The following is a 1,153,433-nucleotide window of genomic DNA, read 5'->3' as shown; positions in this document are numbered from 1 at the left end:
GTTTTAAGTCCACTTTATACACAGAAAGGCTAACTGGGACTGGAAGTTTCAAGTGGGATCCAAACAACTGTGCCATGTGCCTCCACCGGATGTCGAACCCGAGACCACTTGATTACAATGCAATGACGTTACCACTACGCCATCAGGGAGGCTCGAGAAAACCAACAAGGAGAAATGGTATCGCCAAAAGAACACTACAAATAAGAATTATTTACAAGTAAGGAGCAATTTTCGAAAATTCCTCTTCGTTCGACAAATCGCTATGATATTCCAAATTCTGAAATATTACATCGGTTTAGAATTCCTTCCAGAGAATTGTATCAGTTTCCGGATATCATACGAGAACAGAAAGCGAGAGAAGTTGCCACCTTGTTTATTTGTTTATAACAACATGCATTACATACAACCTTTTTAATTTGTTACGGATCAATAAACTTCATAAATTAATATCAGATACTTATGCTAATGAGCCTGCCTCCATGGCCAGGTGGTTAGCACACTGCGCTACGACGCCAGAGGACCCGGTTTGGAATCCCGGCCTGGGCATGGGTGTTCTTTGTGTGTCCCTTCATAAATTTCATATCATCACTCATCCTCATCTTCGCGATTAGCCAAAAGAGACAGAAATGTGAAGTAAAATAAACCAAATCAATTTAATATGTTCTACATCTTGCCTACCCTACCCAGACATAGTATATTTCGGTGTTTTTATTCAGTTTCGAGAAATGCACGGAGACAGCGTTGCTAATGAAATTTCATAAGAACTGACGTATCACTGAACTGCTCTAGTTTTTCTAAGAAAAAATTAGACAAAATGTATAATCACTTTATGCAGTTCATATTTATTGTGAAAATAGCCAATCTCGCCTTATTTATGGTGCAACCTGAACAGTAAATAGAAACTAGATTACTATTTTTTCCTATTAAATTAGATTACCATTATATTTCACTTCCAAAATTGCTACTGTGGACAATGGGGCAGGAAACCAAACAATGAGGTTCCATCCGGAAAGCGAATCCTGGACTTGTAGATTGACAGTCACCTAACAAAATAGGGAGTTAGATAAGAAGCACATGCCCGCCTGGTACAGAACTCTTTGTTCCGTACTTTCATGTGTTAATCTTGCCACTTTTTAAAGGGCTTTTTAAAAGCTTATGTGTGTTTATTTTTTTCCCATCACTTCTCTTTTTCACAAAAGGGAATGGTAAGAGGTCTTTTGTTCCTGTTCGAGGCTTTAGCTGTCGGATGAAGAAAAGTAACAAGGCTCGCCCAGGGTACGTTAAGGGAATTATGTGACAGTAGGCACTTTCACAGAAAGATGGACCTCGCCGAACAGAATTTTACTGCCTTATGTAACTTGTAATCGAAATAATCCTTCAATGGAGAGAGAGTTGCCAAGTTACAAGTAACATGCGAGTTTTTCAGATTATATTCAATCGGGGAAAAAAACAATTTTACTTTTTAAAACAGAATGTGAAGGGCCTACAAAAATTCTCATTTAATCGCCTTATTTGATTCAACAGGAGAGACTTCTTGCAGTACATTTTACGATTCCAGTTGAGGAATTATTGCATAGTCTTCGGTTATTTAGAGGCAATTTGAACAAGTTGGTTAATTAATACACTTATTGAAAATGTAATAATGTAGAAAGCAACATTGAACTATAATAAATACAGTTGTCATGGAAGTGAATCATTATTTGTGGACTATTTATTTCCATATATTCGTATTTTTGTTATTTTGTGACGCTTTTCTGCCACATATACGATGCATAAGGATGAATGATGATTAGATGAAATTGACGCAGGGACAGTCACAAATAAATCCAGGCACAAACTGGAACACAGATCTAAAGCCTGCACAATGGCGTAGCGGTAAGTACGCAATCAAAGGGTCCAGGGTTCGATCCCCAGTGTAGCCGCATTCCTTAATGGTTGAGATCCCTCTTTAAATTACAGGTCCAGTCCCGATTAGCCTATCTGTGCATAAAGTGGACTTCAAACAAATTTTGACTTCGAGCCCGGACACTCCGATGGTGGGGATACTATGTCACGAGGCGATTTCAATCTTACTGTACTGGTATGTTATTCTACCAACTATTCAAGGATATACATGAATGAAATCTGAACTATCTACTCCAATATTCCCATTAAATAAAATGATACAGTAATGACTAGGTTTAAGCCGATACAGATGAAACTGAATCGGTACCGGATGGGTTTTATTTACCGATAAAGGCCGATACTTTTCCGGGGTTTTGATCATTCGCAAGAAATGCTGAGCGAAACTAAATACTAACTATCCTGGAAATTATGCAAAATTCGAAGTTTCCATTTATATTGGACCAATATTACGTGAAGAAACTATATTTTGTGATTCCATAACGCGTGCCTTTATATCCTGGTGTAATTATTGAATATTTTAAAGCAAGACTCTGGTAAATTGATTCTTCTAATTGGAGTTCAATACACACCCACTATTTTGAAAAGCTGGCCCCCGTGGCGGAGTGGTTAGCACATCGGCCCGGGTTCGAATTCTAGCCTGGGCATGGATGTTTGTGAGTGTCCATTCATCAATTTCATCATATCATCACTCATCCCATCTTCGCACATTAGCCAGTGGCACAAAAAGCGAAGTGAGGTAACTGGGGGGAATAACGCCTATTGAGGTAATAACGCCAGGTGGCTGGCTATATCTCGAAAAGTTGAAAGTGAATTCGATCGATGGCATATGCAGTGTGTGCGTTACTAGCAAGTAAGTCAAGTGATTCCTTTGTTCTGACGTCGCGCCATTCTTCCCAGTGTGAGTTAGCTGTTTGTGGTGAAAGAGGCTATTTAGAGACGCTGATGTAAAATTGAGAAGGTAAGTTCTTAGTGTGCAGAAGTTTTTTGCTCACGTTAGAGGTTCGCGCTCTGTATTTTTTTTGTACGTGGGTTATGTTTTCCAAACATACTACTAACTAATTCTCTTTGTTTTGAGGAAGAAGCAAAATGCATTCCTAAAGAGGAACTTGCGTATTATGGGTAATAGCGCCAACTTCAATTTGGGGTAACAACGCCAACTTTGCTATTGTGTTTATTGTTAATGAGATATCTTCAACACGGGCACTTATTGTTTGCTTTCGGTTTGTGTTTTAGATGCCACGGAAGTACACTTGCAGTTAAAGTTATAGATTTCAAGAGATAAAAAAATGTATCAGTACTGTAGAAAATAAATAAACATGGAAAATAGAATAAGTTTTTGTGTATTATATACATTTCCATTTACTATATGTTTATGTTAATATAATATATTATACGTTGCATGTTATGGCATCTTCTAAATAGTGTAGAATGAATAATGATTCAAGTGTGTATAAAGTGAGTAATTACTATTTATCTATTTTATTAGCACCTTCTTATAGTATGGCGTTATTACCCCTACACATGTGGCGTTATTACCCGGCTATGTGGGAAATAACGCCAAAATGCACCTTCTTAGAAAAAAGCTCTCAGAAAATGTACTATTTGAAATAAAGATACCATAATTTTTTTTGTTGCTAGCGAAAAAAATGCATCTATTGCCTTATCCAGTTTATACATTGCCAGATGTTTTTATAATGCCAGGAAAAATCGAAGAAGCTTAGCATGGCGTTATTCCCCCAGTTACCTTGAAATAAAGCAAATCAACCAATATTTTGAAAAAAATATTAGTGAAAATTTTCAATCATCGGTATCGGTGGGAATCGTTGAGAGTGTCGGTATCGGTATGGGTATCGGTTGAAAGTGGTTTCGGTTCAGTAATGACTATTTAAATCTCACTAGATTCGTTTTCTTATAGTTTTGGAGACGAATCTGATCGACCATTCCTCTCTTGCATAACAACATTTTCTTAACTCCGTCAGCTACTATTGAGAGGAATGGAGAAGAAGAAGAAGGAAACATGAAATAATGGAGGGTTAGAAAGAGATACAACAAGAAGGGCGACCATCACCCATCAAATATACTGAAGACTTTCAGAGAAACCCTCCCTATTAAGATTGTTGGATTACCAGGGGGAAAGCAAAATGTATTGTTTTCACGCAAACCTGAACGAATCAGAACAATATTTCTGAGGGACCAGACGCATCCTCGACGCACGCCCACCTCCACGCACCCAGAGAGAATTAATTTGATGGCCGGAGCCTTCATTCATTGAATCCCCCCTTTGTTACGGCGTCTGCACACAATTTCCTGCCGACAAGGCGAAGAATGGCAATGAGTGTTAAACAGCTCCACATGATTAGGAGCATGTGTTCTGCGCGAGACCCCATGCTCCAGCTGATGCCTTTCCCATGGGGCGTGTAACAGGCACGAATAACCAGTAGGTTCTTTCTACAAAGAGAACGTCTCAATTTTGGCGATGTGTCAGGTGGATGCATGTCTTGGGAACAACCCCATATGTTGATAAGTATTTTACGTTGGAAACCAATTCGTTCCATGGCGGGTAACTTAGGATTGGATCCCTGGATGGAATGTAACCAGAATCTTTTGCAGCGGAGTCAGGCCATTGATAAAACTTGATTAGTAAAATTAATAACAATAGTAAATATTACCACGGGTATAATTGTTAATATACAACAATAACTATTATAAACTAATAACAATAAATCAATTATACTTCAAATTTATTATTATTATTACATAAATGCGCTTTTTTGCTATACGCGATCGATCACATGAGTGAATATCCCCAACTTATTTCCATTTCATACAGTTAGTGTATTGAACTTCGTAGTTATTGTACTTTGTTATTAACTTTTACCCACCTCGTTCAAGAAAAGAATTTTTAAAAATATGGAGAAATTAAACATAAAACTATAATTTTCGGAATTTTGGAAACTATGGAATCATTTATTTTTTTAAAACTAAACGGTAGAATATGAAATATGACGTGGTTTCTGTATTTTACACTATTTTTTTTTCATGTAATGCAGTTTTTACTTTGGTTATTCGGTTGGAATTCTAACGAAATGTTTTGTTATTAAGAATAAAAATTACAAGTTTTCTGCTTTTTTTTGTAATTTGAAATATACTCGTACGATGCCAATTTCCAGGGAGGTAAACTGACCCATTCGAACCCCCTTCCCGACGCCAATGATCGCATCCAGCAATCATAGCGGCTTGGCAACCTTGTTTAATTGGCTGCATCACCCAATTTTCTCAAAAGGCGTGTACAGAGATAAATCGGGAATTATAACTGGTCAATAAGAATTCAAGAGCAAAATTACTAGTACCGTCTTCAGGATTATGTAGCATTCCCCACCAAATTCAAATTTATTGCTTCAATCTTATCACCAAGGACTGGGTTCATACGCAGTAACCAACAGAGGCCCTCAATATCTCGTCAAATTTTGCTCAACATCTTCTAAGAACCAATTTACCAGAAATACGTTCACTCTAAGTATTTCAGAGAGAAAAACTTCTTACAGTAGAAGTTAATGAACTACCGTAGGGACATTAGCAGATAAGAGCATTCACGAATTCATCAGTTAACATTGTTTTCGGCTTGTATCCCCGTCTCACTTCTCCATTTCACAATTTGGTACAATATGTAGCACTTCAGGAAATGCTACTTATTTCTTAATCTTGTTAATTGATTAATAAAGCTTTTAACATTACCACGATGAACAAGTTCAGTTCCAGTAAATTCAGTCAATTCACCCATGAGCGTCATCTACGTCATGATCATGCTCCAGCTCACAATTTGTGTGTGAGATTTCTCAGAACAACCACCATATTCATCAGATTTGGTTCTGTGTGATTTCGTTTCTTGTTCTTCCGTTTTCAGAGACTAAAGTGTGTTGAAGGGAACTAGTATCAATCCGCGATGCTGTTCTGAACAATGGAGCATGCAGCGATCTGTTGATAATGGAGGAAACGGCGTTTACTTAGTGAAAAGTCAAAATTTTATATTTTCATTTTCCGGATACAGGAATTCTTCACATGATGAGACAAATTGGATATGATGATATTTTGTACTTCAGAACAACTGATTTGCCTATGTACCTCACGAATAATTGAAGAATAGAACTATGATAAATATCTGATGATCTTGGTCTACCATAAAAAACATAAGACCACGCAAAACCAAGTTCAAATAACATACAATCAAAATGCAAACATATATTTCCAAGGCCACTTCGAATGCAAACAAATGATTTTGTCCCAATCTTTATGTTAACATGGAAGAGGCTGAGGGCCTCCCCGATGGCGCAGTGGTAGCGTCCTCGCCTTGTAATCAAGGGGTCCCGGGTTCGATACCCGGTGGAGGCACAAGTGGTTCGGATCCCACTTTAAACTGTAGGTCCAGTCCCGATTAGCCTTACTGTGCATAAAGTGGACTTAAAACTACAATTCAATCAATTCAATCAATCATGGAAGAGGCTGAATCGAAAAGTAACAATATGGCAATGGAAGATATTTTTAAACAGAGTTTAACAGAACGAAGAATTTCTTTAAAAAAATGGGTTGGGCATCCAGAGTGGGGGGAGTTCACCCATCCCAAACAAATACCACCTATATGTATTAATAACCCACTTAACATAAATATCAGCGTGGATTGTTTAGGTATAGTGGAAAAAATAAATCAGAAAACCAAACCATACTATTTTGACATACGCATATTAACATAATGCTAGCAGCGTGTGACAACAGTTATTTGTACCCGAAATCTTTTCTTCAACCTTTTTGCTCTTTCCACATAAAATATATGTTCTCGTGGTGGTAATGGTGGAGAAAGAACGAAGAAACCGTTCGTTATTCCACCAAATATTTAACCTCCCACCATGTGGTCGATTGAAATTCGCCTCCTATTCTCATTCTCCACAATTCATTCCCAAGCTCCTATCCAACTTCCATGCATTTAACGGGGAAAATGTATAAGGTTTACCCTGAGCCGTTGACCAAATAAATTGGTTCCCAAGAGTTTTCACTTGCTTTTCTAATGTTGTTTCTTTCCGGAAGTTCTGGAGTTACTGACCTCCATGACAAGTGAAAATGTGATGATAATTGTCGGACATGAATGCTTCGGATCATGCCGAGTCTGAGATCGAGAAAAGTTGAAGGTCTGCAGCAACACACCTGCTATGAGAGTCTTTATGAACTAATATTTCACGTGTCTGTTTTGCAATTTTTTTAAGTAATGGTACCGAGTACAATCATCAGTGATTTGATTTGAGATAATGTGTGCTAACTTATTTTCACATTACACCAGCACGCTTGTTTACATTGAGTGCTTTTTCAAATAACGCATAGAGCAGCAGCGTGCCCCTTACGTACCTGGAAATACAGCAAAGTAAAGCGGGCTGGAGAACGTTCAGAATCTCAAAATAACCCCATCTGAAAGCAACCGCCCTTTGTGTCCAATAAAGTGTCACTATCAGCTCGACAAATACGTCTTCCGTGATATAATGAGATTTGTTTAAAAGTCCACTTTATACGTAGGACTGGACCTACAGTTTGGATTGGTAACCGACCCATTATGTGCTTCCACCGGGTATCGAACATGGGACCCTTTGGTTACAAGGCGACCACTACGCCCTCGGGAGGCACAGATGATATAATGGTGAACTATTAAGCTTCGCAATCAAGAGATCTGAATTTGATTTTTGAGTACAGAAAGGACAGTTATCAATATATTTCTCTCTCATATATTTTGTCGATTCTAACATTAAGTATAGGTAGAGAAAAGTAAAGTGAGGAAGAATATAACAGTAAAAGAATTTATGATTCTAGATCATGGCTTGAGGGAGAGATTACATGATTCCATTGTGTATATATACCTTACATATCTCCAGTGATGTATTACTAAGAATCTCTGAAATGTAAATATGTCTCGGTGTTGTTTTTTTCTTGTTTTTTTTTGTACTGTTACACATCCACTTTGTAAATACTAAAGGTAAGCTTCCACTAAAACGAGAGGTGTCATTTTTATCATTACAAAAATACTGCGTATGGGAATCTTCCCTTCTCTCCAACGCCAAGAGTAAGAGTAAACACCCTTTAGCCATCGGTATATGAGATAACATAGTTTGCTGGCAAGCAGGTCTTGCACCAGTAAGCAAACAGTCTAATCACAGGTGTGGTAAACATGGCGATCCACAATGATAAAATGGAAGTTCTTGTCTACCATATACTGATTCGTACAATAAGTATTCTCGCTAAAACGGAGACATAGTTATCAAGAACGTTGGATAGTCTTCATGCACAGAATACTCTTGCGTAACATGTTAAGTCCAATGCATAATCGCTAATACATAAGTGTCCTTGCTAGATTAGTATGTGTCTTACGAACAGTGGCATGGTTATTGTATCTATACCCTGTATATATCCTGCGCAGCGAAATGGTTAGCAACCGTGAACAGTCCCGGGTTCGATACCCGGTAGGAGCTTCCAAGATTTCAGTGTTGACCCAGCATCGTGAGGACAATTGGGGAGATACATGGAAACAATAGAGGCTGACTCCGGTCTCGAAGGAAAGAAAACAACACCATGCGTTGACCACACGTCACCCAATGATAAAAACGCCAGGGTTTGGCTCTCAAAGGGTTGTTCCGGTACGGAGTTTAGTCTTCCAACCCTTTAATACCTTTTTCAACACTCGCCTTTGTCTACTTTGCTACGGTTATGGTGATAAATGAAGAAACATTTTTTTTTTTTTTCTGAATCGAAAAGCATTATATTCCCTACACACTGATGGGTAAGGATGCTATCGAAAGGAGATGATTTGTGAGTGGGAAGATTTGTCGGACTCGCCTCGATTAATAAACCTCCATCCCGTTCTCGTTTTGAAATATGTACTAACATAATAGTGTTTTTCTGTTTGTCGTTTCGGAGCTACGAACTTTTGAAAACTTAGTTTTATTTTCACCGTATGTACAGGTTTGCAGTTATCACTAATGCATTGACTTTGCCATTAGGATGAACATAATATACGACCTGACACCCACTTGGCATGTCTCAATAGTGATCAATTTAACTCCACTTTGTGCACAGAAAGGCTAATCGGGACTGGACCTACAGTTTAAAGTGGGATCCGAACCGAGACACTATGTGCCTCCACTGAGTATCTAACCAGAGACCTCTTGATTACAAGGCGACGTCGATACCACTACGCCATTGGGGAGGGTGAATGTCGGAATAGGTCTCAAAGTAAATAAATTTGGGTATTCAAATATCATACATTATAGTCTACCGACTTAGGTCGTCTCCATGTGCGTATCCAGAGGCGGCGGCAAAATGGCACTTGCCTATATTTTAGCCTTCTATGATTGTAACATTCAAAGAGTGGCCCCGTGACCAACATAACCAATAGGGGGCGTCTTTTTGACCATATTCAATCAAGGCAAAGCATGTACTTCCGCTGGCTTGGCGTTTCCTTTGAAGACGCTTAAATTTCAACAGAGCACAATGCCTCATAAGCATTCCACTTCCGTAACGTCCTTGAGGATTCTTGTTGCCGCTTGCGATGCACATTGGAAGGGAATTCATAAACAGGAGAGGAAGAAGAAATGAAAACAGGTAGCTGTCGTTTGGGAGTCGAAACGACCTTGCCTAAGATGGAAGTCCATTCCGTAAAATAGTTCCGCTGCCAGTTCACGGCGGAGCAAAAATGATCCGGATTCCCTTGAGAATATCTTGAGGACCTGCGTCATTTGTAGCTTCGTGTATTCTGCTGCAATTGCTGAGTCAAGAGACTATGCGCATCTAGATCAATTTGTTTGGCGCAATAAAAAGTTCACTTTTGATAAAAAAGTCTATAAGGGGGAATATATTGCAACATTAGCTGTCGAAAATAGGAAAATTATTTTTAGTTTCTCTCCTAATTGAATCTATTGATTGCTTGATTTGGTGTTTTAAGTCCACTTTATGCACATTAACGCTATTCGGGACTGGACCTACAGTTTAAAGTGGGATCCGAACCACTATGTGCCTCCACCGGTTATCGAACCCGGGACCCCTTAATTACAAGGCGACGACGTCCATTTACGGCTACTGTTCAATTGTGATTCTTATAAACATAGTGGTCTGATTTGATTTTTGTTATTTAGCGTTGCTTTACTGTCACTTCTGGCTAATTGCGATAAAGAGAATGAATGATGATATCAAATTGATGAACAGTCACTCACAAAGAACACCCATGCATATATAGGTAATATTGCAACCTATATTATTGTAGAGGAATGTTTTGCAATCAGTTTAAATTCACTCATTATGTTTTATGTTTACTGTGGAGCGTCAAGCCCATGACACCAACACTTTGCGCATATGTATGGGGCTTTCAATGTAACCCCAATACAAGTAATAAATTATTAATAATAATAATAATAATAATAATAATAATAATAATAAATGTTCTCGCAATGCAGGACCAACACTGGCATATTGGGGTCTACATCGATTATATCGACAGAAAAGAATATAAAATCTAAAATAAGCATGTCAGACAGGGAATGGGGTAAAGTACGTTTTTGTTATTGAAGAGAATCCCCCCTTTTCTCATTAAATGTATTCTTAACTATAGTTAATGTTACATCAGTTATCAAACAACCATCCCCAAAAAGAACGTCCTTCATAAATCAGTAACGTGCATAAATATTTACATCAAATAACGGGAGTTACAAGAGATGGCAAGAAAGTAATTCTTGAGTAGATGGTTCGCACTTGACTCACCGAAACACCCTCGCTAAAGTGTTTTTGTCTCTTGTGTTCTTTTTCTCTCTGTCTTTTCTGTCAGCCCTTCAACATATAAACAAGCAAAAGGTTAATTGTGTCAGTCAACACCATTTACTTTTACAACAATCAACAAGTGACTTCTTCTCTACTTGAGCCGCCTGAAAGATAAACAAACTGGAATCCAGACAATGACGAGGGGTTCTCATGTCAGACTTTGACGAGAAGTTTTGTCTGTTGGTAGGAGCACATAGTCTGGGGCTGACTTGTTCTAATCAAAATTAAATGAATATTTCCTTCTGAATAATAAAACACTATCAAATGCTCGTAAGACTGAGGAACATGTAGTTGGTTGATTGGTACCGTTATAGAAGTGACCAACCACTACGGGGACGATGAGGGTGATAGAAAGAAAGTTTATTGGAAATAGGTGAAGCACTTGCCATCCATCATTCACCCGGACTGATGGCACACACAGAGCGGGATGGATAATAATAAGGAATTCGGATATTGGATCTAGGATTCAAGATTTGGATATCGGAAGCACAATACGAGATTCGGATATCAGATCAAGGATTCAAATTCGGAACCACGATTTGAGAATCGGATATCGTATCCAGGATTCTGGATTCAGAATTTGGATATGGAACCACGATTCTAGATTGGGATATCGGATCTAGAATTCAAGATTCTGATATCGAAACCATAATACGAGATTCGGATATCTCATCCAAGATTTGGCGTTCGGATACTGGATCCAGAATTCGGATATAGGTTTCAGAATTTGGATATCGGAACCATGATTCAAGATTAAGATATCAGAACCACAATTCAAGATTCAGATATGGGATTCGGGAGTCGGGATTCGGAACTAGGATTCAAAATTTTTATATCGAATCCAGGATTCGGGGTGCGAATATCGGATGCATGAATCAGATATCGATGCACGATTCGAGATTCGAACAAACCTATAAGAAAAACAAAACACATGACCTTGTCTCGCTATCTTCTTATACATAACAAAATGTCAACATATCGAGCATTAGTCGCAAGCTCATTTTTCTCAATTTGCCATATTTTCAAGAGTAGATTGTCAACTTTTAACTTTGCATGCTTTAGCAACAATATAATGACCATATTCATTTATAATTTTCCTTGTTTGCGATAAAAGCTCATGCTGTAACAGGGCACTCGGAACAAATATAAAAGAATAACAGAACTTTACGGAAAGATCACAGAAAACCCAAGAAAATATCACAGTGTAACCCAAGGTACCAGTGCGTCGGATACTGTAAGAGAAAGGGAAGTGGACAAGAGAGTTTTCTAAAAAGAACATAAAAAGTACCCTCAAGGTCAGAATATGGACATCTCAACGGAATGGCTCTATTCCTGGGCTACTTAACTCCTCGTCATGCACGCAAGTTTTACTTTACACATTTTTACAGTAAATTGCATCGATTTGTTTTATTTCCAGGTTTCTTGAGGCTGGCGACAGCTTTGTGGAGGTGAAAGGACTGAAAGTGCCTATACAAAAGAGTCACCACAACAAATCAAAGATCATTTATACGAAAATTCCATCACCTTCCGACCTTTTGAAACCCATGACAGGCACGATCAATTCTCCTTACCTCGACAAAACAGGTTGTCGGGCTAGGACCTCTGCTTGTGGACATCGTTCACCATTTATCTTGTTCCACTTTTCTGGCAGCCGGTCCAGTATTACTCCATTGGAGTGAAGATGGTACACATGTGTATGATGCAACTGTCAAGTTCGTTATCACGCACCCTCCAAGAAACAAGAGATTGTTATGAATGGTGTTCATATTGAAATCAATAATATTGCAGTACCAACTATGGTACGTTGAACCAATGATACTGATTTCAATATCGTCGAAGCAGTGTTTGGAAATTTACTTTTCAAAAATAACTCAGTTATGTTTAGTGTTACTTTGCTCAAAAAGTAGCTCAGCACCGGAATTTATAAAGTAACTAAGTTACTACAGTTATTTTACTATAGATAAGCTACAACTCGTACAACGTGTTGCATGCACTAACTAAAAATATAATGTTCATTAAATTATAATAAACCTCATATATTTAAGTATGACAATATATATAGATCTGATAGAGTTCCCACACACCCAAATGGTTAGTGCTCTCGCCTTTGGTGCGAACGGTCTCGGGTTCGATTTCCGGTGACACACCCCAAAATTTCGGCGCTGACCTAGCGTCGGGAGGACAATTAAGAAGATACTTGAAAAGAAGCAGTGGGCTGACCATGTGTCACCCAATGAAAAAGCAGCTCTTGCAGAACCTGACTCTTAGAGGGTTCTTACGCCATGGTGTTTAGGAATTTCAGCGGTCAGATAATTCAAAGTACACTCTTATATTTCAAAATATATAAAGTAATACATTTATTCGAAACAAATTACTCCAGCGATCTTCTGTACGTTAATACGTGTTATTAACAGGAACAGCGAAACAAATAATGCCTGTGTGCACTACATCAATATGAACGAAGTAAACTATCAAGAAACATATGACACCCGGGATCGAAACTGGTCTTTTTCCCCATGGGGAAGCAGCGTGGTTAAAAACACGTGGGGAAGTTCATCTGAACTTGCTGACAGGAATCCAATACTTTCAATAAGGGAAGCAGTTAGAACCTCCTTGAAGCACTAAGACTATATGTTTCTGAATGATTCGGAGTAAATTTTCCAAAACATTTCCAGGTAGTTGTTCGAAATGACGACTTAAGGTGATCTCTTACCCGGCGAAAATTACAGCATTTTGAGCTTGTGTGTAAGCTTATGGGGCAACTTTGATCACGATTATCTCGAGAACCGGTGGGAAGAAAATTTTCCAATTTTACCTGAGCACTGAGAAAGGATGTATCTAGAGAACCACTTTTAGATATGTTCATTTACTGCCCAAATGTGCTCAAAATTAATTCATAGATTTTACTCTAATAGCTTTTTACATGTAGATGGGAGTTGGTGAATTTTTTTTAATTTGAATCCTAGATAATTTAAAATACATCCACGTTTATGTGCGTATAAACATCTAAGCAAGGATTCCGGTATGAGTAAATTACTGCTCAGTGTTACAGCCTGGTGAAAACATAGTACAGCAGGGAACGAATAAAAAACTCAGATATTGACGTTGGCCCTTCAGCGAAGAAATATACCGCATCCATGTACCGCATTGCCATCTGAGAGTTTGAGTGTTCAGATTGTCAACCAACATATACCGGTAAACTGCATCATGAAGTATTTTCATGTTTAAAACATTCAGGCACTGTTAGTTCACAAATTGCATAGCTTCGATGACTTGAATATGTGAATGACCTGAAGAATATGACCCATTCACCCATATAATCCAAATTTTCCCCAATCCCATCTGGCTATCAAATCATCTAATCCACAAGCTAATTTCCATTATTATCGCCATCAATACAAGACCCATATACAAGAGTTAAACAGACCGAGGCGATAAATAAAACAAAGGAACTGAAAGTAAGATTTGAACAGCAATAAATTTTCTCACTGGAAAACTACAATGAGCACACGTACTTAAACATGATGTTTGTTTCCTTGTTCAAATAACAAATATAAATGGAAATGGAGAACGATAGGCAAGACAGGCGTGAAGAAATGATTTCTGATGTGCAATACATCCTAAAGAGTCACGTCTTCCTTGTTGGTTGACATGAATACATATTTATACTGCATAGAAAATGGCATATTTGTTGCCTTTTCCTTGTTGCTGTGGTAATTTCTTTGGTAATTTGCATACTATATTCTTGTTCGTACAGCACGGGGGGGGGGGGGGGTAGGATTAGAGGGAGGATGGATGCGAAGTAAATTAAATTAAGTTTAACTAGGTTTCAATAAAATAATAATAATATAGCATGCAATAATTTACATTTACAGCAAACTAAGGTGTCTAGGCTTTCTACAGCATATCTGTGAAAGACAACACAATGTGACTTTCGGTGGGATCATCGTTCCCTTTAGTTGACACCTTCACACAAACTTGAATCGTATATCCTGATCCATCATATTTCTTAATTTAGCAGTTATCGAAGAGGACGATAATTTAAATTCGTTCATTATTTTGACTTTTAATTATAAAGAGGACCGAACTGTGTTGTTGATGTCGAGATGGTTGTCGACGCAATCCACAAATCGGCGATTTTAATAATGGTGCCTCAAATAGAGATTGCTTGTGTACTATGTCCACCACTAGGTAAAGGTACAGGGCTAATGGTCCACTTATCGGAACAGATACAACATGTGTCTGACCCACTTTGACAGATTGCGTAGGAGCTGCGATTCCCTTTATCTTTCAAATGGTTTTCTCATGGTCTGTACTCCTACTCGCTGGCGTCGTAAAGTGGAGGGATAGGGGCGCTTTCGTAAAATTATTATATGATAATGGTTTATTACACGGTTTTCCCCAATTAAAAGGTAACGATAGGGATGGCCAGGTCCGGATAACATTTTATCCAAATATGGATAATTTTCCATCCGTATATTCTGATATCTGAATTGTTGGATATCCCACATCCTGACTATCCGAATATCCGAATGCGTGCATTAGCAGCAAGACGTTTTATCGTGTTACAGGCTATCCATATATTCTTTTATTCATGTTCGTATTTTACTGTACGGAATTTCTAAAGACCCTTCACCATATCTGTACGTACTATCCGGATATCCGAATTATTCGTTGCATCCAAAACGGATATCGGATAATTTGAAATCGGGATATCCGTTATCCGGATTTTGTGGCCATCTGTAGTAATGACCCACTGATCGAATTTGAAATTCCTAGCTGCGGAGAAGTTTGGGGATATGAAGGGGAGGAGTGCAAATGGATATTATCATAGCTAGGGGGGATGCTTTATGGAAATTGCCTTGACTGGAGTGATAGCACCTCTCCCCAATTCGACCCGCATGCTACTAAGATCTGGGAAAGAATAAGGCATTGGTCAACATTTTCTGATTCATTCTATCAGGCAAAACTGTTCGGAAATTCGTCTCCCCGATGGCGTAGTGATAATAGCGCCTTGTAATCAATAAGTCCCGGGTTCGATACCCGGTGGATGCATATAGAACAGTGGTTCGGACTGTAGGTCCAGTCCCGATTAGCCTCTTAAAACAGCAAATCAAACAAACAACACATCTGTTCGGAAATTCTCCGATTTTAGAAACCTTAAGGCCTTCCCAATGGCGTTGTGATAACGCTGTCGCTTTGTAATCATGGGGTCCCGGTTCGATCACCAGTGTAAGCACACTGCACAGTGTTTCAAATTCCGCTTTGAAACTGTAGGCTCAGTCCCGAGTACTTTGTTGCGTCCCTCGGAAACGATCAAAAGGTTAGTACATTGTAATAGTGTAATATAAATTATATGATGTGGCACAGATTTAATAATTTATTTGCGACTATATTGATGTGGCTCAACTACCGCAAGCCAGGCATCCATATTCGAGTTCCGCACGGGTCATATTTTTCACACAGTTTCTAGGATTAAACATCTCTTGTGCGAATAGGATCCTAGTACAATATACAGTACTATTCTTAAGTTACGAGGACATGGTTCGAAGATATTTATAAGGCCCTCTGCAAGCTGTTAACCCCGGACAGAAAATCTCGACAATTTGAACAAGACCAGCCTTTATCCTATTTCTAGCGTAAGCCGAAACGTGGAACGCCGGATAAATTCGATACATAGTCGGCTTCCTCCACTGTCGCTGTTTCAAGCGAGGTCAAAAAGGTCAGTTATTCTGAGAAGGAAGGGGTAATCTTGAGACCTACTTCCTCCACGATTTTTCTCCCCCTATCTGCACTGTCTGAGGGGAAGTCCGAGGGGAAGCATTTCCAAGAAATGCGACTCTTTGTCAATTGTCAGAAGAGAGAGAACAAAGCACAATCGCAAAATTTCATGAATGGGCTGTCAGAATCAGTTTGCTAGGGCATTTCTCGGTTGCCAATACTTTACAGGTACAGCCAAAGCAAAAGTTGAATACACATAGCCTATAAAATTAGTTTTTTCCCCGAGCTCATTGACGTTCTCGTCGTACAACTAATTGATTTTGATTGAATGATTGAGATTTATTTTACACTTTGCTTTTCTGCCACGTTTGGCTAATCGCGAAGATGAGGAAGAGTGATGATATGAAATTGATGAAGGGACACTCACACCAAACACGCATGCTCAGGCCGGAATTCCAACACGGGACCCCTGGTGCGAAGTCCGATTCAAGTGTGTCACATGTAATAATAATAGTAAATTTTATAATTAATAGGATAATAAGATGAATCGCTCCTATTACAAATATTAAAATAGGATTATTAATAATAATAATGTCATTATTACAAGAACAGATAAAATATCTAGCTCATGTCCAATTCAAGATCACTAAAATTTGTACAAGAGCAGCTGTCCTACCAAAGAAATTAATGTAAAAAAAAATTAAACGGACTATTTATTAAGAAAAGGTGGTTAGGTCCAGTTCATGAAAAGTAAGGTAATTATTTTTTTTATGCATATTATTATTAGTAATGCTACGCATAAAATTTCGTTGAAACTGTCAACGCACAATCTACTGCTTATTTTTATGTAAATTCTGCGGAAATCAACTTCATGTCATACAACATTAAACTAGTATTTTGCTTACTTAGTTTTGGACTTTGTAAGTCTTTGGGGGGGGGGGGGGGTTAGGTCCGGACCCTCTACAAATTCGTGCTTAAAATGAAGGTAATTAATTCATGGATAACAGAATTAAGATATGACTAAATCAGTCATAGACGCACACAAGGGGGAGGGAAAGTCAGAACCTCCACTTCTAAATGTATTTTGCAGAAAAAAAATAGGGTACTACGACCATTTTGCTGAATAGTCCTATTCATAATTACACAGAAAAATGAGCCGAGCTCCGTGGTGGACTGGTTAGCACAGTGCGATAGACGCCAGAGGTCCCGGATTCGAACTTCGGCCAGAGCACGGGTGTTCTTTGTGAGTGTCGCTTCATCAATTCCATCACTCATCCTCGCCTTGCAATCAAGGGGTCCTGCGTTCGATACCCGGTGGAGGCACATAGTGGTTCGGATCCCACTTTAAACTGTAGGTCCAGTCCCGATTAGCAACTCAATCAAAAATCACTCATCCTCGTCTTTGCGATTAGCCAGAAGTGTCAGAAAGCAAAGTAAAATAAAACAAATCAATCAATCAATTTCCCGCAGTTGAAAACCCCACGCCCAAATTAAAAATTGTTGGATGCGCCTGTGCAATCAGTAACAATAAGAAAGGAAGACGAAAGAATACGCCAAGAGCATCGAAATCATGTTGTCAGACTGAAAAATCACATCTCTTACGCTGTTGTTTAGATATATGTGCTAGAAAATGGGTTTATTGTGCCACGAAACTATCACGAATGTCTAGACAACAGCGAAAGCCACCGCACAAAGACACATTTGAATTATCTACAAGCAATTTTAAGCAGATGTATTTGTTTCATAATGTCGAGTACCATAGGGATTTTTCGAAAGTAGGTGGATTTAGAACAACGTCTTGGCTCGTGCAGGCCAAATGTCCAACGCGGCCTTGAATAAGTCAAAAGCACATTTGTACCTGATTGCTTGGAACGAACAAAAACAAGACTTGCTTCGACCGCGAGTGAAAAGTTACCAGCGGTGCTGAGATCCTTTCACCCAGCGCTGACAACTACAGTGTTTGTATGAGGTTGTTGGGTGCAGGGAGAGAAACCTAGCTATAAATAGACTTACCGAAAAAGTCCTCCCAGCTGAGGGACCCATCGGAATCCCACTCCTCGGTTTCCACGGTAACGCCGGTTGAGATCATTGTTGACACATTTCGAATCCAATTTGGTAAACAAGGCCGAAAACTATAACAGACGAATGTTTATAATGAATGTAGTTTGACAAAACTGTCGCGTAGCACCAGACACAACACTACACAAAACCGCACATCACTATCACAGTACGCAGTCCTGTGTTATCAACATTCATATTTGCATTGTTTTGCTACTTTCTGAATTGCAAACAAATGTTTGTTTTTTTGCAGCGATCTGACAACACCGCGCGCTTCTGGTGTGATGTCAGCCCGGTTCAGACACAAAAACCCCGCACCTGAGGGTCGACGGCATTGGAAAAAGTTTCACGCTTGCCGCTGAAAATTTTGCCGACCGTCAAATTCACTTTCCATCTGCGTCGTGTGATGTCACGAGACGCTACGCGAATCCATTCACTGAAAACTTTCGTGGCGGCACGTGGCGGAGACTCGGCGAACTACAAACTCCTCGCCGTTTTGCTGCACATGTGCACTTCGATAGGTCCAGCCCAAGAGTCAGCGCGCGAGTGACACGCTAGCGCTCTGCCTAATAGCAGCACAATCGGGACCGAAGTGCGGCAAGTTCATTCTCGCCGAGAGGGGAGTCTGCGCGCTTGAGAGTTTTATCTCGCTGCACAGAAGATAAAAAAAACGTGTTCGGGCATCGCTCGTAAAATACCTGCACGCGCATTTTCTGCATCGCCATTCCGCGTACGAAAAACAAGATCTGTTTCTGCTGATGGAAATCGATAAAATTACTTCTTTCTTCTTCTTCTCGTTCCGCGCAATTAACAAGGAAGTCAATCAACAACTTGTTCTGCCGTTTCGTTGCGAAGAAATGAAACGTTCTTTCCCTTCGTACACCTGCTCCGTAGAGCCTGCCTCTGTGATGTCAACATAGAATTTACGAAAACGTGGGTTCGAATCCCGTGAAAGTTCACGAATGTTCATGAAATAGCTTCATTCCCATCGTCGCGGTTAATTTAGAGATGCGAAAATATATCTGACGTGAAAGTTTAAAGAATGTCAGACTGATCAAGTTGAGAGAACGGAAATTCTCGAACAAGAAAAGAAAAAAGATGGGAACGAGAAAATAGAGAAAGAATAGAAATGGAAAAAGATAAATAAAAGAAAGAGAAGCGACAGCAAATAAAAAAAAAAGATATGACGATGTAAAGCAAAGAATAGAAAGAGCTAGAAAAGGAAAAGTGAGAGAAAACATAAAACAGGACGGAAGAGAGAGACAGAGAGAAGTATAGACAGGCAATGAAAAAGAAAAATAAGATAAGAAAAGCAAGAAAAGGTGATGAAATAAAGAGAGGAGAGAGAGAGAGATACGAAACAAAAAGACAGAACAAGAAAAGTAAGAGAACATAAAGAAAGAAAGGAAGAAAGTGAGAGACAAAGAGCGAGAGATTAAAAACAAAAAGAGAAATAGATAAGGTGGATAGAAAAAAGAGGGACGAAAAAGAAAAAGATAAGGTGCAAAAGTGAGAGAAAATAAAAATGAAAGGATCGAAAAAAGAAAGAATATAAGGTTAGAAAAGTCAGACGAACATAAAGAAATAAAGCAAAGGAACGAAAAGAAGGAAGTAAGAGAATAAAGTTTTTAAAGAATGAGAGAAAGAGATAGGGGACGGAGAAGTAGTAGACGAAAATAACCCGTTAACAAAAGATAAAGATACAGAGGGAAGTAGGAAGCGAGAAAATAAAAAGGTAAGCCAAGATAAATAAGATAAAAACAGAGAAAAAAAGATCAAACTATAATATACGTAGTTTAATTTAGCAGATTGTTAAGACTTTTTTTTTTCAAATATTCACTTTCTTTCGGAAAATATGTTTACAACAAAATTTTGTCTGAAAGTTAAAGACTGACTATACAGTGTGTGTGTGTGTGTGTGTGTTCGTGTTTTCAATTTGAGCGACGCGCCACGCGTATCGCTAGTAGATAGGAAATGAACTGATCAACAGCGAAACAAGCTGTACAAGCCTGCTTTCGATTGCTGGAATCCCTAAAAGACGCGCGACAAATGTCGCTTGACGGAGCTTTAGAGCAAAGCGACCTTCAACTAGCAGAAATAACTGCAACCCCTTTCCTACCGGAGTGACACGACCAGTTGCATGTGTCGTTTGGACTGGGCCGTTTCCTCAAACCGTGCATTGTGTCGCCTCCGTCTGTTTGATTTGATTTTTGTTACTTAGCGTCGCTTTTATGCCACTCTTGGCTAATCGCGACGGTGAGGATGAGTGATGGTATGATGAAAATGACGAGGGAACACTCACAAAGAACACACATGCCCAGGCCGGGATTCGAACCCGGGATCCCTGGCGTCGCCTCCGTTTGTTGGTATTGCATATGCAGTGAATGCTTTTCTACACATTGAATGGGGCAGTCTCTCTTGTCGCGTGTCGCTTCAGTCTGAAAGCTGCCTGACAAATCCTCATCCCAAATCCTTTGAGATATACACTGGCTTCTCCGATGACGTATAGTAGGTGCCTTGTAATCAAGCTGTTCCGGGTTCGAATCCCGGTGGGCGTACATAGTAATGCGCATCCCACTTTAAACTGTAGGTCAACTCCCAATTAGCCTTTCTGTGAATATAGTCGACTTAAACTTCCTTATAAAAAGTGGTGAAGCATTAGTGTCGTTAGAATGTGCTAGCGCATACGTGTAACTCGACTTCGAATCTGTTGCATACCATTGAGATGATTTTTTGCATCCCACTTACTCCTGCTCCCGTGTATGTACCGGATACGGATGTTTGTTCTAATGAAACGACTCGATAAAGATTTCGAAATTCTTTCTCCTTTGTTTTCTTATCAACTCGTAGGTATTGCGTTAACTCTGAATATCGTAGTTAACCGTCAGCATGCCATGTGAGATATTCAAGGCCTTGTGAAACCGAAACTAACAAAGGGAACTCAGAATTATAAAAGTTTGAATAATATCTTTGATATTGTTTTTACTTTTGCTCATGACGTCAGAAATTGAAGAGTTCGTACATTTCAAGGTTGTGTTGTTCCGAATCTAGTCAATGACTTATTACAGGCCGCAGTCTTATTTGTTACCTTAGATGATATAAATCTGGTTTCACAGTCTTTGTATGACAAGAATCACACAGAGCCTTAGCAATTTTGGAGGGTAAGGACGATTTGGGGGAGAGGGGTGTAATAGCAAAATGACCATTTGTGAAAAATTTTAGAAGGAATGTCGAAATATTTTTGGGGTTGTTGGGGTGTGTGGATAAATCAATTAAATGACAACCTTGATGTGATTGCACTCTACATGTTTTAAAAATAAAACCTTATAATTACAGACGCCAAGTTTGGAGGTAGCAAGGCACTTTCTGTGAGAACATTTATTTTTATTTCAAGTGAAGAATGAGTTTGTTTGTGTGTCGAAATGTTTGTGACTTTTCTTCCTCTAACGTTTGAGTTCTTGTTTTAAATCCACTTTATGCACTGATAGGTTAATTGGGACTGGGCCTACAGGAAGGTGCGATCCTGGGGGAGTCAGGGGATCCCCCCAACAATCTTCTTGTCCTAAAAAATCCCCCCTCAAACATTTCCCAGGGTGCAGAGTTTTTAGCGTTGACCCAGTGTGTGGAGAACTGGGGGCCCTATAAGACAGCTACGATGGGACTGGATGCGCAGACCGCACGTCAACCAATGAGAAGTTGCTTGGCTACCAATGGTCTTTTGAGCCACGGCGATTAGTCTAGTTCGATTTCATACGTGAGGCCTTGAAATTAGTTTAATGTAATTTATTCCATTAATTTCTATACCAAAGAACCAGCGATGTACAGAAGCTTATATTTCTATATTATTATTAATATTAACTTTTATAAGAATAAACGTCCCGGGTTCGATACCCGGTGGTTGGGATCCCACTTTAAACTGTAGGTCCAGTCCCGATTAGCCTTTCTGGGCATAAAGTGGACTTAAAACAACAAATCAATGAATAAGAATAAACCTAAATTTATTCATCTGTACCATTAGGTTAGCAGGGCAGGGAGAGAGGTGACGAAATGTGGAGGCAAAGATACGTGAAAGTAAGAATAAGGCTTCGTGGCGTTCGATAAAGGTAGCATCCAAACATTGCATGGAGAGACTGAGAAAAATCACAGTAAAAAACAGAACTGTCGTCTGCTCAGTTTGAACCTGTAACCTTCCAAATAAAAGTCTACCATCTTAACTACTAACCTATACGTCAATGCAAGCATTTATTACAGTATCGTTTCATGACAAAACCCTATTTACTATACTACGCAAGTTTTGTCCTTGACATTAAGAAACGGAACAAACGACAGATTATAACTGAAACGTGTTTAAGAAACTGCTGTGAAACCGTTTGCTAATTTTTAATTTCTCGCACTTTGAAAGTGATTACGCTTTCTTCGTTCTAATAAATCCTTGTAAAATTTGAAACGCAAGTGATGTGAACTTCAAAAGCAAGACTAGCAAGGTGTCGCTTTTCCTACAATGCGAAAAGTTTAAGTTTCCTCCACTGGAATGCTGGTAAAAGTTGCATTCTTTGCAACAAGAGTGGAGCTTACACAAAAGACGAACCGCCACCTTGCACAATTATCTGGAAAATTACTGACATAATTAAAACCTCTGTCTCAATGATGATAAACACCTTTCTATGCACGCAATGCAGATAATTGAGCCCAAGAGCTAAACATGTTGCGTGGATGTTGCCAACCCCTTTGGTAATTTACCATGGACGAAAAGTTTTCCTCAAGATAAAACCATACTTATGTGTCCATTTAAACCATCAGGACTGAAGCTCTAAGCCTGGATCACGCCATATGTCAACAAAAGAGAGCTACGTAGAAGCAATTTCAAGAACTGAGACCGTGGATGGATGATATCAAGAGCATTATATGTTTTCTCTGTGTGTTCGCTATAGAAATTAATGTGGAAAGCTTTGGTAAAAATTTCACAGGCAATGCTCGAAGTGAAGGATGTCAGGGGACACCCACGGTACTTCTTAATCCAAGCGCTAGCATCATCAATAATTCTGACAGCAGCACTAATTATAATTAACTCAATAAATTTCAATTTACAAATTCAACTTCTAATCTTAGCATTATTAATAAAAATAGGAGCAGCTCCAATCCTCATCTGAATACCCGTTATGGAAGGAATAACATGAATTAATTGTTTGGTGATAGCAACTTTTCAAAAAATTGCTCCATCAACGCTACCAATAGAAATTTTCACGAAATGGAATGCTATAACATGGTGTTGTCTTCATTTTTATCTGATTTCTATAGCGACGAGATTAACGACCAGCGAAATGACGTGCTGTATTATAATTGATAATAGGAAATGTTAAAATATTTACATAAACTTCAAATTGTGAAAAATACGATGGGAAAATTTCTGAATTAAATGTACATTCCTCATAGTTTGTCTTAGTAGCCTAATACTTATGCAAGTGAAAGTTACGTATTTCCATAGGCCTATTGTTATTTGAAGTGTGATCAAGAGTTGGATTTATTGCTTTACTGACTTGAAATTTTACTCTTGGGTTAATCAGGGCAAAGAAGAAAAGACGATAGAAAAACACTGAAAAAGGGAAATTCAAGAAGTAAGGAAATACTAAGAGAAGTGTACAGACTATACCGCGTTTGGTAGAACCTGTCCCGCTTCCCGCGCTAGGGAGCGCTCGACAGTTTCGGTGCCAATGAGAAACGAGGAAGAAAATCGTCTGCTGGGCAGCGAGGAGCGAATGGAAGCCAGAAGAGAGGCGCTTACGTAGACGCTGTTGCGACGTTGCGTATTTTAATTGGCTGCCTGGCTTTGACTTTCCCCAGCACCGAGAAAAGACAGGGAGCAACTAGCGCGGGAAGAGGGACAGGTTCTACCAAACGCGTACAGACTGCAGCCAGCGCTCCATACTGGTGTTCAACTTTGGCAACAGAGACGCCTTCCTACTCGCCCAAACCACCCTCGGGATCGGGCAACAACACATCTCCATGCATAGGGGTAGTTAATATGAATGCTATGTATGTACTATTGAAGACTATTAAAAATATAATACACGCTGAAAAGGAAAATGTGAAATAACTAAAAATATATAAAGTTAAACGAACCGCAACGCCCCATTGCCATTCTTTTTTCTGACGAGACGGAACGGGAAGGTTCCAGATATTCAGGAACCGGAACACCGTTCCGGTCCATTTCGAGCCCTGTTGTCACAGTGTTAGAACATACAAACATCCACTACCTATCTTCAAAGCTAGAATGAACACCCCCAACCAAAAATGTCAACGTCAAAAATTGCCAGTGGAACAAATCTAGTAACTGGTCAGAATTTGCAAATCAGAAACTCCGAGGATGAACAACTATACTATAGATATACTTTATGTCATGGTAATAAAATTGTTAACCAAAAACGTATAGAGGGTTACGGAGCCTACTGGTAGCAGCACATCATTAGATACCAAAGAAAAGAACAATGTAAATAAGCGAAGAATTCAATTCCCGTGGTTGGTAGACAGCACTGTTACAGGAACTACTTGGTTGTGTAATGCGCAATGTTACCTCGACCTAATCACATATTCCCGGGTTCCATTCTGTGTGAGTAAGCTTTTTAGACGAGGTCGAGGCCACGTTGGGATCTGTTGACTGGTAAGCAAACCTTGTCCAAACCTTTTTATATTTGCAAACTAAAATTAATTAATTATTTTCCTGAAAGTAAATGCAGTCAGTACGTGAACATTTCAAACAACGAATCACAAGTAAAGTCCAACCTTACTGCTTCTGTAAACATTTGAAAAACTTCTCTGTTTCTTGAGATAAATGTGGAAAAGATTATACTTGGTACAATTTACGCGCTGACCTTAAAGATAATTTCGCCAAACTTTTATCATAAGTTTGTAACACTGTTTTGCCATAGCATCCTAAGTGAAGATGAAGGTAGCAACTATTTCTCAGGTCTTTTTTGTGCAATCAACAAACCTTGCCAGCGGATATGCTGGCTTCACACGCAATGGAGACAATGGAACATTGGATTGTAGGTTCAGGCATCCACCTGAATTGAACTGATCATCCAAATATATTTCTCCGCACATTCTTAAAGAAATACCGAAAAATGCTTCGTTCACCTCTAATGACTTGAAATATGTAGGTAATGTTAGTAATATCTGTATATACAAGGGTAGACAAAATAAAACTAATCTTTTGGGCGGGGTGGCAAATTCGGGCTCAGAAAGCCATGTATCTTAAGATAAAGCTACACATTTTGAAATATGATCGTAAAACTTTTAATTTATTAATTAATACAAGACTGAATTCAAAGTAATTCATTCTTGTCCTGGAGTGGCATTCCTAACGAAGGCTCAACTGGTAACAGCATGAATAACTATGCAATACATTCTAATACATAGCCGACTCTACCATATCGCCGCAGATTTTAAAATTCGGCTAGCAACAATGAAAAAAATATAATTGCATGTTATTATTCTGATTTAATGATACACATGATACAGAAAGCACACAAACATTTTGAAAAACATACACTGTACTCGTTATTTAAAAAAAAAAAAAAAAATGAAAATTTCCATAAGCGAACTTGAAATATTAAAATATATATTTTTAAGCACTGAATTTGAAAATTTTCAGGCGCCCTGTATTTTTCTACTCCTGTGTACATATAACTTTGATCGATAAATGTTTTTTCACTATATAGGTGATATTTCCTAATACTGTATCGCAGTATAGAGTAAGTGTCTAGTAAAATGTATGAAATATTCTCGTGGAAAATATACAAATGATTTGTATTTTATTTTTATTTTTGTTATTTGACAACACTTTTCTCTCCATGTAGGTCAAAATGAATGACGATGATGGATCGAGATAAATAAAGTAAAGGAAGAAATACAAGGAGACCTTACCCATGATTCGAACCTAAGGTCCCTGTTACGCAGTGGTAATCCGAAGACTTTCGAGCGAGACAAAAACATTGATTGGATGGTTCTCACAGAAGACAGCACAGAATATTATTTTTTCTTGCAGCGCCTTGAGTGTTCTCGAAGTAACTGAATAACGTGTATGCGTGACCAGGTCTGTGGGTTTCGAACAATTTTTATTACCTCACAAAAAACCAAAGTTCTATAAAAATGGGTAAGGAAGGGAATGCATGTCGGAATGTCCCCCGCAGGTGAACAGGATTATTGGAATGATTCGTTTTGTGGAAACGTTGAAGTCGATTTTAATCCCTACAGCAGGGAACGGCAAATATCATATTACTCGTACAAGGAACTCATGAAGAGATAGTGTCCATGTTTATGTACTATATTGTAATATGTATGTGCGATGTCAATGTCAACATATTTAATCTGTAATGTACTTGTACCAATGTCCCTCAGGTACAGTGGCGGCGATTGGGTTCCAAAACTAGGGGGCAAGGTGCCAAAACTAAGGGGGGGGGGGCGCGAGGAAAGTTTTCTTTCCCTTGGTAGATAAGGTTTAGCATACTCCGGGAGAAAAAGTGGCAAAAAGTATGGGGACAACTGCCCCCCCCCCCACACGCCCACCCTAATCGCCGACACTGCTCAGGGGTATTTTCGGTGTCAAAACATTTCAATAATCCCACTTTAAACTGTAGGTCCAGTCCCGATTAGCCTTACTGCGAATAAAGTGGACTTAAAACACCAACTCAATCTCATCTCTTAAAGCATAATGCTATAGTTTTTTAATATAAATTTTCTGTATTTATCTATAGTAAGTTATAACTCGCTTCGACCTAGCTAGTTGCTTCACGAAATTAGAGTTCGCCTGACAAGCTTTTAGCGCTTGCGACATTTTAACACAGTAATCGATGGAGTGTGTAAAGAAATTGGTTAGCATATGATAAATGACGTTGCAATTTCACTTGCATATGTATTATCAATCCTGAAAGCGGCTAGATCTTCGAACCTAAAAAAGGTTGATAGGAAATGAAGTTGAAATTGGAATCTTAATGTTTTATTAGTCTGTAGAGTGCTTCACTAGATTCTCCAGTCTATACTCTATCCCGGGAATTTGTGGATCAAGGCCGCGCATAAAGGCAGAGTAGGGGAGAAAGCGAGTGGGCGGAGCGAAGCAGAACACGCTGCTAGAAAGGCTGATATAGCCTGACAAGTTAAGTCCCGATATGCGCAGATCGCTGCGGAGCACTTCCTATTACGTCATCCTCCCCAGCACTTTTCTACGTACTAGTCAGGCCTTGAGAGTACGAGTGGTGCCAACTCAGCAAAATAAAGCTAAAACAATTATGACAAACGATTTTTACTGTGTAGATTGACGATCCAGGCTCATCAGTTTATCAGTGGTTCATTTGATTTAATCCGGTCTTTGAAAATGCGTGCGGTGCGCGGATCATAAACTGTAGTATTACACACGCGCGTTAAGGTTTATAACGAAGAGGAACTACTGGGCGAATGACTTCATTTTCTGAATGCGACATCGAGCAGTGGCCTGTTTGTTTTTTTTAAAAGCCGAGTGGGGGTGGCGGTTCTTTTGTCTATCGTACAACAATCGCTACGAGAAGGCAATCTGATAACATGCTTGCCTGTGTTCTTTTTCAAACCATTGAAATGTTCTTGCTCTTTAATCTTGGCTGCATATTTTTGAAATGCAAAAATCAAATCATGCCGGGTCCAACGAAATCCACAATCTGCTCTGGAAAGCCGCTTAAAGGACAGGCCAGATAAATTGTTTACAATGTTGCAACATATTTGCGAAATCACAAGGAGTTACATAAACTTAAGTATAATGTTGTCGAGTCCACAAGCGCCGCCACGGGAGTATCTAAATGGATGGTTTCTCAAGTTTTAAAAGAATTGGATTGGATTGATTTGTTGTTTTAAGTCCACTTTTTGCACAGTAAGGCTAATCCTGACTGGACATACAGTTTAAAGTGGGATCCGAACCACTATGTGCCTTCACCGGGAATCGAACCCGGAACCCCTTGATTACAAGGCGACGACGCTACCACTGCGCCATCGGGGAGGCCAAGTTTTAAACGAAGGAAAAGAGTCGTTGGTGAAAGGTGAGCAGATTTTCTGTACTCCGACAGGTAGAAAACAGCCCAGGAAAAAGCGAATGCAAATTTCGTTCAAAATCCTCAGACCATTCCGCTCCCTCCAGGTTGCAACACTGCGAACCAACGTCCTGCGAAGAATGGAGTGGGGAAATGTGGGGTGAGATACGCAACAGCTATTTGCAGCGTCTTGTTTTTAAACTGTCAAGTTATAACAGCAGTCGCTCTTCCCCCTCCACGCAATCCCGTAGCGAGTCCTCTGGAGTCACTACTTGCGCAGAGACTTGCTTTAGTTCGCTCGCTCCAGACATTCCCTGGACAGAGTATAAGCACAAAAACTGGTGATGTACGATGGGAAGAAGTTAAGCGGAGAATCCGGGTGGTACGCCCATGGGGTGCGGAGATGCAACTAATCAAATGCACCCCAGGTACATCTGCTTCCAGGAAACGTTAAATCGTAGAACCTTTGTGCTCTTGTTCGGGGAAACCGTGGAAGCTGCAGACGAGAGCGGTACCGCACGGCGGAAGTGACGTCACGACGTGCCATGCCTCTCCGCGAGGCGTGTCTGGCACCGCTAGACTTGAGCATAAAACCAATTTCGCCACACAATGACACACGAGAAGGGAGGAGGAGGATGCAGAGATCTCGTAACGGCGAACTGGACCCCTTCCAAAAGAGGCTGCTCGGTAGGTGCGATAAAGAGAGAGAATTCTCTATTCAAGTAACAAAGATGCTCAACAATGGAGGACTCGTTTGTGGATTAGTAGTTGCAGGAAGCATATTTCCTGTTATCAGATGACAGTTATTGAATGGGGGAAGAGTGGACGGTGCTAGGAAATTCATCAGAAGAATACCGGTCACGTATGATCGGGGATTCGATCTCGACTCGTAAGAATACCACGCCCACAAGCTACTTTTCCGCCTTTATGCTGGTCGGGGAACACAAAAGAGATTTTGCAAATGAAGTACATTCCTTTTTTCTTTGTTTTTAAAACAATAATAATAACAATATTAAAAAGCTTAAAAAACAGTGGCAATGTGTGTTGACTGGGCCTTGGGCGTGTCTCTCCAACGACTTTGTGGAAAACATATAAGGGCCCGGAACTTTATGTACTATAAAACTGTAAAATATGTATGTAATTATGCCATAAAAATTGAAAAATATGTCAGAAAAAGGTAAAAATATTCTCATAATACGGATTTAGTATCTTCCAGGGAAGATCAACTAGGGTGGGGGTGGAGTATTAAATGAAGCCAGAATCCTGCACAACAATGAGATAACATTTTCCCTCAATAATGTTTGCATGGCTATTAACTGTCGGCGGGATAAAAAAGGGGGTATTATTGTTCTATTTTTAGTTGGTAACAAAAGACTGCATCTGCTTTTAAATTCTTCGTTCGTAATTTCCTTATCCTAGCATCGATAATATGAACTATCAGTTGCGATAAATATACGAAGAAAAATTATAAAATAACAGAGTATATGCAAGACAATTACGAAATTTTACAGAAATATGTCTTATTACGAGAAAATTGAAGAAATATGTTGTAAAAACGCGAAGTTGGTAAAATATGTCAAAATATGCTTTATCAAGTTGGTCTATTTCGGCTGATTTTCATCAGATATGTAAAGATTTCGCCCCAGTACACGATCCGATGCCAAATAAAAATATGTTATAACATAAAGTCGCGGGCCCTACATAACTACTAACATTCAGTATTCAGAATTATTCCATTAGGTTCTTATTTGTAATAGTTTTTTGAGGCCGAACCCCTGTTTACAAACATAACAAAACAGAAAATCCATACATTCTACTGTTTTCTTAAATCAGATCTAATTTTACAAATTTTACAAAAACCATAGTTTCTTCTAAACGAGAGAAATTTATTAAAAAAATGTTCACATCATCTCCACTAATGCCGAGATCGAGAACGTATGGGGGCTACCCTCGTATGTGGCACGGTGCAACGCACTGGCGATGGCTTTACTTTCATACATTTCTTCCTTAGGAAGCTTTCAGACCGTAGCGACTAGCGACAAGCGACGGGCAATAGGGAGGGATCACTACGAAGTAACAAGCGAAAAGCGACACATTCAGCTTATCGTGTCGCTTCGGTTCGAAAGATTGCGTGGATTTCTGAGGGTTCGCTTCCAAATGACACGTGTCGCTTCAGTCTGAAAGCTCACTTAGTGTTCCACTTCCAAGTATACCTTCAGCTTTTCCTTCTATGTGTTTGAATCTTCCGAAAGAAGAGTCCATAATAAGGTCATTTCAATGATTTTAACAAGATGTAAAATGAGCCGACAGAAACATGGAGTCACAGGCAGGGTTGTTACAGGTCTAGGAATTTTATATAAATTCAATTCCGGTCCACGAGAGAAAATCAGCAAGCGGAAATGGGTTCTGGACCGTAAAGAACCTCTTTATCTGTAAAGTATTTCAATTCGGTTCTGAAACCATTTTTCCATCTGAATTTAAATACGGTCCAGGAACCTTTTTTACGGCTGAATTTAAATACGGTCCACAAACCTTTTTTACGGCTGAATTTAAATACGGTCCAGGAACCTTTTTTACGGCTGAATTTAAATACGGTCCAGGAACCTTTTTTACGGCTGAATTTAAATACGGTCCAGGAACCTTTTTTACGGCTGAATTTAAATACGGTCCAGGAACATTTTTTCCGGCTGAATTTAAATACGGTCCAGGAACCTTTTTTACGGCTGAATTTAAATACGGTCCAGGAACCTTTTTTACGGCTGAATTTAAATACGGTCCAGGAACATTTTTTACGGCTGAATTTAAATACGGTCCAGGAACCTTTTTTACGGCTGAATTTAAATACGGTCCAGGAACCTTTTTTACGGCTGAATTTAAATACGGTCCAGGAACATTTTTTCCGGCTGAATTTAAATACGGTCCAGGAACCTTTCTTACGGCTGAATTTAAATACGGTCCAGGAACCTTTTTTACGGCTGAATTTAAATACGGTCCAGGAACATTTTTTCCGGCTGAATTTAAATACGGTCCAGGAACCTTTTTTACGGCTGAATTTAAATACGGTCCAGGAACCTTTTTTACGGCTGAATTTAAATACGGTCCAGGAACCTTTTTCCCGGATCAATTTAAATACGGTCCACGAACCTTTTTTACGGCTGAATTTAAATACGGTCCACGAACCTTTTTTACGGCTGAATTTAAATACGGTCCAGGAACCTTTTTTACGGCTGAATTTAAATACGGTTCAGGAACCTTTTTTACGGCTGAATTTAAATACGGTCCAGGAACCTTTTTTACGGCTGAATTTAAATACGGTCCAGGAACCTTTTTTCCCGGATCAATTTAAATACGGTCCAGGAACTTTTTTTCCGGCTGAATTTAAATACGGTCCAGGAACCTTTTTTACGGCTGAATTTAAATACGGTCCAGGAACCTTTTTTACGGCTGAATTTAAATACGGTCCAGGAACCTTTTTTTTCGGATCAATTTAAATACGGTTCAGGAATCTTTTTCAATGCAACAATTCGCAACTTGGACTGAATTTAAATTGTGCTAGATAAAAGGTTCCTGTCCTGCAACGGAATCCAATAGAACCCATTAGAATTTATGAGTTTCTGGACCTTTAACAAGCCTGGTCACAGGTCAATCTTTATTAAATAAAAAATATACTTTGACTATTTTTTCGAATACTTGCAAGAGGCACGTCACAGCAAGTAAAATGATGAATTAGACTAAGGTCTAGATGCAAAGTTTAGTAAAAAATAATAATAATAATAATAATAATTTTAGCGTCCTTGGGCTCTCCCTTGACGACATCCCTGGTCTATTTTAAACTTGTAATTCTAATCCTTCGAATAATACGAGCAAATTCTTACCTAATCACTCCTCCGTACTAACTACGTGTTATGTAGCCGTTATTATGATCTGTGTGTAGTGATTATAATGCAATTGCTATCAGACTAAGAGGCAGTGTGACGTATTACATTATCAAAAAATACGTGAGAGAAATGCTGATGTACATTCCTTACATTGTTCAAGAAAACGCTGATGTAACTCGCTGAACGTGTGAGATGTGCAGGAAGTGCATACATTACATTTTATTCCTTGCTATTTATTTCATAGTCAGACCACCTCAATCGCCTTGCGATTAACTCTGACATGCTGAAGTGTGAGTGAAATGATCCATGAAATTGACTGTCATTTATTTTACTTTGCCTAACTGTGATAATAAAATAATATAGCTTGCTTTCATTCAGTGAGATAATTTTGAGGAATGCTGACTCAAAGGGGAGGTTATAATCTCCCATCCCGATCGGCTGCATGCCACTTAAAAAAAAAATACAAACCGACTCGACTAATAAGTTGTAGTACCAAGACAGAAGCCAACTCGCGACAGTGGGCAGTCACCGCAAACGAAATTGTTTCCCTTCGCTTGTGCCCGAGTGCCCCTTTGTTTAAACTTTCCTCTCTAAAGTCCATTTTATCCCACTCCGAAGTGGATGTAAACAAAAGCACGTGTTCTAGAGCAAGCCAGTGCAGCCCCATTGGTCGGTTCTGGCAGTAGTCCCTCCGCAGACCTCTTGCACCCTGATAAATAGTCCATTTAATGCCGTCTCAAAACTAGAGTTATACAGCATTGTATTCTGTTCAAAGCATTTACTAGCCTTAACCTTGCTTATGAATTCATAACCATTCTTTAGTAAAGCACCTACGATGATATTCACTCATTCAAATTAACGAAAAAAACCTACTTGCCTGTCACTCTGTGTTGTGCAGTGTTGCCAATTCTCTAGTCTTTATTCTTGAAACACCGGACTAGACAGAATTAGGAAACATGTCGTTGTCAAAAAGATTAACAACGTTCAATATTACATCTCTGCTCTCGCCTTCATGATCACATAAACCTCTCGGACCGAATAATGGTGACGAGGACCTGTTGAAGAACGATGCATATTTTCGCAATGCATGGGTAGGGTTACGTGGTAAGCACCTGACTGCATCACCCACGCTCCCTTCACGCGTATAGGTTTGAAAATTCAACGACAGTGCCCAAGGGTTTATTTCTTCTTGGTCGAAGGGTGACCTTCTGAGCATGCACCCAATCACCAACCTCACTTCCTCGTAGCACACCCCGATAATTACTTCTTGCAGGCCAACGATGCTATGGCGCCTGGTCCCGTGGCCAGGATAATCCTTTGCGGGGTCAGGTTGTTCTGTGTTTGTCCTTACGTGTGCTGAGTGACCCTTTACATCCTCGTTTCTTAGCTATGGTATGGAGATTTTATCCTCAGAGACACTATAGTTTTACTTGTTGTTAAGTAAAGTTCCCTTCCCCGTGCATATAGCACCGTGCGATGAAAGAACATTTATGGGATGTGGTGGTAGGGTCCCACACATTCTCCACCTCGGCCATTTTGGCGGTGATATGATCAGCACCACGCTCCGGTAGCATTTACCACCCAGGGTTACCCCCAGGTACCCATTGATTTGAGGCTGGGCGAGTCCCAGAGCCGCTTTATGCGGGGACAAGGCCGAAATCGAACCAGGGTCTCCCGCGTGGCAGTCAGACGCCATACCGACTACACCACCTAGTTTCAGCAATCGGTTTGGGAAGTTTTTAACAGACATTCTTTATTTTCTTGTTATGGCCTTGTCATCAGTTATGTTCCAGTTAAGGGCTGATGTCCCCACCATATCAAAACCAATCAATCTTCTTGGTTGAGCCATAAGAATGTATACCAATCCTTATGGTTCATATGAATTTCGAGATGCAACGCACATAAAGTATAGACGCCATTGCATTGTAATCAAGGGGATCATTTCAGTGGTTCTATTCCTACTTGCAACTGCAGGCCCGGTCACGATTAACCTATCTGTGCACAAAATGGTGAGTGTAAAGACCTTTAAACTCTGAGAAGTCCATACATTTCCTTTACTGACACCCTGGTGTGCTGTTCCCGTATTACCAGAAGGATCAGGATATCGTGGGGTGTCCTTGAGATACATAATGGTAAGCACAACGAACATGCAAGCGATAAAGAACACAAAATTTTTGCATTTGGATTTATCGTCATGGCATAGCTTTGGTACGGCAAATTTATTGCGTATAAAGGAACGTGCAAAAATGCCGCGGAACTTGTTGGGCAATGACTACCACAGAGAGTTACGGAAGTACATTTGCGAACCAGTCGAGGCAATGATAAAAGGAGATGTTTAAGACGAAGGTCATACGCTGTTGGGGAAATGTCAGAACACTTTACAGGAGGTTCAGGCAACTCTGTGAATAATTATCAGGATGTAACGTGAAAGTAAGTACGTGGTTTACCGGACAAAGGACAACAACATATACGTTCATATTCAACATAGTTTCGCATTTTCAAGGTATGATAAACTCTCTATACACAGCTATTATATACACAGTTGTTGGAGATTTATCTATAAAAGTAACCATGTTTATTCTTTCTTTATATATTTTATATTGCATATAGCTTCAATTGTTTATTTGTGTATTTTAAATGCCTTAAGTAACCTGCACTCCCATTGGCTAATTCAATCTTAGCGCGGTGTCTAGTTGCCGCCATTTTAGCGCGGTAGTTACTTCCAGCCAGTGTGCGTAGAGAGGCCACTCGGGACACAGCCAGAAACCGTCGCGGACAATTATGGATACCGTAAGCCCAACGTGGCTACGTTTCATTAGTGGCGCGTTGTTGTAACACCAGCTGCAACTTCGTGTAAACAGTTTTCCCTAGAGAGGAGTGCATGGGAAGTGTAATCAAGTGTTATGTGCATATACCTTATAATACATAGTTATAGTTATCAGTGTGTGTGCCTGTGTTTTCTTTACAACTACCAAGAGGATCGCGGTGAACTTTGCCCTGTAGCGACACAATCCATACCAGAGAGATGTAAGTGGTACCTACAATTTCACTTACATTTAGATCCTACCGGTTTGGATCATCATTCATTTCTGGTCCTTCACAGCCGGACAGGTTCTACATTCAGTTTTGGTCCTGTACGGTCCGGAACGCAAACATTTTTGGTCCTCCGCAGGCCGCGATCTCCTTTGTATTGAACATGAGGTACGTTATCATCAGTGATTTTAGTGACATTGTGTTGTGCAAGCTTTATTTTCAAGTACAGTAACTGCAAGTTATTGAAAGCATTACGTCATTCGTTGTAGCGCGCGAGATATTTTCCACGTGGCTGAAGGACACGCCCGGGAATTCCCCGACCGAGAACGCTCTCGCTGTTCGCTTGTCAGTGACGTTTCACACTCCTCTGCTTGTCCCCTCCCACTGTGTGAGGAACAGTCGGCGACCAGTGACATGACGTCATACACCGCTGGTGTGTCGCTGAGTTATTTTTAGACTGCAGTTTTCTGTTCCCCCGCGGGACTGGCTTTTTCGTTCGTTTCGTGCGGGAGCGAGGAGAAACGTATCGCGGAGAGGTGCATAGCAGCCCACGCGTGCAGACGTGACATCGCTATAGCAACCGTGCATCAGCTGTTCGAGTACCCGCAGTGTTGCAGCCTAACCAGGACTTCAGATGCCCAGATGGTCCAGTGAATGCCAGATCGGTGAGTACAACAGTGTTTGGTTCAATATTTCCTCACTTTTTCCTTTCATTTCAATACGCATTGCTTGTCCCTCCCACCTTGAGGCATGGCAGACTTAGCACATCTTCTAAAGCAACGTGCCGCCTACAGGGGGCAAATAACGAGATTGCAGTCGTATATTAGCAGTGTTGATCCAGAGGCGCCGAACGTTCAACAGATCAAGGTTCGGCTGGAGCAACTGAACACATTATGGCCCAAGCTAGAAGAAATTCAGGATTGCATTGAATTTGAAGCCACAGACGATGAACACACGGCAGTTCGAGAGACAATCGAACTTTCATATTTCGATCTCAAGTCGCAGATGCTAACATTAATTGAGGGAAATCATTCAAATACAGACGGCGCGGAAAATGAACACAGGGCTTCGTGCAAGTCTCAAGTCAAGTTGCCATTAATAGAGCTTCCGCATTTCAGTGGAAATTACACCCAATGGGTATCATTCAAAGACACATTTTCTTCGCTCATACATGATAATTCGGATATTTCAGATATTCAGAAATTCCAGTATTTACGTGTCACACTGAAAGGTGAGGCATTGCAAATCATTGAAAGCATACCAATTACAGCATCCAACTACGGTGTAGCGTGGAAACAACTCCAAGAGCGTTTTGACAACAAGCGTCTCATAGCTGCTTCACACGTCAATGATATTTTGCATATAAAACTAGTGTCGAGAGAAAACGCAGAAGAGTTGCGATCGTTCACAAACACAGCTATCAGTTCCATCTCAGCGTTAAAATTATTAGCAGGAGATAGTTCACTATCAGATATAGTGTTAGTTCAACATCTTACTTCTCAGCTTGATGCCACCACACGAAAGGCTTTTGAATTAGAAGTGAATGATTCTGAATTCACCACTCTTGACAGTTTGTTTCAATTTCTAGAGCACAGAACCAAGGCTTTAGAGAAATTCAAACCAATTTCCAATGAAAGATCAACATTCAAACCACAGTTTAGTGGCAACACCAAACAACAAAGTCACAAACCTGCGCATCCTTCTCCTTCAAGATCGTATGTTTCTACTGTATCTCCTTCATGCCTGTATTGCAAGGATACTATGAAGAATAATAAGCATCCGCTGTTTGCGTGCAGTTCTTTCAAAGCAGCTACGATAGCTCAGAAGTACAAATTTCTTCGAGAAAACCAGATCTGTTTCAATTGTCTTGGACAGTCAGATCACCAGGGATTTAGGTCAGGATGCAAGGCAGGATTTTGCAAGTATTGCGGCGAGAAACATAATTCCCTTCTTCATGAAGATAAGAACAACAGAGAACGTCAAACACAGAAGCAGCCCAGTAAATCCAGAAGAAAATCGGCAGTAGGCGATGATACTCGTTTTCAGGATAATGATGCCCAGACTAAAGCAACATATTGTTCTGTCAAGAACAGAGAAACTTCGCAAGTTCTCCTAGCCACAGCAGTCATAAAAATCAAGAACGCATACGGCGAGTGGCTCCCATGTCGTGCACTTTTGGATGGAGCGTCGCAGAGTAATATTATGACAGAGCATCTTGCTCAGCAGCTACGCATCAAGAAACAAAAACGCCGAATTCCAATCCAAGGGATAAATGAAGCTACAGTGCAAGCCTTTTACACCATGGAGACTCAGATTAAATCCAGCATAAGTGGATTCACCATGGATGTATCTTGTTCCATCTTGCCAAACATCACAGGTTCGATGCCAGCGCAGAGGCTCGAAACTTCCACATGGGGAATTCCGAGTGACATACATTTAGCAGACCCTAGCTTCCATACACCTGGCAACATTGACCTACTTCTGTCTGCAGATGTGTTCTACACGATTCTCAAGCCAGAAAAACTTTCAAGAACAGGAAACTATCCAGCGTTGCAAAACACTGAATTTGGATGGATTGTAGCAGGAAGGATTCCCAATGCACCATCTACGAACGGACCTTCGAAGTCATTCTTTGTTCGCACAGAAGAAACAGTCAATTTCCATTTACAGAGATTTTGGGATTTGGAGGAATTCCATGATAAGTTGCCTTCGCCAGAAGAAATCACCTGTGAAAAACATTTCCAGGAAACTACATCTCGTGATCGAGAAGGTCGATACACAGTCAAGCTGCCCTTGAAGAAGGACAGATCTGTTCTTGGTGACTCTCTGCAAACAGCGATTTCACGATTTAACCAATTAGAAAGAAGACTGGATCGGAACATGGAATTGAAAAGAGAGTACACAGAATTCATGGTCGAGTACCAACAACTCAAACACATGCAACCAATTGGGACATTGGAAGATGTATCCAGAGACAAGGAGACAAGGTACTACATTCCACATCACTGTGTGATCAAGGAATCAAGCAAAACTACACGTTTAAGAGTGGTTTTTGATGGAAGCTCGCCCACAACTACGGGGGAATCGTTGAACAGTATACAGATGATTGGTCCCACGATACAAGAAGAATTGTTTTCAATCCTGCTCAGATTTCGTAGTCACAAAATCGCACTGACTGCAGACACGGCTAAAATGTATAGGCAAATTAACATGCATTCAGAAGACAGACCACTTCAATGCATCTTATGGAGAGCATCACGTGACGAACCGATCCACGTTTACAGTTTGAACACAGTCACTTATGGATTAACTTCAAGTTCATTCTTGGCCACAAGATGCCTCAAGCAGTTGGCAGAAGATGAATCATCAAATTTCACAGTAGCCACTCATGTCTTGACACATGACTTCTACGTTGACGATTTTCTGGGAGGAAATAATTGCATTGAAGGTGCAATAAAGCTGCGTGAAAGTCTCACAGAATTACTCCAGAAGGGAGGATTCAATCTACGTAAATGGTGCTCCAATAGCAAGGCAGTGTTGCAATCTATTCCAGAAGAATTGAAGGCAGTACAGGATCTAGTGCAATTCGACACAGAAGGCACAAAAACATTGGGAATTTCATGGCGCCCATCCACGGACGAATTTCTCATGGACAGCAAGGTCGCCACAACAGTGGATGTAGGCTCGTTGAAGATCTTCTCAAAGCGCCAAGTTGCCAGCATAATTGCACAAGTGTTCGATCCAATCGGACTAATATCGCCAGTGGTGATAACATACAAGTCATTCCTGCAGCAGTTATGGCTCCGCAATGTAGGATGGGATGATCCGCTTCCTATAGATTTGCAGAAAACATGGCGTCGTCTTCATTCGCAGCTCACATGTATTAACGAAGTAAAAGTACCACGCTTCGTTTTGGCTCCAGGAGACATCCATAAAGTTCAAATTCACGGTTTCTCTGATGCATCAGAGAGAAACTATGGCAGTGTTCTCTTCGTAAGATCAATTGATTCAGAGGGTCACATAAGTGTGAACTTATTGTGTTCAAAGTCCAAGGTGGCTCCGGTGAAGAGAACCACTCTTCCACGTTTGGAATTATGTGCGGCAGTTATACTAGCCAAACTGGTACACAAAGCATTGTCCATACTGCGTCTATGTATAGACACCATTCACCTATGGACCGACTCAAAAATCGTCCTAGCTTGGCTGGCGTCACCAGCCAGTAAATGGAAACCTTTTGTTGCCAACCGGGTTGCTATGGTACAGGAAATCACACAGGTCAGTGATTGGAAACACGTTCCGTCAAAAGACAATCCTGCAGATCTGATCTCGCGAGGAGTCGATGCAAAAACTATCAGATCACTTCAGCTTTGGTGGCACGGACCCACCTGGCTCCAAGAAGAGGAGACACAGTGGCCATCATCCAGTTTAGCATTCCGTCCAGACGACAACACTATTCCAGAGCAGCGTAAGGTAGCAGCTACCACATTGGTCACTCATGTAACAACTGAAGAAGAAATCATATCTAGATATTCAAGTTTATCCAAGCTACTGAGAGTAGTGTCACTCTGCAAAAGGTTCATCAGCAATTGCAGAAACTCAAGAGAGAAAAGGAGTGAAGACCTTACCACCTTTGAAATTCAAGTCGCCACACTTGCCTGCATCAAGATAACACAACGTGCATTCTTCTCTCAGGAAATCAAAGATTTGTCTGACAAGCAGCAAGTACACAACAAAAGCATTTTGAGGAACCTTCATCCATTTCTCGACAATGAAAAAGTAATTCGTGTCGGAGGAAGATTGGAAAACAGCGAATTGGAGTTTCAAAGCAAACATCAAACTATTCTTCATCCGAAGAGTCATTTCGTGAAAATTCTGATAGCATCAGAACACAAGAGACTTATGCATGCTGGTCCACAGCTTCTCATATCATCACTTCGTGAGAAATACTGGATAACTCGCATACGACAGGTGGTCAAACAGATCATTCATCAGTGCAACATATGCTATCGTTTGAAGGCTTCAGCCGCCCAGCAGCTGATGGGGCAGTTACCCTCCAGTAGAGTGAGACCCAGCAAGGCATTCCATCACGTAGGCGTTGATTACGCAGGGCCATACCACATCAAGACCGGAGCCGCAAGAAGCAGATCCACAAGAAAATGCTACATTGCAGTTTTCACTTGTCTTGCCACGAGGGCAATTCATCTAGAGATTGTCTCAGACTTGACATCGCAAGCCTTCATCGCAGCTCTACTACGCTTCACCGCGAGAAGAGGAAAGTGTGCAAGTATTTTTAGCGACAATGCTACCACGTTCCATGGTGCTAAAAATGAATTGCGGGAATTACGTAAACTCTTTCAAACACAAGAGTTCAATAAGGACATCAACAGATTTGCAGCAGAAGAGAATTTCCAATGGAAGTATTCTCCACCACGCAGTCCATCATTTGGCGGGATTTTTGAAAGTGCAGTGAAGTCTATGAAATACCATCTCCGCAGAGTAGCAGGAAACGCCGTGCTAACATACGAAGAACTAGTAACTCTGCTATGCCAAATAGAGGCCTGCCTCAACTCCCGTCCTCTTTCCACACTCCCTGATTCTCATGATGAATTCAGCTACATTACCCCTGGTCATTTTCTTATTGGAGGTCCTCTAACCTCATTTCCTGAACCAAACATTACAGATCTGGCTGCCAACAGATTATCCAGATGGCAGCGCATACAGCAGCTCCAGCAGCGAGTATGGAGGAAGTGGTCTCAGGACTACCTGCATAGTCTGCAGCAGCGACAGAAATGGACAGCCGTTCAGTCGAATTTGAAACCTGGCACACCAGTGCTATTGAAGGAGGACAATATTCCACCACTCTCGTGGAGAGTCGGCGTCGTCCAAGAAGTGTTTCCGGGAAGGGATAACCTAGTGCGCGTAGTCACCGTTCGTACTAGAGACGGAGTCTACAAGAGAGCATTAGGCAAAATTGTGCCTTTACCACATTGGGAAGAAGACGCTCCATGAGTTAAAACATTGACAATGTATCCCCTAGTGTTAGGTTGGATGTGAACATTCCAACGGGGGGGAGTATGTTGGAGATTTATCTATAAAAGTAACCATGTTTATTCTTTCTTTATATATTTTATATTGCATATAGCTTCAATTGTTTATTTGTGTATTTTAAATGCCTTAAGTAACCTGCACTCCCATTGGCTAATTCAATCTTAGCGCGGTGTCTAGTTGCCGCCATTTTAGCGCGGTAGTTACTTCCAGCCAGTGTGCGTAGAGAGGCCACTCGGGACACAGCCAGAAACCGTCGCGGACAATTATGGATACCGTAAGCCCAACGTGGCTACGTTTCATTAGTGGCGCGTTGTTGTAACACCAGCTGCAACTTCGTGTAAACAGTTTTCCCTAGAGAGGAGTGCATGGGAAGTGTAATCAAGTGTTATGTGCATATACCTTATAATACATAGTTATAGTTATCAGTGTGTGTGCCTGTGTTTTCTTTACAACTACCAAGAGGATCGCGGTGAACTTTGCCCTGTAGCGACACAATCCATACCAGAGAGATGTAAGTGGTACCTACAATTTCACTTACATTTAGATCCTACCGGTTTGGATCATCATTCATTTCTGGTCCTTCACAGCCGGACAGGTTCTACATTCAGTTTTGGTCCTGTACGGTCCGGAACGCAAACAACAGTATATATACATAGTATATATACACAGTATATTGAATTTGTAAAATGAATATAGCACATACAGTATATTCCAATATGTGGTATTAATATTTAGACTAAAATAAATAGTCTCCAAATGGGATCAAAAACACTAATTTGCCCCCTATGGGGGTTGAATCCGCGAAAAATTCAGTTACAATGTTAGAAATCACGATAACGAGAAACCCATAAGCAGTCACTTTTATCCAGGGGGGGGGGGACATCAAACTTGACGGGGGGAATATCATAGACATCAAATTATATTACCAATACAACAATCTAACATTTTAAAATTGTCCCTGATATGTAATTAAATTAAGTATAATTAGGTATAACTAACTATAATTTTAAGAATGAAATTATGAGAATCTATAAAATAATATTATTATTATCAATAATTTACATTTACCGCAAGCTAAGACGTCTAGGCTTTCTACAGCATGTCTGTGGATAACATCATCAATGAAACTTCCTGGAAACCCCCGCCCCCTCAGTTGACACCTTCACACCTTCACACCTTCATATTTCTTAATTTAGCAGTTATCAAAACGGATGAAATTGTTCATGATTTTGACTTTTAATTACAAACAAGACTAAATCAGTGTTTATTACTACGAAAACCCACAAAGAGTACGTTCTACGTTAAATGAAAGTTAATGAAAGGAAGTCAAAGTGAACATGGATGGCAAATTTCTTAGCTATTGTCGAATGCTATTCATTATTTACGTTGGTTGTTTGATTGATATGCTTTATTTTACTTCGATTTTTTGTGTCACTTTTGGCTAATTTGCGAAGATGGGGATGAGTGATGACATGATGAAATTAATGAATGGACACTCCCGGGTTCGAACTCGGGACCCCTGGCGTCGTACTCAATCTACATTCAATTGAATACAAATACAAATTCTACTCATTACTGTATACACAGAAATACACCCTAGAAATTATTGGCAAAAAGTTTGCCAAAGTTTGTTTTAAGCCCAATTTATTATTTGAAACGGTTAATCGGGGCTGGACCTATAGTACAATTAGGTATAACTATGTTTGTATGAAATTGGGTTTGAAAAACTGTACAATGTTAATAACCGGTAATTTTAAGCGGAACTTGGCAGCAACAAGGGGGCGCTTGCTCCAAAATTTTTAGGTTGATTAAAATTTACATGTTAATGGGTATATTTTATAATAATTTTCTGGAACCTGAGTTAACGTTCTCCACAAAGTTAGCCCCCATGCTATGCTGCTTCCGGGAATCGAACGCTGGGCCTTTGTAATACAAAGTGGAAAAAAACTTGAAATTGCTAATAACTGTACCGAAGCATCTCTCAAAATAGAAATTAACACTGTACAATTTGTGGGACTACAGGACCAATCACTGGAAATGTGAACAGATATTCATTTCTCCAGTCAGATAGGGTGTTAGGTTACACTGTTATATTACTCCCCACTTTTAGGATGCACTGTCCTGATTTAAAGAAGATCGACTTTCAAAACCCATCCTCCTTGAAGACTGCTCGAGGGGTAGAAAATTTGTATGTATCTTGTTTGTCTTGCCAAGTTTAATTCGACATCTTTCACTGTAATGGAATCCCCACACAGACTCACTTCCAGACAACAAAAGGAATGGATACCGGAAACGATCCTTCTGACATCTATTAACTGCATACCAGTCACATGAGTACGGTTTTGATGTCGGGCAATTTTTCTTTCCCCTCCATTCTTGCCATCTGTTAGCACTGTCTCCATTATCTGCTTGTCTCTCTGGTCTTTGACGTCTGCCGTGTACCTATTCATGATGTCACTTCAAAAGGAGTAGACCGCAAATCTTGCTATGTACCTCGACTCGTCCAACGGTTCGCTGACAAATGCCGAGGGAATGTTTCCAATGCGTGGTCGTGCAACTGCCTGGAAAGTTTGCTCGTTTTAATTAAGCCTAGACATGTAGAACTGGATTTTGCCACAAGTGCATCTTATTTCCTGTTTCGGCTTCAGCTGTTCTATACAAGATAAATGACTTGTTTTTATTTCAGTAACTGAGCTTATAATTGTGAGGTAATAGCTAGGTTACTTCAACTACCGCTTCACCATTGTCTTCTGAAGTCCCGATTTCCAACAGCTAGAAAGTGCATCATGGATTAACTGGAGCAATTCGCTTTGGTTCAGCAAATAATTTATTTAGTGTGGAGCGAAGGAATGTATCATCCAGTGGCGTGGCGTGACCTTTTCAAATGTTTTACCAGGTATCAGTACGACAATTATGTGTGCTAGACGTTATCACCCCCCCCCCCCCCAGCCCCGGTAAAGAAAACATATCCTCGAGCTAGATATTTGTTCATTTCGTTCTTGTTTTGGAATCAGCACAGTGATTTAGCCACAAACACTCCTACAAAGAAATACCACTCATGAGACAGTTACCACGAAAATCCAATGAATAGTGGTAGACACTTGTCAATTCTTCATCTGTCTCTGTTTCTTTGCAATGAGGTGCGAAGGGAAGAAGAAGAATCACACTTTTCTCGGGTCAGTTTGACGTTTGTGTGGTGAGCACTGAGCAGACGACAGAACTCCTCTCTTTTGTGGAAGGGAAGCCCAGTTGTACGCCAACTTAGTATTTTGGAGCAAGGTTTGTCCAAATCACGAATCAAACCAAGGAACTATATTTTCGTCTATTACCTAACTGGTCTCAGTTGTAGTTCAATCCAGCTTTGGCTCTGCAGTCTACCTCTAGTTGCTTCACAGAAATGGTATTCCTATTTTAGGAGGGATTTAGCTCTTTTCTGCCAACCGATGTGACAACACTGGCTGATCCGGTAGGTCTGAACGGCAACAGGGTCCCTTAACAGGCATATGAATAACCCCACAGCACACTATGCCCCAAAGTCCTTCCCCGTTCTTTCCTTGCATTGGCGCCCTCTTCTCCCTTGTTGCATCTTAAGGATAGCGGTACGACCTCCCTCTGCTTCTGTCGGCTGCAGAAAAAATGTCCTAGGCAATATCTACTCGACGGCAACAGTGTTCATTAACGTATTTAACAATGTTGTCATTTTATTGAAACAACTTTTTAATTCTTTACATTTTGCTATTACCTGCGGTAACACCGGCTACATGCACGCCACGCCTCTGGTATCATCTCTCCTTTTGAACATCCTCAATATTACATTGCATTTTGAACATAAATACGAATATATGTGTAGAACTTGTCTGGACATTCAAGTAAATTGTATTTGCTGTTTTCGAGATATTTGAAAAATTTCCAGTGGAGGAGATTCCAGTAAATTCTAAAGCATCATGACACACACACATGAACGTATGTATGTATTTTGTGTATGAACGTGTCAGAGAGAGTGTGTATGATACATCATTTGCTGTGGCTGTCATCCTAAAGCCCGAGTCACGAGCAAACATCCTAACAAAATTCAATTCAAGCATTGATTTCGAATCAAATAGAACATTCCACAGAAAATGAAGACTTTGGCTGAGATATTGATTGATTAATTTACTTTATTTTACTTCCCTTTTATGCCACGTTTGGCTAATCGCAAAGATGAATTATGATATGGTGAAATTGAGGAAGGTGAAGGAACACTCACAAAGAACACCCATGCCCAGGCAGGGATTCGAACCCGAAATCCCTAGCGTCGTAGCGCGCAGCTGTGCTAACCACGCCACCATGGAGGTCGGATGTAGTATATATGATGAATGTCCTAAGGTTAAATTCTATACAATCGTAGAGTGTGCGAAGAGGGACACAGGAAAAATATATTTAAAAAAAAAAATTAGCCTCCTCCAAAAACGAAATCGTGAAATACGTTTCTGTTATTGCTTCTATTACTACAACTGATACTCTCTAGTGCCACATTACAAGCTTATGTTTCAAAGCCAGATTGAAAAATATAGAATTCTTGCAAGCTCTCCGGCCACAGAACCTTTTTATTGATTTTAATATATTTAAATCATTCTCAGTATATTGCACACATTTTATTTTACATGCACACAAAGCTGCTTCTGATCGTCTATCTGTCTAAAAGTAAAATAATTAGTTCCCATGAATATTGACTGAGAAATTCATTATCAAGAAACTTTATCAAACTCTTTCCGTAGAATCTACGGAATATCTGGCAGTTGCGCTGTGAACAATGGTTATTTTTTTACTGACTCTACGGTGCTCATAATGCCGAAAAGAAAAGTGTTAAGAGTGGACTGGTTAGCACAGGGCGCAACGACGCCAGAGGTCCCGAGTTTGAATCCAGGCTTGGGCAGGGATGTTCTTTGTGAGCGTCCCTTCATGAATTTCATCATTATCACTCACTTTTAAGATTAGCCAAAAGTGGCAGGAAAGTCAAGTGAAATAAATCATTCCTTCAATCAAAAGTGTTAGAGAATTTCTGCTGTAATAATAGTAATATGTGAATTTTCATTTAGTAAACACAATTCAATGAATAGGACCTTATGTAAATCTTGTCGATGTAACGGCGACAATAACAAGGAAAGTCAAGGAATTCGAACCGATGATTCCTGGGTACGATTCTCTTGAAGTACGAGTCAAGAGTATAAAAACCTTACAATCCACAAGGTTCAACGTCCTTTTGATGAATCAAGATACCAGCAACTACTGGAAAACCGGGATAAAATTATGCCATGAACGGAGTTACAAGTTATGACATATTGTTTAGTTCAAATTCTATTAATTTTAATTAACAATCTATGTGTCCTATTAATTTTAATGGGTTCTTCCTCACACTGCATAACAATGTAGACAGTTAGTGATGTAGTAATAATTCATCTCACCATTCTTCTGATGATAGGACATGAATGTTGAGTATTTCTTACAATGTCATTATCTTTACAATACATACATACATATGGTAATATTAACGCACACAAATAATCAGATCTGTTCATTAACAGGCACATGAAGATCATATGAATGTGGTTGCATTCTTGGGAAACAATCTTCAACATATTCCTTGAACTCTAGGGAGTGTTTTCTTGGAAGATCTGCACGCTTTTGGCATTGCAATGGAATCTGGAATGTCGAGAAGGTCGTTTGTTAATCGGTTGATAAATATTTTAAAGTTGTGGAGCAATGCACGATTATTTTAATCTTGACAGATGTAATTAAACCTTACGGTACTTCAGCTAATATATTGACATCGAGTGCAAGCTTCATCCGGGTTTCTTTGTTTCAAGCAGTGGAGATTTTGCCCTGGTTATTCTATCTTTGATCAGTTCACGAAATTAGATTACCGGAAGTGGCGGGCAGCGATATTATCCAGTCATCAACCTCTATTTCACTTGTAGGGAAGGTTGTATAGTAATGACTTTTGTGCTCCTTTGAATGTTACGGCATAGGATGACAATCCAGACGGGAAAAGTATGATGCACTAGGACGCCAGGACGCTAGTGGTCCTGAGTTCGAATCCTGAATAAAACATCGGTATTTGTGTTTGTGAAGAATTTCTAAAAAAATATAATCACAATTGTAATGGTCGGATTGACCATTACTGGTTTTAGTATATTGTATTAATTAATTGCTGGCCAGCTACAAGGTGTAGGGTTAAGTAATATGTTTCAATGAGTGTACTTTTATGTTATTATTGCATGTAAGTGTATGTGCTTATTGGATTGTGCTTTACTGGATATTAGATTCCCCTGTTTTTTATCTCCCCGGTTGGGGGAGCTAGCTGTCTTTCAAAAGACCGTTACAGTGGAATTTTCCAACGCTACGGGGTCCATGTCCACGGACGTTTACCCCGACTATAAAAAAGGCCACTGGGCTTTAGGAAGAAAACAGTAACAGTGTTTCCCCATTGATCGACGGCGAGGAACGTCTCCTCAAGTTTAGTCCACTTTTGGTGGCTAGACTGGATATAATAATGTAACATTTGGTATAAGCCAACCCCTGTTGCTGTCCCAAGTCCCCTTTTAGAAAAAGCTTTGAATATGTGGATATTTCCATATTGAATAATTGATGCCCATAAGAAAGAGTAAAGGCGTAAGGAAACGCATTTGTTATGAACGGAATATCATTTAAGCTGGAGGTAGGCCCGCAGAGATAGTTACGCTAACTCTGCGGTAAAGAAAGTGCCAATGGTGTAAGCCATAGGTGCGCAATTATGTTGATTTAGAGATTTGTTAATTTGGTCTATGCAAGTCACACATGGAAACGCTATGTAAATATGTATGTATATATATATATATATATATATATAACAACATATAATAAACCAATATATCCTACTGGAAATGTTATAATTCCAAGAAATACGGTACTGTCCATTTTAAACCAGTTGTATATTCACTTGCTGTACATGTGTAACGAACCAGGGACTAAAAAATATAAATTGTTATGTGAAACCCCCTTTGTAATTCCGGCGCAAATATAATCTGCTCGCCTGGCACCCAGGGTGAGGTGAAAGGAGAGATTTGAAGGATTAAAGCGGGAAGTAATCCAGAGGGCCGGATTAAAACGAGGGACTGGGGGTCCGAACTCTCAGACAATATACATACATACATATATAAATAAATATATACGTGCATACATACGTATATGTACACGAAAGATCTTTAAATTTGTTTTGAAGCTCAAGTTCTTTAAGTAGGGATGCACTCGCTTATAAATTTAGTATCATAGATACACAAAAATTGGCGACTAATAAGATATAAGAATGTAAGATGATAAATCAAAGCTCAAAGATTTGTCACATTGAAAGTATGTCCGAAGAAAGAATAGTAAAGCAAAGATTCAAAATTGGAGAAAAAGTGTATTCAATAGAGATGTGTGTAAGAATGTAATTGAGCAGGTCAAACATTATATACAGCTGTAGAGCCTTGTAAGAAGAATATACACGAATATTATATGCACCGTTAAAGGATTTTACTTATCTTTAGAAATTTAAAGGAAAATCAGAAATATGTATTAATCAATAAGCTCAGTGAGAGAGAGCAGTGTTCAATCGATAGGCTTGCAATTTTGTGACAGGATAATATAGGGAAAATAAAATATTAAAATGAAATAATGCTGGCAGAAGATAGATGTAAAAAATAAGGTGGTGAATATATTTCATTGAACAATGAATAAACAAACATTTATATTTTATAATTAATATGTATGCCACGTGTATTTTGAAACATACATGTAATGTGTAAAGCTGTAAGTCTAATAAATTATGATGATTTATGACGATTTAAGTCGCAAAAGAGAATTTTTAAGAGGGGGAGAAAAAGTTCATCTCATGAAAAACTTTTTGGATGCTATTACGAATAGGAAAAAGGAAAGGAATAATAATAGTGGTCTATTTTTTTTTTCAAACACATGGGGCTCCCAGATGTCGTAGTGGTAAAGTCGTCGCCTTGTAATCAAGGGAACCCGAGTTCGGATTCCACTTCGAACTGTAGGTCCAGTCCCGATCAACCCTCCTGTGCATAAAGTGGACTTAAAACTTCAATTCAAACTCTTCAAGCACATGAAGTACCCCACCCTGATGCAAACTATTTTATAGAACAAAGGCGAAAAAATTGTATGGTGCTAGTGAAAATAGTTCACAACACTAAAAACCAAACTAAGGGCTATTTAGATAAAGAGGAAGCATGCCTATGCTGGTTAAAAACATTCAGTTGTTCCTCGAGTTCAAACTTGATTGCCCATTTTTCATTCCTGCTTGAAGGAGGCCCATTCCACATTTCAAGGCTTTCCATTTCTATGGAACTTACGGAGCACAAGAAGAGATCCGTCCTTTAACATGGAAGCAGAAAGTGAAACCAGATTTTCTCACGTACACAGAACCTGCAACAAGTTCCTCAAGATCGTTGAGTGTCAACTGTTATTGAGGGCGACAATATTACAAATCATTCTGGGAAGAAGCATGCTGTAGCAGTCCCATAATGTGCTGTAGATGCATTTCTGGTTTCTGGATGCAAAGACATAACGAGACTTCGACGAACGCAAACCTAGCGGTATTTGTTACTAACTGCGATGGGTAAGCTGCCTGTTAATGCTGCGTAATGCGGGGAGAGGGGGGGGGGCAATTTTTTAAAGGGCAATATATATTATACTGTTGGGAACTGGATCTCTTGCATCTTGTAGTGTCTGGATCAAAGCCAACAAAGTAATCTGCAGGTTTTTTGATTTGTTCAAGTTTACTTTATGCACAGAAAGGCTAATCGGGACTGGAGCGGAATCCGAATCACTATGCGCCTCCACCCGGTATGAAACCCGGGATCTCTTGATTACAAGGCAACGACGTTACCACTACACCGTCGGGGAGGCTCACCAAAGATAGGAGTAGGTGGAATGAAAGCATTCAAGGATATATTTTAGTACATTTTTCATTCGAAAAATTGTTTCACCTCTACATAAGCTGTTTGCGTTGCTGTGGAAAGTACCTACGCGTCCAAACTTTCCTTCCTGATTGAGTGACCGAAAAAATAACAACGCTTGGAAAAAAGTAAATTTCATAACCGAAGTACCAAACTATTGGAATATGAATAACTTATTTGTTTACAAAATAAACACATTTGAATTTTAGTGATGTTATGTTTCTGCACCGTAGCCAGATATTTCGGCGCCCTAGGCAGAGTTGTGGTTTGGCGTCCCCACCCCACCTCACCTCGATAAACAAGCACTGGCACCCTTCAAAACTTTCTCCTCATTCACAAATTTTGAAATGAGGAAACAAACTAAAATTTATTTTTTAAAAAAATAATATGTCATAATTGAAGATTTGTATTTCGCATTTCTGATTTTTTTTTAAAATGCATATTTAAGAATATTTAATTCATGCCTTAGTGTCAGCAGCTTTTAAAACGTGCTATTACTACTAATTTGGGAAACAGAAAATTCAAGCCGTGTGTTACCAGAATATACGTCTGCCAAGTGTAAAATTCTCCGTCGCATAGCCTATTCTGTTTTTGTCTGAAAATAAAAAATAAAAAGTTTTGAATAGCGGACTAGGATTAAGTCCACTTGCATTGCCTCGTTTTGTTTTATCCAAACTCTTTTATGTTGGGTATTGTTATCAAGTTAAAATCCAAATGAATTTTTTTATCCCTTCGCCCTTCGAACCGCTTCACAACATAGCACCTTGCGGTACGAAATCTAATTGGGTCCCTGCCATTTCGCGGTAACCCATACCACAGTACGTTTCGCATATGCTGCTACCGCTGCAAACACCATTGTTCTCATTGTGTTGATATGGACAGGCATTGGGTTCTGATATAGGGTGTGTCTGGCAATGAATAACCTTTCACAGTCACGTCCCCGAAACTCAACAACAGAGAATGGCGTACATGAAACACCTGTGTTTATTCCTTCTTGGTTCCCAGGTGTGTATGTGCACGGTAATAAAAATAAAAAAAAGAAAGAATAATGGAAAGAAAATAAAAAAATAAGCGTCTTGAGCAGAAGAAAAGGGAAAGAGAGCGCTCAGTTAATTTCAAACAATAGTAAATTTATAATTAAAAACAATCCAATATTAATTTATAAATGTTATTGCCAATTGATTTAAAGGAATTTGATCTGTAGCACCGCACAATCGTCGCAGATTTTTATTGCTTTTTTATTATTATTATTATTTTTTGTTTTGAAAAAGTTATTTTTATTACCATTAGCCTATATGAAGGTTTGTTTTAAAAAAAATGAATTGTGTCGGTATTACCGGCAATTAAAAATCATAAGCTGTTTTTGGTGCAAGATTAGGTTGCACGGAATACTCATGAATATATCATGTTAAAATTGTGCGGAAACATGAACACTGAGAACAAGTGAGAAAAAGCAATTGGAAGCTCTGGAAATGTGGTTATGGGAACGAATAAAACGGATGAAATGGACAGAAAAAGTGAGAAATGAAACAGTGCTAGAAAGAGTTGGGGAAAAGAGATCAATGCTGGAGATATTCACGAAGAGAGGAAGAAAATATTTGGGTTACTGGATGAGAAGAAACTATATTCTAAGAGATGCTATTGAAGGAATGGTCAAGGGAAAGAAGAAGAGGATACCAAATGCTTGACGGCATCAAAATAAATGGCTCCTATACGCTGCTACAGAGCGAAGGGCTGAAGATCGAACGGCATGGAGGTTGCAGGAAAAAACCTGCCCCTCGGCAGAAAACAATGAATGAATGAATGAAAATTGAATAGAGTCCAAACCGACGGACATAATTTCTTCGTGACAGTTACGTGAAAATTTTTCCGTTAGTTGTTATTGATTTGTTCATTATAGTCGAAATATTACACTTGAGAAAATTTACTGCAGTGTTGCGAAGTACGGACTTAACAAAATTTAACCCTCTGTGAAGATTTTGCGCCGCTATGATTGTTTTTGTATTCTGACGCGCCGATGAAAGGTTATAAAGCAATTTCTGGACTGAAAAACAGGGTGCGATGATATGTGACGATATCAACATGAGTTTCTGAGGACTACAATCTTCATGAGCTGAGCCAAGTGAAGGGGCGCTCAGCATACATGAGGACAAGACACAGTCCCACATGCAAGGTGACCGGACACCCAGTGTTAGTCCCTTTCTTTTAGTCTCTGTCCAGATTCTTTTGGATCCCAAAATGCGTTTTCTTAAAGAATGGGAGTTTCTTCCCTGTTTACCTGGAACTAATGCCCCCACTGAACGAGTGTACGTACATGAATGGTTTGTGGACAAGTGACAGGAACGCTCTTTCAGTACACACTTTGAAAGCTTATGTTGATTGATTGATTGAGATTTATTTGGTGTTTTAAGTCCACTTTATGCACAGTGAGGCTAATCGTGACTGGACCTACAGTTGATAGTGGGATCCGAACCACTATGTGCCTCCACCGGTTATCGAACCCGGGACCCCTTGATTTCAAGGCAACGACGCTACCCCTGCGCCATCGGGGAGACCCTAAAAGCTATGTTGATTACTAAGGTGAACTTTAATCTGTAAACATTTACAAAATGTTATTTGAAAAGAAGGATGTACTGAAGAAGATCCATTTATCGGCAAAATATCAATAAATGACTTTTAATTTTAAATGACTACTTGGTTGCATTGTAGTGCATATGTTCTTTACAGAATATTTATATATTTATTTAATTAATTTGTTTCCAAATGTTTGTTTGTTTGTTTGATATGTTGTTTTAAGTCCACTTTATGCACAGTAAGGCTAATTGGGACTGGACCTACAGTTTAAAGTGGGATCCGAACCACTTGTGCCTCCACCGGGTATCGAACCCGGGACCCCTTGATTACAAGGCGACGACGCTACCACTGCGCCATCGGGGAGGCGTTTCCAAATGTAAGTGTATTTATGACGAAGCAGGGTCATTCCATGTCAAATCATCCAGAATTTTGTGAAAATGTCACCCACCATCCCCGATTTTGATGAAATTCGGTATACTTATAGAACTTTTGATGCCGATTACAAATATGACAACTTTTTTAAAATTGGTCAAGGGGTTCAGAAGTTACGAGCTTTTTAAGAACTCCGTGTACACCACATGCAGCTCCACTTTGAATGACACGCATTAGGTTATAAACGATCGTATCTTCCCTCGGGTTTGCCGTAGAAACTTCAAGTTTGTTTTGTTTTGTTCAGAATAGTATAAGCTTTCATTTAAATAACGTTTCAGATGAATGCATCAATAAACATGTATTTTTATAAATAGTTTTATGTATTTTTTTAGAAAAATAAATGACTAACTTCAAGAGCGAATTTCATGCAATGCCCCCCCCCCTTCAATTTCCCCCCAATTTTATATGTAGGTAGGTCAGAGTGTCTACTAATGCCTGATGGAAAAATTGGGATGGGCGGTTCAGAGACAGGGTGATAAAAAAATCATTTGCATAAAATGACATTAAAAGTAAATCTTATTAAAAATGGTTATGTATTTAGCACAAAGCCTGAAGTATATTATGTTTCAAGCTACAATATTCAAAATTTATGTTCACTATGTGTGAATGTAAGCATAGGCGTAACCTGGCGGGGGCAAAGGGAAGCTCTTGCCCTCTCCAAAGTTTATATATTAATTTAAAATTTACAAGTTAAATATATTTTGTGATCCTCCTGGCACTTGAGGAACAAACGAATAAAGAGTAATAATTGTGATTTTTCAAATGTATTTATCAAATAATCCTGGACACTATTTTTATGCGATGGAAAACTTTGTGATTATCTCAACCCAAATATAGTTTCCAAGTGACACCCATTAAGATAGCACCTAAAAATTGTACTCTATGCATTGCCAAAATTTTATGTACTATAAATTGTGCCGTTCACATTTTAGATGGATATTTTGACCATTTTAAACACACTAAAGTATTTGACCTATCACTAAGTACATATGTCCATCCATTTGTGTTGTTAATGTCCACTGGACACATCATACCTTTTGGCCAGTAGTAGGAAGTTAATGGACCAAGTGGATGCAAGAATATAATAGTTGCATCTTCATATTCACGTGGACTTTTGAAGCAATCCTACAATCAAGTTTGAGTCACGCACACACATGCTACTACATAACTGTTTACAGTTGGAACTCGGAAAGCCACTTCTTCACAAAAGTCAAACCATACAGATATACAAAACATATTACATCAGCACTTACTATTTTTGCTCTGACTGTTAAACAACTAGTGTTTCGAAGTAAATAGTTACAAAGTTACAAGTACAGTTACTTTATATTTAGGAATTCTAACTGTAACTAGCTACTTTTAAAAGTAAGTACCTGTAGCGTTAACAACGGTAACAGTGTTACTTCTTGCAGTAGGGAAATAGCTAAATTGGACAATTCTGTTCCAGACTATAAAAATAAAATATGTACCTTCTCCGGATGCTACGTGAAAGGATTTTCTTGGAATTGCTGGCAAGGAAGCTATGCTTTGTTGCATGCTAGATTTAGAACATCCACGCTTTCCTGTAATTCTTTTCTAATTGTATGTGAAAACTCCATTGTTTTTGGTAGACTGCTGCGTTCGTTTGGAATGTTGTTGTCCAGCTAGGAAAAAGTCATTGTCGAGGGAGTGGATCTTTGGATCTTGTTGAACTTGGAATGGAGGAGAAAGAAATAGGTGCAAGTGGAATCAATGACACCATATTCAAAATACCGTGGTCAGCATACAAATGATGTTTTAATTGTAATCGTTCAAGCAAAGCTGACTGTGTTTTCCATCATTTATTAGCAGTAATAATGTAAATACTATATGAATGCATATTATGTACTAGAAACATAAGTAAAACACGGAAGTTACACAAAATAAATTATCATTACTGTTACTTACTGTACGTTACTGTTACAGTAACTGTAAAAGAAACTCAGTTACTTTCAAAGTACCAGTAACAATAACTGAGTAACTTTTTTAATGATTGACTGTAACTCAGTTACTTGTAAAAAGTAACTTACGGAACCTGTAAATTCAAAATAGTGCATACATCCTGGTACAGTTGTAGTACTTTGCAATCGCTGAAACATTGTACTGTGGGTTGTTGTCATTTCAACCTAGATGATTACTAAGAAATTTATGCCTTTAATACTATTTCTACGGAATTGGTACATAATTGCTGTACTTGTTGCTTTATACCATAGAAGTCTATACAAGTATTTTTACTGTTCTAACCATCCCGTCACAAGTATATTTTCTGTGGTATGTGGCGAAAAAGCTCCATTTGAAAAAAACTTCCATCAGCACAAATGTGTAGTATTAATTCTTACTTCATATTACGTATCCCCATGAAGAGTAGCCAAAAAAGAACTTCCATATTGAGATAAAATACACAAAAAGAATGTTCTCGAAAATAAATTTACTAAACTTGGGAATGTTAATAATGATTATATATATAATTATATAATATATGAATTTTTTTTAAAAAAATGAAGACTGTTGAAACTAACTTAGATACAGTGGAGCCTCGATTTTACGTTATCCAGGAGACCAAGCTGAAAAAACTTAATACGTGGGAAAATGTAAAATCTTGGAAAATTTCTGAACAATTTGCTATGTTGGGACCACCAAGATTGAATGTAAAATGAAGGAAAATGTAAAATCGAGGAACTTAAATCGGGGTTCCACTGTAATTATTACTTGCAAATTTTAAATTAATATATAAACTTTGGAGAGGGCAAGAGCTTTCCTTTGCCCCCGCCAGGTTACGCCTATGCTTACATTCACACATAGTGAACATAAATTTTGAATATTGTAGCTTGAAACATAATATACTTCAGGCTTTGTGCTAAATACATAACCATTTTTAATAAGATTTACTTTTAATGTTATTTTATGCAAATGATTTTTTTATCACCCAGTCTCTGAACCGCCCATCCCAATTATTCCATCAGGCATTAGTACACACTCTGACCTACCTACATATAAAATTGGGGGGAAATTGAAGGGGGGGGGCATTGCATGAAATTCGCTCTTGAAGTTAGTCATTTATTTTTCTAAAAAAATACATAAAACTATTTATAAAAATACATGTTTATTGATGCATTCATCTGAAACGTTATTTAAATGAAAGCTTATACTATTCTGAACAAAACAAAACAAACTTGAAGTTTCTACGGCAAACCCGAGGGAAGATACGATCGTTTATAACCTAATGCGTGTCATTCAAAGTGGAGCTGCATGTGGTGTACACGGAGTTCTTAAAAAGCTCGTAACTTCTGAACCCCTTGACCAATTTTAAAAAAGTTGTCATATTTGTAATCGGCATCAAAAGTTCTATAAGTATACCGAATTTCATCAAAATCGGGGATGGTGGGTGACATGGCCTGGATGAATTGACGTGGAATGACCCAGCAGTTTTTATATTAAAATGTTTTTTCCTTCAGGAAAATATGAAAAAATGTCCCGTTTTGTTGTTTTAAAAATCTGGCCATCTTGCACAGATGATTAGGCTATACTAAATGTAAAGTAGGTCCAGACACCAGAGCTTGGTTGGCCTGCAAAATTCCAGCTACCGGGGCGTACTTCTGTGTGCCTTCTGAGAAGGGCATCCTTACATCCCAGTAGTAGTATGAATAGGTACACTTTTTCAAGATTATTTCAGCATTAGCAACACAGCGTCGAATGTCCTACAACAATATTAGTTCTTGGAAAAATGGAACGCTTCACACAAGCTCACGGTAGGAATCATATCCCTGCACACAAACAAGTCAGGCTTATTAGATTCCAGGGCATGTGCCTGCCCCCAACTTTACTCACATCGTTGCGACATGTTATGCGTCGACACGGGCTGGAAATTCCAAATCTGTTAAGTTCCCTTTTGCGTAAGGGTCGTTGCTTCACGTGTGTCGCACAACACAAATGAGAGAGGAGAAATTCGAGTTGATAGGGGCAGAAAGAGTTTCATAGGTATACACTCGCGAGCAGAAATGAGAACGATAAGGAAAAATTAACCGCGCGCCTTGCAATCAGCAACCTGCAACACACAGCTTGTTGGCACGTTGCATATATCGCAGGGATATCCATTGGGAGGGTTAAAGGGAGTGACAGTTTCGCACCAGGCGTGCCTTTATTCCAATATCGTCGGAATGGGCACGGCTACTAAAAAGAAACCACATTACACAAGAGAGTATGAATTTCTCCCCAATTTGCAAGTGGAAGCGATAACTCAAGTTGATTATTCAAACGAAGTTTGAAAATTATGATAAAGAAGGATTTTCAGATGCCCATGCATTCCTTATACAGAAAAAAACACTTCAAGTTCAAGTTACGGCTAATCAAATGGGAGTTTTTGACTTATTCCTAAGGCAAATCAAATCTTCAACATACCCTCTTTCCGTTCATGTGTTTTCCCAAGCAATCAAAAGTTTGATATTTCCAAGAGAACAAGTAAAATAAGCGTAATGCTGAGTTTTGGTTTTTATTATTTATTGTTAATTTTGTGCCACTTTCGCTTATCGTGATGATATGATGAAGGTACACTCACAAAGAACACTCATGTCCAGGCCGCGATTCTAACCCGGGACCTCTGGCGTCGTAGCGCGCTGTGCTAACCACTGCGCCACGTAGGTCGCCACACCTAAAGAGGGATGTCCAAATCTGGATAAAATTTTATCCGAATATAGGATAGTTTTCTATCTGGATTTCAAATATCCGGATATTGGATATTCTGATATACGTATTATCCTGATATTAGGATTATCCTAATTATCCGGGTATTATGGAATTGAATTATCCGGGTATACGGATATCATGATTATGCGTTGCATCCGAAATGGATATAGGATAATTTGAAATCCGGAATTTGTGGTCATACCTACTCCGAAAGTAGAGACGTTATGACGTTGTTTTTGACGATGAAGAAAGGGAGGGAAGTTATACATAGTGCAGCACGGGATCACTAAGGCTCAATCGAAAGGTAAGGGAGTTTGCAGGGGTTTTCCCATCCTTGTTGACCTGTAGATTGCCTTTCTGACCAGCAGTGCAGTTCACGTGACCCAGCATCTATGGAGTCGTGGAGGCGCCAGACAGTCGCAGCCGCAGCCAAGATCTTTTCAGCCAAGTGAGACTGTCCTTGCATCTCGCTCGTTCCCTGTTCCTCTCACAGTTCATCAGAGGCTATTTTCAGTAAATACTCCCTCTGTTGGATTTCCTGAGAAACGCCACGCCTTTCTTGCCTAAGATTACGTCGGGGTGATAGCGGAACACTTCCACTCAAAGCAATGCTGTGTTCATGAACGGTAATAGATGGGTGGAGAAGGGCGGAGTTCTTCCATCTTGGTAACTAAACACTCTAGATAACAAAGCACAGTTACAAAGCATGGAATTCAATTTTACTTCTCTCACTTGTACACAAAGTGCTATTTAAAACAATCCAAACCTAACAGCCCATTGATAAGTAAGAAACTTAGTATTGAGGATTTCAGCTTAAAAATGAATTAATTACTTGTTTCTTTAAAGTTCTAGATATTTTAGAATGAGTTACACTAATACAAATCACATATTTGAAACTTAAGTTCGAGTTTTTAGGTCAGCTGGATCAAAATTATAATTGAAACATAGAAGTTCTTTGCGTCACTTTACCAATTTCATCATATCATCGTTCATCCTCATGGTCGCGATTAGCCAAAAGTGGCAGAACAGCGACGTAAAATAACATAATTAAATCAAACAATCAATGAATCCGCCAGATACACTACTTCGAATCGAAAACAGGGGACTTTTTCAAATTTTTCGACTCTGAAAACTCAGACTTTGACTCTAAATTGGACTCTTGAGACAGACTGGTTCATACTAATTCATTTGATTTTTGTTTTTCTGCCTCTACTGGCTAATCGCGACGATGAGGATGAGTGACCATTAGATGAAATTGAAAGTATACTTAGGAAGAACACCCATGCCCAAGTCGTGATTTGAACCCGGTACCCCTGGCGTCGTAGCTCACTATGCTAACCACTCCGGCGCAGAAGTCGGAATACCTATTGTGCAAATCCGCCATTTTGAAAAATGTCGCACCAAAGTCAATATGTCTGTAATTCCTGTAGGTCTGGAACAAGTCCGCATAACAACTCTGGATCTCAAAAATTGTGAGGAGATATGTAGTAGTACATCGGAACATGACTAAAAGGGAATACAAGTGATTGGAGTATTAAATTAATTATTTCATTCAAGTGAGAGAGAAACAGAGGCAAAATACATGGAGGCAATGAGGGAGAGAACAGAGAGAAAGAGGGAGGGAGAAAAAGCAGAGCTAAAGAGAACAGTGAAAACATGAATGCAGAGTGTGGAAGACTGTGAAGAGGAAAAGGAAATAGAACGAAAGGTGTGGGGAAAGATTGGAAGAAAGGTTTGATAAATTTTACTTCGTGTTTCTGCCAATTTTGGTTAATTGCGAAGATGAGGATGAATGATGATGAGATGAAATGGATGAAGGGACAATCAGAAATATATATTGGCAATACAACATCAGCCTTTCAGGGCATTATACTGGCTGTGAGTCCAGACGCCAAACCCTCGCTAGTCTGCATAATGCAGTTCAGGGTGTACTACGTGAAAGAGAGGTAGGCATTTGGGTGCCTTCAGAGAAGGTGTGGAAGGGAAGGGGTAGAAGCTGAGATGTGACACCGAAGCGAGAGAGAGAGACAGAGAAGACATTTATTAAAATTTGATGCTGACATTTTATGATATGAGCAAGGGTACATGAAAACACGTGTAACGCTCCAAGGGGTACAAGGAGCCCTGTCTTCCCAAAAGGTTCAGAAACACTGGTCTACGCAGCGGAGTCACTTTAGTGATTTGCCAGCACTCCTAGCTCAACAAGCCAACTGTTGACAAAAAAACAACAGGTTCTGAGGAGCTTAGCTTCTACCTGATATCACCGGTCTCCTAACACTTAGCCCCAACACTTTCTGGATCTTTGTAGTTTTAGTACGGTAAAGTAAACTCTTGGTAGGATTTTATTGAAGAAGAGAAGAAGAAAAAAAGGCAAATGCTTTCGTCTGTGTGCCTGTGGATGAACCATGGGCGTGTTTGTTGAGATGCCACTTCGCTGATGGTGTCTGCCCACAATCCACGGCGCTCCACCCATGCTAAGGACGCTTCAGGGTCGCCATGCAGTGTAGGCGAGTTAAAAATCTCTCTTCGCTCCTCGATTTACAACCGTCATTTGTTATTCAAATCTTTGTCTTGCTGGGGACCATCGTCCGAAAGGTGCCGGCGATATGAAGGAAGTCATTACAAAGTAGATTGAAAAATGTTGGGGCATTAACTGCGACTATAGGTTTCTGTTGATTAAGGTTGGCCATCTGCAGTTTCCCGTTGCATTATTTCTGCTCTGTACAAATGCAACGCGTTGGTAAATAAACAGATGTGTGCTTGTTGGCGGAAATGTTTGACGGAGTGATGCATGCAGCCATGAGGGGTGAGCTGAATGCATGAAAACAAGTCCCCCACCTTCGATATCAGTAAATTGCTTTTGCGCATGTTTTCTTTCCAAACTACCAACGAAGGCATATAAAGCTTTTGTTTGGAAGGTAAGACAAATGAGTCTCGTCAGATCTTTTGGGCTTCTCATGCAATTCAATGGGTCCTCAGGAAGACAAGAATTAAATTGTACTTTAGATGCTCAATCTGTCCCGGTTGGCCATTATACTACCAACGCTATGTGAAAACAAGAATACTTTACATAACACCTACACGTGCTTTAAAACATGTGGAACAACTTTGACGATACCATCTGGACGCTCATGGATAAATATTAACCAATGGGGCATGTAGAATACGCAATAGTAGAAACTCGGCTCAATGGATCACAAATATGGACCTACAAAATATCTTTGTAGTGAGGATCAGTCCGCTCACCTAAAATTGAATAGTAGGAATAATCAAATAACTAATGAGAAGGCTTTTCTAATCCATCCACCAAATGAGTAATTATCCATCAGAAAAGTTTTTCTTTATTTCTTTTACATTTCATACATAAGTAGTTAATACGCATATTTATTCTATTTTCTTATTAACTTTTAGATCCTTCCGTAAGAAAAATCTTTAAAAGTTTGGGGGAAATTTTCAGACATAAAGTATACGTTGCGTTGCGTGCCCTATATATAAAATTCTTGTAGCTTTTAGCTAAGATTTCGCTATAGCTACATTCCTTCTCGGTGTTTTGAAGTAAATTTTGTATGTGTTTCGTGTTTTTCTCATCAGCAAAAAGAGAATAATTGTCGACATGTAACTGTAGCGCGATATGTTAGCTTTGTTCCTTAACAAAAAGTATAAATATCTTCGTCTCTAACTCGTTATCATTGATATTTTTCGTTTAAAATTCTGCCCTAACATTAGTCTATTTAAAAACGAAATAATCAATCCTAATAAAAATGTGTTGATATATACATATAAGTAATCTTACCAAATTATATTTATGTGCAATTGTAAACATTAATTTTGGCAGCATCCTAATTGCAATTGTCAGATATCAAATTTGGGTCGACAGGACACTAAAATATAGACAGACACCCTATCATTCTCAAAACTAGTAAAAACTATTCTCAGATGGTAACACTGCAATCAAAATATATCCAATGATGGTATCGTAATAGTAATTAATAATTGATCCCAACTCTTAAGGGCTTCTTCTGAATATCCATAAAGTTGTTTAATTGTTTAACCAAGAGTAGCGAAGAAGCTACTTTTAAAATAAGTAGCTACACTGTTACAAAGTATATCGATCATGATTGGACTTATTAACAGTTCATACACCAGATCAGAGATAGTCAATTTTTCTATGGCTTGATGAACACACTTTTACCCCTCACTGTACACTGTATAGAATATCCAGCAAGAGTTAAATCCTTGAGATGTTTCTTGTTTCCATCATCGGTTAACTTAATTGTAGAGAATGTGACACAGAGTATTATGGAAAAGACTGGTAAACAAGCATGCATTGGCTCCACACAACTCTGAATCAACACATGTAAAAATCAACCTCTGAATTAAAGCGAAGTAACATAACGACGATTCTTTAATGCATCTTCCACTCCTACACCAGAGATGAAGAAAACCTACTTGCGGCTAAACAAGTACAACAACGCCAATCAGTGATATAGAATTGACAAAAGCAAGCAAATTGACTCCAACGATAGCAATAAATTACCCGCAATCAACTTAACTTGATTATAGCTGCGTGCAATTTTCTTCTTCTTGTTTGTCACATGTTCAGCGAGTGATCACGAAGCGAAAAAAGACGAAGATGAACAGGCGAGGAGAAGAAGCAGTCATGTCCATGCGGAAACTGGATGGAGGCTTGAGAGGCTGGACAACATGGAGCATTGACCCTGGGCAACAGTTCAACAAGCAGCGGCAGAAATTTGTGTTCCAGCACTTAGGGCTGGTCAATAATACAGGGACACTGCAGGCACGTATTTAGAAATTTATTTCGGGGGGGGGGGGGGTCTGAACCAAGAGTCTCAGAAATAATAATAATAATAATAATAATAATAATAATAATAATAATAATAATAGTATTAACGTTTCAATTACAATAATTGTAGTATACTTTCATTATTTAATTTTAGTATTTGGTAAGCCTTTGGGAAGGGGGGGGAGTTCGTACTCTTGGGCCTCGGCCTTAAATATGTTCTTTGTCATTCCGGTAGAAGAGTCTCCCAATAAAATAATTATGCAACAAAGAAGTCATTGTACTACTTTAGATTTTGTTTAGACAGACACACATCAAATTAATGTTAAATCAATTATAAAAACTAAATATTTAATGCCTTCAAATAAGTTCGGTGAGAATAAATATCACTCCACTGTAAATAAATGTTAAACAACGTATATTTTCAATATTTAACTTTTGTACTTGGTAAGTCTTTGGGGGGGGGGGGGTCCGGACCTCCTGGACCTCCCCCCTAAATACGTCCTTGAGGGACAGGTGTTGTTTCATTAACCGATTCCGTGCTTGGAGGTCCAGATACAGGAAATTTCTTTTGGTCCGTCAGAATTTCCAAATGCTTCTTGAGACATATTGTCGTTCGATGACTTACTGTATTTGCCGGCGCATTTGTTTTCCTTTAAAAATTGGTCTGAATAACAGGGTGCCTCTTATACGCCGATACTCAGTTTATACAATTAGGAAGAATGAAGTTTGTGAAAGGGGGAATGCTGTTAAAGCCACGACAGTTAAATCATTTACGAAGTGTGTTATTAGTAACTCACTGGATGGTACAGAGGACAATTTGTTGTATGAGGACTCAGATTCTGATTTAAAAGAGGTTTCAGGAGACTCTTCGATTAGCTCTGAATGTCTGGGTTTTGACGAAGAAGATTAAAATGTATTCTTTCCTAGTTACATTACGTAGTTCTTTGTTGGAAGTAGACCTACATATTACATTATATTTTAAATATTGTAAATTAATTATAATATACTGTGATAAAGCTTTTTTCTAAAAAAAAAATGTAGAAAAAAAGCAATCTTATACGCCGGCAAATACGATACTTCTTTCCTTCAATGATTTAATCTGGGTGTATACATAAACACACATACACACACACACCCACACACACTTACATTTTGTCATTTTGGTGGATAAGGTCGAGTCCGCAGTTACGCTTCAAAATATAAATCCAGCATATCAGCAAATGATGCAATTTATAGAGAATTATTTAGATTCATTCAGTGGTCAATATGCGTATAATACACAGACACACACAACCCCCCCCCACACACACACACAGACACAGAGAGAGATAGTGAGAGAGAGAGAGAGAGAGAGAGAGAGAGAGGAAAGTTTGTAATAAACCTCAAAATAGGTAATAAACCTCAAAATATGTAAAAATATGTAACATGAAAATGGTTCCTAACGTCGTAATTTGTCGACATTTGTAATTCTTGCTTGGCTACATACAAAGGGAAAAAATATGTAATTATATCTACATAACTCTAGTGATAAGTTTTAAAAGAGACAGATATCATAGATAGCTAGGTAGGAGAGATCACTTCACGTACAGTGGTATTTGGAAACGACAACATCCTCTTTCCCTGTCTGTAATGACCGAAGTGACAGCTCCCGCAGGGGATCTGATCAGTCCTGGGTGTCGACAGTTTGTATGAATTTGCTTCCAGCAACAAAATATTTTGCGCTTTCACTCAAGGTTATCGGCTGCTCAACACGAAAGCCTTGGCTTGTAACGCGACACCGCCTGCTGCACGCGCTGTTTATCCGACAGTGACATCTGTGAAGCAAGATGATAACTGATGCTACTGCCCGAATGCCAGTCGTACTGTTATTTGTCACAACAAGGCTACGGCGCTGTAGTACGCATCTCCATTAGCTGAGATTTCCCTAGAGAACAATGCTACAGTATTATACAAGCCCGCTCACCAGCTATAATCTGAGCGCTGAATTTAGAAATGACGAAATTTTTCATCTCTCAGCGTTGGTTACAATACTCTGTTGTTAAACATAGCCATTTTATATTTAATGTTTTGATACAGGGTTTCTGCCAAAATAAGAAATTCAAAATTCTTGACTTTTTCAGAACCTTTCTTTCCTTTTTCTTGACTTTCCCCCCATTTTCTTAACATTTATTTAATCACCCTTACTTAGGTATAGTTGCAAAATTAAGAAAATATATATTTTTATTACATGAAAACCCCCTACCAAAAGGTCGGTTAAGATGAAAACTGAAACTGTACATTAACAAGACTTTTATTTAGATTTAGACTTGCTATTAATGCATGTGAAAATTAATGCTTCAGACTCCATCCTGGATGGAGAATGGCCACATTACTTTATTGAATATTTTTCAAACCTTCACGCATACAAGAATGCAATTTCCAAGAAACAAAGTGAACAAATTTTAACCACAACTCAATAAAATTTTAGATTTCCAAATATGCAATTTTATCAAATCAAAGTACACGTATATAATAATGTAAGTTCACTATACTGTAAGAAAATAGAAAAAAATTCTTGACCAAAAGCATAATTGAATCAGCAGTTTGAAGAAGGGAACAAATCCAAAAAGCTGATTGTTGGGAAATTAAAAAAAACTGCCTATTGTCGTTACTGTTCATTATGGCTGAATCAAAATCGTATAAGAAATCCGTTACATATACCTACTATCCTAGTGCGTAGTATTTTTGGTATTGGACTTTAATAAAAAGGAATACGAGGATTATAAAAGTAAGGATTCGTTCCCTTCTTCAAACTGATGAGATGCACATTACGTATTATGCATATAAATGCTGGATTGAAAAAAATCCAAATATTTATTTGTCACAAAATATCATAGAAATGTTAAGTAGCATACATTATGTTGTGTTTCCACATTGAGGAATCTTGAACTATTGAATACAGTGTCCAAACGTAGACACAGAAAACTATTGCTCCCCTTCACTCAGACCATCATCCTCCATTGTCGCAGTCGTTGGCCTTGTCAACACCTCTTCATAAAATGGTTTGTATTCATCGGGAATGTACGTGACTATCTTGGCTACATCCTGTATCTTCTTGTGATTAATGGGGATGGGTCCATCATACGCTAGATCAGTTGGAATCTGGGGCACTGCTGAGTTTGGCTTTTGCAGCAGGAAAGTGTGTTTCACTAGGCCATCGATATAATCAGATGTGGTCAAATAACCTCTCGGTAAGGAGTATTCCACTTGCCTGTATTTAGATATCATAAATGATGTGGTCTTGTCAAGGGACTTTGCTGTTTTTTTGTAGAACTGCGGCTTCCCTCTATTATCAACGGCCAGTTTACCTGACGTAATCAATGAAGTTAACCTAAACAGTGCTTTATTTGTGATACCGTACGAAATTGAAAATGCCTTTTTACACACAGGTACACGTTCAGTGCCTTTCATTACGTGGTAAACAAAAATGCTATCACGTTTAAGTGGAACTGCACTTTTCGAACGCCTACGTGCTGGTGATTTACGGTCAATGAGTCCCATTAAAAATGTGTCTTGCTCATTTTTCGTTTGAAACCCTCGCAAAGTATTCAAACAGTGTTCCTTGTCATTTACACTGAATTTCTTACTACATTTCTTCTTACAAGAGCAATCCCCATCTCTATTTGACTTTGCAGACACTGTCTTTCCACTTCTAATACTTATATACTCTTCACCTCGAAGTATTTTGTTTTTCTGCACTACATAACTATACGTTTCTGGGTGCCGAACACCTTTCCTCTTCTTTTTAAGCGTAAGAACAACATCGCTGTCCGATAAACTAGCAGACATTCCAATAAGTTGCAAACACTTCACAATCATTTAGATTACTCGTTTAGACCATCGCAGATACTAATTGCAGGTTAACCTTGGTAAACACAACAGAAATGTACAATAATATACACAAGGTTCAACAAGGTCTTGCATACCATTGCAACTTGTAACAGCTGTTAACAAGTGCGATCTTAGCGCCACTAGTGGGAAACGGATGAATCAGTTTGAAGAAGGGAACAAAACCTGGATTCATTCCCTTCTTCAAACGTACGAATATTTTCAAGGGCAATTACACCATCAAGCGTGTGGTTTTCGGTCTCTTTTCCTAACGTCCTAGATGCGGGTATATGTTAAGACACGTTTGGAGCAAAAAAACGAATTTCGATTTTTTGGCGCTTGTTCCCTTCTTCAAACTGCTGATTCAATTACTTGACTTTTTCTTGACTTTCTTGACCTACCTGTTGATTTCATGGCTTTATTGACATTCTTGACTGGTTGACAACCTTTTTTATATCTAATATTCTCAACATCTATAACATATATTTATATTTTGGATATTTTTGTCGACTTTCTACCCTTTGGGTTTATTACGACAATAGGAATGAATGGTGGACTGATAAAATGGATGATGGGACAAATACATTGATACTGACAAGTGTTCGAACCTGGCTGGCACCTCCGGCTTCGTTGCACTTTGAGCTGACCATTCTCCCACGACGATGAAGCATTCTCTTTCATTATGTAACATGTCACTTTAGATAATTGTAGAATATTGTATAATTGTATTTTTTGTATGCCATTAGTCTTAATACAGGAAAGGGTTTGTTACAAAAGTAGCCCTTGCACCGAAACGAGTCCGTGTCGCTTGGGCCGAGTCATTTGCCCCGAGGCTTCTTATCGGTTCATTTCCGCCGCGACATATGTCAAGACCTTCCTTGGTGGGTTTTCCCACAATCCGGAGTGTCATTACCGCCGCGCGCATGTGCGTTTATGACGTTGCCCAGCTCCAGCTGTGTTTATCTTCGATTGAAAAGGAAGGTGATTGGTAAATGAATGTAAGATGAAAGTATATATGAGGGATATACATTGAGAAATTAGTATTTATGTAAAACTGAGACTTGAGAGAGACGACAAGATGGCTGAGAATATGGAAATGATAAAAACAACGCGTCGAATGCCTTCGAGCATTTGCATACCTACAAGAATTCAAATAACGTTTGTATTGTTGTTGTGCAAGTGTATCGAAATATTGTGTTTATATATACGTAGCTACGTATTACTTATATAATGTTTGCAAAAAATTACACTGTATTTATAATGTTTTTGACGATTTTATGTAGTGTATAATAATTAAGTGTAATAGACTGGCACATTTATGTTGCTTCCAAAGTGTACATTTACGTATTACTTGTAGAATGCTTTCAATATTTTAACAATACTGTATTTACAATGTTTTTTTTACGATTAACGATAAATGATTAATATTTAATAGGCTGATACGATTTATGTATTTTCTGTTATGGAATAAAATTGATACAAGTAATCCTGTGTAACGTATTTTGAAATAAGTAAAGAAAAGTCACATTTGACTCTCTGGATAGGTTTAACATTTCAGTGCAAACACAGCTGTGCATCGTCATAAACACACGTTTGATTTTATGTTTTAAGTCCACTTTATGCACTATGCACCATGTGCCCATAAACACACGTGCGCGGGGCGGTGATGACACTCTGGATTGTGGGAAAACCAGCCGAGGAAGGTCTTGGCATATGTCACGGCGGAAATGAACCGATAAGAAGCCTCCGCGCAAATGACTCGGCGCAAACGACACGACACCCGCCGAAACACCCCTTCCAATAAATATGATTTATTACAATACTCAAGGTAAAGTGACCTTTAACATAAAAATAATAATGAGTACGAGTACTATTAATAAATTTATCAATTAGTAATTTCCATTCTATCAATAGTTAAGTAAATAGCTATATTGAAGAAGTTTTCTCGGGCAATCAGCCAGGTGATTTCCGGATAGGCTACAGAGCTTTCGAGAGATCACGTTACTCTTAACTTCAGGGATTAGGATTGACTTCAAGCCTATCCGGAAATCACCTTACTGATTGCCCGAGAAAACCTCTTCAATATTGGCCGCCAGGAAAGCTTCAAGAATGATTTAAATAGCTATGTTATTTATTGGATAGTTTTTCTATTTACTTGTATTTATTCATCTTTTTATTGTGTTCACATTTTTCATCTCGGTATATTATTTTGTGTTGAAAATAAATTAAACTGCATGATTTTGTAAACATATGTGTTCATCTAGTCAGGTCTGGATTAAGGAAAGGGGATAAGTGCTGAGCCCATGGATGTATCCAGAATTGCACACTTGGGGCGTAAGAGTATATTTAGAGCCAAAATGACCATAAATTGGACCATTGTGAAGAAATTTTTGGGGATGTTGAGGAAATTTGGGAGGTGTTACGAGTGTGTTGGGGGTGAGCAGATAAATCACTGCCTGAGTTGTGGGTAAACTACTTTGAAAAATTCCAGTAGATGAAAAAAATATTTGAATTGCCTGGGCCTAAAAGTTATAATAGAAGTTGTACATATGGGAGCCTTACGATGTTCTTAGTCCCTAAATCTGGCCTCATCTTAGTATATATCAAATGATGTTCACTTTCTTTACTCCTACATGTCATATTTTGTTTTATGCGATGCAGCGTGCACGGGCGTTTTCCTTGCAAACCCACATATTTAGACGCAAGCAAAAACGTTAATAATCCTTGCAATAAGAGTACAACCAGTTTCGTGTCTATAATTTACTAAATGAAAATAATGAGGAACGTCTGAAGATTGCGTGCTGGTATGTTACTTTTAATTTCGTAGCTGGCTCGTTTTAGGGAGTCAGTGGCCTGTATAATAAAATTACTTTTTATTGTTGTGCGCCTTTGTGTTTTTGCTACTTCCAAGATAGAATAGGTTAATCGACGAAGCACATGGGTGTTTCTGATTAAGACATGTTTGTATACGCCAGGAACGTGGTTATTTGCACCCGTCTCTAATACATTGTCACACTTGTCAATCTACACTGTAGAAGCCACCATAACACATGCAATATTCTAGCGTTGAAATTTAGCCTGTGGATTTACAAAAAAACGTAACAGACCGTTTTTTAATAAATTTGAATATTTTATCGTGCATAAAGATAGATAATGATTATAAATTGGAGTTAAGTACAACATAAATATATTTTCAAAAACTGAATCATTAATATTACATGAATTAGGTTAACGATGTAAGGGCGTTCTTTAAAAACGGACATGATCATTTTTTTATGTTACACTGTTAGAAGTTAAATGGATATATTTTTGTCTGGGTTACCATGTAATACACGTGAAATGTGTATAATATATATTTTTTGAATTAACTCTTAACTTTAGGGCGTGAGGTAAAGTTGATTTAAAACGAAGGATTGTGAAAATAAAACTATAGTTCATTTTCTGAACACTATAGAGAAACCAGATCCAAATTTAAAGGATGAGAGTATTACGGTATTGTTTGAATTCGACGAAGTTCACAAAGTTTCCTTGTGACAAGGAAGCCAAAAGACAACTTCACTTCAAGGTTGCAGTCCAACGAGGCTCTGGCGCCTGAACCTACAATCAGTATAATCTTATGCGTTGTATTGTGTTGTGTCGTGCATATGCATCATGTATTTGTGATAGTCCCTTTATCCATTTCATATCATCGCCATTCGTCGCGTAGTCAAAAGCAGCAGAAAAACCATGTAAAGTAAACGAATATCAACAGCAAAGTTAGACGTGTACCAGACTTACTCAAAATAATGAAACATTTTACAGAAAAATTATGCTATTTGCCTCATTTTTATTCGTTCTTGTAGGCGATGAATGGTAGGGCTTCCCGGTGGCGCAGCACAGTGGGATAGAATCGAAAAAAGCTGGCCAATGGGGAAAAATCGAAAGTCCCAGTTTAACGTTGAATTGTGTACCGACCGTTAGTTGGAACCCCAAAACACAAGGAAAACCGGTTTTCAAGTGTTTGATGCCACTCAGCAGTGAGTCAGGTCATTTCAAAGTTCAACGTGCAAGCGGACGCGTCTAACAAAAATACAGTGTGTATATAAAGTGCCGGAGAAATAGTGCGCTATTATCGGCATAATATATGATATTAGTATAAATTGTTTCGGATTCTTTTCTGCAAGGTATGTGTAATACGATAATTAAATCCACGTTTATTCATAATTAACTGTAAATTAGTTATTAATAATTAAAGACACTCGTTTTTTTCATTTTATTGAGAACATTTTTATAAACATTGAGCAAAAAGTTAACCACTCGACTTCACTCGATCGATGATTCTCACTGGAAAATGTTTGTTGAACCCTTAACTTTCGATATTTCAAAGAATTGGCTGCTACAACCTGCTACCCTAGTATTAAGACTAATTGTTTAAACAATGTGCAGTCATAAACAAAATATAAAGAGAACGTACGTGGGTGGAAAATCGGTTAGATATTAATGAATGTTGTTGAAAATGGACACTCGGGGGTTTTTGAGGTCGCTGATTACGAATCTGACAATATTTTTCCCAAAAACAAAATGGCGGATCCAATATGGCGGCCAAAAATTCACAAATGTTGATAAATATTAATGAAAATCGTTACCCGGGGGTTTTCGGGACCGCTGATTACGAATCTGACAATATTTTCCCCAAAAACAAAATGGCGGATCCAATATGGCGGCCAGAAATTCACAAATGTTGATAAATATTAACGAAAATTGTTACCCGGGAGTTTTCGGGACCGCTGATTACGAATCTGACAATATTTTTCCGAAAACAAAATGGCGGATCCAATATGGCGGCCAAAAATTCACAAATATTGATAAATATTAATTTTGATTATAATTATTATAAGATCACTGTCACTAGAAGCACGTCAAATGATAATTAATGATACCGATACCGACACCGAAAGTGAAGTAGAGTCATCAGATGTTGGAGATGGCAGCAATTACGAAATTGAAAGCGATTAAATGTATTAATAATTTCTTTACTTTAAATCATTTAGTAATAAAAATTAAAAAACATTCCTTTGTCATTTTAAAATTATATATACCTATATGTAATAAAACCTTTCGCTTAAATAAATTTTCACGGTAGAAACTGTATACTGCAATAAAAATTGTTTTTAAAACATTATTTTTAAATTTATACACTTTTAAAACCCACGAGTAACGATTTTCGTTAATATTTATCAACATTTATGAATTTTCGACCGCCATATTGGATCCGCCATTTTGTTTTTGGGAAAAATATTGTCAGATTCGTAATCAGCGGTCCCGAAAACCCCCGGGTAACGATTTTCATTAATATTTATCAACATTTGTGAATTTTTGGCCGCCATATTGGATCCGCCATTTTGTTTTTGGGGAAAATATTGTCAGATTCGTAATCAGCGGTCCCGAAAACCCCCGGGTAACGATTTTCATTAATATTTATCAACATTTGTGAATTTTTGGCCGCCATATTGGATCCGCCATTTTGTTTTTGGGAAAAATATTGTCAGATTCGTAATCAGCGACTCCAAAAAGCCCCGAGTAACGATTATTGTCACGATTTTTCAATTCTGTCTCGAGTTATTTGATGATGACCACCTTTTTCGAATTTTATCCCACAGTGCGCAGTGGCCAAATCGTCGCCTTGTCATCAAGGGTTCCCGGGTTCGATTCCCGGTGGAGGTACATAGTGCTTCAGGTCTTAATTTAAACTGTAGATCCATTCCCGATTAGCCTTTCTGTGCATAAAGTGGACTTAAACAGTGACGACTGGAATCATTTTCGGCAGTTAACAGCGATGATTGGAAACGTTTTCGGCAGGTAAATATTTTTCTCAAGAATTAACATTCGGACCCCCCCCCCCCCCACACACACACACACAAATCTCTACTTTCACCCTCCAAAAACAAGTTTCTGAAGTATTTGAGGGCGCGTTCCCCTTACTCCCACGGTCCCGACGCCCTCAATTAAATCAATGCACCTTTAAATCTTGCAAAATGCCCTAGGTCACTTCCTCTTTTCTCTACGCCAATCTGAAGTCTCTAAACGTCCAATTCAACCTCTATTTTTACAACCACCCTTCCCCCCTATATTGTTGCTCCCGTGGCAGGTGGCTGGCCAGGTTCTGTCACGGTGTGGGCGAGAAATTCGACATTGAGATTCAGAACAGGAGCGTGTCAAAACCGGGAGAGGGCGTGTGTGTTGTTGCTGAACAGGTCATGTGACTTGGGTGGAGATTTTTACTCCTTCGAGCCACCTACGTCTCTATCAATCTTGTTACCTTTATGTTTCCATTTCTTCTGTAAGTGGCTACAACTTGCCTTGTGTTATTCAAAAGAAGCCCGAGGTATAATGTTACAAGTAACGGGTGTCGCATGTGATGCTACCGAGTGTTTTGGTCTGCATTCAAGTACCTTCTGGAGAGTAGATTTGAATAACGAAGCCTATACTGTCCATTCACTGGAAGAACGCAGTGGGTGTATTCAACAGAACGTGGTTTTTATCTTCCATACATTTCTTGCTCATTATCTATAGTTAGGGACCTAGATATTTGGCAAACGCGATCACACCAAAAAAAGTAAATTGTTGCAAAAAAATGTTTATGCAGTGAAATGCTCTAAGAACATTTTTCATGCATTTGAAATCGCGAAATAACGCGACTTTGGCATAAAACGCTAATTCCGGATTTTCTCGCGAATTTCAACACTTGTCGTTCTTAAAAAACGAAAACTACCATTCCTTGTGGCTTAGGCTTTTAAAAATAAAATGTACCATATTTACATGTGTACAATGCGCACTTTTTTTAAAAAAAAATATCCCTAAAAAAAAACATGGTGCTTTTTATACATGGAATAATTCCGACATCCGCATCACATCAATCCAGGTGAAAATAGAGGATTCCCAAGAATTTTCACCTTCTATTGGAACGTATTGTATCACCCAGCAAAGGGTGGGGTTCTGGTGGGTGATCGACTGCGCACCTATCTTCACACAGGAGCCATTACATCGGTATTTGTCGCGTGAGAAACTTTAGGGAAAATAACACCGAAAAGTAAGAAAGATAATACCGATTTTCGTATAAAAATAACACCGAAAAATCAATGTCCCGATCTATTATAGTGTATATAACTTAATAACGTTACTAATATAGCATTGTTCTACAGATTCCGTACATGCATTGAATCAGACTCGCTTGTGGATACAAAGTGCTTTGCCGCCACCCTCCCTACGCCCCCATAGTTTGTGCCTGTGCATGGTAACTTCGAAACACCTCCAGCCGACTGCGCGAGACTAAAGCCCGATCGACCAAAGAAGAAACTTCAAGAAACGCAGACTTTTCGCCTCCAGATGTGGCTGTTTCAAGGGGGGAAAGCGGTGTTGCCACATGCCTGATTTTTGTCCAGTCGTACATGACACCTTCTGCTGTCAACATGCACTCCTCGCCTAGCTAGCAGTTCAGGGACAGGCAGAGAATCGAAGACCCATTCGCCGCCCCTTGGCATTGTTGTGGGTGCGTTTGCCATCTGTTTCGAAAACTTTTGCTGCCAGGCATAAGTTTGGCAAAACAGAATACCACAAGCATTTCCCCTCACCACAGCAACTTGATCAAGCCTATTGGTTCAAGGGTTCATGTGACTCTCACGGAAAAGACAAAAACAGAATTTCAAGTTGGTTCTTTGGTCGATCGGGCTTTAGCTGGCGAGCCTATCAACAGTGTAGAGCGAGAACAAGAGCGTTAGTGATAGGTGCTGCGTCGAGATGACGCCATCGTCTCACTCGTTGATTGGTTGCTCAGGCAGTTATGACTTGCTTCCAAGCTATAAGTGAACAGCCAGAGATGTTACGGAAATAATCTGGCTCTACCGCTTAAGAGGATCTTTTTGTGACAATCCTCACTCCAGCCTGAGAATTAATAGAGACTTCTTTCTGCAGCCTAACTGAATCAAAAATAAAGTTAAACCGCCCACGTTGTCTCCGTCCAGACGCCATTGTTTTGAAGAAAGGAGCAGCCATCCCACACGAGCAGAGCTCAAGAGTTGTCAACTGGATTTGAAAGAAGGATTATGTGGAGCAGGTGGAACCATTACTGCGCTTGTATAGATAGAGACCAAGGTCATCAACAGCTTAGAGCCTGCTGACGACAAAAGTCGTTGTGCCCTCTTCGCGTTTAATGAACACGCTTTCAAAGAAAAAGTCGGGATGGGCTGGTCGTTCCAGTAGCTGAACCGGCTGAGTGTCGTGGCATCTGGATTCTTTTCTAGCGTTGTTTTGCGAGAAAAAACAAAAGTACATTACGCTTCTGGTGTATCAACATTTGCATGATTAAATCTACGTTCTACCTCAGCCTCATGCGATTTGATTGGAAGTAACATCAATCATAATTATCCTGGTTTCGTCGCCAGAAGTGAAGGGAAAATTACTTCTACACACAGTGAGGTTTCCCACATTATTCTTCCAAATTGCATTACTAAAAATTTTGCCTCCTTCTATTTTTGAGAATATTTGCTGACAAAATACGAACTACTCCAAGGGCGCCCGCAAGTGGGAGCAGTGGGAGAACTTGCCCCCCCTGAGCCTATATGGAAAAAGTTCATGTAATTCGAATTGTGAAATTGCGGCAAAATTTTATTGCAAATAATATTCGTTTCTGTGATTTACAGGCTGTAAGTTACAGGAATTAACTGCCATGTCCAACAAAATAAATAGAATGTTTTCACCCTAACTTCAAGCTACAAAACATCACCCGAGTGAAACTGGCGTCCTCCGAGATGCTTCTTCAAAGGAGCAAAGAGACGCTAACCACTCTGAGCAAGGTCCGGGTTGTATGGTGCATATTGAAACACATGCCACCCAAACTCCACCACGACGTCATGTGTGTTGTGAGCCGTGTGTGGAGTCGTGTTGTCATGAAGCAGAAAGACTCTTGTGGTGAGAAGTCCGGACATCTTCTTCCGAATCCTGTTCGTAGGCGCTGCAATGACGCGGGTTTCACTCGAATGATGTTGTGCAGCACGAAGTAAGGGCTTGACTCCCACAACAGAACTCCGATTTCTATGAGACATGCATCATGAACCTCATGAAGCGCTAGGATAAAGGCCTGACCCGGGGAGGAGACATTGTTGGGAAGTAGTGTATAAAGCATCCTATCACGTGAGTCTGTTTGTATTCGTCTAATAAATATCTACTGGAATTTACAGGTTTTGTATTCTTTTTTCGATCATCCCTCGTATACACTCTCACCCCCCACCCACACACACACACAAGAAAAAATCGTATAATAATCCTTTATCTTGACAAAAGTTTCCTACGATTACTTCCTCGCATACCATTGATTAGATAAAGCACAAAAAAATATTAGCAGAGTAAAAATCTGAATTTTGAGGGTCCACGGGTCCAGGGTCTGATCTTGAACTAACATCAGAACATTTTTCTAAAATATACATTATTTTATTATTTCATGAAGCTGACGTAAGGTTATACGGTTATACATTCTCTAGCATTTCCGTAACCTGGTCAGTGTTGAGGTATCACTGAAGGTTGGATACGTGCCTTATCGCCAGTGAGCTAGCAGGACATCTGCTGTAATTGGATCCATAGTTATAAAGCGTAATGCAGGCAATGTAAGGCGCCGATCGAATCGCAAGCCATTGTGTGCGTCAAAGAATCGTGCTTCAATAAAAGGCTAAGTGTAAACAAACGAGGCATAATCCCAAGGTATCTCGCGATCAAACACGTTCTACCAGACTTCGGTGACACCTTGACTTTGCAGAACGTGTTTCTCGCAAAAAACAAACTGGAGCGGCTTCTAGGATTGCTCCACCCCTTCAACAAGTGACCACGTTTCTTGAAGGAAGATTGCTGGTCCAGATGCGAAGGTAATCGTCTATTCGCGAAAACATTTTTAATTGGTTTTGTGTCTTAAAAAAACTAATAAAGTAGAATTAAGATGAATCTTGGGATTTTGAAGTTGCCTAAGGAAGAGATAACCAAGTCAAAACTCTCCTTACGCCCTCAAAAAGCACAGTTTACAGACGCGAAGTTTTTTTTGCCCCTAACAAGGTTTATGTACGTACAGTCAGCGACAATAAAAATGGGACACCTAGATCCTGAAATACACGCTTCCCTGCACGACGCCTAACTCTAAGGCGGTGGTAGAAGTCACCATTGAAAATTTGCTATTAAAATCCACTTATCGCCATAGAGTTAGGCAACACACATTACGACTTGCAGGGAAGCGAGTGTTTCAGGATCTAAGCCCCGCGACAGGTTAAGTTTGCAGCAGGTTTTATGTATTAATCCGCGTGAAAACTGCGCTTAGCATCTCTCGTGCCAGTCTTGCCTCAAACGCCGAGCTGTTTATGTCACAGACAGTGAGAAAATCGGCAGTATTGCAGCGGAACTATATTCTGCCCGCACGTTTGGGTCTATATATGCGAAAAGTTGCTGCAAACTTAACCTGTCGCGGGGCAGGTGTCCCATTTCGTTGTCGGTGACTGTACAAGGATTCAATGTTAAAAATAACGGAATGGTGTAGATTTTCCTGTCATGAAAAAAAATATTTCATTAAATGTTTCAAAACAAATTTTTAGCCAACAATAATGAATACTTAGTTGTATTATAATAAGCTGAGTAGACACTGCTATAAGTATATGTATTAAGTTACCTTGGATACTGCCATTTTCGCAACAATCAGATGTGGTTCCAAGATACTTGCTTCATGACGTATTTTGTAACAAATGTGACTTACTTTTGGTAGGATACTGCTAGAGATATTTGGATATATTGGAGGGTAGGGAGGAAACCTTGCCAACCCCCTGAAATTCACACTAACAGAACGAGGATCGTTATGCAAGTCACCAAAATTGATTGCCTTAAGCAATTTATTCGTCTGCAACAAACAAATAGGCCTCATGTGGAGATCATCCATCTATTAGAGGCTTTTGGAATCGTGAAAATATGGTGTGCCTTTGGTGAAATGAAAAGAATTATGTATTTAATTGAAAATGTATTTATATTACCTGCCAGAACTTATTTGTTTCAGTAATTTTGCATCGGTCGTTAAAGTGAGTGGGATGAAGAAAAACTACGGGATTTTAACCCATGACCCGGAGACAATCGTCAGCTAATTTATCGAGACTTACTACAATAGGAAAATAATTGGATAGATTATTTCCTCATTGTCGCTACGTGCATTCCAAGAACGAGACCCTAGAGTTATTCCCAACACACAATGCATTCACGTTTCTTGAGCCACTATCACGTTCTCAGCTTCGGTTGTGAATGAACCACAGCACCAAGCCTTCGCAGACAAAAATTATGACTTTATCGTGGGAAGGAGGTGGCCGAATCGATGACGTAATAATGTTCCTTCCTGATGCTGGAAGATTTTTTTTAAATAAACATTCCTAACGTGATAGGATAAGGGTTCTGTGATGAATGGTGCTTGGGGTACTCCAGCTACCACAGTGGGAGTTGAGTAAGGAAGTCCTTCCCCATACGCTTCCCTTGTATGGGGTGAAAAGCCGCTGTCCTCTGAATGTCCCTGCACTCAAGAAAAGTTAAACAAACACGCATCTGCTGCCACCGCAGAGGCTTCTGGGAACGTGAAAGTCATTGTAACACAAACCAGAGGATCCTCGGCAGAGGATGTGATAAGAGTTATTTTGCCTTTTTTAAAAGAAATGAGATAGCGGTGGAGCTTTATCTATTAAACCTATTAAACCTATTATTCCTTACTAAACGCACGGCTATGAAAATAGGCGACTGGGCAGAATTGCGCTGATGCCACATATGGGAAAAGCAATGCGAGAGCGGGACAAAAGTCTCTGGTTATCGGGAATTGTGAGGCAACGTCAACGGGGTGCGTTGCCTAGTTCGAGCGTCAGACCGGGCCTCTCTCCGGGGCATTTTGTGTCATCCCTGACCTTTAGAAAAAAAAACCTGTTAGTTTGTATCATATAGATTGCAAAGACCTCTGCAACAGGAGGTCATTCTCTTAAAGCTCCGAACACACGCAGTTTTGCTCCGACGTGGCAACAGCGCGAACTGCTGCCACCCGCCTAATTTCATGGTCGTGCGTTTAGAATATATTCTGCTCAACTAGGAACGAAACTTGAAATGCTAAACGTCTTGAGGATACAATGGGTAATGGAGAAATTTTCTCGGGATACTGACAGAGTAAGTTCTCAGAATTTCCTGTGCTTTCCAGAGATAAGGCCAGTCCCATCTCCAGGGAATGAAGTCAGGGTCAGTGATCTATCCACACACACAAAACACTCCTCTTACAACCTCCCTAAAACTGTTCACAGATGTTCAATTAAGCAGAGTTGGTGCTTAATTTACCATCACACTACCTAAATTCGCCTCTACATCTTCCGGATTGAGCAAATTCTGAATAATTTGGTCAGGGTTTAAGTTCTACATGAGCTAACATGTGTTATCATTTCTAAATACGGCCTTGACAAGACTTCACAAGTTCTTAAACTTGTGGCTAGGTCAATTTACTTACATACGTTAAGAACAGTTATGTGGAATTTTTGTCTCTAGATGGTAAGAAATCTGTAACTAAGCAGAATTTATCTTATAAAGATATTTAATTGTTTTACTGACAGGAAAATAGAGTTGATTTAGTTTCCCAGAATAACTCATGAATGCATTTATTTTACAACTACGGATGCTTCTCCAGTGATTTTTTTCAATACTTACATATCGAAAATTTTCACCCTAAAGGGGTGTGCATTATGATTGACCCAAAGCTGTTCACTTGTTTAATTCTTGCTTAACACACAGCATAATATAATTATTGTTAATTTCAATTTTGCTATATTTCTCGTAATGTAAAATTACGATGTATAAATTCTTAATATGACGAAAAAAAACATGACTGTAGATAAATGTGTTAATATATGGAGATTTCTAATAGTGGCGTCAGAGTTTTTACTGAACCTTAGCAAAATCTAAACAGCTATTTGTTACAAGACAACAGGATGGTTCGTTACTTAGATTTCACTTTATGAGCTCCAGTCTAGTAAAGTCCACCTTTACCCTATCTATGTATATATAGTGGTGTGCCCAGGGAGTTCAGAAAAGGCTATCAAATGCTTTGGTAAGATGTTTGAAAAATTTAAACTAAACTAAACTGTCTTTCCTTTGCGACAACTTCAGGCATACTAAGCGGTTATCTAGCTGATTTTTTTGCAGAAAAAGTCCTTTTTTTGCTTTGAAACTGAGATGCATGGTTGCATATACATTCAGGATAAAATCTTGGTTTTCAAGAATCCGTAGCGTCGAAACGAGATGAACAAAAGAAAATTTATCAATAAAAATTGTTTGCCTTAATTACCTCTGATCACAATTTCACAGTGTGTGTGCGGTGGTATTTTATATGTTGTTTGAACTGCAGCTACTGTAGGCTATTTCGACATTCCAGTCTTGCTCTTCGAGACCGAGACAAAACGAGACGAGACCGAGAACTAGTCATTTGGAAGTCAAGACGAGACCGAGGCACTACCAAATATCGTATCTACATATCTCTAGTTATAGACCTCCCACCAGGGGTGCTCATCCCCCCCCCTCCCCCAAGGCCAATGGCGCATACCACCAAAATCATGTCATGCGTTCCCCCCAAATCATATCGTAATCCCCACAAATTATTTAATTACGACAGAGTGTCTACCGCAAGTAACGTTTCTGTTAGCTTTACTGAGCACTATACTTGATCCTACCCTTCTCCATAAACAAGGGCGCCCAGCACTCAAAACCGCCCTTAAAATCGTTCAACATAATCTTCTCAATATAGTTTGGATGAATACGTAATAATTTATGTCTATTTGAATAAAATACCATGTTAAATTGTCCATATTTTTTAATTGTTCGATTTTCGAAAAAAAATAAAGCTAGCACATTAATTGGTTAAATGTAGTAAATTAAATTATGCAAATATAAATAGTATTTATTTTATAGTTTGAGTTTTTAACACAAATGTTTACACACCTTAAGATAAAGATTGAAAATTCAAACCAAATAACGTGCTCCAGATGAATGACCGATTCAATTATTATTTCACGAGATATTACAGAACCAGCTAGAAATTCTTACACTCAGGGCGATATTCAGGGCGATAATATAATACGACGCACCTGCTTTAAATTAAACAGTATACCAACACTAAGCACTATATTTTAAGAAGTGATGTTATTAATAAATATCGAGAACATTGTTTGTCTTGTAATGCAGCTATAGTACAAAATTTTAAATTCACCTCAGTAAAGCACCAAACATGTATTTTCGTAACAAATTATTAATGTTCGAACTCTCTCTCCACTACAGAAACCCCTTGACAACCTAAGATTTAGCACTTTATCAAGTGCTTCCTATCTCCCCCTTTAAATTTAATACTCAATCCTACCACCAAAATTTCCATGCCAATTTTAGACTTACTGTTGAGTTGATATTGAAGAGTGGATATTGCCTCCTCCAAAAAAATTAATTCTCAGTCTCCACACCAGAATCTCCGCAATAGTCTAAGACAATAGTAATACACAAGAATTGGATAGCCCCTCAATTTAATGCTCAATCTCCTTCTAACTTAAATACCTGACATAATCTAAGACCTAGAGTTGGATACTGTCACCCCCAAGTTTAATTCAGAATCCCTCCCAGAATCCACGTGTCAATTAAGGCCTAAAAGTAAGACTTCGATATTTCTCCCTTTCCCCTTCGATAATACCCTTAAACACTTCATTTTCCTCATCTAATGGGTTAAATTTGGTGCATTTAAGGTGTAAAATGTATACATATATTTTGCAAAAATATATAAATGTTGAATTGTCGTATATTATTTGAAGGGAAAAAAACACCCCCGAAAATCTCGATGGCGCAACCTGCGCTATAATCCCCCCTTGTGGGCACCCCTGCCCCCCACTGTTTTGGCCCAACGTTTCTAAAAGGAAGAATCTCAGATACACAAAAAGGTGATAAATTATAGCACTACGGAAACAGAAGCATTTATATTGTCCTTATTTTACATTGCATTTTCCACTTCTTTTGATAATTGCGACGATGTGGATGAGCGGTGAGTTGAAGGAAATTTACGGACGGACACTCGCAAAGAAACACCCACATCCAGACAGGGACACGAACTCTGAACCTTCTGTGATGAGATCACACCCTCCGACAAAATTTCTGACCACGCTACTTGTTGCATATGTCTAATGAACTAGAAATAAAGTAGTTAATGAAAAGAAGCTTTTGAAATTCAGAACTGAGTTACGTAATTGGGGTCGCAACCATGTCACTATACAATTTTTTGTATTGTTAGGGAAATAAATCAATTGTGATCTGTCATGTCGCAGATAGTCCTAGTGCAAGACATGTCCAGTTTCATAATCCTGATCTGTTACGATGACGCCGCCCAACAATGCGAAACGTCAAGATATTACGTGCGCAGAATAACAATGACAGTTGGTTTTGAGAAGTGTTGCCAGGTACTGTAAAATTACTTTGGAAGAAATGTAACAACTGTTTTTCCAAAAGAAGAAAAGTAAATGATTATGACATGTAATGAATGAAAACTAGCACTTGTCTTTTTTATATATAAATATTTACAGTCATATTGTAAGAATTTTCGCTTAATTGTAGCTATAGTTGACGTTTCTGTAATTGAAACTCAATGATGGTGTAGTGGTAGCGCCGACGCCTTGTAATCAAAGACTCCCGAGCTCGATCCTCGATGCCCATGTAAGCATTAAGCAGGCTCAAAACAAACTTTTGTTTATGTAAGCACGGAACTTAAACCATAAATTCAGTAAACTACAATTTATATTTAGCTAAACAATACGCATTCAAGAGGTAGCGGATTCAAACCTTTCTCTCTTAGCCAGCCTGACTAAAAGTTTTCCGTGTTTTGTTTTTTCAATTACTGGGATGATAACTTTAACGAAGGTAATTTCTTTGTCCCCTTCTCTCCATCCTTTGTTTTTGTCATCTTTTCAGCCACGATGGAGGGAAATTTTCGCATTTGTCGCGGAAAAATAAAATAGATGAAGCAGGGATGATGGGTAATAGTGATTATTTGGAATTACTCAAGTAGCGAAGAAATCGTGATATTGTTTCTAATTATAATTTAATTTAATATAACTCATGTAATAATATTCAGAGCATTTAGATTTATTTTGATACATTAACATTGTACTAAATTAATTCAGTTAGTGATGAATGCTGATAATCCTAGATTTTTTTAAAATGTAGCTATGCCATTATCCTCAATTTGATACCATTTTTCAATTATCACAGCTGCTTTATTTAAAGCTGGAAGCGTCAGACATTTGGCAACACTGACGAGGACCACATGCGATGACCTACCAGGTTCTACCGATGGGCAAACACCTCTTATTTCACCGAACGATCATGTCTGGAAATCTTAGAAAGTCTTAGGAACAGAGATACTCTTCCGGGACATTGTCCAAAAACCTGATCGCCTCCGCACGCTAAGGATATTGCATATTACAACGTCGACCTGGCTTGTAGTTGGCGGCAATTGATTACCATGCAGTCTTGGCATGCATTGTGAAACCAAAATAGATTCTAGTACGGAGAAACTTTACATACTGCAAAGTTCATTGCTTCAAAACAAGAATAGTAAACTTGAGATTTTCGGAGAAGCGCCATTACAGAGAAAAAGTACCAAACTTGTTGTGTACGGCCACCGAACTTAATCGTTACAAAGCAACACTACATTCCAGACAAATCTTTGAACGTACAAAACAATATAATCATCACTCAATATCTCGAACTCAAGATTATATTATGCCCACATTTCAGGCTTTCAATATGGTTGACAACGCTGAATATGTAAATAATAATAATAATAAAAAAAGTGCACTGATTTATGAACTTTTTCTTCTCCTGAAGTGATGTTTATCTTAATTCTTCTAGGTGTGTTTAAACTTTCTGAAGAAATCAATAATAAATTTGTTTCAACAAGAAAATATAATGACTTATCAAAAGCTGATATTTATTTTATCACCACTAAAAATGAAAAGTGAATCTTAGTACTACAAGGTCTTTTTACTAACCGATCTGAATCTATTGAGGAAATGTTAAGCAAAGGTAATGATGTAGCAGTCTTTGAAAGTAGTTACTTTCTTGCAGTAATTTTTAACGAAATTGACAGCTACATTTAAAAATTATTGTCTATGTTTCCTCTTCTCTTTGTGTTTCGCGGAATCATGTTAGCATGCTCTTGGAATTCCATTTATATCTAAGCGTATGCTCAGCAAGCAGTTTTCTGTACGTTGTTCGGTTCATTTCTATCACTTGCTTCGTTTTTTGGGGGGGGGATTGTCTAAAATTCTATAGTTTCACAACAATGAATTATTGCTTAAAGTATTTGTCGATGACGACAATATAGAGTAATTGTTTAGAGCAGTGGTTCTCAACCTTGGTGATCCCCTGACCCAGTAAATTCGTTTTTTAAAAGTCGATGACCCGATCTCAACAATAATATTCGTAAACATATATTTAAAAAATATATATTACACGTTAATTAATGTGTACCCTTGAAATTTAATATTAATAAATAAGTTATGGCATAATATACAATTTGGATGAAATTAGTTGACAAATGACTGGATTTAATGGACTCGTTTACTTTTCTCTGGGTAATATCATTAAATTCATTTGTTAAGTGCTGATTTTCATCGGAATGTTCCATTTCGGTGAGTGTCCATCAGTTTCATCATATCGTCAGTCGCACTGGCTGAACCTGACAGAAAAGCGATGCTAAATAACAAAGATACATACGAAAGTAACAGGAACGGATGCGGTACCGACGCCAGAAAACAGCGTCGATGGGACTCGATGCGCTGATCAAGCGTCACCCAGTGAAAAGCCGCTTGGCGAGCATTGGCCCTCAAACAGCTACGAAATTTGAATTTTACGTTATTTTTAGAGCATTACAGTAATCGTTGGAGTAAAATAATTGCTACTTTCATAGGTGTGGGTTGCAAAAGATGTACTTTTATCCGAATTTGCTGCAGCATTTGAATTTCACTTCAGAAACAAATCACTGCCCTTTTAAAAATGAACAGTTAATGTGTGAATATTTCTAACATAATATAACTTATAGCAAACAATTGCGCCTATGTTTACTATCCAAATCCCTTTTGACACCACCCTTCCTACATCATGCAGCGCGCAACATTGCATGCAACCACCAAGCTGACACTTCAATGAAGCTGACATACTATTTTATGGTCCGTTGCCCTCGCTTTCTGAGTGTGATGGAGAAGTTTGTTGCACTTTCACGGTGGATATTCATGCGTGGGTGATCGCCAAGCTTATGTCAGGTCACGATCAGACATCGATCAGGTCACGACCTGAGGGATAAATGTCTGGAAACACAATGGACGAATCAAAGGCATCCGAATGGTGGAACCGAATTGATAGCTTCGGTTCGGAAGAACCATGATGGTAGCTTGAGGACGGTGATTATTATGCACACTTCACTGGAGTTTCCAAGTACTCTTCTTTTTTTCACTATCTTGTTTGCTCAGGCAAAGAAGATGTTGAAGAATACAGCAAAGCTTATGTAGCAGGGGATTATCTAGAGAATTTCAAAGCTGGGAAGGGTTGTATGACCATTTTAGAGGGTTTGAAAATTAATTTAGACGCAAAATGACCAAACGAAACTTTAGGGAAATGTGGAAGAAAATTTGGACCTGATGTTATGGTGAGTGCACCCGGGGCGTGGTTCTTCACACAAGTTGATTCATATTCACAAGCGGTTAAGGTATCTATTCTCCATCCAGTGGAAGAACGAAGTTACGGTAAACAACACAGCGTGACTGGTGAGAAAGATTATTGATTTGATTAATTTTACTTCGAATTTCTGCCACTTTTGGCCAATCGCGAAGATGAGGATGACGGACGATATGATGAAATTGATTGATTGATTGGGTTTATTTTACTTCGCATTTCTGCCACTTTTGGCTAATCACGAAGGTGAGGATGAGTGATGAAACTGATTTATTGATTTGGTTTATTTTACTTCGCATTTCTGTCACATTTGGCTCATCGCGAAGATGAGGATGAGTGATGATATGGTGTAATTGATATGACGAAACTAATCTCTCAAAGACCCAGGCGTTGGTAATTTGTACATAATCGTTACTAATCGGCTTCCGAATGGACCGGGAATGGACTCACAACGAACACCCATGCCCAAGCCAGGATTCGAACTCTGGACCCCTGACGTCGTCGCGAGCTGTGATAAAACCACTCCGCTACGGAGGCTGGCTTCAGAAAAATAATTCCTTTCCTACATGTTAGTTGTGGTGTTAGTTTGTCCACGAATATATCGCTCGTAACTGTACAGCTCAAAATATCAAGTCCTACAACTTCCAATACAGCAACTACGTTGAATGACGTGGCTTTATCACATGCGACATATTCCTACCTGCAAAATTCCTGCAAAGCTGCCGCTTGGATAGTCAATAGGATTTCTTACAAGTCACATGTGTTTGATTACATCGACTTCATTCTTGGAGCGGACAGAGAATACGGTAGCAAATTTGAGGGGATGGAAAATTCTGATCAGTCGGAAAATAACGAGAAACCATCCGGAAAAGTTTCTTAAGACAAATTTCTTGAATTTCAGCCCTAAAATGTGACGTGATCGACTTACATGTAATATCTCATATCTGTAAAATTAAACTACATGTTCTTGAAGAAACACTTAATTTATAAAATCATCATTTCTTTCAACTGTACAACATGTACAATTACTTCACAATCCGTAACCCCAAAGTCACAGAATATAAACTGTTAGGTCAAATCTTGCCTAGACCATTTAGCCAACTTTCCCAAAGTCACAGAATATAATCTGTTATGTCAAATCCGGTCTAGACCATTTATCCATCTTTATACTCTTGACAATATCAAGGGTGTATAGATCTCATTATATATACGTATAAACTCAATCTAACGAGATTTACGACAAACCACCACAAAACCTACAATTTCGGGATAACAAGCTTTGAGACAACACCTACATTTTCAACATGGTAACGTTGGAATTCAAGGAAGAAAGTGCCTCTATAAATTGCCCATGTTGATGAAAAATTGCATTATCCATCCTTTCGAATCCAAATGCTTGGCTTCACGGTTTACGCTAAAAAAAATCATCAGTCGCAATATATATTTAGATTTTTTATACGAGAGTCCGGATGGAAATTTTGCAGTGGTTTGCGACTTTCGTGAATAGTTTCTCAAATAAATCAAGAGGTTTATGGGAGGGAAATATGCGACTAGTGTTGGGCGATATATCGTCAAATTATTTCGATATAAATCGTGTCGGTGATATATCGTCACGATATTTGGCGATATATATCGTGGAGACGATATATCGCTGATATCACGTTATGTAAAAAATACCGTATGGTACCGTCTGTGACGATATTTTCTTGACGATAATTCGCGATATCAAATTTCCGATATCGTTCATCCCTATCCCCGACAGTTTAGCCCGAGTACATTAAAAACGAACATTTGCTGACCACGAAAAAAAAACATTTTTATATTTTTATCGTGCACGAGTAACAAAATTGAATTTTACCATTTCATTGTTGTAATCAAATAATGCCACTCAAAGCAATAGAAATAGTTTAATCTGTTCTATCTTATGATCTTACCTCCATCCTGGATTCGATATGTGTCCCCTGGAAAAGAAGAAAAAATCAATTAGCCGCTTTATGCAATTACTTTCGAGAGAATTTCTACTCAAGAATGATCTAAAGTATATACTGTAAGAAGTAATATTATCTAATATACAAAAATGTAAAAGAATGAGAAAACATTGAAGTACGATTACGAAAAGTGTATTCCCCCAATCTTGAGATGCAGCAAATAGCCAGTAGTGCTAACCAGCGGGATGATATAATTTTTAAGAAACAAAAATCGAAAAATTGAAATTTCTAAAAGTCAGAATGATGGACCCGATTTCAGACATTTATTCTGTGAAATATAATAAACAAATGTTATTGTGAGACATGTGCTAAGAAAGGTAAACTGTCAAAGTTTTTTTTCAAACAAATCACAAACAAGTGTTCAATGTGAGCACTTTGCGTAACATGGCACACATCAAGCCGATAGTCTATCTCCTGCCAAACCTTGTGTAGCATGTTGCGGTCAATATCAGCAATGGCTGCTGTGATGCGGGCACGCAGGTCATCCAATGTTGTTAGAAGTGGTGGTACGTAAACATGATCCTTGACAAAACCCCACATGAAGAAATCATATGGGGTCAAGTCGGGGGAACGAGGTGACCAATGAAGGAGAGGTCGATCCTCCGGAGATGCACGGCCTATCCAACGTTGTTTCAATGCCCCATTCAGATGGTCCCGAACGCTGCCATGGTAATGCGCAGGGGCACCATCCAATTGGAGAATGAAATCTGCGCTATCCTCTGCAAGCTGTGGAAGGAGCCATAGTTGCAGCATATCAAGGAAAACAAGTCCTGTCACAGTACGTTCATGGAAGAAAAAGGGCCCATAAATCTTTCCATGCGAAATGGCACAAAAGGCATTCACTTTGGGAGAATCGCGTTCGTGTTCCACAAATTCATGGGGGGTTAGCAGTTCCCCAAATCCTTACATTGTGTCTATTCACTTTCCCTGAAAGGTGAAAAGTTGCTTCATCACTGTAAATTAACCTCTCAGAAAACCAATCCGTTTCCATTAATGCGAGGAACTAAGCACAGCAGGACGAGCGCAAAATATAATCAGTGTATTTTAAGGCTTGAACTAGTTGCAAGCGGTACGGTTTCATTTGTAAACGTTTCCGCAGAACCCGCCAGGCAGTTTTCTGTGGAAGTTGAAGTTCTCTCGCTGCCCGGTAGGTGGACTTCTGTGGACTCCGCACGAAACATGTGCGCACTCGTTCCACTGTCTCTTCCCCAGTTGACGGACGGCCAGTCGATTTTCGTTTACAGATGCAGCTCGAATCTCTGAAATGTTCATACCACTTACGAATGGCCTTCCCCGTAGGTGGTTCTCTCCGATATTTGGTACGGAAATGCCGCTGCACATTAATCATAGACTTGTTCACATGATAATCAAGCACACAGAAAGATCTCTGTTCTCCAGTCAACGCCATTTTCCTGCTCGCTGCTGATTCCTAACGATAGAAAGTGGAAACACTGCGTGGAAACTAAACTTTGAAAGTTAACCTTTCGAAGAGCATGTGTCACAATAACATATGTTTATTAGATTTCACAGAATAAATTTCTGTAATCGGGTCCATCATTTTCACTTACCCTGTATATCTTCGCACGCTCTGGTGCATTCTGTTTTCTTACAAATTTCAAGACAACAACAAATGTAAACCGCACAGATATTCTGATGAATGATCTGCCGACCTCCGTGACGGAGTGGTTAGCACAGCTCGTTACGGCGCCAGGGGTCACGGGTTCGAATCTCGGGGTGTTCTTTGTGAGCATCTCTTCATCACTCATTCTCATCTTCGTGGTTAACCAAAAGTGGCAGAAAAGCGAAGTAAAACAAACCAAAACAGAGATCGGTAATGAATAATCTACGAGAAAATCTACATAGATATCTAAGTTATTTTTAGAAGACTTTCCCTAGACTCCTTCCCCTGGGGCTTTTTGGAAGGTGGGACCGTCGACGAGGCAGCTGACCTATTTACAGGTGTCATTCAAGCAGCAGTGACGGACCACGTGCCTACAGGGAAAATATCTTCTCGTAAATTTCCGTGTTGGTTCGACTCCGAAGTGCGGGATGTACTGGCCAACAAGACACGAGCATGGCAACTTTGGAAGGGCTTCCCGAGTGAACACACGCACAATACCCTTGCTGCTCTGCGACGACACTCAAAGTATCTCCTTCGAAAAAAATATAAGGAACATATAGACAATATCTCTGCAACAATCCCGGAAAACCCAAAAAACGTTTTTAATCTAATTAACTCAAGAAAAAATAACAGTAGGGTTCCAGCTGACATTACACATGATAGTGAAAGTGCGATAGGCGACCGGACGATATCAACACCATGTTCCTCAGGAAAACTGTGCAATCCTTGTGCTATCCCCTCTCCATTCTCTTGAACAGATGTTTTTTCGGAAGGCATCTTTCCTCACGCTTGGAAACAAGTTAACATCACACCGCTTCACAAAAGTGGTAACAAAAATATTGTTTCACCTTACAGACCAATCTCCTTACTCTCTCCTCTGTCCATAATCTGTGAAAAAGTAATCAAAGACAGACTACACAAATTTGTTTCTCCATACTTAAGCTCTAAGCAACATGGTTTTCTTCCTGGTAGCTCCTGTCTTACAAACCTGTCTGTTTTACTCTCACATGCTATGAAATGCATTTCAAATAATTCACAATTAGATGTAATATACTTTGATCTGGCCAAAGCCTTTGATACTGTTAGTCATCGTCTTCTGATTCACAAATTATGCAATAGATTCAACATTCATGGCAAATTTCTAACCCTTGTCACAGATTACCTTAGCGATCGCCAACAACGTGTCGTTCTTCCAGGAACTGTTTCTAACTTTCTTCCTGTCCTCTCTGGAGTTCCACAGGGTAGTGTTCTAGGACCTCTCTCGTTCATATTATTCGTCGATGACCTTGCCGACCATTTCACAGCTCCCTCTAGTAATTACCTTCTTTTCGCAGATGACTGTAAAATTTTCAGAGAAATCTCCACTTCCAACGATACTCATCTTCTTCAGAATGACATAACAACATTTACTTCCTGGTGCCTGACATGGGACCTTACATTACATCCTGACAAGTGTACTACTCTCACTATCTCTCTCAAGAAGAATCTGTTAAAGTCATCTTACCCCATCTCTGGCTGCTACGCCCCTTGTGGGTACGTACTTACATGTTATTTACCACGGCTACAGATATCTTAATCTCAGGGGATAGGTTCTTTGTTTGAGAATTCCAAATAAGAAAGCGTTTTATAGCCAAGAGGATATAGTTAAATGCGGATCTATATTCTGAGAACTATACAAAATACAGAGAAAAATATATAGCGACATTGAAATATATCCAAAATTTACATCGGTTACATTCTTCTTGAAAGGAAATCTTCTTCTTTCTCTTCGTAATTATGGAAAGGCTTCCTCTTCCTTTCTCTCTTGATTATTATAGAATAGGCTTCTTCTTCTTTGATTATGGAAAAGGCTTCTTCTTCTTTTGATTATGGAAATAAGCTTCTTCTTCTTTAATTATGGAAAAGGTTTCTTCTTCTTTTCTTCTTTGATTATGGAAAAGGCTTCTTCTTCTTTTCTTCTTTGATTATGGAAAAAGCTTCTTCTTCTTTTCCTTTTGATTATCGAATAGGCTTCTTCTTCTTTTGATTATAGAAATAAGCTTCTTCTTCTTTGATTATGGAAAAGGCTTCTTTTATTATTTCTTCTATATATAAGAAATCTAGTTGAGTCGTCTCGCTTCCTTTTCTTTATGCCCTATATATGTTTTCTTTCCCTTTCCCCTGTTTCTTTGGCAAACGATACAAGCTATACTTATGTAAAGGAGTAGGGTCGACTAAACTGACACTAGCGCCACCTCCTATGTAACGACCAAAGGGGAATAACCAGGATCGCTAATAACAAGCGCTGCCAATGGCCCAGTGCGACTAAAAAAGAAGCGCAACCGTAAAGTGCTTCGGGGCGTCTAATTGACCACAGCGCCACCGGGGAACGGACAAATGCAAAAGCTGACGATGTTCTCCTCGTCAGAGAATCAAAAAGAAATTGAGATACATTTCTGAATTCATTTGCTCGCTTAATAAATTTCCTAAGCGTTTCATATGCGGCTATATTCTTAATTCTTTTAACTAACTAACTAACTAACTCTCTAGCCTTCTTAAACCCGAAGGTTCATGGCTGCAGCAACACAGGCCTTCCATCTGTCCCTATCTTGAGCAAGATTTATATACTCTTTTCCATCCCTACCGATTTCCTTTAGGTCCATCTCAACGTTGTCCCTCCATCTTCGTCTTGGCCTTCCTACAGGTCTCTTACCATCTGGTTTCCCAACAAGAATCCTGTAAACTCCTCTTTCCTCTCCCATTCGTGCCACATGGCCTGCCCACCTAAGTCTTCTTGATTTAATTATTCTAATAATATCTGGACATGAATACAAATTATGTAGTTCTAAATTATGTAACCTTCTCCACTCACCTGTCTCCTCATCCCTGTTAGGTCCAAATATTTTCCTAAGAATCTTATTTTCAAATACTCTCAATTTATGTTCCTCTTTTAATGTAAGGGACCAAGTTTCACACCCGTATAATACTACAGGCAAAATTACTGTTTTGTATATTTTAACTTTTAGTTTCTTAGATATTAAACGAGAAGACAAAAGTTTATGAAGAGAGAAGTAACATGCATTTCCTGAATGAAGCCTACTTTTTATTTCCTCTTTAATATAATTTTCATTTGTTAATATTACTCCTAAGTATTTGAATTTGGAAACTGGTTCAAACGAGTTGTTATCAATAATTAGATTTTGATTATTACCTAACACTTGGTTTCGGCCTGTAAGCATATATTTAGTTTTCTCTTTGTTAACTTCCAAACCTATCTCTTTAGCAGTTTTGAAAAATATTTTAGCATTATTCTTAATCGTATTTATATCATCCCCCAGTAAGTCTACATCATCTGCATATGCTAACAACTGAGTCACACCATTTAATTTTAGTCCTTCTTTAGTTTCTTTTACCTTCCGAACAGCATATTCTAAGGCAAAATTAAAGAGCAATGGAGATAATGCATCTCCTTGTTTTAACCCATCATGAATTATAAATTTGTCAGACATATTATTACCCACACGAATTTTACTTTCTGTTTCACTGGTGCATATTTTTATCATACTAACAAGCTTCTTAGGTATTCCAAACTCTACTAATATATTATATAATTTATCTCTTTTGACCGAATCATATGCTTTTTTGAAATCAATGAATAGCTGATGGACATTTTGATTATATTCCCACTTTTTTTCAAGTGTCTGTCTGATGTGAAAAATTTGATCTGTAGTTGATCTGTTACGTTTAAATCCACATTGATAATCACCTATAATTTCATTAGCATATGGGGTTAGTCTTGTTAAAAGAATGTTAGACAATATTTTGTATGTTGTTGAGAGTAGAGAAATTCCACGGTAATTATTGCAGTTCATTTTATCACCTTTTTTAAACACAGGAACAATTATGGATTCTTTCCACTGTTGAGGGATTTCTTCTTTATTCCATATTAAACAAATTAATTTATGAATTTGACATATTAATGAATTTCCACCATATTTAATTAACTCAGCTGGTATTAAATCAATGCCAGGTGCTTTGTTATTCTTAAGCCTTTTAATAGCATCTTTAACTTCAGTCAAGTTAGGTTCTGGAACTAAAGGTTCTGCTGTGTGTACTTCATTTACTTCTGCTTTATCTCCTACATGGACATTTAAAAGGTCATTAAAGTAGTTCTTCCATCTATTTAGAATATCGCTTGGGTCAGCTAGAAAATCACCGTCTTTATCTTTTATCAAGTTTACTTTAGGTTGCCACCCCTTTCTAAATTCATTTACACCTTTATATAAATCTCTGATATTTTTATTTTTGCTGTTTGTTTCAATTTCGTTAATTTTGCTTTTCAAGTAATCTCTTTTTTTACTTCTAAACGTGCGGTTAACTTCTCTCTTTATTGTATTATAATTGCTTAGATTTGTATCATCCGAGTTATTTAACCACCTAAGTCTAGCCTGATTTCTTATTTCTATTAGATTATGACATTCATTATCAAACCATGGCTTACTTTTTCTTGGTTTATGGTATCCTATACTTTCTTTAGCTGCTGATTCTATTGCATTACATATGTGCTCCCAATTCTTATTTACGTCTGTTTCATTTATATTTTCATCATCATTTAAATCCTGCAAAACCTCAAATCTATTTGACAGTTTAATTTGGTAATCTTTCTTAATTCTTTCATCAGCAAACTTTCCTGTATCAAATTTTATAACTTTTAGATTTTGTTGCTTATGATTTATCACTGAGAGTCTTTCTCTTAATTTAGCAATTACTAAATAATGGTCACTGGCACAGTCAGCACCTCTATGTGTACGAACGTCAATTATACTAGTATGCCTTCTCTTATCAATGAGAATATGGTCTATCTGATTATGAGTTTTACCATCTGGAGAAGACCAGGTATATTTATGGATATCTTTATGTTTAAAAGTGGTACTTTTCACAATTAAATTCTTTGAGGTTGCAAAAGTAATCAATCTTATACCATTATCATTACTTAATTCATGAAGACTTTCTTTACCAATCGTGGGTTTAAATGTCTCTTCTTTGCCAATCTGTGCATTACAGTCACCTAACAGAATTTTCATATCATACTGAGAAAATTTATCAAAGACCTGTTCTAACTCTGTATAAAAATCATCTTTAGTATTATCATCTTTATCTTCCGTTGGTGCATATATGTTTATTAAAATAATTTTACACCACCTACCCTGTAAAACTGCATATGATATCCTATCATTAATAAATTCTATTGTTTTAAGAGCCGAGATAATTCTATTATTTATGAAAAAGCCTGTTCCAAAATTATGATTTTCAGTACCACCATAGAAAAAAGTATAATTTTTAGTTTTACAATTCCCTTCTCCTGGCCACCTAACTTCCTGGACAGCTACTACATCTAATTTATACCTAACTATCTCATTAACTGTACACTGAAATGCCCCAGGCCGGTAAAGGCTCAGAACATTCCAGGTGCCTAATTTAATATCCTTATTCCTAACGTAGATCTTATCCTTAGTCCAGGGACCTCCCAAAGTAGTCCCCACCCGGAGATCCGAACGGGGGACTATTTTACCTCCGGAATATTTTACCTTGGGAACATCCATGGCCTTATATTTCTGTTTCTTAACATGTCTTTTTACAGTGCAGAGTTGTCAGCTCTACGCCTAACCCCCGATATGAATTCTTTTAAATTACTATATACATCATTCTATTTACTTCTATTATAGTATTTGAACTCTTCTTTTATATATTTCTCAATTTACTATAATATATATAATCCCTCTTCTCCGCTCCTAGTTTGTACAATGAGCTCTGCTCTTCTTTATATGGCGTGCTGCCATCTATCGTCGATTCCGAGAAACCATTCCTCCTTGCAACCTTCATTGTGTCATCGAAACTGGCACGTGACATGGCAATAACATCAAAGCACTATCCTTTCACAAAGACCTAGGCATTGTTTTCGACCAAAAGCTCACATTTGAGGAACATATTTTATGCACCACAAAAAGGCCATGCGTCTCTTAGGTTTACTCTACCGTTTCACTGAAATTAGTGACATCTCAGCCATCACCTTTCAAATCATTCATTTCCCCAATAATAGAATACTGCTCTCCCGTCTGGTCCATGGCATGTCCCTCTCATCTCTCTAGAATCGATTCAGTCTTTCACTTCTTCCTAGCTATATAGTCCGTCACAGGGTTCCCTCATTACGCAATTTTTCATCTCCGCATCTCTTGTCTTTTCTAAACTTACAAACTGCTTATCAGCGACGTTTGCAGAATGATTTCAGTTACTTATACAAAATTGTGAATGGCAAAATCCGCTGCAACACACTTCTTGAGGAATTCCACTTTCGAGTACCTATGCGCACAACACGCAATACAAGATTATTTTGTACAAAAAAACCTAGACTAGAACTTCAAAAAAGATCTCTCTTTTACAGACTTGCAGCACAATACAATGATCTCCCCTCAAATATTGATATATTTTCCTCCGAGTTTGCCTTTCGGTCTTCCATCAGAAGACTTGTAATTAATATCACATAGTGCCATCTTTTACTTATTTTTTTGTTCATTTGCTATTCACTTTTATGTTGTTTTGTTACTCTTAATTATTTTTTTATTTTTTTGCTTATTATTATTATTGCTTTCTCATTGTTGGCAATTTCAGTGTAAAATGGCCACCTGTGCTGTATCTGGAATTTTCTCAATAAATAAATATTACGCCCAGCTTTTCGAAAGATAGGATAATCTCACACTGAGTCAGTTGACATGTCTCACAAGCATTTAAGTAACAATTACCCTGTGTTCGATACCCGGTGGAGGAACACAGTGGTTCGGATCCCACTTTAAACTGTAGGTGCAGTCCTGATTAGCCTTTCTGTGCATAAAGTGTGCTTAAAACACATCAACTGCACCAAAGCGTATTTTCCATACGGCAAGTTTAATGTCTGCCATCTTGAAACCTGAAGACTAATTCCACTGAAATGCATAACCAATCCGGTCCTCCGAGATATAAGATCTAATTATATAGAAGTTAGTGTGGTTATAAAATTGGGAACTTGCCCCTCTAGAACCTCAACCATGCACTGGATTTCAAATCTTTACTACCCAAAAATATCCTGAATTGCCTGTCATGTTGTGTAAAAATATGGTGTAGACAGGGATTTGAGAATATCAGCAAAATGTAGAGCGTTTGGAACCGTTCGCAATCTTAAAATGGTTAATAAATTTCGTTTAAATATAATGGCAGCTCGGGTCTCAGAGTTGTACATATCTATAGTTATGAAAGTTCCAAGCCAAAAGTTATAAGTTTAAGGCAGTTATCGTGGTCACACAATTGATTGCTTACCCCCTTTTGTTACTCGACATCCAAATTCATGCACTATGTTTAAAATGTTTTATTGCCAAATTGTATTGACGTCTTAAAACACCTATACGTAGGGATAGACAAAACTTAAAATAATTCAGGCGCCAGCTCTTTCCTCAAGAACCAGCAAGTTTTACACACCCACACACACACATATATGTATATATATAAATGATTATAGTGCTTTTTTCTGGGAAGAAATGTTCCGGTACTCTTCAATTTGGTTTGTTACTGCATTCATCATAAGAACTTACGGGTCTCCGCAAGGAGGGTCGAGGGGTGGGGGGAGGAGATGGACCTCCCGCAATAAGGAACAATTGCATACTTCTCCTTCCTGGCCCCTCTTCTGTGTAACTCTTTTATCTCTTTCTTTCATTCATTGTATTTTGTTTGTAGCTTTCGACCTTTTCTCAGTTTTAGTACCCACTCGTTCGTATTTACTTCCGCTCTTCTTAACGATTTCATTTTATTTTTACCTCCCACATTCTGTTTGTTTCTTTTTTACTCTTTCTCTCTCTAACGATCTTCTGCTATTTCTTTTCCTTGTTTCTCTCTCTCTTTCTCCCTGTTTTCTTCTAAATTCTTAATTCCTTTGTCTCTCTCTTTTCCATTTTCTCTCTCTTTTGCCTCTTCTTTCTGTCTTCCTTTCTCTCTCTCTCTCTCTCTCTCTTTCTGTTGCTTGTATATTCCTTCTTTCATTATTCTCTCTCTCTCTCTCTTCTATTTTCTTCTCTCTATCGCTCTCGCTTCTCTATATCTCTCATTATCTCTTTTGCTTTCCTATTTCTCTCTCTCGCTCTGCACGAGCGCGTGTATCTCGCTTCGCTATCTGTCACTTATCTTTCCCTACTTTTTTTATTTTTCTCTCTGTGGTTTCTGTAATTTTCTTCCATTCTCTCATTATCTACTGGTTAATTCATATCTATTTTTTTATTTACCTTAAACACTTTTTTCTTACGATGACGTGTAATAGTCATGCACAACATATCTAACTTAAGTGTACAGTACAGATTTTTTAATGTCGACACTACCTTTTGGTTTATTTTCTGCATGCTCCCATGGAAGACTCACTTAAAATATTGTGGTATATTCATACACACATTTCTTTCCTTAAAATAAAACGTTATTAGTTTTGGTTCCCATCTATAAAAAGATGCCGTTGCGTACCGCCAGAAAAAAAGCACTGTATTGTATATATGTACATACTAATATATTTGAATGTAAATGCAATTTGAACCGTATACCTGCCAAATGTACTTCCATTCACTAAAAGACTCTTGGCATTTGTTTAAAATTGTTCACGACGACCTTGGAAAGTTTCTGTTTCTTTCGATGTGCACGTGTGAAGAGATCACGAACTGCAGAACCAATCACCAAAGAAAGAATAAAAAACGAAGACCGTAATTGTGCGAACTGATACATACCCTCCTTAGCAAAGTACCATGAAATTTCCTGCGTCTCCTGACACGCAAGGCAAATCAAATTCTTAATATGGCTATCATTTTCGACCAATGTGAACTCAACCTTTCTATTCGTCTGTCACTCCCTCTTCTCAATTCTCCTCTTCCATCTGCGGTAGTGGGAATGTTAATCCGAGCTCTGGCAAGCAAAACAACTTGTCTTCTACACAAATTTCTGTCGAAAGGCGTCACGATGGTGCGGTGAATACCAAATACCTTGCAACTAATTTGTACAGTCACGCGCTTCATCTTCAAGTTGCAGGGATGGGTGGATATATACGAGCACCACCAGATCCACCGTTGGAGTTTGTCTGTGTACAAATCGGAGACCTTTGATGTCAATCTTGTGCCAAGACGCAACAGAAGTTGTGAATTCCTCACAGACACCTGAACAAGGATATACTCCAGCGAATCTGCATACAAATGTGCAGACAACCATTGCGATAGGAGTTGAAATCGAAGAGCATGAAATCTTAAACGTCTCTTCGAGATGAAGATGTGCACTTCTTGTGAAGATGGAAAACAAAGAGAACACGGGATCAAGTAAGGAAGGAAATGGAATGCAGAGAAGAAAAAACAATGAAATTCGAACAGTCTGACTTTGACATCGGTAGATAAAGAAGCAACATAAGCTGCTATTTCTATCCTCATCTCATCTGGATTGTCAGCTACTCATATGTATTAGTTACGGCGGAATTATCTGATAAATTAAGTTCTCTAGAAGAATATGCATTTTATTTTATTTTTGTTATTTAGTGTCGCTTCTCTTCCACGTACACTTGTGGTAATCGCAACAATGAGGATGAGTGATGATAAGATGAAATTGGTGAAGGGACAACCCGGAAAAGGGCCTCCCCGATCGCGTAATGGTAACATTGTTGCATTGTAATCAAGGGGTCCCGGGATCGATAACAGGTGGAGGCACTGTGGTTCGGATCACACTTTAAACTGTACGTCCAGTCGCGATTCGCCTTTCTGTGCATAAAGTGGACTTAAAAGAAACAAATTCAGCTCCAACTCAGAAAATATAGGTTAGAACAGACCACGTGAATGTAATTTTTCATCCGCCACTGTGTCCCTTCCATTCTGTAACTCCCAATGAACTCAAATGCTTATTAATATTTACACAGTCTTTACTGAAAATATGTACCTCTCTCCCTAAACAATATGCTCATGAGTGGTTTGTAAGGCATCAACGTAATTGAAAGATTATGTTCGTTTAAGTTGCGGTAGGTAGAGAAAGCCAATAATGGCTTCTATTAACGACATATTAAGCAGCAGTTTAAGGAAGCCTTCAGTTACATGAACCGTTGTAATTACACCCACGGTTTACTTAATCGACTTTCGCTACCGACTCTCTCTACCACTTAGAAATTACGGCCTCTTGTGAAAAGTATTGAAAGTGAGTGTGAGTGTACTACAAGTGCTTTTAATAGTAACGCGCTTTCAATTACCATTAACACCAGTATTTTCTTTTTTTCTTTGTTAATTGCATTCTCTAATTGGCCAAGTGCATATTAATATTTACAAGCTGATGCACGGATCACTACCTAACAATTTATGTGTATAGTGAAGAATGTGAGTTCTGAAAAAATGAACTCGCCAACTGATGACGGTTGTCAAACTAGTGTCACAAACGTTACTACTTAATATTATAATATGTATACTGTTATTAAACTCTTATCCCAATTTAGTTTTTCTAAATGTAGAATATTTCAGGAATTAGCGAAAGTGAAGCCAACGTCTATGGGTTGATAATATTACTACAATTACTTGGATTTTTTGGATTTTTTTAAAAAAGAAAACGCAACAAATCACGTTTTGATAAATCCATTTTTGGTCACTGTTACTTTTTCTTATCATGACAAATTCAATGTTGCCGAATAACGTTACACAACTTATTACAGACAAAAAAGTTATTTAACATTGTAGTACATTAACTAAACATACATATCTAGGGTATTCGGGAAGATACACTTAAGTTACAAACTGCGATTATTTGTTGCTTTCATTTAAGTCCCACTGAAACAATTAAAGAAAATATTATCACTATAATTTTAGATTGGGCACGTGTAATGATTCTAAACAGTGATAATTCAACATGTATATTATGTGTGTAACGTTTGCTACTAAAAGAATAAACATTAAATATAATCCCTGCTGTAAAAATTGCATTTTTAACCAAAGTGCCCTTTCCCGAACAGCCTAGATAATTTGAAGTTTAAAACATGTAAGAATTAGGTATTTAAAATGTGGGTTGTTAGAGGTCCAAGAATTTTAAATAAATTCAATTCCGGTCCAGGAGAGAAAATCAGCAGGCACAAATGGGTTCTGGACCGTAAAGAACCTTTTTATCTGTAACGTATTTCAATTCGGTCCAGGAACCTTCTTCCGGATGAATTTAAATCAGTGACGTGCGGTGATGTCGACAGTTGGGGTAGCAATCAGTGGCGTGCCCAAGGGAGGTTGGTGAGGGCCATAATCTCCCTCCCCTCTTTAGGGCCCAGTATTCCTAAGAATAGAACATCAAAGAAAGGAAAGGATTGCAAAATGAGGAAGGACTACTGAAAAGAAGCATATGTTAATCCCACCCACTTTCGAAAATCCAAAACATGTTGATTTGACTATTAAGCCAGAGATCCCGGGTTCGAACCCCGACCTGGACATGGGTGTTATTTGTGTTTGTCCCTTCATCAATTTTATCGTACCATCTTGACGATTAGCCAAAAGTGTAGGAAAACCGAAGTAAAACAAACCAAATGAAACAATCAATCAATGATTTGATTTATGCTACTTAGTGTCGCTGTCACATTTGGTTAATCGCGAAGATGATACAATACAATTAATGAAGAGACAAACACAATTAATAACCATGCCGAGGTCGGGGTTCGAACCCGGAACTCCTGGTGTCATAGCGTGCAGTGATAACCACTCCTCCACGATTGGTTGATTTGGTGTTTAAGTCCACTTTATGTACATAAAAGCTAATCGGGACTGGGCCCACAGTTTAAAGTGGGATCCAAACCACTATGTGCGTCCACCTGGTACCGATCCGGGGCCACTTGCACTCCCCCATGGAGGTCGGCCGACAACAAAGATGAGTGGAAATCTGTAATTATTCGGATACTTGGGTATCGGTAAAGCAAACTGCGTATTTACTCAGTGGTACGTAAATTTCAATTGGATTTTTGAAACACCATATTTGCATCTGCGTTTTTCTAAAAAAAATTGCATTGCTTGATTTCCCTAATTTCTTCATCTCACGATCTCGTTACTGAAGGATCTGGGTTCGAGCCCTGGCCTGTTCATGAGTGTTCCTTTGTAACCAGTCTTCATCCGTTTAATTTAATCAACGTTCATCGTCATGGCAGAAGTTAGGTAAAGTGATGGAAAAGCAGCGCTATAGAAAGGAAAAAGAAAATACAAATAATTTCCTCCCAGTGCATCTGCAGGGCACTGTGAAATCAGGAGTCCAGATTTCTCTGTTTATGATTGTCCCTCGTGACTTCCATAAGCTCATTAGTTACTTATTGCGATTAAATCTATACAGCTAGAAAAAGTGATGGAAGGTGGCAAAAATTAAATATATTAGAGGGGATGAACAGGTAACAAAACACACTTTTTTGTAGTTTCTTCAAAAATATTCATTTGGCTTTTTTAGTTCTGGGATACATTTTACATTCCAAATTATTTCATTATTCACTGCAGAGTACAACACATAGGAACAAGAATGCGCGCTCGTCACGGGTTCGAATCCCGGCCTGAATTGTTCTTTGTGAGGTCCCTTCATCAATTTCATTATATCATCACTCATCCTCATTTTCGCGATAACCAAATGTGGCAGAAAGGTGAAGTAAAATAAACCAAACCAACAACAACAATTAGTTTTCTTGCCCAAATTAATACATCCGTATTTATGACTGTTTAGCTTACCCATTTTTTATTGGAGGCCAAATTATTAGTATATTTAAATAAAACACTACTAAAACGAGAGCGAGAGAGAGAGAGCGTGAGCAAATATTTGTTATTTAATCATTATATATTCCATATTTGAAAAAGAAAAGAAACCATAACATTTTTGTCTGCACATAATACAAGTACGTTCCCATTCATATACAAATAAAACTACATCCCATATTATACATACATATTGTACAACGTTTAAAAGGTTGTGTAAATACAGAGAACATAAGTACTGCAGAAAATTTCCCCCTGAGTTCTTTAGAGGATTTACAAAGGAATCGAAAGGAAACCTATCCCCTATCTGTCCTATAGGAGATAGACTGGAGGACCTGAAACCACGGGCATTCAACCATGGGAGCGGGGGCGAGGCGGCAAGGGAGGTACAGGCAAAAAAATCTTCCCTTTCGCTTCGGGCATTTGTCTATACCTGGATCTGGTAAGGCAGAAGAAGAGCCAGCTAGGGTATCCAGCCTTGCTAGCTGATCACATCGAGGGACGAGAAGCGCGTGGAAAGAAATGTTGCATATGAACTGAGGCTTCAAGATAATAAATATTGTGATTTGAAAATAATTAGAGACGTGAGATTGATTGATCTATCTCTGCTAGACTAGCTACTTCTCAGTGCACGTCACTGATTTAAATACGGTCCAGGAACTTTTTTCCGAATCAGTTTAAATAGAGTAAAAGTTCCGTATCCAAATGAAACAATAGGCAACTTAGATCGAATTTAAATTGTGCGTGAAAAAAGGATTCCAGTCCTGCAGCGGAACCCAATAGAACCCATTAGAATTTATGCGTTCCTGGACCTTTAAGAACCCTGTTTTAAATATACAATGATTGATTAATTTGGCTTATTTCACTTAGCTTTTCTGCTACTTTTGGTTATATTACGACGATGAGGATGAGTGATAATATGATGAGGCTGACTAGGCCAGGATTCGAACCCTGGACCACTGTCACAGAAGCGCGCTGTTCTAACCACTCCATCACCGAGGGCAGTACACCAGTGGCGCAACCACAGGGGGCAGGGGGGCAATGCCGCCTCCAACCTTGGACGGAAATGAGTTCTAGGGGGGCAAGGGGAGGGGGGGCAAACATTGAAGGCCAAGTGTACCTGCAGGGGGCAATTAACGCCCACAAACTCAAATTTTATGCAAATCAAAATACTTTTCGCAAAAGTTTCTTGCTCGCTCCGCTCGCAATGCCTACTTTCTTAGTCCTATTAAGTACAGAACCGTAGCCAGGGGGCGGCGGGAGTCGGCCCAGGACGCCAAAATGAAAATAAGTTGTAAAATTGATTGATTCCTTTGTGGTTTTAAGTCCACTACGCACAGAAAGGCTAATCGCGACTGGATCTACAGTGGGATCCGAACCACTGTGCCATGTGCCTCCATCGGGTATCGAACTCGGAACCCCTTTATCACAAGTGTTGCCCACGGGACGAGACGGGACAGGCTTTTAAAAATTCGAGACGAGACGAGACAGCATTTCCACGAGACGAGACAGGCCAAAGTCTCGTCTCGTGGGCAACACTATTTATCACAAGGCGACGATGTTACCACTCCACCATCGGGGAAGCACAAAAGTTGTAAACGAGAGAATGCATTGGCGTCCCGTGAAATTATTTGTTCCCTATTAAATCAATATTGATTTCAGCCTGCAAAAACTTTGATCCAAAAATTTTCTTGCTCGCTTCGAGCGCAATATATCATTGTTATCTATAATGCATTGGAAATCACCAGACAGAGGAATAAGACTTGTCTTACTTGATTTTGTTTTAAATGCATAAACAATTGTTTTGAGGTAAGGGAGCGTGCAGGTTGAGAGACAATTTATCTAATTTTTGCTGTTGGTTTATTGTGAGATGGATGAATTGGTTGCGTAATGTATTTAAAAAATATATGTTGTATATAATATGTATTAAATAAACTTTGAATACGTACACAATTTAGTGTCCACGTCGCTCTTTGTTGCATTATATGGAACATATATCGATGAAAGTTAATGTAAAAAAGAATTATATTTGGAATGCATTTATCAAGCATTTTCTGTCTTTCAAAAATAGTTTGCGTGCTTGTTTTCCATTATTAATGTGAAATTGAACATTTTGAAGAAATAATTCAAATCGTTTGTTCGAACACAAATGCATTAGCACCATCTTCTACCCTCTTTCTGCATAATTTACAAGGGTAATAACGTCTTTGATACTACTACTACTAATAATAATAATAATATTGGTCCCGGGTTCGAATTTCGGCTTGGGCATGGATGTTTATGAGTGTCCATTCAGCAATTTCATCATATCATCACTCATCCCCATCTTCGCAAATTAGCGATGGCACAATAAGCGAAGTAAAATAAAGCAAATCAATAATAACAATAACAATAATGTTATAATAACAACATTATTATTATTAACATTATTATTGAAATTATTATTATTATTGGTACGTTTATCCTGGTACTTACCCCCCAAACAAAAATTCGTGGTTGCGCCTCTGCAGTACACACACACATATACACTTAGAGAACTTTATCTGCATCCTTAGTTCCACGAAATATATCCCGATGAAAAAATAAATGAAATCCATTGTTTTATGAGAGGATTGCTAACACAGTGGTGTTTCACTTTACTTTACTTGGCCAATACGACAATACGGAGTAATTATACCAGTCACATATTCTCTGAAATGGAGACTAATGTTCTGTAGGGGATGTGATTACGGTCAATGCGCCAACATTGCCACTGCGCTAACAAGGTAATTTCTTGCGGGTCGCGTACAATAACTTCATTAATCGCAGCAGACAAAAACGTCTGCACGGCGGCGCCAGCCCCATTAAATCGGCAAGCTCTGAATATTGAGTGGGCAGTGGGCGGGCGGTTGCTTCTTGCCTTGACATTGGCTTCAGACCAGTCTCGCACTGTTTCTCACAGATAACATCTCGACAATTGTTGTTCAGTTTTTTACCCTTAAATTTTAAGAGGAGTGCTACTTTATTGTGTGTTAGATGGTCGAAGGAGATACAAACGAGATTTGGAGACGAGACGAGACTGTGAGAAAGGCTTGTCTCGTTCTCGGTCTCATCTCGAAATGTACAGGGTTTTCCTAAAGTCCTTCCCACATTTAAATTCCCTATAATTTTGTAACGAACAGAGATATTTCAATGAAGTAAAGTGTGTACTGCACAGCAGTCTTTAAAATTTTACCTGGCAAAACTACACGTTGAGAGGTCCACGTGACTGCGAGCGATCAGGTGATTCCAAGATAGCGTCGATTCAGGAGAAGTCAGTGCGTTTTGTGGTATGCAGAGCTGAAATCGTGCGTTCTGGTGCGCGAATTCCAAACCTACGAGAGGTATAGCCCAAAAGTGAATGTGTGGTGCGCTGCGTCGACGGATCACCTAATCGGGCATTTCTTCTTAGAGGAAGATATGATGACGGGCGCTACCTACGCCAACGTGCTGCAGACGTTCCTCCTTCCCCAGCTGGTTGCACTTGGTATCAAGGATGACGTCATATCCTGCAAGACAGGACACCTTCCCATTTCGCTCTTGCAGTCAGAAACTTTCTGGATGAGGAATTTGGAAGCAGGTGGATCGGCCGCAGAGTACCCAAATCATGGCCCGCAAGGTCGCCAGATCTGACTCCGTGTGACTTTTGACTGTGGGGATATGTCAAGATGGAAGTGTACATTGAAAACGAAGAGATCTGGAAACAAAAATAGGGGACAGTGCCAGTGGCGCTAACTTAAATGAGCCTGTGGGGCTCGAACTCACACAATGATTTGCTTGTTATATTTTTTTTTCTAGAAATAAAGTCTCTGCGATTAAGAAAAGTTTCCATCATTATAGACTGAATGAATTCTCGCAAGTTTAATTACTAACTGTTTTCACAATGTTACATAATTTTTATGAGACTTTTCAGTGTCCTATATTATTTACACCATCCACGGTCATCACTATTACAAATCTAAGGGAGGTTAAATAAGGGCTTATAAACAGGATGAGGCTTGAGAGGCACTAAAAACTCGCAAACTAAGCATGCAAATAAGAACAAAATACAAAATAGGTACTAATCGTTCTGCACATCGTCCTACGACGCCAGGTATCCCACGTTCGATTCCTGGCCTGGGCATGGATATTTGTGAGTGTTCATTCATCAATTTCATCATATCAGTAATCGTCATCTTCGCAAATTAGGAATACCCTGTATAAGATAAACAGCTTGTCACCTCAGAAACATCTTGTCTTTAAAACTTTTTTCTATATGACACTTCATTTCGACGCTACGAACCCTTGAAAAACAGAATTGTATCCTGAATTTATGCATTCATGTCGCACAGATTCGCAGTTTCCGCCAATAGAATAATTTTGCAATTACGACAAACAAAATATGTCATCTATCTATGTAATAATCAGGCACATATCCGCTTGGTATGCCTGATTAAGTAGCATAACGGATTTGTGTTGAGAAAAAAACGCAAATACAATATTATACGCGTAGTACACCAAACTGTGAGTCTCGAACGCAAAGTTCGTCTTGTCTCAATTTTACAGACATCTGTCTCGACTCCGTACAGCCCCCAACTGACCACATAGGATTTCAGTGGCGACGATTAGGGGGGGGCGAGGGGGGCAGTTGCCCCCAATTTTCGCCACTTTTGCCCTCGCACTATGCTAAATCTTATCTACAAAGGGAAATATACTGTCTTTGCTCCCCGTAGTTTTGACACCTTGCCCCCCCCCCCAGTTTGGGACCCAATCGCCGCCACATACTGGCCGTAAGTCCAGACGCCAGAGCCTCCCTAGTCTGCAAGATGCAATCCAGGGTGTACTACGTGGAAGGGAGGTTTTTGTGTCTTCGCAACGTGCCACCCCTACTCTCCTAATGGCGAGAATATACGTAAATATGAGAATTTAAAAAATAACAATTACAATCATGTATTTGAACGAGCGATGAGGGTGGGGGGGAATGCTTTCCTGTGGTTCCTAATTTCCAGCACCATATGATTGCGATAATATCCTGATGCTTCATGAGGAGGAACTAGAATTCCTCCCCACTTATTATAATTATTTTTATTAATTTTTGTATTTGCGAAAAGGGTATGTTGTAAGAGCGGCGCATGACTGAGTTATTTGAAAGTTTAATTTCGCCGACCTCCGCAGCGCACTACGGCACCAGGGCCCCGGCCGGGTATTATTTGTAACCCTTCATCAATTTCATCATATCATTACTCGTCCTCATCGTCACGATCAACCAAAAGTGGCAGAAAAGCGACGCTGAATAGCAAGACTTTTATTAAAAAATTAAATCAATAACAAAGTTTAGTTTTCATGTCTTTGTAAATGTGTGCGTGTGCGCCTACATGTTATATTTTTGAGCGAGCCTTTTTGCCCAAGTAGAGCGCGCGACTCTTTCCTGCATGAAATGAAGGTTTGATGTTGTACGAAGAGTCTGGGACTCACCTTTCCCCTGGTTGAATCTTGTACCGTGCCTTACGAAGCTGTGAAGCCAGTTCAGTCTAACAAGTAGGAGGTAAAATCCTAGGTGCGATATTCGGAGGAAGCTTCAAATGTTACGCTTCTGCCATCTGTTGATTCTTACACCAACTGTGAATCACACTTTTCGAACGCTAGGTGGCAGCACAGTATAAACAACGCGCTCGTGCTATTCTCATTTCGGATAATTCTCCATACGTCACCATGGGCGTCCGGAAGGGGGTGGGCAAGGGTGGGGCGTGGCCCCTCCCTGGAAACTGAAAGTCAACCAAAAATTACATATTTCACACATATAATTTAATGTCAGCGATAATAATGTGTGCTAATTGCACGAACATGATAAATTCAAATTTAAGCAATGTTTTTTGAGGGATGAACACTATTATTGGGGAAAATATGCCATGTTGCCCCCTTGGAAAAAAATATCTTCCTTGCCCCTCCCTGGAAAAAAAACCTGCGGACGTCCATGTATGTCACAGCTTCATATGAGGTCACGGGAGTGTATATTGTACTATATAATAAATCACAGATGTCCTACATATGTTGAGCAAATCCAGAAATAAAATTAGGAGAGAGGTCCATTAGATGTATTTGATTTGCGCTGTTATCTTTCCAACCATATCACAATACGTTATTAATTACACACACACACACGCACATAGTGTGCAAATTTCACTTTTTACAAGTCAATTGCACATGCAGACTTTTATTTTGTGGAACACTTCCGCACTTTTTCGAAACAAAAAAAAATCAGTCTTTAACGTTGGTTGGCACATCGCTTTGTTACCTTTGTACACTTTTCCAGTATTTCACACACATTATTTCTGAGCAGGTCACAACAGAACCCAGTGGTGTGTCCAAGGGTGAACCTCCCCATTTCTAAAATCCTGGACACGCTACTGCCAGCACCACTTGTTCTATAAAGATTTAAAATAATTTCACAATATCACAGCCATAATTCTTTGCTTTGTGTGTACAAACTAAGTTGATCAACAGCAATATGCTGTGTAAAAATCAAATAATCCACAGGCCTAACATATACATGTATTTTTAATTAATTTGGAAGCCGGAGAACATTGACTTGGTCCCTGATCAGACCCTCGGGAATGGTATATAGGTACTTCTTGATTATTAAGGGAGACGTGTCCAACCTGGCCCCTTCGCATTTGACACCTGAATCAAAATAATCAAACTAGATTATGGTTATGAAGTGTCGTTCAGAGAATTTTGATACAGCTATCAATAGCTTGTACAGTACAGTCACGGACATTTATCTTTAGTAATGAACAAGGGTAGATTTAGGCGGCGAAGATTGACAGTTTCGCACCAGACGTGCATTTATTCCAATATCGTCGAAATGGGAATGCTACTAAAAATAACCCCCACTATACAAGAGAGTATTAATTTCTCCCCATGTCACAAGTGGAGCAGTTTCTCAAGTTGATTATTAAGCTAGACACGATGCTTGAAAAATATAATGAATAAGTATTTTCTGAATCCCATGCGCTTCTTATGGAGAAAAAGAAACAACTTAACGTTACGGTTAATCAAATTGGAGTTTCCGACTTTTTCCTACGAGAAATCAAATCTTCAACGTGTCCTCTTTCCGTTCATGTGTTTTTCTACGCCAACGGAGGTTTGACATTCACAAGAGAACAAGTAAAATAATACTCCCATAATCGTAATACTAAGTTTTCTCCCCCTCCTATAAACATTCAGGGCACGACCTCTGTTTCTCCAGCTCGCCGCGGAGAAAGATCGGTGGGGGAGAGACGGTTTACGGTCTTTCCATTGAAACTGTTCCTCGTGGCCTTAAGAACGCCAAGATTGTTCTATCACATTGAAATCCGGAAGTGGTCAGTCAATAAATAAATAAACAAAAAATAATAAAACCTCCTAAATAAAAACTGTCTTGTCTCGCCATCAACGGCAGAAAACCCATAGAGTAGCGTATATAGCCGTTTTTGGGAGCTATATTTTATATCCCAACTCTCTAGTTTGAGAGCAATCTTATGTTTCTGTCTCCTCCCATTGTATAAGAACTCTCGCGTAGCCGAATCAGGATCTCGTCTTTCTTGCAAACGATTCCGGGTTCGATTCCCCGTGAGTGTTTAAAAATTCGGCATGGATCCAGAGAATTATGGAGCTACTTGAAAAGAAGACGTAGCAGGCTCCGGTCTCGGAAGCCAGGAAACAGCGGCGATGGGACTCGATGCGCTGTTTTTTCACCCAATGAAAAAGCCGCTTTCTAACCCTATCCTTCAGAGAGCTGTTTCGCTATGTACTAATAAAATTCAATGTTTTCAATATTGTGCATATTACTATATTCGGTAACTGCAACGAATCAACAATCATTTATGTTGCAGTTTTAAATTTTCAATGCAACTTTGAATAATATTAACAAAATAAAATCAACTAAAGAATCGGAACATTACATAATTGTTCTTTGAAAACAACTACAGATGACGTTACAGTGGACTATTACAGCTAAATGTAAACTTATTTCAATATTTTATGTAAACTATAATAATCCTACGATTCATGGGTGTGAGAAATACGCGTGAAATATATTATATAGGTTAATATTGATGAGGAAAAGCGGGTACTGTCTCCATACCCCTCCCCAAAAAATATTATTCCCAATTACAATTCCGGGCAATGTTGGGGCACTACAACACCGAGCCTCCACTGGGGAAAATGCTTTGAAAAGTCCCACAAAACGATTGAAATGTGGAAATATTTAAAATTATGACTGACCATGTAAAGTAACTTGAACTAAACGTTACAACTTCAATTGTACGTACAAGGGGAGAGGGGGCTTCACGATGTTGTTACAACATTTGAAATATTTTTTAGGTTATAAATACGATTCAGTATTTACTTATCCGAGACGTTATCCAATATAAAACTGTTTACTATATATAACATGAAGTGAAAAATATTAAAATTAACGAACACATTCGCCTAGCACTGAAAATGTCTCTCAAGATTTGCATAGCCCACGCTTCTCAAGGAAAATTAATTTATTACACAAACTAAGTCATCAGCTTTGCGCAGTAATTTTAGGGAGACGTGTAAAGAAATTTGTTGCTGGGGAAGTAAATATAAATTTAGTGCACAAAATGTTATAGGGCTGTGGGAGATGCTGATGAGGACGTGTGGATAGTTTACTGACTTTTACAAACGCCCTTCTTAATTTACGATGGTTTGCCGTTGTTCTTAATAAAGAATTTCGTTAGTTAATCTGACATAATGGTCATTTTTTTCTTTTCAAATTTTCACTTCAGTGTCCATTTGTTTCTTCTTTTTCCTGCGTGACCTATAGCCTACAGACGATATGAAAAACAATAATACCTTTGTTTAGCGGGTGAGGCTTAGCAATGGGCTGCTCTACCACCTACCTTTGTCATGAGTAGACCTCGGATTTTAGTTTTTTAACCTATTTTTTCCTTTACAGGTATGTAAGAAAGCGTTATGTGAGCGTTTCGTCAAAAAAACATGAAGTTTTATAGTGCCTAAAAACTATTTTTATTGTTAGAACCTATTTAGGTTTATGCACCTAAATCAAGCCTTGTTTTAGGTTTTTATATATTTTGAAAGGTTTTACAGATTTTTTTGTCACACAGAGGCATTTGCTTTGTTTGGTCACGAAAAAATTCAATGTCGAACGTGTCTGAAACGTACTCTCTGTCGATTTCCCTTCCTACAAGTCCATGGTGATTTTTCAAAGCTCTAAACAAAGCAAAATGTCTGGTGTCACTGTTACCTGTACAATCCAAAGTGGTCTGATAAGTGTGGTCTTGCTTACTTTCGCGTCACCTCGGTGCTTTGTGGCATTCACGCCTTGCAAACTAACATTTCAGCATTGAAGTTTGCACCACTGACTATTCGTTTGTTGAAATATTATTTTCAGCATATAAGATGATCTTCACAGACAAAATTGCGGAGTTTGACTGTGTTTAACATGAAAGAAAGATTGTTGCCTAACTATACTGTGAAGAGTGGATTTTAATAGCAAATTTCCAATGGTGAGTTCTGCCATCGCCGTAGGGTTAGGCAACGCACATAACATTATGCAAGATAGTACGTATTTCAGGATATAGGTGTCCCATTTTCATTTCCGGTGACTATACCTAATCAGCATTTTTCAGGAATTTTGAACTATTTTAAGTTTTTTTTAACCTACTTCAAGATTTTTAGGACCTACTTTAGGATTTTTCGAACCTATTTTAGGTTTTTTCGAACCTATTTTAGAATTTTTAGAGCCTATTTTAGGAACCTAAAAGCACACATTTTAGAACCTAAATATCCGAGGTCTAGTCATGAGATACATAAGATAGTACGACATACGTATATGGATATGAATACAAGCAAAAGGGTAACATTGACGAAGAAAGTAAAGAAGAAATATTATTTTCAGATACACCCTTATTTAAGGATATGTTCGTTACAACAATAACAATACTAATCATAATAAATACTAATTATAATTTTAAAAATGAAGTACAGATGGAGTAAAAATACGAGTAGAGAAAAAATTAAAGGTGAAAATAAAACTAACGTTAACATGAGATTACCTTTAAGCCATAAATATCGCGAAAATAGAAGTAAAATAATGATAGTACTAATTTTATAATAGAAGTGTTAAGTCATTTGTTGAGGCGTCAATTTACTTCTAATATGTGACACTGTTCTGCAGCTGTTCTTGCATAAGTAATAATTTCAATTACATTGAAATACTTATTGTAGATTAGACATCTCCATCAATACGTCTTTACATTTCTATAGTTGAGGTAGTGTCCCTGTACGTACAGTCAACGGCAAAGATAATGGTAGGCAAATTGTCCACCGCTATTTTCATACCTTTTTTATTCTACATCCTGTGTTGTTTTAAAGGAATGAAACTATGTTGGTTCGAAGCAGGCATTGTTCTCTGCTTATTCACATCATTATTTGAATTAATTGCCATTACATTGTGTAATTCAGAACGAAGGAAAATGGTGGTGGACAATTCGCCTCCTGTTTCTTTCGCCGTTGAGTGTACAAGAGTTGTAAGGTGCATATCTTCTTTTATTACGATATTAAAGCTGGTTACAAACGTACGGAGCATAAATAAATTTTAAAACTCAAACATGTGACGGGCAGTGCTGGATGTCTCACCACAAAATGAACAAAATCTGACCCGAAGAAACAAAGCTAACGCGTTGATTGTTAAAGTATCTTTGGAAAAAAGAAGGAAGGGTTCGTTTCGGAGGCCGGAAAACCATTTTCAGCAGACAATGCCATACGAGTTGAGTGATTCATGGATCCCCTCCCGTTTGCTGGCAACGAGGGGGACTTCTGAGGGCTGGCGTGCGCAATGCATCCTCCTTCCTGACCTTCCCCTAATCCTGCCACAAGGACCTATTTTGTCGCTTTCAATGGATGTACAGAAACAGAAGATATGAATGAGGCGAATTCGAGCTCATGCAGTGCCGAATAGTATGCGCTCCTACCTTTGGTGCGAGCAGCCCTAGGTTCGATCCTCTGTGTGAGCCCAAAGATTTTGGTGTTGACCCAGTATCGTGAGGGCAACTCGGACGCTACTTAAAAGCAATGGCAGCCGCAATGTAACTCGGCGCGCGTCATCCAATGAAAAGACGCTTGAGAGGCCTAGTCCTCAAAGGAATTCCACCAAGGTGTACATTTCAGTTAGGTATTCAGGCAAAAATACTTCCATAGTGCCATCGCATGTAAGTAGTGGTAGTGGCCGGGTTCTAAGCCCTCATTTGAGGCTCGAATCATCATTTGAGGCTCAGTGTTGCCAACTCACCCCACGAAAATTTCACCAACTGATATTTTGAAGCCTTTCACGGTGTATGTTAACCTCACAAGCAGTGTTGCCCAACTCGGGCGAGGCGTAGCCTTTTATGGTGTATGTTAACCTCACCAGCAGTATTTCCAACTCGGCGTAGCCTTTCACGGTGTATAATTTTTTAGCTTTTTTTTTTGTGTGTGTGAGTGTACATGTGTTCGGGCGAGGCGTAGCCTTTTACGGCGTATGTTAACCCCACTAGCCTCAGCGTACATGAGAGTTCTGAATTTTTTTTTGAGGCTCGAATCATCATTTGAGGCTCGTCGTAGCCTTTTATGATGTATATTTTGAGGGCACAGAGTTGGCAACACTGGGGCCTATTACTGTAGCTTTTTATGAGGGGCCTATGTGCGCCCAGTGTTGCAAACTCTGTGGGCTCTTGTCGTAGTTTTTTATGATGTATATTTTGAGGACAGAGTTGACAACACTGTGGGCTCTTACTGTAGCTTTTTATGAGGGGGGTCTATTGCCCTCTGTTTACATCTGGCAACACTGCCGTAGATTTTCTGACAGTGTTGTTAACCTACTGGGTTTTTCACTGTAAATTTTCATCAAAGGGCCTGAGGGGCCCATGTACCCTTTATGTTTGGCAACACTGTTGGGGGCCTAGTGTTGGCGACCTGTGGGCTCTTACTGTAGCCTTTTATGAGGGGGGTTTATTGTTTTTTTATATTTGGCAACTCTATTGGATGTTTTTTTTTTGAGGCTTGGGTTTTGCCAACCTATTCGAAGAAAATTCCACTATATGATCTTTCACTGGCTAAGCTAACCTACAAATAGGAATTGGCAACACCGACGAGCATCAAATAATAATTTCGAGCCTCAAATGACGATTCGAGCGTCAAATGATGATTCGAGCCTCAAATAATAATTCGAGCCTCGTCAGTGCTGCCAACCTACTCTACAAAAATTCTACTATATGATATTTTGAAGCCTTTCACGGTGTATGTTAACCCTCACAAGCAGTGTTGCCAACTCGGGGGCGAGGCGTAGCCTTTTATGGTGTATGTTAACCCCACCAGCAGTGTTCCCAACTCGTCGTAGCCTTTCACGGTGTATAATTTTTAGCTTTTTATGCTGTACGAATACTGGAAGCTTGACAGTGACAACCAACAGAGTAGGTAAACCTACATCCAGGAACTGGCAACACTAGTTTCTGACAGTGAATTTGAAATAAAATATTAAACAAAATACATGAGTAAGCACTGTGGGTATTTTTTTTTAAAAGAAGAAACGGACAAATAGTACCAGTGTTGTGCCCCCAACTCCAACTGGGCAACTGGGGGAAATAATTGTACAACAATTTGTACCTAATTGTACAATACTTGTACCTAATTGTACAACATACATATACACAGACATAAAAGAGAGAGCCTTCCCGTAACTTACTTCATGTACAATTTATATGATTTTACAATTGTGAAAAGAAAGCATATGTGTTCTGTATGCACACATTTATTCTTATTTTTCGAAGTTGAATGAAAGCACATGTTTTTACGTTCTCGTAATACTAACCTTGCTCCACTGATTTTAAATTGCTTCCATCTGCTTTTTTTTTCTGTGTTATTTCCGTATGCACGCAACATTCGCTTTCAATAGTATAATGAAACACAGAAGGAGTGTTAGTATAGCAGGCTCCGAGTTTACAATTTATTAAATTAAACAATAATTTATGTAAGAATATACTTGTACTTACCGAACACAAAATAATAAAAGCACATGTGAATGTTTGCGTGTGTTCATGTTATATGACGACTGAGTAAAAAAATAATGTTGACTCCCCGAAAGATAAAGTTCCTAGTTCGACATCAGATGCATGCAAATTTTATGTTTTGCTCTCCAAAATCTTGATTTTATGTTTGTGCTATTTGTCATACAGCAGAGGAGGAGGAGAAAGAGGGGGAGAGGAGAAGAGGGGAGAGAGAGGAGGTACTATCAGCGCCATCTATTAGCAAACAATAGAAATAAAAAGTAGGTCAAACTTTTTCAACACCCAAACATTTTAAACGTCCTCGCGTAGTAATACGATCTAGCTGAAGACGTTTAAAAGAGTACTCTTAGTCGACGAAGCTAATTGCTAGGGCCCTTATATTACTAAAATATTCTTTAATTTGCATATTTTTCATACCGCCATATGTTGTTCTAGTTGACTTCTTCCAAAAAAATGCTAATTAGCAAGAGTTAATTAAGCAAGGCAAGTAAAAGAAGCAAAATAGAACAACATATGTGCCGGCGTGAGAATATGTAAAAATTCGATTCAGAGGTGGATCGAATTAAAATTGGGGGATATTTTGCATTTTTTCCCTATAATGTACAAAACATTTACCGTACATAATTTTTTCCATTTACAACAGTATAAAATAAGAGGAATGTGTGACAATATCCATATTAACCTATCCGCTTACCATTTAAATGACAATTTTTTTGCCATGAAATACCATTTAAATTTGGCTATCTCCCGTGAAGGTTGCACAGCAAGACAAGATGTCAAATATTGTGAAAACTATTCAAGCAATTTTATATATTGAAGTGGAAGTACAGTAATAAGTTTGCACATATGCAGTTTACTTGAAAGATAATTAGAAACTCACCTAATAAATTTGATCACACACACACCTTTGCATTCCATTTCCATTCCTCAACCTTTTATATTTTTCCTGCCACAGCCACCTCTTCCTCACTTTCACTACATTCTTCAGTTTCACTAACACAAAATGAACCCCCGTGTTCACCTCCACTTTCAAAATCCACATTTTCCTCTTCATTGCTATCGAAAAGCAACTTTTCAATCGCAGAATCTTCTACAACATTCTTATGCAACATGTTTGCAAGACGTAACAAATGAAGGTTTGTTTACATGAGAAATTACTGAACAAAACACACTTGAAATGGTATGAAAAACTTAGCAGCCCAAACATACACGTCATAGATTTGAAAGCTCATACAACCTCTGCCATCTATTGAATGAAAAAGAAACTACGTGATGAAAATCGGGAACCCGTCAATTCGACGAGTAGGTAAGCGGATGGGTTAATTAGGAAGGTATGTTGTATGCTAGGTTAGCTAATTGTGTCTTCTACAGCTTCACTGTATAGAGGGAAGATGGAAAAAAGAGAGCTCTACGGAAACTGACGCTCTTAACAATATTGTATGCCCGTGAAAATTATATATAAATAAGACTTAAGCGTATTATCTGCTTTCATGTGAAATTTTACCAACCTGTGAGCTGTAGTGTTTAGGTGACAAGCCACCTGCTCAAATATGATACTGTTGACAATATTGTACGCCTGTGAAAATTATATATAAATAAGACTTAAGCGTATTATCTGCTTTCATGTGAAATTTTACCAACCTGTGAGCTGTAGTGTTTAGGTGACAAGCCACCTGCTCAAATATGATACTGTTGACAATATTGTACGCCCGTGAAAATTATATATAAATAAGACTTAAGCGTATTATCTGCTTTCATGTCAGATTTTGCCAACCTGTGAGCTGTAGTGTTTAGGTGACAAGCCACCTGCTCAAATATGATACTGTTGACAATATTGTACGCCTGTGAAAATTATATATAAATAAGACTTAAGCGTATTATCTGCTTTCATGTGAAATTTTACCAACCTGTGAGCTGTAGTGTTTAGGTGACAAGCCACCTGCTCAAATATGATACTGTTGACAATATTGTACGCCTGTAAAAATTATATATAAATAAGACTTAAGCGTATTATCTGCTTTCATGTGAAATTTTACCAACCTGTGAGCTGTAGTGTTTAGGTGACAAGCCACCTGCTCAAATATGATACTGTTGACAATATTGTACGCCCGTGAAAATTATATATAAATAAGACTTAAGCGTATTATCTGCTTTCATGTCAGATTTTGCCAACCTGTGAGCTGTAGTGTTTAGGTGACAAGCCACCTGCTCAAATATGATACTGTTGACAATATTGTATGCCCGTGAAAATTATATATAAATAAGACTTAAGCGTATTATCTGCTTTCATGTGAAATTTTACCAACCTGTGAGCTGTAGTGTTTAGGTGACAAGCCACCTGCTCAAATATGATACTGTTGACAATATTGTATGCCCGTGAAAATTATATATAAATAAGACTTAAGCGTATTATCTGCTTTCATGTGAAATTTTACCAACCTGTGAGCTGTAGTGTTTAGGTGACAAGCCACCTGCTCAAATATGATACTGTTGACAATATTGTACGCCCGTGAAAATTATATATAAATAAAACTTAAGCGTATTATCTACTTTCATGTCAGATTTTGCCAACCTGTGAGCTGTAGTGTTTAGGTGACAAGCGACCTGCTCAAATATGATACTGTTGACAATATTGTACGTATATTGTATTGTATAGGAGACTAGAAGCATATAATTTGGCGAAAAAAAACCCAAATAAGGTCATAGAGAATAGTTAAAAAAAGTAAACAATTATATTTTGCATTGCACAGCATTGGATATTAAATAACATACCCCCAAAAAATCTCTGCATTATGCGTTCTGTAAAAAATTGCCCTACGTGCCAAACTGCTGTGTCAAGTAAAAATTTTCAAAGGCACTGTCGTACTTGTGTGCCGGGAAAACAAATATGTGCGACCAAACTGTGCTCTAAGTGTGGAAAAAATATTTCTATTGCCAACTTCAAGCGACACCAGCTTACTTGCAAGAGCACTGGAACATCTCTACCGCAACCTTCCAAGCGAAAGGTAGAAGTAACCTCCCTCGATGCATCGCCACCTGCCAAACGCGTCAAGCTGGCGAAGAAAGCAGACCGATTTGCGTTTGAGCATTTATTAGAAGACTTTAACATAACATCAGACAGCTTCTGCGATGTGCGTAGTTTTCTGGAGAGCGAGCGAGCTAAGATAATATCCATCCTCAACGATGCATTGGCTACACACTCCACTAAATTCTATGCTGTGCTATGCTGCAAGTATAAGAAACCGTCTGATGAAATATATAAATTCTTCCATGCCACAAAAGCAAAAACACTGCATCAGGTAGATGTCACTGACCTCGACAGCATCTACGACAAGTTTGTCGAGGAGTTTGTGGCAAAGCACGAGGAGCATCAGGCTGAAGGCTCGGGCGGTTCGCTGTGTGGCGACCCCCACGAACTTCGTCTGAAACTTAACAAGTTCCTGCCACTGGCAGGGTCTAGCTATATTGCCCTGCCACGCGAGGTTGAAGCAAGGAAAGCTGTTCTCAATATTCAGAACAAAGACACCAAATGCTTCCTCTGGTCGGTGCTGGCAGCGTTGCACCCCGTGGACTGGAAAAATCATCCGCATCGCGTTGGCCACTACAAGCAGTATGAGTCGGAACTGGAGGATGCAATGGCCGGGATTGCCTACCCTGTAGAAGTCTCGCATATTCGCAAGTTTGAGGTTCGTGCTCGTGACTTGTTGGGCCTGCAATTAGCCATCAATGTTTACGGTCTTACCGAGAACAAACATGAGGTCCACCGCATCCGGGTGAGCAACATGAGCAACAACAACGAGGCACGAGAAATCAACCTCCTGCTCATCAAGGACGAGACACAACACCACTACACCCTTATCCGTTCCCTCTCTCGGCTTGTTTCGAGCCAACGGAGCAAAGGCAAAACCCACATAGAAGTTTGTCGCAGGTGCTTGTCTACATTTCATAATCGAGAACAGCAGGATTACCAGCGCATCAGAGGTCCCAACATCGCTGCCGAAAAGCTCGCTCGCCACATGCTCTACTGTGGTACCAACAAACCTGCACAAACTATTCTGCCCGATCCTGGTGAGACAGAAACATTTAGCATGCACAGTGCCATGGTAGAGCATCCTGCCATCATTGTAGCAGACTTCGAAGCCTTCCTCGAACCCCTCTCCACCTGCTATCCCGATCCCGAAGTTTCTTCCACCACCCCTTACCAACTCCACGAGGTCTCGAGTTACGCCTATGTTGTGGTGTGGCGAGACCAACATATTGCCTCCGAACCCTATGTGTATCGCGGTCCCGACCCGGTCAAACACTTCCTGGAGAGAATGCAACAGGAAGCCATCAAAATAGGGAAGGTGCTGTTGGCCCCCAAGCCGATGCTGCCTCTGTCTCCGGAAGACAAGCATCAGCACGAAATGGCTCTAAATTGTCCTGTTTGCAACTCGGTCTTCACTAACAATAACAAAAAAGTCCACCACCATGACCATTATGGGACCGGAAGCTACATTGGCCCGTGGTGCAACAGGTGTAACTCGAGAGCCTGGGACCCGCGCTTCATACCGGTCTTTTTTCACAATGGTTCGGGATATGATTTCCATCACTTGGTCACACATCTAGGGTACGACAATGCAAGAATCAATGTCCTGGCACAAAACGAGGAGCGTTATATTAGCGTCAGCAAGTGGGTGCCGATCCCCGCCGACTTAAAAAGCAGGAGCATCGAGCTTCGGTTCCTCGACTCTCTGAGGTTCCTCCAGGCAAGCCTGGATGCTCTTGCTGGGAAGCTCAGAGACGACCAACTAGCCATTACCACATCAAGTTTCCCGAACTTAGATGTCGCACTCATCAGACGTAAAGGGGTCTACCCCTACGAATACGTTACCGACCCTTCCAAGTTCGAAGAAGAGTTGCTGCCTCCCCAGGATAAGTTCTACAGCCAGCTGAGAGGTTCAGGTATTACCGACGAGGAGTACAAGCATGCTCAGTCTATGTGGGTCAAGTTGGGTTGCCGAACTTTTGGTGATTACCACAATGCATACCTGAAGCTTGATGTGACGCTTCTTGCCGATGTGTTCCAGGCGTTTCGGGCGACTGCGATAAACATTTACAACCTGGACCCTGTATATTTTTACAGCCTTCCTGGACTGGCATGGTCGGCCATGCTCCTGCTGACTAAAATTAAACTTTCACTTATCTCCGATATTGATATCATGCTTTTCATCGAGAAAGCTATCCGGGGCGGCATGGTCCAAGTGTCGCAACGCTTCGCACACGCCAACAATCACCACATGGCCACTGGTTACGACCCCTCCCAACCATCAAGCTACATCATGTACACTGATGTGAATAATCTTTACGGGCACTCCATGATGCAGCCACTCCCAACAGGACAGTTTGAGTGGGTTGATCCTTTATACCACGACATCGAAAAAGAGTGCGACGAGTTTGGGTTTTTTGCCGAGGTCGACCTTGACTTCCCCGAGAAGCTGCAGGATACATTCTGTGACCTTTCGCCTGCTCCGGAATTCAAGTGTCCACCTGGCTCGGATCAACCGAAGCTCGTCATGGACTTGGAGCCCAAAAAACGTTATGTGCTACACTACCGGAACCTCCAGTGGTTAATGCAGCAAGGGGTCTTGGTCAAAGCAGTTTACAGCGTGCTCTTGTTCAGGCAGTCTCCATGGTTGAAGCCGTACATCGAACTGAACACCAAACATCGCACTGCTGCCACTTCGGAACTTGATCGCGATTTTTTCAAATTAATGAACAATGCGGTATTTGGGAAGACCATGGAGAATGTGCGAAATCATGTTGATGTGAGGTTGGTGACGAAGAAAACACAGTGTCGTCGACTTGTTGCAAGCCCGCTGTTCAGCTCTCGAACAATTTACAACGAACAGATGTCTCTGATTCGCATGAACCGGGGCGAGGTGCTACTCAACAAGCCCATCTATGTGGGAGCTGCAGTTTTGGATCTGAGCAAGTTGTGCATTTTCGAGACATATTACGACATACTATGTGCACACTACAACCACAATATCTCGCTCCTCTACACAGACACAGACAGCTTGGTGTACCATGTTCGCACGGCCGATGCGTATGGTGATATAGCCAAAGTTCCAGCTCTTGTCAAGCTCTTCGACAAAAAAATACCCGGCAAACTCAAGGACGAGAAAGACGGGGATGTGATTGTGGACTTTGCTGGACTTCGTGCCAAAGCCTATGCGATCCAGGCTGAGGGTTCTGTAACAAAAAAGGCAAAGGGTGTAAGCAGGCAAGTGGTTCGGGAGCACCTCAAGTTTGAGGATTACCTCGAGTGCCTCAGAACAAAATCGCCCATTCTACAAAAAGAGCATCGTATCCAAAGCGTCGATCATGTGCTTACAACTAATATTGTCAGGAAAGTTGCTCTGGATGCACACGACGACAAGAGGTGTATTCTTGAATGTGGGGTCCATACACTTCCGTGGGGCCACTATCGCCTGCAAACTAGTAAGGCGTGCCCAGAGTGTAACAAAAAAAGGCAAAGGGTGTAAGCAGGCAAGTGGTTCGGGAGCACCTCAAGTTTGAGGATTACCTCGAGTGCCTCAGAACAAAATCGCTCATTCTACAAAAAGAGCATCGTATCCAAAGCGTCGATCATGTGCTTACAACTAATATTGTCAGGAAAGTTGCTCTGGATGCACACGACGACAAGAGGTGTATTCTTGAATGTGGGGTCCATACACTTCCGTGGGGCCACTATCGCCTCCAAACTAGTAAGGCCTGCCCAGAGTGTAACAAAAAGTAATAGGCAATGCGAAAAGAAAAAAACAATTTTAATTTACTTCCACTTCCTCGATTACATGCATGCATGGCACAGCAAAATTAAACTTCTGGAAACTGCTAATTGCAATTTGTACTTGTGTATATAAAATAATTCCACATTTCTTATTGTGTGCTATTTTTTTAATTTTTTTTTGTATCTAAAACTGTTCAGTCACTCTTTCATTCTTGACGTCATACACAAATGTTTTCTCTGCAATAAGAATGACACTGCACAGAGTATCTGCAGGCAAGGCGTCGTGGAACTCGCATACGATCTTGATGTTGGTACGATCGTTAACAACCACCTGTTTTCTTTTAGATGTGTTGATGACAAACATGGGTCTGCGAGCTATGAACTCGTCGGGGTTGTAGTACACGTCCATATTGCCGGAGGTCACTCTCTTGTAGGCTGTGTACGCCTCGTAAAGTTTCAGGTAAGCGTTGTTCGTAATGTTTAAGTTATAATTCTCGCGTGGAAAAACTTCATTCCTGCCATTTTTGAGGTAAACATTCTTAATTTTGCAATTATCGAACTGGCTAGAATCTTTCTCTTGGTTATTATCTTTCCCCGTCTGGAAGAGCACAACCGCAAACTCAGGCATATCGTACCGGATGCTGTTGAACTGCGTAGTAACATCAAATTCAAAATGGCTGCCGGAAGCAGGTTTCTGCACACACTGGTAACCGTAAAATTGGATGGGTACTTGGGGGTTCTTCAAAATATCGGCTTTGTACTTGAGACCGTAATTAGATTCGTATTCTACCACAGGCATGCGCAGCTCCATGGACTGGATGACGCACTTGGCAGCGTCGGGTAGTGTGTTGGCAAGTGCTGTACCGTCTGCACCCAAGGTGCTGTAACGCATCAGCACATCGTTGTCGTTGGCGCTTCTGCGAAAAGTGACGCGTAAACCACCCTTCCACATAATCTCCGTGTAGTCGGAGAAGAAGCCTGGAAGCAAGCGCATGGGAAACAGTACTGTGTGGCTTTGAGTTTTGATTTTTGTACCTGCTTCGAATCCCCCTGCCTGGTAGTATGCTGCATCGGTCTTGGAGAGCTTCAGTGTTCCCACAGCTGTAGAAGTAATCCCGGGGTAGTCAACCCTATCGATGACGGTGCCATGCTTTCTAACTTCCACTTGCGAGAACAGATGCGGTACAAAATTGTCCACAAGTTTTAAATTTGCATTGGCGTTAAATGCTTCCCCGTTGTCTCTCTTCACCACATCAAACTTGATATACAAATCAGCTCTGTGAGGGTGAATGAACCCATCCCCAACGTCCACATCGTATTCGATCTCCCTGTTCGGCTCGTTCAAATTGGCGAACGTGCGGCGATTGGGTGGGAAAGATTGCAACTCGTAACTTTCGATTTGCTCCATGATTGTTATTTATTATACGTTAATCTCCACGACGGCGGTGGTAGTAGCTCCGGCAAAATTCACCACCTCATTTTTTTCGTTTGTCACTGCCAATTCTATGTTGTCTATGCGATTACGAGATATAGGGAAGTATATCGGTGGTGAGGGTGTGTAGATAATCGGTTCCATGAATTCAGAGTTTGGTTTGAACGTAGCGATGATACCTGTTTGCTTGTGGCTGCCTGGGATACCATCCGAGGATTTGGTGATCATGCCTTCTGCCACATTGCAATGTATGTTCAGAGTCTCGATGGCTAGAAATTTAGGAATGTTGGCACCGATGTGCTTGATGCCAGGTTCGAGCTTTGTGTTGTTCTCGAATCCCAGAAGCTCTCCAACAGTGCCTAGGTCTATTGTTTCCGTAGCAGACACAATTTCAACTCTGTGAGTTACAGAATTTTGAGATAGCAGTACATTTCTTGGCAATTGGGCTTGCAAGGTAGACAGATTGTACTGTCCTGGCATGATAACTATTTTTTCATTTCCAACAGTAATTTTGTTATTGTGCTCCGTGACATTGGGTATCAGGTACATGCTGTAGAATGCACGAAGAGCAATAGATTTAGGATAGATGATGTCGTCATGCAACGCGAGTTTCAAGACCGAAGTCTCGCTGGTGAGATGGAACACTCCCATGGTGTTTTAGGTACCACAATGCTTTCTGAAAATGCTCCACTGAGGGGTTATTTATTTTAGACATGTATGCGAGAACAGAAAGGCATAGGTGGCCGCAGTTAACATCGGTGAAACCCTGGATGCGTTCGTCATTGTAGTAGAGGTTGGCAACACTGAGATACTTCACCAACCTGGCAGGCGGTGTGCCACCGAACGAATCGAAAACAAATGCTTTGTCATCGTCAATTTTGAGGTAGCATATCCAATGTGTACCAGGATTTTTGTAACTGTCCAGGTTGACCACGCCATACTCCTTTTTCTTCACAGCAGAGGGTAGAGAATCGGACATGAAAACACCCCTAAAGTTCCTTATTCCCAACAGTTCGATCAGAGATTCAATATCGAAGTTGGACAGGGCTTCTTCTTTTTTTTATATTTCTTCAAAGCATCGAGGTTGTTTTTTCGCTTTTTGGTCACACCTTTCCCCTTTTTTTCCATAGCCAGGTTGTGACGTTTCTGTTCTTCCAGCTCGGCCTTGTTCTTTTTTGCATCGATGACGGTTTTGGCAATGGCAGCACTGCCTCCTGCCAAGCTGCCCACTGCACCCAAAGCTGCCAAGATGGCCGGAATGCTGAATATGAAACCTCCAATCTTCTGCTGCTTCCGCGAATGCTGCAACTTTTTCAATTGTGGAGTGCTGAGCAGCAATTTCATTCCGTGTCCTTTAGACAAGCATGAACGTTTCTTCTCGCGTTGTTTCTTGGTGAGTAACCCATCGAGGGCACCCAGCGTTTTCAGATTCGAATATGGTATCTGGTACACGACGCCCTTGGCCTTCATGATGTATTTTTTTTTTTACGGTATGTTATTTTATATATGTTCAGAGATTTTTTGTTTTCCCTCCCGTGTAATTTTTTTACGGTATGTTATTTATATATACTTTGCAGCTATTAAACAAATTCGATTATGTGCTTTGTTTTCTTACCAAGAAGTTCTCTTGTCCCCTTGTACACGATTCGAGTTGTGTTCTCGATTAAAATAGATAGCTTCTCGTCGGATAACATGCTAGCGTATCGATCTGGTAAAAATAGACTGTATTGTCCGTTGAGCAACAGACGTACTTTAGGACCAAACTGGGTTGCAACAATTGAACCAGAAGTTATTGCATAAGGTTTGTCCACTTCCAATTCCTGAATTTTTATATATTCGACTGACAAATTTAGCATTTGTTTTAATGCCTGGACGTCACTAATTTTTTCACTCATATCGAAGAAATATTTTTTTTGGTCTCGTAGATTTTTTACAGTGTGTTATTTATAGAAAAAAATTTCGGCATTGCCTAATGCGATCAGGTGATCGATGATCCTACTGGTTTCTGCATTTGAAGCGTACCAGTTGTCTGTATATCGTCTCCTCCCCTGTCTCCACTCGTGAAGTTCGTCCATCTTATCAGCCAATTTTTCATCAGCAGCCCGAAAAAAAAAGCATAGGGAGAAGAAGAAGATTTCACACCGCTTATTTTTCTCAGATGATCCAGAAGTAGCATTTCACAGGGCAAGCGAAATTGTGGTGTTATTTTAACTAAATCAATAAGCTTTTTAACATCCTCGTGACTATCGTCGAAAGTAAATATAAATATTTTGTATAACACTTCTGTTGGTAAGTCTGTTATATGCGTAGACATTTTTTTACTGTATGTTATTTAATTACAGCCCCCACCCCAATTTTCGTTTTGTATTCATGGCAATGGTCGTGCCCAATGCTGCAACCCGTTCACCCAGCGAGGCGTCTCTGCTGACGAGTCTCCCGAACGCGGCATGCTCCAATTTTCTATCAGCATCGTGACGCGCATCTAAATTCGTATATGTGTTGTAAGCAATGTCGTGATCCTTGCATGCAGCATCCAGCAGATTTACCCCCTTGTCTCCTCTCTCCAGTCGCCGTTCCAGTTTAGTACCCGGTCCGCAGTATTGGTAACCTGGTAGGTGCATCTCGAAGGGTAGCTTGTTGATGATGTCGTTCACGAGACCTCGACCCTCGGCCACATTCCAGAATTTGGGAGGCAGGGTGTTGATGATTTTGATAAGGTAACCTATACCTTTGTTGTCGTTGACAATAAAGTTGCTAAGCTTGGTGCTAATCATGTCCATGATGCCCACCTTCTCGTTGTGGAAGTTGCGATTGCCTGCATTTTCTTCGCCTGCGATAACCAGCAATCGATCTACAAGCTTCCTTACGTCGTCTACCCAAACAAACTCTTTAGGTAGGGTATTGTAGAGTTTGACACCGCTGCCAGTCTTGAGCTGGTTCCATATTGGCTTGATGAGGTTCCTGTATTTTTCTCCACTGCTTGATTTTACGCGATTCTGTGTTGCATCGTTGTTTTGGTACAGGGCATCCGTCATGATTAAAATTTCTGTGTAACTTTGGTAATCCTCGTCTGTGTAATCTTTAGGTTGCTTTTTGGTGATAAGTTCCCACAGGCCCACAGTGCCAGGATACCTAGTCCAGCTGTTCTTCTCGCCCAAATTAATTTTCACGTCGTCACCTTCGAACGTAACTTTTGACTTTCCAATTTTCCAAACCACACCCTCGTTAAGTTCCACAGAGGGGTACAATCCAAACACCTCGTCCTTTTCAAATTTCCCAGTGCTCAGGTAATCTCTCGCCAACGGACCTAATTCAACTACCTTGTCCGAAGAGGTACTGCCTAGAACCTGACGTCTCAGAGGTGCAGCTCCAAGTTCGAACGGGGTAGTGTGAATACTGGATATCGGTGTAGGCACAGCATAATTTCGAGCAGCAAGTGGCACGAGCTCGTTGATTAAATCTTTATTTTGCTCGGTAACATCTTTGATGTCTTTACCTAGTCCACTTATAGCATCAATAATAGGTTGGTCCTGTCGCTTTTTCTCTTCGTAAATTCCGCGATTCTCTGATTTCCAACCCCTGAAGCGTTTGGCCAGGTAGTCGCGCAGCTTCAAGTTGTCGTCTGCGAGTTTGCGTTTCATTATTTGTTATTTATAATACGTCAAGACGTTTCTTGTAACGTCGCAACGTTTAGAAAGTTGTTTATTTTGTTTCTGTATTTTCCGTCATTGGGTTTCCTCGTCATGTCTATCGTGGCGAATCCGAAATCATCTTGATTCCAGCATGAAGAGCAAAATTTGGAAAACTGATTGTAGTTCATGTCCCCGCCTACATAATCATCGTAAGCATGTTTTAAATTGGTGTGGTCTTGACGAAACAAGCAAATAAAATTAGCGTTGCCTCGGAGAAGCTGCTTGGGAATTTTAGAAAAAGTCTGAGCAAGGTAGAAGCAGTCCATGCCTCTGTGCCGCCCCTGTGTAAAAAAATTGCGAATTTCGTTATGGTTCTCCAGGATGACATCGTCGAAGACCACCACCGAATTTTCATGGCAGCAGTCTAGTGGCATTACTTCGGAGGCAAAAGTAGCTATGCTCAGCCCTTCGTACAGTTTTGTCAGCTGTTGATATTTTGCTTGCTCCAAACTTTTGGAAAAAACATACAAGTGCCTGTTCTTCCAATCTAACCAGTCGGGAGCAAGAAGAAAATTATCAATAAGTAAAGTTGTTTTCCCACACCCTGAAGGTCCGACAATAAGGCAGCGAATGTTGTCCGGCAACAGTTCGCCGTTTTTCCTAGCCTGACGCTCCGGGGGAAAATCTGGCAGTCGCCTCACCACATCCCAAGCACCTGTTACACAATCACCTCGTTTGCGTCGATCCAACTTTTTTCCTCGAGTCCCAACCATTTCACCAACAGTTTGTCACCTTTTCTACGTAATACTTTTTCGATAAGATACGTATTGGGGTATTTTGTTTTAGAGAGTTCCTCCTCGTAGAATCGCCCTTTCAAAATTTCGTCGCGATTATCTTTTATTATATACGTGTGACGGTTACCGGGTAACAATCGAGCAACAGTGAAAAGTTCCGTACTCCAGTTTTTGGTAAAGCCTTTTTCAAACATGCGCTTAAATTTACTAATTCTTACTTGGTCTCCAATTTTGAATTTCGGTTTTTTGTTAGTGGGCCGGTACTTGGGGCAATAAACAGTAGAGATCAATTGTGCCTCATCAGACTTGCTGACATCGGCAGGCTTCATGCGTATCGTGCTATGCAAACTGTGATTATAGTCGTTTACGAGTTCCGGAAGCACATTGACCCACTTGTGGTTACCTTGAAGCGTGAATCGTTTCCACATGCGTGTTTTGAGAGTACGGTTAAAACGTTCCACTATGCTGGCTTTGATGTGACTGAAAGTCGAGTAATGTTGAATATTTTGCTTCTGAACAAACTGTTGAAATATCGAGTTGTAAAATTCCTTTCCGTTATCCGTTTGAAGAAATCGAGGTCGCCTGCCACTTTCATTGAAAATAGTTTTGAATGCTTCCATTACGCACACACCTGTTTTAGCCTTGAGGGGCAAAGCCCACGCAAATTTTGAAAATGTATCTATAACAGTAAGAAGATACTTGTATCCTTTGTTGATTTTATGTACATTTTTTAGGTTGCCGCTACTCATTTCCACAAGGTCAGCCTGCCAAAGGTCATCCACGCCTTTGGTCACCACCGCCAGTCGTTTGTAGTTTCGTCGTGCAGGTTTATGCAGCTCGTTCACGATACCCTGCCTAGACATGGCGCGAAAATAAGAATATAGCCTGGATGGGATTTCTGGCTGCAGACAATGCTGGGTTTTCTATATACAGCTTGTCACCTATTTCTATGTCGATAATTTGAGTGGCATCTTCGGCATAGGCAGTTTCGCGACTTTCGGGGTGTGTGAAATCGACCAGCTCAACTCCTCTTATTTTAGGCTCGTCGCCAATGTTCGTCACGGTCGTGATTGGGTAGTGGGTTGCGTGAGGCAAAGACCAGTAGGAAACCTTGACGAACTGAAGTGTGCCAGCGAGGAAAAATTGATGATAGGCTTTTGCAGGAGTCAACATGTAGAGTTTGTAACCTGGATTGAAAGGGGAGGAGAACTCTCTGTTTGGTATGCTGTACAGTTCGATGACAATCGTAGACTTGAGATTGTCGATGCTGGCATTTAGAGTGTTTACGTTGGTTCGAACCTCAGTCTCCACATCCTCCAATCTGCCATTCACCGATTCCAGGTGTTCCTCGATAGCATGAACAACAGTGTCGTAGTTTGGTTTGATCTTCACATCGACAATAAGGCTCTTGAATTTTTCATTTAAGTCATGTAGTTGGGTGCTGAAATTAGCTATAGTCGATTCCTGACTTGCCTCGATACTCCCAATTTGCTCTTTCACGCTTGCAATAATCTGCTGCAGGCTTTCTACAAGCGTCAACTTGGAGCTCTGTATTACAAGGTCGTGGACCTGGGTTCTAATTTCCGCAAACAATTCATGCAGCTCGGTGATGTTCTGGTTGGTAGGTAAAGTCGCGACAGACCCCCGTATCGATTCAATTTCGGATTGGATGTTTTTGATGTCGTCGGATTTGAGTATTCGGTTGAGAGTTCTCTTCACGCTTTTCAGTTCCTGAGAGGTAGGCAGGGTGGCCACCGTGTTTTGGAGCGATTCCAAAGCTTTTTTCACCGCGTCCAACTCGGAGGCATCGGCAGCAGCACGTATGCCTTTTTGCAGTTGTGTTATGTCATCCTGGGTGGGGGTAGATTGTTGCAGGGTTTCCAACTTAGTCTGTATGTCGTCGATCAAGTGATGGAAATGAGACAACTCGGATTCTGCATTCAGATTTTCCAGTTTGGCGATTTGCTGTTGAACGTTGGCCAGTGTATCCCTGATGCCCGGCAGTTTGGTTTCCAGCTCATCGTGAACGTTCGCCAGATCATTTCTAATGACAGCAAGAGCATCCTCAATATGGGTTATGGTGCCTTGCAGCTTCCCGAAATCCTCGTAGGTCTCAAGTTGGAGTTTGATGTTGGCCACGCTACGGGCAATGGCGTTCAGTTCGCTAGACGACGGTAAATTGTCGATAAAATCCTCCAGTGTTTGGAGTTTAGTTTTTACTTCGTTGATGGCCGCATGCAAAGCGTCCGTTTGTAGCTCAGCCTTGATGCTTTCCAACGTAGGGATTTCGAAAGATTGAAACTGATCGCGTAATTTAGCAATACTAGCGTTCACGCGATCGTAGTCGTCTTGTGTTTTAATGCTCTGGATGATAGTTTGCAGTTCGGTCTGGATGTTGCTTGTTTGGTCCTGCAACCGTTGTTTCAGCTGTTCAACGTCTGAGGTTTGCGTTTGTTGCAGCTTCAGAAGTTCGTTCTGCAGATTGCCCACACTCAGTGCCAGCTTGTCGAGATTGTCTATCGACGCAAGATCCGTGTATTTTTGCAGCAGCGATTTTAGCTCTGCATCAATCTTGAGTACAGGGTCCAGGCACTGAGACTGCAAGCTGGCTATCTCGGTCTGGAGGCTGGAGTTGAGCGTGGACTGTAGGGCCTGCAGGTCGCTTCGCAGCTTTTTAACCCTGACGTCGAGCATGAGAAGCTCGTCGCCATGGTCGTCGCGTTTCGTGTGGCCAAAAATATCGTTAGGCATTATTGTTATTTATTATAGGATAGCTAATTTTCATTTCTATGAAAAGAGGGATGAGTTTGTCGTAGTCGTCCAAGAGCTCTATATACAGACGATCGCCAGCAGATACATCGTACGTGGTGGCACTGTTCATCCTATCGTGTTTGATGCGATAGATGTTCCTGCCAGAAGAAATTTTGGCCTCTCCTTTATTCTCGGGATTCATGTCAAACTGCAGTTTGCCGGAGATGGGGAACTGGTAATAATTCAAGTTGTTGTTGAATATGTAGAAAGTCTTGCCCACATCCTCGTCGTACTGGGTCAGAATGCTATTCAAGTGTATAATCAACAAACCGTTGAGTTTAGATAATAGGGAGGGCAACAGGTCCAAGCTCGCAGGTGGCGACGGTGCACTTTGGGCGAATGCCTCCATAGCCTGCTTCTTGAAGCCAAACAGGTTCATAGGCATTGTTATTTTATTTTATATTTAGCGATTCGATTTCGAGCCTCAAATGATGATTCGAGCGTCAAATAATGATTCGAGCCTGAAATAATAATTCGAGCCTCGTCAGTGTTGCCAATTCCTATTTGTAGGTTAGCTTAGCCAGTGAAAGATTATATAGTAGAATTTTCTTCGAATGGGTTGGCAAAACCCAAGCCTCAAAAAAAACATCCAATAGAGTTGCCAAATATAAAAGGGGACAACAGGTCCCCCTCATAAAAGGCTACAGTAAGAGCCCACAGGTCGCCAACACTAGGCCCCCAACAGTATTGCCAGACATAAAAAATACATGGGCCCCTCAGGCCCTTTGATGAAAATTTACAGTGAAAAACCCAGTAGGTTAACAACACTGTCAGAAAATCTACGGCAGTGTTGCCAGATGTAAACAGAGGGCAATAGACCCCTCTCATAAAAAGCTACAGTAAGGGCCCACAGAGTTTGCAACACTGGGCGCACATAGGCCCCTCATAAAAAGCTACAGTAATAGGCCCCAGTGTTGCCAACTCTGTGCCCTCAAAATATACATCATAAAAGGCTACGACGAGCCTCAAATGATGATTCGAGCCTCAAAAAAAAATTCAGAACTCTCATGTACGCTGAGGCTAGTGGGGTTAACATACGCCGTAAAAGGCTACGCCTCGCCCGAACACATGTACACTCACACACACAAAAAAAAAGCTAAAAAATTATACACCGTGAAAGGCTACGCCGAGTTGGAAATACTGCTGGTGAGGTTAACATACACCATAAAAGGCTACGCCTCGCCCGAGTTGGGCAACACTGCTTGTGAGGTTAACATACACCGTGAAAGGCTTCAAAATATCAGTTGGTGAAATTTTCGTGGGGTGAGTTGGCAACACTGAGCCTCAAATGATGATTCGAGCCTCAAATGAGGGCTTAGAACCCGGCCACTACCACTACTCATGTATAAAAAACGATCTACCCCAACTTAGAGCAGCAGCAGCAGTGCTCGAAGTTAGAGTTTGTTTTTGGTGTTTTATGTCCACTTTATGCACAGTAAGGCTAATCGGGACTGGACCTATAGTTTAAAGTGGGATTCGAACCACCCTGAGCCTCCACCGGGTATCGAATCCGGGACCCCTTGACTACAAGGCGACGACGCTACCACTGTGCCATCGGGAGGCCTCGAAGTTAGGGAAACGTGGGAGATGCTGCCCCCCTCAGTTAAGAAAATTCTCAAAAAGCATCCCCTATCAGAATAATTTTGATCTGATTTATATTATTTAGCGTTGTTTTTCTTCCACTTTGGCTAATCGCGGCGATGAGATAGATTGATGAAGGGACACTCACAAAGAGTGCCCAGGCCTGATATGAATCTGAAACCCCTGGTGTACAACGTTGTGCTAACCACTCATCCACGGAGGTAGAAATAATTATTTGCATAGACATCTCCCCACCCAGTGCATTTCCTCCACGTTGATCCATACAAGTAACCCCCAAGACTTCACATCTTGCCCTTCAGTTATAAAAACTCACATTTTTACCTTTTATTATTATTATTATTTTACAAATCATAAAATTGAAATTCAATTGAAAATACCTTGGCGTTGTAAAACCCACTATTTAAATAGAAACTGGATTCGACTTGTGTCCTTTCTACAAAAAAAGGGTCTTTCTTTCCTCTTTGTGGGCCACACGGCGGCACGCTTGGCGGCCGCCCGGACGCCAACTCCCGTTAAATCGCGTGCGATATCTCCGCTATGGAGACCGCTAGCTTAGAAATGACTACAAGTTCTCAGAATTATGGTTACAATTACATTCAAAATGAGCACGTGAACTGTCAACGGGGATGTTGGAAATGTTATCCTCGTGCATCCACCTTTTCTGGCATGTTTTTAGGAAATTTCGCGTAGCTTTGGTAACAAGACACGCTAAAAGGGCACTTAAGTTCCCTAAAAGCTCGTGGCGCCAGAGTGCCAACTGAAATACATGGCTTTGAGCTTAACTTGTGGATTTCTTTCTTAACCCCATTCCATTTCAGTAACTTCGCGATCTCAGTTCAGTCGTATTTTTAAAGTGGTTACGTGTTACAAGTGTTCTTGGGATTTACTATTGTTTTGTAAAGTGTTTGTTAAGTGTTATTTCCGTTTTGCTATAGTTTTCATAATGGCACATACGTACACATTACAACAAAAAGGTTGTTATGCACGATTCGTATGTCATTACAAATTCTTGTGGAGACGTTCGTAGACGATTTTCAACAGAATTCCCAGGTGTGCCTGTTCCACACAGAAATACCGTGCGAAACCTTGTGAACAAATTCAGGGAAACAGGATCTATTCTCGATAAGAAGCGAACGGTAAAACGGCGTGTACTTACCGAGGATAAATTGGACGAAGTCGGAGAAAGATTAGAACATAGTCCTCAAAAATCGCTCCGACGACTTGCACAGGAAACAGGAATTTCCGAAACAACAGCATGGCGAGCTACCAAAATTTTAAAACTGAAACCGTACAAGGTCACTGTTGTCCAAGAACTGCTACCACGCGATAACGACAGTCGGGTAAATTTCTGTAACTGGATTTTGGGGAATGTTAATGGTGGGGTAATTGATCCACGTTTTAATATTCTCCTCTGACGAAGCATGGTTCCATTTAAGGGACCATGTTGCGTCACAGAATAGCAGGTATTGGAGCTCAGATAAACCCGATTTTATACACGAAACTCCTTTGCATGACCAGAAAATCGGTGTTTGGTGCGCAGTAAATGCATACGGAGTTATAGGGCCCATATTTTATGAAAATACCATAAATGCACAGAGATACAGGGACGACATACTCACACCATTCTTCAAACAACTAACTGATATTGAATGCCAGTCAGGGTTTTTCCAACAAAAGACTGCCACCTCACACACAGCTCAGGAGTCGTTGGCTTTAATTCAGGAAATATTTGAAGACCGGGTTATTAGCAAAGGATTGTGGCCCTCACGGTTCCCTGATCTCACCGTATGCGATTTTTATCTATGGGGGAAATTTAAAAATAAAGTCTATTCAACAAACCTCCACACATTAAAAGAACTGAAGGAGAATATTAGGAGAGAAACGGAAGCAATTCCAGAAGCTGAACTGTTGCGTGTTAATGGAAATTTCTTGAAAAGATACCAGAAATGTGTGGATGCAGGAGGACACCATTTCCAGTCTCTTGTGACAAGATACGTGCTTATTTTGATTATAATTGTAATTGACACTTTAATGATTGTAACTGTATTTGTTGCAGGAATGAATTTGCAATAATTATCATAACATAGTAGGTCATTACAGTAAAAATTGGCATCTCTGAGAGTTCTATCTGCCACATTCCAAAATATTTTTTCTCAATTATTTAGGGCCGTGCCCTCCCGCCCCTACGCTTTCGACGCCAGTATTGCCATGAAGCCAGAAGTACACACAGCGTAAAGAAATTATTGTAGTTTAGCGAAACAAAAATAGGGGACAGTGCCAGTGGCGCCAACTTAAATGAGCCTGTGGGGCTCGAACCCACACAATAATTTGGTTGTTATATTTTTTTCTAGAAATAAAGTCTCTGCGATTAAGAAAATTTCTCATCATTATAGACTGAATGAATTCTCGCAAGTTTAATTACTAACTGTTTTCAAAATGTTACATAATTTTTATGAGACTTTTCAGTGTCCTATATTATTTACACCATCACTATACAAATCTAAGGGAGGTTAAATAAGGGCTTATAAACAGGATGAGGATTGGTAGGCACTAAAAACTCGCAAAATAAGCAGGCAAATAAGAACAAAATACAAAATAGGTACTAATCGTTCTGCACATCGTCCTACGACGCCAGAGATCCCAGGTTCGATTCCTGGCCGGGGCATGGATGTTTGTGAGTGTTCATTCATCAATTTCATCATATCACTCATCTTCATCTTCGCAAATTAGCCAAAAGTGGCACAAAAAGCGAAGTAAAATAAATGAAATCAAATCAAACTAAACGTGCTGAAGATTTTTCATCATTTTCATGGATTAGACACTGAAAAAGCTGTTATCTTCGAAAGAAGCACTTGTGACTAAAACAGTCACAAAAGAACACTATACCTGTGAAACATTAATACCACTCAATCAGGCACATAGTGGTTCTGGTAATTTACAATGCATTACAGAGAACAAAGAAAATTTTTGGATCCAATTATTTTGCAGGCTGTAATCAATATTTATTGAATAAGGCGCAAATAATTTCACGAGACGCCAATGCATTCTCTCCATTACAACTTTTGTGCTTCCCCGATGGTGTAGTGGTAACATCGTCGCCTTGTGATCAAGGGGTTCCATACCCGGTGGAGGCACAGTGGTTCGCGGATCCCACTTTAAACTGTAGGTCCAGTCCCGATTAGCCTTACTGTGCATAAAGTGGACTTAAAACACCAACTCAATCAATCAATTAATGAATACCACTCAGAAATGTCACGAGACGGTTTTTAAACATAAACGCCTACATTATCTGGCCAAGGAACTAGAAAAGGCATTTTATGGCAACGTTAGCCTATTATTGCATAAAATTTGAAACAAATCTCCGGGATCAGCCCACAAATTTCCTAAAATCGTGCCAAAAACGAGTGGATGCACGAGGACAACATTTCCAACATCCCCTGTGACAATTAACGTGCTTATTTTGAATGTAATTGTAACTATAATTCTGAGAACTTGAAGTCATTTCGAAGCTAGCGGTTTCCATAGCGGAGATATCGCACGCGATTTGACGGGAGTTGGCGCCCGGGCGGCCGCTAAGCGTGACGCCGAGAGGCGCACAGAGGGGAAAGAAAGACCCGTATAAACATCTATCAGTCTTTTTGTACTTTTTCTCGATACACAGAAATCACTTAATCTAATCTGCTGCCTTTCATGACACTTAAAACCGCCTTTTGCGGCTTATCCATGTTTTCACTCTAGAATCTAATTTCGAATTATGTGGGTTTTTTTCTCAGATATCTGTTGGAGGCAGCTCCCCCACCCCCCCTGCGGGCACCCTTGCGGAAAAGTAGTTTATATCCTACCCAGTGGCGTGCCAGGATTTTCGAAAAAAGGGGGGAGTGTTATGTATATTTGTTTTTAGTAGTCAGCCCTTATTTTGCCATGTTTTGCTGCCTTTGAAGTTCTTTTTTTTTTAGGAATACTGGGCCAAAAGGGAGGAGGGTTATGACACGCACCAACCCGCCCTTGGGCACGAACCTAATCCTGCTCTAATATTTATTTATTTATTTATTTAAAGACATGACACTACAGGCAAATATCCATTTAGTGTCTTGTATTATCACATTGTTACACAGAGTATGCAATCAATAGAATCGATAAGGTACAATAATATGATAATATGTGTTAAAGTAATATAAAAATTAATATGAAAAGAAATAGAAAGAAGCAACCTGACAAGTGAGGTTAAATCTTACACATGATATGACATAGAAACAGAGAAAAACAAAACAACCAAAGAAAAACTTATGAGTCACACATTACATATAAATGATGAGGTATAGAAATAATGATAATAAATAGCAAAAAATGGTCCTTAACATCAATTCTTTCACCTGAACAAACCAAGTATGTACAAACTGCTAAATAACGTAAAACCTTGTTTTGAAAGTAAGTTTCAATTTCCCTTTTGAACTTTCGTAAGCTTTGAAAGATGTCCACCTTATCAATTATAAGGTATTAAGAGTAAGACAACCATTTTACTGCAATAAATCAAACACAAAATTCCATCAAAATTCTCCAATCATTAGATTATTAAGTAAACATAATATATTGTCCCGAATGGAATTGATTTGGATTATGCTTTTAATATTAAAAACTATCTGTATAGTTTAAACAACATATTAGATATAATATACAAATAAAACAGATCCAATTCTAGAGTGATATATTTATAGTCTCAAATACAATTTATAGCTTTCTAAGTTTTGTATACATATAAACGAATTCAAATTTGAAATTTTGCTTTGTATTGATTATTCCTGTTTTTTATTTAAATAGTGGTATTCGTATAATTTCTTTATTATTCTCAAGCTTTTATAGTTTGTTACTTGTTTATGTTTTGTTTCTTCTGTCCTTTAGTGTTCTCCTCTGTTCAAAATTTGTAATATGTATGTAACTTTTGTATTTGTGTAACTTTTGTATTTGTATAACTTTTTGTATTCGTATTTATCTAAAGTTTTGTGTAATAATTACTATGTGTTTGTATCATGTATTATATATTTATGTAAATTATATTGTATATAGCAAATTGTAATGCCTATTGTAATTGGAGCATTCGCTCTGTTATAGGCGACTGGTTAATAAATAAATAAATAAATAAATAAATAAATATGATTTAGCAATTTCGTTGTACAACCTACACATTTTGCGAGTGGGTGCCGCATTGGCTGACTTTGTTAGAATTCTCGGTACTCTCCGCGGTCTTACCTTACTATATGGTACATAAAAAGGCATTTCTGAGAGCAGTTGAGAGGAGTCCAATAAGTTGTTTAGAAGTTTATGTAAAAATAGCAACTGATGTATATTTCTTCTATCATACAGGGATTGCACGTGGAAGTGTCTTTTTAGGGTGTCATAAGAAGTATACTTGAGGTAAACGCCATCTTTTTTTGAGTTTTAGGAATCGAAGGAACTTGTTTTGTACATTCTCAATTCTGTTGGTTTCATTTAGGTTTTGTGGGGACCAGACGATAGACGCGTATTCCAATTTAGGCCTTACGTGTGATACGCTTTGTTTATTTTGACCATATGAAATATTTTATTTGTTTTCTGTTAATTTCACATTTGATTTATTTGTTAGTTTCAATACTGTTGCTTGATATTTTGATATTGGCTTAAATTTGTAATTTTTGCTGTACATTTGTTACTCGCAATATCGGAAGCGGAAGTCATTTCCGGTTTGTGAAGATGTGTAGAACTGTCCAATCTTTTATTGATTCGGTTGCGAGGACAACAGTGAAAAAAGAGAAAAGAAATAAGTTGAGTTGCGGAAGATGACGTCTATTTTGTGAAAAACGCTGTTTTAAAGGAAAAGCAGCAACTTAATTCAAAAGTGATTGTGTTGGTGAATATTGTTATTAATTTGCAGTGATTGTTTAAAGGTAAAATGTTTTATTAAATTTGTAAAATAGTAAGAAGCTAATTTTTTGTTCAAATCGCTTCGTCCTGAGAACCAAGTGTAGTATACATTAAGGTGAGTCTCATAACTCCGCCGCACAGGGAGATTGGGTAGCTACCGTGACGTAGTAATCCGTGATCCAGTGGCGAACACCAGAAAGGAACGTCACAGGTAAATTTCGCGCTCAACGTGAAGGCATCGATGATGTAAAAGGATAAATTGTAACTGTAATATCGTGTGAAAGAAACGTGTGTTTTGTGCCGTGTGAAGTCATGAGGAAATTGTCGAGCGTTACAAAGTCTGATAACACATGTAAGTCATGTGATCGATTTTGCAGAGATATCAAGGTATGAGTAGGAGAATTTTGAGAAGCCAGAGCAAGAAAAAAATGGATAAATTGAGTTGTTGTGATGATAAAGATAAGCCCTTGGACGAAATATTTCAGTGCAGGAAATGCGAGGCGTATTTCCATTTAGGGTGTGCAAATTTGCCAATATCCAGAGAATTTCTTCCTGATGGTGACTTAGTTTGTAAAAATTGCAAATCGCATAGTGCTACTTTAAATATGGAGGTACTTTGTGACTGGTTAAGGAGAATTGAAGAAGGAAGGAAAGAAGATCAGAATGAATTGAGGAAGATCATTGAAGAAGGAAGGAAAGAAGATAAGGATGAGTTGAGGAAGATCATTGAAGAAGGAAGGAAAGAAGATCAGAATGAAATGATAAAGAGGTTTGAGAAAATGGAAGAAGGAAGGTTAGAAGATAAGAATGAATTGAGGAAGATGATAGAAGAAGGACGGAAAGAGGATAAAAAGGAACTGATGAAGATTATTGAAGACGGAAGAAACGAAACTAAACTAGCTTTCAGGAACTTAGAGGAGGTATTTAGGAATGATAAGGAGGAAATGATGACGAGAATGAAAGCAGACCGAGAAGAATTGATGAAGAAGATTGAGTATGAGCGAAAAGATGATAAAAATGAAATGATGAAAGTAATAGAAGACAGAAGACAAGAAAACAAAGAAGAATTGGAAGCTGTGCGATATGATTTGTTAAAACAAATTGATGAAGGGAGAGATGCTCTAAATAAGATAGAAGAAGTCTGGGAAGTAGACAGACGAAAAGTAATGAATGAATTGGACTCCGTAAGGGCAAGGATAGAATCCGTCGTGGATCAGCAAAGTTCTTCAAGGAATTTATGTATGCAGGACAGCGAGAAGATGAATAAAGAAATTAACCAGAAGTTCTATTTTATGGAGGAATTCCTTTTAGGGAAGTTGGAGAGATTACATTTAGAATCTGTGCAAGGAAATCCAGGAATGACTGCTGGAAATACTGACAGATCTGTGGAAAATATTCGATGGGTGAGAGATGATAATGACCCTTTGATTTCCGGTATATCTTCAACAGAATCTGTATCTTCTGCTGAATTGTTGACTAAAAGGAACCGTAAGAGGAGAAGACGTATCCAAAGTACAAAAGGGATACCCAGAGAAGATATTGATAAATCTCCTGATGTCTCTCATAGTCCATCTCACACTGGACATTTTTTTAGAATGTCGGATATTAACTCTCTGAGCAAATTTACCGGAGAAATAAATTCCATATCAGCGGAGCGTTATTTGGAAGAACTGAAAACGTCCATGGACATAATGAAAATGCCTATGCACTATAGATTAAAGGTGCTTCCTTCTGTAATGAAAGGGAAAGCTAAAGCCTGGTTTATTGCCAACGAGAGAAGGTGGAAGTCTTTTGAACAGTTTTGTGCCGCGTTTAAAAACAGTATGCCTCTGCAGAAGCGAAGCAGAGAGAGATCAAGATTTTAAGAAACAGAAGATATTCCAATTCCTCAGGTCTTTCTATGGAGGATTATTGTTGGGACGTCTACGGGTCATACTGTAACTTGGTCGAACGTGTGGACCAAACAGAAGTGTTAAGTTTAATTATTCATCAGCTCCCATATAGGATACGGCAGCTAGTATTAACAAGAGATCCTCGAAACATTGACCAGTTGACCAACTTCTTGGGGAAGTACGAAGCCTCAGAACAGATAGATGGGTGGAGAGGCGACGGTAATAAAGCAGAAGAAAGGAGACCTAACCAACCTCGAGTTCGCAGAGTACAGATGACAACTTCTACTAATAATCCTGGAGGATCCCGCAGCGCAGAGAGCGGAAATGGGAAGGAACCAATCACCAGAGAAGGACAGCGATTCCCGGATGGAAGGTGGAAGAATAGAAACTGGACAAGTAACAGACTTTATAGAAGGACTACGCCGTACACAAATAGTTGGAGAAGAGATCAAAGAGCTCCAGAACGAAAAGAGTGTGCAATACAGACGGAAGAGCTACCTTCCAGTAATCTTAGAGTTACAGCGTCGCCATGGGAAATTAACTGCAATGAAGTTCTGGGTTTAGCCCAGCGCCCGTTGTAAGCGGTACTCTTACGCTTGCAATGAAGGACATGCAAGTACAAGAAAGCGACGAAAGTGAAGACCCATTCCTAACAGAATATCCGTTAGAGGTATTGTACTTGAATATCGAAGCCACTCCTCGAAATTATTTAAAAATTAAAAAGACGATAATGGAAGAAGATAGGGATAATGTGAAGAAACCTGAAATTTCAGTCGAGGTATTAGGATTCCAAATAAAATGTACTCTGGACACGGGTAGCGAATGTACCCTTATGAATTATAATATTTGGCTTCAAGTACGAGAGCGATTACCAGGTCTTAAATTGCAGAAGTGTCCAGGCGTAATATTAAAAGATTTTGCTGGAAAAGAAAGATCACGGATAGCTGGTTGTAGGCGAATAAATTTTGAAATTGGCGGGTTTATATTTGAAGATTTGGTATATGTGGTCAAGTGCTTAGAAGCTGACTTATTATTTGGTTATCCTTTCCTTCGAAGATACAAAGCCACTCTGGATGCAGGCGCAGAAAAATTGTATCTGATCAATGGCGGACACACAGTAGAGCAACATTTACTTCCTAACGCTGGAGATTCAGAGAAGGGCGAGTCGCGGGAGAAGACAGCCTTAATACAATGTACGAAAGCGGAGGAAGAAGCTAACGCTGATGAGTGGACTGCAACAGAATCAGACATAAGAGATAAAGCCTTTGCTTCAGATGTTTTGAGAGTTGAGGAAAAGGAGCAGCTATTTAATTTATTGTTGAAATATAGAAGAATATTCGCCGACAAACCAGGATTATCTAGGAATTCTATCTGTGAAATAAATTTGACCAGTGAAGAACCTGTTTTCTCCAATCCTTATCCTGTTCCGTTGTCCAAGAGAAAAAAGCTGGAAGAAGAATTATTGAAGTGGCAAGAGTGGGGAGTAATTATACCCTGCAATTCACCATATTTAAATCCCTTATTAGTAGTGGATAAACCGGACGGGTCGGTTAGACCCTGCATTGATTTTAGAAAACTACTCCCAGGAGTACAGTACCTCAAATTCAGGATGCTCTACAGAAATTTAGAGGGAAGAAGTATTTCTCCTGTTTGAATCTTGCTTCAGGATATTTACAAATTCCAATTAATAAGAAGCATCAAATATACACAGCCTTTACATACAACGGAAGATCTTGGTGTTTTACGAGAATGCCTTTCGGTTTGACCAATGCTGTAGCTGTATTTATGTATTCCATGCACAATTTGTTTAATCCATCTACTGAGAAATTCTTGACAGTTTATATAGATGATCTTTTGATATTTGATGAAACGATTCACAAACATTTTCAACACTTATCATTCGTCTTGGATACTCTTCAGAAGGAAGGTTTTACAGTGAAACTTAAGAAGTGTGAATTCGGAAAGGAAGAAATTAAATATCTAGGCCATATTATATCCGGAACACACATCAGGGTTGATCCTAAGAAGAATGAAGCCATTTTGAAATTTCCACGTCCCAGGAACTAGAAGGATTTGCAACAATTTCTCGGGCTGATTAACTGGAGACGTCGTTTTGTAGAGAATTTGGCACAAAAATCTGCCCCTTTAGAACAATTGTTGTCAAAGAACGTTAAATGGGAATGGACCAACACAAGAGAAAACTGTTTCAGAAGATTGAAACAGGAACTAGTGCAACTACCGGCGTTAGTGCAACCCGATTTTTCTAAGACGTTTTGCATAATGTGTGATGCTTCTTCGTTAGGACTTGGATCGGTTCTATTTCAAGGAAACCACGAAACTCCAATAAATCTGGCTGAGATTCACATTATTCAGTATGCCAGCAGAAAATTAAAGCCCCATGAAAAGCATTATACAGTGCAAGAACTAGAGTGTCTAGCTGTGTTATTTGCGATAGACCATTTTAAAGTTTATCTGTATGGTCAGAAATTTTTCATCTATACTGACCATAAAAATCTAATATGGTTAGAAAATAGTCGTAACTGGAATGGCAGATTAACGCGATGGGCTCTGAAACTTCAACAATATATATATGAGATCATTCATGTGGAAGGAAAGAGTAATAAGATCGCTGACGTACTAAGTCGTTATCCTGTGGCTGAAGGGATTCTGGAGACAGAAGTCAACACTCCTACCATTCTACAGGTGTGGTCAGCTAAGAAAATTCTCATGCCTAACCAGGAGATCCAACTGTGGAAGGAGTCCCAAAGTCAAGATCCAATGTGTAAAGATATATCAGACAAGTTAAATAATGGAGATGAAGGGGCTAAATATTTTTTGAGGGAAGACCTTTTATTTAAGAATTCTAGAGGTAAAAAGAAATTCCATTGTATAGTGGTTCCGCAAAGTTTAAAGGATAAAGTGTTGGAGGCTGAACATGATAACACTGGCCATTTTGGGTTTACAAAAACTTATCAGAGACTAAGAAAAAGGTACTTCTGGAAAAATATGAAGTCTGACATTTCACGATATATTCAAGAGTGCTTGATATGTTCAAAGAACAAGCCCGATAAGCTTGGGATATGTAGAGAGAGATTGACCACGACCCAAAAGAAACCACATGAAGTTCTGTCAATAGACATCATTGGCAAACTACCTAAGTCTTCATCGTTCTACTATATCCTGACCTTGATTGATGTAGGAACCCGATACTTAACAGCCTATCCGTTACGAACAGCCACTACTGGTGAAATTATTAGGAAGTTAGAGCAGGGATACTTCACCCATTATCCGTGGGTGAAGTATGTGCTGTCCGACAGGGGAAGTCAATTTCTGTCCAAGCAATGGCTACAATTTATGGAAAACCACTCTGTTAGACCCATCAGGACCACTCCTTATCAACCAGCAAGCAATCCGATTGAGAGAAGCAATCAGGAAATTGTAAGACTTTTAAGGACGTTTTGCAATCGGAAACACGACTCCTGGTGCAAACAAGTGAGGACTGTCTGTTGGCTCATCAATAATTCTATATCCGAGGCTACCGGTTATGCCCCAGTGGAGTTATTTTATAATCGACCTGTAGCAGCTAACTTACTGCAGGAATTAGACTGGCCTGAAGACAGTGAGTGGAAGACTCTAGCCTGGGAAACCAAATTATTCATCGCAGAAAGTCGAAACAGCCGACAGAAGAACAAAAAGAACATACGGATCAATCCCCATTCGTTCACACTAAAAGAAGGAGATCTGGTTTTAAAAAGGAACCACCGGTTAAGTTCAGCTAAAGATAAAGAAATATCCAAGTTCTTTGAATACTTCGTTGGCCCGTATGTAGTTGAGGATGTTAAGCACAACACAGCTAACTTGCTGGATCCTTGGAAGGACAAATTAATACGAAGGGAAAATTTTTCCAACTTGAAGAAAATTAATTGTTCACCCGAAAGAACACAGGAATTATTGCAAAGATGGCATCACCAGATCAAAAAGGACTAATTTTCGTAGCAAAGAAAATTTCGTACATAAACATTACCTCAATTTTCTTTGTTTGTATGGAAGGAGAACTTGATACGCTTTGTTTATTTTGACCATATGAAATATTTTATTTGTTTTCTGTTAATTTCACATTTGATTTATTTGTTAGTTTCAATACTGTTGTTTGTTATTTTGATATTGGCTTAAATTTGTAATTTTTGCTGTACATTTGTTACTCGCAATATCGGAAGCGGAAGTCATTTCCGGTTTGTGAAGATGTGTAGAACTGTCCAATCTTTTATTGATTCGGTTGCGAGGACAACAGTGAAAAAAGAGAAAAGAAATAAGTTGAGTTGCGGAAGATGACGTCTATTTTGTGAAAAACGCTGTTTTAAAGGAAAAGCAGCAACTTAATTCAAAAGTGATTGTGTTGGTGAATATTGTTATTAATTTGCAGTGATTGTTTAAAGGTAAAATGTTTTATTAAATTTGTAAAATAGTAAGAAGCTAATTTTTTGTTCAAATCGCTTCGTCCTGAGAACCAAGTGTAGTCTACATTAAGGTGAGTCTCATAACTCCGCCGCACAGGGAGATTGGGTAGCTACCGTGACGTAGTAATCCGTGATCCAGTGGCGAACACCAGAAAGGAACGTCACACGTGGGTATTGTACAGCATTTGGAATGTTTCTGTCTTCTTGAAGTAGTTTCCCATTCTCATTACAAACCCAAGCTTTCTGTACCCTTTGCCACAATGCGGGCGAAGTGTCTTCGGAAACTGTTAGGCACTGTTTTTGTAGGCACTAAAAACTCGCAAAATAAGCATGCAAATAAGAACTAAATACAAAACAGATACTAATCGTTCTGCACATCGTCCTTCATCTTCGCAAATTAGCCAAAAGTGGCACAAAAAGCGAAGTAAAATAAATGAAATCAAATCAAACCAAACGTGCTGAAGATTTTTCATCATTTTCATGGATTAGACACTGAAAAAGCTGTTATCTTCGAAAGAAGCACTTGTGACTAAAACAGTCACAAAAGAACACTATACCTGTGAAACATTAATACCACTCAATCAGGCACATAGTGGTTCTGGTAATTTACAATGCATTACAGAGAACAAAGAAAATTTTTGGATCCAATTATTTTGCAGGCTGTAATCAATATTTATTGAATAAGGCGCAAATAATTTCACGAGACGCCAATGCATTCTCTCCATTACAACTTTTGTGCTTCCCCGATGGTGTAGTGGTAACATCGTCGCCTTGTGATCAAGGGGTTCCATACCCGGTGGAGGCATAGTGGTTCGGATCTCACTTTAAACTGTAGGTCCAGTCCCGATTAGCCTTACTGTGCATAAAGTGGACTTAAAACACCAACTCAATCAATCAATTAATGAATACCACTCAGAAATGTCACGAGACGGTTTTTAAACATAAACGCCTACATTATCTGGCCAAGGAACAAGAAAAGGCATTTTATGGCAAATCGTTAGCCTATTATTGCATAAAATTTAAAACAAAACTCCGGGATCAGCCCACAAATTTCCTAAAACCGTGCCAAAAACGAGTGGATGCACGAGGACAACATTTCCAACATCCCCTGTGACAATTAACGTGCTTATTTTGAATGTAATTGTAACTATAATTCTGAGAACTTGAAGTCATTTCGAAGCTAGCGGTTTCCATAGCGGAGATATCGCACGCGTTTTGACGGGAGTTGGCGCACGGGCGGCCGCTAAGCGTGACGCCGTGAGGCGCACAAAGGGGAAAGAAAGACCCGTATAAACATCTATCAGTCTTTTTATACTTTTTCTCGATACACAGAAATCACTTAATCTAATCTGCTGCCTTTTATGCTACTTAAAACCGCCTTTCGGGGCTTATCATGTTTTCACTCTACAATCTAATTTCGAATTATGTGAAGTTTTTTTTCAGATATCTGTTGGAGGCAGCCCCCCTCACCCTGCGGGCATCCTTGCGGAAAAGTAGTGTATATCCTACCCAGTGGCGTGCCAGGATTTTCGAAAAAAGGGGGGAGTGTTACGTATATTTGTTTTTAGTAGTCAGCCCTCATTTTGCCATCTTTTGCTGCCTTTGAAGTTCTTTTTTTTAGGAATACTAGGCCAAAAGGGGGGAGGGTTATGACACGCACCAACCCGCCCTTGGGCACGAACCTAATCCTGCTCTAATATTTATTTATTTATTTATTTAAAGACATGACACTACAGGCAAATGCCCATTTACAGTGCCTTGTATTATCACATTGTTACACAGAGTATGCAATCAATAGAATCGATAAGGTACGATACAATAATATGATAATATGTGTTAAAGTAATATAAAAATTAATATGAAAAGAAATAGAAAGAAGCAACCTGACAAGTGAGGTTAAATCTTACACATGATATGACAATAGAAACAGAGAAAAACAAAACAACCAAAGAAAAAGTTATGAATCACACATTACATATAAATGATGAGGTATAGAAATAATGATAATAAATAGCAAAAAATGGTCCTTAACATCAATTCTTTCACCTGAACAAACCAAATATGTAGAAACTGCTAAATAACGTAAAATCTTGTTTTGAAAGTAAGTTTCAATTTCCCTTTTGAACTTTCGTAAGCTTTGAAAGATGTCCACCTTATCATATGATTTTGCAATTTCGTTGTACAACCTACACATTTTCCGAGTGGGTGCCGCATTGGCTGACTTTGTTAGAACTCTCGGTACTCTCCGCGGTACATAAAAAGGGATTTCTGAGAGCAGTTGAGAGGGGTCGAATAAGTTGTTTAGAAGTTTATGTAAAAATAGCAACTGATGTATATTTCTTCTATCATATAGGGATTGTACGTGGAAGTGTTTTTTTAGGGTGTCATAAGAAGTATACTTGGGGTAAACGCCATCTTTTTTTCAGTTTTAGGAATCGAAGGAACTTGTTTTGTACATTCTCAATTCTGTTGGTTTCATTTAGGTTTTGTGGGGACCAGACGATAGACGCGTATTCCAATTTCGGCCTTACGTGGGTATTGTACAGCATTTGGAATGTTTCTGTCTTCTTGAAGTCGTTTCCCATTCTCATTACAAACCCAAGCTTTCTGTACCCTTTGCCACAATGCGGGCGAAGTGTCTTCGGAAACTGTTATTTTCGTCAAACTGAACACCTAGATCTTTATAGCTTGAGACTCTGTCTAATATGTGGTTACTGGTTGTGTAAGTGTGCATATAGGTTTTTTTTCTTTCTTCGAGCAAAATCATAATTTTACATTTGCTAAAATTGAGTTTCAGTTTGTTTTGAGCGCACCATTGCACGAGCTTTCCAATGTCATTTTGCAGTTCCAAGGCATCGTTATCGTTCGTTATAGACTTAAATATTTTTAGGTCGTCTGCGTACAGGAGTTTTTTGGAATGTAGCAGGCATTCTGAGTAGGTCGTTAACAATCACAAGAAATAGCAGTGGTCCAAGGTTCGATCCTCGCGGGACACCCAAAGAGGTCTGAAATACGGTAGACATGCTGTTATCATATCTAACATACTGTTTCCGGTCTTTAAGGTAGGAGGAGATAAGTTTTAAAACACGGGCCGAGAGGTTAAGATGGTGAAGCTTTTGGAGAAGTGTATCATGATCAACAAGATCGAACGCCTTTGAAAAATCAGTAAAAATTACATCGACTTGCCCTTTCTTGTCTAGCATCAAGGTTATAAAGTCGGAGATTTCTAATAAATTTGTTGCAATGGATCGTTTAGGTATGAATCCATGCTGATGAGAAGACAGTATCGAACGAAGATGCCTGGAAATGTATTTACATAAGATTTGTTCGAAGAGTTTGGCGGGAGTTGCAATGAGAGCGACTGATCTACACTTGTTGATATCAGCTTTGTCGGAAGTCTTAACTGCATTCTCGCTTCTTGCTGTGGTGAATACATTCAGAAATGAATGGAAACGTTATTTACTGACTCCCCCTCGTGCATTGTATAGAATGGTACACACTTCTTAGCAGTGGGCGAGCGTAGGTGGATGTTCCAGAGAATCTTTAAATTAAGATGGGAAGCATTTAAATGGGTCTCTCCCGACTGTCCTTTTACAGTCATCCCAAATCACAGCTTCCTACTTAGAACTTATATACAAGCACGCCCGCTACCCTTGCAACAGGATCTAACCAAGGGCTATATACTGGCTTTCGAACGTGCCCTGCCGGAAGATATAGGGATAAATGTCTCTCACTATCCAAGGCAGATGTGGGATGACATAAATTAATAGAATCTAACCCCCCACCCCGCTCGCTCCTCCAACAACAGGAAAGCACAGCTTGACACGCCTTTGGAGGGAGGCGGGGGCTGATCCTGCTGCTTAGCGTATCCTATGTACGAGATGTTGCGTTTGTTTATGAATTTTCCTTATTTAACGTTGACATTTTTCCTGACACTTTTGGCAAATTGTGACGATGAATGATGATTTGATGTTGGGATGCACACACGCCAGGACTCGAACCTGGGACTGTCAGTGGAGAGTCCACAACTCAACACTCTTGGCTACAGAGAACAATTTTCTTTTAGTTTCAAGTCTACTTTATGTACAGATAGGCTAATCAGGACTCGATCTACAGTTTAAAGTGGGATCCGAACCATTATGTGGTGCCTCCCCGATGGCGCAGTGGTAGTGTCGTCGCCCTGTAAGCACGGGGTCCCGGGTTCGATACCCGGTGGAGGCACATAGTGGTTCGGATCCCACTTTAAACTGTAGGTCCAGTCCCGATTAGCTTTACTGTGCATAAAGTGGGCTTAAAACACCAAACCAATCAACCAGTCAAACCGAACCATTATGTGCCTCCAACTAGTGGTTCTATTTCTTGGGGTATAGTGAAATGAATGATGAACTGATAAGGAAACAAACGCAACGATAGCCTACATCCCTGCCTTACAAAAGTTTCGAACCTGAGACCTCTGGTATCGTAGACGTTCACAATATTTGAAATCAGAAACGTAAAATTTACAAAGAGCTGGTTCTATTTTACAATATATACAGCCACATTATGTTGTGGGATAATACCATGATTTGCTTACACGCTACGAAACTACTGTTCTACTATTTATTTCAGCAGTTTGTCATTCATTCTCATCGTCGCGAATAACCTAGATTCGTAGAAAAGCGACTAAGTCAAGGAAGCATTTCCAACATTTTTAGGGAAAGGCCTGAAGATACAGAACACTATTATGCAAATTTATAAGATTATGAACTCCACAAATGCATCGCCTTTTAAAGGTAAGCTCGTAGAAACTTGAAGAATGTCATGATAAGTATTCACTACAGATTAACTATTGCGTAAAGTTGCTTTCATTTCTCCAATATATTTCCTTTAGCGTCCGTAACTGACGGCATTCAAATCTCTTTCAATGGCGCCGTAGAATCAAGAAGACGATTCAAACCAGAACAGTAAACCTGCGAAGTTGAAGATAAGTATCTTTTAATGGGAAACATGTGAACACGAAAATATCACTGGAAACCAAGTTGTAGCCTCCGTAAACTAAACAAGGTAAAGATGAAACGTACAACGAAGATTGGAAGGAATGAAATGGGAAGGCTGTGCCCGAAAGCAAAACATGAGTATTTTGGCAAGTTAAATGTGTACAGAAGATCGATGTATGTGTGCGAAATAAATTACAAGGACACGGTTTTTAATTTTACAACATTCTTTTGTGAGCCAAGTCCTACTCAGTCAATATGAAGTGGTTTATGAAATATTAGAAATTAACTTTTAATGGTACTAATCAAAATGGACCATGTACTGAAACAATAATATTCCGTATTTCCAAATTTTCACATCTTCGAACATGTAATTCTGAAACTAGTCGATTATTATCACTGAGAAGGGGGCTGAGAAAGGTAAAAGTATTGACGCGTTTTCAGTAACTAACCAGAAAGAACTAACCTAACTAATGTCAGTTGTGGGGCTGACTTGAAACCTAACTAGTTCAGCTCGTCGTCTTGTTCAAACCAGAAACAAGCACAGCAGCAAGTAATGTGCGTGATCAGTTTTTAAAACCTTTGCACAACACCTTACTACATTTTATTAGCTAATATAAATTTCGAAAAATAGTTCATTCAGCTACAGACTAAACGACCGCTATGAAAAGTATAACATAAACAATCTCAGGCTGGTGTGCTTGTCGTCGTCGTTGGTATCATAAGTAAGTACAATGAGCGAGGTGATATTTTACGATAGACATCTTTGTTTATATGTCACACATTACTTCCGTGAGAAACATTAGTTCTATTGCTTTTGCATGCAATTAGGGAAACATAAAAATTGATATTTAAACTAGGTGATTTCACACACACACACACACACACACACAATATATATACAGTAAACCCTCGTTAACACGAATCCCAAGTGACCGAAAAATCAAGAGATCGTGTTAAAAAAATTCGTGCTAACCGGGGACTCAAATTTCATTGTTGCAATACAGTTCTTTCTACAGTACGTATTATGTATGTCATCATAGAAAACGCTACTAGAGTACTACAGTAATTAACTTTTAAAAAAAGTACTCGCGCGTCATTTTCTGGTGAAAAACAGTTCTATATGTGTTGTGATGACACAGATTCCCAGAATGCGGCGATAGCTTTTATTGCATCAAGCACACTCCAACTTAGGGTTTCCGTCTTTTACGTTTTAAAGAATAGAAAAACACATCTGAACACACAACTGAATTTGTTGGTTAAATACGTATAAGCTCATTGTTGACGCGATGAAATTATCGCGATTGTCGAGCAATTGCTCCCATGTTTTAATGTTGATGTTATTCGTTCTGGCTATGTTTTAAAGAATAGAAAAACACATTTGAACACATTGTTGATCTGAATCTGTTGGTCACAATACTGTATAAGTTGACTGTTGACAAGATGATGAGATTGTTGAGCGATTTCTTACATACTTAGCAGAGGAACGACAGAAAAAAACAGTTCGTAATTCGTGGTAACCGAAATTCGCGTTAACCGATAAAACTTTCTATAAGAAAGTATACATCCCTGCCGGGACCAACATTTTGTTCATGTTAACCGAGTGTTCGTCTTAAACGAGTTTGTGTTAAGGAAGGTTTACTGTATAAATACTATATTCACCATGAGTATGAATATTTGAAAGTTAGGATTGCTTTCAGATATTTCATACTAGTTGTTTCGTAGTACAAGTAATTTACTTCACTAAATAACAAACCGGTTTACTGTTAATAGCGTTTGAATACAGAATACGTCTTCAATATCAGGAGCTCATACATATGTTGGCGGGAATACTACTACAGTTAAATTTACCTGCTTACTTACGAGCAAATTCTCCAGTAATATAAAACTGTGTACAACATCAAATGGAATATTGGTTTCTTCGTTTCTTGCACAGTGCTTGTCAGAGCACTTGCGTTTCTTAAATGCAACATTGCGCACAATAGCGTCGTCGCCTTGTAATCAAGGGATCCCGGGTTCGATTCCCGGTGAAGGCATACAGTGGTTCGGATCCCACTTTAAACTGTAGGTCCAGTCCTGATTAGCCTTACTGTGCACAAAGTGGACTTAAAACACCAACTCAATCAATCAATCAACATTACGCACAAAAAAAAAAAACATTCGACACACGCATTAGGATATAGTATAAGTGCAATAAGGATATGTGTACTCACATTCCAAGGAAGGCAGACGATAACTAGATTTTCACACACTAAAAAGAACGAGAGCTCAACGTTCACCCCGCGACACAAGTAATAAACTGTCTGGATCTCTGGAACTGTAAAATACATCTACATCGCAGTCGTTTCTCAACGCAGATTTCAACCATTGCAGTGTTGCCAGTACCTGAAAAATGTGTCGCTTTGCGAGTTACATTGAGCCACTTCGTAAAAAAATATTAACGCTGGACATGTGTATTTGAAAGACCAATGGCATAAAAATTTACACATTGCACTTCTGGAAGGACACTTACATGGAAAGCTTTTGTAACAAATATATTTCAAAGGGTAAAAATTCGTATCACGTTATCCTTTAAAAGGGAACTTAACAAGAAATATTGTGTAACATTTTATTGAAAGTGATAAACGTCTCGAGGTTCTAATCTTTTCAATTTACATAATAGTGTAAAATGAAGGAAGGAGAGCGGAAAAAGAGGCAGATCTGTACTATAAACATGCAGTAAACTGATGAGCAGGGAAAACAGGAATGAAAGAGTGCAGAGAGGATTTATTTTATTTGTTAAAAAACTAACTTTTTGTTCAATCTTAAATCCTAGGGATGGCGTCTTCATGGCACGATACAATGAAAAGGCATGGTGATATTTGATGGAAAGATGAGAAGGGGAGGGACTACAGATATAATTCATATAATATCCAGATATAGTTCAAGAATACTTACTGCAATTACTCCTTCCGATTGGAAATCTTTCAGATTCTGTGGCAAGAATGGTGATTTTTAAAAGCACGTCATTTTCATTATCAATCATGAGATAGGAACAAACATGGTGACTTTATTTCGCTCTTAACGGAAAAAAAATTCTCCGTGTCTTTGTTTTTTACATTTTGGTAACATTTTTCATTCGGACTACAAATAAATTCGGTAAAATCGTTAATTGAGTCAGTGTGACAAATGAAAGCAGCTGAAAATCTCAGTTTGTGATTTATGTGCCTTTGCCGAACACCCTAGAAGTGGGTGTAAGTGGATAAATCACTGACTTATACTCTTGTCTATATTGATAATTCTTGACTGACTGATTGATTTGGATTATTTTACTTCGCATTTCAGCCACTTTTGGCTAATCACGAAGATGAGAATGAGTGATAACTAACTAACTTACTCTCTAGCCATCTTAAACCCGAAGGTTTATGGCTACAGCAATACAAGCCTCCCATCTGCCCCTATCCTGGGCAAGATCAATCCAATCATTTCTTTCCTTACCGATTTCCTTTAGGTCCATCTCAACGTTATCCCTTCATCTTCGTCTTGGCCTTCCTACAGACCTCTTACCATCAGGTTTCCCAACAAGAATCCTGTAAACTCTCCTTTCCTCTCCTATTCGTGCTACATGGCCTGCCCACCTAAGTCTTCTTGATATTATTATTCTAATAATATCTGGACATGAATACGAATTATCAAAAACTCAATAGTTAGTAGTTTATGTTTTAAAATAAAATAAATTCTGCCTTGGTAAGCATATTGAGTTTTTGGTTATCGTGGAAACAAGGCTTGGTGTTATACAAATTATGTAGTTCTAAATTATGTAACCTCCACTCATCTGTCTCTGTCCTCATCCCTTTTAGGTGCAAATATTTTTATGAAGATTTTATTTTCAAATACTCGTGTGATGATATGATGAAATTGATACTACTATGTACTAATAATAATAATAATAAATTTTCTTCATTAAGCGGGCGAGGTTCAGTTTAGGGCTATTCTGCTACCTAAACCTTGTCTATGTAATGTTAACAGGGGTGCCCACAGAGGGGGATTATGGCACAGGCTGCGCCATCGAGATTTTTGGGGGGATTTTCGCCCTTTCAAATAATATAAAATTCAACATTTATATATTTTTCCAAAATATATGTAAAAATTTTACGCCTTAAATGCTCAATATTTAATCCATTAGATGAAGAAAAGGTAGTATTTAAGGGAGTTATCGAAGGGGGAGGAGAGATATATCCAACAGTTCTTTACATATTATACTTTAATTGACACGTGGGTTCGGGGGGGATTCTGAATTAAACGTTGGGGGGGGGGGGGCAGTATCCAACTCTAGGTCTTAGATTATGGCGGGCATTTTAGTTAGAGGGGGATTAGCATTAAATTGAGGGGGTATCTGATTCTTGTGTATTACTATTGTCTTAGACTGGTGTGGAGACAGAGAATTAATTTTTTGGAGGAGGCAATATCCGCTCTTCAATATCAACAGTAAGTCTAAAATTGGCATGGAAATTTTGGTGGTAGGATTGAGTATTAAATTTAAAGGGGGAGATAGGAAGCTCTTGATATAGTGTTAAATCTTACGTTGTCAAGGGATTTCTGTAATGGCGAGAGAGTTCGAACATTAAATTTTGGGGACTGTATTTGGCGATATGATATCCACACGTTTTGATATCCCCGACTGTGCCAAAAGAGAAGCTGGAAAAGACTAAATATTTCGGGATCCTAAGAAAGAATTGACACCCGATTAAATTAATATTCTTGAAAGCCTGCAAAGAAATGGATGTAATCATTTTCTTGCTCGCTTCGTTCACAATGATGTGTTGCGAGGATGCGTGTCTGGCGCTTTACTGAGGTGAATGTGAAATTTTATACTATAGCAGCATAACTAGACATAAGCGATATTCTCGATATTCATTAATAACATCACTTCTTAAAATATAATACTTAGTGTTGGTATATATTGCTTAATTTAAAGCAGGAACAAAAATATATCGAATCCGCATTTCTAACAGGAATAACAAGTTAAATTTGCACTGAAGATAAAATCCAAGTAATTATTGTTATAGGTTTCTAAGATGATTATATTTACCCCAAGAAAACAGGGGTGCGTGAGTTCTTTGAACGCCCTGAGCTTAAAGAATTTCTATAGCCTGACAAGTTAAGTACCGATATGCGCAGATCGCTGCGGAGCACTTTGTATTACGTCATCCTCCCCACCACTCTTCTACTCACTGGTCTGGCGTTGAGAGTACCAGTGGTGTCAACTCAGCAAAATTAAGCTAAAACAAATATGACAAACGATTTTCACTGTTCAGCGTGACGGTGCATGCAGGCTCCTATTATATCAGTGGTTCATTTTATTTAATCCGGCCTTTGAAAATGTGTGCGGTGAGCCGATCGTAAACTGTAGTATTACGCACGTGCGTTAAGGTTTATAACGAAAAGAAACTACAGGGCGAATGACTTCATTTTCTGAATGCGACATCGAGCAGTGTCCATTTTTTTTTTTTTTTTTTTAACCGAGTGGGGTGGTGGTTCGTTTGTTTATCGTACAACAATCACCACGAGAAGGCAATCTGATAACACGCTTGCCTGTGTTCTTTTGTAAAGCATTGAAATGTTCATGCTCTTTACTCTTGGCTGCAAGATTCTTACTTTGAAAGAGATGGACTTATGGACGAGCGTGTAGATGAACTGATAATTAGACTTGGTGAAGCCGATTCAGACACGGACACAGATTCATCGGTAGACACAGACTCGGATGAGTGGGAGAGTGAAACTGATGAAGGAGAACTGGAAAACATTTAGAAGGTGAGCTCAGTTCTATCGTTTATATATTTTTCATTTTTCTATCGTTTTATTTCATACATTTCTTATGCTGGTAAGAAATATCCCTAATATAACTTAATTCATTTAAGGTTTAAAGGGAAAATATCAAAATGTATTTAGAATTTAGCGCAATCAATAGGTAGCGTAGGTGACGGGATACTAATTCATGCCTTTCACATTCAAATTTCGTTGAAAATTCTCAGAGGATTCAGCTCCCTCCAGTTTGCAACACTGCGAATGAACGTCGCCTCAGACAATGGAGTGGGGAAATGTGATGTGAGGTGCGCAAACAATGGATTGCAGCGTCTTGTTTTTAAACTTGTCAAGTTATAGCTAAAGTAAGAATCACGAACCTTCCGACCTTCTGTAAACAACCGTCTCACTTCGAGTACCGTATCACTCCGCGCCAGCTGTTCGTGAATGGTGCGGCCATCATATGCTGCTCACTCGCAATTTTTAGTTTTACGTAACATGGAAAAACATATTCTTATTTTAACTGATAATCTACACATTGAAGTATAGTAAATTTTCTACAAGTGATTAAATACGTGTTCTTGTTCAAGAATGAACATATTTTTCTACGCCAAAAGTTCAATTTATCTGACACTGGGTTAACAGATCCCCCTTCCCCCCTCCTCTCTCAGTATGACAGCGCCAAAATTATACAAGAGAGAGAGAGAGATTCGTTTCAGTAATTCAAGCCTTTTGGTTTTATTTCCACCAAATTATTGCCCAACATTGTTGACATGTGAAGTATTGTTTTCTCCTTTGTGCAACAAATATACCGCCAGTTTTAGCAGAAGCTAAACAAAGATAAGCCGGGGAATAAAAAGAGATTGTTTATCTTTATCTCGGTTTCTCGTGCACTAGAAAACAAGAAGACGATAATAAGCACATTATTTACGCACGTCTCATGCAAGTAATGTATTCTCTTACCTTGATTCAGTACTTCCTTTTTGAACTTGAGGCATTTTCGGCGCTAGACATCATCCTGTCAGAGTACGGTCTGTCAAATTTGCTTGCCAAAAAGGAACTCAACGTGGCACAAAAGGCGATTTAACGTCGACTGCTAAAATTGGGGAGATCATCATCAATAATCACTATCAACATCTGCTCCACAGTGGACAGGACGGCTCTTTAATTGAAAGAATACGAAAGCACCTCGCGTTGTATTGCATCTATCTCAAAATCGGTGTACTTGTTTATACGAGTAACAACGTGTTTTTTTTTCGCGGGACTCACAACTTGACCGGTCGTTTTCCTTTTTTTCATCACAACGAAAACACAAACACGCAGACACAGAATTACACTTGGACACCAACTTCACTGCTTGCTCAGGATATCACCGACACAACGTTACATAAACGTTAAGAATAACCTGCTTCTTGCCACTTTTCAAACGGCTGTATTTCCGAAAGACACTGAAAACCCGGGAGACCTTCCTGCACGCATGGAAGTCGCCATGTTCGAAACTGGCGCTATTTTCTTGCTGTTCACGTGATCGATTGTAATTTATACAATAATCACGTATTATTTTTATAAACAGAAACCTTTAATGAAAATATATTTTAAAATGTATAATCCAATGTAATTTACACGTTTTTCTTCCATTAGCGTACTTTCATAAAACGGACTACATGATGCGGAAGAAATCCGTTATTAGGCTGTTGCCAACCATAATACTTCTCACTAAGTCAAGTACAGAAACGGAAGTGGTATGTCGATTGTCGGCATATGATAGTGTGATTTCACATTGTCAGTCACGATCCTCCGGGGATGGGGAAGGGAGTGGGAGGCAGGAGTCGATCTATAATACAGAGGTGTTCACCATCCGGATGGTGACATCCTCACACTCCGGAATACTCTTGCGGGTGAAGGAGGGCAGGCCGTAGGGTAAGGGAAGTTGATTTAAAATGAACACCTCACAACAAGAGAGAAGAAAAATGTGACAATATTTAAAAATTCACCCCCAAATATGCATTTTATTTTATATGTAGCGTACAATAAAATGTGACTGCCTCGAAATATTTCTGTATTCTACACTCTTCTTTCCCCACTTTTATGCTTCTCTAAGTTGGCGTTTTAGTTTCCCTTCGTGTCTTTGCTGCATAATTATTAATTTAGTCAATCAAATCATATGTATTAGCTTACTTTCATTATCTATAGTGATAAATCATAACACTTTCCAACATCAAATAAATTTTAATGAAGAAACCCCGGTTTCAAAACTTAATTTATCTCATGTGTCACATTCTTCTAGCAAGGTTTTTTTTAGTAAAATATGAGAGAAAATTAATCCTTTTTTTTTAATTTAGCGTTGCTTTTCTTCCACTTTTGGCTAATCCCGACGATGAAAATGAGTGATCGTCAGATGAAATTGATGAAGGGACACTCACAAATAACACCCATGCCGGGATTCGAGCCAGGGAACTTCGGCGATGAGTCTGAAAGTCGACCACCAGGCAAGATGTACATTTTTTAAACTTTTTTTTTTAACATACATTCAATAACTTTCAACAGGTCATCACTCAGTGATACACTGCTTATTCCGCATCTGTGGACAAATAGAATGTTTTTACACCTTGTAGGCTATGTGGATTATTTCTTTTTCATAAGTTTGCAACACTGTTAGGGCACACGTGCTTTTGTTTACAGAAGGTCTTAAGTTCTATGATTCTCACTTTAGGGTTCTGTAATGTCTCGTGAAACAATAATTGAACCGATCATACGGCTGAAGCATGTTATTTGGTTTGCCAAGTTTGAATTTTCTATGTTTATCTTAAATTGTGTAACAATTTGTGTTAAATACTCAAATTGTGAGTTTCATAAACCCACTCACAAACACTATTTATATGCATTTTTACATAATTTCATTTACTACATTTAACCAATCAATGTGCTAGCTTTAAGTTTTTCGAAAATCGAACAATTAAAAAATATGGACAGTTTAACATGGTATTTCATTCAAATAGACATCAATTATTACGCATTCATCCAAACTACTTTGGGGGGATTATGATGAACGATTTTAAGGGCGGTCTTGAGTGATAGGCACTCCTGTTTAGGGAGGAGGGGCAGATCAAGTATAGTCTTAAGTAAAGCTAAGGAAAAAGTAACTTTCGGTAGACACGCTGTCGTAATTAAATACGATATGGTTTGAGGGCGGGAATGATATGATTTGGGCCGGGACGCATGACATGATTTGGGGGGGGGGTGTTACATATATAACTGCATATGGAGCAGTAAGCTACATGTAAAATGATACATATATACCTGGAAGTAATACGCAAAATTAAATGGATACACAAACGTGAAATTGCAATAATGATGAAGGGACAATCAAAGAATACCTAGCATACCTAGGCTGGGATTCGAACCAGGGACCTCTCAGCGTGTGAGGTAACCACTCTGCCACGGAGGCCGGCCATAATGACAATTCTGGATAAATCTAGTCGTCGTGCACATACTACAGGAGAAAGAATGTAGTCGATGAACAAGCAACAGATTTTTGCTGCCTTTGTTTTTTCGTTCCAAGAGTCAAACTTCGCCTGAGGCGTTGGAACTAAGCGCCTAAATGAGAGGAAGAGGGAAGTGTTGAGGCCTTCCTAATAGCGTCTTGACAGGGGACTCGTCAGTGGGTGGACTTGAGGTTTGGTAGGACGACCGTTGTTGGGTCCATTTGCTTTATTGCCGTCTATTCATCTTCACGTAACAAGCAGCTACAATGGGATGAGTGGCGTGTATCAAGGATGCTAGGATTAGGATTCTGCTCTTGGTGACGTCAGATACCCTGCTCCAATGAACGTAGATTCATGTTTGTTAACAGGGTTGCCACGTGATGTTTCAATCTTCCACTTTTTCAGCGTGATGCGTACAACTTTGTAGCATTCAATGTTCATTGGACTTTATCCGTTGTCTAGTGCAGTGTCGCCGTTAGGGGTGTGCGACACGTCCCACCGCTCAGGGCCTCGCGCTTCCGAAATATTTATATATAATAGTAACACCATCACATCAAAACAGGCGAAAGAAAATAAAAGGGGCGTACAGTGGGATCCATGAGTATTACCGTGCAAATTGTCCATCGCCATGTTCGTGCACTTTATTTGACCCAATAAGAGCTTCAAGAATTAAAAGACAACTTCTGCACCAGCATACATAAAAATCCATCGCTTAAAACCACTTAAAATGCAAGTGAAAAATTAATGAAAATACTTGTCATGGACAATTTACACGGTAATACTCATGGATCCCACTGTACGTCAATTATACAACTCTATTTGTAATCAGCTTACGTACTATAGAAAAAGGAAACCGAAATTTCAAATAGGAACCGCATGCCTACGGTTTTGGGAGGCGTACCCCTCCCTTTCGAAAATCCTGGGCATGCCACTGGTTGTTATGGTACATATTTCGTGACTCACACTGTCGCTCTGTAATCACGGGGTCCGAAGTTCTATCCCGGCTTGAAGCACGAGAGAGATTGAGATTTTAAGTACAATTTATGCACAGAAAGGCTAATCGGGACTAGACCTGCAGTTTAAAGTGGGATCCCAACCACTGTGTGTCTCCACTGGGTAGAGAACCCGGAAACCCTTGATTACACGGCGACGACGTTACCACTACGCTATCGGGGAGGCTCTAGAAGCACAATCCGCACTGGTTCCGATTCCACTTTAAACTTTCCCCCTTCAAATCCCACCCTGGTTTAATGATGCCTTTATATATTGTCAAACTTCCTAAAAACTGAGGGCCAGTTGTTTTTCTATGGGGGAGGGTCACCTTGCACCCAATTTAGCATCACTACTGTTTACCAGGTTTCCCCACAATATATTGGAAACTTATTTATATCTACGAACTGTGGTGTTTTAGTCGGTACCTGTCACGTGAAAGACCCGGGTTTGATTCCTAGGGCGGGTGATCAAAAGTCAGAATTTTTGCAGCTTTGCCCCTGCATAAAGCAGCCCTGGATTTCACTCAGCCGCAAAGATATAGGTAATTGGGGTAAAAGTGTAAAGACTTCGATATGAAAGCTTTGATTATATTATGATATTGTAAATGAGGAGCAGAAATGCCAGCAAATTGACAAATGTCAATAATCAACTTCCTTCACACATTACAAAAAAGTTTTTAAAGAGACAGAAACACGTATCTAAGAATAAAGAACAGCTGCACACAAACAAGGACTACAACATTCAGCAAGGAAAGCAAAGTGTTCAGAAAATATCATACCCTACTCCACAATTTGAAACTTTCCTTTGACATCGAAAGTAGCCTATTGTTTATCTAGCCATTTCCATCCAGTTCCATTGTATTTATTTTACGTTCATTTTCTACATCGTGGTCTAATTGCGACGATGACGGTGAACTGGATGAGCTGGACAAACAGAATGATACATCCATGCCTTGACCAGGGTTCGAAGCTTGGAGCTGTGGCATCAAAGCATATGACTGTCCACTCTGCCACGGAGCAGGCTGTCTCTTAGCTCTCTCATGTATAAAACGTTAAATGCAAATGTACTACACAGAAGACAAGAATATGATCCGTTTGACATGTCAATGGAAATTTTTGTAGCCTACATCAAGGCCAGAGTTTTGACAACCTCAAAATGTTCCAAATTATCATGGCAGTGTATTAAGATTCTACCAATTAACTTAATCGGCATACATATTCTCAATTTGGTTTGGTCATGAAAATATTTGATATACATTGTGAGTGGGGAAGGGCAGGTAACATCCGAAATGTGTGTAAAAGGATAGGGAGGCCCCCAATGACCTCTGTATTAAGTAGCAGAAGCTGAGTACACCACCGTGCAAAAACACGGAGATTTCAATCCTGTACATAGCTAAACAACAGAAAATGCTCGGGAAGAAATTTCCCTTATGATTATATTATGTAACTATTATTCTCTACAAAATAAGTATAATAATTATCTATAAATGTAAGTCCAGACATATGTGGTGGTTGTGTAATTTTGTCACCTAAGGAGCAGAAGGCACTGCCACATACTACATATATACATTGTTTGGTAAAAGGATAAAGTAGATTCACAATAGTAGGTTCCAAGTTGAAGATGGTTATTTTATATATTAAAAAAGGGATACATCAATTGAAGGGCTCGGGTGTAAAACATGATAAGTGACATTTTGGTCATTTGTTAGTTCATTAAGAAAAAAAGGTTATTAGAAGCTATACTGTACATAAATTGTTTTCGTCTTGTATTTACCAATTTCAGAAGGCTTCACTGAGTCCAATGCAAATTGTATGAAAATTGAAGGATGAAACATTTTACTTTGTAACTAAAAAATGACCAAAATGTCACTTACCACGTTTTACACCAGAGTCTTTTAATTACTCTACTTCCTCCTTTAACACAACTTTCTTACTTGTTCCCCTAACAAATTTCCAGAACAAACACATGGAGTGCGAATTTCTTTTGCTTTATGCTTCTTTACTGTTTGCAAATCGTAGATCATGATACCATTTCATTGGATATGTTTTTTTTTTTTTTTAATTGAAACCAGGAAAAAAACTATCAGAGGAAGACTGTTATGACAATTTCAGACCTGAACCACTCATGATTGTGATATACACTATTGAGTCATTCCATGTCAAATCAACCAATAAAAAAATAGTTTTGAATCTTTAGCATTCCGATTTTTAAGATTTTTCTTGTTTATTCCATGTACCTATCAAGAAGACAAAATATACAAAATTTCAGTTTTTGGGCCTTGACTTTTTAAAAACTCAAGGATTGTAATATTTTGACAACATTTTGAAATCTTTAAAGAGCTGTAAATCAAAAACTATTTGACCTAGAGAGATGGTGTCATTCTCTTCTGCTTTAAGGAGCTTTAACATGACTGTGGTATTAGAATTTTGTAGTTTTTCAAAAACTAAAAAAGTTTTTTGGGAACATGTGTTGCTTGCCCCTTGCTTATCATTCGGACTGGGCTGTTTCTCAATAAAGTGTATCATGTCATGTCGCCGACGTCTTGGTCTGTTGATCGTTTATACATGACGAAGGTTCGATTATATAGACTAAAAGGGGTCCATTTCGCTTGTAACTTTGGTGTGAACCCCACTGTGACTTGTTTCCTGCCACTCGGTCTAAGATATCAGTTATTTCAAGAAAAATATAAAGTGATTACTTAAATTATGTCTAATAATCAACAGAATGATTAATGAAGGATGGATATGTGAAATATTCCAGTAAGTTATAACAGAAAAAGAACAAGTCAATAGAAACAGCTAGCTCTACTTATTAATTATTTACAGTGACATGCTATGACCTTGGAACTTGGGGCATAGTGTGACCACAAACAAAAGACCTTCGGGCACCTTCCCCTCCATCAGTTCAACTTGAGCCTGCTTCACTCTACCCCTCCCCTCCATGCATGTGTACGATGCACAGGATAGACCCAGTTCTGCGCAGGTAATTTTGACTGTGGTCTCACTATAGCAACTAACTGTGGGTAATCTTTAATGAGTCTTGCATTATCTTCCCTCCCTTTCCTACACAAGCAAATGCATAGATTGTATTGTTGTTTCAATAAAATTCGAGGGGTAAATATTGAAATTTGTTGCAACTTTTCAACATTTGGAGCAGGCTGTGGGTTGAAGCCGAGGGTGTGGGGATGAAGAAATATAAATCTGATTTCCTTTCAGTGGCAGTCTCTATCTGAAACCCGTTAGGCAGTCAAAAAGGCTGCTGAAGTAGCTCCTTCCAGCCTGTTGATCATAATAAGTGTTCAGAACCACGTGAAAAACATTGTTGCCTATGAACTGTGGCTTCAACAAGATAATAATTATTGGGATTTGAAAATAGAGATGTGAGATCAATTGATCTATCACTACTATACTCACTGCTCATCAGTGAAGTTGCTGTGTTTTATACCCTCAAAGTGTTGCTTTTAAAGTGAATTAATTGAAGTTATTTGTTGTAAGACTAAAATGTGGTAGATAAAAATATTGTTTAGTTTATTATTTATACATATTTTTTTGATAGTAACAACTTATATTTGTATACTTACTTTGAAATGTAAACACAAATAAGCAATTATCCATTAGCTTACCTGGTATTAGGTATTTTCATATCAAGGTAGGTAGATTAACATGAAGACTTCAAGATCAAGCACTCAGCTTACAGTTACAGTTGCAACATGGAAGTTAACAAATTTAGCAAATTTCACGCACATTATAATACCAAAAAAAAATTCCATATGAACTCACTCATTGCAGCCCCATGATGAAATTTTGCACACAAATAGTCAATTGATGTCTTTAAAATATATATTTCTTTAAAAATAAATTAAAAGGGGTGTTTTTGAGATTTTCAAAAAACTTTTGAGTTTTTGAAAAATTACAAAATTCGAATACCACATTTATGTCAAGTTTCAAATTAAAGCTTCTTAAAAACAGAAGAGAATGATACCAACTTAAGCTCCATAGCTCAAATAGCTTTTGATTGACCCCCAGTGATTTATTGAGTTGGCGTTTTAAGTCCACTTTATGCACAGTAAGGCTAATCGGGTCTGGACCTTCAATTTAAAGCAGGGTTGGCATTTTGCCTGGGTTTTTTCAGTTTTTTTCAGATAAAACCCAGGCAAAACTCAGTTTTATCAGGTTATGTTTAAAAATATATATTTTAAAAATGAAATACATTTCCCCTGGTAGTAATGTATCATTAACATTCAATTTGTATTGCTTTATACCCTGTCCCAGCAATATCTGGTGCAGGCGAACGAAAACAAGTCTTTGCGCAAGTAGTGATGCAAAACTGCTCCACCAGTAAACACGTGAGAGGAAACTGGATTGCGTGGAAAGGGGTGGGGGGTAAGCTACTACAGTTACCAGCATTTGCAGGAGTGTGTACTGATTCACTCTGCCCACTCGATTTCCTTCCCTTCTCTAATGTTATGCGCAGCCTTGCTCCAGACATAGATGGGACAGGGTATAGTTGACTGAATCAAAAACTATTTAAAATTTCTGTTAACATATTCTGTTGTAAAATATTTGTCCAATAGTTTGATTCTACTCATCTGGGAGGGTGTAATAGATAATGCTGTTGCTTTGTAATCAGTTTTCAGGGTTGCATTCCCTAAGGAGAGACATACTTTTGTGTATCCATCAAGACTACCAGGGGGAAGAGGTACAAAATATTTTATAACCGGTGCTTTTTTTTCTGACAGTCAACAATGCTACTCTATACTGGCACCTTATTATAGGTGAGGACTAATAACATTTTTATTTTAACAAGAGAAATGCCTACGATGCAAGAGGTCCTGGATTCAAATATCGGCCCAGGCATGGGTATTATTTGTATGTCACTTCACCAATTTCATCATATAATCATTCATTCTCATCTTCGTGATTAGCCAAATGTGGCAGAAAAAAGACCAAATCAATCAATCAAACAAGAGAAATGCACATGTGTGTGTGTGTGTGCATATATGCTTGGATACATCATCGTTTGTGAACATAACAAACAGTGGCATAGAAATATATCGCGAGCCTTGGGCGAGATTAGAATGTGAGGCCCGCATTCTTTAAATTCGAAATCTCAATGTGAATCGATACAAAATCTTCAGGCATAGGTGCCAACTTGGGGAGTAGGGGGCAGACACTCTCTATGTCTTAAAATTCCTCAAGTAGTATACACATTATATGTAAGAAAAAATATTGTTGTCAATCTTCCCCAACTAGATTTACATGATATAATAATAAATTACTGACGAAATCGATAACTAACTAACTCTCTAGCCTTCTTGAACCCGAAGGTTCATGGCTGTAGCAACACAGGCCTTCCATCTGTCCCCATCCTGAGCAAGATCTATATACTCTTTTCCATCCCTACCAATTTCCTTTAGGTCCATCTCAACATTATCCCTCCATCTTCTACTTGGTCTTCCTACTGGTCTCTTACCATCAGGTTTCCCAACAAAAATCCTGTAAACTCTTCTTTCCTCTCCCATTCGTGTCACATGGCCTGTCCACCTAAGTCTTCTTGATTTAATCATTCTAATAATATCTGGACATGAATACGAATTATGTAGTTCTAAATTATGTAACCTTCTCCACTCACCAGTCTCCTCATCCCTTTTAGGTCCACATATTTTCCTAAGGATCTTATTTTCAAATACTCTCAATTTTTGTTCCACTTTCAATGTAAGGGACCAAGTTTCGCATCCATATAATATTACAGACAAAATTACTGTTTTGTATATTTTAACTTTTAGTTTTTTAGACATTAAACGAGAAGACAAAAGTAACATGCATTTCCTGAATTAAGCCTGCTATTTATTTCCTCTTTAATATCATTTTCATTTGTTAGTATTACTCCTAAGTACTTACTCACTATATAATATACTCAATACTAAATTAGTATAAAATTGGACTTACTTATGTGAGTGAGTATGAAGTTTTGAAAACAACGTTTCGGGGTACAACTGCCCCCTTCTTCAGGTTCATATTTTCTCTAGACACTAATCATTATGCCTCATCACGAAGTGTTAAAAAGGATTAGGTTAGAGGTCGGGTTAAGGAACACTTAGAATAATCACTGCCAAAATTCCTGTTTAAAAACCACCAGTTTAAAAAAAAGTTCCCCCATTTCTCGTGAGACCTCTTAAAACCGGGGTTCTAAAAATCGGTAAAAAACGTTCTGTTGCTCAGCCAGCACTAAGAAGAACCTGAAGAAGGGGGCAGTTGTACCCCGAAAAGTTGTTTTCAAAAGTTCATACTCACTCACATAAGTAAGTCCAATTTTATACTAATTTAGTATTGATTATCCTAAGTACATGAATTTGGAAACGGGTTCAAACGAGTTGTTATCAATAATCAGATTTTGATTATTACCTAACACTTGGTTTCGGACTGTAAGCATATATTTAGTTTTCTCTTTGCTAACTTTCAAACCTATCTCTTTAGCTGCTTTAAAAAATATTTTAGCATTATTCTTAATTGTATTTACATCATCCCCCAGTAAATCTACATCATATGCATATGCTAACAGCTGAGTCACACCGTTTAATTTTTGTCCTTCGTTAGTTTCTTTTTTACCTAACACATATTCTAAGGCAAAATTAAAGAGCAATGGAGATAATGCATCTCCTTGTTTTAACCCATCATGAATTGTAAATTTGTCAGACATATTAATATCCACACGAATTTTACTTTCTGTTTCACTGGTGCATACTTTTATCATATTAACAAGCTTCTTAGGTATTCCAAACTCGACTAATATATTATGTAATTTCTCTCTCTGGACTGAATCATATGCTTTTTTAAAATCAATGAGGACATTTTGATTATATTCCCACTTCTTTTCAAATGTCTGTCTGATGTGAAAAATTTGATCCATTACATTTAAATCCACATTGATAATCACCTTTCATTAGCCTATGGGGTTAGTCTTGCTAAAAGAATGTTAGATAATATTTTATACGTTGTTGAGAGTAGAGAAATTCCACGATAATTATTGCAGTTCATTTTATCACCTTTTTTAAACACAGGAACAATTATGGATTCTTTCCACTGTTGAGGGATTTCTTCTTTATTCCATATTAAACAAATTAATTTATGAATTTGACATATTAACGAATTCCCACCAAATTTTATTAACTCAGCTATTATTAAATTAAAGCCAGGTGATTTGTTCTTATTTAGCCTCTTAATAGCATCTTTAACTTCAGTCAAGTTATATTCTGGAACTAAAGGTTCTGCTATATGTACTTCATTTACTTCTGATTTATCTCCTACAAGAACATTCCTGACGAAATCGATATTTAATGAAATGCTATGGAGAAATTTACACTTCGCAGACGAATAGTCTTGTAAAGCACTGCTGGAATTTTCTTTAACCAATTAGTACCTTTATGAAGATGTCCTTCAGGCACTAAGACATAACTGAAATATCCTGAAATATCCTAAACTTTTTTGTTTTAATTAATTAAACTACGAGTCTTTAAATGTAACCTACTAGCTGATTACCTGGCGTTGCCCAGGTATTTATTTATCCCAATCTTGTATTAGACAGAAAAATAATGAATTCTAACTATAGTGTAAAATGTAACTAATTTTAAATGTGATCGTGAATGTCACCAATTAGCTTAGCGACTCCAAAAACTATGGATTCGACACTAATCTAAGTCATTTGTGGCATTTTATTTTACACCCCCTCTCGCCCCACATGCCGATAGGTGATGAACTTGGAGTTAAAAGACATTGGGAGCGACTCCGAATACTATGGATTCCACACTAATGTCGGGCGATTTTGCAACACAAAGTCAGTTATGTCAGCCTGAATGTTAGACAATTCGAGAAACACTATTGTTGTGCGGGATTGCATAGAGAGACAGATGTGGTTTGTGCGGAATTTAATATCGGTTGTTTTTTTATTATTTTTACATGTCACCCCTTCCCACCCCACCCCTAGAGGTTCCAGGGGTGTCTTACCCTTAAAGTATTCTTTCCAGATTGCAAGTGATATGTGTACCAAATTTGGTTGAAATTGCTCCAGGCGTTCGAGAGTTACGCCGGAACAAACATACATACATACACCATAGGCGTAGCTACGGGGTGTGCCGGGTGTGCCTAGGCACACCCTAATGGGCTGCTTTATCAAAGAGAATTAAAGACAGATATTTCAATAAGAGACAAAATTATTAAAAGTAGAGATTATTCGAAATATTGAACTCGCTGAGTTTATCCCTGAATCCCATCCCCCTTCCTCAATATTGGTCTAAAACTTACCTATATTTGTGGAAACAGGTTCTTTTCTTTACTGTAAGCTCGAAATTATAAACTGATATAACACAGGGAAACAATATGTATAACAATAACAACAATGTCACAGTAATATATTTGCTGCCAACAATCACCTTCCCCTCCATTCTTACAATCAACTAATTATTGTAGGCTTTCTGTGGGGGAGAAAGCTTATCAGTAAACATTTTGACAATGCAACTATATTGTTGGAAGTTTATTTATCAATGTCAGTGGTGGCTGGTATTTAAATCTCTTTCCTGAACCGACTAGTTTACTTCGTTGTAACTGTACTTGTACGTTCTTGCTAATTTCGGATTCTGTTGCAAATTCGTCTCTCGGAATGATCGAAGGAGCCATTATTTGATGAAAATTGCCACTTGTAGACGTGATATTTCGTTCGTGTAAACTTATCGTACTCTTCTTAAATAGTGAGTTTATGCTCTAAAAGAAGATGGATCGTTTTGTCGTAAAACTGAAAAGAAACGAAGGTGGTCTCGATCAAAAGCAGACAGTTGAAAGTTCAAAAGCCTGTGATAGTGCCAGTTGTAGTGGTATCGGTGAAATTGTAAATAACAAACCATCCGTTTCGATGCTCCTGACGCTGAACAAACACCAGGTAAGCCTATTGACATATCAGTAGATCCTTGTGACCCTGTGAATGCAATACCACATAACAGAACAGAATGTGATGTAAGGGTGAAATTAGGACCGTACCAACCAAACCTGGTGGTTTTCCCTAGAAGTAGAATAGGTGGGAAAGAAAGGGCTTTTCAATCTAGCTGGTTGCACTAAAAACTGGCATAGAGCAAACAAATGTTTTCGAAGTCATGAAAAATCTAAAGGACACCAGTAAGGCTTAAGTTAAATTACAATAAAAAAATAAACCAATTGACGTCCAATTAAATGAGTGTAAGAAGGTTTTTCTTTCAAAGCAAGAACAAACAAGACTGCAACATCGACAAATCATGGAGAGGCTAATAAACATAATTCTTTGTCTTACAAAAGGAAGCCGCCCATTGAGAGGTCATACTGAGAATAAAGAAGCATACGGCAGGGGGTTATTTCTAGATGTAGATGATTTAATTTCCAAATATGGCCCCATTTTGAAAGAACACTTAGTGAACGGGCCAAAAAATTGCACTTACTTAAGTCCAGAAACTCGGAATGATCTAATCTGCAGTTTGAAAAATGTTCTTGTAAGGAAGTTGAAAATGTCATTACTTGATACAAACGTGTGCATTATCGCTGATGAAACAAGTGATTGTGGTCATCATGAACAGATGTGTATAGTTTTTCGATTTTTTGATGTCATTAAACAGTTACCTGTTGAGCATTTAGCGGCTCTTCATAAGTTATCTTCTGTAGATGCACAGACAATTTTTAATACGTTAGCACTAGTAGTGTCAGAGTTGGTGTTGATTGGCAAAATGTTCTTTCAGTTTGCTTCGATGGAGCCTCAACAATGTCTGGGACACTATCTGGGGTGCAAATGAAGTGCAAAGAAAAGAACAGTTCAATAATGTACGTTCACTGCTATGCTCATTGTTTGAATCTTGTACTTGTGGACTCATGCAACTCGCGACCCGAAAATAGACTAGTTTCAGATTTTTTCGGAACAATTCAATTCCTTTACTCTTTCATTGAAGGTAGTTCGTCAAGGCATGCAGTTTTTGAAAGTGTGTGCCAGGAAATTAGTCTAAGTTTAAGAACACTGAAGTCTCTGTCAACAACGACATGGGCGTGCCGTGCTGAAGCTGTTTCTGCAGTGAAAAGAAACTACTCTGCAATTATTTTGGCTTTGGAAGAAATCGCTCAAAACAGTCATCAGGGTGATGTGAGAGCTAAAGGGAATGGACTAAAACAACAAGTCAGATCGTTTGAGTTTGTCTTTTGTCTCACAATGCTGCATCCAGTCATACAAATGATCGTGAAGGTTAGCAAGTTACTCCAAAGTCCAGATGTAAATCTACTTTCGGCTGTATCTAGTGTCAGATCGCTTCGCAATGCTGTGTAATCCATGAGAAATTCATCTCAATTCATGGAACTCTTCAACCAAGCTATTAAGGTCTTTGATAGTCTGGAGATTTCAATCCCTCCAGTGAAGAGGCAAAATTGCAAAGACTCTTGATGAATCAGTCAGCTCGCAGTATTTGTACGAAACACAGGAAGAGGAGAGGAGAATTTCTTGTTATTATCCTCTTTTAAACTCAGTTGTTTGTGGTATTGATGAGAGATTTCGTCAAGAAACTGTTGGGATCATCAGTGCCATGGGAAATCTGATCGACTTGAATGTAAAGGATGAAGGAATAGCCGTCTTAGCTAGAACATTCAAATTGTCAGGCGACGAGTTGGCAGCAGAAGTAAAACTTCTGAAAGGAAAATCCTCTGTACCTAAGGGAAGTTCTTCTGTTACGCTACAGGAGTGGTTTGAGTGGTTGGAGAAAGAAGATAGAAAGAAGATATTTACTGCATTCTACTCTGTGCTACAGTGCTTTTCTTCTATACCTGTCACAAGCTGCACGTGTGAGAGAGCTTTCTCCAAGCTTACCCAAGATCCCAAGATAAAACTAAATTAAGAGCAACTCAGAAGCAGGATAGATTGGAAGCCCTGCTCTTGCTATTTGTGGAACAGGAAAAAGCTTTGTGTATTGATGTAAATGAAGTTATTGATGAGTTTAAGAAAATTGTACCTTTTGACAGATGTCTCTTTGTTATAGACGACATGTATTTTGATATATTTGTTTGTAACATTTATGAACATTTTGTGTGTGTGTAATTTCTATGCAATTTGATTTTTTTTTCTACTACATATACGTATTTAGAAATTTTCAACACTGTAATTTAGTGTATTTATATTCCTTTACAAACATCAGTGCAGTTAAAGAGCCAAGTGATTGTATTGCAAAATAAGTATGCTATTAAAAAGGTACAAGACCTCATTTTTTTTTCTTTGTGCACACCCAAATACAAAGTTCTAGCTATACCTATGACATACACACACACCCACACACATACATCCATTTTTATATATATAGATATTATTTTTAATGAGCTTTTCTTTCATTTCTCATTTCAAAAGTTGAAGGATGTAAATTTTACACCATTGCATAAGAGGAAAATATCGAAGGACACACACAAAATGGTGTTTGGTAGGGTGGCAGAAGGGGGACGCTAAAACACAATCCTGCCTAGAGTACCAACATATCTATAGCTTCAATACAATCAGTTTCATTATCAACAAATGTTTTAAACGTTAGTTATTCGCTCCTTACGTGTGAAATCTTTGGTACAACTATTTTGACTTTTTTTTAACATAACAATAAATTGACTTTGTTCAATTCCTTTTCCTTTGGAAATGTAGGGCATAACATAAAGCAACATGGCGAAAATCAGTTTTTCATACACCATCTTGAAACACATTGTCCTATTTTCCTCATAAGTTTTCTAGCTGCAGAAATAATTTCACCTAAATGATTCTAAATTTTCAAGTTATCATGGCCACTAAATAGATGACTTATCGCTCTCTGCCCATCCACCCTAACACGACTTATCGCTATCTTGCCATCCAGTCTAACTCACGCTCCTCCTAAATCATGCACCATATTTTGATAATTTTATTTTAAAATTATAGTACAAGTACATAATGATCCTGTAAGTTTCATGCACAAAGGTCAAAACTATAGTCTATTCAAAAGTTTGAAAATGTCAAAAATGATCAAAATATGTAAGTATACACATACATTGTAATTACTTGAGTACCCTACACCCTGAAGAAAAGTAAGATAAAACTGAAATTCTGGTAGATCATGAAGGTGCACGATTTACATGGGTATAGAGCTCCTAACCAGGCATAAATAACATTTATCCTGAATAGGTGAGCAACCCATTATGATGAGAAAAATCATTTGAAGTGTCTTCCCATATAATTATGCCACAATTAATGACATTTCAATAAAATGTACTCAATTCTCCTTTTTGTAATGCTTTAAACATGCAATAATGTCTTGTATCAATTGATCATCACTAGAGGCACATATTTTTGGTAAATAAAAAAGCAAAATTTCGGTACAAAAACGGAGTTAATTTCAGGTTCAAAAGCGGTAAATAAAATGAAATATCGGTGTTATAGCGGTGAAAAATTGGATGAAAAGTGGTATATAAAAAGACATTTTGGTTTTAAAATTGTGAATATAATCCTAAATTTGATTTAAAAACTTCACTTATTCCACAGAATTAACATTTCACTTCTAATAGCACATTTATGTAGTTATAAGAGTATTAAGTTTATTTCTGTGTAAAGGAGTCCATTTTTGCTTCTCCAATATTAACAGCAGAATTAATCAATTTTCCGGGAATTGCATAACTCACAGGATACTTCAGACTTCAAAAGTGTCGCGTCGGTATATAAATGGTAAATTTCGTCTTTAAGAGTTAATTTCGCTTTTTGCAGTTCATTTCGCATTATTTCGTGACAAAACATGGTCACAAAATGCATCTCACACCTTTCAAAAACATGAAAAATTAACACTACAATGTGTTTTTTCAAATTTCGTTTTTTCGTCAAAAACGAAATATGCATGCCCCTAATCATCACAAGTGAAACTATGATGTGCCACTATGGTTTTCCCCACATAAGGAAGTGCCTGATAACCAAAGTTCTACACATTTCAAAATTATAAGCTTTGTAGAAGTATGCTGCATCAATCAATGCAAACATTTTATCTAAAAATGTCTGATACTTTTTCTTTTTTGTTTCTTGCATACATATTCTTTTTATTTGTTAAAATTCCATTTCTAACATGATTTGAGGAAAATAGCCTGAAAAAACCCACCATGGCTTGTACCATATCCATTATTTTTAATATTACAAGTTCTGCTAAGTCTTTTCTTTCACGTTTTCCAAAACAAATTGACAATTGTAGAACCTCGCAAGTATTTAAAGCAATAATTTAGAACATCTTCTGAAATAACTCACTTTTTGACTGAGTTTTTTCGAGGTCGGATTTTCTGGAAAAAAAAAAAAAAACACGTGGGGAAAACTGGGCTGGGCCCATCCTGATTTAAAGTGGGATTCGAACCACTATGTGCCTCCAACGGGTATCGAATCTGGGACCCTTTGATTACAAGGCAACGATGCTACAACTATTCCATCGGGAAGGCAGGTATGACCCTATTATCTTCTCTGCTTCTCCTTTTATCCATGAACTAAAGTAGGTGTCTTGGTGCAATTAAACTGAAGATAATGAAAAGGAAGAGCACTTGGTTTTGCAATAAACATGATTAAGATAAATAATTAGTGAACAATTTCTCCCTTACACATTACTCTTCCAAGGAGAAAATTCAATAAATGTAAATTTCAAGTAGCTTTAATTTTCAGATAGTTCCAGTACTGATTATTTAATGTTTATATTTTATACGATCCGAACCATTGAGCAATGTGCCTCCACCAGATATCAAACCCAGTACCTTTTGATTACAACTTTACCACAATACCATCAGGAAGCCAGAGTTGTACTTGTTGACCTCTGAAAGCAGGGAGAGTGAATCTAAATTGGGAAATGCAGGAGTAGGTAATGATGAAAGGGAATTTTGCTACATAAAACTCAAGTTTCCAATAGAGACTTGTTCAGAAAATTCCACACTTAAGGGGTTAAAACACTTCTCTAATTTAATAGTACGAGGGTCATTCGGAAAGTAACTTCCGTTTGGGTATAAAAGCAACACCAGGACATTGTGAGAGTTTTTATTATATACAACTGAAAGAGACAACTCGAAGCTATTTTTCTACATAGGCACCGTTTCGGTTGAGACACTTATCATATCGGCCAACAAGGTTTACAATACCCATGTCAAAGAAATCTGCCGCCTGTACATTCAGCCATGCAATAACAATGCCCGTGAGCTCACAGCAGACGATGTTGTTGTTGGTGACATTGACGAATTTCTTGATCACATCGTCACTGGTGATGAGACATGGGTGTCTTACGTGAATGTGGAAACGAAGAAACAATCAATGGAGTGGGGCCACACATCTTCGAAACCTTTTAGTGTAGACAAACATTTTCCATGAAAAACTCATGGCAATTGTGTTTTTGAGACAGAAAAGGGATACTGTTGGTCGAATTCCTGGAACAAGGCACAACAATCAACGCCCAAGTGTATTGTGAAACTGAAGAAATTGCGAAGAGTAATTCAAAACAGGCAACGTAGCATGTTAAGTTCTGGCATTGTTCTCGTGCATGATAGCGATCGCCGGCATACTGCTGCTCGAACAAAGGACCTTCTCCAATATTTTCAGTGGGAATTGTGACCACCCTCCTTACAGCCCAGATTTGGCCAATAGCGATTATCACCTCTTTCCACAAATGAAGAAGTGGCTAGGGGTACTGCGCTTCAACAATGACCAGGAGCTCAAGGACAGTGTTACTGCATGGCTGAATGCACAGGCATCAGATTTCTTTGACATGGGTATTGTAAACCTTGTTCGCCGATATGAGAAGTGTCAACAGAAATGGTGCTTATATAGAAAAATAGTTTAGAGTTGTCTCTCTCAGTTGTATATAATAAAAACTCGCACAATGTCCTGGTGTTTCTTTTATACGCAAACGGAAGTTACTTTCCAAATGACCCTCGTATTTGGATGACACTATTGTTCCATACTTAATCAGGGTTTACACAGAAATAACAAATCCAAAATTCTTGACTTTCCATGAATGACCTTTCTTTCCTCTTTTAAACATTTAATCATCCCCTACTTGGGTATAGTTGGAAAATATATACTTTTTATTTAATTCAAAACCCCTACAACAAGGCCAGTTAAGTTGAAAACTAAAGCTGTACTTTCATTATTAATGCATGTAAAAAATAATGCTTCGGACTTCATCCTGGATGGGAAATGGCCACATTATTTTATTTAATATTTTTACAAAACTTTACACATACAAGAATGTAATCCTTAAGAAATGAAGTGAACAAATCTTAACCACAACTCAATACAATTTTAGATTTCAAAATATTCAATTTTAGCAGTAGCGGAGCGTGACCTTTCCAACAGTGTAAGCCTATCATGATGAAGGTTATTTCCCGTTGTGCTTATTTTTGGGCTGACATGGTTAGTGATTTATCCACACTCATGGACCCCCTCCCCATTTTTCAGAACACTTCCCTGGAATTTTTCACCAAATTAAAAATTCTGGATAAATCTCTGGGATTGGTGTTTTCTTTGATAGGCTGTGTATCTCCTACATTTCAACTGATAATTAAGTCAGTCTTATTCCTATCACAATGAGTAACGTAACAATAAAAAATATGCAAAGTTAGATAAAATGAATAATAATAATAATAAAGAAACGAAAACAGAAGGAAACAGAAAAGTGCAGAATACTTTTTACAACCGCATAACCAAGTATCAGCTTCGTACCCTGAATCACAAAATTGGCGCACTTTATTTTTCGTTTCTGTTACTATGCCTGCTAGAGAAAGAAGGGGTGGGCCTACCTACATCCACAAGTTTCTTCTTGGCAGCAAAATCCTTGATGGATAACGGCGTCTGCACCAAGTTCTCCACCCCACCGCACAATCACACTCGTTTTATTCCATAATGCACTTCACTATCACACAACAGCACAGGGCCGACAGTCCACTTTGAATAGATGGAATTCGCAAAAGCAATACCTCAATAACAAGAATGGGGAAACAAAAAGAAACCAGATCCAAAATTGGTCACTGTTCAAAACAGTGATCTTTCGGACTGTGAGGGGAATATCCCTTTCGGATATAAAACAATTCCCTCTCTTGCCTTAAAATTCCCTATATTTAGTAAAAAAAAAATAAAAAAAATACAATATTAATTATAAAAGAAATGCTCACTAATTGTAGGGACATATCCAGAAATTTCTATCAAAGGACATGTAAGTGCTTTCTTAGGATACTGTAAAAGCAAATCTAGCACCTAAAAGATCATAAACAAGCTATTCGAACACTGTTTGAATCACGGACTACGTAATTAATAATATTTTGTTCACATTTGACATGAGATTTGTAAAATTGGTTCAATCTTCAGCTTTCATTAACATTTATTTATTTATTTATTTTTGCACTTTTTAGCTCAATTATTACCAGCTGAGTTCATACATAAACGGAAAACAGAGATCTTAATATTTCTGATGTTTATGATCTATAAGCTAAAAACAGAAACAAGAATTTAGCACATCAATGTGTATCTAGTTTTCCCGTATCCCGCTCATTTTTAGGTTTCTCCTTTTTCCCCTTCATTAGATTTTTGCTTCAGAATTCCCTGTTCCTGGAAAAAACCTCCTTCAAACACCACCGGCTCAAATTTCCTTTGCAGTCAACCATTGATACCCGACAATGCTGGAGCTCCTCCTTTTACAGGACCTGTCTCTCGCTGGCGCGTATTCAGTGAAGCCAACCCAAACATAATGGTGCTAAAAAGTACATGTAGTTTGTAAGTTGGGGATATAAATAAAACAAGAGGACCATTTTTCGTTGTGGTTGAATTTTCTCAACCTTTTCACGTATAACGTCGAACCCATGCCATTGGTTGAACCACTCGAATTTATATTTATATATTTGTTATACATTAATATTAATAATATGAAAATCACAGAACAATTTAGTAGTATGTAGCATAATTTCGGAGTTTAAACGACACCATGGATGTCCAGAAGGGGCAAGGCAAGGAGACACTTCCTGAAAAATGAATGTCAACCATTTTCACACATACAATTTCATTTCAGTCAAATCAAATTGTTAATTATTGTAAGGGTGTTGCAGAAAAACGTTAACTTCAAATTGAATTAGTATATTTTGAGAAGGGAAATATGTATACCTAGTTGACCCCAACCCCTGAAAAAAAAAATACTTTGCTTAATCCTCCCTGGTGGAAAGAAATACTGCGGACGTCCACGAACAAAACTTTTTCTAAACATAGGGTTTGCAACGCTGCTGTAAGCCTGTGGCCGTAGGTTTACAAACCTAGTGTTTGGCATTTGGCCCACTCTTCTCCATCCAGATACGGTAGGCACTGCTCCTTCGCGGTCAGAAATTTGTAAGGCAACATTCAGACGGCTTACAACTTTCCGCAAGCAAAAGGCGGGAGTTCGCATGTGTCCCCTGGTGCTGAAGTGTTGCAATCTAACAAACAAAATCTCGAAGACTGGTATCGGGCAGAGTTGAACTTTTTACTAATTTTGTCATATAATTACATACATTTTACTAGAACTAATAAAGTGTAAGCCGGCTTACATGGACGCTCCGCGCCTGAATTTTAGTAAATCCCAGTACAGGTATAGAACAATACTATACTGCAAAAAATAACAAAAATTCTTGACCACAGGCATAATTTCTTGACTTTCTTAACTGGTAGACACCCTGTTAATGTACACTGTTGTTAATGCCAACATATTTTATTACATGTTCAGTAAAAAGTTATATACTCCGGACAACATCATGCATAGTTTGATCCCCAGTGGACACACACAGCACAGTAATATGGATTCCTTTTAAACTGTAGGTTCAGTCCTGATTAGTTTATCTGAGCATAAACTGATCTTAAACTCTGACACACAATGATAAACAACAGACTATGTGTTCTATTAGAACTTTCTCGAATAGCCTACATGCGACATTTATAACATAAAAAGTATTTTAGAAAGTCAGGTCAGTGTTTACAACGTAACTAGAAACACATGTCTTTCCTTTGATTCTTAAAACTTCATTATCAACTTTTATTCTTAGAAAATTAGTTTTCATGACACATGTTTCATTTTTATAAAAACATATTTTCCTTGATCAAATAGTAATATCCTTTTACTGGACTTCCTCCCTCCCTGCCTTACAAACTAATAACAGTGTAATTTAGGTATACTGACACATAATGCTCCCTTCTAGATTTAATCGAACTAAAAAAAAATTCCCCTCTTTCAATAACATTGAGGATATTACAATTATTTTTTCTAGAATACTGAAAGCTCTATGAATTTCCTCCATTAAAGCTACTCTTTTATTAAAACACAAAAGGGTTTGACATCCACACAGAATAAAAATGTAGATAAAATTCAATCATTTTATTAACAAAATCATAATTCCCAAAATAAGACCAATAAAAATGTACAATTGTCTCAAGAAGAGTTTGAAGTCTCTTTACATTTACATGAAAAAGACAAAACAATTATTAACATTTCTAAAATATGTTTTAGAAAAATTATTAACACATTGTGTACACATACACACGGACACACTCGCTCAAAAAAGCAAGTGCAGATTTCAAATGTTTCTTACACATTTTACAAATGGATTTTGACTGAATGGTACTTTTTATAGTTGGCATAAATTGACTTAAATAATGTTCTGGACCCTGGTTGTAAAGATCGCTGCAAAAATGTCAAGCCATGTTGGTCACACATGTCCAGGAATCTGTACAAAGCATTCACGTACTGAGTCTGAAATAGAGAAATGATATCAATGGAATACAACTATACAAACTAGGATGTGAATTGTGTAGCTTATTCTTGTAACATTCAGACTTACAAGTGTCAAAATATGATTTTAAATGGTTGAGTAGAGCAATTTAGAACATGCTTTCATAATTTTTTATTGTAAAGTCAGAAAACATGTACAATGATGGATAATTTAACAAACCGTAAGCAGATTTTGTAATTTTTACTATTTTTGGCCAGTGGTTTCAAGCTTTACAGTAGTATCCTTTGGTTACATGCGTCAGTAGGACTCAGCAGATGCATTGGTATCAGTATTAGACTCATATTGGCCAATACTCTTCTGAAGTCTGGGATCTTATGGGGTTCTCAAAGAATGGCATGTAACACATTAGTCTAAATACAGTATTCTGGAAATTATGCAACCACATTGTGGGGAGAATTGATATTTGTGATAAAATAATTATATCTTGTGAAATTTTGAATATTTTAGTCAAACTCTGCTATAGTTCTAATGAACTTTATAGTAAAAATTATAGACAAGGGTAGAAAAATACAGGGTGTCCGGTTGCCATAGTGCCTGAAAATTTTCACCTGGTGCCTAAATTTTTAATTCCAGTTCTAAAACATACATGTATATATTTTAATGATTCAAGTTCACTCATGGAAATTCCCATTGTCTTGTTTTTTAAATAACGAGGGCAGTGTAAGCTTTTTAATGTTTGGGTGTTTTCTGTATCACGTGTATCATTAAATCAGAATAATAAACATGCCATTCATAAGTTTAAGTTTTTGACCTATCATTTTGAAATCTGCAGCGATATGGTAGTGTGTTCATTATCAAGGCCACGCCTGCGGTAGAATTAGTTACATTTAATCCAATCTCAAAATGTTTAGCTATATCTTAGTCGGATTCATGGTTCTCTTAGCCCATATTTGGGGAAAAATAATGGCTCCTAAGAAAAAGGGCTAGCACCTGATTTTTTTTAAATCATCTACCCCTGCTTATAAATATTCTGAACTACTTTAAATAGTTTCAATTTCAAAGTAGATGGGAAACAGTAAGCGTATAGGGTCAAAGTGGTACCAGCTCAGCCCTAAAAGACAGGGACAAGAATATGGGAGGAAGCATCTGTTATCATTAAAGATAACATCCCAGCATTCACCATGAACAGTTGGGGATTTGCACTTATCAATCTGGTGGCAAGAACTTATTCACCTGTAATGAAATTTCTCTCTGAAATGTATATTGATATTTCATTCTGAATGTTTGTCATACTTGAGTTCCATTGCAATGTGAACAGTGCATGTTTGTCATGAAGCCAGGCCCGCAGCTAGAGGGGGGGGGGCAAGGGGGGCAACTGCCCCCCTGAGACATGTCTTGCCCCCCCCTGTGAAAAATATAGAACACATTCCTATCTGGAATTCTCACTGTTCTTTACAATTATATCCTATATTGCTCTAGGAACTTAACAAAGACACTTATGGATTTGGTGATTTATTAAGGAACGTGTGTTGGATTCCATAATGTCGTACCAGAATTGGAAAAAAAAAATCTTTCCATATTCAGATTTCGGAAAATGATTTCACGATTTTCAGTATCTAGACATTCTGAGTGACCTTATATTACTAAAGATGCGTAATGTGTTTGGATATGTTTTCTTGAATGTATTTTTATGGAGTTTGAACTGCTCAATTTTTTGTTTTTCCACATTTACCTTTTGCTAATACTGATACATGTGGTAGAGATAGGGGGGGAGAGAGAGAGAGAGTGGATATTTTATTTTATTTACTTAACGTCTCTTTTCTGCCACTTCTAGTTAATCGTGACGATGAGAACGAGTGATGATATGAAATTGATTTAGGGGCACTCATAAACAACATCCATGCCCAGGCTGGGGTTTGCAAAGCGACCGACCCCTGACGTCGCAGTGCGTTGTATAACCACCCCACCATGAAAGTCGGCTAGTGAAAGATGTAGGACAGATTACTGGGTCAGTTATCAAACATGACGAAAATGTGATAGTGTTTCACATTTATTATTTCTGTTAGAAAGCAATAAAAATTGTGGTGTGATGTCGGTTACACCAGGTCTCTCTTGGAGTATAAATAGAAAAGGTTCTAGGAAAGTTTTGCAACACACCTCTCATTTACAAAATCTTTGAAAATACTTTCCCCCACTTCTTCAACCTTCAAAACCATTCGTCGAACCAACTCTTCCATATTTCCTGAGGGAAGTGGGTACACTCGTCATCCCACACCCTTAGAAGGTTCTCTTAATTGGAAAACCTATTCCTTTTAGCCTGTTATTGACGTGAGGAAACAGTGCAGAGTCACATGGCGAGGTCTGCACCGTAGGGAGGATGCTCCAGCACTTTCAGTCCCGTAGGTGCAAAATACTCGATGCCAACTAAGCGTCTGCCTTCGAACGTGGACGAGTGTTTTTGAGAGCTTGAACTACTTGGGCAGCCCTCCTCGGTGTACCAATTCACGGTGACGGTCTTCTGTGTTAATAGCACCACGTGCTCCACAACTCCCCTTACAGTATAGGCAATCACCATTCTCTTCTTTACTGATCGAGATTCTTGCACAGACACTGGCATAGGCGTGAGCAGACCTTCTGATTAGGGGAGGGGGATGGGCAAAAGCCTTGATGAAAGTTCAGTCGGGAAAGAAAATCCTCATTTTATTCTCTGTTTAGTTTCATTGCATTGGTGGATATATATAATGCAGTAACATAGAGGCACCATAACGAATAAATAAATTATCTGTGAAATATGCTGCCCTCCTTTTCGTTCAAATAATTGTGTTCATACATTTAAGACAAAATAGTTTAGCAGTAAGAGTGTGAAGTACTTAGTTATAACTTCTTTCTCTGGTAATTTACAATGCATTAGAGAAAATAACAAAATTGCGAGCGAAGCGAGCAAGAAATCTTTTACATCCAAATTTTTGCAAACTGAAAACAATATTGATTTAATATGGCACTAAAAATTCCATGGGGCGCCATGGCATTCTCTTTTACATTTTTTTTCATTTAGATCGTTCGGCACCCAAGGCCAACTCCCGCCGCCCACTAGCTACGGCTCTGAACTTAACAAAACTGTAATAAAAGCAGACATTGTGAGCGAAGCGAGCAAGAAAATTTTACAAATTGTATATTTATCTCTATAAAATTTGATATCGAGGGGGCAATTGCCCCTTTGTGTCCCCCTGCAGGTGGTCTTGGCCGCCTGGAAGAAATAATGCAAGAAAGAGTATCTTGAGTATCATTTTGTCCTGTTACTCTTAGATTCTCCTAGTCTTGCTTTCTTTAACCTCAATGTCTGTCCCCCTAGAATTGATTTCTGTCCAAGGTTGGGGAGGAGCAATGCCCATTGACCCCTGTGGTTGCGCCACTGCACCCTCTTCCCCCGTAGTGCTTTGAACTTTAATCACTTGAAAATACTTGATTTTCTTTAAGAGTCTAATGTCGTCTAATATCGGTGATAAGATTCCTCTACACTAAATTTCTAGGTGAAAGTATAATAATGTAGGAACATGGAAGGGGGGGGGCAAAGCCACCCCTCCCCTTAGAAAAATGAATGTCAACCTAAAATAATATATTTAACACGTGTAATTTGATTTTTCATAGTAATTTACATTAATGCGGGGATGATTTCAAATGCAAATGGTGTTTTTTGGGGTACAAATATGATAAGCAACATGGGTGTGTGATATGATAAATGTATTTTATAAAGGAAAGGGTAAGTGTTGACTTCCTGTTGGCATGCTATGATTTCCATAGTATTCTATTGCTTTTAGATTATTTAGCGGCAGTAAAAATAAATGCCATTTGCAACCGTGAAGCTAATTGGGATTGCATACATTAAGAATGGCAGATGATGCCATTTTTCGATGGCTTGTATTGTAGCATCGAAACAAGAACTGGACGAGCAAATATACGAAAAGTTGTTCACCTTGATGTCCTCTACACACTGTGAAAATTGCCCTGCGTATATAGGTTCAAGAAAATGACGCTGCGTTGCCAGAGGTCCTGGATTCGAATCCCGGTTTGGACATGGATGTTTGTGTTTGTCCAAAAATGTAAAAAATGACAACCTGAGAAAAAGTGAATAACAGGGCATACTACCGCTTAGGGGTATTCCTTTAAAAAATAAAAAAAGTCGGTACGGCGTTTGTATGCCACGTGGGAGACCGGGGATCAATTCCTGGGGTAGGTGATCTAAGATCGGAATTTTTCCTGTCTTATCCCGCATAAAACAGCTCTGGGGCTCATCCAGCCTCAAATCAATGGGTACCTGGGGGTCTCCCTGGGGAGTAAAGGCTGCCAGAGCATGGTGCTGATCACATCACCTTCAATTTGGCCGAGGTCGAGAATGTGTGTGGATCTATCCCCACATCCCCTAAATGTGTCTTCATGGCACGGTGCTATATACAGGAAACTTTGCCTTTTTTATAACCTAATTTTTTGCCAAAACATTCTGTCAACTCTTCAGCTGTGGAGTGGATTTTCCTAATTTTACTCATCTTAAGCCATTCTGTTTTTCACAGAAACCAGTATCAGTATTTTAAAAAAAACCCTGATATTTGGGGTTTGTACGCTTTGGTGGTGACAGGCATCCGTGAGACCTCACGCAGCAAGGGTGGAGTAAGGTGAAGGAGGCCCCTTATACACTGTATAGTTGATTTCATATTATAGTCATTAAGGAACATATTTTTCATAATGTAAAGAGGATACAAAATTCTTTAGTATGAAATGACATTGTAATTCAAGAAGTCATTGATCAATCAAGGGGTTCCCCTTTGTTTGTCGGGTGTCAAAGAAATGTGTTTTCAACAATAAAATAATACAATTCACACAATATTTTGCAAATTGGTTAACGTGACCAGTAAGCCAACATTTTCTGTAGTGATGTAAGAGTCTCCCCTTTGAAGCAAATAGGATCCGTGGTAGTCCTAAGAGACCCTCAGATTCGATTTTCGGTGGCAGCACATATACATTTCAAGAAAATACAGTCCAGATTAGCCTATTTATCTTAAATTTTATTCATATTTGATGTTATACTTTTTTTCTTTTGTTCGTTGGAGTTTCACAATATCATCCCTTTCCGGTTAGTAATTGCTTTGTGTGTGGGGGGGGGGGGGGCAACGAGTCCTCCTATGTACCCCACTATATCTGCCAATGCGAAATAATATATTAAAAATTTGCCCCCTCAAGAATTGACTTTGCCCCCCCTACTAATAATTCCTGGCTACGGGCCTGCATGAAGCTTTCCTGTACAGAATGTATTTATTCGTAATTTTCTTCATTATGTATCGCAAGAATTTGCTACAAGTGTATCATCCAGCCAGAGGCAGGATAATGATGATGATGTATGTTGTGTCTTACAAGTTCTTTCCTGCCAAACTCAATATTTTGAACACACTGTGATATTAGAGGAATCTGAATAATTGAAAAAAATGTTCAACTCAGATTAACTTTTGTGTAGTTTATACTGAAATGCAAGTACCTGGCATGCATAGCTCTGGACATGTTAAGTAAGTACTATATAATTACTATTTGCAAAAGGGTAGACCAGGGCATTACGAATCATAGATCGATCACATATCAATCTAGGGTTATCACGATGCATCTTGAAAGCTAACACAGTTAAGAATGTGCAAAATACATAAACTCACACTGTCATCTGCGAGCTAAATTTGTTACAGAATATTTCTGTTTCTTGGGCATTTCTTACTGGTTTCCACTCATTTTGGTACTGTTACATACAATTTAAAAAAAAAAAACCCTTTCCAGGTCATTGTGTGACACTTTAACATGATGGTAACCAAAATGTCAGTGTTAACTGCAAAAAAAATGAACAAAAAAAGCATAAAAACACTTTTACATAGAATATTTACCATGAAGATGCTGGTTTAAGAAAAAAGTGTAATTTATTTACATTTCCAAACGGCAAGTGAAAAAAAATTCTGAAATTCAAAGATTTCCCCCAGGATTTCCGGCCACTAGTAACTGTTTTAGAGCCTAAAAAATCATGCCCTAATAAAAAAGTACCCAATTTTAACCCAAGTACAAAAGAATATTTAAATCAAATCATTAGGACAAGTAGTCATTAGTGTATCTTACCTTGACAGCAGGATACAAAGGAAACATTTCCAAATGGCTCAAGATATCTGCAATGCAATATGGTGCTGTTCTCTGAAAAGACTTCCTATCCTTGTTCATTAAATCACCTATTCTGTAAATAAAAATGAATACCCAACTGTAAGTAACACATTATACAGAACATTAATCCTGTGTATACAATATGAAATACATAATAAGTTTCTTTTGAGAGACCTAAGAAGGAACACAGCAACAAGAAGCAATAACATATTGCATTACTATTCAAGTAAACATTATAAAAGCATGTTTTTAGATGAATCAACAATATATGGACCTTCTGATTTAATGGCAACTTTTCATTAAATTATTTTGAATGGGTCCTATGCTACTGCAAAGTGAAGAGCTGAAGATTTAACAGGAAAGGAAATACCTGCTCCTGAGCAGAAAACAATGAATAAATGAATTAATTAATTTTGATTTGTCAGATAAATACTTCAGCACTTCTTATTATTTTCCATTTTGTTACTGTGTTGTTTCACTTAGTCTATGTTACGTGCAACACTTATGCTCTTATTTTCTCGATTAAAACATAATTATTCTAACAACATGAAAATGATTGATGAAATTCCCATTCCCCAAGATGAATTCTACTAATTTACAACATTGCATAAGTTTTGGTAAAGGCTGCACTTTTGTGGATGTACAATGAAGCAGATATAATTATTTTACCCCTCTTTTCAAATGGATCAGTTTATTAGAAATGTTTAGTTTATGCGATGCATATTAATCATGATATTTGATTTGAGGTAAGCAAATGGAGCAAGGGCACAGCTGTTATTTTCAATTGCTTATAACAACTGATTAATGCACTTAAATGTTCCAACTAAAACTTGCACAATTTTTTGCGTAAAATTTGACTGCAATAAAATTTGAAAAAATGAAGTTGATATCCGTTTCGCCGACAGTAATGCCATCTTATGGGCTCCCTTCCAGCAGTATATTTTTCATTATGAAAGACCCTTCCCCCCTCTCTCTGGAGTTTCCTTGTAGCCCTTGTGGTCTCTCTTCCTTTCATCCACTATACATACATACAGCTCCTGAAGAACATGAATGCCATCAATGGTAGGAAAATAGAGCAAAACAATTATATTGATTTGTTTTCTTCAGGAAAATAAAGTTCAAAGGATGTTCTGACACCCATAACGGCTTCTCGCCTTTTCAGTACAAGTATGGGTTTATCATTAGGATTACTGGTATACAGTATACAGTCTGTAACAAAATAACTGCACCACTTAACACAATGGAACGCAAACTGTGTTTTAGGTGATATGTAGACAATTATCTCACTCATATTTTGCTTTAGATTAATCCTGGGCCTTGTATTATATGTCTATATATGAAAAACCAGCTGATTTCAGGGCCATAATCTTGCCTTGTTTGCATGGTGAAGTATCACTTAGGATTTTCCCCATGCCTGTACACTGGTCACAGTTACTCCACTTTAATAATATAGCGATAAGAGTGAAATCCATTACCAGTAAACACGGCTGCACATCAGGAACCGGAGGCAGCCATTTGCACACAGACGTCAGAGACACCTGTTGGCAGAGAGTGGAATGAAAGACCAGTGCAAAATTTTTAGCAGCAGTGCAGTTATTTTGTTACACACTGTATAAAGTTTAATGACTCGACTGAACCTGGTCATTGAAATCCTACAACAACTGGGAGTTTGCCATTATGACCTTACGTCACCCTGTAACTGGTTGGACGATCCTTCACCTCTGCTGAGGCACATGGGAGTGAGGCCAGCAGTCAGTAGGTAGGCCCTGGGCATCAAGGTCTGTTGCTCCATGGATTACGTTATGAATAACCCTGAAGGCCACTTAAATGGAAATTGAAAGGAGAAATATAAGAAACAAATAATTGCCACCTATGAAAGGCGAAGCTCTCCAAGTGGAAAGTGTTGTGACAACCAGTTTTCAATCTGGTAACAGAGTACTTGTATCTTACATTGCTTTCCTTCTCCTTCAAGCATCATAATAATTAGGATGAACAGGGCACGAAAAATCCCGGTCGCCAGGTCGCCATGGCGACTAAAAATTTCAGCTTTGCGACTGGCGACTAAAAATTTCAGCTTTGCGACTGTGATCTTTTGATGTAATATTGCAGTTTTTTAAGTTTTAGTGTACGAAACTTTCAAGATTCTAAGTTCAAATTGCAGTACAGCGTAAGTTAGCAAATGTTTTTTTTATCAACGTTGTGAATATTCTATGGAATCAGTAAAAAATTCTTACTCTTTGTCCCCCCAACCCCCCACTTCAAGCTTTCTCACATAATTTAGCGATGTTTTGAATACGGTGATGCTCAGCTTATAGACTGATTGATTTGCTTTATTTTACTTCGATTTTTGTGCCACTTTTGGCTAATATGAAAGATGGTGATGAATGATGAAATTGATGAATGGACACGTACAAACATCCAAACCCAGTCCGGGATTCGAAACCGGGACCCCTGGCGTTGTAGCACAATGTGCTAACCACTCTGCCACAGGGGCTGGCTCAGCTTCTTATAGTATCCACAATTACTAGTAGGTGGTTTACTGGCACCTGATTTTCAGACCTGGCACCTAGCTCTGAAGAAAATTTTTTGAGCACTGAGGATGAATAATGATTGGATGAAACTGATGAACAGACTAGACACTCACAAAGGGATACCTCTGGCTTGGAACTCAAAATGCATTTTTATGCCAAATTTGGTCAGTAACGATGATAAGGATGAGTGATTATTACATGAAGCTGGTGAAGGAACACTCATGCCGAGACAGGGATTCAAATAAACGTGGGAACTTCGGTGGTGAGACTGCACGTCAACCATTAAATTTACTTGGCCACCGAGTTAACTATACACTAACTTATATGGAATCTTACCTTTGTAGGTGATAAGCACAAGAAGCTAACTCTTCTATTTCAGATTTCGGCAACTGCAACATCTGAATACTTCTTGCAGCCAATGTTCTTGACAAGAAATTCAATCTTTGGAGATAGGAATGTGTTCTCTCCACTATCAACAATTTATGGTGTACAAGGAGTTTGCTCAGATTTTTCCACACGGCCATGAAAGCAGCTGTGTAGAGTTCGACATTCTCAATCTCATCCAAAGGAACAGCTGTGCAACTTCCCAAACAGAAATCCAATATTTCAATTGTGAATTTGATCTGGGAAGCAAAAGAGACATTATATTACAAATGCATAATTATTCTTAATCATGTGTATATGTATATATATATATATATATATATACACACACACACACACACACACAGTTCATTCACTTCAGTTCCTTATTCATGTTTGGAGAATAAAGATGAGGTAGTGAAACAAATACACACCAGCAAATTACAAACTTCATCTGCAAGATTTACTTTTAATGGTTCTATTAATTTCAGTGGTTCCGGAAATTTGGTGGCATTAAAAGTAAATCTTGCAGATAAAGTTGGCAATTTACTTACGTGAATTTATTCAGTTCTTTGAATCAACTTATGATATGACAGGCTAATTGGACCTACCTGCTAAAAGTGGGATTTAAGCCAATGTGCAATCTTACCTCCACTGTGTATAGAACACAAAACCCTTTGATTAAAATATGCCACTATGTCTTCTGGGAGGTGTTCATTTACTTTACATTAAGATTTGACACAAACAGGAGATGCACTACAAAGAAATTTAACCCATATAAGCCCACCAGCCCATTTTTGGGGTCCTATGGTTTTAAATTTTTCAAAAGTTACTATGTACGTCTTAACAACGGATTTTGTTTGTGTTTCTTGAACGAGGTTGGCACTCCTGCACATGATCTTTGAAAGTGCGCCGTTTACAGCAGCAGTGTTGAGTGTAGCAGGCATTGTTGTAAGAGAGGTGGGAGTTATCCTGTAAAATGTAGTCTCAAAACAATTAAATATAACAATAATTAATTCATTTATTTGCATGTATTGCTGTTTTTTTTTCTAACTGGAGCACAGTTAGGAAACACCCTATGCAATTTACTTGTTAATTTTTCATTGATTAATTCTGTTGAAAACTTAAATTATGTGCTGCCCCAAATATGGGGCAGTGGGCATTTTAGGGTGCATCATTATTTATAATCATATGCTCCAAAAATGGGGTGCTGGCTACATGTTTTTTTGGGCAACCATAGTTTATACTGTCCTTTTATCATTACATTTTACATCGATTTCTATGCATTTCTTACACTGCTTAATTACAACATTAGAAACTACATTAATGTTTACTAGTGATGTGGCTAAGCTGAAAATTTGCCGATGCCGATGTACTCACCGATTTCGATACATAAGATTATTCAACAGAAATGGAATGTTATTTTCAGCATGACAAAAATAAATTTGCTACGTACATTTATATTGCATATTATACCGTGCGTTCATTTCGATCTGCAGCCGAGAGATCGGGAGAAGCGTGGCGGGCGGGGCTGACGGAGATGCCGACATTTGCGGCCTGTAATGCCCGCTTATTTTTATAGACATATGCAAACATTAATATAAATATTGCAAAACGATCACTAACCTGTGTTATAACACGCAAAAGTTCTTCTGTAATTCATCCAAGTTCTGCTCTTATATACACAAAAAAATACGCTTTAGAAACGATGTCAAGAGCCACAGATAATAAAACATTTTAATCATAGTTTTGACCAGTAACGTCCTGCTTAAGTTTATATCCTTGAAAGAGTTTTGTGCCGATGGGGATCGTTTGGAGGTTTTGAATGTGCAACACTGTATCAAGATTACCCTGTAGAAGAAACCGTTAAAAGTCAATAGTGTTCGTGAGCTTCCTTGCAATCCGAAATCTCCCAGCTCGAGTTTTTTGTTCCTTTGCGACTAGATGAAGACAGAGTTGTAAATATAGTGGCGAGCAATGTAAACCAAGAGCGTGTTAATTTCGTACTGTGCGCAAGAGTGTTATTCTTGGTTACTTGCAGTTACTTGTTTGTGTTATTGTAGTGTGTATGTGTGACGTGTCAGTGAGACGATTGGAATGCCAGCAGCAAGATTCACGTTAGAACAAAGATTTTTTTATGTATGACACGTACCTACGTGAAAACAAACTCGTGTCGAGACGTGTGTAGGTAATTTGTACAGAAATTCCCATGCGTTTCAACTCCACACAGAGATACGGTTAGACATCTTGTCCTTAAATTACGAGAAACTGTATCGTTAAATTTTAAAACACCTAAGCAAAAACGACGGATTCTAACCGAAGCAAAACTCGATGATATTGGTGCAGCGTTAGAACGTTCTCCAAACAAACCTCTACGCCGTGTTTCACAAGAGGTGGGCGTGTCAAAATCATCGGCACATATAGTCACTAAGCTACTAAAATTAAAACCATACTCTTATAACACAGGTTAGTGCTCGTTTTGCAATATTTATATAAATGTCTGCATATTTCCATAAAAATAAGCGGGCATTTCAGGCCGCAAGTGTCGGCATCTCCGTCAGTGCCGGCCGCCACGCTTCTCCCGATCTCTCGGCTGCAGATCGAAATGGACGCACGGTATATACACATATATATCTTCAGAGATTTAACATTAGTACACAAGCAGTTCCTTGAAATGCAAAATGAATTCTTGTTCTTAATATTGTAAATTTAATGCTGGCAGATTCAACTTCAGAAACATGAGCATTTGAAGCACTTCTGGAAGTAACTTACTTCTTCTCTTTATCGCAAATCTGTCCAGCAAGTGAACAATCGTTCACTGAATACTGATGCATCAGGTATGCCCAAGTATTATCTCAACACTTCCTTCAAGTTTGGATACTCATTTTTAAATTTCCAATACAACAGCAGATCCTGGTCGTGTAATACTCGGTTCAGCAATGTACTGTTCTACGAGGGTCACTATTTATATTTTGAGCCTTCGCAACACTGATTGAAGTTAGGCACGATTTGACGTTTGCACGGAATCGTCTGGCATTATTGACCATAACGTACTTCAAATGTTTTGTCAATAGCTTCATTTATGTTGTTTATGTTGCCTTGGAGATTGCGCGACAAGAATAAAATGGAATTAATTCGTGAACATTTTCGTGCGATGATTTTTTATGATTTTCGACGTGGATTATCAAGACAAGAGTGCATCGATCAACTTACTTCCACATTTGGCGATGAAGCCCCATCCTTTGCCACTGTGAAACGCTGGTATAACGAATTTAATCGTGGCTGCCATTCGCTCACCGACGAGATTCGCGAAGGTCGTCCAAAATCAGTTGTTGTTCAAGAAAACACTGATGCTGTGCAAAACCTAATACTGCAAGATCGTCATGTGACATACTGTGAGATTGAGGCAACCATAGGCATTAGTTCCACCAGCATATATAAAATATTACATGATCATTTAGCTGTGAGAAAGGTATGTTCTCATTGGATCCCACACAATTTGACAAAAACTCAAAAAGACGCTCGCGTCAATTGGTGCAAACAAATGCTCAATAAATACAATCGTGGTTCTTCAAAAGACATATATAAGATTGTAACAGGTGACGAATCATGGATATATGCATATGAGCCGGAACGTAAACAGCAGTCGACTACTGTATGGGTGTTTCAAGATGAACCTAATCCAACAAAAGTTGTTCGCGCTCGAAGCACATCGAAACAAATGGTCGCCTGTTTTTTTCGGGAAAACTGGTCATGTGGCAACTGTGCCTTTAGAGGAACGTAGAACGGTCAACTCTGAATGGTACACAACAATTTGTTTGCCAGAGGTCTTCGGTCAAATACGGAAAACAAACAAATGCCGTCGGATCATTCTTCATCAAGACAATGGCAGCTGTCACACATCTCGTCTAACAACAGACTTTATGAACAGTCAAAAAATCGAATTGATGGGTCATCCGCCGTACAGTCCTGATTTGGCACCCAATGACTTCTTCTTGTTCCCGAATGTCAAGAATAAATTGCGTGGACAACGATTTTCGTCGGCAGAAGACGCCGTTGATGCGTTCAAAAACCATATTATGGAGGTGTCTCAAGAAGATTGGAAAAACTGCTTTGACAAATGGTTCGAACGAATGCAAAATGTATTGACCATAAAGGAGAATACTTCAAAAAACAATAAAGCAGTTTTCAATGCCAAATTCCTGTTTTTTCATTGTTAGGCTCAAAATATAAATAGTGACCCTCGTATTTATGATTTTGAGGTAGGCTGATCCTCTTAATGAGAGTTTGCAATAATGTTATCACAAAAAATCCACAGTGATGAAGATCCATAACCTAATTTTCTATAAATCTTACAAAATTAAAATATCAGATTTTTGCCAATACCGATATGTCAATTTCTGATGATATTCGTACATCTGTAATTGGCTTCGGCACATCCCTAATGTTTACTCTCATATGTAATCCATATCACACTATTCTATTTGTTATTTTTCTCACTTTTCGACTTCTACGATTTACAAAAACATATTAATCTGTGTATGTATAATACATACACTGTGTGCGTGTTTTGTTACATTATTTGTACATTTTCTTTTACTTTGCAGATTCTGGAAAGGTGTGAAAAAACAGCTAACAAATACTACTATCTACACCTGCCCTTCAGAAAATCATATGGAATCATTTATCATGGAATCAACTTCGAGTAGAGGGAGAACTTTAGGCTACAAGCAAAACAGAAATGGTGTTGAGGAACGAATTTGAACAAGTGTCCTCGGGTTACCAGCCAGGTTAAATTGGAGTTATTGTCGAGACGCGCTAGCAAGCGGCGTGGAACCACCCACTCTGGTAGCGACACGCTGTTGACCTACTTCAGGAATTTCGCGAGCCCACAGAAACATGAGGAAGGCTGAACTACTGCAGCTCCTTATGTTACACAAACCCCAGTTCCCCATATATCGAATAGACAAGCTTACAGAAGAAGCGGGACATACGGTGGTCCGTCTCCCGCCTTATCATTGTATGTACAATGCAATCGAACTTATTTGGGCACAGGTCAAAGGGCTGGTAGCACAGAGGAACACTTTGCCACCTTTTACACCGTCTAAAATTTTGCAATTGACAGAACAGGCTATCAGGGATGTGACAGCAGATAGGTGGCATTCGGCTATAGAACACGCAAGGAAGATTATTTCCGAAGCATGGGAAAAGGAGGGAGTTGAAGAGCAGCAAATGGAGGATTTTGTAATTTCACTTGGGCGGGAAGACAACAGTGACAGTAGTAGCTCCGATGAAGATGTTCCTTTACCAACCAACAAGATCTTGGGATAGCGCCACTGCAATGGTAGCCGGGAAGCAAAAACAACTGATTCTTTAACTACTACTTCTGTTCTTTCATTCATCTTTCATTCATGTTTTTACATACAGGTAGCTCAAAGCATTAATAACACATGTACCAAATGTATCATTAATGTTAAGGAAATCGAGCAATTGCCAAGCGTTTCGTTGTAATTTATTGAACTCTGTATTGCCAGAGCCAGTATTCTCATATAGCTTCCCAAATTATCTCACTTCACACACCCACATGTGCCTCCCCGATGGCACAGTGGTAGGATAAGTGTTGTTGCCTTGTAATCAAGTAGTCCTGGGTTTGATACCCTGTCGAGGCACATAGTGGTTCGGATCCCACTTCCAACTGTAGGTTCATTCCACATTAGCCGTAGTGTACATAAAGTGAACTTTAAAACACCAACTCAATCAATCTATTCACACACAATGATTTGTTCTTGATAAATTCTTCTCCGTAATACAGTAACTCAGTTCTGTAAAATTCTGTTTTAGAGGTGAATTTTTGTAGGTTCCTCAAAATATAATTTAAAAACGTGTTAACGAAACGAAGTTGTACGTAATTTGCCCTAATTTTCAAGAAATACATTTCATTTGTGCGTTCTGAAGCTTCAACAATCGCGGCATGACAAAGAAGGCAAAGAGAGGCAGCATGAAATCAAAGGAGAACGATTTGCCACAGTGTTGTTCATAACACAAGATGCATTTTCTTTTGTTGGTAATTGTGATACGATACAACATAAGTAAAAAGATGCCGGTAGCTGATGCTTGCAATGTACCATAATAAAAACTCAACAAAGGTTCTTTCAGTGAAGATTTTCGGTTGCTGTGTAGAGCAGGAAGATAAAATGTTTCATGCTTGCCAGAATGTATGATTCGTTAAATTATCACTTTACGACGGAAATAACATATATTAGCATACTGATACATACGTGCTTTATTTCGCGTGACGCTTCTTTCCCGAGCTTGCCAACAGCTGACTAGCCTGTCCGTGTGTTTGTGCGAACGTGGCAACGTAGAAACCCCCCAGCCACATGGCAGCCAACGAGGAGACAGAATTTGGTCACGTTCTTCATTCTGATTGCACGCCGCTTCTTATCGCGTCCGTACTTTAGCTTCCTACATTTCGAGGGCATACATTGCTCTCATCTTTAGGGAATGTAGAAATGGATACCAGTGTAGGTTAATATACATGACTATAATATGGCGGAGTTTGGATTCTGTTTTCCTATTGGCTCGTTCTGGATCCTGGTCCCCTCACATTGGCTGGTGTCTTGTTTTTAAGGAGTGGGTTTTAGGCGTGACTTAGCTGGAGTCCCACGTCCCTGTTGAGATTTGTACTTTCCCGTGAAGCCTATGGGCTCCTTTACCCGTTGGTCCTAGTAACCGGCACATATGGCTATTATTTCGTTGTCGGCAAATAAAATCCTGTGTCCCGCAAATCGTGACTTTTCCGGTTGGAATAATCGGATGTTACGCTGATGTTCATTCCATCGCTGCTCAATGGTGCATCCCGTTTGGCCTATGTATGGTGTCCCACACTCACAGGGTATTCGGTATACTACTGGAATGCGTAGTTCCAGATCATCTTTGACCGAATGGAGTAGGGCCTTGGTTTTCAGTGGCGGCCTGTGAATGGTCTTCACCCCGTGCCTGGCTAGAATTCTGCTTAACTTTCCGGAGGCATGTCCTATGAATGGCAAAACTGTTACAGTTGGGCCTTCCTGTCCTGTGTTGCTACTGGTAGAGGGGCTGTGTGGTGCAGTATCAGTCCTTGTTAGGGTCTCGTCCTCGATGTTCGGCTTCTCTGGGCTGTGAAGAATCGGCCCTTCTAAGGGCAACACTATTGTCCGTGCTTGGTCTCTGCTGAAATGAAACTGCCTTGTTCATATCTCTGATGATGTATCTATTCTGCTGTAGACTGATTCTGAGGCGAGTGAATTCTGATTCTAGATTCTCCTGGTCAGAAACGGTTACTGCCCTGTGGGTTAGTGTGTTCAGAACGGCGAGGCGTTGTGCTTTGTGATGGAAGCTATTGGCATTTAGGTACAGGTCAGTGTGGGTGGTTTTCTGTACACACTATGTCCGAGGCAGCCATCTGGTTTGCGGCGGATTAGGATGTCCAGGAATGGGAGGCAGCCATCTTCTTCTTTCTCCATGGTGATTGTTCAGGAAGTACAAGAAACTATGTAGAGCCAGTCGTCCATGTTGCCAAATGACGAATGTGTCATCCACATAGCTATAGAAACAGGAAGGTTGGTTGGGAGCATCTTTCAATGCTTCGTGTTCAAAATGTTCCATGTAGAAGTAACTATTCGTGTTGCTGATCTCGTGAATGGTCCATGTGTTTCTCTTACAACAGGTGAAGCTGATCATTTTGATGTCCCTTGTACTTCCACCAGTTTCAGAAAGTCCTATTCCAGATGAGCCTGTGCGATCGCCAACATTTCAGTTCATTATAATCAAAAGAAGCAAAGAGAAGAAGTGAATGAAACAAAGCGAGTGAGAAAAACAAATTCTCCTAAGCCAAAAAGTGGAGGTTCACCAGGCCATAGGTGGACAAATTATGATTTACTAATATCTTCAGAACGAGAATGGACAAGAGCAGATTTTACAAACACAGACAGGTATCCTGTTGAAAATTTCTTTTAGGTGTTTGGGGTGTTTGCAAAAGTATGCCATGTTCAAAGGTAAGCATAATTTTGATGTTGATGAAAATACGATTAGGCTCTTGATTGCTGTTCGCATGAAGAAATCGTACTGGCAGTTTCTTGAATTTCTGCTAAGTTGCAGTGTGGACAATGCTCACTAGATATACAGAATGTCTCCAGCAGGAAAAGGGAAGGGAGCTCTCGACTTTTAGGTTTCATAAGGAACAATGTGCAGTGCTCCCTTGGAAGATACAGTACTCATCCTGGTATATGTAGACCTTTGAAAGTGACAAAAAAGAGAATTCCAGATGACGTGCATTTGGATGGGAAAGACCACATAATAATTTCAAATCGAACGTAGATTCGATGTGCAGAGTGCCATAAGAACGCAACATAAAAATTTTAAAAAATGTGATGTTGGTTGCCACTCAAATTACTTTGAAAAGTTCCACACAGCATATGCACATCATCCAAATTCCTTTACTTATTAAAACATAAATAATTAAGGTACTCACGTTTTCCGCGAAGCTGTTTTACATTATTTTCTATTAATTTCGGTAGCCACTGCCATATAAAATAATGTAAAACAGCTTCGCGGAAAACGTGAGTACCTTAATTATCTATTACCGCATCTCTCATTCCCATAGTATGAAAACATAAATATTAACATTATAATGCTTTTTGCTTTGTTTATGAAACATTAATAATTGTTTAACATTACCTGATCATATCTTGTGTACAATTCCTGTTACAGTAGTAAAAAAAATATATAACTAAGAATCTAAAATACAATTGGTTTCAATAACATGTAGCATCCAGTGTCCCAATTTTCGGGCTGTGTGTTTTTCAAAAATGTAATGTCAAAAAAATTAATTCTAGATTTTTGCATCAACTCAAAATAAATAGTGAGTGTTGTCAATATAAACAAATTTTGAACTAAAAAATGAAGTTGGGCATATATGGGTTAAGCGAAAAATGCAGGTTCAACCAGGACTCGAATCTGGGTCTCTGGCATGCTGTACCAACTAGGATATCAGGCGAACCATATCATTGCCTGATTTTTCATGGTTGCTGTTTTAACTGCGTGCAATTGTGCCATTGCTACCATAACGGGATCTGTTGCCTTTGAAACACTGATGACGTCGACGTTGCCTTGTTTTCTCTCCAATGTAAATGTTTCTCCCATCGCATGTAAATTACATTAAAATCGAGATGCACAGGAGATGTATTATGTAGTATAATTCCACACAGGTAACCAGCAACAGTGAAAAATCAGGTGAAGATACGAATGGCTCGGTAGCTCACTTGGTATATGTTAAGAGACCCTGGCTTGAGTATGAATTTTTCGCTGAAATTTCTACATACGTAATTCACTTTAATTTTAAAACTGAAATTAATTACACAAGAAATTATCCAAGAAATGGTCTTATCTTCACATGCAATAGTGTGATTCCCCCCCCCCCCCGGACACACTGTAAAAGTTACTTTGACAATTAGTTTTAACCTTTATAAGACATACACTTACCGCAGATGACTTAATGAGAGAGAGTTGAAATTCGAAAATTGGAAGTATGATATTCCTGACGTACGGCTCAGATGATTTCCACACCACAGTAGACGTAAACAAGAACTTACAGACTTCCCCATTATATTCTTGACGGAGCATGTTGCGGGAGCCTGTCTGCTTACTAGTCACAAAAACATTCCACATCGCAAGTACATGTTTCAATGGAGCACCTGCAGTTGTGATATCCATGTTGATCTGCAACGAAGTTCCTCCAGTTATGGGAAATTTTAAAAAATGCATTTTACATGCAAGTTACAAGGTATCCAGATAGTAGCATCTACTTAGTCAATTGAACTCTGAAATCCCATGTAGCAGTCAGATATTCTACTCACCAGACCACAATGGCTGACAATACTGACAATACTAATTAATAATAATTTACCAATTGTTTATTGGAATAATTTATGTTCATCTTTTAAATGTAAGGGACCAAGTTTCACATCACACTACAGGCAAAATTACTGTTTTAACTTTTAGTCTCTTAGATATTATACAAGAAATTAAAGTTTATGAAGAGAAAAGTACCACACATTTATTGCTTGCACGAAGCTAATAAAATTTGGAGTTTTACTCCAATATTTGTGTGACAGATATTTTTTTTTAGTCAGAATTCTTGTATTTCTTGAATTTGCGCTGAACACACATTGTTGCCATACTCAAAGTTTCTCCACCAGTATCCCATGGAATTGTTACAATCATGATCATTTCCACTGTTTTCCTGTGGTTTTTCATTTCAATTCATTTAAGACTTACATTTCAAATTAGAACTTTGCTATGGCATTTTTGCTTGTCATAAAATAGAACGATGTATATATATATATGTGTTCTTGTTGTTGCAGCCAACTTCGAATGAATGAAACTTAAAAGTAACTCTTCTAAGAATCCAGAACTTCTTTAACTGCTGTCCCACTCACTCCTGTGTAAAATGCCTACAACATACTCCTTGTACTCAATTGGCCAACTTAATTTTTTCAAAATATAAGTGCCAAACTCACCAATTAAAATCTCAAAGTCTAGATCACTTTCATATGCATTCCTTTCCTATTGACAAGAGTAACCAACCCCGAGCAAACCCACAGCAAGAGGGCTAGTAACTCTACCAAACTGACCAATGTGCAGCTTATTTTCCCAACAGAAACTGTCTGTGCTTTATAATAAAGAAACAGCAACAGGTGAAATAGTTGCCAATGCAATTTGAATTTGAGTCTTACTCATTGCGTTCAGCAACGTAGTTTACGTACTAAAATAAGAATGCTTGTAATAAACAGTTCCAAAACTATGGTAAAAATTCGATGTCACATGATGGCCAGCAGGTGCTATATGGACATCAGACTGAAATTTGGGCATATATTACGCACACTAGTGCGAGCCCTGCACATTTAATCAATTAAGTCTGCTTAATTCCTCAATAATATCATTCTTGTTTGTTAGTATTGAATTTGGAAACTGATTGAAATGAGTTGTTCTCAATAATTAAAATTTTGTTTATCTAACACTTGGTTTCAGCCTGTAAGCATATATTTAGTTTTCTGTTTGCTAACTTAAAAACCACTCTCTTTAGCTGCTTTTAAAAATACTTTAGCATTATTCTTAATTGTATTTATATCATCTCCTAGTAAGTCTACATCATCTGCATGTGCTAACAACTGAGTCAGACCATCAATTTTAGGCCTTCATTAGTTTTTTTTACCTTCCTAACAGCATATTGTAAGGCAAAATGAAAGAGCAATGAAGATAATGCATCTCCTTGTTTTAACCCATTACGAATTGTAAATTTGACAGACATATTAATACTAGGGCTGAGCCGATACCGGCGGAAGCGGTAGGGATTTATATACCAATACTTTTTCTGTCTAATTATCCCAGAAATTATGCAAAATTTTAAGTTGCTCGTTATTTTGCACCACTTCTTGTGTGAAAAAAAATTAATTTTGTAATGACATAACATGTAATTTAATATTCTAATGGAATTTTTGTATATCATAAAGCAAAAATCTTGATCAATTGATGCATATAATTAGAGTGAAATACTTACACACTATTGTTAACGAATATTTTGAATAGCTTTTAATTGTTACAATTTTCAAGTATCGATATCGGTATTAGTAGGAATCGGTGAGAGTATCGGTTCAAAATGGTATCGGCTCAGCCCTAATTAATACCCACACGAATTTTATTTTCTGCTTCATTATTGCTTATTTTTATCATACTAAAAAGCTTCTTAGGCAATCCAAACTGGACTGGAAATAACAAAAAAAATATAAATCAGATGGCACGAGGTGTGAAACATGCCAGAAATAAATTGACATTGTTATATTGTACCTTGTTTTCTTTTATCCCTTCCCCCTATTTTTTAGTTCAATCATTCATGATCACATGATAGGTACCATAATCTAACCAACACTTAGAACATAATTCTTATTACGAATATACATATATTTAAACTTACAGTTTTTTTCCTCAAAGTATCGGCAATACTCCTGAATTGCTCTTTTTTGGGCTTCGTAAACAAGTCAGCAAAATGTCTCCTATCAGCATTCAAATGCTCTGAACAAATATTTACAACATCCTCATAAAAATTAACAGGGAGGTAATTCCTAAATCTTGCACTGTGTGCTAGAACTACAGAGATGAGTTCAATGAAAATATGTGAACTGTTCTCTCCTTCCTTAGCAATTTCTTTCAGTGCAAAGTTAACAAAACGTTCAACAGAAGGAACAGTTTTATGTATCAAATGTTTCTGTTTTTTTACGAATTTTGCATCTCCTCTGTCACATGCTCTCCTCAGAAGCACGATGTATGCTTCACAAAATATGGGTGTAATAGTGGTCAATCCCAGTAGATCAACAATATAATTAATGATATCTGCCCGAACAATTTTAATGCTTCTTCGTGCAGGTGGTAAAAAATCTTTCTCTAATGCCTCAAGCTGAAAAGAAATGAAACAAAAAAAAAAAGTAATGTTACTTATAAACATACTTTTTAAAAAATAATGCAGTAAATGTTGCTATTAAACGTTCCCAAGAATATTTTCGAGCTTACACTACCCATACAAACACAACATTACATGACTAGTATCTGCACCAAAAGTATTGAGCACTTAATAAGTGCTCGTAAAATTGTTGGCCCAATCCATATCATTACTGCAGTATAAAATCTGGCTGTTTAAGGGCACGAGGAACAGTTTCCATGTCCAGCAAGATGTGAGGACCCGAAACTACTACTCCCCCACTCACCTTTCACTGGATGTTTGGAGGAGGAGAGAAAACTTAGCATTACGCATATTATTATTTTTTCTCTTGCGAATATAAAGCTTCGGATGGCACAGAAAAACACATGAATGGAAAGAGGACAGGTTAAAGATTTAATTGGCAGGCAGAAAAGTCAAAACTTCCATTTGATTAGCCGTAACTTGAAGTTGTTTGTCAGGAGGAATACATGGGAGTCTAGAAATAATTATTAATAATATTTTTTTACAGATCGTATTTAGCTTAATAATCAACTAGCTATAAAAACAACTTCCACTTGCAACTTGGGGAGAAATTCATACCCTCATATACGGTTTTTATTTTAGTAGCAGTGCCCATTCCGATGATATTGAAATACATACCTAGCGCGAAACTGTCACTATTCACTATAAATGGGATGAAATATCTTACCAAACCCTCAAAATTACAGCTGTGAACATGATTGGTTGATTTGATTTATCTGCTTTTCTGCCATTTTGGACTAACCACGACGATGAGAATGAGGGATGATATGATGACCGGACACTCACGAAGAACACCTATACCCCACGGTTAGCCCGGAAGGGCCCAGAAGTTCTTTTCAGGAAAATTCACCTTGAAAACCCCAGTCAAAAAGTGGTTTTCTTCAGAAAATGTTAAATTATTGCTTTAAATACTTGTGAGGTTCTACGATTGTCAAAATTTCTTGGAAAACTTGTAAAGAAAAGGCTTAGCAGAGCTTATAATGCTAAAAATAATGAATGCAGTACAAGTCAGTGTTTTTTTTTCAGGCTATTTTCCTAAAATCATCCTAATATGGGCTTTTAACGGAAATAAAAAGAATTATATCCAAGATATAAAAGAGATAAAGTATCAATTTTCTTTTAGATAACACATTTGCATTGATTGATGCAACATAGTTGAACAAAGCTTATAATTTTGAAATGTGTAGCACTTTGGTTATCAGCCACTTCCTTATGTGGGGGAAACCATAGTGGCACATCATAGTTTCACTTGTGATGATCAATTGATACAATACATTTTTGCATGTTTAAGCATTACAAGGGAGAATTGAGTACATTTTATTGAAATGTCGTTAATTGTGGCATAATTAAATTGGAATACTCTTTAAATGATTTTTCTCATTTCTCATCATAATGGGTTGCTTGCCCATGCAAGATAAATGTTATTTATGTCTGGTTAGGCACTCTATACCCATGTAAATCGTGTACCTTCATGATCTACCACAATTTCAGTTTTTCCTTTTCTTTTCTTTTTTTAAGGTTGTATGGTTCTCAAGTAAATTCAGTGTATATTTACACTTTCATATTTTGATCATTTTTGACATTATCAAACCTTAAAATAGACTATAATTTTGAGCTTTGTGCATGAAACTTACAGGAGCATTATGTACTTACAGTATAATTTGACAATAAAATTATCAAAATATGGTGCATGTGTTAGGATGGATGGGCCTTGATAACTGCTGTAAATGAAGAATCATTTAGTTAAAATTATTTCTGCAGCTATAAAACTTGAGGAAAATTGGACATAGTGTTTCAAGACTGATTTTCACCATGTTGCAGGCCATGTTTTTTATTCTTTTTTTCTTCCAAAACTGTCTAGAATACATTTTCGGAGTATAAGAAATTCCATTGGTCTGCAATTTTGCAGCAAAACTTTTAAAATAATATTTCATAGCTTAGGAAAGGTGTGGTGGTAAAATTAGTTGCAAGATAACTTGAAGAATTGGTCTCACATTGTATATGACACAAAATGGCCACAATATTTAACCCTTAACCACAGTCGTGAACATTTTGGGCACTAACACAATCCACAGGACCTCTATGAAAAAAATGAATATAAATATATCAAGACATATTTTAAATGATGTGAATTTAATCATGTCTTATGCTTTGTTATTCACTGAACACAATTACGTAGTTTTGAGAGCGAAACACAATTTTTTAACTTCCCTCAAAAAAAATATTTTGTTTATATTGTGAGTTTAAGCAAAGCAAATACACCAATCCAAAATATCTCTTAACTGAGTATTTACTCACAGCTGATCAACGTGAATTTAGTCCTTAGTTATTGTTTAACATTCATTCTTCAAAACCACGGGTCCCTCTATTCAGTATATGCCACACATAAAAAATCTGCAATTCTCTTGTGTATTGATCGTAATAAATCATCGGTGATTTTAACCCTCAAACACAGTATATAAATAGAACACCACAAAAGCAGATAATGCAACCTTTCCCTTCACGCTTTCACAGCACACTGAAGTTGAGGAAGGTACTAAAAGAGAGGTAGCCTCAAGGTCAAAACTACTGGCGGTGTAACAAGCAAAAGGAACACTCCCGTCCGTGGGACGTCACAACTGTAGTTGAAGGTTAAAGATAGTACACGACAGACTGGTTTAACATGTTGTCGGAGAGCTTTAAGTATGCTCATATTTAACTAAGCCCAGCGACGGGCTAAGTTTCAGCAGGTTTTATGTATCAATCCGTGCGAGATCTGAGCACAGAATCTTCCGTGCCAGTTTTGCCTCAACCGCCGAGCTGTTTACATCGCAGGCACTGAGAAAATCTGCAATATTGCCAACCGCACACCACATTAAAACCCCCACATGCATGTAAAGCGGAATGTATTTTTGCCTTTTTTTGTCTCCTGAACCATACAGTTTTTAAAGTAATTTCTGCGCATAGATATGTAATAAATGTGTCATTACTTAAGGGGGTTCTAAAGCCATGTTAAAGAATATGCCCAAATTCCCAGACACAACAGTACCACTAATATACAGGGGTGTTCAAAAAAAAAAAAATGTACACACACTTTAAAAGCATGTCATACATGCAATACACTTCGATTTAAGTTGGCTACGGGTTCAACGTGTAGTACTATCGTTCAGAAACAGCAACAGATAGCGATAGTGTTCAGCGACATGATGCAATAAGTTGAGAGAGTGCAGCGATGGCACAAACACAGCTATCATTCGAGGTGCGAAAAAACATTCTCAAGTGGTATTGGAAATTCGAGAATGTCTCTGAAGTGCAACGACAATGGAGGCAGAAATATGGAACTGAACCACCTACACGGCTAAGAATTGCTCCCTTGCGTGATAAAAGTTTGAAAGGAAAGGAACAGTGATGGATTGCATAAGCAATCCCTGTGACTATTCTGGAACATGTCATCAGGAATGTACAGCATCATGTGCAAAGGTGTTTGTTGGCTGGTGGTTTGCAGTTTGAGCACTTTTTGTAATTGCATGCAGAAACTGTGTCTATCTTGTAATTTTTCCCTTTGTATTGTTGTAATACTCACAATTAGCAGCTATTCCATTTTAAAGTGTATATACATTTTTTTGAACTGCTGCGTACAGATGCTGTTGAAGTGGTAGTTCTTGACAAGACTGGTGCATTTTTGTCTTTTATGACTAATAAGCGATATTTTGTTGTGAAACAACGAATCCAGTGTGTAGCTGCAAGTACCTGAAATACTGTGTGAAAAGGTGGAAACATTTTGTATCTTCAGAAAGTTGTGGTTATGTTTATGGATTTTAGCATACACTGTTGCCAAGATTTCACTCCGTATTTTATAACGATATGATCAATGTGAGTGCTTGATTGCCCGAAACTCAAACCAAGCTACCAGAGACTGCTAATGTAGTTACAAGAAACGCTGTTGTTTGTTCAAAATGGGGAAACTGAAACACAGTCATCGAAGAAGAGCACACCCAATTTATTCTGGAAAATCAAGGGCCCCAAGATTATGTCGTGAACGTGACAAAACAAGAACAGGTTAGAAGGTAAGTATTATTTATATTTAATTGCTTGCTAGTTTCTGTTACAGATATAAAGTAAGGTAGAAATTCAGTGTGCATAATGTATTAAGATGGATGTTTATTGTACAGCATACACATTTCTTTAATTTTTTATACCTCCTTGTTTCAACCAAAATCGTCAATTGTCTGCATGTGAAAGATGTAAAAGATATAATATATCAGAAAAAATGTTTGTCCGTTTTCCCACTCACAATTCACACAGTTTCTGTTCATTATTTCGTACAAATAGAAAGTGATGTCGAAGGACAAGAGATGGGAAGCAGGAAAGACCTGAAACGACATAAGGAAGATGGCTGGAAACAGAGTCCGTTGGCGATACTTCGTTGAGGCCTTATGCTCCGTAGCGGAATAACAGGAAATAAGTCAAGTAAGTCACTGCAACATAAAAAGGAAGTTTCGAGAATGAATTACTTGTACAAAATATAAACAAACGACACTGCCAGCAAACACTTTGCCACTGTGATACCTGGCAAGGGTGTCAGAGTTTCTACTTGAAAATAGAAGGGAGGAGACACCCCCCCCTTACATTGTATCTAAACTTGTTAGCTACAAACAAATTACTTAGAATTACAATTGCTGTTTATGTCATTTACATTGAGGGGGTGTTGAAAAAGAAAAAGAGCGAGACTTACAACTGTATTGGAAGATGAAAAAGATGTGAATAGAATAAGTCATGGCTGCAATGTATCTGAACAAACGTTGTAGACTGACTGATAGTTAGGGACATTGAATTTTCGCGATGCGCGAAATCGCGAAATGTGAAAAAAAGATGCAATTTTGAACATTCTGCTCGTAACTACACCCCCAATGATAAAATATGCACGAGTTTTATTCGCGAAGTAATGCGAAATGTGTGCTTTTCCACGAAATGGATGCTTTTTCGCGAAATAACCGTGAAATATCATCAAATTAAGTAGAAATCACGCAAAAACTGGCAATCGAGGTTTTACGCGCAAACTGTCGATTTGTAACGAAACGTTTGCCTAAAGTTTCCTACCACTTGCAGCTGAAGAATGTTTTATCTTCGATCACATCAGGAAGATGCTGCAAATTGGAAATTCCCATGCACATAATCTCAGTTCGAAAACTTCGCTCCCTGTCAAGCTGCATTCCTTTCTTCCCCTGAATATGCAATTTAGAAATGAAGTGATTTTGTGTTGATGTTTCCTTTTTGGTTGGACAGCTAAGTACTTGTGTATGTGTACAGTATATAAAAATGAAGTAGTTTATCAATTTATAGCTCTTTTGTATGTTGTTTCCTCTCATGATGAAAAAGTGTGTGCCAATTTTTTTTTCCACCGCTGGTATATACCGCTGATCTAACATTTTATTTACTGCTCTCCTCAGTTTTATTTACCATAAATTCGTCTCCCTACTGATAGTGATATCTAGAGGCACGCAAATTTAGTCTTTGACGAAAACACGAAATATGCAATAACGTGCTGTAATGTTCATTTTTAATGTTTCTGAAAGGTGTGAGGTGCATTTTTCTACCCTGTCTTGTCACGAAATAATTTGAAATAAACTGCAAAATGTGAAATATACTCTTAAACACAAAATTGACCGTTTATAAACTGACGCGACACTTTCTGAAGTATCCTGCGAGTTATGCAATTCACGGAAAATTGATTAATTCTGCTGTAAATATTTGAGAAGCAAAAATGGACCCCTTTACACACGAATAAACTTAATACTCTGATAACTACATAAATGTGCTATTAGAAGCATTTACTTTGTGTAATAAGTGCAGTTTGAAATCAAATTTAGGATTATATTCACAATTTTAAAACCAAAATGTTATTTTGTATAGCACTTTTGATGTGATTATTCACTGCTATAACACCAAAATTTTGCTTTTTTTATTTACCAAAAATATGTGCCTCTAGTGATATCCTATGAATTTCCCTTGGAGAAGCAGTTTTTCTTCGTCACTCAGGCAGAATTTGTTGGAACCCTATCTGGGTGGGAAAAGGACAAACAATAAGCATCATGGGAAACTATTGTGATGTTATTAAATCTGAACTTTTTTTTTAAAAAAATATTTAATTTATTTGCAAATACTAGGGATTTTTTTAAATTTTATTTTTATTCATTGTCCTTCCAACAACATGCACTGTCCATTCCCTTCTTGTGAAAGCTTGTGTGGACATGACCAGTTGCATACATTTACAGGATAGATGGTTTTTACATGTTTTGACAGGTTGAGATGGTACCAGAGGGAAGAAAGGGGGACAGATATCTCCCAGGGTCGACCAATCCTCCCCCTTTGGAAAATGAAAATAATAGATACTAGATTCATGGGAACTCAACTCAGATTCTAATCAATGGACAACCTTGTATGTGTGTTTATATAGGAGGGAGGGGGGGGGGGGTGCAACCAAAGAATAACTGGTCACTTTTACACTATTTGTTTTTTCACGATGATCTTGCACTTTTTTTACATCAGTATAGTGTATAACACTAGTGCTTCTAATAAAAATGTGCCATTTTTTAAAAAAGGAAATAATAAAAAATGCGATTTGTAACTTAACGAATCAATAAGTTACAAAAGAAAAAGAGGAAAAAAAATAACTTGTGACAACAGTTAGCTGAAATATCACAATGTAAAAACTGTAAAATATTAACATTTTTTGTAATTGTCCATGTTACCACCATTCTCATTTTATGAATTTTGATTTGTATATAGAAATTCTTCCTTCTGTAGCATACACCATCAAAACATCGATGAGAACATAGAATGAACATACAAGGAACAATTTTTATGTACAAATCAAAGTTCATAAAATACAGTACAATGTTCTCATCCTACGAAATTTTAAAAACTAAGGTCCTTGATTTGAAAGCTACATGAAATAACTTAAAATAATCACTAATTTTGAACACTAACGTAACGGTATTACTAAACAAATGGGAAAATTAATATTACTCACATTGTGTACTCTGTGAAGGAAAGCAATGCAGAAGTCAAATGTTATATCTGTAGGTCCGCATTTTTCAATCACAAAAGTTTTCACCATTTCCATATGCTGTGCAGGAACATCGCTCCTTATTTCTGCATCTATTAGACTCTTGAACAAGAACCGTCTCCTCTGTGGATCGAAAGTCAGCATACATTTCACTGAAAGAAGCCACGTCAAAAAGAAACCACGATGCATGTAGTCCAAAATATCCAGCGGCTTGTGAGAATCTAAAATTTGACTTAATATTTCATAGATATAATATGTCACTTGATATCCTTCTTGGCTGTTTGACATCGGTTCCAATGTTATGGCTACAGAAAACCATCCAAGAAAGAGTAAGGATTTCACACTGTCACTGCAATAGTGAACAGGGAAAACACCCATTAGGGTGATACATCTCAAGATTAAACTGGTATTGTAAGTCACTCCATTGCTTGTTAAACGCGTTGCATTACCAGAGAGAGCATCATTCACAGTATACACTATGTCAAAAATTAATGACGCCACAGAAGCAAGATCACTTTCGGAAGTGCACAATGGGTCTGCCACATTAATAACTGTTGATTCTTTACCCTTCATGAGAGAAAGGACAGTTTTAGCAAGGGATCCTGTAAATTCAGAGTCTAACTTTCTCTTTGCTTTCTTGAAAACTTTTCTCATTTTCTCAAAAATAATGCACATGATAGCTGAGTATAGGCACTGATTTTCATGGCACTTTGGGTCATTCAGTACACCGAACCAACAGCTATCAGAATTTGCAATCAGGTCCTCCACTATATGTTCCGCCAATGAAATGTATTGGGATGAATCCAGATATGGTGTTATGATCTGAAAGTTCTTTGCTAACAATCTGCTAGTTCCTGGCATATTTTGCAGCAAATACTTTGTTGCGGATGCACTAATTTCAGCTTGTAATGGTGTTCTTTCCTTTTCCAATATCAGAGTAGCTTTCAGTTTTTGTATTATCAAATCATCCTGAAAAAGAAAAGATAAATTAATATAAATAAGACAAGACCAGGTATGTTGAGAATCAGTGGCAAAAAAGCTGTTCGTACACAATCCAATTGTCATCGAAACAGACCCAACGAAATTGAAAATTGAAAGTCGTTGAACAGCATTCTTATTGTAAATCTTGAAATGTCTGAGGTTGCACCTGTACATGATCAAAGAAACATTAGAGAATGATTTCACATTTTACCAAAAGGTGGTAGTGTATACGGCAAGAAAAATAAACGAATCAGCTTGTATGATAATCATGTGTTTACTTTAACTTTGAAATGTCACATAAAAAACACAGCACCTTGCGTGTATAGCAACATGCATAATTTGTTTCTTTTTTTATGTACCCACGCCAGCAAGAACGTTGCGCCAGTTAGGCGAGAACTCGCGAAGTGTGTGGCTGCACGGATGTTTTGTGAAAAAGTGGCTCCGGTGTGCATTGCGATATATACCGCAATATTTGTTGTGTGTAGTACTCGTGATAACAATAAATCATCAAAAAACACAAACATATGGTCCTCCGGGCTATTTACAAATGTAAGAACTTCATTAATGCAAATCAAGTGCAGAAATATCAATGTTTGCTAGACAACAATATCTGTACTAACCATCTCAAAAAAGGACATTTTTCAAGCATATGTAGAAAATGCCGAAAGAACCACAACACCTTATTGCACATAAATCACGCAACAGAAGCATCAACAAGGTTGCAATCAGAAACTCGTTCTGATAACTCAGAGCCTTCTAATACAAATCAGTACAATCAGAATGAATTTTCACCGCAAGCTTCGTATTACACAATAAAGGGAAAACCTCAGTCACAAGTTTTGCTAGCAACTGTGTTAGTTAAGCTGGAAGATCGAACAGGAAGATGGATAAAATGCAGAGGGTTATTAGACAGTGTCTCTCAATCGAAATGGTGCCACATCAGAAACCAGATCCAAGCATTGAAGTATGTTTGCAATCCAATACAAACAATTTTTCCACAACCACAGAATGTGTAGTGTTGCCAACCATCAATGGCAATTTATCAACCGGAAATGTTCCATATGAAGAATGCAACATTCCAAAGAATATCGCATTGGCAGATCCAGACAAATACAGTTATTATTCGGTGCTGATGTTTTCTATCAAATATTGAAGCCAGAACGTATGACTCACCCAAAGAACTTCCCAGTACTTCAAGACATTCTATCAGGACACATCCCACAACAATGTAGCTCCAACACATCGATTACTTCATTGTTTCACAATGACAAATGACAATCTAAATAGACAGATAGAACTTTTTGGGAGCCAGGAGAACTAGGAACATTCGTGACAACGAGAAGAAATGGCATGCGAGCAGCACTTTGTAAACCACACCACTCGTGACCTACAGGGTGTTTCACGGTACATTTGCCATTCAAGGAGGTTAAAGAAACATTAGGACAATCATACAATTTAGCTTCAATCATGTTTCATCAACTTGAAACAAAATTGCAACGTGAATCAGAATTACAGTAAAACCTATCAATTCTACTACAAAGGTACGTGTTGTATTCAACACGTCAGCCAAGACAATCAACGGAAAATCATTTAATAATATTCTCATGATTGGACCCACAATTCAACCAGATTTGAAGTCCATAGTTTTAAGATTTAGAACACATCCATTCGCTTTTAAGGCAGACACCGAAAACATGTATCAAATGATACAAGTGCAACAAGATGATACTCCGTCGCAGAGGAACTTGTGGAGACACACGCCGAACGAAGAAATCAAAATATATGAATTACAAACTCTCACGTATGGGACAGCGCCAGCATAATTTTTATCAAGACGCTGTATGTAGCAACTAGCACAAGAAGAAAGTAATTATCCTTAAGCAACAAACATTTTAGCAGAGCTTTTATGTTGACAATTTAGCTAGTAGATTTCAAAATGTACAACAAGCGGCACAATTGCAAGCCAAACTCGTTGAGTTACTAGCTAAAGGAGGCTTTGTATTACGAAAATGGTGTTGTAATAATTCTGAGTTATTGAAATCAATTTCACCAGAATACAGAGAAGATACCTTTCCAGTACAATTACATTCGCAAAAAGGAGTGAACACCCTAGGGATTTCTCGAAATCCTGTAGAAGACAAATTCATTATTAGCAGTAAATTTACTTCTGGTTTTACTGGGTGTTCCATTTACAATGCAACCTGGAGTTGGGGATAGTATAACTTTTGAACTGGAAGTGGTACACACATAATCCTTATACCAAATTGAAGCCTTGTTTATGTATATATTTTTAAACTGGGGGAACAATGATTGGATTTCATTAGTGTCCATGTAGTGTTGCCAGATGTAACAGGAAGTGTAAATGAATTTTTTTACAAAGCATGAAAAATTGCACATAACACACATGTGTGGACATGCCGTCGGTAATTTGCAGTTTGGTTACGTGGATTATCTCGGCATCTATGGCAGTGAAAAAAGAAAATGTTAATTTCTACCGATAGCCAATGAGGCGTCGTGAGACTCGTTTTGTGCCCAAGTGGCAAAGATTTTTTTGAGTGAAGTATGACTCTTCCCAAGACTTTCTTATCATCTTTGCTTCATTCGTGTGATGTGTGATAGTGTCGTCTGTGCCTGCTGTGTCCCCAAAAGGCTTATAGTCGACCATGGCTGCCCCGAGTGATCTCCTTTCTGATGAAATCCGAGATGAGCTGGAGGAGATGGATACAGACTCCGATTGGGATGAAGAAGAGCTTGACATTCCCACTGATACATCATCAGAATGTGATTCTGATGATATGTCACAAACATGTTCCCCTTCCCTTCCTCCTTCTCCATCTGACTGGCAACCCCCTCCCCGAACTAGTAGGACTGCTCCCAACCCCCGACCTTTCCTAGGACAGACTGGACTGAAGGCTCGACACATTGACAATGCATCCTCTCCCTTGGCCTTTTTTGCACTGACTTTCTCCGAAGACATCTTCCAGCATCTGGTGACCGAGACCAACAGGTACTACCACCAACATATCACAAAGCACCCAATGAGAAAGCCCGAACGTGACGTGACCATTGACCAAATGAAGACTTTTGTTGGTTTGACAATACTGATGGGACATGACCGCAGAACACGTTGGCGAGACTACTGGTCCACAAAACCCCACCGTTGCACACAGTTTTACGGACAACAGATGTCACATAACTGCTTCATCCACTTGCTCAGATTCCTACACTTTGAGGACAATACAAAGACCCCTCCCCCCAAGAACCCAATATGATAGGCTGTGGAAGATGAGGTTTGTCTTTGACAAGATCAATGAGCTTAGCTCTAAATGCTACTATCCTACCGAGCATTTAGCAGTTGATGAAGCTATGGTCTTGTACAAAGGATGTCATATTCAAACAGTATATTCCAAAGAAATACAATAAGTTTGGGATCAAGATCTACAAACTCTGTGATTCTTTGAGATATACATATGACATGACCGTATATCTGGGCAAGGACTAAGTCAGAGCGACTGCCGTGACATCTGCAATGAACGGTTTAGTTGTAGCGATGACGGAGAAGGTGAAGGGAGTTGGTCATAAATTATTTATGGACAACTACTTCTCTTCTCCAGACCTATTTGATGATCTTGTAACAAGCAGTATATATTGCTGCGGGACCGTCAAATCCCCAACGAAAAGGCCTCCCACCCAACTTTTCAAAGACTGACTTGAAGCTGAAGAAAGAGGAGACTTACGTGTTCGGGAGAAGAATGACTTGACTGTGATATGTTGGAAAGACAAGAGAGGTGTACGTGTTGACGAACATACATCAGCCACCAGCTGAGGGAAATTTCTGTGATGACCATGGCAACATACTCAAGCCGGCTATTGTATGTGAGTTCAATAGCCACACGGGTTACGTTGACAAGGCTGACCGCATGACTAATTCCTACACTGCCCAAAGAAAGACCATGAAGTGGACTGTCAAGCTGCTCTTCCACCTTCTCGACAAATGTATCCTGAATGCCTTCCTACTCTTCAAGTCATTTCATCAGAACGTGAGGCACTTTGGGTTCCGTGAGAAGTTGGCCCTAACTCTTTTGGGGACCAAGGTCGAGCCAGGCACTCGAACCCAAGCTCCAACACAACCTGATCCGTCAGGTCCCAGTCCATCAGCCAACAGGCGGTACGAAGTTTGTGGCTTTCGTCACTTCCCCACCATGGTACGAGAACAGCGGAGATGCGTACAGTGCGGGCCACGAAACCCACGACGAAGTAGATGCAGCTGTATTACCTGTAAGGTGCCCCTGTGTCTGGAGCCATATTTTATAGAGTACCACCAGTAAGGCATCATGGTTCCAGACCAAGCCTGGGAGCTGGAGCAGCAAAGATAAGTACAAAAAAACTTATTTGTACTCCTCTCCCTATTTTTTCTTACAAACTGACATGCCTACGATAATTTCCATGTGCATGTTGACCTTTTCGGGATGGGAAAATAATGTACAATTTCTTGCTCACCTAGCACCCAAATGGAGCATCCTAGATGAAAAAGGCAAAGAACCTTTTTTGTAGAGAATTATATATAGATTATTTTTCATCATAACCTTCTTTTCCGTAAAATGCTTTCCAAGCGAGATAATTGCAAAAACCTGATTTTGGGTGCCATTTTTCAAAGATGGTACAGAAGTGCAAAATTAATATCTTGTTAAGAACCCTTTTAGGAAGATAATAAAACTTGTTCCAGCTTTCCCAGATTTTTTTCCTTATTGGACCCCCTTATTGACTGGCCTATTGTTACATGTGAGGTTACAAGCATAATACATATAATAAATACATGTAATAATACATATAATGAAAAGAAAATATTCCATGTCGAGATACAGAGGAGTGTGCAATATATACATGAGATGTGAGTGACGGTTTGTCTAATGTTTAATTGTTACAATGACATTAGCGACATATGCAAAAATTACTCCATAATGTACATTATATTTATAATTTTTACATTAGTGACAATGACAGTTTGTGAATGATAACAGTATGCCATTAATTATAATCCAAGACATATATTTCCCACCAACCTCAAAGCGCCACAACGACATTGGTAATATCTAGATAAATTAACACACAATTTCCCATTTTGACTAGTTACCAAATTATTGATGTGTTGTGAATTGATTATTAGATCTTAGCATTTAAGCAATTGTAATATTTATTACTGATTGGTCCATGTTTTTAACTTGGGGCCATCAATTATTTGCATATTGAAGGATAATGAAGCAGGCGTGCAGTGTACCGAGGCGATTTCCAATTTTGACTGTTCTGGTGTTCCAGAGCAGTTTTCTGTATTAACTTTGGAGTTGCCTTGTGCATATTGTGAAATGACAGACACCGCACAGACGTCTCACTCAGGAATTCCATAGCGAGGCATCCTTGGTAGAGGGAGGCCATTGTCTTCGCGTGCGGAGCTGCCTATCTGACATGATACAAGATAAGAATGCTGCATCTGCATTTTGATGTTAGCAGAGATTGCACCCGTCCAAAGTGCAGCGTCCATCAAGGAATGTTGCTTCGTTACGTTTCGCAGCTGTCGAGAATCTGAGAGCCGAGAGGAGTGTTTTCTGTTTCCTTTATGAATGAAAAAAGTATGGAAGTAAAGTAACATTCTATCACCCCTGCTTCACTTCCCTGAGGTCGTGTGAGATAATTACCATTGTTTATTCACATTGTTCAGTGAATATCTTTTCCATCTTAGTTTGGTGGGATTAGCGAGTTATGAAAAGATATAACAAAGATAAGTTAGTAATTATAACAATATTACATAACCATGTTTAACAGTAAAGAGACGAATCCATATGATACAGACACCAATTACGTTTTGTACAGGAGTACATGTAATAGATAAATAGAGAAAAAAATTGAACTTACTTACGTAAGTGAGTGTGAAGATTTGGAAACTGCTGGCTGTGCAACTGAACGTGTTTTAACGATTTTATAAGACCCAGGTTCTAAGAGGTCTCTTGGGAAATTGGAAACTTTTTTAAAACAGGATTTTTAACTGGTCGTTTTTAGACAGGAATGTTTTCAGGAATTGTTTCAAGTGTTTTTTAACCAATACCTCTAACCTAATCCATGTTTAACACTTAGTGATGCGGCATTATGATTAGAGTATATGAACCTGATGAAGGGGGCAGTTGTACCCTGAAATGTTGTTTCATACTCACTGACGTCAGTACGTTCAAATTTTATACTCATTTAGTATTGCTTATATTATATAGTGAATAACACGCACAAAATGCAAATATGTTATAGAGAAAAAGTGTTAATAAATATAATTATTAAAGTTCTTATGTGGACTTAGAATTAGTATGGTTAGTTAAATTAAAGTCAAATGATACTATTTAAAAATTAAGAATTAACTGGATTTGATTAAAAGGTTTAATAAATTTAAAACAAAAGTTAAAATTTAGTTAAATGTTGATACCAAATTGGCATGAGAATTTTAACCTTATTCAAGCTCAACCTGAATGAAGGCCACTGGTACCCAGCGGATGTCAATCTATGTCTTGTTCTATAATTTATTTCCAGTCCTTCTGGAGTGTACTCCGGGATATCAGTTTCAGTTTATTACTTTAGCTGCTTTACGAGTGATCCTCCCTGGAGGTTAAACTCATTTCACTCGCTGTTATTTACCGATTACTTTTTAATATAGTAAATTAATAATTCTTCTGATCTTCGGCCTGTTCTTTGCATAGTCCTTGTGACACTCACCGGGCAGACGGAGTGGATGGATTCTTCTTCTCTCCCCTGCTGCTCTTCTTCCGGTGGAGACGATGTAGTGGCGGTGTGTCGATGGCCCTCCGGTGGCTCCTCTTCAGGCCACCGTTGATCCACAGAGAGCTCCCGGTGGGTGGCTTGTTCTCCTCTTCTGGGATTTCTTCTACGCTCTTGGACGGGAGGTTGGGGGAGTGGGGCTAACGGTCGTTGATAGTTGTCCCGATTGAAGATTTTTAATTCTTCGTTGAACACCATGTCTGCCAAGGTATTTAATTTTTTGAAGTGTGTACTTCGTAGCAGTTCAAATATAATGTCCTCCTCCGACGCCCGGCAGAAAAAGACTTTGTACTCGGGCGAGTTGACCTCCGTTAAACAGGACCTGCACAGATCGCTATTTCCTCTCCCCATTTTCTGTAAGTGGGTGCCGTAGGGTCCGTGGCCCATGAGTAGGTGGATCGTGCCTCTGGAGAATGCCTTCTTTTTGTGCAGCAGTTTCTCTTGTGTGCTGGGCAAGAACTGGTGGAATCTTAGACTCTTTTCGGAAGCATCTCGCACTGCCTGCCAGTCACGACTTATTATTCCTTCTATGTCTTGGAACGTGGGGTAGAAATTCCACAGCATTGCGATTATTTCTCTTTTGTTGCCCTTCCTGAAATGATAGGAAAGGGCCCTTAGCTTTATAATGTAATCCGCTGGCAGAGTTCCTGTTATGACGAGCATGGCCTCCGTGGATGTTGTCTTGAATGCCCTGGTCAGTCTCAACAGGACCTTCCTCTGCGAAGATCTTAGTTTATTAACCCATCCGCATACCTAGTCGTCGAATCGACGGCCTATCTGGACGTTCGCTTCTCATACCTAGCCGTCGAATCGACGAGTTCCCGATTTTCATCACGTAGTTTCTTTTTCTGCCAACAGATGGCAGAGGTTGTATGATCCTTCGAATCTATGACGTGTATGTTTGTGCTGCTAAATTTTTCATACCATTTCAGGCATGTTTTGTTCAGTAATTTCTCATGTAAACAAACCTTCATTTGTTACGTCTTTCCATCATGTCGCATAAGAATGTTGTAGAAGATTCTCCGATTGAAAAGTTGCTTTTCGATAGCGATGAAGAGGAAAATATGGAATTTGGAAGTGGAGATGAACACAGCGATTCATTTTGTGTTAGTGGAAGCGAAAGTGAGGAAGAGGTGGCTGCGGCAGGAAAAAAACGAAAGGTTGAGGAATGGAAATGGACAGATGTGTGTGATCAAAACGAAATTCCTAAGAAAATAGTATTCTCGGGTAAACCTGGTTTCAACAACATTGTTCTACGTTCATTGGGGGATAATCGCAGGGCATGTGACGTACTAAAAAAATTCCTTCGGGACGAGTTTTGGGAATCCATTTGCGATGAAACCAACATGTATGCCAAAAGCCAAATGAACACTTTGGAAGGTGATGGTAATGTAGACTCTAGCAATAATGAATCGAAATGGCTTGAAGCAACACCAGACGAAATAAAAGCCTTTATTTGTTTGTGTTCTTCAATCTCAAGTGAAGAAGGAAAGCCTTCAAAGTTACTGGAGTGTTAGAAAACTCACAGAAACTCCATTCTTTGCCACTGTGATGCCACTCAAAAGATTTGTGAGCATTATGAGGTATTTACATTTTGTAAATAATGACACTGTAAATACACAAGATAAACTAGCAAAGATCAGGCAACCCTTGGAATACATAAACAGTAGGTTTCAGGATATTTACACACCAGAACAGGACATTGCCATTGATGAGAGTCTTGTGAAATGTAGGGGTAGACTTTCATTTATTCAATTTAATCCAAGCAAGAGGGCTAGATTTGGGGTTAAATATTATAAATTATGTGAATCTTCCACTGGCTACTGCCACCAGTTCAGAATATACACAGGTAAGAAAGTTACAAGTGAAAAGGTACCTGAACATGAATCAGTTGTTCTTGAACTAATGGAACCTCTCCTTCATAATGGTTACACATTGTTCATTGACAATTGGTATACATCTCCTGTCTTGTGCACTAAACTATTAGAGGCAAAAACAAATGTTGTGCGCACTGTCCGTCTTAACAGAAAACAAATGCCAAAAGACTTAAAAAATAAGAAACTGAAAAAAGGTGAGGCCGTAGCCATGTTCAGTCATAACATCATAGCCATCAAGTGGATGGATAGGAAGCCAGTTTCAATGTTGTCAACTATACATGATAATATACACATGAGAAACACAGCAAAGAAAGACAGAAAAACAGGGGAACCCATTCAGAAACCTCAAGCAGTGATCCAATACAACAAGGGGATGGGTGGGGTGGATAGAATGGATCAGCAACTGGCATCGTTTCCCATTATGCGTCGCTACCTGAAAGCATACAAGAAACTCTTCTTCTACATGTTGGATTTGGCATTTTTTAATGCCTATATAATGTATAAGAAAATTAGGTCATCTGATAAGGGACTCAAGTTCAATCTAAGAAAATTAGGTCATCTGATAAGGGACTCAAGTTCAATCACTTCAGACTTTTGGTTATTGAGCAAATGCTGGAGGAACTCATATTACCTGCATATGCCCGGAGAGGCTGCCCTTCTAGTGATTCACCGTTACGACTGCAGTGTGGCAATTGGGCACATTTCCCCCAACAAATCCCTCCAAATCCAATCAAGCAGAATCCCTCAAGACAATGTAAGGTATGTGCAACACACAAGAAGAAGTCAAGCAGCCGTTGGGAGTGTGAAAAGTGCAAAGTAGCACTACACATGCCGGAATGCTTTAAGGAGTACCATACGAAACTGAACTATTAGGTGAGTTTCTATTTATTTTTCAAGTAAACTGCATATGTTCATACTTATTACTGTACTTTAACTTCAATATATAAAATTTTCACACAAATTGCTTGGATAGTTTTTATAATATTTGACATCTTGTCTTGCTGTGCAACCATCACGGGAGATTGCCAAATTTAAATGGTATTTCATAGCAAAAAATTTGGAATTTAAATGGTATGCGGATGGGTTAACATATGTTGAGTACACCAAGGATGCTGCCCAAGTTGACGGTAGTATGTTATATTTGTGAGAGGCTATTGTTGCCACCATATTCATTATTAATTCTCCTTTCGAGGTGATATTTTCGATGTGTCTTTTGAATAACAAGCCCTCGTGTAAGGTGACTCATAGGTATTTTGTTTCCCTGTCTCTTCTTATGCTTTTGTTATTTAATTTGATTGTTGGGCTACAGTTGAAACGTAGCCTCACTTTTAATAAAATGTATTTAGTTTTCTTTTCGAACAAATCCAATTTCGCATTTTTGCACCATTTAGTTACGGTGTTGAGGGCACTTGTAGTGCATTTTTCGATGTCCGATCTGGAGTTTCTAACAATCACTAAGACCAGGTCGTTTGCGTAAGCTATGCACCTATGTACTTCTTGCAAGCCCTGCATCAGTTTTAGGCATGGGTCAAAGTTGACGTTCCACAAACGAGGGCCTGTGGGCATCCTTTTGTTGTTATTTTAGAAACTTTACCGTCCGGAAGAGGCAAGAACACTTTTCTATCTGTAAATTAGCTTCGTAAGATGGAGTGCAGTGTCCCAGGACAGTCCATTTGTCAGAGAGTTTGGAACAGGTGGGGCCCCCAATATGTCTGCAAGAATCGCTACTGCGTATTTGCTATTGTTCGATCTAATTGCATGTATTAAGTCGTTTATTGCATCTTCGGTGCATCTTCCCCTTGTGAATCCGTATTGAGCACCAGAGTTGTTTTTTAAGGCTATGAATTCCAGTAGTCTTTTTGTTATTAATTTTTCTAAAAATTTCCGCATGACAATAATAAGGCAAACTGGTTGATATGTTTTAGGCTGCGAATAGTCTCTCTTGTCATCCTTTTTAATGATATTAAGTTCAGACTCTTTCCAAGTGTTTGGGAATTCCTTGACTATTAGGCATGGGTTGAACATGGCCAAAAGTGGCAAGTTTCTGGTTGGCCATTTTGATAGCCATTATTGTTTAATATGCATTTTGCCACTGTGCAAAAAAAAAAGTAGCACAGTGGCAATGTTACTCTATGCATTACGAAATGGAAGGTTCTGTTAGAAAAGTGTACGAAAACTGCAGGTTTGGTCTTATACTAAAATTTTGATGGTCACATCACACTCCAGATTAATCTTACCAAGAGGTTCCTGCAAATTTCCTGACCAAAATTTCCAATCCGTTCCGTTAGGAGATACCACTCGTCCGACAGCAAATAGTTGTGGAGGTATGCTAAATTTGCAGGATTCGTATCAACTGGTAATGTTGGGATGTTTTCAGAGTGTATGTCACTATAAACTAGCAACATGATGCTGGCTTCTCCCCAACAGTGTGCCAACTTCAAAAATGCCACCATAGTTCTTGGATTCTAAAAATGGGAAAAAAGGTAGAAATAGTCAATTTACATATTACCAAATTCCTGTTTCAAAGTTTTCCTGAATAGTACAAATATATTAGGTTTCAGGTGATACCCAGTGTACTGTTATTATTCAATAAAACTATAGGAAAGTTATGTTCTTTTCAAACTTTTAGGCATCAAAACTTAAAATGTGGTTACCAAAATTTCATTTAACAGTAAAAGTGCTGTATATGAAACATATGGTGTGGAAACCATTTTTATTTACTCTGATAAGTTTACTTTTCAAATTTCCGAGCAAATTTTCTTCGCGATCGATTTTGCCACCTGTCAGCCATTTCTATGGTTCCACATTTTACTTTTCCCACACTACACATTCAATATGGTCCTCAGAGTCGACACAGTGCATTTTTCTGGGAAGAAAGGTTTCGGTACTCTTCAAGTTGGTTTGTTTCTATTATTTATTATTGTGTTCATCATAAGAACTACTCGTAAATATTGTGGTATGTTCATAGATCTAAATCATTGTGCATCCATGTAGACACACATTTTTTTCCCCCAAAAAATTAAAACTTTTTAGTTTTCTCATTTATAAAAAAAAATTGCTGGTATGGTGTGCCACCAGAAAAAAAAGTGTTACCTTGTAATTAAGGAGTCCCAGGTTTGATACCTGGTGGAAGCACATAGTATTTTGGATCCCACTTTAAGCTGTAAGTCTAGTCCCAAGACCCCCTTGATTAAAAGGCATAACGTTACCACTGCAACACCGGGGAGGCCCTTAAATTCCAAAAAGGAATGGGGAAGTTACAGGTGACTGTATTCCTCCTTTATAATAAGTGTTATGAAAAATATAGTATCTTTTTTTACATTTCATTAACAAGAAATGCTCCAGAAACAAATTGATAAATGCACTCTAAATCAGGATATGGACAGTATTTTATTTGCATATCTGTTATAGTGGCCATCTTGAATTTCTGGCATCATGTATATTCAGACACATTTTTCAGCAAAAAACCCATGTAATAAATGTGTGACTGTAATGATCACCCATACCCATGACTTTCCTTCATCCAAAAGGCCAACAAAATTACAAAAGCTCCAAACAACTCCCAAAAGATTTATGATCAATTTTCTTTGTTAATGTCTGGAGTGGCAGCCACATTGGATGTATGATTTCATACAGGTCATACACCACAATTACAGGCATTGGAAAAGTATGACAGGTAGTCATTTCTTCTATTCATTTGTGAGAATGTTAAGTAAATCTTAGCAAAAAGGGTATTAAATAGTTTCTCTCTTCATTACAGTGCAACATATAAGGAAAAACCTGAAAGAATATTTTTTTTGTTCCTTTTTGAATTCTGAACAAAAAATGTCTCTATATAATTTATATTGTGGAAATGAGACATGGGGTAGTAAATAATTACAGAGAAGTGCAGTACTCACGGTCTCTGCAACACTGCTTTAGTTTGTTCTACTAATTTGGGTGGCCACTGCCACCATCCTCATTGGAACTTGTTGGAACGTATCACCAGTTGGAACTTGTTTCGTTGTTGCTTGTTATGTTTCTGTTGGACAGAAACAAGATAGCAACAAGTTCCAAAGAGGATGGTGGCAATTTCTACAGAAATTAATAGAAGAAACTAAAAACAGCTTCGCCGAAACAGTGAGTACAAAGTTTCTTGTAATTATTAGTCTCCATACAATATTGTCGAAAAACAATCTTAATGTTTGATTTTTCTTTGTTATGATTGTGTACAACACTAACGAAGTATCACCAGTAGTTGTTTTTCCCTTCACTCAAAAACCCACGGGATCACGAACTAAAAATAAATGTCTGATGAAGGAAGCGTGTTCTCCTGAAACGTCACAACAAAACCCTCCGTCTTCAAGTTTCGGTAGGTACCTCCCCTATTACAGGGTCCGGCAACTAAACCTGACGGTTTTTCATTACAAATAAAAACAAAACCCTTTCATGCAATGAACTTCATTTAATACATACTACATCTCAAAGCATTTTAGGAAAATAGCATGAGTGGCAGTTCCATGCAATCTTGACAAAGACCATTCTTTTTTTGAATAGCACACCTGTAAGGCGTGGCAACTGAATCTAACGGTTCTGAAATCAACACTGAATGCAAGTTGCTCGAGGTAACACAATTCAGCTGTTCGTTATCTCAAATCATGTCCATCAGCATGGAGCAGTGGTTGGCACTGCAAAGTGCTTTAGTGATTGAAGCATTTTTCTTAATGAATGTGTGGTGGCAATGCAGCGTGCCTTCCAATGGCACTTAAACATTGACCGTAATCTGCATGTTGCCAGATTTATTGTGGGTAAGGAACTTCAAGAAGACGGCATCAGCAATGAAAATAACACCTGGTGGACATCATAAGGTTCGTGCTCCCGAGTTTAGGTCTCGGTTTTGATTCAAAATATGAAATGTCCCTGTCAAGAAACTGCATGAAATTGCCACTCATGCTATTTTCCTAAAATGCTTTGAGATGTACTACAACATGTATTAAATTGGCTTCGATGCATGAAAGAGTCTTGCCTTTATTTGTAATTAAAAACCGTCAGATTGAGTTGCTGTACCCTGTATAACCAAAAATAGCACTGTCTAAAATGTAAGTTTGACATTACTGTCTTCAAAAGGGAAATGTAAGTTTTTAAGTTACACGCACAGAAAAAGTTATGGTAATATTTAATCACTTGTAGACATAATAATTGAATTATGAACTTTCAAACCTTAATACTGAATACACCATTGAACTACTCAACTTCAATGGCCACTACAACACATTGCAATGGAGTGATTTTCAACACCAAGAAATACTTACATGCTCCTTCAATAAGAGTGCCCTTCCAAACTGTCCTAACACATTTTTGACTTCATTTATAGCTTTGCTCATTGATTGTATGGTCTGGAGAGGTAGTGTATGATCAGCTATTTTGGTTCCAGACAAAATCTCGCAATATAGATCAACAACTATTTTGAGAAACGCAACTTCTGCATTACCTGTAAGGAAATAGAACAAACAATGCATACAAGTTATCGCTTTTTAGGTGATTCTCCCCTCTAATAAGCATATATAATTATTTTCTTAAGCGTTTGGACAAAAAATGTAAACAACAAAAACACATTTACATGACACATCTTGCTTTATTTTGCACATAAGTGCAATTACTATTATTAATTATAATTTAATTTGCACTTTTAATAACAAACTGATATATCGGTCAATATTGACTTATATGTCCAAATCATACTATTTTATATCACAGTGTAAAATTTTATTCTGACAGATAAAAAAATCGTATTCTTTTAGGTAAAAATTTTGCATTGGTAAGGAAAGTGAAAGGTTTTCCTATAAACAGAAATGCACCAAAACTGCCAATTATGCAGGCATTTGCACAAATAATGCTTTTTGGATACCTAAAGATTTCTAGTACTAGTAATACTTGAATAGCGAAAATATCAATGAACTAACAACATTAAATAAAAGCTGTACTAACTTCTATATTCTCATAATGTTTACACATTCCACATGTATTACTTCAAGGGTTGAACAATGTGAAATACAATAATAGTTCCAAAAGATAAACACCGCCACCTTGTAATCAAGGGTCCCTGTGTCCGATACCCTGTGGAGGCACAAGTGGTTTGAATCCCACTTTAAACTGTAGGTCCAGCCTTGATTAGCCTTCCTGTGCACAAAGTGAACTTAAAAACCAAAACTCAATAATGAAATAAGAAGCCTAGAAGCTGCAGTAGTTTTTTTTTGTTAGTATCATAGTTCATGTATGAACACAGACAATCTGAAAAAGACTTGCACACAAAGAAATCTAAAACATGTACTTACCAACTTCTACCTCTTCATCTGTTAGTGTAGTGATACCTTGAACAAGGTGAGAGTTGAGCATCTTCATCAACTTCATATTATGTGGAATGGGTTGAAGAACTACACTCCAACTTAACCTTTGATAGAATTCCAACGGAAAGATGTCTTCTGGCAAAATCTTGTCACAATGCTCAAGGTCACGTTTAAGACAGGTCAAGAGAGTTGACACAAATTTGTCCACATGGTTGAGTTTTTCATAGAGGGATAATAAGGTACTTAATAATTTATTATAAGCATTTTTTTCACAGGAATCAAGTTTTTCCTGCAGTAAAATAGCACTGCAAATTCCTGGGAGCAATGCTTGTATTATCATCGGATTAAAACTTATAAAATCACACAATAGCTCAACAACAGTCAAAGGAACATGATTCAAAGTTGTGAACAAGAGCCTCATTAATCCTTCTAGCCACTGCACCAACTGAATATTGCAAACTTGGACATCCAAATAAAGCTTCCTTTCACACAACTCTTGAATTAACCTTTTCAAAATGAGCACAGAATTTGCATTCATTTTTGACTCAAGCTTAAATCTGAATGCCTTTTTGAAGCATTTTTTGTGCATAAATTTCTCATTGTTCACCACAGGATTCATACCTAACAGGTAACAAAGAACAACAAAAAAATTGGCTACAAATTCATCATCTCCACCTGAACAATTAATGGCGGCGTTAAGAAGCAATGCATACAATTGTTCAGAAATGTCTAATGGTAAATTATCTTGGCAGGATGCTAGCTTCCGGAATATACTACACACACTAGGGACCTCAACATTATTCATTTCAGTCAAACCCAATGCTCTCTGTAACAGAACTGATAAAGATTCTTTCCTTTCCTTTGTTACTATAATACAGTGCAAGAAATTTGTCACTTCTGCACAAACATCTTTTACATCTGATGATGTATGTTGGTTCAAAATTGTGAGAACTTTGACAACCTCCAACAAAACTTCATTTACAAATTCAACAATAATACCATCTTTTGGTAAGGAAGATTGCTTGAAGTATAACTGCATATTTTTAATAATTTGTGAAAGTAAGTTACAGTTGTGGTCTGTGATATTTGAAGACAACCAAAGATTGAAAAAGAAACCAATACATTTGATGTAGCTTTCTGGTTGAGATTTCAAATGGTTAGAAATGGAGGGTGTTGTGCACATAGACAATAGAATCTGCAAGAGATGTTGCTTGTGATCTTTGGGAACTTCTTCAGCTTTATGGTCAGTGATAACCTGGAACAAACAAACAAAAATAAAACAAATTTATTAATTAAGTATGATTAAGATCAAAAGTTTCCAATAAGTAGCAGGTTCCAGTAAGGCTGCCAGCTAACTGTAGCAATGAGATGACCACCCAATGAAAAGAAGTTGGCACCCTCTCCAATGACCACCCAATGAAAAGAAGTTGGCACCCTCTCCCTAGTTCCCAAGGAACAGTAGTAGTATAACATATGAAACAATATTTAAAAATTGAGAGATCATAGACAGATACATTTTCTCAGGTATACAAAAAATAGAACCCAATTTACTTTAAAAATGTATTCCTCTAATTTTCAAAGACAACATGTTTTGAAAAACTAAGAACTCAAAACTGTTAATCAACAATGGATGAAGATTCTGACTGGGCTATCACTTTCAAAGAGCAATATTATATTCCTGTATTCAGAGTGGTTAATCGAAGACCAAAATAAAAATTAAAGCTTAATTCCAGGCTTTCAAGGTGAACTTTCCAAAGTTAAAAAAATATATATTTCTTTATCGATTAGTAAAGACATATTGTCCACTGAGAAAGGTTTGATGTACAATGAACTGTAAAATGTGAAATAAACATTTTTCTTAAGTCTGAATTAGGCAAAATCACTGAACACTCATTACTTCTGTTGTAAAAATTTGAGAAACAAAAACAGACTCCTTTACACAGGATAAAACTTAACACACTGACAACTAAATAAATATGCTATTAGAAAGAAAATATTTATTTTTGTGTAACAAGTACTTTTTTCAAATCAAATTTGATATTTTATTCACCATTCTAACACTGAAATGCCATCTTATATACTGCTTTTCTACTAGAAATGTGCCAGTTTTGTACCGAATTCTTGATCTTTTACTCACCATAAATATGTGGTTCTATTGGTTAGAATTTTGTGTACCTCTGTACAGCTATAAGAACATGAATATTGCACAATGAATTTCACCAGTTACCGAATATCTCTGAATGAGATGACTCTGAATCCAAGACGACCTCCCATTTTTCAACAAGGTATTACAGAAAAACTATTTTCAAAACTTACAAATGATTACCTTATTACAAGTAACTGAAGGAACCGGTACACAAAAAATAAAATCTGATACAGATCCCACTTCGTCTTCCTCACTGGAATGGTCTACAGAATTTGAAAGTGATAAAAAAAATGTTCGCCACAACACTCAGTATGTGCTATCGCACAACAATGCTCAGAACGCATGCGAACGTTCAAGGCTAAAGCAGTAGGCATGGCAGTGGGTAGAGTCAGAGTTTAATGGAAGTTCGTGGTTCTGTTCAGTAAAGAAAAACTCGACATCATATGCTGCAAAAGCAAGACGACCCCATACTTCTGGGCACGAAATTACGGGAAAAAACCTCATCTTGGATTCAGAAATATACAATATATAAATAGTTATTCATATTGATTTGCTCATAATAACAGAGACTGGGAGATGTCATTTAAAAATAATAAAGCTAATCCTTGAAACGATGCTCAGAAGGCACATGAAGGGATGGTGGTAGCTCCCCCTTACAATTTCATGTGATGTGATCAGCACCAAGCTCCAGCAGTCTTTACCAAGCAGGTACCATTTATTAGAGGCTGGGTGAATCCCAGACTCCTTCCACGCAGGGACATTACTTTAAAAAATTCAACAGAAACCAAAACTTCTTTGAAGCCCACTTTATGCTCATATAGGCTACTTAGGACAGGACCTACAGTTTCAAGTCAGATCCAAACGACTGTGCAATGTGCCATCATTAGGGATTGAACCTGGGACCCGTTGCTTACAAGGTGATGGTGTTATCACTACTAATCTGGATATTGAATCCAGGTCTTTTGAATGGACCGCTGTTGCTCTTGGGGAATTTTATTTACTAATACTGAATTTGCTTGCTTGAATTGTTGTTTTAAGTCCATTTTATGCACAGATAGGCTAATTGGAACTGGACCTACAGTTTAAAGTGGGATCCGAACCACTATGTGGCCCAACCAGGTATTGACCTTGAATACATGGCAATGACAATACCACTATGCCATTGGGGAGACCCTTATTCATTTATACCACCATCCATAACCAATGAATGTTTTTAACAATATTCTTCACTTTCTCTGTAAAAACAATAACAACAACACACATATATATTCAGAAATTTCTATATTTCATGAGATTCGGATTACTAAGTGGTGTAATTTTTTCATGTTCATGAAGAAATTTCTGGTCTACGGACACATTGGTACTAAATTGTTCCATGATCCCAAAAAAAATTTCAAATTGTTTGTAAATATCAACAATGTATAATCAACAAATGTGGTGAGCAAAAGGATTAGCCTAGCAAATCCAATATGACAAGAGAATAAGTTTCCTTAGTACATAAGAAATGCTACAATCTACAAACTTTATTCTTGATATACCTTCACAAGGTGTGCTGCAACTTCAGGGGAAATAACAGTACTCCTCAGCTGTTTCATATGCTCACTTCCGAAACATGAATCCAAAGTCTTCCATACGTCAGTCCATGTTCCTTCTTTTGCACTTGGATTATCTATTAACCTGCAGAACCATGCCAATATAACATTCTCCTTGTTTGCAACCAAAATTTCTGCAGACTGGAACGCATTCTTAGCTAGTGTCAGTCTTCTTTCTATTGGTTCATCACTGTCATCCAGTCCTTGCTGCAATTCTATATAAAAATAATGTACATTTAGAACATGATAATTAAGTATCTTCTCACAGTTTATAAACACAAATAAACTGCATACAGAAAACAGGGTGGCTACAAACAGAAATGAAATTTCCTGACTTTTCCAGGATAAAATTTACATTTTTCCTTCACAATTGTCAACTAAATAAATTAAGTAAAATCTGATATTCTTGTTTTATTTAGTAGGGATCTTGATTTTCGTAATTTTTTTCTAATTTGGTGAAGCCCCCCCCCCCCCCATTCACATTTTCATTTTAGGCATTTTCTGGAGAATATACCTAAAATTATACTTTCATGGTGTTTTTAATCTGCTATATTAAATTGTAGGTCACATGACCTATGCCTCTGTGAGAGTTTGATACCTTGGAAGTTATTTTCGGAACGTTATTTTCCATACCCCATTATAATTTTAAAGTAAGGGTTTTATATAAGGGGATCTCTCCCCATATATACTAAACTGTGCAAAATGGTCATATGTGGCGACACACCCACAAATTCAAAATCAATCGATCAATCTCACGTGACATATACTGATATATTATGGCACCAAAAATTGGCATTATCATTTTTTGACTTTCTAGTGTTATATTTCCAAAAATATGTGTTTTTCTTTTAGAACATTTTCCTACCAAATATACCAAAACGTACACTTCCATTGTGCTTTTAAACTATTATCTTAAATTGTAGATTGATATTACATGGATAACAAAGTTACAACAGGGGGATGTTTGGCAAAAACAGAAAAATTTACGTTATTAGTTACAATTATAATTATTGCACGTATTAACCTTTTGGTGCCCAAGGCCATTTTCACATGTAACCCCCCTCAATGCCCAAGCTGATTTTGAGCAAAATACAGAGTTTCAATTAAATGAGTGTAGATCGGAGGCTAATTGCCCTAGAGAGATGAGTGATATACCGTTGTACGCGGAATGAACCAGAGATTCAGACTATATAAAATTTAAGCAAATTCGGCATATATGTGTCGGGGGAGGGGATAACTCTCAAAATTCCAAATTTCGGAAAAAAAAAATTGGTTCCCCCACCCTCCCCTCAAGATAAAAGTACATGACAGTGTCGACATGCACATGGAAATGATCGCTGACAAGTAAGGAACATAAAAATATTTGCATTATTATCATATGACCAATGTAACTTGAGTTATACCCCCAAAAGTAATGGTCGGCATGCCACTGATTCAAGCTTCAAAATGCAGCGGTACCTTGAAATGATTTTAGCTCAGACTATTTGCCCTGGAGATAAGAACGATATACCGTTGTACGCAGAATGAATCACAGATTCAGACGATATATAATTTATGCACATTCGGCGTATATATGGAGGGGGAAAGGGGGGAAATCCCCTGAAAATACTTTTTTTTTTTAAAAAATGGGGTTTCTCCCCCCACCCCGCTCCCCTGAAAAAAAGGATATGAAAAGTTCAAAATGCACATAGAAATTATCACTGGCATGTAAGAAACAGAAAAATATTTGCATCATTGTCGTATGACCAATGTAACGCGAGTCGTACCCCTGAAACATAAGGCTTGTACGCCACTGTCTCAAGCTTCGGAATTGAGCGAAATGCAGAGTTACATTGAATTGACTACAGCTCAGAAACTAAATGCCCTAGAGATATGAAAGATATACCATTGTACGCAGAATGAATCAGATTCAGACGATATATAATTTATGCACACTCGGTGTACATATGGAGGGGAAAGGGGGGAAATCCCCTCAAAAATACTTTTCTTTAAAAAAATGGTGTTCCCCACCCCCGAAAAAAATGTCAAAATGCAAAATTTATGCAAATTTGGCGTATATATGGAGGGGGAAGGGAGAAAACCCCCAAAAAATATTTTAAAAAATTGTCACTTCACCCAAAAAATGTCCTCGCACTTGGGCACAAAACTACACCTATGCACAACATTCACGGACGAAATGCTAGAACGCAGTGAAAAATGAGCGCCGATTCTTGCAGCTGCTTGAAATTCTATTGTTAGACAATGCAGGGTAACCCCTGTCGCAACTTGTGGACACTTGTGCTAAAAAAACAAAGGTTTCCTTCAGGCGCTTCGAAATTCCATATTCACAACGCAGATTCAACAACCAGTCTTCCCCTTCCCCCTCCCCCACCCCCTGCTTGCGCCCTCACGGAAAACTTTCATTTTGACATGGGATACTGATAAACAAGCAATGCAGTTAACAGGAGGGAGTGAAAAGCATTGCTTTAGAACAACAAAGCCGGTCTTCCTTTGTCGGCAAAAATTTGACCTTGAAAAGAGACGCAAAAGAGAAGTCCCTTTTCCCCTCCATTTTCATGAAGACAAAAAAAATGCAAAAAAACATTTGTTAAATACATGTGTTAGGAACAATATTAAAAAAAAATTATCAAAATTCTAGCCAAAAATAGAAAAGTTATAAAGTAAAAACTACGACCTTGACACAGCGTCTCGATCGAGATGCTTGGTACCAGGAGGGTTACATTTGGGTATCTCCATCGAGATGCTTGGGTCCCAAAACGTTAATTAAGCAACATACGAATGGCATAGTAAGGCCGTTAGTATCAAAGAAAATATGTGTACGGCTGTGTGTAAAATATGTTCTGCTGAAACTTTGGATGTACATGTATCCTCTAAGAAAAATTATAGCTCTGATATTTCATTGCTTACCTACAAAAAAAATATATCCTATACATTTGATTTCCCTTCAAAATTGAATATCAGTCGAATTTGACTCTAAACTTCAGCCATTTTCATTAGATGTGGTGAAAAAAGATACGGAACATAAAATGTAGCCTGAAATGTACTGAAAACAATGTTTTTTTACCCCCGATTTCTATAATTTTTCTTATCTGAGTTATCATAATTATCGCAACTGTCTACATAGGCCAAAAATGTTGCACGTCATGAAAAAAAAATGGCCACCATTTTCAAACGAAGTCTAGTTTTAGATAAATAATACCTGTTTTCAACTACCCTTGTACAGGGGTTACAACGACAAACAAATGAAAAATGGTCGAGCAACCAGTGCTGGACCATTTGGTACGGATTGACCCTGAAATTTTAGGCAATTCCCAAAAAACGTAAAATTTTTGTTAGAAGGAATAAAAAAAAAAAAAAAATTGTAGAGAAAGAGCATGTCTTTGCAATGATTTTCAACATCAAAAGTTTTTGGTTCCATCATAACCACATGATGAAAATTCAGATTTTCGTAACCTAGTTTCCCCACAACAAAAATTAGGATACAAATCCATTATTAGTCTTTTTATAGGCATTTGTAAAATTTTTTGAGTGCTCATGTATTTTTTCTGAAATCCTCATTATTTCATTGAACTTTGTATAAAGTTTCAAAGAGATCTGATGATTGGTTAAGGAGAGAAAAATAAAATATAAGCAAGGGTATCTTGTGTCGAGGGTCTCACGAGTGACAGACAACACTGATTTGATGACATTTCAAAGTGCTGTAAAATGAAAACCGTTTGAGATAGTGAAAAAAATTTAGGTGGTCTCTTTCAACCATAAAGGAAATACCAAATTTCATCGAAATCGGAGCTCGTGGGTGTGATGACCGGGAGAAGAGAGATAGGTCTGTAATTAGTTATATCATTTGTGTCTATATGGTGTGCACGCTTGGTTCATGTTTTGTGCTGCAGTAATTTTTATGCATTGTGCGTCATGGTCTGAAAAGCCAGTACCAATTGTATTGACCCTGTATACAAATAAGTCAGTGTTTAAAGAAAAACTGATTGATTCCTGTTTTTGAAGTTTATGTGATTCGTGTGGGTAATCGCACAACTGTCAGATTGTGAGCTTTCATGAATATTTCTACTTCATTCCCTATTTTTTAACTCAGGAAATCAATGTTAAAAATCTCCTATTAGTATGGATTTGATTTTTTTTTTGGGGGGGGGGAATAAGCATCTAATATTACATCTAGTTTCCTAGTAAAGTTGTTGATATTACTGTCTGGTGTTCTGTATACACAAATTAATACTAGCCTAAGTGGTGGAAATTCAACTATGGAACTTTCAAATTCTTTTTCCTCATTCAGGTAATGGATGATATTAAATGTGACGTCAGCGGCGGAGAGCATGATGGGAAATCTAGCCAAACCACACTTGCACCGGCACTTGGTCCGGCCCGATGTTTAACATTTTTAATTGTATTGCTACAGAGCATTCCCTACAAGACTTGGTAGCAAGCAGCCTGGCATCAGCGATTGTCTTTCCTGGAGAACGCAGTCCGAAACAGTCGCACACTACAGTATGTTTTTTTTTCGCTCTCCCTGCCTTCCCTCTCTTTCCCTTTCTGTTGACGTTGCAGACTGACGCCAGTATAATCCTCCCTCGGAAGTTGTGTTGTGTCGTGTCCATGTGTTGAAGATTGTGGCTTAATATGGCACCACAAAAGTTTACATTACAACAAAGGATTTATCTTGTCCAGTGTTACTTCAGAAAGAGGAATTGTGGAGAAGTGCGACAACGTTTTGCAACAAAATTTCTTGGTGTTCCCGTTCCACATAGGACCACTATATTAAACTCTTGTAAAAAAAGTTTAGAGTAACAGCGTCAGTTCTGAATAAAAGTAGAAAGAAAAACCCACGTGTACTTACTGAGGAAAAACTCTATGAGATAGGACTAAGGTTAGAACAGTCTCCTCGGAAATCTATCCACCGCCTACCACAAGAAACGGGTGTTTCAAAAACCACAGCATTTACAGCCGCAAAAATTCTTAAATCTAAAAAATAAAGTATACAAAAACGCACACCATCCATGAGTTAAAAGAGAGTATTGTACAAGAAAGCAGGAGAATTACAATAGACGAACTTGCATGTGTAAATGCCAATTTCCTTCGGAGATGCCAGGAATGTGTTGCAGCAGATGGACATCATTTTCAACACCTTCTGTAGTCAAGGTTAGTACACAATATGAAAACTGTAATTTTAATAGCCAACTCAAGCGACTGTCGCGGAGTCCGTTCACCGGGAAAGACAAGCGCTGACACAGGGCTGCTTGCCGCCGAGTCTCGTAACGAATGTCAGGGAATGCTCTGTATTATTGTATATTTTTCAAATGAAGTTTCCTTTTGGTGAATTAATGCATTGTGTATGTGTGTGTTCGCCATTGTTTATGTATTAATTGTGAGAGAACATCACACCTTTATACAGTTTCGTCGGTGGTTAAGATGGTGTGATTATTCCAATCCGTGGTGAAATATGAATCGTATTTTAAAGGCAAGTACTGAGTTTATGGCTAGCGTTATATGACTTTTGTGTTACTCTTTACATCCATGTGGTTGTTGTACGATCTCTAATAATGTTCACAGAAAATTTGAAATACTGCTTATTAACCAGCGGGTGCGTTCGAAGTACGCGTATAATGTGAAATTTCTATGCGTATATATTTGTATATACTTTTCAGCATCTCTTCTATGCCTGTTTAAATACTCACACGAAAAGTGAGTCATACGTTACGGCCTTAAAAATATAGTACACAATTTTGTACTTCGGAACATTTCTAGAAATTACCATTTTCACGAGACAAAGTTTGGTTGGTAACAGTTTAGTATATCGGAAAGACATTAAAATCTGATATTTTGTGTTTCGCATGGTTGGTACTTACCAATTGTGTATTGTGGAACATAGTTCAAGGTGCCATTATGCTTTTTACACGAAAACAAACACAATTTTTCTTTGATTCCTTTTCTCGCTTCCGTAACACACAATATGGCGACTACATCTTGACTCATGTTGTGGGTATGCAGTGTTTCCAACCTTCTTCGCCGAAAAATACCTACTATCGTGTTCGTCACCGATGGGAATTGTACATTATGCACGGGTAGCTGATGGATAGCCCCACAAACAAGTCACGGATAGACCCACGAACCAACCATTATGCACGGTAGCCGATGGATAGCCCAACGAACCATTTCCGATAAAATTTAGGTTAGGTAAGCATAGTGGAAATAAATGGGTTCGAAACACTGACAGGGGGGTTATGACATGAAACTTACCCTGCATCCGGTTTAGGTCCGGGAGGCAAATGAAAACAATGGCAATTGTGAGTCGCTGAGATATTTCTCTTGAAAAATACATGATTTCCCGGACAAATACATTCCATGATGAAAGAAAATACCTCGACAAACGTTGTAAACCTTAGACAAACTCATTTCCGTAAATAGTTTCTTCTGTAAAAATGAAGAAATGTGTTTCCGATATACGAAACTGTTACCGTTTGTTTTAATTCACTTTTACAAGAACTAGCCACTACACTATCTCGTAAATAGTTTCTTCTGTAAAAATGATCAAATGTGTTTCCGATATACGAAACTGTTACCGTTTGTTTTAATTCACTTTTACAAGCATTAGCCACTATACTATCAGATAGGTCCAATTGAAACAGGCTCCATAGTCCTGTATTTTTTCCGTATGTTACATAGCTTTATACAAGGTTGTTTTGTGGAAAATAGCAGCTTTTTAGATACTCTGGCCATTGTCGAAGTCTACATTTTGTATATAATCTAATGTGAAAGTCTATATTTGGTTTATAATCGTTATATTTGTACCTTTAATTACTGCCACTAAAGCTGTGAGCGCAATGCTTTTCAAACGTGTTTTCAACATGCTCCGTCTGTGCTGCGGAATGTTTGCCGGAATCATGGCCGCGGGTGTGCTTTCACGCAATGAATTGTGGGGAAGTTGTTCCCTGAATATCATCCATTGAACTGTCTGCTTTCGTTTACCTTCATGTTATTTTTTATGAATATAAGGTGAACGCAAGGTTACATAGTTGTTGTTGGCGGTATTTTACACACAGCAAAATACAGTATGTAACATTGTTATTCGTACACATAGAATTTCTGAGGAAAAAATGTCATATCTACTAGTAAATATAATAATTTTCATATGTACCTGGAAAGTAATGTTAATGAAGGTTTCAGCAACAAATGTCAATAAAAATGTATGTTCAAAGTGTATAAACATGAGTATATAATTTGTGTGAAAAGAGAAAAACATGCTGTTCCATGCAACATTGTTATTCGTACAGGCAAGAGTTTCAATCTTCCTCGCATACAGCGCCACCACCATTCGGATGATTTCGTGCAGTTTGCAACTTCGTAACAAGTTTGAACATGCAGGCGTGCTCCCTGTCAAGCGGAATGCTGGCGTAGGTATTGTTGTAGGCCTATCCTCTATCTACCAGCGTGTTCAAAATGGGCAAGGTGAAGGAACTTAGTTCCGATCTGAAGGATGGTATTATAAATTTGGCCCTTGGAGGTTATTCGTTAAAAAAATTGGACAAATAGTCAATAAATCACACTCCACACTTCAATACATAGTAAACAAATTTAGAGAGGAAGGTTCAACACAGAATGTGCCGAGAAAACCAAAAGAGAGACTGTTGAAGAAACGTGATGAATGCTTTATTTTAAAAAGAGTGCGTGAAAACCCCCCTACTAAGTGTTCCTCAGTTACGACCATTAGTAGAAAATGTTTCTGGCAAAATGATGTCCGATCAGACGTGCCTTCTGGAAGCATGGATATCATGGCAGAATACCAAGAAAGAGGCCGTTTTTAAATAAGGTGAATCGCAGCAATAGACTTTTATTCGCAAAAGAGCACATCCACAAGGACCAGGAATTTTGGGATTGTGTCATATGGTCAGACGAGTCCAAGATTAATATATACGGGTCAGATGGGATAAATAGGGTCTGGAGAAAATCAAATAAAGACAATGATCACATTAACACAGTTCCAACAGTTAAACACGGTGGTGGGTCATTAATGATTTGGGGCTGTATGTCGTCCAAAGGTGTTGGTACCATCCAGTTTATTGATGATACCATGGATGCATGTCTATTTGGACATATTGAAGAACAATGTAAAGCAGAGTGCCCAAAAAATGGACATACCGCCTATCAACAGGTTCCAACAAGACAATTACAGTAAGCATATGGTGAGAGTTAACATGAATTGGCTAATATGGAATGTGCCCAAACTACAGGGTGTCCCAAAAGTCCCTTAACAGCCGTCCTAGAGACGTGTAGTGCAGAGATTGCCATGATTTGAGTATATAGTAATACTGTAGGGGTAGGGGGAACATGATTGCTGTGGGTGACCATGGCGGCGGCCATCTTGGTATCCGCCATATTGGATGAAGGTCATTTTTTTAAATGGGAAGGTATATGTGTGGAACATAATTTTAGGCTAGAATTGCACCAGAAACAAGAATATGAAGTCAGTTTTCAGATATCTTTAATCTGTGAAAAGTTATTGATGCAATGTTGAATAAATGATGACGTTTGATAAAGTATGGAAATTCTGATAACTGATATCATATCTCTTTTGTTGCAAGTGTAAGTGACAAAGAACATGATGTTATCCAATGAGGAACGAATTGAGATCATCCTCATTTCCGCCGAAAGCAGTTCACGGGACATTGCCAATGACTTGAATCAAAAGACATCCGCTTAGGCCGCCAGTGTCGCATGTTAGTGTGGCCAATGTGATGAAGCGGTTTAAAGAAACGGGTGCAGTGCACGATAGACGTCTATCGGGAAGACCAAAAACAGCCACGGATGAAGAAACAACGGCATTTCTGGCATCATTCGTGAAAAAAGTATTCGACGACTATCCGCCTAATGTTGTGTTAGCAAGAGTTCGATTAGCAGGATTATGCCAGAACACAAGTGGCATCCCTACAAGATGCAAACGCAACAACATCTCAGTGAAGATGATCTTCATAGGAGGGTGGAATTTTGTGAGTGGTGTGTCGTGCAACTTGAACGTGACCCTGACTTCTGGCGAAACATTCTGCATAGCGATGAGGCATTTTTTTATACCAATGGTGAGGTCAACCGTCAAAACTTGCGGTATTGGTCCTCTGAGAACCCGCACTGGGTAAACCCGGGGAACGTGGTTGGGCCAGCAAAAGTTATGGTGTGGTGTGGAATTTGGAATACCCAAATCATAGGTCCATTTTTCATTGAGGGGACAATGAATGCACAGACCTACCTGCAGTTGCTACGCGATCTTGTCTTACCTTCAGTGTGTATGCCGGATGGCTCTTTCCTAGAATTTTTTCAACATGATGGTGCACCACCTCATTATGCGAACATTGTTCGGCAGTACCTTGATGTCCAATTTCCTGGTAGGTGGATTGGCAGACAAGGACCAAGAGAGTGGCCAGCTAGGTCCCCAGAACTTACTCCTCTTGATTTTTACTTGTGGGGACATCTTAAGGCCATGGTTTATGCAGTTCCAATACGTGATATGCGTCACCTTCTTCAACGAATCACTGAGGCCTGTGCCGCTGTCACTCCTGAAACTCTTTTGAATGTTCGCGTGCATGGGAGACTTGCTTACGGATGTGTTTACGGGAGCATGGTAAGCACATTGAGCACATTTCGTAGCGCAATAACTTTTCACAGATTAAAGATATCTGAAAACTGACTTCATATTCTTGTTTCTGACGCAATTCTAGCCTAAAATTATGTGCCACACATATACCTTCCCATTTACAAAAATTGAACTCCATCCAATATGGCGGATACCAAGATGGCCGCCGCCATGGTCACCCACAGCAATCATGTTCCCCCTACCCCTAAAGTATTACTATATACTCAAATCATGTCAATCTCTGCACTACACGTCTCTAGGGTGGCTGTTAAGGGACTTTTGGGACACCCTGTACTACAAACACCATATAACCGATGTACCAATTATCAGTTACCATTACCATCGGTTTTTCTACGCCTTTCCCCCAAGATTTCATTTTTTCTGCTCTCTCAGAAAAGGACAGCCGTCTCGAACAAACCAGCATTCTTTCCCACGAAGCCCTGCATACATCACCGCCCCTACTGCGGTACCAATAAACTTTGGTATCCATCCAATCCACATTCGGCTCACGTCACCATCAATTCAAGCTCAGCTTGATGGTTGAAATTTAGAGATGCAGGTAATCACGGAACTTCAGGCATTTTAAAATTTAAAACCCCCAGCGAGACTCTCGCCCTCGGCCTGAACAAGGATCCTCTGTTGTCAAGCTGGTCAGGCCAGAATCAGAACAATCGTCGTACACATAACAGGCCCTGGCAGTCAACATAATTTCTACGAGAGCGCCCGCCAATCTGGCTCAGTGACAGTGAAGTGACAAGGGTAAATAATACGGAATCTTGAACTACAACCCTGCCCAAAAATATCTCTTTGCCTCACTGAAGTTTAGACAGCCACAGAATGCATAACTTTAACAAAGTGTCCAGCTGTGAGCAGTAAAAATTAATTAGAACGAGATAACTTTTCCTTCTCGAAATCAGCTCTCAAACAAGGTGCTATTGTGTTTTTGTGCTATGCGATTCTCACCCCTTCAGCGTAAACATGACCACATGTGGGAGGAATTAAAAGTTTGACGACCAATAGGAAAAGGGACAATTCTTCCCAGAACGAAGGAACTCAAAGGAAAAAGAGGAAGTAGGAACTTAAGAAGGACACTCACATTCAGACTCGGGTTTCAGGACCTTTACGTGTCATACGTGTTGGAGAGGAAATTATTTTTTCCTCTTTTGACAAAGTCTAGACTTTTAGCTTTGAAATTTCAACTTTAACTTTTTAACTTGCTAGGAAATGGTACTCAAGTAAAGACTAGTGCTTGCGTGCAACGCTGACCATCAGCGGTCACCGATGCTAAATTGTTTTTACCCAAAGACTTATGGGTCGGTGATAGTGTCTTGTCCCCATGGTGCGTGTGTATTTGGGTGACGAGGTGTTGTAATTATATCAAGTACAGTCTATTAAATACTATGTCATAATATGTTTCAGTGTTCTGATTTCTTCTTGTAACAATAATTTTGGCACGAACTTGGCTCATGAATGAAGACCAACTTAAAAGGAACCTGTGCATCCTTCTTCGTTGGCCGAGCTTTGGAGCGTCGCCCGATGTACAATCCCGTTATAACAGATTATTTTGAGGACTGATTATTTCTTCCGAGAAGAAAGAGGTTAGAGAGATTAACACCCCTCAGGGAAAATGAACTGTCCTTACTATGCATTGTGTAAAAGGACAAAGGAAAATGCGGTGAAGTTTTTCGAGCAGTGTTTGTAGAGCCTTTGAGTGAAAGGGCACGTTGCTTCGGACGTTGGCTGCAGAAGTCTACATGCAGCAGTTGGCGTCGAGATCTCTTGCTATCGGCAGCAAGTTGCAATTAGATATAAGCGGACTGTTTTTGTAGATGTCGTTTGCCTAGTGAACAGTTAACAGTGACCTGTGTTCCAGACATTTGAACGTTCGCGTGATTGGGAAAAGAGCGTGCGGAATTTTATTCAAATACAAACTGTTTTCTCATGGCAACTTTTATAGCACGAGAAGTGAAAAGAACACTGCAAGTGTGTAGTTGTGAACTGAGAATTGCTAATCGAGGCGACGACATCGAACATCTTCGAGAGAAAGAAGAAGCGGTGGAAAGAAGACATCAAGGAGTTTCTGCCAATAGTGTTTCCCCCCCTAGTGTCGAGAGCTCTCGAGATGATTACTTTTATATCGGAAGTGTTGATTACAGTAAAAGAGAAAGTGCAGCGCTGAGTAAATTTCGTAAGTAGGTCGACCATATTCTTTTAATTGAGGTTAAGTGTTTATTTTCTGTTTATTAATCTGTTACTAACCTAAGATTAATCTAAGGCAACTGGAGGTAATTTTTGTATTAGTTTTAACTATGTAAAACAAAGCCCTCCAGCTTTCCAGGGCAAATTAAAAATTTATTAACCGCTAGTTTATTTTAGAAGTTTGTAATAAAAAAAACAGTAAAGAATCCTTGGGTTTTCTTAAGCAGTTTTAAAGTGTAAATTAGAAATGTAAAACCAAAAATATGTTCTAGCGTAAACAAAAAGTCCAAAAACAACTTTTATTGTTATATGGTGCCCGAAACTCCCGGGAGTTGCCTTAGATTGTCTTGGTGAAAGAAAAAAAAAATGAAAGGGGTAACAGGCATTGTGTTGTCTCTTTGTCGGCGATGTTTATGTAAACAATGAGTGTTGCAGCCTGCAGTTCGTGCAGCATGGCTCGTACAATACGGAAAGCTCCTTGTTGTGGCAGATTGTTGATTTCAGATGCTGCTGTACAATGTTCAGACTGTAAACAATGGGTGCATAAAGACTGCGTTGAGAAAGATTTTTCCTGCAAGCAGTGCAAGACCGGAGCTGGAAATTAAGTTCATGATAATGAAAAAATAGATGAAAAAGAACAGGGTGTTTCGAAAGAAAGCGACAAATTTGGTTGTCAAGTTGACGTTGGTCGGGGAAAGGAAAATGATGTCTTGAATTCAATTTTGTCATTTATGGAACAAGATAGGCTGAAATGGGAAGAAAATAGGGAACAGGATAGATTGAAATGGGAGAGATTATACGAGAAAATGGAACAAGATACGTTAGAACGGAGACAGAAAGAGGAAAAAGATATTCTCGTGCAGGAAGACTTATACAGAAAATTGGAGCAGAAACAGTAACAGAACAAATTGGAACTCAAGGAAATAATAAATGCTTCCATGCAAAAAATAAATGATTAAGCGTTTTGGAGGTGCAAGTCACTAGGATAGAAAAAATGGAGGACGTTATTCAGGATAATAATGCATCATGTCACTCCGTGATAGATGAAGTGAAATATGATTGTAATGAGGTCCGTGAGAAAAGCGAAATGATAGAGGACAATTCTGATCAAGTACAAGTGGATATAGAAGATGAACAAAAAGAGGCAGATTGGAAAGTACAGGCTCTAGAGGAACGAGTGTGCGTCTTGGGAATGAAAAGGCAACAAGTTGAAGATGAGTCACTTGGAATACAGCAATCTCAGGAAGTGATAAGTAAAGATGAAAGTTTTCACGAAAAACCTGAGAAAAATTATGTTTTCTAAACTGCAAGAATGTGTAACTTTAGACGTGATGATACCCAAAATGACTCTGATCAGTAAACGGAAGAAAATTAGAATGAGACCTAGATATAGTTCAGTAAAGAAATTGAAGAGAAATAAATTGAAAGCTGCAAAGAAAGTGAAGAAAATTGAAGAAGCGTCAGGGAAAGGAAAGAAGAAAGTTCATGAAAAATCTAAGAATGTTAGCACAGATAGATCGAAGGCAAGTATGAAAAGGATGAAACAGGAAAATAGAGAAATACGTTTATCTGATGAGGGTGGAGAGCATAAGAGAAAGCCACAAAAGATACGAGACAAGAAGAATCAGAAGAAAGTAAGGGAGAAAGTTGCTAGTGGTATTTCTCATAGTGAGAAAATTGAACCTATTGAAAATCGGAAACAAAATGAAAAGACTTTAAAGATAAGAGAAAGTTCAAATAATGTTGACAGATTGTTAGTTTCCCTACTTGAAGAAAGTTGGAAGAGGAGGAAGAAGAAATTTGAAAAGAGAAGAAAAAAGAAGAGGGAAAAGAAGAGGAATACGAAAAATATACATGATAGTGACGACAAACGGGAATATTCGGAAACTGAAGAAACAACAAGGACTGATAAATCTAAAGATGAGAGACATTCTAATTTGTTGGGTAATATAATATAATGTAATTAATAAGTCAGTAAATTTTAAAGAAAAATCTAATTTTCCATTTCTCTTGATGAACATTTTGAAAATTACTAGTTTATGTAAATCTTGATAAAATGATGGAAATTGTTCAAATGTAAATAAGCTGTTTAAAAAAAATGTGTGTATATTGTTATGAGTCAAGTATATTGAAAATTGAGAAAATGAAAAGAAAATGTTATTTAATGTCAGTTGTTTTGTATAAATTATTTGAAAACTAGTTGTGGTTCGATAAAAAAAGGTATTGATGGTTGGTAGAAGTGCTGGTAAATATTATTATTGTCAATGAGCGGGTAGATATTGTACAATTGAAAAATTGCTTTGTAATAAGAAAAAGAAAAGGAAGATAGAAATATGAAAGTAAACCTCTAAACTGTTTATGATGCTGCAAAATAAAATAAAGAACAAATGAGAAAGAAGATAGAACAGTCATGCTCAGAAGAAAGTTATTTGAAGAAATTCTTCAGAAAGCAAGGTTAAGTAGCATTAATAGAATGATGGAAGTGATGAGAGTTCTTGGACATAGCTATATGAGGTAAAAGTCAGTGTGTATTAAGATATAGTGCGAGAGAGGCATATAAATATAAGGTCGAAGGCAGACCGGAAATGTTGAAAAATATAAGGTCGAAGGTGAACCGAAAATTATTGTAGTTACGTAATAAAGAACATGCTGATAATAATGTTTAAGATTATGTCCAGAATTCTGTTGCAAGTTAAGAAATAGTTTGGTAAAAGAATGAGCGACGTATTGTACGATGTAATTTCCTGAAATCAGTAATTTGAGCATGCTGATACCTTAAAGAAGAAATGAAAGGTAAAGATCATGGCAAGAGGTAGGAGGTTTACTGTTAGATTAATTTCATGAAGTATGATGATATTTTGTGAAGATAGAAATAAAAATACTTTTGTAATATTGTACACTTACCCGCCTGTACCAGCTCTAGTAAATATTTTGAATCACAACATAATTATGGAATTGCAGTAACAGTAAAACATAAATTTATGTGAATCTATTATTTTATTGAAAACCTGCAGAACAGTATGTGAATGATTGAAGTTACTTGTAAAAGAATTGATATATTATGTAGTAATGATTCAAAGTTGATTTTATGTAAGGTAAAGAAATTGAGTAATATGTTTATTATGCTTTAATGTTTATAAATTGTGATTGTGTATACTTTGTTGAGAATATTCTTACCATGTGGTTGCAAGAAACGATTGAACAGAATTATTATGTGAAATTGAAAGGAAATGTATGTGCGTACACTGTGTTAAAAGATATTTTGAAATTGTAACCCGAATTTTGAAAGGAAAATTGTATATACGAGGGCTGTACAAATATTCAAGTAGATGAATAGACTCTAAAAGACATTAGCTCTTCTTGATCAGTCCATCTAATGTCCCTTCAGGGGAGGGGGCATCTATAACAGATTATTTCTTCCGAGAAGAAAGAGGTTAGAGAGATTAACACCCCTCGGGGAAAATGAACTGTACTTACTATGCATTGTGTAAAGGGACAAAGGAAAATGCGGTGAAGTTTTTCTAGCAGTGTTTGTAGAGCCTTTGAGTGAAAGGCCACGTTGCTTCGCGCGTTGGCTGCAGAAGTTTACATGCAGCAGTTGGCGTCGAGATCTCTGGGAATGGAGAATTCGCGAATTTGATAGTGCTATCGGCAGCAAGTTGCAGTTAGATATTCGTGGACTGTTTTTGTAGATGTCGTTTGCCTAGTGAACAGTTACCAGTGACCTGTTTTCCGGACATTTGAACGTCCGCGTGATTGGGAAAAGAGCGCGCGGAATTTTATTCAAATACAAACTGTTTTCTCATGGCAACTTTTATAGCTCGAGCAGTGAAAAGAACACTGCAAGTGTGTAGTTGTGAACTGAGAATTGCTAATCGAGGTGACGACGTTGATACCAAGTTCGACCTTTGAACTATGAATGCGGCAGTGAATTACTTCGAGGAATAGACGTCGAAGATCTTCGAGGGAAAGAAGAAGCGGCGGAAAGAAGACATCAAGAAGTTTCGGCCAATAGTGTTTCCCCCCCTAGTGTAGAGAGCTCTCGAGATGATTACTTTTATATCGGAAGTGTTGATTACAGTAAAAGAGAAAGTGCAGCGCTGAGTAAATTTCGTAAGTAGGTCGACCATATTCTTTTAATTCAGGTTAAAGTGTTTATTTTCTGTTTATTAATCCATATTACTAACCTAAGATTAATCTAAGGCAACTGGAGGTAATTTTTGTATTAGTTTTAACTATGTAAAACAAAGCCCTCCAGCTTTCCAGGGCAAATTAAAAATTTATTAACCGCTAGTTTATTTTAGAAGTTTGTAATAAAAAAACAGTAAAGAATCCCTGGGTTTTCTTAAGCAGTTTTGAAAGTGTAAATTAGAAATGTAAAACCAAAAAATATGTTCTAGCGTAAAGGAAACTGCGACACAAAAAGTCCAAAAACAACTTTTATTGTTATACCGTGTCTTAATTATTTTGGTACATTTATTTCTTTTACATAAGTGAGCATCTACGCCTAATTAACGTAAGACTAGATTCGAACCAGTAAATATAACCAGCTCAAAGTCCAGACTTAAATCCCATGGAGCATTTATGGGCAATTTTGCAGAAGCGAGTCATAAAGCAGGTCTCAAGTCCAAACAAGAGTTGAAAACTGTTGTGCAAGCCGAGTGGAATATAAAATAATCCCCGAAACATGTTGGAAACTGGTTAATTATATGAAGAACAGGTGTCAAGCAATAATTAAAGCCAAAGGATACAGGTATGAACGAAGAATATAGAGAATGTCTCTAACTACGTTAATATTTGGTATACTAACTAAATTTGGCCTTCCAATCACGAATCTGTTGTTAAAATGCCGAGGATGCCTGTAAAAATTCACGGGTAGCCCCACAAACCATTGACGGATAGCCCCACGAACCATCTCCGGCAGTTAGGTTAGGCAAGCATAGTTAAAATTTTGTTCGTAAAACAATGCAAATAAGCTTTTTTTTTTTTAAAAAAAATTCAACTTACATAAACTTTTTTCATGATTTCCCGATGTGTCCGCTGCATTTTAACAACAGATTCGTGATTAGAAGGCCAAATTTAGTTAGTCAGCAAGATTGTTGTGCATAAAGGAAGACCATTAACGAATTACAAAAGAAAGTTGGTTCCGAATTTCTGTGTATTATGGACAATCACCGTGGTAGATCACAGGGTTATTTTACAAGGTACTTGTTTACTATCCGTTGGACCGATTTCTTCATTTCTACAGAAGAAACTACTTAACGTAGTAAGTTCCTGTAGTATTGTCTAACTTCGGGAAGGTGTTTTGTGTGAAATTCAGGTAAGTTATCCATATCCTGGAAACGGATTTCGGTAACATTATGGTATAGGGGTGATGGATTTATTCCAATTTATAGGAGAAAGTACTTACGGAAATCATTTTCTGTAGTGTTGTGGAAGTTCGTCAATGTAGTTTTGATCCATTTTAATGTGAATAACTGTTTTCTGCGAAATTCTCTGTCCGACAAGCTGTTTCTGCTGCCGCCATTTGCTTTCTGCACGAGAGCACAATGTTCCTTGTGTCAGATGACGTAACCCCGTGGTCAGTGTTTCAAACTTGCCGTGTTTTCACTAGAACATGACGTGTCGAGTATTTTTCATTTTTACTTTGCCTAACCTAACCTTACGGGAAAATGGTTTTTGGGGCTAACGTGAATGGTTTTTGGGGCTAATGACAATGGTTTTTGGGGCTAACGTCAATGGTTTGTAGGGCTAACGTCAATGGTTTGTGAGACTAACGTGAATGGTTTGCAAGGTATTAGCATAATTTCAAATCTGGGCACGAAAGTAGGTATTTCCCAGTGAACGAGGTTGCAACACTGCATAAATCGACAAAACACTCGCACAACGCACCCTAAACCAGTACGCTATCGCCCGCCATAATGTGTTACAGAATCGAAATAAGTAACAGTAAGTACTCATAAATGTTTTATTTTATTTTAGTTAGAAATGCATTATTTCACCTTAGGAAATGTTCCGCATTCCAAAATAGGGTAAATATGCGATATCGCCCAGACGGATTTCTTCAAATTTACAGGAGAAAGTACTTACTTTAGCATTCTGGACGTTCTTGGAGGTATTTTCTTTCACGGAAAGTAAAAACTTCGTAGTTTAATGCTGCCGAACAAGAATTAATCACTTTTTACGTAAGAAATTGGCATTGCCTGCCACATTATGCCGTTGTTTCCATTGTGTACCGACTTGTAATCAAGAGGTCCCGGGTTCGATACCCGGTGGAGGCACAAGTGGTTTGGATCCCACTTTAAACTGTAGGTCCAGTCCCGATTAGCCTTACTGTGCATAAAGTGGACTTAAAACATAAACTCAATCAATCCATTGTGTGTGTGCAGATGGCGAGAGCGTTGAAAGCCACGCGATCTCTGCAGTGTTTCCAAATGTGCCTTCTTTTTACGAAAATTTCTATTTTTAACTATGTTCGCTGCGCTTTCTTTTTTCGATGAATTTAGGGGTGAAATGAGTGCTAATGGAACCTAACCTAACCTTGTGTGAATGGTTTGTGGGGCTATCCATGGATGGATTTTGGGGCTAACATCAATGGTTTGTGGCACTACCCATAGATGGATTTTGGGGCTACCCGTGGGTGGTTTTTGGGGCTAACGTGCATGGTTTGTGGAAGTAAACATGAAAAAAAAATCGAAATAGTACGTAATTTTCCGTCATGAGGGTTTGAAACACTGCTTGCGCACTGAAAATCAAAAAAAAAAAAAAGTGGAGCGTCATGACGCGCGATGATCCATTACGAGTGCACGCCATATTGTCTATTACTGAAGCGGAACAAGTAAGACAAATAATCAATCGTAATATGAAAAGTTGACAGTATTTTATGGAAAAAGGCATAACTTCACCTTAAAGAATGTTCCGCAAGGCAAAATAGGTTAAGTACCAGTGGTAAAATTAAAGAAATAAACGAGTGAAAGGAGTCCGGTCGTTATCGCATATTACCCACAATAGTACGTTAGCAATGTAAAAAATATGATTTATAGGCGCTTCCCTTATACTATAATAGTACCCAGATAGGTAAGTACGAATGTCAAAAATTGACGAAAGTTATAGGTGTCCGACGGATAGTAAACCTTTACCGAAGAGTGTGTATTTCCTTTCAGATATTAACGCATTTTCTTTGAAAATCCGTGTGTACGAATAAGAATGTTACATACTGTATATTAATTTATCCATGGATCAAACAGTACATGGTCAGGAACATCAGCCTTGCACTTGACAACAATGTTGGTTCATCATGTATTTTCTATTTTATTTATTACAAAAATATCTGTACAATGTACTTTTCAATATTACTCGCCTACGCAATATTATATAGGAAGGTAACATGTTCATTAACCGGTGTTATTTTTTTTACTTATGCACGTGGTTTACATATTATGCTTGGATTTGATGAATTGTTCATGCCACGTGACTGACATCCTCATATTTCAACACTTGAACTTAATATATGTTCTTTTTTTTACTTACATGTTTCTATTATACCAACTTTCATATATATATATATATATATATTTACAAACATGCACGTTGTAATACTAACCTACTAACAGCGCCATGACTATTTCTCATCGCCTCCAGGATCGCTCAACATAGTAGCAAATGTTGACCTGCTACGTCACACAGTTTTATGGCCTTTCCTGGATGCAAGAGTTGAGAAGTAGCGACGTTCCACCCGATAACAATTGAAAATCGCATTGCGTTGCCTTGTGGCGTCTGCAGCGAAACTGACAGGGCGTGTTGGGCTGTTGAATACGGTGGTACTATTTGTTGAGTTTCGGGTTCTTTCTGTTCTGTAATCCAGGAAATGGAGTTAAGAATAAGACTGAAGTTCCAACACAAACAAAAGTGTATAATTCACCAACACAATAACAGAATAAGTACAACAACTTACTTATCGGTATAAATGGAAGAAGACTCGTCACGAAGGACGGCTATGACTTTGAGGCATACATGACAGGAGCTAAAACACGGACTGTTGAGAAACAACACCTAATAACCAGGTCTGGCATTCACTGCTGATGCATATCAAGTCCGGCGTATATGTTCAATCGGTATACGACACTATTCATGGATTATGAATCGATGTGATGACATAATATATGGATGTTATTTTCAAAAAGAGAGTGTGGTAAATCTCGAAGTAAAACATGAGTAAATCTAGATCTGTGTCTAGACATACAATTGGGGGGAAATGTTATATTCCTAATTTGAGAGCTTTGGTTACAACAATTTCTCTGTGGTTGCAATTTTCTTTCTCCAAAATAATACGTAATAACTATGGAGGAGTGACGTTGAGTGTAGAAAGGTTGTGGCCAGTTTTATTTAAGGATATATATATATATATATGTTTAAATTAAATATTTTCGTATAGGAGCGCACGTTCGACGCAACACTCTGCTTTTTTGTGTGTGTGACCTTAACCAAACAAATTTGGTTCTTCACACTGGGGCATTCTTGCCAATGTCACAGTGAACTATTGTAATAAAAATGGAAAATAAAGGATGAATCAAAGAAAAAAATCGCGGAACTGACGCCCTGGGTTAATTTTCAGGTACCAGGGCATAAGCGCATACCTCCGAAAGTAGTTTGACTACTTTTTTTTTTATCCATCCGTATACATAAAAATAATAATCGTTCTATGTAACCATGTCTTGTATACTGTTTAGGAAAATAAAATTCTTGTTGTGTGTGACCTTATTGTTATTGGTTGTAAATATTTAAAAAAAAAAAAAACATAACATATGCTACACTGTAAGTGAAAGAAAGATTAATTTCTAGAATATGCTTTGGGATGGGATCATTATTCCTCAATAGTTTCATGCCATTGTTAATAGGCTGGGAGCCCCGTGGTGGAGTGGTTAGCACATCGCGCTACGACGCCAGGGGTCCCGGGTTCGAATCCCAGTTTGGGCATGAATGTTTGCGATTGTCCATTCATCGATGTCATCTTATCATCACTCTTTCCCATCTTCGCAAATTAGCCAAAAGTGGCACAAAAGCGAAGTAAAATGAAACAAATCAATCAATCAACCATTGTTAATAGGAAAATAATAAATACGATTGGAGAACAGTAATTTGATATGAATTTTTTATCGTCGCTTTTCTGCCACTTTTGGCTAATGGCGAAGAGTTTGTTTGTTTGAGTTGTTGTTTTAAGTCCACTTTATGCACAGTAAGACTAATCGGGACTGGGCCTACAGCTTAAAGTGGGATCCGAACCACTATGTTTGTTCCTCCACCGGTTATCGAACCCGGGACCACTTGTTTACAAGGCGACGACCCTACAACTACTCCATCGGGAAGGTTAATCGCGAAGATGAGGATGAGTGATGATATGATGAAAGGACACTCACAAAGAACGTCCAGGCTCGGATTCAAACCCGTGACCCTGGCGTCGTAGCCACGGAGGTCGGCTTACGAAGAGAAATGTTAAACAGTGGGTATAAGCTGCAAGATGTGTGCAAAATTGTATAACGGTGTTGTGTCCATAACAAATCGCGTTGTTTTCACGCAATAATGTTTGATATAGTTTAAATTATAAATTACTGATTATGCTTGCGTAGTTGCGAAAAATGTAAATTAAAGCAATATAAATAAACACGTATGAACTGGCGTTTAGACATGAATATGCCACAATATTGTTAGTTGTCTTTATGATTAACTTTGCGTGTTCATCGTTTAAGTTATTGTAATACCACCCTCCTTCCAGTGGATTTTCAAATATCACACGTCGCATATCTTGATATCACGCTCCCTTGAAAAGTATGTATTTCACCCTGGAAATAGCCTCGATACTTGATGCCAATTTTTCTTGCAAAAAGAAGCTGGACACGTACTTGAAGAAGGGAGATTCACAAATAACATTGTGGATGTGGTTAACACATTGCGCTACGACGCCAGAGGTCCCGGGTTCGAATCCCGGCCTGAGCATACTCTTCCTTGTGAGTGTTCCTTCATCATATCATCACTCATCCTCATCTTCTCGCGATTAACCAAAAGTGGCAAAAATGCAAAGTAAAATGTATTAAATCAATCAAATAACATCCATGCCTATACCGGAACTCGAACCATCTCGAACCCGGTAAAAGGGGCTCTCGACCTCAAGCTGGACACGTGTTTGCAAGAGCATGCTCAGCCGTTTTGCCAAAAAACTTAATGTTGTGAACAGTACCTAGGTTCATTACATTTTTTTAACTGCGTTCTTTGGTTGGTATTTTTAAATATACCTCAGTTGAAGCCAGTCATAATTATCCGTTGACAGATGACTCATTCTCCGATAATATAGTGGCGAAAAAGCTATTACTATTTAAGTCTATCGGATGCGCGACCAAATAGTGCGCTTGGCCTACGTAATCAAACTTGAAAGTATATACTTTTTACTCCACGCATCTTAGTTCCGCCGCGCCATGTTGCAACTAGCAGACGACCACAGACTTGCAGACGACAGTTGACCGCAGGCAGCGAGAGAATTTTATGTTGAGTGAAGCCGCGGTCGCTCCTTCTCAACAACCAGGTAGCAAGCGCCTCCAGGGTTCTTGCTACTCAACAATGTTGGGTTGCTGAGTGATCCTGGAGGCGTGCATTGCGCCCTGCATGCACGGCTCAGTTTTTCCTGCTCCTTTGACTTCACACTTGGCAAGACTGCGCGAGCGCGACGCCTCTCTGGCGACGCGGTGCAATCCATTACCTTTGCTCTAGGGATTCTTGCTCAGTAGATAGGTGATATGGATGAATTTGCTCAAATTCGACGGAAATAGTGGTAATCATGTACAATTGGGTTGTATTATTGTACATGATTACCGAAATAGTTTTATTAAGTAATAATAAAGACAATGAAAAGGAGAGTCTAACTTTTTTGGGGAGGAATTTTCTTTTTGGAAGTTTGAAATACTACACCGTCTCATTACAATCGCATCGCGTCTCGTCTGAAAAACTCGAAAGACGTAATGACAACTGATAGGAAAATAAATCAGAAGGAATATTTGAAGAAGTACTTGTCTCTAGGTTCTCAGTCAAAAGAAAAGAAAAAGAAGAAAAAACCAAGGACAGGCGTGACAAGGTTTGTGTAGGATTTTGGTAACATCTCTCGTGGAGACATGCAAGCATGAACATTTGGAAGTGCAAGGCATTGTTATTGTGCGTTTCAGTTTCTGTTTTGAGTCCACTTTATGCACAATTCTTGTCCCGTCTAGTTCGCTGCACTTTTTGACACTCGGTGTAGTACAGGTGTATTCCAGTGTCAGGGTGGTACAAGGAAATTACGTTCAACCAAGTAGACAGAAAGCGATGTTCAAGTTCAGAAGATTCAAGAAATGCTTGTCTCCTGCTTTAAACGTTCATTTGATTAGTTAGCACTCACGAAATGACCATACACCCCCCCCCACACACACACCCCGACCCAGAATGTAGTGCAAACTGTGCAGACACCAAATCAACAAACTAGTGTTGCAACCAGGGTAATTGTCTGTTATATCGGAGACACATTTCTATCGGATATTTTCAGTTTTAAATGGTTCGTGCTTACCAATTGTGTATTGCGGAACATAGTTGAAGGTGCCATTATGCTTTTTACATGAAAATAACTTCGATTACATTACAAGTAATTATTTTGGGTCCTTTCTTCTGTTGCGGAACATACAATATGGCACGCACAGCTGTGGATCATCGCACGTCGTGCTTGTGTTTTGTCGATTTTGAGTGGGTATGCAGTGTTTCAACCTTCTTAACCGAAAAATACCTACTTTCGTGTTCATTATGTCATCACAAAAAAATTGACGGATAGCCCTTTGGGGAATAATCACCAAATTAAAGGGTGTTGGCTTACCTGGTTGTTTATTCTAAATGAACACTACAGCTAGATGAACACTACAAACACTAAGTAATACTGCAAGAGACCGCTCCCGTCGTTGTCCTGGAGATGGGTGAAAATTTCTCTCTCTGGCTCTTTTCTTCCCCAGTCTTTCACCCCTGGTTCCAGGGGTCAAATCCCTTGCGTCTGGTAAGGCGGTTCCTTCTCCCCCCGTTAGGTGGCAGCAAAAGTCAGCGGCTTTAGGTGGCTGTCGCTACACCAGCCCCCCACGGAGAAAAAGGGTTACACCTTGTGTGGGAGGCGAAATGTTACGCGTCGACCAGAACGGGTGACGTAGTCACCTTTTGGTGACGGACTCTCTTGCCGTTGCGCCGATGGTGGTTGGTTGGTGGGGTGCTGTGTTGGTGTCTCTGAGGAACCCTTGGTTGGTGGAACGTCCTCCGTCCAGGTGTAGGCTGGTTTGACCCGGTCAATGCTGACGCGGGTCTCACGACCGTTGAGACGCAGGGTGAAGGTCTTGTCGTTTTTGCTTATAACTTGGTGTGGTCCGGAATACGGTGGTTGGAGGCTGCCTCGTACGGAGTCGTCACGGAGAAAGACGTGGGTGCAGGTTGACAGGTCCTTGAAGACGAAGGTGCTGGGTTGATTGTGACGGGAACCGGATTGTGGTCGCAGGCGAGCCATGTGTTGCCGAAGTCTGGAAACCAGGTCGGAAGGGTCTTCCATCCGGGTGGCTGTTGGTGGCACGATGAGCTCTCCTGGGAGTCGGAGAGGTTCGCCGTACACCAGTTCGGCAGGCGATGCTGCGAGGTCATCTTTGATGGCTGCGCGAATCCCAAGGAGCACGAGGGGCAGGGCTTCTATCCAGGTGGAGCCAGGGTGGCACATGAGTGCTGCCTTGAGGTGGCGGTGAAAGCGCTCGACCATGCCGTTGGCGCATGGGTGGTAGCTGGTGGTGCGATGGCGCTCGGAGCCGATGGTCCGTCCTAGTTCGCGGAAGAGTTCTGATTCAAATTGCCGCCCTTGATCTGTTGTGATGCGGGCGGGGGAACCGAATCGCGAGATCCAACACGATGTGAAGGCCGTCGCGACGTCCGCCGCGGTGATGCGTTCCAAGGGGTAGGCTTCGGGCCAACGGGTGAAACGGTCCACGGCTGTCAGGCAGTACTTATAGGGTCCCGCTGATGGGAGAGGCCCGATCAGATCGATGTGCACGTGCTGAAACCTTGCAGACGGAGGAACGAAATTGCCCAATGGTGCGTGCACGTGTCGGGAAACTTTGGTGCGCTGGCAGTCTTGGCACGATCGGGCCCAAGCGCGACAGTCTTGCTGGACTCTGGGCCAGACGAAACGCGACGCGATTAGGCGCGCGGACGCTCGGGTACCGGGATGACTGAGGCCGTGCAAGGCATCAAAAATGCGGCGGCGGTGCGCGGCGGGTACATACGGCCGGGGTTTCGCGGTGGAGGTGTCGCAGAAGAGCTTGACTTCGGTGCCAGGTATGTCCATGAGCTGGAGGTGGAGATCGCAATCGCCGTTCAGGAGCTCACGGAGCTCATCGTCCTCTTCTTGGGCGGAGGCGAGGGAGCGCAGATCGGGGGAGGGGGTGTTCCCGCGAACTGCGTCCACCCGCGATAGCGCGTCCGCCACCACGTTAGAGGTGCCTTCAATGTAGCGGATGTCCGTGGTGAACTGAGCGATGAAGGAAAGTTGGTTGAGTTGCACTGGAGGTAGTTTGTCACGCCGCTGCTGGAAGGCGTAGGTGATGGGCTTGTGATCCACGTATATGGTGCAGTGTTGCGCTTCCAGGATGTGACGAAAGTGCTGAACGGCTGCGTAGACTGCGAGAAGTTCGCGGTAGTACGGTGGCCACTCGGTCTGCGTGGTGGTGAGTTTCCGGGAGAAAAAGGCGAGGGGTTGCCACAAGCCGTTGGCGAACTGTTGCAGGCATGCACCGACGGAGGTGGCGGAGGCATCGGTGAAAAGTCCCAGCGGGGCTTCGGGATGCGGATGGGCCAGGAGCGTGGCGTTGGCAAGGCTGGTCTTGCAGGCCTCGAAAGCTTGTTCCAGGTCCGGCGTCCATGGGAATGGCTGGGATCCTCGGAGGGGGGTGACGGCAGCATGCAGAGGAGCTTGGTGTTCGGCAGAAGATGGCAGGAAACGACGGTAGAAGTTGATCATGCCGAGGAAGCGACGTACGCCGCGAGCCGTGGCTGGTCGTTTGAAGTCCTGTAGGTCTGCGATGCGGTCGGGAAGCGGTCGTGTACCGGCAGCGGAGACTTCGTACCCAAGGAACGTGACGGAGGGGGTCCCAATCACACACTTCTGGGTGTTAATCAGGATGCCGTGGTCCGAGAGACGTCCGAAGAGGGCGCGTAGGTGTTCGCGGTGTTCCTCGTGGTTGCGTGATGAGACGAGTATATCGTCGATGAATGGAAAGCAGAAATCCAGTCCTGAGAGCACTTCGTCGATGAAACGCTGGAACGTCTGCCCGGCGTTGCGTAGTCCGAAGGTCATGTATGGGAACTCGAACAACCCGAATGGCGTGGTGATCGCTGTCTTCGGGATGTCGTCTGGGTTGACAGGAATTTGTGTGTACGCCTTGACCAAGTCGATGACCGAGAAGACGGTGCATCCGTGGAGGTGGTTGCTGAAATCGTGGATGTGCCTCACTGGATAGCTGTCCGGAATCGTCCGGGCATTGAGGCCACGGTAGTCCCCGCACGGTCTCCAGCCCTCCGTTTTCTTGGGTACCATGTGCAGTGGCGAAGACCAGGGGCTGTCGGAGCGACGTGCGGTGCCTTCGCGCAACATGGAGTCGAATTCGGCCTTGGCTATTTGTAGGCGATCCGGAGCTAGGCGGCGAGGTCGGCTGGACACGGGGGGGCCCGGGGTCGTCCGGATGTAGTGGACCGTGGAGTGACAAACTTCTCGCGGCGTGCCGGCGGGACGCGTGAGCGTCGGGAAATCGGCTAGGACGTCGCTGTATGAAGAATCGTTCGACAAGGCCTTGATGCTGGGTTGCATAGTATTCGTTGGCTGGCAGGGAGCCGAGAGTCCCGTTCGTCCGTCGAGCAGGCGCTTGTTGCGACAATCCGGCAGCAGCTCAAAGTGGTCCAGGAAGTCCGATCCGATGATGGGCACGGAAACGTCCGCGATGACGAAACGCCATGAAAACTCGCGACGCAGGCCGAGTTTGAGGCAGAGGGGCAGAATTCCGTACGTCTTGATCGTCGAGTCGTTTGCGGCACTGAGCACGTAATCGGTCGGATGGCGTCGGTCCGGGAGCAAACGTCTCGGGAAACAACAAATATCCGACCCTGTGTCGACGAGGAAGCGGTGGCGGCTATAGCGGTCGGTCACGTACAGGCGGCTTCCACCAGGACGGCAGCCGTTTGCCGCGACTAGCGGCTGCCGTTGGTGTTTGTTGTCGCGGGCGCGTACGTGCATGGGTCGTTGCACCTCTGAGCCTGTTCGCCGAAGCGGTGGTGATACCAGCATATTCCCTCATCTCTTCCTCTTGACGGCGATCTGCGGCCGTAGCGGCGCGGGCTGGTACGGTCACGCGATTGCGAGCGACCGCGGAAGGCGCGAAAGTCGCTTTGCAGGGACGCGACTTGACGAGTTAGCTCCTCGACGCGTTGGAGAAGCCGAACCGTGTCGGAGGCGGGCGCGAGTGGCGTCGCGGTCGCGCAGATAGCCGGCGGGTTGGGCGAGACGAACTGTGCGGCGATGTTGCTTGTCGCGGGGGTGAGCATGGGGGGGCTCACCTCCACGATGCGGTCCGCGAGCGTGGCAAGTTGGTCCAGCGGAAGTTCCGAAGACTGCACCTGCAGAATCGCTTGAACTTGAGCGGGCAGGCGTTGGAGCCACAACGTGCGCAGCAAGTCGTCACGCATGGGAGTGGTGCCTGCGAGTGACTGGAGGTGACGTAGGAACTGGGACGGTTTGCGACTGCCCATTTCTTCTTCCATCAGGATCTGCCGCAATCGCTGATTTTCAGACAGGGAAAATCTTCGCGTGAGTTCTGTCCGCAGCCGGGTGTAAGGGTCGGTTGCCGGTGGTGTACGTATAATGTCTCTCACTTCGAACGCGTACCGACCTTCTAACTGTCCCACGACGTATGCGAACTTCGTCTCCTCCCGGGTGATGTGGGCGATGGTGAACTGGGCCTCCACTTGGGAGAACCACAATTCCATGTCCTCGGGCCAGAATGGGGGGAGCTTCACACTCACTCGATGTACGGAGTCCTGTTGCGATTGTACTGCGTGCGGTGCTGGAGTCCTCGGTTGAAGTGCTTGCTGTCTGAGTTGCTCGTTTTCCCGCCTGAGTTGGTCCAGCTGCGCTTGAAGTTCCTCTGTCATCGCGGTGTAGTTGGTGCGTCCAGAACAAAGGGGGTTGGGCGCGTCGTCTAGCGTGAACTTGTTCGATCCGGCTGGTATGGTACACAAAGGGGGGTAATCACGATTCACGGCCCCCCAAAAAAACGATCACGTGGGGGTCACCAGTTTGGGGAATAATCACCAAATTAAAGGGTGTTGGCTTACCTGGTTGTTTATTCTAAATGAACACTACAGCTAGATGAACACTACAAACACTAAGTAATACTGCAAGAGACCGCTCCCGTCGTTGTCCTGGAGATGGCTGAAAATTTCTCTCTCTGGCTCTTTTCTTCCCCAGTCTTTCACCCCTGGTTCCAGGGGTCAAATCCCTTGCGTCTGGTAAGGCGGTTCCTTCTCCCCCCGTTAGGTGGCAGCAAAAGTCAGCGGCTTTAGGTGGCTGTCGCTACAGCCCCAAAAACCACTGAAGATGACCGGACCCCTCTCAGATTTTCGTCATATTTGGCATACTCACTAATTGAGGCCTCCTAATCATGAATCTGAAGTTAAAAGTTGTCGGAAACTTCTAGAAGTCGCAAAATAAGCGAAAATAAGGCGTTAGTTTTTGGAATGGAAACCGTCGATTTTCGTGAAATTTTTTTGTTTCACAAGAATATATATATATTCCTGATACTACCACGACACCAAATTTTAACTATGTTTGCCTAACCTAACCAAAATTAACCTAACCACACGTCAATGGTTCGTGGCGCTAGCGTCAATGGTTCGCAATTATTTTGCAATTTCTAGATCCTGATACTACGACGACATGAAATTTTAACTAAGTTTGCCTAACCTAACCTAACCTAACCACATGTCAATGGTTCGTGGGGCTAGCGTCAATGGTCTGCAATTATTTTGCAATTTCTAGATCCTGATACTACCACGACACCAAATTTGAACTATGTTTGCCTAACCTAAACAAAACTAACCTAACCACACGTCAATGGTTCGTGGGGCTAGCGTCAATGGTTGGCAATTATTTTGCAATTTCTAGACGTTTCCGACAAATTTTAACTTCAGATTCGTCATTAGCAGGCCTCAATTAGTAAGTATGCCAAATATGAAGAAAATCAGAGAGGGGTCCGGTCATCTTCAGTTATACCCCATTCACGATAGCCCCACGAAGCATTTCCAGCAAGGTTAGGTTAGGTAAGCATAGTTAAAAACATTTTTAAAAAATTCTGGTAAAAAAAGGCACGTTTGGAATCACTGGTGAGACTGCATGACTTTCGACGCTCGCGCCATCTGCAGGTACATAATGGAAACAATAGCATAATGTTGTCGCTTTGCACAAAATGCAAGTTTATTATATCAAAAGTGCTTATTTCTTGTTGTGCAGCATACTACGGTGAGAAAATACCTCCCAAGAACTTTCAAAATACTACAGAAACTCATTTCTGTAAACACTTTCTTCTGTAAAAATGAAGAAATGTGTCTCCGATATAACAGACATTTACCGCACCCTGTAACGAACTAAACACTTCAGTGTAAAGAGAGTCAAAAAGTGCAGGGAACTAGACTGGGTTTATGTTAATGGGGGACTGAACGTACAGTTTAAAGTGGGATCCGAGCCGCTATGCCCCTCTAACGGGGATAGAACCTGAAACCCTTTGATAACAATGCGGCAACGTTACCACTACACGATCAGGAAGGCTCGTCATTAAAAGTCTTTCGAGATCAGTGTATGGTCCTTGTACCAAGAAGGTGACATTGTGCGTACTATATATACTTGTGCGTGAGTTTTCTGTAGGAATACAAAAAGGGCATTGCACTTTTATTTCCAGCATCCCTGGCAGACAACAATGCCATGGGGTTCTAGGATTCAAATTCTTGGTATTTTTTTTATTCCCGTGGCTGTATTTGTGGGAATTCCCCATCTGTATACTGCTAACTACAAAAGCAAATATTGAACAAAATCTTAAATAATCGCTAAAACTCCGCAGTGTGTGAACAGAAGTAAATAGAAATCAAACTATGTTAAAATTGCATTTGTAGCATAATGAAAATGCAATAAAACAAAAGGAACTTGGGCCTCAAAAGGAGACAATGGATTCCGGTAAAAGTTTACTATCCGTTGGACCCTACTGAGTTTCGTCAATTTTTGACATTTGTACTTACCTATCTGCTTCGCGGAACATTCCGTGAATGGTTTTTGGGGCTATCCATCCCGGAATTGGTGCGAAATTTAAACAAAAAAATTATTTTCGTTTGGTATTTTTGACTCAAATTTCCTACCGATTCCGGTGCTCCGCCCCTGGGGTAATTGACTTACCGCCCCCAACCGATCCACTCCGGCTCCCCGGCTTTTTCTATAGACTCCCTGTTAAAGGCATGTTAGAAATTGGCCGGAGTCACCTGCCCCCAATTGTGCCCCAAACTTTTAAATTTGAAGAAATCCGTTTCCGGGATACGGAAAACTTACCTGAATTTCATACGATGTTAGACAATACTACAGAAACTTATTACGGTAAGCAGTTTCTTCTGTAGAAATGAAGAAATCTGTCCGACGGATAGTAAACAAGTACCTGGATTCCTTACCCCACTGAACAAATGTCACATAGCTCACACAAAAAAAAAAAAAAAAAAAAAAAAATGTGAATGCGAAACAGTACTCAAAAGGAAATAATTTTTGAGATTATCTCAAGCAGGTCAGTAGGGTGGTTCGAAAAAAAACTTTTTTCGAAATTGGCTTATGGTTAGTGCTAATTTTTTGGCCAAATTGGCTCAATAATACGTGTGCAAAATTTCATTCCGATCGGTGCATGTCTTCAGGTGCCGCATCGTACCTAAATTTGAAAAAAAGTAAGTTTTGGTGAAAAATGTAAAAAAAATATTATTTCCCCTAGTGTTGGTATTTTGCATGTAGCTAGATCAACTCTAAATGATGTAAACAACGCTAGAAATGATAATAATAATGGGCATTGCCGGACCTCTTTACGTGTACTATGTCTGGTTGTCGTCGGAAATCATTGTCAGATGAAGGTTTTCCGGGTGGGCAAACCAGGCATTTCACTATAGGAAAGGATCGTTATTTTTTCTTTACTTGACGTCCATGAAGCGGGAAGCGAATAAAAGTCTCCACAGGTGTCGGCCTCCTTCAGTGCACGATGGATTTTTCTTGATGGAAAATCAAATAGGAGCATACATGTTCATAATGTACTGGACAAATGCCTGCAACGTTTCCGATGGATTCTTTGTTGCAATGTAGAGACGTAATATTTTTTTGGCAGCTGTCAGCCACCTGGCATGATGCAACTTCCCAGGATGCCTTTCAACCAATCCAGCGTTGCAATCACCAGTCAAAACCGCTTTACAGATGCACAGGAGATATCTTTGGTCGGAGGTTAGGTTCTCTTCTGTTAAGTCGTCAGTCCAAGACACTGGCACAGGCTGAAGTACCGTCATATTTTCGCAGTCTTGTAGTGCCTTTCCAATTGGTCCTGCGAACATACTGGGTTCAGTACTTTTTCTGTCAATTTCTTCAATGAAGTGCCTCAAGGGAAGTTCATTTGTGTGCAGAAGACAAACAAACCTTTGAAGAGTCTTCTTGAGATAGTATTCCAGTTGGGCCATTGCGCCTTTCTTCCATCATGTATTAATTAATGGCCATTCCATTGCAGCCTATTACGACGAGTTCCGAAGTATCAATGTCCTCTTCTGAAAGAAAAATTCGGATGGCTTCGGCAATGCTGTTTCCTCTTCAGGTTGTTGGTGTTGGATCCTGGCTCCTTTATAAGAACAACGTGCTTCTCCCTCTCTACAGTCCGATAAGCTTTATCGTTTTTTTTCCCGAATCATCATTGTTTCATCCTGTCTTCCGTCAAAATAAAGTCCTTTCACTCAACTTAAGTGATGATGCAGCCTCCTCTGCAATGTTTTTACCTAATTTATTTTTCTCTCTAAGAACCTTATTTGAGTGAATCACTTTCTCCTTATGATCAGCAGTAATAAGGCCTACATCTTCCAAAAGAGATGAAGGTAGAAAAGTGGCTTTCCTTTTAGAAATTTGGATCCTGTAAACTGCACTGGCGAAGTTAGGAAGTTTGTCTCATTTGCTGGAAAGGTTCTGTCTAAGTTTTTTGTCTTTTAGAAGGTTTGAACTCCAGTGGCGTTGCGTGATTGTATGAAAGGTGTAAGACTTCCTTAGATAAACCTGACCTGAATATTGGATAAAGAAAACCCAAAGATATTTTAACTAAATAGAATTTATTTGAATCTAAGTCATGTATGGGCATACTCAATTTCAAACACTATGTTAACAATATTAGCATATGTATTACTTAATGAAAGTTCTCATTTATACTGTAACTCCTCAATCACGTCGTCGTAGAATCGGGAGTTTCTGGTCAATTTCTTTAGCAGCTCCTTTTCAATGGATATCAGTCCCAAGTCAGATTTCCTTGCCTGAGTCTGTGTGCTGCGTTGAAATGTATGAATCCTCTTCAGTGCAGAAAACTACTTTTCCACCGACGAGCTTGAGGCAGGAACAGTGAGGAAGAATTCTGTTAGTTTGTACACTTGTTCAACAGCTTCATTCAAATGGGTAGTACGCAAGTACTCATGAAGTTCAAACACACTCTTTACTCGATATTCGGCTTCAGAATAAATTACCTGTAGCTCAACTTTCAACTGGTAGCAATTGACAAATTTCGCATACAGTTTAGTTAAGGACACAAACTCTTCTTCTGGAAAGGCCATGTCATATTTTTATTCTTATTATTCTTTTTCTTTCACTAAAAAAACATTTGTGAGAAATGCGTATGATACAATTTGCAAATGCAAATCCATTCGAGAATAATACTCATTATCATGGTTACGACATTTGCGCACATTTTGAAAAGCATATGAAGCAACTTCGTGAAAGAAAAATGTAAAAACAATATGTAAATATAACGCTAAGTATTATGTGTATGCTTTTAACATTACGGGCAACTGGGATGCACGTGCCTAACTTTGCGGGCACTGCCGGATCTAGGATTGCCAGACATTCCTCTTCTATCTTTAATTCGCTGCTTCTAATGAAGGTAATATCCAACATTAAACCATCTCTTTGTGAACTTAATAGTTAGTTTACACATTTAAAATTACACCCATTTTGTTAGCTACACCTCCCGTCAAGCATTGTTGAAACAACACGGGAGTCGATTTTCTTGGATCTCTTCCGACCGTGGCGACGCAGCGGGGACAGAAATTCTCGCGAATTAGCACCCACTCGTAATGTGCCTTACAGTGCTTGAGAATCGGGGCGCCCTGTCATTGGTTGATAAGATACTACGTAAGCAAACACACCCACCATGGGCGAGTCCAATTCATTTCTTCCATTCACCTGCACGTAAGTCCTCTCAAGAAGCCTTACAGAGCAACAACTCGAATCAAAACAAGTCCTCAATTGTTTCGTTAAAAGTTCTACTTGCAGTCTGATATTGCTGTGTGTGTTCAAATGATAAATATGGGAATTAAATACGTTTTATTCAATAATTTCAACTTGTAAGGTGGACTTACAAGCCTTACGTGGGCACTACGCCGCTGTTGAACTCCTCGTCTGAATCCAAAGCTCCCTCCGTCTCCGTTTCATTTGTAAGAACTGCAGCGGTAGAACTTGAGATACCTCCATGGTTTTCAAACTTGGGCATGATCAATGTAAACAATTATTGCTTCGCAACCTTCAAACACAAAATATATCTTTGAAAAAATTATTTGACTAATAGAAAATGATAAGAACCTAATATATCCATACAAAAAGCTCTTGTATCCAATTCAAATCTCAGCCTTTCTCTCTCCCTCTCTCTCCTTATCTACCCATAAAATAAAAAGCCCATTAAGCCTATTTTTCGCAAATTTTGGTTTAAGTTTAGCCCTTAAGTATGCCTAAGGAGGTCCGGCAATGCCCATTATTATTATTTCTGGCGTTGTTTACATCATTTAGAGTTGATCTACATGCAAAATACCATCACTAGGGAAAACTAATATTTTTTAAATTATTCACCAAAACTTACTTTTTTTCATACTTTAGGTACGATGCGGCACCTGACGACATACACCAATCGAGCTGAAATTTTGCAAACGTATTATTGAGCCAATTTGGCCAAAAATTAGCACTAGCCATAAGCCAATTTCGAAAAAGTGTTTTTTCGAACCACCCTAATGTACATCTGTATATATTTTTACATATTTATTATTTTTTACTTGGATTATGAGTATTCTTAACAGTGCATGAACAGTTTCATCATCCAGCAGTAGTACTTTACAATGAGACATGTCAATGTTGAGTAATTGTATGGTGTTGCACAGTAATTTAAATGTACCAGCATATACTGAAATATACCTGTAAAACGTAAACTTTGCCTGTCAGCATTTTTATGGGAATTGTAGCTTTCCTAGTGGCGTGATTCGAACAGGTGTTCTCGAGTTACCAACTAGCTTCCAACGTTTCGAGCGCATACATTGCTAACGTTGGAAGCTAACTATAATCTAACCCGAGAACACCTGTTCGAAGCATTTTTATTGTCACTTTCAGACCAGGACACCTGATTTCATAAGAGACACATGTTTTGAACAAGTTGGAACAAGAAAAGAGTTTGAATTCATTCACCGGTGTAATTTATATTTGTATAAATTTGTATATTTATTATTTATATTCAAATAAATTATAGTTTTTAACTTGTTTCACCTCCTATTTAGTAGAACTGAATTGCAAATTGCATTAATTTTTGATTGGTATTATCACCCTTTTTATTTTCAGGTTAACAATTGTGGATGATGACCTAGATCTGAAGGCGTTGGCAGCATTAAAAAAAGAAGATGCTGAACTTTACAACTTGTCGGAAGATGCTCCGCAAATTGTAGCAATCATCGATGAACGTCCAGAAGAAATTATAAGGTTGGAAGAATATCGTGCTTCAGATAAGTGGAAGATACTTGATAGTGATCAAGAGAAAAGTGCTGTTCTACAAAGTGTATCTAATACTAGCCAAAGGGAAAATGGAAAAACAGATATTGAATATACAATACACAGTGATGATGAAAAAGACCCTAAACATTTAAGCAGAACATCTGTAAGGGATGATTTATCACCACTAAGAAGGAAAACAAATTGTGATTATACAAGACATTTAGCAAATAAGAATGATTCTGATCTGTCCCCTCCTAGAAAATCAAGAGTAGAAGACAGTTGCTCAGATTCATCTCCTCCAAGGAGGCAAAGAAAGGCATCTGACTCAGATTTGTCACCTCCAAGGAAAAGCAAAAAAAGTGATCGTGTTGCTGATTCATCTCCTAGAAGGAAGCATAGACGGTCACCCGACTCAGATTTGTCACCTCCAAGGAAAAGCAAAAAAAGCGGTCGTGTTGCTGATTCATCTCCTAGAAGGAAGCATAGGCAGTCACCTGACTCAGATTTGTCACCTCCAAGGAGAAGCAAATTTAGTGGCAGAGCTGCTGATTTATCTTCTCCTAGAAGGAAGCATAGGCGGTCACCTGACTCTGCTTTGTCACCTCCAAGAAGAAAGCATAGACAGTCTCCTGACTCTGATTTGTCACCTCCAAGGAAAGGCAAAAAAAGTGTTGGTGCTTCTGATTTTTCACCTGCAAGAAGAAAAAATAGACCTGACTCTGATTTGTCACCCCAAAGAAGAAAGCACAGGCAGTCACCTGACTCTGATTTGTCACCACCAAGAAGGAAGCACAGGCAGTCACCTGACTCTGATTTGTCACCACCAAGAAGAAAGCACAGGCAGTCACCTGACTCTGATTTGTCACCACCAAGAAGGAAGCACAGGCAGTCACCTGACTCAGATTTGTCACCACCAAGAAGAAATCATAGACAGTCACCCCCAAAGAAAAGCAAGAAAAGTGTCAGTGCTTCTAATTTGTCACCTCCAAGGAAAAGCAAAACTAGTGATAGTGTTTCAGATGCATCTCATCCAAGAAGGAAACAACGATGGGACCTAGACACATCTGAAGCTCCAAGGAGCAAGGAAGAATTGACAAAAGAAGTAAATAAGCAACATACCACTTTTGATTCAAATCTGTCACCGCCAAGGACAAAGCATAAAAATACCCGTGATATCAGTGAAGCAAGTGATATCAATGACTCACACTCACCAACTTCAGGAAGACAGTCGAAATTAGATTCAATAAAATGGACAAAAGTTGAAGTAGATGAAATAGATCCTGATGATCCTGACAGGGTACCTAAGAGAACAATTCATTTGCACGATTTTAGCTTAATTCCGAATTTCTATGGTACATTGGATCCAAGCTTGACACCTCCATTAACTAGAATGATATATAATTATTTGGACGAAGATGTGTCACCATCTACAAAATCAAAGTCTAGGGACAATTCAGACTCATCTAGAAGTCATCAGAAATTAAAAGATTCATACCAGAGGGAGTCGAAGGAAAGAAGCAAATATTCATCTTTGCAGAGAATGGAGGAAGTGCGTAGTTCACATTCTTCTTCAAGGCAAAGTCAACGTTCATCTAAACATGATGATTCAGATGATTCATCTTCCACACACCGTGTGTCATCAGATAAGGAAAAAAGTAAACATCCTCCCTTGCCAGCAACACAGCACAGGGAAAAGGAAAATACTAACACAGCCCAAAAACTTGAGAAAACTCTTGAAGGGAAGAAAGCCGGTCTTCTGGATGCCAAATCACTTCGTGATGAAAATGCAGCTTTCAAGCAAAAAGAAAATGAAATGTTTTCAAAGGTACCACTTCATTATTATTATTATTAGATTAATGGGGAATTCATTATGGGGCCGTTGACCTACTCCTCGAGAATTAAGTTGAATTTTTTTTTAATATAAAAATTTCGATGTTTTACGTAATATGAAATTAGTTCCAATGCACAAAAACCTGAAGTAATGGAAATATTTGATCCCCGCTTAAGGAAAAGCCTGCCATCGCGGAGTACTTTCACCATTTTTTATTAATAAAAACCGATTGCATACACACATACACACTCAAATAGATAAAGAACACATGTAAAAGATTACATCATCAAACTTAGCACTCCTAACTTAACAAAATCATTTGAAATTGTTATCAGCACCAAACCTAACAGTCTTAACGTAACGTAAAATTCCAAACATCAATAAATGTAACACTCCTAACAATAATTTCACTTCTATTTTGGTTTCATAAGTTTCCAGTCCTTCACGTTGGATTTGCTTTATTTAATAATACGTGTATGAAGGGGTAGGCAACGTCCTGTCTGCTGCTGTTGTGGAATGTCATGTTGGGTGCTATATTCACTTGTTCAAAGCCTTCAGGTTGTTCTGCTTCATGCTAAGGTAAAAGGCATACTTTATACATCCAATAACACATCCCTTGGAGCTGAAAACAAGGGGAAAATGTTCATAAGTAACATAATCTTCATAAACCAACCAAAATATTTCACATGTGGCTTTTGAAACTTCATGCTAATCTATTTAAACTTCTCAAGACAGGAGATTTTCTAGCATTTTTTAAAATTTAAAGTGTAGGTAGAAAGTTATTTACCATAGCAGCCAGACAGGTTTTTTTTTCTAATCATGCTCTTGTGCGAAGAGAAATTTTGTTCCCCCTTCTCCCCCCCCCCCCAAATCACAAGTAGAGGAATTTTACACAACTGAATTGTGTAAAAAAAATCTAAACTAGTTTTTCTTGTATGTATGCATTGCTTGCATTGTAGAATTATTTTCTTGTAGTTTACAATTATTACAAGTGTTAGTTCCTATGACTGCAAAGTTGTGTTGGTAATGGTTCATCCCTTTTTTTTAAATAATTGTGTTATTGAATAAGTGTAAAAAAAGGATGATAGATGCAGATCCGTACCCAAATTTAGCAGAAAGTAGGTAAACATTGTTTTATTGTAGTTACTGTGTATCTTACTGTTGCAAACTTTTTTTTTACTCAAGCAGAGGTAGCCAAAAATTAAAGAAAAATCTTCAGGAAGTCTTAGCTTTTTTTGTGGATCTTTTACATTTATTTTACATTTCAAAATATAATATTTTTTCAAAGACTATTGTGGTATATAACTCCAAGTTAATACGTAACATAACCAGGGGCTCCCATGTATCCAAATGGTTAGTGCTGCCTGCCTTTGGTACACATACCTTCAGATATGTGAGCTTGGTGAAGAATACAGAAAACTATTTTAAAATCTCCTTTATCCCATTGTTAAAACATATCGTTATTTCTTATTTTATTTCACAAAAGAAGGCAAGCTAATTACAGTTTTAGTAACAGTACAATCATTAGTTGCAAGTATTTGACAATATAATCATTCAATTTTAAATGTTAGCATTGAAAATACCATAACATTAATTTAGGTTTAGTTGTATGTCAGTCTAAAGTTTGAGAATTCCTGCTCTAAAACATTGTCGTTTTTTTCCCATTGATTATTTTTGAATCAGCTGATTTACTAAAATTTGGCATTGAAAATTTATTTTTATGTATACATTATTCAGATAATTATTTGATAAATTATTTTTCGTTTATTATGAATTTAATCACATTAATTTTTTCTGAATTTTCGCAGATGTCAGATGATATTTCAGGAAGAGGAGCTGCCACTGTTGTGAGAGACCGAAAAACTGGGAGAAGAAAGAACGAAGCAGAAGATGAACGAAAGAAAAAGGAGGAAGAAGAAAAAGCAGCAAAAAATAAAGCCAAATATGACAAATGGGGAAAAGGGTATGTAATTGTTGTTTTGGTGTGCATTATATGTTACTGTTGATTCAGCATATTTTATTAGGATAATTAGGATATCATATCATGCTTTGGCAGTGTAAAATAAACAACCTGTTGGTTGTGTTCAGTCAAGGTCTAATCATTCTGCAACTTAAGGCGAGAAGCGACAATTTCCCCTAGGTCTTTCTCGCTGGGGCAGCTGTCGATCACTGTTGCCAACTTAACTATTTTGGAGCCAGATCTGGCTCTTTCGTGCACTCATTTGACTGAACTGTGGCACCTGCCCTCTGCCCCACCATGATGCCACCACTGGCTCCGGCCATAAAGACCAACCTTTGCCATGAGTGTACATTTTACCGTGACATGATATTCATATAGCTGCATCACCCACCCCCTCTTTCCTCCCCAGGTATTTTTATATATAGCGCTGTGGCTAAGGTGAAGATGACGATATTATTATCCGGGAATCCTTTATATTCATATGAACATTGGATTATTGAGATGGGTGATGCCACCAAATCTAGGCGGTGAAAACTAAGAATAAATTGCAATCACTTTAAAGCTAACGGCAATAGCAGCACCTAAAATTACCCTAGCAGGCACTTTATGCAGCCTTCGTTATTCTAGCTCCTTGAAAGTCATCTTTAGCTGTATAAATGGTGAAATGTAGCTCTTTTATGCACATCAGGTTTGGCAACACTGTCAGGATGGCCATACGAGGCAAGGAGAAATGCATTAGGTTTATGGGACCATTATTTTATTCACTCTCTCGGGAATATCAAACATCCAATGACACAGAAAAGTACATGGACGGAAAAGGGACACATTGAACTATGTCAGAGCAGAAGGAAAAGTCGAAACTCCCATTTGATTAGTCGTAACTTGAAGTTGAAGTTGATTTTCCATAAGGAAAACATGCGATTCTGTAAATACTTATTAATCATATGTTTCAAACATCGTGTCTAGCTTACTAATCAACTTGAAAAACAGTTTCCACTTGGAACATGGAGAGAAATTCATACTCTCTTGCATACTAAACCCTTTTTTAAATAGCAGTGCCCAATCCGACGATATTGAAATAAATGCACAACTAGTGCGTAATTGTCCCTCCTCGCCTTAACCTGAACAAATTCATTGAGAGGTAGGTGGTGAAACTTCTCTGTGTTGCGTTGGGTGAAGAGGTTTCATCTAATCATCATTCATTCTATTCTTTGCGATGAACCTACGGACTATTCAAAAGCCTAGGATGAAATTGCTGTGCTAAGCACGCAAATTTGACACTATCATATTTTGCTTTAATGCAAAAATGGGGATGAAATACATGATCATTATAGGAGAAGTGCATTTTCTTCTCACTTTCCGTGATTGCAGTGAACATTCCAGTTTTGAGTCAAGCCTAAGAATATAATTTCAGAAAGATTCATTTATAAATCCACTTAGCTTCTTATGCTGAGTATTTCTTGCAACAGATAGCGGGACTACAAACAAAAGACTCTTTGACGGAAACTTTTCACGTTTGTGTACTTTCCCCTCCACTACGATGAAATCTGCTCCATCCGTCCCATACCCTTCTGCAGAGCACGATACACATGTACTTTCTGCAGTGCTGCCATTTTGAAACAACACAGTTGAGGAAAAGTAGCAAAGGGAAAATGAGTTGGGAGAGTTGAACCGCAAGTGCATCCACTGTGACAGGATTCCAACAGTTGAGCAACTGTTGTGCTGAGTAAATATGGCTATTCTCTGCCATTTTGTGGAGGTGATGTGATCAGTACCATGATCTGACTACTTTTACCCACCAGAATTGCCCCCAGGTATCCATGTATTTGAGTCTGGGTGAACTCCATAGCTGCCTTGTGCTGGTAAGAAGGCCACAAAAATTACGATCTTAGATCACCCATTCCAGGCATCTTATGTGACAGTCAGAAGCCCTTCCGACTAGACCAATGAGGCTTTCAGATCTTGGTATATTTTTATCTGAGTATCTGACATTTGGATTTCTCCTGTTGGGTCACTATGGATATACATGGTGTGCAAAAATTACTGGTTGATTTTGAGAGGACATATTTTTCACAAGTAGTGAGCATTTGAAAGAGGTATATTTACCATTTCACACAGATGTGAATTCCAGGCAGTACTTCATCTGACGTGCCACGCATGGGACACACATCAAATTCATTTAAGGTATATGTGAAATTAAGAGTAATATTTGTGATTTTGCAACAATAGAGTAACAATTAATCTGTTCCATCCCTAATATTAATTCTAACATACTATTATTTTTGTGGCATCAGATTATGAGTCAACAATAACTGGTCAGACCTGTTTGAACAATTCAAGAATAATGGAAACTGTGATTTTAATTTTCCATTATTTGCCGCCATCAGAGGTATCCTGAAATATCTGAAAAGTGCATAATGCTGTTATTTAAGTGTGGGAATCACACACACACAACTGTGGTCCAGTTTTGTTTTTTTGTGCATATAGGTAATGGTAAATATATTTCTTTTGCTTCATAAATTCAGATACACAACATTGGATGTTTAATTTTTTTTAAATAGGCTGAAGCAGGTTGAAGATCGGACAGCTAAATTACATGAGGACTTGCACGAAATGAATAAACCTCTTGCCAGGTATGCTGATGATCTTGATCTAGAGAAACACTTGAAGGATCAGGACCGAGAAGGGGATCCTATGTTAGAGTACATGAAGAAGAAGAAAACCAAACCTACAAGTGGAGGAAAAAGTAAGTAAAACTATTGCACACATGCAGATATATGTATTACAATATTGTAATATTATTTTAATTAAGTAAAATTGATGTAGCTCGAGTATCTATAATTTTTAATCCGACAGAAGATGTGTTCAGGCTTCAGCCATTGGATGTAGCTTCGCACCAAGATTCGATCGAACCAGCCAATGTTCCTGTTGGAACTAATTACATTTCACTGCACTGGATCACTTAACTAACTTGAAACTGATGAATGGATTCAGACTACTATGAAAAGCAGGTGACAAACAAGACACCTCACCCAAACAAATTGAGCAATAGGAATTAAGGTCTTTGAAAGTATTAGAGATATACATTGAATATACACAAAATAAAAACAATTGAAATTGAACAGAAACAAACAAGAATTGCAATATGGCTCTTGCTATATATGAATTTATAAATCCTATTTAGTTCTTTGGAGATAAATCTCCAACATTTAGCAAAAATAAAAAGATAAGGTTGATGCCTTTCAAGAAGATGGATGCCATGCAGTGGTTCTACTAAAAGTCAGTTTATATAATTTCTGTTGTTCCTTAAAATATTGTCTTTCCTTCATTCTTAAATTTGAACTCTAGCATCTAACTCAACTGTTAACCTTTAGAGGACATAGCCTTGCATACATGTATAGCCACTCTGGCTGGGAGTTTTCAAGTGTTTCAATCTACAAAAATATTAAAAATAAATAAAATAATGAAGCTCGAGAACTAATTGTTGTAGAGATGAAATCGGTTTCGTTATTTTTCAGAATAACAGTCCTTTTTGTGGAAGTTAAATTAGTACATTGTCCTTCCCAATAATGAAAGTTAATGAAAGAAGATGGAAATCAAAATAATAATAAATAAAAATAAAAATGGTGGACCCTGTGCCCACCACAATTGACCAAAATGAATGTGAATGAAAAATTATAGTTTGTAGCACTGGTACATTCCTACAACCATACAAATTTCGTTGAAATAGGCCGATACTTCTTGGGGAAAAAGAATATCAATGTGTAAGAGTGGCAGTGTTGCCAGCTAGCAGAAACAATTTCCAGAATTTCGCTTCTAGCATCGGTCCTATGAATGCTAGATGGACCAAATTTAAAGGGAAGCACGATGAATCCTGCTTAATGAGCATGTTGTGTCGACAACACTGCCTATGACCATTCACCATTCGGCTGGCAAGGAACAATTCAGTAACATGCGTGTGTTTGTGTATTTGCAAAAGACACTTCAGTTTTATATTGTAAAGTTATCATTGTGGAGCTGATTTTTAGGTGAAGACTCCCTATCATGGGCAGTGCGGAAAACAGAAAACAGTGGTTTCTTCAGTACACTGTTTCTAGAAAACCATTTGATTCATTTGATTCAACTTTGTTGTAAATTGATTAGAATGGATTAAACTTAACAGTGAATGTTTAAACTTTTTGATTACTGCTATATTTTAATAGATATTCTATGTCAAATATCTCAATATTTGAAAAGATGCTTGGAGATTTATTCTAAGTTATTGTAAAAATTCAACTTTTCTAGCCTGTCTTACATACGAGGGCTATTTTTTTTTTCAACCTCCAATAGAGCATCAAATCAAAGCCACAGTGAATAGCAAAATTGGTTTATTGACAAAAGTTACATACACATATAATCTACTTTTCAATGTAATCACCAAGAAGATTCAGACATTTATCGTACTAATGCACCAACTTTCCAATACCCTCTGCAAAAAAAGGTGCCGCCTGTCTGTTGAGCCAGGTCTGCACTGTGTCCTCATCGGTGCTTCCGCTTCCTCCCAACCACTTCTTCATGGTTGGGAAAAGCTGGAAGTCACTCGATGTCAGGTCTGGGCTTTAGGGAAAGTTTTTAGACAGTTCTGATATCGTGAACCGACGCCTCGTCCAACCACTTGATCTACACGCTGCAAGAGTTCATCTGAGCTTGCCACAGACTTCCATCCCTGACCACCATCATGAATGTCCATTAGGCCATTTTGAAATTTCCTGCACCATTCGTGAACAATGCTCGCACTCAAAAAGTTTTCACCATACACGCGGCTTATTCGACTGTGAATTTCCCCTGCATTGTGTCTCTCTGCCTGTAGAAATCTTATCACACTACGCACCTCGCACTTGGCGGGAGGTTGATTGTAGCAGACATCTCTACGTGCCCATCGCTCAGCTTCAACTGAAGTGTTGGCCTTGGCAGCAGTGGTGGTAGTGGCAGGGAGGGACCAATCACGCTGCGTGATGCTCCGCTTCCTAGCGCTTCATGGGCCACCTGGCAGTAACATCGTATGTTCAAAGAAAAATATCCCTCGTATTTCTAAATAAATTTACTTTTGTTTTATTCAAATTGAGTGGCTCATTGTTAGAAAATTTCATTCCAAACATTGACGTGCATTTTAAAAAATTGCAATATTTTGATAACATATTATGCTGAAATAGCATTCTGCAAGTGCTACGAGTACAGCCGTCTGCCAACAGATGACTGACCAAATTTTCTTCCAATTAGTGATCCCTTTGGAGGACATGAAAGGAAATTTTCAATGTTTGGGGGTGGGTTCCAACCGTGCTCTTGCACAGACCCTTGGAGACAGGTCAGGCCATAAAAATTTTCAGGATACAATGAACAGATGGTCACACACAGCACAAGGCCTCGTACCCAACCTGAGGCCTGCCAATTCTTTTAGTTGAGCTGCAGTAGTAGCTGTATTACATTATTATTGCAATTTTATTTTAGATAAAATGTTCATCGATATTGGTAGTGAAGGTGACTGGTCATTAGCTTTGAATATTTGTGTAATTTCGTGTACATAAACTTTAAAGAAAAAAATAAAATGTGCAAAAAGAAAGTTTTGGAGCCCCTTTCCTCCTCTGCATTTGCATCAAGATGCCTAAAATTAAAAGTTAATTATCAATTAGCATAAAAGTAAAATGTGATCACCCGACCTGCCCCCTCCCACTGATGCTTAAATATAAGCAGCCTCCTAATTTGAACGTGCTGTTATAATATTAAACCAGCTATTGCATTGTAGAAAGCAAACTTGTTCAGTAAAAATAGTACAGATATATTGCATGCAGAGCAAGTGAATAGAGTAAAAATAGTGGTTGATGTGGTTTATTTTACTTCACTTTTCTGCCACTTTCTGATAATCGCAAATATAAGGACGATTGATGATACAAAATTGATGAAGGGACACTCACAAAGAACATTCATTCTCAGGCCAGGATTCATTGCATAAAATGCCAACTCATCTGAACGAAAGGTAGACTTTTAATTTTAAAAGCACGAAACAAACATTACTTTCAATTATACTGGGCATAATACAAAATGCTATGATATGGCAACATGCTGTAAATTTTCTATTTCTAGATCGGATATTTTGCTTTGATTTTCATCTGACAACGTTAATCGTGATTAAGAGGGCGAATGACAAATTACTGAGAATAAACTCAGTAACATTCATGTTATTTTTAATGATTGAAACCTTGGCTTCATAATCCATTCCGATAACCACTGTCACAAGAGGATGAACTGCTTCTAAGAGTATAATAATTAGTAGGCAAACTTCTTTGCATATACTTTCTCAACCTGACACTTTGTCACTCGATTTTACAATATCTGCCTCATCTCGACATGTCTCGAAAGAATTGGGTCTCATTCTTGTCTCAATTTTTAAACAATGGTTTTATATCATCTCGAAATACGAGATAACACCAAGACTTGTCTGAATACGCATCTAGAATCTGGGCCTCGAAGAAGGGGACATGCATCGTTGTTGAAGTGTAAAACACGAGTGCACGCGTTTATTTACGAGGGTGGATCAAATATGAACGAGCCTTGTGCGGAAAAACAAAATTGATTGAAGGAAACAGAGACATTGCCACATCCTATTTTTCTACATAGTCTCCGCCCTTAGTGATACATTTTTCCCAACGTTGTGGTAGGTTCTTGATGCCGTTTTCATAGAATGAAGCTGGGCGGGTAGACAACCAGTTGCGCACAAAGGTTTCCACCTGATCGTTGGTCGCAAATCGCTCGCCCCCAAGTGCTTCTTTGAGGGGTCCGAACAGGTGAAAATCACATGGTGAAAGGTCTGGGCTGTACGGTGGATGCGGAAGCGGTTCCCAGTGCATTTCCACCAGTTTCTGCCACGTAACACCTGCTGTATGGGGTCTGGCGTTGTCGTGGAGGAACAAGACCTGGTGGATGGGACAGCCTCGTCGTTTGCGTCGATACTGCACCTTAACTTGATCCAGGAGGCCGCAGTAGTAGGGTGCGTTGATGGTCCGACGTTCGTGTAAGAAATCCACCAGTAGGATCCCCCTCCAGTCCCAAAACACCGTGGCCAACACCTTCCCCGCAGACAACCGAACTTAGGCCTTCACGGGGTTTCCTTCGCCTTTCCTCCTCCACTCCATGCTCTCACGCTTGGATTCTGGGGTGTAATGATGTACCCATGTCTCGTCACAGATAATGATGCGATGCAAAAACACTTCCCCTTCCACGTCAAAACGAGTGTGAAGCTGGCGAGCAATGCGAACTCGGTCATCTTTTTGAGCAACATTCAGCAGCTTGGGAACCCACCGAGCTGTGATTTTGCGGAAGCCCAAGTGCTTTGTGATGATTGATTGGACACTTCCATAGCTCACACCAAGTTCTGCCGCAATTTGCTTCACAGTGACTCGGCGATCCTGTTCGACAAGCTCACGAACACGAGCCATGTTGTCATTCGTCACACTGGTGCGAGGACGACGGGGGTGCACTTCATTTGCAACACGTTCACGGCCTTGCTGGAATTCCTTACACCACACCTTCACTCTTGCCCATGAGAGGGTACCATTCCCAAACTGGGCCTGCAGTCTCCGGTAAATTTCGGCCGGTTTGACATTTTCCTGGGCGAGAAACTTGATGATTATGCGTTGTGCAACAGACACTGGCACACTCTGCTCACTCATCGTGAGAGCTACTAAAAGAAGCATGCGACACGCCGGCTGTTCTGGTTCCCGACTCACGACAGCCCCACTTACCGGCCGCACATGCCCAATCACACCCCGCTACCCATTCCGACGCTTAGCCAATCAAGGCTTGTTCATATTTGATTCACCCTCGTATGTGTGTGCTTTTCGAAATTTATTAATACTTTCTTCATATTTCAGTTATTTTACATTGTTTTTATTACAACTGGGTAAACCCTGACAATGGGGATGAACGTTGAATCGATGAAATTAGTACTTAGAGAATGGTATGTAAATGCCAGAGTGTAGCCAGGGCTCGAATCTGGGACCTGTGTCTTTGTATTGTGTTAGTTGGCCTATCGACTACAGAGGTCAGGTCGAAATGATTTAAGTAACTTGAGGCTGGACACTCACTGGGCTATATCAACGGAGAGCGGAGCAGAGTGAAATTATTTGTTTGCAAATGCTGGGCATCCACTGGGAAAGGAGCGGAAGAAAAATACTTGTAACCAAATGCAAGCATGCCCACTGACGAGAGAATCGATTCCAACCTACAGTTGCACTTTTGTACATAAACAATAAATCGTACTGTAAATAGGAACCATAGTGTTTTGCACAAGTAGGGATCCAGGGCTGGAATAGATTGTTATTATTGGATGTCGGATCATAATTCCTCCATTTGATATGGTAAACTGGACAATCAGATGTGAAGAATAAAGTGAATAAACAATGAAAACAAAAACTACTTTTCTGAGGAGGTCTCTGGTTCGAACCCCCTTTTGCCAACCTCTGTGGCCAGCACAGCATGCTAAGATGCCAATAGTCTTGTGTTCGAATACTGCCCTGGACATGGGTGTTCTTTATGTCTTCATCATCAATTTCATCATTCACCCTCATCTTCGGGATTAGCTAAAACTGGCAGAAATCGTAGTAAAAAAAAAAATCAATCAATTTTTGAGGCATATTTCACAATGCATCGAATCCAATTTAAACTGTAGGTCCAGTCTGATTAGCCTATAAAGTGGATATAATGACATTTTAAAAATATTGCCAAACGTGTTAAACTTGGTGGTGAAAGACAGGACATTTGAGTCTGCACAACATTAGGTATAATAATATAGGTGTCCAAAAACATGGCAGTTGTGATCGCTTCTATTGCCTTCACTGTGGATCCACACTGCACATACGCAAATTTTGAAACTAAAGATTTTAAAAACAGAAAAAATGGAGGGAAACAGATCTTGCAAAGGAGGGAGAAAAATAAAGATCAAACACTTGAAAGAGAGAAACAGGGTGAGAGAAACAGTTACAGCTAGAAAGAGGAGGAAGAAAAACATAGGAGAGAAGACAATAAAATAAGGTGAAGAAGAAAGTAAGAAAATTGACTCGAAGCGGGTAAGGGAGAGAAAAGAAGTGTAAGAAGTCACACTAAAAAGAAAAATGAGTAGCCACCAAGAGTGATAGCAAGAGGCACTCCTTTTGGTGTTTATGCTGAATTGGTGTTGTTTAGCATCTTTTTAGGCATTATTACATCCAAACCACACCAAGTGTGCAGGCCTTTATCACTCGATTATGTGTTGTGTTACAGCAATTAGCATTTTTTTTATAGTGTGTGTAAACAAAGAGAATAGATGGGATAGAAATTAAGTAAAGAAAGAAAATAACAGAAGTAAAGTGAGAGCTTGAAATGACGAGAGGGAGAGAAAAATAAATTATACACACAAGAGAAGCAGATCAATGAGAAAGATAGAGAGGAAGGAAGAGACGCAGAGATTGAAATAAAAAACACACACACACACACACACACACACAATGGACAGAGAGAAGGGGGTTCAAGCCATTGTATCGATACTAGATCAGACATATTTCTTCAGGGAGTAGTGGGCCGGAGATTCAACATCACGCACCTCCATGGAGTAGTGGGCCGGAGATTCAACATCACGCACCTCCATTGGTCTTCTAGGGCCAGTGACCACCACAGCTGGGTTACCCCAAATCTGATTTTTCAGTTTGGCTAACAGGTTATCAGATGACCTGGCCCGCATTTTAAGTTTTTGCAGCTTGGTCCCCCTGAAAAAAGTCAAATCGAGGTTCCACTGTGTGTGTATATATATATATATATATTTATATATAGGATAAAAGGAAGGAGGGCCACAAGGGCTAAATAAAAAGTGAAAGAGGAGAGAGGAAACACTCACCGGACAAAGGAAAAATTCAAATTTTCGTGATGGTATGTCACATCTTCAGGAGTAGAGAGACATTGTAGAACTAAGTGACAAGGTGGAAGAGTAAGCATGACTTGCAGTGTTGCCAGGTTCCAAAGAGAAAAAAAAGTGTTGACAGTATCACAAAAAAAAAAAAAAAATTATATACAGGGTGTTTCTAAAGGTCGTTTACAACGCTTGGGAGGTGATTCCTCTCACGAAAACAATCGAAAAGTGTGAGTTCCATTTTTACGACTGAGGCTTCGTTTCCGAGATAGGAACCTCGCAAAAGGTGACAAAGTGAACGTCACACCTAACTGGGACGAATACTATCACAGATAGAGAGGCGGTTCCAAGGGAATCATAAAGGAATCGTATGTGCTCAGTCCGGAAGTCACTATGAAAAGTTCACTGCACGCATGCGCAATGGAGTCCTCAAAGGAATTGGGGATTTCCAGCAAGAACAATGCATGGAAAGGGTATGTAACGCAGCAAGAGGGACCGTGACAATGAGAAATGCGTTAAAGACAACACATCCCGACCTCAAACATCAAGACATGAGCACCAGGAGGAGGGAAAGAAAAAACACATTATCAGATGATTGCGACAACGTGTATTTTTACACGCGACAACTACGTAATATCCCCTCCCCCCCCCACACAACAAACAACAAATGCTACAATCTCTTACGCACAGACAGTGCGTGTCACTGTACACCAACTGAAGATGTCACTTTCACCACACAAAGGGGGTGGGGAGCAATACCAAGAGTGTTCTCACTGGGATTTGCCTAGAGCGATAATCACAGACGGTTTTCAAAATGTCTGCCGTTCACTTCTACGCAGAGATGACAGCGACGAATCAAGGATTGTCAAGTATGAGCAAACAATCCAGGTGTATCTGCTACCGTCGCGGCGGCGACGTTGATGCGAGCAACGAGGTCCTCAGCTGATGTGACAGGTGCGTCGTATACGAGGGTTTTCATTTCTCGCCAGAAGAAAAAATTGAGAGGGTTGAGATCTGGCGACCTCGGTGGCCAAGGCTCATCCCTACCAATGAACCTATTATGATACACGTCATGCAGTAAATGTTGTACATTACGATCGAAATGAGCTGGTGCCCCATCGTGTTGGTACCACGTTTCTTGCCGCAGTGCCAAAGGTACGGTCTCCATCAGTTCAGACAGAACCTCACTAAGAAATGCATGATACGTGCGACCATTCAGGCGAACAGGGAGAATGTATGGTCCAATGAAATGATCATGTACTATCTCGCACCACACATTCACTGAAAACCTGTGCTGGTGATGGGCCACAAAAAGTGCATGTGGGTTGTTAAAGTCCCAGACATGACTGTTTCTACTATTGAAGACATCCATCCTGGTGAAAATGCTTAATCTGTCCACAATACCTTTGCCCAGAAGTGAGGGTTTATGTCCAGCTGATGCAACAAACATTTGCAAAACTCCATACGAGGGCGAAAGTCACGAGGTAACAGTTCTTGTACTTTCTGCAGTTTAAAAGAGCGCATTCCTTCCTCTGACAACACTCGCCAAACATTCACATGAGACGTGTTTCGTGTCCGAGCGAGCACGCGCGTACTGGTGGCAGGATGTTCTGCGACCACTGTTAACACATCTTCTGCAAACTGATGTGTGCGTACACTTCAGGGTCTTCCAACTTCTTGCCGCGGTGGTAACACTGACGCTGTTTCACGCAGTCGACTGTCCACTACCTGAAAGAAGGCGTGAGACGTGGAAAGCGTTCTCCATAAAGACGCCTTGCCTGACGGTTATTACCACGTGCCTCCCCATACATGAGATGTATGTCTGCTAGCTGCTGGGTGGAATACGCAGCCATCTGTGTAATAAGGAGCTGGAACTGCAAAGTATCGTTCGTGTTTAACACTGGCACACTGCACAAATTGGCCGTATCACCGTACGAACACCACAGACCAATTGTTACGATACTTGACTTGCCCACTCCACCTTGTCAACTTCTTTCAATACAACATACTAGTACTCTTCTATGCATACGACAACCTAGAGCGAACTGCTGATCATATCCCAGTACCTGCAACACGACTGGGACGACTGCTGGAGAAAACCAACCCTTCGAGTTCCTCTCGCGGGTACAGCAGTCATGAAGGTCAAACGTAGACTACGAGAGCCAGACTTGCCTGCGCAGCGCTTTCAAAACTGGTCTCCTTTACGTCACACTGATCGCGTGCGAACACTCTTGGTATTGCTCCCCACCCCCTTTGTGTGGTGAAAGTGACATCTTCAGTTGGTGTACAGTGACACGCACTGTCTGTGCGTAAGACATTTTAGCATTTGTTGTTTGTTGTGTGTGTGTGTGTGTGGGGGGGGGGGGTATTACGTAGTTGTCGCGTGTAAAAATACACGTTGTCGCAATCATCTGATATTGTGTTTTTCTTTCCCTCCTCCTGGTGGAGTAATATGTCTCTCGTATGCCACATAACATGATTCGTTCATTACTCGCGTGTAACTGGGATATGCAACCTTGCTCAACTTTTCGGATTTTGGTTTCCGTGCTCATGTTTTGATGTTTGAGGTTGGGATGTGTTGTCTTTAATGCATTTCTCATTGTCACGGTCCTTCTTGCTGCGTTACATACCCTTTCCATGCATTGTTCTTGCTGGATATCCCCAATTCATATGCAATACCTACACTTCTCCAGCTCCCATCCATTCCACACCAATTGATTGATTGATTGATTTAGTTTATTTTACTTCGCATTTTGTGCCTCTTGGCTAATTTGCGAAGATGGGGATGAGTGATGAAATGATGAAATTGATGAATGGACATTCACAAACAACCAAGCCCGACCGGGATTCGAACCCGGGACCCTTGGCGTCGCAGCGCGATGTGCTAACCACTCGGCCACAGGGTCGGGCCCATTCCACACCAAGAAAGCCATCCCATTCTCCCTGGCCCTCAGAGGTCAACGCCTCAACACCTCAGCCACCTCCCGACAGAACTATAACCTCCGCTTACACCAAGCCTTGACCAACCGTGGATATCCTTCCACCGTGGTCACCAAACAAATATCCCGAGCTGCTTCATATACTCCCACCAAGAAACCTGCCACCAATCCCCCTGCACTTGTCACCCAATATCACCCCCACCTCAACAAAATCAGACACACTCTACGTTCCCTCCTTCCCATCCTGCACAGTGATCCTGACACCAGAAATATCTTTCCCGACAAGCCCAGAGTTGTCTTCAAACGCCCTCCCAATCTCCAAAACATCCTGGTCCACCACAATCCACCTACTCACAATCAACTCGCACCTGCCCACAAATGCAACCGCCCAAGGTGCAAAACCTGCCCCATATTTGTCACTTCCCGCACCCTCCAGATCCACACTGCCACCGGCAAATTCACCCTCTACCCCAAAGGAACCTGCAACAGCTCTAACCTAATTTATATCCTCACGTGCAACATCTGTGGGAGCTTCTACCTGGGGGAAACATCCACAGCCCTGAACCTCCGCATCAACAACCACCGCTCCTCTACCCAAAACCTGGACTTTGCTGTTGCCATTCACACCAATCACCACAATATTCCTTTTAATGACTGCTTCCAGGTAGCGATCGTCCACTCCTTGCCCCAATCCACCAACACCTCAATACGTAGAAGATGGGAGAGGGCCTACATATTGACCATGAATGCAACCACACCTCCAGGCCTGAACAAGGCCACCCAGTAACGCCCCTCATCCCCTATCCTCACCCTCACCACCACCTTTTCCCAACCAACCCCTCCACCACTCCCAGTTTTCGACAAGCCAGCGAAAGAACCATCTATATATATAATTATTTTTTTTGTGGTACTGTCAACCCTTTTTTTTTCTCTTTGGGACCTGGCAACACTGCAGGTCATGCTTACTCTTCCACCTTGTCACTTAGTTCTACAATGTCTCTCTACTCCTGAAGATGTGACATACCATCACGAAAATTTGAATTTTTCCTTTGTCGGGTGAGTGTTTCCTCTCTCCTCTTTCACTTTTTATATATATATATATATAATGGATAAAAGCAAGGAGGGCCAAAAGGACTAAGTAAAAATCAAAGAAGGTAAAAGGAAACACTCACCGGACAAAGGAAAAATTCAAATTTTCTCCTCAGACTGATGATGCTATGAAATTAACAAAAATTTTGAATTTTTCTACTGTCCGGTGAGTGTTTCCTTTTACCTTCTTTGATTTATATATATATATATATTTCATGAGACCAGTAACCTTCAAAGACTTCCTGGATGTCTTGTAAGAAGCAGATGAAACAATGCTGGACACTGGTTTTGATGTTGCCTATAAATTCTATGGAGGATTTAAGAGATGATTCTGGTGATGAAAATTCTCCTCCAATTGATGTTCCTGCAAATAAAGAACATTCACCTGCTATTATATGTACAGAACTGTGTAATGTTCGGTCATTATGGGTAGCATCAATATCTGAAACACACACAAGAACTCAGAGACACGGCCTCAGTACCTGGTGGAGGCAAATTGCACAGTGGTTCGGATTCCACTTTAAACTGTAGGTCCAGTCTTGATTAGCCTATCTGTGCATAAAGTGGACTTAAAATAACAATTCAAAATCTGAGACATGGCATTTCCAAGTGAGCAAGGAAGATCAGGAACTGTCCCAATTGTAAAAAGGAAACCCAGTAAGACAGCACCGAAGTATCTTTGGAAGATGGAATCTCTGTCAGAATTTGTTGCAAACTGGCCTCCAATGTACACAGAAAACTACAAGGAGAGAACATCGTTGGAATACTTGGAATTGTTTTTTGACGAAGAAACATGGTCTGATGTTGGCATATAATAATTAGGATAACCAGGAAAATACTAGAAAAGTCAGGAAATTTACTTTTTTCTGGAAAAGTCATGGAAATGTCAGGGAAATTTACTGTGTTTCTGGAAAAATCTACTTTTTGTAGTAGTGCACTAAACAAATAAACAAATAAAGAAGAGAACAAGCAAGAAATTTAAAAATTGTTGTGGACAAACTATATTTCAATTTGATGTACTGAGAATTACATGAAGTTACAGTAAAATTTTATGTTAAATACTGTAGGAAAAGGTCACGTTTTTAACTATTTTTATGTAGGAATGTACTGCAGTAAATGGCTGTTGGAATTTCTCACTTTCTACTTGCAACATTCAACTTCTATTCCATTTCCCTTCTTGTTACTTTTACATGTGAAGAGAATATTTTTGGAACTTGGATAAGTGGGAATCTTAAGTGTGGTATCATCTAAAATATAGTGACCCTCTTACACACATTAAATACATGAATTGTCCTAATGACTTTAGTCTGTAAAATTTTGTTTCTTGGTCTGGAAAACATGGAAAAATCATTTTTACAAAATTGTAGATACCCTGAATAATCAATATTCAGCAAAATCAGGCAGGTTTGGATCTTCTGCTAATGAAACTAAATGTTTTATACCAATATTACTTCTAAGTGGGTATATTGAAGTACCACTCAAAGAATATAAATGGTATATACTCTTTTAAGTGTGTAAGATACCGCTCATTGTATGAAATTTACTGTTTCATTCCATGCAGCTTGTTTTATTGAGTATCACGCAAGATAAATCCCTTTCCTTACATGTAATAGTTAATTTTGTGAACACAAAAGGCATATACTTTATTCACATGTTGTCATTACATTTAATGTATTTTTGGATGATGTCCTTGTGGAATGAAAGGCCATTTCACAAAAAGTAATTAGCGATGACACTGAAATTAGAAAATAAAAGATGTGATAGCATGTAGTACAGGGTGCGGCAAAAAAGATGAACTGATGTGAAAGATGAATATATTTGAAATTAGTGTCCAGACAGACACATTTGGTACACGAATGGAAACTCCAATCCTTGGAGAAAAGAAAAGGAAAATCGCTTTTTGAATACAACATCTGGAAGATGACCACCATCATTTTGAATACACTGATGTAAGCAGCACTGAAAATCACCAATGACCTTGCATAATGTATCCGTTTGGATACTGTTTATTTCCATCCTAATGTGATTTCTGTAGGGATGGGACAGATTAATTGGTACTCTATCGGTATCGACCGATATAGGCATATCGGTGTATCGGTTTATCGGTAAAATTACCGATTATTTTACCGATCCGATATATCGATAAATATCTTATAATTTAGTGCAAAATTCTGCCATTTTGTTGTAATTTTTATGGATAGTCTCGATGCCCTACTTTTTAAAAAAGTATTTGTCTAAATATTCAACTTCTTTTGCACTGCTGTCACCTCGAAACACACATTTATTAAGGAGATCAATGAACATTTCAGGTTCTTCATGGACCATTTCTAATTTTATATCGGATCGGTAGAATATCGGTTATCGGTATCAGTAAATTTTATATCGGTACTTTATCGGTATCGGCCAAAATTTCATATTGACCCATCCCTAGATTTCTGAGTTCCTCTAAGGTTGTTGGTCATCGATGGAAAACCCTCTACTTCAGGTAACCCCAGAGGAAAAAATCGGGGCACTGAGATCTGGAGCCCAATAGCCCATGTTCTGCTTATTAACTGTTCCTGTTAGATGAAAGTGCGCTTCATCACTCATCATCAATGTGTCTAGCAATGTCAGATGTTGCCTTATTAATGCCAACATCCACTGACAGTATCCCATACTGGCCACCTTATGGCGATTGGACAGACATTGCACAACTTCCATCTTGTACGGGTGAAAGTTAAGGTCTACGTGCAACATTCGTCGCATGCTTTGGTCCGATAACTGCAACGCTAAAGCATGTTTACGTGCTGATCTGCATGGATTCCGCACCACAGACACATGGACGCGTGTCATGTTTTGTTCTGTTCGCAGTGACTGTGGTCAACCAGGTGGTGATTTATTTTTCATACTACCATCTCCACACAATTTTCTTACCCAACGATGTGCAATATAGTCTCTAATAATACCCCTGACATTCATCTATTTAGACTTGAAAGGAAACAGAATGTGAACCCTGTATAATAGCATTGTAACTAAATATGTTGTATACTTTATGACATACCACCCTTGTATTATATATTGTTGTTATGTAACGATTATTCTTTTCCTTTTTATAGTGTCTTTTCTCATTGTTTTTGTTTTCTCTTTCCAATTCTTAATTACTTTTGTTTTGTCAACATATATGTGAACGTAACTCAGAACTTAACCTCAAAGCTCTGTAACTGGGCATTTCCTTGTAGTGTTTAATAAAAATAACTAAATAAATATATAGCAACAGGAGACGGTGCGGTGCATCATGTTGATTCAGTTGTCGTCAAAATGCTCTCTTGTGTTTCGGTGATGGAGTCACTCATAATAAAGCACTCTACAGCACAAATACGCTTTGCCACTTTCCAGCGCTCCATAGCTAACTGCGCACGTCACTGATGGAACATACACTTGCCACCTACTTTTCAAGGTACCTGCTACACGCCTGCCACTTCCATGGGCGTGCCGTGACCTTTTGTGATAGGCAAGCGATGGTTTAATTTTTTGTTTCGGTTAATTATAACAATTTCAAATATAATATAGGCCTACACACGTCGCTACTTACAATAATGTGCATAATGGTGAAGTATCGGGCTTGAGTGTGTAAAGTGCATACATACCGTAAAATCAAATCTTCGCTGCACGGTTTATAAAGAAGAAAAACAGCCTCTCGATATAAACTTGTAAATTTCAACCATGAAGAAAATAATGATTTACTTGATATTTGAGGGCAACTGTAAATTGAATTACGTTCTTTTTTAACCCTGAAAATAATAAACATCCTATTAGCATAAAGTTTCGATCTTAATAAACGGACGGGTTTCGGTTTCTTACTTGGCTAGAATTATGAATCATGACTTGTCTTCAGTTGGATGCAAGCGCAGATTTGATTCTGAGAACGTTCATGTATTTGCACTGCATTATAAAAATTGCTCAAGTCACTGTAGCTTGTATAGTTCCATGTTCCTAAATTTGTATTGAACAAAACACCTGGCCAACAAAATAATTTATTAAGATCATTGCTGCCACATAACCACATAATATTGTTGTACTGAGATGTTTTAAACTGCCTAATGAAAACTTTCCCATCTTTCTCAGTTGGTTTGGTTATGCACAGTTCAGGACACGGTCGCTCATGATTCACAATTACAAGCTCCAACTTTACACCATATGTTCTCAAACTGAATGGTTTTGAAAGAAGGTCCCTAATCAAGGCCTTACCTGCAGCACTGCAAATCAATGGCTCTTCTGGTATGTCAACCATGGTGGAAATTTTCAATGTAGAATCATATTTTTACACCAGGTACAAAAACATGACACAAAGAACAGAAAAAAAACAGCACAATATCACAGTAAAAAACATGTTTCTAAATTAACCTTCGTTTTCACCCTACCTGCAATGTTACATACCCTCCATATTTCCGGCCTCCCCGATGGCGCAGTGGTAGCGTCGTCACCTTGTAATCAAGGGGTCCCGGGTTCGATACCCGGTGGAGGCACAAGTGGTTCGGATCCCACTTTAAACTGTAGGTCCAGTCCCAATTAGCCTTACTGTGCATAAAGTGGACTTAAAACAACAAATCAACCAACCTTCCATATTTCCGAGTAACTGACCACATGACGAATATGTTCAAGTACCGACTGTGATTGATTTCATTTCTTATAAATAGCATACGACTGGTGATCACTGGCTAACTTCATAATGTAATTTGTTGATTACTATAGAGTTTCAAACATGAAAATCGTACCGCGTTAGGCGGTGCTACGGATGCACAGAAAATTCTGGAAGTTAGCAACACTTGTGGCCAGTGTGGACGAATTCTTTCCAACACCCTTGCCAAAGACAGATGCGGTCTTGGTGTTGCTTGCCCTCGGCCTTTTTTCTTCGTAAACAGGGATCGACAGTGTCCATGCAAGAACTGCATAAGTCACTCGAAAAGCGGGGAGAAAGGCAAGCAGTCCTCTTCTTGTAACGCGGTCAGTCGTGCCGCATCGCCCAGCATCGTCAAGGGTGTAGGCGGTTTATGTTTCAAGCCAAAGGAACAGAAAATAGAGGAAATGAAAATTCTGCAATGTAAATATCTTATAGTAAATAAATTCCATTCTAATGTGTATAAAGGCATTGAAAAACACAAACTTAAGATATCAAAAGTGTTTTAAAAATCAACGCAAGTGGCGTTTGCCCCCGCCTTTCCATACCGCACGCTTCTGGCCACTTCTCTGCAACAAACGAAACAAAGGATTATTAAAACCAGTTTACTATTTCTGCCGCATCCTGTAGTTAAATATGATAATCGATGACAAATTTAAGAAAAAAATCCAGCCTTATTTTGGTAAAAATATACAACAACAAATCTGTAGCGATATGCTTTTGTTTGCAAAGAAAAACTTACAAATTGTCATTATTCAAGTTAAGGTTCGGCTGGACCTTTATCTGATGCCAGTCCATCTGTTATCCAATTTTTCTCTCCTTTTGAGCAACTGTTATGATATGCCAAAATCTGAAAATTTACATCTGGTTAGAATTTCTTCTAGAGCATTCATGTGTATATTTGTGTGTTTTGCTTTTGCTGTTGTCTAGATATTATCAATAGTTTAATAGACCTATGAAACCACATTAAGATTCACGTGAATGCTCTAGAAGGAATTCTAAGCATATGTAATATTTCAGATTTTGGAATGCCAGCGGTTTTTAAAAGGAGAGAAAAATTCGAAAACAGCTGCTCTGGCAGTTTCCAAAGTTCCAGCCGAGCCTTAACAAGCTTTTATGCACAATTAATTTCACAAGTAGAAACTTAACAATTCTTATTTTTTAAATATTTCAGGGAATCGTGTGTATGAAGGAAGCTATCCTCCCAACAGGTATGGAATTAGGCCAGGCTACAGGTGGGATGGTGTCGACAGATCAAGTGGATATGAAAAGCAGTGGTTTGAATGCAGAAATGCGAAGAAGGCAGTTGAGGAAGAAGCCTATAAATGGAGCGTTTCAGACATGTGAAGTGGTGTTGTGTTGGTCATCAGTTCTGGCACAATATTATTATAAATTCAGGGTGTCTACCAGTCTGGAAAAGTCAGGGAAATGTCAGGGAAATTTTCTATGTTTCTGGTAAAATGAACATTTTTTGTAGTAGTACAGTAACAGGTTTTTGAACAAACAAAAAGAGAACAGGCAAGAAATTTTAAATGTATTGTGGACAAATTATAATTATAAATTGGTATATTGATTATTACCAGTAGTTACAGTAGAATTTTCAATAGTAAATATTGTAGGTAAGGAAAACTAAATATGCTGACCAAGGCAGTAATTTATTTTATTAAAAACATAAACTAAAAACGTAACGTTTCAACCTTCTAGCAAGGTCTTCATCAGACTCTGTATCAAGTGCATACATGTACATGTATAAAAGACTTTTGTACTTGATACAGAGTCTGATGAAGACCTTGCTAGAAGGTTGAAACGTTACGTTTTTAGTTTATGTTTTTAATAAAATAAATTACTGCCTTGGTCAGCATATTTAGTTTTTCATAATCATGGAAACAAGGCTTAATGGTGTTATAATGTAGGTAAGGAGTTTAAAGTTAGAAATCTACTACAGTTAGTGGCTATAGGCATTTACCACTTCATTGTAGTGATTTATGAGTTGTTTTCTTGATATTATGATTAATACATATATTACTAAATTATACTATAATTATGTATTATTTATGCTATACAGGGTGGCGACAGACCTGGAAAACCTGGAAAACCGGGAAAAGTCAGGGAATTTGAGGTGTCAAAAAAAGTCAGGGAAATGTCAGGGAATTTTGTCTTCATTGACTTCGAACACTCTTTTAACGAAAATTGTTATAACTCAGGCACTATGGGAGCAATCTACTTCGGATAAGTTTTGTTTTGCAGCTACGTCAGCGCATGCAACGGTGTACAATTTAGAACATCGGGCCGAGGAAGGGGGGTTTGGGGGGCACATCCCCCGAATTTCAATGGAAAAAAAATCTGGAGTTTGCCCCATCTTCTCCCGCTATTTTGGGGAGAAGGCGCGAACTTTAGTATTCTTTTCAAAGAATGGACATTTCTCAAGAGAATGAAACATGTTTCATGTTCTTGGGTGCCATACAAGTTGAATAATAAGCCAAAATGTGATTTTTTTTTGTACGAAAAATAGGTAATTTGCATTTTTGGAGGAAAATTGTTATAACTTGGGCACTATGCGAGCAATCTACTTCGTATAAGTTTTGTTTTGCAGCTAGAGCATCAGAGCATGCAACCGTGTACAATTCAGAATGCCGAACTGAGGAAAGGCGGTTTGGGGGGAGCGACTACCGAATTTCAATGAAAAGAAACATAAAAATCTGGAGTTTACCCCCTCTTCTCCCGCTATTTGGGAAGAAGAAACCAACTTTAGTATTCTTTTCAAAGAATGGACATTCCTCAAGAGAATGAAACATGTTTCATGTTCTTTTGTGCCATACAAGTTGAATAATATGCCAAAATGTGATTTTTTTTTACGAATAATAGGTAATTTGCATGTTTGGAGGAAAATTGCTATAACTCGGGTACTATGGGAGCAATCTACTTCGGATAAGTCTTGTTTTGCAGCTAAAACATCAGAGCACGCAACCGTGTAAAATACCTCCTCTTCTCCCGCTATTTTGGGGAGAAGGTGCAAACGTTAGTATTCTCTTCAAAGAATGGACGTTTCCAAAGAGATTGAAACATGTTTCATGTTCCTGGGTGCCATACAAGTTGAATAATGAGCCAAAATGTGAAACTCTGTTCGGAAATGTGGCATGGATATGTTGCGGAGAGGGGGGAGGTTGGTCATCAATATGAATTTCACAGGCTTGCTCCAGACCTGTGTCAGAGTTTCCACCCAAACATAAGAGTATGAAGGTCCAAAAAGCACATTCATTTCGTAATCAGCACCATAATACCATTATGGTATCATTGGACCAGTACGACCTTACATTGATGATACCATATGGTTGGTATCATCGGAGGAGTAAAGGTTAAGCCTCTAAATATTACGTGGAAAATGCAATGAATTATCATTTTTTGTTGTCCGTATGGGAGTAGTAAGGGGACTTGTCAACAGATGGAGGGGATAAGAGTTGTCGGACGTCATAGTAAGGCATTTTGTTGGGCAAACTGAAGGAACATGGAAACAAATATGTTCCATTGATACATACGATTTTTGTCGAATATCGCCACCCGACAAAGTATCTCACTACAACATGCGACAGAAATTGCATGGACTGCAACATCGAACAAAAATCGCATGCATAAACAAGAAGAGCTTTAGACTGCAAATATGCTGCTGGAATTTTATTACTCTTCTGGCTCACTTCACCTTATTGAATGTAGCAGTGCTTACGGAGGCTTTCTTTCATCATCCTGACGTATTACTGGTTTCGCACAAGTTAACATACGTTTACAATGACATTGCAATATTCTTAGATATCAAGAAGAATCCAACCAAACGGGATATATATTGAATACTATCACGAAAAAGTGAAACACAAATCTGCATTGGCGAACGTTATAAAAATTGGCAAGTGCTTGCTCCCAACCTCAAATTTACTGCAACACTAATATATTGCAATGAAATTAACGCCACTCTCTGTCCTGTCTGTTTAATCTCGTGAGAGATGGTCTTTAATCTCTCACTGAGTGAAGTTAATGTCCAATAGTATGAAATAAAATACTAATAATAAATACGTAAATATTTTAATATCATATTTACTCGAATCATTCAATCATAACAGCAAATCACTTCCTTCAAGAATTGACTTTTTTCTGCCAGCCCTGCTAAATTTTCACTTTCCATCTACTGATTTATACGAGGGGTGGCCAGAAAGTAATATCCAATTAGTAGGTACATTGATTTTTAGCAAACGCCAAAACCGTGCAAAATAATATGGTAATTGCTGCGAAATTATGTTTAGGAATGTGCAGTGATGTCTGGACACATTTCTCGCCCGTTCGAAATATCGAAATAATGCGAATTTGGCAAAAAATGCGAATTGTTGGCGTTTTTAGTGATTTTTTTTAAAGAAATGTCCTAAAACAACGAAATATTCCATGAAATCCAACATCATTGTCTTTTCTAGGCCATGTTTGTGTACATAGAACATGCAAGTTTTCCAACATTTTACTCAAGAATAAACTATAGTTATACGTACATGGAATAATTCCGACAGCCACATTAAATCATGTATTTCCCACGATTTTTTCAACTTCTATCAAAACCATTTGCATCACAGAGCAAAGTGGCAGGGTTCTAACAGGAGATCGAGTGCGTATCTACCGTCACACGGGAGCCACATCTTCGTATTTGTCGCACGAGATATGTTTTGAAATACCAAGCTAAGTGCTCACCATCGGCGTTTGTCGAGCGAGTAATAATGGAGCTCAGTCGTTATGGCATCTGACTACTATGCAACAGACCCGGGGTCGATCCCCTACGGGGGAGAACCGGGATGTTTTCCACCTATTCAAACTGCTCCGGCACCCGCCCTGCATCATATGAAGCTGGTACCTTGAGGAAACTTTGAGGGATAAAGGTAGTCAGGAGTGTGGTGCTGATCACATCACCCCCACCTTCAGCCGTGATCAAGAAAGTGTGGGGCCCTAACTCCACACCAAAATTCCATTATCTAAAATCCTTACCTTAAAATTCATAAAGGGGTATGGAAAATAACTTTCCCCAAATAACTTTCAAGATATCAAACTCTCGCGAAGAGGCGTAGGCCATGTGACTTACAATTTGAAACAGTAGTTTAAAAACACCATGAAGGTATAATTTCAGATATTTGCCAGAAAATGCGATAAAATGAAAATGTGAATTTTGGGAAAAATAACACCGAATAGTAAAAAATAAAAAATAAGAAAAGACACCAATTTGAAAAAAAAAATATCAAGGTCCCTACCGATTAGGCATAAATAAAACAAGAATATCAGTTGTAATTTATTGCATTAGTAACAGTGAGTCCTAACCTAATTTTCGGCATAATCACCACCGTTGTTCTGGCATGTGTCGTAGCATGGAACTAAATTTTGTATGCCCATGGTATATGTGTCTGACGGCAAAGACTGGAACTTTCTCTACCGCAATATAGCTGTCAAATCCTTGCCCTGCCAGAAACCTCTTCAGTTAAACATAGAGATGAAAGTCGGTACATGGAAGGCCAGGGCTGTACAGGGAGTGGTCTAAGATCTCTCACCTGAAGTGATGCAAAGGGCCCGTGTGTACTCAGCTGTATGGGGTTGTGCACATTCGATTGGCCTTCCGTGAATTGTCTGCACCATCATCTGACCATACTATCACTCACGACGTCCGGTCTGCACAACTCACACGATTGCTGGTGGCTCTGTGCCAAATTCTGAGCGTGCAATGTAGGCTACATCGCAGTTGGTGGAAGACTGTATGAGAGCTGTAATCTTTAACCTAGAACTGTCCTAAACCGGCTGCATTGCAACTGTACCAGATTACAGCTACATGCCACTTCTTCCTGCCTGCATGTGTGTGTGTGTTGCTCACGGACCACTAGTGCTGCGTTGGAGCTTTTTTCAGGATGCCCCTCGTATATGAACTTTCAGAAGCTTTTATTATTAGTGTGTTCCTGTTTTAATGTGTTGGTTAGCTAAATCAGGTACCTATACAATGCAATTCTATAAATTCCTTGCGTTAAATTTCTAATACTTACATATCCTTTTCGTCAGCATTACTGGTATAACTGCATAATGTCAGTTTCACAGCACTTCACTTGGATATACTGTACTGAAGCAGAAATCCATCGATAATGTAAGGAAATATGACACTTTCTTTTGTTCTATTCAGTTGTTTCACTTATATGCAAGAGTTAAGTTGTTTGCTTTACAGAGAAGAGAGAAGTAACTTTATGCATTGAAAAATGAGTCCGCACTCATAGTTTTTGCAAGCAGAGGGTTCCAAACCTCAGTGGAAATACATATAAAACATATAATACCGAGAATGTATAAGGAGACTGATAAATTACAAATTGTATTTCTTAATCATTCACTCTTCACTCTTATCTCATTTAGTCGTAACTTTAAAAATAATCAAGTATTTTATTTTAAACTTACTGCGTATGACAAGATTCCTAAATCCTTCCTTAGCTTGTGAATTGTAATAATTTTCCAAATTCACTATTTTGCAGTTTGAATTCAAATCATAGAGAATAGAGAAATTAAGTCAATTTAATAGAAGATAATATTGGTACTTAGCAAAACCATACGTGGATCTGTATGAGTTTCTTATTTCCATTTGCAAAAACATCGATTTAGTTTAGTTTGTAATTGTCAGGGGAAAATGTAAATTTTGTCCTGGAAAACCTGGAAAAGTCAGGGAATTTTATTTCTGCTTGTTTGTAGCCACCCTGGCTATAATTGTTATGATTTTTATTAGAGAGGCATATTTGTGTATGTGACAAGTATTACTTGAAAACTCACCCCTGATGTCCCCTATCACTGTCTGTTCAGTTTCCCTTCTTATTACTTTTAACATATGAAGTGAATATTGTAAAAGTTTGACAGATTGATTCGATGTTTTAAGTCCACTTTATGCACAGTAAGGCTAATCGGGACTGGACCTACAGTTTAAAGTGGGATCCGAACCACTATGTGCCTCCACCGGGTATCGGACCCAGGACTCCTTGATTACAAGGCAATGACGCTACCACTGCGCCATCGGGGAGACAGTAAAAGTTTGATTAAGTGAGGTTCTAAGTCTGGTGTTTAGCTAAAATGTATTGACCTTCTTACACACGTTTAAATACATGAATTGCCTTAATGGAGTGGTCTGGAAAATTTTTGTTTTTGGTCTGGAAAACCAGGAAATGTCAGGAAAATTTGTTTTTGCAAAATTGTAGACACCCTGTAAATTCAAAGAGAGCACTTGGAAGGTGTGCATGATCTCAGGGATTCTAGAACATTTTGATCCATGTAGCATGCAGATAAAAGTACCTGAAGTGTGTATTTCTCACTGTAATTTCAGGAACTGAAATTTGTATTAATTGCTATTATGTATGTCTCCCCACTTTCTCTGTACATAATTTTAAGCCTCTTTCTGTCAAGTATTTATTTTTTCCATATTTCATGAATAAAGTAATGTACAGTGAAATGTAAAAGAAATTAAATATACCGTATATTTCTGTATACAAGATGAGGTTTTTGGCCACAATTTCGTGCCCAGAAGTATGGGGTCGTCATGCTTTTGCGGCATATGATGTCGAGTTTTTCTTTACTTTACTTAACATAATCATGGCATCACAATGGCAGTGGCAGTGACACTGCAGATTCTGTGGACCATTCCAGCAAGGAGGACTAAGTGAGATCTGTATCTGACTAAGGGATGTCTGTATCTGATTTTATTTCTTGTATACCGGTATTTTTAACGTCACCTTCAGTTACTTGTAATAAGGTAACCATTTGAAAGTTTTGAAAATAGTTTTTCTGTAATACCTTGTTGAAAAATGAGGGGTCGTCTTGGATTCAGATATATACGGTAATTGTAAACTCAGTGAATTTCCAGCCGTTTCCAGGGTTAGATATTACAAATTGTTTTTGTAGAATTATTTTTTTTCAAGATAGGATGAAAGCTGTTATCACGATTATTGGTGTGTGTGTGTTCTAATTACATAGTGCATTTTGTAAATCAAAAGATTAATTGTTTATGTAGAAAATGTAAATTATTTTGTATTTTTAAAATAATGACTTTAAAATTATTGATGCCAAAAATTTTGTGTTATACAATATTCTGCCCGAATGTTTCAGTGAGTTAAGGAAGTGAGTCTTCTTTTTTGGTATATTTATTAGTGAATTTTACTTAATATGATGTCTTACACCTTGATCTGGAAAATACATTTGTTTATTATAAACAACAAATTTTACAAATCTTTTCGGAAAATACATTTGTTTATTATAAACAACAAATTTTACAAATCTTTTCATTTATGTCTGTGACCCAGTAGAGTTACAAAGAGCAACCAGTACGTCCAACTATCTCTTAGAATAGTTACGTGCTGGTTGTAAGTAGTTATAATAATAATAATAATAAACAAAATATATTTAGTGATATTTCATACATTTAAAAATTGAACAATGTTAAAATCTGCAATGGCTCGAGCACTTTTGTTGTGCATTAATTTTTATTTAGGCTGTGATTTTATGAACATAAATATCACATGAATCAAATTATAACTCTGATGTTTCATAAATTTCCCATTTGCGTCATTGCAATGATGACCAATGCATTGGTCCAGACCCATTCTTGCCTTGATTCATATCAAGGAAGGCAGATTGTTTATTTAGCACTCCATTGAATCTAATGATGTAAATGTGAGGTTTGCTTTTTGTGCTTTTTAAATATGTAAATAACTAGGTAATAAATGTTTTCCATACAATGTGTAAGATATTATCTTGTCCCGAGTAATATATACTTATTGAAAACTTTAGAGTTATTACACCCAAATGATTGTGCTCTTGCCTTTGGTATGAGTAGTAGCAGGTTAGATCTGCGATGGAAGCTCCAAAAATTTCCATCTTGATACAGATTCATGATAACAATTGACTTTAAGAAACAACAGGGTGGCGACAGACCTGGAAAACTTGGAAAACCGGATAAAGTCAGGGAATTTGAGGTGTCAAAAAAAGTCAGGGAATTTAGTCTTTTTTTTTTTCTCTCCATGAAAGATATCGTTATGGAACTCAGCACGGGGACAGGAAATCTCGTTCGTAAGTTTCAGCCTCAACTTTTAGGCCCCTTTTATGCGACACACAACCACGGCGCCAGAAACCATTGATGGCAGGAGGGGAGAGAGAGAGAGAGAGAAATTTTTCTCGCCCGGGATTCTTGGCGGGAATTTTGAATTCGAACACTCTTTGGAGGAAAATTGTTATAACTCTGTCACTATGGGAGCAATCTACTTCGTATAAGTTTTGTTTTTCAGCTAAAGCATCAGCGCATGCAACCGTGTACAATTCAGAACACCGGATCGAAGAGGGGCGGCTGGAGGGGGGGGGGCATATCCCCTGAATTTCAATGGAAAAAACATAAAAATTTTAGTTTGCCCCTCTTCTCCTGCTATTTTGGGGAGAAGGCGTGAACTTTAGTATTCTTTTCAAAGAATGGACATTTCTCAAGAGAATGAAACATGTTTCATGTTCTTGGGTGCCATACAATAATAAGCCAAGATGTGATTATTATTTTTTTATGAAAAATATTTAATTTGCATTTTTGGAGGAAATTTGTTATAACTCGCGCACTATGAGAGCAATGTACTTCGGATAAGTTTTGTTTTGCAGCTAAAACATCATAGCATGCAACCGTGTACAATTCAGAACGCCGAACCGAGGAAGGTTTTTTTTGGGGGTGCGACCCCCGAACTTCAATGAAAAAACAATAAAAATCTGGAGTTTGCCACCTCTTCTCCCGCTATTTGTTAAGAAGGCGCGAAATTTAGTATTCCTTTCAAAGAATTGACTTTTTTCAAGAGAATGAAACATGTTTCATGTTCTTGGGTGCCATACAAGTTGAATAATAAGCCAAAATGTGATTATTTTTTTTACGAAAAATAGGTAATTTGCATTTTTGGAGGAAATTTGTTATAACTCGCGCACTATGAGAGCAATGTACTTCGGATAAGTTTTGTTTTGCAGCTAAAACATCATAGCATGCAACCGTGTACAATTCAGAATGCCGAACTGAGGAAGGGGAGCTTGGGGGCGGGACCACCGAATTAAAAAAAAATAAAAAAAATAATCTGGAATTTGCCCCTTCTTCTCCCGCTATTTTGGGAAGAGTGTGCAAACCTTAGTATTCTCTTCAAAGAATGGACGTTTCCAAAGAGATTGAAACATGTTTCATATTCCTGGGTGCCATACAAGTTGAATAATGAGCCAAAATGTGAAACTGTTCGGAAATGTGGCATTGATATGTTGCAGAGAGGGGGGAGGTTGGTCATCAATATGAATTTCCCAGGCTTGCTCCAGGCCTGTGTCAGAGTATCCACCCAAACATAAGAGTATTAAGATCCAAAAAGCACATTCATTTCGTAATGAGCACCATGATACCATATGGTATCATCAGGGGAGTCAAGGTTAGGCCTCTAAATATTACGTGGAAAATGCATTGAGTTATCATTTTTTTCTTGTCCGTATGGGAGTAGTAAGGGGACTTGTCAACAGATGGAGGGGATGCGAGCGGGTGGGGCCGTCCGATAGTTGTTGGACGTCGTAGTAAGGCATTTTGTTGGGCAAACTGAAGGAACATGGAAACATGCGAAACAAATAGGTTCCATTGACACATACAATTTTTGTCAAATTTCGCCACCCGACAGAGTATCTCACTACAACATGCGACAGAAATTGCATGGACTGCAACATCCAACAAAAATCGCATGCATAAACAAGAAGAGCTTTAGACTGCAAATATGCTGCTGGAATTTTATTACTCTTCTGGCTCACTTCGCCTTATTTTATGTAGCAGTGCTTACAAAGGTTTTCTTTCATCATCCTGACGTATTACTGGTTTTGCACAAGTTGACATACGTTTACAATGACATTGCACTATTCTTAGATATCAAGAAGAATCCAACCAAGTGGGATATGCAGGGTGACTGGTAATTAGATGTATTCCCTGAAAGGGGTTAAAGTAGAGACAATTTGCAATAAATTTGACCATACGATACCCCGTCCGAAAATTAGTAGTTTTCGAGATAATCGAATTTCTTTTGTTTCTTTAAAAAATGACAATTTTCCACATAAAAAAGATGAATTGAGAAAAAACTGCTCATTGTATGGAACTTATTTCAGCATTTTCTGATAGCTAACAAATAATAGGTTTGTTGAAAAAAAAAGTTTTTCCCTAATAACAATCACATGTAAGTAACGGGTGGGTCTAAACTTACAAGTGATGATAAAAAATGCACTCTTAGTTTACTTGGCAACGTATTAATAACAAAAATGGTATGACACAAAGCGTACAAATTACTTCCTTGTGACATCTGCTATCCAACAAGGTACAAATGTTGCTAACATTCACATTTGTGTACAAGAAATAATACTTCATTCACCTTTATGTGAATGGAATCAATGAACAATACAATTAAAGAACATTACACGTCTTGCTCAAAGTGTGCACCTCCGATACGAATGCAGGCACGCAGGTTTTTACGGACATTTGTTCACGTAACTCGTGATGTGATGGTGTCCTTGATGTGTTGACCAACTGTTAAGATCCTCTCCCTGAGCTCTTCTTACGAGTTTACTCAGGGTGGCGACAGACCTGGAAAACCTGGAAAACCGGGAAAAGTCAGGGAATTTGAGGTGTCAAAAAAAGTCAGGGAAATGTCAGGGAATTTCGTCTTCATTGACTTTTTTTTTTAAAAAAAATATTTATTTAATGATATCGATATGAAACTCTGCACGGGAACAGGAAATCTTGTTTGTAAGTTTCGGCCTCAACTTTTAGGCCCCTTTTATGCGCAACACAACCACGGCGCCAGAAACCAGGTTGGCAGGAGGAGAGAGAGAGAGAGAGAGAGAGAGAGAGAGAGAGAGAGAGAGAGAGAATTTCTCTCGCCCAGGCTTCTCGGCGGGAATTTTAAATTCGAACACTCTTTGGAGGAAAATTGTTATAACTCGGGTACTATGGGAGCAATCTACTTCGGATAACTTTTGTTTTTCAGCTAAAACATCATCGCATGCATCCGTGTACAATTCAGAACACCAGACCGAGGAAGGGGCCTTGGGGGGGGGGAGGGGGGTGCACGTCCCCCGAATTTCAATGGAAAAAACATATAAATCTGGAGTTTGCACCCTGCTTTGGGAGAAGGCGCGACCTTTACTATATTCTTTTCAAAGAATGGACACTTCTCAAGAGAATGAAACATGTTTCTTGTTCTTGGGTGCCATACAAGTTGAATAATAAGCCAAAATGTGAATATTTTTCTTACGAAAAATAGGTAATTTGCATTTTTGAAGGAAAATTGTTATAACTCGGGCACTATGGGAGCAATCTACTTCGGATAAGTTTTGTTTTGCAGCTAAAACATCATAGCATGCAACCGTGCACAATTCATAACGCTGGACCGAGAAAGGGGGCTTGGGGGCACGACCCCCGAATTTCAATGGAAAAACATAAAAATTTGGAGTTTGCCTCTTCTTCCCCCGCTATTGTGGGGAGAGGGAGCAAACTTTAGTATTCTTTTCAAAGAATGGACATTTCTCAAGAGAATGTAACATGTTTCATGTTCTTGGGTGCCATACAAGTTGAATAATAAGCCAAAATGCGATATTTTTTTTACGAAAAATAGGTAATTTGCATTTTTGGAGGTAAATTGTTATAACTCTGGCACTGTGGGAGCAATCTACTTCGGATAAGTTTTGTTTTTCAGAGAGAACATCAGAGCATGCAACCGTGTACAATTGACAACGCCGGACCGAGGAAGAGGGCTTGGGGGGCGCGACCATCGAATTTTAATGAAAGAAAACCATAAAAATCTGTAGTTTGCCCCCTCTTCTCCCGCTATTTTGGGGAGAAGGCGCAAACCTTAGTATTATCTTCAAAGAATGGACGTTTCCAAAGAGAATGAAACATGTTTCATGTTCCTGGGTGTCATACAGGTTGAATAATGAGCCAAAATGTGAAACTCCGTTCGGAAATGTGGCATGTATATGTTGCGGAGTGGGGGGGGGGGGGGGTGAGAGGCGGAAGGTTGGTCATCAATGTGAATTTCCCAGCCTTGCTCCAGACCTGTGTCAGAGTTTCGACCCAAACATAAGAGTATGATGGTCCAAAGCACATTCATTTCGTAATCAGAACAATGATACCATGGTATCATCGGGGGAGTAAAGGTTAAGCCTCTAAATATTACGTGGAAAATGCATTGAATTATCATTTTTTCTTGTCCGTATGGGAGTAGTAAGGGGACTTGTGAACATATGGAGGGGATAAGAGCGGGTGGCGCCGTCCGATAGTTGTCGGACGTCGTAGTAAGGCATTTTGTTGGGCAAACTGAAGGAACGTGGAAACAAATAGGTTCCATTGATACATACGATTTTTGTCGAATATCGCCACCCGACAAAGTATCTCACTACAACATGCGACAGAAATTGCATGGACTGCAACATCCAACAAAAATCGCATGCGTAAACAAGAAGAACTTTATACTGCAAATATGCTGCTGGAATTTTATTACTCTTCTGGCTCACTTCACCTTATTTAATGTAGCAGTGCTTACGAAGGTCTTTTTTCATCATCCTGACGTATTACTGCTTTCGCACAAGTTAACATACGTTTACAATGACATTGCACTATTCTTAGATATCAAGAAGAATCCAACCAAACGGTATATATATTGAATACTCTCACGAAGAAGTGAAACATAAATCTGCATTGCTGAACGTTATAAAAATTGGCAAGTGCATGCTCGCAACCTCAAATTTACTGCAACACTAGTATTGCAATGAAATTAACGCCACTCTCTGTCCTGTCTGTTTAAACTCGTGAGAGATGGTCATTAATCTCTCACTGAGTAAGGTTAATGTCCAATATTATGAAATAAAATACTAATAATAAATACGTAAATATTTTAATATCATATTTACTGGAATCACTGGATCATAAAAGCAAATCACTTTCACTTTCAAGAATTGACTTTTCTCTGCCAGCCCTGCTAAATTTTCACTTTCCATCTACTGATTTATACGAGGGGTGGCCAGAATGTAATTTCCAATTAGTAGGGACATTGATTTTTCGGAAACATCAAAACCGTGGAAAATGGTAATTGCTGCGAAGTTATGTTTAGGAATGTGCAGTGATATCTGGACACATATTTCACCCGTTCGAAATATCGAAATAATGCGAATTGTGCGAGTTTTTAGCAATTTTTAAAAAAAGAAATGTCCTAAAACAACGAACAATTACATGAAATCCAACATTCTTGTATTTTCTAGGCCATGTTTGTGTACATAGAACATGCAAGTTTTCCAACATTTTACTCAAGAGTAAACTATAAAGTTATACGTACATGGAATAATTCCGACAGCCACATTAAATCATGTATTTCCCACGATTTTTTCAACTTCTATAAAAGCCATTTGCATCACAGAGCAAAGTGGCAGGGTTCTAACAGGAGATCGAGTGCGTATCTACCGTCACACGGGATCCACATCTTCGTATTTGTCGCACGAGATATGTTTTGAATTACCAAGCTAAGTGTGCACCATCGACATTTGTCGAGCGTGTAATAATGGAGCTCAGTTGTTAGGGCGTCCGACTACTATGCGAGAGACCCGGGGCCAATCCCCTGCGGGGTAGAACCGGGATGTTTTCCACCTATTCAAACTGCTCCGGCGCCCACCCAGCATCATATGAAGCTGGCACTTTGAGGAAACGTTGAGGGATAAAGGTAGCCAGGAGCGTGGAGCTGATCACATCACCCCCACCTTCAGCCGTGATCAAGAAAATGTGGGGCCCTAACTCCACACCCCTATGCACCTTCATGGAAAGTGCAGGGGAGCACCTTGCTTTTACTTCCTCAAAAATCTGTTCCAACATATCAAACTGTCACGAAAATACGTAGACCATGTGACCTACAATTTAAAATAATAGTTTAAAAGCACAATGGAATATTAAGTTTCGGTATATTTGGCAGAAAAATGTTCTAAAACAGAAAAGCGAATTTTGGGAAACCTAACACTAACAAGTCAAAAAAGATAATGCCAATTTTTGGTGCCATAATATATCGGTATCTGTCACGTGAGATTGATTGATTTTAATTTTTTGGGTGCGTCACCACTTATGGTCATTATGCACCCTTCAGTATATACGGGGAAAATTTCATTTCCTAAAATCCTAACCTTAAAATTAAAAAAAGGGGTATGGAAAATAACTTTTCCAAAATAACTTTCAATATACCAAACTCTCACAAAGAGGCATAAGCCATGTGACTTACAATTTGAAACAGTAGTTTAAAAACACCATGAAGGTATAATTTCAGATATTTGCCAGAAAATGCGCTAAAATGAAAATGTGAATTTTGGGAAAAATAACACAGTATAGTAAAAAATAAAAATAAGAAAATACACCAATTTGAAAAAAATATCAAGGTCCCTACCGATTAGGCATAAATAAAACAAGAATATCAGTTGTAATTTATTGCATTAGTAACAGTGAGTCCTAACCTAATTTTCGGCATAATCACCACCGTTGTTCTGGCATTTGTCGTAGCATGGCACTAAATTTTGTATGCCCATGGCATATGTGTCTGACAACGAAGACTTGAAATATCTCTACCGCAGTGTAGCTGTCAAATCCTTGTCCTGCCAGAAACCTCTTCAGTTAAACAAATAGATGAAAGTGGGTACATTCAAGGCCAGTGCTGTACGGGGGGTGGTCCAAGATCTCTCACCTGAAGTGGTGCAAAGGGCCCGTGTGTACTCAGCTGTATGGGGTTGTACACATTCGATTGGCCTTCCGTGAATTGTCTGCACCATCGTCTGACCACACTGTCACTCACGAAGTCCGGTCTGCACACCTCACACGATTGCAGGTGGCTCTGTGCCAAATTCTGAGCGTGCAATGTAGGCTACATCGCAGTCGGTGGGAGACTGTATGAGAGCTGCAATCTTTAACCTAGAACTGTCCTAAAACGGCTGCATTGCAACTGTACCAGATTACAGCTACATGCCACTTCTTCCTGCCTGGATGTGTGTGTGTCGCTCTCCGACCACTAGTGCTGCGTATAGGCACCATTGGAGCTTTTTTCAGGATGCCCCTCGTATATGAACTTTCAAAAACTGTTATTATTAGAGTGTTTCTGTTTTAATGTGTGGTTAGCTAAATCAGGTACCTATACAATGTAATTCTAAAAATTCCTTGCGTTAAATTTCTAATACCTACATACCCTTTTCGTCAGCATTATTGGTATAACTGCATGTTGTCAGTTTCACAGTACTTCACTTGGATATACTTTACTGAAGCAGAAATCCCATTGATATTGTAAGGAAATATGACACTTTATTTTGTTCGATTCAATTGTTTCACTTATATGCAAGAGTTAACTTGTTTGCTTTACAGAGAAGAGAGAAGTAGCTTTATGCATCGAAAAATAAAATGAGTCTGCACTCATGGTTCTTGCAAGTAGAGGGTTCCAAACCTCAGTGGAAATATCAACATATAATACCGAGAATGTATAAGTAGACTGATAAATTACAAATTGTATTTCTTAATCAATCACTCTTCACTCTTATATCATTTGGTCGTAACTTTAAAAATAATCAAGTATTTTATTTTAAACTTACTGCGTATGACAAAATTCCGTAATCCTTCCCTAGCTTGTGAATTGTAATAATTTTCCAAATCCACTATTTTGCAGTTTGAATTCAAATCATAGAGAATAGAGAAATTAAGTCCATTTCATAGAAGATAATATTGGTACTTAACAAAACCATACGTAGAGCTGTATGAGTATATTATTTCCATTTGCAAAAACATCGATTTAGTTTAGTTTGTAATTGTCAGGGAAAAATGTAAATTTTGTCCTGGAAAACCTGGAAAAGTCAGGGAATTTAATTTCGGCTTGTTTGTAGCCACCCTGTTACTGGTGTCTTGTCATGTGGCTCCAAATGTAAAAGTCGCAAGGCGTCAAATCGATCGGGGGATCGAGCTGGGCAGTCATCATGCTGATAAATCATGTCTTGTAGCTAGAGGCACATCCTCCAACAACATTGCCATCCCGTTCCTCAAAAAATGTTCATAAGTGATACCATTTAAGATTCGGGGCAGGAAAAATGGCTCAATCAAATTATTTTTGATTACGCCCATCCATACTTCTGCCTGGGCGTGCGGCAGTGACTGGATGAAAATTACCCAAAGAAATGGATTGGCCAAGGCGGCCCGATTCCCTGGCCGGCTCGATCGCCCGATTTGAAGCCTTTCGACTTCTACATTTGGAGCCACATGAAAGACAGTTTACAAGACACCGGTAAACTCGCAAGAAGAGCTCAGGAAGAGGATCTTAACAGCTGGTCAACACATCAAGGACACCATCACATCACGAGTTAAGAGACCAAATGTCCGTAAAAGCCTGCGTGCCTACATTCGTAACGGAGGTGCACACTTTGAGCAAGACGTGTAATGGTCTTTAATATATTGTTCATTGATTCCATTCACATGAAGATGAATGAAGTATTATTTCTTGTACACAAATGTGAATGTTAGGAACATTTGTACCTTGTTGGATAGCAGATGTCACAAGGAAGTAATTTAAGTAATTTGTACACTTCGTGTCATACCATTTTTGTTATTAATACATTGCCAAGTAAACTAAGAGTGCAATTTTTTATCATCACTTGTAAGTTTAGACCCACCCGTTACTTACATGTGATTGTTATTTGGGAAAAACTTTTTTTCAACGAACCACTTATTTGTTAGCTATCAGAAAACGCTGAAATAAGTGCCATGCAATGAGCAGTTTTTTCTCAATTCATGTTTTTATGTGGAAAATTGTCATTTTTTTAAAAAAAACAATTGAAATTCGATTATTTCGAAAACTACTAATTTTCGGATGGGGTATCATATGGTCAAATTTATTGCAAATTGTCTCTACTTTAACACCTTTCAGGGAATACATCTAATTACCACTCACCTGTATATTGAATACTATCACGAAAAAGTGAAACATAAACCTGAATTGATGAACGTTATAAAAATTGGCAAGTGCATGCTCCCAACCTCAAATTTACTGCAACACTAGTATTGCAATGAAATTAACGCCACTCTCTGTCCTGTCTCTTTAAACTCGTGAAAGATGGTCACTAATCTCTCACTGAGTAAGGTTAAAGTCCAATATTTTGAAATAAAATACTAATAATAAATACGTAAATATTTTAATATCATACTCGTATTTACTCGAATCATTCAATCTTAAAAGCAAATCACTTTCTTCAAGATTTGACTTTGATCTGCCAGCCCTGCTAAATTTTCACTTTCCATCTACTGATTTATACGAGGGGTGGCCAGAAAGTAATTTCCAATTAGTAGGGACATTTTTCGCAAACGCCAAAACCGTGAAAAATGGTAATTGCTGGGAAGTTGTGTTTATGAATGTGCAGTGATGTCTGGACACATATTTCACCCGTTCGAAATATCGAAATAATGCGAATTGTTGGTGTTTTTAGCGATTTTTTTTAAAGAAGTGTCCTAAACCAACGAAAAAATTCCATGAAATCCAACATTCTTGTATTTTCTAGGCCATGTTTGTGTACATAGAACATGCAAGTTTTCCAACATTTTACTCAAGAGTAAACTATAGAGTTATACGTACATGGAATAATTCCGACAGCTACATTAAATCATGTATTTCGCAAGATTTTTTCAACTTTTATCAAAACCATTTGAATCACAGAGCAAAGTGGCAGGGTTCTAACCGGAGATCGAGTGCTTATCTACCGTCACACGGGAGCCTCATCTTTGTATTTATCGAGCGAGTAATAATGGAGCTCAGTCGTTAGGGCATCTGACTACTGTGCGAGAGACCCGCGGTTGATCCCCTGCGGGGGAGAACCGGGATGTTTTCCACCTATTCAAAATGCTTAGGCACCCACCCAGCATCATATGAAGCTGGTACCTTGAGGAAACGTGGAGGTATAAAGGTAGCCAGGAGTGTGGTGCTGATCACATCACCCCCCCCCCTTCAGCCTTGATAAAGAAAGTGCGGGGCCCTAACTCCACACCCCTATACACCATCATAGAAAGGTGAAGGGGAGCACTTTACTTTTACTTCCTCAAAAATCTGTTCCAACATATCAAACTGTCACGAAAATACGTAGACCATGTGACCACTCCGCCACGTAGATCGGCCAGTTCCTTTTCGAGTTATACATAGGCGATACAGAAACGCATAGTGAGAATTTTGATTAATAAGTAATATTAACTTTCTTGAAATAACGAAGCGAAAGTTCAACAATGATCTTGCAAGAAAATATCCGTCTTTTAAAAGGATGGAAGAAACAAATATGAGGTAAGTGTAAGCTGGCTGTCACTCTCCTCTGCTGTTGAAAGAGTGCTAGAAATGTTCCTGGCATTAAAATCATATTTCTTGAAACAATCCAAACGACCTAAAATGTTTATTCTGTTTTTGGAAATAAGTTAAAATAAATCTTACTTGTTACATTTGCATTCACTTGTGGGAATATTTCATTCTAATATCCAAGAATTAGAAAAGGAGTAAATAATCTGGGCTTCAAATTGTAGATATTCTTTCTCATTTGTTAAATAACAGATTAGTAGATTCCTTTCTTTGCTTAAAGGTAAGAGGAAGTTATTGAAAGAGATCACCTGAAAAGTATCTGTGAACAAAGTGTTGGTAAGATTTTTTAATATTGCTTAAATTGTGAGTAATGGCAAATGTGGTGCCATTTTTTGCGGTGTCCTCTTTTCTATGACTTTGCCCTCCTTTTTCGCCTGCTTTGTCCTCCTTTTTGAATGTATGTGTCTGGTCACCCTAATCAGGCATCAAAACATCTATGGTGCCTTGAGTGTTTTTACGAAGCTGTTACACATGCACGGGATGGACAATTCACTCGACAACGCGAGATTCAAGCTGTGGGCTGCGAACTGGATGCAGACAGTTCTCGAATATTTCTCTCTGATTCGAACCTGAACACCACTAATATGTCTTGTCCTCCCATGTTTGCAGCTCTTATAAAAGCCGAAACCCACCAAATTGTTCATATTCAGGCCCAACACATCTAATGGTTCGTCTCCCAATATGATCAAATGCTTACTCATTTATTTCTAGTGAAGTGCCCAAGGGAGGATTGGTGGGTCATAACCCCATTTGATCCAGTATTCCTTAAAAATAATAATAATGAAAAAAAAGAACGTCAAAGACAGGAAAAGATGGCAAAATGAGGACTGACTCCCATCCGATAATCCTGGGTATGCCACTCTTTATCTCGGATACATTTTTTAAAATCAACTCACCAGAAGTTTTTATCATTTCGTATTGAAGACATAAGTAAGATGCGTTCTTCCTGCAGGTTTGGATAATATCCTTTAGGGTGCTGTCGCCTGCCTTCGGACATAACCTTAACAAAGCCCTAATTTTCCATCCTTGTGACTTGCATCTTCAAGACTTAGGAAGATTTCAGACCGAAGGGGGACGCGATACATGTCGTATGGAACGAGCCAATCAACAGCAACGTTTCACACCGTAGCTACACAAAAGGCCGCACAAACCAACGTTCGGCTTGTGAAATCCTCAGGCGACACGGTGTGAAATCTCCCTTAGTAGGCTACAGTCATCGTCACCTCGAAGCGGCAACTCGTGTTGACTACAGAAGTAAAATGTCTCCTCAACCGGTGGGAATACCCCTCAGTTTTCTTATATCTCCTATATTTTCTGCGCTTGTTAATTAAACCGGTAACATCTTACGATTTGACATGCACAGAACATGTACTATGTATACATTTTAGCGCAAAATCAGTCCAAGTCAAGGGTGGCTCTGTAGCTCAGTTGGTTGAGCAATAGCATGGTATGCTAGAGCCCTGATTCGGGTCCTGGTAGAACCTGCAATTTCCGCTAAAATAACTACATATGCAACATCTTCTTGCTTTCTCTTCTCGACATTCATACAATTTTCGGATGTTTCTTCATGGTAGTTGTGAGCGCGAACCCAGTAGGCTTAAACAAAAGTATTTTTTTATGCCATGAAGTTCTCGGACTGCATACATGAAATTTTGTTCGGGCAGAACTAAATTATCACTCAAAACTTTGATTTTCAGTTGATCTGTGAAGCTTATTTCTTTTTAATAAACCGCTGAAATATTCACTTTAGAGAGAGAGAGAGAGAGAGACCTTCGATCTCTTCGGCCTTCGACCTGAACTAGCACTACACTGAGGCTCCGGAAGTTCTGTTGTCGTCAATGTCTTCAGCTTTGGACCCGAACTAGTAGACATTGTTACTTTACGGTATTTATCTTTTTCATTTTCGAATCACTAGATCTTATAAAGCAACCAATGGCACTGACTGATCACTAATCGACTGTATGAATTGTCATACTCTGAAGTCTCATTAACCGATTTTGTTGTACAGATCAACCGGTAAATTGAACCTCAGTCCTATGTTAACCTCATTATATTCTAGAACGTTCCTCAGATAAAACGATTCGTTAATATTGCCAGTAGTTCGACTCCTTCTCTTATTCAAGAACGTTCCCTCTCGCGCTTTCCAGAGATGAAAAATTACAACGAATCGTCCTACTTGTGGTGCTACTTTTCTTGTGCAGCTTCCAAAAAAGGTTTGCTGCGACAACACTGAAAGAGCAAGGAAAGTTTCTGTGCAATATTATCAACAAAAGGGTTATAGAACATTCTCCGTCTTGTCTTTATAATTTTGTATCTCCTTAAATTATCGTCACATTATTCAAGAAGACAAAGACATAATTTTATGTAGTGTAAACCAAAAATTTCCTGTTTGTGTGTGTGTGTGTGGGGGGGGGGGGCGCTCAAGTCCCCTGATCCCCACCTTGGATACATGCTATTGACAATAACAGGGTTATAGAACATTCTCCGTCTTGTCTTTATAATTATGTATCTCCTTAAATTATAGTCACATTATTCAAGAAGACAAAAACAATTTTAAGTAGAGTAAACTGAAAAATTTCCTGAAGGGGGCTCGAGCCCCTGATCCCCACCTTGGATACATGTTATTAACAATAACAAGGTTATAGAACATTCTCCGTCTTACCTCTATAATTATTGCTCTCAAATTATCATCATATTATTCAAGTACATTTAACCTAATTTTATCTAACGTAAACGTAAAAAAATCCTGAAGGGGAGGCTCGAGCTCCTTGATCCGCACCTTGGATACGTGCTATTAACAATAACAAAGTTATAGAACATTCTCCGTCTTACCTCGATAATTAGTTATCTCCTTAAATTATCGTCACATTATTCAAGAAGCCAATAGCCTAATTTTATCTAGTGTAAACTGAAACATTTCCTGGGGGGGGGGGCTCGAGCCTCTGATCCCCACCTTGGATACGCACTATTAACAATAAGAGGGTTATAAAACATTCCCCGTCCTGCCTCGATAATTATTTCTCTACTTAAATAATTGTCACATTATTCAAGAAGCCAAAAACTTAATTTTATATAGTGTAAAACAAACAGTAAACTTTTAATAAATCTAAATGGTCAAGAAATAAAGTTCCTCTCTTCCCACGAGAGGAGGTGGTTCATACACTCCAAAGTTTGCAGCGTTAAAGCCCGAAAGGGCAGAGAACTGGTGGTGTATTGGGACGATAGTTCTCTGTCTCGTCTCGTCTTTTCATGTCCTTTCACGCAGAAAATATAAATTAGTAAAGAAAACGTAAGGAGAGAAGTAAAACTTACCAGTGTCTTGATTCTGTAGAATCAAGTATATCAGGCGAGTATTGCAGTGCAGTGACGCGATCTTTCAGTCGGTCTACTTTCTGCAAATGATTGAAATGTACAGATAAACTATGTATGCACAGTTATATCGATCGCTTGGTGCAGAGGGAAATCCAAATTCATCACTACAATTTCCAGAGTAAATGCCGAAACACGCCTTCTGCAGTTATTCTACTCTGAACATTGCCTGTGTCGTCTGACCATGTCTACATTTGGAAAGGGAAGGGGCAATTAACCTAGACTTGAATTTACAAGAACACAAGGTGCACCTTTTCTCATGGCTGATGACCTTTTTGACAGCAAGGGGTCCTTGAAGAAAGCTCGTGTTCGGAAAGTACACCTGAAGATTTAAAGTTAAGCTGTCCTCTGTGCCCCTCCCCGGTGTATTGTTATACGCGAGCGCAAATCTGTGGCACTTGTAGGTACAGAACCTCGCAGGATCCAAAGCAAAACTGGAAACAGAAGCAGGGAATTCCTACGGGGATACTTGATTTGCAGAGACCTGAATGCGATGTCACGTGCTTCTTGCTGTTAACGGAAACTTGAGTGCACTTCACAAATCTAGTGCAAAAATATTCTTCACAACCAAGATAAGGTGAAATAGATATAGTCTCATTTTTTAGGGCGTGACTGGAGAGGGGGAGCAAAAAGACAATCTTGCCCCTCCTCTGTGGCTTCTTCACATCAGGCAATACTGGAACAACCAAGGGAGGAACTTTCATTTCTTGGGCATTTAGAATTATTAAAACTTTACTGTTTATTTTAAACGTCATGTTCAGGGCTGATGGCTTAGTTTTAGACCTCAGAGAGAGGTAACGAACGCCATTCATTCTTATGTTCACGTGTAATTTGGTTTTTAACCCGTGCATATAGCACCGTGCCATGTAGGCACATTTAGGAGATGTGGGGGTAGGAGCCACACATTCTCGATCTCGGACATTTTGGAGGTGATGTGATCAGCACCACGCTCCGACCGCATCCCCCCAGGGTTGCCCCCATGTACCCATTCATTTGAGGCTGGGTAAGCCCGGGAGCCGCTTTTTGCGGGGACAAGGCCAGAAAAGTCCGACTTTTAATAACCCAACTTGGGAATCGAACCCGAGTCTCCGCGTGGCAATCAGACGCCCTGCTGACTAGACCAGACTTCCGTCTCAATTTTTTTTACCACCTTTAACTTTTTACCTAGAAGGCTCAAGCTCCACCTGCCCACTGGTTCAGAGTCCTCGCATCCGTGGAATGTATAGTTGCAGATGGAAAAGAAGAGATTTGAAATTAGGCTGCTCTCTGGCCCCTTCCCATAGGTGGGTTTATTGTTTCACACCGACCGTACGTAAAATCTGTACGTAAAATCGAAGCGGCGAATTTCTAAGGGGATACTTCCACCTTACACGTGAGCCCACGGTCATTTAACTAGTGCAAAAATATTCTTCCAATTTTTTTCAAAAGGAAACACCTGCAACCACCTTTTCGTAATCAAAATTTGACATATTAATAATGATACGACGTGGTGATCGACGGACGCACTGTTTCGATGCACCGGGGCGATTCACAATAGATAACTGACCGTAACTGGCCAACCCAACACCAAACGTCAACTGAAAAGTTCCAGACAAAGCGAGCGAAACGCGCATCTGCTTTTACTTAACCTTCATATTCTCCCGCCAAAGAGGTTGCGGGCACGAGGCATGCAGAGAGAGGGAGACCAGAAATTCGTCAAAGGACATTTGGTTCCTCCACGACACCTGTTTCGCAGAAATGTGTCAGGTAGTATCTATTTAGGAACTGCAGGCAGTTATCTGAGTGCACCGACTTCTGCCCCCCTCCCCGGAGTATTGTTACAAGCGGGCGCACCTGTACAAAAACTGGTGGAACTCGAAACAGAAGTAGCAAATTCCTAGGGGGAAGGGGGGAGGAGACAATTCACGTTCCACTTTATTTGAAGACACCAAACTGCCATTCATAATCTGCTTAGGGATCTGTCCGTCACGTACTTCCTGTTCATGCTGTTAGAAGAAACTTGAGTCCAGGTTCATTTAACGAGTGCAAAAATATTTTCTCAAAATTTCTTCAGAATCAAAAATAATTTAGAAAAATATAGTCTCATTTTTTAGGGCGCGACTGGGAGGCAAAAAGACCATATTGTCCCCCCTCATTGATGAGTGGGGGGACAACTTGCCACCGCCCTGCCTCCCCGGTTCCGACGTCCCTGCATATAATGGTTCGGATTCCACTTTAAACTGTAGGTGCAGTACCGATTAGCCTATCTGTGCACAATGTGAACTTAAGAACAAATTCAAACCAATCCTCAATCTGATAGTTCGTAAGATGAAACGTACTAATTGTAACTACTTCTCAGTATTATTTCATTTTACATATTTCAACAATAATTTAATTTCTCCATAATATTGATCAATGCACATGCTCAAGAATCAACATTATTTCCTCAGATATCGTGTAATTTGTTATTTAGAGATTACGCGAATAGATTAAAATGTAGGGAGAATTCAACCTTAACCATTATTTGTAGTTTATAATATATCGGTTCTTAAAATCTAATTTCTTGAAAAAAAATAATCTTTTCAAGCGGACAGAAATAGGATTTGGTTCCGATCTAATGCGTACAGTTACAGCACCACCGTTGGCAGAATTTAGAACTAAGGAATTTGAGATGAGAATGAACATTCTCGAATATTATATAACTTTGCTGTGTTTCGAAATGACAAATTAAACTATATCTTGTGACAGAGATGGATAGCGAAATGCAAGGCAAAACTGTTGGCGAAAATGGAGAAATGGAGGAAGAGGATGTCCAATCTGAAGCCACTTTACGACATACGGTATACAATTGTAGTCAATTACAAGATTCAGAATTATCTCCGCCAGTTACGATTAGAAACTTGCCATGGAAAATTATGGTTATGCCCCGCTTCGCTCAAATTCCAGATAGGCCACCTCAAAAAAGCCTTGGTTACTTTCTTCAGTGCAACGGGGATTCCGAATCTACAACATGGACTTGCTATGCTTCCGCAGAGCTAAGATTAATTAATCAGCTTGATGAGAGTGACAATTATTCAAGAAAAATCTCACATCTGTTCAACAGCAGAGAAAATGATTGGGGATTCGGCCAATTCATTACGTGGGAAGAATTACTAAATCCAGCAAGAGGTTTCATTAAAGATGATACCATAGTGTTAGAAGTGTATGTTACGGCTGAAGCACCCCATGGAGTATTTTGGGATTCCAAGAAACGCACTGGTTATGTTGGACTTAAAAATCAAGGTGCAACATGCTACATGAATTCACTGTTGCAGACATTATATTTTACGAATCAGTTAAGAAAAGCAGTGTATAAAATGCCAACCGAGAGCGACGATTCAACAAAAAGTGTTGGATTAGCTCTTCAACGAGTATTCCATGAACTTCAATTCAGTGATAAGCCTGTCGGAACGAAGAAGTTAACTAAGTCATTTGGTTGGGGTACTCTGGATTCCTTCATGCAGCATGATGTTCAGGAGTTCTTAAGAGTTCTATTAGATACATTAGAGAATAAAATGAAAGGTACATGTGTGGAGGGAACCGTCCCAAGGTTATTTGAGGGGAAAACTGTTTCTTTTATAAAATGCAAGAATGTAAAATATTCATCCTCTCGTGAGGAAACGTTTTATGACATCCAGCTGAACATTAAAGGAAAGAGAAACATTGACGAATCATTTCGTGATTACATTACTCCTGAACTACTTGAAGGGGAAAATAAGTATGATGCGGGGCAGTACGGGCTTCAGGAAGCTGAAAAAGGGATTATTTTTGTATCTTTTCCACCGGTTCTACATCTTCATCTCATGAGATTTCAATATGATCCAAATACTGATAGCTCAGTGAAATACAATGGAAGATTCGAGTTCTACGAGAATATTACTTTAGATGCGTACTTGCACAAGCCTGAAGCTACTCTAGCCGATTATACCCTTCATGCTGTGTTAGTTCACAGTGGGGACAATCATGGAGGGCATTATGTTGTTTATGTAAACCCAAAAGGTGACGGAAAATGGTGCAAATTTGATGATGATGTCGTTTCAAGATGTACCAAACAGGAAGCTATAGATAATAATTTTGGAGGCAATGACGACGATTCAAACATGCACGTGAAGCACTGTACAAATGCATACATGCTAGTTTATATAAGAGATAGTGAGATAAACAAGGTCCTGCAAGAGGTGGAAGAAGAAGACATACCTCAAGAACTCACAGATAGACTGGAAATGGAGAGGCGTCTGGAAGACCTAAAATGGAAGGAGCGCTGTGAGGCACACTTGTACATGGCTATACACGTGTACTTACAGGATGTATTTGAAGGGTATCAAGGGCCAGATCTTGTGGATTTTGATAAGGCACATTGTCGAATCTTGCATGTGAAGAAACAAACAATGGTGGGGGAGTTCCTGAAATTATTGTCAGACTCTTTTAATTATCCTATGGAACAGATTCGCCCTTGGCCCTTTAGTGTTCGTTCAAATCAGACTTACAGACCTACATTGTTGGACGTAGAATCTGACGAACAGAAAACTATAGTTGATGTTAGTGAGAATGCTAACCCTTGGGTTGTATTTCTGGAAATTCTTCCACCGGATTCTCCAACCGATAGCCTACCATTTTTTGATAAAGATACCGATGTCCTGTTATTTTTCAAGTTTTATGACCCCAAAAATAAATTTATGCATTATTGTGGCCATCATTATGTACCTGTGGCTACTAGAATAAAAGATATAGCTCCTCTCCTCAACGAAACGGTAGGACTTCCACACGGGACAGATCTAATCTTTTTCGAGGAAATCAAGCCAAACATGATAGAAAAAATTGCAGATATTTCGGCTAGTTTTGAAAATGCTGTGGAAGAACTAATGGATGGCGATGTCATTATTTTCCAGAAGGATGAAAGAGAGAATATTTATGAATTACCAACCTGTATAGAATATTTCACTGACCTATACTTTCGCGTAGAAGTGTTATTTTGCGACAAAACAATTGCCAGCGATCCTGGATTCACAATAGAATTATCTCAACGAATGAACTACGATCAGATGACCAAAGCAGTCGCTCAGAGACTAGATGTGGATCCTTATTTGTTGCAGTTTTTCAAAACTCAACCTTACAAAGATTATTCTAGTTATCCCATTCGATGCACCTTCGAAGGTACTTTGAAAGATATACTGGGAAATTGCAAACCAAAGCAAGTCAAGAAAATGTACTATCAAATTCTTAGTGTAAGGATAAATGAACTTGAGAATAGAAAACAAATAAAATGCATCTGGGTAGGACAAAACCTGAAAGAGGAAAGAGAGCTTATGTTATATCCTATAAAAAGCGGTACAGTTTACGACTTATTATCTGAAGCACTGAAACAGATATCGCTTTCACAGCATGGATCTGGAAAACTTAGATTGCTTGAAGTAAATTCTTCTAAAATTTTAACCGAACAAAGAGAAGATGTATCTCTTGACAATATAAGTTCAACCAGTACAAGACTTTATAGAATAGAAGAAATTCCACAAGATGAACTAAATCTTGCTGAAAACGAGATGATGGTGCCAGTAGCTCATTTCAACAAGGATATATTCACGACTTTTGGTGTACCATTTTTGATAAAAATGAAAGACGGCGAACCTTTCGTCTCTGTTAAAAGCAGGATTCAGAAGAAGTTAGGTGTACCAGATAAAGAATACGAAAAGTATAAATTTGCTATTGTCAGGATGGGAAGACCTCAATATGTGAACAGTGATTATGACTATACTATAAACATTCAACATTTCAAACAACCCTTCTCCCAAGGCACTGCACTTGCCCCAAAGCCATGGTTAGGTCTCGATCACACAAATAAGATACCAAGAAGATCCAGGTACAGTTTCTTAGAGAGAGCCATCAAAATATATAACTAGATATTCCACACGCAAAACAAAGACTGATAAAGTTTATACTTAGATTTTTGCATATGTACTTGTCTTAGGTTTTTCTTCAATTGTAGTACAAATGTTTTAAAAGTATATACTTAAACTTAAAAGTTATATAGATCTGTAATGTTCTCAACGCAATTGGCATTCTTGGGCCCTGTAAATTAACTTGTGATATATTCTTATGGTTTGATAATTTATATTTTATAACTGTGAGTTGTAGCATAGTTGACACAAATGTTCAAAGATGTATAAAACTTATCAAAACAGTTCCTATATTAAAAATGCCAAGTGAGAGTCGTACGTTATATTTCGTAAATGCTTTTTAGATAAGAGGAAAAATAATTTGATAACATTTTAGAATTACATAAATATATCATAGCAGAATATGCAGCAGAATCGAATTATGGCACTGTGCATAAGTTTTCGGATGTTCGTTGGATATTATACTTACATTATTTTATGTACTTGTTCTTTTGACAACAATATATATGTCAGGATATTTTATCTTAAGCATTCTAAGTTCAGAGCTTAAGTTCGGTAATGTTTTGTCATGTTTCATTCAAATAAGGGTCATGTATGATTATCCAAAATGCTCTTCAATGAATGGTATTTTAGCTGCGAATTCACATTTTTATCAAATACTCTTTTAAATAAGAATATAAAATAAAAGGCATTAAAAATTGTACAGAATTAAGTTCTACTTGACATTTCTTTTTTTTTGTACAGAGGGTTGTTAACCTCAGGATTTCTAAATGAAAATGTTAATATTAGAGCGATGTGTTTATGGAAAAGTATTCTCTATTGCTTAGGTTGTCATATAAATGATAAAATTATATAAATTTGCATTTTCCATTCGATCCTATTTAGTACTTTCTCTCGGGAAAGGCTATTATTTGCAGTATCGAAATGCTTCCATACATTATCACCGACTTCAAATACGCTGAGGGTGCAACATTTATATGAACGAATGTGAATATACGTATACAGGGTTAGTCAAAATGATGTTAACAATTAAATGGGACAAACCAATCCATTAGTGTTAACATAATTTTGAGTAACCCTGTATATATATACACACTGGGTCAAATACTGGAATGGGCAGGGGTGTTTTTTCATAAACTTCATCTAATTTCCATTCATCCTTATCGTTGCGATAAGCCAAAAGTGGCAGAAAAAGCGACGATAAATAAGAATAATGCAAGACACATCGAGGTAATTTAGGGGGAGGGGTTGGAAGAGGTTTGCCCCCAAAGTTGGGGTCTATGCGTTTAAATCACTATTCTGTTGGTGTTTTTTTAACTAAAATATTGAAATAAGTGTTTAAGAGACGCACTTTCTTCTTTAATGACAAGATTAAGTTTTTTCATGGTGATAATAATGCCACCTTGGATAGCCGACTCACGATCTGGCCATCGAATGTTCTGGGTTCGATTGATTGATTTGGTTTATTTTACCTCGCTTTTCTGCAATTTTTGGCTAATCGCGAAGTTTTTCTCAGTTCGAGTCACGAGTTGGGCATGGGTGTTGTTTTGTGTGTAGTTGCAATCATCAATCAACCTCGTCACCGTGATTAGACTCCAAAAGCAGAAATTGGACATAAAATAAGCACGACATAATGAAAGTGGTGGCAATGAAGATGACAGTCTCATATTTTGGTTACTTTGCGTTGTTTGTCCATTTGGTTGGTTGGTTGATTTGGTGTTTTAAGTTCACTTTATGCACAATAAGGCTAGTCGGGACTGGACCTACAATTTAAAGTGGAATCCTAACCACTATGTGCCTCCACCGGGTATCGATTGATTGATTGATTTAGTTTATTTTACTTCACGTTTTGTGCCTCTTGGCTAATTTGCGAAGATGAGGATGAGTGACGAAATGATGAAATTTATGAATGGACATTCACAAACAACCAAGCCCGAGCGGGATTCGAACCCGGAACCCTTGGCGTCGCTAACCAATCGGCCACAGGGTCCGGCTCCACCGGGTATCAAACCCGGGACCCCTTGATTACAAGGCGGTATGCCCATTTATTTCTAATAATAATTTTAAATATGAGAAAATAGATGATTAAATACTGCAGTTGCTAGTGCATTTACAATGTAAAAGAAATACGAGAAAACCATCCCAGGACCCGTGCTTTCGCAGCACAACAATAGTAACACTAATACTGAAAAAGAAAATCGCAACAACAATTTTATGTGACAATGTAAAAATATCTCCTTAGGATTAAAAAAACTGTATGGGACGTTAAATAACAAAGATTCTCGAATAGCATTTTCTGTATTTGTTTTTCAACTATTTTAACTCTGTTGTATTGCTCTTGGTTAGTTTTGGCAATGAGAATGAATGATGAATTGACGAAGTAGGTTAGGAAAAAATAAGTAGTGCTTCCAATGCACAGTCCAGTTTTCGAATTTGGGGACTCTTGTGGCACTAAGCATTCTGCGGGAAGCAGTGGCGGCGATTGGGTTCCGAAACCGGTGGGGGGGGGGGGCAAAGACAGTATATTTCCCTTTTTAGATAAGGTTTAGCATAGTGCGGGGGCAAAAGCGGAGAAAAGTGGGGGCAACCTGCCCCCCCGTCCCCCTAATCGCTGCCACTGGCGGGATGCGTAATGTTATTATGTTTTTGAAATTGTGTTAATTTCAATGATTCTTCAGTTGCTCTGAAAGATCAGATTCCTCATGAGTGAATATTTATTTTTCTCTGCATTTCTGCCACTTTTGGCTAATCGCGAAGATGAGGATGAGTGATGATATGATGAAATTTATGAAGGAACACACAAGTCATACCCATTCACAGGCCGGGGATTCAAACCCGGGTTGTTTGAACATACCATTGTAATTTTCCTTAGGTACAGAATTAACAGACAAGAGTCATCTCTCTTCGCCAAGTTTCATCTTTCGAGGTACTGGTGTTCTCGCTTCAGAGGAAAATTATTGTGTGTCTGTTTCGTCTCTCTACCCCTTATAGCCGGCCCCGTGGCAGAGTGGTTAGCACATCGCGCTACGACGCTAGGGATCCCGGGTTCGAATCCTGGCATGGATATTTGTGAGTGTCCATTCATTAATTTCATCATATCATCACTCATCCGCGTCTTCGCAAATTAGCTAAAAGTGGCACAAAAAGCGAAGTAGAATAAAGCAAGTCAATCAATCAATCAATATACCCCTTATAGTTTTTGATGTAATTGGTATATTTGATAATTAGTATATTTGTCAAGGGCACAAGAATCGTTCTATATTATCTTTCGACTTTTAGTGATAATTGCATGGAAAATTTCGGTGTTTTATGAGCTTAACACTTAGTTGTACCCTAACACTAAACGATACTGCATTTTCTGGAAGAAAAGGTGGAACTTTCATCACACGAAGAGGGGTACACCTCAAGGAATATTTTTGAAACTGGGCGCAGAAAACTATATCCGACAGAAAAAATAGCGTTCGAATTTTAAGGTAAATTTGAGCCTTTTCGCGAATACATAGAAGATGAGCTTCGAAGTAAATGTTCAAAATTTGCCACCATACCAGAAGGTGTCCTGTAAAACGCGCCCTGCGAAAATAGCGCCCAGTACGGTCCCTACCTGTCAATTAATCATATGTTTCAAATAAAACTGACTCCCATCACACTTTATCCAGGCTTTGGACTGGCTAAATAGCAAAAGTAAATTTTTGTCATTTAGGCGTGTTTAAAATCAGCTTATAAGCATCGTCAATATTAATTTTCTTTTAATTTTAAATTTATAAGTTCATTTAGACGTGTTAAAAATCAGCTTATAAGCATCGTCAATATTGTTTTTTTGTATAAGTTACTATTTGCATTATGTACGTACAATTTTATTTCTATACTTCTAACTTTAGGGTCATGAACTCAAGTTTTACTCCAGTTACTCAAGTTTTTGGATGTGATATTGCTTTCAAACAAGCTCTGATGTCAACGTCCTCTTCGTACTTTTTTACTGTTTTTTTCCAGCCTTTCGTCCAGTTTCATGTAGGTTGTTTTCCTTCGTTTGCCTTCCATACTTAACTCTGTCCTCATTGATACACACGCTGAGTTTTCTGCTTCTGTCTTCATACATTCGATCACGTCTTTAATTTTAGGGTTCGGCTTTCCAAGCATATTATTAATTTTGTTGTGCCAGCCTTCTACAGAGTTGGTGGTTTGATGGCGCCGTCTGTAGCAACTCCAAAGACTGACCGGGACTTCACAATTTTCTAAACACCTCTCCACAAAATAGTCGAAAAACTCAGAAAGCTTGGCGACTATAGGTGCTTGGGAATGTTTCCCGAGCCAGCCATCAAAGATATCTTCAAGCCGAAGGAACGCCAGCGCAGCACATATGCAATCTTACTTCTTCATTTTCCGTGTATTCGCGTGTAAGTCCCAATTCTTTCACTTTTCTCCACAGACATTTTTTCATGTGGAAATGGTGGAACGTGACTCATAGGGAGCAGGTGGTCCGTGACTCATGGTGACCATACGAAGACAATACTCAACCTTACAGAAGTGATGGATGTCCATTGTCTTCATTTTGCAATTGTCAAAAATCAATGGGTATGATTTGCTGCCACATCCGTCTTATTCACCTGATTTGTCTCGGTCATGCCTTGGCTGCAATTTCATCAGATGAAAAGTCGAAGCAACGGTATAGAAGTATATTGCAGGTCTCCAAGAATTTGAATTTCGCGATGTTATAATGCTTTCGGAGCATCGGTGGACAAAGTGTTTCATGTCGAAGTAGATTAGGTTGGCAACATGAACATACACATAAACAATAAAAACATTTCATAAGAGTTAAGTTCTTATTTCTACTTCAGTACGAATACTTTTCAAATGGCCATGGTAGTAGACATTTTCGAGTTCAGGTTCACAAGGAATCTATAACATTATCTTAAAAACGAAACAATTTTTCAAATGTCAGTGGAATTTTCAGTATCTTCCTAACTCTCGCAGTAAAGGAGATTTCTCATATTAAATTTTAAACTTTATTTTGGTTGCGAATTCTTAGTACGATACACGAATGAGCTGCTGAATCGTCAACATGACATTTAGTTTGGACGTTTACTAGCGCCACTGCGGCGAAATGCAAAGTAGAACACCAGTAGAGATTTATTTTGCAAGAAATATTGGATCAACTGTGTATGTCTCGATCGCTGCATGTTCGAATCAAGGTTATTAGAAGTATAGGTTGGGCCAATCCGTTGTTTACTCGTGATGACGAAACGACGGTAAGAGATGAATTAGTCCTTGAAATGAATTCCAAATCTATTCGCTAGTGTTGCACTGTGCAGATAGGAAACCATGCCAGAAACTGAACACACGAAATCGACTACACAAATGAGCATTTCCACCCATTTACATTTTGTGGCTTCAGACAAATTGAAAATAAATATCGATAGGTACTTATTGTTATGCGGGACAGAATATTATTGATCGGAACGGATTTGTTTTAGATCCCGACATTCGGGACGGGAAATATTCGTAATTTCTGGACTAGTCGGGAAATTTTCGGGCCGGGAAATTACCCGACGCTCTGGAAATCTCAAATTCTACACTTCATTTTCACCTTAAGTGATTGTCTTTGCATTTGTGGAATGAAAACTAACAATTTCCGATAAGTTCCAGACTGCTCGGGATCCAGAAAAGTAGGGAAGTCATTTGCTGAAGTCGGGATCGGGACGGAATTTTTCTTTCCGATCCCGGTCCTTACTTTTCGAGATACCGCAAACCACTTGTTATTATTATTTATCTTAGTTCAGCACAAGATACATCTTCCAAGTACGTTGAACATAATATACTATGCATACCAGAAAAGAAAAGTTCAAATGAGCATTTATGTACGCTATTTTTACGCTAGGTTATACACTTATATATTTTTTCTTCAGTGCACAACATGTTTCCGCGAATATATCAAAGTGTGCCTAATATGAAATGTAATACTGTTCAACTTTGCTTTCACGCAAACTTGGCATGAAGTAATTATCATTCTGTCAGGCAGTGGCGTGCCCAAGGGGGAGTTGGTGGGGGTATAACACCCCCCCCCTTTGGCCCAGTATTTCTTAAAAGAAAGAACGTCAAATGTAGGAAAAGATGGCAAAATGAGGGATGACTACCAAAAGTAGTGTACGTAACCCCTCCCTTTCGAAAATCCTGGGCTCGCCACTGCAATCTCAGGTTAACATGCAAGGGCACATTTTTTCCACCATTCAATATGTAGTCTTTAATTTCTGCAGTAGAAACCAAGTGTGTCTTCTTACCGATGTGTAAAATGATTAATACAACAACTTTCGTGTCGATATTTTGTAAGCACAAAATATACGCGAAGTTTTGTTCAAAGCTAAGTTGCGTTACTGCGAAGCCGTAATTAGATTTTGATCAGCTGTAGGAGTTTAACTTAATGGTTTAATTTTTGCTTTGCAACTTGGTCATAAAGTAGAATTCAGTTGCAGAAGTATAGACAATAGATAGCGTGAATAATTTACGATATGAAGCCTCGCAGCAGTGGTCCTTAACAATCATATGAAATATGAATTGGAGAAAGGTGGAGGAATTGTGCGCTCCTAAGGATAATTACTCATGGCCGGGCATGTAATGGAGTTAAGCGAATTGTAAAGACACATAAATTTCGACTGGAATACTTTCAATCCGTCAATACTTTTTCCTTCAGGGCAGAAATATAGTTTTCTTGAAACATTAATTTAAAACAAAATTAAAGGCGTACAGCCAACTACAAAGATTAATTCATTGATTTCCATTCACTTGATCATACAAGTATAAATTTCACTATGATATGGGATATGTCAATACTATTAATGTCTAATTTTGAATACAAGGAAATTAACGTATAGTCTAGTTATATCTATTAAATTAGTAAAAACAATAATACTTTAAGAAAGTTAAGAAGTAATGTAGTGTATTTTGTAATAATAAGAAAAGGTTTTAAAGTTAATGTCCATTAATGGAAACTGTGACCCAAATAATCTTCTATAAAACAAATGTTACATTAGCAAGCTCTTTACTGTGCTTCTAAATTTAGATGTATTTTTATTCTTGAATAGATAGATAATAGTAGGCAAATTGTCCATCCCTATTTTAATTTATTTTGTTCTACATCCTGTGTTGTTTTAAATAATGGAAAGCAGATGTTGTCCTCTGCTTATTTCAATTTGTGATCACCAGATTGGGGAAAACAGACTGGAGGAAAATGGTGATGGACAATTCGCCTACCATTTCATTTGCCATTGTCATCTCTCGCTTTTCCCTACATATTCACATAAAGCAATAAAAATACAAACTGCTTACTTTTCATTCTATTTTGGTTATTTATTAAACGGTACGTGTTTGTATTTATATTTGATAAATTTACTTTGCTCTTTCGGTCATTTAAGTCAATTGAGATGATGAAGAAGTGATAAAATAGATGAATGATCAATCACAGTTCCCCTTACTTATAGGAGCGACCACAAGAAAAATAACCTTCGTCGAAAAAGTCCCCGCGCACCTTTCTCCTCTTCCGTTCAACTCGGGCTATAAGAGAGCATGCTCCACTCTCCCCCCTTCCACACTGGAATACGGTGCACAGGTGTCGCGATTCTACGCAGGTTTCTTTGCTTGTGGTTCCACTATAATAGTAGTATAAAATTGTGCACTCACCTCACTTAGTTCTCCGGCAGTGTGTTTTTTATACATCATATTTGGAGAAGATACAATTCAATCTACCCACTGCGGCATGGAATTTGAAATTGGCGATGACCAATCGTTATCTGGCCAAGGGGGAACCACATTGACGCCACCCACACGGTCGGCGGCCATCTTGATGTCCGCCATCTTGAATTCAACTTCAGAATTTTAAATGGGAAGGGGGTCGTTGCGACATATCAAAATGGGCTAGAATTTCACGAGAAATGCAATGGTGAAGGTTTTTTCGACGTATCTTTAACCAGTAAAAAGTTATGACTGAATTCTTGTACCAATTTGCTCCTTTTCGAGGTGTTAGAAAAATGCCTTAAAATTTGTTTAGCGCTTCGGTAATGCATCGAGATCAAAGTGACGTCTATGGAGAGACGTTCGCATGCCATTGCACATTATTTTAATCGGATACATCCATGAAGAGCTGTGCATTATGAATGGTTGTCGCGAACAATTTACAGTGTGACGCTTCCATTGAATTAAAAGTCCTTCACAGTGACAAGGCTAATGTTTATGTTCATAAGGAAGTTTATAAACAGAATATGTGACCCTTGTCATCTGATAACTAACTTTGGACAAAAACTGGTTCATAACGTTCCCATAAGTGTTCTGGTGTTCTTCCCTATTGAAAAAACTCTGTAAAAAGTACCTTGTTCCATAAGCAAGGATGAAAAAAACTGTTTATTTAACAAATCAAAGTAGCCCTAAGCATTTAAGCTTCCGTTGATGGAAAATTGACTAACCAATCGTGTTCCACACAACACGCCACACCATTAACTTACCAACACTAACCATTCAGCTTTGATCTGTCGAAAATGGGTTATCAGATAAAAATCATCGAATATTCTGTACTTCCTTATGAACATAAACATTAGCCTTGTCACTGTGAAGGACTTTTAATTCAATGGAAGCGTCACACTGTAAATTGTTCGCGACAACCATTCATAATGCGCAACTCTTCGAGGATGTATCCGATTAAAATCGTGTGCAATGGCATGCGAACTTCTCTCCCTAGACATCACTTTGATCTCGATGCATTACCGATGCGCTAAACAAATTTTAAGGCATTTTTCTAACACCTCGAAAAGGAGCAAATTGGTACAAGAATTCAATCATAACTTTTTACTGGTTAAAGATACGTCGAAAAAACCTTCACCATTGCATTTCTCGTGAAATTCTAGCCCATCTTGATAAGTCGCACGACCCCCTTCCCATTTAAAATTCTGAAGTTGAATTCAAGATGGCGAACATCAAGATGGCCGCCGACCACGTGGGTGACGTCAATGTGGTTCCCCTTTGGCATGATAGTGATTGGTCATGACCATTTCCATGTTGCGCGCTGCAGTGGCCTTGTACCGGGGGTGTTAAGTAACTTTTTGAGCCACCCTGTATTCAAGTTTTATACAGTATGTAACATTGTTATTTGTACACATAGAATTTCCGAGAAAAAATGTCATATCTACTAGTAAATATAATCATTTTCATATGTACCTGGAAATTAATGTTAATGAAGGTTTCACCGACAAATGTCAATAAAAATGTATGTTCAAAGAGTATAAACAGAGCATATAATTTGTGTGAAAAGAGAAAAACACGCTGTTTCATGCAACATTGTTATTCGTACAGGTAAGTTTTTCAAACTTCCTCGCATACAGTGCCACCGCTATTCGGGCGATTTTGTGCAGTTTGCGTGGCCGCGGTGGCTCAGTGGGCGGCCCCTGTGGCGGAGTGGTTAGCACATCGCGCTACGACGCCAGGGGTCCCGGGTTCGATTCCCGGCTCGGCCATGGATGTTTGTGATTGTCTGTCCTGAAAAGTCTTGAAATTGAAATATGAATGAAATGATATGAGTGAATGAAGTGTGATGGGGGAAGCTTCCGCATAGGGGCTTTCCTTTTAAAAGAGAAAAAAAAAAAAAAAAAAAAAAAGTCGGTAACGCGTCTGACTACCATGCTAACGGTCCCGGGTTCGATCCCCGGCCGGTTCAAATCCGGGAACTTTTCTAACGGTGGAAGCGGCCCCGACGCACACCCAGCGTCGAATAACATGGGTACCTGGGGGAAACCAAGACTACTAGAAGGAAAGGCTGGGGTCAGACACGCCTCTTTTCGCGACTGCCGCGGGTGTGACGTCATTGGGCGGACAAAACCCAGCTGAGTCTTTACCCCATACGGAAAGAAACGTGGAAAGGCTGATTTGTTTTGTTCTTTTCGCTCCTTTTTTCTTGTATTTCTGGATTGTTGGGTTCAGGGTGCGAAATCCTGGAGGGGACGAGGGGATTTCCCCCCCCATCAACAATCTTGGCCACAAAAAAAAAAACACCAAAAATTTCCCGGGGGAAAGTGTTTTTGTTATAACAATGAAAAGATAAGCAATTACTTTTAATTTCAAATATACTTTACTAAGAATAATATTGAAAACACACAGAAATTAGTGTAGTTGTGAGTGTTGAATGCTTTCTGTCTCAAGAGATCATTAACAAATCTACATCAATACGCACAGTAAAAGTAAAACAAGAATGCAAAACAATAATAACTATGAAATCTAATTGATTTATATTAACATAGTGCACAAACTAAACAAAAACTTACACATAATAAAAAAACTTCAACTGCCATAATTTAATAACATCATCTTTAACCGGTTAGTAAAGGAATTAGTTAGCTGCTTTACACTATCTGATATGTATGAAAGTAACAAATTAATTTCTAATTAATAATGACAATAATTATTTTAATTGAGTAATTTATTTTTACTTTTAATAACATTACAAATATGTACATCGTATAATTCACACATATGTTTGTGGGGAGGGGGTTGTAGGTTACGAACTTTCTCTCCCTCACCAGTTTTCAATGATTTCGCACCCTGGTGGGTTGTGAGGTGTTGCAGTTCACAATGCCTTCAGTGAGGTGTTGCGACGTGTCGTGATCTCCGATGAAAAAATAAAAACAGCGGGCGACAATATATAACTGAACATATCGCATCTAACGAGACTTGTTAGTGGATTGAAATACCAGTAGTCTCATTACACAACATCAGGCTACCATACACTTCAAAATACACAACTTGCTATTTATATACGAGTGATGCTTAAATGACAACTTCCGTCCTCCATTGTTCTATTATTTATTCAGTTAAATTTTCATCACAATCCCCCCCCAAGTTAAGTGGACTCAACCAGCTTTCACATACCCGCCTGTAGGCACCCCTGTTCGACATTCCACTGATTATATATATGTATAAGTATATAAAGTGACCCTCGACTTTCTTCAGTTCTATGTCTCAAGTTTTCGTTCAGTGAAAAGTTTTTTAAAGTGTGTGTTACATAATACACACGGAACTTCCTCACATTCCTCCCTGTGTAGTTCAAAGATTCATAAGACTCAGAATTGTAATCTGAATAACGAAAATTAATTAAGAAATAAATACCAATAGTCGAAGCAAAGTTACCAAATTTGAAGAAGTTAAGTGAAAACAGCTCCTCTCTCACTCCTAAAAGAGAGCAATAGCGAGATTGTTTTCTTTTACATATTCAACTTATCCATAATTTTTGCTTTCTGCCTTTCTTTATTTAACAAAATTATTTTACACATTCAACATATATATATATTTTTCTTTCTGCCCTAACAAAATGCATTACTAGGTGTATTAACCGCAATTTTACATGAAACTAATGTTTCGCAGAGGAATGTGACGACTTATAAACTACCGATAAAATGTGTGCGTAAATGGCTGTGTAATCCAACTGTAAGGACATACGTTATGTCGGATCCTTAGTAAGTCTGTGTAATCACTCCCAATTAGCTTCTGGGCATAATTACGGCTCTTTTTTGTTCATAATTACTGCTTTGATTCGGCTGCGAAACCGGAGCGTAGAGCGATCTGTCCGCGCGTGACGTCACGCCTGACGTCAAGGACCACGTGATCCGGTATGGCCCCAGCCTTCTTCTCTAATAGTCTTGGGGGGAAACCCTGGGGGGTAAAGGCGGTCAGGGGCGTGGTGCTATGCACAGTGGAACACTTTACCTTTTTTACCTCGTGCAGTTTGCAACTTCGTAACAAGTTTGAACATGCAGGTTCTCTCCCCGTCAAGCGAAATGCTGGCGTAGGTATTGTTGTAGGCCTATCGTCTATCTATAGTGGAACCACGAACAAAACAGCCTGCGCAGACCCGCGACTCCTGTGCACCGTACCCCCGCGAGTAGGGGAGGGGGAGAGTGGGCCATGCACCATTATGGCCCGAGGTGGAGGGAAGAAGGGAAAGCTGCGCGGGGACTTTTCGTCCCAAGGTTTTTTTTCCTTGTGGTCGATCTATATCAGCATGTTCGAAATGAGCAAAGTGAAGGAACTTAGTTCCGATCTGAAGGATGTTATTATAAATTTGGCCCTTAGAGGTTATTCGTTAAGAAAAATTGGACAAACAATCAATAAATCACACTCCACAGTTTAATACATAGTAAACAAATTTAGAGAGAAAGGTTCAACACAGAATGTGCCGAGAAAACCAAAAGAGAGACGGTTGAATAAACGTGATGAACGCTTTATTTTAAAAAGAGTGCGAGAAAAGCCCCGTGTTCCTCAGTTACGACCGTTAGTAGAAAATGTTGATGGCAAGATGATGTCCGATCAAACTGTCTGACGTGCCTTGTAGAAGCATGGATATCATGGCAGAATACCACGAAAGAGGCCGTATGTAAATAAGGTGAATCGCAGGAATAGACTTTAATTCGCGAAAGAGCACATCCACAAGGACCAGGAATTTTGGGATAATGTCATATGGTCAGACGAGTCCAAGATTAATACGTACGGGTTAGATGGGATAAATAGGGTCTGGAGAAAATCAAATAAAGACAATGATCACATGAACACAGTTCCAACAGTTAAACACGGTGGTGGGTCATTAATGATTTGGTTCTGTATGTCGTCCAAAGGTGTTGGTACCATCCAGTTTATTGATGGTATCATGGATGCATATGTCTATTTGGATATATTGAAGAACAATGTAAAGCAGTGTCCCCAAAATATGGACATGCCGCCTATCTACAGATTCCAACAAGACAATGACAGTAAGCATAAGGCACGAGTTAACATGAATTGGATAATATGGAATGTGCCCAAACTACTACAAACACCAGCTCAAAGTCCAGACTTAAATCCCATGGAGCATTTATGGGCAATTTTGAATAGGCGAGTCCATAAAGCAGGCGTCAAGTCCAAACAAGAGTTGAAAACTGTTGTGCAAGCCGAGTGGAATAAAATAAGCTCTGAAACATGTCGGAAACTGGTTAATTCTATGAAGAACAGGTGTCAAGCAGTAATTAAAGCCAAAGGATACACATCAAAGTATTAGAACTGTCAGTCAATTTGCATTGAATATACTTTTTTCTTTTATATTATTAAGTGTACGAATAGAAAAGTTGTACAAAAAATGGCATGTTTCTCTCTCAGTTTCATTTAATTTATTATCGTCATTGGTTATACAGAATTTGGGTAAGATTTTATGTTCCTAATGATATTAGTTATTGAATTGTAAAGAAACAATTTAAAAAAAGTGTATTTCCTTTCAGATATTTAAGCATTTTCTTTGAAAATCCGTGTGTACGAATAAGAATGCTACATACTGTAGGAGCCAAGTATTACATTTTATGATATAATTGAAAAAATTTCTCTGATGGTCACAAGAGTAATGGTGGGCAGACTCATAGTGTTGTAATCATTTAAATGAATTATATGAACTACCACTATGGTAATTAACAGAAGTACATATTCAGAAGACATCCATAAAATAGAGAAGCAAAGAAAATACTTTCCCCTCGCACACTTTACGCCCATGCATCATACAAAATGGAACGAAATTCTCTCACCTAATCAGTGTATATCTTGAAGACACTATTATTATTACATACATAAAACTCATTAACAAAATTATACTCAGTTTATAATTATCAATACACTTTTTGTAACTACCTCCCACCATACATTTTAAATACTTGATTGATCGATTGAGTTGGTGCTTTAAGTCCACTTTATGCAAGCTAAGGCTAATCGTCACGGAACCCCTTGATTACCACTGCGGCATGGGGGAGGCCTACATTATAAATACTAATTTTTAGATTGCTTTTAACTTGATTTGGAAAGTAAGATTTGTAAGCTGTTGTTTGAAAATTGATCCAAACACGAATACATTCTTTTGGATCGTTAGCCAAGTACTGAAGTACACCTGTCTGATAACCGGTGAGACCTTTTTAACATTATAAGTTACCAGCTCACTTTAGAAACGTTGTTTAAATTTGTTTGTATACAGACAATTTGCAACAACGTTTCTGATCGATACCCAACCTCCTGCACTTCTAACGAGCCAAAATTTTCTTAAGACGTTTGCGGTAAATGGGATTCAGCTTCTTTGTATGACCCCATTCTGACTCTTAAGATTTCATCAGATCTTCTTTATTCCTCAGTTAAAGTTTTGCCCTCAAACTTCTTGGCTCTTATCTGTTAAGTATGGAAACGGGTGCATGCAGTTCGCGTGACCGTATGGCGTGGTTCATTTGTCACGGCAACTTGTTCACAGGGAGCCCAGAGCAGCTGGGAAAGACTGCCATATTTATTTGAACTAGTAGTGCAAGGGGGTTAGACCTGTTAAGCTTGTTTGCAGAGAAAGCCTTGTGTTCGCGATCATGAACAATTAGTGACGACTCTAACAAGTCTGAATATAAGTGTTCAATAAGTACTTAAGTGCAATGGAGATGTTATCATGTAGCATCATTTTAAAACAATACATTTGATATTTGACCTCTTTCTTTTATTTAAGAAATTAGATTCTAAATTTGCTTGGCTTGATCTGGTTTATTTTACTTGTCTTTTCTGCCACTTTTGGCTAATCGCGAAGGTGAGGAAGAGTGTTGATAATTTATTTATTTATTTCACCTATAACAGAGCTTTTGCTCCAATTACAATAGGCTTACATATATATATTTTAAACAATTAAAGAATTATAATTCCAACAATACAAAACAAAAGAAGAAGATACATATCTATATACAGACTGAGACATTTATAAGTATACACATGTAAATACTCATATATAAACAAATATACACACATACAGGCATAATTGTATTTACAAACATACCCATGTACACAGAAAACATCTATAATTATTTATTATTTATTCATGATATTCTTCGAAGAACGGACAGGAATTGCATGAATGGCATAGCGAAATCCAAGTCTCCACCGTTTCTGACTAGTTCATTGTGTTTAATACATAGTCTTAGAATGGGCGAATTCTGGTGTTCTGTTGAGTTGGATTTACTGTAATAAAAAGGCTGCCTGAACCGTAACATGTCCTTCTTAGCATTAAAGTTTAATGTTTGGAGGAGCCTTGGACTGTCGACAAGCCCGTTGACTAACTTATATAAAAATAATTGATGTGATACTACTCTCCTTTTGTACAGAGGTGTAACATTAAATTCTCTGAGTAGTTATTTATATGACACCTGATCCTGATGATGAAATTCATGAAGGCACGCTCATAAGGAACACCTATGCCCAGGCCGGGATTCGAACACGGCACCACTGGCGTCGTAGCGCGCTGTGCCAATCACTCCGTCCCGAGGTCGGCTTCTGGAAATTGGGAACGGCATGAAAATTTGTTGTATAATATCACGAGCAAGATATCTTATCTGTAAGAGAGCCAAGTCCTTCATTAGTTAATGCTCAAGAAAGCAGCAGTTCTTCGTATGCTGCAACACTATAAAAACGGTCCTCTGAGCTGGTGTAAAGGGAACATCGTCGCCTTGTATCAAGGGGTCCCGGGATCGATACTCGGTAGAGACACATGCTGGTTCGAATTCCACTATAAGCTGTAGATCCAGTTCCGATTAGCATATCTGTGCATAAGGTGGACTTAAAGCAACCCCGCCCCCTCACCAAAACAGGAGAGAACAAAATTGCTTGAAGAGTGCGTGCATACAAAATCTGGAGCCAGTTGAGTGGCTGTCTAAAACATTCCAAGGCCTGATTAATATGAAGGCTGATTCCTTTTTTTCTCACTATACATAGCGTCAAATTTTGTATTAACTGCATATTTCGACCAACACGCTACACATAAATCGGAATTGCACGACAACCCTTCAGTTCCCGTCCTTGTCAGACACTTTTAAAACGAGAAATTTACCTTTGCATTTGTACAGTATAAAGAGTATGATACGTTTTGATTAGATTTTCCTTCATGCAGTGTCAGATTATCTTTCATCGTAACCTGCAGTACAGAAACTAACATTAACCCTTTGTTGACCAAATCTTTTGAACTATGTTTCATGATTTTGCTCCTTTAACAATCCAAGTATACAAGCAAATGAAATACAAGTCAACACGCGATTCTGAACAATATCAAGATGAAGCTACAGAAAAGTCACGTAGGCTGAAAGAGGGTTAATGCCCTGACCTTAACACAGGAAATCTGATTCATTGACCTTGCATATATTTACTATATTTAAATAAGCAATAGTAGCGTTACACTCTTTTCATGTTTATTTATTGGTTCTGATATGCCTACACTCTGTCTCGGGAATCTGTGGAGCAGGGTTGTGCATAACGGTAGAGAATGGGAGATCGCGAGTGGGCGGAGCAAAGCAGTTCGCGCTTCTGAAAACGACTGTTAGCTGCAGCCGTCTTCCCCTCATGCACTCCCTTCTCTTCTCGCGCGTCCATTGGTCGAGCCCTCTCGAGACAATACTTGCGCGGAGACTTGTTTTCGTTCGCTTGCTCCATAGATTCCCGGAACAGAGTATAGTATGTTTCAAACGGCAATGAAGCTACTTCAACTGTAATGTTGATGTTGAGGTGGATGGTAGAACTCACTCTAACATTAGTACCTTATTGGGGATGCAAACCTATAAATCGCTGCAGGTATTTTCAATTTGGGGTGAAGGGTACAAGGTTGTCTTTAGGAAGCTGAAAAGGGATATTTAGCGTCAAAATAACAATACATCTTTCATTTGCAAAAAAACTTCATGGGGTGTTGAGAAAAAAAATGGGGTTTTAGGGAGTATGCGATTAAGGCGTGTCCCTTGGACCTTTGGCTGGCGTGTAAGGGGTAACTCTTTGCGAAGACATAAAATATCAGCCTCCCTTCCACTTAGCACGCCCTGGACTACATTTTGCAAACTAGCAAGTCTCTGGCGTTCGGAATCACGGTCCGTAGGGCTCGTGTTGTGTGCTGTACTTGTGTGTTTGTGATTGTCCTTTCACCCAGTTCGTCTAATCACCATTCTCGCGATTAGGGAAAAGTGGCAGAGAAACGAAGTAAAAGAACACAGATCAATCAATCAATAAATTTGCATTTGGCAGACGACAGCGAAGGCGTTATCGAAAATTTTCCTCCTGTCCAAAAACCACAAAGATATTAAAAAATCTGAAAAATTACATCCGCTTAGAATTCCTTCTACAGCATTCACATGAATCTTGGCGTGGTTTTCAGTCGCTGTTGTCTAGATATTGTTTAATAGGTTTACGTAGCCTCGAAACCAAGCCCATGAAGAGATTTTCTGGGGATATCAAGCAGTCAAATTCTGGAAATAATTTCCAAGATTCAGAGGGTTGTGGTGACGTCCATGGACACAGCCAGAGATGGTCAGGGGGATCACTTTACCCACTGGAATGTTGATAAAATGCTTTTTATTATTAATTGCCACCTTATATTTGTTTGGTTTTGGTTTGAGTTGGTGTTTTAAGTATTCCAATGCCGTCCAGGTATTCACTAGCATTTGAGGGGTCACATTGCTAATCGCCTGACGAATTCTGTTACGCAGATCTTCCAAGTTCTCGACAGGCATACTGTAGACATGATCTTTGATGAACCCCCAAAAGAAAAAGTCTAGGGGGGTGGGGGGGGGGAAGATCCGGCGAGCGCGGAGGCCGAGCAAGTGGTCTAGATCCTCTTCCTATCAATTTTCTAGGAAAATGCACATCGAGAAATTCTCGTACAATGATAGTAAAATGTGTCTGGGGTTCGTCTTGTTGGAAAATGGTTTCTGGAGGCATTTGAGGCACAGCGTAATGCTGAAGCATATTTAAATAATTCGTTCCTCTCACTGTTTCTTCAGCAAAGAAGAACGGACCAATTATCTTCTCTTTCATTAAACCACACCACACATTAACTTTTGGCGAGTCTCTCATAATTTCACGAAACTCATGAAGATTGTCACTTCCCCAAATACGGCAATTATGCTTGTTAACTTTGCAACATTTGTGGAATGCAGCTTCATCAGAAAAGCACACCTTGTCGAGAAAAGCATTGTTGTTGTCAATTTCGGTTAACATTTTGGCCGAAGACGTCTGTCTTTTAGGCTTATAATCAGGATAAATTCCTTGATGTAACTGGATGTCGTACGCCCGTAGACGTAACCTTTTGTGCACAACGTCATGGATAGTAGACCGAGGAATGTTGAGCTCTAAACTTGCACGTCTTATTGATTTTCTTGGACTTCTTGTGAATGCAGTGCAAATCACTTCAATGTTTTCCTCTGATACCTTCCGCTTCGTGTACTTCCCGCGCACCGACACAACACTTCCAGTTTCTCTTAGTTGTTTATCCCACTTAACAATACTCACATAGAAAGGAACATTGTCCTGACGTTGAAGATTGAATTCACGCCGAAAAGCACGTTGAACAAGCTTCACAGATTTGTTTTCTGCCTGTGAAAGAACGCAGAACACTTTCTGCTGAACCGCCCACTCCGCCATCATGGAATTTATGCGTTAAATGCGCATGCGCGTCACGTCAACTCGAAGTACAGGTGATTCTCGCAAATGGCCACAGTTGCCAGTCCCATACAAACAATAAGTTTCATTTGAAATTGAATGTAACTAAAATTATACTGTTTTGTAATGTTAAAGGTCTTAACCGGACACCCCTGTATTTGTGTTATTTTGCCCGTCTTTCTTTTTTTCTCTACATTTTCGGCTTTCTTCTTATGGCAAATCTTGCCTGTTCTTTTGTCGATTATTCCTTTTACTACTTTTCTGTTCATTTTTATATTCATTTACTCTCTTTCCCCACTCTCTTTTCCTTTCTATTCCTCTCTCTCTCTCTCTCTGTTTAAGGGGCTGTTTTTTCTCTCTCTCTCTCTCTCTCTCTCTTTAGCTCTTTTTATTTCTCTTTCTTCCTCTTTCTCTTTATCGGTCTGCTCTCTCTCTCTCCTTCTCTCTGTAGTTCCCTTTTCCCCTCTTTCTCTATATTATTCTCTCCCTCGCTCCATTTACTTCTCTCTCTCTATTTCTCTGCCTTCTTTTGATTCTTTTTCTCTTTCTTTCTCTGATTTATTTTATTTATCTCTCTCTCTCTCTCTCTCTCTCTCTTTTTTCCTTTCTCTGGCTGCTTTCTATCGCTTTCCCTATCTTCTATCATTTATCTCCATTTATTTATAGGGTTGCTTTTTCTCTCTCTCTAGCTCCTTTTATTTCTCTCTCTTTCTCTCTTGTCCGGACTACTTTCTCTATATTTTTTCTTGGGCTTATTTTATTTAGTTCTCTATCTCTCACTCCAGAGCTTCTTTCTCGTCCCTCTCTCTCTATTAGTTGCTTTAATTTGTTTCTATTTCACACTATTTTCCTCAATGTATCTTTATTTAATATACTTTTTTCTCTTTTCTACCTCTCATAAGATACTATTTCTACTTTACGATGACTGAAAATGACATCACACAATTTTTCAATATAATCATAATATTCCACTTCAGAACACAACTTTTAAATTTTGACCCCCGCAAGAAAATATTCTGCGAGACGTTGCTCTGATCTTTAGAGATTTTTCCGATAGCGTAGTGGTAACGTTGTCGCCTTGTAATCTTGGGGACTCGGTCTCGATACCCGCTGGAGGCACATAGTTGTTCGGATACAACTTTAAACTGTAGGTCCAGTCCCGACTTGCATTTCTGTGCATAAATTGGATTTATAATCAAACTCAACATTTAGGGATTGACGATAACTATAGAAATCAATTTCTAGGATCCATCTGATTGATAAACACCAGAAAATTTCATCATTCGTCACCAGGCAAGTTTCCATGAGGTAATATGCTATATCCACACTTTCAGAAAGGATTGGCTTCTAATATTTAACTATATTGAAATTCATTAATTAAGTTAATTAATTTGATATGTCTTCTAGAAATGCGTGTCTGTAATGGAAGTAGAATCAACCTATAAGCTAACCATTATCTTTCGAGATAATTTTTCAAATGAGTTGACTTGCACTGGAATTGCAAAGCGTTAATATTGCTTCTATTGCCTAACTTATTACATCACAACGAAAGAACCACCCTATAGTCAGATCTCATCTTACAATTTACGTCATACTGAAACTAAAAAAGAAAAAAAAGAAATATAGACGCGCGAAAAGGCGTGAGACTTTGGGAATTCCAGTTTGTCATCCCTCTCCGGATCGATTCGAGATGGCGCCACATTCAGGTCACGTGCTCGTAAATTGTTTCTTGAGAGTGATGGCTTTAGTACCTCTGGGTGACTCTAAGTTAACTTCCCGAATGCGAGAAGGTCGCTTCTAAAGCTTTGATTTAAGCTCAATATTTTTGCAGCTTCCTCACACAGGGTTATTTATGATGCTAACGACCTGGAGCCAGCCGGAGCACGCATTGAAACTTCCTTGCAACTAAAATTTCTGAAGATACTTCATAATAGTAAGGATTTACAAGTTACTTCAATTTCCTCTTAACCCTTTACAGTTACTTTAAAGAGAAGTAACGCGTCACTTGAAAGTAACTACTTTGCAGGGGCCGCTCAACAATAAGCATGGCGGAGATGGAGAACCATCAAGTCATTTATGAAAATATTATGTATTGAAATAAGTTACTTTCATTGCACAACAAAGAGATCATGATATATATTATTTAGGGTTGAGCCTACCACCTTGAACCAATAGTGATACTGATGCCGATACTTGAAAATTTAAAAAATTAAAATTTGTTCTAAATGTTGATCAATATTGGTGTGTAAATATTCTTCTGCAATAATATACATCCATTTACCACGAAATTTGCTATAAATTGTTTTAAAAGATCATCAGAATATTAAAATAGATGTTAAGTAATACAAAAATACCGTTTCCCGTGCAAAATTTGTGCAAAATACAGGGTGAGGAAAATTAAAAAATCACAAAAAATAGAGAAAGCAAATATTAGTTAATTTTTGAACATGAATGTACTGTACATGAGTTGAAATTGCTAGAGTACCTGAAAAATGTTCATTTTTTTAAATATGGTCTTAGTAAGATGGCGTCCTTGGTTTTGCACACATTGCCGGAGTCTCAGAGTAAATCCGCCCACCTAAGTCTTCTTGATTTAATTATTCTAATAATATCTGGACATGAATAAAAATTATGTAGTTCTAAATTATGTAACCTTCTCCACTAACCTGTCTCCTCATGCCTTTTAGGTCCAAAGATTTTCCTAAGGATCTTATTTTCAAATACTCGCAATTTATGTTCCTCTTTCAATGTAAGGAACCAAGATTCACACCCATTATAATACTACAGGCAAAATTACTGTTTTTTATATTTTAACTTTTAGTTTCTTAGATATTAAACCAGAAGACATAAGTTTATGAAGAGAGAAGTAACATGCATTTCCTGAATTAAGCCTACTTTTTATTTCCTCTTTAATATAATTTTCATTTGTTAATATTACTCCTAAGTATTTGAATTTGGAAACTGGTTCAAACGAGTTGTTATCAATAATTAGATTTTGATTATTACCTAACACTTGGTTTCGGCCTATAAGCATATATTTAGTTTTCTCTTTGTTAACTTCCAAACCTATCTCTTTAGCAGATTTGAAAAATATTTTAGCATTATTCTTAATTGTATTTATATCATCTCCTAGTAAGTCTACATCATCTGCATGTGCTAACAACTGAGTCAAACCATCAATTTTAGACCTTCATTAGTTTCTTTTACCTTCCTAACAGCATATTCTAAGGCAAAATTAAAGAGCAATGGAGATAATGCATCTCCTTGTTTTAACCCATCATGAATTGTAAATTTGTCAGACACATTAATATCCACACGAATTTTACTTTCTGTTTCACTGGTGCATACTTTTATCATACTAACAAGCTTCTTAGGTATTCCAAACTCAACTAATATATTATATAATTTATCTCTTTTGACCGAATCATATGCTTTTTTGAAATCAATGAATAGCTGATGGACATTTTGATTATATTCCCACTTTTTTTCAAGTGTCTGTCTGATGTGAAAAAAAATGATCTGTAGTTGATCTGTTACGTTTAAATCCACATTGATAATCACTTATAAATTCATTAGCATATGGGGTTAGTCTTGTTAAAATAATGTTAGATAATATTTTATATGTTGTTGAGAGTAGAGAAATTCCACGGTAATTACTGCAGTTCATTTTATCACCTTTTTTAAACACAGGAACAATTATGGATTCTTTCCACTGTTGAGGTATTTCTTCTTTATTCCATATTAAACAAATTAATTTACGAATTTGACATATTAACGAATTTCCACCATATTTAATTAACTCAGCTGGTATTAAATCAATGACAGGTGCTTTGTTATTATTTAGACTTTAATAGCATCTTTAACTTCAGTCAAGTTAGGTTCTGGAACTAAAGGTTCTGCTGTGTGGACTTCATTTACTTCTGATTTATCTCCTACATGGACATTTAAAAGGCCATTAAAGTAGTTCTTCCATCTATTTAGAATATCATTTTGGGTCAGATAGAAAATCACCGTCTTTATCTTTTATCAAGTTTACTTTAGGTTGCCACCCCTTTCTAAATTCATTTACACCTTTATATAAATCTCTGATATATTTGTTTTTGCTGTTTGTTTCAATTTCGTTAATTTTGCTTTTCAAGTAATCTCTTTTTTACTTCTAAACGTTCGGTTAACTTCTCGCTTTATTCTATTATAATTGCTTAGATTTGTATCATCAGAGTTATTTAACCACCTAAGTCTAGCCTGATTCCTTATTTCTATTAGATTATGACATTCATTATCAAGTGACCGCGGTGGCTCAGTCGGTAACGCGTCTCACTACCGTGCTAAAGGTCCCGGGTTCGATCCCCGGCCGGTTCAAATCGGGGTACTTTTCTAACGATGGAAGCGCCCCCGGCGCCCACATGCGTTCAAATCGGGGTACTTTTCTAACGATGGAAGCGCCCCCGGCGCCCACATGCGTACCTGGGGGAAACCCTTGGGGGTGAAGGCGCTCAGGGGCGTGATGCTGATCACATCACCCCCACTCACGACCGGATCAAGAAAGTGTGGGGCGTTACCCCCACACCCCCTATACGCCTTCATGGGGAGCACTTTACCTTTTTTACCATTCATTATCAAACCATGGCTTACTTTTTCTTGGTTTATGGTATCCTATACTTTCTTTAGCTGCTGATTCTATTGCATTACGTACTTGCTCCCAATTCTTATTTACATCTGTTTCATTTATATTTTCATCATCATTTAAATCCTGCAAAACATCAAATCTATTTGACAGTTTAATTTGGTAATCTTTCTTAAGTCTTTCATCAGCAAATTTTCCTGTATTAAATTTTAGAGCTTTTAGATTTTGTTGCTTATGATTTATCACTGCGAGTCTTTCTCTTAATCTAGCAATTACTAAATAATGGTCACTGGCACAGTCAGCACCTCTATGTGTACGAACGTCAATTATACTAGTATGCCTTCTCTTATCAATGAGAATATGATCTATCTGATTATGAGTTTTACCATCTGGAGAAGACCAGGTATATTTCTGGATATCTTTATGTTTAAAAGTGGTACTTTTCACAATTAAATTCTTTGAGGTTGCAAAAGTAATCAATCTTATACCATTATCATTACTTAATTCATGAAGACTTTTCTTACCAATCGTTGGTTTAAATGTATCTTCTTTGCCAATCTGTGCATTACAGTCACCTAACAGAATTTTCATATCATACTGAGAAAATTTATCAAAGACCTGTTCTAACTCTGAATAAAAATCATCTTTAGTATTATCATCTTTATCTTCCGTTGGAGCATGTATGTTTATTAAAATAATTTTACACCACCTACCCTGTAAAACTGCATATGATATCCTATAATTAATAAATTCTACTGTTTTAAGAACCGAGATAATTCTATTATTTATGAAAAAGCCTGTTCCAAAATTATGATTTTTCAGTACCACCATAGAAAAAAGTATAATTTTTAGTTTTACAATTCCCTTCTCCTGGCCACCTAAGTTCCTGGACAGCTACTACATCTAATTTATACTTAACTATCTCATTAACTGTACACTGAAATGCTCCAGGCCGGTAAAGGCTCAGAACATTCCAGGTGCCTAATTTAATATCCTTATTCCTAATGTAGATCTTATCCTTAGTCGAGGGACCTTCCAAAGTAGTCCCCACCCGGAGATCCGAATGGGGGACTATTTTCTAGTAAATCTAGTACTGAATAATGTTTTTGTGCTGAACTTTTATTTTTCTTTCACTATCTGGAAAAGGATTGCTCCAACAATTTTGGCCATTGTAATATGATGCTATCTACTGTATATATTTTATAGTACATAGTCATCCCTTTTGGGAGGGGTAAGTGTCCCCGTGTCCCTCCCACACAATGCGCCAATGCTTCGAGCCTCAGTATAAATGAAAGTCTATGTGGGTCACAGTACTTTGTTATTTTCGTGTCTGTCATGGTCTTCACAAATGTACTCTAATATGGGTTCTGTCGTGTTATTTCTGTATCCTTGGTTATTGTTGAAACAATATTCCATTATTTCTTCTCTCTATCTCGTAGCATAGTAACGATTATCACACTACATTTGAAGTTCTCTCTAAAGTGAAATATTTAGGCCATCCTATATCCAGCAAATATTCCTTTGCTGAATCATAAACTGTGAATCAGCAAAGGAATATTTGTTCTACCGATAAACTACGCGTAAAATTAACAATAACCAAGACATAAGTGGGAGGAGCATTAGTAACACAAGGTAGGACTAAAAGTATTTTTAACAGAACTCTCAAAAGCACATTTTTCATCCGATGATGATAATTTTTGCAAATATTTTCATAAATTAGTAATTTTAGGCTTAAAACTCGCGTATTTTTCATAGCACCGTTATCAATGGAATAAGCTAAGTTCCAGATCACAATTTCTCCACAATAGACACAGTAATACTATTGATATGTTAAGCATGCCATCTAAGGAATGCCCCTTTCTGTTTCTACAGGCCCGTCAGCTTTCACACTTTATTTCTGACCATGTTTTACAAACTGCTCAAAATTCAAGTTCTGGGCATAGTCAGAAACGACTTTAAGGAGAGCAGGAGGACACTGCCCCCTCCAAACTTCTGCGATCCATCCCCAGAATTTGCCATGCCCGAGAGACAATTTTACTTTAATATTTAACAAATATCCTAATTATATATTTAGAAAACTTGACATGTAGTTCCCAGTAAACTAAATATTTTTATTTACCTATCGTACTTCTTGGAATATAGACTGAGTTGATTATAAGCGTATTAAGGATACGTAAAATAAGCCTTAGTAAAAATCTTACATTTTCCTTGAGTACGATTGAGAACAGTATGATAAATTATTGTTGTACTTAGTGTTGGAAAAAATCATCCTGATATATGATATTTTTTTTAAAAAAAAAGTATTCTTAATTAGTCCAGGGGCATTTGAAATCTCGTGGGTTTTTGAATGAAGGGAATATATGACTACCGGTAATATGTTGCTAGTGTGGTACACAATAACGTACTACCAGGTGTTTTGCCAGCAATTGTGGCAGAAGGCCTGTGTAACGTCATCAATCCAAGATGGCTACCGCTTCATGCATCAACTATGAAAATCCATCATAACTCCTTTAATAGAGGGTTTGAAAAAAAAAATACATACATGTTTTGTTGAGAATTGAAAAAGGAACAAAATTTATTCTTACAGTTTTTTTTATACGTATCTTGCACTGTTATTTTCTGCAAGGATTCTATGCATATTTTACACTTTACTTGTCATTCTGACATATAAAGCTGGGATATTTTGTTGGGCGTATTGCCTGTGTGACATCATACATTCAAGATGGCTGCCTCAGCATACATAAACAAACAAAAACGATCCTATCACTTTAACTCCTTTAGGAGTAATTTTGATCATTTGTAAGTTTGTTGGGTTTTTACACGAAGGAAAGACATGTGTGTGGAGGATGCTTTCATTTGGAGGCATGCAATCATGTATTACTACATGTGTTTTCTTGGATAATATGTATGTCAGAAACCATACATGACTTCCCAAATCCAAGATGGCCACCTTGGAGGTTCTGCACATGATATAGATTTAGAGTTCGTTTATCAGATTTTTTGAGATGCATTTTCTGTTAATAAATAACAAGCGAAAAATATTATTTATTATTATTATCATTATCATTAATATTATTATAAATATTACAGTAATAACATCGCCTGTGAATTCCGCATTGTCTTTTCAAATTTAAGCAGCTCACCTGTCATCAAGATTGAGAGTGGTTGTTATTATTTGGGAAATATCATGTCATCAATATGTTCACTTTATTCAAATTCCTCGTCACTCGATCTGAATCTCTGTACTGTAAGACATTGTTTTCACACTTTTCTTCATCTGCCCTAGAAAGACACAGTTCAGTACGTCGCAGTGACTGATCCCGACATATGCACTAACATTTTCTCTTTCCGCAACCACATGTCAACTGTAATCTTCTCTGAAGTTCTAGGTAGTGTGAATATGACAAGAATGATTGCCATCCTCATTTCCTTCTTTCTCCATTCAACAGCACATTGGGCTGGGTAGATTTGAATGTTTCTTTTCTGCTTTTATTTCACTCCAATACTTGGAAGTAACTTTTCCTGGCGAAAGGTGCGAGGGTCACTTTGGCGGTAGCGTTCACACTATCTATTAATGGTATCCCAGTTTGTGTTTGTACTTGCAAAGAAGGCATGGTTGATGAACGCATTTGATGGTGCAGAAGATGATGTGCTTGAATCTCCTGCAAAGCTTGGTTCTCATGGATTCGATGAACAAGTGACAGAATGAATTGAATTATTTTACTTCTCGTTTCTGCTACTTTTGGCTAATTTCAAAGATGAAAATGAATTATAAGATGAAATAGATGAAAGGACAATCACAAACACATATGGGCAGCACACAACGCAAGTCCCATGGGCCCAGACGTCAGAGCATTGATTGATTGATTTAGTTGGTGTTTAGTTTAAATCCATTTAATGCGCACTAAGACTAATTGGGACTGGACCTACTGAACCGCTATATGTGCCTCCATCGGGTAACGAACTCTGACCCCTTGATCACAAGGCGACGACGATACCACTGTGCCACCGGGGAGGCCGTTGACTTCAGAGCAATGTTAGTCTGCAAAATACAGTACAGGGTGTACTTATTGGAAGTGAGGTTGATATTTGGGTTTCTCTTACACCCCGAATTTGATGACTGGATTTTGATGACACCAAAAACAAATATTTCGGCAAATTACGATGGTATCTGTTCGCGAAAAGGGATGTTCAAGGCTTACATCTTTCTCCAACCAAAGTTTCCCTCACACTTTTTATCAGAAGAAGTTATTTCCAAGTATTGGAGTCAAATAAGAGCAGAAAAGGATCATCCAAATCTACCCACCTCAATAGGCTGTTGATGGGAAAAGAGAAAATGAGGATGACAAGAAGATCATTCCTGTCATATTTACACTGCCTAGATCTCCAGAGAATATTGAATGAGGAAGTCACAGGCGACGTCATTACTCATTTACCATAATACGGTAGTGTCCAAAAAGTAGAAAAATGACAGTTCTGCATGATCACCATAAATAATCTTCAAGGAGTATAACTCACCTTACGCGCTTAACCAACAGTACTGATAGTATCAAATAGGCCCATGATTGAAAGATAAACAAAACACAATATATCAGAACAAGAGTGCCTCATTCTGTATCGAACGCTCATTGTGATCGGAGGACAATCTCTTGGTAAAGTGTTCAATGTACAGTAAGAACATGGCACATAGACGTCAGCGAAGAATCATCAGGCGCCTGGAAGCAGGTCAAACACAGACTGAAGTCACGGCAGCGTTGACTGTGCCACAGTCATTTCCAGGCTTTGGCGACAGTTCCAAGACACAGTAGATGTTCATGGTAGAACAGAACAAGGTTGTCAAGGAGTAGCAACGCCAAGACAGGACCGATATCTGGCTTTAACTGCACGACGAAACCGAACGATGCCTGCAAGACAACTGTCCTCAAAGCTTGCAGCCACCTCAGGGGTTAGAGTTTCTCTCGCCAAACTGTGTACTGGAGACTCAGGACAGCTGGTCTGTATGTGTGTCCCGCTTGATCGAGTGTACAGAAGGGCCCACTTGAAGTGTAGTCAGCATCATCGAAATTTAACCCTGAACGAACGGAGGAACGTGCTCTTTCACAGATCAGTTCAGATTCAGTTTGCAAAATGATCCCGTCGCACATTCATCTGGAGAGAACCTCGATCACGATTTAATCAAGGAATATTGTGGAAAGGGATCAGTTTGGTCGAGATGGAATACTGGTATGGGAAGACATCATGCTCAATGGACGTACGGAGCTGCACGTCTCTGCTGGAGGTACTCTTACTGCCCAGAGGCAGAGAAACGAGGTACTCGAACAACATGTGACTTTTCAGAGACTCAGTCGGCTCAGATTTCAACTTCAATTATGAAAATAGCATAATACATGTGCGCATAGAACCAAATTTGTGGATGACTTTCTTCAAGTTGAATAAATCCACCGCATGGACTGGCCACCAAGGTCCCCAGACATAAATCCTGTAGTGTGAGACGAGTTAGCTCGCGATCCTCCACCAAAGACATTTCCAGAGCTCCGCACTCCTATTCATGGAAAATGGAACCAGCTGCCTGTAGAACTCTTGAACCACCTTGTAAAAAGCATGCTACGTCGTTGCAAGGGGTTGTGTAGCTGTTAGGGGTAACTTCACCCCATACAAGCCTCTTTTCTTCGTCAAGAAAGTATCTTCTATTTTCTTATTTTTTGCATGTGTGTCTTTACACTAAAAAACAATTGTTAATTTCATGCCTTCTACTCTATTGTATACCATATAACGTTTTGATTAATTTTCACAATGTTTTATGCAGTTCTGTCACTTTATTAATCAAACATTTTCTAATGTCTTAGTTATGCTTAACTTTTGGACACTACTGTAGTTATAAAAATTATAATAATATTTTTCACTTTCAAATTATTAACAGTAAATGCTTGTGGAAAAATCTATTAATCGAACTCTAAATCAGGATATGGGCAGAAGAATATCATGTGCAGAACCTCCAAGCCGGCCATCTTGGATTTCGGACGTCATGTATGGTTTCTGACACATTGTAATACATGATTGCATGCCTCCAAATGAAAGCATCCTCCATACACATATCTTTCCTTCGTGTAAAAACCCAACAAACTTACAAATGGTCAAAAAAAGAGTGAAGGAGATAGGGTCGTTTTTGTTTGTTTGCAGAGGCAGCCATCTTGGATGTATGATATCCCACAGGCAATATGTCGCAATAGTAGGCATCAACAAAATATCACAGGTAGTAATTTTCCCCCCTTTATATGCCAGAATGTCAAGTAAAGTGTAAAATATGCATAGAATTCTTCCAGAAAAGAGCACGAAATAGTTTCACTAGATATATCTCCATAACAGTGAAAGATATGAAAAAAACTCTAAGAATAAATTTTGTTCCTTTTTCAATTATGAACAAACATGTATCTAGTATTATTTTTCAGAAACCACTATTAAAGGAGTTATGATGGATTTTCATAGTTAATGCATGAAGAGGTAGCCATCTTGGATTTACGACGTCACACAGGCCTTCTGCCACAATTGCTGGCAAAACACATGGTAGTACCTATTGTGTACCACACTAGCAACATATTACCGGTAGTCATATATTCCCTTCATTCAAAAACCCACGGACTATAGAAATATTAACATATGCCCCTGGACTAATAATTATTCCTATTTATTTAATTGCCAAGCTGACATCAGCTTGGACTGCAAGATGGAGCATCTCCTTAATAGAACAAACATTTTACCACTTCTTCAAGTTCGTTAATTTCTGCAACCATTTCTACTTTTTCAGTTACAGTGGTGAAAAAATTACCTATTCACCATTGTTAGGAATGGTGTGATGAGAGACCATTATTCGATAAAGCGTTGAAATAATAAGAAGAGCAAGAGAACCGCGCTGTTTGGGATGACACTGGCGGTAACAGGCACTAAGCATCATCTGCGTGATTGGAAAGGGATAGAAGTTCAAGGCACGGAAGAAGGAAGGAAGGGGATAGGCCAGCTACGGGTCGTATGTAAATGAATCTCGCCTTTTCCATGTCGCGCGTGTTGCATGTGCACACGCGCTCACACTGTTTTCCTATATATAAAAAAATATTGTTCTATTTTGAAAATATAAGGTCGCCATCATGCTCCTTACTTTAACCGCGACGATATGGATGGATCGATGAAATACATGAGATAACACACAGAACGGAACGCACGTGTCCTGAAGGGAATCAAAGACGGTGGGTCGAACCTAAAACGGTCACAGAGGGAGCGACAGGAATTTTGTTACTTTCGGCTGTGTAAAAAATGAGGCTTTAGAAATTTCTGACGAATATGCTTGTCCTAGATTTCTGGGGATAGTGATGACGGATTTTTAAGGGTAATGTTTCCATGTTTCTAATACACGAAAGCACTCTCGCACAATAGCGTACTCACACACGCAGCATCTCGATTGCAGCCGACCTCCGTGCCGGAGTGGTTAGCACAGCGCCCTACGACACCAAGGGTTCCGGGTTCCAATCCCGGCCTGTGCATGGGTGTCCTTATTTGACTGGCTCTTCGTCATCTTCATCTTCGCGATTAGCTAAAAATGGCAGAAAAGCGAAGTAAAATAAACCAAATCAATCCATAAATTGATTTCCAAACATTTCAAAATAGCTACAATAGAAAGCATTACCTACAAAGACCGATCAATAATGAAAGATAAATAGATAGCAAGCGATTGAAGAGCAGACTTAGACTAGAAATATAATCTTAAAATGTTATCATATAAAGGATGAACAGTGCTTCTCAACCGCCCGTCCGCGACCCGGCACCGGGATCCGCCATCAATTATACCTGGCTGGAAGAGGTTCATCTGAAATTTGTCATTTTAGTGTGCGCAGCAATTTTCATTAACAAATAGCTATTTCGTAGTGCAAATATTCTGATTAATTTGGAATTTTTCGGTGTTCAAAATGCAACGTGCCAATAAAAATCAACACTTACCAAATTAATTTAATTATTTTGACCTGAGAAAACTGCAAGACTTCATTATATCCAATGCTGGACAACTAATTTAACTCTAATTATTTATTTGCAACAAGCCTAGTCATCATCGAACTATTATTCTTTATGGTTATGTCATAATTAATTTATTATTATTTAATTTCAAGGATGCATATTAGTTAATGCGTAAAGTTTAAAAAGTTAGGCATTTATATGAAAAAATTGTTGGGATTGGGTCATCGACTTTCAAAAGAAGAATTCACCAGGCTGCGGTATCGTGAAGTTTGAGAACAGAAGACATATATTCTGAGATTTACCACAAATAGTTTTTCGTTTTTTGTTTCTCCCTGTTTCCTTGTGTTTATTTTTTCTCTTACGGTTGGATCGTTGTTATTATATGTTTCAACCATCTGATATAGAACTTATTAGTATTTTTAAAAATCTTGTAAACCGATATCGAACTTCGAGTAGCGAGTACACGTTTAATGGATAACCTTGTCTTACGGCTCCGTGTATTAGCTGATTCCTGCAGAGAGCACATACAGTCTCCAATCCCTCCACAAATTAATTTCGCAACATCTCAGCGAAATGTTTCTGAGCTAGAAAAGCTTAAACCTGGCCAGAAATGACGCTGATCCAAGCGTATTGTACATACGAGATATATTATATACATAAGGATGCAGAAGGAGTGAGTTACACGGGGGGAAATTGTACAAAAAAGGTAGAAAATATATACAGTATATTTTCATTTCATTTTCTACATATTTTACTTGTGTATTACTAAACAAGTAGGCTAATAATGAAAGCAATACTTTTCGAATTTATAATTCATGTATACTTAATGAGTCTGTTCACTAAGTTAATTCATTAAGTCGAATTTAATGCAAATTTTGTAAAGGTTGCATACAAATGAATTATTATCAGTAACTGACAATGACTATTTTTATTTCTTCAACAGATGCCACGTAACGATGCGGCAAGCACATCTTTAAAGGTGAGTACATTTTTTTTTTTAGATAATATTAGTGCAAATGTACAGTCACCGGCAATAAAAGTGGGACACCAAGATCCTGAAATAATCGCTTCGCTGTAAAGCGTTATGTGTGTTGCCTAACTCCACGGCGGTGGCAGAAATTGCCATTGAAAATTTGCTATTGAAATTCACTTATCACCGTAAAGTTAGGCTACACATACAGTGTATATCGGAATGTAAGGAAGCTAGTAATTCAGGATCTAGGTGTCCCATTTTTATTGCTGGTGACTGTACGAACCAGCATGCGTCAGTGTTATTTGAAAGCGCTTCTTGTAACTTTTGCTATTTTCAGTACTTTATTGTTAATTCGAGATTCTATTCTTCGAGTATATTTTTATATTCTTACCATCTCATTTTTAAAATTTTGTGTTCATTTTTAAAGCAATTTTCGCCAGTAGAGGCTCTTTGGAGATGAAGGCCAAGGCTGTAGTCCCCAAGCCGCTCCCTACATCAGGTCTTCCATGTGTGTCTATTAATGAATCAACCTGAATGCGCCAAACTAACAAAATTGTGTGAGAAATTCCGTATAAGAATAAATTATCATTTTAAACTATTGTCTGGCTGCCTTAGCCGAGACCATGGACGGAAGTGCGCATGCGCCAACTGGACGTTTTCAATGGCTAAATAGGGGTGACTGTACTTTGGGCAGGAAGCGGGTTCCTTGAAAATCGTCTGCTATGGAAACAATTAAGTTTCAACGTAGTAACATCGCCGCGAAAATACATAGAGCGATGTTTACGAATTATATAAGGGTTCAGAAAGAAACAGAACATATCAGGAAAGTATTCATCACTTCACATTAGTAGATAAACTTGTTTGTAAACCAGTAACTTTATTTTGATCATTCAATCAAATTGATCTCCTTAGTAAATATTATAATTAGCAGAATGGTAGTGTACACAACATTAATCAGGGTAGTATTCACTAATAATAGTATTATTGTACATAGTATTATAAATATAAATGTAGTAACGGAATGGTTTGCGACATTTTCTAGTACAACGAGGGTGCTTTGTATAATGTGCAACAGGAGTCAAAATGTCCCAGTTTTCTTTATTCCACATCGAAAGGATTTATTGCGAATTGTAAGAGCCATCACAAATCACAAACCTAACACAGCAAGCGGTAATAAACACAAGCGAAATACCACAGGCTGCTTTGACGAGTGCTTCTCCCTGCTTCCCCTCTCGTGTTTGGAATCGCCCTTTGCAGGTAGTATCGTCTTCCTTGGCCGGACTGTATCTTAACATATCAATATGCGATCAGCCATAGACAATCTTCAATGTGCTATGACGTGCAAATTCTGGGACGTGATCTACATTAATAAATTGAAATTCAAGCACTGCAGTCTCTCTTAACCAATGGGAAAAGGTTATCGAAGAGGCTTAATTACTGTAACTATAAAGACATGCATGAGGGAAAAATCCGCCAATCGTTGCTATTTTTTGCTTCCTGTTACTCGACGCACACTCTCGTAATTATGCTAGAGAGCAAAGTAATATCAAGAGCAAAGATCTGCATGTGGGGGCAGCCAATGTAGATATTATCCGTTTGCGTGTGGCAGTCGTTCGAGACGGTGCATGCCATTTTCTGCCCTAAACCTGTAAAGACAGCAGGCTACAAGGATCAACTGTCAGCAAATAAGTGTACCGCAGACAGGTACTGCCACCTGTTGTAGTTTTATCGAAACGATTTGACAGTGAAGTTTTGGATTAATGTTCTCATGTGTGAAGAGTATAGCGTGCATAGGCGTGTGCAGACCTTATGATTAGGGGGGGGGGGGGGCAAAATCCTTGCTGAAAGTTCAGTCGGAAAATGAAAACCTAATTTTATTTCACTGCTTAAGTTTTATTGCATATTGCACACCCCATACATACATATATACTATATAATATAATACATACATAATCAATTCATCGCCCAATAACAAACCAACAGCAAAAATAAAATAAATTGTCTCTCAAATATGCGCGCACTCCTTTTCCTCCAAACAATTGTTCATGCATTTAAGATAAAACCGTTTAGCAGCAGTACTTCTCTCCCTAGTAATTTACAATGCATTACAGACAACAAATTACGAGCGAAGCGAGCAAGAACATTTTCAGATCCAAATTTTTGCAAAATGAAAACAATATTGATTTAATATGGCGCCAAAAGTTTCATGGAGCGCCATGTCATTCTCTCTCACAATTTTTTCTTTCATTTAGATCGTTCGGCGTCCAGGGCCAACTCCCGCCGACCCGCCAGGACTCTGAACTTGACAAGACTGTAAGAAAAGGAGACATTGCGGGCGAAGCGAGTAAGAAAATTTTACAGAATATATTTTTATTTGTATAAAATTTGAAATCGAGGGGCAATTGCAGCTCTGTGCCCCCTTGAAGGTGGTCTTGGCCGTCTGGAAGAAATAATGCAAGAAATACATGAAAACTAATTTCATCTTGAGTATCCTTTGTCCTGTTACTTTTAGATTCTGCTAGTCTTGCTTTCCTTTACTTCCATGTTTGACCCCTGAAATTGATTTCCGTCCAAGGTTTGGGGGGAGAGGGTTATGCTCCCTGATCCTGTAGTTGCGCCACTGCACTCCCTTCCCCCGTAGTTTCTTTGAATTTTCATCGGCTTGAAAATAGTTCACTTTCTTTAAGAGTACAATATCGTTCAATAACGGCGATAAGATTCCTCTATCCTTAATTTCTAGCTAAAAATATAATAATATAGGTTCATGGACGTCTGGAAGGGGGCAAGGATGGCCACATCTCCCTCTTAGAAAACGAATGTCAACCTAAAAGTACATTTTCACACGTGTAATTTGAGTTCAGTCATAATAATTTGCATTAATTATTATAATGGGGATGGAGAATTGCGATAATTTCAAATTCAAGATGTGTTTTTTGAGGGGGCAACCCTATTATCAGGGTAATATGCCCCATGGTAAAATACCTTGATTGTCTCTCCGTGGAAATAAATCCAATCTGCGGACGTCCATGATTAGGGGGTGCATTTGCCCACTCCCTTGCCCCCGTGCGCACGCCTATGATAGCGTGGGGAGAATTTCAAGCAATTTGAAATCTTCGATTCGAAGGATCGGCCGTGCTTAGTATAGTGTAAGGTAGTGACAAGCTACAATTTTATATATTTTGAAAATTGTTGTTTTAAGTCCACTTCAAAGAAGATTAGGCTAATCGGGACTGGACCTACAGTTTAAACTGGGATCCGAACCGCAATGATGCCAGGGGTCTCGGGTTCGAATCCCAGCCTTTGTGAGTATCCATCAATTTCATCATACCATCGCTCATCCTCATCTTCGCGATGAGACAAGAGTGGCAGAAAAATCGAAGTAAAATAAACCAAATCAAATCAAAATCGAACCGAACCACTGTGCAATGTGCCTCCACAAGGTATCGAGCCTAGAATTCCTTGATTACAAGGTCGATAATGGAGTGCAGACTAAATATGTAGAGTGTGACGTCGATGCAGTGTGAAACGTTGCTCTTCTTGTCACTTAGATGTGAAAGCTCCCTTAGCTATTTAACAATCAAATATTCATTCTTTCTTTAATTGAAATTTGTCATATTTTTGTTTTCATTCGCAACACAGATTGGCAAACCCAACAGTTCTTTAAGGGACAGGACCTGCAAGAGCGGCTTTTTCATTGGGTGACGCTTTATCAGCGCATCGAATCCCATCATCTCTCTTTTCTGGCTATCAAAACCGTAGTCTGGTACTTCTTTTCAATTGGTTCCAAAATTGTCCTCACTGTACTGGGCGAACGCCAAAATTTTGGGAGAATCGACGCCGGGACCTCTCGCACCAAAGGTAAGAGCGCTAAGAATTTGGCTACGCAGGAGTTTCGTAAACTACAAATTGGTTTCAAATCCCCTTTATGCACAAAAGTTCTATCGGGACTGTGTCCACAGTTTAAATGGGATTTTAAATGGTTAACTAAGAGTATAGCTGGGAACATTTATTTAGACTTCATTTTGGAATGTTCGAGTAAGCATCCTTATTTTCCTCTTACTTCAATGGTTTTTTATGTAATATACAGGGTGTTTCCGGGCTGATGATACAAACTTTGAGGGATGATGGAGAAGGGCACATGTAACAATTTGAGATAAGGATCCCTGGTCCGGAAACGACTTAGTCGAAAGTTATAAGCGAAAATCGGTGTATGAAGATGTAATACTTTTATTACCTGCACAAGTTTCACAAGCTGTTCCGTGGCCAGCTTGCTCACCTGATCTGACCCCACTTGATTTCTTCTTGTGGGGTCATGTGAAAAGTCTTGTGTACGAGACACCTGTCGAGACTGAAGAGGATCTACTGGCAAGAATTCTCGCTGCCTGTGACATGTTCGAACAACCCCGGGGTTTGAACAACTGTTATGAATGTATCAGCTTATCATCAGCCCTGAAACACCCTGTATAAATCGATGAAAGAGATTAGAAGTTAAACTTTCACATTTTTTTGTTAATGCATTATAAAAATAAAAGGATTGTCAGAAGTGAACCAAAAAAGCGAGGAAACAATATTTAAGAAAAAGTCGTGTTAGAGCCATCATCTTGAAAAATGGCCACCATCGTATCGAGCAGAAGAAAATCATTTTTGCTAAAATATAGAAATGGGTGAGTATGACGTGATATTTGGTTAAGGAAACGAAAAAGAGCAGAAAGTGTACACGTGTGTGTTCAAATAATACCTGCTTTATATACTAAAGGTGGTAACTTAATTGAACACGGGGGCCAGTTACGAGAACGTAAATTGTCCTTGCGCCCCCTCTCCAAATTTAGGCAATCGCCGCTACTGATTGAACAAATTACATAATTTATGCGTGTATGAAAGATAGTCATCCCAGATGAACTAATAGAATATTTAAATCAATAGAATTTTGACGGGAGAAGGGAGCAAAGTTTAAAAATATTTTTACAAGAAGAGCTACTGTGAAAAGGTTTCTAGGAGTGTCTTCAATGCAAAAGTTAAACTGATCGTGTGGCAATTGGGAAGTAATATATCCATTTCTCTTATACAAGGTAGAGATAAAGAGAAATACATGTTGTTTATGTATTTATGTGTATCCTAGAGATGTTGTGTATACATAGCTCTCTGCTTAATGAATATTACAATATATTATTCTGATTGTTCCCGTGCTAAGGCAGCCGTTAGTGTGATGTTTTCGTAGTGTTTCACACATTGTCTTGTAGATAGGTATGTATGAGTTCTCCAGGGATATGGGGAGTCAGGAAACGAGAAGGAAGGAAGGGGGGAGGAAATAATTTAGTCACGTGACTCGAGAGGAGAGTTCGTGTTCAGATCGAGTCGGGATTTGTTGGGTGTGTCTATCGACTAAGCGCATGGCTTGAACAGTTGAACGCCGCTTCCCGCGCCAACAGGAGGTGCATGTCGCGTCCGCTTTGAAGCAAGTTCCCGCGCGCGGAGTGTGCCGAGTGTCTGTGAGAGGGTCAAGTGTGCCAGTGTGGTCGGTTTCCTGAAGAAACTTTTGAAGTTCCTTGTCTGTGATAGTGGGGGAGGGTGGTGTTAATTCAATAAGCGTCCGCGTTGCCCCATGTTGACCGTGGCAAGGACATTTGAGCGTGTTTCGTGCTGACCATGGGGTGTAACACAACCAAAGAGGCGGTTCAACCTGTTGAGAACGCAGTGACTAACCAATCGGATGGCAGGAAGTCGTCGGAACCTCCAATAGGTATTGTTCATGCGTTTCTTTTGTTCTAGCTTTATTTCACTGGAGAAAAATATGGATTGGAGACAAACTTTACTATATATTGTATTGTATATTATTGTATATCGCTTTGGATATGTACAGATTGCTAACAAAATTAATCCAGTAATTTTGATATTTAATACAAATTTGTTATACAATGCATCTTGGTTTGGTTTGAGTTTAAGTCCAATTTATGCACAGTAAGGCTAATGGGGACTGGACCTACGGTTTAAAGTGGGATCCGAACCACTGTGCCATGTGCCTCCACCGGGTATCGAACCCGGGACCCCTTGATTACAAGGCAAAGACGCTACCTACAATGCATCTTGTGCACGTAGTTTAACCAGGACTGGATCTACACCTACATAAGAAATTCAAATGCGTATTTTTAAAATCCAAATTCAATAATTTAATTAATTAATCAATTATTAATTTTGCCCGGTGCTTATTGAAATCAGTAAATAACAGATTTTAAAGAAATAAGTTACGTTGCATTGTTGGTGGGCATTAATACCACAATACATAGAAGGGAGGACTTATAAGATTTTTTGTGAACTTATAATTCACGTGTTTGAGCCCACACCATGGTTTTGAAAAGTTGGCGCCTCTACTAGGTGCATTTAAATCATCCCCTTATGCAGTACCTACGTTACTTGCAGAGTGGTTAGTACAGCGCGCTACGACGCCAGAGATCCCGGGTTCGAATCCCGGCCTGGGCATGGCTGTTCTTCCAAAGTGTCCCTTTATCAACTTCATCATGTCATCATTCATCCTCATCTTCTCGATTAACCAAAAGTGGCAGAAAAAAAGTGTAAATATTTTCATTTCTATTATCCTTGATGAAGAATCCACTCTAGGACATTTTAACTGATCCAGTAGGATAACCACATCTGTAAATGCCTCAGAGTTTACACTACGAAACTGAAACAGAAGATTTGTTCATTTTAACAGCTATTTTCTTGCTGTACTCCCTTTCTTTACTTGATGCAGCTTTCTACTTCTTGATCTTAATCACGACGATACTGAAGGAGCAACATAATAGCCCCGCTTCACTTTTTGACACTCGGTGTAGTGCAGGTGTAGCCCGGTGTCAGGCTGGACCAAGTAGACCAATAGCGGTGTTCAAGTTCAGAAGATTCAACAAATGCCTGTCTGCTGCTTTAAACGTTCATTTGATTAGTTATCACGAACCACGTGACCATAAACCACACGCTCCACCGCTCCAGAACGTAGTGCAAACGGTGCAGACACCAAATACATTACTTGACACCAAATTGACGAAGTAGACGAGTCTGTGTTGCACCGTGTAACCAACTAGACGCTTCGGTGCAAAGAGAGTCAAAAGGTGCAGCGAACTAGAAGGGACTATTGAATCACCCAAGTCATCACCGGGATTCGAACCTTAATCCTTGGGCAGCCTGACCGTAAAGAGTTCACTCAATGCACATTATACTATATCAGCGTGATCTAGATCCAGAGGCGCCCTACTAGTACGCAACTCTATAATCCATCCATCCCCCACCCTTATCAGTGTCAGATATCTTGAGTAATGGTCGCTGGAGAGGGTCAATGATCGCATTAGACTCTGATAGAGAATGTGAGGAACATTACTACGTCTCTCTGTATCTTTGTGGATATCACTTAATCGAACCATTATACATATACGTGCGGTAATGTCAGGGACGTAGCTAGACTGATGTGTTGGGTGGGGGAGGGGAGAGCAAATTTGTGTGTGTGTGTGTGTGTGTGTACAACATATATATATTGATGCGTTCACTGATTCTTCAGCGGTTATGCGGGATCGTGTTGTGAACGCTGTCGAACTCGGATGATAGAGCTAGAGGTTTCGCTTTATTGTCCCCCTACAATCTCCCTCATCAAACCCTCGGCCGTGGCGTGGAAGGAAACAAGGGATGTTATGAGTCGACCAACTCACCTCTCGATCGGGCAGTCCGGCGCAGACGTCAGGCTCGTGTTATTCTCCGTTGCCCGTGAAGCTCACAGTCTTCCGATTCTGTGGCGGCGTAGGCTGCCTGGGCACTGGCGACTTGAATTCTTGTGGTGTCGTAGCCTCTCACTTCGTGCCTAGACAGTGGCGCGTTCGGATCCGCGGGCGACAAGACTCGGCCGTGGTGACGGATGGCTGTGTAGACCCTGGCTGTTCACTGCGTCGGGTTCCCTTCCGGACTCGTGGCGATGGAGATGACAAGCGTCGGTCCCGTAGGGTGGAGCAGGAGACGGCTAATCCCGTCAGCCCAAAGGAGCAATGCTGGCTGGCTGCCGTGTGATGATGGCGGAGTAGCGTTTGCTCTGAGGTCTCCTTCGACGCTCGTCGCAGTGTCCTAAGCTAGCAGACTCTGCTGGCTCTTACTTTCGCGGATAACTCTGGCGATTGACTGGCACCTTTTCCAAATTTACTGGCCTTTTTAACGTCGTTGCTTTATTTGGGTTTTGCTGATATATCGTTCCGGGCTTTGTGTGTTGTGATGAGTCTGTTACACCACAAAACCCGGTAGCCCTTGTAGAAATGTTGCATGCCCTGACGTCATTGCTTTCGCAGCGATGGAATGTACTGTAACTGCTGACTTCCTGACCGAGTATCGGTGAATGGCTTGAGAAAATTGAGATTTTTATGATGGCTCCCTTGTTTCATTCCACATTCCCCTCACCTCGAGTGGTTACCTTGGGTTTGAAGGAAGATTGTGTGAGATTTCTTTATTTACAAACTTTGTGTATTACATATATGAGTGTAGAACTATAACTAACCAATAGATACAAATAATACCAATGAATATGAATAGATGTGTCTTCACCGTTTGAAAACAAGTAAATCACATATAAAACATTCCATTAATATGATCTTCTATTATTTCACTTATTGCACTAGGTGTCTCTTTTCCCCCTTTTAATCAGGCACTAACTGTGTCTTTTCTTTCATTTATCTCTAAGTAGAGTAGTTTTGATTTTTAACAGCGTATTGAGTTGTTAATAATACTCCTGGGTATTAATCTTAGTTTACACTAGGCATAATTGAGTGTTAATGCACTTTCCTTTGTTGATATTATTACACTTTTCTTCTTTCTTTTTTCGTTTACTGTATTTATTCCTTGGTGTGGAATCTCTTTATAATCTATCACTTTAGTACGACACACTATTTTCCTTACACTTCGTGGTAACACGATTTAAGCACTTTATTTATCAGATTTGTGGGGGGGGGGGGGCGGGCACGAACTGGGTGGTGATCTGGCGTCACTTCCGTCTGTTGTTCGTTTCTGGATCATCCGGACTGCTCTGAGAGAGGAAGAGATACTTTTTTTGGTGCCAAGATTGGGGCGGATTAAAGAAGATGATTTTTTTAGATGAATTCCTGGGAGAAGATAGGTATTGGAGAGGTGCTATGATTTGATTTAGGGTTATGGCTTTGAGGGAGTGTTAAGGGGGTTGGCGGGGCTTGCTGCTGGGTGTGTGGGGTGGCTCTAAAGGTCTCGACAGAGATGGATAGGTGCACTTATTGTGGGAATTTGATATTCATTGTTTCTTTGTATGAGTTTCTTACATGTTCTCAATTTATAGTAGATAAAGGCAATGGTTGTATAACAAACATTAAGAAAGTGAATATGTCAATGACTATGTATGATATGGCATGACTAGGAGACCGAAATAGGATATCAGGTGTCAAGGCGTGTGTTTTCTTTGGACAGAGCAGGATTGGAAGTAAATGAAAGACTTTATGTTGATAGAACGTGAAGATGTTAGACAGGCGAGCCAAATAAATAGTATGATAGTGGGGAAATCTTTGTGTTGGAAAAACATGGGGGTGGGGTGAATAGATACGGTGTGGAATTTTGTTATGTTTAGATGGGGAATTTCGAGTGTCCAGTCTTTGTGGTACAGGACTGAGGCATTGAACCCTGGAGATGTTTTATAGGTTAGGTTAAGTTAGAAGTCCAGGTTCTTTGTCCACGCGGCTGGCATGATGTGAATAGTATGGTGTACGTAGGATTGCTTTGTCAAATCCACACGGGGAAATGGGGTGAATTCGTATGTCGTCAGGTATTATAACATCCACGTTGCACTTCACATTTAGCAATATTGACCCTGGGTTTTCGTATGATTGAATTTGTAATATTTTGGCTGTGCCGTTTCTGTGTAAGAACGTTATGTTTTGAGGAGGGTTGATAATTGCATACAAATTGAGGTCTAATTTGATTATTTCTGTTTTTGCAGATTCGTGGTATGTATACGTGCACGCGTCTCTTGTATTTTCTACTGTTTTTGCTTGTATTAATTTGAAAAAAAAAAACAACAGAAGTTCTGCCCGTCTTCTTCTTTGTTTGAGGGAAGAAGGCACAATTCCTGTGTGTAAATTTGGCAGTTTATGATAGCTCCCTTGTTTTATTTCACAATATACGTATCTTGTATATTAACAACATGCATTACATAATACGCATATAATTTATAGTAGTAGCTTAAAGGAGGAAACCGGTTGTGATCTTCACGCAAAGTTTTAGAAATTATCTAAGGCACGGAAAATTTGGCGGGGACGTGGAAGTTTCGGAATGGTCCACAGGCCCCACCTCTCCCCGGCGCCATTTAAGGACATCCCTGGGCAATGTTAGTGAAAATTGATATGTATAGATTTGTTTATCTTTGAGTTTCATATAGATACATACATAGATATTATGTATGGAAACTGATTCATGGTTCAAATTTACATATAAAACAGACGCCTTAGTGGTCCTAAAATTTATATTTTACGTTGATTTTCTTCACTCGAGATAATCGCGACGATGAGGATGAATGGCCATCAGATTGCATTGTCCCAAAGAAAAACCCATGCTTAGGTCAGAATGCGAACCCAGGACCTTTAGTGTCGATGTTGATCACTCAACGCATTCGCCCACAGAGACCATTCGTTTAAGCCCACTTTAAAATCACATGGGCTCCTGACCACCGGGAATCAAACAAGCTGTCTCACCTTGGTTACACTATAACAGCAAAGAAAAACGAAAAAAGATATTCACGTACTACAACATATTAGCTGTTAAATATATCGATCTAGTACTACCTTAGCAGTCTCCAAAAAACTTTATCCTCTAGCAATTACTAGAACACTATCATTAATATTCATCGCATTATAGAGATAGAAAGAAGATTGTGGCAATAAGACCCTTTACTATAGGGAAAACATATGTTAATTCCGACGCCGCTTTGCTATAGCGACGCCACAATTGTAATAACACGTTGCTGTGCAGACATGTTGACGATGCTTATCACCAGAACAACTAATGGACGAGAATGTGACATAGCGTGAAGGTAACTTGTGCATGTTAGAATTGGCAAGGGACATATATTATTGATATTAACATATGTTAGAAAGCTGCATGAATGGTCGTCCTTCGATTCATAGAAAAAAAGATGATCATGTGTGAAAAAAGCATCCAATATGGATTACTGCTGGTTGTTATTTTTTCTAGTACAGTCGGTATACAGACAACCCGAACGCATTACAATTATTGTGGATTGCCTACCATTTAAAGTTATACCATCCTAAACGAACAGGAATTAATTTTTGTTATTACGTCAACAATTGCATAAATATTAATTTTTCCTCCGAGTTGCTTTCACGAGCACTTAGGAATATGTATGTGCGTCTTCCGTGGCGGAGTGGTCAGTGTAACGCGCCACGAATAAGGAGATCCCAGGTTCGAGCCGTGGGTAATGCATGGGTGTATCATCATGCTTGTCACATATCCTATTTCAGGAGTTCATTGTTCATCCTTTTCGTCATGATTAACACGAAAAGATCGGAAACGACGCAAAATAACCTAAATAGAAAGAAGAGTGTTGCTGTGCTCAGAGTGTGAAACTGTTCCTAGCTCTGTGCTGATGATATTCTTTGATTCTCAGAGTGGGAAACCGTTCCTAGCTATATGCTAATGATGCGGACCCTTTGATTCTCAGAATGGGAAACCGTTTCTATCTATATGCTGATGATATTCTTTGATTCTCAGAGTGGTAAACCGTTCCTACCTATATGCTGATGATACGGATGCTTTGATTCTCAGAATTGGAAACCATTCCTAGCTATATGCTGATGATAATGGTGCTTTGATTCTCAGAATGGGAAACAGTTTCTATCTATATGCTAATGATATACTTTGATTATCAGAGTGGGAAACCGTTCCTAGCTATATGCGGATGATATTCTTTGATTCTCAGAGTGGGAAACCGTTCCTAGCTATATGCGGATGATATTCTTTGATTCTCAGAGCGGGAAACCGTTCCTAGCTATATGCTGATGATACGGATGCTTTGATTCTCAGAATGGGAAACCGTTCCTATCTACATATGCTGATGATACACTTTGATTCTCAGAGTGGGAAACCGTTCCTAGCTAGATGCTAATGAATATAATTTGATTCTCAGAGTGGGAAATCGTTTCTAGCTACTATATGCTGATGATATACTTTGATTCTCAGAGTGGAATATAGGTTCTATAGTGAAACCACAAGCAAGAGAACCTGCATAGACTGGCGAGGAAGGGAAGTGGTAGAGTGGAGCAGGCTCCTCCGTGGGCCGAACTGAAAGGATGGAGGGGAAGATGCGCGAAGGTTATTTTGTTAATGGTCGCTGTGTAGCTATATGATGATGATATACTTTAACTTCTCTTGTTTGGAGCAGGTACAATTGTGTGACATTTTAAAACTTTGTGGTACGCCAGTACTTCTAGCCATTTGCACCCATCACTGTATGCAATAAGGGCCTGGAAAAGGTGAAAGTAGAGGATCGCGATCACAATTCATCATGAGGGAATTTGAATGGTTCTATCCAGGAATAAAAGGTATGAAATATCTGAGAACTTCATTAATAAAAGATTAACTCGTGTAGGAGCACTGGGTACACGTTAGAAGAACACACAACCCCACGGAGGATTATCCTGGCTCTCGTTCCAGAACTTCGTTAACCTGTACTAATGAAGTATCTAGGGTGTGCTGCGTGGAAGAGAGATTGGCACTTGAATCCCTTCTAATATATTCACTCCTTACACCCCGAGAAGTGTATAATGAAAGATAAGGCTATCCCCTATGGATTGCACCATCCTATGAAGGAGTGTGGAGGTTGGGCCCTAAGAGGAGGTGATGTAATCAGCACCACGTCCGGGCAGTGGCGGATCCAGAAATTACTGTTGGGAGGGGCGAATTTCAGAGCCGGGTACCGAACCGAACCTACAATTGCACTGTTTTATATTAACAATATATCGATTCTTTAGCAGGAGACAGCTATGCTCTACGGATTAGTTTTTTTAAGGGGTCCAGAGTGAAGTAGATGGTTATTTTTGTATATTTTAGGTAGTGTTCTCAGATTGGTCCGTCGAAAGTAACAATCGCGTTGTAGTATGAATAAGCGACATAGGGAGTTTGAATGTACGAGCGCTACCAATTTATTTATTACAGACTCAGCTTTTGAAGTTACATAATCCATGTCATCGTTGCATTTCTCGTAATTTCACATCTAGATATTAAGCTTCCTTTACTCTTATAAAAAGGGCCTCCCCGATGGCGCAGTGGTAGCGTCGTCGCTTTGTAATCAAGGGGTCCCGGGTTCGATACCCGGTGGAGGCACAAGTGGTTTGGAACCCACCTTAAACTGTAGGTCCAGTCTCGATTAGCCTTACTGTGCATAAAGTGGACTTAAATAACAAATCAAAATCAAAAAATCAAACTCTTATAAAAATGTTCTCTGAGTTTCATCTATGGGCGTTGATTAGCATTCAGCTTACCCTTTAGGATTATAAAGGGGTGTTCTGGGTGGCAATCATCAATTTCGCCGTATCACACAAGTCCTCGAAAGAGTTTATCGCAATGCTAGACTTCCTTTCCAACTCTGTTCTTGAATTGCCTTATATTACAATTGTTACGTCATCTGCATAGTCTATTTGTGCTTTTGATCCCGAAATATTTCCTAATTTTTTTAGAGATGGTTCCAATTTTAGATTCCACAATTCTGGAGCTAGAATTCGTCTCTGTGAACATCCTTGTGTTGTTAATATTGAGGCCGTGAAGTTAGGACATCTGATTTGCTTTCCTGTCGGTGCAATAGCTTCCATAATTATGTCGAGGGTTCCTGGGCAATACCTACATGTCTCTTAAGATCCTGAAAAGATGAGGCTTGGTTGTTACAGGTAGATGTCAGTTCAAAGCCTCACAACGCCGTCAACGTCTCTACCGTCTGTGAGGGCCTCTTTTTTTCAGTTGGAAGAGGGACGCAAGGCCATTTGTACCTTACAGCCTTGCGTCGGAAAACTGCAATCGACTTGATATATCCCATGCAAATACACTCGATGTAAATGTCGATTGCACCTGTGTGTGACAAGATCTCGCTTTTATGTCCATAGCGATCTCTTGTAATACACCATTCTTCCTTTTGAGTCTGCAATATTAACATGGTTAAATCTAAGGTAATAAAAATTGCACAAAGCACTTGATATACCTATCAGTCAACTAATCTACAAACCAAAAAAGAAAAACCGTTAGTGGTCTTACATTACATACGTACTATTTACATACACACACACTGACTGTCAATACTTACTTCATTACATAGCTACGTACATTTTCCTGAAGTGACATGGAATATCTCAGGGATTACTGCTATTACTGTAATTGTACCGTGGTAAGCTGGCCAAGTTCACCCCAGCATAACAACAGTGGATGCTGAGCCACAGTAGGACCTTCCAGACTCAGCAATATTCCAGAACTGACGAACTCGTACAGCTCGGAAAACGTCATGTACTATCACACCATAGTATAGGGCCACCAACGCAGAGGCAGGCCCATTGTCCTAGGTGGAACTTCCACGACGTCTCCTACCGAACGGTATGGAAAAACCTTATCGGGAGAGGTCATACAGTTTCACTTGCCATCCAAACAATAGGAATCCATGAGATATAGGGTGGAAACCTAACGTGTATAGTGCTATTAACAATAAAAAAAAAGAAAACTGTGTTTAATATGGAAACAAGGCATAATCGTGTTACAGCAAGAATCCAAGTTACTTCAGGAAAATCCTCTGTGTTATATTTTGTTAGCACAAAATATAACACACAGGATATAACTAGTAGATAAATAGCAGACAAAGTGAATAACTAGTATTCATTCTGCAATCTAATCTATCAAGCTGCATACAGCAGCGGTGATGGGGCTCTATGAGTTCACTAGGCGCCATCTAACTGAAATCTGGTTGGCAGCCTTTGGCACTCTTAAGACCTGTTGGCCACAGGGTTTATCTATTTTGCAGACAAACAGCTTTGAACATACATAGCATTAATAAGGCTCCTGGGTTCGAATGATGGCCTGGAAATAGGTATTCTTTGTGACTGTCCCATCGTCTTCATCTTCGCTAGTAGCAAAAACTGGCAGAATAGTTAAGAAAAATAAGCCAAATCAATGTAGCATAAATAACATAAACACGAATGTTCGGTAACCGAGTGTGTTAAGTGGCGTACTTTCGATCTTACCAGAGGAGTTCCCGTGTTCTAATCTCGAACTGGGCATGGGTGTCTTTGTAAGTCTTTAATTCAATCAAATCATCACTCATCCGCATCGTCGCTATTACCCAGAAATTACAGAAAAGCGACTGAAAAATAACAAAATTCAAAAACTTACGTACTATCCTGCAGCTGCCAGCATCTCTCCACTTTTGAATGGAAATTCTATATTGAAGATTTAATAATTCTCATGCCTATCTGGTCGTCAGTTTTTGTAGTTTCATAGCTACTCAAACGAACTTCAACAATGAATTATAAGTGTTGCATGTTAAAAACATTGTTGTGTGCTGTTGTGTGTTAGATCACGTTCACTTACAAGATAATGTAGAATGTAAAAGAAGTAGTTTCGAACTTAAAGAAAGTAAATATTGAAACTGAACGTGAAGTTAGTAAATCTCTGGACTTCGCTAATTTTACTTCTTTTTTAATATAGCCATTTTGACATCGTTGCTCTTTACCTGTATCGGTTCATTTTGAATTTCAGATCGTGGATAATTATTGTGAATCTCATTTTATTGTATTCGTTTGAAATGTTCTTGTGGTAACTGGTCATATTTGGAAAGAAATTTCCCCAAATACGTGAAGTTTCCTTAATTATCTGTTGTTCCTGCTGTGTATAATGTTTCTCGATGTTCTCGAACCGCTAAATTATGAGAAGTCAAAATTTATGTTTATGCTTATCAACCTTTGTAAGAGAACGTTTCATTGTTGTTGTTTGGCTTCCTAAATATTCTAAAATCAGACGGCTACCATCCGGTTTATTTAAAATACTGAATAGTTGACTTATTCATTCAAATTGTAATGTTTCACTAGAATTTATAACCGGTTAAAACATAATGTTAGAGTTTTATCGCCCACAAAAGTTAGCCCTTTCCATCAATTTTTCTCTATTTATTACATTTTTTTAAAATAAATGTTGTTATCATAATTCCTCCCAAGGCCACGGTAAACTGAAGGTCAGAATGATATGAGGAGTAAAAAGAATGAACAAAGAAATAAAAACTCATTCTCTGCAGTGGTCTCAGCTCCGATTCCTTTTCAACGCATCTTGTAGACTCGTTCTGATCCAAATTTAAACTGTAGATCCAGTTCCGATTAGCCTATCATGAGTATAAAGTGGACTTCTCGAGCCTGTTAAACGTGGAGATAAAGAAACAGAACGAATGAGTCTTGAATATTTTTAGGGATTAATAATATATCCAAAGCATGGCAGTTGGGAGGGGCTATCGCCCTCACCGTGGATCCGCGCCTGCGTCCGGGCACCTTTAACCTCCCCTGATTGGAGGCTGTTCAAGCCACTTTATGCCCTTTATGACAGTGTCTGAGAAATTTCCCACCTGATATCATCCACCTCAGGCCTATCGACTGAATCACCACGGTTTCTGTTCTTAAATGTGGACTGAATCCTTGTCCGGGAGATTTGGATTATCGAGGTTCGACTCTATACAGTCCTAATTGAATTGTTATGGAGTTTTTCTACACGGCATTCGATTTCCCTTAATTTATGTTCTTTCATTGTAAGTGGCTATGGGTTACGCTCCTAACTGGATTTAATGTAATGTCTATTTTTGAAAAACATTATATGATGACCATTTGTGGTTACTTCGAAAGGATTTCACGCTATTAAAAATCAACATATTCACTTGTTATTTATTATCAGGCTGTGAGATTTACTTTTAACACCATCTTGTCATTCTCACAATTTAATAAATACTTTTCTTCTAATTCCTGGTCAACCAATTTCATCCACGAGTACCCGCACGGCCAACCCGCAACTTAAAACTCTTTCACATTCCCGCTACAAGGCCCTCTCCCCTGCAGCGGTCTCTTTTCTATAGGCTCCCCCACTTATATAATAACCTGCCTGTAAATGTTGATATTTTCTTGTCAGAACACAGTTTCCGACAATCACTAAGAATATACATCTCTTACAATTCAAGCCCCCTTCGAAATAAAATCCTGCGTACACCAGTGTATAGAGGCAAAGAACATAAACTGTTCTAATCTTTCAAGCTACCAGTTGTTTATGCAACCAACGTTGAAATAAATGGGGACATTTTTCTTACGGAGCAATAGTGCGGTAGAAACGATAGCGGAAGGAAAATATTTGTAAAATAACTCGATGACTAAATGCTAGATGTTACTATGACTGTTCGATTTAATGACAAGTGATTGATTTTTATTCAGTTTTGATTAAATCTTTTTCCCATTGCATTTTTATTGTGTGAATATATGAGTGTTTGAACGTATTTCATTTATAGAGATGGAACGAATGTAGCAAACGCGTGCTACTCTTGCCCTAGAGTTCTGTAAAAGGGCTTTCCCGATGGCGTAGTGTAATCAAGGCGTCTCTGGTTCGATACCCGGTGGAGGCACATGGCACAGTGGTTCGGATCCCACTTTAAACTACAGGTCCAGTCCCGATTAGCCTTTCTGTGTATAAAATGGACTTAAAACAATTTAATCAGTTGTGTGAAATGGATAAGGGACAAAGGTAATTTTTTTCTAGCTCGTGAGTGGTTTTTTTTCACTATCCGGGGTTATTTGCACATTTTAAAATTTTGGGAGGCACATGACCCTCTCAACCCCACACGGGGCACGCAAGTAGTTTCGTACACAGGAGTATAAGAGTATAGGACTTCCCATAGGGGGGCGTAAAGAGACCAAAGTCGTTGAAGAAAGTTACAAAGTTGGCCGGGCACCTGCGGTTACTCATGTGCTTTGTCGGTGGAAGCGAGCGATTTCCGACACTCATTCGAGTACACGACCTCCGAAAATGACCTAGCTCCAAGTGATTTAAAACGAGATGTACTCGACGACACCGGCTTACTGGCTGTACACGGAGATCGGTAATAGTGTAGGGAGAGGGTACGGGGGTGGCGAAAACGCGTCTGGTTCACGCAGTTCTCGCATTCGAAATGCGTCGCTACGCACAAGGGATCAATAAAAGGATGTAGGGATGATGACAGAGATGGTTACGAAGGGCGTGGTGCCTAGCGACAACTTCACGAACCATAGTTTTATTTCTATTGTTCTAAAGATGTAGTAATCGAATATATGATTAACATACATATCTAATATTAAGATTTAGATAGGTAGTTTTAAATGTTAGTAATTATAATTAAATTTTTCACAGGAAACATATATGTATCCTCTCATTATTTACCATTCCAATTTGAAGTTTTATTCTTGAATTGGTAACAACCAATTTGTATTTTCGGTGAGGGAAATTGTTGATGTTCCATATTGACAGAGATTTATTTTATTTCTGCCTTGAGTTGAATTTATCTAGTGCTTAAATTGAATTCGGAATAGCCAGATAGTTACCCCCGCTGGTGTGTTTACTCCCAAACAACTTATCTTGTACACGAAAAAGGCATAAATATTTTCATCATAAAGCTCACGTCTATAAGGAGGATTCCAGTACTCACACTAGTGTTAACCCACAAATTACTAGTTTTAAAAAATAACTTAATAGCATGTGGGTATTTAAAATTTTCTCAAATTATTTACTTACTGCAAATACAACCGTTTTGGTAAATTTATGTTCTTCGCCCAAAACTTGAGGCTAGGGATAGTTACCCCCCTTGCGACAATAGACGAAACCTATCTAATTAATCAGAGAACACACTCAATAAAATACAGTGTTAAAAATGTATTCTAGACTGATATTTTTATATTTTATTAACAAGGATTATACAGGGTGTCCACATGAAATCTCCCTGATTTCAAAATACAATTGTGAGTAAACTCTTTGACATAGAGTCTTGCGATTTGCAGCATCATGTAAAGGAACTAATAAAAGTTTTTCTATGAATATTTTTTTGTAAGTGCTGAGCATTTAGCAACGATGATGATAGCACAAGAGAGAGCGCACTGCGTGGTGTGGTATGCGTAAAGCAAATCGTCAATTTCAGTCCAAAGACATCTCAGTCGTGCGTTTGAACGGGATCCACCAGGTGTAAAAACAATTAAGGCTTGGGATGACAAGTTCCTAGCCATTTCATTGCTCCTGACATGCTAGTGCACACAAGGGTCGTGATCGAGAATACGCCAGAAATTTTGAGTGTTACGAGAGGAGCCCACGTAGAAGTGTAATAAATTTAAAGAAAAACTTTTTGAGTTGCTTTACACGAAGTCGCAAACAGCAGAGCTCTAAGTCGAATACTTTCCTTACAATTGTAATTTGAAATGATAAAGGTTTCATGTGGACACCCTGTATATTACTAAATAGCACATTTTATTACCTGTTAAATAAAGGAAATAGGCTTTGAAACATTTGATATAAATATATAAGACATTGTGCAATGCGTTCGTTGTTAAATCATTCCTTATTAACCACCGTAATTAAAAATCGAGTGATGGATATCCAGCGACTGTATTAATTAGAAAAGTAAGTTTTTATTCTGATGGCAACTTTAATTGTGGAAAGTAAGTTGGCAGAATATAATTCAAACAATAATGTATGTTAGTAAGTTCTGGATGAACGCTGGATTTGAAGTAACTATTAATTAACAAACTAGTGAAAAATTAATGATTTATCCCAGGATTCTAACATATCAGAGCTATTGAAAAGTCATATCAGTACATCCAATATTGAAAATTTAAAACATTTCTTACAAATTATTACACACCATTCAAAATGTATGCGTATGAAAAGCAAACTGCTGCAAGCAACCCAGCATATATACAATAATAATGGACAAAACTTTCCCACACAGATGCGATGTTTAAAGGTCAAAGGTGAGAGATGAATGGTATGTGGATTTAATAAAAGTATCTTGTAAACTTACTGAACGCCCACATTTGCCATGTACATTAAAAGTCAAAGCATCACACGGTACATATGATTACATGGACATACCCGAACGAGCAGTGGTGTATTTATAATAAATGGGAATTCCACACTGTGCTGTGTATACGGTCCAAATATTCTGACTGTTATTAATTTCCACTTATGCTCGTGGATGTATGTTGTTGTTATATTTTTTGTTATTTTTCACTACTTCTGTAGCCTAGTCATGACGTAGAGGAGGAAACGTTTCTGCACTATTGATAATAAGTTATTACTGGTGTGATTGAGAGGAAAGCAATATACTTTTCTTATGTTGCATACCTTTAAGACATGCAAATTGCATTTAGATTTGACATTGACTATGCAATACACCCATAATTCCCCAAAGCTTCACATATAATAGTATAACACCATTAAGCCTTGTTTCCATGATATGAAAAACTCAATATGCTGACCAAGGCAGAAAATTTATTTTACTTTAAAACATAAACTAAACGTAACGTTTCAAGCTTCTAGCAAGGTCTTCTTCAGGCTCTGTACCCAGTACAAATGAAACAAGGCACAGAACAGAATGTATATACACACAGAAATTACTCCCCTCCAGACACAAGATTACTACAAAGTTGTTTTCTCTCTAGAACATTCCAGCAGGTGGCCTTCCCTTGTCAACTGTACTTTCACCTGACAGGCGATTTGGATAAACATTTCCTTTCATCTGCAAAGTGGTTTGACTCTTTATCTCACGTTCTTTTCCTTATCCTTTCTTTCTTCATCCCTCTTCCTTCTTCTCTCCTTTCGCTCTTGTTCTTTCCACTCTTTCTAACACATTCTTCTATTCTTTATTTATCTTCAGTCCCCCATTCCAGTTCATTGTGTCTTCTTCACCTTTCTTCTATATTTCCTTGGCCTCCTTCCATTTTCTCGCTAGTACTCTCTTCTCCCTTCCTATCTGCTTAGCCTCATCCCACTCTATGTCATGTCCTGTTTCTCTCGTGTGTTTAAATATCGCATTTCTCTCTCTCTTAAGTCGTACATCATCCTTATGTTGTTTCAACCTGTTTTTTAGCCTCTTTTTCGTTTCTCCTTCTCTGACATTCTTTACACTTCACTTCGTAGATAATCCCTTCCTCTTCATCTTCTCTGTTTTCCTTTTTCTTGTTTGCATTCCTCGCTATTCTTAAGATGCTTCTCCCTCCCTTCCTGTAAGTTTTAATGTCCGCTTCCCTAAGCACCTTGCATATATTTTCTTTGGTCTTCCCCATACTCCTTATTCCAAATCTCCTCTCTTTTTCTTTCTCTTCCAATTCTCCCCTTCCACTTTTCTTCCTTCTTCTGCTAAGGCCAGTCTATCCTCCTTCTCGTAGCCATTCTTTTCCAGCTGTTTCCATAGGCTATTTATTTTGCCTTCTTCTTCACATTCTTTCGTGCATATTTTCTTCATTCTGTCCTCCATATTCTTTATAAAATTTCTTTTTTACATCACTTCTTTTGTGGCAGAACATCCGTGCTGCACACTGCTTCTGATGCCAAGCGGTTTCAATTTCTTGTCCTCTCTTCCTTTTTATCAATATATCTAAGTAGCTTATCTTGTCTTCTTCTTCTATTTCGAGTTCCAACAATATCCCTCCTTCTTCATCTTGTATTTCTTTGGCAAATATGTCGAGTTGCCTCTTCGTTCCCTTCCATATGCCAAAACAATCGTCCACATATCTGCAAAACAGAATTATTTTGTCACCTCCTTTTTCACACCACTTGCTCTTGCCATTCATTCATAACCAATTTAGCCAATGCTGGGCTTAGGCTAGAGCCAATATTCAGTCCTTCGCTCATTAACATTATTTTATCCCCCATTATACTGTAACCTTTATTCCAAATGGTTTCCAGCGCCTTCACTACCCTTTCACTATCCCATTCTCCTATAATTCCTTGTCCCATTCTCTTTTTAACAGTGTCCAAAACGTGTGGAATGGGTAGCCGATCTATGTAGTGGGAGTGGTTATCAAACGCGCTACGACGCCAGGCGTCCCGGGTTCGAATCGCGTCATCAATTTCATCATATAATCACACATCCTCATCGTTGTGATTAAAGTGACAGAAAAGCAAAGTAAAATAAACCAAATTAATCAATCAATCGATACTGGCCTAGCGTTGGGATACTTCAAATCCGGCCCAGTGGGATTGTCACGGTCGTGCTTCGTCTCCAGTAGTGTTTACACCGTATCAGTCAGGTGCCCTCATGCATATGAATTAGGAACGCCTCTTACCAATTGAACATGCAAACTACAAGACTTGAACGATGCATATCATATAGTAATAAGGCCAAGAGTGTTTATGAAGCGATAAGCTCACAGAGCAAGCAGGTCTGTGTACACCAAACGCGAGAAAGAACCCTTTTCGTCTGAAAGAAGATCCCTAGTAATTTTCCATCACCACTAACAATAAAGTCCCAACCCTTTTTCTTCCTTGTATTCCTGCAGATACGACAGCGCATGCAGGACCATAAAGTAGTTAATCTGACCTCACGTTATCTTCCTGTGGGATATGTGTCACATGACTTCTCCGTCTGCACGACTTTATATCACGAAAAAGCTTTTGCAACTCCCGGTCTCTGCCAGTGCACGTGGAGCTTCGGACCTTTTCTCTTTACTTCCACGAAAAGAGAGCAGACCCCTCGTCGCGAAGTAAGTGGTGCCAGGCACAGGCGAATACCAGGAATGGACATAACTACTCTCGTTTCTCCATGTGTCTTGTTACGACAGCCACCACCGACGGCGCTCCTCAAAATGCCGTCAATAGAATTTTCTTGTTTCCAAGCCGCGGTAACTTTTATTATACCTTGGGCGCCTTCAGGGTGCTCCCAAATAATTTTAGTGCACTTCGTTGAAGAAATATGTCACTATTTGTAGACCGTGCCAGCTATTAGATATCTCAGAAACGACATAGAGACAAATTTTAATCTACAGGGTGATTCTGTGGAAATCTGCAATTTTTCTGGGGTGAAATATGGATGATTGTAAACGAAAAAAGCTACCAAGCTTTGAATGTAAAATGTACATGCAAATGGAAGGGTAGAAATGAAAGAAAATCAAGACACACCTGAACAATGCTAATATGTTGTAGTTCAGAAGTGCTAAAAGGGAATTCTGGTACATTCATTAACTTACTACCCCCACACCAATATCAGAACATGTTAAGGTGTTTGGCGGATGTCATCCCACTGTTCCCGGATGCAGGTGATAGTATTCGCGGTGGAAGTGTTTAGTTCGTGCGGTTAACACCCAACTCCTCTCAGAGAGAAATCCAAGGGCGTCAGATCGAGTGACCGTGGTACCCAGGGAATGAGAATGCCTGGACAGTTCCACCTGTCAGGAAACTTGCGAGTAAGATGGATTAACATGCCTGTATAATGGGCACTGCACCATCATGTTGCAGGTACATACAAGACGCCAAGGGCAATTGACGGTTGTTTATTTGAGTTTGTTTTTAAGTCCGCTTAAAAACTAATCGGGACTTGATCTTCAGTTTAAAGTGTAATCCGCCCACCACCGGGTATCGAACATCAATGACATAGCAGTTACTGCACCTTGACATCTTGTATACGTTTTTGAAACAAATTCTTTAACACTGCTACTTTTCACCAGGCTCTGCTACCGTCTTACATCCAGCCAGAAAACTACGAACTACACATCACAATATCTCAGTAAAGGTGACAAATTATCAAGAAGATCAACACACCTGATGATAGAGGGCACTCAACATTAGTCCTCGATGTAATCACCTTTTTTGTTCAAGCACTTGTCACAACGGTAGATGAGGTTTTCCATACCAGTTGCACAGAAATCCGCGTCAAGTTCTCGTAGCCACCGTGAGGCAGCGGTTTTGACATCATCACATGTCAGATAATGGTAACCAGCCATTATCTGCACAACACCATGGTAGTCCCAGCTCAACTGATATTGAGCGTAATGTTCTTCTTCTGTCCTCACGAATACACTCATCCACACGAGCACAGTTCACGTCAGTGGTTGAGGTGCTAGGTCTACCGCTGTGTCCAGGGTTGTCATTAACAATACTGGTCCGTTCTTTTATGAAGGCACGACATCACTTCGCTACATGTTGCCTTGAAATCGCCCCCTCCCCATACATCTCCACAATCTGCCTATGAATGTCAGCAGGTGTAGTGTTTTTGGCCCACAGGAACAGCACCACTGCCTTACTTCTACTCTTGACCAATTTTCCAGACGAGTCACTATTTTAAATGTCCGTTTCTCGGGTATACATGGTCAGAATCCGAAGTCCTCAAACCTGCAACACTGCAAACATGTTATTAATCTACACATACATTTTCGTTACGTTACAGTGAATAAAACAAAAGTTGTATGCTTTGTAACCATTTTTTCCGATCATCCCTCGTATTAAAAGTACTTATTAATTCGAGTGTTTATGGGTACATAACGGCCCTTTTCTACCTATTTTACATTAATTTTGCCGGTGAGATAAATGATAAATAATTGGATTAAGAAGCAAACACAATGAAAGTTCATGCTTCACACAGGATTCAAACCTAAGAACGCCGATGGGTTGCGCTAAGAAAGTTGTTTACGAAATTTTCTCTCCTTTCAAAAAAACCCTATGACATTTCAAATTCTGAGAAATTAAATCTGGTTAGAATTCCTTGTATTCACGTGAATCTTCGCATGATTTGCTTTCGCTGTTCTCAGACATTTGTGATAGTATCGTGAGTGGCCTATTTTCGATCAACAGGAAAAGCAAATCACACCAAGTTTCAAATGACTGCTCCAGAAGGAATTATAAGCAGATGAATTATTTCAGAATTTGGAATATCATTTTGAAATATTTTTTTGATAGAAGAGTAAATTTCGAAAACGACTTTTCTTATGCAGACAAAGGCTCAGCATGGGCTTAAAACAAGAATAATCATACTTCGATTTTTAGATGGCATGAGAAGCCATAAAAAAACCACTAAATACATTTTGATTCATATACAATGATAATGATGTAGACAAATATTTAAAGAGTAGATAATTTACTGACATGTAGATCATTAATGAGAGAAGGACAAAAAATCAGGAATGAGTCTGAGTTATACATTTTGTTGTTCAGACGTTCATTTTTATTTGCGATTATCTCTTTCATATCTATTTCCATCAGTAGCCACTACGTCACGATTATGCTAGAGAAGTAGAAAAGCATTAAAAAATAACAAAAGTACAAAACGCCCCACACATACACGAGCATAAGTAGAAATTGATAAAAATTAATAACAGTGAGATTGGAGCACAGGCAAAGTATGACAAAGTCCCCTGTTAAAATCCTGGGGTGAATCAATAACTTTCCACTAGTTTGTTAATTACTTACTTGAAAGTGAAATCCAATGTACATCAATAAGTTTCTAACATAAATTATTATTTGAATTATATCCTGCCAATTTACTTTCCATAATTAAAGTTGCCATCAGAACAAAACAACAAAAAATTACGCTTCTAATAAAACAATGTTATTCACAAATGCAAATTTCTGTTTGTTATAAATACAGCATTGCGCGTTCAGATATGTCCATGTAATCATATACATGTATGATGCTTTGACATTTAATGCACATGGCAAATGTGGACGTTCTCAGAGTTTACAAGTCGTTTTTATTAAATCCACATACCGTTCAACTCTCAACTTTGACCTTTACGTATCGCACATACGGGGGAAAGTTTTTGTCATTATGCTGGAAAGTTTGCGGCAGTTTGCTTTACACGCCCACATTTGAATGGTGTGTGGTTATTTGTTCTAAATTTTCAATATTGGATGTACTGATATGACCTTTCACGATAGATCTGTTCTGTTATAAAAGTTATGCTGACTCGCATCATAACTAAATATTTTGTACTTGCATACTGAATCAGTCTTCCCCGATTCGAGCTCAGTTGGTTGTGTTCTGACTGACAACTTTCCCTTCTCGGAGTACGTACAGGAATCGGCAACAAATGCAGGCTAACGAGGCAATGGTGACTTAACTACTGAAGTGTCTCATAACGAAATGTATAGTGAAGACGCTGGCCGAAATAAGCTACGTATAAGACCTTTAGATGTGTATATTTGGGTGTGTGTGAATTGGACCGCAGTTGTCCAAACAGTAACTTGGGAACCCATGTCCAGACTTGCAGGCGCCATGTGAGGTTAAGAGAGTAGTAACCAACTGAATCAAATGGAGAGATTTCACTGATCTTTATACTCCATAGGGGACAACATGAAATGACTCAAGGTATCCCCGATGGCGCAGTGGTAGCGTCGTCCCCTTGTAATCAAGGGGCCCCTGGTTCGATACCCGGTGGAGGCACATAGTGGTTCAGATCCCACTTTAAACCGTAGGTCCAATCTTGATTAGCCTTACTGTGCATAAAGTGAACTTAAAACAACAACTCAATCAATCAATGCATAAATTGATTGACTGATTTGTTTTATATTACTTCGCTTTCCTACCACTCTTGACTAATCACGAAGATGAGGATGAATGGTAATGAAAGGAAATCACAAACACACATGGCCAGGAAACATCACAAACCCCACAGACGATTATACTGGCTGTTAAGGTTCAGACGCCAGAGCTTTGTTATCCTACAAAATGCAGTCCAGGTGACTACATGGAAGAGAGGTTGACATTTAAGTATCTTTAGAAAGGATATACGTTCGTAAGTTGGCACTGGCCAAGATCTTACATATGGGTGTGAGGTGTAAGGTGTGACCATTTTTGAAGACACCCAAATGTCAACCTCCTTCCCATGTACTACACCCTGGACTGCATTTTGTAGGCTAACGAGGCTCTGGTATCTGAACCTATAGCAGCTAATATAATCTTGTGTGGGGCTTGGTCAGAATTTAAGTTGCACTCAAGCTTTGGTTGGTTGATTTGGTGTCTTAAGCCCACTTTATGCACAGTAAGGCTAATCGGAACTGGACCTACAGTTTAAAGTGAGATCCGAACCACTATGTGCCTCCACCGGGTATCGACACCTTGATTACAAGGCGACGACGCTACCACTGCGCCATCGGGGAGGCCAAGTTGCACTCAAGAAAATGAACTGTAAGTGTAGTTAGTCCGTAAAATGAAGGCATTATAGTTCCTACAGTATAGCATATAGTAATATTAGCTAAACAAATTGCTTTCAAATTAAGGATGACTTTTCAAGTATAAGCCGTAATGCATTCTTGTCCAGTTTTGGTTTCAAAAAGTATGGCCTATAGACACATAAATACAGCAATTTGAGACTGTCACTGTCCAGCCATCGATTTCTTCAATTCTCTTTGAAAGCTCTGTTTAAAATCTCATTATCTGAAATGAAAAGCACAGCGGTATTCCTTAATCACGAATGCATTAGGGCTAGAGAGCACGTGCGTATGCGAAAGATGCCATTTGGGATCTAGGGCTGGCGTCTATTATTGTACCTAATGATCTTGTCAGACAAAAGATTGCATGCTGGTCCCCTCCATGCCTCCATGTGTGCGAGAAGGTTGTTAGGGAAGGTTGTTGGTGTGCGTGCGTGTGAATTAGGTCGTTGCTTGGGAAATTGATCCACATTAGCAAGAACTCGTGTTGCTGATTACAAAGTTTCTTTCTTCTTTGTTTTCGGCAACAAGTGTAACAGTTACGATACGGTAAATTTGTTCTCATCACATCACCATGAAGTTAGTTGTGGTTCCCTTTGTAGTACTCCAGTACAAGTCTGGAGAGGTCTTATGGTGAAGCACCTACACGGAAAAGCTGGTTTGTTTATATTAACTATAAATATGTAGTTGATGTTTTTTTGAAAACCATAATAAAAAATGGACTGCCTTTACTAAATTTCATACTTTTCACTAAATTGTTTGTTAACTCTAAAGAAATGGCACTAGTTAACAAACATTTATTTGTCGGCTAAGTAAACACATTTTTGGTCACTAGCACATCTTTAGAGATTCGGTGGTGGTCAGACATGTCTGAGAGAGCTCCGGTGAACGATTGTAGGCTTTCAGACTCGAAACACTTCCGAATCAGGTCAACTGTACAACACAGGCAAATAGTAAGGAAAACATTTGAGTGCGGTTTTCGTGAAATTGTAGAAGAAAGAATGGCAGTGAAATGGTTGAACACTTTACAGTTTTGAAAGATTACACCAGCTCCCGACGACACTAGCTATTCATGAATGGCTAAGAGTCGTCGTTCAGATGCCCTTTGAAGAAGTTCTGAGTATCGAAGTGGACTATGTACGACGCCAAATTTATGTTAAGGTACGTACCGAAAAATTTTGCGAAGAGGTAGTGCAACGAAGTAATGGATCGTTTCCATATATAGAAGAAAGTTGTTAAAATGTGATACCTGTCCAACGTGCTGATAAGCCAGTTACTATTGCACGAATTCATGTCGTACCAATGGAATTGCCCGACAGTGTAATAACGAATGTTCTGTCAGAATATGGAACAGTGCAAATGGTGAAAGACGAGATATATTCAACTCCAAACCATTTTCCGGTAAGGACGGGAAGTAGTGTTGCTCACGGGACGGGACATGTCCCGTCTCGTCTCGTGTCTCGTCTCGTTTTCGAGACGAGACACGAGACGGGACAAGCCTTTTGAAATTCGAGACGGGACGAGACGGAATGCCTTTCTCGTCTCGTTTTCGAGACGAGACACGAGACGGGACGGGACGGCTTTTGAAAAGTCTCGTCTCGTCTCGAATGTCTCGAAAAAATAAAAGCAAAATATTTAATCAGTTGCAAATACTTGTTTGCTTGGAATAAAGTATTTCAATTAGAAACGTTGATAAACGTGTATTAAGTCAAAAGAGAGGAATGAATGAATACTTAAACTTATTTTCAATACTCTTTCGAAACATAGCATTACTCCCCATTTTTGTTTTTCAATTTATTCCAGGTTAATAACTTTATGTAACGATAGTACTCCAAATACTAATACAATTTTGAATAACATCAAGTAAAAGGGCAGGTAGAGAAGGTGGAAGGAGGGGCCAAAAGATCGTGGAGTGTCTGCGTCCGAGGTTTATCTTGTAAAAATAGTCTCAGCTCTATAGGTTGGAAAGATAAACGGACCGACGGATAGGGTTTATTATTATTATTTAATTTTTACATCAAAGGGTGTACAGAAGTGAATGTTATTAGGAAGTAGGAAAAACATTGTGGGAAACATGGCAGTACAAATTGATAAGGGGTTGTTGGGAAAGTTATTAAGGAGTCCTTAGATATTAGCAAGACTAAGAGAAGGAGATAATTAGGGACAAATAATCTTGCATTATTCCACTCCGAACAGCTGAGAGCTAAAGAGGAGGAGAAAATACGGGAAATATGGAAAGAAGTAATTTGGTGATTTTAGTGTTTACAGGGAACCACGACAAGATTTTACCACATGATTATTTGCACGGGTTGCGAAATTATTAGAATGTTATGGACATTTCGGATATGTCTTTGTTGAGAAAATTCTTGTTGTTTCCCTCAGGCATTCTGCAGGTGGTTGGATTCGATTTTTTTACGTCCGTTTGGAGATTATTTCCAATGCTTTTTTTTATTTATGTATTTCTTATTTAAGGAGAATACTATTCCTTGGATTGTAATAACGAAATACTGAGGCTGATGTAGAATAGATTTCAAATGAAGGAAGTGCACTAAGTTCTGTATAATCGTCGTAGAAGGAAATTTTGTCCTATGGGGACTCCCCGATTGTACAGTGGTAACGTCGTCACCTTGTAAGCAAGGGGTCCCGGGTTCGATACCCGGTGAAGGAACATAGTGATTTGAATCCCACTTTAAAGTGTGGGTACAGTCCCGATTAGCCTTTCTGTGAATTAGATGAAGGAATGTTGTAGCTGTTCTTTTTATTCTGTGAATTTAGCCTTCAAGTTTATGAGCAAAATACATGTAGTATCTACTGTCTACATTTTCAATCGTTACTAAACAAATATCACAAAGTAGTTTTATCAAACTTCAGAGGGAAGCTGACACCAATGTCAGGGTGGCGGGAGCCTGTTTACGGCCAGGGTGTATTCCGAGACTATTTTTCGCGGTTCCTCACTGACAGAGGTTTCGCTTTGAACAATGGACACCGTTGCTTTAGGGGGCAAACACCAAACATAGGGGCGAGGTTGACCTGCAGTAGCGGGTAAGTGCCATAAATCCAGGCCTAGGAATGAAGGTTGATGCAAGGGAGGGGCAATAAAAATTCTGTAATTTGCTTTGCTTGCTGACAGGAAGTTTTGTAGGAAAAGCTGAAAAGGGAAACGGCAGACTTTGAATGAAAGAGGGACAGTGAACACAAGTTCTTTGTATTATTCGCCGACACACAAGCTTCCATTTCGAAGGTGAGGCTATCAGCAGCGAAGTTATTAGAGGGTTGGAAGCAGTGACGACGCCAGAGGAGGCAGGGGGACGCCCCATGTCGGACACTTCGCCCCCCCGGGCCCTCCAACTGAAGTTAATTAAATATCGAATAATAAGAAAGTTCATTTATAAGAGTATGACGATTTTCACCTTTTCAAAGTGGTGTATTCTGCATGATATCACTTTTCTGCTTATAATACCAACTTGATTAACAAATATTAATTTGTTCAGTGTATATATATAGAGCTAGGTGTATGTGACTTTCGTTCAAGATTCGAGCGCCGACCTGGGCATAGGTGATTTCTCATTCATTTATGTCCTGTAATAGCCGAGATTAACCTAAGTTTTACCCAGTCTTAAGAACTGCTGAAAAGTGTTGAATATGGATGGTTTTAAAACATCACGAATATTTTCAGGACCACAAGACATCATCTGTAGTACGGGCAAATTATTCTAATCGTGGTCGTTAGTGACAACGCTAATTATTAAAAGACATTGAAAGTTGATTCAAGATTTGGTTGGTTGGTTGATTTGGTGTTTTAAGTCCACTTTATGCACATAAAAGCCAATCGGGATTGGACTAATAGTTTAAAGTGCCTGCACTGGGTATCGAACCCAGGACCAAAGGTGATCGGAGAAAATCCGACACTACATGTCAGTTGTTGTGGATTCATCTCGATTTCTTACTATTCAGGGACTTGAATTTCGAGATGATGAGTCTGAGGAAACCTTAACAAAGGGAATTTCTTCGATACTCTTGAAGTTAATGAGGGGATATTATATGGAAATGTATTGAACGTGAACCTTAAAATGCAAATTACACTTAAATTCGATTCAAAACATATCGCGGCCAGGTAAAAGAATGCTTATTAGGATTTGCCACTCTTCAATCATTGGATGCAGTTTCGCTCTTTGTCGTAAACATCAAAATCGAAGAACAACTTCCCACGAACTCCATAGGTGCCTGTAATTGTGTAGCACAGACATACGTTGGAGTGATAGAGTAAGAGTAAGTAATGTCAGGGTCAAAATATTTCTTGAATTATGAGATAACTGTAACCTTTGTCTAATTTTTTATCCTGTGATAACATTTCCCTGAAAGGTGAAACACAAATTTTGCCCAAAACTCTTCAGCGTTACGAAGATGGTTGTCCTTAAAATCTTTGAAAAGGCTTGCCCGAAACAGGATGCTGGATGCAAACTGCCTCATTTGGCTGTTCTTGCCATTGAGAAGAAATGTCAAGTCCTGAACGTACCAAAGGTGCGCAATGTGTTCTCCAAAGCACATAGAGCAGAATTCTCCTACAGGAGAATTGCACTTCACTAAGTGCCTCACATTGTTTCTAATACTTAAGAAGATTCATTTCTTCCAACGTCACGTTTATTTAGCAAGAAAATTAAACTCTTAGAAGCATTGTTTTCATCATTTATATTATTATCTTATAACTTAAATATTTATATCAGTAGTTTCATCTCAAGAAAGACGATGAATTATAAAATTATGAATGTCTTTCAATACTGAAATAGGCCACTAGAGACAACGCAACTTACCAATAAAAAAGAATTAATGTCTTTATTAAAATGAATCATGTGGAGATAAACTCGTAATCAAGAAGTAAATTTAGGCAGTAAACGTCCACTCTAAATAAAAGACACACACAAAACACCATACATGAATATAATAATAATTATAATAATATATTATTATTATATAAGTATATATATATGTAGTGTTTTCGGGCGTTTTAATGTGACTCCCCCCTTACAATATTTTGTTGCCAGGCTTCCCCCCCCCCCAGTCAAATTTCCCTGGTTCCCCCCGTCACTGGTTGGAAGTAAATTTATTAGGACGAGGAAAGTAACATTAGCTGTTGACAGTGTTGCACCAAAGGACGTGATATGTGCTACTGTTTGTATAAATGATAGGAAATTTAAGCAAAAATTTATAATTGTTGAGACTTGAGAGTTGGTTCCTTCATTTGATCTTAGGAAGAGGTTTTCTGAGACAGAGTGGGATTATTTTACACATACATGGGAAAGGGTGGTTGTTTAAAGATAGAGACGAATTTTGCACATTTTTTAAAAGTTCAGATAAAACGAGAATTTAGCCTTACTGTTATGAAAAGAAATAACGCAGTACGGGGAAATAATAACTTCACATTTTTCGCACCTGTTGGGATGCAACACAAGAGTATTGCAGGAAGTCTATGAACGAGGATGAAGAAGGATATGTGAAATTTGACTTACCTGCGGGTGAATTAGTTTATTCTAATATTCTTAAGGTTGATATTGTTGTTTTTTTTTTTTTTTTTTTTTTAAGTCCACTTGATTCGCAAATAGGCTAAATCGCGAACCGACCTACAGTTTAAAGTGCGATCCGATCCACTTTGTGCCTCCATTGAGTATCGACGCGAGGACCCTTCATTACAAGACCTCGACGTTATTACTACGCCATCGGGGAGGCACCCAATTTACACAAATATGTTGATTCCAATAACACGTTATATGCATAATCTGATAATGATGCACTTTTGGTGCATCTAAACATATTTTTTTCAACTATAGCATGTCTAAAAGAATCATTGAAGTTGGGATTTTTATAACTTCAGGAGGCACGGCTCTGTAAACGTGCGATATAAACTTAATGCAGGTTTGCCTTCAATACGTGGTGGTTTTGTCACGTTTCTTCGCTTCGTAAAACATACACTTTTGCAGGAAAGGCTTCTTGCATCCTCCTGGGGCTTTGCTCTAGCTAAACAAAAAATATATTTGTTTAGCATAATCGAGGGTTACATATTCCTGCCGAACTTACTAGAAAACAAGGATTCTATTGGGATCATACTGCTTTGAATGACAGTATCAATGAAGTTTTATGTACGCTACTACTTATAATAATGAGCATAAAATATTAATCAGGAACTTTATTTTTCGTCAACTGGATGTAACATCTTTTTTGTTATTCAGCAAATATTCAATTCATCACCTTTTTTGACATTAATTTTCTTGCCAGGACAGCTGTTTTTATGCAGATTTTGACGATCTTAACTACACGTAAGCTAGATATTATCTAATATTCATGCTGTTATATTACTATTCTTCTACCTTCTTTGTAACATGTCATGCAATAACAATAATAGAATTGATTAATTTACATATTCAAGTGAATAGACCTATGAATTATATTAATGCATTAATTTAAACATTTGCTTAATTGTTGTCGTTAATGTTATTATTATCATTTTTTCTGAAACACTTGGCTCAGACACCCTCCCCCGACATATATTTCTAGATGCGTGCCTGTCGAAGGATAAATTAGATCAAGCGGTGGTGGTACCGGACTTAGAGGCTAAAGGGAAAACAAAGAAGTATGTGCGTCATAAGCTGGGCATAAGAAACAGCACAATATCACAAAGAAACACTTTTTGAAACTTATGTCATAGATGTTTAACAATATTTAGAACAATAAATGCTTTCTATTTGTAATATACTAAATATTGAAATTTTAAATAGTCTTTTGTGTTCGTACTACACATTTAAAAACTTTTTTGTTTCTCCCCAGCGCCAAGCTTAGAATTTAAAGAAAAAATGTACATTTTAATAGTGCACGGAAGTTCGACATTCAGAAAGAAAGAAGGTCTATTGGAAAACATTTCAAGACTTCCAAAAGGTATAACAGTAATGAAAAAGAGCACTCACTTATACCGTGTTTGTTACAACCTGTCCCGCTTCCCGCGCTAGCTGATTGCTGGCTTTTCTAGCATAAATCAAGCGGTGTTGCTGCTGAAGACCGCCTGAACTCCGTGCTGGGGAAAGCCAAAGCCAGGCAGCAAATTAAAATACGCAACGTGGCAACAGCGTATACGTAAGCTCCTCTCTTCTGGCTTCCATTCGCTCCTCACTGCCCAGCAGACGACTTTTTTCTCGTTTCTCATTGGCACCAAAACTGTCGAGCGATCGCTAGCGCGGGAAACGAGACAGGTTCTAACAAACTTGGTATAAATGTACGATGGATAGACAGTTGTATGAAGCGAGAAAAACCACAAAGTAGATTTCATAAGATACCTAGCAATCAGTAACCAACAAACTGCATTTTTAATATTAATGTCCTCATGATTAACGAACCTTATTTATTCTCACCACGCAATGGGTAAAATATTTGGAGCTTTATCCCACTTTCCGGAAAAATATTTCGTGTTTCTGCTACTTTTGATTTTTTGTTGGCATGATATCCCGGATCACTTTTACGAGACGAGACGGGACAAAACGAGACGGGACGAGACGAGACGAGACAGAACCCTTCGAGACGGGACACGAGACGGGACAAACGAATATTTTCGGGACGAGACACGAGACGAGACAGCGTTTTCACGAGACGGGACGGGACAGACCAAAGTCTCGTCTCGTCTCGTCTCGTGGGCAACACTAACGGGAAGAAAGATCGTGAGGGTTGTCTTGAAGAAACCAGTACCCTCGTATGTAACGCAACAAGAAGAACTTTACTGGTCAACTTTCGAAGGTCCACCAAAAACGTGCTTCCTATATAATGGTAATCACTTAGGTCGTGAATGTAATCAACAGCGAGCAGCGAATTCCACAGGTTATGCGGCAGCGTTGGAGAATCACGTCCAAAACCCCCCGGCAGTGTTGCCACTTACTTCAATACAACCAAGTACCTCCACGGTACTTCCAGTTCCGTCCTTTCGTCAATGGTCGCCTATACAAGAGGCAATATAAAATTTCGTTCCCCAGTCGACAGTCCCCCGTTCCACCACTCCAAGTGCAAGGGAACAAGTGAACAACTCGATTGAAAACGAAAAACAAGAGAAACAAAATGGTCAGGAATATCACGAGGTGAAAGAGCAACAACTAATGAAATTTCAGACGGAAAGCCAAAACATCACGTCAACGAGGAGTGAAGAACAGGACATAACAGCCAGCAACACAGGATTAACTAAGGACTTTCACTTGTTAGACGAACTTCACAAGACCAAATCACCAAAGGAAGAAGCAATTTTGAAGCAAACAACGTTAGGAAGAAAGAAGAGGAAGAAGCCAGGAAAAGGAGACGTAGAAGACAACCAACCAACAAAGAAGCATGAAGAACAACGGACTCATTCTCTTACGAGGTCTCAGAGTGTGAGTTCAAATTCCAGTGCGAGTGCGATATAAAGAAATAAAATACATCATAATAGGTAGAGATAAGTTTAGCGTACTAGGATTTAATATTTCACAGCTCAGAAAATGGTAAATGAAAAACACGATCGGAGTAATAAATAATACAAACAAAAAAGATAAACTATAAATAGTGAGAGTAAAATGTCCCTTTTTACCTTCATACTAATTGCCAATGTAGTGTTGTGGTACATGGTATTATGCATGGCGACGCCAATCATTAAATTGGCAACATTATATGTAAACAAACTAAGAAGTGAAACAAAAATAACTGCATTACGTGAATTTTTGGTACAAAATCATATTGACGTGGTATGTTTACAAAAGAGGTTGGTGTTCCATCCTTTGAATGCAACGATTTACACTGTGAATATAACCTACCAGGGCTAGGATTTTGATGCAAATGCATTTTTTTTTTGGTAAGGCAGAAACGTTGCATAAGTAGATAGGAACGTGTTTTACACGTAAGTGAGGTCCCGCGTTCGAATTCCGCTCGGGCTCGGTTGTTTGTGAATGTCCATTCATCAATTTCATCATTTCATCACTCATCCCCATCTTCGCAAATTAGTCAAGAGGCACAAAACGCGAAGTAAAGAAACTAAATCAATAAATAAATAGACGTAAGTGAATAATTGGGATGCCTTTGTTAGGGCATTTTTTCTGCAATTTTTGACCATTTTGGAGTAAAGGTCATTTTTTAAACTTTTTAAACCCTTTAAGTCATTTGTCGGCCTTTTAAAAGTCATCTTATGTATTTTTCTACATTTTGGTGAAAGAAGGGGGCATTTTACATGCAAATGTAACCGTTTAAAGGTGAGAGGTTCAGACTCTCGTCCGTCTCATTGCCTTCAGCGCAGTTCTGTACGACTGTGTTTGAAGAAACAAAGAAATTCTGTGCAGTACTGTTGATACAAGCTGTTGTGTAACAATTCAATTCTCTTGTCCGGCAACCGACAATTATTCACTTTTGAAAATTGCATATGATTTTCGCTGTGTACTGCAACTCATTACTTAAAGTGTAAAAGATGACAAAAAGTGAACTTTCTTACTTGTGCTACCATACGCAATGAACACGTGATATATACTGTAAGGTTAATTTGTAATTTGAATTTCTCTTGGTTTTTTATAAATTTGTTCTACAAAACTTTCAGAAATTTTAGGTCATTTTTCTAAGATTATAGGGCATTTTCTTGCATGTACTTGGTCATAAATGCATTTTTTTAAAGGTCATTTTTTGGCAATTTTAAGGTAATCAAAATCTTAGCCCTAGTAATAACTATACAGAAAATTATTTGGGGATGTCAATTTTAATACGACATGGCTTAACGTTTTCACAAGTGCAATACCATCCTAGTGGAAGAATAATAATAGGTAAATTAGAGAGCATTAATATTTGCAATGTGCCACGTCCTCTCACGTGAGCATCTGCCAGCTTAGCACAGGGTAGAAACAATGAGATACCTCTGGGTACAGATCAGGGTGACTAACACTAGGAATATATGGAAATAAACAATAGATTTAACCCACTACGGAGGGTACAATTCGTAATATATTCTTGAATAACATGTACAAATACTAGATAACTTTGGAAATCTTTTCATACAATATTTTTCTTCTATTTTTTATTTCTTATTAATTGCAGCCAATCTTCTTCTTTGAGCTTCTTCTTCTTGTAATTATTAAGGCTTCTTCTTCTTGTAATTACTAAGGCTTCTTCTTCTTATAATTACTAAGGCTTCTTCTTCTTATAATTACATACTGTATATTTACACCCTTATTTACAAATTCCTGATGCTACTTAAGTTTCTTCATCTATGTAACATCATCCTTTCCTTATTCTTTATTTACATCTTTTGGTTCGTTCATTGGTCTTGCTAATGAGCATTTTAGATCCTGGCTGGATTGATTTTTTCTTGAACGTGGATCATTATATACGCTTCCCTTTGTATCTTTGTATATACTTCCTGGAACGGTATGTATATCTAGGTTCTGCAGCTTATATGCACGTTCTTGTTTGGAAACGTCGTGCAATAGACCCAGTGGTTCATAGTTGATGATTGGAGGTTGTATGATTTCTCCTCCTTCCCTTTTTCGTCTTGCCAGTATAGATTCTCTCGTTTTCCTGCCTCCTCTCTTTCCTCGTTTCTTTGGCATCACCTTATACAAATTGACGGAAATATTAAGAAAATCTATCTCCCGGATAGACAAAGAAAAAAGGGCTTAGTTAAAGATCGCCGCCTGGCCGGAGCTAACCTTAACTTGGAGTTGCAATAGATGCGCCTACCAAAAGTGCTTGGGTGCCTGCCTTGAAATGGCGCTACACCTGGGAAAACAACCCAAAAACAGCACGAAACTCTCAGTTCGTGGGAACCGTAATAGACTCAGAATCGTAATTACAATTCGACTTCTTTACTTTTATATAATGATCACTTATGCTATTACTGAATATTAATTACCCTTTCCACCTTATTTATATCCTGTTATTGTACTAAGTTCATTTCTTTCTTTCATATAATTAGTATTAATATCTACAATCATTATTTCACCACATCAGCGCTTTCCGTTTTTCCTTTTTTACAATGGTAGCCGTTTTCTTGAGTGCTGCCATCTCTAGCCCACTTTCTAAACTGCTTTATGCATCATCAAATATAAGAGTCTTTCTTTTTGCATGCCACCATCTATGATCCTCTACCTCAAACAACAACAATGCAGTTTGTGAACGTGACAGTTTGTATACGTGACAAATGTATATGTACCATCAGAAAATCAAAACGAATTAGCACCATTTCTAGATGGATATATAGACAATCTTTACATTGCGGGTGACTGGACCTGTACCTTAAATAGAACGGATCAAACATCAACATTTAATTATTCGCCAAAATTGCAACATTTACTTACTGCTTTTCAGCTAGTAGACATATGGAAATGGTTACATCCGGACGATGCAGGCTATACTTATCGTTGGACAAACGGAGCTTCCCGGTTAGATAGAGTGTACATACATCCCGACTTAAAACAGTCAGTGTTAGAAGCTACGGCTGTTCACGTACTGTGCAGTGACCACGAAGGACTCATCACAAAACTGATCGAATTTTGAATATATCCATATTGGCAAAGGTTATTGGAAGATGAATACATCAATTTTAAAAGAAGTGCGGAATTACAGGTATCTTGGGACAACTGCCAACGTCGCCCACTTAAACAAAAATATAGTAGCTTGGTAGGATTCAGTGTTTAAAGCTGGTATTAAAAAGCTCTGTTGGAAATATTGTGTTGAAAAGAAAACAAACAGGAACATTTTAATGAACTTTTATTTTCGTGTATTACGAGAACTAAATGAACAAGCAAAAAATATGTTGACAGTTTACGAAAAAAACAAGGAAGTAAAAGCACATACGTTACGTTAATATAGACAAAAAGCAGAAAGTATCAAGGTTTGTAGTAAACTCATAAATATCGACTCAGGTGAAAAAAGCGACCTTAGATCAAATGATACACATAAACAAACGTAAAACAAAGAATCTAATAACGAAATTAAAAAATGAAGAAGGAGAATGGAATCACGATGAAATAGAAATTCGTAATCTTTTATGTAATGAATTATGTGACAAATATAATGTTGGCAACAATTCATTAGAAAATCCACATGAATATATTCAGAGGAACTGCCAACTTCTTCTTCCCGAAAAAGAACTGAATAACGACCCAGAATTCACCTCGGATGAAGTATACAGCGCAGTGTGTGCAGCGAAAGAAACTTCAACACCAGGATTAGACGGAATTCCAGGTCATTTCTACAAGGTGTTTTGGCCTCTGATAGGAGCTACGATGACCGAATGGGTTAATGGAGTATTTGCAAAGGGAAACTTGACACAATGAACAAAACAGGGGTGGCAATACTAATACCAAAAACTGCACAACCGGAGAAGCCGTCCGATTTTCAACCCATTACCTTGTTTAATACAGACTATAAAATGTTAACGAGGTGTGTATTGAACAGATTAAATAAATCGTTGAAAACATTTGTGCAACCCTTCCAATATGGATCAGTAGGCAATTAAAAAGTTTATGATATATTTTCAAACATCAGAGACTGTACAGACTTGCACGAAAAAACTAACACGCAAGCGCAAATTGTGTCAGTACATTTTTCTCGGGCGTTTGACAACGTTAATCATGAATATTTGTGGCAAGTGTTAAAATGGATGAGGTTCCACTGTGATCTGATAATAAAAATCAGAGTGTTAATGGAAAAAAATTACATTAAAACAAAAGTCAATAGGTTTCTACCTGCATCGTTTACTGTAAGCAGTGATGTGCCGTAGACTATAAGTTTACGTCTACATGCGTTGTCTTCACGTAATCTACGCTTAGATTACATTGGGTTGTAGTTTACATAGACTACGTAGACAATCTAAAGTGCATTACAATTAATTTTCAAGGGTTTCATGAAAGGAAAGTGACATTTTCAACTATATTGGTTCCTAACGAAATGAAAAGAATCCTATTTACAACAAAATTTATATTCTCTTCTTATCAACTATGGAAGAAGATAAATAGTATGCAAAAATCAACAACAGGTGGCAGTCGTGAGGCAAGAGTGGTATTCTTCCCATCACACACTACAATATTTCCTATATTAGGTTTCTTCCTATGTGAGAAATTGTTCGAATTTGGAAGAAAGAGTATGAAAAGTTCTCCTCGCACATTAGCAACGGATACGCAGTATTATTTTCTTTTAATTCCACGGCACCCTTTGCTAAGTTATAACCTTTCGCCATGTTGTTTACATAGATTACGTAATCTACGTGTATAAAATAGTCTACGTGTAGAATGTAGACTATCGTTGTTTACGCGTACACGCACATCACTGCCTGTAAGCAAAAACCTACCTCAAGGAAATCCCTTATCGTTTGCACTCTTTGCGTTGTCTTCAAAGCAAGCAGTAATTTAGCAAATAGATTAACTTACGTGGCAGAACGCAAGCTATATGCTGCAACACTACAAAGCGAGAGGGGAAAATGGAGGGACAGAAAGGGTAAAAATGATAAAAGCGGCCGTAAAGCAGAAAAATATAGGACTACTATGGAAAATAATTCGTAACCTGAAGGGTAGAGAACATAACTATTCAAAAATTTCACCTAGAGCATGAGAACAACATTTCAAGGAAATTATGGGAGGGAAAAAGGAACAGAGGAACTCACTCGAGGGCGGTGGCAATTATCTGGGCACATTTGTCCCAGTTTTAGACGGGGAAATAACGGAATGTGAATACACATCGGCAGTAAGCACACTAAAAAAAAACGGAAAAGCTGCGGGAGGGGACGGTTAAGTCCGGAGATCATAAAGCCAATGAACAAAAATCCACAAATGGCAAAAATAGGCAGGAAGTAATGAACGGGCTATTTCAGAAGGGGCTCTTCCCGGACAAATGGGCAAAGACAATAATCTGTCCAATTTACAAAGGGGAAGGGGATAAAAGGATCATTGTTGTCGGTAATGAGTAAAGTATACTGCCAAATTCTGTACCGGCGTCTACAAAATTGGTGTGAAATTTTTGATGTTCATTCACCCATGCAAACAGGATTGAGAAAAAATTCAAACCGTTGATAATATACTTCTGTTACAAACATTAATACAGCAAAAGCTGGGGGGAAAGAGGGGGAAATTATATTGTTGTTATTTAGATTTTGAAAAGGCGTAAATGCAAAAATGAGAGGCTTCAAATATTGGGCAAGACTGCTAAGTATGGAGGATGGAAATCTAAAAAAACCTCGCGATACAAGCACAGAACATTGACCTAAAGGAACGCCACTGAGTAACAAGGATAAAGAAGGAACTGTACGCCATAGGGCTTCGGGTGGATTTGGGAAGAAGGAGTCGAGGGGAGGGCGGGCATGCAGGGAATGGGGATCATACGGGACAGATTGGAGAACATCAGCAAACATAACATTTTGGCAGAATGTGCGGGGAAAGTAATTTTAATTACGGCACAAATCATGGATGGGGATAGGCAACGGGTAAGGCGAAAATACGTAGACGTGTGTGGAGCGAGTGACAGGACGGGTTTGGCATGGTTCAGGCTAGGGGGGTGGGCACAATTCAAACGCGTGAGAGAGGACGGAAGTGCAGAATGTCCAATGTGTGGGTAATACGAGACGAAATTCCACATTCTCCTCCAGTGCAAAGAGACAGCAGAGGCTAGACGGAAATACATAAGGGATATGAACGAATGAAAAATGGAGGGGCTGATGAAGGCCATTATTGGGAGTGAAATGGCTCTAAGGTACGAAACTCAAATAAGGGACCTGGGAACCTTCCTACATTACGTCTGGTCAAAGAGAGCGAATAAGTTGAGGGACGGGAGTGAAAGGCTGAGAGCGGTGTGCAGAAAGCTTCTTTTTGACAATATAATAACGAGTGCTATAAGTGTAAAATTATGAGAAAAATGAAACAGGTTGATAGATTGTAGTGAGAGAAGAACCCACAATTAGTATGAAAGGTAAAGTTGAACATGTGAGGGCATAAAGAGAGCGGTTGGGGGGGGGGGGGGTAGAAGAAGAAGGGGAAACAATTTTCATTGATGTATGGAAATGTGTGTACAGCCCCAAAGGCTCATACTGAAATAAACCTATATTCTATTCACTGGCTCCGTTCTTAAGCAAGGTGCACGATAGCATACAAGGAATTTCGCAAGGTGAATTTAAAGTGACAGTCAATGCCTTTGTCGATGATGTAACAGTATTCTACAATAGCAGTGTAGATGTGATTGCCCTAGGTCAATGCATTGCAGCAAACGAAAAAGCATCCGGAGCCAAGGTCAATGTCAACAAAACTGGTTGTTTACAGTTGGGTTTTGGAAGTAGTGCTGGTGCAAGCGTATAAACAGTGTTTCCAGTACGGAACTCACAAAAAATACTTGGCATTATATTTGGCACTACGATGCAGACTAGTATCAATTACAGTTATACGAAATTATGTAAAAATTTACAATATTTCTTGAACAATTACAAATATTTTGATTTTATATGATCTTTCGCTCTCTGGTACGTACACATGCCAAATTTTACCTCTCCCACAGAAATATTTAGCAACAATACAAAGACTGATAAGAAAGTTTGTGTGGAGGAGTGCTGAGTTCAGGACAAGACAATCCAGCTTATCGCTTCCTTACTTTCAAGGTGGCCTAGAACTGGTGCCTTGTTTTGCCAGAGGTTCTTTGCACGTGCAATGCGAACGAACGATAACACCGCAAATTTCTTACGTGACCTATTTAATGATATACCATTGGAAGCCCCAATAGACATTATAAAGTTGCCAGCTAGCATAAATTACTATTCTCCGGCAATTATAGAAATGTTGTATGTTCTCCTGAGAAAGGAAGACCCTTCAAATACACGAGCATGTACTTTATAGAACAAAGATTAAGATATGAAAATAGAATGTTACAGATTATGGAAAAAATACCCAACTTATAACTGGCAATATATATGGCGAAATATTCATGCTAAGCATCTCACGAAAGAAGAAAGGTCTTTATGGTATTGTGTAGTAAACGAATTACTAGATTGTACGTAAGGCAAAAAGATACAGACTTGGTTTCAGTGACAACCAGGTCTGCTTAGAATGTACATAATGTGATGGATACGATGGAACACAAACTAACGACATGCGGAAAAATGCAAGCAGCATGGTTAGAGTTACAAAAATGCATCAGTGGTATATGTCGTATCCCTACTAAAGATGTACACTTTGAATATGTATCACGACCAGAATTAAAATATTTTCCAGCAACAAAACAGAAATCGTTCCAATGGTTAATAGCAATCTTTATTGTATTCGCGTATGTAAATTAAAGTAATGTAACTGACTATAAAATATTCTGTAGAGAATATGGCACAGTACAAGTGTGTATATGGAACGAAAAAAACGTATACGCAAATTATATTCATGTAGTTCTTTCTAAACAAAAGTAAGAATACAAGGTCAATAAGTAAAAATATAATGACCTTGGTTCCTTCAGAAAATGATGATTATTGTAAGTATAATTGTAAACATGAATGTATGTAATTAAAAGGTGAAATTAAAAAGAGTCGTTAGGGCGCCTGACTACCATGCGAGAGACCCGGGTTCGATCCCCGGCGGGGGAGAACCTGGATTTTTCCCACCTGTTCAAGCGACTCCGGCGCCCATCCAGCGTTGTATAAAGTGGTTATCTGGAGGATACTCTGGGGGCAAAGGCGGCCAGGGGCGTGGTGCTGATCATATCACCCTCACCTTCAGCCGTGATCAAGAAAGAGTGGGGCTCGAACTCCTCACCCCTATACGCCTGCCTTCATGGCGCAGTGCAAAGCACAGGGGAGCACCTTACTATAGCACCTCTTTTGTTTTGATTATACCAAACGAACATTGGTGTACATAGTTAGTATGCACGTTTTGACACGGAACGTAAACAAGCACATACCTTTACAAAAAAATGGAAAACATACATCGTTGCACAATAAGCTCTTCTCACGAGCACTTTTTGTTATTGTGCGCTGAAGAATATCCCAGGTAGTGGCGTATCCTGAAAATCTGACCTGGGTTATTTATTCTATATATTTATTTGTGCCTGTATACCTCAAGAATAATAATCTTTGGGATGCGCATGCATGAGCCACTGCGAAGGTATATCCACCTATCTGCCTGCCGAACTTCCTCCACCATTCGAAAACTTGCCTGTCGGTGCGATAGGCTTGCATAGAGATATTGAAATTTCAGTGAAAAGGGAAGAAAAATGTCGAAATTGCAGAAAATTTGAAGTTGTCGGATTTCTGTTCTTGTTTTACTCGCATGCCCGTATTGGTGTTCTATTTCTATTATATCTCATTAATACAGATTGGGGTGTAAAATTCTAAGGTCTAATATTTTCAATCACTTCAGTTTGTGCAAATGGGAGCTTGTTTATACGAGGGTCATCCAGAAAAAGGAACGTTTTGGTGTAAAACACAAACGACAAATGATGTGCGCAAAAAAATTATGGCACAGAAACTACATACCTTACTCTACAACCATGTAGTGACAGTGACAGTGTGCTCCTCAGTCAGCAGTCGAGGGACTCATCCAGCACAGATTTTCTTCTGCCGAAAGTGTATGTAACGATTTCGTGAAGAACAGATCGTGAAATTGCAGGAAATGATTCATACAGAATGTCTAACGTGAAACGTCAGCCTGAATTGCTTCATCGATCTTTGTCTTTAAGGTCTCTGTAAATGCAGGTGCTGTATGCTACAGGTGAATAGCTATTGCTTCTTTCCGGAAAACGCTTTGCCACGGCTGATGAACTCAAAGACGTTGTCACCACATGGTTGAATACATTGGCGGCAACCTAGTACAATGACGGTATCAACAAACTGGTATCAAGATGTGATGAATGCTTGAATGGGTATGGCGAACAGGAGCGTATATTCTAGGCTAACTAAGCTATCTGCGAAGCTTGAAGTTTAGAGAATAAAATACAGGAGAAAAATCGATCAGAAATTGTAAATAACATTATTCAAATCAGTGAGATGATACTGATCCTGGAGTTGGCAACCTGATTTCTTATGAGTTGCTGGCCTGAATTCCTATGAGTTGGCAACCTGATTTCTTATGAGTTGCTGGCCTGAATTCCTATGAGTTGGCAACCTGATTTCTTATGAGTTGGCAACCTGATTTCTTAGAGTTGGCAATCTGATTTCTTATGAGTTGGCAATCTTATTTCTTATGAGTTGGCAACCTGATTTCTTAGAGTTGGCAACCTGATTTCTTATGAGTTGCCAACCTGATTTCCTATGAGTTGGCATCCTGATTTCCTGAGTTGGCAACCTGATTTCTTATGAGTTGGCAACCTAATTTCTTATGAGTTGGCAATCTGATTTCCTTGGAGTTGGTAACCTGATTTTCTAGGAGTTGGCAACCTGATTTCTTGTGAGTTTGCATCCTGATTTCTTAGGAGTTGGTAAATTTATTTCTATTCCTACCCTAGGACCACGTGACATAGTGAGATAGCCCAGATTTTGGGCTCAGTATACGCCACTGATGGCGAATATGTGCAAAAGTAGAGTAACGTATGTAGTTTCTGTACCATACATTTTTTGCACACATCATTTGTCGTTCCTTTTTTTTTCTGGACGACCCTCGTATCTTCCATCGGACAGATTTTGAAAGAGGAAAGTGAATGTTAAGATGTTAAGATGCGCCGTGGCCTTCTGCGCATAGGTAAAATAACGAAGAGTGGTGCGTGGGTGGACTTTCCATTCGGTTCTCTCACCCTTCTCGTGTACAACCGGGGTACAAACCCGGTCGTCACAGTCTGCGTTGGAGAACCATCAGTAAAGTGCATAAACTAGTCTTTAAGTTCTTTAAATACTTTGCTTAAATTATGGTTTAAAATGTTGTTTGAATATGTTCCAAGCAGTTTCCGAAAAATAAAGCTAAACGTGTAAAAATATGTGAAACAAGTTGGTTTACTGGCGGTAAACGCAGTAACCTGGAGCCAATGAACCCAGGATAGCGTAGAGAGGAAAGAGGCTTTCCGACTAGTTTTGAGGGAAGATAACCTTGGAGGAAGAAATTTAGTTGGCACACTGCTACTAAATATCACGGTGATTTTCCGTAAAACTCTTGGGAAACTTCGTTGTTTATACTTTCACAACTTCTACCGACAAATAATGGGTCTCTTTTTATTTTTCTAGTTTGTTGATTTGGTGTCAGTGCATTTGGTGTCTGCACCGTTTGCGCTACGTTCTGGGTGGTGTACAATGTGATGTATGATCATAGTCAACAGACAGTCACTTGTTTAACCCTCTTTCGTACAGCATCTACTAGGTTGAACACTATTTCCTTGAACCAGCCTTCTTCGCGATTAGCCAAAAGTGGCCTAAAAGCAAAGCAAAATAATTAAAATCAAATCAAAACCTTGCAGCAGCCTGACACTGCGATGCACCTGCACTTCACCGAGTGTCAAAAATTGCAGCGGACTGGACGGGGCTGGAGAGACTATCTCAGTGCTCTTGAGGATGGGAAGATACAAATCTAAGACCAGTTGGGGAACTGCATTGCGGCAAAAAACACTTGAAACAATCTTGAGAGTGCACTGGAAATAGCGTGATGACCCATTTTAGAAATCTCCGCCCAAGTATGATAACCACGATCTCCCTTATGCAAGGAAAATCTCATTTTGTAATCACTTGTTGCTGGAGCATCCTTGCCAACCGACCAACAGGTTCTTAACCTTGAACTGCTCACTCAATAAAACGGGACTCGCAGACGGTTGTCTGGCCAAATAGACTCCAACCAGGATCGTGAAGAGCATGAAGTACAGTACTTTAAGAGAGATTCCAACAATAAATTCTGATTCCGAAACTCAATTTTGTAAACCTTTAAGATTAGAGTTTCAAAATTACATTGAAAATTCTTGAAAGTATCGTATAATGAAAATTAATTCTGTTTTAATAAGTCGTGATGTATTGCTATTAACATGAAGAATTGAATTCACTATTTAATGGATAGAACTAGTATTTTCAACACATAAATCTATTGTTTTACAAATGTTTGGTAACACATTCACATTTTAGGCAGTAAATGTTTAACACCGAATTTAAAATTGCAAGAATTGAAATAATTATCAACAAACAATGAGGCAGTGTTTTACTTTTAAATAATTCAAATTACCATATCAGGAATCAGAGATATTTATAGTGGCCGCGGTGGCTCAGTCGGTAACGCGTCTGACTACCATGCTAAAGGTCCCGGGTTCGATCCCCGGCCGGTTCAAATCCGGGAACTTTTCTAACGATGGAAGCGGCCCCGGCGCCCACGCAGCGTCGAATAACATGGGTACCTGGGGGAAACCCTGGGGGGTAAAGGCGGTCAGGGGCGTGATGCTGATCACATCACCCCCACTTACGACCGGATCAAGAAAGTGTAGGGTGTTACCCCCACACCCCCTATACGCCTTCAGGGCGTGGTGCTATGCACAGGGGAACACTTTACTTTTCTTTATATCAGGAATCAGGATATTTTCAGTGCAAAGTAAGTTTTCTGAACAACAATACAACCATTAAATTTCTTCTTATCACACAGTGTAACAATATCTAAATAATAAACATTAGATGTGAGAGACTTGAGATCTCTAACGGTTTTGTTGTGTATTTATTAGTATAGAGGGCAATAGCACTGGATTTTTTCATTTCATTTCATTCTTGCATTTTTTCATTTGCTGAAATCGCTGATAGAAAATAAGAATTGTTAAAATAGTACTCTCGCTCTCAGTTGTAAAAGTACAGTTAGACCATGTGAGAAGCCGACATCATAATGTACGCGACTAGGCTCAGACAAACAATTAGGTTTTTCAACCTCTGTTCTCTGACACGCACCTAACGGTCTACATAATGATTCTATGAATTTTGATACTTTATGTATATATCATTCCCTTTAATTGGACTTCTTGGAGGCAAGAAACTGCAATACTTTCCTTCATAATACATTTTATGCGTGAAGAGAATTTTATTTTTATTTTAAAGGGGGAGGGAACCCCTGGAAGGCAAGTAAACCCGCCTCCATCCGCATACTTTCCAGGGTAGCGCTTAGTGTTCTGGTATCTTTAAATAAACCAGGACGTCAGTTCCGCTGAATTTATACGGTTCCCCAAACTTTTTAGCTCTTTTCTGTTCATTTATTAATTATAATATATACAGGATGTCATTTTAATGGCGCCCACACACCAAGATTCGTATAGAGGACATCAAAACAAACAACGTTTCTCAGTAACATTTTTCTCGTTGGTGCGTCGATTCGACGGTACAGGCGTTCAAAAAAGACAGTTTTGCCGCCTGGATGCTAGCAACCCAACCCAACATTTGATCGTATCTGTGACGTCATTTCCTGCGGCGAAACAGCGCACGGCAGGTTTGCAAGGAACACACAAATTTTGTGAAAAATGACGAAACTACCAACCACATTATTAGCTTAAAACGAAGCGAGAAACGCGTCCAGTAGACCGAATATCATAGCCTACCAGCCAGTAGATCAGCAGTCATCTCAGGGGAAGGGGGAAGTGAACCAGCGATATCGGATTATATCTCAGCCTACATGTCAAATTTCAACAACAATGAATTTTATTGGACTTACAGCTTACATGTGGCTGTTTACGCCGAACTACATGTCAAACATTTGCAATTGTGTCCAGATGCCTTGTGGTACTTTTGTGCTGATAACGGAAGTATCCGAGGTACACGTTGTTACTTGTTACATTACGGCTAAAATACGTACAACCGCAGTAACAATCTAATTAAAGTAGCGAATATACTGCCCTGTTCACATTTGCAAACTATTACATGTGTATCCGGTGCATAGGTAAACACAGTCGTCGGGGAGTTTGTATTACTGCTACTTATATCCATGTACGAGGGCGATTCAATAATTATTGTCCCCGGCATACTTAGAGGATATGAATTGCAATGAATGATGGGGATATTGTAGCCTAATGTCTTAGATGCCTATATGCAAAATTTCAGAACCGTAGGTGCTACAGTAAATTTGTTTTTCTCTTTTTATGTGTGAGAGGTGGCACTTAGTTTGAAAAATGGAGAAAACCGAACAACGAGCTGTCATCAAGTACCTCCAGAAAAAGGGGCTAAGCCCAAAGGAGATTCATGAGGACATGGTCAGTGTGTTAGGTGATGGGGCTCCTACCTACCAGGTGGTAAAAAACTGGTGCCGCGATTTCCGTTGCGGCAGGGAAAGCTGTCAACAGACCCCTGGTGCTGGTCCTCCAACAACAGCATCCACCCCAGAAAACATTGATGCTGTGCATGACATGATTATGGCTGACAGAAGAATCACGGTGCAACAGTTAGCAGACATCATGCACATCTCTGTAGGCTCAGTGGAAACCATTGTGAATGAACACTTGGGATTCAGAAAAGTGTCAGCGCGATGGTCCCCAAAATGTTATCCCGTGAACAACAGAAAGACAGAGTTCAATGTTCAAGGGCTGGTTTGGAGCTGATGGGGGTAGACCTGAAGCAGGTCTGTGATAGATTTGTGACAGTGGATGAGACATGGCTCCAGCACTATGATCCCGAGTCCAAACGACAGAGTATGGAGTGGCGGCACAGCAATTCACCTACCCCCCGCAAATTCAGGGTGCAAGCATCAGCACGCAAGGTTATGGCCACAATTTTTTGGGATGCGAAGGGTGTGCTCCTTATTGACTACCTGGTGGGACACACTGTTACTGGGGACTATTATGCAGCCCTAATCCCTAAGTTACGCGAAGCAATCAAGGAGAAACGGCGTGGGATGTTGCGGCGAAAAGTGCTGTTTCACCACGATAATGCTCCAGCACACAGAAGCCATGTTACTGGTGCCTTAATCCATGCTGCTGGTTTCCATGTGTTGGAACACCCTCCCTACTCACCCGACCTCGCTCCTAGTGACTTTCATTTGTTCCCGAAGTTGAAGGAGCACCTCAAGGGGACGCATTTTCCCTCAAATGCTGCTGTTATGGACGCTGCGGAAGAATGGCTCACGGCTCAGCCACAGACATTATTTGAAACTGGCATAGTGGCTTTACAGCATAGGTGGAAGAAATGCATTACTGTGAAGGGGGACTTTGTGGAAAAATAATACTGCTTATATGTCAGGGACAATAATTATTGAACCACCCTTGTATTTTCAACCATTTTTGTCACTTGCCTCATAATGCCCCGAATATACATTATATTATGTGTTGCTTACCTTTGGAATTTTTAGTTCTTTCATTTCTATTTTGTCATCTGTTCAGTGTGTCACAGACAACTAGTATCAGAAGGACGAAGTAAAAAAAAAGGTAAAGTGCTCCCCTGTGCTTAGCACCACGCCATGAAGGCGTATAGGGGGTGTGGGGGTAACGCCCCACACTTTCTTGATCCGGTCGTGAGTGGGGGTGATGTGATCAGCATCACGCCCCTGACCGCCTTTACCCCCCAGGGTTTCCCCCAGGTACCCATGTTATTCGACGCTGGGTGGGCGCCGGGGCCGCTTCCATCGTTAGAAAGTTCCCGGATTTGAACCGGCCGGGGATCGAACCCGGGACCTTTAGCATGGTAGTCAGACGCGTTACCGACTTTTTTTTTTTTTTTTTTTAAAAAAGGAAAGCCCCCTAAGCGGAAGCTTCCCCCATCACATTCACTCATATCATTTCATTCACATTTCTATTTCAGGACTTTTTCAGGACAGACAATCACAAATACCCATGCCTTACCCGGGACTCGAACCCGGAACCCCTGGCGTTGTAGCGCGCTCTGCTAACCACTTCGCCACGGAGGTCGACACCGACTGAGCCACCGCGGCCAATTGGATAGCCAAATTCTAGATGCCAACTTGATAACTAGATTTGCAAATATTTGACTTGAAAGCTGAGACAAAATTCGATATGACCACTTCCACTTAAATTCTATTTTCTTTCTACAATTTTTCGTATAGTTTGTTTACTTCCTGTTAGGTTACAGAACGTGTTTTCTCGTTTTGTTTTACGACACATAATGATGTGGCTGATTGTAGCTATGTCATTTTTCACAGAATATGTGTGTTCCTGGCAACCCTGTAACGCATCGCTTCACGACGGGATATGACGTCACAAATGGAATCAAATGTTGTGTTTGGTTGCAAGCATTCAGGCGGCATAAAATGGGCTTTTTTGAACGACTGTAGCGCCGAAACGACGTACCAACGAGAAAAACGTTACTGAGAAAAGTTGTTTGTTTCGATGTCCTCTATACGTTTCCGTGGTTCGTGGGCGCCATTAAAATGACACCCTGTATATTATATTACAAAAATAAAATAAATATAATATATAATACAATGATGTTGTTGGAGTGTTGTTGTTTTGTAGCATAAACTCTATTCTGGGGTAACCAGAACGGTAACAAATATAATGTGTTACTTAGTTTTATATAATTTGGGTAGTTGTTTATTAATTATTTATTTCAAAACCTGAACGACTCATAAATCTATCGTTGATTGTGTGCTGTTAGGTGCGCTGACGCTCCATCCTTTTCTCCAAAAACCAGAACCTCCCCCCTCGTCCTGTTTTTTATTTTATGCACAGTATTTGGAATTTATCTGAGTTTGAGTTTTCATGTACATACCGCAATGGCCCGTAAAGAAGCCGCACTCAGATATAAGCCGTATTCTAAAAATTGGAGGCGGCAAAAAGCGAGTAAAGGAAAAAAAAAGACAATAGAGATTGAGGGAAGAAAAATTACTGGTAGCAATTTTATTCTGTACATCTAGTGGAAAACAATATGTACCAATAGAATTTTCCTTCCACACATTTCTTTTCTAGTTAGGCACGCTATCAATCAGTAATAACAAGTACATAACCATTTATTGACATAAAATATACCAGCACAGTATTGTTTCGTTTACAGGCGCTAGCTGTATTGTTTCATTATTTAAAATATCTTATCCATATGAAGTCATACAACATGGTTGCTTGACCATTTTTTAAAGAGTTTATTTTTTGTGTGGTGTGAGCCTCGTATGTTGACAGTTCAGAACCACTGTTATTTTATTTTTACTATCACCGATTAGAAGATGGCGTGCGTTTTTTTTTATCATAGAGCACGTGATTTTCTCCATTCGTAAGCATCAGCGACAACTTTTTTATCTCAGCTCTGGTAAGTCCTACGACAATTAGACAAAATCTGTGATGTTAAGCACATTATAGGCTACAATTATATTTCTGTGTAATTTTCTAAATATTATTCCTTCATAATAAATTTAAATTGTAAGGTCAAAATTGTGTATTTTAATCGCTCAAAATGACATTTTTGGACATTTTTTTTAGGAGGAAGGCAGTTTGTTGAACACTTAATTTTTTTGTGCAAGTACCTGTGTACAAATAGTGTGTGCCAAAATTATTTGAAGCTTGAGACTTTAATCCTTCTTTTTGTACAGAGTCATATACATGTACTTTTTGTTAAAGAAATTCCAAGTTCAGGGTTAAATATCTCTGATAGGCAGTTGTTTAAAAATCTGAAATTTGTACATAATACAGTACTCCATGATAAGTAACTTTAGTAAAAATTCTGAGTTTGAGATTCAATTGATTTAAGAGATAAAAAAACTCGTGAAAAGCCTAATTTAATTTCTTATTAACATTTTGTGTTAAAATTTTGCAAACTGTAATTTGGAATGTCAATGAACAACATTACAATCCTGAAATGGATCTACAATAAAGTATATATACGAGGGCGTGCTGAAAAGTAAAGCTTCCTATGTTTTTACTTTCTTTGTTACCTTGTAAACGCATTTTGGATTTTGAGCAATCATACATTGCACTTATAAGACTTTCCCGCTTCTCCATTGAAGGTTTCAAACTTCTATCGCCAGGGGGTGCTGAACTATTGCGAGGAAAATGTCAGCATGTAACCATGCAATGTTGGTAAAGCGCCTGAAGTAGCGTGCAGTGATTGAGTTTCTAACCGCAGAAAATGTGCTACAAATTGACATTCATCTGAGACTGAAGGCATTTTATGGGGATGAATGTGTAGACATCAGTACTGTGCGATCTTGGGCTTTTCATGTAAAGAAAACCCAAGCCGAAGAAATCTCAGCTATGTGAGAGAATGGAGTGAAAGGCCGCGAACTGCAACTGATGGAGGTCATCGGAATCTAATTGGTACCTCCACTTTAGGATTTGTGTTTATAAGCAGGCATAAATCTGCATTCTCTATACCCTGAGTAGTGGTGTTGAACACATATACCTTAAAATTTATTATGAAGGAATAATATTTAGAAAATTACACAGAAATATACGTAATTGTAGCCTATAATGTGCTTAACATCACAGATTTTGTCTCATTGTCGTAGGACTTACCAGAGCTGAGATAAAAAAGTTGCCGCTGATGCTTACGAATGGAGAAAATCACGTGCGCCATGATTAAAAAACGCCCGCCATCTTCAAATCGGTGATAGTAAAAATAAAATAACAGTGGTTCTGAACTGTCAACATACGAGGCTCACACCACACAAAAAATAAACTTTTTAAAAAATGGTCAAGCAACCATGTTGTATGACTTCATATGGATTGACCCAATGTGAGAAATAAACACAATTTTTAAACAGCATAAAATATGATGAAATGTAATCGCAAATATAAACCATAAATAAACTTTACACAGTTGGAATTTGGGTAAAAAGTGAGGCTTATTTTCGGGCCAATTAGGTGGTTTTGTCTTACACGTAGTGCAGCGGCATGGTTTCCAAATAATATACTGGTATCGCAATTCATATTTTAATCTTCCATTTTTTTCTAGAAATTTCTCCTAATTACGCTCAGTAAATACAACCAATAACATTAAGTACAGCAAATAGAATTAACACCAACCTACATTTTTGTTACTTCCAATTCCATGTCAAACCGAAAAAACAATCAAGATTATTTTTCATTTTGTAGGTTACAATATGTAGGTTATTCGCTAACCAGGTGTTCTAAATATACGCCATATTATTGAAGTCTCGGTGCTCACTGGCATTAAGTTTACACATGTCGCGGCTATTCACATTCTTGTAAGATTTTTTTTTTCCAAAATTTGTTTGGTGGAAAATACAGACCGACAATTGAATCGGTCACACGAACAACGTCGTGACAACAGTTTTGCCGACAGAGATGCCAGGGACATTAAACTGAAGAAAAATTGTATTTCGCTTTGGTAGTGTACGAGGGGAAGTTATTATATAACAGGAATGTTATTCTAAACTTCATTGAGATTTATGCACAACGAAAATTTGTACTTCAGGGCTCATAATGGTTCCTTAGCAACACGCCATAAAGGTGTCGTGACGATCGAGCAGTAAGCGCCTGCGCAGTAGCTCGTACAAGATGGCCGCTCCACTGTTGACTTGTAGAGTAGAAGAGCAACGAAGTATTATTAGTTTTTTGTGGTCAGAGGGAGTGAAACCTTCTGCAATCTACAGCAGAATGAATGTTCAGTACGGAGACAGTTATTTAAGACAGGGGAGAGTGTATAAACGGGCGGAAACATTCGTTTTTGAAAACAGAAGACGAAATGTCAGTGATGAACACCGGAGTGGAAGGCCAGTTTGCGTGGCAACTTAGGCAGTAAAACAGCAGATCGACCAGCGAATCAGTTAATTTAGTACACTCTTTAGTAGACAATTGTTTTAGTCAGGGGAGAGTGTACCAAATTAATGAATTCGCTGGTCGATCTGCTATTTCACTGCCTCAGTTACCACGCAAACTGACCTCCCACTCAGGTGTTCATCACTGACATTTCGTCTTAAGTCTTTAAATCTTTCCATCCATCCATACACTCTCCCCTGACTTAAGCAATTGTCTCCGTACTGAACCTTATTTCTGCTGTACATTTCAGAAGGTTTCATTCCCTCTGACCACAAAAAACTAATAACACTTCGTTGTTCTACTACTGTGCAAGTCAACAGTGGAGCGGCCATGTTGTAGGAGCTATTGCGCAGGCGCTTACTGCTCAATCGTCACAACACCTTTATGGCGTGTTGCTAAGGAACAATTTTGAGTTCCCAAATACAAATTTTCGTTGTGCATAAATCTCCATGAAGTTTAGAATACAATTCCTGTTATTTAATGACTTCCCCTCGTAGAAGTGACACGTTTTATGAACAGATGGATGAGTTTCCTGCACCGTGAAACTTTCTGTTTGAGGAAAAACGTATAAGAGAATGCACCATGACTGACTGTTTTGCTGTTTCCGTAGAATTGGGTTTTTGTTGTTCGTGAGACAGATTTAATTGTTACGTAAACAGACAAGGAAGCTTGCACACAGTGCTAAATTATTCCAACCAAATGCCTTGGATGTCTGCTGAATATCCACTCCATCCCGTCAGGTGTAAGAGCGAAACGTCTACGTCATCAGACGGCATCGTGTCTTCACGTGGATTATGCTTCACATAAAGGTAACAGGCGATTTTCTGCTTTCTCCTGTACTACCTCGATGCCGTATTGGTGACGCCGCCTTGAATCAAGGAGTCTGTGGTTCGATTTCCGTTGGAGGCACATTGCATAATGGTTCGGATCCTACTTTAAACTGTAGGTGCGGTCTCAATTAGTCTGCGTGAGCATATAGTGGACTTATAAAATATAAGAACTGCTTTCTGCTATACATCTCTTAATGTTTTTTTTCTGCGGATAACTACAGGATATGGCACCGGTTAATCTCGGCGAATTTGAGTTCTTCTAGATTGAAAATGTATAGGTAATATGAAAACTTATTTTTTTTTATCTGCTAGATTTATGCATGTAGGGTTGCACAAGTGTGCTACATTTTAGCACGGACCCATTGCTGATCTACATATAGTTTCTGAGTTAGTCCCTTATACGCCAAGAAAAATAATCTTTGGGGTGCACGTGAAAGTCACCTATGAGCCACTGTGAAGACCTTTCCATCCATTTGACTGCAAGCTGAGGTCAATGTCGAACTTCCTCCTCTATTCGTAAACTTGCTGCGTGGTAAGTCTTCACAGAGATATTGAATTATCATTTGCCCGAGAATTTCTATACGTTTTCGGCTTCCGGAGGAAAAGAAACCACTGACCTTGACTGGTACACGTGTGTAGAGTAGGCGCCATTTTGAAAAATTACCAAAAAATGGCGTTTTGGAGCTCGTGTGATTAGTGCTGCATCCTCGAGATCGTTATGTAAATAACAGTTGATACCTCATGTATATTTGAGTTGTATTCAGTCTGTCAAAGAATATTTATCGGATTTTAAGATTTTAATTTGACTGTTTCCCTTACAATAACATAGTACAGTTATAGTAACATCACTGTATTGTGTTTCCGTTTTCTTTAAGTAACTATTTTACTTGAGGAAGTATTTTGTTTCGAATAAGTGTCCTCGGGCTACCAGCCAGGTTAAGCAGCGTTAGCGTCCAACATTTGGAGCGCATACATTGCTCTGACGACGACAGCAATGTTTGCGCTCCAGACGTTAGAAGGTAACGCCGATTTCACCTGGCTGGTAACATGAGAACACTTGTTTGAATCACGTCGCCAGAATTTTTTAATGGTTTTTCTCGATGTGCGGATTTGTGGAGATTTCTGTTTATTTTGGTTTCTGAAATAAACAATTCAATTTATAGTGGAGGCTACAGTCGCTCATCCCTTGGCGACACCTGTATTAGAAGTAATGGTATTTTGGATTTTAACAGCTCTACCGTCACCACTGCGAGGATTGAAGTATCATGTCTTCCTTTCCCCTTACCCTCTTCTGGGAGAGGAAATTGCCACTATGCTAAATGCTTTTTCATTACCAACACTTGGAGGCATCAGTATCCTATATGACTTTCCTTCCTGGAAATCCCACAACGGGAGCCGCGCACATAATACCAGGAAGAAGAGGGGGGGAAGAAAAGTGTTTCCTTCAGCTCCAGGTAAACAAAGAAAGTGGCTGTCTGGAGGATGATGGCTTTGAGTGCTTCATCCCACTCCCTTGACTCGTTGACCTGCAGTGGATCGATATGGACTTCCTTTTCAAGTGCAGTTTTCCCCCTTCTGAAGACTACAATGGCGTGTACCCGGTGCCTTCCGTTTAGGCACACCTGTCAAAACAAGGGAAACTTTTTGAGATTTCCTGGAAATGTGTTTTTCACAATTCCATTATGGCGCCGCGTGTTACGAAGAAGCAGGGAACTTGGAAGAGAAATCTCTGCGGGAAGTGTAGAAGGTGTGATGTCAGTGACTTGTTCAAGTCATTTTATTATATTCTCGCGGATCTGATGTTGTTCTGTTTATTTTAGAAAATCTTGTTTGAAGCACGTACCTCACTTCTGGACACGCCACTGTTGTCAGCAGTGTTACTTCTTGAACGCTGTCACCATGGGCGTCACCAGAAATATTTGGAGGGGTGGTCAGGCAATTGATATAACTTAAATAATAGAAATAATAACAATAAGAATAACTATTATCATGAGTAGGATTATTATTATTATACAAGGTTAGTCAGAAATATTGCTACACGTTTGAAGTAAATATAGTGTAATACTGTACAATGCAGAGAAAAATGATGAATGGTATATTAAACTTAAAACTTCATTTTCTTTTCATTTCACATAACAGTGAGTTTACGCAATTAGTCAAGATGGCGCTGAACATGCAGCGGTAAGTTACAGTTGCAGGATGGACAATTAAAAACCATAATGACCGTGAGAGCTGTGTTTACAGCATTGGAAAACTCAATATGCTGACCAAGGCAGAAATTTATTTTATTATAAAACATAAACTAAACGTAACGTTTCAACCTTCTAGCAAGGTCTTCTTCAGACTCTATACCAAGTACAAATGTAACAAGGTACACAACAGGACGATATATATACACAATATACACAAAAATACTCCCCTTCAGACTATTAGAAAGTAGTTCTGGAACAATCTAGCAGGTGGCTTTCCCTTGTCAACTGTACTTTCACCTGAAAGAAAATGTGGTTGGACTCTTTATCTCACGCTCTATTTCCTTCATTCTTCTTCCTTCTTCTCTCCTCTTTCTCTCTTGTCCTCTCCACTCTTTCTAACACATTCTTCCATTCTTTGTTTATCTTCAGTCCCCCTTTCCAGTTCATTGTGTCTTCTTCACCTTTCTTCTCTATTTCCTTGGACTCCTTCCATTTTCTTACTATAATTCTCTTCTTCTCCCTTCCTATCTGCTTAGTCTCATCCCACTCTATGTCATGTCCTGTTTCTCTCGTGTGTTTAAATATCTCATTTCTCTCTATCTTAAGTCGTACATGATCCTTACGTTGTTTCAACCTGTTTTTTAGCCTCTATTTCGTTACTCCTATGTACACACTCTGACATTCTTTACACTTCACTTCGTAGATAATCCCTTCCTCTTCTCTGTTTTCCTTTTTCTTGTTTGCATTCTTCCCTATTCTTAAGATGCTTCTCCCTCCCTTCCTGTAAGTTTTAATGCCCGCTTTCGTAAGCACTTTGCATATCTTATCTGTGGTCCTCCTCATAGTCCTTATTCCAAACCTCCTATCTTTTTATTTCTCTTCCTCTTTTTCTTTCTCCCCTGCCACGTTTCTTCCTTCTTCTGTTTATGTACAGTCTATCCTCCTTCTCATAGCCATTCTTTTCCAGCTGTTTCCATAGGCTATTTATTTTGCCTTCTTTTTCACCTGTTTCCATAGGCTATTTATTTTGCCTTCTTTTTCACATTCTTTCGTGCAAATTTTCTTGATTCTGTCCTCCATATTCTTTATAAAATTTCTTTTTGTCACCTCACTTACATCACTTCTTTTGTGGCAGGATACCCCTGCTTCACACTTCTTCTGATGCCAAGCGGTTTCAATTTCTTGTCCTCTCTTCCTTTTCATCAATATATCTAGGTAGCTAATCTTGTCTTCTTCTTCTATTTCGAGTTCCAATAATATCCCTTTTTCTTCATCTTGTATTTCGTTGGCAAATATGTCGAGCTGCATTGGACTTAAACAACAATTTCATGCAAGCAGTAGTTTTCTTTTCTCCACTTTCCTACAGTCGACGGCAGCAATATTACGTTAAAATCACTGTCGCCAGTCTCACAGCCTCATGATCATTCTGGTATGCAATTGCCCACGCTGCAACTACAACTTGCTCCTGCATGATCAACGCCATCTTGGGTAATCAGCACTAACCTCAGGCGCGTGACTCTTAAGTGAAGTGAAAGAAATGAGATTTCAAGTTTAATATACCTTTCGCTATTTAACTCTACATTGTATAGTAACACACTACATTTACTTCAAACGTGTAGCCATGTTTCTGACTTACTCTGTACAATGAAAATAAAGAAAATCCGTTCCAAATCATTATTATTACTATTATTATTATCATCCTTGGGGAGAATTTTCTACTCGATACATCTCTTTACAATTCAAATAGTTAATGTACTGAAATGCATAGTTATTATGTTTTGATATATAACTGTTACAAGCCTCCTTCACTAATAGGATTCTGGGGCTTTCCCGATTGCATAGCGAAAACGTCCTTGCCTTGTAATGAAGGGGTACCGGGTTCGATACCGGGTGGAAGCAAATAGTGGTTTGGATCCTAAGTTAGACTCTAGGTCCAGTCCCGATCAGCCTTACTTTGCATAAAGCGGACTTAAAAACAAACAAGAAAACCTAAAAAGTTGGGGTGAAATTTTAGTTATTACGGTTATGTTCTTTAATCTCTTACATAAAACTCGAATTTTGAATAGTGTGGAACAAATTGTTCTTTGGGTAAAATGGACGTCAATATTACAGAGATAAAGCACAATGTAGCAATAATGTTTCAACAAAGGCATTAAGAATACATTACAGCTTGTGTTTGCAGAAAATATTTTGATTGGTCACAAAATAACATTACAAAGAAAACAGTAGAATTAAAGTAACTCTTGTTGTTACTTCGTAAAACCAAAGCTGGAAAAATATTGACAATATACAGGATAAACTGTTGCATAATACTCCACGAAAAGAGCACTACGTAGAGAGAAAAGGAAAGAGAAATATAGAAAGAAAGGGAGAGAGACAGAAGGAAAGAGAAAGAAATAAATAAATAGAGAGAGAAGGAGAAAGAAGAGGAGAGAGGGAGAGGGAAGGAAAGAGAAAAGAGAGAGAGAGAGATTGAAAGAAAGAGAAAATGAGAAAGACAGAGAGAGAAGGAAAGAGAAAAGAGAGAGAGATTGAAGGTAAGAGAAAGAGAGAAAGAAAGAGGGAGAGAGAGAAGGAAAGAGAAGGAAATAAAGAAATAGAGAGATAAGGAAAGAGAAAGAAGAGAGAGAGAAGGAATGAGAAAAAGAGAAATTGAAGGAAAGAGAAAGAGAAAGAAGGTAAGAGAATGATAGAAAAGGTAAGAGAGAGAGAAGAGAGAGAGAGAGAGAGAGAGAGAGAGAGAGAGAGAGAGAGAGAGAGAGAGAGAGAGAGAGAGAGAGACACAGAGAGAAAGGAACACAATTAGTAGAAATCGAACCCGAGGTCCATTTATTACATGGCGACAGAGTTATTCATTACTCTACCGGAGAGTACCTTAGAGATTGACAGTAGATTGATAGAGAGAGAGAGAGAGGGGAAGAGAGGGAGAGAGAGATAAATCGACACATCCATGCTCAGCTTACATAATTTTAATCTTCTCCCTAGTAACTGAATTCAATTGTGAACATTTCAAATGGATCATATCATTGAGTACTTTTCTTACACTTCCTCAATCCTGAAGTTAGAAATTATTTAGGGATTGTCCAGAAAAATCCACATGTACATCAACCACATTCTTGAAAATGGTTTGAGTTTAATGTTTAACCATGGTACAAATTTTTCAATGTGGTAGTTTCACCTTTAACAATTGATAACCATCAGAAAAAGCGGGACGTGAGGGGCAACAATTAACCTACAAATTATTTTCTTTTATTTTCATGAAAAATATGAGGCATATATAAAAGTAGTTAAACAACTCAGACATGTCCATATCTAGGTCAAGTGTAATACAAAAATTGCATCAGTAGTAAAAAAGAGGAACTATTCTCAAACTTTCGAGAAAACAAAACTTGAATATTCATACATGCCGATAAATCGTATGCTGATAGCATGGAGATGGCAGCGAGATGTCTACATGTGTGACGCCGAAACTTTTAAACAAACCGACATCACTGATAGTTCTCCACTTTTCTACCACGGCACGCAACACCAATGAGGCCGAAAAAGATTCAAGCTTGTTAAGTCATGACATACTTTTACGTTAAAGGAATTTATGAAATGCAAATATTGTGTGTCTTTCTAATTCAACTTGTCATACAAAGCCAATGAATGAGCCCATACACATGATTTGCGTTTCTCTTTCGAAATTTGCATGGAGAGTAGTATAGTCGTCGTGTAATCAAGAAGTCCCAGGTTCGATACCCGGTGAAGGTACATGGCACAGTAGTTTGGATTCCACTTTAAACTGTAGGTCCAGTCCCGACTAGCCTTTCTGTGCATAAAGTGGACTTAAACACCAAATGAACCAACCAATCAGAGTAATACCGTATAATGGTTTATTATGCTCCAATGCCAATCAAGTTTCGGATTAATAGAAACAAGCACAAATGAGACGATCTCGAAACTTAAATCATGAGATACGTGGGGTGTAAGGGGTGGTCCTTCCTGAGAACACTCAAATGTCAACCTCACGTCTACGTAGCGCACCCTTGATTGAATCCTCTATTGGACTTCTTTGTGTGCTGTCCATGCGTGTTTGTGGATATACACAGTGCGGCAATTTGAAATCGAGACTGGTGCTGTACAAAATAAACAAATCTTCATGAAAAGTTACTTACCTTGGATCATTCAAAGTAGGACCCTTCTGCATGCACACATCGTAGCGCAATGCCTACCAGTGCATGGAAGGATTGCTGGAATTCGTTTTGTATAACGCTGTTTAAAATCCATGTCGTAGCCTTCTTGATTCTTGGTACATGATAAAAGTAGAAACATTTCAGTGCAGATTTTGGTTTAGGAAATAAAAAATAATAACACGGAGCCAGATCCGGTGAGCAGGCAGGGTGTGACAACACACAAAGTCGATTTAGGGCCAAAAAGTTCTTCGCAATCACAGTCTTGTGACTTGGGGCACTGTCATGAAGCAGACGCCAGCTGTCATCATCCCGATACTCGGGCCTCACACGTTTTATTCCTTGCATTAAACGTTTCAGTACCTCAAGATAAAATGCAGCAGTAACAGTCTGTCTGAAATTTCAGTCTTCAGTAATAGTAATTGTCCTCACCTTCTCAACCAATTTTGGTGTTCTCACCGTCCCTGCTACACCTGGATGCTCGTCGTGTTCAATTGGCTCCCGCCCTTCACTGAAACGCCTGGGACATTCAAATACACGCGTACAGGGTAATCAATTGTCCCTATAGACTTGCTACAACATGTGAAACGTATCCGCAGCAGTTTTACAAAAGAGCGCACAAAACTTGATGTTTGCTCTTTGTTCCATGTTGAAATCACAACGCACTTTCACGACATGTGCCCACATTCAACAACGGCACAAGCGGCAATGTCGCTCAAGGTCAACGAGCTCTCCGTCGATTGTTCGTGAGATACCCGTTACTTGTTCGCACCACAGAACGCTTGCACAGTGGCGCCAGCTACTGAGCAAAAAAATCAGTATCGATTTCAAATTGCCGGACTGTGTATAATACTATTTTTTATTAAAATAATGGTCCCTTAGCTTAAAAACAAGGTTAAGGTGAAAGTTATACCATAATTAGAAGAAAAGTTATGAATTGTTTTTGTTGACCTTGTAAGCATAAAATTGACATTTTTTATGAAGTTGGTGACCCTGCTATAGTATGAATACTGTGTACCAGTGAGGCTAAAATTTTACACATGTAAGTTACTTCATGTCATCTTCCATCTTACCAAATATCATGAAGATCTGAGATGGTTGGGTTGGGAGATGTGATGTTCCTGTATTGACGGGGGAAGCCCCGTAACACAGCAACCGCAAAACATGTGTTAACGGCGGAAGTTCGGTGGCATAGCAAGATGGCACCTCACACAGTGTGCACAAAACTGGAGACACGATTAGTGATTCGCTTCGTTTGAATGGTGTCAATATTGAAAATTACCTTACAAAAGCCCCAACTGGGAACATTATTTCTTGTAGACTTTTGTTGCGTGATCGCTTGAATCCAGCAATAAGACGAAAATACACCCGACTGGCTTCGACAGGCATTTACTTCCAACATGACAACACCCGTGCACATACCGCTGTAGCGACTGTTCAGACCATTGTTGACTTAAGAATGGAAGTTCTCTCGCATTATCCTTACTCTACGGACATAAGCCATTGGTAGGGACTTGAAGCTTTCGTTTCATTTTCCCCTAAATTTCGATGTTATTTTTACTGCAATTCGGTGTTACTTTTCGCGGTTTAGTGCAAAATTCGGTGTTATTAATTTAAAATCGGTGTTATTTTCACATGCATTTTTACTGTCTCTTCTATGCTTAAGATTTTCACATTGCTATAGTTCTGAAAAATTGAGGCAAATTTTAGTTTTAATGACAAAAAATATATGACTTACCTTTATGAGAAATGTCCAAATTTCTTCCATTTGGAAAACTATTTCATCTCATCAGCCACTAAATATGATATGTTTATTGAATGAAAACATCTACAACTTTGAACACAATCATAAAAAAAAGTAAAGTAAAAGTAAAGTGCTCCCCTGTGCATAGCACCACGCCATGAAGGCGTATAGGGGGCGTGGGGGTAACGCCCCACACTATCTTGATCCGGTCGTGAGTGGGGGTGATGTGATCAGCATCACGCCCCTGACCGCCTTTACCCCCCAGGGTTTCCCCCAGGTACCCATGTTATTCGACGCTGGGTGGGCGCCGGGGCCGCTTCCATCGTTAGAAAAGTTCCCGGATTTGAACCGGCCGGGCGGGGATCGAACCCGGGACCTTTAGCATGGTAGTCAGACGCGTTACGGATTTTTTTTATAAAGGAAATACCCCCTACACGGAGGTATCCCCCACAATTCACACTTTTTCTCATTTTACACTTTTCAATTTTCACAGTTTCTCAGTTTCTTATCATCTGGACAATCACAAATACCCATGCCTTACCCGGGACTCGAACCCAGAACCCCTGGCGTTGTAGCGCGCTCTGCTAACCACTCCGCCACAGAGGTCGACATTTGAGCCACCGCGGTCACCTTGAACACAATCATGGACATCACATTTCCCTAACAATGCCAAAAAATCCCTCTGCGACGTCAAAATACCGTTTTATGTTCACACACCTACACGCACGCCCCCCGGAACACAACAGGTGCTTCTCCATGAAAATTTTCCCATTCCGACGAAATTTCCCTTCTGGGAAGATTCTCCCGAAAGAGTTCAGGACGATGTTAAACACTGTCATGCCTGCGCCAAACTGCAATAAATGAAACGTGACAATCTCTTTTGAATCGAACTATCACCAGCTAGACTACATATGACAGATCTAATAGCGCTTTTGAATAGAAAAAGTGTTATCCCCATTTTAAATTGCAAATTTCGCGGCGTTTCTCGCGGTAAAGTGCAAAATTCAGTGTTATTCTGAAAAATGGCTTAATTCGCGTTATTTCGCGATTCCGTAACACCGAAAATTTGCCTCCTTTACCTACCTAAATACATTTTAAACACTTGTTTTCCTCAACTTTTCGGTGTTATCGTAAAAACTAAAACTTCACGTCCCAGCCATTGGTAATCATTGTCTATTGCAAAATATATGAAAATTTCAACTAAATGGAAATTGATTTTATAAGGGAATTACTAGTTTATTATGTTTACAAATGGGTTACATGTGTTGGTTAATGTGTACATGGATATTTCCATGCTAAGTGAAACCAAAATGTGAAACACTCAATATGCATTAAATTCAATTATGCTGCACATGACTGACGTTATTTATTTCCGTTTTGTGTACATGGCGAGTTAAGGCTACGATATATTTTCTTCCACTTAGCCATATGATTCGACATTATCTCACATCTAGTTTACTAATAAAGCATAAAAGGTAAAAAAAGGAAAAAGAACGAAGAAATAATTAAAAAAATGTATAGTTTATAAACACACACACGTTGCATGCTCACCATTTCACACACAAAAAATAAAGGCAGTACAGTTTATATTTTTCACACACACACATCACACACACACACACACACACACACACACACACAAACAAACATGCATTCTCATCCTTATACATACGTGCTTATAAGCAAATATTAGTAGAATAATGGTAATATTGATGTAGGATCGGATTTAGGTGGGAGCTTGGGGCTACACATTCAGTTCTCCCATCTTCAAAGGGGCAAATTGCTTCGAAAACCGTTACGCTTAAACATAGTCCAAAACGGTATAATTCGCCTTAAATATTACTTTTATTAATTTTTCCTATGCCTTACTTTCTTCTGCCATTCTCTGCACCTGCTACTTACTTTCGGAAGTCAAATTTTAATTTTCAATATTTTAGATTGATTGATTGAGTCCACTTTATGCACAGAAAGGCTTAACGGGACTGGACCTACAGCTTAAAGTGGAATCCGAACCACTATGTGCCTCCACCGGGTATCGAACCCGAGATCCCTTGATTACAAGGTGACGATGCCAACATTTTTTGAACGGCATAATTGAGGAAGAGACATAAATTTCAGGGGCAACTTGTTCCAAAGGTCTGCTGAGGTAACAGTAAAAGTTGGATTTGTGAAGAGGAATGGACAGCAAAGACTTTTCGCGCGATCTGGTTTTGCGGCTGTGAAAGTCGGAAAGATGTTGAAATCGACTCTAAGAGATATTGATGACTTGTGACTGACGATATGATTTTTGCATGACACGATCTAACATGTATATTCGTTAAAATAACCTAACTAAAAAGGAAACAAGTCTCGTATCTACCCTTACAAGCAAGTTCTACAATCCAGATTATCTGAAAACTAGAACTATGTTATCGAAAGCCATATTCCAGATGCTCTTGCAAAGAGATCAGAAAATGTCCGCTCAAAGAACGGTATCTTTGTGTAACAAGACTTAAGCCTTAGCACTGCAAGAGTTCATTTGGCTAATTGCATTTTTGAATGAGCTGTAGCCTCCTCTTCCGTTCGAAACCTGGCTGAGATTTCTTTCTAAAGTGGTTTCAAGTATTGTAGAGAACTGAACATTTAGTTTCAAAATCACTCAAAAAATCCTTGAAGAAGTGAAGGAATCGTGCTTATTGAATACTTGAGAATATTACTGAGAAAAGAATTTGGCGACCTGGCCTCCCTGATGGCGTATTGGTAACGTCGTCGCCTTGTAATGAAGGGGTCTCGGGTTCGATACACGGTGGAGGTACATTGCACAGTGGTTCTGATCCACTTTCAGCTGTAGGTCTAGTCCTGTAGCCTATATGTGCATAAAGTGGACTTGGAAAAAAACTCAAAACTTAACTATATACTTCTGGATCATAGCAAGATAAAGAGAGCTTCTGGCGATTGGAGCTGTAACTTGGCATGTTCGTTCGCGCTAACCAATCGACTATGAGGAATTTCTAAAATTTCTCCTCAGTGTAATAACGTATCATGCCAATAAAAATAATAATTATTACTAACATTCAGACAATTATTAAAATAATAAGGCAGCACGGAGCCGCGGTGGTCTATACTCTGTCCAGGTTATCTTTGGAGCAAGGCCGGGAATAGCGGTAGAAATGGGGGGAAATCGAGTGGGCAGAGCAAAGCAGTACCCGCTGCTGAGAAGGCTGAGTCGCATTCCCCCTCCACGCAATCCTATTGCCTCTCACGTGTTCATTAATGGAGCCGTCTCGCGTCACTACTTGCGCAGAGATTTGTTTTCGTTTGCTTGCTCCAGGCCTGTTCCAGAGATAAACGGGTCAGAGTGTAGTCGGTAGTGTGGTAGACTGCCACACGGGTGATGGTTTGTTCGATTCCTGAGTTGGGTGATTTAAAGTCGGAGTTCTTCCGGCCTTTTCCCGCATAAAGCGGCTCTGAGGTTCATGCAGCCAAAAGTGTGGGCAATCCTAGAAGGTAAAGGTGGCCGGAGCGTGGTGCTGATCGCATCACCTCCAAATATGGCCGAGATCGAGAATGTTTATGTGCCTTCATGGCACGGTGCAATGTGCACGGGAAAGTTTACCTTTTTTTTACTTACCTAAGGTAGCATGATAATGAAAATAATTACATACATTGAGACAACAATTCATTTCAGCTTAATTTACAAGGGTTGGATAAAAAGTAATGGCAACACTGCTGTCCCGTGAAAGGGGCGAGTCACAGCGCCACAACCGTTTCGTGGTTGATAAAGGAATGCCAGACGAGGAAGTATAGTGATGGGGTGCGATTGTATGTTATTCAGTCAAAAACAGCAGTGCTCTGAAGCAGAGGACGAGAGTGCAAGCGCCCTAACAATATGTTTAGGCAAGAAGAACAACGTCTCTCAGGCAGACGGTCAACGCAGCCTACTTCTGCACCTTCTTGCAACACCACCTTCGTCTCTCATTAAGAAGGAAGCGACGGCACGGTGTCCCATCATCCTGCTTGACAATGCAAAGTGTCACACTGCGAACACTGTGACGGCGCTCCTGCATAACCGGTAGTGGGAGGTACTGGAACATTCGCCGTATTCACCGGTATGAGACCATGTGATTACGATCTTTTTGCCAAAATGAAGGAACCACTGGGCGGGAAGCACTACGACACGCGCGAAGCCATCATACGTGCTATAGGGCGGTCACTGCGGGACATCGACAGAGATGGACGCGCTGACGGTGTACGACACCTTCCATACGTGTGGCAGAAGGTCGTAGAGATGGTGGGGGGGGGGGGTTACATTGAAGGAATGTAACACGTGCTCCTCTGCCAATACAGTCAAGTAGCAATTATACCAGTGTTGCCATTACTTTTTATCCAACCCTCGTAGTTCCAGCGTTTTTACCATTGTTGTAAAAGGTCCAGGAATTTTAAATAAATTCAATTCCGGTTCAGGAGAGAAAATCAGCAAGCTTAAATGGGTTCTGGACCGGAAAGATCCATTTTGTCTGTAAAATATTTCAATTCGGTCCAGGAACCTTTTTTCCGGATCAATTTAAATACGGTCCAAGTTCCATATTGAAATGAAACAATACGCAAATTGGACCGAATTTAAATTGTGCGAGAGAGAAGGTACAGGTCCTGTTGCGGAATTTATGTATTCCTGGACCTTTAGCAACCCTGTTTATTTTGCTCAGATATATTAAGCGAAGTGCAGTTTATCGAAGCTTTACTGTACCTAATTATCTTCCTGCGGGATAGACGAAGGACGTAAGGAGCTTGGATTCATTGGACGCAATCTGACTCCTCGTGCTGAAATCAGATAATTTGAAAGACTTCCGCCTGCATTTTCCGATTCGTCTTTCACCACACCACCTTTATCCTAAGGGCAACATCATGAAAGACTTTCCTGTGGTTTATCAGCCCTGTTGATTTATAGCCTTCCCTCTTGTGTTGGTAGTGGCATTAACCTGAGAACGAGCACTTGCATTTTGACTTTGCCGTTGCATGCTCGAAACGGCTACGTTTGGGAATGTAATCATAATTTCAGATGAGGTTGCCAAAATTTTAACCTCCAAGACAAGTTCACGGTGGACTTCGGCATGCTTGTAAGGCAAATTGCCTCGTCATTCTCGGCGGAATAAGCATTTATCAAAATCTTACTTTTTGCCTAGTAGTCGATTAATCATTCTCGCATTGTGAACAATCGATCCAAGCGACTTTATGATGTTTTTTTTGTGCAGTTCAACGCTTTCGTATCTATGGACTTATTTAGTCGTTCCTGACATAAAACTTTCCTTGTGAAATGGTTATCAAAGCACTTTATGCTTAGAAGGACTAATGGGTACTGACCCTACAGTTTAAAAGGGATCCGAACCACTGTGCACTGTGTCTCCTCCCGGACTCGAACCTAGGACCTCTTGAATACAAGGCGACACTGTTATCCACTACGCCATCGGGCAGGTCCGTTGTAAATTTGTAAACCTTTTACTGTAATTTTTTTCATGCCGCCTTCCAAATCTGCCCTGTGTATTTGATTATAGGAAAATATGAGATTGAGAGTATATATATTTTACAAATATGAACTTATAATAGCAAATATTTTAACAGCCATTCCATTTGTAAGTAATTACTGCTGATTTTTTTATAGTACTATTTGCAGTACGAATACTTCAAGGAATAACAAGGAATGCAGGATTTATACAACATAAACTTCCAGGAATTATTAATGTACAATTTTTTTACATTTATCCTTCCATTATCTTTTATCAGAATATGTATAGTACACACAAACACATACAGTACATACATACATTCATGTACATATATTTTTCTTCCCTACTTTATACGTTACTGCTTAAAATTAAAAATAACCCGTCATATAAAGAATGGTAAGTGTTCTGCATATCGTGCCAATGAACCCATGTCGACCCTCGGAACGTGGATGAAATATTCTCGTGCGTCTCTAGTTACACAGTTTTACAATTATATTCTGACGTTTTCGTAAATAAACTTCTAAAATATTCATTTTTATTAACCTTTACTCTTGGAACTGTATATCCTTTGATTAATTCAATTCAGTCATAATGATTGACGTATCTTCTTTACTTTTTACTATGTAATTCTTCTGTTCTATATTCTTTGGCCTTCTTTATATCGTCCTCTTGTTTATTTTCTTTTAAACAATTTTTTTTCTTAGATGGTTTTATTTGACAGTTTCAGGGGATGAAGGTCAGATAAAGGTCTCTTTTCCAACGTTTGTGGGTTTGAGTCTGCTACAACACACAATTTACTCTAGAATTATAATATGATAAAACGTGGCATGTGTATGCATTAAAGTATACGAAATTTGTCTTAAATGATGCAATTTGGTAGTACAATGTTTATCATTTATGAATGAATCTAAATTTAACAGGAGGTATAAAGGGCCTCCCGATGGCATAGTGGTAACGTCATCGTTCCCTGGTTGGATATCCGGTGGAGAAATAGTGGTTCGGAGCACACTTTAAACTGTAGACCCAGTCCCAATTAGCCTTTCTGTGCATAAAGTGGACTTGAAACAACAATTCAAACAAACAGGAGGTAAATATGAATATAAAACAGAAGTCCTGAAAATTTTTAACAAAAAGTGGACCTCTGGTCAGGTAACTGATGTATTGGAAGGCTTGACCTTTGCCGAGTACCAGGAATAGTTTTTTCCCGTCTAGTCTTGAGCAACAGGTTATGAGGCTTGTATTGATTAGCGGAAGAAAAAGAAACACACACGCAATGTTTGTCGGCAGTTCGTGTTGGAATGTTTTAACCAAAGTGACCGCAAAAATTAGGAAGAATTTTTGAACAAATTCTACATCAATATTCAAATTATACTACGCAACTATAATTATGAATCAAGTATAGTCTTTGGGTAATGAAAGGGACAGAAACAAGGGCGTACTCAAGGAGTGAGTTACTGGGACTGCAACTCCTCCTAAATACGTCATCCAATACATTAGTATTTTGATTACAGTAGGGTACATATCATACAGTTCATAAGAACCTATGCATTTAAAAATACGAAATTACCTTACAGTAATATTTTCTTGTAAGAAATTAATGTAAGACCATCTCAAAATTACTCTCAAACACACACTTGTATTTGTAACTTTTTCCAGTCTTTCTTGTGTAGGATAACACCAGGTTCAGTTCCTCCAAAATGAAATTGCAGATATGCTACTGGTTAAAAGCAAGATACAGATGGAGATGAAATTCTTAAATATTATAATTGGAAGACAGGAAGGGACCGCTTAAGTAATGATGTGAATCGACAGATTGGGGGGGGGGGGTATTGAAGCTAGGAGACAGAATACGAGCAGGCACAGATGAAGTGGTTTTGCCATATGAAGATGTTGGGGACTAGTAACGTAGGTCTCCCCTATCCCTCTCCCCAAAACAATGTGATATTCTTTACTATAGGGTAATTCCACGCGAAATCACCAAGAGCAGATTGCTTCATAGTCATGTATTTGCTTCATATTTTTTTTACTGATAGATATTTGGTCCAATATGACAAATATGTAATATTAGACTTGTCCAACAAATATTTTGAAAGTTACGAATTTTTGAGTGGACGAACGACATCCAGTAACAGTAGTTGTGCAGAAAATTAGGATAATCACAAATAAAGAAGAGGATATGAAACAAAAAAGGAAAAATGAACGAGAGAAAGAGGGAAAGAAAATTTAGCATAATGAACACAAGAATTATATTTTTGACAAATAAAGATGTAGTACTACGTCTATGGAAGATTGTAACATATTAACAGCTTAAATGCACAGTTACACAATATGCTAAATCACTGTACTATTGAATTTAAAACAAGACATAAAATAGTTAATATTACATAATTTATCAAGATTATTTTTATTATAAAACAAGAAGACAAGATGACACGATGTTACGACAGCAATCAACAAAATTGATTGAGTTCGCGTTTTAAGTCCACTTTATGCACATTAAGGCTAATCGGAACTGAACCTACAGTTTATAGTGGAACCCTAACCACCATGTGCGTCCACCGGGTATCGAACTCGGGACCCCTTGATTACAAGGCGACGACGCTACCACTGCACACCGGGGAGGCCCTAACAGCTATTCCAAAATAGCATTTCTAGTCACTGGGCTATTGGTACTAGAGATATGCTTTTTAGAACTTTTGTTATTTAGCGTCGTTTTTCTTCCACTTTTTGCTAATAGCGACGATGAGGATGAGTGATGATTAGATGGAAATGATGAAGATACACTAACGAAGAACACACAGGCTGGGACTCGAACTCGGAAACTTTGGTGGAGAAGCTTAAGATATTGCTATACAAGAAACGGGACAAACCAATCAACCATATATGAATAGTTTTTCTAGAATACCTAGTAATTTACCTACTGTTTGTTGCATAAATGCGTCCAATAATATATTTACAATATTAATAATAATAATGTACTAATAGTAATTTTAGGACTGAATATTCGCAGAGCTTACTTCATAGCGCACTTCCCTTCGGTGCTAACAGTTTTAGGTTCGTTTAACGATGGGAACTTACGCAAGCACATCGCATCTTACAACACGTAGCTGTGCCAGTTTTAAAAGTACTTAAGATGGAGTAGACACGCACATTTTTGTCAGATTGAAGAACAATTTTAATGCAGCCAAATACTGAAGGACGAACTTGAACCGGAAATCGTTAAGCATTAGCCAAAACATGCCCCAAATAACCCCTTTTAGTTGTGTATATTACAGGTTCTTCGCACGTACTTTGTTGCTACCGTGCAGATGTTCTGCGAATGTTCGTGACGGCCAGTCGTGGGTGTTTTTCCAAGAAGCTTTCGTGTATTAGCAGCAAAAAGCTCGCAATGTTGTATGTACAGTACAGAGAATCAACAAAGATCCTGCTTCATTTAGAATTGTTCGCGAGAGCGATTGGAACTCGTGCTTGCTACGTGCGTGTAAATGAGGTATTTTGGCTATTTCCGTCAGTTTTCTGCTCCTCTATACTCTATCTCGGGAATATCTAGAGGAAGCGAACGAAAACAAGTGCGTGAGAGAGCCCGACCAATGAACACGTGAGAGAGGAAGTAGGCGCATGAAGAGGAAAATGCGGGTGCAGCGCGTACTGCTTCCCTCCGTCCACTCGCTTTCTCCCCTTCTCTACCATTATGCGCGGCCTTGCTCTACAGATTCCCGGGACAGAGTATAGTTTAATTGCAACGACGACGACGAATTGATAAAGTAGACGAGGAAACAAATACAAGGGGACGTATGTGGCTTTAGCAGTGGCGTGCCGAGAGGGGTTGGAGCTCAACACCCCGAAATTCCTTTGCAGTAATAATACTAATAATGAAGAATGGAAATGTACTTTCTCCTTGTAATCATGGATTCAGAGTTCGATTTCTCTGGAGGCAAGTAGTGGTTTGGATCACACTTTCAATCCAGTCACGATTGAATTAATTGTGCATAATGTGAACTTGAAACAAACTTTGAAATGACCTTTTTAGACAATTATGAACTCGTAAATACTCCAGACAAATATTTTCCCTGTGCACTTCCCTGGCTTTTGGCGTGTCAGCTGAGCTAAATGTACAACTTTCGTTTTCTTGTAAATGGATTATGGAATGAGGAAAAAATAGTGTTAACTTGACCGCTAGGTGCTCGCAAATGATTGCGCACACACACACACACACACACACACACACACACACACACACACACACACAAACACACCACACACCCACCCACACACACACACACACACACATACATATTCACCCCCCACACATATACACTACCGACAATAAGTTTAAGACCACCAGGAAAAAGTGCCAAAAATCAGTAGAAATGAATGTATTTCGTAATTAATGTACAAGAAACAGATGTAAGAATCTGCTTGGCAATGTACAAACATAGGTACATCCACTATACATACTAATGTCACCTCAAATTTTGCTTTCATCAATATGCCCGCCATGGGCCTTAATGACAGCAGCGCAAACACGTGGCATGCGCTCCAATAGTTTTTCCAGATAGGATGGTTGAATGTTACGCCAGGCATCGTTGATGAATTCCCATAGCTGTTGAGTGTTGCTGGGTAACTTCTTCCTGATGTCCCTATCGATTTGGTCCCATAGCAGTTCAATTGGTGAAAGATCAGCAGACTGTGGTGGCCACGTCATGAGAACTAATGCCCCTGCTGTTGCCTTGCGTTCCAAATACAGCGTGCACAATTTGGATGCATGTTTGCGATCATTATCTTGTTGAAAAATAAACCCATTACCAACAAGACGACGACCAGAGGGGATGGCATGGTGCACCAATATCTGATGATACCCTTCTTTTACCAATGTTCCCTGAATTTTATGAAGGTCGCCCATCTGGTTTCCGGCAAAACATTCCCACACCATTACACTTCCACCCCATGTTTCACTGTGGGAACAAGACACTCTTCTTTCATTCTCTCGCCGACCTTTCGACGCACAAAGGTTCGCCTATTGCTGCCAAATAATTCATATTTGGATTCGTCAGTCCAGAGTACCCGTTTCCAGTTATCCACAGTCCAACCTTGGTGCATTTTAGCCCAGGCCAATCGTTTCGTCTTGTTCACACGTCGTAACAATGGCTTTCTAGCAGCTACTCTGCCATGCAGCCCTTCTTCACGCAACCTATTCTTCACCATTGACACAGCCACAGGCGTCACTCTGCTGTTATTCAGGGAAGCAGCGATGACTGGTGTTTTTAGGCGCCTGTTCCATTTGCTAGTTACTGTAATATATCTATCGTCAGCTGCACACGTTACTCGAGCTCTTCCACTACGTGCACGGTCAGCATGACTGTTGGTTTTACGGTATCTGTCCAATGCACAATGAACAACAGTCTTAGAAATATTCAGTTTTCTTGCTATCTCGCATTCTGAATAACCTTCATCTTTCAGTGCACATATCACAGCATGCTTTTCAACCGAAATCGCATGTTCCCCACGATGACGGGCCATTTCACACATCTCCACTTACCTTGCACGCCTCACACACAATAATGGGCTCGCAATGTCACCTGCATGAACAGCAACTGACCCTGAGCCACTGATAAGGATGTGCATGAGTCTGGCTACCGTACTGACTGGTTTCACGCACACAGCTGCAATGTTGCCAGCTTCAGCAACATTTTTGCCACTTTTCATTTTTCCAACCACATGCTGCACATTCGGAAAAAAATTGGTTTCGCGTCTTACGGGGTTCAAACTAAACTAACGTTGCATTTTCCATGTGTATCATCGTCATGTCTTTCTTGGACAGGAACCGTTGGTTCCATACAACACTCCATACTGATTTTTTGGCCATTTTTCATGGTGGTCTTAAACTTTTTGTCGGTAGTGTAAATCAGGTACTTTAATTATTGTGTATACTTTTCTAGTCCAAAATATATTTGTCATGCAGGTTTCCTAAAATTCATGGCCTTTAAGATCCTGCGGTATCGAAGAATATTACAGGTATTTGCATGAAGAATGCATGGTAGTGTAGACTCCTTGTTATAAATTCAACATACGCTATTCGTAACCGTGATAATAAAAACCATTTGCGACAAATGTAAGTAAAAGAATGACGCGATTGAAGCCTAGACAAGAACCCTCATTAGATGAAAAGTAGCTACAAACATTGATGCATTAAAACAAATCTTCTAGCACCAATAACTTTACCATGCTTCAAGGTATATTTCCTAGGTGGTCGGGCGTTGACATGAATTTTACCTTTGGATTTTTAATGCCATATTTGTCGGCACATCTTTCATGTGCCGCCAAGAGGAGCTGCGAAAGGAACTTTTTATCGTTTCTTAAGACGCAAAATTAGAGCGGCAGGCAGCACAATAGCAGGTTCTTTAGCGACCATTTTCATATCAATTACCCTTTATGCACTAGATAAGGCGTGTTTTATGGGAAGCTGAAGGAAAATCGATAAACGTGGAGAGGGAGAGAAGCGTTGTTAAGGTGATGAAGGTGAACACACTGCAATAAAAATACGCAGGCGGTCTCATTCTGCGTTGCCTTGTTTCATCTGCAATGCAAGGACGCCGACCTCCGTGGCGGAGTGGTTAGCACAGGGGGTCCCGGGTTCGAATCCCGACCTGAGCATGGGTGTTCATCAATTTCATCATGTCATCAATCATTCTCATAATCGCGATTAGCCAAAAGATGAAAAGCGACGATAAGTAACAAAATTAGAATTGTTGTTTAACAGATTGAAATGGTTAAAATTTTATTCTGTCGGGATTTAATGGCTCTATGAGCGTCCCACATTTGGCAGAGGTGGGGCAGGGTTGATGGACAACCATGTGGTCCTCTCAGCTAGATCCGAGGAATCCGCTGACGAACGACAGGTGCGATCCTCCATTCATATTGGGGGTTTGGCGTAGAGCTGACAACTCTGCACTGTAAAAACAATATGGCAAGAATCGGCAATATGAGGCCATGCTTGTTCCCAAGGTAAGATATTCCGTCGTTAAAATAGTCTCCCGTTCGGATCTCCGCGCGGGGACTACTTTGGTAGGTCCCTGGACTAAGGATAGGATGTACAGTAGGAATTAGAATATTAAATTAGGCACCTGGAATGTTCCAAGCCTTTACCGGTTAGAGGCATTTCAGCCTACAGTTAATGAGATTGTTAAGCAAAAGATTGGATTGATCTTGCCCAGGATAGGTACAAATGTAAGGCTTATGTTGCTGCAGAACGCTAGATAGTTAGTTAGTCAGTTAGATTTCTTTCTTTTTATAGTCTACTTTATGTACAGGTATGTTAATCGGGACTGGACCTACAGTTTAAAGTAGAATCCCAATCACTGCAAGTGCCTCCACCATGTATGAAACCCGATCCCTTGATTACAAGGCAACAACGTTACAACTGTGCCATCGGGAAGGTCCCAACAAAAATCGAATTAAATCAAAGCAATGCGAAGAGCCGAGTGCTATTAGTGTTGTTCTCAGGTATCTCCTACAAAGGATCTGGGTTCGAGTCCTTCCCTTCTGTTAGTTTCATTATGTATTGCATGTTTGAACTAAAAAGTCAGGCATTACCCCAGGCCTCCATCTGTAAGGCCTACGAACAGACATATTTTAAACGTGGTAAAAATATTAGAAATGAATTACTATCTGTCGCGTCTGAGCGTTTTCTTGGGTTCATTTTGCAGTTGTATTTGTAATGAAGCTATGAAACTAAATATGGGCCATATAAAGGGGTATATAGACCCTGTAAGATTTGAGACACGGGCACTAAGAGAGTGAACATAGGTAACTAGATATAAAATATAGACTAAACTACTAAAACAGTGCGGCAGTGGCGCAACCACAAGAGAGGCATTGCCCCCCAACCTTGGACGGAAATTAGTTCTAGGCGGGCAAGGGGGCAAACATTGACGGCCAAAGGTTCCTGCAGGCGGCAGTTACCGCCCCAAATTTAAAATTTTATGTAAAATAAAAATACTTTTCGTAAAATTTTCTTGTTCGCTTCGCTCGCAAAGCCTGCTTTTCTTAGTCTTATCAAGTTCACAAACGTAGCTAGTGAGCGGCGGGTGTCGGCCGTGGGCGCCGAACGATCAAAATGAAAAAGTTGGAAAAGAGAGAATGCCATGACGCCCCGTGAAATTATTTGCGCCTTATAAAATCAATATTGATTTCAATCTGCAAAGAAAAATTGGATCTAAAAATTTTCTTGCTGGCTTCGCTCGCAATGTATGATTGTTTTCTGTAATGCATTGTAAATTACCAGAGAGAGAGAGAAGTAAAATTGATTTTGTCTTAAATTCATTAACAATTGTTTTGAGGAAAGGGAGAGTGCACATTTGTGTAATTTTTGCTGTTGGTCTATTATGATGTGGATGAATTGACTGTGTAATGTATTTAAATAATATATGTTGTGTATATATGTATTAAAGAAGGGGTGTAAGGGGTGCTCCTTCCACGTAGTGCACCCAATAGTCAACCTCACTTCCACGTAGTATACCCTGTATAATTCTGTGTCGTCCTGCGTTTTGTCCTTATTTGTGAAGAACGCCCTTTTTAACCTCAGCTTTTAACCAAGGTAAGGAACTTTTAGTTTTCAGACACGCTTTTGTTTTTGTTATGATAAGGGGCTGGACGCCGTACAGTCTGACGGGTGCAAGATAGCCTCAGTGCTGACGCACCCAAAATTTTTTAATTCAAATTTTAAAAAAGAATTCAATGTATTGAAGAAATTTTGAATACGTACACAATTTAGTATTGGCACGTTGCATATGTATTTCCTTATTTTCCGTCGCTCCATGTTGCATGTGTGTGAAACGTATACTATCGTGCATGAAAGTTATACATACGCGTATTAATGTAAAAAAAAATATTCGGAATGCATTTATAAAGCATTTTCTGTCTAGCAAAAATAGTTTGTGTGCTTGTTTTCCATTATTAATGTGAAATTAAAAGTGTTGAAAAAATAATTCAAATTGTTTGTTCGAACATAAATGTTTTAGCACCGACTTCTACACCTTTTTTGCGTAATTTACGAGGATAATAACGTATTTGATACTACTACTACTAATAACAGTAATAATATGATAATAATAACAATATTAATTATTATTATTATTATTATTGGTACGTTTTTCGTGGTACTTGTTGCCCCCACCAGACAAAAATTCGTGGTTGCGCCTCTGCAGTACGTAGTTAAACAGAGCGCGGTATTTCAAATAAATGGTGTAACATAACACTCTCTTCGGGGTTAATGCCGGACCAGTGTCCTGGTCTTGTTACACTATTAGCTGTCAATCAACACCAAGTATTGCGTTTCATCGATTGTGGTAGTTAATAAGTTGCCAACACTTTGGGTAGCAACTCAATTGCATGTTATTTTGACTGTTGGGAATTCACTAACACTGAGAAATGTGCAAAGAATGAGGAAGAATAGTAACGCTAGATAAGAACCAGAAGCATTAGTAATTTAAGTAAAGAGTTTAAATATATCAAATATATAAATATAATATAATATATTAAATATATTGAAACTGGAAAATAAATTATCAGCATGTATGGTGGTATATCACGTACAAAGGATAAAACCAAATAAGGAAAAAACTATGGTAACAGGAATTGGTAGGAACTACAAGGTTGAAACATCTAAAATGAAGAAAAGCATATAATGAAAAACCATGGAATCAAGAATTGGTAAAACTACATAAATGAAACAACTAAAATGAAAACCCAAATAAAGAAAACAATGCAAACAGGCATTAGAAGGAACTGCAAGGTTGAAACAACTAAAAGCAAAGCCAAACAAAGAATAATGCGGAATGAGAATTTAGTAGTAACTAAAAGGTTGAAACAACTAAAAATGAAAAACCAAATAAAGAAAATATATGAAAATACGAATTCTTAGGAACTATAAGGTTGAATCAACTGAACACAAAACAACAAAAAAAAGGAAAAATATGGAAATATAAATTAGTAGCAAATACAAGGTTGAAAAAACTCAAAGCATCAGGACCTACTTTTTTGTTACGGAAATGAAGAGTTAAATATAGGGCAGAATCTACTTCTCCATTATCAATGATGCACTTAATTGTCCCCTGGGTTAAGAACCGAATCCAATGGAAAATCTTTGCAGGCCGATGTAATGAAACGTCTCGATGTTTTCATTCCATTAGCGAGATAGACACACCCGCTGGAGGGTTCATGAATAAAATATTGCGTTCTTCGCCAAGTTGTTAATAACTTCTAACCTGGTTTTGACAAACAGGACACGACATAGTGGCTCCTGATCGATGGTTTCTTCCTTCATTTCCATTGCCTTTGACCCTCTTCCTCCCTCTTGTGTTTTTGAAGGGAAACAAAGAGAGAAAAAGTAGTTCGACGTTGCGGGAAGGGTTGCCAATTCCATTAATTTAGAACATTACATGGTGAAATGAATATCCCTTCTGTGTATTAGATTGTGTCACGAAGGCTCTTAGGGATTGTGAGGGTACGGCTCCACCCATTCTCAGTATCAACCCTATTTTTGTAGCCTATATCCGTGGCGGAATGAATATCACAGCGCGCTACGACGACAAGGGTCCTGGATTCGAATCCAGGACTGAGCATGGGTGTCCCTTCATCAATTTCATCATACCATTACTTGTACTCATCCTCAAGGTTAGTCAGAAGTGGCAGAAGAGCGAAGTAAAATAAACCAGAGGCTTTTTCCATGAAACCCAAGAATATGTCCTCCCGTTTCGCCTTATTGCGTTTTCACCTCCCCCAATAAAATTTCAAATGATTTATGTGACACGAACTTTCTAAGGCGAAACGGGACGTCCCATTTCGCCTTATCCTGTTTCGTCTTACGCACAAAAAAATGTCCACCTGGGAATATTATCGACTTGAAGGGTAATTCATAAACTTCCTAGTTCTCTGGAAGATGTTGTGTTGGAGGGTACGTGAAGAGAGACAAGAGATGGGCGTGACTTTGTTTTAGCAGATGATGGCAACGGAGCTGATCGGTTGAGTGTAAGTATTTGATTCAGCAGAAACATTATTATGTTATGTTAATAGATTGATTGATTGATTGATTGATTTAGTTTATTTTACTTCGCGTTTTGTGCCTCTTGGCTAATTTGCGAAGATGAGAATGAGTGATGAAAGGATGAAATTGATGAATGGACATTCACAAACAACCAAGCCCGACCGGGATTCGAACCCGGGACCCTTGGCGTCGCAGCGCGATGTGCTAACCGCTCGGCCACAGGGTCGGGCTTATGTTAATAGATTACGTATCGCAGTTCAGGTTTTTATTGGATTAATTTTCTAAACATTTATATATAGTTGGTTATATGCTTTGTTTATTATGTAAACGGATTTACATTAACTGTATTAGTAATTTTTGGTACTATTTATCCTGACATTTGTAAGAACAAATTTTAGGTTGGGGATATCATCCTGGCCTTAGCGTAGAAGCGTAGTTTGCCTGCATTGTAGTTTTCCATACACTATACCATTTTATAATAATTTATTTGAGATTAGGTTAGGTTAGGGTAGATTTCATCAGATTTCATTTCATTTGAGTTTTCTGTGAAAGATGCACAGAAATATTTATTTTCTTACTTTTAAAATATTTACTATGATACGTTCAAGCTGCTTTATTTATTAAACGTATTATTATATTTATTAATAATAACTTATTAATAATCAGCTGTGAGCGATGAGACTATGTGAAGTACACAGACTCCTCTCAGGTACAGGGATAGTGTTAGGCAATGACAATGCTTCACAGCACAGAGGAATAAAAGAACAAGGAAAGAAAGAAAAGCAAAGAAGCTCTCAATTCCGTACGCTATCTAGCGTCGTCCGTGCGAACTATTTGGCGCTCGAACGAAATCCTCTCACTGCAGCACTCTAGTAAAGAGAGTAAAGTCAAGGTTCTCCCATGCATTGTGCCGTGCCTTGGAAGTACCTAATAGAGCTAGGTCGAGTTAGAGCTCCGTATATTCTAGTTCTCGGCCAAAATGGAGGTGATGTCATCAGCACCACGCTCTGGCCGCTTTTACTTCCACGTAAACATTGCCAAAATACATGTATGTATGTATGTAGTATGTATGTATGTATGTGTGTGTGTGTGCGTGTGCATTCAGTGTAGGGCCTTCCAGATGGCGTAGTGGTAACTTCATCGCCTTGTAATCAAGAGTTCCCGGGTTCGATAGCCAGTAGAGGCACAAGTGATTCGGATCTAACTTTAAACTGTAGGTCCAGTTCCGATTAACCTTCCTGTGCATAAAGTGAAGTTAAAACAAAAAACTCGATTTCAATTGGATACACAATGATGAAATTTCGACGTACAGGTTCTCCTAGGGGGGGGGGGTAATGGCGGTCAGGGGTGTGCGGTCACATCACCCCCACTCACGACCGGATCAAGAAAGTGTAGGGCGTTACCCCCACACCTCCTATACGCCTTCATGGCGTGATGCTAAGCACAGGGGAGCACTTTAACTTTATTTTAACAAATATGAATGGATTATAGCATACACTGAACAGACGTGATTCACACCCACCCCTGCTCGATTTTTAAATCTATAGGATGTATACAGCTTCAAGATTAATCACGCCAAAGCTTCCTCTTGACTGGCATTCAAGTATTTGAAAAACGGTCTGAGGATGTTTCCCTGCACCAATGCCTCAGGATCAAACATTCACGATCTCAGGTCTTGTTGAGAACTAAATATTTTTGAAGTTTGAATTCGCCGAAGATGGATAGTCTCACCAATTACAAAAGTTACGGAAGAATATCACATATAAAGGGAAACTTCAAAACTTGAGCCTTGAAAATTAATAAATACTCTCATTAATTGACTACTGTCGTACTCATTTTCTTATATACGGATAATTTTCAGAAGCATTTGGCGCCAATTTTTACATTTAGTTGGCAACACTGTATGGAGAATGTTTCGGCTTGTTTGCTTCACCTGCGAACACCACCCATCTTTCCCCGTCCAATGACTCCAAAGATTTAGTTTGACGCAATCGATACGCCCTCATTGTTCTGTTTCGGAAACTTTCCCTGACCACGCAAAGCATTTCCTGTTAAATACGTAAGAAAGCTCCGAGGGAGAGACGTCTGGCAGAATCCGCCCAGTGACCACATATCCACTTGACTTTCCTTTCCTGTGGATGCCTAAAGAGTAAATTAAACCCCAGTTGGAAACATTGATGTTCTTTTTTTTATTATTTAGCGTCGCTTTTCTGCCACGATGTAGATGAGTAATGATAGAATGAAATTGACGAAGGGTCACACACAAAGAAATATCCATGACCAGGTCGAGATTCGAACCCAGGGCTCCTGGTGTCGAATCACGCTGTGCTAACCACTACGCCACGGAGGTCGGCCCAGATGAAACCTTATAACTCATACGTTATGAGTACTAAAGAGCTGGAGCTGCACGGTCTTCAGACAATTTATGTGTTTATTGAAATATACATGAATTCATTTACTATTAGTATGACTTACACTTAAACGGGCCAACAAAATTTGGACATTCCTCTTGAATATTTGCAGTTTGTGATTTATTTTTTCTATAATTTATTTCTCTTGCAGATAATGTGTGATTTTATATACAGGGTGGTTCAAAAGTGCGGAACGGGCCGAATAAAACCGAAATGCATGCGGTTATTAAAATTTTATATGTGTACATGAAGTTTGGGGATGGGGGAAAACCTACCGAACCGCTTTTAAAATATGGTCGTCATCTTGAAACCGACATCTTGGATCGAGATCACTTTTTTCAATGCAAACCTAGGCATGTGTCACATGAAATTACACTGAAAAAAGCTCACAAACACGATGTTAGCATTCATTTTTGCAAAACTTTATTCATGTTAATGCTACAGGGTGTTAAATAAGTATTTTCAACTGTTTCTCTCATTGTTGCAGGATGTTACAGGACATGCTCAATGTGTCCACCATTGTTGGCAAATGTCATATTGAGTCAATTCACCCATTCCTGATGGACATTTGATAAGATATCAGGTGAGATGCTTGCACAGCACTCGACAATTCTTTCTTTGAAATGTTCCATATCACGAATTTTTAAGGAATACACTAGTGATATCACGTGACCCCACAGATAAAAATCGAGTGGGGTCAGGTCCGGCGAGCGTGGTGGCTATTCCACAGGCTCCCTGCGACCTATCCACCGATTGGGAAACTGGATGTTCAGATAGTCCCTAACATTGTGACCAAAATGAGGGGGAGTGCCGTCGTGTTGAAAGAACTCAGGGAAATTGCCATCCTCGATCATGAGAGATGGAAACACTTATGTATCCAGTAAGTTCAAATAATCCTCGGCATTGAGGGTACCGTCAATGAAGAAAGGTCCTGCCACATGGGTTCCCCATGTGCCACACCATACCATCACTCTTAAATGGAGGACTGTCCCAGATGTATCCACCCAATGAGGATTCGATTCAGATCAGTATCTCATGTTTTGTCTGTTAACCTCCCCATTGAGATAAAAAATCGTGCTATGGAACATCTGAAAGACAGAATTGTCGGGTGCTGTGCAAACATCACACCCGACATCTTATCGAAACTCCATCAGGAATGGGTGAATCGACTCAATATGACACTGGCCAACAATGGTGGATACATTGAGCACATCCTCTAACATCCTGCAACAATGAGAGAAACCGTTGAAAACACTTCATTAACACCCTGTAGCATGAACATTAATAAAGTTTTGCAAAAATGAATGCTACCATCGTGTTTGTGAGTTTTTTACAGTGTAATTTCATGTTTGACATGCCTAGGTTCCCATTAAATAGAAGTGATCTCGATCCAAGATGGCGGCTTTCAAGATGACGACCATATTTCAAAAGAGGTTCGGTATGTTTTCCCCCATCCCCAAACTACATGTACACATATAAAATTTCAATAACCGCACACATTTCGGTTTTATTCAGCACATTCCTCACTTTTGGACCACCCTGTACAATCGACCGTGGTAGGAAGTAATCTGTTTTAGTTTGTTAATGTCAGTTTTTTACATCTTGAGTTACTCTGTACAAAGATGATGATTGATGAAAGGCTTTTAAAAATAATGCTAAAGAAACATCCCAACCACTATTCTATCCTGCTCTTCCTGAACAGACAGCGTATGCCAGTACTTACTTTGTTACGTGTTACACAGAAATGCTAATAGGGACTGAAAATACAGTTTAATGTGGGATCCGAACTGCTATGTGCCTCCACCGGGCATCGAACTTAGGGCTTCCTGATTACAAGGCGACGAAGTTACCACCACGCCATCTGGGAGTAATTAGGCCCCGTGTGTACTTACTTGTTTGATTTATTCGGTTATTTTACGTTGCTTTTCTGCCACTTTTTGCTGTGACGATGACGATGTATTGTGATTAGGTGAAATTGATGAAGTGACATTCACACAGGCCCGTAGCCAGAATTGATCTCCACGGGGGGGGGGGGGGGGGGCTCACGGGTTATCAGGGGGGCTTTGAAAATCAAGTCCATTTTTCAAAATTTTAAAAGTGTTAAATGAAGGTAAATTATGTGTGTGTTTAGAAATATCACACAAATACTACATTTTCTATATCTTTCAAAATATCACTTGAAATGTTAATTGGCTGCTACTGAAAACATCCCTTACTACATACTCCATACTACTTTTTATGATACAGTTACACAAGAAAAGATTGACAATATTAAATCATAATGCCTAATGTACATTCCACTCCCTGGCTGAAACAATAGAACTCCCCTTCGTTCCCAAAACTTGGGAGCTGTTAACCTTTGACGCAGACGCGGAGGGAATTTTCATAATGACATCAAAGTCACAGATTTCTGTATGGGAGGTCGCATCAGGGGCAACATAGGTACAGATAAAGAAGGTCCCCTGTGAAGAATCTTTCTGAAGTCCAGAGAAGAGAATCTCCTAAATACTTGCCGCTACTTAAGACTTCTTCTTATAAATAAAATGATTGAATGTAATAGGCTGCTGTACATTCTCCCTGAATTTAACCTTCACCAAAGTTGTGAGCAAAATTATATCTGCTGTTTACATTTTCACTTTTCACTGCAAACAAACACAAAATAGCTTTACCTAATGCCAAGGGGGCTGACCTCAGTGCCAGGGGGGGGGGGGGACTATGGTAGTTCCAGGAGGAGCTCAGCCCTTTGGCCCCTGCCTGGCTGCGGGCCTGCATTCACAGAGAACACTCATGCCCTAGCCGGGACCTACAGTGGGATCCGAACCACTATGTGCCTCCACCGGGTATCGAACCCGGGATCCCTTGATTTCAAGTCGACGACGCTACCACTGCGCCATCGGGGATACTTTATTTGCATTATGGGTATCCTCCACAGGGATCGAACCAGGGACCACTTGATTAGAAGACGACAACCTTCCGACGACTTCATCGGGGAGACTTTGAGTCCCGAGTTCGTTTGCTGGTGTAGGTATAATGCACAGTTATAGTTATGATCTCGATTAGCCTATATGAGCATTAGGGTTATGACAAAAAAATATTTTTTTAGCCTGTAGTAGAAATCAATGAACTTTTTAATACAGAATCAGAAAATGACAATTATTTCGTTCAATTCATAAAAAATGTTCCGCACCAATGACAATGAAAATTCTCAAATTTAAATACATTCAGCGCAGTCAAAATGTATTAGTTGAAATAAGCTTCAGATTCAAATATTTATGTTTTGCATTTCTGGTACAGTTCTTCCATAAATTTCATCCCTCGTTCGGCACAAATATTCGTCCGTGATATATCTACAAGGGATCTTTCAACATTCCAGTGAGTTACAAAGCACTTCATGGCTGCAGAGCAATTTAATTCGGAAATTCCATCCATCAGTTTCTGGTGAATCCCTGCGTTGAGCATTTGGTTAGAAAACCAGGCTTCCTGCCATGTATTTGAGATGAAAGAGCACGGTATTTGCAGTGATATGCTCCATTTAGGAATGAAGAAGTACGAAATAAGAGCATATATAGCACGTGAATTCCATCTGGCATTGTGAAGAGACGGTAATTTTCTACATTTAATTGCTGGGATTGCACCAGTTTCTTTAAGGAAACGGAATGCTCTACATAACTCATACTGAAATCTAAAATCATCTCGCCAACTTGGAGTTTGAACAGTTATCATTTAACTTTCTGGCTTTTAGGACTGCTGCAAGACATCGTATTGTTTTATCACTTCGTCCACGAATTCATAGTTCAGAGTTGGTTTGGTAGAAGAAATCGGATTAAAGAAGTCTAACACATGCTTTACGATTCTATCAAGAATATGGTGCTGGCAGCCAATGTACTGTGGCTGATCAAATCCTCTTGTGATGATTTCACTTTTTAATTTTTGAACAATTCCATTTACTCGTCCAGTATTTACTGCTGTTGTGTCACATACGATCATTTTGAAGTTCTTCCATGCATCAAATTAATTCAGCAAACTTTGCAGTGCATTAAAAACATCCTGTGATGATCCGCTTTCACATTTTACTATACCTAATTTCAATTCTCTAAGTAAACTCTTCAAGATTACCACTTGATACTCGTGATTTGCAATTTGCTAACCGTCGAAATGAAGGCAGAATTGTTTCTCTTCTTGCAAAATAGATTTTATTTTACGCCTTTCATCTTCGCCACTTCTTATAACAGCTCACCAAACACCTGACTGTGATGGTGTTGTAACACTGATTCCATCTTTGGCTAGACTGGAGCACACTACAACAGCTTTATTAATTGAAAGAGATTTTTTCGTCACCAACTAAGTTGCATGTGATGTTGAAAAACGCACGACTCGTTTTCTTTTGTCATTTTCATTTTCATTTTCTTCTGATACACATGCTGTGTCAGAAAAATTTCATGACTACTTACTTCTGCTGATGATCGTCTACATCAGTGGCAAAGACAGCGTTTGGTTCAGATTGTGAAGCCGATTTTCGCACTCGCTTAGAGGGATGGATGGACGATTGTGGAGCAACTGTGCTTGTTACATATCTAATTTTACCTTGTGATTTAACTTGTAACTTGTATAGTTCTTTATCTTCTTGGCACACCAATGTCAATCTGTTTTCGTTATGTCAAATATATTTTCTATTTCAACTTGAAGTGAATCCTTTTTCCTCTTTCTAATTTTATCGTTCTCTTCAATCAATTTAACTACTTTTCACATAATCGTTTGTTTTGATAAAATTGGAAAGCTAAATTTTCCCCAGAGAACAGTAAGCTCACCAGTTATCATAGCCATTCTTTCTTTCTTATCTTTCTCTGTTTCCAGAAGTGTATGATAGCGACCAATAATGTCTTTCTTTCGCGGAAGTCGAGTAAAAGAACTAAGTGTTTCAATTATAGGTACATCTCGTCTTATTGTTTCATCAATAGCTACATTCTGCGTCCACGATTCCGCATTTTTCTTAATCGCTTCACTTGATTTATAATATGCCATTATAATACTAATATTGAACTACGAAACCTGAAAATAGAGAAAATATACACAATTTGTCACTTAATAAATAATCATTTAATAATTACTACTTATTACATTAATAATACCCTTTTCAAATGTTGTTTGTGGTATTTTTTGAAAGAGCTCCAAAAATAGTTGTTATTGATAATGTAGGGTTATAAAATTATTAAATTTATTATGATGCTCTTTCCGAAGAATCCTCGCTGTTTGAAACCACCAACAGTCAAACACACTGTATAATTAGCATAATCTGTAACTACATACATATACAAATACACGTATAATTTTAAATAATGTTTTACTAAAAATTAAACATATCTTATTAGTCATTTTATCGTGAGCGATATTATAAAGATCTACTTTTTTAGTAGCTACAGGCTACAGTACCGTACATACAGTTATTGTGACACACACTGAAATTGAAACGGGTTGGTGCGGGAAGTTTTTTTTAGAGCCACCTGTAATAATTATTTTTTAATAATGAGGTCACAAAAGCTCATCATTTGCGACCACAGGAGATAAAAAATTTTGCAAAATTTTTTTTAGTCATAACCCTAATGAGCATACATTGGACTTCAAAGGAAGTGTCGTGTAGGTAGCACAAGAAGTCTGCGGCTAGCAAAATGGTTCTTTGCATTGTTAAATTTCTCCTTGCACGAGTATCCCTCCGGACATAAATAACTGGATGTTAGTCGTTATTCACAACCACTTTCCTTTGCAACACTGTCTCTTCGTCAGTCATGGCGCCGGTGTTTGTGGCTGTGCCTGGAACTCGCCGACAGAGGCCGATACTCGCACGAAACAAATTTTCATCAACTAAAGAGCGTAGGGGAATACAGCGGGCTCTATTTTTATCCCCTTTTCGTGCAGACGAAGATAAAGAATGGCTCCACGACACACAAACCGCTACAACATGACCGATATACTAGTCTGTCCAGAGAACAGAATGCAGTGTTGCCAAGTGCAGGGAAATTACCCTAAAATTTTATATAAAAGAAATACCTCAAATATTGTAAACTATACAGGGTCATATGGGATAGATGGACCACTGGCATATTTTTTCTTTATTTTTTTAAAAAATATGAGTCCGTTCCTCTCACTTTTATAACATTATTTATCGTTAGAATATGTCGCCAAAATACTATGGTTCAATTTTCTCACCAGTATTGACGTAAATAACAAAATTATAGCGATTTTTGAAAAGGGGGCCATCTCTCTCCAACTTACCCTATCGTAGTGTAATATTAAATAAATCTATTTTTGCCGGTATTAGTTAGTCCTGGAAACCGAAGTCTGTAGCCCCCCGACTTAGATCAGGCTGGCGCACTCAGAGTGGATTTATGGGGTATTGGTCCCCTTTGGCTCACTTTTGAGGCAAAGATGAACGTCAAATGTGCAAAAATATGTATGATTAAATTTTGTCTGATTAGCAAAAGATGCGTCACATTCCCATTAAGATCATCTCCTTATGAAAGTCTTCATTACGTCATTGCAAACTGTCTTTTTTTCGGTATCGTTACTCCTTGGAGTTGTTGTCTTAAGGCTAATCGGAACATGACGTACAGTTTAAAGTAGAATCCAAACCACTATGGGTCTTCACCTTGTATCGAACCAGGAGCTCGTGATTATATAGCGACGACATTATCACTACGCTAACACTTAATTCTCGATCTAAAATTTCTGCCTATTAAATGGGCAGATGTATTTTTGATACCGTAGAAGCAATAAAGTTTCACATTACATCAAATTGTTGTTGTTACCATGTTATAAGGTTTCTAACATCTCCTGGAGTAATTACAGCTATTTGTGTAATCCTATATTGACGAGCTTCCAAATAATTAACCTCAAGTTAATTAATAGTATGTGCATTCTGTAATTGATTAGCCATTAACTCTTTGCGAGGCACGTCTTCTCCAATGCTTATCTATTTTCAACTCTGACGAACGCTTTGGCATACTTGATAGTCGAATAATTTCAAAGTATTTTAATTTAATATGCTTTGAACTGCCGTCGTAACATTATTTTTTTAAATTTTAGTTATTTTGCTTCCCTCTTCTACCTTTCTACTTTAATAGCGTTCTAAATTATAGAATTACTTGCTTTTAGTAAACTGAACTCTTTTGTGATGTTAGAATATATAGTTTCACTAAAATCTCATTTCGTAATGATCTATAAAATAATTAGAAATATCAATACAATGAACTTCCAAATCCCAGTTATTCAGCCATCACTTCCAGACAGGAACTTGCCAGTCAGGAATGCAGTGTTAGATGTTACTTAAATTCTTCCTGGTCATCAGCGACGTATACATTTAAACAGGCGAAATCAGGAAGATGCCAGAAGTCTGACTCCGCATTTGCTGAGTAAAATTGATCAGAATAAATATCTGGGAGGAGAGAGGTCATGGTTCAGTTCTAAACTATCAGTCAGAGGGCGCAGAAGTACGACTAGGATAATGGGAGTGAAGTCTGGGCTTTCAGACTTGCACCTCAAACGGACACCTCGTTTTAACCAGTCCGTGGTTCAACACCTCCAGGGAGCATTTCCACACAGTGAGAGACAGGTATTTACATTCATTATGCTGATCCAATCTATAGGGGTTTAAAACTCAGGTGTTGTATTTTGCCATTCATATGTGAATAATTAGTAGATACCTCTCGCACCTTACCATCAAGCTACAGTGATCAGTGAGCTACATCTATCCAGCATCTCCACAAGGTAACATACCCTTAGGTATGTGGGATCGAACTCATTCAGAATAGTGTATCAATTTGAAAAGGAGCTCCAAAAGGGTAACTACACTCCAACAATGGGAAAACGAATTTTATAAACTACTGTTCGGTGCCCTATTACAGTTTATTGTGCCGTAATCCCTGTTTTTTTAAACATACACTACATGTTTAATACACTGCTGGACAAAATATACCAGACACTTGCATTTTTTGTGATAACGCAATGGGTCGATAAAAGCTCTGATTCGAAGGCTAACTAAATGTTGCAGAAACTGAATTAAGTACGAATGCATAAACAAAGTCCGAACCTATGAATGGTGCATATGGTACTACATGATCTGCCAAACATTCTGTAATATACCTGCGAGCTGTCATTGCAATTCAGATGTCAAATATTAAGGTGTCCGGTTTTCTTTGTCCAGCAGTATATAATGTATATTCAAGATTTTCCATAATTTTGTTAATTCGATGTGGACGTGGTCCCATCAAATTCGGATAAAGGAGAGTTTAGTGCATTCATAACTCGCAATTTAACATTAAATAGCTTGGGCACAGGAAACACCAGGAGCCGCTGTGGTCTAATCGGTATGGCGTCTGACTGCCATGCGGGAGACCCGGATTCGATTCCCGGGGTGAGTGATCTGGGATAGGAATTTTTCCGGCTTTGTAACCGCATAAAGTGACTCCGGGTCTCAAATCGATGCAAATCTAGGGGCAACCAGATATGCAGCATGGTGCTTTTCGCATCATCTTCAAAATGGCAGAGATCGAGGGTATGTGGGACCTAACCAACACATCCTCCTAAATGTGCTTTCATGGCACGGTGCTATATGCACGCGATCTTTACCTTTTTACTTTATCTTACCTTACAGTAAACATCGCTTATTATTGAATATGAAGGGGTATTATACCATGAAGTGTATTTCTGCAAATGCTATAAATTATGTTTCAACAATTGAGGACTAAAAGTGGTAAACGTTGTAAGTGCCAAAAGCGAAAGTGTTGGGAAATCGCATCGTTCAGCACATCAGCCCGTAAGAACGTGCACACTAGTGACCTCTTTACACGCACTTTGAACTACTTAGAGGGCTACCAGCTACATTTCACGTTTACCACATTATAAAACATGGCACATTTCACAGTTTAACGTGGAAAACGGTGTTTGAATTATTGTGGCACTTACAGCGTTTACCAATTTTTGTCTTAAATTCTATAACAAATTTAATATCTACTGACTACACAATACTATTTAATGTTGCTTTAAGCCCACCTTATGTTCAGGAAGGCTTTTCTAGACTGGACCTACCGGTTAAGGAGATTTCAGACCGAAGCCACAGGCGACATGCGCCAAGCGGCAAGCGGCACGTTCAGCTTGGAAGCGAACCCTCAGTAATCAGTGCAACCTTTCGAACCACAGAGACACACGACAAGCTGTACTTGGCGCTTGCCGCTTGCGTGCCGCTCGGACAGGGCCGTTTTCTCACTACCTTGTCGCCTGCGTCTGTTTTCACGCAAGCGATGTAGAAGTTTAGCTTAAGACTGAAGGGGTTTGTGTCGCTTCGTTGTGAATTCCATGTGTAGCTTTGTCGAATTGCTGTGTCGCTTACGGCTTGTCGCTTCGGCCCGAAATCTCCCTCCGAACCTTTGTGCCTTCATCGGGAATTGAACCTGGGATCCCTCGATTACAAAGCGACCGCGTTACACCTACACCATCGAGGACTCCCAATGTACAATATTTTTTAATGCCGACATTAGCACCATAGTGTTTCGTTTAATATGCTGGAAGAAACAGAAGCATTGATGCGTCATTTTGTATGTTGTACCGCTTCGAGGATCGTTGCCCCGAATCTTCACCGTGTCATATGACAAGGTACGAGGGATGTCATTTAGGGATGTAGCAATAAAACAATGTTCAATTGGGTTTTACAGGTTGTGCATAGCCCTCTTTGACTCGGTGAAGAGATAAGGAAGGCGGACAAGCAAAGCACACTCACCTAATCGGGCAGCGATCCCTCTGGCGTCTCGGACTCTGGTGACGACCACGGCAGGAACGAGACAGTTATCCCGGATAGCTGGTGTAGGCTGTCATCACCTGAAAGGTGGCACGCGTCGACCGCGCGACCACGATACCGTTTTATAACTCCTGATGTAAGTCCGAAGTACTTAGACTCACTACGTGCACATGTGCGTCCGGAAGAGGAAGGCGTCGTGCCCCCCTGGAAAATGAAAGTAAACTAAAAATTATATATTTCACACATATAATTTCATTTCAGCCACAATCATATGTTTTAATTATTGCACGAATATGGTAAATTCAAGTGTAAGCTATTTTTTTTGAGGGAACAACACTATTATTGGAAAAAATGTGCCTTGTTTGCCCCCTGGAAAAAATACCATCCTTGTCCCTCCCTGGAAAAAATCCTGCGGACGTCCATGCACGTGCCGTGTTTCTGATGAGCTTGCAAGCTATAGTGCCACTACTTCCCTCTTACGATCAGGAAGAGCGACCCGGTAGTTGCAAGCTGCATTCTGTCTAGCCAGAGGAATTTCGTTATTGTCGCTGCCTTGATTGGATCAGTGTGCTCGAGTTAACTTGGTTTTTGCTTTTAGTAGCTTTTGACGCCTGTTCGCCTATATATATATATATATATATATTGGTGCGTTCACTAATTTCAAACACTTTAACTACGGGGATCGTGACTGTGAACGCTTTAGGGGTCAGATGGCAGAGCTAGGTTATGTTTCATGGTCCCCATACAATCTCGCTCACAGGCTTCTGACAGAGAGTGGAACGATTTCAAAGGATGTTGACGAACTACATCTTACCTCTCGGCCAAGCGGTTGAGTGTGGACGACAGGCGACCGATGGATTGCAATATATATATATATATATACGTGTGTGTGTGTAATATATTTAAATATATTAAATTTAAATATTAAATATATATATAATATAGGTAAAAGACTGGAGAATCGATACAAATACATAACATGTGTGGAAAAATTAATCATGTTTCGTCAATCCCATACGGGTGAGATTAGATTTAGCTACAAATTAGCCCTTCATATGCCACGCATGGTTGACAGTAACATAGGAATCTGGTTCGAGAATAGTTACCAACACAACATTCATATTCTTCACATGTCACGTGTCAGAGTCAGCCTCCTGTTAACAATGGAAAGCGCAAAACAGGCTCATTTAATTAATTCAAGTGTATTCACTTTTGAGATGACATAAACAGGTGGCCGGACCTACCCGTTTAGAGTGTAGAGCAATTAACCAGGAAAGATAAGGTCTCACAGTTCTAGTCTCACAGCAGAATAAGATGATTGCAATTAATTTAACCTGGGACATATTTCATTACATTTGGCTAGGTCTTATAGGCTCGTACTAACGTGAATCATTTTCTTTTTGAAGTTCCAAAACGTATAATGTGCAGATCCTGCTCCCTGGTCCTTTATGTCTGTAGATAAAAAATTTATTTATTTATTATTGTTATTATTGTTATTATTTGGCTTCATCAGGTTTGAAATTCCATATTTCACAACAAAATCTGGCAATGGATTACAGTTTATATAAGAATGTAAATGCAAAAAATATCAGAAATCAGATGAATAATTTAGTTTTACGAAATACAAAATTGGAAGTTTGCTTATATAAATGCGGGGCGTGGTATTGGAGTAACTGCTATTGTAAACTTGAAGAATTTCCGTTAAAGTGAATTAAATGTTTTTATGTAATGCAAGAATTCAGTTGTCTGTATAATCTATATCCTATAAATATCAGTTTCCCTAACGAATATCATATCATCATAGTTTGCTCGACTTTCATGTAAATTCATGAGATTATAACACAATTTGACACAGGTTTCGTAAATATTAACTGTCAAAAGAGCTGTGCCATAACTCAAATTTACATGACAAATTCTGAAAATTCCAATGGGAAAATGAAATTATATTATTTAAAGTATATTAATTTTGATGTTACCAAAGGTCTTTCATATTTCCGTAAATGTTTGCAATGATGCTTGCTAACTTCCAAATTTATAAATTGAAACTGATTCCACCATGGACTTTTCCGAAAATTTCACACGAACCTGAGTGGACATTTAATATGGTGGCTTCCCACATAGTGTAGTTTATGGTAAGAAAAACACCATTTCGCCTAATACAATGTAATCATATTATAATAAAGTGTCTTATTTTGTTGGTTCATTTGGCTTAAACTGGATACTTCTTTCTGGTTTTACGAGAAATGTAAGTTCAGAAGTAAGTTAAGCATTGCATAATACGAGGGCCATTTCAAAAGTCTTGCACACTGAGTATTCGCAACTTGTAGGATGATGCAATTCCTCCGGTTGTTGCATCAGCTTGTTTATAGGTCGCTGAACATGCCTTTTATGATTAATATGTTCCTGTTCAGAAAACGCTGCTTTGAAACTACTACATAGAGCTCGCTGGTGTCCATATTTTAAACAGTAAGCTTTATTTTGCCCGTTGAGAATGATACATTCTCTAAAAGTATGGATAGTAACAGTTTTCATGTCTAACGTAGCTTGTTCCCAAAACTGAGAAAACCACATACTGGAAAAGCTTTGCATTTTTCAAGCTGCGGCTGTGTATTATACAAACACATGAACGATTTAGTTGCTTTGACGGGTATAGAAGATTTACCAAAACGGTGAGCCTTTGTGACAAACAAAAAGGAACATTACTTTGAAAACTTGCAAACCCATTTTAAAATGTAAATTGTTTTTTTTTTTTTTAAAAAAAACGACCCTCGTCTACTAAGATTTACTGTATCAGATGAACTGTGAATTCTGCACTGACTGTGATACTATGACAAAAACGTTAAATGCTATCTGAAAGAATAAGATGCAGAAACGGTTTATTGCCAACCGTAGGCGATATTAATAGTGTGCATTTGCCTTTCTGATCATCCCAGTGAAGGTCGCAGCTACAGCGTGCGAGATCCGGTAAATAGATTAAATGTTGGCGAAATTTTCCTCCCATTTCCTTAATTGCTTACGCTGACACTAGCTGAGTAAAGCAAATATAAGATCTGTTTCCTGGCTGAAGTTCGACACTGTGCATATAAGCCACGCCTCTCATTTCTGTACCAAAACGAATCTATAGCGTTGAAGCGCTTATTACCAATCAGTTTAATTGGAGAATTTAATACTTTCTCTATTTTGGTAATATTAAACGAAGATACAAACCAGAATTTTACACTACGGTTTGCTAATAATAAAGCCGTTTAAAGTTCGAAAACTAGCAACTTTGTGTTCAATTCTCGGATTGATAATACACTTTGAAGGGCAAAAAATCTTTAGGGTTTGCTAGAAAGCATTCCGTGTTACGAAAACTTTACCGTTCATTGGTGCGAATAACTTAATTAGAAAGATCCTTTAACTTTGTTTTTGTTGTAAAGTAATGAGTTATGCAAAGATCCTTTATCTTTTTTTGTTTCATAGTAATCATTTATGTTAGAATGTTCTTCTTTTTGTCACTATGTCATGTTATTATATTCTTATAAATCATACTCTTTGTTTTTGTGAATGTTCTGAAAATTTGTTGTTTGTCTATCTTAATGTACAGTACACATGGTTAGTGGAATAGATTTTGAGCAGTCCTTTACAGCTCTTAAAACGATTTTCACACACACACATGATTGTGTGTGTGTGTATGTACACATACATACATATACTGTTTCCTTTCCTTGAGGTTCTTAATGTTATTTAATTATCTTTAAAGACATCTACAACTAGCTTGTTTTGCCGTATGGCAATCCAGTAAATTTTACGTACTGTACACGTGTACATAAATGCACACCCTCGTTCACACACACACATGCATGTATGATATTTTTCAGAGAATAATCCGTTAAATAATGGGGCGATTATATTCCGTTCTTTATGAACTGAACAATGTTTTTATCTTCCATATTTAGAAGTTATAAATATCACCCTACGTACCACAAAAATTAACAAGACATATTCTTAAAACGAACTTACAACAGTTCTCTGTATATTATAAATGAAAGCGCGAATGCACATTTAAAATTAACCTGGTTTTATTTTCACGTTTTCTGGCACTCCTCCAGAAACAACATCTTCGTTGTCCACTTGTGTAATAATATCTTAGACATTGCATGATAAGAGTTTACGATGCACATCGTGGGATTGCGTTTATCACGAAATACGGTGAATTAACCTACTTATAATAGCAAGCATCTTTCACGCGAACCTCAGTTCCGGGCTAGGCGTTTCAAACAAGGCGTTACTACAGGCTTCAACGCTTAGAAATACTTCCATAGAATATCTGAATCTCTCAGGCATATATTTGTCAACATGCAAACGTAAGTCCTGACACGGAGCTGAACTCTTTGGGAGAGGAGCAAACCTGTGAGAACAAAAAAGTGATGGCCAAAAACCATATAAAATTCAATTTTTTTCAGATTAATGGTTTGAAAACCATCCCTAAAATTAGGTTACAATGTGGCTACCTTCATATTAAAACGACAACACTAGATCAACTAGAATCTTTAGACAAATTTATAAACGTCCAAAAACTAATCTCGTTGTTACCAAGGTTGAGAGTTTAATGCACTGATAATAAATTTCAATATCGTCATCATCATCATCGAATAACTATAAAGCCCCAATCCCACCACTGACTGACTGACTCACTGACATAAATGTTCTCCATGAAGGAAGCCCCGGAGGCGAAAAATGCCCGATTACGACCCCCCATGAAATCATCCCAAAAGACCGAGAAAATTAAAAAATCGCTCAATTAGCCCTTCTTTAAGGGTGAAAATGCCCTTTTTTAACGTCCTTAGCGACCGTTATCACGGACATTTTTTTGCAGCACACATTGTTTCCTTCAATTCTTAATTGTCGAGATACATTATATTTCTCACAGATCTACAACACACAGATGAATCTACTCCTGACTTTGAAAAGGTGGCTCAAACAAGGGTGACATCTACATAATAAGGAGTTTCAGCCCATGTACAATTACGTATATATTGTTATACTCAATGCGAAAATATCTACATCGTGCTTGTTTTAACTAAATGTTAACAAACATGATAACAAACAATTCTTTAGAGCATGCCGTGCTGTGTTGGTGTCCATGGAAACGTACGTTGCTAGGGAACTTAAAGAAAGTTTATTTTCAACCGGAAAACTACTGTAAGGGAATTATGCTAGACTTTTCGAATTTCAAAACATGAGCATCAGAATTTATTACAGAGGAGAGGTAGGAATTTGATTGGAATGACGGATAACAATTATTTTTCAATTACGTTTAAAAATGTGAAAATGACAAAAGACGTATATACTGCTTTTCCAATATAGTGTCGCCATTCAATTCGTTTATATGAAATATCTAACTATTTTGAAACGTACAATATTTACCCAGTTTATTATTATGAAAATAGACAATAATTTGTTGAATATTTATGCAATATTAGAGTACACACATAAAGTTATTTTCTAAACTTTTCAAATTAGCAATCTTATAGACTTATTCACCTTCATCCAATACAACATGCAGATATTTTCAAAGTCAATAAGATCATTGAGGAATCCCATCTACAGTATAACGTAATTGCCCACAATGTGGCCGAAGGTCACTCATGCGAGCGTACAAGACGTGGCCAAGGACCACGTCGAAAGTACGCGAGTCCAGTAGTGTATATTAGGCGGTTCAACGCAATACTTTGTAGGTATCCTCTTTTTTTATCAATTGAATATCACTTTTTGACATATTTTGACAATTTTTTGTCAACGTTTTAGCGTTTAGCGATGTTTTTAGTACAATTTTCAATTCAAAATTTTTTTTCCCACTCATACTTGGTAGGTATATCACGATCTTACGTGATACAACTTAACCTATCTTTTTTTTCTTACGATTTTTTAATTTTTTTACGATCCTAAGTGATATAACTTAACCTATCAGTAGGTGGAATGCTTCGTTCTGGAGCTACCCTTTGACCTACTTTTTTTTTACGACGTTTTATGTGCTAAACTAACCTACAATGAGAGAAAAGAGGACAGAAAAAGCTCTGGAATCATTTTTTAAGCTATTTTTTTACTTTTTACAAAAAAAGAGAGAGGAGAGAAGAGTGAGAGAGGAGGGCGAGTTAAACAACCGACAGTGTTGCCAACTCCTCACTCGAAAAAATCACCAAGGTTTTTTTCTTGGTCTAACCTAACCTAAAGCAAGGAGCTGGCAACTTTGCTTGAGGCTTGCCTTACAGTGCATAAAGCAATGTTGCCAACCTACTGGTATTTTTACCATGACTTTTTACAAAAAAGAGAGAGGAGAGAGAGAGAGGGAAGAGTTAAACAAGCGATACCTACCCACAGCTTTTTTCTTCTTGGTCTAACCTAACCTAAAGCAAGGAGCTGGCAACTTTGATTGAGGCTTACCTTACAGTGCATAAAGCAATTTTTGCCAACCTACACACACCGGGCAAGGAGAGCCGGCACTGCCGTAAAAGAGAGAGAGGGATGGATAGATGGCAACACAGTATGTGTGTGCATGTGTGTGTATAATATGTAGCATTATTAACTAGAGAGTGTTGGCAAACCACCTGCAACTAAAAAAATAGAGATGCCAACGTTGCTGTAAGATGAAGAGAGAGAGACCTACGGCTGGCAACAATGGTGAGCGAATGCACCTTATCGTAATTTTCCAACTCTGCCAATGTTTATATATCGTGACCTTTGTAAACCTCTCTCGGGGAAACGATGTGCCACACGCGCGTGCGTGTTTTGCCAACTTGGAGAGTTGTAATATGTGGTGTGGTGTATGACCACGTGGTGAGTGGTTAACTAATCAAATGAACGTTTAAAGCAGCAGACAGGCATTTGTTGAATCTTCTGAACTTGAACACTGCTATTCGTCTACTTGGTTGAACGTTATTTCTTTTCACCAGCCTGACACCGGGATACACCTGCACTGCATCTAGTGTCAAAGAAGTGCAGCGTACTAGACGAGGATATTAAATTGCTCTGTTGTAAATGAGATGCATGATGTTTTTTCGTAAGTTGTTAATATGAATTGATGTTACTGTGAAGAAACTGAAGGCAGAATAATGCCAATGCTATCTGGACTTGCTTAGTTAATTCAAGATAGTTGCGACAAACGTAAACGGGCTGTGCAGGACTTGGAAATTTTTTTCGATTGATGAAAATTTGGTTCTATGATGATGACCTATACTAAATTTTTTGGTATGGGAGGACAGAGGATACCGAGACTCGACCAACACACTAAACCACATACCTCTCTACGGCTACATGTTCGGAAGTTACGAGTGATTAAAAGTTTTGGGAGGGTGTGTGCAAACATCTCTTGCCCTTGAACTCAGGACCACCAAACTTTGGCATACATATGCTACATCCCCAAAATCGACAAAGGGGGTGGTGTTTGGGGAGATTTTTCGATTTATTTTTGTGCAATATCTCACTGTTTTCGAGTTATTTGCAATTTTTAATGCTGGACTTGGAAAATTTTCGACAGAAGGGGGGGGGGGTTCAACCATGATAACCTATGTTTATTTTGTTAGGAGCCAATGCTAATGCATGTCTCTACAATGATCCTATCGAAAAAAAATTGACAATTGGCCCACCCTTGACCTCCAAATTTCGTACACGTACTCTACATCACCAAAATCGACAAGGGGGTCGACCCTATTTTCTGCACAACTCTGACGTGTACGTCCTGTTTCGCGAAGAGTCGACAACCTTCCACAGGTGTTTGTATTATATTACATCAGATATTATATTGCATGAGTGAGTTGGCTGTGTGTATAAAGACTAGTTTCAGACATGGATGCGAATATAATGCCATGATAATTAGCTGCTGTCCAAAGTTATTGCATAACTTAAAATATTTATATATAAAAAAGGATATTTATTGTACTGTGCTTTCTAGCGAAGGTATTATTGTAAACGATATTGTTTGTAAATGTGGAAAGTTAGAAGCTCAGTCCCCGGCCTATCAATGATAAAAAATTTCATCACGGACAGCAACCAAAAAAAAGGGCGTGCACGTCACAAAAGCATTGTCATATGGACTGACGATTATTATTTTTTTTTTTTTAAAAAAAAAAAAACAGACCTAGTTACGATGGGTTATAACCTGTGCTGTCTTGCAATTGTTTTTGCTTATTTCAATGTCAGCGAGCGTGATATGAAACATGCATGCGAAGAAGGGAGGGAGATTATAACAAAATAATTCACACTTCGATTTCAATACTTTCGCTAGTCATGTTTCACCTCCTATCTAGAAGGATACTGGATGCTATTTTATTTGAAGATGGCTAAAAGCGAGGGAAGGAGAGAAATGTTACTTTTTACTTTTTTTGCCTGTGTGTGACGAAAATAGTTTTACATGCATACGGCTGTATCGTGATCTGCTTGAATCATCATCACGTCTGTGAGTTTTCAGCATTGCTGAATATATTTACATATCAACCAACGGTTATGAATTGCGTAGAAATTGGCTTTTGTTAACGGTCCAGTGGCGAAGTTGGAAACAGAGAGCGGTCACATCAGGCAGGTGCTCCTGGTATCTAAAGAAATGCCCCCTCTTACAGAAAAAAAAATGGAATGTTAGAAAGGAAAGATGTTATACCCGAATGAACGGGGAGTCTCGAGCATCTTCCAATCCTCATCTTTGTGTTCAGCTAACGAGGAAAAAAAGAAACTTTACATATGGGGGACGCAACAGCTACTGTACGGTATTGTCCATGGATGTTAAAATTTTTGTTTTTTTTCTGAATAGACGGACATATCAGTGTTGCAATCTCCAGATGAGACCGGAGCTTATTATTATTATTATTATTTTGGACAAGGGGGATCAGATCAATGCATGGACTAAAATTTTTCTTCACATCAAAATAAAACAGAGGATTTTTTTACTCCACTGCTTACTTATTATTGTAAAGAATGGGGTGCCGTGTCATATTGTATAGTCTTCCAACAGCACACCTCGGGGCTTAAATTTTTGCTTCTTCATGTATGCAAAATGCACTTAACTTCTGTTGTGAGGCGAATGGAGAGTTTGTTTTGCTGCTGTGATTAAATACTAAACCAAAATCTTATTACATAACTTTGAAGTATATTTGTTAATACGATCTATATTATATCATCGCTATAGGTGGTCCATATTATGCGCAGGAGAATTTTTAAAAAATGTCTTGTTTCTCGAACCTGTGACCTGCAGATTTGCTTTTGCTGGCAACAGAAACAGAAAATGGCACCATGTTATTCTATACTGATACAGGTGTACTGTAATCATAACAATTTTCTAGTAACAAAACAACAACTATGTTGGAAAGAAGTGGTGGGGGACTTGTCTGTGTGGGGTCTTATTAACTACTTCACATCTGTACCCGCACAACTCATCGACTACAAGGCAACAATGTTAGGAAGTGTGTGCATGGTCCCAAAAATACAAATTTAAAATCACTAATGAGACATGAACTCCCTTCACTGGTGTGTATTTGAATATGCGAAAATGAGGTATTTTGAATAACTACAAAAAAGCTTGCAACGGTATAGAGAAGGGTCACAACTTCAAACTTTAGACGATTTTTCGTTAATCAGCAAAGGGCCAGGGCGTACGGTAAATTGATTTTATTGAAAAGTATGCAGAAGCAGTGTTGGAAGCAGTTTGAAGACTGAAACGGCTATGGAAGGACACTTATTATAGGGTTATTTGTTCAAAGACGGCACCTCTAAGGACTTTTTCTCTTAATAACAAGAAAATATTAATTTTGAAGAAAAAGCATTTTTTTATTAACACTATTGTTATTTAGGTTATCAGAAAATACAGGTAATATCCACTAACCAAACATCCTGTCTGCACAATAAATCAAAATTGCAGGTAGTGTAAAGTAGGCTGTTTTTACAAACATGTGTCAAAGTCGGCCCACCGTTAAAAAGTTGGCTGTGCAAAAGATGGACCCCACCCCCCTTAAATGGTACTCCGATATATGAAAACTTATATTAAATGTAATAAACAAGTGAAAAAAAACCCGTCAGCATTCCATATTCCATGTACCCCACTATAAACTATTATTATCATCACTATAAACCATCACTATCACCACAAACAGCACATATTCCAACCAGGACTCTATCTTGCCCAAAACAGTCTTCATGGAACCAACCCTAGCAATCAATCGTTACACTTGAACCAATCCTTCCCATCACTTGCATTGTAATAATAACCGCCACACTTAGAACAATGTTTTTTACTACGTTTTATTGATATTCCTTTCCCTCGATCTGCGCAACTCTTTTGCCCCCGAGTGTTTTTTTTTTTGACTGTTCATGTCTCCCTTTTGCTTTCTCTATGTATTCAAGGGAAGTTAACTGTTCAGAAGATGAACATCTGCGTTTCTTCTTGTGCCCAGCAGTATCAAGACGTGGTACCTTTATTATATCTGCAAACCGCACCATGCTTGCATTTCCATTCATGGTCCCACGAGATGTTGAAGGCATGGGCTCGAAGGTGGAAGTTGAGACATGTGAGTTAGCCCTAGATCTGACTGGAGATTGAACAAGGCCAACATCGGCGTTGGGGACCACTGGATGGAGTGGTTGCACCTGTGGATGAGGCTGTGACATCGTCTGCAGTAGCCCTAGGTCTGTCAGTAGTATCAGCGATGTTGAAGTAATGTGGTGTACAGAGCCCGGAAACAGCCACGTCTACACTGGCACTTTTGCTGCTTACAGCAAAAAATAAAGTTCACACAATACAAAAGTACGACTTACACTAATTTGGACAATTTTGTATGTGGTCGCCAGTGCATGCTCCCGCCTAAACAATCTAATGACAGCTAATTACCTGGTTATGTTATGTGCATTCATGAAGGAGGCGAGCCATGTTACTCTTGTACTACATATTATTGGAAGACACATATTTATTAATCTAAATTCACGACATATTCCACTAGCATAACAATATTAGTGGGGACCGTCTTACCCCACATGGCTAATGCACAAAAGGGGCCGCCTTACCCCAACGCGTATCATGCAGCGAAAACAACAAACGAGAAGCTTGTATGTTATGGAATTCAAACCAGGAAGCAGCGTTGTATGCTCCACACCTCATCTAACACACCTATAAACCTGACTTTTGTACAACTACAGATTCGCTTGTTTATCTAGAGTTTTTCATTAAGCAGAGAGTTATATCAGCCATTTTGATCGTTATATTTTTATCACTTACTTTTGTATTTACGAGTATGCAGCTGGATGCTTCATTTAAACAACACGGTGCTTATGACACCCCATTTCAGAAAGCCTTACTGCGTGTTGGAACAGGCACCGTTAGCTCCAAATTTCGCCACGTGCGACACTGCACAACAAAACGTTGCAGGTAGGCCGTTTTTACAAACTGGCCGTTTTTGAACAAATGACCCTAATGTTAATATTTCAGTATAATGTTTTCAGAATTGCTTTTCGATAATGTTCGGTACTTAATTTAATCAATTGTTAGACAAAACACACATTCGAATTCAAGGACGGAAAATATGAACAGCGAATGAATGCTTTAGAGTAGATGTGATATCTAAAGGAGGTGATTATTTTTTTTTACTTTCTCAATTCAAAACAAAAATTCATGAATATTATTATCATTGAATGGTTGGTTAGGTGCTCGGTTTACCTTGTCCCTCCGAACGAAAGATGGAATGTATACAAGCCTGTGCCTCCTAAGTTTATCGCGGCTATGAGGATGAATCGCGAAATGAAACGAACTGGAAACTTTCAATATATATATTTTTTTTATAACGTGCTTCACTAAGGAGGTCAAATGACAAGTTGGATTGCTATCCTTTTTATAACTTGTTAATTTTTATTACGAACGAAGAAAGAATGCATGGCACTTAATGCTGTAATGTTATTGATTAGATCATCGTTTATCTTGTCCGCATCGATTAATCTCCTTATGTTCTTCTTCTTCGTCTTCTCGTCGCGTCCATCTCTCCTGTTATCACAATCGAGACTTCTAGATTATCATTTTTTCTCCCTGCAATTTTAGAAATGTAATTTTTCATGATCATCCAGCGAACGCCGGAGACATTTCAGCAAAATGTCGATTATTCAATGGATGCTGTAAGGTTCCATGTTTTTTTTTTTTTCACTATCTCTTGTTTGGTCGATTTTGAATTTGGGAGTTATTTTTTTTATTTTGTCTTTCGCGACATGTTCGACTATTCGTGACAATACGTTTCAACCTTTCTGTATAAACGTTTCAACGTTCCGGTAAACGTTGAAACGTTTATACAGAAAGGTTGAAACGTATTGTCACGAATAGTCGAACATGTCGCGAAAGACAAAATAAAAAAAATAACTCCCAAATTCAAAATCGACCAAACAAGAGATAGTGAAAAAAAAAAAAACATGGAACCTTACAGCATCCATTGAATAATCGACATTTTGCTGAAATGTCTCCGGCGTTCGCTGGATGATCATGAAAAATTACATTTCTAAAATTGCAGGGAGAAAAAATGATAATCTAGAAGTCTCGATTGTGATAACAGGAGAGATGGACGCGACGAGAAGACGAAGAAGAAGAACATAAGGAGATTAATCGATGCGGACAAGATAAACGATGATCTAATCAATAACATTACAGCATTAAGTGCCATGCATTCTTTCTTCGTTCGTAATAAAAATTAACAAGTTATAAAAAGGATAGCAATCCAACTTGTCATTTGACCTCCTTAGTGAAGCACGTTATAAAAAAAATATATATATTGAAAGTTTCCAGTTCGTTTCATTTCGCGATTCATCCTCATAGCCGCGATAAACTTAGGAGGCACAGGCTTGTATACATTCCATCTTTCGTTCGGAGGGACAAGGTAAACCGAGCACCTAACCAACCATTCAATGATAATAATATTCATGAATTTTTGTTTTGAATTGAGAAAGTAAAAAAAAATAATCACCTCCTTTAGATATCACATCTACTCTAAAGCATTCATTCGCTGTTCATATTTTCCGTCCTTGAATTCGAATGTGTGTTTTGTCTAACAATTGATTAAATTAAGTACCGAACATTATCGAAAAGCAATTCTGAAAACATTATACTGAAATATTAACATTAGGGTCATTTGTTCAAAAACGGCCAGTTTGTAAAAACGGCCTACCTGCAACGTTTTGTTGTGCAGTGTCGCACGTGGCGAAATTTGGAGCTAACGGTGCCTGTTCCAACACGCAGTAAGGCTTTCTGAAATGGGGTGTCATAAGCACCGTGTTGTTTAAATGAAGCATCCAGCTGCATACTCGTAAATACAAAAGTAAGTGATAAAAATATAACGATCAAAATGGCTGATATAACTCTCTGCTTAATGAAAAACTCTAGATAAACAAGCGAATCTGTAGTTGTACAAAAGTCAGGTTTATAGGTGTGTTAGATGAGGTGTGGAGCATACAACGCTGCTTCCTGGTTTGAATTCCATAACATACAAGCTTCTCGTTTGTTGTTTTCGCTGCATGATACGCGTTGGGGTAAGGCGGCCCCTTTTGTGCATTAGCCATGTGGGGTAAGACGGTCCCCACTAATATTGTTATGCTAGTGGAATATGTCGTGAATTTAGATTAATAAATATGTGTCTTCCAATAATATGTAGTACAAGAGTAACATGGCTCGCCTCCTTCATGAATGCACATAACATAACCAGGTAATTAGCTGTCATTAGATTGTTTAGGCGGGAGCATGCACTGGCGACCACATACAAAATTGTCCAAATTAGTGTAAGTCGTACTTTTGTATTGTGTGAACTTTATTTTTTGCTGTAAGCAGCAAAAGTGCCAGTGTAGACGTGGCTGTTTCCGGGCTCTGTACACCACATTACTTCAACATCGCTGATACTACTGACAGACCTAGGGCTACTGCAGACGATGTCACAGCCTCATCCACAGGTGCAACCACTCCATCCAGTGGTCCCCAACGCCGATGTTGGCCTTGTTCAATCTCCAGTCAGATCTAGGGCTAACTCACATGTCTCAACTTCCACCTTCGAGCCCATGCCTTCAACATCTCGTGGGACCATGAATGGAAATGCAAGCATGGTGCGGTTTGCAGATATAATAAAGGTACCACGTCTTGATACTGCTGGGCACAAGAAGAAACGCAGATGTTCATCTTCTGAACAGTTAACTTCCCTTGAATACATAGAGAAAGCAAAAGGGAGACATGAACAGTCAAAAAAAAAAAAACACTCGGGGGCAAAAGAGTTGCGCAGATCGAGGGAAAGGAATATCAATAAAACGTAGTAAAAAACATTGTTCTAAGTGTGGCGGTTATTATTACAATGCAAGTGATGGGAAGGATTGGTTCAAGTGTAACGATTGATTGCTAGGGTTGGTTCCATGAAGACTGTTTTGGGCAAGATAGAGTCCTGGTTGGAATATGTGCTGTTTGTGGTGATAGTGATGGTTTATAGTGATGATAATAATAGTTTATAGTGGGGTACATGGAATATGGAATGCTGACGGGTTTTTTTCACTTGTTTATTACATTTAATATAAGTTTTCATATATCGGAGTACCATTTAAGGGGGGTGGGGTCCATCTTTTGCACAGCCAACTTTTTAACGGTGGGCCGACTTTGACACATGTTTGTAAAAACAGCCTACTTTACACTACCTGCAATTTTGATTTATTGTGCAGACAGGATGTTTGGTTAGTGGATATTACCTGTATTTTCTGATAACCTAAATAACAATAGTGTTAATAAAAAAATGCTTTTTCTTCAAAATTAATATTTTCTTGTTATTAAGAGAAAAAGTCCTTAGAGGTGCCGTCTTTGAACAAATAACCCTATAATAAGTGTCCTTCCATAGCCGTTTCAGTCTTCAAACTGCTTCCAACACTGCTTCTGCATACTTTTCAATAAAATCAATTTACCGTACGCCCTGGCCCTTTGCTGATTAACGAAAAATCGTCTAAAGTTTGAAGTTGTGACCCTTCTCTATACCGTTGCAAGCTTTTTTGTAGTTATTCAAAATACCTCATTTTCGCATATTCAAATACACACCAGTGAAGGGAGTTCATGTCTCATTAGTGATTTTAAATTTGTATTTTTGGGACCATGCACACACTTCCTAACATTGTTGCCTTGTAGTCGATGAGTTGTGCGGGTACAGATGTGAAGTAGTTAATAAGACCCCACACAGACAAGTCCCCCACCACTTCTTTCCAACATAGTTGTTGTTTCGTTACTAGAAAATTGTTATGATTACAGTACACCTGTATCAGTATAGAATAACATGGTGCCATTTTCTGTTTCTGTTGCCAGCAAAAGCAAATCTGCAGGTCACAGGTTCGAGAAACAAGACATTTTTTAAAAATTCTCCTGCGCATAATATGGACCACCTATAGCGATGATATAATATAGATCGTATTAACAAATATACTTCAAAGTTATGTAATAAGATTTTGGTTTAGTATTTAATCACAGCAGCAAAACAAACTCTCCATTCGCCTCACAACAGAAGTTAAGTGCATTTTGCATACATGAAGAAGCAAAAATTTAAGCCCCGAGGTGTGCTGTTGGAAGACTATACAATATGACACGGCACCCCATTCTTTACAATAATAAGTAAGCAGTGGAGTAAAAAAATCCTCTGTTTTATTTTGATGTGAAGAAAAATTTTAGTCCATGCATTGATCTGATCCCCCTTGTCCAAAATAATAATAATAATAATAAGCTCAGGTCTCATCTGGAGATTGCAACACTGATATGTCCGTCTATTCAGAAAAAAAACAAAAATTTTAACATCCATGGACAATACCGTACAGTAGCTGTTGCGTCCCCCATATGTAAAGTTTCTTTTTTTCCTCGTTAGCTGAACACAAAGATGAGGATTGGAAGATGCTCGAGACTCCCCGTTCATTCGGGTATAACATCTTTCCTTTCTAACATTCCATTTTTTTTCTGTAAGAGGGGGCATTTCTTTAGATACCAGGAGCACCTGCCTGATGTGACCGCTCTCTGTTTCCAACTTCGCCACTGGACCGTTAACAAAAGCCAATTTCTACGCAATTCATAACCGTTGGTTGATATGTAAATATATTCAGCAATGCTGAAAACTCACAGACGTGATGATGATTCAAGCAGATCACGATACAGCCGTATGCATGTAAAACTATTTTCGTCACACACAGGCAAAAAAAGTAAAAAGTAACATTTCTCTCCTTCCCTCGCTTTTAGCCATCTTCAAATAAAATAGCATCCAGTATCCTTCTAGATAGGAGGTGAAACATGACTAGCGAAAGTATTGAAATCGAAGTGTGAATTATTTTGTTATAATCTCCCTCCCTTCTTCGCATGCATGTTTCATATCACGCTCGCTGACATTGAAATAAGCAAAAACAATTGCAAGACAGCACAGGTTATAACCCATCGTAACTAGGTCTGTTTTTTTTTTTTAAAAAAAAAAAAAATAATAATCGTCAGTCCATATGACAATGCTTTTGTGACGTGCACGCCCTTTTTTTTGGTTGCTGTCCGTGATGAAATTTTTTATCATTGATAGGCCGGGGACTGAGCTTCTAACTTTCCACATTTACAAACAATATCGTTTACAATAATACCTTCGCTAGAAAGCACAGTACAATAAATATCCTTTTTTATATATAAATATTTTAAGTTATGCAATAACTTTGGACAGCAGCTAATTATCATGGCATTATATTCGCATCCATGTCTGAAACTAGTCTTTATACACACAGCCAACTCACTCATGCAATATAATATCTGATGTAATATAATACAAACACCTGTGGAAGGTTGTCGACTCTTCGCGAAACAGGACGTACACGTCAGAGTTGTGCAGAAAATAGGGTCGACCCCCTTGTCGATTTTGGTGATGTAGAGTACGTGTACGAAATTTGGAGGTCAAGGGTGGGCCAATTGTCAATTTTTTTTCGATAGGATCATTGTAGAGACATGCATTAGCATTGGCTCCTAACAAAATAAACATAGGTTATCATGGTTGAACCCCCCCCCCCTTCTGTCGAAAATTTTCCAAGTCCAGCATTAAAAATTGCAAATAACTCGAAAACAGTGAGATATTGCACAAAAATAAATCGAAAAATCTCCCCAAACACCACCCCCTTTGTCGATTTTGGGGATGTAGCATATGTATGCCAAAGTTTGGTGGTCCTGAGTTCAAGGGCAAGAGATGTTTGCACACACCCTCCCAAAACTTTTAATCACTCGTAACTTCCGAACATGTAGCCGTAGAGAGGTATGTGGTTTAGTGTGTTGGTCGAGTCTCGGTATCCTCTGTCCTCCCATACCAAAAAATTTAGTATAGGTCATCATCATAGAACCAAATTTTCATCAATCGAAAAAAATTTCCAAGTCCTGCACAGCCCGTTTACGTTTGTCGCAACTATCTTGAATTAACTAAGCAAGTCCAGATAGCATTGGCATTATTCTGCCTTCAGTTTCTTCACAGTAACATCAATTCATATTAACAACTTACGAAAAAACATCATGCATCTCATTTACAACAGAGCAATTTAATATCCTCGTCTAGTACGCTGCACTTCTTTGACACTAGATGCAGTGCAGGTGTATCCCGGTGTCAGGCTGGTGAAAAGAAATAACGTTCAACCAAGTAGACGAATAGCAGTGTTCAAGTTCAGAAGATTCAACAAATGCCTGTCTGCTGCTTTAAACGTTCATTTGATTAGTTAACCACTCACCACGTGGTCATACACCACACCACATATTACAACTCTCCAAGTTGGCAAAACACGCACGCGCGTGTGGCACATCGTTTCCCCGAGAGAGGTTTACAAAGGTCACGATATATAAACATTGGCAGAGTTGGAAAATTACGATAAGGTGCATTCGCTCACCATTGTTGCCAGCCGTAGGTCTCTCTCTCTTCATCTTACAGCAACGTTGGCATCTCTATTTTTTTAGTTGCAGGTGGTTTGCCAACACTCTCTAGTTAATAATGCTACATATTATACACACACATGCACACACATACTGTGTTGCCATCTATCCATCCCTCTCTCTCTTTTACGGCAGTGCCGGCTCTCCTTGCCCGGTGTGTGTAGGTTGGCAAAAATTGCTTTATGCACTGTAAGGTAAGCCTCAATCAAAGTTGCCAGCTCCTTGCTTTAGGTTAGGTTAGACCAAGAAGAAAAAAGCTGTGGGTAGGTATCGCTTGTTTAACTCTTCCCTCTCTCTCTCCTCTCTCTTTTTTGTAAAAAGTCATGGTAAAAATACCAGTAGGTTGGCAACATTGCTTTATGCACTGTAAGGCAAGCCTCAAGCAAAGTTGCCAGCTCCTTGCTTTAGGTTAGGTTAGACCAAGAAAAAAACCTTGGTGATTTTTTCGAGTGAGGAGTTGGCAACACTGTCGGTTGTTTAACTCGCCCTCCTCTCTCACTCTTCTCTCCTCTCTCTTTTTTTGTAAAAAGTAAAAAATAGCTTAAAAAATGATTCCAGAGCTTTTTCTGTCCTCTTTTCTCTCATTGTAGGTTAGTTTACCACATAAAACGTCGTAAAAAAAAAGTAGGTCAAAGGGTAGCTCCAGAACGAAGCATTCCACCTACTGATAGGTTAAGTTATATCACTTAGGATCGTAAAAAAATTAAAAAATCGTAAGAAAAAAAAGATAGGTTAAGTTGTATCACGTAAGATCGTGATATACCTACCAAGTATGAGTGGGAAAAAAAATTTGAATTGAAAATTGTACTAAAAACATCGCTAAACGCTAAAACGTTGACAAAAAATTGTCAAAATATGTCAAAAAGTGATATTCAATTGATAAAAAAAGAGGATACCTACAAAGTATTGCGTTGAACCGCCTAATATACACTACTGAGTCCAATATATATATATAACAGTTTTCATGTCTAACGTAGCTTGTTCCCAAAACTGAGAAAACCACATACTGGAAAAGCTTTGCATTTTTCAAGCTGCGGCTGTGTATTATACAAACACATGAACGATTTAGTTGCTTTGACGGGTATAGAAGATTTACCAAAACGGTGAGCTTTTGTGACAAACAAAAAGGAACATTACTTTGAAAACTTGCAAACCCATTTTAAAATGTAAATTGTTTTTTTTTTTTAAAAAAAAACGACCCTCGTCTACTAAGATTTACTGTATCAGATGAACTGTGAATTCTGCACTGACTGTGATACTATGACAAAAACGTTAAATGCTATCTGAAAGAATAAGATGCAGAAACGGTTTATTGCCAACCGTAGGCGATATTAATAGTGTGCATTTGCCTTTCTGATCATCCCAGTGAAGGTCGCAGCTACAGCGTGCGAGATCCGGTAAATAGATTAAATGTTGGCGAAATTTTCCTCCCATTTCCTTAATTGCTTACGCTGACACTAGCTGAGTAATGCAAATATAAGATCTGTTTCCTGGCTGAAGTTCGACACTGTGCATATAAGCCACGCCTCTCATTTCTGTACCAAAACGAATCTATAGCGTTGAAGCGCTTATTACCAATCAGTTTAATTGGAGAATTTAATACTTTCTCTATTTTGGTAATATTAAACGAAGATACAAACCAGAATTTTACACTACGGTTTGCTAATAATAAAGCCGTTTAAAGTTCGAAAACTAGCAACTTTGTGTTCAATTCTCGGATTGATAATACACTTTGAAGGGCAAAAAATCTTTAGGGTTTGCTAGAAAGCATTCCGTGTTACGAAAACTTTACCGTTCATTGGTGCGAATAACTTAATTAGAAAGATCCTTTAACTTTGTTTTTGTTGTAAAGTAATGAGTTATGCAAAGATCCTTTATCTTTTTTTGTTTCATAGTAATCATTTATGTTAGAATGTTCTTCTTTTTGTCACTATGTCATGTTATTATATTCTTATAAATCATACTCTTTGTTTTTGTGAATGTTCCGAAAATTTGTTGTTTGTCTATCTTAATGTACAGTACACATGGTTAGTGGAATAGATTTTGAGCAGTCCTTTACAGCTCTTAAAACGATTTTCACACACACACATGAATCTCTCAGGCATATATTTGTCAACATGCAAACGTAAGTCCTGACACGGAGCTGAACTCTTTGGGAGAGGAGCAAACCTGTGAGAACAAAAAAGTGATGGCCAAAAACCATATAAAATTCAATTTTTTTCAGATTAATGGTTTGAAAACCATCCCTAAAATTAGGTTACAATGTGGCTACCTTCATATTAAAACGACAACACTAGATCAACTAGAATCTTTAGACAAATTTATAAACGTCCAAAAACTAATCTCGTTGTTACCAAGGTTGAGAGTTTAATGCACTGATAATAAATTTCAATATCGTCATCATCATCATCGAATAACTATAAAGCCCCAATCCCACCACTGACTGACTGACTCACTGACATAAATGTTCTCCATGAAGGAAGCCCCGGAGGCGAAAAATGCCCGATTACGACCCCCCATGAAATCATCCCAAAAGACCGAGAAAATTAAAAAATCGCTCAATTAGCCCTTCTTTAAGGGTGAAAATGCCCTTTTTTAACGTCCTTAGCGACCGTTATCACGGACATTTTTTTGCAGCACACATTGTTTCCTTCAATTCTTAATTGTCGAGATACATTATATTTCTCACAGATCTACAACACACAGATGAATCTACTCCTGACTTTGAAAAGGTGGCTCAAACAAGGGTGACATCTACATAATAAGGAGTTTCAGCCCATGTACAATTACGTATATATTGTTATACTCAATGCGAAAATATCTACATCGTGCTTGTTTTAACTAAATGTTAACAAACATGATAACAAACAATTCTTTAGAGCATGCCGTGCTGTGTTGGTGTCCATGGAAACGTACGTTGCTAGGGAACTTAAAGAAAGTTTATTTTCAACCGGAAAACTACTGTAAGGGAATTATGCTAGACTTTTCGAATTTCAAAACATGAGCATCAGAATTTATTACAGAGGAGAGGTAGGAATTTGATTGGAATGACGGATAACAATTATTTTTCAATTACGTTTAAAAATGTGAAAATGACAAAAGACGTATGTACTGCTTTTCCAATATAGTGTCGCCATTCAATTCGTTTATATGAAATATCTAACTATTTTGAAACGTACAATATTTACCCAGTTTATTATTATGAAAATAGACAATAATTTGTTGAATATTTATGCAATATTAGAGTACACACATAAAGTTATTTTCTAAACTTTTCAAATTAGCAATCTTATAGACTTATTCACCTTCATCCAATACAACATGCAGATATTTTCAAAGTCAATAAGATCATTGAGGAATCCCATCTACAGTATAACGTAATTGCCCACAATGTGGCCGAAGGTCACTCATGCGAGCGTACAAGACGTGGCCAAGGACCACGTCGAAAGTACGCGAGTCCAATATATATATATATATATATATATATATATATATATATATATATATATATATATATAGCCCAAATCCCACCACTCACTGACATAAATGTTCTCCATGAAGGAAGCCCCGGAGGCCAAAAATGTCCGATTACGACCCCTCCCCCCATGAAATTGTCCCAAAAGACCGAGAAAATTAAAAAATCGCTCACTTAGCCCTTTTTCAAGGGTGAAAATACCCTTTCTCATGTCCTTAGCAACCAGTTTCCATGGCGCATTTTTTGCTCACATTTTTTTATTCATTCCTCATTGTCTAGCTACAATGTTTCTCACAGGTGAACAACACACAGATGAATCAACTCCTAGTTAGCAAAGGTGCTTCAAACAAGAGTGACATCTACATAAGGAGAAGATGCAGTCCAGACACAATTAGATGTTGGTATACTCAATGCGAAAATATCAACATCGTGCTTGTTTTAACTTAATGATTAGAGGTATAATACCAAACAAATCTGAGTTTGTAGTGCTCGTCGTTGACCATGGAAACGGACGTTGCTAGGGAGCTTAAGGAAAGTTTATTTTAACTCCGAAAACTACTGTAAGTGAATTAGCTATGCTAGACTTTTCGAATTTCAAAATATGAGCTTCATAATTGATTAGAGAGGCAAGGTAGGGATTTCAGAGGAATGACGGAAAACAATTATTTTTCAATTACGTTCAAAAATGTGAAAATGACAAAAGAGTTAAATATTGCTTTTTCAGTTTAGTGTCGCTATTGAATTCATTTACATAAAACATCTAACTAACTATCTTGGAACTGTTATTACTTACCCAGCTTATTATTAAGAAAACAGACAATAATATTTTGAATATTTGCACCATATTAGAGCCCGTGCACACACGACATTACGATCAAAACTTTCCAAATAAACGAACCACGTCGGCGAGCGCACGAGACGTGGCCAATGGCGAGTTTATATTATATACTTCAAAATTGAATTGTTTACACTTATATGCTTTTACGTACGGGTAATAAAAAGATTTTGTATTCTGATTATGAGTGTTTGAATGTTTAAATTAGTATTAAATTAGTACAGGAAAATTTCGTTACATGTTTGTGGTTTACCTCACACCAAATGCAACTATATATTTTGAATAGTTATAAATTTATTACAGTATATAAATGGAAGAAATTAAACTATAATTGTAATATTCTCTCTTGACGTCTCTTCAAATCGCTTGGATGAGGCTGCAAAATAATGAAATGAAACTGACAACATGATACTTACAAAGGAATATCCATGCAAAGGTAAAGACTCAAACCTCGAGGAGCGAGATCGTGAGTCCACCAGTCAGCACGTCATACCACTAAAGTGGCATTAAACTATTGTTAAATTAAACTATTAAATTTGTGCAGTAAGACTATATTTACAAGGTTGTATCAAAAAGTAAGGTGAATTTGTCTGTAAAACCCAGAGTTTTTTGTGTAGCTAATTAATTTTCTTGTATGTGTCAGATACCAAGGTGATGCAAGTCTGACGGTAATTACAGTCTTCTACGTCAACCCGTCTAGTACCTAGAGCAATTCAAAGATGACGCAACGACTTGAACATTACTCCAAGTAGGAGGTGCGCAGTGTTGTTCGTTTTCTATGGGTCAAGGGAAAGAAACCATCTGAAATTCATCGAGAATTGTTGGAGGTCTATGAAGAGTGTGTTATGTCGCAGAAACAAGTGTATGTGTGGTGTAACTCATTTGCAAATGGTAGGAGTAGTGTGACAGATGATGACAGAAGTGGCAGACCAGCAACGTCCATCACAGACAGCAATGTGTGAGACGTGGATGCGATGATTCGTGAAGACAGAAGAGTCAGGTTGCATGACATTGCTGATGCATTGAACATCTCATATGGTTAGTGAGGAGTATCGTCCATGACCAACTTGGCTTCAGGAGTGTGTGCGCGCTGGGTGCCCAAAAATCTGAGCGAGGACCAAAAACACCACCAAATGAGCATTTCCCTTACCCACCTCACACGATATGCCCACGAAGGCAGTGGTTCCTATGTCGAATTTTAGTGTGCTACCATGTGTCAAACATACTTCAGTTTCATATTTTTTTTCTATGCACGTTTTTCAATAAATCGAAAATTCACCTTACTTTTTGATACACCCTAGTAGATACGCTACGCTACATACATGATTCTTTGATCATTTTTACCTTTTTTATTATTGTCATGAAGTAACAGCTAGGAATTGTAATATAATATTAGTTTCATGGGATAATTATCAGAATGACGTAATAATGTATAACTTTATTATATCAGTAATTTTCGTAGTCATTTTTCTAAGTAATTCAAAACTAAGAGGAGAGCAATTTAACTTACTTTTTTTTCTAGAATTACATACAGTACCACTATACTCTTACACATACTGGATGAAAATGTCAATTTATCTATTTTCTAATTTTCTGACTGTGTAAAAGTTTATAAAGTTACTTTTATCTGCGAATACATTTGCTTTCAGTCACTCTCTCAAAGCCTATCAATGAACATAATCAAATAGTACAGGGTGATTTTTTTAAAACTCATGGTTTTGTTTGTTGTGTAAAATTTGTAAATGAAGTATTATTTCCATGCGGTTTGTGGCAAATGAATAAGGAAGGATGGGAGATTTATTGGAGTATGTTTACCAGTTTATATGCATCCCGGGTAATATCGCCCACGCCTCAACAAAAACAGCAAATATTCACCAGAGTACCTTTCGCGTCTATATGGTCTGGGGGTTTGGATGCAGTGCAGAGGTTTAACTTCACTTGACTTCTTTCTGTGGAGCATCCTCAAGGGACGCGTGTACACAAACAACCCTACATCCCTGGAAATGTTGAAGCAGAACATTATCACTGAAATTGCGAACATTAGCGCAGAAACACTATGTCAGACAGCCCTTAACATGGAACGGCATGTTCGACTTTGTTTACAGGAAGGAGGTCGACACTTTCAGCACCTTCTTTAAAGGTGAGATGTTATGTCATATGTCTGTGCCATAATTTTTGTTTTATTTATGTTTGAGTGAATACAAAAAAAAGAACTCATTTTCATTTTCATTAATTCAGTTTAGCAAAAATCCAATACTTCAATGTTATTGTAGGGTACTCTGGTGAATATTTGCTGTTTTTGTTGAGGCGTGGGCAATATTACCCGGGATGCATATAAACCGGTAAACATACTCCAATAAATCTCCCATCCTTCCTTATTCATCTGCCACAAACCGCATGGAAATAATACTTCATTTACAAATTTTACACAACAAAGAAAACCATGAGTTTTAAAAAAATCACCCTGTACTTTCATTTTGAGGCTCTTAATAGCCCACTTTAGCTTGATATTGAGCGAATCATTTAAAAATCAATTTAGTTCATGTTCCTATTGATGTGCATGGATGTTTGTACCCTGCCTTTCTGGAACGCTAATACAGAAATGATATTTCCTTCCAGGGTAAAAAGTAAGTCGAAATTGTTAATCTGTAGGTTTTACTCTGCTACATTATTATTGCACCATCTACGGTACCCACAAAACAAAGTCTGGAGGCTCACTAAATCCAAGATGAAAAAAATATGGGCACTAAAATATTAAAAAAGTAAAGTTGACATTTTCATTTAAATATCTTGCCGAATAATTTGTTTTGAAGCAGCAGACTCCGAAAACCAGGAACAGCATCAGAGTACTTGGGAGAGATACTCTATATAGTGGCCTAATATTCTCGTCGGAAAAGTTGAAACTTATCTAGTCCCTTAGTCGTAAAAGCTAATAACACTGTGCTTTCGCATAGGGAGTTGCTTTTTTTGCGCATTTCCTCTGGGATTACGTCAAGGATCGTGTGTTTGCGACGCCAGTAGTAGTTATGTTCCCGGATATAGTCCGATAAATCAATTGATTGGAAAAGATCGATGAAAGATCAATTGATGATAAAGGGCTGTGGACAAGCAAGCATTGTTTGTATTTTGGAGGAAGGCCAGAAATGGGCGGGGTTTGAGATATGGGTCTGGGTTTTGGTTGGTTTTTGAGATATGGGATGGCTTTTGATTGGTTTTGGGCTATGGGGAGATAGTGGCGTGGGATGACGAGTGAGAGTGTTGCCCGAGAAAGGTGAAAGGTTACAGATGAGAGTCTGAAATGACGAAATCAGGATGTGAGTGTGTGACTGTTGGGTGATATGGAAGTGGGGTAGAACAAAGGAGGTATTGTGGACGGTGTAAAGGTTGGAGATAAAGTTCGTTGTATGTTTCCGGGAAATGTTTGTGCGTGTTTATCGATAGTGGCGTCATTGTATGTGTGGTTGGTATAGGGTAACGACCGTATAGGGTAACGACCGATGGAGGGAGAAGTGAAAAAGGAAAAAGTTGTGGAGAAAAAGGGAGTAAATAAAGTAAATAGAAAAAAAGTACAATTTGCGGAAGGAGATAGTGTGTATAGTATTCCGGGGTGGGAAGAGGATAGGAGGGGTACGTGGGCGTTGGACGCTTTGCGCGAGAGGATGCGCAGAGAAAATAGGTGCGTGATAAGCAGGGAGGATGAGGTATATAAGGACGATTGATGTGTTTATGTTTACATCACAGTGAGCACCCTGTGTGGCCATCGTCTTCTTCCAGAGACTACCTTTTGGAGCCAGTTTCGAATAGATACTACCAGTGATCTAACAGGTATATCATAGTAAGTATATGATGGTAGATTATTACGTTGTAATGTTTTGATTGATTTATCGATTGATTGATTGGTTTAGTGTTTGAAGTCCGTTTATGCACAGTATTAATCTTAAAGTAGAATCCGAATATGGATTGATTGATTGAATGTTTTAAGCCCACTTTATGCACAGTAAGGTTAATACCGGGTATCGAACCCGGGGTCTTGATTACAAGGCAACGACGCTACAACTGCGACAAGATTATTACGTTGCTGTAATGTTTTGATTGATTGAGCGATTGATTGATCGATTTAGTGTTTTAAGTCCACTTTATGCACAGTAAGGTTAATCGGGAGTGGACCTACAATTTAAAGTGGAATCCGAATCACTATGTGCCTCCACCGGGTATCGAACCCGGAACCCTTGATTACAAGGCAACGACGCTACCACTGCGCCAAAATTATTACGTTGCTGTAATGTTTTGATTGATTGATCGATTGATTGATTGGTTTAGTGTTGTAAGTCCGTTTTATACACAGTAAGGTTAATCGGGACTGGATCTACGGTTTAAAGTGGAATCCGAACATTGATTGATTGATGTTTTAAGTCCACTTTATGCACAGTAAGGTTAATCAGGAGTGGACCTACAGTTTAAAGTAAAATCCGAATCACTATGTGCCTCCACCGGGTATCGAACCCTGGGACCCTTGATTACAAGGCAACGACGCTACCACTGCGCCAAAATTATTACGTTGCTGTTATGTTTTGATTGATTGATTGATTGATTTAGTGTTGTAAGTCCGCTTTATGCACAGTAAGGTTAATCGGGACTGGACCTACGGTTTAAAGTGGAATCCGAACATTGATTGATTGATGTTTTTAAGTCCACTTTATGCGCAGTAAGGTTAATCTGTACTAACCCTACACTTTAAAATAGGATCCGAATCACTATGTGCCTCCACTGGGTATCGAACCCAGGGACCCTTGATTACAAGGCAACGACGCTACCATTGCGCCAAAATTATTACGTTGCTGTCATGTTTTGATTGATTGATCGATTGATTGATTGGTTTAGTGATGTAAGTCCTCTTTATGTACAGTAAAGTTAATCGGGACTGGACCTACGGTTTAAAGTAGAATCCGAACATTGATTGACTGATTTAATGTTTTAAGTCCACTTTATACACAGTAAGGTAAATCTGTACTAACCCTACACTTTAAAATAGGATCCGAATAACTATGTGCCTCCACCGGGTATCGAACCTGGGGCCTCTTGATTACAAGGCAACGACGCTATCACTGCGCCATCGAAGAGACCATCTGTAATGTTAATGCAAAAATTAGTGGATTATTGTTACAACCCATTACTACGAGATGATGTAAGAGGTATATCTTTTTTATTTCTAGTCTTCATAAAGTAGAAAAACAGTTTACGAGAACTTTGACCTCACCTCACCGTGAATTCCCGGATATCATCGAGGAGACCGACACATCAGAAGTTGAAGACGTGTAAAGGTAAAAGGTGAGAAAAAATATTACCTATATTTATTGATTAGGCTATAAATCACCATCCTCTTCATCGGTGATATCGATAATGGGAGGCGTAGCAGGAGGAGACGGTGGCGCAGCAACAGGAGACATCTCATATAACAGGAAGGTTTCGAAAGGGTCAGCTTCCGGTTGTTCTAAAATAAAAATGTATAACTGTAATCAAGGTGTACGTGCGATATATCTAACATAATTTTTCTATATTTTCAGATATGGCATCCCTACCATTTGAATTCAATGTATTGCACGGGAATCTAAAAGATACAGAACATTCCGGGGAACGAAGGAATCTGTGGAGCAAGGTCCAAGCTCGCCAAGTGGAGAGACAGATCGCATGCTACATAGATTTCTGCGAGGAGAACGGGTTAGCAGAGAACCTGATGAAGAACCTGGAGGAGGTCTGCCGTGATATGGAAGTCCAAATCGACACGCTCACTAAAATGTTTAGTTACATATCAGAAAAAAAGAACACGTCCCCAGTATTTGGGGATTTTTTGGAAAATGTAAAACAGGCACAGTATGTGCCATCTCATTTATCCCTTCGTGTATGTTTCGAAATGATGGAGGTTTTCAAAAATATTAGAAAACAAAAAACGGAGGAAACAAAAAAGAACGATGAAAAGGAGATGGAGAGTAAAATGTCAGAACTTCTAAAGAAAAGAAAATTGGACAAATAAATACTAACACCACTAATACACTAACACTTTTGTCCGATTTTCGTTTGTCTACACCCGAAAAATTAAATGAGAAAGTGTATAGTTGATTTAGTAAATGAAATGTATATATTTTAAAATATAACTAGATGGATATGAAATGTTTATAATAAAATATATTCAGAAAATATGTTATTTTTATATTAATATGAAATACCTGTATGTTGGTTACGTTTTTCTTATAATACATTGGTGACATAGTTGTTTTATAATCAGAGTTCCGGATCTGCTATTCCATAAAAATGGTTCGAATCCGATTTTACTATGGTGACATGTCTCATAATTAAGGTCCCGGGTTCGACACCTGGTAAAAATACACAGCAATTGGAACTCTTAATTTTAATTGGTTGTTTAAGGTCCACTTTATGTACAGTAAAGCTAATCGGAACTGGACCTACAGTTTAAAGTGGAATCCGAAATGTGCCTCCACCGGGAATCGAATCCGGGACCCTTGATTACAAAACGACGACGTTACCACTACGTCATCGGGGAGGTCTAGCAATTCGAACCCCGGTGTAAACTGGAGGTCTAGTTGTGATTAGTCTCTTTACATAAAATAAGTTTGAAACAGACAAACATGCAAATTACTTACCAAGTTTCCGTTCTCCATTTCTGTTCTGCTGCAGACGATAAATGTGAAGAAAGACTGCTATAAATATTCCATATATTGACGGTATAGTTTGATCCAAATTTTGTAACATCCTCCATGTATCATTTAAAGGTTAGCGGTCAAATTATAATTGGGAATCTGGAAACATATTTTACAAGTTCTTTTGACATTCTAAAGATTATAGAGGTCACGTAGCAGTTAGTGGGAAACATATTTTACAAACTGTTTTGACGTTCTCTGAAAGTATCTCTATGTATCATTCTAAAGGTTAGAGGTTACGCAGCAATTGGCAGTCTCGAGAAGGTTCTCTGTCACATTTGAGAGTATTGAGAAATAATGAAGGAGTCGATAAACTCTCGAGTCTTTTTCATTCTCCGGTGTTTATAAATTCTGTGTTTCAATATCTCGGTAGACGTAGTAATGTTTAAAAGTTAAGGATGAAATTGTAATCAGCAGTTTTGAGATGAGGGTTAAAGGTTTACAAGAAGAATAAACCCTAAGGAGGTTATTTGCGGTCGATCTTTTACGAAACTACACAGAACAGACACTTTAAAAATATGGAACCTTGTGTGAAATGATGTTTATTGAAAACCAGGGCCGGCCCGGGCCCCTAGGAAATGATGAATAACGATTCCTGAAGTTATCACTGCATGTTAAAACCAGGGCCGGTCCGGACCCTTGGGAAATGGTGAATAACCATTGTAACGTTATTTCTGTATGCATATCGAAAACCAGGGCCGGCCCGGGCCCCCTAGGAAATGATGAATAACGATTGTTGAAGTTATCACTGCATGTTAAAACCAGGGCCGGTCCGGACCCTTGGGAAATGGTGAATAACCAGCGTAACGTTATTTCTGTATGTATATCAAAAACCAGGGCCGGCCCGGGCCCTCTAGGAAATGATCAATAACGATTCCTGAAGTTATCACTGCATGTTAAAACCAGGGCCGGTCCGGACCCTTGGGAAATGGTGAATAACCATTGTAACGTTATTTCTGTATGTATATCGAAAACCAGGGCCGGCCCGGACCCCCTAGGAAATGATGAACAACGTTTGGTGAAGTTATCACTGTATGTTAAAACCAGGGCCGGCCCGGGCCCTTTGGAAAATGGTGAATGACCTTTGACCCCGACCTTTGACTTTTTTTTTTTAATTTTTTTTTTTTTTTTTGAACTTTTTTTTTTTAAATTTTTGGCAAATTTCCAAATCGTTATATCTCCGTGCCTAATTGAGATGGAAGGATGATCGATAGGTCGTTGAACTCGGAATAAAGTCCTCTTTCTATTGGAAAAGGTTTCATCATTCTAGGATCAACAGTTTCCTACTTCCTTTATTACCAATCGAAGACTCCCCTTCCGACCACTCTACTAAAAGGTCTCGATGTGCAGATTCCAAATCTGTAACGGTTTTCAGGCTAACTCGATCAGCAACACGACTATGCCCCTTTGAAATGTTTAGGTTTTCTGAAATTTTGCCAAGTTTTAGGTTATCAGGCAATTCGACCTCTGCAATTGTTGTTCTATTTTATTACAAATATCTTTTCATTATCGAAGACTTTAACCTTGTTTATAGATAAGAACCAGGAAACCGTTACACATTTCTAGAAAGTTTACAATACAACCAGGAAACCGTTAGATAAATCATTAAAACAAAAGGGGTCGTAGATACCGGAAAGATTGTTACTCATTTCCTGGATACCTATAAATCAGACAGTAAAACCGTTAGAATCAGTATTGTGATGCTGAGGTATATAACATAGACACCCTCTTTCGTGAGTAGTTTCTGGAATACTATTATCCTCCTATCATGGACTTACAGTTATCTGCTGACGAATTGTTAGTGTTATATCGTAACGGGTATTACAAAACAGCTGACCAGTTACGGAAACTGCTGGCGTACATCGCACAAAGGATAATTGAAGGAGAGAGTGTCTCTTTAGTTGAAGAGTATGATCAATTACTACGGGCAGTAACAACAACAACAACAACACCCGAACTTTTCGGAAAAGGAGTATCATCGCCACCGAATATTCACACATCCGATACTGCATCATCTCAAGGAACTTCAAGGAATGCCGTATCCAGACCAGACCCGGAACCTCTACCTGGACCGTCTTGGAGAGAGGACCCCTTACCGACAGTTGAACAGTCACCTCAGAATATTTCTGAATCACATAGAAGAGGTAAGAAAAGAAAACGTGATACAATACCTCGTGAACACATAGGAAATATATTGTTACACAATATTCAGGAACGTGAATACCCTAAATTTCGTTCCAAGGGACAACGTGTGGAATTCAGTTTCTCACATCCTCCAGAAAATGTTGACCCTCATAGTTGGATTCGTCAAGGTGTTGAAAACCTTCTCACCTATGTGAAAAAGAATGCTAAGGACGGAGATAAAATAGGTTTAACACTATCTAACATATCCGACCCAAATGTAAAAGATATTTATATCGGATGGCATAGAAGTGATCAGTTACATAGTGATATGGTATGGACTGTTATGCATAAAATACTACAAAGTGCAAAAACATTTTCAAGTACAGACCGTCTAATTTTACGGGCTGACCGTGTTGATATACCTGTCGGAGGAGGAGGAGACGGTAAGCGTGCCTATTGTTTACCAAATTATATCCTAAGTACACTGAAGAGAAGTGTTGTCAGTGTACCAAATAGAAAACAACCTCTTTGTTTAGCTGAAGCTTTGGTTATAGGGAAAGCCTATGTAGATAAAGATCCATCGTATACACAATACAGAAAAAATATAAATCTTCTTAGACCTGTTTTTGAACTAATGCGAAAGGCAGGTGTAAATCTAACAGACAATACGTGTGTCGGAAGTGGAATTCCTGAACTCAAAAAATTTCAGCAAGTTCTTACAGAATATAAAATCACTGTGTACAATAACCTTCGTGATGTTAAAGATATTCTTTTTGAAGGAGAGGTCGAGAATGTCTCCAAATACATATATCTTCTATACGACAGTACTCGGCAGCATTACGATGTTATTGTGAACCGTGTTGGAGCTTTTGCAGCAAAACAGGAATGCCAGGGATGGAACGAACTTATATTTTGTAAACCACATATTCATCAGTGCAAACAAATGTGTTCCATGTGCCGCGCAATCCCTCCATGCGTACCTGAAACAGGAGTTTATAAAACATGTCAAACATGTCACAGGATTTTCAAAAATGAGAAATGTTTTACAAATCATGTTTCTACACTATTTCGAAACGGTACAGTATGTAGTGAAATCCAACAGTGTCCTCGATGTTTTAGAATTGTTCTCACAAATAATTCGTATGAGAAAGTACATAGGTGTAACATGAAATACTGTACTGTCTGTAACTGTGTGAAACCTATAAATCATATGTGTTACATGTCCATTCCAAAAGCTAAACAGAATTCGAAATTTCTATTTGTGTTTTATGATTTCGAATGTTATACTGATATTCCGTACTGCGATAAAGAAAAAACTTTTCTTCATGTTCCGAATCTAATCGTGGTACAAACAGCCTGCCATGCATGTCATAACGAAGAGGATTTAACAGTTTCGTGTTCTGTCTGTGGTACAAGACAGTTTATATTCTGGGATGATCCTGTAGAAACATTTCTCTCCTATCTCGAACTGCAACATAAATTTTCCAATATAACTATTTGTGCACACAATGCACGAGGTTATGATTGCACGTTTATATTGAGAAAAATGTTGGAAAAAGGGATGAAACCTCGTATAATCTTGGATGGAACCAAAATCATCAGTATGACGTACCAAAATCTCTACTTTATCGACAGTCGTAATTATGTTCAAACGAATCTTGCAGGGTTTTCAAAACTGTTCGGTCTTCCAGTGCAGAAAGGATATTATCCGCATTTGTGGAACACATACAAAAATCGAAATTACATAGGACCTACACCTCCTCCTTCTGCATACGGATATGAATATATGAAAACAATTGAAGATCAGACAAATTTCATGTCTTGGTATGATACTGAATGCAAAAAAAATATGCCTTTCAACAACAAAACAGAACTACTCCAATATTGTGTTAAAGATGTTACTCTGTTAAGACAAGGATGTCTGAAACTGAGACAGAATTTTCTGGATATATGTAAAATAGATATTTTTAGGAATTGTATCACTATAGCATCAGCGTGTTCATTAATTTACAGACATAAATTTATGCCCGCTGACACTATAGGAATAATTCCTAAAGGAGGTTACCATCATGCAGATAAAATGTCAAAATTTGCGTTGAAATGGTTGACCTATGTTGAAGAACAAAATCACATAATACTTCTCCACGGCGGACGTACTCGTGAAAAATATGTTTTAGGAGGACGTTATAAAGTAGATGGATATCACGAGGAGACAAATACAGTGTACGAAGCGCTTGGTTGCTTCTGGCACGGCTGCAGACGATGCATATCAACAAACAGGGATATGTATCCTAAAGATATCACGGAAGATGAAAACACCCAGGAAAATGACGGTCAAACCAATAGTGACATGCTAAACACTGCAGCTTTTAGATACGAAACAACATGTCGTAAACTTGCAGCTTTACGTTCTGAAGGTTACCATGTTGTCACAATGTGGGAATGCGATTTTGATAGAATATTGAAAACTGATCCTGAACTCGATAGACATCTATCTACACACCCTATTGTCTGTTGTATTCCTTTAAATCCGAGAGATGCCTTATATGGCGGAAGAGTTGAAACAGTCAGAACTTATTACAGAATCAAGGAAAATGAGAAATTACAATACAACGATTTTACAAGTTTGTACCCTTATGTGAACAAATATTGTACCTATCCTGTAAGGCATCCTACCATATTTTTAGGAAATTCTATTCCTCCAGTCGATGAAGTTTTAAACATGGAAGGACTTGTTAAATGTACAATTCTACCCCCTACAACCCTTCTCCACCCTGTTTTACCCTCCAAAATAAATGGAAAACTGATGTTTGTATTATGTAAAGAATGTGCTATCACACTAAAATGTGAAGGTATTTGTGAACATTCAGATGAACAGCGTGCACTTTCAGGAACTTGGGTTATCGCAGAAGTACGTAAAGCTTGCAGTTTAGGTTACAGAATGTTGGAGATGTCGGAAGTGTGGAAATATGAAACATCTATGTACAATCCTGTTACACAAACTGGAGGACTGTTTGCTGAGTATGTCAACACATTTTTGAAAATAAAACAGGAAGCCAGTGGGTGGCCTACTTGGTGTCAAAACAGAATGGATAAAGAAAAATACCTACAGGACTATTTTGATAAAGAGGGGATTCTATTGGAGGAAGACAATATTGAGATCAATCCTGGAAAACGTACTTTGGCTAAACTTTGTCTTAATTCTTTGTGGGGCAAATTTTGTCAACGAGATAACCTTTTCCAAACATCTATTATCAAGGAGTCGAAAGATTTCCTCGATAAAATGACCGATCCTAATATAATTATCGGAGGAGTTATATTTATCAATCAGGATACTGTTATAGTAAACTGGAAATATGTTGAAGAGGCAATCACCCTGAACAGAAAAGTAAACGTTCCTATTGCAGCTTTTACGACATGTCATGCTCGTTTGAAACTATATGAACTTCTTGAAAAATTGGATGATAGGGTATGTTATTGTGACACAGATTCGGTGATTTACATAGATAGTCCTGAAATGGAATATCATCCCCGAACAGGTGATAAATTAGGGGATCTCACCGATGAATTAAGTGATTTCGGTCCCGATGCAATTTGTGAAGAGTTTGTCTCAACAGGACCAAAAAGTTACAGTATGAAAATTAAAAAACCTCTTTCTGAACCCCAATATATCTGTAAAGTTAAAGGGATCACTTTAAACACTTCCACATCAAAATTGGTCAACTTTGATACTATGTGTGATATGATGAACAATGAAAAATCTGACGTTACAGTAGAAAATATCTTTAGAATTAGAAGAACAAAACAGTTTCAAGTTATCAGTACAAATGAAAAGAAATTGTTTCAGCCAGTATTAATGAAACGTTTTTTTGACCACCGACATTTATCATTTCCTTTCGGATACCGTACAGATTAGGTTATAAATATGTCTGTAATCCTAATCTGTAATAGGTATTGTAATAGGTTTTAGGTCCAAAGTTCAAATTTTTGTTTCAGTATTTTTTATATTGTATACTTGTATTATATAATCTTGTACAAAATAAATATAAAATGTAGTAATAGTCTGGTAAACCGTCATTTTCTTTCAAGTTCCTGGATACAAATCTGTAAAATTTTTGCTTAATATAAAATGTTTCCTAAACTTATCCATCCTTTTACGATGATGGTTTGTGGAGCATCAGGAAGTGGAAAAACCACTTTTGTAACAAAACTTGTTAATTCCATTTTTTCTTTTGTCGAAAAACCTGTTACAAAAATAGTGTGGTGTTACGATCAGGAAAATAGTATCCCAAAAAATATTGGTGATGTGGAATATCATAAAGGAATTGTTAATTGGCAATCATGGAACGGAAAAACTCCTACCCTTATAGTGCTAGATGATCTTATGATGGTTGCTGAAGGAGAAAAAGTTGCAGATCTTTTTACGAAAGGTAGTCACCACAAAAATATTTCAGTTGTTTTTATAACACAGAATCTTTTTCACCAAGGAAAAAATTGTAGAGATATTTCTTTGAACGTAAAACATTTTGTTATATTTAAAAATCCACGAGATATGAACCAATTTACTGTTTTTGCACGACAACTTCAACCTCATCGCATGAAGGAACTTGAAAAAGTATATATAGATGCAACAATAGAACCTCACAGTTATTTGTATATTGATCTTTCCCAGTCAACACCGGATCCTTTACGTTATCAAACAGATATTTTTAATACAGATCATTCAACCATATATCTTCCTCAGGAATGCCTGAAACCTCGAGATGAAGAAAACGAGGAAGAGACGTACCAACTTACGTTCTAAACAGAATATTTCTTTTAAAACACATTCACCTTTTTTGCACATATTGAAAAATTCCCCAACAAAAGTTCGTAAAACATTATTGAAAAGTGCTCCAAAAAAAACAATCCGTTTTATCAGTGAATGTTGTCTGAATGTTTTAAAAGGTAATATAAAACTTCGACCGTCTGTAAAACACCGTCTAACACCTTACAAAACTGTTTTACGTAGACTTGTAAAACCTAAAGTAGATATCGAAAAACGAAGAAAAATTCTTGTTCAAAGAGGAGGGTTTCTACCCCTACTTTTAGGATCTCTACTATCTGGTCTTCTCGGAACTCTCATTCCACATTAATAATGACACCTGTTTACAAAAAAATGATTGTTCTTTCACCAGAACAATTGACACGTATTCGCGGTTCCGAACAGTCTATAAATCAAAAATTATCTGTTCTGGATAAAAAAATGAACGAAATTTTTAAAATGAAAAATATACCAGATGACCAAAAATGGCGTCTTTATAGAAAAGAATTGGATGAGTATTTATGGTTGAGTCGAAAATCGAAAGAACCATTAGAGATTCCTATTATCCAGGATAATGGTGATTCTAGTATTTCACCAGGATCAACATATTTTCCTCCAAACCTGGTAGAAACATTACCACGTAATACAAGACAGCAGTTAGAAAATATTATTGATGAGTATCAATCTACAGCCCAACGTCTAATCGAAAAAGATCAGGAAAAAACGCTTCCGGAACCGAGATCTTTAAATTTTTCATCGTCATCATCACCAACGGGGGTTCCTGGCCCGTCTCGTAAACGAAAACCTGCGAAAAAAAAGAAGAAAAATGTTGTCTTACGTGTTTCCAGAAAAACTTCACCATTTTTGAGAACACCTGATGCATACAAACTCGTTCCTTTAAGAAAAAGTCGTAGACAGAGAGACCAATCATGGGAGTCCCTAAAGTAAAACATGATAAAATTCTTGCTAGAATATATTACGATCCTCAACACAGAGCCTCATTTTCATCTGTGGATCGTTTATGGAAAGCTGTACGAGATAGGAATATATCTCGTGATACAGTAAAAAATTGGTTAATGCACCAGGAAACATACACTCTCCACAAAAGTGCACGAAAAAGGTTTCCTCGAAACCATTACAATGTATGGAACATAGATATGCTCTGGGAAGCCGATCTTAACGATATGACATCGATACAAAAACATAACGACGGATTTAAATATCTCCTAACAGTGATCGATGTATTTTCAAAATATGCTTATGCATTACCCCTAAAAAATAAAACAAGTAATTCTGTAACCGAAGCTTTCAGAACCATTTTTGAACAAAGCAAAAGAAAACCTGCCACATTACAGACAGATCAAGGAACAGAATTTACGAATTCTGTGTTCCAGAATTTTCTGAAAAATGAACAAGTAGACTTTTCGATCGCAATTAACCACCCTGTAAAAGCAAGTATAGTGGAACGTTTTAACCGAACGTTAAAAGAACGAATGTGGAAATATTTTACAGCAAAACAGACAAGACGTTACATAGATATTTTACCTCAACTTCTTGAAGGTTACAATACTGCGATCCATCGTTCCATAGGAATGGCACCTCAAGATGTAAACGAAACTAATGTTTACACAGTGTGGAAACATCTCAATAGACACAACAACCGTGTCTCACACACAATTTCAGATTTGAAAGTTGGGGACATTGTGCGAATTTCTGTTGTTAAAGGACATTTCGAAAAAGGATACGAACAATCGTGGTCACGAGAACTTTTTAAGATTCATTCCGTCGTTCAACGGCAGCCGGTACCTGTTTACATATTGGACGACTTAAATGGTGAACCTGTAAAAGGAACATTTTACAAACAGGAGGTTCAGAAAGTATATTCGAATCCTGACGAAGAGTATAAAATTGATAAAATTTTAAAAACACGAGGTAAAGGTAAAAATTTAGAATATCTTGTTCGTTGGCTGGGTTATCCCTCCAGTTTTGATTCATGGATCAAGGCATCATCGCTGAAACCGATAGCAGACAACTAAACCTCAATATATATCGAAATATATCACCATTTCGAATCAGTGAGTTCTTCTTGTTCAGTCAGAATGGATGATAATTTCTACATCTACCTCCCATCGTCTTCATCAGAAAAATATTTTTCAAACAACACATTAACTCATTTTACTGTAAAATTGGCAAAACGTATCGATCTGCCTCCAGATTTGTGGGAAGTCGGTTTAGCAGAATTATGTCATTCAACTCTTTATGATAACGTTCTGGAAACAGATTCAGGACAACTAACATTTCCTGTTCGAACATACACAAATGTTGACGACTTGATTTCGTCGATCGTAACTTCCCTTCCCGATAATCGAGAAATACGAAAATCTGTGCTTTACAAATTCTGGCATCTTCTGGCTGACCCGCAATGGAGTTCATTCGAGTCATCTGTTTCTACAGATAACACACTATATATTAACGATCAACCGTTTTATTTTCCTGCAGCTACTTATACAATAGATGATCTTATTTTTTTCCTGAAAACCAACCCTGCAAATGTAGCTATTCCTACTCATCTTCGATTCTATTTTAAAGCTGCCGTATATAAACACTTGTCCGAAACAGGAATGCTCGACCCTGAACCCGATGCCTCTGTAGACAATACAATAACACCGATAGATTTAACAGACGACTATGCTAAATTTCGATATGATATATTAAAATCTATCTACTCTTCGCACGTAATATCTAATAACGTTGTCGATAAAAATCCTTACATATTTGTATATTCAGATATTGTAAAACAACAGTTGGTCGGTGAAGAAATGATACGTCTTTTACGTCTTACTCGAAAACAATGTTCAGAAGTAGATACCACATGTACGATACCTGTAGCTCATCACACATTCAATCCGATTCACTATGTTTCTCTGGATAAAAGTTCTTTTGAAACAATAGAAATTACTTTGAACGATCAAAAAGGAAACTTTTTACCTTTAAGAAACGGTTCCGTTCCTACTATCGCTGTTTTACATTTTCGTAAAAAAACAAAATCCTTTTAAAAAACCGACATAACACTATTTTCTCAGTCTATATTGGTAAACGAATGAGTCATCATGAATTCGCAAGCAGAATATTACACAACCCAAATACATGGAGGAATCGGACCCATTTTGCGTTCTAACAGAATTCAGAAAGGAAGAGGATTAGGTTCTCTTTTTGCTGGACTTTTCAGAATGGTGAAACCTCTTCTCTGGAGTGGTGCAAAAGCTATCGGAAAAGAAGCTTTAAAAACTGGTGCTAATATTGTTACAGATATTGCAACAAGTCAGCAAACCCCGAAAACTATTGTTCGTCAGCGAATACGTGAAGCTGGTCAGAATCTTAAAACTAGAGCACAACAAAAAATCGATTCTCTGACAGGTTCGGGTATAAGAAGAAGAATTGCAAGAAAAAATACCCATTCGGTGTTAAAACGTTCAGGTATCCGTGCTAGAACCTCGAGAATCAAGAAAAAACCTACATCCGTAAAACGTCGAAAAACATCATCGAAATCTAGGAAAACACGTAAAAGAAAAATCAGACAAAATATCAAAGTCAGAGATATTTTTACATCATGATACAGAACAGCACCTGGGTAATTTCACAGTTCGACCTTTTTCAGAAAAAACATACTATTCCGTACAAACCTATTGCTTCCTTCGATAACCAGAATGTAACTTCGTTTCTCGAACCTGTCTATCTTCGTTTACAGCGGCCGTCTGATAATTTTTTTTACTGGACTATTCAGAATGATAAAACCTTTTCTCTGGAACGATACAAAAACTATCGAACAAAAAGCTTTAAAAACTGGTGTTAATATTGTTACCAAGATTGCAACAAATCAGCAGACTCCGAAAACTATTGTTTGTCAGCGAATACGTGAAGCTGGTCAGAATCTTAAAACTAGAGCACTACAAAAATCTATTCTCTGACAGGTTCGGGTATAAGAAGAAGAATTACAAGAAAAAATACTCATTCGATGTTAAAACATTCAGGTACCCGTGTTAGAACCTCGAGGATCAGAAAAATCAAAAAGAATATCAAAGTCAAAAATATTTTTACACAATGATGCAGGACAACACGTGTATGATTTCACAGTTCGATCTTTTTCGGAAAAAACCTATTCAACAAAATGTCGAAAAAACCTACACTGTTACCTACAAACCTATTGCATCCATCGATAACCAGAACGTGATACCATTTCTCATACCTGCAACAGCAACAGATTTTCTGGATCTTGCATCTGTTTATCTTCGTTTACAGGTGGAGATGGTCAAACAAGATGGGAGTCGTATGAGTGCTTTGCCGACCGATAATGCAACCACAAAAAATTGTGGGGTAGTAAATTATCTCCTCAATACTATATTTTCACAATGTAACGTTGCTATCAACGGTATATCTGTAACAAATGCTGACAACAATTATGCATACAAATCGATTTTTGAGGTACTTCTCAATTACGGTACTGATGCTGCAAATACACATCTTACTAATGCTTTATGGTACCTGGACACACCTGGAAACCAAGATAAAATCACAACCAATAACGAAGGTTTCACCACCCGAAAAAATTTTTTCCAGTACGTTCCGTCATCAGGAAATCCTATGGAAGTAACAGCCGAAATGGAACTTATGGGAAAACTCCACATAGATTTTTTCAATCAGCCTAAATATCTACTCAATGGTGTGGAAGTACGTATCGAACTTATCAAGTCACGTGATGCTTTTTATATCTGGGGAGATCAAGATTCACCTAGCGTACAAATAAAAATTTTAAAAGCTGCTCTCGAAATAAATCACGTCATTCCTACTCCTAGCACCAGTTTGGCTATAGACAGAGCACTTTCTTACGCTCCTGCACATTATCCGTTCACAAGAAGTATTATCAAGGCATACTCTTACGTTGCAGGAACGCAGCAGATTTCTATCGACAATGCTTTTCAAGGTCCTTTTCCGAATGTTATTCTTTTTACTATGGTATCCACCGCCAGCTTTCTCGGAGACAGTAAAAAAAATCCGTTCGACTTTAGAAGTTTTAACCTATCTTCTTTCCATCTTGTAAAAAATGGAGAGCTCACACCTTCTGAACCTTTACGAATCAGTACAGGAGGAAATGGCGGTTTAGTAACACGTGCCTACCAAACTCTCTTTTCCGGCACAGGTATCCATCACAATAATTATGGACATCAGATAACAAGGAAGATGTTTGAAAACGGATCATTTTTTCTGATTTACGACATTACACCAGATTTTTCAGGAAACGATACACACATGAGTCTACAGGAACAAGGTACCTTAGGAGTAGAAATGCAGTTTTCTCCACAACTGTCGGAAAATGTTACCTGTCTTCTCTATGCTGAATTCGAAGTGGCCTTGGATGTGACAAAAGACAGAGGTGTTATCCTTCACTAATAAACATAACAATTTTACTCTATAAATTTGATGTGTTCCTGTTTTCTGCCACAGAAACCTACCTGTATCGTAATAGAAAAAGACTACCGTATTTGTGTACTTTATTATAAACGTATCCGACATGAACACATCACAGATCAGACATATTTTATCTCACAACTGTTCCACCAAAACAATTTTTTGTGGTGTTTACCCGAGAGATCTTCTGCCTCGAACGTTCTCCACCCCTGCTTTGATAATCGCAAACACGGATACTTCCGATTCCGAAGGAACACACTGGGTTGCTTTCTATTTCGACAAAAACAATAAGGCAGAATATTTTGATTCATACAGTTTCCACCCCTATTACCCAGAATTCATAACATTCTTGAACCGTCATTCCTCTATCTGGACTCACAATAATACCCCCTTACAAGGAATATTTGCTACAACTTGCGGACATTACTGTTGTGTGTATGCTTATTATAAAGCGCATCACGTCACAACCAGGGATTTCATCCGGATATTCCCACCGGGTGTCAGTAAAGATGAATATATTTTACACCGTTTTCGTCAGATCTTCAAATGTTTACCGCATTCAAAGTGTCCTAAAGAAGCACAAGTGTGTCGTTCCATCAAACCTGTTCGGGAGTGTATAAGGTGATTTCTATATAAAATATGTATGATGATTCTGCTCACTCTCAGTATCATCTTGACACCTTTAGTGAAAACATCATGGAACCGGTCAAAAATTCTACAATGGAAAAACATGATCAGCTTCTAGACCGTATTACTCATAAGGATGGTGTTTCTAGATGTAGAAAACGTAGACGTCTGCCCCCTACCAAAATTGAGATTCCTGTTATAAAAACTGAACCGATCGAGAGTGAACCGGATGTGACAAAGGATTGTGATTTCATGAAAATACGTCAAGAAAACAATTCTTCCCAAAATAAAACCGAATGTTCGGAACTGCACAACATAGATGTCTGTTTGGATCTTTATCTTGCAAATATATACTTTCTGAACACAGAAAAAACCAAATATGTAGCAGTAGGATTCGAAAAACAAACACCTTTCAATCTGGTATGGGAGTTTTCGCAACAAGGAAGATTACCCGTACGAATTAATTCTTCACAGATTAGAGAATTGTGTGTTTTGAAATCTGATGTACTTGATTACATCGAAACAGGTCGACGATTTAATTATCTCGTCACAGGGAATATTACTGTCAGTGCTGTAAATTTTTTCGGAAAACGTTGTATTTCCATGTATCAACATTCCTCACCGGATGCTTTTATTTTTACACCCCCGGAACTACATTTATTTTTTTGTGAACTTTTCACACCCTTAAGAAAATTAACGAACGAACGTTATCATAAATTACAGCCACATATACAGACTTTTGTGCATTGTATCGAAAAGAATATGTTTTCAGAAAGAAAAGAAGTACCGGAAAACCTGATAAGCCATTTTCACGTTCTCTGGTACAACGAATTGATGATTGAAATATATCTTCAACACAATCTTGGACATTCATTGATATTATAAATAACTTTATTATCCATTATGTATTTTTTACTGTAAATGTATATCTTTATATGTATATTATTAAATTGTAAATAAAACATTTGAAAAAAGGTTAAACAGTTTTTTATTTTTCTCTATTACAGTAGAAATGGTACATTTTCCAAACATTTTCAACTGCACAGGTTTTGTTCACATTTTTTGATTCACTATGTTCTCTACATTTCTTTTTCTCTACCGAAAGTTTCACACTCTCCAATTTTGGACACCCAAATTCTTCAATATTATCTACGGTTAACGTACTCATACGTTTTTCTCCGATACATTTTTCCAACCATTTAGTTTTTTCAGTACCTTTAACATACACATTTTCATTTACAAGTACAGAATATAAAAGATCTCCTAACTTCTCATACGGTACCCAACCATTTTCCCAGGAGAGTCCGTGTTTGTTTGCACGGAGCCAATAATTCACACGACGATATTTTTCACTTAACAAATGTAGACCGTATGGAGGTTTTACTAAATAATCAAATGTACATTCAAAAGGAGACTTCAATATTCCGACTTCTTTCCACACAAATTCACCGTCTTTTCCTCGTAAACCTTGAACGTCCAAAAAACATACATCCATTGTTCAACAGGTAAAAACTGTCAATGTATTTTTAATAGATCCACGACATATAGCACACTTATCGAGTTGTGAGGCACAGGATCGACAACTGACAAAATGTCTGCACGGGAGAAACACTATATCGCAAACATTCAAAAAACAGATTTTACAAATCATTACAGAATCTGCATTTTTTTCAATAACTTTTTTTGCAGACTTTTCTCTATTAGCACAATATTTACATTCGACCTTATAATGTAGTAATGCAACACTTTGTATAAAACTACAATGGGGCACTGCTGCCAGATGTCTTATAACAGGACAATCTTCCGGTGTCCAATCACAAAAGCCATAAAAACAATATGAACACAGTACTCTATCACCGTGGCCTGAATAGTAACATCCTGCAGTCACTAACTCTTCAGGTGTCTGTTGTAATCCTACAGGCCACTTTTCGTAAGTTTTGTATCGAGAATCGACTGATAGGTAGTTATTACAATGCCCCGAAAATCGGTAGCAGGGGTAACTGAACACTTTCATAAATCAGCCAAAGAAAAACAATCTGATACAATAGGTGATGGGGTTCCAGGTATTGGTGATAACGGTACCGGCACAGTATCTTCTACATCACTATCGAACAGGGCTCTGGAAAAACCAAGACGATTCGAAGATACCGCTGGAAAACAGGGATGTCCTTCTAATTTACGTAGTAGAGAACGGTTGCAGGTAGTACACCACAAAATAGTTTTGTTCACTAACACGGCAAGCCACTCTTTCACTCTTTGTTTTAAAGCTTCAGCAATCTCATCTTCATCCTTCCTCTGAATGAGTTCACACGAACATTTGTGACTGGGAAATCCTGTTCTCCCATCCGTAAACTTTTTTCTTTCCACTATCTCCTTCAACGTCTCGCAGGAATGATGGACTGCTTCTCCCGATCTATTGAACAGGTAACATCCGCACCATGGAGCTTCACGTAGTGCTACGTACATAAACGGGAACTGTTTCAACACTCGCTGTACAGCCTCACGATCGGTATCGATATCGCCGCAGGATTCTATGACTTCCCAAAACTCTTCGTAACTTATCTCGTAGAAATTCAGAGCTTTCTCCGGAAACGTTATGTAATACTCTGCCATTGTGACACACTCTCGTTCTTTTTATACCGTCTACATATATATACCCTTCTTCCTATTACGTCATTTTCCTTAAACATGTCCAAATAAATACTTTTTGTATTCTTAAATTAATACAACGATCTTTGAATCAAATGAGTCAGCAACATTTTCCCGGCTTCTCAAAGACAGGTTGTTGACCTCTATACTGAATGCGTCATTAAATTCGAAAACCTAAATCAACCTCTGTACCGAAAAACAAACATAATAAAATAAAAAACAACAGTAAAACATTCCCATCCATTATTTATAACCTTTTAACCTCTATCTCAAACTCCACACATTTTTGGAACCCTGCCAAATAATATCAATGTCTGCTTGTTCACTCAAACATTAACCCGAGCCGGGAATTTCCGGTCACGTGACTTTCACGTGATTTTGGCGGGAAATTCTCAGAATCGACCCGAATCAACAATTTCCTATCACGTGATTTTCACATGATTCACACAACATTTTCTAAACCTCAACCTCTTATCTATAACCTTTCACCTTTCTCAGACAACATTTTAATCATCATTCAACTGACTCAGTAATTTCCTGTTGAAATCAAGCTCGGGAATTTCCCGTTCCGGGGTCAAAAAACTCTTCAACCAATCAAAACTCAAAACACCTGTGACGTCATCATCTCCTCATCCAAACAACCAATCAAATCTCTCACCCATATCTCAAACCCCGCCCATTTCTGGCCTTCCTCCAAAATACAAACAATGCTTGCTTGTCCACAGCCCTTTATCATCAATTGATCTTTCATCGATCTTTTCCAATCAATTGATTTATCGGACTATATCCGGGAACATAACTACTCCAGTGAATAACATCCCAGAGTTACGAACCCGCATACGTGATGCGATTGCAACAGTAACAGGGGACATGTTGGAGAGAACATGGCAGGAAGTTGAATACAGACTGGATATTGTTCGTGCTACCAATGGGGCACATGTGGAGGTGTATTAGAGTGTGGAAAATAACATTTATGAGTTTTTCTTCAATTCTCTGAAATTTTATTGCTCTATCATTCATACTTTCTTTTCTACGATTGATTGAAATTAGGGAGATTTGAACGGAACACCCGGTATACATTTTAATAATTAGCAATTGATAGGCAATTGTTAATTTCTTCAAATTTTCTTTTCGTTGAATAGTGGCTAAGGTAATAGCAGCATCAAGCAGTAAGAACCTACTCCTTAGGCAACCCCTTGTACATTACTCTTAGTTGGGTTGCATATCAATCAGGCGTTCGTTATAAAATATTGTGAGAACCTCGCAGTTGTTGACCCTAATCAATAAGATATACCGACCGGTATATGAGTCGACAGCAGCGAGGATGGTCAATGACAACGAAAAGTTTTCATCTATATCAGCATTATCTACGATTGGACTAATCCTGACTGTACATAACAGCTTAAAGCATCGCACCAAACCATTGAAGTGTGTTTTAAAGGAGAATTTAGTGGCTCTCAATCAGACATGAGAAGATCATGTCTCTGCCAAGCTCTGATATCCGTTTTATGTGGGCGAAGAACAACTTTCTTGAAAATGACTGTCGTTGTAAAGAAACACAATATTTTTCTAAATTATGAACAATAACATGAAATATTCTTTTTAAAACAGCGTCTGACTACCATGTTCAAGGTCCCGGGTTCGATCCCCGGCCGGTTCAAATCCGGGAACTTTTCTAACGATGGAAGCGGCCCCGGCGCCCTCCCAGCGTCGAATGACATGGGTACCTGGGGGAAACCCTGGGGGTAAAGGCGGTCAGGGGCGTGATGCTGATCACATCACCCGCACTCATGACCGGATCAAGAAAGTGTGGGGCGTTACCCCCACACCCCCTATACGCCTTCATGGCGTGGTGCTAAGCACAGGGGAGCACTTTACCTTTTTACCTTTTTTTATTTTGGCTGATATTTTGTTGGCTGTTGCAATTATTTGCACAATTCAGAATATATTAGTGCTTGCCTACTCCAACTGAAAACTACAACCAGAAATTATATTTTGCCTGAGATCTCTTACAAAAACTTAGCTTGTTTGATAGTTATAGCAATTTCTTCTCATGCAAGGCAGAAATACTTTAATGCAAATAAATGTTTCCTTATTAATTTTAGCTGTAACAAGGAATGATTTTTGAAAATTTCTGTAGCTAAGACATACTCCACATTCTGAAGAATAATGCATCTCTGTCGAATTTCCCACGGGAATATTTGTTCTATTTGGCGTTGACTTTCAAATTATGGTGGGTACGTTAACACTTGGGTTATTTCCTGACCTAAATCTATCTAGTTGGAAGCCGGGGCTAGTAACATGTGATGTACCAAGGCATGCAGCATTGAGAGAGAGAAAACGAGAGAGGAAAGTCCAAATTTTAAGAATTTACGTTAATGTTATGCTGATTTCCGTACGACGAGCTTACAGAGGACCTAAATTTATTATTATCCAACATGTTATTTTTAATGACTTTCTCACGTATTAAGTTTTGGTAGAGAACGTGGCTTTCACTTAGATTGATTGATTGATTGAGTTGGAGTTTTAAGTCCACTTTATACACAGTAAGACTAATTGGAACTGGACCTACAGTTTAAAGTGGGATCCGAACCACCATGTGCCTCCAGGCTTTCACTTAGAGGACGTTGGGTCACGAAATAAATTTGAATTTGAGTTTTTGTTGTAAGCCTACTTTATGCACAGATAGGCTAATCGGTACTGGTTTTGAATGATTGGTTTGATTTATTTTACCTCTCATTTCTGTCACTTTTGGATAATAGCGAAGATGAGATGAATGATGATATGATTAAATTAATGAAGGGACACACAAAGAACACCCATTCCCAGACCGGCATTCGAACCCGGGACCCCTGACTGCGCTGTGCTTTGCCACGGAGGCCGACTAATCGGGACCGGATCTACTGTTTTAAAGTGGAATACGAACAACTATGTACATCCACCGATCACAAAATGAAAAAAATAAAGAAATCAGACTAGAATATGACCTCAAATAAGAAAGAATCATTTACCTAACTCATATAACCTGTTCTAACACTTACGACTAAGGCAAAGCACAGAATAGAAGATACATAGGGGGGTGTCGGTAGAACTCCAAACAGTCTTAATCTCGCCATAGGAATCAGTACCGCGTAACGGAACATAATATCGTCAAATCTTCAAATATAGAGCACAATACTAACGTAGGTTCTTAAAATATGAATATTACTCGGTCCCTCTTTTACTCTTTTAATGCTACTTGTAGTTTGTAGATCACATGGTGCTAGCCCTGGCCTCCAAGAATATAGATTCTGATCTGGAAATAACCAAAGTGTTAACGCACCCATCATAATTTTAATGTCAAATCAAATAGAACAAATATTCCAGTCAGAGCACAGATGCACATATTTGCATAACGTGGAGTATGTACATAATTATTTAAAACTAAAGAATTTTCATAAAAGAACAAGATGAACAGAGATTTCAAAATGGTTATCTTGAATTTCTAGTATTTAACAAGTTTGTGTAATTAATATAAATTATTCCGTTCAAAGGAAACCTAGAAAATGTAGTGCGATTCAGTGTAGACGCTGGCGTTGAGACTTTTTCCTCTCCTAGATGCGTACGGCATCTGTTGGAGAGTTTCGTATTGATTTCGTACTGACTGCACTAAGACTTCAAACTTCTGCTGGTAGATGGCAGTAGTGCTTTCTTTAATCCGGAGAATATCGGTCAAAACAATTTTTTTAGACGGGATGAGAAATACATTTTGTATAATTTTCAATGGATCAGAGGTGCGTCATAGGGATTTTGGGTGGGGTCAAAAATAACGTATCTCTTACTATAGAATAAGTAGTAAGTGAATTGAAAATATATATTGTTTTATGGTTGTTCTTGTTCTATCTTCACCCAAACATTTTGATAACAATGATTGATTGTTTTTTAAAAAAGTTACTTCTTACAGAGAAACTATCGCCACTCTATTAAATTATTCCGTATTATTGTCATCTTGCAGATTAATAGATCTTAAAAAGTATTGCTCTTTCGTTAACAAATTTGTATATCACCGTAAATCCAAACAGTTTATTTGAGGTGGTTGAATCACTGTAATGCCTCTTTAATAGGCTTTGTGAGGAGGCGGGGGAGAGAACTTATGATTGTGGTTTGGATTCCACATAAATTTGTAGTTCCATTTAGCATGAATGACGAAAATAGGACAAGATTTTTATTAAATTTTTCGTGAACTTTTGTCGGCCCAAAATACTTCTCAGTAAATATTTAGTTCAGGGATGGATGTACTTTCATTAGGGGGAGGATGCTTTACAGACTTTGGAATCCCTACAGTGGATTAGAAAGATTTTGTATTGGATCTGCTCCAAAACCTGGAAAAAAAATATCTCATGCGTAATGCTGTTGTTGTTGATTTGGTGTTTCAAGTCCACTTTATGCACAGTAAGGCTAATCGGGACTGGACCTACAGTTTAAAGTGTCCGAATCACTTGTGCCTCCGCCGGGTATCGAACCCGAGACCCCTTGTCATGCGTAATGCATTGGAAGTTGACTTTTAAAATAAGTTTTATAAGTGCAATAGAGGAACATGATACATTAAAATAATTCTGATTGGAAAAGGAATATGACTGTTTATACAGAGCTTCTGAAATAACAAATAGTTAATTGCACCGAGTTCGATTTTACACATGCTCATGCACATAGGATATATATATATATATATATATATATACACATACACGCGCACACACATTATAAAATATTTGTATGTATGTATATGTGTGTGTGTGATCCTATATGAATACGCCACGGTATTTGTATTAACTCCATGGGTCTCGCCGAAGGCGTAATTGTAACTCTGTAACGTTGTAATCAAGGATCTCGAGTTCGAATCGGATTCTCTGTAGACGTACATTGCTCGGTGGTGTGGATCCCACTTTCAACTGTAAGCTCACCCTTGATTAGCTTATATAAGTATAAAGTGGACAAAGCAAACTTTTTACTTAGCTCTATGAGTAACTTTGAACGATTGTCATTTGTGTCGCTATAGGAAATCGACGTATGTTGGGGTACTCTAACCTTTTCCCTGAAATTTGTTTGTGAGTCTGTGTGCATGCATGTACATACACACACACGCATATGGAGGGTATCTCGCATAAAATTATCTTCTTTTGTTTGCTTATGTTGGAAAACAGAACTACTGTGTCAGGAGTAAGATGTGAGAGTAATTCAATATACGTATACGATAAAACTCACTGCACTCTGATGTGAGTGTCTTTAGTGGCACACTACAGGTCGTCAGTTTCTGGGCAGATGTTCTGCAGCGTGCTCGAAGAGATGAATAAATAAAGTATGCATAAATCGAAGTCTGCTGGTTACTTTCAATACTTGCCAGTTCATTGTTTTAACCTTAGACGTTGTGGTCTTCTAGTAGAAGGAAATTCTATATCTAAACAGACAGACACGTCATAAATGTGAACCTTCATCATTATCGATTTCTTTAAAAAAAATAGATGTAATGGATCGTTTAGATATACATTTAATAAAATCTGAAATATTTTTTTCTGCAACTTCTGATAACATGGTTACATAGCTGCAAGGATATGAGAAAAGTGCACATCTTCGAAGCCCTATGAAAATATGTTTGTCTTCAAAGTTATGCCACGCAGAAATGATAAGTGACAGACAGAGACTTCCAATCCTTCATATTTGAAATGGCTGCTACATGCTAAGAGCAAGAAATCAATTTAAAAATGAATTTTTCCTAAGTGTGAAATTCTGAACTTATTTTTCGTTTTTGGAAATTGTGCCTTGAATAAGAAAAATATCTGTTACATTGAAGGTGCTCCAGCATAGTAGTACGAGTTATTTTATGCCCTAGATAATAACTTGGCTAATATAAAACAAATCTTCCATTTTTTCAAAAATCGTAGGAAATAATATTTCATTAATGCCCATGAGTCTGGAATCATAGTGGGCAATATTTTCATTACTTGTTTAATTATAATATTTTTTTATATACTTGAGTGCTCCCTTGTCTTTTTTTAGACTGAATTAACTATTATATATAATATGGATAGATGGATGGGTGGATAGATAGATTCACACAGGGTTCTAACTCACAATAAATTTGCACGTGCAGAGGACACCGGTACAGAAAGGTTTTCTTTGATGAGATTTTGTCTCGTTTTGATGCTACAATCTCTTGAAATACGCAATATCTTACTTTGCATGTATGCAGTCACGTGGCAAATGTCTTTCCTCTCGAAAAGCCGTAAAACTTTCAGAAAACACGGACAGACCATGTTAACAACTTAGGCAAGAGCCATCCTCTGGAGCGTGAATACCTTGGTAAACCACGATTGAAATTTTCTTTGATGAAAAAGCATAAAATACGATAAGCAACATGAGTGTATGTGTGGTGATAGATGTGTAAGTTGAGCTTAAGGGGTAAAGAGTGAAAACTGTAAATACATACTTTTAAAGTTAAGGAATCTCTTTATTAATTTAAACACAAATGTCTGTTAAAGTAGTGGTTATTCGGCGTCTTAGATATGACGAAAGAAATTAGTTCTTATTGTATCCAGTTAATTAACAGTTTTCTCAATTACAAAATTCAGAAAAAAATACAATCTTCAAACTATACTCTGTCCCGGTTTTCTCTGGAGCAAGCGAACGAAAACAAGTCTCTGAGCAAGTAGTGATGCGAGACGGCTCCAACAATGAACAGGAGAGAGGGAACGGGATTGCGTGGGGGGCGAAAAGCGACTGCAGTTACCAACGTTCGCAGCAGCGTGTACTGCTTTGCTCTGCACTTGTTACGTTCCTGGTAACTCTTTTAACCATTTACTCCAGTAGTCGAAGCATCAAGACTCTAATGGTCTTCAATGAAACCCATCTCAAGTTAGTTTTTAGGAAGAATCCAACCAAGGTTGTAAAGTTTATGTAAATGTTTATTATTCCACTGAGACACTTACAACGAGCAGGTAGGTAACTCGAAAGCCGGAACTTGAAGTATTGTTTCTCGTAGATAAAATTATACTCACTTGAAGATCAACACTAAGGTGGCCCAAATCAAGGTTTTACAGAAGAGCGGCTTAAACCTATTTAACTTCTTCCTAGGTTGGAACCGTTCCTACTTGGCCAGTCTAGGTTTTACAGAAGAGCGGCTTAAACCTATTACACTTCTTCCTAGACTGACACTGACCTCCTTTCAAGCCAAAATGCGTCGTATTTATACTCAAGTTTTCAGCCTCGAACTCCGGTAATTTCTGATACAAAATTCTGAATTATAACAGATACATATTTAGAAGATACATAGTTTTGCTTTGAGTAATTTAAAAAGAAAGTTTACATATTCATTTGAATTAACAATTATTTCTTTAACGTTGATAAACATCTTACATTTTGGAAAAATTACAAATTTAAACGTTCCGCCATAATCTAAACACAATCTGGTTAGTTCATTAACATTGGTAAGCTTTGATTGGCGGGTTTATATTTACATCATAGTATTATGCATGTTGCGTCAAACGAACTGACTTTATTAGTATATTACATAAAGGTTAATTCATTAGATCATAAACACCCTGATTGGTGCGTTCACATTTACGTCACAAACTGAGTTATACAACATGTAATTTTATAAACATTATCATGCAATTAAGATGATACTACATCTTTCTTCTTTTAACATGTACATTCACAATCATAATGCAAAGTTACAAAATGTGCAAGGACGTAACACACTTGATTCCCTCCTTCTCTGTGGCTATATCCAGCCTTGCTCCAAAGATAGCCAGAACAGATTATAGATAAAATCTTCTATATTTTTAGTTAATAATAATAATTAGTATATCACTTTAAATTCCTTGGTATTAGTGTATTTGACCCCATTGATTAAAGTTTTTCTATTCTGTAATTGGATGTAGGATGTAGGCATACTTCTAATAATAGCCATATATATTTTGCAAATATATGTAAGTATAAGGGTAATGGTAGGTCTGAAAAACTGCATTTTACCCTTTGAATATGTTAGATCATTGAACTGATACAGGAATAAATACTATAATTCTAACCCACATGAGAGCTTAGGGCCATACTTATCAGCCAATCATTTGCTTGTACGGATCACGTGAGTCAGTACACTTCCAAGTCAACATATTTGATCACTCTTGAGTACTTTAAAGAGCTCCGAATTGCCAATGTGCAGAAGCTGCAGAATTACAGCGTTTAATTGGCGAGAATCTAGGATTTTTTTTAGCAGTGTTGAAATCCTAATGCAGTGAGACGTGTGATTTGATTTCACACCCACGGCGACAAACTACCCATTTATAAACAACAAATCACTCCGCAGCCTGGTAATGAGAAGTGATAACATGCATCAGTGGTCTCGTATAAGCGGAACCACGAATAAAGAGTATTAATCATCCGATCGTTAAGTGCCTGGTTGGGCAGAGATTAGGTTTTTATCCATTTCCATTTCTCGCCTTATAGCAGTAGGAGTCATTTATCTTCCAATGAAACACAAAAAAGTACTTTGATAATTTTTATTGCAATTATCATTGTCAGTCAAGAGGAATTATGGAACATTCGTAAAGTTAAAACAAATACAAATTATCTGGACTTTTAAGAAACGTGAAAGTACTTGCAAAAACTTATTTTAGGCTTTAAAAAATCTTAACGCCATAAGATATTTTATCTAACATCTCTAACAACCTTTTATGTTAACAGTGAGTACAGTTAAATTGCCACAAATATGGATGTAGCCAACGTATGTGCTTTCTCTGAGTTATACATTTCCGTGCTTGTATAAAAGCACAATGTGTGTGTTTGTGTGTGCGCGCGCGCATGTTTCGGAGAACTGCGTTAAAATACATACATTTACCCAAGAGAACCAAATTAGCTCTTGGAAGCCTACCTTGTGTCACTGGAAAAATAGTCCAAACTCCATTAGAAAATTATGAAATGGTGCCCTGGTATAATTTTGAGTTAATTCTGGAAAGTTTCCCAAATAGTGGAAAATTTTCATAAACCGTGTGTGAATTAGTTCCGATCGAGTATTCCAGGTGGCAGCACAAATGCAAAAGTGTGTATGATCTGTCAGAAAAGTGAAGTGTGTTAGCCAAGCCCATTATGAAATTGCAACGTATGTACTGGGACCCATAGATAGCCAGAAAAATAAGTAGACAGCAAAATAAGTGTCCAAAAATAAGGTGCCCTGTCGCGTTCTCCGATTTTTAACCTCGCAAACAGTGGTGTGTACGAGGGGCGATCAGGTTGCTCTGACCCTAACATAGAAAGAGCGGCAATAGCGTTTCAATTTTTTTTTAATTTTTCAACATACTCCCCTACAACTCCAATGCACTTTTCCCTTCGGTGCTCCAACGCCTGGATACCTTGCAAAAAAATTCTTCCGACTGGTCCTCCAACCATGAGTCCACAGCCCTTACCACCTCAGAATCTTCAGAAAATTTTTGCCCACGAATGTCATTCTTCAAATGTTTGAACAAATGGAAATCACTGGGGGCCAAATCTGGGGAATAGGGAGGGTGGGGCAACAATTCGAACGATGGATCTGTGATAGCAGCCCTCGCAATGTATGAGGTGTGGACAGGTTCATTGTCCTGGTAAAGGAGCACACCACGGGTCAACATCCCACGCCTCTTTTTCTTGATGGAATCACGTAATTTCTTGATTAGGTCACTGTAGTATGTGCCAGTGATGGTTTGGCCTCTTTGTAGATAGTCCACAAGAAGGACACCCTTGCAGTCCCACAAAATTGAGGCCATCACCTTCTTGGCTGACGTTTGCACCTTGAACTTCTTCGTTGGTGGAGAATGTGGGTGTTTCCACTCCATGCTTTGTGATTTTGTTTCTGGGTCGAAGTGATGTACCCATGTTTCATCCATAGTTACAAATCGGGCAAGGAAATTGTCTATTTCAGCACGAAAGTGGTCAAGAAATTCTTGACTGATGAACACTCGGGTGCGCTTCTGATCTGGGGTGAGGTTTCGAGGCACCCATCTTGCAGCATTTTTTTTCATTTGCAATTCCTGGGTAATTATGTTTTGCACAGTGCCATATGACAGGCCACACATCTCAGCAACATGACGGAGAGTGATTCGACGATCCTTCAGCACGATATCGTGGACTTTGTTAATGTTTTCGGTTGTCATGACGGTTTTTGGTGCTCCACCTGCATGTTCATCCTCACACGACTCTCTCCCCCAATTAAACTCACGACACCATCTCTTCACCATACTGTATGAAGGAGCAGTGTCCCATAGTGTATCCACCAAATCCTCATGAATTTTGGATACCGTCCACTTCTTCTTCACAAAATATTTGATCACCGCTCTCACCTCAGATTTCTCCATTCTGCGACATTGACACAACTTCATTCAGTTTAACCCCTGTAAAAAGAAAACTGTACGCCACTCAGACTTGCAATTCGGAATGAAAGCATATGAAGGATCACTAAACAATAACAAAATAAAAAGTCAATCATAATGTCATTACTTCTATGTTAGGGTCGGAGCAACTTGATCGCCCCTCGTATGTGTGTATTTATATGTAGAGAGTTTAAATTTAATACTAGAAAATCTAATCTTCGGATGCGGCACCTTTTCCACTGTGATATCCCGAGACCAGAAAAATACAAATCATCACCTTTATTCAGACTTTGTTCTGCATATAATAATATTTCTACAAAGCATGAAAATCAGGATTTTAGTCTGCCACTTTCCTTGTATCTAGAAACACTAAAACCAATTTTTGAAAAAAACTAGATATACATATGTGAATCCATTCTACTGTGCATTATTTTCCATTGTTCTAAAATTATTTTACCTTCTATGCTTTTTATTATTATTATTATTGTTTTTTCCGTTCAATACTATGTAAAGGCTATGTTCTGAACAATGAATATTTATGTATATGGTTGGATGTATATATGTTTCTTTCCTGTAGTACTTTACTTATTATCTTGTGTGTATAAATGCGTTTGTGTGTGTGTGTGTGTGTGTGTGTGTTTATATGTAATCTACACTCTTATATGTTTATTATTTGAATTATGTAAGCTTTCCTGTAATTGGAGGTTCTCTCTGTAGGAAGCAAACGAATAATTAAATATATAAATATATAAATAAATAAATATGTGAAAAGTATACCACCTATGACGATGACAATGAGCAAAATCGTAATTATTATATGGGATTTCAGCTCCAGGGTGCCACGTTGCTTCCGGAACACCCTGTACATGCACGAATCTTAATGCTTCCTGCAATGAAGCACTCTAGATTGAGGAATATCCAGCGATTCTTGACCTCACAGGAGTATTGACCCGTAGAACCGTGCGAAAGGATGCCAAGGACAACGTAGCAAGTAATACGTGTCGGTTATTGATCCAGAGCTGCGTGACCCGCTAGGGGAAAGGTATTCAGCGTACAAATGGAACACGCATTCCCCACAACCAAAAACGCCCTCTAGAAGCAAAACTAAGCGCTGTATCTTATCGTGCGCCGTTTCCTCCAGCATTATCTTGTGCGTGATGCGATTTTATGGGCCTGTAGGGCCTATTAATACCTACAACAGCCTCCTTATCGACTGATCAGGGTTCTGTACGCACACATCCTTGCGTTAAACCGTCTCTTTACCGCGTAGATTTGGCCTCCGCTAAGCTCTCTGTGACTATGTCTAGAAATTCAATAGTAATTGTTGCTACGTGATTTTAGTGCATCGCCATAGATGAGTTAATGGTGGACATAATTCCTCGATGAAGTTAGGCTTCAAATTGTTCCAAAAAAAAGGCTTATTGGTTTTGACAGGAGATTGGTGACATCAAATTTGCACAGTAAATTTAGATAACTAATGCCAGTGTTATTACACAGGTTTTGCAAATGAGAAAAGAACCATTGCATTCACATCTGAGAGAAGAGACATAAAATATGGACTGTTATATTTTTTATGAGCTTCCAGTTCATTTTAATAGGATGCGCTCTTGTTTTGATAGGAATAAATGTTCTAATTTTAGCAAGATGAGATTGTACATGTATTTTCATTAGTTCTACATTGGTTTCTGCCACATCGCGACGACGATAATGATTGATGATAAGATTAAAAGGAGGACGTTAGTATTCGAATGCTCAGCGAGCCAACCTACAGCCACCACACCCGGTCACAGAGGCGGCTAGGTTGAGATTGCTTATATTTATCTGTGGGAAAAGTTCATTTTATTGAAATATATGTACAGTCACCGGCAATATAAATGGGAAACGTAGATCCTGAAATACCCGCTTCTCTGCAAGGCGTTGTGTGTGATGCCTAACTCTACTGTGGTGATAGAAGTTGCCATTGAAAAAGTTGCTATTAAAATCCACTTATAGAGTTTGGGAAAACTCATAACACCATACAGGAAAGCGAGAAGTTCAGGATCTAGGTGTCCTATTTTTATTGCCGCTGACTGTACATATGCAGCAACGAGTTTCTATCTAGAGGTTAATTTCCCGGCTTCAAATCCCGGCCTGGGCATGTGTGTTCTTTTTGAGTATCCCTTCATCAATTTCCTACGACGCCAGGGGTTCCGGGTTCTAATCCTGGTCTGGGCATGGATGTTTGTGAGTGTCCATTCATCAATTTCATCATATCATCACTCATACCCATCTTCGCAATATAGCCAAAAGTGGCACAAGAAGCGTAGTAAAATAAAGTAAATAAATAAATAAATAAATCATCAATTTCATCATATCATCTTAGTGATTACTAAAAAGTGGCAGAAAAGCGAAGTAAAATAAACCAAATCAATCGTTAACTATCTAGAGAGAATTGTAGTTCGTAAGTTAATTGTTCTTCCTTCTACTGAACTGACAAGAAACAAATAAATGCAAAGGGAAAATAGTAAAGAAAATATATAAAGGTATGAGCTCTATCTCTACACGAAGGGTTTCTGAAAGGTTCTCTGCCAGACCAGGATGGAAATGATCTAGAACCATTAAACATTCCCACTATTCCACATATTCACCCCGAAGTTCAACAAACCTGGCACATCGTATCTCACGTTTCTTTGATCTCTCCAAAGAAAACAAATATCTATTTTCTGGTCTGCAAAAGACTGCTCTGTTGCTGCGACCGCCTCTGAACCCCTTGCAAACTTCTTTGCATTCACTGTCTTGCAAGGTTAGGACATGTGTAATAGTGAGACGGAGCAAGATCTGGTGAGTAGGGTGTATGTCTATGCCCTTGTGTGAGAGAGCATTGTCCTGCAAAAACAGAATGCCTTTCCACATTCTTCTTCTCCGTGGTTCCGTCAATGACTTAAAACAAATGAAAAGATAGTAGTATGGTCCTGCAAATTGGCACATTACGCTATGAGATAACAGTCTTCACAGCGGCAATGACACAATTACATGTATGTTTTCAGAAGGAAATCTGGCCGCGAACTTTTCAGCTCTCCCTCTAACTCCGTTCCTCGACAGAAAATAAAGCAAATCCGAAATATAACTTTCACAAGTAGATAGGAAGAGCGAATTTAGCAAATATGAATATAAGTACAACCATAACTTAAGAGCGACTCATTTGCATTTGTATTTTCTGTTATTTTAGCTCGTTTCTTCTTTAGTCTGAGTAATTGTAATTGATGTAACGCGCATTCATTTTGGTACGAATGATTAAGCAAGTTTTTTTCTACTGGAAATATAGTACCCATAGGAGGATTGGTGCCTGTTATAATTCTTCTTTATCCAAATCCAAAGTTTATTAAATAATAATAACACTCTTTGAAGGGTATTGAAATATAGCATTAACCATTAAAAATAGGCGCCATACCCTCCTTGTGGTTATTTCCTCAATTATGTCATTTTAGAGGACATTTTGTAATAATTGTGATAATTCTAATATGCAAAAGATATTTTCCAAAACAAATCGCCGGTTACGTGAAAATCTGAAATGATTGTACTACACGTTGCTTTAGTTTAAAGGTGCTATATTTTGCGGGATTAGCGAAAGCACCAAAACGCAAATTGTTGATACATAGCGGACAAGATCACGTTACCGTGCATTCTGCAAGCACATAAGTGCGTTAACAGTCAACGAAAAGAAAAAATATCTTTTGTATTAGGATGAACTTTTCTGTAGAATTTATTGTTTGGATTTTTTTTGTTATTTAGCGTCATCTTTCTGTCACTCTGGCTAATCGCAACGATGACGAAGAGTCATCACCTGGGCACTCAAAATGAGAACCCATGCCAGGCTGCGATTCGAACCCGGGACCCCTGGTGTCGTAGCGCGCTGTACAAAACCTCTCCGCCACGAAGATCAGCTTTGTAGAGCAATCAGTGATAAATCCGATAAATCTTGCAGCCTGTTTTTTACGGCTGTTGTACAAAAACAGGTTGATGGCCCTTCTTTAAGATTTCTACAATCCTGTCTCTGCACTAGGACACTTCTTATAAATGCTATTCTCTCCAACCATAGTGCTTAGCGGAGAGAAAATTTCGAACCTCTTCTCACAAGCAATATTGAGGCAATTTGGTACAATTCTAATATGACATAATGCAGCAGAATTTGGCTACGGGACCGAGGAACAATTTTCCTCCTGAACGGAAAACCCAGTGGTCCCTTCCTCCTTCCCTTATAACTCCGTCTCCTTGTCCTATTTCCGCTTTTCCGCGTGTCATTTGTTTTTTTTTTCTGCAAGCGTGACAGACGGCCGTGTTGCTGCAGTGTCGCTGGATCCTTGCCCACTGCGGGAATCTCGTGCTATCGCTATGGCCACTTCCAAAATGTTGGCCCTATCGCAAGCTCTCAACGAATGCAGGCAATCGCGGGAATAGGGTCAAGGAAACGTAATGGTGAAGTTTTACAACATTTGCTTCCAAACTTACAGTCTATCGCCTTCGATGGTTTTTTTTAGAAGTGTTCCTTAGGTGCCTAGTACGACGTCACACATTTCTTCGACTAATTTCCTTCCCTTTAGAAGTTTGTTATTTTAATAAGCGAGTGGCCTCGTTAGTAGTAATGGCTCAACGTAAGTATAATAGCCTGACACGTTTCAAAGCAAGTGGTCTTGGATTTGAATCCCCGAAAAGACATCGTTATTCCTTTCTAGATGTTCTGTGTCAAGCATCCATCATCCCTTCTTATCGTTGATATATATATATTTTATATATATATATATATATATATATATATATATATATATATATATATATATATACACACACACACACAGGGTGTCATTTTAATGGCGCCCACGGATCACGGAAACATATAGAGGACATCAAAACAAACAACTTTTCTCATTAACATTTTTCTCGTTGGTGCATCATTTCGGCGCTGCAGCCATTCAAAAAAGCCCGTTTTGCCGCCTGAATGCTGACAACCACACACAACATTTGATTGCATTTGTGACGTCATATCCCGTTGTGAAGCGATGCGGTCCAGGGTTGCCAGGAACACACATATTCTGTGAAAAATGACATAGCTACAATCAGCCACATTATGTACCGTAAAACAAAACCTAACAGGGAGTAAACAAACGATACGAAAAATGGTAGAAAGAAAATATAATTCAAGTGGAAGTCATATCAAATTTTGTCTCAGCTTACATGTCAAATATTTGCAAATGTAGTTACCAAGTTAGCATCTACAATTTAGTCTATCCACTTCGACCTTCTGTCTGTGACACACTCAACAGATAACAAAATAGAAATGAAAGAACTCAAAATTCCAAAGGTAAGTAACACATAATATAATGTATATTCAGGGCATTATGAGGCAAGCGACAAAAATGCTTGAAAATACAGTAATATAAGTAGTAGTAATGCAAGCTCTCAGACGACTGTGTTTCTCTATGCACCGGATACACATGTAATAGTTTGCAACTGTTAACAGGGCAGTATATTCACTACTCATTCATCATTAGATTGTTACTGTGGTTGTACGTGTTTTAGCCGTAATGTAACAACGTGAACCTCGGATACTTCCGTTATATGCACAGAAGTACCACAAGGCATCTGGACACAAACCTGTAGATATCAACCTTGCAATGAGATATGCAAATATTTGACATGTAGTTGGGCGTAAACAGTCACATGTAAGCTGTAAGTCCAATAAAATTTATTGTTGTTGATATTTGACATGTAGGCTGAGACAAAATCCGATATTGACACTTCATTTTGAATACGTTTTTTACCATTTCTCATACCGTTGGTTCACTTCCCTCTTCTCCTGAGATGACTGCTGATCTTCTGGCTTTTAGACTATGATGTTCGGTCTACTGGACGCGTTTCTCGCTTCGTTTTACAGATAATAATGTGGTTGTAGTTTGTCATTTTTCACAAAATTTGTGTGTTCCTTGCAACCCTGCCGTGAGCTGTTTCGCCGCAGGAAATGATGTCACAGATACGATCAAATGTTCTGTTGGGTTGCCAGCATCCAGGCGGCAAAACGGTCCTTTTTGAACGGCTGTAGCGTCGAAACGATGCACCAACGAGAAAAATGTTACAGAGAAAAGTTGTTTGTTTTGATGTTCTCTACACGAATCTGTGGTCCGTGGGTGCTATTAAAATGACACCCTGTATATATATATATATATATATATATATATATATATATACTGGGGATGGACAAAAAATATAGATACACCTGCTAAGAAAAGCCGGAATGTTATAGCTAATAAGGTGCAGGACCGCCTTTAGCTTCCAAAACAGCCTGCAGTCTCTGAGGAATTGACAAATACAAGTCCTGGATGGTGGATAATGGGCTATTGCACCATTCTTCCTGCAAAACATGGTCACATTCCTCTTGAGTGTCCTTCTGTCTCTGTCACTCGGTGTACATTTCCCTCCACTCAGGTGTTTATCTGATGATGTCTTTCCGGACACACTATTGTGTCATCATGATCTTGGATAGTCCCCCTCTCGATACGCCAAATAACATGGTTACTTTGATAACAGAGGCGCTTGCAAGGTGAGCACCAACAATTTGCTCTCTTTGAAACACTGTCAGCTCCGACATGATTCAGTATCAACTGCAATGCACGCTACTACAGCGTAACTGTCAACTCCTACCTGCCCGACAGGGTCCTATCTCACGGCGCAAAACAAAAGAATGTCGCACCGCGTCCGATTTTAAGTGGAAAAATTGCATCGATATCACCCGTTCCGATGCCGTGGTGTTGCCATATTTTTGGCAATCCCCTGTATGTATATATACTTAATGTAAGAACAGAAAAATTCAAGGAGAGTTGTCCTACCTAAGAAAGAATTGGTTAAAAATCCTACCTAAGAAAGAATTGGTTAAAAATCCTACGTTTCTTTAGTCTACTGATATTGTTAAATTTGTTACGCAATCCTAATTTAGTCTTGTTTCAAAAGACCATGTTAACATTTCCGTAAATGAAATATAACCTGAATTGTAAGCCATTTCTTAAAACGATGAGAATTAAAGGTGAGATGCCCCATTGCAGAAGGAGTGATTCTCCACACGATAAATATTGCATAAAATAAACCAAAATAGTTCTAAAATAGCGTTTTATCTTGAAAATCATGCACATTATCAAAATCAATCTTCCAGTTGATTTAAAATCATTACATGACATATAAATCTAAGAGAAAATTTAAAAATTTATCGAAAAAAATAGTTCTTTTGAATATAAAGTAGAAAACGTTTCCTATGTAGAGATATTCATATTCCTCTGAGGCCTATTTATAGTTCTTTATTTTCCCCTTCCGTTATGAATGTTACACCTGTCACCATACAGCATGCATGTTTCGTGCATGCACTTGTACACACACATTATAACGAAACTAACCAATAGTTTTCTTAACACGAATTTCGGAGACATTAATTTAATTAGTTTTCCATCACTTGAATTTCTGTATAATTTAGGGACATTAATGTAATCCTCTTCAGAAGTAGCCACTTATACATATAAAGAGAGTACATTATATCTCGAAAATCCGAAAATTTCCCGAACATAACGAATCCAATTTTTTTAAATAGGCTCAATTATGTAGAAGTGGCCAAATATGTACACAGATGCCCTAACAAAAGTAAAAATAGTTTTTCATGACATGAATTTCTGCATATTTCAGGGACCTTAATTCAATTAGTTTTTGATAACATGAATTTCTGCATATTTCAGGGACATTAATTCAATTAGTTTTTGTTAACATGGATTTATGTATATTTCAAGGACTGACTAACTAACTAACTCTCTCGTCTCCTTAAACCCAAAGGTTTATCTCTACAGCAACACAAGGCTTCCATCTGTCCCTATCCTGGGCAACATCAATCCAATCTTTTCCATCCTTACCGATTTCCATTAGGTCCATCTCAACGTTATCACTCCATCTTCATCTTGGCCTTCCTACAGATCTCTTACCATCAAGTTTCCCAACAAGAATCCTGTAAACTTTCCCTTCCTCTCCCATTCGTGCCATATGACATGCCTACCTAAGTCTTCTTGATTTAATTATTCTAATAATATCTGGAGATGAATACAAATTATGCAGTAATGAATTGAAGGACTCGAGTGTAAAACATGGTAAGTAACATTTTAGTAATTTTTTTTAGTTACAATGTAAAATGTACCATCCTTCAATTTTTGAGTGAAATTGCCATGTCATAGAATTTGAATTTGACTCAGTGAAGCCTTCTGAAATTGGTAAAAGCAAGACGAAAACAATTTATCTACAATATAGCTTCTAGTAACCTTTTTTTCTCAGAAATTACCAAAATGTCACTTACCATGCTTTACACCCGAACCCTTCAATTATGTAACCTTCTCCACTCACCTGCCTCCTCATCTCTTTTAGGCCCAAATATTTTCCTAAGGATTTTATTTTCAAAGGACATTAATTCAATTAGTTTTTCATAACTTGAATTTCTGTATTTTTCAGAGACATATCACTCTTACCAAAAAATATGGAAAATCTTAATCCTAATTATAAAGTATCTCCCATTTGGAAATTTCTTGTCTCTTGGGTGTAAGAACCATCAACCAAGAAATTATGCTCGCATATCAATCAGTTCTTATTTGTCTTTCCCTTCTACAGTAAACCTGAATTCCTTTGTGTTGTCAAGGTATTTCTTTATCTTGTTGCTTAGCAGCTATAAATCAGCAGTAGCACTTTCTCTATGAAATCAGAAAGGTAAAGAACAAAAGTAGAAAGTAATGTGAAAGCAAAGACATCCAAGATTTATAGGTTTCCATCCAATTTGTCCCCATAACTTTCCACCTACTCCTGGCAAATTTGACCCGGCGGGGGAAGGGATTCCATGCTTTCAGCCGTACCTCGAGCATGGATTCAGATCTCTACCAGGTCCACATGACGCTTCCTCCCCTTTCTTTCCACCTGTTAATTAATGTCCGTGTCACTCTGGGGATAATATATGACTTGGCCTCGCTCTTGCTGATATCGACCTATTCGTTTTCTGGATGAGTCATTTCTCTATTCTATTCTTTTGGAAATGACATTCTCCAGTTTGCCTGGAACTGTTTGCCTGGTGCTATCTGTGAACTGCAAAGGTGGCAAATATCCTTGAGTTTGAGTTGGTTTATTTTACTTCGCATTTCTGTCACTTTTGGCTAATCGCGAAGATAAGGATGAGTGATGGTATGGAATTGATGAAGGGACACTCACGAAGAACACCCAAGTCCAAGCGGGGATTCGAATCCGGGACACCTGGCATCATATCGCGCTGTGCACTGTCTAACGAACAATATGAGACATTTGCATAAAAGTAGGATCAATTGACTCAAATACACATAATTTAAGAAAAAATCGAAAATCACAAGTAATCGTTTACGTTGACTAAATTAAGGTTCTGTGTTTGTGTCCTGGCTGGGGCATGAGTGTTTCATGTCATATTTGTTCTCTGATATGATTCGTTTATTTATGTCTTGGATATTTCACGAAACTTTTCTATCTCTTTGATTACATTAGGAAACAGCCATTTTGTATCGTGTTAGCGAATATGTGTTGTTAACTAATTTCGGCAAGCTGATTTCGGATATGCCACTCATTTTTCTCCATCACGTACCATTTTCGAGATACGCGTGATGTCATCTAATTTATACATCACCGAATTCCACTTTTCTTCTAATCTGGCAACACTGCAAACTGTTTGCGTGCCTAATCATTATGTGTATCATCAGTAGTCTCTTATGTGTTGCTATGTGAAGTTTATTGTAACGCTGTTTGCTACAATAAAAAATATTACTACATATCGTAATAAATAAACATGAAGTTTACAGCGTTTGATTTGTGCAGTGACCCAGTGAACTGTGCTGTGATAAACTATGTCGACTGAAAGAATCCCTTAGCTATAATAATCCTAACACATTCTGTTGCATTTCTGACCAACGCGCTCCAAAATTGCAATGTAAAAACATCACAGACTGTGTAAAGATGGTGTAGCGACTGTACTTTGGTTGTCGCTGGGAGATCAAGACTGTCCATAGGACTCGCATGGTACATGCTACAGTTGTGCTGTCACACTAAGAGAATGGTTGAATGGTATTCATCCAATGCCTCTTGACGTATCTACGATATGGTCTGAACCAAGGAACCACGTGACAGATTGTTATTTTTGCCGCACCATAATGTGTGGCTATTCCTTGAAGAATAAAAGCATATGCATATGCCGATGTGCCTGCATTGAAGTCGGTACCAAATAGTGAGGGATTACCAATTCCTAAATCACTATCCACCACAGTGGAATAGAACATTCCTCGTGACCAGGAACGTTCTTTCAAGTATAAGAGATAGTGTTAGATAGAAAAAAGATAGGCAGGTTACTTTGTTGCACGATAAATTTCAAATCTTTTATTTCATCTGGAAATTAATTGAATAACATCGCCAGATGTCGGCACACTTGGCACAATGAGATCCATGAGTATTACCGTGCAAATTGTCCATGACTATTTTCATAAATATTTTCCTTCCATCCTATGTGTTTGGAGCGATGGATTTTTATCTATGCTGGTGCAGAAGTTGTCAACAGCTTGTTTGAGTTTTCTGTTAATTCTTGAAGCTCTTATTGGGTCAAATAAAGTGCACGAACATGGTGATGGACAATTTGCACGCTAATACTCTTGCATCCCACTATACTGCACTCTGACACAATCAATGTTGCCAGTACAGGTCGTAATAAAATAACTTTTTTTATGAATATGGCATGATTAAGCACATAAATCGTCTGTAATGCATAGAATTACTCCCACATCCCCTAATATGTCTTCATGGCACTGTACTATATGCACGGGGAACTTTACCTTTTTTTTACCTTTTATGCATAGAATGCATTAAAATGTATCGTTATTTTATCAATTCGATAAATACCCACCGAAATCATCGACACACATCGAAAAATATTGCAAGCGACTCCATATCTGTCTTTTATCTTTCCTCTCCTTCGTACAATATTTGTTTTACACCTTTCAAGCTTTCATTCCATACTGAACGTTAATGCAGAGAATTATTTTCGAGTTAATGTTTATGAATATTCATATAGATAAAGTTAATAACTAATACAAGGTTCATGTCTCTATCGTTTTTCGTACAAAAGGTAAGGGCGTTCAAAGTCTCGGTTGCGTGACTTCTGGGACACCCTGTATATCTCGGAAATGTGACGTGATTCACAAATTTTGAGACTTTCTCTGAAATTCTCGCACCAGAACTAGTAAAGAACACGTTATTTGATCCAGGATACACTAAGGTAAAAAGTTGAAATTTGTTCCCTAGTGTTATTATCGACGAGGAAGAATGATAAACTTATAAACAATAGCTTATGGGACAATCCTGCAAAACACATTCAGGATTCGAAACAGGGTTCTTGGTTTAGTAGAGCGTTTTTCTAACCACTCCCATTTCCCAATTAATCCAAAAAGGTAAGAAACGACGTTGAACGGATTCTCCATGTTATGCTAAAATCAATTATTGTTTTTTTTACTATCTTTGCAAATTGCGGTATGTAAGCTCTAAAAATACTATTTTGATTGGCGAACTCAACAAACGTACATTGTGAGGGAAATGCGTTTCAAGTTGTCAGGTACAGTGCGAACTCCACAAAACTTGGTAACAGTAGATCGGAATGTTTCATGTGTGATTTCCAAAGTATTAGATCTCAGCACATATTTTAGTAATTTTTGCATATGATGTCTATACTTTCAACATTCTCCAACACATATATGCCCTATTCATATTCATGCTATTACTAAATTTTCCCTTCTCGTGTTAAATGTCAATGATTTCCCGTTCATTCTGCTCGTTTTATACTGACAATAGAAAATGCATCTATTATCCTAACATTCTTGTCAACATGAGAGAATGCGATCTCAAGACTTCGCGGTGAAATCCATTGCATGTTTGAAATATACTTCCATTACTACATGCGATAATGAACGCAGTTTCAGTCAATACAAATCCATCTTCAAGAACAACAGGAGGAGATTCACGCTTCAGGACTTAAAGTAAAGTTTGGAAATCCAATGTCCTGGTAACAAAACATAAACAAAATAAATAATAGCCTCTGTGCAATGCTGTTCAATTTATTGGAGAAGCAAATATAAATTGTGATCAATCTACGTAGTTTTACATAATTTGATAACGTATTATTCTAATATTTACATTTGAACTTATACTTTACACGTAACTTGTGTGATTTAACTAAAAAATTCGCGTCACGTGCGAAAAAAATAGCTGATACTAGCGAATGTGTAAACAGCGCATTAATACAAATTTAGAGATCTACTTTTAATATGGTCACTTTATTTTATACGCAAGTGAAGAATAAATTCTTCTGGTACGACTCATAAACCATCTTATACGTACAAGTATCTGTCTATTCACGCCCATTGTCGATTGTAGTAGGAAACAGAACCTCAGAAATTACGACAGGAAGATATAGCATCCCCAATTCCCGAAGGAAACTTAGGGAGACATAAATGTTCTCGATATATCTACCTGACCATCTGGGGAGCCAATTATTTAGCATTCATGGAGCATTCTGCAATTACCCATCTCGTGTCGTAACCACAGCTATAACTTGCTTCGTATGGAATTAATGACAAGACTCAGTGGAACTGAGCAGACCGGTTACAAGTAGCTATTACCTCAAGATCAATTAAATGATGGATGCATTGAGGAACCAGGAGTCATACAATCGTCTTCTGTCTATAGTATAATTGCTTCGTTAAACCAAACACGGTTTCTTTTTGTGCACTTACAAGATATATTTCTATGCTTTGATGTTATAAGAATTTTGACGTTCCCTTCCGTACTAGAGTAAGGACGGTGCAAACGGACACCTTAAGCACAATTTTTAAAATAACTGTGAAACATTTTATTGAAGAATGAAAATAACTATTGGCATAAAAGGTGTGAACCTTCAGTTAACACATGATAGCACATAGTATGCAAGCAAATGAAAATCTGTCTCAAAGTAGTCTGATCAATCCCCGTATGCGGCAGTGTCCGTTTACCCCGTATGTTCGGGGCAGATAGACACGGGATGATTTATGAACTATCATCACTCTCACAATAACAACACACATAATATGGGTCATTTCCGTTTGCAACACAATTTACATGGAAGCAGAGAGAACACCCTAAGCACTGCACCCAATTTTGACCCTGGTTATACACATCTTTGCATTTACGGCACTCATCACTTGTGGTGCTTTTCAACTTCTTTGATTTTTTGCTGCAGCTTTCAGTTTTTTGTACTTGAGGCAAGCGATGAAGGAAGGATCCCTCAATACATGTGATTGCCCAGTTTTGCGTTTCCTGCTGCAGGTCCCAGAAGTTGATGGCAAAGGGTTTAGCTCCTCAAAACTTCCACGAGATGACACATCCTCTTCTCTTGTGGTAGGCTCTGATGATCGCTCATCTTGAACATGTACAGTTGCAGGAACAAAGACATACCCAGGCAGTCGTTGTGGATTAACGGGATATATTCCATAAGCATTGAACCCATTTACAGCATTGTTCGTTCTCGATGTCTCACCATCCTGTAACAAGGTCACATTGTATTAGAAACACAAACATTTGAAGGGTACAAAATGCATTCTATACAATTCACACTTGCCATTTCCATTACTGAGTGAAATATACATTAGTATCTCAATCAGAAAGTACCTAACAATAGTAAAATGCAATACAATTCATCTATGTCCGTTTGCCCCAAAGGCAATCTGTCCATCTGCCCCACTTGTAGCCTTTGACTTTACATTCCGAAAAAAGTCCACCAGATGGCAGTACATTGTTGTCAACACGTGTGTATATACAAAAAGGATTTACTGCCTTCACCACACTTCAAATCACAACTTCGGCGGGACCATAGTAACCTATGCAATCCTGTGTTCGCAACACATTTTTTTAGTATTCAATGTTTTGCACGTACATTTTCTGCTTACCTGGTCAGGTTTTTATGCTGGATTCGCGTTTCTTCTTTACGATTTCTTCCGATGCTCAACACAACTGCTCGCAAACGTTCAGGTTCGTACACAACTTCAACTGCCGCACTGTTGCTAACTTCAAATCGAAAATATTCGTACTTTTCTTAGGGGATGTCCGTTTGCCCCGTCCTTACCATACATCCCGGCTGCATTTTGCAGACTACCGAGCTCTGGCGTCTGGACTCACAGCCAGTATAAATCTCTCTGTGGCCTGCGCAGTGTCTATGTACGTGACTGTCTCTTCATCCAATCACCAATCAAATTCAAATTCAAATTTTCTTTATTGTAGGGCGAGGTTCAGTCTGTGGCTGTTCTCCCACCTAACACAATTCATGCTCACCATCGCGATTAGCTAAAAGTTGCAGAAAATCAAAGTGGAATAAAAATAAATTAAATCAATAAATCAATTCTGTTTCTGCTGATTTAGTTTACTATAACGGCTGCAGTTTCTTTCGATTTTCTTTCTGTTTTCATACAAGTTTAAACAGAAGCTTAGTTTTTTAAATTCAATCTTCGCTACTTTAAAGTTGTACTTTCTGTTATTTTACTGCTTTCGATGAATTTATACCAGTACTTCGTTTTCACTGCAGGAGAATATATACACCAATGAATCCATTCGAGTTCCAACGATTTTCTTCCAGTTCTAATTGGAGAACGCATTCGCAAGCAATTTTTCCTTGATTTCCCCCCCGAGCACTCGAGTTCTGGACTGGGGAATAAAACTTAGATCTGCGAAAATGGCTCACACTTGAAGATAACTCCTCCCTCGAGTTCACTTGCCAACGGATTTGTGAGAGATTTCCATTTATTGATTTCACGAATACTTAAGAAAGGGTTTTTGGCAAACATACAGGAAACTAGAGAAGTTTAAAAAAAATTGTGCAGATATTTCGTCTCCTATGAAAAATGTCTTGGATTTTTATTGTGTTTGTGCATTGTATTGATTTCTTGTGTTTTTACATAGTAAAAATCGAACACAATTTGTCCATATAAATATTTTAAAAATATACAGAGTGTATTTAAATGATTGCTCTGATTCTAAAAAAGAATATGCCAAAATGCAGATATGGAGACTCAGTCCCAAAGTTTTTTCACACACACAAAAAGTTTGTCCACCCAACCTGTAAATGCTATATATATGGACACCTCTTATCCTGCGGACCCCAAGTCGGGAGTTCAGTTCATCCCACACACGGTGCAGTGTATCTACAGCAATAGCAGCTGTGATATGCGTTCGCAGCTTGGCCAGATTTCTTGGTAATGGCGGCACAAACACAGAACCCTTCACAGGTACAGGTCACATGACAGAAGCTACTGGTCGTCGTTTCCCCCATGCCCTATCTATCTGTTTGGCAAGAAATCTCCGGTCTTTCTTGTGGAAGTGAGGCGGGGCGCCATCTTGTTGAAAGATGAAATCGTCACTATCACTCTCCAGCTGTGACGTAAGCCAGAGTACTAAGATTTTCAGGTAATTCATACTGTTGTGTGTGTGTGTGTGTGTGTGTGTTTATAAACTTATATTTTGTAAGATTGCTTATCTGCCTTCTGTAATTGGAGGATTTGCCTCTGTTGAGGCAGTAATTGAATAAATAAATAAATAAATAAATAAATAATTAACGATAACACGCTGGTAAAGAGAAAATATCTCACGTGGAAATTTAGGTATTGTTATTACAATTTGTTGTTTGTACGCGTATAATGAAACATTAAAGTTGATTTTCTACTATTTTTATTTGCAAGTTTCAACATTTTTTAAAGTTGCTTAGTATGGTGCTCAGCGTAATGTGCAAAAAACATCCAAAAGATTCTATTTCACAATGGGGACTTATATTCGGCTCCAGAAGTCTTCATATACGGTGCTAGGGAGCATGAGGAGCTGGGGGACAGTTGCCCCCCCCCCCATGTTCTGCAACTTTTTGCTCCCCCACTGCGGCCTCTTAACACAAAACCTTGTCTACCAAGGAAAATTAAACTATCCTTTCCTCCCCCCCCCGTAGATTTGGCACCCAATCGCTGTTACTGCTACTAGGTAGTATAAAAACACCTGTGGACGTACTCGAGGTACTATATTTTGACGTGATTAAGTTGTGTAACATTTTAGTGGGAATCGTGATATATTGTAATGAAAATACTTTGCATGTCCACCCAAATTAGCCATTCATCTGAATTAAAATTGACGAAAATAAATTCAAAGGGCTAACATGGATACAGGCAATTGAATTTTAACTTCATTAATATTAAGCCATTATTCCTCACATGATTGTCACTTTTCACTCCTTAATACGTATTAATTCTAAGACGTTTTGCAGTACTGATGATTTTGCAATTTTAAATTAAAGTATTGTTAAAAAAATATTAACATTCCTCTAGGGTTAAATCAACGTCCCTTCCTATATAGTTAAGATAAATTATTTGAACTTCTAAAATACGTTTTCTGAGAGCATAATGAACCTTCTACATTTAATCTACCATCTTACTGTAAGTACCGCAACTAAGCTCATGAGTATCTTTCCTAGAACAGCATTGTTATCCAATTGGTAATAAAGTGGTTATTTTCAAAAAAACAGATGCTTGGTGTACTGATGGAAAGAATATCAAAGATTTGTAATTCTCATTATGGCCAATTCAAGCCACATTTGACGTAAGGGAAGAACAAGTGTTACAGGAAAATGGACAGTACTTTGCGACGGCTTTTCAGATGTTAAGTGTCCCTTTACCATAGGAGGAAGAGATTGAATGGGATGATTGTCTGCGTGATGGTTTCGAGGAAAAGATGTAATCGATAGAATGTTTGCAAGCCAAAAAAAGGTCTTCCTATCCCCCTTCACTTCTTTACGAGATCGTAAATGGGGAAGGGAGGGGAGAATGTATCAGAAGTTAGTGGAGCATCAGGACTCCTTTTAGACCAATGCAGACGTTTATGACAGCATAAAGCCGAGGGAGAAGGGACGAGGGGGGTGTTGTGCATCTTACTCGCCCGTGAAATTTTCCTGTTTCTGACACCCAGAGTGGAATTACTATTTGTCACCTGTTGGCCTTTATTGATCAGATAACGCACTTTTATGTGGTTTTAATGCGTGGGGTTCCGCACTTCAAGCCCCTAAAGAAGAAGGTAAGATTTCCATGCACGTATGGCGGAGCAGCTGAGAAATATGCAACGGGATTATAGGCGCGAAAGGAAACCCGCGGATATGATAAGGCAGGAAAGGAACAATCACTGCAGTATGACACTCGAAACGACTTAACCGCGATAGGAACTCGGTTTAGCGCACTATAATACCAACAACTGAATTAAAGGCGAATTCAAAACTGATAAGTACAGGGTTATTAAAAAAGAAAGAGCAGATTTCAAATGTCATACATCTACGGATAGAGGAAGGTTCAAAGTTTTATAATCCTCCCTATTAGTTCCATTCAATACCTGGAACGGCGTTTTTTATTTACAGGTAAAATGGCGACGACACAGGAGAAGTGGAGTACCGTTTTGATGTTTGTCGGGCAACACATGGTCCTCATGTTGAGTGCATACATTACTAACTAACTAACTAACTCTCTAGCCTTCTTAAAGCCGAAGGTTCATGGCTGCAACAACACAGGCCTTCCATCTTTCCCTATCTTGAGCAAGTTCTATATACTCTTTTCCATTCCTACCGATTTCCTTTAGGTCCATCTCAACGTTGTCCCTCCATCTTCGTCTTGGCCTTCCTGCAGGTCTCTTACCATCAGGTTTCCCAACAAGAATCCTGTAAACTCCTCTTTCCTCTCCCATTCGTGCCACATGGCCTGCCCACCTAAGTCTTATTAATATTATTATTCTAATAATATGTGGACATGAGTACAAATTATGTAGTTCTAAATTATGTAACATTCTCCACTCACCTGTCTCCTCATCCCTTTTAGGTCCAAAGATTTTCCTAAGGATCTTATTTTCAAATATTCTCAATTTATGTTCCTCTTTCAATGTAAGGGAACAAGTTTCACACCCATATAATACTACAGGCAAAATTACGGTTTTGTATATTTTAACTTTTAGTTTCTTAGATATTAAATGAGAAGACAAAAGTTTATGAAGAGAGAAGTAACATGCATTTCCTGAATTAAGCCTACTTTTTATTTCCTCTTTAATATAATTTTCATTTGTTAATATTACTCCTAAGTATTTGAATTTGGAAACTGGTTCAAACGAGATGTTATCAATAATTAGATTTTGATTATTACCTAACACTTGGTTTCGGCCTGTAAGCATATATTTAGTTTTCTCTTTGTTAACTTCCAAACCTATCTCTTTAGCAGTCTTGAAAAATATTTTAGCATTATTCTTAATTGTATTTATATCATCCCCTAATAAGTCTACATCATCTGCATATGCTAACAACTGAGTCACACCATTTAATTTTAGTCCTTCTTTAGTTTCTTTTACCTTCCTAACAGCATATTCTAAGACAAAATTAAAGAGCAATGGAGATAATGCATCTCCTTGTTTTAACCCATCATGAATTGTAAATTTGTCAGACACATTAATACCTACACGAATTTTACTTTTTGTTTCACTGGTGCATACTTTTATCATACTAAAACTTTGAATTTTCCTCTATTCATTGATGTATGGCACGTGTTTCTATCTTTTATAGTTCGTGAGAAATAAACATTTGAAATCTGCTCTTTCTTTTTGAATAACCCTTTATAAGAAATACAAAGTTTTCATAAAGCATAGTTACATATTGATGAAGTAACTCAACACGTGGAATTCTTAGCTAAGATTTTAACAGAATTAATAACACTTTAAAAATTATCAGGATTCATATTTGGAATTTTCTACAATTGGATTATGTTATTACATTAAACATTTTAGGAGCAACATGTATGATTGGTGAATAGTTACTGTCAGATGAAGACCAGTATATGTCTATTACGGAGCCGACATCCGTAGCGGGCTAAGATGCCAGATGTCCTGGGTTCGAATCCCGGCCTTGAGATGGCTATTCTTTGCGAGTGTCTCTTCATTAGTTTCATCATATCATCCATCACTCATCCTCATTGTCGAGATTAGCCAAATGTGGCAGAAAAGCGACTTGAAATAACAAGAATCAAATAAGATATCAAATCAAAAAGTACATAACAGATTTATAAAAGAAATATCCGACAGAACACCGTTTCATTAGTATAGAAAAGAATAATATATTTTTAGGTTGCTTCTGTGATGTTGTGTGTTTGAATACTATCGTTCGAAGCCAAGGGTTCTGGGTTTTAACTCTGGTTAAGGAATAGATATTTCATTATGCTTGTTCATTATTCAGTTCAATATTCATCAATCCTCAATATCTCTCTCTCCTCTATATATCTGTCTCTCTTATATATATATATATATATATATATATATATATATATATATATATCCTCCACATATCTGTCTCTCCTCTACCTGCCTATCTGTCTCTAGTGGCGGTGATTAGGGGGGCGAAGGGGGGGGGCAGCCTCTCCCCACTTTATTGCCACTTTTGCCCCTGCACCATGCTAAACCTTATGTACCGGGGGAAAGTAAATTATCCTTGTCCCTCTAGTTTTGGAACCCAATCGCCGAAACTATTCATCATCCTCATCGCTATTAATCCAAAAATGTGGAAACTTGACATAGAACAAATAAATTAAGACACAACACATTAAAATATTTTGCTACTTCATATACTTAGAAGAAATACTAATGTAAAGTATTTAAGTATATAGAAGTGGAGCTGCAAATAACAACAAGTACATCAAACAACTGCCTACATTAAGGTTAATTATAAAACTTTGTCAAAACCTATCTCAACCAATTTTTCTGAAGAGAGGCGTTTACATTTTTGTATTGTTCTATATATTAGTCTCACAGATGCTCATATGCTAATGCCCGAAGAAAAATGAAACGAGGAATATTGCAAAAAGTTGCCTGAAGATATGGTGGTCGAAAATCGTTAGTTTCGATTGCCATCAAACTACCGTAAAAATTGCGGTGGCCGTTTTAAAGGTATTAACCACGAGTTTAAAATGGGAATTTGCTTTGTATTTATCAATGCTGTAGTATAGGCCTACTGTGTGAGTGATGTGTGTCTGTTTAATATTCTCCGCGGTTATCAACGCATGTTTACATCTGACTCTAGTCACAGAGCACAGAGGTGAAGACATGAATGTGAATGTGTATGCACTCCCGATAGAAACGGTTACTTCTCGTTCTTGTAAATATCACCCAGACTGTTAAATTTTAACGGTATAGTGTAGGCAGGAATTTACAGGATTCACATAAGTCCTAATATGGCTTGAATTTTTCTAGGATTCTACAATATGAAATGTCCTCTGTGTGTCAAAATTTAACATAAACTTGTCTTTATCTTGTGTAGTATATTAGATAGAGCATCATAGTTCTGGATATTACTGCAAAATTTCCAGAGTCGAAATTTCCAAAATTTCTCCAAACTTTTCAGAACAATAATGTACGGATTTTTTTCACTCTTGCACTGTTTTTTGTCACGTGTATCTTCACAACCTGAAAAGAGAAGTGACGAAGATCCAATGGATGCTCTGAAAGGATTTAAATATATATGATGTTTTTTTAGAATTTAGAAAATTATAGAAGTTTCTCAAAAGGTGGGAAGAAAGTATTTACTGATTCATAGAAAAGAGTCAGCGGTATCTTAGAAATATCGTGGGCTAATGTGGCATTACGATACTTAGATCAATAGATATTTCTCTTATTTGATTTTTAAATATAGGAAATGCCTTCATGGAAGGGATGGGAGGAATCTTTGTAGATTCGAATATCGAATCCTGACGGACTCTGGTAATGAAGATTCGGGTAACGAATCCAAGATTAGAAATCCGAATCCAGAATTCTGGATTCGAGATTCTAATCTAGGATTTATTTATGATTTGCTTTATTTTACTTCGCTTTTTCAGCCACATTTGGCTAATTTGCGAAGATGGGGATTAATGATGATATGGTGAAATGGATGAATGGACACTTACAAACATCCATGCCCAGGCCAGGATTCGAACCCGGGACCCCTGGCGTCGTAGCCCGATGTGCTAACCACTCCGCCACGGGGGTCGGCTAATCTAGGATACGGATTCGATATTCTAATCTAGGATTTGGAATGATTCGAAATACGAATCCAATATTCAGATTCGGAATTCGAATCGAGGATTCGGATTCGGGATTGGGATTCGGATTTGGGATTGGGATTCGGATTCGGGATTGGGATTCGGGTTCGAGATTTGGATTCGAATGCCCATCCCTACTTTATGGTCATTAACACGAGATAAATTGCACTAGTACAGAAAAGTTTGATGTGCACACCGTTTTCGCGCGCGCGCAAACACACACACATAATGAATGTCTGAGAGACTATTATTGTCTTACTCTGCTATACCATAAGTAGACCGAGTGAAGGCCAAAGGTCACAGCAATTTTCTTCCAAATGTTTTCGTGCCACGCCACTGACGCCTAATCGTGATTCGGACTCTATTTCTTTAATGAAACTGGCCAGCATGTGGAAGAAGACCAAGCATTTGGGAGGGAGTGTTTGAAACGTGATGGATGTTGCGGATTTGGGCTTTATGCTCAGCGAGAGTAGCTTGTATAGAAGTATTGCATGATAAGCTAACATTAGAATTCTCCATTTAAGTTAGTGGCGTACGTCTGCAAGCACAGTGAGGTGTTATCTGGATGAGAATCGCATTTGCAGTCCTAAGCCTTGGTGCAGTGTGGGTTGGCTTCAGTGATAAACTGATGGATTTTTTTTACTTGGTGTAGACACTTTAGGGTAGAATTCAGCCTTGTATCAAGGAACAATAGAAATAGTTTATTTTAAAATAGAAAGTTGATGAAGAGACAATCACAAATCCATGTGGACGACACAGAGGATTATACTGGCTACAGGTCCAGGCGCCAGAATCTCGTTAGCCTGCAACAATGCAGTCCAGGGTGTACGACGTGGGAGTGAGATTGACATACGGGTACCTTCATAAGAGAACACACTCCTCTCCGAGATAGCATAGAACGTACCAACCCCATTTGAATATCTTTCTTCGTTGCGGACCCTCACGCCTTAACTCAATATTTAAAATCCTAAAGTGCATCAAATATTTATTTTAAGTTGCTCATAAAATTTATATCAAAATATTAATAATACCCCGTGGCGCAACAACCAGTGAGGGCCAGGTCGTATCTACAGACTCCCGGCCTCACTTCCACCTGCCGAGGTGGGAGATCGTCCAACCAGTTACGGGATGGAGGCCGCTCAGCACGACGGACTCACAGTCGTTGTATGTTTCCGTGACCGGATTACGCTACTCATTCTTAGCTTCGCAATTTCCTCACGATAGTGGGTGGCCACCGTCCCATACACATCTTCCCCCGAAGAGTCGTACCTCCCCGCGTCCCGTAGCCTGAACCAAAAGTATGACACCAGACCACATGACCACTGCGCGGGACATTACAAAGTATTACAATACTTTATAATACTTATATTTTAATTGTAACAGTAGCACATTGCACACCGGTTCCCATCCCACTTTAAACTGTAGGTCCAGTACCCGATTAGCCTATATGTGCATAAAGTGGACTTAAAACAAGAAATAAAACAAGCAACATTCATTGTAATAATAGTAACAATAATATTAAACATTGAATGATGGGTAAAATTTAACATTAAGAGGATGTTTCGTATTGCAAATAATCTCTAGTATCAATAAAAATATGAAAAATATTGTAACATTTTTACCTCCAGTAAGCCGTGGAACATATTTAATTTTAAAATCGTTTCATATAATGGTTTACATTCTACTCTTTTCAAATGTTGATGACAAATACAGAAAGCTCATAATACTTCTTGTAAGGTTCGTGCACCCTTGGGAGGACTTGTTGGCCATCTGTCTATCAGCGGAACACGCCAGAAGTTAAGAATTTCTGCCTTAAAACATCAGCAATTTGAAATTTGGAACTTGTGTCATTTATCAGGAGTTTGCAACACTGCTAAACTGCTTGTGTCACCATACAATATTCATTGTTGAGCTGAATGTTTATGACTTACTACTACGACCGCATCGACTGTGCTCGCGGACCCGTAACAATCACATTCTCCTGGTACGTTGATTCGGAATATCCTAACGGAAATTCATATATCTATCTCTTTCAATAGTATCGCCTATCGGGAACAATCAATACTCACTACAAGAACAAGTAATCAGAATGCCATGGATGTTTTGTTCCTGCGGTGCAAGCGTCCATGTTATCATTTGTTTGAAAAATAATCTCGTGCAAGTGTTTGCAATTCTGACAGAAAAATTTATTCCCTTGAAAAATTTGTACTTACAAAAGGCAATTTTGTTACGTTTTTCAGGGATATGGAAATTGCTACTTTGTTAGCCAATGAAGGAAACTCACATAAAGTAAACACGTGGCGTTTTGTTTGGTGCGGTTACTGTAAAATGGGTGAAAACAATTGTACAACTCGTGAATATTTTCACATCAACTTGCACACTTATAAAGAGGCGACCGAAATTACATGGAAGCATACCAGATTGCCTAATATTTAAGGATGTAATTTTCTATAGAATAAACAGCGGTTGAAAAAATCGTTGCGTTACTGAATTGCAATTATTATTATTATTATATTCCATTTGCAAATTAAGACCTCCCTGGTGGCGTAGTGGTAAGGTCATCGCCTTTTAATCAAGGGGTCCGGGTTCGATACCCAGTGGAGGTCCATAGTAGTTTGTTTATTTGATTTGTTGTTTTAAGTCTAATTTATGCACAGAAAGGCTAATCAGGACTGGAACTACAGTTTAAAGTAGGGATCCCCATAGTGGTTCGGATCCCACTCTGAACTGCAGATACAGCCCCGTTTAGCCTAGCATGCATAAAGTGGACTTAAAAACTCAACTCAACTCAATTGAAGTTGCAAATTCTTTTCTAGTTTTCTAGTATCCAATTATAGGTGCCTGTATCTTTCTCGTCTGGATTCTGCAAAAGTCATTCTCGTTTTCTTTCGAACTTCGAAATATATAGCGTGAGCAACATGTGCAGCGTCATCACACAAATTTTCACACCGTACAGAGCGGTTTATCTCAACCACCGGACTGGTAGAGGTTCATTTGGTCCAATGATTGACACCTGATTTAAACCTAATTTTATAATTGTTTTCATTTGCCAACATTTCTAGACATAATTCTGCAGGGTGTATCAGAAGTTCTTTACCACCCCTTGTAAAATAAGCAGTGATGTATTTTCATGGAATTTGAGATGGCCGATACATAATAGGTCTAGGGGGACACCATTTGGAGTATGTCACGCGAACGGCCGCCATCTTGGTTCCGCCATCTTGAATTCAACTTTTTTTATTTAAAATGATAGGTGGGTCATGCAATACATGACCATAGGCTAGAATTTCGTCAGGATGTAAAATCTGATATCAGATTTCATGTAACTTCATTTGGTGAAACGTTCTTGGCAACCGAATGTACATTATAACTCTTTATGACTGTGCAATAATTTATTTATTCATATTTAATTTCAAGGGTACGGTATTAATTCATGCATAATATTAGAAAGGTATTGACGAGTAAACCTTTTAAAATCAGGGCATTGACTTTTATCAAACAATTTAACAGGCCGCGGTCTTACGAAATAAAAGGGACATTGAAGGAAATAATGCTTTACTTATAAAGGTTTTCTGTGGACGCCAAATTTTAACTCTAAGTACCCTCAAAAGGGTACATTATCCTTAATATGTGCAACCACGTAACATAGGCTCATAAAATCCACTAATGGAATTACTTTGCCAAACTATGTATAACCTGTCTATAAAAAATCGGGAAGATATCCGCTTGAGTATATTTAAAGAATTGCGTAGTGATGTAAATTTGCTTTAAATATATTTCAATATACCAAGTCTTGCCCCTTCTCGATTGTACAGAGGTCTCTCTCGTTCGCCGTCTCTTACAGACGAAAGATTTGTAATATTGTCATACACTATTTGTTGACTGACTAGATATACTTGGTAATATTTTTAAACAGTTTTAGACACTAATTATTTTTAAATTCGGTGGAATATCTTGTTACTTACGAATGGCTAACACCAATTATTCATGTAAGTTTAATTCAAATAACTGACATCAGAGTATCGGTAAAATTGCCTATAATTTTACCGATCCGACCTCACCTAAAACGGACTCTAGCTTAGTGCAAACATTCTAGCATTTTGTTTGTATTTTTACGAATAAAGATTTGTGATTAAGATATACTATTTTGTAAAGGAAATGTCACACTACGAAGTTTGTCTTGATAATGCAAATTCCATACATTCCATACATTAATCAAAGAGATGAATGAGCCATTTAGGTTTTATATGAAGAACTAAGAATTTTATATCGTATATGGAGAATACCTATTAACGGTCTTGGAAAATATTAGAGGAAAAGGTCTAAATATGGGACCCCCTTTTTATGTTGTCATTTTTGGAGGAAAAGAATTAATATATCAAGCACCTGCTTTTAAAATGCATGTATATGAAATATATACTTAAATGTAATAGCATGCCAAAGTATAGAAGGTCTCTATTATTCTTAAAAAAAGCAATTTCCAAAAAATGGTAAAATGATGTATTTCAAAATTGTGGTCTAAATATGGGCTACTAGGGGCAATATCACAAAAAGGAATTAAAATTTTAAAAACGGTCATTTATCGCTCAAACATTATAAAATTCATATTTATGAATAATCTGTTGTTTTGAAAATCACGCGGGATGGGAAAAATCGAAATTAAGAAAAACGTCCAAATATTTGTAGAAAATGTGATCTCAACATTAGACCTCATGTCATAGCCCATATTTACACCATCAAGCTATTTTTCTTCTTCAATTTATTCTCGCTCTCTGTGATACATATTTCACAAACAAATCATGGCATTATAAAAGCCCACATTTGTTTTATGTACCGCTAATATCATAACCTATACAAAGCAGATGAGAATTCAGAAAACGCTGAATTAAAACATACCTGCAAAATTTTTCGGAAGTCGCAATTCTATAACAGCGTCCAAGGCCGAAACTAACCACCACTCTCTTGCGAATTGGCGCCACAACCTTTGTCCTTGACAGATAACCAGTTCCAATAGCCTCTGGCAGGCTGCAGCACCCGGGAGCGCTGATAACTCCAAAACCCATATTTAAACATTCGCCCATATTTAGAGCTTCTCCTCTATTATGTTGGTAATTTATCAGTATTGGCAGAATTTCATATCTGCCCATCTGTGCAACTTGTGTAGGGAGATGATATAGAATTTTCCATTTTTCCAAGGAAATTCCGATGTTGATAGGTAATGGTTAGGTGGAGAAATTGAACAAGATTGGCAAAGCAAAATAAACTTTTTTTGTTTTATTTCTTGCAACACATCACCGTTTGTCAACGAGCAAACAAGCTATTCCATTGTTTGTTTAATATTTCCGATTCGCCAGGCCTTTTGTTTACTTTGCTAACATGTGAGAGCCTGCTACAATTTGAAATTGCGTATTTTGTTTTTACTATGCAACGCAGCGATAGAAACTGATATATTTGTTGCGTAGCAGCAATCGAGTGTTTCATGTAGTTAGGTTAGAAAGTTTTAAAATAAATTCCTTTCTTTATTTGTCATTGCATTATATATATTAACCTTGACTATTTCCGTATATCTCTATTCTTATTTAACGTCACTTTTCCACTTTCCTAGGCAGTGGTGGCGATTTGGAGGGTCAATTGACCGCCCAACCTTGACACGCACCTTCTGCCTTTAGGGCTTTATGTTAGTCTGGTTATAACCCCTTTATCGGACTTCTCAAAGGCTTCTAAGGGTTAGTAGGACCAAGCCCTTGCGAGGTCTGTGGTGTAGGATTTATTTTTAATTATCACCTATGTAGGTTTTGAAATAAAAGATCATTAAGATCTTTTACTCGAAGATTTATTTAAACTTCTGATGTTATACAAACACTTTTTCCAAACAGACAATTCACCCGGTATAACTTGTAGGCCTAAACCTATTAGTTATATCAAAGTTTATAACCCTGGTCTTTTGATGATGCAGGAGAACACCTTATTCAGAGTTGGGTTTGTAGAATATCCGCCAAAATGGAGTACAAGTACACCAGCCAATCCGAAGATTGAAGCAAGATATTCCCCAACGTCCCCTGAACCATCAACCTTTCGGCAACCAGGAGAATGTCCCGTAGACTTACAAAAGTCTAGCTCTTTTATATCATATTGTTGTTTACAATTTACCAAGGTTACTACATAGTTGTTTAGTATTTCCATAGTTTCATCATTTTTCCTGATTTAATTTAAACAATTCATTACCTATTAACAATAACACATTCTTAAAGAAAAGATTCCAACATAGATTAATACAATACAGATTGAATAGTTTTTTGCTTGAAAAAGCATGTGTTGACAGGGGCGACACAACCTTTTGTCTCTGCACTGTGAGCTCTTAATGCTAAGCCTTGTCTACCAAGAAAAAAAACTCTCCCCTTTCCCCCCTCCCAGTTTTGGCACACAATCGCCGGCACTATTTCTAGGTGATATGAGAATGAAAAGATACTCCACAAACAAAATTTCACCCTATGCCTTAACCAAGATACAAACCTGTGATTCCTTGCGAACACCACTCCACCACAAAGGCTGGTAGTAAATCAAGGTGTGATATATTTTTGCGAGTACGACAAACAGTTTCTTTTATGAAGACTTGATAGGAGATAGCATGGAGGGATTTGAAGGGGGGTGGGGATACCCACTTCTGTCTTGAACCATTCCACTCTTTGATTATAATCGTCATAATTATGAATGGCACATGCAACCAGGAATAATCATTTCCCACGTATATTATATTTATAGAGTTCCTGTTTAGTCCAGTTAATTTTAGTCGCATAGCTATGTATAAAAATATACATTATATCGTTTAGGAATCTATAGCAGATGTTTAGCATACCCAGTCTGTTTTAAATGCCACGTATACAGTATTTTCTCAAAACCGCCCAAATCAGAAACTCCTAGAGGGTGTTTCACAAGAACTTTTCTATCAAATAGTAAATATGATCCGTGTTTCTGACGTATGTTTGGTCGCTTCGTCCTTTAATGATGTTCGAGAGCTGTAGTGTTTTGGTGTGTCGTGATGGTTTTTGATGTACTCGCGACAGACCTAAGTTTGAAAGATTGGTAGAATATTTGACAAAGCAGTTATTTGTATAATGAAATTAGCTGTATTTTAGAATTACTGAAAGTACTATAATTGGGCTAATCAATTTCAACATATCACCACTGATCATCATCGTCGCGATTAGTCAAATGAGGCAGAGAAGCGACGCTAAATAACAAAACTTAAATCAAGTATGACAGGTCAAGATATAATCTCCGATACAAAATAGAGTAACCCATTGTTATTTTGCTGATGGATCAATCAACTTGCATTACATGCAGGCAGACCCTGATGAATATGAAGGATTCAGGGAATCATGGGTAAAACATGGCAGCTGGGGTACGGATGAGTCATTATTTCTACTTACTGACGCCGAAAGCTACGTATAAAACTAATCAATACGTGTTGTATGCATACACTGTCAAACACGTAGTCATTTTATTATTGCTATAAATATTCAAGATGTGACCCTTGAAGAAGCTTCATTGCTGAAAGAAAGTAAGGCCAGTTTTTTCTGCTACATGATGATGAAAGGATTGATGAGAAGATGAATTGGAAACCTATTTGTGGGATGGATATTCAGACAAATCACATCACAGTAACATTTGTTTGCATTCAAAATTAGACACTTGATCTTTATATTAATTCTTAGTAATAATATAATTATTAATATTAATAGTTTACTCATGTTTTGATCTCTTCGGCCGTTCTTAAATTGAGAAAGAGAGAGAGAGACAATAATACAAACAATAAAATATACATATAATGCTAAGAGGACCAATGTTATTTTGTAATATGGCCATTCCATGTCAAATCTATTTTTCTTTGAATCTGTATACTTTCATTGACCTGCAGAAAAATCGTGGAGCTACGAAGGCTGCATGCTGAAATATATTTCTTCTATTAATGTACTATACTCCTACAATGAAGAGTCTAGAGCAACATGTATAAGCAAATACCGAAAACTTTGATCTCCTCTAACTGTAAACCAATAAGGCCCAAAGAAAAATGTTGCATGGTTTCTTCCCTAGGTCATGGCTTCAAGTATACGAAATTTCATGGATAATCATGTCAGTGGGTGGCATTTCAATACATTATTGGGTGAATTGATATGGAATGAGTCAATAGAATGAACGCTTGATGCGATCCTTTGAAGTAGTACATAATAATACCGAAGACATTATAATAAAAATGACAAAGAAATAACATGGAGTTGCTAAGTATTGAATAAATTATTGGAGAAACCAGACAGACTTGGTTGGAAAAATATGGAGCGCTTCTGTAGTCCATATAAAATTAAGAAACGAACAAGTTCACTCATAGTATATAATTACATTGTATGCAATCCAGTATATAGTCTGTGGTTCTTAAGCGAACAATTTGAACTCTCTATGCCGTATATCTAACAAGCTATTCTCGGAAAATAAACATATCTCGATGTATAAATAGTTGTACATTTGCGTGCAGGAAATTGTCTAGAACACTGCTCCTGTTTCATCTGAGTTTGGAAATTCCTCTCATGCAGCGTGCTCTACCAGGCTCTTTTGAGTTTATTCTCCCCGCAAGTCATTCTTCAACTTTGGCATTAACATACCAGTTGTTAACATGGTGTGCCTGCAGAAGTTCTGCTTTTTTGTTTTTCAAGTTGATTTGCGGAATGTAAGTTTTTATTGTTAAACAATCTTATTTAATTCGGCCTTGTTAGGCTATAATGCTTTTTCTTTCACTTAACCATCAATTTCGATATTGTCTGACATCTGTTTACTAATAAAATAAAAAAGGGAGAAACAAAAAAAGAATAAAAGCAGAATGTAAAAAGAATATACTTTATAAACGGACACAAACACATGCTCACCCTTTCACACACATAAACAGAGATGCGTTTATTTATGGATATTTGTCGATGATGCACTTAAACATTTGGTCTGAGCTACAGACCTTATAAATTCTTGTCTCAGCTGATTCATTATTCTCTGTGTACCTTGTGGATTCCAAATCTAAGAATATTTGTGTCATATTTAGGATATCTTGTCTCTCAGTACTATTTTCTGTATCAGATTTCTCTCCCTATAGGTCCTGGTTAGTACCTTTGGACATCTAATTCCTAAGACGAATCCTAAAGATCAGTTTATACACTTGCAGGTTCTGATAACTTGAGCTTCTTTCCACGTTGCGAATCCATAGAGAAAAACAGGTTTTACCTTAAATTTTGGGTTGAATAATCAGATTTTTGGTTTGATAGTTGTTTCATTCTTCCTTTTACGGATAATACAAGGTGTTTCACTCTCTCTCCACCCCTGATTTTCGCTTATAAACTATATATCGTAATGAAATGTCCTACGGACATGCCTTGGCATATTAGAAGCATGGTAACGTCACAGCAAGTGTCAATGCATGCCTGCACACGCCTCTCCATGTTATAGAAGGTAGCCAGCCACCAACACATCAGGAATCACAGCGTCAAATTCCCGCCGAATACTGTCTTACAGTTCTATAATAGTCCGTGGCTTGTTGTGATAGACCTTCCTTTCAGCATGCCCCATAGGAACAGTGGGGTAAGGTCAGGCGATAATAGCCAGCAGTAACACGATATGCATACAGCTTTGCTTTTTTGGCAGCTAGTTGGCATGTACTTGTGGAACTTCCATTTCCTGCGACAGTCTACGCAACGGCTTCTTTGTTGAGGCCAGCAATCTGTGTTTGACTTCCTGCACCTTTACTTCTGGCAGTTTTGGACATCCTCCTTCATGCACATCCAACAATGTTCCTGTTGTTTTCAGTTTCTGTAATCGCGAACCACTGATTGTAAGCACGAACTTTCAACCGAACCCGAACAAACACGAACCATTATCAGGTACGTCACAACAGAAGGCCAAGAGCTCAGACTGAAAGCACACGTCGTGTGATTGGCATTTAACGGCAGATCGGCCAGGCAAGGACTGGAGAGACTGTGGCGCCATCTTCAATGACGTCACGATGCTCCTTATACACCAATGTATGTCCGTAGCAAATTTCATTATATTATGACCAACAGTTTGATTTTTATAAGCGAAAATCAGGGGCCGAGAACGAGTGAAACACCCTGTCTCTTCTCTGGCTTTCTTCCAGTGGGAGATATCCGAATGCTTTCGCTGCTAGCAGGAGACGGGAGAAAGTTTGCAGAAACCCCAGGAAATAGCAATTAAGAAGAAAACAAACGGTTCCTCATTTCCCTTTCTTCGGGCCTCTTTCTTATCTCGTCGAGCACATACAAATGCAAACTGATTTAACTCTTCCCTAGCTCCTCCAGGTCCCCCGTTCGTGCTCATTACTTGGCGTCCTGTTAGCAAACTTTCAGAAAGGAAATAAAAATCTGTTTATGTTGCTCCTATTGTTCTCCTTCTGTTCCTCTCATTAGTTCGCTATATACGCAATTACTTGCGATGCACTCGCTTAAAACGAACTCACTCTGCAGAAAACATATCTTACGAGAGCGACGCATTAAAAGTTATCACGACACATTAATGGAGCGGTTTAAGTCGCAAACAAGGATTCTTGGACAAATTTGATCAAAACAACTTCACAGCGTTCGTCTGCATATTTAACGGATGCCAAATTAGCTCATCTGCGCAACTTTTTCTGTGGCGCGATCTACTTTCGAGTTTTCAGACTTTTTTTTTTAAAAAAAATAATAATAATAGTGATGTCAGTCGCTGTGGCGTTACGTGCTACGAAACGAGAGATCCTAGGTTCGAATCCTGGTCAAGGCATGTATGTTTCTTCGTTTCTAAAAAATATATTCTAGGTCTAGTCTGAGCTCAGATAGGCTAAAGTTCATTGAGAACCGAACCCGGAATCTCTTTATTACAAGACTACAACGTTGCCACTACTCCTTATGGGAGGCCAGGATGTTTGTCCTGTTCGTCATATCATCTACTTCTTTGGTAAAACATTCATTCATACTTATCATCGAAACCAACTTAGAGAGTTTAACAAATTGACGTCAAATAACCAAAGCAAACATAGAAATAGCTACGCTGCTTCCTTACTGAATTCAAAGTTCATTGGAAATAATGAACACGAGGAATCAGTGGCGGCCCGCGGCTACTATGATGGGTAGTGCCAACGCGATCAAGAAATCGAAGAAAAAACCTTCTGCAATGCCCCTCCCCCCGGCCCCTCCTTGTGGTTGAACCACTGGTCAAGTTGTTTAGCTTATAATTTATCCTCGTTTGGTAACGTGGAAAACAGTGTGTGTAATAAGCAATAACGCATGAATCCGATTCATCTTTGCTCACTAACCTATCTTTTATACACTACAGGACACTTACCTACAAACACAACTATTACAAGAGGAAGGGAAAACAAATCCTCTCACCTTCTCCTCCTGCAGGCATACGCATTCAAACTGGACGTCGAAAATATCCTAGACATATGTTGTAAAAGAAATTGTCGAAATGGTGAAGGAAACTCGCATCACCATAGGATTTTTTACTATATAAAAATATAAAAGTCTGGATGGACCTTTAGACGCATCTATCTTATATCTAAATGTTCATTTAACTTTGGATAAATACTAACTAACTAACTAACTCCCTAGCCTTCTTAAACCCGAAGGTTCATGGCTGCAGCAACACAGGCCTTCCATCTTTCCCTATCTTGAGCAAGTTCTATATACTCTTTTCCATCCCTACCGATTTCCTTTAGGCCCATCTCAACGTTGTCTCTCCATCTTCGTCTTGGCCTTCCTACAGGTCTCTTACCATCAGGTTTCCCAACAAGAATCCTGTAAACTCCACTTTCCTCTCCCATTCGTCCCACATGGCCTGCCCACCTAAGTCTTCTTGATTTAATTATTCTAATAATATCTGGACATGAATACAAATTATGTAGTTCGAAATTATGTAACCTTCTCCACTCACCTGTCTCCTCATCCTTTTTAGGTCCAAAGATTTTCCTAAGGATTTTATTTTCAAATACTCTCAATTTATGTTCCTCTTTCAATGTAAGGGACCAAGTTTCACATCCATATAATACTACAGGCAAAATTACGGTTTTGTATATTTTAACTTTTAGTTTCTTAGATATTAAACGAGAAGACAAAAGTTTATGAAGAGAGAAGTAACATGCATTTCCTGAATTAAGCCTACTTTTTATTTCCTCTTTAATATAATTTTCATTTGTTAATATTACTCCTAAGTATTTTAATTTGGAAACTGGTTCAAACGAGATGTTATCAATAATTAGATTTTGATTATTACCTAACACTTGGTTTCGGCATGTAAGCATATATTTAGTTTTCTCTTTGTTAACTTCCAAACCTATCTCTTTAGCAGTTTTGAAAAATATTTTAGCATTATTCTTAATTGTATTCACATCATCCCCCAGTAAGTCTACATCATCTGCATATGCTAACAACTGAGTCACACCATTTAATTTTAGTCCTTCTTTAGTTTCTTTTACCTTCCTAACAGCATATTCTAAGGCAAAATTAAAGAGCAATGGAGATAATGCATCTCCTTGTTTTAACCCATCATGAATTGTAAATTTGTCAGACATATTAATACCCACACGAATTTAACTTTCTGTTTCACTGGTGCATATTTTTATCATGCTAACAAGCTTCTTAGGTATTCCAAACTCTACTAATATATTATATAATTTATCTCTTTTGACCGAATCATATACTTTTTTGAAATCAATGAATAGCTGATGGACATTTTGATTATATTCCCACTTTTTTTCAAGTGTCTGTCTGATGTGAAAAATTTGATCTGTAGTTGATCTGTTACGTTTAAATCCACATTGATAATCACCTATAATTTCATTAGCATATGGGGTTAGTCTTGTTAAAAGAATGTTAGATAATCCAATATATATAAAGCCCCAATCCCACCACTCACTCACTGACATAAATGTTCTCCATGAAGGAAGCCCCGGAGGCGAAAAATGCCCGATTACGACCCCCCATGAAATCGTCCCAAAAGGCCGAGAAAATTCAAAAATCGCTCAATCGGCCCTTCCTTAAGGGTGAAAATGCCCTTTTCTCAAGTCCTTAGCAACCGTTGCCACGGGCATTTCTTTTGCACACATTGTTTCCTTCAATTCTTAATTGTCGAGATATATTATATTTCTCACAGATCAATAGCACACAGATGAATGAACTCATGGTTTTGAAGAGGTGCCTGAAACAAGGGTGACATCTACATGATAAGGAGTTTCAGCCCAGATACAATTACGTATATATTGGTAAACTCAATGCGAAAATATTATCTACATCGTGGTTGTTAACTAAATGTTTAGGGGGTATAATGACATGCAATTCCTTAGAGCTTGCCGTGCCTGTTGTTGTCCATGGAAACGGACGTTGCTAGGGAACTTAAATAAAGTTTATTTTCACCCCGAAAACTACTGTAAAGGAATTATGCTAGAGTTTTCGATTGATTGATTGATTTGGTGTTTTAAGTCCACTTTGTGCACCGTATTAGAGTTTTCGAATTTTAAAATGTGAGCATCAGAATTCATTGCAGAGGAGAGATAGAAATTTTCGAAAAATGAAGGAAAACATTTCTTTATTTCAATTATGTATAAAAATGTAAAACTGACTACAGAATTAAAATGTTACTTTTCCAATTTAGTGTCCTATTGAATTCGTTTACATAAAACATCTAACTAACTATCTTGAAACTGTTATTACTTACCCAGCTTATTATTAAGAAAAAACAATAATATTTTGATTATTTGTACATATTACAGCGCAAACACACATAAATTTACGTTCAAAACTTTCCAAATAAGAGAACCACGTCGGCGAGCGCACGAGACGTGGCCAAAGGCCACGTCGAAAGCGCGCGAGTCCAATATATATAAAGCCCCAATCCCACCACTCACTGACTCACTGACATAAATGTTCTCCATGAAGGAAGCCCCGGAGGCGAAAAACGCCCGATTACGACCCCCCATGAAATCGTCCCAAATGGCCGAGAAAATTCAAAAATCGCTCAATCGGCCCTTCCTTAAGGGTGAAAATGCCCTTTTCTCACGTCCTTAGCAACCGTTGTCACGGACATTTTTTTGCAGCACACATTGTTTCCTTCAATTCTTAATTGTCGAGATACATTATATTTCTCACAGATCAATAGCACACAGATGAATGAACTCCTGGCTTTGAAAAGATGCCTGAAACAGGGGTGACATCTACATAATAAGGTGTTTCAGCCCAGATACAATTACGTTATACTCAATGCGTAAATATCTACATCGTGCTTGTTTTAATTAAATGTTTAGGGGGTATAATGACATGCAATTCCTTAGAGCTTGCCGTGCCTGTTGTTGTCCATGGAAACGGACGTTGCTAGGGAACTTAAAGAAAGTTTATTTTCACCCCGGAAGCTACTGTAAGGGAATTATGCTAGATTTTTCGAATTTCAAAATACGAGCATCAGCATTTATTACAGAGGCAAGGTAGGGATTTGAGGGGAATGACGGAAAAAAATTTTTATTATCCAATTACGTTCAAAAATGTGAAACTAACAAAATATGTAAATATTGAATTTTCAATTTAGTCGCTATTCAATTCGTTTATGCAAAGCATCCAACTACTTATCTTGAAACGGTTATTACTTACTCAGTTCATTATTAAGAAAATATACAATAATATTTTGAATATTTGTACCTTATTAGAGCCCATACACACATAAAGTTACTTTCTAAACTTTACAAATTAGTGAACTTGTACACATGTTCCCCATCATACAATGCAACATGCAGACATTTTCAAAGTCATTAAGGTCATTGAGGAACTCCATCTATAACGTGATTGCGCCCACAACGTGGCCGAAGGTCACGCATGCGAGCGTAAAAGACGTGGCCGAAGGCCACGTCGAAAGTACGCGAGCATTTTATATGTTGTTGAGAGTAGAGAAATTCCACGGTAATTATTGCAGTTCATTTTATCACCTTTTTTAAACACAGGAACAATTATGGATTCTTTCCACTGTTGAGGGATTTCTTCTTTATTCCATATTAAACAAATTAATTTATGAATTTGACATATTAATGAATTTCCACCATATTTAATTAATTCAGCTGGTATTAAATCAATGCCAGGTGCTTTGTTATTCTTTAGCCTTTTAATAGCATCTTTAACTTCAGTCAAGTTAGGTTCTGGAACTAAAGGTTCTGCTGTGTGTACTTCATTAACTTCTGATTTATCTCCTACATGGACATTTAAAAGGTCATTAAAGTAGTTCTTCCATCTATTTAGAATATCGCTTGGGTCAGCTAGAAAATTACCGTCTTTATCTTTTATCAAGTTTACTTTAGGTTGCCACCCCTTTCTAAACTCATTTACACCTTTATATAAATCTCTGATATTTTTATTTTTGCTGTTTGTTTCAATTTCGTTAATCTTGCTTTCAAAGTAATCTCTTTTCTTACTTCTAATCGTGCGGTTAACTTCTCGCTTTATTCTATTATAATTGTTTAGATTTGTATCATCAGAGTTATTTAACCACCTAAGTCTAGCCTGATTTCTTATTTCTATTAGATTATGACATTCATTATCAAACCATGGCTTACTTTTTCTCGGTTTATGGTATCCTATACTTTCTTTAGCTGCTGATTCTATTGCATTACGTATGTGCTCCCAATTCTTATTTACGTCTGTTTCATTTATATTTTCATCATCATTTAAATCCTGCAAAACATCAAATCTATTTGACAGTTTAATTTGGTAATCTTTCTTAATTCTTTCATCAGTAAACTTTCCTGTATCAAATTTTAGAACTTTTAGATTTTGTTGCTTATGATTTAACACTGAGAGTATTTCTCTTAATTTAGCAATTACTAAATAATGGTCACTGGCACAGTCAGCACCTCTATGTGTACGAACGTCAATTATACTAGTATGCCTTCTCTTATCAATGAGAATATGATCTATCTGATTATGAGTTTTACCATCTGGAGAAGACCAGGTATATTTATGGATATCTTTATGTTTAAATGTGGTACTTTTCACAATTAAATTCTTTGAGGTTGCAAAAGTAATCAATCTTATACCATTATCATTACTTAATTCATGAAGACTTTCTTTACCAATCGTGGGTTTAAATATCTCTTCTTTGCCAATCTGTGCATTACAGTCACCTAACAGAATTTTCATATCATACTGAGAAAATTTATCAAAGACCTGTTCTAACTCTGTATAAAAATCATCTTTAGTATTATCATCTTTATCTTCCGTTGGTGCATGTATGTTTATTAAAATAATTTTACACCCCCTACCCTGTAAAACTGCATATGATATCCTATCATTAATAAATTCTACTGTTTTAAGAGCCGAGATAATTCTATTATTTATGAAAAAGCCTGTTCCAAAATTATGATTTTCAGTACCATCATAGAAAAAAGTATAATTTTTATTTTTACAATTCCCTTCTCCTGGCCACCTAACTTCCTGGACAGCTACTACATCTAATTTATACTTAACTATCTCATTAACTGTACACTGAAATGCGCCAGGCCGGTAAAGGCTCAGAACATTCCAGGTGCCTAATTTAATATCCTTACTCCTAATGTAGATCTTATCCTTAGTCCAGGGACCTCCCAAAGTAGTCCCCACCCGGAGATCCGAACGGGGGACTATTTTACCTCCGGAATATTTTACCTTGGGAACATCCATGGCCTTATATTGCTGTTTCTTGACATTTTCTTTTACAGTGCAGAGTTGTCAGCTCTACGCCTAACCCCCAATATGAATGGAGGAACTACTACACAAGACAAACACAAACACAAACACATTAGACTGCACATTTACTACACAAGACTAACACAATCAATAACTTACGAGATTCTCAATTTTGTAATAGTTTGGAATTCTTCGTTACTCTAACTAATTTCTTCAGTATACCTATATTTTCTTAAGATCCGAAAGCACAGGCGTAACTTAGCGGGGCAAAGGGGTGGGGACACAAATTGCACTCTGGGTAGATGTCAATTTTCAGTTGCACAAACTGTTGAACATTGCACATTGTATTCGGCTACAGCTGAACGGTTCTTTTACACAATGAAACGTCTCAAAATATGACTAAGATCAACCTGAGGCAAGACACTATTGAACATAGGAAGGGAAATTGTTGCGGATTGGAAAGAATTCTTATGGAATTTATACAGACGAAGGGGAAAAAAAACTTAGATAAGACAATTGCAATTATGCAATTTTCGTAATGTCTTAGCTTTTTCCACGGAACTAATAGCACGTGCTTCTCAGTGTCTGTCAGCGTGTGTATCCATTTGGATAAATACTACGTTTGTTTTTCCAAAAGTAGGCAGAAAAGGAGATAGTACCTTTCTGACGAATTACTTCCCAACGGGTCTTACAAATCAGTCATATTTAGTGACAGCATTGCAGCATTGCAATTTGTTCATCGCCATGAACACTGGATTACCCAATAATAACACACTAAAATTATACCTTCTTTATCTTAAGAAAAAATGCGTTATTTAATCAATTTGCAACCATTCATAATACGTAGTGTATTTATTCCTTTCTTAAAAGTAACACTTGACATAAACAAAATTCCATGTCTTTTGGATAAGATGATGTCTACTTGTCGCACTGTGATACGCTATTTGTAATTGCTTAGGCAGGTCTGTCAGCGTGTGTATCCATTTGGATAAATACTACGTTTGTTTTTCCAAAAGTAGGCAGAAAAGGAGATAGTACCTTTCTGACGAATTACTTCCCAACGGGTCTTACAAATCAGTCATATTTAGTGACATATCTCCAACGGTGGCAACTATGTCCCTCGTCGCGCCAAGCAAAAACGGTCTCGGCTGGTGTCTTTATAACCAACACCCCCACCTTGTTTCCAGCTGAGACTTCTTCAACCCTCTGCACATGTGTCAACTTGGTCAGACCAGCTCTTGAAGGGCTCGGGCCTCGCGAGGGTACGAAAGAGCTGGAGACGCAGCGTGTAGATTGGGGCGGTCGTCAGCTTGACTCAAGTCTTTACACCATGAGCTTGACCGATTACGAGATTCGAATCTTCTTTTCTGTAAATTATAAATGTATTAATTTAACAATACTTTGGCGAGGTATGCGTTTCTTCTGAGGGTAGTGCCATGGCACGGCGGCTCTGCCCTTTGAGCCGCCGCTGCGAAGAATAATAATGCAAAACGTTGTATAATGAATGCAGTCTGAATATTAAGTGTGGAAGTTACATTATCGAGATGTAGGACTACGTATATTAGTTTGGAAATTCAGTTGCCAGCCAGTAGCAGCGGGATTATCTTAGTGAGTTTCGACTCCAAGAGGCATAGATTCGAATCCTCGGATGTTTCATTGCGTCTATTCGTTTATCTATGTCACCAATTCACCTTTCATCCTTATCGTCGTGATTAACAAGGAAAATGAAACTGGACACAATATATAAGATAAATTTAGGACAAGTGGAAGGAAAATGAAACTGGGCACAACATATAACATAAATGTAGGACATGTTAAATAACTGGGCACAAGATGTAGGATACATTTAGGACATGTTAAAGGAAAATGAAACTGGGCACAAATTGTAAGATAAATTTAAGAGAAGTGTAAGGAAAATGAAATGGGCTCAAGATGTAAGATAAATGTAGGACAAGTGGAAGGAATATAAAACTGGGCACAAGATGTAAGATAAATTTAGGTGAAGTGTAAGGAAACTGAAATGGGCTCAAGATGTAAAATAAATGTAGGACAAGTGGAAGGAAAATGAAACTGGGCACAACATAAATGTAGGGCATGTTGAAGAACTGCGCACAAGATGTAAGATACATTTAGGACATGTTAAATGAAAATGAAACTGGGCACAAGATGTAAGATAAATTCAGGACAAGTGGAAGAAAATAAAACTGGACACAAGATGTAAGATAAATTCAGGACAAGTGGAAGAAAATGAAACTGAGCACAAGAGGTAAGATAAATTGAGGACAAGTGGAAGGAAAATGAAACTGGGCACAACATATAACATAAATGTAGGACATGTTGAGGAAATGGGCACAAGATGTAAGATACATTTAGGACATGTTAAAGGAAAATGAAACTGGGCACAAAATGTAAGATAAATTTAAGAGAAGTGTAAGGAAAATTAAATGGACTCAAGATGTAAGATAAATTTAGGGCAAATGGAAATAAAATTAAACTGGGAACAGAAACAGACTCACAAGTATTGTTATTGGAATAGAAATATTAAATCGTGCTTTGAGCAAGGAACAAACAACATAGAGGGGGATGGCATGTACACTCGGTGATGGTACACTTCCTCTCACGAGAACTACAAGCGCAATAAAGACTGGTGGTTCCTGGCTGAGGAAACCTTACACTCAAAGGGAAGATCCTCTCTTGTTCCTCATTTCCTCCAGGAGCAGCCGTTTGATCGAAACGAGAACAAGCCCTACGTGTCTGGATGTAGTAATTACACCCTGAGTGGTAGGTACTTTTTCCCCTTGCGGGAGGGCTCCAGCTTGCCCGTTCGACGAATGCCAATTGCATATTCATGAATCGAAACAAACGTTTATCTAAGAACCGTTCGAGAAGGTCGAGAGCATCTAGAATGGAATTGCAAGAACCTGGGTATCATGCTAGACAGGATTATTAAGTGCTCAAACTCATTTCTTGCTGGGTGCGGAAAACGCCCGAAAAACGTTTTCATATCTTATCTGCAACTTTTCATACATTCTTATTTTTTTCTTAAAATTCTCTATCGTACTTTGAAAATTTATAATATGGTTCTTCACATTTCATTATTTTAAATATAATATAAATATAATAATAATAATAAAAATTACACCTAATTTCAGGATTTTACCAAAAAGAGTCCACATAGGAGACCAGAAGTCGATTCTTGCAGTAGGTGATCTCAGATTATTTTAATATTAATAATATATTAATATTACTGCAACTGAGAGTTATTACACGGTGCTGATGAATATATTTCTACCTTGATCCACGTGAACAATATAACGAATCTGCGCAGATATTCTGATCGATACCATTTGGACTACGTGAAACTGGTGGTAAGGACAGCAAAGTACTTCTTATCGTTAGTTTTCCATTGGTAGAATTTGCTGTAAAAGCTAGAGCTGGCTGGAGTTGACATCTCTACCGTCAAGTGATTGGAAGAGCGTGAGAGATTTCCTGAATGTTGACGTCATCGATTTTGATTGTGTTAAGTACACATTGTGAGCAGGTTTCAGAGCTTTAGAATTATACGATTCAGTGTTATAGCAAGAAATGACAGCGTTTGAGCGACAGCCATTGTTGCTAGTGTATGTACCTTTCAATACGAGTAAACGAAGGGTTAAACGCTGAGTTTCCTTGAGAAATTTTAAATAAATAAATCGTAACGCAACTCCCAGACACATTTTAATGTCAGTCTTCAATGGAAAATAAGAAGTGTGTAATGCCTAAAAATAAAAGAGCAAACATTATAGTATCCTGTTGAAGAGTACCCTTCTCTCTCGCGTCCTCTCTCTCTCTCTCTCTCTCTCTCTCTCTCTCTCTCCCTGTATGTTTATGATTAATATCTGTTATAAAACTATTTTGTAACAATGATGGACTATTAATGTAGAAACTAGTATAAAACCGAATTGCATTTTATTAATTAAAGTTACAAATGGATATCCGCTATTGATCATTAGTTATACATTTGTGAGGAAGATAATTACTAACGTAATAATTGTCCATATGTATATGAAATTCATTGTTAAATATTGGTTATAGAGTTGTTTATTATGTTATCAGTGGAGTGTCCAGTGCACATTTGACTAATTACAAATATTAGGAAAGAATTTACATGGGATATTCGTGAATGTATCCTGCAGCGAAACGACAGACTTCCCATTGACATTTAAGAGATACCTATGTCGTGCTAGATTTGAAAGGTTCCGCACATGCCAACATGAATATGAAAAGTTACAATAACTTATTTATTGAATTTGTCTTTCGTGCTTGGAATCACAAATGTGCGAACCTAGAAAGTATTAGTAAAGCCTAATATTACTTAACATAAGAACCACAATTTTTAGGTTAGCACATTATCAAACTTTCACAACATTGAGGTTACAGTCATGAAAACTGAATATCAGTATAGAAGAGGTATCTTCTCATTTGTCATAACGTGTACCTTTATATTTTCAACAACTTTTATGTAATTATAACCTAGCGACTCATTACACCGTTTCAAGTACAATGATGATGTTCTTGATCGTATAAGTTATTATCTGTTCCTGATATCCTCTTTCATTATCTTTCATAATAAGTTTCTTAAACATGTCTTTCTGCTAATGAGCATCATCTTGTATATTCTATTCTCATCTTTATTACATACTATTATTAACATTATATCTATATCGCTCTAGTAATATTACGTCTATATCATTGCAAACAAAATTCCCATCATCTCCTCAAAATACGAGGAAGAAATAAGTGGTCAAAGATGGTCTGGACAATTCCCCGCAAAATTTCCTAAACGGGTTGTGCTATATCTCATCATCTTATTGTGCCTCCCCGATGACGCATTGGTAACATCCTCGTCTTGTAATCAAGGGGTCTCGGGTTCGGTACTGCAACGTCCCCCGGTTGTACACCAGTCGTCAGAAAGTTAGTCCGCTACTCCTTTAGTCGGAAACATGAGAATCTTTGCAAATCATCAGGGCTTGCTGGATAGAAAAGAAACACAACACAGTATTCGAAGTTAAACGCAGTTTTATAATCACTTATATTTCCTATCGTATGTGGACTTACAAGCAAGGTACAGATTTGCTTACGTTTCTGCCTGAAGAGGAACAATTTTATAGCACATTAAATCACATCACAATCACTAAACACACTTGCATATAGAATTAACGTTGGACAAGACAAATGTAAATACACGAAAGTTTCTGTACTTAATTATTATTTCCGAGTATAGCCAGAATGAAACGAAAATAATTACCAATTACACTATTCGGGTATTCCATTCTTCTTCTTCTTCTTCTTCTTCTTCTTCTTCTTCTTTTGTCCCTGTCAGCATTATTTTGTCGACTTTGGACATCGTTATTGTTTTGTATTTGTTTTAATGTTTTCTTCTAAAGTTGATAGTTAGTCTCACAAATTAATCAGAATCACTAATATAAAACAATTATTATAAATAATTCCTTTTTTGTCCCTTTGCTGTTTCTTCTTCTTATTTTTTTAAATATATATATGTATATATAAAAATCACTTTATATTTCGAGTCTACATTTCCGAGAATATGCATACAGCATCCATATTAATGAAGGGGATAAATCTGTTAAAATGGATGAGAGTGATATTGGAAATGGAATTTTTAAACGTTGTAAACCTTTGTAGAGTATGATTTGTTAATCTGAAAAAATTGGACATTCTAGAATTAAATGTTGAGCATCAGGATTATTATTGCCACATTTACAATTTTCTTGAGTTTTAATTTTTATTTTTGCTAAATGTGCTGGTGTAGGTACATGTCCTGTTCTTAATCTATTAATAAAAACTATGACTTGCCGTGGGAGTGTGTATGAATTGAACCAAGGGACTTTAGATTTAAATTCTGCAATCCATCTATATGTGTTGCCCACAAACTTAAATTGATTTTCTCACCATTTGTTCCATTGTTCCATAATTTTTACTTTCACTAGTGGTAATAAATCAGTATACCTTAACCTATTGAAACTTATGAGTTGTAAATCTCTGGCCTGTTTAGCATACGTATATGTCCACTCGATCATTTCCTACGTTAGTATTATGCGCTTTAACATAACTGAATTGTATGTCAATGTTTCTTTTGTAAGCAAATTCAATTTGTTGAATAATTAAAATAATTAGATATGATTGATGACATAATTTGGGATAGGATGTTGATAATGCTTGAAGAACACTCAGAGAATCTGTAAGGAGAAGAATTTTTTAAAAATCTTCCGCAATTCCACATTGTAAGGGTTTGTATAGGGCGTAACTTTCCGCAGTAAAAATAGATGAATCTATAGGCGATCTAAATTGTTGATAAATGTTTTTCTCTGGGATGTAATGGGCACATACTACACCATTGTTATTCTTAGAACCATCGGTGTAAATCATTACATGCATTGGCCATTTTTGTCTGTACATTGCATATAAACCTAGATCTCTGAGGTGGATTGAACATTGAGTGTATAATGGAATATCTAGTTGATAAATCAAACGATGTAAGAGAGTGAAAGTATTAGATCGAAGTTCTGGAAATAAGTAATGACAGTATACAAGGAAATATGAGGTGGTATGAGGATTTATTATATCGGCTTCAGCCCATTGTTTTTGTATTTCAAACAATTTTTTAAATGGATGAGGATGATTTTCCCATGATTTAAGGAGGAATTTTATTGTTAATTGAACCCGCCTGTGACTCAAAGAAGTTTCTTTACTCTCCATATAAACACTTACAGGGCATTCCATTAACCGTTACCACGTTTCTGTTGAGCTAACGTTTTCACTAATTGTTGTTAGTCAGCGCACGATAAAAATCCTTTCTTTCTTTTCAGGTGAGTGTCTGAGGTCGCAGATGACGTGTGGATGCACTAAGGTAATTCATTTTGAATTTAAGAGGAAAAAGTGAACAATAGCGTAACTTTCAGTGTGCATATTAATATTTTGAATGAGCTGAACGATGTAAAATTTTTTTCACCCTGTGTAACTTTTCCTTACAATATACTGACTAATCAAGCCAAGAATACTTGTCTCTGCCGGGGATTTGCAGATATTTGCACTGGTCGTGCTTCGAAGTGACCACACTGATATGAATACTGAGATAGTATGATACTAGTGATATTTTGTTATTAAGGCCGGGTACTTATGTAGCCAATATGTAGAGTAAAAATGGGAGACCTATACTCCGTTCCAGCTAACTGTGGAGCAGGCAAACGATAATGGATCTCTGCGCAAGTAGTGACGCGAGACGGCTCCACCAATGAACACGTGAGAGGAAGGGAATTGCGTGGAGAGGGGGAAAGCGTCTGAAGTTACCAGCCATCCCATCAGCGTCTACTGCTTTGCTCTGGCCAATAGATTTCCCTCGCTTCTCTAACGCTATGCGCTGCCTTGCTCCACAGTTAGCTGAGACAGGGTATAGATCCTCAAATACTGGCTTCCTTGCAGTTGCTAACTCTAGCAACTTTCCAATGGCAAGTTCTGCCATGGACGTAGAGTTGGGAAATACACATAACGAATTACAGCGAAGCGATTAATTCAGAATTAGGTCCCATTTGTATTGCAGGTGAGTGTACATAAATACGTGTATAAACAGGTATATATGAAAACTTTTTAAATATTTAAAACATATGTAAATATATTATGGTGTTCATTATAATATTTTCTACAGTCTTCGGTGATTTTCTTCATGGTCATTCCTATGGTATTTCTTACATTAATGGCAGAGAAAAAGTAATATGTTTTCAAAATAAATTGCTCAATATTTTAAAAGAAGTTAATTGCAAGTAAAGACTGATGGTCTGCGATTAATATTCACAGAAACAGCAGGAATTATTTGCAAAATATGGCTGTAGTGAACAACAGAGCAAACATGGGACCTTTTTTGAGATGTGATTTTCGTGGCTGCAAACAATATTAATTTGATAAAAAATTCTTATATTTTTAGAGAAACTAATTTTGAATGTTGTCCCCAAAAATATATCTGAATTTATAAAGAAAACAATGACATGGTACAAATACGTCATTTACATAAAAATATTTACTCCAAGCAGAAAATATGTAATATAAAAGTGCAAAAATATGTAATTCCCGGACATTTGTCATTTTTGCTTCGCTGCATCCCGTTCTAGTTATTATTATGATTATTATTTATTCACTATTATCATTATCATGTTTATCTCTTATGCATGTTTCTTTAAAATTGTACTACACAATTCAATCAATTTGTTACGTTAAATTTAGTAAAGAATTAAACTAAAGTAATTTATGCACTCGTTAATATCGTTCCCTCTTGTCCAAGGAAAGACCGGGCAAGAGTCTACTGTATTTTGTGTTTTGATTTGATGGAAACATTTTTAAAACTAGGTCTCCATCTGTTTTCACAGACGGTTGTCATTTTCTTAGAAAAAAAGGGGAAAATACCTAGTATAAAGGGCACCAAATGAAGCTGAGAATGCGATATTCCACAGGAATTCACATGAAAAGGCTCTTACATATTTTATTATATCCCCAGCAACTCTACTATTATGAGATAAAATTTTAAAAAAATGACTTCTTGACTGAAACCTTAAGTGTATGTCTTGAAAACATAAAATAGAATGTAAATATTCTAGAAGTCTTCACATTCTAATTATTATGCAATTAAATATAAATTGATACAATCAATCCCCTAAAACCAACAAAAAAAAATAAATAATTTAAAGAAACTGGAAGAAAACTCTTTCAAGCTAAATATATAAGTTTATCATAACGAAATCGTGGTAATGTCCCTCGAATTCAAATATAAATGAATCCTAAAAAAATAACCCTTAAGTAAAAAAAATAAGAAAAGTGGTACCCACCCAACAATAAAATTCTAAACAAAACACTTATAAATAAAATACTAGCATATTCAGATATAAAAATTAAAGCAAATCCGCCAGCACTATACTCAACATTAAACCCAGAGACAAGCTCAGACTCCCCCTCAGCAAAGTCAAAAGGAGTCCGATTAGTTTCAGCTAAACAAGAACTCAGTCAGGCTAACGCCAACGGTAAAGCAATAAAAATAAATCATAAATAATCCTGAAAAACATTAAATAAAAGTAAATTATAACCACCAATTAAAAAAATAAAGGACAATAAAATTAATACTAATCTAACCTCATAAGAAATAGTTTGAGCAACGGCTCGAAGACCTCCAAGTAATGCATAATTAGAATTAGATGCCCACCCGGCAGATATTACTCTATATACTCCCATTCTCATACAACATAAAAAGAAAAACACCCCCAAATAAAAATTAAATAATAAAGTGTGATATGGAAAAACAACCCAAACAACCAAAGACAAAAATAAACTAAAAACTGGAGATATATAATATGGATAATAGTTTCTTAAAGTAGGTAATGTTTGCTCCTTAGTAAATAATTTAATTGCATCAGCAAAAGGCTGAAAAATACCACAAACTCCAACCCGATTAGGACCCTTACGAATTTGAATATAACCCAAAACCCTGCGCTCAAACAAAGTAAAAAAAGCAACTCTAATTAAAATATATACAACTAAAATAATAAAAGAAACAACCCCAATAAATAAATCTAATAGCATCTACTATAAAAAGAAATTATCTTCATTATTGAATTCTAAATTCAATGCACTTCTCTGCCATAATAGTAATTATTATTAATCAATATCATATATATAATATAAGTATTTGGTCCTTTCGTACTAAAACACTTTTAATATTAAGAGATAGAAACCAACCTGGCTCACGCCGGTTTGAACTCAGATCATGTAAGAAATTAAAGGTCGAACAGACCATCAAATTTGAAATGCTACCCCCAAATGATATCTTAATCCAACATCGAGGTCGAAACCCCTCCTGTCGATATGATCTCTCAAGAAAGATTACGCTGTTATCCCTAAGGTAACTTATTCTTTAAATCACTAAAAATAGATCCAAATAACAAAAATTATTGAATATTAAATAAAAAAGAGCTAATTATTATCTTCCCATCACCCCAACAAAATACTATTTAATAATATATACAATTATATTACTAATCAAAACATCATTAAAATAATATAAAGATCTATAGGGTCTTATCGTCCCCTTAAAAAAATAAAGCCTTTTCACTTTAAAGTAAAATTATATATTAATTAACTAAAGACAGTCTATTCCTCGTCCAACCATTCATTCTAGCCCCCAATTAAAAGACTAATGATTATGCTACCTTCGCACGGTCAAAATACCGCGGCCATTAAACAAATGTCATTGGGCAGGTGATACTTCATATAAAAAATCATGAAAAGATGTTTTTGATAAACAGGCGAGAATAAATTTTGCCTAATTCCTTTAATTAATTAAATAAATATACTAATAGAATCATAATTTCAAAATAAAACCAATTAAAACATATAATTAAGTAAGCAAGTAAAACCAAACTAAATTTTTAATAAAATTTCAAATAAATTATAACAAAATTACAAAAACTAGCAATCTCCAAACCAATAAATATAATAGTTTAATATAAAGTTATAACCAACATATTAACCAGAAGCACATCCCCCTAGTCATAACTAAACATTAATATCCTAATATATATTAATATAAAAAATATTAAAATGTAAAGCTATATTAAATATAATTCCCTAATAACTAGATATAAGGTAAGTCGAATAACATTTTATTACAAATAACAATTTTAACAGAAAAATATAACACTTTTACCTTAAAATTAGTCTACTAGCTCCTCACCCTTCGAGAAAATAGAATATTCAATTAAAATTTAATCCTCCCTGATACAAAAGGTACGATTATTAACATCTCCTATAATAAAAATCAATATTTCATATATTTAATAAATCCCAACACTGTACTAATAACCTATAACAAACTAATTTATATATACTAAATATATAACCAACTCCAATAAAATTACTTTTCATATATAATCAACTTATAAACTAAATTCAAATAGTAATAAAATTTCTATCAAAATATGTCGAATTGCACGACTAACTACTCAATGTAAATGAATATTCTAACTAACAGAAATATTTTGATATTATTCAAACTAGGTACACCTTCCGGTACACCTACTATGTTACGACTTATCTCACCTATATAAATGAGAGCGACGGGCGATGTGTGCATGCCCTAGAGCTAATAAACCAAAATGTTATTCTAAAACAAAATTACGATTAAATCCAATTTCAAATATAATTTCAATATACTATCCAAATCAACATAATGTAACCCATCTCCACCCACTAATAAGCTGCACCTTGACCTGAAATATATTTCAACGGAAAAAAAGAATATATATATTTAAATATTCAAATTACGGCGGTATACAAACTGATACTTTACAATAATAGGTCAAATAGAACGCGGAATATCGATTACGGAACAGGTTCCTCTAAATAGAATAAAGCACCGCCAAATTCTTTGAGTTTCAAGATCATAACTAATACTACTCAAACCAAATTTACAATGATAATAATAGGGTATCTAATCCTAGTCTAACATATCACCTTTATAGAATTAATAAAAACAAAGAACAAATTATATTAAAAATTTCACCTAATAAATAAAATATAAACAACCAAAAATCAATTATTACTACAATTAAGCCAACAACTCTCCACTTATGTCCCCACGTCTAACCGCGGCAGCTGGCACGAATTTAGCCGGACAAAATAAACATTAAAATTTAAAATCCTGTAATCTAATTTACATTAAAATTAAACAAAGCCACACACTGCGAACTAAATTTAAATACACCACCTCAACCCATAAAAAATTGGCGGAAATTTTTCCTCTCTTTAATAAATACATATGTAAAATTTAACTAGGGAATTTTAAGCTAGAATAAAACTTTAATTCTAAAATATAAAGAGAGGTTCTTTATTATAATATAATATGTATTATATTAGATTAAATTATAATTAGAAATTATCTCACGAAAATTTCCTCCCTTTTTATTTTTTTACTCACTTCCCGTACTATATAGAACACAATTTTTTTTTCCCTCAAAATTGTGTTCTATATAGATATATTAACTTCTTTTTTCTCTAGACTCAATAAGTATTAAAATGACATGTTAATTAAGTCAATTACTTTAAGTTAGACTACAAAAACTTAAAAAAAATTGGATAAAATTAAAAAGGATTCTGAAGTATTTTATATTATTTAATAAATAGGTTCTACTTATTGATCATAACAATAAAAGTCTAATAAATAATATTATTAACCCACTATTATAACTTATATATAAATAAGATGTCTGAAAAAGGATTACCATGATAGGGTAAAGTATACATGAAATTCAACATGTTCTTATTAATTTATTTGTGACAAAAATGAATTTTTATAATTGAAAGAATTAAACTTTCTCCGACGGTATCAAACCCCACAGTGCACCATACACCAAAATATAATAAAAAGGTAAGCTAATTAAGCTAGAGGGCTCATACCCCACATATGAAGGTCTATAATTAATCCTTCCCTTTTTAATGCTCACAACCCCCAAGAAAATAATATTCCTATTGACCCTCACAATAGGAACCCTCCTTTCTATTTCTTCCACTTCATGGTATGCAGCCTGAATAGGCTTAGAAATTAATTTAATATCTTTTATTCCATTAATTTCTACACCAAATAATCAACGAAATACAGAAGCATCACTTAAATACTTCCTAATTCAAGCATTAGCATCATCAATAATTTTGACCGCAGCACTAATTATAATTAACGCTGTAAACTTCAATATACAGATCCAACTTTTAACTATAGCTTTATTAATAAAAATAGGAGCTGCTCCATTTCACATCTGAATACCAGAAGTTATAGAAGGAATAACATGAATTAACTGTCTAGTAATAACAACTATTCAAAAAATTGCTCCATCAACATTGCTTAGTTATGTAATTGACAATTTAAACATAATTTTAATTTTAACAATTAGAACATCAGCAATTATTGGAGCAATTGGAGGATTAAATCAAACCTCGTTACGAAAGATTATAGCCTTTTCATCAATTAACCACATATCATGGATTATTCTAAGAATAACACCAGTACACATTCAACCAGAATGATATTTTCTATTTGCATATGCCATTCTACGATCAATTCCAAATAAACTTGGGGGAGTAGTAGCACTAGTATTATCTATTATAATCTTATTTATTATACCAATACATCATAAAAGAAATTTTCGTGGGCTACAATTTTATCCGTTAAATCAAGTATTATTTTGATTAATATTTGCAACCTTTATTCTATTAACCTGAATTGGAGCCCGACCCGTAGAGACTCCATATATTACTACTGGGCAAGTATTAACAATTATATATTTTATATTCTGCGCAAGGCAGGCTATTTCAAGCCAGGCACGCTTTGAAGACGCTAAAGAAAGCCGCGGTCAGCAGACGACCTTACAAAATGTCACAATAACTGATTTATTAAGATTCTGGGAAGGAAACATCTCCCCTTTCCTGTTATCGACGAGGAAGTCGCCCTACCGTGAGCCTTCGCGCCGTTCCTCCTCTTCTTCTTCCAATGACGTCACGCGAAGACGGCGGCCATATTGCCCCTCCGAGATTAGCGGCATCCCAAGTGTACTTTGTATCCTAAGGGCTCCCGTAGAGAATGGAACCACATTTATGGACACGGCTCGCCTTTTGTGACTGTTTTTCTCATTCGTTCAACGCGAGAAAATCCCTTGCTTTAAGGCCGCATCAATCTTCTGATTTTTCCCTCTCAACCGCCTGAAATTTTAGAAATGAGGGTTCACTAAACCCACTAGATTTATCGTCAGACACTAATTTGTATTATTTTTGCAAAATGTGTGCAGAAAACAGACACCAGCTGCAAATTTCGTCTCGCCTTTGCGCTAAAAGAAACTTAACTTTTTAAATGGTGTTCCAGTTCGACTAGATAAATATCTCAAATGGCTGTAACTTTAATAAGCACACCGGGTTTCATATTCTAATGGACATTTCTGTTTTATTTTCCTCAGCCATTACAAGCAAATGCGGAAACATTTCTGTCGGCTATCTAACAACATTCTCGTATGAAGGGCATTAGAGGCTGGGAACGTAAAATTATTGTTTTAATTTGTTGCTTACTTTCTTAATAATATTTAACATTTTTCACTGATAATAAAATGTATAGCGATTATATCTATGGAAATATTAATCAGTCTCACGGCTCGAAAGATGGCGAAGAGACCATAGGAGTTAGATGTGTAGTGCTTGCCTGGGACGTAGGGATAAAACCAGGCAAGTAGGAAAAACCTGAGCTGCGATTAGGATGCTGTTCCTGATAACCATCCTAACAAAGATGAGAGAGCAAAAACAGGACATTACGAACGTATCGTGAATTTATCTTAAAATTTGGGTATCCCGTTCCAAGTGTTGAAATCCAGCATTTGGTTAAGTGTGTTATCATATTACGGGCTAGGATTTGCCCTAAGGGACCTATTTCATAACTAACTCAAGAACTACCTGTGAGCAAGATGCATTTATATCCATTCGGAAAGGAAACTCTTGCAGTGCTATGACGACAAAACAGCCGTAAACTGTACTTCACGTGATGTGTTTTCTTTTCTACAAATCTAATAGATTTGTTTTCTGGATGTGTGTAATATTTCATGCGTTCGTGTAAAGTTATTGGAAATTACTGCACCGTAAAGGGTTGACCGTCAATTTCCGCAGCAGTAAAAGAATTACATATACAAAAAAACTACTGTTTCTCCTTTTTTTTTAAATTAACAGGCAGACGGGTAAATTATAACTGTAGAACATTGTCTATTTTGCTGACGCTTCTAACAATGTGGAATATCTGTCGGTGCAGGTATGAGTATTGCGACGTGGAAGTGATAATAGGGAAATTCCTCAGGCAAATGTCCGGTCATGATGGGCTGAGTTAGGTTGTGATTGCGGAAGTCCGGGAGAACAAAAAGGCAGGGCGTTGATCTTAAGCGGATCAGGGTTACGACACGCACATGGGCGTCGGGAAATGGGGTCCAATGGGTCCGTCGCCCCTCCCCCCCCTGCAAATTGGCATAGTTCATTTCAAGTTAAAACAGGGAACCTTGTTGTTGTTATTCTCAGTAACAGAAATAAAGTTAATTTATGAGTAAACTTTCTCCATAACTTTTAAATATTTTCTTGAACAAGGTTTGTAAATGTTAACAAGTTAATAACAAAATACAATAAATAGTATAACAACACACTAATTGCATCAAATGAAGGGCTCGGCTGTAAAACATGGTAAGTGACATTTTCGTCATTGTGAGTTCATTAAGAAAAAATGTCATTAGAAGCTCTACTGTAGATAAATTGTTTTCGTGCTGTGTTTACCGATTTCAGAAAACTTCACTGGGTCCAATTCAAATTGTATGACATGGCAATTTCACTCGAAAATTAAAGTGCAAAAAAATATTGTAAATCAGTTGTGCTGGATATTCAATCATCTGATGGATCGCGTAATACAGTCTACCCATTTATGTAATAATAATAATAATAATAATAATAATAATAATAATAATAATAATAATAATAATAATAATAATAATAATAGGTTTATTTTTATTCCGTTGAAATTATTATTAGTGTTATTTTTACTAATAAATGTTTATCAATTGCCTGCCCCTCTTCCCCTACAAAAACTTCTGGCGACACCTATGGACACACAGCAGAACTACGTAACATACATGCGGCAAGATACGAGTTCAAGCTCTACTCTGCTGATCCAAGTTCATAATGTGATAATCTCATCATTATATATTTCAAAGTGTTGATTATTGAGAAAGTTTCTTTAGCTTCGAATGTTTGAAAGTATAAAAATGCCTCGCTATTAGCGGAAAGGGATGCTGCATTCTTCGTTCATTTACTAATTCCAGGTGAATGCTGTTATAGTGCTGCTTGTGGCGCGATGGAAATAATGATGAAACAAGCGGGAATCATTACGAACAGCTTGTGTGTCTCTATGGACTACCGTCTATATACGAATCCTGCAGGATTATTCAGTTCGGGGAATCGTTGAGGATCAGGGTGGATTAAAGCTACATTGACGAAGCAAATTTGTGCACATTGAAATCTGACAAATTAGCAAATTACACTATTTTAATTAGGTTGATTTTTTTGTATGTGATTCACACGCATTCTCATCTACAGAGTGTCCGAAATGTAACGAAACCGAGATTTTGAACGTACGTAACTTTTGTACAGAAATACAATAGAGACATGAACCTTGTACGGTGTATCTCCTTTGTCTATGTGCAATGGCGGCGATTGGGTTCCAAAACCGGGGGGGGGGGGGCAAGATGGAAAAACTGGGGGGCAAAAACAGTATATTCCCTTTGAATATAAGACTTGCTAATTACCCGGCTTTGTCCGGGTATTTATGTACCCCAATTCTTCTATTAGACAGGATAATAATGAATTGTAACTATAGCGTAAAATGTAACTAATTTTATTTACAGGTATTTAAAATTATAAGTACAGTATACAAATTAGAAAGTAAAATCTTTTACAAATTCACTATAATATTAATTTAACTCAAAAAATGATTATAAACAACATTTTTAGTTTCACCTCCAGGAGCAAGATTAAATAAATTGAACGGCATTGGGAGTGTCACTATTCATCTTATCGACCCCGAAAGCTATGGATTCCACACTAATGTCGATTATTTGTACATGTCACCCCTTACCACCCCACCCCTAGGGGTGCGAAGGGTGTCTTACCCCCACAGTATTTCTTTCCAGATTGTAAGTCACATGTGTACCAAGTTTGGTTGAAATTGCTAAAGGCGTTCGAGAGTTATGCCGGAACAAACTTACACACATACATCCATTTTTATATAAATAGAAGATAGATTTTGCAATTTTGCGAGGGCATAAGTGGCGAAAAGTGGGGGCAACTGCCGCCTTTGCCCCCCTAATCGCCGTCACTGTCTATGTGGATGTTTTTTAAACATTAAGCAATCATATGGTTCCCTACATGAACTTTCAGTATGGGGGGGGGGGGGGAGAAGTTACAAGGTGTAAAAAATGTAAAAACCTGAATAAAAGACAACTATGAAGTAGCATATGTGTATCCTTGGTCTCTGTGGGTGTTTATCGTACTGATGAAAGAACGATAGTTTTTTTACGCATTCTTTGCATTACAGGACGATTTATGGGGTTAATTATGGTGTATGATTTTTTCGAAATTACGGTGTGTACTGGCAACACTGGTCGTGTCAGAGGACAGTAGCAGGTGCGTTCTACATTTGGCTATGTTTTGAAATCAATGCTCAGAAGAAATAAAAAAAAAATTGTCGTACAAAAATATCCTCCCAATTACTCGTCTTGATTTACGCTCGAGTAACAATAAGCAAGACGTCAGGAAATTAATATTTTGGGAGTTATATCAGTTTGAAAAAAAGTTTTTAAGTCAACCTTAAGCTCAAATTGGCTAATTGGGACTGGACCTACAGTTTGAAGCTGTATCGGAACCACTGTCCCTACACCGGGAACCGAACTCTGAATACAAGATTTCAATGCAACAGTGTTAGACGCCCAATTGTAGCTGTTGGAAAATTCCTTCTAGAATCATGGAGGATTTTCTTTCATTTTTGTTATTTAGCGTCGCCTTTCTGCCACTTTTGGCTAATATCCACGATGATGATGATGAATGATATGATGAAATTGATGAAGGAATACTCCCAAACAACACCCATGCCCAGGCCGGGGAACCCCTGGCGTCGTATCGTACTGTGATAACCACTCCACCACATAGATCGGCAAAATCATGGAAAAGAGCAACGTGAGAGCGCCAACATAGCATTCGCCATCGTAGAACTGTAAATAATAAATTGGAGCTTCGTTTACGGACTTCAGAGTGATATTGTACATGGGTACCAATTAGTAACTTTACATCATATTAGGTCACCTGATACAGATTGATTAGAACGCACGGAGAGGGGCAGAAAAAAATCGTGGTATATTATGTTGCACTTAACTATACCTTTTGTTTAGTCTTACGGCGGGCGGCCTACATGCTGGCAAGTGAAGAGGGGAGCGGGGAATACGCCGCTGACCAACCAGACAACAGCGGTGGCGTCGAGAGTTATGACGTCGCGGGAGGAGGTACTGCGCGAACCTCGTTTCTTCATGATGCTCAGTTTCTCATCGCGCTGGATTGGTCGCTTCCCCGCTCCCCACTTCCCTTGCCAGCATGTAGAGCGCCCGCCGTAAGATTAGACAAGAACTATAGAATTTACATGGCATTACTGTACTGGCTTATTTGTGCCATTAGGATAACAGGGATCCTTAAGATGAGGGAATTTCCCCTATTTTTACTGCAATCAGCAAACCCGGTCACATTCGTCCGTGTCACCTATTAATTTCTCAGAAACTATCAGAGCGATAAAGATAAAACTTGGTGGGGTGGTGGACAGACTAAATAGTTGATCTACACAATATAAATTAACTTTATCCATTTATCCGTTACAGGATAAAATGACCTGTCGATATCTAGAAAATTAGCAAAAGTGACTATTTGAAAATTTCCAAAAATGAAAACCTACAAAATGCTAATTTTAAACCATGTATTGATTCACCAGTTCATCCATCTATGGCAGTAAAATTATCGAAAGTTACCAGTCATTTATGTTTAACCTTGATAGCTTCGAAAACTATTTACAGTACAAATGAGAACATATGAACGAGGCAGGTGGAGATAAGGATAGGACGAGGGAAATAGGAGGAGGAGATATTGGGAGAAATACGAATTGAAAGAGAGAGAAGGAGAGAAATAGAGATAATGGAAAGGGAAGAAGAGTATGAGAAGTAGAAATATGGAAGCGAGAGAGAGAGAGAGGGAGGGAGAGAGAGACAAGAATTAAGAGGAAACACACACCAATTTTATAAAAGCATGGAAAAAAATAGTCCAAATTTTCCCCACACGGTGCAAATGTGGCGCTTAGAATTAAATTTCCACTGTCCAGAGACCTCTGAAGCCAGTTCGAAGCAACGGATTGGGGTGAAACTTGACATAAAGGCTATGTAGTCGATGGGGAAGCGAATACTGATGAAATATAGTTTAAATTTTCACCACCAGGTGCGAATGTGGCGCTGATGTAACAACAATCAGTAATGTGAGTTTATGCAGTTACAGCACTGTTAAATATGCCCCCTGTCAACGTGAATGACCCTTTGAAAGCGTAAGACAATCTGATCAATGGTAGCTTGAAGCGGCGTTCACTGTGCACCAACTTCAGAGCCACATTTCAACCTGGTGGTGAAAATTGGAACTATCGTTTGTCAGCATTCGCTTCTCCTTGGTCACCATAGTCTCTGTACCAAGTTTCAGCACAATCCGTTGCTTCGAACAGGCACCAGTGGTCTCTGGCTAGAGCAACTTTAATTCATGTAAACATACACATAGACTTAGATGGCAGAGAGTGCAACGTCCTCCAGTTGGACACCAGTCGTCACAAAGTTAGTCCGCTGCTACTTTTGTCGGGAACATGACACTCTTTTATCACTCATCAGGGCTTGCTGGGTAGAAAGAAAACACAACATGATTTTCAAAGTTAACCGCAATTTTATGATCACTTCTATTTCATAATCACATAGATTTCCTATCGTATGTGGACCTACAAGCAATGTACTCATTTACTTACGTTTCTTTGCTTTTCTGAAGCGACGTAAAGAACAATTCTACAATTCTATAACATATCAAATCGCAATCACTAAACACAGATGCATAGAGATTTAACGTTGGACAAGACAAACGTAAATACACGAAAGTTTCTGTACTTAATTATTTCCGAGTATAGCTAGAATGAAACGAAAATAATTACCAATTACACTATTCGGGCGTTCCATTAACCGTTACCACGTTTCTGTTGATTTTTCACCTTCACCTGTTTTCTGAGTCCGTCGTCAGGTGAAAAACATTCAGGTGGGTTCACTTCCTCTGCTGAGATGAGAAAGTGACGTCAACACGAACAGATTATTTATTTATTTATTTATTTATGCTTTGCACTTCTACAGAGGATTGAACCTCCAATTACAGAAGGCGTACACTGTGTTTGATTAATACAATAGAAATTACATGGAAATATACAAACACATATTTCATTCACGTACAATACATATAACATACAACATGCAACATACGTAACGCATGACATATATATACACACTTATCTACATACATTTAGGCAAGAGGTTTATACGTAATTCACAAATACTGCACGCTGTAAATGGTAACATTTATATTAAACAATCTATATTCTATCAGAGTTTCTATAGCACTGAATCTATTATTCTTTTATATCTGTCAAATGGAAGTGAAAAATCTACGCATTGGTTGTTTGCAACAAGGATATTGTAACTGTGGCACATTCTATTTATTGGTGAGTTTCTATATGGCGTATTTCTAAACATATACACAAGTTCCAACCACAACTGTATCAATCTAACTATAGTTGTCTGTGACAGCTTGCACATTATTTGAAGTAACAAACATTTAAAAAATCTTAACTTCTTACAAATATAAAACCTTAAACGCTCAGGTTCGTTACAAGAGCTAGATACTAGATATATCGAGAGAGAGAGAGAGAGAGAGAGAGAGAGAGAGAGAGAGAGAGAGAGAGAGAGAGAGAAAGATGAGAGAGAGGTGGAATGAAGCAGAGGGAAATATTGAGAGACACGGAGATTTGGAGAAAGAGCCAGCGGGGAACGGTAAAAGGAATGGATGCAGTACCCTAGGACGAAGGGCACAGTCAGGGAGAAATTTCATCTTCAAGGACGGTACAAAAGCATCATCAACATTAAGTCTTAAAAGGAAATCTTTGTCGGTCATATTTCAATCTGTCACAGAGAAACACGAACCCGTCAATCTTGTTGCTGCAGGGGACAGGGGGCCACATCAAGAACAAACAACCGACCTATGGCATTTCACACCTTACGCTGGCAGGGATCACCTTAGGAATTTGTTTTCTGCGTCGATATCGTAGCAGGATCATTTTTTGCAGTCTCCCTTCCTCTCTCTCTCTCTCCCTCTCTCTCTTTCTCTCTCTCTCCCTCCAGTTCAGCTATGCTGGATCGATGCTTCTCTCAAAGAGAGAGAGAGAGAGAGAGAGGTGGTGGTGTTCTGGTCAAGAAAGTGCATAAAGAATTGACGTAGTGGTATTCCAGCCTAATTAATTTTGAAGTTCCGAGACCCATTGTTAGTAAATTAATTAGTTAATTGTGTTTTTTTAACGGTCTTCTCTGCATCGGTTGGTGGTTCAGCTGGTAGGGACAGGTTGAGGGCTTGCACGCTTTCATTATGGGAGGCAAGCTTTTTCTCGCTTTTAGAGTGTGTGTGTGAACATGTTGCGTGTAATGCTAAACTACATGAAATGAAGTAATTGTCATTTTATTGCGTGATGACATGCATTTTATCGACCATTCGTAGTTCTTCCTGATATTGTGGGATTTATTGGATTTGAAATGTAACGACTTTTCTGAAATTTATATGTTCCTTGTTTTGTGCAAAAAAATTGTTACAATTTTAATTGAAAAGAGCTGTTGTATATAGTTTTACAAATATTAGTGGAATAAATCACACAGAGACCTTTTCTTTCCAGAAAATATTTTTTTTCGGTACTCCTCATAAGTCGGCTTGTTATAGTGACACAAACAAAAAGGTGGAAAATTAATCAAATGAGGTAATAAATTGCTGTGATATTTTAATACCTAATCCTATTTTCCTACATTTTATCTCTATTTCATTGGGCAACACAAATTATTTGTTTAAATTCTGAGTTATGAAGGTGCTTCGTTTTTGGAATTATTATCATTATTTTAGTTTCCATTTTAGTATTAAGACTTACCCACTTTAGACGTGCTCTTTGGTCACGTCTTGTGCGATCGGCGACGTGACCTTCAGCCACTCTTTGGGTTCCTCTATGTTCTTAATGTCTTTTAAAAATATCGGCATTATTTATTGAAGGAAGGGAAACGAGTAAATATGTTCTCTTATTTGAAAAGTTTAGAACAAAACGTTTTGTGTATACAGCCTCTAATATTGTACAAATATTCAAAATATTATTATGTATTTTCTTAATAATAAACGCGGTAAGTAATAATATCTGTTGTACTTAGTTAGATAATAATAATAATAAATTGTCTTTATTCAGCGGGCGAGATTCAGCTAAGGGCTGCTCTGCCACCTAACCCTTGTCATTATGAGAATACATATGAGATGATATAAACTGCGTATTGGAGCAGTAAGCTTAAAAAATGAAGAAAGAAAAAATACATAGGAATTAGTTGCATACAAAAAAAGTGTAACTAGAAATACAAAAGACAATAGTAATAATAATACAATAATACAATTCCATATAGTGAGTGACTTGATACCTTCAGTATGTGCCCCGACTCTGTCATTGTTCAATTAACAGCAGATCTTTTACTTTACCTTTGAAGTTTAATGGGTTGTTTACACTAGCGATATTTGCAGGCAATGCATTCCATGTTTTATACAAACGAATTCAACACCAATTAGCGACGCTAAATTGGAAAAAGCAATATTTACTTCTTTTGACATTTTCACATTTTTAAACATAATTGAAAAATAATTGTTTTCCATCATTCCCCACAAATTCCTATCTTACCTCGGTAATAAATACTGACGCTCATATATTGAAATTCCAAAATTCAAGTATAATTTACTTACCGTAGTTTTCGAGGTGAAAATAACTTTCCCATAAGCAAGACTTGAAGCTTTCCTGGCGACGAATGATGAATAGATTCTCTCGGGCTATCGACCAGGTGAGTTGTGGAAAATATTTCCAAGCTTTTGAGAGCAAACGTCGCTCTCATCTTCAGGGTAGAAGTGATTTACCCTGAAGATGAGAGTGACGTTAGCTCTCGAAAGCTTGGAATCTTTTCCACAACTCAGCTGGTTGATAGCCCGAGGGAATCTTTTCAACCTCTCCTTATGTTCCCTAGCAACGTCTGTTTCCACGGTCAACAACAAACGTGGCAAACTCGAAATAATTGTTGCACCTGTGAACATTTTGCAAACACGGACACTATGTAGATATTTTCGCATTGAGTACCAATATTTATATCTGGACTGAATCGTCTTTTGTAGATATCCCTCTTGTTTGAAGCAAGTTCTCTAACTAGGAATTGATTCATCTGTGTGTTGTTGATCTGTGAGAAACAGAAACAATCTAGCATTTCTTTTTGCCCTTGGATGTCAAAAAATGGCATTTTCACCCGAAGTGTTTTTCCCGGGTGTTTTCAATTTCATGGGTGGTCGGTCGTAAATGGAGCACTTTTTGCATCCGGGGCAAAAAATATGTGTTGGATGATCATAATACATCCAATATTTATATATGGAGTAGTACCATCTCATGTTTCAAGTAATACATGCGCTATAACATTCAATAAGTGTTCTTTATTTCAAAGGTTTTTCATTCTCTAATGCATGTGCATATCAGATGTACTAATCGTAATATAATTGTTTCTTGTTGTAGGATAGAATGGAAATTATAATATACAGACGTTTTTCTAAAGTTCATGAAATACTAGTCATGTTTTTTACGAGTACGTTTGAATATGTCTATATTGAGTGTAAAAGCATTTATGAATGCGTAACCTTTGCTGCAAAAAAGAATTATAAGTGTTTCGTTCCCTTTGTGTCGAGGAAGACTTTTCTAAGGTTTCACATGGATGGGTCGAAAGCTGCGGGAGTTCAGTCACGACACCAGACTGTCACGCTACCCCCTGGGAGAGTGAAGGAGGCGCCTTCAGACTCGATCTTTTATGCGTAAAGAACACGTGATTTCAATAGGAGCAGGCGATGGCTTTGCACCGGTGACATGTGGAAGAGAAAAGATACAGAATGAAAGAGACTGAGAAGGGAGACATCACGAAAGAGGGGCACACGTACTCTCTCTTCTCTCTCTCTCTCTCTCTCACACAGAGAGAGAGAGAGAGAGAGAGAGAGAGAGAGAGAGAGAGAGAGAGAAAGGAAGAAAGAAAATGTGAGAGGAGAGGATAAGTAATGAGTGAGTCACAGAAAAACACAGAAGTGTGTAAACAAAAAGAAAGGGGTAATAAAGAAATAGATGGACACCCCTACCATAACCTGCTTACCCATACAAACACACACACAGAGAGGAGAGAGGGGGGGAGGGAGAAGAGAAGAAGAAAACGTGAGAGGAGAGGATTAGTGAATGAGTTAGTCAGAGAGACACAGTAATGTGTGAATAATAAGACAGTTTTAAATAAAATAATAGATGCACCCCTACCATTACCCATCCATCCACCCACTCACACACACAGACAGAGATAGGGGGATAGAGAGAGAGAGAGAGAGAGAGAGAGAGGAGAGAGAGAGAGAGAGAGAAGAGAAGAAAAGAAAGAAATGAGAGGATTATTCAATAGGTTAGGCAGAGAGAAACAAACAAATGTGTGAACATAATGAAATAAATAATAAATGAAGTCCACACAGCAGAACCTTTAGTTCCAGAACCAAACTGGACTGAAGTTAAAGATGCTATTAAAAGGCTAAAGAATAACAAAGCACCTGGCATTGATTTAATACCAGCTGAGTTAATTAAATATGGTGGAAATTCATTAATATGTCAAATTCATAAATTAATTTGTTTAATATGGAATAAAGAAGAAATCCCTCAACAGTGGAAAAAATCCATAATTGTTCCTGTGTTTAAAAAAGGTGATAAAATGAACTGCAATAATTACCGTGGAATTTCTCTACTCTCAACAACATATAAAATATTATCTAACATTCTTTTAACAAAACTAACCCCATATGCTAATGAAATTATAGGTGATTATCAATGTGGATTTAAACGTAACAGATCAACTACACATCAAATTTTTCACATCAGACAGACACTTGAAAAAAAGTGGGAATATAATCAAAATGTCCATCAGCTATTCATTGATTTCAAAAAAGCATATGATTCGGTCAAAAAGAGATAAATTATATAATATATTAGTAGAGTTTGGAATACCTAAGAAGCTTGTTAGTATGATAAAAATATGCACCAGTGAAACAGAAAGAAAAATTCGTGTGGGTATTAATATGTCTGACAAATTTACAATTCATGATGGGTTAAAACAAGGAGATGCATTATCTCCATTGCTCTTTAATTTTGCCTTAGAATATGCTGTTAGGAAGGTAAAAGAAACTAAAGAAGGACTAAAATTAAATGGTGTGACTCAGTTGTTAGCATATGCAGATGATGTAGACTTACTGGGGGATGATGTGAATACAATTAAGAATAATGCTAAAATATTTTTCAAAACTGCTGAAGAAATAGGTTTTTAAGTTAACAAAGAGAAAACTAAATATATGCTTACATGCCGAAACCAAGTGTTAGGTAATAATCAAAATCTAATTATTGATAACAACTCGTTTAAACCAGTTTCCAAGTTCAAATACTTAGGAGTAATATTAACAAATGAAAATTATATTGAAGAGGAAATAAAAAGTAGGCTTAATTCAGGAAATGCATGTTACTTCTCTCTTCATAAACTTTTGTCTCTCGTTTAATATCTAAGAAACTAAAAGTTAAAATATACAAAACAGTAATTTTGCCTGTAGTATTATAATGGGTGTGAATCTTGGTCCCTTACATTGAAAGAGGAACATAAATTGAGAGTATTTGAAAATAAGATCCTTAGGAAAATCTTTGGACCTAAAAGGGATGAGGAGACAGGTGAGTGGAGAAGGTTACATAATTTAGAACTACATAATTTGTATTCATGTCCAGATATTAGTAGAATAATTAAGTCAAGAAGACTTATGTGGGCAGGCCATGTGGCACGAATGGGAGAGGAAAGAGGAGTTTACAGGATTCTTGTTGGGAAACCTGATGGTAAGAGACCTGTAGGAAGGCCAAGACGAAGATGGAGGGACAACGTTGAGATGGACCTAAGGGAAATCGGTAGGGATGGAAAAGAGTATATAGAAGTAGTAGTGTAATTGGTGATATTATAAACTCGATAAATGATGAGCCCCCCTCAGGCAGATTTGGCTACACTTAAAACTAGCTCAAGATGTGCATATGAGCTGATTGCTCAAGTGTGGTACTCTGTCTAATCCAAGATTTTTGTAAAAATGCCCTCGGGAATTTCCCGTGAAATGATGAGCCCCCTCAGATTGATTTGCCTACACTTACAAAAGCCACATCTGTGAGATTGTTGTCCATAAGCTTGTTAAAAATATGCCCCTCTTGATATTTTTTTTGGCTACACCTAAAACTAAGCCAAAAATGCTCATAAGAGCCACCCACATACACCCACACCCACCCACACCCACACATATTTACTTCTGGTCCACTTGTGGCCTTCTTCTGGTTTATTTCTCTTGCATCATGTTGTGCAACAAATTATTACCCAATATTATGCAACAAATTATAAGGCAAAAGCTCTTCCATCATGTTGTGCAACAAATAATTACCCAATATTATGCAACAAATTATAAGGCAAGAGCTCTTGCATCATGTTGTGCAACAAATTATTACCCAATATTATGCAACAAATTATGATACAAGAGCTTTTGCATTACATATCAGTTAGTATTGTAAGAGTGGTTGAAGAGTACAGATGTGTTGTTGCAGTGCTCCTCATATTTTTTTTTAAAAAAAACACAAAAATATAGCAGATTTGTATAAATTGAATTATAGGTTTATTATTCATATCAAACATATTTCTAATATATTGAACAAAGGGTTTATATCTGCCCCAGTTTGTTATACATGACACATGGTATTAGGTCATTGCCTTTCTAGGATATGCCTGTGTAGACATGTATTTGTGGTGGCTTAGTGCTTCTGTACTTATTCTACCTTTGTGCATGTAGGCTATCAGCTTTATACAACCTGTCATAGGTTTATTAAGTATAGAGTTTTGATTTGAACCCCAAGAAATTTTATATAAATACCAAAGCCAAAAATATTAACACACATACACACACACACACACACTAAATATACAAAGCACACTGCTGAACCCAACTGATATTTTTTATTAAGCATAAAGTTTTGATTTGAACCCCAAGAAATATATATAATAAACCAACAACAAAAATGCCAAATCAAATATATTGTAATCAATGCAATAAGAATATATCCAGCCCCAATTGGGCTAGGCACCAAAAGAATTGTGATCCAGAAAAATGCAGAACACCCACAAAAATATGCCCAAAATGCCATAGAAAATATAGCATGGAATACTTTACATATAAACATATGGGTACTTGTTCTGTACAGTCATCAACATTGCCCTCACAACCATCTACATCTGGTCTGAAAAGGAAGCTTGAAACACCTGTTAATGCTAGACCGGCAAAGCAGCCACGCTATGAACCCATCCATAGCAGTTTTGCTGGCCAACTTAGGGATTACCGTTTTGTATCAGAGCCAAGATGTGACATTAAGAATTTTTTGAACAGTATAAATCCTGATGTGCAGGCAATTCTAAATGCACAAAATGGCTCTTATAAGCTGTCCCTCAAATTGTTTACACAATATAAGAAATCAAATGGCACAAAATTTACACAGCCCCACATAACAGAAACTGTAGCTGTATATTCAAATGCAAATTTAGACAAAATAATAAGCAGTTTGATAGAGCAATTGAATATTAAACACTCTGAATTTGCAGCAAAAGAATCAGGATGGAGCCTATGCGGAACTCCACACAAGTTATATAATAATATTTCTGAATTCAGCCCATTACAAGGATCTACATATCTGCCATTACCTGCCAATATTAAAAACAAAAGAGCCGTGGTTAACATGGAAAATAATGATGAGAAATGCTTTTTGTGGTGTATTTTAGCTGCTTTGTATCCAGTTTTAAGGAACCCTCAGAGAATAACTTATTATAAACAATATGAACACAATTTTGATGATGCTATGGAGGGCTTAGAATATCCAATGTCTGTTCAGAATATTGATAAATTTGAAAAAAAGGCCAGGGATATCAATGGTAAACAATTATCTATTAATGTTTTTATTTGTTCTACTGGCCGTGGCAATTACTTGATAGCACCTCTCAGAATCAGTACACTTGATGATGATTCTGCTGTCCCGATTGATCTGCTCTTAATTGAAGGGGATGACATATACCATTACACTCTGATAGACAGTCTTGAAGCTTTAGTCAGAAAACAACAAGGCAAATCCAATACAATATTCAAGTTGTGCAGAAGATGTTTAACTGTATTTGATGGTAGAAAAATAATAAATGGGGTTCGGGAACAAAATACAGAAATTGCTAAAAGAAAGTTAATTGAACATTTAAAATACTGTGGCAACCATAAATCTGTTCATATGGTGATGCCTAATCCAAGTGAAAATGCCAAATTCAAAAAATTTGAAGCCTTGTTGGAACACCCAGCATATATAGTCTGTGATTTTTAATCAAACCTCAAACCCCTTGCATTCTGCAGCCCAGATCCTAATGAATCTTCAAGTACATCATACCAGCTACAGGAACCTTCTAGTTTTTGTTATATAATTGTACAGGATGGTGTTGTTAGTGAAGAATATTTATACATGGGACCAGATGCCATCAAAGAATTTGCACATAGAATAGAAAATAAGTGCCATGACATAGCATCTAATGTCTTATTAAAATCAAAACCCATGATGCCTTTAACAGAGGATCAGATTGAAGATTTCAACAATGCACAAAAATGCCCGGTATGTGATTCTGAATTTTCAGTTACAAATATCAAGGTGCATCACCATTCTCATACAGATGGTAAATTCAAAATGGCCCTGTGTAATAGCTGTAATATTAAGATCCAGAGACCAAAATTTGTCCCCATATTTTGCCATGGTGCATCCAATTATGATTTTCATCATTTGATCAGGTACGAGGGGTTTGACAAGCAGAATTTAAATATTTTAGCAGAAAATGATGAGAAATATATTGCTATTAGCAAGATAATTAAAGTTAATGGTGTTCCTATTCACTTAAGATTTCTTGATTCCTAGAGAATTCTGTCCGCTAGCCTGGCTACACTGGCCAGTCAATTATCTGATGATCAATTCAAAATCACATGTGCTATGTTTCCAAATCAGGACCTGAAATTAATTAGGCGGAAGGGTGTATACCCATATGATTATGTTACAGATTTTTCTAAATTTAATGAGTGTTCTCTGCCACCACAACAAGCATTCTACAGCAAACTCAGGGCATCTGGATTTACTGATGATGATGATCACCATGCTCAGTTGATGTGGAACAATTTAAAATGCCAGACATTTGGTGATTATCATAAGGCATATTTAAAACTTGATGTGACCCTCTTAGATGATATACTTCAGGCATTTAGAAAATCTTCCATGCAAAATTATAAGCTGGATCCAATGTATTTCTACAGTGCACCAGGCCTAGTGTGGTCTGCAATGTTTTTAAACACTAAAATGCAATTGGATCTGATCCAAGATCAAGATATGTATCTGTTTATGGAGCAATGTATAAGAGGAGGCATGGTGCAATGTTCTCAGAGATATGCCAGAGCAAATAACAAGTATATTCCCAATTATGATCCAGCACTGCTATTAAATTATATACTGTATGTAGATGCCAACAGCCTGTATGGTTATGCTATGATGGATAAATTGCCATATGCAGGGCTTGAGTGGGTTGAAGATTTCAATATTGAAGATCTTAAGGATTTTGATGACAGTGACTATGGTGTATTCTTAGAGGTTGATCTGACAATTCCTGATGATTTACACAACACATTTTCTGATCTGCCCCCAATTCCTGAGGTTAAGTGTTCACCTGGCTCTAAACAGAAGAAGCTAATGATGACTCTAGAGCCAAAACAGGATTATGTCATATATTACAAAAACCTCCAGTTCCTGATGCATCATGGTGTTCAAGTGACCAAAGTTGGCAAAGTTTCGAGGTTCATGCACTCAAGATGGTTGAAGCCATATATTGATACAAACACAGAGCTTCGAACATCTGCAATGAGCCAATTTGATAAAACTTTGTTTAAATTGATGGTAAATTCAGTGTATGGCAAAACCATAGAAAATGTCAGAAAACATAGTGATGTTAAATTAGTTACTGACCCCAGCCGGAGCAAAAAATTGATTGCAAAGCCTAATTTCAACTACAGAAGAATTTATGATGAAAATATGGCACTCTTCAACATGAAAAAAACAAAGATTAAGTTTGATAAGCCTACTATTTATGTAGGGGCTGTGATATTGGAATTGGCCAAATTACACATGCTGGAGCTCTATTATGATGTGTTGAAGCCTTTATATGGTGTTCGTGTAAAACTGACGTACATGGACACAGATAGTTTTATTCTTGATATTCAGACAGAAGATGATTATCAAGATATGTCACAACCTGCATTGCTTGAATATTTTGATACCAGTGAACATACAAAGATTCAACCCCACAACAAAAAGGTGCCTGGCAAGTTAAAAGATGAGACACTTGGTGATGTTATTGTGGCATTTGCTGGGTTAAGGGCCAAGATGTACAGCTTTGAAACATGTAGTGGTGTTGTTGCAAAAAAAGCCAAGGGCATCGGCAAAGTAACTGTTGACAAAGAGCTTGAATTTAAAGATTACAAAAATTGTCTCAAATCCCAGAGTTTAATCAGAACATCGGAAAACAGAATTCAGAGTAAAGATCACTTGTTGACTAGCAATATTGTAAGAAAAGTAGCTCTGGACCCACATGATGATAAGAGATCCATTTTATCATGTGGCATACATACTCTACCATGGGGGCATTGTGATTTGAAAAGTGGCAAACAATGCCCAATTACAGAGCATGATTTGAAATAAATAAACATGCCTATGAACTTATTTGGGTTCAAAAAACAGGCTATTATGGACCTGCCAACACCAGCACCCTCTTCTGATATGATATCTAAACTAAGTGCTTTGTTAATTATTCATCTGAACAGCATACTTACAGATGTTGATGATGAAACAGGTAAAACATTGTACATATTTAACAATAATTTAAATTATTACCAATTACCTGTAGGTGGTCAATTACAATTTATTACAACCCCCGAGGGTAATGTCAAGGTTTCAGTAGGCAATAATATTTACAGGATAAAGCACTCAAACATGATTTCTGGCACTGTATATACTGTTTCTGCTGGTGATTGTTTATATATTGAGGTCCCAGGATCCTATGACAAGCTTATACCTTTTTTTATAGAATTAAGAATTAGATATTCAATAATAAATAACCACTAAAACAAAAATGCCTAATGATATATTTGGCCATACAAGGCATGAAGATCACAGTGATGAGATTCTGATGCTTGATGTCAGAGTCAAAAAATTAAGAAGTGATTTACAAGCTTTACAAACTACACTCAATGCCAGTCTTCAACTAGAAATTACAAATTTACAATCACAATGCATGGACCCTCTTCTTAAAATTGATTCAGAACTGAAATTGCTGCTTCAAAAATATACTGATTTGGCTACATTGGATAATTTTCAAAATTTAGAGGAAGCTGTAGCAGCTCTTCAAGCCAAATTTAAGACTCAGGCTACCAACTCTGAGCAATTGAAACAGCAATTGGAAGAGCAGATAAATAATGTCGAGACACAGCTCCAAACAATTGTCAAAAGCATAAAATCACAAGAAGATTTTGATCTAGTGATTTCCACTCTAAAGGAACAGATTCAATCACTACAGATACCTAATCTGGACCTTCTGAACAATGCCATAGCCGAGGTTAAAGAAAAAATTGAGACACTTGAAACTTTTATGAACAACTTGCCATCTTCTGATGCTTTGAGTGCTATAACTCGGAGTGTTGCGAACATTAAGCTGCAACTTGAGACATATGAAGATTTTGGAAAAATTCAGAGTACCATAACCCATCTTGAAGGTACCATAGCAGCAGTGCAAAGTGATTTGACAAATGTACAAGAAACTCTAGAATCTCGCCTGCCTGGTATTGTAGATACCCTTGTCAGTGTCCAGCAACAGATCACAAAACTTGAAAACCTCAACACTGAATCTGAGCTATCTCATTTTCATCACTTGATCGATGATATCCAAACAAAGCTTGAAATTTTACAACAATCAACACCTACTCAGGCAGACATAACCCTGCTTCAAGATGCTATGCAAAGTGTGGCTGATGCTTCTGAATTAAATAATGTAAAATTGCCACTTGAATCTTTGCAGAATACTGTATCAAATCTGCCTACATCACAGGAACTTAAAAATATTAAGAGAGCTGTAAATCGCATATTGAAATCAGAAGATATCAAGAATATCCAGACAGAGATCAAACAACTTACTCAGACAGTGGCCACTCTACCAACTAATCAACATATTAATGAACTGCATGCTTTGTTTGAGGATATAACAAGACAAGTCCATGATCTTACTGCTCAAAATTCAAAATTGGCAGTTGTTGAAAATCTACAGCAAATTGTAGCTAATATCAAGCAACAGCTAGGAAGCATGGAATCCAACCAAGCAAATGCTCTGTCTGTTTTTGCCACACAGCTTCAAGAGATTGTGCAACAATACAAAAAACTTGTTGTGGACATAAAAATCAAGCCAGGCCATGATGATGTTGTTAGGACTATCAATGAGCATTTTGAATCTGTAACAAGTAGATTGCTTACAGCAGAAAAAGAAATAACTGGCCTAATCGAGAATCCTAAACATACAGTAATTCTTGAATTGTGCAGTATCCCCAACAAAGAATATGATTCACCATTTACACCAGGTGGCAAAATATATATGCTCTCCCCCTGCACAATTTTATTACCAGTTTTTTGTTGGGGGCACACGTAGACCAATCAAGATCAAATATTGGCTACAACCACAGGCACACCACTACCCTACCTTATCAATAACAAATGCTGAGAACAAACAAAAAATCACCAGTGTAGAGTTAGAGGATTTTACAGACCCCAATACATTAGAGACATCTTATGCTGAAGATGATGGCTCTCTGGAATTTAATATACAAATAGGAGACAAACTGTATTTAGAAAATCCTGTAGTATCAGCTGCTGAACACCCTATAGTTGCAATATTCTTGTTTACATACTATGTCTAGACAAATTATTGTTGATGAATTACACAGACAAGCCAGACATAATTATAAGAGACTGCCAGTGGTTACAAAAGGCATAGATGATTTATGGCAGTGTGACTTGGTTGAGATGGCAAGTGGACAGCTGAAAAACTTAGACAAGATCAACAAGGGCTACAAGTATCTACTCACTGTCATAGATACATTTTCAAAATTTGCCTGGGCTGTGCCACTCAAATCCAAGACTGGAGCATGTGTTACAGAAGCCTTCAGGACAATCATCAATCAGAGTGGAAGATCACCGCACTATCTACAAACAGATAATGGCAAAGAATTCTATAATTCGGTGTTCCAACAATTTATTAAAAGCCAGTCAATACAACATTACTCGAGTTACAGTGATCTCAAGGCCTCTATTGTAGAAAGATATAACAAAACCCTAAAAAATCATATGTATAAACAATTCACCCTTCAAGGTAATTATAAATGGCTTACAATCCTACCAGAACTTCTACATAAATATAACAACTCGGTCCATTCCACAATCAACATGAAGCCCTCTGAGGTAACTTCATCTGATGAGCAAAAATTGATCAGTACTGTTTATTATCCTAGATACCAGCCAACAACAGGAAAAGCCAAATACAAGGTAGGTGATCAAGTAAGAATCAGCAAATATAAGCACTTATTCAAAAGAGGCTTTACCAGAAACTGGAGCACTGAATTATTTACAGTGGTTCAAGTTAAACCTGGGACCCCTAACACATATATAATAAAAGATCACCGAGGAGAAATTCTCAAAGGCAGGTTTTATGAAGAAGAACTCAGCAAAACTAAGCAGCCTGACACATATCTCATAGAAAAAATCATCCGCAGAAAAGGCAACAAGATACTGGTGAAATGGCTAGGTCTCCCAGAACACAGCTGGATCGAGACAGACAAAGTGATACTATGAACACCTGGGATGTTATAAAGAGGCTACCAGAGCCTGAACAGCAGATTAAGAGAAATGGCAAGCTGCTGCCTGATAATATTAGATGTCTTATTATTGGGCCATCGGCTTGTGGTAAAACTACACTAATGATTGATAATTTTTTATTGGCACCCAACTGGTTAGATTGGAAAAATAGGCATTTGTATGTCTTCTCTAAGAGCTTGGAACAATTAAAATATCAGCAGCTGATGAAGCTATATGATGGACTGGATATAGCCACTTTTGAACCAGATGTTAAGCCACTCCATGAATGTCTTGATAACTCTGTTGTTGTGTTTGATGACATTATACTGGATAATCAAAACAAGGTTAGAAATTTTTTTACACAGGGCCGACACAAAAACATAGATTGCTTCTACCTGGCACAGACTTTTTTTAAAATTCCGAAGCAGCTGATCCGAGACAACAGCAATTTTATATGTGTGTTTCATCAAGATCATACCAACCTCAAACACATACATGATGAATATGTATGTGGGGACTTGAGCTACAATGATTTTTCCAAGTTTTGCAGTAGGTGCTGGAACCAGGACAGTTATGGGTTTGTCACAATTGATATGACAAGAAAACCTAATAGTGGTAAATACAGAAATAAAATTAACAATTTTCTAGACATTGAAACATATATAAATAACCATGAAAAGGCCAATTATTGATGATCTTAAATTAAGAGATTATCTTGTAAAAAGATTTAAGGGATGGAAATCAGAGAACCGAGGAATCTATGAACAACACAAGCAAACAGAACAGCCTATTATTGATGCTATTAGTGAATTAGGTAAAAATATCAAAACTGTTACAGAGCAAAATCAAAATTTGATCACAGAGCTTGTACCTGTAGCTGCTAGGAACATATTAGATTATCCAATCACCCCACTTTCTAGTATTCATACACCTAGTCCTGTTGCTCCTCGAAGAATTGAAGCTACTCAGGATCCTATTGAATTGGGTCTTCTTGCTCAAAAATATTTAAGCACACCTAAAGACAACACAGATGAGGTCTTTGGCTTATATGCTGACACAGAGCGTGATGGTAGCATCATACATAGAATTGGCAATTTTAGAGTAACATTTATGGGAGATGATCTAATTGTATACTCAGAATCTCATCTTGGAGAAAGAGGTGGTTTTGTTAAGTATCCTGGCACACCTGGATTGTGGGAACTGATGACTAGGAAGAGACCTGGCAGCTATACAGATCAAGATTATGAGCACTACAAAGAAATATTAATAAAATCAGATTCTCTATACCAGAACAATGATCCCACACAAAAAAGAGTCAAGTCTAGCAGTGGAGCAAAATACAACAACTTAATCAAGCCTATATGGTCACAGATCAAGACTGGTAGTGGAATCAAACAATACAACACCCTGCCTAAAGAATTTGTGTGGGTTGATGATGTCAGGAAACTTGTAGATAGGTTGCTGGTGATAGCTGGGGAGGAAAATGCTGGCAACCACAATTTTTACAATGAAAAGGTTGGAATTATGGACATGATAGCCACCAAATTGTCTAATTTTATAGTGAATGACACTAAGGGGATTGGATATCTTATAAAAATTATTAATACTCTACCACCTAAATTTTGGAATATCTCTGAAGGTCGGGGGCTGGTTAATGACATTATAAACAAGCAGCCATTTGAACTACACATTCCAGGCTATCAGTATTGTGGTCCCGGTACATAATTGGACCATAGATTAAAAAGAGGAGACCATGACATAGCATACAACACACATTCTGATCTTGTTAGGCGACATGTTGCAGACAAGAAATTAGAAGAGGCTGCATTTGGTAGATTTCTAAGCAAAGATGCTTCTTTAAGTGAGAGAATAGCAGCATTGGGGACCACCATAGCTATGAACACCAAACAAAAACTGGGGTGGGGGTTGTGATAAATTAAATAAATTTAAGCCACTTAATTAAGCTATGTAAACCCAGAGTATGTATATAATAAACCTAGGATGAAGGCCAAGGGTGTTATGTATCAGATACCTTATGCAGGTCTTAAATCTCTTAAAACTATTGATAGTCTTTTAACCAAAAAGCAGGGCAAGAAAAAAAATTCTTGTCTTGCCAAGGGCCATGGTATGAAATTATTACTTAGTACCCCTCAATTAAAAAAATTACAGCAATCTAGAAAAAAATCACATGTGGGTGGCTTCATATTTACTATCCCGGCCATCTTAGCAGCACTTGGGGCTGTTGGGAGCTTGGCTGGGGGATCAGCTGCTATAGCAAAAACAGTAATAGATGCCAAAAAGAATAAGGCAGAATTAGATGAAATAAAGCGCCATTATCTAGCTATGGAAAAACAAGGCAAAGGTGTTAAGAGAGCCATGAATAAGTTTAAAAAAAACAAGAGCCGCTTACAAACCAAGATATTGAAGCTTTAATCAAGCCACTGGGCATCAAAAATTTTAGAGGTGTGTACATGTCTGATTCTTTACCAGAACAAGCACTCAACAAAGAGTGTGGCATAGTTAATTTGGATAAGTACAAAAATCAGGGCACTCACTGGATCTGTTATCTTAAATATTTAAAAGATGAGGCATTTGTGTTTGATTCATTTGGAGGTATTCCACCTGAAAATTTAGTAAAATATCTAAATTCAGCTAATCTTTATTACAATAATGCCCGTGTTCAAAATTTCAAAGATGTTAATTGTGGACATCTGTGTTTATCTGTTCTTAGATATCTGTCTCAAATAAATAAACCATCAATTGAAGATTTTCAAAAAGCCTTGTGGTATCTGAAACATCATGGGAGTATTCCATCTCACCAGCCAAAATTCAATATTGAAACTCAGATTACATGATGATATAGTGTATCCCAAAACAATAGCTCTCAGAGCATTTTATGGCATGTACTTGATCCCCAATATTACACACCACAACAACACAATTGCAGTTGGTGATCAAAAAATTGTTATCACTCCAGGGCAATATAATCTGTCTACTCTAAATGCTCAGTTACCCAGAGGTATAGTGTTAACTCAAAATTCTGTCACTCACAGAGTAGAGATTGTGTCTGCTACAGAAACAGTGGATCTGGGTACTATAGGAGAGCTGTTAGGCTTTGAGAACAACACAAAACTTGAACCAGCCATTAAACACACTGCTATTAATATTTAATAGCAACATTTAAACCTAACTCTGAATTCATGGAGCCGATCATCTACACTCCATCAACAAACATTATATTTTCCTGTGTGCCATAACAGAATAGATTACATTGAGTTGATGGTCACTAATGAAAAAGAAGAATTAGTTGATTTTGCTGGAGCCACAACAACTGCAATCATAGAGATTAATATTTAAATAAAAATACATACAAAAAAAATGGAAAATATTGAGAGTTATGAGCTACAATCATTCCCCCCAAACAGGAGGACCTTTGCAAATTTAAATCAACCCAACACAGAGATTGAGGTTGATCTTGATGTAAGGGATGGCTTTATACACCCCCACAGAGCAGATCTATACATCAAATTTGATGTTGTAAAGCTCGATGGTACAGATTATCCGGCAAATTCAAATATAAGATTGGTAGACAATTTTGTGGCACATCTGTTCTCTGAAATTGAGATCAGAAAACATGGTGTTGTTATAAACAGAGTAGATTACCCTGGCATTACTTCTACAGCTTTGGCCACATTAAAATTATCCAAAACCGAGGCTTCTTACTACAAAATAGGTGGATTTGAGGCTGGTGATAAAATAATATCTAAGAGCCACACAGTATTGTTCCCCATGGGCCTGTTGCCAGGATTCTTCTCGGATTACAAAGATATTATGTGGAAGGGTGGTTTAAGAATCACATTTAGAAGAGCTGCCAATGATAATAATGCTTTGATGAGGTACAGTACAATAAATTCTACTGGGGAAGCTCTGCCTAATACCCTACCTGATGAAGGCAAATGCATTATTCAGACTATGGAGCTAAGAATTCCAGTTGTTGAATATGAAGCCACTTATGCTCTTAAATACAAAGCAGATATCCTAAAAAATCCGCAGGTGCCTTTACAATTTTATACATATCAATGTGTGCAGAAGCCTGCCACTGGAAGCTATTATGAATTTGATGCTACAAACTCATTCTCCAGTATACAATATGACATGCCAGAATTTGTAGTGGTACTGTTTCAGACTGGAAGACACAATAATCAGGAAAAAAATTCAAGTAAGTTTGATAGCTGCAACATCAAGAACATATATCTTAAAAATGGCAGAAATGAGGTGTTTCCTAGAGAAAATTATAATTTAAACATGTCCAAGGATGATTTCCTTAAATTATATGAAGCATTTACAGCATACAAAAGTGTCACTACTGGCAATACTGACATGTATTACACACCAGATGAATTCAAAGCACAGAGACCCATGTTTGTCATCAACACTTCAAAAAGGAAACAAGTTGTGGTTAATGACAGGAAAAACATTAAAATTATCTATGAATTCCACGATACACTCCCTGATGACGCCATATGTAGTGTTATTCTTATAGGTGAAAAATCATATGTTTATGATGTAAGAAATGAGAGAGTCAGAGCAATTCTAGAAAGCCTCTGCATATTACATTGTCTTAGTACTAGATATACAAGTTGAGCCTGGTGCCCAATTGAACTTAAACCGGAAGTAAACCGGAAGTGGACCGGAAGTAACTATGTGTGGGTGTGGGTGTGGGTGGGTGTGGGTGTATGTGGGTGGCTCTTATGAGCATTTTTGGCTTAGTTTTAGGTGTAGCCAAAATAAATATATATTAAAGGGGCATATTTTTAACAAGCTTATGGACAACAATCTCACAGATGTGGCTTTTGTAAGTGTATTCAAATCAATCTGAGGGGGCTCATCATTTCGGGAAATTCCCGAGGGCATTTTTACAAAAATCTTGGATTAGACAGAGTACCACACTTGAGCAATCAGCTCATATGCACATCTTGAGCTAGTTTTAAGTGTAGCCAAATCTGCCTGAGGGGGCTCATCATTTATCGAGTTTATAATATCACCAATTACACTACTAGAAGTTGCTCAAGATAGGGAAAGATGGAAGGCCTGTGTTGCTGCAGCCATGAACCTTCGGGTTTAAGAAGGCTAGGGAGTTAGTTAGTTAGTTAGAACATAATGAAAAGAGAAAGAGACAGTCTCACCCACTTACTCACGCACATCCAACACACACACGCAGAGTGAGAGAGAGAGAAAGAGAATGAGCGAGTGAAATCCAAAATAAGGAGGAGAGATACAGAGAGTTAGTGAGGTGGAGAGAGTAATAGAGGGGAAGAGAAACTAAGTGTAGGAAGAGAAATAGTGATTGAGTGAACTAGAGAGAAAAATGTGAGAGTTGGAAATCAAGTCAGAGAGTGAGGAGAAACAGATTTGAAATAGAAAAATTGTTGTTGTTTATTGATTTGGTGTTTTAAGTCCACTTTATTCACAGTAAGGCTAATTGAGACTGGACCTACAGCTTAAAGTGGGATCCGAACCACTATGTGCCTCCACCGGGTATCGAACCCGGAACCCCTTGATTACAAGGCCACGACGCTACCACTGCGCCATCGGGAGGCCCATTGAAATAGAAAAAGAAAGAGGGAGATATAGACAAGAAGATAGAAGAGGAGATTGGAAGAGAAACAAAATAATGGAAGGGGAAGAGTCAGGGAGTGAAACTACAGTAGCGTGTGAAATTAAGAAGAGAAAGAAACGGAGAGATAGAGAGAGATACGAATGGGGGAAGTAGTAAGTGTGAGCGGAACACAGAAGTTGGACAAAGAAATGAGATAGGGAAATAGATACTTAGAGAGTGAGTGAGTGATACAGGGGCAGGGATACAGTTAAGTCGTGTGTGAAAGAGAAACAGGAAGCGAATGTGAGACAGTAGCAGACAGAGGAAGGAAGACAGTCAAATTATTTTGCTCAACTAGGCAAATCGGGACTAGACGTACAGTTTAAGGTGGGATACGAACAATTATGCAAAGTGCATCCTCGATGAACGAGAAAAGACGACAACAACTACGCCATGGAGGAAAACCTGAGAGAGTGTGTCGGAGTTATAAATTGGAAGAGGAACAATGTGAGAGATAAAGTGAGGAAGTGGAAGAGAAATCCAGAATTGTGAAATAGGAAAAAGAGTGGAAGATAGAGGAAGGGAGAATGATCAGTGATAATAGTAGGTGAGAGAGAGGAGAGGAGAGGGGAGAAAGGCAGAAAGTACCAAGCACCAGTAGAGTTGCGGAAAGTCCATCATGAACACGTTTGGTGTTAACTTTACTATTTGGACATTGAAGGCGATTAAGAGGAAAGGACGTGCCAGTCTTAGGAAGAGTAATTAGCGATTCTCGTCATGTCTATCGCAAGCGATGACGTGTGACATCTTGTGTTGTCTTCTTCGTAGTCTCCCCACCACGATGGTATTTCGTGGGAAATCCTAAGGCCTGGGCCGCGGGAAGATTGACCGTTGTAACTGTTGCGGATCGATATCTTCCGAGGGAGATAGCAACTTAAGAGGAAATATCTTGCTGAAAATTCAAGACAAGCGCGCAGCAGGAGAGAGGGTATGAAGAACAAAGGGATGCAATGTTTCCAACCACTTTTATTATATTTAGCTGTAGACATTTATGATAGAAGAAAAATTTGTAAAAGTGCACAAAAGTCTACGTACATTTTTTGTTAGAAAATTAATGAGTTTGTTATTTAAAATAATGAATTTTGTGTCTAATTTTTAACTTTGAGATATTTATTCATTGTTTTCTGCCCAGGGGCAGGTCTTTCCTTGCCACCTAAATGCTGTTCGATCTTCAGTTATGAGATATGTATTGAATAATTTTCTTCTGTTTTGGCACTTTCCACTACAGTTAATAAACACTGTGATATTAAAGGCAACGAAACTGAAGTTAAAATCTATGTCAGTTCGTGGTTTCAACTTCTACGCTCTTTATAACTCAAAATTATTCATCTGTATAATATATAATGTCTTTCATTGTTCGAAATATTTAAATGTTTACTGCAAAATTAAACATTTTTTGGATTGATGTCTGGTTCTAAATTAACAGAAAATATTCTTATATTTTAGAGATTTAAAGAAATTGTAAATTATTGTAAAATTCTTGTATCTATGTAAAAGTTCAAACGTCAACTCTCATGGAAGAGTGACCAGGACAGCGCTACGACGTCAGGGAACTCGGGTTCGAATTCCGGCCTTGGCGTAGGTGTTCTTTGTGAGTATCCTTTCATCAATTTCATCATATCATCTCTCATCCTCTTCGTCGCTATTAACCAGAAGTGGTAGAAAAGTGACGCTAAGTAACAAATCAAATCAAAAGTACAAACATCTCTTAGAGAGATGTAAACGACCCTATCGACGTCTAGGATCTGTATAATCGAATTTTAGGTACAAATAGGACATATTTGTAAGCCCTGGGGACACTTTCTAGGTTGCCATAAGAGTGAAAACTCAGGGGACAAACCGCGAGGTACTTAGTCGTACCATTTGCAACGTTCTCCAGTTGGACACCAGTCGTTCCAAAGTTAGTCCGCTGCTACTTTAGTCGGGAACATGAGAACACTATACTGCAAATCATCAGGGCTTGCTGGGTAGAAAAGAAACAACACTTTTTTTTCAATGTTAAAACGCAGTTTTTATAATCGCTTATATTTCCTAATCACTTACCAATAAAACACTAGAACATTCAATACTAACGTTGGTCAATTCACTCACATATAACGAAAGTTTACTTTCAACTTATTGGCAAGAAGAAAACTCGAAAACCCAAAATCTATACTTCAATTCTCTCCGTTTTTAAGTTCTTATTATTCCTCACCTTCACCTGTTTTTCAAACTCAGTCTGTCGTCAGGTGAGGAACATTCAGGTGGGTTCACTTCCTCGGCTGAGATGAAAAAGTGACGTCAACACGAACAGATTTTGACGTATTTATAAACATATATAAAAGTTCCAACTACAACTGTATCAGTCTAACTATAATTGTCTGTGACAACTTGCACATTATTTGAAGTAACAAAAATTTTAAGGCCGTACTAAAGGCAATTTTGTGGTAATTTTTCGATAACAGATGGCAGCACCGTTTGCCATGGCAACCGAGGGCCATGTTGCCAGATCTCCGCGTAATCAAGGTAGATACATACAGGTTGGTCGATTAGGGTGCTCCTACCACGTTGGTTAGCAGATTTTATTGAAAAATCTAAGTAGATGTGGAGCAAGGTAATTGTTTATCATGAGATTTTATTTGTATGTTCGTATTGAAAAAAAATGGAAGATAGTAATAGTCGTAATAGTAATATAAAATCCCTTGTATTGTATTATCTATTTCTTTTACTATTTCGAAAGTAGAAGAGAACATACAAAGATAACTGTAGTTAATTCAAACACGAAATGCATAAAGTAAGGATAGTAATCGAAATAATTTAAAACATTTTCCAATTACGTTTAAAGTGAATGCTGCGTTGACTGTAGAATTCACTTCAAATGACAGTACTTGAACACATTTATATCTTTTATCGGTGACGTTACCAGATTTTCTTCATAAATTTGCAGAATTTAGTGAACATTTTGTAAATATTTATAAATATTAGCGCTCTCTAACGATCCTGAAGCCTTTATCCTTGAAGTGAATAAACATGGAATTCTGCACCCTTATTTTTTACTGACTTTTAATATCGCGATTTTGAAACAAAAATGTCAGAAGAACCCTGGATACACAATAGAAGACATATTTGTTATTTTTATAATAGTTAAATATTAAATACAGTTTTGTAGCTCACCTAATTTATTTGCATGTCTTGTCACCACACAATATCCTGTTTCATAGTTCTTTTTAGGATTTGGTCTGTTCTGGTTTTCAGTTCTGCAGCTGATGTAGAATCTTTGGAAGTATCAGTAACATTTTCAAGTAACAGTAACTGTAAACTACTTACGTTATGAAATTAGTAATTGTAACTCAGTTATTTTTCCACCTAACTAGTAAGTTGTACAATTACATCACTGCATGGGAAGAAATAGTATCTTGAACCAAATGTTCTGCTCAAAGAATGGGTAAATTGACGATTATTAAAGCCGGCCCCCGTGGCGGAGGGTTAGCACATTGCGCCAAGATGCCAGGGGTCCCCGCGTTCGAATCCCGGCCTGGAAATGGATGTTTGTGAGTGTTTATGCATAAATTTCATCACATCATCACTCATCCCCATCTTCGTAAATTAGCCAAAAGTGGCACAAAAAGCGAAGTAAAATAAAGCAAATCAATCAATTGATGATTATTAAAGTCTTGAGACCATGGGAACAATTTTGTATTTTTTTCGTCCAGAGCCAGGATGTATTCCAAGTTTATTTGTATTAGAACACTTGCCATATAAGACTACATACATAATCTCCAACAATTCTCATGGACACAGTAATTTTTTGTTCAACAAACATTCTAAAAAATATTTGGTTTGCTCAACAAAATAAAATGAAATGTTCATCGTCATTGCTTTGTAACAGAAGTTTACTGTCAATTTTATTGCCTCAATGTTTGTACATGAAATGTAAGAAATAAGTTATAATTTCATGAAACTTAATGCTAAGCATTTGGTGGTCATCGGTGGTGAAAAGAACATCGCGCTTGCAACTCATGATCCGAACAACGTCTTACGAAATGAAACAATTCTAGAGTAAAGTAACTGTAATAATACTATGTCAAGTACTTTCTAAAGAACAGTAATAACAGTAATTATATGTGAATTACTTTCTCAAGTGATTAACTCGGAGTTACTTTTAAAGAGTAACTATTCAAACACTGCTGGTATATCATAGAGATCAAAAACATATTGGTATGAATTGCGAGGGAAGTTGAGCCTCCCCCTTGGCAAAGTGGTAACGTAATCGCCTTGTAGTACAGGAGTCCCAGGTTCGATAGACGGTGAGTGTACAGTGATCGTCAATAAAAATGGGACAACTAGATACTGAAAGTCTCCCTTCTCTGCAATGCGTCTTGTGTACTGTCTAAATCTACGGCGATGAGTGAATTGTAATAACAAATTTTCAATGGCAAGTTCTGTCACTGCCGTTGAGTTAGGCAACACACGTAACGCATTGCAGGGATGCGGGTATTTCAGAATATAGGTGTCCCATTTTTATTGCCGGTGACTGTATATAGTGGTTTGGATCCCACTTTAAACTGTAGGTCCAGTCCCAATTAGCCTTTCTGTGTATAAAGTAGACTTAAAAGACGTATTTCGAGAGAAGATACAATACAGTAAGTAATAAATACCATTAGAATAGAAGTCAAATAGCTTACAAATCATTGTTTACAGGGACTACTAAAATTAGATTTTCTGGATATATAAAATCATATTTACGTTGTTGTTTCAATGCATAGCTATTTATTATTTTTCTTTATCGTACCCTGCAAAACATTATTGCGTTCTCTGAGAGTAGTGTTGGCGATTGGGTTCCAAAACTGGGAGAGAGCAAGGACACTTTAATTTCCCTTGGTAGATAAGGATTTGTATAGTATTGGGGTAAAAGTAGTAGCCATCTGCCCCTCCCTCTAATTGCCGCCACTGTCTGAGAGATATGCTTTTTGCAAATCATCATCGCATTCAGGAAGAAATATATTTTCTTAGGATTTTTGAAAATACCTCTCAAAATTTCAACTTGCAAGAATATCAATGAATGCGTGCCAATGCTTGACAGACAAGACAAGTAAGTCACACCCCTTGCATTGTTTTTTTCTCCTGTTTCCTCTAATATACAATTTACAATTGATGAACACTTGCTATCAGATATTATTAAGGCTTGAAACATCATTTCTTGAGCATATTTTGGACTCTTGATTTCTAATAAATCATCACCATTCAATCAAGTGTCTACGCTAGCAAGCAAAAATGTGTGTACTCTTCCATGTAAAGTTCAAACAGTCCATTTTGTTTAATTATATTCCATATAAGCTTATACACCAACTGCCATGGTACGCAACTGCCATTGTCGGTCAAACCTATTATCCTTTGGTACAAATTTCAAGAGGTGCTCTTTACTATTGGTAGAAGACACTTCGATTAGATTCTCAAATGCTCATCTGCAAAAGGAACAAATAAAAATAGTGTTAACATCGTATATGAGACTATGAACTTACAAGACATGTTTAAAAAATATTGATATTACATCTTTACAACCGTAGACAAGTTGAGTTAATAATGGAACTTACAGATGTTGTGTAAATGTATTTGAAAATAATGGATCTAATCGGCACTATAATGCTTAACGATATCGTCCTGTTATTAAAGGGCAGTTTGGTTCAGTATATGAGCTCACTTCAATGATCTAACTTTATAATGAATGTTAAATATGATGAGCCTAAAACAGAAATTGGCAAAATAATTGTTAGAAATATTTTCATAGTAGAGTGATGATTGCAACGCTTTATGGGGCGAGGTTCCTCCAGGTTCGAATCCTGGTTTCATGTATAATTTAATCATTATCTTTGTTCCAATCAGCCATTTTATCAAATCATTATTCATCATCATTGTTCCAAGGAGCAGAAGTTGGAGGTAAAATAACAGAAATGCATTATGAAATGGAAATTCAGTTCCTACTATATTTTTATTTGAATTATTATACTAGTAGACCAGCCAAGAAGCAAAAAGCTTTAAATAAACTTTTATCTGCATGGAATGTTAATAATAGACATCCATGCTAAATCAATCAGTACTTTTGCACTTTAAATATATACAGCATCAAGTTATTGGACGAAATGCACTCTCATTATGAGCCGTCCTAAATTATAAAAGGACAAGAAAACAGAAGAGCTTCATACAGTTTACAAAAAAGGTTTTCTGACGTGTTTCTGTAAAGGAAGATAACAGAACTGTGTCCGAAACTTGCAAACATTCAGGGATCTCACATTACATCTATTCGAATCAAACCTAACTTAGCCTGACCAACTTAATACATATGAATATTTGTAAGCTTCTTCAAAAATAAAGAGAGGAACTCTTGTAGAAAATAGGTCAGAAAGTACTCGTTTCAACCATGTACAAGGGCAAAGTTATAAACATTTAAACAAACTACTGACTTGTAATAAACATTCCGATGTTGTACATGTGAATACACGAGTTTCCTAGGTTTGGAAATTAAGTTATAGGAATGAAAATAGAGCATTTTATGCAAAAATGATTTAATGATATCAGATATAATCTATATTAAGCTCCGTATATTTTATGCTATAGTAATGATCTCAAAACGGTCGTTATTAGGATTATGCCTAACGTAAAATATAACATTCTATTCTGATTTTACATTTACAAATAATTATCAGCTTCGTTTGGAAGTAAAAAAAAGTCATGCAGTGTTTAAGAAATTGATAGGTTCAAGCGATATTCTCACCGAAATTACATCAGAAGATATTTCTTCAACATGTAAATAAATTATACATTTTGCCTATATTTCAAACATTTTGCTTTAGATGGATAATATTAAGCAACAAGCAATTAAATATTAAGACTTATCTTCGAGCTTGTTCAGCTTTTTAACATTGTCCGTGGAATATTTGTTCCCTTGTTCTCATTCGATATCCTCTGATAGCTTGGTTTGATTTTCACTCTTTCAAGAACTTGCATTGATCATATCGTTAGACAACACGGAATGAAATCTCGGCAACAGTGTATGCTAAAATCTGCACCACGGAGTATATTGCGACGAAACGCCACTTCAAAAATTTTAATGATAACCGCTACTTTCTGAAGGAACGAAATATTTTCATTTTTCCCCATAGTATTTCAGATACTTGCGGGAAGAGCATGTGATCTTTGTTTCACCACGAAATCTTCCATACTAGTCATAAAATAAAAAAAATGCACCGGTATTAACAGAACTACCACTTCAGCGCCATCTGTACGCAGCAATTTGAACATGACGGAGACCTTATATTTTCTGTTATTTACTTCAATCCCTTCTATCGTAACAAAATTATAAGGTTCACATGTTCTAGTGAATAAAACAATCATTTATATCGGAAAATTTCTTCCTTACCGAAAATCTATATTAGTTGTACGGATATCCTTAGAAATTTGGGTTTATGCTTTAGCATGACTCTAGAACCCCCTTAAAAACCTAAACTTCTTACAAATATAAAATCTTAAACTCTCAGGTTCGTTACAATTGCCCCTCGTCCGGGGAAAATTTTTGATGAAATTGTAATTTACAAGTTCTGAAAAAAATTTCAGTACATAAGGAACATTAAAATAAGTATAGAGTTTTTCTGCACAATTGAATGACTCAATCTTGGCTTCTCTTCATTTGACAACAGCTCAGAAGGAACGTAGTTTACAGTATCAAGAACAGAATGTAATCGATGGTAGTTAAACAACCAATAAACAGTGAATTCAGGCAATGATTGATTCCATGATGGTTTAATAGAACAGTAGGCTTCCATATATCTAGTTTCTTCTCCAGAAAGACTTTGTATAAAACGGTATAGGGTTCGATAAGTGGTGAACTGAAACAGTACTTTCCTATAGTACTTCAAACTCAACACTCTTCTTGCTTCTGTGCTTCTAGAATAATGCCTTTAAATTCCACACCAGCAATATAATAACTCCTGCTTATACGAATCAATCCAAATATTTACTATATGGACCTTCTCTAAGAGGTCTACGGATTTGTACATCCCGATTCTATCCTCATCCTGGACCTTACGGATGTACCGCACTAAATATATATATATCTGGAAAATCCTCCTTCATTTGATCAGGAGTGGTAACAAACAACACATCAAACTGCATTCTTCTTAATACTTATTTCTGCGTGGTGCAGTTTTTAGAAAAAGCATACGCCAGAGAAAGTCAGAACAAAACCTTCTTAAATGAATACTTTGGTGCTAAAATTCAGACCACCGATTTCCAGTTCTACTTGTCTCCCAACTAACACTCTCTTCATGAGTCTTCCGGAAAATATACCAGTTTTATATTCGGAACCTTTTGCACTTGACTGCCAGAAAATACATTTTCGGTCAGCAATAAGAATTTACATATTATTCTTGTATTTTACGTCCCTGCGAATTCACTTGTCTAAACGAAGAGGAGGCACTTAGAAAAGGTCGATGTTTGTTTGACATGATTGAGATCGCTGGTTGTGCAGAAACTCTCTAGTAGTCTCCACTGCTTCTTCCTGCTCTGAGGCAACGTCATGTCTTGGTGAGAAAGAACCAAAATTGTCACCTCTACGTCGTGGAGAGTACCGTCTGAGTGGACTACGGCTACGTCGTTCTTCGTAACGCCATCTGCCTGCAGAACTTTGCCTTTGTTCTGGACGAGGCCTGTAGGAGTTTCTCTGTCTTTCGTTCTGATCTCGGTTGAAGCCTATCCTGCCTAATCCTCTGTTGAATCTTCGAGGTCGTGAGAAATTTCCTCCTCGACTCTCTGAATCCGTCTGGATATTCCGGATCTTAAAACTTTTATTGCCTGCAGCATCTTTATTCTTGGAGTCTTCTTTATTCTTCCAGGAATCAGGGTCATCATAAATATCGAAGTCCTTTAAGAAGTGTGTCAATTCATCCACACTTCGTGGAGCATGCGCCAGACAAAGATTCCGAATGCGATACGGCAACTGTCCAATGATCAAATTAAGTACTTCACTCTCATTAAAATTGTCAGCCAGGTTTCTATACGCTGCGTAGACACTCCAGGCAAAACTTTCTAAGTTGTCGTGGACCAGGCGAGAATACCTTCGGTTCCTCACAGCCGCTAGTTGTCTTTGTTTTGCCTTTTCTGATGCAAATTCATCCTTAAAGCGTGCGCAGAAATCAGCATAATTCACAAAGTTGTCCATATTACCAGCTAACCAATGCTCAGCCTTGCCGGTGAAAACCCGAGGTAATAATTCCAATCTATAGTGCTCAGGCACTTGCATTAAGTCAAAACTGACATTTAATTCACGCAGATATCTTTCGGCAGATTGAGCTTCGATATCGCCTTTAAACTTCGGAATGTTCGCGATATCAGCCATTCTGGGTTTCTTAAACTCTGTTCTGCGTCGAGGAGAAAAACCGCCATTACTATCCTTTTCTCTAGGCCTCTTGCATCTATCAGAAATTGTGGTATAACCGAGGAAGAATGGGTTTGGAAGTACAACAGGAGGTTCATAGGCAGTAGCTTCTGGGTTCAGTCCTCGGATTGGATCAGGCATTATATCGGAAGAGGTTTCTGGTCGAATCTGTAAATTATGGATGGATCTTTTCCTGCAGTTCACTGACCCTACTTATAATTATACCTGTCTATTCCTGAATTTCTTGGCGAAGAGATACTTCCATCTTTTTAGCCTTCTCATGAAGAAAATTAACCTTTTCTCCAGCTTCCTTTATTTCAACTTTCTGTTCTTGCACTACATTTTCTATGAGTTCTGTTCGTTCACCAAAGGTTTTTAGTGCTACATTAATAGACTCTACAGAACTCTTTAATTCTTGAACTCTCTCTGGAGGGTCACATTCAGATTCTCTTCCAGACTGGACAATTTCAAGGCAGGTTTCCATATTCTTCTTGAGTTGATCCTGTTCCTTCTCTATCCGTCCTTGCCGAACTGTTAAGAACTGTAGCTGCTCTTCCACAATTTCCTTTACCCTTTCGCCCACCTTTTCAGTGACTTTAATACTAAGCTTTTCTATCTCTCCTCTGATGCTCTCCTCCTGTTCAAGTTTATGTTGAGAGAATAGAGCCTGTAACTCTGACCTTAGCTTTATATCTTCCTGTATCAGCCTTTCTTCCTGGTTTTCAATCAATGAACGGAAAATATCTAAGTTTTATTTTCTCTTTCTCTCTTCCTCCTCTTTCTCTTTCCTTCTCTTTTCTTCTTCCTCTTCTTTTTCTTCTTTCTCTTTTCCTCTTCCTCCTCTTTCTCTTTCCTTCTCTTTTGTTCTTTCTCTTCTTTCTATTTCCTTCTCTCTTCTTCTTCCTCTTCTTTTTCCTCTTTTCTCCTTTCCTCTTCCTCCTCTTTCTCTTTCCTTCTCTTTTCTTCTTCATCCTCTTTCTCTTTCCTTCTCTTTTCTTCTATAGACTCAACTATGAGTTTAAACTCCATTATCTCCTTCTTTCGAACTTTCTCTATTTGAGCCATCTCTTTCTTACGCTGTTTCTCCTCCTCTATTCTTTCCTTCTGTCTACGCTCCTCATCCTTGTCTACGCTCCTCACCCTTCTGTCTACGCTCCTCATCCTTCTGTCTACGGTCTTCATCCTCCTTTTCTTTCTGTTTTTGCTCTGCTTTATCTTTCATCAACCAATCAAGTAACCAGTGATCTGATGAAGGTTTGGTAGGAACGCTCAGTTCTGGTTCTGTTTCTGGTGCTGACAAGCATGATGTGCATCGCATCTCTTTATTTGATGCCAACGTTACTTCCTGCCCATCACAACTACTATGAAACCTCTGCAAACATTGGCAACACTGGAAGAATTTCCTGTCATTGGTATGATCGTCACAGCATCCAAACTTGGTTTCTGCATCCATTGTCGTTCTTCCTCTGCTTCGCAGATTCATTCCTGTCGCGTCTTTCTCCATTCTACAACACCGTCTATGGCTCTTACCAGTTAATACCTTCACTTCACTATCACACTTTTACCTTCGTAAATTCCAAGGACTTTCACTATCACCTTCGTGAATTCTATGCACGAACACTTTCAGTATGCACTAAATCGGGTATCACGTTTTAATTGCTAAAATAACTTTGCACTCAAGCCCCCCCCAATTGTACCAAAATAACTATGCACTCGGGCCCCATGCTGGTGTGCCAAAATAACTATGCAACGTCCACCCCGGTTGGACACCAGTCGTTCCAAAGTTAGTCCGCTGCTACTTTAGTCGGGAACATGAGAACACTATACTGCAAATCATCAGGACTTGCTGGGTAGAAAAGAAACAACACTCTTTTTCAATGTTAAAACGCAGTTTTTATAATCGCTTATATTTCCTAATCACTTACCAATAAAACACTAGAACATTCAATACTAACGTTGGTCAATTCACTCACATATAACGAAAGTTTACTTTCAACTTATTGGCAAGAAGAAAACTCGAAAACCCAAAATCTATACTTCAATTCTCTCCGTTTTTAAGTTCTTATTATTCCTCACCTTCACCTGTTTTTCAAACTCAGTCTGTCGTCAGGTGAGAAACATTCAGGTGGGTTCACTTCCTCGGCTGAGATGAGAAAGTGACGTCAACACGAACAGATTTTGACGTATTTATAAACATATATAAAAGTTCCAACTACAACTGTATCAGTCTAACTATAATTGTCTGTGACAACTTGCACATTATTTGAAGTAACAAACATTTAAAAAATCTAAACTTCTTACAAATATAAAATCTTAAACTCTCAGGTTCGTTACACATTTTGGGAGATTATGTGCAAACCAAGACGGGCAAGTCTAACCCGTTTCCAAAAGGCTGGATCCTCTCTACTAACAAAATACCGGGTTAATAGAATAGGTATAGTTAATAGATCTTGGCCTTAAAAAATACTATCCAGGCACAAGTGTAATAAAAGTATTTGTATATCTTTGAATAAAGGCTTAAGAGAATTGATAACCTTTTTTCCCGAAGAATATAGGTTAAGAAACCATTCACAAACCAAGCGTGGACTTGGTCTTACATTATCTCAGAAACCTATATTGTTAGTGATTCCCTGACCAGTGAGAAGTCGCAGAAAGCAGTAGGTGCATGTCAAATCTTATTAAAATGTAGTGCAGGGTCTATAATTTTAATTCAGATTTTTTAGCACCAAAAGTGGTTGTCTTAACGGCATATAAATGATGTAAGCTAAAGTAATGCCAACAGTGCCTTCTTCAATTGGTTCACAGAAGTTATATTACGCAATGCACACATTTTAAAACGTATGGTATATCAACTTGATAGTAGCTGCTTGAGTTTCAATAACTCGTAAGTTATGTTTTTGTTGACATTGCATGAGACAGAGAATATAGGTTGGACACTGTAGCGTTGAATATCTCAACTACGTTTTGCATGGTTGAGTTTGAGTTTGAGAAGTCCACTTTATGCACAGGGAGGCTAATCGGGAATGGACCTGCAGTTCCAAGTGGTTCCAAGTGGTATGCGAACCACTATCTGCGTCCGATTATCGAACCCGGGACTCCTTGAATAATTTGCATGGTTGACTGAATGTTCTAGAAAGCGATACGAGTTTTGTTTTTATGCAACCAACATTTCAGAAAGGTGGTTCGGGTTCTCTGTAAACAAAGGGTCGTTTCTATCCTTATACGTTCGTCCTGGCTGGGTAAGGGATAAGTTTAGTATTGTGCAAACACACAACTACCACTACCACAATTCTCAACTACTGCCCATAATTACTGCAATTCTCTAAGTATAGTTGGAAGTTTAAGACAATTACGTTCAACCAATTTTTTTGGAGAATATTTCAATCCACTTGAAATATCCATTTTGAGTATTCAAAATAACACATCGTCCATTTTTAAAACTCATGCTTCACCTTTCTAATCCTTTTATTTTGTAGATACTCCACCGTTTATTATAGAAGGACTTAAGAACAATGCCGCAGTGTATTTAACTGTAAAAACTGTTATTTCTGTTCTATCACTTTATTCTTGTTCTAATCACTGAGGAACTCAGAAGACTCTATTCTCGTTCTATTATAGTATATCAAAACTGGAGAGAAACCTCAGTCAGTCCAAGGTATGTTTCCCAGGTAAATTGAGCGAAAAAGATACCGTCCGTCAAGCTCAATGGGTGGAAAATAAGATAACGTGAAAGAAATCAAGGATACCTCATATTGATTCGATGACAGGATTGAATTTCAAAATATGAGTTTCATCCTGGATAAAGAAGAGGAAAACCAGCGGTTTCTGTTGCCATAACAACCTGAGTATCATTAAATTCAAGTTTTCGATCAAAGAGTAATATTGCGTAGGTTATTAAATGTTTAGTTCTTTACATGTTGTAAAATAAGTTTTCTATTAAAGCAAACTAATCGTTTGACAGAGTTTAAATTATTATAATGAAGAAACGATGTATGTTATGAAATTAGAATTTGATTTCTATAGTTTGTATTGCCATATATGAACGCAGAAGGTTTATGATTTTATAGACATCGACTTCCTCAGAGTGTCCCACGATGACTTTGTTACAATTTTCTTGAATTCGTCGTAAACGTGAAATTTTCAAATGCAAAACACGGTAGGTGAAAAGTCCTTTCTAATGTCTCTCAACTGAATTGTTAGTTTTATCTTGTAATATTCATCGGTGCCTCATACGTGTTGGTTTCTCTGGTGTAACGGTGAGCAGAACTTGCTACGAATTCAGCAGGGACAGGAAATATTGCATGGGTTCTCTTCCACTTATATAATCAATTCTTTAATTATCTCCATCGCTGCGATTAATATGAAGAGGTAGAAAATCAACGGTCGCTTTTTGAATTATCTGAATTATCGGCAAGCGTCTGCAGCGTTCGGCAAGTGGGGGAAGAGCAACAGTTTAGGCCAAACGCGGTTTTGTTAGGTAAAAAGTGATCTGTTCATGTAACCCCATCACTAGGGCTCGGATAATTATCCATTATGCATATTTAAGGATTTTTAGCTAAAAATGCATATTTCATATGCAGGTGCATATTTGTATAAAAATAAGTTATTGATATGCATATTTTTGTATCCACAACCAACACCGAGCATATACTGTATTTATTTATCTTCTCTTTGCTTCTCTTCTCTTCTCTTTATCTTTTCTCTGTCTTTCTTCTTTCAACAACTTGAAACAAGTTACAACTTCAAACAAGCATCAATATTATAGAAGACGTTAAAGAGGCCCTCGCCCAGGTTGAAGATCCTATGTATGTACAGAAATTGGATGCAGTATTGAAAAAGAACAGTGGGCATGCAACAATGGTGAAAGTTTGCAAAATTCTGCATACAAATGGACAACGTGTGGATAATATGGTACTTGATGTGTCTGACTTTGTTGCCCTAAAATACAGTCCACTTGTATCTTGCGAAGTGGAACGTGTGTTTTCCGAATATAAGAATATTAAAGGGTACACCTAGCAAGACATTTTGCCAAAACGAAATAAACATGCATAATAAATGCATACTACGTACAGAGATAAAGAGGTTGGCAACACTGAAGAAGTATGGGGGGTAATATAATTTGCCTGACGGGCCACTTGAGACACAAAGGAGAAGAGAGTGACGTGAATACAAATGAAAACAAGTGAACACTGCGAGATTTCCCATTCTCAAAGACCCTCGCCTTGAATCTTGTGACTTTTCCCTCTGTCAATACCGAAGACTTTACGACTCTGTTGGTCTCTGGCGAAAAAATGTTTTGAAGAAACCTCTGGACCACAAATAGAAAACATTAACTTGCAAAGACGAGCACAGCGCCTTTGCTAGGGATTTATTGCAAGTTGTAATGCTCATTCCTGTCCACAAGGACTCAAAAATCCCCATCCGGAACTCAGTGATCTTTCTTTTAGGGAACGATAGTTCTGCGCACATGTTTTATGATTCGAATCTGGAGTAATCGGAATTGTCATCCCTTCTTTCTCAAAATGACGATCTTCAGGACGGCTTGAAGCCTCTCTTATGCTTGCTTTTGGTAAGCTCAAGAAGCGTTTTCAGTATTGTACACTGACGAGTATATGTCAACCTATTGTAATTTGAGCAAGATGTGATACATGCAAAGTGGGGGCTCGTCCGGGATATTCGCACATGGTATCACGTGAAAGTCTGAAAAATAATTTATTATTATAATTTTAAAGCATTTTCGTACAATTGATAGTCCATATATTCGTTAACGTACCTTGAATTATCTATGTAAAGCTTTAGTTTTAAGAAAGGCACACTAGGGCCTTCCTTTTGTCCAACCTACATCACACGAAAATTCCTAAATACAAATACAGTATTGCCTGACATTTAAGTGTCCATCCTAATACTTGACATAAGAAGTTGAATTTTATCTGATCTTCTACCCTATTTAGAATTTAGAAATCCTTAGTAAGTGTCAATGATTTGATATTTATTGTTATTGACATTTCATTTACACAGAAACAAATAGAAAGCGGTTCCTTGCTTTGCGGCAGTTCTCATTTTGGTCTCATTAGCAGAAAATGTGGTCCCGCTACATAGATTAGTCACATCGTCATTTAACCTTATTCCACATTAGTTATACACTCCATTTTACTTGAACACCAACTTTCTGGTTAATATAAATAATCAACTGCGACATCATTTGTAAAAAAGCGCTAATAACCATTTGGCCAGACGGTGAATCTTGCTTTGACATTAAATTCACAATGTCTTTGAATTTCTTACTTGAATTTCAGGCAAATTATTAAGGATGTACACATACAAAAAACCCACATACATTAAATACAGTAAATACATACCTGTATAAAATAATCATTATTAAAACAGCACGACTCACTGTCCAAACTGTCAGAACCATCGATATACAGTATTTTTCATAAATTAACGTATTATTGTCATTTTATAGCTTATTAAAAGCTCAGTATCTTAGGAATTGCAACAGTTTGCTTTCCTATTATTTAACTTTCGTAGCAATATTGAAAGTTTCAAGACACTAAGAGTTGCTTTTTACATATAATTTAAAATGGTCTTAGTGCTTCATTTTACTCCATTACTTACGTCATAGACATCTGAGCAGCACATTTCGTGAGGCTAAGATATCAAACTCAATATAATTTTTCATCACTTGAATATGGTCTTTCTATGTTGGCTACTTGCAAGTTGCTGCATGCCACTTTAAAAATAATCATCCGTCGTACTAAATAAAGCATGCATGACTTAGGTTGAAAAAATCTCAATCTAGATAAAATATGAATACATTGGGCAAATAACCTTCGCATATAATCCCCACGAAGTTTTTGATGTTATCCCGTTACGTACAAGACCCCGAGATCATAGATGCATATCGTTTGTAGTAAAATGTTCGCAGCATTAATGTTTTGAGACAAATCATTGAAACACGAACAAAATATATGAGAATGTGGCATTGTGTTCTTAATGCGTTGTCGTATGCGGAGAAATATTTCTTTGACAGATCTGATTGATATACACTATTTTTCTTATTTCAAAGACCTTTGACTGAGTGTAATTTTCAAATAAGTTAAATAAAATGGGATCCAAAACAGAGAAGTCATGTATCGAAATAGACTCATACATTTATGTTTGAGTGTAATTTTCAAAGAAGTTAAATAGGATGGGATCCAAAACAGAGAAGTCATGTATCGAAATAGACTCATACATTTATGTTTGAGTGTAATTTTCAAAGAAGTTAAATAGGATGGGATCCAAAACAGAGAAGTCATGTATCGAAATAGACTCATACATTTATGTTTGAGTGTAATTTTCAAAGAAGTTAAATAGGATGAGACCCAAAACAGAGAAGTCATGTATTGAAATAGACTCCTATATTTATGTTTGAGTGTAATTTTCAAAGAAGTTAAATATGATGGGATCCAAAACAGAGAAGTCATGTATCGAAATAGACTCATACATTTATGTTTGAGTGTAATTTTCAAAGACGTTAAATAGAATGGGACCCAAAACAAAAAAAGTCATTTATTGAAATAGACTCCTACATTTATGTTTGACGGAAAAATCTCCTTGGTGGCCTGGCGACCACTTTAGTGGTTAGCACAGTGAGCTAAAACGCTTGGGATACCGGGTTCGAATCATGACCTGTATTTTTTGTGTGTCTCTTCATTAATTTAATCATATTATCGCTCGTCCTTAGCCACGAGTGGCAGAAAAGCTTCGTAAAAGAACCTATTCGAAAACTAAAAATTTTAATTTATTCCATTTTCAATTTTTTTCGAGAATAATAAAAACCTCTGTTGTGTTGAAATTCCTCAAGTATGGGTTGGTATGGTTGTAGCAATTGCAATAATTTCCCTCAACGTTAACGTGGCTGACATAAAATGTCTATTTTATTTTAGAAAAAACAACATTTTTCACACTTTTTGAAGTGACAATAAAGAAAATTAGGATTCCCCCCGAGATAAAATTCCTGCGGGTGACCTTTGTTCTTGTGTGTTTTTTGGGGGGGGGGGCGAAAACAGTCTAGGGAGCGTCCATTCCCTTTTGGCGTCATCACTGCTCATATGTTATTGCATTCTCGATATTTTTTCCACTTATAGACAGAAATCTACCCTACACCACTGTATGTGATTGTTATGAAATCTTTTACTTGCGTACATTTCTTAGTGATTCTCCGATGACTTAGTAGCAACGCAGTCGCCTTGTAATCAAGGGTCCTGGGTTCGATACCTGGTGGAGGAACATTGCACACTGATTCGGATCCTACTTTAAACTGTAGGTTCAGTCCCGATTAGCCTAGCTGTGAAAAAGTGGCCTTAAAACAATAATTCTAAAGTAGTGATTTAATACCAAAAAGAAAAGAAATTTCCCTTGTGCCTTGTATTGTGCCATGAAGAAACGTAGAGATGTGTATGTGGGGCAACACATTCTCTATTATGCCATCCTTTAGAGGTTCGCCCCAGAAGAGCTTAATGTAAGACGATTGAAGGAAAGATTCCCATATGAAACATCCACTCTGGGGATCGAACCCGGGTTCATGCGTGGAAGCTATATGCTCAACCGATTTGACCAGCAAGGCTGACGATAAGGTATACCATCAACAAAGTGGGAATACATATGGTAAAACCTGAAACAACTCATGATTACACGAGGTGTTTTTTCCTAGTTCCGAGAAAAATAATCGCTTTCTTCAAGAAAAATACTTTCTCGCGTAGGTATATGTTTTCTTTCTCCGAATTCTCATTCTAGAGAAAGATATTCCCTTGATAACAGGCTTGGACAACCAAGGTACGAATTTAAACGTGCGAAGAATCCGGTACGTAAACTCGACAGTGAATAATTATGATCGAGGAGGATAAGATAAAACGTAGACTGAAAATTGATAAGCAAGAATTTCTTTCATTCTTGGAAGCGAGTCTGGTTTCCATTTCCAGGTTCTTAAAGGGAGATCTGGTTCTGAGAAATGTAACGTTCGCAGATTTTTCATGGGAAAGTTCCTTTGTTAGATGGTATGTTTTACACGTTTAAACATGAAGAATGATCATTTGGTATGGATTTATTAGATACCATAATTATTCATAGCTCAATTTTGTTTCGCATCCACAAGAAAATCAACACTTCTGGAGTTGAATAAATTAATCTGTAAGTAACATAAACTCACCACATTTATTTTCAAAAGTCAGGCTGGTGGTATTTTCAAATCGATAGTGGAAAATTCGGGAAGAATGAAGAAGGTCAAAACACCTTTAAAAGTCAACAATTTTTGAGCAATAACAACTTAAAATAAAGAATTTGTCATGGAGACGCCCTGTATATTGTATCATTAGAATTCCAGTACATATTCTTGTGCGCAGAGTCGAACAAATTTGAAATGTTGCTTATCGACCGAGACTACCTGCAAGAGGGCGGATGTTGGAAGCAGGATGGAGAACTAGCATCCCGTGCAGACGAATAGGAGTCGTGGGAACCAAACTCAGGATACACCCTGTAGAAGAAATCTGATCCGCGAACTTCAGGTGGACAAGAAGCTCGAAGAACGTCCAACTTTGTGACCTAGTTTTATGCCCCTCTCTTCCTACATTCTTTGCAAAATAGTTATCCATTCAGTTATATTGCAACTGTAATACAGTAAGGGATAAGTCAAATAGAAGGGTACAACTTTACACAATTATTATGACCTTACTATTTATGACGTTAATATAAAGAAAAACCTTGGAAGTTTCATTCCCTCTTAGCTGGCTACTGCTGCTTAGCCACTGCTCAACCAAGATCGCCAGTGATGCAAAATGGCTAATGACCAGTACAAGGCGTATTCTGTGTTGGAGCTATCGAGATCTGATTCAATCACAATGGTGCAAAGACATTTTCGCATGTGTTTTGGTAGTAATGCATATATTTCACCCTTCCGAAAGATTTGCCAAAGTTACAACTGAGAATTGTTAGTGCCTTCGAAACCGTGGACAACGACATGCTGTCTCGTGCATAGCAAGTACTTGATTATGGTTTGGACGTTTTCTTCGTTTCACGTGGTTCCCATGTTAAATCCTTGTAATGCGAGTCATGTGAGTATATTAATGCCTTGTCTGATTTTCTATCATAAATAGTAACATCATAATAATTGTGTAAAGTTGCACCATTCATTTCGACTTACCCTGTACATCTACCTCTGACTCGCTGCTTAGCGGCCTACGGAACCGACCTTACGAAGTAAGGTAAGACTCTTTTGGAAGCCGCTATTGGACAGAATATCCTAAGTCACGAATCACACTTTCAATATAATCCCCAAAATGTATTACAAAAGGACTCTTCTCAGAGGCGTCGCCTCTGGTGGACGAAGTTGGACTCTTGCCCACCGTGGAATAGCCTTAGACCCCACGAGAAATTTTCAGACTCATTGCTAGTAAAGAATCACACACGCACTGTGATGTATAAAGGGAGGAAGAAAGATGCAGAAATAAAGATAAGTAATGAGAGATAGAAGGAGAAAGAAACGAAAGATGTAATAAAAGGGAATGTAAAACAGAGTAAGATACAAAATCAAGATAAGAACAAACAGAGAATTGACAAAGGTACCAAAGAGGAAAGTAGAGGAAGAAAGAGATAGAGAGAAGGGATACACAAGGAGATAGAAAACAAAGAGAATTAAGAAGATACAAAGAGAAAGTCAAAGGAAAAATAGGTTGAGAAGGTATACAAAGAAGATAAGGAAACAATTGAGAAAGATGAAAAAGATAAAACAAGGATAGAAAGAGATAGAAGACAGTATAAAAGAAACAAAAGCGGAGGGAATCGGCAATATACCAAAGAGAAGTACAGAGGAAAAAAGAGAAAGAAAGAACGGACACAAAACAAATAGAAAAACAATAAGATCTCTGAAATATACAAAGGAGTAAATCAGGAAGCAAGGGAAAGAGAAAGAAAGGATACAAGAAGAAATGAGAAAACAAACAAAAGAGGAAAGAAGTGGAAAAAGGAGAGAGATAGAAGAAGAGATCCAAAGGAAAGAGAGAGAGAGGAAGTGATACAAACGAAAGAGAAGAAAATAGAGAGAATTGAGAAAAATACGAAAGAGACAAGCAGAAAGAAAGATAGAAAAAGAGAGAGTGAGAGATAGAAAGCACAAAAAGAGAGATAAGGAAACAAAAGAGAAAAACAGAGGAGAGAATCATAGCAGTTATTTCCACAACAAAGTTCACCTGAGAATATAGGGCCCACAGCTCTTGTTGAAAAGGTCAGAACATTAAATATATAAGTTGTAGAAGGAGAACGGATTATTCTGCTGACGCCAGCCACAGACCCACATTTTTACTTGAAGCACCAGCCCGTTCCTAATAACGTTTCTTACAAACATTAACTCACAACATCACACATTGGTTGGTCCCGGGTTCGAGTCACAGTGGAGGAACATTCGAGTAGATCGGATCCCGCTTGAAATTGTCAAGTTTCGATCAGTTTATCAGTGCATGAACAAGACTTCAAACTTTTACGAACAATGTGTCCTCTTTTTTCAGTAACGACCATTAAAACCTTACTCACCTTTATAATTCAGAATGAAAAAAGAAAGAGAAAGAAGAAATTCGTAGATTATTTATATGCATGTATTCACGGTAGACGTCGTTCTACAGCAAACGGTTTTCCAGAATAGCATCCATGCCTGAAATTTTGATACGGACCTGCACACACAGAGAGGACGTTGAATAGCGATTTGCTGTGCACCTAATGAATACAAATAGTGTATAAACTCACCGTTCGTCAGCGAGGTGCTTTTCTGCAAGATTAACTCTCTTTGACCTCCTCGGGACAGATTCTGCTGACCTCTTCTTGAAATCTAATTTTTATGTTGTTTCGCTTTGTTATTCTGTGGTTGGGCCGCCTTTCGTTATTGTTAGTATTTATATTCAAATATCCTTTTGCTCTCTTGTTTCCATGCAGCATTGAATTCCATGCAAATGTAACATTCATCTTCTTCTACGCGTATATAGTAGATAAAATTTGATGTATGTGTGTGTGTATGTTTGCTCCGGCATAAATCTCGAACGCCTGGAGCAATTTCAACCAAACTTGATACACGTATGACTTGCAATCTGGAAAGAAATACTGTGGAGGTAAGACACCCCCGGCACCCCTAGGGGTAGGGGTGGAAAGGGGTAATAAAATAGCATTCTGTTGCGTGGCTTTTTCGTGTCATATCCTTCAAGTTATGCTTCCCGCTACACAGCGTGGCGAAGTTGGTGTCTTACACAGAAGGTGCGATATTGCTATCCTGGAGAAATTTCACCCAAACTTTGTACACACAATCTGGAAAGAATTACTGTGGTGGTAAGACACCCCTGTCACCCGTAGGGGTAAGGGTGGGAAGGGGAATGACATGCAAAATAATCGAAAACGACCGATATTGTTGTGTAAAAATAATCGAAAACGACCGATATTAGTGTGTAAAAATAATGGAAAACGACCGATATTAGTGTGTAAAAATAACCGAAAACGACTGATATTAGTGTGGAATCCATAGTTTTCATTGTCGCTAATATGAATAGTGACATTCTCAATTCCGTTCAACTTCACGACACCTCAAGCTCTCCTAGGGGTGAGGGTGGGGACAGGTGACATGGAACCATAATTGAAAACGACCGATATTAGTGTGGAATCCATAGTTTTCGGGCTCGCTAAGATGCTATCCTGGAGAAATTTCAACCAAACTTCGTACACACAATCTGGAAAGAAATACTGGGAGGGGGGGGGGATAGGACACTCCAGGCACCCATAGGGGTGATTGTAGGAAGGAGGTGACATGTAAAAATAATCGAAAACGACTGATATTAGTGTGGAATCCATATCTTTCTGGGTTACTAAGATTAATAGTGACACTCCCAATCCCGTTCCACTTCAAAACACCTCTTGTATTCCTAGAGGTGAGGGTTGGAAGGGGGTGACATGTAAAACGACCGATAATAGTGTGGAATCATAGTTTTCTGGGTCGCTAAAATGAATAGTAACATTCCCAATGCCGTCCAAGACACCACTGACACCCCTAGGAGTGCGTGTGGGAAGGGGGTGACATTTAAAAATAATCCAAAACGACCGATATTAGTGTGGAATCCATACTTTTTGGGGTCGCTAAGATAAATAGTGACACTCCCAATGCCGTTCAACACAAAGTTCAGTTTACACTATAGTTAAAATTCATTATTTTCCTGTCTAATAGAAGATTGGGATAAATAAATACACGGGCAACGATGGATAATCAGATAGTAATTTATATGTTCATTAGTTTCAGAATCTTCTACAAAACAGGAGAGCTCTATTCCTATTATAATTCTTGAGAAGATATGGTATGGATATAACACACATACGCACACAAACCCTTTCTAGCAATACCCAATGTCATCATCACTTCCACATAGTACATCCTGAGCCGGGCCTTGTAGCCGAGTGGTTAGCACATCGCGCTGCAACGCCAAGGGTCCCGGGTTCGAATCCCGCTAGGGCTTGATTGTTTGTGAATGTCCCTTTCATCAATTTCATCATTTCATCACTCATCCCCATATTCGCAAATTAGCCAAGAGGCACAAAACGCGAAGTAAAATAAACTAAATCAATCAATAGTACATCCTGAACTGCATTGATGCAGTCTTACGAGACTCTGGCGTCTGAACTCAAGTATAATTTTCTGTGGGGCTTGTGTTGTGTTGTCGATATATGCATGTGATTGTCCCTTCATCCATATCAGCTTATCACCATTTCTCCTTATCTTCGTAATTAGCCAAACGTGGTAGAAAGAGAAGTAAAATAAATTAAATCGTATCAATCCATAAGATTATATTTTATTTTAAAAGCCTCTCTGAATGCTTCATGTTGACCAGGGCATTCACTTGTTTATCTCAGTTGTCATCAGTGGTATGTAAATTATGCACAGTGTTGTGCTATGTAAACCTCTTGAGGTATTCAGGAAATAGGAAGTTCCATCTGCCTATGGAGTCAGCGGTTTGCATAGTCGCAGTTAAAATCACGATTCGGCATGAAGGAAGGTCTCCATGGCCTGGGTAATATAGAGGTGAGACAGACTGAGAGGGGACTGACTTTGGATTGGGATTGAGGGGAGAGAAGAGCTTAGCGAAAGGATTGGAGCAAAAGTGAGGCAACGCGCTGGTCAACCTGTAACAAAGCCAACAGAGGGCTTAGTTTATTTTTATTCTTCGAAATTGTCTTCATTCGTCAGATAGACAGGCAATTATCCTAACCCAGCCATGATTCAGGTTCAAAGGTTCATAAAACCCAATGAGTGACCATTGTCTTTTCTAATTGTTAAGTTCCTAAATCTTACTTGTACCTTTCGCACTGCCAAGCGTTAACTCGTCATGTTAATGACGAATGCTCTCATCATCGAGGATGAACGATGAATAGGTTACATCACCCATTGATTAATTGGTTAACATTCTTGGTAAGATCCCAGGAACTTCACAGTTCGTTACGAAATCATTCTATATTATTATAAATTTATTTAATTCTTTACAGAAGTTAGACGACACACACACACAATTAGTTAAAACAGACTCAACAATACAGCTACTTTGTAGCAACACAATTTATGTAATCATGTATCAAATCAAATTATGCATATGTGATAAGTGTAATTATATTGATTATATTTACTAATACTATAAAAACTTTGTGCTCGCCAGAAGAATTATAAATCTGATTAATTTCGATGATCCATTGTAATTTTTGTTCCGAAATAATGTTATGTTCATAGATAAATTGATCACATTTTTATTCGAAATGATGTATTACAATTTATATGCAAAAATTGAACTATAAATTACATTTTTTTTGTAAAATAATATATTCCCAACATGATTTGATGATTGTAATATGTGTACGTGATGCATTGTTTTAGAATGAAAGTAAGAAAGTGAAGTGTATTTAAAGTATACTTCTTTACACAGATAAGCAAATGGAGATAACATTATCTGCATCGTAGTGAGGGTTTTTCAGCAAGTTCTGATGATGAATATGTTTGATTTTATACACATTAAGATTTCTCCATACAGCCCGCAGGACAGTCTCGCAGAACGCTATGTTAAATAGACGAAACGTGCCCTTTTCAAGCTGATTTCTTATCATGGCAAGTGGGCTTCGTGTACTACTTATATTTAGCCATATTGTGTCTTACCCTTACTCCATGGCCCAACAGCCCTTTGAGAACCAAGGGCTGTCAAGCGGCATTTCGTTCGGTGACTCGTAGTAAGTCCCTTCGCCGCTGTTTTCGAACTTTCCAGACCGGAGTTCGCAACTTCTTATTTTCATGTAGCTTACAATTATCCTCACAATGCTCGAACTTATAACCGAACCCAGGACTACTTGCACCAAAGGCGATAGCACTAACCACTTATCTATGAATAACCCAATAAACTGTTTGCTTTTATGGGTCTTCCCGATGGCGCAGTGGTAATCAAGAGATCCCGGCTTCAATTGCCGGTGATAGCACATTTCACAGAGGTTCGGATCGTATTTCAAAGTGTACGCCAAACCCTACCTGAGCACAATCTGAACTTAAACAAACTTTGTCTTCAACCATGAAAATTTTCACTTTCCATGCTTAAAAGATGAGTGTCTATTCGCATTTATGAGATGTCGGAATGTTAAAATCATTGAATTAAGCCTACGGCAATTCTTTACTGTTGACGATATCTGAGAATTACGAAGAAAATACAATAGGGTTCCCTAGCAGAAGAGTAGGAAAGGATTTGGAAAAGCTTATTTGTCTTCTCTCATTTCTCCCTTTCCCCAGTCCACCTTGCTTAATCCCTTTGGAGCAGCTTCACAAGATGATGTGCTAAATTAAGTTTCCGATCTTCTTTTTTTATCCTTCCTTTCCCTTCCGGAGGGAGAAATAAAGTATCTTCTTTTTTCTATCTTCAATGGAATTTCTCGTGAGTTATGGCTGAAAAATCCCTTCATCTGCAATATCGAATTTTCCGCCAAGTTCTCACTTAACGAGACACGTCTCTGAAAATTGTATAGAGTTTGGGATGGGATGCTGTTGGATTTCCCTCGACATTATCACCTAGCACTGTCTGACGCAGACTGACACGTGTGGATGTGCTTTCGCCAAATCAGAATCGCACGTGCGTGAATGTTGAGTTGGGTACGTCCTGCTGACATTTGCGGAATCAAGAGAAATCTGCAATCAGTAAACTAACACGCTCTGCGCCCCACCCTAAACTTTCAGTTATGCGCCCCTACTCTGTTTTTTTTTGTTAAAAAAATGCTCTCCTTTCTAAAATATTTTATTCACGTCTACATTTATATCAGGTATACACAAATATGGAAATACTTACATGTAATTTGAACCAATGTAAAAACTGGTACGAAGGTTAAGACAACAGACAAAAATATATATATGAAAATACATGAGTTTTAAGAAGATTATGATGATCGATGTGCCCTGAGAGCCAAACTGCAGGTGACTAATGTTATTTTTACTTCTCAAATTCTTTTAATGATTTTGCGCCACTTATCCAGACCTTGTTGTAACATTGTTTGAACATCTTTATGGTTTTTCCAGGCACTATATGCCATACATGCTATCAAGTGAATTCAGCACAATTCGTGTTCTTTGATTTTATTCTACTTAAACCTATCCAATAATTAATGTTACCTTTACACCATGCATCATTAAAGTGTTTATCGAACTAATAAACACAATAAACCAACCAACACAATAAACAGCGTCTAAATAGAGGAGTAGCACAACCAAAATATCTATATTTTCTGTTCGGTTTTAGTGCTAGCGTATATCAATCGGAGGTTGAAATATTCAGCTATTGAAGGTTTTCTTCTAATCTGGTAATTCGCTTTCTACAGGGTGGCGCATATTGTATCTACCAATATAAGTTGGCAACCCTGTCGGAACACAGGTGCGCATGCGCAGAAGATTCCCAGCTGCAAGTCTCACAATTAATCTGCCACGGAATGTTGGCCGGTTTAGACATGAATCGTGGCAGCAGAGACGTTCATCCGAACGGGTCCCATTCAAGAGACGCAGTAGGTACTGCACTGGGAAGCATCAGGGCGCCAGAGAATCCGCCTCCTTCGACCTGAAGACTTCTGTTTCTGCACGCTGCCATTGGCTCTCTCAGTGGCGTGCTGAGGATTTTCGAAAGGGAGGGGTTACGTACACCTTTTCTGGTAGTCAGCTCTCATTTTGCCATCTTTTCCTACCTTTGACGTACTTTTTTTTTTTTTAGGAATATTGGGTCAAAAAGGGGGGTTATAATCCGCACCAACCCCTTCCCTTGGGCACGCCACTGGGCTCTCTATTGTGTGACCCATCGTATCATGTTGTGACGCTCTGGCACTGGTTGATGGCCACCCTCATTGGGCCTTCGTCGCAGTGTCTCCTGCGTCTCCTGAATGGGACCTGTTCGGATGAACACCTCTACTGCCACGATTCATGTCTGAACCGGCCAACGTTCCATGGCAGATTAATTGCGATACTTGCAGCTGCCTAAGCATGGGAAACTTCTGCGCATGCGCACCTGCGTTCCGACAGGGTTGCCAACTTCTATTGGTACAATATGCGCCACCCTATAATCTTCTAGTGATTTACATTTTAAGTTTGCAGTTGTAGGCGCATAAAAAGAATATGTTTGGTTGAAAATAAGCTTACCGGACAAAAAATTGGTCACCCACTGGAGACATCACTCTAATACCGCGTTTCACCCGCTGTTCCACATAGTCCCACAAATGTTCTATGAGGTTAAAATCAGGTGATTTAGCTGTCCAAGCGAGGTGCCATAGGGTGCCTGAGTGTTCATCAAGCCACTCATATACGCGTGGTGCCCTATAAACTGGGCAGTTGTCATCTTGGTAAATGGGGGTGTCCACAGCGTGCTCATCATGAAGATGTTGTCTGAAAGGAAGCACCTGATCACCGATAATGTACAAATAAACATACTGGTTAATGTTCACGGTCACCTGAATGAGTGGGCCCAGTGCATAGTAAGCAAAACACCCCCAAGACATCAAAGAACAACCCCCTGCCTGAACTACACCCTCCACACATTGCGGATGAAATGCCTCATTTCACCGTCGGTGCACTCGACGCCTTGAGTCATTTGAAAAGAGGCAAAATCGCGATTCATCAGACAACATTACACGCCTCCAGTCTGCCACTGTCAAAGTTCGGTGTTGTCTGGCCCATGTCAGACGTGCAACTTTATGTGTCCCTGTGAGCAAAGGCCTCTTTCGAGGTACCCGACTCCATATGTCCATGCCATTAAGTTCTCGTCGCAATGTTAACTCAGAAATTGTTTGGGACGGACCTTCATTCACTGACTGCAACAATTCCTGTCTGCTTTGAAACCGATTGTCATTCACAAGACGTGATACTCGTCTCCGGTCCCTCTGGATTAGGATCTTTTTCCGACCATAGTTCTCACGCCATGTTTCACTGCCACCAGTGGTACACCATTTCTTGTACACACGTTGGACAGTTCACGTCGAGACACCAACAAATCCGGCAACTTCACTCACTGTGTGACCATAGGCACGCCCAAACACGATAGCTCTTTTTTGCCACTCAGACACATCCGTGGCTTTGCCCATCTTGACACAATATTCCCGTACTGGACAACGTCTTCAGCACTCAAAGTTACTGCTATAGTCACACAGCACTGATCCAGACACAATGCACCACGCCACTCCTCTGCGACACCATCTGTAGGGGCATCAGGAAACCACCTTGCTTTTGCGCACCCCGGGGGTTGCGGGGGTGTTATTTACGTCACTGACTGCAATGTTTCTGCCTTCATTCTCTCAGCATGGATATTTTTTTAAGAATGTCCCATGCATAAAGCATTCACATTATGATATTCATGTCAGGAACACAATATTGCGTTCTTATGTGTGTGTGTGTATGTATATATATATATATATATATATATATATATATATATAAATAACAAAAATTCAAATCAAATCAAATGTATGTATGAAAATGGTGGCACAAAAGTCATCATCCTATTTGAACTGACCTTTATTTCGACATCTTGTTGTTTATATCGGTAGTGTTTTGTCAGTTAAACAGAAGATACTCACGAAATTTATTGTGTGCGAAAATGAATAAGTATATCCCACAAGAACATGGAAAAATTGTAACAATTTTGCGTGACACTTTTCCGGGCAGAGTAATATCTTGTTTTGGTGATTTGCCATGGCCGGCCAGGTTCCCCGATTTGACCGCTCCAGATTTTTTCGTTTGGGGATATTTGAAGTCATTGGTTTATGTGAATGAGCCAGAGACGTTACAGCAACTAAAGGACAATATTCAGCATGAAATTGAAAACATTTCCCCGCAGATTTCCAACACATGGAAAACGCAATAAAAAGAGCCCAAATTTGCATCAATTCGAATGGTGGTCATTTATTAGATGTTATCTTTAAAAAAATTGAGGACATAAAACTTACAAGTATCAATAAAAGTTTAACACCAAAAGACCTCCTTTGTTTAATTTAAAACCCAAGCTATAGGCTAAGAAAATCAGGTGATGACTTTTGCGTCACCTTGTATGTATGTATGTATGTTGGGTATCATCAGGGAGCAGATTTAAATGCAAATGCATATATTCATATTATTCTAAAATCAATGTTATTTTGTATTATCTTTGCGAATGTTGGTATGTAAGCGTAAAACATTTTATTTTAATTTGTCAATATTTTTACATGTATTAGCTTTCAGCACATATTTTACACATTTTGGTTATTTTTACATATAATTTATACATCTTTAAACAATTACAAACATACGTTATTCCTTATTTATGCTATTACCTCGTTTAATACCAACGATTTTCCTTTCATTTCTATCCTGTTTGTCTTGTACTTTCTGTTCATTTTCAATTGTCATAATGGACAATGTATCTGTTTTTCTAACATTCTGTAGAAGCATAACATTCAATATACCTTACCTGTTAGCTTGTCCTGAAACTTGTATCAACCTTCAAGTAACCATTCTACTTCAGTGACCATTTTCGCACAAGTCCATTTCCTGATGTCTTGTCCTCCAGAGGACAAAGCTGTGCACTGGAGGTGTTCTTTTAGCAGCTATCAGCGTGATAACTAGGAAGCGGAAGTTGATGACCTAAAAAATATAGGTATATGACTTATAGAATGTCCTAAAAAATGGAAAAATATGACGTAAAAAATGCAAAAAATGACCATTAAATATGTTACTTTCAGGTTAAAAAATTGAAATGAAAATGAAATTTTAAAAAAATGCAATCTTACTTTAAAAAAAGGCACCAAATGATACCACATACACATTCAATTAAAATATGCAACGAGAATTTCCAATGGAAACAACCGAATAATTTTTAAACAATTTAATGAAAAAGTCGTATACACTGAATGAATTGGTGTAAAATGCATTAATTTCCCAGTTTGCCCCAGACGGACAACAAAGACTGTCACCAGTTCAGAATTTCTTTTGCTCGTAAATTGCAATCCTGCGAGATATATGTTCACATTGGTGAAAAGACTCAAGAATATTACCAAAATGAAAGAAGTGACAAAATATGACGAACAATACATCGAATATTGCGAAAAATGCCGAAAAAATGCCGACAATCGGGGAGAAGACCTAAAACCGAAAAATAAGCAAAAAAATAGCTTTTTTGGGTTCTAGACAAAGTGTAATATTGTGTATATTTAATGGGCATCGTGTCCGATACACATGTAAATCACATTTGCTTTGCTAAGCCACATCCTGATTCACGAAATTCACCAATGAGACAGGGTTTTATCATTTCCTACGATATTTCTTAGGAGAAGCACGCCAGGGGTCCCGGTACGAAACACGGCTGGGGCATGGGGGTTGACTGTGAGTGTCACTTCATCAATTTCATCATACCGTCACTCATCCTCATCTTCGCGATTAGCCACAAGTGGTAGAAATACGAAGTAAAATAAAGAAAATCTATCAATCATTCAATTTTTTTCAGAAGAAGGATCTGACAATCTGTCACTGTGGCTTGTCTTATAGAAGAATTCACATATTGAAAGCAGTTCTATTAATACCCAAAACTGATCTCTACTAATGTCAATCACTAAGTTGTTAACATTATTTTAAGTATTTTTTACTGTTAAGTTAAAAATCGTTAAACATTAATAAATATACAATATATATATATATATATATATATATATATATATATATATATATATATATAAAAGAGACAGGCAGACAGACACAGAGAAATACTGCAGGTTCAAGCCATTATTTGTATTAATATTGTCTGAAATAAAATTTTGTAAGTTAATTGTAACCATTAAGATAATAATTACCTTTGGGTCATGTAAATGCATTCCAGTAAAAGCAATCATAAAATTGACAACAAATGAAAACCTACATATTACCAAGCTCTTATTGGTCTCTATTCGTCTTCAAGAGAACCAAAAGACTGCTTTAAACTCTTCCATGGTCTTGTTCTACTAGATTTACCTGGCTTCATAACCCGCCCACTTACATTAGCGATGCATTAATTTGTGGTTCAGGTAACCGAATAGAACGTAGCTCAAGCGACCTGATTTACGGCGGGGAACACCTCATGAACATCGGGCCAACAGCTGCTGGTCGCAGTTAGGTCATCTTCGTTCAAAAACGCCACCTGCAGGAGAACGGAGCCGGTATTCCCCGTTGGCAGCTAAGCATTTTGGTTGCATGGGAATTCGATTATGTCCTGTCGATTAAGGCAGATGCCAACCAGCTTTCCCAACGTCATTCCTACGAGAGCTGAATCGGCTTAACAGATTTTAACCCCCGGCACCTTGCAGCAAAGTCTCCATTTGGTACTACTTTGGATTTCACTAATGCTGAAGCTTGATCAGAAAAGGAAGGTCAGTTGAGAAGGGAAGCTAAATTCTATTACTGGACACAAATTGAAAAAAAAAAAACTATGCGATATCTACAAGAGTTGACCTCCGTGACGGAGTGGTTAGCATAACGCGCTACGATGGCAGGGATCCCGGGTTCGAATCCCAGAATGGGCATGAGTGTTCTTTTTGAGTGTCCCTTCATCATTTTTATGACATCATCACTCATCTTCATCTTTGCGATTATCCAAAATTAGTAGAAAAGCTATGTAAGATAAAGCAAGTCAATCAATCAATCGATATATACCTAGTTATAAGAATGATGATGGAAACATGTCCATATGTTACAAGTTAGCAACAATAAACTCACAATGACAAGAAAAACATCAACAACAGTATCTTGTCAGAGCACTTTTACATTTATTGTTGGTCCCCCACATGCCTTTTGGGTCTCAAAGTTGAAAGATTTTTTTTCGGCCATCTTTAACTCCATTCGCGCGATATGATAACCACTCTGCCAATGGGGGCCGGCGACATTTGTTTTCCTATATTATTGTAATTATTACGAGTCCGTTTGACAGACAGGCGATATTCACTATTTCAGCTTGCTCGTAAGGGAGCGGAGAGAGAGTGGGCGACCAATCAGCTGCTTCCATTGTTCCTGTATTAACAAACTGTGCAGCACTGCCAAAAGGCACGAGTGAAGGAGAAGCAAATAAATGACTGTGCGCTTTAGTTAGTGAGTTTGCCTCCGTGGCAGAGTGGTCAACATGACAGACTACGAAAAAGAGGTCCACATTGTGTTTGTCCCGTCGCCCATCAATTCATCCCCATCGTAGCGATCAACCTACACCAATAAGTAGAAAAACGGCGTGAATTAATCAAAATAGATATATTACTGTTTTGATCGTATTGTTCATATCGTGGTGTATAAATATATCTCGAGCTAGTCAACGGAGAGGAATCTATCTTCGTCTATTCCTAAATTCAGGGAAGAAGAGGCAAGAATATTGGCTCGTATCCTTGAAGCGTAGGCTACCAGCATTGCTGTCTTCTTCATATTCCTCTCGCGACATTCAATGCACCGTGAAATGTATCATCCCTGAGGATGACAAATTGCGCCGGAGGGAAACATCGATCGCCATCAAAGGCAGGTGCAGTTGAGCACAGGCGAAGTGGGTTTTGAATTCCAATCATGTTCCATCAATGAAATCAAACTAACGTAACGTGGATTGATCAGTCCAGAGTTTCGGGAAATAAATCGTCTTTTTCTCTACCACTGTCGCGTTATTATTTTTCCATGCTCGTGAACGTGATAATTTCGTAACGTTTCTAAAGGGAACTGGGATTGAAGCTGGCTAGTGTAGCTCATTCATCATTCATCTTCGGTAATGGCGTACTCGCTATTCATGGTGAGCTTAATGGCAACTTGCGAGAGGTGATAAGTGTACACATAAATGGCAAAACACAACACTTGAGTTTGCTATCCTCAAATAAAGGATCAGCATGGTAAAATGGAATAATATACCTGTCTCTGCCTCGAGATGGAAGTTCGGTGTTGAGCGATTGTGATCGTGACTGTTCAGTCTCTCAAGAGTTTGACTTGCAACTCGATCCAACGTTTCTTCGCTCAATCCTCCTTCTGCCCATCTCAACGTTCGCTCTAAAACTTGGCAATGACCTTCCTTCTCCCAGATATGCACGAGGCGTGGCTAGAAAATAAACGGACTGTTGCTACAAAATCTTTTATTGGTTATATTGTACAATGCGAACATTATCCCCTTAAAAGTACTCCCCTGAATTATCGATACCCTGCTCCATACGAATCTTCCATTGCTGGAAGCAGTGCTGGAAATCATTTTCTGAAACCATGTTTATGACCTTCGTCGCTTTTGTGTTTACAGACTGTACGGTCGTAAATCTGGTTCCTGTCAGTGCTGATTTGACCTTTGGGAATAAAAAAAAGTCGCACGGAGCGAGATCCGATGAATAAAGTGGACGTTCTAACACTGGGATCCCATGCTTGGCCAAAAAAGCCTTGACTGACAATGCCGTGTGGGCAGGAGCATTGTGCTGATGAAGAATCCATTACTTGTTTATGCACAAATCAGGTCGTCGTCTTCTTACTCGCTCACGAATGGTCGTCAGCACAGGAATGTAATAATGTTGGTTGTTTTGCAATAGCTTAAGTACTCTAGTAACGACCTTTTCGAATCAATTCGCCGATATTTGCAATGTTTGATTCCGTTTTTGACGTGCAAGGCCGTCCAGGACGCAAGTCATCCGCGATCACTTCTCGTCCCTCTTTAAACCTTTGAAACCCCTCGAACACTTGCGTGCGTGATAAACACTCATCTCCGTACACTTCCTTCAACAAACCATAAGTTTCTGTGGCGGGTTTTCCGAGTTTCATAAGAAACTTAACAGTGATACGCTTAACATTTTTCCGACGGAACACAGATGTACGGTTCACTTCGTCCACAAGCTACAGTGGAACTGAGCCCCGCGCACCCTGGGCAGTCACACAGTCGATAGGCAGGATATCACGTTATACACTCATGCACCGCTTGACCTTGACGCGCTTGCCGTTTGTCGACAGCAACATCAATCCGGGTTTTTTCTAGCCACACCTCGTATTGTCATAGATTTTACTAAGTAATGCGGAGTCAGTCACCTGTATTCTCTTCCTGGGTTTCACCTGTTTACGCCTTTGGTGACCCAGTAAAGCTTAGGTAATATCTTACACCGCATTCCTTATTGTCGAGTTCCTGTCTGGAAAGTGACAGCCAGTGGCTGGGACTTTGAGCTGTTTTAATCTAATGTATTTTCAATATTTGAGGTATATTACGATTTCATCCTTTGTTCTTGTTGTCGCGATTGACCTAGAGAAGTAGAAATATGATTCAATGGGTGACAGCTGCCTTAAAACTATGCAACTCCTATGTCCTCTCGAGAGAAAATTCATGTAGAACCAGGATTGTTAATGGTTCAGGAACCCAGAAATTCTAATGGGTTCCACAACACGACCGGAACCTTCATTTCTCGCGCAATTTAAATTCGGTGAAAGTTGCGTATTGTTGCATTTCAATACAGAACTTGGACTGAATTTAAATTGATCCAGAATAAAGGTTCCTGGACTATATTTAAATTGATCCGGAAAAAGGTCCCTGGACCGAATTGAAATAGTTTAGAGATAAAAAAGTTCTTTACGGTCCAGAACCCATTTACGCTTGCTGATTCTCTATCCTGGACCGGAATTGAATTTAATTAAAATTTCTGGACCTTTCAAAACCTTGTGTAGAACATGCCCAAAAATACAATGGAGTGCTGTATAAAAGGTACAGGTAAGGAGGAGCAGCACCGAGACCAGAGTAAGTTGATGTTGAAAATTAGGTGTTCAAGAAGAAGAATTATTATTGTTATCATTGATTTGCTTTATTTTACTTCGCTAATTTGCGAAGATGGGGATGAGTGATGACATGATGAAATTGATGAATGGACACTCACAAACATTCATGTCCAGCCAGAGATTGTAGCGCGATGTGCTAACAGTTTCGCCACGTGACCAGCGAAGAAGAAGAATTGTAAAAGGAAAATTATGGTTGCTGGTCACTTTGCAATCAAGTAATTTATTGTTCTATTCCCGGTGTTCGTATTTTAGTGGTTCGATTCAGTCCCGTCTACTATACAAAGTGAACTTCAGTCAATGTTTTACCCAGTCTCGCGAAAAACCTGTAGTGCTCCACAGATGAAGAGAAATTAGAAGGAAGTGTTGATATTCCAGAAGTCGATGACGATTTCAGTCATTAGTAACTCGAAGAACGGTTGAAGATAGATAGCAACTTATGGTATTTGCATTACAATCGGCAACTCAAAGAGTTGTCTCTGATCTACACTCAACAAGGATCCTGTAATAGTCAAGTTCTCTTAACTTTTGGCGGTCTTCCACTTCTCCTCTCAAGAACACTTCTAGCTTCCATAAACTTGTTCCAAGCTTTAATGCTGTTTATAGATGTCGAATCCCTGCAATCCCTCGGTCAGAAGTTTCTTTGGTTTTGGATTTCTGTTTTCATGTGTGCTTTATGTCGCATCTCAGTTTCTCTGAATAAACACACTCACGACTTTACTACGGGTACAGCGACAACTAGTTGTGCTGTTATCGTTAATGATTAATTACAGCGTGTGAAGAATATTTTTTTCAGGGTTTGCGAAGGTGAAGCTAAACTTCAGTGGGCTGATTATATACCTAAATGTACAGTTATCTGGATATTTATAAGAAAGAAAAAGCAGCATATTCATAGCAATATTTGTCACAATCTCTTGAACTGTTATTTTGGTTACTATGGCAACGTCAATGTTGCAAAGCACATAAACGTTATACAATCTAACATAGGAAACAAACGTTATTATACAGCATGTACATTTGAAGTTTAAAATACATAAAATTAAATAAAATTTTAAAATGAATATAAAAATGAACTTGTGCTGTGTTAGAGAACAGTCACATAGTGGACTATACAGAAGCATTTTGAGCCGACAAATTCAACGTGAAACACCGTAAGTTACTACCCTTAATAATTGTCGAGTTAGTAAATGACTGAAATCCGTAACAGACTTTTGGAACACGCTGTACGTGTAATGTTTGGTGTTTAGATTGATAATGTTTAGTCAATCAGCTATAGTTCACTTTCTAATGGATTATCGTCATTCGCCTGTTAATCTTACACGTATGAATATTCAATTACTTTCCTTTCATTCAAAAACCTAATGGGACTTAATTAATAGTTAAACGAGGAAGGGAAGGAAGATGTGAAGCCCAGACAGGAGTCCCTTAGAAGCCATCACATAATGAGTTAAAAATGAAGTTGTATTCGTGACAAAGCCGGGAAAGTTCATCATCTCGAGTTGCAAGCCAAGCAATTGGAAAAGATAAAGTTTGCTGCTGAATTATTCATGAGAATAAGGAACCCCTCTAAAGCTATCAGTTGTATGACAGACGCTTCAGTACTTGTCTCTACTCATGAATGTTAATGGATTGTTTGCTCGTAAAAACCAAAATTCTATTGGAGGAAGAAGAGGATGACGAGGGGATATCCACCAATAGGCGCATCTGTTTTGTGAAGTCAAGGAGAGAATATATGGATCCTCTCCACTGAAGATGTTTTTCTTAAAAATAAGTACAGGTTGATACTTGTAAATTGGAACATTTTTACTAAAATGTCCATATTAGTTTATTACATGCTAGTTTTAGAGGACAAATGAGCTTAAAGAGAAAAACAATTGTAGAAGAACAGACTGTGGTAGTATGAAATGAATAATACTGAAGTAATGCGTTATATTACAAGAATGATATGATAGCCTTAAAAGTCCAATGAAAATTGTAGTAAAGACTGTATACAGGTTACATTTCCATGAGGTATCAGCTGTTATTTACAAAACGACCTCAAGGCTGCAACACTAATCAAGTGAGCTTTAAAACGCCATTTTTTCTTATTTTAAAGATGGCGCCCGTTACACACACACTTGCACCAGTGAAAATGAGAGGCTTCTTGCCCTCTGTCAGCCAAAACTTACAGAAATTGCTCGGCAAATAAAAATTCAATATCTCTATGCATGATCACCACACCAGCAAGTTTACTAATGAAGGAGAAAGTTCGACAGTAACCTCATTTCGCAGGCAGATGGGTGGAAAAGCCTTCGCAGTGGCTCATAAGTGACTGCACGTGTACCCCAAAGACTTATTCTTCTTAAGGTGTACAGGCACCAGCTCAAAGTTGAAAATATATGTAGATCAGCAATAGGTCTGTGCTAAAATATAGCAAACTTGTGCAACCCTAAGTACAGAAATCTACTAGACAAGAAACAAAAACAAATAAGGTATTCATTCGACTCTCTCTTGTATATTAATCAAATGAATAGCTGCTCTAACAGAATTGGTGTTAAGGAAGTGAACATGTTCTCAAATTTTAAATGAATTAAATCCTCCCTCTCATAGTTTCTAATCAACACTTTTCAAGACCTGTGGACTTGCAAACATACGTGACCACACGCCTGCTCTGTTCCTGAGAACATGGTATTTTATATTTACATCAAAATATGAACACATGGTTGCAACTGAAATAGGCTCTTATTGCTGTAGTAGGTACAGGTTCTCGGCCTTTTTATTCATATGAAACGGAGCATGTGCTCTAAAAATGGATAGGTGCTCAGTTTTATTTATCCAACCCAATGTTTTCAAGGTTAGTAACGATCGGTCTTGAAATATTGATTGCAATTTGCTTACTTGAGACGAAGTTTTCCAAGAGTTTCTGTTTTACCTTTGCTTGTATCAACGAATGAAGAACGATTTGTTACCTGTCAATTTTCCCTATCCTGTGACTGGCAGGCGCTCAGCGGAATTTGAAGAATCTATGCGAAGGTACATGGTGGGGGGCGCGGAATTCACATTTGTTTCCTGTATTTTCCAAATTTGAACGATAATGAATATTTCATGGAGGAAGTAAAGGAAATAAATCAATAAGAAACCTCTCATTTTTGTGATAAATTCTAGAACCGATTTTCAGGTACGAGATATGAATTAATCTTCAATTTACACTGAAAATGTCACTATTCCAATTATACCAATAAAAGGTTCAGAAACATTATTACGCACCTTTTCTCCATTCACATATGTGCTTGCTCATATGTAACATTCGTTTTCCAAACCTAATAATTTCACAATGTATATCGTGAATAAATAGCACAACCGCAACTATTCGCCTTACGTGTATTGTCATATTAAAGGAGTGTAAGGCATAACCATTTCTGAAGGTGCACTTCCGCGTAGTATGTCCCGGAAATTGCATCTTGCAGGCCAACGAGGCTCTGGCGCCTGGAGCTTGTGCACTTCTGTCAATATGTGTTTGTGAATGTCCAACCATCCACTTGATCTTATCATCATTTATCTTCATCGTCGCGATTAGGCAAAAGTGGCAAAAATGCGACGTTAAGTGAACTACTAATACAATCTATAGTATTAATGACTGAACCTACAAGTGTGTAATTTCTCTAACAAGGAAGGTGTGTGAGTCCACTCACTTAGAAATGTATGAAAAGTTGAAAAAATATTACTATGACGAAGTAGGAAGTGCCTAATTTCGCAATAGATCCGTTGGCATGAAAGTCCACGCGTACGTTCTTCGACAATGTAAATTATTTGCAGATCTTCTAGAGGATTGCATATGCCAGGCAGACAGTGTCACGAAACTTCATGACAGGATTTCCATTATGAAGATTCATTCTTTTATACATAATCTTCCCTGAAACATCAACCAATACTGAGTTTACTTCTGGCAAAAATCTGGCTGGCTGGTATACCAACGAGGCTCGTCCTATATATATCACAATGTGCTAGATATTAATTTGGCAACATGTATGGGTTGAAAAACAAACGGGATTAACATATTTAGCATCGTGCTCAAACGTTACAATGTCATCATGTTCAATGAAACTGTTTTGACGTACACGCATACGTTTTCAAGACATTACGGAGACTGGTGGGTGGTCTAATAATTGAAAACACACAATAACATGGACCTGACATGCATTGGAGTTAGAAACACATTTTACCAGCAGTTGGACAGTATCCATACTATACTGCCCTGGTTTATGAAAAAAGGATAAGCAGATTTCGTTCAAAATCCCAAGTTAGGACCATTCAGCATTAAGAAGACAATGAGAAGCATACTAAACACCAGACCAGAAAACTCCATTCCGGACGCCGTGGTGGAGTGGCTAGTACATCGCGCTACGACGCTAGGGGTCCCGGGTTCGAATCCTGGCCTGGACATGGATGTTGGTTAGCGTCCATTCATCAATTTCAACACAACATAACTCATCCCCATCTTCGCAAAGTAGCCAAAAGTGGCACAAAAGGCGAAGTAAAATAAAGCAAATCAATCAATCAATCAATCAGAAAACTCCATACAAACCAGCAAAAACTGGATACACACCACACCATTAGAATGCAGGTGACCGTACATAGGAGAATCTGGGCTCCCTCTAGAGAAGAGGATAAATGAACACATGCAGCGCACATGCAAAGGTAAAGTGCCCCTAGATAGGTAAAAAATATCTGAATATGCATGGAATGAATCTCATGAATGCAGTACAACAACTTAAGAGTACTATAAAATAAATGGAAATAGGACAATCGAAGTAGCAGCCTTCATAGAAATGGACAAACCCTAGCATGGTCCTTATTTCCCCCAAAAAAGCGATAATTTAGCAAGTCACACCTCCCCCGCAGTTTGGTTCCAATGAACCTAAAAACACCCCACAAGAATGTCGGGATCAGGGCAATGTTTTACCGGACATGCCCCACGTGTTTTTATTTTCCCATAAGTAGGGACATTGAATTTTCGCGATGCGCGAAATTACGAAATGTGAAAAAAGATGCAATTTTGAACATTCTGCACGTAACTACACCACAATGATGAAATATGCATGAGTTCTATTCGCGAAGTAATGCGAAATGTGTGCGTTTCCACGAAATGAACGCTTTTTTCGCGAAATAACAGTGAAATATAATCAAATTAAGTAGAAAACGCGCAAAAACCGGCAATCGATATTGTGCGCCCAAACTGTCGATTTGTAACGAAACGTTTGCCTAAAGTTTCCTACCACTTGCAGCTGAAGAACGTTTTATCTTCGATCACATCAGGAAGACGCTGCAAATTGATATTTCCCATGCACATAATCTCAGTTCGAAAACTTCGCTCCCTGTCAAGCTGCATTCCTTTCTTCCCCCGAATGTCTACTCAACTTCCAGTTTCATTGAACTTGCTAGCTGTAGCAGCGATAAGATTAGTCTGTTCCCGCACATCAAGGAAAACAATGGTGTTATTTGTGTTCAGTCATGAATGAATTTTGTTTATCATCATGTGATTTTCAACACGTGTTTGTGTATGTGCAGCAGTGATTATTTTATTTGTTGGACAGCAAGGATATCCTTTAAATACATACAATGAATATATCACTTGAGATATGCAATTTAGAAATGAAGTAATTTTGTGTTTTTTTTTGTTGGACAGCTAAGTACTTGTGTATGTGTACAGTATATAAAAATGAAGTAGTTTATCAATTTATAGCTCTTTTGCATTTTGTTTCCTCTCATGATGAAAAAGTGTGTGCCAATTTTTTTTTCACCGCTAGTATATACCGCTGATCTAACATTTCATTTACCGCTCTCCTCAGTTTTTATTTACCATAAATTTGTCTCCCTACCCATAAGAATAGAATGTAGGCATCCCCGCTGAAACTTGTTCTATGAAATATTGCAACACGATTTAGTTTTTCTGATGCACTTTACATTTCACTGTGTGCGATATGTATTGCTCTCCCATAATTTCTCAAGATTTGATTGATTTGTTTTATTTTACTTCGGTTTTCTGCCACTTCCGGCTAATCGCGACGATGAGGATGAATGGTGATAAGATTAAGTGGATGAAAGGAAAATCACAGTATCACAGCACACAACACGAGCCCCACGGAGAAATATACTGGCTCTGAGCCCAGACGCCGGAGCCTCGCTAGACTGCAAAATGCGGTCCAGTTTGTACTACGTGGAAGGGAGGCTGATATTTAGGTGTCCGTAGAAAGGGTTACCCATTACATCCCGAGGATGAGTGATGATATGATGAAGTTAATGAAAGGACACTCACAAAATAACACCAATGCCTAGGCCGGGATTCGAACCTGGGACCCCTGGCGTCGTAGCGGGCGTTACTAACCACGCCACCACGGAGCCAGTCACTAGTTCTAAGGCATTCTGTTCGTTGTAGCTATTTCCATTCTCTTACGTATTTTGTGACTCGTCACGTTTTTTGACCCATCACTTCCCATAACATCATTCATGATGCCCGTACTACGAGACCTATCTATAGGGTTCTTCCTATTGGCAGAGACGCGAAACAAGCACCAATCACAATACGCGTAAGACTTCAGTTTGGGTCAGAATGGGATGTGTTTTTCTTCCATACTCGTTTTCTACCCCTATTTTGCCCTACCCATTTGTAGCAAGCAGGGCATATTATACTAACTGATGGTTCTTTCACTCGCTAAGAGATGGCGCTGCCTTTGGATATCACCATCATTTTTGGCTGCAGATTGGGAAATGCCCCTTTACCAGTTGACTCTTCAAATCATTATTTTTGCCGGATTTTTTTCTCTTACCCTTAATACGATGACTATTAGAGAAATGGCATGCTGAAAGAAACATTAATTCTTATAACTGAAGCACTTATTTGGTGTGTGGCACAAAAATATTTATATTCAGTTTGATTTGTGCGTTAATGTAAGTACTAGGTAAGAATACAAGCAACAGTTTAAATTTCTCCAAACTCATAGATTTAATATAATAGATCTTATTTAAAAATGCCACTTTGTGAAGGTTCAAAGCAAGACTTAGTTTATCTCAGTATATTTAACCTATCTTAATCCCTGTGCCCGCCATCCTGAGTGATTTTCCCCATGGTTCTTCATTCACGCCAGACTGATCTTGGGATTATACTTTCAATGAAGGAGCTTCATTCTATTTCCCTGTACTCTTTTCCATCTACGGCCCCATCATATTCCACCTTCTTATGAAGAGTAGAACAAAACAAACAACTGACAAAAAATGTTTGTCCCTCTTCTGCATCACATTATAAATTTATATTACGAAATCAGATTTGATACACACAGTTTGCATTTGGAAAAATGCTGGCTGGGCAGCTATAAAACTGATGTATTTGTCTTATTTTGCGTTCCTCTTCTACCACCATTGAATAATCGAAACAATGAGAATGAATGATGGGTATGAAATTGACTAAAGACACTAACATAGAGTCGTCTATGTCCAGGCAGGTATTGCAAAATCATTTGTGGAGAGATAAGTAATGATGATACAACGTTAGAATATTTTCTTTACTAGATATCATGAAATGAGAACTTGATGAATTAATATATTTTGAATAGAAATGTAATGTTTTAAAAAAAAAAATCCTTGTGCCATGTTAATTTTACTTCATTTTTGAGTAGATTTGAAACTATACTGACAAAGTAATAGACATCTGTTAATTTTTTCCTCCGGAGACTCATTTTTATATGCCAGTTCGTTCCCTCCTTCAACCCAGAACATGAGTGTTCATTCCTGCATAAAGCGTTCCAGATTTCGAATGGTTTAATTTGCATATTTCTCTTTCCTATACTTTTTCATTTCGACTCTTCAATATCAGTCGACCTCCACTCTTTCCCAAATATGCAGATTCCAGCTCATCTCTATGATTGATACACATCAATACCTCAGCGTCCCCCCCCCCCTTTTCTTCAATCTACGGCTCTGATTTTCCTTCCTTCTCTTCTCACTTTTTCTATTTTTTGCTTCACTCTCGTGGATCCTGCAACTCCTTATGTGCTTTGAAAGTTCATCTTCTGGGGGCCCCTCTTACCCCCTGCTGATTCCTGACCTCATCTCAGCCTCCAGCATCCCCCTTCTTCAAAGTCAAATCCCTTACAAGTATTGAGGTTCGATGTTTGCAGAGGAAGGGACGCCTTCCCTTGAGAGGGGGTCTTCTGAGAGGAACTCTTACGGTGTGATTGTAAACCAAGTTGTGGAAACATGGCAGCCATCGCTCCGGTGCCGACCAATAAGATTCCGGAACCCGTAAAACTGCCGGTTTTAATTGAAAGGTATAAAGTTTCGGATCGATTTCAAAATGTCGGATGTGGTGAAGTTGGATAACTACTCAGAAATGATATATTGGTGGAGGAAACTGTGGCTTCCTAGGACTAGTCCATGTTCTTTCGGTGGAAAGATAGCACGGATATCTATCTTTTGAAGGGTTACTATTTTATGTCTTTTTGTAGTTTCAAAAAAGTTGTAGTATATTTCAAATTAACCAAGTTTGAACTTAACGCTCTAAAATTATGAAGATATTTTTGCAAAGGAATGAACCAAACGGCAAGTAATTGTCTGAATGTTAGTGACAATAGATTCTACATTAGCTTGCAATGTTAATTGGACACGATTGACGGTGCCGTGGAGTATGTTGGTTAGGGAACCAGGTTTGTAGTATAATGACGGATCCGTCATAGGTTCGACGGCCACCACCGGGCTAGAGGGGCTCTCTAGAAACGTAGAAATGTACACCCTGTCCCGGGAATCTATGGAGCAGGGGAACGAAAACAAGTCTCTTCGCTAGTATTGGTTCAAGAAGACTCGACCAATGAACGAGCGAGAGAGGCAGCGAGCGCTTGGAGGGAAAACGCATGCTGCAGCTACCAGACGTTTGCAGCAGCACACACTGCTTTGCTCCGCCCACTCGGCTTCTCCCCTTCTCTACCATTATGCTCCGCAGATTCCCGAGACAGAGTGTATTGTAATGTAATGTAGTGTATATGTATAGTATGTATAGTAAAATCACTAGACACTGGATAATGTCCAGTTAACAGTGCATGCTAAACTACAAATGCTTGAATTTCTTGGGTAGTTGTCGCTTTTGATTTCGAATTTATTTAAACAATAAATTATTGTATCCCTCAAGCGTTTTGAGAAATACAGGGTAAGCCAAAAAGAGTGAAACAACTTTACACAGTTATTATGACGTAACTATTTGTGACAGGAAATCAAACAAGACCTCAATATAAAGAAAAACTTGAAGTTTTATTCCCATTTAGTGGGCTAATGCTGCTTTGCTGCTGCTCCACCAGAATCGCCACTATCGCAAAATGGCTAATGACCAGTAGAAGGCGTATTGTGTGTTGGAGATATCAAGAACTGATTCAATCACAACGGTGCAAAGACATTTTCGCATGCGTTTCGGTAGTAATGCATACGTTTCACCTTTCCGAAAGATTTGTCAAAGTTACAACTGAAAATTGTTAGTGCCTTCGAAACTGTGGACAACGTGTCCTTTCTGTCTCGTGCATTTGAATTTGAATTTGATTTTAAAATTGTGGGAGCGTCAGCACTTAGGCTATTTTGCTCCCGTCATATTATACGGGGGCCAGCCCCTTATCATTACAAAGAACAACTCTAACGTTGCGTAATTAAAAAGCTTAAAATGTTCTGACTTCTGTTAAAAGCTGAGGCTGTGAAGGGGCACTCAGCACGAATACGGACAAAACACAGGACAATACAAACAAAATTATACTAGTCATAGGGCCAGTCGCCAGAGCCTCGTTAGTCTTCAGTCCAGGGTGTACTAGCGTGGAAGTGAGGTTGACATTTGGGTGTACTACGTGGAAGGTCACCCCTTACACCCCACTGTCTCGTGCATAGCAAGTACTTGATTATCGTGTGGACCTTTTCTACGTCACACGTGGTTCCCATTTTTAATCTTTATAATGTGAGTCATGTGAGTAAAACTTCCAGAGTTTTTCTTTATATTGAAACCTTATCTGATTTTCTATCATAAATAGTAACGTCATAGTAACTGTGTAAAGTTGCACCATTCATTTTGAATTAGACTGTATACTTGTTCCTTTTTGATACAGCTAACTGTATTGACATTATTTTAAACATCAGATTAGATAATAACAATAACCTTGTGGGACTAGAAAATCTTTCATTGTTGCCATGTTGTTATTAAAACGATATTTTAATTTCTGTTACTTAAATTTGTGATACTCAACAGTTCCTTCCCATGATTTCGAAACAGATACATATTTGTATTCTCTGCAAATATTAAAACAAAAATTTGTAGTAAAAACTATCTTAAACAACCACAGGAAAGATTGATCGAAAAGTATTTGATTTTTCAAAAATTCTAATGTATTTAAAATTTGGAGAGTTTTTACATTATAAATTATTTTAAACGCATATTTATTAACAGTTCATTACAATTTATTGTTGTAATTGTTCTTACAGGTAGGTGACCAGGTAATCTACAAGGAGCACGTGAGTATTGTTAAGGTGTGTAAGTAAGATTAAGTGTAAGTTTATCTGTAACTTTTGTTTACGAATTCTGGAGGCACTGTGTATCGGATCTCACTTTAAAACTGTAGGTCCAGTCTCGAATACTCTATCTGAGCATAAAGTTGACTTAAAATACAAAGTTGATTACGGATTTAACAACACGGTAGATAGCTTTGATGTTCTTATTTTGTAATTGACTAACTATACAGCGTGTCCCATGAAATGTCCTATTTTCATTGCACTATTTCTCCCAAAATATTAGACATATCGAAATGAACTAAAAAAATAATTAATGTCTGACTCATCAAGTTTGTATAGAAAAATTATAACACTACCAGTCACTCGAAGGATATCCAACCGATGATCGATTTCTCTCCATGTGCGTTGAAGCATTTCAGGTTTGAAGGTTGCAATGGCATTCTCAATGTGCTCACGCCGTTGCTGGATGTTCGCTACTTTTGTCGCATACACCCTGTCCTTGAAGTACCTCCACAAGAAGAAGTCTAGAGGGGTTATGTCAGGCGAGCCAAATTCTGCGTACCACCAAACGACCTGTGCTTTCTCTGCGAAGGTCGGCATTTCACTCTGCCTGCTGCCACCTGGCGTTGATTTAGAATATCAAACAATTTCCAACAAAACTCGTACGTTTCACCTTCTATATGGCACCTAAGAAAAAACAATATATATATATATAAAAAAAATTTATAATCGTAAAATAAAAATAGGACATTTCAAATGGGACACGCTGTATTTAATTTCCATATAAACCGGCTACTTTCATGTACTCTATTGTTTCTAATAAAGCTAGAGCCATGAAAATAGTCCAGTCAAGGTCACGTCGCCTACATACAGTGTTGCCAATAAGTAGGGACATTGAATTTTCGCGATGCGCGAAATCGCGAAATGTGAAAAAAAGATGCAATTTTGAACATTCTGCACGTAACTACACCCCCAATGATGAAATATACATCAGTTTTATTCGCGAAGTAATGCGAAATGTGTGCTTTTCTACGAATTGAACGCTTTTTCGCGAAATAACCGTGAAATATCATCAAATTAAGTAGAAAATACCCAAAAACCGGCAATCGAGGTTGTGCGCGCAAACTGTCGATTTGTAACGATACGTTTGCCTAAAGTTTACTACCACTTGCAGCTGAAGAACGTTTTGTCTTCGATCACATCAGGAAGACCCTGCAAATTTATATTTCCCATGCACATAATCTCAGTTCGAAAACTTCCTCCCTGTCAAGCTGCATTCCTTTCTTCCCCCGAATGTCTACTCAACTTCCAGTTTCATTGAACTTGCTAGCTGTAGCAGCGATAAGATTAGTCTGTTCCCGCACATCAAGGGAAGCAATGGTGCCATTTGTGTTCAGTCATGAATGAATTTTGTTTATCATCATGTGACCTTCAACATGTGTTTGTGTATGTGCAGCCGTAATTATTTTATTTGTTGGACAGCAAGGATATCCTTTAAATACATACAATGAATAAATCACTTGAGATATGCAATTTAGAAATGAAGTGATTTTGTGTTATTTTCTTTTTGGTAGGACAGCTAAGTACTTGTGTATGTGTACAGTATATATAAATGATGTAGTTTATCGATTTATAGCTCTTTTCTATGTTGTTTCCTCTCATAATGAAAAAGTGTGTGCCAATTTTTTTTTCCACCGCTGGTATATACCGCTGATGTAACATTTTATTTACCGCTCTCCTCAGTTTTTATTTACCATAAATTTGTCTCCCTACCAATAAGCAACAATTTCATGCGACGATATCAACCGCATACGTGCAATGCGCGAAGTGTCGACTGGGCAACTTAGAAGAAGTGTGGCAACCCTGTAGGACCAGGGATGTGGAGGAGGCAACGGGAAGCTTCGACCTTGACTGGTCTATTTTCGTGGAGAGAGCAATATTTATTGATTAATTGTACTTTGTCACATGCCATGAAACCACTGGAAAAGTATTCTGTACCAGAAATATTCGTTTAATGCCAAACTTCAGTTACGGCTTGAGAAAATTCTTGAGGTTTTATCCAAATTTAATTAGTTATTCTGGGTTGTTGCCGATTAATTTTCCTTAACCGATTCAATTGTACTTTTGTTGAATCTTCGTGTGGTTGCTTTCGTTGTTGTCTAGGTATTCGCAATAGTTTCGTGGTTACCTAAGCCTATTTTACGTTATACATATTTAGACAAACCAAGCCATACGAATATTCATGTGAATGCTCTAGAAGGACTTCAAAGCAGATTGATTTTTTCGGAATTTCGAATATCGTACAGGTTTTCTTTTTTTAAAAAAAAATTAGAGAGGAATTTTCGAAAACGGCTTGGTTGGCATCCATCAAAGGTCCAGCAAACTCCTAAGAAGGTTCCGAATTTTAGTCCTGGTCTGGGCACCAGTGTTTTTCGTGGGTTATTCATCAATTTAATCTAATAATCTAAATAATACCTTCGTAAAATTAAAGAAAGAACCCGAAGAACCTGACCTAATTATAAATTCATCAAAGACTAAATACTCTAAATACTAAATGCTCAAGAAATGCACAAGGATATGAGAATATCTTAATAGAGGGGACAGAAATAGAAAATGTACATTCTTTCAAATATCTTGGAGTAATAGTAAACCAAAATAATACTATAGAAGAAGAAATAAAGGAGAGGTTTCCTGCAGGGAATAAAGTGTACTCCCTCTGTCCCATAATTATAGTCCGGTACGCCAAAATGGTAGTACAGGAATGACAGACGAAGAGGGAGATGGAAAGCACAATTTGTACTGATCCTTGAGTAGTAAAGTTGTATAACTCATTCCCTTGTTTCATGTTCTTCTTCTGTATACACCAATGTCACAGTTTGAATATCGGGCAATTATTATGAGACAACAAACAAAGGTGTACCGGACAATAATTATGGGACAGAGGGAGTATTATGCAGTAAATTCCTATTTACATCAAAACTGTTTTCAGGACATTACAAGTTCAGACTACATAATACAATTATAAAACCAGTGGTGACCTATGGTTGCGAAACGTGAGAAAATAAGGCACATTGAACAAAGACTCTTGATTTTGAGAGAAAGATAATGCGGAAAATGTTTGGCTCCAGTAAAATTGACAATGGAGTAGGAAGAAGAAAAACAAACGAGGAGATTGAGCCGTTGATTAAGCACAACAATATTGTAAGATAAATAAAGGCTAGAAGAATTGCATGGATAGGACACATAGAAAGAATGCAGAAAAACAGAGTAACGAAGAAAATAACCTCGTGAAAACCAATTGCAACAAGACCTAAAAAACGGCCAAAAACTAAATGGGTAGATGATGTACTCGACGATCTGAAAACACTTAAGATAAAGAAATGGAAAAGATATGCGCAAGATAGAAGAGAGTGGATGAAAAGTCATTGAGCAAGACAAGACTCACATAGAGGTGCAGAATCGAAAGAAGAAGAATCCTTCATCCTCATCGTCTAGGTGAGCTAAAAGTGGTAAAATATGATTTTTTTTTTTAAAAAAAGCAAATTGTACACTATAAAAAATTCACCCATATAAACAATACGGACTCTATATTTCCTACACAGTGAATCCCGTTTTCTTTTCTATCTGCCAGTAAGCATTCACTAACCACCGCGCCACCTGTGCGATCCCTCCTCCTCTCTCGATCTTCTCCAACCCTAAGAGTCGTCCATCCTTTCCCCCGTCATCTCGCAACAGCTGTTGCCCACGTTGGATGAACTGCAGTGGGTTCGTGGCCAGAGCTTCATGCATGAAAATTGTAGCTTAGAATCCGGGCCTACACGAGAGTGTAGTGGTTAACACTGAGGTTCGATTTACAGTGTGAGCACAGTGTTTCGAATCCCACTTTATATTGCAGCTTCGGTCCATTTGGTGGAATATTGTAGCTATATTTAACATAGAGTTTCTTAATCTTTAGGCTAATCGTGACGATGAGGGAGAAAATAGCATGATATCGATGAAAATATACTCACATCCATGCCGGCCTCCGTGGCGGAGTTGTTATCACAGCGCGCTGCGATGACAGGGGTCCCGGGTTCGAATCCCGATCTGCGCATGGGTACTCTTTGTGTATGTCCCTTCATCAATTTCATCATATCATCACTTATCTCCATCTTCACGAACAGCCAAAAGTGACAGAAATGCGAAGTAAAACAAACCAAATCAATGGAAACAAATTGATACTCACATCCATGACCTAACCAGGAGCCGAACGCGAGACATTCAGTTCTCAGAGTCAGCTACTAAACGTGCCCAGCCACCGATTCAGCTTTTGGACTTTCATAGCTTATAAATTGTATCAGGATAACGATATGAAAATATAGACTCACATGTACAGTCACCCGCAATAAAAATTAGACACATAAATCCTGAAATATACGCGCTTCCCTGCAAGGCGTTATGCGTGTTGCCTAATTCCACGTCGGTGGTGGAAGTTGCAATTAAAAATTTTCTATTGAAATCCACTTACCGCCGTTTAGTTAGGCAACACACACAAAGCCATGCAATTAAGCGAGTATTTCAGGATATAGATGCCCCATTTCTATTGCCAGTGACTGTACACTTACAGGTACTATTAAACTTCACCAAAGTAGTTACGAGATCTGAATTTGAATTGAAAATTTTGGGTGCGTCAGCACTTAGGCCATTTTGCACCGTCACGTTATACGGAGTCCAGCCCCTTACCATAACAAATAACATACCTGTAATGTCGCATAACTAAAATCTTATAATAATCTGGCTTAGACTAAAAGCTGAGGGTGTAAAGAGGCACACACAAGGACAAATGACAGGACAATACACAGAATTATACTGACCTTAGTGTCAGTCGTCAGAGCCTCGTTAGTCTGCAAGAAGCAGTCCAGGATGTACTACGTGGAAGTGAGATTGACAATTGGGTGTACTACGTGGAAGATCACCCCTCACACCCCAGTAGTTACGAGATAATACAGGGTAGGTCAAAAACAGTGAAACAACTTCACACAGTTATTTTGACGTAAGTATTTGTGACAGGAAATCAAACAAGACTTCAATATATAAAGAAAAACTTGAAGTTTTATTCCCATTTAGTGGGCTAATGCTGCTTTTCTACTGCTCCACAAGAATCGATTATCGCAAAATGGCTAATCACCAGTAGAAGGCGTATTGTGTGTTGGAGCTATCAAGAACTGATTCAATCACAATGGTGTAAAGACATTTCCGCATGCGTTTCGGTAGTAACGCATATTTTCACCCTTCCGAAAGATTTGTCAAAGTTACAACTGCGAATTGTTAGTGCCTTCGAAACCGTGGACAACGACTTTCTGTCTCGTGCATAGCAAGTACTTGATTATGGTGTGGACGTTTTCTTCGTTTCACGTGGTTCCCATGTTGAATCTTTGTAATGTGAGTCATGTGAGTAAAACTTCCATAGTTTTTATTTATATTGATGCCTTGTCTGATTTTCTATCTTAAATAGTAACGTCATAATAGCTGTGTAAAGTTGTTTCATTCTTCTTGAGTTACCCTGTACACTGCAAATAATGTATCAAAGTTATGCATACAGAAGAACGGCCTCCGCGGTGTTGTGGTTCATTTAGCGTGCTACGAATCCAGAGTTCGTAAGTTCGAGTTTTGGATCAGGCATTGACGTTTTACTGTAGGTGTTCTCTCGCCGATTTCATTCATTACGCTGAAGATAAAGGAGATGTACTTTTTGGCTTTTGCACTTCCTAATATATTCCAGAAACTTTGTGGCAAGCTACCGACACCCATCGTGATAAGTGGCTGGATCTACCCGACAAAATTCCTCTATCCTTTACTTCAGTCTCTATCAGAATCCCTTTTAATTTCAACACACCGTCTAAATCTTTACTTCTTCAAAGAGTTTAGTTTTACCCCCATCCTACATTACATTTGTATCGCCTATACTTACCTGAAATATTACGAAATATGATTTTTCATATAAATGTGTGGCCAGTACTTAGGTACACATTGCCTTGACAAAATTTAGACCCCCTCCTGTTGCCAGATAAAGTGATATGCTCCCAAAATGGCACAACTTTGTGCAATGTGCAAAAACCTATCAAATGCAGTACATAAACTTGATCTAGAAGAGCTTTCGGTGCATTACATTTACTCCAGGGCCCGGGACTTTATGTTCTATAAAAGTGTAAAATATGTATGTAAATATGTCAGAAAAAAATTGAAAAATATGTCAGAAAAATGAAAGAAAAATCCCAAAGTGAATCCCAAATATATGCAAAGCAGAACTTCCTTTTTTTAATTTACAACTCAATTCTGGGTTTTCCACGCAATATCAATTTTACTAACCTCAAGCATTGCAGTGAGAAACTAAAATTCTCTTCAGGTTCCCTACCGTGAAACTTCGCCTGTTATCTACCAGCAGCGCTTTGTAGCGTGAGAATGTACGTTCCACGAAGCACGATGTAACTGGAGCAAACCTTAAAAATGCTACATCTGTAGGTGTCAAATCTTCCTCAACACTTTCCAGAGTTGATCTTCCGTCACCGCTCACGACACCGCGATGGTGGTGAAAGTGCTGAATCCAGGATTGTTGTTCAAGATGGTTCTGAATTTATCTTTAACCAAATCTACTGTATGCCCCCCTCACTATTGACAATTTTGTTTTTACGTCTTCTATAATTTGAAGTGAGTCATGCACACTTACACCATTTCTCTCCAATTGCTCAATGCACAACACGAGGAACGCGAAATTCGCAAAAATGTAAGCAATATCGTCTTTCCGTTCTGTATTTTGAAGTAATTGCTGAACAACAGTAACAGATGCGGCACCTTCACTTTCAAAACCAGTAGCTCCTTCGGAAAGAATGTTAAGATTGGTGCAGTAATATTGAACTGCTGAAAGCAATGTTCCCCACCGCGTCACCACCGGCTGTGGTGGCGAAGGAATATCTGGTGCAGCTTCCTTTAGCGCTTGGTGTCGTGATGGGCACTTAAAGAAGATTTTTTTTTCATGTTTGACACAAATCAATCTACGTTCGATACTTTGATCGAATTTCTTCGCATAGTCTGTGAAGTCCGTGTGCGAGGTAGGTTATGTGGACCATTTTCGGATACAGAACCCGTAAAGCTTTTCCTGCCTTCAACATATACCCAGCTGCATCGGTTACAAGTAACAGAATCCTATCGCGCGGAATACCTTCAGGAAATAGTATTTGCATTGAGTTTTCAATGAAACCAGCGATTGTTGAATAGTTTACCTTCTCCAGCTGATCAACATGCACAAGGAATATTTATACTGCCTGTTCCGTTTCTAAAACACCCACCACAAGATTTGCCATGTAACGCCCGCAACAGTCTGTCGTTTCGTCCACTGATAGCCACAAGTTTTTGCTTTTCACTTTGTCCCGGATGACACGTATAATGTCACTGTATATATTTTCCACGTAGGCCTTCCTTAGCGTGGATTCGTGAGGAATTTCCCTGTCTCAGTACTTCTGAAGAAATTTACGAAGTGTTGGGTCTTCCAACATCCACAGAGGAATACCAGATGCGATGAATGCTTTGCACAGTTCCTGGGTGAAAGAAGACTGCCGACTGCCCTGGACTGACACCGCATGTGGAAGCAATGCCTGTGCTACGTTCGTTTTCTTCCTTTGCAAGTTTCTTATATGCTTCGCCGTGTCTAGATGCTGCAACACTGAAGACCTCTTTGAATATCCAACAAAAATATCACATAGCTTGCGAAACAAAATCTTTTCATCTGTCGAGAAAACATCACTACCAAATTCTTTAACGTAACGTCTCAATTTGACCGAATCTGATTCCTTTACAGGAGGCATCGTTCTGATACTATTGCGCCTCTCAACCGACCACTGATTCGAGATTGCCTCGTCAAACCATTTTCACTTGGCATGAAAGAGAAGCCGCTGCGTTAACCAACACTCGTTCGAAGCATTGTTCTTACTTCTTATCGACAAACACAAACGTCCAGGTTCTTTTCTTGACGTCGGCCTCTTTTTCGCATTATTGGTAAAATCAAAGTCTGCCGATTTGAGCCCGCAACTGTCAGTTTTTTTTTTAATTGTTGTAAAATGGAAAAAAGAAGGTCATACAACAGTTCAAATTCGTTTCGTTTCTCGCTGGCGATTCTCGCGAATGCGTACAAAAATGAAGGGCAAAGTTCGTTCACATCATGCAAGCTCAGATAATAACGCAGATGCATAGACACCCGGAGGGAAGGGGGGGGGGGCAAGGGGTCGCATTCCCTCCTCCAGGAAAAAATCCTTCATGCGTACCTGCACAGGGGTGTCATGGATGTTTTCAGTTTCGGGTCTCAAAATAAGTGGATAATAAAGATCCGGATATATGTTAAATAATTATTTGTATGTAGGAAAATTAGGAAATTATAGATAGCTAAATATGTCATCTTGCCTGAAAAGGGAATAAATATGTTGTAAAAACAAAAAAAATCGTAAAATATATGTCAAATCATGTCCTCTACAATTTGCTAATTTCAGTTCATTATCACCAGATACGTCGAAATCACCCCAGAATTCAATCCCATGATATATAAAAATATGAAAAATATGTTATAACATAAAGTCCCGGGCCCTGCGTTATTAGGTTAAAGTTATTAAAATTATACAAACTGATAATTAAAAAAATCAATATTAATAAGAAAAAATGCAGCAATATGCTCCGCGTTTCATATCTTTTTAATTTTTAAAATACCTCCTCTATTGTAATATGCCGCTTTTATGAAAATCATGGGTTTTGTATGATCATCAGTATTCTACAGGGTGTCCATATGAAACCTCCCTGATTTCAAATTACAATTATGAGGAAATAATTGTAATTTGAAATCAGGGAGCTTTCATGTTGACACCCTGTACATTTATTGTGCAAGTTAAATGCTTTTAAACCGTTATTTAATGGGAACACAATCCAAAGTTAATTGTTTAACTCTCAATTTAAGGTTTTAAAAAACTTCGCATATACCCTGTGAAAATTTTGGGTGTACAGCACTGGCTACAGGTAAACTTCTCCCTTGTCCATATTCACAAGAATATGCACAAGAATAGAGCCAACGCTCGAAAGGGACATATTGTGAAGAATAGATATAGCTTCTTCGTGCATTTGATTGCTTCTTGAATGTTTTATATCATTCATCAACGACGCTTGCAGGAAAGTTTTGAGAATAGAGAGATTTAAGTCATTCTCTTTGTGCATCACTTAGGATGAGTCCAAGACCGATGTGACAGTGCTAAACCAACGTAATGCGTGCGTGAAATTGTCTGTATGCAAATACATATGCAAAAACGTTTAGTTTCGGTCGTGTAGCCTAGAAATGCTGAGGTATCGATCGGGCGAGGAACGGAACAGACGCACGCAGGCACTGCTCCTCACAGCACCGCACACAAACACACGTACGTAGTGTAAACGGCAACCGATCTTTGCATCGGAAACATCCGAGTCGTGCCGAGTTAGCAGTGTTGTTAACTGCAGTATTTATATATCTCCAACGCCGATCGTTTGTACAAAATTCTCCACACTGTAAGCAAAATCTATTCCTGAATCGCCGTAGATTCGTTTACCATAAATACAAGTACGTTGAAGACAGCGAATCCAACTTTTTTGAACTTTCCTTTAATAAACGGATTACACAATTTTAATGAAAGAAGCAACTTATTTTAATCAAAAAATTGAAAGGAATTTAATTGTCCACTTTATGTATTATTTTTAGACTTTGAGAAGGCATATGACCTAGTAAAAAACACATAAATTATCGTAAGAACATTAGAACATTATCAAGTCCCCAAAAATTTGCAATATTTTTTCATATGACAGTCTCTTCTATATGATAGCCAATGTGGGACTCTTCGTCACCATGATACAACTAGAATAAATTGTTCAATGAGATTTTTATTATCTTTAAGTGGAGTAACCTTACCAGACAAAACTAGAAGTGAAGAAATCCGAAATGAACATAGGCGGAGTTCTGGAGGGGCCAGGAGGCCTGCCCCCCCAACTTCAAAAAGATTAAAAAATTACACATGATTAAGTTCAGTTACAACATTTTTATTATGAAGCCATAGCGCAAATCTTGACGTTTGGCATGATGTCATGTGCGGTAATTGCGCCGCAATAGCGAGTCTTAGACGATTCGATTGATGTGTACAGTTTGAAGAAAGAAAAACGTAAAATGATTTTGTGTTGAGTCAACAGTTACTGCTGAGGCATCAAAAGAACTTTTCAATTTAATTTTTCTAAAATTTCTGAAGCTTACTATTGTACCGTAACTTTTTAAAAGTAATACGAGTATTGTATCAATAAAAAATTAATGAAATGCAAAATGCAATAATCGTACTGTTTTGCTTCTTTTAAAACTGAAAACCAATGTACTAATTAATATTTGTTTACTTAAGCGAGGAAATTTAACATTTTCAAATCTAAAAGGCCTAGAACTCAGTGTTTTTAAGTTGTTGTTTTTTCTTCTTAAATTCCGGGGAAGACCCCAGTCTCCTTATAAACTAGGGGATATTTATTGAACCCTCAGGTACATCATATGCTTCTCTCAGAGTCTGACCCCCAACCAAAAGCTCAAACTCCGCCCATGGAAATGAATGGAAGGTCGAAGCAATGGCGGAAGGAATTAAAAATATATCAGTTTTGAGGATGCCAGATAGCCGTTTGCCTTGAAGAATATTAAATTATAGTCCAAAATAAAAAGGAAACTTAGAAGAACAATATCGCCCATGAAGCTGGTGTTTCCCCTTAAGAAACTAATCTGATTTTTCAAGACTTCATGAATTATTTTGACATGCTTAATAATATCTCCGATTACTGAAATCTAAATAAAGTACTGCATATAAATTGTGTTAAAATATATAATTATATTATAATCAAAACTAGTTAATGTGCACTATTCGTTTATAGAATGAAATTATGAAGTGAAAATATTATTTTTATATTAAACAATTGTGGATTCAGTACAGCGTCAAACTTCAATGGAAAGCAAACACAAGAGAATGATGATATACTGTATAACATTATTTGATATGATTAAAATTGCAACTTAGATAGATATTGAACATACCCAGCTTTGTAACTAAATGAAAGTCGACCAGTGTCGGATCGGAAATTAAAAGAAACACTAATTCAGTAAAAAAATAGAAACTTGGAAAGGATCTTTTAGCTAGCCAGATTAGAAAGTTGAAAAACACATTTCATTTTTTTCTCCATTTTCAGGAGTATTGAAAAACATCATTCATTTAATTACCATGCCAACTTTAAGATATAACACGATAATAGTATGCGAAGAATAATAGATTGATCCAGGAAGCTACTTACAAACTCAAAAGCATGGAAAATTCAAGGAATGTGACTTTAAAAATGAGTGGTAACCTTGAAAAAAAGTGCAATAAAAATCCGTTAATGCACATTTTGAGTTCGTACACCTAGCAACAAAAGTGGGTTGGAATTATTTTATTCACTGTTTGGATTCATTAAAACACACATCATCCTTATCTAGTATGCAACCCAGCATACTTGCATTATTATTTAAGGAGTTTGGTCAATCATAATTCGCAGTTAAAACGCCCACCTTTTGTATCTCTTTTTTTTTAATTTACTTTTGCCCCTGATTGTACAAAACAGAAAACGAATGGATAATGATAAATAAAGAAAACTCTCCCTGTGCATTGGACAACACAATTCGCACCTGAAAATCGTCTACATCGAGAATCATACCCTGGTATCCTGCGTTACAGCGGACACCCTGCCGACTAAAAGACGGTGCAAGAATAGGAAGCATATTTAATATCCTTTATCCCCTTTACATTAAGGCAGTCTAAATGATAACACTATTAATAGAATTGCCAAATACTTTGTTTATATGTTTTACAAATTGCTATTTGTTAATTGATTCGGTTTATTTTACTTCGCTTTTGTGTCACTTTTGGCTAATTGCGAAGGTGAGGATGAGTGATGACATGATGCAGTTGACGAAGAGACACTCACAAGCAACACACATGCTCACGCAGGGATTCGAACCCGGGAGCCCTAGTGTCGTAGCGCGCTGTTCGACACCGAGTTCGATATATTACTATTTATTGTTGATCATAAAAATCACTGTAATACCAATATACCATTATTTGATTATTAACTCTCATTGGCGTGTGTATTTGGTACAATAATGTACAAGTAACTAAAATATATTACTTTGAATATTGTATTTAACAGGTATATTTTGTAACAGTCATTTTTTGAATAGATGAATGGTATTTAATATTTAAGGTATGAAATACACTCATTCATATATTGATGATATATTTTAACATATTAACAGTGCCGGATCTACAAATCTTGGGCTCCCCCGCAAAATATTACCAAAGGCCCCCCTCTACCTACCTACCTTCACACACAGATTTTATATATATATATATATTGTGTGTGTGTAATTCTTTATCTCATGTTGACAAAGTCACATATCAGGGCCTAAAGGGTGATTACCTATAGAAAGGAAAGGAGTTAGGTTGGGTACAATTGGTCATTATAGATAATTACAACAGGTTAGGCTTAGTGAGAACCATATCGGTGTGTTCCAAGCGGACGTCCGCCATATTGAGTTCAACTCAATGCTTTTTCAATGGGAAGGGGCTGATGTGCATTTTTTCAGAGATGGGGGAGAGGTCAAAGGTAAGTAAAGCATAAATACTGATTTCTTTCTGTTTGCGGGGGAGCAAAGGTTTTTTTTTTGTTTTTTTTTTTTCAAGTTGGGACTTAATGCACTTGAGTTAACCTTAAAAAATTGTAATTACAATAGCTTTGACGAACTTTATTAGCCGGACAAAAAATTCACTGTACTACTGTGATTATGTAATTATAGAACATAATACTTTACATGTAACTTTTGACTGAGAATTTGATTATTATTTTCGGTTTATACTTATTCCTACAATCCTTTATAAGAGTTTAATATCGTCACACATATTTACATAAGAAAGGAAAGCCCAAGATAAAATTTTCATCCAGGCGAAGTCGATTTTTGGCACCCCAACTGTCCACCCTGTCACCTCCCGCCTCAACTTTCTACCCTGATCCCTCCACCTTCGGCCAATAAATAACATGGCCTTGCTGTATATTTACTGTTTTAAAGGCGATAAATAATAGCCTTGTATTGTCAATGCCTTAATGTCGAATAACGCGTATATTGTAGGTTGATATCAAAATAACAGTACTCTCTTAAATTGCTACATGATTTTTCAATATACATTGGTCATTGAGAACTACCTTCAATTATTTTTTCTCTACACAAATCGAATTCTTTATAAAACAAATATCCAATAAGGGTTTGGCTCTACTAAATCGGGACGCCCTGGTCTGGCGCCGTCGAGCGGCCGGTGCCCCGGTTAATGCCGCCCCCCACACACACGCACACACACTTATTGTTTTGAACGTTGGTTAAGCATTAGTATACGATATGTAACACTGCAACTTTCAGCCAAATCAATGCAGTATGAAGTAGCACACACATGTTTACAGGCACATGTAAGAAAATATTAATCCTGATTATATAAAGCAGTTGAAAACAGAATATTTTCAATATGCAAAAGTTATGTATTACGTTGAAAGTTATACATTGGGCCCCTTATAGGCGCGGAAGGGGGGTGAGAACAGGAGGGTACCGTGCCTCCCTGGCCCCTCCGGTTTCGGCGCCTGTGGTGATGTGATATATATACTATATATATAACTGGTTTCTCGCACCTGGAAAATTATACATGTGTTACAATCATGCAGCCATAACGTTTTCCTGATTAAAGATAGGTTGAAGAAACCTTCACCACTTCATTTCTCGTGAAATTTTAGCCTTCTACTCTACTGTGACAATGCAGACTAGCCGCGAAATATAGGCATCACCTTTTATTTGTGATAAGTGTTTACTGTCTCTTCCGAAATGTTATTTATCCGCCCCTTCTGGCTCTATTCCTAATTCTATTCCTGTTATATGTTATATATATACGTTGCAGATATGAAATTACTACATGAGATCATAAATGGAAACCTAAGATGTAGCATCCCACTCCACGAACTTTCCCTCAGAGTGCCCAGACATAAAACACGGAGCAAGGAGACTTTCCACACTGCAACTCTCAGATTATCACTCATACAACGTTCATTATTCCATAGGCTACCGAACCAATTCAATATCATCTCAAACCAAGTAGATATTTTCAGTTCACATTCGTCTTTTATCACCAACTTAGAAAAAAATGTACATAAGTAATGCATTGTGAAAGTAATCTGTTCATCTTGGTATTGTCTTTGCATGTTTATGTTTATATTTTGTTTATTTTATTTTATCTTGTTTCGTGTGTTCTTTTTAACACTATGGTACTGTTTTACTGTTGTGTCTTTCCGGTTTAAAATGACTTCTGCTGTACTGGAATTGCAATAAATAAATATGTTATATATGCATAAAGCGGCTCTGGGGTTTGCCCAGACTAAAATAAGTGAGCACATGGAAGCAATTGTGGAGTAAAGGCAGCCGGAGCGTGGTGCTGATCACATCTCCTAAATAACCTAGATCGAGTGTGTGCGTCCCTACCTTCACATCCCCACTATATGTGTCTTCATGGTACGGGGGAATCTATTAACAATATTAATATAAAATTAATATTACGTCCATTTCATAACAAAGCAAATTAATTAATTTAAAAACACGTATACAAATTTTGAAATTATTTTTTTATATATTATATTGGTAAAACGTAGATATAATGCTTATTGATACAAACGTAAACCACAAGTTTTGGCACATTAATCAACACATACAGCGTATACGTAAAATAATGAGTGAGGCACAGCCTTAGTATATCTGAAAAAGGTACATAGCAACATTAATTCGAAAGAAATGAGAATAGCTAGATTCTGAAATACCCGCTTCCTAGCATGGTGCTGTGTCTGTTTCCCAACTCTAGGGCGATGCGTGAATGCGAATAGAAAGTTCGGTCACTGCCGTAGAATTAGACAATACTTTTTATTTCGGAAGTCTTCTCTTGGTACCGCTCCCGCCACTCGGTGACCATTCGTCTGCTGGGCGAGCTTGGCAGCCATCACGTGAGCGTTTCCAACCACTAAGAGGAGCGGTGGAGAGAGCATGTGCTTTGTTCTCTGCCAGCCAGAGCTAGGCGTTTCCTTCGAGAGGGAAATTTGAACGCTTTGTTTGCCAATTTCAGAGTGAAGAGGAAGAGAAGGAAGGAAGAATTTCAGATGGCGACAGGAAAATACTTTGTCCTTTAAGGGCGTGAATAGCCCATTGGCTATTTGCTTGCCCTTTCGATGGACTTTTCCAACAGCAGGATAGTTGCCACGTTTACACGAATGATACGACAGATTACTTCTTGGCGGCAGCTGTGCCAGGATAATGTTTTGGCCTAAGGAATAACATTTCCCAGTTTTGCCTAAATTTTATAGACGTCTATCTCTTCCCGGTCCAGTCTCCACAAGTCTCGAAGGATTTCTTCCTCTCTCGGTTCTTAAGCATTGTCTCGATACTATGAATTATACCTTTTTAGTAAGATAACTTAGGACTGAATACCTCTTAGTAATGTGCTCAGACTATGTGACATATATTTTTCCTTCCGAGAGCAATAGGTGTATCTAAAAAAAAATTGACACGGGTTCAACTCCTAGTGGCATATACAGTCACCGACAATAAAAACGAGACACCTAAATCCTGAAATACTCGCTTCCCTCCAAGCCGTTATGTACTCGTATGTTGCCTAGCTCAACGACGGTGGCAGAAGTTTCCATTGAAAATTTACTCTTATAATCCACTTATCGCCTTTGAGTTAGGCAACACACATTGCAGAGAAGCCAATATTTCAGGATCTGAGTGTCCCATTTTTGTTGTCGCTGACTGTAGATATCTCAACGGTTATGGAGATGCAGTATCCATGAATGTTGGCGTAACTTAACTTGTCTGGATATATAGTGACTTTCATCTTTGACTCGGGAGGAACGAAAAAGTGCCAAGTTATTAGCGTTTAATATAGATTTCATTTGATTCATCATTAATAGCTACCATTGTATGTGTTAAGAGGTACAGGTAAATTTGAGTAGTAGCAAACAAATTACAGGATTTTACAAGCGTATAAGAGTACAAGAGAAGCGAAATAAATCATAGCCTTTAAACGCAAATATTAAAGGACCGCTGTGCCTATGCTTAAAATATTCCATGTTCGTTTATATTCACAAATATATTCATGGGGTTCAGCTTATTGTAGCCCAACGATGGTATAATTTTAATAGTTACAAATCAATTGCTACCATATATTTATTATTAATAAACAATTTGGAATTATAATCACTATTTTTTCTATCTAAACAATTTGAATATAGATATTAGCTCGACATGCATTAATTATATTAATCATAACAATTTTGTTTTTATATTTACCTTCATTTGAGTAAAGCTTTTATTTTAAAAAAAACGAATTTTTGTGTGAGAGACAGAAAGAAATACACACACATACACACACTCAGAGAGAGAGAGAGAGAGAGAAAGAAACACACAGACACACACACACACACAGAGAGAGAGAGAGAGAGAGAGAGAGAGAAACACACAGACACACACACACACACACACACACACACAGAGAGAGAGACAAAGAAACACACAGAGAGAGAGAGAGAGAGAGAGACAAAGAAACACACAGACACACACAGATAGAGAGGGATGTGTGATATTAATATAACTTTCATTTTTTTTCAAACAATGCAGTGTTTTGAAAAATGTTGAGATGTTGTATAATAAAATAAACATTAATTGTATAATTAAATAAATTAGTGCAAAATGTTTACTGGGAGGAGTTTGAGTCGTTAAAGCCTCCTCTTCTTTATCGTCGTGTAAGAACCAGAGGAACGTAATTCCATAAACATGGTTTTCAGTCTTTTTTAAATCTACTCCTCTGAAGAACTCTATTTGGAGTTAGGCCGACATATCTCCATTAGCTAATGATCTGACATTATTGTACCTATTCGAAAATTCAATTGCGCAACGTTTCCATTTTGAAATATATTAGTGAATGGACATTTAAGATTTAGGAATAGTAAATTAATACCGTTTATTAGCAGAAAATGAGGACTGTAATTACATAGATGTGTAACTAGGAGCTTAATTTCTGGAGGTCAAATTTCAATAGGAAATAAACACGGGGGGGGGGGGGGGTACGTTGGTAAGTCATGGAGTCTTGACATTCGAACCTCCGATAGTTTTCGCTATACAGCCACATAAAAATATTGACTTTAGTACTCTAGTATTTGTATGTCAAGTAAAGCTCGCCGTAGTGTTAATACGATAACAAACTTCAATCCTTCCTCACAAACATCAGATTAAGGCGACGAGTAACAGGTATGCATTTTTTTAAAAAATATCATCGGAATGAGCACTGCTACTGAAAACCAAGACATAGCACAAGGGAGTATAAATTTCTTCCCTGTTGCAAGTGGGAGTGGTTCTCTAAAGTTGATTGTACGATCTGTAACAAATATGATGAATAAGTATTTACAGAATCCCATGTAGCCCTGTTTCTTATGGATGAACAACTTCAAGTTACGCCTAATCAAATGCAAGTTCCAACTTTTTCAACCATAAACAAAATCTTCAACCTGTCCTCTTTCCGTTCATGTGTTTTCATACCCATAGAAAGATTGATATTCCTAAGTGAACAAGTAAAATAATAATCCCATAAGCGCAAGTATACGTGTTTTCCTCCCCTTTTACTCCAGCTCGCCGCGGGGAAAGGTCGATGGGGGAGGAGCAGTTTCGGGTTTGGCTGAACATGGAAACTGATCCTCCTGCCCTCAAGTCAGTAAGGACTTTCTGACGCTTATTCGTTCAGCGCATCGCGATTCTCAGGGCTCCAGATTAATTCCATTCAAAACTAGGACTTTCGATTTAATCGATTAATCGAACGGATTAACCTATCTAATCGCTTCGATTAGAAGGTAACGTGAAGTCGAGGGTACATAATTGCTGTGTGAATCCTGTGTAAGACGAAATCTGTATACCATTTGGTGAGGTAAACTCCTCAGCTTTGATTGACAGGTCATTAGCGTGCTTCTTGCCTTCTTGCATAACTCCTCCGTACGAACAGCGTGATATACGTCACTAAAAAATTCTGGGTGTGGTGTTCGTTATACCGTACGAAATCTTAGGGAAATTACTACATTGTATCACCTATAAAAATAAAATTATGAATAATATTTGTTTTTTCTCCAAGTTATAAACATTTTAAAAATCGATAAAAATTCGATTACTCAATTAAACGCATCCGGTTGACCGATTAAAATTTTTAGTCAAGAACTATTTTAAACGACTTTGCAAAATAAATTGAATATATGTCAAGTTCATTGTAGATTTTGTTCAGGGTATATGAGTAAAGGGTCAAAGCAGAACAAATAACAACTTCGAAAACAATGATTACCACTCGACACCTCTCACCAGCCGGCTCACCGTGTCAGGAAAAGAAAGAGAACAGAGCAAAAAAGTTGAATATGAGTTAATGTTACGTGGTTAACAATCGGGCTTGTTTTTTCTATACAGTTTATTTTAATTGTTAAGGGTAGTTATCTGCTAATTGACTAATGACTCATCATCATCATCATCATCATCATCATCATCTCGGTTAATCTAGAGAGGAATAAAGTGACGTGAAATATCCAAAATACAAAATAAGTATTTTACAAGTTTGGATCTAGATAAGTAGGAGAACATTGGCTTTGTTAGCAACGTGTTTAAAAAATGCACGTACATTTCTAGAACTTACACCATACCCTAGAAAGGCCTCCCCGATGGCGTAGTGGTAACGTCACTGCCTTGTAATCAATAGGTTTCGGGTTCGATGCCCGGTAGAGACACATGGGCACAGTGGTTCGGATTTCACTTGAAACTGTAGGTCCAGTCCCGATTAGACTTTCTGTACATAAAGTGGACTTAAAACAAATCCTGGAAACAGGTTTGTATCGTTTGGTTTATTTTACTTCGCTTTCTGCCACTTTTGGCTAATCGAGAAGATGAAGATGAGTGATGATATAATGCCCAGGCCTGGAGATTCGAACCCGATACCCCTGGCGTCGTAGCTGTGCTATCCACTCCGTCACGTAGGGCGCCGTGTATTCCCTCTTCCTTTTTACAATTATCTGGTCAGTCTGCGATAAGTAATATACATTCTAAGATTTTTAGTGAATGCTTTAATGATTTCGTACCAATAGCTGATTTATAATGATCATAATTTTTTCCTATGTCTACACAAAAGAGGTATTTTTTAAAATTTCCGTGCTGTAGGAAAAAGCAGGAAGGAAAATGGAACGTGTGCTTCAATTAGTTGACGGAGTCGGCATACAAAATTTTTCCCTGCCATAGAGATTTTTATCTACGGCTGGCATCGTTGTTCGCTAGCACGAGAGCCCGCAGAGTACATCGTCGCTCGCGTGCCGGAAATAGCCGAAGAGCGCCGGAGTCGGCCGAGAGAGAAGCACTCATGCCCGGCGGGAAAGCAGACAGCAGGATGGGCTCATTCTAGTGTAGGCCGGTGAAGTGAGGGTACCGAGGAATATAGTTGGTTTCTACACAGGAAATAGGACAGTGGGATTACATCATTACTGCAGGCCTTGTGAGTAGCTTGTCTAGTTTTCTAGTTCCGACTTTCACTGTATACCTTGTCTCTCTTGCCCCTGTCGGTATGCAACCCGGCAAGGCTCGTGTAAGGATTTTTTTGTTGTAGAAGAAACTAAGGGATTAGTGTTGTTCGATCGCTGCTAAACGGTCGATAATGTGCCAGAGTAACTCTTGCTTGTTTCTTATTGTTAAAATCAAGGCGTCGAAAGAGTGTGTGAAAGTGTTCTGTACGCCATGTCTCGTAAGCCGTAAGAACACTGCAATGCGCTTTCAAGGAAAGCGTAACCACAGCGTAAAAGTGTGTCATCGTTGTGAACATTTTCAGTGCCTCTGCACTCTTATGAGTATTATCGATCCATCTGAATTCCACGACACGGGGCACTGCCGCCTTTCCCCTACCAATTCGAATCTTCAGTCGCGTTTCTCTTCGGTCCTTATGCTCAATCTAAACTTGACCGAGCATTAACCAAAACCAGCATTCGACTACCTTAAATATACCATCTCAGCATTTGCTTTGCATTGAAAGTGATCACACAACGCCAGCCAGAATATTCCACCTATAACCAATGACTATCCAGGTTCTCCGGATGAGTGAAACAACCAGTTTAAAACGTAATCTCACTTAACTCAAATGGTACTTCATAATTACACGTTGAAGTGCTTATTTTACACTGTTTATGAGTTTGATCGTTGATAATAACGAGGTAGGTGGAATCGTAATTACTTTAAGTCTACCCACCTTACTCGACATTCGGGTACTACTACATTCCAAATGTGGAAATATGAGAATAGTTCTTTAAACTGCATTTTCAGTCAAATACATAAACTATATTTATGCCTCCTTGGCAAAAGCTATTACATGATTTTTTGAATAGATAATCAGGTACTTGATACGCTTAATATTTTTGTAATGATATGATTTGATTTTTATTATTTAGCGTCGCTTTTCTTCCACTTCTGGTTAATCGCGACGAATAGGATGAGTGGTGATATGATGAAATCGATGAAAGACGCAAAGAACATTCATGCCCAGGCCTGGATTCTAACCCGGGACCCTGTCACTTTTATAATGAAAACTGGCAATGAATGTTATATTTTTCATTTGCCATCCCGGTATACGTCACAGCTTTTTATCGTTGTCTAAAACTAATATGCCAAAATCATAGCTATAAGTGCAAATACATCTTTTTTAAATTAATTATTTATTTAACCAGTTGATTAATTAAGAGACTTCAGTCTCTGGAAATGTCCTGGAATAGAAATTATCATTTTTTGACATTTTAAAGTCAACGAATGATGGTAATTATTTTCATTCCAATGCATTTAGTCTCTCTATTCTTACTTATTTTTACAATGACCTTTCCACAGTACAACTTAAAATTATGAACAGTACGAACTGAAAAGACATAAAAAACCTCCGTAATTAAATTGTTTATCGTGAATTTTGTTGCCATCTAAATTCGGAAACCAACTGTACGATGTATATATGCATTTATCTTTAAAACTGCAAAGTTATTCACCCACATATATGCGTTATAGCTTAGAGACTAATTGAAGGGCGCTGGTTAAAACATGGTAAATTACATTTTGGTTATTTTTTAGTTACAAAGTAAAATGAGCCATCCTTCAATTTTCGTGTGATATTGCCATGTCATACAATTTGCATTCGACCCAGTGAAGTCTTCTGAAATTGGAAAACACAACACGAAAACAATTTATATACAGTATAGCTTCTAATAACCTTATTTCTTAATGAACTAATAAATTACCAAAATGTCACTTACCATGTTTTAACCAGAGCCCTTCAATTCATTTACGACAAAATATATAATTAAAAATAAGTTCTCAATAACCTTTTGGCAGGGATAAAATTACAAAAGCATTTCAACCTTCTAATTAAGACACAAACGCTAAATTGGTTACAAAACAGTAGCAGAAATAGGATAATCCACATTGATTTATTTGGCAATAATATTTGTGTAGTGCATAAAAGAAATATTTATATACGGAACTTTGCGTTTCATTGGTAGTGAGGAACATTTGCAATGAATTTCAGCAAGCCAACAACAGTTTCGTATATAGAGATTTTTTCGGAAAGTGCATTATCACCATACTCTTAACTAATCGAATACCAGATACGGTAGCTCGTCATTGCTGATCTTAAATATTTTTGGACCGAATGTACATAGTTTTCGTCACTTGTCTAGGTTTGCATGAACTTCATACCTTCCTACCAATTTTTACAAGTGTTATATATTATTTGATTTTTCATTTCTTTTAATATATTTATATTTCTAGATTTCTTATGTTAATTACAACGTTAGAATTGAATAATACTGTCTTGGTAGCCGAGCACGTTGAGTGGTCGACTCACGATTTCGCTCTAAATGTTCGAAATCATTCATCCTCGTCGTCGTTATTAACTTAAAGAGAACAAAAACGATTTTAATGTAAGACAAAGAAGATAAGAACGAATAATGAATGTATTAAATGCAAGTAACCATACACAGGAATAACCATCCCTTATTGAGGATTAGAACCTAGAGCTCCTTGATATGCAAATGATATCCATAGAACCACGGTGACCTGCTCTTCATATTAAGATTATATCCATTAGATGATAGCATTCAGTAATCCTAGCTCGCAATATGCATACAATTACTGAAATTGTTCGGAACTCATCTTTGTACATTGTTTAAGCTCATCTCAGTTAATAAAAACCATCGCCTCCATTTTACGCTGTGTATCTCCTAAGTAATACACAACACAGAATTAACTTTATCTCATCGTCCTTGGACCTATATTGCATTACCTTCTCTCATATCCAATAAGGAAGAATTCGCGAAAGATAATCATGGATGATTTGGAAACGATCTGAAGAATTTTCTGGTCCCAGATGTTAACCGGTATCACACGAAGCCAAATAGATTTTTGCGAGACTTTGGTGTGTTTCTTGCAATGAAGAAGCCAATCACCAATTTCACGGCGATAAATTGGTTTATATCTTTTGCTGTGTTATCGTGAGGTTGTTAACAATGCACGTGCTGCCGCAGTCAACTTCTTAGCTCAGGAGCTCCTACCGTATTATTAAAGTGCAGAAGCCATAAACGTTTATTTTTCTCTTCAGCGGCCATTGTTCTCGTCTCTATAATGTGAAATTAATTTTGCGCAAATAATAGGACGAAAGGCATCAGCCATTTTATGACCTTGTGTGAAAGATATTCTTGCAGTATTCGTATGGCCGAAAGGAAGTACTAGAAATATGCTTGGTTCTAATTTTTCACAAGTCTTCCAATTTTCTCTTTACATATTGGACTACTAACATATTGATCCAATTTTTGATTAGGAACATGAATGGAAATTACCACATTGCCTTCCCGAAAATAAAGGCTATAGGAGAGGGGGGGTGTTCTCGCCTTCACGACCCCTTCGTTTCACCCATATTTAGACACATATGCATGTCTGTGTGTAAATATATTTGTGCAAATAGACGCGAATCCGCAGCAGAAAAATTATATTAATCAACACTTAAACATTAATTTTCTTTGCGATACAGAATGTGTACAACAGAAAACGTAATCCCTTTACTACTTTAGTATAACGAACATCACACACTGTGTTCAAATTTGGTCAAGGGTATCATTTGTATATAATTGGATGTAACCATCCCATATTTTCTTTGTATCCTGGTGTGGGTGAAAAATTAACAAATGTGAATTGGAAAACTGTTCAAGAATGCCAAATATATTTTGTTTTACAATTCGCACGCGTTTAATATTAATATCCGTGAGCCCAGTGTTTGCAATTTTGTTAGAAAGCGTCTATTTTCGGCGTTAATACCGTTCAGTGGATTCCTGTTTCACACTTTAATATGTTATGCATCAAATACAAACAGATCTAGGACATTTTGGTGCATCCTTTATCTTTTACACAACCCTTCACCTCTGACCTCTGGCCCACAATGTAAATGATAAATTTGAGAAATTCGTGAACGAACATACTCGTGCACCAGACATTTATGGATTAAACGCCGAATTAGGGTAAGGTCTCATAAATTGTATCAATTTCAGAATATTTCAGAATTTCATGGAGACTGTAACAGCTTAACAAAATGCAATGATACCATACAGTGGCACGGTCATGAAGGCATGTATATATAAATTGTAAACAATGAATATGTTTTGGATTTAAAGGCTGTGACGGAAAAAGTTTGAAGATGCAAAGCGGTACAATTTATGAGCATGTACTATAAATTGTACCACCAGTCTTATAAATCGTACCATTAAAAACATGCAGGGCCGTTAAGTGTGATTCAGTAATGGGACTTTATTTACGACATAGAATGCAATAAATGCTTGTTACATATTAATGTATTGTAAAAAGAAAATGAGTAAGCTCTCATAAAATTACTTGACAAAAACAAATTGTTAAGTTTATGTAACCATCGGTCCAGGTTATTTTGCTCCACATTTATCACAGTAAAATACTTTCTTCTTTGCACTTACTCTCGGACACCTTATATGAAACCAGACACTACACTTCAAACATTTGATCATATCTTCTTCCTTGTTTGCGTCACAGATTTTGAAATACCAGCTAGTCGAGTTGTCAGCTTCTGGCAATATTAGTGATTTCATTGCACTATCCCTTGAAGGTTGCAGTTCTCCGAGAGATATGAAATTATAGTACCACTGTTTTCCAGCTTTCCAGTTTTGGAACCTGTGTTTGATACCATTGGCTTCAGCTAATCATATGCTAATTTCTGAAGATCTTGTCGAGAGCATCCAAACATATGGGATTCCATCTGAAGAACGTAACTTACCAGCTCATCCTCCAGTTCACTAGGGAGGTCGGTGCCACGTCCAAAACTCTTGATATCTTCGCAGGCTTTCTTGTTTTTGTTCTCCAACCTCCTCTTCAATGTGGGCTTCGGAACGCCGTAAGTTCTGCATATTTCATTAATACCAGCATCACCATTTCGGAAGGCATCTAGTGCTCTCATCATATCTTCTTGCGACCACAAACCACATTTCTTCGGTTACGCCATCTACAACAGTAAATAATAATAATATTAATAATAATAATATTAATCATACTTCTACTATTAATAATAATACGAAAAATAATAATAATAATAATAATAATACGAAAAATAATACTAATTATCAGTATTATTATTATGAAAAATAATTATTCTTGTTAATAATTAGAATTACGGAATTCCTTCTTTACTATTCTGCTGAATAAACTTGTATAAATGTCCCTCTCTAATTATTTGTAAAAAGTTCCTTTAAAATGTACCGGTACAAATTAGAAGAAAGCTAGTGGTACAATTTAAACGACACGACCATTTCCTTTCCAGCACAGGCCCATTTTACAACGAAGTAAAGCCATTTCAAATAACCTTGCCCTTAAATATTAACATACGTTACGTTATTTATATTTGACGTGAGACTGGATTCAGACTTACCTGCGCGTGTGTAGAGGCTTAGATGTTCGAGGAATTATTTACTTCCTGGACCACAAAAATGAACAAACTACTGCTTCCAAGGCAATACTGCTTCTAACTGTCTCGTCTTCACAAGAGCTTCTCAACTTCTTCTAATACACAATCCTTCCAATCGGCAGCGCCACTGCTTGGATAGGTCGCCAGATATGCGAGCGGTCCAATTTACATGCCGGTACAATTTATGAGACCTTCCCCTACTGTACAGTGAAGTGAAGACCATTACCAGCAATTCGCAACAAAGCAGCCAACAAGATTTTTGGAGTCTGCTGAATCTGAAGTGCAACCTTATGTATATCTGCCACCTGTTGAAAATATTAAAAAAAAAACACTACACATTCTTGGGTCTTTGTTATTCTCCGGAAGGTTCGTTCCACATATATGTTATTATTTTCTTTTTGTGATATTAATAAACTTAGAGGTTTTCTAATGTAATATATTAACACCTTATTCTGTTATTATGAAGGCTTGGAGCATTTAGTACTTGGTCATTATACTTTATTATTTTTGGCCTTTTCTTTCAAGTACAAAAATCCACCAAGAATTATAGTTTCTTTCCAACGTGAGAGGTATTCACTAGCAAAGATATTTTCTATGTGATGAGAAAGACATTCAGCATATACTGTCACTGAAAGTGAATCAGTAGCCAGAAGTGAAAGGGTGTCGAAAGAGAAGGGTTCTAGAAAAATATCTAGCACCAAAATGCTCAGGCACAAAACGGTATGGTACCCAAATTACCAACACAAAAATGCTCAGTTAGCGAAAAATACGTGGCACCAAAATTACCTAGCACCAAAAAGTCCTGACACGAAAATGTCCGACTTTCGATACAAATATTATCGATGTGGCAATGTTTCAGATTCGAAACAAAAAATGCTGATATTGAGACAATGTTAATTTGATTTTCATCTTCTATCAAATATGTGTATTTAAAGAATTCCACGGAGGAGCACTAGTGGCCCCATTACTAAATATTAATACAGTATAATGTATACTATTTAGTCATTTTATTATTATTATTAACATAATTTCAAATGTTGAATATTTATTAAACCAGCATTGGCGTTCTAGAAACTGACGTTGCAGTCATCGAATAATAAATCCTAGAAATTCTTTTATGTATTTGACAGCTAATTTTATAATGAATGTTGATGCAGGTTTAAAATCACAGAAAGTTTTAAATATATTTTTATAATAAGCAATATCAGAAGCGCTCGTAAACATGTAATTATAAATCGTAATTATAAATTTTAATATTTTTTGAGAATTTGCATTGCCTTTACTATAACATTCACAGTTATTGGTAACTGTTGTAGAGTTTTGCATTAAAATACTCAACTCGGATAATACTTTAGGAAACTTCATCCATTGTTGCACAATAAGTGAATGGAAATTATCAATTCAATACGTGTTTAACTCCTCAATTTTCTTAACCGGTTCAAAAGCACATTCATGCTTTTTTTTGGCAAGTCGTTACTTAAATTGTGTAGTCTATCTTATGCGTACATTACTTGTACTGTTACGCTTTCCGTACCACATCAAAAGTAACCATTTTGCCCATTTTATGCACAATGATGGCAATTGAGGCTACACCTACAGTTATAAACCATTCAAATGTGCTTTTATTGGGTATCGAACTCGCGAATCATCGATTGCAATGTGATAAAATTAAGCACTGTGTTATCGTGGAGGGAGAAGGATCACTTTGACGCACCGCAAGAGAAGCCACTTTTCATATTTTCATATTCCTCCCTTAACTTTTTGAAATTCATTCCTAACAGGAGGGGATATCCATAATCAATGATTCACCCAGTAGTTTGTGGTACCAATTAAATTTTCATCAGCTTTTTTTGCATGAATTTCATTCAATTTTTGTAGTCTCTGAAAATTTTCATTCAATAGCATAATAATTTGGAGTGGTGACTGAAGTGATTCTTAATGTTTGTTTGTGGTTGTGGAATTGGGAGCTTATATCATAGTGACTATAGAACAGTAAATGAATAGTAGGTTCTGTGGCTTTGAAAGACAGCGTGTTAATTTGATCTGATTTGATTCCTGTTATTTGGAGTCGCTTTTCTACCACTTTTAGATAATCGTGAAGATGAGCATGATGAAAATCGATAAATCGATACTCACAAAGAACACCAATAACTAGGCTAGGACTCAAACCCGTGATTCGTGGCGTCGGAGCGCGCTGTGCTAACCACTCCGCCACGGATGTGGGCAAACAGTGTGTTAATTACAGAAGTATAAAGTAACAAGCTACTTGATGAAAAGAGTCTGAAATAAACTGAGCAAGTTTATTTAACACCATTTATATAGAAACAAAATTAATATACTGCTAATAGGAAAACAAAAGAGTAAACTTTCTAGATATCAATATGTAATTTTAATACGAGGAAACCATTGATATGTCGAAAACAATTGCTTACATTCAAATTTAATTTATTGTTTTATTGATTTGGTGTTTCAAGTCCACTTTATGCACAGTAAGGCTAATCGGGACTGGACCTACAGTTTAAGGTGAATCCGAACCACTATGTGCCTCCACCGAGTATCGAACCCGGGACTCCTTGATTAGAAGGCGAGGACACTACCACTGCGCCATCGGGGATGCCTCACTCTTATTTAACTTTCGAAATAAGGATAAATAAATGGAGTGAGTATATTGTTCCCGGGTGCATGTTAAAAGTAATACGGTATGCGCCAAAATATACAGTACTGAAACTCGCGCATCTCGAACACGTGGTTGCGTTTGTCGACGGGGCATAGCTCCAGCTGCACGTGTTCGCAGTAGTGAAAAGGAAGTTGTGTTGTGCAGTTGTTGTTGGAAATGGGTCTCTCGACGGAGGAAAAAGTATTCATAGTTGAGCATTATTTCCGCTCATACGGAAGCGGTCGTGAAGGTGGACCGAGTTTGAAAAAGGTGACTGGTCTATATGCAACCCAAATGACAATCGTTCACTCCACATGCCCTAACCTAACCTAACCTTAGGTTTCCTGACAGTTATGCAACCTAAAAGGCACGATTGTTATTTGGGTTGCATATGGACCAGTCACTATATTGTAACATGTCTTATACTTTCGTTCATCTTTTCATTTCAGTACTGTATATTTTGGCGCATACTGTACATACAAACGTAATACTAAGATAATGTGGAGACCCGTTGCTCTACCACGCGGGAGACCTTGGTTCGATTGCAGGGGGTAATGAATAATGGTGGGAATCTTTCAGACCATATCTATACATAAGGCGGTTGTGGGGTTCACATTACCTCTAACAGAACAGGACAGCCTTGGATGGGGGGATAGAGGCGGCCGCAGATTGATGCTGACCATCGCACTTCCACAATGGGTGATTGAGTGAATCCCTACCTCCACACCCCCTATATACATATATAAAACCGTCTTATACAATATGTATATATTTTATAACGCCGATTTATATTTTTGAAACAAACATATTTAAGACAATATTTCATGTTCTTGAAGTTTTGAATACAAATAATTATTTAATAGATACATGCATGATGTAATAAATTTTGAATTGGTGTGAAAGCTGAATTATTTCCCACGCTTGTGTAGCATTTTGTATTTTTGTTCTTTAGCGCCACTTTTCTGTCACATTAGGCTAATCGTGGCGATGAGAAGGTTCAGGTGAAATGTATGCTATCACGAAGAACACCCAAAATCAGGAAAAGTTTCGAACACAGGAACTTCGATGGCGAGAGTGAAAGTGACCACTCAAAACGCTTTTTTTGAAAGGAAAACTCCTAAGTGGTAGTTTCCCCATGTTAATCTCTTTTCATCTCTACTTTTTCAATCAGGACAGACGAAAATAAAGATCCATGTCTTACCCAGGATTCTAAACCGGGACCCCTGGCGTCGCTACGGAGGTCGACATACATGGCTACAGATCCGGAATTATTAACTTTGGTTTGGTACTTATTCATAATAATTATAATAAACTTGACTGATGCTATCATACAATACAAGGTGGCTCAATACGTCACTTAACACCCCCAGTACAAGGCCACTGCGGCATGGAACGTGAAAATGGCGATCACCAATCGTTGCCTGGCCAAGGGAGAACCACATTGACGTCACCCGCGCGGTCGGCGGCCATCTTGATGTCCGCCATCTTGAGTTCAACTTCAGAATTTTAAATGGGAAGGGGGTGATATGATATATCAAATCAGGCTAGAATTTCACGAGAAATGCAATGGTGAAGGTTTTTTTTGACGTATCTTTAACCAGTAAAAAGTTATGACTGAATTCTTGTACTAATTTGCTCCTTTTCGAGGTGTTAGAAAAATGCCTTAAAATTTGTTTAGCGCATCGGTAACGCATCGAGATCAAAGTGACGTCTAGGGAGAGAAGTTCGCATGCCATTGCATACGATTTTAATCGGATACATCCACGAAGAGCTGCGCATTATGAATGGTTGTCGCGAACAATTTACAGTGTGACGCTTTCATTGAATTAAAAGTCCTTCACAATGACAAGGCTAATGTTTATGTTCATAAGGAAGTTCATAAACAGAATATTCGACCCTTGTCATCTGATAACCCATTTTTGACAGATCAAAGCTGAATGGTTAGTGCTGGTAAGTTAATGGTGTGGCGTGATGTGTGGAACACGATTGGTTAGTCAATTTTCCATCAACGGAACCTTAAATGCTTAGGGCTACTTGGATTTGTTAAATAAACAGGTTTCTTTCATCCTTGCTTATGGAATAAGGTACTTTTTACAGAGTTTTTTTCAATAGGGAGGAACACCAGGACACTATGGGAACGTTGTGAAGCAGTTTATGTCCAAAGTTAGTTATCAGATGACAAGGGTCGCATATTCTGTTTATGAACTTCCTTATGAACATAAACATTAGCCTTGTCACTGTGAAGGACTTTTAATTCAATGGAAGCGTCACCCTGTAAATTGTTCGCGACAACCATTCATAATGCGCAGCTCTTCGTGGATGTATCCGATGAAAATCGTGTGCAATGGCATATGAACTTCTCTCCCTAGACATCACTTTGATCTCGATGCATTACCGATGCGCTAAACAAATATTCAATACACACACCATATATAAAAACAGTTTTCCAATTTACTGCGTCTACTGTCTGATATTGAGGAGATAACCACATTCATTTTATAGGCCCTTGTACATTGCAGCACTGTGAAACATTACTCTGAAGTCTGCCTTATTACAGGGATCTAAATCAGAAAAGAGGATCTTACTGGCGTTACATAGTCTTGGAACCCTTCCGAAGCGCAAACGAGACTTGCGGACTGAGCTAGCCAGCCTACTCAACGCGTTACGAAGCAGGGATGAATAACTCATAAGTTGTCGTATCGATCCCAGCTGACACTAAACGCGGTTAAATGCATGCAAGGGAACGGCGCTTCCTGAAAACCAAATTAAGAGCAAATACAGCACATGATGCAGAGCGAAGGATGATATATTGCATGAAATATGCAAACATACATACATCTTAGCGTGGTCGTTTGGTATTATGATTCGTATTGCATTTAGAGAAAGAATGAAACTAAATTTACATTCTGGTGGTACAAAACTTGGTAAAGCTGAAATCTCATTATCATAGGATTTGTACATATTACATGAGTCAAATTAAAACTTTAATAGTCCGACAAAAATTACAGGGCAGACTGTGTACAGCTCAAACTTACATGAATTATCAACCGTTATTTATAAGACAATCTCATGGCTGCAACACTTATCAAGTGAGCTTCAAAATGCCATTCTTCTTATTTTAAAGATGGCGCCTCTTCTACACACTTACACCAGTGTAGAGGGGTTTCTGACCTTCTGTCAGCCTAAAACTTACTGAAATGTATCTGCAATTGATAATTTCATATCTCTGTGCATGCTTACCACACCACCAAGTTTACTAATGGAGGAGAAAGTATAACAATAGCCTCAGTTTGCAGACAGATGGGTGGAAAGGCCTTCGCAGTGGCTGCACATGGACCCCAAAGACTTAATCTTAAGGTATAGCTACAGGCACTAAGTCAAATTTGAAAATATATGTAGATCAACAATACGTCTGTGTTGAAATGCAACAAATTTGTGCAACCCTACATACAAAAGTCAATTAGATAAGCAACAGAAACAAATTAATGATTTTATTTGACTCTCCTTTGTAAATACATATCTTCATATGATGCTATAATCAATACTATTTTGTATTATCTTTATGAATTGTGGTATGTAAGATCCATATATTTTATAATACATATATTAGCTTTGAACACATATTTTAGTTATTTTTGCATGTAAATTTCCATATGTTCATACATTTTCCGGCATATTTTCAATATTCATGCTATTACTACATTCCCCTTCTTGTGTTAAATACCAAAGTTTTTCGTTTCATCTACATTCTGTTCATTTTATCCTCTCCGTTTATTTTAAATCTTGACAATAGACAATGCATCTGTCAAAATTCTTGTCAACAATAGAAAATTCAATCTCAAGCCCTCGCGGTCACGTCCATTGCATATTTTAAATATATCCCCATTACTTCATGTGATATTGAACGCAACTTCAGTCAATATAAATCTGTCTTTCGGGACAACGTTTCAACGCTGAAAATGAAGTTTAGTAATCCATTGTTTTGATTGATTGATTGATTGATTGAGTTGGTGTTTTAAGTCCACTTTATGCACAGTAAGGCTAATCGGGACTGAACCTGCAGTTTTAAAGTGGGATCCAAATCACTATGTGCCTCCACCGAGAATCGTACCCGGAACTCCTTGATTACAAGGTGACGACGTTACCATTGCGCCATCGGGGAGGCCCTCCATTGGTTTGATAACACACACAAAAATGGACTATTGGTATACTAATTTTGCATTACAGTTAATGGCTTGTAAACCTAATGCATTTTATATAGCTAGGTGAGCCGCTTGCTTAATGAAAATTAAAATAACAATTTTAAATTCATATTTAATTTCATATTTTGATTAAAATAACTATATATATATATTTGCATCTCTGACAGAATTGTATGGTCCATATAAATCCGTTCCCTGTATAACTTTCATTTGCCTGTTCATGTTATAGCTCACTGTTCTAAATGCAAGTTAAGTCTCATCAATTTCTTTGAAATACAGTTTGTCGTTTTTCATGAACTCGCCATCCAATTGCCTTACCCTTCTCACCCCCCTCCCGGCATTCCTCCGCTATTAGAAATATAAAGGATTTTCATTTACTCGAAATTGTTAAAAATATTTTATCTGACGATCGGTCAGTTTAATTCTAATGATTGGGTTTGATGTTTTAATCCGTTCGAAAATGTCCTGGATGGATATTTTTGTTAACACATTGACGGCCACAGAGATTTGTGTTTGAGTTTTAAGTCCAGTTTATGCACAGTAAGGCTAATCGGGACTGGACCTACAGTTTTAAAGTGGGATCCGAACCACTTGTGCCGCCACCGGGTATCGAACCCGGGACCCTTTAATTACAAGACAATGACGCTACCACTGCGCCCGTACGGCCACAGTAGAAAAAGAAATCCTTGGGGCCACGATGTTTTATTGCGAGAATATAATAAAAACGTTGAAAGCAATATGTTTCTTCATGATTAGATGAAAAATTGTTATTTTTAATTATTTTATGGGCGTGAGTCATATCTAACTCACCCGGAGCTAGAATCAATTATTACACTGAACGCCACTTGAGTCATATTTGACTCACGACATATTTATTGTTCTTTTCTGAGCATTGTTTTTTTTTTTTCATTTGCAACGTGACTCTGCCGTATGCTATTGTACCGATATCGTTCGAGGAGCTGGCTGGCAAAAATTCAAAGCCAAATGCACAATCGGAAAAACTTGAAAACAGTTCATGAGGGAAGATGTTTTTTTTTTTTTGTTTACTTGTCAGATTTAAGTGAAATTTAAACACAAATATTAATAGAAAAGTAGTAAATGAATATCTATTCATAACAGTCACAGCACCACTAAAAAAAATTACGAACCATCTGCAAATTTTGTCCATGGGACCACTCTTCATGTAACATGTATGTTATAGCATTTTAGCGTGAGTTGCCTGTGCACCACGAGGCTCCCAAGGTAAAGAGACGTGTGAGTCAAATAGGCTTCAAGCGGCCCCTTGCTTAAAACTAGCGTGAGTTAAATACTACTCACATGGTAGTTAACGTGTTTTAACGTTGCTGAAAAATAAAAGTTTGAAGCCCACCAATAGCTAATCGAGGTAGGATATGAGACACTGAAATGTGCACCCACCGGTTGGCTTATATAACGTTATTTATTTGTACCATTAGGTCAATAGGGACGAAACTATTTCTCGATTATTTTTCCATTCTTATCCCTGTATAAATCGGCTCTGGGTTTCGTGAACAAATGGGTGCAACCGAGTCGACTAAAGGCGGCCGGAGCGTGGTGCTGATCACATCACCTCCTCAGTGGCGGCACTAACTCCACATCCCCTAAATGCGCCTTAATGGCACGAGGGACTTGACCTTTTTCTACCTTTACCAGTGTAGGTAATTGAAGTTTCTAGAAAGTCTACGCGATTCTGTTGAATAAAATGAAAAGTTGTGATTGAAATTTACGGATATTACGCTCAATAAGGCCACTGAAGCTTCTTTATTAGAAATGTCACTTGGCACCACATGAAAATTTTTGTTGAAAGTGATTGATACGAAAAGCTCAGGGTAACGATGAACGCTTGGAGTCACTGGGTCGTATAATCTGAGCCGAGGGCTAAAAAAATGTTCTGTTAACGCCGTGGCCGGGCAATCAATGTTTGCTCTACTGCACGGCAGTTCGTCGTTAGTGAACCGGCTAATCATTCTGTTGGGAACCGGGAGGGAGGGAGGTCACATATCCGGCGGAAGTTGTAACGATAGCCCCCCCTGATTAAGGGCAGCATGGACGATCTGTCCCAAATATGCTGAAACGTCAGAGGTGGATATTGACGTCTGACCTTATCGATGAATATCATCAGCGTGAATGGTTGACGTATTAGTAAGGCGAATTATAATCTAAAGGTAGCAATGACGATTAATGCTTAGAGCGTGGGGGCTACTTATGTACAGTCACCGGCAATAAAATTGGGACACCTAGAGCCTGAAATGCAAGGTGTTATGTGTGTTGCCTAACTGTACGGTGGTAATATCAAATTTTCAATGACAACTTCTACCACCACCGTAGAGTTAGGCAGCACGCATAACGCCTTGCAGAGAAACGAGTATTTCAGGATCTGGGTGCTCTAATTTTTATTGACAGTGACTGTACGTCTGTGATTTTTACGAAGCAGAATTTGCGAGGCATTTTTTTCAAGATTGCTTGGCGAAAGTTTTCATTTATATTGCATTGATAATGTATGGGCAGATGAAAAATGTCGAAATCTTCTCCTTTGCTTTCTTCTCTAAAGGAAACCATATCCTTACATGATATACCGGGTGGCCAGAATTAAAGTTACCCAACTCAGGGCCCTCTGTAGCCTGTTTGAGGCATCGTAAAACTCTGAAATTTGGTGAATCCACTATGCAGACCATGGGGAAGAGGCTGGCGATAAAAAAGTTCAATATTCCGCCACCAGGTTGAAATGTGGCGCTGTACTTCCATGATGGGTTGTACAAATAATCACGTTAAATGATTTAGCTGAGTTATTAATTAGAAAGACATTTGTTAGTCGCTGGAAGTTGCGGGAAAATAATCTCTCGTTTATTGCAAGATTGCAAGGTGAAGGCAAATCCATAACCGATTGGAGCAGTTTACGTCATTATTACAACCCATCATGGAAGTACAGCGCCTCATTTCAACCTGGTGGCGGAAAATTGAACTTTTTTATCGCCATCCTCTTCCCTATCGTCTGCATAGTGGATTCACCAAATTTCAGAGTTCTACGATGCCTCAAACAGGCTACAGAGGGCCCTGAGTTGGGTAACTTTAATTCTGTCCACCCGGTATGTATCATTACATTTCAGATTAATTTCGATTGTCTAATTGGAATCAGGATTTCGTACTTGTGTGTTGTAACCCTGGAGGGTGATATATTTTCTCTTTTCCAATAGCCAATACACATCGGTTTTTGGCGCCACTAGTACAGGATGTCTTTCCTAATTCAATTCTGCCCTACAGAATAATCTGGATGATGGGGATGAATGATGATTTGATAAAATGTATGAAGATAGACGAAAAAACCCATACCTGAATTAAAACGCTGAAATGTCTGTATGGAGACACTCAACGTTCTTGGTCTGTATGGCAAGTAAGAATGTTATATTAATCTGAATATGTTTAATTCGTGGCTTTTTTATTAGTACGATGTAACATATTACTGGTGGAAAATTTTCTTTTGTAATGCATTTCTTCCTTGATGTTTCCATTCTAGTTTGAACTCAGAGGTAAATTAGTCATTTATGGAACTGACTATTGTATGAGGTCACATTATGTACACTTATTGCATTATATTGTAAGAAGGTAGTTGAATTCTACCGTGTTTATTTATTAATTTCATTGATTGTTTGTTTTGTTTTACTTCACTTTTCTGCCACTTTTGGCTAATTGCGATGATGTGGATGAGTTACGATGAAATTGATGAATGGACACTCACAAACACGCATGCACAGCCCGGGATTTGAACCCGGGAGCCCTGGCTATTTGGTGTTTATGAAATGACATCTAACTCTACGTGCAACACTTCAGGTTGACTATGCGAGGAAGACATTGTGCAGATACTTTTGTTGATCACGGTTCAGTTCACAACAAAATCTCTATCTGAATATCCAGGGAACTTTTTCATTGCGTTAATCCAACGCAGCGCGAGTAGAGACAATGTCTCGCAGAAAGAAAGGTTGATATACGAGGGGAGTTCAAAAGGTTTCCATATTCACTTAGTTCAAAATGTCGGAGAAAGTTGAAACTGCGCAGAAAGATTGTCTTTTCTACATAGTCACCACCCAATGTTACACATTTTCCCCACCGTTGCAAACACTTGCGAATACCATCTTTGTAAGGATAATGCGAAATATCATAGCCACATTCGCGTGCTTTAACGAGAACACGATGGGATTCATGGGCAGGTGCATTGTCATGCAGGATGAGCACACATTTAGACAGCATTCCTCGCCTGCAAATTTTAATTTTCTCACGCAATTTGTCCAGAAGGTCTGCGTAATAGTTCCCAGTAAATGTCTGGACTTTAAGAAGGTAATCCGTGAGGATAACACCACGTTCATCTCAAAAAACAGATAACATCACCTTCTTGGCAGACACTTTGACCTTTGCCTTTTTAGGAGGGGGTCACAATGCTTCCACTGTTTTGAACTTTCTCTGCTTTCAGCAACAACACTATAGGATGGATACTCTTTACCATATACAGCAAGCATTTCCTCATGGATTTGTTTTGGAGCTTTGCCTTGCAGCAAGAGGAATCGGATCACGGCTCTGTATTCCAATTTGTGCATTGTCGCGCCTTTATTCATTGAAATACCTTTCACGGAAACAGTCATATTTGCCATATACCATATACAAGGTTGTACCTATTCAACTTACAGAAGTATGTGTTCCTACATGAATTATTTCTATACGGATATGGAAACTTTTTGAACCCTCATCGTACTAGTTAATGATAAATACATTATAATGATGATTTTTAAAACTCATTACGTAATCAATTATCCCCAAGGAGAGAAATTCTACAATTACTTCCGTCTGTGAAAAAAACCAATCAAATGCCGGTTCCACTGCAAAAAGCGTAAATGTGATAACATTGATGATGGCCTTCTCTCCAAAACGTTTCAGTTTTTAATTGAATTTTGCGACACCAGAAACTTCTCTTTAACCGCAATAAATTAAATTCGACATACAAAAGTCTCTTGCACAAAGGAATTAATTTCCTATGATGCCGAACATTGAGAAATGCTATTCTTCTCATTTTAGTTGAACATCGACATTTATTAAATAAAGACATAATTGAATATTTATTATAATACATAAAGAGTATTCATTTCCCTGTTTAATAATTTAATTCAAAGTTTATATGCTTGAGGCTCACTGTTTGTTCAGTTAGGTTGATCTGAACTGAAACTAAGGTTTAAAGTGGGATCCGAACCATTGTGCAAGGTGCCGCCACCAGATAACCAGGAACCTCTTGTTGTAAAGGTAACAGCACCCTCGGGAGACCCAATAATTGAATACATTTTGACTCATAATTTAACACTTTCCGTTACAAAACTTATTTATTAATACTTATTGTTATTATAGAAAACGTTTAGCCCCGACTTAAGAACTAACAATAGTGCACGAGAACAAAGGGTAAAGTAATACTATTTTTTAATAAACTGCAATAACATAACTAATTTACAAACTGATTTTGTAAATTAATATTAATCAACATCTGGTGTTTTGATGGTATCGATATTAACATTATTTCCCTATAATCTTTAGCCTTGTGGTTTCAGACTTGGTTGATTCTCATTCCACTGTCAATTAAAGAGCTCCAACTTAAAACAAACTTTGATATTTGTTTATTATTTAGTACTATTTATTTGTCTATTAGTTCAAGTATATAAGAATTATATTGCAAATTATACAGTATTTTGTTGTAAAACAACTTTAATTTCCAAACATTAAGTATACGTAAATAATAGGATTCTTGTTTTGCAATTTGTATTCTATTTGAATAAATTCAAAATATTAAAGATTTTTGTTGTTGACCAGTTTTTAAAATATTTTTCATTGGCGCCGCAGCACGCTACAGCGGGGTCGAATCCCGCACAAAGCATGGGTGTTCTTTGTGAGTGTCTCTTCATCAAGTTCATCTTCTCATCACTCACCCTCATCTTCGCGATTAGCCAAAAGTGGCAGAAATGTGAAGTAAAATAAACGAAATCACTCAAATGAAATCAATCAATTTTTCGTTGCTAAAAGAAATTAAGGTCCCTTGCAACAGTAATAACTTATAATTCGTTTAGTGAATGCTGGTGAGAACAGGGACATAAGCATCCTGCTTGCATTATGTTCGATTGGCTTCCTGATTCCTTTAACTTCGAGCTACAATGGCCGACGAGAACTTTGAACCCTGCGTTCGTGCATTTCCATTCAGAGACTGTTCTTCCTTTTTTCTATCTACTCGTGATACGGAAATGCATGCTATCACGAAGGTGGGCCGCTCCAGTTGCAGTAGTGATCTGGCGCCTAGTAGGGTGGTCCGTTACTTTCTGTGAAGCATTGGCTCTTCTCACGACACCTTCAGTGTATATCACCGTCCTGTCTGCCCTGGCTAATCCAATAAAGAAGTTTCCCCAATCTTCAGGTAGAGATTCTGTTGTGAATTGTACTGTGGTCAGCAACCGTATCTTCACAATGACTTCCTCGCATAGGCAACCCAATTTTCAGTCGAGGATGAAGTGTTGCATATGGAGTTAGGCGTAATTTCATAAATTCGTTATCCTTCAGCTATATTATCGTAACCTAAATGCATTACTGTGTACAGATGATGTGGGTTCATACAATAGATGACTAATTTACCTTAGAGTCTGAATTAGTAAGAACACATCAAGGAAAAGATGATTAAGCAGAGAAAATGAGAAAGTGACAATTATACAGGCCTACTATAAACGATTAATTCGATTTTAAAATACTGTATTTTACATAGTATTGCAGATACAGATATGAATGATACTTAAAAATAACTGTAAACTCACCAAGTTTTCCTCACATTCTACAAATGTTCTATGTGTGCCCCTCTGGCCACACGACACACATCCAAGCGGTAGTCGAATTCCACCCATACATTTTGCAGTAATCTCAGTGTCCTTAAACTGGCGCCATTTTGTACAGGCACTGCACTCGTGCTGCCAACTGGTGTGTCACGATGCAAACTTCGTGAGTTTCCAGTTATTTTCATGTATCATTCAGATCTGTATGCGCAATACTTTGAAAAATACAGTATTTTGAAATCGAGTGAATCATTTATAGTAGCCCTGTATTATGTGCAAGAGAAATAACCTCTTTCATCATTACTAACAAAATTTCTTCTCGCACGCTAACTTTGACGTACACAAGTTTTTTCGGTTGTAGAAGTTGAGTTTGAAATGTATCTTGGCCAGAACTCGAACCGTTCCCTTTGAACCCGACCCCTTGGTCCCAGGTTCGAATCCCGGCGTATGCATGGGTGTTCCTTCTGAGTGTTCCTTCATCAATTTCATTATACAACCAATTATCCTTATCGCCGCGATTAGAGAAAAAGTAGCAGAAAACGACGCTAAATAATAAAAATCAAGTACAGTAAAACGTCGTTAATCCGGACTAATGGGGAGATAAGTTGACTGGTTTAACGAAAGTCCGGATTAACTAAACTAATCTAAAAGAACAGTAGAAAGTGCATTAAAACTCCGTTTATAGCAACAAAACACGTATATTATGGTGTATTTAAAGGGCATAGGCCTAAATACACTATACAGTACAGTACAAAGTCTGCGGGAAACAGAATTCCATCAGTGGTTGACTGCCTTTTCTTTGGGAAGTTCTCTTGTTGACTTCTAGTCACATTTAAAACCTTGTTTTTTTTCTTTCCTGCCCGGATTAAGCGAAGTCCGGATTCCTGGGTTCGGATTAACAACGTTTTATGTATTGTAATAGTTGAATGTCTCATCATAGCAGCTTCAAGGTTCGAATTCTTTAATCATCCTTATTGTGGGGTACTAGCCTAAAGAAGCATCGTAAACATTGAATAGAAAATTAAAATGATGAACTCGTAAGCGGAAAACAATTTCCCATTAATGTACATTGTGCAAACTTGTCTAAATCAGTGCGTTGGAATTTAGCCGTTTTCATCTGCAATACCTTATTTTTGCCAATTGTCAGATATAAGACTCAAATGATCGATGGCCTCTCGTACATTATCATTGATTCTGACGCTGGAAGACAGATGGTTACCAGGCCACTCTAACTAGAAGTCGCCGAATTTACGTCATTCGTCACACTGAAATATTCAAACGAATTTGCCCATGCGTTGTTTGGAATCAATATAATTGGAAAGGACTCGCATCGGAGATCACAGAGGAGTTTCCCCCACAGAATGGAGTGAATCAGTGATTTACTCCCTGCACGCTCTTTGTGCTGTCAATTGTCTGAAAATTCGATTATAACCGACCATAGAAAGAACAATTAAGAGTTCAATACCGGCAAATGATGTTTATTCGTGCCCGTGTGGTCTGGCATAAGGTCCAGCATATACGAAGTATCGTCGTGCTGCACCGATTAATTTGTAGTTGTCCTCTGTGGAAGAATATTTAGCTACAAAGCTGTTCCGTGTTCGAAACATATATATAGAAATCTGTTTCACTCGTTCATCTTTCATCCTCATTGTCGCGATTTGCCCACAATGAAAAAAATATCGGTGTTAAAGCAACACAGACAGTGGTCCCAGGAAGTCCACACCCCATTTTGGTCAACGTTTCACCTCAGTGGTGTTTAAAAAGGGTTGATTGTTACCATTTATCTGTGTTATTTCAACACCACTGAGGTTAAAAGTTGACCAAAAAGGGGTGTGGACTTCCTGGGACCACTGTCTGTTGTTTTAACATCGATATTTCTTTCAGTGCAGGAGGTAAGAAGCAACGTGAAATAACCAAAACAAAAACGGACAGTTTTTCACAGATTCTAAGGAACATCAAGGTGACATTAGGTTACTAAAATATTCTTCGTAAAGTCCCCTTTCGTGCAGACCTCAAATGAGTTTTACGTTTTCTTTAAAGTCCACTTAATCGGCTAATAGGGACTGGACCTATAGTTTAAAGTGGGATCCAAACCACTATGTGCCTCCACCAGGTATATAACCCAAGACCCCTTGATTACAAGCCAACGATGTTACCACTACGTCACTGGGAAGCTCAAAACCTCAAATGAACAGCAGCCTTTATCCTGTACGTACGCAACCACAATGCACAGATTCATTGTACCCATTGCCATTTGTTTTTGAGGGACACGAAGGTAAGGTTTTGTTAACCGTAACTCAGGGGACACCTCAGGAATAAGAGTACGTCTGAAAACGTTACGAAATCTATTCTGAACAATATGTATGAATGGTGACATATACATGATTTAATAGGGATTCCTTATTTGAAGTGAATTTTAATAGCAAATTTTCAATTGCAACTTCTATCACCCGCGCGAGAGTTAAGCAACACACATAACGTATCTCATTTATATTGCCGGTGACGTACACCGTATTTGCGAACCAAAAGTACCTTAACGCACACTTCCAATGTGATGAATGAAAGCGGGAGAAATGCGTGGGTACATTTTACGAGATCAACACATGCAACAATGCACGATTGTAATGAGCGTTTTATTGGAAGTTAATGGCCGTTCTCCCCTCCTCCCTCCCGTAATGCCTTTTATCCTGAGTGATAAGGAATAGGGACGCTGCTCATTGGCCCTGACAACGTTTATTGACAGGTTGCTATTTCGGTTCAGACAACACCCGCCCCTTTCCTATGTCAACTGAGATGAATAGCGCCACGCATTTCAGGCGGGGCAGAACAAGCTGTGATGGATTTGCCAAAGATGGCAGCAACCAGAGGAAGCTTTTCCTCTCTGCAGACGTCATCGCGTGGGAACGGTTAAGCTGTTAATACTTCAGTTCCGTGAAAGTAGCATTCAGTTTTCTGTAACTTTCCTTTAACAAGTAATTAAGTTTCAGTTACTTTCTTCATAGTTACTGTCATTTACTTCGAAAGAAGGGAAGTTAAATGTGCTCCCCCAATAACTAAGAAACATCATTTGTGATGGGGGGAAGTACACTTTGTCTCTGGTATCTGTGGAGCAAGGACGCGTGTAACGGTAGAGAATGGGAGAAAGCGAGTGTGCGGATCAAAGCAATGTGCCGGTCGCTGCGGCCGCGTTTTCCACTCCATTCACTCACTTTCTCTCTCACGCGGCCATGGTCTAGCCCTTTCCAGTCGCAACTTGCGCAGAGGACTTGTTTTCGTTCGTTTGCTCCATAGATTCCCGGGAGAGGGCGTACTTGATATGATTGAATTGAATTGCTGTTTTAAGCCCACGTTATGCACAGATAGGATAATCGGGACTAGACCTACAGCTTAAAGTGGGATTCCAACCAATGTACAATGTGCCTCCACCGGATATAGAACCCGGAACCCTTTGATTGCAAGTCGGGGATCCTTGATATAATTTAAAAGCATTTCTTTTTGTAATAGTGTTGTAATGATGTCATATTTCTTGAAAGCATGTGCTTACAGCAAATATTCTCCTCCCGTTACATCCTGTAAAATATACACCTCAGTGTGATAGAACTGTAAATATCCTGTAAAGTGTACCGCCTAAGTTTAGCTGAGTGGTTAAGATGGTGGACCGTATTTGGGAAGCGGAAGGTTCGAATCCCACCGACGACCACTCTGTGAAGTTTTCTCTTGTTTCTCCTCAGTCGAATGCTGTTTCTTTAAGGAACGCTACGAATATTTCCTTCCACTCGATCATCCTTTCAGCTAATTTACAATTTGTAATTTACAAATAAGTAAAGTTAAATAAATTAAAGAAACAGCCACTAGCTGTGAAATTAACATATCTAAAAAAGACACATAGGTTTGTAATCCTAGTGCAACTCTAATAATTTTATACGGAATAGTAACGTTATCTTAATTTCAAATATAAATGGTAGTTCTTTTTAATGTATTTCTAACTAAAGAGGAGTTGTGAATTTAGACGCTTCTATGATTCAAAATTCTTGTCAGTACTGTAAGCAGTCTACTAATAATATAATTCAAAGCAATTCAACACAATTTTTAAACAGTCTAAACTATAGAGCAGCTTTTACATAATTATGCTCCGGCCAACTGAAGAAGTTACTGGATCCAAATCGGCCTACGACGCCAGGGGTCCCGAGTTTGAATCTCGGCCTGGGCATGGATGTTTGTGAGTGTCCATTCATCAATTTCATCATATCATCACTCATCCTCATCTTCGCAATTAGCCAAAAAGTGGCACAAAAGCGAAGTAAAATAAAGCAAAGATTAACATCAGTCTGAAAAGAGCTACAGGTATGACGTCAAATTTCTGTATTAAGGATGCTAAGTGCTCCTACTTTAAAGTTTAATATACCTGCCGTATACGAAGGGAGAATCCATTTTGAAGAATACAGTTTGAAGACGTCAAATACACAAATTGAACTGAAAATTTTCAGAGATTGGCCGGTTTTCTAAACGTTCCTTAATTTTTAAAAGAGACATGAGAAAGAAATACATTCTATACAGAATATAAGACTTCCAAAATTATCCGACTTATTAAGTGAAGAACTTGGGAATTATTTTTGGTTGAAAGTTCTTTAATCTTAAGTTAAAGTAATTTTTTTAAAAAAACAATTTCAATTCATTAAATTAACTTCAATAAAATACATTATGCGATGATAAGTAAAATCTGAGCACCTCATAACTGACCCATTACGTGGGAACAGATTCACTGATTTTCATATTAAATTGTCAAAATATAAAAGATGAGAAATTTTGAGAACTTTAGTAAATTCAAACTTTATCCCATTTATCACACTACTTTTGTTTTGGTTTAATACCCATTATCCGTCTAACCCTTCTCACATGCACCGAAAGCATTTTGTCACTGTTGTAACTTAGTGAAAAAGGATATCCTACGATATTAAATACAGAACACATGCAGAATTACTCTTTATCATGTAGGCAACGATACTTGTCATTATCTCTCTGGCTTCGATACCAAGTTGTTCGGATCCAACTTTAGGTACAGTCTCGTTTGGACTATCTGTGAATAAAGTGAACTTAAAACAAGAATTCAAACAAACAAACAAACAAAAACTTGTCATTTCTCATATACTCTTCAGTTAATGTTTAAAAATTAGTTGTGCATTTGAATTACTCTATTTAGCCACTTTTGGATACGACAAGTGTGAATAGTGAGAAATCGTGAGTCAAATACTCATCTTGCTTGGCGTGTTTGCATGTGTGTGTGCGTGTGTGTACTCGTGACGTCACGTGCATGTCGATGTTAAGTCTGATTTGATATCCTTCATCCATGCAATAAAATTCAAAAGAAAAGAGAAAATGTACTATTGAAATACACGTGTATGTTCAAAAAATACTATAAATACCGTATTTGCACAGCAAATATACTGTAGATAGCATTTTAACAATGAATAATCTTATTTTTGTTAATATATTAAATCAGTTCGCTCAATTTCTTACAGGCATTACCCCTGTATTACCTCACGAATAAGTTTATAGTAGAGTGCAATTATTTTAGCTTAAGAGCGAATCATACTCTTTTCATTGTCCAATGATCGCATGCGGTTCCCAGTCAGTTTCTGACGCCATTTCACCCAATGCCAATCATTTTTCATCTCGAAAGCGCCCCAGAGGAATAGTAGACTCACTAGCTTTCTTCTCAAAGGGTGCGTGAAGGAGACCAGCATTAACACTTTCCTGCTCAGCATGGAGTCCCACAATCCATCGAAGAACGTGCTGTTATGTTTCTCATAACTCTTCACTTCTCGACTTAAGTATGTCGGATATTATCTTTGTGCATTGACGTCAGATTAAACGTACCAAGAGGATTGACAAGTAGCATGCTTTGAGGGACGAAAGAAGCTGCGCTGTAGAACAAGAGAGAAAACGTAACTTTACTTCCCGAAAATGGAAAACCCGTTGGCTTATCACTGGAGCAGGCGAATTCAGGAGTTGTGAACTTCAGCTCAGACTTACGATCTGGAATGTCTCATTGCCTTTTCGAAAGGGACGCCTGGAGCCCTTTTGTAGAGCTGGTTCGCGTCTCGAGTTTTTCCTTCGTCTCCTTCCCTTCATCTTCTCCAACCACACCAAAAATCCAGGGAAGGAAGACGGTTTCCGAAGTTATACAAACCAAGCGACTTTTTTTTTTTTTTTACCAACTCCATTCACAAGCGATTACAGAAGTTTCTGAACAGAAAGCAAAGAGATTTTCCTAGAGATAAGTAACCGTTATATATGGTAGTTTGTACTTCGAAAAGCTGTTATTAGAATGCCTTCATATTGCTTACGTACTGAAGGTTTAAGAAACGAACTTTACTTTCTCTGAGAGCCAAGTCTTTCAGAGTGACTTTGCATTGGGAGAATCCCATCGGCAAGTACACTCTGTCCCGGTGATCTCTGGAGCAAGCGAACGGAAACAAGTCTCTGCGCAAGTAGTGACCCGATAGGTCTCCACCAATGAGTGCATGGAGGTGAAAACGCGGCTGCAGCTACCAGCCGTTTGCAGCAGCGCGCACAGCTTTGCTCCGCCCACTCGCTTTCTCCCCTTCCTTACCGTTATGCTCGGCCTTGCTCTACAGATTTCCAAGACAGAGTGCAGCTCCCGTGTTGTCGTCAAAACTCTAAGGTAACATGGACATTTTGTGACTCCTATCTCGGTTCAAACCCGGCAACTCTTGAACCAAAGGCGTACGTGCTAATAATATGGTTACACTGTAACGTGCACTTCACGCATACTACAGTTCCTGGATTAAGGAAGGACAGTGACGTAGCTTATAGGAAGTCGACACTTGCCTGGCGCTCAGCACGTGAAATTGGAAATAGCACTAGCTTTCCTCTGTATGTGAAGGTTGAGCAAACAGGGAGATGGTTACGGAAATACCTTGCCATAGAAGAAGTATTCAGGAAAGTATTCATGATCACCCAAAACGTTATTGCTCAAGATATCATCTTACCTCCACGAAACCAGAATAAAACATCCCATCCCGACTTTGAGATGTGCTTTCTTGTCGTCCTAATTGTGAACAGTCCCATTTCCGAACAGACCTAATTGCGAACAATTATTAACTGAACACGAATAGCACTGTATTATCTGGAAGAGTTGTGTCCTAATTGCGAAAACATCTTTCTACTTTGAGAACTACAACTTTCTCTCACACTTCCTGACTCTTTAAAACTCATCTGCACTCTTGACACTGCCTGGTCAGCGCCTTATGGATGGCTGTTGGCTTAAAAGTTGCAGTTCACATTGAATCATGTCAGTTAGAATATATAGAAAATTTGACACTATTAAAGTCATCGTCGAAGTACATACAATTTAATAATGAAAGTGTGATCTTTTTTTGTGCAAGTACGTACGGCACAATTCGTAACTGAAAAGAGTTAATACAATTATTAACTTTGTCAATTAATAATATAAATTAGAAATTTACTTAGTCAAATTTCAAAATATATAACACTGTTCTTAAAGCTATTATTACCGCTGTCAATCAGAACGGCTACGGTTGTTACAAATTAAACTATCTGTCTTTCTGGGGGAATGCCCTGATTTGTTTTTGAAAACAGGTATTTCAGTCACATGCGTTCGCAATTGGGACATGGAATTATTTTTCACTTTTATGTGTTCGCAATTAGGAACATTTAGGCATTGTTCGCAATTAGAACTGTTCGCAATTAGACAACCCTATCTAGAACTTGGCAAAAATGACCACGAGGCATAATAGATAAGAACTTGAAAGGCAAGTTGTTACTGTTACGTCCAGGCAAGCTGAAGGAGAGATTAACGCATAAGCATTCAAGAGATTGTCATTCTATGTGAGGCCATGCCCTTGCCTCTAAGTTGCTATTCGGTTTAAGAAGATAACGTTGCAATTCATATTAGTAGCATGAAATCTTGAAATTCTCAACATTGTAGGACAACATAAAAAATGGACAAATGATAGTATTAATTACAGTATGTTAGTAACCTATTTTGTATTGATTCTTGTTTGTTTAGTAAATAATAAGCACACTTCCTACATGAACTGTGTATCTGTCATGAACCTACCAACGAAATGCATTTCACTTCCAAAGTTTCGTTTCAACACCCGAGTCTTATCCAATACCATATTTTGATACATTTAGTACACTAGGAGTCCTAGTTTCAAGTCCCGTTGAAAGCTTTGGTGTTTTGTTAAGGTTATTGTTTTTATAGCATTGCCTTTATAATTATGCAAATTTGTATACATTTTTCGGACACCCTGTATTATTTCTTAATTCATCATTTATTCTCATGCGTTTGATTAACCTCGACAGGTGAGAATGCTGACTAAACTGGCGTAACATAAATGATTGTATATGTTTTCAAAGCGAATTGCACACATGATAACAAAGGTCTTACGAGATAGAACCAGATGTAAAGTACGTACGTATCGTGACGAGGAAGTACAGGAGAAATAAACGATATGAAAATTCGGGTATTTTGACGATGAGATTCTAAAACTGTGTGCTGCAAGAGCTCTTTGAAGAACCAAGATCCACCATTCAGCTATTCACCCGTGTCAGAACACACATGCAGCGTTTTTCTGAAAATAAGTTGACCAGAAAACAAGCAATAATGAAAATACTGCATGCATATTCTGATAAATTTATTTGCTTAACGTTTGTGAATATTAATAAATTGTAATTAGTTTAATGACGTCTGAGCGAAGTGAATTAACCATCGGACTAATTTATTACGTAATTATGGACGAAGTGAGTGCTCGAGAGCTGTTCTGAAGGGAGTGTCATATCATTGTATTAATTAACATCTATCATCAGCAAGATTCATCTCCGTGACGCTAATTATAATCGTGTTGTTGTAACATTATCAGTTAACCGCGTATTTACTGTTGTGTCAACGTAATTCAAAATTACGGCGTAAGGAAATGCTCAACTACATGTTGGAAGTGGCATTTTCACTTTGTGGGAATTTTTTCTAAGTTGATTTTCTATTCAACGCGTTCGTGTCGATGATATGAATTTACCGATTGAGTTAGTAACCTGTATTGCCTGCAGATAAAAGCCATACATCAAGCCATTAGTTGCATAAATATTGTATTAAATGAAATATTGTATGGCTTAATTGTATCCCTATTAAGATAATAAATAAATGAAAATTGTTTGTGGGAGGAGCTCTACTGGAGCCTGCGCAGAAAATAAAACCGTGGATTGTGGGAGGAACTTTCTGTGTGACTCACGTTGAAGGCTGCGCAGTTCGATGCGCTATAGCCTACTGCGCGTGCGCAGAAGAAGAAAAAGTTGTTTGTACCGAAAACAGATAATTTCCATGTGCTCATGAGATGTAAACACGGATGTTTAGTTATGTTAGTTATTGAGCATCGTTTTCATTAAAGAAGATAAGAAAATAACAAGATGTTTTAGGACTTCCGACAGGAAAATGATTAAAAGACTAAAGAGCTAATACATCTCTGCCTGCAGGTCAAGTTTTGTTTGTCTTTGAGGTCACGTAGAGGAAAGTCAAGAAGAATTGGGGAAACTTTAAGTTTTCGCAGAGAGAATGGGGAGAAAAATAGGAAAAAATGGTAAAGGTCTCCTCGCTCCTTTCTTCCGGTAAATTAGATTATCTGAAGGAAGTTGGTTAGTCAGTCTTTTTGATCATTGCTCGGAGCTTAAAATGCTAATTCGTCTCTCCCAGACAAGACGGGGGAGGAAAATATTGTACTTTCCTCAATTTCGCAATTCGCAAGGCGAGATTAACGATCTGTGCGGTGCATCTCCTTCACTCTACGTAACCATCTCGTCAAATTTTGATAGATTATCAGGGAACTGAGTAAACAGTGTACGGCGGGTCATCTAATTATAAGGAGCATCGCACGGACATGGAAGGATGCTGAGATTAATAAATTAAGGGATGCTGAGTAAGAAAATTAGTTCAGAGAGAAGCGAGCAGTCGATGTCGGCCGGGAATGGGATGAATGTTTGACGGCTTCTTTGAGAAGATGCGTCTTTTGTTCATTCTTCTTTCCTTTCATGTAGGAATTTAATATAGAAGAGGATGCTGGATCAGCACTCACGTACTAAGAAGTTCGGTACACGTGCAAGGTCAAAGGAAAGGGAAGTGCAAGATCAGCGTTGAGTCTCTACATGGAGAAAACATCCTATTATTCTTGTCAGATCAAAAGAATGTGCCTTAATCACAAAAAGTTTCAAGTACGTTGAAAGAACATCCCTTTGATGGATTCATGCAGGGTTAAAACGCTAGATCAGCATAGGGCTTTTGACTTAGTAATGTTACCAAGGCGAGACGAGAATTGTAACTATGAGGATTCGTCTAGATTTTCTGGTTCTCAGTCTCGTGTCGCGCTTCTCTGATGAAGTGTTGTTGACGTCGTTGTCTTGTGATCAAGGGGTACCGGGTTCGATATCCATCGGAGGCACATAGTGGTTTGGATCCCTCTTGAAATTACTGATCCAAACCAGATTAGTCTTACTGTCCATAGAGGGTACTAAAAAGCTTTTAAAGAACCCTCAGTTACGTGTCTAGACTCAGAGGGACAGTATCAATCTCGTCTCAAATCTCGAAATAACAGATGCAAAACTGTAAGAGAAGTATTGAAACAATGTAAAACATAATTATTACTCAGCAGACAACACCTTTAACCCACCTGAATAAGTCGAGGAGTAAAGCAATTTTCAATCACGTTAAACCTTCATGTACAGTCACCGGCAATAAATATGGAACATCTATATCCTGAAACATTCACTTCACTGCCATACATTAATGGTATTACCTAATACTACGGCGATGAGCGAACTTCAAAAGTAACTTTTCAATAGCCTATCAGGATCTAACTGTCCAATATTTATTGCCGGTTGCTGTACAGTCAACTGCAAAGATAATAGTAGGCAAATTGTCCACTACTATTTTCATTACTTTTTTATTCTACACACTGTGTTGTTTTAAGGAATGAAACTATGTTGGTTCGAAGCAGGCATTGTTCTCTGCTTATTGACGTCATTATTTCAATTCATTGGCATCACATTGTGTAATACAGACCGAATGAAAATGGTGGTGGACAATTCGCCTACTGTTTCTTTTGCCGTTGGGTGTACCTTCAGTCTAGCCATCTCGACATTTTCCCAACTTCATAAGGCAATCTCGGAAAAAATCGTATTTCGCCTGTTGTTGCGGCTAGATGAAGAACACGCTTGAACATAATAACGCATGCAATGAGTAAGAAGAATGAAAATCAGCATGTAATTTTCACTGTGCGGTCTTGGACAAACAAGGCTGGCAAAAGCTGTAACTTTGTAATCAACGGGTCTAGCGTTCGATCCATTATTGGAGTACATTTCAGTAAATTGAACCGCACTGTAAATACAATCTCCGTTTGTTTATCTGTACATTAGAACCAAATTCACCAAAACATTTTGCAATATTGGAACAACCCAATATCACCGTGGAGAACATTCAAGTTAGCTAGTCGTGTCTGGGTTAATTTTGGTTATACATTAAGGATTTGTTTATTCAATGAGAATATGCATAGTGCAATTTACAGCAGTATGCTTACCATAACACTTGACACTACAGTGGTTCCGGCCAAAGAATGGACTTGGAAATTCTATTTTTGTCGTTTCTGTCGAAAGCCATGGAGGGTCACATGAACCGCTGAACCAATCGAGTTGTCGTGGTGAGGGGGAATTCTAATGGTATTCTGCGTTGCCAGTGTTTTGTTGTGGGTCGTTTTCGAAGCAGGTGGCACCCTCAACAAGACCAAGCCGGGAGAAGCCTAATGGTTGCCGCCGCGTAGCAAGGGATGGGTCTCAGATTCCCTGCCTCCCCCAGAAATGCGAGCAAAGGGTACATGTTGACATGAAGAGGTGTCGTGTGCAACTGGACAAAAATCAGGCGTGTAGCAACCGGTAGAAACCCGCTTTCCCCCCCTTTAACTGGAGGCGGAAAGCTTGGGTTTCCTCAAGTCCATTCTTTGGCCGGGCGGACTTTAATACAAAGAGCAGTTTTATTGCTTATATATTTAAACGAACTTGATGTATAGATAATTCTGTATTCATGTTTTTAGTGGTAATCGTGATTTATCGTTCCACAATTAAAAATGAAAGATTCTGCTTATTTTTTCTGACCCTATCAAGTGTTAGTCGATTTTAGTCATATTTCTGAGTTTTTGGCAAAATATATTTAGTTCACTATGCACTTATTTTTCACAAGAATGAAAAAAAAACATATATATCATCAAATTACATCTTGCATATCCATAAAGAAGGCATATAGTGGGAGAAATGGGATCCGTGAGCAGGGCAAAATGAAATATATCATGTATTTATTACAATCCAATAACAGTTGAAGAATCATTGTGTAGGGGCGTAACTTGGGGCCTAGCTTTTGGAGGGCAGAATCGAACTTAGGGCTCAATTTGGAGTGGGGGCAAGATGCTACAAATAGCCTCCAGGACTATTTTTTTTAAAGACATATAAACTATTTTCTATTTCTTTATTCCTCAGCTCTAAGAAGCTTAACAAAAATACCCTTAACTTGTAGAACCCCCATCTTGTTCTCGCCGTCATTGTGGTCTTTCACCAAGAATTTCGTAACTAATCTGATTATATAAATAATTGAACTAGTGAAAAAGCATTTAATTTTTAACTTTGTACTTTTTTGCATGTGGTTCCTTTCTTGAAACAGCAAAATTCCAGTCCAGTTTATCAGCTCTTATTGCTGCAGTGACACTCTTAATATGGGATGCGGCACTCAAGAATTTCACCAAGTAAAAAAAAAAACCTTTGTGTAACGACTTGGCACAGTACGACGCACTTTGGCGTCTGCCTTCTACACCTCGACATTCGCACAACACGCAACCGAACATTACGCATGTTGAAGCCATTGTGTAAGCGTACGCAATAATGGTAATTTTCTATAGGGGATCGTCAACCACCACGAACTATTGATCCGCTAAGGAAATTTCTATCCATGCTGCGACAAGACGCATTCACGTTTCTGCCTTTGATTCACCTGTCATTCTCGTTCACGCGACATGATGAATGGTGGGTTGGCAGAGACACTTGCCCGTTAGGCAATGTCCACCAAAAATACCTCATTTTTTTGTGATTTGCATTGAAGGCATAGAGACATACAAAACTTGACTCATGTAAGGACACAGGAATCAATCAATTTCAACATTTGTACCGTGCTGTCTGCTTTTATGAGAACAATTCATTCTCTAACAAAGGGACCTTAGTTCTACGTAGGTGAAACGGGTTCGATTTTCAGAAGACCATGTACAGTATCCATTACGTATTTTTGTGATGGTCCCCGTGGCAAATTGACTAGCGTAAGGAGCTGGAAAGACTTTAATTTCTGTGTTCGATTACTAAATATGTTTTTTCGTTCCTAAATGTTATCGATTCATTCTCATCAAAGCAATTAATCGAAAGACATAAAAAAAGCGACGGATTGTAAATACAAGTAGCTGAAATCGCAAAAGAGAGCTTGCTGGAAATTATGAAATTACAATTGAAGAGTATATTTGAAGGAACAGCCCGGCAATCTCTCGTTAAACTAAAATTACAGTTCCTGAAACACAGTACAAAGAGAAATTAAGATTATGCACATACAACCTGATTGATTGACTTGGTTCATTTTACGTCGCTTTCTGCTACTTTAGATTAAACGTGACGATGTGGATGGATGGTAATAAGATGAAATGAATGAACAGAAAATCACAAACATATATGTACGGCCCAATACATGAGCCTCACAGGTGCCTCGCCGATGGCGTAGTGGCAATGTCGTCGACTTGTAATTGGTTTGGATTCAACTTTAAACTGTAGATCCAGTCCCGATTAGCCTAACTGTGTACAAAGTGGACTTAAAACAAAAACTCAATAAACGAGCCTCACTGATGATTATACTGGCCGTGGTTCCAGACGCCGGAGCCTCGTAAGTCTGCAAAATGCAGTTCAGGGTGTAGTAAGTAGAATAGAGATTGACATTTGACTGCCTTCCGAAAGGGCCACCCCTTACACGCTGTTTATATACTGGTACATACATGTCTGTCTGAATGGCCTCGATGAAAGACAATTTCAAAACGTGACACGGTTTTGTAGTAATTTATATGCGAGTAATTCGGAGAAAGTCTCAAAATGTGTGTATCACATTACATTTCCGAGATATACAGGGTGTCCCAAAAGTCACGGAACCGAGCTTTTGAATGTTCTTAACTTTTGTACAAGAAATGATAGAGACATGAACCTTGTATTAGTTATTAACTTTATCTATGTGAATATTATATAAACATTAAACACGAAAATAATTATTTGCATGAACGTTCAGTATGGAATAAAAGCTTGCAAGGTGTATAGAAAAAAATATTGTACGAAGGAAAGAAAAACATGGATAAAATACAGATATGGTCTCAATGGGTATTTATCGAAGAGAAAAAAGAACGATACATTTTTATGAATTCTATGCATACAAAGTAAAAAAAATGTAGAGTTCCCCGTGCATGTAGTACAGTGCAATGAAAGCATATTAGGGGATGTGGTAGTAATTCTGTGCATTACAGACGATTTGTGATGTTAATTATGCCATATTCATAAAAAAATATGTTTTTTTTAAACAAATACGAAATGTACTGGCAACATTGGTCGTGTCAGTCCAGTACCAGGTGCGCCGACATCTGGCGATGTTATTCAATTAATTTCCAGATGAAACAAAAGATTTTAAATTTACGGTGCAAAAAAGTAACCCATCTATATTTTTCTATCTAACACTATCTTTTATATTTGAAAGAACCATCCTGGTCATGAGAAATGTTCAATTCCACTGTGGTGGATAGTGATTTCGGAATTGGAATTCCCTTACTATGTGGTACCGAGTTCAATGCGAAGAGCACATCGGCATATACACATGTTTTTATTCTTCGAGAAACAGCCACGCATTACAGTGCGACAAAAATAACAATCTGTCACTTGGTCCCTTGCTTCAGGCCATATCATAAATACATCAAAAGGCATTGAATGAATACCATTCAACCAATCTGTTAGCGTTACAGCACAACTATGACATCTACCATGTGAGGCACGTGGGAGGTCTTGATCTCAGTGACAATCAAATTACAGTCGGTACACTATCGTTACACCTGTGATGTTTTCACGTTGCAATTTTGGAGTGCATTGGTCACAAAGGTAACAGAATGTGTTAGGGTGATATACACAGCAAAGGGGTTATTTCAGTCGTCATAGTTTATCACAGCACAGTCCACTGTCTCGCTGCACAAATCAAACGCTGTAAACTTCATATTTACTTATTACGATATATAATAATATATTTTATTGTAGCAAACAGGGTTACAATAAACCTCACATACCAACACATAAGACACCACTGAAGGTATACATGATGATTTAGCACGCAAACAGTTTGCAGTGTTGGCAGATTACAAGATAAGCGGAATTCAGCGTTGCATACATTACCCGTATTAAATTAAATATGACGTCACGCGTATCTCAAAAATGGTACGTGATGGAGAGAAATGAATAGCAAATCCGAAATCAGCATGCCGAAATTAGTTAAGAACACCAATTCTTTCCAAATATCGGCCTTATTTTACAAATACAATAACATTGTAGTTTGCTGAGAAGGAAAAGTTAGTTCCGACTGTGTGTTCAATATAATATACATAAACATTAGCAGTGTCACTGTGAAGGATTTTTCATTCAATGGAAGCGTCACACTATAATTGTTCGCGACAACCATTCATAATGCGCAGCTATTCGTGGATGTATCCGATTAAAATCGTGTGCAATGGCATGCGAACTTCTCTCCCTAGACGTCACTTTGATCTCGACGCGCTACCGACGCGCTAAACAAATTTTAAGGCACTTTTCTAACAAATTGGTACAAGAATTCAGTCATAACTTTTAATGGTTAAAGATACGTAAAAAAACCTTCACCATTGCATTTCTCGTGAAATTCTAGCCTGATTTGATATATCATATCATCCCCCTTCCCATTTAAAATTCTGAAGTTGAATTCAAGATGGCGGCCGTCATCGTCATATGCCCTATAACATATTCTTCCACCCCTATTACAAACCTACAATGTTAGTTTTGCAGAATAGTATGTCATTCAACTTTTCTTCGGGTGTTTCCACACTTTTGGACCACCCTGTAGAATGGATGATTCTTTATGCAACCGTCGTGCTTTACCTACGCGGCCAACATCGAGGAGCCTTACCCGGTTCCAGGAACCTAGCGGTTGCACGAAGAATGTTACTCCCTGTATTACACGCAGGAAGAAGACCAACCAGTAAGCCTTGCTAGTTACAAATACCGCAGCATAACGACCTGCATTGCTAAACCAGCCCACACTGTTACATCTCTACAAAACAAAGACGGCAAATGCTACTGAAGAAGCGGATATCTAGATTTCGCATCACACAGTCCCTGGACGTTCATTGAAGTGCATGATTGCCACTTGCAGACTGAACGTTCATCCTTTATAGATCGCGTACCTTCTCTCGAGATTTGTTCCATACAGAAGTGCTCTGTTTCAGGAAGAGGAAGATAATTTCCTTTTGTTTACTTGGTACGAGTTTCTTGTGCGGGTAGCCCAGGCCTAAATCTTCCGTCGACGACATTTATACTTCCTGAATGTCTGTCGTTCTTGTTTCTCTGTGAATCTACACTGGAACAGTTTTATAAACTTGAAGTCTCACTCCACCCCCACCCTCCCCCCCCCCTTTCACGGTTCGCTGAATTAAATCAGTCTTGTCAAGTTAGTCCCAACTCAATCTGTAATACCATTACCGAACTGGAAAGACCGTTCTGTAGGTATTATTTTCCTGCGAGAAATTCTGTTCTTGGGATTGCAATACTTACAAGACTACCGTGTAGGCTTCTGCTCCATTGGTTGGAAGCAGTCACGTGATACCTGAGAAGAGAGAGAGAGAGATACTATATGTATAATAAAGAAAAGGTCTGCCGGAGAGAGTTTTCATCCAATTTATTCTCTGCGGTTTTTTAACAATTTAATGTCAAGCACCCTGACTATATCTAGTGATTAGTGATATTCAATGGGTCTAAGATTTAATCGAATTGAATTTAGATAGAGATACATGAACTAAAATATTAGTTAAAAAGAAACCTGCAGAATCAGAGTTAATGAATTAATGCATTATCTGCCTCTAGTCTGCCATAGAGCTTTGAATTTCAGCCGGCCCCCGTGGCGGAGTGGTTAGCACATCGCGCTGCGACGCCATAGGTTGCGGGTTCGAATCCTGGCTTGGGCATAGACGTTTGTGATGTCTATTCATCAATTTCATCATATCATCACTCATCCCCATTTTCGCAAATTAGCCAAACGTGGCACAAGAAGCGAAGTAATATAAATCAAAGCTTTGAATTTCAATATATTTCAATCTGACCTGTGATCCCCTTTAGCGACTGATAAGCCTTAATACTTTTTTAATTGTGATTTTATTCGCTGCTTTGTATATAACTTACAAGTACAATTATTGCTTATATATGCATTGTTAACTTTCACATGACGTTGCATTTTGACTTAGTGTCAGCTATTTTTTGTAACTTATGTTGTTTTCTATTAGATGATTTGTATTTATTTTTATTATTTATAGTTTTTAGCAAATACAATTGTATGTTATATTTTTACCACCATGAGACTGTAACGAAATGTTTTAATTTAAATTGCTAAATTTATATTTCAAGTAGTTGATAATTACTATATATTTTAATGAGGCATATTGTTATAAACATTTCAGTGCTGATTATGTCTTATTTTTTGTTACCTTATTTTTAGACATGTTAAAACTACTGCAGTAGGCACAATTTATATCTTCCATTCTCGAAAGAAAGAAATAGAAGAAATTTCACGGATGACAAGCAAATGTGCGACGATGGTAACGAAACCAAAGTTAGGTAATGTTGCACGTTGAAACAAATTTTTCGTTTAGATTTAGAAACGAAAATAACCGGTGTTAACTTGTGAAGTTTGTGTTGATTTCGTGTTTCTTTCAATGTTCACTGTTTAATCGTTGTTCTTCGTGCACCTCAAGTGATTTCTCGTAAAGCACATTTGTATTCACAAGACTTACATTGTGCTTAGTGACTTTGATGTTACTATTATACGTAGAGTAAAATGGAAGTAGTTGTCTCTTTCTCCATCTCCCTCTCTGCATATATATATATATATATATATGTGTGTGTGTGTGTGTGTGTGTGTGTGTGAGTGAAAATTATACTTCAAACTGGACCGATTTGCATGTCTTTATGTGAATTTAGCGTCCCATTTGTAGTTTTATAAAGCTAATTCAAAGCTATTAGTAGTACTGATCATAATAATGTTAATTATTGGGATAATTACAATTGAAGGAATCTGGGTTAGATAGTAACAAGCCATATTAAGATTCACCTTGAAATTTTAAGATAATTCAAGTGAAATGACATGAAAGTGAGTTACAGTCATTATTTTTTAATCTTTTTTAAACTTTGGGTGCGTCAGCACTTAGGCTATTTTGCACCCCTCACTTTATACGTGTCCAGCCCCTTACCAGAACTAAAATAACATCTGTAATGTCGTGTCGTAACTAAAATTTTAAAATATTCTGACTTCGGTTAAAAGCTGATGCTGTAAAGAGGCACTCAGAACACATAAGGACAAAACACGGGACAACACACAGAATTACTAGCGATAAAGTCTCGTTCGTCTGCAAAATGCAGTCCAGGGTGCACTACGTCGATACAGTCATTATCAAGTCAGGTTTTTCTATATTGGTTGTATTACAAAGAAGGAGAAATTGCACTTGTAAATGCATAATTGATGTGTTTGAACTTTAAGGGCAGTGTTTCTTACATCAATGAATGAATTTAAACTTTTAGGTGGATCGGCACATATGACCATTCTGCACACTTCAAACTATACGAGGAAATATCCCCTTATCTAAAAACCTTACCGAAAGTAAAAAAAGGCTGTAAAAAGCCCCTTGAGAAAAGTTAAAAGTACAAGGTTATAAAGGGACTTCTACAGAACAGACACAACACATTAAAAAGGTAAGGAGATACTTAAAACTTCTTCACACACAATGGAAGAAACCTTTTCTTCTGAAAAAGCTAAACACATTTATTAAAGCATTGATAAACGGTTGTAATGAATGAAAGTCTGTCTGAGGAAAGTAAAATTGGAGGAAAGTATCGCACACTTAAAATGACAAGCACAAAAACGTGACTTGGTACTATCTTGTCCCGAGCTCTTTAATTTACTTATATTTTGAATTACAGCCCATTACGTTTTAAGTTCTGTTAGACTGACAACAAATTTTTAAATATAATTAAAGATGAAATGAATTTTTATGAAAATGGTAATTTACATTGCATTTGTTAATATGGTAAAAGGTAAAGTTCCCCGTGCATATAGCCGTGCCATGAAGGCACATTTTAGAGGGTAAATATGTCGTCCTTAATTTTTAAAAAATTTACTAAATTTTATTTTGCTTTCAATAAAAAATACATTATCCAAAAATAATTTAATGGATTCAGGACAACTCTTTTCTCTTTAGCAACAAGACATGTTCTAACCATGCTTGCTATGTACTGTCGATTGCAAAGATAATAGTAGGTACATTGGAATCGTGTGTTGTAAAGGTTGTCTGTTCTCTGCTTCTTTAGTGTTTTGATTTAATTATTAAATCTTACTTTGTGAAAACAAAGTGAATGAACATTGAAATTGGCAATTTAAATTTATCTTTCACTTTCTTCATCGTCCTACATCAATTGGAGGCGAGGTTATAATTTAATTATGGAAACGATGAACTGGAGTAAGTGAGATATGAGTTAGATTCTAAATATTAATTGGAATGTATCTTTCATTGCTTTTTACAGTTTCTTGAAAGTTGATTACAAATTTCAAACGTGTAAAATTTGCATTGGAATGATATCCATGCTCAGTACACTTGAACAAATGTTGCTATGGCCGTTGTTGGGCTTCAAATTCATGTAGGATTCCAGAATCATTTTGTGAGTAAGTAGATGGTTGTCAGTGGGTTGCTGGGTGTCAGACGAATTAGGATATAATACACAATGTGTAGAACTCATAATTATTCAGCGTTCCAGTGGGACTATGGGTGGTAGCCTTCGAAATGTGGAGGTAGGACTTCACACATTGACGATCTCGGCCATTTGCGGAGGTGATGTGACCGCCACAACCTCCATCCGCCATTTACCTCCCACGGTTGCCCACTAGTACTCTTTTTCTTAGAGGCTGGCTGAAACTCAGAGACGCTCCATGCAAGAAACATTACTGCAAAAGTTCCTACCTGAACTTACCCACCCCAGGAGTTCAATCCGAGTCTCTGCAAGGAAGTCAGACGGCTAAAGCTACTGCACCATTGCGGCTCTGTAAATACCATCATGGTTATAGCAATTTATTAACATAAAACTTCTTATTTTTGGTAGTACCGCTCTTATAATCTGACTATCCTTGAGTTCAGCATATCGCGAAGAGTGAGAATTAGGCATATGCTAATTAACATCACTAAATACACCAGAGCGGTGCTCTATATTTTCCATTCACATGAAAAAACTAAAAGCATCCTCTTCTGAGCTTAACGTCGACTGAGACGCCGGAAACGCACCGAGTGGAAAATTCCATGTGCCTTTTCGAGGGTAGTCCGCCCATGTACCGCGCCGCCACGCTCCGAACCACGCAGCCGAGGCCGAACATTTTGCGTGCTCGGCTACAGCGGGACCGAGCATGACGCCTGCCGGAGCTAAACGAAGAGACGCGGAATTACACGAGAGGGTATTTGCGGCAACGGAAAATTTCCGCCCTAGAAATCTGCAGACTTCTGGCACGGAAATCGCGTGCTTCGGTTCCGCGGGTTTCGCTGTAGTGGGCGTTACACCATTTGATTTCAATAGAAGCAGACAGCAGAAGTTCTGTTGCAGCGCGTCTAAGTGGGCTTTAAGGTTTATTTAAAGAATTTTGTAACACACTAAGTGTATTTACAATAATTCCACATCACAATAAGCAAGTCGTGCATCTTTTCTAGACATTATCACAACGCATGGTAATTACAATTTTCGTATTTCAGCGTACGATACTATTTACACTTTACACTCTAGTTCTGTGTCAATAGATTAATAAGATTGAAAAAAATGTTTAGTGCCTTCTTACCTTTCTAATGTGTTGTATATATCCTCTTTGGAGAAACATATCAACCAGTCTATTGAATGATGGTGCCTCCACTACGTTGAATTTATATTTGGAAATGTCTTGATTTTATGTAAAGTATTGTCAGCCACAACACACACTACAGTGTGATTTATACTTTCAAATGTAGCTTAACAATTGACCTTTGGAAATTCTCCTTGAATTCATGTTTTAAGAACCTCAGATAACCTTTCTCACGAAATATGTTTAAGTACAATACTGTCCACCTTTTGTTCATTTCTCAACAGACATTATCTTCATTGCGTTTCTTCTTTCAAGTTACACTAGGGCATTTCCTATTTTCGTATAAGACTATGAAACATATACATAATACTCTGCATTGCGGCAAGTATTCTCTACTTTTATTTCCTCTTTCTTCCAGACCACGCCCTGTTTCTTATTATTTCTTTATCTCGTCCGCCTCCTTTTTTTTCTCAATCGGACCCATTCCCATCTGATGGTTCCGAATCATTTGAGCTACTGGACACGAGTCTTTGCCTCGACTGCAAGATTCAAGGAACAGTGCTCCAATTTTCTTCAACCCCCCCCCCCCCTTTACCCTTCTCTCTCTCTGTCACAGTCCACTGCACACGGCTTCTTGTTCTTCTTCTCCTCAAAATCCTGAGGAATTTTATTTTATCGGAACACTTTCCCAATTTCTCCATCACTTACACCATTATCAGTGTTTGCTTAATTACTTTCTGAAAGGAACTGTTCTTTGCTCATAAAGTAACTCGTTACAGTTTTACTAAATTTAGATGACCTCCGTGGCGGAGATTCTAGCACAGCTCTACGACGCCAAGGGTCCTGGGTTCGAATCCCGGCCTGGGCAAGTGTGTTCTTTGTGAGTGTCCCTTCATCAATTTCATCATATCATCACTCATCCTCGTCGTCGCAATTAGCCAAAAGTGGAAGAAAAGCGACGTTAAATAAGAAAAAAACAAATCAAGTTTTACTAATTTTGAAAAGTAGTTAAATTGCAGTTAGTTTAAAATGTAACTTTAAGTTAATATTACAGTAACTTCATTCTAGATATAACTCGTTAGAATGCATGAACTGCAAGCGGACTGCCTTGACCATCTAATATTAATATTAATTTTAATAAAATCATAATAAACCTCATGCTTAAATGTGAAAATACGGAGATAACAAAATTTAAATAAACCTTTATACTTGAAACAGTTACGTCACTCACATAACGGAACGTAGTTTGTATACGTAAAGTATACACGTGAATATTTTATATGTATTATTTTAGTAAATCATAACTTTCTTGCTCTTGAAACGTTCAGAGAAGTAACCATTACTTTTCGGTACTTGGTACGTAAAAAATAGAAACGGCGTTCTTGTTCTTCGTTTCAAAAAGTAACTTGTTACAGTTATCATTAAATGTTACTTCTAACTGATTTACAAGTAACTCGTATCTTGTAAAGACTGCCCATTATTTTTTTAAAAAAACTTAACACTTTACTCATATAAAAAATGAATGTAATTATACTACATACCAATCAATGAGATGAGACCGAAAACAAGAATGGCATTTCTAAATCAAGGCGAGACAGGCATTTGTAACAAGTGATGAAAGCGAGAAAGAGATGTGGCATTTCTAAATCAAGGCGAGACAGGCATTTGTAACAAGTGATGAGACCAAGAACAAGAATGACATTTGTAACTCAAGGCAAGACAGGCATTTGTAAGAAGCTATGTAAGCGAGAAACAGATTTGGCATTTCTAACTCAAGGCTAGACAGGCATTTGTAACACGTGATGAGACCGAAAACAAGAATTGCATTTCTAACTCAACGCGAGACAGGGAACGAGATAGATATTTGCAGCACGTGATATATACAGAACGAGTGGGTCATTTGCAACACAAACGAGGCCGATATCTGCAAGAGATAGGCTTTTTTATTAACGGGACGATACTGGACTGCACTAAGGTTCTTCTCGTCTCGTCTCAATAGTACCTCTGCCTGTACTATACCTTCCACATATTTTTATAAATCACGGCTCATGTGGATTAAAACATCACAGGACGATTCGCGGTGTTTGAAGCAAGATTGAATTTGCGAACAATCTTTCGTTGCATTCCTTCTTTGTTGATCCTCCGCAGAGCCAATGGGGGTGAAGAGAGTGGAAAACGAGGAAAAGAAATGTAATTAAATTGTGGCCTCAGGCAGTAAAGGCCTAGGCAGATCGATGCGTTGTCCAAATTAAATTTGCAAGTGCCAACAAGCACTCGACTCAAATAAGCCGAAATTTCTCTTTGGGCAGAGCGTGGCTTTCACGTAAGGAGGCCGTCGAAGGGAGATTGTGTAATCAGTGTCAAATTCATTAGCTAGCTCAAGAACGGATATTGATCGGGTGCTCTTGTGTTGCCATCAACCCAGTGTATTTACACTGAGGCTGTGAGTTCAGGTGTTATTGATGTATCCGAGACGTTTCAAAGCCTGTGTAGGTAACAGATTTTAATAAAATTTATATAGGTAACAGATTTAATAAAGTTTACATATGTAACAGGTTTTACTAAAGTTTACATAAGTAACAGATTTTTCAGAGTTTATATTCATAAACAGTGTGTTAGTTAACGGGGGGGGCGGGGATTTCCCCCACACAAAAATATTTATCCCAGCAAACAAAATTATTTTTATCCCTTCCAGGAATTTTTTTATCCCCCTCAAAGACAATGGAACTGAAAGTATGCAGTATACCATTTCCTAACTATGTGACAAACACAATTGAAAAATTATTCCTCCCATTGATTGTCCAGTCATCAAAGATTTCCCTGTCGAAAAGTATGCTGCCATTTGGATTAAAGAGGACACCATTCTGCAAGTGACCAACCTCTCCGAGCCGAGACAACATCATTGTTGCAGATGTTACAGGATATGCTCAATGTGTCCACCATTGTTGGCCAACGTCATATTGAGTCGATTTACCCATTCCTGATGGACTTTCGATAAGATGTCGAGTGTAATTCTTGCACAACACTCGACAAATCTGTCTTCCAAATGTTCCATATCACGAATTTTTACGGAATAGACCAGTGATTTCACGTGGCCCCACAGATAAAAATCGAGAGGGGTCAGGTTCGGCGAGCGCGGTGGCCATTTCACAGACCCCCTGTGACCAATCCACCGATTGGGTAACTGGATGTTCAGATAGTCCCTAACATTGTGACCAAAATGTGGGGGAGCGCCGTCATGTTGAAAGAACTCATGGAAATTGCCATCCTCGATCATGAGAGATGGAAACACTTGTGTATCCAGTAAGTTCAAATAATCGTCGGCATTGATGGCACCGTCAAGGAAGAAAGGTCCTACCACACGGGTTCCCCATATGCCACACCATACAATCACTTTTGAACGGAGGACTGTCCCAGATGCATCCACCCAATGAGGATTCGATTCAGACCAGTATCTCATGTTTTGTCTGTTCACCTCCCCATTGAGATAAAAATTTGCTTCATCACTGAACAACACCATGTGAGGGAAGATAGGGTCTTGTAACACCTTACGACATTTCTTCTGTAAATTCAACCCTGCGGTCACGATCGTCTTCACTCAGGTGTTGAAGCAACTGGATCTTGTATGGATACCATTTGTGCCTTTTCAGACTCCTCATAATGGAAGCACGACTCACACCAGTAACAGCAGTATGACTCAGGGACCTGTAACGTAACCCAACTTGTAACGCTGTCAAGTTACGAACGGAACTATCGAAATGCGTTACAATGGCATTGGCGTTCCACACAGTACCGGACAGATTGGACCTACCTACAACCTGGGTAAATTAGGCGTACCGTTACTCAACGACCCATTCGCTTCAGGTACTGAGTGGAACGGGTCTCGGATGGAACGGGTACGATCGTACCCGTACATACTGTACCTGAACGGTGGCTACCGGGTACGAACTGGAACCACAAGTTGGTAACCGGTACTAAAGCACAATGACCAGCGCTTGTTATTAAAATACCGGTACGTGGATAGAAATGGATGAAGCGGGTAACATTTGTAACAGGAACTTACAGTACGTATCATAACAGTTTACTGTCAATCAAAATTCCACAGCAGCAAATGGAATACCGATAAATATACACTTCTTTGTTTAAAACTAATTATAATAACTTTAGAAAAAAGTAATTCGTGATCTTTCTGGATTTTATTTATCCGAAAAATATGTATAAATGCTATCTAGTTTATCTTTCATTAATTTGTTAATAATGGTATCAGCTATGCAAAAATTTTGAAGACCGTCACTCTGGCAAACTATTAACAATAGAAACAATTAGTTTCAACAAGCTCATGTATATTATACTAATTACAACGACCTGCGCAGAAGGTCGATATTCGTTATTCAGGCAACCTGTTACTAGGAGGCATGAGCAGTAGGCCCCATTACTTTTAAAATAGGTAGAGAAGTGAAATTGAGTTTGAAGGTAGATTATGCTAATTAGAGCACGGCAAATCAACATGATTGTGGAAAACCGGAAGTTGATGGACGCCATATTGAAAAATGTTACTTCTTAAGAGAGAGGAGTGAAACTCGGTTCAACGATAGCTTATACTAATTAAAGCATGGCAAATAAACATGATTGTGGAAAACCGGAAGTTGATGGACGCCATATTGAAAAATGTTACTTCTTAAGATAGAGAAGTGAAATTCGGCTTGAAGGTAGCTTATGGGAATTAGAGCATGGCAAATCAACGTGATTCCGGAAAACCGGAAGTTGGTGGACGCCATATTGAAAAATGTTACTTCTTAAGATAGAGAAGTGAAATTCGGCTTGAAGGTAGCTTATGGGAATTAGAGCATGGCAAATCAACGTGATTCCGGAAAACCGGAAGTTGGTGGACGCCATATTGAAAAATGTTGCTTCTTAAGATAGAGAAGTGAAATTCGGCTTGAAGGTAGCTTATGGGAATTAGAGCATGGCAAATCAACGTGATTCCGGAAAACCGGAAGTTGGTGGACGCCATATTGAAAAATGTTACTTCTTAAGATAGAGAATTGAAATTCGGCTTGAAGGTAGCTTATGGGAATTAGAGCATGGCAAATCAACGTGATTCCGGAAAACCGGAAGTTGGTGGACGCCATATTGAAAAATGTTACTTCTTAAGATAAAGAAGTGAAATTCGGCTTGAAGGTAGCTTATGGGAATTAGAGCATGGCAAATCAACGTGATTCCGGAAAACCGGAAGTTGTTGGACGCCATATTGAAAAATGTTACTTCTTAAGATAAAGAAGTGAAATTCGGCTTGAAGGTAGCTTATGGGAATTAGAGCATGGCAAATCAACGTGATTCCGGAAAACCGGAAGTTGGTGGACGCCATATTGAAAAATGTTGCTTCTTAAGATAGAGAAGTGAAATTCGGCTTGAAGGTAGGTTATGGGAATTAGAGCATGGCAAATCAACATGATTGTGGAAAACCGGAAGTTAATGGACGCCATATTGAAATACGTTACTTCTTAAGATAGAGGAGTGAAATTCGGTTTTATGATATTATGGATATTACTGCATTGGAAATCAACATGATTAGGGAAAACCGGACGTTAACGGAAAAATTTACTTTAATATTCCTCTTTCCTTTGGTGATTGCTTATGTTAATTAGAACATGGTCAATTTATATGATATTATAAAACCGAAAGTCGATGGACGGCATAATTAAAAATGCAATTTATTAAGATGAAGAAGTGAAATTCGGTTAGATTATTGCGCTTACTAATTCGAACATGGACAATGCATATGCTGTCTGTAAAACTGGAAGTTGATAGACGCCATGTTGAAAAAGAAATACATTTGAGTGTCGATTTAGTTTTTATTTATTAAAAATTAAATATGAATTCCATCAAACTCAGGTTTTCCAGAATCATGTTCATTTGTCATGCTCTAATTCCCATAAGCTACCATCAAACCAAATTTCACTCCTCTGTCTTAAGAAGTAACGTTTTTCAATATGGCGTCCACGAAATTCCAGTTTTCCACAATCATGTTGATTTTCCATGCTGTAATTTCCATAATCTACCATCAAACCAAATTTCACATTTTTCAATAAGGCGTCCACCAACTTCCGCTTTTCCACAATCATGTTTATTTGCCATGCACTAATTACCATAAGTTACCATTAAACCGAATTTCACTCGTATATCTTAAGGAATAGCATTTTTCAATATGGCGTCCATGAACTTCCGGTTTTCCACAATCATGTCAATTTGCCATGCTCTAATTCACATAAGCTACCGTCAAACCGAATTTCACTTCTCTATCTTAAGAAGTAACATTTTTCAATATGGCGTCCATCAACTTCCGGTTTTCCACAATCATGTTTTTTTAGCATGCACTAATTAGCAAGATCTACCACCAAACCGAATTTCACTTCTCTATCATAAGAAGTAACATTTTTCGATATGGCGTCCATGAACTTCCGGTTTTCCGGAATCACGTTGATTTGCCATGCTCTAATTCCCATAAGCTACCTTCAAGCCGAATTTCACTTCTCTATCTTAAGAAGTAACATTTTTCAATATGGCGTCCACCAACTTCCGGTTTCCCGAAATCACGTCGATTTGCCATGCTCTAATTCCCATAAGCTACCTTCAAGCCGAATTTCACTTCTCTATCTTAAGAAGTAACATTTTTCAATATGACGTCCATCAACTTCCGGTTTTCCGCAATCACGTCGATTTGCCATGCTCTAATTCCCATAAGCTACCTTCAAGCCGAATTTCACTTCTCTACCTTAAGAAGTAACATTTTTCAATATGGCGTCCATCAACTTCCGGTTTTCCACAATCACGTTGATTTGCCATGGTCTAATTCCCATAAGCTACCTTCAAGCCGAATTTCACTTCTCTATCTTAAGAAGTAACATTTTTCAATATGGCGTCCACCAACTTCTGGTTTTTCGGGATCACGTCGATTTGCCATGCTCTAATTCCCATAAGCTACCGTCAAACCGAATTTCACTTCTCTATCATAAGAAGTAACATTTTTCAATATGGCGTCCATCAACTTCCGGTTTTCCACAATCATGTTGATTTAACATGCACTAATTAGCAAGATCTACCACCAAACCGAATTTCACTTCTCTATCATAAGAAGTAACATTTTTCAATATGGCGTCCATGAACTTCCGGTTTTCCACAATCATGTTGATTCGCCATACACGAATTAGCATATGCTACCACCAAATCGAATTTCTATTCTCTATCTTAAGAAGTAACGTTTTTCAATATGGCGTCCATCAACTTCCGGTTTTCCACAATCATGTTGATTTAACATACACTAATTAGCAAGATCTACCACCAAACCGAATTTCACTTCTCTATCTTAAGAAGTGACATTTTTCAATATGGCGTCTAATTTCCAGTTTTACCAAAATAATTTTGATTGGCAATGCCAGGTCAACCCGAATTTCAGATCTGTAGCTTAGATGGTAACATTTCTCAATATGGCGTACATTAACTTTCCCTTTTTCCACATGTATTATTAGTTGGTAATATTCTAATTACATAAACTATCATAATGTCGAACTTTCAATATCTTGCTTGAAAATATTTTTTTTAAATATGTTCACCTTGCACCCAATATTACGTGTATTGGTTATATAAAAGTAACATTGTTAATAACAAATCTCACGATTCCATATTTATTTATATACGAGTATATACAATTTATATTTTATTGCCTACAACCTCAATTAATATTAGTTCTTATCGATTTTTCAAGAATTCAACAATGAAAGTTTTAAAATGAAGAGTTACGTGACATATTTTCTGATCCATTCAATACCCATTTGATTTGCTGAAAATAGGTTTTGTTACAATTGTACCCGATCCTAAAGTTCAGATATACCCATCATGAATTTGTACCGGTATGATTCTAAGGAGAGGTACGTACCGTAACGGAACCGGCATTCAGATAAGGAACAAGTTCCATGCTTTCTGGTACGGGTATTTTAACGTTCCACTCTGTGTACCCAAAGCTGTCATCCCCGAAGCACTCTCGGGTACGAACGGAACGGTATAGCAGAAGCGTTACTGTTCGCCTTACCAAGAGGTTCTGGTATTTTCCTTGGAACGGTCCACAGCACTTGGGCCGGTACGCGGTACCCGGTACGGAAATAACGCGGAACGGTGACAAATACCAATGAATTGCGTTACGTTACAGGTCCCTGGATGACTACGGGTGGGTACTACGGTGCGGACTCAACATAACTGCCGCCAACACAGCTGTTGATGTCGCTTCATCTGTAGCTACCTTAGGCCTACCTGACTTGGTCCTGTTTGCAACAGATCAAGTTCAATTTCAAATTCAAATTCTTTATTTGTGTGGGCGAGGTTCAGCCTGAGGCTGTTCTGCCACCTAACCCGTGTCATCGATTACATTTAAATTTACATTTCTTATGTTATTACAGTATTAATACAGTGTACAATCAATTGTATGATTTAGTTACAAAATATATTGATAAAGTAATTGTAATAAATGTATGAATAAAATGATACAAAAATTGTGAGAAGACAACAACATAAAAATAAAATAAAATGAATAAAAAATAAATTTAAAGAAAAAGATGTAGACAAAATACATAACATAAACATACAAGTTACATCATAGTATTTGAACACAATCTCTTCTCTTCCAAAAGAAAATTCTTTACTTCATTTCGGAAAGGTTCTACTATTTTAGATATGCTCTACATGGTCTTAGGTAGGGCACTCCATATTTTTGCAGGAAAATATGAAAAAGACGACTGATATGCCTGTGTGTTGCAGAGTGGAAGGTTAAATTTGAAATTATTTCTTGTATGGTGGCTGTGAATACTGGTGCGAGGGATCAACATGTCCGCCAGATACGACGGCTTGCCAGATGTAATAATTTTATGTAGGCTTATAAGGCAATATGTATGCAGTAGTCGCCTACGGTACATATTGAGGATATTCTTATTATTTATGGAAGGTAAAATATGTTCACGCCTCGGGATGCAAAATATGAACCGCGTGCACGCATTTTGGCATTTTTGAATTTTTTCTTGTAAAGTTTTATTTATTCTACCAGAGTACACTACGTCACAATAGTCGAGAAATGTATATATAAGTGTTTCAACTAATCGCTGCTTGATTTCTGAAGATAATAGTTTGTTAAATTTAAACAAGAATCTAAGTGTTCCAAATGATTTATTGATTTGGCGGCTAATATGCTCATCTCATGATGGATGAGTGTCAAATATTAGTCCAAGACTTTTAACTACTTGAGCTCTAGGTATGACATCATCATTTATTTTAATTGTTGTATTAGTGTGCTCGACCGAACCAATAGCATTTCGAGTTCCAATAAATGTATAACATGACTTATTAACATTAATTTTAAGGCCATTTGCATCACACCATGTTTTTTTATCGCACCCAAATCATTACTTATGTATTCAATACTTATGGCAATTTCTGTTGGATTGAATGATTTGGTTAGTTGGGTGTCATCATCATATGAATGTACGTTACAGTATTTGACAACTGAGGGTAGGTCTACAATACAAATCGTAATCAATAAGGGACCTAGTATAGCTCTTTGTGGAACACCAGATGAAATATATAAATTATTAGATAATAAAGTAGGCGACAGTTTTACACGTTGATTTCGTACTTAGATATGAAAAATACCAGTTAAGGGTAGATTGTGAAAAACTGTAATATTTAAGTTTACTGAGTAGTAATTTATGTTGTACCGCATCAAATGCCTTGGACAAGTCCAATAATATTAATGCAGTGACGAATTTCTTATCCATAGCCTGGAGGACGTCATTTGTGACTTTCAGCAAAGCCGTAGAAGTGCTGTGTGCCGGCCGAAATCCTGACTGTGAGGGTGGAAGAATATTGTTTTGGGCAACGAAGCTAAATGTCTGTTTATAGATTATTTTTTCTAGGAGTTTTGAACACACAGGCAGAACACTAATAGGTCGAAGGTCGTTTACATTAGTTGGTCGGGTCGTCTTAGGGAGTAGTGTTATCAAAGCTTCTTTCCATTTCCTGGGAAATACGGATTTCTCGAGCAAAAAGTTAATAGTATGTGTGATAATAGGCAAAGTAAAAGGTAGCGATAACTTCACCATTGTAGTTGATATTCCATCTGCACCAATAGCAGTAGACTTGATTTCGTACAAACATTTTCTTACAGTATAGTCATCCACTTTTTTCAAAGAAAATTCGGGAAGCGTATTATTAAACTTTTCATTACTAAATTTTAAACATTCTTGAGATACCAGACGTTGGTCGATATTTAGACAATCATGTTTATTTGCCATGCACTAATTACCATAAGTTACCATTAAACCGAATTTCACTCGTATATCTTAAGGAATAGCATTTTTCAATATGGCGTCCATGAACTTCCGGTTTTCCACAATCATGTCAATTTGCCATGCTCTAATTCACATAAGCTACCGTCAAACCGAATTTCACTTCTCTATCTTAAGAAGTAACATTTTTCAATATGGCGTCCATCAACTTCCGGTTTTCCACAATCATGTTTTTTTAGCATGCACTAATTAGCAAGATCTACCACCAAACCGAATTTCACTTCTCTATCATAAGAAGTAACATTTTTCGATATGGCGTCCATGAACTTCCGGTTTTCCGGAATCACGTTGATTTGCCATGCTCTAATTCCCATAAGCTACCTTCAAGCCGAATTTCACTTCTCTATCTTAAGAAGTAACATTTTTCAATATGGCGTCCACCAACTTCCGGTTTCCCGAAATCACGTCGATTTGCCATGCTCTAATTCCCATAAGCTACCTTCAAGCCGAATTTCACTTCTCTATCTTAAGAAGTAACATTTTTCAATATGACGTCCATCAACTTCCGGTTTTCCGCAATCACGTCGATTTGCCATGCTCTAATTCCCATAAGCTACCTTCAAGCCGAATTTCACTTCTCTACCTTAAGAAGTAACATTTTTCAATATGGCGTCCATCAACTTCCGGTTTTCCACAATCACGTTGATTTGCCATGGTCTAATTCCCATAAGCTACCTTCAAGCCGAATTTCACTTCTCTATCTTAAGAAGTAACATTTTTCAATATGGCGTCCACCAACTTCTGGTTTTTCGGGATCACGTCGATTTGCCATGCTCTAATTCCCATAAGCTACCGTCAAACCGAATTTCACTTCTCTATCATAAGAAGTAACATTTTTCAATATGGCGTCCATCAACTTCCGGTTTTCCACAATCATGTTGATTTAACATGCACTAATTAGCAAGATCTACCACCAAACCGAATTTCACTTCTCTATCATAAGAAGTAACATTTTTCAATATGGCGTCCATGAACTTCCGGTTTTCCACAATCATGTTGATTCGCCATACACGAATTAGCATATGCTACCACCAAATCGAATTTCTATTCTCTATCTTAAGAAGTAACGTTTTTCAATATGGCGTCCATCAACTTCCGGTTTTCCACAATCATGTTGATTTAACATACACTAATTAGCAAGATCTACCACCAAACCGAATTTCACTTCTCTATCTTAAGAAGTGACATTTTTCAATATGGCGTCTAATTTCCAGTTTTACCAAAATAATTTTGATTGGCAATGCCAGGTCAACCCGAATTTCAGATCTGTAGCTTAGATGGTAACATTTCTCAATATGGCGTACATTAACTTTCCCTTTTTCCACATGTATTATTAGTTGGTAATATTCTAATTACATAAACTATCATAATGTCGAACTTTCAATATCTTGCTTGAAAATATTTTTTTTAAATATGTTCACCTTGCACCCAATATTACGTGTATTGGTTATATAAAAGTAACATTGTTAATAACAAATCTCACGATTCCATATTTATTTATATACGAGTATATACAATTTATATTTTATTGCCTACAACCTCAATTAATATTAGTTCTTATCGATTTTTCAAGAATTCAACAATGAAAGTTTTAAAATGAAGAGTTACGTGACATATTTTCTGATCCATTCAATACCCATTTGATTTGCTGAAAATAGGTTTTGTTACAATTGTACCCGATCCTAAAGTTCAGATATACCCATCATGAATTTGTACCGGTATGATTCTAAGGAGAGGTACGTACCGTAACGGAACCGGCATTCAGATAAGGAACAAGTTCCATGCTTTCTGGTACGGGTATTTTAACGTTCCACTCTGTGTACCCAAAGCTGTCATCCCCGAAGCACTCTCGGGTACGAACGGAACGGTATAGCAGAAGCGTTACTGTTCGCCTTACCAAGAGGTTCTGGTATTTTCCTTGGAACGGTCCACAGCACTTGGGCCGGTACGCGGTACCCGGTACGGAAATAACGCGGAACGGTGACAAATACCAATGAATTGCGTTACGTTACAGGTCCCTGGATGACTACGGGTGGGTACTACGGTGCGGACTCAACATAACTGCCGCCAACACAGCTGTTGATGTCGCTTCATCTGTAGCTACCTTAGGCCTACCTGACTTGGTCCTGTTTGCAACAGATCAAGTTCAATTTCAAATTCAAATTCTTTATTTGTGTGGGCGAGGTTCAGCCTGAGGCTGTTCTGCCACCTAACCCGTGTCATCGATTACATTTAAATTTACATTTCTTATGTTATTACAGTATTAATACAGTGTACAATCAATTGTATGATTTAGTTACAAAATATATTGATAAAGTAATTGTAATAAATGTATGAATAAAATGATACAAAAATTGTGAGAAGACAACAACATAAAAATAAAATAAAATGAATAAAAAATAAATTTAAAGAAAAAGATGTAGACAAAATACATAACATAAACATACAAGTTACATCATAGTATTTGAACACAATCTCTTCTCTTCCAAAAGAAAATTCTTTACTTCATTTCGGAAAGGTTCTACTATTTTAGATATGCTCTACATGGTCTTAGGTAGGGCACTCCATATTTTTGCAGGAAAATATGAAAAAGACGACTGATATGCCTGTGTGTTGCAGAGTGGAAGGTTAAATTTGAAATTATTTCTTGTATGGTGGCTGTGAATACTGGTGCGAGGGATCAACATGTCCGCCAGATACGACGGCTTGCCAGATGTAATAATTTTATGTAGGCTTATAAGGCAATATGTATGCAGTAGTCGCCTACGGTACATATTGAGGATATTCTTATTATTTATGGAAGGTAAAATATGTTCACGCCTCGGGATGCAAAATATGAACCGCGTGCACGCATTTTGGCATTTTTGAATTTTTTCTTGTAAAGTTTTATTTATTCTACCAGAGTACACTACGTCACAATAGTCGAGAAATGTATATATAAGTGTTTCAACTAATCGCTGCTTGATTTCTGAAGATAATAGTTTGTTAAATTTAAACAAGAATCTAAGTGTTCCAAATGATTTATTGATTTGGCGGCTAATATGCTCATCTCATGATGGATGAGTGTCAAATATTAGTCCAAGACTTTTAACTACTTGAGCTCTAGGTATGACATCATCATTTATTTTAATTGTTGTATTAGTGTGCTCGACCGAACCAATAGCATTTCGAGTTCCAATAAATGTATAACATGACTTATTAACATTAATTTTAAGGCCATTTGCATCACACCATGTTTTTTTATCGCACCCAAATCATTACTTATGTATTCAATACTTATGGCAATTTCTGTTGGATTGAATGATTTGGTTAGTTGGGTGTCATCATCATATGAATGTACGTTACAGTATTTGACAACTGAGGGTAGGTCTACAATACAAATCGTAATCAATAAGGGACCTAGTATAGCTCTTTGTGGAACACCAGATGAAATATATAAATTATTAGATAATAAAGTAGGCGACAGTTTTACACGTTGATTTCGTACTTAGATATGAAAAATACCAGTTAAGGGTAGATTGTGAAAAACTGTAATATTTAAGTTTACTGAGTAGTAATTTATGTTGTACCGCATCAAATGCCTTGGACAAGTCCAATAATATTAATGCAGTGACGAATTTCTTATCCATAGCCTGGAGGACGTCATTTGTGACTTTCAGCAAAGCCGTAGAAGTGCTGTGTGCCGGCCGAAATCCTGACTGTGAGGGTGGAAGAATATTGTTTTGGGCAACGAAGCTAAATGTCTGTTTATAGATTATTTTTTCTAGGAGTTTTGAACACACAGGCAGAACACTAATAGGTCGAAGGTCGTTTACATTAGTTGGTCGGGTCGTCTTAGGGAGTAGTGTTATCAAAGCTTCTTTCCATTTCCTGGGAAATACGGATTTCTCGAGCAAAAAGTTAATAGTATGTGTGATAATAGGCAAAGTAAAAGGTAGCGATAACTTCACCATTGTAGTTGATATTCCATCTGCACCAATAGCAGTAGACTTGATTTCGTACAAACATTTTCTTACAGTATAGTCATCCACTTTTTTCAAAGAAAATTCGGGAAGCGTATTATTAAACTTTTCATTACTAAATTTTAAACATTCTTGAGATACCAGACGTTGGTCGATATTTAGACTATCAATTGAACTAATAAAGTGTTCATTTATCTCGTTCGCATTGTCAAACGTGGAGGGGAGATCATTTTTATTGGAGCCAATGCCTACAGATTTGAGCTATTTTCATAAATGCTTTGGTTGTCTTGGTGTTTTATTGATGTTATGCTCAAAGTAACACTTTTTTTCTTGCCGAATAACGGATGTCGTGAAATTTCTCAGTTCTTTGTATTCCTTCCAAGCAGATTCACTTCCGGTTCGCTTGAATTTACGAAACGCATTGTCCCTTAGTTTCATCAACAGCTTCACATTCGATGTAATCCACTCCATACGTTTGTTACGAATTCGTGTTTTACGGACTGGCGCGTGCTTGTCAAAGAGATCAAGTAAGTTGACATTGAAATACTCTACTTTCATATCCAAGTTATCGGTGTTATATATTTTTCCCCAGTTAATTTTTTCTGCATCCTTCACGAATTTATCATAATCAATATCACCGTATTTTCTGTGGTATATAATTCTGTTCACGCTTTCTGGTTTGGTATACGCAAGTACAACGTGCGTCATTCTATGATCGCTGTTGCTGACTGGCTCACAGACACCCTGTTGGATTACATTTTGCATGTTGCTGACAAACGTGAGATCAATTAATGACTTAGTCGTGGAGGTTATTCTGGTCGGTTTATTGATTATTTGCGTTAATTGAAATTGATTAAACAAATTTTGAATGTAGACCACGTCAGCACACTCTGGATGTAAGAAATTAATGTTGAAATCTCCAGCTATAACATGGTAATTAACTAAGGGATACATTTCGGCCAATATATCTTCTAAAATTGACAACTGTGTATATGGAATACGCTTAGGCCTGTATACGGCACAAATACCGAGACGTTCCTCCGGTCTCTCAGAACTTATCGATCAGTGCTGTCAACAATGGGAGTTCGTTCTGGATGGCGCTGATTGAACTCATCGGCCATGACTTCAAGCTTCTTTCCCCACACATCAGAATGATTTCCACGCGTTCTACTTGTGTGAGCTCCATTTCTTAGTGCACCTGCAACAATGAGAGAAACCGTTGAAAACACTTCTTTAACACCCTGTAGCATGAACAAGAATAAAGTTTTGCAAAAATGAATGCTACCATCATGTTTGTGAGCTATTTCCAGTGTAATTTCATGTTTCACATGCCTAGGTTCCCATTTTTAAAAAAAGTTATCTCGATTCAAGATGGCGACTATATTTCAAAAGCGGTTCGGTAGGTTTTTCTCCATCCCCAAACTACATTTACACATATAAAATTTCAATAACCGCATGCATTTTGGTTTTATTCGGCCCGTTCCGCACTTTTGGACCACCCTGTATATTAATTTCACCGTCATATGAAGGTACTGTACATGAGGAGTGTAGAAGTGTGTTGAAGTACACAGTCTCGATTTGGTCCCCCCTCCCCCGTATCCATGATTGGCTCAAGCTGTCCACTGACGAAAGTCGATGTAGCATAAACTATATATATGTATTTCTGTGTGTGTGTGTGTGTGTGTGTGTGTGTGTGTGTGTGTGTGTGTGTGTGTGTGTGTGTATATATCTATATTTAGAAGCAGCTACCATTAGACTTTATCATTTCTCAAGTGGCTTGAACTTATTCTAACATTATGTTTTGAGAGACATACCTACAATAAATCCAACATTTCAGACAAGTATTTTACATTCTTTGTCTTTATGTATTGTTTAACCAAAATCAATTACAGGCTGTTCGGGCAAAAACACTTAAGTAAAAAAAATGAAATTTTACAGCAGATAGTTTTCTTATGTTTATTCGTTTAATAGCAAACATTACAGACATGTTATACATGTCGGGTCATCTCTGCTTAGAATCTTTAGAAATGGCCAATATAAAAATGGTACTGATAATAAAAAAGGTAAAAAAGGTAAAGTGCTCCCCTGTGCTTAGCACCTCGCCATGAAGGCGTATAGGGGGTGTGGGGGTAACGCCCCACACTTTGTTGATCCGGTCGTGAGTGGGGGTGATGTGATCAGCATCACGCCCCTGACCGCCTTTACCACCCAGGGTTTCCCCCAGGTACCAATGTCATTCGACGCTGGGTTGGCGCCAGGGTACTGATAATATTTTCTTTAATTGATTCAGTGCAATGTAGACGAGAACAACAGAAAATCGCAGCTTGTAACTTATGTGCCTTTCCTCGAACACCCTAGAATTCATAGTTATGATTTTTGTCATTAGTCTCGTAGATTGCTTCATGATTCTAAGTTCCTGTAAATCGTCAGAGAAAATATTGTTCTGATAAGGCTAACCTCTGGCCTTTGGTGTAAATCCGAAGTTGTAGGTCCAGTCTCATCTGCACTATGTCCGTGAGTAACGATTTTCTCACACGAGCTGCGGTACAGTTGGATAATCCGAAACAAGGATAGACCTAATTTTGATATGAAATTTGACCTCTGAAACTCGGAAATACGAGCTCTCGCGCCTCGCTACCGGTTCTGCATATTTCATCCACACTTGACCCCATTCCTTCTGGAACACATTCGTCTCCATCCTCCAAGATAATAGAAGACAAATAAAGGTGGCGCCCCTCATTCGGCTCGGTTGACGCCCCTCCTCGACCTTCCATTCACAAAAACATGTCCCGTCTCGCCTCAAATTGACGCAACCTTTGCCAGTTGGAAGGGGTTAAACGATAAATTGCATCTTATTAAGAACCCGCGCCTGCGCGCACCCCCCGTCCTCTCCCACCTTGATTTCATCCTCGACCTTTATACCAAGACAATGCCTTGGCATTTTCAAGGTGGGGCCCCTCCTTCGGTTCATCCCGGGGAAAGAAATTGCAGGAGAAATTGTGAGTGACAGCCATGAAGACGGTTGATCAATCATTGAACGAAAAAAGGGAGAGATGGTATCTGTTTTAGCAGGAAGCTCTGGCCCTCATCTAATCCAGGAAGGCTGATTGAATTGAAGTTCTCCTATATCTCTGAAGATATAAGATTAAACAAAAGTTATAAGAATAATTAAAGCAAGAAAACTTCGGACATGTTGCACCAGGGTTGGCAACCAGGGTGTTTTAAAGAAACAAAACAGTTCAAATGTTTGAAACAGTGTTTTAGTCACGAACAAAGAAACGTGTTCATGTTTTAAACAAATAATGCCAAGAAGACTTGTTTTCTAAGCATAATGGTTGAAAAGAAATCTGTTAATCATCCAAGGAAGGACTGTGTTTGTAGTTATATAGAAAACACTTAACCAACTTCTAAAGACACCTTTCTACTTTGCTCTTAAATCTCGTATGAAGGCTGTTCGAGAAGGTTAAACTAATCCATTTGTGTGTACAGGTTTATCCTTTATTTGTTCAGAAAACTTTTGTCAACCTTTCCTACAGAATACATTAGCCTCGAAGTTAGCTGCTTCCCTCAATAGGCTAGTGTCTCTATGTTCACTTTACACTCATATTAACCAATGGTAGAGTTTGTTTTAAGTTCACTTAATGCTCGGATTTGTAAATCGGGACTGGACCTACTGTTTAAGTGGAACCACTGTGCTGGTGTCTCCTCCATGGATCAAACTGTAGATGGCTTGGTTAGAAGACAAGAGAGATAGCACCATGCTATCGAAGAGTCACCTAAGAATAAACATAAATGCATTGTATCATTTAGTAATTAAATTGGTATCTAAATTTGGTAATTGTGATCCAATTAATTGGTCCGAATTACTTTAGAAATGGCGCTGGTGAAAAATCACGTTGTCGCATTTGCAAAAGAAGTATTTAATTACAAGCATTTGATTTATTCGTAACCAATATCTCTTTCTGGAAATGGTGTAGTTGATACTATACTCCACTAAGGTTGTATTTTCCTTTGTAATGAAAAAAAATGAAAAATGTGGAAAGCGTATTTGCATAAAATGGTCACAACTAAAGAACTCGCGCCATTTCTGGGACTGATGAGCAAGTTAAGGAAATTCGATACACTTTCACTTATGTTGAGGTGGAAATATTTTCTGAAGCCATCGATCGAGAGCGACCCGATGATTAAGTTGGCCGCAAGACCCTTTGTCAAGCCAACATCAACAGGCTCGTGCGGCATTTGTTTTACATCCAGGCTCGGTTGATTGACTTCGCGCCTGCGTCGAAATCAATGTCAACTCTTTTTTTTTTCCCTAGGGAGTGAGTGCACTGTGCCCTGTTGGTAATGAGTTTTTGGAAGCGTTACCTCGTAGTCAGCGTCATAACGTTCCTTGGTTCGCGATCAATATTTCGCATTCCAGTCCATTCTCTGCTTCCCTGATGACCACAACTTAATTACCGTCTATTGTGCCTCGCTTCTTCTTTCTCCCTCTCTCTTTCCCAATATTTATCGTTCCTACTTCCTTTTTCTCTCGTTTTTGCAACTTGTAGCAAGTTATCATAATATGCTCGATGCAAATAAGACTGTGCAATGCGTATATCATTTTCTTTTTTTAGAGATACGTAATGGATTCAGGGATGGCACTTCCTTCCGTATATATCATAATTCATATTTGTGTCCTCCAAAGCAGAAAGCTTTAAAATCTGAATTCCTTACGCATGCGTTGAGATCCTGCGTTTAGGTTCTGGCAAAATATAATTTTAAAATGTGTTAATTGAACTTTATTTGTACGTAATTCGGTGTTATACGTACTAATTTTCATAAAATACAGTTGATTTGTACGTAACCAAGCTACAACAATGACACAGAAGCGACAGGTTTCATTTGCTGGAGAACAGAAAGAGGAAGAGTTCCACGCTTGACCAGAAAATAAAATTTACACGAGAAGTTAACGCTAATCAACATAAAACTAAAAGTGATTTAGACATCGCTTAGACCACACTTTTCACAATCATTAGTAAAAGACATGCTATTTTAGACGATTTTTAAAAATTGGTAGGATGTTGCAAATGCACCTGTAATGTATTTAAGAATCAAACTTTTAGATTCGTTAATTTACCACTTTATGACAGAAATAACATGTATTACGTATATCTTGTTCCTCAAAATAGATAGAATTACAGTATTTTAATAATGATAAGTAGAGGCACATATTTTTGGTAAATAAAAAAATCAAAATTTCGGTACAAAACCAGAGTCCATTTCGGGTTCAAAAGTAGTAAATAAAATAAAATTTCGGTGTTATAGCGGTGAATAATCACATCAAAAGTGCTATATAAAATGACATTTTGGTTTCAAAATTGTGAATATAATCCTAAATTTGATTTTAAACTGCACTTATTACACAAAATAAACTTTTCCCTTCTAATAGCACATTTATGTAGTTACCAGAGTATTAAGTTTATTCCTGTGTAAAAGGGCCCATTTTGCTTCTCAAATATTTGCAGCAGAATTAATCAATTTTCCGTGAATTGCATAACTCACAGGATAATTCAAACTTCAGAAAGTGTCGCGTCTGTATATAAACGGTAAATTTCGTGTTTAAGAGTATATTTCGCATTATTTCGTGACAAAATAGAGTAGCAAAATGCACCTCACACCTTTCAGAAACATGAAAAATGAACATTACAGAATGTTATTTCATATTTCGTGTTTTCGTCAAAAACGAAATATGGATGCCTCTAATGATAAGGCATGTTATCTAAATCTGAATTGTAAGTAATTCTCAGTTATACAAATTATTTTCTCTTCACCTTGACATACTTATAAATCAGTGTATTAGTGTTCATAAAACATCAGCGAAAGGTCCAAACTTGAGACCACTGAAACATCATGGTTGCTTTCTAAGCTTACACTCATATATCTCCAAATCCTCTGTATCCATTCTTACCCACACATTACAGTTTGATATTGAGCTATGCTGCTTGAAACCAACTTCCATAGATTGTAAGGGTGTCACGAGATCACTTATTTACATATGACTGCACAACATTTTCTATATACGCACGCACAATATGCATTACAGATCTATGTTACTTACTAAATGAAGATTTTTTGACAACCGGTTGTACGATATCGTTTCATTAGGCATTATGGAGTCGTTTACATGTATTGTGGTATTTCCGACAGCGTAGTGGTAACGTCGTCGCATTGTAATCAAGGGGTTCCGGGTTCAATATCCTGTGGAGACACATAGTCTCCATCAAGTTTCCCAACAAGAATCTTGTAAACTCTTCTTTTCTCTCCCATTCGTGCCACATGGCTTGCCCACCTAAGTCTTCTTGATTTATTTAAACTGTACGTCCAGTCCCGATTAGCCTTTCTGTGTATAAAGAAAACTTAAAAACTAACTCAAACAAACAATGCATAGTGAATACATCTGCATTTATACAGAAGAAATCTGTAAAACTAGCACCTGTAAATCCTTATTTGTATTTGAAAGTTATTGTCTTTAACAATTATTTCGAAATGGTGAGACATGGCCACAAGCTTGAAAGTATTTCACTTCTCTGAGTTAACTCTCCTCAATTATCCGAAACTAATTTGAAAATTCTTTTAGTTTGTGTGACAATTCTCGCAAAACTAATAACTATATTCTAACTAACTAACTTTCTAGCCTTCTTAAAACCGAAGGTTTATGGCTGCAGGAACACAAGCCTTCCATCTGTCCCTCCTGGGCAAGATCAATCCAATATTTTCAATTCTTACCGATTTCCTTTAGGTCCTTCTCAACGTTATCCATCCATCGTCGTCTTGGCCTTCCTACAGGTCTCTTACCATCAGGTTTCCCAACAAGAATCTTGTAAACTCTTCTTTTCTCTCCCATTCGTGCCACATGGCTTGCCCACCTAAGTCTTCTTGATTTATTTATTCTACTGGGCATATCATAACTATATTCTGTAAAAAAAATGTTAGATAAATTATCTGAGGACAACTCGCCCCTTTATGATGGCCAAAACACCTATTAGTAAAAAAAAGGTAAAGTGTTCCCCTGTGCAAAGCACCACGCCTATTAGTGAGAAAGGTAATATTGACTTTGAAAGCGAAAAATGACTAAGTTAACTCGATTTGCTCTCGTGTTGGGAATAACAATACACTGTTGAACGATCCTATTGACAATTTTGTCATGTGTGGTCAAATTGCTACTTTCTGTGTATAACTCGTATCCATATTTGAAAAAATATTTTGAAAATTACGTCAAGCTTTAACTATTAATACCAAAGAAATTGGCTTGGTAATTTGAGAACTGGTCGACCTATTTCTCCACAATATCTAAAATACAGCTTCCACTAGCTTTCTGACGTAGAATACGAAAATTCGGATTCATAGATGTAAGCAGTGACCAGATGCTCAAAACGTGTGTTGTATGCGAACGAACATAGTTCGAGCTATCAAGATGTGGTCGTTAATAAGTGATCCTCTGTCCTGCAACACAGCTGCACCTACTGTTCCCTTAACGTTCAAGTCACGTTCCTTCATGTGTAATGCCATGTTAAATCATTCACACTAGGCCTTTTCCATGTAAGTATGTACCAAAGGGATAATTATAATGCCTGTATTGTTCCGGAGGACTACTAACCTCACGAGAATTGAACACCTAACTCTTTAGTCCAGGTAGACTTAACCAGAAGGAGAATTCGGCGTAACTAAACACAAATAATTATTTTTGGGTTGTTTAAATTGTACGGCTATTGAAGAAAAGGTGTTAAGTGAACATTATTAATATGCCGCGCGTTTGCGTATACCGTTCGTTTTTTCCTGTTCGAGTGTTATTCGCTGGAGCAAAGAAGCTCTCGATTCCGTACGCTATCTAGCGTCGTCCGCACGAACTATTTGGCGCTCGACCGAAATGCTCTTCCTGCATCAGTCTATATTAATAAAGCAATAATAATAATAATAATCGATGCAATTGTTAAAGCAAGTTTTAAATTATGAACGCTAAGAAACCGCATGGAGTTAACATTTCTAATAACGCAACAGCTTACGATATCTCCTGATAACCAATAAGGTTCTACGAACAGTGACGAAGTAGGTTCTGGCAAATCTAACCACACCCAAATAATCTAGTAATCATCTCTAGTATCGAGTGTATATTTATTACCAGAGCCATTAAAATTGTAAATATGTATTCTTTTATTTCAATATCTTAGTTACTTTTGTAATGTTAGTCTTGTTTATATTCATTGATTTATTGAATTTGGTTAATTTACGTCGCTATCCTGCCACTTTTAGCTAATCACAACGATGATGGTGGGTGATGATATGATGAAATTGATGAAGGGATACTCACAAAGAACACTAATACCCAGGCCGGGATTCGAACCTGAGACATCGTAGTGCGACTTCCTTCACGGAAGTCGACTCAAGGTTTCAACATTTCTCAATCAATGGGCAATATCTTTTCACCGAACTGAGTAATGTTATAAGAACGAAAACCGTAATTTGGACTAGACATTCAGTGAAATCTGATTGCAGATTGCCTCCACCAGGAATCAAACCATGGATCCCTTGGTTGCAATGTCATAGCGTTAGCCGCTCCCTCATCAGGTTGGTCATCCGAGCAGGTAGCATGTGCTGTATGCGTTCTTTTTAAATTTAGAAATTTCGTGTTTTACATTTTCCAATTTTTTTTCCCGACTCAATCACAATGCAACTGGAATTGGCGTGTATGAGTTATATCTTTCCACTCCAGAGGGAGCTGCAGAAAATATAGATATTCGATTCCGCTTGGGAAGGTGACACGTGATCGTGTACTCTGTCACACTATCAGACTACGAGAATGTCGATATTCTTCGATTTCGTGAAAACTTTCGGGAGAGAAGTGAGTAGCATCATATAGCGTGAGATATCGATTACGAAGGGATATAAGGTCATTCCGTTGGACTGTCGAGTTCTCACCATAACTCTTGGGCCAGAATTGGATGTCAAAGTTTAGAAAGGGAGATGTGAACAAATGTCGTTTCATATTCCGAGAATTTTTCACGTGCAAGAAGGCTTCAGGGTTCTTTCCAAGTGACATGCGAACTGTAACGATGCATTGATTACCACGAAATATAGCTCAGAATCTGATGATCTTTGATGCTAGAATAACGTGAGCATATAGCTTAATGTCTACATCAGTCGGGTCACATCGAGTACTCCATGAAAATCATTCCTTCGAAGATTTTCGTTTTTTGGTAGAGCACAGTTTGCTTTGTGCTTGTTCTTTCATCTGTTTCAGTTTAAAGTGGGTCATTCCATGTCAAATCAACCAAGATCTGAATCTCGAGATCTCAGAAATAGATAATTCTTGGTGCGGTAGTACCAGTCAAGTTGACGAAAACTGCCAAATTTCAGATTTTTTCGGCTCTTAGTTTTTGAGTTATTGACTTTGAAAAAAGTAAAAATCCAGAAATTTTACGACATTTTGAAATCTTTAAACAGCTGTAGATCAAAACATATTGGACGTAGAGAGCTCAAATTGGTGTCATTCTCTTCTGCTTTAATGGGCTTTAATTTGAAATGCAACATGATTGCGGTATTTGAATTTTGTAATTTTTAAGAAACTCAAAATAATTTTTTTTGAAAATCTCAAGAACACCATTTTTTAAAAAAAATTATGTGCTTTGAAGACATCAATTGACTATTTCATAATGGGACGGCAATGGGTTCCTATGGAAATTATTATTTTGTATTGTAATGTGTGCGAAAGTTTCTAACTTTGTTGACTTCCATGTTAAAACCATAACTTGAGTGATTGATGTTGTAGCCTTCGTATTAATGCCAAAATCACACCTGATATCACACAGTTGTTCTCTTAGATTTACTGGCAACATGTTTGAACTTTCAAAATACGAGAATGGGTCTCAAATCTAATTGAATTTCGTTTCACGTTCATTGCCGCACTAGTCACATTTATGTCGGAGCTCGAAGATGTAATTGGTTTTTAAGACACCGTAAACAAATTTTCAAACCCGACTTCGCGTCTCACCAAACGCCCACTCGGGACCCAGCAGTGGGTCGCGCCATAGGTTGAGAAACGATGCTCTACACCAAGTTTCATAGCAATTCGTTGCTTGCAGAGGGCTCTGAGTAGACCAACTTTAATTGTGTCCAGTACAAACAAACCCAAACATTGGTTAGTCGGTAAGTAGGTTTTTTGTACCCCCAGTCTAGGATCGAAGATGTTTATTTTTATTATATATATATATATATATATATATATATATATATATATATATATATATATTATTTTATAACTCCATTTTGGCAAACCAACGAGGCTTTGGCTTCTTAACCTACGGCCAGTATAATCTTCTGTATGGTTGTGTATTGTCCTGTGCTTTGTTCTCAAATATGCTGAGTGCATACTGGGTAAGGATATTTTAGTCCTGAGAGACTCGTATTAATATTAGTTACGGTCCCGTATTATATGACAGTTGCAAATAACATAAGTGTTAACGCAACCAAATTTTCATTTCAATAAATCATCCAATGACATACGCACCTTTTCTGTCAATTCTTTACTCGTCTCAGCGATGAGAACGAAAGATGATTACATGAAATTTATAAATGGACACACACCAAGCAAAATATTTTGCCCATGCCAGGACTCGAACCCGATGTCTTCATGGCGACACCGCTCAACGTGCATTGAAACAGGAGTGGCATTATCGGCGTTGTGGGAGATGATAAAAGCGAAGGGTTGAGTGAAGTGGAGTGGTTGTTTCTTTCTAACACACTATTTGTTCCAGGATCACTGTGACAGAATAATAAGGGATGATGGGAACAGAAGTGAGGTGAGAGAATTTGAGCTTTAAGTTCACTCACTTTATGCACAGTTAGACTAATCGGGACTATACCTTAAATCGATTGCTGCTGGCTGCTACTGTCAATGATCCGCTCACTAATTCGTAACTAAAAAAGGGCCTGCTACAGCACACCCTTCGCGTATATAGCAGCCAGTTCCGCTGTACTTTGCAACCTCCGTTTCCTGTGGAATTCTCCTCTGCAAGGAGCATTCCAGGGGACGGAGGAAACCGGATGTGAAGTACACCAGGAAGCAAACGTTCTGCATCCGCATCCCTAGCCATCTACAATACCTATCGTTTAAGGCGGAATCCGAATCACTATGTACCTCCACCGGGTATCGAAAACGGGAGCCCTTGATTACAAGGCGACCACTGTGATGTGGGAGAAGAAACCCAGGATTCGGCTGGAGCTTTGCCCGACGCCAGGGCAGCTTTCTTTTTCGAAAAACCGCTGCGATATTCCAAAATCTAAAATTACATCAGCTTGAATTTCTTCAAGAGCAATCACGCGAATCTTCATGTAGTTTGCTTTCGCTGTTGTCAAGATGTTATCAATAGTTTAATAGACTTCCGTAGCCACGAAACTGTTGATAACATCTAGGCAATAGCGAAAGCAAACCACATGACAATCCACGTGAATACTCTAGAAGAAATTCTAAACTGATGTAATTTTTCAGATTTTGGAATACCATAGAGATTTTTCGACAATAGCTGCCCTGGCGCCGGCCAAACGTCCAGACGAGCCTTGAGGATGACTGAGTACGACGTGTGAACCTGTGACCTTCCGAATACAAGTCCTTTACGCAATCACTAAACTAACTAGTTGTATTTTAAGACTTTGGATTCTTGACACATAGAGGATGGCTCCATGGCTAAATTGGTTCTCCATGAAAAAGTAATCCTACAATAGGTCTCTTGGCGTATTAGATACAAGGGCGAGAGCAGTTTAGAAATCTAACAGTATAAGTAGAGGTTCGAATGATGAGAGAAGCATCAATATTTATTTGAGTTCTCATTTTTACACAGAGGTGTGTAAAAACAATATAAAATGACCAGAATCAAATAAGACACAACTGTATGAAGTAATTTGTGTCGTGAGAAAACTATGAATAAAACAATTAGGATTTTTTTTTTATTTACATTCAAATTTAAATAAAAACCTTTGCGTCCCATTTTGATAAATTAACAAGCAGAATGCTAAATTTTAACGGTAGAATGTGTATTACATTAACATCTTACAGTGAATACTGTACAGTTAACGGCAATAAAAATGGAACACCTACATCCTGAAATACTCTCTTTTGTGCATGGTGTTATGTGTGTTGTCTAACACTACGACGATGAGTGGATTTTAATAACAAATATTCATCCACTACCGTAGAGTTAGGCAACACGCACAACACCATGCAGGGAAGCTAATATTTCAGGATCTACGTGTTCAATTTGTATTGTCAGTGACTGCACCTTCTAATAATTTGGATGCTGATTAGTCCACAGTATGCTGTCTTCCTTAATATGGTTATCCATAACCTAATATAAGCAGAAAAGGGTTGACCTTCTTTAACCTTTAACACTCATCTAATAATCCTCACCTCACCATGTGACATAACGCGCCTTGAATACATAAGGTTTCCGATAAATGTTTACACCAAGAGCGTTGCTTCAGGGACTGTAAACACGAATGAATGACGCTGGGAAACGCAAAGATCAATGGGAAAAAAAGTGCTTTAAATTCAACACGAAACAGCTCGTGACAGGAGTATACTATGGGATTAAGTATTTCGGTCAACGATTTAGTTACTTAATTTAGTTACGGTCGTTTATTTGTTTGTTTCACGAGGTTAACTGCCTTGGAGATGCGGAAGGGCTAAGGGTCGCTCTGGGTGTTCATTAAAGGTACCTTCCCATCATCAAGCTGTGGATAGTCTCTGGAAAACCTCAACCAGAATAACAGTTCGCTGAAATAAGTTGATCGAAGAATGAAAAGGAACACTTGTTTCATGTCCTCCTTCGTGTGGTCAGAAAGACCCGCACGTAAGGTTAAACTAATGGACAGGTGGCCAACCTAGGAGGGACAGACAGATGCAAACCTTAAATTGTTTTCGTTTTTTATCTAGTCTATTTCTACATGTAGAATTTCACAAGTTTTCTGCATTTTAGTATATACCCACTGCTGATCCACATATATTTTGAAGTCTTGAGTTAGAGCCTGTACATCTCAGGAAGAAGAATCTTTTGGATGCACGCGCTGTCACTTATGACCCATTGCGAAAGTCTTTCCACCCATCTGCCTGCGAACTGAAGCCATTGTCGTACTTCTCCTCCATTCGTACACTTGCTGGCGTGGTAATCATGCATAGAGATATTGAATTTTCATTTGCCAGATAATTTCAATAAGTTGTATTCTTCCAGAAGGCAAGAGACCACTGCTATTCATTGGTTCAAGTGTATGAAGGAGGCGCCATGTTTAAAAATGAAGAAAATGGCGTTGTGAAACTCACTTTATCAGTGTAGCACTCTTGAGATCGTTTTGTAAATAACATTTGATACCTGATGGAAATTTGACCCGTTTATCGGACTTTTAAGTTATCATTTGACCCTCCCTCGTACATTGATGTTGTATCTTTCCGTTTGATTTCACATAAACATCCTCTAAGTAACCTGTAGTTAAACCAGCTGGAAAGGGAAAGAGCATGTTAATGGATTGTCATCGATACAAGAATAGTTAAAATACGAAATGTTCATACTGTATAATCTATACCCACAACAATGACTAATAACGATTTGCAGTCGCATCTCCATGACCTTTCAATCAATTCTACCTTTATTATAAGCATAAATAATGCTTCGTGTTGAAAAAATAAATTTTTAAACTTTCATTGCTCCCGATCGTAAAAAACCTACCACGATTTGGGGTTCGTCGTGCTTACCACACGTCACCCCGTAACTGGTTGGAGTAAGGCTGGAAGTCAGTAGGTAGGCATTGGCGTATAATATTATTATTATAAACTTTCAATACTATTTATTCAACGATTAGCATAATATGTAGCTCGAGGAACAATTTAAAGAAAGACAGGTGCAAAGTGACATAATGTCTGCTTAGAAAAATTCACCTTGCAGACAGATCTGCGGCAAATCGAGGCTGGCATCATATTTCAACATGGCGGACAGTCAGTTTGTCAGCCTCACATCATCATCATTGCTATTTTACAAGCTTAAAATAACATTAGTTTGTATTATAGGTGAAGAATTCTCCTACCATTTCCAGTCGACCAGAACTTCTGCAATGGCTTCCTTTCGTTTGTGATCAATACGTTCGACCCTTTGATCTCATTATTTGGTAGCATCTCTTGCTTTGCCGATGGCAAGAAAAACCGCAGAATCCTGTTCGGTTACTAGTCTGCCTCTCGTCTCTCTTCCGGGAGGGTATATTTTTGCTTCAGTCTTTATAGATTTTTCGTAGATGTTGTAGGAGAAATGTGAGATTGAAAATTCTGGGTCTGTTTGCCTTGTCACCTTATATACGTATATCTGGAAACCAAATACTTATTCTCGATAGATTTATATAAAATAAACTGTAATTTGATTCTTTTGTGATCATAAAACTAATTGATTTTGACTACTCCGTAAGGCGTATTGTTACAATTTTGGAATTTTTTAGAAGTAATACAGGTGTAGATACTAAAATCATCCACGATGCTGCATAGTACAACACATTAATTTAGCAGGGCCTCCCCAATGGCGCAGTGGTAGCCTCGTGAACTTAAAACAACAAATCATATCAAAGCATTAATTTAGTGCAAAAGTATTCTTGTTGTTTCAAAATAAAACAATTGAACAGTTACAACAATTCTATTGAAAGTCAATGTTACAACACAGTAGTGACCGTGACTGTATAACCACACACAAATAAATAAAGATGTAATATGCTTTTGATAAATTATTTTGTCTATGACCACAAAACTGTTGGAGACAGTGCGCCAGTTCATTTGCTCTGTTTTTTTCTACCTCCGTGGCGGAGTGGTTAGCACAGCGCGCTACGATGGCAGGCGTCCCGGGTTCAAATCACGGCCTAGGCATGAGTTTCTTTGTTAGTGTCCCTTCATCAATTTTATCATGTGATCACTTATTCCCATCGTAGCGATTAGCCAAAAGTGGCGAAGAAGAGGCACTAAATAATAAAAATTTAAAATAATATTTTATTTTTAGCATTTTGTTTCTGGTTGTATTTCTCTACAGTTATGTCGTCTCAGTGACCGAGCCCGTCGAGTGCTGGACTGACCAATGGTCTCCAAAATGCTCCTTTGCTGGTTCCAATTCATAATTGTATCTCGTCATTCTTTCTCATCGTGCCGATTAGCGTGGAGAGACAGCAAAGTTATTACAATTGCCACAACGCGGTCGCCTCTAAATCAAGGAGTCCAGGTTCGAAACCCGGTCGAGGCACACAGTACTTCGGATCCCACATTAACTGTAGTTTGGTTCCGATTTGTCTACCTGTGCATAAAGTGGACTTAAAATATAAGCTCTGACTTGAAGCTTTAAGATTTTCTTTAACTTCACATATAATATCTGTCGTTAAATAAAACAGTTTTTCCTTTTAAACTGCCACTAATAATTCTATATGCGTGACAATAATCCTCTTACAGCTAAGAATGTGAGATAAATTAATTTGCGCGTACTACGCTTCCTTTACTAAAATGGTGGGATTAAGGAATGCATTCGCAATGATGAGTCGAGCCGTTTCTGCACCGCAGCCAGCAATGCAAATACCAAATCAGTGTAGCCTAGAACCATTGTGGATTTCTTAGTGTCGCCATCTGCATATGAATTAAGCCTTTTATATAAAGTTTCGTCTCCCGTCGCCTCGCTTTAGCCACTGCGGTACTAATGAGAGGCTAATGGGATGAGTGGCATGGATACTGTGCACGGCTAGATCCTGTATCCCTCCCCTGTTTCTCCATCCTTCCTTAAGCATCCCCCTTTTCCCCCCACCCCGCTGTTCCTCACTCTGAACTTGGTGGAGATAAATCCATTCCATTGTTTGGCTGAAAGGGGTCCTCCTCGAAATGAAGTACAGGCAGCAACAATGGCGTAATGAAGTTGGAGTCCTGAGTTCGTTCTGAGATATGTACGAGGCATTTTCTCGACATGTAGATAATGCACAAGGATGCTGCTTGGGGACAGTGCAGTGTGTAGAAGAAATTCACCTTTCGACCTTTCGTTCCTGCTTTATTACGCTTGTAGCAAGTTGGTTTAGGTGATGAATTCGCACTCGGAAGGTCAGAGTTCAAATCTCACTCTGGATTTTCTTTAGTTACTCCAGAAGACTTCTTCTTTCTTCAATAGTGGTTTTAGCTGATTTTATTAGCGCCACTTCGATGCTCAAGTGCGTTGAGAGGTCGAATCACGGTATGACCACCAAATGCACCGTGTTCGAGTCCCAGGATGAGCATGTTCGTTCCTATGTGAGTGTTCCCTCGTCAATTTATCTAATCATCATTCATCATCATCGTTGGAATTGGTTTAAGGAGACAAAAAAGCGACGAGAAATAATATGTTTTCATACTTACAACGCGATTATCTTAACCTCACAAATTGCTTAAATTTGGTTTCCTTATCATATTATTATTAAAAAGTAAAGATTATATTTTATTTTCAATATTTTAAACATCACAATTAAAGATTTCATAATGCTGCTGTAATATCCCCAATTTGTGAGAGTTATGTGAATTACTTGGCTGATAGGCAACAAGCTAAGCAGTGTAATCGATTGGGTTGCATAAGACTCACGATATTTCTAGAATATAAACTTGTTAATACAGAGCATTCCCTGACATTCGCTACGAGACTCGGCGGCAAGCTGCCCGGCATCAGCGCTTGTCTTTCCCGGTGAACGGGTCCGCGACAGTCGCTTATATTAAACCTCGTAAAAAAAAAGTTTAGAGTAACAGGGTCAGTTCTGAATAAAAGTGGAAAGAAAAATGGGGAAATAGAGTATACAAAGACAATCCGCACACCATCCGTGAGTTAAAAGAGAGTATTGTACGAAAAATCGAGAGAATTACAGTAGACGAACTTGCACGTGTAAATGCCAATTTCCTTCGGAGATGCCAGGAATGTGTTGCAGTAGAGGGACATCATTTTCAACACCTTCTGTAGTCAAGGTTAGTACACAATATGAAAACTGTAATTTAATTAATAGCCGACTCAAGCGACAGTCGCTGACCCGTTCACCGGGAAAGACAAGCGCTGATGCCGGGCCGCTTGCCGACGAGTCTCGTAGCGAATGTCAGGGAATGCTCTGTAGTAGCATTTACTTTTCTTGCATTTCTACTGTATTCGTGACGATGTTACTTGATAGCGAACTGGTGAGATAAATAAGAGATTCGGGATTTAAACAGGATTGTGTCACCCTTGAACATACAGCCTGCATAAAGCTACTTGTAATTAATCTCACAGCATTTTTACTTCGTCTTTACATATTTATAGTGTTTTTTCAACCGCGACGCTAAGAAGAAATTATGTCTTGTCAAGAAATTTAGCCAAGTACTTACGCTCCCGAAGTTCAATATTGTAATTGTTTTATCACGTAGCCTGGCTCACAGAGTCTAAAAAAAAGGCTGTAAGGATTTTAATACTTTTTGTAGAGACACTGTTAATCTAGGATAATGCTCTTCCATTTCCAATTTGGTTTTTTACATCCCCTACATTTCCACATTAATTACGATCATGAGGACGTTCGATGAACTGACGAATTAGAAGATTAGATAAACTAACAGCTCTCACCTTACCTTGAATTCGAATCTGGGATCAACGGCAGATCTCACTAAAAGCAATGTTCTTTTTGTAGTATGTGATAAGGGCACGACATTAATAAAACCTAAAATGTTAGGTATATTGTGTTTATTCTGTACATTCAGACTGATATTTATCAGTAGGGCCCGGGACTTTATGTTATAACATATTTTTTATTTGGCATCGGATCGAATACTGGGATGAGATCTTTACGATCTCATGAAAATCAGCGGAAATAGAAGAACTTGATGAGGCATGTTTTTACATATTTTACCAATTTCGTGTTTTTACATTTTCTTCAATTTTCTCGTAATAAGACATTTTTATGTGCGATTTTGTAATTGTCTTGCATGTAATCGGTTATTTTATAATTTATTATTCGTACTTTTAGCGCAACGGATAGTTTATAAGTATTGTCGATGGCAGGATAAGAAAATTACAGACGAAGAAATCAAAAGCAGATGCCATCTTTTCTTACCAAGTAGAACAGAACAATAATACCCCATTCATTATTGAGCCAAAATGTTCTCCATCATTGTTGTGCAGGCACGGGAATCACCGTAAATAAGCATATACAGTAAAACTTCTCAATATCGGACAGGCCTGGGGGAAAAATAAATGTCCGTTATTAAGAAGTGTCCTCTATTCAGAAAAGAGTGTAGGATGTTACACAATAAGATAAGCATATTACAGTACTTACTTTACGAACATAATGTTTTTTTTCCTACATTCAAGGAACAAAATACTGTACAGTGGTGGAAAAAAGTTCTTCCCCATAAGACGTTAATGGCAGTAAATATGGCTGGTCCTGGGCGTATGACTCACGCTAATGTCAATACTCAATCGTTCCCGAGAAGCCAGGTTCGTTCACCAGGCAAACCTAAGCGATAAATTTGGGTTGCATACACAACAGGCTTTAAGATGTTACGATATCGTAGTTCACGTGGCCCATAAACTACTTTCTCTGACTGTACTGCATACAGTGAATTCAAGTTTACTAAAGTACCCGTGTATACATTACAAACTTAAAAAAAACATACAGTACACGTGGTGTAATCCTTTGTTAAATTACTGCATTCAAAATGCTCTTTCATGTTAAATAGGCTCTAACTATTTCTCGCCAGACCCAGATTGTCCAAACTAATCATATATATTTTTCTGAATCTTAACGTGACACACACTTCTGAAGATAACCACAAAGAATACTGCCTACTGTCTGCACTTTTAAAAAGAAATACGTTCGGTGTAACATGAAACAATGCGCGTTAGTTCGAAATACTGGCCATTGTTGTGTCGAATTCCAGGAATTGCGACCGTTTTCTTTCAGGCTGTCCGTTATTAAGAAGTTTTATTTCCGTTGGGGAGGTAGTTTTCAGTGTCCGCGTCCGTTATTAAGAATGTCCGTTATTGAGAAGTACTGTAATATTGCCACTAAATCCCATATATTTCTGGCGGGGAATTTAAAAATGTCGGTAATTTAGAGGTGTCCGCTATTCAGAGGTGTCCGTTAGAAGTTTAAGTTCCAATTGTTCACATTTCTTTACCATGTTTTCGCTTCTCACAACAATCAGTCAAAAGTTAGGCTTTTTTTCTGATTCTACGTAGTTAAAAAAGCTGTGTTTGTGTATTGATTGCTTATATTTACCAGAGCTAAAGCGAGCTGCCAATTATGCTTTAGCTTACATTCGTAAGAGTAAATGAAACTTAGGATAATCGCAGTGAACCTCACAATATTTTCAGAATTTTCCCAATACCTACTTCCTGGGTTAAAGGGATTCGGACTTAATTTAATACCCCGCCTACCATAGTCGATGTTCAATGGAATATACTGACTTACCGTATAATGAGAAATTCGAAACTACTGTTGCGCATATTTTTGGCTTTACTGGGAATATTTCTGCATTTTTCTGACATATTTTTAATTTTTCATGATATATTTCTCATTTCTTATGACATAATTACATGCATATTTTGCAGTCTTATAGGACACTACTTGATTATCCGGCGTTGCTCGGGTGTTTAATGAATTCTAACTATAGCGTAAAATTTAACTAATTTTATTTACAGCTATTTAAAAGTATAAGTACGGTATACAAATTATAAAGTAATATCTTTTACAAATTCACTATAATATAAATTTAACAACAAATTATGAACAACATTTTTAGTTCCACCTCTAAGAGCGAGAATAAATAAATTAAACGGCATTGGGAATGTCACTATTCATCTTAGCGACCCCGAAAACTACGGATTCCACACTAATATCGGTCGTTTTACATGTCACCCCTTCCCACCCCACCCCTAGGGGTGCCAGAGGTGTCTTGGAGTTGAACGGCATTGGGAGTGTTACTATTCTTCTTAGCTACCCAGAAAACTGTGGATTCTACCCTAATATCGGTTGTTTTCGATTATTTTTACATGTCACCCCCTTCCCACCCCCACCCCTAGGGGTGCCAGAGTTGTCTTGGAGTTGAACAGCATTGGGAGTGTCACTATTCATCTTAGCGACCCAGAAAACTATTGATTCCACTCTAATATCAGTCGTTTTACATGTCACCCACTTCCCACTCCCCTAGGGGTGCCATGGGTGTATTACCACCAGAGTATTTCTTTCGAGATTGCAAGTGATACGTATTCCAAGTTTGGTTGAAATAGCTCCAGGGGTTCGATAGTTATGCTGTAACAAACATACACACATACATCAATTTTTATATATTATATAAAGTCCCGGGCCCTACTATTCAGTTTTCATTGTTCAGTTATTTGGGGTACAAGGGTAGTCTTTTCGGAACATCCTGAAGGGTCAACATCATTTCCTGGAAACAGCATTTTTGTAGGATGATGAAGCTGTAGCGCCTGGACCCGTAGCCAGTATAATCTTTCATGGGATTTGTAGACTATGTTCTGTTATTGTCCGCTTGTTATCGTGCCTTCATCAATTTCATCAATCACTATTCATCCTCATGTTTGTGATTAGCTACAACTGGCAGACAAGTCATCTCCGAATTTTCTTTCTCCGTTTCTACGTTTCTAAATTATTTCCTCTAAGGAGATTTCTTCTCTTATTGTTCAGCAAGAATGGGCAGTATTCATTTTAATATAAAAAATGTATTAGATTACATCATTGGCAGATTAAATGTTTATGGGGGGAAAAACTTTGCTTTGAACTAAAAAATCCTGAAATGTTCGCTTCCCTGCAAGGCTTTATATGTTTTGCATGACTCTAAGAAGATAAGTTAATTTTAGTAGCAAATTTTCAATGGCAACTTCTACCACTGCCGTAGAGTTAGGCAACACACATAACGCCTGGCAAGGACGCGAGTATTCCAGGATGTATGTGTCGCATTTATATTGCCGGTGACTGTACGACATATCGATAGGTCACTTGGGCTCGATAGTTCTCTCACGGTCAAATAGAAATGCAAATCTAGGAAATATACTCGTATGTTGCATTGCGTTACTATTATTAGTTCCCCTATTGTTTTTTTTACGCTGGCCCCCGTAGTGGAGTGGTTAGCACATCGCGCTGCGACGACAGGGGTCCTGGGTTCGAATCCCGGCCTGGATGTGAGTGTCCATTCATCAATTTCATCATGTCATCACTCATCCCCATCTTCGCAAATTAGCCAAAAGTGGCACAAGAAGCGAAGTAAAATAAAGCAAATCAATCAATCAATCAATCAAAGCTAATCTTTTTTCTAGAGCTCTGATAGTTTTTGAAGAATTGAACAACAGCACATCCGTCGTGCAGCACAAATAAACTTTGGTCACTTACTTAACCCCGCTTATTTGTGTCTTTAAGTTAATCGCGGCGAGGAAGATATAGAGGAAGAGGAGATAAGAAATGTGGAAGGAAGCCATCATAGCCATCGTTAAAGATATCTCCCAGGCATTGACCTGGAGTGACTGAGGAAACACAGTTGAACAAATCTCCGGAAGAGCGACCGTGGTTTGAACCCGCATCCTCTCCATATAATTCCATCACTTTTATCTATCCCCTTTCTTGTTTCTTAATCAAGGATCGCTGTTATTATTACTTAACCAGGCTTACAATCAACACTGTCCTCATTAAAATATGAATAGAGCACTAGATAAGATTGGATCCCGTCTCCATTCTCCGCGCAGACCCACTTAGAGCGCAACTTTCGTTATCTTCCGGGAACAAGAAAGGGTTAAAGCGTCCTCCATGAATATTCTATCTGTGGCGTCAACATAGCTCTATCCCGTGCTGGTACTGCAGTGAAATTGGGCTGGCGATGGTCGATATGTGTCTGGGCCTTACTCGGCGAGAAAGAGAAGCAACGAGAGGCGTTCACGTTCCTCAGACAAGATGAGAGTTTAGAGGAGACTTTCACCAGAAAGAGTACGACAAAGTTCCTGGCCTAGAGGGAAATTTCCCTCTCGTATACCAAATATTTCCCTCTTAGATCTTAAAATTTCCTGTTTCATAAACATGAAAAATGCTTGTTAAGGGTTTGACCCAAGATTTTGGCAGAGCGTAATTACCAAAAAAAATTCCTTTTACACCTTAAAATTCCCTCTTTCATAAACAAGACAGCACTGGTTAAGGGTTTAACCCAAGATTTTGGCAGAGGGAAATTTGACTGTCGTATATCAAAATTTTCCCTCTTAGACCTTAAAATTCCCTCTTTCATATACACGTCTTAAGGGTTTAACCCACGATTTTGATCTAAGGAGATGTAATGTTCCTTGTCCAATGAAAAAATTCACTGCCGTATACCAAAAATTTTCCCTCTTAGACCTTAAAATTCCCTCTTTCACAAATAAATTCAAAATAACACTCATTAAGGGTTTATCCCAAGATTTCGATCGAATAAACGATTTTAGGGAGTGTGGATGCAAATTTAGCTTCAAATTAGCACTTTTATAGGCGCTTGCGACAAAAAATTACCTGTATGTTAATTGGGGGTGGATAAATCTTTCGCTATGTACTTAATATATTCCCTTTTTAATTAGACATTATCACATTACATTTTCAAAATTTGCTTTACCTTAAGTCTTCACTATTAATTAAAATTATAACGTGAACGTTCTTCACCTTTCCTTACAATTTATCAGCTGAGTTCAGATTGAAACGAAATACATTTCATGCGCTTGTACTCAACTACACTCTGTTTCGGCAATCTCTGGAGCAAGAGGACGGAAACGGGTCTCTGTGCAAGTAGAGACTCGAGAGGGCTCTCCCCATGAATGCGTGATACGGAAAGTTAAGTGCATGAAGGCTGCAGTCGTGTTGAGCAATGCGCACTGCTTTGGTCCACCCACTCGCTTTCTCCCCTTCTCTACCCTTATGCGCTACCTTTCCCCCTCAGATTCCCGAGACGGTGTGTGGAAGCAACCCTGAGTCAGAAACTGTGTAGTGCATTTATGCATGACGTCTAATTTCCCTGTGCCGTCCTCTATGACGAAACTGGTTACCATAGCGCTACGACGCCAGGGGTCCCGGGTTTGAATCCTGGCTTGGGTATGGGTGAGCGTCCCTTCATCAATTCCATCATATCATAGCTCATCCACATCTTCACGATTAGCCAAAAGAGGCAGAAATGCGAAGTAAAATAAACCAAATCGATCTAATTTCCCTGTTTTTTGAACAGTATAGGTGTTTCTACCTTTACCCTTGTCGGCTCCAAAATTCCCCCTTCCTGGAAAAATTCCCTGCTGGGGACATCACTGGACGACACTGGTTCACGAAGACACTAGCGCCTGTCCCGGATGAAGAGAAGGAAATGCTGCGTATAAAAGCAACAAAAAAGAAGTTCTTCCAGAGCGGAAACAACAGACGGTACCTAAATCCTTCCAGTTATAATGCTGAAAAAATCCGTGTCATTTTTCTCCTTCTTTTTTGTAGTGTAAGCGGAAGGAGCTACAAGAATGTATAATTCTCCTCCTCGTGTTATATCGTGTTTTCTTTATTCTTTCCAGAGCTCTTTCTCGCGAAAATAGACCCTCTATGAGATGATTTATTGTTCTTGTCTCTCTAAAGCTTTTCTCTTTGTACACGAGACAGGATTTTCGAAGTGGAATTCTTCTTCTAGCCATGCTGGTGTTGTGACGTACATAGTGGAATTACGTTACGATATAGTCACAAATTTTGCCCCCTTGCCTATTTCATTAACACAGCCAATCAGTGTTTTGCTCCGAATAATTACAATCATTGAATTTTCATAAACTTCAGATGTGTAACATATTTTATGCTGCAGCTTGACGTAACTAAAGATCGTTTTCTATACATTTATTAGACGAAAATATTTAAATATTAATTTATATGATTTACAAGATGCCTCTACCCTACACACTCTTAATGTAAAAGACTTGTGTTCGTGGAATTATTTTTAATACAGTGTGTCCGACTTAAAAGTATAATAGAAGAAGAATTAATAACTTGTAAGTTTATTAAGATACATGCGTACACTATTCTTCTACCTATAGAATAACTCGAAAGTTTTTCTTGCATACCTAATACACTTCGATAAGTGAACCATTAGTTGCATGACAAATGTCTAACCTATATTCAAGCTCCGACCGTATGTTGTACAGCATTACTGACGTCACATTCCGGATCGCAGCACAAATGTGACGTCGCAGGTCAGGAAGGTCACGAATATTTGTTTGGTATACTTCAGACTTTACAAAACCGTACAGAAAAATATCAAGCGAATTAATGTCCGGGGATCTAGGGGGCTAAGCGATAGGAGCACCTCTCCCAATCCAGCTTCCAGGAAATCCCTCACTTCTTGCTTGTAATAGCACGGTGCACCTAGATCCCCGAACATTAATTAAAACTATGGTTTAAATTTCAATCTTTAGCATTGCGTTTAATCCAGCTGCTAGCATTATTTTTAAATGTATTTTTATATAACAAATTAGATGAAATACACATTCACAATATATAAGGAAAATTACATACAAAAAAATTATATTTTAAAATATCGAAATATTATTCTACATCAACATATTGTTACTAAACTCAAGGAATCATAAGTTCCTTCTAAATAATTAGGAAAATTAATTTATAATCAAAAACAATCCGAAATATCTGCAATATAAAAACAAAGCAACATCTGTACAACTTATAAATAAAATTCAGTTACTAGTGAAACAATATTGAACGAGAAGCCTTTTTAGTCCTCTGTTAATATGAAACTTTTATCCACAGCCTCTAGTGCGTATTATAATATCCGTATAGTTGAACATGATTTTCCCCTTTGCAACTTAACTGTAAAAAAGGCCCATTTACTCATATTCGACACGCTCAACCTCAACTGCATAAAGCAGTATCTATCATACAGAGGGACAGTGAAAGCAGGCTGTTATCAGAGTCCATTATACTAGGAAATTAGTTACGAATTAAACTTAGATCTTTTCCTTTTTATTTTAACAGTGCAAGAGTACTTTTATAGAAGTGTAACAATCAACAAGTAAATATATTCCCTTTCTTTACATATCATTAATCAGACAACTATAAGCCCTACAAATTAGATTGATAAATAATTAGGGGACAATGCGTGTATAGAGAATGCGGGCATACGACCGAGAATTCTAAGAATAGGTTCCTCAATACCCAAACTAATATTAATTTAATTAGAAGTTATAATAACAAAAACCTAATATGGAACAAAAAAACTATAGAATTTAAAACCACAATCTACGTAAATTCCCCATCATATTGCCACACTTACCATACACGTTGGTACACAGAGCTACACCGCTCTTTCACCCGTGACGGATGCCTCAAGATAAAGCATGCTCGTTTCCTCCTAGCGGCTCCGATCATACCAGCCAATCAAATCCAGGCATGGCGTCAGCTGCAATGTTACCAGTACATTTGTGAGCAGAGGGTTATACCTTACATTTGTTAGAGGGTTTTGGGTGTATTGCAATACATTGCAACAAGCCATAGGAGGGTATAGAGCGAAGTGAAGGTGGTGTGATAAGCACCACGTTCCGGTCGCGTTTACTCCCAGGCTATGTGAACTCCAGAGCACGGATATGCTCTGAAAAATTCCCCATCTGATACCATCCACCCCGGGAATCGAACCCGGGTCTGCTGCATGGCAGTTAGACCCTTTTCCGACTGGCTCACCGCAGCTCCTCAACTTGGTATATGGTATTAATATATCACTGCATTCCTAAACCTCATCAGTTTACAAGTGTTAGAATCATTAAAAAGAGAACAATTATGCTTGTAAGTTCAACTAATTTGCTTGGTGAAACGTCTTCATTAATCTTTCCCACACATTATCATTCAAAGCGCTAACCTTAAACTATGAAAATAATTTAGTGAAAAATTACTATTACAGTTTTTATCTGTAAATTGCATTTGTATTTTCATTGCTAAAACCTTCAAACCTAAATGCATGCGAAGTTGTGTAGATACGACTAGCATTGCAATGACATTAATGTAGCCACGCTTTTTGCAATGCGTTCTGTACACAATTCCGACCCAAAGTAATGTCCAGTTCAATTAAAAGCGTGGGTACTTGATGTCGATGCCAACCGCACCGAATTCCAGTTCAGACAGACGTATAGGTCATACACAGCTACATAATGTGCAATACCTTTTCATTCCAGCACCAGCCGGAAAGAGCGAAGAACCTCTATAACAGTCACACAAAGCTTTCCTGCTCTTTGCATACACCACTTTCTGCGTGTGTGCGTTGAATGTTCGTTGGCAGGCACACAATTTTTTTGACGTAACGTTACGTAGGGAAGGCGTTTATGTGACGTCATTGCTAATTCCATGCAGTAGAGACTGAAGCGGGAAAGCCCGCAAGGGAGGCGATGTCCCTATTGATCCAACCAAATGAAGCTATACTTTCGCTTGCTCGATACGGGAGTTCACACTTTATCGTAACAGGGCGCCGAGCTTATAGCATCTCCAGGTAGCGTTAGAAATAATTAAGCTGTGTAACATTAAAGCCAGGGATGCATATAGTACAGAGCGCTTGTGGAATTACACTGCGGGAATTTTAGTTCAAGGCTCTAGGAAGTTTCGTTTGAATTTCTTTTTGGAAGTTTTAGAGATTCGTTTTGTTCGAGCTTTTACTAAGCTAAGCTAATCGGGACTGGGCCTACAGTTTAAAGTGGATCCCGCCTGATATCGAACCCTGGACCCCTTGATTACAACTCGACGACGTTACCACTACACCATTGCGGAGGCCAGATTAGTTTTGTGAAAGACACAGCTAGCTTAATAACGTCTGCATCTGCATTTGAAGTATGTCTTACGAGAAAGTACGTACAGTCACGGACATTTCTTGGTTGTAACAAAAGCATTGACTTTGAATGAAATCGTTGCAACCCAGAAGTTCCCGCGACTGTACAAGAAATTAGTTTAATAATCAAGAATATTTGCCAAAAGTTAAAATAGAATTTCCCATCGCAAATTGTTATATCATTCAATATTTTGAAGTAGATTTAAGGTTAGGCAAAACTAAAAGAACAATATTATTCATTTTTTACGTATTTGTATGGCTATCGATCTCGCCATGGAAGTTCCCGGTTGGGTATGGATGTTCTTCGTGAGTTATGAATTTCATTTAACCATCACCCATCCTCATCGTCGTGATTAGCCAAATGTGACAGATAAGCGACGTAATATAGCAAAACATTACAACAATGGAGACTCTATGTCCAATAATGGAACTGAACTGACCAGGTAGTAAAAAAGGAAAAGTTCCGATCATGTATTAAAGGCACCATCTCTACATTTGTTTGAAGAAACCTCAGAATGGTTCCGACTTTGAAATCGCAAACTCTTGATTCGCTGATTTAGTTTATTTTATTTCGCCTTTCTGCCACTTTTGGCTAATCGCAACGATGAGAATGAGTGATGAAATTGATGCAGGGACACTCACAAAGAACGCCAAGGCTGGGATTCGAACCCGGAAACCCTGGCGTCGTAGCGCGTTGTTAAACCGCAAACTCTGTCACCTCAACATTCATCTTGTAGGTTAGGTTATCTTTTCTCTACTCTGAAGTGTAATGATTGAAACTCAACAAGCATAACATCATACTATGATTGATGTGGCTTATCATTCCGTTATTATAACAATTGGGGCATATTCCCTATTTCCTTCAAATCTGAAAAGCTATGCATTCACTTTCAGATTAGGATGCATAACGGAAACAATATGCAGCTCTTTATAATCAGTAGATCTTATCACGCTATCTGGATTGACATCTACCGTTAATCTCCTTGTTGATACGAAGTTAATGAGCAAGCCTTGACAGCCAGATTTAATTTCCTACGCACCCACGCAGTTAATTCCTAGCAGCCACAACCAAATACCTGCCTTAATTAGAAGAGTCTTTTGTTATTATATCAACCTGTTGTACCATTGTTGTGTATTCAGTGTTAGAAATTACAACAATGTAGAGGGAGCTTCGTAACTGTCTCCTGGCAGCTCTAGAGCTTCTGAAAGTGGTATGAGGTACCTGATAGTACTTCAAAGTTAATTGCAAATCTATTTTTCTCCTTTTTACATATGGATCCTGGGTTCGATACCCGATGGAGACCATAGTGGTTGAGATCCCACTTTAAACTGTAGGTCCAGTCCCGATGAGCCTTTATATGCTTTAAAGTGGACTTAAAACAACAAATCAAATCATTTACGTTGCTATTTTTTTCATGTTACGTCGCTTTTCTGCCTCTTTAAGCTAATCGCGACGACGAGGCTGAATGGTTATTAGCAGGGTGAGCCGATACCTATGTCGATGTAGCGGTATCTGAAAGTATCTGTTAGATTTTATTTACCAATTCCGGTCGATACTTTTCTACATTTTCATCTTTCTCAGAGTCCCCGAAAATGCCTCGCGATCCTTTCGCTGAGTCTAAATATCCTGGATAGTTATGCAAAATTCGAAGTTTCCATTGAATTTGTACCAATATTATGTGAGAAAACTTCATTTTTTAAAAGAGGTATTTTTGTATCGGTATCGGTGAGAATCCGTAAGAGTATCTGCATCGCACGGATATCGGCACAGCCCTAGTCCTTACGTGAAATTGGCGAATTGACCCTCGCAAGGAATAGTTATATCCATGCCAGGACTGTGAACCTGTCGCCATCATGGCGAGATGGTGTGTCAAGCGCATATAATGTCATCAAAATGTACTATTTAAGCATATTTGCCTCTAAATATACATTTATAAATGCCCAAATGATTTCATCAGCGTTAATTCCCTATGAATCCATCACATATGATAATTCCTCTACTGTGCTTTGATGGCTGAAATTCATGCAGAAGAACTTCAATGAACTGTATTTAATACCGCTACTCCGGTCAATGAATTTACAAATTATCGTACATTTGCATGTATTCTGGTTGGATAACCGCGGGAAGGCGTACAGAGTTGCTGTTACATATGGCTTACTATGTATGTAAAGCAGAGTATAGAACAACTTATATTAACATGGCTTTTTGTACAAAACAAGCGTCGATGCAAATGTAAAATTTAATAAAGAGAGGGTATTCTGTTTTCTGGATGTTTAAATGATAGTGACAGTGCTGTTATAGAAGTTGTCTACGTAAATTGGACATAATCCATTGCATTTCATTTGTTTTCAACTCTCTCCCACACATTGTGTTAAGAGTGAAATGCACTGACTAGGATTTTAAATAAGTTTCAGTGTAAATTGGGTTGGAGTTCATTTTTAAATTTTAAATAGGAACTAAACCTACAGTTTAAAGTGGGATCTGAACCACTATGTGGTTTAACCGGGTATCGAAGCCGGGCACCTTTCATCAGTGCAATATTGGGGCTATTTAGCCAAGAGCTACACTTTATTTCAGATAACGTTATCCAGCAAAATGCCACTAAGTCATTCAAGGTAAAATTTGCGTCATGTCTGTAGTTGTGTAAATGTAGTATCTTCATTACCAGAATATTATTCTTTGCAAATTCATTACTGGTAATTACTCTTCGGGTCTGCAGTGTCTTAAATTAATTGCATCCAGCATGACAAACTATTCATAAAGCCACTGTCTCTTTGTGAAGTTCAATTTTAAATACAAATTGCGTATAAAAGTCATCTGAACTTTTTCTATCTTCTCTGAAGGTTTGAATGGTACGTCTTGTGTGTTTTCTTTTCATGGTGCACTATACAAAATGAGTGTTAAAGCAACATATAAGTGCTTTCAGGATGTCCACATCACAGTTTGGTCAATGTTTAACCTCAGTAGTGTTAAAATACCACAGATCAGTGGTTGCAATCAACAAAATTTTAACATCACTGAGGTTAAACCTTGGCCAAAATGTAGTGCAGACCTCATGGAGCTCTGTGTCGCTTTAATACCAGTGTTTTTTCATGTTTTTTCTTCCTACACACAGGAAACTAAGAGCATCAAATCTCTTGATGCACCAGAAACGCATCGATTGATGCATTAAAATGGGTTTCATGATCTCTGCGAAGAATCAGGTTTACAGTTTGATGCATTTTTGTATATCGTAAAGGTAACGCCAAAGTGCATCATATGGTGCAAGCGAGTAATTCTTTGTGTCGAGATGCACTTTAATGCATCAGATGCGTTTTTATGTGTTTTCCTGAATATTACTCGATGGTGTACTCATACATTTGATAAAACATTAAAATGCTCACCAAGGCAAACTTTTATAGTAATTTGTTGTGAATCTTCGTCTGAAGAAGATCCTGTTAGAGGGTGGAAACGTTATGTTTTTATGTATATGTTTATACTGTAAAAGTTTGCCGTGGTCAGCATGTTAATGTTTTATTAACATGGAAACAAGGCTTAACAGTGTTATCATACATTTGGTCTGAGCCACAGACTTTATGCATTTTTTTGTTTCAGCTGATGCATGTTTTGTTTCATCTGATGCATGTCTTGTTTCAGCTGATGCATTTACTTTTCGTGTGTACTTTCCATCTACAAGAGAACATTCTTGTAAATTACATAATACTATAACTGTCTCGGTCTGTGTTAATTTTAGGGTGCAATCATACTCTTTCTTGATAAAGAAACATACATTTTTGTTCTTGTCAAAGGTACCGTCATGGACACTCCTGGGCTGTTATGATCGCATTGAATTTTAATGGAATCGTTACATCCCAGAAGTGTCCGAGACTGTACATGGTGTTATCATCTGATAGGATGCTTGTTGAGCTTGGAGCCACTTATAGGAGAAAATCCATGGGATAAAACGTTCATGTTTACCATATACTTCACCATCTTTTGATTTTCGTGTTTGGACGTGAAGCTCTTTCTTTACTCTGATCAAACCTTGAAAACCTCTACCGATAATGGGCGTTTGTTGATGGTGAGCTACCCGTCCTCTCTGGGGACAGACTGGAAGGATATCCTGAATTATTCCACCCAATCGATTTTCCCCAGCATTTCTTTTACGGCCGTATAGCGTTACCTGTCGAAGACGAATAAAGACAGGTGAGATCGAACACAAAAGGCTTCTCCATTTACTTTGCTTGAAGGCCTAGAAGGAGACCTTTGACATTTCTCACATAACCATCAGCAAGCGGTGTTAGAATTGAAGAAAATGTAGATGAACGGGACATTTCTGACATTTTTTTCACATTTCGATCTTATCTACTTTATATAAAGCAATACAATTGTTTCATTACAAAATAATAACAATAACATTTAATACTTGAAGCATATATTTATAAAAGGCCAACGTTGTTCTTGAAAAAAAAAATGCTATCTTGTATAACTTATTTTATCAATCTGTCTACCTGCGTTAAATGTACCTCATAACTACTATATCTATTAAGACAAACTTTAGTGAAGTGGTAGTGATAAACCTATTTACATTGAGCTACCTATTACGGTAGCAACGGTGTATTCCTCTTTGGATGAAAGATTAACGCTTGAACTAGGCAACGCTGCATGGTAATCGTTGCCACATTGTGCACTGGAATCAGCGTGTTTCTTGATCAACTCATTTCCATCCAGACGCTTAATTTCGTTGCCATTCTGCTAACCGCTAGCCTACTGGTGCCTAACCTTCACAATTGTTAATTTCTGGCTGTCATCTTCGTGGGTGTTTTTCCTACTGGGGAGGTGCAATCTGATTGCGACTGTACCACTGCAAAGGCAACATTGTCTGCCCTGTAGCAACGTTGCCAAGCGTAATCCTTCCTTTGCGTTTCTGCGTGTTCTGTCTATCCTACTTTCTATTTTCTTTGTTACTTTTGTCACTTCTCGCTGCGGAGAAAACTATGCTCTTACAGCAGCTTTGGCAACACATGGGTATTTCTTTCGCCCGCGAGCAGCGTTCGGTTCCTTGAGACACGGAAATAAACTATGTCAGCCGAACGCAACCGAGGCCATTTCGCATTGCTCTCCAGTCACTACTTGAAACAACGGGCAGTATTGTATAGGTGCTAAAGTTATTTGATATTCTCTTTGAAACGACCTTATATATAACCTCTCTTCCTGTGCTTACAGACATCGACCCGAACGACAAAGAGGCGCAGGCCGCCGCTACTAAGATCCAGGCTGTGTTCAGAGGTCACCAGACACGAAAGATCATGAAGAGCGACGACAACGAGAAGGCCAACCTTGAGCAAGAGTTTAACCCCAACGACCAAGGTGAGTGAGGAACGTTGAAGTTGCATTATCCTTTGAGAGAAACATTTTGAATCACAGCACTATCGAGCGTGAGTTATGTCACTTGTTTGCTGACACTGTGGTAAAAACGGTATACAGTCGTATTGTATTGTTGTTTGGAGTACTTTTGTTCTGTTGTAGGTATCATTGTATTGTTACATCCACACCGTAGGCACTAGTATTTTACTTGTAGGACATCGAGGGAATCTACATCACCGAAGCATTTGCTGTGTAATTTATATTGTGGTATTTCTGAAACGTGAGAAGAGGACGATATTTCAAAGGACTGTACATATTAATCTGTAGAGAACACCATATAAATTATTTAGGGTTAGACCCTACTGTTTTTCACATAGTCCAAAGAGTATATGGGAACACACGTAAACTGTACATATGCACAGATGCAATGTACTTTCTAGTTTACAACTAATCGTAAACGATACGTGGACCTTAAAGACAACCTGGAATACAACAAAAACGGGGCAGCGGAGTCGTAGCCCCCATGAATGTCCTTACACAAAAAAATATTGCAGTTTTCATGACTTATCATTATTTCCTACTCGTAAAGTACTACACTTCGATGGTGAAATTACTGTACAACTGTAATGAAATTGTGAAGTGCGTAGTGAATGCACTTGCCAAATTGCTACCGCTTAAATCAAACTCTTAGCTCCCTGTATCACAAAAATGTTAATACGCCCCTCTTGGAGTTGTTATAACTGATACCTTTTCCAGACTGCATAGACATATCAAAGAAGAAAATATAAAGCTTTTTAAACGCTTACTCCCTCTGTTCTGAAACAAGATATATGCATGTAGAAATATAAAGTACAATTTCCGTCTTTAATGAAAGTTTCTTCATTTTATAGTGATCAATCCTCGAGAAAAGTTTAACAAGAATTTTGAAAATGGTAACTCTCTGTAACACACCGTGATGGGGAGAACATCAGAAAAAGATCATTAGCTTAATTATCACAAAATTAAATTACAGAAATCAGCATGTGAAGATGAAACAATCAGTACAAAAACTTAAAATTGTAGAATGAAAACTCGTTGTAATGTGCTTCTTCAAATATTAAAAGCTATGAATATGTTTCTTCGATGTAACAGTAGATTTTGTTTTAGTACTTAGAAGACATTAGAAGCTTGTAGAACTGATAGAAAAAAGTATTCTAGGGTTAACTATGATAGAACACACCACGAGGCACCCCGTAAGTATATACGTAGTTTGCTTTTCGACTGGCTGAAAACTACTTTTCCTTGTAATATGAATTTTACTTGTACGTAGAAATGTTGGTAGTTTTGATGATGAATTCAGAAGTAAATGATACAAGAGAGAGTCAAATGAAAGCCTTAATTTGAGTTTGTTTCTTATCAAGTAGATTTTTGTATGCAGGGTTGCACACTTTTGCTGCATTTTAACACAGATCTACATATATTATCAACTTTGAGTTAGTGCCTAAGAAGAATAAGTCTTTGGGGTCCACGTGCAGTCACTGCGAAGGCCTTTCCACCCATCTGCCTGCGAACTGAGGCTATTGTTAAACTTTCTCCTCCATTAGTAAACTTGCTGGTGTGGGAAGCATGCACAGAGATATTGAGTTTTCATTTGCTGAAAAATTTATATATTTTTTTAGGCTGACAGAGAGCAAGAAAGCACTCCTCTTCACTGGTGCAAGTGTGCAGAGGAGGCGCCATCTTTACGATAACAAAAATGGCGTTTTAAAGCTCACTTGATTAGTGTTGCAGCCTTGAGGTCGTTTTATAAATAACAGTTGATACCTCATGCAAATTTGAGCTGTATACAGTCTGTCCCACAATTTTTATTGACCTTTTAAGGTTTTCATTTCACTCTTGTAAGATATACAGGGTGTAAATAAGGTTAGTAAATAACGCATACGAAATGATGACATTATTTCATCATTCTTATTCGGCCGCCTATAACGGTGCATAAGAATGGACAATTAGATGGGCATACCAGGGCTTTTATGGGTTCTTTTGTAGCGGTTGATGAAATTAATTGTATAAGCAATTATATATACAGGGTGTCTCAAAAGTAATAGCGCAAACTGACACAGGTGAAAGTACACGATAATAGAAGCAAAAACGTCTCAGTAAACATGGGTCTGCAAACGAGCCGTTTTCGAGATAATTGCGAATGTGTGATTACAAGCCGTCACTGACTTCATTGTTTGTAAACGTCGTCCTTGTTGGTAAAATGCTAATGATGTGTGCGAATGCGTGAGTACAAGCCGTACCACCTCTCGGAAATGTTCTGTTTTGTAAACAAAGAGCGCGCAAGGAGTAAAGCACTCGGTGTTTACAAAATTCAATCAATGACGGCTTGTAACCACACATTTGCACAGATTATTAGCATTTTACCAACGAAGACGACGTTTACAAACAATCAAGTCAGTGGCGGCTTGTAATCACACATTCGCAATTATCTCGAAAACGGCTCGTTTGCAGACACATGTTTACTGAGACTTTTTTGCTTCTATTATCGTGTACTTTCACCTGTGTCAGTTTGCGCTATTACTTATGAGACACCCTGTATATATATATATATATATAATTACATAAATATCTACTTTACTACAGCCTAAGTGTGTAATAGCAAATGTGGAAATATATACAGAACCGCTGGGCTTGGATTGGTTATCCATAGCATTAAGCTAATTCATAGGAGTAGCATTAGTAACTCGCTGGCAAGTTTGAATGAAGGAAATGAAGTTAAGGGTGGCCTTGGGTTGAAAACTTTCCTCATCAAACTTCTCCGAATCTTCTAAGATTAAGATGATCTCAGTTGAACAATGTTACCGTAATGAACGTGTGTTGTTTACATGTTCTGCCTGTTTAAGTAAAATTTCGAAATTGAAATTTCATTCCAAGCCACGAGCAGCGTCCAGCCTGATGACTGAAATCGTGGAAAATTCCATCGGATTCTGCCAAGAATGTTGACGACTCTTTGCTAGATGCTGTGGCATTTCAACATGTTGATGAATTGAGACAGAGTTGTGGAAATCAGCGTGGGTTATGAGAAGGGACAACAGTGATTTGAAACTTATGAACTCTCACTGGATTATTCAACTGTTGAAGGTTTCAAGCGTCTAATATTAAATAGCGTTTCTAGTATTATTCCCTAGAACTGCATAATTTGTATCCATGCCCAGATATTATTAGAATAATGAAATCAAGAAGACTTAGGTGGGCAGCCCTTGTGGCACGAAGGGAGAGGAAAGAAGAGTTTGCAGGATTCTTGTTGGTGATGGTAAGAGACCTGTAGGAAGGCCAAGACCAGATAGAGGGATAACGTTGAGGTGGACCTAAAGGAAATCGGTAAGGATGGAAAAGATTGGATTGATCTTGCCCAGGATGGGGACAGATGGAAGGCTTGTGTTGCTAAAGCCATACTTAGTTACTTACAATTAGTTAGTTTGTTAGTATTATCCTCACTAGTTTGCAAAAATAGAAAGGAAAAGAAACTTGTTTGTTCAGGCAGTACATGACAAAGCTGCAAGGCCATCTCCTACACTGAAAAGCTGTTGGTTTGAACATTAGAGCCATTCTAAAATTAACGGTCTAGTCTAACTTTACCAGCGGTTACCTTGAAGTCACTCAAATGGCATACGTATCTATAATTAACACATTTGTGGTATTAAGTAAATTGTTAATACACGGCAAATGGATCTCATTATTTTTGTAACAATTCAACTCAACCCATCGTACTGCTGTGGACGTATTAACGATACTAATATATGGCAAAGCATTGTTAGTCTCCCACAGCGAAGTAATTTAGTACTCGGTCTACAAATTCACCCCACAATACATTCAACATTTGGGAAAATCGATACGGTTTATTTACACCCACCAACTCGCTCGATCTACATGAACTGATTTGCATATCTCAGTTCGTAATTTACTACAGGAAAGAGGGGAACGTCATCCATCGTAACTATTACTCTGTTTGTATTAAGGCCCTTCTTCTAAGCTTGTGCTTAAATAATTGAGAATTTCTAAGAGAATTAAAGGTGACAAAACGATACAAGATTCCTGTTTTAGGATACTGGAACCACTGTCGTACGCAGGATGTTTTCGGTAGGGACCACCTTTCTCGTGCGCCAGTGACGGGAACTATTGTAGACAAGCTTGTGTCTATTTTCTGCTTTTGGAAGAATAACATAAGCCGTAGCGCAACACTCCTTGAGGGCCAGGGCCTGCCTGCCGGTCTCACTCTCACAATGTCTTAGTAGAGGGTGACGTGTGGTCAGCACGACGAACCCCCAGTCGTTACTGTAGGTTTCCACGACCGGGTTACGCTACTCATTCGTAGCTCTACAATTTCCTCGCAATGGTGGGTGGCCATCGGTCCCATACCCTGGCCGAAATTCCAGGAGAAAACTTGTTACGCTTCCCCTAGGAGACTGCAACCAGCGCGTCCCGTACCCGGAGCCCAAAGCATGACTCCTTAGGCCGCCCATCCACGGTGCGGACATTGGAAGAATAATTCTTCATACTTTTGTTCATTTGTTGTTCATAAATCTATAAATTCTATAAGGATTTGGGTTCCTCTCTAAGTAATGTAAACTACATTATGTCACCCAGCAGTTCCTTGAATGCGAAGCCAGTGTCCCGAGTCCCCAGCTACATACTTGCAATAATTTAAGACCAACTGGATTATCAATCATGATTATCAATTAAGTCAACACGTGTACCAACAGCAAAAGACTGCAAACAAGCTTTTGTTTCTTTGAGAGCGGTTCTGAACGCATCAAAAGAATATCGATCATTAGAAAAAACTTTAGTTATATCTTTGAATCAACAAATCAAACTTACTGTTCGACTTATTCTATAAAGTAGATAAGGTATACGTTCCTGGTGTCAACGGTAATGTTCAAAGATAGTAATCTCTAAAGGATAACCTTTCGTTATCTTTAAACCTTACGGGTCAGCAAGTTTGTTCCGCGTTAAGGTCCTTAATCCATTTCCATCATTAAGAGTTCTATGATTTTAAAAAGTGGTACAGTGTTTAGCATAACGCTCTCCGAGGCAGGGGATCCTATATTAGATCCTGGGTAAGGTAAGGAGCTTTTTTTTTTTTTTTTTTTCATTATCTACATCCATCCATCCTCAACGTTGCGATTAATCCAAGCGGTAGAGATGTGGCGCAAAATAACCAAAATATAATTCTAAAAAGTTGAACTCTCGTTCTTGCATTTTATGTTTCAGAGGAAACTTGTTCTAAATTTAAGCATGGAACTGTTTTTCATAGTTATTCAACTATATATGGAAGTATTTATCACGCCACTTCGAGTTACAAGTGCATTTGTAAATTTTGCAGTCAGTCACTGTTTAATAACGGTATGAGTCTGAGGCACTTGCAACTTCGACCAACTTTTATTGCCGGTCAAGATTTTGCTGATTCTGTTAAATGTATTTTTCACAACACGGTTGAAAGTTTCTGAGAGATTGGACCAAGAAGAAAGGGAAATCGAAAGTGGAACATTGAGGTATATTAGCAATCGAAGAAGAAAAGTTCCGTTCCATATCATTCCTCGGAGAGTGGGATTCTGTTGACAAGAAGGAAAAGCCCAATAAAATCAATACCATTTTTTAAAGGAAGGGGCATTTTGGCTGCTGGGAGAACGTCGTCGTTCATCGCGCAGCATGATCGAAAATTCAAATCATTCGGCCTCAACTGGGCAAGGGAAGTGACCCTTGGGCCTCTGTTGAATATGGTTTCTTATAAGGTCAACATTTTGGAAAACTAGATATCTGCATTCCGCTTTTTTACTTTATGTTGAATTTTTATTTTGAATTTTTATTTGTATAATCATCTTTGGTTATGCTGTTACCAATTTATTAGTTACAATCCTTATGTATTGCTAGGGCATGCTCACTCCAACGGGCGAAATTAGGAAAATGGCATATTTGTTCCCTTACAAAACTGTATTATTAATATATTGAAAATAATCAAATAACTGCACAATTTTAACTAAAGGATTGGTTGGTTGAGTTTTTGGTTTTAAGTTCATTTTATGCAACAGAAAGGCTAATCGGGACTGGACCCACAGTTTAAATTGATTTTTAGATTTTATTTAGTTTATTTTACTTCGCGTTTTGTGCCTCTTGGCTAATTTGCGAAGATGGGGATGAGTGATGAAATGATGAAATTGATGAATGGACATTCACAAACAACCAAGCCCGACCGGGATTCGAACCCGGGACCCTTGGCGTCGCAGCGCGATGTGCTAACCACTCGGCCACAGGGTCGGGCCCACAGTTTAAAGTAGGTTTCTAACCAAAGTCTACGTTTCCACACTGAACTCATAGAGACAGACATATACTCTGTCCCAGCTAACTGTAGAGCAGGGCCGCCCATAACGGCAGAGGAGGTGGAGGGAAATCGAGTGGTGAAAGCGCAACGTTGCCAACCGTATGGTCATTACCGTTCATGTACAGAAATGTCATGGCATGTACGGACGTATGCTCCAGACCTTAGTCCGTACGCTAAATGTGTGGCTTATCAAAATGACATCTAAGAATTCTTAAACCAAGCGTACGGACCTGGAGACAAAAATACGGTGCGTTTGCCATGTTCGTACGGTTTTGTCCGTTTCAAAAGTTTGCAACGCTGACAGACCAAAGCAGAGAAATCCGGTAACTCCAGTCGTCCATTACGCAATCCCGTTTCTCTCAGTGGAGCCGTCTTGCGTCACTTCTTGCGCAGAGACTTGTTCTCGTTCGCCTGGTCTACAGTTAGCTGGTACAGGGTCATTTATAAATTGCAGTGCACCTGTGGTTGATTGATTGGTTTTTATGTTACAGACTTGTTTTTGCCCGTAACACAATACGAGAATGAACGCTTTAACTAAAACAAAATTGATAAACAGAGCCCAACAAGAAAATTTAAAAAAAATATATGTTTAAAAATTTTCTTTCTCAATTTTTAAAACTAATAATTAATTAATCTAACAAGAACTAAAATCATCGGGGACTAAAAGAACCTTACCTAGTCAAGAGCTCGGGTGGTAAAGGGACACTCAGCACATACAATGAAAAACATAGGACAACAGATGATTATTCTCGCCATGGTCCCAGGCGCCAGGGCCTCGTTCGCCTGCAACATTACACTTAACGGGGTGTACTACGGGGAAGTGAGGCAGTGCCCCAATGGGATAACAATGCTATATACATAACAATTACTCTGAAATATTGGCACTTACCCACAGCTATATTAGGGCCTCCCCGATGGTGCAGTGGTAGCATCGTCGCCTTGTAATCAAGGGGTCCCGGGTTCTATACCCGATGGAGGCACATAGTGGTTCGGATCCTACTTTAAACTGTAGGTCCAGTCCCGATTAGCTTTACTGTGCATAAAGCGAACTTAAAACACCAACTCAATCGATCGGTCGATCAACCACAGCTATATTATTATTCCATAGCTCACGAATGATTGCATACTTTCTTCAAATCATCAGCATATTGGTCAAGGAATTTCTCCTCAAGAACTTACCACTGAAAATTCATCGCTAAAGAATATTCTTTATTTCTTACTACTTATTTCATGCGCCTTATGATACATTTGAAAACGATAACAAGGTTTCTACTGACTCCGAGACTGGAAAAGCCAGGGGAAACTAAATCTTCTGGTACTTGCAAAGATTAGAAATCGATTTCCACTGTTATTTTGATGTTATGTCCTTGATTTATAAATGTTTTGTACTTTTTTCTGTATATTATTGCTGAGTAAATTTATTTCTTGTGAATCACATATGCAGTTCATCACAATAGCTGCAGAACTTCCTGGAAAAGGGAGGTTTTTTCTTTTTTTTTCAAAATAAGCGAGACAGAACCCAGTGGAAGCAAATATATGAAGAATGTATTAATACAGGGTTCCTGTTGGTTATGATTTTGATATTAAAAGTTTGATACTTCTACAAGCAATAATGACTACGGCGCCCAGATTTTTATATAATTACGTATACAGTAAAACCTCGTTAATCCGGACTTCGCTTAATCCGGACAGTCAAAAGGAAAAGAGAAGCAGAATGCAAAGTTTTAAATGTGGCTAGAAGTCAACAAGAGAACTTCCCAAAGAAAAGGCAGTCAACCACTGATGAAATTCTTTTTTCCCGCAGACTTTGTACTGTACTGTATAGTGTATTTAGGCCTATGCCCTTTAAATACACCGTAATAGACGTGTTTTGTTGCTATAAACGGAGTTTCAATGCAGTTTCTAGTTCTTTTAGGTTATTTCAGTTAATCCGGATTTTCGTTAAACCGGTCAACTTATCCCCCCATTAGTTCGGATTAACGAGGCTTTACTGTATTTTCCTTTGTATGTAGGCAAGCAAAAATTACAAATGTCGGCGAATTACGATGTTAGGAACGGTACACCTGAATGTCATGTTACACATTTTTACATATTTTGAAGGTTTTTTTTTTGCCTATTTGTCATTTATCTTACGCATTTTTACACAAATTGCAGTATTTTAATTGGGAAGATAAAGATGAAGGATGATACGATGAAATTGATGAAGGGACACTCACTCAAAAAGGAACACCCACGTCAAAGCTAGAATTAGAAACCCCTGGCGTCGTGCCTTTCCTAATAACCACTCCCTCACGGATGTCGGTTTTTCTGGTATTTCATTGAGTAAGGAGATATAATAATTGTGGGATAATCATTAAAACTTTCTTTAAAAATCTGATAGTTTTTATTTGATTATGGTACGTCTGTCACCATACGTTCGCTTCATGTCATTTAAGCCGCGAAATTCCTGTTGAAGGTGACTTTGTTCTTCCCTGCTGATGATTCTTGAAATAGTGACATTCATGTTTTCAATTTATCGCATTATGAATTTTCCAATGTAATTTAGTGCATTACAATTTCATCATTTCAGATAACTTCTTAGAATTTAATAATATTGAGAAATTAATTTAATATAATTATATTTTTTAGTACCAGAGGACTAAAGAAAGCACAGAAATTAGAAATAATATGTATATTACGTATATATTTTTACATATTTCAGTATATTTACATATTTCAAAGATTTTTGTACATATTTTGAATGTTTTAGCTATATAAAAATCCAGGCTCTACAATCAATGTATTCCGAAAGATGTCTTTGTTAAATACCTATAGTTGTGTAATATAAGATCGATTATTGCTAACCTCTTCTTCCTAGATGTACCGTGAAACAGGAACATGTGTAATATAATACACATGTTAGTCCTCCTTGACAAATGATTACAAACAATGTACACTGACGTGCCCAGAAATTTCATAAAAGGGGTTATGACCGAATATCTTTTTTCAAAGATATGCAGGCCAAATAGCAGAATAAACCGAAAGAAATCTAAATATTGCAAGTATATATGATCCTACTTAACCTCTAATGCCACGCGACTGAAAAATTCTTGCTTGAGACTAAAATCGAACTAAGGTCTACTGGGTGGAAACCAGACGAAAATTCTGAAAGAGGGGAAAAAATGTTTTAGGATTAGTTAGCCTTCTTTCGTAAACAACCGAACACTTGAAAATTTTGAAGAATGATTAACCAGTCTCCATATTCGCATCTCAACTTTCATCTCCAAGATTACTCTCTTTCCTTTAATCTGGTTCCCATGGAAACCAAGTTTGTTCTTACTTCTTAATGCATTGGAGCTGCACGATAAATACTCTGCCGAAGTTTTGAAAGGTTTCATTTTCAGGTACGTTAATTAATTATATGTTCAGATAAATGTGCTTCACCGTAGGTAGTTTCTTTTTCAATATTCCTCTCAGACACGTTTCTTCATCATTTCTCTTTCTATTTTGAATTAATATAAGGGAGAAACTTGTCTTGTGTAACCACCTTTCCATTCACTTTAGCTCTTTTTCCCTTTTTTCATGATTAGACTGATTAATTCAAGGCACTTCGATTCCCTGGTACTACTTCGCAATTATGGTTTGTCGAATTAAATTCTCTAATCGCATAATGGCGGAATGGTAACGTCATGGCCTTGTAATCCCAGGTTCGATACCCGGCGAAGCCAAATGGTGGCTCGGATCATACTTTAAACTGTAGGTCCAGTCTCGATTTGCCTTATTTGTGCATAAAGTGATCTTAAAACAAAAATTCAAACAACGGGATATATGTGAGAGAACACAAAAAAACAAAAGGAATCCAGGATTCGAACCCTGTACACCTATCTTTGTAGCGAGTTAAGTTCAGAGCTTTTACACGGAGATGAGCAATTGAAGATGGAGAAAACTGAAGCGAGCATTAAGATAAAACGACCTTACAATAACGGGAAAAGCTATGGAAAAGGTTTTAAAGAAAATAACAATCAGAACAATACTTCAATTTCATCATAGTTTCTTTGTAGATTGATTCTAACAACTGCCACCTTCTCTACGGTCAACGTGACTGGAAACTATTGTTTGGCTTAATCATTCCAAGTGAATGCTGGGATGAAACCCTGGACGCTTAATTTCATTTTCATGCCCCTTCCTTTTCATAGCTGCCTATTCGTCCTCGTCGCGATTAACATAACAGTGTAAATAAGCAACATAAGTGATCAATAGCACTCTATAAATATTGCAGATGATAAAAATTAGTCGCCGGTTCCTGTGGCGGAATTGTTAGCACATAGCGTTACGACGCCAGGGGGCCCGGGTTCGAATCCTGGCCTGGGCGTGGATATTTGTGAGTGTCCATTCATCAATTTCATCATATCATCACTCATCCACATCTTCGCAAATTAGCCAAAAGTGGCACAAGAAGCGAAGTAAAATAAAGCAAATCAAATAAAAATAAAAATTAGTCATATCCCATAAGAAAATTAATTATTGGTTTCAGTGCAGTTTAATACAAAATATTTTCAAAATGTTCACCCTTCATTCCACTTAATCCTCAGGCCAGATTTGTCACTATTATTTTCTGACACTGCTAACATAGGGAGCAAAGTTACGCTTACACGAGCTGCACCTTATTATAATCATGAATGTTGTAATAAAACATGTTACAGCAAAGGGCTTTGCTTCCACATTGGAACCAATATGGCGGCGATTTTTCAATATCTGCTTTAACGATAGCTAGTGAAAATCACATGCGTGCTAGTTCTTTCCAAAATGTTGGCGCTTTATCCACTCTCGTTCGTCAGTCATGTATCCTCAATGGCCATAATCTCTCTTCCGTTTGGATACAATATGAGGAACAAAATGACACTAACAGTTATACGGTTTTCACAAAATTGCACACTGTATAAATTACAAGACTCAGCAGTGGTGCCAACTTTTGAAAGAAAAAAACATTGGGCGAGCTGAACTCAAAGATTTGTTGTATAAATTTATACAACACATGACACATGCCATAGACCTCTTTCCTCCATTACTTTCGTTATGACGATATAACCACGGATAGTGTAAATTATATAGTACACTGATAAGTATCAAATTGAACATGCAAGAAAAATATTATGAACAGGAATTAAGTTAGGAGAATTCTTTAGGTGCATAGGTATGACACCATTTGTTAAACGCGGGGATTTTATTTCTAAAATTTCTGAGTGAGCTAGAACCCCATAGGTGGCACCACTGAAACCAGTGTGCGAATTAATGGGAGGATGCCGGGAATCTCTCCCCACCCAAAAAAAATATCACCGGCAAAATAAAATTACTTTTATCCCCCTCAAAGAAAATGATATCGAAACTATATAGTATATCAATTCTTTACTATGTAAAAAACACAATTGAAAAATGATTCGGGTCCGTTAATGGTCCAGTGCAGTATGCAGCCTTGTGGATTGAAGAAGAACGCCATTCTGGAACTAACCAACCTATGCCGTGCCGAAACAACAGAGGGTTCATCCCATTCCATCAGGCTGTTTCCCACTTCAGTTTTCATGGCACAGTGCTGATATCTTACATGTGTTAAACTTGTAGCCGGCCACCGTGGCGGAGTGGTTAGCACATCGCGCTATGAAGCCAGGTGTCCTGGGTTCGAATCCCAGCCTGGGCATGGATGTTTGTGAGTGTTCATTCCTCAATTTCATCATATCATCACTCATCCCCATGTTTGAAATTAGCCAAAAGTGGCACAAAAAGCGAAGTAAAATAAAACAAATCAATCAAAATCAATCAATATTAACCTTGTAAGTATGTTAGATGGACATTAACATGAACTTTGCAATAGAAATTTGGTAATGTTTTCGGTGGTACTAGGTCGATAACTGTTTTTGTGTCTGAGTTCGGGTTTTCTTAGAATGGGTTTTTAAATTACGTTATAACACCATTAAGCCTTATTTCCATGCTATGAAAAACTCAATATGCTGACCAAGGCAGAAATTTATTTTATTATAAAACATAAACTAAACGTAACGTTTCAACCTTCTAGCAAGGTCCTCTTCAGACTCTGCACCAAATACAAATGTAACAAGGTACAAAACAGTACGATATATATACACAAACATTACTCCCCTCCAGACTATTAGAAAGTTGTTCTGGAACATTCTAGCAGGTGGCTTTCCCTTCTCAACTGTACTTTCACCTAAAACGCTAAACATATTTTCTTCCATCTAGAATGTGGTTGGACTCTTTATCTCACGTTCTTTTTCATTCATTCTTCTTCCTTCTTCCCATTTCCTCTCTTTCTAACACCATCTTCCATCCTTTGTTTATCATCAGTCCCCCATTCCAGTTCAGTTCTTGTGTCTTCTTCCCCTTTCTTCTCTATTTCCTTGGCCTCCTTCCATTTTCTCACTAGAACCATCTTCTCCCTTCCTATCTACTTAGCCTTATCCCACTCTATGTCATGTCCTGTTTCTCTCGTGTGTTTAAATATCGCATTTCTCTCTCTCTTAAGTCGTACATCATCCTTATGTTGTTTCAACCTGTTTTTTAGCCTCTTTTTCGTTTCTCCTTCTCTGACATTCTTTACACTTCACTTCGTAGATAATCCCTTCCTCTTCATCTTCTCTGTTTTCCTTTTTCTTGTTTGCATTCTTCGCTATTCTTAAGATGCTTTGCCTTCCCTTCCTGTAACTTTTAATGCCCGCTTTCCTAAGCACTTTGCATATCTTTTCTGTGGTCTTCCCCATACTCCTTATTCCAAACCTCCTCTCTTTTTCTTTCTCTTCCTCTTTTTCTTTCTCTTCCAATTCTCCCCTGCCACTTTTCTTCCTTCTTCTGTTTATGTCCAGTCTATCCTCCTTCTCGTAGCCATTCTTTTCCAGCTGTTTCCATAGGCTATTTATTTTTGCCTTCTTTTTCACATTCTTTCGTGCATATTTTCTTGATTCTGTCCTCCATATTCTTTATAAAATTTATTTTTGTCACCTCACTTACATCACTTCTTTTGTGGCAGAATACCCCTACTGCACACTTCTTCTGATGCCAAGCCGTTTTAATTTCTTCCTCTCTTCCTTTTCATCAATATATCTTGGTAGCTTATCTTGTGTTCTCCTTCTATTTCGAGTTCCAATAATATTCCTCTTTCTTCATCTTGTATTTCTTTGGCAAATATGTCGAGCTGCCTCTTCGTTCCCTTCCATATGCCAAAACAATCGTCCACATATCTGAAAAACAGAATTATTTTGTCACCTCCTTTTTCTAACACTTTCCTTTCCCATTCATTCATAACCAATTCAGCCAATGCTGGGCTTAGGCTAGAACCTATATTCAGTCCTTCATTCATTAATATTATTTTATCCCCCATTATAATGTAACCGTTATTCCAAATGGTTTCCATATAATTACGTGTAAATGTTATCATAAAATTTAATAGATGTTTAATTTAATGTTCTTAGGAACTTAAAACCGCAAGGCAATAGTTTTTAGTTTACCAACTGGTAACATACAAATTTGCATACCCAAAGAGAAAACTACCTCCCGAAATGAAATCACACATATGCATCTGTGTGGGTATCCCCCACAAAGCAAAATGCTTAATTCGCACAGTGACTGAAACCCTATAAATAACAAAACGAAATATCTATTGTTTAAGACATACCTAAAGCTTTCCCTCAAGGTGTTGCGGCACCTTTTACCCGAAACCCTTCCATTTAACAAATCTTCCCCATTTCCATCCTTGACAATAATCTTCTTCAGCCCAGGTTCATTACGGGTTTTATCGATCCTCCGCAGTTTTACCTTTCTTGTTCCCATCTCTCCTTGTCATTGCCAGTTAACATGGTTTTGTGCTTCTCCCTTCCCGCCCGTCAACCATAGTTCCTCCGAATGCCAGTCCTGGGACGGGGATTGGTCGGGAGAATTTCCTCTCGTCCCAAAGTCATTTCCTCCACTTTGGCTTAAGTGTATCGACCTCCTTTTCTACGGGGGACACTCCTTAGGTTTGTGCATCGCCTGATTTCAGATTTCATCCAATCAAATTCGCTGGGCGTTAGTCCCATTTGAAGCACCACCACCCCCCTCTGATTTCCTCTGGAACAGATAAACCCTCTTTGGCTCAGAAATTACATTCTGCTAAACCTTTTTCTTGGATTGGAATAAGTCTCACAACATTCTTCCATTCCCGTGTTTCTGTTTTTGTGTTCACAAACCATAAAAAATTGTAAAGCAACCATTGCACATTGCAACATGCCCTGAAGAAGTATCGCCGGCTATTTTGTCGTATGTCCGTCTGCACCAACTTTTCAGGTGAGCTGATTGAAATTGGATTTATATGGACTTTGAATATACTACATGATTTTCACTAACAATTTATTAATGTTGATAATTCACACCACTTTGTATCCAGATTCGTCGCTTCGGAACGTGACGCATTAACATGTAAATATCACGATAATGTCATCAACTCACTACATTGGAGATACGATAAAACAGCATTCATCCAGTGATATGGTGAAGTTACGGCCAGGAACAGTGCCATGGGGGTGCGAAGGGGTGCATGCGCACCCGTTAATTTTCTTCCGCACCCTCTTCAGCACCCCTTTTTCGAAATCTATGTTCAACGGAAAATACTATCTTTTGCAGTGTTATATTATGTCATGTCATCACATTGAGCTCCGAATGTTAGGTATTGGATTGTGACTGATGTTCTTGTCTCTCCCTGGGAAAAAATCCTCCTTTCGTCCACGTATGTCATTGGCCTCTCTTGAAGACGCTGTTCCTTTCAAATTGAGCTAAAATCAAGCGAAATTGAAGGAAGTTGCTAGTATTCTTCAGTTTCATTGGCATATTATCATAGGGGTGAAAGGGGTTGTGCTTCCACGTAGTACACCGTGGACTGCTCTTTACAGACTAACGAGGAACTGGCGACTGGCCCTATGGCCAGTGTAATTCTGTGTGTTGTCGTGTGTTTGTCCTTATGTGTGCTGAGTGCCTCTTTACAGTCTCAGCTTTTAACCGGTCAGAATATTTTAATATTTTAGTTACGACACAACATTACAGTTATGATATTTTAGTTATGGTAAGGGGCTGAACCCCGTATAAGGTGACGGGTGCAAAATAGCCTAAGTGCTGACGCACCCAAAATTTTAAATTCAAATTCAAAATATTATCATAGATGCCTACTAAAATTTAATTAGTATTTCCCACACATTCTTGCCCATTGGACCGGGAGGAGGGGGGGTAGTTGTGATATTCATTGAGCAAATACTGTGTTAACCGACCTAAATTTATTCATGGAATATTTTTAATATCATAACATAATATCTGCCGATCTCCGTGGCAGAGTTGTTATCGCCGCGCGCTACGATGGCAGAGGTTCCGAGTTTGAATCCTGGTCTGAGCATGGGTGTTCTTAGCGATTGTCCCTTCATTAACTTCATCAAATCATCACTCCTCATCGTGGCAATTAGCCAAAGTGGCAGAAAACATACGCTAAATAAAAAGACAAAAATCAAAACCAAGAAACTTTCAATTAAAATCATGTAATCTTATGCGGAAGGATCCCAAGAAAATACTGTCCAGCTATATTAGTGTAGCTACAATTATACATATTAATGCACTGATGAATAATCACACTCGATATTTTTTTGTATTTTCAACGGTGGAATTAATGTGATGTTTGTTTCAGGTTCGCTTCGTGGTTTAGAGAGACTAAATTGCACACAGTTGTTTTCCCGAAAGTCATCCATTTTTGCCCTAATCCATTTAGCAATAATTGCACTGTAGTCACAAATTGTTTGAAGTATTTCTCTTGGCCTGGGGTTTGTTATATCAAAGGCTGCATTTTGCTTTGAAAATTCTCTCTTAAAAATATTTTCCTCCCATTATCCCTTTTGAATAAGGGCCTCTATACCTGACAGAAATACAATATTCACATGGCGTTTTCACATAGACAAAAGCATTAACGTTCTTTTGACATTAACAATATTGTTAGGTTGTGTGATGTGACATAACACTTTGTCTCTACCCACACCCTCGTAATCGTACTTGACAATAGATTGAGAACGCCCGTAGCAATATCGATCAACTCCCCCACCCCCACCCCCACCCCTTTTAATGGAATTTTACTATCAGACTAATGTTTAAATGTAACATTCAATGATCATAAAAACTACTGTTTTCGCCATGTCCATTGAAGCTGTAAAGCAACTGATGATATTCTGTTTCCCGCAGACTTTGTACTGTACTGTATAGTGTATTTAGGCTGTTCTTTAAATACACCATAAAAAACGTGTTTGTTGCTATAAACGGAGTTTTAATGCACTTTCTACTGTTCTTTTAGGTTATTTCAGTTAATCTAGACTTGCATTAAACCGGTCAACTTTTCCCCCCATTAGTCCGGATTAATGAGGTTTTACTGTATTTTTTTTTTTTTTTTTGCAAAATTTGTGCACTGCTTGCAACTTGCCACACTAGAGAAACTATATAGTAGGAATCGGTAATGTTTTCCCTAATAATGTGTTTAGTTGTGTGTGTGTGCCAATGGAGCTCATCACTAGCTTCTTGGATGATGCATAATTTCTGGTAATCTTTGACCTCCCAGGAGTTTCATTCTGTAATTTTCCTATTTCGTTTTCTTTTTTTTCTAAAAGAGAGAAGGGAATCAAATAGCACACGGAAAAATACACACAGGAAATCAAAGCTAATGAGGTGATCAAAATGGGCACCTAAGAACATCAACCAATAGAGTACACATTGTGTACGTAGTTTAATGAAGGATGCACACTTTCAACATTTAATACTTATGTATGAAATGTGATTCCCCAAATCCCATTGCAATATTCAAGAGCAATTTGGAACTTTCCTGTGTTTCAATAAAGATTTATGCCACATATCAACACTATATAAATTACTGTATTAGAAGAAAATGCTGCAGTTGTCTCTGTACTTTGGCCATTTTCATTGTAGCGCTTAGACATTCATTGGATAGAAAGCAGCACCTTCCTGATAGTTTAGTTACTAATGCTGTTATCTTGTGATAAAAGAATCCGGGATTCAAATCCCGGTGTGGCACAATGTTCAGATACCACTTAAAATTGTAGATTCATTTTCTATTAGCCTATCTGAATATAAACTGGACTTGAAATAAACTTTACTAGACGTTGGTACCTTGATCTATCTAAGTTTAAGAAATGCGAAAAATATTCTACTGATTCTACAAATATAAATCAAGTCACTTGAATTCCTGCCATATTTTATGCATTAGATTATCCATAATAGGGTAAAAGACTGACGAATGAAATTAAGGTTAAAAATAACATTGGTATTTAGTGGAAACGTACGGGGTAAAAAATGCAAGAAAACTTGCTAAAATGGCTGATTCCAGGATTTGATCTAGCACAGAAGTCTCCAAACTCAAACTTTGAGTTACTTCACGCATTTGAAAATACACGACGAGCTACCAAGTATGGCTTAATTTTTTGACGATCTGTTGTTGGTTTATCAAAACTTTAAGATACGTATACAATCATTTTTTAGGGCACTAAGACGCCAGGGACTCCGGGTTCGAATCCCAGCATGAACATGTGTTTTCTTTTTTGTGAGTGTCATTGCCGTTAGCCAAATGTTACAGAAATGCAACGCTAGACGACAGAAATTAAAAGAAATAAAATTACATCCAATTAATATTTATATCTTCTCTGTAGCATTATGTCATTTCTCAAAGAGAGATCAAAAGATGTAAATACTTTTCTTGCAAACACAGTAAAATTTAAAAACTTGCCCCTAATCATTATCATCTTGCTTCTTACGATGTTAATGAGAAGGATGACACTCACTTTCATCCACAATATTTGTTAGGATGGGTGAATGGATTGTCACAGATATTGGAACGAGTTGTCCAGATGTCCAATTATCGGCAAAAGCAGATCTTTCTGCCAAAGTTTCACTCAAATATTGCCGCTCTTATATACAGCCAAATCCATCACGAGCTACTGGAAATGACCCCGCGAGTGTATTCTTCCGTTTAAGACAATAAGGAGTACGTGTATTCTGATATTGAGTTATTTTAATTTTTTGGAGGAATTGTTTCCCGTTCCCTTCAATGGGAACTACAGATAATAGAACAGCCATATTGAAAAACTGGCTAGAATTGTAATAATACTAACAAAAATGTGATCTTAGTGGCTTTTTGAGAGTCAAGCGTACCAAGAGGCTATTTTTGGGTATATGGCTTTCAAGAAAGGAGTCCAGTACTATTGCTCCCAATTGTCCTCATAATGCAGTGTCAATAAGGGGAAACGAACCCAGTACAGCTAGCACCAAAGCGAGAGCGCTCGCCATTGAACTACGAGTGAATTCTTATAAACAAATAACTTGAAGTATAGGAATACAATTTAAATGCAATATCACAACAGCCCTTGCAGGATAAGGGCCTTCCAACTAACTTTAGATTGGGTGAACCTTGGTCAGCGCATCGAGTTTCGCTGTTCCTGTTTTCAGACATTCCATGCCGGAGTCTATCACTATTGCTTTCAAGTAGCTGTTCTCATATTGATGAGAACCTTGGATTGTTCGCACCGCAAATAAAGTTGCCATACTAAGAGCATTCTGGAGCCCATTCAAAGCAATGGATTGCACTGAAACTTGGCGCACAGGCTATGCAGACAGAGGGGAAGGTAATGCTGACGAAAAAAATAGTTCTAATTTTCACAACCAGGTGAACATGTGGAGCTGAAATCTGGTACACAGCGATCAACATCCTGGGAAATGCTTCGTGGGACCATTGACCTCACTGTCTTACACTTCCAAATGGTCATTCACGTTGACAGAGCGCAAATTGAACACTGCTGTGCCGACATACATTTGTTACTTGAGCGCCACATTTGAACCTGGCGGTAAAAAATTGAACTGGTTTGTCAGCATTCGCATCCCCATGGTGTCAATAGCCTCTATACCAAGTTTCACCTCAATCTGTTGCTTCCGACAGGGGGAATTTAATTTCAAGCACCACATTTGCACCTAGTGGTGAAAATTGGAACTATTTTTTTTTTTCATCAGCATTCGTTTCCCCATGGTCTCCATAGCCTCCATACCAAGTTTCAGCGCAATCCGTTGCTTCGAACGGGCCCCAGAGGGCTCTGAGTAGGGGGAATTTAATTCCAAGCGCCACATTTGCACCTGGTGGTGAAAATTGGAAGTAGCCTAATTCTTTTTTATCGGCATTCGTTTCAACATGGTCTCCATAGCCTCTATAACAAGTTTCACCTCAATCTGTTACTTCGAACGGGCTCCAGATGGCTTTGAGTAGGGGAAATTTAATTCCAAACGCCACATTTGCACCTGGTGGTGAAAATTGGAAGTAATTCTTTTTCATCAGCATTCGTTTCCACATGGTCTCCATAGCCTCTATACCAAGTTTCAGCGCCAGAGGGCTCTGAGAAGGGCAACTTTGATTGCGGCCACCCGGTACATGTCACAAAGGCAAGAAAAACGTGTTTTCCAGGAACGTGCCCAATGGAATGACATTTACCAGATTTCAATGAAACGTTGTACGGTTTTTCTCCTATGATTGACAATGGGAACTTTTGTCTCGTATCTTTACTGTCACTTTGTCAGGTTTTCATTTTTTTTCACCAAGCATATCTCTCTGTCATCAAAACCCACAGCATCGCTCGAACAAAACAAAAACCTTCAAATCCACTAATGATCGATACTCCCTAACGAGAGAAAAACAACATATCAACCTCTGTCCTCTTGGCAAATATGCTTCCTATTAATAGCAAAATGTCATATATGACAAATAATGATGACTGTGGTGTTTTACACTGTTGCATAATGAATGTTGATGAGCCCAATGTGGAGAGATGATCCACTAGCGAAATGCCATTGTGTTTTGTTCCATTGTTTGATGGGAAATGATTACTAAACGTGAAACGGATGAGCAGATTTATGAATAAACAAATGATTTAAAAGAAACTCCTAGCTCTATTATCATCTTGGTTCTTTGCTCTGAATGTGCTCCGAGTTATCTGATTAAAATCTACAATGAAAATAAAATTTTGAAGGACATGGACAAAATGCAATAAATTAGTATGTGCACACAGCGTTTTTGGAAGATTTAAAATGATGGTCAATTTTGTTTTGTTAAAACAAGTTTGACCTGCAAATTTTCTGATTGAAATGTTGTTAATATTTTTGCACTTGGATTTATAAATATTTTTCTTCTATTCCATGGGGTGAATGGGGTGACCTAAAGTTATGCTCACTGGCTATCTTAAATCTGCCACATGATAGATGTGTTGATGACATCATAATATTTTTTTGTGTAGAATAAATAACTTAAATGTAATGAAGAACTTTTATGTGTTAGTTTGATAGATGAATGTTAAAGGATTCAATCTAGCTGGAATTAGTTTTAATCTGTACTTTAGGTGCAATATACGATTGATACATGATTCGATTAAACTTCTATTTTGCATTGCCAACTGGTCTTCTGACTTGGATGTGGATGTAATCGGGAAACACTCTGAGTTCAAATTATTTCTAGGATCATTGCATGTCCTCAAGATGTGACAGGCAGGCATCAGCATTCAGAATAATCCATCTAGTTATAGCACAAACCACAGGCATGGCATGAGATTTCTCAAGCATTTTTCTCATACATGAGTGGCGATATTGCTTCTTCCTGATCATGTTTCACTTTAAAGTTGGGTGGAAAGTCATGTCATGCTTGCAATCTTTACTTCATGCCTTTACGTACCTTCTTGTTTTAGACTCTGGTTCATAACAGAAGAAACGGGTTCGACCATGCAGCCTAAGAAATTATTCATCTTCTCATATTAAGTACAGTTCCATCCAGTGCCGCCGGATCTACAAATCTTGGGCCTCCCCGCAAAATATTACCCAAGGGCCCCCTCTACCTACCTACATTTACACACACACGCACATTCATTATATACATATGTGTGTGTGTGTGTTTGTGTAATTCTTGATATCATGTTGACAGAGTTATATAAGGGCCTACAGGGCGATTCCAAAGTACATTAACACCCCCTATAAAAGGTAAAAGAGTTAGGCTGGGTACACAATTGGTCATGACAGAAACAGGTTAGGCTTAGCGGGAAACACATTGGTGTGTTTCAAGCGAACGTCTGCCATATTGGTGACCGGCATATTGAATTGAACCCAAAATTTTTAAATGGGAAGGGAGTCATGTGATATATGTATGGAGACCCGGGGTGGCTGATGTAAGGTCGAAATTTTACCGGCTTTGCCCCCGCGTAAAGCAGCTCTAGGACCCACCCAGGCTCAAATCAAATAGTCCCTGGGAGGGGGTAAAGGCAGCCGCAGAATGGTGCTGATCACATCCCCTCCATGATGGCCGACATCGAAAGTATTTGGGGCCCTACCCACACATACGCTAATTATGCCTTCATGGTACGGTGCTATAAGCACCTATATATATTGCATTCGTTTCTGTACCCCTGAGTAACGACGTCTAAATTTACAAACGCATATAAGAACCCTCTACTATGTCAATAACTGAGGGCCCCCTGAAGGCTTACTTGTCTCCCCCCCCCCCCACCGCGCACTGCCGCGGTTTTCGGCTTATAGATCCGGCACTGGGTCCATCTCATTCTTGTAGTATATCATTCACTATTCCATCTACTGCATGAATTCTAGGACACACGGTTTTTTCTCATGTTAAAAATAAAATGTAATGTAATATTTCTTGGATATCCAACGTTGCAACATTAATTGCAAGGCCCTTTACCTGCCATGATAAGCAGATCATGATTATGTGTAAGTTTAGGCTTCATTACCTAGTGAACACATTTATTATACCATCTCAAGATGTCTCCTTCTAGACTGACATTTTAGCAACTTGTGGATATTCATTATTTTTCTTCATAATGTTTTATTGAATATTGTTTTCTACAGGGATAGAGAATTTGAATGTTGTTCCGTTCGTTCATTTTATACAAGGATTCCCATGTGTAAATTGAGTTTTGTGGATCAGTCTTCATAATTTATCTTAATGCTCAAACCTCAGCCGTCCAAAATGTCCATTTTTGTATTCATTAAATGTTAATAATAAACCAAGTGTGCCAGTCTCAGATTTATAGTTATTATCTTTTCGGTGAAAATCCACTTTATCTTTCATATTCTTCGTTGCGATGATACCTGTGATCAATAATTGCGACGTAAGAGGAAAATAATACATATCATTCATGTGTAACTTGCAAATGTTAAAGTTTTTATTTATTTGCTTGCCTCCTACAAAGAAAAATCTCCAATTACACCTGTATACTTTTCTATTCAAATAAAGAACATATAACCATATACGAGTACATAAAGTCATACACACAGGGCCTCCCGAATGGCGTAGTGGTAGCGTCGTCGCCTTGTGATCAAGGGGTCCCGGGTTCGCTACCCGGTGGAGGCACATAAGCCTTACTGTGCATAAAGTGGACTTAAGACACCAAATCAATCAATCAACAAAGTCATACACCCCCATAAATACATAAGATAATAAAGTAATATGTATATATATATATATATATATATATATATATATATATATATATAACTGTAGGAATGGAACATGTATCCATCAATATGCACATACGCAATTTATAAATTACACAGAACATTGACATTCCAAAAAAAACTGTCAACCAAATGCATACATCATTAGACAGATAAAGAATAAACCTTATATTTTCTCTTCCATATAATTTCTCACCATAGAAACTAAGAGTAATGACTTTCATATATCTCGGATCCCATTTCTTACCTTCTCTCTTACTGGGAATTTTCAAGAATAAAATAAGAAACTCCAAGAAACTGTTCTGGTTCATTGAGCCCTTGGACGAGATTTTTTCCCATTTAATGTTGCCGCTCGGATGAAAGCACTCATATGTTGTGAGAGGGGCCGGAAGTGGTTGGAGGTTGTTATTCAGAAAAACGCCTGGAAGATATGGAAAACGATAATGGAGGGAAGAAAATCAATTGCGTTTTAAAAAGTTGGGTTCTTTCAGGTACCTTGCCTTCTTCCAATTTCATTTTTGCTTTCACTTCCTGTTAGGCAAATGGATCGTGGATAGAGAGAGGGGAAAGGTTTTATATTCGCTTTCTAGTAATATTTGTGGCGTACAGCCCTTGGAAGCTGAGATGTAAATATGCGAAATAGAAAGTAAACAAATATGCATCAACTATACAAATGCTTTGATCATTTCATTCATAATTCTTTGTATGAAAGACACCATAATGGAAACAAATTTGACTGATTGATTGATTGAGTTCGTGTTTTAAGTCCACTTTATGCACAGTAAGGCTAATCGGGACTGGACCTACAGTTTAAAGTGGAATCCGAACCACTATGTACCTCCAACGGATATCAAACCCAGGACCTCTTGATTACAAGGCGACGACGTTGCCTCTACGCCATCGGGGGGGGGGGGCGAGACAAATTTCAAGTACATGTACATAAGAGATGTGATAATTTTCATACTAAAGTCAGTGACACGCAATAACGACATTACCTATTAAAATATCAAAGTAGTGTGAAGGTGGTTAACACAACGTGCTAAAATGCCAGGAGTCCCGAGTTCGATTCCCGGTCCGGGCATTCATCTTCGTGAATGTCCCTTCATCAATTTCATCATATCATCACTCATTGTCGCGAGTAGCCAAAGTGGAAGAAAATCGACGCTAAATGACAAATCGAACTCACAAGTTCAATATTTTTTTTTCTTATACGGCCTCCTAGAGGCAGGTGTAAATACACTTCTCACTTTTATAATGACCTAAACACCATATACGAGGCCTGTCCAGAAAGAAATCGAAACTTAATTTCTTTAAATAAAGGTTCAATTGTTTACGTATGTAATCCCTTCAAGGCGTTTCTCTTCAAAATAAATACATCGCTCTTAGCTTTTTTTTAGTAATTTCCTATAGATCCAGTAACGATTTTTTAAACTTTGTTCTATCGGCTGAAATTGGGAATTCTCAGAGTGGATTCCAACCTATGCGCTGGGGCATTGCCGTTGTGCAGCAGCCGTGGCACACTTCATAGCAACTTTCGCAAATTCAGTTTTTCATTCATTCATTCTTACTTGTCAACTGTTTCATGGACAGGCAACTGACGATTTTCCCGCAACGCAGTACATGTTTTCTCAACAAGAGACCATCCAAATTTTATTAGTCTTAAAAACGCTTCTTCTGCCCGATTACAAACGCTCATACAGTACTCCTCATATGTTTGTTAAATTTGAACCGTTTCTATAAAAGTTTTCAAATTTGCAACAAAAAAAATCATGCATACATACTTAAGGAACCTACATTTTCCTTATTTTAAAAATTCGATGCAAGCAAAAACATATCCTCACATTCATTCAAAAGCTGTAGATTGAAAGCAAAATAATTTTGCGTGATTCAAGAAATAAAAAATAATGTTAAAGAACCCCAACATATGACGCTACTACAGAAGTAACGCATATTGGTCGCATTAGAACGCTGTTTCAAGAGTTCATCTTCTTTTTGGACACCCCTCGTATTTACTGCTGAGCCTCTACTTCAGTTACGCTATTACAAGAATTTTCATTAGACCTGCAAATTATAATAATTATCCACTGTAATAATTATCTGAAACCACTTCATATTACATTATGCATATTTAGTAATATCAGACCCATGTTGCACGTTTCAAGATGACATTATGATAACGGTATCACCTGATTGCTGTTTATCATTCAATAATTTATGAAGTTTTCAGTTAGCACTTAGCAGGAGAAATATTTGCAAAAATGGAAGCATATATTTAAGGGATAAGCTCATTAGAATTGCATACTTTCTGTATAAGTAGGCTACACTTAAACAATAGTGATGCTTTCAAATGCCGTTATTTTAAATTGGCTTTATATGTAAACCGATCTTGTGTTGACGCTAGTACCTTGTCAACAAGCAAGTTTTAGACCATCACAATCGCAGTAGCAAGAAGACATGCAAGACGTGCCACGCCCTTTTGTGAATGGAGCAACAAAGAATACCTGAGAACAATATGACGATGTCAGGCGAAGGAATGACAAATGATGCCTAGCGTCATTATTCACTTGTGATTGAAGCAAGATTTTTGGATCAACAAGCTCTTTGGCTCACGCAAGAAGGAAAATAATGGTTGAGATTCTGTTTTTGGCGCTTTTGTGTCTCAGTTGGCCGGCTTGGAGCGTGTTCTTCAACCTTTTTACTTTTCGAAATATTATATATATATATATATATATATATATATATATATACATGTATATATCGAAAACATTATATATATATATATATATATATATATCATATTGGTGTGAGTAACGGGATGTAAATAGATACAAAGTTGAGAAAATCTTGAATATAAGGGGTGTCTCAGAAATATTTTCGGTTTTAAAACTATTAAAATAAATACTTAAATTTTTGGTATAAAGATAAATTTATTACCAAAAGAAAGCTTAAACATTAACACGAGGAATAGCATTGATTTCATCTGTAATGCTTTGCTTCAATTCTGTTTGATCTTGATAAGCTTGGACGTCCCGGCGGTTTACTCGTTATAGTGCTTCCAATGTTTTCAAACTTTCTCACCCAATATTTAATAAAATAATCATTATTTTTATAAAACGCACGAACACAAAAAGCACGTTGCTGCCAGTAAAGCGCTCCATGGCAACTAATATGAACAACGTTGCCAAGCGTTTGCGATCTATCTCATTTCTCCGTAATGTGCGAATTGCCCCAGAGGGCGGATTCAAAATCAAAAATATTTCTGAGACACCCTTTATATACATGAATGTATGTTCATATTATAATATTGGAAAATGTATTCATTTCTGTATTGGCCGTGGTGTCTGTGGTTCCGTCGATAAGGGGAAGCGGATGATCTCAGGTGGGCTGCATTTAGCTGCTCCAGGATTCACTCAGCCTCTAATCAATTAGTGAGAAAAGGGCAAAGACGTCAAGAGCATGGTGCTGATGATCTCCGCTATGGCAGAGATCGAGAATGTGTGAGCCCATAACTCAACACCTCCATGTGCCTTCATTCCACGGTACAGTCCACAAGGGATACCTTTCATTGTTGTATTTTTAGTTTTATTTTGCGTCGCTTCTCTTTTACTTTGGCTAACCGCGACGATGAGGATGAATAGAAATCAGATGAAATGGATGAAGAAGCAATGACAAACACACATAGACAAGATAAAAAATAATCAGAAGAAATTATACTTTCTGTGCCTCGTTGACCTGCCACAATGCAGTATCTGTGGTGTACTACATGGAGCAAACATCCCTATTATATAATATTTACTGTTATTTGATGCTAATGATATATAACTTTAGACAGTACATATTCAAAGCACTCGTATGTAAATTCTACACAGTTGACATAGTGTATCTATAGAGAATCCATTTCGTCGATTAGATTGCAAGTCATCACTACGTACAATGCCGATTGGTAGCTTAATTATATTCTGAATGTTTGATGTTATCAAGTTGTAACTTTTTCATCCTCCAATAGGGTTTGTGGCAGTCATTAAGTATATTTGTTTGACAGTTTCCTAGGTAAGAAGGTGTCATGGGTCTTACTCTTCCATCACTTTGTACTTTTAAAAAAATGTATGAACTGGTTTTTGTATGTACCTAGGAAATAAAATCCTAACTTTACTTATTAGGCTAATCGATATTGGTGCATAGTTTAAAGTGGGCTATTGTATCCTCTGAGTTATGCCCCTACAGGGAATCTGAACCAAGAGGCCCTTGATTGTAATATGAGAGTGCTGAAGTAGTCAGAATACATTCGCATGATGCGCGAACTTATTCAACAACCCTCGTATCCAAACAGGCATTAAGCTCCGATTTTTTTTTTAAAAAAATTGTCTCCGTTATTGTTAGTATTAGATATTTTAGGGAGGGGTGACCGCAATTTACTCTTATATTAATTGGCAATTTATTGTAAGCTTTAAACGTTGTGAGGAAATTCATCATATTAAGAAACAATTTGTTGTAAGTTTGAAACCTGTCTGGGAGAGGGAGGACGCTTAATTCTTAGACGATTAGCATTTCCCTTTTGTTAATAGATAACTTATTCTCAGCTTAGACTCTCAGAGGTGATCACTTAATTTTAGGCGATCGCCAGTTGTTTTTGTGTCGATAGACGTCTTATTTTGCCTTTAGACTCTCAAGGGTGATAATTTAATTTTAGGCAACAACTTTACATGACTTATTTTAAGTTTAGTCTCTCGGTAAAGATCACTTAATTTTAGGCGACCACAACTGGTTTTTTATGTTAAAAAACGACTTGTTTTAATTTTAGACTCTCAGGAAAGATCACTTAATTTTAGGTGACCTTAACTTGCTTTATATGTTATGTATAATATATGTTAATAGATAACTTATTTTAAGTTTAGATTACTTATTTTAAATTTACATTCTTTATTTTAGGAGGCTTGCATTGCAAACCATGAGGGTTCTAGGCTAATTGTTAGTCTTATACATCTCGTTCTCCATTGGCCCTTACCTTTAATCCGCCTCTGAACTCAATGTTTTACCATCTTCAGCAAATCCTTGCGAAAGAGGAAATTTCATGAAAAGTAACGAATATTTCAACCCAAGAAGAGAATGCTGAAATCTCCTCTGTGGAAAGTCCGCACCGGTCTGTCTCCCCGCTTCTCCTTTTTGAAAAATTCAGGCCTCCCCTCTTTGTTAATGCAGAGCGGCCGGGGGATTCATCTCAGCCACTTTTCACAAAAGCCCAAATCCTTCCCTGTTCCGTCAGTTCTACCTGGAAGGCGATCCTTTGTTCTAGGACACTTAATCACCTTGTACACATCATGCTACGCCATTGAGCGGCCTCGTTAGGTAAACTTCCGTTAAAGCAACCGCGGGTTTTTTCCCCGCCTCTTTTGTCTTCCCTTTGTCTGCTTAACGATGTTCCTTTGTGTAGCTTTCAGCAAGTAATCAATATTAGTCACGGAGCTATCCTCTTATATTTTAACAATGCTTATTGTGAACGTTTTGCGATTATGTCAATCTAAAATTTACGTACATTGGATTCGTGTAGAAACAGTCGTTTTCGCCCTTCTTGTTTTCAACAATAGAAGCTGAATTTCTTTCTTTTATGCGGGTTTTCAAAATAATGAAGAAGATGTGGCCTTTTGTTGAATAGCACTACATTCAAGTTGATATATTAAAGAGAAATACATTTTTAAGCACACTCTGTCAGTATGAAATTTCCTGCAGTATAAAGGAAAACAGGAATAATTAGGAATCAAAACTGACGTCAGCAACCTGTTGCACTGTTGAATTTAAAATATTGTGAATGCGTATGAGAAATAAAGAACTACTTTCCTACTCAAAAACTACGAAACAGATGAAATTAATATAGTAATTATAATTGCAAAAGAATTAATATAATTTAAATTTGAACGATGGTTTTTAATGAAAGTGCAAGATTTCAGACGCGTCTTTTTATACAAAATGATATAAATATATTCACAGATATAAGGTTGCTTAGAAAAATAAGATCCACAAATGTAGTGATTGGCAGGTCTACGATTGCTTCCTATATATATTTTAATAAGGTTGATTTATTTCCTGATTTTTTCTGACGCTACTTTTCCATGGAAATACTACAGTAATATCACATTTGTATTATCCGCAAGGCTGGTTAATGTTATTATTTCATCTTGTTATGTGAATTAGCACCGATTTTTGACATTGCGATTACATTGAAGTCTTCATTACTTTTTACGTCCAAGTTTTCACAGACTATTTTCATATGTTAGAAAACTCATTTCTCTCATTAACTCTAATCAAAATAATGTTCTTATCTAAAAATTACCAAACGTCATCAAAATAGGTATACGTTATGTATTTTTCGTAATAAGATTACCTATCTTTCCATATTAGGCAATATCCTGTGATAAATGGGACTAAATATTTTTAAATTCACTTTGTATCTTTACACGTACTTAATTTAAAAGATACTTAAATTCTAGCACTTAAGAACGAACTTATTTCTTGTTTTTTTGTCGCCAATATTTCTTTATAATCCTTGTTAATCATTTACCTTTTTTCACAATCTCTTAAGATTGTGACATATTATTTTCAGTATTCGCAATTTCTTGTTTTAACCCTACTTCACACAAAACGAAATTGCAATATGCTAAATCCATTTTCTGAAAATAAAATAATTCAATTTTAGTTTATACAAAACCGAAATTTGCTATTTAATGTACAACATGCCCGCCTTTATATTAATCCACACGTCGTTTTTTTAAAGAAAAATATATTGTTAAAATTTACTGTTGTATTTAGTCCCTTTTTTTTCATCGATATAATGAAGTTACATGTGTATGAATCATATGTATTCATATGCAATTTACTGTGTCCTAATCAGATAGTTCTGGACAAATATTATGGCAAGAAAACAATAATTTATTGACATATCACCTTGTGCTGTTATATTCTTGGTGTTAATGTCAATACACTGCGACTTCTGAGACTTGAAATTAAACTTGGAGAAATTTACATTAGTAGCCAAACTCTGTAAATACGCATTGGCACAATAGGAACAATAATGTCTGCACTGTAGCTTAATAATGCGCATGATTATTTTCCTCTACAATATTGCAACACTACTTTTTGCTCTTGCTTTGCAAACTGATTGTAGAAACGCTCTTTTTCCTATATTGCACGTACTTTTGAAATTATTGAATTGGCATGATTAGTGTTCTTAAATTCTGATCATTATAAATTGAGCACGTGTGCTTGTTTTGAATGTCACATTCTCAATACAAGCACTTTGTATTTATAGTGCACTGAGTACATTACTATTCCTAAAGTGAGAAATATATTACCACAGTCTGTACAAATATTTTTCTCAGTTTTGGGACTCTTGTAATGCAAAAATATTGGTTTTGATAAAAATGCAATGTCATATTAAATTTAGCAAGATTTTTAATATTTTGCAATTGCTGTTTCCAAAAATTCTAAAAATAATAATAATTTTTGAAATTAAAAGTGTATGTAGCTATTATTTATTTCAAAAGTACAAATAGCATGAAGAGTTTACATATGAGAATTACAATTTTTCAATAACATTAAAATTATTAGGAGCAAATCTAACAGATTTCTATGTAGTGATATCATTGTGCACACAAAATTTTAAACTCAACTGTAAGTGTTTTATCTTAGGGATGATGATTTTGTATTAATTGTTGTACTGTAAGAAAAATATTAACAGGAATACTTGCATTTAGGCTATATGGTGCTTTATTTGTACATTGTTTAATCTAAAGAGATATGTCCATGATATCACTAGATAGAATATCTTCTTTCTCTCGTGTCACATATGATTCCACTTCTCCATCTTTCTTTCCTTAACATATGACTTAATGGAAGCATTGAAAATTAATTGTGTAATAGAAACAAGACTCTTTTCTTTATAGTGTAAAGTGATACAAAAGAGCAGAAATTGTATATTTATATTTTATAGAACCAGAGACTCTCCGGGGGCCTTCGTGGACCCCCCTTGCACTACGGCAATTCACGTCTCGCTGCTATGGAGGTAAGTTTCTTCAATAGCCTCTTCCCATTCTTCAAACTTTTTATACTTAACAATATCTCTCTTATAAAATCAATTTTTAAAAATTCGAAGTTCTGATCCAAAATTAAACACATTTTTATTATTACCACCTGTACATGTTAAAGTCTTGCGTAAAATGTATCCAAAACCATACATTACAGTGGCTTTGTAAAAATGAAAAAAAAATCCCTGCACGAGAAAACATTGCTGTAATTCTGATTATCATGGTGCCTATACATTTCACAATACACTTAATTGATTATTCACTCACTTCCAATTTAATAAACAAGAGAATAACTATTTGCAGTAGGAAGTGGATGAAACATTTCATGATTATGTTTCGGAGGTATATGTTAAAATATATAATAAAAGTAACCGTTGACTTCCCATTTAGTAATGAAAAATATAATAATAATATTTATATATGGTAGAAATATATACGAGTAACAATATATATTGAAATATAGTCATCATTATACAGTGGAAATTCTGATGGCATTTTAATTAAAATATAGCATGAAGAGTTGAGAGCGATAATATATTTAAAGCAATATATTTAATTAATCCACATAAGGGCCTCCTCCATGGCGCAGTGGTAGCGTCATTGCCTTGTAATCAAGGGGTCCCGGGTTCAATACCCGGTGGAGGCACAAGTGGTTCGGATTCCACTTTAAACTGTAGGTCCAGTCCCGATTAGCCTTACTGTGCATAAAGTGGACTTAAAACAGCAACTCAAACCAAACCAAATTAATCCACATAAATTACATTCCGGGTGTGGCAGAACAAACAATAATGAAGGCTGAATTTAGATATGCAAATCAAAACTTTATTCAGCAAACTATGTTGTATTGAGTAGCTCAATTTATAATACTTTAAATTCGTTTGAAACATTTAATTAGATATTTGAAATCATTAATTGATATTACAATCCACATTGTTCTGAACATAAAAATAGTATCTGTGCATACAATTATCTATTTTGTAAATCTATAATGTACACTCGAAACAATTTTACTACGCTTATGTAAACTAGATCAATCTATGAACACAGGCATTTTCTCCATTTTTGTATTACCCTCATATCAAAACTATTGATATATTCTACGTGAAAGTTTGTTATAATAATTACATTGAGTTTTATACACTAATATACAAACAGTACTTTTCATCCATTATACGTCAAGCATATGTGTCCTCTTTTTATATTAAACAAATCGAAAATATTTCTTCTAAATATAACTTGTGACTTAATTATGTAACCTACATTGCAGATGTACAACATCAATATTTTCTAAGAAGGTATTCGTTTTTATTTTTTGGATCAGAACATATTGTTTGTAGCACGATATTGCTTGCGTAGGTTTTACTTGAGTAGCCTAGATTTTTACGTAGATTTCCTTCTCCTTAACTATATTTTCTTTCATAGACAGGCATTTTTGAAAAAAAAATATATTAAGAAATGAATTCTTTAATTGCTCTTTGGATGTAACGCTAAGGACATCTATAGCTTCTGGTACGTATATCAAAGTTAGAGGGGATTGTATGAGGTGATGAAATTCTGTAACAGAAACAGTATTTGACTATATTGAAAGCTCCTGTGGGTGTCTCATGTATAAGTATTTTGTTATTTCAGCTGCGATTTCTTGTTAATTATAAATTGGTTACACAACTGTTGTGTTAGAAATTCAATAGGTCTGTACGGCTAATGTAGCTAAACACTTCGCTTGGTAGCATGCTGCTTTTAGTAAAATAATATTTATACAGGTGTGTTGCAAAATCTATGCTTTTTGTTCATATGTAAATATTATAACTTATTAATAAGCAAGATTGTAATTTATGGTGTGCAAATTGTGAATAGTAAATAAGTCTAAGGAATATTGCATATGTAAAATTTATTTTTATTTTTCGTAAGTAAGATGTGCAATTTGATTTTATGTAATTTAGTACTGTGTAAGAGGCATTGCGTCTTGGAGGTTTAAAATATTTATGTCACACAACCTCATGAATTTATATGAAATTTATATATTTATTTGATTCGTAAGTTCTTAACAAATTGAAAAATAGTTTGAAGTGGATATTTTTTAATGAATGACGTTTTAAGAAAAGAAAAGTCCTTGCATCAATTTGATTAAGTAAGGCATATAAATTAAGTTCGTTAGTGCTGAAGAAATAACTAAAGAAACTCATATATTAGAGAACAAATTATTAATATTGAAAAACTGACTTTACAGCTTTAAAATGTTAATAACAGATGATACTCTAAGTACATCTCATATTAACTAACACATAAATTTACTACTTTAAGAACACTAACTGTGAGGGAAATTTTCAGAATATTATAATTCAAATTACAATATATTTATAATATATGTAAAATTATAAAAATACTTGAGATTTATATGTTTTCTAAAGCATTCATTCAAATAAATATTAATAATTTGACATGAAATACGTAAATACTTATTCTTTGTTATAGTACATGACACAGGTATATAAAGCAGTGACAGAAAATATTAATAGTGTTCCTATAATGTGAAGATTCTAAGGATATAGAATTGTCTCAACATGTTCATTGCAGCATACATGCAACATATATTCGCTTAGATACACGCTCGACTCTCCCTGAGTGTTGTGTGTATAGGAGGCTATTTTCCTGCATGGGATCATATAACTCTCGGAAAACTTTACCACGGGATCTCGGATTCAGGGCAAGATAGAGGACAAGAAACCGCAAGGGAAAAGGTGTAACGATCCTGCCTTTGTTTCCACCTACCAAGCCTCTCCGACACACTCGTGTAACTTGACACCCCTTCTACGGTGCGGGATCGATCGTGGATCTCACTTGTCGCAACCCGAATCTTGTCACAGTGGGAATGGACGAGTCCAGGAGATACACAGCTCGTCTTCTACATGGACTCATCACTTTCTAGATGTTTTAGAATGTTGATAATTGTATCTCTTTAACCTATTACATGCTCGATAAAAGATTCCATGGTATGCATAACCGACCTCCGTGGCGGAGTGGTTAGCACAGCGCGCTACGACGCCAGGGATCTCGGTTTTGAATCCCCGCCTGGGCATGGGTGTTCTTTGTGAGTGTCCCTTCATCAATTTCATCCTCATCGTCGCGATTAGCCAAAAGTAGCAGAAAAGCGACGCTAAATAACAATAATCAAATCAAATCAAACCATGGTATGCATGGATTTTGATTTATCTTTAACTTTAATTCACTGTTTTGACAAATATTAGGAATTTGATACAAAGAACTTATATATATTATTCCTTGAATAGAAGAGTTTATGGATGAAGGAAACAAACCAGAAAACTAAAACGTCAGTTTACAATTCAACTAATATTAGAAAACTACTATACATGCAAATCTTGTAAACATACAGAAAAGCAAAAACAAAATTTACCAACAGTTGCAATGAAATACAAGAAAAATAATTGGAAAGCCAGAATAACGTTGATCGTACAAGCCCATCGCCGTGGCGGAGGACTTATAACAGCGCGCTATGACGCCAGCGGTCTCGGGTTCGAATCGCGGCCTGGGTGGGCGTGGATGTTCTTTGTGAGTCTCCCTTCATCAATTTTATCATATCATCACTCATACTCATCTTCGCGATTAGTCAAAAGTGACAGAAAACGACGCAAAATGACCAAAGTAGAATAAAATAAAAATTAATACTAGAGAAGGGCTTCCCCGATGGCGATATGGTAACCGTAACTTCGTCGCTTTGTAAACAAGAGGTCCCATGTTCGATACCCGTTGGAACTTTGAACTGTAGGTCCAGTCCCGATTAGCCTTACTGTACATAAAGTGGACTTTGAAAAACTCAATAAGAAATGAGCAAGCACAAATAAGACTGTTTGAATTATATGATATAGACAAGTATGGGAAACAAGAGTTGAAGAATTATGAAGGGAGAGACATATAAGAAGACCTCGCAGAACATGGAATAATGACGTAAATTATACCCTGAGAAGAAATTACATTTCCTTGAATGTAGGAAGAAACCTGGGGGAAGATCGTGACAGATGGACATATTTTGACATCCTGAGAAGGTAGGACATTTGAGGAGTGTAGGAAGGACACTTAGGAATGATCGTGACAGATGGACATATTTTGTTTGTAACTGTAGAAGTTCGTAAATGATATCCTCGGAAGGAAGGACATTTGATCGAGTGTAGGATGGAAACTGGGGAACGATCGTGACAGACGGACATATTTCGGTGTAGCTGTACAGTTCATAATGAAAAGGTCACTTAAGTTCAATATAGCAGCTATGTTAAGCGGTATGTCTTTATCACATGCACTATATTTCTACGCACAAGATTTCTGCGCAGCTTCCATTGGAATAACCAATAGGGTTTCTTAGAAGCCACGTGTATTTTTTTTATATACTTTATATTGCCTTCATTCTTACGACGAACAGAGAATAGGTTTTAACTTATGATAAAATTGAGTCAATTAAGTTGCGTGAGCGACGTCTCTCTTAGGTGATTGAAATACTGCTAGCTGCTTAATCTAGCTAGTCCTAATTGACTGAACTGTCAAACAATGCCCACACATCAGGGCATGTGTAATCAATGAGAAATCGCCAATGCTGCAGCAACCTGTATTGCATGCGTTGCCCATGCACTTCTTTGGCTTGTGGTGTGTAATTGAACATTGTTCAGTGATGTGAGCAATAGGGCGCAATTGTCGTCTGTCAGGTGGTGCGTAATTGTTGCACTAACAAGTAGTCCGGTAATGTATAAACGGGTTTGTGATGGGAAGCATTATAAACTTAATACATATGATTTGTTTCCCTATCTTTTTTCAATTTCAAAGCAATGTTACAGCATTTTAATGTCCACTTCTCTTTACATTTCATGTCCCTAAGTAATTATTTCTTAGATAAGATTACAGAAGAACCTAAAGTTATATAACGCACAATATAATTTACATTTTGATTATTGTTTTAGGGTTATTGATTTAGGGTTAGGGAAATCGAAAAACACAATGTGGTACCATTGTCGGCGATTGGGTTACAAAACTGGGGACAGTTTACTTTCCCTTGCTGATAAGGTTTGGTACAGTGCTGGGGCAAAAGTGACAAAACATGAAGGGGCAACTGCTCCTCCATGCCCCCTAATCGCCGCCACTGTGTTACTTACATGAAGTCTTGAATGTGCCACCCATGATTGCCAAAAACGATACGCATGCATGCATACGTACGCACGGGAACAACAACCTTAAGAAACATTGGATTGGCTGAAACACACGAGTTAGCCCATAAGTTTACCAATAAGAAAATCACACATAACTTGGCTTCCTAACATTAGGCGAGAGTATTTTTCGCGACACTGGGAAGTTTAATTAGAAATGAATTTTCTGAAAGCATGTTTCAAGTTGGAAGAGCCAGAAGAAATTAAGCAAGGGTCCCCTTTGATGGGAAAAGTTACTCAATGCGAAAACAACAGTCGCCTGGGAAACACAAGGCGGGAAACCAGACGCTTTAGTAAGACAAGCTTCCACAACATGCCTTTAACTGCAATATTCGGACGGACCTCTATCGGAAATCCTGACTTGTAACCGCAATATTGGGATTCTCTAGTCTCTATCGGAAAACAGATGAACTATTACCACACAGTGTAATTCCTCTCATCCTACAACTTTTTACGCCAATTTCGCTTGCGAATAATACGTGTTTGCACTCTAGATAGTATCCGTTCGTGACTTTTGGACCACAGTATAGTTTTGTTGCCTTTGTACGTTTATTGTTCATTCATAATAGGTATTTATACGCACGGCCATGAAATTAGGCGGGTGGCAGAAGTTCGCGCTGTTGCCACGTCGGAGCACAACTCTGTGTGTTCGGAGGTTTCAGAGAAGTACGACGTGGAGATACGGGACTCCATTTCTGGTGTCTGTAACGAACTTCCAATTCACACGTCACCAGCTCTGTATCGAATGGGACTCGAAAGTGCCCCGGAGAGAGGTCGGTCTGATGCTTCAACTAGGCAACGCAGCTCGGTTGACGTTGCCACACAGTGCGCGGGAACCGGCGACTTTCGTCCCGCTCTCGCTTTGCTTTTCCCACGTGTGGCACCAGCGCAATTCTGCCCAGACGCCTATTTTCATGGCAGTGAGTTTAGGCAAACTATATTGATAAACCAGAAAAATATGTTTAGAAGTAACACAATATATTGTTGTTTTTAAGGATTAAACACACACGCACAGACAGACAGAGAGAGACCTGGACAAAATTGCTTCCGTACCCTTCATAAGTCAGTTTGCAATGGTGATTCAACGCACTTAAATGCCAACTTCACTTGCACGTACTACAACCTAGACTTCATTTTGCACACTAACGAGTCCCTGGCGCCTGAATCTGCATCCAGGATAAGCCTCTGTGTGTGTGTGGTTGTGCCTTCATCTATTTCATCTAGTCACCATTCATCATCATCTTCGCAACAAGGCAAAAGTGACAGAAGCAAGAAGTAAAATATATTTTTCATTCATTCATTAATCATATCAGCCATAGAAAAACACTGTGGTATATTTATGTTTGTACAGTCAGCGGCAATAAAAATGGGACAGCTAGATCCTGAAATACTCGCTTCCCTGTAAGGCGTTATGTGTGTTGCCTAACTTTACGGCGATAAGTGGATTTTAATAGCGAATTTTCAACGGCAACTTCCACCAGAGCCGTAGAGTTAGGCAACACACATAACGCCTTGCAGGAAAGCGAGTATTCGGGATCTAAGTGTCCCACGAACACTTCTGGGATTTAAAGATACCATTGAAAGCCAATGATATGGTTACAACCCAGAAGTGTCTGTGACTGTACAGCTAGGATTTTCATGGCTTAGCATATTTTTTTTTGTAAGGGTGGTGTGTTCCCTAGACATATAGAAATTCATATTGTGAAGGAACTAATTAAATTAAGGTGCTTTTTAAGGGCATATTTTTGCATATTTGGCCATTTATACGTGCATATTTTGATGGATTTTCGGTCATATTCAGCATAGTTTCGCTTTTTCAAGAAATATACAGTCATTTTCCAAGTGGATTCGTTCTTACTCGCATGTTCACTCGAGGGTTCTTTTTCTTTTTTCTTTTTGGACTGCAGGAAAATCTTTTTCATTTTTAATTGAAAATTTACAGAAAGTATTAATTGAAAAACTCAATATGCTGACCAAGGCAGAAATTTATTTTATTATAAAATATAAACTAAACGTAACGTTTCAACCTTCTAGCAAGGTCTTCTTCAGACTCTGCACCAAGTACAAATGTAACAAGGTACACAACAGGACCATATATATACACAAAAATACCCCCCTCCAGACTATTAGAAAGTTGTTTTGGAACATTCTAGCAGGTGGCTTTCCCTTGTCAGACTTTCACCTGAAAGTGAATGTGGTTGGACTCCGTGGTGTGGCCAAGGAAATAGGGAAGAAAGGTGAAGAAGACACAATGAACTGGAATGGGGGACTGAAGATAAACAAAGAATGCAAGAAGGTGTTAGAAAGAGTGGAAAGGACAAGAGAGAAACAGGAGAGAAGAAGGAAGAAGAATGAAGAAAAAAAGGCGTGAGATGAATAGTCCAACCACATTCACTTTCAGCTGAAAGTCTGACAAGGGAAAGCCACCTGCTAGAATGTTCCAGAACAACTTTCTAATAGTATGGAGGGGAGTAATGTTTGTGTATATATATCGTCCTGTTTTGTACCTTGTTACATTTGTACTTGGTGCAGAGTCTGAAGAAGACCTTACTAGAAGGTTGAAACGTTACGTTTAGTTTATGTTTTATAATGAAATAAATTTCTGCCTTGGTCAGCATATTGAGTTTTTCATATCATGGAAACAAGGCTTAATGGTGTTATAAAGTATTAATTGTGCATTTCAACTCACCAGGGCCCATAAATTGAACTAAAATAGTATGTATATGAAAATATTTCAGCATAAGTTAGATATTGATGTTTGAAAGTCGTTATAAGGGCATATTTTTCAAATTATAGTGCATATTTTGTAAAATTTTAGGTCATAAGAGCATATTTTATTTTACATATTTTGGTGATTTTGACGTCATAAAAATCCTAGCCATATTTTTTTTTTTATGGGTTCCTCAGTTTTCATTCTTACCGTGATATTAAGCGCCCGTACGGCGTAGCTCCAGACAAAACAATGGCCCTTACTTCAGATCCCTAAGAGCGACTTAAGCGACTTCATCGTGCATGGCCTCGACGTTCCTCCCTCGTCCTTTATCGAAGCCAGACCCCGTCCACTTTAATTTCCGCTCGCCTCCCTCACCCAATTTAAAAGACCAGTTTCCAGGAGATTTCCTCGGTCGGCAATACGTGAATGGCGAATCAAATACTGACGGTGATCAACCACCGTCCGAATACGTAGACCTTTTCGTGTAGCAATCGATAACTCGAAGTATCGAGTCAGGACTTCCTTCGATTTTACTACGTCATAAATGAAACTTGAAAGTTTTGCTCTCTTTCTGCTTTCTGACACTAAAACTACCTGCAATAAAAAAAATACCAGTGAGTCTACATATTTTAAAGCAGTGGAAGACCCAAAACTTGTTGATGCTTTCATATTGTTAATGAACATTGTAAAAATGTATAATAATTAGGTAGAAGAATTTGATGACCTAAAAAATATAGGTATATGACCTATACAATGTCCTAAAAAATGGGGGAAATGACGTAAAAATGTAAACAATTACCATTAAATTTGTTAATTTCAGGTTAAAAATTGAAATGAAAAGGAAATTAAACAAAATTCAATCTTGCTTAAAAAAAAAGCACCAAATGATACCACATGCACATTCAGTTAACATATGCAACGAGGAAAAACAAAGGAAACAGCCGTATAATTTTAAAACAATTTCATGAAAAGGTCATAGATATACACTGAATGAATTGGTGTAAAATGCGTCAATTTTCCACATCTATGTCTGGTGATGTGGTGTGGTGTGTTTCTGTGGAACTGTAAAGAAAAATAAATCCTGCGAGATATATATATATAGGCCTATGTTCACCTTGGTGAAAAGACTCAAGAATATTACCAAAATGAAAGAAGTGACAAAATATGAAATCGGGGTAAATGACCTAAAACCTGAAAATTGGCAAAAAAAATTGCAAAAAACTGCACTTTAAAATTACCTTTCTTGGGTTCTAGACGAAGTGTAATATTGTGTATATTTAATGGGCATCGTGTCCGAGATGTCAGAAAAAATATGACATTTCATCAACTTCCGCTCCCTAATAATGATGAATGATTATTCATTACGAAAGCCGCGGTGGTCTAGTCTTCGACCTCAGTGGCGGAATGGTTAGCACAGCGCGCTCCGACGCCAGGGGCCTCAGGTTCGAATCCTTGTAAGCCATGGATGTTTGTCTTAGCCTGTCCTGAATTCCTGTATGAAAAAGTAGAGAATAAAGTGAGTTATGTTGATATGATGTTGAGGTGAGAAAAACTGCCGCATAGTTTTCCTTTTAAAAAAATGATAGTCGGTGGGGCGTCTGACTGCCACGCGGGAGACCCCGGTTCAATTCCCGGGGTGAGTGGTCTAAGGTCTTTTCTGGCCTTCTGGGGCTCACCTAGCATCAAATCAATGGGTACCTGGAGGGCTAAATGCGGCCGCAGCGTAGTGCTGATCACATCACCTCCAAAATGGCCTTGATAGTGAATGTGCACATCTCCTACATGTGCCTTCATGGCTCGATGTTATATGCAAGAGGATATTTACCTTTACTTTTGTTTACAAATGATAATATAATGGTCAGTATATAATTGAATTTTAAAAAAAATATATAACATTATAATCATAATCCGAAATATAACCTGGTTATAGGCCTACATGAAGAGATATTTTCTCGGATACGGATCAAGATGTAGTCTATTATATTCGGAACGGAAGACAATAAAGCATAAAGCTTTTAATAAAATGACCTTTTGCTCTGAGTCTTGACTTAATTATAGTATCTTTGTTATGAAAGATAATATTTGGACGGTTTGTTAAAGTTTTATTAAATGATTACTAAACTTGAAAGAACAAATTTGCTCTAGTTTATAATTGAAACAGAACGATGACACAATTCTTGCTCAAAATTGACAAACTTTTGATTAGACAAGAATATGTCCTATTAACTTCCATATAATAAATCATTTCAGTGATTTTTGTACATATTTCGGATTTTGGGGGAGGGGAGGGCTACATAAAAATTCGACCCTTGCTTATGAGGAACAGAATATTCAACAGGCCTCGGGATTCAAAAAGCGAAATCTTTCTTCACTTCATCTCAAGGAGCCGAACTTATCAGAACTCAATCCACACATGTAACTAAGGATCAAGATCAAAATACGTTTGATTTGTGCCGATATCCGTGGTGGAGTGGTTAACATAGCGCGCCAAGGACCTCGGGTTCGAATCGCGGACTACGCATGGATGTTCTTTGTGCTCATATTATTGATGGGGAGTAATTAATTTGTATTCCACGTATGGTGGCAATTCAACTAAATACTTTAATTCCTGTTGGTACTGCAAAAATTATCGTGGCTGCAGTAAAATATGTTCGTTGATTGAATTGTTGTTTTAAATCCACTTTATGCACAGATAGGCTAATCGGGACTGGACCTACAGTTTAAAGTGGAATCTGAACCATTGTGCAATGTGCCTCCACCGGGAATCGAACCCGGGACCCCTTGATTACAAGGCGATGACGTTACACTACGCCATCGAAGAGGATAAAATATGCTCGTGTATCTACATCTACTCCTAAGGTTTCTGTCCCAGGCCCGTACCCAGGGGAGGGGCCATGGAGGCCATAGCCCCCATCTCGAACCCTTAAATATTTAAGTGTGAAACAAATTTGTAAAAATTTCAATTTTGTTAATGCATAAATGAATGTGTTTCTTGCATAGAAGTCTCCAGTCTACAGTATTGGGTAATATTAGTTTTATGATCATAGGTGCAAGACTATCAGACATCCTATTTACCGACAGTCCATTACTTTTAATCCTTTTAAACTGCAGTCGTCATGCGAAAATGTCTCATTATTATTATTTTTTGTTAACCCACATTTAGACATGTTCTTTATTGTAATAATAATTGCTAATACGCAACATTTAATTTATAAACATATTGTTTTCCAAACATAAAATTATCATATTTTTAGCAGAGCAGAGATTGTGTTCAAATATTATGATGTAAGTTGTACGTTTATGTTATGTATTTTGTCGATATCTTCTTTTTCATTTTTATTTTACTTTTGTTTTTATGTTGTCTTTTCACCAATTCTTGTATCATTTTATTCATGTAACATTTATTATAATTATTTGATCAAAAGCAGTATTTTGTAGCTAAATCGTACATTTTGTTTTGTACGTACATATAAGAAATGTAAATTTAAATGTACGTACTCCATGACGTGGGTTAGGTGGCAGAACAGCCTCAGGCTGCGGAACACACCTCTATTTGTATATATATATATATATATATATATATATATATATATATATATATATATATATATATGTCTGGCCCTCCCTCAAAAAAATCCTGGGTACGGGCCTGGACTGTCCCATCATCAATTTCATCACTCGTAGCGATTAGCCAAAAAAGCAGGAAAGCGACGATAAATATACTAAATTAACAAATCAAGTGTAAGGTATGATAAATGTTGAGGCTGTAGAGATGCATTCACAAAGATATAACACAGGGCAATACAGAATCCCACATAGAATTATACTGTCGATGGCCACAAGCACCAGACTCCCGGTATCTGGAGTGCATTACGTGGAAAAGAGGTTGACTTCTGAGTGGTCCTCCATAAGGTCACACCTCACACCCCGCTTGATCTCTGTGGTATAATTCTTATGTTCTTGCTCGAATGCTTAGCACTGCTTAATCTAATTTCTATAGTATGCATTATTGTAATTAATAGGACCCTTAAGTGGTGTCCTAGAAACAGGAATGCGGTACTCCGGTAAGTTGGGGCTGTGAAGTTTGCAGAGTTAGAGTCGTTGGAATTCTTGGTGTCAGTCAGTACACCCCGTTAACTACAATGTTGCTGTGATTGTGTCGTCCATATTTGTTTGTGATTAACCCTTCATTTTATCACCATTCATTCCCATCGTCGCGATTAGCCAAAAGTGGCAGAAGTGCTAAATCATATCAGTTGTAAGGACAAGGTGGCGCAAAAGTCCTCACCTGATTATCTTAGCCTATAGCTTGGGTTTTAAATTAAACAAAGTAGGTTTTCATGTCTTAAACGTTTATTGATACTTGTAAGTTTTATGTCCTCAATTTTTAAAGACAACATCCAATAAATGACCACCATTCGAATTGATGCAAATTTGGGCTCTTTTTATTGCGTTTTCCATGGTGTTGGAAATCTGCGGGGAAATGTTTTCAATTTCATGCTGGATATTGTCCTTTAGTTGCTGTAACTTCTCTGGCTTATTCACATAAACCAATGACTTCAAATATCCCCAAAGGAAAAAAATCTGGAGCGGTCAAATCGGGGAACCTGGCCGGCCATGGCAAATCACCAAAACGGGATATTACTCTGCCCCGGAAAGTGGCACGCAAAATTGTCACAATTTTTCCACGTTCTTGTGGGGTATGCACACAATAAATTTCGTGAGTATCTTCTATTTAACTGGCAAAACACTACTGATATAAACAACAAGATGTCCAAATAAAGGTCAGTTCAAATGGGATGATGATTTTTGCGCCACCCTTTAGAAGAGCAAATATGGGCATGGTAATAGACGAGAATAGCCAATTAGCGGCAGTAGCATTTTCGCGTGATGTACTGGTGATACACGTCTTGGTCTACTGCTGTTTAGATTTGTGTCCAGACCTAGAGTTGAAGTTGAGGGAGTTTATTCGACTTAATTGTATTTGGGTTTTTTGCTTTGGGACTACTTTATGCACATATAGGCTAATCGGGACTGAAACTACAGTTTAAAGTGGTATCTGCACCTGGAACGCCTTGATCACAAGACGGCGACGTTACCACTACGTCATCGGGGAAGTCCAAGTTCTAATAAAGTACCCCAAACAAGCACTTTGTAGGCTCCTTTATACGTGACATTGATCCAGATATTCCCATTAGGTCATAACGGGGATCGAGAAAGAGCTATGTGAACAATTGGACAAAAAGAAGACAAGCGCTGCTATCCATCTAATTAATTCTCGTCGTGGTGTTTCTGGACCGCTCATTGGTTCGTGACTCTTCTGGGATATTGGGTTCCTGGCAGAGAGCCAGGCCAATCCACAGACAGGAAGGTAGGAAAGTTTCCGTCTGGGGACCTTGTCTCTCCAGAAATGCGAGATCAGACTCGAGTTTCGTGCAGGAACGATGAATTACTTGTAATTGCCTCCAGGGAGGTTTCTGGAAGAACCGGAGGACCTTCCACTCTATTGTCTGCCCGGATCCTAAGCGTATGCAGACTTTCAGCTGTCTGATGTGGCTTTCTTTTCTATTTGCCGAATACGTCAGCAACAAAAGTTCGCTCGTTAAATCGGTTCACAACAATGAGGGCGCTTGATTGCCTCAGACGGTGACGTTTAATTGCCTGCTAGGGTTGGTCTAGCGAGGAGGCAATTACAGAATTCTGCATCCATTGATGCAACGCGTTGAACGGTGAGCACAAAGAAGCAGTGAAGACGGATTAGATGACAGTTTTTCATTTCCGCAAATGATTTACAACGTTATAGAACGCACATTATAAAGCTATCATTCCAGTAATATGCCCGTATCTACAACATGGATATGTAAAGCATCATTGGAAACTCTTCTCTTTGTATTATTGTTACATTGTGTATGTTAATTCATTCCTCATATATTCCTTCTTCTTCTCTCTCACCTTGTTATTGACTAGGGTTGGTTCTAAGAGTTGGGCTAGAGGCCGACACACCCCTTCGTTAATAGAGACGGTTTTACAATTATTATTGTTGATGTTATGTCGAGCTACTGAGGATTGCTAAGTTGAGAAACCTTCCTCTTGAATATCCATATTTCTTGTGCTTCTAAATTTTGAAATATGATTTGTAGTACTTTCCCTTGGTGTGACAAACAATATGTGTTCTGCGTTTTGCTTTGTTAGTTTCCTTTCAACGTTGTGTCCTCACATTGCTCTAAATAATTATTTAACGAAGTTTATGGAAATTCCCTTACATTCCATTTGCCAATGTGACTTTTAGAGCACCCTGTACTAGGAAAACTAATATCAGGCAACATTTGCTTATTTTTCTGCTACAAAAATGATATTATTGATTAATAAATTCTTCTGCAAATACTGTAAGGGGTGAAAAATATACCTAGTGTTACAATTTCATGTACATTGTTATTTTGGCTTACTAATCTGTACAAGGAAAACTGACTATGTTGATGTAATTAACTTTTATGTACTGAATTTCCACTTGTGGTTCTGCGTTCAGCACAGCGTTTTGTATGAAAAATACATTTCCATGTACATAAAGTGTCACAATAAATATCACACATATGAAAAAAAAGTAAAGTGCTCCCCTGTGCACAGCACCACGCCATGAAGGCGTATAGGGGGTGTGGGGGTAACGCCCCACACTTTCTTGATCCGGTCGTGAGTGGAGGTGATGTGATCAGCATCACGCCCCTGACCGCCTTTACCCCCCAGGGTTTTCCCCAGGTACCCATGTTATTCGACGCCGGGTGGGTGCCGGGGCTGCTTCCATCGTAAGAAATGTTCCCGGATTTGAACCGGCCGGGGATCGAACCCGGGACCTTTAGCATGGTAGTCAGACGCGTTACCAACTGTGCCACCACGGCAAACCAACGCGGTGGCAATGTTATTTTTGGGACACCTTCACAAAAAGTGTGACGTGACACAATTTTTTTGACCTAATTTTTGGATTCAGTGGTTGACATTGTTTAATCACACCCATTAGAGTGACTTCTACAGAACAAAGGTTAAAATTTGTTGGCTACTGTAATTGAACAGAAACAAGTAAACACTAGGTGGACCCCAGGGCCACTTATGTAAGGAAATTAACAGGGAAATTCTCTCCAGAGAATTCTCATTCCTAGAATCGAGTCAGAGACTGACTGACCCCACCGGCTTCTCTCATTCTGTACCTCACTCTGGTTCTTCAGAAACTTGTTACAGGCAAACATGCTATCTTGAAGTTACCGCAGTTGAAGCCTGACATGCAGGGATACAAAATTAACACGTTGTATATCCTCTCCAATATTAGACCAGAAAGGAAATTCCGGTTCATGTCGGAACCGAATGAAAGTTTTATGAACGTTTACACAATCTTTAGATACTACATAGTTTTTAGTAGTTGTATTGTTTTTGAACAATCAAAAGTAATGCTTTATCCATATCGATTATTGTCCCGGAAAGGTGAATAGAACGATGAAGGTATTGTTGATTGATTGAGTTGGTGTTTTAAGTCCACTTTATGCACAGTAAGGCTAATTGGAAATGGACGTACAGTTTAAAGTGGGATCCGGATCACTATGACCCTGCACCGGGTATCGAACCCGATAGATGAAGGTCTTGTGTTTGTCACTAGGTTTGAATTTATATTTCAAATCGTTTTGTTTGAAGCTCTTGTGGCGTTCTAAGTTAACGATATGATTGTATTGAAGCAAGTACTTTTGTTCAAGCTTCAGCTGATCATCCTGTCGTAACAAATAGCTGCTCACATTTTTAATAAAGTTCAATGAATACTCCGATGTCACTATTATAAACCTACATACATTAACACATTTATCCACAATCATATCTTGCCATATCAAAAATTTATACAACGTAATTTAACATTAACAGTAATGTTTGATTTCATTCTATTTTTGTTATTTTGACTCGCTTTTCTACCACTTTGGGCTAATCGCGACGATGAGGATGAGTGATGATATGAAATTGATGAAGGAACACTCTCAAAGAACACCAATGTCCAGGCCGGGATTCCAACCCGGAACCCCTGGCTTCATTGCGCAATGCGCTAACCACTTCGCCACGGAGGCCAGCTATTAATAGTGATATGATCGTAATTGTAAATCATATTATTTCAATGTAATTTTTTTCCGGAAATATAGCATATTTAATTGAAATTTATAACAGCAAATGTGTGTGTGATGCAAAAAATTAAACCGTAAATAATAAGTTAAATAATTACATATATTTGGGTCAGTGACGGCATCCATCGGGTTTCAGAACAAAAGAAAAGTTGAATATGTAGGAATTGAATGACAAGCCATGAAAATAGTTTATATCTCTACGTACAGGAGATAACTGAAAGTAAAACAATTTGGCTGTAAGTCTCAGTGGTGTTTCACGTCTATCACATAACGCAGTCGTTCCCAAAGTGTGCTCCTCGGCTACCTGGGGCGCTGTGTCTGGCTTGCAGGGTCGCCGCGAAGTGTTTCAATATTTTCACTGAAATGGCACTTACTTGTTAGTCTACACAAAATTTTAGAATCAGACCATCCCATCAATCCAAATATGTGGTTATTTGTATGTAACAAAATGTTTCTGAATTTGAAATATGTGTTTATTTTTTAACATAAGGCAAACAACCTAATCACACTGAGCGTTGCAAGTGTTAGATTACATTTTGACTTGAGCGCCGTGTAAAAAATTTGAAACACTAAGGGTGCCGTGAAACAAAAAAGTTTGGGAACCCCTGCATAGAGTTTCTTGAGCTCAGTGTCCCTGAATGAAGTAGAACTGGATTGCGTGTAGTTTCGCAACAACCTACTCATACCTTACATCTTGAAAGCGAGCCTAGAGCCGGACGTTACAGATGAAGCCACGCCCACTTAAAGCTATTCGTTCTCTAGGCACATGCGCAGAAAGGTACAGCGCATCCACCTGCTCGACTTCATCCTGCCTGGAAAGATTGCAGGCTCGCTAACCAGCTTCAAGATTGAATCTCCAAATGTTTTGAAGTTGAGCGAGCTGTTCACTCGTTCAATACCACATTCCGTTCTTCCAACGAAAACATGAAATGGAATACTCCGTATCTATATACATATATTCCTCATGTTCTCCGAATTCGGTCTGTGACGTGCATATTAACGTCCCTCTCAATTCCATCCATGCATGCTGGAACACAAATATCTGTCATGGAAATCTGAATCCACCTCTACCGTAAATCAAAGCGACGTTCTCTCTGTCCCTCAAGATTGCTCCAAATACTTTGGTAAACTTTGACCGGTCACTGTAGATCTGTATTAACCAAGGACGCGCCGCACCGTAAAATGCCTTTTAGATCCTTGGAAACGATCCTGCAGAACTTCTCCCCCTTCTCCCTCGGCCATTCCATTGACACCGTGTCCGGTCGGGACATGTTTTACGGTTGGCGGAGCGGCGAAACGGTTACAGCAAGTCTCTCATCGCTTCGGCTGCCTTCGAGTTTGGAACCCGCAGACATCGGCGGAACCAAGACATACCGCGCGATCTTCGGATTTCTTTATTAGCTTCCGGGAAGATTTATTGGAAGGGGGGGGGGGAATCTGGGCCACCAGGCATGGGTTATCGATGCTGAGGAGAGAGGACCGAAAAATTGAGCTTTTTGGAAAAGTCATCGAGACGGTTTCCGATAGGGTGCGAGAAATAATGATGCAGGATGAATCGGATAGTTTCTACCGGCTTGAGGAGCTTGAATGGTTCCTTTCAAACACCCACGCCGATTCATATCATCTTAAGGCCGAATCACACGGAACTAGATTCTTTGTCGCTGGACTGGCTACCTAGTTGGAAATCATGGCCGCCGGGCTGGCTGCTTGACTGGTTTTGGCCATGTTCTAATTGCACTTAGCTTTCTCTGCTAGATTCTGTGGAACAGCTAATCAGAGCGAAGTTTGCCATGTAAAGATAATCTATGAGTTTGGCAAAGGTTTTTATTGATTAGCTTTATTTCACTTCGCTTTTGTGCCACTTTTTGGGTTAATTGCGAAGATGGGGATGAATGATGATATGATGAAATTGATGAATGGACACTTACAAACATCTAATGCCCAGGCCGGGATTCGAACCCGGGACTTCTGGCGTCATAGCACGATGTGCTAACCACTCCGCCACGGAGGCCGACAGTTTGGCAAAGGAAAGATCTTAGTCTGTGGTTTCAGAGTGATGATTGTTTTTGTTCGCTTCTCGAAAAAAGAAAATGTCACAGAGATGATGTGTATTCGTATTCAGTTCATGCGAAACGATGAGATTTGTACGCGACAAAAGGGATTAACTGATAAAGATTTGATTGATTGATTTGAGTGATTGATTTAGTTTATATTACTTCGCGTTTTGTGCCTCTTGGTTAATTTGCGAAGATGAGGATGAGTGATGAAATGATGAAATTGATGAATGGACATTCACAAACAACCAAGCCCGAGTGGGATTCGAACCCGGGACTCCAAGTGTTGCAGCGCGATGAGCTAACCACTCGGCCACAGGATCCGGCTATCTGATAAAGAAAATCCTTTTTAGTATATATTTAGTTGAACATATACATACATACATATATACATACATACATACATACATATATATATGTAACTTCACTAATCGAAATATCGCGAGAAATATGCATCGATCGAAAAAATGTTCCATATGAAAGTATAACAGTATTGTGGGGGCAAGCACCTATGCTACAATGAACCAACCCCGCCACCCCCGGGAGGATGGGAAATGTTGAAAGGGAACCCCTATTTTTTATTGCAGATTCGAATTCAACATCAGAAAATACGTAGGTTTTGTCCGATAGATTTTGTTCCATTCGTGATAGATAGATGACGCCGTCCGTTCGTCTCTCACCAACGGGGTGCTTGTTTCGGGTGAGTACCCTCGCCTCTCACCATCGGGGTACTAGAGGCAATTTTTCCATGCAATGCTCAAAATGATGTCCTCGAACTTCAATGCATTTGCTGATCCGTTGTTCAAATGACTGAACACAACGCAGAAGTCTATCTGCATCAATGTGTGAGCAAGCATTTCTTATTCGTTCGATCATGTTTGCGCGGGTTGTTGGCACATCTTGATAAACACCTTCTTTCAGATATCCCCACAAAGAGAAATCCGGGGACGTAAGGTCTGGCGATCTGGCAGGCCAATGCACCGGACCGCCTCTACCGATCCAAACAAGCATCCCGATGGTGAGAGGCGAACGGACGGCGTCATCTATCTATCACGAATGGAACAAAATGTGTCGGACAAAACCTACGTATTTTCGGAGGTTGAATTCGAAACTGCAATAACATTTCTCTTAACATTTCAAGGTTGCCCCCTGCCCCACTCTCTCGGGGGTGGCGGAATGGGTTCATTGTAGCGTAGCTGACTTGGCCCCATAATACTGTTATACTTTCATATGGAACATTTTTTCGTTCGATGCATATTTCTCGTATATTTCGCTTTGTCAAGTTACATGGGACACCCTGTGAATCTTATGTATGAATATGTATACCCGAGTTCATAAAAAAGCTTGTTCAGTGCGCATAGATTACCATGTTTTCTTTTCATTCTAATTTTTAATAACAGCAATAGCTATTGTCTTACAACGTTCTTCAAATCGCTCGTCCATCTTTTTATTTTGTCTGCTTTGCGCAATGTCTTATGGGAACAAAAGTACACCGACAAGTACGGTAAGGAGCATCGTGCAAGGCGAAAACTAGCAGCTGAGCTAGTACCACACAACTAGTCCAAGTCCAACTGGGAAATACAGCAGCAGATCTAGCCTCGTGTGATTCAGGCATTATTTTTTTCCTTCCGTTGCTTTGTCACCCTCTACAGCTAAGATTCCAGCTGCAGGGATTGCTGCCTTACATATCTGGAGAACTCTGGAAGCGTGATCCGAGTGAGAATCATGCTCCAAGACTTCGCACCCGAACTCGCACAAAAATCGGGCATCGATTTTTTTTCCCAACGCTCCTTCATGAATGATGGAACATGGGGGGAACGAAAATTCGAAAGGAATGGTCCGACCCGGCCGGACGATGAAGCAGCGAAGATAATTTTCCTAGCAGCCTCTTGTTTTGTGATGCGGGAGCAGCTGGTGATGTCCTAGGTAGCTTCATTTATATCTGTTGTGCAAGTAAATTGGAGTTTGTGTTAGTATATATTCTGCAACAATGTTTTATCTGACGTTCATGACATCGTGATGTTCTCTCCTAATTCTCTCTGTCTGTCTGATTCTATTTCTTTACTTATAATTTAATACGTTTATCTCTCTTTTCCTTCCATTTATCTCTCTCTATCTCTACCTCTACCTATCTGACTTCCTCTTTCTATCTCTTTCTCCTTTCTCAACCACTCTTTCCCTCTCTTTCTCCTTTCTCAACCACTCTTTCCCTCTCTTTCTCCTTTCTCAACCACTCTTTCCCTCTCTTTCTCCTTTCTCAACCACTCTTTCCCTCTCTTTCTCCTTTCTCAACCACTCTTTCCCTATCTTTCTCCTTTCTCAACTCTTTCCCTCTCTTTCTCCTTTCTCAACCACTCTTTCCCTCTCTTTCTCCTTTCTCAACCACTCTTTCCCTCTCTTTCTCCTTTCTCAACCACTCTTTCCCTCTCTTTCTCCTTTCTCAACCACTCTTTCTCCTTTCTCAACCACTCTTTCCCTCTCTTTCTCAACCACTCTTTCCCTATCTTTCTCCTTTCTCAACTCTTTCCCTCTCTTTCTCCTTTCTCAACTCTTTCCCTCTCTTTCTCCTTTCTCAACCACTCTTTCCCTCTCTTTCTCCTTTCTCAACCACTCTTTCCCTTCTCTCTATTTCTCTCTAGCTATCTTTGCTTGTCTGATTCCTTCTCTCCCTCTTTCTCTCTTCTATCTCCATCTCTGCCTGTCTAATCACCCTCTATCTCTTTTCTTAGTGTATCTTCTCTTCTCTCTATTTTTATGAATATATCTTACTATCTATCTGACCATTCTCTCTCTCTCTCTTCTTCGTGCATCTTCTCTCTCTATTTCTCTCTGTATATTTTGCTATCTATCTGCCTGTCTGTCTTACTCTCCTTCATCTTTCTCTGCCGGTCTCTCTCCATTTCTGTGTCTCTACCATCCTGTTTGTCTCCTCCTTCATTCTCCTTTTTCATATAGTTATCTCTTAGTCTATCCTTTTTCTCCTACATCTCACTCTCTCTTATTAAATATGGAATAAATGTGAAATACGGCTGTGGCAGTTTCAATTCCTGGTGAAAGATATGGAAGTTAAGTAGGTCTGAAAACAACATATATTCAAAATATACCTGGTTATACAGGGCGTACAGCCTAAAATAATACCGTCAACTCGATTGTAGTTATAATTGTTAGTGTGTGATGTGTTGCTTAAGGGTAGTGGTGGCAAAAGTTGTTCTTAGCAGACTGTTAACTATTTCAACCCGTTATAGCTGCTAGAGTTAGTGATATATCGTTGCAGTGGCTGAAATAAAGAAGTGTCAGCTAGCGCTTGCGTTAACTTCCATTTGGTAAACATTATGATGCATCTAAGTACTCAGTATGACATTTTTTCGAAATGTTGTTTCAGTCCACAGATGTACAGCCCAGTCATAACCCATTGACCATTGCTTACGGCACACTAACAGCCCACATTAGTTTATCGAAACCAACTGGATCTACAAAAAATGAGGAAGGTGGTCGCTACGCCAAATGCAGGGTAATTTTGCCACTTTTATTGAAAGTACTGCAGATGCAAATGGCTGCCAACAATTAGTCTTCCATTTCACGTTTACGAACGTGAAAGCAAAGCAGGACAATTTGGGAACCATAGTTTATAAAGATTTGTGGGCAACCTGTCTTCCGAACAAGACATCTTTCTAATGGGTTATCTGAATAACACAGTGTGCAGAAGTAAACAACACAATATGAGGAACATGAACGCTGCAATCCACAATATAACTCTTGAAATACTTCTTAACATTACCAGAAATGTGCTGAGACGTATCTAAATGTGGGAAGAATACGATAGAGTCCTCTTTTAGCACTTACAGTAACTTACAAAGTACGTTGAATCACGATGCTCAGTATTAATATCCACGGTATGCTTTTAGGCTGAACAATCCCATTCAATATTTCATTAAAAGTTTTTATTTTTATTTTAGTTTATTAAGCAAGAAATAATAATTAATGGGGTCAAATTAAATATGTAAATTTCATTAAGTTAATTCAGCAACAGGGAAATTAAAGAGACAAAAAGAAATAATAACGAAAAATAAGACAACATTAATCCTTTTAATAAAATATTTTTATTACAAACAATTCCTCAAAAACAAGACTAGTATGTGAGCACCTTTATGCATTGTAGTAAGCCACAGAAACAGTACAGTACTATAGCACAGAATTATTTCAAACTTATTTTCTTCATCATTCTTTACGCAGAAAGAAGTGGACTGCATGCAAAAAACGAGAAGAAAAGTTCAAATATAGTTTCCAGAATTTTTTTAACATTTTTTTTTAAAACTTGCTCTATCTATGTGGCGGAGTGGTTAGCACATCGCGCAACGACGTCAGGGGTCCCGGTTTGCAATCCCGGCCTCGAAATGGATGTTTGTGAGAGTCCATTCATCAATTTCATCATATCATCACTCATTCCTATCTTTACAAATTAGCCAAACATGGCACAAAGAACGAAGTAAAATAAAGCATATCAATCAATCAATCTATGTTTCAAATGGTCTGTTAGTATTGTTTTCTTCTTTAAGAATATAACTCCACTAATTCAATAATTTCCAAAAACCCTGTACTTGGCAACCAAACACAACAAACGTTGCCTCTTCGATGGGTGATTTTGAACAACAAAAACCGAAAATCTGTTTTGGGTTTTCTTCCGTCGTTATCAGTCACTTTACCCTACGAGGGAAACTGGCCGCAAAGCGCTCCTGAATCCATTAAGAAAATGAGTCTCTTTCCCCCGACTCTTGGCTTATTTTGTGTCGAAGATTTCTCGGATATAAGTCCTCATTCCAGGAGGAGAAAGCACGATGTTCGCCCTCCGTCTGTTTTATTATCCCTAAGTGGGATTTATATAACCAGGTCAAGAGGCTGTACCGTTCTTTATTTCTGCAGGAGAAAGGTATTTCCTTTGTGTGTGTGAATGTGAAATAGCTTGTGTGATGGCCAGTATAGATGTTTCGCTACTTTTATCCGGTTGAACTCCTTTCGGATTCCACCCAAAGATTGCATTTTTATATGAGGACGAGAGTACCTTTGAAAATTTAAACCCCAGTACAGTCTGGAATTTGTTTTCAGCAACTTTGATAGCTTCCGATAGCAAAACGTGTGTGCCTCTGACCAAAAAGAAAGATTGGGCTTATCCTTCGTATGTATATGCACTCACGCGATAAGGAGAAGTATTTCTGGTTGCATACCCTCCTCTTTCTTAATGTTTCAAATTATAAAGCTTTCAGAAAGTGATGATGCCTGAGGCAGATTCTTATTTAAAAAATAGATTGCAATTCCTTAACTTGTAATTAGCGATGTACATAGTCTAAGCAGACAATAAGAACTACATTATAAATTATTTTGTAACATTATTTTGAGGAGGAAAGTAGCATTTTTCAATCACATTAGTTCGTTTCAAGCTCAAAACAATCACATCTACAAAACGAAACGCCTCACAATCTCCTACAAGCATCGAACTGTTGGCGGAAAATATAATGAGCATCTGCAGACTCTGTAAACTAAATCCTTAATTGTGCTCCAATGTTCTAGTGAATTTCATGACAATAATTGGGTTTTCGTAGAAATATTATATATAAATTATGAGTAGTATTGATTATTATAGATGGCATGGTAATGATGGAACTCCAGAAACCAGAAACGTGCTTGCATTTGTGTGTAAAAAAAATAGCTTATCCTTAAATGTATGTACTTGCACTACACGGAGGTGTATTTCAGAATGCATACCTCCTTCATACCTCTCTTTCTTAATAGATCAAATTATATAGCTTTCAGAAGCAGATGCACGAGGTAAATTGTTATTAAGAATTCAAATTGCAAGGCTTTAATAAACCATACTCCAAATACACTTATGGGTCGTACAGTATTAATGCCCTGTGGCATTTCTCAGGCGCCTTCTCCTAGTTTTCACGTCGAGGTTACTTCTCCCCTTCCCCTCATGCTCCCATCTTTAGGTATATGATCTCTGCTGAGTCCTCAGAGACTTACGTCATGCTCGAGCGAGTGCGACCGCACTGTGTTTGTAACTCTCTCACCTTTTACCTTTGTGAAACGTTGCACCTCGTCCCCGGGCCACGGTGAAGCAGCTTGGCTACAAGATCACATTCCCCTTGGATTTCCTGGAGGAACGTGAATAAGGCTCTGCCTCCGAACCGGCGAAGACAACGCCTGTGTGATATGCAATCGATCCGACCCTTTCGCACTGAGCTATTTTGAGATTTCTGAACATGTTGGTGAATTATGGAAGATCTTGGTTGTGTGGGCTGTCACGGAAAGTTCTGGGAAACTGAAACGTGTATACCTGTAAGAAAAAAGTAAGATTAAGCTCATCCTCGTGTATATGAACTCACGCTACAAGAGGGTGTATTTCCGGTCGCATACCTTCCGTAAAATCTCTTTCTAAGTAACGTATCAATTTCACACCATAGTAACAAACTTTTTGACACGCTCAGTGATTTAACAACTCAGTCTTCAAACACCTACGTCAATTTTTTCAACATTATCTCCAGTTTTGTTCAATTCCCACTATCCATTTCTGGCTTCGGCAACTTACAAATAAAACTGTCATATTTTTGGCCAGTGAAAATATAAGAAATACACGTATTCTATTTTAGAGAAACCATTTAAAATATTAACTCATCATGATATTATTCCCTTATCATACGGAAACTTAACAGAGATGAAATGAAGTGTTATTATTCCAAGCAGATGTAGGTGTACTTTTATAAGTTTTCTCTCCAAATTAAGGTAAAGATCAAATACATAAATTTTCAAAAAATTACACACCAAATTTAATGTGATCTGTGCACTACTTGCATTGAAAATAGAAATGAAACTCTTTTCGTCATGATTAATAAAGTTTAAATTGAACTACAATTTGCACTAAATACTAATTCTATTACAATTGAAACATCTGTGATTCAAATTAAGTATTAAAATTATATTACATATCTAACAAATCGGATGAATCCGTAGTGAGATTAAAAACAAACACTTTTATTGCGAATGCAATGCCTATAGTTTTCGAAAGGAAAATCGTCAATTTAAAAATACTACTGAGACGTCTGGGCATGTGATGTATGTATGTATGTATGTATGTATGTATGTGCATGGATATTCCTTGAAATTGAGGAATTAAATTTTATGTAGAGTAGGCTGTTATCTCTTGAAAATCACTCGAATTTTCACAATGTTCGTGCCTGTCGAGTAGGTCGGAGTAGCGCAACGGGACACAAGTCAAAATTATGCTCTCTCTTAGTAAAAGCGTCCTCTTCATTACAACCTCTTAGTTTTTTTATACCGCCCCAAAGTAACATCGTTCGTCAATCAAAGATTTATTGTTAGAGCTTTAAAGTAAACATAACTACCCACCCAGTGGCGGCGATTGGGTGCTAAAACTAGGCGGGGGTCAAGATAGTTTACTTTCTCTTGGCAGACAAAGCATGGTATTAAGAGGCCATAGTGCGGGGGGATAGTGGGGGGCAACCGCCCCCATAATCACACCCACTGTACCCATCATTATATACTAATGGTCCTGAACTTCTAATTTTTGTTCACAGATGACAGCACAAAAATATTTAAGTATTTTACCCATAAGTATCGAAAAAATCGGGAAAGTCGATATTAATGCTACAGTTCTTTTTATTTTCAAAAATCGAGTCGTTAAACAAAGTAGTTGGGTAAATCCTTAATAAGAGTTCACATTTAAATTTAAACTTCTTTAAATCAGTAATTTCCTAAGAAAACTTTTCTATATCATACGATTTTTGAGAAACATTACCCTATGTAAACACAGAAGATGTGGCTGCATTATCCATTTTATTTTTTTGTGCATATAAAATAATACAATATAATAGTATTTATGGACACAATTTAAAAATCTTACAAGCCATGTCATTTAGGCTACCAGTTTTCTTAATTGAGCCGATACTTAAAACACGTACTTATCAGGTCAGAATGTAAAAGACAGTAGAAAATAAATATTAATTGGGTGTTCAGTTATTGAATTACCATACCATGTTATCATACTATCCATTACTATGAGCATCCTTTTAAGATACCAACTAATAAAAGTAATAAATTAATTAAAAGTGCTTCTAGCTCTCTCTCTCTGCCTGTCGCGGTAATTTTAGTGTTGAAGTTTCGTAGTAATTCCGGCCCCCATCTTGAAAGAGGCTTATTGATTTAGTGTTGTGTCTTTTTTTTACTCCAGATATTCATGTACTATAGATTATACATATAAAAAATAATTAGTTTCATATTATAAACCATTTCAGTGTCGTCCTATAAAAACTATCGAGACTAGCTCAAGTGAACGAGTCTAAATGGAAAAGGGGAGTTGGCTTCAGATCAATATTTCGTTCCTATGCTTTTGGCTGCTTGCGATCGCTCGCGTTTTCACTAAAGCGGCGTAAGTACATTTGAAATTTAAAATTTTCAGTCAGGACCGGACGATTTTTCACTGAATCTGATTTGCTTGCTTGTTCCACTTACAGCCGTCTCCCCTATTTTGTCAGTGGACTCGTCCACTTTGCGCATGCGCACTTTCATCAATAGTCCCGACTAACGTCGGTGGACAGTACATCTATTTCAATTATTGTATTGCGTAGATTGTAAACTTCAGCAAATTTCACACAATTACTAATAATATTAAAGCATTCCTGGAGTTTATAAATAGCAGTAAACAACTTTTCAAATAATTGTAACTCATTTTTATAACAGATGCACTACAGCTTACTCACATTTTCAACATTCCATCTTCTTAACAACTGACTATTGTAACTATTCATTTTAGTGACAGTGAACAAACATTCCTTGTCTGAATCATGATTTATTTCAGCAAAGGAATATTTGCTGCCTGCAAGTACAATATTTTCCGTCGAGAGAAACCGTAAGGTGCAATTTAATAGCCGTTTCCAGGAAAATGAGATACAAATAAATGTAAAAATATAGCTTTGTTTCAACAATAGTCATGGATACCGAAATTGTGCAAAAATTAGGAAAAATTATAAAATCTCGTAAAATATACTCTCTCCTTGAACAACATTGATATGCACGAAATATTATAACGTGAACTTTTACGACGATGACACAATTGGGCCAAAAGTCACTATCGGATCATATTTATGGTGCAAGAACGTATTAAGCGAAATTGACGTAAGAAGTTGTCGTAGGTTGAAAGGAATGTTTTCCCCACATACAATTTTGTGAAAATAATTCGCCTGTTTTCCGATAGAGATCAGTCAATTCCAATACTGTGATTAGGAGCCAGGTTTTCCTAGAGGTCTGTCCCAATGCTGTTAAAAGCCACGTTACGGTAGCTCGCGTTATTTAAGTTTGGTTTCCCTACTTGTTCAATTCAATACAGTTTCTTCATTGATTAGCGCATTATCTCTCGAACTATGTAGCCTTCTTAAACCCGAAGGTTTATGGCTGCATCAGCACAAGCCTTCCATCTGTCCCTATCCCGGGCAAGATCAATCCATTCTTGTCCATCCTTCTTTAGGTCCATCTCAACATTATTCCTCTATCTTCGTCTTGGCCTTCCTACAGGTCTCTTACCATCAGGTTTCCCAACAAGAATCCTGTAAACTCTTCTTTCCCCTCTGCATTTTCTTTCACAATAATAATAATAATAATATATCAACAGCCGATCGTGACTTCGGCACACCCTGTGTATATCGACAAAATCTTAAAATCAAATAATGTAATTGTACTCTTAATCATGACTTAAGCAATATAATCAAACAGCTTATATCCGAACTCGTCTGTATATACTATTGTCTGAAACAGCGGGAAAACAACAACATTGGAATTAGTGAATGCAATTGATTGATTGATTGGGTGTTTTAAGTCCACTTTATGCACAGTAAGACTAATCGGGACTGGACCTACAGTTAAAAGTGGGATCCGAACCACTTGTGCCTCCACCGGGTATCGAACCTGGGACCCCTTGATTACAAGGCGACGACGCTACCACTGCGCCATCGGGGAGGCACAGTGAATGCAATATATTTAGTATTTAGCATCCTTTCAAATGATAAAAATGTAGAATTGAGTGGATCTGGAACTTTACTGGTCTGAGTATGTGGTAAAATTGATTGATTGATTTGATTTATTTCACTTCGCTTTTCTGCCACTTTTGGCTAATCGAAAATATGAGAATGAATGATGATGATACCATGAAATTGATGATGGAACACTCACGAATACCCATGCGTAGGCCGGGATTCGAACCCGGTACCAGCATGTGGTAAAATAACGTGTGGAAAATAGTTAGGCTGCTGTTGTTCTTCTCTAGGTGTACCGTTCATAGATAAGAAATTCATTTTTATGCATATCCACATCCCATCGAACCCGTGTCATTGACTTTAGAACGTGACATTTTTGAAATGGAATTTCCGTAAAGGTTAATTGCCGTCGCCGAGTGGGGGTGTCCCCATTTTCACTTCGACATTTCTCCACGGTGTCATTTGTTTATAACCCTATTATTTTTCCTCTCCTTTCGGGGTAGGCGATAGAACCGTGGCTTAATACAGGACGAATCTTTCAGGATATTTTGAAATACCACACTGCCTGTTTCAAACAGAATACATAAAAATGAGAGAATTCATGTTCATATCATATTTTGATTAACATAGCGAGGAGCATTTTGTGTATTTGTGTGCCTATTCGTACGTGCGTGCGTGTTGTTAATGACTTTTGATAATTTTTTATCATTACATTCTACATTGAAATACACAGTCTCTGTTCTGAGACAACTCTACTTTGGTAACACGATTAAGCGTCGTTTCAATGTTAGAGGAGTATTGTATAATAAAGACTGCCTTGGTTAGCATCTTTAGTGGTTTTTTTTTTAAGTATACTTTGCATCAACATTTCAGAAGTCAAAGTATATATATATCTGCGTAAAATATAGTCCCACTAAGGCTTCTTGTTGTCCGACACAACTGTACCGGTAACATTACTTATTTATTTTTTATTATATGAACAAAGTGATAGATACATTAACATACAAGAACCTGATCGATTACAGCCAAACTTGGTTAATGAGGGAGCTTTCAGACAGACGCGACACGGGTCTCTGGGAAACCATCCAGCATAAGTAAATGCAACCTTCGAACTGAAGCGACACGGCAAGCTGCACATGTCTCTTGTATCATGCAGGTGGCTCCAACTGGACCGTTTCCTCAATGGCATGCATCGTGTCACCTCGGTCTGTTGTTTCGTTCATGCTCGGTGAATACTTTCTTACATACTGAAGACACGGTGTCGCTTGTCGCTTCGTGTGAAAAACCCGTGTCGCCTGTTGTATGACATCTGTCGCTTCGGTCTTAAAGCTGCCTTGAGTTGCTTCCTGATATCTTCTGTTCTCAGGAAACATGATTAATGGATTTACTTGGCATGTCTGCTGCCACTTTTGGCTAATCGTGAAGATGAGGATGAGTGATGATATGATGAAATTGATGAAGGGACATTCACAAAGGACCCCCATGCCCAGGCCGGGATTCAAACCAAGACCTCTTGTATAGCAGCGCACTATGCTAACCACTCCGCCACGTAGGCCGGTTCTCAGTAAACAGAACTTGTAGCAAGTTAAAGTAACTTTCCCCCAGCCATTCCGATTCAGAATTTGTGTTGCTTTTCTGACACTTTTGGCTAATCGCGACGATGAAGATGAGTGATTATACTGGGTGTCCCAGTTAAAAGTAGTCCTACTGAAAGACATTTGTTTATGAGGCAAATGAAGGCCATATTGCACCAGTAAAATGGAATAGCCCATTGTAACATGAACCATGATACACCCTCAAGGTCAGCAGTACACACACTTCATTTATTTTCATGATCCTTGGCATGTAACTGCTGATCTAAGCCGGGCTACTTTTAACTGATACATCCTATATTATGAAATTGATTAAGGGACCAGACTGAGAATCCAACCCTGGGTCCGTGGCGTCTTGCACGCTGTGCTAACCACTACACGGATGCAGGATGTTCCTGTATAAATTCAATTAAAATAGTGTATAAACATTGCCTTATTATCAGCTTAAACAGCGAATTGAATCGAACCCCTCATACCCTACATTGAGACACTGTCATTGTATGGATTGATTGATTGAATTTCAAGTTTTGGGTGCGTCGGCACTTAAGGTCATTTTGCACCCTTCTATGTATACGGGGAAATATCCCCTTATCTAACATTCTGACTGAAAAATTAAAATAAGGGGTGTAAAAGGCCCCTTGGGAAAAAATAAAAGTGCAAGGTTGTAAGAAGAACTGCACGAAATAAGCACAATACATTAAAAAGTCAGAATGTATTAAAATCTTCCTCACAGACGGTGGAAAAATCTAAAAACGTTTGATAGAACACTGTTGTCGTCACCCAGCAGGGATGACAAACAGCTGGGAAGATTAAAAGTCTGTCTGAGGATAGCAAAGTCGACACATTCGATAAGAATATGCCGAACACTTAAAACAACGTTACACACACGGCACATCGGAGGGTCCAGCCCTTGCAGCAATTGGCCATGCGTTAGACGGCTGTGACCAATACGCATCCGGGTTAGAAGAACTTCTCGACGGTAGGGACGGGACGAGGAACGCCATGCACGTGTGGTGGGTTTAATAGTTTGAAGCTTGTTCCCCTTTTCCGCATCCCACTCGGCCTGCCAAGTGTCAAAAAGGCAAGAACGAAACACATTCTGCAGGTCGCCAGCTGGCAGAAGGTGGACGAGAACGTCGCCGTCTGCATCAGCAGACTTGGCGGAGCATCAGCTGCTTCGTTACCTTGTATGCCCACTGTTATTATACCGGGTGATCCGCTTGATATGTCAGAAAAGTAAACCGTTGTGTATTTAATGTATGTATCTCTGAGCAGTTTGTTGTAATATATGCAGAAAGGATGTAAGTTTTGAATGAGTGCAGGTTTACAGACTTCTGCCGCGTGGCGCTAGCGTTCATGGTAGATAAAGATAGTGGTCGCGCCACAACAGCGCACAATGTATCGTATGGGATGTGAAATTTTTGAGTGTTATATGCACACTAGTACAGCCACATGGCTGAAGTCTGTAGACCTGCACTCCCTCAAAACTTACATCCTTTCTGAATATATGTATTACAACAAACTGCTGAGAGATACGTACATTAACCTACTGTACACAACGGTTCACTTTTCTGACATCTCAAACGGATCATCCGGTATTATTACCTCACGTTATTTGACGTGTTTTTGAAGTGAATCATGACATCTAGAGCCAAGATTTCTTCAGTTTTAAATTATCTTCTTTTATGTTCACATAAGGATGAAGCGTAGGCGAAAAGGACGAGAACAAAAAGAAATTAAAAGTAATTCACCAAATCGAACCTCGAATGTCCCGAAATCCCACGCTTTGTTCTAATCACTCCTCCAAGCCGTTACGGAATTTATCACCCCATAAAGTTAGATTAAAGAAGAAAGGTACACCACGCCCCTTCGTAGTTCCTCCCTTTGGGAGAAGAAAGATCTAAATTTAGGAAAGAGTGTTGCAGGCGTATAGTTCCCTTATCTGGCCAGCAACTGTAGCCAACACCTCGAATTCTATTGGCACTAAACTGCAACCCGTCTGCCTTCTGTTTGGTTTTCGAACATTGAAAAGAGCTATTACTTGTGCCATTGAGGTAATGGGTTTATGCTTCGTAGCTTTTCATGGTGTTGTGCAGGAGTTTGGAACACCTTGGTCTTTCAAGAGAATAGGTACGGTCACCGGCAATAAAACTGAGACACCTAGATCCAGAAATACTCGTTTATCTGCAAGGAGTTATGTGTGTTGCCTAACTCCACGGTGGTGGTAGAAATTGCCACTGAAAACTTGCAATTAAAATACACTTATTGCCCTACATTTAGGCAACACACATAACATGTTGCAGGAAAACTAGCATTTCAGGATCTAGGTGTCCCTTTTTTATTGCCCGTGACTGTACGTTCAAGCAGTAAGGTAGGTAGATAAAAAAATATTGTGGTTTGCCTCACCTTCTACACATACATTAACACACACTACCAAATATCGACGTTTTATGTGCGAAATTAGATATTGTATTGTCTTCTTATGCCATGGTTTGTTACATCATACAAATTTTGAAATGAAGAAACAAAGGAAAATTCATTAAAAAATAATATAGGTTATATTTGAAGATTTGTATTTATGATTTTAAAGAAATTTTTTAGCATATTTAATAATATTTAAGTTATGTCTTAGTGTCTGAAGACTATATTTTAATAAATAGTATTTCTACTACAGTTCTTTTGATTTTCTTTTGATTTTGTTTATTTTACTTTACTTTTCTGCCACTTTCTGTTATTGTGAAGATGAGGATGAGTGATGAAATTGATGAAGGAACACTCACAACGGAATCCTCATGAAACAAATCAATCAACCAATTATTGCAATAACGGCCCTCAAGGCTGAAACACACCCGCTCTAATAAGTTGATTGATTTGGTTTATTGTACTTCGCTCCTTGTGCCACTTTGGGCTAATTTGCGAAGAAGGGGATGAGTGATGATATGATGAAATTGATAAATGGACACTCACAAACATCCATGCCCAGACCAGGATTCGAACCTTGGAGCCCTGGCTTCGTAGCGCGATGTGCTAACCACTCCGCCACGGGGGCCGGCGTGCTCCAATGAAGGCGATTTTTATTATTACTACTGTTATTGTTTAAGATGTATATGCTTCTTAGATTTACGTACTTTGACTTATTATTATAATTTTTTATGCTTTGATCGTGTGCAACTGGAAGTTAATACAATAGCTTTTGCCTTTAAGGCAAATTAATTGAGATTCAAATTAATTAGCCTTCAAAGCAATTGGTTCTTAAATGTCTTGCTTTGATAATTCCCTTTTGCCTTAAAGGGAATTCTTCCTAATTAGTACCGAGTTGATTTTTGAAAAGCAGATTAGATTTATTTCTATATCAGGGAACAATGTCTGAGCTTCTTACTTTCTCAGTAGCATATTTGATGCTTTGGTTGCTGTCTTCCATATGTGCATGGCATGGGCTGAAAATATACACGCTATGTCACTCCAGAATATGTGTCATCACATGTGGCGACTATATATCCGTCACACACACACAAGTGTCAGATACAATGATTGCCTGCTTTCCTTTCTCACACGCCATTGGGTGACATGGTAGTCAAGGGTCTTTATGTATGTAGACATGCAGTCCCTTCTGGACAACTACCATTAATATACCAGGCATGCGCAATTTATGATTGTCGTAAGGACATTTCACAGGAGTCTACTTATGATAGAACACCTGCTGATAGATTGCTTAGAAAAAATATTTCAGACACCACACATTTCTTAGTCTAGGGTACTGTGGTGTATATGGCGTGCCAAGGTCGTTCGTTTTCTGCCTATACCCTGTCCCAGCTATCTCTGGACAAGGTGAACGAAAACAAGTATCTCCGCAAGTAATGACGTGAGACGGCTCCATCAATGAGCACGTGAGGGAAGCGTCTGCAGTTAGCAGCCTTTGCAGCAGCGTGTACTGCTTCGCTCTGCCCACTAGATTCCTCCCCTTCTCTGACGCTATGAGCGGTCTTGCTCCAGAGATAGCTGTGACAGGGTATAGGGACAACTCAGCATTTAGTAAAGGTGCCTGTTCCCCGGCTTCCGCCGACAATTGAATAGATTAACTGTGTTAGATACAAGTTTGTGCACAAGGGCAGATCTACCCGTTACATAATGTGTTATAAATTCTCCCTTCCGTTGGATACGGGTCCTTATCCTGTCTTCCGCTAACTGCTAATCGGTCTTTTCTGGAAACGTGTCCTGAAGTTTCTCTTTCAAGTCCTCATACGAAGGCTGCGCGTATCCTGGTGCCTGTTTGATTCCAGAAATCCATTCTAAAGCTACACCACTCATGGCTAGACCAAATGCTGCCTTGCATTTGTCTGCCGTCCAACCATTAAACACTGCTAAGTTGGCAAGCATCAACAAAAAAAATGGTGAACACTATCATTCCTTTTGCCCAAAGACGTGGGTGATAATAGGCAGCAGTTGTTGTGAACTGTCCTGAAGACATAGATTTCCTTTGTCGACCAGTAAGCAGTGGATATCTACACAAATCTTGCTCCATAGTTTTTTCATTATAATTATTCAAGTAAGATTGTTATACAGTCACGGACACTTCTGGGTTGTAACAACTCCATCGATAGTCAACGTATTGTTACAATCCAGACTGTACGTATATTTCACCTGGGTCTGTTTGAGTCATTGTTAACTCGGGTAACTTAGAGAGAAATATCGAAGTTTCTAAATACAGTATTACGATTCAATTACAATATTAAAAATTGCCAAATCAAATTGTTGGTGCAGGATGGTTCTTAAAATTCAAACCGTTGTAAATCAATGTGCATTTATTTCTGGGATTGTAAGGCATCAGGATGCAATAGGCTGAAAATAGAGTATTAAGCCTCAGAATCTGAGAAACAGTGGTCAATGTTAAGAAACGTTTTTTATTCACAGCATTTATTAATATGTTGGCTCGCATTTAAATAAAATTTTGTGCATGGTGTTGAGGTGGATTAAACATTGCAATTGTAACTACTCTCTGTTGTCCTAGACGAGTTTCTCTAATTCTCCATTTCTCCCCTCTCAGATACTGTTTATTACTTATGATACGGGAATCAATTGTACTGTATTAATTTACCAGTAAACTTGCTTCAAAGGTGTCGGTCTGGGCTCGATTAGTGTCGTATCGATTTGCGAACTTCGATCCTGATATCTTATCGAAATTAAACTAAACTCTCTTAAATAATTAAGCTAGAGAGACGAGAATATTGTTTATGCATAATTGTGAAGGTTCAGCCACTATAATTCATTCGGATATTTGTTGATGACGTTCTCAACTGGATACCGCCTTCGATTTCAAATCTCTCTGCCCTGAAGCCAGTTCCAACAAAACAAAAAAAATGCATCACTTTTGAGATATCTAAAATATATGCACGAAAACACTACAATTCAGCTGGAATTTCACATGCAGTGTACAGCGTCTGAGTTGGCTTCGGTTCAAATATCGATTGTCTTTTGTTCGATGACCCAGCAGGGGACAATACAGCAACTGCTCTTGTTTCTCTTTTTCACCCTGAAATGGCATTGCCGCTTCTTCGGATTGTTCCTCTTCTCGACGTCGTGATGATCATGCAGAGACCATCCACCGTGGTCTAAATGTGTAATGTATATTCTATTTGCACTAATAGTGGGAAAATACATTTGAGCTTTGGTTGTTTTCTAGTGCACATTGCCAACTATTAATAGCTGAAATAACATGATTTTACTTGTCGATAACTTCTGACTAATCGTTCAAGTTTTTTAATTCTCTTTCGGTCTTTCTATGCAACCCGTTCTAGGACCCCCCCCCCAATCTCAACCGTGCTGCACTCGAGCGTATACATTGAAATGTCATTTTAACGTGACAATAATCGTAGACACATACATGTAAAATATTCGCTTGGTAGCATCAGCCCATAATCATCTATATCGTTTCCATATGTCACTGTGTATTGGTAAGATTGACTAAACTACATTTTTAACATGGGGTTGATGACTATGTTTACTTAAGTTTCAACTTCACTTCGTCTTTCACTTCACGATCCGTATTTGAGGGCGCACTACCACAGGCAAATTACGGTTACACGTGTACTATTGGGTTTCGAGCGTGTACCGCTCGTTTTGCCTATTCGAGCGTTATTCGCTCGAGCGAAGAAGCCCTCAATTCCGTATGCTATATAGCAAAATATTTGACGCTCGAGTGAAATCCTATCCCTGCAGCATTCTAAAAGAAACATCCTTCAATATACAGTGTCATAGCAACTATGTGAGTAACCTGTTTAGAAAAAAACAAAAACGTCATATAGGTGGTGTGGCTGATAGTGCGCCACACATCCTCTACAATCGTGATGTCAGCACTCAGCTTCGGTTGCCTTTACCCTTCAGGGTTGTCCCCAGTTACTCATTGATTCGAGGGTGGACAAGCCCCGAAGATGCTTTTGTCGGGAAAATTCCCACTTGAGATCCATCCCAGGAATCGAATCCTGGTCTTTCGCGTGGCAGTGAAACTCCTTACGTCCTGAGTTAATCCAAAAACTTCTTGTGATCATAATATGTTTTAAACCTAGTCAAATTCAAAAAAATTACAACCAGGATAACAATACTACGTATTATAAAGCTTGTGAACTTCATTTTGCAGAGTTGAGGTGTTCTGACGTAGCCGGAAGGGGGCTTGGGCGACAAGACCCAATCACTCTCTATCTCCGCCCAACAGCAGGAAAAATAAATAAACGAATGCTCACATAGCTCAAATATGCATTATTGTATGGTATTTAGTGGTATATCCAGATATCGTAGTGGTATCGTCGTGACCTTGTAATCAAGTGGTTCCTGTATCGATACCAGGTGGAGGAACATAGGGGTTTGAGCCCCACTTTAAACTGTAGGACCAGTCCTGATTAGCCTATCTGCTCATAAAGTGGACTTCAAACGATAAAAACTCAAACCCCTTGTCGCCGTCAGTTGAAGAGTAAGCAACAGAATTCATTCTTGGAGATTTTTAATGCACAGAACAAGTTCTGCCACACCCTCATTTTCAGTTTCAATAGTGCAACTGTATTGCACCAATATCCCAAAATATGCTACACGTATGGTTCCAGCCAATTCTCATTTCTATTTTTTACGTCGCTTTTCTGCCATTTTTGGCTAATCGCGACGATAACGACGCGTGGTGATTATATGATATTGATGAGGGGATACTGCAAAGAACACCCATGTCCAGGTCAGTACTCGAACCCGGACGTTTTAATGGAGAGATTGAAAGTCGATCTCTTCAGGGTTCGAGGAACAGTTTCAATGTCCAGCCAGACGCGAGGGCACTAAACTACTCTTCCCCCATTCCCCTCGATGAGCTGGAGAAAGAGATCTGTATGCTGAAATACCCTTACAGGAGTATTATTTTACTTGTTCTCCTTGCAATACCAAACTTCCGGTGGCGTAGAAAACACATGGACGGAAAGAGGACACGTTGAAGAATTGATTTGTCGTCGGAAAAGTCGGAACACTCCAATGAATGCATGGGATTGTGTAAATACTTATTCATTATATTTGTTTAACATAGTGTCTACCTTAATCCACTTGCAACATGGGATGAAATTCAAACTCTCTTGCATAGTCAGGTTTCATTTTGGTAGCAATGCTCATTCCGACGATATTTAAGTAAATGCAACCTGACGCGAAACTACCACTCTTCGCCTTAATTGGATCGACCAACGCTTGGATGGGCGAGTTTGTTGAGTGGTCGACTCACTCAGCATCTCATCAAAAGTCCTGGGTTCTAGTTACAGCCTGGATATGGATGGTCATTTCCAGAAAAGCGTAATAAATTATGAAAATATCAATTCAACTGCTTATGGATTCAAGAAAACACTCATGTAATTAACGGATTCCGGCTTCGATACTTGGTGGAAGCACATTGCAGAGTGGTTCGGATCCCACTTCAAATTATATGCCCGGTCCCGATTAGCCTATATGTGAATAACGTGGACTTAAAACAAACAGAAATCATAATCCAAATTCAAATGGGTCTCCTCATGGCGTAGTGGTAACGTCATAGTCTTATAATCATGGATTCCCAGGTTCGATATCCGGTGGAGGCACATAGGGGGTTCAGACCCCACTTGAAATTGTAGGTCCAGTCCCGATTAGCCTTCTGTGCATAAAGTTGGCTTAAAACAAAAACTCAAATTCAAACGTTCAAATTTAAGAGAATTGTCCGTTTATCAGTTTCATCTACTTGAGTTGAGTTGCTCTTTAAAGTTCACTTTATGCACAGATAGGCTAATAGGTACTGGACCTTCAGTTTTAAGTGGGATCCGAACCACTATGTACCTCCACTGGGTATCGAACCCGGGACTCCTTGATTATAAGACTACTTATCATTCGATCTTATTGTCGAAATGATTGATTGATTGATTTGCTTTATTTTACTTCGCCTTTTGTGCCACTTTTGGCTAAGTTGCGAAGATGGGGATGAGTGATGAAATTGATGAATGGACATCCATGCCCAGGCCGGGATTTGAACCCGGGACCCCTGGCGTCGTAGCGCGATGTGCTAACCACTCCGGCACGGGGCCGGTCATTGTCGAAATGTACCAAATGTGGTTGAAGAGAGCGGTGAAATAAGAAAATACGAAAAAGTATAGTGAATCACTTTCAGCTGGAACTCAAGTTGATTCGTCTGTGCATAAAATAAAATAATAATTTTTTGGCTCGTTTCGAGAATTCCTTGCATCCTCCTAAGAGGGTTGCGTCGTTTCGCCTCAATGATCGCGGGCCGCGCGTTGGGAAACTTAATTGGAAACGGCAATCAAGGGAAAGGAACAATAAAAAAATATGTCCTTCCTTCTGATGGATAATTCGATGTGTGACCAAGATTAGAACAGACGGAAACTCTAATTTCATTTTCATTTGAATTATGTCTTCGTTAGTATCAGAGACATTTTATTTCTTCGGGACCTGCAGAAGAGGAAGTATTGTTTTGCCTCTTCCCTCTCTCTTTATCTTTTGTTCTTTTCTTCTTGCCGCCATTTTAAAGTTTTCTTCATCTTTACTGCCTAAAAATAGCTCTCAGAGGAACAGTTTAATCTACAAATCCATATAAAAATGACTCCGCCATTTATTAGCTTTTTGGAGGGGTTTACCTCCTGCCACGGAGAGGGAGAGACATTAATCCTAGTGTGCATTATACATGTGGGTAAGGAAATTGAGACGCAATGGCCTATAAAATACCTAACGGTTTAATATACTGCTTGAAACAGCGGCCTAAACCTTTGTACTTGTGGGTGGAGAGAAACGCAAGATATATTTTTTCATTACGACGGTATATTGTTGCTATTTTTTTTCTTTGTGTATTTTAATTATAAGATTACATTCCTCTTTGTTTTGGCACTAAAAAGTCAGATATGTGTTTTTCTGCGAGTTCGGAATTTATAGAATGAGCTACTCTATCCAGGAGATTTGTATTCTAAATTGATTTTCACTTGTTTCATAAATTAATGTTAACTACACTTTGTCCACCGAGAGAATAAGGCTGTGTAAACAAGGGCACTGACTTGAGAACTTCCTAATTGGATAATTCCTAACTTGATTCGTCCACAGGCACGTAACCAGGGGAAGGGCTAAGAGGTCTGATGCCCCCTCCCGAAATCCTACAAATATATAATTTAAATAGTGGTAATTAATTTTACTTCCTTCGCAGGATTAAACATTAGATCGAAAAACGTTTAGTGTATAATAGAGGAACCAAATTATATTTTTATACTCTACCATTTATTCCAAAGAATAAATGGATCCACAGCTTCCAAAATTTATAATTTTCTTTGTGAGAGGTCACAGAATATAATTTTTTTTAACCTTTCTTTAACGGAATGTGTTTAACTTAATAACAAAGTACAATAACTATGAATCTCAGTACACTAACTGTACAAAATGTATGAAAAATAATGGACAACAGTTGTGATGGATATTCACCCATATGATGGATCGATTGGATTGGATTGATTTGGTATTTTAAGTCCACTTTATGCACAGTAAGGCTAATCGGGACTGGACCTACAGTTTAAAGTGGGATCCGAACCACTATGTGCCTCCACCGGGTATCGAACCCAGGACCCCTTGATATGATGGATCGAGTAGCAAATTCTCTCCATTTACATAATAATGAAAATAACAATAAATTTAGACTAAAATAGGTTTGTTTTAAAAAACTTATAATAGTTGTTATTGTAAAATGACAAGTATAACCGTGGTAATAATTATTATTGTCATTATTATTTCTACTAATCAAATTTTGTCAGTGGCCTTCCACCTCTGCAAATATTTCTGGCGACGCCTATGCTGATAAGGGATGAGCCCCCCCGAAATAAATTCCTGGGTACGGGCCTATTCGTCCATACACTGTGAAAGCATTGGTGTTAAAGAGACACAGACAATGGTCCCAGGAAGTCCACACCACATTGTGGTGAACTTTAACCTCAGCGGTGTTCAAATCCTTTGACCACAATCATTTGTCCCTGTTACTTTAAAACCACTGAGGTGAAAAGTTAACCAAACTGTGGTGTGGACCTTCTAGGGCCACCGTGTGTGTCGCTTTAACACCACTGAGACTAAAATATGGTGTGGACTTCCTGGCCAAGCAAAACACCTTTGCGTTACCAACACATGCATGGTTTTAAGTACATTTGGTGAAATGTTAAAAATATCCCAAATTTAACCAAAGTATGATTTGTATACCATGGTTTGATCAAACTTAGAACCGATGCTAAGTTATAGTGAAACGTTATGTATTAAAATTTAACTAACTTATCCATGAAAAAAAGCCGGGATAAAAAATATTGGACGTCATGAAAATCTGAGACCTTCTTGTGACAGTAAAATGTGTATAACACACTCGAAATACGCAGTTCGGGAAAGATTTGTGAGTTAAGTATGTTCTATGAGGAGGTAGAGAGGCCAATTATATCAGTATTCAAATACCATTATTCTGACTGGTCTTTTGAAAGTGTCCACACTTTCCGTAGGAGTTGGTCTCCAACTAGTTTTGTATAGGGGACTTTGGGTGTTTACAACCCCGGGCCTCTAGCTGCAAATGGGCCTCCAGTGAGCGAAAAATGCTTTGAAGAGGGCCACAAAATTTTAAATAAAGAGATATTTGAAGTCGTCGTAAAAATTTTGAAATATTACTAATCAGCACGACATAACTTGACCTAAAAAGTTATAATTGTCATGATATTGTTAACACTTGGCCTCCACATAAATAAATCCCGACCTCTTCCCAAATTTACTTACTGAAGAGGATAGAAATTTGGAACAATACTATCTTTAGGAATATTCCATGGCATTAGATTTTTTTCTTTTTTCGACGTCCGTGGTGGACCGTACTACGACGCTAGTGGTTCCGGGTTCGAATCCCGGTTAGAACATGGATGTTCTTCATCAACTTCATCACTCATCCTATCGTCGCGATTAGCCAAAAGTAGCAGCAAAGCGACGCTAAATAACAAAAATCAAATTAGATAATATTACCCTGTTTCTGAGGAAGGTTTTAGTGTATCCTTATTTTTTTAAATATGTTTCTTACGTCCTGTGGAGGCCCCTTTATAAATTTGCACTTTTAACCTTAGTCTAGGGGCTCTTTACATCCGTTTTTTATATTTGAGGTAAGGGTGCTAGATAGGATTTTTCCACGTTTGCTTTGAAGGGTGCTAAATGGTAATATGTTCTGGCGTACTCAAAAATTTTAATTCATTCACTCATTCTATTAGATGTGCTTGAAGCCTACGCTGTTCATGAATCTTCTGTTCTCTCTACCCACTCACAACAAGATCTGGGGAACTAAAAATACTGCTGAAGTTGTTTTATGCTTCATAACTGACCAACCCTTAATTGAATTCCTCTCATACCTTTGTGCCGGAAATAGAACTGTCGTATTCCAGCAAGCCATGCTGGTACTCGGACTAATCTTGTAGACAGAGACAAGAAAAACAGAGATTAATTAACTCCAATTCGACGTTGGATAATTGCGAACGGCCCAATTTGTCAGTCGAAAAGGGTTTTTCCTCATGTTTTTTCACCTACTTGGTATTATTTGCCAGACGAGGCCGATGTTTAGAGTGCCGTATTGATTCGCGGGTCCATTGTTATGGACTTCATCTGGCGTGTAACGTCGGTCACTGTGTGAAGCGAACTGCGATCTTCATCGTAAAAAGATGAGCACGGTGTGGAGTCTTCACAGGTGGCCGAGCCTCAAACGGAGTTCGATTTGCTTCAGTTGGTGTCGGTTGCTCTATTTAGTTCGAGGGGGGGATTCAGAAGATGTTGTCCAGTTGCAGGGTACGTTGTGTGCAGTTACGACACCCGTGAGAATCGGAGTGTGAAGTCATTTCTGTGCAGTATCGATTGATTCTTTTCTGATCTAGCTTTCACTGCTTGCCGACAAGCAGTGCCGTACATGAAGGGCTGTGTAGAAAATGCAGTGGCTTCAAAACCTGTGCTATCTCATAATACCGTAGTGTTCAAATGGAGAAAAATGTCGTGGGGAGAAGAGGTGGGCTATTACTCGTTTTGGGGGATTTTTAAACAATGATAAATTCTCGTAGTTCCATTTTCGACAATAAAATTACCTGTTTCTCATGAATTTACTCAACTATTGGAAAACACTGTCTCTTTCTATTCTATCTGAGAGGGATTGTAGGCGTGTCCTCGCGTCCGGTTTTCTGATATCTTCATGAATGTTCACATTTTCCAATACCAGAAAAGTGGGTTCTTTCTGGAAATTGAACCCTTGGCAATGGAAAATTGTATATGAAAAATGTATCATAACGAATTAACGGATTGAAAAGTTGACTATTCATTGTACATTCTTATTAGCTATCAATATTTCTAGATAAATTATAACTTGATAAAACTATGAACGAATGGAAAATGTTGTTCATATTTTGATTTTACTATTTCTATGCTAGGGCCGCAGTAGTCGGTATGGCATCTGACTGCCACGCAGGTGACTCAGATTCGATTCCCGGAGTGGGCGGTTTCAGGTTGGATGTTGTTGTTTTTTTCAGCAATGTCCCTGCCCTGGAGTTCACCCAGCCTCTTACAAATGGACACCGGTGGGCAATCCTGTGTGGGGGTAAAGCCGCCCAGAGCGTGGTGATGATCACATCACCCTCATAAATGACTGAGATTTTGTGGGACCCTGCCTTCTCAGCTTTACCTTATCTTCTGCTATTTATAAGCATATTTCTGGATATTCTGAAACACGTGTATTTGTTAATGTTGCCTGGCAGGCTTGAAAGTTTTGAAGCGTGACCCATGAAATCCGATATTCTGCCTGTCACGGTTGCAATATGATGACTAGTTTCGTCGTAGCGAACATAATGAGGATATTACGTGAGTGCGTGAGTTTTCGCTACGCACGTTTTTGCGTGGTTATTAATGGTCAAAGCTGGAGGTAGCATTCCCTTACTATGCTTTCGAAACCAAGATTGATAATACCGATATTAAGGATCGTAGAAAAGTTGTTTCCAAGTTTCGAAAAGTACGGACAGCCATCCCATTGCTATCCATAAAGCTGAAGTAATATCGTCGTGCCAGGTAAAAAAGTACCCTATATATAAGATAAATTTCCAAAGGCTATATACTTCTATGTGTATATGAAACATTCCAGCTATACGTGTGTGACATTCACACATAAAATGTAAGGTTCTAGACGTGTGGTTGTGGTTGGATTAAAATATTCATCATGAACTGATTTCATAGAATTATGAAGTAGCTACTTTTTGATGTTTGCTAACAAATGAAAAAACGTGAGTGTGATGACACAGTATGAATGCATTTACAAAAATATATTGCGTGGTGACGCTTCAAAAAATTTCATATGTCTGCGAAGCATATAGGCTGCAGATGCTAATAATTTGTGGTGGTGATATGCAAATTATATGCATTCACAAACATTTAAAACTTAATTCAATTAGAAACAACAATAATTTCCAGATTGATTCATTTTCTTACTTGCATGGAGTAGGAACACATTTTGTAGAATGCTCCATATTTATGAACAAACTATATTTGAAAATAAATCATATTAAAAAATGTCTACTTTGATTTGAAATCGTATCCCTTCAACAATTTGATCGAAGCATACGCCCTCATCGCCGCGATTAACCGAAAGAGGAAAAAACTATGTAATGGATGAGAAATAAGCATATACATACTTATACAACCTGTACTTTAGGAACGCTTGATATATCTTTGGCCATTACCCATTGCTAATGAGTTTGCGAACAGTGACACAAACATAGTACATTACAATTACATTTCGTAATCAAAGTAAACAACCGCCCCTTTATTTCATTGTTTGATGTTCGCTTGATCACAATAACTTCCTCTACCTATTCTGAATGACGTTTGCAGTTTCCATGGAAACTTCGGCTCTTGTTGGGCTGCTGCTCGTTGTGGTGAAATCATATGTCTGTGGCGAGTGTAAATTGGCTGAAATGTTTGACTGATTGAAGATTGGGAAATGCGCTCTCTCCAATTGCAGACCCTAATCAAATATTAAAGTTTATTTATAGTGTCTCCAGCACAACAATCATAGCATTTTTTTCTGTCCCTACTCACCAATCTTCAGTTTCTCTGACTTCTAACGACATAGGAGTAACAAGTTTAGGTAATATAATTTTTTTTCCTTGAAGCGAGTAGCAGCTCAACTCAAAATAATTAGTTAATAATCACGAGACAGGTAAAAAAAGGTAAAGTGCTCCCCTGTGCTTAGCACTACGCCATGAAGGCGTATAGGAGGTAAACCCTTTCATTGAAAATGATAGTGCCGGTTCAGTCATGAAGGTATTTAAACCATTCTGTGTGTGCCACCTTTCATTTCAGTGTTTATTTAGATTATGTTAATTATGCATCCTTCGCATATCCTACTGAAGCCTAAGCTACTCATTACAAAGTAACGCACCCCATAGTTCGATCCCGTACTTCTTAAGATATGTCGAGTCACCGTGATTTGGTAATATTCATGGTGGTAAACTGCACTCAAGAGTGTTGTTTCACGCCTGTGACTAATTCTGAGACTGTGTGTGAGGGAATACCCGACACAGATGACAAAGCAGGACAACACACACACACACACAAAGAGAGAGATAGAGACAGGAAGAGAAGTAGAATCGAAATGATTATATCATGACGTATTAAAGTAATGCATCTTTTTTGTTTTAAGAATGCGTGAAATACCTTATTCAGAGTTCTCTAATGGTATTTACATAAGATGGAGCAAGACTTTCAACCAGTATATTAGAATATCACAACGTATCGGGCTATACGCTGGAACATGCCGTGCGAAGATGGGACTGGGTTAACGTCAGGGTATGGGTAAAGCTGGGTGAAGAATAGGATGATGCGGGTTGTAGTGAAGATATGATATTAACCGGGATGAATCAGAATAATGCATCTGAATCAAACTCCAAATATAATTACTATTATCATTATTATCTTAAAGATAAGATGCAATTGCAAGTATCAAATTACGCAGACTCTGTAATAATATTTTATGCATTATCATGTTATTTGTATTAACTTCTTGATGTCAAATTGCTTCGAATAGAGTTCAGGGAATGAACTGCAACTAAATTACCAATCTAGGCCTTAACTTGTACCTGTTAATTCACTGTTGTTATTTTAGATCGACTTAATTATCGTGTTTTAATTGAAATTTCCAAATCCGTCATGTCCCGAGTTCGATCCCCGGCCGGTTCAAATCCGGGAACTTTTCTAACGATGGAAGCGGCTCCGGCGCCCACCCAGCGTCGAATAACATGGGTACCTGGAGGAAACCCTGGGGGGTAAAGGCGGTCAGGGGCGTGATGCTGATCACATCACCCCCATTCACGACCGGATCAAGAAAGTGTGGGGCGTTACCCCCATACCCCATATACGCCTTCATGGCGTGGTGCTATGCACAGGGGAGCACTTTACTTTTTTCTTTAAATCTGTCATCGAAGTTGAAATTATTGAACACTTTCACAATCTGCACTATAAAATATATTGACGACTTAATAACTGTAAATCTTTGGTTTTTCTATTATTCTTCTCTCCCGAGTTTCAGTGTTGGTGATCGACTGATGATATCACAAGAGACGGTTACGGATTCGAGTCCTGGTCTTTGTATTGGTCGTCACTTGTGAGCGTCCTTTCAATAATTCCATGTAATCATCATTTACCGTCTGATAGGGCCTCCTCGATGGTGGTTTTCGCTCTCGTATTGTAATCAATGAGTTCCAGGTTCGATCCCTGGTGGAGGTTCTTTTGCTTAGTGGTTCGGATCCCATTTTTAACTGTAGGCCCAGTTCCGAACGCCTATCTGAACATAAAGTAGACTAAATCAATCAAAGAAAGCGACAACACAGATGAGAAAAGTACAAATACAGGGTGTCAAAAAAGAAACAAACACATTTACACAGTTATTATGACGTAACTATTTACGATAGAAAATGTAACAACGCATCAACATTTTAAAAAGACTGGAAGTTGGCGGCCTTATGCAGCTTTGCCGTTGCTCCGCCAGGATCGCTAGTGTGGCAAAATGGCGAGTAAACAGTTATACATCATAATAACTGTGTAAAGTTGTTTCATTCTTTTTTAATTACCCTGTACAATGGACTCTCACTGCTTATTGTTATTACCCTCATCATCATCCTTCGCCAGGTTCGATGAACTGTTCGCTAGACGTAGACACTTTCATTAAGTGAAATGGCGTTCCAGTTCTTTCTGAAATTGAATTAGACGCTCTGTGTGTATTGTACCAAGCCCATGCCAGACAAAGGTGGCGTGGCTCAGAGAAATTCATTCGTGTTTTCTTTTGAAACACTCTGTTTTCCATTTACGTAATTGAAAAGAGCGTCGTCTTGACACCATTTTGCAAGAAAAGAAGAAAAAGACGAAGGATCAATGTCACGTTTCAAAGTGACAAATTCACCGTGTGGAACTTTCATTTGAATCAATTGTTTTCACTGTACACGTGTTTTTTTGTTGTTGTTTTTTTACCTGATGGGTAGTTATTGATTCATATTCGATTATATTAATTTTTAAAGTACTGTTGCCGTTATAAATTTCAACTCCTCCTTCTTCGGAAGTTGGTTAGGCTGAAATTTACAAGTCCTGGGGGAAGGCAAGAGAATGAGATGCTGAAAGGGCAGAAGTGACAAAAGCCATCGACTATTAAAATTCCTTAATACAGTAAAACCTCGTTAATCCGGACTAATGGGGGGGGATAAGTTGACCGGTTTAACGAAAGTCCGGATTAACTGAAATAACCTAAATGAACAGTAGAAAGTGCATTAAAACTCCGTTTATAGCAACAAAATACGTTTATTATGATGTATTTAAAGGGCATAGGCCTAATACACTATACAGTACACTACAAAGTCTGCCGGAAACAGAATTTCATCAGTGGTTGACTGCCTTTTCTTTGGGAAGCTCTCTTGTTGACTTCTAGCCACATTTAAAACCTTGCATTCTGCTTTTTTTTCCCTTTTGCCTGTCAGGATTAAGCGAACTTCGGCTTATCGGGGTCCGAATTAACGAGGTTTTACTGTAGTGTGATAATAAAAAATAAAACAACATGCCACAGAGGTTACGTAACAGTGCTCCAATATAAACAAAACAGAAGCAGATTGTAAACATTTTGAATGACAACAGTTGAAAGTCAAGTAGAGGGATATTGGCGGTTGAAATCAACATCCTTGTTTCTCAGTTTGCGGCCAGTGTGGCTACCGTAATGTAGTGTCGGTTTATTTTCCTTTGTGCGTGATCGGTATTAGTGTTGTGTGGTGAAATGCGTAGTGCAAGTGTCGCTTATAAACCAAACCAAAGTATAATGAATACTTCTTAATCAGATGTGTCTATATTTCTAAAGTTTACAAGTGGTATTGATACAGAGTATGTAATTAGTGGAAGTGAAGTACCATTAAACATAATTGTTAATAAAAATCATAACAATAAAAATTTCGACACTACCCAAAGGACAGCCCAAGCGCCAAAATGTTACGAATCCCCACCCCCTGTTAATGTAACATTTTAAGTGGAAAGGAATACTTAGAATTTTTTTTTAAAATCTTCCTTCTTTTCGTTTAAAAACATTCTGAATCCAAGAATACAATGTTTCAGTAGCAGGCTAGAAGATAACGAACACTTTAAGGTAGAATTTAATACACCGAACGGGAAAACCAAGGTAGTAACTTCGTTTGTAAACGTAGCAGAAACCATTAGAAGAGAAAATCCCCCAGAAGTATTTTCGGGAAGAAATTTTCGCGCTGGAGGGAATCAATTTCCACGTCACAACTAAAGCCCGGGTTCAATCTCCGTGGGTCGCTAGCGCCGCTCAGAGGTATGAAGCGGAAACAAGAAAGAATTGGTTTCCGCAAAACCGGAGAGGTTCCTCCGTCAGGAGAAAGCTTCTTAATTTGGTAGAGATTTCGCCTATCCCACGGATTTCCAGGGAAGCCAACGCAAAAATTGTCTTTCCGGTCGAGTTGCTCTTCAAACGATCGCCTCGGACGAGAAGATAATTTTAGCATCGTGTTCGTAAAACGATCTCCCATTGGCGCATGCGCAGATCGCTAGCATTACGGTGTGTATTAGCTTTATATACACACGCTCTCTCTCTCTCTCTCTCTCTCTGATCCCCTCTTTCTCATTCTCTCGCTCTCGGGGTGTGTAATTGTCTCTGTTTTTTTCTGGGAATACATGTATTTTCTACCGCCGTATTTATGTCTTTCTCTATATATCTCTGTATCTGTATCTCTCACTCTTCTCGCTTTCTACCATCTCTTGCCCCTTCTCTCACTCTCTCTCTCTCCCTATATATATATATATATATATGCGTGTGTGTTCTATGCCGCTATTTATCTCTCTCCTACCCCTTTACCTGTATTTATCTATAGGCTATCTTTTTCTACATTTATCACCCTCTCATTCTATCTACATTTATTTCTCTCTTGTTGCTTTAACTATTCCTATCGTCCTATCTTTGTATCTCTATCTATCTATCTATCTATCTCTGTCTGTCTGTCTGTCCTGTCAATATCTCTCGGTCTCTTTGTGTTTATATCTCTCTCTCTCTCTCTCTCTCTCTCTCTCTCTCTCTCTCTCTCTCTCTCTCTCTCTCTCTCTCTCTCTCATTCATTCCTCTTTCTGTATCAGTGACGTATAGGGTTACCACACGTCCGGATTTTCCCGGACATGTCCTACATTTTAGCCTTACGTCTCCGGCGTCCGGGAGGAATTTGAAAAATATCATAAATGTCCTACATTTTGAGCGTCACATAATACTGTATTAGTTACGAAAGTAGGTAACAGAAAAAAATCATGCAAGTTACAAGTCTATGGACTGCGCTTCCAAACTCAATGGTGAAATTTGTTTTGATTCAGTCATTGCCCAAAAAGAAAAAAGTTTGTCCTGCTATTAAAAATACGGAAAAACGGAAGCACTTAATGAACAAATTTTGGGACCACTTTCTGATATCGTCACTGTTCAATGCCTGAGGAGAATCTCTTGCCTTAGGGAATATACTGATGGAACAAGGTGTTGCCATTCTTATTCAATATAATTTGATTGTAAAGCAGGGGTATAGAGAAGAAAGTTATTCATGGTGTCTACCAGTCAAGAAAGTTAATAATAGTCAAGAAAAAGTAAAGAAATCAACAAATAGGTCAAGAAGTCAATACAAAGGCAATACATTATTCTTGTGGTCAAGAATTTTTGCTATCATAATGACTAATTGGTTAATTTAGTTTATTTTACTTAACTTTTTTCTGTCCCTTTGGTTAATCGCTAAAATTATAATAAATGGCGGTAAGGTAAGATGGATGAAGGGACAGTCACAAACATATAGGGACAACCGACACAAGCCCCACATAAGATTATACTGGCTTGAGTTCAGACGCCAAAGCTTTGCTCGTCTGCCAAACACAGTTCAGGATGCATTAATACGAGAAAGCAGATCTAATTCTCTTCTTAAATTCAGCTTCAGTTTTCATCTTAACTGGCCCTTTGGTTTTCAATATATAAATATTTATTTTCTTAATTACTAATTTCCAATTTTACCTAAGTAGGGGTCGGATAAATAAACTTAAGAAAGACGGGAAAAAGGTCTAGAAAAGTCCAGAAAAAGTCAAGAATTCTGGATGTGTTATTTTCGTAGACACTCTGTTATTGAACTAAAAACTACCCACTACTTCTCGAATTTTAAATTACGGTAATTGCTGAATATTTGTTTAACATTACAGGTCATAATTCAAATGTTCAGAGAGTACTTTTATTACCATCAGCACAACAGACTAACGAGAGAAATTATTTTTTCATAAAGTCTGTAAAATGTCTGTTACTGGTCCCTATAATTTGACTGTTCACTCTAACATAAATATAGTTTCACTAAACCTGAAATTTTGATAAAAATTGTCTCCTCTGAGAAGTACCACTTAATTCATGTAGTAAGAGGTGCATTGATTAGTATGATTGCAAGTCTTGAAATTTTGCATTTAAAAATCCATTAAGAATTCATTTTTTTAAAACTGAAAAGTGTAATTTTTCAACTACTTTCTAACGTGCTCTATAGAAATATGTATTATTTATTGAGAATGTTTTGTGTCCTCATTTTGACTTAATGTCCTACATTTTGGGACAGCATGTCCTACATTTCCCTTACAGCGATCTGGTAACCCTAGTGACGTATGTTGAGTTGAAGATGTCGGCTATCTCACCATCCTATAGTGTGAAAGTTGGAAAAGTTCAAATCAGGAATTGCAAGATATATTATTTCTGTTGGTCAATTTCTTACTGAAAAGTTGAAAAACTAATACCATGCAATGCAGTTTTCCTATCAGATTGTTCTTCTGTATTTTACTCTCTTGGCTTCCGGCTTCACAGATAGAACCAGCTAGCCTGGAATATACGCCCCTGCTCTGTGTGCGTGCGTGCGTGCGTACTTTGTTTCCCTTTCTGTCTTCCTCCCTCTTTACCACCCGCTGTTTCTTTGTCTCTCTCCGCTTATCTTTCATGCAGGTCAAGTGTTCACCTTTTCTAATTAGGAAAGCTCATGAAAACTGCAACTCGAGTTAACCCTGTAGATGCGGGCACGAAAGAGTTCTAAGTCGAATGGCTTTCTTGTATTATTAAAAAAACATTGGAAGAGCGAAAATGTGCTCTATGGCACATCCCAATCTTGATGGCTTCTGACGCCTAGTGCTTGAGATAATTCCACTTCACAACTGATGATTCTATTGAAATTGAAATGAAGTTTCAAATTTGCTTTCTCAAATCCACTTTATGCACAGAAGGGCGAAGTGAGACTGGACCTACAGTCTGAAGTAAGACATTTACCACCATGTGCATCCACACCGGAGTATGGCAGTGGGGGAGGCCACATATGATAATCCTATTCAAAAGAATTCACGATTCTGATTGGAATTCTTCCCAAAGCATTCTCAAATAAGAAATTATCTTCAATAACTGGATTTGAAACACAATGAAATTATTTTCTGTTACTCAAAAACATGCATTGGTAAGGGTGTGTCACCGGGCAGAATTTTGATCAAATATAGTTGTTTACACAAGAATAACAAAATATTTTGGCTAATATAGGATCCTTGTTGAAATAATAAACTTTGATTTTAGTGTTTGTCATTGTTTTTTACATTCTCTTATACTTTGTTGTAGGGCTGAACCGATACCACTTTGAACTGATACCGATGCCGATACTCTTACCGATACCCACCGATACCGATAATTGAAAATTGCATTAATTAAAATTTGTTCAAAATATGATCAATATTGGTGCGCAAATAATCTTCTCCAATTATATGCATGAAGTTACCAATACATTTGCTTTAGAATATTCAAGAATGGTTGTGTCCTAATTGCGAATAGTGCCTAAATCGTATTAATTGCGAACACATGACGAAATACTTCCTGTCCTAATTGCGAACACAAGCAACTGAAAAACTTGTTTTCAAAAACTAATAAGGGTATTAATTGCGAACACATGACGAAATACTTCCTGTCCTAATTGCGAACACAAGCAACTGAAAAACTTGTTTTCAAAAACTAATAAGGGTAGTGACGCAGAGAGACAGCTGGTTTGACTAGCAACAATAGCAACCTGATTGGCTTATCATGCTCTTCTACTATGTAAAGCCCTCCATAGTCAATTCACCCTTTCAGTCTATCGAACTTATATGTGTTTTAATTTCTGGAAAACCCCTCAGTGCTAAAAGAGATGTGGAACTGCTTCAACAGGAGGTACTGGGTTTATAGTGCAGTGGAGGGATGGAATCACAAAATCAACAGTGAGCTAGGTAGACCACATCCAAGAGAGTAATGCCTTATCTAAAGCTTAAAGGCGGAGGCAGAAAAGTCTAATGACATGATTCTTAGAATGGAAATAAATATGCAAGGTGTAAAACGGAAGATGTTTTTTCTTTTTACGAAAAAGTGGCGAGGAGCACTAGTAGGTATTTATGGCATACACAATTTTTTTAAGTACTGTGTCATATGCTTTGAAATTTGAATTTGAAATTAATAATTATATTATTAAATGACGAAGATCTTTTCAGTTAAGAAGTCGTATAAGGCCAAACTTTATTCTTAAATAATTTATGCTTCGGCAACGACTTTAATCATGTCGAATTTTCTATGTTCCAACAAGGCACTGATCACTCTCAAAGTCCCTAAAAGACAGGAAGTGGGAGAGAAAGTTGTAGTTCCTAAGGAAGAAATTGTGTTCACAATTAGGACACTGCCCTTCGAGGTAAATCCTGTTTAGGCAGAAAGTGTTCGCAATTAGGACTGTTCGCAACTAGAATTGTTCGCAATTAGGACGACACCTTCAAGAATTAGATCAGAATATTCAAATAAATGTAATGTAATGAAAGATATAGTTTTATTTCATAATTTGTCCAAAATAAAAATAAAGTTTGAATTTTGCATGATTTCCAAGATAGCTCGAAAATGTCTCGCGCTATTTTTGCGGACCCCGTTAAAGACCAATCCGCTGGTATCGGTAGATTAATTCCAACCGACATTTTTCGATACCGATACATCGGCATCGATATCGTCTTAGCCTTACTTAGTTGTATTCTCTGGATAATATGATAGACTACATTAGAATACAATACGTTAGAAAGTAATACAATAGAATGGAGTAGAATATACGTTGTCTCATCTAGTCTCGTGAATTAGGTTGCCTGTATTCGTCGTCCATCTCGAATCGACAAGTCTCGAAGTATCTGGTCTCGAATTTTTAAGCGACGGTCTTGATCTCGGTGCAATCTCCACAGAACTAAACTATATAATAAAACAGTTTATAGAAATATGATAATCATTAGACTAATAATATTCCTTAAATAATATACAGTTAAAATATCCTTATGCGTTTGCACAAACAATCCCAGTCTTCTCTCAGAATGTTGAAATCATTTTTTTTCAAGAGGACCCCAAGTTCGATTTCTGGCAGAGGCACATTGCACAGTGATTCAGATCTCGCTTAAACTGTAGCTCCAATTCCAATTAGCTTGTATGGGTATGAAGTAGGCATGGGCCACCACAGGCAATTTTCCAAAATTGGGGAGGAGGGTTCAAAATAAAAAAGCTGCGAATCCAAGTGGCATTTTCACCTACAGTGAAAATCCGTTTGACGTCATGTTTATGGACCATCGTACAATAGAAAATATGAGAAGCAGGCAGAGAGAAGAGATGAGAAAGATATGAAAGGGAAGTTAAAGAACTATGGAGAAAGAGAGAGAAAAAATGAAACCGAGCCACCGAGTGAAAGAAGAATAAAACACATGAGTTGAAGAGAGAAAGAAAGAATCAAAGAAAGAAATAAAATAAACTAGAGACAGGGAGAAATATAAAAGCAGTATAATAAAAGGGAGACAGAGAGAACGCAAAAGTAAAGAGAAAGAAATGATATAAAGGAGATAGATAGAAAGAGAGAAAGAAAGAAGGAAACAGAAATAAAATGAAATAGAGACAGGGAGAAAGAAAGAAAGAAAATAAACGGGATTGATTGATAGAAATAGAGAAAGAAAGAAAGAGAAATGAAATAGAAGAGAAAGAGGATGAGAAACCGAGAGAGAATGGACAAAGAGAATAATAGAGAAAAAGATACAGAAAACAGAAGGGGAAATATGTAGTAAATTTAATAATCAAGGATGAGATAGCAAACAAGAATAGATTTCAATATTCAAATTCTAGAAAAAGAGAAGGACAAGGAGTACAAATATACAAAAGAAATACAGTAAACCCTCGTTAACACAAACTCGCTTAAGACGAACACTCGGTTAACATGAACAGAATGTTGGTCCCGGCAGGGATGTATTATATCTTATAGAAAGTTTTATCGGTTAACGCGAATTTCGGTTACCATGAATTACGAACTAGTCCGTTGCGTCATTAGATCTCATTTAACACGAACTTTCAAAGTTTTTCATAATTTTTTTCTGTCGTTCCTCTGCTTGGTATGTAAGAAATCGCTCAACAATCTCTATCATCTTGCCAACAATCAACTTATACAGTATTGTAACCAACAGATTCAGATCACAATGTGTTCAAAGGTGTTTTTCTATTCTTTAAAACATATCCAGTACGAGTAACATAAAAATTAAAACTTGGGTGCAATTGCTCGACAATCGCGATCATCGCGTCAACAATGAGCTTAAACGTATTTAACCAACAAATTCAGTTGTGTGCTCAGATGTGTTTTTCTATTCTTTAAAACGTAGAAGACTGAAACCCCAAGTAGGAGTGTGCTTGATACAATAAAAGCTATCACCGCATCCTTGGAATCTGTGTCATCACAACATATACTGAACTGTTTTTCACCAAAAAATGATCTGTGAGTACTTTCTTTAAAAGTTAATTACTGTAGTACTGTAGTAGTGTTTTCTATGATGACATACGTAATACGTATTGTAAATGGTTAATGTGTAGAAAGAACTGTATTGCAACAATAAAATTTGAGTCCTCGGTTAGCACGAATTTTTTTAACACGAACTCTTGATTTTTCGGTCACTTGGAATTCGTGTTAACGAGGGTTTACTGTAATAATCTTTCCAGATTTTGTGAAGAGGGTCAAGTGACCCCGTAACCCTTCCAAGACCAACTTTGACTTCATCAAATTTTGCAGAAAGTGTTTCATAGCCTCAACTTCATTATGCAAAACAGGATCCTTATAAATCAATAGACAAGTAAGTAGTACTGGGTTTAAATTTCGAATAATATGGTCTACGTGTGTGACTCGGTATTTGTTCTTTCAAATATTCATTACGTCACAACCGCTACTTCCCGTCAGATATAATGGTGCATGTAAAGGAGCCAACCAGCCCGGTAACGAACATACGAACCTGATTGGCTGATGGACTCACGTGTTCAGTACTGCGTCATTGTTTCTGGCGGGAACTAAACGATTCTGCATTTCTAGTTGTCGTAGCAGTTTACTTCGGGAAAATGCCTTTGGTTTATGTGTGTAGAGCAATGTAAGGACTAGCAACCATAGCGATATGTGTTCCCATTCCTCTCCTGTGTATCCAATCATGTGATTTCTTTACGTCTAACCAATCCGCTAGGAGCCACTTGGGTAGTTCTAGGAGAATGTGTGCGATGTAGGTTCGCCCATGTTTTACAAGCAAACATAATTGAGTCTCGCTATTTATAGGCCCTCCGTGGGAAACATCGACGACGCGATGTCCTCCCACTGTACCCGCCTGGGGACTAGCCATTCATTTATGTTCTGTTGTTGAGTTATTTACAGAAACAACCAAAAGTGCCCCCGGTGAACACTGCCTTATTGATCCAGAGAGATGAGTTGATATGCTCAGTCAAGGGTTGTTCCACATAAATGCTGTGAATATTTTATGGGTAAACTTTTCTTCGTCACAACATTGAGATGGTACTGACACAAGACAAGTCTCGATGCAACAAGACTTTTGTAAACTACACTGCATGCAAAAAATAAATATTTGTTTGGAGTAATCAAAAAAACATGCTAGCGACCAGACGTTTGTCTAAATAAGTGACAAGCAATTTGTTGTTCAACAGTACAATTTTTTGATCTATTGAAACCAAATATGCCCTATTTGTTTACTAACCTAATAATCTAGTCTAATTTACCGAATATAGTAAAAGCTACCATACATTTTGGTCAATAGCGGCGATTGGGTACCAAAACTGGGGGGGGGGGGGGACAGTTTACTTTCACTTGGTTGACAAGGCTTAGCATTAACAGGCCATAATGCAAAAAGTAGGGGAGCAGCTGCCCCTAATCGCCGCCACTGATTTTGGTTCGTTTATTACTTTTGTGGTGACAGATAATTTGGTTAATGGCGTAGTGGTAACGTCGTCGCCTTGTAATGAAGGAGTCTCGGATTCGATATCCGGTGGAGGAACATAGCGGTTCGGATCCCACTTCAAGCTGTAGGTACAGTCCCAATTAACATTTCAGTGCATAAAGTGGACTTAAAACAACAAATTCAAACCATGCAGATAACAAATTTTGTCAAAGTTTAAAGTTCAGTTTATGTTGAGGTAGATCGGGCTAATCAGGACTGAATCTACAGTTTAAATTGGCATCAGAACTACTGTGCAATGTGCGTCTACCAAGGATCGAGCCCGGGAACTTTTAATTACTAGACAACAGCATTACCACTAGGTCATCGGCGAGGCCAGAAAGATGGGGGCTAGAAATATATAATAAAACTCCTTTTTTACCTTTTAAACACTAGTAGTTGCAACACATGCAGCAATATAATTGGAGACGAACTGGGGTATTTCTGCTATCAAGTACTTTTTTAAAACGAACTGAAGAGCTGGGTGTTGTGTGTAACCGTGTTGAACAGTATATTGCTGTTTTGTAACTTCCGTTCTAACATGTATTATGTAGCAACATCGTATTGTATTTTCAAACTTTTCTAGAGTTTCTATTGCTTATCACATGCGGTCATATTTGCTCTAACATGTAACAAATAAAAGTGGGTTATGTTACGTTGAATTTCTCCATTTGTTGCTTTGTGCAAATTTCTGAGAGCCTGCAACCTGCATCACATAAAAATTTCCCCTCACTCTCTTTCTTTTTCTCTTTTACTCTTTCTCTACTTTTTCTCTATTTTTCTACTCTTTTTCTCTCTATTACTCTCTCTCTCTCTCTCTCTTACTTTCTCTTTTTCTTTCTCTCTTACTCACTTTATCTCGTACTCTTTCTATACCTTACTATATCTCTACTCTTTCTCTCTCTTACTCTTTCTCTACTCTTTATCTCTATTACTCTTTCTCTACTCTTTCTCTCTCTTTCTCTACTCTTTCTCTCTCTTATTCTTTCTATACTCTTTCTCTCTCTTACTTTATCTCTACTCTTTCTCTCTCTTACTCTTTCTATACTCTTTCTCTGCTCTTACTCTTTCTCTACTCTTTCTCTCTCTTATTCTTTCTATACTCTTTCTCTCTCTTACTTTATCTCTACTCTTTCTCTACTCTTTCTCTCTCTTACTCTTTCTATACTCTTTCTCTCCTACTCTTTCTATACTATTTCTCTCTCATATTCTTTCTATAATCTTTCTCTGCTCTTACTCTTTCTCTACTCTTTCTCTCTCTTATTCTTTCTATACTCTTTCTCCCTCTTACTCTTTTTATACTCTTTTTCTCTCTTACTCTTTCTATACTCTTTCTCTCTCTTACTCTTTCTATAATCTTTCTCTGCTCTTACTCTTTCTCCACTCTTTCTCTCTATTATTCTTTCTATACTCTTTCTCCCTCTTACTCTTTTTATACCCTTTCTCTCTCTTACTCTTTCTATACTCTTTCTCTCTCTTACTCTTTCTATAATCTTTCTATGCTCTTACTTTTTCTCTACTCTTTCTCTTTCTTACTTTTTCTGTACTCTTTCTCTCTCTTATTTTTTCCTACTCTTTCTCTCCCTTACTCTTTCTCTCCCTTACTCTTTCTATACTCTTTCTCTCTCTTAATCTTTCTCTACTCTTTCTATACTCCTTATCTCTCTTACTCTTTCTATACTCTTTCTACACTCTTTCTCTCTTTTACTCTTTCTATACTCTTTCTCTCTCTTATTCTTTCTATACTCTTTCTCTCTCTTACTCTTTCTCTCTCTTACTCTTTCTATACTCTCTCTCTTACTCTTTCTATACTCTTTCTCCCTCTTGTTCTCCATATATTTTTCTCTCTAACTCTTTCTCTCCCTCTCTTACTATTTCTCTACAGTATCTCTGTTTTTCCTCATACTCTTTCTATACCTTACTATTTCTCTACACTTTGTCTCTAGCCGGCCCCCGTGGCGAGGTGGTTAGCACATCGCGCTACGACGCCAGGGATCCCGGGTTCGAATCCCGGTCTGGGCATGAATGTTTGTGAGTGTCCATTCGTCAATTTCATCATATCATCACTCATCCCCATCTTTTCAAATTAGCCAAAAGTGGCACAAAAAGTGAAGTAAAATAAAGCAAATCAATCAACTCTCCACTATTTTTCTCTTAACACCTGTTTCTCTCTGTTTCCTTCCCTTACTCTTTTCCTTTCCCTTTGGGTATGACTACTCTCATTCTCCACAGTTTCATTAATATCTGTCCTTTTCTCTCTTCGAAACGTTTCGATTCTATCATGACGTAATATGACGTCAACGTATCCAACTTAAGTACACAACTTTTCGCTTCAGCCCCTCCTCCTCCAATACAATTTGCTTAAAATCATGTCATTTGCTTCCATTTCTCGCTATTGATTCTTGATTCTGCGAACAGTAATGCGGAATATCTCTCCTTTCTCCGCAAAACACGAACAGATTGCCCAGAAACAGTAAACACAAGCCGCAGTGTTTAGAGCTGGCCGTTAAGAGGGGATTTTATACTCCCTTCTCCTCCAAGTTTAACTGTCAATTCCAACGTTTGTTATCAGAAGAAACTTGGTTGCCATTCTCTTCCCCTCCATTGGAATGGATCTTATCAGATGGATCTCGCCATTATTTCTTTCTTTTGTTTACAACAATGTTATCGCGGCTGCCAGACATCCACTAGTTGGGCGGTTTACAGCATCCGATTCGTTCTCAGAGTTGCCAACTCTGTGCATGAAGAGTTGGAAACATTTCCACGCTGCATTCAAAAACGTTTGGAACATAGCACGAAAAGCCGAGTCGAAATCTATGAGTAATTCCAGAGGAAAAGAACGTCATGTGTAGAGAGAAAATGAATATCGCCTCGCCTCTCTCTCTCTATACCTCTTTTTATATCTTAATATATATATATATATATATGTGTGTGTGTGTGTGTGTGTGTGTGTGTGTGTGTGTGTGTGTGTGTGTGTGTATGTATATATATATTTGTGTGTGTGTGTATGTGTGTATATATATATATATATACGTAAATTAAAGTTCATGGTACAACAGCCTTCCAAGGACCGGTGCCTGCCAAAAGATTTTACATTGTACGACGCATCGAGTCCCATTGCCGCTGTTTTCTGGCGTATCAAGAGTAGAGTCTGCTTCTTCTTATTTCCAAGTGGCTCCCCAATTGCTTTCTCGATCCTGAGTCAACACCCAAATTTTGGTTTCTCCCAACGGGATTCAAACCCGGATCCATTGCCACCAAACGCGATTGCGCTAACCGTTTGAGTAAGCGGTAAATTTTCCTTTGAATGTTTTAAATTTACTTTCTTACATTTTATTCTACATAATGAAAATATTTACACACACACCACAACTACATCTGATTTCAGTGTCATTGTATTACGAAATTCTCTTCTGATATGTTTTTTTTTTGGTGCAGTACTAGATAACACTCACGCTTTCAGTACAATATGTCCTGGTTTCAGTGGCGAAGCTTGACATTTTTATGTAGTCATTCCAAGACTTGCCAAACGTCAGGGTCAATCTTTCAACCGGGGCGGGGGGGATTCCTACATTGATAATGATGATATCAGTATTCGTACATGACGTGTGAAGTAGAGATGGCCAAATCCATATTTTTTACGGAGTATATGATCGAAAAATAAGAAAGACAAAACTTTCTTAATAAATTCTACCTGAAAAAATGGAAAAATTATTAAACCTCACTCTCCGAAATTCGGGTAGTAAAATTTCTGAATCGAGATTTTAAATTTCCCGGAATCCTGATATATTTGGCCATCCCTGGTGTGGTAGTAAGATATGTTAGGGAAAAAGGTTCTGTTTGAGTAAGTATGTCTGTCACCTCGAGAGCAAAAATCTTGTCATTTGTAAGCAGAGTAAACACAAAACAACATGAAGTACTTCGTGTTTTGTAAAGTAAGAACATATTTCTTTTCCGAAATCGATATTTGAACCGCAGGATCCAAAAAAAATTAAGAGAAATACTATGAAGGAAATACAATACATCCAGAACTGTTTTTTTTTTTCCAGTTGTTTCTAGGACTAATCGTGGGGAAATTTATGCTTTTGTTTATTTATATTTTTTTCTATGCACCATTACTTTCGTATATTCTGTGTAAGTTGCTTTGCGATGCTCTTCAATATGTGTTTATCTGTTAAAAACAAGAGCGTTGCATGCTTTACATGTTCTGAGAAGTTGCATCTTGATGACGTCAAGGTCTCTTATGACCAAACCTTCAAGAGCGGGGAAAAGCGGTGGAAGGACCTTGGATTCGCAGATCTGCTGCGATGACTTGGCCAGCCTGAAACCATTGCACTCAACAGGAAACGTAGCGGGACGGTTGGGCACAGGGGGTAGAACTGAGTTCTCCTTTCGATGCGCTAAACTTAGCGAATTTCTTGCGTATTTCTAGCTACTTCATGATCTCACTTGACTAATTTCGCTCAAATATGCTAATATTCAGACTTATTTTCTAAAATATTTAAAAAACAATATTTTTATTAATTTTCTTTGTCATCGCCGCATCTCCCGATGACCGGACCCCTCGCCTCTCCCTGGTTTTTATATCAGCTGCGTCGGCCTCTATGGCAGAGTGGTTAGCATAATGCCCCAAGGAAGACAGGAATCCTATTTTTTCTTTATCTGGGATAATACGTGTATATTTTCTATTAATTGTTGATCATCGCTGCAAAGTTAGACAATACACATAAAGTCTTGGAGGGAAGCTAGTATATCAGGATCTAGGTATTTCATTCTTATTGCGCATGACTGTGAAGATGCTCACTACTAATGTTTAATATGTAAAGTAGTGAAGACAGGATTTGTACAGTCACCGACAATAATGTGACATCTAGATCCCTGCAAGGCTTAACTCTAATGCGGTGGTAGAAATTGCCATTGAAAATTTGCTACTATAATCCATTTATCGCCGTAGAGTTAGGCAACAAACATAACGCCTTAGATTGAAGCTAGTATTTCAGGATCTAGGTGTCCAAATTTTATTGCTGGTGACTGTACGTGTGAGAGCCCAGAGACATACATCCTATGGTCCCCTATATACAATTTCAGTAAACTTTTTGGAAAAATTGTGTCAGATGGTTAGTATATTTTTCCATACTTTCACCACATTTTAAATATCTCTTTTTCAATTTGTCGTCATTTTCGAAGCATTTATTTTTCAGTGGAAGTCCCTTTGCAGATGGAGGTCCTCGCCTGTAGCCCCCAAACCCATTATCTTATAGATATACTACCAGAGGCAATTGATGCATGCCAAACACGTAAGAAAGAGGAAAGACTAATTCAAATGTTCCCGTAAGGAATGAAAATTTTTAATGACGAACGTATTTGGAATTCGATATGAGGGAACTGTATTGTGTCTTGCAATTTTTCTTCCTTGGAGTTAGGGAAGATGATTACAATACAGATGCGCTGAGATTTCTTTTCTTAGGTCACACTAAATTGAAATACTTCGTGCGATTCCCCTGGTTCAATTTTTTGCTAACCTTAATACCAAGTATAGTGGTATTTCTCAATATAACAGCCCAAATAGGCAGACAAGAGGGTACTTAAGTTCCTGTTCATATTGCATCGTGCATGCCTGCACATTTAGGGGATGTGCGAGTAGGGCTCCACACATTTTCGACCTCGGCCATTTTTTGGAGCTGATATGATTAGCATCACTCAAACCGCAAGTTTGCATCAGGTACACATTTTTTTGAGGCTGGTTAACCCCAGGGCCTATTTATGCAGGGACAGAAATTCCCACCCTAGATCACTCACCCCGGAAATCAAACCCGGGTCTCTCAGGTGACAGTCAGACACCTTACCGACTAGACCACCGCGGCTCCAAGAAGGTACTTCAAATCTGGAAGTTAGACGATAATGATAACGGAAATAAGAGAGGGATTAATAGGCATTCACAAATTCAAATTCTCTTTCAAATGCTAATATTCTCATAAAATTAATTGTTGTAATTTCATAATGCATGCAAGGGGGTTGTATAATAATTGTATCATTAGCAATTAGGAAAAGTCCTTATAAATTCTCAAGAAGCTACTGGGACGTTTCAATTAATAAACATTAAGAATTAAAAGACTTGCTTTTGCGTCACTTTGTGATAATCGCTACGTTGGGGATCTATTAGGGATGATTATTAATTAGAATCAATTGATGACGGGGCACTTGCAATGGAAAATTCATGCAGGCCATGACTCGAACCTGGAATCTTCGGAGCATTTTTTTTAGGAGGGGGAGGGCGGTCGTTCAACGTGCCTATACTGATCGCGGGCTCAACTGGCGGCTGACCTCCATAGCTACATCTGTCCACCAATCATCTTCGGGGATTTGAGGCTCGATGAGTGTCAGCAACCTCAGTTGCGAAGTAAAAGCTGTAGGGGTAACATCGCTCTCTCATCGTAACGGTGCCAAGCGTGCGTCTGTTTTGTCAGTTGCTTTATGACCTTATTTGTACAGTGTTTGGGTGTTTTTTGTACTACTTTTCCGTGCTTTGTGACCTATTGTACAACTTCTATCCAGTAACGGCGCTGCTCAACTCTCTCTCTCTCTCTCTCTCTCTCTCTCTCTCTCTCTCTCTCTCTCTCTCTCTCTCTCATTTCTCGTTTGGCAACATGGTGTGTATCCGACGCTCATTTGTTTCATTCCGTCAGCAGCTTTCGATGCCTTGTGACACGAAAATGTCCGATGTTAGTCGAAGAGAATTGAACTGATGGTTGATTCGTTGTATCCCAGCCGCCATCTCGAAATGCCATCAGTATAGTCAGGGGTGCCTATAAAGGAAACAAGCAGTGATGGATAGAGTTTCTCTTTAGAGAATAGACTTTGTTTCTATTTGTAATCTTGTCTGTAAATTAAAGATGACGCAAAGATGGCCACACTCTCTTTACTCTTATATTTATTGTAAATTCTCCTCGCCAGTGGACTAGGGGCACTTTCTTATGCTTCCTGAATGCACTTGTAAGGAAACCGAAAAACACTTCTTATGCTTCCTGAATGCACTTGTAAGGAAACCGAAAAACACTTCTTATGCTTCCTGAATGCACTTGTAAGGAAACCGAAAAACACTTCTCATGCTTCCTGAATGCACTTGTAAGGAAACCGAAAAACACTTCTTATGCTTCCTGATTGCACTTGTTAGGAAACCGAAAAACACTTCTTATGCTTCCTGAATGCACTTGTAAGGAAATGGAAAAACACTTCTTATGCTTCCTGAATGCACTTGTAAGGAAACCGAAAAACGCTTCTTATGCTTCCTCAATACACTTGCAAGGAAATTTAAAAACTGTTCTTATGCTTCCTGAATGCACTTGTAAGGAAACCGATAAACACTTCTTATGCTTCCTGAATGCACTTGTTAGGAAACCGAAAAACACTTCTTTTGCTTCCTGAATGCACTTGTAAGGAAACCGAAAAACACTTCTCATGCTTCCTGAATGCACTTGTAAGGAAACCGAAAAACACTTCTCATGCTTCCTGAATGCACTTGTAAGGAAACCGAAAAACACTTCTTATGCTTCCTGATTGCACTTGTAAGTAAACCGAAAAACACTTCTCATGCTTCCTGAATGCACTTGTAAGGAAACCGAAAAACACTTCTTATGCTTCCTGATTGCACTTGTAAGTAAACCGAAAAACACTTCTCATGCTTCCTGAATGCACTTGTAAGGAAATTTAAAAACACTTCTTATGCTTCCTGAATGCACTTGTAAGGAAACCGAAAAACACTTCTTATGCTTCCTGAATGCACTTGTAAGGAAACCGAAAAACGCTTCTTATGCTTCCTCAATACACTTGCAAGGAAATTTAAAAACTGTTCTTATGCTTCCTGAATGCACTTGTAAGGAAACCGAAAAACACTTCTCTTGCTTCCTGAATGCACTTGTAAGGAAACCGAAAAACACTTCTTATGCTTCCTGAATGCACTTGTAAGGAAACCGAAAAACACTTCTTATGCTTCCTGAATGCATTTGTAAGGAAACCGAAAACACTTCTTATGATTCCTGAATGCACTTGTAAGGAAACCGAAAAACACTTCTTATGCTTCCTGAATGCACTTGTAAGGAAACCGAAAAACGCTTCTTATGCTTCCTCAATACACTTGCAAGGAAATTTAAAAACTGTTCTTATGCTTCCTGAATGCACTTGTAAGGAAACCGAAAAACACTTCTTATGCTTCCTGAATGCACTTGTAAGGAAACCGAAAAACACTTCTTATGCTTCCTGAATGCACTTGTAAGGAAACCGATAAACACTTCTTATGCTTCCTGAATGCACTTGTTAGGAAACCGAAAAACACTTCTTTTGCTTCCTGAATGCACTTGTAAGCAAACCGAAAAACACTTCTTATGCTTCCTGAATGCACTTGTAAGGAAACCGAAAATAGGCATTTGGGTCATTCCATGTCAAATCAACCAATGCTCTGAACCTTGGAATCTCAGATATTAACAATTTTTGGCATATTGGAAGTACTGTCAATGTTGATAAAAACTGTAAAATTTCAGATTTTTGGTGCCCTTAGATTTGAGCTATTGACTTTCAAAACTTAACAATCGCAATATTTTGACATTTTGAAACCTTTAAACAGCTGTAAATCAAAAACTATTTGACCTAGAGAGCTGAATTTGGTGTCATTCTCTTCTGTTTTAGAACGTGTTTATTTTTTCTCTTGCCTACATTATTTCCAAAAGCATGCAGTTCCACATTAGGAAATATTACTCCCATTTTATAAAATTTGACATATTCTCCATGTAGGGATTTTTCTGTAGGAGGTTTCAAGAAACGTAAAATTTCCGAAACCCGTGATATTTGTCCTGAGCTCATTTGAAAGCTAAAGAGATTTTCAGAAGTGAAGTTTGTAGCCACTCAAATCGGTCAAACCTCTTCCTGTATCATGGTGTTGAGGTAGAGCTCCATACATACTCGACCTCGATGTTAAGAATAGAAATGTTATCTGACGAAAGTGCTTCTGGTAAAATATAGAACTTTACTTGATTTTTGGGTAAATTATATCTTCTACCTCTCTAACTTAATGGCGATGTTTAGAATGATGATTAGATGAAGTTGATGGGAGAGGCAAACACAAAGGAACAAAACCGACCTCTGTGGTGGAGTGGTTTGCACAGTGCACTACGGTGCTCGAGGTCCTGGGTTCGAATTCCGGTCTTGGCATTCGTGAGTAGAGGTTATAACACTTTCGTGTGTCGGTTTATTACTGTTTAGAACTAAATTACAATATTTAGAACTAGCTTATGTATATTTAGAAGCGTAGGCAGACCCTCTGATTAGGGGGCGGGGACAAAAGTCTTGATGAAATTTCAGTCGAGCAAGAAAAACTCAATTTTATCTCACTGTTTTAGTATCATTGCATTGATGTATTGACGTGTATATATATATATTCAGCAACATAGAGGCACCATAACGAATAAATAAATAAATTGTCTCTGAAATGTGCCGCGCTCCAAACATTTGTATTCATGCATTTAAGATAAAACTGTTTAACAGCAAGAGTCTGAATTACTTAGAAGTTATAACTTCTCTATCTGGTAATTTACAATGCATTACAGAAAACAAGAAAATTTTTAGATCCAAATTTTTGCAAACTGAAAACAATATTGATTTATTATGGCACAAAAGAATTCAGAATTCATGGGGCACCATGGCATTCTCTTTTACAATTTTCTTCATTTACTCGTAGATCGTTCGGCGCCCAGGGCCAATTCCCGCCGCCCTAGCTACAGCTCTGAACTTGACAAGACTAAGAAAAGTAGACACTGCGAGTGAAGCGAGCAAGAACATTTTACGAAATGTATTATTATTTGTATAAAATTTGTTATCGAGGGGTGCAATTTCCCTTTGTGACACCCTGCAGATGCTCTTGGCCATCTAGAAGAAATAATGCAAGAAAGACGTGAAAACTAATTACATCTTGAGTATCATTTTGTCCTGCTACTCTAAGATTCTACTAGTCTTGCTTTCTGTTACCTCAATGTTTGCCCCCTCTGCTCCCCTTAGAATTGATTTCCATCCAAGGTTGGGGAGGGGCAATGCTCATTGCGCCCTCTGTGGATGCCCCACTGCACCCCTTTCTCCCATAGTCGCTTTGAACTTTAATCGGCTTGAAAATACTTTATTTTCTTTAAGAGTATAATATCGTTTAATAACAGCGATATGATTCCTCAACACTTAATTTCTAGGTGAAAGTATAATAATGTAGGGACATGGACGTCTGGAAGGGGGAGCAAAGATGGCCACCCCCCCCCTTTAGAAATCGAATGTCGAGCTAAAAGTGTATATTTCACACGTATAATTTTGATTTCAGTCATAGTAATTCATATTAATGCAATAATTTCAAATTCAAGTGTTGTTTTTTGAGGGGGCAACACTATTATCGGGGAAATATACCCCATGGAAAAATACCTTGCCTGTCTCTCCGTTGAAAAAATCTGCGGACGTCCATGATTAGGGGGGACTGCCTCCCTTGCCCCCCCCCCCCCCGTGCGCACGCCTATGTTAGAATTAAATAATCCCTTTTTTATTTGAATCATGTATGAGTTTTATAAATATATTAATATAAATTTATGAATAATGCATAAACCCATACATTATTCACATAAATATATATATGACTTAGTTCTAAATACTGTAATTTAGTACTAAACGATAAAAAAAACCTCTACTTTCGTGTTCTTTGTGAGTGTCCCTTCATCAATTGAATCATATCATCACTTATTCTCATCATGACGATTAGCCAAAAGTGGAAGAAAATCAACGTAAAATAATCAATCAAGTAACTCTAACTAACTCTCTAGCCTCCTTAAACCCGAAGGTTTATGGCTGCAGCAACACAAGCCTTCCATCTGTCCCTATCCTGGGCAAGATCAATCCAATCTTTTTCCATCATTACCGATTTTCTTTAGGTCCATCTCAACGTTATCCCTCCATCTTCGTCTTGGTGTTCCTACAGGTCTCTTACCATCAGGTTTCCCGGCAAGAATCCTGTAAACTCTTCTTTCCTTTCCCATTCGTGCCACATGACCTATCCACCTAAGTGTTCTTGATTTAATTATTCCAATAATAAAGGAACTAATTGAAATATTTAAAGGAACGAACAAAATTAAACGTGGGATTCGAACCTAGAACCATTGGCTGAGTAATACCCTATACTAATCGCTCTGTCACTACTTGCATTGTATTCTTACACATCAACGTGTCCAGTGCTATACATAGGCCCATTGCAGCTGTGTACCGGAATCGTGGCAAACGAATCAGTTCTTGACGTACCCACGAGGTCTTTCTTGCTCGGTGCCGGATCTTCCACATCCTCACTGCAGAAACAATAAAAAAGCACGGGCTGGCAACATTGCCAACAAGCGCACGGCTCTGTACGTTGGCTGGCCGCTGCCACGTGTTTATCGACCAAGATATCGATCCAGCCGCCTTCTTCCTTGCTGAGAGGAGGTTGTCTTGATGTGCCCTTATCTCTCGGCGTGCTCCATTGTTGCCGAAGCTTTCGAAAGGGCAGGGAAACGAAGACATCAACAGAAACACGAGACGAAGTGCTCGATTTTCAATAATTCCAGTGCTCTAGGTAGCTGATGGTATGGCAACGCCACGCTGGCTATGTAATGTGGACCCAGCTCAGGAGAGATGTTTTGTGAACTCCACTCGGCAACAAGGAAGAGCAAAGGAAATGAGAATTAGAATAAATGAGGCGGGTACCAGCATATTTGTGCTGTCTTGGTTAACCTCAACGGTAGTGTGATTGTTCTCAGACATACTCCCTTTACAGGGTCTACATTGAATTGGATTTGAATTTTATTATTCCATATAAACAATGTACATTGCTATTTGGAGGATTCAGTACAGTTCAGACAAAACTTATAATTACAAAATTTCTATAATTTACAATTTAAATATTCACTGACACTATAGTGTTCCTCATTTAGTTTTCAATTTGATTTTGAACCTTGTCATATTTTCTGATTTTATATCATTAGGTAGGTTATTGATGATTTTAATTGCCATCTCTTCGGGGTCTTCTTGAACTAATGTTAGCCTGGTGAAGTATGGCTTTAGAAGTTGTTTATTTCGGGTGTTATATGTGTGTTCTATTGTACTTCGTGGCATAATATTTTTCTCGCATATAATGCCATTTCATATATGTAGTGAAGGGAGGGTTAATATTTTGCACGATTCCCTAGGCTTTATTCCTGCTATAATCCTAATGGCTTCCTTTTGTTTTCTAAATACTTATAAACTTTAACTTCCAGGCCAAGTTAACTCTTATATCGATGTGTTTCTATATTTTGCCACCTTTCAAATCTCTATTTTTTTATCATATTTTAATTAACAGAACGTCCGACCCTTTCACAGTTGTCTTTTTAATTGTTTCGAAAAAGCATGGAAGTGTACAGAGTGCCAATAGGAACGAGGCACGGAAGGCATTTTCGTCTGCTGACGCAGTTCGTCACACTACGTGAAGGGGCGGCGCCAAGGGGATGCGAAGCGGTGCTTCCGCACCCCATTTTCCAATCATATTTTCAAACGAGAAAACTTAACTCTTGTAGTGTCACATTACGGCAGGTCACCATATTGAGCGCAGAACGTTAGGTAATGAAGTGCGATCTCTATTTGTGTACAACAGACTTTGATACAAATCTGAAAAGGATGCTGTGTATTCTTTCCTGCACTGGCAGCAAGTCCCTACAAATATCGTCACCACCAGGTATCGAACCCTGGACCTCTTGATTTGAAGGTAACGAAGTTACCACTATGCCATCGGGGAGGCCCCGCATGCAAGAAGTTGATTTGTTTTTGATTGCTTGATTTGGTTTCTTTTGCTTCGCTCTTCTACCACTTTAGCTAATCTCTAACATGAGAATGAGTGATGCTATGATATAATTGATTAAGGGACACTCACAAAGAACACCCATGCCCCGGACGAGATTCGAACCCAAGCTGAGGTTCATTGAGTCTCAAGACATTAAAGCTATTGACCATACTACTATGCAAATCAAATTTAAGCACAACCCATGATACACTGAACCAACATTGTCTGATTTGGATTGTTACACTCTGTTTGATGCTTTTGGTTATCCAAGAAGCTGAAAACATTGTTTTATTTGCTGAGTCTAGTTGAAGGCTTTTAGTTATTCAAGGAGCTGCAAACATTGTTTTATTTGCTGAGTCTAGCTGAAGGCTTTTGGTTACCCAAGAAGCTGCAAACATTGTTTTATTTGGATTCTCTGAGTGTAGTTGAAGGGTTTCGGTTATCCAAGAAGCTGTAAACATTGTTTTATTTGAATTCTCTGAATGTAGTTGAAGGCTTTTAGTTATTCAAGGAGCTGCAAACATTGTTTTATTTGAATTCTCTGAATGTAGTTGAAGGCTTTTAGTTATTCAAGGAGCTGCAAACATTGTTTTATTTGAATTCTCTGGGTGTAGTTGAAGGCCTTTGGTTATTCAAGGAGCTGCAAGCATTGTTTTATTTGCTGAGTCTAGTTGATGGCTTTTGGTTATCCAAGAAGCTGCAAACATTGTTTTATTTGAATTCTCTGAATGTAGTTGAAGGCTTTTAGTTATTCAAGGAGCTGCAAACATTGTTTTATTTGAATTCTCTGAGTGTAGTTGAAGGGTTTCGGTTATCCAAGAAGCTGTAAACATTGTTTTATTTGAATTCTCTGAATGTAGTTGAAGGCTTTTAGTTATTCAAGGAGCTGCAAACATTGTTTTATTTGAATTCTCTGAGTGTAGTTGAAGGCTTTTGGTTATTCAAGGAGCTGAAACATTGTTTTATTTGCTGAGTCTAGCTGAAGGCTTTTGATTACCCAAGAAGCTGCAAACATTGTTTTATTTGGATTCTCTGAGTGTAGTTGAAGGGTTTCGGTTATCCAAGAAGCTGTAAACATTGTTTTATTTGAATTCTCTGAATGTAGTTGAAGGCTTTTAGTTATTCAAGGAGCTGCAAACATTGTTTTATTTGAATTCTCTGAGTGTAGTTGAAGGCTTTTGGTTATTCAAGGAGCTGAAACATAGTTTTATTTGCTGAGTCTAGTTGAAGGCTTTTGGTTATCCAAGAAGCTGCAAACATTGTTTTATTTGAATTCTCTGAATGTAGTTGAAGGCTTTTAGTTATTCAAGGAGCTGCAAACATTGTTTTATTTGAATTCTCTGAGTGTAGTTGAAGGCTTTTGGTTATTCAAGGAGCTGAAACATTGTTTTATTTGCCGAGTCTAGTTGAAGGCTTTTGGTTATCCAAGAAGCTGCAAAGATTGTTTTATTTGGATTCTCTGAGTGTAGTTGAAGGCTTTTGGTTATCCAAGAAGCTGCAAACATTGTTTTATTTGAATTCTCTGAATGTAGTTGAAGGCTTTTAGTTATTCAAGGAGCTGCAAACATTGTTTTATTTGAATTCTCTGGGTGTAGTTGAAGGCCTTTGGTTATTCAAGGAGCTGCAAGCATTGTTTTATTTGCTGAGTCTAGTTGATGGCTTTTGGTTATCCAAGAAGCTGCAAAGATTGTTTTATTTGGATTCTCTGAGTGTAGTTGAAGGCCTTTGGTTATTCAAGGAGCTGCATGCATTGTTTTATTTGCTGAATCTAGTTGAAGGGTTTTGGTTATCCAAGAAGCTGCAAACATTGTTTTATTTGAATTCTCTGGGTGTAGTTGAAGGCCTTTGGTTATTCAAGGAGCTGCAAGAATTGTTTTATTTGCTGAATCTAGTCGAAGGCTTTTGGTTATCCAAGAATCTGTAAAAATTGTTCTTTTGATTATCCAAGAAGCTGCAAACATTGTTTTATTTGAATTCTCTGGGTGTAGTTGAAGGCCTTTGGTTATTCATGGAGCTGCAAGCATTGTTTTATTTGCTGAATCGAGTTGAAGGCTTTTGGTTATCCAAGAAGCTGTAAAGATTGTTCTTTTGATTATCCAAGAAGCTGCAAATATTGTTATTTGGATTGTCTGAATCTAGTTGAAGCCTTCTGGTTAACCAAGAAGCTGCAAACATTGTTTTATTTGGATTTTCTTAGTCTAGTTGAAGGTTCTTGGTTATCCAAGAAGCTGCAAACAATGCCTGATAGATTTCAGGTACTATTGTCTCAGCAAAATCTTATGAAGGCTTTAAGTTAGTCAGGTCTGCCATATAACTCAGTTCCTTGGAGGCGGAGGTAAAAAATGTGAGAAAAAGAGCGGCGCCTCGCTCGCCAAGTGAGCGACAAATTAACCTCCCTTTCTGGGAGCCAAAAGCCTTTAGTTCTCATCACAAGGAGGTATCTGAGGAACCCGGCAGGAGACGTCAGGACCTTCACCGCTTCAGATTTATGCACGCAATCACAGCAAGGCTGTGTGATGAAGCTTGCGGCATCCGGAATCCAGGTTCCTCCCCCGGGACGCCTTGGACTCCTGAAAGTTAAACACCATGTGGATTAAGAGTAATTGGAAAGTTGGGCCACTGTGTGATGTATAAAGCCCAAGTTCCGAAGTCTGCAAGTTGATAAGGAGCTGTATCGTAACTTTTTTAACGATGTTTTTTGTATATCTTTCTCCCTTATATTTCTTGCTTAAGATACGAATCCTTCACTTGGTTATATGATCCCGGTTCGTGTCAAACTAAGGAACTTTGGGGTTGTATATTAGAAAAGCTCTCAGTGTATACAACTCACACGCTCTTTCAGCCTTAGAATTTATTTTTTAATAGTTTCTTCCACCATAAGGGAGTTTTCCTTGCACATATCAAAATAAACATTTTCTTGGGTTGCATGAAAGTCAACACATTCTCAAGGTGTTCGTGGTGAAGTAACCATGCAAATACACAATACACACTGCTTCTATGGAGTTGTTGGACTAGATTTATATTGTTACAAAATCAAAAGCAGTATTTTTGGCTGTTGATTGATTGATTGATTGATTTAGTTTATTTTACTTCGCGTTTGGTGCCTCTTGGCTAATTTGCGAAGATGGGGATGAGTGATGAAATGATGAAATTGATGAATGGACATTCACAAACAACCAAGCCCGACCGGGATTCGAACCCGGGACCCTTGGCGTCGCAGCGCGATGTGCTAACCACTCGGCCACAGGGTCGGGCTTTTGGCTGTTGAATAGACGCATCTACTGTAGTTGCAACAACTTTGCCACCACGAATGTTACGATCTGATTTGAAGTTTCCAGTTACCTGTAAAGATTTGTTGTAGAGTTTTGAGTCTGGACATATCTGTTTATCCTTGACGCTGTGTTCCATATGATTCTTGTCTGGCTGAACGACTTTGATTGTCTTAAAGCTGCAAATATCCAATTGAATTACTGATTGAATGAGTTACATTGTTTGAGTGTTTCGGCATGTAAGGTCATTTTGCACCCTTCTAGGTATACGAGGAAAATCCTCTTATCTAAAACTCTTACCTTAAAGTTAAAAAAGTGGGTGTAAAACCCCCTCGAGAAAGGTTAATAATTTAAATTAACACATTAAAAAAGGTAAGAATAGTCTTAAAACTTCCTTAGAAACAGTGGATTAGGAATGTAATAGTGTGATCGAACGCTTTCGTTGATCTCGGAAGCTGTAAACATTGTCTGATTGGGATTGTTACAGTCTGGTTGTATACTATTGGTTATCCAAGAAGCTGCAATCATTGTTTGATTTGTATTGTTGCAGTCTTATTGGAAGCTTTTCTTTATCTAAAAAGTTTGCAAGATGTATTTGGGTTAAGTCTGGTTGATAGCTGCTTACTGTCTAAGAAGCAGCAAACATTGTCTGATTTGGGTTGTTTTAGTATGCTTAAATGGTTTTGATTATCCAAGAATCTGCAAACATTGTATTATTTGGTTTGTTTCAGCCAGGTTGAACGTCTATGGTTTTCCAATAGGTGTAAATGTCAGGAATTTTATAGTTTGGCTGAATGCTTTTGTTTATCCCAGAAGCTGTAGACATTGTCTGATTAGAATTGTTACAGTCTTCTTGAAGCCTTTGGCCTCCCCGATGACGTAGTGGTAGCGTCGTCGCCTTGTAATCAAGGGGTCCCGGGTTCGATACCCGGTGAAGGCACATGGTGGTTCGGATCCCACTTTAAACTGTAGGCCCAGTCCCGATTAGCTTTACTGTGCATAAAGTGGACTTAAAACACCAATTCAATCAATCAATCAATTCTTGAAGCCTTTGGTTTTATCCAAGAAGCTGCAAACATTGTATGATTTGGATTGTTGCAGTTCTATTGGAAGCTATTCTTTATCTAAGAAGTTGTGAACATTGATTTGGATTAATGTCTGGTTGAACACTCTTTGCTGTCTAAGGAGCTAAAAACAGTGTCTGATTTGGATAGTTATAGTCCCGTTGGAATATCTTATTTGCAAACCTGCGAACACTGTGTAATTTGGATTGTTGCAGACTGGTTGAACGCTTTTGTTTTTCCAGGAAGCTGCAAACACTGTCTGATTTGGATTGTTATATTCCCATTGGACTCTTTTCTTTAAAAAAAACTGCGAGCACTGTGTGATTTGGATTGTTACAGACTGGTTGAACGCTTTTGGTTTCCAGGAAGCTGTAAACAATGTCTGATTTGGATTGTTACAGTATGTTTGAAAGCTTCTGGCAAATGTTTAAGAAGGAAAACTCTTTCATCACACACAGAAGTGATTCCCCATGCATGAAAAAGAAAGCAAACTGCCATTTCTTGGTCCCACATGCCAGGAATAGTGTATTTTCATGAGAAAGTAATGCCTGGAAGGAACCGTTTCCGAATTGTAGCCTCCTCGCTGTACCTGGGGAGAAGGATGCTGACGTCACAGAGCAATACATCCGGAGAAAGACGTCTCCAGCGGGCCTGTTCAATGATTCACGTGGGAACCGGAGAACGTCCCCGATGCTGTTGATGCCCGGATGATGGCGCAGTGGGACTCGCCGAAGAAGTGATGCTCAAAGACGCAGAAGGAGGCAATAGTTGATTTCTTCGGAGGAATGGAACTTGTTCGGGGAAATTGAAAAGTTCCGTCCTTCCATTACTACCCTGCGTCACATGTAGATTTGGCCTTTCCAGACCAAATAGAATGATTTCACTGTATATTCTCGGGAATAATGATGTTAAATTAAGTCACCAATGGAAGAAAGCAAATACAGAAATTATCTTTAATTTTTAGGGATAGGACGAAAGGAAGAGTGTTGCAACTTAAGAATTTCTAAGAATTCTGCCGTACGAGAAACTTACTTACTTGAGGGGGCGAGGGCTTCTATTATCACTAAAATTCAAGAAGCCATTTTGTTATTGAATAACGGAAACACATGTTGATTATATATATACACACAGTTATTTATTAATTATAATAATTACAAAAATTAAATCATTAACAAAAAATAATAACCAATTACTTCATGATTGTCATACGCATATTTTACCATTCACTAGAACTCACATAAACCATAATAATTTTTCATTCGTGTCTTTTTGTTTGTAGAGGTATAAATGCTTATTAATTATAATAATTACAAAAATTACATCATTACCAGCCAATTTTATACTGTCACTGGCATGAGTGTCTCCAATTACACGCATTGAAAGATAGCACCTGATAGACCCACCAAGTTCATTTTGTCTCCTATTTACATTAAATATATGTTTTTATAAACACAAAAATAATAGAGAAATATTTGGAACATCCTAATGAACAATGTACTTTTTTCATTTTTTTGTAAAACATTTCACAGTTGAAAAATGAAAATAATAAAAGTTGTGGGCCTGACAGCCCCCCCCCCCCCTTCGGGTAAGCTATAGTTAAGACAAAAAAATATCAACACTTGCAAATCCAATGAATGATCTAAGATTTTTTTAAAAAATCACTCCTCTCCTCAGAAATAAAATGGATAATACCTAGGTACAACAATGCCACAGCCAATCTTTCATTTAGTCTGCGTCACATTATCAGCAAATGAATTACTAGGTTCATGAAGGTGCCACTTGCCATCTTCATTTTCTTAGGAAATGCTCTTCAACACTTTCATTCATAGTTTCACATCAAGGTTTGCACGTTGTAACATGCAGAGAAGGCATGTGAGAGATGTGGAGGCAGAATCCTACGCATTCACAATCTTGGCATTTCTGGAGGTTAAGCAATCAGGCCCACGCTCCGGCCGCCTTTACACCCAAAATTGCTCCAAGGTACCCATTTATTAGAGGATGGGCGAACCCCAGAGCCGCTCCACGCATGAACATTGCTATATAAATTTCCATCTGCAATCACTCGCCCCGGGAATCGAATCTGGATCTCCCGCGTGGCTGTCAGACGCCGTACCGACTTTTCTGTTTTCATGGAAGAAAACTCTTGTCATTCTCCTTCACATCTTTCACATAATTTTGACGTAATTCTCTACTTCTTCACTCAGGACACACACGCACAGAAACATCCATGTCTTACCCAGGATTCGAACACGGAACCCCTGGCGTCGTGGCGCACTGCGATAGTCACTCCGCCACGGAGGTCGACAACTTGAAAACCGCAGCTCTATTCTTTTCACTAAAATTCTTATATTATGCAATTTTACGTGCATTGTGAACAAATGTTCAGGTAGAGATCAAATCAGTTCTATGTGCAGCTCATAGCAGCTATGTGTAATGGATAATATTAATTTTATTTCCTTTAAATCCTTGCATTGATAACACTGACTCTGAAACGAACGCTGTCCTATTTCGTTGGAGATGTCCTATTTCTCAAAGCTCATGAAATAAAACGAATGAGGCCCATCTACGCCTGAGGTTGAACCAACAAATGAGATAACAACTAACTGAGGTGGATACCTTTGTTGGAGAGAACAGATCGTGCTAAAGCTTAGGCAAATACTGTTTCTCCTCAAAGCCCCATATTTACTCAAGCATACATTCAGACGAAATCTGAGTCTAAGGTTTATAAATACGCTTTTTCAGCTGTTCGAAACTATTATAATCCCAGGTCCAGGTTGTGAGGAGGATGATAGAGAACGTAGATGATCGCTGCATGTGACTTGCCGTTATCATGCAGCAAGACGACCATTTGACGCAGCAATTATATATTTGTTAGCCATAATATTTCTTCAGTATAATTCCGCTGACCGATAGATTTCAGTGTGTATTCTTGGCATGGAGAAATCAGATCATTTCGATGTATGTGCATGAATACATGCCCTATTGAAAAATTATGTCCTAAATTTGTTGTCGCAACTAGCGGCGTCTGGTGGCCAGACTTGCAATCAACGCATTACGTTCTTTGGCATGAGCTTTATGTAATATTTTAGTTACGTTGTGCGTTTTGTCTATTTATTTGTAGACTCATTCTCGAACATTTGTTGAATGATCATCTAAACTAGTGCGTTGCTTCCTCTAGCGTCAACCACAGAAATGGATTTCCGGAGTCGAACTCAATTGTCTCATTACAAGCTTGTTCATTTTGGAAATTTTGTGTGATTTTTATCCTCAATATTGTTGGACTCTAAATATTTTTATTTTTCGTTTGTTTATTTCCAGAACTTTGCCACGCCGCAACGAAGATTCAGGCGTCGTTTAGAGGTCACATGGCCAGAAAACAAGTGGACAAATCAAAGCAAGAAACGGACCTTAGCAAAGACCTCGAGAATCTCAACACGAAGGTAAGTTCTCCCTGTAATAGTCAATGGATATACAGGATGTTTCACTCGCTCTCGGCCCCTGATTTTTGCTTATAAAAATCAAACTATTGGTCATAATTTAATGAAATTTGCTACGGACATATCTTGCTGTATGAAAAGCGTGGTGACGTCATTGGATATGGCGCCACAGTCTCTCTAGTCCTTGCGTAGGCATGCGCGCGCGTCTGGCCGATGCTGCGGTAAAATGCCAATTGCACGGACGTGTGCTTTCAGTCTGAGATCTTGGTCCTTCTGTTGTGACGCACCTGGTAGTGGTTCGTGTTTGTTCGGGTTCGGTCGAAAGTTCGTGCTTTCAATCATTGGATCGTGATTACAGTACAGTTACAGAGCAGTACAGTATGAGTCGGTACCAAGTGGAATTTTAGTTTGTTTTTTATAAGTGAAAATCAGGGGCGGAGAGCAAGTGGAACACCCTGTACTTTATTCACAGTGGCTCACACATATAATTTATTGACAGTATATCTTAGGCCTATTGACAATAGTTCCCACCGCAGACATATCTTATTAACACTGGCTCCTACCACAGATATACCTCATTGACAATGGCCCCTACTACAGATATAATTTATTAACAATGATTCCTACCAAAGATACACTTCATTGACAATGGCTCCTACCACTAATATACGTTATTGAAAATGGCTCTTACTAAAGATACCAGTATACCGCCGGCCTCCGTGGCGGAGTGGTATGCACAGCCCGCTACGGCGCCAGGGGTCCCGGGTTCGAATCCCTGCCTGGGTATGGATTTTCTTTGTGAGTGTCCCTTTATTAATTTCATCATATCATAACTCATCTTCATCTTCGCGATTAGCCAAGTGGATCTATGTGCTGTAATGACGTAATCGCACACACACAAAGTCAAAGTCATGTGTAATATATAATATATATATATATATATATATATATATATATATATATATCTTATATATATATATATATATATATATATATACATTAATATTACGATTTAGTAATTAAGAAATTATATACTTAATTCCAGCTATCTTTTGGCAGTTCATAAATTATTATTATAGATCCCCCAAAACCGGTTTCAGGGCAATAATGAATAATTGTATGAGAATTAATGAAACTTCAAATGAAATTACACGTATCGAATTAGTCGCTAGCCCGAAATTCAATCTACAGAGAAGAGCTGTAGCCATCCTCTGCCCTGTCCATCGAGACGTCCATGCTTGTTGAGTGAATAACATCAGGCGTGTTCCTCACAACGCACATTACATGGTTATATAAGTTGTAGGTACATATCAAATGTAATTACTCAAATCACATCACAAAATTATGATTAGTCGGCAATCATAAATATTTCTGTGGGTATTATGACACATGCGTCGATTCTATATGGAACTAGAGCAGCATGATGATAACTAACCATATTTCCATAAACATGTGTTGACATCGTGAAATTTCTAGTAATATAATTATTAACCATTAGTGTTTTGTTAACACAAGATTGGCAACATTGAATACTATTGTATGTGATAAACATTCTTAGAATAAGTACAGCCACATTCCCTTTCTCCATAGCATTGTTGTCGTGGAAAAGTTAGATACCAAGTTTACGTTAAGCCTTTGCCTTTGGTTCGAATAGGCTAAATGGAATTGCACATGTTGAATAGGAAGTGTATCGTGCAATCTGACCAACAGAAATGTGCCTGCAGCGGGAATTGAACACGGTACCCTCGATTACAAGGTGTAACAGGTAACTAGAATGCTATCGAGGAGCCTTAAACTAAACATAAGTTGTATTTACTTCTCAGTAATTACTCGGGCAAAATTTTGTTCTCGAAATATAAATGATTTGAAGCTCAGTACCGTCCAGGATTGCCCTGTTGGCCACAATATTCACATACTTATATTTACACACACATGCATACACAAATATACGGGAACACGCAATTCCCCGCATCTACACATACACACACATACGCATTTTAGATATGTGAAATTACTTAAAAAAGTGTCCTTCTTGGCCCACTTGATAGTATGTATAAGAAATATATGCTGCCTGTATCTGCCTTCAGTGAACGTTCCCATTGCATTCTGTATGTTTAAAATGGACTGTGAAACAACAATTGATTCTTGTACAGTGTTCGTTAGGCAAAGGACCTGAAGATAAACATATCGACAGAAATATCAGCTCTGCCCTCTAGATGTGGGTAAAAAGCAAACAAGTTTGTCAACAGCTGTTGAGCTTTGTGACCGCCTACGTGTCCAATTTGGATTAAATCAGAATAGCGCAACATGTTTATCAGAGTGCCTATCCGTTTGTGCTACAAGTTTTACTGCAGAAAAAGTGAAGGATTATTATTAATGTGTTAATTGAAGACTAAAATTGGTAAACGCTGTAAATGCACAATAATTCAAACACCGTTTTCCACGTTAAACTGTGAAATGTGTCATGCTTTATAATGTGGTAAACGTGAAATGTGGCTGGTAGCTCTCTAAGTAGTTCAAAGGGCGTGTAAAGAGGTCACTAGTGTGCACGTTCTTACGGGCTGATGTGCGGAACGATGCGATTTCCCAACACTTTCGCTTTTGGCACTTACAACGTTTACCACTTTTAGTCCTCGATTCTCTTTATGATATTTACTTCCTCCCTGCTGAATTTTCAACAGCAAGGGGTTTCATTCGGTAGATTCGTTGTCACCGTAAAAATTCGTTCATTTAAGTTGCCCTCATTGAAATTCTAGGTACATAATAGTCAGTTCGTTATGACCGCATTTACGTTCTGGATTTTATCTCCAAGCTATTCAGGGAGTCTATTAACTTTGCTGCGCAGGCGCAGAGAAGATTGTGATGAGTGGGTGCAGCCTATTCTGTGACGTCAGATTGAGGATGCGTGGTGAGATGCGCTGTAGCTTTCTGGGCATGCGCAGAAGAAGTGGGAGGTGCTTGTTCCTTTTAATGTCACGTGTTTGACTCGCATCTTGCGCACTTATGATTCGGTACTTCTGAAAATAAAATATGTATGTCTTTCTTTCGATCCACCAACTCTCAATATTTCCATCAGACATTCCTCTGACAATATAATATCTTGCATTCATATTCCTTGATATTTTGTAAGTTGTTCCTTTCTGCTACTGCGCAAAACAGATTGTGATCAGTGGGTGGAGCCTATTCTGTGACGTCTGATTGAGGATGCGTGGTGGAATGCGCTGTAGCTTTCTAGTGGGGTGCCTGCTCCTTTTATGGTCATGTGTTTTGACTCACATCGCCTGCTTACCTATGCTGTCTGTATCTGCCTTCCTTTCCCACATTTATCTACACCTTTACAACTTTACAACTTGCGTTCATATTCCGTGATATTTTAAAAGTTGTTTTCATGTTGGTTTTTGTATCTAGAAGGGAAAGAATCACTTTTCACATCATAGTTTCCTATTGGTCTTGATGGTCCCGGGTTTGATACCCGGTGGAGGCACAAGTGGTTCAGATCCCACTTTAAACTGTAGGTCCAGTCCCGATTAGCCTTACTGTGCATAAAGTGGACTTAAAACAGCAACTCAAACGAAATTAAACCTATTGACCTTGAAAGCAAGGCTGAAAGAACCGTCTTTGAAGTGCGGCTAAAGGTTGGGCAACTCTGTACGAAATGGCGCCTATTTGTCCTACTTCTCGATAGATAAGATGCGCCTCTCTTTTTTGCACCAATCCACAAATCGGAGCGCGGGAAAAAAGAGGACTAGGAAATCCAGATAAGAAACCTATGCTCTGATCTTGGTAGAACTTCCTGAGGCAACATCTCTCAGTGACAGGACCAATTTGTCCCTGGATCCTAAAAGGAGGATAAAAAAGGGTAGCCGGGGGGGGGGGGGGCAACGAGGAAGACCGCTGGAAACTGGTGCTGTTTCCACTTCACCTGGGCCAAGATGCCGGATTTGAAAATGACGAGGGTAAAGATAAATCAGGATCTCTAACGAGGCATCGATCCTGCCCCTTCCACAAAACACCTCCAACAAGCCCGTGGGCGGGCGTGGCTTCTTCTGCTTCTTTTTTTAAAACTTCTCTTTTTTATACGTGTTAGAATGTTTCCCGAAGTCAATATTTTATTTCCCTTGCCAGTGTATGAAAGCAAGTTAGAGGATTAGCTGCTGGCGAAAAGGGAAGGTAAAGGTTGAGATCCCAGAGGATAGTCCACTTTACCATTTTTTGTTGCGGAGACGGAGGGGGGTGGGAGTGGGAAGTTTCTTCAAGTAAGGTCATTATGGGTGCTCCTGCTGTTCTCACCTCGCGCTCGATTATATAACGAGACGAGAACGACACAGTTTAAGATTAATTCCAGAAAAATATCAACCTTGATGGTCAAAATTAGATGAACGTAGATTGTTTTAAAGGAGAACATCATTAGATTGCGAATATACAGTACATGTGTTTCTAAACTTTAAAAAAATTCTAAGTATTATTCCACGAACTTTGTTTCAGAAAAAGCAGATTCAGAATATGTTGCCAATTGTGACTATCTGTTACCTTCAAATTCATTTTTATATATTGCTGCCAGAATGCATTTGAAGAAATTTTTGCTGTGCAAGAAGAAAGACTGTTTCTTTTAAATTTCCTATGTCATATATTTTTTCATAATGTTTCAATAATCATATACAATGAAAAAAATACAAAAACTGCTTCTTAAGTGTCAGTCTTTTACCTCTGGAATTGCTCTTAAACAGAATTCGTTATAGAATATATGCTAGCAGGAATGCTTGGAATTGCTATTTTGATACCAGAAATTATTTCACATGAAAAAATATCACGAAATATTTTGTAAATGCATGAACTTGCCATCGAAAACAAACGGAAGCTTCAGGATTCGATTCTCTCCCTAATCATCGATGTACATTAATTCTATCTGACAAACATCATGCATCCTCATCGTCCCAATAATCAAACGAGGCAGAAAAGCCACGCAAAATAGCTAAGTAAAACATAATTGCATGATTACATTTATATTTTGGTTATTTAACATAGATTTTTCTTCCCCTTTTGATTAATCTTAACGATACGGATGAACGATGGTTACATGAAGCGGCAAACACCAAAGAACGGCCACGCCCTCTTCGGACCTTGAACCAATGACCTTCGGCTTACATCCACTTCAGAGTATAGAGTTGTATTCTGTAAAAAATGAATGTAGTACTGTTTTATTGTTAATAGTACTACCCATTTGTACTCATCATTTCGATTTTATGGTCAGGTGGCCCCTGTGTAAAAATTAGATTTGATATGATTAGCATTGAGTACACTGAAAAAATGGCCTCCAAACCACACAGACCTCCTGAGACCACTGTCTGTGTCTTCAATGCCTCTCTCCCTTGTAGCTTGCTTCTACGATTTGAATTTAGCTACCTTTATACCACTTTAAACTTAAGGCTTGTAAAATAGGATGCTAATTCCAAATTCGTACTTCCAGAGATATGATGAACACTACAACACTAACGATAAAGGCCTCATCCATAGAGAACACAGATTTTCCCATTTCTAGAAGTATACATATTATCATTTTGCAAATGTGTATAGATTATATGAAATATTTTACTGATCTCATATTGTTATCAAATTTAAGTAGAAAAGTAGTTTAGAACTTAATATGTTTGTAGAGATTGTTATTTTGCGAGTTGAAAAATCCAGTAAGAAGAAGAAGGGCAACTTGCAACAATTTGTAAACCAATTACAAGTATTTAAAATAATTGTTGTTCTTAAAATCACTGGATTGTTTCCATTAACAGAACTTTAAATGCCGAAGAAACTTGTTTAACTAGATGTGTCTTTTTCAGTTGACGTTATTTATCAATATTCTGAAATATTTAGTTTCTGAAACTCGTTAGGAAATAATTTTGTTTCGAAGAAGATCGACTAAGCTAATTTAACAAGTTCACTTACATAAACACACAAACATACAGAGAGAGAGAGAATTCGAAGCAATGTTTGTTTGTTTGTGTTTTTCCCAACAGGAACTGTTCGTTTTAAAAACGTATTTCACATACCGACAGATTTTTGTTTGTTCTGATATGCTGAACTAAATTGAATAATTGTGCAATAATTGTAATAATATACTGTTTATATATGATATATAATGCTATAAATTTTGTAAGGACATGTGTATAAATTATACGAGAAATCTTATTCGTCTCAACCTAAATTATGTAAAAGTAAAAAGTATTTTCAGTTTCTTCATATTTTTTTTCAAAGTGAGGACTCAGATGCTAGCAATAGGCAACAACATTTTGTTATTATTTTTATGCCCCACTATGAAATAAATTTACTATGCTTCCAGTATCTGTAGAATAGTCTACATATATGAAAGTTGTTGGAAGATGTGAAATGTCACAAGCAACAGAATAAAGCATCACTAAGTTGTTATTATTATATCAACCTTTAAAAAGCTGAGAAAATCTAGAGAACTCTAATCAGATAAAGTTCACTCATTTATAGCCTAAAATATTTCTAAAATGAGTTCATTACTATACCCACTCATTGTTTTCTTAGCTTTGCGTTACTTTCATATGCGAATAATCAATTGCAAGCATATATTCTGGGCGACGGAGGAGCCAGTCTGACTGTGTAATAGTTCAGGTAGCCATTAGACAAATACTTTAACAAATTGTATGTTTGGTGGTATTTAGTGTAAAGTAATAAACATTGAGGACATTTAAATAAAATTATCACTTTGAGATTAGTGTCAAGGATACTGGCAGTTAGACGGGGATTCAAAAAAATATATATTCTGCCAGGAATAATTTCTTTGTTGGGGGGGGGTGTCCCCGGCATATCCCCGATAATTCGCACACTGAGTAAATATGCAACATGTCGTGAAGGCATATAGGAGGTGTGAAGGTAGGGTGTAACCCATTCACAACCTAGCCCATTTGTGAAGGTGATGTGGTCAGCATCACGTCTCTGGCAGCCTTTCCCTTGCGGGTTGACTGGTACACATTTATTAGAAGCTGGATAAACCCTATAATTTCTCCGTACAAAGGTATTACAGAACAATTCCCACGGAAATCACCCGGCTTGGGGTATGAACCCACGTCTCCCGCATGGCCAGTCAGACGCCCACTGCAGCTCTCTTGGGGTACATATACTTCTTTTTTTATTCCTATACTAATCGCATTTCCAGTTGGCGGCTGGGAAATAACGAATCAGCGATCAGTTGAATTCTCTTCGACTAACATCGGGCATTTTCGTGTCGCAAGGCAAGAGAGAGAGAGAGTTGATCAATGCCGTTACTGGACAAAAGTTGTACAATAGTACACAAAGCACCCAAACAATGTAGAAACAACTGACAAAAGTAGACGTACGCTTGGCAACGTTGGAACGGGAGAGCGAAGTTGCCTTCGCATCTGAGGCCGTTGACACTCATCGAGCGACACGCCCCCGAAGACGATTGGTGCACAGACAGAGCTACGTAGGTCATCCGCCAGTTGGGTCTCCAATCAGTATAGTGGACAGGTACAAAAATATACACTACTCAAAGTCAAATTATCACTATCTCAGTAATATTCTGCAATAAATATATTTCGCTTTGATTGATTGATTTTATTGAATAGTTAGATGCTTCAGCACTTAGGCTATTTTGCACCCGCCACATTATACGTGGTTCAGCCCCTTATCGGAACTAAATTCAGAATCTGTTTCTGAGGACTAATATCCCCTTGTCTATTAAAAACTGAGGCTATAAAGGGGCGCTCAGCACATACGTATAAGGACAGGCACAGGACAACACAGCCCTAGAGAAGATTATACTTGCTGTATACAAGCCTCGTCGGCTTGCAACATTGGGTGTTCTTCGTGGAAGTGACGTTTACTCTTGGGTGCCTTCTCAAACGATCACCCCTTGGCCCTTACACCCATAAAAACACTTATAAAACCTCAATAATTTATAATAACCATTCCCCTCCACTTCCATTGGGACGGGGGTAAAAGTTTGTACTTTTACCATAATATCAGCATACTATAAAATCCCGAACTTGACATCAGTAAGTTATATTAGAAGGCGTCAAAGCGACGGCCTACTCCGGTGTAAATTCCAAACTGCAGGTTCTGTTCTCTGTAGGTCTAACAATATTTCCTGCATCGAAAATGAACAAATACGTTGTTTTTTTACCAGTATATGTTAGGTTAATCCATTCCTTCAGCTGTTACGAAATTAGGAACCACAAGAAAGTCAGAACAATGGAAAGGGGGTAATGTTGTGGAGGGATATGGAGGGAGAGGAATTGTCGTTGTTTTCCGATTTTTCTCCTCCTGTGTAAATGTATCGTACCAAAACTGATGACGTCATATATATACACCTTGGAGTGGTGTGATAAGGTTAGCCTTATATATAAGGGTCACGGCTGGAACACGCGGATTACATTCTTGATATTGAAGTAACTATTCTACTGACAGTTAAGCAACATTTCTCTTTCAGTTTCTGTGCAATGAAATATGAAACTTAACACTGTTGATTAAACATAATTACCCTTAAAACACTTTCCCAGATTTATAGATATAAGTGAACAATTTTGTGTCACGAGTGGGACAGACGGAAGACTACACTGCTTAATGACATTTATATTAATTTCTGTGAATTGTCAAATGATGAAAAACAAATTATTTAAGACAAAGAAAGAAGGTAATTGACCTTTGAATATTCTAGTGCAGTTGAGAGGGAAATGTAACTATTAAAGGAGAAATTTATATTTTTGTATCACGGGTGGGACACAATAGAAAACAAAACTAAATCAAGTAGTTAAAATAACGAAGAATATGTCAAATACCTTCTACCTTCTAACTAAATTCTTTATGATACTTAAATTTTTATGCAAATGACAAACAATGACAATTTTAGATTGTTCTCTCACAAGATAGGACGAAGTTACAGCATTGTATTTACTTTTAAAAAATGAAGTTCAGGAGCACTTTCACATTTTAGCAGTAAAACTCCTAACGTCTGGAGCAAGATGGTTCCAAATAAAATAGCCTTTACCATTTATTGCAAACCGTAGAATGCACTTGCTGTAGGCGCAGGCTGTTGCTCTGGAACTCCAAGTAAATGTTGTCTTCTGCCATACCAGTCTAGTCTTACGGAGATCTTGGTTGCCGATACGACCTTGAAATATCACAAGAATTAGTTCCCTTGAATACGTGTTTCCTGAAATAAATGGTTCGTATTAACAACAATGTCTGAAATCCACTTCATTTGCATCTTTTCACTGAAATATAAGAATGCAAAAGTTTTATCATGAAAATCTAATGAAACTGAACTGGATTCCCATGATAAAGACAATAGGCAAGTCTTCACACACAAATGCACCAATGGCCATGACATTTTACACGGTTTCAGACTCAAGTCAACTACTTCGTTCAGTTTTAAGCTACGTCCTGCACCGTTAAGAGGGAGATTGGATGTTTGAAGACGGGTTGAAGGGTCTAGAAGGATTGTGCCATATATAATTATTTGAAAACGTCATGCCATTTGTACTGTGGGGAAATAGTTCTTGTAAGTGGTACAGTTACACGTCCAATGTATCTTGAAACGTAAGAGAAGGTGTGTATATCAGGCCACTGATCACCAGAAATAGAATTATGGGCAGGTGGGCGTAGTGGTAACGTTGTCGCCTTGTAATCAGGGGGTCTCGGTTGGGGGTACATAATGGTTGGGATCCCATTTTAAACTGTAGATCCAGTCCCGATTAGCCCTTCTGTCTATAAAGTGAACTTAAAGCAAAACTCAAACAATTATCAAGGGAAACCTTATATTTTTCTGTTTCCTATATCCTATGTTAATCATTATTTTTATGAGATATTAACAGACACTTATCAGAATTCCACATGACAACTCGAGGTAATAAAATACAACTTGTGTGTCCCTTTACTGTGTTTGCTATTGATTGATTTGGTATTTTAAGTCCACTTTATGCCCAGTAAGGCTAATTGGGACTGGATCTACAGTTTAAAGTGGGATCCGAGCCACTATGTGTCTCCACCGGGTATCGAACGCGGGACCCCTTGATCACAAGGCGACGACGCTACCACTGCGCCAATCGTGAGGTTCTGTGTTTGCTATTGTATTACATAATTACTACACATTGTATGGTGACATTTGTTTATTTTTGTGTTCTCTTCATCCCCAGTTGGCAGTTGCTTGTTTGTGCGTGCGCGCGCTTGTATGTGCATGTATTGTATTTTATTATTATTTATGTTAAAGAGTTCAGAGAACATAGCAAGAAGATAGGACAACATAAATAAAGATGTTCTCCCAACGCCATCTATTAACAGCTAGAATAAATATTGGAATTGCAGGGGAGGAAGGAAATTCACTTCCTCTCTGGATTTTCTCCCTACCTTAAAATGCCTAAATTCATTCCTAATAGGAGAAAAGGAACTTTCTCATTTCTGAGACAAAATGTATCATTCAGTTAGCATGTTTTCCATTTTCTCCTCACCACACAATGGCACAACATTACAGCCCCTTAAGTTTATATCGTTCCCAATTCCCAAGTAGGAACCAGGCAAGTCTACGTCTTACTGCTATTGTACAGTCAGCGGCAATAAAAATGGGATACCTAGATCCTGAAATACTCTCTTCCCTGCAAGGCGTTATGTGTGTTGCCTAACTCTACGGCGATACTTCTACCACCGCCTTGCAGGCAAGCGAGAATTTCAGGATCTAGGTGTTCCATTTTTATTGCCGGTGACCGTACACACAACCAGGGATAGGGATATACAGGGCACCTGAAAATTCTCACCTGGCGCCTGAATTTTCAAATTCAGTGTTTAAATTATTATTTTTTTAACTTTCGAGTTGGCTTATGGAAATTTCCATTGCCTTTTTTTTAAAAAAAATAGCGAGTAGAGCATGTGTTTTTTAATATTTGTGTGTTTTATATGTCACAAGTATCATTAAATGAGAATAATAAACATACCATTTATAATTATTGTCACTGTTGCTAGCCGAAATTTAAAACATGCTGCAATGTGGTAGAGTCAGTCATATACAGGGTGTATCATAAGTAATTGCGCAAACGGACAAAGTTGAAAGTACACGATAATAGTAGCAAAAAAAGTCTCAGTAAACATGGGTCTGCAAACGAGCCGTTTTCGAGATAATTGCGAATGTGTGGTTACAAGCCGCCACTGACTTCATTGTTTGTAAACGTCGTCCTAGTTGGTAAAATGTACTCTTCGTTGCTGTAAAGTTTCCTTTTCACTACGCAATACAGCACAACTGACATGACTCCCACAGTACGATTAGACTGTGTACTGATTGTATCCATCCTGTTTGATTACAACGCCATCTCTCGGAAATGTTCTGTTTTGTAAACAAAGAGCAAACCTCGGAACGCGCAACGAGTAAAGCACTCGGTGTTTACAAAATGCAATCAGTGACGGCTTCTAATCACACATTCGCACACATTATTAGCATTTTACCAACTAGATTACCAACGACGTTTACAAACAATGAAGTCAGTGGCGACTTGTAACTACACATTCGCAATTATCTCGAAAACGGCTCGTTTGCAGACCCATGTTTACTGAGTCTTTTTTTGCTTCTATTATCGTGTACTTTCAACTGTGTCAGTTTGCGCTATTACTTATGAAACACCCTGTATTAGCATGTATTGCATAGTTATTCATGCTGTTTCCAGTTGAGCCTTCTTTAGGAATATAAAAGCAAGACTTTATAACATCGTAAAATAATTCCAAAACTTGCACTAATATATACTGCAGATATGAGATGGTACCTAGGAATTAATTACTTATATTAATTAATAAATTATAAATATTTTAAGATCATATTTCAAGTGTGTAGATTTATCTTAGCTGGATTAATGACTTTCTTAAACCAAATAAACAAAAAAGGCTGGATCCTAAGAAAAAGGGACTAGCGCGACGCCTGAGTTATATATATATATATATATATATATATATATATATATATATGATATATGAATGGCTTATTGCAGCAAGGGACCTGAGTCACATTTTTGAGGTATCGGAGTTGATGGTATTTTTGATTTTCCTAGTTACAGGCACATCTTTTAGTGCAGAAAGGACGTCAGTCACACGAGGATATAGCCAAGAAAATGCACAGTGAAAAGCGTACTTTAATGCAGAATGGTACCTGAGACACTGACTCGGGTCCTTTTCTGCAATATACGTAGCCGTATTTATACGTTGTACGAACTGTGTACGCTAATCTGTAATGCAGCTCGGGCGGTAAAAATACTGTCAAACTTATTGACACCAGTAACATTATTGATTTCGCAACGTGGTGGCCTCATGTCTACAAAAAAAAATGTGGCATCTGTGAAAACTACCATGTGTTCATACAAGAATAGGCAGTATTTTCAGATTTCCAAGTATCATTACTTTGAATACTGTGTTGAACATAAGGGTACTGTCAAGGTTTCCGAAGTCATCAAAGGTTTGACGTCTCACACCTTCTATCTGTCCAAAGGTGCAAGAATTGTAATTCCTACGCCACGTACGTTCCCAGTTGCACGTATGCCGATCAAGCTTACTAAATTGAAGGACATACGAACTGCCTTGTCGTATGTACCAGACGACGTCAAAGGATTTTATGAAGATATTCTTCAGTGGCCCACTCCAAGCACCAATGAAACAGACTCAGATGTAGAGTAACATATGCATGTATGACCTCGTACATTATTGTACTTCAAACACCGACAATAAAGTCCAGGAAGTGCAGTACACTGTCATTCATTGATGAATCTATAATTTTCTGTGGCATATACGTATAACATAACCTAACCTAACCTAGCTTATGTGGCAACGACAAACGTGCGTTTGTAGGATATTTCTCGTCTTATTTCTCAAAGTTTCCACTTTTATTGCAGAAAGGTACGGGAGTCACAACCTTTTCATCTCCACTGTCTCTAGCAGCATACTGGGGGGGGGGGGGGGCGCATTGAGGATTGCAAAATTAACTTCTTTATGCTGAATATTGAGCCAACAACGGCACATTTCTTTCTTACACTATCAATATTATACAATTTTTCTTGTTTTTCTCAGAATTGTGCAAAAGTGACTCAGGTCCCTTTCTGCACTAAGCCATTCATATATATATATATATATATAGCCACATTTAGCCATAATATCTTGTTAGGTGATATATATCAGTCTCATCCTTACCTCTGTGCATTCTCGTTTTACTTTTATTGTGTGTATATTGTTATTGGTATTGAACTGTTATGATCTGTTGAGAGAGAGGGGGGAGGGAGAGAGAGAAAGCATTAAGCACTCACAACTACACTATGTGTGTGTTTTCGATATTATCCTTAGTAAAGTATATTTGAAGTCAAAACTAATTGCTTATCTTTTTTGTTACAACAACTCCCCCCCCCTGGAAAATTTTGATCGGATGATTTTTGAGGCCAATATTGTTGGTGTGGAGGAAATTCTCCTATTCCTCCTCGCCAGGATTTCGCACCGTGCTTCAATAACGGTCATAGCAGTTTTTTACGGTAGTTGGATGATAGCCGAAATTGACGGTCAATCAACTTTTTACAGTGTATTTTTTGTATCAATATTTACTTTTTCTATTCTTTTGTTTCATCCTTTTAGGATACTGAAGGGGCAGTAGGAGAAGAAGAGGAGCTAGACATTGACCTGACGGACCCCGAACTGAACAAGGCAGCTACTAAGATTCAAGCATCCTTCCGAGGCCACAAGATACGTAGAGAGGGCCCCCCCAAAACGGAACTCGGCCAATGAATATAAGTGGATTCCCCCCTTCCAGTACAGCTTGTAATGTAATACATTAAGATACCAAATAGCGTTTTATCAAGCAGTTCCGCTCACTGCGTTGTCTCGCGTGAATTCCCAGGTACAAGGCCGTGACAACTTTTATATCAGACCAGAACTAATATGTGAAAGGAGCGGGCCATATTTTCATCTGGGAACTGTTCCGTTAATTTATAATAATATGAATTATTATCGTAAACATAACTAACATATACACACATATAAATATATACATATAATAGGAATATAAGAGAAATGGCGAGTGGGACTATGGTGCTCATTGGATTCAAGTATTTCGTTACCATATCTATTACGCGCAATACAAGTTTTGTGCAATAAATGCATCATACTTTACTATAGTACATTAATATTACTCATAACTAAACTGCCCAATTATATTCATGTTTACTTTCTGTATAAAATGTTATGGTTCTTCTGTAGAAAGATGTGCCTAAAACTGAATCGTCTTATTTGCCCTCAGCAATAAGATGTCCACAAAATTGCTGACGAAATCTAACAAGCCGGTTTTTCTCGTTGTACAGCTTGAACAATCTAGCATTGAACCACTTGCAAACTTCTTAAAAAAGTCGTCAAACGGAGCTTCTCTTCTGAAATAACGCGGGCATATTTTTCATTTTCAGTTCTGTATCCTCTTTTCAACCTCTTGCATTGGAGTCTGTCGGTGCTATATAAGGAACGTGTTAGAGAACAAATTAGAAAAAAAAAATGACATGCCCCTACAACCATACATGGTTCCACACAGGGAGCGTGTTTTGTAGATCACAAATATTATTAGTTAATAAGAGGGAAAAATTATATATAGGTGCAAAATAGCTTGTTTTGTCTGTTCAATATTATTTTTTTAATACCATACAGAAACAAAAACGTTATACATGTTATTGATAAACAGATTGACAGGAATTTATCAAATTCGTAGTAAAGATGATCAATAGAAAAATGAGTGAATGTGTATGCATCTCAATGGTAATGAACGTATCATACACACTTGTTTTGTAACTGGGTTAAAAAAAAAAAACTGCCATTACATGTTCATGGTGAAACACTGTCTTTCTTACATATCGGCACATCTTACGTCCTATAAATGCATGATGTAGGAATGTAAAAAAAAAAAAGTAATAATTACTGGTCACCACATGCACACCCTAAATCCTCCATTTCCTCTCTTTAACTTCCTGTTCTAGAAGGACTTATTTATTCTACGATAAATTAAAGTTCCATCAATGTTGATTCCATCCTTATTTAGACTTATACATCTGGTTTACTCATGCAACATTTTTAATAATTCATATTCAATATCTAGTCACGTTAAAAAGGTATTTGGTGTATTTGAAGTGTTTTATTATTGTCCCAGAAAGTGTGTGTTCATTATGAATTTAATTATAATATTTTTCAGCATTGTCTTAAAAGTCTTCCTGCTGTGTAAACCTGCGAAGTAAGTCCCCCATAAAACTTTCCCTTCTTCAAATTGTTAATGTAGTAAATAACCATTGCACAACTGCACAAATGTAGATAGTACGTATATTCATGTATTCCTACTACTCCATCTTGTGACCCTATTTCAATCGCCTTGTTCTTTAAAAAGAGTTAACACTTTCCATAAATATTTCTGCCTTATTAGGCTGTGTTTGTCGTTCATTGGAAACGTGGAAGCAAGATTGTAATTTCTTTCCAATGTCAACTGAGAAATGTGTTTATATTCTTCTCATTTCATAGATGATGATGCTGAGCTTCGTCATCCTGGTAAATATCACAATACATCAATATCAAAAATTGCCATCCCAAATTGTTAGCTGTGTGTTTTCAATTACCAGACAAACACAGCTTATGAGTTTGTCATTTCATGTAGGCCTGTTCAGAATTTGTTAAATAAAAATCAGATACACAAATCATGGAAATTTATTTATTGTCCTTCGTTTACAGCTTCTTCTCAAGCTTCAGCGAAAAATTATATTTCTTTTTATTATGCTAGATGTAGTGCGTAAATTGCAGTGACTTATTCTCATGTTACCATGATTTCTTTCATGGTACATTTAGCTTTAATATGGGGAATTGCTCATTATACAGGGTGTTCAAGAATTATCTTCACAACTTCAAGTTTTAATAACTCCAATTCTAAGTCACATATTTACATGCTGTTTGTTGTACATGATACAGAAACTCATAAAGTGTTTTTTTTCGCCCCTCAGGTGTGCACTTAAATCTGAGCACATCCAAATGAAACTCAATTTCCGCCCATGTACGCTGCAACATGTAATCTGTGATGGTGTGGAACGCATTCGAAGATTCGTTGCTTGAGTTCAGTGAGGTCCGCAATTCTTGTACGGTACACAGAATTCTTCACGTAACTCCACAGAAGTCCACACGTACGTAGTCCAATAGTTGCGCTGTACCTGTGTGTCTGATTTAGTCTCTATGAACCAAGACACACATTGCGCTTTCTCCTGTGGCATCCACATGCTCAATTACTAATGAATCACCTTCAACAGAAAATAAAACTTTGAGTTTCTGCATCATGTACAATGACTTAGAATTGGGGTTATTAAACATTGAAGTTGTAAAGATAATTCTTGGACAACCTGTATATTATCCGAACTATTGAAACAAGCTTCTAAACCAGGATGTAAGTAAATTATTTTAAGAACTTAGAGACTGGTTTACGTACACCACCCTTCCGAGTGGCTATTTAAAATCACTGGCCTACGGGCGTCAGTTCCACCGCTGCCAACACCGTTGTCAGGATAAAACTGCTTTTTACTTCCTGCTTTCTGTGCCGCAGTGGGTAGAGGCAGTGTAACAATATGAAGGGGGATTTCCCTTGGTGCAGGGAAATCTAGATCCAAATTTATGTAAAAAATGGAAGATTTTATGGAAAAATATAGAAATTGCCGGAAATTTTGAAGTTGTCGGACTTCTGTTTTGGTTTTACTTGCATGGCAGCATTGGGGTTTCATTTCTATTACATAGGGTGTATAACAAATATGCAATAAATTGTTGCGGTAAACCAGGTCAAATTTCAGAATACGCCACTGGTAAATTGTACGTTAAATCGAGTTAAAGCAGGATGTTGCATTGTTCCTTGATCTCTGTAACCTCCATTATCACGAGATAATTGCTCTACCAGCTTTAATGTATGCATTAACTGTAATGCTCTAGCATTAACCCTTTCAGATTAGCACATCGTCTCATGAACTCCTGGGCTCGTAGGCAGGGGAGGGCCAGGGTTATGATAGATAGCGTGACCATGGACGTCTGCAGGATTTTCTCCAGGGAGGGCAAGGAAGGTATTCTTTTCCAGGGGGGCAAACAAGGCACATTTTCCCCAATAATAGTGATGTTCCCTCAAAAACCATTGCTTAAATTTGAATTTACCATGTTCTGTGGCCGAGTGGTTAGCACATCGCGCTGCGACGCCAAGGGTCCCGGGTTCGAATCCCGGTCGGGCTTGGTTGTTTGTGAATGTCCATTCATCAATTTCATCACTCATCCCCATCTTCGCAAATTAGCCAAGAGGCACAAAACGCGAAGTAAAATAAACTAAATCAATCAATCAATCAAGGCTATGAGCGTGACTGTTACAGCTGTAAAATGCGTTAAAATGGTTAAACATTTAGGGGCTATTTGATATTAAGATCATCCTACTACTCAAAAAAATACAATTAATAACCGAAGTCACAACAATTCTACCAGAAGCAGCACAGACTCTACTATCCTTAAAAAGCGTTTACATTCATCGAGTAGTGTGAGCGAAAAAATCGTTTGGGATTGAGTCACTGCCATTCCACAGTGGGACAGCCACTCGATTTTCTGATTACTGGAGCGAGTACTGGCTCCAGTACTCTCCCCAGTTGTTTAAAAGTGAATAGTAACTCGCTTCACCCTCCTCGCTCCAGCTGCTCTCCTGTCTATTCGACTGATGTAAACCAGACCTAATTTATCAGTATTTGTCTCCTGACCACCAGGTCAAAATTTTCTCCCGCCGCCCCTGACCAATGTTCTCAGTTTTGATGTTTCAGAGACTCTCTCTTCCTCTCCTTATTTTAAACTGCGAATACATAGAAATTAAATGGAAGAAGAGTGGGAAAGATCAGCAAATATTTATGCAAATAAACAGTGGCGTATCAACATATCGCGAGGCCTTCATCCGTTCTTTACATTTGAAAGTTCAATATGAATCGATACAAAATCTTCATATTTAAATAATTATAATAAATTACTGACTAAAATTATATCTAATAATTTCATTCACCCTGAAAATGTATTTATTTCTCTGTTTTCCGGAAGCCGCGATGGCTCAGTCGGTAACGCGTCTGACTACCATGCTCAAGGTCCCGGGTTCGAACTTTTCTAACCACCCAGCGTCGAATGACATGGGTACCTAGGGGAAACCCTGGGGGGTAAAGGCGGTCAGGGGCGTGATGCTGATCACATCACCCCCACTCACGACCGGATCAAGAAAGTGTGGGGCGTTAGCCCACACTCCTTATACGCCTTCATGGCGTGGTGCTAAGCACAGGGGAGCAATTTACCTTTTCTTTTTTTTGTTTTCCGGAAGCTGAAATCTGAAGCTGTAGGTAGGAAGAACGAACTGCTAATATTATCCATTGGTTGAAAACAACGCAAATGTCTCACACTGACTGCTTCTTGGCAGTTGAAGGTGCTTTATTGTTAATATATTGAAATCGGGAGTGCAAGGTTAAGAGAAAGAAGAAAAAGACAAAGTCCTTATTATTTAAGAAATGAATAAATGGGAAAAAATGTTCAAGCAAGTTACCGTGAATTTTTGAGTAAATATTTCACATGAGAAATACGACATTATTTTTTACTTTTTTCGGGCCTCCTTAGGCCTGCCTACGCCCTTGATTTCACGTACATAACGTTTAACTAGAATTTAAAGCCAGATGAAACAGAATGTAATTTCATTGGTCACAAAAATGAGCCTTTTCCATTTTTTCTCTCTCTCTCTTCTATTTATTACATTTTTCGTACCAATCCCATGGGACGCGAGGCTCCGTGCAGTTAGTTGCCCACTTTGTCCCACCCCCTTGCTACGCCACAGCAAATAAAGGGTCTCCCTTATCGCACAACACTTGAGCAACCTTGAGTTCTGACGTCACGGAAGAATGTTTTTGATTTTAGGCTAAATATCTAAGTTAAGTTGTTGGGTTAGGCTAGCTAGGTTTAGTTCTCTTGGCATAATAGTGCTAATAGAACCAAACCTAACAGACCTAACCTAACCTCGTCTGACGTCAGAACGAAATGTTGCTCAAGTCTTGTACGATAAGGGAGACCCGCAGACGTGGTGCTAAGCACAGGGGAACACTTTACTTTTTTTACAGCGCCTCCGGGGAGCGGAGGAGAACAAGAACAGCTGCGGAACAACGGAGCATCAAATCTCGTGCAAAAAGAGAATCTCTGGAAAATATATATGACTATAGACACAGACATGCAACACAAGCCCCGCCTTTCAATGCATTACGGCACGTATGTGAAAATAAAAATAAACAAGCAAGTAGATGTGCCTTATCTACTTCCATCGAAGGCGGGACTTTGGGTTCCATACGTGTGTCTCTAGCAAACCCTATCGAAACTGAAGACCCGGCCGATCGTCCTCTGCTTGCTACTGATTGACAAATGCTCGTGGTTGTGGATTATACTATTTTGAGTTTTAATTTCTGGGTGGAAGTTTGTACTTTTTTTTTAATACGACTATTGCCATGATGCCAAATACAAGGAAGCGTTCGGTATGTGAAAAAATCATGAAGCGGAATCGTGAGGTTTTACCTACGACTCGGTAAATGTTTACTATCCTTCGGACACCTATAACTTCTGAGTTTCGTCAATTTTTGACATTTGTACTTACCTATCTGCTTCGCGGATCATTTTTTAACGTGTATTCACGTATTTTTGATCATTTTTTTTTTCAAATTGTTTTTGTAACTGAAGAACGTACGTTTCCGCAAATGGTTTGTGGGGCTATGTGTCAATGGTTCGTGGGGCTATGCGAGAATGGTGTGTGAGGCTACGCATATTTTTTTCGAAACCAATTTTTAACTATTGTAACCTATTGTGACCCTACCTAACCTAACCTTACCGGAAATGGTTCGTGGGGCTATGCGTCAATGGTTGAATTTCCGCTATGAAACATTCCCACATCACACAAAACACCTTCCAGATGTTAGACAGTACTACAGGAACTTATTACGGTAAGTAGTTTCTTCTGTAGAAATGAAGATATCTGTCCGAAGGATAGTAAACTAGTACCCAATAGTTAAAAATTGGTTTCGAAAAAAATATGCGTAGCCTCACACACCATTTTCGCATAGCCCCACACACCATTCTCGCATAGCCCCACGAACCATTGACACATAGCCCCACAAACCATTTGCGGAAACGTACGTTCTTCAGTTACAAAAACAATTTGAAAAAAAAAATGATCAAAAATACGTGAATACACGTTAAAAAATGATCCGCGAAGCAGATAGGTAAGTACAAATGTCAAAAATTGACGAAACTCAGAAGTTATAGGTGTCCGAAGGATAGTAAACATTTACCAATCATTGAATCAACCACACATTTTTTTGCACTTTAATCTGTCAGAATAATCCAGCGGCAACAGTTTATTCAGTACTTTAAGACTACAACTACTGAATTACCATTCTAAATAGCAACAGCACCAGGAGGTAGAATTATATCATGTGATGTACCCCTTAGTAGTGGCCTGGCACTGATGCTAGCAGTAGCATTTCACGAAATTTCACTCTTTTTTACTATGGTATGATGCAATTTTATGCCGTAACCTTAACATTTTCATTATACATCATTCATTTGTCTTATACATTTCAATACATGTTCCAGCAAAAAGCCACTATTTTAAAAATGTACCTTGTATCAAATTTTTCCTCTTTTATTTGGAAGCAAACTAATTATCTTATGAGGTTCCTGGTAATGGTTCCGATTGTTTTATTATTTTTTAAATTCTCCTAACAGAAAGGCTAATTATCGGAGAATTTTGGCAATCATTGTCTCACGAAATTTGAACCTTCCTTAAAGTAATGAGCACTGTTTGGATTTCATAAAGTTATATATGAAAATGTCAACTTAAAAATTACCTTACGCAAGCATGCATGGTTCCACTGGACAATGTATTTTCCGTTGACAAGCTACTGTAAGTATTGTAGACTAGTGGGAATTAATGTAGAAGAAAATCTGAACCTTAGTAGAATTCATTTAGGGACTTTATTTTAATGCTAAGAGAACCAAACCTTGCCTGCCTAACCTAACTATAAAGGCATATATTGAACAAAATCTTATGTAATCGCTAAAACTCCACAGTATGTGTTAACAAAAGTAAACCAAAATTGAACCATGTTAAAATTGCATTCGTAGCATGATGAAATCGCAATAAAACAAAAGGAACTTGGGCCAGGTTCCTTTTGAGGTACAATCTGTCTTGTGGGAAAGGTTGGTGAAGAATTTTGAAACATCAATAATGTTAGTTTTTCTGTTATATTTTTTAAACCATTGCAGATGTCACATTTCTGATAGTTTTGAGTTTGGTGTAAAATTCTACAGAAGAAAAAGTGTTTGTGGTAACGGTTCTAAGTGTTTATAATTATTTTTTTAAAGTCTTCAAGTAGTACAGTGCTTTTTCACAGTCGAAGTCTCCTGTGGAGCGGTGGCAAACATGGAAGGCAGTGTGGGTGTGACTGGAACTACTAGCTATGTAATGAAATAAGCTCGTACAATTCTATTGACAGTTACAATTAAAATGAGCATGTACTTTGTTACAAGAGGTGTTGGAAATGTTATCCTCCTGCTTCCACACATTTACGGCACTTTTGAAGGAAATTTTCATTAACACGTATCGGTTCCTCTTCCGAAATTGTTTCAATTTCTCTCCTGATGTTTTCTTTCTATTCTTCAAATGAATGGCTTCAGGTTTAAAAACTTTGTAGCTCGTCGCACAAACATCATGCAAATGTCTGTTTCTTGTGCAATAAGCCGGTAGGATTTTTGAGGAGTATGTTCCAATGTCGAGGTCCAGTTTCTCCTCAGCACACACTGTTTTACCCTTAGCTCCTTATCAAGAACATACCCTGTTTTCATAAATTCGTTTACAAGTTTTCAAACACTGTCTCTGTGTGGAACAGGAACCTCTGGGCATTCTGCTGCAAAACGCCTTCTAACTTCCCTACAAGAATTTGTTATGACGTAATAAGAGTCATGCATAAAAATTTGTTGTTTTAAATTGTACGTATGGCGTAGCATTATTGGACTGCAGAAAAGCACCAGTAATACGAAATCTAAAACACTTGATAACACTGTAACACTTCAAACTGGACACCAACTATCTGGATACTACAGCACTGATGCATCCAGTGTAGGGTGACCATCCGTACTGATTTTCGCAGTACAGTCCTTTTTTTTGATGGGCTGTCCTGCAGAATGCGAAGCCATGCATAAAATTAAGATATGTCCTTTCTTTCACATATGTCCTGCGAAATGTCCTGATTTCTACTCCGGTCTCCGAAGTCCAAATGACCAAATATTTATTTTCTATTTATATTTTCTTTTGTTTTTTCCATGTCAACAGTTTATGCAGTACATACTTTTCTGTTGTGGTCGGACTGGAGAGAATGAACATCCGGTTAGAACAATGCGTAGTTACCACGGCAGAGAGCAGGTTGTAGACAGTTGCGAACAAAAGGGTCAGGTGGCGCCGATCTGTCCAGTTGTTGCGGGGTGCGTAGTGGAAGTCTCGTTCCTGAAGTGCACGTCTCATATTTCAACACTGTCGGGTGAAGATGCCTCCTAGGAGGAAATGTGCATTTAATTCAGAACTGAAATCTCTTTATCCATTTCTTAAGAGAGGCAAAGGCGACAGTGATGTTCACTGTGAAAAATGTTCAGGTGAGTTTTCAATTGCAAACAGTGGAAGGTCTGAGATAACATGACATCTGCAAACGGCAAAATACAAATCTGCCGACGCTGCTGCTGCATCTAGTGCTACTATTTCTACATTTTTCGAAACAAGAATTTTGGGCCTAAAGAACAAAAATTGGCAGCAGCAGAAGCGTGTTTTGCATTTCATACAGTGCAACATAAGCAATCGTTTCGTTCCACAGACTGTAGTTCGAAACTTGTTAAGAAGTGCTTTGAACCACAATATGCTTGTGCAAGAACAAAATGCGAAGCGATCGTGACAAATGTGATAAGCCCCTATGCAATTGCAGAGCTTCAGAAAGAGTTGGATCAGGTAAATTACATTACAGTTTACACAGATTCGTCGAAGCATAAAGCTACGAAATTGTTTCCATCGTTGGTGCGCTACTTCCTTCCTTTGTGCGGAGTGCACGTTAAGTTCTGGATTTTCAAGATCAGTGTGGTGAAACGTCCGATATTGTGTCTTCGTATATCCTGAAGACATTAAATGAATACAACATTGAAACTAAAGTTGTTGGATTATGCGCTGACAACACCAACTGCAACTTTGGAGGAGCAAAAAAAAAAAAAATGTTTACAGTATTGTTCAGGAATGGTTAAACAATCCAATTGTAGGTGTAGGTTGTTCTGCACATATAGTGAATAATTGTGTACAAACTGCGATGGATTGTTTACCGATTTGCATAGAAAGTGTGGTGCACAAAATATGCTCCTATTTTTACATATATACAGTACGTGAACATGCTTTACGTGAATTTTGTGACTTCGTGGAGATAGAGTTCTCAAAGCTTCTTTCTTATAGCAAAACTAGGTGGCTCTCTTTGTTGCCAGCCGTAGAGCGCATACTTAAATTCTATCCAGCATTGAAATCATACTTTCTATCACAGGACAAGTGTCTCTCAATCATTAAAATGTTCTTTGAGGACCCCCTATCTGAAATATGGCTTTATTTTATCCATTCCAATGCAGCACTTTTTAATGACTTTGTTCACTTTCTAGAGGGTCAATATGTTTCTATGATAGAAGGTTCTGCATTGATTGCAGAACTTAAACAAAAATTAGTTGACAGATATAACTGCCTTTTTGGCCTTTTATAGTGCAGTCGAAACTGAAAAGTCTGGAGGAAAAAGGGTTTGTTTGTATGTCAAGTTTTAAGGAACATGTCCGTTCATTTTATTCAACTTGTATTGAATATATTAAGCAGTGGTCCTCTCCCTTTTCTGAAATGACTGTGTTGGATTGGGTAAAACGGGATTCGATGATCGAATGGGACAGGGTGCAAAATAGCGTACAATTTTTCAACAAATGGCCAGGAAAGCAACTTAATGATTCTTATCTCTTTGATGAAATTTCAAATGTAAGAGCGTATGCTACTCTTGAAAAACTGAAAGCATGGAACACTGCTCAAATGAGAGTAGATTTAAGATGGGTTGAAATATTCAAATAATTATTTTCAGGAAAAATGTATTTCCTTTTATCAGGTATTTGATATTGTAGAGTTTAGTTTGTGCCTTCCAGCCACAAATGCACCCACTGAGAGAGTTTTCTCTTTAATGAATAACATGTGGACTGCTGAGAAATCTCAATTGAAAACTGAAACTCTGAAACACCTAATAATAACTAAATATGGTTATGGAAAATACAAAGTTATTACATGCTATTCACTCGAAGCAAAAGTACAGAACCATTAAGAAAGATACTTAAATATTGGTACATTTGGTTATGAAATATTTGTTAATTTGAAGTTATTGGAATTGTTTTAAAGCCTTAAAGTGTAAGTGACATGTTCTCAACAAAATTTTGCTCACAACTGTAGTTTGTTTAATATGTCAAATTTTAAATACATTTAGTTTTCATTTTTGTTTTATGCCACTCATATACTTTGGGGATTCATCAAATAAAAGAATAATTATTTTTAAAACTTTTGTCCTTTATGTCTTTCCTTTTTTGAAGAAAGTTTGTCATGGTACGTGTGTGTACTGTTTTTTGCTGGTAAGGATCTGGTCACCCTAATCCAGTGTGAAGGTCAGTGTAAAGCTGTGGGTCTAAATACCGGCAGATATGCTCTCACTGCCCTCCATAGACAATTTGACTGTGAAAAGCACTGTACTTCTACAAAACTTTCAAAAAATCATGAATCTTTTGAAACCTTTACCACAAGCACTTTTTCTTTTGTAGAATTTTACACAGAATTCAAAACTATCAGAAATGTGACATCTGCAATGGTTTAGAAAATATAACAGAAAAACTAACATTATTGATGTTTCAATATTCTTTATCAATCTTCCCCACAAGACAGATTGTACCTCGAAATGTAAACCTCATAGAAAAATGAGATTGGTTTCAAATAAAAGGGAAAAATTTGCTATAGGGAAAATTTAAAAATAAATAATAGTGGCTTTTGCTTGTAACATGTAATGAAATGTAGAAGACATATCCAATGTTGAATAGTTCTCATGATTAACATTGATGTATGTTATGTAATGTAATGACAAGAATGAGAAACAGTTGAATATGTACAATTAGTAACGAGGGCTACTTCTCTAATCCCAACTCCCTGTACTCAAATCATCATTTAGAAAACTGTATGTTCCACCTGGGTTGCTTGTTATGCTCCCTTCAAAATGCTGAGAATATGGAAGAAAGAAACGTATGCACACATCCTCTCGAGGTGAAGGCCAGTAAAAGGAAGCACTGCAACCAGAAGGGTACATGGGGTTTCGTACTCACTGTGTTTTTGCATGATTTTTCTTGTACATAATCTTCCATTCGTGTGTTTTCCAAATTTTTCATAAATTTAATATGTATTATATGAAAAGAGAATTCCTCTATCTTCAAAACAACTGAAATATTACACTTCTGCCACTGGCAGAACAAAAGTTATGAGCAGCCCCCCCCCCCCCTCAATTTGTGCTGAGACATGCATTTTTTTAAAAAAAAAATGCAACCTTGTTAATAGAGCCTTTTTGGTCCCAGAGCTCTGAAAATTTGTGTGTAGACATTACCTCACGTTCCTCACCAACATATCAAATGTAATCAAACTTGGAGGAGGTAGGGTTGAAAAGTGCACATTTGTGTGTGATTTGGTATGGAATGACCCATAAACTCCAGCAGCCCGAGTATTCCAAAATGACAACTTCTGCAACCTAAAAGAAATGTGAAAACGTGATACAAACATAAAGCATTAGTTCACATTAGTTTCAGATTTTTAAAAAATATTTCGCAAAAATCATTCAGCAAACAGAAGCACTTGGGTCATTCCATGTCAAATCAACCAATTTTAAAATAATATAATTGGTTGCATGACCATTATAGAAACATTTCATTTTTAGTATATACGTTTGTACATATTAAAAAAATATTGTCTTTAGTTCTCCTGGGACAGCCATTTTTCCAACATGGCGCATGGCTTTTTTTGCTCATGTAGCAGTTTACAGAAACCCTAATATCTCAAAAACCATTAAAGCTAGAGACCTGAAACAAAATTCATTTTGTAGCTAATGAAGTATACTTTCTATGATATTCATATTCAAGTATGTTTTGCTAAAAATTACATCCTAAGTAGGAAAATTATGGTGGAAATTTGGGTAACAATAGTTAAAAATTTGGATTTTTAAGCCCGATTTTTTTAATGAAGTGGTTTAGTCTAAAGCTTGAATTTTTTTCATGTGTAGACCTACCTGCAGGGTGTCTGCAAATAAAGTATCAGTGCTTAGAAATGCAAACCTTTATTACAGCATGGGCTCAAACATGGCCGTTTATTGAATTTTGACAGTTTTCAGGGTTAAATGTCTCAGATGGATCCTCTTCAAAAATTCTGAAATTTGGCACAAAGGAAGCCATGCATGAACCTAACTCACAGTAAAAATCTCAACTTTTAGATTCAACTAGTTTTGGTCAATATGAGGTAACATATGTGACCAAATTTCTAACTTTGCAAAGTAAGGTTAAGCTACATCCCATACTTAGAATAATGAAGTCTTTTCTTTTTCTTTTTCAAAGTTGGGTTAAAAAAGCCTCAGAAAGTATAGTAACATAAGGTTTTAATACTTGACTTACCAGAAATTGAAATTACAAGGTATGACAATAGAAAATTTGCGAAATCTCATTGCAAAATGTTTGATTTATTAGTTACCCATTACCAGTTGGTATTGTCAGCAGGGCCGGATTAACCTATGGGCAACTAGGGCAATTGCCCCGGAGCCCCCGCCAAAAGGAAGCTGTTAAGGGCCTCCACCAAAAAATATTTTAACCAGCTGTCTATGCTTGTGAAAAATTACATAAGAAGTTGTATTTTAAAAATAAAATAAAAAAACTTCAATATTGTCGTATGTCTACACTCTTCTGGATCCAATTGAAGCCTTCCACTGAATAACTCTGTATGGCACATTTTGGTGAATGTGAGAACAACGAATAAAACCTGTTGTATGTTACTGGACTACAGTAGGAACAACATAAAACCTTATGCAAACACAGTAGCAATCATTGGGCAACATCCGACCTTATGACTGGCCAGCTTGTAGCCTGTAGAAGCAGGGCCGCAGCATGATTTCACTGGTAACTCAGCACATTCCCAAAAGTGCCATTCAGCGTTATTCGGTGGAATGCTTTAATTATAGCACTGCTCTCAGTCGATCTGTTTGTAGATATCTGAAGCTCATTATACTTTATACCATGGATTGATTTGTTTGTGGTGTGGAAATAAGGCACACTTATTCAAACAATCAATTCTCAACCTCAAATCCACCTCTCGCCTAGTGAACATTTCAGAGTGGTGGAAAGTTTTCTACCAGTGATTGATCAAGTCACCTCATCACTCGCAGGCAGGATTTTTCCCTATGAAACTGTCACAAGGAGGTTCAGTATTCTAAATGAACTTCCAGTGGCAATTCCATCACAAATTACATCTGCAGCTCGCGAGCTTGTGAGCATCTACGAGGAGGAGCTGGAACCCTCGCTAGAGAATGAGCTGATACAGTTTACACACCTAGTAAGCAGTAGCAATGTCAAACATCAGGAAGACATCCCAATCGAACTGTCTATGTATAATATTGTATGTAAGGACCCATTCCGCAGTACATTTACCATGTCGAAATTCTCTTTAGAATGTATTTCGTCTTAATGGTAACAAACTGCAGCGGAGAAAAATCTTTCTCAAAACAGGCTTCGTGCTGCCATGGGACAGGATCGCTTATCCAATTGAACATGAACTTCTTCGTGAATTGGACTTCGATGATATGGTAGATGAATTTTCGGTGAAAAAGGCAAGAAAAGTGTGTCTACTATAAGTGTTAAGCCTTCGGGAATATGTGGGTTTTTTTTGTTTTTTTTTTCAGAAAATGATGTAAATTATTGCTTTAAATAATTGTAAGGTTCTAGAATTGTCAACATTTTGAGAATACTTGTAAAATAAAAGCTTAGACAAGCTTATAATACTCAAAGTAATTAATGTGGTACAAGTCACAGTGGGTTTTTCATGATATTTTTCTCAAATCATGCTGTAAATAGACTTTTAACAGAAATAATACGAACATATATCCAAGAAACAAAAATCAAGAGGGACTGAAATATTTAGATAAAACATTTGAATGAACAAAGCTTATAATTTTGAAATGTGGTAGCACATAGTTCCACCTGTGACGATCAACTTTTACAATATTTTCCATGAATAAAACATTACAAAGAAGAATTGAGTACATGTTATTGAAATGTTTTGAAAGTAGAATAAAGTTAGTTGTGGTATAATTAAACCAAACACTTTTCAAATGATTCATTTCATTTCTCAAAATTTAATATGTGTGCAAATGTTCTGTTACCTTTACAATGCCTTCCACTGAGCGAGACCCCTCCCTCCCACCAGTTCAGTGCATTGATGAATGTAATGGGTTGCTTGCCCATGTAGGATAAATATTATTTGTGGTTAGGAGCTCTATGCCCAAGAAGTCTAGCACTCTCATACTCTACCACGATTTCTTTTTATCTTAAATATGGGGGATGTGGAGTACTCAAGTAAATATAGTGCATACATATACTTTCATATTTTGACCATTTTTGGCATTTTCAAACCTTTTTACAGACTACAATTTCGAGCTTTGTGCATAAATGTTTCATGAGCATTGTGACATTACTTGCACTGTAAATTCACGATAAAATTATTGAAACATAATACACGATTTTAGGAGGAGCATGGGTGGGGTGGATGGGCAAGGAAAGACAAGTCATCTATTTAGTGACCATGATAACATGTTTCTGCAGCTAGAAAACTTGACAGACTGCAATGTGACATGTGAGTGAAATTGAACAATGTGTTTCAAGATGGTGAATGAAAAATTGATTTTCCTCATGATGCATGCATGCTCTATACCATGCTCTCTTTTCCCCAAAATTGTCTACAATGCATTTTCAGAGTATAAGGAACTGAACTCAGTCATTGTAGATAATCCGTCGGTCCGCAATTTTGCAGTAAAACTTCTAAAATTATATTTCATAGTTTAGGAGAGGAGTGGTGATAAAATCGCAAACATACATTTTGCCATAAATGTAGACCTTTTGAGTTGCAATTTTTATAGTTACAAGATAACTTGAAGGATTGGTGCCATATTGCACTTGAGTAAAATGTGTCACCATGTTTAAAGATGGTGGACGACAGACCGATTTACATGCCTTGCGAGAGCTTTAAGTTATGCAAATATTTGAGGTTAGATTTTCGTAGATTAAAAAAAGTCAAGTCTCAGCTACGTTAGGACATTACTTGAGCTTGAAGTTTTTAATAAAAAAAACTGTAATATAGTGTGTGGTTTCGGAATGGTCACCAATTTTGAGACCACGATATCTTTAGAGTTTTTAAGCTGAAATTCATGTTGCAAATAGGTACACCCAGGGAATGATTTTATTTTGCATTTGTTTAAAGCATTTCAAGATTGTGGATGAAAAATTGATTTTTCATATTCTGAGGTAGCTCCAAATTCTGATGCCACTTTCAAATATCTACCTAAACTACATTTTTGGACATTGAGAAAAGATACTTAAATATTCTAGGGCATTTCTTAAGCTATGGCTTGACAAATAATTTTTTTAACAATATAGTGCATATGTATGTTGAGATCCAAATGGGGACCAGTAATGTTTTGTCCATGGGAACTGTTAGTTTCATAGCAACCAGATATTTTGGAGGATGGATACAGTATTACATTTGGATAAAATCAGTCAAGATAATTAAATATGTCAGCCTTATAATTTTGGCATGGTTAATACACAGAGGAGATATTTAAACTTGACACATCCACAGAAATAATGGGAAAACACAACTGTGAACAAACTGTATTGAAGCAGATTTAAAAGTGTGTGTGCAGCTACCGTATGTTGTATAGTAGGTAAAGGTAAAGTTCCCCGTGCAAATCCAGGCTGGCTACTCACCTGGAATTCCTTGAATTCTGCGAATTATGCATGAATAATTGGCTCTGGGAATTGTGCATGAATTCTTCGTGATTTTTTCTCAGTATACGTGAAAAATTGCAACATTTATTAAATCCATATCCCACTGAGGGCATCCCCGATGGTGCAATGGTAGCATAGTCGCCTTTTAATCAAGGGGTCCCAGGTTCGATACTGGTGGAGGCACATAGTGGTTCAGATCCCACTTTTAACTGAAGCTTCAGTCCCAATTAGCCTTTCTGTGCATAAAGTGGACTTAAAACAACAACTCAATGAATCAAACCATATCCCATTGAATTTATAAATGCGCTGAGACAAGTTTTTAACCGATCAATTGTATTTTTATCGAGGACGGAAAAGAAAGCTACGTGAAATATAAAATTGAATTCTCTTGATCCGTTTACTTTCTTAGTGTCCTTTGTAGAACAATCTATGGAAGATTATTGCAAGTTAATATATCCTGAAGTTGAATAGTTAAATTTCAGCTTAAAATTCTTATACAATTAACAATTTTTCGTACATTAGTATATCCCGTAACATTAGTAACTTGTGTTTGTAGATGTATTTAGAGTCTGAATATGTGAAATCCAAATGTAAACTTCGCACCTTAAACTTAATATTTGAAATATGCATATGTGCCGTTTATTTGAATCAATTTTGAATTTTTGGATACATTTGAATCACACAGATCCTTTATATAGTTAATATATTTGTGTGTGTATGTGTGTGTATACGTAAGGTTGAATAAGAGAAAACATATTCTGGTGACCTTCAATGTTTGGAAAGTTCACCTTGAAAACTGGGAATTATACTTGAATTATATCATGGTTCTAGAGTGGCCACCCTGATATAGCACCACAGCAGGAAGGCACATTCATGGGATATGGGGGTAGGGCTCGACATATTCTTGATCTCAGCCATTTTGGAGGTGATGTGATCACAACCAAACTCCGGTTGCCTTTACCCCCCCAGGACCCATTGATTTGAGTCTGGTTGAGTTCCTTTATGCAGGGACAAGACCGGAAAAATTCCGACCTTGGATCACCCACCCAAAGATTCGAACCTGGGTCTTCTGCATGGCAGTCAGCCAGCCTGTCTACTTTTTTTTTTACGTAATAAAAGGTAATAAAAGTAATACCGTTAAGCAGTAGTATCCCCTCTTTTCTCTCAATTTTCTGTATTATCTCTGTATTATCATTGGGACAGACATCCATGTCTCAACCAGGATTCGAACCCGGGACCCCTGGCATTGCAGCATGCTGTGCTAACCTCTCTGCCATGGAGGTTGACTAAACCACCACAGCTATCAAGTATTAGTATAGTATTGGAATGTGCAACCCTGGGAACTGATCACATATCTACTAACTGTTACGCCATCCAGCAAGAGTAGAATCAAACTGTTGGTTAAATTTTTCAGAGCATTGTATTTTAGATAATTTAATCATTTGTCCCACACTGTGGCTATGCGGTCATGCTTTGGGCTCCGGCTATGGCAGTGTTCCGCAACCTTTTTTTACTCACGGCACACCCCAGATGGGCCTAGACTCAAACACGGCACACCAAAATGTCTGTCCGCTCAAAATCATATGAATCTTAATATAATTACGAAATACTACGTCGTTATGTAATCAATTATTATTATTATCATTCTTGTTGTTGTTATTATTATTATTATTATAAAACGAATAGACTTATGCATTTATTAAAAATTTATTAACTTTAATTCACTGTAGAAAATACACATTTCTAATACGAATTTTAAAGTAAATAACTCTACTCATATCTTCAATGTGATACTTGAGCCTGCTTAACTGCACACAGACGGCTGATTCTTGGCGGAATCGTTGAGAAAGCAAGCCTCATTTCTTCATTTATGGATTTGAGTCTCTCTCTCTCTTTGATGTTTTAATTGCAGTCAACATCGAGAAGCCCAGTTCACACAAATAAGTAGTTGAAAATGGTAATAACGCATTAACTGCCATCTCGGAGATAGCCGGGTATTCACTGCTTATTGACAACCAAAATTTATCCAAAGGCACTTCGAAAAATTTTAGTTTCAATGTTCTGTCTGCTTTCAAATTTGCCAGTTCCTCTTGTAAGCGTAAATTTTTCAGAAGATATTTCGAATTCATACTGAATGGATCACGAACCCAGTCAAAATCTTAAACGCTCTCTCCAAAATATTTTTGAAAGTCTGCTGCAAGAGTACTAAATGTTCTTTAATTAAGTCCATCAATACCTTGTTATCGTCAGCAAGGGGCCATACAGTTTGGAACATCTCACACGATCAATTTTCAATTGTCTGTATCCACAAGTTCAACTTATTAATAAATCCTTGAATCTTATCCATACTAGTCAAAATCTTTTCGTTTCTACCTTGCACTTTTCTGTTTAGTTCATTTAAGTGTATGAAAATATCGGAAAGATATGCCAACTTAGATATCCATTCATCATCTGCAAATAAATCCGCATACTCATGTCCCTCAATAGTAAAAAATGAAAGTATCTCCTCTTTAAGTTCAAACATTCGCGTTAACACTTTACCTCGAGATAACCATTGTACTTCTGTATGTAGCAGAAGTGTAGTGTGCTCTGATCCCATTTCTTGACACAAAATGTTAGAAAGCCGCATATTTAGGGGCCGCGATTTGATGAAGTTTACGACTATTACTACTTCGTCCAACACAATTTTCAGAGAAGGTGGCAAAGACTTAGCAACAATGGCTTCGCGGTGAATGAGACAATGGTCGGTTCGTAAGTTAGGATTTACTTCGCGTACTTTACCCACGAATCCTTTCACTCGGCCTATCATAGAAGCAGCTCCGTCTGTACAAACACTAACGCAGTCCTCCCATGTTAATTCATTACGGACCACTTATTCATTAGTCGTACGAAATATTTCTTCACCGGTTGCTCGCTCGGGTAGTTCTTTGCAAAAAACAAAAAAAAAGAATTACTTGCAATTACATCCCCATTAACATACCTTATGTAGGAAAGAAGTTGTGCGTGACCGCCAATATATGTGGACTCGTCGATCTGAAGTGAGAACTTTCGACTGTTCTTTATTTTCTCCTTCATAATGTCTTCGATGTCTCACTGGACATGTCACTAACTCGGCGGCTGATTGTGTCAGCAGAGAGAGGAATTTTTGAAATTTCAGTAGCAGCTTCTGAACCCAGGACTATTTTTACCATTTCTCTTTTACGGGCATTAACAACGTTTCTGCTATTGTGTGTGTTTTTTTGGCCTTTACGATAAGTTCGGCTACCTTATACTTTTTGCGGAACACGTACCGACGTAGTCATGAGCGTCACTTGTTTTTTTTATTTTGTTCCAACAACCGACGAAAATAATTCACATCTTTACTTAACAGAGAGGAATGTTTTGTTGACAAATGTTGTTTTCATTTACTGGGAACCATAGCAGCATTACTGAGTTTTTCACCACACACAACACACTCAGGGATTGGGCATGTTTTGTCACCACACCAAAAAAAAAAAAAACGTAAGATAAATAGTTATCAGTTTATCACTATATTGCCGGTGAACTACTTTCTGTTTCTTTTTTTCGGCCTCGATGGTTTCACTACTTGCACTCGAGGACGGACCACTCCGTACAAGGAACTTATCCATATCAAAAAAAAGAGAATAGTAAGACTGGTGTAGCAATCCAATATTTGCACTACTGCAGAGCACAGCTGTGATAGAACTGAACTGAAATACTGTAATTGTTGTCTGACAACGTGTTGGTCCTTCGGTGAAGGAAAAGAGCAATAAAGTTTAAGAAGCGCCGACAAACAGGCACAAAACAGGCAGCCATACACAAAAGATGCAGTGTTGTAAACAAAGAACTCGCTTGAATAGCTCTATTGTATGATTGGTGCGGGCCGCTAAAAGTCTTACGCGGCTTTCCTTGCGGTGAACACAAAGCTTGCCGCCTGTAACCCATCAAACCGGTCCAATATTACAGGCGAGAATACATATAAGATGAGCAAACTATAACAATATTGAGTAAATAAATTACATTTAATTTCTATGAAAATATAACAGTTATCAGCAAGAATAAACAAGCACCTTCTTACTTAAAAACGACAATTAATTTCTTACAATATTACAATAGTAGGTAAAAGTTCGCGTCACACCTTTCACCTTGTGACGGCACACTAGTGTGCCGCGGCACACCGGTTGCGGAACACTGGGCTATGGGACGTCTTCAGGTTTGAGTCTCGGGGAAATGTAACAACTTTTCTCCTGAGATTTCGGCGTGTGTATGAGACTGGTGAACACTCACCATCATGATTAAATTGGGGAGCTACGAATGAGTAGCGTAACCCAATCAGGAAAACCTACAATGATGACTGGGGGTTCATCGTGCTGACCACACATCACCCCGTAATTGGGTGTATGATCTCCCACCTCAGAGTAGGATAAGGTAGAATTGGGGCCGGCAGTCGGTAGGTAGGCCTGGACCTTAATGGTCCGCGGCATGGGTTATGTATGCTTTTTGTTTAATCATTTTAAGGTGTGAGACCTTGATTGTCAATTCTTAACTATGTTAACAGAAAATATTAAATAGTTTTTGATTCGTGCAAGTAATGTTTTTGTGCACAAAGATCAAAACTGTAGTCTACACAGGTTTGTAAATGTCAAAAATGATCAAAATATGAAAGTATACATAACTAACTAACTCTCTAGTCTTCTTAACATGAACCATGATTTTTTTGTGCATAACCCGAACCACCTGGTCTGTCAGACCGACACACTCATTTTATTTTTTTACGTCCAATTTGTTATTTGTTAATGATAACGCAAAATAATTGTTCTATGAGCCTTATTTATCGGTACCTAAGTAATATTCAATAAATAAGAAGTCATTTTTATTTATTTAGAACACAGTAAAAATATTGTTTTATGTAAAATGAAAACAACTGTTTGAATGAATGAAACTGTTAAATTAGAACACAGTATAAATAAAGTTGTACATTAAAAAATACAGAAGCCATTGTAAAAACTTGTAAATTTTTACTAAACTATTTAATTTCAGCATAGTAAACTTTAGTGTTGTACAGGATTAGTAAAAAAGTCCATGTAGAAGGTTCTTTTTTACCAATTTGTAGCACACTCCATACATATATATTATGCTGCATTCCAAACAAATTAGCCTCTGACATTTGGTGCATTTCTATGCAGTCTCCCTTTTCTTTTCCCATGTTCAAGTTTTACGGGTGTGTAATCGTCAGGAACACCTGGCGTTCGTCAAAATCGACGTCTGTGACTCGCAAAATGGCTCGTTTTCTTTCTGTGGCCATGGAAACACTGTTCACAAATAATAAAAGGAAGGGAACCAAAATAAAAACTCTCCACAAATGTACACAACTAGAATAACATGGTATTAGGCACCGGAGCGATTCCGATGTAACCCAAATTACCCAGTCTCTAAACCAATATCCTCACAAAAAAGCTACATTGTCGATCGGTACTCAACAACCCACTGATACGGTTTGGCTCGTTCTGAGGTAAACATGGTGGTGGAAAGGTACTGAGAGTTTTAGGGTGGAGAGCGCAAACATTTTTGCCACACGAGCCCAATGAAATTTTCAGGGCATCTTGTTAGACCGATGGTTCGGGTTAAGGCTTAAACCCAAAGGTTTATGGCTGCAGCAACACAAGCCTTCCATCTGTCCCTATCCTGGGCAAGATCAATCCACTCTTTTCCATTCTTACCAATTTTCTTTAGGTCCATCTCAATGTTATCCTCCATCTTCATTTTGGCCTTTTGCCGGTCTCTTACCATCAGGTTTCCCAACAAGAATCCTGTAAACTCTTCTTTCCTCCGCCATTCGTGCCATATTGCCTGCCCACCTAAGTCGTCTTGATTTAATTATTCTAGATATACATACACACCGTATTTACTCGAGTACCGCACACCCTTAAAAAATATATAAAAAACTGAAATTATGGTAGATTATGAGAGAGCATGACTTACATGGTTATAGAGCTCCTAACCAGACATAAATAACATTTATCCTGTATAGGCAATCAATTCATTGTGATGAGAAATGAAAAAATAATTGAAAGTGTGTGTGGTCATTCCACATCAATTCACCCAGGCCATGTTACCCACAGACATGGATTTCAAAGAAATTTTGTATACTTGTAGCTTTTACTTAGGTAAGAAACCATGTATTTTTTCTTCTCTCGGCCTTATACTTTTACAGTTCCAAGAGGTCAACGTTTTATGATTTTCTTTTTAGGATATACATATAGATATATACGTATATACTGCTCCTGGCTATTCATTGCAGGAGTGACAGTACATTAATAAAATCATTATATTTCAGTGTGCAATCTTTGTAGCTCCATGATTTTTTTGTCTAATCCAATCAAAGTGTGCAGATTCAAATAAAAAAATGCGTGAAAATTTAAGTGTTTTACCCATTGTTGCAAGAATTTTTTTTTACGTAAACAAGACATGTTTCTTACCGCAAAAAACATGAAATTGCATAAATTAATATTTTAGCCAAAGGTAGTTGTTTGAACTTTTCTCTATTTGTGTTTCACTAATCCTCTTAGTATGTTCTAACATATTATGCAAAAAGAAATGTAGGTTTTCATGGCTTATGTATAACATTTATGAAACACACTTAGTTGACTAAGAATTTTGTAATTTTATTATAACTGTCTAGAGACAGTGACAATTATTATATTTATGACTATCTGCATAAATTTTCATGCTGCAACTTATATTTAGAAGACTTACATTTGTATACAGGGTGGGCAATAATTTGAAAATGAGCAATAATGAGCAAAAAAGACCATGCACCATGTTGGGCAAATGGCCACCTCAGGAAAACCAAGTACAAGATTTTTTTTTTTTTAACATTGGTTTTGATATCTAGAAACATGTTCCAACCTAAGTACTATACATGATTTTTTTTGTATAAAGGTCATGCAACCAATTATTTTAAAATTGGTTGATTTGGCATGGAATGTCCCCTGAAGAACTGATATACTGCGAAACATGTGCATGAGCGGTAAAACCACCCAGGCCAGAATATTCATATGTTACCTTTAGCTTGATAAGGAATGTATATTATTTTAACTTGTTATTAATTATACTTTTCAATATTATCTGCATCAGTACATATTTTCTCAGTCGGGAGTCGTATTTAATGCAACTTTAACCCGTCAATTCCCAGTGTCAGCTATAGGCGCAATGATTTCAAAATATTATTAAAAATACAAGTTGATCACAAAAAAATTTCATTTTATATTATTTTATTTCTTAATGCTTTACCATAACAATGCCGTGCCGTTGTACAGTGTTCCACTCTTGCGTCGAGCTCTGTAACTAATTGTTCAAGATGGTGGATTGTAGAGACAAGAGTTCTCCCACTGCATCCAGACCAAATTTCAATATACTGCACAAAACATAAATTATCATCGTATTTGCATATTTAGTTACAAGAATGTTAATAGTATGTGATAGAATTGTATCTTGAAAAATGAAATAATATTGTGTATTTTTATTTCATTCATTAACTTTTAATGTCACGTGTAGGTGACACTGGGCATTGTATGTCAACAACACAAAATAAATTAGAGTGCAGAGTATGCAGCAGAATACATTTTTTGAGATCCAACAGTTCTTACACTTGTATAACAATTTAGAATTACTAAAAAGTGTGAAATTTTGTAAAGTTAGAAACAATTTTAATTTACTGAATTACAGTTTTGTGAAAAACTTCCCAACATGTTTCTCAATTCATGTGGCAATTGACGAGACAATGGTACCATACTATGGGCGACACTCTTCACAGCAACACATGCACGGAAAACCTGTAAGGTTTGGTTACAATATATGGTCAGCAGCTACAGGAGGTAGTTACCATATATCCTTTGAAAACTTACCAAGGTGCAAATTCATCACCAATGGGCCTCCAAGATGTGATAGGTTTGGGATCAACTATACTGTTGGAAATGGAATCTTGCTTGCCAAATGATCTAGGTCCATACAATCTAAAATTTGACAAATTAATTCACTGGCATTCCTTTTCTAACAACACATGAAACAGGAACTATCCAAGGAAATAGAATACAGAATGGCCCCATCCAACGTGCAGGTTCATATAGTTTTATCCATCACGCACATCATGTTTTGCAACATTAGTTTTGATTGATCAGTTTGTCTGTCTATTAAAGAGATGGTTCCAAATTATTGGCATACACTGTATACATAATAATAATAATAATCCGTTGCGCAACAGCCCATGAAGGGCCTAGGCATACCTACCGACTGCCGATCTCCCTCCCACGCTTTCCTTCGTCACCTCTAAGCGTGGAGATCTTCAACCAGTATTGGAATAGTCGGGGGGGGGGGGGGGGGGTCAGCCCGACGTATCCCCAGCCGTTATAGTAGGTCTTCTCGACCGGATTACGCTCACTCACTCGGAGCTCCCCAATTTCCTCACGATGGTGGGTTGCCACCGGCGCTATACATAGGCCGAATAAATTCCGACCAGAGCCGGATTCGAACCTACACCGTCCCGCAGCGAACGATCTCAAGACGAGTGAACGCCTTAACCCGCTCGACTACGGAGGAGGACCTACACTGTATACAAGTGTATGTAAATCTTTTAAATATATGTTCTAGCAAGAAAATCCATGCAGTTAGTCATAAATATAATCATTGTCAGATATAATAAATTCAGGAAAGTCTTGGTAATGTGCAGTATCATTGTTTTTAATTGAAGTCTCCATTAGCATGTTGCATAAATTAGCTTTATTTTTTTATACATAAGCCATCAAAACTTCACATTTTTTCCATAATATGTTAGAACATACTTAGAGGATTATTGAAACACAAATACAGACAAGTTCAAAGGACCGACCGCCTTTGGCTAAAATATTAATTTATGCAATTTGATGTTTTTAGTGGTAAGAAACATGTTTACGTAAAATAATTTTTTGCAACAATGGGTAAAACACATATGTCTTCAGGCATTTTTTATTTGAATGTGTACACTTTGATTGAATTACAGAAAAAAATCATGGAGCTACGAAGATTGCATGTTGCAATATAATTTTTTTTTTTACTGCACTCCTTCAACAAAGAGCCAGGAGTGATACATACAGGGTGGGGCAGCGTTCATAGCATAATTTGAATGGAAATGACAGTGCTGGTAAGTGTCGTTAGACTGTACAGTTTGGTGGATATCTTGCAACCTGTCCACAAAAAGTGATGGCTCCATAGTTGTCATCTTTGGACTACTACTTATGAGGTTTTCTTAAGCAAGAAGTATTTCAAACCACAATCTTGGAACTGGAGAATCGCATCAATGATGTTACCAGTATCCCGACAAACTTGCTGGAACAATTAATGGACAGCATCTGTCACCCCGTGGTACGTACTCATTTGCAAAGAGCCATTCAAACATTAAGTGGTATATGGCATTCCTTTCTGTATAAAGTAATTCAACAAAAATACCTTTTCCCCATTGAGACTTTAAATTATACTATGAACGCTGCCCCACCCTGTATAACCAAATCCTGAAAACTTAGACCTCCTGTAACTGTAAAAGTATAAGGCCCAGAGAAGAAATAAAAGATACGCTCTCTTATCTAGGTCAAAGCTACAAGTATGCAAAATGTCATTGAAATCTGTGTCTGTGGTGACATTTCAGTTCTTCATTGGGTGAATTGACATGGAGCAACCCTGTTCCAATTTAATGTCACAATGAACTTTATTCTACTTTCACGATATTTCAGTAAAATTTACTCAATTTTTTCTTGTAATGTTTAAAACATGCAAAAAATGTATAGTATCCATTGATCGTCACAGGTAAATCTGCCACTATAGTTTCCCACACATAGGGAAGTGACTGATAACTAGGGGTGTGCGAGACAATTTTTTTGGTCGGGATGGGAAAAATTTGCAATTTCCCGACGGTCTGAAAATTTTTGGGATGGGAAATGTTCGAAATTTCCCGAAGATCTGGAAATCTCGAATTCTACACGTCATTTTCACTTAAGTGATTGTTTTTGCATTTCTGGAATAAGAACTAACAAATTACGATAATTTCCAGACACTTACAATGCAGAAAACGTCGAGAATTAACGACTTTTTAAAATGACCATTCGGTATTTCCCGACTTTTCAGGATCCCGCACACCCCTATTGATAACCAATGTGCTGCTACATTTGAAAATTATAAGCTTTTTTCAACTATGCTGCATCAATCAATCACTCACTCACTCACTCACTCCCTAGCCTTCTTAAACCCGAAGGTTCATGGCTGAAGCAACACAGGCCTTCCATCTTTCCCTATCTTGAGCAAGTTCTATATACTCTTTTCCATCCCTACCGATTTCCCTTAGGTCCATCTCAACGTTGTCCCTCCATCTTCGTCTTGGCCTTCCTACAGGTCTCTTACCATCAGGTTTCCCAACAAGAATCCTGTAAACTCCTCTTTCCTCTCCCATTCGTGCCACATGGCCTGCCCACCTAAGTCTTTTTGATTTAATTATTCTAATAATATCTGGACATGAATACAAATTATGTACTTCTAAATTATGTAACCTTCTCCACTCACCTGTCTCCTCATCCCTTTTAGGTCCAAAGATTTTCCTAAGGATCTTATTTTCAAATACTCTCAATTTATGTTCCTCTTTCAATGTAAGGGACCAAGTTTCACATCCATATAATACTACAGGCAAAATTACTGTTTTGTATATTTTAACTTTTAGTTTCTTAGATGTTAAACGAGAAGACAAAAGTTTATGAAGAGAGAAGTAACATGCATTTCCTGAATTAAGCCTACTTTTTATTTCCTCTTTAATATAATTTTCATTTGTTAATATTACTCCTAAGTATTTGAATTTGGAAACTGGTTCAAACGAGTTGTTATCAATAATTAGATCAAAATGAAGCTTGTGATTTTTAGAAATATTTTTTCTATTATCACGCATCAAAAATTAAGTACTTAGACACTATTAAAAGCCAAAAAAGTTACATGTATATTTTGAGCGTAAAGGTAAAGTTTGGTGTTTTTGTAATTTTTTTCAAACTTTAGGCCCTTTGTGCGAACTCAAAATGCAGCGTGTGATTTTTAAAAATATTTTTTCTATTATCACACATCAAAAATGATGTACTTAGATGCTAATAAAAGGCAAGAAACGTTACCTGCATATTTTGAGCGTAAAGGTAAAATTTTGTGTTTTTTGTCATTTTTTCCAAACGTTAGGCCTTTTGCGCGAACTGAAGATCCAATGTATGATTTTTTTTCAATATTTTTTCATTGATTAGCATGCAAATACGCAACTTTTGAGCCCTATTAGAATTCGATACTCGAAAAATCGTTTTTTTTTTTACCCACCCTGCTACTCACTCACTACAATAAGAAAGTAATCACTACAAAAAGAGGGTAATTAAACAAAAAGACTAACCACCCACTACAAGCCATCATTGACCCCACTACTTTCTGCAAGGCAGCAGTGCTAGTTTTGGTCCACCCCAGGTATTTCATTTCCCTGCTACTCTCCATATCTGAAGAGCATTCCCCTACCTGCCACCTGGGAGGCGCCGGATGTGAGACAGCAACACCACATGGGGAAACAAACATCAATCCCAAGAAAATACAATCTACATTTAATGTCGAGAGAATTAATAACCTAAGTGGCCACCTTTACCACCATTACCTGGACCTCAAACAAAATTCTTTTGCATGCCACTATACATAATCTGCCTCCCTGATGGTGCAGTGGTTGCATTGTCCCTTGTAATCAAGGGGTCCCGGATTCGATCCCTGGTGGAGGCACATAGTGGTTCGGATCCCACTATAAACTGTAGGTCTAGTCCCAATTAGCCTTACTGTGCATAAAGTGGATTTAAACACGAAATCAATCAATCAGTCAATCATACAGTAGAGTACTCTTTACACTGTAAATATAATTTTTTTTAGGTGTTCAAATTTTGAAAAAATTTTAAAACAAGCATTTTCAAAGAGCTTTAACTAACAGAGGAAACCAGTAGCAGAGCTCAAATATTTTATGCCGTAACTTTGGATGTACATGTTCCTCTAAAAAAAATATATATAGCTCTCATATTATATTACTTCCCCGCTAAAGAAAATCCTAAACTTCGATTTTTGTTCAAAATCGAATGTCAGTTTTGGCCTTAAATTTCAGCCATTTGCATTAGAGATGGTGAAAAAATATACAGAACATATAATAAAGCTTGAAATGTACTGAAAGCAATGTTTTTAACCACAGCTTTCTATCATATTTCTTAGCTGAGTTATAATTATCACAACTGTCTGCAAAGGCAACCAAATTTAAACTAAGTCAAGTTTTAGAAAAATAATGCCCGCTTTGAACTACCCTTGCATAGGATTAAAAAATATGAACATTTTTAAAAAATGGTCAAATGACCAGTGCTGGACAATTCGGTATGGACTGACTGACCCCATGTGCATTCTAGACATAAACTCTGGTCCTATTACAATTTCTGTGAGCTAAAAGTGGATAAACATCATAGTAATGCTTCTCCCATGTATTCAACATTTCTAACAATATTATGTGCACTCATATCAGTGGTAATTTGTGAGGGTTTTAGGGCCTTTGTCAAAAATATAACTGTGTGCTTGTGGAAACAATGGTTCATACATTGAATATTGAAACTTATATTTTTATTATGGACAATATTACTTTTCTGATTTTCTAATAAATTATTATGTTGAACATATATTGATTATGCTATGTAACAATTTTCATTGTGGTAAAACTTGTGATTCCCTGTCAAACAATTGCCCGAAGTGGAGTGTCTATTTCATCACAACATATTACTTCCTTTAAAGATTTTTCCCCTTTCTGAACAGGTAACACAGTTATTTTCTATTAGGACTGCCCATCTCCTCCCCAAGAATACCTATATCATTACAATACTCCACATAGTTTCCTAGGTAGGACATATTCTGAGTCATTGGTGCATTCGTTCATCCACCCAATTTCTGAAAATCCTCAAATTTTCACAAATTTGTAACTTTCTCAACATATTTGTTGAACAAGTCTATTACATATTGGTTCAGGTATCTATCAGTAAAAAAAATTGGAAGCAAATCCGTTACTATGAAGCAACCTGTTCTGGGTAATTTCACATTTATTGACCCTGTAGTTAATTTTCTCAAGTGTAATATATCAACTATAGTGCACAAATCACTAATGTGTTAACTCTTTCTCCAGAGGGGTAAAATGTCTGCGAAACTGTCACAAAGAAATGATGCATGTTGATTTGGCTTTTCAATATTAACGTATATTCATGAGTGGGGCTAGATAGTTGATGACAAATCATCTTTTTCCGGAACCTTTCAAACCATGTTAAACCTGATATCAGTGTGTTTCCCCTCAGTTAAAACAATAAAACATTGTTTTTGTTTTGCATTTCTTTGCTTTTTTTACTCTTAGGTCTTTTTTTCAGTATTTTTTTGTGTTCTGCATTTTTCTTCATGAGGTTTATTTTTCTCATCCACTGATTAAATGCATTGGCTGACATAACTTATATACCGTAATTATATTTCCTGACAGTCTTTTTAGCAAGTTCACAGTTAAACGAAAATATGGTCAATGCAAAAGCACAATATTATTTTTAACTGAAATGTTTGGCAGTGGAGTAAATAATTGTGGTAAATTTATTTTCCTTCCACCAAACTGGGTGAAGCCTTGAGGTTCCCTTGCTGGCCACTATTATCGCTTTCATCTGTGGTTTTAAAGTAAAATTAGTCACAATATTAAAAATTATAATCTGATGTATGCAAAACACAATTGTATTTTTAGATTCTGACCAATTGCTGTATCGTGCAAGGTCCAGTCTGAAAGGAGGTAATTGGCTTACACAGAAAAACCTTGCAGTGTATTTTGAAGTAAACCTCCATTAGCACTTAATTGCTTTTCCCCTTTTACATCAGGAGTTGGAAACACCAAAAATGGGTTTTATTGAAATATTCAACTACTCTTGTAATTTATGAAGAAATCAAACTTGATTTTAACAACAAAAATTTTTAGGTCATTTTATTATAATTTTGAGGTCATTCTATACCTAGATCATTTTTGGACATTTTTTAGGTCATTAACTTCCGAGACCTATTCATGAGTATTCCTTGCATCCTAATCTTTCACCAAAGACCGTTTACCTAGTAATAAATGATTTTTAAGTACTGGTGATAATGACACATTCTTTTTTCTTTAAAAAAAAAAAGCTTCACATAATGGTCACCCCCCCCCCACACACACACACACACTGTTTTGCAAGAAATGTTTGCATAAAATCTGTAACGATTATGCGATCAAATATGGAACTACTAATACAATATTAATTAGTAATACTAACCTTTAGTGCAACAACCCATTGGCCACCTCCCCGATGGCACAGTGGTAGCATCGTAGCCTTGTAATAAAGGGATCCCGTGTTCGATACCTGGTAGAGGGTATCGGATTCCAGTTTAAACTGTAGGTCCAATCCCGATTAGCTTTACTGTGCATAAAGTGGACTTAAATAACACCAAATCAATCACCTAATCCTACTCACTCACTCACCCGAGATGGGAGATCATTAAACCAGTTACGGGATGACGTGTGGTCAGCACAGCAACTCCCTAGTTATTTTTGTTGGTTTCCATGACTGGGTTATGCTACACATTCGCAGCTCCCTATTTTCCTCACGATGCACAGTGATCCAGAATGCCAAAAAATCAGGAACTCGCTGTTTGACCCCTAAATTAATACAAATTTGTAAGAATGCCATATTTAAGGTAAAATTGACACTTCGGGTCCACAGAATTCACATAAGATTGATTATTTTGATTTTTATATAAAAAGTATAATTTTGACCCATTTGGGACCACAGACAAAACAAGCATTTCACACAATACACTTGGATGACTGAAATACATTCCCAGAAATAGATTAAATAAGGATAATAATAATAATTGGGAAAAATATAGTTATAATGAATTATACACGATAAATTTTTAAAGCCAGGATAGCAGACTTCCTATCAAATCACTTTCAAGATAAATTAATGTATTTTAAGGCATTAAATAATATTTATTCACTAGTTCCAATATCTTTCCTTCTCCTTTAAATGTACTTTGGTGGTGAATGCGAGTTCATTAGACGTATTTCCCCTACAAAGTTCTTCAGTTTATCGCTTTTTATTTCTGTCGCTACTTTCTTCAAAACTGATAATCTGCTTTTGAGAGTGTATAGTACGGTAGAAATAAAAGAAACTACAAACATCCCATTTTTTTAAAAGTCAACTGAAATTATTTTTAAGAAAATTATCTTCTATCCGGGGACAATTGTCATATTCTTAAAATACAGGGTGTTTCAATAAAAAGGTAACTCAAAGTATCCGAAACTTACCTTGTTCAGTTCCATTTTATTGAAACACCTTGTACTTTGTCGCAGCACAGTGACACATCAACACCAGTGTTCTTAACAAAATCTTCATCGATATTGTCAATATTTATAGAATCTAAACATGAATAAAACAAATGCTTAATTTGATCATTCCTATCTTCATCAGATTTTTCATGAAGAATGTTTTGTGTATTTCTATGATGAACCACCATCATTAACCTGCAAGGGTAAATGGTAAAAATGACCCAAGCGATTGTGAAATATTTTTTTGCATCTTTACCAACGAGTACCTTTCCAGTGAACACTTCCGAATGTCATGACCTTGAATCAGCTGTGGGGCTTCCTTAGTTCCCCTCACAGGGCCATAGAAACATTGCCTGTGTAAATTTTACCCACATGTGTGCTCTGCCTTTCAATTTGGTATTATAACATGTTATTTTTTTCTCATTTTTATCAATTGTGAAACACAATAAAGATGCTCAAAATTAATACAATTACTTTAAGCAATAACGGTATTGATAATCAAATGCTTTAATGTAATTATAATTTAGACTTACGAAGTAATTTTGCTTCTGGGTAATATTTACTTGTACACAGCGCGAGCCTTTGGTAAAAATTTTAGGGACTGTGCTAATGAAAGTTTTGGGGGGTGTTAGGCATTGTTGGGGGCATTTTAATAAATCACTGTCACACTGCACTACTACTACTATATGTATTAAGGATCAGCTGATAGTGAAATCAGAGACCTCCCATTCACCAGAGTGCACACACGTGCCCACTTTTGATTCAGGGTTGCCAGCTGTCCCCATTAGCAGAGCACAAGTTCACAAATAAGCTAATTTTGTCAAAAATAGCAAAACTTTTCTCCCATACCGTTTTCACATTACTGTAAAGTATCCTTTGCTTTAGAAATTGTCGCAGGAAATAGCGGCGAAAGATATGTTAAGTCAGGATAACATTTGTATTTTCCTTTAATAAAAAATCTCTATATTTTACTTTATTCAAAGATGTGTTCTTTTCCTGTGTATTACTGAGAAGTTGTGAGTGTATCTAGCAAAATGTTATTGTCTGACAAAAAAAAAATATTGCTACAACAAGTCTTAAAAACAAGTTCAAAATATAGTCCGAAAATTCCATTTTCACAAACTGTAATTTTGAGGCCCGAAAACAAGAACAAATAATCGATTTAAGGAAAAAAAATCTCTGGCAGTTTCATGCCCCATTTAGTTGTTTAGAGAAGTGTTCATGTTTTATTCCCTTACCGAAAAGTCAAAATTTCTATTTTTGCAGACTTTTTTGGCATTCTGGATCACTGTGTGTTGGTGGGTGGCCACCAATCCGATATCCAGGCCAAAATCTCAAGAGAAAAGTAGTTACGTTTTCGTCCAGGAGACATGAATCAACGTGCATCTGTAGCCCGAGCCAAAAGCCTGATGCCTTAGACAGCATGACTACTGGACCACTGTGCGGTATATTAAATGGTAATCAGTGTTGGAAAATTTTACATTAATATTTTACCTGTATTCTTTACAATTTCATGTCAGTATATAGAAAGGAAGAGTAAAACTAGCTAGTTTCAGATAAATGTAATAAATTTCTTTAAAAAGGGGCTTCTGTAAAGTTGAGTCTCATTTTTTTGTTCTAGACCGGCATATCTTTTTTGTGATTAGCTGTAACCTTTGAAATGTTACCCATGAGTAGTAATAATAGTCCACACACTGAAATTTTCTTTAAAATATTTGCAGTAACAAAACAAATATTGAAATGTTTGAAAGCAAAGTTTGTATTGCATTTGTTAATTTGTTGTTTTTTTCTTTTATTTCAGATGCCAGTGGAGACTCTGAGAATGAAGAGTATACATACAATTAACATTAATATATATATATATATATATATATATATATATATATATATATATATATATAGGCGCCAGCTCTGAAAATCAGGCACCAGGAAACCACCTATTAGCAATTGTGCATACTACAGTATGTTTCAAAAGTCGCGCAATCCAAACTTTGAAAATGTATATCATGAAAATCGTAAGAGATATTTACACAGCGTTTTCTGCACTTAACTAATTTTATAGCCAATCACTGGGTTCATAAATTTATGGTAGCCTTTAACTAAATAAAAGCAATTACATTATACCAACTCTTAAACAATTTATGGGATCATATGTTGGTGTTTGACTGGTTTTAAAACAGTTGCTTTGTAAGGTACAACAGAAGCAGGGCATTTTTATTGGAAAACCTCTTGCACATGAGTGCATAATCTAATCTAATAGAAACAAGAAATCAGGCTAGACTTAGGTGGTTAAATAACTCTGATGATAAAAATCTAAACAATTATAATAGAATAAAGCGAGAAGTTAACCGCACATTTAGAAGTAAAAAATGAGATTACTTGAAAAGCAAAATTAACGAAATTGAAACAAACAGCAAAAATAAAAATATCAGAGATTTATATAAAGGTGTAAATGAGTTTAGAAAGGGGTGGCAACCTAAAGTAAACTTGATAAAAGATAAAGAATAAAGAAGAAATCCCTCACCAGTGGAAAGAATCCATAATTGTTCCTGTGTTTAAAAAAGGTGATAAAATGAACTGCAATAATTACCGTGGAATTTCTCTACTCTCAACAACATATAAAATATTATCTAACATTCTTTTAACAAGATTAACCCCATATGCTAATGAAATTATAGGTGATTATCAATGTGGATTTAAACGTAACAGATCAACTACAGATCAAATTTTTCACATCAGACAGACACTTGAAAAAAAGTGGGAATATAATCAAAATGTCCATCAGCTATTCATTGATTTCAAAAAAGCATATGATTCGGTCAAAAGAGATAAATTATATAATATATTAGTAGAGTTTGGAATACCTAAGAAGCTTGTTAGTATGATATAAATATGCACCAGTGAAACAGAAAGTAAAATTCGTGTGGGTAATAATATGTCTGACAAATTTACAATTCATGATGGGTTAAAACAAGGAGATGCATTATCTCCTTTGCTATTTAATTTTGCCTTAGAATATGCTGTTAGGAAGGTAAAAGAAACTAAAGAAGGACTAAAATTAAATGGTGTGACTCAGTTGTTAGCATATGCAGATGATGTAGACTTACTGGGGGATGATGTGAATACAATTAAGAATAATGCTAAAATATTTTTCAAAACTGCTAAAGAGATAGGTTTGGAAGTTAACAAAGAGAAAACTAAATATATGCTTACAGGCCGAAACCAAGTGTTAGGTAATAATCAAAATCTAATTATTGATAACAACTCGTTTGAACCAGTTTTCAAATTCAAATACTTAGGAGTAGTATTAACAAATGAAAATTATATTAAAGAGGAAATAAAAAGTAGGCTTAATTCAGGAAATGCATGTTACTTCTCTCTTCATAAACTTTTGTCTTCTCGTTTAATATCTAAGAAACTAAAAGTTAAAATATACAAATCAGTAATTTTGCCTGTAGTATTATATGGATGTGAAACTTGGTCCCTTACATTGAAAGAGGAACATAAATTGAGAGTATTTGAAAATAAGATCCTTAGGAAAATCTTTGGACCGAAAAGGGATGAGGAGACAGGTGAGTGGAGAAGGTTACATAATTTAGAACTACATAATTTGTATTCATGTCCAGATATTATTAGAATAATTAAATCAAGAAGACTTAGGTGGGCAGGCCATGTGGCACGAATGGGAGAGGAAAGAGGAGTTTACAGGATTCTTGTTGGGAAACCTGATGGTAAGAGACTTGTAGGAAGGCCAAGACGAAGATGGAGGGACAACGTTGAGATGGACCTAAGGGAAATCGGTAGGGATGGAAAAGAGTATATAGAACTTGCTCAAGATAGGGAAAGATGCAGGGACGGCGACAGGGGTGGGCACGGGTGGGCAAGCGCGCACCCAAAAATTCCTGTGCCCACCCGATTGCCCACCCAAATTCAATATGTACATATACTTGGGGATATATGAATGATTCAATATATAAGTGTATTTTGGTGTACATAACATGTATTTTTAACTTCTGAATAGTATCTATGCTAGAAATGTTCACATATTATCAACCCATAACAAGCCAATTTTGTCATTAGAAAGTGAAAGTAATTACTATAGCTATTGAAACAAAAACTGTGATCAAATGAACACTTCCATGATTAAAAGCAGCTAGTAGGCTTAGGAGGCTCAAAATTATTCAGGGTATGATCAAGATTAGATCATAATTTAGGGTGAACTTGAGGACAGCAGCTCCTGGCCTTCACTGGGAAAGACTGCTTTGACAAGTACCACATAATGAAAAAAATAGGTACTTCGGGTGTGGTAAAAAATATAATAACAAACCACACGATGTAACTTAGCGAGAACATATAACTGAAACTGTGTAGAGGAGATTGGAGCAGTGGCGCAACCACAGGGGGCAGGGGGCATTGTCCCCACCCCAACCTTGGGCTGAAATAAGTTCTAGGGTTCAAAGGGGGGAAAACATTGACGGCTAAGTGTACCTGCAGGGGGCAATTAACGCTCGCAACTTCAAATTTTATGCAAATAAAAAATACTTTTCGTAAAATTTTCTTGATTGCTTCGCTCGCAATGCCTGCTTTTCTTAGTCTTATCAAGTTCAGAACCGTAGCTAGGGGACGGCGGGAGACGGCCCTGGGTGCCGAACGATCTAAATAAAAATAAGTTGTAAGATTGATTTTTTGTTTTAAGTCCACTTTACGCACTGAAAGGGTAATCGGGACTGGACCTACAGTTTAAAGTGGGATCCAAACCACTGTATCATGTGCCTCCACCGGGTATCGAGCCCGGGACCCCTTCATTACAAGATGACGATCTTGCCACTACACCATCGGCGAGGCACAAAAGTTGTAAAAGAGTGAATCCATTGGCGCCTCGTGAAATTATTTCCACCCTATTAAATCAATATTCATTATAGCCTGCTTGTTTTCCATTATTAATGTGAAATTGAACGTGTTGAAAAAATAATTTAAATTGTTTGTTCGAACACAAATGCTTTAGCACCAACTTCTACCCCCTTTTTGCATAGTTTACGAGGGTAAAAACGTCTTTGATACTACCGCTGCTATTACTACTACTATTACTACCACTACTAATAATAATAATAATAATAATAATAATGTTGGTCCCGGGTGCGAATCCCGGCTTAGGCATGGATGTTTGTGAGTGTCCATTCATCATATCATTACTCATCCCCATCTTCGCAGCTTAACCAAAAGTGGCACAAGAAGCGAAGTAAAATAAAGCAAATCAATAATAATAATGTTATAATAATATTATCATTATTAATTGATTGATTGATTGATTTGGTGTTTTAAGTCCACTTTATGCACAGTAAGGCTAATTGGGACTGGACCTACAGTTTAAAGTGGAATCCGAACCACTATGTGCCTCTGGATTGGAGTGAGGTTTTGGTGCTGCTCTGGGCCTACACATACGTATATAAATCGAGGCCTGAGTATGGTTAAAATAATCTCCAAATAAACAAATGAAAACATCATTTTAGCGTTACTTCCTCCGGCAAAACAAAATATTATTTCGACTTTTTAATTTTTATTAGAATAGTTTAATCAAGAAGACTTAGATGGGAAGACCATGCGACACGAATGGCAGAGGAAAGAATAGTTTACAGGATTCTCGTTGGGAAACCTGATGGTGAGAGACCTGTAGGAAGGCCAAGACGAAGATGGAGGGATAACGTTGAGATGGACTTAAAGGAAATCTGTAAGGATGGAAAATATTGGATTGATCTTGCCCAGGATAGGGACAATGAAAAGCTTGTGTTGATGCAGCCATAAACCTTCGGGTTTACGTATGCTAGATAGTATAGTATAATTTTGATTAACTCTGCATTGAAATTCCAGAAGTGTGCCTTTTTTATTGCATTACAATTTTTATATAGCTACCTGTCATCTTCAAATATCAATATGGTATGTGGAGTATTAAGTATGGAAAAATCTACAGAATTATTCATTTGCTAATGAGTGGCTTATCCTATTTAGAAATCCTCGTTCCACACATAAATTTTGCCAGATGAATAAGCCGAAAATGTCAACAGAATCTGTAGATGCAGCTAAAGTAAAGAAGGAAAAGTTATGTCACGAAGTATCCAGAATACGATTTTGTTAGTTTGATTTTAAGCCCACTTTTAGGCTCATATAGGCTAATCGGGACTAAACATACAGTTTAACGAGTAGTCCGAACCAGTGTGCATTGTGCTTCCACCAGAGGAGGGGAGAGTCGAACACATGACCTCTTCATTATAATACGGCAGCGTTATGCCATTGGGGAAAAAATATACAGAAAAATCTCTCACCAAACGTATCATATTATCACCACAGAAGATGCGTCTACTTCTAGAGGGTGATTGACTGAGACAAATATTTGAGACTTTCGAAAAACAACGTCATTGTTCATGGAATTAGCTGCCTTGATCCACGTATGAAACACTGTGCGATTGAAACTACCACCTCAACTTTCTAAGAGGTATGAACTAATGAAACTCCATTTTTGCAAGATTAAGTTGGGGTTGATTTGTTTTCTTTTAAGTCATTTTTCTGCTAATTTTGATAATGACGATGATAAGGTTCAATGGTAATTAGATGAAAGTAACGAAGGGGCAAAAACAAACACATGCTGACACTCAAAATACAAACCCCCATAAATTATTACTTTGACAGTGGTTCCATGACAGTGGTTCCAGGTGCCAGGGACTCGTTGCCCTGCAAGAATAAAGTTTCCAGGGTATGCTGCACAGGATAGAGGTTAACATTCTAATGTGTTCGAAATGATCACACCATACAACCCAAGTCATCTATGAAAACAGATGAATTATTACTGGTACGGTGATCAACTTTGATGAATTCCTTGTGTCCTAAATCATTTTGTTACCTCATAAAATATGTTCATGGAACCATACGTGTATTGCTTCTCCCGCATTAGTAACATGAAAGTTCAGAAAACGAATAGCAACTTAGCTAATAATCTCTTCAATTCTGAACAGATTTTTCAATCTTACTTGTGTATTACTTATGAGTGATATTTTGTCAAAATAGCCTTTCATTAGCCTAGGAATACTTCATGGACAATAAACAAACAATTGGTTATCCGTGTGTGTTTTAAATCATTCCTAATAAGACGTCCATTTTAATCCAAACATTCAGTGGCGGCGATTAGGAGGAGCGGGAAGTGGGGGATGCAGTACCCCAGCCACATTTTGCTACTTTTTGGCCCCGCACTATGGCCTCTTTATGCTAAGCCTTTTCTACCAAGAAAAAGTATATTGTCCTTGCCCCTCAAATGTTGGCATCCAATCGCTGGTACTACAAACATTCAGATAGATTTGTCAGTTGTAAAAACCTTATAAGCTAAAAAATGTGACCCCCAAAGAGTAAGAAATCTCTTTCAGTCAAAAACTCTTACCATGAAAATACTATGCTCAGGAACATGCATTTAAATTACGAGAAACTTCACGATTGTCTACCATCGCACTTTCTATCACTGTCGCCGAATACATAAAATCAAGTAGGCCTATGTGTCTTGTATTTGCAACACAAGCTTAAATAAACCTAATTCACATTTATTTTACTCTATTAACATGCATGAAAGAATATGATTAGAATGTATGGCTGCACATGGGTAAACAAAACACTTCCTTGAAATAATTGTGTCCATCAGAGACAAAGCGAAAGGAAATGGAACAAGATGCGACAATAGATTAGAAAAGACAAAGAGGAAAACAAGAAAAGGAAAGGGAAAAGAAGCAAGAGGAAAATCGGGAGTGTAAGAGAGAGGGGGATACATACGTCTTACATACACATATATACTATATATGGTCTTACATTTATACTGCCCACCCTAATCTATCAATATGGAGCTTCTGCCCATCCGGTCGAAAATTTCTGGCGCCGCCCCTGGAAAGATGGAAGGCCTGTGTTGCTGCAGCCATGAACCTTCGGGTTTAAGAAGGCTAGGGAGTTAGTTAGTTCTTGCACATGAGTGTAAGAATGAGTAGTAAAATAGTCTTCAGCAATGCACACGTACTGCTCCAATGACTATGCCATGCTGAATGAATTAAAAAAAACAGGCACAGTAGCGGCGAAAGTGAGCGAAGAGAATTCAATGTAACCAGGGGCAGTCTAGGATTCTCTCACGAGTTCAATTTCGGCACAAAATTTTAATTTACGATTTTTCACGTAAATGTATAGCCAATACTTAGACACATGTTGCATGCGACTGTTGGCAATATTTCGACGTGCTAGTGTTGCCATATACGGAGATACGTCCCAAAAATGGCACATTTCACTTACCCATAAAATCGCCAGTCAAAAATTCATCTAATGTTGCACTTGACCAATATGCAAATGACAGACTGACATGGCATCCGTCATCAAATGTCTAATTATGACCCTTCGATAATTTCTTACATATTTTTCTTACTGAGAAGTTCATTTCTGGAAGAAAAAAATTGAATGTTGCTTTCCGTCAGTTATTAATTTATATAATTTTCTGTACGGAGTGAACTGATAATTTTAAGCATTGAAAAATATATCAATGGATGAGGCTTTGTAATGCAGGAAACCCGGTGTAAATATCTCTTACAGTTTTCATGATATACATTTCCAAAGTTTGGTTTGTGTGATTCTTGAAACACTCTATATAAGATGCTGAGCATCACGGTATTCCAAACATCGCTAAATTATTTGAGAAAGCAGGGAATGGGGTGTTGGGGGACAAAGGGTAAGAAATTGTTACTGACCTATGGAATGTTCACAACGTTGATAAAAAAGATAATAATTTGCTAACGATGTACTGCAATTTGAACTTAGAATCATCAAAATTTCGTACATATTACAGCAAAAGATCACAGTCGCCAGGCTGAAATTTTTAGTCCCCATGGCGACCTGGTGACCGGGATTTATATATATATATTTCTTTTCTTAAATATGCTTTTATTGTCTTGTTTTTCAATTTCTTGAGGCTTTTTGAATTGCTGTTCTGGTTTTAGGTGACATCAGGATTCTTGCTGGATTTTTAAAAATACACATTGGTAGACACCATTTGGTACACAATCAGTCTGTAATAAGTAGGGGCATATGTTTTTGGTAAATAAAATAAAATTTTATGGGTTAATAGCGGTGAAAAAATCAGATCAAAAGTGGTATATAAAATGATATTTTGGTTTTAAAATTGTGATTATAGTACTAAATTTGATTTAAAAACTGCACTTGTTACACAAAATAATCATATCCCTTTCAATTGCACATTTATGTAGTTACCAGAGTAAATTTATTCCTGTATAAGGGGGTCCATTTTTGCTTCTCAAATATTTACAACAGAGCTAATCTATTTCCCGTGAATTGCATAACTCACAGGATAATTCAAACTTCAGAAAGTGTCGTGTTGGTAAATATACTGTAAATTGTTATGTTTAAGAGTCTATTTCGCATTTTGCAGTTCATTTCGCATCATTTTGTGACAAAACAGAGTAGGAAAAGGCACCTCACACCTTTCAGAAACATGAAAAATGAATATTACATCATGTTATTTCAAATTTTGTGTTTTCATCAAAAACTAAATATGCATGTAATAAGACACACTTGACATTAGTTAATTTTGTGCCAGTGAAGCCAGCAATTTTGTTTTTATGGTAACCCATGGTGCAACAACCTTGGAGGGCCAGGGTCTACCCAGATAGCATGTAAGTTAACTGCAAGTTAAATCGAATGTCGATTTAACTTGCAGTTAACTTACATGCTATCTGGGTACCTACAGATGCTGGCCTCACTCCAATGTATTCCAGCAGTTAACTAGTTACGGGGTGACGTGTGGTCAGCACGATGAACCCCCAGTCGTCGTCGTTGTAGATTTCTATGAATGGGTTACGCTGCTCATCATAGCTCCCTAATTTCCTCACGATGGTGGGTTGCTACTTGTCCCAAATCACTGGCCGAAATCTCATGAGAAAAGTAGTTATGTTATCCCCCAGGAGAAACAAACCAACGTGCATCCTATAGCCCGAACCAAAAGCCTGATGCCTTAGACCGCACGGCTACAGTGCAGGACCAATTTTTGTATTTCCCATCTGAAATTATGCAGAGCTTTGTGAAACGGTGGTTTTGACAGCATTATGGTTGTTTACTTGTAAATTTATGCATTTCTGAAGACTTTATTTTCTGAGGCATTAGATCACTGAATTGTTTTAGTAGGGGTCCGAAAAATATGCTCAAACATCAGCATCGGGTTTTGAATGCCAAGCAGAGTGGATTTACTGTTCATGTTATTTAAGAATGTTAATTTAGTTACTTTGAATAAATAAAGAAGAATTAATGTACTCCAATGTTTTCTGTATGTAGAGAGAGTTGTGTGATGATGAACTAATTTGTGATCTGCGAGCAAGACAACAAAGCTGAGAAAATTGCAGATACCTTCTACATATGGAAAACAACCAAATGTTGATTTCATGGTTCTATTAAACAAGGTACAGTATACATATGCAAATGGATGCTTGTTAAAAAAAAGTGATGAAAGAAATAATGCTAAATCACAAAGAATCTAGAATGTCAAACTTTCAGCCTGCATCGTCCCTCAGTAGGCTGGAATACATAAGTACACCGCATAATACATAAGTATTACCAAGCAAATTGTCCAAAGTCCAAAGCAACATTAAACAAACTAAAGTTTACGACCTTTTTAATGCCCTCGAATTGCATTAATTACAAGTTTTCTGTCATATGAACAATGTCCCCCCCCCCCAAAGTTTACACCTCCCAAGTGTGTTTTTGCTATTGTAAAACAACAGGTTCTGTGGTAAAATACCTGCTTATTTACAATTGTTGTCAACAATAGAGAAAGAGAGCTCAAGCGTCGGCTCCTGGTTGTTACAAACGTTATTTTGCAACGGAAGAGAGTGCCAAGTCGAGCAGTCCATTGCTAACCCTACCCTCACTACTAGTTGAAAACACATTTTGTATTGTTTTACAATTAATGTCAATGTATTTACATATTTAGCACATTTTTACTACATGTAAATCCGTTATCTGGTTATGTATGTATGAAAAAAGTTATTCAAAAATGTTTATTTGAGTGACCACTTTTCCCAAAATGGATGCTACCCCGGTGGGTAACCTTTTGTGTTATGGATTTTGCAAGTCCGAGTCCGTTACCACGGGGTGAATATGGCGGGTGGGGTAAAACTTCCCATCCGACATTCTCTAAATAGGTTTTGCGACATGTGGGCGAGCGTTATCATGTTGAAAAATAAGTTTATCATGTCTGTTCTCCCATTCTGGTCGTTTCCTGGCCAGAGCTTGCTTAAAACGCATTAATTGTCGTCGATAAAGTTCTCCATTAATATTTTCACCCGGTTGCAGCAGCTCATAGTACACCACACCTTTCATATCCCACCATATGCACAGCATAACCTTTGCACAGTGAATATCTCGTTTCGGTTGTGATGGACCGGGTTCTCGTAATGGATCCACTTCTCATCGCCAGTAACAATGCGATGCAAAAACCCCTTTCTTTTCTGTCTTTGAAGCAGCAATTCGCAAATGGTTTTTCGTCTTTCAACGTCTCTGTCTTTCAATTCATGTGGAACCCAATGTGACATCTTTTGAATCATTCCCATGGCTTTGAGGCGTTTGGAAACTGTTGTTTGATCAACGCCTAATGCTTCTGCAAGTTCGTCCTGCGTTTGACACGAATCCTGATCGAGCAATGCTCTCAATTCTTCGTCTTCAAATTTTTTTGGCTGTCCAGGTCGCTCTTGGTCTTCCAGGCCGAAATCACCACTTCTGACACGTTCGCTCAGCTAGCGCATGGTCACCATACACTTCCACCAAAATACGATGACTTTCGGTAGCACTTTTCTGCATGTTAAAGTAATGAAGCAGAACACCCCACAAAAACACTTTATCTGGCACGAACTGCGCCATGTTCAGTTGACTACAAAATGCTGTTGTTGACGCGTCAATCAACTGCCCTATACTACGAACGATGCGCGCTGACAGGAGTTTTCAACGCATGTGTGGATACACGGAACTGTGGGACGATACGCTCGTTACGCCATCTCTTGTCCAGGCGCACGAATTAATTCCTAGACCAAATACAAAATGTTTTTGACACACACGCACCTCTAAAAATCGTAAAACACAATAAGAAAAATGCACCGTGGATCACCAGTAATGTTAAATTGTTGATGTGAATCAGAGATAACGCGCTACGAAAGTTCAAACGTTCGAACAATCCAAGCGACTGGCAACAATATAAAGAACTCCGGAACTTTACAACAACTGTCATAAGACAAGAAAATAAATTTTATCTTACCTTCAAATTTGGCGGGGAAAATTTAAACCGGAGAGAAACATGGAATGAGTTGAAACAATTGGGTATTGTTAACAATAAAAGTCTCACGATAATACATTCTCGCTCATAAGTACCACTGAAGATTTAGATACTGTTAATGACCATTTTGGCAAAATTTGCAATGAATCTGAAATTCCTCCTCCACTTAAGGCTCAGCAAATAAAGCATTTCGAGAACAAAACCTGTTCCACCGCTGAGCAATATTTTAACTTTACTCAGGTAACTGAAAAAGATGTACATAAAACTATTTATAGCATACGCTCAAATAGTTTTGGAGTAGATGGTATCAGCACTAAAATGCTCAAACTTTCTTTGCCTTATGTTTTATCTCCGCTAACGCACATCATTAACTCCTCTCTTTCCAGTGGCGTCTTTCCTGAAATGTGGAAAGAAGCACGAATCCTGCCACTTCAGAAAAAGCAGATCGCCACTTCTTACAATGACTTTAGGCCTATCAGTCTTTTGCCTGTGCTATCTAAAGTACTCGAGAAAATAGTGCAGTCGCAGACCTTAAACTACGTTAACACAAATAATTTACTGCCCCCGCTGCAATCCGGATTTCGTGAGAAACACAGCACAGCCACTGCTCTTGCTAAAGTTGTGGATGATATTCTCTATGCCATTGATAAACAGCAAGTCACTATTTTAGTACTTCTGGATCTTAGTAAGGCTTTTGACACGGTGCAGCATGATTTATTATTAGCCAAACTTAAATATTACAAGTTTTCTCCTTCAACATTAAACTGGTTTCAAACAAATCTATTTAACAGACGTCAAAGGGTCGTATTACATAATTCACCATCTCACGTGTCTCAACCTATAACGCTGAAAGCAGGCGTGCCGCAAGGATCGATATTAGGCCCCCTCCTCTTCACCCTTTACACTGCAGATTTGCAGCAAGTCATAAAATTCTTCACTCCACATTTTTACGCAGACGATACCCAGTTATATTTCTCAGATCATTACGCTTCGTTGGAACATAAGCTTCAGTCACTAAATTCTGACTTGAACATCGTCAGTAACTGGTGTGTATCTAACGGTCTTAAAATAAATCCAGAAAAATCCACTTTCATGATCATTGGTTCTAATTATTCAAGGTCGTTAATTAAAAATATTAAGATCGCGCTCAAAATAAACAATTTGCCCATTGTCAAGAATAACACTGCTAAAAATCTTGGTCTGATTTTTGATTGGACAGAACATGTAAAGACGCAATGTAGGAAAGCTTATGGAACACTTAGGAATCTGAATCGTTTCCGTGGCGCATACTGACAGAAGGTAAACCGCAGTACCTGTTTGAGAAGATGCATTCCCGTAGGGAAATCCATCAGCATGCTACCCGTAAGCGGAACAACTTCGATTTACCCAATCACTCTATCACGGCCTACAAATCATCTTTCTCCTTTTCGGCTCCCAAAGCATGGAATGCATTACCTGCAAATATCGCTAGTGTAAACAACCAATTATATTTCAAAGGTAAAATAAAAGATCTGCTGTTAATGGAACAATGGCAGAGTCTGGGCACATACTGAAGGTATCAAGTCACTCACTATAAGGAATTGTATTATTATTACTATTGTCTTTTGTATTTCTAGTTACACTTTTTTTTGTATGCAACTAATTCCTATGTATTTTTTTCTTTCTTCATTTTTTAATTTATTATTATTATTATTATTTTTACGTTTAGCTTACTGCTCCATAAGTTTATATCATCTCATATGTATTCTCATATTGACAAGGGTTAGGTGGCAGAGCAGCCCTTGGCTGAACCTCGCCCGCTGAATAAAGAAAATTTATTATTATTATTATTATTAACTTTTATCTTTTCTGAACAACAATGGCAGACTATTAGCTAATGCAATAGATGAAAAGGCACACTGTGATTGTTGCAATGTAAGCAAAGCACAGCTATTTGTGATTGCATGCACAGTTTCTGAAAGTCACCAGGTAATTTGTGCACAAAGTTTGGAAAGATTTGGAAGCCTCTGGCAGGGATGTGTGTCCTGTAGCGAAGCCCAAAAACCATTCACAATTGTTCAGACATTGAAAATAACACAGTTTGTACAGCAGATGCAGAACATCGACTACATCTCACCAAACATGTGGCCACCTATCTTGCCAGACCTAAATCACCTAGACTATTGTAAGTGTGAATTGTTGAATGGAAGACTAATTAACATTCCCACAATGAGAATGATTCATGTCAACGCTTCCGGTCTCGCATTGATTGCATCTAAAGGCTGTTACATCTAACAAACCTGTACTCCCAACAATTAATGCAGTTGTCTACCAAGTTTTGAATCTATAAATTCCGTTGCTTGTCAGATATGGATGTTTTTCATACTGCCTTCAGTGTGTCCTGAAATAGCTTATGCACCCTGTACATCATGCTTATATGAACATTAACACATGGCAAAGATAGTTTTTCAGATGATAATCTGTGATTGAAATTAATTTAAATATCTATTGTGGAATCCTCAATGACCTGTGGATAGGGAACATAGTCGGGAAAATGAAGTTGTGACTGCAATTTTAGCAAAAAATCCTATATATGAGTCTCTGTTGTAATAAGACAGCTGATTGCAATATACCATTATCAGAAACTATTTTAATTTAATCTGATACCTGTACATATTGTATATTCAAGTGTAGTTCCATGGCTGCTGTTAAGAAATTTGGACCATGTGAAAACTCTCTTCGTAAGTCACTTTTATGAAAATATAGATGACATAGATTTCTAGTAAAAGTTCTACCTCGTGGTTTCACCAGACCCTGTGGCCGAGTGGTTGGCGACTCCAAGGTTCCCGGGTTCGAATCCCGCTCGGGCTTGGTTGTTTGTGAATGTCCATTCATCACTCATCCCCATCTTCGCAAATTAGCCAAGAGGCACAAAACGCAAAGTAAAATAAAGAATCAATCAAAACTTTTTAAGGTCCAAAGTTCTGTGCAGTAGCACATATCGCACACCTGTAAATGGCAGCGCTGATTTTGATGGTAAAGATTATTTAAATTGAATAGTCATTTCGAAGTGTCATAATGGAAGTATTTGTAGATTGATGTCTGTATTTATCTGCTCAGTCATACAACATTTATTTTTCAGCACAAGGTAAGAAGAAATGATGAAAACTAATACCTGTAGGCGTTTAATCGCAGTGTTTAGAAGATATGACATAATAATTTGGAAATTATTGTAGTATAATCAATTTCACTTTTGCATGAAGGCTAATCTTGAATTTGAGTGGATTAAAGCAACAGACCGTGAGTCTTAAACTCAAATCAGAAATTTATGAAATGATCCTTTGTTTATAAAGTGAGCTAGAACCAAACTCTGTAGTCACATGTAAATAATGTAAATCTTGGATAATAAAAGTTATTACAGAAAATCTTGGTGTGTACATTTTTAGCCCCCCACAGTGGCATATTCTGAAAATTTGACCTGGTTTACCACAACAATTCTTAGTTGTATATATTAATTCGATATAATATAAATAAGACACCAATGCAGGCATGCAAGTAAAACGAGCAGAAGTCCATATTTATGTGGAAAAAGTTGGTTTATTGGTGGTAAAGCAGATAACTTGGGAGAATACGCCACTGGTCCACCATAAAAACCCTTTTGAAGTGTCATGTTATTTCTCCAAAAACACGTACTATAAATATGTTTGGACACTAATTCAGGAACTTCTTAAGATTTAAAAATATCCTTACTTTTAGTATATTTTCCTTCACTTCAATATTTTACCCCAGTCTGTGGGTGAAAAGGTAAGGCAGAGTTTACAGGTGATAATAAAGTGATTACGTATTTTAGAATAGGCAGTTGTCTATTACAAAATTAAATAAAATGGGAGCCTTTTGTCGAAACATTTGTTTTTAAAATTGTACCAAAAATAAGGAAGTTTTTTGCGAACTGAACTTTGACAGAGGTTAAAAATTATGTGCATTGATTTTTAAAAACTACAATTCCATGTAAAATATGAGGTTAACTAAAGAATATTGACTAAACAATATACCGTAGAAGATAACCCTACAAATTTTCTTTTGAACAACAAATGTTTTCTTCCAAAATGACTGCTCATCAAGAATGTAAGTATTTATGAATAATGTGCGTTCATTCCAACAACAAAAAAAATACTAGGACAGATTGCAATTTCTTGGTTAAAAAAAATTATATAAGGGGAGGGGTTGCAATATATTGAAAAACGTTCTGTTGTTGGCTGCTAAGTAATCTCAAAATGCAACTGGTTGCCATCTATCCTCTTACACGTGAACTAAATAAGTACTTTAAAAAACCATTGGTAGATATGGTTGTATTTACAATTGTAAAATTAAATTTTGAAATGTGCTGCCATCTGCTAAAAAAAATGAACTATTGCCCTGTTCCATGTAGCTACCTACGCTTTCTTTTCATAGTTCCCCTCCCCCCTGCTGTGAAAATGACTGTTCCAGAAGAGTTTGTTCTGAGGGAGGGGAGAGCATCATCACCCCCCCCCCCAAAAGATGCAACCAGCCTATTGTGTAATTGATTCTCATGGAAGAATCCATTCTAAAGATTGAAGGAAGCTGTCTGCCCCTTGAGTGTAGGCAACCTGCCCTGTTTGCTATCTACTGGAAGAGTCCATTCTAAATAGGGAAGGAGATAGGCTGCCCCTTGAGTGTAAGCAACCAGCCCATTGTGGAATTGACCAGAAGAGTCCATTCCACAGAGGGGTGGATACTGGAGGTTATGCAACCAGTTTCAAGATCATCCTCAAAAATCCATAAAAATTGCTCTTTTTGCGATTTTTCGTAATTTGCCCCATTTTACTGCTTTGACCTTCAAAGTCCTTGATTCACCTCTACCTGAACTGAGTCATCCTTGAATTAGTTCATGTTACTGACACCAGGTGGCAGCCATGTCTGATGATTGTTTTGGCCACAAGTGCACCTAGCCAAGTGGAATTGTGTTTTTGGAAGAGAGGAAACACCATTTTGGAAAACTGACTATTCTAATGAGAGTAATGTAACTCTTGTTGGTAAAATGTATCCTTCAGCAGGGTTGAGCAGTTATATTGGAAACTTAATTTGTCCACATGAAAGGATCCTGCTGTTTTACCTTGCAAATGAGGAAGCCATATTTAAAAATGGTATCTTCCAGTTCATTTTTCCAGCAGTAGAGGTCAGCTTTATTAGGAAACATATTTTACCCTTGGTATAGTTCTAAGTTCTTATACAGAACGTTATACTCAGGATTGGATATTCAGATGCCCTAATCCTAATTAGAAATAGTTGTTTGCCTAGTTTATATTTCCATGTTGAACATTTTAAAAAACATTTTTCTTATTCTATAAGAACTTGCAAGATTTATTTTACTCAATTGTCAAATTCACTTTATGTACAAAAATCAGCAGAATAATTTAATATAATACCACTGTTTAGTTTTCCAAGACAACTCTAATTTTCCCATTCATTCCTACCTTTTCGTCTTTCTCTAATGCTCCACTCTAAAATATACATAATCATAAGTAGTGTGTTCAGTGTGAAGCTTAGTTTCGGCATATAACTGCAGTTTTGGTTTTGGTATGTTGTAGCCTTAATATGGGATTAGTTTAGAAAAAAAAATATAAACTTTCATTCAATAACCAATTCTTCAGCATTTAATCCCTAACCCTTAAGTGGATTGAAAGAAAATTTCCCTTATTAAAAACCATGGTAAAAGTATTTTTTTAAATTTTTGCACTAGGTTTGTATAACTGCAAAATAATGTTATTTTTTGTGGTTTTATTTTTTTCTGCGAAGTTTCTTTCTGGTTCCCAGAACTTTTTCAAGCTTTCTAGTCTAGAGTGACTAGCCATGTGAGATTGTACCTTGGTGTAGCTTGAAAAGGTTCTGGGAAACCAGAAGGAAACGTCGCAGAAAAAACAAAAATGAAGAGATTATTTTGCATCTATAAAAAGTGGTTATGCGAATCTTTAAGAACAACATAGTTTGTATGCCTTTCTTCAGTAGTTATAAAGCTATACAAATCTGGTATGAAAATTCAAGATGTTATTTCAAACTACTGCAAACTCTGAACCCTCAGTTACATACATCATTTCTGTAACATACGTAGGTCCATGGGGGACAACTGTACCCCAAACATGCAACTGGCATTAATTTTATATTACGAGGCTTATTTTTTAATTGGGGGCCATTTTGCGCTCACATTGGCAACACAGAGTGTTTGGCATTTTGCGCATGTGAGTTACCAAATGCCTTGCACGTAAACATATGCCATTTGCATGTTGTGAAACGCTTGGTGTGGTTGTGGTGGACAATATAGGTGGTGCAGGTGATTGAAAATTTCACCGAGTGTGAGATACAATCAGTGATCAGGTTTTTGACCGCGAAAAATGTGAAAGCTATAGTAAGAATGCCATTGTTGAAAGCAAGGTGTGTAAGTGGGTACGTCTGTTTAAGGCCGGTCGCATGAATGTTCATGACGAACCACGATCAAGATGCCCCTCAATCCAAGAAACTCATGCTCACCCGCTAGGCAATACGATGCGTTCTAGGAATATTTTGTCAATGAAAAACTTCTCTAATGAGACACTTGGCAAACAAACAGTTAATGCATTGCATTAATGTATTGCAACACACTCAAGTCTTCCGGTATCATGTTACTGCACGGCCACACACTGGAGCTGCCACACAGTCGCTCATTGACTCATTTGGCTGGGAGCAGATGGACCACCCTCCGTACAGTCTGGATCTAGCCCCTAGCGATTTTCACCTATTCCTCCACTTGAAGACTAATCCAACCCACGCAATACAGAATAAACGATGCCGATGAAGGCAAACAGACCGTGACTGATTGCCTGTCTGACCTGGCGGCAGATTTCTTTAGTGGGGTCTACAAAAGCTCATCTACCGCTACGACAAGTGTCTCAACAACTATGGGAACTACGTTGAGAAGTAGCTGAATGTACATATGAACAGCCACAGAGATAATTAAATTTCTTCATTTGCATGTTTTTGTTTTTTCAAAACTTCCCCTAATTAAAAAATAAACCTCGTACATGGCTTAGAAGTGTAACAGAACAACATAGGTGAGCTTAGAACACAGACAAAGAAATAACGTCCATCTACACAAAAGCACTCATGGCAGTATAGTTCAGTGTTCCAATCTTGTGGTACCCCCTTGCACCCAACTGATGGTTAATAGCACGTATAGCATAAAATATGAATGCAGTAGTACTTGATGGGTCAGTTCTCAGGGCTACACACAAAGAAAAACATCTGGATTGCAAGTTTAAGTCTTGAAGAATGAATCCTGAAGGTTGATTTATTCTAAGCTTTCTTCCATACAGCAAAATATACACAAGGAAAATAAAGTTTGCGACTTTCAATTCATGTGAGGCACTTCCAAATTTTGTACAGAAAAGAGATCCAATATATGCCAGTGTGCTTCTGCATTCTTACCTATTTTAAAAAAATAAAACAAAAGAATGTAAAGAAAATAAAATTAAAACTAGTCATAGCTGCATACATTTGAAATGTTTATTTAACAACTTAACAAGAAAAACTATTTTGATGATTTTTAAGTCTACTTTGTGCCCAGATGCTAATTTGAACTGGATCCAAACCATTATGAGCTTCCAGTAGGTATCAAACCTAGGCACCCTTGATTAAAAGGCAATGACGCTACCACTGCGCCATTGAGGCGGCCTCATTAAAATCATTAAAAACAATTTCTCTAGATATTTTTTTCCTGAAATTGATCTACACTCCTGTTCATATAAAGTGGCATCGAGGCTCCTCATAAATTACTGTTTGTGACCCATCAACATAAGATGACCACAAATTTCACTTACAAAAGAAAGGTCTGTGAAAAACTTAAATGCCCAACTGAACAGGCACGGTTCTACCCTTAGGTCACATGGTCACGTGCCCCTCCATCCATTATGTATCTAAAAAGAACTAGAATTATAACAATTTCTACTTGTTTGTAATGCTTGTATATGCTGTACAGCAAACAGTCTTCATCTGAGCTAAGACATCTTTGGACGAAACTTGGCAACCAAGCAATGGTCACAGTCTGACTATGGACTTCCTGCCTTACTGCTTTAACATCATCCCTACATTCTGAGCTGCGGGAGAGTCGAGGGAGGGGGGGGGGGGGGTTATGTTTGTTTTTCATCACGAATGGTCACAATATCGCCGAGACCCAACACTTGGGGGTGCTGTTTTTCAGTTTCCTGCTAGATGGTGGCTGGGTGTATTTACTGAACAAAATGAATGGGAAGGAACTTGGGATGAACGAGGTGGGGAAGTCTTGTCAAGGTTTGATGTGCTTTGAAAAGTTTTTATAAACTGGTGTTATTTAGTGAGTTCTTTACTCACGAGTTACCATGCATGTGAAAATAAAGCGAAATGAATCTGGTGAGATATTGCAAAGTCAATTTTTAAATCACGATTGTTGGCCAAATAATTAGGCCGGGAAAAACCGCAGCTTTGCCTAATCAAATGTTCAAAGATTAAGATAAAAAAAGAACATACAACAGAAAATTTAATAAAAATATAAACAAAAAGTGGGAATGTATATGCGACGTCCTGTAGCTAATTCCCTTTTCTGGCTACAGCCAAGAATAGGAGCATATAACTGATACACAAGAAGTAGATTCATATTTTTATTTTGTGCGAATTAGTCACTTATGACAAATATTAAAAAATATATGTTTTTATTTATTTGTATAATAAAAATATATTTCTAATACACACAAGAAATATTATAACAAGGTAAACTTTTCTAAAGTATTACATATTTTTAATTTCATATATATTAAATGTCGCTGGTATGACTTCCATTAGTTCTAAGATATAGCCTCTATTTTTAATGTGCCCTGCCCCTTGCAGACCCCACGAACTGCCACTGCAACTGACATTTACAGAGTGAATGGCAATGGGTTGGAATCCTCAAGAAGAGTACATACACAAGGATGTTAAAACAATGGAGGAGGCGGCCATGTATTACGAACCCACATGTAATGCTGTCACGTGCCAGTTTCCGACGACACAATGAAAAATGCAAGGAAGAAATGTTTCCTGAGAGCGACAATAGATGGCAGCATGCCATATGAAGAAACTTGGAGTGGAGAAGAGTGATTATATATATTATAGTAAATGCAAAATATATAAAGGAAGAGTATAAAAATTATAGAAGGAGTGAATAAAATGTTGTATATAGCCAATTAGGATAATTAAGAATATGCTCGTATATGAAACAATTAGGAAAGTTAATAAGTGAGCAAATGAATTCAGAAATGTATCTTTCTCTTTTTTGATCCTCTGACGAGGAGAACATCATCAGCTTTTGTATTTGTCCATCCCTCGGTGGCGCTGTGTCAAATTAGACGCCCCAAAGCACTTACGGTTGCGCTTCTTACTAGACGCACTGGGCCATAGGCAGTGCTTGCTGTTAGCGATCCTGGGCTATTCCCCTTTTTGGTCGTTACATAGGAGGTGGCGCTATTGTCAGTTTAGACGCCCCTAATCTTTCTATAAGTATAGCTTGTATTGTTTGCTGAAGAAACTGGGAAAGCAAGCGCATATATGTAATAAATAAGATTACGATTTAAAAGGGAAGAAATACATTAGAAGAAGGAAAAGAAGAAGAAGCCTTTTCCCAAAACAGAAGGAAGAAAAGAAGAAGAAGCCTTTTCCCAAATCAAAGAGAAGAAAAAGAAGAAGTAGTATTTTCCAAAAACAGAAAGAAGAAGAAGTCTTTTCCAAAGTTGAAGGAAGAAAACAAGAAGCCTTTTCCCAAAATCAAAGATAGGAAGGAAGAAGAAGCCTTTTCCAGAAATTATGAGAAGAAAGAAGAAGAAGAATTCCTTTTTAAGAAGAATATAACCGACGTAAATTTGGAATCAGCATATATATATATATATATATATTCAATGTATATACAAGCTTCGCTATGTGTTTTCTCTGTATTGTATATAGTTTTCAGAATATAGAGATCCGCATTTAACTATATCCTCTTGGCTATAAAAACGCTTTCTTATTTGGAATTCTCGAATAAAGAACCTATCCCCTGAGATTAAGATATTTCTGTAGCTGTGGTAAATAACATTTTTGTACGTACCCCCAAAGGCCGTAGCATAGTGGCGACCAACGTTGCGGCCAGCAGAATTGTGACTAAGAAAGCAAAGAGAGAGAAAGCCAAAATGGAGGAAGAAAATAAAATCGAAGACGAGAACAGAGAAACTATAATAAAGGAAATAGAAGACAGAAAGAAAAAATTAAACTGCTGTGGAAAAGAGGGAAATAAGGAAGAAACTATCCTATGCAGCTCATGCCAAGAAATGAAACATTGGTCATGTGAGAAGATAATAAGAGAAAAGTACATAGGAATAAGTGAAAGAGGAAATTACGTATGCAAAAATTGCAAGGAAGAAAGGATAAATGAAAAAGAAGAGAAGAAAAGGGAAAAAGAAGAAAAGGAAGGAAAAACCAAAGAAGACAGAAGAGATGAATATGATAGAAATGTTACAGAAGTTATCGATGCAGATAGAAGAAAGTAATAAAAAGATGGACGAGAATAATAGGAAGGCGGATGAGAATAGTAGAAAGATAGATGAAAATAGCAGAGAATCAAAAGAGACTATTAGAAGACTCGAAGAAAAGATAGATGAAAGTAGTAGGAAGGCGGATGAAAACAATAGAAAGATAGAAGAAAAGCTGGAAGAAAATATTAGAAAATTAGAGGAGAAATTTGATGAGAATAATACAAAGTTAGAAGAAAAATTAGAAGAAAGGTTCGAGGAAAGCAGCAAGAAATTGGAAGCCGTGAGGTCCGAAACCCATGAGATGTTCTTGAGATTGAATGAAACGTGTGAAGGAAACAGAAAGTCGCTGGAAAGCAAGATAGATAAAACAACGTGGTTAATCGAGAGGACAAGTTTAGATATAAATAGCAGAATAGAAGAGGAGGTTTCAAATCTCAGAGAGGAAAATAAACAAAGAAACGAAAATTTGGAGAGAAAGCTGGTTGAAAGTAAATCTCAGATAGAATTAGCCGTTTCAAGAATAAAAGAAAACGAAAGCAAGATAGAGGAAGCTAAGCTCCTGATAGAGGATAGAAGTTTGGAAATGAGTAATAAAATCGAAAGGGAAGTTTTAAAACTCAGAGAAGAAAACTCACATGGACTTCAAGAAGCTCAAGAAAAAACTCTAAGTATAGAAAAGGAGATTGTGGAAAATCGAACCAAAATGAATGCAGCAGATAAGAGAGGAAAGGAAATGGATAGAAAAATAAACGGAACAGTATCCAGGATGGATAAGACAGAGAAGAGAATGGAAGAAGTGGAAAGATTACGGAATATATCAGTAAGAGAAAGGAACGCTAGATCCAGTTTTCGATGCAGCGAGGAAGAGACTTATATCAAGAAAGAGATAAAAGAAGAAAGCTCTAGCGATGAGTCTACAACAGAAGAGGAAAAGAAAAAAGAATATGGGAAAAGATCTCACCAAAAGAGAAAGTGGAAGAGTAGTGAAGAAGGTAGCAACAATGAGAAATTTTTAGATACGCTAGAAGAAGAATACAAAGCTGTGAAAGATATAAATCAAGGATACCTAGACCTCAGGAATTACAGCATATGCCTAAATTTAATGGAAATATATCAGAAAAATGCCCAAGGAAATTTCTGAAGGAGCTTACCACGAATATACGTTTAATGAGAATCCCCGATCACATGACTCTTAGTCTCATTGACACGTGTTTCGAACAGTCAGCAGCCGGGTGGTACCAATTAAACCAACACAAATTCAAAGATTTTCGAGAATTCAGTCGAAAGTTTTTAGATTACTATTGTAGCCAAGACATCAAGGAAAGGCAATTGGAAGCCCTAAAACGAAAACACATCGACTGGTCAAAAATAGAAAGTCTAGAGGAGCGTACATGGGAAACCTTGAGAAGCTTTAAGAATTTGAAAGAAGGATGCAGTGAAGAGGAATTAGTGAAACAAGTAATCCAAACGCTACCAGTAAGAATCCAAAGAGCTATAGCGGCAGTGAAAATAAAGAAAGTGGACGACTTGACAGAAGATATGTTGAAGAAAACTCAAAACTCTTGGGATAGAGAGAGAAATGACAGGAACGATCGATCTTATTCAAAGAGACGTCATGATGACGAAGATAATAGTAACAGGCAAAAGTTCCGAAGACAAGAGTTCGAGGTTAGAAATCTGGACTTGAGAGGTCAGGACCAGGATAGAGGAAGAGGAACCAACTTGAGAAATAGGAACGATTACGTCAGGAATCAAGAGTTTGTTGGAGATGGAAGGTACCAGGGATATGATAGGACATATAGAGGCCGAAATAGATTTCAGAGATATGGCAGATGGAGAGAGGAAAGAGAAGAAAGGCAGCAGAATAGACAAGCATCCAATGATGAAACTGAGAGAAGAAATATATTTCAGGAAGAAGAGAGAAACGAGGCAATGGAGCTAACAAGAAGTTATTGTACTGATGGAAGAAGGTTCCAAGAAAGATCGCACAGAGGAGAACATTTGGAGAACGCCCAAAGTAATCGAGCATCAAACATGTAATGCTCTTGCAGCAATCCCCAGGTGTGAGAGCTAGTGAAAAGGAACATGAAATGAGGGGAGAAACAATAGAGAAACCCAGTGATGGTTTAGAATTATGTTTAGTAGGAGAACCAGACTTTGGAAGACTAAAACCTGGAAGAACGTTTTATGTTAACGCTAAAATAATAGAACTGGAAGTTAAATGCTTGGTAGATTGTGGAAGCGTAGTGGAAGTCATGAGCTACGAATGCTGGAAGAAAATAAAAGAGAAGTACCCTCAAGCCAGATTAGATACATGTGAGAAAGACAGGATTAGATTGGTCATGGCAGCCGGCAAGGATGAATACAAGATACTGTCACGATCCACCCTGGATTTTACTTGGTTTTATGGGTCTATTGAGCCTCGGCTTCACGCTCGGTATCTCTTCGGGGCTTGAGTCTCCTCGGCTCAAGGTTCGGGTTAATCCGGCTGCTTCAGTCTTCGATGTAAGGTCCCTCGTAATTCTGGGTCAAAGGTTCTCAATCTACTTATAGATCTTGACCAAGATTCTACAAGCAATCGACAATCCTTCTTCCCACTAGGTTCTGTCGATATTCAGTTAAGTACCCAACTTCCTTTTCTCTTTTCAGCCTCTGACCAGAGAACCGAAAATTTATCCGTGACCACAGAATAAGAAAAGGTGTACCCTGACCAGGGTCACAAACGTTGACTACCAACAGTCGATCAGCTGATCCCGAATTCCAGTATATCTCAAGACAATCACAACCCTCTCAATTATATCTCCTGACCAGGAGCATAGAACAGAGAGAACATAAGCCTTCTGACCAGAAGAGCTAAGTAACTGTCCTAAGGTAATCCCAGAATGAACTAATTCCTAATAACGAAGAGGAAGTAAGCGCAGAAGTTCGAGCGTTGAAAGAAAAGACTGTTATACGAGTTCCGTATTTATAAGAAGTTCGAATACAAAGGCCATGGGCCACCGAGCTTCGCTGCTTATATAGCATTTCTCAGTGCCGTGAAGGATTTACCAACTTTTATCTTAACATCAATTTTACATTACAATAAAATACAAATTAATAAAATATCAATGAGGAACATAATTAGCTACATGTCAAAATTACTATTTTTACCCTTTTGTGAATAATAAATATGCAATAGAATTTTAATTATTACACTCAGTATTTAATTTGACCAGGGAGTATGGCTTCTTCCAACTCCCCTCTCTCCCTGCAACGGCCACGCGATATGACAACAAAGAAAAAGAAAGAAAATTTACAACGTCAAAATGTTAAGCAAAAATTATTTATATACAGGTTTTGTCTTGCGCGGGCATAACTTTCTTTTACGTTAACATAACTAAATTCTGAATACACTGTCTTGCAGTAAAAGAATCAGGGATTATTATGATATAAGTTTAATTATTGTCCGCCAAGGGACACGACAGATATAGCGTGGGAAAGACAGCCTAATCTTTCGTCTTTTCCCTGTGACAACGTTTTCATAAGGTTGAGTCTGCCTGGCTCTTACACAATAGCGTTAGCTTTCTTGCATTGTTGTCACCGATAATAAACTTCCAGCTCAGCTTGCTGGCAGAAAGAAACAAACTCTTGGAACTTATATTTAACATCAGGATGTATAGTTTATATACGAGGTGTGTTCCACATTCCTTGGTAATTAACCATTAACATATAAAATTATAACTACAAAACAAAGAAAAATATTAAGTTTATATACATATTTGTAACGTGGACACTGCTACATGTTACAATACAGGGATCAATAAAAATCATGATGAATATTCAAGGTGAAAATTTCTCAGTAAATTTCCTAGTGGTGAAAGGATTACGGTGTGAGATTATTTTAGGAGTGTCTTCCCTAGAAAAGTATGATGGGCACATTCATGTCAAAGAGAGAAGGCTAAATGTGGAATTGGAAGAGTCGTGTAGACTTGATATTCCTATGGAGACAATGTGTTACGAGTCGAAAAAAGAAATGTGTGTTCGAAAACAAGGTCTTGTGGTTAATAAAAGTGACGTTATGTATAAAGAAAGTGAATACGACGAATATAAATATAGAGAAATAAAGGAAAAAGAAAATGAATATGTGACATCCGTTAAAGAAATACAAGATAAAGTGAGCGAATGCTTAGAAATCTCTGAAAACGAGAGAAGAGAATTGAGAGATGTACTTGTCAAGCATAGGAACCTATTTAGTCAACTACCTGGACTTACGGATGTGTATTCATATGAAATAGAGGTCGACACAAATCAGCCCATAGTATCCAGGCAATATTCTATACCGTTTACCAAGAGGAAAGCTGTTGAAGAAAAACTACAGAAATGGCTGGACTGGGATATCATAGAAGATTCGAATAGTATTCACATAAGTCCCATGCACGTAGTGGATAAGCCAAACGGAGGCGTGAGACCTGTTTTAGACCTGAGAGAGCTAAATAAGCATGTATTACTACCACGAAATCAAGTAGAAAAAATTAATGAGTTGTTGCATTCATTTGCAGGAAGTAAGTACTTTACATCTTTTGATTTAACGCTAGGATACTTCCAGGTGGAGATTGAAGAAAGGTCTAGAAAATACACAGCATTTAGGTATGGGTCCAGTTTATTCCAATTTAGGAGACTACCTTACGGACTAAATTCATCGGTGTCTGCATTTACAACGGTGCTAAACAGAATATTTGGTCTGGAAACAAAGTCATGGTTAGCAATATACGTAGATGATATGTGTATACATTCAAAGGACTGGATGGATCATATAAGCAAAATACACTGGGTTTTGTGTAAATTGAAAGAAGCAGGACTTACCGTTAAGTTAGAGAAGTGTTTGTTTGCAAAGAAAGAAATCAAGTTCCTAGGGCATATAGTATCTGGAGGAAACGTAAGACTTTGCAGTGATAAAAATGAGGCTATAAAATGTTTTCCAAAGCCTACAACCAGGAAGCAATTGCAAAAATTCCTAGGGATATGCAATTGGAGGAGCAAATTTATTAGGAATTTCGCTTCAAAAGCCAAGCCTTTATACGATCTCTTGAGAAAGGATATGAAATGGAAATGGGCACAAGAGGAGGAAAAGGCTTTTAATGTACTAAAAGAAGACCTGACATCTAGTCCAGCTATAGGCCAGCCAGATTTTGAAAGACTTTTCATTATAGGAACAGACGCATCGAATATAAGTCTAGGGGCCTATCTCTTCCAGAAAACAGAGGATGGAGAAGATGTTGTAATTTAATATGCGAGTCGTGCACTGAAGGCGTTCGAGAGGGTGTATACCATTAGCGAACTGGAATGTTTGGCCATCATATTCGGTATTGAAAAGTTTGCAGTTTACTTGAAAGGAAGAAAATTTAAAATTCTTTGCGACCATAAGAGTCTTATATGGTTAAACTCTGCAAGGCAATGGAATCCTCGCTTGACAAGATGGGCACTACTTCTCCAGGAATACAGTTTCGAAATAGTGGATATTAAAGGAAAGGACAATAAAATTGCAGATGCCTTAAGTAGATCCCCTTTACATATGATGCAGGAACCAGAGGAAGTGTTGAAGTTATCCATAAATGCCATCATGGATGAAGAACTCGGGAACATATTCAGACAGGAATGGATAGAAAGCATGAAGAAAGACGAAGAATTAAAGGTCTTAAAGGTCTTGAATGGAGATAGAAATGAAAATAAAAAGAAAATGAGATGAGCGAAGATACAAGGAAAATATGTAATTACGGAAGGAATGGTTTTTAGAGTAAGCATAGAGAAATCCAATCAAGTGCAACTCTGCGTACCTGGTGCACTAATTGAAAAGGTACTCTTAGAAGTGCATGAGAAGTCTCGACATTTCGGGATTGATAAAACATTGAGACTCGCCCGGAGATTTTTCTTCTGGAAATGTATGAAGAGAGACGTGGTGGATCATGTAAGAAACTGTATGCTATGTATAAAAACTAAACCTTCAAAAATAAAAATGGAAAGAGAAGAGTTACATGTAACTGCAAAAAATCCTTTAGATATGGTATCTATTGATTTGATTGGACCTCTCCCAAGATCACGAGGATTTACATATATTCTCACATGCGTCGCCGTATGCAGTAAGTTTGTGATATATTATAACCTCAAGAAGGCTACAGCAAAGGAGATAGTAAAATATTTAGAAGAAGGGTTTGTCAAACATTATGGAGTTCCATTAAAAATTCTCACTGATAATGGTACACAATTTGTATCCGAATACTTTAAAGATTATCTGAAGTTCAAAGGAATCAAAATGATAAACGTTACTAGATATTATCCAAGTTCGAACCCGATAGAGAGATATAACTGGGAAATAGTAAGAATTATAAGAATGTTATGTCACGACAATCATACGAAGTGGTCCACAGCAGTTAACAGAGCCATAAGATTGATGAACAACTCTATATCTGAGGAAACAAAGAAGAGTGCGGCGGAATTGTTTCTGGGGTATATGGAAGAACCTAGCGTCTTCGAAGAATTTGATTGGCCGAGGGAAGTAATATCCATCCAAAGAAGCTAAGGAAGTATTACTAGACATATACAGTACATTAAGAGAATGAAGAAAATGAACAAGAAAGCAGAGAATGGTATGCGAATAAAATTAAAAAAGGGAGACTTAGTATTTTGCAAAACACACCCAATGAGTAAAGCATCAGAGAAAGCAATCAAGAAATTGTTTTTCATATATGAAGGGCCATACGAGGTTATGAACTTGTTTCGGAAAACAGCGGTAGTAAAGCATACAGAAACGAAAATAGAGAGAAGAGAGAACCTGGAAAATATCAGGAGGTACAACTGCACGGAGGAAGTAAAAAAGAGCTTAGTTAATAAATAATAGAAACAGTAAGAGAAGCCACATAGAACGAGGGAAAATTTTATAAATTTACAAATGAATTTTCCAATATATATAAATTTTTCATCCTCAAGGAGGGGGATATTGTGTCACGTGCCAGTTTCCGATGACACAATGAAAAATGCAAGGAAGAAATGTTTCCCGAGAGTGACGATAGATGGCAGCATGCCATATGAAGAAAAACAGAGTTCACTGTAGAAACTTGGAGCGGAGAAGAGCGATTATATATATTATAGTAAATGCAAAATATATAAAGGAAGAGTATAAAAATTATAGAAGGAGTGAATAAAATGTTGTATATAGCCAATTAGGATAATTAAGAATATGCTCGTATATGAAACAATTAGGAAAGTTAATAAGTGAGCAAATGAATTCAGAAATGTATCTTTCTCTTTTTTGATCCTCTGACGAGGAGAACATCAGCTTTTGTATTTGTCCGTCCCTTGGTGGCGCTGTGTCAAATTAGATGCCACGAAGCACTTACGGTTGTGCTTCTTACTAGACGCACTGGGCCATAGGCAGCGCTTGCTGTTAGCGATCCTGGGCTATTCCCCTTTTTGGTCGTTCCATAGGAGGTGGTGCTATTGTCAGTTTAGACACCCCTAATCTTTCTATAAGTATAGCTTGTATTGTTTGCTAAAGAAACGGGGAAAGCAAGCGCATATATATAATAAATAAGATTATGATTTAAAAGGGAAGAAATAAATTAGAAGAAGGAAAAGAAGAAGAAGCCTTTCCCAAAACAGAAGGAAGAAAAGAAGAAGCCTTTTCCCAAAATCAAAGATAGGAAGGAAGAAGAAGCCTTTTCCAGAAATTACGAGAAGAAAGAAGAATAATTCCTTTTTAAGAAGAATATAACAGACGTAAATTTGGAATCAGCATATATATATATATATATTCAATGTATACACAAGCTTCGCTATATGTTTTCTTCTCTGTATTGTATATAGTTTTCAGAATATAGATCCGCATTTAACTATATCCTCTTGGCTATAAAATGCTTTCTTATTTGGAATTCTCGAATAAAGAACCTATCCCCTGAGATTAAGATATTTCTGTAGCAGTGGTAAATAACATGTTTGTACGTACCCCCAAAGGGCGTAGCAATGCTTGCAAATTAAGAATTATAAATTTTGTTTCAAAGGGAAAAAGCATGCAATGTTAATGTGATATTCTCACAGAAATTAAATCTGAATATATTTCCTCAACATACAAATAAATTATACATCCTGCATCTCTTGTATATTGCAAACAATTTGCTTTTGATAGATAACATGAAAATAGATATAATTCGTATTTTTAATAAATTAATCAAAAATACAAAACTTTTGTACATACGTGTTTGTATTTTTTATTAATTTATTGAAAATACGAATTAATCTATAAAAGTGAGTAAGTTGCACACATCATAAATTATGAATAGATAACATCAAGCAACAAGCAATCAAATATAAGACTTACCTTTCAACTTTTTTTCTCGCATCACTGACTGAATATTTGTACTTGTTCTCCTATATGTAGATTTGAGTTTTGGGCAATCAAATTTGGATTGCATGTCAGGGAAGGAACATTGCAACTATAAACATTACAAGTCCCAATAAATTTTGACATTTTTATTGTAAAAGTATACACAATTCATTTGTTAAGAACAAAGCTGTATCTCCCACAATTGGGAGAAGAAACAGTAATCTTCAAAATGTATGTAATTTAAACATTCAACAATATTTGTCTTAACAAATAAAACTCTATCATCTTGGCAGTGACACTTGGTCATTTGTTAGCATGAGTTGTTTTCTTATCTTCCTTCATTCAGTTCATTACATGATCAAAACTGAAATCAAGTCTTATAATTGTAAAACATAGCTGCACATAAAAATACTATTAAATTACAATAAAGTAAAGCATAGAAAGCATATTTTCATCATTATAGCACCCATTTTAAAGCAAGTCAAGTTTACTATTGACATAATTAGATAAACAGAAAGAATGACTTAAACCTTTGTCATGATACTTGGATAAAAACAAATATATATGTGTACCAAGATAAGCCACAAAACTACAATGCCACAAATTCTTCAGTTATTGAAGTGAAATTTTACATCCCAATCAAAATTTCTAAACTTTTGGCTACAATGTTTTCTCAGTCACTGAATGTGTTGAAAGAGTTAAATTAATATATATCTTGTAAAATGTACTTCCATTTCTAATTTTTAAATGTGAAAAAAATTGATTTATATATTATTACAAATCTACATAACTATAATTGAAACAAAATCATCGATCAAATTAAAATATTGCTTCTGTATTAGCAATGACCTATGCAAATGTATGGTACTTGTTAAAGTTCCAAGGATTGATTTAATTTAATTATTGATTTACAATTTATTTTTCAAAAAACTATATACATTTCTGAAAGCATGAATGTTTAATTATTTTCATAAATTAAAGAGAAAATAAAAAGTACTCTGTACTGAAAAAATACTGTGTTACTTCTGTGATTTGAAGGAGTATAATATAGAATGTTTATAACAAACTAATCCATATCTGAAATATACCTTTCTTATTTATTCTTCTAAGCTCATTTTTGGCTTCAATTATTTTCTTGATAAGGCAGAAAAATAATTTTTAAGCAAATTTGGATGAACAACAGTTTAAACCAAAATTAATAAATAAAACTGAGTAACAATAAATATAAAAGGGTGTCATTTTAATGGTACCCACGGACCACAGAAACGTGTAGAGGATATCAAAACATTTTTTTTTTCAGTAACATTTTTCTCGGTGCATCCTTTCAGCACTAGTCATTCAAAAAAGCCCATTTTGCTGCCTGAATGCTGGCAACCACACACAAGACATTTGACTGTATTTGAGATGTCATTTCCTGTCGTGATGTGATGCGTGGCAGGGTTGCCAGGAACACATTCTGTGAAAAATGACAGCTACAACCAGCCACATTATGTACCGTTAAACAAAGTGAGAAAATGCTTTTAATAACCTAACGGGATGTGAATCAACGATATGAGAAATGGTAGTAAAACAACATATTCAAAAGGAAGTGGTAATATCGAATTTTGTCTCAGCCTACACGTCATATATTTGCAAATCTCATTGCCAAGTTGGCGTCTACAGTTTAGTATATCCACTTCGTCCTTCTGATACTGGTTGTCTGTGCGACACTGAACAGTTGACAAAATAGAAATGAAGAACTCAAAATTCCATAGGTACGTAACATGTAATGTATATTCACGGCATTATGCAGCAAGGGACAAATATGCTTGAAAATACAGGGATATAAGTAGTAGTAAAACAAGCTCTCCGGCGACTGTTTATCTACGCACATGTAATAGTTTGAAACTGTGAATATGGCAGTACATTCGCTGCTGATTCATGATTAGGTTGTTAGTGTGGTTGCATGTGTTTTAGCCAATATGTAACAACGTGAACCTCTGATACTTCAGTTATCAGCACCAAAATACCACAACATATGTATCAGGACAAATGGATATACAAACCTGTAGATATCAACCTTGCAATGAGATTTGCAAATATTTGATATGATGTTGGGAGTAAACAGCTGGATGTAAACTAAGTCTAAGAAAATTTGTTGATTATATTTGACATGTAGGCTAAAAGACAAAATCTGATATTGCCACTTGATTTTGAATACGATGTTTTTCTACCATTTTCGTATCGTTGGTTCACTTCCCCCTTCCCCTAGGATGACTGCTTGTCTTCTGGCTGGTAGGCTCTGTTTTCCTACATGTTTGGTCTACTGGATGCATTCCTATCTTAGTTTTACAGCTCATAACGTATTTGGTAGTCTGTCCTTTTCTCCAAAATTTTTGTTCCTTGCAACACTACCGTGCACAGTTTCGCAGCAGGAAATGACATCACGGGTGTGATCAAATGTTCCATTGGGTTTGCCAGAATGTAAAACTGGCTTTTTTGAACAACTGTAGTGGCGAAATGACTGCACCTACGAGAAAAATTATACAGAGAAAAGTTGTTTGTTTTGATGTCCTCTATACGTTTCTGTGGTCCGTGGGCACCATTAAAATGGCACCCTGTATATATCATCAAATCCCCATAACATTTCACAAAAGTTAGCTGCAAGATTAATTTGTATCGGATATATACAAAGTGTAAATGTGATATTTGGACAGTTATAGAGTCATTGCACCAGTTCTCAAATGTTTGCAAAATTTAAAATGCTATGAAGTAATGAAACATATTCTACAATGCTTATATTATCCATTCCCACTAAATATGCAAGTTCTTACTAAAAGAAATAGATCAATATACAGATACCTGCATTCATACATTGGAACAATTTTTAAGGTAAAAATTCATATATAATATTTCAATTACACAGTTTAAAAAATAAGTACAGAAACTATTTTAAAAAAGAATAAAATGTGATGTATCAGAAAACTTCTATTTCCCTGACTTATCTTAATATTTAGCTTCACTGGCTATTTTTCTTATCATTACACATGATTGTGGCTCAGTTCCTTCATGTGGTGCTTATCTTTTGACTTCTTAAATTTGTGCTTCAGCTTGTCATCACGCTTGTGGCCAAGTTCATATTGATGTTTTATGATGTCATCTTCCTCATCTTCATCTTCGTCGTCATCATTCAAATCTGGATCTTCAAATTTGTCTTGACACACTGAAGAGGTGCATACCCAATTTCCACAAGCACATATACTAAAAAAAAAATAATAATAAAGAGTAATTATTTATACAAATGATATTAATGACTTGCTCTGTATCAAACCAGGGTGGCCACACTAGGTCCATGATAAAATTCAAGTATAATTCCCGGTTTTCAAAGATAACTATCCAAAAATTCAAGGGTACAAGTAGATGTTTTCTCAATTTCAATTTCACGTATTACTGCTTCTCATCCATACACACACATACGAGTATATTAACAATATAAAGGGTCTGCGATTCCAATGTATCCAAAAATTCTAATTCAAATAAATTCAATTAAACTAAACTGTATATATCAGGGGTTTTCAAACTTCTAGCTGTCGTGGCTCCCCTCCGCTGTTAAAAATCTGTAGGCACCTCACCTAGATAAATACATGTGACGTGACCATGAAAGATCAACACAAAATCTCATGTTTGTTTACTTTTGGTATATATACAAGTAATGAAAATATAATGATTAACACAATGGTGTACAACTTGTAATGACCCTGCTTGGTCAACACATTCAGCGATCCTATGTGGTCGCCATATTTAAAATGTTTTGTTAGGGATGATTAAAAAAGCATGCTAAATGCCCTGCGAGGCATACACCTTCAGTTAAAGTTTGGATGCTTATCTAATCTTATGCACATATCTGTAATTGTTGTCTAACATATAGCTTGTATTGTTGTATCTTCTTGTCTTGTGCGTAGTTTGTTGTAACGTATTTTAGCACACATGTGTTAAGATTGTATTACCATGTGCTTTTAGTAACTTTTTATATTTATGATTTTTACAATGTAAAAATATGATAATTCATAGTGTGTGGGTTGCAACTCTTAAATTGAAGGGAGTTTACAACGCTGCAGCCAGCTTAGTTCAAATCTTCTCCACCTGCCTCTGTGCTGCCACCAAACAGTATATAAACGGAGCAGCGAAGCCCGGAGCTCAGTTGACTGCCAAATGCCGACTGGAAAGACCTGGTTCCCAGATCTAGTCTGAATGATTCCCCAACCAGTATCCAATAGCCACGCAGCTAGAAGGAAGGAGGAAAATAAGAGGAACAGATAACCTACCTACCTGGTCTGCCCCATACAATCTTGGTGTGTTACCCTTAGGTCGTGGCAGCCCAAGTCTCCTGGGTGCTCCCAGACCTTCAAATACTACCTCGCCATCCCTTGCTACTGACTGGACATACCAAGGGACCGGACCGTTCCCTTGCAGTAGCCTGATTGGCTCTGCAGCATCCTTTGATCCGAACACCTTTGCGATTCCAAGGGCCCCCGGCCCATCCCTTACAATTGGTTGGACGCTTTCGCATGTTGTCCCCAGACAGTGTGGCACGTGACGACTACAAAGGCTGCTATTGGTTACATGCACTAATTGATGCCCCTAAATTAAATAAGGTCACTAACGCTCCCCAGGCACCTCACTGTGATGAAATAAGTGAGAGTGTGCTAAACTGGTAATTTACATGTATGTATAAATCAGGGTTGGTCTGTTATTTTTTTTTAAAAAAAAAAGACCCAACCTGTGTGGGCTTTTTCAGGGTTTTTTTTTTTTCAGATAAAACTTGAAAAAACCCAGGCAAAACTGGGTTTTATTTGGTTTTTTTCAGGTTATGTTTATAAATATATTTTTTTAAAAATGAAATACATTTTTCTCTCATAGTAATATATTGGAACATTCAATTTGTATTGTTTTAGTTCACTGAATCAAAAACTATTTAATATTTTGTTAACATAGTTAAGAATTGACAGTCAAGGCCTCACACCTTGAAATGATTAAACTCAAAACATAAATAACCTGTCCCGCAACAGACCATTGAGGGCCCAGGCCTACCTACCAACTGCCGGCCACACTCCCACCTGATCCTACTCTGAGGTGGAAGATAATGCAACCAGTTACGGGGTGGCATGTGGTCAGCACGACGAACCCCAGTCATCGTTGTAGGTTTTCATGACCTGGTTATGCTACTCATTCGTACTCCTAAAATTAATCATGATGGTGAGTGTTCCCCAGTCTCATACATAAGCCGAAATCCCAGGAGAAACGCTGTTACATTTCCCAAAGGAGACTCAAACCTGCACATGTCCCATAGCCGGAGCCCAAAGCATGACTGCACAAACACAGTGCGGGACAAATTATTAAATCACCCAAAATACTTTGTTCTGAAAAATTTGACAAACAGTTTAATTCTAATCTTCATGGATGGTGTAACAGTTAATAAATCTGAACAGTTCCCAGGGTTGCGCATTGCAATATTAGACTCATACTTGATAGCTGCAGTGGTTTATTCAACCTCTGTGGCAGAGTGGTTAGCACAGCACACTGCAAAGCCAGGGGTCCCAGATTAGAATCCTGGTTCGGATGTGGATGTTTGTTTGTCCCAATGAAAATACGAAGAACATAGAAAATTGATGTGTGTGAAAATTGAGAAAAAGGGGGATACTACTGCCTACGGTATTGCTTTTATTACAAATATAAAAAAAAAAAAAACTAGACAGGCTGGCTAATTGCTCATGCAGGAGACCCAGATTTGAATCTTGGGGTGGGTGATCTAAGGTCAGTATTTTTACGGTCTTGTCCCTGCATAAAGCAGATGTGGAACTCACCCAGCCTCAAATCAGTGGGTCCTGGGGGAGGGGTAAAGGCAGCCGGAGTTTGGTTGTGATTACATCCAGGTGGCCCCTGTGGCTCAGTCGGTAACGCATCTGACTACCTTGCTAAAGGTCCCGGGTTCGATCCCCGGCCGGTTCAAATCCGGGAACTTTTCTAACGTTGGAAGCGGCCCCGGCGTCCACCCAGCGTCGAATAACATGGGTACCTGGGGGAAACCCTGGGGGGTAAAGGCGGTCAGGGGCATGGTGCTGATCACATCACCCCCACTCACGACCGGATCAAGAAAGTGTGGGGCGTTACCCCCGCACCCCCTATACGCCTTCATGGCATGGTGCAAAGCACAGGGGAAAACTTTACCTTTACTTTACCTTTTTACATCACCTCCAAAATGGCAGAGATCAAGAATATGTCAGGCCCTACTCCCATATCCCCTGAATGTGCTTTCATGGTGCGGTGCTATATGCACGGGAAACTTAACTTTTACAACATATGGAAGCTGCACACGCACGCACACACACACACACTTACTTTGATATCTGCTTGAATACAGTTTGTTCATAGTTGTGTTTTCTCATCATTTTTTTTGAACGTTTCAAGTTTAAATAACTGCTCTGTGTATTAACCATGCCAAAATTATAAGGCTGACATATTTAATTGTCTTGACTGATTTTATCCAAATGGAATACCATATCCATACCCCAAAATATCTGGTTGCTATGAACAAAACATTAGTGACCCCAATTTAGATCCCAACATACATATGCACTATATTTTAAAAAAATATTTGTCAAGCCAAGAAATGCCCTAAAATATTTTAGTCTCTTTTCTAAATGTCCAAAAATGTAGTTTAGGGAGATATTTGAAAGTGGCATCAGAATTTGGAGCTACCTCAAAATATAAAAAAATCAATTTTACATCCACCATCTTTAAATGCTTTCAACAAATGCAAAATAAAATCATTCTCTGGGGGTATGTATTTAGCTGCAACATGAATTTCAGCTTAAGAACTATTAAATTTGCTACAGAAATCGCGGTCTCAAAATTGGTAACTTTCCCCCACCCTTCCTAAAGCACACACTATATTACAGTTTTTTTTTATTAAAAAGCTCAAGCTCAAGTAATGTCCTAATGTAGCCGAGACTTGGTTTTCTTAATCTACAAAAATCTAACCTCAAATATTTGCATAACTTAAAGCTCTCACAAGGCATGTAAATCAGTGTCATCCACCATCTTTAAACAGAGACAATTTTTTTCTCAAATACGACACCAATCCTTTAAGTTATCTTGTAACTCTAAAAATTGCAACTCAAAAGCTTTACATTTATGGCAAAATGTATGTTTGCGATTTTATCACCACTCCTCTCCTAAACCATGAAATATAATTTTAAAAGTTTTACTGCAAAATTGCGGACCGACCAATTATCTACAATGACTGAGTTCAGTTCCTTATACTGCGAAAATGCAATGTAGACAGTTTTGGGGAAAAAGAGCATAGTATCTTGAAACACATTGTTCAATTTCACTCACATGTAATACCATTGCAGTCTGTCAAGTTTTCTAGCTGCAGAAACATGTTTTCATGGTCACTAAATAGATGACTTGGCTTTCTTTGCCCATCCACCCCACCCATGCCGCTCCTAAATTATGCATTATGTTTCGATACTTTTATTGTGAATTTACAGTGCAAGTAATGTCACAATGCTCCTGAAACTTTTATGCACAAAGCTCGAAATTGTATTCTCTGAAAAGGTTTGAAAATGTCAAAAATGGTGAAAATATGAAAGTATACGTATGCATTGTATTTATTTGAGTACCCCACACCCCCTATTTTTAAGAAAAAATGAAATTGTAGTAGATTATGAGTGCACGACGACTTGGGTATAGAGCTCCTAACCACAAATAACATTTATCCTACATGGGTAAGGATAAATAACGTTCATCAATGCACTGAACTAGAGGGAGGGGTCTCGGTCTCAGGCATTGGAAAAAAAAACAGAACATTTGCACACATACTAAATTTTGAGAAATGAAATGAATCATTCGAAAAGTGTTTGGTCTAATTATACCACAGTTAACTTTATTCTACTTTCACGATATTTCAATAAAATGAATTCAATTCTCCTTTGTAATGTTCTATACATGGAAACATTTATTGTAAAAGTTGATAGTCACAGGTGAAACTATGTGGCTTGCCCACATACGGAAGTGACTGATATCTAAATGCTACCACACTTCAAAATTATAAGCTTTGTTCGTTCAATGTTTTATCTAATTATTTCAGACCCTCTTGATTTTTGGATATATGTTCGTATTATTTCTGTTAAAAGTCTATTTCTAGCATGATTTGAGAAAAATCCTGAAAACCCCACTGTGACTTGTACTGCATGAATTCTTTGAGTATAAAAACTTGGTTAAGCCTTTATTTTACAAGTTTTCTCAAACTGTTAACAATTCTAGAACCTCACAATTATTTAAAGCAATAATTTACATTTTCTGAAAAAAAAAAAAAAACAAAAAAAAAACACATTTTGAGTGAGTTTTTTCAAGGTAGGGTTTTCTGAAAAAACCTACGTGGGGAAAACTGGGCTGGGCTCACCCGGACCAACCCTGGTATAAATATAAATAAAGTTTTACTAGTTGACTTTTTACCTTTCCATAGTAAACCCCGCAAGCCCTGAGATACTTTGAATCCATGTCTTCGACTGGCTACATGCTAGCATATATGGGTACACTTTTGCACCGCTTCCTGGTGTAGTGTGTAGTGCTCTGGGAGGAACGTTGCAAACTTTTTAATGTTTATAAGCTGGTATCATTTTATTCAGTAATACGATATTCATGAAAGAAGTCTTCATGAATTAAGTAATGATAATGGTATAAGATTGACTGCTTTTGCAACCTCAAAGAATTTAATTGTGAAAAGTACCACTTATAAACAAAGATATCCATAAATATACCTGGTCTTCTCCAGATTGTAAAACTCATAATCAGATAGATCATATTCTCATTGATAAGATAAGACATACTAGTATAATTGATGTTCGTACACATAGAGGTGCAGACTGTGCCAGTGACCATTATTTAGTAATTGCTAAATTAAGAGAAAGACTCGCAGTGATAAATCATAAGCAACAAAATCTAAAAGTTATAAACTTTAATACAGGAAAATTTGCTGATGAAAGAATTAAGAAAGATTACCAAATTAAACTGTCCAATAGATTTGATGTTTTGCAGGATTTAAATGATGATGAAAATGTAAATGAAACAGACGTAAATAAGAATTGGGAGCACATACGTAATGCAATAGAATCAGCAGCTAAAGAAAGTATAGGATACCATAAACCAATAAAAAGTAAGCCATGGTTTGATAATGAATGTCATAATCTAATAGAAATAAGAAATCAGGCTAGATTTAGTAGTTAAATAACTCTGATGATACAAATGTAAGCAATTATAATAGAATAAAGCGAGAAGTTAACCGCAAGTTTAGAAGTAAAAAAAGAGATTACTTGAAAAGCAAAATTAACGAAATTGAAACAAACAGCAAAAACAAAAATATCAGAGATTTATATAAAGGTGTAAATGAATTTAGACAGGGGTGGCAACCTAAAGTAAAAAACTTGATAAAAGATAAAGACTGTGATTTTCTAGCTGACCCAAGCGATATTCTAAATTAATGGAAGAACTACTTTAATGACCTTTTAAATGTTCATGTAGGAGATAAATCAGGAGTAAATGAAGTACACACAGCAGAACCTTTAGTTCCAGAACCTAACTTCACTGAAGTTAAAGATGCTATTAAAAGGCTAAAGAATAACAATGCACCTGGCATTGATTTAATACCAGCTGAGTTAATTAAATATGGTGGAAATTCGTTAATATGTCAAATTCATAAATTAATTAGTTTAATATGGAATAAAGAAGAAATCCATCCATAATTGTTCCTGTGTTTAAAAAAGGTGATAAAAGGAACTGCAATAATTACCATGGAATTTCTCTACTCTCAACAACATATAAAATATTATCTAACATTCTTTTAACAATGCTAATGAAATTATAGGTGATTATCAATGTGGATTTAAACGTAACAGATCAAAATTTTCACATCAGACAGACACTTGAAAAAAAGTGGGAATATAATCAAAATGTCCATCAGCTATTCATTGATTTCAAAAAAGCATATGATTCGGTCAAAAGAGATAAATTATATAATATATTAGTAGAGTTTGGAATACCTAAGAAGCTTGTTAGTATGATAAAAGTATGCACCAGTGAAACAGAAAGTAAAATTCGTGTGGTATTAAGTATTAACATGTGTGACAAATTTACAATTCATGATGGGTTAAAACAAGGAGATGCATTATCTTCATTGCTCTTTAATTTTGCCTTAGAATATGCTGTTAGGAAGGTAAAATAAACTAACGAAGGACTAAAATTAAATTGTGTGACTCAGTTGTTAGCATATGCAGATGATGTAGACTTATTAGGGGATGATATAAATACAATTAAAACTAATGCTAAAATATTTTTCAAAACTGCTAAAGAGATAGGTTTGGAAGTTAACAAAGAGAAAACTAAATATATGCTTACAGGCCGAAACCAAGTGTTAGGTAATAATCAAAATCTAATTATTGATAACTCGTTTGAACCAGTTTCCAAATTCAAATACTTAGGAGTAATATTAACAAATGAAAATTATATTAAAGAGGAAATAAAAAAGAGTTAGTTAGTTACGATATTCATGAGAAAAAAGGATAAATACAGACAGTAAGATATGTTGTATAATTAGATGTTAAAAAGCAGGCATACAGCAATGTGTGGATTTCTTGATTTTAATTGTAGTTCTGTTCCTTCTAACAACATGCTCAATGTACGAGAGCAATTGTCAATGCTTTCATCATGAATCTTTCTTACAAAGGAACAACTTCCTTTTGAAGGATGACACACAGTGGTGTTGTAGGAGGCAGTTGCCCCATCCCCCATTTTGCTACTTTTGCACTAAGCTATACCTTATCTGCCTAGGGGAAGTAAACTGTTCTTGCCCTTCCAGTTTTGCCCCCCCCCCCCAACACTGCTGACATGTTTTCTGATAGTTGCAGGATGACTTTGTACCTTGTCAAGATACATTCAGAACATCCAGTTTGTGGAAAACATCAGAAAGGTATGACAATTTCTGTACAAAGGCACTATCAATTAGGTATCCGGCATTGGGCATGTTTTTTGTTCTACAACATACAGCATGAGTGCAGTATCTGTCAGAGTTCAAAAATATAACAACCACCCATGGTGTAACAGCCTGTGAGGACCCTTGCCTACCTACTGACAGCTGGCCTCACTCCCACCAGAGGTGGGAGATCAAGTACTTACAAGGTGGCATATGGTCAGCATGACAAACCGCCATTCATTATTGTAGGGTTTGTATGATTGTGTTACACTATGCATTCATAGCGCCCCAATTTCCCCACATTGGTGGATGGTCACTAGTCCCATACACAGGCCGAAATCTCAGGGGAAAAGTTGTTACGCTTCCCCCTAGGAAACTCGATCCTACGCATGTTCCGTAGCTTGAGTCCAAAGCTTGCACCTTATACCGTACAGCCACTGTGAGGGACCAGTTCAAAAATATGTGAGTTAACATTACCAATGGAGAACAAACTTTAGTTGCAGTACAATAGAATTTTTTTTAACACATTTTAAACTTTCAGAAGAAAATAATTACTTTTTTCGGAATTCTCGTGCCTCCCCTGCAAAACTTCGGTGCCTCACACCAGACCACTGCCACAACGATGACAACAACTAATCCATCGATTAGGGTAGGTGGAATTCAGATGTTGAATGATCAACCGACTGGAATGAGCAGGTGCTCCGTCAGGCTGCAAGATGAGGTTCCGCCTTGTGTGCAAAGGAACATCGTCTAACTGGTCCGTCAAATCATTTTGTAACAGATGAAGGTACCGCTGTGCATTCATGCATTCATGAAGGATAATTGGGCCAAGAAGAATGTTGCCAACCATGCCACATGACACGTTTATGGAAAATCTGTCTTGGTACCCTGTGACAAGGGTTTCGTGAGGGTTGTCCTGAGCCCAAGTGTGTCTATTATGGGTATTATTCACACCAGTACGAGTGAAGGTCGCCTCATCAGTGAATAAAATGTATGGCACTTGTACTGCATACTGTAGTAACCAATGACAAAATCGACGGCGGGAAGCGTAATCACCAGGACATAAGTCCTGCACTTGTTGTTGGTGAAATGGAAACAAATGTTCCCCATGTAATGTCCGCCACACACGAGTATGTGGAATACCCAGACGTGTTGCCATTCGTCTGGTACTAGTGGTAGGACTTTGTTGCACCATGGTTAAGTATTTCCTCCTGTTCGTCAACAGATTGTCTGGTTTCACATTCAGAAGTCACTTTAGCACTGGGAAGTGTTCCACGCTCTCTCAATGCACGAAACGTATTAGTAAACACTACCTTATTTGGTGTCCTTCGTAATGGAAAATGCCTCTTCAACAGCCGCATGCGCACTTCCATTACAAAACCAGTACACAAACACCATGTCCGCATACTCCTCATTCGTGTATGTAGGTGCCATTTGATGGTAGCTGTCTGTGAACTGATACGGAAACAACCCAGATAACAGCATCTCACAAATGTGCATGTGTTCCAAGTACACACTCTCGCAGCACTGCAGGTAAGACGCTTCGATGAGTAACTGTGTCAAGTGTGCTACCTGTTGACAATTTTGGGAAATTGTCAGGCAAGGTTATGGTTTACTAAGAGACTGTGGTAGCTCTGTCGGTACGGCGTTCCACTACCAATTCAAAGGTCGCGGGTTCGACTCCTGACCGGGAAAACCCGGAATTGTTCAGACTGTGGAAGAGGTTCCGGTGTCTATCCAGCGTCTAATAACATGAGTATTTACTTACACAATTACCATTACATTGCCATGTTTTACTTGTTACTGTTTATGTTTAAGTTTTCCTGCATCATTTTTATTTCTGTTCATATCTCTGTTATCGTTCAAAATCAGACCCATGTTCATATTAACTTTTTTGCTTAGAATCGCCCATACTACCAGTTCCCAAAGTATTGCCGCTTCCTCCTGGAACACCCTGTATATTTAGTTTAAGGTGCAAAGTTTACATTTGCCATTTCACATACTCAGACTAAATATGTCTACACACATGTGTCACAAATGTTATGGAATATACTACTATCTACGAAAAATTATTAATTCTGTAAGAATTTCACACTCAAATTTGAATAATCAACTTCGAGATAATAATTGCAACTTCTTGCAATAATTTTCCCTCTGTCAGATTGTTCTGCAAAGGACACTAACAAAGTAAACAAATTGAAACAATTCTGTTTTATTTTCCACGTGGCTTTTTTTCTCCTTCCTCAATAAAAATAAAAGCTAAATTGTGAAATACTTGCCTCAGGGCATTTATAAATATGTATAAATTCAATGGGACTTGGATAAATAAAATTTGCAATTTTTCACATCTACTGAGAAACATTCACGTAGAATTCCCGGGACCAATAATTCAAGCATAATTACTGGAATTCAAGGAATTCATGGTGAGTAGCCACCCTGCAAACAAATTGCAATGTCCGAGATATCACAGTATGTAATTCAAACATATGATTCATGGATGAAATAAACCTATTCTATTGTTTTTCTGGCTTTTATTTAAGAGTCTATTAACCTTGAATTTTTACTGTTGTCATTGTCCTAAGGTAAGTATGCTGATTTATGCACACCACCACCTCCTCCTGACAACCCAACCCTAAAATTTTTCACAAAGGCCAAATTTGTGATCATTTTGGTGGAAAATTTGCCTTTACCCACCACTAACACCCACAGTGTTGTAGGCACAATTGGTTACTTAAAATTGTGTAAGGCATAATAATTGTTATGAAATATTATTGTATCTCAACAAATGTAAACTGGAAGCTGACCATTCAGCATGTTGCAGATTCACTTATGAATCGTTGATGTCAGGTGCCAGGGCCTTACTATTTTATTAACAATACCAAATTTCACTGTCTACTATATGCAATACGATAAATTAAAAGTTTGTCATTAAACAGCTGACTGGTTAATAAAAAAAAATAAACCTTCTACATTTACATGGTCCCTAAAACCCGGGATATCAATCACAAACACCAAAGATCCTAGATTCAAATCCCAGCATAAGCATGGAAGTTCTTTGTTAGCGTCCCTCATCAATTTAATATGATTATGACCCATTTGCACCATGGTGCATTAGCCAAAAGTAGGAGATACACTAACAAAAATACACTAATTCATAATTCAGTGTACTGATCAAGACATAAATCTAGGTTTTAAGTAAATACTAAATCCCTGAGACAGGCTTAGAACACAACTTTGGATCAAAAATACAACAGTCACACATACATATTCACTGTAAAACATTTTCTTACATGCTTATTTAGCATCTTATGAAATTAATTATGATTCTTATGGATTTTCAATGATATTTTGAATTAAAGCACCAGCACTTAATAGTCGTTAAAAACTATATATTTTTTGTTTTGTGTTTGGTAGTGTAGTGCCCAGGATTTTCGAAAGGGAGGGGTTAGGTATACTTTTTCTTGGTAGTCAGCCCTCATTTTGTCCTATTTTTCTACCTTTGACATTCCTTTTCATTAGGAATACCGGATCGAAGGGGAGTTATAACCCCCACCAACCCCAACCCCCTGGGGCATGCCACTAGTGTTGGGTATTGTGTATACGATGATTCTCAAGAAGTACTTTAATGGTCTTTTGTTCAAATATGTATATTTAGATCACTTTTGTTGAACATGCTTAGTAGGTTGTGTAGAAACACAGCAGGCCCAAATTTAGGGGTAGTTAGGGGGTCTGTAGCCCCAGGCCTCCATCTGCAAAGGAACCTCCACCGGTGAGTCACTTTGAAAATACTCAAATATGGAAAAAAAAAATATAAATTTGAAATGTTAAAAATAGAAAATATATCCAACATCTTACATAATCTAAAATTTGTAACTGAAATTGTGAACTCCCCCCCCCCCATATGCAATTTTAGCTATAACTTTTAGGCCAAGTTATATCAGATGGTTACTCATTTCATGTACGGAGAGGCCCAGGCTGAGCCTCACCCCCTACAAAATCTGAGCCTGTAGAAACATCACACAATTTGGCTATGAATAATTGTATTTCGAATATCTGAATGAATAATTTGCTTCTAAAGAGCGAATATGAAGAAAGAAAGTAAATCTAGCATAATTTAATATCAATATGTGATACTTACCAGTCATTACAATCCACAATTGTTTCAGCTCCATCTTGGTAATATTTCCCTTCCAACGAGCAAGCTTTAAAGAAATCATAATATTAATACATAATGATCTTCAGAGAAACAATTTACGTTAATAAGTTACAACAATAAAATGTAAATACTCACTTCACACATGACAGAGAGCAAAGTGTTAAGGCTCAGCTGCACTTATTTGCTTTCAAAAAACAAATATTCCCAATTCTGAAAAATTAATCTGTTTAAAATTCCTTTAGAGCATTCATGTGGATTGCTTTTGCTATTGACTAGATATTTGTGATGAAAAACTGACTCATGTAACCACAAAACTATTGCAAATATCTAAACAACAGCGATAGCAAACATTAAGATTCACATAAATGCTCTAGAAGGAATTCTACAGAGATGTAATTTTACAGAATTTGGAATATCATAATGGCTTTTCGACAGGACAGGTGTTTTTGCTAACAGCATTGCTTGCGTTGGCCAAAGGTCCAGCCAAACCTTAATAACAAGAATAGAATTGCGGAGAGAAGAGTTGAGGGCAAAGGAGAGTTGCAAATATATGGGAAGTACAATGGAAGAAGTATACTCAATCAGAGTGTTGGGAGAGAGAGATAGAACAGACATATGCCTATGAAGTGCATGATTATGTTATAATAACGTTACGAGCTAAGGTTCTGTCCCAGGGCAGGTCCCTGGAGACTCAATGGGTGGCATTAAACCTTAGTCACAACGGATTTCACCATCTGTACTGGAGGGTAGGACCTGTTGACTGACAGGCAACAAGTCAAAGATAAAGCATTAAATTAAGGTAACAATTACAAATTTACTGTTAAGTTGGCAATTAGACCAATATAAAGAAGAGAAGTTTAGTGTGAAAGGATTGGCACCATAAAGGGGCAGGTATTTATCTCTGGATCGGGCCTGGACACTGGAACAGTCAGCAGGGTGCTGGTCCTGCTGGCTGGCCTGAGGGGTCTTGCCTCTGGTCAGGCTCTGGCTTGAGCCCCGGGGTTTTTGCAGCCTTGCAGTGGAGTCTCACAACTCAACGTGAATCAATGACCTACTTGGCAGCCTCCTGGTGTTCTCCTCACCTTCCCCTCCCGAAGCAGGTTGTGTACCCCTTTTATAGTCCTCTCGCAAGTTGGACAATACTTGGGAAAAGTTGTCTGGGTATGTCCCGTAATGATAATACAAGGGTTGGATAAAAAGTAATGGCAACACTGGTATAATTGGTACTTGACACTATTGGCAGAGGAGCATGTGTTACATTTCTTCAATGTAATCGCCCCCCCCCCCATCTCTACGACCTTCTGCCACACGTATGGAAGGCATTGTACACCGTCACCGCATCCATCTCTGTCGATGTTCCGCAGTGACCATCCTATAGCACGTATGATGGCTTCGTGCATGTCGTAGTCCTTCCCGTGCAGTGGTTCCTTCATTTTGGCAAAAAGGTCGTGATAACACGGACTCATATCAGGTGAATACGGTGGATGTTCCAGTACCTCCCACTGCCAATTATGCAGGAGCACCGTCACAGTGTTCGCAGTGTGACACCTTGCATTGTCATGCAGGATGATGTGAGACCAAGCCAGTACGTTCCGCTGCTTCCTTCTTAATGTGGGACGAAGGTGGTGTTGCAAGAAGGTGCAGTACTAGGCTGCATTGACAGTCTGCCTGGGAGGTATAGCATGGTGCTGGATGACCCTGGCTGTCGTAAGCAACAATAAACACCACTTTCACACCACCTTGTGCAGGGCACACGTTCATTGGGCTATGAGAACCAGGGTGTTTCCATTCATTGGACTGCCGCTTCAAGTGTGGTGTGTAGGACCGAGTCCAGGTTTCATCCATAGTGACGATCCTTCCCAGGAAGTCCTCACCCTCCCTCTGGTAGCGGTTCAGCAAGTCCTGTGCAAATGCGTAGCGATGCCCTTGTTGCACCTCGGTGATTTCATGCGGTATCCAACGTGCTGCGATTTTGCGGAACCCAAGAATGTCGTGCAGAATGTGCAGCACCAGTTTGTGACACATTGTCCATTGGCAATCCACATCCAGCAGGGCAGCCAGGAGCTCAATGGTGGTGGTGGTGGTGTCCGTTGGGGGGGTCTTCCAGAAAGGGGTGGTCGTGCATGGAATCCCTGCCTTCCCGAAACACTTTCACCCATCGTGCCACTGTATGATATGGCAACGCTGCATCACCACATGCTTCACGCAGACCCTGCCAACATTCCTTTGCACTCCAACCACGTGCCACTTCGATTTTGATCCACGCACGTTGTTCTTCTTGTCTAAACATATTGTTATGGTGCTTGCACTCTCGTCCTCTGCTTCAGAGCACTGCTGTTTTTAACTGTATACTGCTGTTTTTAACTGTATAACATACAGCTGTTCCCACTCACTACACTTCCTCGTCTGACATTCCCTTATCAGCCACGAAACGCTTGTGGTGACTCGCCCTTTTCATGTGACAGCAGTGTTGCCACTACTTTGTATCCATCCTATGTATAGGGAACAGAGACTTGGACAATGAAAAGGAGAGACAAAAATAAGGTACAGGCAGTGAGGATGAAATTGTTAAGGAGTATTGTACAAAACACCAGAGGGGACAGAACAAGGAATGGGAAGAGTCAACATAGGTGGGATAGTGAAGCTGAAGAACCAAATAGATCAGGCACAGGTGGTTTTGACATATTAAGAAAATAGGGTCGGACATATCAATTTGTACATTTATTTATGAAATATTTCTAGAGACAAACCAAATATCTTCCTCTATTTTTACATAAATTGTATTGTCCATGCATTTGCTTTGAGTTCATTTGATGTACGAAACAACTAAAATTGTATTTAGAAGTTTAACATGAGAGTAGAAACAGGTAATAAAATTATATTTTCATACAAGGGAAACAATAAAAATGATTAATTCTTGTCTACTGTTATCATCACAAACTCATAAATGCATTCAAAGGACATTTAAAAATAAAAAGCAGTCTGAAGTGCAAGTAACAAGTTCAAGTTAAGTACCATCAGAATTAGACAACAAAACACATCATACTTACTTTTATTTTTAGGCTTAAAATGAGGACTCATGCTGTGTTTGAATTCATCAAAACTCAATCGCCAATCAGAGTCTGTGTCACCAGAGTTTATAATGGCATCCACACACAGAGCTCTGAAAATAAATACAATTATTACTTCAGTGATCATACTGATTAGAACAATGTTGAAAAAGAAGCAACTACAACCAGATATTCTAATTGTCACAAATAGGATCCTTACACCATCTTCCCACCAAAACTACAGCAAGTGCCAAGGTTCAGTTGAAAGTCCTGCCACATTTTTTAGCTGTCAGCAACCTTCCATTCTCTGGGTATGGTCACTGCATCAATAAGTGGCATGTACCGTATTTGCTGGCATATAAGACACTCTTTTCCTTTAAAAATAGGTCTGAATAACACGGTGCATCTTATACGTGGATGCTTAGGTTACACCATCAGAAAGAAAAGTTTGAGAATGGATCAAAGCTTCATGGGATGCTGTGAAAACTAAGACAATGGTTAAATCATTTAAGAAGTGTGGCATTAGTAATGCACTGGATCATACAGTAGACAATTTGTTGTATGACGACTCTGATTCTGATTTAGAAGAGGTTTCAAGTGACTTCATTAAGCTCCGGAGATGAATGTCTGGGTTTCAACGAAGATTATTAAAATGTATTCTTTCCTACTTAGATAGGTAAGTTTTTTGTTGAAAGTATACCTACATATTACATTATATTTGAAATACTGGGAATTAATTATAATATTCAGTGATAAAGTTTTTCTCTCAGAAATGTGTACAAAAAAGGGACATCTTATACGGCAGCAAATATGGTACATGAGAGTGGGATGAAACACGAAGATTAAAGAAAGGGACTGGACTGAATCTTTCACGACCCTCAAAACAACGTTCAAGAGAACAAGGGAAGAACGCCCACCTTTGCCACCCTGTCCTGTTCAAGGGGGAGAATGGCAAGATGCTTGGCAACTCTGAACTATCCTTCCTTTCTCGGTGAGTACTACCATGTTCAAATTATTGGCCGATTTTGTGACACCATAATCTGAGTTGGAAATGCTCCAAAAATTGTGAAATTCCTGTCAATTACATACTGAATGCCCATTTGGAATAGCCCTAATACTATACTGCCATCTTTCAGAGAAAACTGTACATCAGTGTCGAAAAAAATGGCTGCCCTACCAACTGAAAATAGTTGGTGTGTCCTGGATATGCACGAAGTAACAGTGTCATAGTGGTTCAAAGAGCATTCTGATGGCAATTTGGACATCATGGTTCTCCCACATACAAAGGTGGTATGAACAATTTCATAACAGAGGAAAATGTTACCAAAGAAACGGTCGATGAGTGCATGAAAGTTTTGTTCGGAGGCCTATGAAATCTCTGTGGAGAGCCTGTCAAGAATTGCAGATACCGGCATCCAGTGTGAACAATTTTATATTTTTCTCGCACTATTTAAATTTGGAAACATCGTTGAAAAAAGTTACTTATTGGTCGGTGCTACAGTCCATGCAGGTCCTTGGCCTTCGTGACTACCTCTCTCCATTCAACTCAATCCTCTGCTTTTCTTCTCCATCCTTTAACTCCTAATCTTCTTAAGTCCTCTATCCATCTTTTCCTGGGCCTACCTCTTCTCCTTCTCCCTTCCGGTTTTCCATTGAATATTTTCTTGACAACCTGTGCTTCTTCCATCTTTTGAACATGCCCAGCCCATCGTATTCTACCCTGTTTGATCTTCACTATAATATCTGGCTGATTAAACAATTCCTGTACTTCCATATTTGTTCTCATTCTCCATCTCTTACCGCTCCAAATATCCTTCTCAGTATTTTCCTTTACCACCTTAACAACCAATCTTCCTCTCTTACCGACATCACCCAACTTTCTGAACCATAAATTACTATGGGTCTTAATATTGTTGTATATATTTTAATTTTTCTGTTCCTACTAACGTTCTTAGATTTAAACATATTTTGCAAAGAAAAATAGCATCTATTTCCACTTGTTATCCTTTCCTGTATTTCTGTAGCCGTCTTGTTATCTGCTGTTATTATTGAGCCCAAATATTTAAAGGCTTCAACTCTTTCATATTCTTTTCCATTTATTCTCATGTAAGGTTCTCTTCTGCCTCTTTCTGGATCTCCCATCTTCATATATTTGGTTTTATTTGTGTTCACTTCCAGTCCTAGTTCTTGAGCTTTCTCTTCTAACACTTGATCACTCTCTTCCATAGCTTGCTTATTCCTTGCTATTAAAGATACATCATCTGCATATGCTACTATTTGTGTTAGTCTATTTAATATTGTTCCTCCAGGGATGATTGGTAGTTGTCGGATTACTTTTTCCAATGCTAAATTATAGTATTGTAGAAAGTAAATCTCCCTGTCTCACTCCTTTCTCTACTTAAACATGTTTGTCATTTCTTGTTCAACTCTGACTTTACATTCCGTTGTTTTTCATTGTCATTTTTGTCAGTCTTATCAATTTCCTTTGGATTCCAAACTCTTCCATTGAACTGTAGATCTTATTTCTTTTCAGGCTATCATATGCTTGTTTAAAATCGACATATAGTTGGTGAAGTTCTTTGTTATACTCTAGAACTTCTCCAGCACTTGGCACAGTAAAAATATCTGGTCCATCATGGAGCGATTTTTTCTAAATCCTGCTTGGTAATCTCCCATTATTCTTTCCATCCAATCTTCCAATCGTGTTGCTAAAATTTTACCAAATACTTTATAAGTTCCATCCAGTAGTGTTATCCCATGGTAGTTTTCACACTTAGCTTTATCCCCTTTCTTATGTATCGGGCATATTATTCCTATTGTCCAGGCTCTGAGCATTTCTTCTTTTATCCAAACTTCTTCTATCACTTCATATATGGCCTTTTTCACTCCCTCTCCACCATATTTCAACAGCTCCGATTCTATGCCATCTTCTCCTGGTGCTTTATTATTCTTTAGAGACTTTATTGTATTTTTTACTTTTTCTAAAGTTGGTATTATCTCTTCCTCCTCTTCCTCACTTATTTCTTCCTCTTCTTCATCACTTTTTCCCTCTTCTTTATCCTCCTCAATGGTTCAGTTAAGTAATTCACAGAAATATTCCTACCATCTTTCCATCATTTTTCTTTTGTCTCCAATGAGGATTCCTTCTTTATCCTTGTAGAAAACTGCTCTGGGTTGGTATCCTTTCTTCAGATCTCTTGTTCTCTCAAATCTTTCGTTTCTCATTTCTGTCTTTCATTTCATCTAACTCTTCTATTCTCTTTCTCTCAAACTGTCTTTTCTTGGCTCTACATATTTTATCTGCTTCTCTCCTCTTTCCTCTATATTCTTCCACTACTTGTCTTGTTCTCCGTTGAAGCATCCTTTTTCTGGCGTTGTTTCTCTCCTGTATTAGTATTGAGTATTCTTCATCAAACCACTGTTCTCTCTTCTTGTTTTGTTTCTTTCCCAATGTATCCTCTGCTACATTACCTATTACTGTTTTTAATATTTCCACTTACATTCTAGTTCAACAATTTCATAACAGAGGAAAAGGATACATGGGGAGACCAAGTGTTACCAAAGAAACTGTTGAGTGCATGAAAGTTTTGTTCGGAGCCCTACGAAATATCTGTGGAGAGTCAGTCAAGAATTGCAGATACCGGCATCCAGTGTGAACAATTTTATATTTTTCTCGCACTATTTAAATTTGGAAACATCGTTGAAAAAAAGGTTCCTGGACCGTATTTAATTCAGCTGGAAAAAAAGGTTTCTGTACCGCATTTCAATTCATCTGGAGAAAAGGTTCCTGCACCGCATTTAAATTCATCCAGAAAAAGTTTCCTGGGCGGTATTTAAATTCAGTCAGAAAAAAAAAAGACTGGTAAAAAAAAGTAGGAAGCAAGAAAAGAAAACTTACCGAATTAAATCAGAGTTGGCTTCAGGTTTGAAATGAATAGTGACGTTCTTGATGCATTCCAGGAATTCATTAGCATCCAGATAGTTGTCCCTGTTGCCATCACAAGTGAAGAACCTTGCCCAGAGGATTTCCACTTCAGTCATTGCAGAATTGTACCATGGCTGAGATTTGTCATGTTTCCTCATGAAAGCAGCCACTCGTGAATGAAGCTGGTCTCTCTGGGTTTGGAAGCACACCACTGCAACATAAAAAGATAAAATGTCACCATTAAAGAAAATTACATTGCAATTCTAGTCTTCATAGATGAAAGATGGAATACTGTAAAAATATCTACACTCGGGATAAGTGCAAGTATGTGTTGGTGTGGACATGGTGAAGTTTGCCCTACAGTGTGCAAAAGCAGTGACCCCCCCCCCCCCCCCCCCGCCAAGCAATGTACAGTATTCACTTCCAGAATGAATAATAAGCAATGTCTTTTCATTAAACTTTTTCCAAAAGTAATGTATTTGTGCTTGTAACCCTGCAAGTCAACTGCTTCTCAACCGCCACAGGACAACTCCAACAATGGTGAAAGCATAGGGTGGCAGGCAGAAGCTTGAGTGTGTATACAACAAAATATATGCAAACGGATACTAGTGAACTAGTAAATTTAAGTAAGGTAAAGGTCCCATGCACATAGCACCATGCCATGAAGGCAAATTTAGGGGATGTGGGGTAATGTTGAACACATTCTTGATCTTGGTCATATTAGATGTGATGTGATCAGCACCACAATCTGACCACCTTTACACCTGTAAGTGTTGATGTCTAAGCAGGTAAGAAATGACCACTAGAAATGCAAATAATTAATACAGACCTACCTAAAAATTTGAACAAAGCTACCATGTTCGAATCAAGAAGTTTCGGTTTGAAATTCTAATGTGTGCATGTCATTCATTGGTAGCGAGTGATAGGACCAGTTCTGATTGGTCATATTTTTTAATTGCAGGTGATTTAGGTCAGTGATTCATCCACACATCTCCAAATATGCTTAACAGTTTTTATATTCTTTACCCAGACAACCCTTAAATTTTCCATACAGGAACAATTTATTGTCATTTCAGGGCTAATTTTACTAGTATATCTCCACCTTACTATAAATCCTTAATGGTACTCCCAGATGAAAAATCTGGATGAACCTATTCAGCCCCCCCCCTCCCACTCGTTGTTTGGTGGGAATGTCTATTTGCATAAAATAAATGTGTGTGTAAAATGACTTCAGGGTAACAGAAAATAAGATCAGTTACACATATCCTACTAAAATTGTAAATTCTTCACCAACAAGCATGCCAGGATAAGGGCCAATCGGACAGATTTGGAAGAGCTACTTTTTATTCATTTGTAGAAGCAAATACTGTAGATTTCTGTGATTGTATACATACGTGTATTCAAATATATTTAAAGCAAAAATACACCATGAAAAGAAACCAAACAATTATATGTTAAAATTTTCAATAGTGAAAAATTAAGCAAAACATTACATTCTTCAGTTCACAAATTCGATATGTGACTGACTATCTGACATGCAGAATACCCTATATTTATTCCATTATTTTGAATATTGGACACACATAAAGCGATCTGGTCACAAGTTTGCTCCGTCGTCCTTCTATCTACATTGTATATTAAATTAACTTAACATAGTACAATAACCCTATCGAACAAAAATTGGATCTGCTAAATTCACTGAGATAGTATTTAAATTTTTGCCATTACACAAAATTTGTAAAACTAATTTTCAGGGGTGGACAAATGCCCCCTTGCCCCGCTGGGTACGCCCATGCTCATTGCATTGTTTTTTTCAATTTGTGAACCACATCAACACTTAACAATACAGAATGCAATAAATTGAAAATAAATGGATGAGAATTTTTTTCTATTGCAATTCAACTTGCAGAGTTGCAACAGTAATTCAACACATGCCATTTAGTTAAATTAAGGCCACAGACTACAAGGACATGTGGTTTCTATTTTTTACTTTTTTATTATTATTGTTTCCCTAATTGCTTTATGCTGCCATTGTTACATAACAGACTTAGCGAACCTTTGACCTTACGGTTCACACGCTGTGGCTTTAATTGCAACAATAACCACAGTAACAATTTGAGCAAGGCGACTTCAAGGACACCTTTTCCACTCTGAGATCAAGCCTAGAATACTCAACATTGAGAAAATGTGCTTCAGTAATCATGAGATATTCTTTTCCAGAGATTACATGAAATGTTTCACCAATTAGTGTATGATTTAGGAAACCCATAAGATCGTACCCAATTGTGTTATTCTAAGAGGTAATTCATAATTTAGCCTCTTTATTTTTACATGAAAAAAATATGAACACAGACACAGGTTCTGCCTCCCCAGAATGATGACAAACTCACTGTTCTTCGAGCTAGGACATCAAGGTGAATAACTTTTCTTAATTATGTTTTGTTCATTGATGCCTCATTTCGACGCTAGGAGCCTCTGAAAAACTGAATTTTTCTATGTATGTATGAACCAACCTGACATCTAAACTACCCATGGCCTGCCAGAACAGCACATGCAGCCCCATTGCTTCTATTTTCTGGTTTTCGAGAGCACAGCCTGCTACTTCTTCCTTTCAAGTCTTCTTCTTCTTCTTCTTTTGCTCTACAGCCCTTGGTGGGCTCTGGCATCCCAAACAATCTTCCTCCACCTTGTTCTATCTTGAGCTACATTTTTCCAATTGCGTATATTCATCCTTCTCAAATCTTCCTCAACCGCATCGATCCATCTTCCCCTCGGTCTTCCTTTTGGCCTTGTTCCCCACAATTTCTGATTGAATACCAGGCATGGTAGCCTATCCTCTTCCATTCTCATCAGATGTCCTGCCCATCTTAAGCGTTGAGATTTTATATATCTCACCACATGTTCATATTGAATCAATCCTTCTAACTCCATATTATTCCTAATTCTATAGGATCCATCTTCATTCCTAACGGGGCCAAAGATCTTACGTAACATCTTCCTTTCAAAACACATTACCTTGCTTTCTGCTTTAGATGTAAGTTTCCAAGATTCTGCACCATATGCTATAACTGGTCTAATAAGTGTCCTATACAGTCTTAATTTTGTGTTCCTAGAGAGGTTTTTTTACTTAAATAATTCTATATGTGCATAATACTGTCTATTTCCAGCCTGTATCCTTTGGTTAACAATTTCTTCTTCTTCTATGTTGTTATGTAGAAGAGCTCCAAGGTAAGTAAAAGTGGGTACTCCCTCAAAGTGATATGTGCCTACATTCAAAGCCAGAGAGTTTCGTCTGGCTAGCGATCTGGACATTCTCATATATCTTGTTTTAGTTTCATTAATTAATAGTCCTATTTTTCTGGATTTACTATCTATCTTTAAAAAAGTGCTCTTAAGATCTGCAAGTGTCCTTGATATTATCACAATATCGTCAGCATAAGCAAGTATCTGTGTTGTTTTGTAGAATATACTCCCCCTTTTTTGCAGTGGTTTGATAATATCATGTAGTACAATAATGAAAATTAGGGTGGACAGAGCATCCCCTTGCCTCACTCCTGTTTCTATGTTAATGGTTGGTGAGACTTCTCCCTGCACCATGACTCCCGCTGTTGTATTTTCCAAGGTTACCTTTATCAATCTTATTAATTTATCTGGAAATCCTACTTTCTTGAATACTTTCATGATCCCAGCTCTGTGTAAGCTATCAAATGCTCGTTGATAGTCTATAAATAAAAAGTGTAGATCTATATTTTGCTCATAGAATTTTTCCATAATTTGAGATATGGTGAAGATGTGATTTATGGTAGATCTATTTGGACGGAATCCACATTGATATTCCCCTAGGATTTCTTCTGCCTGCTTAGATGCTCTCATATATAGGATATTGGAAAATATTTTGTATCCAATATTTAATAGTGTTATCCCCCTGTAGTTGCCACAATTCCTTTTATCACCCTTTTTATGGTTGGGGAAGATAACTCCATATTTCCAACTACATGGTATTTTCTCTTGATCCCATATCATGCAAACTAGCTCATGAACGTTCTTCCAAAGTGTTTCTCCACCCTTTTTAAATATCTCCGCAGGGAGCAAATCTTCTCCAGGTGCTTTATTATTATTTAATTTTAATATTGCACACTTTACTTCTTCAAACGATGGTCTTTGTACCTCACATTCTGTAACTTGGGTTTGGTCTTCATCTGCATTATCTGTTATTTTATTTTTATTTATTTATTTATTTAATTGAAACACAACAGGCGCATGCCCAATTACAGTGTTCAATATGGGATGACACCATTACATAAACAAGAACATAACTAAGAAAATTAACAAGAAATATGAATGACGCAATATACATTTTACATTTAAAAACAATTGTGAGAAGAAATTAATTATTAGATTATAGAAGCAAAGGGAACACAGAGACAATACAATAATAAATGAAGCTAAACTGTTGGATATAACCTTACAAGCTGAATGAAAACCAAAATTCAATGAACAAAACAAAACAAAACATACAGAAATTCAGCGATTAGATCTTATGTTACAATTACATTTAAATAGGTCTACACTTGGATTATTCTTAGAAACTGAATTAAATAACTTGCACATTCTCCTCATGGGTTCAGCTTCGGTCATTTTGGTTCTTCCAAGGGGGATTTGAAAGAGATCAGTTCTGGGCCTTAACATACAGTTTGGCACATAAAAATTTAAATTCGACAACAGATTAAAAGAATCTATTTTACCATTGATAAGCTTGGAGAGAAAAGTTATTTGACTTGTTTGCCTCCTTTCGTCGAGTGACGGAATATTAAAGATTTCACGTAATATGTTGCTAGGAGTGAGTTTTGGATATGTACCATCAAGTTTAAATAGTAGATATCTGAGAAATTTATTTTGAAGCTTTTCTAATTTTTTGATATCTTTCTTGAATTGCGGGTTCCAAACAAGAGAAGCATATTCGAGTTTAGATCTGACGAGCGTATAATATAGCAAGAGAAATGTTTCCTTTTTTCTAAATTGATGACCCATTCTCATTATAAATCCCAAATTTCTGTGAGCTTCGCTTAAAATGCGGGCAATATGTGATTGGAATGTTAACTTTTGGTCAAAAGTGACCCCTAGGTCGGTAACTATATTCTCACTTTGTACTAACACATTAGAAATAGTGTATGAATGTTGAATAGGGTGTCTGTTGTGGGTGAATGATACAAGTTTACATTTCTTTAGGTTTAGGCTGACTTTATTAATTTCACACCACTGAAGCAAGTTATTCAGCTCTTCATGTAATATTGTACAGTCATCAGCGTTTTCGATATTTTTGTATATTTTAACATCATCAGCAAAGATTAATGTCTCACATTTTGTGAGTAGTTCTGGCAAATCGTTTATAAAAATTAAATATAGCAAGGGACCAAGGTTCGACCCCTGTGGAACTCCCGAACTGGCCACGAATTCGGTTGATCTGCAGCCTTGATACACGACATATTGTCGGCGGTTCTGCAGATAGGAAGAAAGAAGGGTAATAAGTGGAGGAGAAAGGCTATTGTTGGCAAATTTCTGTATTAATATATCGTGGTGAACTGTATCAAATGCCTTTGAAAAGTCTGTATATAAAACGTCAACTTGCCCTTTATTAGCTATACTGGGTGCAATGTAGTTTGTCAGTTCGACAAGATTGGTTACGGTTGAGCGTTTTTGGACAGATCCATGCTGTTTGGGGGAAAGAATGGGTTTAATATGAAAATATATATGTTTGTATATTATCTGCTCGAAGAGTTTTGCTGGTACTGACAATTTTGCAATAGGCCTATAGTTACATATGTCAGCCTTATCAGCGGCTTTGGGAATCGGACAGATTTCTGTTGTTTTCCACATTGCTGGAAATCTCGAAGTTCTGACAGCCAAGTTGAAAAGGGTGTGAAGAGGGTACTTAAGAATTTCCGAACATCCTTTAATTACATAAGGGGGGATTGAATCAGGGCCGACGGATTTTTTAGGTTTCAGTTTTTTAATGGCTTCATCAATTTCATTTAGTGATATTTCAGAGATATTTAAGATACTAGGAAGTGAGTTCATGTTTGCATTAGGATGCGGATCTTTGTAGATAGATGGTTCTTTGGAATATACGGATTCAAAATACTTTGCAAAGAGATCTTGGATACTTTCATTATCGTCAATGGTTTTATCATTATACTTAGTTGGCTGCACGGGTGGATTTTTTCTTTGATTTTTAATGAAGGACCAAAACTGGTTAGTATCGTGAGCAAGATTGATTTCTGAAGTTTCAATATAGTTTTGGTAAGCTTTACTGATCTCCCATTTTAATTTCGTTCTTAAAGTTTTATACTTAATTTCGTGATGTGTTACATTTCCCATTCTTTGTTTCCATTTTTTGTGGTGACGTGATTTTGCTTTCAGATTTTTAATAATTTCCTGCGTGAACCAACATGGGTAAGATTTTTTTACAGAGGAGCGAGAGCGTGGAACACATTCATTAAAAATGCTTTCAATTATTTCATAAAATTTATCAACGGCAATATCTACGTCTTCGCATTCTTTTATTTGGTCCCAGTCAGCTAATTCGAGTTTCCGATACAAATTAATGAAATCTGCTTTCTTGAAATTATATCGTTGGATGTTTGGATTTAAAGCTCTTTGTTTAGGCATGGTTTGTGTTAAAGTTATTCCTAGAGCTGGATGGTGTTTATCTTCGCTTACCAGAGGCTCTTGGCGAAATATTTTAGTATTTTCAATATTTGTTAAGACTAGGTCGAGAGTTCTACTATTGGCGTTCTGGATGGAATTTTTGCTTTTGAGGTCGTTGAAATCGAGGAAATATTTCAGTTCCCGACATTGTGCGCCTAACGTGAGCAACTCAGTGTTGGAATTTTTAATTTCAGGGATGTTGAAATCACCTGCAATGACCAACGGGCTCCCCAGAGGATAATGTGCAGTTATATGACTAAAGAAGGTCTCGTATACGTCCACGGGAGATGCAGGTTGAATATACACTACACACATGTAACAATCGCGACCAGATTCTGTTTTAAACTTTGTAATTAAACTGCCAATGCTTTGTTCGTGTAAAAGAGCATCGACCATTACAGGATTAAATTTTCTCTTTATGGCGATGAGGACACCGCCACCTAGTGTTTTGCCAGTTTCTAACGTGTTGCGATCTGACCTGAACATGCTATATCTATCGTCGAGTAGTTCGGAATCTGAAACTGAAGAATTTAGCCACGTTTCCGTGCACAAGACCACGTCGTAATTGTTACTCAATACACTTAAAAAGAACTGTTTGGTTTTTGATCGAACTCCTCTCAGATTCTGATAAATTATGTTCATGCTAATTATGTTTTTTTCATTGTCGCACAGAGTTTTGGAAGGGTCAGTTCTAGCAAGATTGATTGATTGATTTAGATTCATAGAGCTCCTGAAAATATTCTGACCATCTTTCCAGACATTTGGCTTGATCCGTAATAAGCTTCCCATTTTTGTCTTTACATAGGTTTAACCTTGGTTGATATCCAGTACTAAGATTTCTAACAGCTTTGCACATTTTTCTTGTATTACCCTCTGTCTGATGTTCCTCTATTTTCCTTACTCGCTCCTGCATCCAATATGTCTTTCTCCTCCTACAGATTTTAGTCGCTTCCTTCCTAGCATCTTTATATGCATTCATCGATGCTCTTGTTTCTCTTTGAATCATCTTTTTCCGTAACTCATTTTTCTTCCCTATTAGTACTCTACACTCTTCATCATACCAATCTTTTCTGTTAGATCTCTTCCTTTGCCCTAATATCTCTTCTGATGTTTCAGTCAGAGTTTTCTTCATATCATTCCATATTTCCTCAATGCTATTATTTTCATTCTCATCACTTAATTGTTGGTGTATTTGTTCCTGAAAAGCTCTCTTATCGCAGTCTTTCCTTAACTTTTCTATATCCCAACCAGTTCTCCTTTTTCCCTTGATTTTGCCTATATTAGACAATCGTTGCCGCAATATAGATTTGACTAGGAAGTGATCACTGTCACAGTTGGCCCCTCTGCATGTTTTAACGTCTATAACAGATGTGGCATATCTGCTGTTCACCAGAACATGATCTATCTGGTTTGTGTATGTTCCGCCGGGAGCTCTCCAGGTGCCTTTATGAATATCTTTCCTAGGGAATTGGGTACTTTTTGCAAGCATTTTATTTTGTATACAGTACTGTATTAATCTCCAACCATTCTCACTGGTGACTGAATGTAAAGAATTCTTTCCTGCCACTTCTTTGACTTCAGATTCTCTTCCAATTTTTGCATTGAAGTCACCCATGACAAGTAGTATATCATGTCTACTTGTACTTTCATTTAACAAGTCCAACTCGTCATAAAATTTTTCCTTGTCCAGTTCTTCTGCATCCTCGTTAGGTGCGTAAGCAGAGATGATGGAGATGTTATAGAACTTGTCTTTAAGTCTAATTTTACACAGTCTGTCATTTACTGGTATAAATTCCATTAGTGATTTCCTAGCTTCTCTACTTATTATAAAGCCTGTACCCCTGTGTCCTCTTGTTTCAGCACCACTGTACAAAACTGTACAGTTTCCCTTGTCTATCTGACCACTCCCAGGCCATCTTGTTTCTTGCAGTGCCAGAACATGCAACTTATATTTTATAAATTCATCAACAATTTCTGGTAGCTTACCAGCTTGTAGCATTGTTTGCACATTCCATGTCCCCATCCTGAGATCATTTACCTTAACTCGTAGCCGTGTTCGTCTTCTGGTTTCCTTCCATATCCGAGGCTCATTGTTGGGTCTCTGAACAGCGGAGCTCTCTCTACCCATGGTTTTCTTTCAGGGTTTTCCTTCCCTTAGCCTTTGAGTTAATCCCTACCCGCAAGGCAGCGGGGGCAGCACCTATTTAATGGCGGTGCTTACTCGCCATGTCACCAGGCCGTTATCAAGCATTGTGGTATTTAATGAGTGTAGTCTTGCCAAGAACTGCACTCCCACACCCTGATAACCTGGTCGCCTCGGTTCGGGGGGACTCCGGTCTAACCGTCATGGTCCCTAATCTGCATATCTGCAGACCGTTCCGCTATCCACCACCCTGCGGACCCGCCCAGTAGCTGAGGCTCGCCCTGGGCTTCCTTTCAAGTAACTCCTCAATTGTCCTCACAACGCTGGATCAATGACAAAATTCTGGGGGCTCTCACCGGGAATTCATCTCGGCAAAGTTGAGAGCACTAACCATTGCCTAGGTAGGAAGCCACAACCAGGGCTGTGACCAAAAGGTACACTCCTCTTCACATAAAGTGGCACTCTTTATAGAGCTAAACAGTTGAAATGTGTGCAACATTATCTGAACAGGAGTGTACAAAGAGCAAATGAAGTATGATCTTGATGGAAGTGACATCAGCTAGTGCAGTTCGAAAGTGCCAATTACACAAGCAATCTTGACCACAGCATGGAGCATGCATCTTTACAGGCTTGAGTACTTTACTCGTTGACTTCTTGTTTATATGTTTGAAATCACGTAGGAAGAAAGTCTGCAAGTTGTTGGTTGAAGTTCTTCTAATGTGTGGAAATGTATGTATGACAACATTTTAAAATGCTACATGATTTCTACGTAGAACAACACCCCCCCCCCCCCACCTCAATCAGTCAAAGTACAATTCAAAATGCTCACTTCCAGTAGACGACTTCAAGCCTGAACTGAGGGACCATTATCTGAGGATGTTTGCTTCAAGTCTTGCACCTTTCGGCCCAGATACATGTGATGGAAAATAGGTTTACATAGTCACAAAACTATTGGTAAACCACACAATTATTCACGTGAATGCTCTAAAGGAATTCTAAGCACATGTAATTCTTCACAATTTGGAATATCACCTTGTGGTTATAAATAATCACTAGTATATTCCTTCTCCTACAATATGTATACCTTCTACTTTCATTTTGTTTATATTTATTCAAATAACAGATTAACGAGTAGTTCCTTTTATCATCAAAACCGATGTAGACCTGATATTTCGAAGTTTCGAGTAAATTCCATGCAAGAGTCTCAATAACGTTCTCCTTTCACTTTGCTGCAACAATTTGCAGTGGATTATAAAGGCTCTAATTGTTAAACATGACAATTGGCATCTGTTGCATTACAGTTTTAAACATGGAGAGAACAAAAAAGAGAGAGAGATTTTTCTGTTCATTTTTCGATTTTTTATGTAAATACGTATTTTTCCACTTTTATTGTAATTAGCAGTATATTAAAGTTATTAAAAGTATACCAGGTGATAATTTACAATAGCAATATTGACAAAACAATAAAATATGGGTACAAAAACGCACTACAAGTTTCATTTTTTTAATTTTAAAATTGCCTTCTCTATTATAATATAAGTTATGAAAAATATGGGTATAACATCATCAGTATTCTACCGTGAAGGGCTTATTTTGTAGAAGTTAAATGCTTTCATATATACATTTAGTAATGGGAACAGTTTAAAATCCTTGCACATGGAAACATTATCTCCATTTAATGTTCACGAAACTTAGTGTATATCCTTTGAACATTTTGGAACTACAACTCTGCCAAAGCTGTATTATAATAAAAATCTATTCCACACTAAGCACACTTGCCTGGCTTTTCCTTAAGTTTCTGGCTCTTGGGTTTCTTCTTGATTGGTTCCTCCTGTGTCTTCTTGCAATATCCTTTATGCTTAACCCGGATATGGATAGCTTCTAGACAAGCTTCCCTGTGCATAAGGCAGTGGTTGTCGTATGAACGGCCATTGGACCCGCAAACTGGTGAAAAGTGCTCAGGACATGATCGGACACACTGGCACATGGCTTCATTGTTGACTACCTTGCACTCTCGACCTGCCTTGCAGATTTTGTGTGCGCAGAGATCTGGAAAAGGAAATGTTCAATTACTTGTTGACAGTTTACCATATCTCAGCTATAGTTATAGTTACAGGCAACAGAGCCGGCCTTAAATAGGGGGCCCTGCTCCAGATAAACATAATATGATGAACATTGCACAAGTGGCACATCAGAAATGAAAATGGTTTTCAACTTCAACATGTTATGCTTATTGCTCTTAGTTAATATGAAATACCTCCCCTTCCACCGCACTACTGAGCACAGACATTACATTTCAATATTTTCTTATGTCATGGTTTGTGATATTTAGGGGAGAGTCACCCAAAATGAGGGCATTAACATATTTTGACCTACCAAAAGCATAGTTATCAATGCAAGAATGTTGCAAAATGTTTCTACCCTGAGTAGGTCCTAAATTATTAGGAAACATGTTTGTGTGTGTAAAGAAAACATTAAGGGAGGCATGAAAAACATTTTTCTGGTAAAGATGCAATGTCCCCGCTTTGGACAACCGGTTGGGTAAAATGGGTCACTCATATGAAACACTGTAAATTCGAGGTCTAATGCAAACTTCTGTTACAAAAACTGTTTTTAAAGAACAAAAGTAAAGTTGACCATGAGAAATACAATAAAATTAGAAGACAGGAAGCATTTTTGTTTCTTTACACATCTACACTAACAAATAATCTCATTCAATTTAAACACTTAATAAACAATATCACAGTTGGCTGAGAATTAATGCCCAGTAGGTAAAACATATTTCAATATTGATCACTGGCGTTCGAAACGCCGACGACCCCACTACCTTCAACGTCCCCGTTTCAGCAGACAGTGATGAACGCTAGAATCTCTTCACACAGATGTAAGATAGCCTATCAAGCAGTATGTCAAAATCTAACTTAATACTGGAAGAATCAATGCTGTACGTATCAAAATTGAATGTTCAAAAGTGGCTTGATAAGACGCAACGCAGTATAGAGGCAAAATCGGAAAAAAATCTCGAAAACTTAAAACTTCGTAGAAAGGAGGTGGTCTGTCTGCCGCATGCAAAACTCTATTCAAACTGGCATATGGACGGTCAGGAATTATAATATCGCGTTGAGTCCCATCCCAGGTAACAGCATTAATCAGCGAGAAACCGAACGTCCCCATTTGACCCGCCTTCACAGTTTTGGACGATTCTCCCCTACATCCTACAAATTTTGAAATGATGAAGTAAAGAAAAACTCATTTTAAAATATTGGTTATATTTGAGATCATAGTTTACATTTTTGATTTTAAAAAGTTTAGCATAATTAAGAATGTTTCAGTTGTGTCTTAGTATCACAGGAAGATGCGGCGATAACATAGCAAAATAATAAATATATCGCATTTTAAATATTTTAGAGAAGTACGAAATAAGTCAGAATAGTCCCATATTTGTGCGAAATAAGCCAAGCGACAGCATGAAACAGCTAGAAAACCGCAAGAAATTCGTTAAGCTCAGCGTATCGAAATGAGAGCCCAGTATTATTCACCGCGCCGAGCCCTCCCGTTAAGTTTCTATTGGGTGCAATGGTGTTACACGGCCCAGCTCGGAAATACTAGACGATTTTAATTGGATTGTCACACCCCTCGGGAACACACAGAAACGATGGCTATTTTTAACCTGCATAACTGGGCTCTCAAAAGTTCGTGGTGTTAACTATTATTTTCAACAAAGCATGAAAACGCACTGGATAGAAGACCGTTCATTAAAGATTTAATTACGTGAATTAATAATGAAACAAAAATTTTCACCGAAAATATTACAATAATTTTCATAATGATAGATCAATTTTATATTTAACAGTAACAATCAATTGACATTAATAATAACATTATTCTTATTCTAATACAACAAGTGACTCTCTCTCTCTCTGCTCTTAATTTATTCATTGGGTTGAATTAATAACCCCGATTTGTCCTTTCAATATAATGGGAACTATCTATTATTAATTCTGAAACTGTGTCTGTGTATAGATCTCTCCTTTTGTCTGATATAGCGATCATTCGGATGGAGCTCAACATGGTGTGTAATTACTTCTACAAAACAAACTAAAAATAGTAAAAACGTAAATCAGTCACCCTCACGCCTTACGTGCATTCAAATTATATCCCCTAAGGTATAGGGCAGCCGCAAGTGAAGCGAGAGTGATTCGGATTACACTCTGACCTGTGTGGGTGGGTGGGTGACGTAAGAACACAACTGCGCCATCTATTGGCATTTACAGAAATGAAACCTTTTTCTAACAGCCAAAGGTCAAAATTATCCACAGGACTGTAGTATTTGCATTTCAGCTTCAAACACTGAGAGGGAAATAAATAAAATGAGAATTGTTGCTTTTTCGTATTACTAAATTTAAGTACAGCGGTTTTCAAAGTATTTTCTTCCAAATTTATAGTTTTTAGTGTTATTAGCACCCAGTATAATTGAAGTTATTAACACTACATAAACTGCCAATTCACAAAAGCAATATCAACAAGAAAATGGTGGAAGCTTACGTGTAGATTCGATCAATTACAGATTTGGTTGAGTTTTTAATAAAACAAAAGAAGAACAATTGTAAAGATGTAAATATAAGAAGGATCAGGGGTGCCCACAGCGGGGGATTGTGGCGCAAGTTGCGCTATCGAGATTTTTAGGGGGGATTTTTTCCCTTCAAATAATATAAAATTCAACATTTATATCTCTTTCCAAAATACATGTACCATATTTAATCCATTAGATGAAGAACTCTTACATATTAGGCCTTCATTGACACGTGAGTTCTGGGGGGGGGGTGTTCTCAATTAAACTTTGGGGGGTGGACAGTATCCAACTATATGTCTTAGATTATAGCGTGTATTTTATTTAGTCTAAAATTGGCATGGAAATTTTGGAGGTAGGATTGAGTATTATATTTAAAGAGGAAGATAGAGAGCTCTTGATAAAGCGTAAAATCTTACATTGTCAAGGAATTTCTGTAGTGGAGAGCGAGTTCGAACATTAAATTTCTGAGACAGTATTTACAAGTTTTCGACCCCAAACGTGACAAAAGATAAGCTGGAAAAGACTAAATATCTCTGGAATGGATCTTAAGAAAGTATTGACAACCCATTAAATTAATATTTTTGAAAGCCTGCAAAGAAATGGATGAAAAAATTTTCTTGCTCGCTTCGCCCGCATTACTGTATTGCGAGAATGCGTGTTTGGCATTTAATGAGGTGAATGTGAAGTTTTTATACTATGGCTGCATTACAAGACAAGCGATATTGTCAACTGTCTCGATTATGATCAATGATTTTAGGGGTGGTCTTGAGTGATGGGCATCCCTGTTTAGGGAGGAGGGGCTGTTCAGTAAAGCTAAGAAGAAAGTCACTTGCGTTAGACACGCTGTCGTAATTAAATACTTTGTGGGGATTACGATATGGTTTGAAGGCGCGAATAATTTGATTGGGGGGGGGGCATGACATGATTTGGGGAGGATGCGCCATTCGCCTTGGGGGATGGGCACCCCTGATAAGGATATAATAAACCGCATATCAATAGACTCCAGACTCCAGAGATAATGTTTTCAATTAACGACAAACTTCTTACTTGTGTTATTCGAGTTTTACAATTCTTGTTCATTCATAGGCGTCCGCAGACCCTCCCATTAGGGTGGGGGTGGGGAGGGGGGAATACTTGATAAAAGTTTAAATGATGGGTATGGGACAGGGGCGTATACAGAATGTGTCCGGACCCGCCGAAAATTACTATATTAGAAGAATTCAAACTTCCACTGCACCAATGTTCTTTGCCCCTCCTTTATTTTCCTTCTTGTGCTTCACAGACTATTTTACATGTAAATATGGTTTCGTACATCAGATTCAAACCAACTACACACAATTTATTCATTTCCAACAGTGACGGCGATAAGGGGAACTTGGGGGGCAGTTGCCCCACCCACTTTTTACCTCCGTATTATGGTATCAAGCCTTGCATACAAATAAAACGTAAACTGTTTCCCCCCCGCTCCCCACCTTTGTCACCGCTACTGATTTTAAATGTATGGGCAAGTTGTTATGCAAATCATATAGCTAGGTAACACAACCAAAGAACATGTGTGGGAATGTTAACAAGACATTTTCTAGAAAACGAAGTTGGATACTTCAATTTCATACGAAACAATGCACCTCTCTCCCCTTCAGAGCTTTCGTTGGCTTGAAAGTACTTAACTTAAGAGAATAATAATGTTTAATAACGGTGATAAGTTTCCTCTACACTAAATTTCTAATTTAGAGTATTAGGAGGGGGCAACTGCCCTCTCTTACTTCCCGTGCGCACGAGGGAACCTATAGACGTCAAAAAATGTCATATTATGTTCCGACGTTAATAATCTGCTTTCACTGCACGGAAGGTAGAGGCGTGAAAGTAGAAATTAAAGAGGGTGTCTACCAAAATAACAAATCCAAAATTCTTGACTTTTCATGACTTTTTCTTGACCTTTTCTTAACATTTATTTAATCGCTCCCTACTTAGGTATAGTTGGAAATTAAGAAAATATATATTTTTATTCAATCAAAAACCCTGACCACAAGACCAGTTAAGATGAACAATAAAGGTGTAACCTACTTTAACAAGAGATTTAGACTTGCTTTAATTATTAATGCATGTAAAAATTCCGACTTCATCCTGGATGGGAAATGCCCATATTTCATTGTTTAATATTTTTACAAAACTACACGCATACAAGAATGTAATTCTTAAGAACAAAGTGAACAAATTTTAATCACAACTCAATAAAACTTTAGATTTCCAAATATTCAATTTTATCAAATCCTAGTACATGTAAATTCACTATACTGTAAAAAAAATAGCAAAGATGCTTGACCACAAGTATAATTAATTGACTTTTTCCTTGACTTTCTTGACCTACTTGTTGATTTCTTGACTTTCTTGACTAGTAGACAGCGTTTTAAAGGTAAAAGGAAGTACAGGCGGACAGAGAAGGTGAAAGGAGCCACGTTACTTCAAGCATGAATCGACAACGTCCCAAACTAGAAATTACAATGGCTTCTTTCATTGGAATCTAAAATTAACAATGCAGGACAGTCAGAATAAGAATTGCTTGTTTCTTTTTAAGGAAATGGCTGTGGAACTGGTTTAAGCCACTCAAAACTGGTTCTATGTCTGTAAGGAAAAGTGAGTCACATGTGCACATTCGGTAACTTCATTGTCTCTCTCTCTCTCTCCAGTTCGGCTGAGCGATATACGGGTAATTTCTCTCGTCATTGTACAGTTTAGCGCATTTATATCCCAGGATGGGGAGGATACACGTGGTGTATGATCCCGTGGTATCAAATTCTGTCAACTAGCTAGTGCTCATAGCTGTGGTTGTGACTACATCATGAATCTTATGTAAAAATTGTCCTGTCACCTCTACTTTTGGCATTTGGTATCTGAAGTCTGCTTTTTTTTTCATTTCTTTTATCCACTTTTTCATCTTTCGATCTCTTGGTTGTATTATATATCTGTTCTTGCCTGCATCCTCTCTCTCCCAATTTTGCTTTCAGTTTTCTTTCCTATTTTCGTTTCTTCCCTCTGGTTCTTTTGTCTCCCGTCCTTTCTTTTTCTAATTCCTTTCTCCTATATTCTTTTCTCTTTTCCTATCATTCTATGTACAGTCAACTGCAACAAAAATGGGACACCTAGGTCTGAAATACTCGTTTCCCCTGCAAGGCGTTGTGTGTGTTGCCTAATTCTACGGCTATAAGTTGCCACTGAATATTGGCTAATAAAATCCACATATCGCCTTGCAGGGAAGCGAGTATTTCAGAATCTAGGTGTCCATTTTTTTGCCGGTGGCTGTACCTGGCTTTGTTTATCCTTTTCTTTCCTTCCATTCTCATGCCATTTTATCTCTAACGCATAAAATGTTCCCACTCGTGATATCATGAAACGATGACGTCAATACGCCCCACTTTACAACAACCTTGCGATTTTGACCGTTTGAAAAGTTCCCTACGGACAGACAGGGACAGACTCTACAATATGAACACCAGACACACCAGGGGTGCCCCCACCACGGCCTATGACGCACTCCCACCCCTCAAAACGAGTAGAACATCGTCCCCTATATGCCGAATTATTTGCTCAAATTATTTTCTTCAGGCAAAATTTGCGGAACAGTGTAACACAGACATATTTAAGCAATATATGTTTACTTTAGGTATTGTTTACAATGTAGACAATTAAATGTATATTGTATATTACTTGACATTGATTGAAATAACATTTTACACAAATGATTATAATTTCTGACGTTGTTGCAGCAAGCTTATTGATAATTTCCTCAATTGGCTCCACTTTTAAAATATCGGACTCACAGGATGGAATTAAGGTAGACATTAACATACACGAACGCAGTCGGTTTTTAATGGCTCTAATTATACTCATTGTGCGTTCTGCAGAGCAATTTGTCAACCTATTTTATATAATACCTGCAAAGGAAGGTCGAAAACTGAACAACAACACAGAATGGTTTAAGAAATCCATTCTTAACCCATTTCTGCAGATCCATAACTTATTCAGACCCCGTCATGTCGTGTGTACCTGAACTTTCTAACTTTCTCAATCCCATCTTTCCCATCGCGATTAACCACAAGGTAAAAAAGCGATGTTAAATAACTCAATATTAATATTGTTTTCCATTGCAAAGCTTAAGAAACACTTTACAATCAAACCATGTGAACAGGAAGGATATTAATTTTTTTTTAGAAACATAATTACCTGTCATGTTTCACGTGGCTCATCTCATTAGGCTGATTTTGTTAACCCGGTCCTGAACCTCAACCTGAAGCACTTTCATCATTGGTGTAATTTTGCCAAGGCCCATTTCTAAATTTAACTTCCACAGTTTTGTACTTTATGGAAGATTATTTTTAGTTTTATATTCATGTTTAAGTTCATATTGTTTTTTTCCATTTACCCCGGCGATGAATGGTATTTATTACACGTGTACTCCACACAAATGTATTTCAAGACTCTTTGGAATGAATGTTCCCCTTTCAATTTACATAGTCAATAAAAGTAAGCTTTAGACAACGAAAACTGACAGTATTATACAATTATCCAGTCATTCGTAGCACAGGAACACAACAAGCGAACAGTAGCGGCGATTGGGTTCCAAAACTAGGGGAGCAAAGTGTCCAAACCGGAATTCGAGCCTCTTAATTAAATGTGCCTAACCGTGGATCGAACTCGTGACCCCTCGATTACAAAGCATCATTATTACCGCTAACCAAGGCGGGGAGGTTCACTTATAATCTTTCTAATCCTTAACATTTAAGAGTTAGGTAGTTTCTGTAGTCTTTTAATTCCTTAATGTCGTATTTTTGCCTTTCGGGTGTTTTCAATAACGATGTAACGATGAAAGGATTGAGAAAACATCGCTGACAATTATGTTCATTGCAAATATTCGATTTAGAAACTACAATCAGAAAAGCTGCCCCCGTGGCGGAGTGGTTAGAACATCGCGCTACGACGCCAGACGTCCTGGGTTCAAATCCCAGCTTGGGTTGGGTGTCCCTTTATCAATCTCATCATATAATCACTCATCCCCCATCTTCGCAATTAGCCAAAAGTGACAGAAAAGCAGAAAAGCAATGTAAAGTAAACTAAATCAATCAATCACTTCAAACCGGAAAATAAACTTGACGGTTCTTGAGATGTTGAACGTCCTCCAACTTTCAAAAATTCATTTTTCACACCTATTCCGGAAATTGGAAACACCATTTGTAGAGGATAATGATTGTACACATTTAACTCTGGAACCAAATAACAATCTCACAGCCACTGAATAAATCCACCTACCAGGTAGGCAGCAAAATATGTCAATTTCTTGACAAGTTTGGCGACTCATGATTTAACAATTCTTAGTAATGATCAGTGGCCATTGTTGATCCAGGCAGATAAGCAGTTGCCCTGCCCTTTCACGATTTTAGAACACATCGTAATAAGGTAACATCTTCGTGAAGTAGAAAATGTACTTGAGCATTGTAATGACCTTTTATGAAAGTTTTATCGAAATGCGTCTACTGTACAATAAAACAATATTATACTCTAAAAGGAAATGGCGCAACCACAAGGAGACAGGGGGGGCATTGCCTTTTTGCCTTTTTCCAACCTTGTTATAAAGTTAAACTTCACTAATTTCATATATGTTTGACCTTCATGGCATTATAATAGCTATTTTTCGTGATCCGGTTGCAACGCTCGACTAACAACACTCGTTCTAGCATTTTCTTTCAATGTCTTTCCTGGCCGGACGCCGGGCAGGTTCGGTGTAAAGGACTCTATATTCCTTGCTGTCTATCTGGAGGGAAAGTTTGGATTTCTACAGCACGGCGCAAATGCTCTTTCGTACGCCAGCGTACGGAGCAGAGGGCTACGGTGGTCGGTTCATGTGACCCTTCCTGCTTTCTGAAGCAGAAAACAGCGGTAGAATTCCTACCCGGTTCTTCGCGCTTGTGCCACTCGTGCTATGTGAAAATACAATACGCAACATTGACTGACGTAACTTTACCAAACTCAAATATACCACTTTTTAAAGGCCACTGCATTGTATAATTTATCGCACGAACAGAGATGTGCATTAAAAACTAAAAGATCAACAAAGTTTTTGTCGAATAAGTTGGTGAAGTCCTCGTGGTAGAAGTTCAGCCTGTGGCTGCTCTACCACTTAACCCGCAAAACTATTCTTTTTTTATTATTATTATTATTATTATTATTTCGTTAGTATATCTAACTGCTTAATATTGTGTCAATGGAAATGTTTAGCATTCATTTGAACTCTCTTAACATCGAATGGTCTCTGGACAAAATTATTGTAAAATGTTAATCAACATTCTCAAGATGTAATAAACAGAGGTCTGATTTACTAATCGGCACTGTTATGTCAGTTGAGTGTACGATAGTTGGATCATCCACCCACCTCCGTGTCAGTGTGTTTTGCACAGCGCCCCTGATTCGAATCCTGGCGTGAGCACGGGTGTTCTTTGTGAGTGTCCCTTCTTTAATGTCATCACTCATATTCGCGATTAACCAAAAATGGTAGAAAAGCGAAGTAAAATAAACCAAATCAATCAGTAGTTGGATAATCCACAACAATGACGTCTACTGTTGTGCAGAGACGCTTGTGATTCAGGTAGGTTTTCTAATGACTTGCGTCATGTAGAAAGGTATAAAAAAGGTATAAAACACCAGAGTTCAAAACATTTGTGGCATATTGAGGCATCTCATTTTCTAGCTAAAACATGCATGGATGATGTTTTATTGAAAACCCAGCTGACTTCAGGCAAATAAACAATACCTGTGGCGACTAATACCATAAGTAAATTATTAAGCAAAAAAGGACCTACCCTTCCTTCGGACTTGGCGTTCCCATCCGAAATGCTCATGCTACGCCACTGTTCATTATCTAGCTCATGAATAGTTAAGATCGATTCAATTTGTATAAAAACAACTGCCCTGGCAAGGTGATTGTGAAACAGATAAGGAATTGAATATTTATTGAATAACGAAAAAGGATGTTAGATCCATTTGACGAAAAGTAAAGCTCTTAATTTAATATTTAAGCATATTACTTAGGTAGTGGTGTGCATAAATCTTCTTTGATACAGTCATCCAAAGTTGTATGACCCCAATGTAATCCTTCCCTTACAATAAGTTTGACGGAAATACACCTCTCTCGATTATACGACAGATGCTAAACAAAACAAGCATATTTACATTATTTAATTTTAGTACTTGTAAGTCTCTCGTGGAAGATTAGGACTCCCTGGACACCCCACCCCGCCTCCCCTAAATAGTCCTTGGCTCTATTACATGTAACTTGTATTGCGATGTTCGTCAATGTGTGTTTTTCTTCTTTAAGACACTCGCGGGGGGGGGGGGGGGAGTAGCGGACAGGGAACCTTGTCTGTTTCCCTCCCTCCAGCAAAGTCTCAATAGGTCTCCCATGCAATGGATTTGCGTTCGAAGGGGGAAATGGAATCAATATTGGTAAGACTAGGAAGATTAAATGACATCTGTCCGGTGCTTTTTTCGAGTGACACTGACACGGGATCTTAACTGATGAACCACATGGATCTTATAGGGGTACCACTGTAAAATGTAGCACTTTGTGAACCGTCGACCATGGCAGGGACAATGAACGTGCCACAGCTCGTGCACTAGTCCCAAATATCGGGAACAAGAGGCCCTATCCACCACTGCAACAGCCACTTCGGTTACAACTTCTTCTGCAATCGGCCGGCAGCTACTTCCTGCTGCAACACCCAGATCTCCAGTCTCTTCAAATTTCTTCATCATATTTCTTAACCCATGCGTCGTCATGGGTCCCTTTCGAAGTCCTTTCGCATGACGATAACCTCGCGTTGCAGCTGCACTATTACTACCCTTCTGACAAAACAACTTCACCAGCAATGCATGTTCTTTCTTATTTAATGGCACGCTAAGTGATTTAGCTGAGTTATTAATTAGAAAGACATTTGTTAGTGGCTAGAAGTTGCGAGAAAATAATCTCTCGTTGATTGCAAGATTGCAAGGTAAAGGTAAATCCATAACCAATTGGAGCAGTTTACGTCATTATAACCCATCATGGAAGTACAGTGCCACATTTCAACCTGGTGGAGGAAAATTTAACTATTTTTTTATCACCATCCCCTTCCCCATGGTATGCATAGTGGATTCACCAAATTTGAGAGTTCTAAGATGCCTCAAAGAGGCTACAGAGGGCTCTGAGTTGGGTAACTTTAATTCTGGCCACCTGGTACTTTGCATTTTTTCATGTAAATAAGATATAGTACTGTAAACAGGAGGCAAGCTGATTTCCATGCTAGAGATTAACGTGTTGTTTTGCAGAAATAGGGGTCCAGGTCTGGAATGGATGGTTATTATTGTCATAATCCCTCCCATTGCCACGGTAAACGGAAGGATAATAGGAGTAAAATAAATAAAAAAAACCTATAGAGGTCTCATGTTCAATCCCTTTTTCAGGCATATTGCATAGCGGTTCGGTTTAAATTTAAATTGTAGGGTCAATTCCGATCAGCCTATCACGTGGAGAGACTCTTCAAATTAACAATTAAAAAAAAATGTTCTTGGGCATGTTGAACTTGGCGGTATAAGGCTTGAGTCTTCAGAAGTATTAGGCATAATAATATGACCAAAAGTGTGGCCGTTGGGAGGAGCGATCACCCCTGTGGGTCAGTGCCTGATACATGTTAAGATAATGTTTGTTGCTTGTATCCTATCCTTTTTTTAATTCTCTAATTGTTGAGCGACCTTTGAGACATGAACTATATGCAACAATTACTCAACAATATTGAACTTTCAATAATGGCTAAGTAACAGATGGTGTAATTGATCATTACCTAATATTTACATACAAGCACTTGTAAGTTGCTAAGTGATACTTAAATAATAATTTTATAAACACTATGTATGTATAATAGTACATGTACGGCAGATTTGAACTTTAGTTTCACGAGACTGGAGAGAAGACTAAGATATGGCTTAGTTGAAGGAATGGAAGTTGGCTACATTATCCAGAAATATATGATGCAAACTGCAGAAGAGAGAGTCCTACAGCCAGTATAATGATCTGTAGGACTGTGTGTGTGTCATTCTGTGTTTTGACCTTGTATGCAGATTGTCCCTTTACAGGCTCAGCTTTTAACCCAGGTAAGAATATTTGTCCTCCGATATTCTACATAGTTATCTTATACAGAGTGTCTACAATCAATTTGTTATGAACAAATTCTCTCAAGAAAGGCATTGTTTCGCGTGATAAATGACTTCGAGGCCCCATCTTGTTGAAACAATGCGTCTCTCTCATCCTCCTCAAACATCGACACAAATTCCTGCACAATGTTCATATACACAGCACTATTCAGTCTCCTTGAAGAAAAATGGTCGTGATATCGCACACCAGACACCTATTTTCAAGGAAGTGGCTCCTCATGTAAAACATGAGGGTTTTCGGTAGCCCATATCCTACAGTTCTGACTGTTAACATAACCCGATAGGTGAAACCATGCTTCATCGGGAAAATAAACTTTGTCAAGCTCCCTTTGAGACCTGAATGTCTGAAGAAACCATCTAACAAATCGTATTCTTTTGTCCATATCAGGAAATTTAAGTTCATGTACGACATGAACACGGTAAGCATGAAACTTTAACTTACGCAGTGCTCTTGTATGTTAGATTTGGGGATATGCGATTCTTTTGATAAATGCCGGAGTGATTTCTTAGGTGAACGAGCATACCGATGTTCCAAATCACTAGGGGTGTGCGGGACAGAATTTTTTGAGTCTGGACGGGATCGGGACGGGAAAAATTCGAAATTTACTGAGATAGTCGGAAAATTTTCGGGACGAAGCTCTGGAAATCTCGAATTCTACATGTAATTTTCACCTTAAGTTATTGTTTTTGCATTTCTCGTACAAAAACTAACAATTTCCGATAAGTTCCAGACATTTACAATCCAGAAAATGTCGAGAATTAACGACTTTTTTAAAATAACCATTCGGTATTTCCCGACTGCTCGGGATCCCGAAAAGTCGGGAAGTCATTTCCCGAAGTTGGGATCAGGACGGGAAATTTTTTTCCCGATCCCGGTCCCGACTTTTCGGGATCCCGCACACTGCTACAAATCACAGTTCCAAATCTTCCAGAAAATCAGATGCAAAGGCACTAAAGTCCCTATCACACGGAACTGGATTTCTAGTAGGAAAGTCCTTGGCGCTGAACTAACTTTCTAGGTAGCAATCATGGCCGCCTAGCTGACTGTTTCACTGGTTTGGAGGAATAGGACATGTTCTAATTGCTACCTGCTTTCCTCGACTGGATTCTGTGGAACAGCCAATCAGAGCAAAGTTTCGCCATGTGAAGATAATCTGTGAGTGTGCAAAGAAGCGCTTTTGTCTGTGATTTCTGAGTGTTACTCCAGCAATGTATAACGTATACAGCATGATAGGTGCGTTTAGTTACACCATCAATGCTGAGTGCACGGTGTTTACATTTGAAACAACTAAAATATTCTTCCATACGTGTACAGTAAACGTTGTAAAGTATGTATTTAAGCAGCGCCATTGTTTTGTACCTAATAACGTTTTATACGAAACATTACTCCTCTCGGTTGAATAGTTATCGGCTTTTAAAAATGTGAAGTGACACATTGCTTACATCTCACGCGGCCGCCATTACAACTTCCCTCGTATGGGAACAAAAGTCTATCGACAAGTACGCTGATAAGTATCGTGTGGGGCGAAAACTAGCAAATTGGTAGCCAGTCCAGCGCCAACTAGGGCATATCTACTGGAAATCCAGTTCCGTGTGATTCGGGCTTAAGTCTTCCACTTCAACTTCCCAGCCTGATCATTACCTGTGCGTAATTAGAGATCGGTTAGTTCATTGAACTCTCCAGCCTAATTATTGCCTATTTTTGTGGGAGCAGGAAAAGGTTTATTATCCATTATGCCTTGACTCATCTCACTCAACAGGTCGCTAGGTGCCGTGGCTTGCCGCGAGTTGATAGCTTCCTGGAGATGAGGCCTTGCTCGAGGTTTATTATCCTAAGTCTTCCACTTCGTGGCTTGTCACACACGCTACGAGATTCATCAAATTTGTTTTTAAGCTACATTTTTTTCCCTATGTGGTACAGGTACACTCTTGCCAGGATACCTCAATAAAAACTGTTCCTGCACCTGTTGATGACTGTTTGTTCTCAAGAAGCATTTGAGGATAAAACACGTTCTTGCAAGGTGTAAATCATTTCAAAAGATAAAGGAATAATAACTTTTAAATCAAATTAATAATAGGACTCACAGCAGCTAAAACGTCACTCACATACGACCCAACCAACTAGCCAATAATGCAACAAACAGACCAGCGCTGACAGGTTTGATCCAGTTACAAAGCACGGCAGCGCCGCCTGGATTGCTCAAGAGAGAAGTCAGTGTTGCTAACCAACAAACGGTAAAAGTAACCGTCCATACCAGATGTTACAATTTACGATCACTCGATATCAGTACTTTTTTCTTCCCATGTTGTGTAGATACCCAATATGGATCGTGCCGTGCAATTTGATGCTCGCAGCGTTGCAAAAAGCCGTGAAAATGTGCAAAAAGTAGGATTTCCGACTGACGTCACAAAATGTCATTTCTCTGTCACCCTACGCATTGCAATCAAAAAAAATTAACCTCCTTCGACATTTCTGTGCACGTAGAGACTAAAAGTTCAGAGAAAGTTATCGTAAATAAGGAACTGAAAGAAGTTTTGGGGCAAAAATAGCTTTTGTTTAATTTTTTTCTCCACCCTGCACGAAACCCCTCCCCTCCTGCGTTTCTTCAGGTACGTGGTGTATTTATTTCAACCCATAAACATGCCAAAGGACCATGCTCTCTTGTGCTAAAGTCGTATTCATCTCCGACATTTCGTTACCAACTTATAGCTATTCAAAGTTCAAGGGACAGGACTTTGTGGACACTCTGTATTAGTTATATTTTTAGTTATGGTAAGGGGTTGGACCTGTATAATGTGATGGGTGCAAAATAGCCTAATTGCTGGTGCACGCACAATTTCAAATTCAATCCGTCAGTATGTTTGGAAACATGTGGTGTACCGATGAAAACCATTCACCACGATTGCGCACATAACAGGCCGGGGCAACACAATGCACAGTATTGATAAAACGGCCCAGTCCGATCGACATGAAAGCGAGAAGCGACACCTGTAATTTGTCGTGTCGCTTTAATTGAAAAGGTGTTGTTTATTTTTTTAATGTTGGGTTCCAAGAGACACGTATCGCTTCAATCTAAAAGCTTACTTTCGAACCAATTCACCACGAGAACATGCACGTGTCGCCTCGGTCTGTTGTACTCGTATGCAAGGTGGATTGTTTCCTTTAGAATAAGGGGCCGTTGCTTGTCGCTTCGGTGTGTAATCTCCGTGCCACTTGAAAGTGAATCCTCAGTGATCAACGAACTGTATCGAACCGAAGGGACGCGACAAGCTGGACGTGTCGCTCAGATTCTCAATGGCGTGTATTGTGCCGCCTGAGACTTGATTTCCCATGGGCCTGCGTCGCTTGTCACTTCGGTGTGAACCACTGCTGTCGCGTGTCGCTTCGATTTGAAACCTTATTAAGAGCCGTTCCTTTCACTACAACACAATACGCAGATAAGCGATCAACATGCTTGTAGCAAAATGCAAGTCGTACAAATCCTTTCTGGGTACCAATCCTTTTTTCGTTCTGCTTGTATCCACAGGTTTCGTCTCTCTACGTCCTTCGGAAACCTACGAACTGATACTTGACTCAACAAATTTGTTCCCGATCGAACTGTGCAACCATATGCTATGCAGCTGACACGCTATTTCCTTGTAAAAGAATCTCCACTTTGCCGTTTCATATTATCGTCCATAGCACCGTCAACGTAACCGGATGTTCCAGGGGAGCCAGACGAGTGCGCATGCTCCGCAGTAGCTCCGCCTTTAACACCGTCTATAGTACTGTAAACAGGAAGCAAGCTGATTTCCATGTACTAGAGATTAGCATATTGTTTTGCAAAAATAGGGGCCCATGGCTGGAATGGGTGGTTATTACTTGCCATAATGCCTCCTATTGTCACGGTACAATAAAGGAAAAGACGAGGAGCAAACTAAATAAACACAGACAAAAGCCTATAGGTGTCTCATCATCCATCCCTTTTTCAGGCATATTGCATAGTGGTTCGGTTCCAAATTTAAATTGTAGGGTCATTTCCGATCAGTAGAGGAAAAGGTCTAAATATGGGCCCCCTTTTTATTTTGTAATTTTTGAAGGAAAAAATTAAAATATCAAGCACCTGCCTTAAAAATGCATATGTATGAAATATATACTTAAATGTAATAGCATGCTAAAGTATAGAAGGTCTCAATTTGTTTTTTTTAAAAAAAGCTATTTCCAAAAAATGGTAAACTGATGTATTTCAAAATTCTGGTCTAAATATGGGCTACTAGTGGCAATATCACAAAAAGCAATTAAAATTTAAAAAAACAATCATTTATCGCTAAAACATTATAAAATTCATATTTATGAATAATCTGTTGTTTTGAAAATCACGCGGAATGGGAAAAATCGAAATTAAGAAAAACATCCAAATATTTGTTGGAAATGTGATCTCAGCATTAGACCTCATGTCATAGCCCATATTTAGACCATCACGCTCTTTTTCTTCAATTTATTTTCGCTCTCTGTGGTACATATTTTACAAACAAATCATCACATTATAAAATCCCACATTTGTTTTATGTACCGCTAATATCATAACCTATACAAAGCAGATGACAAATCAGAAAACGCTAAGTTAAAACATACCTGCAAAAAGTTTTCGGAGGTCGCAATTCTATAACAGCGTCCAAGGCCGAAACAAACCACCACTTTCTCTTGCGAATTGGCGCCGCAACCTTTGTCCTTGACAGATAACCAGTTCCTATTGCCTCTGTCAGGCTACAGCACAGAGTAGCGCTGATAACTCCAAAACCCATATTTAAATTTTCGCCCATATTTAGACCTTCTCTACCTTATGAGTCTATGCTCAACAATATTGTTGTTTCAATAATGGCTAAGGAACAAACTGGTCTATTTGATCTTTTCCTAAAATTTACATGTAAGAACTTTTAAGTTGCTTAGTGATAGTTAAGTGGGTATAAACACTATGTAGGCATGTAGTACTGTACTAACAATTAATCACCTATATGTGTACTATTAGTACACATTATCATGAAATTTAATATGGAAAAACGACAAATTGACATTTGACTATGAATTTTGTCATAGCACTAATAATAGAAACAATTGAATCAAAAAACCTAACACTTATAACGAGTGATCACAAAATATAATGAACAATAATGGATAAAAGGCATATTTGTCCAATAAATCATTTTAGAATTTCGAGACACACATTGAGTTCCTTCTTAAAGTTTCTATTCTAATGATACAAATTTTGATTCTAGATTTCTAATGGAAAACTCAAGTCGTGAACATACAGGAAACTAGTGAGGCTTCAAATATTAAATCTGGGGAAAAAATGGAAAAACATATAATGCTGCTAATCATAAGTTAGGAGGGAGGGTGGGTTAATAATTTAATTCTCTGTAAACCTCTGGAGTGGATGAGGTCACTGGCGCAAGATTCAGATCTTCCTAAACCTCATGTGCGTGTGAGAATGAAAAGAAATTAGGTTTGGAATGATTATTTGTGGGTGAGGTCCCTGGCAACAGAATAACTTCTCTCTAAACCTCTGGAGTGGATGAGGTCACTGGCGCAAGATTCAGATCTTCCTAAACCTCATGTGCGTGTGTGAATGAAAAGAAATTAGGTTTGGAATGATTATTTGTGGGTGAGGTCCCTGGCAAGAGAATAACTTCTCTCTAAACCTCTGGAGTGGATGAGGTCACTGGCGCAAGATTCAGATCTTCCTAAACCTCATGTGCGTGTGTGAATGAAAAGAAATTAGGTTTGGAATGATTATTTGTGGGTGAGGTCCCTGGCAAGAGAATAACTTCTCTCTAAACTTCTGGAGTGGATGAGGTCACTGGCGCAAGATTCAGATCTTCCTAAACCTCATGTGCGTGTGTGAATGAAAAGAAATTAGGTTTGGAATGATTATTTGTGGGTGAGGTCCCTGGCAAGAGAATAACTTCTCTCTAAACCTCTGGAGTGGATGAGGTCACTGGCGCAAGATTCAGATCTTCCTAAACCTCATGTGCGTGTGAGAATGAAAAGAAATTAGGTTTGGAATGATTATTTGTGGGTGAGGTCCCTGGCAAGAGAATAACTTCTCTCTAAACCTCTGGAGTGGATGAGGTCACTGGCGCAAGATTCAGATCTTCCTAAACCTCATGTGCGTGTGTGAATGAAAAGAAATTAGGTTTGGAATGATTATTTGTGGGTGAGGTCCCTGGCAAGAGAATAACTTCTCTCTAAACCTCTGGAGTGGATGAGGTCACTGGCGCAAGATTCAGATCTTCCTAAACCTCATGTGCGTGTGTGAATGAAAAGAAATTAGGTTTGGAATGATTATTTGTGGGTGAGGTCCCTGGGAAGAGATTAACTTCTCTCTAAACCTCTGGAGTGGATGAGGTCACTGGCGCAAGATTCAGATCTTCCTAAACCTCATGTGCGTGTGTGAATGAAAAGAAATTAGGTTTGGAATGATTATTTGTGGGTGAGGTCCCTGGCAAGAGAATAACTTCTCTCTAAACCTCTGGAGTGGATGAGGTCACTGGCGCAAGATTCAGATCTTCCTAAACCTCATGTGCGTGTGTGAATGAAAAGAAATTAGGTTTGGAATGATTATTTGTGGGTGAGGTCCCTGGCAAGAGAATAACTTCTCTCTAAACCTCTGGAGTGGATGAGGTCACTGGCGCAAGATTCAGATCTTCCTAAACCTCATGTGCGTGTGAGAATGAAAAGAAATTAGGTTTGGAATGATTATTTGTGGGTGAGGTCCCTGGCAAGAGAATAACTTCTCTCTAAACCTCTGGAGTGGATGAGGTCACTGGCGCAAGATTCAGATCTTCCTAAACCTCATGTGCGTGTGAGAATGAAAAGAAATTAGGTTTGGAATGATTATTTGTGGGTGAGGTCCCTGGCAAGAGAATAACTTCTCTCTAAACCTCTGGAGTGGATGAGGTCACTGGCGCAAGATTCAGATCTTCCTAAACCTCATGTGCGTGTGTGAATGAAAAGAAATTAGATTTGGAATGATTATTTGTGGGTGAGGTCCCTGGCAAGAGAATAACTTCTCTCTAAACCTCTGGAGTGGATGAGGTCACTGGCGCAAGATTCAGATCTTCCTAAACCTCATGTGCGTGTGTGAATGAAAAGAAATTAGGTTTGGAATGATTATTTGTGGGTGAGGTCCCTGGCAAGAGAATAACTTCTCTCTAAACCTCTGGAGTGGATGAGGTCACTGGCGCAAGATTCAGATCTTCCTAAACCTCATGTGCGTGTGTGAATGAAAAGAAATTAGGTTTGGAATGATTATTTGTGGGTGAGGTCCCTGGCAAGAGAATAACTTCTCTCTAAACCTCTGGAGTGGATGAGGTCACTGGCGCAAGATTCAGATCTTCCTAAACCTCATGTGCGTGTGAGAATGAAAAGAAATTAGGTTTGGAATGATTATTTGTGGGTGAGGTCCCTGGCAAGAGAATAACTTCTCTCTAAACCTCTGGAGTGGATGAGGTCACTGGCGCAAGATTCAGATCATCCTAAACCTCATGTGCGTGTGTGAATGAAAAAGAAATTAGGTTTGGAATGATTATTTGTGGGTGAGGTCTCTGTAGATCTCGGGAGTTGAACAGTTTTGTAACTTTAATTATGGTTATGAGTATCTCGTATATGTAATCAAGTGGATGTAATATATATCTGTAACTGTAATTAAGCTGATCTTCATCCCGTATATGTAATCAAGTGGATGTATAATATATATTTGTTATTTTGTAACTGTAATGAAGCTGATCTACATCCCATATATGTAATAAAGTGGATGTAATATATATTTGTAACTAATTATGCTGATCTACATCCCATATATGTAATAAAGGTTATGTAATATATATATATATATATATATGTAACTAATTAAGCTGATCTACATCCCATATATGTATTCAAGTATATGTAATATTTGTAACTGTATTTATGCTGATCTACATCCCATATATGTATTCAAGTGTATGTAATATTTGTAACTGTAATTATGCCGCAATCCATATATATAATCAAGTGGATTTATTTGTACTGTAATCACAATAAAATGTGTTATATGTAAGAAGATGATGTGATCTATACTACTGTAGATCCAGATAGAAATATCAACAATGTAGTCCACAGAATGAGAATAAATTACATTCACAATTACAAGCTAAAGTTTTTTTTAAAAAACAGTGTCAAGGAAAAATACAAAATATTATGTACAGTTCTGTTCACATAAAGTGGCACCAGTGATTTATCCACACACCCCTAACACCCTCAGCACCATCCCAAATTTGGCGAACACCCCCACAAGCAGAAAAGTGGAACATCCTCCTGCAGGGGGGGTGTAAATACGGATTTTTATATCAACAATAGAATGTCAATACTTCAATATCAAGGAACCATTTGTAGCTCTACAAAAAGCGAAGTCCAATGGACCTTTCGATCAACTACAACCAAAGTGTCGAAGAAGGAGGGTGAAATGTTCAGCATGGTCATTTCCTGGAAACACCAGCTCCAAATAAATATTTCTAAAATACGTTTCAGGTTTGTAAATTCAATCCCTGAGTCAATGAAATTTACATTTCGTTTCATTTTCCTTTCAATTCTCTCCATGGGCGTCCGGAGAGTCCCTCAGAAAATGAAAGTCAACCAAAAATTATCTTAACACCCGTGCGGGTTTGCCTGGGCGCAAAGGACAAATGGGCTGCCTAACAAGCAAAACAGATATAAATAGAAAAGCGTTAACGTCGTAGTGCCCTGTCAAATTACTGGCACCCTATTAAAGTTATTGCCAGTTTACAAAGATATAGATTTAGTAAAAATTGTCTTCCTTTTTTTATCTAGGTTGTTCCTTGACATAATGACATATTTAATTTTTTTTTCAACTTTTCAGAGAAAGCAAAGCTGTCAGCTGCCTTCCCTTTGCAGCTAACATCCCATGCGTTTATTTGCACATGTTATTTAGTTTTCTTTTAAGGCAAAGAGGCACAATTCCCTAGTCTCTTGTTCAGTATTTGAAAGAGACTCTCAACAGTGCCAAACATATTTTCCAAAGTTTTGTAAGGGTATAAGACTTCAATATGAAATTCCTTGACCGATTTCATTCAAAAGCAATACCAGATGTCTATCAAACCTCCCACTATATTTTAAAGTCTTCATGGCCATGCTCTATATTGAGTTTCATTATTTTATTTCAGTTTGTGAATCATTGTTTAAACAGAGATTTGAAAACACTAGCAGCATTTGGAACACACTCGCAACATAGAACTATTAAAATTATATATATATATGCATATTTTCTAACTGAAGCTATACGGCGCACGCTTTTAGAAGGAACATGAGTTCGGCCAATACCCATCCAGTGCTACTGCGCTGTTGCCAAACTAACTGCTAGCGCAAGGGAAGAACAGAAAATTCGCTATGTGTCCATTGTTTTTGATAATGCATGCACGGTATATATGAGTACAGTGAAATAATATAGTGAATATTTCTACACAGGATTATAATATCATATCACTGTAGCATATACGAGAAACCCATACCTGAAAGAAGCTTGAAGGTATTTATTTATTTATTCATCACCGCTCTCGTCGTCTTCCTCGGTCTCCGCATGGACGTCCGCAGGATTTTTTTCCAGGGAGGGGCAAGGAAGGTGTTTTTTCCAGGGGAGGCAAACAAGGCACATTTTCCTCCATAATAGTGTTGTTCCCTCAAAAACATTGCTTAAATTTGAATATCATATTCATGCAATAATTAACACATATTATTGTGGCTGTAATGAAATTATATGTGAAAAATATATAATATTTGGTTGACTTTCATTTTCCAGGGGGGGCCACGGCCCCCATTGCCCCCCCTCCCCTCCCGGACGCACATTATCGTACGAAAGGGCTGTATTTAATCATTTCACAAACTGTTCTTTGTGGCGCACGAGTGAACGATAAGCGAATAATTTTACATAACCCTTGCTATGAAAACGCTAAACTCAAACTGACCCAGGCTTTCAATGTTCGAGAACGCCCAGAACAATGAAGGGTCATTGTTTATATCGAGGCGAATTTAACACCCACAGTTTTTCCTAGACACAACAACTCAGTGGCGTCAACACGGTGGCAACGAAAAAAAAAGGCTGTAGGAAATGAAAGGTGATGTTTTCCTTGTTTCTTCAAGGAACGATAAATCCGGCTGTAGGCGACGGAAATTCATGGGATTTGGACAGTCAGGTTCAAAATGTCTTTCTCCATCTTATGATGAACCTTAAAGTGATGAGTTTTATGAAAACTTCTTGCGCGCAAGAAAAATACACAACACGGCTTTTAACTTCTGCGCCGCAGTCTCCTAACTGCACAACGTTGCACTCCTGCCATTGGCTGATCGCCACGCACACCCTCGGCGTGGCCCCGCCCGATATCGCTTCTAAAAGGGTGCGTCGAGGACAGTGACGTGCGGTGATGTCGACACTTGGGGTAGCAATCAGGGGTGTGCCAAAGGGAGGTTGGTGTGGGTCATAATCCCCCTCCCCCCTTTAGGGCCCAGTATGGTAAAGGGAAGTAAAACAAACCAAATCAATCAATGATATGATTTATGCTACTTAGCGTCGCTGACACATTTGGTTAATCGCAAAGATGATACAATACAATCAATGTAGAGACAAACACAAATAACACCCATGCCGGGGTTCGGGGTTTGAACCTGGAACCCCCTAGTGTAATAGCATGCAGTGATAACCACTCCCTCGGTTGGTTGATTTGGTGCTTAAGGCCACTTTATGTACATAAAAGCTAATCGGGACTGGACCTACAGTTTAAAGTGGGATCCGAACCACTATGTGCCTCCACCTGGTACCGATCCGGGACCACTTGCACTCCCCACGGAGGTCGGCCGACAACAAAGATGAGTGGAAAGCTCTAACTATTCGAATACGTGGGTATCGGTAAAGCAAACTGCGTATTTACTCAGTAGAACGTAAATTTCAATTGGATTTTTGATACTCTATATTCGTATATGATTAACGTGTTCCCAAAAAATTTACATTGCTTGATTTCCCTAATATCTCCATCTCACGATCTCGTTACTGAAGGATCCGGGCTCGAGCCCTGGCCTGTGCATGAGTGTTCCTTTGTAACCACTCTTCATCCGTTTAATTTAATCAACGTTCATCGTCATGGCAGAAGTTAGGTAAAGTGGTGGAAAAGCAACGCTAAAGAAAGGAAAAAGAAAATACAAATAATTTCCTCCCAGTGCATCTGCAGGGTACTGTGAAATCAGGAGTCTAGAGTTCTCCGTTTATGATTGTCCCTCGTGATTTCCATAAGCTCAATAGCTACTTAACGCGATTAAATCTATAGAGCTAGAATAAGCTATGATGGGAGCTGGCAAAAAATCAATATATTAGAGGAGATAGACAGGTAACAAAACACACGTTTACAGTTTAATAAAAAGTACTGAACAAATAAACAAATAAAGATCTAAGGAAAAAAGCAAACAACCTAAGTCAAATTCAAGCAGCAAGAGGAATACACAGAAACCAACATGCATCCAGAAAGAGAAATCAAAAGTCACACCCATAGCACAGTTTAAAAAACTACATAGCTGAAACCTTAGAGAAACATAAAACTGCAAACACAATATATCTATAGGTAGATTCTTCCAAGGCATAGGATAGACTCCCAGCTCAGTTCTCATCTATACTTGGACAACAAAATCCTGCAACAAATTCTCAGAAATCCTACCTTTCCTACCCTTGCTTAAATAGCTAAAGTGCAATCTTCATACTAAAATATTGAAAAAAGGCATATCTATTTACATAAAAGTGTGTACACATGTGTTTGTCTGCGTGTACTCTTAGATAAATTGATAAAAAAGCAATATAGTTATAAATCGAAGACTATACCTAATAATATTAATTTCAAAATAAGCTGATAGAAAAAGATATAATAACTTTAGTATAAGCTTTTAATTTTTGTTAATTACAAAAAATAAAAGTTAAATACAGTAAATAAACCTGGTCCCTTACATTGAAAAAGTTAAACTGTAGAATTGTTTTCTTAAATAAATATAAAGTAGTAAAAATATTAAACAAATAATTCCTTCTTTTCCTATTTAAAGGATGCCAAACAGTGTAAACCAGTTGTTAGTGGCTAAATAACATAAAATTTGAAGGCAGTAACAATATTTTTTAAAAATACTATTTTTTACCTAACTTTGTGAATTAAATACTAGTACATTTTGTCAAATTATACATAAAATATACCTATTTCTTTGGTATTTGTACTAAAGTGAAGAAAATGTTACTAAAACTTGGCTAGTACAGTAAATCTGAGAGTTTTAGCTTTATTTGTCCGTAACTGGATATAATTGTAACTTGTTAATCTCGCCAAACACAATTTTTACCTCAATTTTGGAAGCTAGGTGAACTTTAGCGTTTCGAATTACATATAGTGAAGGCCCCTATAGTGGAAAAATACACCCAGTCTGTAAAAATTTGGAAATGTTGTCTCCTTCTCTGTCGACCCAGACCAAAAGTGTTCTCAATTGTTTCAATATATTTCATAACATAACTAACTTTTCAAGAAAAGAATACCTTGTGCCCAAATAGCTTAGTTGTTATAGCGTTAGGCTTTTAACCTATCTGTCCAGGGTTCGAGTCCCTGTCTGGGCGATTACAATTTTTAAATTTTGTCATCGGATCTTGTGCAACAGTAAGTCGTAAGTAAGCTTTTAAGTTTCTCAAATATCAGCATTTTTAGCTAACAGTACAGCATAACCAGTATTATTATAATAGAAATATTCTGGTGGTAGAACCTACACCTACTGTAATATCTCTGTGGTATTAACTTACATGCAGCCCATATCTTTTGGGACTGTTTCTCCTCCGTTACATTTCCTCGCCATTTACCCTTAGCGTCGCAATTAGCCTCAGAAGCAAAAAAAAAAAAAAAAAGCGAAATCTTATATTTGTTCTTTTTATATCTCTGAAAACCACCTATACTATAGAACTACATTTAATGAATTTTGCAGTCCTCCTGTTTGATCTGTTAAATAATCCAGTCAATAAAAATATACTTACATAGAAAAATCTGTTTTTCAGATAATTTAATCAGATAATCTGCTCTTGCGTACTTCCTCAGAAATATACACAATCATAGTTCTTTATAAATTTAGCACCTGATATAGAATAAGTCGAAGTCTAGTTAGATTTGGCCTGTAAGTACTTCTGGTACATGAAGTTACTTGAAAAGCAAATATTGGGTGTATAAAAGGTAGCATTTTTGTGAAACAGTAAAAAATCAACATCATTTCCTCGTAGCATTAGCTGTAAATGCTTCTTGCAGGTTAACAAAGCTCTGGCGTGTGGGCCTACATCACCTACAATCCTTTGTAAGGTTCGTGTTGTCCTATAAATTGTCGATATACATACTAAGTCCCTAGTTACAGCCTAAGCTTTTAGTTTCAATCAGAGAATTTCAGTGTTCAGATAGTGATTGTAGCCTCGTATAATAAACCAAGTGGAAATAACCCAAGTGTTGATTCACCCAAAAACCAGTAATACTTCAAAAATACCTTGAAAAAGGCTATAAGGCTAAATTATTCTTCTAGCATAGAAAAAAGTTTAGCAAGTGGACCTATGGTCCATATAGTCAGTCGTCTGTGAACTTCGTCTTGTCCTGTGAATTGAGAATATATTGATAAATGGTTATATATATATATTTTTTAAAAAAGGAACAATGTTGGTAAGCGTCCAGTTATGGACCCATCGGTAAAGGGATTTCAGTCTTTATAGACACACAATAATTTTTGTTACACTAAAAATTTGGCCTCGTATAAAAGTAAATAGTCGAAATGATAAACATTTCGTGTACTTTATCCAGTAAACCTTAGCTAGAAATACAATAACAGCGTTACATACATAAAAATTAAGCAAGCTTTGATATTCTAGTGGCACATAATAAATATAAAATATCCTTTAAAATACTCTGACAAATAGTTGTGGGTTATCTGAGATCAAAATTTTCAAACCCTCTCTCCTGCATAAATAGGCTCTAGAATTCACTAAGCCTCAAAATAATATTGGGTACATAAAATAAAAAGCAGATGGAGAGTGATGCTGATCGCATCACCTCCAAACAGCAAAAACAAAAGTATATGGATGGAGCCCTACCTGATATATTTAGAAAACTTTACCTAGTATAAGAGTAACAAAATACTCAGCAAACTCTAAAATAAACAAACTTTCCTACATAGCAGGCGTAACCTGACCTAAATAAATACGTATAGAAATACAGAACCAAAAATAGCATAGTGGAAATCAGTAAACCCTAATAATAATAATAATAATAATATATTCTGTGGCTTACATTTTAGCTAAAAGTACTTTTTCTTTAGTGTTTTTGAAAAGATTTAAATAAATACTAAACTCTAAGTTAAAAATTTGTAAATGTATATATGATACAAAACAAAATAAATACAAATTAATACATACCCTGCAAAAAATCAGTAAAAAAGTTGAAAACATCTCTTTGTGCATCCAAAATATAATAACAAATCCTTCCTGACTGGATTTGAGTAATATTAAGCCTAAACTTGTAAAATAAAAAGGGTAAAACTTGACGAAACACACTTCATGTGTACAAAATTTAATTCAAAACACATCTAAATTGTGTTATTTGAGTAAACTTGGAGAATAATCCTGTAAACTTGGAAAATATATCTGTGTGTGTGTGTGTGTGTGTGTGTGTGTGGATGTGTGTATGTGTGTGTGTGTGTGTGTGTGTGTCCAAAATGTAATAAAAAATGTCTTTGCGAGTCCAAAATTTAATAAAAAATGTCTTTGCGAGTCCAAAATTTAATAAAAAATGTTGCCTGAATAGTACAAATAGTGTTATTTTGGTAAAAAAATTAACATAAATTGTAAAATAATATCCTAAACAGATAGAATTGTGTTATTAGAGTAAAAAAATAGGCATAAACTTGTAAATAATAAATTAAAAGTTGAAAAATCTCTTTGTAAATACAAAATATCCTGAATAGATGAAATTGTGTTATTTGAGTAATAATAAGCCTAAACTTGTGAAATAAACAAATAGAAGTTGAGAACACACACTTAGTGTGTCGAAAATGTAACTAAAAGTCTTTCCTGAACAGATTGAATTGTGTTATTTTGGTAATAATAAGCCTAGACTTGTGAAATAAACAGATAGCAGTTGAGAACACACACTTTGTGTGTCGAAAATGTAACTAAAAGTCTTTCCTGAACAGATTGAATTGCATTATTTTGGTAATAATAAGCCTAAACTTGTGAAATAAACAGATAGAAGTTGAAAAAACACACTTTGTGTGTCCAAAATATAACTAAAAGTCTTTCCTGAATAGTATAAATAGTGTTATTTGAGTAAATACTAGGCTAAACTTGTGAAATAAAAAAATTAAAGGTGAGTACACACACTTTGTGTGTCGAAAATATAACTAAAAGTCTTTCCTGAATAGTATAAATAGTGTTATTTTGGTAAAAATAGGTATAAATTTGTGAAATAAACAGATAAAAGTTGAGAACACACACTTTGTGTGTCGAAAATATAACTAAAATCTTTCCTAAATAGTTTAAATAGTGTTATTTTGGTAAAAAATTAACATAAAGTTGTAAAAGATTTGACATAAAGTCAAAGTTTGGTAAAAAATAAGTTCAATATTATGTTAAATAGCACACAGTAACATAAATTTACTACCTAAATCAATAATCAAAGGGTCCTAGGTTCGATACCCCGTGATAAAAGCAAATAGTGAAAACTGTAGGCCCAGTCCCTGATAGCTCTCCCTTCTTCCTAGTACAGATATAAAACCCTTACGCTTCGTTCTCCTTGTTCAAAGTAAAATTCTCGCTCCAATCTAATTGGCTATCCCAAAATCCTTTTTTCTTGTGTTCTCGGTAATCTTGGGCTACTTCGACAGAAACCTGTTCTAACATGCAAGCGCTCTACCCTGAAACACGCGCCAAAGCGTCCTGTGCCTTGGAGGCAAACCTGAGCGGAATATTAATTGGCGGCGGAAACCAGTTCTACAAGCGACGCATAGCTTCAAAAAATTTAACCCTTGCTGCGCATTTCTAGACATCCTTTGTTGTCTGGTTCAATCCCTCCCCTGCCCTACAGTATTGCATAGCTTTCCCCTGTTCTTGCGTAGTGGTTAACCTTGGGAAAACTGGTTCTGAAAATCTACCGACGCGGTCTCTGATTGGTCAATCGGGTTCCTTCTTTGTCCTGGCGTTCTGACGTCATTTGACCTTGAACGCACACTCCCCAAATTCCTTTCTCCTCTACCTGCGCGGAATATTAATTCATTCTCTCTGTCTGGCATCAGAGCGGAGTCGAAATTCGGAGACAGTATTCTGTCTAGCGTGTCGTACCATCGTCTTTCATACCATATAACATGCATTATTACATAGTACTAATTAATAACGTTGCATATCGCGGGTTCGAGTACCGGGACCGTCTTCTTTCGTACCATTACCACCGTTCATAGCGGATCATAAACCATAAACTCTTATTTTCAATATTATAAACATTAATATTAACATTTTATACATTACATACTTTGCAGTAATAAATATAAAACCATATGCATAGCATTTAGTACCTCTAATTACCTTCTATATACATATTTTTCATAAAATAAATAATTATATATTCATAAAAAGTTATAAACATGCAAATACATAAATGTAAAGTACTCTAAGTACTTGCAAATGAATTATAAGTACATGCGAATTAATTAAAACCCGTGCAAATTAGTTATAAATACGTGCAAATTAAAGACCACCCACGCAGCGATTGAGCTTATCTAATTCCTCTACTACTCCCCCCCCCCTTCCAAACTGCTTCGAAAGGCATAAGCTGTGGTGCTTCATTTCAACCCCATCGCCGCGATCAGCCACAGGTAGGCAGAGAATCTGTAGATATTAACAATAACTAAAAATCAATAACAAGTCAGTCAAATCAAACGATGTCCCCATTTCTGTGTGAAGATATGTAGAAGTGGCAACTACTGTAAAATATTGTCCCCCCCACAAAAAAGATCCCATGACGCAAGCGAGTCATGAATCCCCCCTGTGGGCACCCCTGAGATTGATGAAATTGGTGTTTTATGCACAGTAAGGCTAATCGGGACTGGACCTAGAGTTTAAAGTGGGATCCGAACCACTATGTGCCTCCACCGGGTATCGAACCCGGGCCGGGACCCCTTGATTACAAGGCGACGACGCTACCATTGCGCCATCGGGGAGGCCCTGAGACACACACTGGAAATGAATAAATTGTGTGTAGTTATTTTGCATAAGCTGTACGAAATCGTGTTTATATGTAAGTTAGTCTGAACCACAGAGAAGGAAAATAAAGGAGGAGGGGAACAAAGAACTTTTGTGCCTCGGAAGCTGGAGTTCTTCTAATAGAGTGTTTTTCGGTCGGTCCGCACACACACACTATATACGCCGCTGTTTAGTACCCATCAATACAATAAAACAGTGAGATGGAATGAGATTTCTTTCTCCGACTGAACTTTCATCAAGGCTTTTGCCCCTCCCCGCCCATCCTTAATCATATGGTCTGCACACTCCTATGTTAGCCAGCCTCGGTCATGGAGTGGTGAGTGCAGCGTGCTACAAACTCAGGGTCCTAGCTTCGGATGCCGGAAAGGCATGAAAGTTTCATTGCGTTTGTTCCATCAATTGATCCTCATCTCCGCGATTAACATAGAAAGGAAAAGGAGCAACGTGAAATGCAAAAATGTAAATGTACAGCTTCGGTTATTAGTTTTTAAAATTTCAGAGTCGATCTCCGTGGCGGAGTGGTTAGCACAGAGCGCTACGACGCCAAAGTTTCCGGGTTCGAATCCCTGCCTGGGCATTGGAGTTCTTTGCGAGTGTGCCTTCATAAATTTAATCACTCATTTTCGTCGTCGTTAGCCAAAAGTGGCATAAAGGCGACGTTAAATAACAAAAATTAAAACCAACATTTCAGATTATAATTTGAATATGCATAAACAAATTTAACCCATGTCCAAGGTCAGCTTCTGTGCAGAAAGTAGATACTTTTTTTTTTATCAGAAGGCGTTGAAGAAAAGTTAGTGGGTGTTGTTTAGAAGTGAATATATCCCCCATATGCCATTTCACTTCAGTGAACTTAAGGAAAAGTTCCTTCTCAACAGGAAATAAGCTTTAGCTTTACCGTAAACAGAAGGATACACCTTTGTGAAATATAAACAGAGCTTCCTTATCTAACGACATTCCACAGCCCCATCGTTCGCAGCAAAATGAGACTGCTTCATTGTAAGCAGTTCGTGGCGCAAACACAATGCGGGTGGACAAAGCTGCATTATTCAAGTTCAGCTGAGCGTTACTCACTGCTCAGGAACTATTAATGGTTCTCGAACATCTGGTAGATGTTTGTCGTCACATGTGAGGCTGTGGTCATGCTTCATGAGAGTGGTGGAATGCAAAAGTAGCTTCTGGTTCCTTGATAGAACGAAGATTGCTCCATGTGAAAGACACATGCTGACATTAACGTATTAACAGGAAATTAATATTTATCTTGCTGGTTGTTAATAACATCTAGGGAAAACATGTACAGTCGGAAAGAAATGTTACAAAGTTTATTTTCTCTTGTTTTGCCCTGTTTGAATATACACATAAACCGTCTACTTATATACATGACTGTACAATGCTGCTCATGAACAATTTTTTACAATAGCTCAGTGGCATAACCAGGAGAGGTTTTTATTCGGGTGGTTATTGTATTATGCTGTGTGAATCCTAGTCTCTTCGGTTCGAATCCAGGATAAGGATTTATTCATTCGGAGGGCCTTGATTCTTACTACATATTCCTTTCGTTAAGAGAAATATACAAGGTGGCTCAATAAGTCACTTAACACCCTCAGTACAAGGCCACTGCGGCATGGAATGTGAAAATGGCGATGACCAATCATTGCCTGGCCAAGGGGGAACCACATTGACGCCACCCACACGGTCGGCGGCCATCTTGATGTCCGCCATCTTGAATTCAACTTCAGAATTTTAAATGGGAAGGGGGTCGTGCGACATATCAAAATGGGCTAGAATTTCACGAGAAATGCAATGGTGAAGGTTTTTTCGACGTATCTGTAACCAGTAAAAAGTTATAACTGAATTCTTGTACCAATTTGCTCCTTTTCGAGGTGTTAGAAAAATGCCTTAAAATTTGATTAGCGCATCGGTAATGCATCGAGATCAAAGTGACATCTAGGGAGAGAAGTTCGCATGCCATTGCACACGATTTTAATCGGATATATCCATGAAGAGCTGCGCATCATAAATGGCTGTCGCGAACAATTTACAGTGTGACGCTTCCATTGAATTAAAAGTCCTTCACAGTGACAAGGCTAATGTTTATGTTCAGAAGGAAGTTTATAAACAGAATATTCGATGATTTTTATCTGATAACCCATTTTCGACAGATCAAAGCTGAATGGTTAGTGCTGGTAACTTAATGGTGTTGCGTGCTGTGTGGAACACGATTGGTTAGTCAATTTTCCATCAACGGAACCTTAAATGCTTAGGGCTACTTGAATTTGTTAAATAAACAGTTTTTTTCATCCTTGCTTATGGAAGAAGGTACATTTTACAGAGTTTTTTCAATAGGGAAGAACACCAGAACACTTATGGGAACGTTATGAACCTGTTTCTGTCCAAAGTTAGTTATCAGATGACAAGGGTCACATACTCTGTTTATAAACTTCCTTATGAACATAAACATTAGCCTTGTCACTGTGAAGGACTTTTAATTCAATGGAAGCGTCACACGGTAAATTGTTCGCGACAACCATTCATAATGCACAGCTCTTCATGGATGTATCCGATTAAAATAATGTGCAATGGCATGCGAACGTGTCTCCATAGACGTCACTTTGATCTCGATGCATTACCGAAGCGCTAAACAATTTTTAAGGCATTTTTCTAACACCTCGAAAAGGAGCAAATTAGTACAACAATTCAGTCATAACTTTTTACTGATTAAAGATACGTCGAAAAAAACCTTCACCATTGCATTTCTCGTGAAATTCTAGCCCATTTTGATATGTCGCACGACCCCCTTCCCATTTAAAATTCTGAAGTTGAATTCAAGATGGCGGACATCAAGATGGCCGCCGAACGTGTGGGTGGCGTCAATGTGGTTCCCCCTTGGCCAGGCAATGATTGGTCATCGCCATTTTTACATTCCATGCCGCAGTGGCCTTGTACTGAGGGTGTTAAGTGACTTATTGAGCCACCCTGTATAAATTTTGCCATCCAAAGCTAATCAAGTTGCTTCGCTGGAGCATATTTATGCATATTTGACCATTTTCTACTTGATACGGCATACTTAAAAAGTTTTTTGGTCAATTGAGCATATTTTCGCCTTTTCAGATATATACAGTATATAGAAATTTATTTTTATAATTTAAATTTGCTTTCATTTTTTATTTCTGGCCTGTAACATGAAAAACCGTAAAATATATTTTCATCGGGTTTTCTGCAATATTATTATCCATTAAGATATTTTTCAATGCTTAACATTATCAGTTTACTACATACAGAAAGTTCTGTAAAATTAATAAATGCCGGAAGTCAGAGTCTATATTTTATCAGAATGCCACTTTTGGTTGAGAAAATTTCACGCACATGTAAGAAAGTAGATGACCTTACGCAACCCTTTCCAGAGTTTCCTTATATTTATTTTTCAATCTCTCATAGTGTACAGCTTCAGTTCCTTTTCTTTCTTACATATTCGCTCCCTGGGATCATTTCACGTGCAATTTTTTTGCAATCTTTTACATTTTGATTATTCAATCAAGTGACCAATATTTCCAATTCAATTGTCTGTTAAGCTTTATTAATTTTATGTTCTTTCCGCTTGGCGCCATCTATTATTCTAATTAATAACTATTATTTTCTTGTGTTAGCCTGTAACAAACCGAAAACAGTGCAAATCTTCAATTAGCACAATAGTAAAGAGCAAATGCGAATGTATCACTGGAGGGTGTAACACTGGAATTGTTGAAATTCGTTCTACATGCTTGCGGGTAGTCCACGTTCCCCGAGAAAGAGTATAGGAGTTATATTGTGTGTAAATATTTTCTACGAAATAATTAATTTACTACATATCTAGACGGCTTCCTTCACCGGCTCTTTCAGGCAAACGTAAAACGTGTAGTTTGAAAAAAAAAATCATCAAAACAGACTTATGCAGAGTGAAAAGTTTAATTTGATTGGTCGGTTTCTATTTGGCATATCGCTTGTTAACTTACTATTATTAACAAAACAAGCTGATTTTAAATTTAGGGCAGGAACGCATCTGCACGTCTCCCTACACACTGATTGAGGGGGGGGGGGAGCAGATAAAATGTAGAAACATTTTAAGTTTGCTTTATGCTCAGATAGACAAATTAAGACTGGACATACAGCATAAACTGGGTTCTCAACTACTGTGCAACAGGCCTGTACCCAGAAGAGGGGCCATGGGGGCTCTGCTCCCCCTCTCCTCGGACCATGAAATATTTAAATGTGAACCTATTAAAAGCTACGAAAATAACATCGACGATTTTTCAAATTTGTAAAAAATTCAATTTTGTTCTTGCATAAATGCATGGTGTAGAAGTCTGCAGTCTGCACTTTTGGGTAGTTTTAGTTTTATAATCATTAATGCAAGCAACCGGATGTCCGATTCACCGATTTACTCAGGACAGTGCGTTACTTTAATCCCTGTCCCGAATTGTTTCGAACTGATGCGAAAATGTATTTTTATTACTTTTTTATTAACTCTCATTTATACATGTTCGTTATTGTAATAATAATTGCTAATACGCAACATTTAATTTATAAATATATTATTTTCTAAACATAGAATTATCATTACTTTTCATTGGCGCTGGTTCGATACCCGGTGGAAGCACATAGTGGTTCGGATCCCACTTTAAACTGTAGGCCCAGTCCCGATTAGCTTTACTGTGGATAAATTGGACTTAAAACAGCAAATCAACCAACCAATCAATGGCGCTGGTATAAGAATATTAGAAAAAAATTGAAAACATCGTTAATTTGTGGAACACAGAACTATTTGAACTTTCCTGTAATATCTCTCTCACTCTCTCTCTCTCTCTCTCTCTATATATATATATATATAAACACACTTTCGGGTCTGGCCGCTCCCTCAAAAGAAATCCTCGCCATCGGGGAGGCCCGAGAGAGAAAGAGAGAATCATGAAACGTGTTAAATGAGTTTTAGTTCACTCTATGCACAAATAGGCTAATCGGGAACGAACGAACCTACAGTTTAAAGTGGATTACGAACCATCGTGAAGTTTAAGTAGTCTGCGGTAGAGATAACAGTGGACAATTCTTGTACAGTCACAGGCAATAAAAATGGAACACCTAGATTCTGAAATACTCGCTTCTCTGTAAGGCGTTGTGTGTGTTGCATACTTTACGGCGGTGGTAGAAGTTGCCATTGAAAATTTGCTATTATTGACATCTACTTATCGCCGTAGAGTTAGGCAACACACATAACGCCTTGCACGGAAGTGACCATTTCAGGATCCAGGTTTCCCATTTTTATTGCTTGTCACTGTACATTCTATGTGTTTTAAAGGTGTCGAATTGGTCTTCTTGGAGTTTTTGTTTCAATTCTTGAGCCTCATACTGCGGAAAATAAGAGTGAATTGACACATAGGTCATGACACATGGGCGTATTTTAGGGGGGGGGAGGGTTCAACGGGTCCAAATCCCCCCTTTTGGTTCAGTAAAATTACCAGATTACCTATTCTATCCGCTTGTTCATAAAAATTTCTTCGGGCTTATTTTATTTTCCTAAATTCGAGACGTATAGGACGAGATATGGATGGGAAGGAAATTACATAATTCCACACACCAGATGGGACTGCAGACCAAATGTCTGCAATTTTCTGAACGTTTCGGAATTTCTGCGATAAGATAACTACATTGGGACATTTTCCCCTCGAGTCCTCTTAAAGAAATTTGGTTTCTAAAAACGCAGTGCAAGAAAACCATGTAAATATCGTAACATTCTCAAGTTGTTTGTCACAAAATGAACAGAAAAGTATCAATACTAAGTAGCGTGACTACGTACACAACTTTGTCGGGTCAAGCACCCCTCCTCCCCCCTGCTCCCCAACCAGCTTCCGGTCAGCAGTGCCCTGGATTTTCACTTATGAAATAATGCAACCCTAATCATACCAAAAGTTGAACCCTCCCCTTACGCGAACTGTATATAGGCGGTGCCTCTACATAGGGAACCAAACTCCTTGATTACAAACTAGGGTGACGAAACGTCCCGTTTTGTTAGGGACAGTCCCGTTTCAGAGGCGTGTCCCGGTCGTCCCGTCAACATTATTAAAAAAAACACTACTTGTCCCGTTTTATGAAAGTCTGTAGGTTAGCTTGAAAACCAAATCTAAATTTGAAACAATAATATTTTTAAAAAATGCCATAACAACACTGTGGCAAAGTAGCTGGACAGCGTTTCAAGCACTTCATGACAATAAAAAATTGTCGTTGTGAACGTTTCGAGCAGCTTACTGTATAAGTTAGCTCGCGTCGCGGGTTGCATTGTTTTCTGTTTGTTCCGTTATTTGTAGAGTAGTGCAGAAGCATGACCAAGAAGCGTACATGTGGTTTCAATACGGATCCGCAACAAGAATTTAAATTCCTGCATATTGAAGTTTTTTGAACGGTTGTTGAAAAAAAAAAACTATCCTCAAGATGATTGGGTCTTCTGGTAAATACTTCTGTCATTACTCAACTTCAGGACTAACACCAAAAATTGATCAGAAGGGACCAGAAACACAATGCCATACAGAAATTATAATTATTAATGCCCTTTTGACAACGGGAGATGATATTTCATTTATTGTTTACGATGTATCATTTATGTCATCCATACTTTAATAAATAATAATAACAAAAATTTGTAATTAGGCCTAACCAATTTTTCAGGAGGGGGTAAACTGACCTCCTTGAGATGTCCCGTTTTTTGGGTAAAAATAACATGGTCACCCTATTACAAACGAAAGAGTTGACCATTACGCTCTCAGGGAGGCTCAGAATTAAACTTGACTGTGGAAAGGACTATTTATTATGCAAAACTAAAATTGAGCACTATCGAAAAGAATACTAAAAGGATTAACAGAACAATCAAAATCCAATGTCCGAATAACTGCGAAAGTTATAACTAGACCTCCGATTTTTAGGTTCTAAAGATCCTAAAATAGGTTCTAAAAACCTTAAATTAGGCTCGAAAAATCCTGAAAAAGGTTGCAAAAGGACTTAATTTGGTACAAAATTCCTGAAAAATACTGATTGGATACAATCGTTAAAAACAAAATTTCACAAGAACTGTAATAACCAAATATTAATTTTCTAAACAAATTTTAATTTCTTTATATCATTTTCAAAATTATCTACAAATTATTATAATGCTGCACTTGTGCTGTTAGAAATGGTTACATGTTGATATGAAAAATGAATTACGTACAGTGGCGATTTCTCTGGGTGTGTAAGTCCTGTGTCAACGCCCAAAGGAAAATGAAATAAAGAAGAAAGTATCCGTACTTTTATAAATTACGATTTTGAGCGTTTTTCTTAAATTGTCACTTTCGAGCGCCCGGTAGTTTTCGAACGCGGCGCAACGCGCAGTGGTTGTCAGGCAGGCAGATCGGTACGGGACGGGCAGGACATTGGCGAGGAAATCCAACGTCTTACCTCTGCCAAAACATAGGATGACCGCGCATTCGCACCCTGCCACCCACCACCATGGTTAGCTTCTCAAGGCGTTGTATTTGTTCCCAACGATTTGGCTTTCATTCAACCAGCGTTCCGCGTTATTTTGCTCGTGATTGTTGTGCATTATTTTTTAAACGTGTGGTGTGAAGTGATGTGATTATTTTAAGATGGATAATAGTGAAAGTGTTGTGCAAAAGTATTTAAATAATTCATTTTCTTCGCTTTCGCATTCAGAGACAATGTGATTGACAATGGTCTACCATGTCCGAATCTCACGATGTCAACATGTGTTAAAGGAAAAAGAGGTGCTGGAAAAGGTTTTGAGAGACATTTTCGAAAAGATCCCTATGAAATTTCAGACTGGCTTTGCGGGTGTGATGTGGGGAATAAATTTTACTGTTGGACATGTTTATTATTCTCAACTAAAAAAGGTGTTTGGAATTATCAAGGGTATGCGGATTTGAATCATCTCAATAGTGCAGTGAAAAAACACAGTGAGTTTGAATTGCATCTTTCTAGTTTCTTTAAATTTAGCCGTTTTGTTGCCACCCCTACTAGAATTGACGTTCTTTTGGATACTCAACGAAAAGCTGAAATAGAGCTACACAATGAAAAAGTAAAAAAGAAGAGAGAAATATTGAAGAGGTTGATTAACGCCGTCTGCTATTTAGCAAAGCAAGAACTGCCATTCCGAGGCCATGAGGAAAATACAGCATCTCTAAATAAGGGTAATTACATGGAATTCCTTATTGCAAGTGCCGAGTTTGATCCCTCATTAAAAGAACATTTATTAAATTCTATAGTTTTTCGCGGTACTTCTGCAGGCATTCTAAATGATTTAATAAATTCAGTTTCGGATGTTCTGAGAGATGAAATCTACAATGAAATTAAAACACAGACTTTGTGACTATCATGGTCGATGAAACATCAGACATTAGCAATAAATCTTAGGTGTCAACCGTGTTACTTTTTTTCGACATCACACAAAAAAGTCATTGAAAGATTTCTTGGATTTCATGACATGAGCGCCGATAAAACTGCAGGAGCTCTTTTTAGTCACGTGACTGAAATTATGGATAAATATAAGTGTGGGGATAAATTAATTGACCAGACATACGATGGATTTTCGGTAATGAGTGGCCATTTAATTATATTTTAATATTTAAAATGAAGTATTTACTTCATTTAAAATAATTTATGTAATTTAATGTTTATCTAAATATTTATAAATTTACACCAAAAATGTTCGGAGAAAATTTGTAATATTTGTTCACAGAAATGCCAACGCCTTAAGTTCAGGATCAGGAGACGCCACTGATTACGTATGTATAATTTGCTGCACAATATCAGGGTGGCTACTCATTTGAAATTCCTTGAATTCCGGGAATTACACGTTTACTTTATTTTAGTAGGCAAGGCTTAGCATTAAGAGTCCATAGTGCAGTGTCCCTTTCGCCGCCACTGTCTGCAGGTAACAGTGACGTCAGACATTTTTGTTTTGTTTGAAGCTTTGATACACATCAAATCATATACTTGTAGGGAGGGAAAGCGACAGAAAACATGTTTCAAACACGCCAGTCATGGAATTATTTCGCCACCAAACCTAGTAAATACCTCTGTGAGATATAAAAATCCTGTAAAACCTATAAAAAAAAATATAAAAACCTAAAAAAATGTTTAATTTAGGCACATAAACCTAAAATGTGGCCGCGGTGGCTCAGTCGGTAACGCGTCTGACTACCATGCTAAAGGTCCCGGGTTCGATCCCCGGCCGGTTCAAATCCGGGAACTTTTCTAACGGTGGAAGCGGCCCCGGCGCACACCCAGCGTCGAATAACATGGGTACCTGGGGGAAACCCTGGGGGGTAAAGGCGGTCAGGGGCGTGATGCTGATCACATCACCCCCATTCACGACCGGATCAAGAAAGTGTGGGGCGTTACCCCCACACCCCCTATACGCCTTCATGGCGTGGTGCTATGCACAGGGGAACACTTTACCTTTACCTTTTTAAACCTAAAATGGGTTTTAACAAGCAAAATAGGTTATTTTAGGCACTATAAAACTTAGTCAGTTGTTTCGTTTTTTGATGAAACACCGATATAACTTGTTATTTCTTATTTACCTGCAAAGGAAAAAATAGGTTAAAAACCTAAATTCCGAGGTCTAGTTATAACTAATAACATGTAAACCGTCGCATAGGCGACGACTCTATGGGGCTTGGGGGGAGGCTCGTGCCTCCCCAATGTTAACGATGTGGGGGCAGAGCCCCCCAAATAATTTTGCTTAAGAGGATCTAATGTATTATTTTGCTTCCCTTGTAAAGTTTACTCTGAATTGTGCCACATGAGCTTAACTTTAAATACACATTTGAAATATTCTAGACCATCAACTTTGGGGGGCTGAGACCGCTAAACCATCAACTTTGGGGGTGGGGGCTATGACCAGATACAGCAAAACACATGACTTATTACTTATACCGACGAGAACATCCTGTCTCCGTAATATTTCGTTTCAAGTACATCTTCTAATTTTTACCTACAAGTCAACAATATACTAAGTATGTAATTATGAGTATTGTTAATTTTTTTACTAAAAAGAGTTTCAAAAGACGCTGTGCATGAACTAGGGTAGTGGATGGGACGTTCGGGCTACAAATGGCTCTCACATGACATTCAGAACGAGATCATTGATATATTAGGGAGATCTGTTTTCCGCTCCGTGGTAGCAGATATTAAAAGTCGGGAATATTTTGCTGTTATGGTTGACGAAACTTGACATATATCCATCCTTGGACAATTAATATTCTCCATTCGAACTGTGAATAAAAGTTTTGATATTTTTGAGGAATTCATGAGCTTTTATGAGATTCCGAACACTGAGGCCAAAACTTAAAAAGGGAGAGAGTGTGTCATTCATTAATTTATTTTAGTGATCAGAGGCCCCCACCAATAATTTTGACAAGTTGGCGCCCCTGAACCGTCGTTATAATGGCAACTCTCTAAAAGTGTCTACATTGTCAAGAGATGCAAATTGGTTTTTCAAGTAGTCTACTCTATTATCTTAACAACTTCTGATAGCTGGAGACTTACGCGCATGGAATATGGTTTAACAGTGCTATGCTGTCCATGCTTGTTGTGACGCATAAGTATCACGCTGCTGCGCCCACATTCAAGCTCCGATTTGGACCACCCCCAAAGAAAAAGTGAGTGAGAAAAGAGAAAGAGAGAGAGAGAGAGAGAGAGAGAGACAGAGAGAGAGAGATATATATGCATGGCAGTCGCAACGCAACTCGCGGGTAAATGACCTCACAGTCTTTTGACTGCGTTAATTTTTACGTATAAGCCTTTTTAAATCTCTTCAGGCATCCAGCCACAGCATCCAACAAAACTGCTATTGTACAACCTTTCGGATTAAAATGATGAACATCTTGAATAAGTAATTATAAGAATGTTTGTTTAAAATGACTTTCAAAAAGAGGAATGCCTGTAAGAGTTACGTCAAGATTTTTCACCGAGATTGAAGAAGACTGGTTTTTGTCAACGCATCATCTACGTCAAGAAAAAACACCAGATCCGATTTTCGTTTAAAGTTACTGCTAGCAATACTTGTGTTACTTAGTCATTTTTTAGTACATTTGGTCGATTTCTAGAGTAATATTTAGTCAAAATTGAAGGAAAACTACATGACACTTGAATTCTCTGGTTCACTACAATACAAACCAGGAACCCTTCATTACAAGACAAAGATCAATCGGAACAGTGGCCAAATTCCTGCTGCAGTGGCAATCACTTGATGCCAGATATGTATATGAATTGTAACCTGTTTTATTTCACTTTTTTATGCTAGGCAAAAGAATGATCACAGTACAGTCTTTTCGTTCGGAAAGATATGAAAACACCAGGAATAATCTTCAATAGCAATTTTATACATAATGTTGGCATAGAAAGCTACGTGGTGTATCTAATTGGATTCGACTACACTTCAATATGCAGAACACAAAATGAACGACACCATTTTGCCCAATCTTTTCAAAAGGACTTTCTACGTACTAACCGAATCAAATCACAACAATACACGTAACACTTATTTATTTCTAGTAAAGATAACTAGTTACTTTTTCAAGTAACAAGTAAAGAAGTGTAGCTTACGTCTCCCAGCTAAATTAATTGTAATTTCAGATGATTCTATGGAAAAAGAACAGTTGTTTTGCATGAAACACTTACTTGTACTGAAGCACTTTACAGATTACCCACTGTACTTAAACCTACGTTTGGATCCATGTGATACTAAGATATGCCTACCTCCATGTCGGGATGCCTGCAAAAGAAAGAATACAGATTGATTACAATTTGGTCTAGTTGTATGTATCTAAATACAGAATCCATTAGATTTACACAAACTCATGTGTGTTACATGAAATGTACCAATATACATGAAACAAAACTTCATTCAGTAAAATAAAGGTAAACATGACTGTTTCGACAACAGTACAATAAAACAGTGGATTAAAGGTGCTAATTATACTGGGACTGTGCACACTGTGTTACTTAGTAGTTTGAGGCCGAAAGTTGGCACTTTGTAAAATTATTACAGATAAAATTATTTTGATTTTTGGTTTTCATGGAATTAACCAACGAGTATAGCCTTATCCAATAGTGCAAAGAGTTGAATATATTACATAGTACTCTAAAAAATAATTTGGAATTTAATTCATAACTTTTCATTTTTTATATATCTGTTTTGTTATTGTTGAAGTTTTCTATTTTAATACTTCGGTAACACATGAAGAGACAGTTTCGAATTCTAGTAGAGTGAATACTTAGGCATTACAGGAAAATTTAAAATCTGACATTTTTTTCGCACCATATTATTAGCTCTCTCCAGTGGCGGCGATTGGGTTCCAAAACTGAGGGGGGGAGGACAGTTTACTTTCTCTTGGTAGTTAAGGTTTAGTATAATGCAGGAGCAAAACTGGCAAAAAAATGTGGGGGGGGACAATCCTCTGTGATCCTCGGAGCATGTTTCTAAAGAATAAATCCGTACTGTACACCAGAAAATAACATAAAATATGCATTTATTGTGAAGCTATACTCTGCCCCAGAAATTGTGTTGCCCACGGGACGAGACGGGACAGGCTTTTAAAAATTCGAGACGAGACGAGATTGATCATGTGTCCCGAGACAAACGAATATTTTCGAGACGAGACAGCATTTCACAGCATTTCCACGAGACGAGACAGGCCAAAGTCTCGTCTCGTGGGCAACACTACCCAGAAGTCTGTAGAGCAAGTGGAAGAAATCAAGTCCTCTGCGCATATAGTAGCTCGCTCCGCCCACTCGCTTTCTCCCCTTCCATACTGTTATGCGTGGCGTTGTTCCACACACTCCTGGAACGACGTCGAGGGACTGGTGGCTCCGAGCGCCGGCGTTGGACATGCTCTCTATCTAAATTTGGGGAAGGATCTTTTGGCACCGCAGAAATGCATAGAGAACATGACTGAATCCAGAACCAGACTTACAGGCAGCGAGAACACCGAGATTCCGGGATGGGAGGCAGCAGTCGGCGAAATCGGCGCAGTCGCATCGTGGAACTTCGGCGGTCCCTTGTCTTACTTTTTGGCGGGAAGGAAGGGCGTGGATCCTAACGGTGACAATGAAGCGCACAGCCCAATTCAAAATTACGTACCCCGGGCGTACGTTCTCGTTCGCCTGCCGCACGAGATAACTCTGAAGCTCCAATCTCCCACGGGGAAAGCCCCGGTCGTCGGTCTCCGGTTGCAACAAGCTTGGTATCCAAAAACTCCAGTACTGCGGTCTTTTCCTTCTGAGGATGGCCAAAGTCAGTGAGAAACTCCGGCGAAAGAACGATTTGTACAAAGACATTGTCTTAAAGTGCCGAATGCCCTTCTTAGGGCAGAAAGCACACGTCGCTCAACGGCTAATGCGGTCCTTTTAAGGGCCACAGAAAAACCAAAACTCCGATGTTCCTTAGGGAAGAAAGAAAAATGGGTCCAAGTGCAGCCGAGGATAGAGTTTCACCCCCGCCTTCTCTCGAAAACCGACAACCAAAAGCTCAACCGGGGCAGAAAGGACCCGGGCAAAGGAGCGGATGCAGAGGAAAGGGACAGCGGATAGCAAAGGCTGATCAGAACCGACCGGGTTGGTGGCCCTCTGAAGGGCCTTTCCACCCAAAGTCTGCCAAGGAGTAGTGACCCTCGGTAGCACCGCACTGCTGTGCGCCTTTGGGCGTGATGGAGCCATGTGTTCTGCCGTGTCATCGGAGGGTACGCTGGTGATAATTACCCCGAATCGGAAACGTCCTCACAGGTATAGGCGGGCACATGGGCACGACTGTGGTACCCCGCAGCAGTAGTGCAGCCACACGGCAACGACGAAGCTCTTGGTGTGGTTAACTCCGATACCCCGCAAGGGGACATATTTTCAGACAGGCCTACGCCCTTTCGGACTGGCCCCGGCGAGAAGTCACTCGCCCCTAAGGCAACGAAAAGCCAATGCTGTCTTAAATCCCGATCTGAAGCAAAAGTGACAATGCCCGTAGAAACAGACGAGTTGTCTCCAACGGACCGACATCCCAAGCAACGAGTTCTCCTTTCACGCAGACGTCTTTGGCAGTGAATTAATATGCGGTTCTAAGTCGGAATGCGTAGGTCCTACTAACATACAGATTTGCAGATAGCCTTCGGGCTTTACCTACCTGTCTTAAAATTCCCGACTCCATCCTCCCCCGTAAGGATAGGAACCAATAGGGTGTGTTTTACTCCCCCCCTTTCAACGTGTTTTTTTTTTTTCGCACACCAGAATCTAAATGAAGCTAAAGTATTCAAAGGCAGCCGAGGTTTTGTCTGCCTGCAGAATTTTGTCCTCGGGAGCTTCCCTTCATTTTCTCTTTTTTGTTTCTTGTAGTTTTTTCTGTCTATCTAATTTTTCGCCGTCTGGTAAAAATCTTCTTTCCATAAAATTGAAACCAGATTTAGATTAAATACCCGATATCCCACGTAGGTAGAGTTGCATACTAGGGCATACCTGCATGGAATGGAGGCTTGACTAGATCTATTCTGAGGGGGGCAGATTACACCTAGGCAAAAGACCAGACATGGGGCTATAATGTGCTTGGAGAGTACATTAGTGTCTCAGGCGAGGTCTGCGCCTTTCGGTGTGGTTGCCGGTTGACTTCGGTCGGGCGCCACTCACCCTGGCGAGCCTTTGGGGGCGAGGCTTTTCCTTTTTTTTTACACACACACATACACACACACCGCTCCGCAGCCTTCTGCGCCGGCGCAGAATAAAAAACAGTGGTAACTTTCTTGTGACGTCATGTAGAAGTTGCGCTGTAGTTATCTGCGCAGAAGCTCCTCTGTGATGTCAATGTTTGACTCGCTTCGAACGTTCGCATTAAGAATTGACCATAGATACTCCGAAAATAATTCAGCTAGCAGTTATCAGACACACTGTATGGTTTACAGAAACACTTAAGCGGAAGCGTTCTGCGTCGGTAATCGTCACGCAGTGGAACAGTTGCGTAATGGACTTAATTGTTCTCTCACGCCGTGACACGAAAACTAACACGCAGGTGCTACTCTCTCTTTTTCTGGTGATTCACATAGCACCTGTTCGTTGCGGTCACAAAAGACAGAAAAAGGGTGAAACAGCATAACAAATGAACCTTACAACCTTTTCTGAAACGCAAGAATCGGGCAGAAAGGGAAGTAAAAAATAACTACACAAAACAATATACAGGGAGGTTATTTCAGTCGTTCACCGCGACAGCGCCGGCCGCCTAGCAGCCCCTTCATGCAACAGGTCCCGGCAAATTCCGTTACAGGAAGTCCGTAACATAAACAGCTTGTTTTGTAATGTTTCCACTTTTCACAATTACAGTTACAATTACAATTGAAATAAGCACGTACCTTGTCGCAAGGATGCTGGAAAAGGTGTCCTCACAAATACAAATATTTCTGGCATCTTATTTCTGACATCTAATCTTAGATTAGACATCGCTACTTTATTCTCAGTTGTCTCGACAGCGCCGGCAGCTTATCGGGGGTCGGGGGAATTGTCAGCCGCGAGAGGGCGCTTCATACTGAACGTTTTCACGTAATTATCGTACATAAAAACTCTTTGTTCAAGACTATATTTGTTTAGCGGAATAACTAATGAATGAATAACAATTAACACACAATAAAGCACTAGCACTGAATAGCAGACCCAACTCAATAACACAATATAAACAACACGCGTGCTGATAAACTCAGACAAAAGTGAACATAGCGCAGACTCACTACGTCTGGTAGCCGCCAGTGTTGCTAACCATTTTCCGGCAATGTCCCTACAGACGTAGTCAAAATCTCCCTACAACTTGCCAAATGCACCTACGCCAAGTAAAGCGACTTTAAAAAACAACACCTCATGAGCGTGCAAAACAGAAGATAAAATGTACACATTTACTTACCAAATCTTTCTGCTCGGTGCTTCCACAATTAATGAAGGAGCGAATTTACAATACAGGACCCCTCCCCTTTTTTTGTAATATTTCTCATAATCACTAATTGAGGCCTCCAAATCACGAATTTGAAGGTAAAATTTGGGGTCACGTGTAGAAATTGCAAAATATGTGAAATTGAGTGGTTCGCGATCGGCACGATTGCTCATTATTTACCGGACGATTTTGTGTTTCCAATACTTAAAAAACGAAATATACATTCCTGATATTACTACGACCCCAAATTTTAACTATGTTTGCCTATCCTAACCTAACCTTACCGTGAATGGTTCGTGGGGCTATCCGTCAATGATTTGTGGGTGCATGGATTTCGACCCCAAATTTTAATTATGTTTGCCTTACTTAACAAAAATCTTATTTTCGTAGCACTTTAACGGCAAACGTTCATCATCGAAGACGCCATTTTAGTATCCTGCAATTTTACGATCGATACACTGTTGCCAAACTTACCTGTAATAAAATCAGTCCACATTCCACATGTTCTTCTACATCGTGATTGTCACATATAAGCAAGCACCTTCTTTGGGCAATATACCGAAATCCATAAGTTTATTAATTAGCCCACGGCAATCCTCCTGCACACTCCACCTAAAAATCTATACAACATTAACAACTTTTTTACTATTCTCTTCCGCCATTCTTACACGATCCATGCTCTCCAAGTATGAAATCGACAGTGTGGCAACGCTGTAGACAGCGTAACTAATTACGAACGTCATTTGTTCATATCAACAAATATGGCTACCATACTTGTATACGGAGAATCATTCCGAGAATTGAAAAGCTTATTTTACAACTTCTACACTTTAATGAACAATTTTTTCACCTCACCCCAACATGTTAACTTGAGATAAATCATCACGACTAATTATTTCGTGAGTATAAGACGTAGCATAGAAATTACAGAATGGTCCGGTATTGTAAATTCTAGCCTTAATGAATAATAGGGGTGTGAGGGACAGAATATTTTGGGTCCGGACGAGATCGGGACGGGAAAATTTGCAATTTCCCGACCAAGTCGGGAAATTTTCGGGACGGGAAATTTCCGTAGCACTGGAAATCTCGAATTCTACACGTCATTTTCACTTTAAGTGTTTGTTTTTGAATTTGTAGAATAAAAACTTAAAATTTCCGATAAGTTCCAGAAACTTACAATGCAGAAAACGTCTAGAATTAACGACTTTTTAAAGTGACCATTCGGTATTTCCCGACTGCTCGGGATCCCGAAAAGTCGGGAAGTCATCGGGAAATTTTTTCCCGATCTCGGTCCCGATTTTTCGGGATCCGCACACTCCTAATGAATAACGTTGAGTTATTTACTGTTGATTATGTTATTTGAAGTCATACATACTGCTGCTGATGTGAAGAGATAGATATTGGTTGGTGATGCTGTATTTCCTGCAGTCTTTAACAATTCTGGTCCCATTCTATTTCTCTTTTTTGTTTTTGTATCACCTAACATTGAAAATATTCTTTACGTTTCCGCGTTAGAATGTGGCAATGTTAGCACTATTTTCGCGAGAGTGGAAAAGTTTTCAAAAAAGAACTTGCCTTGAAAGTTCTTGGTAACCGATAACATGTTTCAAAATTCTGATGGAGATTTGTTGGTTAGTTCTTATTTCTCCTCCTCGCTAAAGTATCCAGATAAACGAATCCATTCATTCCAAAGCGAGCACGAAGAAAGTGCAACTGACTGACGAGTAAGCTTTGCACCTTTGCACAATAAAATGTTATTTTCCAAGATTGAAAAAAGTTCCTACGTTTTCCCTTATTTGGTAAAATCTGTCCCTACGCGGGCAAAATATAGTGAAAAGTCCCTATGCGTAGGGACATGTCCCTACGGTTGGCATCACTGGCGACATGTGTCCCGTTCGTTCAGTATGAAGCGCCATCTCGCGGCTGACAATTCCCCCGACCCCCGATAAGCTGCCGGCGCTGTCGAGACAACTGAGGATAAAGTAGAGATGTCTAATCTAAGATTAGATGTCAGAAATAAGGTGCCAGAAATATTTGTATTTGCGAGGACACCTTTTCTAGCATCCTTGCGATAAGGTACGTGCTTATTTCAATTGTAATTGTAACTGTAATTGTGAAAAGTGGAAACATTACAAAACAAGCTGTTTTTGTTACGGACTTCCTGTAACGTAATTTGCCGGGACTTGTTGCATGAAGGTACCGCTAAGCGGCCGGCGCTGTCGCGGTGAACGACTGAAATAACCTCCCTGTATATATATATATTGACTACCACAATAGCGTGATGATTAAGACTGGCGACTTGTAAACAAGGAGTGTCTGGATTTATTCACGATGATCAAGGACGTATTTAGGAGGGGGTTCTGACCCCCCCCCCTCCCCAGACTTAGCAAGTACTAAAATTAAGTAATGAAAATATACCTTTTTTTTAGAATTTGTTGTGTAATCGAGGGTTGTTCATTTCCGCCGAACTAATTGGAAGGCAAGGTTAACATTGGGATCACATGGCTTTGAATGGCAGTACTGAGAGGGGGGGTCGAACAAATCCGTCGACACATCCCTCCCCCCGGAAATTGGTATCGTTTATTTCAAGTTCAAAAGGGAACAGAAATCATATTATTTTTGTAGCTAATAACAAAAATTAAGTTCAGTTAGTATTCAAACAGAATAACGGAAGTACAGAATTCTACCACTTAATCCAAGGAATAAAATTTTCCACTGTTTTGAAAATTCCCAAAATTAACATTACTCCCTAACCTTTGAAGCTTTTTCTTGAACGAGGCGCGTAAAAGTTAATAACAAAATAGAATAACTATGCATTTCAGCACACTAGCTGTGTAAAATGTAATATATATATATATATATATATATATATATATATATATATATATATATTTATTAGGGAAGTAGGTCGTTAGGGCATCTGACTACCATGCAAGAGACCCGGGTTCGATCCCTGGCGGGGGAGAAACGGTTTTTTTCCCCACCTGTTCAAGCGGCTCCGGCGCCCACCCAGCGTCGTATAAAGTGGGTACCTAGAGGAAACTCTAGGGGGTAAAGGCGGCCAGGGGAGTGGTGCTGATCACATCACGCCCACCTTCGGCGGTGAGCAAGAAAGTGTGGTGCCCTAACAACCCCACACCCCATATACGCCTTCATGGCGTGGTGCATAGCACAGGGGAGCACTTTACCTTTATATATACATATATTTGCGCTGGATAATCAAATCAGTCATGTGGTGGATCGACAGATTGAATTAGGTAATTTACGTAGCTTTTTCCACTTGTAGCTAATCGCGATGATGAGGATGAGTGCTCATATGATGAAATTGATGAAAGTACACTTGTGATGGATCCAATAGTAGAGTCTCCGCAAGGATATAATAATAGACTAATAATAATAATAATTCGAAATTTATGGTTATGATCTTATACTAATATTATTTGATTTGCTTTATTTTACTTCGCTTTTTGTGCCACTTTTGGCTAATTTGCGAAGATGGGGAGGAGTGATGATGTCATGAAATTGATGAATGGACACTCACAAATACCCATGCCCAGGCCAGGATTCGAACCCGGGACCCCTAGCGTCGTAGCGCGATGTGCTAACCACTCCGCCACAGGGGCCGGCTGAGCAGCATAAGAGTCCCGCCATCGCATGAATGCATGGAAGTGATAAAAATCCCATACGTAACATCATAAAGGGAGCTTTGCGACTTCCCCGGTTATTACATGAGCAGCAGTCCACCTCCCTCTCATGCCAGAGAATGAACAAAGAAGAAAAACTCAAGGCCGTGACGTAAGGAATGTTACCATCATCCTCAAGGACCCCTTGCTCCAACGTAGCAACCGGTCTGGTTCGTTCTTGTCCAGCGAACACACAAGACAGCGAGATGAAGACATGCCATGCCACAGTGCGTCTATTTATATGTATGGGTGTGTGGGTGGGGGGGGGGAGAAGCTGGTAGTTTTCACTTAGGGTATCAGGCAAAATATTACAAATATGAACTTATTAGCAGGTCGAGAGAGTGCCTTCTTGAATTGAAACACCTTTCATGTCTTAAGGACATTGAAACACCTAGAGCACATAAAATCTAACACCTTACATGTCTTGAGGGCATTGAAACACCTAGAGAACATAAAATCTAACACCTTACATGTCTTAAGGGCATTGAAACACCTAGAGCACATAAAATCTAACACCTTACATGTCTTAAGGGCATTGAAACACCTAGAGCACATAAAATCTAACACCTTACATGTCTTGAGGGCATTGAAACACCTAGAGCACATAAAATCTAACACCTTACATGTCTTGAGGGCATTGAAACACCTAGAGCACATAAAATCTAACACCTTACATGTCTTAAGGGCATTGAAACACCTAGAGCACATAAAATCTAACACCTTACATGTCTTGAGGGCATTGAAACACCTAGAGAACATAAAATCTAACACCTTACATGTCTTAAGGGCATTGAAACACCTAGAGCACATAAAATCTAACACCTTACATGTCTTAAGGGCATTGAAACACCTAGAGCACATAAAATCTAACACCTTACATGTCTTAAGGGCATTGAAACACCTAGAGCACATAAAATCTAACACCTTACATGTCTTAAGGGCATTGAAACACCTAGAGCACATAAAATCTAACACCTTACATGTCTTGAGGGCATTGAAACACCTAGAGAACATAAAATCTAACACCTTACATGTCTTAAGGGCATTGAAACACCTAGAGCACATAAAATCTAACACCTTACATGTCTTAAGGGCATTGAAACACCTAGAGCACATAAAATCTAACACCTTACATGTCTTGAGGGCATTGAAACACCTAGAGAACATAAAATCTAACACCTTACATGTCTTGAGGGCATTGAAACACCTAGAGAACATAAAATCTAACACCTTACATGTCTTGAGGGCATTGAAACACCTAGAGCACATAAAATCTAACACCTTACATGTCTTGAGGGCATTGAAACACCTAGAGCACATAAAATCTAACACCTTACATGTCTTAAGGGCATTGAAACACCTAGAGCACATAAAATCTGAATGTATTTTACTTGATCTGGTTAATTAATTAACTAACGGGGTGTAATGGGGTGGCCCTTCCTGAGGATTCCAAAATGTTATCCTCCCTTCCACGTAGTACACCCTGGGCGGCATTTTGCAGGCCGACGAGGCTCTGGCGTCTAGACTCGCAGCCACATTGGCGTACGCAAAGGGTGGCTGAAAGGGCTACAGCCCCCCCGAAATTTATAGAAAATAAAAAAATCAAATGAAGGCAGTAATGAAGTAGGAAAAAACTTAAAATGACCCCTGATAATCATTTTTTGTGTTTCAATAACTTTTAAAATGAAGGTTTAAAATAATAATTGGAGCTCATATCAAGTGAAAATGAAACGCCAACAACGGGACATCACCGAAATTTATTTACGACGATGCACATTCTATGATCCAAGCAAATATTTAACCTCACTCTGGTCAGTAAAGGTTAGATTCATGGCACTGAACCCGCGTTCACATTCAGCTGTAGATATTGGTACAATTTCAATTGAATTCACATAATCCTTGAGTGAGGTGGAAATGTGTTTTGGATTTCTTTGAGGCAGCAGCTGTACATGATTCTAAAATGAAGGGTCTGAGGGGGCGGTTAAGACAACGCTCGTCAAACTCCAGAAAAATGAACTTATAATTGCAAAACGTTACTGGACATGTAAATGAAAAGGTACAAAAGCATGATTTGATGAATGGAAGGATAAAATGTATGAAACGTAAGAAAACATGTTGTAAATTACAGCACAGCATCCACATTGCAGGAAATGACTCCACTACTACGCTTATGACAGAAAACTGACTTATCTGCCCCTTCAAATATCAAAACGCAATTCAAAAACATCAAGAAATTATAAAAATCTCATAAGATACTGAAAAAATACTAGGAAAATGACCAATAAGCTACAACTGGCGAGAACGTGCAAAATTAAAACAATTGTTGTAATGTCTCTTTGGTAGTTTTATACTTCTAACTAAGTAAAAAAAAGGGCTACAGTTTAATTTAACACAGTCTTTATATCAGCTTCCTAGTCCTGGTCATGAACAGAACGAAATTACGGTAGTATTTATAGACACTTACTGGAAATAGAAACTTTTTGAGAACAACTAGTTTTCGTGTCATGCTTCGGTTGTTATGTTTCTTATTTTCCAGTCGGTAGCAAAACAAGAGAAAACAAAACAACAAAGCATGGTAGCAGCAAGGTTGTTTCTCTCGTTAGCTTACGCAATGACCTCCTTTACCTACTACTCTCATCGCTACTGGCGAAATGCATGTCCGCACGCGTACATTAAACCTTACTGTTTTCCTTCATCATACATGTTGTTGGAAAGTACAACTAAGAACGCGGGAGTCAGTGTCGTATTTGCAGATAGTTCAGCGTGTCTAGAAAACCACAAAGTTATGCTTGGTTGTGCATCACTTCTGCATTGAGAGTTGTCCACGAAAATTAATGCATAATAACAATATATTACCGTTATTAGATAATCATATTATGCATGAAGATAATAATCCATGACTTCACTTTCATCATCAGGAACTAACGATCTTATGCTATAAATTTTGCATGCATGTGTTTCTTTAACTAATTTTCCTTGGTTAAAAGTTGTTTTATTGAAATTTTAGTATATACTTTATACAAATAAGACAGATATTAAATGATAATTAATTTATTCTGTTACATCTCTATTTTATACTGCCTTTTTACCTATTCGTGTAATAATTATCATTATGTGGAAAACTCTTAGTTATATATAAATATACTCTTAGATATTATTATGAGACATGTTAAGATTTCTCCTGAAATGCATTTTTAGATATGTGTCTTGTGGGTGTATATTAGAGGGGAAAAGAGGGAAACATAGTACAGAGAAAATATGAGAGATTGCAACGAAAAAGTTCAATATTGGAGAAACCAAAACTGTTCAGAGCAGAATGACAGTTCCAAAATAAAAATGAATAAGTCGCCAAGAGACGGGAAATGGGAAAGAGTACGTAAACAGCGAAAGATTAAAGAAAATGTAGAAATAAAAGAGAATGGCAAAGAAAATTCAACACAGCACAACATATTGTTTATAGGTAATAAAAAGAAGGAAACAATTGAAACAAATGAAGGAACTAGGCTTCGTTTTTAACACATAGGAATAGAATAGCACATCCAGTACCATAATGCGAGAAAGAAAGACAATCCAAGAAGCTACATACATAAAGAGAGAAGATAAATGAAGAGATACAAAGCATAGAGGGAGGGAGAGGTAGAAAAGGAACAGAGATAATTATAAAGAAATGTAGGGCGAAAGGGGAGAGATAAATAAAAGAAGCGAGAGAGAGAGAGACAAAGATAAAATGAGAAGAAAAATACAAGGGAGAGAGTAAGAGTCCGAGAAAAATGTAGAGCGAAACGAGAGATATAAATAAATAAGCGAGAGAGAGAAAGAAAAATAACATAGAAAAAGCACGATACGCAAAGAGAAAAAGAGAAGAGAAATGCAAGGAAAAGAGAGATAGAGAAATGAAGCTAGACAAAACATAAAGGGAGGGGGGAGACGTAGAAAAGCAAAAGAGACACACAGAGAGATATAATAAACAAATGTAGAAGCGAGACGAGACATAGAAACAGGAGGGAAAGAAAGAAAGATAAAATAAATTGAAGAAGTGGACAAAGGGAAATATAATAATGAAGGAAATGAGCAAAAAAGGAAGGAAATCATAGAAAAACAAGTAGCCAATTCTTCTTATTCCAAGGGAAAGAGTTCAAACAAACCGCCTTGGCCTTGACGCACTTGAAATTTCTTGTTTTTCACAAAGAATAAAATTAAAATGATAGTGTGGCAAGGGGAAGATGTTTGGGAGTTACAACAACCCCTGCTCCAGAATAACGTGGGGAAAATGGTAAACTATGTCACACTAAATACTTAAAAATAGACCTTTCCTTGCAGTTATATCCACCTTTAGGAAATGTCTGTGCATGCTACTGGATAGAAACATTACATCAGTCTTTGTTATCTTGCAGTTATTGGAAGTTTTTAAGAGTTAACTGGCAGCTGAGTTATACTGCAAACCTTAAGCATGTGTAAAGTTAAGTGTGTTCAGACATGTCAACACATGAAGAAAGCTCCATGTGTCGCAACTGCTACCCACTGTCATGCAAATTACAATGGCTGCCGTAAAAAAAAAAGAGGAGAAAATTGTGTGTTAATGCAAGCGAGTCCTTTATCCATATGAGTTATGCAACATAGAACTGCGTGTATGGAAAATGTCTGCTATAGAATTCCAAAAGGCTTTCTGTTACTTGTTTTATTCCTATTAGTACATTTAAATAGTTCATGGCCAAACAGGTACACGATGCTATTTTGAAACTTTGAGAATTGAACATTTCAAAACTTTTCCTAAGTTAAAATCCTCAAGGAGATTCCTTCATTACAAAGACTAAGCCAAAACAACAACAAAACTAAAAAGAAAAAAAAGGTTTATATTTAGTGCACGTCAGGTGACTAGAATACACGCTAAATGGAAGTTGGACATTTTTTTTTTCTTATTTCTTACATTTTTTCCATTCTGTGATTTAATCCATAATGAACACTTAACAATTTGATTTTTATAAATCATATTTTCATGTGCTGACATTGTTTGTAGTTGGTATATTGATGTGGCCGTGATGGGCAAGACTGCTTAATTTTGCAGAATAGAAGTAGTTTGTGAAGCTATTTAATATTTTTTCTGTAACTTTGTACATTCAAAAATGTCAAGAGAAATTACAACTCTTCAAGAACTGGAGAAGAGACAAAACTTCCCCATTCTAGAATAAGTTTTCTGCCACGAGCGTGATGCTCGAAACTGCGGGGCGAACGCGATTGACATTTTACACGAACATTTTTATATACTGTGGATGTGGAGTATGTATATATGTATATAGTCACATGCATCATGCATGTAGGTTTTTCAATGTGATTTTTCCAAAAATTGTGCTGTTAATATATACAAGTAATTATAACTGTCAGTTATCTGGGGAAAAAATCCGATTTGTTTACTAGTTTCTTGTGCGATTATCTAAACACCTCGGCGACGCCAAAGAAGGGACATAGGGGCTATGTTCCCCTCAGAAGATCGGCTATTCTCGGGATGGAAAAATATTTTGACAATTAATACTAATGCAGTTATTATTTGCGCGTACACTGGTCTGTATAGCGTTGTTGCGATATAATTTCTCCCACATTAAATAAAACAATGTGTGAGTTTGGATATTGTTGAGGTAACATAGGTACTCAGGCCCCTGAAGATATTTTCGAGAGACAGGGTGTGCCTGTTCCTCCAAAGTCAGCGCATATGAAAACAGGCTAGTTGAGCCACTTTGTCATCTCTCACTGCATCCAAATTCTACGAAACCCCAACAACAGCTCCATTATTGCACGAACTGTGTACTTTGTACATTACAACGTAGAGCGCATGCGTAAGTACATAATTCATCTTTCCGCGTGGGTAGAATAACTTGAATAAATATGGCCGCCAAAGCTTCTTGTGTTGACAAAGGACTCCCGCTGTTTCCCCGGGAGCTTTACTCGTCTAAAAATCAAGCTGTTGTTGACTAAGGGAGATATTAAGCTTCTTTTTGCGTTGGAAATTAACAAGCACGGCCAGTTTCCCTCCCCCGCGAAAAGCATTGTTGACTTTGGGAAGTCACTGTCTGTTTGGAAATCCTTGAATGCTTCGTCTTCCCCCATTTCCTGCAGCGAGGTCGTTTACTGCTTTTGCCATTCCACGGATAATTGCTGTGTGACTGTGCACTACACAATGGACAATTCCAAAGGAACTGAACACTTTAGGTGCTGAGTCATGGACGTGATTCAAACACAGGGCACCTGCATGAGAACCATGCAGTGATGTAGTACCAGGTGGGGATAGTTGAGAATGAACACAGACAAGTTGAACCTTTTCTATCCACCAACTACCTATGTATGCCTTAGATTGAGTTTATTATACGATTTAAACGACAATTTACTATGAATGTCTCCCAGGCCACGCCTATCGAGTGACTTGACCCATTCCTCTCCTGGAATTCTGGAACGAAAGCTCACTTACTTTTCAACTACTTCTTTTATTTGTACTCCTTTTCATTTTTCCGTCATTTCTGTTCCCCTGTCTATTTCTAGACTTCGGCTTATTATTAATGCTTTACAATCTGTTTCTTCCTGCGCCGTGTCAGAAGTGACTCTTTCTGAAGACACCGAAATGTCACCCCCCTCTTCCTGGACATTTTGCAGACTAACGAGCTTGGATTTACAACCAGTATAATCCTGTCTGGGACTTTGGTTGGGGGGACCCAAATCAATCAAAAAAGTTTCTTCTTGCTTCCCTCTCTTGTTAATTATTGCGTTTGTTTGTCTTTTCTCTCCCGTTCTCTCCTTCACTCTCTCCCCTGTTTTTTACCTTGTTCTTCTCCTCCTGTCTCTTAAAATTCTTCTGCCAGTCACAGTGCAGAACGTCCCCAATGGTAAACGTTTCCCCGATAAAAGTAAAATGTTCCCCCGAGAACAATAAAATACAGGGCGATTCAAAAGTGTGTAACCACCCATATCATCCTACTGGAAACCCTATATACATATATGGTGGTGTTTGAATAATTTCTAGTCGCAGAACTTCCAATAACTGCTCTTCAAGCACTACTGTTACATAAATTACGTAACCAGGAAGGGATATTCCCCTTTCAGCCCCCCCCCCTCAAATACATTGCTGCAACTCCGAAGTGCAGGCACATAACTGATGAATTAAAGGTGATTTGCAATCAGGGTGGATAAAAATCATGATTTTTATTTAAAGAATCATTTTTGATATTTTTAAATTAAATCGGATTTTTTTATTTAAATGTATTATTTTTATTTTAAAAAAACACGCTTAAAATTCCTTGTATGGCACCATGCACATAGACATATGTCTTTTGTAGAAAGACTTTTTCTGGTAAACATATCTTTTTCTGTTTCTGATACTGTATATATGAACCTACTAAGGAAATGTTTATTGAGTGTGTTAATGAAACTAATAATTTCAGTAACTTTTCTTCCATTGAAAATAACACATACTCTACAATTGTAACTTAAAATATTTTTATAGTCTTTGCAGCTGAATTTTGGTAATTTTTTTAACTATAGTTTGCAAAATATCAGCTGCCATGTATAATTACAGTCTAATGATAATGACACTATTTAAGGTTTAACATGATTAGTATCTTGAATTATTGTACCCAATATGTTTGCTAATTTTGCCTATAAAAAATTTATTGAATTTTAAATCAAGAGAAATTTAAGTGTGTTTGCAGTTTACGTATTACATTTCCTTTCATATGAGCTTCACCCAATCAGTACATAGCTATAATTTGTTTCCTTTCTCAGAGTCTAATAAACACCATTAGATGATTTCGAGATCAATGTACTTTCACCAAAGGTGATTCTGATATCTACAAAATCTTTATGTACATTATTCTATAAATTTTTAAAGTAACAAATCAGTGATTTTTTTTTTTTTAAATCTTGATTTATATCAATCTACCTTGTTTACAATTGAGGGGTCTAGTGAGAGAGGGAGTTATGCCACTTTGACAAGAAATGGAAATAAATTGAGTTTTCTAAAGCATTGCCTTGAGTCATAATTTGTATAACAAAGGGTAATTTTTTTCTGAACATATTGTTAGGTAAATTATTCAAAAGGAAAAATATGAATTTCAATATAAATACCATTTATTATGAACATGTGTGGTATATTGTTGTAGTATACCCATGTGGAAAAACCAATCTAGCACATCAAATACTTTGAACAAGGCTTAAATACTTTTGCATGAGTGTAAATCATGTTCACAGGGTTACATATGATCTACATAAAGACAACTTCATATGTCTTCTGGAGGATCTTCACTGTCCATTGTTTCTGTGGATTTTAGTTTTTGGTAAACACCATGAAGAACTGGAGGAATATAAGGCAATATTGCCATGAGATCTTTTAACTTCAGGGCTGATATTAAATCTTGCACCGGTTACTGCAACACAACCTCTGCCACTCCTATTGCAGACACCATCAGTAAGTGGCATAGCTCCTTCTCTCACTCAAAATGCTGATGAGGACGTATTCAAGAACTCAGAAAATCTGCTGCAGAACAAGCGGGAGCTATGCCACATGGTTGTAGTTCACATGATAGATGACAGATGGTAGGAGAAGACTGAAAATGGAAAAAAATAAAATTTTCAAGATTTGTGGCATAGCTCCCTCTCTCACTAGACCCCTCAATTGTGATAAACAAGATATTCGGCCTATCTATAAATACTGTATGTCTGAATAACAGACACAGCAAAACAGTTTTGATTTTCAAAATATCATTGTGATTATCCAAAGTCTCGGGCAAGAGGGGGAGTCTCGTAAACTACGTCTCGATTTTTAAAAGGACTTCCGATTACCGAGACGAGACCGCGATTTAACTCTTTCTAATTTTTCATCCTTTACTGTTGACATTAATATTTCTTTGGTATTTCATCGGTTTGAAACACAGAACATTCTCTCAGCATCTCTCAGGATACTTTGAAACAATGCACCAGTTGTGCAACTGACATAATGTAACATTGTACAAACAGTGGCGTGTCCCAAGAATTTCCAAAAGGGAGGGAATGTAGAGGGTATGTCTTCCTTTTTAATTTAAGGAAAGATAAGCTGAACCACACAAGACCTCCTGGGATGGCGTGGTATATGAACCATACTACACGCCTTTATAAACAAGCCTCTTAAACAGAATACAACGTAGGATCAGTTACCTCTGATAAGAAGTCCATACTCTTCCTGGTTCCCAAGGTTCGTAACAAGTTCTGTTCCATAAAGAAGGGTTGTGTAAACAACGTCTTAGTTTATACTTTGTAGTTCGTGTACTGGCAATTACATAAGAATGGTGTTTTCTGCCACGTTTTAAAGTTAACAGTAGGGTGACCAGCTTTCATAAGTTTTGCACGTACGTATTTCTGCATTTAAAGGAGAAACAGTGTCACTTTTGCCCCAGAACTATGCTAAACTTTATATACCAATAGAAAGTAAACTGTCCTTCCCCCAACCTCCAGATTTGGCACCTCGCCCCCTCGTTTTAAAACCCAATCGCCGCGTATGTATACTTTATAGCTGAATTTAGTTAACTACACACTTATTGGGGGAAAAAACATGCAGGATGAGAATGAGTGATGATATTGATGAAGACACACTCGCAGAGAACATCGATGATCAGGCCGGGATTCGAACACATGACCCTGGGGCCGTAAAAATACAACCAGAGAGGAGGATGCAGTAAGCCGAGGTGGAATTGCCCCTCATCCTCCCTCCAAATCATGGGCGTCGCCAGAAATTTTCCTAGGGGGAGGGTCGAATCGAAGATGTCGAAGCCACCCCCTCCCCTCAAAAATATTGTGACACAGACCAGTGGCATATGCAGAAGTTTGTCAAGGGGGGTTCACTTTAAAAATTATTGCATTATCAGTATTTTAAATTATAGCAGCAGCAGTAGTACCAGTAGCAGTTTTAGTTTAGTTTATTTTAGCATCCAATAAACGTATTACATGAATAATATAGTACTTGTTACAACCAAGTTACGTAACAGTTACTTCTAATATTAGTAGCAGTAGCAGCAGCAAACGCAGTAGTATAAGAAGCTACGGAACGTATGAAAGTTACAAATTAGCAGTTTCAGTGTTGCAAACTATGAAAGTTTCGTACCAATTTCGATATCTCAAGACCATTTTTAAACAATGATGCAAAATGAAGTGAAGTAAAGTGCTTTGTTTATAAATTGCCATAAATTGAAAAAAAGTAGATGGAAATTTCTAGGGGGGTCGACGACGCCCATGCTCCAAATACCATCCTATGTGGTGTGTGTAAAAGGGTGAGAGATAGAGACAGACAAAGAGAGATTCAGAGCCTGTGTTATTCACTGTGAAACACACTGTGGGTATGGGAATCATTATGTGCGATAAAATTAGGAGAAAAGTGTCGATTGAGTGGAACCGCTGGCAATCAAAGTGGAACCTGAACCAATGAAACTGTGCCCCGCCTATCAAATGAGGCCCTTTGATTACAACAAGGTAAAGTCCTCCATGGCGGAGTGGTTAGCACAGTGTGGTACGACGACAGGGGATTCGGGTTTGAACATCAGCCTGGGCATGAGTGTTCATTGTGAGTGTCCCTTCATCATATCATCACTCTCCCCCATCATCGCGATTAGCCAAAAGTGGATGAAAAGCGACGCTAAATAACAATAATCAAAATCAAATGAAATTGAGATGCCCTTTCTTTCTTTCTTTCTCTCCCTCTCTCTCTCTCTCGCCGTTTCCCCAATATTGTCCCATGATGGATCAACATTGAGAGCCCACCGGTGAGTGCACATTGAACAGTGGTTCAGATCCCACTGTAGGTCTAGTCCCGATTAGCCTATCTGTGAATAAAATGGAGTTAAAACAAAAATTCAAATAATTCAATTCAACATTAACATACTGGACACTAGCCGGGAATCAATCGTCAAGCTATACTCAGTCACCTCATGATGTTCATAATAATAGCTTAATAATAACATTTGTTGATTCTGTTCATATTTAGTGTAATAATATTATATTTCCATACGAAGTATAAATTTTTCAAAAAAACAATTTGGGTTGTGTGTGCATGGGATACTAAAACAAATGAGGTAGCAAATGATTAGAACACCTAAAATTGGACACAACGTTTCAGAAACAGTAAATATTCTCAAGCTCCTAGTTCCTCCAAAGTATTCACTGTTTTGATGAAATGTGAGTATATTTCCAATTGTTACGATTCAAATTTCGCACGATACAAACATGCCAGAGCTACGTATAGTGTGGTGGGCACAATCGACACAATTTAAAATTGTTAAAAAAGGATGGGGACTCAAACTAAAAAAATAATCTGCAAAAAAAAAAGCTGCTCGGGTTATATGCGTCCTACTGTCCTATCTAACTCCTATAAACAATAGGAAACTCTTTACGATATTTCTACGATTATAATCATTGTAAAAATCGAAACGCTAAGTGCTGAAGAGATAGAGGATAAATCCCATAAAGAACTATGAACTCCATGGTGGAATTTCGTTTGTACGAATAAAAGAGGTTTCCTTTCAGCGTTGAATTGGAAATTCCAGAAACACTCTTGGAAGTTTGCCAATACCTTCAGAACCATGTCAGAGCTTCTATATCCGCCTTCGTTCCAGTCGTGCTGAGAGCCTGAACACTCGACTGGTGATGACGCAATCAGTGACGTTTTGATCCACGGTTTGGAGCGGATTATATTACAGGAGTGGAGATTTTCTTTCTGATTGCCTACCGTTTTGTCATCTTGTTGACAGACTGTCAAGCAATCTAATACAAATGGACATTCCATTTCAACTTTCAATTAACGGACCAGATATACGTTAGTGTGGGAGAGCTTTTGTCGGCCGAAATTGTGCGATCAGAGAAAATTCGTGTGGCTGGATACAACGTAAATACTTTTGTTCGTAAGTGTAACAGTAAAATCAGTCCAGTGACGTAAATTATGGTAAAGTAAGCAATGTGGACAACTGATATCTCATGAATTAGTAGTTCTCAGGGGCATCGCAGAAAAGTTTCTATGGAGGGTCAAAATCGGAAAGTTGTACTTTTAAGTGTTAAATATTGACGTCACGTTTACTTGTCATCAAGATGAAAGAAACATTTTGAGAGAAACGGAAGAAACATGGCAGAAGCATAGAGAATGAGAGATATAAGGAAAAATAAAAAAAGCTGACACGGTAGAGGAGAAAAGAAAAGGCTAGAAATAAAGTACAAAGAAAATTAAGCCAGACAGAGATGGCGAAAGAGTAAAAGGAAAAAGAAAAGACAGGAAGAGAAGGAAAGAAAGAGGTTAAGCTAAATAAAATAGCAAAAGAAAGGAAATTAAAACATAAAGATGCAAGACACAAGAGAGCGCGAGAAAGAGAGAAAATAAGGAAACGTGATTCAAGGAGGAAAAAAAATAAATAAATAAAGAAGCGAGACAGAGGGAGAGGAATGGGGAGAGATGAATAACATAAGAAAATAAAGAATATGAAAAATACAAAGAGACAAGACACGCAGAGCAAGAGAGAGGACAGAAATACAGAAGTGGGACAACGAGAGAGAGAGAGAGAGAAGGAGAGTAAAGAAGAAAACGAGACATAAACAAGAGACAACAACTAAAAAGAAAGGAAAGAAGGGAGGAAGCAGGAAGAGAGAGGTACGATGCGAGAAAAGAGGAGTTACAAATGAAAGGAAGAAGGGTAAAATAAGTAGGCAACAATTCCAAAATAGTGGATCAGTGACAGTGACACCCCTTGAGGCTTCCCGCAGGTAGTACACACGGTAGAACTATATAGATGTAACAATTTGTGAACAAAAGAAGCCCAACAATAACACCTTTTCGTAAGAATCAACTCAGCTATAGGGGAAACGAGCACTTACCAGAGGCGTCTCGTGAACTCATGCTGTGCATGCTGCGCATGCGTCAATTGTGGGGAAAAAGGACAGCTTGCTCTGCGACGACATTCACGAGCATTTCTACATTCTAATTTCTTCATATATGAGAAGTATTTATTTTACACGATAGCGCTGAACTAAGCATATATTGCATTTCTTGGATCTGAAGTGACACATGCATCAATTGTGGGAAAAGAATTATTACTTTCTTTCACTTCAGATCCAAGAAATGTAATATAAGCTTAGTTCAGCGCTCTCGTGTAAAATAAATACTTCTCATATATGAAGAAATTAGAATGTAGAAATGCTCATGAATGCCGTTGCAGAGCAAGCTGTCCTTTTTCCCACAATTGACGCATGCGCAGCATGCGTTCACGAGACGCCTCTGGCACTTACCCTTAGCCACTTCTCGTCCATAGTCATGTACGTCAAAAATCATAGACAATGCATGGGTATTTAGGCTCGGATATTGAAAATCCTAAACAGTTTTGCAAAATTAAATAATGTTTAGATCATGATCTAAGCAACGTTGTCAATAAAGTTTGTGCACACGAACTATTCAATACTTTTATAAAATGCTGTCAAATATGAAAATCAAAGTTTACACCAGAAAATGTAAATTTACTCCAGGGTCTTATGTTATTGAAACTTTGATGTACTGTAAACTGAAAGGTGCATAAATTTTAAATATTTTAAGGTTACGGCAGCAATACTATCCCAAATTTCTTTGACATAATAATAATAGTCAATGGCGGCGATTATGAGGGCGTGGGGAGCAGTTGTCCCCCATTTTTTCTACATGACGATTATAACTAGGGAACGTAACTTTAGGTAAATAAATGTTTTTATTTTCTGCGATAAGATAGAGACACTCGTTTTTGCCAAAATTCTGATCATATCCTTATATGTCAACACAGTAAATTTTATTTTACCTAAAAACAAATATTTTCCAGTTTTCCGTATGTAAATACATATTTTGCGAATTTTCACTTTAAATGCATAAAATCACTCACTGACTTCAGCTACCTCGAAGGAAAAATGTTTATTCTCCGAACCTCTTTCGTATATTATGCCCAGAACTTTAAAAAAATTGTATCTGTTGTAAATGATGTCGACAAAGAAGACGCATATAGAAGTCTATAGACATTCTGCAAGAACTGTTGAAGGATCCATCCTTAATGGCATATATCTCAACAAACCTGTCCTTTCTCTCTAATTCCATACGAAAGCTTGAATCGTCCGCGAACACTTTTGCAGCTTCCGTGGCTGAAAGAACTCACTGGATCTAACGTACAAGTGCTAATGTCTAAATGTACAGACATTTTTGGGAAAAAACAAGGTTTTCAAACTTTGTGCTAAATTGCACGTGTTTTGGAAGGTAAAGTAGAGGAAGAGGAAGCTTTGGAAAACTTCAGCGTTAGTGACATTTCGTGCTTCAAATATGCAAGAATTGTTTTTGTGACGTGGAGCGATCTTTCTCACAATATTGATTGATTTAGTTTATTTTACTTCGCGTTTTGTGCCTCTAGGCTAATTTGCGAAGATGGGGATGAGTGATGAAATGATGAATGGACATTCACAAACAACCAAGCCCGACCGGGATTCGAACCCGGGACCCTTGCTTTCTCACAATATAAGATGCTTTTTAGAGATAATCGTCACAGATTTACAATGGAGAATTTGGAAAGAAAACTATGGTGATTCACTCCAACTCTTCCAAAAAATTGCTCGCTAAGAGGTAAGCCTTTAGAAACAGATTTCAGGTGTTTGCATGTAATATTTTGTTTTTGTTACCAAATGTTTTTTTTATTATTTCTGTCACATATTTTCCTGCTTTTATCACATATTTTCAACGTTTTTGACACATAAAAAATAAATATTTCTGAGTTTTTTAGCACATAAAGTTCCGTTCCCTAATTATAACCCTCTCAACTCCACCCACTCTGATACTTTTCGTGGGCACGCCCCTATAATGAACTGACAATTCGTTCTAAAATTGTTTTAGCTAGAAAACCCGGCATGGCACGATGTATCGTGAATCTTGATGCTATTCGCGTCCTGTCCCCTTCATTTCCTTTCCATGTGGGGTGGGGTGACATGATGCAATTTGTATTCATTACTCGCCAATCTTTCTGTCCTTTGTGCTTCTTCCTGTCCTTTCATTGAATTGACATGAATCAGTGTAATTCCGAGGAACAGTGGCGGATCCAGTTAAACGATTTAGTAACGGATCTGAGTGAAACTGAGAATACGTATATGACTCAGCCATACTATATACCTTCATAATCGCTCCATCAAAACGTCGAATTCGTATTTCTAAACTATTGACTGTTGCTGATTTTCAAAACACACCCGCACACACTGTTAGTCATCACTGGGGCTAGGACTTTTATGACCTAAAAATCAGCAAAATATGTAAAATAAAATATGCTCCAATGACCTAAAATTGTACAAAATATGCACTAAAATTTGAAAAATATGACCTTATAACTGTACTGTTTCAAACATCATTATCTAAATGCCGAGATATTTTCACATACGTGCTATTTTTAGTTCACTTTGTGGCGTGTGAGTTGCAATGGACAATGAATACTTTCTGTAAATTTTCAAATAAAAATTAAAAAGATTTTGCTGCAGTAAAAAAAAAAACCTCGAGTGAACATTGGAGTAAGAACGAATCCACTTCGAAAATGACTGTATATTTCTTGAAAAGAAGAAAATATACTGAATATGACCGAAAATCCATGAAAATATGCTCTATCATGCAAAAATATGCTCTTAAAAAGCGCCTTAATTTAATTAGTTTCTTCATAATATGAATTTCTATATATTTAGGAAACACATCACCCTTACCAAAATAAATATGCTAAGTCATGAAGATCCTAGCCCTAGTCATCGCCGTGTATATCAATTCATCATGAAGAAACTGAATACAATAACCAGTGTGATATTTGAAAAATCCAGTAAAAAAGGGGGGGTCAAGTAACTACTCTTGAAGCATCTGTATATTACAGTGGCGTGCCCAGGATTTTCGAAAGGGAGGGGTTATGTGTACATTTTTTAAGTAGTCAGTCCTCATTTCGCCATATTTTCCAGCCTTTCACTTTCTTTTTAATTTAGAAATACTGGACCAAAAGAGAGGGTTATAACCCCCCTGGGCACGCCACTGGTGCCCCCCCCAAATGCCCAGCAGTAATTATAAACTTGAAGTAGCTCTAAATGCCGATCTCGGTGGCGGAGTAGAGTACTAAACACAGTGTGCTGACAGAGGTTCCGGGTTCGAAAACCTGTCTGGGTACTTCTTCATTTTCATCATATCATCACTCATCCTCATCGATGAGTCAAAAGTTGAAGAAAAGCGACGCTAAATAACAAAAATTAAAGTCAAATCGAGACGCCCTTTCACTCTCTCTGTCTCATCCCGTCTCCCCAATATTGTCTCACGACCAACGTAGTGTAATCACGGGGTCCTCGGTTCGATACCCGGTGGAAGCACACGGTGGTTCGGATTCTACTATAAACTGTGTGTCCAGTCCCAATTAGCCTATCTGTGCATAAAATAGACCTAAAAATTAAATAATTCAATTCAACAATTCTGGAAACTGTCCGGGAATCAATCATTACGTTATACACAATCAACCCATGATGTTAAGCATAACTTGGCAGGGGAAAGGAGGAGTACTAGCATCCACAAAATTTGCAAATTTATTAAAATTTCAAAGTAATTTTGTTAACCTCTTCGGACCTGAGAAGCAAGGTAATGAGTATTTTTTATGGTTTCGCAAATTTAAAAGTTATTTAGTAAAATTGTCCTGGCAGCTTTTTTATGGGACAGATAACTTTTGGATTCTACCCCCCTCAAAGTTTAGCCCCAAGTTCAAATCTGCCACCCCACAAAAGTTATGATGTTATGTTAACAGCTTAATGATAGCATCTGTTCATATTTAGACCAATAGAAACCATGGACGTCCGCAGGATTTTTTCCCAGGGAGGGGCAAGGAAGGTATTTTTTTTCAGGGGTGGGCAAACAACGCACATTTTCCTCAATTATAGTATGTTCCCTCAAAAAACATTGCTTAAATTTGAATTTACCATGTTCGTGCAATAATGAACATATATTATTGTGACTGAAATGAAATTATATGTGTGAAATATATAATTTTTGGTTGATTTTCATTTTTCAGGGGGGCACGCCCCCTCCGCCCCACTTTCCGGACGCCCATGATAATAACAATATATTTCTATAAGAACTACTAATTTTCGTAAAATAGTTTAGGCTGTGTACGTACGGTACATGTCGAAACAAATGTGATTCGAAATCGTTTGAACCTCTAAAATTGGACACTGGACACAAGCGTTTAAAAAACAGTAAATATTCTCAATCTTCTAGCGCATTCAATTTTCCTTTCGCGGCATTTCTTTTTGATGAAATCTTGGTATATTTGCAATTACGATTCAAAGAATTCGAACCTAGGACCCCAGTCTTCGTAACGAGATACGCTAACCACTCGATTACGGAGGGCAGCGATTTTTTTTTGGGGGGGGGGGAGTTTACACCACTGGAGTGACATATGGTGAACAGCTGTACTTTTATCCTCGCTAAACTGCTGTAAAATTGTCAGAAATTGTTAACATAAACAATTGATTGAGCTCAGGCACATGCATTTAATACACACCTCCGTGACGGCAACTGCCAGAAGAAACGCTAGAGAAATCCAAAGAACTTGGGCCATCTCAAGATTGCCTTATTTCGACAAAACAGCTGACTGTCGACTCGCGACAATGCACACTCTTTCAGTGCTAAACACTGCACAAAGAATCAAACAAACACTAGTCACTGCATAAAACTAACACACTCGTGTTTTGAGTTGGTTTTCCCTTCTCGCCGCACTGGGACTGGTCTAAAACGACGCAACGCAAGTACAAAGGAAAACACTTTTCTGCTTCCAACGGATCGAGCGAGCACTGATCTCGATGTGCAAGGGGAACTCGACAAGCGTGACCAGTGTTGCCATAACCAGGCGGCTCAATCTACCTTTACTAGATACAAAATTTCCCTTTTTGAAACAAATTTTCCCTCCACCAAGAAAAATTGAAATGATGTTCGCAACACAAAACTTATTGATTGATTGATTGATTTGCTTTATTTTACTTCGCTTTTTGTGCCACTTTTGGCTAATTTGCAAATATTCGAACCCGCGACCCCTGGCGTCGTAGCGCGATGTGCTAACCACTCCGCCACGGGGGCCGGCTACACACAAAACTTATTGAATTATTATTATTTTTATTTACATCATAGTAAACATCAAGTTTTAAAACACCAACAGTGGCTGAATGAACGAAATTCAGAAGGAATAAAAAGATGTGTTTGATGTACAATTTACGAAAAATATACGAAATCAGTGGCGGCATTGGCGCAATCACAGGGGGGCAATTCTAAGGGGGCAAACGGGGGGAGACATTGAAGTAAAGAAAAGCAAGGCTAGCAGAATCTAAAAGTAGCAAGACAAAATGATACTCAAGATCGAATTAGTTTTCATACATTTCTTGCATTTTTCTTCCAGACGGCCCAGAGCACATGCAGGGGGGCACAGAGGGGCAATTGCCCACCTCGATTTAAAATTTTATGCAAATAAAAATACGTTTCGTAAAATTTTCTTGTTTGCTTCGCTCGCAATCCCTGCTTTTCTTACAGTATCACCAAGTTCAGAGCCGTAGCTAGGGGACGACAGGAGTCGAACCTGGGCACCGAACAATTTAAATATAAAAAGCTGTAAAAGAGAAAATGCCATGACGTCCCGTGAAATTATTTGCGCCCTATTAAATCAATATCGTTTTCAGTTTGCAAGAATTGGATCTAAAAATGTTCTTGATCGCTTCGCTCGCAATTTAATTATTTTCTGTAATGCATGGTAAATTACCAGAGAGAGAAGACTTCAAACTGTTGCTGCTAAACAGTTTTGTTTTAAATGTATGAACAATTGTTTTGAGGAAGAGGAGCACACACATGTGAGAGGCAATTTATATCATTTTTGTTGTTGGTTTATTATGAGGTCGCTCCATGTTTCATGTGTAAAACATATGTTCTACATGAAAGTTACACGTGTCATATATACAAAAAGAATAATTATATTCGTCATTTTTGGTCTCAAAAATGCAGTTTGTGTGCTTGTTTTCCATTATTAGCTAATGCTAAATTGAAGGTGTTGAAGAAATACTAGAACAAAATGCCAATAATAATAATAATAATAATCGTTTATTTTTTAAGTGTTGAGCACAGTATGAAACCTTATACAGCACTAAGTCAAATACAAATACAAAAGCACAAAGTTACACGAATAAAATACATAAGCTGCAGAATAACATAACATAACAAGTTAGCATATCCACACCTCAAGTTACAGTTTTCAATGAGATCCATTATATCTCTGATACTAATAATTGTTTATTGTTATATAATATTGTGCAATTAACTGTGTATTGTTCTAATAATAATAATGATCATATTTATTGAAGTGATGATAACGATTAAACAACCACTATGTTATACAAAATTAAAAAATTGAATACATAATTATAAAATGAAACAGTGGATCCTACAATGTTATACATCAACATAAATTCAAATTGTAGGTTTCAACAAGATCAGCTACTAAACCTCTTGCCTTGTTTAGGCATGTGAGAATTGAGATATACCTATGGGAATATCTGGGAATTTTATAAGCTATATTATTCAAAAAGTATTCACTGTCAACTTGGAAATTTAATATCTTCTCTACAAAATTTAACCTTTTCATTTTTCTTCTTTCTTCTAAGGAAAACAAATTCAACTGTGATAACCATTCAGAGTAATGTTGGTCATAGTAATTTTTTTTAAACTTTGTGCATAATAACCTGATAAAAAGTTTTTGAACTGATTCAACTTTTTGAAGGTTACTGGTTGCAGTCAAAAACCATAATTCATTTGCATATTCAAGAATAGGACGAACTATCGTTTTATACAGGAATATTAAGGTATCTTCCTTTTTAAAAACTTTCCATGAGAAAAATATATAACCAAGCATTCTCTTTGCTCTTTTGCAAATTTCTGAAATGTGCTCATCAAATATGAGAGAGGAGTCTATTACTATTCCTAAGTCTTTATGACTGTCGCACACTTGGATTTTATTTTCATAAATAAAATAGTTGGAGACTATATAATGAACTTTCTTAGTACATCTTAAAACTTTACACTTTTTCAAGTTAATTTCCATTTCATTAATCTTGCACCAATATGTCATTCTATCGAGATCAGCCTGAAGTTGAGCGACATCATTATTTGTTAAAATACTCTTAAAAATTTTTATATCATCTGCATATAGTAAACATGTGCTAGATTTAAAACATAATGTAACATCATTGATAAAAACAGCGAACAGAATTGGGCCAAGTGGCGACCCTTGAGGTACTCCACAAAGTATTTCTTTTTTAGAAGAAGTTGTTTCACCAATCTTAACAGAGAAACTTCTATTTACTAAAAAGTTGGAAAACCATTTCAGAAATCGTGGTGATAATCCCATTTGGTCGAGTTTGTAAATTAATAGCTGATGGCTGACACTATCAAAGGCTTTAGCCAAGTCAATAAATAAAATATCGGTCTGGGATTGCTTCCTAATGTTAGATTTAAGAGAGTCTATTAAAACCAATAAATTTGTGATAGTAGACCTTTTTCTAAAAAATCCATGCTGATTTCCATCAATATATTGTTTAAAAGAAAAAGACAAATAGTGAGCAATTATGTGGTCAAAAACCTTTGCCATGGAATTTAATATAGTAATTGGTCTATAATTATTAAGATCATTGGCTTTTCCATCTTTGTTTTTAGTTACAGGTACAATAAACACATTTTTCCAGATATCTGGAAATATTCCAGAAGTAAGTGACATGTTGTAAATTTTAGTTAACAATGGTACAAAAACATCTTTGTTTGCTTTCAAAATAAAATTAGGTATGCCATCAGGACCTATAGAAGACCTGCCTTTTAGTTTGTTAATTGTATCACTTACATCCTTTTCCAAGATAACAGGTACATCAATTAGGTTGGTGTATGAATGAAGATTAATATTTTTAAAATTTACATGACTTCTTTTTGAGAAAGATTTGTGAAAAAGCTCACTAAAAGCATTAGCAATATCATATTCATTGAACAGTACATCATTATCATAAATAATTTCAGTGATAGTATTTTCTCTCTTCTTTCTATTAAAGTGAAACCAAAAAGCATTCTTGTCACCATTAACATTGTTTTCTAAGGAGGAGTAGTAATGCTCCTTTACATTAGAATATTCCTTTTTAACATCTTTCCTTAATTGGGAATAAGTACTGTAATATTCACACTTATTTGTAAGTTTAAATTTATCATGATACCTTCTCTTTTTATTGATCATTCTCTTTAGTTTCCTTGTCATCCAAGGCAGTTGATTGTTTGTTCTTTTAACTTTTGAAGGAATATTGTTTTTTAATATTGCATACACATTTCTAGTCAGTTCCATAACAGATTGTTGCACATCATTAGATATTTCAACCATATATGGTAAATGCAACAATTCATTATAAACATTCACATAATCACCTCTGGCGAAATTAAGACATCTATAAATATTATTTTCCCTTGTACCTATATTGTCTTTTTTAGACCTATCCAATTCAAAATAAAATGAAAACGGTGGATGAAACTTATCAATATTAGATAAAGGATGTTCATTAAAACTAATGTTACAAGTGGAAATGTTAGTAAGTAGAAGATCTAAAACATTAAAAGGCAGTGAAGGGTCATACGATACATTGTGCTGAATTAGATTTGAAAGTGTTGCGATTATAATAATAATAATAATAATAATAATAATAATGGTAGTATTTTTATTTTTATTTTTACTATTATTATTATTATTATTATTATTATTATTATTATTGGCATGCTTATCCTCCTTGTACCTACTTGACCCAACCCAGAAAAAAAATCGTGGTTGCGCCTCTGAGTGGCGACAATTGGGTTCCAAAACTGGTGGGAGGGGGCAAAGATAGTTAACTTTCTAAGGTTTAGCACAGCGCGGGGCAGGGTGCGAAATCGCTGCAGATTGGTGAGGGAGAAGGAGCAAAGAAACACATACGCGCGCGCGTGTGTGTGTGTGTGTGTGTGTGTGTGTGTGTTGCCATTAAATATGTGTGAATTATTAAATAATCAAATTATATTAAAAAATATACAATATATTACATCGACTATCCTTCATTCAAAATTCGATTACAAATTAAATATTTTAATATACTACTACTAATGCTATGAACAATGATTTGCATGACTAACAGGGGGATACATTAAGAATATAATAGTTTGCTATTGCGTGTTTCATTAATATATTTAATATACTTTGCGGTAGCTGACGAAAGGCGATGATGAATGGAGAAGAAATATCAAGTCGTACTAATCCCTGTATTCTGGGGATTGCTGGGTTCAGTGTCCTTAGAGATGAGGCTCCTGTTGTCTGTTCTTTGTGTATGTTTTCGATATTATTCCAGCAAAGTACATTCGAATCCCAAACAAATTGTTTATGTTTGTTGTTAGAACAAAATCTCTCCCCCCGGAAAAGTTTAGGGGGAAAATTTCAAGACAAGATTGTTGGTGTCCCCCCTCCGGGAATTCGCACCCTGCTGCGGGGGCAAAAGTGCCCTCCCCTAATCACTGCCACTGTGCGAAATGCAAAAAGTTTCATGGCTACAAGGTTTATCGGTACAGTATCTACAGTTTAAAGTTAGATCCGAACCACTATATTCCTCCACCGGATGCGTGGCTATTTATATTTTAAAAAGTTGAATTTTTCGTTGACAAGAATTAATTTCAGTTATGGCTACATAACACATTAAGGATATTGCAAAATCATGCAGCAATTTAAGCTAAGAGATTTCTGTTATTCTGATGTAATTATGTAGGTATTAAATAAACACATACCTGCAATAAAAACATGTTCTTCAACAGCAACACCTATAGTATTTTTAAAATAAGGCTATTTAATAAATTTTTCGTCATTAAAACCATAAATATATAATATGGTCATTTTTTTTATTTGAAGAAGGTGGAAGGTATATAGTCCAACCAGGATAGTAGCGGGCGCAAAAAAATCCACATGGTCCGGGTGAAAATTTCATCTTGAGCCTCCCCTGCGGACGTCGTAGCGCGCTGTGCTAACGTGACAAGAAAAGGAGGAAATTTATTTTACACATCAGAAGATTTTCAATTTGATATACTAGTCGGATACATTCAAATTTGATATTTTTCATAAAATTTATCTTTTCGCTTTCATCTACAATTTTCCCTAAATTTCCCTGCACCGTGGTAAATTTACCTTCATATGGCAACACTGAGCGCGAGATGTTCTCGTGCGCGCTCAGTGTTGCCAAATAGGATAAGTAGAATATAGCTAAAGCAATCTAAAATCCAATCAAAAATCACTTTCGCACTGGATCATCCACCATTTTCCGCCTTTGATTGCTACGAGCGCTTCTTGAGATGAGGTGCCGTGTCCCACTCCCCCTTCCACACCCAAGTGGGTTTTCAGCACTGGCTGCGATACTCGGGGGGGGGGGGGGCGAATGAGAAGATAATAAGAAAGAAAGTAGCAGGAAAGAAGAAAGATGCAATAAAGGGAGAGGGAAGAGAGAAAATAGGAAAGAGATACACACAGAGAGAGAATAGAAACAATAGAAAACAGGAGGAATCGTTGAAAAAAAAACAACACAGAGAAAATAAAAATTGAACACTAGAAAGTAGGAACAAGGAAAGAGAAGCAGTTCAAAATAAAAGGATAAGTAAGTGAGTGAGTTTTGTTATAAATGAACTTTATGCACAGATAGACTAATCAGGACTGGACCCGCAGTTTAAAGTGTGATCCGAACTAGTATGTGTTTACACTGGGTATCGAACCTAAGCAGTGGCGCAACCACAGGGGGGGGGGCATTGCCGCCCCCCCAACAACCTTGGATGGAAATAAGTTCTAGGGGGGCAAGAGGGGGCAAGTGTACCTACGGGGGGCAATTACCGCCCACAACTTCAAATTTTATGCAAATAAAAATACTTTTCGTAAAATTTTCTTGCTAGCTTCACTCGCAATACCTGCTTTTCTTAGTCTCATCAAGTTCAGGACCGTAGCTTGGGGGGGGGGGCGGGGGTCAGTCCTGGGCGCCGAACGATCTAAACGGAAATAAGTTATAAAATTGATTGATTTGTGGTTTTAAGTTCACTGGACTGGACCTACAGTTTGTAACGGTCGGATTGACCATTACTGGTTTTGGTATATTGTAATAATTCATTGCTGGCCAGCTACAAGGTGTAGGGTTAAGTAATATGCTTCCATGAGTGTATTTTTATGTTATTATTGCATGTAAGTGTATGTGCTTTGCTGGATGTTAGATTCCCCTGTTTTTTACCTCCCCGGTTGGGGGAGCTAGCTGTCTTACAAAAGACCGTTGTAGTGGAATTTTCCAACGCTACGGGGTCCACGTCCACGGACGTTTACCCCGACTATAAAAAGAGCCAGTGGGCTTTAGCAAAAAAACAGTGTTTCCCCATTGATCGACGAAAGAGGAACGTCTCCTCAAGTTTAGTCCACTTATGGTGGCTAAACTGGATAAAATACTGTAGCATCTGGTTATGCCAGCCCCTGTTGCTGTCCCCAAGTCCCCTTTTAGAAAAAGCTTTGATTATGTGGATATTTCCGGATTTGATTAATTGATGCCCAAAAGAAGGAGTGAAGGCGTAAGGAAACGCATTTGTAACGGAATATCATTTAAGCTGAGGATAGGCCCGCCGAGATAGTTATGCTAACTCGGTGGTAAGGGAAGTGCCGATGGTTATGCCATAGGTGCGCAAGTATATTGAATTAGAGATTTGGTAATTTTGGTCTATGCAAAGCACTCATGGAAACGCTCTGTAAAATATGTATATATATAACTACGTATAATAAACCAATATATCCTACGAGAATGTAATAATTTCAAGAACTACGGTACTGTCCATTTAACCAGTTGTATATTCACTTGCTGTATATGTGTAAACGAACCAGGGACATACAAATATAAATTGTTATGTGAACCCCCCCCCCCCTTTTTGTAATTCCGGCGCAAATATAATCTGCTCGCTTGGCACCCAGGGTGAGGTGAAAGGAGAGATTGAGGGATGAAAGTAGGAAGTAATCCAGTGGGCCGGATAGAAACGAGGGATAGGGGGGCGACACTTTCACATATGGGGGCTCTATTGTCCAGGATATATCTTGTTGTATAAATTGTCGTCAGGTCTATAGGTTTGAAAGATAGACGGACTGTCGGACGGATAGATTTTTTAATTTTTACAACGAAGATCGTACAGAAGTGAATGTTATTACGTAGTGGAAAAAGTAAAGTAGAAAAAATGGCAGTACAAATTGATAGAGATTTGCTTGGACAGCTGTTGGGTAATCAGGATATAAGCGATAAATCTCATGAGGAAATTATTAGGGAATTAAATAATCTTGCTTTATCGCGCACTGAACAGCAGAGTGCTAAGGAAGAGGAGAAAAAAGTTCAGAAAATTCTCGATAAGTCAAATTTACCGATTCCAGTCTTCACAGGGAGCGATGACAAGATTTCGCCGCATGATTATTTGCAGGAATTGCGGAATTATAAAGATGTCATGGGCATTTCGGAGAAGTCATTGTTTGACAAGATTCTTCCGTTCTCGCTAAGGAGGGCTGCAGGGGATTGGTTTAGATTTTCACGCCCGTTTGAAGATTTCAAGAGCTTTGAAAATGCTTTCTTAGAAGAATATTATTCTGTAGACTATAAGAATGAAATTGACCGTTTGATTCTGAATCGCTTCCAAATGAGCGAAGAATCTCTTGTATTGTTTATTCGTCGAATGAGAAAACTGTTTTCTATGAGGCAAAAGGAGACAGAGGAATGTGAAGTAATAGAACATATTCTATCTCATGCACACCCTAGTTTCCGAAGGCATTTGTATGGGATGCAATTTCATACTTTGAAGGAATTGGAATCTGAAGCAGCCATTGTTCAGAGGAGGTTGTATTCAGAAAGGCTTTATTATTCACCGCTCGCCGGTGAGACGGAATTATCTTTTTCTGAAGTTTGCAACACTGAAGAGGACACCTCGCGAAGAACAGGAGTAAAACATTTGGCTTTGTCCGCGAGGACAAGCGAGGGGCGAACCGAGAGTGACCAGCTACCGTTATGCTCTCTCAATCCAGGTTTAGGAAAAAGGATCAAGGGCTGTGAAACAACCGCGTTTCTAAGAAGGGGCATTGGCGGTGATGCGACCGTAGGGCACAAGAGACCCTCTTTTGATGCAACTTTTGGGCAAGCGGGGGCCAATAAAAATTCTGCAAAGTTAATTTGTTGGGGCTGCCGTTGTGAAGGCCATAAACGTCAGGAATGTCAACAGGCCAATAAAAGGAACCAACCCGCTGGAAAGGGAGGTCAGCAGCCTCCCCAAATAAACATTTTGTCACCCGCCGGGAGAAAACGCAGAAACAAAGGCCGTTTTTTGAATGGAGAAGGCTGTTTTCAGCAAGACCTCGAACCTCTCATTCAATGTAGGATTAACAACAAACGCTTTGTATTATTTGCAGACACGGGAGCTTCAGCTTCTACGCTAAGTTTGGAAACAGCCAAGTTGTTAGAGAGGGATGGGAATAAATTCATGAAAACGAGAAAATGGAACATTTATATTAGCTGTGGGCAGCGTTACGTCGAAGGGCGAGATGTATGCTACTGTTTGTATTAATAACATGAAATTTAAGCATAAATTTATCATCCTTGAGAATTGTTTCCGTGACATAATCGTTGGAAGGGATTTTTTGAAGCAGAGTGGGATAATTTTGCACATTGAGCAGAACGGATGGTCGTTGAAGGATAGCGACGTGATTTACACGTTCTCGAAGCGTGCATGTAAACGAGAATTCGCTGTTACAGTTATGCAGAGAAATAACGTGGTACAGGAAAGGAATAACTCGACAGATCACTCGCGCCTGGATGGATGCAACACACATGCACAAGAGAATAGCGGGAAGCCTACGAATGAGGATACGGGCCAATTAGTGGATTCCCAAGGACTCGAAGTTCAGAAGACTGCAAACGCTGGTGCATTATGCTCTCTGAAAATCTCGAAAGAGGTAAAGAGAAAACGGAGGAAGGGAATAAAAAGGGAATGCAAATTTCCTCGTAAAAATTCCATTTCTACGGACAAGAAGAACCATGCATTATCATTTTTGCCTTTTGCTTTAGAGGACAAGGAAAATGATGAATTACTGGTTTCTGAGAGGCTACAAAAAACTTCATCGCTTGTTTCAGAGCAAATGAGAGACAGTTTGTTATCTCATATAATGAAACAACTGAAGGGAATGCATTTCTCTGGAAGTAGAAAGTATAAGGAGAAAGTTGCTAAGTTGGCCAATCAGTCGTTTTTGGATGAGGAGGGAGTTTTGTGCAGGAGGATAAACTGCAAGCAAGATCCTAAGGGAACAGCCAAGATATGGGTCCCGTTGAGTTTGAAATCTCAAATATTGACGTCACATCACGATTCTGAATTTGCAGGACACAATGGGAAGCAGAAAACTTTGTCGAAAATCAAGGAGAAATATTCGTGGCTTGGAATGACACGAGATATCGCTCGCTACGTCAGAAGTTGCGTTCCCTGTACTGTTTCCAGCAAAGAGAAGACAGAAGAAGTGAGGCTGAAATACAAGAAAGCGAGGCCAGCCATACTTCAGATGTTCCCGGAAGAAGAGAACAAGATCAAACGTAGGCCACGTAAATTTCGCATCGGAGACAAGGTGTGGCTGAAAGAGCACACTATATCTGGCAGATTGCGTGGCGTTAATGGTGAACTTGGAACGGAACACTCAGGTCCATGTTTAATGTCTGGAAGGATTAAAGAAGATACTTTCAGGGCAAAGAATGGGAAGGATTGTCCGATTGTGGAAGGTGAACCAGGCCAGTTGTCCAGCCATAAACCACCAGCTTTTGCTGTGAGGTGGAGGGACAGAAAACAGCCAAGGGGAGCCACGGGACAACTCCTAATGAGGGTTAGGAAGACTACCGTCTGGCCGCCTAGCCAGCAATCCCAGCTGTCATAATAGCCGACCGCGGATCTTCTTTTTATTTGTTATATTTTATTTAGTTTTCATTTGTATATAACTTACCCCATTTTCTTCATTTTCACAACACTGTTTATTTATTTGCGTGTCTCCAAGTTGTAAACAGAAAGACAATTTGTGGATTTAGGTTCGAAAGTCGAACCAAGAACTCAGTCGGGAGTCAAACCAGGGACTCGGTCAGGAGTCGAACCAAGGACTCGATCAGGAGTCGAACCAAGGACTCGGTCAGGAGTCGAAGCCAAGGACTCGGTGGAGAGTCGAACCAGGAACCAGAGAAAACCAACTTCAAGGAAGGTGCTGCCAGGAAGACAGCGAGAGAGGATATTTCAGTGGCGGACTTCACAAGGAAGAGGAAGCTTGGTGAATCTGTGAACATTGTGGACAATGTGATAAAGTGAATGAACTAGTGACTATTTCATTTTTCAGATACTCTGAGAACAGTTGAATATCTTTAGTGTGTGTTGAGTAATTGTGTTGGATGGTTTTGTAAATATGGTGATTTTGCCTTTGAGTGTATTGTTTTTTCTTGTTCCTCTTGAAGGGGGGAACTATGTAACGGTCGGATTGACCATTACTGGTTTTGGTATATTGTAATAATTCATTGCTGGCCAGCTACAAGGTGTAGGGTTAAGTAATATGCTTCCATGAGTGTATTTTTATGTTATTATTGCATGTAAGTGTATGTGCTTTGCTGGATGTTAGATTCCCCTGTTTTTTACCTCCCCGGTTGGGGGAGCTAGCTGTCTTACAAAAGACCGTTGTAGTGGAATTTTCCAACGCTACGGGGTCCACGTCCACGGACGTTTACCCCGACTATAAAAAGAGCCAGTGGGCTTTAGCAAAAAAACAGTGTTTCCCCATTGATCGACGAAAGAGGAACGTCTCCTCAAGTTTAGTCCACTTATGGTGGCTAAACTGGATAAAATACTGTAGCATCTGGTTATGCCAGCCCCTGTTGCTGTCCCCAAGTCCCCTTTTAGAAAAAGCTTTGATTATGTGGATATTTCCGGATTTGATTAATTGATGCCCAAAAGAAGGAGTGAAGGCGTAAGGAAACGCATTTGTAACGGAATATCATTTAAGCTGAGGATAGGCCCGCCGAGATAGTTATGCTAACTCGGTGGTAAGGGAAGTGCCGATGGTTATGCCATAGGTGCGCAAGTATATTGAATTAGAGATTTGGTAATTTTGGTCTATGCAAAGCACTCATGGAAACGCTCTGTAAAATATGTATATATATAACTACGTATAATAAACCAATATATCCTACGAGAATGTAATAATTTCAAGAACTACGGTACTGTCCATTTAACCAGTTGTATATTCACTTGCTGTATATGTGTAAACGAACCAGGGACATACAAATATAAATTGTTATGTGAAACCCCCCCCTTTTTGTAATTCCGGCGCAAATATAATCTGCTCGCTTGGCACCCAGGGTGAGGTGAAAGGAGAGATTGAGGGATGAAAGTAGGAAGTAATCCAGTGGGCCGGATAGAAACGAGGGATAGGGGGGCGACACTTTCACAAGTTTAAAGTGGGATCTGAACCACTGTGCCATGTGCCTCCACCGGGTATCGAACCTGGGAGCCCTTGATCACAAGCTGACAATGTTACCATTACACCATCGGGAAGGCACAAAAGTTGTAAAAGAGAGAATGCATTGGCGTCTCGTGAAATTATTTGCGCCCTATTAAATCGATATTGATTTCAGCCTGCAAAAAAAAATTGGATCCAAAATTTTCTTGCTCGTTTCGCTCGCAATTTATCTTTGTTCGCTGTAATGCATTGCAAATCACCAGACAGAGAAATAAGACTTGTCTTAATTGATTTTGTTTTAAATGCATGAACAATTGTTTTGAGGAAAGTGAACGTGCACATTTGAGAGACAATTTATGTAATTTTTGCTGTTGGTTGATTCTGAGATGGATGAATTGGTTGTGTAATGTATTTAAATAATATAACTTGTATATAATATGTATTAAATAAACTTTGAATAGGCACGTACACAATTTAGTGTCCGCATCGCTCCATGTTGCATATATATGAAGCATATATCGTGCACCAAAGTTATACATGTTAATGTAAAAAAGAATTATATTTGAAATGCATTTGTCATGCTTTTTCTGTCTTTAAAGAAAATAATTCAAATCTTTTGTTCGAACACAAATGCTTTAGCACCAACTTCTACCCTCTTTTTGCATAATTTACGAGGGTAATAATGTCTTTCATACTACCACTACCACCACACCCACCACTACTACTACTAATAATAATAATAATAATGTTGGCCCCGGTTTCGAATTCCGGTATCCATTCATCAATTTCATCATATCATCGTCACTCATCCCCATCTTCGCAATTAGCCGAAAGTGGTACAATAACCGAAGTAAAATAAATCATATCAATAATAATATTATTATGATTAACATTATTATTATTGGCACGTTTATCCTGGTACTTGCACCCCACCCCCCAGACAAAAATTCGTGGTTGCGCCTCTGAACCCTGGGACCTCCTTGATTAGAGACGACGACGTCATCACTACGCCATCATCAGGGAGATCAAATAAAGAGGGGGTGAATAAATGGTCAATTTCCATCACTTCCACCGTCAATCTAGATGGCCCTTCCCTAGAATGGAACCAGAACTTCCAGCATTACAGCCAGACACGCTACTGGGCTCGAGCTTTCAAGAGCTTCTCGCGAGAATTTTGGATTAAAATGTTCAGTTCTTGTTCTAAAAATGCTGAATTGGCAACACTGTGCACAGTCGATCTCTCTTCGGGAAGCTTACGGAGTAAAGCAGCAGGGAGGGCGTTCAACGAATGGAAGAGCCCGTCAGGACCAGATTGCTGTGTAATATTTCGTCTGCTTTCTGAGAGCGGCGCCGCAAGATATGCTGTCGCTGTACCCATTTTCTTCTCACGACGTTGTGTACTGTTGGTTGTGTTTAGTTCATTTTTGACGTAGTGGATGACGGAAGAAGCACAAAGAACTTGGCGAGATTCGAACCTAGAACGCCTAGGTTACTCAGCATGGCCGTAGGCAAGAAAAATTTTCGGGAGGGGTTCATTCATAATTGTTCCAATGGGCGTCGCCAGAAATTTGAATAATAGAAATAATAACAATAATTATACAATAATAATTAAAATTTCATAATAATAAAACAATTTTATTCCAAAATAATAATAATAATAATAATAATAATAATAGTAATTATTATTATTATTATATCCTTAAGGGGGCTTACTCAATTCAGCAGATGAGTGAATATCGAGCACAAGGTTTTTTGTTTCTTTTTACGTTTCGTACAGTGTGTACTGAAATGCACAATTACTATACTTTGTTATCAAATTTTAAGATACCTTCAAGAAAAAGCTCTAAAATTTAGATAGAAATTTTAGTCATAAAGTTTTTGTTGTTTGACCTTATAACTTAATTTTTGGAATTTTGAAATGTGTGGAACCAGTTACTCTCTTTAAAAACTTAGCCTGGTGCATGGATTGTAACCTCAATCGCGTAATCCCTTTACGAAACTGGAGATCCTAGGTTTGAACTCCTGTCAAGGGGGATTTTCAACTTTATCGGACAGGGAATTTAAAAGTTGGAAAGGGAATTTTGGGACAATCATAAGGGAATTTTCAGTTTATATTACTTGTGACGCAGGAACTAAACTGGAAAGAGGACAGCAGAAATGAAAATGGAGGGGTCACGGGTGGGTTGCGATTCCGAGAATAAATCCTATTACACTCAAGTATCAGAATTCCAAATGTATGAAAATTCTAGCTCGATCGTTTCAACATTGTCTCCTTGTATTTGTGTGATGCTTCGAAAAAAATTTTGAAAATAGTTACAGAATTTGGTTTCTGAACTTCCATTAATCCAACATGTCAGATGTTTCGGGGGGTTTGAACCCTAGAAACCCCCCTCTAAATACGGCCATGTTACTCAGCAGTTCTCAAAGTAGATAATGTTTCCTTGAGCCTTGGGTGGTTTGCGTGGTTTATAAATGGGCGGCCCCGTAGCTAGAGGGGGGCAACTGCCCCCCCCCTGTGAAAAATACAGAACACATTCCTACCTGGAATTCTCACTAATCTTTACAATTATATCATGTGTTACTCTAGCAACATAACAAAAACACTTATTGATTCTCTTCCAGATTCAGACTTCGGGAAATGATTTCGCAATTTTCAGTATCTAGAACAGTTGTGACATTTTGAGTAGTCTTGTATTAAAGGTGCCTAATGTGTTCGGATGTTTTTCTTGGATGTGTTGCTATGAACTTGGAACTGCTTAATTTTTTGTTTCCCAAGTCTACCTTTTGGCAAGTGATTTATGTGGTAGATATTTGATTTTTGTTACTTAGCGTTGCTTTTCTGCCACTTATAGCTAATTGCAACAATGAGTGATGACGTGAAATTGATGAAGAGACACTCATAAACAGTGCCGCAACCACAGGGGGCAGAGGGCATTGTCCCCCCCCCCCCAACCTTGGACGGAAGTCAATTCTAGGGGAAGCAAACATAGAAGTAAAAAAAAACAAGACTAGGAGAATCTAAGAATAGCAAAACAATTGGATACTTTTACGTGTTCCTTGCATTTTCTTCCAGACGGCTAAGGGCACAGAAGGGCAAATGCCCCCCTCGATTTCAAATTTAATACAAATAAAAATACATTTCGTAAAATTTTCTTGCTCGCTTCGCTCGCAATTTCTACTATTCTTACAGTCCAAGTTCAGAGCCATAGCTATGGGGCGGCGGGAGTCGGCCCTGGGAGCCAAACGATCTATATGGGAAAAAAATGTTAAAGAGAATGCCATGGTGCCCCTTAAAATTATTTGTGCCCTATTAAAACAATTTCTTTCTATGAAACTTAATATGAAATATTAATGATGACACTGTAATCCAATAAGTCATTGGTCAATCAAGGGATTCCTATTTGTTTGCCAGGTGTCAAACACATGTATTTCAACTATAATATAATACAATTCACACAATATTTTGCAAAATGATTAACGTAACCAGTAGGCAAACATTGTCAGTCGTGATGCAAGAGTCTCCCCTTTGAAGGAAATAGAGTCCGTGGTGGACCAAGGGACCCATATTTTAATGTTTTAGCAAGTGCAAAAAAAGTATTACAAATTTTTACACAATTCATCAAAGTGTAGATAACGTGGTAACCATTATTATTTAATTAATTTGATTTTTATTGCATAACACAACACAATGGTGTTGTTGGATTCCCGTCAGTTTCCTTTGTGCGTAAAAATCTTGCATACTGGAAACTAGAGGGAAACATTATGAAGCATGATTTATAAAGGGCTCCCTTAATCAGCTCTGCAGAGAGGCTCAAAGCTGTTGGTACATATTAATCGGCTCTTAACATTATTGACCTGTAAATATCAAGTAGATACAGCCCCGATTAGCCTATTTATGTTAAACGTTATATTCTTTGGCAATCCGGAAAGGTCATTATCAGTGCTCGAAAAATTTTCTTCAAAGCTAGGCGCCAGGAAACAAACTATTAGCAATTGTGCATACTACAGTATGTTTCAAAAGTCGCACAATCCAAACTTTGAAAATGTATATCATGAAAATCGTAAGATATTTACACAGCGTTATCTGCACTAAACTAATTTTGTAGGCTATCACTGGGTTCATAAATTTATGTTAGCCTTTAAGTAAATAAAAGCAATTACATTATTTAAAAAAAACATTGTTAATTTGCTGAAAACATCTGAGAACTGATTTTCAACAATAAATACCAACTCTTAAACAATTTGTGGGATCATATGTTTGTGTTTGGTTTTGAAACAGTTGCTTTGTTAGGTACAGCAGAAGCAGGGCATTTTTATTGGAAAACCTCTTGCACATGAGTGTAAGAATGAGTAGTAAAATAGTCTTCAGCAAGGCACACGGCAGTCTAGGATTCAATTCCGGCACAAAATCTTGATTTACGATTTTTCACGTAAATGTATAGCTAATACTTATACATGTTGCATGCGACTGTTGGCAATATTTCGACCTGCTAGTGTTGCCATATACGGAGATACGTCCCAAAAATGGTACTTTTCACTTACCCATAAAATCGCCAGTCAAAAATTCATCAAATGTTGCACATGACCAATATTGGTCGCAAAATACAGACTGACATGGCATCAGTCATCAAATGTCTATTTATGACCCTTCGATAATTTCTTACATATTTTTCTTACTCAGAAGTTCATTTCTGGAAAAATTTGAATGTTGCTTTCCGTCAGTTATTAATTTATATAATTTTCTGTACGGAGTGAACTGATAATTTTAAGCGTTGAAAAATATCTCAATGGACGAGGCTTTATAATGCAGAAAACACGGTGTAAATATCTCTTACGGTTTTCATGATATACATTTCCAAAGTTTGGATTGTGCGATTTTTGAAACACACTGTATAAGATGCTGAGCATCACGGTATTCAAAACATCGCTAAATTATTTGAGAAAGCAGGAAATGGGGTGTTGGGGGACAAAGGGTAAGATATTGTTACTGACTCTATGGAATGTTCACAACGTTGAAAAAAAAAAAAGAAAAAAATTGGTAACTTACGATGTATTGCAATTTGAACTTAGAATCATCAAAATTTCGTACATATTACAGCAAAAGATCACAGTCGCCAGGCTGAAATTTTTAGTCGCCATGGCGACCTGGCGGCCGAGATTTTTCGAGCCCCGACTCATTATAGAAATATTGCTATCTGATGTTGCTCGGATTTTTTTTTCTTCGTTGTTTGTTCAAAATATCATCCCTTTTGTATTACTTATCTCCTTTTGGGGAGGGAGCAAGTGGCTCTGTGTACCCTGCTATATCTGCCAATGCGACACAATATATTAAAAATTTGCCCCCTCTAGGATTGACTTCGCCCCCCCCCCTACAAAGAATTCCTGGCTACGGGCCTGTACGGGGTTCGATTCGGTCGGTGGTGTCACAAGAAGGCAGTGTCGGCCATTGGGGGGGGGGGGGGACAGGGTGCGAAATAAAAATAATTTGGAGAGAGAGAAAATAGCTCTGCTAGGGTACTATAAATTATAATTATCGTGTTAAAATATCTACAATGGTTTGAAAATCGTTAAAAATATTTTAGTAGACATAGTGAGTAGTTTAATTAATTATCCTGCAAACTCGTATTACTGACATGGACGTCCGCAGGATTTTTCCCAGGGAGGGGCAAGCAAGGTAATTTTTTCCAGGGGAGGAGGAAAGGAGGCACATTTGTTCCTATAATAGTGACGGCCCCTCAAAAAACACTGCTTCGCAGTCTGAAATTATCATGTTCCTTCAACGCCCAAATATTTAACATAAATTATGTGACTGAAATATATACCTTTTAGGTGGACATTAATTTTCCAGTGGGAAGGGGGGAGCCGTGGATGTCCCTGATTACTCCAACAAAATATGCAACGTGATGCTGAATATATTTCGGGCAAATCACCCTTTCTTCTTTGCATTGACTTAAAACGTCTTTCCGCTCAAAGGTATTTTTTGTTGCACACGATTGGACCCGGGTACCAGGCCTCCACTAGCATCACACAACACCACATTATTTGAGAAAGGATCGAAATACATGGCTGTTTCAATAACCTTCCAAGTGGCATAAAAATAATACAATCAGCAACCTCATATAAAAAGCATGTAAAAAATACCAATTAGATCATTGTTTTTATTGTTAAAGAGTACCTGACAAAAAATTGCAAATTGTCACATCCTAAATGAACTCCTAGGACATGTATATGCACGCGTATGTATTGATTTTATCTATTATATGTATGTAAATTAATGTAAACCTTGCAACTAACATTAGCAAGAACAAGGAGAATCAATTATAATGTAATCAATGTTTTTTAAATGTTATGTCTAATACCTTCATACATTTGTACCTATTTGAAAATAATTATTAACTGTAGTGTGCTGACATGTTCCATACCATGTGTGGAAAACAACCACTGTACAATGGTCAAAAGAATGAAATAAATCATAAATGAAGATTGCTTTGAAAATAAATTAATTGAAATATGGTAAAATCGCAACGTTGAGGATATCATGAAGAGACAGTCACAAAGAACACTCATGTCAAGGCAGAGATACTAACCCGGGACCTCTGGCACTGTGCTAACCACTTGGCCACATAGGTCGAATAAAACTGAAATTTTAGACACATATAAAAATCTTGGCCTACACAGTCCACGCTAAAATTAACAATATAAAACATTTCCTCCAGCAATGTCGTATCTAGCCTGTATCTTTTCTTCGCCACAGTGAAAACGTGGAAATACACAGGCTCAACTTATCACTTTGTTCCAAAGGTAAAAAGAAAGGAATAGGAAAATAATAGAGAGGACGAGGTATAGAAAGAAAGAGGGAAACACACGAACACACACATACACAAAAAGAGGGAAACAAAGACATACAGAGAAGGCAAAAAGAAAGATACAGAGTAAGAAAGAGACAGAGGGGGGAGATGAAAGAGCAAGAGAGAAGGAAGGAAGACAGGAAAATCAAGAATGAGACTGAAAAAGAAAGAGACGTATCGAGAGAGAGAGAGAGAGAGAGGAAGATCAGAGGAAGATGGAAAGTTAGGTAATAAGAGAGAAGAAGTAGCCACGGAGACAGAAGACCGGCTTGTAGAAATCGAAACGAGATCTCAAGACTTAGTTTCCGAGACTTGATTTGTTTCAGATCTGAATCAAATTTTCTTTACTATGACACTTCTTCAGACGAACCAAGCTAATATCTACCAACTGATTATTTACAGTTGTCACACATTTCGTTTATAAGCTAATTGCAAAGTTAATCCATTGGTAACAAGTGTGAACATGTACTGTGTAGTTGCATGTATATTCAGGATAAAACAATTCCCATTTGTAAGTGTTAGAAGAATCGTAACAAAGCGTCAAACTAAAAAAAAAACAACGTTATTGATAAAAGTTGTATGCTGTTGAAGTTCGAATCCTGGCCTTTCGTCTAAACATCACTAATCTTCATCATCGCGATTGGTCAAAAGTGGCAGAAAAGCGACGTCAAATAACAGAAATACTATACAAATACATGAAATGAGCAATGCATGTGTTACGAGGTTCATACAAAAAGTCCGTATCCTTTTTCTAAATCTACCGAAGTTGTAAAGTCTGGAATGTCTTTCTCTCACTTTCCAGCATAGTCCTCGTCTACACACCATTGCCATCTTTTCCTCTAAAGTGTCTGCGAAGTATCCTCTGGATGAAGATTTATGGAAAAATAGTAGTCTTTTCCAAGAAAATGTTGATCTTCTACCAACAATTTGGTTGAAGGCAGTGTCTTAAGAAAAGGCGACAATCATTGTGTGGCTTGTGGTTACAACACAAGGTTGGGAACAAATATACAGGGCTAGCATAAATGATTCATTCGTTTTGAAAAGGGTATATTTTCAAAAGTATTACACGTACCCACATGAAAGATATATATGAAAAGAACAACAAACTCACCAAGTTTGTATTGTGTATTCCAGGTGGCAGCACGAGGTTAGGACCTGTCGAAAATGGAGGGAAACCAAGAAAATAATATGCCAGATGTTCGTCTGTTATAGCTGTGCAACGTGCTTTCAGAAGAGAGTATGGAAAAGAACCGCCATGTATACAAAGCATTTCGCGGTGGTATCGGCAATTCAAGGACATGGGTTGCTTGTGTAAGGGGAAAAGCACTGGTCGACCAAAAGTGCCAGAAGAAACAGTGGAGAAAGTGAGGGATAGTTTCTTGAGTAGTCAAAAAAAAATCAACAGCCCGAGCAAGCCGTGAACTTGGAATACCACAAAAAACTGTGTGGAAGATTTTGCATCAACGGTTGCATTTCAAACCATACTGTGTGTAGCTCCTGCAACAATTAAAGCCGGAGGATTACGCCCGTCGACTAGAACTTTGCGTCAACATGCAGGAAGCATTGGAGGACGAGGATTTCGCCGCCAAGTTGATATTCAGCGATGAAGCAATGTTCCACACATCCGGGAACTTGAATCGTCATAATGTGCAATTCTGTGGCACGGAAACTCCACGTGCAGTCGTGACAGTTGAAAGAGATTCGCCAAAGGTGAATGTTTTCTGTGCAGTGTCACAAACAAAGATGTATGGGCCGTTTTTCTTCACTGAGCAAACTGTGAGCGGTAAATGTTACCTGGATATGTTGCAGTTGTGGTTGTTCCCGCAACTCAGTGCTGACTTCAGGGATTTTGTCTTCCAACAAGACGGGGCACCCCCTCATTGGAACATCCCAGTTTGTGACTACCTAAACGATGAACTTCCACGTTGCTGGATTGGGCATATTTGTGAGGATGACCTAGCTTTGTCCCCCTGGCCTCCCAGATCTCCTGATTTAATGCCCTGCGACTTCTTCCTGTGGGAATACGTTAAGGACCTTGTTTACATACCCCCACTACCGCAATCCTTAGTCGAGCTCAAAGAACGCATCAGTGCTGCAGTGCAGACCATTGACAGGACTATGCTACAAAATGTATGGACTGAGCTCGAGTATCGTCTGGACGTGTGTCGTGTAACCAAAGGGGCACATATCGAACATTTGTAGGGGGTGTATAAACTTGGTGATTGTGTGGTTCTTTTCATATATCTTTCATGTGCGTGCGTGTAATACTTTTGAAAATATAGCCTTTTCAAAATGAATGAATCATTTATGCTAGCCCTGTATTTTATCGGGTTTCTATACAGTTTTCAGACAGGTCCGATTCAGAAAAATCAGCGAATTCAAGCAGTAAAGAGAAAAGATTGAACACACACATTCTGGGCAATCGTCCCTATCCTATGATCCAGTTAGTTTTTTTTCTGGCGAACCACCTGTTCCAAGGCAACAATCCCCTATTCACACTACTTGGTGGGTTGAAGTATGGTTCGATGAGCATGAGTTGGAACATCTTACCTGGCCTCCTCAGTCACCTGATCTATATACCTAATAATAGATCATTTGTAAAGGACAAAGTGCATGTTGGTTTCCATCTCCATCCACATTTTCTAAACTACAGACCGGTCTGCATGAGGAATGGATGTGCATTTTCTCTTGAACAATGTGCATGGTCTGTATTTGTCCATCCCACATGGAATATAGGCTGTAATTCAGACGAAACCCTGTACTAAAAAATACTTTATGTCCTGTCATGTTTTTCAAACTTTTTTGCCCACTCTCTGTAGTAGATATATCATCGTCTTCAGTCAAGTTGCAATCCCTCCTTCAAAGTAATAGACATACATACTTCCACAATGATTTTCCTGATGGAACCAATACATATATTACAATACATAAGCATATTTTCATTATACACACCCAACATTTTCTCCAACTTCCCCTTGAAATAAAGTACAATTTATGGTCACTTTCACACAAAATATACATTTGCACTCTAAAACCAACTTAGATCTACCCCCTCGGTTGACAATTCTGCATAAATACTTGACCTAAACCATTCATAAAGAGAAATAAAACTCAAGTTTATGTTTATGTATAGATATATATGTATATTTGACATTGTAAATCACCTCATTTTTAAAGTCAGTTCTTAAAATTACAATGTTATAAGACTAAAATTAAAATACATTATTTTTATAACAAAAGAAATTTGAGAAGACAATACAGTAATATGATACAATTTATGTAAAACCTGACAAGACATCACAGACCTTGGCACAATAACATCATCTTATGCACTTTTTTTTTTTTTACTTTTTAAAAGCTTTCCAGAAGTTTTGTTATTTTATAAGAATCCAATTAGAATACCGTGCGTTAAGAGCATACAGTAAATCTCTCGACAAAAGGAAAAAAATTGAATATATGTAGATTCCTTTTCCTTAAAAAAATGCATCACAGAGCAGCACCAAAACACATGGGCATTGCGAGGAGAGTTCTAACCGGTCAGTCAACCCACAAAACCTTTTAAAATTCTTTTAAAATTAGAAAAAGGTTATTACAGTCATAGTTGTTAACAGAAAAAAATTAGTTAATTACTATTTTAACAGAATAACCAAATAAAAAAAAATATCATTAGATTAAAAGATTATGTAGGAACCATGTCAGAACGTTTATACTTTGACGTTCTGCTACTTAATCCAAGGAATAATTAGTTTAACAAGTTTCCAACCAAAAATCAGACTTTTATATGAGGTTGCACAAAGGAAACTCTCCCTAAATTTTAAAGCTTTTTCTTGAACAAGGTGTCTTAAAAGTTAATAACAAAATAGAATAACTGTGGATTTCAGTGTGTGGAACCATTCCATCGAGGCCACCTTCCATGGAAATTGGCATTGTTCATTTCAAATTACAAAATATCAGAACGTTTGTAATTTTTATACTTAATACAGAATTGAAGTTGAAAACTGCTTTAGATAAAAAAAAAATTGAGTGTAAAATACAGGAACCTGACTAAAATGCAAAACAGTAATTACTATGGTAATTGCACAATAATAAGTATTACAAACTAATAAAAAGAATACAATTTTATTACTATATCCTTGGGGAGAGTACTACTCGATCCACCAGTTGAGTGAATATCCAGCACAACGTGAAAAGCTTCCAACACCACCGTCCACGACCTCAATCTTCTTTGCGAGCTCGTTTAAAGGTTTAAACGAGAAGTTTGGCAAGACAGCACTAACTTGTTTCAGATGCCATCTCTGGCATATAGTAGGCCATGATGTTATGTTGGTTTTCTCCTTTTTCACTCAAAGTGTGTACAAACATGAGATAAGAAGAGGGAACGAACTGAATGGGTCGCTAAACATTGATAGGAAACATCAAAGAACCTAAGCGATATTGCTTTTTCCTCATCCTTGAGGTTTCTGAAGTCATGTTGTATCAATGATACTTTGAGATTCATCCCAAGCAGGCGGGAAGAAGAAAGTGAAGAGACTGAAAATTGTTAATGATGGGGTGAAGAGGGGAGTACCCGTGATTAGCAGTTTCAACGAGTCTTCGACCATGGGTGAAGAAACTAAGAAGGCCCTACTCCAGGTGGTGGAGCACTGCTGTGGCCTTTACTCACTGAAATAATTAATTAACAACACTGACATTTATCTTTTTCTGTATTCACGGCTCATTCACAATATTAGTGTCCATTTCAGAAATGAGAAACCAGTGAATGAACTCATATCGTTGTAAATTTTTGGGAGATTTTTTTTTTTAAGATGAACAACATAAATAACATGCTTACGAAAGATTTTAACTTTTCTTGTTTTGGACCACCCTAAGATGTAATAAATTGACAACAAAGTAAGTTAAATCTTATGATTATTTATACTATTTAATTTTATGTTAACGGCCTGACCTCGTCTCCAAAAATTTTGGCAGCGCCCATGTGAAAGCATCCGTACTTTCCAATTTTGTACATAGATACTGTAGATCCAAAATGTGTTTCATGTTTCATTACAACAACACTGTAAAATTCACTTTAATACATAAAAATCATGTTTCTTAGGAAGCAATTAAGTTAAATTAAAATTAACTTTTAAAGAATTACATATGGTATTTTTAGATGATTATTTTTTTGAATATTTTGATTTTTAAAAATTATAAATTAATATAGCATCCTACTTTTAAATTACTACTGAACACATCTAATATAACAACTAACATGTCTAGTGGCAATTTCTATTACCCAAATTGTCATGAGCGGTGCATCATAAATGTAACCCTAATATTAAATAAATACTAGCAATAATACAAACAATAAAAATTCAATGTTCTTTTACATCAAAATAACTTCTTTTTTTTTCTTCTAAAATTCGCAAATGTATACAACAAAACTTCCAGAACACTTAATGTGGGTCTTACCCACACGTTACAATAATACAGCATTTTAATTTTTTATGAACATCATACATACAAAGACAACAAAGAAAGACGAGACATACCACTTTCACACATGATAAGTTTAAAAGCATGCGCTCAGAAAATAATTAACAAATGCCATCTAGATTATTTAACAAAGCAAGTTGATTTGGTCCGCTTTACTACTTGCACAAAAACCATTGGCAGCATTGTTCATTGTGATGATCAGACCAAGTGATGGCTTGTCTGATCACATCAAGAAGCAAACATTCTTTAGTTCTTTTGCAAGTGTTCTAAAAATGTTATACTGACAGTTGTAAAGACAGATTAGTATTTTTATTTTTTTTAAAATTGAAAAGACACAATGAGGAAAATCAAAATAATACTGTAATAAACATGCACACATTTATGAAGGAAGTGGGATGAAGATATAACATGCACGAACTGCAATTTTTTTTTTAATACACTTATGACCGACATGAATAAGATCCAACCCTGTGCGTCTACCTGAGGAGTTACAGAAACAAATGAACATAGGGCAGATTCAAGCAAGACAGTTGATGAACATGTTCTAACCATGTTTCAGTTTTTCCACCAAAATCACTGTTCAAATGCCCCATGTGCTTCAATAGTGCCATAAGATAGATTCAATAAGAATCAAGACTTGATCATATGCTTTAGTGGAAATACCAAAAACATTAGCTCACAGATTGGAATCAGACTCTGACAATGAACTATTTTTTTTTCACACACACCACTGATTGATCAAAATTTCAGTAAATACTACAAATGAGCAACAATATGAATGGGTTTAGGAGGAAGCAGAGTCAATTGATATATACGTGTATCATTTGCATGTACTTTAGTAGAAAATGTGAAAATTGCTGCAAAACAGGGTTTTTATATAAGCATAATTTATGTCAAAAGTTATGCTTGTCATCAAAAGAGCATAAAAATACACAACTAACATCTAAAATGTATGAATATGTTCTGTTGACATGTCGTATTCTCAATGTTACGATAGCTACTGCTGGTAAAGTATCATTTCTCATATATTTTTTACACATTTACCTTTAACATATGGGAAATTGCTCATTATGCAAACTATTAAAACAAGCTTTTAAACCAGAATTTAAGTAAATTACTTAAAGAACTTAAAGACAGTTTTATGTACGCCACTGATCCTTTTCCAACATAGGCTGCTGATGACTGGATTTCCTCCCTGGTTGTACAGTCACGGACACTTTTGGATTGTAACAATCCCATTGACTTTCGGTGGGACAATTACAACCCAGAAGTGTCCACGACTGTACATGGAGAGGACAAGGAATCCAAAGAGAAAGTGGGCGAGTAGCTATTTAAAAGCATGCTACATGCTCAGTTCCAATGTTGCAAACAACGTTGACACAAGAAAACTGCTCGTTACCTTCCTGTCTTGTGTACCACATTTAGCAGAGACAGTGTTGCTGCATGAAGGGAAATATAGGTCCAATTTTTGTGAAAAGGGAAATTTTATGAAAAATATCTGCCAGAAAATTTTTTTGTACTTGTTTTTTTTTTTTTTTTTTTTTACTTGGTGTTTTATTTCTATCTAGATGGAGATATAAAACAAATGTATACAATATATAAGAATTGCTATTGTAAATGAAGTCAACTTTTCAGAATACGCTACTGTTCTGTTGAGATATCATCCAGATCAGTTCAGGTAGGTTTCAAAGCTTCAGAGACTTCCATCTTTTCATCAGGGTGATGTTATATCTTGAATGCTCGAAATTATATATATATATATATATATATATATATATATAATGCACTTTTTTCCAAAAATTTTGCCCCCAAAAACTGTGGTGCGTATTATACATGGAATAATTCGAAGAGCCAACATGACCGTGCAGGGTCATTCTACGATTTTGTGACACTTGCATTTATTTTTCAAGTTTACAGAACCCTATCATGTTATAATATTGTTGTAAAGCTTAAATTCTACAGTTTCTGAATATGGCAACAGTGTTCCATTCAAGATGGTGACACTAATGTGAAATGCGGTTGAAATAAGCTCATCACAAAATGAAGTAATGTTCTGAATTTCATGGTACTTTGGATGAAAGAAAAGAGAAGGAAAAAGAAAATAATAAACAAAATGTATTACTGGCCAAATAATATGATATGGAGTGTGTAAAATGCCTTAATGGAAGAAATCTTGTGCTGCTAACCGCTAGTTTGAGGGTCCTGAATGTGCCTCGTATAAATGTTACGTTAATCACAGAAATAGTATATTGATTTTTTTTTTAGAAAAAGTAAAGAGGGAATGAGCAAAACCACGTACAAAAGTTTAAAGGTCATTCCCCACGATGTTTCACTTTGTAATGTAATGTTCTCTTGAGACCAAGAAAAGCAGTGCGTGCCATTCTGCTGGAATTCGTGCATGCACCTCCCGTTACATGGGATGCGTATCAGCAGTATTTGTTGGGTGAGAAATAATAGAAAATAACTTCCTGAGCACTGCAAATTCATAATGTAATTTTGATCTTGCTTTCTACTATTACAGAATAAATAAGGTAGTTAAAGAGCGAAAGCTTTGGGATGCTAAACACAGTGGAGGAAGAGGGGGAGGGGAGGTGGCATGGGTTGGTGACATTGTTTATGCAAGAGGATATTCTCCTCTTGGTCCACACAGCGATAGGGGACTCATTGAATAGGTATGATATCATTCACTCTACATCGGCATAGCAACAGCTTTACAACCTACAACTAAGAAGCCATTTCTTGAACCTGAATTGTACTGCACATTATATACAAGATATAATTGTTTCTCACTTTTTGCCATAAAAAACCAGGATGTGCATTACACACACATGTGCATTATACATGCATAAATACGGTAGTACTAGGAAATATTAGCAAATAATGTGAAATAAGCACATTATCAGTTTCAGTTAAAAATAATGCATTTTTAGTGAATTATTGAGTACAAAATTCTGTGTCTTTCAAGCGGACTTCTCTGATGAGCAAGTGTTTTTGAATTTTTTCCTCGGAAATGTTTCTCTCCATCTGAAAAGACACATTTTCCTAACAGAAATTACTGCTCAAAATGTAGGACATTAATGATTTCTCCAAATTCCTCCTGGATGCCAGAAATAAGCCTAAAATGAAGAACATGTCCTGGAAAAAGAGGAGATCTGGTAGCAAAGCTCCAAGCTATATCTGAAATGTGTGTTAGTATTTTCCAATATGTCCACAAATTTTAACAAGAGGAAATGAAAATCACTAATGTTGCTCTTATAATACGGCCAGTGTATACACAGAAAACCATTTGCCAAAACTATAGTTCACTTCAAGGCATGGACGTATTCAACAATCTCCTAAAAGGAAATTTCAAGATTTTAACCACACTGCCATTACTTTATGATGCCTAATGCTGTGCTCATACAGTAAGCATTTCATTGAGGTGAATAGTTAAGGTGCAACTGAGAAATTAATTACTATTATGAACATCAATAAAGAAACGTCTTACCTGGAAAAGGTAAGAAATACTCAACCTTTCCTCTTGCACATGTTCCAAGATTGGACGGGGGCAGTGCTTGAAATGGAAAATGCTAGTTTGGGGGATGTTGAATCGAGTCCAACACTTTGAGCACTGGGCAGGGGAATATAGTTTGGGGCTATGTTCTCAGTGTTGTCACGCGTTTTTGCCTCAGTGCTGTAAACCACTGCAGAAAACGGTTGAAAAAAATTGTACAATCAAAGGTAATAGTCACCAACCTTATAAGAATTGGCAACATCAGTGACTCAACTCTTAGATATGTGTCCCTTTACATTTAGACAAGTTTGGGAGGAAGCTCAAGATGTTTTTATCTAAATGTCCAGAATTGTATCATGCTTATATTTGCACTACAGAATTTAATATGTTTAGTGTGATTTATGGTAATTTAAAGTTTGAAGATTGTATTGAGTTCACTTTATGCACAGAAAGGTGCTAATTGGGATAGACAGTACCTACAGTTTAAAGTGGAATCCGAACAATTTGGGGATTGAACCTAGGACCCCTTCATCACAAGGTGAGAGCATTTCCAGAGAAGTCCAATGGTAACTTAACATCTACTGAAAAGTCTGTTTAGCATTCTCTTAAGTTTCAGTATTTTTATAAATTCTGGTTGAGACACATGTGTCTAACATCATCTTTCATCACCATTGTGATTAACCTACAGAAGTAGAAAATGAAAATAAAGAAATATGACAACAACCATAACTTCATTGTTGATTTAAGTATGGAAAGCAATCACATTATACAATTTTCCATATATTAAAAACAGCTATAGAAAAATGACTCACTACTTCCAAATTAGCTTCATTTGATAGAATTTAAAAACAGAAAAAGTAATTTTACGCTCTTTTTGTAATTTTCTTCATTCCTCTGTCACTTGAATCATGTACAAATAAATTCTCTAAAGAACACTGTTTTGGTTTCTTACATATTCAGGTGATAATCTTCACAAAGTTTTGGTTAGGGAAGCAAAAAAATGAAATAGCAGAAAGGTGGAGAATTTGAATTTTGTTCTAAGCCCATTTTATGCACAAATAGGCTAATCAGGGCTGAACCCACAGTTAAAAGTGGGATCCGAAGCACCATGTGCCTTCACTAGGTATTGAAGTCGGGACCCCTCAATTTGGTGGGGAATATTAACAGAAATGAGTTATAAAATACATGTTATTTTGCAGGCATAAACACAATTCATTTCAATAACAGTTAAATCAAATCTTCAGACATTTTTTAAAAAAATGCCCATGAGAGAAAAATATATTTTACATGAAATTTCTCAATTTCACATGAACTGTAAACATGTTTCATCTAAAATCTACATTAAAGTGTAGTATTTCATTTCACATGTGTTAATTTTCTAGTACAGTTACTACCAAATGTTATACTGTTTCCTCCTTTTCCCATTCAATTGTACACTCTTGATTTTTATTACATCCAAGTTACTTTAACGATTTTCTTAAGAAATAAATTAAAGCAAGATTACTAAAAATTCTACACCAAATCAAATAACCTGCTTTTAAATGTTGAAATTCATATGCATAGCTTCTAACATTATAACAGTTGAAATATTGACACAAAAGAGAAAATTGCACTAGGGTACTTTTTAAAAAATGTGATCACCAATATCTTCAACAATGTACAAGAACAATGAGACAAGAATGCAAATTATAATCCTAAAATTAGTTTTAATCAACATTAAACTTAAAAGAGCACAAATTCCACCACTTGAGTGAGCTTATGCATACAGGTTTTTTGAAGTGAAAGCATGATAATTTTTTTAATACCAAAATCACTATAACAATTCGTCCAACTGAAGTCATAGCAGTCTTACAGTATATCACCCTACCAAAAATGTATACTGGTATACAAATCACTTTCCATTTCACAATAGGATACAGTCTTCGTTAAAAACACATACACAAAATTGTACTCTCACTTACACTTCAAAGTCTTAACAATATATATTTGCATCTTCAATGGAAAAAAAAACCATGTTCGCTGGTTAAAATATTTCAATGGCCTTGCGAAGAAAAATTTGTTCTCAAACTTCTTTCAAACTAACCACAACTCGTTCTGGTACAATACTGGTACCTACAATGCTGCTTGTAATTTCAGAAAAATAGTGCTCTTTTTTTTTTACATTCATTATTGTACATTTTCCTTTGTTCTTGCTCGCGAACTTCTACACAAAAGACTAGATTCTGACTCGACCACTACATATATTTCCTCATACAATTGAGGAGATTTTTAACGCTTTGAACACTTAGCATTCTGCCATTACAGAAGGTACAACCTGACTAGTAGAACAAATAATTGAAACTTTATTCACATCATGTTCGTTTAGTTGCAAATTCATGTAAGATGTCACAAGCCATTTCTATGTCGTTCCTGGTAATCCCGAGAGCTCGGATAACAGCATCTTGTGCGTATCCTTCCGATGTTAGTTGTGCAATATAATCCATGTTTATATTTTCATACGAAACAGTTTCACTCTCTTTAGGTTCATGACTATCTACATGATTTGTAGAATGACATGCATTCATATGACAATGGCTGTAATAAAAAAATAATTACTTAATTGGCATGTATACAGATAATATACTAGCTTTCTTTATAATTTCAATGTCTGATCCTCTCACATGTATAAAGGAGAGGATGCAGACTGGCAATCACATATAGGGTGTCCGAAAAACACTACATCATGTCAAACTTCCAAGATCTGCTCATTATGACCTCCTACTTTAAGACACGCCTGTAAGTGGAATATCATGTTCCTCAGGATATGGAACACCATATCTGGTGGTATGGTATGACTGAAACTTGAAGGTGGCTGTCTTGTGTGCTTCTTGTACTTTCCATATGATGAGGTACTTTTCTGAACACCCTGTATATGCATACTCAAAATTATTAACAAGTAATATTACACAGGGTGTTTACTTACTCTTGGATGTTCCCTCACAACTTTCAAACTAATGAACATAATTCAGTGATATGGACAGGGCTTGTATGAGAAGCATGATGATCTTGCAGCAAGTGTTGAAAGTAGTTGCCATCAGCATAGAGGCATGCCTGGACAGGCCTCTCCATGTTACAGAACATATTGGCCTTTGATTTGTGCAGGGGCAGGTGCCACACGAGGCCGCCACACTTGTATCCTTCTGTAACCTTTCTTATACACCAATGTATGTCCATGTCAAATTTCACACAATTGCATCCATTAGTTTGAAAGTTATAAGGGAAAATCAGGGTCTGCGATAGAGCGAAACACCCGGTATTGAAAATAATAAGATTAAAATATGTAAACACTGTTGTGACACTAGTTGTTCTTATCAAAAATACGACTGGCAGAATCAAAGCACTCTCAAATCATTGGATATAAAATGTTAAAGAAAATACATAAACTAGTTAGGTGGTGGTATGATAATTTAAGAATAAGATATATATTGTGACATTAGAGCACATAATTACAGCACAGAATCAGTGACACATTCATGGCTTCGTATATATATAGATAAAAATTATAGTCTGTGCCTTGTTCTATGAATTGACCTTCTGATAAACTATTCTCTGTCATTCCTAAACTGATAAGTTTCTTGAAGCAACAACAAAAGCTGTTTCCATCTGTCACTACTTCAGGCAAGATCTATCTAATTAACGAACTAATAAAGACAAAAAGTTCAAATTAGTTTACAGACAGCAACAATATCTAATATATTCCAGATTTTTCACATACAATATATTATTTACACCAAACAATATGTGAGTTCAGTTACTTAAATTTTACTTCATGTTAGAGAAAGAAAATATATCCTTTGTCATTTGTTTATGTCTATTTTTGAGCACATTGGACTTCAATTTCACACACAGCAAAAATGTTCATTACAATACAATAATCCAGTAATGCAAGTTAATATAAATATATGCTACATTAACATATAGAACAAAAAAGAAATATCTGCAAGGATTAAAAATAATGCAATGATTGTAAGATTTCCATATGTAGATAATCATCAAATTTTAATCCATTACGTTGTAAATCTTTAACAAATCCATCACAAATGTATTTCTAGCAACACTGACAAAACGTTCTATGAAAGAACCTGTAATTTATCATAGTTTCTTTTCTAACAATGCAACACAAACATTCAATTTGTACTCACCTATTATCTGCAATAGTTGGATTTACTTTATGTGATGAAGAAGGTACAATAGGAGAAGGTATAGTTGATTCGGCATCTATCGTAGTTTTATTCAAGTGGTTAATGATAGTTGTACTTCCTGTAAAAGTGATGCATTATGTATCAACATCTTAATAATGCTGTGGGTGTAATGTATTCAAGAAAAATGGAGTTCTGATAGTGGCATGTCAAATATCCTGTTACAACTTAAATATAAGTCCTGCAGTGTTGCTATTTATACTTTTTTTTAAGGAAGACAACTCACAATAGATACATATGCTCTATTAAACAAAAGGGAGTTAATACCGATAACGTATGGATATAAAAGTTATTGATGGCATATCGATCTGAAACAAAAATTGTAAATGTTCCACGAAGAACATGAATTTTACATTCATCACCTCAGTTAATGTATGTAACCAGTTTATTGTACTGGATTTAGCATTAGAAAATAGAAACTGTGTATTTTGAGTTTGTTTTACAAAATGAAGATTTATGAATTATACCTTGATTTTTTTTTTTAAAAAAAAAACAACAAAATGAAAGAATTTTGCACTACATTACAGGTAAAATTATAGGTAGTTATCAGAAAAATTATCAGCAATATTACACTGAAGAAATTAATTTCAGACTAGAAATGCCAAAACATGACTTTGAAGAGTGGAAACATTAAGTTATTTTCGTTCTCCATAAGACATACAAGGAATTTAAAACACATTTGCTTATAGCCATTATTTAACTTAACACTTTAATTGCCACGTGTATCAAATTTGTATACAGGGTATCTCCTTTGCAGGCCATGTATACACAGCTCCTTTGAAAACAACTGGGTGTATGAAACTATATTGTTACTACACATGTATAAATGTTATACACACAGCCTAGGGAAGAATAATTTTTAAAAAACAGATTGATTGATTGGTTGAATTGTTGTTTTTAAGTCTACTTTATACACAGAAAGGTTAATCGGGACTGGACCTACAGTGGGATCCAAACCACTGTGTCATGTGCCTCCACCGGGTATTGAACCCCGGACCCCTTGATTACAAGGTGATGACATTTACACTATGCCATCGGGGGAGGGCCCATGCTTTGGGCTCTGGGTATGGGACACATGCAGGTTTTAGTTTCCCAGCTTTCCTGAGATTTCAGCCTGTGTATGGGGCCAGTGGTCACCCACCATTGTAAGGAAATTGTGGAGCTACAAATGAGTAGCGTAACCTGGTCATAGAAACCTACGACGACGACTAGGGGTTCATCGTGCTGACCACACGTCAGCCTTTAACTGGTTAAATGATCTCCCACCAGAGGCCAGCAGTCACTGAGCCTACCGAGCCTCATGAGCTCCCACAAAAAAAATGCAAAATTCGGCCTGGCAGTTAAAGTGTTAAAATCAACATACAGATCTGCTTACATGAGGTAAAATACGGTTTAGAATATATCAGAGGCTTCTTTCAATATTTAAGTGCATTTTAACAGAACTGATGCCTTATGCTCTTAACATGCTCAACAACTCAGGAAGCCAACACCCTGTTGAACTACAGAAGTAAAACCTGTCGCTCCAACATACCTGGGTTAATGTTAGTATTCTCGTAACTCGGTTCCTCTGATATGTCAGCCAGTTCAGCATAGTGAATCGTATGACTGCCTCCACTATGTTGTCGCTGTAGAAGTGGATTATTGGAAGCTCCACCCTGAGTAACTACCGAAGAAGACGAATGAGGATGGGGTTTCGGCACTATCAGTGGAGAAGTTGGTGCTTGTGAGGTACTGGGAGTAGGGAACATAGGGGTGGTGTTCGATTTGGAAGGTACGGCTGTAATAAGAGCTGAGCTAAGAGATGGACAGGATTGGTGTCTTACGTGTGAAGGGAAGCTTTTGGTTTGTAAGATATCATATCTCACATCCACATTACCTTTAAAGAAACGAAGAGAATATATAAATATTACCTCATATCAAATACGTAATTACAATAAAAGTAATCAATTATATGCTGATATGGCTAGTTGACCCATAAAAATGTATTTTTTATATGGATGGGCTGATATGAAATTTTGGCTAATACTGATAAAGTATCGATATAAAATTTACCGACACCAATATTCTACCGATTCAATATAAAATTTCAAATGGTTCACTGACCTCCTTAATAAATGTATGTTACCAGATAAACCAAACTTTTGCAATGGAAAAGAAGCAGCATATTTAGATACCAGTATGGAATAGATATTATGTTTATACCTATAAAAATTACAACAAAATGGCACAATATTGCACTAAATTTAAATATATTTATAGATATATCAGATCGGTAAAATAAACTGTACTTTTATCGATACACCTTTATGCCTATATCGGCTGATACCGATAGAGTACCCATTAATATGTCCCATCCCTAATTATTTATATTTTTTTAACTGTTTACATACTAAAAACCACAGTTCTTTGTGGGTAAAATCCAGCCAAGCATATTTTCATTGATTGATTGGCCAGTGTATCAATCTGGCTTTTGGAGTGCGCAACTATTTGCTAGTTAGTTCTCTGGCTTTTGGAGTGCGCAACTATTTGCTAGTTAGTTCCATAATTGTGCCCAAGATGCGTAAATACCAAAATTTTGGGGTTCAAAAGCCAAGAAAGACCAATTGTTTATAAAATTACAGTATATTTTATAAATACCTACAAGCAAGGACATTCTTTGAAGACACTATTATAACAGGACAAGAAAAAACGAAAAATGTATAGTGTGAAATTTGCAAGAAAAACTAAAAATAGCATGACTTACTATTCCTTAATCTTTAACAGATAATTATCAACATATAACACAAGTGACTTCTAGTAAACCAGCCTGAAATCGAAACACACAACCATGGGCAGAAATGGTCCTATACATTGTTATATTTAGACTGTCATAAAAATTATTGAATGTCAATCATAAGCATTCTGTGAATGGTGACAAAAATTGATAGGTGAATAACGTTTCCTTTTTTCTTTTTACCAAGACAAAATTATTATATACTCATTGAAATATATATATATAATACAACCATACCTGATTGCCAAACCTACATAGTGTATATTCTTATTTGAGCACATAAATACATTTTTACCATCACACCATTAGTGCCTGAAAAATGTGGAAAATTAACAAAGTTGAACAAGGCAAGCACACATTTAAAGCGGCCCCGGTGCCCACCCAGCATCAAATAACATGGGTACCTGGGGGAAACCCTGGGGGGTAAAAGCGGTCAGGGGCATGGTGCTGATCACATCACCCCCACTCACGACCGGATCAAGAAAGTGTGGGGCATTACCCCCACACCCCCTATACGCCTTCATGGTGTAGTGCTAAGCACAGGGGAACACTTTACCTTTTCCTTTACATCAAGCATATGTGAAATCTTCCTATTCAGAGGCAGAGAGGCTGCTATCCACTGAAGGTTAAAAATGTGTTTAGATATTATTGTATCCACTTATAACCACTTTCTGGCAAAAATAAACACTTTTTACTGCTATCAAGAGAGTAGTACTACCTAGTAGTACACCTAATTAAATCTTTATGTTAATTGTTAGGGAAAAACCTACTTGATGTTTCTGGTTCATCTATATCTTGAGCAACAATGGTAACAGTACACGTGCATGGCGGTTGTACTGGTGGTAGTGGGGGAGCTTCTTCTCTTGGAACTGTTAGATGATTGCTGGAATTAAAACAGAGAGTTCATATAACATGGGTAGGAAGCAGCTACATCAGGGTGGGTACTCTATGAACTCACTTGGGAATAATTCCAGGTTTTCAAGGCAAATTTTCTGAAATTCAAGATGAAAAGTAATATTGTTATAATAATAAAAAAAATTGCATTAGTATTTTCATTAAAAAATTTACAAATAGGTTCTTACATCTTATTATTTGGTATTTTTCTTCGCATTTCTGCCACTTTTGGCTAATCATGAAGATGAGGATGAGAGATGATACTTGATGACACACAAATAACACCCATGCCCAGGTTGGGATTCAAACCACGAAGACTGGCTTATTATACATCTTACTAAGTATGCAAATAAATTATGGATGTCTTTCACTAGCTGGCTCAGTAGCTGAACACTAAGTCTGGGCTAGACCTTTGGCCATCACCAGGGAAACTGTTTTTGATATTTCCTCTCCTTTCTTAAAACTACTACAATAATCAAAATAGTTTAATTGGCTTACATAGTTATGAAACTATTGACAATATCTAGACAACAGCGAAAGCAAACAACAAAAAGATTCATATGAATGCTCCAGAAGGAATTCTAAACAGATGCAATTTTACAGAATTTGGTTATTGTAGCAGTTTTTAGAGAGAAGAAATTTTAAAAAATGACTTCCCGGTAATGGCCACAGGTCTAGTCAAGCCTTATGTGGTTGACTTTAGATTTTGACATCAAAGGTTGCATGTTTGAATCCTGGCATGGACATTATTGGTGATTGCCCCTTCAATCATTTTGTCTAATCATCACTCATCCCCATTGTCATGATTAGATGAAGAGGATAGTCCCCTGCAATTTTATTTTACCCCCCCCCCCCCAAAGTTTAAAACTAATTATGACAAGGGAACCTTTGAACATGACATCATCAGGAAACGACCCTGCTGGAAATTCTACTGTTTTCAAATGTCTTCTACTGTGTACTGTGAAATGTACTGAAATCGTATTGTAGATCTACTGTACTCTACAGTAGAACTACTGTACTGTGCAGTAAGGCTACTGTACTGAAAGAAAACAATGTGAATAATAATGCATAATACTTGCTACAATATATTATAAAATCATTTATTGACTCCAAGAATAGACAAATTAATTTTTGACACTCTAATGAATACTACTGAAGTCAGATACGTCTTAATGAATAAGTTACTACAACTATTTCTTAAAAAATAACTCAACACTAAAGCAGCTAGTAGTTTGAATACATTATCGTATCAGTTAATTTTTTTTTTTCAGCATTGGGACTTCCAAGGTTATTATTATATCTGTGTAATGCAATTGCAGAAAGGAGCCATCTTTTGATCAACGTAGTCAACAGTGTTTGCTTGCTTTGGTTTTTCAAGCATTGAGGGTCAGGTCTTCATTTAAACTAATTTTTGCTGTTCTTGTGTGAATATAGGAAGAACAATATGCCAATTTATGTATAAAAGAGTATGTTTTTCAATTTTCTACAAGTGCGTTAACCACAATGAAGCTACACTCTTAAAAACGTGTTTGCTTTATTTGATTTCTTTCTTGTGTGAATGAATTCCTAAGTAGCAAGTTCCACATGCTTTACCATACATTTATTTTACTCGTTTATAAGATTTTTCCATTACATTTTCAGTTGCAAGAAAATTTTAATTAGTGACAAGAGTACTGTTTTCAGACAGAATTATACTGAACACAATAAAATATGTTAGTTCTACAATTATATTACTGAAAACATTAAGAGTACAGTTCAACTATGTACTTAAGATAGAGGAAACAGTTGGACTACTATAAACAGTAGAAAACATTAGCAGTACAGTTCATCTACTGAAAACAATGGAAACAGTTGGGCTACTAAAAACAGTAGACAACATTAGCAGTACAGTTCAGCTACTGAAAACAGTAGACACAGTTGGGCTACTAAAAACAGTAGAAGACACTAGCATTACAGTTCATCTACTGAAAACAGTAGATGTTTCAAAACACCCCTTGATCTACTGAAAACAGTAGACAGAACTTTCAGTAGGGCAGTGAAGGAAAATTGCTGAAACTTGCCGAATGTACTTCAGGCATGAAAGATGGAAACCCTGTGATCTTGATATTTGTCTTGTGAAGAGACAAAGTGTGGACGAAGAGGGTTAAACATGGTTATTTTCACATTTGTCAAGAAAATTCACATAAAATTCAAGGAAATCCTTGTTGGTAGAATTTCCTGTTGTATTCCTATGACTAGGGACATTGAATTTTCGCGATGCGCGAAATCGCAAAATGTGAAAAAAAGATGCAATTTTGAACATTCTGCACGTAACTACACCCCCAATGATGAAATATGCATGAGTTCTATTCGCGAAGTAATGCGAAATGTGTGCTTTTCTACGAAATGAATGCTTTTTCGCGAAATAACCGTGAAATATCATCAAATTAAGTAGAAAAAATGCAAAAACTGGCAATCGAGGTTGTGCGCGATTTATAACGAAATGTTTGCCTAAAGTTTCCTACCACTTGCAGCTGAAGAACGTTTTATCTTTGATCACATCAGGAAGACGCTGCAAATTGGGATTTGCCATGCACATAATCTCAGTTCGAAAACTTCGCTCCCTGTCAAGCTGCATTCCTTTCTTCCCCCGAATGTCTACTCAACTTCCAGTTTCATTGAACTTGCTAGATGTAGCAGTGATAAGATTAGTCTGTTCCCGCACATCAAGGGAAACAATGGTGTCATTTGTGTTCAGTCATTAATGAATTTTGTTTATCATCATGTGATTTTCAACATGTGTTTGTGTATGTGCAGTAGTGATTATTTTATTTGTTGGGCAGCAAGGATATCCTTTAAATACATACAATGAATAAATCACTTGAGATATGCAATTTAGAAATGAAGTGATTTTGTGTTGATGTTTTCTTTTTGGTTGGAGAGCTAAGTACTTGTGTATGTGCACAGTATATAAAAATGAAGTAGTTTATCAAGCTCTTAATAGTGTAATTTAAAGTGTGCAGGTTATTGGCCCACAGCACCCGATTTTGGTGATGGGGCTGCCACCTAAGCCTCCAAGCATTGGGCCAACCACTTTTGGTTACTTGAGAATCCTCTTTAAGAAGTCTTCTTTGATGAATTCAAGAGGCAAGGTAATGCAGGGAAGGGACATTGCATGTGCAAGGACATGTGCATTGAATGCGACCAGTATTCACACGCCCACCAATATGACGGACGTCTGTTTGGAACACAACAATATGGTTCCCCCTATGCCTAATATGTTTCAATCATGATCATTTACACCCAGCCTAACTGCTTTACATTTTATAGGGGGTGTTAAGAGACTTTTGAATCACCCTGTATATTCCTTACCTTGGAGATGTACTTGGACTATTCAAAGTAGGTGAAGCTCTCCGTGGAGGTAAAGGAGGAGGTGCTGTGGGTGGAATTACCCCTTGCACCCTCCTCACAGGTTGAGGTGATGCTCTTGGAGATATCATTGGACTCCTATTGCACTGGAAAATCAAATTGAAATGAAGTTAGGTTTTACATTCATAAATCAAGGTGATTGCATAACGAACACTACAAATTTCCCAGGGCACGTAGTAACAATTTTGAAACTAATTTCTTGCTGAATTTTACGAGTAAGATTTTGAACATATTGCCTTACATAAATATGTGAAAATGGTCCACATGAAGCTTCTGGTTACATGGTACAGTCAGGAAGTCAACTGCTGTTGTTAGGGACTTACGAAATCACATTGAAATATCTGAAAAAAATAAGCTTGCATCATGTATTATCTTTTGATGTTTACTATCTGTTTTTTCTGCCAAAAAGGAATATAAATTATATTAATTTAAAGTTGTCTCCCATTGATTTCATAATGATGGCAAGTTTATCCTGCTTGTACACCACAGGCCAAAAGTCACGATCAGATTTTATTTATAGTGCAAGAAGGTATTATTTGCAAGCAAAATTGATGTAAAAAGTTGTCATAGATTGAGAGGAATGTTTACCACTTCAAATACATTGTGTGGTAATAATTCATCTGTTTCCTTACAGAGGTCAGTCAATCTCATTCCCTGTTAGGAGTCAGGTTTCCTGATTAAATACATTCAATAATAATAATAGTATGGTTACACCTCACCTACACTGTGACGATACACACACACATACACACACTTGCATACCCTTACTAGAAATGGTAAGGTTACAACACACACACACACACACACACAAACAATTAAACTATTTATCATTTGCTCTTCTTTGAACTCTTGCTGCTACGAAAGGGAGACACTTCTGCATCTACATACATTGCACTGTTTATGTACATCATCTTGCAAAATATATTGTACTTCAGATGGCTAGAATGGTGTTATTTCTTTAGTGGTCAAAAACGCTGAGTTTCATATTTGATAAACAAATATAAATTCTTTAATTAATGAACAGTTTCTTGATTATAATGTCAATGATGTTTCATGTTAAGTTTCATAGAGGAAAATCTACATGCTGAACACAAGAGTGCTGATGCCCTTTACATTATGGAAACATTAGTCACACTTTCAACTTCACTAACGTTATTGGAAAAAGTCATGTCTTTTGAAGATTAAAAATTTAACAGTGGTTAGAGAAGTTCTTCAATGACGATGGTATGAAACCAACTGTTTGGGACAGAAGTGTTGATTGGGTGCCAAAACTGGAGGGCCAAGGATATTTTATTTGCTCTTGGCGAGTATTGCTTAGCATTAAGAGGCAACTGCCAGATGCCCTCTGATCAAATCACCATCACCATCCCCCTTCCACAAATATACACCTCAGGTCTGTAGTGTTATCGCCGCCCATATGTATGAATAAGAATAAACTCAAAGCATAGAACCTTAATCATTGCCTCTACAAATACATCAAGAAAATGAAAGCTTTTATTTTAAACAGTTGACTTTATCCATAGAAAAGTTAAACTACATTTCCTTACACTTTCCCGTAGCATCGAAAACAAGGCCTCAACAAGTCAAACACTATTAACAATTGTTTACCTTGATGTTCTCTAGGCACTGTGAAAGTCTGTTAATGCCATGTGACGACATCATGTATACAAGGTATTTCTGTGACCTTGAATCAAACTGGCAGGGTGGATGGAGACTGACCCGAGTACCAATATCAGATAAGGAACCCTGCCTGGTAATGCATCATTAAAAAGTTGTAAGCCAAAACTAGTAGGAACTGCTTATGACAGCAGAATAAGATAACTGAAAGATGCAGCTTGTGGATGTCATATGAACATTCAGGTGCACTGCCTGGCAGTAAAGGCTGACAATTGGGTTCCAAGGCAAGGGACACACATTGCATGCCCTCTGGGCAAGATTCCTTGCTGCCTGTGATATCATCAGAATGACTCAAGGAACTGGCACCACTGATAACAGCAACATGACTGACGTGAACAGTCCTGGTAACTTCTTGAGTTCTTGTTCTTGTTATACTTCATGTTGTACAATAAAGTACGTTGTTAAGTTAACGTTAGTCTTTATAATAATAGTAAGACGACGAGACAGTAATGTCCATATTAAATCTACAAGCTGCATCTTTCAGTTGTCTTATTCCACTGTCATAGGCTCGTCTTGTCTTATAACGTTTTAGTGGCGCATTTACTGCCTGGCATTCCTCATCTCATATTGGTACTTGAGAGCCAGTCTCCATCCACCCTGCTAGTTTCATTCAAGGTCATGAAAACACCCTGTATACATGTATTAACTAAGAAAGGAGAAATACTTACACGGCCATCAGCAGTTTCTGATCTGGGAGACAATGCCAGTGCTTGTAAACAACTGGTTCCGCAGTTCCAGGGACCAATATCCTGCAAATGAATAAAGGTTAAATGTATCTTCACATCATTTCTCATGGTAAGGAATCTTAGAGAAATTCAAATATATTATCACAGTAACATAGAGATTAAGATATCCATTTAATGCAACAACCTTTACACTACTGTAAGGTACGGGGGATGGACAAAAATATGGAAACATCACATCGGAACAGGTGATATCAACGCAATTTTTCCACTTGAAATCGGACGTGGTGCGACATTATTTTGTTTTTGCACCGTGAGATAGGGCCCTGTCGGACTAGTAGGAGTCGACAGTTACACTGTAGATAGCCTGCAGTGCAGTTGATACTGAATCATCTACGAGCTGACAGTGTTTCAAAGAGGGCAAACTGTTAGTGCCCGCCTTGCAGGCGCCTCTGTTACCAAAGTAGCCATGTTATTTGGCGTATCGAGAGGGACTCTATCCAAGATCATGATGACATAATAGTGTGTCCGGAAAAACATCATTAGATAAACACCTGCGTGGACGAAAATGTACACTGCATGACAGAGACAAAAGGACACTCAGGAGGATTGTGACCATGTTTTGCACAAGAATGGTGCAAGATCCCATTATCCACCATCCAGGACTTGTATTTGTCCATTCCTCGGAGACCGCAGGCCGTTTTGGAAGCTAAAGGCGGTCCTGCACCTTATTAGCTACAGCATTCGGGCTTTTCTTTGCAAGTGTTTCCATATTTTTCTTCATCCCCTGTACAATCCGAGTGTATGAATGAAAATATGAATAAAGTTCTGTTTAGAATCTGGACAAAGTATGAATGCTTTATTTTGTTTGTCCTTTTACTCATTGTTGCAATTTACTAAATAGCAGAAAATAACCAATAAGCATGATGCAATACAATGCAGTCTTACACATCTAAGAAATACTCATTATTAAATTTATTGTAGCAGTAAAACAAAAAAAAAAGACAACAATACAACTGATGTTTACAATCATTCATGCACATTAAAATTTTATTATTTATTGTTGCACATGCACAGAATTCTATATTTCTAATAAAACACAACAGCTTACATTCATCACACAATTTATTACAATAAAAAGCAGCAGGCTCCAAAATTTACAAATTAGCACCAATAGAATATGCACATACATATTGATTTGATACAATTCTCATAACTTATTAGTGGCAAATACTAGATGAATTTCATTCAAAATTTAACACAAATTACATCCAACTTGCTTACATTATATATACACAGATACATGTAAGATATGAATCTATTTGTATCTCAAAATAATTTGAAAAAGAGGGAGGTTTTAGGCTTATATGGTAGTAAGCATTCAATAATAGTAGCTACATTTCCCAAATATAAATGTGTGTAATTTCAAAGAATAACTTTATAATAAATACATGAATGTGACGAGTAATATACGAAAAAGGAAAATTACAACACCAACATTTTGTACCTGATTTTCTTTGTAATTTTTACATACTTCAATGAAATTTGTAAAAATAGTATAACATTATATTTCAAGTCATTTTTGAACCACACAATAAATAGAACATTCTTGAAGATCATACAATTAATAAAGATTAAAGTGTAATAGACAATGAAAAATTAGAAATAATTTCTCTCTTTAATAATTATTCACAATGTTAAGTATAAAGTTCAAAATAATAATATTTAAAAAGTATAACTTTCAGAGATTGTGGAATGAACAGCAGCAAAAGTTTGCACAGAACTAAGAAACTTATAACTTCAGTGTGGAAGTAATAATGAATTTCATATCTCATTGGAAGGTTTTTCTTTCCAAACAAGCATTTCAAAACTTTAGTAAGATTATTATAAGCTTCATAATTAAAGCTGACACTATTGCACCAAGATTATGAGAACCAGAACACATGCATAGTGATAGTGCAAACTTTGTGTAACAATAAATAATGCACGAGGTTGTTGAAACAAGATAATTTCTTTAAATAATTCTCGAACCTTTCCTGGCAGCATATAATGAAGAGATTTTCTTGGGATACCAGATGAAGATGCAAGTGACATTAGCTCCCGAAATCTCGGAAGCATATCAGGAACTGACCTGGCTGATCTTGAGAATATCTTCATCAAAATCATTTTTATATTTTACTTTGTATTGTAATTGAAAGTCTTCGTTCCAATTAAAACTGGAGTTACAAATTAGGTTCCTGCTGCCTACTTTTCTGCTGATGCACTTGAAAATGGTGCTTGAATCGTAATTCATTTTCCAACTGTTGCAGAACCATTTCTCATTTCTTCTTAAGTGATAGCCAGGAATTAAAACAAGTGGTTAAAAGGTTGAAATAATGTTTTTTGTAGCTCCTAAAACTAGAGTGTGTATACAATAGACAAGCCATTGATCCTAACCTGAAAGGGAATCTGCATTTACTTTCCTGTACATGTGCTTTGTTGTGGTCAAAACAAGCACAAATGAAGCGAGTCACCAGTAGTTTTCAGTTTCTTTGGCATGTGTTCAAAGAAGCTGCAAAAGTTGACTGGTATTTGATGTAGTGATCAAAACATCGCACCCCTAAATTTCATTCTGCATCTCTTCAGCACCCTAGATAGTTAATCCTGGAACTGCCGCTGTGTGTAGACAAAAGACTTTCAACCTAAGGTGAGCCTGGTCGTACAGTCCTGCTATCATTATCCCTTTCCTTTAACTTTTTGAAGCCACTTTTAACGGTTTAATACCTGTCATTCACGAGGACAAAACAAGAAATGGTTCACAAACATTGGGAAGAAGATTTAAGCATTATTCAGGTTATTTCTCTGTTGATATTATATTTTTTACATACATGTCAATGCATGAGTGTTGGTTAAAAAATTGCAAGAGATTTTTCAACATGCAAACCAGACTTTTTGGTGGAAAGTGAAATTTTGGCAGCCATAGGCGTAACTTGCTGGAGGTACGTGAAAGAGGGGTTACAACAGGTCAGAACTCCTACACGCTCCCCTTTGAACTTCTTTTTCTTGAAGCAAATAAGAAAATATAATTATTTCACTTGATTTTTCCATAATGCCATTCAAAATTATTTTTCAGCATCCGAATCCCCATTAACTTTCTGGGTGGCTGCCTCTATGCTCCTCTCAATACATAAGAATACAATTTTTACACAAAACTTCTCCTTTGGCAAGTTACTATGTCATCTACAACGAATCAACCAAAGTGAATAGAAAAAAAAATATTTATATAACTTAATGCAAAGTCATATTGAAAACCTGATGTAGCACTTCCATGGAAAAATAGCTGATGTTAGAACTGATATTTCAAATTTCTGATTCCACAGATAACTATAACACTTCTTTTTTATAGGAAGGACATGAAAATGCAAATCTCATGGTCACACATAGCCAGGGTGAGCAGGTGCCATGTTAGGCCTAACATGCTCTCTCTCTCAGATTACAATACTTTATACTTTTACATATAAACTGTATAACACTGAATTTCTTGAACCCCAAAAGTTTATTTTTTTTTCTGATAAATCAAGTCTCACCTTTTCAGCAGTTGGATAGTCTCCACGATCGTGAACAGTTCATTTCTTTATTCGAACGCAAATGGCCCAATACAGAAACAGAAACAGACCTACACACTACTTTTTCACCAGACTTATCTAATCCGGTTCTCTCTTGTAGTGGATCGTTTCTCTCATTTATTTGGCATACAAGGGATTCTTTTCATTGTCATTAGCACTATTAGCATCACTCATGGTAACACTAACAGCAAACTTTACCGAAGAACTGACATAAAAAAACTGAACCTGTTTATGTCAAGGCAAGTTACAAATCCAACCAGGCGAGTGGCGAAGGGGGGAGAAGGAAAAGAGTTGCTCTTGAAGTTCGCAATTTCATGTCCTGCAGTATAATAGTGTGTCACACATGTATGACTTTGCATAATCGTCAACTACATAGTAGATTTTCTCTGTTCACTTTGATTCACTGCAGAAGCCACAGATAAAGGTTTGAATGAAATTGCCTCTCTTTGATTTTTGTGGTACATGTCTGCATATTCTAAAAATGATTCAGATTAGTTTTTTGTAGGGCTGAGCTGCTACCACTTTGAACTAATACCGATGTTGATACTCTTACAGATTCCCTCCGATACATGAAAATTGCAATAATTAAAATTTGTTCAAAATCTTTATCAATATCTGTGTGTAAATATTCTTCTCCAATTATATCCATCAATTTATCAAGAAATTTGCTTTAGAATATTCAAGACTTGTATCAGAATCTTAAAATATATATTATGTAATGACAAAATATATTTTATCGTGCAAAATTGGTGCAAAATAAAAAGGAAGTTTGAATTTTGCATAATTTCCAGTGTAATCACTCGGTGAAAGTGTCGCGTGGTATTTTTGCAGACCCCGTGGAAGACCAATATGCTGGAAAAGTATCGGCTGGTATCGGTAGATGAATTCAAACTGATACTTTCCGATACCAATACCACTGGTATCAGCCGATACCGATACATAGGCATCGGTATCGGCTCAGCCATAGTTTTTTGCAATTGGAAAGTTGGAAAGGGTGCCATATATATGAGGCTCGCATATGATATATTAAATCTGGGCTGTTTTTTCCCCCTCAGGATTTCATTTCTGCAATTAGATTTGTTTTGCGATGTCTACAGTCGTACAAAAGTAATTAGCTCAAACATTTGAAACAACCACCTCCAAGTGACCACATGATGTACTACTATTTTATGTGTTCAATATGTTACTCTTTATGCTCGTTGAAGGTGATTTGCTCAATCGTTATGCACCCAAACATCTGGAGAAATACATTGTTACTGCAGGTGGTCCTTGCGGAACTCATATTCACCCTACATGCACAGCGCTAGCTGGAAATGCTACAGGAGAGAAGTCTTATCTTCCATTCTTAGTGAAGATGGCAGTTTCCCCTGCTATTTCCAACATAATGAAGCTCCATCAAATTATGGAGCAAATGTTCGTCAATGGCTTGATATGAATTACCTGGTCACTGGATTGGTTGGCATTGTCCAGAGAAATGGGCACCCCGATCACCTGACAACCCCCTTATTTCTATCTGTGAAACATCTGAAAGCTTTCGTGTATGCCATGAAAATCGGCAACAAAGATCACTTGCAGGAACGCATCATGGAGAAATGCAATACATTCTTTCCAGATGTTCTCGTGTGAGTGCATAACAAGTGGACAAAGTGCATTATGCTCTGTGCTCAGCCACACAAGGAGTAATGTACTGAACACATCACGTAGACCTTTGGAGGTATACTGCTCACATTTTCATCTGGCGACTGGGAAACAGAAGAAATTACCAATCAGTTGAATCCTATTTGACTGAAATCGGGCATTTTCATGCCACAAGACACAGAATGTTGCTAGCGGGATGAAACAGCAAGAATTATCAAGAGCTCAGTAGATTTTTTAAAAAAAACAATATCTGGAAAAATCAATAATTTTTACCAAAGCAGAGAGTGGTAAATATTACATAATTGATCCAAAATATAAAGATAAAAGTCTAAAATTTAACAATAACGTTTGTACACACCACATACAGCAAAGCAGATTCAAGAAATGAATTTCTGAGGAAAAAACTAGCCTAACTTTTACATCATAATGACACCCTTCCCTTTTGAAAAAAGAAAAACTAGTCTAACCCAAGATGGTGGATTTCAATACAGCGGCTATGTTATAGTTCTATCTTGGAAGGTAGGTCCCATCACCCCCGTTTAGCTGTGGTACTCAGATATTTAATTTTCTATAAGTTTTCTGAAATGAAAGGGTGTCCTCTGACTTTCAACTCACCCTGTTAATTGTGTGTGTATATGTGTGTCTAAAGAACTGTAAATAATTGTCAACTTATCTTTAGTGATTTTTTTGCGAGGTTAAAGATCAATTTTGTGGTTGTTACAAAAAAAGTGGTCATCTCTTTCAATCAGGGTGGATGAAAATCATGATTTTTATTTAAAAAAATCATTCTTGATGATTTTCTTATTTAAATCGGATCTTTTTGATTTAAGTCGATTTTTTTAATTTTTGTAAAATCCATGCTTAAAATTGCTAGTATGATTTTTGGCACCATAGATATGCATATATGTTTTTTACACAAAGGCTTTTTCTAGTAAACGGCCCTGTAAAAAATTTGAACAGTTTGATTAAAGTAAAAAAAAAATGTATGTAAACATACTATGGAAATGTTTGTTGAGTGTGTTAGTGAAACTATAATAATTTCAATAACTTTTCTTCTAATGAAAATAAAACATTCTGGATGTACTCTATAATTACAACTTAAAATATTTTTACAGTCTTTGTAGCTGAATTTTGGCAATTTCTTTAATGATAGTTTGCCAAATATCAGCTGTCATGTTTATAGTTTAATGATAATGACGCTATTTACGGTTTAACATTAGTATTTTGTATATTTTTCTACACAAAATGTTTGTTCTTTTTGCACATAAAAAGTATTGAAATTTATTTCAAGGGAAATTTACGTGTGTTTACAGTTTACATATCACATTTCCTTTCCTATGAGCTTCATACCATCAGTACATACCGGGTGTCCGAGAAGTCTTTGTATGAAAAAAAAAATAACTGTATCCGCTATATGCAACATAGACATGAAAAAATAGTACCAAAATGTTCGTAAACTATTCAAGTTTTTTTTGTTTCAGATTTCTGTACCGTTGCAGTAGTGTAGCAGTGCCAGTGTCCAGCAAACCGGAAATGTACACAAATCAGAAAAAGGCTGAGTGTGTCCTGTGGTTTCACGAGAGCAGGTCACAAAAAACAGTGCTGAGACAGTTTCAAACATCGTGCGTATCTGGGGTAAAGAGCCCCCTCATGAGGTGAGGAAGTCGACCATGGGCAACCCGAAGGTGAACATTTGGTGCGTGCTGCTGCATGACAGAATAATCGAACCATTCTTTTTCTGTGAGGACACCGTAACATCTGGAGTGTATCTCGACATGTTGCAATTGTTTGCTGTTCCTCAATTGCTAGAATACCACCCAGATGTTATCTTTCAACAAGATGGTGCACCGCCACATTGGAGTCTGGAGGTTCGTTCCTACCTTGAACAGACATTTCCTGGAAAATGGATTGGTCGAGATGGACCGACGGCGTGGCCTGAACGATCTCCAAACATAACCCCTTTAGATTTTTTCTATGGAGTTATGTGAAAGACAATGTCTACAGAACTCCTGCATCCGATCTTGCAACTCTGCAACAACGGATAACCCAAGTCATCACATCGATCCCTCCTTTGATGTTGGCTAATGCATGGCGAAAAGTTGAATTTCGACTAGATGTACTCCGTGCTACCAAGGGTGCTCACGTGGAGATTTATTGATTTCTTTCCTATTGCCAATAAAACTTGAATAGTTTCCGAACATTTTGGTACCATATTTTTTCATGTCTATGTTGCATATAGCGGATACAGTTAATTTTTGTTTTCATACAAATACTTCTCGGACACCCGGTATATTTTGTTTCCTCTCTTTTTCTTTCTTAGAGCCTAATAAATAAAAAATAAACACCATTAAATGACTACAAGATTAATGTACTCTGATATCTACAAAATCACTTCCATACATTGTTCTGTAAATTATTTATTTAAAGTGATTTAAATCGGAGAGTTTTTTTTAAAAAAAATCCCCAGACTTAAATCTTGATTCAAATCCTGCAATCCACCTTGGTTCCAATACATCTTTTTAAACCTTAAACGCCGGAACGTGACAAATGTCAAATTTGTTTCTTTTCTACTTTTGGAGCATACTGTGACTAAGGTAATGTTCGGAGATACATGTTTTGAGTGCTACACAAATAGCCTTGAAGAATCCTATTAGTAAAGTTTAATTTGATGCTAGATATATTTGGAAAGGGGGGGGGGTGAGGAGTGGGCACAATTTCCCCCGAAAAAAGAATGCTGCTTTTACATTAGAAATTAAATGTTTTTTCCCCTAAAGTATCCGAAGCTAGTGCACAATTCTTGCCACAAGAATGAAACACACATCCGGCAATATGCAGTGCTGTTAAAACAATTATGCTCCAGCGTTGCCTACGTGGGGGCCTGATTAAATTAAAATTTCGTAAAAATATAGTTTTATTTAACTTTAATCTTCTTTTACTGTATAAATGAAAATTAAGTTTATTTGGCCATAGGAGTATAGTCTAGTGTGTACTGCAGAAAACGAGACATAATTTTTAACTCTAGGATTCTAGTCTCAGAGATAACAATTTTGGGATTTGGAATTTCCCATTAAAAAAGCAAGGCTTTTACATTAGAAAAAAAATTCTAAGAAAGTATCATCAGTAAGTGTGCAATTCTTGAAATACATAATGGGTAATAAGTAAGTACTGTATTGAACCCTCGTGTCCAGGCGTTTCTTATGTGGGGGCCTGACGAAATTAAAATTTTGTAAAAAAAAAAAAAAAACTTTCATTAAGATTTATCAAGTACTAAAATTAAATAATGAAAAATTTATTAATTTAGCCGTTGTTATATAATTTCCTCTGAACTTATTGTAAGACAAGGATTATATTGGGATCATACGGCTTTGAAGAACGGAAAGGACGTATTTAGGGGGCCCGGACACCCCCTCCCCACCCGAAAGACTTATTAAGTATGAAAATTAAATAATGAAAATATACTGGTTTAACATTTGTTGTATAATTTCCTCTAAACTTATTGGAATACAAGGATTACTGGGATCATATGGCTTTCAAGTACAGGAAGGACGTATTTAGGAGGGGGGGGCCCTCAGGACTCCCCGAAAGACTTACTACTACTAAAATTAAGTAATGAAAATATTAGCATTTGTTGCATAATCTATGGTTATTAATTTCCTCTGAACTTTTTAGAAGGCAAGGATTATATTGGGATCATACGCCTTTGAATGACATTACAAAGAAGATTTGTGTACACTACTACTCAAAATAATATGCATAAAATTTTAATCAGAAACTTACTTTTCTCCAACTACATGTAACATCCTTTTTGTTATTCGATAAATCTTCAATTATTCATCTATTCGACATTAATTTCATTGCCAGGGCACTTGTTTTTATGTAAGTTATTCCGATCTTAACCACAGGTAAGTGACGTAATGAATATGCGCTGTTATATCTCTATTCTTATACAGTCTTGTTACCTATTCGTGTAATAATATAATATTTTATGTATTGTAATTAGTATTAATTTGATTTAATACAATTATTTTACTTTAAACATTATTATTACTATTATTATTCCTGAGACACTTGGTTTGGACACCCCCCGAAACATATTTCTAGATACGTTCCTGTTGCTAACGTAAACAAGCTGAGGGTATTTTGATACAATATCTGTGTTCCTTGGTTGGAGGTTTGTTCGGTGTGTAAACATCACTAGTCTGTGATTAATAGTTCCAAAGTTATTGAGTCCTAAAGTTAGCTCAGAGGCTCATTTCTCAGATTTGGGTCACATTTTCTGTTGCGCACCACCTTCTTCCAAAGGCTATTAGAACTATTCCTCAGAGGAACATAATATTTGGAATACAAGCCTTCCAGACATGACTGAACCTCCATGCCAGCCAAATCCAAAACCATGACCTGGAAACTTTTCTGAAATTGGTTATTTGACATGGAATGACCCATAGCTCTTTTTTCTAAATATACTTTGGGGTGTTAATTCCATTGATTTCATGTCATTTGATTTGTTGATTTAAGCCCACTTTATGAACAGAAAGGCTAATCGGGACTGGACCTTTAAAGTGGGATCCGAAGCACTATGTGCCTCCACCAGATATTGAACCCAGGACTCCTTGATTACAAAGTGGCGATGTTACCACTACACCTTCGGGGAGGCCCAATTTCATGTTATGAACGGGAATGTAAGTGAACCACATTCAAATTTTTCATTTATCCAATATGTAATGACCTACTTTGTAAGGTTACGGTAAAGTTCCCTGTGCATACAGCACCGTGCCATGAAGGCAAATTCACATAGTTTGTACAATTGCATAACAAGCGAAAGGAGTTAAATCTTGCAATGATATTTAACGTTACCCTCAAATTTCAACACGCTGGCCAGATATTCTGTAAACAATACGGCAGTCATAAATTTCCTGCCATGTCAACATTCTGGCAATACCCATATTTTATACAATAGTCATTACTGCTGTATGTGACAGATACTGTATATTGCAAACTGTTATTATAATATTATTTTCCCCTAACAATTTCTCAACAAAGGTTTTCTTTCTTCTTTTTAAAAAATACATTCAAGGTATATACAACATCATAGAAACAAAATTCCTCTCCAGACCAAATCAGGCAATTACTGTACATGATATGTATGAAAGAAAAATCACAATATCTTAGATAAATACTAGCACTTAACCAAGGTATTCATATCAACAATGGTTAATTCTATAGCTGCTTGTTGTAGTAATTTCTACACAAAAATAGCCCAAAGCATGACCCCTTTTCCTGTGGGGTTATTCCATGTCAATTTGCCCAACGAGGAATCAAAATGTCACCCAACATGGATTTCAATGAAATTTTGTAGACTTGTAGCTTTGACCTAGGTAAGAAACCGTATCAATTTTTCTAATACTTTTATAGTTACAGGAGGTCAAATTTTTCAGGACTTGCCAATACAGTATATGTTGCTCCTGGCTCTTTGGTGCATTAATAAAATAATAATATTTCAGCATGCAATCATCGTAGCTCCATGAATTTTTTTCTGTAAGCCAATCAAAGTGTGCAGATTCAAATAAAAAAAGCCTGAAGACTCGCATGTTTTTTTCCATTGTTACAAATAATGATTTTGTACGAACAAAACATGTTTCTTACTGCAAAAAACATTGTACACAAAAAGTGAAGATAACCAAAATGAAAGAGCAGAAAACTTACTAAATTCTGGGTTTGTTTGATAGAATTACCATTAATCTTAATTGAATTAGAAAGATTCAAATATTTTCTTTAATTCTTAGAATAAGTGTAGAAGTTGGTTACCTACACATATAACAAAAAAAATGTAAGAACCTATACAGGGTGCTCGGAAATTCCCCTTACAAACTCCTAGGGCAAGTAGAGGGGACTGAGTAGACAATATTTGGAATAGGAACCCATGTCCGGAAAAGTACCGTTTCCGTGCTACAACCATGACAATGTGTCGGATGTGCCTGTGTTGGTATGCAACCGGGTAGGCAGTACAAGATGTCAGAAGATCACCTGATGGCACATGACGTCTAGCCTGCCGCAGTATCCTGCCTGGAGCCCTATTCACGTGCATGTGCATCTCCAATGAACATGGTTGAGTATACTTTTGCAGAATACACAGACATGATCCTTGTGTATGGTGCAGCAGAAGGGAATGGCAGAGCAGTTTGTCGGCTGTATCAAGAGCGTTATCCACAACATGCGACTTCAACGCATACCCTTTTTGTCAGCATTACGCAACGGCTTCGAGAATGAGGTACCTTCACTGCTGACAGGAAGGACTGTGGTGTTCTAAAGCATGCCCGAATTGGAAGAGGTTCTACTGCACCACGTTGAACAGTGTTAACTTCTGCACATGGTTTCTGCACAGCTGCATCGACAATCCCCAGTTTCCACGTCGAGTTCTGTTCACAGATGAATGTAAATTCACTAGGGAGTGTTTTCTCAATTCTCAAAACAGCCATGTCTTGGCAGATGAAAACCCTCATGTGACGCATGTCCGGGGATTCCAGCACAGATTTGCTATCAATGTGTGGGCAGGTATTCTGGACGGTTATGTGGTCGAGTCGTACCTTCTTCCAGCCAGTCTAACGGGTGCCGCATACTTGATCTTCCTACAGGAAGTATTGGCCCTGTTCTTGGATGCTGTGCCATTGAACATTCATCATGAACTATGGTTTCAGCACGATGGCGCACCGCCTCACTTTACACTTCATGTTCCGAGACACCTTAGATTCGGGCAAAAATGGATAGGCTGAGGTGGTCCTACCATATGGCCCCCACGATCGCAGGATTTAACGCCATTGGACTATTTCTTGTGGGGTCGTATGAAGAGTATGGTGTACGAGACTCCTGTAGAGACAGAGGATGAACTGCTGGCACAAGTTATGGTCGCTGCACAAGAGATTGACAGGATGCCATGTGTGATGGAGGGAGTGTACCAGAACATGATTCGTTGGTACAATGTGTGCAACGACGTTGGTGGTTGTCACATCGAGCCACTATTGTAGTTGAGCAGTGCCGTATGAGACACATCTAGTGCAGAAGACAGAAACAAATTGTTGCGTTCCACTGTCGACACAGGTGTTATTGTGATCAATGAATAGTCTGTTTCTTTTTTGTTCCCTTGGCATTGTTACCAAATAAATTTGTTTGTATTATGAACTGAGTCACACATCATACACTTCTGTACCTTACATAACACCTCATTTGACATGCTTCTAATAAATTATTACACTTTAGGTCATCAGGTGATCGTCTGACATCAAGTATTGCCTACCTGGTTGCATACCAACACAGGCACATCTGACACACTGTCATGGTTGTAGCATGGAAACTGTACGTTTCCGGACATGGGTTCCTATTCCAAATATTGTCTACTCAGTCCCCTCTACTAGCCTTGGGAGTTTGTAATCGGAATTTCCGATAGTGGTGAATAAGTACCTTAACTGAGCAAGGGAGGGGGGAGGAGGGGCAAGGACAGTTTACTTTACACTTACTGCAAATAGAATCATATTGAAAATGGAATTCGGGCAGCTGATTTTGGGTCAAATCCACTGGTAGGGACAAAAAGTGTATAGGGGGGGGGGGGAGGGGACTGCTCCCCATACCCCGCACCATTAATCGCTGGCACTGTCAATACATTGAACTAATATGATACAGTAAAATGTGGTTCTAAACCCTTAGGGTCCATTGCAGAATTTTTTGTAGATACCTGGTGCTAACATGTTAAATTTCATCATTTCCTTTGCATACAGACGTGCACTTATAGCACAGGTGTTGCCCCTGATGCAGCAAAAGGAGAATATATGCAATTTCATGCTATTTGAAGAAGCAAAGTGCATTGCAAATTAACATATTTCTGAGATAATTGTTAGCCTGCTGAATTCAGAAGTAGACACTAATGTAAGTTCAACCTCTGAGGTGCTGAAAAATCTTTATCTACATTTGGTTCAACTCTGAAAGATAACAGGATACTGCTGCTCTGTGGCTGTAATATATTAGGTTGCTCGACATTCTTCAGAATTTCAATAAGGCTGAGGATATTGGGGAGTGGAGTTTACATCTTCAATCAGTTACGCATCAGGGCACCTCTGTATGTAGAGAAAAGGATGAAATTTAACATGTTAGCACCAGGTACCTACAAAAAATTCTGCAATGGACTCTAAGACAAAGTGACCAGTTTAGAACTATATTTTACTGTATCATATTAATTCAATGTATTGACAGTGCCAGCGATTAGGGGTGGGGAGTATGGGGAGCAGTCCCCTCGCCCCCATACATACTTTTTGTCCCTACCAGTGGATTTGACCACTACTGGGTGCATACATTTTTAAACAACAAAAACAATATGTAAAACACAAGTGAACGAAACACAACAGAAAAAGATATACATATTACGTTCTCAACAATACCATAAGAAATGGAACACATAAATTTAGGGAAACACACTACTCTGCATTAAACTACATATGTCCTCAACCCCTGACACTAAAGGCATGGAACAAAAACCAATTTCTAGAGGCAATCATAAGCTATGAATTTGGTTCAGTAACTTTAGGATGCAAATTAAATAATATCTTACATATTTGCTGTTATTTGTGTCTGTAGCCAACCTATGCTAATTCTGAAAATGGTTTCTGCTCTTTCATTTTGGTTATCTTCACTTTTTGTGTACAATGCACCGTTTTTGAGATACAATTTTTTAAATTTTTAAGGTGAATTTTTACTGACATTTTCCAAGATGGCAGATATTCCCCAAACATTTGGATGGCAGATTTTTAATATATTATTCACTATACCATTCCGCACAATCTGGTACAAAAAACATTTGTGTTGCAATTATTTCTGGGTGAAATAGTTTATTTCCTCTACTATATTAATTTTATGTTTCTATCATGGGTTGTTCCAAAATTATGACTATAACCTCGTCATTATTTTAAGGATAGAGTTTATTTATTACTTTATGTCTGCACACTAGAATACTGCAATTAGGGTTTTTCGCTCGAGCACTCGATATTTCACATGGGCAACACTAGATGGCATACAGAATTGATAGGTCTTCCTCTCGAGCATAAACCACTTCAACAAGTGGATTACACTTAAATTCTTGAAGCCTATTTCCGTTATTTGTCTGTGATAGTGGGCCCTCAAGTATTGATCATGAAGTAAAAAATGCAGTGAAATTGAAACTTTAAGTGTACATAGTCATCATCTCCATGTTAAAATGGAGTTTTTACCAATACATAGTCATATACAAGGAAAATGAAATAGATGATTATGAGTTGAAACTACCTATGCAGACATTTTATGTTTCTATGAATAAAGTCACATTAAAATGATGTTTGAATGTTATAACTGCATTTTATTATTTCACAGAATATGATTATCCTTTTCAATAAGTGAACAATGAAGTACACATACTTATTGCACTGTGATATGAGATTTGTAATTGCTTAGGCAAGTCTATCAGCATGTGTATCCATTTTACGTTTCAGTTTGTAGGCATACTTTCATATATGTTGTATTTGAGTCTTACATAATAATATACGGAATTAAGATTTAGGATTGTAGTTGCATAGTGTGGTTGCCTTCCATGTATGGGTTTTAGGTTGACAGTCCTGCTTATTAGGCTCTGAAATACAGGACATTGCCAACCATTCCACTACAGTATGCTCGAGCGTGGGTGACTCGAACGAGTTTGGGCAAATGAAAGTGGTCCCATGCAGAACTCTACTGCACACCCTCCCTACAGTCTACATCTTTCACCTTGCAACTTTCACATTTTCATAAAGATGAAGAATGGATAGCAGATTTGCATGTACAGACTTGCAGGAGGCAGTTTCACAAATTCTAAATCAGCAACCATGGGTCTTCTATTGCATGGAACAATTAGGCTTGTTAGTTGGTGGGACAAATGCCTCGATGCATGCAGATACTTTTTTAAAAAAAATAAAAGTAATACTTGCAGGTATAATTGCTTCATCTCCCTTTCATTTGACCTTAACTTGTTTAATAAATTTTTAAGTTTAATTTACAGTGAATCCTAGATTTTATGTTTTTCAGGGGAGCAAAGTGAAAAACTGAAAATGCAGGAAAAGGTCAAATCTGGGAAAATTTTATGATATGCTCAATGCAACAATGAAGATTAACCTTTAGTGTCCAGATGGTTTCACTCGAAACAAAAAAAAAAGTATTTCCGTTGGGGACAGTGTCCATATATCGACCAGCAGCTTGCGACAGCAATTTACGTGCCATTTCTTGAAAACTAAACACGATATTTCAGTTCAGTCTTTTTAATTCATTAGTAGAGGCACATATTTTTGGTAAATAAAAGAGCAAAATTTCGATACAAAAACTGAGACAATTTTGGGTTCAAAAGCGGTAAATAAAATAAAATATCGGTGTTATAGCGGTGAAAAATTGGATGAAAAGTAGTATATAAAAATACATTTTGGTTTTAAAATTGTGAATATAATCCTAAATTTGATTTAAAAACTACACTTATTCCACAGAATTAACATTTCACTTCTAATAGCACCTTTATATAGTTATCAGAGTATTAAGTTTATTTCTGTGTAAAGGAGTCCATTTTTGCTTCTCCAATATTAATAGCAGAATTAATAATTTTTTTAAAATAAATTGCATAACTCTCAGGATAATTCAGACCTCAGAAGGTGTCGCGTCGGTGAATAAACCCTGAATTTCGTGACAAAACATGGTCACAAAATGCATCTCACACCTTTCAAAAACATGAAAAATTAACACTACAATGTGTTTTTTTCAAATTTCGTTTTTTCGTTAAAAACGAAATATGCATGCCCCTATTCATTAGTATAGATATGAAGGTATGACATGCTCGAATTACAAACAAAATATCCATTGTTACTATTATTAACAAGCACCTTTCAGAATAGTCCCTTGTTTCCCTTCATTACCCCCCCCCCCATAATATTATGGGATAATTCATATAAATGGCTCTTGACTGCTAAACTACTGCATCTTTTTGAAAAATTTAAATTTTACGCTAGAAGCAAAATTCGGGAAATTGCTCTGTAAGCTGGCTACACTGCCACTTTATACAATGTTATTGTTTCTTTAGCCAAGAAGTATCAGTCTGATTTCATGGTTGTAGAAATGCACCACTGCTACACACTACATTTTTTATTCACTTTGGTCTATTGGGGGAGAGGGGGGGGGCACGGTGGCCTATAACAATTTAAAAAAAATAAGCTCCCCTAAAAGCCCGGTGTTTAAGAAAGAAAACAAAACCAATTTCATATCGCTACAAGAATTAGCTCAAACTACGATTTTTTTTGTACTTCGCGGCAAGTTTGAAAAGCAGGCACTTGAAAAGCTTCCCTCTTCAACGGGAATTCCTGTGCGCGAGGCTTTCGTGGCTAAAGGTTAAATGTATACTGTGGGGGAAAGTAAAATCAGAGTTCCACTGTATCTCTCATTGACTAACACCTCTGTGCTGCAAGTACAAAGACATACATATGTGGTTTACACACAAATTCTGTTTTCTGGTATATGTGCAGCACAAAGCTTCAGGTGTGTGAATTTCACAAGCCTAGTCTTCCGCAGGAATAATTTCCAAACAATTAATTTCTCATGAAATGTAATAAACTGATGGCACACACCATTTCCATTCACCAGATTTTCAACATTTTAAATTGAACTACGAAGCTACGAAGTCAAATGTTTCAGGGCCAGCTAGACCTTTCGCTGATGCCTGGGCAGTTGTTTTCGAATTTTTGTCTACTTTCCAAAAACCGGTATGATATTCCAATATCTGAAAAATTACATACGCATAGAATTCCTTCTAAAACATTCATGTAAATCTTCATGTGGTTTTGCTTTCACTGTTGCCTAGATGTTATCAATAGTTTCATAGACTCATGTAGCCACGAAACTATTGATAATATCTAGACAACAGCGCAAGCAAACCACACGTGAATGAATTCTAAGCATATGTAATTTTTCAGATTTTGGAATATCATAGTGGTTTTTCAAAAAAAGATGAAAATTCAAAAATAGCTGTCTTGGCATTGGACAAAGGTCCATCCGGACCTTAAGTCTAAAGTAGCATAAAAAGGAAAACAAACGTTCGAGAAATGACACCCCTATATTTTCTTACATGGGTTGAAAAGTTGTATACTTACACACGGCTGTTAGCTAGAAGTAATCTAGGTTACTTCTGCCAGTCTATCTTAGAACTACAACGGCAAAGGTAAAAAGTTAAATATTCAACAGAAGAGTTCTGGGTTTTTCACTGAGTACATCATATTAAAGCATTTGTAAGGTTGCAGAACTTTGTAACATTACTTTCCAATGTTATGTACATACGTAAGAATAGAGTTTCACATCGTACCACTGAGTAAAAAGTTTCCATGCAGTAAAGACAATTATACTAAACTGGATGAAAATGCAAGGTTCAAAATTTTTGTTGAATTTAAAGGAATTACTTTATAGTTCAGGGTCCAGGGAATGTATTTAACAAACCCCATACCTAAATACGAGTCTACTTCTAATATTGTGACGCCTCCTGATTTCAATACATCTGCAAAAAAACATTTACTCGACACCAATATTGGAAATACAAAAAAAAAATTACACTTAAAGCAATAGTTTTGAGTCCATAATAATATTTTAATTGACACTGCTACTTCTAAATGTACAAAAAAATCATAACACATTACAGCCCCGAATGTTCATTCATTCATACACATACTGAAAGCTGCTAATGCAGTTTCTGTCTAACACATATTACACATACCATATGTACACACTTTTTTTTTCTTTTTTACACATACACTGATAAGAATGATGCAAGTCCTGCTTGCAATCACATTCATTCATACAACCACACTGTATGTACAATAAAGAAGGAACTGGATGAGGACATTGCAGTAAGACGCCGTGGTAATCACAAAATATTTCACTGTATCACAATTTTTTAATCAAATGTGGAGCTGATGTTGTATGCAGGATTCACAAGGGAGGTAAAATATGTGTCACTGGTCATGTACTGGTACTACTGACAAGAAAACTTTACCATTACTGAGTGTATCAATCTGATATACAATGTTAATTATTTCGTGAAGAGCATGAATGAATCATGCATCTGCTTAACTGTCATGATTTTCACAGGTTTCACTTTAGAAAAAAATATATACATTTAGAAATTTATTTAATAAAACATGCCACTTAACTGAATCACGAAATGTAACAATTATGGTCTATTTATAGTAATATAGAAATCGTACACTCCTGTTCACATGAAGTGGCACATTTTATAAGGTTGGATAGTCTAAGTGTGGGCCACTTTATTTCATCAGCAGTGTACAATTATCAAGAATTTGCTAATGATAGTATACCATTATCCAGTTGATACTGATAAATTGGCCCGGGACTTTATAACATATTTTTTATTTGGCATCAGATCGAATACTGGGATGAGATATTAACGTATCGGATGAAAATCTGTCGAAATAGATGGATTACATAAGGCATATTTTACCAATTTGGCATTTTTACAACATAGTTCTTCAATTTTCTCGTAATAAAAACATATTTCTGTATAATTTCATAATTGTCTTGCATAAAATCGCTTAGTTTATCATTTATTCTTCGTACCTTTAGCGCAATGGATAGTTTACATTATTGATGGCAGGATAAAGGAATTACGGACAAACAAATTAAAAGCAGATTCAGCCCTTTCTTACCAACTGGTACACAACAATAATAACCCCCCTTTTCTTAACCTGCCAACAATTGATAACCATGCGAACATTATTGAGGAAAAATGTTCTCCATCAATGTCTTGTGGGCACGAGACTCACTGTAAACAAGTTTCAATTGTTCTCATTTCTCTAGATTCTCACAACAATCAATCAAAAGTAAAAATAACATTCGGCACATTACAGTCCCCACTCTATCGGCAATCTAGTATGGGAAATCAAGATCACTTGTTGTTTGAGCCACGCACATATCAATGTGTATACTCTGTCTCACTTATCTCTGGAAGAAGCAAACAAAAACAATTCTCTGCATAAATAGTGACGTGAGATGGCTCCACCACACAGTTTCCACAAAGGTGTAAATCTGACATAATGGTAAATGAAACTTAGGAAAATTGCAGTGCACCTCAATATTTTCAGTATTTTCCTACTACATTCTTCGGTTAAAGGGATTTTGACTTCATTTAATACCCCACCCTTACCCTAGTCGATCTTCCCTGGAAGATACGGACTTCCCGTATAATGAAAAATTCAAAAGTACTGTTGTGTACATTTTGGGTTTTACTGGGAATATTTCTGACATATTTTTGGATTTTTGACATATTCTTCAATTTTCATGACATAATTACATACATATTTTACAGGCCTATAGGACATAAAGTCCCGGGCCCTACTGATAAAGTACTGATTATTTTGTTTTCGACCGGTTGATAAATACGCAGCATATTCAGCTTCCAAATATGCATCGAAAAAACATTTTGCATAAAGAACCTAGCAATTCTTCAAGCAAGGGTCATGAAATATACAGGAACTTTTCAATGGTGCATAATGCAGATACTACTCTGAAAACAAAACTGATTGAAATACCACTCTCCTTCTTCTATTTTTGTTATCTTGCATAACTTTACTGGACAAACACAATGACACAATGGTAACGTTGCCATGTTATAATCACAGGGTCCCATGTTCGATACTCAGTGGAGGCACACCTCCGGGTTGCTACGAATTTTTTATTATGAAATTCAATCACATTTCCCGATTTTCCAGTCCAAAAATGAAGTTTTTCGAGACATGTTTATCATCATCATTTTTACTTTTGAAAGTGTATCTCAATTACATATATAATCCGTTAATTATTATGATTATTTTCTTTCACAACTTTCTTTTAGCAAATTTCATTCTACACGCACAAGAACATGTGAAAATTCGAAGAGTAAAATTAAAAATAGCATCAAATGTATTGGGTGCTACAATCATGTGTATCTAGCCTTCAGGCTAAGGTAACAGAGGTACATTATTTCACCATAACAGATCTCCACAATTTAAAAACAACAGAAAAAGTTCATAAACCATACACAATTTCTGGTTATTTATAGTGTTGTAGAAAATACTGCTCTTTTGCTTACATTTATAAGTACACAGTATCTGGAGAAAATGTTGTTGAATATAGGAATTCTATAGGAAATGCCAACAAGACTAACATGTATAAAATAATAGTCGATAACCTCATCTCACCAACCTTTTCGATAATTATGATCATGTTGTCAATGTACTTTAGTTATCAATCAGATATCTGGACTGCAAGTTTTGCTTTGATATTCTTTCTAATATCTAGCATTATAAAAGTGAAAATTTATTACAGAAATTCCAAGGAACCATAATTTTGCACAAGGCTGAGAATCACAAGAACGAAAGAAACAAGTTTCTAAACTGAATCTTTTTTGGGAGTGATATCACAGGAATAGAATCCAAAAGTGGAAGTGAACTGCTTGTTCATTTTGCATTTTCTCTTGCTCTCAAAGACTCCAAAATGCACGTAAATTCCAGACGATCTGCAAAATTCCCTGACAAGACAAATTCAACTGACATTTCCCTGTTTTCCAGAAGCGTAGCAACCCTGACAGTGGTTTGCATCTCACTTTAAACTGTAGGTTCAGTCCTCTTGCATCTCACTTTAAACTGTAGGTTCAGTCCTTTAGAGTTGCAAAAAAGCCAGCGTTTTTTGAATGGACGATTTTCTCCTGACAAAAAGCTGGCTTTTTGCGCAAAAAATGGAAATTTTGGCTTTCTTATGAATGGTAACCAACCAATTTCACTTCTAGTCTTGGTTAAGAGTTTAGAGTTATGTAACATATTTTGGAATTAGCCAAATATTTTTACATGGTCTAGCAGCCAAAATACACATATTTGCCATTTCTTCTAAGGGTGTCCAAAAAGTCACGCAACAGAGACTTTGAACATATGTAACTTTTGTACAAAAAGTGATATACATATGAATTTTCCACTGGTTATTTACTTTGTCCTGTGGATCTTTTTAAACATTAAACTAGAAAATAGTGCTGAACGTTCAGTATGGCGAAAAATTTACTAAGGGGTAAAAAAGGTTTTGTATTAAGTGATAACAAACATGGATAAAAGACAGCTGTGGAATCTCTTGCAAAAATTTTCGATGTGTATGTGATGGTCTCTGTGGATATTTACTGAACTGAAAAGGCACCTGATTCAATGGGAATAAAGGCATGCAAGGGTCCGAAAGATAAAGGTTAATCACATTACCATTTTCCTCCACAATGCTGCCAAAATAATGAAAATTATCGGCAAAATTGTCCTTTGATATTTTTGCAGACCCCACATCAGACTCGGACTCTGGATAAGTATTGGCCAGTATCAGTGATCAAATTTGAAACGATGTTTTCCAACACGGATGTTAACACCAAGACATGAGCCTTTATACTGCCTTAGCCCTATTTACTATTTCTCTATAAAAAAAACCATAACCACAACTAACGATTATCACAAAATACTAACAACTGGTAGCAACGAGCTTCGGATAAGCAAGCCACGAGCTGAAGGAATAAGTCAGCTGAACACGAGCTCTTGTAAAATGTGGCATACAAAATATGTTCTGTTGGAAGCAAATATCCACTTGCAGTCTGGCTACATTTGAATTTTGAGTAATGTAAAGCTCTATATCAATGCCTCCTCTCTTTCATTTTTCGATGAAAACCACATTAAGTGATGGGCTTAATTTTCATTGTACTTATGCAATGGAGCATATGTACACACAATTATATATATTATTTACAAAAGCAAGAGTAGCAACAAAGCAGAACTTGATATATGCACAAAAAACAGTGATAACAGCTTTTGGAAAATGTCGATTTGAAGTGCTGTAGAAAATTTAAGTTTTGACAATAACAAATTGTTATAAAAGCAGAGCGCAGGCAGAAGAAGTTAAAAAGTGCATCAGCATTAACTTATAACCTCAGGTGATGCATTTTTACTGCAAAACTATTGCATGGAAAATAATGGAATGGCACACAAAAAATACTCTCCCACAACATCAGATTATGTTTTAAGCAAATGTCTACAAGACTCGACTAACAGGCTTATTGGATATACATGAAGAAATAGACTAAATCCATTTTCTGAGAAAGTATTTGCGGGTTGCAACAAATGGCACTCTGATTTTGAGGAAAAAAATCACAAGAGATAAATTAAAAGTTGTTAACAACCCGAGATATATTTATCCCAGATCAGTTGACACAAGCAAGGTGTAAGGGGTCATATATTAAATATACACAATTACCACCAAGTTGCGATATACCATCTACTTCGGCTTTGAATCCACTCCTAATTATTTATAAATATATACACAAATTTCCCATACATTTCAATCCCATAATTTATCCCTATTCCCTTTGATGTATACTATATATTTACATATGCCAAAAATGGCAATTGTGATTTACCAAAAACTTCCTACTGCAAGCCTCTGAAGAATGTTGAATACATTGGAACATGATGCATTGTGCCAGTGCAAATAGTTAGTCCATTCATTCACAGTTGCCTAGTTAAAAATTTGAATCCAGGGTGTACGATTCGTAACTGCAATCGTTGGCATGCTCTAGCATCACAGGCACTAGACCCCTAATCAAAAAAAAATAGGGATATAAAACACAACACAAATTTCGACTACCTGTTCAGTCACTATTGTGTACATGCTAACCCCAAAAAATTAAATCAGAGCCGAGAGAGTAAACGTGAAAAAAAGATCATGCAAGCGTAACATACAGTCTTTGTTCACGGGCCATGTGCACCATTCTTGCTATGGTAAAAAGATGGATGGCAGTCATTTTTTGGGGGGTAATAAAAATTAATGTGATTCCACTCAAATAAGCACCAGTAAAAATGCCGTTCCTGCCTGAGTGCACAGAAGCAAACTACGTACAGAGCACACTGAAACAAGCTGAGCACACAACAAAGGTCACTCTGACGAATCAGCTACCTCTTCGTCGTCCTCAAGATCAACCAGGTTGCCGGTGGAACCCGCTTTATGCTGTCGCTTCGGGTCGAATGGATCTACCACTATTTGTTCTGTCCCTTTGATCTCTGCTCTGCAGAATGGACACCCTTGTCCTTCGGAATCCTGCAACAAACAGAAAGGAAGAAAACGTTAATGATAGAATTCTCTACAAATTAGGGATGGGACATATTAATGGGTACTCTATCGGTATCAGCTGATATAGGCATATCGGTGTATCCATAAAATTAGAGATTATTTTACCGATCAGATATAATAACCACTAAAAATAACTGTGTTAGATTATTTTGCATCCACAGAAGGAACATTCTTTTTATATGGAAATGACAGTTCACAAAATTAACAGTGAGGTAACATGAACAAAGAATTTTAAATTTCCATGCATTAAAAACAACATAATTTTCACACAAATAGATGTACAGTCTCAAGACACATGTGGGTTGTTACAAGCTCGTTGGTTTCAATGGGATCATTACAACTCAGAAATGTATGTGACTATACATATGTATTATTTAAAAAGCATTCTTAATTGTATCAATATTTTCACAGACATTTTACTTGACTTTGTGTTTAAAGTCCACTTTATGCACAGTAAGGCTAAGTTTAAAGTGGGATCCGAAACACTATGTGCCTCCACTGGGTATCAAACCCAAGACCCCTTGATTACAAGGCAACAACGCTACCACTGCGCCATCGGGGAGGCACTACAGACATTTTACATTAAACACTAATGTAAAAATAATCTTTGTGGTTACAACTTCTAATTTATAAGCAAATTTACCACAAGAATTACAGTGGAACCTCAATTTTAAGTTTCTCAGGGGACCAAAGTGAAAAACTTAAAATGCAAGAAAATGTCAAATCTAGGAAAATTTTATATTTTGAGTTCTGGTTTTAAATTCAATTTATGTACAGGGAAGGTAATCGGGACTGGACCTACAGTTTCAAGTGGGATCCTAACCACTTGTGCCTCCACCCCTTGATTACAAGGTGACGACGTTACCAATATGCCATCAGGGAGGGCAGGAAAAATTTATAGCACTTTGTTCTATCGGGACCATGAAGACTGAATATATAATGTGGGAAAATGTATAATCACAGTTCCACTGTATATATTTTTTATATTGGTGTTTAATGTATTTCCAAGTAGAGGTGATGCATGAAAAATAAAAAAATATATATTATCTAGATATTCATGCACACGGGAAACACACACTAAGTGTCTAGAATTGAATTTCTCACCTGCCAAGATGTTAGACATGGAGTGCACAGAAGATGGCCACATGGTTCGATCCGGATATCTTTGTCGTTCTCTGCGCAAATTTTACACAGCTGGAATGTTGAACCCATTTCACAGTACAGTTCATACTGCTCCTGCGTTACTTTTATGTGATCCTCCGGCGTTGGCTGGACAGCCCACGTTAAGTCAGGATTCACATTACGTCCATCCGGATACAGATAGCTGGGAATATTAACAACATTACATGTAATATACATTTTATTGCTACAAATGTAGCTGGGTCAGTCAAATACAATCTGGAATTGTGCTTGCTTTTTATTACATGAAAACACTGCAAAATTACAAATGGATCATTTTTCTGTTTACATTCCACTACAATTACAGCACTTTTGCCATTGGATTGGTAAATTTTTAATGCTTGTGGCATAGAAAGATGATGGTTGGTGCCAAAGCCAATTGCACGAGAAGTGCTCCACCTCTTCATCGCTCTTGAAATGTTGACCTCCCAACATCTACTTAAGTGGTCGAAAGAAATGATAATCGGGTGAGAGATCACAACTATAGGGAGGATTCAAGCACAGTCCATTGCATTTTTGCAATTTTTTCTTGAGTAAAAGTGGCAGTATGGGGTTTCTCATTGCTGTGCAGAAGAAACTCTCTTTCCAAATGGACATTACATTTCCATGACTGATTCTAATTTCTTTACAAATTTCATTCACAGTGTCGATCTTGTTCAATCAGCGGCCAGACAGCTTGAATGTAGTCTGCCATCAGGCTTGTTTTTGGACACAGTTCAAGAGTCATATTCTGCATATGTTCACATCCACTCACAAACTTTTTATGCCATGCAAACACTTAGGTTTTCACAAACTGGTGCTTTAATCTTTGCAAACTTCAACTTAATTTACACCTCATTCTGTAAGAAATTTAACAAACATGCCGTGCAACTTAAACTGGCACTGCTTGCTCATCGTGATCACTACTGACAATGTTTCGAAGGTGACTTGTGCAGTATAGAACGAATATCAGCCATGGCCACTTCTACCTCTCCTTGATTCTAAGTGGATATGTTTGCCTGTATGGAACAAATTGCAATTTATATTTGACTGACCCATGTAATATAATACTTCATACTATTAACAAAGTGAATTACATATTCAAATGCTTAAATCAATGCATGTGTCCATAAAAGAGTAACTTATAAAAGATCTACATTAATTATATTTAAGGAGAGATGATGATTAGATAATATATATGCTAAAACAAACACAACAAAACATTAACACTGGTATCAGTATAAATAAATCAAGCATCCAAAAATAGACACAAGAAACTGTCTTATATCTTGTACTGGAAAATACATTATTATTCACATGGTTTATTTTAAACAGTTAAGGTTTATAACTCTTCCTAGATCGTTAATTATTTGTAGTTGACAAAGCCAGAGTTGCTAGGTCTCATATTTTTATGCCAAATTAAGACAGTTGTATCTACTGATAAATTATATATTTTCTCTTAATTGGTTATTCTTAGGTATATTATCAAAGAGAGTAATAAAACGTGTCATGTAAGCAAAAAGTACACTTTACCACACAGTTTTGATGTATAAATACAGCAAAATTATGCATTTTGCATAAATCTCGGTCACAATAGTCTCCGTGATGTTAGTGTATCACTACATCATATGGAAAGGGATAAGTAACACAGTGTCTGGCAATCCAAGTTTCTCTTTGCATGCTGGGAAATAAGTACATCTTGGGCCAGTAGGGAACTTCGCATCAGGCAGTATTTCATTAAGCGCATATTGTTTGGAGTAAGTGAAAACAGAGTCCTTTACCATAGTTCAAAGGCACTTTTGTTTATGATTCAGAGAGGATGCAATACTGCATTACCTTGTCTATCCCTTGCCTGGGGCTAGAAGTACATGCCAAACGAAGCTAATTTTTAAAATTTCTATTACTTTAGAAAACCCACTAAGATAGTCCAATTTCTTAAACATTACATATGCTTAGAATTCCCCCCAGAGCAGGGATTCCCCACCTGATTACATTCACCCCAGAGCAGGGATTCCCCACCTGATTACATTCACAGCACCCTTGGAAATGAGATTAAAAACTTGGGGCACCCCTGTTAGATCTTTTTTTTAATCAAAGTGAAATATGTTATCAGGAGCAAGTTAAATTTATTGCCAAATAAATACCTACTCCAGTAAGTTATGTGTTGGAAAGATAATATAAGGAACAAGCATCAGAATAGAATACAGTTTGTTACAATGGAAATCACTCAAAATAATTTTGTTTTATTAATGTGAGACTTGCAATTGATGCTTAGAGCATACATGTTTGATATCAGGACTTAAAAGTTCACAACGAAACATGCATATCATCCTCAAGGTTATGCAGTTTCTTGCTTTGTGATATAATAAAAAAATGTAAAAGTACATATCGACTTGATATTTCTTTTGTCTACTTTCTAATCTTATTTTTTTCATTTATCCCTAAAATATCTCACAGGATCCCTTACGCTAATCTCAAGGGCACCTTAGGTACCCTGGTTAGTAATCACTGTCCTTGAGTATTCTCACAAATCCTTGTATGGTTTAATTTCACATTGTCTAGATATTCAAAATAAGATAGGCTTACAAAGCCACGGAACTATTGTGAATATCTAGACAACAGCAATAGTTAAATAGTATTCTGCTTTATTGACAGTTTATTAATGCCATTACCACTTCCTACTTGCAATGGAACTTCATTAGGTGAAGAAAGTACAAAAACACCTGTAATCAATTTGCGAATCCTTCAGAGAGGTTTTTTTTGCAAACTTTTTTTTTTCAAAGTATCCACCTAAACAAAGTAAATGCTTTATCATGTGATCAATAACAATAATTTGAACTAGTATGAGTACAAACATTTTATATATTACTCTATAAAGATATTGTAAACAAGAGCATATGCTGGTTAAAATACATATATTCAAAATTTGGCAAACTTTTTCCTTCACTAGTAAAAGTTATATTCTGGTGGTGTTATTCAAAATTGCATGCATTTTCTCAAAAATACTTACAATCCTTCTCTATATCCATCCAATAAAGCTTGACACAAAGATTTATTTTGTGGAATAGTCTGTAATATATCTCCATCAGTTGTGACATATCCTATAGCCCACTGGCCTAACCTTGTGCAACTTAACCGAAAGACGTAACTGAAATAGACAAAGATAATAAATTTAGGCACACTCAAAACAATGTCAATATATATATATAACAGTTGGGCTGAAAAGTTCATAGGCTGACTCATAGATGGCGTTACTAGAATTAAATCCATGTGATTTTTACTTAGTACTAACCTTCAAAAGATACGTGTATAAATTTCACAGCTGCCGGATAATTAGTTCGTGAGATATAGCATTGTGAGTGAAGAAGCTTTTGTTATTGTGAAAAAATGGATAAAAAAGAATTTCGTGTGTTAATAAAGCATTGCTTTTTGGCAAAAAAAATACTGTTGAAGCCAAGGCTTGGCTTGATAAACATTATTCGGACTCTGCACCAAGAAAATCAACCGTTGAGAAGTGCTTTGCTAAATTTAAACGAGGCAAAATGAGCATCGAAGACGATGCACGCAGTGGACGCCCCAAAGAGGCTGTTACTGACGAAAACATCAAAAAAGTCCACAAAATAATTTTAAATGATCGTAAAGTGAAGTTCATCGAGATAGCTGAGACTTTAAAAATATCAAAGGAACGTGTTGGACATATTGTGCATGAATATTTGAACATGCGAATGCTGTGTGCAAAATGGGTGCCGCGCGTGCTCACAATCGATCAAAAGCAACAACGTTTTGATGATTCGGAGCAATGTTTAGCGATATTCAACCGTAATAAACACGAATTTTTCCGTCGATATATTACAATGGATGAAACATGGCTCCATAACTACACTCCAGAGTCCAATCGACAGTCAGCCGAGTGGACTGCACGTGATGAACCGAATCCAAAGCGTGGAAAGACACAACAGTCGGCTGGCAAGGTTATGGCATCAGTATTCTGGGATGTGCATGGTATTATATTCATCGATTACCTCAAAAAGGGCCAGACCATCAACAGCGATTGTTACATAGCGTTGTTGGAGCATTTAAACGATGAAATCACGAAAAAACGGCCCCATTTGAAGAAGAAAAAAGTGCTGTTTCATCAAGACAATGCACCGTGTCACAAATCAATGAAAACGATGGCAAAATTATATGAATTAGACTACGAATTGCTTCCCCATCCACCATATTCTCCAGATCTGGCCCCCAGTGACTTTTTCCTGTTTGCAGACCTTAAAAGAATGCTCGCTGGAAAGAAATTTAGCACTGATGAAGAGGTAATCGCTGAAACTGAGGCCTATTTTGAGGGTAAAGAGAAATCGTACTATAAAAATGGCATCGAAAAATTGTATGACCGCTATAATCGTTGTATCACCCTCAAAGGCAACTATATTGAATAATAAAATCGAATTTTGTCAACAAAATATTTTTTACTATGTTAGCCTACGAACTTTTCAGCCCAACTGTTATAGCACATGTGTTTGACTTAAACGATATACAGAAACACACATCAAAACAAACTGGGTGTTATACACGTAGATGTGCACTTGTATTTCTGAATATATATAAGATTACTGCAACATCTATAAAAACATGAAAAATTATCAATACCATATCACATAAAATGTGTGTGTGAACTAATAGTACATAGATTAACTGAAAACATGAACATTCTGGGTTATTACAAATTTGAAATATTGTTTTATTAATAAAGCAAAAGAAGCATCACTTTTCTGTGAATCTTTTTTTCTTTAAATTTATGGCATGACATTTAAAAATGCAACTAACACGGCATCAATATAGTGAAAGAATGAATGGAGACACATATGCCAAAACAAAGGAAAAAAGTGTGTATCCTCTGACAAAATTCATGTAGAAGCATAAACTTGCAAAATATTTCTAAAATCATTTAAACATGATTTCACATATTGAGGCACCAATGCCAAAAACACAAATGTGCTAAATAAAACCATTTTAATATTCAAGATACTGAGATAAAAACAGATTTTACCTTTGGATAAATATACACATCAACATCAGCAATTTCATCATGTTACTACCCGATGGGAGAAAGTTCAGGTTCTAATGTACAAACTGTTTATTAAATTCAATTCTATGTTCATTAATTGTACAGTTACAGACACTTCTGGGTTGTAACAAACCAATTTACTTTCAATGGGTTTGTTACAATCCAGAAGTGTCTGTGATTGTGCCATCTAGTGCAGGGCTGCCCAAAATATGGTCCACAGCCACACCTAACTTTATTTTGAGGCATGTCTTTGGTGTTAGTACAATGTAACATAGTCCATGACCCACTGCTAAGTAAATACTGGCCCTGTATAGTAAAAAAAAAAAGTTTCACAACCCTGGCCTAATGAAATTGTCTATCTAATGCTGATATAACTGTCATGTATGCAGGCAGAAGTTAATTTAAGTACACATGAAACATCATCACGAGGACTCATAACAACAATTTAATACATAACTCACAGACCTATTTCCAAGATATCTGAACTCACATTTTCGTAATAAACAACATTTCAGACAATTCAATGTTAATAATCGACTATAACATTATCTATACCTAACAATAAGAAATACAGCCTACATGTAAAAATTTAAAAACTAAAATACAACCATAAACAAATCTGGCTATTTCCACAGATAAATCTAATAACTGCAGTGAAATTTGTTTTGAATTTCAACTTCAAATATTACCATAGTGTCACCTGAACTAACCGTATGATAAAAACCACATGCAGCACACTAAAAACAAGCTAAACTGGTGGGTCAACTTTGCAAAGATATTGAATCTCTGTCATCAACATAAAAAGGATAGGGAAGGAAGATAAAAACACATGAACATTATAGCTGAAGTTCCAACCTTACAACTATAACATTCATATGTTTATACCTCACTGCATTCATTCTCATTCTGGCAAAGGGGGATATGAATACCAAAACAATAACAGCTTGCTGAATATTCTTATTTTCCTATCTGCAAAGAAGAAAATAATACAGGGTGTATCATAATAGAGTAAACAATTTTAAGAATTTATTCAGACTCAACTAGATGGAATACAACAATGATACTTTGTTGTGTATCAATCAGTAACACTTCAAGTTTCTATGAATGTCTACAAAAGGCTACAAATGTTCAATGTGGCTTCCACTAATTATGCAACACACATCCCATCGAAATTCTAGTTCTAGCCATACTTTCCCCAAGAACTCCTCCTTTAGTTGTTGCACATTCAGCAGCACAGGTGGCATATAGACTTTGTCTTTTACAAAGTCCCAAATGCAGAAGCCTAGGGTTATAACGTCTGGGAACATTTTAAGACACTGCCTGCTCTTTCCACACCTGTCAAAGTCGCCACTTTTTTTAAAACTACACTAGCACCACAATAACAGTGCTTATAAAAGTCTTATGTATGAAAACAAAACTTGAAGATTTTCTCATTGTTATACAACAACCTTCATTGTTGTGTTTCAGATAATTTTTTAATAATAAACCTGAGAAGTTTTTTACTCTATTATGATACATGCCGTATAATGTATTACACTCCTCAACTAACATTTAATACTAAGCAACCATTTTCCAAGCAATTAATGCACTAATACCGTATTTACGCGTGTATAATGCGCACCCTGGTTTTTGATGGGGAGAAGTGACTAACAATTATATCTCGTATATAATGCGCAGTACAATCCAGTTTCAAGAAATGGCTTTCTTAGTTGTAGGTTGTCAAAATGTTGCTATGTTGATCAAGAGTGAATGACATCATACCTATTCAATGAGTCACCTGTTGCTATGTGGACCAAGATGAGAATATCCTCTTGTGTAACAGGGTGGCTACTCTAGGACCATGATTAAATTTTTTAAGTATAATTCCAGGTTTTCAAGGCAAACTCTCCAAAAATTCAAGCACATGTTTTCTCTATTTCACCCTTACGTATTACCGCCTCTCAACATCCACACACAAATATCTTAATAATATAAAGGGTCCATGTCATTCCAACATCCAAAAATTATAATTCAATTAAACTGTATACGTAATATAATTAAAATAATTTAATTTAAGGTGCTGAGTTTCTATTTACAATCAGAGGCGCAACCACGAATTTTTGTCTGAGCGGGCGGGGAGAAAGTGCCAGGATAAACGTACGAATACTACTAATAATAATAATAGTGTTAAAAATAATATTATTATAATCTTATCATCATCATTATTGATTTGTTTTATTTTACTTCGCTTCTTGTACCATGTTTGGCTAATTTGCAAATATGGGGATGAGTGATATGAAATTGATGAATGGACAGTTAAAAACATCCATGCCCAAGCCGGAATTCGAACCCGCCGGGACCAACATTGTTGTTTTTATTATTATTATTATTAGTAGTAATATCAAAGACGTTATTATCCTTGTAAATTATGTAAAAAGGGGGTAGAAGTTGGTGCTAAAGCATTTGTGTTCGAACAAACGATTTCAATTATTTTTTCAACACATGGCACAGTAGTTCGGATCACACTTTAAACTGTAGGTCCAGTCCCAATTAGCCTTTCTGTGCATAAAGTGGACTTAAAACCACAAATCAATCAATAAATTTTACAACTTTTTATCACTTAGATAGTTCGGCGCCTAGGGCCGACTCCCACCGCCCCCAGCTATGGTTATAAATAGGGCTCGGAATTGAGGAAAAATAATTTTCTTTCCTAGTGTCCGAAGATGAGGCCCAACATAATATATGTTCATTTTGGGTCATTGCAGGCCAGAAAAAGGTGGGTTTTATTTGTCCTTTTTCGGCGTTTTTGTTAGGTCTTAACGGCTTTTTTATGCAACTTCACCTTTTTCCGACTACGTTTTTACTGCCCATTCTCAATTCGAATCATCATCACTTCATCACCTCTTAAACATCCTTTCTGTAGTGAAGAAATAAATAAATATATTCATAGGCGCCGACTCCATTGGGCTTGGGGGGGCTCGAGGCCCCCCAATGTTAATGATGTGGGGGCACAGCCCCCAAATAATTTTGCTTTAGAGGATCTAATGGATTATTTTGCTTCTCTTGTAAAGTTTACTCAGAATTGTGCCATATGAACTTAACTTTAAATACACATTTGAAATGTTCTAGCCCATCAATTTGGGGGGCTGGGACCGCTAAACCATCAACTTTGGGGGGGGGGGGGGCTACGACAAGAGACAGCAAAACACATGACTTATTACTATATACTAAGTATGTAATTATGAGTATTGTTAAAATTTTTACTGAAAAGAGTTTCAAAAGACGATGTGCATGAACTAGGGGAGTGGATGGGACGTTCGGGCTACAAATGGCTCTCACATGACATTCAGAACGAGATCATTGATATATTAGGGAGATCTCTTTTGAGCTCCGTGGTAGCAGATATTAAAAGTCGGGAATATTTTGCTATTATGGTTGACGAAACTTGTGAAATATCCATTCGTGGACAATATTAATATTCTGCATTAGAACTGTGAATAAAAATTTTGATATTTTTGAGGAATTCGTGGGCTTTTACATGATTCCGAACACTGAGATCAAAACTTAAAAAAGGGAGAGAGTGAGTCATTCATTAATTTATTTCAGTGATCAGAGCCCGCCCCCCAATAATTTTGACAAGTCGGTGCCCCTGAATATATTTGAACCATCCCTGAAACGAGAGAACAACATTTTTGGGTGACTGAAGCAGGTACGGTACAAGGTCCTTTAACCCTAACTTGTCTGGAAGGTCGTGCTGTAAGTGGCAACTTTCTCTTGTTTTGAAGCTTTCAGCAAGGTATATACGACCAGAAAGCATGCCCCTGCAAAGATCTCAAGTCAGATAAGGAGGTGCCGCGCATATTCATTAAATATGTAATTAAATCTGAAGTTATTAATTCATTTGGATCACATTTATACCTCCTTATTTTGATACATTTAGGTCTTTTAATGGGTCTTTTTTTTTTTGGCAATTTATAAGTCTTCAACTTCCGAACCCTAGTTATAAACGTGATAAAACTAAAAAGCAGGAATTGCGAGGAAACCGAGCAAGAAAATTTTACGAAAATAATTTTTATTCGCATAAATGTGAATAGGATTTGTATTAAAAAAGTTGTAATTCTTCACGTCTATGGAGAAAAATTCAAGTAGAATTCACGCATAATTCCCGGAATTTAAGGAATTCCCTGTGAGTAGCCACCCTGTGTAAACATTAAGCCACCAACCCATGTCACCTTTTTCCTCTCCCTCCACTGTGTTTAGTATCCCAAAGCTTTCACTCTTTAAACACCTTATTTATTCTGTAATAGTAGAAAGCGAGATCAAAATTACATTACGGATTTGCAGTGCTCAGGAAGTTATTTTCTATTATTTCTTGCCCAACAAATACTGCTGATAAGCATCCCATGCGATGAAAGGTGCATGCTTGAATTCCGCCAGAAAGGCACTGCTTTTCATGGTGTTACAGAACATTACACCTTGCTTACGCAGTTCAAAACTGTACAGGAAGAGATGCTGCAGTTCTTACACGTCCACACGCTACATCTTGCTGTACATTTTTTCCTACTCAGTTCCACGCTGTCCATCACGGAGGAAGTGCTACTCTGCTCGATTTTCGCAGTTTGTCTTCCAAAAAGTAGGCAAATTAAACGTCTTAAGAGCACAAGACGTTCAGGATGGTACAGGCATTAGCTACTGAAAATGTACCAATTTTCTCACGTGACGTTACTTCATGAAGTGTGTGGTGAGAAACATTGTGCTTATTTACTTATCACCTATGTCCTCTTATAAATATGTGAATAAATAAACCTTCATTGTAAACACATACTATATTTGCAGTACCTAAAAGACTATTCCAATACTTCACTACAATAAGTTTTCCTAATTCCATAGAATACTCGTACTTTACAATGTTCAAAAAATCAAAAGTTAACATAAATACACTTTCTTGATTCTATAATGAAAAATGTATTTACAATTCAGTTTGCTTAAAAACATTTCCATTATAAATAATAAATTAATTACAATGTACAAATTATTTATATTTTCATTACTTCATGCTGCTCTTTTACCTCTTGGATTAATCGCGACGATGAGAATAGATTATGAAGTGATTAAATGGTGATGGGACGAACACAGTGATATACATGCACATCAATATGGTTTGAACTTGGGACATCTGGCTTTCTAGAGCATTACTTAAGACAGTATTGCCATGGAGATAGGTAAGATAAGTTTTTAAAACACACTTCCTGCGGGGTTGTAAAAAGTACCACCTTGGTACCATTTGTGGTTTGGCTTATTTTACTTCGCTTTCCAGCTATTATTGGTAAATTACGAAGATGGGGATGGACACACAAACACCCATGCCCAGGTCGGGATTCAAACCTGGGACCTCTGGCATCAGAGCACGATGTGATAACCACTCCGCCACAGACACTAATATAGGCTAATCCAGGCTTGATCTATAATTGAACTCGGGGCCCCTTGATTACATGCCCATAGAGTTACCATGGTGTCATCGGTTCAATAAAATCAACATTCAATCTTATTGTTGCAATTAGCCTGGGAAGGCAGATAATAATTCGTACTCTCTCGTAGTTTCTTGAGCAGTCAAAAATCCAAATAAATGAAATTACCTTAACATTGACTTGTAAACATCATCATCCCTAGCAGCAGAACGAACGGATTGGTTTGTTCACTTTGGCCAACTCTTTTCGGTAAACAGTCCTCAATGAATTGATTTTCCTTACTACTGTACTTTTCGCTGAAGCGTCAACCTCTTTGTATTTTTGTAATAAGCTTTCATAGGCCTGATTCATCTTGTCCTAGTCACTTAGTTCTTTGATTTTACTCGCTACAAACACGGAAATTTCTTGTAGAGTTCAATGAACTCTGCTAAAAACTCGCGTGAACACTGGCGAAGATTTTTCATCGTTGTACAAAAATGAATATCAAGAAAAAAAATAGCAACATTTTCGAATTCCATTAATAGTGTTTCAGCACTAGGGTAGAAGGGAATTGAGCAACATGGGGACAAAAGATTGAGAGGAACGTCCACACGCACAGACTTGTTTGCGCATATGTTTGAGATTTGAGCAGACATCTATGCTCTTAGGCTCAGTCTTTGGTTGACAATTTCCGCATGTGCGTAGTTCTAAACTTCCGGTCCACTTGCTACATCTTGCATGCACAGTTCGTGCATGCACAAGCAAGATGTACGTTAAGACATAGGGTGTGGACCGGCCATAATACACACCACAGATCTTGGGGGAAAAATTTTGGAAAAAAGTGCACATTATACATGAGTAAATACAGTATTACTTTCTCAGCCATTCTTGTTCTTCACGTTTACACATATTAATTTCTAAAGTATTACTTAACATAATTACATACCTTCCTGGTTTATTGATATACTTTTGCAAACGTGCCTTTACTTCATCATATGTTAAAAATGCTACATAGCCCGGATGCGTAACAGCAAGGATTTGCCAGTTCCGCAACAGTGTGCTCCAAGGTTGGAAAAGTCTGTAAGAAATATATCCATTAAAGTGTATTCATAAACATTAACAAAATCTTCCAATGTTAATTGATTTGATAGCTGCAACAGCACCTAAAGCTTAACAAAATAACGTGAATATATTGCTTATATTAATCCCCACTGCAAATTTCCTAAATTCAAGATTTCCAACAAATTTTAAAATTATCACAGCATGTTTTGATGCACACACTGGAGGTGTATTACGTCAAAAATATGGCAGGTGCAAATAGGTATCGAAACTGGGCCGACAAATCAATGTTCTAGTGTGTCAGAAACCTACGATTTGAGTTCTGGTTGAGACTGCATTTATTATTATCTTGCAATAGTACATTTGCTGATTTAGCTCCATGGCTAAAGAGACTTGATACTATCCATTGGAATCATTGATGGGGAAGGTTCCCACACAGGAAACCGTAAAAAACGGGGTTAAACCAGGGCAGACTCAGTAGCTCTATTCATGAAGAAATGGCATGGCATGAAAGAGAACTGGGTTGAAGTCCAAGTTGAGTCCTGCTTTCACAAAGTTTAAAATTGCTATTGTTTAAAATTAGTAGTCCATAATTCTCATTTTCTAAAAATTATGATATAAAACTGTACTTTTATGACTTTTAATATTTACATTCCTCATGAAACATTCCTATTTATATTTCATGTGCAGGATTTTTCCTGCTAGAAGCACAAATGCTCTGCTACAGTGGATTCATTGGTAGTTATTTCACCAACCACCCTTCAACCCAGGCTTTGCCACCATTGATTTCCATCTTTCTTCCCATTCAGAAACTCATCCCATGATATGGCAAATTTCTGACCTCTCAGAGTATACTGAAAATAAATATTCTAGATACTTAGCTAACATTTCCATACCACATTTTAGTTCACAGACCACTATTAGACGTTGCTTTCCAAATGGTCCCCATGTGAAGATTCAATGCTTTGGACAAAATAGGCCTACATAGATTACATTATTAAAATAAGAATGTTACTCAACTCGTGCTGTCCTTGCAAGTAGTGAAGGGTAGTCAAATACTACTTTCACACTCAAAATAAAAGTAAAAGAATATAATTTTTAATTGTCTTTCTTAAGGTGGTTTAAAGTAGGGCTGAGCGGATACTATTTTCTACCGATGCCGATGCTGATACTCTTACCAATCCCACAGATACCGATACTTGCAAATTGCAATAATTAAAATTTGTTCAAAATATTATTCAATATTTTTTGTAAATATTCTTCTCAAATTAAATGCATCAATTTACCAAGAAATTTGCTTTTGAATATCCAACAATTGCATCAGAATATTAAAATAGATGTTACGTAATCACAAAATAAATTTTTCATGCAAAATTGGTGCAAAATAAAAAAGAATTTTGAATTTTCCATAACTTCCAGGATAATTTTTGTGGACCCCATTCAAGACCAAAATGCCGGAAAAGAATCAGTTGGTATCAGTAGATGAATTCCAACCAATACATCGGTATCGGCTCAGCCCTAGTTTAAAGATATAAATAATACATGAGCAAATTGTACAAAAAATATACCAAAATTTTATTTTTATAACTAGATTAAAACTTGTGACATGATGAAACATCTTTTACAGTATGATTTGTAATATTCACATGCATGCAACTATGAAAATGACCATTTTATACAATAATATCATTACTATGGTATCGAGATGAAGTGATACAATAACAAAAGAAGTAATACTTTACCTTGTGAAAACATCAAACTCAAAGTTTGAAATGTAGTCATTACATGTGAGGTCAATGGTTGACTTTAATGCCATGGCTTCAAGACCAGAGCTGATGGGGTGTACTCCATTTAAAACTTGCCTGAAGAGCTTCCATGGCACAAGGGTGCTGGAACAATATGAAAAATATTATTTAGTGAGAACCAATTACTGAGTGCGCGTACAAAAAAAAAAAAAATAATAATTTGATAAACAGCAGGGCATAGTGTAATTTCAACATTACATGCACAATTTTAAGAGGAACAATTAGAGACTGAATTTAGGAATGGGGATCTGGGTAATTTGTATTCATATCCAGATATTATTAGAATAATTAAATCAAGACGACTTAGGTGAGCAGGCCATGTGGCATGAATTGGAGAGAAAAGAAGAATTTACAGGATTCTTGCTCGGAAACTTGGTGGAAAGAAACCTGTAGGAAGGCCAAGACGAAGATGGAGGGATAACTTTGAGATGGATCTAAAGGAAATCGGTAAGAATGGAAAAGATTGGATTGATCTTGTCCAGGATAGGAACTGATGGAAGGATTGTGTTGCTGCAGCAATAAACTTTCAGGTTTAAGAAGGCTAGGAGAGTGAGTGAGGAATAGAGATATAATAAACTCTTTGGTTTCTACCATTCATATGTAAAAACACATTAAGACTAGACTGGACCTTTGGCCGACAGCTGCAAAGCTGTTTTTCAAAAATCGCTATGATATTCCAAATTCTGAAAAATTGCATCTGCTTAGAATTCCTTATAGAGCGGTGTTGTCTAGATATTCACAATAGTTTTGTGGCTACATAATCTTATCGAACTATTGTAAATAGATAACAGCAAAAGTAAACTACACAAAGATTTATGTGAATGCTCTAGGAGGAATTCTAAGCAGATGTAATTTTTCATAATTTGGAATATCATAGTAGTTTTTCGAAAGGATAGAAAATTTTGATAACTGCATCAATGGCATTGGCCAAACGTAAAAATTTTAGACAACTATACTTGTAAGAACTAGAAATTACACAATGGAAAAAAATAAATACATGGATTGTAAATTTTGACTGTTCAAGTATTACATTGATTAGGATATCATCTTAAAAATATTTGATGTGGAAAGGTTGGAATTAAGGAGAAAACAACGCAAAGAAAGAATATATAATTAATGTTCCTTATAAAGATTTTCAATAAGTACTATGATAAGTAGAATAATTTAGTAGTGTAACATTAGTCTACCTTAATGTTAACGAAAATCACAATATTTAATGTATTATAGTTTTCAGTTCTCCAGCAGTCTAATCTCTTATATATTAATAATGAATCCACGTGAAAATTTAATACAATGACATTGATTATTCAAAGCCGATTCATATCTGACTTGGTTACTGGTAAAGAATGGAATACAATGAGGTTGTAGCAATCAGGCAGAACGTTTCCTAGAAACAATTAATTTTCCAATATACGAGGCTTGTATTGACACACCTCTCCAGCAGATCAACATGCTGGAAATATAATTGAATTTTCGCTCACGTTTGACTGACTGGCAGCAGTGAAATCAATACAACAATGTGATTATTATGAGGCAAGCACCTTATAAATGGGAAACCATAATAGGGTCAGTTGGACAATCCTGAAAGCTAAATTTGAATGGTATTGTTATGGACATTCTCGGGATATTTTTTTTTTTCAAAAATGTATGGAACATGTATTACTGTTATTAACTGCAGTTATCGTTATGCGCAGAAATGTACCCTTATGGGAGGTACCAGTGCAAACAATCAATATATTACAGTGTAAGTGCTTTAATCTTCATTGGCCAATCTACCTGTCTGTCTATGTCACAGTAATTGTATTATGGTGACCTAGATATGACATTGACACCACAACCACAAAAGAGTAAATTTGGTACACTGAAGTACCTTTCAAATACCTGAATCATCCCGTGGTACATCTATTTGTCGTAGTGAGTAAAAATTCAATACATGCCTCACACTTAGCATGTAAAAATATGGTGATATAAAATCCTATTTTTTAGAAGAGATACTCATGACTCGCAATGATTTCTTAAGTTCTTAGCAGTTATTTGTAAATCAGATTTTAAAAACTAATATTACCACGTTTTAGAGAGACTGTCTATTCATTGCTTTTCTACATTAAGTTAGGTGATACTACAGGTCGGTTCACAAAGGGAAATGGATTAACATTTGGTAAATCTATGACTTCCAGACATTCTCTTTTTCTTGATTATCACATTATTTGCCTTAAGAAAGTACAATCTTTCCATCGGAGAAAAAGAAAATCGCATGTATTTGCCTCCTGCAGGAATTTGTTACTACACATTTAGCAAAGCATAGTATCTACAGCAGATATCTATTGTAATTTCCTCGTAGATTTTGTAAAAGATTTGGTATTGGACCAGTGCAAATTTAAATATTTTAACAGTTTATAGATTTACATTTTGTCAAAAAACGGAAATGCTTAATTTTAAAAAATGGTTCTTTAGAGAAGTGTTCTTGAAAACACACTTAATATTGTTATGTCTAAAAACAAACATAAATTTGAACAATGTTATTTGGATTTGCTAATGCATTTTAGTTATTTTCCTTCGTTTCTTTGTTAGGTTATTAACACCCATTGAAAGCGATCGTAGTGGAGTGATATTGGGCAGAGCAGAGGTCCCAGGTTTGAACCCTGGTCAGGTATTGGTGCACTATCACTATCTGTTACCAGTTCATCTTCCATCTTCATCCTCGCGTCTAACACAAGAGGTAGAGAAGTGATGCAAAATAAATAAATAAAACAGAATAGAATAGAAACGATGAAGATAAATGAAAAAGTAACAAAATGGATGTTTAAACTGCACAGAAGCAATCATGCTAACCCTGGGTTCGAACCAAGAACTTTCAGCTTTGCAGTATGGAGGCCAGTGGCACAGGAACATTTTTGGGTTAAGGGAGTACAAGCTTCAACCTACATACACTCACATGCACACACTATTGATTTTGTCCATGTTTTTGTATGTGGCGTACAAGCATGGACCTATTTTAGAACAGGCTGCATAAATCTATTTTTTTAAAATAAAATTTGCATAACCTTGTACTGCCAATTAAAAAAAGGAATATTCACAAAATAATTTTGTATTTTATGGCTGTTTTGAAGCTAGTTTTTGACAAATCTTAAGAACATGTACAATTCAGGAACAGCTGACAAGCTGTAGGCTTCATTAAAATGTTCTGCACTAATTTAAACATTTTTTTTTACTTCCTTACAAAGTTTTCGGAGAGTACAGATCAAAGGAGGTAACTCGTAATGCAATGTATTGTATAGTAGGTAGGTTCAAGGTGGTTTTCAATATTTTGGTTTTTTGATTGAGGTGGTGTTTTAAGTCCACTTTATGCACCGCAAGGCTAATCGGGACTGGGCCTACAGTTTAAAGTGGAATCCGAACCACAATGTGCCTCCACTGGGTATCGAACCCAGGACCACTTGATTACAAAACTTTCAAAAGGGTGGGGGTGAAGTATACATGTTTTGATAGCCCTAATTTTGCCATCTTTCCCTACCTTTGACGTTCTTTTCATAGGAATACTGAGCCAACAAGGGTATGAGCCGCCCCCCCCCCCCCCACCAGGCATGCCAATGAATGTAGACAAAATAAACTTTTTTAACTTGGCTACTGAAAATGAGATTCCTTGAATGGCAGCATCTTGCGATTGCCAAATTATTTGGGGGGGGACAATGGCCCTCTTTCCTGAGCCACCGAGTGAGGCTCTTTCAGAGGGCCCTGGGTTCGAATCCCGAGTAGGGTCTGCATAATCCACTCTTTACGTAGAAAATGAACAAAAAATCAACAGAATCGATAAGAACTTGAAAGACCAATCCAGAAATAAACCATCAGGAGTTCATTTATGGTCTCATATACATCCTGGTCTTTCTGTACAAGACGTGACAAGCTGTCGTGCCCTAAACCATTCCTGCCTACTTTGTAGATTACCATGCGGATGGGTTTCGGTGGTATCGACCCAAATCCGGCCTCGCGCATCCCACGCCTCCTCCCCCCTTTCCTCCTCCCTCGATCCAACGTCACGTGCTTGAGGGCAGGGTTGTTGGAAATACTGGAATTTTCATTGCACGGAAGCAGTGATGGCAGCCGAGCAATATTTTCCCTCTTTGTAAGGAAAATTTCCCAGCATGCATTGCACAGCGACCTGGCACGGGTTGGAGGAAATAAGGCATGAATATTGAGAGAAAACAAGAAATGATATGTAAATTTACGCTCTATTAAGCAATATACACGAAGGGATAATGATGTTGTTTTGAATTTTTCGATGCATCCTAACGTACAGTCACGGACACTTCTGGATTGCAACGATTCTCTTGAAAGTCAACCCAGAAGTGAACATGACTGTACAATGAAACGGGCAGAAATCGGGGATACTGCAGTTTGTGTCAGTGGCGGATCCACTTGGGTGGGGTTATATTTGAGACCAAGTCCAGAACCTATTTTAACCTATAATTATATTGTCTTTATAAAAACAATAACCTGACTACAACAAGAACCGCGATCTAGAGACTAATGTATATGTATTTCTTAATTTTCCGTCGCTTTTCTGCAGGAACGTAGCGATGTTGATGTGTTGGGGAGATGCAAATTTACGTGCCGATTGTGGCCTACATGCAAAGTTTTCTAACTAAATAATTTGGATGTTAGATTTTCCTGTAAGCCCTGAAAATTTGGGAGGGGGCACATGGACGTTTAGAAGGGGCTAGTCCACCTTCAGGCCCTCTTAGAGATATCCCTGTTTTTCTGCCACCTTTGGCTGGTCTGGTCGGACGTCCATGACAGCGTAGTAGCAACGCTGTCGCTTTGTAATAAGGAGAACCCGGTGGAACCACATCGCACAGTGGTGCGGATCTCACTTTAAACTGTAGGTCCAGTCCGATCAGCTTACATGAACATAAAGTGAGATAAGATGAAGAGAATAATGATAACATGCTGTACACTAACGCAGAAACACAAATGATCATGCCGAGACTAAAACCTGGAACCTTCGGTAATGAAAATGTGAATCGAAAAGTATGCTCGGGGTCATGTATCATTATAATTCATCCTACTATCGCAAAAAAAAAAAACCTTGCCGGAACAAACGGACAAAAAAGGCGCAAGAAACAAAAATAATTCTCAAGAATCACATAGTCTCTGCAAAACCCGGAAAATATCCAGCAGGGAGTGAGAGAGAATACAGCGGAATAGCCAATGAGTCACGCAGCACTTGAAGTGATGTTAGTGAGTATGCGTTGGGCCTGGGGCCCTGGAATTAGGGGATGCTTTGCGAAAATTTTGCTACCCCCGCACCCCTCTCAATTCGAACACTGGTGCTGGGTATTATCTATACACAAATCGAAGTCAATTTCGAAGAACAAGACCCACGGATTTCCAATGTCGTTCACTCGATTCGGGCGCCCACAGAACAGCAAAACATTAAGACATTTTATCACTGGGGTTGTGAATTAACAACCAACCCTGTCCGAGCTCGATATGCAGGAAACGTTGCCCTTGCGCTATTCTACACCTTGCATTTCGAAGAGGCAGAAAGTAAAACATCCCTTATCATAAGTAAACGGACTAATAAGGTGGCTGAACACGTTCAGCAGTAGATTTTTACCGTCGGATGTTCTGGGTTCGATCCTTCATTGGGTTTGCCCCTGCATCCATTTCACCTAATCAGGCCTCAATGTTCTTTCATGGCGTTGTCGTCAATATATATTTCCCTCAGAACACATTTCTTACCATGCATGCATATGACGTACAGTCTGTGGTAAAACTAAGCAGAAAATTTTGCAGGGGGAGGAGGTCAGGCCATAGATAAAAACTGAATATTTGAAATAAAAATATTTTTATTATGTTGCTTGTGATTATCATTATTATACTATAACTATTAAACTAATATATAATTTTATTCCAAAATTATTATTACTATTATATCCTTGGGGAGACTTTACTACTATTCCACCAGATGAGTAAACATCCAACATTTCATACAGTTAGTGTACTAAAATTCAAAGTTACTCTATTTTGTTATTAACTTTTACACGCCTCGTTCAAGAAAGAGCTCTTGTTAGGACATTTCAGCCATATTGTTTAAGTTCCGTGAACTCTCACATAAATCTCTATTTTTGGAACTCTGAAAACTGTGAAACCGTGTATTCCTTGATTTAAATGGTAGACTATGAAACTATAACCTGATTCCTACATTTCACACTCTATTTGTTCAATCTAACGCATTTTTTTGCTGTTATTCTTTTCGTGTAATAACTTAACTTTATTTCCGTGGCAAACTATAAATGTAACAAGCTTTCTGATAGTTTGTAGCTTGAAAACAGGTTCGTCGAACAACCCCATCCCCACCCAAGTCCATGCTTGAATTGGTGTTCCCGTGACAAACCTTCTATGACCGATTAACGAAATGTACACAATCTTACCATACTCTACAAAGCAATGACAAAATAACCCGCTTATTCTCTCAAGCAGATTTTCATTTCTATCAGGCTCCCTAGCCTTAACAGCAGATCGCATGAGAGATCTCAACTGTCCATTCCTCTTTACAAGTCCAATTTCTACACATTCTCCTTCACGTTGTACGCTGTTCGTCTGTGGAACAAACTGCCCACAAAATTCGAAATTCATCCTCAATATGAAGCCAAGTAAGATATTTCCTATCAAGAACCCCATCAACTTATATCTAATATGCATATCAACTGCAGAAAAGGACACTGATATCAATCAACACTCTAAAATGCAATATTACCCGAATATTTCCGAAATGAGACGCGCGTGTATGTATGTGTGTGTGTGTGTGTGTGTTCATGTTGTCTAGGTTTAGATTTTTTTGTTTTTGTGTTATTTTCCTCATTTCTTACTTTTATTCTTTGCATATCCTTCTATCAATGAAAAATGCAGATGTAACCATGGTTAAGCAGTAAAGCCTTAACAGTCTTAACTTCGCCATGGAAAATAAGGCGAAATAAATAAGATTATTATATATCCACAGATACTCATCGGCACCGGACATACAGTTTAAAATGGGATACGCAGCTCTGTGTAATGTGCCTCCACCGGGGATCGAACACGGACCCCCTGATTGCATGGCAACATCGGGGAAAGCCGAGTGTTCCTATGGGAGTGTCCTTTCATCCCTAATCCAAGCACTCACCCGCCCGGTCGCGATTAACCAAAGGTGGCAGAAAAGCGTGACAGGTTGATCAGAACGAAGTCACACGGGGAAACCGCAATCTAGACGACTGCAAAAACCTTCTTATCTCCACTCCACCTTATCTCGACGCTTCCCTTTACCAAGTATGGCCCCTTTATATTAGCGTACGGGAACAATTCCACGTCGACATCTGGCAACATAGATGCGAGGCACCCATTCACAAGAACAGCCCACGCGTCTTTTAGAACATCGCTTGCTATTTTTACATTCGTTCTGCCATACCTTGGGAGAAGCAAACTCTTCGGCGGATAGGCACCTACGAGAGCTCCTCGCAGATGTCTACGGACAAGAAAAACCGGTGCACCGCCTCCTCCTTCCCCAAAACCACGAACTCATTCAGTTTCATATCCGCTTTACCTTGGCAGGGTTGCCAGGCGACTCCGAGTAAATCCACTATGACTGGCACGCTGCCAGATCCTTTTTTTGGTACCGGGACGTAAAAATACTGTCAACACAAGAAATAACGTGACATACGAACTTAGCTGTTACGTAAAAGACCTCAGGCAACATACGCGCAAGAAAACGTCACCAGGCTTGAAACTTACACGTGTTCACGAACAATTCGAGAACCCCACCCCCAGGAAACGACAGATCAACAGTTATGATAGGGGCTAGCATTTCAGTACGTTGTGAAAAGCACAGTGTTTAATGGGCTACTGTATTTTTAAGGCGTGTACTTGTATCGTTAACAATAACTTGACCAGCGCTACTTTTGCCGAAATACGAACGAACTGGAATCGTATAATTCGAGTGGAATCACGGCTGACATCCGTTCAGTGGCGTGCCCAAGGAAGGGAGAGGGTGGTGGTGGTGGGAGTCCTAAACCCCCTTTGGCCAATGTGTTCCTAAAAAAAAAAGAACGTTCAAGGCATGAAAATATAGCAAAATGAGGGCTGAATGCAACCCACCCCTTTCGAAAATCCTGTGCACGCAGTTTCTACTCCTCCTTCATTTCAATGAATCCTCATCTTCGCGACGCAAAAATGCAAAATATATACATTTAGTTTAAAAACTAGATCTTATTCGCTAAACCACGCTACGAAAACCACCTTTGTTTAATTTAATTTAATTTGATTTAGTTTATTTTACTTCGCGTTTTGTGCCTCTTGGCTAATTTGCGAAGATGGGGATGAGTGATGAAATGATGAAATTGATGAATGGACATTCACAAACAACCAAGCCCGACCGGGATTCGAACCCGGGACCCTTGCCACCTTTGTTTAAATAAAAGCTTTCTCCTAAGATGTTCGGATGAAGAAGTACAATGGGATCATTCTACTAATGTTTATATCCTACTTCCTTTGACAACGCCGCTGTTAGATCAATACTTGTTTCTGTTCCGTAATATATTTACAGACACATATCGTGTCGTCCTCCGATACGGATTATCCAGTCCATTATCAAATTACAGACAATAACTACTAGTTGAGACTATTGTAAGACGAATTCAACGAGTTTTCGATCGTTGTACGTACAATTTCATATTTGAAGGAAAAGTACTGACGTACAAGATGTATTTTAATAACAATGGTTTATATTGACATAATGTAAGCAAATGCAATACACGTATCAAGAGTTTTGAGAAAACGCAAGCGGTTGCAAACACTGTCATAAAAATAATATTTGGATACGCACTTCCTCTGGTAATTTAAAGGGAAAGGATTAAAAAACTTTCCACCCGTATGAAAAAAAAAATGTCGACATTTCGGAAAGGCATTTCCTCACGCTTTTCCACGTAGACACACGGTGTACCGCCACTATGAGGCAACCTTGTACTGCTGACGGGTAGAGAAAAAGCAATGACTCATGTGACGAAGGCCTATTAGGATCGTGAACTCTTGCTGACCTTGAACAACATGGCTATTTATTGGGTCACGGTCTGTGTTCTTGCAACTCAGCCGCTTTGCTTGTCAGAACAATATAGCTGCACTCAACGCTGTTAATCACTAGAGGAAGGAATATTACTGCAACTATACAGTAGATTCTGAAGATACAAAATGTAAAAGTCAGCTCATAGTGGTAACTACCAAGTATCCATAGGGAAGTCGCGAGGGGAATCTAATGGGTTGGTTGACCCCAAGGTGCGAAATCCTGGGGGAGACGGGGGAAATCCCCCCAATAACAGTCTTGCCCTAAAAATTCCCCCACCCAAAGTTTCCGGGGGGAGGGTTTTTGTTTCGACAAGAAAGATATTGGTTTGAACTTCAAATATACTTTACTAAGGACAATAGCGAAAACACACAAAAGAACAAAGAATAATGTTTAGTGTTGGGCTATATATCGTCCATAGTGTTATTGAAAAAATATCGTCCAGGCGATATCAACTAAACGATATATCGTTCACAATATTTTGGCGATATATGTCGTGTCGGCGATATATGTGTTTGTTGAGTGCTGCATGCTCTCTCTCTCTCTCTCTCTCTCTCTCTCTCTCTCTCTCTCTCTCTCAAGAGACCATTAACAAATCTACACCAATAACATTATTATGCACAATAAAGTAAAACAATAAGTGCAAGGCAAATATAAGTATGAAATCTAGTTAATTTATATTAATAAATTAAAGTAAAAATTCAACAATAAACCTTTCATAATGAAACATTTCAACAATTGTGTAATTTATTGGTATATTTAACAGGTTGGTAAAGGACTTAGTTTGCTACTTTATAAATATCTGATATACAAAAAAGTAGAAAAGTCATCTCCACACAATATGTGAACAGTTGCTCTGAAACGTTTCAAAACTGAATTTAGTGTTGTAAATATACACGTTGATAAGGCACATGATGTAAGTCTCGTTTTATTAGTGTCTTGACAGTGGAGGGTGTCCGGGGCTACCTCCCCCCAACACTGAAACACCACTTAGTTAACTTTTCGACACATGATTTTTACGTATGGTGTTGATGTTTGGGATTAATTTGTTTTATTTTACTTCGCTTTTCTGCCACTTTTGGCTGATCGCGACGATGAGGATGAGTGATGATATGGTACACCCAACGGCGAAAAAATAGTAGGCAAATTGTCCATCACCATTTTCATTCGCTCAGTTTTCCACAATGTGATGATCATGAATTGAAGTAAGCACGACAATAGGCAGAGGACAACATCTGCCATGTATCAACAAAAATGCATTCCTTGAAACAACACAGGGTGTGGAATAAAGAGTAATGAAAATAATGATGGACAATTTGCCTATTATCATCTTTGTCGTTGACTGTACATACAATCAGAGAATACCCATGCCAGGATTCGAACCCAGGAGCCCTGCCGTCGTAGCGCTCTGTACTAAAATAAATTAATAAATCAACAACAGCCTAACAGATTAGGAAATAGTTAGGAATGTTATACAGATAAAACTTGGAAACAAAATACATTGACATCACATTTTTAATATGCGAATACATTAACGCAAAAGAAGGAAGTCATAAATAAATTATATAATTCACTTAAATTTTATATAAACCTGCATGCGTTGGCGTCGGAATACTAACTTTGTAATACGAACCGGTTTTCGGTTTACTGGGAGAAAAAGTTGATGTTCGTTGATGGGACTAACTTCATTTGATGCGATTTTCTCCCTCCCCGCGCCCAAACTACTAATTCCCTGGAAGAAATCTTGCTTCCACTAGCAGGAAAAAAAGCTGAAATGTTTTCGCTTTTTTTCCCCGGATGACGTAATTTCCGGACATCTCACATGTCAAAGTGCAATTTTCATTTCCTTAATGCTCCTATCATACGCGCACCAGCTGTGTACAATGCTCCGTGAAAATGCTTTCACATTAAACACGAAATGTGCAGGACAAGTAGCTGTTCAGAATTTATACAGACCTAAGAAAGATTTCTCGCCACATAAAAGTGACATTCACATGATTTTCCTTTCGCCATAACGTAATGTAAGAAATACAATAAAATTGTAGTATCTCTCAATACAATCTACCAAAACAACAACAACAATTACTAACATTGTTTTTCCCCAGCAGAATGAAACCTAATTAAGACCATATTCTTTAATTAAAGTTTACCGATCACAGTTTCACTCGTTTCGACATCATAAAGATTTATCCACCGTTCTTTCGACACTATTATCTTCATGTGGTAACTGGTATCTAAATTATCCCTCAGATATATATGGCACTAAATTTTAAAATAACGTAGAAACGTAACGACAATGTGGATCATCTGCCAAAGAGCAGTAAGGCTACAAAAAATTGTCTATTCGTGATTACATCAAAACTGCTAACCAAATATGTGGGTGTGTGTGTGTGTGTGTGTGTGTGTGTGTGTGAGTGAGTGAGAGAGAGAGAGAGAGGTATTGTCTTTTATTTTCGTTCGAAATGCTAACACGATTTTTTTTAAAGAAAAACAAGGACTAGATCTAAATGTGACTTAGAATGCATGGCCTATGTGATTAGGGAAAGTTATATCAAGAATATGTTGGCATGTTCTTTAACAAATTCAAAAAATATAGACTTTGCTTACTATGCGGGGGGCCAAAGTTCGATTCCCGGGGTGGGTGATCCCAGGGAGGACTTCAATATCATTGGGGCTCAGCTGCGCCTTCGTCAATGTGTACGTAGGGACGACCACATACCAAGTCAAGGCGGTTGGAGCCTAGAGCTGATCACATCACCGCACTATGGCCGAGATCTAGAATGTGTGGAGCCTAACTTCCGCGACCCTAGCTAGGTATAATGACTTTTTATTTATAATTTGCTATAGAGAACGTGGTATTCTTTTACAGGTGATAACAATATCACGAATGTAATTATTAATATTTCCCTTCTTATTCAAATACATCAGCATATTTTTAGTAATGCATATTGAAACTGCTGCAAGCTAGTACCATATTTGCAATTTTCTCTTAAAATGTGATTGATAACCTGGCTTATTTAAATCCCTGCTTATCGTCACAGATAACGTCCTTAACTCATCCTTTTTTTCCTTTAGAATCCACAGCCACCCTTATTTTTACGATGATTCCTAAACCCCACGATTAATGACTGTGATTTCCCCTGGCCTTCGGGAGAAGAAGTACGTCAAACCAAGCCAGAGATAATAGAGAAAGAAGTGTATGCTTTTCAGTGTAAGTAAAAGGCTAGTTGTAGTAGGTTTAATTCGGATGCAGCTTTCACTTTAAAGGAATGTCCCTTTTCCACATTAAATTATTCTCTGGAAGAGAACAGATGTTGGCGTTGTGATTAACTCGAAAATTGAGGGATGACACATTTTACTTTATAACTAAAAAATAACCAAAATGTCACTTACCATGTTTTTCACCCGAGCCCTTCATTTAATGCAACACCATTATACTGCACTTTCGAAAAATGAAGACTAAATGGGGTTTGAGGCCCCACCGTCGGTGTGTCTACGCTCACAATATCAGTATGCTGAGGGCACATATTCCAATACATATATGGCAATTAGGCACGGCCAACTTGAACGGGAGTTTGAGTCGCCCATCACGTTGTGTGGTTCGAGGCAGGTGTACACGAAAGGAACTAGCACCGATCCTTTTTCTTCTTAGTATACACGCGGTTGGTACGCTCAATTGGTTTTCCTCATACTGAGCAATAACACACTCATTAATTTGCTTTATTTTACTTCGCTTTTTGTGCCACTTTTGGCTAATTTGCGAAGATGGGGATGAGTGATGATGTGATGAAATTAATAGACACTCACAAATATCCATGCCCAGGTTGCGATTCGAACACGGGACCCCTGGCGTCGCAGCGCGATGAGCTAACCACTCCGCCACGGGGGCCGGCGAGCCATAACATATGGTGAACACAATGTAACCGTAACTAAAATTAAAAATGATTTCTTTCGTATTCTCAATATTTGAAATGGCAGCTTGTGCCATGTCTGTGGGAAAGGTTGTGCTCATATGTGCGTTCATCGAGACTTAAAATGAGGTACGAATCACGGAAATCTGCCTTAACGGGGAATCGAACCCGGCACTTTTCTGCTATCAAGACGACTTTATGACGCCTGTTTTCATAGCAGCAGAATCATATTTTTAAAGTAGGCCTTGGCCACTGCGTTTATTATTTCTTTAACCACTGGTCACAGATCATATATGACAATTCTATATTTTCGATAACGAAGTACTATGCGTGATCTGTACTGGGATTAACGACTTTTAATATTAATTATTTAGGGTCGGTTTCCTGCAACTTTTGGTTAAACGCGACGATAAGGATGAGTGTTGATATGATGAAGGAACACTCAGAATGAACACCCATACCGGAATGCGAACCCGGAACCTTTGGTGTCGTGTGATAATCACTCCGCCACGTTGGAATTGAAGCGTTCAACGAGTTGGGCTGTTTGTTTTCAGCCCGCTTTTATGCGAAGTTAGGCTAATCGACTGGACCTACAGTTTAAAGTGTGATCCGAAACACTAGGTATCGAACCCGGAACCCCTTGATTACAAGTCGACATCTTTACCACTTCGCCAGCCGGGAGGCCGAAGACGAAGAGTTCAATTGAACGGCATTGATCGATGTGATCACGTGGAAACTATTGGCTCAGTTGCCTAACTGTATTCATTCATGATGAACCTTTTCGACGTGCCTAATAGCTTTAGAGTCACTATAACAGCTGTGGTGACACGAATTTTAATTGAATGGCGAACGCAACGGTAACAATGCATTGGGAAGTGTTGCAACTCTAGCCAAAAGAAAGATACACACACTTGATCTACACTTTCGACTTTGGATGATGACGTACAAGATTAAAAAGTAAGATTGCGTTTCTTAGTACATTTAACAAATGATTGTTCCAAAGAAATAATGCAATGTTCAGGCACTTCGACTTTCATTCCAATGCATCCTGACTTAACGTTAGGAATGGCAATGCCTACCAGAGTTTCCACTGGCTTCGTGTCTACCAATGGTATCGAGACAGCTTGTCACCCCTACAAAAGTGTAAGAGGTCATTAAGGCAAACGACTTTTCTTAATCCATTTTCCTGTTTGACGCCTCGTTCAGAAGCCACGAACACTTGAAAAGACGATTTTATCCTGTGTAGCGCAGGCTCACAATTGCTATTAATAGATACGAGGGGGTAAAGTTTTCATTATCATCGGGAAGTTATTGAGCTATGTGAATGAAATTTCACTATTGTAATCACTGGTCTTTGTGTGCATGATGGTGTAAAAATATTCTTCGTATGCAGTTTACTTTTTTGACAGGTGGCAGTAATGTCAGTAACCTGTAGGATGGAGACGAGTGAGGCTCACAGCGTGATTAAGTTCCTACATTTGAAGGGTTACAGTGCCCGACAAATGCATGATGAACTCAAGGCGGTCTATGGTGATGATTGTCCGTCACATGCCACTGTTGTGACATTGAAGAGGAATTTCTAAAGTGGCCACATGTCCCTCGCACGCGAGCCAAGAAGTGGAGGATCTCATTCTGGAAGACAGACGAGTAACCCTCCACATGGTGATGCATACAACTGGTCTTAGTTACAACAGTGCGTGGAAAATTATTCACGACGAACTCTGCATGTCTAAGGTGCCAGCTCGCTGGGTTCCACGGTCCGTCTCCTTACCGACAATGCACCCGCTCACTCATCTCCAGCTGCTGCTGTGGAAACAAGGCAATGCAATGCGTCCATGAAATATTGCCGCATCCGCCCTATTCTCCCGATCTCGCCCAAGTGGCTTTTTCTTGTTCCCGGAAATGAAATACCCACTGCGGGGTCTGGGATTCGACAACACAAATGATGTCATGCAAGAGGTGGAACACTGGTTTTGACGCAATCTGAGGGCTTCTACAATGACGGCCTGCGGAAGGTCAAGAAAAGCTGGGAGAAAAATGTGCATCTGCAGGGTGTTAAGGATCACAAATTGAAATAAAAGTTTCACATTCATTTAGTTCATGGTGATAATTAAAACTTTACGATACTCCCTCATAGACCTATAATAATGAAAAAACGAAATGTATAACTTGTCTGTACATAATCAGGGATATATACACTTGGTGTATATATGAAGAAGTTGCACTGATACTTACATTGGTTTAAGTTTTTTTTTTTCTTTCAAATATGACAAGTCTCGAGTTTACAGAGATCTGGAGCGATATCGTCTCGATATTTTCACAGCTGTACGCAGGATATATATATATACAGATGGGGACAAAATAATACGAACACCTGTGAAAAGGTATGCCACATTTCACACCGGCAGTACAGCAGCACCACCTGGCACTGAAGTCTGCCACCTAGTGGCTGTGAAGGGGAAGGGGGGAAGGTATTAGTTTGCCAACAGCAGTCATTGGTGGTGCATTCGTCTATCGTACGCTCTCAAGAGACACTGCAATGTCTGACCTGACAGAGTTCCAAAGAGGCACGATTGTTGGAGCACGTTCAGCTGGAGCCACGGTGACTGAAACCTCAAAGCTTGTTGGGTGTGCAAGGAGCACAGTATCGGCCGTTATGACAGCGTACACAACACAAGGTAAGATGGCGTCTTCAAATCACAACACTGGACGAAAGACAAAGCTTGCTGCTCGGGATAGGAGGGTGTTGAAGCGCATAGTGGCCCGAAAGCACAAACAATCGTTATCCGAGATAACATCTGAAATGAACAGGCATCTCTAGGACCCCATTTCAACCAAAACTGTCAAAAGGGAACTCCATGCTGCAAACATTCATGGCCGAGTGGCAATTCGTATGCCGTTGCTGACATCACGTAATGCTGTCAAGCGACGCCAATGGTGCAGAGCTCACAGAAGTTGGTCCCCACAGCAGTGGCAACAAGTCATCTGGTCTGATGAATCAACATTCAAGGTATTTCAGACCAGCGGGCGCGTTTATGTGTTGAGAACGCCCCAGATGCGTTTCATCCTGACTGCCTCTTGCCGACCGTGAAGCATGGAGGTGGGTCCATTATGGTATGGGGCGCGATATCTTGGCATGGTGTGGGACCACTTGTTTTTCTGCATGGGAAGATCAATGCCAGTCACTATCACAGCATTCTGGGGGATCATCTCAATCCTTTTGTCCAGACTTTATTTCCTGGGGACCGACAGCTTTTTCAAGACGACAACGCTCCTATCCACACTGCTGGGTCTGTCCAAACATGGTTTGAAGAACATGACGAAGTAGGACATCTTGAATGGCCCCCACAGTCTCCTGACCTGAACATTATAGAACATTTGTGGGGATATTTGGAGTCCAAACTTCGTGCTCGAAGTCCGCCTCCAGCCACACTTTCGGAATTGGAGACTGCTCTGGAGGAAGAATGGCTCCATATTCCCTTAAACATTGTGCATGACCTCTATGCGTCCATCCCACGTCGAATACAAAGTGTACTTCAGTCACAGGGTGGTCCAACTCCCTATTAATAAAGATTTTCTCTACATTCACAGGTGTTCGTATTATTTTGTCCCCCATCTGTATATATATATATATATTTTGAGGAACTGGAATTGTAAAGGTGGATAGTACATATACTCTGTCCCGGGAATCTCTGGAGCGAGCGAACGAAAGCAAGTCTTGCGCAAGTAGTGACTGACTCGAGAGGGTTCGATCAATGAACACGTGCGAGGGAGCAGGATTGCGTGGAGTGGGAAAACGACTGCATGCTTCGATCCGCCCACCTCCTTCCTATCCATCTGCGGGATCTTGCTCCAGAGATTCCCAGGATAGAGTATAGATTCGTTCTAAGGAGGAGGGATACACAATAAAATATTTCGTAAATTTAGAGCTTTTCACTCTATTAAAATTGTACTAGATGTCCAAAATATTAATCTGGGTTCATTTTAAGTGGGGTTGCATTTACAAATTTTAGTTTTTTCGAGTTCTTAACTGATTCTCACTTCAAATTTTTATTTGCTTATTCGGGAGGGGCTGTAGCTCCATCTCCTCCCGCCGTACGTCAGTGCCCACGAGTCTAATCTATTGAGGCACTTAATTGTCATAAAGAACAAATATGAATATAGTGAACCATAATTCACTACCCTTTCCTCAGCAATGAAATTACTCGATGTCTCTCCTTCATTGCCCCACTCTTTCGCCATTCTGTTAATAGTACGATTCCATTGAAAGTCAATGTATTCATTACAAGCCGGCAGTGTCCGTGACTGTACAATTGTACGTTACGGCTTACTAGGCAAAGCACCAAAATCCGATATGATATCCACACGAGTAAGAACGTCCTTTTTCTCTATTTGTAGATCAGTGTGTTACGTAACCTGAAAAACCACCGAGATTATAAGGTTATCTGAGGCAACTTCAGTTGTTTTTTTTCTAATAAGCATGCGCAATACATAAATCATACTATGTGGATCTTAGCAAATTTCATTGGTCGTGAACTTACTTGATGGGTTTCTGCAAGTTACACGGCGCATGATTAACGGCTATGAGCCACACTACTTCATATGGAGTGATCAAGTTTTAAATGCAGCAAGCGTGATGTCATTATGGTGAATCATGGTAGAGTTTACGTACACGCAAGCATTGCTTTTTCCTTCCTTCAGCTGACATCGTAAGCAATAAAGCAATCCACCTGAAGGAAAATCACCTGTCGCTTAAAGCATTATGTGCATATTGCGTAATGACTAGAACACACTGTCGTTTGCAAGGAAAAAGCAACATATAAACTGTGGTAGCTTCTTAGCCGACTCCCGTGCTAATGGTTAACGCCCTCGCCTTTGGTGTGAGAGGTCATGAGTTCGAGTCCCGGTGGGAGCCCTCAAAATTTCAGTGTTGGCCCATGATCGTGAGAACAATTGGGGAGCTACTTGAAAAGAAGAAGCAGCGGGCCCCCATTTCGAATGCCAGAAAACAGCGGCGATGGGACTCGATGCTAGAAGCCGCTTGGAAGGCTCCAACCCTTCAGGATGTTGCTCAATGCAATTTATATTTTAAGCAAAGGAACTCGTGTGTGGTTATGTTTTCATATCACACGTGCACACTGATACCTTGTGACTGTCATATAGTCATATGTTTCAAAAAGTACCTGTGTGCATGGTCTGTATTAAAGCTACCACTTCAGCATCTGTTGGGGTTAACTGCACAGTTTTCCGGATAATGCGAATATCCGGATAGAAGAGATCAGATGAAGGGTTTGTAGAAAATCCGTAGAGTGAAATACGAAAAGGACGGATAAAGGAATATGTGGATAGTCTGTAAAACGGATAAACGATGAAACTATCCGGATAATGCACACATTCAGATATCCGATATTATTTATATATTCCAATATCCAGATAAAATTTCATCCGGATGTGGCCATCCCTACTTTTGACCTGCCGTAGAATACTGTTACACTGGTTAGGACTATTCATTTTATTACGATTCCTGTAAAAAATCAAGCTTAATCTCACTGTATATCTACAAATATAAAAATATTAACTAAACTCTGTGGCGGAACATTCCGATCTAGGTCAAGGCCGGTAAAGCGATTTCAATTGAGTGCTGCGTGGTCAGCACATCGAGTCTCATTTCTGCTGTTTTCTGGTATACGAGATCGGGTTCCGCCCCTGTTGCTTCCAATTGCTCCCACGATCCTGGATCAACACCGCAATTTTCGGACTGCAACAAGAATCGAACCTGGGACCGTTCGAACCAAAAGTTAGAGCGTTAACCATTCGGCCAAAGGAGACTTGTATCTAATAAAATGCTCTCGTTTCTGAGTTCTTGTTAAATTACGTGTCCATTATATACTTACGACGTAAGCCTGTGGCGTGCGCAGTGAGGGAGGGATATACTCCTTCATTAGCCTAATACGAGGGTTGCTGGAAAAGTTTCTGCAAACTAGCACCAACAGTGGCGCTAGTGTTCCGCTATTATAAAAATCGGAAGAATAGACCTTTTTTATGTTTAAATTATCTTTGATTGTTTGTTTAAGCCTATTCGTTTATTTTTCACAGCAGCTTGAAGTAGTAGTTTTGTGTGAGAAATGGAAATTTCTCGTGAACACTTTCGGGCAATGATTTTTTTATGATTTCAAATGTAGTTTAACACCAAAACAATGCATCGAGCGACATTGGCTTTTTGGGATGAAGCACCATCCAATAGGACTGTGTACAATTGGTTATCCAAATTGCAGCGTTGTCGCACATTCCTCAGTGATGAATTTCGTGAAGGTCGTCCATCCACATGTGTTGTTGCCAGTAATGTTGATGCTGTGAGTGAAATGATTGACCGAGATCGGCATGTGACATACCGTGAGATTCAAGCATCCTTGAACATTGACATGAAAGCAATACATACGATTTTCCATGGTCATCTGAACGTACGGAAACTTTCAAGCCGTTGGATCCCACACAACTTGACCGAAGCTCAAAAACAGGCTCGTGTAAATTGGTGCAACGAAATGCTCAAAAAATTGAACCGAGGCAAATCAAATTTGGTGTACTACATCGTTAGAGGGAACGAAACTTGGACCTGTTCATACGAACCCGAAACTAAACAGCAATCCACTGTTTGGATGTTTCAAAGTGAGCTGAAAAGTTGTTCGTTCGAGGAGTGCTGCCAAGCAAATGATTGCTTGTTTCTTCGGTTATACCGGACATGTGGCAACAATAGCTTTAGAAGATCGGACTGTAAATGCTGAGTGGTATACAACAATTTGTTTGCCAGAGGTCATCAATGAATTGCGTAAAACAAACCCAAATCGTCGCATTATTCCCACTCAGCACACCAAACTGTTGATTTTTTGTCCAGTAAAAATGTCGAATTAATGACTCATTGTTCGTACTCGCCTGATTTATCACCTAATGACTTATTTTTGATCCCACACTTGAAAAATAAGATGCGTGGTGAGCGACTTGTGTCGCCTGAAACAGCTGTTGACGCATTCCGAACAGCGGTTTCTGAGGTATCAGCTTCAGTGGAAAAAATGCTTTCAAAATTGGTTTGAGCGTATGCAAAAGTGTATCGCCCGACCCTGTGGCCGAGTGGTTAGCACATCGCGCTGCGACGCCAAGGGTCCCGGGTTTGGAATCCCGGTCGGGTTTGGTTGTTTGTGAATGTCCATTCATCAATTTCATCATTTCATCACTCATCCCCATAAATAAATAAATAAATAAACTAAATCAAATCAAATCAAGCAAAAGTGTATCGATCTTAAGGGTGAATAATTTGAAAAACAATAAAGCCATTCCCAGAATTTCACATGTCTTTTTTCATATTGATTGCAGAAACTTTTCCAACAGCCCTCGTAAGTCTTTAAAAAAAATATCGAAATCCACGTATCAGTCACCAAAATATGAATTAACTTATTCACTGGACGCAAATCATACAGCTTAGACTCCACCCCACCCATCCTACCCACTATCTTCGCCAAGTTCTTTCTTTATATTTCGGGAATTTTACGTCGCTTTTATACCTCCTGGGCTAATCACGACGACGAGGATGAATTATGAACTAGTGAAATGGTTGATTGGACCATGATACATGCATGCCTTAACGAGGGTTTTAACCTGGATCCTAAGCACATTACGCTTACCACTCTGCCAGAGGGATGTAGCAAACACGAATTCCAAATTACTGTTGGATGGCTCTTGGAGAATTCAAAGAAACTCGTGCTAGGGGGAAGTTACATGCGGTCAGAAAGTGGTGCCGTTCACACCACAGGGTGGCACAGGAAGTTGTTACTCAGCCATTCACACTATCTGCTGGCATCCGATTCCTGTAATCGACCAACGCTTACAGTTGCAAAACCAATAACAGCAGGAGCTAGGAAAAATATTTCATCATTAGTAGCTGAGCCGATACCACTTCGAACAGATTCCAATACTCTTACCGATTCCCACCGATACCGACTCTGGAGCCCATTCGAAGCAACGGATTGCGGTGAAACTTGATACAGCGGCTATGGAGACTATGAGGAAGCGAATGCTGATGAAAGAATAAGTAAGTCAAATTTTCACCACCAGGTTGAAATGTGGCACCCTGTCAACGCAAAAGACCCTTTTGAAGCATAAGATAGTGTGATCAATGGGCGAACGAAGCGTTTCCCGTGTTGTTCACTGTGCAACAGTTTTCAGCGCCACATTTCAACCTGGTGGTGAAAATTTGAACTATTTTTTTTTCGTCAGCATTCGCTTCCCAATGGTCTCCATAGCATCTATAGCAAGTTTCAGCACAATCGAATGCTTCGAACGGACTCCAGAGGGCTCCGAGTATGCTAACTTTATTGTTGCCAATTGTGTGAGGATTCTACTCCAATTGTAAGAATCAATTTACTGGAGTTTTGCTTTAAAATATTCAAAAATTACAACAGAATACAAAAATACCTGTTATGTAATCACAAAAAAAACAAGTTTTTTCCTTCACAAAATCAAAGATAAATTCGAATTTTGCATAATTTCAGGATAATTAGACTCTGCGTGAGTATCGGTAAACCAATCCAACCGATACTTATCGATATCGATACATCGGCAGCGATATCGGCTGAGCGCTACCTAGACGTAGCGATGTACACGTTCCGAAAATACCGGCTGTGAATAACTTGTGCTTCTTTCCCATGACACTGGGAAACAATTTTCGCATTTTCACATTCTGTGCAGATCACAGACATAACTTACACAGATGTGCATTGTAGTCTGATTTTGGATACATAAAAAACCGCTGGGTCCCAGTCATCTCAAAGCCCTGCAGACAAATACTAGAGTAATTACCGAAGGAAAATCGCAAGCTGTCGTTTCCTTCACAGCCTTTATTAGATTTTATCGGAGTGCTGTAATGCCAATAAGAGAAAAAAAGGCTAAATAACAACTTGAAGTGACGATTTTTTAATGCAGGTTACACTACATTGCAGTGACTCCATTAGAATCACCTGACCTCATTTCAACCCCACCAACATGCAGACACACCAGGAAAATGAAAACTGAAATTTCCATAATGTACAGTCAACTGCAGTAGAAACGAGATACTTTGATCCTGAAACACTCGTGCCTAACTCTTCCAGACATTATTAGAATAATTAAATCAAGAAGATTTAGGTGGGCAGGCCGTGGGCCACGAATGGGAGAGGAAATAAGAGTTTAACAGGATTCTTGTTTGGAAACCTGATGGAAAGAGACCAGTAGGAAGGCCAAGGCGAAGATGAAGGATAACGTCGAGATGGACCTAAAGGAAATCGGTAAGGATAGAAAGGATTGATCTTGCCAAGGATAGGGACACATGGAAGGCTTATGTTGCTGCACCCATAAACCTTCGGGTTTCAGAAGGCTAGATAGTTAGTTTACTTAACTCTACGGCGATGGATGAACTTGCTACTGAAATTCGGTTTCGTGTTACTTTTGGTCAATCACGATTATGATGAATGGTAATTAGAAAAAAATATTGGTGGTTAGAAAAAACGATACAAAATAAAACAGTGTGGAGACAGGGTGGGGAAAACTAAGCAGAAATATAAAAAAATACATTTTTCGGGAAGAGTATGCAAAATAGATACTAAACCTTAATACAGGCATTTATAGGGACTTTAGAAATGGTTACAGGCTACAGTTTTTAAGGCGAAATTTCCAAAATTTCAAGGTACAAGCAGATGTGTTCTCCATTTCAGCCTTAAGTATTACCACCTCTCACTCCCCCCCCCCAAACAAATATATTAACAATATAAAGGGTCTGTGCAATTCCAGTTTATCCAGAAATTCTAATTTAATTAAACGGAATATTGCCATTTCACATACTCAAACTCGAATTACATCTACACATACAAGTCACAAATGTTACGGGATATGCTAATCTACTAAAAAATTTAATTTAAAAATAACCTCAAACTCAAATTTACCTAATCAACTTCAGGATATCTTATCGTGCAATAGTCTTCCGTCTGTAAGATAGATAGTGGAAAGGACACGAACAAAACGGATTGAGATATTTCTGTTTTATTTGCCACGCGGCTTTCTTTTCTTTTCCTACCTCGATTAAAATAAAAGCTAAACTGGGAAAAAAACTTGCCTCAGGGCAATAATTAATATATATAAATTGAATGGGATTTAGGTTAATGAAAGTTGCAATTTTCACGTAGAATTCACGTATAATTACCGGAGCCAATAATTCACGCATAATCCCCGGAATTCAAGGAATTCCCGGTGAGTAGCCACCCTGTTATAAAACTAAAGACTATGTTTTACTACAAAGGAATAAAAATGGCAAATAGGTAAAAATCCGCCCCTAGTCATTACAATGATAACAGCAGCAATAGTGTTCCTTTTACGGTATATTCATTACAAGTCGTGGTATACTTTTATTTAATCAATACAATTTCATTTTCGTGCACAAAAAGGTGTCATGCCTGCGGTAACAACTGTCAACTATCTACTTTAAAATTAAGTTACAATAAGTTACTGAAAATTATACCTATGTATCAAAGAGAAGGATATTATATTTCCCCGGTTGGGAACTCTCTTGGAAATGTCGAGCCTGGACGAGGAAAATCCAGTTTACGCCGCGAATAATAATAAATTATTATTATATAAACAATTGTTCGATGATTGTTGGTCGCAGGACAGAGCTGTAACACTGCATTCAAGTTTTCACACATGTATTTTGAGACTGTTCGCAGACGTTTTCTCCAGTCGTAAATAACAATGGATCTAACTTTTAGGATACTGTCTGCAAGATTTATTTATGTAACCTGGAGCGGAGTCTTGGTAGACACAATTTAGTTTTATCGTTTCATTGTATTCTAGAAGTTCTCTCCATACATATTCGGTTACCTCAAACATGTTTCCCATTTTTATTTGCGTCAATTGTGTTTGCCTAACATGGTGTTTCAGAGGTTACTCAGGCATTTGTAGAAGCCAGCGAATATACATTTGAAATATGTCTGCTTATAACGGTGTTTGATTTTTCCGTTTCGGAGAACGCAAGCTGTTATATACATATGGTAATCATGTATGTTGCTTTATGGTGGCAATCATTCAGTTTGATGACAGGAAGTCACGATTAAATAAGTGATTGCTATGTACTGGTGTTGGTGTGCACCATTGCCAATATTTCGGTATTCGGAAAAAAAGCTTTCTACAACGCGTTATTCTCGGGGTCAGTGTTCAAATTATGTTGATATGTTCATTTCTAAAATAATATCCTGCTTAGTACAAGGACAGAAGAAACACAAAGGTAATTACAGTAAAACCTCGTTAATCCGGACTAATGGGGGGGATAAGTTGACCGGTTTAATGAAAGTTCGGATTAACTGAAATAACCTAAAAGAACAGTACAAAGTGCATTAAAACTCCGTTTACAGCAACAAAACACGCTTACTATGGTGTATTTAAAGGGCATAGGCCTAAATACACTATACAGTACAGTAAAATGTAAAGCAATACGACAATGCAGTGCTTCTAGCCAAGCCACATTTAAAACCTTGCATTCTGCTTTATTTTTATTTTTGCCTGTCCGGATTAAGCTAAGTCCGGCTTATCGGGATCCGGATTAACGAGCTTTTACTGTATATGTAATAGAATAAAACTGATCAGGTCTAAATAATTAGCCTAACTCCAACATAATACAATGTTAAATCCCCTATTAGCACGACAGTAGTGCGAAGGGGGAAAATGTCAAAACAAAGCCAAAAAGACATGGGAAAAAGCCTACAAATAACAAAACTAGAAGGCAGGAATGCAAAACCGCCATGATTACTCCTGTCCTGTCCTGCTCAGAATATCTCCTAGGGCACTATGTTATTTACGTGGATACATTCAATGTTGCCTAGACATCACTGCACCAGCACCAATGTTGTATCATTTTCTACTAGAAATACCTGGATAACAGCAAGTACGAAGCCTCACAAAGAGCTGTCATTTTCCAGAATAAGATTGTAAGGACTGTAAGTAAACAGATACGTGTGGGAGGACTTACTTGATGGTATCGTGCTAATGCGTAGTGGTGGATGAACTACTACACTACCATGATTGATCAATATGAACGTAGGATTTTCTTTAATAGATTATGGGAGTGTCCTTGTTCGATGGAAATCTTTACGATTCTTTGATGCTCGGGGCGAGGTCTTCTGCACTGGTTCTTGCTTCCTTCTACATGGGTTTACGATTCTCAAGTTTCTACAGTAGATCCAATGACGTCATTGGCGAATGCTGCAAATTATTTTCCGTCCCCAGTACGGTTATGTACTTTCACTGGATTTCTAGATATTAATTTTTCTACAGCGCCACAGGGCTATTTCTTCTCTTACCTCGTTCTCTACGATTTAGTTGTGGTTTGTAAACTGCCCATCCAACAGCTGTCATAATGTCAAGGTTGGAAACCTGTTTGAATAGCGTAGGTCTTTACTAAGGACTCAAGCGTTTGGTTGACTCAACGTATGACGAAGAATTTTCTTATTGTTCTGTTGGCATATCCCGCCAAGCTACATCTTGGTATCTCTACACATTCTGCCAACTTCCATGGCCGAGTGGTTAGCACAGAGGTCCCGGGATCGAATCCCGGCCTGGGCATGAGTGCTCTTTGTGAGTGTCCCTTCATCAGTTTCATCACAAACCAAATCAATCTACAGATTCTGTTTACGGCACATTATATTTGAGGTAACTGTGAACATGTACAGTAAGGGGAAAAAGTACATCGTACGGGGGAAGTATTTCTTTCCACGACTGTACATGCCACTTACCCCACTTGACTCGAACAGATTTATGTTAAAGCCTCTGTGAAAGCTATGGTGTAATAGCTCATTTGAAACACTCCAATTCAGTTAAAAGACTTCACTATATTTACTTGTCACTAGCATGAGTAAATTAGCACCCACGTCAGTCACTTTGAAAATTGGCTTTTAAAGCCCACTTTGGTTCACATTTGTTAACTAGACTGGACCTACTAATTAAACAACTGGCATTCCTAAACCTGAAGGTTTATTGTCAGCGTCACAAACCTTCCACGTGCTCCTATTGTGGAAAGACCAGTACAGTCTTGGTCATCCTTGCCAATTTCCTTCAATACTGTCCTGCCTTCGTCTTGACCTCACCACAGGACTCTCTCCAATTAGATTTCCTAACAAGGACCTTGTAAACGTTTCATTCCTGTCTCATGCATGCCGCATGACGTGTTTTTCGAATTCTTCCTGATGTAATTATTGTAATAATATTAAAGTGAAAAAAGGGGAGAGTGCCTACCAAGTGACATTTCACAGCGTTACACGTCGTCTTCTGGCGTTCTAGACCAGAGTTTGTTCCTTTCAACTAGCTCCCGAATTGTTCTCATGATACTGAAACTTTCACGGGTATGAAACAATGGCTCTGTTCGACCTCGCCATAGATGTTTCCGGGTTCGAGCCCCGGCTTGGGCATTGGTGTTCTTCGTGAATGTCCCTTCATGAATTTTACTAATCATCACCCATCCAAATCGCTGAGATTAGACAAAATTGAAGAGAAAAACGCGACATACAATAATACGAATACGAGCATCGAACCCAGGAAAGCAAAGCAACGACCGCTCACCAATCAGTTTTACAAATTAAAACTAAATTACTGAAATGTGCCATCATTGGAAATTACATCCAGGACACCTTGACAAGGCCAGAGAGACGGACAGAATCACTACGCTAACTAGGCCCGAGCCTCCCCGATGGTGTAGTGGTAGTAACGCCGTCGGCATGTAATCAGGGGATCCCGGGTTTGATGCTCGGTGGAGACACATGGAGGTTCGGATCCTACTTTAAACTGTGGGCCCAGTCCCGATTAGCCTATCCTTCTACGTAGTGGGCTTAAAACTTAGACCTACGTGATTCAGGGTTCTACAGTAAAGGCCAGCCAGGAAAGCAGTTAGAAGTGCTTTTACTGTATCTTAATAGAATAATAATACCAGTTTCGAAGTTACAATTTATTGGCTTTGTTTTTTGTATTTAATTTGTCTTCTGCTTAGATCAAGGCGCGATGTAGGACAGTTTGCCGAGATACTATTTTAACCAGCCGCCTTCCTAAACGGCGAAACTTAATTTTGCAGTATCCATAAACAAGGGTAGAAAAATACATGGCGCTCGAATTTTAATAATCAGTGCTAAAAACAATATATTTTTTTTAATATTTCGAGTTCGCTTATGGAAATTTCTATTACCTTTTCTACACTCTGTAAAATAAAATTAGCATCACTGTATTCTTGTTACGGATGTTGACAATTTTGAGTTTCACATGCATGCATCTTTTCTGCACAACTTGATATCAATTCATTGAAGCATTGGTCTGGTATCACTGCGTAGTGTGGTGTTATTCTTTTTTTGATTTAGTGTTTGGAGTGTCCGCTAGAGGGTGTTGCAATCAGTTACTGCTGCAAGGCTTTGTAATCAATTGTCAGGAATCTGTAAAACGATTGTTAGTAGTGCAACTTGTGACGTGTTTTATGTTGCAAACTACATGTTCATTATTGATGGTTTGTATATTTTATCATATTTGTGAAGTGTTCTGGTGGTGTGTAGTGTATTTGAGCGTGTTTTCTCGAAAAAAATGGGCAGAAAGTGTGACATTTCACCACGTAAGCAAGGAATGGTTCTTGCTTTGCATATGGATGGTCATTCTCAGAGAGAAATTGGTCGACAACTTCAAATGCATCAATCCACAGTTAGCCGCTGCCTGCAAAAGCAACAAGAACATGGAAAATCATCACTGAGAAGTCAGTGTGGCAGAAAGAAAAAGACATCACCTCGACTGGATCGTATGATAAAGGACATGGCACTGAAGAACAGAGGAATGAGTTCACGCCAAATTGCACATAAACTTCAAAATGAGGTGGGAGTTAATCTTACTCATGCTACTGTAGTATCCCGACTAAAGAAACAGGGTGTTTCAAAACAAGTTCCACGTAAAAAACCCAGACTAACTGACGCACATGCAATAGCTAGACGTGAGTTTGTCACACGTTATGATGCATGGAATGATACAGACTGGGAACATGTGATATTTTCTGATGAAAAACCATTTAAATTGCTGGGGAATGACAGCTCAGTTAAACTGTGGATGCGGAAGGGAGAAGAACTTGCAAAATCTTGTATTTTAGAAATTCAAAAGTTTTGTGGCAGTGTTATGATTTGGGCATGTTTCTCTGCAAAAGGGATTGGCAAGATGCATATTTGCACAGGGACCCTTAAGGCTGATCAATATCTGGAAATCCTGAATCGGAAAGTTCTACAAACTGCAGATCATTTTTCTGGGCAGAATTTGGACTTCTTTATTTTTCCAGACGATAATGCAACCTGTCACCGTGCTCAGGTGGTGAATAACTGGTTTCATCATATGAATATTGAAAGACTTTGGTGGCCGCCTAACTCTCCAGACATGAATCCTATAGAAAACCTGTGGGCTATGATGTGCAAAAAACTTGGTAATCACACGTACAGGTCAAAAGAGGAACTTATGGCAGCCATTGTACATGTTTGGAATGAAATTGAGGTCGAATATTGTCAAAATCTCATTCATAGCATGCCTCGAAGGTTGGAAGCACTTAGGAAGGCCAGGGGTGGCCACACAAAGTACTAGTCAATGTATTTACTTACTATCATTACAAATTGACATATCATGATGCATTTAAATCCTTTGTTCAATCTTTATACTTGTAAAAATTGTCTTCGTGAGAAAACGTTCCACAAGCTATATTTGCAATAATTTTGTTATTAGTTCTGTCAAGTGCATTATATACGTAACTATGACTTAAATAATAAAAATATATTGTACAGCTATAGTGTTTTATATAATTGTTAGGAAAACAAATCGACAAGTTGAATTAAATCAATAAAACAACTGATAATTCACGAGCGAAATGTTGACAACCAAAAGTTATGAAGTGATGCTATTTTTTTTTTTTTACAGAGTGTATTAAATAATAACGGCCGCAGTGTTTTTTTTTGTTTGGCTAATTTGCGAAGATGTGATGTCTGATGTCTCGTTCCTATGAGCACCAGTACTGCTTTATCAATATGAAATAGAAGTCCCCATGGCAGAACGTCCGCCGGATTCGAACCCAGGACCCCTGGCGTCGTAGCGCGATGCTAACCACTCCGCCAAGGGGGCCGGTTTTTTCTGTATCACGTGATTCACTACATCAGAATAATAAACATGCCATTATTTTTTTTTCACTGTTGCTAGCCGAATTTTAAAATCGCGATATGGTGGTCCCCTATATATTAGAATGCATGCTGTTACCGGCTGAGCCTTCTTTAGAATGCCATTCTGGCGCAAGAATTAATTACTTTTAATTCAATCTTATATCAATTAATAAATTTAATGTTTTAAGATCACATTTCAAAATGTGTAGCTTTATCTTAGTTGGATTCATAGCTTCACGTGACCACATCTGCCAACAAAAATGCTGGCTCCTTAGAAAAAGAGGCTGACCCCAGAATTAGTTGTATGTTTTTCTATCCCTGTTCATAAACACATGCAAAAATCCAGATTTTTATTAGCTTAAAGTTAGTTAATGTATATAGGTCATGGAAAAAGGAATCGTTAATTCCACATTCCTGAAGCCGTTGTAACTCGTTCCTATGTGCACCAGTACTGCTTTATCAATATGAAATAGAAGTCCCCGTGGCAGAACGTCCACCGGATGAGCCAAATCCGCTCTAAGCTATCAATTTCCGCTTCGAACGAGTCTCCTACAAGGGAAGCGACTGTGCATACGGATTCGTACGTGCCGACCCTGTACGAGAAGGGGGAGAGAAAAAAAAACGTTCCGACATACATGAAAACGCCATCTGAATCGTGCTTTTCAGTCAGCGACTAAGTGATTTGCAGTGAATTCAATGCCTGAAAAGTAGTCTGAATATTGGCTCGGCTGTATGTAGTGATGTGATTGAGGATGTGTTTGATTCGTCATTGCAGTTACGGTGATAAAGACCAGTGTACATTTCTGCACACGCTGTTGTTATATGAAAATTATTATTATTATTAGAGTACGGTTGATTTCCTCACAATTTTGCATTACATTACATAGGGTTCTGTATTGTTCAAATAGTCATAATTAGAGCTTGGAAGTTCAGACATTTATTTTGGTTAAAATAGGTACCAAAAGTAAAAAACAGGCATAATAAACCTAAAAAATGCCAAATTGTAAGACACTCATATCTATAATTTCATTCCAAACGCGAAAATGTACATGGAAATGACATTATCTTATAAGTTTTTAACATTCATAGATGGGCGTCTGTCAGAAAGAATACTTTTCCATAATAGGAAATGTGGGAATACGTACATCGCCGTGTATGTGGGAATAGATCAGTGGAAACACACACATCCCACTTTATAAAATTTCCGTCGGGCGTCTTATTGTACCCCAGTCCTCGATTACTATTCTAAAGAAATAGCGCATAGCGGCTGAGAAGGGGATCGAGTGGGCAGAGCGAAGCAGTACACGCTGCTGGAAAGGCTGGTAACAGTAGTCGCTTCCCCCCTCCGCGCAATCCCGTTCCTCTCACGTGTTCATTGGTGGAGTCGTCTCGCGCATCACTACTTGCGCAGAGACTTGTTTTCGTTCGCATGTTTCAGAGATAGCTGGGACAGAGTGTAGCAATGGCTATAAATAACTCTAGGTGCCATAATGGCTTAACATCATTGTGTCAGAGATCTAAAAGTGAAGGGTGGGAAATAGGAAGCGAGAGGGTTTTCTGGTTCTGGCATCTCCGCCTTCTCCTTAAATCAATAGATACTCCTCTCCTCTCTTTCGACCCAGGCCATCAAGTCCCAAGATGAAAGACTTCCGAAAGCACTGAAAGATCGCTGTTAATTTTCTGCAGGAAAATAGTTTGTTTCTCCTCTGTTTAAGATCTGCAGAATTATCAGTTTCGTGCCTGATTTCAACATTGCAAACCTCTATACTCCTAAGCCAACTCGACTGATTGATCTATTTTATTTTACTTCGTTTTTCTGCCACTTTTGACTAATCACGAAGATGAAGATGCATTCAGATAAGATTAAATGGATAAAGGAACAATCCCAAACACATCTGGGCAAAACCCAACATAAGCCCCACAGAGTGGCTCCGAGTCCAGACGCCAGAGCTTCGTTAGTCTGCACAAACGCGATCCAGGGTTTACTACGTGGAAGCGGGGTTGGCATTTGGGTATCTTCACAAACGGACACCCTACCTAAACCAACTAAGAATACAGATATGCTCAGATAAACATAGCACTATCTAGTAAAATGCATCATCTCTTATGTGTTTGTATATAAGTCCTCTTTATGCACAGAAAGGTTGATCGTTGACTCGATCTAGAGTTTAAAGTGCGATATGTGCCTTCACATATCGAACCCGGAACCCCTTGATTACAAAGCGACGACGTTACCACTACGCCAACGCGGAAGCACTCATATCCTATCTGAAATTAGGTTGCGACTCTACAGACACCCCTTACGAAGCATACTGGTACCTAGAAACACTTGTTTATATGTGCTTGCAAATATAATCGTGAGAAAATATAATGCACACGATGCAAATTATTTTACAATTCTCTTTCTCTTCCTTATGTTCAGTTTTCATGTGATGTATATTCTAGCGAGCATTAATTTTGACCTACATGTGTGTTTTTTTTACTCGAGCGAGTGGGGAACAAGGACAAAATTGTCTCACAATATTCAAATGAAACTTTTTCATTCGTCGCTTGCTGGCTGGCAATGCAAAGGTTGATTGATTGATTTGGTGTTATAAGTCCACTTTATGCACAGTAAGGCTAATCGGGACTGGACCTACAGTTTAGAGTGGGATCCGAACCACCATGTGCCTCCACCGGGTATCGAACCCGAGACTCCTTGATTACAAGGCGACGACGTTACCACTGCGCCATCGGGGAGGCGGCAATGCAAAGTGTATAATGAAGTCTTCTCTCATGAGGAGCACTTTTCAGTCGTTCTGACAACTACTCCCGTTATTCGGATTTTCTTACAGCGTTGATGCACTAATTCCTCTTCATTTTTTAAAGATATGCCACATCTCTCTTCCATTTACCTCTTTGGGTTAACTTCGGCGATGAGAATGATGGATGAAAGAACATCAATAACATGTTATCGTGGAGTTCGAGCCCAGGGCTATTATTGCGTACATATTTGCTTACAGAAGTATTTGTTCATTTATACATTTTCGGCAAGAAAAAAGCAACCTGCTTTGGAACGAAAGTTGAAGAACACTGCAAAATCGAAACCTTCAAGTGCCAAGAAATAAGACTGAAAAACATGCTTTTAAAGTACAGCCTATCAGAAAAAGCATTGCAAAATCAATCCCGTTCCCCTGTATGCTATTTAAACGAGAGTAAATCTTGGAAACAACGAGGAATTTGTACTTGCCCCAATATGTTCAGTCTTACGCATATGACAAAATTCTCTTCGTCTCGGAGTCGCTAAAGAGTGACGTGCAAAATTACAATAGTTATTAGAATGAAAACTTGAGTTTTTTTTATAAATGACAAGTCACTTATTTGTCACAGTACTTAAATAACGCGTCATATGTTTGTTGGCTTCAACTATTGAAACTAAGGGGTCATTGTTTTCTGCGATAAGACACGAAGACGACACCTGCTCTCGCTCTTTGTACTTGAACCAAAGTAAAAACTGATTGTGCACTATAGAATTTTTAGAAGCTAGCATGACTAAAATTAACGTAATAATCGTGAAGGAGCAAAATGCAGTTAGAGAACCTAAATAAATGATAAAAGCGAAACGGGCTACTATTATCTTCAGCATCGTCTTCAAGCCCCACTCCCCTTTTTTCCAAAAAAATACTTTTTATCAAATACCGAACCCGTGAAACTAGCACCATTTAAGAGGGCACATACAGAAACAAACGAATGTATGAATGATTAGGTTTATATTACTTTGCGTTTCTGCTACTCTTGGCTAATTTGGAAGATGAGGATGAATGATAAGATAAAGGGTGAAACACATATGGACAGCTCAGAAGTCCCGTAGAGCCAGCATTCATGGCGGTGTGATTAGTACACCCAACGGCAAAAGAATCAGTAGGCGAATTGCCCATCACCATTTTCATTCGGTCTGCATTGCACAATATGATGATAATGGATTGAAATGAAGATGTCAATAAGCAGAAGGTAATGCCTATTTTACAGCAACATAATTTCATTCCTTAAAACAACACAGAATGTAGAATAAAAAGTAGTGAAGTGATGGACAATTTGCCTACCATTATCTTTGCCGTTGACTGTACATTGCACTACGATGCCAGGGGTCCCGGATTCGAATCCCGACCTGGGCATAGGTGTTCTTTGTATCTCTTCATCAATTTCACCATCCCAATCTTCACGATTAGCCAAAAGTGGCAAAAAAGCGAAGCAAAATAAAGAAAATCAATTCCCACAGAGGATTATACTGGCCATGAGTCCAGACGCCAGAGCCTCGTTAGTCTGCGAAATGCACTCCAGGGTGTACTACGTGGAAGTGAGACTGATATTTGGGTGTCTTTTGGAGGGAACACCCCTTACACCCCACACAAACAAATTATTCGTAAATATATAATTACTCCACCCTACAATCAAAGAGGCTCATTTACTGCATAAAAAAAAAAAGTTACCGCCACTTTCCAAATTTATTAACAATGGAAATCCAACAATGAGTAATAAATCACAAGTCCACTACCGATGTTCTACATTCATTCCACTGGATACAACGTACTAGTGAGATAGGAGACACGTGGATCTAAAGATTATGCAACCGAACAACATAAGCACATGTGCGTACGTGTCGGTTTGCACGCAGGTTAGTGTTCGGCTTCCTTTGTAAAATTTCTATTATAATGTTCCATATCTCTGATGGAAAATACATGCTCATCGAATTGAATAAAGGGTGGGGCGGGGACGACACATATTGTTGGAAACGTGTCTTCCGAACACACTTGCAATTTTAGTGTACGTTTACACTCTAATGTGACTACTTACGTATTCAGCTTCCGTTACTTTCTTACTGCTAATTTCCATGAGAAGGGAGTACGAACAAAAGTGGTTCCCAAACTCTTCCTAATTCAGTCAGTTTCCTGGATGGCTGGATAACACGCAATCTCCATCCGCCGTGCACTCTTTCTTTCCGCGCCTTTAATGCAAATGAATGCAACTTGATACGAGAAGGAAGGGGGTGCAGTGCCCTTTCCAAGCACATGGTGCATAAGGACGATTCTAGCGGCAGAGCAGAATCAGGTCATTACTTACCCTAAATTCGCTACAGCTTTGTGCACAGATAGGCTAATCGGGACGGGACTGGACCTACGGTTTAAAGTTGGATCCGAATCGCTACATACCTCCAGCGGGTATCGAACCCCGGACCGGGGTGGGAAAATACAGGGCGCCTGAATTTTCATGGAAATTTCAATTACGTGTTTTTTTAATAACGAGAACAGTATGTGTTTTTAATGTTTGTGTGCTTTCTGTATAACGTGCAACACTAAATCAGAATAAGAAACATGACATTGTAACTTATTTCACTGTTGCAAACAGAATTTTAAAATCTGCGGCGATATTGTACAGTAGGCCAAATTATCAATGTATGGCCTAGTTATTCATGCTGATACCAGTAGAGCTTTAGGAATGTCACTATAGTGCAAGAATTTATTACTTTTATTAACCCAATCTGGTATTAATGTTTTAAGATCATATCTTTATCTAGCTATATCTTAGTTCGATTCATGGCTTTCTTAGATCATATTTTTAAAAAAACGCGAATTAGTTTTCGTTGTTTCTACCCCAGCCGAGACCCCTTCGATTACAAGGCGAAGACGTTACCACTAGGCCATCGGGGAAGCCTCATTTGAAAGTAGTGAACGGGCCACTGGAAGCATGTGGCCAACAATACAAACAGAAACAGTGCTTTCATGTCAAAACTTAGCACGTCGCGTGAGGTATCTGTAGTCAAACTGGTCAACCATTCCCCCCCGCAATTATAATTGTTAATTTTAAATTAGAAAAAAGGCAAATGGTCGATAACAGAAATAAGCCAGCAGGATAACCAAAGGAAAAGAATGAGCCATCCAGAAAACTTGAGTGTATAATGCAAATAAAGTTTGAGTCTGTTTTTAACTCCACTTTATGCACAGACAGGCTAATCAGGACAGGACCTATAGATTAAAGTGGTATCCGAACCACCATGTGCCTTCACCAGCTATCGCACATGAGATCCCTTGATTACAAGGCGACAACGTTAACACTACGCTATAGGAGAGACCCATGCACAGGACGTATATATCGAGGTGTATACCTATATTAGGTATGCACAAAAATAATTTTGAGTTATTGTATTGTTAGAAAAACACAGTTAAGAAAATATTTCAATAAATTACATGTATACTTAAGCCTGACACCCCCGTACAGTCAACAATTTCAGTAGCACTGTGCAAATTTATACAGCATAATTTTGGCGCACTCATTTTAACATTTCGTAAAATTAATTATAAAAGTTTTAACTTTCACTCAGAATTAAAGACACGAGGTATTTCAAAAAATATATACCCTTAAAAACAATTCCAATAACGTCAGTCAAACTGCATCTTGGACAAAAAAATTGCTGTACAAATGAGCGAACTAAGGTGCTTCTAAGTGAGACGAATGTACAGTCACCCGCAATAAAAATGGTACACCTACAACCTGAAATACTAGCTTCCCTGCAAGGCGTTGTGTGTGTTGCCTAAAACTACGGCGCTAAGTGGATTTTAATATAAAATTTTCAATGGCAACTTCTACCACCGCCGCATTAAAGCATTTCCTTCACAGGTTAAGGAAACTATTGCACGTGTTAGATGGGAGATATCTTACCATTTAGATATGAAACATGCAGGTGATAAATTTTCTCTCTTCCGGTGTGCGAGTTTCCGCACGAGCAAGAAACCCACCACCTTCGTAAATAAATCAATTTCTTTCACGCTAAAAGCGCTTACATCACAGGTAATATCATCGAACGCCTACTGCCCATGTTATGTTCTGTGACTTGATCTCCCCAGGTACGCCCACGTAAGCAACGCCCTGGTTCAATACAACGCCTGTCTGGAAACTCTACCTTACTGTTGTTGGGCGAAATAGTTTTACAAATTTCCTACCTGTCAGGATAATTTCCAATTAGAATATAAATTTCATTTGATGTACCACTGAAACATATTCTTGTGATTTTTTAAAAAAAAATTATACCGAATTCACAAAAGGCAGCAGGGGTAAACAAGTACATAACGCCTGAATTTTCGAATTCAATTTGTGTGTGTGTGTGTGTGTATACATACATATATTAGGGCTGAGCCGATACAGATACTTGAAATTGGAATAATTAAAATATGTTCAAAATATTGGTGTGTAAATATTCTTCTTTAATTATATGCATCAAGAATGGTAGAACAGATATATTGTAATCACAAAATATAGTTTATTGTGCAAAATTGGTGCAAAATAAAAATTGGAATTTTGCATAATTTTCAGGATAATTAGATTACGCGAAAGTTTTGCGCGGCATTTCTGCGGACTCCGTGAAAGACCAAAATGCCGGAAAAGTAGCGGCTGGTATCGGTAGATGAATTCAGTATATATATATATATCACACACAGGGTGGTGCAAAAATAAGTTGACAGTCTTTCTTTTGTATTTTAGTTGGTGATTCGTAATGGTTGGCAACCTGCCAGTCCAGGACAGAAAGTGGATCCTGATGAAGTACTGGAAATATGAAAATGCGGGAACTGTGCGCCAGAAGTGGAGAGAAGCCTTCCACACTATAACAAATATACTGTCAACTTACTTTTGCACCACCCTGTATATACACAGTATTTCGACTTCCTTATGGAAATTTCCATATCAGGCCCATCTTTAAATCTGATTAATAATAACAATGTCATTATAAATTCTTGCACTGTTGCTAGGCAAATTTTGAAATGTGCGCCGATATGGCAGAGTCGGATATTAAAATATATTGCTTAGTTGTTCATACTGATACTGATTCATGGTTTTCTTAGCCTGTATTTGCGAAAAGAAATACTGGCTGCTAAATTATTTTTAGTTTCGTCTACCCCTGGAAAAAAAACCTCAACAGAAAAAGAGGGTGCAAGGGGAGACACTTTTATAGAACACTCAAATGTTAACCTCTCTTCCACGTAGTACACCCGGACTGCATTTTGCACACTAACGAGGTTCTGGCGACTGGACTCTCAGCCAGTATAATCCTCCGTGGGGCTCGTGTTGTGTAGTCCCTATATGTTTGTGATTGTTCCTTTATCATCCTCATCTTCACGATTAGCCAAGGTGGCAGAAAAGCGAAGTAAAATAAATTCAATCAATCTACAAAACAAGACTGATCAGGGCCTCCATGATGGCTATCTGAGCATAAAATTGACATTATTCCAAGACAACCTAGTAGATAGCATTGTCGCTTTCAAATCAAGTAGTACCGGGTTCGATTTCGGTGAGGGCATAATTAAGTGAAACTATCTAGTTGGTGAGAGTATAATTAAGTGAACTTTCTAGTCCGTGAGGGTATAATTAAGTGAAACTATCTAGTCCGTGAGGGCATAATTAAGTGAAACTATCTAGTCGATGAGGGTATAATTAAGTGAAACTATCTAGCCGGTGAGGGCATAATTAAGTGAAACTATCTAGTCGGTGAGGGTATAATTAAGTGAAACTACCTAGTCGGTGAGGGCATAATTAATCGAAAACTCAATATGCTAACCAAGGCAGAATTTATTTTATTATAAAACATAAAACTAAACGTTACGTTTCAACCTTCTAGCAAGGTCTTCTTCAGACTCTGTACCAAATACAAATGAAAGGTACAAAACAAGAAGATATATATATATATATATATACATACACACACACACACACACACACACACACACACACACACACACACACACACACACACACACACACACAAATAACTCCCCTCCAGACACAAGATAATTACAAACTTGTTTATCTGGAACATTCCTTTGCAGGTGTTCCTGTCAACTGTTGTTTCATCTGACAGGCGATTTTGATAAACATTCCCTTTAATCTGGAACATGGTTGGACTCCTTATGAGCATGAGATAATTTTGATTCGCCAATCAACTAAGGAAGGCAGAATCTGTCAAACTAAAAGTTGCGAAATAATTTAATAAAAAATAATACAATTCAACCACAAAACGGGGTCATGGCCACTAGAACATCGTAATTAAATGTGGGAAACTTGCCAAAATAAAAGTAACGACATGTTACTCGCGGTGAAAAAAAATATATCGCACTGAAGCCTCGTATACACAAGGATGGTACGGATGTTCGTTGTGTCGTTTCGAAAAATGAGAAGCCTCGGTTCTCGGTCTCCACATTTCAAATATACATTATTGAAACGAACTAGAAAAACAAGTTTTCTTTCCATGTTAACAACATGCCAAACCAATTTATAAATAATCACCCTTGGTATGTCTGAAAGGTCTAATAATGAAGCAATTTTAATAGACACGAAATTTCCACGTGCATCGTGTAGAAATTAATTGAAGTCACAAACGAGACGAGACTTGGTCTCGCCTAGATTTTGCACACGTCTCTCACCTTCTCAATCTCCAAGAACCTGGTCTCGATTTTGAAACTGTAGCCTCGGTCTGTACTGGTCTCCGGTTTCTAACCAATGTCCGTTATTACAACTGTGTCCTCTTACGCTGTTCAACAGATCTAACAAAAGAGCAGAGCGGTGTTTTCTTTAAAGGTGACAGTACAAGGGTTGGCCTTTCTTTTTCTTTCGATTTAATCGTGACTATGTTGGTGTATGATGATCTGGTGAGTTACGTGGGGACAAAAAACACCCACGCCTTACCCGGATTCGAACCCGGGATCTCTGGTTTCTTCAAGCGTTACACTGACTATTCAAATATATCAATAGGACAATAATTTTCACAAACGAAATACGCCATGACCATCCATACGGTGCACGAAAGCATTGCATAGTAACGGTGGTTATGTGGTTAGCATAATGTCAGTCAAATTCGGGAGTTCAACATACACCGTAAAAAGTTGACTGAAATAAATGACGGTGCAAGACCGTCAATTTCCTCTGCCATCCAAATACCGTTAAAAAAATTATCATGACCGTCTTTAAAGTATTAACGGCCATTACAAACTTGCCGGAATTAGGTATAAAGTTTCCCGTGCAGATTGCACCGTACCATGAAGGCACAATTAGAGGATATGAGAGTAGAGTGCCACACATTCTCGATCTCCTTCCTTTTGGAGTTGAAGTGATCAGCACCACCCTCCGGTCGCCCTCAGGTAGCCATTTATTTGAGGCTGCTTGAACCGCAGAGCCGCTTTATGCAGGGATAAGGCACGAAAAATTCAGACTTGCACACTAGACCACCGCGGATCCTTACCCTAATTAATGTCATTTCTAATTATTCAGTTCTTACAAATGTCGCAGCGGGACATAAAATCACCATCTTTATGCAAATAAAATATTGAATGTTATATATTTTAACGGTGGAATATTGAAAATTTGACGTTAACTTCTAACAGTGTAGTTATTTGCGTTCCTTCTGCCATGTAATTCATCAGCGCATCATTATCGTTGCGGTTAACCCAGCGAACCGGAAATAAAGAGGTACAATACACACGCAACAACTAACCACGTCTCCTCCCACCACCAAGACGTGCTTAGAAAGAAAATCGGCTGACAATTCACATGCTTAGGGTGTGTTGATTCATAAACTTCGCGCAAGGTTACAATAGTACATTATATCAATGAATCGCCCTTCAATGAAGGTTGCCCTGATCAATAAAGAACAGGGCATGCGCACTTCTCACGACAGCCGTTTGCCAGAGAGCCTTTTCACACATTGTTTCACAAGCATTTATGGGCTATAAAATTTCCTCTCGTGTCGGCCGGAAGTGTGCTATGTCCCGTTGCGACTGAATTCGTTTCCTGTGGTTCAAAAATATCGTTGGGGCTCACTTCGGAATAAATGCATTCCCAATCTTCTAATTAACAGGGTAGACTAATTTATCGTATCGGCTTTCGAAAAGGCAAGGGAAGAGCGTTGCTAAACAAGCTAACCCATAAAGTCCAAATTAGAGCACTAGTTTGTAACACGAAACCAACACCGTTAACTCAGAAACACAACATTTGAGCTCATTACTAGAGGAAAAAAACAGCATCTTGTTGCTTTGTCAATTCTGTATTTGCTTTTTAAAGAATAACCCTACAATTTACTGACAAAAGTTACTTCACACTGAACATATACAGTTTTAATTAAATAGTTCTCTCTTTTTCTGGACACACACACGGTTTATTTTTCTGGCAGTACGCAACGGTACGCTGTAGCGGCACCTAATAGCACTAATGATATTTATTGTAGCTAAAGAAATGTGTAACTGCAAAGATTCACCATCATTAACGAACATATAGCACAATATTTTGAGTAATTGTAATAATGAACCGAGTAACAATTTTAAAAAAAAATTGAAGACTACCGGAACTTTTCTTCCCAGAAAATAAGCACTATATATATATATATATATATATATATATATATATATATATATATTAATGTCATCAGATAAGTTCCGGGGTCGAATCCACTCCTAGGCATGTGTGTTCTTTGTGAGCGTCCATCATCAATTTCATCTATTCATCCTCATGGCCGCGATTAGCCAAATGTGGCAGGAAAGCAACAGTAACAGCAAATATACGAAATATCGCTCCCCTCAAACATATAGGCCGGCTCCCGTGGCGGAGTAGTTAGCGCATCGCGCTACAGCGCCAGGGGTTCCGGGTTCGAACCCCGGTCTGGGCATGGATGTTTGCGAGTGTCCATTCATCAATTTCATCACTCATCCCCCATCTTCGCAAATTAGCCAAAAGTGGCACAAAAGCTAAGTAAAATAAATCAAATCAAACATATAATAAATTGACTGAATTGATTTATTTAACTTTGTGCCACTTTTGGTTAATTGTGAAGATGATGGTGAATGGTAATAAGAAGCAAATAAGCGAAAGGACAATCACAAACACACAACGACAGCCCCACAGAGGATTATACTGCGCATGGTTCCAGACGCCAGAGCCTCGTTACTCTGCAAAATGCAGTCCAGGCTTTACTACATGGAAGTGAGGTTGTCATTTGGGTGTCTATAGAAAGGGTCACCCCCTTACACCCCCATATAATAAATTGACAATAACAACAATGATTTATTATTTCCAATATTCAAGCTTATGGCGATACAGTCTGACAGACACCAACTCCTCCACAAAAAAACATTCTGACGACTACAGTTATCAGTTATATGTAGTAATGTGGGCACCAGCATTTACTCCTAAACAAAAAACAAGCAAAACTGCTGTACTAAATAAAATGATTAAAAAAAACGCACGAGAAAAAGTGGAACAAATTTCCGACTGATCCTGTGCCCGAAGGGTCTCGCAAAAACAAGAATTGAATTTATTCGAGTAGAAATGTTCTCCTGACTCACGCAATTCGAAACGACACGATGCAGAAAAGGAAATTTCGTATTAGGCAAACAACCACCTGTATTTTTTTTTTAAAAAAAGGGGGGATAATGGGGGAGGTGCAAGAAAACAAGTCTTCTCATAACAAAGCCTTGTTCGAATGTTTTCTGATTAACGTATTCGACATAGGCAGGGGGTCCAGTTTAAACTTTTTTTTTGGAATTTCTCTATTGGTATATAGACAAATAAGAACCTGTCAACTCGGAGTTTCCCCCCTAAAAAACACTCTTCTTACGCCTGTGTCTGACAATATCCAGGAATACAATTCAGGACCCCTACAATATGTTGTTACCAGTACATATAATACGTACAAGAATATTTCTAGTACGTTGTAGAGAAATGCCAATAATACAGCTTCGATTTATTTCGTGTAGTTGATTAGCAAAATCATTATAAACTAATTGTAAAGCAAAACAGATCGGCGACAAAGCTTAAAATATAAATTCGAAGCAGCTGCTTCAAAATTCTATAATATTTTCCTTTTCAAAGAAGTCAACAATCCAGGTAAATGCACTTCAAGTTTCTTTTCTTTCCTTCGCTACTATTATTTTTTTTTAATGAAATCTAAAAATCACTGCCAATGCTTAATATTACTCAATACTCTACAACACAAATGCTTGTCTGTCTGTGTGTGTGGGTGTCATGTCGAGACACAAATGCTTGTCTGTCTGTGTGTGTGGGTGTCATGTTGAGACACAATCTGACGTAAAAGCATATCAACTTGATAAGTGCCATCAAAATGTTCTATGTAATAAAATAATCAACACAGATAGGACAGCCTACGCATACTAGGAATTTCGATATTTTACATATTTTTTGCTCTCTTGTCTTTCCCAGGGAAAATAGAATGATTCTGGAGAACAGGTGGGAAAAGTTGGATACCCCTACTTTAATCTGGATTGGAACTCAGGACTTCACATGTCGTGTGTGTGTTTATGTATTAAAAGCAGCAGACTACCACTACTTTCATTTAAATAAAGAACTATTACTGTACACTCCTGTTCAGATAGTGGCACATACTTCGAGTGTCCAACCTTGTCAAATGTACCACTTTATGTGAACAGGAGTGCACAAAGCACAACTCGAAGACTTCCATTACTTTCCAAGACATGACTTGATATTATTACAATTGTAAAACTTTCCAATCTTAAAATCCACTTTTAATGCTGAAAGTTATTTTTAAATAATGAAATAACTAAGATAGTAGTAAGAGTTTTTAAGTCGTTTATCCGAATATGATGGGATAATCTTGAAGATATTGTATTAAACATGTACTGCACTAAAAACAATACTAATTTTCAATTAACTTTTTTATTGCATTAAAAATTACAGTGAATGTGATAACAATAAGATTATGTTATTAAATGTTGATTATAGGGACGGAAAGACGTTCGTATACTTTTCAAGTTAATTCGAAATTATTCGGATAAGCAAGCTTTAAGTGTACCTAACATATAATCAGTTAGTATAAGGTGGAACTCATTTAGAAAGGGAAAGGTCCCGGGTTCGAGTCTCGGCCTGGGCTTGCCTTTTCTTTAAGGATGTCCCTTCGTACATTTCATCACATCATCACTCATCCTCATTTTCGCGATTAGCCAAAAGTGGCAGAAAATAAACAAAACCAATAAATAATTTAGAGAGATAATCCAAAGGGAGTAGAATCATCCCTCCTTAGATTTAGAGGTCTCGGAAGAGTGATCCACTGATTTTAAGTGTCAGGGGGATCAACTTTCTTGAACGTTAAAGAAAGGGCCGATAACCATTTACTAGCATGTTATATGGCGACTTAGTTTCTGATGTGCTTGTGGCGGGGGGGGGGGGTTGTAACCCCCTCAATCCGTCCATCTGCTGGGACTTGAAGAAGTCAAGCCATCTCTGGCCAGTCAACCATGAAGAAACGGTAGTCTAGCATTGCAACACCACGTGAACGCCTTCATTCTTTCGGTGCACGAACCCGACTGAATTAAATCCCCATCGCTGTCATGAATGCGTGAGCCTGCTTATCGACAGAACAATTCCCCTAGCTGTCTAAATAATAGAGGAAATAGGAGGAGCCGGAAGCAACGTGAGCACGCGATGATCGAGCAGAGGCTGGTCAGTTACACGACGAACGAAGCTTGATTTCAAATTCTTAGCAACATCGATCAAGGTCAAAGAAGTACTAAAAAGTTTTTTTTTTAGTTCCTGCCTATTCTGGTCACAGATATACTAAAACCGAATTGTGCAACTAAACAGCTCCATTTCCTTCCTTCGTCCCGGATTTCATACCGATTTATATTCATCTCGCCCACTCCTACGTCCAGTGGCGCCAACTTATATGGGTCTGTGGGGCTCAAGCCCACCAAATAATTCGGATGCTATTTTTTAGATTAGATACCCCACGCTCAAGAAAACAAAGTGTTTCATCCTTGTGCACTTTAAGAATTCTCACAACTTAATTTCTTACAGGGTATAAGACATAGGCGTAACTAGGCGGGGGCACTTGCATCCCCCAATATTTTCAGTTTTGTAAACATTTACAAGTTAATGGTACTTTTGTCAACTTCCTGGAGCGTGGGGAGAAAAGTAATGAGAATTTTTTATGGATTTTGAAAACGCAATGGTTATTTATCAAAAAAATCCTGGATAATATTTTTATGTGCTTGAATTTAATTATTATTCTGCCGCCCCCCACCCCCGAAAGTTAGGTCCAAAGTTACGCCTATGGTGTAAGGGGTGACCTTTTCGAAGACATCCAAGTTTCAACTTGCCTTGCATGTAGTAAACCTGGACTGAATTTGCAGACTAGCGAGGCTCTGGCGTCTGGACAATATAATCCAGAGTGGGGCGGGCTTGTGTTGTGTCGTCCCTATGCATTTGTGATTGGCACTTCATCATTTCATCACCATTCATCCTCATAATTCCGGTTAGCCAAAAGTGACAGCCAAGGGAAGTAAAATAAACTAAATCAAAAAATAATTACTGAGTTTTATCGAAATATTTAAATAAACTTGTTACATCTCTTCAATGTGATACTTTTCAAGTGTATGTATATTATTTACACTATACGTGGTCACATCATTGTTAGCAAGTAAAGGAAGATACAGGGTGAGAATTGATAGGCACCAAAAACTCTCAAAATAGGCAAAAACGACAACTATAAAATTCATTCCTCTCAGAAAATACTTGAAACAGATTTTTTCAACGCAAAAACCTACATTTTTGTGACCAAGGAACAAAGAAAAGGAAATTTAGGACACACCCTGAGCCTACTTAGGCTCATATTATTGCATAAAGTTGTGAAACAAATCTCAGACTTCCGCCCACCCAATGCCTTTCAGGAGTTGGCGCCACTGCATACGCCTACCCATCACAATGTCTAAACACAATTCTCGAGAAGCTTTCACCGAGAAATGGTTATCGGTGAGACAAATCTTCATTTTCCACATCCACAAATTCCACTCACACAAAGAAAACTTATCATTATTTACAGCCGATGGCATCCATTCACACGACACAGTACCACGATTCTCAGCGGTATGATTTTTACATCGCCTTATCTTAACGGCCGAGATAAGATCGATTACTTGCCTAAAAAACTGATAACTCGCAACTACAAGGTCTCCTCCTCCTTTGGTCTTTAAAGATTGCGTACAGTAAGCACTGAATACGTGCGCATACGCATTTATATCTTGCTATTAGTTCAATATGGAAAGGTAGCCAAAGAAAATCTAGAACTAAAATCCAAACCTGAGCAGTTATTAGACAAAGGCACTGAATATGTCAGCCACTGATGTACTTATTCATGTTTGCTAGTTATAAGTCGTGTACGGAGTTACTTCCGTTCGAAAAAGTAACCCAGTTATTAATTTAAAAAAAATAACTCAGTTACAGTTACTCGTACTTGAAAAGTAATCGCAAATTACTTTTACAGTAATTCCTCCTTGCAAGCAAATTACACACAATCAAGTGATCATTAAAATAGAAAAACGAGGACTTACATGTGATTTATTTATATTTCTTGTACTATAATGGTTGGTTATTTATTTCCTATGAATTCAGAAGGTAGGGTTATTATTATTGTTACATTTTGATCATACTGTTTTGAAGGACAGTACAAAAGAAGATTTAGGTATGTACACTACTACTATGGTATGCATAAAATATTAATCAGGAACTTTGCTTTCTGTCAACTGTATCTAACATCCTTTTTAAATTATTTGATAAATATTCAATTCTAATTCTTTATCTATTTTACATTAATTTCCTTGTTTTTATACAAATTTTGGCGATCTTAAGTACACACAAGCTTAGTAATAAATATATGATCTTAAATCTATATTCTTATACCATCTTTTTACGTATTCGTGCAATAATAAAAATGCAATATTAATAAATTTACATATTTTAATTAATATTTTATTTAATTATAACTTATTTTAATTTAAACATTATTATTACTATTATTATTGAGACACTCCCTCAACACGGACTTTTTCTAGCTCGACTACCACGCTCCAAATCTCTAAAGCGAGGATGGTCTAAATTTAGCATGCAACGAAGCCTAGCTTCCTTGCATTTGGCGATTCCATGGAAATACTTTCACCTCAGCATCCAGAGAAGACACATAGTTGGAAATAGAACTGCCAAATTTAGCTCTTCCTCCACGTTGCAACCCGTAGCTAGAATTGATCTCCATGGGGGACTCATGGGTTTTATGCGGGCGCTTTGTAAACCAAGTCCATTTTTCAGAACTTTAACCGTATTAAATGAAGGTAAATTATGTGAGAGGGTCATTAACATAAAATATACAATTTAGAAATAACATGCAAATACTAGTTTTTCTCTATATCTTCTAAAACATCTCTTGAAGGGTTAATTGACTGCTACTGACATCGTCCCTTAATATACATTACATACTACTTTTGATGGTACAGATATTTATATCATACAAGATGAAATGCATAATATTCAATAATAGTAATAAAAAAACGTGGCTCAACAGCCCCTGAAGGGCTGATCTCCCGACTGCCAGTCTCCCTCCAACAAATCTACCTAGAGGTGTGGAGATCTTCAACCAGTAATGGGGAGACGTGTGGTCAGCACGTCGAACCCCCGGCCGTTATAGGAGATATCCGTAACTGGGTTATGCTACTCACTCGTAGCTCCCCAATTTCCTCACGATGGTGAGTTGCCAAAGGTCCTATACACAGGCAGACTCGAACCCATGCCGTCCCGCAGTCAGAGCCCAAAGCACAGCACCTTAGACCGCACGACCAAGGAGGAGGACATTCAATAATAGTGTCTATTGTATATTCCACACCCAGCTGAAGCAATAAAACTCCTCTTCCTTTCCAAAACTTGAGAGCTGTTGACCTATGATGTACATTTCTGTCAAAACGGGAGACCGCAAATCGAGAAGTGAAGGTACAGATAAAGAAGCTATCCTATGAAAGAACTTTCTAAATCTTCTAAATATTTGCTTCTATATTTAGACTTCGGCTCATAAAAACGGACAAATGTAATAGCTGCTGTTCATGTTCTGTGAATTTATCCTTCACCAAGTTGTGAGTAAAATTATATCTGCTCTCTACATTTTCACGCTTCACTGTATACAAATTATACAAAATAGTTATAGCTAATGCCAAGGGAGCTGAGTTGTGAAGATCTTACCATAGCAGCAGAGAAAACAACTGGGACAGTCACACATTTCAAAGTAAACAGAGACAAAAGTAAGCTACAGATGTGCCAAATCTGTGTCCATCAAGGTCAAATATTTTAAATAAATGTGAAAGAGACTGGTAAAAAAGGGAACTTCCTTGAATTTGCCTCAAACTGTAGAAATCCTGCCTGCAACAGTAAAACATTTCAAACTGACAGAAAACAAATTAAATGGGGAAAAAACTATTTAAAAAAAATCGTATCAACTAAAACTGGAGAACATAAAAAACATAAAAACACAGATGCCATAAAGGCAAAACACTGAATGAACATTAATTTGTACTTGTATTTTTTTTTATTCAGCATCTCCCATCTGCCACTTTTAGCTAATCGTGATGACAAGCATGGGTGACAATTAGATGAAATTGATGAAGAGGCATGCACAAAGAACACCCATGCCAGGCTGGGACTTGAATCTAGGAACTTTGGTGGCAAAGTCGACTACTTAATAGACTTGGTCACCGAGCCGGTAGAGGGTGAATAATAAATTATATGTTTGCCAGCATCATTTCCAATTTCTGGTTGACCTTAAAACTCAAATTGTTATCATGCCATTGAATTTAACTACCAATTTACATTATACCAATTGTAATTGAGTGGAAGAAAAGGCTTTGTAAAGCCTTGACTCAGCCATTTCAAACAAGATGTCAATAAAAAAAAAAAAAACATGACATAGAATGGTTCATGGTGGCATGTGCATCATAACTTGGTTACCACATATTTATTACAAATACAGCCACTCTGTGTGGCACAAGTATTCAGTGTAATGTGCTACAAAGAGATCCTCGGTTCCAAGCATGCTTATTGAGTTTGTCCGATTGGACATTCATACTTAATGTTGTAATTAGCTTGGCTACATGTAAAGGGAAAAAATATGCAATTGCATAAAATCTCGGGGCCCTAGATATGACATTCCAAAACCTGAAAAATTAAATATGATTCGAAAGCATTCACATAAATCTGGGTATGGTTTGCTTTTGTCTAGATATTCGCAATAGTTTAATAGACTTACGTGGCAAAACCATATGCAGATTTGAATACTCAAGAAGAAAATCTAAGCATATGTAATTTTCATGTTTTGCAATATCATAACAGTTTTTTGAAATGAGAGGAAATATCTAAAACAGCTTGGCTGGATCAGTGAAGATCCAAAAAAGCCTTATTTTATTAATGAAGTAGTTGGTTTTTCTTTCATGCCAAGAAACTACTGTTCATAATACAAGGGGTTACATTTACACTACAAGAATTTAAGTAACTTCACATGTCAGGATAATATTTTTGGTTCACAGACATTTTGTGGAGTGTGCGGGCAAGTTTGTAGCAATAAGTGAAATGGCATTGTAGATTTAGTTCCTTGCAATGATAATAATTATGCACGAAATACAACAAAACTTATGTCTCCTGATAACTTGTGAAATACCATTATGTTTAGTTATCCAAAGAGTGCTTCTTACACAGTATGAAATCATCAAATGTAATTGGTTCACAATTTGAATGAAGTTCATGGTGTGATGTGTTTTGTGTTTCGTGCATTTATCAATTTCATGATGAAATGGAATTTACCAGTGATGAGAACGCTACATTTTCAAAGTAGCTTCGCTACAGCTACTCTTCCAAATATGTAGCTTTTCTACAGCTACATTCACCAAAAAGTAGCTCGCTACCCTACTCCTATTTGCTACTTTTTCATTAAAGAAAAAAAAATACGGGCACTCAAAAGAAGCCCCTACCAGTTGCACTTACTAAAAAATAGATTCAGTTATTTATTATCATGTATCATTTTGATAGCAGTGTTGCCGCAGTAACCTATTTTTACTACAGTGTTTGAGAATTATGTGTGTGTATAAATTACGTGGATATCTATAATCTGCGATATCAGGACAATTATCATCTAGATTATCTGTATTGCCATTATCTTGTAATAGACGTAGTCATTTCGAACCTCCTACACAAGTCAGCATTATTGTCAATTTTTTTTGACACTGTTGCTGCATTTTACCTCAAAACTCCAAGAAGAAACATAGCTGCAGCAAAATTTTTGCTACAACTACAGGAATATTTGTAGCTTCACTACAGCTACAAATTTTGTAGCTAGCTCCAGTAGCATGCTACTTCCGCCCATTGGAATTTACCTCATATTTCTTGTGATTTTTTATGCATAGAATTGAATTATCTCTGCATGTAAAAACAAAATTATGCATTGGTGTATTGAGTGATTAAAACATTGACAGCAGTATATAAGCAGCATTGCACATACAAATATAACAGTTTGTGCATGACGAAAGAATGAAACCTGTAATTTAAAAAAAAAACTGATAATCGAAGCAGAAAGAACTACTATGTTGGGTTTACGGCAGACCCTACCTGAAGTATTTTCTTTGTTTGGTGCTAGGTTGCATTTCTGTTCGTAATTTGCTGTCTTCTATTCTCATTGTAAGTTGTGTGCTTGCACAGGATAGACAACTCATGCAGGTAGTGCCAACTGTTGTGGCGAAACAATGGTACGGGGTCACACTTAGGGTTACCAGACGTCCGGTTTTTCCCGGACATGTCCTACATTTTAGCATTATGTCCGGCGTCCGAGAGGAATTTGAAAAATTTTGAGTGTCACATAATATTAATTAGGGAAATACATGTTTCAGTTCAACAAAGAGAAATCATGCAAGTTACAAGTCAATGCACTGCACTCCCAAACTCAATAGTGAAATTTATTTTGATTCAGTCATTGGCCAAAAAGAAAGAAAAGTTTGTCCTGCTAGAACAAAAATGGAAGCAGTTAATGAGCAAAGTTTTGAGGCCACATATTGATGATGTCACTGTTCAATGTCTGAGGGAAATTTCTTGCTTTGGGATGGAACAAGATGTTTCCCATTCTTATTCATTATTTTGATTGTAAAGAGAACAAAGTTATTTAGGGTATTTACCAGTCAAGAAAGTCATGGAAGTCAAGAAGTAGTAAAGAAATCAACAAGTAGGTGAAGAAGTCAATAAAAAGTCAATAAATTATACTTGTGGTCAAGAATTTATGCTATCACAATGACTGATTAGTTGATTTAGTTTATTTTACTTCACTTTTCTGCCCCTTTGGCTAATCGCGAAGATGAGGATGAATGGTGGTAAGATAAGATGGATGAAGAGAGACCATCACAAACATATAGGAACAACAACACAAGTCCCACATAAGATTATACAGACTGCGAGTCGAGATGCCCAAGTCTTGCTAGTCTGCAAAGTGCAGTCCGATGGCATTAATATATAAAGCAGGTCTAATTCTCTGGTTAAAATACGACTTCAGTTTTCATCTTAACTGGACTTTTTATAGGGTTTTTTTCATTATAGATATTTATTTTCTTAATGGCTAATTTCCAACTTTACCTAAGTAGGGGTCGAATAAATAAAGTTTAAGAAAAACTGAAAAAAAAGGTCACAAAAAGTCCTGAAAAAGTCAAGAATTTTGGATTTGTTATTTTGGTAGAAACCCCGTTATTGAACTAAAAACTACCCAAGATGAAACTTCTGGAATCATTTCAAATTACGGTTATTGCTGAATACTTGTTTGCTATTACAGGTCATAATGCAAATGTTGAGGACTCACGAGAGAAATATTTTTTTCATAAAGTCTGTAAAAATTTGGTACTGGTCCATATAATCTAAAAGAGTTTGACTGTCCAGTCTCTCATAAATATATTTTTGACTAAAACCCGAAATTTTGAAAAAAATTGGCTCCTCTGAGAATTACCAGTTAAAACATCTAGTAAGAGGTTCATTGTTTAGTATGATTACAAGTTTGGAAATTTTGCATTAAAGAATTCATTAAGAAATCTTTTTTTTTTTTTTAAAAAAAAGCCCCAGTGGCTCAGTCGGTAACGCGTCTGACTACCATGTCCAAGGTCCCGGGTTCGATCCCCGGCTGGTTCAAATTCGGGAACTTTTCTAACGGAAGCGACCCCAGTGCCCACCCGTGATGCTGATCACATCACCCCCACCCATGACCGGATCAAGAAAGTGTGGGGCGTTACCCCCACACCCACTATACACCTTCATGGCATGGTGCTAAGCACAGGGGAGCACTTTTAAATTTTAAATTACTCTCTAACGTGTTCTATAAAAATATGTATTATTTATTGTGAATGTTTTGTGTCCTACATTTTGACTCAATGTCCTACATTTTGGGACATCATGTCTTACATTTTCCTTATAGCAATCTGGTAACCCTAGTCATACTTCACCCCACAATAGTAGTTGTGTGAGATAAACATGGTAGAAATGTGTGTAAGGCACATTCTCATGCTCTCTTCATATGTGAGGAATATTCTGGGGATTATAAAGTTGGTCTTTTAATGTTGTGGGTGAGGATGAAGACTAATAATTATTGTGTAATAGTACATTTTACCAAGGATATATATTTTTTTACTTTATATCTAAAACATGTGTGTCATTTTCTTTCCTATGATACATTGATTTGATTACTATTCTTTTAATCTGTTTAGTACTATTGCAACAATACTTGAGTATAATAACATTACCATATTACGTATTCACTACGTTAGGCATAGTTAAAGAAGAGTTTGAACTTCATTTGGAAAAATGTGCAACATAAAAATATATGTTTTTTTGTACAGATTGATAATTTACTATACTCTTCTGCCTTTCTAAATGTATAAAGAATGAAATCAGAAAGGCTACACTGAACTGATGGTTAGGTGCTTTGTTTTGTGCTATATCAGCAGAAGCAACACAATATAGTTATTCCCGTGTACCAGGATGCAAATTCACACAACCACAGGGCTCAAACTGTGTGTAATTGGTTTAGTAAAGAGTATGGAACATCCATACCTCTCAACTGGTTTGCAAAGTCCCCAGATTAAAACCCAACCAGAAATCTGAAACTTCTTGGAGCGATTACTAAAAAAGTCATCCTCAAAATACAGCCAAACTGTGGAATTGCCTCATGGATGAACATTTACTGGTATCAGCTACATCCAGAATTTCAATAGAGTTTATCCCAGACCAAACGTCGGTTGTTATGTGATCTGAAGGAAGTGCCATGCACTATTACACATGTTTCAGCTTGAGGTGCCTAAAGTTTTGTCTGGTGACTTATGAAGGTGAGTACAATGGTAATGATTCTGAATATTTAATGAATTTTTACAACCATAGGAGAAAAGCAAGTAATGCAGAATGTAGAAATGATTATTACAGTAAATTTGAACCTTGGTGAAAGTAATTACCACTGTTTGGAGTTCCAAAATGTATCAGTGATAAAAACACATAAAAATATCATACGCAAGCCTCTGTGCTTCCCATCGACAAAGCATTTCTCATTCACAGAAGAAAGAGAAAGTATCGAAGAATAGTGCAAATGATTGTGAAAGTAAATATGAAGGTTTCTGAAAGTAATTCGCACTATTTGCAATTCCGAAAAGTTATATTTACCAGCAAAAAGAAAACGTAAAGGGGTACCTTACGCAAATATCCCTGCTTCCCATAGACATGTTATTCCACAGACACAGGGCTCAAAGGGGTGTCAGGCTCAAGACCAGCACCAACATCATGAGATGTTGAAAGCATTTATGGAAATTATCGTAATGCTGAGCCCTAAACATGGCCTGCCTAACCTAACCAAGAAAGCATTTAGAGGCATTAGTTAAATACTAAGAGCCCTAAACCTGACTTGCCTAAGCTAACTACGAAATCCCTTCACACCACACACTTATGACCTACATGGCAACAGCAGTCTGTAACCAAGACAACAGTCAACAAATGGCTGGTTGCAAGAGAAGAATCATTTAGGATCACACTGAAGTAAAAAACCATTCAAGCAAATCCACATTAAGCAATTATTAAACTCAAAAGTATGCGTTAACAGACAAACAGAAATGAAACCATGAAAAAAAATGCCTGCGTATCATGATGAAATAAACAATTGGAACTTGGACCACTACAATTGCCAATGTTGACATGCTGCACGGTGTACCCCACATTCCACCGACTTAGTTATTTACAGAAAAAGTAGGTGGAAAGGCTGCTATTCAGAACAGTTCTAAGAGTATGTTTGTGAGCAAATGAATATATATGGAAAGTATATTCCTTTGTTCAGACAAGGGTGCTTGTTGCAGAGCTAGAACTACAAGGTAACCGTTCACAATATGAAAATTGCACATACAGACTGTACAAGACAATACTAATTCTGGAGAAGTTAAGTGGTCAATATTCTGCTGTCTACACACCAGAACAACAACAACCAAAAATAAAAAGCAATGAATGAAAAATTCTAACATGGGAAGAACAGCATTAGAAAATATAATACCATCAAAACCACCCAATATGACACATTAGTCAAAACTGTAACAGAAACTCCCGGTGCATACAACTATAATTCAGAAATTTATGGTCATAGTGAAACTAGTCTCAAATATAATGTTTAGGAGTGGTTTAAACACCTTGCATTAAAAAATCCCTGGGTTGGTTATGTAAATTCCCTTCCTACAGCTTGGGTTGACAATCTTAACTATTTCACAAGTACTGTGTAAATTAAATGAAACAGTATTTCCATACCAAATCTTCCGATAGTGGTCACGCATTATTTTAAAATTGGTTGATTTCGCATGGAATAATAATAACCCTTACACATTGTGTACAGAACCAACAAATGTACACAAATGCACATTTCTGTACAAGAAACAATTCCAGTTTTCCAGTTGTGTTAAAAAAATTGTTTAAAAAAATAAGGGGGGAAGAGGCACTGAAAAATATGTCGGCATCTCACATAAAAAAAATGGAATGACTATTTTCATCAGATTTTATACTGTTCCATGAACTGCAACCTGGCGTGGCCTGCTACACGGATGTGTGCATTTATTTTCATGCAGGAGACAAGTACCTTTCTTCTGCACACCATGGAGAAGAAAAAATACTGCAAGGTGTTCTAATGTAGACTGATACTGCTAATATGTCACATGACGTAATATGCAAGGGTATTACGTTCCTAAATGCTTTCGTTGTTAGGTTAGGTAGGTCAGGTTTAGGGCTATCAGAATTAAAATTAGTTTGTTAAATACTTCAACACCTGATCATGTAATTTCTGGTCTTCAGCATTTTCTGCTATTCTCACCACATGCTAACAGTAGTAGGTGCACACACTTTTCATTTAAAATAACTTCTGAGCAGTAAGTTCAGCAACACTGCCAATGAATATAATAAAATAAGATAAAAGACAATGTTATGGTATGATTCAGGTAATTATTTTGCTGGTGAAAATAGCCACATATGCTGTTCTCAGCACCTGGTGAAAATAGACATGACCTAAAAAAAATAGCTAATCATACAAGCTGGATTCTTTCCAATTCTACATTCTTTGATATCCTATACCAAATTTTCATAGCAATATGAATAATATAGCATAACAAATGTATGATTGTTGCAGGATGATTATGACCTATAGCAACCTGCCCTGCTATTCTGGATGTTCATACAGAAGGATAAGAAAAGCATTTAGAATATTTTAAATGATTGTGAAAGTATGCAGTCTGTAAAAATTAATTTGAGAGTTGCAGAACTACATTAATTTTGCACAAGTGATTGTGCTTGTGTCTGAAGCATTTTTCCAAATGGCACACATTGTATACATATGCAGATGAGGAAAGTGTTTTAGGCAACCAAACCTAACATATCATAATCTACTAAAAAGTGTATAATTAGTAAGAATGCAATGGCTGGATATATGTATTCCTCTGCACAAAAGACAGTAAACTAATGTAGAGAGTTTGATTCACGTAAAAAACATGTATCTGTCTCATGGTGATATCGGGACTACCCAATTGGAACATGGGCTGTTAGACTGAATGGAACTTGCATATAACACTTTCGGTGTGACTGGCTTAACTTACATATCAACAATAATAAATTAAAAAAACATGTAAGAACTTGAAAATAAAATACTTTACCACCACTTCGATCTACCTATAACTCATTTATTTCGTCCTTTTTATGATTCCTACTTACATATTTTGCATTGCGGAACCATGGACGTCCGCAGGATTTTTTCCAGGGAGGGGCAAGGAAGGTATTTTTTCCCAGGGAGGGGCAAACAAGGCACATTTTCTCCAAAAATAGTGTTGTTCCCTAAAAAAACATTGCTTAAATTTGAATTTATGGTATTCATGAAATAATTAACACACATTGTGGCTAAAATGAAATTATATGTGTGAAATACATAATTTTGGTTGACCTTCATTTTCCAGGAGGGGGGCATGGCCTCCTCTTGCACCCCTTCCGGACGCCCATGTGCAGAACATTCTTTAGGGTGGAATTATGCTTTTCTCACGAAAATAATCGCAGATAGCCCCAGAAACCATTCATGCATAGCCCCCTTATTATGCATTGCGGAACATTCTTTAGGGTGGAATTATGCTTTTCTCACGAAAATAATAGCAGATAGCCCCAAAACCATTCACGGTAAAGTTAGGTTCCGTTAGGTTAGGCAAACATAGTTAAAAATTCATTTTTCTAGAAAAAAACATGAATTTCGCACTAAAAGAGATTACACGATGAAAGAAAATACATTGACGAACTTCGATAATGCTACAGAAACTGTTTTCAGTAAGTACTTTCTTCTGTAAAATTTAAGAAATCCGTTTTCACTAGATCGAAGTGTTACCAATACTTTTGCTGGTGAAAATAGCTCTTTTGCCATTCTTACATGTTGAAAACGCTTTCTTATACGACTAGAAAAAATAGTAAAACCAACACGTTCTAGATCAATTTTTCTACCATGATGCAAATTTTCATTGCACTAGTGTGCCTGCCTGTTCTTCATGGAATCTTACCCTTTTTCCATAATTTTGTACTTCATCCTTTAATCAGAGCTCCATGCACCCTTTACCTTATGTTTTTCCTTTCTTTAAAACACAATAAATCTTCTGACACTCATGGAAATATAGCTGTGACAAAAGCCATTCTGAAAACACGTTCAATGTAATGAAATGACACTCAAATATACAACTAATAACAAACTAAAATTGTGTGCTTACCTGTTCCCAAAATTATTTTTCCAGAATTCTGCTGCATCACTTTTTGTAATTCTGAACTGATCTCCAGCAAATGTTCCATTAGGAAATATTGCTTTTAGTTCACTTAACATATGACTAAACACTAAACTAAGTTTCGTTAAGTTTCTCCGATAATGTGAATTCTCATCAAACATTTTTTCCTTCCCTTCCTTGAAGAGCTTGATAGCTTGTTTACACTTCCTCATAAGATTCACAATAAACACATTGAAATGCTCATTACTATGTAATGCTATCATCTTGTCCTCATACTTTGAGTATATAAGCCTAAGACGTTGGTAAGTATCAGGAAGAATGTCCAAAATAAACGGGGGTGAATTCTTTAAATTCATCTTCGGATGTTGACATAACTTCACTACCTTGTCCATTAATTTCCATGTCTTATCTAATGTCCTCTTGTCAGTTGCTAGTTTGGGGGGCGCCATGGCTTCTGCAAATGCACCGTGTAACTTTGAAAATATTGACGAAATATTTTTATGCTGGCCTACAGTACGGTTACTATTTCTGTTGTTTGCCGCCATGATAGTTCCTCCCTGCAACAGCTGCAAAAGGTTCTCTGTTCGCGGGAAGGAATCGGATGCACAGACTTAGCCACTTTCACAAGTTATATATTCCTCGATAATTAATGAAAATCTACACACCCAAAAAAACACGCACATTTTAAATCACACGGGGAAACTGAACTTTTTTCTTCCTCGCCATCTCACCGCATCATGTAGCCTCATCGTCCATCCTTTTGCTACTGCCTGAATCTGATTCAGCGTTGCCAACCACCTTGACGAGAAAATTGCCGTTTGGGTTTACTCTGTAAGTATGTTCAATGAAATTTAAATTGAGCTCAGATTTCAAAGTGGAACTGATACGAGAGTGAACTATTGTGTATAGTTGCATGACATCAGAAAAGGTTAAGAGAGTTTGAGGTAAAAAGAAGAAATACCTTGAAAGCAGAAAATGAACATTTGTCACGGTAGACAATGAATGATCAGTTTTTTGAACCCATATCCTCCCCTTCCGTAAAAAACAGGGGGTTTATGGTTAGGGTGACCGTACGTCCCGTTTAGGAGACGTGTCCCGGTCGTCCCATCCATGTTTTAAATATCCTCAATATGTCCCGTTTTATAAAAATCTAGAAGTTAGCTCGAAAATTAATTCTAAAATTGAGACATTTCATGCTAAAAAAAGAAGTCGATGGAATTTTTAAACTAGTGTCATAGAAACACTGTTTCAAGTTATCCATAGTTAGCTCGCGTCGCGGATTTTGTTATGTGTGAGCAGTGTATAAGTATGACCAAGAAGTGTACATATAGTTTCAATGCGAGCTTGCACGAAAAATTTAAATTCCTGCGTCTCGACAGAAAATCAAAAGACAATTCCTAATCAATTAGTGAATTCTAATTTAGTTTCTAGTTCAGAAGAAAAAAAAACGTTCGATCAGTGGCAATTTGCAAGAGGAATCGTAACACAACTTCAAAAAGTGTGGAAAGAAAATAAAAATAAGTTGTTCTTGTCCGATAAATGGGTAAAATATTTTTGGTAAGTTAGAAGTGGACCACATAAAGCATGACGTCCTTCTGAATGCGGTGGGAAATGTGTTGCGCTTGTCTAATACATTTATGGACACTTTTGGGTTGTAACGATTCAATTGAAAGCGAATTGCATGTATCCTTACAATCCAGAAGTGTCCGTGACTGTACATCCATCCATTCCCGTTGAGCGTGTTTGCTCAATCCTGAACAATATGTGGACAGATCAAAAATTTTACTTACATGTTTCAACAATGAAGTCTATCTTGTTGGTATGAGTTAATTTTACGAAGTTCTGGCTTCAACTTTAGCGTAGGCCTAACATCAAAGGCTGACCAGCGAGCTCACAATTATCCGTGTGATAATGGGAGATCATATTTTATTTGTTGTTCATAATGTAGGCTATCATTTATGTGATCCATACTTTAACTAATAATAATAATAATAATAATAATAGTTTATTGATTGCAGATTTTTCAGGTGGGGTTAAACTGACTTCCTTGTGACGTCCTGTTTTTGGATCAAAATATTATGGTCACCCCATTTATGGTTCGTTGTGCTGTGCCTCTCTTATGCATATCGTTGCGTCCTATCTGCTGCTTTAGCAAAGCTACTTCGCGAATATATGAATCACTCTATGTAGTCCTCCCCGAAGTGTTACGTCTCTTTCGAGTGCCAATCGAATCTTTCAACTCAATGGATATTGTCAAGTAGGAGCAAAGCTGCCCATGGCCATCCCCCTCAAAGCATATGACGCAGCTTCCCACAAAAGGTTGTAATCCTCCCAGTCCCCAACACACACACACACCTTCGTTCATGAAAAATTATTTACGTAAATGTAAAATTAGGTAGAAAAAAATGTTTTTTTTTCGCTGTCGCTGTTTTTCTGGTCCACAATTCGACAACAGCTATTTATGGTTCAAACTTTCTGCCGATGGGAAGCAAGTGACAGGTCTTGTTTGTAATATATATATAGTATTCACCGCTTCTGAAAAATAAATATAGGTCTCCAGTCCAGATACTCAACATTTTCCTCCCTGAATAAATTTTGACTCGCGTCAATGCTTAGTACTAATATGCTGGGGATGGTATCACTGATCTGATTGTGAGAGAGTAAATTTTCAACGTTGCCAGGTTCTGCGTCCTACTTGCCACAGAAAGGAAGTGGGAAATGTACAGCTTAGGATCTAAACCCATTCTGCTGACATTGGACAAAAATGCCTTATAAAGAAACGAATTCTGGTACTACTAAGCTATGCGAATGTTCATGTTCGATAATATACATGTAATTTACTTTGAAGCAACTTATACACCAGCATCAGTTCAATTTCATTCCTTCCTTTTAAAGTAGGGTTACCAGACGTCCGGATTTTCCCGGACATGTCCTACATTTTAGCCTTATGTCCGGCGTCCGGGAGGAATTTGAAAAATATCATAAATGTCCTACATTTTGAGCGTCAGATAATATTAATTAGGAAAGTACGTAACAGAAAAAAGTCATGCAAATTACAAGTCTATGGACTGCGCTTCCAAACTCAATAGTGAAATTTATTTTGATTCAGTCATTGCACAAAAAGAATAAAGTTTGTCCTGCTATTAAACAAACGGGAAAACGGAAGCAATTAATGAACAAAGTCTTGGGACCACTTTTTGATAACGTCACTGTTCAATGCCTGAGCAGAATTTCTTACCTTAGGGTTTATACTGATGGAACAAGGTGTTGCCCATTCTTATTCAATATTCAATATAATTTGATTGTAAAGCAGGAGTATAGAGAACAAAGTTATTCAGGGTATCTGCCAGTCAAGAAAGTCATGGAAGTAGAAACAAAAGTAAAGAAATCAACAAGTAGGTCAAGAAGTCAATAAAAAGGCAACAAATTATTCTTGTAGTCAAGAATTTTTGCTATTGATTGGTTGATTTTGTTTATTTTACTTCACTTTTTTCTGTCCCATTGGCAAATCGCGAAGATGAGGATGAATGATGGTTCGAATGAATGGATAGTCATAAACATATGGGGACAACCAACACAAACCCCACATAAGATTATACTGGCTGCAAGTCCAGACGCAAAAGCCTCGCTTGTCTGCCAAACACAGTTCAGGATGCATTAATACGAAATAGCAGATGTAATTCTCTTCTTAAATTCAGCTTCAGTTTTCATCTTAACTGGACCTTTGGTAGGGATTTCCATTAAATAAATATTTATTTTCTTAATTACTAATTTCCAACTTTACCTAAGTAGGATCTAGAAAAGTTCAGAAAATGTCAAGGTTTCTGGATGTATTATTTTCGTAGACACCCTGTTATTGAACTAAAAACTACCCAAGATGAAACCATTTTAAATTACAGTAATTGCTGAATATTTGTTTGCCATTACAGGTCATAATTCAAATGTTAAGAGAGTACTTTCATTACCATCAGCACAACAGACCCACGAGATAATTATTTTTTCATAAAGTCTGTAAAATGTTTAGTATTGGTCCCTATAATTTCAACGAGTTTGACTGTTCACTCTAACATCAATACGTATAGTTTGACAAAACCTGAAATTTTGATAAAAATTGTCTCCTCTGAGAAGTACCACTTAAATCAAGTAGTAAGAGGTGCATTGATTAGTATGATTGCAAGTTTTGAAATTTTGCATTTAAACAACATTCGTTGGGAAATAATTTTTTAAAAACTGAAAAGTGTCATTTTTCAACTACTTCCTAACGTGTTCTATAGAAATATGTATTATTTATTGAGAATGTGTTGCGTCCTACATTTTGGGACAGCATGTCCTACATTTCCCTTACAGCGATCTGGTAACCCTATTTTAAAGTGATGCAGTAATTTCGGTCCCCAATGTTAGTCTCTCATAGTAGCACAATTGCAGTTACTGTTACGTAAATATGATCATCTGATACATACATATTTATCGAGAAGAATAGTTATTAATATAAACATCTTTTGTTCTGTTTCATGTCTCGCAACCTCTAGGGTGTTCTTATTTACAGAAAATATAATTTTGAAAGTGTTGTAACCAAAAAAATAGAGGACGAAAGTACGAGGGGAAATGTCTGCTTAATACGAGAAAAGCATACGTTAACGTTAAATTATTGGACAGGCATAATATAATTTAATACATACTTAATATACGCACTTAATATGTTTCTCTGGATAATTTTAGGAGTTTCTGATTTCTCTTATCCTAACCCGCCGTTGAATTACACATACTTGCAACCAGAAAAAAAAAAAAACAACATAAAGGGTAGTGTAGAATGTAAATTTTTGTATTATCAACCTATGACAGCTTGGAACGACACAAATGATGTACAATTCAATGCTCTTTGTGCATAAGCATAATATTTGACCCTCTCGATGCCGTTGAGCTTAAAAATATTAATTCTTAGGCCCAAGAGAATTTAATTTTTTTAATTTTCTTTCGAGCCAATTTTTAATACATGCTTTACTTTTAACTTTGCCAAGTCCAACTGGAAAATCCAGCAGAAAATCTAACCTCATGTGATTCATTCATGCAATGTTTCCTTTGGGCCTTTCCTTGGGCCTTACGTAGTATAGTCTATAGCCGTATTAGTTTCATAAATTGGTCGAGGAAGATATTAACTGACATATTTTCTTTTCTTGTTAAAGCCCTGTCTTCAGTTTCGTTCTAGTTGAGGTGCTTATCCCTATATTGTGTCACGGCAAAAATAGGTTATGTGCTGATGTGTCCATAACGTAAAAAACAACCAATCATCATATATTCCCATCGCCACAATTGCCAACCTCAGACGCTATGACGCTAGGGACTCCGGTTTCGAATCCCAGCCTGGGCATGCGCGTTATTCGTGTGTCTGCATCAATTTCATCATAAAATCACTCTTCCGCATCTTCGCGATTAGCCAAAAGTGGCAGAAAGACTAAGTAAAATAAACCAAGCCAATCAATCATCAAGAGCTAAAGAAGCAAGATAGAAAAGTAGATACTTCACATTCTCGTCCCTATTGGTATAACTCCCTGGCGGTATTCAAAATGTATATCTATAAGTCTAGTAACATGAACACTCAACCCTTTGCTAGAAATCTTCACCGAGACATAACAATTAAATGCGAGTTCCTAACAAGATTTCCGCTTTCGCTACCTTCCCGTCTCCTCTTGCAAAATTCATTGGCGTCCGCTTTAATTTTGTCTGTGAAGCTACATTCGATCAATCTTCTCCTCTCTCTTACCCGCCAGGTGGAGCACTGGCTGGTGTAGGTTTCAGTGCGGAAGTGGTGGGTTGCCTCCCACGAGGGTAAACACACTTTGCAATGTATAGCATAATGCAGACTCCTCTCTCCTTCACAAGCTCTACAACCTTGGCAATATTTCCCAAACGGTACGGTATGGTCGTCAACAAAAGTGGGTGCGATCTGTATCCTTGTAGCTATGCAGCCTACAGTACACATCGAATGTGCCTGATTGCATTCCATTTCCTCTCGGGAGGTTTTTCTCAATTTGTTTTTTGAGTCGCATGCCCTTTGGAGAGTTAGGTTTGAGTTGTTTTTTAAAGTCCACTTTATGCGCAGATAGGCTAATCGAGACTGGGCATACAGTTTAAAGTAGAATCCAAAGCACTATGTGCCTCCACCGGGTATTGAACTCGGGACCACCCCCCTCCTTTTGGAGAGTATTCTCGCTGCATTGAGAGAGAGTTCATTGATTTGGTTTATTTTACTTCGCTTTTCTGCCACTTCTGACCAATCGCGACGATGAGGATGAGTGATGGTATGGATGGCTCAGTGCCACAGGTGACTAAGCACCACCGAGGGACATTTTGAGTTATGAAGTGAAATGGGTGGAGAATTACATATTCTATGTGTGCCAAACATGACCAAGGACCATACTCTATCTGCAACGCGCTGCCACCACCGAGCAAGTGTGGCACTACAACAAACACTTTCCGTCGTGCGCCAGACATGGCTATTGTGAGTCAAGATGGATTCTGTGATGGATATACGCTTGTCAGACTCCGACATTTCTGGTGATTCAGTTCTAGTAGTGATTCAGGCATGTCTGTTTGCTGCAGTGATATAAAATTTGGTGCTGGTGGGTAGAAAAAAATATAAAATGGCTATGAAATGTGGGTGGCACTTAGTCACGTGTGGCCCTGGCGCTGTTACTGTTCGGAATTGCTGTGTTCACACCAATGTACCCCTACATCGCAATTAAAGCTGTAACGTCAGGGGGATGAAAAATTCAGGTAAGTTTTTGTAAATAGTTAATATGGGGCCATAGTCTACTCTGCTGCAAACAAGAAACAAAGAGTAATAAGAGTTATGCTGTGTTACATATTGGAGATATTTTCCTGGGGGAGGGGGAGGAGTCGTCGTCATAATGTAGACAACTGACTGTTCTCTTAACCATGACGTCAGGACATTATTCTGATGTGACGTAGGAACAGAATTGGGTGTGGATGCGGCTTTACTTTGTGTTTAACTGGTACAGAGAAGCGGTACTGATTACTCTTCATCTTTGGCGTTCCAGATGGAATTCGAATACGCAAAAACTGAGAGAATGTGGAGTGACGTATACGTCCTCAAGAGGAAAGCGTGTTAAAGCTAGGGAAATAGCAGATAAGAAATGCTGCTGTTCAAAGAACTGTAACACTTTGATACCCTGGGAAAGACGACTGGACATTTATCGCCAGTTTTACTCTTTGGAATGGTCGCTAAAAAATGCTTTCATTATGGGATCAATTACGGTAACCCCTGTTCGAAGACATCGGAAGAAAGCTGGAAAAACAGGAAAATATGTAGCGCAGGAACAAGAGTGCATTAGTTTCTAATGCATCACATCATTCTCAGCAAAGACAATCCACTGATGTTCACTGCATGCTATAACTTCCAAAAAGTGAATCCCGTGCTTGTTGATCTCCAGAAGACGAAAGTTGGCCGTCCAAGTGGATTTAAGGGAACTACACCACTCTTGTACCCTCAAGGGTGCAGGATTACATCTGAGAAAAAGAAGGATCTGTTGCAGCTCTTAAAGTACATACCTCAAGTGCATCACGAATTTTACAGACACCTTGCAACAGCGGCTGCGACAACAGAACAGGATGACGATAGCACAGATGTCTGACCAGGATCACAAGAAACATGGTAGCTCTTTGTACGGTTTCATTTTCAGACAGCCTTGTGTCGGTATTACTATCAATGAACTATTAAGCAACTATGTCCATAACGCATCATTAATAATCATAGTAGTTGTGCAACCTCTTCGGATACATTACTTATCGCTTTCACGTATGTAGCACTTACGATGTAATAAAGGTTTCCATGAGAATCTACTTCACAGTATTTTTTTAATAATGTTGACTATCGTATAATAACTGATGTCTGTGTCTTTTATTCTTTCATAGTTTTGTGACCCACACATGACTAACGACTACGTATTTGCTTATTTATGAAAAGTTATTTTGTGCCACACATGACTATGATTTTTCAGTGATTTCAAAAACAATTTACACATACTACTATAACAATAATTTTTTGAAAGGTTCCGTGATAAGAGAGAGATGACCTTTCGGAAGAATCTACTTCGCTGAAAACACACAGAATTTTAAATTTCATCTTAATTTTACCCTTCGTTTACTCGAAACTTGGTTAATGGAACTTAGTCACCTGTGGCACTGAGCCATCCATATAATCATTTTCATATGTACCTGGAAATTAATGTTAATGAAGGTTTCACCAACAAATGTCAATAAAAATGTACGAGGCGTGTTCGTAAAGTAAGTACCGTTTGCAAATATTGCCGCTGTTAAGCTGCAGTCGCGACCGTGTGAGTTCTCACTGACGTCCTTCATCCCTTAGTAAGCCACAGGCAGTCTTGGGAGCAGGTCATGTTTTTTCTTCGTAGGTTTATGAAGGTTTGAAATGTTCAAGAAAATCAATCGGCCCGCCGACTGTGAAGTCCGGTCTGTGATTCGTTTTCTCAATGCAAGAAACGTGAAACCGGTAGACATCTACTGTCAACTGTGAGAGGTCTTTTTTTTATGTTTAAAGCAGGTCGTGAGACAGTTCACGATGAGCCAAGAAGCGGTCGGCTATCTGTTGTGACCGAGGATTTGGTGCGTGCAGTCGACGCGGAAATTCGTGAAAACAGACGCTTCACAATATCGTCGCTTCGATAATATTTTTACGTGAAATTTTCCCAATATGTAGCGTTTGTGATATGTGGATATAAAAACGTTACAATTTCCACAAATTTCAAGAAAACAGTCCTCTACGAAATTGTAACAGATCGCCTGGAATCGAAAATTGTGGTCAGCGTTTCGACGAGGATGATGGTGTCGAAGCAGGAGTGCATGGATGGCTTTCATCACAGGCGGGAACATTCTACACAGAGAAAAATGTTTGTTTGGATTAACCAAAAAAATGGTAGTGGTGAACAAATCGTTTGTTTAAATAGGCATCAACCAAACAATTGTTCACCATTACCAAAAGATTTGGTCAAGTTCTATTTGTTTGTCGTAAACAATTTTTTTGGTTACTAAAACCAAATATTATTTTGGTAAATCTAACAAAATGTATCCCATTTGTTTAGGAAAACCAAATAATTTAGTCAAAATTACCAATCGATTTGTTAAATAACTTATTCATAATTACTTATGTTGTAATGTGGCTAATTTTAGCTAGGGTGGATAGTTTGTAGAAACTAACTGATCTCAAAATACACATGCTGGCGTAGGTATTGTTGTAGGCCTATCGTCTATCTATCAGCGTGTTCGAAATGGGCAAGGTGAAGGAACTTAGTTCCGATCTGAAGGATGTTATTATAAATTTGGCCCTTAGAGGTTATTCGTTAAGAAAAATTGGACAAACGGTCAATAAATCTCACTCCACAGTTCAATACTTAGTAAACAAATTTAGAGGAAGGTTCAACACAGAATGTGTCGAGAAAACCAAAAGAGAGTCGGTTGAATAAACGTGATGAACGCTTTATTGTAAAAAGAGTGCGAGAAAACCACCGACTAAGTGTTCCTCAGTTACGACCGTTACTAGAAAATAGTGTTGCCCACGAGACGAGACTTTGGCCTGTCTCGTCTCGTGGAGTCTCGTGGAAATGCTGTCTCGTCTCGAAAATATTCGTTTGTCTTATGACACATGGTCAATCTCGTCTCGTCTCGAATTTTTAAAAGCCTGTCCCGTCTCGTCCCGTGGGCAACACTACTAGAAAATGTTGCTGGCAAGATGATGTCCGATCAAACTGTCCGACGTGCCTTGTGGAAGCATGGATACCATGGCAGAATACCCCGAAAGAGGCCGTATGTAAATAATGTGAGTCGCAGGAATATACTTTCATTCGCGAAAGAGCACATCCACAAGGACCAGGAATTTTGGGATAGTGTTATATGGTCAGACGAGTCCAAGATTAATATACCGGGTGGTCCATTTATAATGATAGTATGGAATATCGCATGCATAATGCATCCAATCGAAAAATTGCACAGGAAAAAAGTTCGACACTATTGAGGGGGTGAGTCAACGCCGCAAAAATGTCATCGCCGCCACCCACCCCTTAGGGGGGTTAGGGGGTAAATGTGAAATTTCAAATGAAACACCCCCATTCGTTTTACATATTTGGATTCCGTGTTGAAAAAGAAGTATTTTTTGTTCGAAAAATGTAAAAAAATTGCAACCTTCGAACATTTATAAACATTTGGTAGTTTCAGTTCAATTTTGTTCCCTTTATGTAATAACAGTTTTGGTTTCCGTTGAGAACATTGCAAAAACGATTTTTATTAAAAAAATGTGTCCAAAGAATTCGGAAAAAGAAAATTGTTTGCAATTTATGTTTTTGTGTAAAAATAAATAATATTAATTTGTTCCAACTCTTTGGTTTCAAGGAGCAATTTCATATGAACAACAAAATTAAGTGTGTTACTACAAATTAATTATCATTTGAGGTGCACAAATAAATGTTTAAAGGAGCAAATGTTCAAAATGATGACCGTTCTCTTCAATGCATTTCAAAACACGGTGTCTGAAGCTCCACACTGTTCTGGCTTTGGGGACTAGTTAAAGAAAGTGCTACCACGAAGTTCCAACAACGCCAGAAAACATGCGGCAACGAATTATTGATGCTTGTGCCTCTATCACTCCTGACATTTTGGACGAACAGTTAATTCTATGAAGAACAGTTGTCAAGCAGTAATTAAAGCCAAAGGATACGCATCAAAGTATTAGAACTGTCAGTCAATTTGCTCTGAATATACTTTTTTCTTTTATATTATTAAGTGTACGAATATAAAAGTTGTACAAAAAATGGCATGTTTCTCTTTCAGTTTCATTTAATTTATTATTGTCATTGGTTATACAGAATGTGGGTAAGATTTTATGTTCCTAATGATATTAGTTATTGAATTGTAAAGAAACAATTTCAAAAGAGTGTATTTCCTTTCAGATATTAAAGCATTTTCTTTGAAAATCCGTATGTACGAATAAGAATGTTACATACTGTAATAGTCGACATAGCTATCTCTGTTGCTTCAGATGTCATTCGAGTGGCAGTCCTCACTATTTCGATGCCGTCTTTTGATTCCTTTGCCCGGAAATAGGCATACACGTTCAACACAATTCTCTCTTCGGCCGAGGACAAACATTTACATTTTTTAGGCTTGTTCTAGTAGCATTCTGGAATTGATCCTCTTGCTCACTTCACGCACTCCACGCTCACACACAACAATAAATAATAATTAACGAAAATAAAAAAAACAACAATGCAACAAGAAAATATAAAGAAGCTAACGAAAATACAGAAGAACACCGCGATAACAAACACAAGCCGAAAAATTTCAGAGCGCGCTTTTCACCTGCGGAACGTCAGTGCGTTAAAATCCACAGAACGTGAAAGAGGCT

At 38.0% G+C, this 1,153,433-nt stretch overlaps 6 protein-coding genes, 1 long non-coding RNA gene and 2 pseudogenes across 10 annotated transcripts in view; 4 read left to right on the top strand and 5 right to left on the bottom strand.

Moving 5' to 3' along the window:
* The window catches only part of GEFmeso (Guanine nucleotide exchange factor in mesoderm), a 486,781-nt gene extending 335,024 nt beyond the window's left edge, over positions 1-151,757 (bottom strand). The window contains exons 1-2 of one of the 2 annotated variants that reach the window (XM_083112043.1): positions 151,586-151,757; positions 87,601-87,627 (exon numbers count right to left, since the gene is read on the bottom strand). Coding sequence is in view for 1 of the 2 variants with exons in the window: in XM_083112042.1 (XP_082968168.1) it covers positions 18,484-18,559 (76 nt within the window). In the remaining variant the exon portion in view is untranslated. Of the gene's footprint in view, positions 1-18,483; positions 19,057-87,600; positions 87,628-151,585 lie in introns of those variants that run through there. The other variant, XM_083112042.1, reaches the window with a different exon arrangement.
* A 26,271-nt stretch (positions 151,758-178,028) lies between these two features.
* Positions 178,029-246,332, bottom strand: LOC145978633 (uncharacterized). The gene is made up of 11 exons (XM_083111384.1): positions 246,248-246,332; positions 226,758-227,026; positions 223,062-224,328; positions 222,039-222,217; positions 218,985-219,212; positions 207,038-208,042; positions 199,483-199,962; positions 196,992-197,228; positions 187,443-187,729; positions 184,537-184,648; positions 178,029-178,412 (listed from the first exon to the last, which is right to left on the bottom strand). Exons 1-11 carry the CDS (start codon positions 246,261-246,263, stop codon positions 178,257-178,259), a joined length of 4,236 nt encoding a protein of 1,411 aa, XP_082967510.1. The 5' UTR covers positions 246,264-246,332; the 3' UTR covers positions 178,029-178,256.
* A 3,241-nt stretch (positions 246,333-249,573) lies between these two features.
* Positions 249,574-285,820, top strand: LOC145978568 (uncharacterized). The gene is made up of 5 exons (XM_083111271.1): positions 249,574-249,766; positions 261,641-263,615; positions 265,430-265,584; positions 268,143-268,327; positions 285,357-285,820. The coding sequence occupies exons 1-5, from the start codon at positions 249,654-249,656 to the stop codon at positions 285,527-285,529; spliced, it is 2,601 nt and encodes an 866-aa protein (XP_082967397.1). The 5' UTR covers positions 249,574-249,653; the 3' UTR covers positions 285,530-285,820.
* Positions 285,821-309,723: 23,903 nt separating this feature from the next.
* Positions 309,724-312,934, top strand: LOC145978688 (ubiquitin carboxyl-terminal hydrolase 7 pseudogene; annotated as a pseudogene).
* Positions 312,935-350,429: 37,495 nt separating this feature from the next.
* LOC145978632 (uncharacterized) lies at positions 350,430-845,596 on the top strand. Of its 3 annotated transcripts, XM_083111382.1 has the most exons (6): positions 634,953-635,066; positions 672,171-672,289; positions 721,986-722,129; positions 753,023-753,094; positions 829,771-829,892; positions 843,516-845,596. In XM_083111382.1, exons 2-6 carry the CDS (start codon positions 672,247-672,249, stop codon positions 843,663-843,665), a joined length of 531 nt encoding a protein of 176 aa, XP_082967508.1. In that variant the 5' UTR covers positions 634,953-635,066; positions 672,171-672,246; the 3' UTR covers positions 843,666-845,596. The 3 variants fall into 3 exon arrangements, with proteins under 3 accessions (XP_082967507.1, XP_082967509.1, XP_082967508.1); XM_083111381.1 differs by lacking the exons at positions 634,953-635,066; positions 672,171-672,289 and adding an exon at positions 350,430-350,744; XM_083111383.1 differs by lacking the exons at positions 634,953-635,066; positions 672,171-672,289; positions 753,023-753,094 and adding an exon at positions 350,432-350,744.
* On the bottom strand, positions 539,097-540,044 carry LOC145978815 (NADH-ubiquinone oxidoreductase chain 1 pseudogene; annotated as a pseudogene).
* A 31,203-nt stretch (positions 845,597-876,799) lies between the features above and the next one.
* On the top strand, positions 876,800-886,138 carry LOC145978674 (uncharacterized). The gene is made up of 3 exons (XR_014440735.1): positions 876,800-876,986; positions 877,331-877,358; positions 885,889-886,138. It is a non-coding gene; the product is annotated as an uncharacterized LOC145978674 (long non-coding RNA).
* A 20,774-nt stretch (positions 886,139-906,912) lies between these two features.
* LOC145978585 (follistatin-related protein 1-like) lies at positions 906,913-1,006,445 on the bottom strand. The gene is made up of 7 exons (XM_083111290.1): positions 1,006,129-1,006,445; positions 980,693-980,708; positions 939,554-939,823; positions 928,897-929,134; positions 924,999-925,111; positions 921,931-921,994; positions 906,913-910,021 (listed from the first exon to the last, which is right to left on the bottom strand). Exons 1-7 carry the CDS (start codon positions 1,006,183-1,006,185, stop codon positions 909,802-909,804), a joined length of 978 nt encoding a protein of 325 aa, XP_082967416.1. The 5' UTR covers positions 1,006,186-1,006,445; the 3' UTR covers positions 906,913-909,801.
* A 26,957-nt stretch (positions 1,006,446-1,033,402) lies between these two features.
* Positions 1,033,403-1,142,758, bottom strand: Cbl (E3 ubiquitin-protein ligase CBL). The gene is made up of 12 exons (XM_083111730.1): positions 1,141,988-1,142,758; positions 1,085,566-1,085,712; positions 1,083,711-1,083,842; positions 1,075,287-1,075,424; positions 1,072,223-1,072,442; positions 1,070,945-1,071,085; positions 1,047,645-1,047,725; positions 1,045,243-1,045,385; positions 1,041,768-1,041,880; positions 1,039,756-1,040,100; positions 1,038,168-1,038,285; positions 1,033,403-1,036,560 (listed from the first exon to the last, which is right to left on the bottom strand). Exons 1-12 carry the CDS (start codon positions 1,142,542-1,142,544, stop codon positions 1,036,338-1,036,340), a joined length of 2,358 nt encoding a protein of 785 aa, XP_082967856.1. The 5' UTR covers positions 1,142,545-1,142,758; the 3' UTR covers positions 1,033,403-1,036,337.
* Positions 1,142,759-1,153,433: the final 10,675 nt, after the last annotated feature.

This window comes from Lepisma saccharinum, chromosome 25 (genome assembly GCF_977018435.1).
Source record: "Lepisma saccharinum chromosome 25, izLepSacc3.1, whole genome shotgun sequence".
NCBI lineage: Eukaryota > Metazoa > Arthropoda > Insecta > Zygentoma > Lepismatidae > Lepisma > Lepisma saccharinum.
This window is presented reverse-complemented; position numbering and strand designations above follow the sequence as displayed.

What these genes read in the sequence shown, in the direction of transcription:
- LOC145978633 (XM_083111384.1), bottom strand. An exon ending in TTGCAGCACACCTTGTGAAG is followed by an intron (nt 224,329 to 226,757) that starts GTATATCAAGAA and finishes TGTTTGTTCCAG; the next exon opens with GTTATCACTGACCATAAAGC. An exon ending in TGTGCTTATCACCTACAAAG is followed by an intron (nt 184,649 to 187,442) that starts GTAAGATTCCAT and finishes TTTTATTTACAG; the next exon opens with AATAGGTGATTTAATGAACA.
- LOC145978568 (XM_083111271.1), top strand. Translation starts at nt 249,654, where the DNA reads ATGACAACTGATAGGAAAATAAATCAGAAGGAATATTTGAAGAAGTAC. An exon ending in AAAATGAAATGTTTTCAAAG is followed by an intron (nt 263,616 to 265,429) that starts GTACCACTTCAT and finishes GAATTTTCGCAG; the next exon opens with ATGTCAGATGATATTTCAGG. An exon ending in ACCTACAAGTGGAGGAAAAA is followed by an intron (nt 268,328 to 285,356) that starts GTAAGTAAAACT and finishes TAAATATTTCAG; the next exon opens with GGAATCGTGTGTATGAAGGA.
- LOC145978632 (XM_083111381.1), top strand. Translation starts at nt 350,651, where the DNA reads ATGGGGTGTAACACAACCAAAGAGGCGGTTCAACCTGTTGAGAACGCA. An exon ending in GTTTAACCCCAACGACCAAG is followed by an intron (nt 722,130 to 753,022) that starts GTGAGTGAGGAA and finishes TATATTTTATAG; the next exon opens with AACCAGAGACTCTCCGGGGG. An exon ending in TCGAGAATCTCAACACGAAG is followed by an intron (nt 829,893 to 843,515) that starts GTAAGTTCTCCC and finishes TCATCCTTTTAG; the next exon opens with GATACTGAAGGGGCAGTAGG.
- LOC145978585 (XM_083111290.1), bottom strand. Translation starts at nt 1,006,185, where the DNA reads ATGGCCCAAGTTCTTTGGATTTCTCTAGCGTTTCTTCTGGCAGTTGCC. An exon ending in GAAACTTAAGGAAAAGCCAG is followed by an intron (nt 929,135 to 939,553) that starts GCAAGTGTGCTT and finishes TTTATGTTGCAG; the next exon opens with TGGTGTGCTTCCAAACCCAG. An exon ending in GCCAACTCTGATTTAATTCG is followed by an intron (nt 925,112 to 928,896) that starts GTAAGTTTTCTT and finishes ATTTATTTTCAG; the next exon opens with AGCTCTGTGTGTGGATGCCA.
- Cbl (XM_083111730.1), bottom strand. Translation starts at nt 1,142,544, where the DNA reads ATGGCGGCAAACAACAGAAATAGTAACCGTACTGTAGGCCAGCATAAA. An exon ending in TATATCAATAAACCAGGAAG is followed by an intron (nt 1,075,425 to 1,083,710) that starts GTATGTAATTAT and finishes TGTCTATTTCAG; the next exon opens with TTACGTCTTTCGGTTAAGTT. An exon ending in AGTCCAAGTACATCTCCAAG is followed by an intron (nt 1,041,881 to 1,045,242) that starts GTAAGGAATATA and finishes TTTTAATTCCAG; the next exon opens with CAATCATCTAACAGTTCCAA.